Source organism: Trichomycterus rosablanca, chromosome 2 (assembly GCF_030014385.1).
Source record: "Trichomycterus rosablanca isolate fTriRos1 chromosome 2, fTriRos1.hap1, whole genome shotgun sequence".
In the NCBI taxonomy this organism is placed as follows: domain Eukaryota; kingdom Metazoa; phylum Chordata; class Actinopteri; order Siluriformes; family Trichomycteridae; genus Trichomycterus; species Trichomycterus rosablanca.
In genome coordinates, this window is record NC_085989.1 from 52,582,135 (window position 1) to 53,717,190 (window position 1,135,056).

General features: G+C 39.6%; 12 protein-coding genes, 8 long non-coding RNA genes and 11 pseudogenes across 27 annotated transcripts; 18 read left to right on the top strand and 13 right to left on the bottom strand.

Annotated features, from left to right (window-relative positions):
* Positions 1–20,321: 20,321 nt before the first annotated feature.
* LOC134302113 (zinc finger protein 271-like) lies at positions 20,322–54,792 on the bottom strand (annotated as a pseudogene).
* Positions 54,793–72,382: 17,590 nt separating this feature from the next.
* LOC134334891 (uncharacterized) lies at positions 72,383–831,482 on the bottom strand (annotated as a pseudogene).
* On the top strand, positions 116,329–130,069 carry LOC134335349 (uncharacterized). The gene is made up of 6 exons (XR_010015574.1): positions 116,329–116,423; positions 116,546–116,614; positions 116,791–116,905; positions 120,356–120,447; positions 129,209–129,409; positions 129,920–130,069. It is a non-coding gene; the product is annotated as an uncharacterized LOC134335349 (long non-coding RNA).
* On the bottom strand, positions 294,767–304,884 carry LOC134335179 (zinc finger protein 239-like). 2 transcript variants are annotated; one of them, XM_063017647.1, is made up of 3 exons: positions 304,728–304,884; positions 303,942–304,048; positions 294,767–295,570 (listed from the first exon to the last, which is right to left on the bottom strand). In XM_063017647.1, exons 2-3 carry the CDS (start codon positions 304,036–304,038, stop codon positions 294,825–294,827), a joined length of 843 nt encoding a protein of 280 aa, XP_062873717.1. In that variant the 5' UTR covers positions 304,039–304,048; positions 304,728–304,884; the 3' UTR covers positions 294,767–294,824. The 2 variants fall into 2 exon arrangements, with proteins under 2 accessions (XP_062873717.1, XP_062873726.1); XM_063017656.1 differs by having other exon boundaries at positions 304,724–304,753.
* On the top strand, positions 314,383–645,579 carry LOC134300421 (uncharacterized; annotated as a pseudogene).
* Positions 451,383–454,016, bottom strand: LOC134335355 (uncharacterized). The gene is made up of 4 exons (XR_010015576.1): positions 453,550–454,016; positions 453,442–453,468; positions 452,289–452,721; positions 451,383–451,605 (listed from the first exon to the last, which is right to left on the bottom strand). It is a non-coding gene; the product is annotated as an uncharacterized LOC134335355 (long non-coding RNA).
* Positions 649,758–692,396, top strand: LOC134300428 (zinc finger protein 208-like). Its single transcript, XM_062985120.1, has 8 exons — positions 649,758–650,794; positions 650,863–651,823; positions 655,591–655,690; positions 655,854–655,958; positions 656,110–657,256; positions 671,801–672,892; positions 682,963–684,011; positions 691,543–692,396. The coding sequence occupies exons 1-8, from the start codon at positions 649,758–649,760 to the stop codon at positions 692,247–692,249; spliced, it is 6,198 nt and encodes a 2,065-aa protein (XP_062841190.1). The 3' UTR covers positions 692,250–692,396.
* LOC134335363 (uncharacterized) lies at positions 659,344–666,553 on the top strand. Of its 3 annotated transcripts, none has more exons than XR_010015579.1 (4): positions 659,344–659,409; positions 663,548–663,677; positions 663,808–663,866; positions 665,169–666,553. It is a non-coding gene; the product is annotated as an uncharacterized LOC134335363 (long non-coding RNA). The 3 variants fall into 3 exon arrangements; XR_010015580.1 differs by having other exon boundaries at positions 663,548–663,673; XR_010015582.1 differs by lacking the exon at positions 663,808–663,866.
* On the top strand, positions 686,423–691,064 carry LOC134335382 (uncharacterized). Its single transcript, XR_010015586.1, has 3 exons — positions 686,423–686,487; positions 690,676–690,792; positions 690,958–691,064. It is a non-coding gene; the product is annotated as an uncharacterized LOC134335382 (long non-coding RNA).
* On the top strand, positions 694,601–721,124 carry LOC134300444 (zinc finger protein 850-like; annotated as a pseudogene).
* Positions 724,169–726,335, top strand: LOC134335402 (uncharacterized). The gene is made up of 3 exons (XR_010015590.1): positions 724,169–724,457; positions 725,782–725,897; positions 726,229–726,335. It is a non-coding gene; the product is annotated as an uncharacterized LOC134335402 (long non-coding RNA).
* LOC134335003 (zinc finger protein 850-like) lies at positions 726,755–729,113 on the top strand (annotated as a pseudogene).
* On the top strand, positions 732,134–756,236 carry LOC134300460 (zinc finger protein 850-like; annotated as a pseudogene).
* LOC134335278 (zinc finger protein 721-like) lies at positions 758,861–787,634 on the top strand (annotated as a pseudogene).
* LOC134335095 (zinc finger protein 658B-like) lies at positions 799,211–806,458 on the top strand (annotated as a pseudogene).
* On the top strand, positions 802,484–804,764 carry LOC134335389 (uncharacterized). Its single transcript, XR_010015587.1, has 3 exons — positions 802,484–802,853; positions 804,379–804,494; positions 804,658–804,764. It is a non-coding gene; the product is annotated as an uncharacterized LOC134335389 (long non-coding RNA).
* On the top strand, positions 813,396–827,552 carry LOC134300476 (zinc finger protein 345-like). The gene is made up of 3 exons (XM_062985121.1): positions 813,396–814,495; positions 825,710–825,832; positions 826,088–827,552. Exons 1-3 carry the CDS (start codon positions 813,396–813,398, stop codon positions 827,070–827,072), a joined length of 2,208 nt encoding a protein of 735 aa, XP_062841191.1. The 3' UTR covers positions 827,073–827,552.
* On the top strand, positions 820,067–821,925 carry LOC134335435 (uncharacterized). The gene is made up of 3 exons (XR_010015599.1): positions 820,067–820,177; positions 821,527–821,657; positions 821,820–821,925. It is a non-coding gene; the product is annotated as an uncharacterized LOC134335435 (long non-coding RNA).
* LOC134335117 (zinc finger protein 135-like) lies at positions 829,398–831,106 on the bottom strand. The gene is made up of 2 exons (XM_063017539.1): positions 830,963–831,106; positions 829,398–830,811 (listed from the first exon to the last, which is right to left on the bottom strand). The coding sequence occupies exons 1-2, from the start codon at positions 831,099–831,101 to the stop codon at positions 829,814–829,816; spliced, it is 1,137 nt and encodes a 378-aa protein (XP_062873609.1). The 5' UTR covers positions 831,102–831,106; the 3' UTR covers positions 829,398–829,813.
* Positions 831,483–836,916: 5,434 nt separating the features above from the next.
* Positions 836,917–840,294, bottom strand: LOC134335108 (zinc finger protein 70-like). 2 transcript variants are annotated; one of them, XM_063017524.1, is made up of 4 exons: positions 840,114–840,294; positions 838,641–838,756; positions 838,450–838,554; positions 836,917–838,249 (listed from the first exon to the last, which is right to left on the bottom strand). In XM_063017524.1, exons 2-4 carry the CDS (start codon positions 838,744–838,746, stop codon positions 837,279–837,281), a joined length of 1,182 nt encoding a protein of 393 aa, XP_062873594.1. In that variant the 5' UTR covers positions 838,747–838,756; positions 840,114–840,294; the 3' UTR covers positions 836,917–837,278. The 2 variants fall into 2 exon arrangements, with proteins under 2 accessions (XP_062873594.1, XP_062873586.1); XM_063017516.1 differs by lacking the exon at positions 840,114–840,294 and having other exon boundaries at positions 838,641–838,873.
* Positions 840,295–846,190: 5,896 nt separating this feature from the next.
* LOC134335065 (zinc finger protein 501-like) lies at positions 846,191–849,985 on the bottom strand. 2 transcript variants are annotated; one of them, XM_063017457.1, is made up of 4 exons: positions 849,771–849,985; positions 848,336–848,451; positions 848,041–848,163; positions 846,191–847,691 (listed from the first exon to the last, which is right to left on the bottom strand). In XM_063017457.1, exons 2-4 carry the CDS (start codon positions 848,439–848,441, stop codon positions 846,553–846,555), a joined length of 1,368 nt encoding a protein of 455 aa, XP_062873527.1. In that variant the 5' UTR covers positions 848,442–848,451; positions 849,771–849,985; the 3' UTR covers positions 846,191–846,552. The 2 variants fall into 2 exon arrangements, with proteins under 2 accessions (XP_062873527.1, XP_062873519.1); XM_063017449.1 differs by lacking the exon at positions 849,771–849,985 and having other exon boundaries at positions 848,336–848,550.
* Positions 849,986–854,204: 4,219 nt separating this feature from the next.
* Positions 854,205–858,264, bottom strand: LOC134335054 (zinc finger protein ZFP2-like). Its single transcript, XM_063017437.1, has 4 exons — positions 858,050–858,264; positions 856,548–856,678; positions 856,251–856,373; positions 854,205–856,099 (listed from the first exon to the last, which is right to left on the bottom strand). Exons 2-4 carry the CDS (start codon positions 856,666–856,668, stop codon positions 854,778–854,780), a joined length of 1,566 nt encoding a protein of 521 aa, XP_062873507.1. The 5' UTR covers positions 856,669–856,678; positions 858,050–858,264; the 3' UTR covers positions 854,205–854,777.
* A 6,737-nt stretch (positions 858,265–865,001) lies between these two features.
* Positions 865,002–903,120, bottom strand: LOC134302121 (zinc finger protein 850-like). Its single transcript, XM_062987173.1, has 13 exons — positions 902,944–903,120; positions 899,808–899,894; positions 899,572–899,719; positions 898,558–898,638; positions 897,508–897,779; positions 896,847–896,914; positions 894,174–894,364; positions 886,116–887,119; positions 884,817–884,934; positions 884,215–884,242; positions 880,843–881,330; positions 877,261–878,026; positions 865,002–866,126 (listed from the first exon to the last, which is right to left on the bottom strand). The coding sequence occupies exons 2-13, from the start codon at positions 899,877–899,879 to the stop codon at positions 865,223–865,225; spliced, it is 4,140 nt and encodes a 1,379-aa protein (XP_062843243.1). The 5' UTR covers positions 899,880–899,894; positions 902,944–903,120; the 3' UTR covers positions 865,002–865,222.
* A 1,686-nt stretch (positions 903,121–904,806) lies between these two features.
* On the bottom strand, positions 904,807–929,566 carry LOC134334967 (histone-lysine N-methyltransferase PRDM9-like). Of its 3 annotated transcripts, none has more exons than XM_063017403.1 (9): positions 929,334–929,566; positions 928,592–928,692; positions 926,252–926,393; positions 924,787–924,894; positions 924,628–924,708; positions 922,763–923,034; positions 921,375–921,442; positions 921,097–921,287; positions 904,807–905,800 (listed from the first exon to the last, which is right to left on the bottom strand). In XM_063017403.1, exons 2-9 carry the CDS (start codon positions 928,673–928,675, stop codon positions 904,953–904,955), a joined length of 1,794 nt encoding a protein of 597 aa, XP_062873473.1. In that variant the 5' UTR covers positions 928,676–928,692; positions 929,334–929,566; the 3' UTR covers positions 904,807–904,952. The 3 variants fall into 3 exon arrangements, with proteins under 3 accessions (XP_062873473.1, XP_062873471.1, XP_062873472.1); XM_063017401.1 differs by lacking the exon at positions 904,807–905,800 and adding an exon at positions 913,569–915,175; XM_063017402.1 differs by lacking the exons at positions 904,807–905,800; positions 929,334–929,566 and adding exons at positions 913,569–915,175; positions 929,051–929,140.
* Positions 929,567–934,608: 5,042 nt separating this feature from the next.
* On the bottom strand, positions 934,609–966,667 carry LOC134302131 (interferon-induced very large GTPase 1-like). Its single transcript, XM_062987182.1, has 4 exons — positions 966,494–966,667; positions 953,768–958,049; positions 946,648–946,691; positions 934,609–939,513 (listed from the first exon to the last, which is right to left on the bottom strand). The coding sequence occupies exons 1-4, from the start codon at positions 966,665–966,667 to the stop codon at positions 934,777–934,779; spliced, it is 9,237 nt and encodes a 3,078-aa protein (XP_062843252.1). The 3' UTR covers positions 934,609–934,776.
* A 55,869-nt stretch (positions 966,668–1,022,536) lies between these two features.
* LOC134302142 (interferon-induced very large GTPase 1-like) lies at positions 1,022,537–1,030,514 on the top strand (annotated as a pseudogene).
* A 16,330-nt stretch (positions 1,030,515–1,046,844) lies between these two features.
* On the top strand, positions 1,046,845–1,056,107 carry LOC134302151 (GTPase IMAP family member 8-like; annotated as a pseudogene).
* Positions 1,056,108–1,071,221: 15,114 nt separating this feature from the next.
* LOC134302162 (GTPase IMAP family member 9-like) lies at positions 1,071,222–1,076,567 on the top strand. Its single transcript, XM_062987204.1, has 3 exons — positions 1,071,222–1,071,237; positions 1,075,021–1,075,689; positions 1,076,560–1,076,567. Exons 1-3 carry the CDS (start codon positions 1,071,222–1,071,224, stop codon positions 1,076,565–1,076,567), a joined length of 693 nt encoding a protein of 230 aa, XP_062843274.1.
* A 2,956-nt stretch (positions 1,076,568–1,079,523) lies between these two features.
* On the bottom strand, positions 1,079,524–1,106,770 carry LOC134335211 (GTPase IMAP family member 9-like; annotated as a pseudogene).
* LOC134334902 (interferon-induced very large GTPase 1-like) lies at positions 1,080,321–1,092,952 on the top strand. The gene is made up of 3 exons (XM_063017371.1): positions 1,080,321–1,080,406; positions 1,084,687–1,085,915; positions 1,087,687–1,092,952. The coding sequence occupies exons 1-3, from the start codon at positions 1,080,388–1,080,390 to the stop codon at positions 1,092,400–1,092,402; spliced, it is 5,964 nt and encodes a 1,987-aa protein (XP_062873441.1). The 5' UTR covers positions 1,080,321–1,080,387; the 3' UTR covers positions 1,092,403–1,092,952.
* Positions 1,094,789–1,097,538, bottom strand: LOC134335375 (uncharacterized). Its single transcript, XR_010015584.1, has 2 exons — positions 1,095,927–1,097,538; positions 1,094,789–1,095,270 (listed from the first exon to the last, which is right to left on the bottom strand). It is a non-coding gene; the product is annotated as an uncharacterized LOC134335375 (long non-coding RNA).
* Positions 1,106,771–1,135,056: the final 28,286 nt, after the last annotated feature.

Here is a 1,135,056-nt window from a genome sequence, read left to right on the forward strand (position 1 = left end):
CATCTGTATGCTAAAAGGAGTGAGCCTTCTCCTCCAGGTACAGATGTAGAGCTGAGTATTGTGCTGATGAGATGAATCTGCTATATTGTAGCATGAACTGTGGAGTGATTTAGTCTCTCCTATGTAAAGGTGTGATCACTCCTCACTGCATTGTACATCACACACAACACTGCTCACTTTGTGCTGCAACATTTTGTCCTTGAGATGAACCAGTTTCTCTTCTAAGGGGGTTTTGATGGAGACTCAAGACTATCAGGACCTGAATGACTGAAAACCTACACAGACATGTAAAAAACAGCTAAAAATAAAAAGATAAACATCTGTAAACAAAGCGAAAATAAACTTGACGTGTTTCGAGCTATAAAACCTGTAAGCTGTGAAAGAAAAATAGATGATTTATCTATACAACTGTAAAAAACATAAACAAAGCTAAAATAACGTTTATCTTTACCTTCATCTAAAACTTTTAATATAATCAATGAATTCTGACTCAGTCGAATCATTTCGCTGAATCGGTTCAGTTTCATCGGTTCATTAGCACTGAATCATGTGATGCTAACAGTTAGCAGAGTAGCAGTTTGTGTGTTTAAATGAAAAAAATAGAGTTCGAGCTACTTAAATCATCAAAGTCATTTATTATCATTATTATTAATGATGATGTAGTTAGCTGAATTGTAATCAACACATTAATAACTATTTTACTTACAGATTCACTTCAGTACAAACGTGTTGCTGCTTCTTCTTCTTCTTGTTTGAACTGAGCTGGTTGATCTACAGCGTTTAGGTTTATTCTCCCCCTACTGGACGGAAGTGAAACATCAGCACCACATTCATTCAATAACGACTCGAACCGCAGTTCATTAGCAATCTAAGCAATACATTTATTTTCAGTCCTTGAGCCGAAACTAATCAAAAGAATTAGATTACATCTTGTAACGTCCTCCGTAATTCTTCTTTCGTTTATAGGCTGATAGTTATATTCTAGCAGTGGTGTATAGTAACGAGGTAATAATACTTCGTTACAGTACTTAAGTAGTTTTTTGAAGTACTTGTACTTTACTGGAGTATAAAAATTTTCGGCAACTTTCACTTTTACTCCACTACATTTTCTAAAGAAATGGTGTACTTTTACTCTGTTACATTCGCTGTATGTAAATTTGTTACTCGTTACTACAGAATGAAGGTAAATGATGTGAGATGTGTGACGGACTGCACGCTGGTTTGGTGAATCTGAGCCTGTAAATTAGACGGTGGTTAAACACATTAATGCGCAAACGTTCTCTAAACGCTATCAGAGTTTTCTAAAAGTGTGTCGTTCACCCGAAGACCCGCAAATATGGAGATTTCAGAAGCTCCCCGTCCAACACACTGATGTAAGTTAACAATGAGTAACAAAGTAAAGCTGCAGCATCAACGTTTTTTTTTATATTATTAGCATTAACATTGTTCAGATATCTACCTTCCATTTTTACAGATTACATTCGAACCACAAATAAAACGTTTCATGAATCATTACATTTGTTTGGAATTCATTGACTGCAAAACTCATAGTCCATTATTTTTAAAAACTCTCCTACGGACAAATATTTCCTCAGATAACTTCTGTATTAGACCAGTAGAGGAGAGATTCATGGTGCTGAGGAACATGCAGCACGTCTTTAACCCTTTAATGATCATTATGATGATTATTATGATCATTAATTGGCACAAATCATGCCATGTCAGGGGGTATCTATTTTTAATCACTCCTGGTGGGTTATAGTTGAATGAAAGAGTTTTTTTTTACATTCATCTTATAACCAGATAGTTGATATATTGTTCAAATGTCTGTATCAGATGGGGGGTAATGAGTGAGTTGGTTGCCCTAGGAAAATTAGAATGTCATCGGCATAACAGGCCAGTTTGTGCGTAATCAGGGTAATTGGACATGACTAGACTGGGAGATACAAATGGGGGGGGGGGGGGGGGGGGGGATTTAAAGAAAAACTATAAAATATGCATATAATACGCTGTTATTCAATCATTTTAGTTTCACACAGCGAACAACAAACAAATGTAAGCATTCAGGTGCCAAACATGGTTTGGGTATAAACTATAACAATGCATGGCTACCTCTGGAGTATTTCCTGGCATACAGGACCATAAGACAAAAGAGAAAAAAAAGACGTTCATACTGAACAATCCTTGACACTGTGCTTAAGTTATCTGGCTAATTTAGAAATCATGCTTTCAAAATATTTTGATCTAATATTGTGCATTAATAAAGCATTAAAACACAGAAACTATTATTTCATAGATCTATTAAGAAAACCTTTTAATACTGTAATGTGCAGAAATACTGTTGTGCTTAATAAAATACACTGTAACAACACTTGATACAGAACAACTCCATATAAAGGGTTGTAAGAAATTAAAAACTTCTCGGTTGTCGGCACATCCTGCTCTCTGAAACTGATGCACTCAGCTGAACACACACACAACCCAAAAAATTTGGCAAAACAACAGCTCAGCAGAAAATTGATTAGATCGGTCACAGACTAGAGGTATGTGTCACTTCACGAGCAAAGGGCATTTTGCCAAAAGTATAAAAACTGATTGAACGCACAATACGGGGTCTGTGCTTCAACTTCCCGCTAGGGGTGAAGACTCAGAACGCTGCAGCCTGAGAGCCTGGGAGAGCCGATTTCTTTGCAACTTTTCAATAAACCTCTTAATTATAAAATGAGTGAGTTGACCTGATCAATTATCTAGAAAAGATTCATTAGATACAACAAATGGTAGCAGAGGATGGTTAGAGATTGATCAGTGATCAACGAATTGGTATTTTTATTTTGTCTATTATTTGTCATTTTTCCGTATTTTCATCTGAATTGAGGAGGAGTCAATAAAAGACCATGCCTGGTGAATAGAGAACCTTCTACACTCGCTTGGGTACCCGTCTGAAAGGTAAGGGCGCTCAGTCCTTTATTTAGCTGTTTTCATTATTTAGTGGCGAGTGTGGTTGGTCCGTTATTCACCGTGTGCTATTAAATTGATTATGGTAGAAGTTTATTTGATAAATCGGCTCTCCTTTACTCTCATTTCATGTATGTATTTTAAATGGTGTTTTGGTTGAATCTCACTTAGGGAAAGTTGGCCAACGACAGAGTGTATAATAGCCACCGGCGTGTGGTAAAGGGGAGCGGTATCTCCGCCTTGTATGACTTTTAAGGACACACTCTGACCACCGGCGTGTGGTGAGTGGAGCGGTATCTCCACCTAGTTTAGTTAGTTTAGAATTATAAATCTGGTCCAACAAGGACGTGTGTTACGTTCAGGGTGGAAGGTCCATGCCTGTAGAGACGAAGAGGTCTCTTTTTGTAAACCTTGTTGTTGAATTCGCATAGGGCAGGATTGGCAAACGGGGAATGAGAAGTGTACGTGTCGGAACTTAGAGCAGTCGGTCCCGAAATCCTCCATAGTTCATATATGTAAAGCCAACTTCGCGCTGGTACTGGAGGTGACAGATCGTGCACTGTGTATAAATCCTCGTCCAGGTGAATAGTGAACGCTGGTACTGGAGGTGACAGATCGTGCACCCTGTATAAATCCTCGTCCAGGTGAATAGTGAACGCTGGTACTGGAGGTGACAGATCGTGCACCCTGTATAAATCCTCGTCCAGGTGAATAGTGAGGGTGATATAGTGATTCTTTGGTTGAAAAGTACGGGCAGTGACGCCTGAGAACTGCATTGTAATTTCTCAAACCCCGTAGGAACGAGAGTTTGTGTGATAACATTGTTGCCTGCTATTGTGGAGTCCTTACCACGATTAGTATATCGAATTCCAAACTAAATAGGTTAGGAGTGAGATTCTGGGGAACATAATTTTTGCATGGGTGAAATATATAGTGGTGTTACGTTAAATAGGTGATTGCAATATATGTATATATTTACTATTGGCTTTGTTATTTCTTATTGTGCTGAATTTTGAGTTATATTAAGAAGTACTGAAAAAAAAAAACTATCAAAATGAGTAAACTAAATTCTGGCCTATTGAAAAAGAAGATCCTTGATAGACTAGTAGAGACGACTGTGAAATCTGATCGGGCACACCTTTTAAAACGCGCTGGTAAATTATTTGATGAGTGGACCAAGTGTGGCTTATACCCAACTGATGGTGAATCCAGCCCAGATACCAGTGCACGTTTGAAATTGGTGAAAATTGCAAAACAAAACATGGAAAAGGTACAGATGGAATTTGATGCCGCTAATAAAGTTAAAAGATTAACCCTAGATGAAGAGCAAAGACAAGCATACTGGGATTGTGGTGAGCTGAGCTTCATCTTTATAGATGTTGAGCTCCTCCCATACCAGGATTCTCACTTCAACACCTTAAGTGTTGGATTACAGAATGAATACTGTGATTGTGTGAGCTGAGCTTCATCTTTATAGATATTGGGCTCCTCCCATACCAGGATTCCAAAGCAGAGCATCATTAGTTACCTCAGCACCAATGCATCTGTGACATGTACCTACTGAGCATTGTTCTAATCTGTGGCACTTCTGTACATCTGAATGAGTAAATTATTTTCACTAGTGGGCAGAACAGAACTTCATAGCTCAAGAATTATGAAGACATCATGCCAGCTCCTCACCAAGGTATTGCAATGGAGACGATGATCTAGCTGAGGATGTTAATATAATTTTATCTACAAGCCAGGACCAAGCGCCCAGTTGTTCCAGCTGTTTCATCTCACAGTGCCAGCCAGAGGAGGATGGGCTTCCCCTACTGAGCCTCGGTTCCTCTCAAGGTTTTTTCCTCTAAGCTCTGAAGGAGTTTTTCCTTGCCACTGTAGGCTTCGGCTGCTCACTAGGGGTTCAAGCACTGATCTGGGACCATCTGGTTTCCTCTCTGCGTCATTCCTTTCAGTAAAGTTTGTTTACATGGAAAAAAAAAATAGAAAAAAGGAAAAAGAAAAGAAAGTAAGAAAAAACTCTTTTTTGGATGGTGAATTTTATTTTCCTCAGGGTAAACATTTTTGGTGCCATACATATTTTTTTTATTTTTGGGACTATTATTTGACATTGCTCACAGACAGAACCTAAAAGCCCATAGCCATTGAAGCTGGAAAGTCTTTGTTGAGACATACAAAATATATCTGACTTAGGTTTTGATTGACTTTGACAAAAGGTTGACCATGGTATTTGTCCTTTTTTTTATTTTTATGGTGATCATTTGATAGCTTGATTTTTGTATTAACTTGATCCTGTTTCTGCAGGATTTTATTTTTGTCTTTGTCTACTACAGAAATATCCGTAGTTATACTATGTGATCTTGGGGGTTACTAACCCTGTTAGTGCCAAATTATGTTTTATAACTGAAAGGAAAACATCTCACATATGATGGAATGAATACTACAGTGTACTCCTAAAATTGAACATTATTATCAAATGCTGTAATGTGCTTAATCCTACCACTTTTTACTAATTGCAGGAGATGGTGAACATCATGACTGTATTAATCTTATTTTTTATAGGCCTGATTTGGAAGTGCTGAATTGGAAGTGTTTGTGAAGGGATTTGCATCCAGAGATGCTGCAACAGACAGGAAACAAGTGGGCTTAGTTAAAATTTTAGCACGATACTTTTACATCATTGTCCCTCCTATTTAATTTATTGGCTTAAGCTGCTGAGCTACCTGCTTTAATAACAGCTTCTAGACTAGCTGAAAGCAAAACGGCTTACACGTTTATGAACTAAACTTTCACATTGAACAATTTGGTTGTATTTGGTGGGAGAGTTTTTTTTTTTACTAATTTAAATTTGAAAATCGCCCACCATTACCTTGTTGCACAACTTGTGGGTGCAATTCTGCTGCCCAAACAGAAAGTCGTTTGTAAATTGTACATATTCTAAAGTTTCTGACAAAGCAGTTGTACACCTTCCACTGCTTACTAATGACATTTTTTGTTTACAGGTCCAGCTAACACCAGACTTTGATTTAACTAACGTTAAATTCTGTGCTTTCCAACAGGATAAACACGTTTAGAAGGTTCTGACTGTGTGTCTCCTGATGTTTGGAGATGTCCAGTGGGCAAACCATGCCTTCCTAAAATACTATACCATACCAAATTGACCCATGTGTAGAACTGTAAGATTATTAAATTAACAATGTAAAACTTAATTATGATACTGTGAAGGCAGAAGGCACAGAATGTTATGTATAAAGGGTTAAGCAAAGTCATTGTATAAAGAATGGAGCAGATAAGTAGAAAAACAGAGTGTATGGGTCAGCTGACATGTATGCTGACTGCAGCAGAAAGAGACTGGACTATGCCTTAGTTGATTAAGGCTTGATGAAATCAGTTTGAGAGCAAAGAATGTGTAAGAATGTGAGCACGCCCCCGGCATAGATAAGGGGACTATAAGAGTGTGTATGGAGAGACAATCGGGGCTTCTTTTTGCATGCGCCTGATATTAGGTAAAAAGGAGTCCTCGGCCGAGCAGTTGTACCCTTGATTTTCCTACAATTTGTAATAAACAAATTTGTTAACTTTTAATTGAAGTAAAGTGGTCTTTCCAAAAAAAAAAAAAAAAAAACACAACAGAACCATGTGTCAAACAGGGGGGACATAATAAAACAATCTATGCAAATCTAGATTAAAAAAAAATGTGCAGGGCATCCTGTCTCTAATAATCTTTTGAATTGAGACAACATTGTGTCCATCACCCAGCTATTGGAGGAGCTGTGGAGAGGGAAATTGGCACTGAAAAAAAAAAAAATAATAAAATAAAATAAATACTCTCATTCTCATACAGATAAGCATGAGATAAACATCAAAAATTGCCTTTAGAAATTCTGTTTGGACAACCCTACAAAGACATTGTGCTGGGGCAGCTCGACTGGCAGACCTACGGATATGCATGCAGATTCAGGGACGCTTGGTGAAGGTAATCTTCAGCCTTACCTCCTGTTTAGAGAGAAGGGATTTGTAACAATTTGTAGTGTCTCTCAGCGCTGCTGCTTGCACGGACTACGGTGAGATTAAATTTAATTGGTAATATTTTTGGTAATTGTTAATTGATAATTGGTAATATTTGGAGTTTGTGCTGATGTTTTAGTATTCTTTATTGTTGGATGGGGACTTAAGAACTTACACAGTGAGGTGTAAGTCAGATTTACACAGAGAGTTGTAAATCAGGAGAATAAACAAGAGGTTTATTCAGAATAAACAGGTGGTTTATTCAAGGAAGGGAATTGGGCCCTTTGAGGTTTTTAACCGAGGTTTTAGCGTGAGAAACCTGGTGCAGACAGACGTGTTTGTAATGTTGTGAATAGTGCACATGTGTGTATATGCAGTATATACAGTATACTGTGTATATATATGTATATGTGTATATGTATATATGTATATGTGTATGTATATGTATATGTATGTGTATATGTATGTATATGTGTATGTATGTGTATGTATATATATGTATATACATATATATATATATAAATTGGGGATTGGGAAAGCCCGGTAGCTAACGTAAAACTGCTCGAGTGGAAATAATCGATTTCATATCAGTTCACAAAGCTCATAAATAGACAAACACAAAAACGAAGGCTATTCTAGCTATAATTTTTGTACGTTTTAGTTAGTTTTGTAAACGCAAAATACAGTTTCAGTTAGTTATCGTTTTTTCTTTTAATTACCTTTTTTATTTATTTCAGTTAACGAAAATGTTTTTTCAATTTCAGTTTTCGTTATTTCGTTCATTTTCGTTAACGATAATAACCCTGTTAGTTACTTTATTAACGGGGGGGGGGGTCTCTTCTGTGTAATGCAAACAGGACAAGTGGATATAAATCTCACAATAGTTGTTTTTAATTTAAATATAATAGAAGAAACATGTTGATACAACATTTAAAACATTTAGGGGTGTGTAATGTGTCATTTTAGTCCCATAAAACTTTTTTAAACTGTATAACCACTAGTGATGTGTCGTAGAATTATTTGAATCTATTGAACGGCCCTTTAACCTGAAATAAAGGAATCGATTCGCGCTTCTGGGAGTCGTTATGTATATATACGGCTCTTTAAAAGGAACCGAGACAAAAGATCCGACAGCCGCGATTTCTTTAGAGTTTATTATTTTACTCAGTAACGGATCTTATTTAAAATGTAGCGACATTACAATTCTTAATACAAAACATACTTAAGTAAAAGTAAAATTACAGGCTGTAAAATCTACTTTAAAATGTACAAGTGCACAGTAAGCTGCTCGGTTACAGTAACGTGAGTAAATGTAATTCATTACTTTCCACCTCTGGTCTTAACGCACATACATCTTTAATCCACAACATGGACTGATTATTATTTGTATGTAAACATTTTCGAACAGAAGTGCTCAACCAGGATAAAGAATATAAAGCTGTTGAACTCATTTAGCCGCTGATATCCACCGTGTTGTAGCGTGGTGTAATCAGAGCGGTAACGCTGAGCACTGGCTTCGTGCCTGTGGCGTACGTCATCACGCACTGACGTATGCATATCGATCGAATTTGTTTAAAAATCATATCACCTTTATTGAAACATTTTCTATCGTGATATATATCGATATCGAAGTATTGTCCAGCACTAGTACACACAGTAGTGTTATATTTATTTTGGAAACTATGGTAAAAATGCTGTTTTACATGTTGCAATGTGGGTAGAGAAGAGTGGGTTTTAAGAACAACGGTGGTTTTAGTAAAAGACAACTAAAAGAGTTAAAAGTAAGTTAGAATAGAAAGCATGTGCAAGTAGGGAAGAGAAAAGATGGTATAAAGAGAAGTGAAAGTGAGAGGAAGGGAAAAGGTGATGGTAATAGTCAAATCAGAGATGACATGGAGGGACCAATTGGCCATAGAAACAGGTTATGATGACACAAACACCTGGCTGGAATGGGTCAGGTACTCAGTATCTTCAGTGAAGACAAATAACTGCTTTGTTTGCGCAGCAGCCAAACCAAATTTAGCCACTCATCCAGTGCAAGCTAATGACAATCAGAATTGGGCATGCCTAATCAATCTATTCAATGATCCAGAAGGCAATTGTAGTGGAATGTCTAATGCACATCCTGTAACCTTGCAACCCACACCTACTAATATTAGAGTATACAAGAGCAAATACACCTGTTTTTCATCAAACTCTAGTGGTGGCATGGACAGAGGAACCTTTCCTGAGGGTTGGTGTCAGGAAACGTTAACCATAAATGATATTGAATTTAATAAGAATGACTTCACAAACCAATCGTATGCAAGAGCAGACTTATTATGGTTATGTGGAGATATGAAAATTAGGAGAATGCTAAAAGGGGGTTATTGGACAGGACAATGTGCCTTGGTGTATTTGATAATGCCTTTCAGGATCTACAAGCAAAGAGGTGTGAACAATCCTGCTGAAGTAATGGCAAACCATCGTATGACTAGAGAAGTGAAACCTGGCGGTTCTTTTGATAAAACAGTCTGGATTGATGGTATTGGCGTTCCTAGAGGAGTTCCAGACAAGTTTAAGGCCAGGAATCAAATAGCAGCAGGGTTTGAAAGTGTATTCTTTTGGTGGGCAACTATGAATAAGAATGTAGATTGGATAAATTATCTTTACTACAACACACAACGTTTTGTAAACTCTACTGTTCAAGCAGTGGAAGGACTTAGGGATCAATTGGACAAAACCTCATTAATGACTATCCAAAATAGAATGGCATTGGATATGCTACTAGCAGACAAAGGAGGTGTCTGCCACATGATTGGGGCCACCTGTTGTACCTTTATACCTAACAACACTGCACCAGACGGAACTGTTTCCAGAGCCTTGGAGGGGTTGAAGGCCCTATCCAAGGAATGGAAGGAGAACTCTGGAATAGATAACCCATTCACAAAATGGATAGAACAATTCTTTGGGTCCTGGAAGGGTGTAATTACTCAATTGGCCATGGCAGTGTGTGTAGGATTGGCATTACTAATAGTTTGTGGTTGTTGTTGTGTGCCATGTATCAAGGCACTAATGGTAAAATTCATAAATACTGAATTAATTTCCTGGTTAAATAAAAAAAATAAAAAAAAATAAAAAATAAATACTGTGATTCAAAAAGGTGCAGGTGGAGAAGGGAATGCTAAGGAAACCATCCTTCTTGTTCAGTCTGACAAAACTGGACCCAACAGTCCAGATGACAAGAAAAAAGATGAGGAGTACTGGGCTTAAGTGTTGTATATCTGTGTGTTTCTTGTGTGTACTATACTATGTTATGATTGCAGGTGAAAACAAGTAAGAAGGACTGATACCATCTAAAGGGGGACAAGGAACCGCCAAATCCAAGAATAACTGAAAGGATTGAATGTTTTAGCCTAACAACTTGTTGTGTGTTATTTCCATACATTTAGCTTGCATAACAACGATACATATACATATAGGTCCACTTGATAGAATTATGATAAAGTAGAAGTAATTACATACACATAGGCACATGTAGCATAGTTTAGTATGGTTTGGTTTAAGTTACACTGGAATTGTATGTGTTTAACATGAATTCTATATTGTTTCTGCGGCAACAATGTTTCAATTGATGATTACAAGCCAGTAAAAGTTACCATCAACATGATGCAAGGGTATCAGCAAAATCCTTTATCCATCAATTACCAGCTAAAGAGGACTGGTTAGCCAAAGACGGGTAAGATCCTGACTGAATCCAGGACAACCTAAGGCAGGCACAGTCGCATAAGCTGATGAAATAACTTCCAGGTGTTGCATCAATGGGGACCTAAGCCCAGGGTTGGAGAATCCTGGGAAGACGAAACCGGGATGGGCAACCTGAAGAAGAGAATAACTAAACAGAAGGACTGATTATTATAACCCTGCATCAGAAAGGAGGGGAAAAAAAAAAAAAAAAAAAAAAAGGACTGAAACTGGCTTGTTTGTTCACAATGAAGTCACTTTTTATAATTGCTATTAGAAAGATATTACCAACTCCATTCTAATTTAGGGATTTAGGCATTGCACACAATATTATTACATATAGGCATATGATTGTGCCTCGAACCTTGGCCTCAGGTATTGCTTAGTGATTGTATAACATTTTGAGTTCTGGCTCTTCACCTCTAGCAATTGGTGTGGATGCAACAGATTGCATCCAAAGCGGGAATTGTGCTTAATAAAATACACTGTAACAACACTTGATACAGAACAACTCCATATAAAGGGTTGTAAGAGCTTAAAAACTTCTCGGTTGTCGGCACATCCTGCTCTCTGAAACTGATGCACTCAGCTGAACACACACACAACCCAAAAAATTAGGCAAAACGACAGCTCAGCAGACAATTGATTAGATCGGTCACAGACTAGAGGTATGTGTCACTTCACGAGCAAAGGGCATTTTGCCAAAAGTATAAAAACTGATTGAACGCACAATACGGGGTCTGTGCTTCAACTTCCCGCTAGGGGTGAAGACTCAGAACGCTGCAGCCTGAGAGCCTGGGAGAGCCGATTTCTTTGCAACTTTTCAATAAACCTCTTAATTATGAATGAGTGAGTTGACCTGATCAATTATCTAGAAAAGATTCATTAGATACAACACTGTTCTAAATTACCATTTTAATACCTATAAATAACTGAAACAGTGAAGTTACCAGACATTATCTTTACTTTGTAAATCAAGTTATTTAGTGATATAAAAAAGTTCAATTGTGTTAATAAATACAGTCCATGTAAACGCTTAGTCCATATAAACATCAGATACAAATGTGTTTTTAAAAAACTACAAACATCACAAATATAAATCATGTTTACAACCATGTGATTGAATAATCTGAATAAACTGTAGAGATGAAACGTCACACAGTAAACAAGTTTCACTTTTTTCTCAAACAGAACTGGAGGGGAAGGAGGAGGAGATATGTGGTTTTGATGGACAGGTCTAGCAGCCAATGGAGATACTCGTTACAGAGATTGCGTGATTTTATTCATCTTTTAATTGGTTATTTTGATGTTTGCTGCTATACACAGACCGAGGTTAATACCCACAATCAACACATATAAAAAAGTGAAAACTGCTAAAGTGTTTTAATCAGACAGCGACTATAATTTTTTTTTCTGTTTGACTGTGCTGGCGGGCCACAAGTAATGCAAAGGGCAGTGATAGCTCAGTGATTAAGGTACTGGACTAGTAATCAAAAGGTTGCCGGTTCAAGCCCTACCATTGCTGAGTTGCCACTGTTGGACCCCTGAGCAAGACCCTTAACCCTAAATGCTGAAAATGTAAATTTAAGACAGAAGACGTGGGCCGTATTAAATCCTATCCGGGCCGGACTTTGGACATGTCTGCTTCAAGGTATCCTACAGAAAGGGTGGTGAGATCTCTCCATTGTCACTGATTTCCAAATATTCCTGGATCTCTCTTTTAATTTGTGATTTGAAACAAGGGTCATTGAGTAGGCTTGTATTTAGTTTCCAAGTATTATTTCTTGGTTGCAACTCAAAATGAACATATAAATATATTGGTGGTCACATCTATTGTTCCTATTCCACAAGAATCTATATTGTCTTTATCTTTTCCAAATGTTATAAAATAGTCTATCCTTGTGTAAAGAGAATGTGGAGCAGAATAATGAGTATAATCTCTTCTGGTAGGAAATAGATTTCTCCATATGTCAATCAATCCAGCGACTTCAAACAGTGTTTGTTTTCTTATGTAGTGATTTTATTTACCTTTTTTTCCACCCAGAAGAGTCCAACCCTGGTTGCAGTCGTACATTTAGGTCTCCCCAACATATTAAGAACCCTGTTAGATTACAGAAACAGACAGAGGAGTGTATTCAGTGATAGACTGCTGTCTCTGTCCTGCTCTACAGACAGGCTGAGAAAGTCTTTTGTTCCAACAGCAGTCAGACTGTTTAACACCACACAACGACGGGGTCGTTAAACCGAATCAACTCAAACATACATTTGTATTGCCAGTTTACATATTTTGTACTAACATTCTTTTTTTCATACCTGTATGTATATATCAATTATAATTTTTACATTGCTGCTATTATTATCTGTATGTTACCACCACTATTCTCATCCATACCTATGTCTGACATATTTTATGTCCTATGAAATGTGTCCTATGATGTCCTATGAAAGCCTTCATGACCTTGTTACCTACTTGCTCTCCCTTTTAGTTATGCTGTAATATTTAGGGCTGTCGGAGTCTAAAACTCTCTGTAAAACTGTTTTACTCAACTAGCATTGTACATTATTAACTACATTCTTTGTTGTTTTAGTCCAAAGGCATTCTGATGGAAACCTGTTTACCCACCGAGGTTAAGGATTGAAGTCGAGACTGCCGTGACGACGACGCTGCTCCTGCCAGATCTGGAGTAATTGCACCAAAAATGACAAGAACTCACTACAGACTTTATTGAAGACTAGACCGAATAATAACTCTATTATTATTATTTTTTTATTTATCTATTTATTGCCAGTTATAACTTTAAGATAATTTAATTCTGTGTTTATATGCTTTGTGTACAGTGTATCACAAAAGTAAGTACACCCCTCACAGTTCTGCAAATATTTCATTATATCTTTTCATGGGACAACACTATAGACATGAAACTTGGATATAACTTAGAGTAGTCAGTGTACAGCTTGTATAGCAGTGTAGATTTACTGTCTTCTGAAAATAACTCAACACACAGCCATTAATGTCTAAATAGCTGGCAACATAAGTGAGTACACCCCACAGTGAACATGTTCAAATTGTGCCCAAATGTGTTCCTCCCTGGTGTCATGTGTCAAGGTCCCAGGTGTAAATGGGGAGCAGGGCTGTTAAATTTGGTGTTTTGGGTACAATTCTCTCATACTGGCCACTGGATATTCAACATGGCACCTCATGGCAAAGAACTCTCTGAGGATGTGAGAAATAGAATTGTTGCTCTCCACAAAGATGGCCTGGGCTATAAGAAGATTGCTAACACCCTGAAACTGAGCTACAGCATGGTGGCCAAGGTCATACAGCGGTTTTCCAGGACAGGTTCCACTCGGAACAGGCTTCGCCAGGGTCGACCAAAGAAGTTGAGTCCACGTGTTCGGCGTCATATCCAGAGGTTGGCTTTAAAAAATAGACACATGAGTGATGCCAGCATTGCTGCAGAGGTTGAAGACGTAGGAGGTCAGCCTGTCAGTGCTCAGACCATACGCCGCACACTGCATCAACTCGGTCTGCATGGTCGTCTTTCCAGAAGGAAGCTGACGCACAAGAAAGCCCGCAAACAGTTTGCTGAAGACAAGCAGTCCAAGAACATGGATTACTGGAATGCCCTGTGGTCTGACGAGACCAAGATAAACTTGTTTGGCTCAGATGGTGTCCAGCATGTGTGGCGGCGCCCTGGTGAGAAGTACCAAGACAACTGTATCTTGCCTACAGTCAAGCATGGTGGTGGTAGCATCATGGTCTTGGGCTGCATGAGTGTTGCTGGCACTGGGGAGCTGCAGTTCATTGAGGGAAACATGAATTCCAACATGTACTGTGACATTCTGAAACAGAGCATGATCCCCTCCCTTCGAAAACTCATGGCAGTTTTCCAACAGGATAACGACCCCAAACACAACCTCCAAGATGACAACTGCCTTGCTGAGGAAGCTGAAGGTAAAGGTGATGGACTAAACCCAATTGAGCACCTGTGGCGCATCCTCAAGTGGAAGGTGGAGGAGTTCAAGGTGTCTAACATCCACCAGCTCCGTGATGTCATCATGGAGGAGTGGAAGAGGATTCCAGTAGCAACCTGTGCAGCTCTGGTGAATTCCATGCCCAGGAGGGTTAAGGCAGTGCTGGATAATAATGGTGGTCACACAAAATATTGACACTTTGGGCACAATTTGGACATGTTCACTGTGGGGTGTACTCACTTATGTTGCCAGCCGTTTAGACATTAATGGCTGTGTGTTGAGTTATTTTCAGAAGACAGTAAATCTACACTGCTATACAAGTTGTACACTGACTACTCTAAGTTATATCCAAGTTTTATTTCTATAGTGTTGTCCCATGAAAAGATATAATAAAATATTTGCAGAAATGTGAGGGGTGTACTCACTTTTGTGATACACTGTAAATCGTGTATTTATTTAAATTATCCTCCAGGCCACCCAAGAAGGATGGGCCCTGCTGAGTCTGGTTCCTCTCAAGGTTTCTTCCTGTAATTTTCAGGGAGTTTTTCCTTGCCACAGTTGCCCTCGGCTTGCTCAACAGGGGTTTTTGTATCTGTTGGTCCTGGATTTTGTAAAGTTGCTTTGAGACAATGTCTATTGTAAAAAGCGCTATATAAATAAAGTTGACTTGACAAGCCTCAGAAATTTTTATGGACTGATGAGACAAAGATGAACCTTTACCAATGTGATGGAAAGGCTAAAGTTTGGAGAAAGAAAGGATCTGCTCATGATCCCAAACATACAAGCTCATCTGTAACACACAGTGGAGGTAATGTCATGGCTTGGGCTTGCATGGCTTCTTCTGGGACGGGCTCATTAATCTTCATTGATGATGTCACGCATGATGGCAGCAGTACAATGAACTCAGAAGTCTACAGAAACATTTTGTCTGTTAATTTAAAGAAAGATGCAACCAAACTGATTGGGAGATCCTTCATCATGGAGCAAGATAATGACCCAAAACACACTGCCAAAACTACAAAGGAGTTCATCAGGGGCAAGAAGTGGAAGGTTTTGGACTGGCCTAGTCAATCTCCAGACTTAAACCCTATAGAGCTGCATTTTACCTGCTAAAGAGGAGGGAGTAACCCCCCAAAACAAACACCAACTGAAAGAGGCTGCAGTAAAAGCCTGGAGAAACATCACAAAAGAAGAATGCAAAAGTTTAGTGATGTCAGTGGGTCACATGCTTGATGCAGTTATTGCAAGCAAAGGATTTGCAACTAAATATTAAGTCTTATTCACTTTAATCTGTTTTAAGTTGATCTGTTCCAATACTGCTGTTTACTGAACTGTGTATCAGATCAAGATGTAAATACCTGGAAATAAAAGCTGTTAATCCAACCTTATTATTCGCCTGAAGGGGGCAGGGGCTGTCTTCTAAACGCACGTAGTCTCTCTCAGATATTTTGTCCTCGCTCTTCGCATGCTCGCGCGATGCTGTTTCCTCCCTCCCAATGTCTCCCACATTGAGCGAGATAACTGTTCAGCCAGGGACATATTGGCCTCCCGTTCAAATTCACCCTTTTCTGTCCCCATGCCTTGTGAAGAAGCTCTTCTTTAGTTTTGTATCTGAGAAATTGAATTATTATCGACCGTGGCTTGTCCTCGTTACTCTCGGGGGGTCTCGGAGCGAATGCGTGGTGTGCTCTCTCAATATCCAGCTGAGTAGTCAGGGGGAGCTCGAACGTTTCCCGAATAAATTTCTCTACAAATTCCACCGTAATCGACACTTCCGCTCCCTCTGGGACATTATATACCCGTAAGTTCTCTCTCCGGGATCTCCCTTCCTGATCGATTAGTTTGTTCTCTTGTTGAGTCACTATTTTAATCAGCTTGCCTACTAGCTGCTCCATATTTACGTCTTCTCAATTCGTGTCTCTGCTTCTGCTATTTTATGACTGATGAGAGCAAGCTCAGATTTAATATCCCATAACTGCTGTTTTGCGTCTTTGCGAAAGTCTCGTATTTTTTCTAGCACTCTTGCTAAACTTGCTGCTTCATGTGATCGAGCCTTAGCATTAGCTTCTTCATCATGTGCATGGGTAGATGAGCTGTTTTCTGCATTGTCATTGCTTGGGGATTTTTCAGCGGTGCTTTTTTTGTTCATGTCCTTTTTTTCCATTCCTGCCCCGCTCTGTGTTATCGAGTATAGGTTAATTTAGATGGTTTGATGGGGCGAGTTCTTTGGTTTTTGGGGGAGCAAGTATTCTAGGCTGCCATTCGGGTAGACGACGTTACCGGACGTGCCGTATCTTAAGCTCAGATTTTATATCCCATAACTGCTGTTTTGCGTCTTTGTGAAAGTCTCGAATTTTTTCTAAACTTGCTGCTTCATTGTGCCTTAGCTTTTTCATCATGTGCATGGGTAAATTGCAGATTTTTCAGTGGTGCCTTTTTTGTTCATGTCCTTTTACCCATTTCTCTGTGTTATCGAGTATAGGTTAATTTAGATGGTTTAATGGGGCGAGTTCTTTGGTTTTCGCAGGAGCTAGTATTCTAGGCTGCCATTCGGGTAGACGACGTTAACGGACGCGCCGTATCTTGAAATTTTAATGTTATTTTGACTCAGGAATGAGTGAGCATCAGAAGCGCGATGCAGGCAATCCCAGAATTCATTGCACAATCTCGTATCTCACAGAAAAATAAGCAGTGGTGTATAAAGTATCTGAAGTCCATACTTGAGTAAAAGTACAAGCATCTTACCAGAAATTTAGTTTGATAGAAGTAAAAGTCACCGTTTAGAATATTACTTGAGTAAAAGTCTAAAAGTATCTGATGTTTAATGTACTTAAGTATCAAAAGTAATTTAATATAAAATGTACTTAAGTATTAAAAGTAGAAGTAAAAGTTAATGCTGTAATGCTGTTTTGAAAAATATGAAGATTGTTCTTTTAAGCCTGTAAAGCACATTAACAAGGAATATTTTTTCTTCCTTCCATCTGAACATGATTTGTGCCAATTCATGATTCTAATCAGCTGTTCAAATCACCTATTTGAAATCACGTCATTATTATTATTTTTTTTTTTTACCTTATTACTAGCCCTAAATTGCCCTGTTCCAACCTTTATTTAGAATGTGTTGTAGGTTTAAAATGCATTTACGTGTATGTAAGAATTGTTATAAAGTAGACCAGACAAAACGTGAAATATTTTGGGTCCATGTAAGATGAAATGAGAGTCGATGTAAATGTAAAAAAACCACCCATTAAAAAAAGTCCCATTTTTTTTTATTTGGATTGTACATTCAAGTCATAGATACAGTATATACCCCAATAACCTAAAACCACAGAATTTTGGCAGAATTAATTTGAAGCAAAACTCGAAAATAGAATATACAAAATATCGAGAAGAAATTTATCGAGGGGAGATGATCTATTGACATGTTAGCACGCTGTGCTACCTCAATTCATTGGTTTTAATGGCAAGATGCTAAATGCTAAACGTGAAACCCGATGGAATCTCTTTCTAAGTATTTTGTTCGTATAACCTGACTTATTAGTCATCAACTTATTAGAATCCTCTCTACTGAGGAAGCTGCCTGTGTAGGCAGTAAGACAGCAAGGCAGCTCACTATAGGTTTTTGAACACACCCACAGTGTTACAAGCACAATAACACCTCAAACACTTTATAACTTTGTATCCTCTGTGGTTTTTCTCTTCAGTGTGAACACGCTGGTGATTTTCTGTGTCAGTCTTCTTATTTTTTGAGCCAAAACATGTAAAACACGTGTGTTCCCTTCACAAGTCAGTGTGCTGGTGTTAACTAAAACTCTTTCCACACAATTAGCACTGATGCAGTTTCTCTACACTGTGAATGTGCTGGTGTTTTTTGTAGATTACTTTGTTGATTAAATCTCCTCCCACACTGTGAGCACTGATACGTTTTTTTTTTACCTTATTACTAGCCCTAAATTGCCCTGTTTAAAATGCATTTACGTGTATGTAAGAATTGTAATAAAGTAGACCAGAGAAAACGTGAAATATTTTGGGTCCATATAAGATGAAATAAGAGTCGATGTAAATGTAAAAAAAAAAAAACACCCGTTAAAAAAAGTCCCATTTTTTTTATGTGGATTGTACATTTAAGTCATAGATACAGCATATACCCCAATAACCTAAAACCACTGAATTTTGGCAGAATTAATTTGAAGCAAAACTCGAAAATAGAATATACAAAATATCTGCGTAAAATAAGCTGTATTTAAATAATCTTTTTTTGGGCCGTATCTACTCCCTGATTTGTCACATGGTAAACTAAAAAAATATTGGTATTCTTACTTTAATAAAACACCATTTCTAACTTATGTCAACTTAAAGAAGCAGCTGAAAAGTCATCCATAATAATAAGTTAAAAAAGTTGAGTTCTTGTTGAGACCATTAAAAGGTTAAAGACGTGCATGCATGTTCCTCAGCACCATGAATCTTTCCTGGTGTGATAAAGGAGTTATCTGAAGAAATATTTGTCAGTCGGTGAGTTTTTAAATATTATGGACACTGAATTAATTACAAACAAATTTAGTGAAACGTTTTATTTGTGGTTCGAATGTAATTGGTAGCTAGATATGTGAACAATGTTAATGCTAATAATAAAAAAACAATGATGCTGATCTTTACTTTGTTAATCATTATTAACGTACATCAGTGTGTTTAGTGAGGCAGGACGGGGAGATTCTGAAATGCTGATATATTTTTGTATCTTTGAACGAACGACGCGCTTCTATCTGAACGTTTGTTTACACCAGCGCATTCATGTGTTAACCACCACTCTACTTTACAAGCGTAGATTCGCCAAATCTGCATGCAGTCTGTCACACATCTCACATTTATCTAAAAACACCTTGTCGTTTTATTTTATAGTAACGAATTTACATATGGTAAATGTATCGGAGTAAAAGTACACAATTTCTTTAGGAAATGTAGTAAAGTGAAAGAGAACAATATTTTTTTATACTCCAGTAAAGTACAGATACTCCAAAAAACTACTTAAGTACTGTAACGAAGTATTATTACTTCGTCACTATACACCACAGAAAAGTAAGCATGTCTGACGGTGTGGCCAAACGAATGGAGTTATTTTCAAACGGAAATAATTTATTATTGATTTTTAACTTGTATAAACTTGTATCAAGGGGAGATGATCTATTGACATGTTAGCACGCTGTGCTACCTCAATCCATTGGTTTTAATGGCAAGATGCTAAATGCTAAATGTGAAACCCGATGGAAGTGCTGTCTAAGTATAGTGTTCGAATAACCGGACTTATTAGTCATCGACTTATTAGAATCCTCTCTACTGAGGAAGCTGCCTGTGTAGGCAGTAAGACAGCAAGGCAGCTCACTATAGGTTTTTGAACACACCCACAGTGTTACAAGCACAATAGCACCTCAAACACTTTAACTTTGTATCCTCTGTGGTTTTTCTCTTCAGTGTGAACACGCTGGTGATTTTCTGTGTCAGTCATCTTATTTTTTGAGCCAAAACATGTAAAACATGTGTGTTCCCTTCATGAGTCAGTGTGCTGGTGTTAATTAAAACTCTTTCCACACAATTAGCACTGATGCAGTTTCTCTACACTGTGAATGTGCTGGTGTTTTTTGTAGATTACTTTGTTGATTAAATCTCCTCCCACACTGTGAGCACTGATACGGTTTCTCTCCGATGTGAATGCGCTGGTGTCTTTTAAAAGCATTTGGAGAACTAAAGCTCTCCCCACACTGTAAGCACTGACAAGGTTTCTCTCCGGTGTGAATGCGCTGGTGTTTGTTGAGATCACTCAGAGAACTAAAGCTCTTCCCACACTGTGAGCACTGATAGGCTCTCACTCCAGTGTGAATGCGCTGGTGTATTTTGAAAACACTCTGACGATTAAAACTTTTCCCACACTGTGAGCACTGATACGGTTTCTCTCAAGTGTGAATGCGATAGTGTATTTTAAGAGCACTAAGAAAACTAAAGCTCCTCCCACTCCGAGAGGACTCATATGGTTTCTCTTCAATGTGAATGCGCTGGTGTAATTTTAGATGACTGTGTATTAAAACTCTTCCCACAATGTAAGCACTGATAAGGTTTCACTCCAGTGTGAATGCGCTGGTGTACTTTAAGAGCACTCAGAGAACTAAAGCTCCTCCCACACTGTGATCAATGATATGGTTTCTTTCCAGTGTGAATGCGCTGGTGTACTTTGAGATTACTTTGTTGATTAAATCTCCTCTCACATTGTGAGCACTGATAAGGTTTCACTCCAGTGTGAATGCGCTGGTGAATTTTAAGATCACCGGGAGAACTAAAGCTCTTCCCACACTGTGAGCACTGATACGGTTTCTCTCCAGTGTGAATGCGCTGGTGTATTTTAAGATGACTGTGTTTAATAAAACTCTTCCCACACTGTGAGCATTGATACGGTTTCTCTACAGTGTGAATGCGCTGGTGTATTTTGAGAACACTCGGATGACTAAAGCTCTTCCCACACTGTGAGCACTGATATGGTTTCTCTCCGGTGTGAATGTGCTGGTGTTGTTTTAGATGACTCGGATGATTAAAGCTCTTCCTACACTGTGAGCACTGATACGGTTTCTCTCCAGTGTGAATGCGCTTGTGTTTTTTAAGATCACTGGAAGAACTAAAGCTCTTCCCACACTGTGAGCACTGATACGGGTTCTCTCCAGTGTGAATGCGCTGGTGACTTTGGAGATTACTCTGTTGATTAAAACTCTTCCCACACTGTGAGCACTGATACGGTTTCTCTCCAGTGTGAATGCGCTGGTGTAGTTTAAGAGCACCCGGAGAATTAAAGCTCTTCCCACACTGTGAGCAGTGATGCGGTTTCTCTCCAGTGTGATTGCGCTGGTGCATTTTGAGAGCACTCAGACGATTAAAACTCTTCCCACACTGTGAGCACTGATACGGTTTCTCTCCGGTGTGAATGCGCTGGTGCATTTTAAGAGCACTGGGAGAACTAAAGCTCTTCGCACACTGTGAGCAGTGATACGGTTTCTCTCCAGTGTGAATGCGCTGGTGTTTGTTGAGATCACTCTGAGAACTAAAGCTCTTCCCACACTGTGAGCACTGATACGGTTTCTCTCCAGTGTGAATGCGCTGGTGTTTGTTGAGATCACTCTGAGAACTAAAGCTCTTCCCACACTGTGAGCACTGATATGGTTTCTCTCCAGTGTGAATGTGCTGGTGCATTTTAAGAGCACTGGGAGAACTAAAGCTCTTCCCACACTGTGAGCAGACGTTCCTTCTGTTCTGTTCTCTGGTGAGAGAGGTGTTAATGCTGACAGCACCAGAGGACGTCTGCTGATCACTGGAGCTTCTGGTGGGCGTCAGATCCTCATGTTCAGTCTTAATCTTCACCAGGGTCTCATATTTGACACTGTGGGGGGTCTTGATGTGTTTGTGGAGATGATTTTGGGTTGTACAGGAACGTGGACTCGAGGAGCAGCAGAAATCCTTGTTCAATCCTGAAGAAGAAAAACACAAGCTGCTCTTGTAACACCATCAATTACAAACATCACAATAAACACAGAGCAGATCAAATGATTTTCAAAGCTAAAAGTGAAGAGGAGCAAAGACACGGTACTGAGTGAGTATAGAGTGAGATAAAGAGGAAATAACCTCAGCACTTTTACTTTCAATATAGCAACAGAACATATTCACTCTTTTACACGCCTCAGTTATTTACTGGATTATATTATTAATATTATAAATATCATTATTATTATTATCATTACTGATGATAGAAACATTCTGACAGATGAACCATTAATAAATAAAACAGGTTTCATTGCTCAAGATTTGAAACATTCTTACTGAGATCATCTTCATCTTCAGGTTCCTCCTTCTTCTGAGGCAGGACACCTCCAAGTGATTGGTACACTGAGGAGAGGTGTCTATCAGAGGTGATGAGTTCCAGAGGGATTAATGATACTTCACCTGAAATCACATCAACATGTGAAGAAAGCTCAACAACTGGGACTAGTGTAGGGAGGCGTGTTGTTGTTGTTGTTGTTTTAATGATATAATAAATCTTAGTTCCATTAAAAACTTGAGTCCAGACTGGAGTGAAGCAGCACTTCTCCACAGGACAGAACCATACAGGACAGATTCTGATCCACTATCCACTAATTACTGACCCCAGTACTGACCATCCTGTTCTGTACCACACTGTCTGGTGGAAAAGTGCTAAATTGTTCCATATGTACTTACAGCAGAAATCTTCATCTTCAGATCCTTCATCTTTTATATCCATGTGGGCGATGTGTCCCACTTCTGCTGACTGCATTATTAAAGATCTAACATAAAGACACACACACATGGATGAATGGATGGATAGATGGATGGATAGACAGACAGAGCAGCACATATTTACACATTTCAACAGCTCACAAAGTATTTACACATAATTGCTGTCTGTTTTTATTCATGGATTCGACAATGTGACGATCATAGACACAGAAACTGTACAGACACTGGAACAGTCAGTAGAACGTTCTATAAACTTTACCTGACCTGAATAAATATTTTGTTCAATGTGTAACATTATATGAACGTTCTTTTAACGTTTTTTAAAGGAGTATGTGTGTGATATTCTTTAGACGCATATTAGGAAACATTATATATATATATAGTTAACTGTTTTATGTTGATTTGAAGAGGCCATTAGATGCATTACTGAACTTGCTTCCTACTGAACATTTTTGGTTTATATAATATTTTATTCAATAATATATTTAAGATAAACCTTTATTATTCCAAAATGTCCTCATTGGATTTTATAAAAACTGCATTAAAAACTGCCGTTATCAGAACCCATCCATACAGGACAAATATTACATTACACATCATTCAGTTTAATGACTTTATAACCTTTTATTATGTTTATTCTGCACAAACCTCTCTTCTTTACACAGCACATCAGTCTCTATCTACGGACAGTCGGACACCTCGTTCTGCACATGCGCACATCCACACTGGACCTGAGATCCTTATTGTAACCAACCGTCTCTGTCTCCACACAGAACTTTTTTTTTTCCCTTCTTCACCCCCTTTAGTGCATCCAATTGTTCAATTTGCATCGTGCCTCCTCTCTGTCTATGCCGAACCCTGCCCTGACCGAGGAGATCGAAGCTAACCAACATCCCCTCCGAAACACTGGCAGCAGCCGGATGCATCTTTGCCACCCACACATCGATGAGTTTGGCGCCACCTAGCGTTGCATGCGGAGAGACACACCCTAAGGGCACTCTTCCTCATCACTTGTGTAGGCGCCTCTTAATCAGCCGGCAGAGGTCGTAATCGCATTCTGACAGAGAGAGACCCACCCCCTCCGGTCTCCAATCCCACCCCCCCACCTGAACAACAGGCCAATCGTTGTTCATATAGCCGCCCAGCCTTCGACCGGCTGAGGGCAGAGCTGGATTCTAACCACACAGAACTTTAAGTGAAATACAAATGTCGTGTTTTCAGTTCTTTTATTCTGAAACATGAGTCTAACAAAGTACGTGCTTGTGTACTTATTTGAAAATGAAATTCCTGCCACGTGTGTTATTGAGTCAGAGCTCATTGAAGGTCAAAAGAATCTGACAAGATCTCATCGACGGCTAAACTGTTGTCATCAACTTAAAGTAAGAAATGAAAAAAAGACGTTTGTTAAGCGCTGTTGTACCAAGAGACTGTAAGAAAAGTGCTCTTCCCAAGTGAAAGATTTAATCTGACCCCTCAAACCAGCTGCTGACTCACAATCAGAGCCATAACAGGTACGTTTATATCAGCTCACATTAGAATGATTAAGCAATATGGTACAAGTGAGAGTGGTGATGCATCCTTGATAATATGGGTGAGCAAGAACAACATCTGGTTATCTGGACTAAACTCGGCTTTTTAATGTGACATATATCCTACATTTGTCTGAACAGTTTATAATCCTAAACTAACGTTTATGCACAAAACAAAAATGCTTCACTTCACATGTAGGGTTGCAACTAACGATTATTTCCTAATCAATCTGGTGATTATGTTTTTGATTAATTGATTAGTTGGATTATTTAAAATACAAAAACAGAAACAATATTTACAAAACAAACAATACTTAAATAAAAACATCCACAACACTAGTATGATTTCCCTTCTTAATTTTGTGTAATTAAGCTGGCTGTTTAATTATTTTATGGCATATTAAATACTGCCATTTACCTCATGAAATAATGCTATTTTATAATTTTTACTGTAAAATACTAACACATACGAGTAATTCAACCATAAAAAAGAACCTCAGGCACCTCTTACACATTGAAGAATTATAAATTAAAAACTGCAACAGAACTATAAGGAAGTTTTGTATTTTAGCTGTTCAGAATGACTTGGTTACAGTGTAAAATATTTTACATGTACTGATAAATATGCAGAAATACTTAATAAACCTCTTTGTTTACTTTGCAGGTGGAGAATGCAGAGACGCCCTCAATTACTACCTGACTATTTGTTTATTCCCCATTTTCCATTGATTCATTTAAATTAATTGCTTGACGATAATAATAATAATAACACATAATAAATACAATATATTCTAACTGATTTTACCTCAGTTTATAAGGGATAGAAAAATTGAGGGATTGTTCTTTTTTATTTTTCATTCATTCAATTAAATTTGATTGATGATATAAAACATTTTTAAAATAAATATGTTTGCATTGATTTTGCCTCAGTTTATGTCAGTATTATCACATGAACTGTTTTAATTAAACCATCATAGCAAATGTTATCAGAGTGATTCAGATCTTTTTGTAATTAATGGTAATGTCTGAGGGGGTTGGGGGGGGGGGAGGTTCAAGACAGAGAGATTAACATTGTCTTGGATTAACATTATCTGTAGTTATGTTAAAAGTGTGTTAAAGTAACATTTAATAAATCATTAAAAATGTTTTGGGTACGTTCTTTAACTTGTATTGAATGTCTTCAGAATATTAAGAAAACTGGGACTATAAAGCTGTAAAACATTGAAAGAGAAATTCCAGGTGAGATGTTGTGTAAGAAAGATGTGGAAAAGTTTAAGAACATTTTCTGTATCATAACAGAATTAAAGAACTAAATAAATACAAATAAATTCACACATTCTCATTGTAAGACATTCCTATAATCTTTGTAAATGAGGTTGTGAGGATGTTCAGGGAACGTTTTCATAACTGTACAACAAACATTAAGAAAACTGGACAAAATAACGTTGAAGGAACGTTCTACTAAAACATTCATACAACCAAAATGGAACGTTTAGAGAAGCTTATTTTAAATGTTCTTAGAACATTCCCAGATAAAGTTTCCAGAAAGTTACATCATTGTTGCAAATAGGGTTTAGGTAACGTTTTATAAACGTTTTCATAACTTTAAAAAAACGTTCTGAGAACATGAGGAAAACTGGACAGAATAACGTTGAAGGAACATTCCAATGCAACGTTCCCACAACCAAAATGCAACGTTTGGGGAACGTTCTCAGAACGTAAGTTTGTTAGCTGGGTCAAATCCTCAGTGCTATTTTATTATGAATCTTGGTTTTATTATGAATTAGAATGTAGTTAAAATAAAAATAAAGTGTAATAAATGAATAATAAAAATACTTACAGACTCACTTCAGTACGAGCGCGTTCACTTCTTCTTCTTCTTGTTTGAACTGAGCTGATTGATCTCAGTGTTGCAGCTTCTCAGTAAGGAAAGCAGCTATTGGCTGTCCTAGAAGCAACTAAGTGACGTCACTGCCTAATTTGCATAATAGTTACCACATGTTGATAGATTTATATATTATTATAAACTATAGAGAGTAAATCTCACTAGATCCATTCATCTGTATCTCAGACATTTATCTCACATGTGTTATTAAATGTAGTTTAATATGAGCCAGTACATAAAACATTCAGTAGTAAATAATATACTGACCCTCTATGAGGAAAATCTTCTAAGGTTTTGCCTCTGTGATTTATTAAACCCTGTTGGATAAGATCCCAGTGAGAAATCTATAGATCACACAGATCTTATCTATAGCTACAAAAACATGGAGTAAAGAACAAATAATTAGAACTGAACTGACAAGAGAAAAGAAACAAAATAGTTTTACTAATACAAACAGCTCAGTACAAGATACTGTAATAAATGCTCAACATATTCACTCAGTAATGAACTTTATTAGACACAAACTTTACTGTACCAGCTGAACTGATAAAAAACTGAAAAATAACCAAATACATTTTGTGTTGTCGTAATGTTAAGGTCGCTGATAGTTATTTAAATATGTTTGGCTTTCCTAGATGTATGAAAAACGCTCTATAATCCAGGAAAAAAAAATCCAGGAAATCACATTGTAGGATTTTTAAAGAATTTATTTGTAAATTATGGTGAAAAATAAGTATTTGGTCAATAACAAAAGTTCAGCTCAATACTTTGTAACATAACCTTTGTTGGCAATGACAGAGGCCAAACGTTTCCTGTAAGTCTTCACCAGGTTTGCACACACTGTAGCTGATATTTTGACCCATTCCTCCATGCAGATCTCCTCTAGAGCAGTGATGTTTTGGGGCAACACGGACTTTCAACTCCCTCCACAAATTTTCTATGGGGTTGAGGTCTGGAGACTGGCTAGGCCACTCCAGGACCTGGAAATGCTTTTTACGGAGCCACTCCTTCGTTGCCCGAGCGGTGTGTTTGGGATCATTGTCCTGCTGGAAGACCCAGCCACGTTCCATCTTCAATGCTCTCACTGATGGAAGGAGGTTTTGGCTTAAAATCTCACGATACATGGCCCAGTTCATTCTTCCCTTAACACGGATCAGTTGTCCTGTCTCCTTTGCAGAAAAACAGCCCCAAAGCATGATGTTTCCACCCCCATGCTTCACAGTAGGTATGGTGCAACTTAGCATTCTGCTTCCTCCAAACATGACGAGTTGAGTTTTTACCAAAAAGTTCCATTTTGGTTTCATCTGACCACATGATATTCTCCCAATCCTCTTCTGGATCATCCATATGCTCTCTGGCAAACTTCAGACGGTCCTGGACATGTACTGGCTTAAGCAGGGGGACACGCCTGGCACTGCAGGATTTGAGTCCCTCTCGGCGTAGTGTTACTGATGGTAACCTTTTTACCTTGGTCCCAGCTCTCTGCAGGTCATTCATCAGGTCCCTCCGTGTAGTTCTGGCATTTTTGCTCACCATTCTCATGATCATTTTGACCCCACGGGATGAGCCCCAGATCGAGGGAGATTATCAATGGTCTTGTATGTCTTCCATTTTCTTACAATTGCTCCCACAGTTGATTTATTCACACCAACCTGCTTGCCTATTGTAGATTCACTCTTCCCAGCCTGGTGCAGGTCTACAATTTTCTTTGGTCTTGGCCATGGTTGAGTTTGGAGTCTGACTGTTTGAGACTGTGGACAGGTGTCTTTTATACAGATAACGAGGTCAAACAGGTGCCATTAATACAGGTAACGAGTGGAGGACAGAAGAGCTTCTTAAAGAAGAAGTTACAGGTCTGTGAGAGCCAGAAATTTTGCTTGTTTGTTTTTGACCAAATACTTATTTTCCACCATAATTTACAAATAAATTTTTTAAAAATCCTACAATGTGATTTCCTGGATTTTTTTTTCTCATTTTGTCTCTCATAGTTGAAGTGTACCTATGATGAAAATTACAGACCTCTCTCATCTTTCTAAGTAGGAGAACTTGCACAATCAGTGGCTGACTAAATACTTTTTGGCCCCACTGTATATATATATATATATATTGCAGTGATTCGCATTAATATAGCAGTAATTAAATTTAAGCAATAGAACACGAGAGGGAGTGTGTTATCGCGAATAACACACGACCTCGAGTGTTCTATTGCTTTTATACAACAGTTTTTACAAAATAAAGAAAGAAAATAAATCAAAGAAGCCCTGAATTTCATATTAAATATGCTTTAATATTGACAATACCTTCCACCAAAAAGTAGTTCCACAACGAATATAAAGTTTAACACTACAAAGCAGACATCCCAAGTGGCAAAAACTCATTTCAGGGAGGTAAGAACAAGAAGAAGAAGAAAGCAAGAACCTCCGAAGGGAAAAAAAGAAATAAAAAAAACCTCTCGCACACACCAAAGGCTATGGATGAAAACAGAACTACTAGGAGCTGCTAACTGGCTTAACTAACTGTTCGCATTACAAACACATTAATGTTCCCTAAATAGTGCACTAGATTGTGTATCAGATCATGGATATATGTTCCCTACATAGTGCACTAGATAGTGAATTAGACAATTGGTTATGTTCCCTACATAGTGCAGATAGATAGATAGATAGATAGATAGATAGATAGATAGATAGATAGATAGATAGATAGATAGATAGATAGATAGATAGATAGATAGATAGATAGATAGATAGATAGATACTTTATTGATCCCGAAGGAAATTAAAGAAGTGCACTAGATTGTATATCAGATAACGGATTTAAAACGCGACCGGGAAAAAAAGGCTGTGTTGCCTGCGTGCACGTTTGTGTGCATGAAGCTTGTCGTTAATGGCAACGCGTCAGCGGAGTAATACCATTGTGGTGTGAAAAGGCCGTGCTGTTATCACGAATATCAGCACGTTTAGAACGCTTCTCAACCAATCAGATTGTAAGGTCGGAACTACCTGTTGTATAAAAAAAATATATATAATAGAGATCTGTTCTTCATTGAGTTTATTGAAAATGACATTTTATGAATTAATCCGAAGTTAATTAATTATCACCATTTCTTTAGTTGTGTGCTGACTGAAATCAATATAGAAGACTGTGGTTGTCATATTCCCTTCAGGTATGTTCATGTGTTTTGTTGTACTTTATTGTGTTTGAAATATATATTTTGTGAATCTGTGCGATGCTTATTAGTTTGTTGGCTAATGTACCATGCCATGCGGACAGTATTTTTTCATGTTTGTCATGTTCTCATGTATTCACTGTATTCTTTTTAATTTATTTTTAATTTCAAATAAGGGTGATGTAGCTGCAAACGTTTAATGTATGGTTCTTCTTTAATTAATTTTGTAAAATATATCAGTATGATGTAGAGGCAGTAGTTTGAGTGTGCTGCTGAGTTGTGTGCTGACCGAAATCAATATAGAAGACTTATACTGTGGTTGTCATTCCCTTCAGATGATAATACGCAAGAGTCACATATACACTTCAACTTTAAAAGGAATTAAAACTAAAACCACACATTACTAACTGCTAGCAGAAATAAATTATGTTAAAGGTAGCACAGAATTAGAGGCGTTCCACTCAACGAGTCAAAAACAGATGTGCGCATGCTCGGTAGGACAAATCGATGGGTACTTTAGTAGGATAAATCAACAGAACGACGGCTGCACCCGCTGCTCTCCGAGGACAGTAACGATGTTTGATTTCACGTTCGAGTCTCCAAAAGTCTCCAATAACACCAGAAAAAAAAAAAGTTGGCAACACTAATTGATCTACAATGTTTAGGTTTATTCTCACCCTTACTGGATGACATGAACTGCTTTTTCATCTCTGGATGAATGAGAAAAGATTCCCACAGACACACTCCAAAATATTGTAGACCGCCTACACAGATGAGTGGAAACTCTTATCAGAATCTTTATTATTCACCAAGTATCAGATAGTTGACCATATTGTTCAAATGTCTGCATCAGATGGGGGGTAATGAGTGAGTTGGTTGCCCTAGGACAGAGGTGTCAAACTCATTTTCACCGAGGGCCACATCAGCATTATGGTGGTCCTCAAAGGGCCGATTGTAACGTATCCTGCTGTGATTGCAGTCTGTTGTTTTTCTTGGAGGCTGAATTCTGTATTTATATTGTCCTCCTTTACCACAGACACAGCCTCATAACACAAGAGACGCACCGGTTTCTCTTCCTGAAGCACAAACTTGTTTTCACTTTCATTAAATTTCCTCCTTCTGCTTAATTTTCTTACTTATCTTCTTGTATATTTTGGGATTATGTGTAAATATTTCTTATCTACTGGCGGGCTGTGTCACTTTGCAGGTCACAAAATCATCATGCATTCTGAGAGATGCAATTTATGTAGGATTTTACAGTGTATTTTAAGGCAATTGTCCTGCCCTCACTAATAGTGCATCCCCCTTTCTCAGCTAGACAGACAGACATAGACTCTATAGAGAAAGGTCCAGTTAACTAAATCGAATGCCTTTTCTGCATCAACACTCATCACTAATGCTTTTATTTTATTTTTTGTAAATGGCCTATAATATGTAGTGATCTTCGTATATTGTTCACTGTTTGGAATTGCTGTATAAAACCCATCTGATCACGGTGAATCAAGACAGGTGGGAACTTTTCTAATCGTCTGGCCATGATAGAGATAAACAGTCTATAATCTACATTAAGAACAGATATTGGTCTGTAGGATCCACAGTCCATTTTGTCCTTGCCTTCTTTTAATATAGCTGATATTACAGCCTCCTTCCAACTAGATGGTGTCTGTGCCCCTTTTAAAACCCAATTTACAGTGGAGAGCACCACAGGAATCAATTCACTTTTAAATTCTTTATACCATTCTGTCGTAAAGCCATCCGATCCTGGTGATTTGTTTAATTAAAGTCTACTAATTGCAGCTTTTAGTTCGTCTTCTGTTATATCAGCAGTGAGGCTTTTGTTTTGTTCCTCATTTAAATGTAGCTCTAACGAATTCAGGAAGGCGTCAATTTGGGTCACATTTTCCCCAGGAATTTTGGAATATAACGTTTTACAAAATGCTTCAAAACTATCTTGGATTTTGCTTATTTTATGTTTTATTGTTTTTGGGTCTTTAATTTTATAAATTGTATTTTCTACTATCTTTTTTTTCCAATTTTCCAATTGATTTGGGTCCACTTTCATAATGTCTCTGTTTCAGTAACATTAGGTTCGTTTTAATTTTTTGTGTGGCCAAATTATTAATTTCATGTCTAGTTTTTAAAAAATTCTTTCGATATATTTTGTGCCAAATTCAACTTGTGTTTTTTTTTTTCGAATTTCTTAAATTTCTCTTGTAGTTCCTCCATTTTTTTTTATTGCTCATTTTTGTTTTATGTGCTGATATTGCTATAATTTTACCACGTAAGACAGCCTTTAAGGCAGTGCTGTCCAAACCTTTTTCTAGGAGGGCCAGATTTGATAATGTAAAAGTGCCAGAGGGCCAACAGTCCCTGATGACATTATTTTAAACAATAAAATATGCAGGTCGCTCAGGTGGCGCAGCGGTAAAGCGGAGTTGGGGTTTCTAATACATCGTATCGAATTTCAGCTCTGCCTTCCGACTAGGCTGGGAGGCAGCATTAACAACAATTGGCTGTTGTTCAGGGTTAGAGGGTAAGAAAGTCGGATCATAGGTGACGCGGGCCGGACTTTGGATATGTCTGCCTCAAGGTATCCCACAGAAAGGGTGGTGAGATCTCTCCATTGTCACTGATTTCCAAATATTCCTTGATCTCTCTTTTAATTTGTGTTTTGAAACAAGGGTCATTGAGTAGGCTTGTATTTAGTTTCCAATATTATTTCTTAGTTGCACCACAAAATGAACATATAAATATATTGGTGCATGGTCAAATCTATTGTTCCTATTCCACAAGAATCTATATTGTCTTTATCTTTTCCAAATGTTATAAAATAGTCTATCCTTGTGTAAAGGGAATGTGGAGCAGAGTAATGAGTATAATCTCTTCTGGTAGGAAACAGATTTCTCCATATGTCAATCAATCCAGCTGTGTTTGTTTTCTTATGTAGTGATTTTAGGCCACGTTTTTTTCCACCCAGAAGAGTCCAACCCTGGTTGCAGTCGTACATTTAGGTCTCCCCCACATATTAAGAACCCTTCTGTTTCTGTTACCATAATATTTGTAATCTTCTGGAAGAAACCCAAATCACTTTCTGGGGGTGCATATATATATTTAACAGAGTAACTGGGTGTCCCTCTATTTTCCCCCGTACTAAAATAAATCTGTCTTCTACATCTCTTATTTCAAATATCTTTTCGAAGCGTATCTGAAATGAGAAAAGCAACCCCTCTCCTACACCCTGATTTAAATGAAGAGAAGAACAAATAAGTAAAGCCCGTCCTCTTTAGTTTCTCATGCTCTTTGTTGTTTAAGTGAGTTTCTTGTAGGTATACTACATGGGCATGTTCCTTCTTCATTTTAGATATGATTCTACAGTGTTTAATTGGATTTAGCAACCCATTCACATAAAAAAAAAAAAAACTTCATCCCTGGCCATATGTGTTCATACTCTGGTAACCTACAGTCCCCTCCAAAAGTATTGGAACAGTGAGGCCAATCCCTTTATTTTTGCTGTAGACTAAAAACATTTGGGTTTGACATTAAAAGATGAATATGAGACAAAAGATCAACATTTCAGCTTTTATTTCCAGGTATTTACATCTGGATCTGATACATAGTTCAGAAGATAGCAACTTTTGTCTGAACCCACCCATTTTTCTTGTGAGCAAAAGTATTGGAACATGTGACTGTCAGGTGTGTTTTGTTTCCCAGGTGTGTCCTGTTACATTGATTATTTGAACAATAAATAGCGCTGAATGTCTACGCTCAGTTTCAGATTTGGGTTTTGCCTGTGGAGACTGTGCATTTATAGTTAGAGGAGTAACCAACATGAAAACCAGAGAGCTGTCTATGGGTGAAAAACAAGTTCAGAGAAGATGGAAAATCAATCAGAGCCATTGCACAAATATTGGCCATAGCCAGTACAACCGTTTGGAATGTCCTGAAGAAGAAAGTTGTCACTGGTGTACTAAGTAACAGATGTCGAACAGGTAGACCCAGAAAAACAACAGTAGTTGATGACAGAAACATTGTGCGTGCTGTAAAGAAAGACCCTAAAACAACTGTTAATGACATCAGCAACAACCTCCAGAGGGCAGGAGTGAAGGTATCACAATCTACTGTTCGCAGAAGACTTCATGAACAAAAGTACAGAGGCTTCACCAGAAGATGCAAACCACTAATGAGCAAGAAGAATAGGAAGGCCAGGCTGGAATTTGCCAAGAAGTACAGTACACCAATGCATAAACACCGATTTCCTTTAGAATAAAGCCGTTTTTCTGTGACTACCAGCAGAAGCGCCGGTTAATCCAACATAAACATCTACTTCAATCATTTCTCTACTATAATGGCCCCAGCAGAAGCTTTATATCCCTGTTCTGAGTGCAACATGTTCAGTTATTCCTTCTCCGTCTTTAGTGATAACTTTATACTGTATGTGATAAGTGTAGATTAGTCGTTAGTCTGACGGAGAAGATCTCAGGGTTAGAGGGGCGCATTCGGGCGTTAGAACAGACTACTACTAGTGAGGGCTTAGATTCAGCTGTAGCAGTCCCGAATGCCAGCAGTTCAGGTACAGAACCCCAGACTCCGGCATTAGAGCCCTCACAGCGGGGCGACTGGGTGACGTCTCAGCGACATAGTCGTAGGGCAAAGCACCGACCATCTCAGTTGCACGTGTCCAACAGGTTTTCCCCACTCAGTGACCCACCCGCTGAGAAGCCTGTTAATGTAAGTGCTCTGGTTATAGGAGATTCTCAGCTCCGACACGTGCGTATTGCAACCCCCATAGAGACACCAGCAACCATAGTCACCTGTATTCCGGGGGCCAGGGCGCCTGACATCAGAGCAAATCTAAAAGTGCTGGCTAAAGCTAACCGTAGATTTTCGAAGATTGTTATCCACGTCGGAACTAATGATGTTCGTTTACGGCAGTCTGAGGTTACTAAGAGTAATGTTAAAGAGGTGTGTGAGTTAGCTAGGTCGATGTCTGAGGCAGTAGTGTGCTCTGGCCCCTTACCGATTCGACCCAGTGGCAAAACCTACAGCAGGTTGTTGTCGCTGAACCGCTGGATGTCTAAATGGTGCTCAGAAAACTGCATTGATTTTGTAGATAACTGGTCCACTTTTGAGGGAAGGCCTGGTCTTTTGAAGCGGGATGGTGTCCACCCCTCGCGGGAGGGTGCTGCTCGCATTTCTTGCAGCATAGGTGACAGGCTTTACCACCGCATTAGTGTAGCGGCAGATAGTGGTACATGACTATCCAGAGCCAAGACCAGGCAGCAGACAAACGGGCCTAACCGACTGTCTGCGAGTCGCCATCGGACGTCACCCGGAATCCTTAGGTCACAAACCATTGAGACTGTGTCTGTTTACCGTGGCAGGTGTAAGCCAAAACTAAATCAAAAAGTATGTCATAATAACTTAATTAAAATTAATCTAAATGAGCATCATGAAAACCCTAGTAAGGCTAAAATAAAGTTAGGACTTCTAAATATCAGGTCACTTGCATGCAAAACAGTAATTGTAATTGAAATAATTACAGATAATTGTCTTAGTGCACTTTGTTTAACCGTGACCTGGGCCGATTTTCTTTCTAAATTAGTCTTATCAACTAAAAAAGCTTTAATTGTTGGTGACTTTAATATCCATTGTGAGGATCAGTGTAATCCACTCAAAATTGCGTTTGATTCTATTTTAGAATCTTTAGGCATTACCCAAAATGTAACAGGACCCACTCACCGCTGTAAACATACCTTAGATTTAATACTTACTTATGGTATGAACCTAGACAACCTGGTAATCGTACCACAGAATGACTTAATTTCAGATCACTCCCTACTAATTTATGAAGTGTCCCTGTCCAATAATATACAGCAACCACATCGTTTTAAATGTAAGCGCACTATTACATCTGCAACTACAGCAGCGTTCATAAACTGCCTACCAGAATTACCAAATATATCAGCATCAGAACCTAAAGAACTAGATCAGGCAACTCAACACCTAGAGACCGTACTGCGCACAACCTTAGATAACGTAGCCCCACTCAAAACTAAACTGATTAGGGAGAAAAAACTTGCTCCATGGTACAATGACCACACATGCGCACTTAAACAAGCAGCACAGAAATTAGAACGCAAGTGGCGTCACACTACACTGGAAGTGTATAAGATAGCTTGGAAAGATGCTCTAACTGAGTATAAACATGCCCTTATAAAAGCTAAATCTTTATATTATTCATCCCTAATAGAGAAAAATAAGAACAATCCTAGATTCCTTTTCGAGACAGTGTCCAAATTAACTAAAAACGTCAATGAAACTGAATCTAATATACCACCCGACTGTACCAGCAATGATTTTTTACAATTCTTTAATGACAAGAAAAAATACGACTTCAGAGTCAGAGTGTGTCACTTCCCAATGTTAAGTCTGGACTCACTCTGAGCAGCATTGGTGAGAATAGTGACGATAATAGTAACGAGTTAATCCAACTAAGTTCCTTTAATCCAATCTCCCAAAATGAACTAACTGTGTTGATTAAATCATAAAAGTCATCATCGTCTATACTCGATCCTGTTCCAACTCGTTTACTTAAAGATTTACTCCCAGCTATTGTAGCGCCCCTGCTTACATTAATCAATGCATCCCTTAGCCTTGGGTACGTACCTAAATTGTTTAAAAGTGCCGTTATTAAACCCTTGATTAAAAAACCTAATCTTGATCCACATGTTTTAGCTAATTATAGGCCAATTTCAAATCTTCCTTTTGTCTCTAAGATATTAGAAAAAGTCGTTTCCAAACAGTTATGCTCTTATTTGAATGAAATTGTATTCATGAAAAATTTCAATCAGGATTTAGACCCAACCATAGTACCGAAACCGCATTAATTAGAGTAGTTAACGAGTTGTTAATGTCTTCTGATAATGGATGTGTCTCTTTTCTTGTTCTATTAGATCTTAGTGCAGCGTTTGATACGGTCGATCATGACATTTTACTGGAGAGGCTAGAAAATACAGTAGGCGTTAAAGGACTCGCACTCTCTTGGTTCAAATCATATTTGACTGACCGCTCTCAATTTTTTTATATAAATAATAAATGCTCGGAAACTACAAAAGTAAAGTGTGGTGTTCCACAGGGGTCGGTACTGGGACTGCTATTATTTACACTCTATATGCTTCCACTAGGTGAAATTATTCATAAACATGGCATAAATTTTCACTGCTATGCAGATGACACACAGCTGTATATATCAGCCAAACCAAATGATACCGACACAATCAGTAAGATAGAAGATTGTGTAAATGACATAAAAAACTGGATGTCAGGTAATTTTCTTTTACTTAATTCAAAAAGTTGTCTAACCTGGTGCTAAACCTAAACACGTTCTCTGTTACTCCCAGCCCAGATGTAAAACACTTAGGTGTCACAATAGATTCAGATCTCTACTTTGATACACACGTCAATAATATTACTAGAGTTGCTTTTTTTTATTTGCGTAATATTTCTAAAATAAGAAATATACTATCTGTTAATGATCTGTTAATCTGATCCAAGATGGCGGCGCGTTAACACGCAGCGGCCGCTCTGGGGTCGAAAAACTGTGTTTTTTGTTGTTTTTCAGAAAAGTTTGTAAGTTTTGTTTAGGACAGTTTTGTTTATAAACGTATGAAAACCACTTTTGACTCAGTTTACAACCGCCATACACTGCTACAATTGAGAAAACAGTCAGAAACCAACCTGCAGGATGATCTGCTGCGAACTCTGCATGAACTCTGCCTACTTCGCGAACCAGCCCTGCAGTCCTCGGAGTTACCTGAAGTAGGTGACCGGGGGAGGGGGCGCCGCAAGCGGTGCTCGAGGAAGCAGAAGCGTGGAAAGCGAGCCGGGGTCTGTGCTAGGCTAAAAGCTAACCCAAGCCGGCCGGCTCTACCATCGTTATTCCTCGCAAATGCATGCTCTCTGGAGAATAAACTGGACTGTATCAGACTTCAGCGAACTACCCAATGTGAGTACAGGGACTGTTGTGTTTTAATTTTTTACTGAAACATGGCTCAGCGACAACATTCCAGACAGTGCCATTCAGCTAGACGGGCTAGCATCGTATCGCGCCGATAGAAATGCAGCTCAGTCCGGTAAAACACGAGGAGGAGGCGTCTGTGTTTACATTAACACCGAATGGTGCAAGGACTCTGTGCTTATTGTGGCGTACTGTTCTCCGATGGTGGAATTGGCTATTGTTAGATGCAGACCTTTTTATTTACCACGGGAATTCACCAGTGTGCTTATTGTCGCGGTGTATCTTCCGCCCAGCGCGAACGCGAAGGAAGCATTGAGCGAACTTTACAGAGCCATCAGCGAACTGCAGAACATTCACCCAGACGGACTGTTTATTATCGCTGGGGATTTTAATCATGCAAATCTCAAGTCGGTTCTCCCTAAATTCCATCAGCATGTGGACTTTGCTACGAGAGGAGCGAACACGCTGGATAATGTTTACACTAACATTGCCGGTGCGTACCGGGCGGAGCCCCGCCCCCACCTCGGATACTCAGACCACATCTCTGTAATGCTAATTCCAGCATACAGAGCACTCGTCAGGCACTCCAGACCTGTACAGAAACAGGTGAAAACCTGGCCAGAAGGATCCATCTCTGCTCTTCAGGACTGTTTTGAGTGCACTGACTGGGACATGTTTAGGGAGGCTGCAACATACGGCGATTACACTGATCTAGAGGAGTACACGACTTCAGTGACCTGCTACATCAGCAAATGCATTGAGGACGTCACTACCACTAGAACCATCACTTCCAGACCCAACCAGAACTCCAGACTCCAGAGGTGCGTGCACTGCTAAGGGCCCGAGACTCCGCTTTTAAAGCAGGTGACCAGCCGGCTCTGAGAACAGCGAGAGCCAGACTGTCCCGGGCAATCCGAGAAGCAAAGCGCGCACACGGCCAGAACATCCACAGCCACTTCCAGAACAGCGGTGACACACGGCGCTTGTGGCAGGGCATCCAGGCCATCACCAACTACAGGACGACTCCACCCGTCTGTGACAGTGATGCCTCCCTTCCAGATGCGCTGAATGACTTCCACGCTCGGTTCGAGGCGCAGAACAACATGTTGGCGAGGAAGATGATCCCACCTTGTGACGACCAGGTGCTTCGTCTCACCACAGCGGACGTGAGGGGAACTCTGCACAGAGTCAACCCACGGAAAGCTTCTGGACCAGACAACATTCCTGGCCGAGTGCTCAAAGGATGTGCAGACCAGCTGGCAGATGTATTCACTGACATCTTCAACATCTCCCTGAGCAGCGCCATCGTTCCAACGTGCCTCAAGACGACCACCATCGTACCCGTGCCAAAGAAGTCATCTGTGTCATGCTTCAACGACTATCGTCCCGTAGCACTCACGCCTATCATCATGAAGTGCTTCGAGAAACTAATAATGAGGCATATTAAGACCCTACTGCCTCCCACCATGGACCCACTGCAGTTTGCGTACCGTCCTAACCGCTCAACTGACGACGCCATATCTACTACACTTCACCTGGCCTCTACACACCTGGACAGAAAGAACACTTACGTCAGGATGCTGTTCATAGACTTTAGCTCAGCATTCAACACCATCATTCCTCAGCATCTAATTGGTAAGCTGAGCACGCTGGGCCTGAACACCTCTCTCTGCAACTGGATCCTGGATTTCTTGACTGAGAGACCTCAGTACGTCCGGATCGGTAAGAACACCTCCAGCACCACCACACTGAGCACCGGCGCTCCCCAAGGCTGTGTGCTCAGTCCACTGCTGTTTACTCTGCTTACGCACGACTGTACAGCAATGCACAGCTCGAATTCCATCGTTAAGTTTGCAGACGACACAACTGTGGTGGGACTCATCAGCAACAACGATGAGTCAGCATACAGAGAAGAGATACAACATCTAACGGACTGGTGCCAAGTCAACAACCTGTCTCTGAATGTGGATAAAACCAAAGAGATGGTCATTGACTTTAGAAAGACACTAAGGGACCACTCCCCACTGCACATCGACGGCTCATCTGTTGAGATCATCAAGAGCACCAAATTTCTCGGTGTTCATCTGGAGGAGAATCTCACCTGGACCCTCAACACCAAGAAAGCCCAGCAGCGTCTCTACTTTTTGAGAAGACTGAGGAAAGCTCATCTGCCACCCCCCATTCTCACCACGTTCTACAGAGGAACAATCGAGAGCATCCTGAGCGGCTGCATCACTGTCTGGTTCGGAAATTGTACTACGTCAGACCGCAGGACTCTCCAGCGAGTAGTGAGGACAGCTGAAAAGATCATCAGGGTCGCTCTTCCATCTCTCACGGACATTTTTAACACCCGCTGCATCCGCAAAGCTCTCAGCATTGTGGACGATCCAACCCATCCATCACATGGACTTTTTACTCTGCTCCCATCTGGGAGACGATACCGCAGCATCTGGACTAACACAACCAGACTGTGTAACAGTTTTATCCCACAAGCAATCAGACTCCTCAACTCAGTACTGTAACAATTTCCTCCGGAAATTTTCTGCTGCCACACACTGAACTGTATTGACTGTTACTTGCATTTCTTTAAACACCTCCTGGAACTGCACAAGTTTTTTTTTATCTCTGCACCTTACACCTTACTTACCTTATTACTAGACTGTTTTTACCTGTTTACTCAGATATTGAAAAGTCTTTTTGTATTTTTGCACCTTATTTACTTTTTAAGCACCTTATCTCCATTGCCACTTTTACGCTGCTAATGTACAACATGTCACTACCTCATGAACCATTGTACCATCTATTCACCATCATGTACAAACACTTGTCTTTACTCCTGTCTTCTAATTACTTGTTTAGATTAGGGATAATTAGGAATATCTTTTGTAGTTATTTATTATAGGATTGTTTTGTATTTATTGTTGTATCTGCACTGTTTTGTATTGTCTTGCACTTTTTGTACCATGTTACACCGTGATCCTAGAGGAACGCTGTTTCGGTTCAATATGTACTTGTATTTAGGGCTGGGCGATTTTCACGATTAATTCGGTTAATTCGCATGAACGTTTTCACCCGATGTTAGAATGTGACAATCGCGATTGTTTACATACTTTATATTTTAATTAAAATACCAACATGTCACGAAGCAGAAACTGACCAGACGCTCTTGGAATATAAATCAGGGAAAGTTTAATATAAAAAGGGCGAAAACAGTGTGCAAAACCAGGAAGAGTCCAAAACCAGCGAAACCCAAAACAGTAAACGGAAGACAACAAGGATTATACACGGTAACGGTTAGATTTAGAAATAAGGAGCGCAAACACGATCGGCAAAACGAGACACAAACAGAAGAGTTTAATTAAGATTCACTGAATGAAACACCGCTGAACTGAATCAAAATACGGAGCCGTCGAGTGCGTACTTTTTAAAGTAGATTTTACAGCCTGTAATTTTACTTTTACTTAAGTAAGTTTTGTACTAAGAATTGTAATTTGCTACATTTTAAATCACATCCGTTACTGAGTAAAAAAATCGCGTCTGGGAAACTGCTGCAGTGAATTCTGAGATAGGGAGTCGGATCATTTGTCTCGCGCGAATCGGTTCCTTTATTTTTGACTTAAAGGGCCGTTCAATAGAATCGAATCATTCTACGACACATAATAGTGGTTAATACAGTTTGAAAGTTTTATGGGACTAAAATTACACATTACACATCCTTAAAATGTTTAAAATATTGTATCCACCCCCCAAATCACAAGAGGACAAAATCAAAGCTGAGCTGAGTGATCACTTGATGCCCCCCCAGTGTAGATACTGATACAGACTCTGTAAAGAACTTTTTGTAGCTTTTTTCCTAATGTAAGGAGGTTCTGCTGAACATTATTTAAAATAAAAGTTGTTTGTGAGCTATTCTTAGATATAGATAGATAAGGATATAGATAATTTAGATCTATTTTGTTTTAATTATTGTTAATTATTGTGATATCGTTATTGTTATAAAGTTTGAGTCCCTTTAAAGGATAATTATAGGTGGTGCTGTTACTATTTTTGCACTTCTGCAGCCTTTAATTACAATGCAAAAAAAGAAATTTGAGTCTTATTTTAATTGCATTATACAAAAAAAAAAAAAAAATCGAAATCGTAATCGACAATCAGGTATAATTTTAAAATAATCGAGATTTTTTTTTTTTTTTTTGCAAAATCGCCCAGCCCTACTTGTATGTAGCTGAAATGACAATAAAACCTCTCTGACTCTGACTGACTCTGAAAAACTTCTGGGTTAGATTATTGTAATGCTCTTCTAACTGGATGCTCTGGTAGATCCATAAACAAACTCCAGTTAGTTCAAAATGCAGCAGCTCGAGTGCTAACTAGAACTAGAAAATTTGATCATATTACTCCTGTTCTATCATCTCTACATTGGCTGCCAGTTAAATTCAGCATTGATTACAAAATACTTGTACTCACCTATAAAGCGCTACATGGTCTGGCTCCACAGTATCTGAGTGAGCTTATTGATCACTACAACCCAGCGCGTCCACTTCGCTCACAAGATGCAGGGTTACTTATAGTTCCTAAAATTAAAAAGACCACGGCTGGTGGAAGAGCATTTTCTTACAAAGCTCCACAACTCTGGAATAATCTTCCTGCCTCTGTTCGGGATTCGGACACAGTCTCAATGTTTAAGTCTAGACTGAAAACATTAATTTTTTCAGGCTTTTGATTAGTATAGACAAAGGCGCAGGGCTTTGGTCTATACTAGACCATAGAAACTTGTGGTGATTAGGGATGTTGGGTTGCTGTCGTTCTGCCTCTCTTGTCCGATCACTCAGGTTTGATGACGGTGGGGAGATGGGCGCTGATGTCCTATGAAAGCCTTCATGACCTTGTTACCTGCTCGCTCTCCCTTTTAGTTATGATGTAATAATTAGGGCTGTTGGAGTCAAAAACTCTCTGTAAAACTGTATTACTCAACTAGCATTGTACATTATTAACTACATTCTCTATTGTTTTACCCCAAGGGCATTCTGATGGAAACCTGTTTACCTGCCGAGGTTAAGGATTAAAGTCGAGACTGCCGTGATGACGACACTGCTCCTGCCGGATGTGACGGGTCTGGAGTAATTTGCACCAAGAATGACAAGCAATCACTACAGACTTTATTGAAGACTAGACCGAATAATAACTCTATTATCATTATTTATTTATTTTGTTATTTATCTATTTATTTCCAGTTATAACTTTTAGATAATTTAATTCTGTGTTTGTATGCTTTGTGTAAATCGTGTATTTATTTAAATTATCCTCCAGGCCACCCAAGAAGGACAAGCCCTGCTGAGTCTGGTTCCTCTCAAGGTTTCTTCCTGTAATTTTCAGGGAGTTTTTCCTTGCCACAGTCCCCCTCGGCTTGCTCAACAGGGGTTTTTGTATCTGTTGGTCCTGGATTTTGATTTTGTAAAGTTGCTTTGAGACAATGTCTATTGTAAAAAGCGCTATATAAATAAAGTTGACTTGACAAGCCTCAGAAATTTTTATGAGACAAAGATGAACCTTTACCAATGTGATGGAAAGGCTAAAGTTTGGAGAAATAAAGGATCTGCTCATGATCCCAAGCATACAAGCTCATCTGTGAAACACAGTGGAGGTAATGTCATGGCTTGGGCTTGCATGTCTTCTTCATTGATGTCACGCATGATGGCAGCAGAACAATGAACTCAGAAGTCTACAGAAACATTTTGTCTGTTAATTTAAAGAAAGATGCAACCAAACTGATTGGGAGATCCCTCATCATGCAGCAAGATAATGACCCAAAACAAACTGCCAAAACTACAAAGGAGTTCATCAGGGGCAAGAAGTGGAAGGTTTTGGACTGGCCTAGTCAATCTCCAGACTTAAACCCTATAGAGCTGCATTTTACCTGCTAAAGAGGAGACTGAAGGGAGTAACCCCCCAAAACAAACACCAACTGAAAGAGGCTGCAGTAAAAGCCTGGAAAAACATCACAAAAGAAGAATGCAAAAGTTTAGTGATGTCAATGGGTCAGAGGCTTAATGCAGTTATCGCAAGAAAAGGATTTGCAACTAAATATTAAGTCTTATTCACTTTAATCTGTTTTAAGTTGATGTTACTTTTGCTCACAAGAAAAATGGGTGGGTTCAGACAAAAGGTGCTATCTTCTGAACTGTGTATCAGATCCAGATGTAAATACCTGGAAATAAAAGCTGACATGTTGATCTTTTGTCTCATATTCATCTTTTAATGTCAAACCCAAATGTTTTCAGTCTACAGCAAAAATAAAGGGATTGGCCTCACTGTTCCAATACTTTTGGAGGGGACTGTATAAACACAGACATAAAGCTTAATTGATTCACTCCCTGAACAAACAAATGCAAGTAAACAATAAACATCAAACATGAACAACGATGTGGTTTCAAGGTTGGGGTCTTCAACAAACGACCCTGTACTAGGCTAGAAAGAATATCTAGCTCTGGGGGAAGGTCTCTCCAACCCACTGTGGCATCCAGAAAAAAGAAAAACCGACAAGTCTCTGTCCACCATACAGAGAAAATTTCAGTGTGTGTTCCTCCCGTGTATATTTTACTGTCATTAAGGGAAACAATAGTAAAAAATGTATAGAACACGTAGTTTAGCAGGGAACAGTGTTTGGTAACGGAGTATTTTCATCGGAGTATACTCAGGGTATTCTTTACGTTTCTGTAGTACTGCTGGAGGGTAGACCTGATCGAAATATATAGGCCTCCCATTCAAATTCACCCTTTCTGTCCCCACGCCTTGCGAAGAAGCTCTTCTTTAGTTTTGTATCTGAGGAATTGAATTATTATCGACCATGGCTTGTCCTCGTTACTCTCGGGGGTCTCGGGGCGAGTGTGCGGTATACTCTCTCAATATCCAGCTGAGTGGTCGCGGGGAGCTCGAATGTTTCCCGAAGTAACTTAATAATAAACTTAATAAATTCCACCATAATTGTCACTTCCGCTCCCTCTGGGACATTATATACAGAGGGGCCAAAAAGTATTTAGTCAGCCACTGATTGTGCAGGTTCTCCTACTTAGAAAGATGAGAGAGATCTGTAATTTTCATCATAGGTACACTTCAACTATGAGAGACAAAATGAGAAAAAAAAATACAGGAAATCACATTGTAGGATTTTTAAAGAATTTATTTGTAAATTATGGTGAAAAATAAGTATTTGGTCACCCACAAACAAGCAAGATTTCTGGCTCTCACAGACCTGTAACTTCTTCTTTAAGAAGCTCTTCTGTCCTCCACTCGTTACCTTATTAATGGCACCTGTTTGACCTCGTTATCTGTATAAAAGACACCTGTCCACAGCCTCAAACAGTCAGACTTCAAACTCAACCATGGCCAAGACCAAAGAGCTGTTGAAGGACACCAGGAAGAAAATTGTAGACCTGCACCAGGCTGGGAAGAGTGAATCTACAATAGGCAAGCAAGTCGGTGTGAATAAATCAACTGTGGGAGCAATTGTAAGAAAATGGAAGACATACAAGACCATTGATAATCTCCCTCGATCTGAGTCCCCACGCAAGAACTCATCCCGTGGGGTCAAAATGATCATGAGAACAGTGAGCAAAAATGCCAGAACTACACGGAGGGACCTGATGAATGACCTGCAGAGAGCTGGGACCAAAGCCAAGAGGGACTCAAATCCTGCAGTGCCAGGCGTGTCCCCCTGCTTAAGCCAGTACATGTCCAGGCCCGTCTGAAGTTTGCCAGAGAGCATATGGATGATCCAGAAGAGGATTGGGAGAATATCATGTGGTCAGATGAAACCAAAATGGAACTTTTTGGTAAAAACTCAACTCGTCGTGTTTGGAGGGAGAAGAATGCTGAGTTGCATCCCATACCTACTGTGAAGCATGGGGGTGGAAACATCATGCTTTGGGGCTGTTTTTCTGCAAAGGGGACAGGACGACTGATCCGTGTTAAGGGAAGAATGAACGGGGCCATGTATCGTGAGATTTTAAGCCAAAACCTTCTTCCATCAGTGAGAGCATTGAAGATGGAACGTGGCTGGGTCTTCCAGCATGACAATGATCCCAAACACACTGCTCGGGCAACGAAGGAGTGGCTCCGTAAAAAGCATTTCAAGGTCCTGGAGTGGCCTAGCCAGTCTCCAGACCTCAACCGCATAGAAAATTTGTGGAGGGAGTTGAAAGTCCGTGTTGCCCCAAAACATCACTGCTCTAGAGGAGATCTGCATGGAGGAATGGGCCAAAATACCAGCTACAGTGTGTGCAAACCTGGTGAAGACTTACAGGAAACGTTTGGCCTCTGTCATTGCCAACAAAGGTTATGTTACAAAGTATTGAGTTGAACTTTTGTTATTGACCAAATACTTATTTTCCACCATAATTTACAAATAAATACTTTAAAAATCCTACAATGTGATTTCCTGGATTTTTTTTTTCTCATTTCGTCTCTCATAGTTGAAGTGTACTGTAGCTATGATGAAAATTACAGACCTCTCTCATCTTTCTAAGTAGGAGAACCTGCACAATCAGTGGCTGACTAAATACTTTTTGGCCCCACTGTATCCGTAACTTCTCTCTCCGGGATCTCCCTTCCTGATCGATTAGTTTGTTCTCTTGCTGAGTCACAGCTTGTTTATCAGCTTGCCTACTACCTGCTCCATATTTACGTCTTCTCAATTCGTGTCTCTGCTTCTGCTATTTTATGACTGATGAGAGCAAGCTCAGATTTTATATCCCATAACTGCTGTTTTGCGTCTTTGTGAAAGTCTCGTATTTTTTCTAGCACTCTCGCTAAACTTGCTGTTTCATGTGATCGAGCCTTAGCATTAGCTTCTTCATCACGTGCATGGGTAGATCAGCTGTTTTCTGCATTTTCATTGCTTGGGGATTTTTCAGCTGTGTTTTTTTTTTGTTCATGTCCTTTTTTCCATTCCTGCCTCGCTCTGTGTTATCGAGTATAGGTTCATTTAGATGGTTTCGATGTGAAGCAAGTATTCTAGGCTGCCATTCGGGTAGACGACGTAACGGAGTATCTTAATATTTCAATGTTATTTTGACTCAAAAACAAGTGAGGCAATCCCAGAATTCATTGCGCCATCTCGTGTCTCACAGAAAAATAAGCATGGCTGACAATGTAGACAAAGGAATGGAGTTATTTTCAAACTTTATTGATTATTATTACAATCATTATTGATTTTTAACTTGTACCAAGGGGAGATGGTCTATTGACATGTTAGCATGCTGTGCTACCTCAATCCATTAGATTTTAACAGCAAGATGCTAAATGCTAAACATGAAACCCGATGGAATCGCTGTATAAGTATTGCGTTCGAATAACCTGACCTGGTTTTCAAACACACTGACAGTGTTACAAGCACAATAACACCTCAAACACTTTATAACTTGGAATCCTCTGTGGTTTTTCTCTTCAGTGTGAACACGCTGGTGAATTTCGGTGTCAGTCTTCTTATTTTTTGAGCCAAAACATGTAAAACACGTGTTCCCTTCACAGGTCAGTGTGCTGGTGTTAATTAAAACTCTTTCCACACAATTAGCACTGATACAGTTTCTCTCCAGTGTGAATGCGCTGGTGTTTTTTAAGATAACTCTGTGTATTGAAACTCTTCCCACACTGAGCACTAATACGGTTTCTCTCCCATGTGAATGCGCTGGTGTTTTTTTAGGGTACTCTGATGAATAAAACTCTTCCCACACTGTGAGCACTGATACGGTTTCTCTCACATGTGAATGCACTGGTGTTTTTTAAAAGTACTCTGATGATTAAAACTCTTCCCACACTGTGAGCACTGATACGGTTTCACTCCAGTGTGAATGCGCTGGTGAATTTTGAGATGACTCTGTCGATTAAAGCTCTTCCCACACTGTGAGCACTGATACGGTTTCTCTCCAGTGTGAATGAGCTGGTGAATTTTGAGATAACTCTGTTGATTAAAACTCTTCCCACACTGTGAGCACTGATACGGTTTCTCTCCTGTGTGAATGCGCTGGTGTTTTTTAAGAGCACTGGGAGAACTAAAGCTCTTCCCACACTGTGAGCACTGATACGGTTTCACTCCAGTGTGAATGCGCTGGTGAATTTTGAGATCACTCTGTCGATTAAAACTCTTCCCACACTGAGAGCACTGATACGGTTTCTCTCCAGTGTGAATGCGCTGGTGAATTTTGAGATAACTCTGTTGATTAAAACTCTTCCCACACTGTGCGCACTGATACGGTTTCTCTCCAGTGTGAATGCGCTGGTGATTTTTGAGATCATTCTGACGATTAAAACTCTTCCCACACTGTGAGCACTGATACGGTTTCTCTCCAGTGTGAATGCGCTGGTGAATTTTGAAAACAGTCTGTTGATTAAAACTCTTCCCACACTGTGAGCACTGATAAGGTTTCTCTCCAGTGTGAATGCGCTGGTGTAGTTTGAGATGACTCTGTCGATTAAAACTTTTCCCACACTGTGAGCACTGATACGGTTTCTCTCCACTGTGAATGCGCTGGTGTAGTTTAAGAGCACCTAGAGAACTAAAGCTCTTCCCACACTGTGAGCACTGATACGGTTTCTCTCCAGTGTGAATGCGCTGGTGTTTTTTAAGAGCACTGGGAGAACTAAAGCTCTTCCCACACTGTGAGCAGACGTTCCTTCTGTTCTGTTCTCTGGTGAGAGAGCTGTTAATGCTGACAGCACCAGAGGACGTCTGCTGATCACTGGAGCTTCTGGTGGGCGTCAGATCCTCATGTTCAGTCTCAATCTTCACCAGGGTCTCATATTTGACACTGTGGGGGGTCTTGATGTGTTTGTGGAGATGATTTTGGGTCGTACAGGAACGTGGACTCGAGGAGCAGCAGAAATCCTTGTTCAATCCTGAAGAAGAAAAACACAAGCTGCTCTTGTAACACAATCAATTACAAACATCACAATAAACACAGAGCAGATCAAATGATTTTCAAAGCTAAAAGTGAAGAGGAGCAAAGACACGGTACTGAGTGAGTATAGAGTGAGATAAAGAGGAAATAACCTCAGCACTTTTACTTTCAATATAGCAACAGAACATATTCACTCTTTTACACGCCTCAGTTATTTACTGGATTATATTATTAATATTATAAATATCATTATTATTATTATCATTACTGATGATAGAAACATTCTGACAGATGAACCATTAATAAATAAAACAGGTTTCATTGCTCAAGATTTGAAACATTCTTACTGAGATCATCTTCATCTTCAGGTTCCTCCTTCTTCTGAGGCAGGACACCTCCAAGTGATTGGTACACTGAGGAGAGGTGTCTATCAGAGGTGATGAGTTCCAGAGGGATTAATGATACTTCACCTGAAATGACATCAACATGTGAAGAAAGCTCAACAACTGGGACTAGTGTAGGGAGGCGTGTTGTTGTTGTTGTTTTAATGATATAATAAATCTTAGTTCCATTAAAAACTTGAGTCCAGACTGGAGTGAAGCAGCACTTCTCCACAGGACAGAACCATACAGGACAGAACGATGTGTTTCCACAGGAAAAAAAAGAGGTTCCAGACAGTGAACTAGCGCGACAATCTGGCACCACAGAATACTTGATTTGTCAGCCCGAACCATGACGTCTGTCAGTGGGCGTGTCATGTTGTACAGCATAGCGTGTTAGCAACAATGGCGTCCACTGGTGTCTCGTATGGAGCTTAATGCTGCATTTTTATCTTTGAAACTTCACCTGATTAAATGTTTAGCCAGTTTACAGCTGACATTTTTAAAGTGCATTTAAAAATGTGAACTGTGTGATATAACGAGATAAAAGTGACCCGGACAGAACAAAACACGCTTAACATGAATAATAAAGTGTGAAGCTTTTTCATCTCCCCAAGCTGCATAAACACACGTGAAGTAAATCCAGTTAAACACAGATATATGTGGTATTTTAAAGTAGATTTGATGGTTATTTCACACAGATGGATGTTCGTGTTGTGGAACTTCAATGATGTTGTATCGCTCAAGTCGAGTAAACCGGCTATCTGCGCCGAGAGTCGCGGTAAAAGCAAAGCGTAAAACGCTTCTCACGTCAATGAAATAAAGAAAACAACAACTGAGACAAACACGTCACGCCTTCCCATCACCAATCGTTAGATCGATGCTTTTTACATAAAAACTAACATCAATAACAGCAGCACAAATGCTCGCACATTATCCACACACTCCGCCATGATATTACTACTCTTAACTCTTAGTAAGTAACGCCCACCGATGATGACGCTGCATGGTTCTCAAAAACTGGTGGAAACGCGCGTCGGTTCTCTACAGAACACCAAGGTTCTGAGAAACCCGAACAGAACCGGTTCAGGAACCACGTTTTTTTTTTGGTGGAAAAGTGCTAAATTGCTCCATATGTACTTACAGCAGAAATCTTCATCTTCAGATCCTTCATCTTCTAGATCCATGGGGGCGATGTGTCCCACTTCTGCTGACTGCATTATTAAAGATCTAACATAAAGACACACACACATGGATGAATGGATGGATAGATGGATGGATAGACAGACAGAGCAGCACATATTTACACATTTCAACAGCTCACAAAGTATTTACATATAATTGCTGTCTGTTTTTATTCATGGATCTGAAAATGTGATGATCTGGTTGGTCATTACAAAAGCAAAATCAAAATAAAGAAACTGTAAAATCACTTGTAAACAAAGATACTTAATGCTTTTCTATGGAAAACAACCTTAAATCGAAGCTAAATGAACTTTATGTTTGTACAGATCAGTAAGAGAGAATCATCATATGTATCATAAAGATCACAAGAGCAGATGTGTGTCTCATATGAGAGACGTCGTCCCACCTGCCATCATGTTGTTATTGTCACATGGGTTGAGGTGTGAATGGGGGTTATACTGCTTCATATGTGGTTAATAATCGCTGTTGTAAGTCACCACCTTTGTTTGAAGATGATCATTCCAGACACAGATGGCCTCCTTTAGTCCACTTTTAAATCTGCCTTCTATGTGAAAAATGTGAACATCTGTATGCTAAAAGGAGCGTTCCTTCTCCTCCAGGTACAGATGTAGAGCTGAGTATTGTGCTGATGAGATGAATCTGCTATATTGTAGCATGAACTGTGGAGTGATTTAGTCTCTCCTATGTAAAGGTGTGATCACTCCTCACTGCATTGTACATCACACACAACACTGCTCACTTTGTGCTGGAACATTTTGTACTTGAGATGAACCAGTTTCTCTTCTAAGGGGGTTTTGATGGAGACTCAAGACTATCAGGACCTGAATGACTGAAAACCTACACAGACATGTAAAAAACTGCTAAAAATAAAAAGATAAACATCTGTAAACAAAGCGAAAATAAACTTGACGTGTTTCTATAAAAACGAGCTATAAAACCTGTAAGCTGTGAAAGAAAAATAGATGTTTTATCTATACAACTGTAAAAAACATAAACAAAGCCAAAATAACGTTTATCTTTACCTTCATCTAAAACTTTTAATATAATCAATAAAATCTGAATCAGTCGAATCATTTAGCTGAATCGGTTCAGTTTCATCGGTTCATTAGTACTGAATCATGTGATGCTAACAGTTAGCGGAGTAGCAGTTTGTGTTTAAATTAAAAAAATAAAGAGTTCGAGCTACTTAAATCATCAAAGTCATTTATTATCATTATTATTAATTATTATGTAGTTAACTGAATTGTAATAAATACATTAATAACTATTTTACTTACAGATTCACTTCAGTACAAACGTGTTGCTGCTTCTTCTTCTTCTTGTTTGAACTGAGCTGGTTGATCTACAGCGTTTAGGTTTATTCTCCCTCTACTGGACGGAAGTGAAACATCAGCACCACATTCATTCAATAACGACTCGAACCGCAGTTCATTAGCAATCTAGGCAATACATTTATTTTAATTGATTCTTTGAGTCTTTGAGCCGAAACTAATCGAATGAATTAGATTACATCTTGTAATGTCCTCCTTAATTCTTCTTTCGTTTATAGGCTGATAGTTATATTCTGGGGACAGTGGTAGCCTACTGGGTAGAGCTTTGGACTATCAACCTGGAATATTGGTGGTTCAAATCCAGGCTCTGCTTTGCAGCCACTGTTGGGTCCTTGAGCAAGGCCCTTAACCCGGCCTACTCCAGGGACACCGCTGACCCTGTGCTCTGACCCCAACTTCCAAACAAGCTGGGATATGTGAAGAAAGAATTTCATTATACTGTATATGTGACACATAAAGTATATCTTCTTCTTCTGAGAGTTTTGTAAGGTAAGGTTTAAAATATTCTGTATGCCATGTCGGGGGGGGGGAGACTCCTTCCAACTAGATGGTGTCTGTGCCCCTTTTAAAACCCAATTTACAGTGGAGAGCACCACAGGAATTAATTCACTTTCAAATTCTTTATACCATTCTGTCGTAAAGCCATCCGATCCTGGTGATTTGTTTAATGAAAGTCTACTAATTGCAGCTTTTAGTTCGTCTTCTGTTATATCAGCAGTGAGGCTTTTGTTTTGTTCCTCATTTACAACAGGTAGCTCTAACGAATTCAGGAAGGCGTCAATTTGGGTCACATTTTCCCCAGGAATTTTGGAATATAACGTTGTACAAAACTTTGCTTATTTTATGTTTTATTGTTTTTGTTCTTAGGTCTTTCATTTTATAAATTGTATTTTCTGCTATCTTTTTTCAATTTCCATTTCAATATTTAAATTAATTTGGGTCCACTTTCATAATGTCTCTGTTTTAGGAACATTAGGTTTGTTTTAATTTTTTGTGTGGCCAAATTATTAATATCATGTCTAGTTTTTAAAATTTCTTCCAATATGTTTTGCGCCAAATTCAACTTGTGGTTTTTTCGAATTTCTTAAATTACCCTTGTAGTTCCTCCATTTTTTTTATTGCTCATTTTTGTTTTATGTGCTGATATTGCTATAATTTTACCACGTAAGACAGCCTTTAAGGCAGTGGTGTCCAAACTTTTTTCTAGGAGGGCCAGATTTGATAATGTAAAAGTGCCCGAGGGCCAACAGTCCCTGATGACATTATTTTAAACAATAAAATATGCAGGTCGCTCAGGTGGTGCAGCGGTAAATTACGCTAGCTCACCAGAGTTGGGGTTTCTAATACATCGTATCAAATTTCATGTCTGCCTTCCCACTAGGCAGGGCGGCAGCATGAACATCAATTGACCGTTGTTCAGGGTTAGAAGGTAAGAAAGTCGGATCATAGGTCCTCATAACTGGTGCAACTGTGGCCTCTGCTAACTGACTGATGGCACCTGCACAGGGCTGAGGAATAATGCTGATGGGGGTGTGGCCCTCCGTACACAGTGCCCGTCAAATGTATGAACTCCACTCGTGCAGGTGAAAATGCAGTCTGTACTGACTGTGCGTACCAGAGGGGACGCAAGTCAGTTGAGAGGCGTCCTCAGTCAGTGGTGAAGAGTCGAATCAGTATAGAGGAGCAATCAGGGGAATTGGACACGACTAAATTAAGGGAGAAAGATTGGGGGGCGGGGGAAGAGGGAAAATGTGTGAAGAAAAACTATAAAATATGCATATAATTCGCTGTTATTTAATCATTTTATTTTCACACAGCGAACAACAAACAAATGTAAGCATTCAGGTGCCAAACATGGTTCGGGTTTAAACTATAACAATGCATGGCTACCTTTGGAGTATTTCCTGGCATACATAACCGTAACACAAAAAAGATGTTCATATTGAACAACCCTTGACACTGTGCTTAAGTTATCTGGCTAACTCAGAAATCATGCTTTTAAAATATTTTGATTTAATATTGTGCATCAATTAAGCATAAAAACACAGAAACTATTATTTAATACTGCAATGTGCAGAAACATGATGGGCAAATACTAAATTATAATTTTAATACCTATAAATACCTGAAACAATCAAGTTAGCAGACATTATCTTTACTTTGTAAATCATTTTATTTACTGCTATGAAAAAGTTCAATTGTGTTAATAAATACGGTCCGTGTAAACGCTTAGTCCATATAAACATCAGATACAGATGTGTTTTTAAAAAACTGCAAACATCTCAAATATAAATCATGTATATACAGTGGGGCCAAAAAGTATTTAGTCAGCCACTGATTGTGCAGGTTCTCCTACTTAGAAAGATGAGAGAGGTCTGTAATTTCCATCATAGCTACACTTCAACTATGAGAGACAAAATGAGAAAAAAAATCCAGGAAATCACATTGTAGGATTTTTAAGGAATTTATTTGTAAATTATGGTGGAAAATAAGTATTTGGTCACACACAAACAAGCAAGATTTCTGACTCTCACAGACCTGTAACTTCTTCTTTAAGAAGCTTTTCTGTCCTCCACTCGTTACCTGTATTAATGGCACCTGTTTAACCTCGTTATCTGTATTAATGGCACCTGTCCACAGCCTCAAACAGTCAGACTCCAAACTCATGTATCATGAGAGTTTAAGCCAAAACCTCCTTCCATCAGTGAGAGCATTGAAGATGGAACGTGGCTGGGTCTTCCAGCATGACAATGATCCCAAACACACTGCTTGGGCAACGAAGGAGTGGCTCCGTAAAAAGCATTTCAAGGTCCTGGAGTGGCCTAGAAAATTTGTGGAGTCCGTGTTGCCCAGCGACAGCCCCAAAACATCACTGCTCTAGAGGAGATCTGCATGGAGGAATGGGCCAAAATAGCAGCTACAGTGTGTGCAAACCTGGTGAAGACTTACAGGAAACGTTTGACCTCTGTCATTGCCAACAAAGGTTATGTTACAAAGTATTGAGTTGAACTTTTGTTATTGACCAAATACTTATTTTCCACCATAACTTATGAATAAATTCTTTAAAAATCCTACAATGTGATTTCCTGGATTTTTTTTTCTCATTTTGTCTCTCATAGTTGAAGTGTAGCCATGATGAAAATTACAGACCTCTCTCATCTTTCTAAGTAGGAGAACCTGCACAATCAGTGGCTGACTAAATACTTTTTGACCCCACTGTATCTTTATCTGTCTTCTAAACGCGTCTCTCTCCGATATTTTGTCCTCGCTCTTTGCATGCTCGCTGCTGTTTCCTCCCTCCCACCGTCTCCCACATTGAGCGAGAGAACTGTTCAGCCAGGGACTCTTTTGATGTGGTCACGTTGATAGGGAAGCCTCTGTCTCTCATATCTTTAGTCGCCTCCTCCAGTGTGGTACAGCTGCGTCTCATCCTCGTAGAACACATAGTTTAGCAGGGAACAGTGTTTGGTAGCGGATTTTTCGCTGCTGCAGCACTCGTTTTCCTTCAGAGTATTCTTTACGTTTCTGTAGTACTGCTGGAGGGTAGACCTGATCTAAATATATAGGCCTCCCGTTCAAATTCACCCTTTTCTGTCCCCATGCCTTGCGAAGAAGCTCTTCTTTAGTTTTGTATCTGAGAAATTGAATTATTATCGACCGTGGCTTCTCCTCGTTACTCTCGGGGGGTCTCGGGGCGAGTGCGCGGTGTGCTCTCTCAATATCCAGCTGAGTGGTCGCTGGGAGCTCGAGCGTTTCCCAAAGTAACTTCTCTATAAATTCCACCATAATCGGCACTTCCGCTCCCTCTGGGACATTATATATCCGGAAGTTCTCTCTCCAGGATCTCCCTTCCTGATCAATTAATTCGTTCTCTTGTTAAGTCACTATTTTTATCAGTTTGCCTACTACCTGCTCCATATTTTGGTCTTCTCAATTTGTGTCTCTGCTTCTGCTATTTTATGAGAGGAAGCTCAGATTTAATATCCCATAACTGCTGTTTTGCGTCTTTGTGAAAGTCTCGTATTTTTTCTAGCACTCTCGCTAAACTTGCTGCTTCATGTGATTGAGCCTTAGCATTAGCTTCTTCAACACGTGCATGGGTAGATGAGCTGTTTTCTCACAAATGAGTGAGCATCAGAAGCGTTCTTAGTGATGTAGGCAATCCCAGAATTCATTGCACCACCTCGTCTCTCACAGAAAAATAAGCATGTCTGATGGTGTGGATTTACATTTTCAGCATTTAGCAGAAGCTTTTATCCAAAGCGACTTACACAATGAGCTTAACTCCAGTGTGAATGCGCTGGTGTATTTTGAGAACACTGATGATTAAAACTCTTCTCACACTGTGAGCACTGATACAGTTTCTCTCCAGTGTGAATGCGCTGGTGATTTCTGAGATGACTCTTTCGATTAAACTCTTCTCACACTGTAAACACTGATACGGTTTATTTCCGGTGTGAATGCGCTGGTGTATTTTAAGAGCACTTGGATAAATAAAGCTCTTTCTACACTGTGAGCACTGATACAGTTTCTCTCCAGTGTGAATGCGCTGATGTATTTTAAGAGCACTCAGAGAACTAAAGCTCTTCTTACACTGTGAGCACTGACATGGTTTCTCTCCAGTGTGAATGCGCTGGTGTATATTAAGAGTACTTTGTTGATTAAAACTCTTCCCACACTGTGAGCACTGATACGGTTTCACTCCAGTGTGAATGTGCTGGTGCATTTTAAGAGCACTTGGAGAACGAAAGCTGTTCCCACACTGTGAGCACTGATACAGTTTCTCTCCAGTGTGAATGCGCTGGTGTCTTTTAAAATCACTCTGATAACTAAAATTCTTCCCACACTGTGAGCACTGATCTGGTTTCTCTCCAGTGTGAATGCGCTGGTGCATTTTAAGAGCACTGGGAGAACTAAAGCTCTTCCCACACTGTGAGCACTGATACGGTTTCTCTCCAGTGTGAATGCGCTGGTGTTTTTTAAGAACACCTGGAGAACTAAAGCTCTTCCCACACTGTGAGCAGACGTTCCTTCTGTTCTGTTCTCTGGTGAGAGAGCTGTTAATGCTGACAGCACCAGAGGACGTCTGCTGATCACTGGAGCTTCTGGTGGGCGTCAGATCCTCATGTTCAGTCTTAATCTTCACCAGGGTCTCATATTTGACACTGTGGGGGGTCTTGATGTGTTTGTGGAGATGATTTTGGGTTTTACAGGAACGTGGACTCGAGGAGCAGCAGAAATCCTTGTTCAATCCTGAAGAAGAAAAACACAAGCTGCTCTTGTAACACAATCAATTACAAACAACACATATTCAGTCATGGTTATTATTACTGCTGGTAGAAACAATTCTGACAGATGAATCCAAATTAAATATAAGACGTTCTTACTGAGATCATCTTCATCTTCAGGTTCCTCCTTCTTCTGAGGCAGGACACCTCCAAGTGATTGGTACACTGAGGAGAGGTGTCTATCAGAGGTGATGAGTTCCAGAGGGATTAATGATACTTCACCTGAAATGACATCAACATGTGAAGAAAGCTCAACAACTGGGACTAGTGTAGGGAGGCGTGTTGTTGTTGTTGTTTTAATGATATAATAAATCTTAGTTCCATTAAAAACTTGAGTCCAGACTGGAGTGAAGCAGCACTTCTCCACAGGACAGAACCATACAGGACAGATTCTGATCCACTATCCACTAATTACTGACCCCAGTACTGACCATCCTGTTCTGTACCACACTGTCTGGTGGAAAAGTGCTAAATTGTTCCATATGTACTTACAGCAGAAATCTTCATCTTCAGATCCTTCATCTTTTATATCCATGGGGGCGATGTGTCCCACTTCACTTTATTATAAAAAAAATAAAGAGTTCGAGTAACTTAAATCCTCAGTGTCACGTGGGAAGAAAGGGACACAAACGCAGAAGTAAAATAATAAAAGAATATTTTATTTATTTAATAAGGACAACGGAAAGGTAAACAGCTAACAAAAACAGAACCAAAAAAAACGATCGGAAACTCCGACAGAAGCTGCTGACGCTGCAGGCAAAGAAAAAAACCAAAAGTAAATAATAACAATGAGGGCGGACGCGAATGGTGAGAGCCGGGTGCGTAATCTCCGCGCTATAGAGGAGCGGGTGAATAAGAGGCGGAGAGCGCTTAAGGCGCTGGAGCGTAAGGATGCGGGAGGAGATAACTCTCGGAAATCACTAGCCCCTGCACAGCGGAAGGCTAGGATAGAACACGATCGGCGTCTACTTTGCTGAGGGTCGCAGCTGAGGAAGTTCGCCGATCTGAAGAGAGAGATTTAAGAGTTAGATTAGACAGGCTGTGAGTGCGGATTTGAACCGGGGAATACAGCGCAAGAGCCGAAAGCTAAACGGCGTCGCCACCCTGCGGTTGGTGAATCCAATTACAAATTGGATAGAAGAGGCTGTGCGGATACTGTACCAAGCGAACCCGCTTGCTGTGTAGCAGCACCGCTAATGCTGCACGGCGTCGCACCACGCTAATTCCTATAGGCAAAATAAAGACGTTACCTCGACCTTGCAGTCTACACACCCGAATGGCGCATGCCACCAGGGGATACCGTCTAACCCTAAAAGCGTGGACGAGCTGCCACTTGAGAACAGAGAAACAAACCAAAGGTGCGACACCCGCTGCTGTGTGGGGCTGGCTTAAGTAGGCCAGTCCATCGCTGCAGGTGATCAGCCCTAATTGGTGGAACCACTACTTAAAGCCTGCCGGTTGCAGTTGAGGGAGGAGGTTAAAAGAACGCCGTCAAGTCGGACAGTCGCCACCTGCAACAAACGTGAGCTGTGGCGGATCTCGCGGCGTTTGCGTTCTATGTGGCTTATGAAATGGATGCAGTAGAAATTGATCTGCTTTTGCGTGAAATCGAACTAAACATTCTTGATCATTGAGCAGGTTAAGTCCAGCATTTGTTTTCCAAATCCATAGTGGTGAATATAGATGACCACAAAGTGTCAAACTAAGTTTCTGTAAAATCTGTAAATAAATATAGTTTTACTCATCATTCATTTATCTTGTAGATTGGTGAAAAGAAAAGTTCTAACAAACATGTTATTAAACACATGTTTATGTTATTGAATAGATTTAAATATTTGTCTACAACAATTTAAATGAATAGACCTAAACTAAGTAGCCTATTTTTCAAGACTGTCTATTGAAACATTTCACATGAAAAATAGTAAATACATAATTCCAATACGGTTTGTTTAAGGTAGAATTAGTGAATATGATAAATAATGTACGTAAAAGTGTTCTAGAAATAATTAGATGGAAATTATAAAGTGCACTCAATCAGACCTTAATCATTATGTTGTATATGTGTGTATATGATAAATAGACTGCAATGATATTGTGTCAAAGTGGCTTAAAGTTCAAACTGTCTACATAATTATTTTGTCTATGTAAGGACTTAATCACATTTACCCTTCTTTAGGCTTGTTCCAAATATTTTGTAGATGATGTTGTCCCCCTCTATAGTCTCTCAGAATTTCAGACTGGCATTCTGAAAGCAAAGTTTAGGAGACTCAGATGCCTGCACATGAGGAATGTCCAGTCCATCAGCTCAGCAGTGTCAGCTTGTTGCATTCTACACAGTGTTTGCTTGGAGCCAGGAGACCATGGTGATTATGTGCAGGATGAAGAGGATGATGAACAGCATTCACTACAACCTCACAACCAAGATGCAGTTCATTATAGAGACATAATAAAAAAAATGTTTTGTGTCATCTTTAACGTTATGCCTTTTGGAGATAATTTTATCTTCAACCTGCCTAACTGTTTACAGTAATAGTAATTTTGACCGGGGTGCCCAAATGTTGGCATGCCACTGTATTTTATAGATGCATTGTTAAACAGTAAACTTCAGTATGCTCACCGATGTGCCCAGTATGAGTCACTAATGAATAATGTGGTTAATAAGTACATTGTACAATTGTGTAGAACTTCGTGCTTCCTCGAGCACTGACACATCAGTTATTAAGGCATTGATGATGAATAGTGGCTGTGGTTTATTGAAGATGAATCTCTTAACACAATCATCGTCTGAACAAGATTGTTTTGTTCTTCCAGAACAGCTTACCTTCTGGCCTTGGTTCTTGTAAAGAAACATGACACCATGCTCATCCACACAGCTTTATTTATGTAACATATTTTTAAAAAGTTTACAAAGTTTACAAGGAAGAATGAAAAATAAATCAAAGTGTAATAGTGATAGAGTGTTATTAAAAACAGTTGAGATATAAAATATTAAAGCAATTCAGATTGTTTTATATTAATAAAATTGAAAGACAAGAACCATCAGAAGTTCTAGAAAAACACCAAGATAAAAAGATCTGTTAGATTAAAGAAATATCAGGTAGCCAACTTGTGTCTTTTCATGATATGGAATGATAATTATGAAATATGTTGCAATTTGTACGAAAATAAACGGTCATGCTACTAGAAAGCATGATAGTATTTCGCACATATCAGGTCTTTAAGATAAATAAACTGAGAATTTAGAATGAAACGAAACAACCGCCGAAGATTCAGCGGAGCTTTTAGCCAATGAGGATTAAGCTCTGTCGTCATCACGCGTCTCTCAGGCAGCGCAGCCCAGGGAGAGTAACTGCAGTGAATCGGTTCCGCCGCCTGCAGCCGCCCCGCACTCACGAGATTATAACGAGTCTGTCACCGTGACGCGTCGGTGGTGCCGACGCAAGTTGGACAAAAAAAACTAACCGGCATGCACAGGGGCGGAGCCAGGGGGTGGCCAGTGGTGGCCATGGCCACCATAAATGAATCTTCGGCCACCCCTCCGGCCCCCCCATCACCACTTTGCCGGCAACTTTTTTTGCGGAAGCAGGGACGCAATTCAACAGCGCACCTCAAAGAAGTAGTTCTCCCCCAAAACCGTGCAGTAATACACGACATAAATGTCAACCACCAACACAATTACAGAAGCAGTACTACATAGTGCTACTATTACTATTTAGTAGTATTTGTGGCGAGCTACGAATAAAGGCGCAACCGGGCTCTGCGCGTTCCAGTGTTGCCAGATTGGGCGGTTATCCGCCTAATAGGGCGGATTTTGTTGGGAAACGATTTAATAGCAGTTAAATAACACTTATATTTAAAAGAATATATTCCGTTTTAAGAAGCTCCAGCATTGTAGAAGGCTGTTAAAAGTAAAGTCTATTTTCAATGCTGATTTGGCTTAATAGTGTTGGTCAGTCTGTATCATATTGTTGAAAGAAAATTAAAATTTGTTTTCCATGCATTCACACTAGCATGTTCTGGGGTTCAAATGAGTCTCATCATTACACACAAGTTGGCAGCCAAATGATAAAGTATTGCAAAGGAATAGCTTTGAAATTCTTCCTCATAATGTTAAGGTTATAGGCTATATTTTGGTTTTTCACTTGTGAGGGAAAATGAAGAGAGAAAAAAAGCTTATTATTCTTCGTGATGTAATTCTACATGGCACTTACTGCCTGTATAGGTAAATGAGTGAGTGACCACATAAAAAAAGGTATCAGTTTCTGTGCCACCCCTGTGGGAGCAATGGTCTCAGTCTGGCCACCCCTATGAAAATTGTCTGGCTCCGCCACTGGGCATGCACCGTACCGAGCCAGGCGGCGATCGGTCTGCGCAGCGCCGGGTTAAGTCGAACAAGCCTGTTAACTATTTTACTTACAGATTCATTTCAGTACAAACGTGTTGCTGCTTCTTCTTCTTGTTGTTGTTTGAACTGAGCTGGTTGATCTACAGCGTTTAGGTTTATTCTCCCCCTACTGGACGGAAGTGAAACATCAGCACCACATTCATGGAGAAGAGCATCTCTGCAGACCGGAGCCAGCCGTAAGTAGGAGGGGCTTATACCGCAAGTGGGAGGGGATTATACAAAAAGTGGGTGGAGTAACTCCAAGTGAGCAGTACAAAACCCGTTCCACAAAGCGTACAGGCCAGGGAGTGTTTTACCTTAACAGTGTTTGTGGAGTGTGTATACCGTAAGTAACTTTAAAGGTGAAATAGCTACAGACAGAAAACAAATTGTACTTTATAGTTAGTTGTGTAAATATAATTTTATCTAGAATCAGAATTTTGTTTTTGGTGTTCTTACCATGAATGTTATTATGCCAACACTAGTACCAACATTTGTGGTCCTAGCAGACTAGTTTTACCTATTGTCATTTAAGGTACATTTTTCCAGTGCTTGTCGATTCAGTAAAATCATGTCACAGATGAAGGAACACAAGCAGGTAACATTAAACACAGTTACATGCAGGGGCGATTTAGTGCATTCAGCCCAGGGGCCCCGGATAATTGAGGGCCCCAGATTGGCTGTTTTATTTTGTATTTATTTTGTTAGTTATTTTATTTTGTTGTTATTTATTTTGGTTAATAAGAATGGGGAAGCTTACAAACCAATTATTTTGTAAATCATTTACGTGTTATTCATATTTCTGACTGTTGATTGGCCAGATAAACGAGCTGCTGTAATTCTGATTGGTGGTTTCAGTTAAGCAACGTGAACGTTAGAGCTAGTATGTGAGTGACATTCAGCTCAGCCAATCAGAATGCAGCACCAGGTTTATACGTGTGTGTTCGGACGTTCTGCAGTTAGTTTTGTATGGACTTTGTGGACAATGGTAGCTCAGTGGTTAAGGTACTGGACTAGTAAACAGAAGGTTGCCGGTTCAAGCCCTGCCACCACCAAGTTGCCACTGTTGGGTCCCTGAGCAAGGCCCTTAACCCTCAATTGCTCATTGTGTTCAGCTCATTGTGTAAGTCGCTTTGGATAAAAGCGTCTGCTAAATGCTGAAAATGTAAATGTAAATGTATGAGTTTTGCCGTATGGTCCCAGCATTGAAGTTCAGGTTTTGGAGCTAGGCAGTGTAAAGTGCTGTAATTTATTTATTGAGGAAAATAATCCAATAGTACGTATTTGTGAGTGGCAAAAGTATGTGAAGCTTTGCTTTCAGTATCTGGTGTGACCCCCCTTTGGACTAAACGTTTCCGGTAACTGTGGATCAGTCCTGCACACCGGCTTGGAGGAATTTGAGCCCATTCCTCCGTACAGAACAGCTTCAACTCTGGGATGTTGGTGGGTTTCCTCACATTAACTGCTCGCTTCAGGTCCTTCCCCAACATTTCCATTGGATTAAGGTCAGGACTTTGACTTGGCCATTCCAAAACATTAACTTTATTCTTCTTTAACCATTCTTTGTAGAACGACTGGTGTGTTTAGGGTCGTTGTCTTGCTGCATGACCCACCTTCTCTTCAGATTCAGTTCATGGACAGATGTCCTGACATTTTCCTTAAGAATTCTCTGATATAATTCAGAATTCATTGTTCCATCCAGCAAAACAGGCCTAAACCATCATACTACCACCACTATGTTTCACAGATGGGATAAGGTTCTTATGCTGGAATGCAGTGTTTTCCTTTCTCCAAACATAACGCTTTTCATTTAAACCAAAAAGTTCTATTTTGGTCTCATCCGTCCACAAAACATTCTTCCAGTAGCCTTCTGGCTTGTCCATGTGATCTGTAGCAAACTGCAGACGAGCAGCAATGTTCTTTTTGGAGAGCAGTGGCTTTCTCCTTGCAACCCTGCCATGCACACCATTGTTGTTCAGTGTTCTCCTGATGGTGGACTCATGAACATTTACATTAGCCAATGTGAGAGAGGCCTTCAGTTGCTTAGAAGTTACCCTGGGGTCCTTTGTGACCTCGCTGACTATTACATGCCTTGCTCTTGGAGTGATCTTTGTTGGTCGACCACTCCTGCTCTTTATCTACTTTTAGGACTTGTGTGAAAATCTGATGATGTTTTAGGTCATATTTATGCAGAAATATAGAAAATTCTAAAGGGTTCACAAACTTTTAAGCACCACTGTATATATATATATATATATATATATATATATATATATATATATATATATATATATATATATATATATATATATATATATATATATATATATATATATATATATATATATATATATATATATATATATATATATATATATATATATATATATATATATATATATATATATATATATATAGATATATAGATAGATAGATAGATAGATAGATAGATAGATAGATAGATAGATAGATAGATAGATTCTTTATTGATCCTTTGCAGGAAATTTCTTTGTTACAGCAGCTCAGACAACAGTCAACAACAACTTCTTGTATACATACAACATTAACTTACAGTGCAAAAACAAGCAATAAGATAAAAATGTACAGTATGGTACTATATACATGTAAACTTTTTATGGTGCATGCATAGCATACAGAAGTAAGTATTTCTTATAAATGATTTATTTGAATTATTGTGAACTGTTAAACAGTCTGATAGCAGTTATAAGAAAGGATTTTCTGTAATGTTCAGTCCTGCATTTAGGAGGAATCAGTCTGTGACTGAAGGTGCTCTGTCGAAACACCTCCAGGGAGTGAAGTGGGTGTGAATGGTTTTTGATAATTGAGTTAAGCTTTGTGAGCATTCTTAACTCTGCTACCTGCTGAACTGAGTCCTGTTCAGACCCCACTATGGAGCTGGCCTTTTTGATCTGTTTGTTTATTCAGTTTGTGTCCATTGTTCTAGCACTCTCACCCCAGCAAACCACTCCAAAGAAAAGAGCACTGGCCACCACCGACTGATAAAAGGTGCACAAAAGGGGCCTGCTGATGTTAAAAGATTTCAGCCTTCTTAAGAAGTACAGTCTGCTCTGCCCCTTTTTGTACACCGTCTCCATGTGTGTAGACCAGTCCAGCTTGTTGTCCAGCTGAACTCCAAGGTACCTGTAGCTGGGTACAAGTTCCACCTCAGTTCCTAGGATAGTAACTGGCTCAGGATCCCTCCTCCTCCTTCTAAAGTCCACCACCATTTCTTTGGTTTTTGTGATGTTTAGTTGTAGGTGGTTGTTGCAACACCAGTCCACAAAGTCTTTAACCGTGCCCCTGTATTCCTGCTCACATCCTGCCTTAATACAACCGACGACTGCTGAATCGTCTGAAAACTTCTGGAGAAAACAGTTGTCTGAGTTATATTGAAAGTCCGATGTATACAGCGTAAACAGGAAAGGCGACAGGACTGTTCCTTGTGGGGCCCCCATACTGCTCAAGGTTTTAACAGAGACACAGTTTTTAAGTCGCACAAACTGTGGTCTAGAAGATAGATAGTCCAAAACCCAGGAGACTAGAGCTGGTTCCACATTCATCTTCAACATCTTTTCACCTAGCAGTGCAGGTTGAATAGTATTGAAGGCACATGAAAAGTCGAAAAACATAATCCTCACAGTAGCGTCCACACTGTCCAGATGAGCATGAGCCCTCTGTAACATGTAGATGAGAGCATCATCCACGCCGATGTTTTGTTGGTAGGCGAACTGTAGAGGATCCATGTGTTCCTTCACTCTGGGTCTGATGTGAGCAAGGACTAGTCTCTCTAGCGACTTCATAACATGTGAAGTAAGGGCGACAGGCCTGTAGTCGTTGGGGTTTGTTGGGTGTCTCTTTTTGGGAACAGGAACCAAGCAGGAAGTTTTCCACAGAGTGGGGATCCTCTGTAGACGCAAGCTCAGGTTGAAAAGGTGTGTGAAAATGCCACAAAGCTGACTGGAACAAATCCTCAACAGCCTGGGGCAGATTCCGTCAGGTCCAGCTGCTTTTCCCTGCTTAAGTCGATCCAGTTCCCTTTTCACTTGATATGGTTTAAGTGTTAAGGGTGTGGTTACTGATGACAAGGTGGCATTGTGTGCAACTGGTAGAAGGCATTGTGAGGTAGATTGTTCAAATCTGTTAAAGAACAAATTCAGGTCCTCAGCCGTGTCCTGGTCACCATCAAGCAGCCCTCCTCCCTTCTGTTCCAAACCAGTGATCTTTCTCATGCCATTCCAGACCTCACGCACTCCTTCCTGTTGTAACTGTTGTTCTACTCTTTGTTTGTAGGCTTGTTTCCCCTCCTTAATCTCCAACTTCAGTTGTTTTTGAAGTATCTTTGCCTTTTCATGGTCACCCTCCTTGAAAGCCTTTTTCTTTTGATTTATCAGGGATTTCATGTTGCTAGTAATCCATGGTTTGTTGTTTGGGAAACATCGAATTACTCTGCTGGGTATGTTGCTGTCAACACAGAACTTGATGTAATCCGTCACGCAATCTGTGAGTCCCTCAATATCCTCCCCATATGACTCACAGAAAACATCCCAGTCAGTGAGTTCCAAACAGTCCTGCAGAGATTCGTTTGCTTCATTGGTCCAGCATTTTATGGTTTTGGTAGTGATAGGAAGTCTTTTAATAACCGGTGTGTAGGTGGGAGACAGGTAAACCAGGTTATGATCCGATCCTCCAAGAGGGGGCAGTGCAGTGGCCTCATATGCATCCTGAACGTTAGCATACAGAAGATCAAGAGTTGTGTTTCCCCTTGTATTACAGTCAACAAATTGTTTGAGTGTGGGCAGTATTTTGGAGACAGTGACATGAATAAAATCTCCACTTAGCAGAAAGAACGAGTCCGGGTATTTCTCTTGTAGTCTCGCGATAACCATGTTGATTACGTCACACGCTGTTTCAGCATGTGCAGACGGTGGAATGTAAACAACAATGGCGACCACCACAGTGAATTCCCTCGGTAGATAATATGGTCTCAGACTAACTGCTAAGAGTTCGATGTCCTTATTACAGATTCTCTCCTTAACAGTGACATGCTCAGGTTTACACCATCTGTTGTTAACAAGCACAGCAAGTCCTCCACCTTTCTTCTTGCCGCACGCTTTGGTGCCCCTGTCCGCCCGTATCGTCAGAAAGCCGCTAGCGCTGATATTATTGTCTGGAATACAGTCCTTCAGCCACGTTTCTGTAAAACACATCAGGCTGCACTCCCGATACACCTTCTGGCTCCTTACGAGGGTCTCAAGTTCCTCCATTTTGTTGGTTAGGGAGCGAACATTCCCCATAATAATCGAAGGAACAGCCGGTTTAAAAACTCTCTTTTTTGTGTTCTCTCGCTGCTTCCTTTTTATTCCAGCACTCGTTCCTCTACGTCTCCGACGCAATAACTCCACAGGAATATTGTGTCTAATTCCAGCTGTTTTGGAAACCGATGCAATGTCCAGTAACTCCTGTCGTAAATAGACGATTGCCGATGTTTTTGGTCTCCAACACTCGCGCTCAGATTCCTTTAATAACATTCTAATACTGTTCTTTATCGATTTGTGCAAAATTGAAAAATAATGTAGAAACGAAAAATAAAACAAAAAATAACAAGCAATTAAACACCAAAAGACACTTAAAACACATAAAACAAAACACGATACGAAGAGCTGCTTAGTAACAGGCTGCACTGGTAGGCGCCATCTTGAATAGGAAATATATATATATATATATATATATACACAGTGTATCACAAAAGTGAGTACACCCCTCACATTTCTGCAAATATTTTATTATATCTTTACATGGGACGACACTATAGAAATAAAACTTAGATATAACTTAGAGTAGTCAGTGTACAACTTGTATAGCAGTGTAGATTTACTGTCTTCTGAAAATAACTCAACACACAGCCATTAATGTCTAAATAGCTGCAACATAAGTGAGTACACCCCACAGTGAACATGCCCAAATTGTGCCCAAAGTGTCAATATTTTGTGTGACCACCATTATTATCCAGCACTGCCTTAACCCTCCTGGGCATGGAATTCACCAGAGCTGCGTAGGTCGCTACTGGAATCCTCTTCCACTCCTCCATGATGACATCACGGAGCTGGTGGATGTTAGACACCTTGAACTCCTCCACCTTCCACTTGAGGATGCGCCACAGGTGCTCAATTGGGTTTAGTCCATCACCTTTACCTTCAGCTTCCTCAGCAAGGCAGTTGTCATCTTGGAGGTTGTGTTTGGGTCGTTATCCTGTTGGAAAACTGCCATGAGGCCCAGTTTTCAAAGGGAGGGGATCATGCTCTGTTTCAGAATGTCACAGTACATGTTGGAATTCATGTTTCACTCAACGAACTGCAGCTCCCCAGTGCCAGCAACACTCATGCAGCCCAAGACCATGATGCTACCACCACCATGCTTGACTGTAGGCAAGATACAGTTGTCTTGGTACTTCTCACCAGGGCGCCGCCACACATGCTGGACACCATCTGAGCCAAACAAGTTTATCTTGGTCTCGTCAGACCACAGGGCATTCCAGTAATCCATGTTCTTGGACTGCTTGTTTTCAGCAAACTGTTTGCTGGCTTTCTTGTGCGTCAGCTTCCTTCTGGGATGACGACCATGCAGACCGAGTTGATGCAGTGTGCGGTGTATGGTCTGAGCACTGACAGGCTGACCTCCCACGTCTTCAACCTCTGCAGCAATGCTGGCAGCACTCATGTGTCTATTTTTTAAAGCCAACCTCTGGATATGATGCCGAACACGTGGACTCAACTTCTTTGGTCGACCCTGGCGAAGCCTGTTCCGAGTGGAACCTGTCCTGGAAAACTGCTGTATGACCTTGGCCACCATGCTGTAGCTCAGTTTCAGGGTGTTAGCAATCTTCTTATAGCCCAGGCCATCTTTGTGGAGAGCAACAATTCTATTTCTCACATCCTCAGAGAGTTCTTTGCCATGAGGTGCCATGTTGAATATCCAGTGGCCAGTATGAGAGAATTGTAACCAAAACACCAAATTTAACAGCCCTGCTCCCCATTTACACCTGGGACCTTGACACATGACACCAGGGAGGGACAACGACACATTTGGGCACAATTTGGACATGTTCACTGTGGGGTGTACTCACTTATGTTGCCAGCTATTTAGACATTAATGGCTGTGTGTTGAGTTTTTTTCAGAAGACAGTAAATCTACACTGCTATACAGGCTGTACACTGACTACTCTAAGTTATATCCAAGTTTCATTTCTAAAGTGTTGTCCCATGAAAAGATATAATGAAATATTTGCAGAAATGTGAGGGGTGTACTCACTTTTGTGATACACTGTATATGTAGCCAAATGAGGCTGTTAAACCAATGAAATACAAAGCATTTGTTCTGACCTGAGCCAAGGACATATAATATTGATCACAAATGAAACCAGTTTACAGTAATCCCTCGCTATATGGCGCTTCGACTTTTGCGGCTTCACTCTATCGCGGATTTTATATGCAAGCATGTCTAAATACAAATCACCGATTTTTTGCTGGTTTGCTGATTTCTGCGGACATGGGGTGTGTTCGAAAAGCTAGCGCGCTCTTTATGCGCGCTCCCAATAAGGAGGCTGTTTGAAACCCTAGATGCCTTAATATCCTCACTACTGAGGCATCTTAATATTTCAACATTATTTTCACTCAAGAATGAGTAAACGCCCGAAGCTGCCTTAGTGATCAAGTCAATCCCAGAATTCATTGCGGGTTAGGTGCTCTTCTCTCACAGAAAATAAACATGGCTGACGGTGCGGACAAACGAATGGAGTTATTTTTAAACGTAAATAAAATATTACTGATTTTTAACTTGTATAAACTTGTACCGAGTGTTTTTATTTGCAAGTTCGAGCTTGTCAGGAAATGTAACAGTAATCGTTACATGAAGGGAGGTATTATATTGACGTTAACGTGCTGTGCTACCTCAATCCATTGGTTGTAATGGCAAGATGCAAAATGCTAAGCGCGATGGAATCAGGTTATAAAAATAACCATATAAACACATGGTTTTTACTTCGCGGATTTTCACCATTCGCGGGACGGGGGGGGGGGGGGGGGGGGGGGGGGTGGATCAAGCGTTGCGTGGATGGAGGACTGACAGCTAAAAAGCCGGATTGTCCGGCCTAATGCTGGACATCTGGCCACCCTACACATGTATAAACATTTCTGTTACAAAACCCGCATACATCTGTGAGTTTGTCCCTCTAACTGTTCCATACTGAAACATAAAACGTTATACGTTTCATACACAAACACATATTGTTACAGTATTAAACCACATTACTTTTGTAACGCAGACGTCTTAACACCTGTCTCTCACATATACACTTTACAAAGTCAACTACACTAATGAACAACTTTCTAATGGAGTTTCTCTGGTCCAACTTAAAATGTGCAACAGTCCAGTAGATGGCACTTGGAAACCAGAGACTGAACAGTCTACTAAATAAATACACATTTATTTCATTCCTCTATTCATGATAATTATTTTAGAAAAAAAAAGATCTCAGATTTTTTTAAATAAAAGTAAATTATTGATAATTATTTATAATTTCCAATCACTTGCAATGCCTGAATATTTGTAGACACTCCCACATAGTGACTGAGCTACTATTGGATATTTTTAAACAGACTCATTTGAATACAATTTGAACTAGTAAAATTGTAATTCTTACTAGTAAAAAAATTATTTTATGAAGTTTTTACTACTATAAATTCAATTCTTAATATAATTGTATAAAAAAAAATAATTATTAGATATCTTTTTTACTTTATTTTACTAGTAAGAATTTAATTCTTAATATCAAAAATTGAATTCCTGATATCAAGAAAAGGAGGATTAAAAGCTAAAACGGCTTACCATATATCCTTCTTTTCTTGATATGAGGAATTCAATTTTTGATATCAAGAATTAAATTCTTACTAGTAAAAAATCAATTCTTACTAGTAAAAATTTAACTTTTGATACCAAGAATTGAATGATTACATGTTCTAATGATAATGAGTTGATTTGCATGTGGATTTAAAGGCGGGGATAACTTGGGTTGTGCTTTTCTTAAAGAGAGAACATCATGAATCACATGTACTGCAAGCCATTGTAAACAAAACAGTAAAGGTTGTACATTACAGATTCATCAGCATACTCGAGCATTTACATTAAAAAAATAAACATGTTTAAAAACTGCAGACTGAAAATACATCTAACCCTTAAATCTATGCTCTATCGCGTAATCTACAGGGGTTGGACAAAATAACTGAAACACCTGTCATTTTAGTGTGGGAGGTTTCATGGCTAAATTGGACCAGTCTGGTGGCCAATCTTCATTAATTGCACATTGCACCAGTAAGAGCAGAGTGTGAAGGTTCAATTAGCAGGGTAAGAGCACAGTTTTGCTCAAAATATTGCAATGCACACAACATTATGGGTGACATACCAGAGTTCAAAAGAGGACAAATTGTTGGTGCACGTCTTGCTGGCGCATCTGTGACCAAGACAGCAAGTCTTTGTGATGTATCAAGAGCCACGGTATCCAGGGTAATGTCAGCATACCACCAAGAAGGACAAACCACATCCAACAGGATTAACTGTGGACGCAAGAGGAAGCTGATTGTATCCAAAAAACATAAAACCACGGCTGCCCAAATCACGGCAGAATTAAATGTGCACCTCAACTCTCCTGTTTCCACCAGAACTGTCCGTCGGGAGCTCCACAGGGTCAATATACACGGCCGGGCTGCTATAGCCAAACCTTTGGTCACTCGTGCCAATGCCAAACGTCTGTTTCAATGGTGCAAGGAGCGCAAATCTTGGGCTGTGGACAATGTGAAACATGTATTGTTCTCTGATGAGTCCACCTTTACTGTTTTCCCCACATCCGGGAGAGTTACGGTGTGGAGAAGCCCCAAAGAAGCGTACCACCCAGACTGTTGCATGCCCAGAGTGAAGCATGGGGGTGGATCAGTGATGGTTTGGGCTGCCATATCATGGCATTCCCTTGGCCCAATACTTGTGCTAGATGGGCGCGTCACTGCCAAGGACTACCGAACCATTCTGGAGGACCATGTGCATCCAATGGCGGTGCCGTGTATCAGGATGACAATGCACCAATACACACAGCAAGACTGGTGAAAGATTGGTTTGATGAACATGAAAGTGAAGTTGAACATCTCCCATGGCCTGCACAGTCACCAGATCTAAATATTATTGAGCCACTTTGGGGTGTTTTGGAGAAGCGAGTCAGGAAACGTTTTCCTCCACCAGCGTCACGTAGTGACCTGGCCACTATCCTGCAAGAAGAATGGCTTAAAATCCCTCTGACCACTGTGCAGGACTTGTATATGTCATTTCCAAGACGAATTGACGCTGTATTGGCCGCAAAAGGAGGCCCTACACCATACTAATAAATTATTGTGGTCTAAAACCAGGTGTTTCCGTTATTTTGTCCAACCCCTGTATATATTTTAAGAACTCTAAATAGATTTACTAATTACTGGTCTGAGGGCTCGTTAAAAAGCTACTGAAGACCCACACTAGCTGACAGAAAAAGGTGGAGTGCAGTCCTCAGTGCAGAACATGACCCAGAAGACACAGTACAGAGGCCACCAGCGAAGCGAGCCGGACTGTTTGATGCCGATGCACATCCTACAGAGCAGCCTTTTTTTTCTAACTGCACAATGTGTGCAGATTAACATACAGAAATAACGCAATAACCCTAATAAATACCTAAATTCTATCTTTTAATTAAGCAATAGAACACGAGAGGAAAGGTGTTATCGCGAATAAGTGAAGACGAAAAGAAGAGGAGAAAAAGCTAAAAATAAAATTAAGAATTAAAATAGTTATTGCATATTTATATATGTTAATCTGCACACTTTGCTTATTGATATTTCATTATTATTTTTATTCCAAACTAGCGTAACTTTGTAATGTTAAACATCTGTTCAATGTTAGCCTACTGTGTTGAGGCAGGGTAGGGAATGTTTACCATTGCATAGCAACAGTATAGCAATAGCATAGTAGCGTTGTGGAACTACTTTTTGGCGGAAGGTATTGTCAATATTTAAGCATTTTCAATATGAAATTCAGGGCTTCTTTGATTTATTTTCTTTATTTTGTAAAAACTGTTGTATGAAAGCAATAGAACACTTGAGGTCGTACGTTATCGCGAATAACATCACGGCTGTGATTTGGTCGCACAAACTCCCTCTCGTGTTCTATTGCTTAATTAAAACCTTTTATGAATCATGCTTTGTTTTAGTGTGGATGATTCACACTTTCAGGAGTCAGAGAGCAGGCACGCTTGGTTTGTGATTATAATAGCTTTATTATAATGCACAATAGTTACACATACAATAAATAATAATTTCCTAAAACTACCTGCAGAGCGTTTATACACCCTGGATTAAGCTATCATCACCCACCTCTCATCAGCTGGGGAGAACCTTCAGCTCTGGCAGAAAATCAACTTAACCCAGAAATACCGGGCGATACGCGCTGTCCCACGGCTGAGCTCCTGCTAATGCCAGAGACTTTTCACCTTTATATAACAATCAGAACTTGTAATGAGGTAATAAAACTAAATAAGTGAGCTGAAGCTAAACACCCGTGACCTCTGACCCCACAGACAGAACTGCATCAAGAACCATCATTCATCAATAGCTGATAGAACCACATGAGCAAAAGATTACTTTAAAAAACCTTCATCAAGCTCTACAATAAAGAGTTACAAACACAATAACACCTCAAACACTTTATAACTTGGTATCCTCTGTGGTTTCTCTCTTCAGTGTGAACACGCTGGTGATTTTCTGTGTCAGTCTTCTTATATTTTGAAGAAAAACATGTAAAACTTGTCAGTGTGCTGGTGTTAATTAAAACTTTTTCCACAAACTTAGTACTGCTACAGTTTCTTGTCAGTGTGAATGCGCTGGTGTCTTTTAAGTTTACTCTGTTGTTTAAAACTCTTCCCACACTGTGAGCACTGATACGGTTTCTCTCCAGTGTGAATGCGCTGGTGTATTTTAAGAGCACTTGGAAAAATAAAGCTCTTCCAACACTGTGAGCACTGATACGGTTTCTCTCCAGTGTGAATGAGCTGGTGTTCGTTAAGATCACCCTGATAATTAAAGCTCTTTCCACACTGTGAGCACTGATACGGTTTCTCTACAGTGTGAATGCGCTGGTGTTTGTTGAGATTACTCTGATAATTAAAACTCTTCTCACACTGTGAGCACTGATATGGTTTCTCTCCAGTGTGAATGCGCTGGTGCATTTCAAGAGCACTCGGAGAACTAAAGCTCTTCCCACACTGAGAGCACTGATACAGTTTATCTCCAGTGTGAATGCGCCAGTGTTTGTTGAGAGCACCCTGTTGACTAAAACTCTTTCCACATTGTGAGCACTGATACGGTTTCTCTCCAGTGTGAATGCGCTGGTGCATTTCAAGAGCATTTGGAGAACTAAAGCTCTTCCCACACTGTGAGCACTGATACGGTTTATCTTCAGTGTGAATCCGTTGGTGTTTGTTGAGATCACCCTGATGATTAAAGCTCTTCCCACACTGTGAGCATGGATACGGTTTCTCTCCAGTGTGAATGCGCTGGTGTATTTTAAGAGCACTTGGAGAAATAAAGCTCTTCCCACACTGTGAGCACTGATACGGTTTCTCTCCAGTGTGAATGCGCTGGTGCATTTTAGAAGCACTCAGAGAACTAAAGCTCTTCCCACACTGTGAGCACTGATATGGTTTCTCTCCAGTGTGAATGCGCTGGTGTATTTTAAGACCACTCAGAGAACTTAAGCTCTTCCCACACAGTGAGCACTGATATGGTTTCTCTCCAGTGTGAATGCGCTGGTGCATTTTAAGAGCACTCGGATAACTAAAGCTCTTCCCACACTGTGAGCACTGATACAGGTTCTCTCCTGTGTGATTGCGCTGGTGTCGATTGAGATGACTCTGATCATTAAACATCTTCCCACACTGTAAGCACTGATACGGTTTCTCTCCAGTGTGAATGCGCTGGTGTAGTTTCAGATGACTCTGACGATTAAAACTCTTCCCACACTGTGAGCACTGAAACGGTTTCTCTCCAGTGTGAATGCGCTGGTGTATTTTAAAAGCACTGGGAAAACTAAAGCTCTTTCCACAATGTGAGCACTGATACGGTTTCTCACCAGTGTGAATGCGCTTGTGTTCTTTAAGATCACTGTTCTTAATAAAGCTCTTCCCACACTGTGAGCACTGATACGGTTTCTCTCCAGTGTGAATGCGCTGGTGTTTGTTGAGATCACTCTGTGCATTAAAACTCTTCCCACACCGTGAGCACTGATACGGTTTCTCTCCAGTGTGAATGCGCTGGTGTACTTTAAGAGCACTGGGATAACTAAAGCTCTTCCCACACTGTGAGCACTGATACGGTTTCTCTCCGGTGTGAATGTGCTGGTGTATTTTAAGAGCACTGGGATAACTAAAGCTCCTCCCACACTGTGAGCACTGATATGGTTTCTCTCCAGTGTGAATGCGCTGGTGTAGTTTAAGAGCACTGGGAGAACTAAAGCTCTTCCCACACTGTGAGCAGACGTTCCTTCTGTTCTGTTCTCTGGTGAGAGAGCTGTTAATGCTGACAGCACCAGAGGACGTCTGCTGATCACTGGAGCTTCTGGTGGGCGTCAGATCCTCATGTTCAGTCTTAATCTTCACCAGGGTCTCATATTTGACACTGTGGGGGGTCTTGATGTGTTTGTGGAGATGATTTTGGGTTGTACAGGAACGTGGACTCGAGGAGCAGCAGAAATCCTTGTTCAATCCTGAAGAAGAGAAACACAAGCTGCTCTTGTAACACAATCAATTACAAACATCACAATAAACACAGAGCAGATCAAATGATTTTCAAAGCTAAAAGTGAAGAGGAGCAAAGACACGGTACTGAGTGAGTATAGAGTGAGATAAAGAGGAAATAACCTCAGCACTTTTACTTTCAATATAGCAACAGAACATATTCACTCTTTTACACGCCTCAGTTATTTACTGGATTATATTATTAATATTATAAATATCATTATTATTATTATCATCACTGATGATAGAAACATTCTGACAGATGAACCATTAATAAATAAAACAGGTTTCATTGCTCAAGATTTGAAACATTCTTACTGAGATCATCTTCATCTTCAGGTTCCTCCTTCTTCTGAGGCAGGACACCTCCAAGTGATTGGTACACTGAGGAGAGGTGTCTATCAGAGGTGATGAGTTCCAGAGGGATTAATGATACTTCACCTGAAATCACATCAACATGTGAAGAAAGATCAACAACTGGGACTAGTGTAGGGAGGCGTGTTGTTGTTTTAATGATATAATAAATCTTAGTTCCATTAAAAACTTGAGTCCAGACTGGAGTGAAGCAGCACTTCTCCACAGGACAGAACCATACAGGACAGATTCTGATCCACTATCCACTAATTACTGACCCCAGTACTGACCATCCTGTTCTGTACCACACTGTCTGGTGGAAAAGTGCTAAATTGTTCCATATGTACTTACAGCAGAAATCTTCATCTTCAGATCCTTCATCTTCTAGATCCATGGGGGCGATGTGTCCCACTTCTGCTGACTGCATTATTAAAGATCTAACATAAAGACACACACACATGGATGAATGGATGGATAGATGGATGGATAGACAGACAGAGCTGCACATATTTACACATTTCAACAGCTCACAAAGTATTTACATATAATTGCTATCTTTTTATTCATGGATTTGAAAATGTGACGAATATAGAAATAGAAACTGTAACAATGCTAAAACAGATTAGTGTTTCTATAAAAGTGTTAGTCATGTTGCGAGTGACACAGAAGCTTCAGAGTTTGCGTAAAAAACAAAAACAAAGCAGTGGTTGTAAAGCGGTGTATCGATGCTTGATCTGTTTAACCGCAGTCACGTGACCAGTGACGTCTGAAGCTTCGTGTGACTGCTTTACGGGTTAAGAACGCTACAGCAAGTGCTACTGTTAAGGTGCAACGATACCTCAGTGACCCAAAAATAGCGATCACATACTGTTTCTAAACAAAAGTATGGCTGATCAGAATCATTGGCCAAGTATGTGCAATGTATTAAACATTAAATACAAAAATATACAAACTATGACACTATGTATATACTGGTAATATACAGATATGCACTTTAGCAGCATGTGGAATATTTACAAAACAGTAAAGTGCACAGCATGTGGGATTAGTAGTACAGTGTATCAGGTGTATATTGTTGCGCTTAGGTCTCTAAAGTCCGTCATTTATTTATTTATTTAGGAGGGAGATGAGGCCTGTGGGAAACTGCTATTGAATCTGGTGGTTTTAGTGTGGATGGACCTATAGCGCCTGCCGGAGGAGAGGGGATAAATGAAGTTATGGCCAGGGCGCGAGGAGTCAGTAATAATTTTCTCTACCCATGTCTTGGTTTGTTGAAGTATGTGTGTATATATATATATATATATATATATATATATATATATATATACAGTGTATCACAAAAGTGAGTACACCCCTCACATTTCTGCAAATATTTCATTATATCTTTTCATGGGACAACACTATAGACATGAAACTTGGATATAACTTAGAGTAGTCAGTGTACAGCTTGTATAGCAGTGTAGATTTACTGTCTTCTGAAAATAACTCAACACACAGCCATTAATGTCTAAATAGCTGGCAACATAAGTGAGTACACCCCACAGTGAACATGTCCAAATTGTGCCCAAATGTGTCGTTGTCCCTCCCTGGTGTCATGTGTCAAGGTCCCAGGTGTAAATGGGGAGCAGGGCTGTTAAATTTGGTGTTTTGGGTACAATTCTCTCATACTGGCCACTGGATATTCAACATGGCACCTCATGGCAAAGAACTCTCCGAGGATGTGAGAAATAGAATTGTTGCTCTCCACAAAGATGGCCTGGGCTATAAGAAGATTGCTAACACCCTGAAACTGAGCTACAGCACGGTGGCCAAGGTCATACAGCGGTTTTCCAGGACAGGTTCCACTTGGAACAGGCTTCGCCAGGGTCGACCAAAGAAGTTGAGTCCACGTATTCGGCGTCATATCCAGAGGTTGGCTTTAAAAAATAGACACATGAGTGCTGCCAGCATTGCTGCAGAGGTTGAAGACGTGGGAGGTCAGCCTGTCAGTGCTCAGACCACACGCCGCACACTGCATCAACTCGGTCTGCATGGTCGTCATCCCAGAAGGAAGCTGACGCACAAGAAAGCCAGCAAACAGTTTGCTGAAAACAAGCAGTCCAAGAACATGGATTACTGGAATGCCCTGTGGTCTGACGAGACCAAGATAAACTTGTTTGGCTCAGATGGTGTCCAGCATGTGTGGCGGCGCCCTGGTGAGAAGTACCAAGACAACTGTATCTTGCCTACAGTCAAGCATGGTGGTGGTAGCATCATGGTCTTGGGCTGCATGAGTGTTGCTGGCACTGGGGAGCTGAAGTTCATTGAGGGAAACATGAATTCCAACATGTACTGTGACATTCCGAAACAGAGCATGATCCTCTCCCTTTGAAAACTGGGCCTCATGGCAGTTTTCCAACAGGATAACGACCCCAAACACAACCTCCAAGATGACAACTGCCTTGCTGAGGAAGCTGAAGCTAAAGGTGATGGACTAAACCCAATTGAGCACCTGTGGCACATCCTCAAGTGGAAGGTGGAGGAGTTCAAGGTGTCTAACATCCACCAGCTCCGTGATGTCATCATGGAGGAGTGGAAGAGGATTCCAGTAGCAACCTGTGCAGCTCTGGTGAATTCCATGCCCAGGAGGGTTAAGGCAGTGCTGGATAATAATGGTGGTCACACAAAATATTGACACTTTGGGCACAATTTGGACATGTTCACTGTGGGGTGTACTCACTTATGTTGCCAGCTATTTAGACATTAATGGCTGTGTGTTGAGTTATTTTCAGAAGACAGTAAATCTACACTGCTATACAAGCTGTACACTGACTACTCTAACTTATATCCAAGTTTCATGTCTATAGTGTTGTCCCATGAAAAGATATAATGAAATATTTGCAGAAATGTGAGGGGTGTACTCACTTTTGTGATACACTGTATATATATATATACAGTGTATCACAAAAGTGGCCACCATGCTGTAGCTCAGTTTCAGGGTGTTAGCAATCTTCTTATAGCCCAGGCCATCTTTGTGGAGAGCAACAATTCTATTTCTCACATCCTCAGAGAGTTCTTTGCCATGAGGTGCCATGTTGAATATCCAGTGGCCAGTATGAGAGAATTGTACCCAAAACACCAAATTTAACAGCCCTGCTCCCCATTTACACCTGGGACCTTGACACATGACACCAGGGAGGGACAACGACACATTTGGGCACAATTTGGACATGTTCACTGTGGGGTGTACTCACTTATGTTGCCAGCTATTTAGACATTAATGGCTGTGTGTTGAGTTATTTTCAGAAGACAGTAAATCTACACTGCTATACAAGCTGTACACTGACTACTCTAAGTTATATCCAAGTTTCATGTCTATAGTGTTGTCCCATGAAAAGATATAATGAAATATTTGCAGAAATGTGAGGGGTGTACTCACTTTCGTGATACACTGTATATATATATATAAATAAATAAATATATATATATATATATATATATATATATAATTTTCATTAGTTCCTAATAATCATTTTATAAAATAAACTTTTTTTATAAAAAAAAACACAGGATGACATTTTTAATGTTGACTTTATTACATGAAAGAAGCATCACTCCAAACTAGGGTCCAGTGCACTACCTGGTTTGACCACAGGGGGCGGCCCCATGCAGCATTTTAAAAAGCTTCGCGTAATGAACCCTTTTCCGAACCAGTTTGCAGGAACGCTTCATTGCTTCAGAACGCTTCGTTTTGCCATCACTAAAACTGTAATTAAAAAAATTTTTTAACAAAAACAAACAAACAAAAAAAAAAACTATAAGAGCTTTATGCTTTTCTACAAAACTTAATGTAAATAATGAATCGGTTCTGATTACTTGATTCGGTTCGCTGTATCGGCTCAGATGTATCATGTGTGAATCATGTGCTAACAGTTAGCGTTAGCCAAGTTCCTCAAATTCTCAGACCATGGTCAAGTTAGTTTTATATTGTTGTAGTTACTACAACCACAGTACAAAATTAAAGTCCAAAGACATGCATACAGTGGGTAATCAAATAATTAAAAAAATTAACAAAAATCGTGAAACGCAAATTTTGATACGGCAAAGGTTCTAGTAGTTAACTAGTCACCCATACTACCTACTACAACCACAGTATAAAATAAAAGTCCCCCAGCATGGGTGCAGTAATTAATCAAATATTTCAAAACATTAACAAAAATCGTGAAATGCAAATTTTTTAAAGACAAAGGTTGTAGTAGTTAACTAGTCACCCATACTACCTACTACAACCACAAAACAAATTAAAAGTCCCCCAGCATGGGTGCAGTAAGTAATCAAATATCTAAAAAAAATTAACAAAAATCGTGAAACGCAAATTTTGATACGGCAAAGGTTCTAGTAGTTAACTAGTCACCCATACTACCTACTACAACCACAGTATAAAATAAAAGTCCCCCAGCATGGGTGCAGTAATTAATCAAATATTTCAAAACATTAACAAAAATCGTGAAACGCAAATTTTTAAAAGACAAAGGTTGTAGTAGTTAACTAGTCACCCATACTACCTACTACAACCACAAAACAAATTAAAAGTCCCCCAGCATGGGTGCAGTAAGTAATCAAATATCTAAAAAAAATTAACAAAAATCGTGAAACGCAAATTTTGAAAAGACAAAGGTTGTAGTAGTTAACTAGTCACCCGTACTAGTTACTACAGCCACAATACAAATTAAAAGTCCAAAGACATGGGTACAGTAATGAATCCAATATTTCAAAAAATTAACAAAGATCGAGAAAATCTAACTTTGATAAGACGAAAGTTGTAGTAGTTAACTAGTCACCTGTTCTACTTACTACAACCACAGTATAAAATAAAAGTCCACCAGCATGGGTGCAGTAACGAATCAAATTTTTTTTTAAATTAACAAAAATCGAGAAAATTAAGTTTTGATAAGACAAAGGTTGTAGTAGTTAACTAGTCACCTGTACTACTTACTACAACCACAAAACCAATTAAAATTCCTATAATACAATGCAATGTTTCAGATAATGCATACGTTATATTGGGAGTTAAAGGCATAAAACAATTGCAATAAAGCTACTGACTCACAAACTAAATGCATATTTAAGATTAAATCACAACATGCCTGGGCATCATAATTGGTAAGCTCCTTGTTGTTAACCAGTTTGATAGTAGATCTAATGTTTCTGATTTACAGCATTGGGCTAAGGAAAAGTACATTTGGAAGAATTAAAATCAGTTAATTAGTTCACACAAATGTGTTGCAAAATGTATTGTGTATGCTGTTTGCCTTAGTAGCATAAACACTTAATATGAGCAAGATTACATGCAAAGAAAGAGGTTGCAGCAAACCAAAAGGTGACAGTAAACCAAGCCATAGATCACAGAAGACTGACCTGTCGAAATTTAACCAATCAACTCTCAGCTACCACTTCAGGCATTGTAAACACCCCTACAGCTTAAGGTCATTAGCATTAGTAGCTGTTCTAGGTTCTAGTAGACATTTTGTAATATTTATTTATTACTAATATTTGTTATTTATGTAATATTTGTATATCTGCTAAATGTTTCGTAATAATATGTTAATTACAATGTAATAAATGTAATAAACACTTCCCTGGCACATTAGCCTTAATTGTGAACACTTTGTGCAATTATAGCCAACTTAAGCCAAATAATATGATTATATGTAATAATATTTTGATGTCTTTTAGTGATATGGAACAGTAATGAACAAATATCTTTATCAATTTTAATTAAACATTGACCTGGAAATAAATATGTTATTTTGGGCAATGTCCATTACATGCTGCCATTTTTAAAGTTGAAATGTATTTCAAGATTAAAATAATTTCATTTCTGAATGAAATTAAAGTATTTAAAATGGTGTTAGTTTGTTTCTGTGTTTTTCTTTGTGTTTTGTGTGCTGCAGAACAGGAACCTGCTGTAAAACAGTTTTTTAACTGAGTCAGGCCAGTTTTAAATGTGGCATATTTTGATGTTACTTAAAATTTTCCTGTATAAATAAAGAAAGAAAGAAAGAAAAATCGTTAAAACAGTAAAGCATAATTATCAAAGATAGATATGTCTATATCACCTTAATATAATAACTTAGCAAATTAACATATTGCAATATAATCATGAATATGTTTAACTACATTTACGATACAGTTGCATTTTATTAATAAAGTTGGGTTTAATCCACAGTGTAGCTTAATTTTATGATGAAACTTAGTCATATTCCATCAGTAGTTTGTGAAAATGCAAGATTTTCAAGTTTTTAATTATTTTACATGATTAAGTTTTTAAGTGGTGGATGTTGGTAAACAAACCAGTGACAAAGGATTGAAAGACTTTTGTACGTATTCTGGCAAGACTACAGAACACTCGCTGTATGGATGATGCATGTGACATTTTTCAATCAAATACTGTGCTGTTAAACAAGAACAAGAATGATGATGTTCTCAGAAACATTAGAAGACTTGAGGATCTTATTGCTACAGCTTATTGCTACACATTGTCAACCACAGTTTCCCTGATGGCCTTCTTGTAAAACCACTTAAATTACAAGACATCAGCCTGTCTCAGGAAATGTGGGCCAAACATCAGGAGACAAAAAGGATTTGGGGCTTAAACCAGCGACCCTCTGATCACTGGTCCAGTACCTTAAACACTAGGCTACAGCTGGCCTAAATAACTACTACAACCTACTACAACCTTCGTCTTATCAAAATTTACATTTGTCAATTTTTATTAATTGTTTTAATTTTTTGATTACCCACTGTACATATGCAGTGGGACTATTAATTTGAAATGTCCTTGTAGTAAGTAGTACAGGTGACTAGTTAACTACTACAACCTTTGTCTTTTCTAAATGTGCGTTTATCGAGTTTTGTTAATTTTTGTAATTTTTTGATTCGTTACTGTACCCTTACCGTAAAACTTTCAATTTGTATTGTGGTTGTAGTAACTAGGACGGGTGAGTACTTAACTACTACAATCTTTGTCTTATCAAAATTTGCATTTCACGATTTTTGTTTATTTTTTACAATTAATGATTACTAATTATACCCATGCTGTGAGACTTTTATCTTATATTGTGGTTGTAGTAACTAGTACAGGTGACTAGTTAACTACTACAACATTTGTCTTTTTAAAATTTGCATTTATCGAGTTTTGTTAATTTTTGTAATTTTTTGATTCGTTACTGTACCCTTACCGTAAAACTTTCAATTTGTTTTGTGGTTGTAGTAACTAGTACGGGTGACTAGTTAACAACTACAATCTTTGTCTTATCAAAGTTTGCATTTCTCGATTTTTGTTAATTAAAAAAACATTTTGATTAGTTACTGCACCCATGCTGGGGGACTTTTAATTTGTTTTGTGGTTGTAGTAAGTAGTGCAGGTGACTAGTTAACTACTACAACCTTTGCCTTATCAAAATTTGCATTTCACGATTTTTGTTAACTTTTTAAATATTTGATTACCCACTGTATCCATGTCTTTAGACTTAAATTTTGTATTGTGGTTGTAGTAACTAGGACAGGTGACTAGTTAACTACTTCATCCTTTGTCTTTTAAAAATTTGCGTTTCACGAACTTGTTAATTTTTTTGAAATATTTGATTACCCACTGTATCCATGTCTTTGGACTTTTATTTTCTACTTTGGTTGTAGTAAGTAGTACAGGTGACTAGTTAACTACTACAACCTTTGTCTTATCCAAATTAGATTTTCTTGATATAAGTTAATTTTTAAAATTTTTGAAGCCATGCCTTGGGATTTTTAATTTGTAAAGTGGTTGTAGTAACTACTCCAGGTGACTAGTTAACTTCTACAACCTACAGGGGCTGGACAAAATAACTGAAACACCTGTCATTTTAGTGTGGGAGGTTTCATGGCTAAATTGGACCAGTCTGGTGGCCAATCTTCATTAATTGCACATTGCACCAGTAAGAGCAGAGTGTGAAGGTTCAATTAGCAGGGTAAGAGCACAGTTTTGCTCAAAATATTGCAATGCACACAACATTATGGGTGACATACCAGAGTTCAAAAGAGGACAAATTGTTGGTGCACGTCTTGCTGGCGCATCTGTGACCAAGACAGCAAGTCTTTGTGATGTATCAAGAGCCACAGTATCCAGGGTAATGTCAGCATACCACCAAGAAGGACAAACCACATCCAACAGGTTAACTGTGGACGCAAGAGGAAGCTGTCTGAAAGGGATGTTCGGGTGCTAACCCGGATGGTATCCAAAAAACATAAAACCACGGCTGCCCAAATCACGGCAGAATTAAATGTGCACCTCAACTCTCCTGTTTCCACCAGAACTGTCCGTCGGGAGCTCCACAGGGTCAATATACACGGCCGGGCTGCTATAGCCAAACCTTTGGTCACTCGTGCCAATGCCAAACGTCGGTTTCAATGGTGCAAGGAGCGCAAATCTTGGGCTGTGGACAATGTGAAACATGTATTGTTCTCTGATGAGTCCACCTTTACTGTTTTCCCCACATCCGGGAGAGTTACGGTGTGGAGAAGCCCCAAAGAAGCGTACCACCCAGACTGTTGCATGCCCAGAGTGAAGCATGGGGGTGGATCAGTGATGGTTTGGGCTGCCATATCATGGCATTCCCTTGGCCCAATACTTGTGCTAGATGGGCGCGTCACTGCCAAGGACTACCGAACCATTCTGGAGGACCATGTGCATCCAATGGCGGTGCCGTGTATCAGGATGACAATGCACCAATACACACAGCAAGACTGGTGAAAGATTGGTTTGATGAACATGAAAGTGAAGTTGAACATCTCCCATGGCCTGCACAGTCACCAGATCTAAATATTATTGAGCCACTTTGGGGTGTTTTGGAGAAGCGAGTCAGGAAACGTTTTCCTCCACCAGCATCACGTAGTGACCTGGCCACTATCCTGCAAGAAGAATGGCTTAAAATCCCTCTGACCACTGTGCAGGACTTGTATATGTCATTTCCAAGACGAATTGATGCTGTATTGGCCGCAAAAGGAGGCCCTACACCATACTAATAAATTATTGTGGTCTAAAACCAGGTGTTTCAGTTTCATTGTCCAACCCCTGTATATCTTACCAAACTTTGTGTTTCTCATTTGTGTTTCTCAATTTAACAATTCTTAGTTTTTTTAATTATTGGTTTTGTTACTGTACTCATGCTGTAGAACTTTTAACTTATATTGTTGTTGTAGTAAGTAGTACAGGTGACTAGTTAACTACTACAACCTTTGTCTAATCAAAATGAGCATTTTCAGCATTTCAGCGCAGATGCGCCTCACAGTTACCAAATAACGTTAAATACAAATTAACAGAAAAAACTTTTTAAACTAATTTGATTGTAGTTTGTTCCTTGTTTACTAAGGTATCAGTTCGTGCAATTTAATAAATTTTTGGATGTTTATTAGCCGAGAACGAGCCGAAAGAAAGTCGAATGTCCAATATAAAACTAACTTTACCACGGTAATCCTCAGCGGTATTTAATTATGAACCTTAGTTTTATTATGAATTAGAATGTAGTTAAAATATAAATAAAATGTAATAAATGAATAATAAAAATACTTACAGATTCACTTCAGTACGAGCGCGTTCACTTCCTCTTCTTCTTGTTGTTTGAACTGAGAGGAAGCGCTTCCTGACAGACAGCAGCTCTACCGCCCCGCCCACATTACCCCACAACCAATCACAATCCAGCTGAGCAACTGTACAGCAGCATCTCAACCAATCAGGCAGCAGTGAATGAAATATTAAACAGTAAATAATAAACATTTGTACAATTTCTGGGTATTTATAACCGCCTCTACATTTACTGCATCTGCTTTAATGTCAGTTTGGTATATGAAGTGGAAGATTGATGTTTATAATGACTTGTTAATAGGTGGTTCTTGTTAACACACAGTACATTATATTAGCATACATTACATAATGTGATATCATTAAGTAGTAGAGACAAGATACAGTATAGAGATCCCAGAGGTTTTTGTTTTTTACATAAACTATAATCTCCCTTCACTTTCCTGAGGATTAATAATAATAATCATTTTGGCTAAACACTAAGCCATGAGGCTTGATTCATAAGGTTTACCTGCACTGAATGGACAGATACATAAACACACTACTGTACCTTTAACATTATAGTGCAGGTACATGAAATAGCTTCATTAATCTCTTATTTCATGAGTAATTAATAATTCATTCCTACATGTAATACATTAATAAATTCATTATGAATATGCACAAGTTCATTTTGTCTAATGTAAGTGGTGAACAAGGTACACAAACCATGTACCTGAGTTAGAGTAGAGATATCCAAGGTAAAATATTACTCCAGTAAAAGTACTAGTAAAAGTAAAAATACTATTTACCTCCACTTGAGTAAAAGTACTAAAGTATTTACCTTCAAATGTACTTAAGTATGAAAGTAAAAGTAGCATGATTTATTATGGCTGTAATGTTTTATTATCGTTTCTGTAACAAGACTCTTGATTAATCAACTCATTTTAGGTGAAAAGACTCTAGTATCATTAATTTAGCTTAACTGACTAAGCTAAATTCGGTTATACCTTTTAATTAAGATAAGATAAGATGATAAGATAATCCTTTATTAGTCCCACAGTGGGGAAATTCCCAAAGATAAACATGTAACATTTTGTGCTGAGCAAATGCTAAACAATAACAGGATTAAGTATATTAATTACATCAAATTTATTATTATTATTATTATTATTATTTTAAACAAAGCAACAAAGCAACATACAGCTGAAAATGCTTTCTAAGTAGTGGAAATGAATGTGGCTCTATGGGTTGAAAGTGAATGTCCGGAACTATTCACTAGCCCCACAACCCGGAAGCTGTGCAGAATCTGGTTGGTCATTACAAAAGCAATATCAAAATAAAGAAACTGTAAAAAAAAAAAAAAAAAAAAAAAAAAAGACAAAAGAACTTCATGCTTTTCTATGGAAAACAACCTTAAATCAAAGCTAAATGAACTTTATGTTTGTAGCCTCCTTTAGTCCTCTTTTAAATCTGCCTTCTATGTCCAAAATGTGAACATCTGTATGCTAAAAGGAGCGAGCCTTCTCCTCCAGGTACAGATGTAGAGCTGAGTATTGTGCTGATGAGATGAATCTGCTATATTGTAGCATGAACTGTGGAGTGATTTAGTCTCTCCTATGTAAAGGTGTGATCACTCCTCACTGCATTGTACATGACACACAACACTGCTCACTGTGTGCTGGAACATTTTGTCCTTGAGATGAACCAGGTTCTCTTCTAAGGGTGTTTTGATGGAGACTCAAGACTATCAGGACCTGAATGACTGAAAACCTACACAGACATGTAAAAAGAACTGCTAAAAAAACAGCACAGATGCTATGCTGTTCTTCCTTATGAACTGTGAAACCAACAAGATCAAGACATGGCTCTGAGTGGTCGAGGTGAAGACACCACTTACTTCCTCCTCCTCCTCTTACAAAAAGACTGTGCATGCCATGAATCAACGGACTTCAGCAGAGCTTTTGCTTAGGACCCTGAGCCCAGATTACCTTTACGAACAGTTTGTTCTTATGTTTGAATAAACTTTGCCATGTTTAATTGAATCCTAGTGTCTAATCTTTTCTTGAATTAAGAACACAGATTACAGATTCACTTCAGTACAAACGCGTTGCTGCTTCATCTTGTAGTTCAGCGTTTAAGTTTATTCTCCCCCTACTGGACGGAAGTGAAACATCAGCACCACATTCATTCAATAACGACTCGAACCGCAGTTCAGTCAACTACATTATAACTAATAATAAAACATCAAATAAGCAGCCTGTGGGGTGGATGGGGACACTGACTGTTAAATATTCTGGTCCCTGTTCTAATTCTTATGTGCTATTGCCTACCTATAGTTTTCCAGTTGCTAAGTCGGTAGCACTGTCGCCTTACAGCAAGAAGGTCATGAGTTAGATCCCCAGGTGGGGCAATACGACTCCTGTCCTTTCTGTGTGGACTTTGAATGTTATCTGGGTTTCCTCCCACAGTCAAATAAAAAACAAAAACATGCAAGTGAGGTGAATTGGAGACACTAAATTGTCCATGACTGTTTGATATAAACTTGGGAACTCATGAATCTCGTGTAATGAGTAACTACCGTTCTTGTCACGCTGGCAGGATATCAACTTAACCCAGAAATGCCGGGTGATGTCCCAAGGTTGAGTTAGTCAAGAGTTTGTGCATTTCAGCTTCCCAGTTTCTAAATAACTGTTCCTCTTTTCCCATAAGAGGAATGCTTCTGCAAGTGAATCAAGGCCACAACCGAGGCAAAAACACACTACTAGAGCATATCAAGGTCGTTCTATTCCAGATCTCGATAAGACAACCCAGGGCCATAGGGGCCCCCTGCATTTGGACCATATGTCTGTCTTCATACTGTAAGATTGCGATAGGTTGCTTACGTCATCAAAAATACCTACTCCAGCTTTTAAACATATCTTTAGATGCATACATGTTCTTTAAACGTTACATTGCTTTGTAATTTCTCTTTCTTCTGCAGACTCTTGCAAAATTACATTTTATTACTTATTATTACGTCTCATTCTCATTTATATTCTTCTTATTATTACTTATTGCCCCTGATGCACCAACGGTGGGCAGGTTAGGAATTTTCTTCAATTATTTGGCGTGAACCGGGAGCAATATTTTCACACACATGGTATGAAGACACTGTACCTTAAGTATAGTCTTAAGTCTTAAGTATAGTAATATTTAATATGCTACAGTGCACTATAGTGTATTGTGGTCACATTAATGATCAATGCCCTTAAAGAGAGCTACAATGAAACAACTATTTTTCAACTTATTATACTTTAATTGTATTAATTGGACTGAACTGTACTAAAGTGGAACTATTTTAAGTATGTTTGACTGCACTTCAAATAAAATTAAAGCACAATTAATTAATATTCTGATCTCTGTATTTCAGCGGTTTTTTTGTAAGAAACATTAACCAACAGGTTAGTTTTGAGGTGGTAATGAGTCAGTAGTAGAAGTAAAATTACACTTACATGTAATGCCTAGTTTACACTACAAGATTTTGACCCTGATTTTCACTCACTGACTATGAATATATAATATATTCTAGAAATATGTTCTATAAATAAAAAAATATTTTTTTAATCATCAAGTGTTTATTTTATTGCTGACAGTATAAACATAAGAACACATTTTTAAAAGTTATGACAGAGCAGTTCAGAACTTGTAATGAGGGATTAAAACTAAACAAGCAAGCCGAAGCTGAACACCCGTAACCTCTGATCCCACAGACCTGCATAGAGAACCATCATTCCTCAATAGCTAATAGAACCACATTGTCACTGTGCTTTCACTCTCCAGTGTGAATACGCTGGTGTCTTTTGAGAGCACTCTGATGATTAAAACTTTTCCCACACTGTGAGCACTGATACGGTTTCTCTCCAGTGTGAATGCACTGGTGTCTTTTGAGACCACTCTGATCATTAAATTGCCTCCCACACTGTGAGCACTAATACGGTTTCTCTCCAGTGTGAATGCGCTGGTGTAATTTGAGAACACTCTGACGATTAAAACTCTTCCCACACTGTGAGCACTGATACGGTTTCTCTCCAGTGTGAATGCGCTGGTGTTTTTTGAGAGAACTCTGATGGTTAAAAGTTTTCCCACACTGTACGCATGTATAAGGTTTCACTCCAGTGTGAATGCGCTGGTGTCTTTTGAGATCACTCTGATGATTAAAACTCTTCCCACACTGTAAGCATATAGTATGTAGTGATCTTCGTATATTGTTCACTGTTTGGCGTTGCTATATAAAACCCATCTGATCATGGTGAATCAAGACAGGTGGGAACTTTTCTAATCGTCTGGCCATGATAGAGGTAAACAGTCTATAATCTACATTAAGAACACATATTGGTCTGTAGGATCCACAGTCCATTTTGTCCTTGCCTTCTTTTAATATAGCTGATATTACAGCCTCCTTCCAACTAGATGGTGTCTGTGCCCCTTTTAAACCCAAATTTACAGTGGAGAGCACCACAGGAATCAATTTACTTTCAAATTCTTTATACCATTCTGTCGTAAAGCCATCCGATCCTGGTGATTTGTTTAATTAAACTCTACTAATTGCAGCTTTTAGTTCGTCTTCTGTTATATCAGCAGTGAGGCTTTTGTTTTGTTCCTCATTTACAACAGGTAGCTCTAACGAATTCAGGAAGGCGTCAATTTGAGTCACATTTTCCCCAGGAATTTTGGAATATAACGTTTTACAAAAGGCTTAAACTAAAATGTCTTTCAATATGTTTTGTGCCAAATTGAACTTTTTTTTTAATTCCTTAAATTTCTCTTGTAGTTCCTCCATTTTTTTTATTCCTCATTTTTGTTTTATGTGCTAATATTGCTATAATTTTACCACGTAAGACAGCCTTTAAGGCAGTGGTGTCCAAACTTTTTTCTAGGAGGGCCAGATTTGATAATGTAAAAGTGCCCGAGGGCCAACAGTCCCTGATGACATTATTTTAAACAATAAAATATGCAGGCCGCTCAGGTGGTGCAGCGGTAAAATACGCTAGCTCACCAAAGTTGGGGTTGCTAATACATCGTATCGAATCTCAGCTCTGCCTTCCGACTAGGCTGGGAGGCAGCATGAACAACGATTGGCTGTTGTTCAGGGTTAGAGGGTAAGAAAGTCGGATCATAGGTCACGCGGGCCGGACTTTGGATATGTCTGCTTCAAGGTATCCCACAGAAAGGGTGGTGAGATCTCTCCATTGTCACTGATTTCCAAATATTCCTGGATCTCTCTTTTAATTTGTGTTTTGAAACAAGGGTCATTGAGTAGGCTTGTGTTTAGTTTCCAATATTATTTCTTAGTTGCACCTCAAAATGAACATATAAATATATTGGTGCATGGTCACATCTATTGTTCCTATTCTGCAAGAATATGTATTGTCTTTATCTTTTCCAAATGTTATAAAATAGTCTGTCCTTGTGTGAAGGGAATGTGGAGCAGAATAATGAGTATAATCTCTTCTGGTACGAAATAGATTTCTCCATATGTCAATCAATCCAGCTACTTTAAACTGTGTGTTTGTTTTCTTATGTAGTGATTTTAGTCCATGTTTTTTCCACCCAGAAGATTCCAACCCTGGTTGCAGTCGTACATTTAGGTCTCTCCCACATATTAAGAGCCCTTCTGTTTCTGTTACCATAATATTTGTAATCTTCTGGAAGAAACCCAAATCACTTTCTGGGGGTGCATATATATTTAACAGAGTAACTGGGTGTCCCTCTATTTTTCCCCATCCTAAAATAAATCTGCCCTCTACATCTCTTATTTCAAATATCTTTTCGAAGTGTATCTTATTTGAAATGAGAAAAGCAACCCCTCTCCTACGCCCTGATTTATATGAAGAGAAGAACAAATACGTAAAGCCCGTCCTCTTTAGTTTCTCATGCTCTTTGTTGTTTAAGTGAGTTTCTTGTAGGTATACTACATGGGCTTGTTTCTTCTTCATTTTAGATATGATTCTACAGCGTTTAATTGGATTTAGCAACCCATTCACATTAAAAGAAATAAACTTTATCCCTGGCCATATGTGTTCATACTCCGGTAACCTACAGTCCCCTCCAAAAGTATTGGAACAGTGAGGCCAATCCATTTATTTTTGCTGTAGACTGAAAACATTTGGGTTTGACATTAAAATATGAATATGAGACAAAAGATCAACATTTCAGCTTTTATTTCCAGGTATTTACATCTGGATCTGATACACACTTCAGAAGATAGCAACTTTTGTCTGAACCCACCCATTTTTCTTGTGAGCAAAAGTATTGGAACATGTGACTGTCAGGTGTGTTTTGTTGCCCAGGTGTGTCCTGTTACATTGATTATTTGAACAATAAATAGCGCTGAACGTCTACGCTCAGTTTCAGATTTGGGTTTTGCCTGTGGAGACTGTGCATTTATAATTAGAGGAGTAACCAGCATGAAAACCAGAGAGCTGTCTATGGGTGAAAAACAAGTTCAGAGAAGATGGAAAATCAATCAGAGCCATTGCACAAATATTGGCCATAGCCAGTACAACCGTTTGGAATGTCCTGAAGAAGAAAGTTGACACTGGTGTACTAAGTAACAGATGTGGAACAGGTAGACCCAGGAAAACAACAGTAGTTGATGACAGAAACATTGTGTGTGCGTTAAAGAAAGACCCTAAAACAACTGTTATTGACATCAGCAACAACCTCCAGAGGGCAGGAGTGAAGGTATCACAATCTACTGTTCGCAGAAGACTTCATGAACAAAAGTACAGAGGCTTCACCAGAAGATGCAAACCACTAATGAGCAAGAAGAATAGGAAGGCCAGGCTGGAATTTGCCAAGAAGTACAGTACACCAATGCATAAACACCGATTTCCTTTAGAATTAAAGCCGTTTTTCTGTGACTACCAGCAGAAGCGCCGGTTAATCCAACATAAACATCTACTTTAATCTTCTAAAGCTAAGTACATTTCTCTACTATAATGGCCCCAGCAGAAGCTTTATATCCCTGTTCTGAGTGCAACATGTTCAGTTATTCCTTCTCCGTCTTTAGTGATAACTTTATATGTGATAAGTGTAGATTAGTTGTTAGTCTGACGGAGAAGATCTCAGGGTTAGAAGGGCGCATTCGGGCTTTAGAACAGAATATTACTAGTGAGGGTTTAGATTCAGCTGTAGCAGTCCCGAATGCCAGCAGTTTAGGTACAGAACCCCAGACTCCGGCATTAGAGCCCTCACAGCTGGGCGACTGGGTGACGTATCGGCGACATAGTCGTAGGGCAAAGCACCGACCATCTCAGTTGCACGTGTCCAACAGGTTTTCCCCACTCAGTGACCCACCCGCTGAGAAGCCTGTTAATGTAAGTGCTCTGGTTATAGGAGATTCTCAGCTCCGACACGTGCATATTGCAACCCCCATAGAGACACCAGCAACCATAGTCACTTGTATTCCGGGGGCCAGGGCACCTGACATCAGAGCAAATCTGAAAGTGCTGGCCAGGGGCGTCGTAGTGGGGTGAAAAGTGGACTGAGTTACCAGGGCCCCAAGTCGGGTGAGGGCCCTTAAGGAGTCTGGAATTATATTTTCCTTTAAATACTAATATCATTTAAAGATCACAATAAATGTTGCTAACTAATGTAAATTTAATGTTTTGGGTAAATAAATCGGTTGATTGATGGATTGAATTGTGTGCCCCCCCTCCCCCCTCACTGCACAAAATGGTTTAGTCCGCCTTCACCGGGCTAGGAGCATTTCACTTAGAGTTCATTGTGCTGAAGCGGCAGTGCGCGTGGTGTCCGTGCTATGGAAGATGATGCCCAATAAATCAAAATCCGGTTTCAGAAAAGAAAAGAGAGGCAGGAAAGAGAGAAGAAAAAAAAAATGTGGGAAAGCAACTGCTAACGAACTTCTTTCCCAAGAAAGGTGAGCCCAAATGTGAAAGCAAAAAGCCCAAATTAAACTCCTGTGGTTATAAAACACTTCAATACCACCGATTGTCAGTGCAATCTGAGGTAAACTCTAAATAATTTTTTTGTTTACATAGCCTACCACACCATAGCAATAGTATACTAATTCGAAAATTTATTTAATATTTATTATTGGGCCATAACATAATTAGGCTAATAGCCTAACTTGGCTCAGTGTCATAGGTTCATAAGGATAGGCTGACAAATTAGTAGTAAAGCTAACTTGTGAGACTTTTTTGTCACATCCATAAGAAAAATAAAATGCCACATAGTTTTTATGATGCAAATGATAATATGAAATTTGAGGAAGTTTTACACGAAATATTTAAATATTAAGCATTTTCAATCACATCCATTAGGCTACATTGGAATTGCCTGCTAATATAGGTGCAAAAACGTCAATGAAACTGAATCGAATATACCACCCATTCTTTAATAACAAGATAGAAAAAAATACGACTTCAGAGTCAGAATGTGTCACCTGCCAATGTTAAGTATGGACTCACTCTGAGCAGCATTGGTGATAATAGTAATGATAATAGTAACGAGTTAATCCAACTAAATTCCGTTAATCCAATCTCCCAAAATGAACTAACTGCGTTGATTAAATCATCAAAGTCATCATCGTCTATACTCGATCCTGTTCCAACTCGTTTACTTAAAGATTTACTCCCACCTATTGTAGCGCCCCTGCTTACATTAATCAATGCATCCCTTAGCCTTGGATATGTACCTAAATTGTTTAAAAGTGCCGTTATTAAACCCCTGATTAAAAAACCTAATCTTGATCCACATGTACTAGCTAATTATAGGCCAATTTCAAATCTTCCTTTTGTCTCTAAGATATTAGAAAAAGTCGTTTCCAAACAGTTATGTTCTTATTTGAATGAAAATTGTATTCATGAAAAATTTCATTCTGGATTTAGACCCAATCATAGTACCGAAACCGCATTAATTAGAGTAGTTAACGAGTTGTTAATGTCTTCTGATAATGGATGTGTCTCTTTTCTTGTTCTATTAGATCTTAGTGTAGCATTTGATACGGTCGATCATAACATTTTACTGGAGAGGCTAGAAAATACAGTAGGTGTTAAAGGACTCGCTCTCTCTTGATTTAAATCATATTTGACTGACCGCTCTCAATTTGTTTATGTAAATAATAAATGCTCGGAAACTACAAAAGTAAAGTGTGGTGTTCCACAGGGGTCGGTACTGGGACCACTATTATTTACACTCTTGCTATATGCTTCAACTAGGTGAAATTAGTCATAAACATGGCATAAACTTTTACTGCTATGCAGATGACACACAGCTGTATATATCAGCCAAACCAAATGATACTGACACAATCAGTAAGATAGAAGATTGTGTAAATGACATAAAAAACTGGATGTGGTGTAACTTTCTTTTACTTCATTCAGATAAAACAGAGGTTTTATTTGTTGGCTCTGAAGCTGCAAGAGACAAGCTGTCTAACCTGGTCTGTTACTCCCAGCCCAGATGTAAAAAACTTGGGTGTCACAATAGATTCAGATCTTTCCTTTGATACGCACGTCAATAATATTACTAGAGTTGCTTTCTTTTATTTGCGTAATATTTCTAAAATAAGAAATATATTATCTGTTAATGACGCCGAAAAACTGATCCATGCGTTTATAACTTCTGGGTTAGATTATTGTAATGCTCTTCTAACTGGATGCTCTGGTAGATCCATAAACAAACTCCAGTTAGTTCAGAATGTAGCAGCTCGAGTGCTAACTGGAACTAAAAAATTTGACCATATCACTCCTGTTCTATCATCTCTACACTGGCTGCCAGTTAAATTCCGCATTGATTACAAAATACTTTTACTAACCTATAAAGCGCTACATGGTCTGGTTCCACAGTATCTGAGTGAACTTATTAATCACTACAACCCAGCGCGTCCACTTCGCTCACAAGATGCAGGGTTACTTATAGTTCCTAAAATTAAATAGACCACAGCTGGTGGAGGAGCATTTTCTTACAAAGCTCCACAACTCTGGAATAATCTTCCAGAGATGGGTGCTGATGTCCTGTGAAAGCCTTCATGACCTTGTTACCTGCTCGCTCTCCCTTTTAGTTATGCTGTAATAATTAGGGCTGCCGGAGTCTAAAACTCTCTGTAAAACTGTTTTACTGAACTAGCATTGTACATTATTAACTACATTCTTTGTTGTTTTACTCCAAGGGCATTCTGATGGAAACCTGTTTACCGGCCGAGATTAAGGATTAAAGTCGAGACTGCCGTGACGACAATGCTGCTCCTGCCGGATGTGACGGGTCTGGAGTAATTGCACCAAGAATGACAAGAAATCACTACAGACTTTATTGAAGACTAGACCGAATAACAACTCTATTATTATTATTTATTTATTTACCTATTTATTGTCAGTTATAACTTTTAGATAATTTATTTCTGTGTTTGTATGATTTGTGTAAATCATGTATTTATTTAAATTATCCTCCAGGCCACCCAAGAAGGATGGGCCCTGCTGAGTCTGTGTCACGCTTTAAGCCTCCCTGTGCTCTAGTGTGCCACGCCCTTCTCTCCCCAGTCTCCAGCCAGCCTCCCTCTCCTGATTGGTTAGCTGGGGCTAATTAGCCCCGGCTGCCTGTATTTAGGAGAGGATCAGGGAAAGGCTGGTTGGAGACTATTCTGTGGTAACTCTGTTTGCTCTGGTTCCTGTTTGGTCATAGCTCTTGATTCTGATTCCTACCTGCTCTGCTCCGTCCCATCCGGTCTGTTCATTCTGTTTTGGTTTTGTTCTATGTTCCTGTCTAGTTAGTTCATGTTCTAGTAACCTGTTTAATCTTTGTTTAGCCTGTCTGTTTAGCCTGTTGGTTCGCCCTGTTAGTCATTTAAGTCCTGTTTGCCTTTAGTCCTGTCTAGTTCTTGTTTAGCTTAGGGTTTAGGTTCGTGTTTGTATATTTAGCATTTATCTTAGCTTAGGTCAAGTATTTGTTGGTTTTGTTTGTGTGATCTTTTGTCTTTATTGTTATTAAATATATCAGTTAATACCTCTCTGCGTGTGTGTGCGCCCCTCCTGTCAGTCTAGCCCACTTACCGTTACATAATAGTCTCCCCTTTTACCAGAACACAGCGAGATGTTTTTGGTACATGAATTCCCGGAGTGTAACTCCATGAGGTTCCCACAGACCTTTCCGTTAAGTAGGCCAGCTCCGTATGATGGAAGCGACTCAGGCGTCGAAGGCTTCCTTCTGCAGAGCCAGCTCTACCTGCAGAACCTTTTAGACCCCCAGCCAGCTGAAACCGATAAAATTCGGTTTATGATGTCAAGGCTGAGGGGCCCTGCTCGTGACTGGGCCAGGAAGCTTTGGTCTGACAGGGGAGTTGTGCTGAACTCGGTTAAGGTGTTCAAGGGCCTCATGAGAGCAAAATTCTCGCAGCTCATTGACGGTGCTCCAGTTTCCTATATGGCGCCCCCTGACGGCGCTCCTGTTTCCTCGATGGCGCCCCCTGACGGCGCTCCTGTTTCCTCGATGGCGCCCCCTGACGGCGCTCCTGTTTCCTCGATGGCGCCCCCTGACGGCGCTCCTGTTTCCTCGATGGCGCCCCCTGACGGCGCTCCTGTTTCCTCGATGGCGCTTCTGTTTTTGGGGTGGCGCACCCCGAGGACACTTCTGTTCCTGAATTGGCGCCCCCCGTTGGCGCTCCTGTTCCAGAGTTGGCGCATCCCGAGGGCGCTCCTGTTTCTGAGATGATCCTAGTTGGCGCTTCTGTTTTTGGGGTGGCGCACCCCGACGACACTTCTGTTCCTGAGTTTGTGCCCTCCGATGGCACTTCTGTTCCTGAGTTGGTGCCCTGCGACGGCACTTCTGTTCCTGAGTTTGTGCCCTCCGATGGCACTTCTGTTCCTGAGTTGGTGCCCTGCGACGGCACTTCTGTTCCTGAGTTTGTGCCCTCCGAGGGCACTTCTGTTCCTGAGTTGGTGCCCTGCGACGGCACTTCTGTTCCTGAGTTTGTGCCCTCCGATGGCACTTCTGTTCCTGAGTTAGTGTCTTCCGACGACACTTCTGTTCCTGAGTTGGTGTCCTCCGACGACACTTCTGTTCCTGAGTTGGTGTCCTCCGACGACACTTCTGTTCCTGAGTTGGCGCATCCCGATGGCGCTCCTGTTCCTGAGTTGGCGCATCCCGATGGCGCTCCTGTTCCTGAGTTGGCGCATCCCGATGGCGCTCCTGTTCCTGAGTTGGCGCATCCCGATGGCGCTCCTGTTCCTGAGTTGGCGCATCCCGATGGCGCTCCTGTTCCCGAGTTGGCGCAGCCCGATGCCGCTCCTGTTCCCGAGTTGGTGCCCCCTGATGGCACTCCTGTTCCCGAGTTGGTGCCCCCTGATGGCACTCCTGTTCCCGAGTGGGTGTACTCCGACGGCACTCCTGTTCCTGTGTTAGAGTCCCCCGATGGCTCTTCTGTTCCTGTGTCGGAGTACCCTGTCGGTGCTCCTGTTCCTGTGTTGGAGTTCTTCGATGGCACTCCTGTTCCTGAGTTGGCGCCCCCCGATGGCGTTTCTGTTCCTGAGATGACGCCCTCCGATGGCGTTTCTGTTCCTGAGATGACGCCCTCCGATGGCGTTTCTGTTCCTGAGATGACGCCCTCCGAAGGCGCTTCTGTTCCTGAGATGACGCCCTCCGATGGCGTTTCTGTTCCTGAGATGGCGTACTCCGAAGGCGCTTCTGTTTCTGAGATGACGCCCTCAGATGGCGTTTCTGTTTCTGAGATGACGCCCTCCGATGGCGTTTCTGTTCCTGAGATGACGCCTACCGAAGGCGCTTCTGTTCCTGAGATGGCGTACTACGATGGCGCTTCTGTTCCTGAGATGACGCCCTCCGATGGCGTTTCTGTTCCTGAGATGGCGTACTCCGATGGCGTTTCTGTTTCTGAGATGACGCCCTCAGATGGCGTTTCTGTTCCTGTGATGACGCCCTCCGAAGGCGTTTCTGTTCCTGAGAGGACGCCCTCCGATGGCGTTTCAGTTCCTGAGATGGCGTCCTCCGAAGGCACTTCTGTTCCGGAGATGGCGTTCTCCGATGGTATTTCTGTTGATGAGATGATGCTCGACGGCGCTCCGGGCTCCTCGTCAGCGCCCCCCAACGGCGCTTCTGAACTCTCGTCGACACCCCTAGATGGTGCTCCTGACTCCTCGTCAGCGCCCCCAGACGGCGCTTCTGAACTCTCGTCGACACCCCTAGATGGTGCTCCTGACTCCTCGTCAGCGCCCCCAGACGGCGCTTCTGAACTCTCGTCGGCACCCCTAGATGCTGCTCCTGATTCCTCGTCAGCGCCCCCCGATGGCGCTTCTGAATTCTCGGTGACGCCCCCCGACGGCACATCTGGATTTCTGTTGGCAGCCGGCGTCCCACCATTTTTATCACGCCTACCTGAGGACATTCTTAATGACTTTGAATTTGCCCCTCAGGGCCCGGGACCTCCTTGTTTTGGGATATTTTTTTTTTGGGGCACTCCAGGAGGCGTGCCTTTGGGAGGGGGCTACTGTCACGCTTTAAGCCTCCCTGTGCTCTAGTGTGCCACGCCCTTCTCTCCCCAGTCTCCAGCCAGCCTCCCTCTCCTGATTGGTTAGCTGGGGCTAATTAGCCCCGGCTGCCTGTATTTAGGAGAGGATCAGGGAAAGGCTGGTTGGAGACTATTCTGTGGTAACTCTGTTTGCTCTGGTTCCTGTTTGGTCATAGCTCTTGATTCTGATTCCTACCTGCTCTGCTCCGTCCCATCCGGTCTGTTCATTCTGTTTTGGTTTTGTTCTATGTTCCTGTCTAGTTAGTTCATGTTCTAGTAACCTGTTTAATCTTTGTTTAGCCTGTCTGTTTAGCCTGTTGGTTCGCCCTGTTAGTCATTTAAGTCCTGTTTGCCTTTAGTCCTGTCTAGTTCTTGTTTAGCTTAGGGTTTAGGTTCGTGTTTGTATATTTAGCATTTATCTTAGCTTAGGTCAAGTATTTGTTGGTTTTGTTTGTGTGATCTTTTGTCTTTATTGTTATTAAATATATCAGTTAATACCTCTCTGCGTGTGTGTGCGCCCCTCCTGTCAGTCTAGCCCACTTACCGTTACAGTCTGGTTCCTCTCAAGGTTTCTTCCTGTAATTTTCAGGGAGTTTTTCCTTGCCACAGTCGCCCTCGGCTTGCTCAACAGGGGTTTTTGTATCTGTTGGTCCTGGATTTTGTAAAGTTGCTTTGAGACAATGTCTATTGTAAAAGACGCTATATAAATAAAGTTGACTTGACAAGCCTCAGAAATTTTTATGGACTGATGAGACAAAGATTAACCTTTACCAATGTGATGGAAAGGCTAAAGTTTGGAGAAAGAAAGGATCTGCTCATGATCCCAAACATACAAGCTCATCTGTAAAACACAGTGGAGGTAATGTCATGGCTTGGGCTTGCATGGCTTCTTCATTGATGATGTCACGCATGATGGCAGCAGTACAATGAACTCAGAAGTCTACAGAAACATTTTGTCTGTTAATTTAAAGAAAGATGCAACCAAACTGATTGGGAGATCCTTCATCATGCAGCAAGATAATGACAAAAAAAACACTGCCAAAACTACAAAGGAGTCCATCAGGGGCAAGAAGTGGAAGGTTTTGGACCAGCCTAGACTTAAACCCTATAGAGCATGCATTTTACCTGCTAAAGAGGAGACTGAAGGGAGTAACACCCCAAAACAAACACCAACTGAAAGAGGCTGCAGTAAAAGCCTGGACAAACATCACAAAAGAAGAAAGCAAAAGTTTAGTGATGTCAGGGGGTCACAGGCTTGATGCAGTTATTGCAAGCAAAGGATTTGCAACTAAATATTAAGTCTTATTCACTTTAATCTGTTTTAAGTTGATCTGTTCCAATACTTTTGCTCACAAGAAAAATGGGTGGGTTCAGACAAAAGGTGCTATCTTCTGAACTGTGTATCAGATCCAGATGTAAATACCTGGAAATAAAAGCTGACATGTTGATCTTTTGTCTCATATTCACCTTTTAATGTCAAACCCAAATGTTTTCAGTCTACAGCAAAAATAAAGGGATTGGACTCACTGTTCCAATACTTTTGGAGGGGACTGTATAATCACATACATAAAACTTAATTGATTCACTCCCTGAACAAACAAATGCAAGTAAACAATAAACATCAAACATGAACAACGATGTGGTTCCAAGGTTGGGGTCTTCAACAAACGACCCTGTACTAAGCTAGAAAGAATATCTAGCTGTGGGGGAAGGTCTCTCCAATCCACTGTGGCATCCAGAAAAAAGAAAAACCGACAAGTCTCTGTCCACCAGTCACAGAAAATTCCAGTGTGTGTTCCTCAGGTGTATATTTTAAGAGCCATTAAGGAAAACAATAGTAAAAAATGTATACTGAACTGAAGAATCACAGCGCATTATATATTTCCAAGTAAGGAAAATAGCGTCTTTTAAATAAAGTTACATTTAGCTTATTTAAATTTCTAAGGTTAATCCAACCTTACTACTCTCCTGAAGGGGGCAGGGGCTGTCTTCTAAACGCACGTAGTCTCTCTCGAATATTTTGTCCTCGCTCTTCGCATGCTCGCTGCTGTTTCCTCCCTCCCACTGTCTCCCATATTGAGCGAGAGAACTGTTCAGCCAGGGACTCTTTTGATGTGGTCACGTTGATAGGGAAGCCGCCGTCTCTCATATCTTTAGTCGCCTCCTCCACTGTGTGGTACAGCTGCGTCTCATCCTCGTAGAATGTAGAACATGTAGTTTAGCAGGGAACAGTGTTTGGTAGCGGAGTACTTTCATCGGAGTATACTTTACATTTCTGTAGTACTGCTGGAGGGTAGACCTGATCGAAATATATTGGCCTCCCGTTCAAATTCACCCTTTTCTGTCCCCATACCTTGTGAAGAAGCTGTACTTTAGATTTGTATCTGAGAAATTGAATTATAATCGACCGTGGCTTGTCCTTGTTACTCTCGGGGGGGGGGGGGGGGTCTCGGTGTGAGTGCGCGGTGTGCTCTCTCCATATCCAGCTGAGTGGTCGCTGGGAGCTCGAGCGTTTCCCAAAGTAACTTCTCTATAAATTCCACCATAATTGGCACTTCCGCTCCCTCTGGGACATTATATATCTGTAAGTTCTCTCTCCGGGATCTCCCTTCCTGATCGATTAGTTTGTTCTCTTGTTGAGTCACTATTTTTATCAGCTTGCCTACTACCTGCTCCATATTTTGGTCTTCTCAAATCGTGTCTCTGCTTCTGCTATTTTATGATTGATGGGAGCAAGCTCAGGTTTAATATCCCATAACTGCTGTTTTGCGTCTTTGTGAAAGTCTCGGATTTTTTCCAGCACTCTCGCTAAACTTGCTGCTTCATGTGATCGAGCCTTAGCATTAGCTTCTTCATCATGTGCATGTGTAGATGAGCTGTTTTCTCAAAAATGAGTGAGAATCGGAAGCGTTCTTAGTGATGTAGGCAATCCCAGAATTCATTGCACCATCTCGTCTCTCACAGAAAAATAAGCATGTCTGATGGTGTGGATATACATTTACATTTTCAGCATTTAGCAGAAGCTTTAAACCAAAGCGACTTACACAATGAGCTCAACTCCAGTGTGAATGTGCTGGTGTATTTTGAGAACACTCTGACGATTAAAACTCTTCTCACACTGTGAGCACTGATACGGTTTCTCTCCAGTGTGAATGCGCTGGTAATTTCTGAGATAACGTTGATCACTAAAACTATTCCCACACTGTGAGCACTGATACTGTTTCTCTCCAGTGTGAATGCGCTGGTGTATTTTGAGAAGACTCTGATGATTAAAACTCTTCCAACACTGTGAGCACTGATACGGTTTCTCTCCAGTGTGAATGCGCTGGTGATTTCTGAGATGACTCTGTTGATTAAAACTCTTCCCACACTGTGAGCACTGATACGGTTTCTCTCCAGTGTGAATGCGCTGGTGTTTTTTAAGATTACTCTTTTGATTAAAACTCTTCCCACACTGTAAACACTGATACGGTTTCTCTCTGGTGTGAATGTGCTGGTGTATTTTAAGAGCACTTGGAAAAATAAAGCTCTTTCTACACTGTGAGCACTGATACGGTTTCTCTCCAGTGTGAATGCGCTGAAGTATTTTAAAAGCACTTGGAGAACTAAAGCTCTTCCCACACTGTAAGCACTGACATGGTTTCTCTCCAGTGTGAATGCGCTGGTGTATATTAAGAGTACTCTGTTGATTAAAACTCTTCCCACACTGTGAGCACTAATACGGTTTCTCTCCAGTGTGAATGCGTTGATGTATTTTGAGATTATTCTGTTGATTAAAACTCTTCCCACACTGTGAGCACTGATACGGTTTCTCTCCAGTGTGAATGCGCTGGTGTATTTTAAGAGCACTGGGAGAACTAAAGCTCTTCCCACACTGTGAGCACTGATACGGTTTCTCTACAGTATGAATGCGCTGGTGTATTTTAAGAGCATTTGGAAAACTAAAGCTCTTCCCACACTGTGAGCACTGATACGGTTTCACTCCAGTGTGAATGCGCTGGTGTATTTTAAGAGAACTGGGAGAACTAAAGCTCTTCCCACACTGTGAGCACTGATACGGTTTCTCTACAGTATGAATGCGCTGGTGTATTTTAAGAGCATTTGGAAAACTAAAGCTCTTCCCACACTGTGAGCACTGATACGGTTTCACTCCAGTGTGAATGCGCTGGTGCATTTTAAGAGCACTTGGAGAACTAAAGCTCTTCCCACACTGTGAGCACTGATACGGTTTCTCTCCAGTGTGAATGCGCTGGTGTCTTTTAAAATCACTCTGATAACTAAAACTCTTCCCACACTGTGAGCACTGATACGGTTTCTCTACAGTATGAATGCGCTGGTGTATTTTAAGAGCATTTGGAAAACTAAAGCTCTTCCCACACTGTGAGCACTGATACGGTTTCACTCCAGTGTGAATGCGCTGGTGCATTTTAAGAGCACTTGGAGAACTAAAGCTCTTCCCACACTGTGAGCACTGATATGGTTTCTCTCCAGTGTGAATGCGCTGGTGCATTTTAAGAGCATTTGGAGAACTAAAGCTGTTCCCACACTGTGAGCACTGATACGGTTTCTCTCCAGTGTGAATGCGCTGGTGTTTTTTGAGAGAAATATGTTGAATAAAACTCCTCCCACACTGTGAGCACTTATACGGTTTCTCTCCAGTGTGAATGCGCTGGTGACTTTGGAGATTACTCTGTTGATTAAAGCTCTTCCCACACTGTGAGCACTGATACGGTTTCTCTCCAGTGTGAATGCGCTGGTGTATTTTAAGAGCACTGGGAGAACTAAAGCTCTTCCCACACTGTGAGCACTGATACGGTTTCTCTCCAGTGTGAATGCGCTGGTGCATTTTAAGAGCACTGGGAGAACTTTCCACACTGTGAGCAGACGTTCCTTCTGTTCTGTTCTCTGGTGAGAGAGCTGTTAATGCTGACAGCACCAGAGGACGTCTGCTGATCACTGGAGCTTCTGGTGGGCATCAGATCCTCATGTTCAGTCTTAATCTTCACCAGGGTCTCATATTTGACACTGTGGGGGGTCTTGATGTGTTTGTGGAGATGATTTTGGGTTGTACAGGAACGTGGACTCGAGGAGCAGCAGAAATCCTTGTTCAATCCTGAAGAAGAAAAACACAAGCTGCTCTTGTAACACAATCAATTACAAACATCACAATGAACACAGAGCAGATCAAATGATTTTCAAAGCTAAAAGTGAAGAGGAGCAAAGACACGGTACTGAGTGAGTATAGAGTGAGATAAAGAGTAAATAACCTCAGCACTTTTACTTTCAATATAGCAACAGAACATATTCACTCTTTTACACGCCTCAGTTATTTACTGGATTATATTATTAATATTATAAATATCATTATTATTATTATCATTACTGATGATAGAAACATTCTGACAGATGAACCATTAATAAATAAAACAGGTTTCATTGCTCAAGATTTGAAACATTCTTACTGAGATCATCTTCATCTTCAGGTTCCTCCTTCTTCTGAGGCAGGACACCTCCAAGTGATTGGTACACTGAGGAGAGGTGTCTATCAGAGGTGATGAGTTCCAGAGGGATTAATGATACTTCACCTGAAATGACATCAACATGTGAAGAAAGCTCAACAACTGGGACTAGTGTAGGGAGGCGTGTTGTTGTTGTTGTTGTTTTAATGATATAATAAATCTTAGTTCCATTAAAAACTTGAGTCCAGACTGGAGTGAAGCAGCACTTCTCCACAGGACAGAACCATACAGGACAGATTCTGATCCACTATCCACTAATTACTGACCCCAATACTGACCATCCTGTTCTGTACCACACTGTCTGGTGGAAAAGTGCTAAATTGTTCCATATGTACTTACAGCAGAAATCTTCATCTTCAGATCCTTCATCTTTTATATCCATGGGGGCGATGTGTCCCTGGTCAAAATATCCTATAGGATTTTCAGTTTTTCCAATACAGTCCTATAGGATTCCAAAAATCCTATAGGACTTTTTGTTTTTTCCTATAAGAATTCAATTGGATTCTACATGTTCAACTGTCTCCCTGTTGTAAATATGAAATAATTATATTTAACCTTATCATTAAAGAATGTATACACACATAGGGAAATTGACAGTAATACAATATCTTCAGAATAATTAATAAATTACTCATAATTACATGTTTATTTGCAGGTATACAACAATAATACATGGATAAAAATACACACACACACACACACACACACACACAAACACACACACACATATATATATATATATATATATAGTAGGGCTGTCAAACGATTAAATTTTTTAATCGCGATTAATCTCAGAATTTCATATAGTTAATCGCGATTAATCGCATAAAAAAAATCTGTGTAAATGTTATAGAAAACAAGGATTTTTAAGTGAAATGTTACAGTTAAAATGGTGAACACATTTTATGCTAAATGTACTGATGTTAAAAACTGCTGGGACAAGAGAAAACTGTTTTATTCACTCACATACTAGGCAGTAATACTATCCAGTGGTTTAATGGACGTTTCTACACGAACTGAGTGTGTTTAGACTAGGGTGGCCAGATTCATAGTAACAAAAAGGAGGACATTACACCCCAAAAAGCCGGACATCATATTAGGAACAGGGGGACATGCTACTGCAACACACAGAATGAATCCAGAACCCATATAACAGAGTTTTTGACCAATTTAAGCAAGAATTATATAACAAATGACTGTTTTACTCACTAAATGTTGTGTCTTTTCATATTTAGGTCCGTTCATCGCTGCCTCAAAAGTTTACTTTTTGGCATTTTCACCGCGTTCCTGATCATGAGAGCTGAGTGATTGACTCAAGTAGCGGTGTTTACAAAACAGAGAGGGCGGGCGAAATTCAACCACCCAATCACAGACTAGCTTTTAGAGGGCGGACCTTCTCCGATTGGCCAGTGGTAGCTCTATATATAGTTATATATATATTAGGGCTGTCGAAGTTAACGCGATAATAACGCATTAACGCAATCTCAATTTAACGCGATTATAAAAATTAGTGCCGTTAACGCAAATTCTAGTTCATGTTGAGACTTGACTGGTAGAACAAACATTTGAATGTCGGACTTGCCACCGTTTTTCATTTGCGGTTTGTTAACATAATGTTACCGAGCGTCGTAGTGTCGTAGTAATGCACTTGCATAATAAAGAAGCTGCCAGTCCTCCATTCACGTAACGCTAGGACGGACACTTCAAAATCCTCCTTTTGGAGTGAACTGGTTTCATTTTTGATCAATATTATTTACCATTGGCTCAGGTACATGTCGAAACAAATGCTTTGTATATCATTGGTTTAACAGCCTCATTTGACTCCTTATAGAGCTACCACTGGCCAATCGGAGAAGGTCCGCCCTCTAAAAGCTAGTCTGTGATTGGGTGGTTGAATTTCGCCCGCCCTCTCTGTTTTGTAAACACCGCTACTTGAGTCAATCACTCAGCTCTCATGATCAGGAACGCGGTGAAAATGCCAAAAAGTAAACTTTTGAGGCAGCGATGAACGGACCTAAATATGAAAAGACACAACATTTAGTGAGTAAAACAGTCATTTGTTATATAATTCTTGCTTAAATTGGTCAAAAACTCTGTTATATGGGTTCTGGATTCATTCTGTGTGTTGCAGTAGCATGTCCCCCTGTTCCTAATATGATGTCCGGCTTTTTGGGGTGTAATGTCCTCCTTTTTGTTACTATGAATCTGGCCACCCTAGTCTAAACACACTCAGTTCGTGTAGAAACGTCCATTAAACCACTGGATAGTATTACTGCCTAGTATGTGAGTGAATAAAACAGTTTTCTCTTGTCCCAGCAGTTTTTAACATCAGTACATTTAGCATAAAATGTGTTCACCATTTTAACTGTAACATTTCACTTAAAAATCCTTGTTTTCTATAACATTTACACAGATTTTTTTTTTATGCGATTAATCGCGATTAACTATATGAAATTCTGAGATTAATCGCGATTAAAAATTTTAATCGTTTGACAGCCCTAATATATATATACAGTGTATCACAAAAGTGAGTACACCCCTCACATTTCTGCAAATATTTCATTATATCTTTTCATGGGACAACACTATAGAAATAAAACTTGGATATAAGTTAGAGTAGTCAGTGTACAACTTGTATAGCAGTGTAGATTTACTGTCTTCTGAAAATAACTCAACACACAGCCATTAATGTCTAAATGGCTGGCAACATAAGTGAGTACACCCCACAGTAAACATGTCCAAATTGTGCCCAAAGTGTCAATATTTTGTGTGACCACCATTATTATCCAGCACTGCCTTAACCCTCCTGGGCATGGAATTCACCAGAGCTGCACAGGTTGCTACTGGAATCCTCTTCCACTCCTCCATGATGACATCACGGAGCTGGTGGATGTTAGACACCTTGAACTCCTCCACCTTCCACTTGAGGATGCCCCACAGGTGCTCAATTGGGTTTAGTCCATCACTTTTACCTTCAGCTTCCTCAGCAAGGCAGTTGTCATCTTGGAGGTTGTGTTTGGGGTCGTTATCCTGTTGGAAAACTGCCATGAGGCCCAGTTTTCGAAGGGAGGGGATCATGCTCTGTTTCAGAATGTCACAGTACATGTTGGAATTCATGTTTCCCTCAATGAACTGCAGCTCCCCAGTGCCAGCAACACTCATGCAGCCCAAGACCATGATGCTACCACCACCATGCTTGACTGTAGGCAAGATACAGTTGTCTCGGTACTTCTCACCAGGGCGCCGCCACACATGCTGGACACCATCTGAGCCAAACAAGTTTATCTTGGTCTCGTCAGACCACAGGGCATTCCAGTAATCCATGTTCTTGGACTGCTTGTTTTCAGCAAACTGTTTGCTGGCTTTCTTGTGCGTCAGCTTCCTTCTGGGATGACGACCATGCAGACCGAGTTGATGCAGTGTGCGGTGTATGGTCTGAGCACTGACAGGCTGACCTCCCACGTCTTCAACCTCTGCAGCAATGCTGGCAGCACTCATGTGTCTATTTTTTAAAGCCAACCTCTGGATATGACGCCGAACACGTGGACTCAACTTCTTTGGTCGACCCTGGCGAAGCCTGTTCCGAGTGGAACCTGTCCTGGAAAACCGCTGTATGACCTTGGCCACCATGCTGTAGCTCAGTTTCAGGGTGTTAGCAATCTTCTTATAGCCCAGGCCATCTTTGTGGAGAGCAACAATTCTATTTCTCACATCCTCAGAGAGTTCTTTGCCATGAGGTGCCATGTTGAATATCCAGTGGCCAGTATGAGAGAATTGTACCCAAAACACCAAATTTAACAGCCCTGCTCCCCATTTACACCTGGGACCTTGACACATGACACCAGGGAGGGACAACGACACATTTGGGCACAATTTGGACATGTTCACTGTGGGGTGTACTCACTTATGTTGCCAGCTATTTAGACATTAATGGCTGTGTGTTGAGTTATTTTCAGAAGACAGTAAATCTACACTGCTATACAAGCTGTACACTGACTACTCTAAGTTATATCCAAGTTTCATGTCTATAGTGTTGTCCCATGAAAAGATATAATGAAATATTTGCAGAAATGTGAGGGGTGTACTCACTTTTGTGATACACTGTATATATATATATATATATATAGTTATATTTCACAATATTTTAAATATCTACATTTCCATCATTGTTGTCTGGCCCATAAGCAGTTAAGTTATGAAAAACAAAAATAGAAGCTATAAGAATTAACAAATAAATAGTTCAAAAATAAGAATACATCTAAACAAAGTTATTTAGTAACTCATTCATACATTCAGACATTTGGCTAATTTCTCTGTTTTTTTCTTCTAAATTTCTCCATATTTGATCTCACCAACTTTGAACATGTCAAGTGTATATCTTTAATTTCCATGCATTGCATATGCTGTGTTTAATCTACTCTCACAAATATAGACTTAGTCTATTTCTATACTGTTTGGCTGTAATGACACATACATATTTTTGTGAATTTTCCCAATGAAAACTACCTTGCGGACCACATCAATTGGTTTCACAGCTATTCTTGTTGTTGTAAGTCTAACAATTTTTTAATGTGCCACTGCCTCTGAGCCAAACCGTGCTGTTTCCGTTTGGAAAAGCTGTACCAAAAACACTGGATTGTTATTATTTTCTTTTGGGATATTTATTATTGACTTTATTACCCCAATGCTACCATTTTTCAGCTCAGTAGTATAGCTATTGTGTTTATGCCCTTGTCCATATGCCTCTGTTGTGAACACCTTTCCGCTTAAAACAGCCCGGTCATAAAATTCAGCAGTCATATTGGTCTTCTGAATGCTACAAAATGGAAGTAGCAATGAGCATTCTGTTTCTTCCAGTGACTTCAGACAGGGACAACCCAGAAAAACAATGTCATTAATTTTCTTTGCTTTTGATGTCAGAGGATAGCCAGCCATCCAATCATTAACAATTTTGTCAACTCTGTGTGAGACACTACCAACAGTGTGAGATTTCCTGAGTAACTTAGGTAAAGACTGAAAGATGGTAAAACGCAGAGCTATTTGCCTTGGTATAGATTGTGTCCCATGGCATAACTGCAAAAGTTTTTGATTATGGCTTTTGAATGGAAATGTAGATGTTGACCATAATGGTCCATGCATTTTCACAGAGAATGGCAAGTGAGTCAGTAGGTGCACATTGAAAGACATGTGACACAAGCCATATGTTTCTGGCATCTGACAGACAAATTTGTTCAGTTTTCTAGAGGCGTCTGCAAAGTCACACTCTGAAATGTTCTCCTTGAGAAGACAGAAGACTGCACTGACCAAAAGTAACCAGTGTTTCAAGTATTTGGCTGGCAGGATCATTTGCAGCACTGGTAAGCTATAAAAAAGTAACCAGCTCCGGCATTCTGCAGCCTTCCACTTGTGTGCCACATGCACAGTACGTGGAACTCTGGGTACATCAGAGGGTGGTGAGATGGAGAGCAACCTTTGATCAACAGTGTCTTTTGAGGTTCCAATATACAGTGTATCACAAAAGTGAGTACACCCCTCACATTTTTGCAAATATTTGATTATATCTTTTCATGGGACAACACTATAGACATGAAACTTGGATATAACTTAGAGTAGTCAGTGTACAGCTTGTATAGCAGTGTAGATTTACTGTCTTCTGAAAATAACTCAACACACAGCCATTAATGTCTAAATAGCTGGCAACATAAGTGAGTACACCCCACAGTGAACATGTCCAAATTGTGCCCAAATGTGTCGTTGTCCCTCCCTGGTGTCATGTGTCAAGGTCCCAGGTGTAAATGGGGAGCAGGGCTGTTAAATTTGGTGTTTTGGGTACAATTCTCTCATACTGGCCACTGGATATTCAACATGGCACCTCATGGCAAAGAACTCTCTGAGGATGTGAGAAATAGAATTGTTGCTCTCCACAAAGATGGCCTGGGCTATAAGAAGATTGCTAACACCCTGAAACTGAGCTACAGCATGGTGGCCAAGGTCATACAGCGGTTTTCCAGGACAGGTTCCACTCGGAACAGGCTTCGCCAGGGTCGACCAAAGAAGTTGAGTCCACATGTTCGGCGTCATATCCAGAGGTTGGCTTTAAAAAATAGACACATGAGTGCTGCCAGCATTGCTGCAGAGGTTGAAGACGTGGGAGGTCAGCCTGTCAGTGCTCAGACCATACGCCGCACACTGCATCAACTCGGTCTGCATGGTCGTCACCCCAGAAGGAAGCTGACGCACAAGAAAGCCAGCAAACAGTTTGCTGAAGACAAGCAGTCCAAGAACATGGATTACTGGAATGCCCTGTGGTCTGACGAGACCAAGATAAACTTGTTTGGCTCAGATGGTGTCCAGCATGTGTGGCGGCGCCCTGGTGAGAAGTACCAAGACAACTGTATCTTGCCTACAGTCAAGCATGGTGGTGGTAGCATCATGGTCTTGGGCTGCATGAGTGTTGCTGGCACTGGGGAGCTGCAGTTCATTGAGGGAAACATGAATTCCAACATGTACTGTGACATTCTGAAACAGAGCATGATCCCCTACCTTCGAAAACTGGGCCTCATGGCAGTTTTCCAACAGGATAACGACCCCAAACACAACCTCCAAGATGACAACTGCCTTGCTGAGGAAGCTGAAGGTAAAGGTGATGGACTAAACCCAATTGAGCACCTGTGGCGCATCCTCAAGTGGAAGGTGGAGGAGTTCAAGGTGTCTAACATCCACCAGCTCCGTGATGTCATCATGGAGGAGTGGAAGAGGATTCCAGTAGCAACCTGTGCAGCTCTAGTGAATTCCATGCCCAGGAGGGTTAAGGCAGTGCTGGATAATAATGGTGGTCACACAAAATATTGACACTTTGGGCACAATTTGGACATGTTCACTGTGGGGTGTACTCACTTATGTTGCCAGCCATTTAGACATTAATGGCTGTGTGTTGAGTTATTTTCAGAAGACAGTAAATCTACACTGCTATACAAGTTGTACACTGACTACTCTAAGTTATATCCAAGTTTCATGTCTATAGTGTTGTCCCATGAAAAGATATAATGAAATATTTGCAGAAATGTGAGGGGTGTACTCACTTTTGTGATACACTGTACCATGGGCAGTCATGATATTTGCTGTTGAACCAGAGATCTAAATACTGTTTTGTCACTCCAAGCAGTACACAGTGCATATAATCTACAGGGAAACTCTTCACTATATCAAAACCAGTTGAGCTGCTCAGAAGAATCAATGGTGACAGTGACTTAACACCTAGGATATGATCAACACCCTCTTCAATGGCCTTCTGTCCACATTCCACAACATGTTCATGGCTTCTCATTTCAGCCTGTACAGCAGGATACACCCTTGTGTAGCCTCTTCCCTTTGCCACAACCATTCCTTCACTGAGACAGAAACCACAACCATATGCACCATTAAACTGGTGAACACCCTGAAGCATGCACCTGGCCACTGCATCACATGTACAAGCTACAGGGAACACTCTTGAAACTCTTGTAATGCCTGTTTTTGGATGCACCCATTTGACACCATGTGTGTTAATCTCTTTAATATCTTCTACAAACTGTTTAAAAAATGTGGACATTTCTGGCTTTCCACGTCCAAACCAGACACCTGCCAGCAGCACATTTTTATAACGCACTTCAGCTGGAAGTTCATTTATTACACAGCGAATTGGCCACAGAGAGTATGATGAAGAATTGAAAACAGAAATACCATCACAATTCCAAAGCAAGGACACATCACCACAACTAAAGTTTGTGATTCCTTTAAGCATTTCACTGTGATGTACGTCTGTATGCTCTACAATGGGGCAGTCCTCCCTTTGTAGGATGTCTCTGATCTGACTGTCAAGTGATACACTAATAAAAAAGTTACCTTCCCTAAGATTTTTATCAGTGTCACTTTTATCACCACAGGCCATACAATGTGTATTTTGCTTGGGTAGACACATTCCACAGCCTTCACAAAAATAATGTATGGTAATAGAATCTGCTGGGTTTTTAAACAGTGTTTTGAATATATGGAGAGAATGTGGCAAAATGTTATTTGCTGGTAAGAGGAGGCTTAGTAGTTTTAAATTATCTTCTACAGCTCTAGCGCTTAAGTTGTGTCTAAGAGAATAAGCTAGAATGAGCACTACACATTGTGCAAGTGTTATGTCTGACCCTGGGTAAAGTGGAGCCCCCATAAACTCTGATTCAGAGTTTGGAAATTCATGAACACCTTCTGTGTTACCAGAATCTGGCAAAACTTCAGAAATTGTGTCACTACATGATACGGTGTCCTCCTCATGTTCACACTGTAGTGAACTAGAGAGGTCAATGTCCATTTCCAGAACAGAACAGGGGGATGAATCTTCAGTGATGTTTCCATTATGAGTCTGGGGAAAATCACAATGGTGGTTTCCCTTTCTCCATTTTGTGGTCTTTGGGAGTGGTTCCATCAAATCAGCATCCAAAAATCTAACAAAAGAACAACAAACTTGAAACTACAATAGGAAATGTGTAAACCTTTTCTGGTTTCGAACCAGATGCAAGGATGGAAAATAAGGTGCCATAAGGACTTTAAAAATACCTTTTCTACAGGCCTTTTCTACATGTATTCATTGTCTCTGTGTCCATTATTCCATTAATTTGTACAGATTGTATTAGTAAAATTAGGAGTCCTGGTACAGCTGACAAGGGATCTGTGGGTCAAGTATGGTATAATAAGAGAATTAAAACATACAGTATATACAGTGTGTGTGACTACATCTATATATATATATATATATATATATATATATATATATATATATATATATATATATATATATATATATATATATATATATTATATATATATATATATATATATATATATATTATATATATATATATATATATATTAGAGAGAAAGAGGGAGATTCAGCTAACACAGGGAAGCTTCTACAGTGGCTTCTACTGACCTGCGCGTGCGGAATCAGAATTTGAATTACACCTGGTCCGTTAAAGACGTTGGATCCGACCAGGAGTCTACCAGCTACTGAGAAGGTACAAACATACAGTATATACACACTTTCATTTAAGCTTATTTTCTTTAGAAATGCGATTTAGAAATATTATATTTTATTAAGTACATATAAATAAATCAATTAAGTAAGTTTTTATAGTTTAAGTTCGTAGTGTTTGTTAACGGTAACTTACGTCCGCCGGCATTAGGGTTAATTGCGTTTAACATTGCATTTACATCATATATTTTGATTAAAAAATTTGTAAGACATGTCCGATAGTTTTCTTGATGTTTTTTTTTAAGTTATATTAATTGGATATTAATAACGTTATAGCCAGACAGCTAACTTGCTGTGCTGGAGTACCGTTATTTAAAGTTACCATGACAACCATGACACTGTTTGCAGGAGCGAGACTCTGACGGGATTTTTTTTTATTTTGAATCTCAGGAAAACATTCTGAAAAACAAATTCTGAACTACATCTACAGTATATCTAAACACGCTGTGCATGTCGTTCATACTGTATGAGCAGTGATGGGTGAGAACTGAGGGGGGAGTGGAGCGGCGGAACGGGGTGCAGTTTATACCCCCATTTAGCACCAGAAGCGGCGCGCTGCGCGTTATACGCTCCTATAATCAACACACAGGCTGCGCGCGCAGCACCGCGGCGGTAATTTATACGCTTCGGGTCTAGAGATTGAAATTAGAGTCTACGCCTTGTCTTTTTTTTACTGCAGCATTACAATATACACACATACATACATACATACATACATACACACACACACTGACTGGCCACTTCATTAATATCAACTTATAGTTTATATAACATATAAGAAAAAGTTATTGTTAATTAGTAAACACCTGTATAAAAAATATTTTTACTATTCTACTTTTATTTGATAAGTCTCACTGAGTGTGTGTGTGTGTGTGTGTATGTGTGTGTGTGCGTGTGCATGTGTGTGTTTGTGTGTCCCTCTCTCTCATTCCAGAGTATGGCCTATATGCTAATACAGTGGATAGAAGATCCACCTACATGGGATTTTTTGCCTATAAAAAAAAATCGCAAACGAAATTTGCTCAGTGGGTTCAATGTGTGATGTATTTTATGGCGATGAAACAAGCCCAGCAAAAATTCTACAAAAAGGTTAGTGAATTTCATCAGTACATCAGTACATTCACCCAAAGTAAGAACTGAAGTAGGCACACTATACACCAAGTTCCAAATTATTATGCAATTTATATTTTTCTCTGATTTTCCTACATGATCGATGCAGATGACAGTCAGTATAATTTTCAAGTCATCAAGTTAGAGTATGAATCGAATTTCTATTGAACAAACCTCCCAATGATCACAGTATTTTTTTTTTTCAAAAATAAAAAAACTCAAAATGCACTGTTTTAAATTATTATGCACAACAGAGTTTCCATATAGGTTGTAAAGAACTGAAAATAGTCATTTGTTGAATTGGCAGCATTAAGAGGTCACATTCACTGAAATCAAAAGATATTTCAATCAAAAACATCTTAACAGGCCAAGTTACATGTTAACATAGGACCCCTTCTTTCATATCACCTTCACAATTCTTGCATCCATTGAACTTGTGAGTTTTTGGAGAGTTTCTGCTTGAATTTCTTTGCAGGATGTCAGAATAGCCTCCCAGAGCTGCTGTTTTGATGTGAACTGCCTCCCACCATAATAGATCTTTTGCTTGAGTATACTTCAACGGTTCTCAGTAGGGTTAAGGTCAGGGAGGATGGTGGCCACACCACGAGTTTCTCTCATTTTATGCCCATTGCAGCCAATGACACAGAGGTAATCTTTGCAGCACGAGATTTGTCATGCATGAAGATAATTTTGCTGCACGGCACGGTTCTTCTTTTTGTACCATGGAACAAAGTGGTCAGTCAGAAACTCTATATACTTTGCCAAGGTAATTTTCACACCTTCAGGGACCCTAAAGGCCCAAAACATGACTCCTTCACCTCCTTGCTGACATCGCAGCCTTGTTGGGACATGGTGACCATCCACTATTCCATCCATCTGGACCATCCAGGGTTGCACGGCACTTATACTGATGTTTGAAAAAACGGCACTTATACTGATGTTTTTTTTTTTTTTTTTTTTTTTTTTTCTGCTTGTGAGCACTTGTTAGGGGTGGCCGAATAGTAGGTTTATGCACAACTGCAAGCCTCTGGAGGATCCTACACCTTGAGGTTTGCGGGACTCCTGATTCACCAACAGCTTTAAATACCTGTTTGCTGGTTTGTTATGGCATTTTAGCAGCTGCTCTCTTAATCTGATGAATTTGTCTGGCAGAAACCTTCCTCATTATGCCTTTATCTGCAGGAACCTGTTTATGCTCTGCATTAGCCACAAATGATGATCAGGCTTAAGTTTTCGTGAAAAATCAAATGTTTTCATACCTTGTCCAAGGCATTGCACTATTTGATGCTTTTTGGCAGCAGAGAGATCCTTTTTCTTTCCCATATTGCTTGAAACCTGAGGCCTCTTTAATAATGTGGAACATCTTTCTTAAGCAGTTTTCCTTTAATTGGGCTCACCTGGCTGAAATAGATTTTAGTGATCCAAAGAGCCCTGAGACACAATACCATCTATGAGTTTAATTGAAAAATTCAATCTTTATGACACTTAAATCCAATTTGCATAATAATTTGGAAAGCGGTGTAGAATTATATATACACAATTGCATAAGTTTGTAGACACTCCTTCTGGATTCAGCTACTTTAATTTAGACCCATTATGGACACAGATGTACAAATAAACACATACAGCTAGTCCCTGTAGAGAAGTATTATCAATAGTATAGGACTCCCTGGAACAGAGAAACCATGAACCTATTTGCACTATGCATAAAATCTGGTGTGGGGTAGAGAGGTAAAATGTCCCCTTGAAACTGTGTTCTCTGGAATGATTGAGCTCTAGCAAATACTATAGGGATGTGTTTGGGAGCTGAGGATGAGGTGTGATGGTGATCATCCAACATCCTGATCTCACAAACGCTCTTGTTGCTGAATGCAATCAAATCCTCACAGCAATGCTCAAAAATCTAGTAGAACGCCATTCCTGGACAGTAGAGACAGTTACTTAAAAAAAAGCAGGACAAACTATTTTTTAATTTCCCTAATTTCAGAAGAAACAGTGACATCAATTAAAATGGTATGTTTTGTTTCTCAAGGAAGTAGATCCACCCTACTGAAAATTTTAGAGACTCTGGAGAAGAGGGAAAATTCTGCGAAGGATACTGAAATTTGTGGCCGTGGTCAGAGGCAAAAATGGCCACCTATCCATTCCTCGCCAGCTACAACCTCTGAGGATGAGGCAAGAACTGACATGGATTACCACCTAACTCTGCTTTACAATTCACTTTCAGGATGGCAGAGAAAAAGTAATGTAGTTATCTATTTGTTGTACAGGAAGAATTCTTCCCAACAAATACAGTGAGGAAGGAAAAAAAAAGAAATGTCCAGAACAATGTCAAAGTCCATCCTAATGGATTATAAAGTAAATCAAAAGGTAGGAAATACCTGCAACAGCAACAAACGATATATTAGTCTAATGATTTTGCCACTGCTACTGATTGCTTATTCACACACTCTTTGCTATATTTTGAGAGTTTATAATCTCTCTCACTCTAGAGTTCTTCTGGTGTATCTGATTCTGCTGGCCCTTGTTCTCCTAGTGCCTTTGATGATTCAGGATCTCAGGTTAGCTAACACACCTAACCTCATGTCAATATTAAAAAATGTTTTCCTTTGTGTTTTGCGTCATGCATATATCTTTACATTAAATAATTACAATGGTGACAGTTTATAATTGTTTTCTACTATTTTACAATTTATGATCACTAACTTTTATCAATCTGTCTTTCTGTCTGTCCCAGGCACACAATACCAAAGTAGTGATGAAACAATTCTCAGAATTAAAAGAAATACTAATGGGGATGACGGAGAAAATTGAAAATATAGAGAAAAGGATCATTAGAGTGGAAAGCAAAGGTAATATATATATATATATACAGTGTATCACAAAAGTGAGTACACGCCTCACATTTCTGCAAATATTTTATTATATCTTTTCATGGGACAACACTATAGACATGAAACTTGGATATAACTTAGAGTAGTCAGTGTACAGCTTGTATAGCAGTGTAGATTTACTGTCTTCTGAAAATAACTCAACACACAGCCATTAATGTCTAAATAGCTGGCAACATAAGTGAGTACACCCCACAGTGAACATGTCCAAATTGTGCCCAAATGTGTCGTTGTCCCTCCCTGGTGTCATGTGTCAAGGTCCCAGGTGTAAATGGGGAGCAGGGCTGTTAAATTTGGTGTTTTGGGTACAATTCTCTCATACTGGCCACTGGATATTCAACATGGCACCTCATGGCAAAGAACTCTCTGAGGATGTGAGAAATAGAATTGTTGCTCTCCACAAAGATGGCCTGGGCTATAAGAAGATTGCTAACACCCTGAAACTGAGCTACAGCATGGTGGCCAAGGTCATACAGCGGTTTTCCAGGACAGGTTCCACTCGGAACAGGCTTCGCCAGGGTCGACCAAAGAAGTTGAGTCCACGTGTTCGGTGTCATATCCAGAGGTTGGCTTTAAAAAATAGACACATGAGTGCTGCCAGCATTGCTGCAGAGGTTGAAGACGTGGGAGGTCAGCCTGTCAGTGCTCAGACCATACGCCGCACACTGCATCAACTCGGTCTGCATGGTCGTCATCCCAGAAGGAAGCTGACGCACAAGAAAGCCCGCAAACAGTTTGCTGAAAACAAGCAGTCCAAGAACATGGATTACTGGAATGTCCTGTGGTCTGACGAGACCAAGATAAACTTGTTTGGCTCAGATGGTGTCCAGCATGTGTGGCGGCGCCCTGGTGAGAAGTACCAAGACAACTGTATCTTGCCTACAGTCAAGCATGGTGGTGGTAGCATCATGGTCTTGGGCTGCATGAGTGTTGCTGGCACTGGGGAGCTGCAGTTCATTGAGGGAAACATGAATTCCAACATGTACTGTGACACTCTGAAACAGAGCATGATCCCCTCCCTTCGAAAACTGGGCCTCATGGCAGTTTTCCAACAGGATAACGACCCCAAACACAACCTCCAAGATGACAACTGCCTTGCCGAGAAAGCTGAAGGTAAAGGTGATGGACTAAACCCAATTGAGCACCTGTGGCGCATCCTCAAGTGAAAGGTGGAGGAGTTCAAGGTGTCTAACATCCACCAGCTCCGTGATGTCATCATGGAGGAGTGGAAGAGGATTCCAGTAGCAACCTGTGCAGCTCTGGTGAATTCCATGCCCAGGAGGGTTAAGGCAGTGCTGGATAATAATGGTGGTCACACAAAATATTGACACTTTGGGCACAATTTGGACATGTTCACTGTGGGGTGTACTCACTTATGTTGCCAGCTATTTAGACATTAATGGCTGTGTGTTGAGTTATTTTCAGAAGACAGTAAATCTACACTGCTATACAAGCTGTACACTGACTACTCTAAGTTATATCCAAGTTTCATGTCTATAGTGTTGTCCCATGAAAAGATATAATAAAATATTTGCAGAAATGTGAGGGGTGTACTCACTTTTGTGATACACTGTACAGGTCCTTCTCAAAAAATTAGCATATTGTGATAAAGTTCATTATTTTCCATAATGTAATGATAAAAATTAAACTTTCATATATTTTAGATTCATTGCACACCAACTGAAATATTTCAGGTCTTTTATTGTTTTAATACTGATGATTTTGGCATACAGCTCATGAAAACCCAAAATTCCTATCTCAAAAAATTAGCATATCATGAAAAGGTTCTCTAAACGAGCTATTAGCCTAATCATCTGAATCAACGAATTAACTCTAAACACCTGCAAAAGATTCCTGAGGCTTTTAAAAACTCCCAGCCTGGTTCATTACTCAAAACTGCAATCATGGGTAAGACTGCCGACCTGACTGCTGTCCAGAAGGCCATCATTGACACCCTCAAGCAAGAGGGTAAGACACAGAAAGAAATTTCTGAACGAATAGGCTGTTCCCAGAGTGCTGTATCAAGGCACCTCAGTGGGAAGTCTGTGGGAAGGAAAAAGTGTGGCAGAAAACGCTGCACAACGAGAAGAGGTGACCGGACCCTGAGGAAGATTGTGGAGAAGGGCCGATTCCAGACCTTGGGGGACCTGCGGAAGCAGTGGACTGAGTCTGGAGTAGAAACATCCAGAGCCACCGTGCACAGGCGTGTGCAGGAAATGGGCTACAGGTGCCGCATTCCCCAGGTCAAGCCACTTTTGAACCAGAAACAGCAGCACTGGACTGTTGCTCAGTGGTCCAAAGTACTGTTTTCGGATTCAAGCAAATTTTGCATGTCATTCGGAAATCAAGGTGCCAGAGTCTGGAGGAAGACTGGGGAGAAGGAAATGCCAAAATGCCTGAAGTCCAGTGTCAAGTACCCACAGTCAGTGATGGTCTGGGGTGCCATGTCAGCTGCTGGTGTTGGTCCACTGTGTTTTATCAAGGGCAGGGTCAATGCAGCTAGCTATCAGGAGATTTTGGAGCACTTCATGCTTCCATCTGCTGAAAAGCTTTGTGGAGATGAAGATTTCATTTTTCAGCACGACCTGGCACCTGCTCACAGTGCCAAAACCACTGGTGAATGGTTTACTGACCATGGTATTACTGTGCTCAATTGGCCTGCCAACTCTCCTGACCTGAACCCCATAGAGAATCTGTGGGATATTGTGAAGAGAAAGTTGAGAGACACAAGACCCAACACTCTGGATGAGCTTAAGGCCGCTATCGAAGCATCCTGGGCCTCCATAACACCTCAGCAGTGCCACAGGCTGATTGCCTCCATGCCACGCCGCATTGAAGCAGTCATTTCTGCAAAAGGATTCCCGACCAAGTATTGAGTGCATAACTGAACATAATTATTTGAAGGTTGACTTTTTTTGTATTAAAAACACTTTTCTTTTATTGGTCGGATGAAATATGCTAATTTTTTGAGATAGGAATTTTGGGTTTTCATGAGCTGTATGCCAAAATCATCAGTATTAAAACAATAAAAGACCTGAAATATTTCAGTTGGTGTGCAATGAATCTAAAATATATGAAAGTTTAATTTTTATCATTACATTATGGAAAATAATGAACTTTATCACAATATGCTAATTTTTTGAGAAGGACCTGTATATATATATATAATTTTGAGGTCAAATGTTTTTGCTACAGTTTTTCTCAGTCAATTGGACACTTCCATCCATTTAGAAGCCATATACTCAACATTTTCATGATTATTTTCATAATTACGTAATTTTAATTATGTTTACTATTTTTAATTATACATAATATTTTGCTGCAAACATTTTCTAACAAAAGTCATAATCACTCAAAAACTGTTAATCATTAGAATTTTCCAGTCTGGTAACATTGTTTTTATCCCCTTAGTACTCCCACATGAGACAGAGCAAGTGTTGCCACCGCCAGATAATAATAAAAAAATACAAACACATGAGACTGTAACTACCTTACCCACACAGGTAAAAACTAACAAATCATTGTATGTCTGTGTTTATGCAGTAATTCTGAACATGATGAAAATTACATGCTTTACATACATTTTCTGAGAATAAAATGCATTGTTACATGACTTTAGTGGTTGATGAAAGGAAGAATATGATACCATAAATTTTACTACAACCCCAAATCAGAAAAAGTTGGGACAGTATGGAAAATGCAAATAAAATTTAAATGCAGTGTTTCTTACATTTACTTTGGTATGAACCCAAGATATTTTGTTTTATCTGCTCAACTTTATTTCATTTATTAATAAACATCAATTCCTGCATTTCAGACCTGCTACACATTCCAAAAGCAGTTGGGACGGGGCAACAAAAGACTAGTAAAGTTGTGTAATGCTACAAAAACATATTAGTTAAATTGATAAGGGGTCAGTAAGATTGGGTTTAAAAAGAGCATCCCAGAGTGACTGAGTCTTTCAGAATTAAATGGGGAGGGGTTCAGCACTCTGTGAAAGACTGTGTGGACAAAAAGTTCAACAATTCAAGAGTAACATTTCCCAACATAAAATACTTGTCTGTTTCATCATCTACAGTACATAATATCATTAAAAGATTCAGAGAATCTGGAGAAATATCTATATGTAAGACAGAAGACTGAAAACCAGTATTGTCTGACTGTGATATTTGGGTCCTCAGGCAGCACTGCATTAAAAACAGACACGATTCTGTAGTAAAAATCACTGAATGGACTCAAGAACACTTTCCAAAACCTGTGAACCATTGTCTGTGAGCTTGTCACTGTATCCACAAAAACAAGTTAAAACTTTACCATGCAAAAGATAAAAACAGATATTAGCAAGATACAGAAACACCACCACGTTATCTGGGCTTGAGTTCATTTAAGACACTTTTCCACTTTGCCTCAGTCCATCTTAAATGATCTCAGGCCAAGAGAAGGTGGTGGTGTTTCTGGATCTTGCTAATATCTGTTTTCATCTTTTGCATGGTAAAGTTTTAACTTGCATTTGTGGATACAGTGCCAATCTTACAGATAATGATTTAGAAAAGGTTTATAAAGTTTATAAGTTTTATAAAGTGTTCTTTTTATTATGTACTGTAGGTGATGAAATACACAAGTTCTTCACTATTTTAATTGAGAAATGTTTTTCTTGAATTGTTGCACTATTTGCCTGTCCAGTCTTTTACAGAGTGGTGACCCCCTCCCCATCTTTAATTCTGAATGACTCAGTCACTCTGGGATGCTCTTTTTATACAAAATCATCTAATAAGATTTTTGTAGCATTACACAACTTTACTAGTCTTTTGTTACCCGGTTCTAACTTTTTTGAAATGTGTTGCAGGTGTGAAATGCAGGAATTACATTAGGAGGTACATTAACAAGTTGATCAGACAAAACATAAAATATATCTTGGGACTTCCGGTGGCGCTATGTAGAAGGAGGCAGCAGAAAACATAGCTCTAATAAAACCAATTAAAATTAGCACCTTTAAGCGATATAAACGGCAGAAAGAGAGATAAACTGATAAAGAAAGGACTGAGGAAGCCCAGCGAAAGAGATGGAAAGGAAAATGAGGTCTGTAAGGAAAGATAATACTACAGAAGGAGGAACCGAAGTTGAGAAAGAGATGGCGCGGGGGAAATTGCTAGCGGAAGAAGAACAAGACTCGGTAATACTGATGGAAATCCGCAAACTCAGACAAGAACACACAGATGCAGTGAATGATAGCAAAAGAACTTTGGCAAGACTACAGGGGTTGGACAAAATAACTGAAACACCTGTCATTTTAGTGTGGGAGGTTTCATGGCTAAATTGGACCAGTCTGGTGGCCAATCTTCATTAATTGCACATTGCACCAGTAAGAGCAGAGTGTGAAGGTTCAATTAGCAGGGTAAGAGCACAGTTTTGCTCAAAATATTGCAATGCACACAACATTATGGGTGACATACCAGAGTTCAAAAGAGGACAAATTGTTGGTGCACGTCTTGCTGGCGCATCTGTGACCAAGACAGCAAGTCTTTGTGATGTATCAAGAGCCACGGTATCCAGGGTAATGTCAGCATACCACCAAGAAGGACAAACCACATCCAACAGGATTAACTGTGGACGCAAGAGGAAGCTGTCTGAAAGGGATGTTCGGGTGCTAACCCGGATCGTATCCAAAAAACATAAAACCACGGCTGCCCAAATCACGGCAGAATTAAATGTGCACCTCAACTCTCCTGTTTCCACCAGAACTGTCCGTCGGGAGCTCCACAGGGTCAATATACACGGCCGGGCTGCTATAGCCAAACCTTTGGTCACTCGTGCCGATGCCAAACGTCGGTTTCAATGGTGCAAGGAGCGCAAATCTTGGGCTGTGGACAATGTGAAACATGTATTGTTCTCTGATGAGTCCACCTTTACTGTTTTCCCCACATCCGGGAGAGTTACGGTGTGGAGAAGCCCCAAAGAAGCGTACCACCCAGACTGTTGCATGCCCAGAGTGAAGCATGGGGGTGGATCAGTGATGGTTTGGGCTGCCATATCATGGCATTCCCTTGGCCCAATACTTGTGCTAGATGGGCGCGTCACTGCCAAGGACTACCGAACCATTCTGGAGGACCATGTGCATCCAATGGTTCAAACATTGTATCCTGAAGGCGGTGCCGTGTATCAGGATGACAATGCACCAATACACACAGCAAGACTGGTGAAAGATTGGTTTGATGAACATGAAAGTGAAGTTGAACATCTCCCATGGCCTGCACAGTCACCAGATCTAAATATTATTGAGCCACTTTGGGGTGTTTTGAAGAAGTGAGTCAGGAAACGTTTTCCTCCACCAGCATCACGTAGTGACCTGGCCACTATCCTGCAAGAAGAATGGCTTAAAATCCCTCTGACCACTGTGCAGGACTTGTATATGTCATTTCCAAGACGAATTGACGCTGTATTGGCCGCAAAAGGAGGCCCTACACCATACTAATAAATTATTGTGGTCTAAAACCAGGTGTTTCAGTTATTTTGTCCAACCCCTGTAGAAACAAGTGTGAGAGAGTTAGTGGAAAGAACAACTAATCTAGAAAATCGCGCAGTAAACATGGAAGAAAGGCTGGGAAACACGGAGGACAGAACAACGCAGCTGGAGAAGTCAGTCGTTTTTCTACTGCAACAAGAGGTAAAACTAGCCGCAAAGTGTGACGATTTAGAGTCAAGGATGAGACGTAACAACATAAGGATTCATGGCATTCCGGAGGGATCTGAGAAAAATGACACTATCGGTTTTATAACGGAATTTATTCGCACGTCAGTGCAAATCGCGGATGATCTAGAAATCCGTATTGAAAGAGCACACCGTTCTCTGCTTCCTAAACCGAAAGAAAACGCCCCCCCACGAGCAATCATTGTCCGGTTCTTAGACTGTCGGATAAAAGATCACATAATACAGCAAGCGTGGAAACAAAAGATCACGTACGAGGGGCGGATTGTCTACTTTAATCAAGACTACACAACCGAAGTACAGAAAAAGAGGAAACAGGTGAGGGACGTGATTAAAAAACTAAAGGAGAAAAACGTAAAGGCACAATCACCATACCCTGCACAGCTGAAAGTGCTATTGCAATCAGGAACTAAAACCTATGCCACACTAAGAGAAGCGGCACCGATGTTGAGGGAAATGGGGATCAGTGTGGAGGAAGATGAGACAGATAATCTACGGAGAGGGATGACACAAGAAAACTGGACCATGGCGACAAGGAGAAGGGGAAAAAGAAAACAGATGCAAAATACAGAGGCTAACTGGCAGGACCCCATAGACTGAATTCATTTATATGGGCAGTACGGTAGGGCTCAAAGAAATGATTTGAATAAACACATAAATGAATATAGTCCTTGAAATTAAAGAGACAATTAACATCAGCCTAATGTAGAATACACTTTACATAAATAAAGGAGGCTAATGAGACATTGTTTATATAAAACAACAATAATATTGGTTGGGTGGAGTTAGATAGACACTCAGTTAGAGTAAATGGCAACTTTGTGTAACAGCTGGGAAGTTGCAGATGCACATAGCATTATTCTCCCAGAGAGAACATGCCACATCTCTCTGGGCATGATACTTTTGGAAGTCACATACTGTTGTTATTGTACATTAGTTCGAAAGGAGATGCATATTGTTTATTTTTTGTACAATGTGGTTTTTTTGCTTTATTTAACTGTATTGTTTTCTAAGAGGTACAGAACCAATATGTTTCAAAAGAAAATTACATGAATAGGTTGAATCTTGTTTCGTATAATGTCCATGGACTAAACCACCCCATCAAAAGGAAGAAGATTTTGAGCCAACTGAAAAAACTAAAGTGCTCAATTGCTTTGCTGCAGGAAACACATTTAATGGAGGGTGAATGTAAAAAACTGAAAAGGGATTGGGTAAATCAAGTATTTTATGCCTCAGGTGGGAAAAAAAGGGGTGTAGCCATATTAATCAATAAGTCCGTACCATTTACTGCAGAAAATGTAATACAAGACAACATGGGAAGATATGTAATGGTAGTTGGCTCCATAGGTGATATAACTCTAACGATATTGAATGTGTATGCTCCAAATGAGGAGAAAGAAATATTTTTTTTTTAAAAACATTGCAAACGTGATTACCAGTAATGGAAGGGGGATGATAATAATGGGAGGAGACTTTAATGTGGTACAGAATGGGAAAATAGACAGACTGCCACTAGAACAGGGACCAATCACAACAAAATCTAAGGCACTAAATAATTTGATTAGAGAATTAGGTCTAGTAGATCCATGGAGAAATAATAATCCAAGAGAGAGGGATTTTACCTTCTATTCAAATCCACATGGAAGTTATTCAAGAATAGACTTTTTCTGTGTTTCCCAGCAATATACCCACAAAGTTCTGAACTGTAACATAGAAAGCATAACTATAAGTGATCATGCCCCCGTCACACTAACAATAGAGATAGATAAAGAATATTTTTATAAATACTGGAGACTTAATGTATTGATCCTGTCAGATGAGAAGGTGGTAAAAGAAATAAAACAAAGCTTACTGGAATACTTTCAATTAAATGATAACGGTGAAGTATCACCGTCAATCTTATGGGAGGGGGGTAAAGCAGTAATAAGAGGAAAAATAATAGAAATAACATCTAGACTAAAAAAAATACGGATGAAACTACAAAAAGACCTGGAGAGTAAAATTAAAGAATTGGAAATAGAACATAAAAGTAAAGGAGATAACAACACACTTCTCGAATTGAAAAACACCAGGCACAGACTAGAGGAACTTTTGACATATAGAGCCGAAGGAGCTTTACGCTTTATAAGTCAAAGATACTACGAGATGGGCAACAGAGCAAGCCGTCTACTAGCATTCCAACTTAGGAAAGCACAAACAAATAGGACAATCTCGAAAATCAAACACCCTACTTCCAAACAAATTCTGGGAAAGCCAAAAGAGATAGCAGAGACCTTTGCAGAATATTATAAAGAATTATATAATGACTCAGAATCTGACATCACAGACAAAAAAACACAAACATTTCTTGAAAAACTACAGTTACCATCATTATTAGAAGAAGAGGCAGATGAAATGATAAGACCAATTACAATACAGGAAATTTTGGATACAATAAAAACCCTTAAAAATAATAAATCCCCGGGCACCGATGGGTTCCCGGGAGAATTTTATAAAAAATTTGCAGAAGAGATTACACCAGTGTTAGCTAGCATGTTTAATTATTCTTTATCATCAGATGACCCACCAAAAACCTGGTCAGAGGCCATTATTTCAGTCATGTATAAGGAGGGCAAAGATCCAACTGCTTGTGAGGGATATAGACCTGTTAGTTTGCTCTGCATGGATATGAAAATATTAACAAGCATACTGACACAAAGAATGCAGAGATACATAACTAAATTAATTAAAACAGATCAAACAGGCTTTATTTCAGGGAGGCAGGGGGCTAATAATATTAGGAGAACGTTAAACATTGTGTCATGCACTAAAAAGAATCCCCAGCCAACCATGTTGCTCAGCCTAGACGCACAAAAGGCATTTGACCGAGTAAAATGGAATTTTCTATATCATACATTGGAAGTTTTTGGGTTTCATCCAACCTTCATAAAATGGGTAAAGGTAATATATAAAAATCCAAAATCACGGGTAAGAGTTAATGGTTACTGTTCAGAATTTTTTTATCTTAAAAGAGGAGTAAGACAAGGCGATTGTCTTAGTCCATTATTGTTCGCAGCATGTATTGAACCATTGGCCGAATCAATAAGAATAAATAACAATATAAAGGGAATAAGAGATGATGGGGGCATAGAACATAAAGTATCGTTATTTGCAGATGATATATTGATATACATTAGTGAGCCAACATCATCTATTTCAGCATTATTGATTAACTTAAAGGAGTATGGGGAACTATCAGGATACCAAACCAATGACTCTAAGTCAATTGCTATGATGCTCTCAGGAAAATGTCCAGAAGAACTAGAGGGGAAAGTTCAGTTTAAATGGACTAATAAAGGATTTAGATACCTGGGTATTATTATCACACCTGTAACATCTGGATTATATGAAGAGAACTATGGGAAATTAATAAAGGAGATAAAAAAGGATTTGATTAGATGGGAGATATTGCCTTTGACCCTGACAGGAAGAATAGAAACTATTAGAATGAATGTCCTACCAAGGTTGTTGTTTTTATTTCAATCACTGCCTATTCGGGTTCCTAGCTCTACTTTTAAAGTATTAAATAAATATATATTAAAATTTGTATGGCAAAATAAGAAAGCTAGAATTAAATATAGGACACTTCTTTGTCCAAAAGACAAAGGAGGATTAAATCTACCTAATTTAAAAAATTACTACTGGGCTGCACAATTGAGAGCGGTAATCATGTGGATAACTAAAGAGACAGATGCAATATGGGTGGGAATGGAGCAAAGGTCATGCCAAGTGGTACCATTGGAGTCACTTCCATTTTTAACTGAAAGAACACAGAGAAAATTAAAAATAGGAAATGAATGGATCAGGGGAACAATGAAAATATGGACAGTGGTGCGAAAGAAATTAAAACTATCCAATTCCATTTGTAGAGCCACTAAAATAGCAATAAACCCAGATTTTGTACCATCTACTATGGATGCAGGATACAAAATGTGGGCAAATAATGGGTTAATATACATTGCACAACTGTTCAGTGGGCAAAACATGAAGTCATATGAACAACTTAGACAAGAATTTGAACTACCAACTCACAACTTTTATAAATACCTCCAAGTAAGACATTACCTCCAGAAACATAGGGAATGGGAGAATATTTGCCGAGAATCATCAAAAATAGAGGAATTATTAATGACATATGCAGAAGAAGAGACTAAAAAAGGAATAATATCTAAACTGTATAAAGCGTTACAGGCGGACTCTGAAGATAATAATATAGAGGTTAAAGAAAAATGGGAGTTAGAGGCAAATATTATAGTAACAGATGACGAATGGGAAGAAACATTCATAGCAGGCCATAAACTAACTAATAGTCCAACATGGAGGGAATTTGACTGGAAAATAAAAATGAGATACTTCAATACACCTTCTGTTACATCAAAATATAGTAATACATCTGAGCTATGTTGGAGGAACTGTGGACAAGTGGGGGACTTGACTCATACATTTTGGGACTGCCCTAAATTATCAGAATTTTGGAAAAGAGTTCAAAAAGAGATTACTAAAATTTTAGGAATCAGATTTGCATTAGACCCTGCACTATATATACTAGGTATACCACCTGACAATGTGACTGACGGGGACATGATATATTTATTAAGAATTCTGCTTCTGGTAGCAAAGAAAGCGATTACAGTGTGTTGGTTAAAACCTCAACCACCTAACATTATACAATGGAGAGATATGGTTAAAAAGGTTTTTATTATGGAGAGAATTACAGCAAGATTACAGCTAAGATCAGATTCGTTTAACAAAAAATGGTTACCATTAATGCCTGAAATGCAAGAACTGTAACTACCTCTTCTCTTAATTATTATTATTTATTTATTTATTTAATTTATGTTTTTTACCACTTTTGTTTTTTCTTTTTTGTGATTATGAATGCATCTCATACATGTTGGAAATTTGTATGTATTGTTCTGTGTGATAAATAATAAAAAACCAGTTAAAAAAAAAAAAATATATCTTGGGTTCATACTGTCTGCAATCAAATAAAAGTCAAAGTAAATGTAAAAAACAATGCATTTTTATTTTATTTGCATTTTCCATACTGTCACAACTTTTCTTCTGATTTTGGGTTGTAAAAGTATGTTTAGGACAGAAGTGGGTACTATGGTCTTAGAGGGCAGATTATGTCAGTTTGGTGATTTTCCTGCCCAAGCACACCTGAGTCAGTTCAGCAGGTAATGAACACGCTTATTTATGGTGTCAGAGCAGAAAAATCAGCAAACTGTGCTGGACTCTGGCCCTTGTTTCCCATCCATAGGATTTGTTTCACCCAGTCCTGATAAGAATCATGTACATAAGTACTATGGTCTGTCTGTCCAATATCTAGTTCTTAGGGTAACATATTTGTACATATTTCCCATCATGCACAGAAAGTGTTTGATATTTACTTCTCGGGATTATATGGTATGCAACATTTTTGGTTTGTACTTTTTCACTGCCTTAAGATGTGTAAAGGCAACATAAAAATGGCATTTTAAATTAGTTGAATGTCTAAACATTGTAATTTTTGTTAGGTTAAAATTGAGCCCAAATAAAATTGGAGTATGCAAATGTAAAATGGACAGACCCAAAGAAATCAACAAAAGATCTATTACTGGCTGTTTTTGGGAGAAGAAAGTTGGCGACACACACCTACACAGGGAAGTGCTTAAACGCCTTTAGGGGAAGAGAGGCCAAACCTCAGCTGGATCCAGACAAAGTGTGTGACATAATAAGTGAGTAAATTATTTTCTGGAAATACTATAGTGGAAATATTTGTTTTATATAATGCTGACAGTACAGTATGTAGCTTAAACCACAGTCTTTAGAGCATCACATGCTAAATAATCTCAGATTTCAATGCATGTAAACTGATCTTTTCATGGTGTAGAAAAACTGAATTCACCACATCATGGCCCCTTAGGAGTTACAATGCTCTGTGTTTCTTTGTTAAAATGTCTTTCTGTAGACATTATGATAGCTTGAATGTACAATACTGTGGTAGAGAGTGCATTCCTGCTTTTATACAGGGTTTGTAAATTGGTCGCATCAATTTTCAAAGCTTAATTTACTTTCATTGCTACAGACCAGCTGTAAATTGTTAACCAATGACTTGTTCCCAAATGCTCTGATAAATTGGATGAGTGTATTATTGTGTGATGTTGATGAATCATCGTTCCTTCTAACATACATTAGCAATTTTAAAAATGAATATAAAAATAATTTGATGTTTCTTTGTTTTACAGACTACGTACATCAGGAAAAAATTTGGCACAGATCTTAGACTAATCAAACAAGCCATTTCCCAAAAGTGTGCATTTTGTTTTCTAGCCCTTGTTGCCTTGTTGTCTGTCAATTTATTTATTTGCTTGCATCATTGTTTGTCTGTTTGTTACTTAATTATAATAAAATTGTTTAACTTACCAATTAATAATTGTTTATTTATTTAAGCAGAGACATTTTAATGTAGAATACTCTTAAGGAAAAGGTATAATAAGACATACAGGAATTTTTATATGCATTTTTCAAATGTTTATCTGTAAATCAAATAAAATTCCTAGATAAAATCATATTAGAATATTAGGATTCCTATTTAGTGGCCAAAACATTTCTTATAGAATATCCAACAGGATATCTATAGGATGTCCAACAGGATATCTATAGGATGTCCAACAGGATATCTATAGGATGTCCAACAGGATATCTATAGGATGTCCAATAGGATTCCTACAGGATGTTTAATAGGATTCCTATAAGATGTCCAATAGGATTCCTTTAGGATGTTTAATAGGATTCCTATAGGATTGGTTCCAAAATATGATAGAAAACCAATAAGATTCCTATAGGATTTTTTCTATTAGAATCCTATAGGATATTTTGACTAGGGGTCCCACTTCTGCTGACTGCATTATTAAAGATCTAACATAAAGACACACACACATGGATGAATGGATGGATAGATGGATGGATAGACAGACAGAGCAGCACATATTTACATATTTCAACAGCTTACAAAGTATTTACATATAATTGCTGTCTGTTTTTATTCATGGATCTGAAAATGTGACGATCTGGTTGGTCATTACAAAAGCAAAATCAAAATTAAGAAACTGTAAAATTACTTGTAAACAAAGATAAAAGAACTTAATGTTTTTTTTATGGAAAACAACCTTAAATCAGAGCTAAATGAACTTTATGTTTGTACAGATCAGTAAGAGAGAATCATCATATGTGTCATAAAGATCACAAGAGCCAATGTGTGTCTCATATGAGAGACGTCGTCCCACCCTGCCATCATGTTGTTATTGTCACATGGGTTGAGGTGTGAATGGGGGTTAAACTGCTTCATATGTGCTAATTTGATGGAGACTCAAGACTATCAGGACCTGAATGACTGAACACCTACACAGACACGCTAATAACTGCTAAAAATAAAAAGATAAACATCTCTAAACAAAGCTAAAATAAACTTGACGTGATTCTATAACAACGAGCTATAAAACCTGTAAGTTGTGAAAGAAAAATAGATGTTTTATCTATACAGCTGTAAAAAACATAAACAAAGCTAAAATAACGTTTATCTTTACCTTTATCTAAAACTTTTAATATAATCAATACATTCTGACTCAGTCGAATCATTTAGCTGAATCGGTTCAGTTTCATCGGTTCATTAGCACTGAATCATGTGATGCTAACAGTTAGCGGAGTAGCAGTTTGTGTTGAAATGAAAAAAAAATGAGTTTAAATGAGTTCGAGCTACTTAAATCATCAAAGTCATTTATTATCATTATTATTAATTATAATGTAGTTAACTGTATTGTAATAAACACATTAATAACTATTTTATTTACAGATTCACTTCAGTACAAACGTGTTGCTGCTTCTGCTTCTTCTTGTTGTTTGAACTGAGCTGGTTGATCTACAGCGTTTAGGTTTATTCTCCCTCTACTGGACGGAAGTGAAACATCAGCACCACATTCATTCAATAACGACTCGAACCGCAGTTCATTAGCAATCTAGGCAATACATTCATTTTAATTGATTAAATCCTCGATCCAAAACTAATCAAATTAATTAGATTACATCTTGTAATATCCTCCTTAATTCTTCAAAGTGTGTTTGTTTTCTTATGTAGTGATGTTATTCCCCTAGGGGGCTGTCTTCAGGGACAGTGGTTGCGTAGTGGATAGAGCTTTGGGCTATCAACCGGAAGATTGGGGGTTCAAATCCAGGATCCGCTATGCAGCTATCGGTGGGTCCTTGAGCAGGTCCCTGTCTACTCCAGGGGTGCCGTACAATGGCTGACCCTGCGCTCTGACCCCAGCTTCCAAACAAGCTGGGATATGCAAAGAAATAGTTTTATTGTACTGTACACCTGTATATGTGACAAATAAAGTATATTTGTCTTCTAAACGCGTCTCTTTCTGATATTTTGTCCTCGCTCTTCGCATGCTCCCTCCCACCGTCTCCCACATTGAGCGAGAGAACTGTTCAGCCAGGGACTCTTTTGATGTGGTCACGTTGATGGGGAATCCCCTGTCTCTCATATCTTTAGTCGCCTCCTCCATTGTGGTACAGCTGCGTCTCGTTCTTGTAGAACACACGTAGTTTAGTATGGCGCCACATCAATGTCAAAACTAGAGGGCACAATTTTTAACATTTCGCGTGTGTAAATATCCCTCTCGTGAGTGCAAATGTGAAACTCACGAGCACAAAGAGAGGAATTGCGTGCACACTGATCATAAAATCGCTCTCAAACTGTCTTTTTCACTCTCGAATGTTGTTTTTCTGCTCGATTTCATTGTTGTTCTCACGCGCAAAAGCAAATTGCGCTCGGCTGCTCTTTCTGCACAAGAGAAGCTTTTGCGCTCAAGTTTTGAAAGGGGTGGTTTTGACAGTTTGGGGGCGGAGTCAGGGCCGTCTCTATCAGCGAATGCTATTGGCTCTATGCACGCCTTACTTCCGGGTTCTCGTATATGGGCAGATCAACTTCCAGTATTCAGACGCCGGTCGTCAACAAGCAGATATCGTGAGGCATGGCTCTCTTTTACACTTGTTGTCTTCAAGATTAACCTCTTCTGACAGTGAACGATTTTAAATGTACAACTCCAGGTACATTGACGAACACGAAGGTAAGTACGTTTGCAAGCATTTTCTTATAACCATGCAAGTAAGCTAGTTGTAAACTGGTTAGTGGTTGTTTTGCTAGACTAGACAAACACTACATCCAGCTTGACGGGCAGCACGGTGGCTTAGTGGGTAGCACTGTTGCCTCACAGCAAGAAGGTCCTGGGTTCGAACCCCAGGTGGGGCGGTCCGGGTCCTTTCTGTGTGGAGTTTGCATGTTCTCCCTGTGTCTGCGTGGGTTTACTCCGGGTGCTCCGGTTTCCTCCCACAGTCCAAAGACATGCAAGTAAGGTGAATTGAAGATACTAAATTGTCCATGACTGTGTTTGATATAACCTTGTGAATCGAATAAACTTGTGTAATGAATAACTACAGTTCCTGTCATGAATGTAACCAATGTGTAAAAACATGATGTTAAAATCCTAATAAACAAACAAACACATCCAGCTTGACAGACCAGTATTGAGATTCATGTTTTAGTTAGCTTTATATAATGTTCTTGATATATATAAATTGAAACTTTATATATATATATATATATATATATTAGGGCTGTCGAAGTTAACGCGATAATAACGCATTAACGCGATCTCAATTTAACGCAATTTAAAAAAATAGTGCCGTTAACGCAAATTACATTACGACATTACGAGATTTTTTCACTTCTAAAACTAAAGCAATTCATTTTCACCCACGGGAGACAGAGTGAATTATTCTCACTGACCACGCTCACACGCACGTTTAATGTTATTCAGTTCCGTTTGAGAAAAAAAAAACCTTTAAAATAGAGCTAACAGTGAAGATAACCGGTTACAGAAGCACGCGTGTGTGTGTTCAATACTCTGTTCACAGTGTCGATACAAGTGATTCAGGAATCGATTCATTGTAAGCGCAGCGTAAGTTTCTTTTCTCAGTCAATTCTCCGTTTTTATTGTTATAATGAATGTTGCGGTTGTAAATAAACACCAAATATTACAGAACATTTTGTGTGACTCGCTTACCTTATAAAGCTCAGGCTTAATTATACTGGTTATTACCACAGAGCGGGAGACGACTCAGAGTCGTTTACGATTTACCGAAGTGAACCACGAACGTGCTGATAGAATCGGCTCAGATGGGATCGGACTGCATTATCTTTTTATAGTAAATATTTCAATCAGCAGAATCGCATCGCATGTATGATGTGCACAACGTTAATTATGTGCGTTTATTAATTTACGTTATCTTGTCAGAAGCTTTCTCAATGATGTCTGTGCGGTGTTTTTTTTTTTTTTACAATTAGTGATGCAACCCAAGCAACTGTTTCACTGCACTATTTTACACTAAACACTACACTATTCCATAATGCTCCAGATTGCATCATTCTAAATAGGTATCGGTATCGACGAGTAAAAAAATACATGTACTCGTACTCGGTTGGGAAAAAATGGTATCGATGCATCCCTAGTCAAAACACACTCGCTTCGTGTAGAAACGTCCATTAAACCATTGTCACAATACAACCACAGAAAAGTTTGTTACAATAACTGCGCATCTGACATATATACGAAGTCAAGGGTCTCTGCTGGATAGTATTACTGCCTAGTATGTGAGTGAATAAAACTCCCTTACAGTTTTCTCTTGTCCCAGCAGTCTTTAACATAAGTACATTTAGCATAAAATGTGTTCACCATTTTAATTGTAACATTTTACTTAAAAAACCTTGTTTTCTATAACATTTACATTTTAATGCAATTAATCGCAATTAACTATATGAAATTATGAGATTAATCGCAATTAAATTTTTTAATCGTTTCACAGCCCTAATATATATATATATATATATAAATAAAAAATGAAACCTGATGTATATAAACTGAAACCTGATATACTGTATATATATATAAATTGAAACTTGATATATATTAATCAAAACCTGATATATATAAATTGAAACTTGATTGATATATATAATGAAACCTGATATATATAAATTGAAACGTGATATACATAAATCGAAATCTGATATATATAAATTGAAACTTTATTAACAGCTTATATAACAGTGTAAATTTATTCTTCCCTCAAAATAACTCAATATACAGCCATTAATGTCTAAACCACCGGTGAGTACACCCCTTAGTGAACGTTCCTGAAGTGTCAATATTTTGTGTGGCCACCATTATTTCCCAGAACTGCCTTAACTCTCCTGGGCATGGAGTTTACCAGAGCTTCACAGGTTGCCACTGGAATGCTTTTCCACTCCTCCATGACGACATCACGGAGCTGGCGGATATTCGAGACTTTGCGCTCCTCCACCTTCCGCTTGAGGATGCCCCAAAGATGTTCTATTGGGTTTAGGTCTGGAGACATGCTTGGCCAGTCCATCACCTTTACCCTCAGCCTCTTCAATAAAGCAGTGGTCGTCTTAGAGGTGTGTTTGGGTCATTATCATGCTGGAACACTGCCCTGCGACCCAGTTTCCGGAGGGAGGGGATCATGCTCTGCTTCAGTATTTCACAGTACATATTGGAGTTCATGTGTCCCTCAATGAAATGTAACTCCCCAACACCTGCTGCACTCATGCAGCCCCAGACCATGGCATTCCCACCACCATGCTTGACTGTAGGCATGACACACTTATCTTTGTACTCCTCACCTGATTGCCGCCACACATGCTTGAGACCATCTGAACCAAACAAATTAATCTTGGTCTCATCAGACCATAGGACATGGTTCCAGTAATCCATGTCCTTTGTTGACATGTCTTCAGCGAACTGTTTGCGGGCTTTCTTGTGTAGAGACTTCAGAAGAGGCTTCCTTCTGGGGTGACAGCCATGCAGACCAATTTGATGTAGTGTGCGGCGTATGGTCTGAGCACTGACAGGCTGACCCCCCACCTTTTCAATCTCTGCAGCAATGCTGACAGCACTCCTGCGCCTATCTTTCAAAGACAGCAGTTGGATGTGACGCTGAGCACGTGCACTCAGCTTCTTTGGACGACCAACGCGAGGTCTGTTCTGAGTGGACCCTGCTCTTTTAAAAAGCTGGATGATCTTGGCCACTGTGCTGCAGCTCAGTTTCAGGGTGTTGGCAATCTTCTTGTAGCCTTGGCCATCTTCATGTAGCGCAACAATTCGTCTTTTAAGATCCTCAGAGAGTTCTTTGCCATGAGGTGCCATGTTGGAACTTTCAGTGACCAGTATGAGAGAGTGTGAGAGCTGTACTACTAAATTGAACACACCTGCTCCCTATGCACACCTGAGACCTAGTAACACTAACGAGTCACATGACATTTTGGAGGGAAAATGACAAGCACTGCTCAATTTGGACATTTAGGGGTGTAGTCTCTTAGGGGTGTACTCACTTTTGTTGCCAGTGGTTTAGACATTAATGGCTGTATATTGAGTTATTTTGAGGGAAGAATAAATTTACACTGTTATATAAGCTGCACACAGACTACTTTTCATTGTGTCAAAGTGTCATTTTGTCAGTGTTGTCCCATGAAAAGATATACTTAAATATCTGCAGAAATGTGAGGGGTGTACTCACTTTTGTGATACACTGTATATATTAGAATATATAGTGTTTGTATTATATTGTAGTAATTGTGGGGAAGTGATTTTCGTACTGGACGTTGTAACGTTGTCATGTTAGTTTTATAGTTTTCATTCCATATATATATTTATATTTATATATTTCGTAAATTAAATCTCATTTGGGAGGGTTTCAGCTTTCATATGAGTCATTTCTAAAACCAATGGATGAATTTAAAGTCAGGTTATAAGCTTTTGTTTCCACAGCATGGATAAGCGACAGAACTTCTGTCAGGGACTGTATATCAGGTTTCGATTTATATATATCAGCGTTTGCTATATATTTCCTGTTTGGCTTGCCATAATATATAAGCTTCATATAATGTGTGTGTTCAGTTCCCAGGTGGAGCGGTCTGGGTTCTTTCTGTATGGAGTTTGCATGTTCTCCCTGTATCCATGTGGATTTCCTCCAGGTGCTCCTGTTTCCTCCCACAGTCCAGAAGCGTGTAAGTGAGGTGAATTGGAGACACTAAATTGTCCATGACTGTTTGATATTAAAATTGATGAATTGAACTGATGAATCTTGTGTAATGAGTAACTACCGTTTCTGTCATGAATGTAACCAAAGTGTAAAACATGACATTAAATTCCGAAAAAAACATAAAACAAACTGAACATATCTGACTGAATATATTACCAATTTACCCTCAATCTTTTAATTAAGTGTAAAAAGTTTTGTTTGCCAATATATTAATGAGTTATCTTTTATTTATTATCAAATGTTATATGTCAGACCTTCCATTTCCATGTCAATTGATTAATTTGATGTTACAGTATTAACATGTCTTTCTCCAAAAAAACATTTTTGTAGTAAATGTGAGGATAAACTTTTTTTTTTATTCTAATGTTTCTTACGGCAGGTTATCAAGACATAATCATTACAGAATTTATCAGTGTTAAGCTGGTAGCAACAGGGTATCAAATATACAGTGTATCACAAAAGTGAGTACACCCCTCACATTTCTGCAAATATTTTATTATATCTTTTCATGGGACAACACTATAGACATGAAACTTGGATATAACTTAGAGTAGTCAGTGTACAACTTGTATAGCAGTGTAGATTTACTGTCTTCTGAAAATAACTCAACACACAGCCATTAATGTCTAAATAGCTGGCAACATAAGTGAGTACACCCCACAGTGAACATGTCCAAATTGTGCCCAAAGTGTCAATATTTTGTGTGACCACCATTATTATCCAGCACTGCCTTAACCCTCCTGGGCATGGAATTCACCAGAGCTGCACAGGTTGCTACTGGAATCCTCTTCCACTCCTCCATGATGACATCACGGAGCTGGTGGATGTTAGACACCTTGAACTCCTCCACCTTCAACTTGAGGATGCGCCACAGGTGCTCAATTGGGTTTAGTCCATCACCTTTACCTTCAGCTTCCTCAGCAAGGCAGTTGTCATCTTGGAGGTTGTGTTTGGGGTCGTTATCCTGTTGGAAAACAGCCATGAGGCCCAGTTTTCGAAGGGAGGGGATCATGCTCTGTTTCAGAATGTCACAGTACATGTTGGAATTCATGTTTCCCTCAATGAACTGCAGCTCCCCAGTGCCAGCAACACTCATGCAGCCCAAGACCATGATGCTACCACCACCATGCTTGACTGTAGGCAAGATACAGTTGTCTTGGTACTTCTCACCAGGGCGCCGCCACACATGCTGGACACCATCTGAGCCAAACAAGTTTATCTTGGTCTCGTCAGACCACAGGGCATTCCAGTAATCCATGTTCTTGGACTGCTTGTCTTCAGCAAACTGTTTGCTGGCTTTCTTGTGCGTCAGCTTCCTTCTGGGATGACGACCATGCAGACCGAGTTGATGCAGTGTGCGGCGTATGGTCTGAGCACTGACAGGCTGACCTCCCACGTCTTCAACCTCTGCAGCAATGCTGGCAGCACTCATGTGTCTATTTTTTAAAGCCAACCTCTGGATATGACGCCGAACACATGGACTCAACTTCTTTGGTCGACCCTGGCGAAGCCTGTTCCGAGTGGAACCTGTCCTGGAAAACCGCTGTATGACCTTGGCCACCATGCTGTAGCTCAGTTTCAGGGTGTTGGCAATCTTCTTATAGCCCAGGCCATCTTTGTGGAGAGCAACAATTCTATTTCTCACATCCTCAGAGAGTTCTTTGCCATGAGGTGCCATGTTGAATATCCAGTGGCCAGTATGAGAGAATTGTACCCAAAACACCAAATTTAACAGCCCTGCTCCCCATTTACACCTGGGACCTTGACACATAACACCAGGGAGGGACAACGACACACTTGGGCACAATTTGGACATGTTCACTGTAGGGTGTATTCACTTATGTTGCCAGCTATTTAGACATTAATGGCTGTGTGTTGAGTTATTTTCAGAAGACAGTAAATCTACACTGCTATACAAGCTGTACACTGACTACTCTAAGTTATATCCAAGTTTCATGTCTATAGTGTTGTCCCATGAAAAGATATAATGAAATATTTGCAGAAATGTGAGGGGTGTACTCACTTTTGTGATACACTGTATATGCTGTTCAGTTCAAAACCTTGTATCGTGTTACAAAAGAGAAAAAATGACTTTCATTTAAAGTTGAATGTAAAAATATTTTATTTCAAGTCTTTAACACCATTCAAGTGGTCTATTCATATTTTGGTCTTCTCAATTCGTGTCTCTGCTTCTGCTATTTTATGATTGATGAGAGCAAGCTCAGGTTTAATATCCCATAACTGCTGTTTTGCGTCTTTGTGAAAGTCTCGGATTTTTTCCAGCACTCTGGCTAAACTTGCTGTTTCATGTGATCGAGTCTTAGCATTAACTTCTTCATTATGTGCATGGGTAGATTAGCTGTTTTTTCAAAAATGAGTGAGCATCAGAAGCGTTCTTACTGATGTAGGCAATCCCAGAATTCATTGCACCACCTCGTCTCTCACAGAAAAATAAGCATGTCTGACGGTGTGGATTTACATTTACATTTTCAGCATTTAGCAGAAGCTTTAATCCAAAGCGACTTACACAATGAGCTTAACTCCAGTGTGAATGCGCTGGTGTATTTTGAGAACACTCTGACGATTAAAACTCTTCTCACACTGTGAGCACTGATACGGTTTCTCTCCAGTGTGAATTCGCTGGTGTATTTTGAGAAGACTGACGATTAAAACTCGTCCCACACTGTGAGCACTGATATGGTTTCTCTCCAGTGTGAATGCGCTGGTGATTTCTGAGATGACTCTGTTGATTAAAACTCTTCCCACACTGTAAACCATACCTGTCAAGTCTCCCGTTTTGGCCGGGAAACTACCGTATTTTACCCCTCTCTCCTGCCGTCTTCCCGTATTAGTATTTTCCCGTAAATTTCCCGTATTATATTATTGTGGTATCTTCAATCATCACATCCAAATATAATATATTTAAGTGTCTTTATTATTAACCAACAAATCTCAGATAAGCAATAAAGTCATGTGCAAACTCTCAGAACGGTAACTTTCATCTGACCCTCCTTTAACCGCACCACAACAATAACAAAAGGTAACAGTGCCTCCCACAGGTTCAGCTCCCCATTACAGGTAAGTATTTTTATGTTTCCTTTACACAATACTACAATTATAATTTAAAAAACATTCCTGTGCCTCTCCAAACTGAAATGTCACTAACCTCGCGAGAACTGCCACCCAGGCTGCTGCAAGTGGCAGTTCTCACGAGGTCAGTGCGGACAGCAGGAACAAACCTGGAACAGGGAGAGATGGATGGATGCAAGGAGAGAGAGGGCATTCCTGCCAAAAAAGTAAAGACTGCATGTAAATATCTAAATGGGACATCAAATTTACCTTTCTAAAGAGGAGCAGGATGGGGCAGAGTTATGCATTCTGTAAGGTTTGTAACTGTGTTTTCATTTAGGCTGTATTATAAGAATTACATATGTAGGAATGTCCACAGCATTTCAGTGTCAACAAAGGTAGGCCTATCAGATTCTGATCATCTAATTGTAGTTTGTAAGTGGTTCACAGGTGGTTATTTTAAATTTCTTGTAAACCTGTCTTAAAATGTAAGGGATACTGAACCTCGGTTGGGCTGGTGGGACGGCTCGAAGCGCACGGCGGAAAATTTCCCTTATTTTGAAATCCAAAACTTGACAGGTATGCTGTAAACACTGATGCGGTTTCTCTCCGGTGTGAATGCGCTGGTGTATTTTAAGAGCACTCGGAGAACTAAAGCTCTTTCCACACTGTGAGCACTGACATGGTTTCTCTCCAGTGTGAATGCGCTGGTGTACTTTAAGAGCACTCTGTTGATTGAAACTCTTCCCACACTGTGAGCACTGATACGGTTTCTCTCCAGTGTGAATGCGCTGGTGTGTATTGAGATGAATCTGTTGATTAAAACTCTTCCCACACTGTGAGCACTGATACGGTTTCGCTCCAGTGTGAATGCGATAGTGTTTTTTGAGATCACCCTGATGATTAAAACTCTTCCCACACTGCGAGCACTGATACGGTTTCTCTCCAGTGTGAATGCGCTGGTACATTTTAGGAGCACTGGGAGAACTAAAGCTCTTCCCACACTGAGCAGACGTTCCTTCTGTTCTGTTCTCTGGTGAGAGAGCTGTTAATGCTGACAGCACCAGAGGACGTCTGCTGATCACTGGAGCTTCTGGTGGGCGTCAGATCCTCATGTTCAGTCTTAATCTTCACCAGGGTCTCATATTTGACACTGTGGGGGGTCTTGATGTGTTTGTGGAGATGATTTTGGGTTGTAAAGGAACGTGGACTCGAGGAGCAGCAGAAATCCTTGTTCAATCCTGAAGAAGAAAAACACAAGCTGCTCTTGTAACACAATCAATTACAAACATCACAATAAACACAGAGCAGATCAAATGATTTTCAAAGCTAAAAGTGAAGAGGAGCAAAGACACGGTACTGAGTGAGTATAGAGTGAGATAAAGAGGAAATAACCTCAGCACTTTTACTTTCAATATAGCAACAGAACATATTCACTCTTTTACACGCCTCAGTTATTTACTGGATTATATTATTAATATTATAAATATCATTATTATTATTATCATTACTGATGATAGAAACATTCTGACAGATGAACCATTAATGAATAAAACAGGTTTCATTGCTCAAGATTTGAAACATTCTTACTGAGATCATCTTCATGTTCAGGTTCCTCCTTCTTCTGAGGCAGGACACCTCCAAGTGATTGGTACACTGAGGAGAGGTGTCTATCAGAGGTGATGAGTTCCAGAGGGATTAATGATACTTCACCTGAAATGACATCAACATGTGAAGAAAGATCAACAACTGGGACTAGTGTAGGGAGGCGTGTTGTTGTTGTTGTTTTAATGATATAATAAATCTTAGTTTCATTAAAAACTTGAGTCCAGACTGGAGTGAAGCAGCACTTCTCCACAGGACAGAACCATACAGGACAGATTCTGATCCACTATCCACTCATTACTGACCCCAGTACTGACCATCCTGTTCTGTACCACACTGTCTGGTGGAAAAGTGCTAAATTGTTCCATATGTACTTACAGCAGAAATCTTCATCTTCAGATCCTTCATCTTCTAGATCCATGGGGGCGATGTGTCCCACTTCTGCTGACTGCATTATTAAAGATCTAACATAAAGACACACACACATGGATGAATGGATGGATAGATGGATGGATAGACAGACAGAGCAGCACATATTTACACATTTCAACAGCTCACAAAGTATTTACATATAATTGTTGTCTGTTTTTATTCATGGATTTAAAATGTGAACATCTGTATGCTAAAAGGAGCGTTCCTTCTCCTCCAGGTACAGATGTAGAGCTGAGTATTGTGCTGATGAGATGAATCTGCTATATTGTAGCATGAACTGTGGAGTGATTTAGTCTCTCCTATGTAAAGGTGTGATCACTCCTCACTGCATTGTACATGACACACAACACTGCTCACTTTGTGCTGGAACATTTTGTCCTTGAGATGAACCAGGTTCTCTTCTAAGGGTGTTTGGATGGCGACTCAAGACTATCAGGACCTGAATGACTGAAAACCTACACAGACATGTAAAAAACTGCTAAAATAAAAAGATAAACATCTGTAAACAAAGCTAATAAACTTGACGTGTTTCTATAAAAGCGATCTATAAAACTTGTAAGATGTGAAAGTCTTTATCTTCTACAGGGGGCGCTGCTCAGCTGCGCACTGCATGTCAGTATGCTCCGTTTGTTTGTGTTTGGTTTTTTTGGTTTTTGTGGTACTAAATGATGTCTAATCACTGTTTTTGCTCGCTTCATGACGGCCTGCGGTTATTGTCCGTTTGGATGAGGGGACAACTTTATTAATGATGCCTTTGATTGTGTGGATTGTTGGCCTGTGTGGATCCTGGCTTTGGTTGTCACTGCTACCGCTAACATTAGCACATTTGAGTGGTAACAACATGCGTAAGTGTGGGGAGCTGACACAAACAATCCGCTCTTACAGTCGAGAGACTTTACTGGAGTTACAAGAGAAGTTTATGTAACTTCCCCCTGACACTTTGATGCTGGACACCATCCCTCGAGAGCTGTTTAGAACCAAGCGGAGCATCAAACGCGAAAGGAGAGGGAGAATTAAGAACCAGCTACGGCGGAGATCTAATCGCCCACCGCTCCCCTCAATCGTCTTCACAAACCTGCACTCCATGAGCAACAAAGTAGACACTATAAGAGCATACAGGAGGTATTGTAATGAATTCCCCGAAGTGTCTTTGTTATGTTTCACTGAAAGCTGGTTACAGCCGACGATGTCTGACTCGCTCTATGAAATTTCCGGGTTCACGCTCGTACGAGCAGACAGGGACGCAGATTCTGGGAGGACGCAGGGAGGAGGCATCTGTGTGTACATAAATGATCTTTGGTGCAGGCAGCACTCAGTGAAATATCAGATATGCAATCCAAACGTGGAAATACTGGGAATGACTTTAAGACCATTTTACTTACCCAGAGAATTTATATGCATTTTACTTTTTGTGGTATTTGCCCCACCCAGCGGTAAAGCCTTTAAAGCAGCCAACATCATTGCTGACTGTGTTCATGAGCTACAACTTAAATACCCTGATGCCCCAGCAATAGTAGTTGTTGGAGATATTAATCAGTGTCATCTGGTGTTTCCTGGCTTTAAGCAATACGTAAAAAATCAAACCAGAAAAAACAAAATTCAGGACAAATGTTTTGTAAATATTAAGAATGCTTACATATCAAAATGCAGACCTCCTATCGTAAACTCGGATCATAATGTAATTCATATGATTCCAGTCTATAAGACAAAATTTAAGTTTTAAGATTTAAATTTAAGAGAAGTAAGCCTGAAAAGAAAATCATAAGAATCTGGACAAATGAGAGTAAGGAACAGCTTAGAGCATGTTCTGATTGGACTGACTGGAGCGTTTTTCATGAGGGCTCTCTAGATGAAAGAACATCTGTCATTAATGACTATATTAACTTTGTGTACAGTTGGTAGTCCCTACAAAAGAAATTAAAATATATCCAAATAATAATACTATGTGACCAAGAACATCAAAGGAGTTATAAACAAAAGGAATTTGGCTTTTAATAACAAAGATATGGTAACACTTACTCAGACAGAAAAAGAACTGAGAATTAAATAAGAGAAGTAAAATCAAAACACAGACAAGACTTAGAAAACACCTTTAAAACTAACAACTCTAAAAAGGTGTGGGACACCATGACATCAATGACAGGTATGATGTCCCCAAAACAAACCTATTGCAACAGATAATGATTATAAGTTTGCCAACGACTTAAACATTTACTTTACAAGATTTGAATCATCAGACAGCTCTGAGAAATGTAATCAAACATTGAACCAGGACCTTTAGACAGAATTAATACCAATGTTGATGAAGTTAGAAAAATATTTAAAGCCACTAACATTAAAAAACAAAAAACAAAGGGCCAGACAAATGTAGTCCTTTTATTTAAAAAAAACACTTGGCAACCAGTGTTTTAACTTTCAATCAACACACACACACACACACACACACACAGTTTCCAATAGCATGGAAAACTTCACACATAAAACCACTGCCCAAAACACAATGTCCAAAAGAACATAAAGATTTCAGACCCATAGCTCTGACATCTGTGATCATGAAGGCTCTAGAGAGACTTCTGCTCAAACATCTACAAACTACATGTACTAATGACAAACTAGACCCATCTCGGTTTGCATATAAAACAGATGCTGTTGCCACATTAGTTCACATCATTACTAAACATTTAGACAAACCCCATAACTATGTAAGAGCACTCTTTCTAGATTATTCATCAGCCTTCAATACAATACAACCCAATATTTTACTTTCCAAAATGTCCCATCTGGGAGTAAACCCCTATTTGATTTACTGGTATGCCTCTTTTCTTATAAACAGAGTCCAGCTGGTTAAAGTAAACAAGACACTTTCTCCTACCATCTCAACTAACGTTGGTGCACCTCAGGGCTGTGTGAGTTCTGATGACTGCTGTTCAACTTTAAATAATCAATATGTCTTAAAATACTCAGATGAGATATTCTGTTAACATTACTACATGACTCGGACGGCCCCGATCTGCACCAACAGGGGGTTAACAAAGTGGTTACATGGAGCAAAAACAACGCTCTGGAAATAAACACAAAGAAAACAGAAGAAATTGTGTTTAGCCCAAAACCAATAGTTGTAAACCCCACCATTATCAATAATGAAATAATCAAACAGGTGGATTCTTATAAATATCTTGGTGTCATGATTGATGCCACCTTATCATGGAACACCACATTGACTACATCTGTAAAAAAAAAAACGAAACAGAGAATGTATTTTCTCCGTCGCCTTCGGTCCTTTGGAGCTACTCAGCAGATACTCTTACTGTTCTATACTGCTGTTATCTTGAGTGTTCTGCAGTACTGTAATGCTGTGTGGTACAGCTGTTTGTCCACATCTGTAAAGTCTGGACTGAAACACATGACCAAAATCTGTTCAAAGATCCTGGGTCAGCCTCTAGAGGGCCTGTATGAGACAGCTTATCATAACAACAATTCCTTGATGTGCGCTGCTGGATTCCTTGATGTGCGCTGCTCCGTGTGGCTGCCAGTCACAGTCTCTCTGCGTTTCTGCGTCTTTTTTGTCTGTTTTAGTGTTTTTTGTGACTTTTTCCCCAAACCTCTGTCAAGTCTATGGACATTTTCATGCAGCTTTTTAAGTTTAAGTTATTTAAGTTACTTTTTAGAGAATTTTAAGTTACTTTTTAGAGACTTCACTCGCAACATGTCTCGTCGCATTGTCTACTCGTGGGATCAGCTGATCGCGCTGCGGAAGACGCCGGCTTTGTTTACATCTAGGACGGAGATTCCAGCAGAACTGAGACGATCGGATCGTGGATGTAGAGCTGGGAACAAGCGGCGGGAGAGGAGAAGGAGTTATAAACCTTGTCTCCCTTCCATCATCATGGGAAATGTGCGATCATTGGTGAATAAAACGGACGAACTTTCTGCGCTGATCCGGACACAGCGAGAGTACTGTGAGTGCAGCATCTTATGCTTTACGGAATCCTGGCTGAATCAGAATGTACCGGACTCTCATGTTCACCTGAACGGATTTACTACTGTGAGGGCGGACAGAGTTTACCATCAGACCGGTAAGAAGAAGGGAGGGGGTCTCGCTGTGTTAGTGAACAACAGATGGTGTAACCCTGGTCACATTACGGTGAAAGAAGTGATCTGTCAGCCAGACATTGAACTGTGTGTGATCGGAATGCGTCCGTATTATTTGCCGCGAGAATTTACGAAAGTGGTTCTGTGTGCTGTGTACATCCCTCCATCAGCCAGCGCAGACATCGCGTGTGACGTCATTCATTCAGCTATCGCTAGAGTGCAGAACCAAAGTCCGAGTACCTTCATCTCAGTGTCTGGTGACTTCAACCACACTTCACTTTCATCATGCCTGCCTACATTCACTCAGTTTGTTAAATGCAGGACTAGAGAAAACAGAACACTGGACTTGTTGTATGCTAATGTCAAAGAAGCGTACAAATCCACAGCTCTCCCTCCGCTGGGACGATCTGACCACAATCTGGTACTCCTCAATACACAGTACAAGCCCCTGGTCCAAAGACAGCCAGCATCCACCATAACAGTGAGGAAGTGGTCACCTGAGGCCGTGGAATCACTGCAGGGCTGTTTTGAGGCCACACAATGGGACGTTCTCTGTGATCCTCACAATCAGGACATTGATGAGATAACAGCGTGCGTCACGGACTACATCAACTTTTGTGTGGACACTGTTGTACCCTCTAAAACTATCTGATGTTTTTCCAATAACAAGCCATGGGTTACAACAACCTAAAATCCCTTCTGAACCAGAAGAAGAGAGCCTTCAGGACAGGGGACAAGGAGGAGCTAAAGAGGGTACAAGCAGAGCTCAAAATAAGGATTAAGGAGGCCAAGGACGAGTACAGGCTAAACTGGAGGCCAATTTGAAGAAAAACAATCCTCGTGAGGTGTGGAAAGGCCTCAGAAACATCACAGGCTTTAATCAACACAGCTCAGGAACATCAACATCAACTGTGGTTAGCCATGAATGGGCGAATGAGTTAAACCAGTTCTTTCTAAGGTTTGACAACGACTCTCCTTCTGACCCATTATCCTCTGCTTTGTCTCCAGCCGTCTTGCATCTTAACACCGCAGCACAACAACAGTTATCATCATTCACAGCCCATACCTCCACCATACCGAACATTTACACCTCACCTGACATGAATGTTCCTTCCCCCAACCACACTCAGGACCAGTCAAGCAGCAGGGTACCAACTTTTACTGCTGACCAAGTGAAGAAAGAGCTGAAGCAACTCAAGCAGTGTAAAGCAGCTGGACCGGATGGCATTCAGCCTAAGGTATTAAAACTATGTGCTGAGCAGCTGTGTGGAGTCTTTCAGCACATCTTCAACCTGAGCTGCAGCCTAGGAAAGGTCCCACTCGGGTGGAAAACTTCTTGTGTGGTTCCTGTCCCCAAGAAGAAGCAACCAGTGGCGCTAAACGACTACCGTCCTGTTGCTCTGACGTCCCACCTGATGAAGACACTGGAAAGACTGATGTTGGGCCACCTGAGATCACTGGTAGGAGTTGATCTGGACCCCCTGCAGTTTGCATATCAGGATGGCATTGGAGTGGATGATGCTGTTATCTATCTGCTGGATAGAATGTACTCCCATCTAGACACTACAGGCAGCACTGTAAGGATTATGTTTTTTTATTTCTCCAGTGCGTTCAACACCCTACAGCCTGTGTTACTTGGGGAGAAACTTCTGCAGATGAAGATGGATGTGTCTATCATCGCATGGATAATGGACTACCTGACTGGTCGACCCCAGTTTGTGCGATTGCAGGGCTGTGTTTCAGACATGGCCATGTGCAGTACGGGGGCTCCCCAGGGGACTGTATTAGCACCGTTCCTGTTTAACATCTACACCTCGGATTTCAGATACAACTCTGGCACATGCCATCTTCAGAAATTCTCAGACGACACAGCCATTGTGGGGTGTATCAGGAATGGGCTGGAGGCTGAATACAGGAAGCTGGTTTCAGACTTTGTTGACTGGTGTACACTGGACAAACAAACTGCAGCTCAACATCAGTAAGACAAAGGAGATGGTGGTGGACTTCAGGAAACTCAGTCCTCCCCTGACACCAGTCACTATCAATGGAGCAGTAGTGGAGGTGGTTGACACTTACAAGTACCTGGGTGTGCACTTGGACAACAAACTGGACTGGAGTTTTAACACCTGTGCAGTGTTCAAGAAAGGACAGAGTCGTTTGTACTTTCTGAGGAAACTGAAGTCTTTTGGAGTGTGCACTAAACTCCTATGGACATTCTACCAGTCTGTTGTTGCTAGTGCCTTATCTTATGCTGTCGTGTGCTGGGGCAACAGCATCAACAAAGGTGCAATGAACAAAATAAACAAACTAATTAAGAAGGCTGGCTCTGTTGTTGGAGTCAAATTGGACACTCTGGAAGAAGTAGCAAAAAACCGGACACTCAATAAGCTGCTTTCTATTATGGACAAAACATCACACCCCCTGCACACTGCAGTGGAGAAACAGAGAAGCACGTTCAGTGGTAGACTGATACAGCTGTGCTGTACTAAAGAGCGTCGGGTGAGATCTTTTCTTCCCACTGCAGTAAGACTCTACAATGATTCTCCTCATTCCAGAAACACTACGGATCTCCTGCCACCTGAACAGTGTTGAATAATTTATTTTATCAGTGCAATATCTTTTTATCTCATCTAGTGCAATATACTTTTGTAAAATAATATATTTATATATTTTTTTCTCTCTTGGTGCAATAATACATTTGCTGCTGTTTTTTGATAATGTTCTGTCTTTTTGACTATGCCCTGTTATGTTTGTGTTGTTTTTTGTCTGTATTCCCTTGTGTACTCTGTACTGTAATTTGTAAACTGTAACTCGTAACTGTGTAATTTGTAAAGTACTGTGACACTGCAATTTCCTTCGGGATCAATAAAGTGTTATCTTATCTTATCTTAACACAGTGCTGCTAGCTAAAACATAATCTCTGATATTAATCATGTTTTAAACAGTGAATATGTACTTCTTCCATCTGGACGGCAATACAGTGTTCCACGGTTTAACAAGGTTAGACTAAAGCACTCTTAAATTAAACAAATAGCTTATTCCATAATTATCAAAGGTGTTATAATTTAGTATAATGTCTGTGTTCTATGTGTTGTAATGATAATGTATTGTGTTGTAACAGAGCTACTGTGTTTTTATGCAAGAACAATTTCAGATCTCTGATCTGACAATAAAGTATTATCTATCTATCTATCTATCTATCTATCTATCTATCTATCTATCTATCTATCTATCTATCTATCTATCTATCTATCTATCTATCTATCTATCTATCTATCTATCTATCTACAGTGCCTTGAAAAAGTATTCAGCCCCCTTGAACTTTTCAACCTTTTGCCACATTTCAGGCTTTAAACATAAAGATATGAAATTGTAATTTTTTGTGAAGAATCAACAACAAGTGGGACACAATCGTGAAGTGGAACGAAATTTATTGGATATTTTAAACTTTTTTTAGAAATAAAAAACTGAAAAGTGGGGCGTGCAATATTATTCAGCCCCCTTGCGTTAATACTTTGTAGCGCCACCTTTTGCTGCGATTACAGCTGCAAGTCGCTTGGGGTATGTCTCTATTAGTTTTGCACATCGAGATACTGAAATTTTTGCCCATTCTTCCTTGCAAAACAGTTCGAGCTCAGTGAGGTTGGATGGAGAGCGTTTGTGAACAGCAGTTTTCAGCTCTTTCCACAGATTCTCGATGGGATTCAGGTCTGGACTTTGACTTGGCCATTTTAACACCTGGATAAGTTTATTTGTGAACCATTGCATTGTAGATTTTGCTTTGCTATGTTTTGGATCATTGTCTTGTTGGAAGGTAAATCACCGTCCCAGTCTCAGGTCTTTTGCAGACTCCAACAGGTTTTCTTCCAGAATGGTCCTGTATTTGGCTCCATCCATCTTCCCATCAATTTTAACCATCTTCCCTGTCCCTGCTGAAGAAAAGCAGGCCCAAACCATGATGCTGCCACCACCATGTTTGACAGTGGGGATGGTGTGTTCAGGGTGATGAGCTGTGTTGCTTTTATGCCAAACATAACGTTTTGCGTTGTGGCCAAAAAGTTCGATTTTGGTTTCATCTGACCAGAGCACCTTCTTCCACATGCTTGGTGTGTCTCCCAGGTGACTTTTTATAGATATCTTTGAGAAATGGCTTTCTTCTTGCCACTCTTCCATAAAGGCCAGATTTGTGCAGTGTACGACTGATTGTTGTCCTATGGACAGATTCTCCCACCTCAGCTGTAGATCTCTGCAGTTCATTCAGAGTGATCATGGGCCTCTTGGCTGCATCTCTGATCAGTCTTCTCCTTGTTTGAGCTGAAAGTTTAGAGGGACGGCCGGGTCTTGGTAGATTTGCAGTGGTCTGATACTCCTTTCATTTCAATATGATCGCTTGCACAGTGCTCCTTGAGATGTTTAAAGCTTGGGAAATCTTTTTGTATCCAAATTCGGCTTTAAACTTCTCCACAACAGTATCTCGGACCTGCCTGGTGTGTTTCTTGGTCTTCATGATGCTCTCTGCGCTTTAAACAGAACTCTGAGACTATCACAGAGCAGGTGCATTTATACGGAGACTTGATTACACACAGGTGGATTCTATTTATCACCATCAGTCATTTAGGTCAACACTGGATCATTCAGAGATCTTCACTGAACTTCTGGAGTGAGTTTGCTGCACTGAAAGTAAAGGGGCTGAATAATATTGCACGCCCCACTTTTCAGGTTTTTATTTCTAAAAAAAGTTTAAAATATCCAATAAATTTCGTTCTACTTCACAATTGTGTCGCACTTGTTATTGATTCTTCACAAAAAATTACAATTTCATATCTTTATGTTTAAAGCCTGAAATGTGGCAAAAGGTTGAAAAGTTCAAGGGGGCTGAATACTTTTGCAAGGCACTGTATCTATCTATCTATCTATCTATCTATCTATCTATCTATCTATCTATCTATCTATCTATCTATAACTTTTAAAATAATAAATAAACTGTAAATCAGTCGAATCATTTAGGTGAATCGGTTCAGATTCATCGGTTCATTAGTACTGAATCATGTGATGCTAACAGTTAGCGGAGTAGCAGTTTGTGTGTTTAAATGAGAAAAAAAAGTGTAAGCTACTTAAATCATCAAAGTCATTCATTATTATTATTTTCCGTTGTTATTATTAATCATAATATAGTTAACTGAATTGTAATAAATACATGAATAACTGTTTTACTTACAGATCCAGTACAAACACGTTGGCTGCTGCTTCTTCTTCTTCTTTCAGATTAATGGCGGTTGGCAGACCAACTTCAGGTGCATTACCGCCACCTACTCCGCTGCTAAATAAAAATAAACCCCCCCCCGGTCAGGCACTCGTGCCCCCAAGACAAGTACTCGCACCCCAGAGGTTGAAAACCCCTGCATTAATGCAGCAACGTGCACTAGACACAAGGTATCGGATGTTTAGTATCGGAACCTCGTTTGCGAGTACGAGTACGAGTTAATGAGCTCGGTATCGAGCTAATACCCGATACTAGTATCGGTACTCATGCATCTCTAAAATAAATATTGTTGTAATTTTACTTTTGTTCTTTTTGCCGCACTTTACCGCTAGCATTAACCACTTGCTACTGTATGTTACGGGTCTTTTGCTGCTATAAACCAGGTGCTCCATTCTGATTGGCTGAGCTGAATGTCACTCACATATCGCCGCTAAAATATTGTAATATAATAATAACGACCTAATGGGCTGGATTCTACCTGTAAGGATACAACTGGTGATGTTTTGACCGCCCCAACACACATTCTCAGAGCCTGAGCTTGTATTACATCCAGTGCTCTCAAATTAGAGACAGCTGCTGATCTATATGCCACACACCCATAGTCCAAAACAGGTCTCAGCAATGTTCTACAGATATACAGAGGTGAAGATCTTTCAGCCCCACAGTCACATCCTGCCAGGCCATTTAAGTATGTTTAGGCCACTTTTACACTTATCCACAATTTTTGTATATGGCTTTTCCAGGTCAATTTGTAATCTAGCCACATACCTAAAAATCTGACGACCTTCACTTGCTCCAGCTCCTGCCCATATAATCCGAGACCCAGAGGAGTAGTTTTACATTGATTGGAGAAAAAGGTAACCTGAGTCTTTGAAACTGATATCTTAAATCCCCAGTCATTTGCCCAACACTCCACCTCTTTTATGGCCTCCTGCATCTTTTTTATAACAAATGAAAGATTCCTTCCTTTTTTTCACAGGGCTCCATCATCTGCATACAAAGATTTGGCTATTCCAAAAAAATATCGTTTATCAATACATTAAAAAGCAGTGGGCTACAAACACTACGCTGGGGCGTTCCATTTTCTATATTGTAAATCTTAGAGAAGGCAGTTTCCACCCTTACTTGTATTGTCCTATTTCCTAAGAAATCCATTATCCAGTTACACATTCTTCCTCCAATCCCTAATTTGTCCAATTTGACCAGCAAGCCTTCTGCTATCATATGTTTTTTCAATATCAAAAAACACAGCCACCTTACTTCTTTAAGGAGCTGCGCTTCCCTAACACCTGATTCCAGACACAGTACTGGGTCCACTGTCATCCTGCCTCTACAAAAGCCACTTTGATATGGCGAGAAATAGCTACAGCCCTCACCTGTCTGTTACCATACGCTCCATCAGTTTGCTTAGACGTGTTCTCTAGAGTGAGGAATCACGCTTCTCCACCTGGCAATCCCATGGACCAGTCTGGGTTTTGGGTTGCCAGGAGAACTGTTCCACCTCACAAATGTGCTTCTGGAAGAATGGTCAAAATTCCCATAAACACACTCCTAAACCTTGTGGCAAGCCTTCCCAGAAGAGTTGAAGCTGTTATAGCTGCACAGGGTCGGGCCAACATCATATTACTATATTATCATATTAATTCTCTCTTTGAATAAATGCCCCAGGATTCTGCAACCGAATCCCCGCAGAGCCACATGTCTTTGCTTAAATTAGCAGTTTTTACAGAGTTGTGAACCTTCACAAATTTCTGGGCTAACATTTTCACCTTCTCAGCTTGTGACACAGCTTCTTTACCTCCACTTTGTGGTACAGGTATTACACTACCCTTCCTTATCCCCTTTCATTTACCTTATTGTATGCCACACATCACATACAGGAATGTCTGTCCCAATCTTGATGCAGAATGATCTCCAGTAATCTCTCTTCACTGTTTTCACCAGTTTTCTTACCATTGCCTGTGCTCTTTTATATTCCAGTCGCACAGCAGTAGAGTTTTCTGGGCCCTATGGAGCACTTTATTACATATCCGGACATATCCATTTCTTTGTCCACCACAGCACTGCTCTGCTCTTCCCATGGGGCTTTTTAAAAGGAACTCCAATAAAATACGACATAGCTCATTGTTACACCTATCCACTTCACCAGACATTGACCAACCATGTATTACAAAGATCCCTAAACTTTTCCCAATTTGCTTTACCAAAATTCCATCCTGGTAAAAACTCTCTCCCTTTCCTATTGACCTCCATAGCAATTTCACAAAAAAGGAAAAAGTGGTCACTTCCCAAAGTTGTGGACTGACAGGCAGCCCAGTTACTCATCCCCGCTATAGTGAATAAGGTCAGTGTCAGATCAAGCATTGTTGTATTATTTACAAGATTGATCCTTGTGCCCGTTCCATCATTGAGACAAACCATCAGAAATTCCTCCACAACAATTCCATTATAATCTGTGGCTGCACTACCCCACAGCATGCTATGAGCATTAAAATCTCCACACCAAACTGCTTTATAGTGGCCTGGCCCACCAACATTCTTTAGCACTTCTGTTGTAAGTTTCTTACAGGGATTATAAGAATTAACCAACCTGAATCTTCCACCTTTGCCCCATATCTCTATCACCACAGATAGACCATTCATCCACCATTGCCCTGCACCCACTAACTATATTATATCCCTTTAAGTTAAAACTTAAATGAGGCTTCAGCCACATTTCTTGAATGCAAACTAAGTCTGGCATGTGCGGTCTACTTGTTAAATACTTCTTAAACTCCTGTCCGTTCGCAATAAGACTCCTAGCATTCCACTGTAAGATCACCAGGCCATCACTTGCCATCACCATTCTGGGAGGACACCACTTTCCCAGCAAGGTCACCACTAATTGCTTCCCAACCCCTTAACGTTCAAGAACTTTTCTGCCGATGTGATTATTATTTTACTTCTCTCAGTCCTACTGCCTGTCTGGACCATACAGTTAACCACCTCTACCATAAACATAATAAACATAGTTTTCTCTACCAGCAGTGTGTCTGGCGTGATTACTCTGTATTCCTGGGACCTTCGATCAGATCTATTTTCAACTGCAGCCTTTCCTATCTGCCCGGAGGTCGGTCCCGTTCTACCACCTTCAAAGCCTCAGCATATGACAAGCCTCCTACAGCTCTGACATTTTGTATTTCACTTTTTTCGTGTATCACATCCCCTGTATGCTGCCTTGTGGTCCCCTCCACAGCTACTACACCATCTCCACATTTCCCATATTCATGCTCACCTCCACATCTCCACACCACATCTCTTTCTTCCCCTACATACTGAAGCCACATGACCATACCTCAGTTGTAACACCTCACGAATGGAGGCACATACACCTCACTGGAAAGCTGATATATCCTAGATAGACCTTCGCAAGCGATTAACTACCATCAAACTGAATCATGACCGACAAGCTATCAGCCTTAGTACCATCTCTAAACCCTTTCAATCTTACAACTTCTATCACTTTGCCACCAGTTACAGTTTTTTTTAAATCTGTTCCATGGATACATCCAACAGAACCCCTCTAATCACTCCGCATATCCACATTTTCTTCCTGAACAGACTCGTTGCCACCCTCTTCTCTCCTAAACTTTTAAGCTTCAGTACTTTATCACGTTGACGCTCATCCTTACATGTTACCGAGAGCTTCCCCCCCTTGAAAATTTTAGCATTGGCTAGATCACCTACTGCTGTTTTAAGTTCAAATGTAAATTTAATCGGATTCATTGGACATCCCGATTCAGACTCAAAATTAACTAACTCCTCCTTTCGTCATTTTACCTGCTTCCCTCTAATCCCGCTACCAGTCGATTCCCTATCATCAGACGTACGCCTATCTTTCTTTTTGGTTTGCCCCTTTTGACCATCCGCCCCACTCCCACTTACAAACACTTCTGGCTCACTTCCATTTCCTTCATCACTTCCATTTCCTTCTCTACTCCACACCCATCAGAATCAAGACATGCACGCAAAACTTTCTGTAGCTTTCTCTCATTTCTAAGACCAATTGAGCTGGTTGATCTACAACATTTAGGTTTATTCATTCCTCTACTGGACGGAAGTAAAACATCAGCACCACATTCATTCAATAACGATTCGAACCACAGTTTAGTCAACTACATTAGAACATATAATATTTTAACATATATTTTATGAATCATGTTTTAATCTTTGTTTTAGTATGGATGATTCACACTTTCACGGGTCAGAGAGCAGGCACGCTTGGTTTGTGATTATAAAAGCTTTATTTATAATGCACAAAAGTTACACAAACAATAAGTAATATTTCTGTAAAACTACCTGCAGAGCGTTTATACACCCTGGATTAAGCTATCATTACCCACCTCTCATCAGCTGGGGAGAACCTTCAGCTCTGGCAGGAGATCAACCTAACCCAGAAATACCGGGTGATACGCGCTGTCCCACGGCTGAGCTCCCGCTAATGCCAGAGACTTTTCACCTTTATATAACAATCAGAACTTATAATGAGGTAATAAAACTAAATAAGTTTCTCTCCAGTGTGAATGCGCTGGTGTTGTTTGAGATGACTCTGTTGATTAAAACTCTTCCCACACTGTGAGCATTGATGCGGTTTCTTTCCAGTGTGAATGCGCTGGTGTCTTTTGAGAGCACTCTGGCGATTCAAACTTTTCATACATTGTGAGCACTGATACGGTTTCTCTCCAGTGTAAATGCGCTGGTGTGTATTGAGATGATTCTGTTGATTAAAGCTCTTCCCACACTGTGAGCACTGATGCGGTTTCTCTCCAGTGTGAATGTGCTGGTGTAATTTTAGAGTACTCTGGCGATAAAAACTTTTCCCACACTGTGAGCACTGATACGGTTTCTCTCCAGTGTGAACGCGCTGGTGTACTTCAAGAGCACTTTGTTGATGAAAACTTTTCCCACACTGTGAGCACTGATGCGGTTTCTCTCCAGTGTGAATGCGCTGGTGTATTTTGAGATCACTTTGTGTATTAAAACTATTCCCACACTGTGAGCACTGATACGGTTTATCTCCAGTGTGAATGTGCTGGTGTACATTGAGATGACTCTGTCGATTAAAACATTTCCCACAGTGTGAGCACATATACGGTTTCTCTCCAGTGTGAATGCGCTGGTGTACATTGAGATTACTCTGTCGATTAAAACTCATCCCACAGTGTGAGCACTGATACGGTTTTTCTCCAGTGTGAATGCGCTGGTGTATATTAAAAGTACTCTGTTGAATAAAACTCATCCCACACTGTGAGCACTGATACGGTTTCTCTCCAGTGTGAATGCCCTGGTGTTTGTTGAGATCACTCTGATTATTAAAACTCTTCCCACACTGTGAGCACTGATACGGTTTCTCTCCAGTGTGAATGCGCTGGTGTAGTTTAAGAGCACTGGGAGAACTAAAGCTCTTCCCACACTGTGAGCAGACGTTCCTTCTGTTCTGTTCTCTGGTGAGAGAGCTGTTAATGCTGACAGCACCAGAGGACGTCTGCTGATCACTGGAGCTTCTGGTGGGCGTCAGATCCTCATATTCAGTCTTAATCTTCACCCGGGTCTCATATTTGACACTGTGTGGGGTCTTGATGTGTTTGTGGAGATGATTTTGGGTTGTACAGGAACGTGGATTTGAGGAGCAGCAGAAATCCTTGTTCAATCCTGAAGAAGAAAAACACAAGCTGCTCTTGTAACACAATCAATTACAAACATCACAATAAACACAGAGCAGATCAAATTATTTTCAAAGCTAAAAGTGAAGAGGAGCAAAGACACGGTACTGAGTGAGTATAGAGTGAGATAAAGAGTAAATAACCTCAGCACTTTTACTTTCAATATAGCTACAGAACATATTCACTCTTTTACACGCCTCAGTTATTTACTGGATTATATTATTAATATTATAAATATCATTATTATTATTATCATTACTGATGATAGAAACATTCTGACAGATGAACCATTCATAAATAAAACAGGTTTCATTGCTCAAGATTTGAAACATTCTTACTGAGATCATCTTCATCTTCAGGTTCCTCCTTCTTCTGAGGCAGGACACCTCCAAGTGATTGGTACACTGAGGAGAGGTGTCTATCAGAGGTGATGAGTTCCAGAGGGATTAATGATACTTCACCTGGAATGACATCAACATGTGAAGAAAGCTCAACAACTGGGACTAGTGTAGGGAGGCGTGTTGTTGTTGTTGTTTTAATGATATAATAAATCTTAGTTCCATTAAAAACTTGAGTCCAGACTGGAGTGAAGCAGCACTTCTCCACAGGACAGAACCATGCAGGACAGATTCTGATCCACTATCCACTAATTACTGACCCCAGTACTGACCATCCTGTTCTGTACCACACTGTCTGGTGGAAAAGTGCTAAATTGTTCCATATGTACTTACAGCAGAAATCTTCATCTTCAGATCCTTCATCTTTTATATCCATGGTGGCGATGTGTCCCACTTCTGCTGACTGCATTATTAAAGATCTAACATAAAGACAGACACACATGGATGAATGGATGGATAGATGGATGGACAGACAGACAGAGCAGCACAAATTTACACATTTCAACAGCTCACAAAGTATTTACATATAATTGCTGTCTGTTTTTATTCATGGATTTAAAATGTGAACATCTGTATGCTAAAAGGAGCGCCCCTTCTCCTCCAGGTACAGATGTACAGCTGAGTATGGTGCTGATGAGATGAATCTGCTATATTGTAGCATGAACTGTGGAGTGATTTAGTCTCTCCTATGTAAAGGTGTGATCACTCCTCACTGCATTGTACATCACACACAACACTGCTCACTTTGTGCTGGAACATTTTTTCCTTGGGATGAACCAGTTTCTCCTCTAAGGATGTTTTGATGGAGACTCAAGACTATCAGGACCTGAATGACTGAACACCTACACAGACATGTAAAAAACTGCTAAAAATAAAAAGATAAACATCTGTAAACAAAGCTAAAATAAACTTGACATGTTTCTATAAAAACGAGCTATAAAACCTGTAAGCTGTGAAAGAAAAATAGATGTTTTATCTTTACAACTGTAAAAAACATAAACAAAGCTAAAATAACGTTTATCTTTACCTTTATCTAAAACTTTTAAAATAATCAATGTAGTGGCCTTCTTCATCCAATAAAAACGATTCTACATTAGGGCACTACATGTGAGGAAAAAGAGTAGGTCTACCAATTTTGACGCGTTCCTTTGTTTCCACAGATAATACACGTTGTTTATACCGTTGGATATGTCAATCCATTTATTGTCTATTTTTTCCACATCCCAAGTACAAACTCATACGGTACTTTTTATATACTACATACGTTTCCATTCAGTACATGCGCTACTCAAACAATACTCAAAACGGTACATATGCTTCCTTACGTTCACCATACGTTCAAAAAACAGTTTGACTTCTTTACTCGATTCCCCCTTTTTCCCCCTTTTGCCAGCATCTTTAAACCACCTTTTATACATACTGTGCCACCTAGTGGCCGAACCAAGCACAACCATAAAATCAATGCAAATGGCTCTTACACACCGGCCCCTAATTGTTAATGGCAGTAAGACATAAACAATTAAATATGTACAATATCAAATACAAAAGAGCCAGCAGGTGAAAGCGTAATATGTCAAAACAAAAACAACACAACAAAATAATAATAAAATAAAAATATACATGAACACTTTTGCTATTTACATTTTTCATAATCTTAAATGTTTTCATGTAAAAGACATAGCTTTGTCACTGGTCTTTCCAATATAGTGTTTTTAGTTTGAATTCTTACAGATCTAACCAATCCCTTTTTGTCTGGAAACGTTTCGAGTATTTTCCCAAGCATCCAAGAATTACGTGGTGCCGTGCTGTCTGCAATAAGAACTATGTCACCAGGCACTAAATTGCGTTTTTCTTTATTCCACTTTTGCCGTTCCTGTAGCAAAGGTAAGTATTCTTTAACCCATCTTTTCCAAAAAAAGATCTGAAATGTATTGTACTTGTCTCCACCTTCTTTTTACATATAAATCAGTTTTATCAAATAGCCCAGGAGGCAAAACTGGCTTCCTTTTCATTGTAAGAAGATGATTGGGGGTTAAAGGCTCCAAGTCATTAGGATCGTCTGACAATTTAGTTATGGGTCGGTCATTTATAATTGCTTCAGCCTCACAGAAAACAGTTTGTAACCCTTCATCATCTAAGGTCTGCTGATGTAGTAATGAAGCTAGTGTTTTTCTCACCATTTGAATCATTCTTTCCCATGCACCACCATGATGGGAGGCTGTGGGTGGATTGAAGTTCCATTTGATTTCTTCATTTATCAACATTTTTTGTATTTTATCATGATCCAACATAACTAGTGCTTCTTTTAGTTCTCTTTTTGCACCAATGAAATTAGTTCCATGATCTGATCTAAGATGAGAGATTTGTCCTCTTCTGCAAATGAATCTGCGTATGGCATTTATGCATGCATCGGTGTCTAAAGAATATGCAGTTTCTAAATGAATGGCTCGGCTGGCCATGCACGTAAAAATAACCCCATACCGTTTTACAGTGGAGCGCCCTCTTTTCACTTCAAAAGGTCCGAAATAATCGACCCCAACGTTAGTAAATGGAGGAAGATCAGGAGTTATTCTATCTATGGGCAAGTCTGCCATTTTCTGCTCATTCAGTTTACCTTTAAATTTCCTGCAAAAGCCACAACTGGATAGGATTTTTCTTACTGCTGCATTAGCATGAGTTATCCAATATTTCTCACGCAATCTGGAAAGAACATGGTTTCTCCCACCATGACCGATCTTTTCATGAATGTACTTTAAGATGAGTTTGGCAACGTGCTGATCTTTAGATAGGATGATGGGATGTTTAATCTCTTCTGGCATTGCTGCCCTACATAATCTGCCACCAACTCTTAATAGTCCATTGTCCAAAACGGGGTTCAGTCTGTGAATGATACTGTCTCTTTTTACTCCAGATTTGCCTGAGGAGAGAGTTGCAATTTCATTTTCAAACTTTTCATTTTGAGAAAAATGAATAAGTTCTTTTTCTGCTTTAGCGAGATCATCTGTGGACAGTCCAGTGTGTCCCAAAGCAGCTTTGGCCTTCTGTATTTCCTGTTTCACATACCAGGATGGGCCTGCAGAATTTAACAATTCTTTCCTTTTCTTAGATAAGTCTATAAAAATGTGTTTTAATTTTAACATCCATGCGACTGCAACCTTTAGTCTTTTCCAATCTGAAAAGTATGTTATGAACTGGTTTGTTGGATTTGGTGCATTTTCTGTAAGCACAGCATTTGTTTTGAGCTCTCTTTTAAGTTCGGGATCTTCAGGAACAATGGTCGTCTCTATGGTAAACTTTGGCCACTGCTCTTCTTTTTTCCACAGAAATTCTGGGCCGTTTAACCATCGTTTACTTGCCATGAACTTTTCCACCTTTAGTCCTCTCGATGCATCATCTGCAGGAGTTTGAGAAGTATGGATATATCTCCACTGTTTGTGGTCTGTCGCCTCTCTGATGCTTGAAATCCTGTTTGCTACAAAGGTGCGAAATCTCTTGTCTTCATTTTTTATGTATTTTAGTACTGAAGTGCTATCTGTCCAAAAGCATGATTTTTCAACTGGAAATTGCAATTCTGTTCGAAGTGTTTTGTCCATTTGAACAGCCAATACAGCAGCAGTAAGCTCTAATCGAGGAATAGTGATTTGATTGAGTGGTGCCACTCTTGCTTTGCCAAGCAGAAAACAGATGTGAACCTTATTTTGGTTGTTCTGTATTCTGAGATAGCTCACAGTGCCATAGCCACTTTCGCTGGCATCGAAAAAGTGATGCAGTTGAGCATGTTCAAGTAGTTCAAAATCTTGTGACTTAATGCATCTTTTTACCTTGAAAGAATTTACTTGCTGAAGATCTGTCATCCATTTGATCCACTGTTGTTTCAGGCTTTGAGGAATTGGATCGTCCCAACCATAAGTTTTTCTACATAGTTCCTGAAGCATGAGTTTGGCTGGAAGAGTTAGTGGTGCCAAATACCCCAAAGGGTCATAAATAGAGCTGACAACAGATAAAATCCCACGCCTAGTGTGTGGTCGTTCCTTGTCTACCATTTTAAACTTAAATGTATCTGTCTGGACGCACCAATAAAGTCCAAGAGCTCTTTCCACTGGCAGTTCATCTCGATCCAGATTTAGTTCACTTACTTGTTTTGATCTGTCCCCTTCTGGAACACACTGTAAAACCTCTCGATTGTTGCTAATCCACTGTTTTAAATGAAAGCCTCCTTTTTGACAAAGAGCTTTAAGTTCTTTGACCATTTGAATAGCTTCAGTTTGAGACTCAAGACTTTTGACACAATCGTCGACATAGAAATTGTTGTTAATTGTGCTGATAACATTAGTCGGAAAACTGTGCTTGTTATCTTCTGCTGTTTTTCTAAGAGCATAACAGGCACAGCTTGGTGAGGACACTGCTCCGAACAAATGCACAGTCATCCTATACTCTGCAATATTTTGTGTCAGATCACCATCAGGCCACCACAAGAATCTAAGAAAGTCTGTGTCCTCTGCTGCAACTCGGACTTGGTGAAACATAGATTCAACATCAGCCATGAATGCCACTGGTTCTTGTCTAAATCTCAGCAGAACTCCAAGTAATGAATTGGTAAGGTTGGGACCTTGCAAGAGTTGTCTGTTCAAAGACATGTTCCTAAATTCAGCGCCACAGTCAAATACAACCCGTATCGTACCCTTTCGAGGATGGTATACTCCATGATGGGGAATATACCAAAGCTTGCCATCTGAACGATTCAGCTGCTCTTTGGGTACTCTTTCAGCATAACCATTCTTAATAACATCATTGAGAAACTTGATGTATTCCAATTGAAACTTTTCATGTTTTTCAAACTTTCTTCTTAATCCTTCAAGGCGTTGTCTGGCAACACAAAGGTTGTTTGGCATCAGGACATTGTCTTTTTTAAAGGGTAGCTTTAAACTGTAATGTCCTGCTTTAAGGGTGACTGATTTGTCCATGATTTCCATAAATCTCATGTCTTCTCTAGACATTTCAGCCTTTTCATCTGATCCCTTTTCACCAAAATCATGTTCATACTGAGTTTTCAGCATTTTTTCCAGAAGCTTTACAGAGATCCTGTTTACACTTAGAGCTGTATGACCTTTGTTATGCTGCTGTTCATACCATTCTCCAAGTGATCCATTAATAACCCATCCCAATAAGGTTCTTACGGCATAAGGTCCATTTCCATAACTATTTATCACTTCCCATGGTTCAAGTAGCTTAGAGGCATTGGTACCAATCAATAACTCTACATCAGCTTGAATGTACGGAATAGAAACACCATCTAAATAAGGCCATCTAGCCAAATCTTCCTTTTTGATGATGTTGTCTGTGTTCACAGGCATTTTTTTTTTAGAATATACTTCTGGAAGGTCATAAAACTGTTTGCCATGAAGACTTGATACCTCCAAACCATTTACAATATAACTGGAGACTGTTGTCTTTGGGCTCATGGTTACTAGGCAGATTTTGGCCTTTCTTCCAGTCAAATTCAACTTTGTCATTAAGCTTTCTGAACAAAATGTAGATGTACTACCTGGATCTAGGAATGCATACGTGTGTATGACTTTATTTCCTTTTTTCGACTTTACTTGAACTGGGAGTATAGATAAGATCCCAGCCCCTGTATGTTCACATGCTTGAGCAGACACAAGTGAGATACTTAATGCAGAGCCTTTGGAACATTCACTAGTTGTATTAACAGCTTTATCTACTTTTTCTTTGAGATGTATATGAAGAACACTAGGGTGTTTTTGGTTACATATTTTACAAGTCAAGCGCCTATCGCAATTCTTGCTCATATGCCCAATGCATAAGCAACCAAAACAAATTCCTTTCTTCTTTAGAAAGGAAATTTTTTCATAGTGTTTCATTTTTTCTAACTGTGTACAATGTTCCAGTGCATGATCCTTGGAACAGAACATGCATGTATTACACTTGTTCCTAGACAGATTTTGTTGAATCTTTGTTTTCCTAAATTTTTCCAAGATAGTCCGGTCATTGGTTGCAATAGTAGTTGCAAATGTGTCTCCTTTAAGTTTTGGTTTTGGTTGTACTTTCATCCTGGTTATAGCTTTACTGACTGGTCCAAGTTGGGTGTTGTGAATATCACCAAAAATTGGATCAGATACTATTCTAACTTGGCGTTCAACAAAAGAAACGATATCACTGAATTGTGCCCGACGTCTTTGTGTTTCCATGAGATCACTTGCAGTCACTCTCCATTTGTCTCTAAGTTTATATGGAAGCTTCATTATGATGGTTTTCATGTTTGCAGGCATATCCAGTTCATGTATATATTGAGAAGTAGACATGGCGTTGCAACATTCACGTAAAAAGAGTGCATAAGCTTGAAGAGCTTTCCCATCTTCTGGCTTTACCAATGGCCAGTTAAAGACCCTTTCCATATATGCAGAAAAAATTTTAAATTCATCTCCAAAGTGTTTTTGTAGCAATGTCTTAGCTGCATCATAACCTCTTTCAGGTATCATATGCTGGCAGCTACGAACCAGTGCACGGGGTTGTCCTCTAGTGTACCTTTCTAAGAAGTACAGACAATCACCTTTGTTATTTGTTTTTTCTTCCACACAGTATTCAAAAGCTTTGATGAACATTTTGTATTGTAAGGGGTCTCCTTCAAACACTGGAATTTCTCTTGATGGAAGAAGATGAATGTTTTGCTGCTGTATTAGCATCGCTGCTATTTCATTTTGTCTTTGAAGCAGGCTCAAAGTAGCTGATTCATTATTGACGAGAGGATATGATGAGGTTTCTTGGTTTCTGCTTTGTGTACCTGGTGCAGCTGTTTCATAGACACGGTTTTGTGCTTGTGAATGCTCTTTCAGCAAGTGGTATTGACCAATTTCTTTGCCAGTTTCTGTTTCCTGCATGTTACGTACCGATGACATTTCTTTACTCTTTTGCCTTGTAGCTTTAGAGTTTGGATCATAAGTAAATGCATTTGGATTAAGTGTAGTAGAGATTCCTTTTGATTTGGTTTCTTTTTCAAAGTAGGACTCCATTCCATCCGTTGTCACACTTGATGCATCATACGTTTTTAAAACTGATAGTTTGGCAGTAGAAGCTGCTATTTCTGCATTGAGATCAATTTGTTCCCTTTTTCTCCTCAGTATTTCTTCTTGTTCCTCCAGCATGTGTCTTTCCTTTAAGGATGCAACACGAGCTACAAGTGCTGCCCTTTCTGCCTCTGCTTGCAAACGTGCATATATTATAGAAGAATTACTGGACCTTTTAGACCTATAACTGATTTGGCTGTTTTTATGGCTAGAGCTTTTGCTAGAAACCCTTGTTTCAATATTGGAAACACTGTCATCAGGTTTAACCTCATCATTTGTATCAATCACATTTGTATCATGCACATTTGTATCATGCACATTTGTATCATGCACATTTGTATCATGCACATTTGTATCATGCACATTTGTATCAATCACATTTGTATCATGCACATTTGTATCATGCACATTTGTATCATGCACATTTGTATCATGCACATTTGTATCTATTTCAATGTTTATACACAGAGCATCATCTTTTATACTTGATAACCATTTAACCACATTAGAAGAGAACTCGTTCACACTAAGCATTTTTGCTTTAAACCATATCTCATGTTTTTCACTTTCCTCATGTGGTAACAATCCTAGTAAAGACTCATGTGCATGTTTTGCTTCATTACACAATGTTTGAAATTTGTTAAAAGTACCTTTTACCTCAGCTTCACATTCCCTATCAATCATAAAGTCTTGTATTATCTTTTTAAGATTAGATGCTTTCATTAGTTTATTTTTTCTTGTCTTTTGTAAAGAATCTACTTTGTCTAAAAATGCCCTTTCAGTATATTTAACTAAACGTTTTTTAACTGATTCAGTATTAGTATTAACCACATTAGTTTGAGACGAAGCCTCGGTGGGCTCACAAACAGACTCTTGGACCTCTGAATCAATTTCAAAGTAGTAGTTTAGTACCTTAAAGTAATAGCTTAGCTGCGTTAGCTTAGCAGTTTTAGCTTAGCAGTTTTAGCTTAGCAGCGTTAGCTTAGCAGCGTTAGCTTAGCAGTTTTAGCTTAGCAGTGTTAGCTTAGTTATAGCATTGAACCCAATGTAAACAAACCATAACCATTTAACGGTGCTTTGTAGCCACACAGACACTTACACAGTCTTTGTTTGAGCCTTAAAAGTTCAATGTCTGAGCTTTAAAAAGTTATCGTCACCATACCTCCGTGTCCATAGTTCAGAAAGAACTCCTCAGGTTGCCTCCTGTAGCGTTACCTATCGCCTGCTGTTTCACTGCAGAAGTCCGAAACCGTCCAGCCTTTGTCCCACAGTTGTCCCAGAGCCTCCAATAGTCTCCGCCGAACATAAGCTGTGTCCACCACCCCTATGGTAGCGGTTTATCCAAAAGCCGGTGAACGTCCTCCTGTTGCAGTCATCAGCAGCAACCGAACCTTTAATCCACAGAATCCACGGAGCAGGAACTTGCAAAGTCCTGTTTTTTGACTTAAAATTGTAGTGGCCTTCTTCATCCAATAAAAACGATTCTACATTAGGGCACTACATGTGAGGAAAAAGAGTAGGTCTACCAATTTTGACGCGTTCCTTTGTTTCCACAGATAATACACGTTGTTTATACCGTTGGATATGTCAATCCATTTATTGTCTATTTTTTCCACATCCCAAGTACAAACTCATACGGTACTTTTTATATACTACATACGTTTCCATTCAGTACATGCGCTACTCAAACAATACTCAAAACGGTACATATGCTTCCTTACGTTCACCATACGTTCAAAAAACAGTTTGACTTCTTTACTCGATTCCCCCTTTTTCCCCCTTTTGCCAGCATCTTTGAACCACCTTTTATACATACTGTGCCACCTAGTGGCCGAACCAAGCACAACCATAAAATCAATGCAAATGGCTCTTACAATCAATAAACTCTGAATCAGTCGAATCATTAAGCTGAATCGGTTCAGTTTCATCGGTTCATTAGTACTGAATCATGTGATGCTAATAGTTAGCGGAGTAGCAGTTTGTTTGTTTAAATAAATAAAAAAGAGTTCGAGCTACTTAAATCATTTATTATCATTACTTTGTATATTATAATGGAGTAACAGAATTGTAATAAACACACGAACAACAAATTTACTTACAGATTCGATTCAGTACAAACGCGTTGCTGCTGCTTCTTCTTGTTGATTGAACTGAGCGGGTTTCTTCTTCTTCTGTTTAATTTCATGGCGGTTCGCAAACCAACGTAAAGGTGGATTTACTGCCACCGACTGGACTGTGTAATATGAGACATGGGGGGTCATAGGTCAAGGCTGGGGGGGTCATATATTTCTATTTCTTTTGAAATTTGATAATTATATATATATATATATATATATACAGTGTATCACAAAAGTGAGTACACCCCTCACATTTCTGCAGATATTTAAGTATATCTTTTCATGGGACAACACTGACAAAATGACACTTTGACACAATGAAAAGTAGTCTGTGTGCAGCTTATATAACAGTGTAAATTTATTCTTCCCTCAAAATAACTCAATATACAGCCATTAATGTCTAAACCACCGGCAACAGAAGTGAGTACACCCCTTAGTGAAAGTTCCTGAAGTGTCAATATTTTGTGTGGCCACCATTATTTCCCAGAACTGCCTTAACTCTCCTGGGCATGGAGTTTACCAGAGCTTCACAGGTTGCCACTGGAATGCTTTTCCACTCCTCCATGACGACATCACGGAGCTGGCGGATATTCGAGACTTTGCGCTCCTCCACCTTCCGCTTGAGGATGCCCCAAAGATGTTCTATTGGGTTTAGGTCGGGAGACATGCTTGGCCAGTCCATCACCTTTACCCTCAGCCTCTTCAATAAAGCAGTGGTCATCTTAGAGGTGTGTTTGGGGTCCTTATCATGCTGGAACACTGCCCTGCGACCCAGTTTCCGGAGGGAGGGGATCATGCTCTGCTTCAGTATTTCACAGTACATATTGGAGTTCATGTGTCCCTCAATGCAATGTAACTCCCCAACACCTGCTGCACTCATGCAGCCCCAGACCATGGCATTCCCACCACCATGCTTGACTGTAGGCATGACACACTTATCTTTGTACTCCTCACCTGATTGCCGCCACACATGCTTAAGACAATCTGAACCAAACAAATTAATCTTGGTCTCATAAGACCATAGGACATGGTTCCAGTAATCCATGTCCTTTGTTGACATGTCTTCAGCGAACTGTTTGCGGGCTTTCTTGTGTAGAGACTTCAGAAGAGGCTTCCTTCTGGGGTGACAGCCATGCAGACCAATTTGATGTAGTGTGCGGCGTATGGTCTGAGCACTGACAGGCTGACCCCCCACCTTTTCAATCTCTGCAGCAATGCTGACAGCACTCCTGCGCCTATCTTTCAAAGACAGCAGTTGGATGTGACGCTGAGCACGTGCACTCAGCTTCTTTGGACGACCAACGCGAGGTCTTTTCTGAGTGGACCCTGCTCTTTTAAAACGCTGGATGATCTTGGCCACTGTGATGCAGCTAAGTTTCAGGGTGTTTGCAATCTTCTTGTAGCCTTGGCCATCTTTATGTAGCGCAACAGTTCGTCTTTTAAGATCCTCAGAGAGTTCTTTGCCATGAGGTGCCATGTTGGAACTTTCAGTGACCAGTATGAGAGAATGTGAGAGCTGTACTACTAAATTGAACACACCTGCTCCCTATGCACACCTGAGACCTATTAACACTAACAAATCACATGACATTTTGGAGGGAAAATGACAAGCAGTGCTCAATTTGGACATTTAGGGGTGTAGTCTCTTAGGGGTGTACTCACTTTTGTTGCCGGTGGTTTAGACATTAATGGCTGTATATTGAGTTATTTTGAGGGAAGAATAAATTTACACTGTTATATAAGCTGCATCTGTGCATCTGCAGCTGTGTCATTTTGTCAGTGTTGTCCCATGAAAAGATATAGTTAAATATCTGCAGAAATGTGAGGGGTGTACTCACTTTTGTGATACACTGTATATATATATATATATATATATATATATACAGTGTATCACAAAAGTGAGTACACCCCTCACATTTCTGCAGATATTTAACTATATCTTTTCACTTTTGTGATACACTGTATATATATATATATATATATATATATATATACAGTGTATCACAAAAGTGAGTACACCCCTCACATTTCTGCAGATATTTAAGTATATCTTTTCATGGGACAACACTGACAAAATGACACTTTGACACAATGAAAAGTAGTCTGTGTGCAGCTTATATAACAGTGTAAATTTATTCTTCCCTCAAAATAACTCAATATACAGCCATTAATGTCTAAACCACCGGCAACAAAAGTGAGTACACCCCTAAGAGACTACACCCCTAAATGTCCAAATTGAGCACTGCTTGTCATTTTCCCTCCAAAATGTCATGTGATTTGTTAGTGTTACTAGGTCTCAGGTGTGCATAGGGAGCAGGTGTGTTCAATTTAGTAGTACAGCTCTCACACTCTCTCATACTGGTCACTGAAAGTTCCAACATGGCACCTCATGGCAAAGAACTCTCTGAGGATCTTAAAAGACGAATTGTTGCGCTACATGAAGATGGCCAAGGCTACAAGAAGATTGCCAACACCCTGAAACTGAGCTGCAGCACAGTGGCCAAGATCATCCAGCGTTTTAAAAGAGCAGGGTCCACTCAGAACAGACACTCAGTTGGTCGTCCAAAGAAGCTGAGTGCACGTGCTCAGTGTCACATCCAACTGCTGTCTTTGAAAGATAGGCGCAGGAGTGCTGTCAGCATTGCTGCAGAGATTGAAAAGGTGGGGGGTCAGCCTGTCAGTGCTCAGACCATACGCCGCACACTACATCAAATTGGTCTGCATGGCTGTCACCCCAGAAGGAAGCCTCTTCTGAAGTCTCTACACAAGAAAGCCCGCAAACAGTTTGCTGAAGACATGTCAACAAAGGACATGGATTACTGGAACCATGTCCTATGGTCTGATGAGACCAAGATTCATTTGTTTGGTTCAGATGGTCTCAAGCATGTGTGGCGGCAATCAGGTGAGGAGTACAAAGATAAGTGTGTCATGCCTACAGTCAAGCATGGTGGTGGGAATGCCATGGTCTGGGGCTGCATGAGTGCAGCAGGTGTTGGGGAGTTACATTTCATTGAGGGACACATGAACTCCAATATGTACTGTGAAATACTGAAGCAGAGCATGATCCCCTCCCTCCGGAAACTGGGTCGCAGGGCAGTGTTCCAGCATGATAATGACCCCAAACACACCTCTAAGACGACCACTGCTTTATTGAAGAGGCTGAGGGTAAAGGTGATGGACTGGCCAAGCATGTCTCCAGACCTAAACCCAATAGAACATCTTTGGGGCATCCTCAAGCGGAAGGTGGAGGAGCGCAAAGTCTCGAATATCCACCAGCTCCGTGATGTCGTCATGGAGGAGTGGAAAAGCATTCCAGTGGCAACCTGTGAAGCTCTGGTAAACTCCATGCCCAGGAGAGTTAAGGCAGTTCTGGGAAATAATGGTGGCCACACAAAATATTGACACTTCAGGAACTTTCACTAAGGGGTGTACTCACTTTTGTTGCCGGTGGTTTAGACATTAATGGCTGTATATTGAGTTATTTTGAGGGAAGAATAAATTTACACTGTTATATAAGCTGCACACAGACTACTTTTCATTGTGTCAAAGTGTCATTTTGTCAGTGTTGTCCCATGAAAAGATATACTTAAATATCTGCAGAAATGTGAGGGGTGTACTCACTTTTGTGATACACTGTATATATATATATATATATATATATATATATATATATATATATATATATATATATATATGTATATATATATGTATATATATATATATGTATATATATATGTATATATATATATATATATATATGCGATATATTAGGGCTGTCAAAGTTAACGCGATAATAACGCATTAACGCGATCTCAATTTAACGCGATTTAAAAAAAAATAGTGCCGTTAACGCAAATTCTATTTGGCCCTGCGAGTCATCCGTAGTTCATGTTGAGGCTTGCCACCGTTTTCCATTTGCGGTTGGTTTACATAATGTAACCGAGCGTGGTAGTGATGCACATTTAGCATAACATGTGTTCACCATTTTAATTGTAACATTTCACTTAAAAATCCTTGTTTTCTTCTTTTTTTTAAAAATGCGATTAATCATGATTAACTATATGAAATTCTGAGATTAATCGTGATTAACTATATGAAATTCTGAGATTAATTGTGATTAACTATATTAAATTCTCAGATTAATCACGATTAAATTTTTTAATCGTTTGACAACCCTAATATATATATATACAGTATAATAGTGCTTGTAACTTTTATAGTGTTCATTTGTATTCCTGGGTAAGGTAAGCTTCTGGTTAAAGTGTATATTTTTTGCTTTGATTATTAACATTGCTAGAATTGAAGTAGCATTTAGGTAGCATTTAACTATTGTTAAATAGTCTGTTGATGCATTAATCTGTGTTTTGCTGATTGGTTAAAGTGGCTTCAGGTGCCTTTTGTTAGAGGCCTAGGTGTAAATTGAGGGGCAGGGCTAAGCTTAGTATAAAATTAAATCTCCATCTGTAGTGGCTGGTCTTCTCTATCACTAGGTTTTTTCTACTAATCTAAACTAACTTGGGTAAGTACTATCAGTCTCTGACATCTATCAAACTTTTTTCTCAGCATGTGCTACTCAAACATTCCTGTGCTTATATCTCACAGACCCTGCAGACATCAGAGGGCACATTATAGGAACAGCAACGCCAGCAACCTCATCTACCCCCAACTGTTGCAACAGTCTCAAACAGTGGTGGTAGGTGGGGTCTGGAACTGTCAATCAGCCATCCAGAAAGCTGACTTTATCTCAGCTTTTGCACTTTCTCACAGCCTTGACTTCCTGGCACTGACTGAGACATGGATCACCACCGAGAACTCAGCAACACCAGCAGCCTTATCCTCTGCCTACACCTTCTCTCATACACCGAGAGGATCTGGTAGGGGTGGTGGTACAGGTTTGCTCCTGACCAGGAAATGGCAATTCACTACTGTGAATGTTTCTCACCTTAACATTTCATCTTTTGAATTTCATGCTATTACTGTTACTTTTCCGATTATTCTTCACATCATTGTCATTTACAGACCACCTGGCACACTGGGAGACTTCATAGAAGAGCTGGATGTTCTTCTGAGTTTCTTCCCTTCAGATTGAACTCCTCTGACTCTTCTTGGTGACTTTAATCTCCCTACACTTCAGTCCTCCTGTCTTCTTCCTCTTCTTTCATCTTTCGACCTCCTCTTTAACCACAGCCCTCCGACACACAAAGGAGGCAATCTTCTGGACCTGGTCTTCAGCCGTCCAGCTTCTGTTCTGCAACCTCACGGTCACCCCACTCCACCTCTCTGACCATCACTTTGTGTCCTTCTCTCTCTGTCTCCCAACTCTTCCTACCTCCAACCACACTTTCACCCTTACAACACGCCCCAATCTTCACTCTTTATCTTCCTCCCTGTTGATCTCCACCATCCTAACTTCACTACCTAACCCTGACATGCTTGCTACCCTTCCACTCAACTCCGCAACTAATACTCTACTCTCTTCTCTTTCAACATCCCTCGATCAGCTCTGTCCTCCTACCCTCAAACGAGGAAAACCTTCTCGCCCTGCTCCTTGGCTTTCAGATGCACTGCGCAGCAACAGAAGAGAATTAAGGGCAGCTGAGAGAAAGTGGAGGAAATCTAAGCTCAGTGGTGATCTCCACTCCTACCACAATCTGCTGTCCAGGTTCTCATCTGACGTGACTGCTGCAAAAACATCTTTTTACAAAGCCAAGCTTGAACAATCTGCTGCTGACCCACGTAAGCTTCATGCTATCTTTTCCTCTCTTTTAAACCCTCCTCCTCCTCCCCCTTCTGCCTCTCTCACTGCTACTGACTTTTCAACATTCTTTCAGGACAAGATCGACAAAATCAATCAATCCTTCTCTCCGACTGACCCACTTTCAACTGACCCTCAACCCACCAACACACTCACCAGCTTCACCCCACTCACCATGGATGAGGTTACACAGCTCCTCTCATCCAGCAATCCCACTACATGCGCACTTGACCCTATACCATCCACCATCCTCAAAGACATCTCACAGGACCTAATCCCCTTCATCACACCCATCATCAACAACTCCCTGACATCAGGTGTTATCCCTACTGCATTTAAGAAGGCTCAGGTCATCCCCCTTCTTAAGAAACCTACACTAGACACTACAGACATCAACAACTACAGACCTGTCTCACTCCTCTCTTTTCTATCCAAAATTCTTGAACGTGCTGTCTATAACCAACTATCTGCCTTTCTCACTCAGAATGACCTCCACGATCCGTACCAGTCTGGCTTCAAGGCAGCACATTCTACGGAAACAGCTCTTGTAGCGGTTACTGAGAAGCTTCATGCAGCCAAAGCAGCCAAACTGTCATCTGTCCTTATTCTTCTTGACCTCTCTGCAGCCTTCGACACAGTGAATCACAGCATTCTCTTGTCCACTCTCTCCAACCTTGGAGTAACAGGTTCAGCATGGCAATAAATGGCCTCCTACCTGGAAGGGCGCTCCTACCAAGTGTCATGGAGGGGATCCATATCTCCCCCATGCACTCTCTCAACCGGTGTTTCTCAGGGCTCTGTACTTGGCCCACTTCTTTTCTCTATCTACACCCGCTCTCTGGGCAAGGTCATAGCCTCCCATGGCTTCTCCTACCACTCCTATGCAGATGACACTCAGCTCATTCTGTCATTTCCTCCTGACACGCAAGTCTCAGCTCGCATCTCAGCATGTCTGCAAGATATCTCACAATGGATGTCAGCTCATCATCTGAAACTTAATCCCAGCAAGACAGAGATGTTGCTCATTCCTGGAGATCAGTCTCCAACCCAGGACCTAGTAATTTCTCTGGATGACTCCCAGATCAGACCATCTGATAAGGTAAGAAGTCTTGGTGTTGTCCTTGATAACCAGCTGACATTCTCTCCTCATATAGCCAACATGACAAGATCATGCCGGTTCCTCCTGTACAACATCAGGAAGATTCGTCCCTTTCTCTCTAGGGAAGCTACCCAGATTCTGGTGCAATCACTTGTAATCTCACAGTTGGACTACTGCAACTCCCTTCTGGCTGGAGCTCCCATGTCCACGATTAAACCCTTACAACTCATTCAAAATGCAGCTGCACGTCTGGTTTTTAACCAACCTGCCACATCACCCCACTGCTACGTTCTCTTCACTGGCTTCCTGTAGCTGCACGCATTCAGTTTAAAACACTGACGCTCGCCTACAAAGCCAAAAATGGACCAGCCCCAAGCTACCTTTGTGGCCTAATCAAACCCCGCTCTGTACCACGCAACCTCCGAGCCTCTAGTCTCGCTCGACTTGAGCCCCCATCCAGGACTAAAGGAACTTCCTCTTTCTGTCCGAACATCTGAGTCTCTTGCTGTCTTTAAAAAACGATTAAAAACCCACCTTTTTACTAAACACTTAGGCTGACTTGTTCTTATTTACTAACATTTTGTTCCATTCTTTTTCATAAAAAAACAAAAAACAAAAAAAAAGGCACTTTGGTTCTAACAGGTTTTAGCAGATTTGTGTTTTTTGACTGTTGTTTTCCTAAACTTGAGAAATGAAATGTTCACTATGCAAGCACTTCTGTAAGTCGCTCTGGATAAGAGCGTCTGCTAAATGCTGAAAATGTAAATGTAAATATATATATATATATATATACAGTGTATATATATTAGGGCTGTCAAACGATTAAAAATTTTAATCGCGATTAATCTCAGAATTTCATATAGTTAATCGCGATTAATCACATTAAAAAAAATCTGTGTAAATGTTATAGAAAACAAGGATTTTTAAGTGAAATGTTACAGTTAAAATGGTGAACACATTTTATGCTAAATGTACTGATGTTAAAAACTGCTGGGACAAGAGAAAACTGTTTTATTCACTCACATACTAGGCAGTAATACTATCCAGTGGTTTAATGGACGTTTCTACACGAACTGAGTGTGTTTAGACTAGGGTGGCCAGATTCATAGTAACAAAAAGGAGGACATTACACCCCAAAAAGCCGGACATCATATTAGGAACAGGGGGACATGCTACTGCAACACACAGAATGAATCCAGAACCCATATAACAGAGTTTTTGACCAATTTAAGCAAGAATTATATAACAAATGACTGTTTTACTCACTAAATGTTGTGTCTTTTCATATTTAGGTCCGTTCATCGCTGCCTCAAAAGTTTACTTTTTGGCATTTTCACCGCGTTCCTGATCATGGGAGCTGAGTGATTGACTCAAGTAGCGGTGTTTACAAAACAGAGAGTGCGGGCGAAATTCAACCACCCAATCACAGACTAGCATTTAGAGGGCGGACCTTCTCCGATTGGCCAGTGGTAGCTCTATAAGGAGTCAAATGAGGCTGTTAAACCAATGATATACAAAGCATTTGTTTCGACATGTACCTGAGCCAATGGTAAATAATATTGATCAAAAATGAAACCAGTTCACTCCAAAAGGAGGATTTTGAAGTGTCCGTCCTAGCATTACGTGAATGGAGGACTGGCAGCTTCTTTATTATGCAAGTGCATTACTACGACACTACGACGCTCGGTAACATTATGTTAACAAACCGCAAATGAAAAACGGTGGCAAGTCCGACATTCAAATGTTTGTTCTACCAGTCAAGTCTCAACATGAACTAGAATTTGCGTTAACGGCACTAATTTTTTTAATCGCGTTAAATTGAGATTGCGTTAATGCGTTATTATCGCGTTAACTTCGACAGCCCTAATATATATACAGGTCCTTCTCAAAAAATTAGCATATTGTGATAAAGTTCATTATTTTCCATAATGTAATGATAAAAATTAAACTTTCTTATATTTTACATTCATTGCACACCAACTGAAATATTTCAGGTCTTTTATTGTTTTAATACTGATGATTTTGGCATACAGCTCATGAAAACACAAAATTCCTATCTCAAAAAATTAGCATATTTCATCCGACCAATAAAAGAAAAGTGTTTTTAATACAAAAAAAGTCAACCTTCAAATAATTATGTTCAGTTATGCACTCAATACTTGGTCGGGAATCCTTTTGCAGAAATGACTGCTTCAATGCGGCGTGGCATGGAGGCAATCAGCCTGTGGCACTGCTGAGGTGTTATGGAGGCCCAGGATGCTTCGATAGCGGCCTTAAGCTCATCCAGAGTGTTGGGTCTTGTGTCTCTCAACTTTCTCTTCACAATATCCCACAGATTCTCTATGGGGTTCAGGTCAGGAGAGTTGGCAGGCCAATTGAGCACAGTAATACCATGGTCAGTAAACCATTCACCAGTGGTTTTGGCACTGTGAGCAGGTGCCAGGTCGTGCTGAAAAATGAAATCTTCATCTCCATAAAGCTTTTCAGCAGATGGAAGCATGAAGTGCTCCAAAATCTCCTGATAGCTAGCTGCATTGACCCTGCCCTTGATAAAACACAGTGGACCAACACCAGCAGCTGACATGGCACCCCAGACCATCACTGACTGTGGGTACTTGACACTGGACTTCAGGCATTTTGGCATTTCCTTCTCCCCAGTCTTCCTCCAGACTCTGGCACCTTGATTTCCGAAAACAGTACTTTGGACCACTGAGCAACAGTCCAGTGCTGCTTCTCTGTAGCCCAGGTCAGGCGCTTCTGCCGCTGTTTCTGGTTCAAAAGTGGCTTGACCTGGGGAATGCGGCACCTGTAGCCCATTTCCTGCACACGCCTGTGCACGGTGGCTCTGGATGTTTCTACTCCAGACTCAGTCCACTGCTTCCGCAGGTCCCCCAAGGTCTGGAATCGGCCCTTCTCCACAATCTTCCTCAGGGTCCGGTCACCTCTTCTCGTTGTGCAGCGTTTTCTACCACACTTTTTCCTTCCCACAGACTTCCCACTGAGGTGCCTTGATACAGCACTCTGGGAACAGCCTATTCGTTCAGAAATTTCTTTCTGTGTCTTACCCTCTTGCTTGAGGGTGTCAATGATGGCCTTCTGGACAGCAGTCAGGTCGGCAGTCTTACCCATGATTGCAGTTTTGAGTAATGAACCAGGCTGGGAGTTTTTAAAAGCCTCAGGAATCTTTTGCAGGTGTTTAGAGTTAATTCGTTGATTCAGATGATTAGGTTAATAGCTCGTTTAGAGAACCTTTTCATGATATGCTAATTTTTTGAGATAGGAATTTTGGGTTTTCATGAGCTGTATGCCAAAATCATCAGTATTAAAACAATAAAAGACCTGAAATATTTCAGTTGGTGTGCAATGAATCTAAAATATATGAAAGTTTAATTTTTATCATTACATTATGGAAAATAATGAACTTTATCACAATATGCTAATTGTTTGAGAAGGACCTGTATATATATATATATATATATATATATATATATATACAGGGGTTGGACAAAATAACTGAAACACCTGTCATTTTAGTGTGGGAGGTTTCATGGCTAAATTGGACCAGTCTGGTGGCCAATCTTCATTAATTGCACATTGCACCAGTAAGAGCAGAGTGTGAAGGTTCAATTAGCAGGGTAAGAGCACAGTTTTGCTCAAAATATTGCAATGCACACAACATTATGGGTGACATACCAGAGTTCAAAAGAGGACAAATTGTTGGTGCACGTCTTGCTGGCGCATCTGTGACCAAGACAGCAAGTCTTTGTGATGTATCAAGAGCCACGGTATCCAGGGTAATGTCAGCATACCACCAAGAAGGACAAACCACATCCGACAGGATTAACTGTGGACGCAAGAGGAAGCTGTCTGAAAGGGATGTTCGGGTGCTAACCCGGATTGTATCCAAAAAACATAAAACCACGGCTGCCCAAATCACGGCAGAATTAAATGTGCACCTCAACTCTCCTGTTTCCACCAGAACTGTCCGTCGGGAGCTCCACAGGGTCAATATACACGGCCGGGCTGCTATAGCCAAACCTTTGGTCACTCGTGCCAATGCCAAACGTCGGTTTCAATGGTGCAAGGAGCGCAAATCTTGGGCTGTGGACAATGTTTAACATGTATTGTTCTCTGATGAGTCCACCTTTACTGTTTTCCCCACATCCGGGAGAGTTACGGTGTGGAGAAGCCCCAAAGAAGCGTACCACCCAGACTGTTGCATGCCCAGAGTGAAGCATGGGGGTGGATCAGTGATGGTTTGGGCTGCCATATCATGGCATTCCCTTGGCCCAATACTTGTGCTAGATGGGCGCGTCACTGCCAAGGACTACCGAACCATTCTGGAGGACCATGTGCATCCAATGGCGGTGCCGTGTATCAGGATGACAATGCACCAATACACACAGCAAGACTGGTGAAAGATTGGTTTGATGAACATGAAAGTGAAGTTGAACATCTCCCATGGCCTGCACAGTCACCAGATCTAAATATTATTGAGCCACTTTGGGGTGTTTTGGAGAAGCGAGTCAGGAAACGTTTTCCTCCACCAGCATCACGTAGTGACCTGGCCACTATCCTGCAAGAAGAATGGCTTAAAATCCCTCTGACCACTGTGCAGTACTTGTATATGTCATTTCCAAGACGAATTGACGCTGTATTGGCCGCAAAAGGAGGCCCTACACCATACTAATAAATTATTGTGGTCTATAACCAGGTGTTTCAGTTATTTTGTCCAACCCCTGTATATATATATATATATATATATATATAGAGAGAGAGAGAGAGAGAGAGAGACTTTTCCAAGTATTATTTCTTTCTTGTTTATATTTTTTACAATGTAGTAGCACATATTCTAGTTCCTTCCTGTGTACAGTGTATGCAATTTCCTGTACTATGCTGATTGATTATAGTTGGTGTGTTAGTTAGACCTGAGTGCACTATTCTTAAACGTGTTATTATGGTTTCCTCCCTCTGCCTGTCATTCTACCTGAGCCTATATTTTTTTGTATTTTGTCTTTCAGTTTCACTTCTATCCCAATATTCTTGCCAGGCTGTTTTGCCATACTTTTTTAATGTAAAACTTTGCCTCTGTTTTGTTTGATGGAATTTGTATATCTGTGTGTTTGTGTTTTAAAGTTTGTTTCGCTATTTTATCCACCTGTTCATTCCCCTTGAACCCAACATGAGCAGGAACCCGTTCCGACCTACCTTTGATATCTATTTCATGTATTTTCTTTCTCAAGATCTTTTGAGCCATCTGTAAATATATAAACAGAATTCAAAAAATGTTTATCTATATAGTTCTGTCCTATGTCTTTTATTACCCATTATTAACCATGGGGGAGTTGAAGAACCCCAATTATTATTGTTATTTTTGCTAGCCCAAGAAAGGTAAAGGTCCCTGCTGAGTCTGGCTTTAGGAGGTTTTAGGTCTGTTGGTCTTGGAGTATGTAAAGTAAAAAAAAAAAAACGTATATAAAAAAAACTTGACTTGATTCAGAATTCCATTCCAATAATATCTGACTGCAGAGCCGCAGATTTACAGCAGAGCAGTTTAATGTCAGTGGAGTTCAGCACATGTACTGACCTGATCTTATTATTGGGATATTTATCAGATGACCTGGTTGAGATTTGCAGACCTGAGTGGGTTCCTGGAATCTGCCTGCTACATTTGATCCACAACCAAGCACTTGAGAGAGTCAAAAATGCAAAGTGAAAAAAAATTCTACATTATTTGTTTAAGTATACTTTAAATGAACTAGCAAATGCCTGGACTTATTTCAAACATGTTAATTATTTTGAAAACTGTTATAGTAAATCACTTAAATCACACTTTTAAGACAGTGTGACTTTACCTATTTTTTAGAAAGTGACTTATTGGTACACTGCCCTGGTAAAAAAAAATGCACTTAAGTGTACTTTAAATGTACTGAGATTTCTCTAAGTATACTATAAATAAACTAGCATATGTCTGTAATGTCAAAAATATATTAATTTCATACTTAAATAATTGGAAGTACACAATTACACAATATATTAATTTCATACTTAAATAATTGCAAGTACACACGTCCTTTTAATAAATACGTTACCATGAAGTAAACTTTTAATAAAACTTTCAAATACTTGTTTTCAAATAGGTGTTCGGTATATTTTTGCATAGTATGTTGAACAACTCCTGTAGTAATTCACTTTAAAACACTTTTAACACATTACACAACATTTATTTAGGTGTATTTTTATTAAGTTCCTTCTTTGGTACACTAGTAAAAAGTAAAAAAAAAAAATTGTTATAATAAAGTATAACAGTTTTTACTTCATGTGTAATTAATGCGTTTTTACATGATGCTGTAATTATACTTGCAGATAATTCACCATGTTTAAATAGTAACCTGTTTAGGTGTCTCCACGTGTTTTATCTAATAAACCAGTTCAAATGTACAACTTCTGAATTGTTTATTTACTAAAGTCAGGTGTAACGCTGGTTAAGTTTAACAATCTAGGCTCTAAATCACAGCACTAAACAGAGATATAAGAACATGAATGATGCGGAGCATCACACCTCTCTAACTAAACTGCAAAAGCAACAAGGACTTTTTATCAAGTTTAACACGTCCAGAACTGAAGCAGTCAGGACCAGATTTGTGATTTTAAAAGGAAAATCCAGCAATAACAAAGGACTGAAAAACAAATGAGGTGAATAGACTTCAAACAAAATAGTGTAAAGTTTAAAAACCTGCACATTTTGTTCACATTTTTTTTTTTTTGCATGTTTGGTTAAATAGTGAAATAATGTTGATGTTTTTACTCTGCCTACTTCTAATTTTCTGATTGTAACATCTACACATTAACATGTTATTAGAACTGTACAATTTACTGCTTTTCATAAAGAGTGGGCAGTTGTAGCCTAGTGCTTAAGATACTGGACTAGTAATCAGAAGGTTGCTGGTTCAAACCCTGCCACTGTGTACTACATAGTGCACTAGATAGTGTGAAAGATAATATATTTATGTTCCCTACATAGTGCACTACATAGTATTTTAGATATGATCCCTACTTAGTGCATTAAACAGTGTAAATTAAACAATTGATTTATGTTCCCTACACAGTGCACTACGTATATTAGATAACAGATTTAATACACGTTTGGGAATAAAGTCTATGTCGCCTGCGTGTGTTTGTGTTGCTCTTGGCCGCTCGTTCTAGATTCCGGGACTTGCGGGCATCAGGGCGCTGCTATATATATCAGGGAGCCGTGCATTGTAACAACCTCAGGTGCTCCTTTGAGAACCAGGCCAAAAAATTTATGTGCACCCCTGCTTATAAAGATGTCCAAACATTTTTGTTTATAGATTGAAACCTTTTATGAATCATGCATTGTTTTAGTATAGATGATTCACACTTTCACTCTCAGGACTCATGGCAGTGATAGCTCAGCGGTTAAGGTACTGGACTAGTAACCAGGAGGTTACAGGTTCAAGCCTCACCACCGCCAAGTTGCCGCTGTTATGTCCCTGAGCAAGGCCCTTAACCCTCAATTGCTCAAAAATTGTTTTCAGTCATAATTGTAAGTTGCTTTGGACAAAAGTGTCTGCTAAATGCAGAAAATGTAAATTATTATAATAACTTTATTATAATGCACAATAGTTACACATACAATAAGTAATAATTCCCTAAAACTACCTGCAGAGCATTTATACACCCTGGATTAAGCTATCATCACCCACCTCTCATCAGCTGGGGAGAACCTTCAGCTCTGGCAGGAGATCAGCTTAACCCAAAAATGTGGGTGACGCACATTGTCCCATGGCTGAGCTCCTGCAAGTGCCAGGGACTCTTCCCCTTTATATAGCAATTTGGGTGTGGTTAAATAGAACCTTAGCTTAAGAATGGGAGAGAGTTGGCCAGACTCTCCCTCTCTCTGGGCATTGTACCAAGTTTCATAACAGTGTCCCAAGGTTGGGTGAGGTAAGAGTTTGTGCATTTCCGCTTCCCAGTTTCGAAATAACTGTTCCTCTTTTCCTGTAAGAGGAAAGCTTCTGCAAGTGAGTCAAGGCCACAACCGAGATCATATCAAGGTTGATTGATTCCAAATCTCGATAAGACTTTGTTCTTTGCGTACTGCCTAGGATCCAGGGCAATAGGGGCCCCATGCAATATGAACGCGACTCGTGCAGATGAAAAATGCAGCCTGTACTGACTGTGCGTACCGGAGGGGGCGCAAATCAGTTAAGAGGCGTCCTCAGTCAGTGGTGAAGGGTCAAATCAGTATAGAGGACGCAATCAGGGTAATAATAATAATAATAATAATAATAATAATAATAAGTTATACTTTTATAGCGCCTTTCACAAACCAAAGGTCGCTTTACATTAAGGATAACAAAACACACCAAAAAATAAACCAGAAATGAACACATCGCAGACAATGAACAGAAAATAATCAATCACACAAAATTGAACAGAAAATAAAACAATCACACCGAAATAGCAGAAGAAGAAGTGAGTAAGTACTAAGAGATACGGGCAATATTACGTAAATGGTAGAAAGCTGACCTGGTTAGCGATTTTATATGTGGTTCAAAGGACAGAGGGGAGTCAAATATGACACCAAGATTGCATACTGTAACAGCAGGTTTGACATTGATATCGTTTATAGGAAGGACCAAATCAGTGAGAGAGGAAACAACAGATTTTTTGCCAGTCACCAGAAACTCTGTTTTGTGTGCATTTAGTAACAGAAAATTTGCTCTAAGCCATGAGTTCAGCTCAGTGAGACACCTAGTTGGGGGAGAGGGAGGAAAATTGTCAGAGGGTTTAAAGCTGAGATAAACCTGAGTGTCATCAGCGTAACAATGAAAGTTCAAACCATAAATTGTCGAAAAATATTGCCAAGAGGGAGAATGTAGATGATAAATAGGAGCGGTCCAAGGACGGAACCCTGAGGTACACCTTGTGTGGTAGAGACCGTGTACGATACATGACTTCCAATACAGATAAAGTGATGCCTATCAGTAAGATATGATTTAAACCAGCACAATACAGTCCCTGAGAGACCAATCTCAGAGAGCCTGGTTAAGAGACGGTTGTGGTTAACCATATCAAAGGCTGCAGTAAGGTCCAGAAGTAGTAGTAATTCAGCAAGTCCTGATAAATGGTTGACACCTTGTCATCGAAAAAACTCAGGAATGCATTACATAAATCAGTTGAAGCAGCCAGAGAATCAGACGGCGGGCGCAGGAGGTTCTGACCAGCTTTTAGAAGTACATCTGCATAACAAGCGGAGCGAGCACTATTTAGAGCAACCTTGTATTTAGACAGGTGATCAGCATAAGCCAAAAGGTGAACTTGTAACCCAGCTTTCCTATATAGACGCTCAAAACGTCTACCAGCAGTTTTTAGAACACGGAGTGTAGGAGTAAACCAGGGAGCCCTGTGGGTAGAGGGCACAGATCTGATTTTAACCGGTGCCAAGGTGTCAAGACAAGCAGCAAGGGTCTGATTATAAAATAAAACAGCCTCATCAATAGAGTGCATAGAGTTAATTAGAGCAAAATTGGAAGTATTTAAAAGGGCAGACAGAGCGAGAGGATCAACAGCTTTTACATTACGATAAGTAAGTACAGTTTTAGGGCGACATTTGATAGCAGATAGAGACAGAGAAGCATAAATGATCAGATATGCCTGTACTATGGCCAGTCACATTAGTGATAATCCCACTTGTCGAACAAATTATGTCCAGAATGTGACCTTTCTTGTGAGTTGGAAAATCCGCATGCTGTGTGAGATCAAAACAACTCAGAAGAGATAGGAATTCAGCGGCAGAAGAGGATCCAGAATCAAGGTTGTAAACAGAGGCATCAAGCCGGTAGAATGAACGTAAACATCTGAGATCCGTAGTAGAGTAGCTATATCTCGCGTTAGCGCCATGAGTGCTAAATAACCCATCAGATGCAGAAACAAATTCCAGAGATCCAAAAGTGTAGGCAGCAAAAAGCAGAACACCAATAAGCCGCATAGCCGCCTTAGAACACCGTGACGCCAAAAATTGCATGAAACTACAGTACATTAGCCAAACAAAACCGAACACCGTCCAAACAGTCAATCAGAAACACTCGTAACTGATGAAAGTTTACAGCAAAAATGAATGATAAGAAATTCACTCACCTTGTCGCGCTTATGGGTCGTTCATGTAAGCAGGCTCGCAGCCAAGCAATGGCAGCCGGTATTAAGAAGAATGTTAGTAGCATGAAGTTTGTTAAAAACAAGCAAACGGCAGCAGTGGACCGTAAGTAGGCAGACAGGTTGAAAATCAGAAGACCAGTAGAAAAACCGACTTAATTACAAAGTCCAAAAAGAGAAAAGTAAGTCCAAAAAGCCCAGAAAGTCAAGCAATTATCGCGCACAGCGTAACTCTCAACCGGAAGTGATGAGGAAAATCAGATATGGTAAGTGATTGGACATGACTAGACTGGGGTATACAAATAGGGGGTGAGGTATTTAAAGAAAAACTATAAAATATGTATATATTACACTGTTATTTAATCATTTTATTTTCACACAGCAAACAACAAACAAATGTAAGCATTCAGGTGCCAAACATGGTTTGGGTATAAACTATAACAATGCATGGCTACCTCTAGAGTATTTCCTGGCATACATAACCATAAGACAAAAGAGGAAAAAAAGACGTTCATATTGAACAATCCTTGACACTGTGCTTAAGTTATCTGGCTAATTCAGAAATCATGCTTTCAAAATATTTTGATCTAATATTGTGCATTAATAAAGCATCAAAACACAGAAACTATTATTTCATAGATCTATTAAGAAAACCTTTTAATACTGTCATGTGCAGAAACATGATGGGGAAATACTGTTCAAAATTACCATTGAAATACCTATAAATACCTGAAACAGTCAAGTTACCAGACATTATCTTTACTTTGTAAATCAAGTTATTTACTGCTATAAAAAAGTTCAATTGTGTTAATAAATACAGTCCGTGTAAACGCTTAGTCCATATAAATAGCAAATACAAATGTGTTTTTAAAAAACTACAAACATCACAAATATAAATCGTGTTTACAACCATGTGATTAAATAACCTGAATAAACTGTAGAGATGAAACATCATAAATATAAATCATGTTTACAACCATGTGATTAAATAATCTGAATAAACTGTAGAGATGAAACATCACACAGCAAACAAGTTTCACTTTTTCTCACACAGTACTGGAGGGGAAGGAGGAGGAGATATGTGGTTTTGATGGACAGGTCTGGAGATACTTGTTAAAGAGACTGCGTGATTTTATTCATCTTTTTATTGATTATTTTGATATTCGCTGCTATGGACAGACAGAGATTTATACCCACAATCAACACATGTAAAAAAGTGAAAACCGCTAAAAGTGTTTTAATCAGACAGCGACGATATTCTTTTTTTTCTGTTTGACTGTGCTGGCGGGCCACAAGTAATGCAAAGGGCAGTGATAGCTCAGTGATTAAGGTACTGGACTAGTAATCAAAAGGTTGCTGGTTCAAGCCCTACCATCGCCGATTTGCCACTGTTGGACCCCTGAGCAAGACCCTTAACCCTCAATTGCTCAAAAATTTTGTTCAGTCATAACTGTAGGTCACTTTGGATAAAAGTGTCTGCTAAATGCTGAAAACGTAAATTTAAGACAGAAGACGCAGGCCGTATTAAATCCTATCTGGGCCGGACTTTGGATATGTCTGTTTTAAGGTATCCTACAGAAAGGATGGTGAGATCTCTCCATTGTCATTGATTTCCAAATATTCCTGGATCTCTCTTTTAATTTGTGTTTTGAAACAAGGGTCATTGAGTAGGCTTGTATTTAGTTCCCAAGTATTATTTCCTGGTTGCAACTCAAAATTAACATATAAATATATTGGTGGTCACATCTATTTTTCCTATTCCGCAAGAATCTACTGTATATTGTCTTTATATTTTCCAAATGTTATGAAATAGTCTATCCTTGTGTAAAGGGAATGTGGAGCAGAATAATGAGTATAATCTCTTGTGGTAGGAAATAGATTTCTCCATATGTCAATCAATCCAGCTACTTTAAACAGTGTGTTTGTTTTCTTATGTAGTGATGTTATTCCCATAGGGGGCTGTCTTCAGAGACAGCGTAGCGTAGTGGATAGAGCTTTGGGCTATCAACCGGAAGATTGGGGGTTCAAATCCAGGCTCCGCTATGCAGCCATTGGTGGGTCCTTGAGCAAGTCCCTGTCTACTCCAGGGGTGCCGTACAATGGCTGACCCTGCGCTCTGACCCCAGCTTCCAAACAAGCTGGAATATGCGAAGAAAGAATTTTATTGTACTGTACACCTGTATATGTGACAAATAAAGTATATCTGTCTTCTAAACGCGTCTCTCTCAGATATTTTGTCCTTGCTCTTCACATGCTCGGTGCTGTTTCCTCCCTCCCACCGTCTCCCACATTGAGAGAGAGAACTGTTCAGCCAGGGACTCTTTTGATGTGGTCACGTTGATAGGGAAGCCTCTGTCTCTGTCTTTAGTCGCCTCCTTCACTGTGTGGTACAGCTGTGTCTCGTTCTTGTAGAACACACGTAGTTTAGTATTGCACCACATCAATGTCAAAACTAGAGGGCGCAACTTCTAACATTTCGCGTGTGTAAATATCCCTCTCGCGAGTGCAAATGTGGAATTGCGTGCGCACTGATCATAAAATCGCTCTCCAACTGTCTTTTTCACTCTCGAATGTTGTTTTTCTGCTCGATTTCATTGTTGTTCTCACGCGCAAAAGCAAATTGCGCTCGGCTGCTCTTTCTGCACAAGAGAAGCTTTTGCGCTCAAGTTTTGAAAGGGGTGGTTTTGACAGTTTGGGGGCGGAGTCAGGGCCGTCTCTATCAGTGAATGCTATTGGCTCTATCCACGCCTTACTTCCGGGTTCTCGTATACTGGCAGATCAACTTGCGGTATTCAGACGCCGGTCGTCAACAAGCAGATATCGTTAGGCATGGCTCTCTTTTACACTTGTTTTCTTCAAGATTAACCTCGTCCGAGAGTGAACTATTTTAAATGTACAACTCCAGGTACGTTGACGAATACGAAGGTAAGTACATTTGCAAGCATTTTCTTATAACCATGCCAGTAGGCTAGTTGTAAACTGGTTAGTGGTTGTTTTGCTAGACTAGACAAACACTACAGCTAGCTTGACAGACTAGTATTGAGATTCATGTTTTAATTAGCTTTATATAATGTTTTATATATATATAAGCTTTATACAATGTGTGTGTGTGTGTTCAGTTCCCAGGTGTTGTCTGGGTTCTTTCTGTATGGAGTTTGCATGTTCTCCCTGTATCCATATGGATTTCCTCCAGGTGCTCCTGTTTCCTCCCACAGTCCAGAAGCGTGTAAGTGAGGTGAATTGGAGACACTAAATTGTCCATGACTGTTTGATATTAAAATAGATGAATTGAACTGATGAATCTTGTGTAATGAGTAACTACCGTTTCTGTCATGAATGTAACCAAAGTGTAAAACATGACATTAAATTCCTAATAAAACATAAAACAAACTTAACATATCTGACTGGATATATTACCAATTTACCCCCAATCTTTTGATTAAGTGTAAAAAGTTGTTTGCCAATATATTAATGAGTTATCTTTTATTTATCATTAAATGTTATATGTCAGACCTTTAAATTTTCATGTTAATTGATTAATTTGATGTTACAGTATTAACATGTCTTTCTCCCATTAACAAATTTTGTAGGAAATGTGAGGATAAACTTTAATTTTTTTTATTCTTACGTTTCTTACGGCAGGTTATCAAGACAATCATTACCGAAATTAGCAGTGTCAAGCTGGCAGCAACAGGGTATCAAATATATATGATGTTCAATTTAAAACCTTGTATCATGTTACAAAAGAGAAAAAAATGACTTTCATTTAAAGTTAAATGTAAAAAGATTTTATTTCAAGTCTTTAACACCATTCAAGTGGTCTATTCATCATGAAATAAATGCTAAACAACTGCCAGATTCACAAAACGTGAGAAACGGCAAAGGTGGAGATAAACTGTTTTACACACTCAATATGGACAAGTATTGAAACACAAGCTCATTTATTGTTTCTTCTGATATCTATCCATCCATCCATCTATCACTGATCAGCAATAATATTAAAACCACCTCCTTGTTTCTACACTCACTGTCCATTTTATCAGCTCCACTTACCATATAGAAGCACTTTGTAGTTCTACAATTACTGCCTGTAATCTGTTTCTCTGCATGCATTGTGTATATATATACACACAGTGTATCACAAAAGTGAGTACACCCCTCACATTTCTGCAAATATTTCATTATATCTTTTCATGGGACAACACTATAGACATGAAACTTGGATATAACTTAGAGTAGTCAGTGTACAGCTTGTATAGCAGTGTAGATTTACTGTCTTCTGAAAATAACTCAACACACAGCCATTAATGTCTAAATAGCTGGCAACATAAGTGAGTACACCCCACAGTGAACATGTCCAAATTGTGCCCAAATGTGTCGTTGTCACTCCCTGGTGTCATGTGTCAAGGTCCCAGGTGTAAATGGGGAGCAGGGCTGTTAAATTTGGTGTTTTGGGTACAATTCTCTCATACTGGCCACTGGATATTCAACATGGCACCTCATGGCAAAGAACTCTCTGAGGATGTGAGAAATAGAATTGTTGCTCTCCACAAAGATGACCTGGGCTATAAGAAGATTGCTAACACCCTGAAACTGAGCTACAGCATGGTGGCCAAGGTCATACAGCGGTTTTTCAGGACAGGTTCCACTCGGAACAGGCTTCGCCAGGGTCAACCAAAGAAGTTGAGTCCACGTGTTCGGCGTCATATCCAGAGGTTGGCTTTAAAAAATAGACACATGAGTGCTGCCAGCATTGCTGCAGAGGTGTAAGACGTGGGAGGTCAGCCTGTCAGTGCTCAGACCATTTGCCGCACACTGCATCAACTCGGTCTGCATGGTCGTCATCCCAGAAGGAAGCTGACGCACAAGAAAGCCAGCAAACAGTTTGCTGAAAACAAGCAGTCCAAGAACATGGATTACTGGAATGCCCTGTGGTCTGACGAGACCAAGATAAACTTGTTTGGCTGAGATGGTGTCCTGCATGTGTGGCGGCGCCCTGGTGAGAAGTACCAAGACAACTGTATCTTGCCTACAGTCAAGCATGGTGGTGGTAGCATCATGGTCTTGGGCTGCATGAGTGTTGCTGGCACTGGGGAGCTGCAGTTCATTGAAGGAAACATGAATTCCAACATGTACTGTGACATTCTGAAACAGAGCATGATCTCCTCCCTTTGAAAACTGGGCCTCATGGCAGTTTTCCAACAGGATAATGACCCCAAACACAACCTCCAAGATGACAACTGCCTTGCTGAGGAAGCTGAAGGTAAAGGTGATGGACTAAACCCAATTGAGCACCTGTGGCGCATCCTCAAGTGGAAGGTGGAGGAGTTCAAGGTGTCTAACATCAACCAGCTCCGTGATGTCATCATGGAGGAGTGGAAGAGGATTCCAGTAGCAACCTGTGCAGCTCTGGTGAATTCCATGCCCAGGAGGGTTAAGGCAGTGCTGGATAATAATGGTGGTCACACAAAATATTGACACTTTGGGCACAATTTGGACATGTTCACTGTGGGGTGTACTCACTTATGTTGCCAGCCATTTAGACATTAATGGCTGTGTGTTGAGTTATTTTCAGAAGACAGTAAATCTACACTGCTATACAAGTTGTACACTGACTACTCTAAGATATATCCAAGTTTCATGTCTATAGTGTTGTCCCATGAAAAGATATAATGAAATATTTGCAGAAATGTGAGGGGTGTACACCCCTCACATTTCTGCAGATATGTAAGTATATCTTTTCATGGGACAACACTGACAAAATGACACTTTGACACAATGAAAAGTAGTCTGTGTGCAGCTTATATAACAGTGTCAATTTATTCTTCCCTCAAAATAACTCAATATACAGCCATTATTGTCTAAACCACCGGCAACAAAAGTGAGTACACCCCTAAGAGACTACACCTGCTTGTCATTTTCCCTCCAAAATGTCATGTGACTCGTTAGTGTTACTAGGTCTCAGGTGTGCATAGGGAGCAGGTGTGTTCAATTTAGTATTACAGCTCTCACACGCTCTCATACTGGTCACTGAAAGTTCCAACATGGCACCTCATGGCAAAGAACTCTCTGAGGATCTTAAAAGACGAATTGTTGTGCTACATGAAGATGGCCAAGGCTACAAGAAGATTGCCAACACCCTGAAACTGAGCTGCAGCACAGTGGCCAAGATCATCCAGCGTTTTAAAAGAGCAGGGTCCACTCAGAACAGACCTCGCGTTGGTCGTCCAAAGAAGCTGAGTGCACATGCTCAGCGTCACATCCAACTGCTGTCTTTGAAAGATAGGCGCAGGAGTGCTGTCAGCATTGCTGCAGAGATTGAAAAGGTGGGGGGTCAGCCTGTCAGTGCTCAGACCATACGCCGCACACTACATCAAATTGGTCTGCATGGCTGTCACCCCAGAAGGAAGCCTCTTCTGAAGTCTCTACACAAGAAAGCCCGCAAACAGTTTGCTGAAGACATGTCAACAAAGGACATGGATTACTGGAACCATGTCCTATGGTCTGATGAGACCAAGATTAATTTGTTTGGTTCAGATGGTCTCAAGCATGTGTGGCGGCAATCAGGTGAGGAGTACAAAGATAAGTGTGTCATGCCTACAGTCAAGCATGGTGGTGGGAATGCCATGGTCTGGGGCTGCATGAGTGCAGCAGGTGTTGGGGAGTTACATTTCATTGAGGGACACATGAACTCCAATATGTACTGTGAAATACTGAAGCAGAGCATGATCCCCTTCCTCCAGAAACTGGGTCGCAGGGCAGTGTTCCAGCATGATAATGACCCCAAACACACCTCTAAGACGACCACTGCTTTATTGAAGAGGCTGAGGGTAAAGGTGATGGACTGGCCAAGCATGTCTCCAGACCTAAACTCAATAGAACATCTTTGGGGCATCCTCAAGCGGAAGGTGGAGGAGCACAAAGTCTCGAATAGCCGCCAGCTCCGTGATGTCGTCATGGAGGAGTGGAAAAGCATTCCAGTGGCAACCTGTGAAGCTCTGGTAAACTCCATGCCCAGGAGAGTTAAGACAGTTCTGGGAAATAATGGTGGCCACACAAAATATTGACACTTCAGGAACTTTCACTAAGGGGTGTACTCACTTTTGTTGCCGGTGGTTTAGACATTAATGGCTGTATATTGAGTTATTTTGAGGGAAGAATAAATTTACACTGTTATATAAGCTGCACACAGACTACTTTTCATTGTGTCAGTGTCATTTTGTCAGTGTTGTCCCATGAAAAGATATACTTAAATATCTGCAGAAATGTGAGGGGTGTACTCACTTTTGTGATACTTTTGTATATATACGTATATATATATATATATATTTACAATATTTAAATGTACACGTTCTTTAAAAAAATTGCAGATGAAGGCGAGTGTTTAGCTTCTTGCCAAGTGGTCTAATCCGATAGTTCACATGCAGGCAAAACACAGTAAACAAACATCGCAATCATTGTGTCGAGCAACTTATGCTCTTTTACCCGTCGAATGCAGCGTTCATCATGAACTCTGAGAATGTTCCGATCCACCTCGATCTTGTTTTTGAAAACGCAAACGCTACATATTCACCGCTATACGACATGTTGTGTTTAGAACTTTGCCGGGTGTTCTCACAAACCAGAAGCTAGACTGTCAGACTAAGGCTAAACGGAAACACGTCACAGAGCTTGCATGCATAGAGCCAATAGCAGTCGCTGAAAGAGCCGGCCCTGACTCCGCCCCCAAACTGTCAAAACCACCCCTTTGAAAACGTGAGTGCAAAAGCTTCTCTCGCGCAGAAAGAGCAGCCGAAGGCAATTTGCTTTTGCGCGCGAGCACAACAATGAAATCGAGCAGAGAAACAACATTCGAGAGTGAAAAAGACAGTTTGAGAGCGATTTTATGATCAGTGCGCACACAATTCCTCTCTTTGTGCTCGCGAGTTTCACATTTGCACTCGCGAGAGGGATATTTACACACGCGAAATGTTAAAAATTGTGCCCTCTAGTTTGACATTGATGTGGCGCCATAGTTTAGCGGGGAACGGTGTTTGGTAGCGGATTTTTCGCTGCTGCAGCACTCGTTTCCCCTCAGAGTATTCTTTACGTTTCTGTAGTAGTGCTGGAGGGTAGACCTGATCAAAATATATTGGCCTCCCATTCAAATTCACCCTTTTCTGTCCCCATGCCTTGTGAAGAAGCTCTTCTTTAGTTTTGTATCTGAGAAATTGAATTATTATCGACCGTGGCTTGTCCTCGTTACTCTAGGGGGGTCTCAGGTCGAATGCGTGGTGTGCTCTCTCTCAATATCCAGCTGAGTGATCGCGGGGAGCTCGAGCGTTTCCCGAAGTAACTTCACTAAAAATTCCACCATAATTGGCACTTCCGCTCCCTCTGGGACATTATATATCCGGAAGTTCTCTCTCCGGGATCTCCCTTCCTGATCGATTAGTTTGTTCTCTTGTTGAGTCACTATTTTTATCAGCTTGCCTACTACCTGCTCCATATTTTGGTCTTCTCAATTCGTGTCTCTGCTTCTGCTATTTTATGGTTGATTAGAGCAAGCTCAGATTTAATATCCCATAACTGCTGTTTTGCGTCTTTGTGAAAGTCTCATATTTTTTCTAGCACTCTCGCTAAACTCGCTGCTTCATGTGATTGAGCCTTAGCATTAGCTTCTTCATTATGTGCATGCGTAGATGAGCTGTTTTCTCAAGAATGAGTGAGCATCAGAAGCGTTCTTAGGGATGTAGGCAATCCCAAAATTCATTGTACCATCTCGTCTCTCACAGAAAAATAAGCATGTCTGACGGTGTGGATTTACATTTACATTTTCAGCATTTAGCAGAAGCTTTTATCCAAAGAGACTTACACAATGAGCTTAACTCCAGTGTGAATGCGCTGGTGTATTTTGAGATAATGTTGATCACTAAAGCTCTTCCCACACTGTGAGCACTGATACGGTTTCTCTCCAGTGTGAATGCGCTGGTGATTTTTAAAATTACTCTTTCGATTAAAACTCTTCCCACACTGTAAACACTGATACGGTTTCTCTCCAGTGTGAATGCACTGGTGACTTTTAAGAGTACTCTGTTGATTAAAACTCTTCCCACACTGTGAGCACTGATACGGTTTCTCTCCAGTGTGAATGCGCTGGTGTATTTTGAGACAACGTTGATCACTAAAGCTCTTCCCACACTGTGAGCACTGATACGGTTTCTCTCCAGTGTGAATGCGCTGGTGTATTTTGAGATAATGTTGATCACTAAAGCTCTTCCCACACTGTGAGCACTGATACGGTTTCTCTCCAGTGTGAATGCGCTGGTGATTTTTTAAATTACTCTTTTGATTAAAACTCTTCCCACACTGTAAACACTGATACGGTTTCTCTCCAGTGTGAATGCGCTGGTGTATTTTAAGAGTACTCTGTTGATTAAAACTCTTCCCACACTGTGAGCACTGATACGGTTTCTCTGCAGTGTGAATGCGCTGGTGTATTTTGAGATAACATTGATCACTAAAGCTCTTCCCACACTGTGAGCACTGATACGGTTTCTCTCCAGTGTGAATGCGCTGGTGATTTTTTAAATTACTCTTTTGATTAAAACTCTTCCCACACTGTAAACACTGATACGGTTTCTCTCCAGTGTGAATGCACTGGTGACTTTTAAGAGTACTCTGTTGATTAAAACTCTTCCCACACTGTGAGCACTGATACGGTTTCTCTCCAGTGTGAATGCGCTGGTGTCTTTTAAGAGCATCTGGAGAACTAAAACTCTTCCCACACTGTGAGCACTGATACGGTTTCTCTCCAGTGTGAATGCGCTGGTGTCTTTTAAGAGCATCTGGAGAACTAAAACTCTTCCCACACCGTGAGCACTGATACGGTTTATTTCCAGTGTGAATGCGCTGGTGTCTTTTAAGAGCACTGGGAGAACTAAAGCTCTTACCACACTGTGAGCACTGATACGGTTTCTCTCCAGTGTGAATACGCTGGTGTATTTTAAAAGCACTCGGAGAACTAAAGCTCTTCCCACACTGTGAGCACTGACATGGTTTCTCTCCAGTGTGAATGCACGGGTGACTTTTAAGAGTACTCTGTTGATTAAAACTCTTCCCACACTGTGAGCACTGATACGGTTTCTCTCCAGTGTAAATGCGCTGGTGTCTTTTAAGAGTACTCTGTTGATTAAAACTCTTCCCACACTGTGAGCACTGATACGGTTTCTCTCCAGTGTGAATGCGCTGGTGTTTATTGAGATGACTCTGTTGATAAAAACTCTTCCCACACTGTGAGCACTGATACGGTTTCTTTCCAGTGTGAATGCGCTGGTGTCTTTTAAGAGCACTGGGAGAACTAAAGCTCTTCCCACACTGTGAGCACCGATACGGTTTCTCTCCAGTGTGAATGCGCTGGTGTATTTTAAGAGCACTGGGAGAACTAAAGCTCTTCCCACACTGTGAGCAGACGTTCCTTCTGTTCTGTTCTCTGGTGAGAGAGCTGTTAATGCTGACAGCACCAGAGGACGTCTGCTGATCACTGGAGCTTCTGGTGGGCGTCAGATCCTCATGTTCAGTCTTAATCTTCACCAGGGTCTCATATTTGACACTGTGGGGGGTCTTGATGTGTTTGTGGAGATGATTTTGGGTTGTACAGGAACGTGGACTCGAGGAGCAGCAGAAATCCTTGTTCAATCCTGAAGAAGAAAAACACAAGCTGCTCTTGTAACACAATCAATTACAAACATCACAATAAACACAGAGCAGATCAAATGATTTTCAAAGCTAAAAGTGAAGAGGACCAAAGACACGGTACTGAGTGAGTATAGAGTGAGATAAAGAGTAAATAACCTCAGCACTTTTACTTTCAATATAGCAACAGAACATATTCACTCTTTTACACGCCTCAGTTATTTACTGGATTATATTATTAATATTATAAATATCATTATTATTATTATCATTACTGATGATAGAAACATTCTGACAGATGAACCATTAATAAATAAAACAGGTTTCATTGCTCAAGATTTGAAACATTCTTACTGAGATCATCTTCATCTTCAGGTTCCTCCTTCTTCTGAGGCAGGACACCTCCAAGTGATTGGTACACTGAGGAGAGGTGTCTATCAGAGGTGATGAGTTCCAGAGGGATTAATGATACCTCACCTGAAATGACATCAACATGTGAAGAAAGCTCAACAACTGGGACTAGTGTAGGGAGGCGTGTTGTTGTTGTTGTTTTAATGATATAATAAATCTTAGTTCCATTAAAAACTTGAGTCCAGACTGGAGTGAAGCAGCACTTCTCCACAGGACAGAACGATACAGGACAGATTCTCATCCACTATCCACTAATTACTGACCCCAGTACTGACCATCCTGTTCTGTACCACACTGTCTGGTGGAAAAGTGCTAAATTGTTCCATATGTACTTACAGCAGAAATCTTCATCTTCAGATCCTTCATCTTTTATATCCATGGGGGCGATGTGTCCCACTTCTGCTGACTGCAATATAAAAATAAAGAAACTGTAAAATTACTTGTAAACAAAGATAAAAGAACTTACATTTACATTTTTAGCATTTAGCAGACGCTTTTATCCAAAGCGACTTACACAATGAGCAATTGAGGGTTAAGGGCCTTGCTCAGGGACCCAACAGTGGCAACTTGGTGGTGGCGGGGCTTGAACCGGCAACCTTAATGCTTTTCTATGGAAAACAACCTTAAATCGAAGCTAAATGAACTTTATGTTTGTACAGATCAGTAAGAGAGAATCATCATGTGTGTCATAAAGATCACAAGAGCCAATGTGTGTCTCATATGAGAGACGTTGTCCCACCCTGCCATCATGTTGTTATTGTCACATGGGTTGAGGTGTGAATGGGGGTTTAACTGCTTCATAGGTGCTAATAATCGCTGTTGTAAGTCACCACCTTTGTTTAAAGATGATCATTCCAGACACAGGCCTCCTTTAGTCCTCTTTTAAATCTGCCTTCTATGTCCAAAATGTGAACATCTGTATGCTAAAAGGAGCGTTCCTTCTCCTCCAGGTACAGATGTAGAGCTGAGTATTGTGCTGATGAGATGAATCTGCTATATTGTAGCATGAACTGTGGAGTGATTAAGTCTCTCCTATGTAAAGGTGTGATCACTCCTCACTGCATTGTACATGACACACAACACTGCTCACTTTGTGCTGGAACATTTTGTCCTTGGGATGAACCAGTTTCTCTTCTAAGGGGGTTTTGATGGAGACTCAAGACTATCAGGACCTGAATGACTGAAAACCTACACAGACATGTAAAAAACTGCTAAAAATAAAAAAAGATAAACATCTGTAAACAAAGCTAAAATACACTTGACGTGTTTCAAGCTATAAAACTTGTAAGCTGTGAAAGAAAAATAGATGTTTTATCTATACAACTGTAAAAAACATAAACAAAGCTAAAATAACGTTTATCTTTACCTTCATCTAAAACCTTTAATATAATCAATAAACTCAATGAATCAGTCGAATCATTTAACTGAATTGGTTCAGATTAATCGGTTCCCAATTAATCAATTTTTGGTTCCCAGAACGTTCCGGGAACGTTATTTTTTGGTTCCCAGAACGTTCTGGGAACGGATCATTTTGGTTGCCCTTTGGTTCCCCAGGAAAGTTTTCTTTACGGAAATAGAACGTTCCCGTTTGGTTGTGCATTATAGTTGTGGGAACGTTCCCCTAACGTTCCCGTAACCTTAAAATTATTGAAACCTTAAGGGAACCTTGTACTAACCTTTAAATTATTGAAAACTTTAGACAACCTTGCAATGATACACTGGCCCAAATCCGGATGCCAGATCGCCGCCGACTCTCCCATAACTGGGCCGGAATAGCCCCCGAAACAATGCGATACTATTTATTTACCGTTTTCTTCTCCTTTCACATCCTCATAGATAAAATAGTAGATGTATGCTACAGATTAACTACAGATGCTACAGATTAACTACAGATTGTGCAGTAGAAAGTATTTTATTAAGATAATTGCAGCAAGTAGTATAATAATAATAATCAGAATATTATAAATAAGACCAATTACAAAAGTGAACCAAAATGACAGCTATATGAATACTATATATAGAAAATAACATATAATTGCATATAAGAATATTAATTATAAAAGTAAACTACTGTTTGTTTGTTTATTAGGATTTTAACGACATGTTTTACACTTTGGTTACATTCATGACAGGAACGGTAGTTACTCATTACACAAGATTCACCAGTTCTCAAGGTTATATCAAACACAATCATGAACAATTTAGTGTCTCCAATTCACCTCACTTGCATGTCTTTGGACTGTGGGAGGAAACCGGAGCACCCGGATGAAACCTACGCGGACATGGGGAGAACATGCAAACAACACAGAAAGGACCCAGACCGCCCCACCTGGGGATCAAACCCAGAACCTTCTTGCTGGATCTTGTGACCTTGGCTGATGATCTACACCGGCTGTTAGATGCTGCAGAGTAGTGTTCATAGTTTTTACTCATGTATGAGAGGTGAATAAGCAAATGTGGCTCAGTGATGGTAGTGGACACTTGAATATCTACAAAAAATACAAGCGACAATCTTTGGGTTATAAAATTATATACGATGAGCCATAACATTAAAACCACCTCTTTGTATGTATACTCTTTTTCTATCAGCTCCACTAACCATATAGTTTACTAACCATTTACTGACTTTCCCTATGGGATTAATAAAGTTATCTATCTATAGGTGCACTTTGTAGCTCTACAGTTCCACTGTCGTCCATCAGTTACTCTGTACTTTGTTAGCCCTCTTTTACCTTATTCTTCAATGGTCAGGACTCCCAGGACCACCTCAGAGCAGGTATTATTTAGGTGGTGGATCATTCTCAGCACTGCAGTGACACTGACGTGGTGGTGGTGTGTTACTGTGTGTTGTGCTGGTATGAGTGGATCAGACACAGCAGCGCTGCTGGAGTTTTCAAATACCGTGTCCACTCACTGTCCACTCTTAAATTATACACACCTGCTTTGTTGGTCCACCTTGTGGATGTAGTCAGAGATGGTAGGTCCTCTGTTGCTTATTATTGTATTACTATTATTGTTGTTGTTCTTGTTGCTTATTGTAGCTTTTAAGTTAACGTTATCCACAGTATTCAGTGAGCTTCAATTATTTAGCAGCTGTTGTCTAATGCTAGAAACTGTTAGCATTTTAGCTAACGTTACCTGAAGTGTTTCAGTTCAGACTACCAGTTAACCTGAAACTCACTAGATAACATTACCTAACAGTTTCCATTTCCAAATTGCTCTATCTTAATCCAAAACTCATTAATAGACTTTCTCCTTACATTTCACTAAGTAAAAAGTTGTTAAGATTAAACGTTTATTTACCTCACACGAACGAACGAGTCCTCTTTTTCAACGGCTCGCGTCGCACTGTTGCCATAGTGACACTGTTCTGCGCTGAATCAGACACTGGACGCTGGGCCACAGCCGGACAACCAGCGTCGGCGCGCACGCGTTTCTACGAGCACCAGCCAAACCCAGCTGTGGTAACAACTGGGCCGGATCTGGCTACATTGATTCTGGTCGATTCTGACACTTGGCCGACTGTGCCGGTAGAAAAGTGGGAACTGGGCCAGATGATTGTGCTAGCTGGGTTAATTTAAAAACCTTCCGGGAACGTTACTGGAACGTTACTTAAAACACATAAGAAAGAAAACATTAAGGCAACTTTTAGATAACGTTCTCTGTTAGTTTTCATAAAACCATGAGAGAACGTTATAGGTTTCATAGTTCCCGGAACGTTCCGACCGCGGTCACGCCATCTGCACTTTAAAAAATCTCGGTCACGCTATCTGCACTTCGCTTTTTACTGCGCGTCTAAACCGTATTATACGGTAATACAGCTGCGAATACACATTACTACCGAGTTCTGCTGCACAAAAAGTGTAGCAGAAACAAAAGTGAGTTACAATCTATGTATAGAGCAATCTAAAAGGTTAGAAATTCAGACCTCTTTTATGAAAAAAGTGTGTATTTCTTTGTGTACAGACCGCTATTTTAAGATCAATACAATGAAATTAACAAATCAAATTGTTATTAAGTGCCACCCATACAGCCATGAAGAACACTTACTCTCGTACTCATGGTGTCATTTTGGGACATTTTTACTGTAGGAATTTAAAATAATGGCATAACAAACTTACGTATAGTGTCAATTTGGTTGTGTTTAGACCACTTTTTAAAAATCAATAAAATAAATAAATCAAATTGTTATTAAGTTCCACCCATACTGGCATTAAGTACACTTACTCTAGTACTCATGGTGTGATTTTGGGACAATTTTACGGTAGGAATTTAAAATAATGGCATAACAAACTTAAGAAAAATGTCAATTTGGTTGTGTTTAGACCACTATTTGAAGATCAATAAAATGAACAAATCAAATTATCATCAGGTTCCACCCATACTGGGATTAAGAACACTTACTCTAGTACACATAGTGTGAGTTTGGGACAATTTTACTGTAGGAATTTGAAATAATGGTATGTCAAACTTAACAGAAATGTCGATTCGGTTGTGTTTACACTATATTTAAAGTCCAATAAAATTAACAAATCAAATTGTTATCAGGTTTCACCAATACTGTCTTTAAGTACACTTACTCTAGTACGCATAGTGTGATTTGGGCATAATTTTACTGTAGGAATTTGAAATAATGTGATAACAAACTTGAGTAAAGTGTCTATTTGGTAGTGTACAGACAACTCTTTGAAGATCAATAACATTAACAAATCAAATTGTTATCAAGTTCCACCCATACAGTCATGAAGAACACTTACTCTAGTAATCATGGTGTGATTTGGGGACAATTTTACTGTACAAATATGAAGTAATATGATAACAAACGAGTAAAATGTCTATTTGGTTGTTTACATACCACTATTTGAAGATCAATCAAATTAACCAATCACATTGTTATCAAGTTTCACCCATACTGGCATGAAGAACACATATTCTGTTACTAATGGTGTGATGTAGGGACAATTTTACTGCACAAATTTGAAGTAATATGATAACAAACTTATGTAAAATGTCAATTTGGTTGTGTTTACACCACTTTTAAAGTCCAATAACATTAATAAATCAAATTGTTATTAAGTTCCACCCATACTGGCATTAAGTACACTTACTCTAGTACCCATGTTGTTATTTTGGGACAATTTTACTGTACAAATTTGGCGTAATGGATAACAAACTTGAGGAAAGTGTCTATTTGGTTGTTTACACACCACTATTTAAAGATCAATGAAATTAACAAAACAAATCAACTTGTTATCAAATTCCACCCATACAGTCATAAAGAATACATAGTCTAGTACTCATGGTGTGATTTTGGGACACATTTACTGTAGAATTTTGGAGTAATGTGATAACAAACTTTTGTAAAATGTCTATTCGGTTGTGTTCATGTAATCTAATTAATTACTAACAAGTAAATGTAATCTAATTGTTATCAAATGCCACCCCTAGATTCATAAACTACACTTACTCTAGAATGTACAGTGGGGCCAAAAAGTATTTAGTCAGCCACTGATTGTGCAAGTTCTCCTACTTACAAAGATGAGAGAGGTCTGTAATTTTCATCATAGGTACACTTCAACTATGAGAGACAAAATGAGAAGAAAAAAAATCCAGGAAATCACATTGTAGGATTTTTAAAGAATTTATTTGTAAATTATGGTGGAAAATAAGTATTTGGTCAATAACAAAAGTTCAACTCAATACTTTGTAACATAACCTTTGTTGGCAATGACAGAGGTCAAACGTTACCTGTAAGTCTTCACCAGGTTTGCACACACTGTAGCTGCTATTTTGGCCCATTCCTCCATGCAGATCTCCTCTAGAGCAGTGATGTTTTGGGGCTGTCGCTGGGCAACACGGACTTTCAACTCCCTCCACAAATTTTCTATGGGGTTGAGGTCTGGAGACTGGCTAGGCCACTCCAGGACCTTGAAATGCTTTTTACGGAGCCACTCCTTCGTTGCCCGAGCGGTGTGTTTGGGATCATTGTCATGCTGGAAGACCCAGCCACGTTCCATCTTCAATGCTCTCACTGATGGAAGGAGGTTTTGGCTTAAAATCTCACGATACATGGCCCCATTCATTCGTCCCTTAACACGGATCAGTCGTCCTGTCCCCTTTGCAGAAAAACAGCCCCAAAGCATGATGTTTCCACCCCCATGCTTCACAGTAGGTATGGTGTTCTTGGGATGCAACTCAGCATTCTTCTTCCTCCAAACACGACGAGTTGAGTTTTTACCAAAAAATTCCATTTTGGTTTTATCTGACCACATGATATTCTCCCAATCCTCTTCTGGATCATCCATATGCTCTCTGGCAAACTTCAGACAGGCCTGGACCTGTACTGGCTTAAGCAGGGGGACACGCCTGGCACTGCAGGATTTGAGTCCCTCTCGGCGTAGTGTGTTACTGATGGTAGCCTTTGTTACTTTGGTCCCAGCTCTCTGCAGGTCATTCATCAGGTCCCTCCATGTAGTTCTGGGGTTTTTCCTCACCGTTCTCATAATCATTTTCACCCCACGGGATGAGATCTTGACCCCAAGGGAGATGATGGTCAATGGTCTTGTATGTCTTCCATTTTCTTACAATTGCTCCCACAGTTGATTTATTCACACCAACCTGCTTGCCTATTGTAGATTTACTCTTCCCAGCCTGGTGCAGGTCTACAATTTTCTTCCTGGTGTCTTTCGACAGCTCTTTGGTCTTGGCCATGGTTGAGTTTGGAGTCTGACTGTTTGAGGCTGTGGACAGGTATCTTTTATACAGATAACGAGGTCAAACAGGTGCTCTTAATACAGGTAACGAGTGGAAGACAGAAGAGCTTCTTAAAGAAGAAGTTACAGGTCTGTGAGAGCCAGAAATCTTGCTTGTTTGTGGGTGACCAAATACTTATTTTCCACCATAATTTACAAATAAATTCTTTAAAAATCCTACAATGTGATTTCCTGAATTTTTTTTTCTCATTTTGTCTCTCATAGTTTAGGTGTACCTATCATGAAAATTACAGACCTCTCTCATCTTTCTAAGTAGGAGAACTTGCACAATCAGTGGCTGACTAAATACTTTTTGGCCCCACTGTATCTTGTGATTTTGGGAAACTTTTACTGTAGGAATTTAAAATAGGAATTTAAAACAATGGAATGGTACTTAAAGTCTCTATTTGATTGTGTTTAAAGTCCAATAAAATTAGCAAATCAAATTGTCATCAAGAGCCCCCCACCACCCAGCTTCATGAAGAACCCGTTTGCTAGTACTCATCTTATGATTTTCAGAAAATTTTAGTCTAGGAATTTGATAATGTAATTACTTGCCAAACTTATGTAAAGTTTGTATTCAGTTTTGTTTTGACTAATTTTTGAAGTCCAATAAAATACTGAAATTAAATTGCTATCAAGTCAAACCACTATATTCGGTAGAAGATGTATTCTTGTACTAGAAATATTAGTTTCATTTTACTGTAGGAAATTATATTAATGTGTTGGCAAAAGTTTGTAAAGTATCTATTTGGTTGTTTTAGAACTACTTTTTGAATTCCCTTACATTTAATTAAACTATATTTGTAAAGATTTATGACTTGATTATTCAAGTCTTAATTATTCAGTACAAAAGTATTTTTTTTTTAAATGTAGTTATGTCACTTAATAATTCGATTTGTTTATTTTAGTAAACTTTAAACTGTCGACTGGACTTTTATTCTTTTTTTAGATTTTATTATATCTATATAATTTTATTCTATAGATATTATACATATACTATATATATATATACTATATATATATATATATATATATATATATATATACTTAGATATATTCATACATAAATAATCATAAAAATAATTATAGACAGACAAATTCCATTGATGCTCTTTATTTTGCTTAGATTTTTTAATGGGTTTATTTGCCTATATATATATAGTATAATATCTAAATATTCTTTACTTACTGATTTAATGTATTAAATATCATTATAAGCACCAGTGACTTACTGATTAGTAAATGACAATATTACATTAATACTTAAATATCAACTGCTTTTTTTGTTACAAGAATAAATATTTTATTTATTAATTACACACGTACTAATTAAATATTACATTATTAAAAGCATGTAGTATTACAATCATTTCATCATTTGTTAATGGTTTATCACAGTTTTCAGATTATTAATTGTTCTTCATGAATGTAAGGGTGGTATTTAATAACAATTTGATTTGCTTATTTTATTGATCTTACTAGAGTAAGTGCTCTTTATGATCCTAGTGGTCGCATTTGATAACAAACTGATTTGCTTTTTTATTGGATTTAAAAATGTGGTTTTAACACAACCGAATATACACTTTATGTAGATTTGCCATCCTGTGACTCTAAATTCCTACAGTAAAATTGTCTCAAAATCACAATATAAATACAAAAGTAAATTTTCTTTATGAATGTAGGGGTGGCATAACAATTTAATGACAATTTGATTTGTTAATTTTAATGATCTTCAAATAGTGGTCTCACAGCCGAATAAACATTTTACATAAGTTTGCCATTCCATTATTTTAAATTTCTACAGTAAGATTGTCCCAAAATTACATGATGTGTACTAGAGTAAGTGTTCTTTATGACAGTTTGGGTGGCACTTAATAACAAATTGATTTGTTAATTTTATTGGACTTAAAAAGTGATGTAAACAAAACAATTTAAATTTTACATAAGCTTGCCATCCCATTATTTTAAATTCCTACAGTAAAATTGTCCAAAAATAACACAATAAGTACTAGAGTAAGTGTACTTAATAACAGTATGGGTGGAACTTGATAACAATTTGATTTGTTAATTTTATTGATCTTCAAATAGGGGTCTGTATTCAACCAAATAGACACTTTAATCAAATTTGTTATCATATTACTTCAAATTTGTACAGTAAAATTGTCCCAAAATCACACCATGGGTACTACAGTAAGTGTTCTTCATGACTGTATGGGTGAAACCTGATAACAATTTGATTTGTTAATTTTATTGTATTTTAAATATAGTGTAAACTCAATAGAATTGACATTCTACATAAGTTTGCCATGCCATTATTTGAAATTCCTACAGTAAAAATGTCCCAAAATCACACCATGATTACTAGAGTAAGTGTTCTTCATGACTGTACGGGTGGAACTTGATAACAATTTGATTTGTTAATGTTATTGATCTTCAAAGAGTTGTCTGTACACTACCAAATAGACACTTTACTCAAGTTTGTTATCACATTATTTCAAATTCCTACAGTAAAATTGTCCCCAAATCACACCATGATTACTAGAGTAAGTGTTCTTCATGACTGTATGGGTGGAACTTGATAACAATTTGATTTGTTAATGTTATTGATCTTCAAAGAGTTGTCTGTACACTACCAAATAGACACTTTACTCAAGTTTGTTATCACATTATTTCAAATTCCTACAGTAAAATTGTCCCCAAATCACACCATGATTACTAGAGTAAGTGTTCTTCATGACTGTATGGGTGGAACTTGATAACAATTTGATTTGTTAATGTTATTGATCTTCAAAGAGTTGTCTGTACACTACCAAATAGACACTTTACTCAAGTTTGTTATCACATTATTTCAAATTCCTACAGTAAAATTATGCCCAAATCACACCATGAGTACTAGAGTAAGTGTTCTTCATGACTGTATGGGTGGAACTTGATAGCAATTTGATTTGTTTATTTTATTGATTTTTAAAAAGTGGTCTAAACACAACCAAATTGACATTTTTCTTAAGTTTGACATCCCATTATTTCAAATTCCTACAGTAAAATTGTCCCAAAATCACACCATGAGTACTATAGTAAGTGTACTTAATGCCAGTATGGGTGGAACTTGATAACAATTTGAATTGTTTATTTTATTGGACTTTAAATATAGTGTAAACACAACCGAATTGACATTTTTCTTAGGTTTGACATACCATTATCTCGAATTCCTACAATAAAATTGTCCCAAAATTACCCTATGGTTACTAGAGTAAGTGTACTTAATGCCAGTATGGGTGGAACCTGATAACAATTTGATTTGTTGATTTTATTGATTGTCAAATAGTGGTCTAAACACAACCGAATTGACATTTTACATATGTTTGTAGTCCCATTATTTCAAATTGCTACAGTAAAATTGTCCCAAAATCACACCATGGGTACTACAGTAAGTGTTCTTTATGACAGTATGGGTGGAACTTGATAACAATTTGATTTGTTCATTTTATTGATCTTTAAATGTGGTGTAAATTGAACTGAATGGACATTTTACATAAGTTTGTCATGTCATTATTTCAAATTCCTACAGTAAAATTGTCCCAAACTCACACTATGTGTACTAGAGTAAGTGTTCTTAATGCCAGTATGGGTGGAATCTGATAACAATTTGATTTGTTAATTTTATTGGACTTTAAATGTAGTGTAAACACAACCAAATCGACATTTTTCTTAAGTTTGACATCCCATTATTTTAAATTCCTACAGTATAATTGTCCCAGAACTCGGTAGTAATGTATATTAAGCTGTAAAGAGATGATTTCATCTTCGCAGCTGTTTTACCGTATAATACGGTTTAGACGCGCAGTAAAAAATGAAGTGCAGATAGCGTGACCGAGCTTTTTTTAAAGTGCAGATGGCGTGACCGAGCTTTTTTTAAAGTGCAGATGGCGTGACCGAGCTTTTTTAAAGTGCAGATGGCGTGACCGAGCTTTTTTTAAAGTGCAGATGGCGTGACCGAGCTTTTTTAAAGTGCAGATAGCGTGACCGAGCTTTTTTAAAGTGCAGATGGCGTGACCGAGCTTTTTTTAAAGTGCAGATGGCGTGACCGAGCTTTTTTAAAGTGCAGATGGCGTGACTGAGCTTTTTTTAAAGTGCAGATGGCGTGACCGAGCTTTTTTAAAGTGCAGATGGCGTGACCGAGCTTTTTTAAAGTGCAGATAGCGTGACCGAGCTTTTTTAAAGTGCAGATGGCGTGACCGCGGTACGTTATCGGGAACAGCGCTGATTTTTTAACGAAAATAGGACGTTCCCATAACGTTATGGGATGGTTCCCTAAAAATAACCATAGGGGAACCAAAATCTAACGTTTAGCTGTGTTATTAGTACTGAATCATGTGATGCTAACAGTTGGAGTAGCAGTTTGTTTGTTTAAATGAAAAAAAAAATAAAGAGTTCGAGCTACTTAAATCATCAAAGTCATTTATTATAATTATTATTAATTATAATGTAGTTACTAGAAATGTAATAAATACATATTTACTTACACTTCAGTACAAACGTGCTGCTGCTTCTCCTGCTTCTTCTTGTTGTTTGAACTGAGCTGGTTGATCTACAGCGTTTAGGTTTATTCTCTCCCTACTGGACGGAAGTGAAACATCAGCACCACATTCATTCAATAACGACTCGAACCGCAAAAAAAAGCATTTTAGGCAATACATTTATTTTAATGGATTAAATCCTTAAGCCGAAACTAATCAAAAGAATTAGATTACATCTTGTAATGTCCTCCTTAATTCTTCTTTTGTTTATAGGCTGATAGTTACATTCTGGCAGTGATGTATAGTAACGAGGTAATAATACTTCGTTACAGTACTTAAGTATTTGTACTTTACTGGACTATAAAAATTTTCGGCAACTTTCAATTTTACTCCACTACATTTCCTAAAGAAATGGTGTACTTTTACTCCGTTACATTCGCTGTATGTAAATTCGTTACTCGTTACTACAGAATGAAGGTAAATGATGTGAGATGTGTGACGGACTGCACGCTGGTTTGGTGAATATGCGCTTGTGAGTTAGACGGTGGTTAAACACATTAATGCGCATGTGCAAACGTTCTCTAAAAGCTATCAGAGTTTTCTAAAAGTGCGTCGTTCACCCAAAGACCCGCAAATATGGAGATTTCAGAAGCTCCCCGTCTAACACACTGATGTAAGTTAACAATGATTAACAAAGTAAAGCTGCAGCATCAGCGTTAAAAAAATTATTATTAGCATTAACATTGTTCAGATATCTACCTACCATTTTTACCGATTACATTCGAACCACAAATAAAACGTTTTATAAATCATTACATTTGTTTGGAATTCATTGACTGCAAAACTCATGAAGTCCATTATTTTTAAAAACTCACCTACGGACAAATATTTCCTCAGATAACTTCTGTATTAGACCAGTAGAGGAGAGATTCATGGTGCTGAGGAACATGCAGCACGTATTTAACCTTTTAATGATCTCAACAAGAACTCAACTTATCCAACTTATTATTCATGATTTTCAGCTGTTAGCTTCAAGTTAGACATGGTGTTTTCTTAAAGTAAAAATACCAATATTTTTTTTTTGTTGTTTAACACATGCCATTCAGGGAGTAGATACAGCCCAAAAAAGATTATTTAAATACAGCTTATTTTACTCAAATATTTTGATTCAAAATAATGGTTGAACAGATCATTAAAGGGATAAAAGTGCCACACGTTTTGTTAAACTCTCTTGAGTTTTGCTTTAGATTAATTATGCCAAAATTATTTTTTTGTTATTGAAATATACTACCCAAATAAAAAAAATGGGACAGTATAGAAAATGCAAATAAAATAGATGCAGTGTTTCTTACATTTACATCGACTCACATTCTAAAAACGTTGGAACAGGAACATTTAGGGCTAGTAATAAGTAAAAAAAAAACTAAATAATGTCATGATTTCAAACAGGTGATGTCAACAGTTGATTATGATCATTAATTGGCACAAATCATGTTCAGATGAAAGGAAGAAAACAGGTTCATTGTTGTTATCTGACCCTGCGCTCTGACCCCAGCTTCCAAACAAGGTGGGATATGTGAAGAAAGAATTCCATTGTACTGTATATGTATATGTGACAAAGTATATCTTCTTCTTCTGAGAGTTTTGTAAGGTCTTTTAGAATGTTAATACCTAAGTACTTAAAATATTCTGTATGCCATGTCAGGGGGTATCTATTTTTAATCACTCCTGGTGGGTTATAGTTGAATGAAAGAGTTTTTTTTTTACATTAATCTTATAAGCAGATAGTTGATATATTGTTCAAATGTCTGTATCAGATGGGGTAATGAGTGAGTTGTTTGCTCTAGGACAATTATAATGTCATCGGCGTAACAGGCAGTTTGTGCGTAATCAGGGTAATTGGACATGACTAGACTGGGAGATACAAATGGGGGGGGGGGGGGGGGGTATTTAAAGAAAAACTATAAAATATGTATATAATACGCTGTTATTCAATCATTTTAGTTTCACACAGCGAACAACAAACAAATGTAAGCATTCAGGTGCCAAACATGGTTTGGGTGTAAACTACAACAATGCATGGCTACCTTTGGAGTATTTCCTGGCATACATAACCAGAAGACAACAGAGGGGAAAAAAAAAGGCGTTCATATTGAACAATCCTTGACACTGTGCTTAAGTTATCTGGCTAATTCAGAAATCATGCTTTCAAAATATTTTGATCTAATATTGTGCATTAATAAAGCATCAAAACACAGAAACTATTATTTCATAGATCTATTAAGAAAACCTTTTAATACTGTAATGTGCAGAAACATGATTTTAAAATACTGTTCTAAATTACCATTTTAATACCTATAAATAACTGAAACAGTGAAGTTACCAGACATTATCTTTACTTTGTAAATCAAGTTATTTACTGCTATAAAAAAGTTCAATTGTGTTAATAAATACAGTCCGTGTAAACGCTTAGTCCATATAAACATCAGATACAAATGTGTTTTTAAAAAACTACAAACATCATAAATATAAATCATGTTTACAACCATGTGATTAAATAATCTGAATAAACTGTAGAGATGAAACATCACACAGTAAACGAGTTTCACTTCTTTCTCAAACAGAACTGGAGGGGAAGGAGGAGGAGATACGTGGTTTTGATGGACAGGTCTAGCAGCCAATGGAGATACTCGTTACAGAGATTGCGTGATTTTATTCATCTTTTAATTGGTTATTTTGATGTTCGCTGCTATACACAGACCGAGGTTAATACCCACAATCAACACATATAAAAAAGTGAAAACTGCTAAAGTGTTTTAATCAGACAGCGACGATAATTTTTTTTTCTGTTTGACTGTGCTGGCGGGCCACAAGTAATGCAAAGGGCAGTGATAGCTCAGTGATTAAGGTACTGGACTAGTAATCAAAAGGTTGCCGGTTCAAGCCCTACCATCACTGAGTTGCCACTGTTGGAACCCTGAGCAAGACCCTTAACCCTCAATTGCTCAAAAATTGTGTTCAGTCATAACTGTAGGTCGCTTTGGATAAAAGTGTCTGCTAAATGCTGAAAATGTACATTTAAGACAGAAGACGCAGGCCGTATTAAATCCTATCCGGGCCGGACTTTGGACATGTCTGCTTTAAGGTATCCTACAGAAAGGGTGGTGAGATCTCTCCATTGTCATTGATTTCCAAATATTTTTTGATCTCTCTTTTAATTTGTGATTTGAAACAAGGGTCATTGAGTAGGCTTGTATTTAGTTTCCAAGTATTATTTCTTGGTTGCAACTCAAAATGAACATATAAATATATTGGTGGTCACATCTATTGTTCCTATTCCACAAGAATCTGTATTGTCTTTATATTTTCCAAATGTTGATAGATAGATAGATAGATAGATAGATAGATAGATAGATAGATAGATAGATAGATAGATAGATAGATAGATAGATAGATAGATAGATAGATAGACAACACACAACATCAGTCATAAACACAAACACACACAGAGGGACAGAATAACCACCACTGTTCAAGGGGCCCATTTGTTTTTTCTTTAATTAATTTGTCAGGTTTTTTTTGTTTGTTTGTTTGTTTGTTTGTTTAGAAAGGCATAGCTAAAACCGTTTTTTTAATATTACAGAATTTAGTGTAAAGTGCAGAAACAATGACCGCTGCTATTCAAGGGGCCCAATTGAGGCAAATTGTGTTTATGCTGATGGGACACTAGGAGAGACCACACAACTGACCTGGTTATAACCAGTTTATATTACAGTTTTTCTCAGTTGATTTGGTTCATTTCTCAGATCAGAACTGAAATTCTCAAAACTGTTCATTCAATCTCCACATCTCCTTGTCACTTGTGCACATCATAATAGCATTTCTCATTGTGTTTCACATTTTGCAAATGCTTTTGTACATTCATGCAAATGGTCATGTACAATTGCCTGATGTTTTTTGCATTATCAATTGCTTATGTGGGGCAGTGGTAGCCTAGTGGGTAGGGCTTTGGGCTATCAACCGGAAGATTGGCGGTTCAAATCCAGGCTCTGCTATGTAGCCACTGTTGGGTCCTTGAGCAAGGCCCTTAACCCTGTCTGCTCCAGGGGCGCCGTAAGTTGGCTGACCCTGCGCTCTGACCCCAGCTTCCAACACCAGCTGGGATATGCGAAGAAAGAATTTCATTGTACTGTACATCTGTATATGTATATATGACAAATAAAGGATATCTTTCTTTCTATCTATCTTTCTTATGTCATGTTTATCAAAATGTGTTCTACTGATTGTCTGTTGAATTGTCTTACCCTCCAAAACATTTCGGCTTTGGGTCATTGCCTAGGTCATTACATGCAAAAGTGCTGAACATGTTGTCATAATCTCTCAGGCATAATTTGTACATTTCTATAAAACTTTTTTTGGTAAATTTTGGTAATATATCCTAAATTGGTTAAATTTTTCTCAGGTGAATCTTGGCTTTCAGTTAAGTAGCGGAATTTGTGAAGGTTTAGATCAACCAATGATCAAACAGCTCTCAACCTTAGATCAGAGGTGCATCTCATGAACCTTCAATTGACAAACATATATAGACACAAAACATTGCAGTGTAACAAAGTCTCACAATGGAAAGTCAAGGCCATGTACAGGGTGAAAAGCCAAGAAGAGGGATAAGGCTGCGTGGTGGAGGAGGAAGAGGTAGGAGAGTCCATGCTCATAGGTTTGTCCCAGATGAAATAAGGGCAACAATTGTGGACCATGTTTTAAATCATGGTCTTACAATGGCTGAAGCTGGTTGCTCATCCCTGATAATGAGAGAGGTGTGATGCAAGAGAATTTGCCCAAATATGTTGTCATTTGGGAAAATGTGAGTTTTCACCATCAGGCAATGGTTTGCCATTCATCATAGAATGCTGATGGAATTTCTTCCACCCTACTCCCCATTCCTGAACCCACTTGAGGAGTTCTTCTCAGCCTGGAGATGAAAGGTGTACGATCACCAGCGGCACACCCAGATGAACCTGCTGACTGCCATGGATGCAGCTTGTGAGGATATCACAGCAGATGCCTGCAGAGGCTGGATTAGGCACTCCAGGAGATTCTTTCACGCTGCATTGCAAGGACAGATATCCAGTGTGACGTGGATGAAAACATGTGGCCCAACAGAGAGGAGCATCAGGATGTATAGAAAAGAAAGCACTATAATTCCTTAAGTTGTTGTCTCGGGTTGTTTTGAATGTTTAATTAGGAAGTTCCTAATTTTGTAGTTTTTCCCTGTGTTATAGAGCACTGCCAAACAGTTGTCTGTCTTTCCTGAATTTCTGTCAGATTTTTTGTCAACAAATTGCAGTGCGAACAATACAGTAAAAGAATATTACTGTATGAATTTGATTCCAGTCCAATTTCTTGCTGTCAGTCTCCCACATACAGTCATTTGTAACTTTGTGTTCTAAGTTTGTATTTTGTGTGTAACATGTACCGTTTCACTTGATATGCCACAGAATGTACAGCGTTCTTGTAATCAAAAGCTTTCCATCAGAATATACTTACAGTGTACACTGTTGCACTGATAACATGACTAAGTATTTTGACTGCCTTGTTCACAGGCAATGACACACAGACCAGACATTCTGATGGCACTGACAAGTTGATTGAAATAAATATTTGCTTTTGAGGCAAAAACAAAGAATTCTGATATACAGTGGGGTCAAAAGGTATTTAGTCAGTCACTGATTGTGCAGGTTCTCCTACTTAGAAAGATGAGAGAGGTCTGACAAAATGAGAAAAAAAAATCCAGGAAATCACATTGTAGGATTTTTAAAGAATTTATTTGTAAATTATGGTGGAAAATAAGTATTTGGTCAATAAGAAACAAGCAAGATTTCTGGCTCTCACAGTCCTGTAACTTCTTCTTTAAGAAGCTCTTCTGTCCCCCACTAGTTACCTGTATTAATGGCACCTGTTTGACCTCGTTATCTGTATAAAAGACACCTGTCCACAGCCTCAAACAATCAGACTCCAAACTTAATCTACAATAGGCAAGCAGGTTGGTGTAAATAAATCAACTGTGGGAACAATTGTAAGAAAATGGAAGACATACAAGACCATTGCTAATCTCCCTTGGGGTCAAGATCTCACCCCATGGGGTCAAAATGATCATGAGAACGGTGAGCAAAAATCCCAGAACTACACAGAGGAACCTGATGAATGACCTGCAGAGAGCTGGGACCAAAGTACAAAGGCTACCATCAGTAACACACTACTCAGAGAGAGACTCAAATCCTGCAGTGCCAGCCGTGTCCCCCTGCTTAAGCCAGTACATGTCCAGGCCCGTCTGAAGTTTGCCAGAGAGCATATGGATGATCCAGAAGAGGATTGGGAGAATATCATGTGGTCAGATGAAACCAAAATTTAACTTTTTGGTAAAAACTCAACTCGTTGTGTTTGGAGGAAGAAGAAAAACCCAAGAACACCATACCTACTGTGAAGCATGGGGGTGGAAACATCATGCTTTGGGGCTGTTTTTCTGCAATGGGGACAGGACGACTGATCCATTTTAAGGGAAGAATGAACGGGGCCATGTATTGTGAGATTTTAAGCCTAAACCTCCTTCCATCACTGAGAGCATTGAAGATGGAACGTGGCTGGGTCTTCCAGCATGACAATGATCCCAAACACACCGCTCGGGCAACGAAGGAGTGACTCCGTAAAAAGCATTTCAAGGTCCTGGAGTGGCCTAGCCAGTCTCCAGACCTCAACCCCATAGAAAATTTGTGGAGTACGTGTTGCCCAGCGACAGCCCCAAAACATCACTGCTCTAGAGGAGATCTGCATGGAGGAATGGGTCAAAATACCAGCTACAGTGTGTGCAAACCTGGTGAAGACTTACAGGAAACGTTTGACCTCTGTCATTGCCAACAAAGATTATGTTACAAAGTATTGAGTTGAACTTTTGTTATTGACCAAATACTTATTTTCCACCATAATTTACAAATAAAACCTTGAAAAATCCTACAATGTGATTTCCTGGATTTGTTTTTCTCATTTTGTCTCTCATAGTTGAAGTGTACCTATGATGAAAATTACAGACCTCTCTCATCTTTCTAAGTAGGAGAACCTGCACAATCAATGGCTGACTAAATACTTTTTGGCCCCACTGTATATAGATAGATAGACAGGTAGACAGACAGAAGGTAGATGATAGATAGATAGATAGATGATCGATCGATCGATAGATAGATAGATAGATAGATAGATAGATAGATAGATAGATAGATAGATAGATAGATAGATAGATAGATAGATTTCCTGTATTGTTCCTTCTTACAGCAGAGCTGGATGAGTCTGTTACTGAAGGTGCTATGGAAATTAGTTTGTTTAAAGACCTCTTTCCGACCACCACCTTGAAACCCAGTGAGCAGACCAAGATTGAGCCAGCCTCCGGGTTTCCTCCCACAGTCAAGTAAGGTGAACTGGAGATACTAAATTCTCCATGACTGTGTTTGATATGAACTTGTGAACTGATGAATCTTGTGTAATGAGTAACTACCATTCCTGTGATGAATGTAATGTAAGTGTAAAACATGATGTAGAAATCTTAACAAACAAACCAGTTGCTCAGGTCTCTTATCAAAGGCTCTGTTCATATTCTTGTGAATCCAGCTGTTATGGTTCTTTCTGAAATGGCTTATAAAGACGTCAATCAAACATTTTTGTTTATAGATTGAAACCTTTTATAAATCATGCATTGTTTTAGTATGGATGATTCACACTTTCAATTTCAGGAGTCAGAGAGCAGTCACGCTTGGTTCGCGATTATAATAGTTTTATTATAATGCACAATAGTTACACATATGATGAGTAATAATTCCCTAAAACTCAGAGACAGATACGCAGAGTGTTTATACACCCTGGATTAAGCTATCATCACCCACCTTTCATCAGCTGCGGAGCCCCTTCAGCTCTGGCAGGAGATCAACTTAACCCAAAAATACTGGACGATGTGCACTGTCCCATGGCTGAGCTCCTGCAAGTGCCAGGGACTTTTCCTCTTTATATAGCAATTCAAGCATGGTTAACTAGAACCTTCGTGTAAGAATGGGAGAGTTGGCCAGACTCTCCCCCTTCCTGGGTTTTGCGCCAAGTCTCATAACAATGTCCCAAGGTTGGGTGAGGCAAGGGTTTGTGCATTTCAGCCTTCTAGTGTCGAAATCACAGTTCCTCTTTTGCTCTTGCAAGTGAGTCAAGGCCGCAGCCAAGGCCAAACTCATTACTAGACCATATCAAGATTGATCCTTTCCAGATACCGCATACCGCCCAGGATCCAGGGCCATAGGGGCCCCATGCATTTGAACCATATGTCTGTCTTCATACTGTAAGATTGCAATGGGTTGCTTACATAATCAAAAATCCAGTGTGAATGCGCTGGTGCATTTTAAGAGCGCTCTGAGAACTAAAGCTCTTTCCACACTGTGAGCACTGATATGGTTTCTCTCCAGTGTGAATGCGCTGGTGGGTATTGAGATAACTTTGTGAATTAAAAGTTTTTCCCCACTGTGAGCACTGATACGGTTTCTCTCCAGTGTGAATGCGCTGGTGTATTTTGAGATCACCCTGCTGACTAAAACTCTTCCCACACTGTGAGCACTGATATGGTTTCTCTCCAGTGTGAATGCGCTGGTGTTTATTGAGATCACTCTGTCCATTAAAACTCTTCCCACACTCTGAGCACTGATACGGTTAGATTACATGTTACTTTATTAGTTATATAATGCGGAATATTTCAAAGATATTCCTTTGCAATACTTTATCATTTGGCTGCCAACTTGTGTGTACTGATGAGACTCAATTGAATCCCAGAACATGCTAGCATGAATGCATGGAAAACAAATTTAAATTTTCTTTCAAGAATATGATACAGACTGACCAACACTATTATGCTAAATCAGCATTGAAAATTGACTTTACTTTTAATAGCTTTCTACAATGCTGGAGCTTCTTAAAACGGAAGATTTTCTTTTAAATAGAAGTGTTATTTACCTGCTATTAAATTGTTTTCCAACAAAATCCGCCCAATTTGGCGGATAATCGCCCAATCTGGCAACACTGGAATGCGCAGAGCCAGCTGGCGCTTTTACTCGTAGCGCGCCATGAATACTACATAATAATAAATAGTACTACTTCTGTAATGGTGTTGGTGGTTGACATTCATGTTGAGTGTATTACTGCACTGTTTTGGTGAAGAACTACTCATCTGAGGTGCGCTGCTCCTGCCTGCAGAAATGCTTCCGCAAAAAAATTGGTGGGGGGGTCAGAGGGGTGGCCGAAGATTACTTTATGGTGGCCATGGCAACCACTGGCCACCCCCTGGCTCCGCCCCTGCCAAGAAGAAATCTGAAATATATTTTCACTAAGGAAAATGACAAAAATAGTAACGCACAGTAACTTGGATAAGTAACTTTAATCTGATTACTGGATTGGAAATAGTAACGCGTTAGATTACTCGTTACTGAAAAATGTGGTCAGATTAGAGTAACACAGACCATCAGTGTGGAGTGATTTAGTCTCTCCTATGTAAAGGTGTTATCACTCCTCACTGCATTGTACATCACACACAACACTGCTCACTTTGTGCTGGAACATTTGGTCCTTGGGATGAACCAGTTTCTCTTCTAAGGGGGTTTTGATGGAGACTCAAGACTATCAGGACCTGAATGACTGAAAACCTACACAGACATGTAAGAAACTGCTAAAAATAAAAAGATAAACATCTGTAAACAAATCTGTAAAACTTTTTAAAATAATCCATAAACTTCAGTGACAATGAATGCAACTCAATGAATCAGTCGAATCATTTAGCTGAATCGGTTCAGATTCATCGGTTCATTAGTACTGAATCATGTCATGCTAACAGTTAGCAGAGCAGCAGTTTGTGTGTTTAAATGAAAAAAATAAAGAGTTCGAGCTACTTAAATCCTCAAAATCATTTATTATCATTATTATTAATTATAATGTAGTTAACTGAATTGTAATAAACAATGTTTAGGTTTATTCTCCCCCTTACTGGACAGAAGTGAAACATCAGCACCACATTCATTCAATAACGACTCGAACCGCAGTTCAAAAGCAATCTAGGCAATAAATTCATTTCAATGGATTAAATCATTGAGCTGAAACTAATCAAAAGAATTAGATTACATCTTGTAATGTCCTCCTTAATTCTTCTTTTGTTTATAGGCTGATAGTTATATTCTGGGGACAGTGGTAGCCTAGTGGGTAAAGCTGTGGGCTACCAACTGGAAGATTGGGGGTTCAAATCCAGGCTCTGCTATGCAGCCACTGCTGGGTCCTTGAGCAAGACCCTTAACCCTGTCTGCTCCAGGGGCACCGTAAGGTGGCTGACCCTGCGCTCTGACCCCAGCTTCCAAACAAGCTGGGATATGCAAAGAAAGAATTTTATGTATATGTGACAAAGTATATCTTTTTCTTCTGAGAGTTTTGTAAGGTCTTTTGGAATGTGGGCCAGTGATAGCTTAGTGGTTAAGGTACTGGACTAGTAAACAGAAGGTTGCCGGTTCAAGCCCCGCCACCACCAAGTTGCCACTGTTGGGTCCCTGAGCAAGACCCTTAACCCTCAATTGCTCATTGTGTAAGTCGCTTTGGATAAAAGCGTCTGCTAAATGCTGAAAATGTAAATGTTAATACCTAAGTATTTTAAAATATTCTGTATGCCATGTCAGGGGGTATCTATTTTTAATCACTCCTGGTGGGTTACAGTTGAATGAAAGGCAAGTTTATTTGTATAGCACCTTTCATACACAGTGGCAATTCAAAGTGCTTTACATGAGGAAAAATTAAAAGCATTAAAACATTCCTGAGATCTAGAACCTCAGAAAGAATCTTGCAAACATTTAGTTACAATTAATAACATGAGATTAAAACAAGAGAGATAAAAATTAAGAAGATGAAAAATTTAAAGAAAATATTGTAAAACATGCCCTACAATTTAGGGAATGTGAAATTAACACAAGAGAGATAAGCAATTAACACATGAAAACTAAAAGAAAATATAGTAAAATATACCCTGCAGTTTGGAAAATATAAAATTAAAACAGATAGTTGACCATATTGTTATTGTTAAATTATAACCAGATAGTTGACCATATTGTTCAAATGTCTGCATCAGATGGGGGGTAATGAGTGAGTTGGTTGCCCTAGGAAGATTAGAATGTCATCAGCGTAACAGGCCAGTTTGTGCATAATCAGGGTAATTGGACATGACTAGGCTGGGGGATACAAAGGGGGGGTATTTTAATAAAAACTATAAAATATGTATATAATACACTGTTATTTAATCATTTTATTTTTACACAGCGAACAACAAACAAATGTAAGCATTCAGGTGGGTTGGGTATAAACTATAAAAATGCATGGCTACCTTTTGAATTATTTCCTGGCATACATAACCATAAGACAAAAGAGAAAAAAAGACGTTCATATTGAACAATCCTTGACACTGTGCTTAAGTTATCTGGCTAATTCAGAAATCATGCTTTCAAAATATTTTGACCTAATATTGTGCATTAATAAAGCATCAAAACACAGAAACTATTATTTCATAGATCTATTAAGAAAACCTTTTAATACTGTAATGTGCAGAAACATGATGGGGAAATACTGTTCAAAATTACCATTGAAATGCCTATAAATACCTGAAACAGTCAAGTTACTAGACATTATCTTTACTTTGTAAATCAAGTTATTTACTGCTATAAAAAAGTTCAATTGTATTAATAAATACAGTCCGTGTAAACGCTTAGTCCATATAAACATCAGATACAAATATGTTTTTAACACACTACAAACATCACAAATATGAATCATGTTTACAACCATGTGATTAAATAACCTGAATAAACTGTAGAGATGAAACGTCACACAGTAAACAAGTTTCACTTTTTTCTCAAACAGTATAAGAGGGGGAGGAGATATGTGGTTTTGATGGACAGGTTTAGCAGCCAATGGAGATACTTGTTAAAGAGTTGCCACTGTTGGACCCCTGAGCAAGACCCTTAACCCTCAATTGCTCAAAAATTGTGTTCAGTCATAACTGTAGGTCGCTTTGGATAAAAGTGTTAAAAATGCTAAAAATGTAAATTTAAGACAGAAAACGTGGGCCGTATTAAATCCTATCCGGGCCGGACTTTGGATATGTCTGTTTTAAGGTATCCCACAGAAAGGGTGGTGAGATCTCTCCATTGTCATTGATTTCCAAATATTCCTTGATCTCTTTTAATTTGTGTTTTGAAACAAGGGTCATTGAGTAGGCTTGTATTAAGTTTCCAAGTATTATTTCTTGGTTGCACCTCAAAATTAACATATAAATATATTGGTGGTCACATCTATTGATCCTATTCCGCAAGAATCTGTATTGTCTTTATATTTTCCAAATGTTATAAAATAGTCTATCCTTGTGTAAAGGGAATGTGGAGCAGAATAATGAGTATAATCTCTTCTGGTAGGAAATAGATTTCTCCATATGTCAATCAATCCAGCTACTATAAACAGTGTGTTTGTTTTCTTATGTAGTGATTTTATTCCCCTAGGGGGATGTCTTCAGGGACAGTGGTAGCGTAGTGGATAGAGCTTTGGGCTATCAACCGGAAGATTGGAGGCTCAAATCCAGGGTCCGCTATGCAGCCAATGGTGGGTCCTTGAGCAAGTCCCTGTCTGCTCCAGGGGCGCTGCACAATGGCTGACCCTGCGCTCTGACCCCAGCTTCCAAACAAGCTGGAATATGCGAAGAAAGAATTTTATTGTACTGTACAACTGTATATGTGTATTTCACAAATTCTCTTTTGATGTGGTCACGTTGATAGGGAAGCCTCTGTCTCTCATATCTTTAGTCGCCTCCTCCACTGTGTGGTACAGCTGCATCTCGTCCTCGTAGAACACACCTAGTTTAGCAGGGAACGGTGTTTGGTAGCGGATTTGTCGCTGCTGCAGCACTCGTTTTCCCTCAGAGTATTCTTTACGTTTCTGTAGTACTGCTGAAGAGTAGACCTGATTGAAATATTTTGGCCTCCCGTTCAAATTCACTCTTTTCTGTCCCCATACCTTGTGAAGAAGCTGTACTTTAGTTTTGTATCTGAGAAATTGAATTATTATCGACCGTGGCTTGTCCTTGTTACTCTCTGGGTGAGTGCGTGGTGTGCTCTCTCAATATCCAGCTGAGTGGTTACGGGGAGCTCGAACGTTTTCCGAAGTAATTTCTCTACAAGTTCCACCATAATCGGCACTTCCGCTCCCTCTGGGACATTATATATCTGTAAGTTCTCTCTCCAGGATCTCCCTTCCTGATCGATTAATTTGTTCTCTCGTTGAGTCACTATTTTTTTCAGCTTGCCTACTACAGGGGTTGGACAAAATAACTGAAACACCTGGTTTTAGACCACAATAATTTATTAGTATGGTGTAGGGCCTCCTTTTGCGGCCAATACAGCATCAATTCGTCTTGGAAATGACATATACAAGTCCTGCACAGTGGTCAGAGGGATTTTAAGCCATTCTTCTTGCAGGATAGTGGCCAGGTCACTACGTGATGCTGGTGGAGGAAAACGTTTCCTGACTCGCTTCTCCAAAACACCCCAAAGTGGCTCAATAATATTTAGATCTGGTGACTGTGCAGGCCATGGGAGATGTTCAACTTCACTTTCATGTTCATCAAACCAATCTTTCACCAGTCTCTCTGTGTATTGGATGCACATGGTCCTCCAGAATGGTTCGGTAGTCCTTGGCAGTGACGCGCCCATCTAGCACAAGGATTGGGCCAAGGGAATGCCATGATATGGCAGCCCAAACCATCACTGATCCACCCCCATGCTTCACTCTGGGCATGCAACAGTCTGGGTGGTACGCTTCTTTGGGGCTTCTCCACACCGTAACTCTCCCGGATGTGGGGAAAACAGTAAAGGTGGACTCATCAGAGAACAATACATGTTTCACATTGTCCACAGCCCAAGATTTGCGCTCCTTGCACCATTGAAACCGACGTTTGGCATTGGCACGAGTGACCAAAGGTTTGGCTATAGCAGCCCGGCCGTGTATATTGACCCTGTGGAGCTCCCGACGGACAGTTCTGGTGGAAACAGGAGAGTTGAGGTGCACATTTAATTCTGCCGTGATTTGGGCAGCCGTGGTTTTATGTTTTTTGGATACAATCCGGGTTAGCACCCGAACATCCCTTTCAGACAGCTTCCTCTTGCGTCCACAGTTAATCCTGTTGGATGTGGTTTGTCCTTCTTGGTGGTATGCTGACATTACCCTGGATACCGTGGCTCTTGATACATCACAAAGACTTGCTGTCTTGGTCACAGATGCGCCAGCAAGACGTGCACCAACAATTTGTCCTCTTTTGAACTCTGGTATGTCACCCATAATGTTGTGTGCATTGCAATATTTTGAGCAAAACTGTGCTCTTACCCTGCTAATTGAACCTTCACACTCTGCTCATACTGGTGCAATGTGCAATTAATGAAGATTGGCCACCAGACTGGTCCAATTTAGCCATGAAACCTCCCACACTAAAATGACAGGTGTTTCAGTTATTTTGTCCAACCCCTGTACCTGCTCCATATTTTGGTCTTCTCAATTCGTGTCTCTGCTTCTGCTATTTTATGATTGATGAGAGCAAGCTCAGATTTAGAAGATGTTTGTTTGTTTATTAGGATTTTAACGTCATGTTTTTACACTTTGGTTACATTCATGACAGGAACGGTAGTTATTAATTACACAAGGTTTATCAGTTCACAAGTTTATATCAAGCACAGTCATGGACAATTTAGTATTTTCAATTCACCTCACTTGCATGTCTTTGGACTGTGGGAGGAAACCGGAGCACCCGGAGTAAACCCACGCAGACAAGGGGAGAACATGCAATCTCCACACAGAAAGGACCCGGACCGCCCCACCTGGGGTTCGAACCCAGGACCTTCTCAGATTTAGAAGAAGATATACTTTATTTGTCACATATACATATACAGTTGCACAGTACAATGAAATTCTTTCTTCGCATATCCCAGCTTGTATGGAAGCTGGGGTCAGAGCGCAGGGTCAGCAACCTTACGGCGCCCCTGGAGAAGACAGGGTTAAGGGTCTTGCTCAAGGACCCAACAGTGGCTGCATAGCAGAGCCTGGATTTGAACCCCCAATCTTCCGGTTGATAGCCCAAAGCTCTACCCACTAGGCTACCACTGTCCCTATATTTAATATCCCATAACTGCTGTTTTGCGTCTTTGAGAAAGTCTCGTATTTTTTCTAGCACTCTGGCCAAACTTGCTGCTTCATGTGATTGAGCCTTAGCATTAGCTTCTTCATCATGTGCATGGGTAGATGAGCTGTTTTCTCAAAAATGAGTGAGCATCAGAAGCGTCCTCAGTGATGTAGGCAATCCCAGAATTCATTGCACCACCTTGTCTCTCACAGAAAAATAAGCATGACTGATGGTGTGGACAAACGAATGAAGTTATTTTCAAACGGAAATAAATTATTATTGATTTTTAACTTGTATCAGGGGGAGATGATCTATTGACATGTTAGCACACTGTGCTGCCTCAATCCATTGGTTTTAATGGCAAGATGCTAAATGCTAAACGTGAAACCCGATGGAATCTCTCTCTAAGTAGTGTGTTCGAATAACCGGACATATTAGTAATCGACTTATTAGAATCCTCTCTACTGAGGAAGCTGCCTGTGTAGGCAGTAAGACAGCAAGGCAGCTCCCTATATGTTTTCGAACACACCCACAGTATTACAAGCACAATAACACCTCAAACACTTTAGAACTTGGTATCCTCTGTTTTTTCTCTTCAGTGTGAACACACTGGTGATTTTCTGTGTCAGTCTTCTTACATTTTGAGCCAAAACATGTAAAACACATGTGTTCCCTTCACGAGTCAGTGTGCTGGTGTTAAATAAAACTCTTTCCACACAATTAGCACTGATGCAGATTCTCTACAGTGTGAATGCGCTGGTGTATTTAAAGATGACTCAGAGAACTAAAACTCTTCCCACACTGTGAGCACTGATCGGGTTTCTCTCCATTGTGAATGCGATGGTGTATTTTGAGAGCACTCTGATGATTAAAACTCTTCCCACACTGAAAGCACTGATATGGTTTCTCTCCAGTGTAAATGCGCTGGTGTATTTTTAGATCACTCTGATGATTAAAACTCTTCCCACACTTAGCACTGATATGGTTTCTCTTCAGTGTGAATGCACTGGTGTATTTTGAGATTAATCTGTTGACTAAAACTTTTCCCACACTGTGAGCACTGATATGGTTTCATTTACATTTTCAGCATTTAGCAGATGCTTTTATCCAAAGCAACTTACACAATGAGCTTAACTCCAATGTGAATGCGCTGGTGTATTTTGAGATTACTCTGATTATTAAAAGTCTTCCCACACTGTGAGCACTGATACGGTTTCTCTCCAGTGTGAATGCGCTGGTGTTTGTTGAAAGTACTCTGATGACTAAAACTCTTTCCACACTGTGAGCACTGATACGGTTACTCTCCAGTGTGAATGCGCTGGTGTATTTTGAGATAACGTTGATCACTAAAACTCTTCCCAGACTGTGAGCACTGATATGGTTGTTCTCCAGTGTGAATGCGCTGGTGTATTTTGAGAACACTCTGACGATTAAAACTCATCCCACACTGTGAGCAGTGATACGGTTTCTCTCCAGTGTGAATGCGCTGGTGATTTCTGAGATGACTCTGTTGATTGAAACTTTTCCCACACTGTGAGCACTGATACGGTTTCTCTCCAGTGTGAATGCGCTGGTGTTTTTTAAGATTACACTTCCGATTAAAACTCTTTCCACACTGTAAACACTGATACGGTTTCTCTCCAGTGTGAATGCGCTGGTGTATTTTGAGAACACTCTGACGATTAAAACTCATCCCACACTGTGAGCACTGATACGGTTTCTCTCCAGTATGAGTACGCTGGTGTATTTTAAGAGCACTTGGAGAAATAAAGCTATTTCTACACTGTGAGCACTGATACAGTTTCTCTCCAGTGTGAATGCGCTGGTGTATATTAAGAGTACTCTGTTGATTAAAACTCTTCCCACACTGTGAGCACTGAAACGGTTTCTCTCCAGTGTGAATGCGCTGGTGTATTTTGAGATGAATCTTTTGAATAAAACTCTTCCCACACTGTGAGCACTGATACGGTTTCTCTCCAGTGTGAATGTGCTGGTGCATTTTAAGAACACCTGGAGAACTAAAGCTCTTCCCACACTGTGAGCACTGATATGGTTTCGCTCCAGTGTGAACGCGATGGTGTTTTTTGAGATAACCCTGATGATTAAAACTCTTCCCACACTGTGAGCACTGATACGGTTTCTCTCCAGTGTGAATGCGCTGGTGTAGTTTAAGAGCACTGGGAGAACTAAAGCTCTTCCCACACTGTGAGCACTGATATGGTTTCTCTCCAGTGTGAATGCGCTGGTGTATTTTAAGAGCACTGGGAGAAATAAAGCTCTTCCCACACTGTGAGCACTGATACGGTTTCTCTCCAGTGTGAATGCGCTGGTGCATTTTGAGAGCAGTGGGAGAACTGAAGCTCTTCCCACACTGTGAGCACTGATACGGTTTCTCTCCAGTGTGAATGCGCTGGTGCATTTTAAGAGCAGTGGGAGAACTAAAGTTCTTCCCACACTGTGAGCACTGATATGGTTTCTCTCCAGTGTGAATGCGCTGGTGAATTTTAAAAACACCTGGAGAACTAAAGCTCTTCCCACACTGTGAGCACTGATACGGTTTCTCTCCAGTGTGAATGCGCTGGTGTCTTTTAAGAGCACTGGGATAACTAAAGCTCCTCCCACACTGTGAGCACTGATACGGTTTCTCTCCAGTGTGAATGCGCTGGTGCATTTTAAGAGCACTGGGAGAACTAAAGCTCTTCCCACACTGTGAGCAGACGTTCCTTCTGTTCTGTTCTCTGGTGAGAGAGCTGTTAATGCTGACAGCACCAGAGGACGTCTGCTGATCACTGGAGCTTCTGGTGGGCGTCAGATCCTCATGTTCAGTCTTAATCTTCACCAGGGTCTCATATTTGACACTGTGGGGGGTCTTGATGTGTTTGTGGAGATGATTTTGGGTTGTACAGGAACGTGGACTCGAGGAGCAGCAGAAATCCTTGTTCAATCCTGAAGAAGAGAAACACAAGCTGCTCTTGTAACACCATCAATTACAAACATCACAATAAACACAGAGCAGATCAAATGATTTTCAAAGCTAAAAGTGAAGAGGAGCAAAGACACGGTACTGAGTGAGTATAGAGTGAGATAAAGAGGAAATAACCTCAGCACTTTTACTTTCAATATAGCAACAGAACATATTCACTCTTTTACACGCCTCAGTTATTTACTGGATTATATTATTAATATTATAAATATCATTATTATTATTATCATTACTGATGATAGAAACATTCTGACAGATGAACCATTAATAAATAAAACAGGTTTCATTGCTCAAGATTTGAAACATTCTTACTGAGATCATCTTCATCTTCAGGTTCCTCCTTCTTCTGAGGCAGGACACCTCCAAGTGATTGGTACACTGAGGAGAGGTGTCTATCAGAGGTGATGAGTTCCAGAGGGATTAATGATACTTCACCTGAAATGACATCAACATGTGAAGAAAGCTCAACAACTGGGACTAGTGTAGGGAGGCGTGTTGTTGTTGTTGTTTTAATGATATAATAAATCTTAGTTCCACTAAAAACTTGAGTCCAGACTGGAGTGAAGCAGCACTTCTCCACAGGACAGAACCATACAGGACAGATTCTGATCCACTATCCACTAATTACTGACCCCAGTACTGACCATCCTGTTCTGTACCACACTGTCTGGTGGAAAAGTGCTAAATTGTTGCATATGTACTTACAGCAGAAATCTTCATCTTCAGATCCTTCATCTTTTATATCCATGGGGGCGATGTGTCCCACTTCTGCTGACTGCATTATTAAAGATCTAACATAAAGACACACACACATGGATGAATGGATGGATAGATGGATGGATAGACAGACAGAGCAGCACATATTTACACATTTCAACAGCTCACAAAGTATTTACATATAATTGCTGTCTGTTTATTCATGGATTTAAAAATGTGTTGATCATACTGTAGACACAGAAACTGGACACTGGAAACAGATTGCCGTTTCTGTAAAAAAAAAAAAAATCTGTACAAAAATCTATACGAACTTTATGCTTTTCTACAAAACTTAATAGGCTTGTTCGAGATGAACTGCGCCTCACCTTGGTGGTCAGCGAGAGCAGTCGGTTGCAGTTGGGGAAGAAGGTTAAAAGAATGCCATCAAGTCGGACAGTCGCCACCTGCAACCCACATAAGCTATGGCAGATCTCGTGGCTTTTGCGTTCTTTGCAGCTGAGGAAGTGGATGCAGTAGAAATCCCTCTGCTTTTGCGTGAATATGATGAACATCGAACGAGCATTTATTTAATCATCTGTAGGCTAAACTAAACATCCTTGATCATTGAGCAGGTTAAGTCCAGCTTTTGTTTTCCAAATCCACAGTGGTGACTTCAGATGACTACAAAGTGTCAAACTAAGTTTCTGTAAATAAATATAGTTTTACTCATCATTCATTTATCTTGTAGATTGATGAAAAAGAAAAGTTCTAACAAACATGTTATCAAACACATATTTATGTTAACGAATAGATTTAAATATTTGTCTACAACAATTTAAATGAATAGACCTAAGCTAAGTAGCCTATTTTTCAAGACTGTCTATTGAAACATTTCACATGAAAACGTGTGAATACATAATTCCAAATATACGATTTGTTCAAGGTAGAATCAGTGAATCTGATAAACAATGTATATAACAGTGTTCTAGAAATAATTAGATGTTAATTATAAAGCGTACTCAATCAGACCTTAATCATTATGGTTGTGTATATGGTAAATAGACTGCAAAGTGGCTTAAAGTCCAACCTGTCTACATAATTATTTTGTCTATGTAAGGACTTAATCACATTTACCCTTCTTTAGGCTTGTTCCAAAAATACAAGATTTTGTAGAGGATGTTGTCCCCCTCTATAGTCTCAGAATTTAGAGGTAATTTCAGACTCTCCAAAGGACAAGTGGAGGTACGTAGAGTATGTGGAAGCAACATAATCTTCCAGATGGTTTTAATGTTATTATGATAACCTTCTTTTCTATTACTATTTACTATGTAGGATCTTGTAAACACCCTTGGCCCCGTCTATATGAATCCACAGCAGACAATATTGCCACTGGCAAAGAGTGTCCTAGCCTGTCTATGGACACTGTCGAACCAGGAGTCATATATCACAAAATCCACTCTTGCCAAACATCTCCATGAGTTTTGTACTCTGGTAAATACTAGAGATGTGCCGATCGGGGTTTTTGGCACCGATTCCGATCTGTGATCTCCTTTCAGGGACATCGGCCGATAGCCGATTCCGATGGGTGGTTGTTAGCAGTAAATAAAATAGATAAACTTAAAAAGAGCCTCACAGTGAAGATAAACCGGAGCAGCGCGCGCGTGTGTGTTTGTGCCCTTAGAAGAGACGCTTTGTTCACAGTATCGCTATAAGTGATTCATTGATTCACGAGACGATTCATTTTTCGCAAAGTGTAAGTTTCTCTTCTCGGTTATCTCTCCGTGTTTACTGTTATTAATTAAATGTCGTGGTTTTAAATAAACACCAGCTACTACAGAACATTCTGTGTGACTCTCTCACATTAAAAAGCTTAATTAAAAAGCTTAATTAAACTGCTATTACCACAGATCTGTAACCGACCGTCAGACTAAGGAGCTAAAAGTTCAGCAGATGATCCTGAACTAACGAATTTGCTAATGAATAAACTTTTGCCTCTGATTGGCTCTGTAACGTTTTCTGTTCTCATCTACATCACAAGTAAGAACCGCTTACGATTTACCAAAGTGAACCAGGAGTTTATATAACGTGCTGATAGAATCGACTCAGATGTGACCGGGTTGAATTATCTTTTTAAAGTAAATATTACAATCAGCAAAATTACATCGTATGTATGATGCACAACGTTAATGATGTTATTTTAGGTCATCAGAATCAGATCAGAATCAGAATCGGGCTTTATTGGCCAAGTATGCTTACACATACAAGGAATTTGTTTTTGGTTACACAGATGCTTGCAGTGCACGAAAAATACAATACAGACAATCTTATTCACACAGCTCACTCTCTCTCTAACACACACATTCATACCTGTAAACATAGAAAACATTGTAAACATTTAGCATGTGCAATTTACATTGTAATTTTAAAAAGGTGCAGTTTTGTGCAATATAAAAACTATAGAAAATATAAAAATATATAAATATGAAATGGAAGTAAAGGTGAAAATCCTGTGTATGCCATTACATAAATGAAATAGGTAGTTTTTGATGTGCAAGTGTCCCGAGTATTAACAGTACAGTAGTGTTAAGAGTGTGGCGGCGCGCAGGAGTGCAGCGGCTTCTCTAGCTCTCGGTGTTAGTGTAAAAAAACTAGTATGACTACTTCAAATAGAACAGCAATAAAGTACAGCTCAACAGCATTAATGGAACTAAACAACAGTGTCCATGTTCAAATACCTTTGGAACTAAAAGCAGCGCTCGGTAGGATGCGGATTCTACGAACGGCATGCAGCGGCAGACGGAGCTGGCTCAGGGCCAAAAGGAAGCGGTGCACGAGAAAGCAGAAGAGGGGTAAAAGAGCCGGTCTGCTATCCAAGCTAAGAGCTAACGCTAACAGACCCGCTATTCCATCGCTCTTTTTATCCAATGTCCGGGCTTTGGATAATAAAATGGACTTGCTGCGACACATACTGTGCCATCGGGAGATGCAAAGCTGCAGTGTCCTTGTTCTAACAGAGACGTGGCTTAATAACAACATGCCGGACTACGTCTTTGAGCTCGCCGGACGGCTACTTTTCCGCTCGGACAGGGACCGGCAGCTCTCCGGTAAAACCAGAGGAGGAGGACTCTGCATCTATATCAACAAAGGTTGGTGCACGAACTGTTCCGTAGTAAGCAAACATTGCTCTGATGTGGTGGAATATTTCATACTAAAATGTCGTCCCCACTATCTGCCTCGGGAATTTACAGCAGTATTCATAGCTGCGGTTTATGTTCCCCCGCAAGCTACCGCTAATGTAGCGCTGAAGGAGCTGCAAGACAGCATCGGCTCGCTACAAAATAAACATCCAGAAGCGTTATATGTAGTGGCAGGGGACTTCAACCACATGAATCTGCAGGACATTTTACCCACATTTCATCAGCACGTTAACTTTGCAACTCGGGGCAAAAACACTTTGGACAAAGTGTTTACAAACAGACGAGGAGCGTACAGAGCAGCGCCACGCCCCCACCTCGGCGCCTCAGATCACATCTCTCTCCTGCTCGCTCCTGCATACTGCCCGGTGTCAAGGAGCAAAAACCCTGACACAAAAACCATCTGTGTGTGGCCTGAAGGTGCTGTGTCCAGGCTACAGGACTGCTTCGAGACCACAGACTGGCAGATATTCAAGGAAGCTGCAACATCAGAGAGCAATGTTGATCTGGAGGAATACACAACATCTGTTATGGACTATATTAGGACGTGTATGGAGAATGTGACCACCTCAAAGACTATAACCATCAGGCAGAACCAGAAACCATGGATCAACGGCGAGGTGCGTTCCTTGCTGAGAACCCGTGATGCCGCATTCAGAGACGGTGATGAAACTGCACTCAAAACTGCCAGAAGAAACCTGTCTGCTGGAATAAAGAGGGCAAAAGCCACTTATGCTCTTAAGATTCAGGGTCATTTCACATCAAACGACCCACAGAGCATGTGGAAGGGCATTAGGTGCATCACAGACTACAAGAGGGGGGGCACACAGTGCCCTGAGGACCCAGCTCTCCCCGACACCCTCAACACCTTTTATGCACGCTTTGAGGTCTCCAACACCACCACCCCCTCCCGGCTCGCACCCTCCTTGGACAAACTCCCAGCCATCAGCGTAACAATAGCAGAGGTGAGAAGAACACTGCTGAAAGTCAACCCCCGAAAGGCCCCCGGCCCTGATGGAATTCCAGGTAGAGTTCTGAGGGAATGTGCATATCAACTGTCTGAGGTCCTGACGGATATATTCAACATCTCACTGTCCCAGGCCAGAGTTCCAGTATGTCTCAAGACATCCACTATCATTCCTGTACCAAAGTCCTCTTCAGCGACGTGTCTCAACGATTACCGACCTATTGCACTCACTCCTGTCACCATGAAGTGCTTCGAGAGGTTGGTAATGAGGCACCTGAAACAGACCATCAACGTAGCGGAGGACGTACACCAGTTTGCATATAGGCAGAACCGGTCCACAGCTGACGCCATCGCTACCCTGACCCACCAGGCCCTCACCCACCTGGAAAACAAGGACTCCTACGTGAGGCTGTTGTTTCTGGACTTCAGTTCTGCATTTAATACCATCATCCCGCAGAAACTGATGTCCAAGCTGGAATCACTGGGAACCTCCTCTTCCCTGTGTAACTGGGTCCTGGATTTCCTGACCTGCAGGCCTCAAAATGTCAGGATAAACAACATCACATCCTCCACCATCATCCTGAACACCGGCTCCCCTCAGGGCTGTGTGCTCAGCCCACTACTGTACACACTCATGACCTACGACTGCAGAGCACACCACAAGAACAACCTCGTGGTCAAGTTCGCGGACGATACAGTGGTGGTCGGACTCATCACCCACGGAGACGAGTCGCCGTACAGGAAGGAGGTGGAGGACCTAACATGGTGGTGCAGAGACAACAACCTCATCCTCAATGTTCAGAAAACCAAGGAGATGGTTGTGGATTTCCGCAGGACTGGTACATCCCCTCCTCCTCTACTCATTGATGGATTAGCTGTGGAGATGGTCCCCTCCGTCAAGTACCTTGGGGTTCACCTGACGGACACACTCACCTGGCATACCAACACCATGGCTGTCATAAAGAAGGCCAACCAACGCCTGTATTTCCTGAGGAAGCTGAGGAGGGCAGGTCTTCACACAGACATCCTCAGGTCCTTCTACAGCTGTGTGGTGGAGAGCACCCTGACCACCTGCCTCACTGTGTGGTATGCTGGCTGCACTGTGGCAGAGAAGGAGGCGCTGCAGAGAGTGGTAAAGTCTGCACAGAGGACCATCGGATGCAGCTTACCACCCATCGGGGACATATACACAACCAGGTGTAAGGAAAGAGCCGCCTGCATCTTCCGTGACCCCACCCACCCATCACATGGACTTTTCACCCCCCTTCCCTCTGGTAGGAGGCTGCGCTGCATCCGAGCAAAAACAACAAGACTGAAAAACAGCTTCTTTCCGGATGCAGTCAGACTGCTAAATTGCTCCACCCCTCATGTACTGTCTATTCACCAGTTACTTTAAACACCTGTGACCTGGTGCTGCCTTTTATCTGCTGCTATACTGAATCGTGCACTTTAGATCCGCATAAAGCCAATACTTGAATGTAAATGTAAATATTTAAAATTCATATCTTAGTTATTTCTTCTAGTTTTTAAGTCTTAAGTTTTATTTTTACTAAACATAGTTTCTCTTGCTATTTATATTTTATATTTTATTATGTTTACACACACCGAGACCTGAGTAACTGCATTTCGTTTTAATCATGTACATGGTTTTGAATGACAATAAAGCTGAGTCTGAGTCTGAGTCTGAGTGTTCAATTGTTCATGAGCGTAATGGAGTTTGGATAAAAGCTTCTCTGTAGCCTGGTCGTTCGGGTCTTCATGTGGCTGAAGCGTCGGCCTGATGGAAGGCACCGAAACAGGTGATGACCAGGGTGAGACGGGTCAGTGATGATTTTCTCTGCACGCTTCCTGGTTCTGGAGGCATGCAGGTCCAGGTCATGAAGAGCTTTCACTGTGGTTTCTGTACGATGGTTGATGAATGGTGATGCGATGGTTGGTGCTTCGTAGCTCAAAGTCTGGATCGATCCACTGAGCTGTTAACTTAACATGATCTTTATATATCGCACGATCGGATCGGCTACTTTTAGGAGATATCGGCCGATCGCCGATAGCATATTTTGATAAAAAATCGGCCGATACCGATTCATAGCCGATCGATCGTCCCATCTCTAGTAAATACGCACATGGCCAGGGCGGCACGGTGGCTTAGTGGGTAGCACTGTCGCCTCACAGCAAGAAGGTCCTGGGTTCGAACCCCAGGTGGGGCGGTCCGGGTCCTTTCTGTGTGGAGTTTGCATGTTCTCCCCGTGTCTGTGTGGGTTTACTCCGGGTACTCCGGTTTCCTCCCACAGTCCAAAGACATGCAAGTGAGGTGAATTGAAGATACTAAATTGTCCAAGACTGTGCTTGATATAACCTTGTGAACTGATTAACCTTGTGTGATGAATAACTACCGTTCCTGTCATGAATGTAACCAAAGTGTAAAACATGACGTTAAAATCCTAATAAACAAACAAACGCACATGGCCACACTGTGACGACCCCTGGCAAATTTGAACAGGAAATAGCTTACCTTAACAGAACAGCTTACCTTCTGGCCTTGGTTCTTGTAAAGAAACATGACACCATGCTCATCCACACAGCTTTATTTATGTAGCATATTTTAAAACGTTTACAAAGTTTACAGAGTAGCCTACTTGAGTCTTATCTTGATATGGAATGATAATTATGAAATATGTTGCAATTTGTATGAAAATAAACTGTCATGCTACTAGAAAGCATGATAGTATTTCGCACATGTCGGGTCTTTAAGCATGGCTGGATTACTGACCGGGCCAGTGGGGCCAGCACCCAGGGGCCCTTGAGGTCAGGGGGCCCCGGGGGGGGCCCTGGCCAAAAACATTTTGCGATGCCTATCAACATTTATGATACAATATATTTTTATTTCCTAGGGCCCTCCATTTTAAGGATCCTCTGACTATTAGGGACTTTGACCCCAGGGCCTCCTGGGGGCCCCTAGCCATGCTTTTGGGGGCGCTAGCCATGCTTTTGGGGGCCCTAGCCATGCTTTTGGGCCCCTTATGAAAATGGATGAGGCGTTGTGGCACTGCTCTGACTTCTGGCCACTAGGGGTCCTAGGAAAGAGGGATCGACAAATTGCCAGGTGACATGCCATGTTAAACGAGTTGTACACGCTGGCTCCCCAAGGGGAGGGGTGCGTACTGATCGAGCGTTGCTCCATCAAGGGGGAGGGGGCGTGGTAGAAGCCGCGTCCGTCACACGCAACCAAGCCCAGGTTCACCAAGGGGAAAGGTGCATGGCGTGAGGAGGGATGCGGAGTGCAAGTGTATGGAGCTAATTTAGTGCCAAAACTTCGCAAATAAACAGAACGTATTCTGTAAATATGATACGATTTGCAAACAAACACAACACGATCTACAAATAAAAAACACTATTTGTAAACAAACACAACACGATCTTCAAATAAAAAACACGACTATTTAACGCACACAATGTGATTTACAAATGCAAAACGCCACTGTTGCAAATGCATATGTGAATTTCAAATAAATGCACAGCTGTTTTCTAATACACTGCACTTCACAAACAAATAGAACACGTTTTACAAATACAAACGCTGTTCCGCAAATGCCGTTCGTGAATCACGTGACTTTTGGCACCGTTCTGGCGCTTGTGTCACTTGTCAGATTTTCTCACAAATACATCCCGACTCGTACAAATGCGTCGCACCTGAGCAGTAGGGGCCGCTGTGGGTCCACGTTACAACATGTGAATGAGCGAGAAGAAGCCACTCCAGCCGGCTTGTGAGTCTAGGTGGATGCAGCGCTTTGCCTTTTTGAATGAATTATTATTTTATACTATATGTCGCGCATCACTGATCTGTATCTCAGTCATATATCTCAAGTTTATTTATTTATTAGGATTTTACCGTCATGTTTTAAACTTTGGTTACATTAATGACAGGGACGGTAGTTACTCATTACACGAGGTTTAACAGTTTACAAGTTTAATATCAAACACAGTCATGGACAATTTAGTGTCTCCAGTTCACCTCGCTTTCATGTCTTTGGACTGTAGGAGGAAACCGGAGCTCCTGGAGGAAACCCACGCATGTCAATACATTCCCGTCCATTTACTGATTTATTAACAACACATCCTGAGTCTCTGGAGGACGTGTCTACATTTTAACATATGTAGTTTGGGTGTACATTCTGCACATTAAAATGTACCCATCTACTGCAGAGGTCACACGGGGAACACTTCAGTAAATCAGTTCACGGGTAAAAAATCAGTAAATAATGTCCACAATAACGTTATAATAATAATAAAGTTACAATGAGATAAAATTCTCTGCATTGTCCTAAATTACCACTCAGCCCTGCTGTCATAAGGTTCCCTTGTCTTTACAAAAATTCATATTAATTCATGAACACATAGGCATAGTTTAGCAACTATAATTTAGCACATAGTTTAGCAAAATTCTAGCAATTTTTCGCTTGTTATGTTCTTCATTTCTGACTGGGTCAACAAGTGTTACTGTTTTTTCAACATCATGATAATCTTAAACATATTTTATAGTAAATTAGACTTAAATAAGACCATAAACACAGCTAAAATATTTGGCCACACTGTCACAGTTTCAATGTGGACATAATAACTAAAACTAAGGGGGGGGGGGGGGGGACGGCTAGATAGATAGATAGATAGATAGATAGATAGATAGATAGATAGATAGATAGATAGATAGATAGATAGATAGAAGGAAAAATAATTAGAACAGAACTGGCAAGGGAGCAGCAACAAAAATAGTTTTACTTATAAAAACAGTTAAGTACAAGATAACGTAAAAAATGCTCAACACATTTAGTCAGTAATGAACTTTATTAGACCCAACCTTCTACTTGCAATGTTCCGTAATGTTAGGGTCACAGATAGCTATTTAAAAACGATTGGCTTCCCTAGTTGTATGAAAAACGCTTTAACTATAACCATAAAAACTAACCGCTAGCAGAAATAAAGCAGGTAAAAGTAGCACAGAATTATAGACAAATGCTCGGTAGGATAAATTAACAGTGGCTTCTTCTCGCTCATTCACATGTTGTAACGTGTACCACAGCGGCCCCTACTGCTCAGGTGTGATGCATTTGTACGAGTCTGGATGTATTTGTGAGAAAATCTGACAAGTGACACAAGCGCCAGAACGGTGCCAAAAGTCACGTGATTCACGAACGGCATTTGCGGAACAGCGTTTGTATTTGTAAAACGTGTTCTGTTTGTTTGTGAAGTGCAGTGTATTAGAAAACAGCTGTGCATTTATTTGAAAGTCACATATGCATTTGCAACAGTGGCGTTTTGCATTTGTAAATCACATTGTGTGCGTTAGATAGTCGTGTTTTTTATTTGAAGATCGTGTTGTGTTTGTTTGCAAATCGTATCATATTTACAGAATACGTTCTGTTTATTTGCGAAGTTTTGGCACTAAATTAGCTCCATACAAGTGTCCCTCAATACACTTTAGACTGGGGTACCTCAGGATTTTGAACACTTTTAAAGAGTGCCGTGACTGAACAAAGGTTGAGAAACACTGGTGTAATGTATTAATTTATTTATGTTTTTGGAAGGGGGGGCGGGGTGGGGGGGGGGGGCAGACTATCCTTAATCCGTCCTTGTTTTTAAAACAAATAAACTGAGATTTACATTTTAGAATGAAACGAAACAACCGCCAGAGATTCAGCGGAGCTTCTAGCCAATGAGGATTAAGCTCTGTCGTCATCACGCGTCTCTCAGGCAGCGCAGCCCGTGGAGAGCAACTGCAGTGAATCGGTTCCGCCGCCTGCAGCCGCCCCGCACTCGCGAGAACATAACGAGTCTGTCATCGTGACAAAAAACTAACCGACATGCACCGTACCGAGCCAGGCGGCGATCGGTTTCCGCAGCGCCGGGTTAAGTCGAACAAGCCTGATGTAGATAATGAATCGGTTCCGATTACTTGATTCGGTTCGCTGTATCGGCTCAGATGAATCATGTGTGAATCATGTGCTGACAGTTAGCGTTAGCCAAGTTCCTCAAATCCTCAGCGGTATTTTATTATGAACCTTGGTTTTATTATGAATTAGAATGTAGTTATAAATAAAAATAAAATGTAATAAATGAATAATAAAAATACTTACAGATTCACTTCAGTACGAGCGCGTTCACTTCTTCTTCTTCTTGTTGTTTGTACTGAGAGGAAGCGCTTCCTGACAGACAGCAGCTCTACCGTCCCGCCCACATGACCCCACAACCAATCACAATCCAGCTGTGCAACTGTGCAGCAGCACCTCAACCAATCAGATGCGAAAATATCGTTCTGTCCAGAGCCGCAGAGAAAGAGAGTTAGAGTAGGTAACAGTTCTGTGTTTATATACATTTGTTTATAAAATACAGTTATATACTGTCTGTATGTCTTTCTGTAAATTTGCTAAAATATTTTTATTGTTTATTAATTTATTTTTATTTTATTCACTTTTATTGTTTATGGTCATCTTTTATGGAGGACGAAAAATGACATACGTATAAATAAATAAATGCACAAATAAATAATGCAATAAATAAATAAACTAATAAATACATTTTCGTCATGAAAATGGACATATTTAAAAAAATGGCTTGATTCTATTTCTATACATCAGATTTTATTTGGGCTGTTTCTGTATTTCTACATTTATTTATTTCTGTATTTATACATTTATTTATATTTTGTATTTATACATTTATTTCGTTTTTTCCACATTTCTGCATTTATTTATTTCTGTATTTCCACATTTGTGCATTTATTTATTTATGTATTTCTGTGTCCATATGTTAATAAGGTAGGCGGGTCCTATCCTCACTCTACAGCAGGATTGGTCAGCGAGTTGCAATCGATTCGACTACAGCCCTACAGCGGCTGTGTTCCAGGCTGGCGCGTTGCTAGCAACAAGCAACAAGTTGTCGATGTTCATTCATTTTAAGCAGTCCTGTGTTACTGATGACGATTTTTTACGAGTCATTGAAAACGATTTAAGATCATTAGATTTAAGATCATTAACCTTTTCTGTCACGTTCCCCCTTGGAAGATGAAAAACTGATACTTTTTTTTATGTGGTCACTCACTCATTTACCTATACAGGCAGTGAGTGTCATGTAGAATTACATCACGAACACCTGCATAATAATAATAATTTTTTTTCTCTTAATTTTCCCTGACAAGTGAAAAAGCTAAATATAGCAACCTGAACATTATGAGGAAGAATTTCAAAGATTCCTTTGTAAATCTTTATCATTTGGCTGCCAACTTGTGTGTAATAAAGACACTCAATTAAACCCCAGAACATGCTAGCCTAAATGCATAGAAAACACATTTTAATTTTCTTTTAACAATATGATACAGACTGGATGGAAGTATTATTTAACTGCTATTAAATTGTTTTCCAACAAAATCCGCCCAATTTGGCTACACTGGAACGCGCAGAGCCCATTGGTGCCTTTACTCTTTGCTCGCCACAACTACTACTAAAGTAGTAAGTAGTAATAGTAGTAAGTTCTGTAATTGTGTTGCTGGTTGACATTCATGTTGAGTGTATTAATGCACTGTTTTCATGGAGAACTACTTGTTTGGGGTGTGCTGTTGAATAGCTTCCCTGTGGGAACCTGCATGCAGAAATGCTTCCGCAAAAAAAGTTGCCGGCAAAGCGGTGGTGGGATCCGCCTTGCCAGCGTGTACTGTGTGTGATCGATGTATTAAGCACCTCGATCTAGGCACCCCCCGTCATGCTTCTGCACCCCCCACTTTGGGAACCGCTGGCCTAGCTAGTGTTCATGTAACGTTAAGGTTGTTAGAAATCGGCTGCTTCTGCCTAGTTTGCCAACCTGACCAATCCTGCTGTAGAGTGAGGATAGGACCCGCCTACCTTATTAACATACGGACACAGAAATACATAAATAAATAAATGCAGAAATGTGGAAATACAGAAATAAATAAATGCAGAAATGTGGAAAAAACGAAATAAATGTATAAATACAGAAATAAATGAATGTAGAAATAAATAAATAAATGTAGAAATACAGAAACAGCCCAAATACAATCTGATGTATGGAAATAGATTCAAGCCATTTATTTAAATGTCAATTTTCATGACGAAAATGTATTTATTAGTTTATTTATTTATTTATTGCATTATTTATTTGTGCATTTATTTATTTATACTTATGTCATTTTTCGTCCTCCATAATCTTTTGCTTCTTTTGTAATTCTGTTATCATCGTTGTAATGCTTTTGTAATAGTATTTTTTTACAGTCATGCCAATAAAGCTTCTTTAAATCTTGAATCTTGAGTTGCGACACTCCTTGATCTCGCCGCCACGTGGTCACGTGGTTCATGTACCCCTCCAATAGTTCCAAACAAACCCTGAGCTGTCATGTTCTCATATGGGACAGACTGCAGTAAATGACACATTAAACGCTAAATAATAAACATTTGTACAACTTTTGGCTATTTTCACCTACATTTACTGCATCTGCTTTAATGTCAGTTTGGTATGAAGTGGAAGATTGATGTTTATAATGACTTGTTAATAGGTGGTTCTTGTTAACACACAGTACATTATATTAGCATACATTACATAATGCCATACCATTAAGTAGTAGAGGTAGGGCGACCAGCCGTCCGTCTTTAAGTCGGACAGTCCGGTTTTTCAGCTGCCAGTCCTCCGCTAGGACACTTAAAAATCCTCCTTTTGGAGTGAACTGGTCACATTTTTGATCAATATTATCTGTCATTGGCTCAGGTACATGTCAAAACAAATGCTTTATATTTCATTGGTTTAACAGCCTCACTTAACTGCTTATAGCGCTACCAAGAGCGGTAGAGAGAACAGAGTGGCGACACTCCCATAGGGAACCGTTGTAAAGGGGGCAAAGACATTTTTCTGCGCAGGTTGTGGGGCTAGTGAATAGTTCCAAACATTCACTTTCAACCAATAGAGCCAAATTCATTTCCACTACTTAGCAAGCATTTTCAGCTGTATGTTGCTTTGTTTAAAAAAACAAAAACTGAATGTAATTAATATACTTAATCCTGTTATTGTTTAGCATTTGCTCAGCACTAAATGTTACATGTTTATCTTAATGAATAGGTATAACCGAATTTAGCTTGGTCAGTTAAGCTAAATTAATGATACTAGTCTTTTCACCTAAAATGAGTTGATTAATCAAGAGTCTTGTTACAGAAACGATAATAAAACATTAGAGCCATAATAAATCATGTTACTATAGGACTAAATTGCCATGGTGATGGTGGACGCTGGCGCATTTGGCTGCCGCTACCGTTACCGTATTTTACCGTATTTTATTGTATTTTTATCGTTTTTCGTTTTCATCTTTTTACACACCTTGTGGATCTATTTCTTTTATGTTACTTTTGATACTTTTATTTGTGCTTTTGATACTTTTTGTTCTTTCTACTGTACATCGCGTCTGCGGCCGGTGGCGAACGGTGGATGAGTTTTCCTGGGATCGGCATGATGTTGAACTATTCCGTTGACCAGCTGAGGAAGTTCAACAACTGCACTACTCCATCGTGTATTTCAGTCATCAAACAGCTTGGACTCCTTCGCCGGCCTCGTTATATTCACAGGGGCTCCCGGAGAAAGCTTGTTTATTTTCGAAACGGTAACGCTATTCCGTCCTTCTGGTCAGCCGTGCGCACTGCCGCTCCGCAAACACGTCATCAGAGCGCTGCTGCCTTGCACACCAGTAGCGGTGTAGTCTCCATGACAACGCTGTCCACGGAGTGGGATGGGAAACGCGGAGTGGACTTAGCAAATCTCCGTTCTCTTCCTCGTTCCTCACAGCCAACTACACAACAATACCACTTGAAAATGGCATTGCTTAATGTTCGTTCACTCAACACAAAAAGTACTGTACTTAGTGAATTTATATCTGACAGTGAACTAGACTTTTTCTGTCTCACTGAAACTTGGCATAAACCCTTGGATTATTTTACGTTATATCAGACCACGCCAATGGGATACTCGTATATTGATGAACCTCGTATGGAAGGGCGAGGTGGTGGTGTTGCTGCAGTCTATAGGGATGATATTAAAATAACCACTTTGTCTTTTCCTGCTGCTCTTTCTTTTGAACACCTGGCTTTCAAGTTGTCAGGGCCTACTCCTCTGGTCACTGCTGTAGTTTATCGTCCGCCAAAGCCAAACGCTTCCTTTCTCTCTGATTTTTCAGATTTTTTAACCCAGCTTAGTGCCCTCTCATCCTCTGTACTGCTTATGGGTGATTTTAACATCCATATTGATGACAACAACTGTAAATTTGCCAGGGAATTTTTGGAATTGTTACAGTGTTTTAATTTCACACAACATATAAATTTTCCAACTCATAAAAAAGGTCATACTCTTGATCTTGTCTGCTCTACTGGTGTCCTAGTTCATCAGCCGTCCAGCCATGACCTTACTGTCTCTGATCATTTGACAATCATCATGGACATTGAGGTCACTAAGCCCATCACTAGAGCTAAACGTAAAATATCCTTCAGGAATCTTCAATATATCTCTCCCTCTGCTTTCTCAGATTCTCTTGTTAAAAAGATATCTGTCTGTCCTGTACTGTCTAGTAATTCATCTGACCTTGTCGATTACTATAATGACATACTCGCCTCATGTCTTGATCAGCTGGCTCCTTTGAGAACCAAATTTGTTTCATTTAGTCATTCTGCACCATGGTACACAATTGAGCTTCACCAAATGAAATCCCGTAAACGCCAGCTTGAAAGACTTTATAGGAAAACCGGTCTAACAGTACATTATCAGATTTATTCTGATTATCTTCAACATTACAAAGACGCTCTTACGGCAGCCCGATCCACTTACTATTCCGAACTCATACATGCTGGATCAACAAATCCTAAGACTCTCTTTTCCACAATAAATAAACTTCTCAAACCAGTTGACAATACTACCAATTCCTTTACAGTTGACAAGTGTAACTCTTACCTCTCATTTTTTCAAACAAAAGTTGAGAATATCCACAATTTTCTGACAGTTTCCCCTGTCATCTCTGTTTCTCCGCCTATCTCACCTCAATTTATTACCCAGCCTCTGTCTCAGTTCTCACCTGTGTCTCATTTGGACCTATCTGAGATCTTAACAGGGATGCGAAGCTCCACTTGTGTTTTGGATCCTGCTCCATCCAAACTTGTTAAGGGTTGTTTTCCAGTTATCTCATCACTTATCACAGAGATAATCAATTCCTCTCTTAGTTCTGGCTCAGTCCCTCAATCACTCAAATTGGCTGCTGTTACTCCCATACTTAAAAAACCTGGACTTGACTCTAACATTATGAGTAACTTTCGGCCCATTTCCAATCTTCCATTTCTGTCGAAAATACTGGAACGTGTTGTTGCCTCACAGCTCAAAGATCACCTAAATTCCAATAATCTATTTGAATCATTTCAGTCTGGTTTCCGCCCCCAGCACAGCACTGAGTCAGCCCTCCTCAAAGTCACAAATGACCTTCTTCTTTCCTCAGACTCTGGACAAATTAATATTCTCGTCCTCCTTGATCTTACTGCAGCTTTTGACACCATTAATCACTCCATTCTTCTGTCCCGCCTTGAATCCTCTGTCAACATCACTGGTACTGCCCTTTTGTGGTTAAGGTCATATCTCGTAAACAGACAACAGTTTGTTAATATCAACAATTGTAGTTCTGCCATTGCTCCACTGTCCCAAGGCGTTCCCCAAGGCTCAGTGTTAGGTCCCCTTTTGTTTATTCTTTATATGCTCCCCCTTGGTGACATCATACGTCGGCATGGTTTACATTTCCACTGCTATGCTGATGATATTCAGCTTTACATCTCCTCCAAATCCATTAATACTGAACTTCACTCCACTCTGACAAATTGCATCACTGAAATGAAATTGTGGATGAAAGCTAATTTCCTCAAATTAAACTGTGAAAAATCAGATATGATCATCGTAGGTCCTACAACCCTGGCAAAAACCACAAAAAATTTTCAAATTACCATTGATAATGACACTTTGTCTCCGTCTTCTAGCATCCGAAATCTTGGTGTAATTTTTGATAGCAACCTCTCTTTTGACCGCCATGTAAATCACATCACCAAAACTGCTTTCTTTCATCTAAAAAACATAGCACGTCTACGTCCATCACTCTCCTTTTCTGCCGCCGAAACCTTGATTCATGCTTTTATTACATCCAGAATTGATTATTGCAATAGCATCCTTTATGGTACATCTAACAAAATCCTAAAAAAACTTCAGTATATCCAGAATTCAGCTGCTCGCCTCCTTACTCATACTCGCTCCCGTGATCATATTACACCTGTTCTCCAAAAACTTCATTGGCTTCCCGTTGCTCAACGCATTCAATTCAAAATTCTTCTATTCACTCACAAAGCTCTCCATAATCAGGCCCCATCCTACCTCACCGACCTGCTCCATCATCACATTCCCTCCCGTAGCCTTCGCTCTTCTGAGGCTAACCTACTGTCCATACCCTCTAGGACCAAGCACCGGACCTGGGGTGACAGGGCCTTTTCCATAGCTGCTCCATCTTTATGGAATGCTCTCCCCAAACACCTACGAGATTGTCCTGACCTGTCCAAATTCAAGTCACTTCTCAAAACTCATCTATTCAAAATGGCATTTAACTTGTAACAACACGAAATAAATGCTTTTATTTTTGCTATTCTTTTTAATAGTTTTTATACTTAGATCACGACAGAAATGTGAAGTCCTAGATCCTAAAACTTGTAAAGTTTTCAGTTTCCTGATTGCATGTGAATCTGTCCTGTTTCTGTCTAATTTTAAGAAATTGTTCTATATTTGTTGTTCTCTCTCATAATTTAGCTAATTTTTAATGAACTGTCTTATGCTGCTCTCTTTGTTTTTATCTTAATTATTCTTGATGTTGATGTACTATTTTGATTTTGTACTATGATTTGTATGGTGTATGTACGTATTTGTTTTGATTATTTGTCTTATGTAAAGCGTCTTTGAGTATCTTGAAAAGCGCTATATAAATAAAATGTATTATTATTATTATTATTACTTTTACTTTCGTACCTAAGTACATGTAAAGGAAAATACTTTACTTTTACTCAATTGGAGGTAAAGAGTATTTTTACTTTTACTACTGCTTTCACTGGAGTAATATTTTACCTTGGATATCTCTACTTTAACTCAGCTACATGGTTTGTGTACCTTGTTCTCCACTTACATTACAGAAATGAACTTGTGCATATTCATAATGAACTCATGAATGTATTACATGTAGGAATGAATGATTAATCACTCATGAAATAAGAGATGAATGAAGCTGCACTGTAATGTTAAAGGTACGGTAGTACAGAATCTGTTCATTCAGTCAGTGCAGGTAAACATTATGAATCCAGCCACATGGATTCCACATGGAAAACGATTGGCCTGTTGTTTAGATGGGTGGGACTGGATGGGGATTCTCTCTCAATTACGACCTCCACTGGCTGACTGATGGCGCCTGCACAGAGATGAGAAAAGAGTGCTCCCAGGGTGTGTCCCTCTGTACACAACGCTGAGCTGCACTAAACTCGTCAAAGTGTAGGTGATAAGATGCATACGGCATGCTGCCCACGTGTCGGAGGGGGCGTGGGTTAGCTTTGTTCTCCTCAATCGTAGCAGGCAGTGATGGAGAGGATGCATGATACAATCGGGAAATTGGATGATTGCAAGAAAGTGCATTTTAAAGTGACTAGAACTCATAATAAAGCTAAACAGTTTATTTAACTTACCGTCAGTATTACAGATCAAATTGACTCAAATTGAGCAGTGATAAAATCATTCACTTCAACAAGCTGGTATAAATATTTACTTGTCTAAGCATAAAAACAGGGGGTATTCCAGAAAGCAGGTTAAGTGATTAAACCGGGTAAGTTAACAAGAATGAAGGAAAACTCGAGGTTTTTCCTTCCAGAAAACCGAGAGCCTGTGTCAGTTACTATAGCAACCAGGCACGTGCACAGATAGACCTCTAGTGGTGCTCAAGCACTTGCCCTTTTGCCCTGGATGAGAAAAGTGCCCTTTTTGCTGAAGCCCAATTTTTTTCTACATAATTTACCGTAAACCGTACCCTCGGTTTAGTAATCCGTACCCTCGGTTTAGTAATCCGTACCCTCGGTTTAGTAAACCGTACCCTCGGTTTAGTAATCCGTACCCTCGGTTTAGTAATCCGTACCCTCGGTTTAGTAATCCGTACCCTCGGTTTAGTAATCCGTACACTCGGCTTAGTAAACCGTACCCTCGGCTTAGTAATCCGTACCCTCGGCTTAGTAATCCGTACCCTCGGTTTAGTAAACCGTACCCTCGGTTTAGTAATCCGTACCCTCGGTTTAGTAATCCGTACCCTCGGTTTAGAAATCCGTACCCTCGGTTTAGTAATCCGTACCCTCGGTTTAGTAAACCGTACCCTCGGTTTAGTAATCCGTACCCTCGGTTTAGTAATCCGTACCCTCGGTTTAGTAAACCGTACCCTCGGTTTAGTAATCCGTACCCTCGGTTTAGTAATCCGTACCCTCGGTTTAGTAATCCGTACCCTCGGTTTAGAAATCCGTACCCTCGGTTTAGTAATCCGTACCCTCGGTTTAGTAATCCGTACACTCGGTTTAGTAAACCGTACCCTCGGTTTAGTAATCCGTACCCTCGGTTTAGTAATCCGTACCCTCGGTTTAGTAATCCGTACCCTCGGTTTAGAAATCCGTACCCTCGGTTTAGTAATCCGTACCCTCGGTTTAGTAATCCGTACACTCGGTTTAGTAAACCGTACCCTCGGTTTAGTAATCCGTACACTCGGTTTAGTAAACCGTACCCTCGATTTAGTAATCCGTACACTCGGTTTAGTAATCCGTACCCTCGGTTTAGTAATCCGTACCATCGGTTTAGTAATCCGTACCCTCGGTTTAGTAATCCGTACCCTCGGTTTAGTAATCCGTACCCTCGGTTTAGTAATCCGTACACTCGGTGTAGTAAACTGTACCCTCGATTTAGTAATCCGGTACGAGTCTGTGTTAGGAGTCGGCCTATTCCATCTGTGGCCACTGGAGGGAACCAACCCCCGAGGCACACGGGCGGCCATGGGGTTCGCACTACTAGCGGCTGTATGCACGCAAGCTCTGTGACGTGTTTCCGTTTAGCGTTAGTCGGGCAGTCTAGCTTCCGGTTTGTTATAAACACCGGCAAATTTCTAATCACAACGTGTCGTATAGAGGCGAATATATAGAGTTTGAGTTCTAAAATTAGTAAGAAGGTTTTGCGTTTTCAAAAACAAGATCGGTGTGGATCGGCACATTCTCAGGGTACATGTTGAACGCTGCATCCGACGGGTAAAAGAGGATAAGTTGTTCGACACAGTGATCGCTGTCTGGGAGCATAAATCAGCTGTTTACTGTGTCGTGAGATTGGACCACTTGTCAAGGGATAGAGCTAAACATTCGTTTTTGTCTGCAATTTTTTAAAGAACGTGCACATTTAAATATTGTAAATATATATTATAGTTTATACTCTATTTCTGTTTTTAAACAAAAGCATAAAAAGCCAACAAAAACCTCTTCATTATGTAAACATACCTTTTATATCTACACTCTTTGATTATTTTATCAGTTCTACAATTATAGACTGTAGTTCATTTGTTTCTTTCCTTACTGTTCTTGATGACCAGGACCCCCACAGAGCAGGTATTATTTATGTGGTGGATGATTCTAAGCACTGCAGTGACACTGACATGGTGGTGGTGTGTTAGTGTGTGTTGTGCTGGTATGAGTGGATCAGACACACCAGCGCTGCTGGAGTTTTTTAAACACCGTGTCCACTCACTGTCCACTCTATTAAACACTCCTACCTTGTTGGTCCACCTTGTAGATGTAAAGTCAGAGACGATCGCTCATCTATTGCTGCTGTTTGAGTCGGTCATCTTCTAGACCATCAGTGGTCACCAGTGATGGCATAGTTACCTTGAAAAAGTAATCTGATTACTGATTACTCCTTTAAAAAGTAACTTAGTTACTTTATGGATTACTTGATTTTAAAAGTAACTAAGTTAGATTACAAGTTACTTTATTAGTTATATAATGCAGAATATTTCAAAGATATTCCTTTGCAATACTTTATCATTTGGCTGCCAACTTGTGTGTACTGATGAGACTCAATTGAATCCCAGAACATGCTAGTGTGAATGCATGGAAAACAAATTTAAATTTTCTTTCAAGAATATGATACAGACTAACCAACACTATTACGCTAAATCAGCATTGAAAATTGACTTTACTTTTAATAGCCTTCTACAATGCTGGAGCTTCTTAAAATGGAAGATTTTCTTTTAAATAGAAGTGTTATTTACCTGCTATTAAATTGTTTTCCAACAAAATCTGCCCAATTCGGCGGATAATCGCCCAATCTGGCAACACTGGAATGCGCAGAGCCAGCTGGCGCTTTTACTCGTAGCGCGCCACGAATACTACATAATAATAAATAGTTCTACTTCTGTAATGGTGTTGGTGGTTGACATTTATGTTGAGTGTATTACTGCACTGTTTTGGTGAAGAACTACTCATCTGAGGTGCGCTGCTCCTGCGTGCAGAAATGCTTCCGCAAAAATATTGCCGGCAAAGCGGTGGTGGGGGGGCCAGAGGGGTGGCCGAAGATTACTTTATGGTGGCCATGGCAACCACTGGCCACCCCCTGGCTCCGCCCCTGCCAAGAAGAAAGCAAAAATATCTTTTCACTAAGGAAAATGACAAAAATCGTAACGCACAGTAACTTGGATAAGTAACTTTAATCTGATTACTGGATTGGAAATAGTAACGCGTTAGATTACTCGTTACTGAAAAATGTGGTCAGATTAGAGTAACGCGTTACTTAATAACGCGTTACAGACCATCAGTGGTGGTCACAGGACGCTGCCCATGGGGCGCTGTTGGCTGGATATTTTTGGTTGGTGGACTATTCTCAGTCCAGCAGTGACAGTGAGGTGTTTAAAAACTCCAGCAGTGCTGCTGTCTTATCCTCATATCAGCACAACACACACTAACACACCACCACCATGTCAGTGTCACTGCAGCGCTAAGAATGATCCACCACATAAATAATACCTGCTCTGTGGTGGTTCTCGGAGAGTCATTGAAGTACAGCATGAAAGGGGCTAACAAAGCATGTAGAGAAACAGATGGACTACAGTCAGTAATTGTTGAACTACAAAGTGCTTCTTTATATTGAGTCTGTAAAACAGGTTTTCGCTGTTTGTGAATCTGGCAGTTGTTTAACATTCATTTCATGATGAATAGACCACTTAAATGGCGTTAAAAACACTTGAAATAAAATCTCTACATTTAACTTCAAATGGAAGTTTTTTTTCTTTGTTTTGTAACGTGATACAAGGTTTCGAACTGAACAGCATATATATACAATAAATAAATGACCAAGTATAATATTTTTGTCTCATTTCTTTAACTGGGTTCTCTTTATCTACTTTTAGGACTTGTGTGAAAATCTGATGATATTTTAAGTCATATATATGCAGAAATATAGACAATTCTAAAGGGTTCACAAACTTTCAAGCACCACTGTATATATATATATATATATATATATATATATATATATATATATATTTATATACAGTATATATATTTATATATATACAAAGTATCACAAAAGTGAGTACACCCCTCACATTTCTGCAGATATTTAAGTATATCTTTTCATGGGACAACACTGACAAAATGACACTTTGACACAATGAAAAGTAATCTGTGTGCAGCTTATATAACAGTGTAAATTTATTCTTTCCTCAAAATAACTCAATATACAGCCATTATTGTCTAAACCACCGGCAACAAAAGTGAGTACACCCCTTAGTGAAAGTTCCTGAAGTGTCAATATTTTGTGTGGCCACCATTATTTCCCAGAACTGCCTTAACTCTCTTGGGCATGGAGTTTACCAGAGCTTCACAGGTTGCCACTGGAATGCTTTTCCACTCCTCCATGACGACATCACGGAGCTGGCGGATATTCGAGACTTTTCGCTTCTCCACCTTTCGCTTGAGGATGCCCCAAAGATGTTCTATTGGGTTTAGGTCTGGAGACATGATTGGCCAGTCCATCACCTTTACCCTCAGCCTCTTCAATAAAGCAGTGGTCGTCTTAGAGGTGTGTTTGGGGTCATTATCATGCTGGAACACTGCCCTGCGACCCAGTTTCTGGAGGGAGGGGATCATGCTCTGCTTCAGTATTTCACAGTACATATTGGAGTTCATGTGTCCCTCAATGAAATGTAACTTCCCAACACCTGCTGCACTCATGCAGCCCCAGACCATGGCATTCCCACCACCATGCTTGACTGTAGGCATGACACACTTATCTTTGTACTCCTCACCTGATTGCCGCCACACATGCTTCAGACCATCTGAACCAAACAAATTAATGTCCTTTGTTGACATGTCTTCAGCAAACTGTTTGTGGGCTTTCTTGTGTAGAGACTTCAGAAGAGGCTTCCTTCTGGGGTGACAGCCATGCAGACCAATTTGATGTAGTGTGCGGCGTATGGTCTGAGCACTGACAGGCTGACCCCCCACCTTTTCAATCTCTGCAGCAATGCTGACAGCACTCCTGTGCCTATCTTTCAAAGACAGCAGTTGGATGTGACGCTGAGCACGTGCACTCAGCTTCTTTGGACGACCAACGCGAGGTCTGTTCTGAGTGGACCCTGCTCTTTTAAAACGCTGGATGATCTTGGCCACTGTGCTGTAGCTCAGTTTCAGGGTGTTGGCAATCTTCTTGTAGCCTTGGCCATCTTCATGTAGCGCAACAATTCGTCTTTTAAGATCCTCAGAGAGTTCTTTGCCATGAGGTGCCATGTTGGAACTTTCAGTGACCAGTATAAGAGAGTGTGAGAGCTGTACTACTAAATTGAACACACCTGCTTCCTATGCACACCTGAGACCTAGTAACACTAACGAGTCACATGACATTTTGGAGGGAAAATGACAAGCAGTGCTCAATTTGGACATTTAGGGGTGTAGTCTCTTAGGGGTGTACTCACTTTTGTTGCCGGTGGTTTAGACATTGATGGCTGTATATTGAGTTATTTTGAGGGAAGAATAAATTTACACTGTTATATAAGCTGCACACAGACTACTTTTCATTGTGTCAAAGTGTCATTTTGTCAGTGTTGTCCCATGAAAAGATATACTTAAATATCTGCAGAAATGTGAGGGGTGTACTCACTTTTGTGATACACTGTATCTGATGCTGCGGTCATAAAATTAGAATATCATGAAAAAGTTGATTTATTGTTCACTTATACCACGTCGGCCCCGCCCCTCCTGTGCTGACGCTCCGCAATTGAGTCCTACCTAGTAAAATCATAACACTTGGTTTAGTAAACCGTACCCTCGGTTTAGTAATCCGTACGCACGATTTAGTAATCCGTACCCTCGGTTTAGTCATCCGAACCCTCGATGTGTGGGTTTTATCACCCCTATATATCACCCCCAGTTTTATCACCCCTATATGACCAAGCCATCAAACCAGCGGGATTCTCTGTGCACCGCGCCAACAGAACAAAGGACCTGGTGTATGTTTTAAGGAGGTGGTGTATGTTTTTTGATCAACAATGCTTGGTGTGATCAGAGAAATGTTCACTTCATTGAGTCTTTCTGGTCCCCGGACCTGGAATACCTCATCATCTCGTGCAGACCGCTGTGGCTACCGAGAGAGATTTCAGGAGTCATCGTTACGGCTGTGTACATCCCACCGCAGGCTGATACGGACTTGGCACTTGGGAAACTGTACGAGGTTGTTAACAAACAGGAAACCGCGCGTCCTGAGGCTGCTTTTATTGTTGCTGGGGACTTTAACAAAGCAAACTTTAGCAAAGTTTCGCCGAAGTTTTTCCAGCATATCACCTGCAAAACACAGAAAACATGCACGCTGGACCACTGTTACACCCCCTTCCGCAATGCTTACAAAGCCCTTCCCCACGCTCCATTTGTCAAATCGGATCACTCCTCCATCCTGCTTCTACCTACCTATAGGCAGGAACTTTGGCCGGACCAATCAGACTCTATGCTCCAGGACTGTTTTGATGACGTCGACTGGGAGATGTTCAGAGAAGTGTCCAATAACAACATTGATGAGTACACTGACACAGTCACTAGATTTATCAGAAAGTGCTTAGATGATGATGTTCCCACTAAAACTATGCGTGTGTATCCGAATCAGAAACCATGGCTGAACTGTGAGGTCCGTGCAGCCCTGAACGAACGTACTGCTGCTTTTCAATCTGGAAATACAGAGGAGTATAAAAAAGCCAGCTATGCCCTCCGTAAAAGCATCAAAGCAGCAAAAGGCGAGTACAGAGCAAAAGTGGAATCGCAGTTCAACAGCACCAACATGAGAAGCATGTGGGAGGGGTTAAACACAATAACGGACTATAAAGTAAAAACACGCGGTGCAGCAGACATCAGTGCTGCGCTTCCAGACGAGCTAAACGCCTTTTACGCCCGTTTTGAGGCAAATCACACTGCGCCTCCGGTAGAACCCACCACTACCGAACCCGAACACACTCACTGTCTGACTGTCACTGGCTGACGTGCGCAGATCTTTTAAACGCATTAACACCCGCAAGGCAGCCGGACCCGACGGCATTCCTGGACGTGTTCTTAAAGTCTGTGCGAATCAGCTAGCAGGAGTGTTTACAGACATTTTCAATCTCTCTCTTTCTCTCTCATTCAGTCAAATGAGGTAAGATCGATTGAAAACTGTTTAGTAGTGTTATTACTTCTCATTTCTACTCAGAAAACTTGGCTTTAATGGTAAAATTGTAATATTATTAGTCCTTATGCTTTGGCAAAGCTGAGGTGATTCTGAGAGATATGTTCTAAGTTTAGTCAGTCAGGTGCACAACTCTCCTTTCTGAATCGATTTCAATGTGTTTTATGTCCATCTAGATGGAAATAAATATGTGTGGAGAGTTTATCAGATACCTTTTTAGTCTCGTTTGTTTAGTAGTTTGTAAAGTATGCAGCAGTTTTACACAAATACAGTGGGGCCAAAAAGTATTTAGTCAGCCACTGATTGTGCAAGTTGTCCTACTTAGAAAGATGAGAGAGGTCTGTAATTTTCATGATAGGTACACTTCAACTATTAGAGACAAAATTAGAAAAAAAATCCAGGAAATCACATTGTAGGATTTTTAAAGAATTTATTTGTAAAATATGGTGGAAAATAAGTATTTGGTCACCCACAAACAAGCAAGATTTCTGGCTCTCACAGACCTGTAACTTCTTCTTTAAGAAGCTCTTCTGTCCTCCACTCGTTACCTGTATTAATGGCACCTGTTTGACCTCGTTATCTGTATAAAAGACACCTGTCCACAGCCTCAAACAGTCAGACTCCAAACTCAACCATGGCTAAGACCAAAGAGCTGTCGAAGGACACCAGGAAGAAAATTGTAGACCTGCACCAGGCTGGGAAGAGTGAATCTACAATAGGCAAGCAGGTTGATGTAAATAAATCAACTGTGGGAGCAATTGTAAGAAAATGGAAGACATACAAGACCATTGATAATCTCCCTTGGGGTCAAGATCTCATCCCATGGGGTCAAAATGATCATGAGAACGGTGAGCAAAAATCCCAGAACTACACGGAGGGACCTGATGAATGACCTGCAGAGAGCTGGGACCAAAGTAACAAAGGCTACCATCAGTAACACACTACGCCGAGAGAAACTAAAATCCTGCAGTGCCAGGCGTGTCCCCCTGCTTAAGCCAGTACATGTCCAGGCCCGTCTGAAGTTTGCCAGAGAGCATATGGATGATCCAGAAGAGGATTGGGAGAATATCATGTGGTCAGATGAAACCAAAATGGAACTTTTTGGTAAAAACTCAACTTGTCGTGTTTGGAGGAAGAAGAATGCTGAGTTGCATCCCAAGAACACCATACCTACTGTGAAGCATGGGGGTGGAAACATCATGCTTTGGGGCTGTTTTTCTGCAAAGGGGACAGGAAGACTGATCCGTGCTAAGGGGAAGAATGAACGGGGCCATGTATCGTGAGATTTTAAGCCAAAACCTCCTTCCATCAGTGAGAGCATTGAAGATGGAACGTGGCTGGGTCTTCCAGCATGACAATGATCCCAAACACACCGCTCGGGCAACGAAGGAATGGCTCCGTAAAAAGCATTTCAAGGTCCTGGAGTGGCCTAGCCAGTCTCCAGACCTCAACCCCATAGAAAATTTGTGGAGGGAGTTGAAAGTCCGTGTTGCCCAGCGACAGCCCCAAAACATCACTGCTCTAGAGGAGATCTGCATGGAGGAATGGGCCAAAATACCAGCTACAGTGTGTGCAAACCTGGTGAAGACTTACAGGTAACGTTTGACCTCTGTCATTGCCAACAAAGGTTATGTTACAAAGTATTGAGTTGAACTTTTGTTATTGACCAAATACTTATTTTCCACCATAATTTACAAATAAATTCTTTAAAAATCCTACAATGTGATTTCCTGGATTTTTTTTCTCATTTTGTCTCTCATAGTTGAAGTGTACCTATGATGAAAATTACAGACCTCTCTCATCTTTCTAAGTAGTAGAACTTGCACAATCAGTGGCTGACTAAATACTTTTTGGCCCCACTGTATATATATATTTAACAGAGTAACTGGGTGTCCCTCTATTTTCCCCATACTAAAATAAATCTCTACATCTCTACACCTCTACATCTCTTATTGCAAATATCTTTTCGAAGCGTATCTTATTTGAAATGAGGATAGCAACCCCTCTTCTATGCCCTGATTTATATGAAGAGAAGAACAAATGAGTAAAGCCCGTCCTCTTTAGTTTCTCATGCTCTTTGTCGTTTAAGTGAGTTTCCTGTACTACATGGGCTTGTTTCTTCTTCATTTTAGATATGATTCTACAGCGTTTAATTGGATTTAGCAACCCATTCACATTAAAAGAAATAAACTTTATCCCTGGCCATATGTGTTCATACTCCGGTAACCTATAATCACAGACATACAGTGTATCACAAAAGTGAGTACACCCCTCACATTTCTGCAAATATTTCATTATATCTTTTCATGGGACAACACTATAGACATGAAACTTGGATATAACTTAGAGTAGTCAGTGTACAGCTTGTATAGCAGTGTAGATTTACTGTCTTCTGAAAATAACTCAACACACAGCCATTCATGTCTAAATAGCTGGCAACATAAGTGAGTACACCCCACAGTGAACATGTCCAAATTGTGCCCAAATGTGTCGTTGTCCCTCCCTGGTGTCATGTGTCAAGGTCCCAGGTGTAAATGGGGAGCAGGGCTGTTAAATTTGATGTTTTGGGTACAATTCTCTCATACTGGCCACTGGATATTCAACATGGCACCTCATGGCAAAGAACTCTCTGAGGATGTGAGAAACAGAATTGTTGCTCTCCACAAAGATGGCCTGGGCTATAAGAAGATTGCTAACACCCTGAAACTGAGCTACAGCATGGTGGCCAAGGTCATACAGCGGTTTTCCAGGACAGGTTCCACTCGGAACAGGCTTCGCCAGGGTCGACCAAAGAAGTTGAGTCCACGTGTTCGGCGTCATATCCAGAGGTTGGCTTTAAAAAATAGACACATGAGTGCTGCCAGCATTGCTGCAGAGGTTGAAGATGTGGGAGGTCAGCCTGTCAGTGCTCAGACCATACACCGCACACTGCATCAACTCAGTCTGCATGGTCGTCATCCCAGAAGGAAGCTGACGCACAAGAAAGCCCGCAAACAGTTTGCTGAAAACAAGCAGTCCAAGAACATGGATTACTGGAATGCCCTGTGGTCTGACGAGACCAAGATAAACTTGTTTGGCTCAGATGGTGTCCAGCATGTGTGGCGGCGCCCTGGTGAGAAGTACCAAGACAACTGTATCTTGCCTACAGTCAAGCATGGTGGTGGTAGCATCATGGTCTTGGGCTGCATGAGTGTTGCTGGCACTGGGGAGCTGCAGTTCATTGAGGGAAACATGAATTCCAACATGTACTGTGACATTCTGAAACAGAGCATGATCCCCTCCCTTCGAAAACTGGGCCTCATGGCAGTTTTCCAACAGGATAACGACCCCAAACACAACCTCCAAGATGACAACTGCCTTGCTGAGGAAGCTGAAGGTAAAGGTGATGGACTAAACCCAATTGAGCACCTGTGGCGCATCCTCAAGTGGAAGGTGGAGGAGTTCAAGATGTCTAACATCCACCAGCTCCGTGATGTCATCATGGAGGAGTGGAAGAGGATTCCAGTAGCAACCTGTGCAGCTCTGGTGAATTCCATGCCCAGGAGGGTTAAGGCAGTGCTGGATAATAATGGTGGTCACACAAAATATTGACACGTTGGGCACAATTTGGACATGTTCACTGTGGGGTGTACTCACTTATGTTGCCAGCCATTTAGACATTAATGGCTGTGTGTTGAGTTATTTTCAGAAGACAGTAAATCTACACTGCTATACAAGTTGTACACTGACTACTCTAAGTTATATCCAAGTTTCATGTCTATAGTGTTGTCCCATGAAAAGATATAATGAAATATTTGCAGAAATGTGAGGGGTGTACTCACTTTTGTGATACACTGTAAAGCTTAATTGATTCACTCCCTGAACAAACAAATGCAAGTAAACAATAAACATCAAACACGAACAACGATGTGGTTCCAAGGTTGGGGTCTTCAACAAACGACCCTGTACTAAGCTAGAAAGAATATCTAGCTGTGGGGGAAGGTCTCTCCAACCTATTGTGGAGTGGGCCCCCACTGTGGCATCCAGAAGAAAAGAAAAACCGACAAGTCTCTGTCCACCATACAGAGAAAATTTCAGTGTGCATTCCTTCCGTGTATATTTTACTGTCATTAAGGGAAACCATAGTAAAAAATTTATACTATACTGAAGAATCACAGCGCATTATATATTTCCAAGTAACGAAAGTAGCATTTTTTTCCTAACAAAAATCGCGCCTTTTAAATAAAGTTCCATTTAGCTTATTTACATTTCTAAGGTTAATCCAACCTTATTACTCTCCTGAACGAGGCAGGGGCTGTCTTCTAAACGCGTCTCTCTCTGATATTTTGTCCTCGCTCTTCGCATGCTCGCTGCTGTTTCCTCCCTCCCACCGTCTCCCACATTGAGCGAGAGAACTGTTTAGCCAGGGACTGTTTTGATGTGGTCACGTTGATAGGGAAGCCTCTGTCTCTCATATCTTTAGTCGCCTCCTCCACTGTGTGGTACAGCTGCATCTCGTCCTCGTAGAACACACGTAGTTTAGCAGGGAACAGTGTTTGGTAGCGGATTTTTCACTGCTGCAGTACTCGTTTCCTCTCAGAGTATTCTTTACATTTCTGTAGTACTGCTGGAGGGTAGACCTGATCGAAATATATTGGCCTCCCGTTCAAATTCACCCTTTTCTGTCCCCATGCCTTGCGAAGAAGCTCTTCTTTAGTTTTGTACCTGAGAAATTGAATTATTATCGACCGTGGCTTGTCCTCGTTACTCTCGAGGGGTCTCAGGGCGGATGCGTGGTGTGCTCTCTCAATATCCAGCTGAGTGGTCACGGGGAGCTCGAGCGTTTCCCGAAGTAACTTCTCTATAAATTCCACCATAATCGGCACTTCCGCTTTCTCTGGGACATTATGGGTGTGTTCGAAAAGCTAGCTCTCTCTACATAGGCAGCATTTTACATCATCCTGTGCGCGCTTCCGAGAATAAGGCTGTTCGAAATCCTAGATACCTTAAAATCCTCACTTTTGAGGCATCTTAATATTTCAATGTTATTTTGGCTCAAGAATGAGTGAGCATCCGACGCTGCCTTAGTGATCAAGGCAATCCCAGCATTCATTGCGGGTCGGCTCTCACAGAAAAATAAACATGGCTGACAGGGCGGAGAAACGAATGAAGTTATTTTTAAACGTAAATAAAATATTACTGATAATATGAATATATTATTTTTAACTTGTATAAACTTGTACCGAGTGTTTTTATTTGCAAGTTCGAGCTTGTCAGGAAATGTAACCGTTATCGGTACATGAAGGGAGATGTTATATTGACATTAGCGTTAGTGCTGTGCTACCTCAGTTCATTGTTTTTAATGGCAAGATGCTAAATGCTAAACCCGATGGAATCGCTGTCTAAATAGCGCATTCAAATAACCTGACTTATAAGTCACTGACTTATTAGAATCCTCTCTACTGAGGCAGTGAAGTGTCTTCCTTAGCGATGAGGTATAGACGAAGAATGAAGAAATGACTCCGCTGACACTATTCTGGTTTTACAAGCAAATTATTTATTTCAAACCAAAACAGTATCAGTCCAAACACAAGAGTAGCTCGGGAGAGTAGCAATATCAATATCTGCTCGCTCTGGCTCTCAACCAAAGTCCTCTCTTTATATACTCAAGCTTTACATACAGGAGAACATCTGTTTTCAATAGCATTCAAACACAAAAAAAGGAAGCTGGACACGTGGTCCATAGAGGCCTTAGCTCCCAACTTCCAACTTCACCAGGAGATCCTTACAGTTCTTGAAAAGCTTTCCCCAAATAGAGCCTCACATAGATGCATTCCAGATGTGGGGACATACCTATATGGGTCTCTCATATAGTAAAGTCTCCCCTTTACATAAACCTACATAGACCCAGCCAAGCCCAGCGACCCCAACACCATGATGAATGGCGCCTTCTACAGATTTGTGTTCTCTAACAATGGGGCCACAACACATAACACACATATGAATAAAATACACATATGAATAAATATCTTGTATATAAAATACACCTCAGCAGCTTCCTATGTAGACAGTAAGACAGCTCACTAGGTTTTCGAACACACCCTATATATCCGTAAGTTCTCTCTCCAGGATCTCCCTTCCTGATTGATTAGTTTGTTCTCTTGTTGAGCACTCTGGCTAAACTTGCTGCTTCATGTGATTGAGCCTTAGCATTAGCTTCTTCAACATGTGCATGCGTAGATGAGCTGTTTTCTTAAAAATGAGTGAGCATCAGAAGCGTTCTTAGTGATGTAGGCAATCCCAGAATTCATTGCACCATCTCGTCTCTCACAGAAAAATAAGCATGTCTGACGGTGTGGACAAACGAATCGTACCGAGGGGAGATGATCTATTGACATGTTAGCACGCTGTGCTACCTCAATCCATTGGTTTTAATGGCAAGATGCTAAATGCTAAACGTGAAACCCGATGGAAGCGCTGTCTAAGTAGTGTGTTCGAATAACCGGACTTATTAGTCATCGACTTATTAGAATCCTCTCTACTGAGGCAGCTGCCTGTGTAGGCAGTTAGACAGCAAGGCAGCTCCCTATAGGTTTTCGAACACACCCACAGTGTTACAGGCACAATAACACCTCAAACACTTTATAACTTGGTATCCTCTGTGTCAGTCTTCTTATTTTTTGAGCCAAAACACGTGTGTTCCCTTCATGAGTCATTCTGCTGCTGTTAATTAAAACTCTTTCCACACAATTAGCACTGATACGGTTTCTCTCCAGTGTGAATGCGCTGGTGTATTTTGAGATAACTTTGATCACTAAAACTCTTCCCACACTGTGAGCACTGATATGGTTTCTCTCCAGTGTGAATGCACTGGTGTATTTTGAGATAACTTTGATCACTAAAACTCTTCCCACACTGTGAGCACTGATATGGTTTCTCTCCAGTGTGAATGCGCTGGTGTTTTTTGAGATAACTTTGATCACTAAAACTCTTCCCACACTGTGAGCAATGACATGGTTTCTCTCCAGTGTGAATGCGCTGGTGTATTTTGAGAACACTCTGACGATTAAAACTTTTTCCACACTGTGAGCACTGATACGGTTTCTCTCCAGTGTGAATGCGCTGGTGTATTTCGAGATGACTCTGTTGATTGAAACTCTTCCCACACTGTGAGCACTGATACGGTTTCTCTCCAGTGTGAATGCGCTGGTGCATTTTAAGAGCACTCGAAGAACTAAAACTCTTCCCACACTGTGAGCACTGATATGGTTTCTCTCCAGTGTGAATGCGCTGGTGTTTTTTAAGATTACTCTTTCGATTAAAACTCTTCCCACACTGTAAACACTGATACGGTTTCTCTCCAGTGTGAATGCGCTGGTGCATTTTAAGAGTACTTGGAGAACGAAAGCTCTTCCCACACTGTGAGCAGACGTTCCTTCTGTTCTGTTCTCTGGTGAGAGAGCTGTTAATGCTGACAGCACCAGAGGACGTCTGCTGATCACTGGAGCTTCTGGTGGGCGTCAGATCCTCATGTTCAGTCTCAATCTTCACCAGGGTCTCATATTTGACACTGTGGGGGGTCTTGATGTGTTTGTGGAGATGATTTTGGGTTGTATAGGAACGTGGACTCGAGGAGCAGCAGAAATCCTTGTTCAATCCTGAAGAAGAAAAACACAAGCTGCTCTTGTAACACAATTACAAACATCACATATTCAGTCAGTGTATGATGGTTATTATGGTTATTGTTGCTGCTGGTAGAAACTATTCTGACAGATGAATCCAAATGAAATAAAAGACGTTCTTACTGAGATCATCTTCATCTTCAGGTTCCTCCTTCTTCTGAGGCAGGACACCTCCAAGTGATTGGTACACTGAGGAGAGGTGTCTATCAGAGGTGATGAGTTCCAGAGGGATTAATGATACTTCACCTGAAATTACATCAACATGTGAAGAAAGCTCAACAACTGGGACTAGTGTAGGGAGGCGTGTTGTTGTTGTTGTTTTAATGATATAATAAATCTTAGTTCCATTAAAAACTTGAGTCCAGACTGGAGTGAAGCAGCACTTCTCCACAGGACAGAACGATGTGTTTCCACCAGAAAAAAGAGGTTCCAATCTGGTACCACAGAATACTTGGTTTTTCAGCCCGAACCGTGATGTCCGTCAGTGGGCGTGTCATATTGTACAGCATAGCGCGTTAGCAACAATGGCGTCCGCTGGGGTCTCGTATGGAGCTTAATGCTGCATTTTTATCTTTGAAACTTCACCTGATTAATTGTTTAACCAGTTTACAGCTGACATTTTCAAAGTGCATTTAAAAATGTTAACTGTGTGATATAACATGATAAAAGTGACCTGGACAGAACAAAACATGCTTAACATGAATAATAAAGCGTGAAGCTTTTTCAAATCCTCGAGCTGCATAAACACCACACATGTAAATCCAGTTAAACACAGATACATGTTGCATTTTAGACTGGATTTGATGGTTATTTCACACAGATGGATGTTCGTGTTGTGGAACTTCAATGATGTTGTATCGCTCAAGTCGAGTAAACCGGCTATCTGCGCCGAGAGTCGCGGTAAAAGCAAAGCGTAAAACGCTTCTCACGTCAATGAAATAAAGAAAACAACAACTGAGACAAACACGTCACGTCTTCCCATCACCAATCGTTAGATCGATGCTTTTTACATAAAAACTAACATCAATAACAGCAGCACAAATGCTCGCACATTATCCACACACTCCGCCATGATATTAGTACTCTTAACTCTTAACTCTTAGTAAGTAACGCCCACCGATGATGACGCTGCATGGTTCTCAAAAACTGGTGGAAACGCGCGTCAGTTCTCTACAGAACACCAAGGTTCTGAGAAACCCGAACAGAACCGGTTCTAGAACCATGGTTTTTTTTTGGTGGAAAAGGGGTAACTGTCTGGTGGAAAAGTGCTAAATTGTTCCATATGTACTTACAGCAGAAATCTTCATCTTCAGATCCTTCATCTTTTATATCCATGGGGGCGATGTGTCCCACTTCTGCTGACTGCATTATTAAAGATCTAACATAAAGACACACACACATGGATGAATGGATGGATAGATGGATGGATAGACAGACAGAGCAGCACATATTTACACATTTCAACAGATCACAAAGTATTTACATATAATTGTTGTCTGTTTATTAATGGATCTGAAAATGTGACGATCTGGTTGGTCATTACAAAAGCAAAATCAAAATAAAGAAACTGTAAAATTACTTGTAAACAAAGATAAAAGAACTTAATGCTTTTCTATAGAAAACAATCTTAAATCAAATCTAAATTAATGTTTGTACAAAACAGTAAGAGAGAATCATCATACATGTGTCATAAAGTTCACAAGAGCAGATGTGTGTCTCATATGAGAGACGTCGTCCCACCTGCCATCATGTTGTTATTGTCACATGGGTTGAGGTGTGAATGGGGGTTAAACTGCTTCATAGGTGCTAATAATTGTTGTTGTAAGTCACCACCTTTGTTTAAAGATGATCATTCCAGACACAGATGGCCTCCTTTAGTCCTCTTTTAAATCTGCCTTCTATGTCCAAAATGTGAACATCTGTATGCTAAAAGGAGTGAGCCTTCTCCTCCAGGTACAGATGTAGAGCTGAGTATTGTGCTGATGAGATGAATCTGCTATATTGTAGCATGAACTGTGGAGTGATTTAGTCTCTCCTATGTAAAGGTGTGATCACTCCTCACTGCATTGTACATCACACACAACACTGCTCACTTTGTGCTGGAACGAACCAGTTTCTCTTCTAATGGTGTTTTGATGGAGACTCAAGACTAGAGGTGGAAAGAGTACTAAAATATTGTACTCAAGTAAAAGTACTATTACTTTAATGAATTTTTAATTAAGTACGAGTAAAATTACTAGTCTAAAAATCTATTCAAGTAAAAAGAAACTCATTTAAAATGTACTCAGATACCCCTTTTCCACCAAAAAAAACCATGGTTCCTGAACCGGTTCTGTTCGGGTTTCTCAGAACCTTGGTGTTCTGTAGAGAACCGACGCGCGTTTCCACCAGTTTTTGAGAACCAAGCAGAGAGTTAAGAGCGTTAATAAAATGGCGGAGTGTGTGGATTATGTGTGAGCATTTGTGCTGCTGTTACAGATGTTTGTTTTTATGTAAAAAGCATCAATCTAACTATCAGTGATAAGAAGACGTGACGTGTTTGTCTCAGTTGTTGTTTTCTTTAGTTTATTAACGTGAGAGGAGTTTTGCGCTTCACTTTCACCGCGACTCTCGGCGCAAATAGCCGATTAGCTTAGCGCTCGACTCGAGCGGTGAAACATCACTAAAGTTCCACAACACGAACAAACATCTGTGTAAAATAACCATCTTATATGCGTGCTTTTTACTGTTTTTTAACTTTATTTACTGTAGTATTTACTGTTTATATTTTTGTAACTTTTTACATATTCTTACTTTTTAATATATGTGTACATACGTGTAAACACCCCCTGTTGGATAATAAAAGGCTATCTCATCTTATCTTATCTGTCTTATCTTTCTTATCTTATCTCATCATATCTCATCTTATCTCTCTTATCTTACCTTTCTTATCTTGTCTTATCTCATCTTATCTTTCTTATCTTATCGTTCTTATCTTATCTTTCTTATCTTATCTTTCTTATCTTATCTTATCTACTCAATTACAGTAATGCGAGTAAATGTAAATAGGTACTTTCCACCTCAGGACCTGAATGACTGAAAACTTACACAGACATGTAAAAAACTGCTAAAAATAAAAAGATAAACATCTGTAAACAAAGCTAAAATAAACTTGACGTGTTTCTATAAAAACGAGCTATAAAACCTCTAAGCTGTGAAAGAAAAATAGATGTTTTATCTATACAACTGTAAAAACACAAACAAAGCTAAAATAACGTTTATCTTTACCTTTATCTAAAACTTAAAAACTTAACATAATCAATAAACTCTGAATCAGTCGAATCATTTAGCTGAATCGGTTCAGATTAATCGGTTCATTAGTACTGAATCATGTGATGCTAACAGTTAGCGGAGTAGCGGTTTGTGTGTTTAAATGAAAAAAAAATAAGTTCGAGCTACTTAAATCCTCAAAGTCATTTACTATCATTATTATTAATTATAATGTAGTTAACTGAATAGTAATAAATACATTAACAACTATTTTACTTACAGATTCACTTCAGTACAAACGTGTTGCTGCTTCTTCTTGTTGTTTGAACTGAGCTGGTTCTTCTTCTTCTTTCGGATTTATGGCGGTTGGCATACCAAGTTTAGGTGCATTCCCGCCACCTACTGTACTGGGGTGTGAAGCGAGACTTCAGGATAATGTTCTGTATGATACCCTATATGAATTGGTACATCCCTATGTTCTTTAGAAACAGAATAATTTGCTTATGTATCAGACTCATCCCTGTCCCTTGAGTCAGTAATTCCTTTAAAGAAAAATCCTTAATACCTTTTATCTTAAATAAGTCTAATAGGTGTTGTCTTTGTATAGCGTGTTCCTCACAATGAAGAAGTACATGTTCTGGAGTCTCCCTATTCATGCAATATCTACAAAGCCCTGTGTCATTTTTCTGAATGAGATGTAGTGATGCATTCAGTAATGTGTGACCTATTCGTAACCTAGTCAGAACCACTTCTTGTCTCCTCCCGTATCCCTCTATTGTACCTGAACTTATCTTAGGTTGGATATTATACAGATGTCTGCCCTTTTTTCCTTGTTCCCACTCACTCTGCCATAGGTTTTGTACATGCCTCTTAATGAGTACTTTCACCTCTGCCTTACTGAGAGGAATTGCCATTTCACATCTGGATCTTTTTAAACATTGTTTTGCTACCCAGCTAGCACAATCATCTGGCCCAGTTCCCACTTTTCTATCGGCACAGTCGGCCGAGTGTCAGAATCGGCCAGAATCAATGTAGCCAGATCCGGCCCAGTTGTTACCACAGCTGGGTTTGGCTGGTGCTCGTAGAAACGCGTGCGCGCCAACGCTGGTTGTCCGGCTGTGGTCCAGCGTCCAGTCTCTGATTCAGCGCCGGCGGAACAGCGTCACCATAGCGAGCCGTTAAAAAAGAGGAATCGTTCGTTTGTGTGAGGTAAATAAACGTTTAATCTTAACAACTTTTTACTTAGGAAAAAGTAAGCAGAAAGTCTATTAATGAGTTTTGGATTAAGATAGAGCAATTTGGAAATGGAAACTGTTAGGTAATGTTATCTAGTGAGTTTCAGGTTAACTGGTAGTCTGAAACACTTCAGGTAACGTTAGCTAAAGGCTAACAGTTTCTAGCATTAGACAACAGCTGCTAAATAATTTAAGCTCACTGAATACTGTGGATAACGTTAACTTAAAAGCTACAATAAGCAACAACAACAACAACAATAATAGTAATACAATAATAAGCAACAGACGACCTACCATCTCTGACTGTACATCCACAAGGTGGACCAACAAAGCAGGTGTGTATAATTTAAGAGTGGACAGTAAGTGGACATGGTATTTGAAAGCTCCAGCAGCGCTGCTGTGTCTGATCCACTCATACCAGCACAACACACAGTAACACACCACCACCACGTCAGTGTCACTGCAGTGCTGAGAATGATCCACCACCTAAATAATACCTACTGTGTGGTGGTCCTGGGAGTCCTGACCATTGAAGAATAAGGTAAAAGAGGGCTAACAAAGTACAGAGTAACTGATGGACGACAGTGGAACTGTAGAGCTACAAAGTGCTTCTATTGATAGACTTTATTAATCCCATAGAGAAAGTCAGTAAATGGTTAGTAAACTATATGGTTAGTGGAGCTGATAGAAAAAGAGTATACATACAAAGAGGTGGTTTTAATGTTATGGCTGATCGTATATAATTTTATAACCCAAAGGTTGTCCCTTGTATTTTTTGTAGATATTCAAGTGTCCACTACCATCACTGAGCCACATTTGCTTATTCACCTCTCATACATGAGTAAAAACTATGAACACTACTCTGCAGCATCTAACAGCCGGCATAGATCATCAGCCAAGGTCACAAGATCCAGCAAGAAGGTTCTGGGTTTGATCCCCAGGTGGGGTGGTCTGGGTCCTTTCTGTGTGGAGTTTGCATGTTCTCCCCATGTCCACGTGGGTTTCCTCTGGGTGCTCCGGTTCCCTCCCACAGTCCAAAGACATGCAAGTGAGGTGAATTGGAGACACTAAATTGTCCATGACTGTGTTCAATATAACTTTGTGACCTGATGAATCTTGTGTATCGAGTAACTACCGTTCCTGTCATGAATGTAACCAAAGTGTAAAACATGATGTTAAAATCCTAATAAACAAACAAACTGTACTTCTTTATATTATGGTTCACTTTTATAATTATTATTCTTATATGCAATTATATGTTATTTTCTATATATAATATAGTTATACATTTTGGTTCACTTTTGTAATTGGTCTTATTTATAATATTCTGATTATTATTAATTACTTGCTGCAATTATCTTAATAAAATACTTTCTGCTGCACAATCTGTAGTTAATCTGTAGCATAAATCTACTATTTTATGTATGCGGATGTGAAAGGAGAAGAAAACGGTAAATAAATAGTATCGCAGTGTTTTGGGGGCTATTCCGGTCCAGTTATGGGAGAGTCGGCGGAGATCTGGCATCCGGATTTGGGCCAGTGTATTTGGCCCGATTCTGGGCAGTCATTCAAAAAGAGTCAGAGCCGACACGGGCTGCCGGCACTGAACCAGATGCGGCAGGCTCGGCTGGCAGGAGCTGCGCCGGAAATGGGCCACAATTACAAGGCTAGCTGGGTATCCTATCAGCTGTTTCATTTCCATCTACTCCCACATGTGCTGGAACCAATGTTCCCTCTAAGCTGCGCGCATGCGCAATTGCTCACTGCTGACACGGTCTCCGCGCACAAGAAAATACCATCCGCGCACAAAAATAAAATAACGCGTTCCCACGCCTTAATAACGCGTGGCCACGACTTAGAGTGGGAATGGAATGAGATCGTGGCCACAACTTAAAAAGGTTGAAACAGTTAAATATTGTTTCACTCTGTTTACTTTCTTGACTATCGTGTCAATAAACAGAATGGATGATTAAAGCATTGTACTTGCTTATTTTATATTTATTACATCTACAACAGTAGCGAACATTAACGTGTGTATAAACATTACTATGACAACCCGCATACATCTGTGTGTGCGTAAGAGTTCCGTACTGAAACATAAACCATCACACGTTCCATACATTAACACATGTTGTTAGCCGTAGGTTGTTTGTTTTGGAGCCTTGATGTAATATGCAGTCTCCCTCCTGTGTGTAACAAATGATCACACCATATTCAACTGTTTCACCTAACAACATGTGTTAATGTCATTTATTTACAATTTTCATTTATGGATACTGATCATTAAATACTGTTACTAGTTTATGAATAGTAGAAATGCAAATAATTGTGTCATTACATGGGTCATTATATAATTTGGGGAAGAAGTACAAAAACAATGTTCTCTCTCAATAGAACAATCAGTGGTTCAAGTTAATATATTCCTTTAGTGTAACATATTCACTAGTTACAAAGCTTAAACATTATTTTTTTTTATTTTAATTTTAAAGGGACAGTAGATGTAGACTACTAGGTAACTTAGATGACAGGTAACATAGTTGACAATTTCCCTATTTTGAGCCATAACTTCTCTTCATAACTTTTTTTAAATAAGAGGACATTCACCACAGTTTGTTCAATATACCCTCCACAGAGAAAAATTATATCATGTAATGTTCTGTTAGTAACATAGTTGACAGAACTTTTGTGGACATTAATAAATAAAGATATTTAAATTATTTAAAAAAAGAAACTCAATTTAAAAAATATAATTTTTCTTTAGTATTTCAACTTTTGAAATAAATAAAAAAAATAGATGTTGCTGCCCTTAATGATTTTATTCATTATTTTGAAACCAAGGCACCCTCAACTTAAAAAACGGACACAGCAAAAACTGTTCATTTAGGAACATCATGACAAATTTCAAGCTAAATGAAGCATTAGGATGCACATCATGTTTTTTGTGATATTACAACATGTTTTCCATTAATAGGTAAAATATGACATTTTTAAAGAAAATAGTTAGAATAAATATAATTATCATCATTGGACATGGAATGTACCCCAAATTATAGAATGACTCTCATACTGTATTTTGCAGACAAAGAGTTACAGGACTCTATCCCAGTGCACAGCAGGAGCTTCACACACTGGAAGTCAGTGCCTTATAATAAAAATATTCAGTGTGTTTTCAAAATTGGAGTTTATAGTTGGCTTGGTTTGGTCGGCAGTTCATGTTTTGTCATATTTAACATTAAATATTTATTTACTTCCAATAGCCTTAACATACTACACAGGTCATGAACAAGATTTTTGTAATTTTTTATTGTAAGTGGGCTAAAGCACTTCATGAAAAGTATTCTAACAGAAATGTAAATGCTGAAATTTGATTCTTTTAATAAACCATGTAACTTGGATAGATGCGATGCTGGCGTGACAACAGTGCACACATCTGATGTTGCTCACAATGGTCCAAGGGACCGCTCAGGGAGTTTGTGTGTTTGCTCAGACACATGAAAAATTAGAGAGAACATTGGCTGGAACCCATAGGAATTTCACACTTATGCATTGCATTTGAAGTTTAAACAATGTCTGGTATATTTCTAATATTAAATCCAGCCTGCAAGACGACTGCCCAGTTCGGAGACTAGTGAAAACAGCTAACGAGTCTGAACAGATTACTAAATGCATAGGGCACACCTCCTCAGCCCATTGCAATGCCAACAGAATTGCCACAAGTTCAGTGGCAAACACTGAAATATTATTTGATAACCGCCTCCCTATATTGACCTGAAATTCAGGAATGAAAACTGCTGCTGCTGTAGTTCCACCATTTGGGTGCTTAGATCCATCTGTGTATACCTGTAAAACACCTCAGCAGGACCGAGCTAAATACTGGTCTACCACTATAGAGTCTGCTGGCCTATCTTCCTTTACAGATATTTTTTTATGTAGTGTTAAGTCTACATAAGGCTCAGGAAACAGCCAAGGTGGAGTCACTGGCATTAGTACTGTCTTGCAAAACTCCAAAATCCGAAGACCCATGCTCTCAGCATCCCTTTCACTCAAATATCCAAAGCTCCTACTAACATCCCAGCTAACAATTTTTGGTTCCCAGAACGTTCTGGAAACGGATCATTTTGGTTGCCCTTTGGTTCCCCAGGAAAGTTTTCTTTACGGAAATAGAACGTTCCCGCTTGGTTGTGCATTATAGTTCTGGGAACGTTCCCCTAACGTTTCCGTAACCTTAAAATTATTGAAACCTTTAAGGGAACCTTGTACTAACCTTTAAATTATTGAAAACTTTAGACAACCTTGCAATAACACCTTGCAATAACCTAGTACCCAGCTAGCCATGTAATTGTGGCCGAAGTCCGGCGCAGCTCCTGCCAGCCGAGCCTTCCGCATCTGGTTCAGTGTCGGCAGCCCGTGTCGGCTCTGACTTTTTGAATGACTGCCCAGAATCGGGCCAAATACACTGGCCCAAATCCGGATGCCAGATCTCCGCCGACTCTCCCATAACTGGGCCGGAATAGCCCCCAAAACACTGCAATACTATTTATTGATTTATGTATTCAAATTCAGTGCTTGTAACTTTTATAGTGTTCATTTGTATTCCTGGGTAAGGTAAGCTTCTGGTTAAAGTGTATATTTTTGCTGTAACTTGTTAGACTCTATCTTTGTAACTTTGATTATTAACATTGCTAGAATTGAAGTAGCATTTAACTATTGTTAAAAGATAGTCTGTTGATGCATTAATCTGTGTTTTGCTGATTGGTTAAAGTGGCTTCAGGTGCCTTTTGTTAGAGGCCTAGGTGTGAATTGAGGGGCAGGGCTAAGCTTAGTATAAAATTTAATCTGTCTGTAGCGGCTGGTCTTCTCTATCACTAGGTTTTTTTTACTAATCTAAACTAACTTGGGTAAGTCCTATCAGTCTCTGACATCTATCAAACTTTTTTCTCAGCATGTGCTACTCAAACATTCCTGTGCTTATATCTCACAGACCCTGCAGACATCAGAGGGCACATTATAGGAACAGCAACGCCAGCAACCTCATCTACCCCCAACTGTTGCAACAGTCTCAAACAGTGGTGGTATGTGGGGTCTGGAACTGTCAATCAGCCGTCCAGAAAGCTGACTTTATCTCAGCTTTTGCACTTTCTCACAGCCTTGACTTCCTGGCACTGACTGAGACATGGATCACCACCGAGAACTCAGCAACACCAGCAGCCTTATCCTCTGCCTACACCTTCTCTCATACACCGAGAGGATCTGGTAGGGGTGGTGGTACAGGTTTGCTCCTGACCAGGAAATGGCAATTCACTACTGTGAATGTTTCTCACCTTAACATTTCATCTTTTGAATTTCATGCTATTACTGTTACTTTTCCGATTACTCCATATCATTGTCATCTACAGACCACCTGGCTCATTGGGAGACTTCATAGAAGAGCTGGATGTTCTTCTGAGTTTCTTCCCTTCAGATGGAACTCCTCTGACTCTTCTTGGTGACTTTAATCTCCCTACACTTCAGTCCTCCTCTCTTCTTCCTCTTCTTTCATCTTTCGACCTCCTCTTTAACCACAGCCCTCCGACACACAAAGAAGGCAATCTTCTGGACCTGGTCTTCAGCTGTCCAGCTTCTGTTCTGGACCTCACTGTCACCCCACTTAAGGGCAGCTGAGAGAAAGTGGAGGAAATCTAAGCTCAGTGTTGATCTCCACTCCTACCACGATCTGCTGTCCAGGTTCTCATCTGACGTGACTGCTGCAAAAACATCTTTTTACAAAACCAAGCTTGAACAATCTGCTGCTGACCCACGTAAGCTTCATGCTATCTTTTCCTCTCTTCTGAACCCTCCTCCTCCTCCCCCATCTGCCTCTCTCACTGCTACTGACTTTTCAACATTCTTTCAGGACAAGATCAACAAAATCAATCAATCCTTCTCTCCGACTGACCCACTTTCAACTGACCCTCAACCCACCAACACACTCACCAGCTTCACCCCACTCACCATGGATGAGGTTACACAGCTCCTCTCATCCAGCAATCCCACTACATGCACACTTGACCCTATACCATCCATCATCCTCAAAGACATCTCACAGGACCTAATCCCCTTCATCACACCCATCATCAACAACTCCCTGACATCAGGTGTTGTCCCTACTGCTTTTAAGAAGGCTCAGGTCATTCCCCTTCTTAAGAAACCTACACTAGACACTACAGACATTAACAACTACAGACCTGTCTCACTCCTCTCTTTTCTATCCAAAATTCTTGAGTCTATAACCAACTATCTGCCTTTCTCACTCAGAATGACCTCCATGATCCGTACCAGTCTGGCTTCAAGGCAGCACATTCTACGGAAACAGCTCTTGTAGTGGTTACTGAGAAGCTTCATGCAGCCAAAGCAGCCAAACTGTCATCTGTCCTTATTCTTCTTGACCTCTCTGCAGCCTTCGACACAGTGAATCACAGCATTCTCCTGACCACTCTCTCCAACCTTGGAGTAACAGGTTCAGCATGGCAATGGATGGCCTCCTACCTGGAAGGGCGCTCCTACCAAGTGTCATGGAGGGGATCCATATCTCCCCCATGCACTCTCTCAACCGGTGTACCTCAGGGCTCTGTACTTGGCCCACTTCTTTTCTCTATCTACACCCGCTCTCTGGGCAAGGTCATAGCCTCCCATGGCTTCTCCTACCACTCCTATGCAGATGACACTCAGCTCGTTCTGTCATTTCCTCCTTCAGACACGCAAGTCTCAGCTCGCATCTGAGTATGTCTGCAAGATATCTCACAATGGATGTCGGCTCATCATCTAAAACTTAATCCCAGCAAGACAGAGATGTTGCTCATTCCTGGAGATCAGTCTCCAACCCAGGACCTAGTAATTTCTCTGGATGACTCCCAGATCAGACCATCTGATAAGGTAAGAAGTCTTGGTGTTGTCCTTGATAACCAGCTGACATTCTCTCCTCATAAAGCCAACATGACAAGATCGTGTCGGTTCCTCCTGTACAACATCAGGAAGATTCGTCCATTTCTCTCTAGGGAAGCTACCCAGATTCTGGTGCAATCACTTGTAATCTCACGGTTGGACTACTACAACTCCCTTCCGGCTGGAGCTCCCATGTCCACCATTAAACCCTTACAGCTCATTTAAAATGCAGCTGCACGCATTCAGTTTAAAACACTGACGCTTGCCTACAAAGCCAAAAATGGACCAGCCACAAGCTACCTTCGTGGCCTAATCAAACCCCGCTCTGTACCACGCAACCTCCGAGCCTCTAGTCTCGCTCGACTTGAGCCTCCACCCAGGACTAAAGGAAGACAAGCATCAAGGCTGTTCTCTGTTCTAGCGCCGAAGTGGTGGAATGAACTTCCTTTTGTCTGTCCGAACAGCTGAGTCTCTTGCTGTCTTTAAAAAACGATTAAAAACCCACCTTTTTACTAAACACTTAGGCTGACTTGTACTTTTTGTTCCATTCTTTTCCATTTCCAAAAAAAAAAGGCACTTTGGTTCTAACAGGTTTTAGCAGATTTGTGTTCTTCGACTGTTGTTTACCTAAACTTGAGAAATGAAATGTTCACTATAGAAGCACTTCTGTAAGTCGCTCTGTATAAGAGCGTCTGCTAAATGCTGAAAATGTAAAATGTAAATTAATTCCTTTCACATCCTCATAGATAAAATAGTAGATTTATGCTACAGATTAACTACAGATTGTGCAGCAGAAAGTATTTTATTAAGATAATTGCAGCAAGTAGTATAATAATAATAATCAGAATATTATAAATAAGACCAATTACAAAAGTGAACCAAAATGACAACTATATGAATATTATATATAAAATAACATATAATTGCATACAATAATAATGATAAAAGTAAACTATATATATATATATATATATACAGTACAGGCCAAAAGTTTGGACACACCTTCTCATTCAATGCGTTTTCTGTATTTTCATGACTATTTACATTGTAGATTCTCACTGAAGGCATCAAAACTATGAATGAACACATGTGGAGTTATGTACTTAACAAAAAAAGGTGAAATAACTGAAAACATGTTTTATATTCTAGTTTCTTCAAAATAGCCACCCTTTGCTCTGATTACTGCTTTGCACACTCTTGGCATTCTCTCAATGAGCTTCAAGAGGTAGTCACCTGAAATGGTTTTCCAACAGTCTTGAAGGAGTTCCCAGAGGTGTTTAGCACTTGTTGGCCCCTTTGCCTTTACTCTGCGGTCCAGCTCACCCCAAACCATCTCGATTGGGTTCAGGTCCGGTGACTGTGGAGGCCAAGTCATCTGCCGCAGCACTCCATCACTCTCCTTCTTGGTCAAATAGCCCTTACACAGCCTGGAGGTGTGTTTGGGGTCATTGTCCTGTTGAAAAATAAATGATGGTCCAACTAAACGCAAACCAGATGGGATGGCATGTCGCTGCAGGATGCTGTGGTAGCCATGCTGGTTCAGTGTGCCTTCAATTTTGAATAAATCCCCAACAGTGTCACCAGCAAAACACCCCCACACCATCACACCAGCTCCTCCTCCATGCTTCACAGTGGGAACCAGGCATGTGGAATCCATGCGTTCACCTTTTCTGCGTCTCACAAAGACACGGCGGTTGGAACCAAAGATCTCAAATTTGGACTCATCAGACCAAAGCACAGATTTCCACTGGTCTAATGTCCATTCCTTGTGTTTTTTGGCCCAAACAAATCTCTTCTGCTTGTTGCCTCTCCTTAGCAGTGGTTTCCTAGCAGCTACTTGACCATGAAGGCCTGATTTGCGCAGTCTCCTCTTAACAGTTGTTCTAGAGATGGGTCTGCTGCTAGAACTCTGTGTGGCATTCAACTGGTCTGTGATCTGAGCTGCTGTTAACTTGCGATTTCTGAGGCTGGTGACTCGGATGAACTTGTCCTGAGAAGCAGAGGTGACTCTTGGTCTTCCTTTCCTGGGTCGGTCCTCGTGTGTGCCAGTTTCGCTGTAGCGCTTGATGGTTTTTGTGACTCCACTTGGGGACACATTTAAAGTTTTTGCAATTTTCCGGACTGACTGACCTTCATTTCTTAAAGTAATGATGGCCACTCGTTTTTCTTTAGTTAGCTGATTGGTTCTTGCCATAATATGAATTTTAACAGTTGTCCAATAGGGCTGTCGGCTGTGTAGTAACCTGTCTTCTGCACAACACAACTGATGGTCCCAACCCCATTGATAAAGCAAGAAATTCCACTCATTAACCCTGATAAGGCACACCTTATAAGGCTCATTGAGAGAATGCCAAGAGTGTGCAAAGCAGTAATCAGAGCAAAGGGTGGCTATTTTGAAGAAACTAGAATATAAAACATGTTTTCAGTTATTTCACCTTTTTTTGTTAAGTACATAACTCCACATGTGTTCATTCATAGTTTTGATGCCTTCAGTGAGAATCTACAATGTAAATAGTCATGAAAATACAGAAAACGCATTGAATGAGAAGGTGTGTCCAAACTTTTGGCCTGTACTATATATATATATATTAACCTCATGTTTTACACTTTGGTTACATTCATGACAGGAACAGTAGTTATTCATTACATGACCAGCTCAGAGCAAGTATTATTTAGGTGGTGGATCATTCTCAGCACTGCAGTGACACGGACATGGTGGTGGTGTGTTAGTGTGTGTTGTGCTGGTATGAGTGGATCAGACACAGCATCGCTGCTGGAGTTTTCAAATATCGTGTCTACTCACTGTCCACTCTTAAATTATACACACCTGCGTTGTTGGTCCACCTTGTGGATGTAGTCAGAGATGGTAGGTCGTCTGTTGCTTATTATTGTATTACTATTATTGTTGTTGTTGTTCTTGTTGCTTATTGTAGCTTTTAAGTTAACGTTATCCACAGTATCCAATGAGCTTCAATTATTTAGCAGCTGTTGTCTAAGGCTAGAAACTTTTAGCTAATGTTACCTGAAGTGTTTCAGTTCAGACTACCAGTTAACCTGAAACTCACTAGATAACATTACCTAACAGTTTCCATTTCCAAATTGCTCTCTATCTTAATCCAAAACTCATTAATAGACTTTCTGCTTACATTTTACTAAGTAAAAAGTTGTTAAGATTAAACGTTTATTTACCTCACACGAACGAACGATTCCTCTTTTTTAACGGCTCGTGTCGCACTGTTGCTTTGGTAACGCTCATTCTGCCAGCGCTGAATCAGAGACTGGACGCTGGGCCACAGCCGGACAACCAGCGTCGGCGCGCACGCTTTTCTACGAGCACCAGCCAAACCCGGCTGTGGTAACAACTGGGCCGGATCTGGCTACATTGATTCTGGTCGATTCTGACACTCGACCGACTGTGCCGATAGAAAAGTGGGAACTGGGCCAGATGACTGTGCTAGCTGGGTTAACTTAAAAACCTTCTGGGAACGTTACTGGAACGATACTTTATACACATAAGAAATAAAACCTTATACAAGCTTTAACTAACGTTCTCTGTTAGTTCTCATAAAACCATGAGAGAACGTTAGGTTTCATAGTTTTATAGTTGGTACTTGTAAGTAAAGGTTGATCTACATGGACCGTCTCAAGCAAAAGGCTGCTTTTTTGGTAAGTTCCTACCAAAAAACTTTAAAGCTCATAAGAAAACCTTCCGGGAATGTTACTGGAACGTTACTTTAAACACATAAGAAAGAAAACCTTAAGGCAACTTTTAGATAACGTTCTCTGTTAGTTTTCATAAAACCATGAGAGAACGTTAGGTTTCATAGTTCCCGGAACATTCCGGGAACATCGCTGATTTTTTTAAACAAAAATAGAACGTTCCCATAACGTCATGGGATTGTTCCCTAAAAATAACCATAGGGGAACCAAAATCTAACGTTATAGGAACGTTCCGTGTTAGCTGGGGAGCTGGTTGATCTACAGCGTTTAGGTTTATTCTCCCCCCTACTGGACAGAAGTGAAACATCAGCACCACATTTATTCAATAACGACTCGAACCGCAGTTCAGTCAACTACATTATAACTAATAATAAAACATAAAATAAGCAGCCTGTGGGGTGGATGGGGACACTGACTGTTAACTATTCTGGTGCCTGTTATAATTCTTATGTGCTATTGCCTGCCTAAAGTTTTCCAGTTGCTAATTCGGTAGCACTGTCGCCTTACAGCAAGAAGGTCATGAGTTCGATCCCCAGGTGTGGCAATACGACTCCTGTCCTTTCTGTGTGGACTTTGAATGTTATCTGGGTTTCCTCCCACAGCAAAAAAAAAAAAAAAAAAAAAAACATGCAAGTGAGGTGAATTGGAGATACTAAATTGTCCATGACTGATATAAACTTGTGAACTCATGAATCTTGTGTAATGAGTAACTACCGTTCTTGTCATGAATGTAACCAAAGGTCTCTTATCAAAAGCTCTGTTCATTCTTTTGTGAATCCCACTGTTATGGTTCTTTCTGAAATGGCTTATAAAGATGTCAATCAAACATTATTGTTTATAGATTCAAACCTTTTATGAATCATGCATTGTTTTAGTGTGGATGATTCACACTTTCAGGAGTCAGAGAGCAGGCACGCTTGGTTCGTGATTATAAAAGCTTTATTATAATGCACAATAGTTACACATACAATAAGTAATAATTCCCTAAACCTACCTGCAAAGCGTTTATACACCCTGGATTAAAGCTATCATCACCCACCTCTCATCAGCTGGCAGGATATCAATTTAACCCAGAAATGCAGGGTGATGTCCCAAGGTTGATTGAGTTAAGAGTTTGTGCATTTCAGCTTCCCAGTTTCTAAATAACTGTTCTTCTTTTCCCATCAGAGGAATGCTTCTGCAAGTGAGTCAAGGCCACAACCGAAACAAAAACACATTACTAGACCATATCAAGGTCGTTCTATTCCAGATCTCGATAAGACTGCATTCTTTGCATACAACCCAGGATCCAGGGCCATAGGGGCCCCATGCATTTGACATACTGACATACTGTAAGATTGCGATAGGTTGCTTATGTCATCAAAAATACCTACTCAATAATACCTACCAGCTTTTGAACATATCTTTAGATGAATACATGTTCTTTAAATGTTACATTGCTTTGTAATATCTCTTTCTTCTGCAGACTCTTGCAAAATTAAATTTTATTACTCATTATTACGTCTTATTCTTATTTATATTCTTCTTATAATTACTTATTGCCCCTGATGCATTATTTGGCGTGACCCGGGAGCAATATTTTCACACACATGGTATAAAGACCCTTTACCTACTCTGGTGAAATAAAAAGTAGACTTAAGAAGAGTAATATTTAATATGCTACAATGCACTATAGTGTATTGTGGTCACATTAATGATCAATGCCCTTAAAGAGAGCTACAATGAAACAACTATTTTTAATTGTTTGACTTTAATTGTATTAATTGGACTGAACTGTACTAAAGTGGAACTATTTTAAGTATGTTTGACTGCACTTCAAGTAAAATTAAAGCACAATTAATTAATATTCTGATCTCTGTATTTCAGGGTTTTTATTTGTAAGAAACATTAACCAACAGGTGTAGTAGTTGCATTAGTTTTGAGGTGGTAATGAGTCAGTAGTAGAAGTAAAATTACACTTACATGTTATGCCTAGTTTACACTACATGATTTTGATCCTGACTTTCACTCAGTCTATGAATATATAATATATTCTAGAAATATGTTCTATAAATAAATAATAATTTTTTGAATCATCAAGTGTTTATTTTATTGCTGACAGTATAAACATAAGAACACACATTTTTAAAAGTTATGACAGAGCAATTCAGAACTTGTAATGAGGTAATAAAACTAAATAAGCAAGCCAAAGCTGAACACCCGTAACCTCTGATCCCACAGACCAGCAGAGAGAACCATCATTCCTCAATAGCTAAAAGAACCACATTGTCACTATGCTTTCACTCTCCAGTGTGAATACGCTGGTGTCTTTTGAGAGCACTCTGATGATTAAAACTTTTCCCACACTGTGAGCACTGATACGGTTTCTCTCCTGTGTGAATGCGCTGGTGTATTTTGAGAACACTCTGACGATTAAAACTGTTCCCACACTGTGAGCACTGATACGGTTTCTCTCCAGTGTGAATGCGCTGGTGTCTTTTGAGACCACTCTGATCATTAAATTGCCTCCCACACTGTGAGCACTGATACGGTTTCTCTCCAGTGTGAATGCGCTGGTGTAATTTGAGAACACTCTGGCGATTAAAACTTTTCCCACACTGTGAGCACTGATATGGTTTCTCTCCAGTGTGAATGCGCTGGTGTTTTTTAAGAGAACTCTGATGATTAAAACTTTTTCCACACTGTAAGCATGTATATGGTTTCTCTCCAGTGTGAATGCGCTGGTGTCTTTTGAGATCACTCTGACGATTAAAACTCTTCCCACACTGTAAGCATATATATGGTTTCTCTCCAGTGTGAATGCGCTGGTGTCTTTTGAGATCACTCTGATCATTAAAGCGCCTCCCACACTGTGAGCACTGATACATTTTCTCACCAGTGTGAATGCGCTGGTGTATTTTGAGAACACTTTGACGATTAAAACTCTTCCCACACTGTGAGCACTGATACGGTTTCTCTCCAGTGTGAATGCGCTGGTGTCTTTTGAAAGTAATTTGATGATTAAAACTTCTCCCACACTGTGAGCACTGATATGATTTCTTTCCAGTGTGAATGCGCTGGTGTAGTTTAAGATTACTTTGATCATTAAAACTCTTCCCACACTGCAAGCACACATAAGGTTTCTCTCCAGTGTGAATGCGCTGGTGAATTTTGAGAATTCTCTGTTGATTAAAACTCTTCCCACACTGTGAGCACTGATACGGTTTCTCTCCAGTGTGAATGCGATGGTGGATTTTGAGATCACCCTGATTAGTAAAACTCTTCCCACACTGTGAGCACTGATACGGTTTCTCTCCAGTGTGAATGCGCTGGTGTTTTTTAAGATTACTCTTTCGATTAAAACTCTTCCCACACTGTGAGCACTGATACGGTTTCTCTCCAGTGTGAATGCGCTGGTGTATTTTAAGAGCACTGGGAGAACTAAAGCTCTTCCCACACTGTGAGCAGACGTTCCTTCTGTTCTGTTCTCTGGTGAGAGAGCTGTTAATGCTGACAGCACCAGAGGACGTCTGCTGATCACTGGAGCTTCTGGTGGGCGTCAGATCCTCATGTTCAGTCTTAATCTTCACCAGGGTCTCATATTTGACACTGTGGGGGGTCTTGATGTGTTTGTGGAGATGATTTTGGGTTGTACAGGAACGTGGACTCGAGGAGCAGCAGAAATCCTTGTTCAATCCTGAAGAAGAAAAACACAAGCTGCTCTTGTAACACAATCAATTACAAACATCACAATAAACACAGAGCAGATCAAATGATTTTCAAAGCTAAAAGTGAAGAGGACCAAAGACACGGTACTGAGTGAGTATAGAGTGAGATTAGGGCTGGGCGATATTTCAAGATTTTATAAAATATATATTTTCATACACAATATAAGACAATATCGTTTATATCGATATAGACTACGTTGCGTTCCAATTAGATCTGACAGTTCACCTTTCTCTTCTCCAGTTTGTCTCTGCACATTTTCACCTCTCTCCCCCACTGAACACAACTCGCCCCTCCCCACTGCTTCACCAGTAAGTCCTGTAGGCAGCAATAGCATGGAGACGGATAAAGACTTGACACAAGCTATCGAAGAGGAGCTGCTTAGTAAAAGGAAAATAAATACTCAATTATTTGGAGATGGTTCGGATTCAAAGTGTCAGATGAGCAGCAGAATAATGTATTCTGTAGAGAATGCAGAAAACAAGTCCAGACCAAAGGTTCCAGCTCCGTGTACCCATGGTAATTCTTTTTCACTTCAAGTTGAAAAACAAGAAAACGAGTCGTTATTCGTTTCAAAAAAACAATATTGGAAAACATACAAGTGCTGTTACTTCATATATAAAGAGTGTAAATCCTGCAAGTGTTGAGAAAGTAAAAATAACATAACGGTGCGTCTCCTGTTGTTCTGACTCTTGTGTTTGTATATGTGATGTGTGATTTCTGTACTGGATGTTGTATGTAATTGTGTTAGTTTATACTGGATGATCGCCCGACGTCCGGCACGTCATTTATTTATTTATCTTCTATTATAGTATTTCTTCATGTTGGCCAATAAACATCCAAACATGAATAAAATTGCATGAACTAACTCTGCAGTAAATAATGAGCAAACAGCAATTATACAACAAATAAAGCTGTTAAATAATAATAACGTGCATGAAGCAGAACGCTACATAAAATGCATTAAATGTTGTAATATTTACACAGTAACATGTACGATTAGTTCTGCCTATATTACAGAACTGAGTTCTATATGGTAACAAAAATATTAATGATAATGTTGTGGCGACAGTGATGTAAAATAATGTTTATAAAACGGATAGTTTCGGTCCTAAAATCTGATTGGCTGAGCCGCGTACGAAGCCGTTGTAAAATCCCCAATAAACGCACACCTGTGACCACCTCACATCATTCCATATTAATACGCCACTGAAAAGAAAAAGTTAATGTTATTTTCGCCCTCATGTTGCCTAGCAACACTGTTAATCGAACTACCTGGCGTCGCAGAAGAATGCTTCATTGTAAGTTGAAGCATTCGCGTTGTGCCAAAAACGTCATCCCCGTAATAAAATCACAGTAACGCACGGCCTCTCGTGGCTTATTGCTTTAATAAAGTCCAAACATTTGAGTGAGGAGTTTAACGAGAACGCTATATTTATATCACACAAGCTCAGTGCAAAACAACAGAAGAACATCAGCACAGCCATAAACGATAAATTCTGATATCTTCCCTACACACTCGCTCCCTGCGCCCTATAGTGCACTTAAAATTCTTAAAGGGCCAGACAATATATTTGTAATTCACATTACACGACAGGTAATATGTTAAAAAACAACAAACTTTTTTTTAGAATAGTTCTTTTTTTTTTTATAAGGAAAAATAGGTCTTGTGTGAAGCCTCCCCAGCACGAATATTAATAAAAGTACATGTAAAAAAATTGGAACATGTAGCTTTGTCTCAGAAGTGTCTTTTTGTTATTACCTTATGGGATGAAAAAATATTGAGATATATATCGTATATCGCCATTCAGCTACAAATATCGAGATATTATTTTTTATCCATATTGCCCAGTTCTAAGTGAGATAAAGAGTAAATAACCTCAGCATTTGTACTTTAAATATAGCAATAGAATATATTCACTCTTTTACACGCCTTAGTTATTTATTGGATTATATTATTAATATTATAAATATTGATGATAGAACAGTCTGACAGATGATCCATTAATAAATAAAACATGTTTAATTGCTCAAGATTTGAAACATTCTTACTGAGATCATCTTCATCTTCAGGTTCCTCCTTCTTCTGAGGCAGGACACCTCCAAGTGATTGGTACACTGAGGAGAGGTGTCTATCAGAGGTGATGAGTTCCAGAGGGATTAATGATACTTCACCTGAAATGACATCAACATGTGAAGAAAGCTCAACAACTGGGACTAGTGTAGGGAGGCGTGTTGTTGTTGTTTTAATGATGTAATAAATCTTAGTTCCATTAAAAACTTGAGTCCAGACTGGAGTGAAGCAGCACTTCTCCACAGGACAGAATGATACAGGACAGATTCTGATCCACTATCCATTAATTACTGACCCCAGTACTGACCATCCTGTTCTGTACCACACTGTCTGGTGGAAAAGTGCTAAATTGTTCCATATGTACTTACAGCAGAAATCTTCACCTTTAGATCCTTCATCTTCTAGATCCGTGGGGGCGATGTGTCCCACTTCTGCTGACTGCATTATTAAAGATCTAAAATAAAGACAGACACACATGGATGAATGGATGGATAGATGGATGGATAGACAGACAGAGCAGCATATATTTACACATTTCAACAGCTCACAAAGTATTTACATATAATTGCTGTCTGTTTTTATTTATGGATTTGAAAATGTGACGATCATAGAAACAGAAACTGTACAGACACTGGAAACACAACAGTTAACAACCCAGCTAGCATTATAGATCTGGGGCGATTCCGGCTCCAGTTTGGCACTGTCAGCTGTCTGCTGGCTCGGCTACATTGTGGCACCCCGCATCTGGCCCTAATATGGCTGCATGTCATCTACATGCACCTTTACTTTTTCCAGAAGTTTTTCCTTCAATTCGTCTTCCTTCTCATGATCCAAATTAAAACCATGTAAACATAAAATGACTGAAACCCTAATTATCATTTTTGTGATACAGCAGTTGTGCACATTTTAAAAAGCTGAACCACAATAGAGACACAAAACATTTAAGAAATATGGATGAGTTATTTTATTATATGACATGCATTTTCTATATATGTTTACATTAATTATTGTGTGCAAAATCTAAATTATCAGGAATAAATAAATCCAACCCATTTAATTTTAATTCATGTGCTTTCTTATCTTGCTCCCACTGCTGGGAAATTATACTTGCCCCAACACACTCCACATTAAATTCATTAGGCATATTTACCTTGTACCTAGTACCTAGTACTTTGCAAATGTCAATAACATCTGGACGGGTGCCATGGGGAAAGAAAACTTATTTTTAAAATACTAATTTCTTCATTAAAATATAGGCTAGACACAGTCGAGTCACATAGTTAGGTGAACTGTGCAGCACGGACAGCAGCTAGACGAACTGGGAGTGACTCAGTCAGGTCCTGGTACAGGTATCTGGAGCCATGCTGACTGCAGTGCCTCCCACAGCTATACTGGAGGGGGCGTACAGTGATTATGTGAACTGCAAAAAAATAATATTTACTATTATAACATTTTTTTTACATAGACATGTAAACTATTGGACATACAACCCCTGGCAAAAATTATGGAATCACCACTCTTGGAAGATGTTCTGTCAATTGTTTAATTTTGTAGAAAAAAAATAAATCACAGACATGCCACAAAACTATCATTTTTCAAAATGTCAACCTTCTGGCATTAAGAAACAATAAAAAAAAGAAACAAATATAATAGTTGTGGTCAGTCACAATTGCTTTTTTTAGATCAAGTAGAGGAAAAAAATATGGAATCACTCAAATCTGAGGAAAAAATTATGGAATCACTCTGTAATTTGCAGTTTAAAAACAAAACATCTGCAGCAGATTAGATTTGCTAATTATTCTTCAGTTTAAAAAGAGTGCTTACACCTCGGAGAGCTGTTGCACAAAGCAGATTGTCATGAATCATGGTTCCAACACAAGATATGTCAGTTGAAACAAATGAGAGGATTATAAAACTCCTTCAAGAAGATAAATCATTGTGGAATGTCGCAAAAGATGTTGGTTGTTCCCAGTAAGCTGTGTTTAAAATTTGGACCAAGTACAAACAAAATGGGAAGGTTGTAAAAGGGAAGCATACTGGTAGACCAAGTAAGACATCAAAGCATCAAGATAGAAAACTTAAAGCAATATGTCTTGAAAACAGAAAATGCACAACAAAACAAATGAGAAACAAGTGGCCGGAAAGTGGAGTCAATGTCTGTGACTGAACTGTAAGAAATCACCTAAAAGAAATGGGATTTACATACAGAAAAGCCAAACAAAAGCCATCATTAACACCTAAAAAGAAAAGAACAAGGTTAAAGTAGGCTAAAGAAAAGCAATCGTGGACTGTGGGTGACTGGATAAAAGTGATCTTCAGTGATGAATCGCGAATCTGCATTGGGCAAGGTGATGATGCTGGAACTTTTGTTTGGTGTCTGTCCAATGAAATTTATGAAGATAACTGCCTAAAGAAAACATGTTAATTTCCACAGTTGTTGATGATATGGGCCTGCATGTCGGGTAAAGGCACAGGGGAGATGGTCTTCAATAAATGCCAAAGTCCACATTAAAATTTTGGACGCTTTTCTTATTCCATCAGTTGAAAGGATGTTTGGTGATGATGACTTCATTTTTCAAGATGATAATGCATCTTGCCATAGGGCAAAGGACGTGAAAACTTTCCTTCAAGAAAACATATAATGTCAATGGCATGGCCTGCAAATAGTCCGGATCTCAATCCATTTGAAAATCTCTGGTGGAAATTGAAGAAAATGGTCAATGACAAGGTTCCAACCTGCAAAGCTGATCTGGCAACAGCAAGAGACAGTTGAAGGCAGATTGATGAAGAATACTGTTTGTCATTAGTTAACTCCATGCCTCAGAGAGTTTAAACCATTATAAAAGCCAGAGGTGGTGCAACAAAGTAATAATGGTGCAGTGTTTTCTAATGATTCCATAATTTTTTCCTCAGATTTGAGTGATTCCATATTTTTTTCCTCTACTTGATCTAAAAAAAAGCAATTGTGACTGACCACAACTATTATATTTGTTTCTTTTTTTATTGTTTCTTAATGCCAGAGGGTTGACAGTTGAGAAATGATAGTTTTGTGGCATGTCTGTGATTTATTTTTTTTCTACAAAATTAAACAATTGAAAGAACATCTTCCAAGAGTGGTGATTCCATAATTTTTGCCAGGGGTTGTACAAATGTCTCTAAAACAAAGACAGAAAAGTCAGTATTCTCAACTTTTTAAATCCAATTTAATAGTTGTTAATGTATGTGTGAAATTATTTTAGTCACTGGATAAGCTTGTTTGACTTGAACCAGGTGTACGTACTATAAAGGCAAGGCAAGGCAAGGCAAGGCAAGTTTATATGTATAGCACCTTTCATACACAGTGGCAATTCAAAGTGCTTTACATAAGGAAAAAAAATTAATAAAAAGCATTAAAACATTCCTGAGATCTAAAACCTCAGAAAGACTTCTTGCAAACATTTACTTACAATTAAGACAACATGAAATTCAAACGAGAGATAAAAAAAAATTAAGGACATTAAAAATTAAAAGAAAATATTGTAAAATATAACTTACAATTTAGAAGAGCATGAAAAACTAAAAGAAATATGGTAAAATGAGGGTAATAGCAAACATTTCGAGCTCAATCATAGGCACAAGAAAAAAGAAATGTTTTTAACCTGGATTTAAAGATTTCTACATTTAAGGAACATCTAATATCTCCTGGCAGTCTGTTCCAGTTATATGCAGCCCAACAACTAAATGCTGCTTCACCATATTTAGTTTGGACTCTGGGCTCAACTAGCTGACCTGAGTCCATCGATCTAAGAGATCTACTGGGTTTATATTCTCTAAACATTTCTGAGATGTATTCTGGGCCGAACCCATTCAGTGATTTATAGACCAGTAGCAGAACTTTAAATTCTATTCTGTAACTAACCGGAAGCCAGTGTAGAGATTTTAGAACTGGAGTGATGTGCTCAGTTCTCTTCGTCTTAGTTAAAACTCTTGCAGCAGCGTTCTGAATGAGCTGTAACTGTTTAATGGTCTTTTTGGGAAGTCCAGTTAAGAGACCATTACAATAGTCCACCCTACTGGAGATAAAAGCATGGATCAGCTTCTCTAGGTCATGTTGGCACACTAGACCCATTTTAGCTATATTTCTAAGATGGTAGAAGGCTGTTTTGGTGATGGTTTTTATATGGCTGGTGAAGGTGAGATCTGAGTCTATTAGAACGCCAAGATTGCGGACTTGGTCTTTGGTTTTTAGAGCCCGGGAACTGAGGTGTTCACTGACACTGGTCCTCTTTTCTTTGCTGCCAAACACAACAATCTCTGTTTTGTCCTTATTTAACTGTAAAAAATTCTGGCTCATCCAGTTATTGATGTCCTCCAGACACTGACACAGTGAATCTATTGGGCTGTAATCATCTGGTGAGAGAGCCAGATATATCTGTGTGTCATCTGCATAACTATGGTAATCAATGTTGTTAGCCTGTAGCATTTGGCCTAATGGCAGCATATAAAGATTGAACAGAAGAGGTCCGAGAACTGATCCCTGGGGGATTCCACATGTCATAGCCACCCTGTCAGATTCACAGCTGCCAATAGTGACGAAGTAACTGCGGTCTTCTAAATAAGACCTGAACCAATTAAGGACTGTTCCGGAAAGTCCAACCCAGTTTTCCAACCTGTCCAGCAATATTCTATGATCTACAGTGTCAAAGGCAGCACTAAGATCCAGTAAAACCAGAACTGATATTTTACCCGAGTCAGTATTCAGCTGTAGATCATTTAACACTTTTATGAGAGCCGTTTCAGTGCTGTGGTGAGCTCGAAAGCCTGACTGAAATTTGTCAAAATAACCACTGGAATTCAAAAAACTGCTGACTTGATTGTAAACAACTTTCTCAATAATCTTAGCTATGAAAGGAAGATTTGAGACCGGCCTGTAGTTGTTTAACACAGACGCATCCAGAGTTCTCTTTTTTAGGAGTGGCTTAATGGCAGCTGTTTTCAGTGACTGGGGAAACGCCTGATTCTAGTGAGCCATTAACTATTTGTTGCAAATCAGTTTTTACAGAGTTAAAAATAGTTTTAAAAAATTCAGATGGCAGTATGTCGAGACAACATGTCGATGATTTAAGATGCTGAACTGTTTTCTCCAGAGTTTTTTGGTTTATTGTATTAAATTGTGACATAATAGTCATGTTATTTTTAGGTGTCTGTAGGGGCAGCATGGTTTCATCGTTTGACTGAGTGGTGTTGATGGTCAGTCTAATAGTTTTGATTTTTTTCACAGAAGAAATGAGCAAATTCATTACATTTCTCTGTGGACAGAAGTTCTGGCGTGATCCGTTTTGGAGGATTTGTAAGCTTGTCGACCACGTTGAATAGAGTGCGGGTGTTGTTGATGTTCCTGTTAATGATCTTAGAGAAGTGCAGCTGTCTAGCCCTGCATAACTCCGAGTTAAAACTATTGTACTGTACAAATGTATATGTATATATGACAAATAAAGTAATAAAGTATATCTTCATATTTTTAAGTATTTTCATAGGTAATACCTCAAAGTGTTTACAAAAGATGTACAAAGACCGTGCTTAATGTGTGTACATTTTTATTACTATTATTCTTACTCTTCATCTTTGTCTTCTTATTAATACATTATTAGTAGTAGTTGTACTTATTAATAAAGAGCAAGAACAACTGTAGTAGTCACGGTGACCATTAAAGGTTACATATGGCTGGGAAAGCCTTTTAAAAATCTACTGCAGGTCAGAACTGGGCCATATTCGGTCATTCGATAATGGTTGTTCTAGACTGTAAACAAAAATTTTTTGCTAGCTGAGAATTCTGAAACAGATCGGCGTTTCAATAAACCTGTAAAAAAAACTATAAGAACTTGTTTACAAAACTTAATGTAAATAATGAATCGGTTCCGATTACTTGATTCGGTTCGCTGTATCGGCTCAGATAAATCATGTGTGATTTATGTCCTAACAGTTAGCGTTAGCCAAGTTCCTCAAATCATTAGTGCTATTTTATTATGAACCTTGGTTTTATTATGAATTAGAATGTAGTTAAAATAAAAATAAAGTGTAATAAATGAATAATAAAAACACTTACAGACTCACTTCAGTACGAGCGCGTTCACTTCTTCTTCTTCTTGTTTGAACTGAGCTGGTTGATCTCAGTGTTGCAGCTTCTCAGTAAGGAAAGCAGCTATTGGCTGTCCTAGAAGCAGCTAAGTGACGTCATCGCCCAATTTGCATAATAGTTACCACATGTTGATAGATCTATATATTATTATAAACTATAGGTAGCAAATCTCAGTAGATCCATTCATCTGTATCTCAGACATTTATCTCACATGTGTTATTAAATGTAGTTTAATATGAGCCAGTATATAAAACATTCAGTAGTAAATAATATACTGACCCTCTATGAGGAAAATCTTCTAAGGTTTTGCCTCTGTGATTTATTAAACCCTGTTGGATAAGATCCCAGTAAGAAATCTATAGATCACACAGATCTTATCTATAGCTACAAAAACATGGAATAAAGAACAAATAATTAAAACTGAACTAACAAGAGAAAAGAAACAAAATAGTTTTACTAATACAAATAGCTACCTCCGTGAAGCTGGCCCCCCATGTGGTCAGAAATGGAATATAAATATTATTATTCGTTTGTGCTGGTTTGTGCCGTAGGAATCACCGTTTTAGAGAAATTAAGCATTATATTTTATTACCCGTGACGTCACTCAGCCCCCCATCAGAGCAAATTGCACCAAAACCATCTCGTTCGTTTGTGCTGGTTTGTGCTGCTAAAAGAAACATTTGTGCTCTTTTAATTCTTAAGTTATTACGCTATAAATATTACACCCGTGACGTCACCAGCCCCCCATTAACGTCCAAATTGCACCAAAACCCTTTAATTCGTTTGTGCTCCGTTTGTGCTGGTTTGTGCTGCTAAAAGGAACATTTGTGCTGTTTTAATTCTCAAGTTATAGGCTAAATAATTTTTTTTTATATATAAATTGAGGACATTTAGCCCAATAAAATGTTCAAATTGCATCAAAACCATCTCATTTGTTTGACATCATTTTGTTTGACGTCATCTCATCTGGATGATGTCATTGGATGTGGATTCCACTTTGCACAGATATGTCAAAGCACTCAGCCATACTGCGTATCCTCTTCAATATCCTCTTGAAACTAAACACGCAGTTTTAATTGGTTTTCATGTTTTAATTGATATTCCTGCAATATACACAACTTATGGCAGAACATAACTTACCACACGTTTGTAAACTGTGAATCACTTAACACTACAGAAATATACACTACAAAAGTATAGGTTTTACATGGCATTCTCTCTATTCATTCTTATTTAGCCGCATCAATAATTTTAATGTCAAAAGTTCTTTGATAAATAAACCAATTGTCCTTATGTGACTTCTTAACGGTGGGAATCTTTATTTTAAGCCATGTTTCCATGAGGACCAAAGTCTGAGATACAGGGTGGGGACCTGTTTGACTGTAAGCAGTCATTTTCAGACAGCACAACTTAAACTTAAACCCCTAAAATTTCTTTTCCAGGTAAAAACGTGACTAAAATAACAGTAAGATGACTTATTTTCAATATTTTGTACTTTATTGTCACTTTATGAAGAGAAAAGTGTCTCAGTAGACTCAACATCAGTAATAAAATACTGATGCAGAGTTGGAGTGTTTGTTGTATGAATACAAGTATTTTATAAAGAATGCAATGCATGTCTAATTTGACATGCAGTTTACTGGTGATCAGGATTCCCATATGTGTATCACTGTAATGACACTGTAAAGAAGTAACTCCAAAGCTTCCTCGGCTCATTAACATTGTTTGCAAGAATCTACTGCAGCATCCACTTACAAAACACACAAATATATAACCCTCACCATATAACGTCATATTAGTCATTAAGGTTATACTTGTTTATCCATCTCCCTGTGCAACTTGCTGTCAGTTCTGTTAGGTCTTCACAAATCTGCATACTTTACACATTTATACTTTCCATCATGCTGCCCTGCATATTTATTGTATTAAGATGCACTGGCTTGTCTAATTACACTGCACTCGTTCATTTTGTTTGTACTTTCCCTTTCACTAGATAGCATGCTGCACCAAAACCTTGGCAGAATGTCATTCTGCTCCACTATACACCACATTACCACGTTATTATAAAGACCTACCTTTCAATTACGCTCACTGGCCAGTAAATTGGGCTTCAACAACCCAAGGCATGGCATGAAAAAACATTATTTTTATGCAAGTTTTATAAAAAAAAAAAAAAACACATATGAGAAAGACCATTGTCCTAGCAACAAAAAGTTGGTAGTCACGTTTGACTAAGGTCTGAGCATACTTTTCTTTTGTCCTCTCCTCAGGCAACTGTTGGACATTCCAGGAAAGAGCTTTCATAGCGCATAAACACATAATTCTCATTTTAAGGTAATTTATTGCTTCTAATAAAACCCTGTAATAGTCCTCTGAGAATTTTAATCATATTAATGACATTTAGAACAAGATTGGACAGTTCTGTGAAAAATATAAAACAAACATATGCTGTACATACACATTAAAAGGCAAGTGAAAGACAAATCAACTGAAATTGAAAATGATTGCATCAAAAATATAGATGAAGGTAAAGGCAGATGAAGACAGTGACAGCTCTAATTCTGGCACATGGTCTCATGTCCTAAATGAAGAGATCTGGAACATGACCAGATTAGCCTGCACACTTAGTTTCAAGAGAGCAAAAGTGTACCCACACAGTGCATCTAAGTGCATTGACATCACTGGCCACTGTACTGCAAAATTGTCCATTTCCAGTGTGCTAAAATGCAGAATTGATTACATTGATGACAGTCTTCATACTGGAAAGGCAAAGCACATGCTATCTGGAGAGAAAAGACTGCCGGTCTCTGAAGAACCCATCCTTTCCCCCTCATCTAATAAAATACAGTGTGCCTCATAGGGGCAGTATTCATGACATCGGCCTTGACAAATTTTTTATGTCACTATTGGACCCCCTCTCAACTACTAGTCAAAATACTAGTAAAGACTCAAGTGTAAGTTTTAATGCTACAGGTACAGTAGTCAAAAGGCTCACTAAACAGAAACATCAGGACATATATTTCCATATCAAGGAGTTCTGTCCTCACATGGAGATACTTCTATTCACATCCCAGTGGTGCAAATGCTGTCTGAGCGGCATGACATTAACGCCATATCAAACTGGGTCTCTGAATGGCTTAGAGGAGGAGCATCTGTACCAAAAGAAGTTGTTTCTGATTTCTCTCTTGCATTACTGGGTGGTCTTGTTAAAGCCTTTACTTCTTACTCTGGTTTGAAGACCTATATACAGTGTATCACAAAAGTGAGTACACCCCTCACATTTCTGCAGATATTTAAGTATATCTTTTCATGTGACAACACTGACAAAATGACACTTTGACACAATGAAAAGTAGTCTGTGTGCAGCTTATATAACAGTGTAAATTTATTCTTCCCTCAAAATAACTCAATATACAGCCATTAATGTCTAAACCACCGGCAACAAAAGTGAGTACACCCCTAAGAGACTACACCCCTAAATGTCCAAATTGAGCACTGCTTGTCATTTTCCCTCCAAAATGTCATGTGATTTGTTAGTGTTACTAGGTCTCAGGTGTGCATAGGGAGCAGGTGTGTTCAATTTAGTAGTACAGCTCTCACACTCTCTCATACTGGTCACTGAAAGTTCCAACATGGCACCTCATGGCAAAGAACTCTCTGAGGATCCTAAAAGACGAATTGTTGCGCTACATGAAGATGGCCAAGGCTACAAGAAGATGGCCAACACCCTGAAACTAGGCTGCAGCACAGTGGCCAAGATCATCCAGTGTTTTAAAATAGCAGGGTCCACTCAGAACAGACCTCGCGTTGGTCGTCCAAAGAAGCTGAGTGCACGTGCTCAGCGTCACATCCAACTGCTGTCTTTGAAAGATAGGCGCAGGAGTGCTGTCAGCATTGCTGCAGAGATTGAAAAGGTGGGGGGTCAGCCTGTCAGTGCTCAGACCATACGCCGCACACTACATCAAATTGGTCTGCATGGCTGTCACCCCAGAAGGAAGCCTCTTCTGAAGTCTCTACACAAGAAAGCCCGCAAACAGTTTGCTGAAGACATGTCAACAAAGGACATGGATTACTGGAACCATGTCCTATGGTCTGATGAGACCAAGATTAATTTCTTTGGTTCAGATGGTCTCTAGCATGTGTGGCGGCAATCAGGTGAGGAGTACGAAGATAAGTGTGTCATGCCTACAGTCAAGCATGGTGGTGGGAATGCCATGGTCTGGGGCTGCATGAGTGCAGCAGGTGTTGGGGAGTTACATTTCATTGAGGGACACATGAACTCCAATATGTACTGTGAAATACTGAAGCAGAGCATGATCCCCTCCCTCCGGAAACTGGGTCGCAGGGCAGTGTTCCAGCATGATAATGACCCCAAACACACCTCTAAGATGACCACTGCTTTATTGAAGCGGCTGAGGGTAAAGGTGATGGACTGGCCAAGCATGTCTCCAGACCTAAACCCAATAGAACATCTTTGGGGCATCCTCAAGCGGAAGGTGGAGGAGCGCAAAGTCTCGAATATCCGCCAGCTCCGTGATGTCGTCATGGAGGAGTGGAAAAGCATTCCAGTGGCAACCTGTGAAGCTCTGGTAAACTCCATGCCCAGGAGAGTTAAGGCAGTTCTGGGAAATAATGATGGCCACACAAAATATTGACACTTCAGGAACTTTCACTAAGGGGTGTACTCACTTTTGTTGCCGGTGGTTTAGACATTAATGGCTGTATATTGAGTTATTTTGAGGGAAGAATAAATTTACACTGTTATATAAGCTGCACACAGACTACTTTTCATTGTGTCAAAGTGTCATTTTGTCAGTGTTGTCCCATGAAAAGATATACTTAAATATCTGCAGAAATGTGAGGGGTGTACTCACTTTTGTGATACACTGTAAATAGAATAACAAAGACATCAGAGCTATAACACAAACCATGGAATTTAGCTGTGACTAAACTTTTTTAAGCTATGTTACATTTTGATTATTTGGTGAGTCTGTAGGTAGAATATACTTGTTGACGGCCCACAAGCATTTAAAACCTTTGAAATAACTAACATTTGGAATTCACAAATCAATTTAGCTGTGTAACATGTGTATGAATAATGTTATGGATAACATTTTAACATTTAAATGTTAAAGGTTTTTAAAGGTAATTCGATTATAATAAATTTCACTCTGTGATGCAATTTTAACATTGTTAGGGGCTAAGTGTCCTCACTTAATAAAAAAAAAAGAGAGAGAATTTAGCCTATAACTTGCAAATTAAAAGAGCACAAATGTTTCTTTTAGCAGCACAAACCAGCACAAACGAATTAAAGGGTTTTGGTGCAATTTGGACGTTAATGGGGGGCTGGTGACATCACGGGTGTAATATTTATAGCGTAATAACTTAAGAATTAAAAGAGCACAAATGTTTCTTTTAGCAGCACAAACCAGCACAAACGAATTAAAGGGTTTTTGGTGCAATTTGGACGTTAATGGGGGGCTGGTGACGTCACGGGTGTAATATTTATAGCGTAATAACTTAAGAATTAAAAAAGCACAAATGTTTCTTTTAGCAGCACAAACCAGCACAAACGGAGCACAAACGAATGAGATGCTTTTGGTGCAATTTGGGCTCTGATGGGGGGCTGAGTGACGTCACGGGTAATAAAATATAATACTTAATTTCTCTAAAACGGTGCCAGCACAAACGATGATTCCTACGGCACAAACCAGCACAAACGCAGCACAAACGAAAAATAATATTTATATTCCATTTCTGACCACATGGGGGGCCAGCTTCACGGAGGTCAAATACCTCAGTAGAAGATACTGTAATAAATGCTCAACATATTCACTCAGTAATGAACTTTATTAGACACAAACTTCACTGTACCAGCTGAACTGCTAAGAGCACAAAACTGTTTGTGTTGACGTAATGTTAAGATGTATAAAAAAAACGCTCTAAAATCACTGAACTTATGTATAAACTTGGTTAAATAAAACGTTAACACAGCATTAGATAAACAACTGAAATAGAATAAAAAACAACTCACATAATGACGGCATTACATACACTTAAACTTTAAACTGTTAAAGGAATTAAAACTAAAACCACACATTACTAACCGCTAGCAGAAATAAATTAGGTTAAAGGTAGCACAGAATTAGAGACGTTAAACACAACGAGTCAAAAACAGATGTGCGCATGCTCGGTAGGACAAATCGATGGGTACTTTAGTAAGATAAATCAACAGAACAACGGCAGCAGGACAGTAACTGTAGAACGATGTTTGCTTTCATGTCTGATTTTCCAAAAGTCTCCAATAACACCAGAAAAAGTCACTAGGTTTGTCGCTAGTTGCCTTTTTGAAAAAAAAAAATCGCTAAAGGCGTCTGAAAACTCGCTAAATACAGCGACAAAGTTGCTAAGTTTGCGACAGTAATTGATCTACAATGTTTAGGTTTATTCTCATCCCAGTGAGAAAGCAGTGTAACATCAGCACCACATTCATTCAGTATTTCATCCCAGTGACATCTGACCAGAGTCGCAGTTCTACAGCAGAGCAGTTTCACTTGTGTCTTAGTGTTAGGGGTTCTGCAGACAGATCTTATCGGTGTTTTTATTACATTGGTATTTTTCTTACCCAGAAATCAGAAGACTCTGTTCGTGATCTGCTTTTTCAACTGCAGATCCACATATCACATCCGCGCTTCTGGACAGACACACTCCAAAATATTTTAGTCCAAAATATCCCAGATGAGTGGAAACTCTTATCAGAATCAGAACGCTGACAGACTTTAAGTAGAACGATAGTGCAATAGAGATAATTTAAGTAAAGAAGGTACAAATGTGCATTAACTGTGAGGGAAAAATGTGTGACGCACTTAAACAGAGGGGTGTGTGAGGAGCCCTTGTTTAGTAAGCTGATGGAAAGAAGCTGTGGAAGTTGTGGTTGGTTCAAGTCTTTATTGCTCTCACTCTTGGTCTCTGTCTGTAAATAAATCTGTACCTGTAATAATAAATCTTTACCTGTAAAAAAATTCTGTACAGGTACAGGTACAGTAATGAATTATAAATTGTTCTACAGCATGGGTAGAGTTACGAATTTAAATTAATATAAATAATAACAGTGTATCACAAAAGTAAGTACACCCCTCACATTTCTGCAAATATTTTATTATAACTTTTCATGGGACAACACTAAAGAAATAAAACTTGGATATAACTTAGAGTAGTCAGTGTACAACTTGTATAACAAGTTAAGGCAACATAAGTGAGTACACCCCACAGTGAACATATAAAATATTTTTTGTGACCACCATTATTGTCCAGTGCTGCCTTAACCCTCCTGGGCATGGAATTCACCAGAGCTGCACAGGTTGCTACTGGAATCCTCTTCCACTCCTCCATGATGACATCACGGAGCTGGTGGATGTTAGACACCTTGAACTCCTCCACCTTCCACTTGAGGATGCGCCACAGGTGCTCAATTGGGTTTAGTCCATCACCTTTACCTTCAGCTTCCTCAGCAAGGCAGTTGTCATCTTGGAGGTTGTGTTTGGGGTCGTTATCCTGTTGGAAAACTGCCATGAGGCCCAGTTTTCGAAGGGAGGGGATCATGCTCTGTTTCAGAATGTCACAGTACATGTTGGAATTCATGTTTCCCTCAATGAACTGCAGCTCCCCAGTGCCAGCAACACTCATGCAGCCCAAGACCATGATGCTACCACCACCATGCTTGACTGTAGGCAAGATACAGTTGTCTTGGTACTTCTCACCAGGGCGCCGCCACACATGCTGGACACCATCTGAGCCAAACAAGTTTATCTTGGTCTCGTCAGACCACAGGGCATTCCAGTAATCCATGTTCTTGGACTGCTTGTTTTCAGCAAACTGTTTGCGGGTTTTCTTGTGCGTCAGCTTCCTTCTAAGATGACGACCATGCAGAGCGAGTTGATGCAGTGTGCGGCGTATGGTCTGAGCACTGACAGGCTGACCTCCCACGTCTTCAACCTCTGCAGCAATGCTGGCAGCACTCATGTGTCTATTTTTTAAAGCCAACCTCTGGATATGACGCCAAACACGTGGACTTGACTTCTTTGGTCGACCCTGGCGAAGCCTGTTCCGAGTGGAACCTGTCCTGGAAAACCGCTGTATGACCTTGGCCACCATGCTGTAGCTCAGTTTCAGGGTGTTAGCAATCTTCTTATAGCCCAGGCCATCTTTGTGGAGAGCAACAATTCTATTTCTCACATCCTCAGAGAGTTCTTTGCCATGAGGTGCCATGTTGAATATCCAGTGGCCAGTATGAGAGAATTGTACCCAAAACACCAAATTTAACAGCCCTGCTCCCCATTTACACCTGGGACCTTGACACATGACACCAGGGAGGGACAACGACACATTTGGGCACAATATGGACATGTTCACTGTGGGGTGTACTCACTTATGTTGCCAGCTATTTAGACATTAATGGCTGTGTGTTGAGTTATTTTCAGAAGACAGTAAATCTACACTGCTATACAAGCTGTACACTGACTACTCTAAGTTATATCCAAGTTTCATGTCTATAGTGTTGTCCCATGAAAATATATAATGAAATATTTGCAGAAATGTGAGGGGTGCACTCACTTTTGTGATACACTGTATGTAGTGATCTTCGTATATTGTTCACTGTTTGGCGTTGCTATATAAAACCCATCTGATCATGGTGAATCAAGACAGGTGGGAACTTTTCTAATCGTCTGGCCATGATAGAGGTAAACAGTCTATAATCTACATTAAGAACAGATATTGGTCTGTAGGATCCACAGTCCATTTTGTCCTTGCCTTCTTTTAATATAGCTGATATTACAGCCTCCTTCCAACTAGATGGTGTCTGTGCCCCTTTTAAACCCAAATTTACAGTGGAGAGCACCACAGGAATCAATTCACTTTCAAATTCTTTATACCATTCTGTCGTAAAGCCATCCGATCCTGGTGATTTGTTTAATGAAAGTCTACTAATTGCAGCTTTTAGTTCGTCTTCTGTTATATCAGCAGTGAGGCTTTTGTTTTGTTCCTCATTTACAACAGGTAGCTCTAACGAATTCAGGAAGGCGTCAATTTGGGTCACATTTTCCCCAGGAATTTTGGAATATAACGTTTTACAAAAGGCTTAAACTATCTTGGATTTTGCTTATTTTATGTTTTATTGTTTTTGTTCTTGGGTCTTTAATTTTATAAATTGTATTTTCTACTATCTTTTTTTTCAATTTTCATTGATTTGGGTCCACTTTCATAATGTCTCTGTTTCAGTAACATTAGGTTCGTTTAAATTTTTTGTGTGGCCAAATTATTAATTTCATGTCTAGTTTAAAAAAATTTCTTTCAATATGTTTTGTGCCAAATTCAACTTGTGGTTTTTTTTTGAATTCCTTAAATTTCTCTTGTAGTTCCTCCATTTTTTTTATTCCTCATTTTTGTTTTATGTGCTGATATTGCTATAACTTTACCACATAAGACAGCCTTTAAGGCAGTGGTGTCCAAACTTTTTTCTAGGAGGGCCAGATTTGATAATGTAAAAGTGCCCGAGGGCCAACAGTCCCTGATGACATTATTTTAAACAATTTTAAACAATATGCAGGCCGCTCAGGTGGTGCAGCGGTAAAGTACGCTAGCTCACCAGAGTTGGGGTTTCTAATACATCGTATCGAATCTCAGCTCTGCCTTCCGACTAGGCTGGGAGGCAGCATGAACAACGATTGGCTGTTGTTCAGGGTTAGAGGGTAAGAAAGTCGGATCATAGGTCACGCGGGCCGGACTTTGGATATGTCTGCTTCAAGGTATCCCACAGAAAGGGTGGTGAGACCTCTCCATTGTCACTGATTTCCAAATATTCCTGGATCTCTGTTTTAATTTGTGTTTTGAAACAAGGGTCATTGAGTAGGCTTGTGTTTAGTTTCCAATATTATTTCTTAGTTGCACCTCAAAATGAACATATAAATATATTGGTGCATGGTCAAATCTATTGTTCCTATTCCACAAGAATCTATATTGTCTTTATCTTTTCCAAATGTTATAAAATAGTCTATCCTTGTGTAAAGGTAATGTGGAGCAGAGTAATGAGTATAATCTCTTCTGGTACGAAATAGATTTCTCCATATGTCCTTTTATGTACAGTAGTTTTCATTTATTATTTTTCTCTTAAAAAAAAATACAGTATTTGTGCTTATCTCCAATTTATCTATGTTTGAGATGACATGGTTTTTGTCCATGTGTGAATGCGCTGGTGTATATTGAGAGCACTCTGTCGATTAAATCTCTTCCCACACTGTGAGCATTGATACGGTTTCTCTCCAGTGTGAATGCGCTGGTGTATATTGAGAGCACTCTGTCGATTAAATCTCTTCCCACACTGTGAGCACTGATACGGTTTCTCTCCAGTGTGAATGCGCTGGTGTTCTTTGAGACTGCTCTGTTGATTAAAACTCCTCCCACACTCTGAGCACTGATACGGTTTCTCTCCAGTGTGAATGCGCTGGTGTTTTTTGAGATTACTCTGTTGATTAAATCTCTTCCCACACTCTGAGCACTGAAACGGTTTAACTCCAGTGTGAATGCGCTGGTGTTTTTTTAAAACACCCTGATCATTAAATCTCTTCCCACACTCTGAGCACTGATAAGGTTTCTCTCCAGTGTGAATGCGCTGGTGTATTTTAAGAGCACCCGGAGAACTAAAGCTCTTCCCACACTGTGAGCAGACGTTCCTTCTGTTCTGTTCTCTGGTGAGAGAGCTGTTAATGCTGACAGCACCAGAGGACGTCTGTTGATCACTGGAGCTTCTGGTGGGCGTCAGATCCTCATGTTCAGTCTTAATCTTCACCAGGGTCTCATATTTGACACTGTGGGGGGTCTTGATGTGTTTGTGGAGATGATTTTGGGTCGTACAGGAACGTGGACTCGAGGAGCAGCAGAAATCCTTGTTCAATCCTGAAGAAGAAAAACAGAAGCTGCATTTAAAACAACACAATATACACAACTTGGTTAAAATACAAAGACTTATAATAAATAAAAGGACAGGTGTGGTGTTGGAAAATACACAGAACTAAGTGAATATGGAGTAAGTAAGTAAGTAAATTTTATTTATAAAGCACTCTTAAAACAACTTACGTTGACCAAAGTGCTGTACATCGAATAAGCATACATAACACAACATTATATTAAAAAAGTAAGAACCAAATAAAAATACAGAGTAAGAGACAAAATAAAACAAATACAAATAGACTAAACAATTAAAATTAACACAGCTCCTCACTGTTCAAATGCCAGCTTATAAAGGTATGTTTTTAGGAGTGATTTAAAAACAGCGGCCGAAGGTGCTTGTCGAATATTAGGAGGTAGAGTGTTCCATAGCCTCGGAGCATAAACTGCAAATGCACGATCACCTTTTAGCTTCAAACGAGCCCTAGGAACAGTCAACAAATTCTGAGTGGCTGATCTTAAAGATCGCTGTGCGGTTGCGGGAGAAAGCATACCACTGAGATAAGCCGGGGCTTGACCATTAAGCGCTTTAAAAACAAATAAAAGCACTTTAAAATGAATCCTGTGCTGAACAGGCAGCCAATGTAGTGAGGCAAGGACAGGTGTAATATGGTTTCTTTTCTTGGTATTAGTCAGTAACCTTGCTGCTGCATTCTGGACTACCTGCAAGCGCCGCAACAGAGACTGACTAATCCCAATATACAGAGAATTACAGTAGTCAATTCTTGCAGAAATGAATGCATGAATAACTTTTTCCAGGTCAGAATAGCAGAGAAAAGGCTTAATCTTCGCAATATTTCTGAGCTGGAAGAAGCTATTCCTTACCACAGAGTTGATTTGTTTATCAAATCGGAGGTCAGAGTCAAAGATAACACCAAGATTTCTCACATATGTTTTGACACATGTAGACAAGTGACCAAGGTTATTGGAGACACTATTGATGTGATGAGGACCCCCAAAAACGATAACCTCTGACTTGCTTTCATTCAGCTGAAGAAAATTGTCAGCCATCCACCTCTTTATGTCCTCAAGACAACTGCTAAGAGATGTTAACGAGCCATTGTCATTCGGTCTAATGGGAAGATAAAGCTGTATGTCATCAGCATACAGGTGAAAGCTGACATTGTGCTTCCTAATTATTTGACCCAATGGCAGCATATAGAGAGAAAAAAGGAGGGGCCCTAGTATGGACCCTTGTGGAACACCACAAGAGACATCAGCAGAAGAAGAGAAATAGCTGCTAATATTCACTGAAAAGGTTCTATTCTTAAAATAAGATATGAACCAATTATGTGTGATATTATATGAGTGATATAAAGAGTACAGGTGCTGGTCATAAAATTAGAATATCATGAAAAAGTTGATTTATTTCAGTAATTCCATTCAAAAAGTGAAACTTGTATATTATATTCATTCATTACACACAGACTGATATATTTCAAATGTTTATTTTTTTAATGTTGATGATTATAACTGACAACTAATGAAAACCCCAAATTCAGTATCTCAGAAAATTAGAATATTACTTAAGACCAACACAAATAAAGGATTTTTAGAAATGTTGGCCAACTGAAAAGTATGAAGATGAAAAGTATGAGCATGTACAGCACTCAATACTTAGTTGGGGCTCCTTTTGCCTGGATTACTGCAGCAATGCGGCGTGGCATGGAGTCCATCAGTCTGTGGCACTGCTCAGGTGTTATGAGAGCCCAGGTTGCTCTGATAGTGGCCTTCAGCTCTTCTGAATTGTTGGGTCTGGCGTATCGCTTCTTCCTCTTCACAATACCCCATAGATTTTCTATGGGTTTAAGGTCAGGCGAGTTTGCTGGCCAATTAAGAACAGGGACACCTTGGTACCTAAACCAGGTACTGGTAGCTTTGGCACTGTGTGCAGGTGCCAAGTCCTGTTGAAAAATGAAATCTGCATCTCCATAAAGTTGGTCAGCAGCAGGAAGCATGAAGTGTTCTAAAACTTCCTGGTAGACGGCTGCGTTGACCTTGGACCTCAGAAAACACAGTGGACCAACACCAGCAGATGACATGGCACTCCAAACCATCACTGACTGTGGAAACTTTACACTGGACCTCAAGCAACGTGGATTCTGGGCCTCTCCTCTCTTCCTCCAGACTCTGGGACCTTGTTTTCCAAAGGTAATGCAAAATTTACATTCGTCAGAGAACATAACTTTGGACCACTCAGCAGTCCTTTTTGTCTTTAGCCCAGACGAGACGCTTCTGACGCCGTCTCTTGTTCAAGAGTGGCTTGACGCAAGGAATGCGACAGCTGAAACCCATGTCTTGCATACGTCTGATGTGCGTGGTGGTTCTTGAAGCACTGACTCCAGCTGCAGTCCACTCTTTGTGAATCTCCCCCACATTTTTGAAAGGGTACTGTTTCTATTAATAGTAGGAACTATAATAGTATAGTTTAGGAACTATAAGTAACCCTTTTTTTAAATATTGCAATGCACACAACATTATGGGTGACATACCAGAGTTCAAAAGAGGACAAATTGTTGGTGCACGTCTTGCTGGCGCATCTGTGACCAAGACAGCAAGTCTTTGTGATGTATCAAGAGCCACGGTATCCAGGGTAATGTCAGCATACCACCAAGAAGGACAAACCACATCCAACAGGATTAACTGTGGACGCAAGAGGAAGCTGTCTGAAAGGGATGTTCGGGTGCTAACCCGGATTGTATCCAAAAAACATAAAACCACGGCTGCACAAATCACGGCAGAATTAAATGTGCACCTCAACTCTCCTGTTTCCACCAGAACTGTCCGTCGGGAGCTCCACAGGGTCAATATACACGGCCGGGCTGCTATAGCCAAACCTTTGGTCACTCGTGCCAATGCCAAACGTCGGTTTCAATGGTGCAAGGAGCACAAATCTTGGGCTGTGGACAATGTGAAACATGTATTGTTCTCTGATGAGTCCACCTTTACTGTTTTCCCCACATCCGGGAGAGTTACGGTGTGGAGAAGCCCCAAAGAAGCGTACCACCCAGACTGTTGCATGCCCAGAGTGAAGCATGGGGGTGGATCAGTGATGGTTTGGGCTGCCATATCATGGCATTCCCTTGGCCCAATCCTTGTGCTAGATGGGCGCGTCACTGCCAAGGACTACCGAACCATTCTGGAGGACCATGTGCATCCAATGGCGGTGCCGTGTATCAGGATGACAATGCACCAATACACACAGCAAGACTGGTGAAAGATTGGTTTGATGAACATGAAAGTGAAGTTGAACATCTCCCATGGCCTGCACAGTCACCAGATCTAAATATTATTGAGCCACTTTGGGGTGTTTTGGAGAAGCGAGTCAGGAAACGTTTTCCTCCACCAGCATCACGTAGTGACCTGGCCACTATCCTGCAAGAAGAATGGCTTAAAATCCCTCTGACCACTGTGCAGGACTTGTATATGTCATTTCCAAGACGAATTGACGCTGTATTGGCCGCAAAAGGAGGCCCTACACCATACTAATAAATTATTGTGATGTAAAACCAGGTGTTTCAGTTATTTTGTCCAACCCCTGTAGTTCTTTAGGTTCTGATGCTGATATATTTGGTAATTCTGGTAAGAAGTTTATGAATGCTGCTGCAGTTGCAGATGTAATAGTGCGCTTACATTTAAAACGATGTGGTTGCTGTATATCATTAGATAGAGACACTTTATAAATTAGTAGGGAGTGATCAGAAATTAAGTCATTCTGTGGTACAATTACCAGGATGTTCATACCATAAGTAAGTATTAAATTTACAGCGATGAGTGGGTCCTGTTACATTTTGGGTAATGCCTAAAGATTCTAAAATAAAATCAAACACAATTTTGAGTGGATTACACTTATCCTCACAATGAATATTAAAGTCACCAACAATTAAAGCTTTTTTAGTTGATAAAACTAATTTAGAAAGAAAATCAGCAAATTCGTAAGGACCAGGGGGTCGATAAACAGTAACCAGCTTAAACATACTAGTTTTATCAGATGAACATTTATTGGTTATGTCAGAGTTAAGAACCTCAAACGAGTTTGTTATGGGAGATGATTTTACAGTAAGACCTATGTCTTTATCACAAATTGCGGCTATTCCTCCACCACGACCGCTAAGACGTGGCTTATGTTCATAACTGTAACCCGGAGGAGATGCTTCATTTAAACCTAGATACTCATCAGGTCTAGCCCAGGTCTCGGTTAAACAAAGTGCACTAAGACTATTATCTGTAATTATTTCATTTGCAATTACTGTTTTGCATGCCAGTGACCTGATGTTTAGAAGTCCTAACTTTAGTTTAGCCCAACTATGGTTTTCTCATTTAGAATTTTAATTAATTTTAATTAAGTTATTATGACATACTTTTTGATTTTGTTTTGGCTTACACCTGCCACGGTAAACAGACACAGTCTCAATGGTTTGTGACCTAAGGATTCCGGGTGACGTCCGATGGTGACTCGCAGACAGTCGGTTAGGCCTGTTTGTCTGCTGCCTGGTCTTGGCTCTGGATAGTCATTTAACACTATCTGCTGCTACACTAACGCGGTGGTAAAGCCTGTCACCTATGCTGCAAGAAATGCGAGCAGCACCCTCCCACGTGGGGTGGACACCATCCCGCTTCAAAAGACCAGGCCTTCACTCAAAGGTGGACCAGTTATCTACAAAATCAATGCAGTTTTCTGAGCACCATTTAGACATCCAGCGGTTCAGCGACAACAACCTGCTGTAGGTTTCGCCACTGGGTCGAATCGGTAAGGGGCCAGAGCACACTACTGCCTCAGACTTTCGACCTAGCTAACTTACACACCTCTATAACATTACTCTTAGTAACCTCAGACTGCCGTAAACGAACATCATTAGTGCTGACGTGGATAACAATCTGAGAAAATGTATGATTAGCATTAGCCAGCACTTTTAGATTTGCTCTGATGTCAGGCGCCCTGGCCCCCGGAATACAGGTGACTATGGTCGCTGGTGTCTCTATGGGGGTTGCAATACACATGTGTCGGAGCTGAGAATCTCCTATAACCAGAGCACTTACATTAACAGGCTTCTCAGCGGGTGGGTCACTGAGTGGGGAAAACCTGTTGGACACGTGCAACTGAGATGGTCGGTGCTTTGCCCTACGACTATGTCGCCGAGACGTCACCCAGTCGCCCCGCTGTGAGGACTCTAATGCCGGAGTCTGGGGTTCTGTACCTGAACTGCTGGCATTCGGGACTGCTACAGCTGAATCTAAGCCCTCACTAGTAGTAGTCTGTTCTAACGCCCGAATGCGCCCTTCTAACACTGAGATCTTCTCCGTCAGACTAACAACTAATCTACACTTATCACATATAAAGTTATCACTAAACACGGAGAAAGGAATAACTGAACATGTTGCACTCAGAACAGGGATATAAAGCTCCTGCTGGGGCCATTATAACAGAGAAAAGTACTTTGCTTTATAAGATGAGTTGAAGTTTATGTTTATGTTGGATTCACCGGCGCTTCTGCTGGTAGTCACAGAAAAACGACTTTAATTCCGGACGAAACAGGCGATGATGAGCTGGAATATAAAAACCAAGCAAAAAACAACACAAACGCGCTTCGTTCAGACAAAACGGCTGTAATTCTAAAGGAAAACGGTGTTTATGCGCTTGCGTATAAAATAAATAAACAGAACGCGCTTCCTACGAACAGAAAACGGTTTTAACTCCCCACAAAACAAAGGTGTTTAAGCGCTGAACTACAAAAACAAATAAACACAAACGCGCTTTGTTTCCGACAAAACCGGCTGTAATTCTAAAGGAAAACGGTGTTTATGTGCTGGTGTACAAAATAAATAAACAGAACGCGCTTCCTACGAACAGAAAACGGTTTTAACTCCCCACAAAACAAAGGTGTTTAAGCGCTGAACTACAAAAACAAATAAACACAAACGCGCTTTGTTTCCGACAAAACCGGCTGTAATTCTAAAGGAAAACGGTGTTTATGTGCTGGTGTACAAAATAAATAAACAGAACGCGCTTCCTACGAACAGAAAACGGCTTTAACTCTCCACAAAACAAAGGTGTTTAAGCGCTGAACTACAAAAACAAATAAACACAAACGCGCTTTGTTTCCGACAAAACCGGCTGTAATTCTAAAGGAAAACGGTGTTTATGTGCTGGTGTACAAAATAAATAAACAGAACGCGCTTCCTACGAACAGAAAACGGTTTTAACTCCCCACAAAACAAAGGTGTTTAAGCGCTGAACTACAAAAACCAATAAACACAAACGCGCTTTGTTTCCGACAAAACCGGCTGTAATTCTAAAGGAAAACGGTGTTTATGTGCTGGTGTACAAAATAAATAAACAGAACGCGCTTCCTACGAACAGAAAACGGTTTTAACTCCCCACAAAACAAAGGTGTTTAAGCGCTGAACTACAAAAACAAATAAACACAAACGCGCTTTGTTTCCGACAAAACCGGCTGTAATTCTAAAGGAAAACGGTGTTTATGTGCTGGTGTACAAAATAAATAAACAGAACGCGCTTCCTACGAACAGAAAACGGTTTTAACTCCCCACAAAACAAAGGTGTTTAAGCGCTGAACTACAAAAACAAATAAACACAAACGCGCTTTGTTTCCGACAAAACCGGCTGTAATTCTAAAGGAAAACGGTGTTTATGTGCTGGTGTACAAAATAAATAAACAGAACGCGCTTCCTACGAACAGAAAACGGTTTTAACTCCCCACAAAACAAAGGTGTTTAAGCGCTGAACTACAAAAACCAATAAACACAAACGCGCTTTGTTTCCGACAAAACCGGCTGTAATTCTAAAGGAAAACGGTGTTTATGTGCTGGTGTACAAAATAAATAAACAGAACGCGCTTCCTACGAACAGAAAACGGTTTTAACTGCCCACAAAACAAAGGTGTTTAAGCGCTGAACTACAAAAACAAATAAACACAAACGCGCGTTGTTTCCGACAAAACCGGCTGTAATTCTAAAGGAAAACGGTGTTTATGTGCTGGTGTACAAAATAAATAAACAGAACGCGCTTCCTACGAACAGAAAACGGTTTTAACTCCCCACAAAACAAAGGTGTTTAAGCGCTGAACTACAAAAACAAATAAACAGAACACGCTTCCTAAGAACAGAAAACGGCTTTAACTCTCTACAAAGCAAATATGTTTAACTACAAAAACTCCAAACACAAACATGCTTCGTGGGGACAGAAAGCGGTTTTAATTCTGGATGAATAAAATGTTTATGCGCTGAATTACAAAACAAACAAACTAAAACCGGCTTCGTTCGGATGCCGGTAGCAGAAGTTTTCACAAGCAGGGATTTACGTTAGCAAACACAAGCGTAAACACAAGCGCTTTTTTACGATAGACAAAATAACACTCTATATCAACTACGCGCGAAAGATTAACGTTTAAAACATACGTATATAAAAAGTTATTTAGCTAATGGCTACAAACAAACAAACAACTAGGCTACAGTCTCAGCGTGCGTCTCAGCGTGTGTACCACCGGAAACCGGAAGCCCAATAGTCTTCAGCAGTCTTCCCCATGATTGTGTAGCCTACAGAACTAGACTGAGAGACCATTTAAAGGCCTTTGCAGGTGTTTTGAGTTAATTAGCTGATTAGAGTGTGGCACCAGGTGTCTTCAATATTGTACCTTGTCATCAACATTAAATGAAATAAACATTTGAAATATATCAGTCTGTGTGTAATAAATGAATATAATATACAAGTTTCACTTTTTGAATGGAATTACTGAAATAAATAAACTTTTTCATGATATTAAAATTTTATGACTAGCACCTGTATATAACACATTTGTTAGGTAAACAACAGTGTAGGGTTTGTAAAGCAGCAGAGATATTCAGGAATATTGTGTAAAATCGAGTGTGTGATGGCGAAATGGCAGATACAGAGCGAGACATCACACAACACAAAGTGGTAGCATGAAGAGAAGCATCTCTCCGAGGTTTAGTCAAAACAGACTATAAACTGTCTCATCTTCAGGATATTAATTAATTATGGACCTAAAATGTAAAAATAGAGATGAGGTATCAATGCCAAGTCAATGATTCTCCAGTGGTTAGCTTTTGAAGTCCCGCTGGCCATGCAGTCTTTTTTAGTTCATCCATGTGTAGATCATATCTACTACCTTTTTTGCTACTTGTATATCTAATTATTATAATAGACTGTACGGTACATTATCTACATTCTACATTAGGTACATTATCTACATTCTACTATTATAAGCACTTATTAGTGACCCCACTACTTAACATACTGTACTGTACCACACTGTCATATTGCTCCATGTGTACTTACTTTCATCTTCATCATCTTCATTTTTTATTACTATCTTCAGGAATCCTTCATTTTCTACATCCACAGGGTTGATGTGTTCCTCTTCTGCTGATTGCATGTTTAAAAATCTAATAGACAGACAGACAGACAGACATGGATGGACAGATTAATGGTTGGATGGATGTTTGAATACACATATTTACACAGTGCAACAGGTCATATAAAATGTGCTTATAAATGATTTACAGTTACATTTTTAGCATTTAGCAGACGCTTTTATCCAAAGCGACTTACACTACTGTTACACTATACAGTCTAAGCAATTGAGGGCTAAGGGCCTTGCTCAGGGGCCCAACAGCAGCAACCTGGCAGCTGTGAGTCTTGAACCTGCGACCTTCTGATTACTAGTCCAGTGCCTATTGGACATGATGTTTATATTTATAGATTTAAAAATGTGCGGCCCTGGTTGGCCATTATAAAAAAACTAGAAATTGAAATCAACACGTAAACAAACCTAAAAGAACTTGAAATGTTTCTATGAATTATTAATTAAATTAAATCGGTTCCAATCACACGATTCCTTCTGCTGGATCGGTTCAAATGAATCGGTTCACTAGCACCGAATCATATGTGATGCTAACAGTTAGCAGAGTCGCAGTTTGTGTGTTTAAATGAGAAATGAGTTCAAGCTACTTAAATCCTTTGAGTGTTATTTTATTTACTTTAGTTTTATTGTTAATTAGAATACAGTTCTTAATTGAAGTGTAATTAATACAAAAATAAATGAATAAATAAATATTTACCTACAGATTCACTTCAGTACCGACACGTTAGCTTCTTCATGTATGAACTGAGCTGGTTGATCCACAATGTTTCGGTTTATTCTCACCCCTACTGGACAGCTGTGTAATATATCGGACACGAACCAGAATAGTTAACAGTCGGTGTCCCCATCCACCCCACAGGCTGCTTATTTGATGTTTTATTATTAGTTATAATGTAGTTGACTGAACTGCGGTTCGAGTCGTTATTGAATGAATGTGGTGCTGATGTTTCACTTCCGTCCAGTAGAGGGAGAATAAACCTAAACGCTGTAGATCAACCAGCTCAGTTCAAACAACAACAAGAAGCAGAAGCAGCAACACGTTTGTACTGAAGTGAATCTGTAAGTAAAATAGTTATTAATGTGTTTATTACTATTCAGCTAACTACATTATTATTAATAATGATAATAAATGAATTTGATGATTTAAGTGTAGCCCTCATGGAATTTTGGCATGGTTTCATTGATTAAATAGAACCACACGTGACATGAACCCAATTGAGTGAACAGTTTAGTTTACATTGTTGCTGATGTGTTTTGAATACAATAGGTTGAACGTTGTAAGTAGTGTAAATGTAATTATAATGCTACATACTACTGTAAATGTGTAGACGAAGCCTTGAAGAGAGTAAAGCTGCTGTTTACAGTTAATCAGTTAATAAACATAATCTACCGTGTTCTACTGTATTATACACGAAATTCTCTACATTAAACAAGAGCATTCATTCTGTTATTAATGAAATAAATTACAGATGTTTTACTGTGAGTAAAGTGTTTATTTAATTGTGTACAGCTCTTTGAAGACTAATAAAATTAAAAAATCAAATTGTTATCAAGTTCCACCCATACTGTCATAAAGAACACTTACTCTCGTACTCATGGTGTGATTTTGGGACAATTTTACTGTAGGAATTTGAAATCATGGGATGGCAAACTTATGTAAAATGTCAATTCGGTTGTGTTTACACTACATTTAGTCCAATAAAATTAACAAATCAAATTGTTATGAAGTGCCACCCATACTGTCAAAAAGAATAAACACGTAGTGTTTAGTGTACACGTAGTGTGATTTTGGGATAATTTTACTGTAGTAAAATAAAATAATGGTATGGCAAACTTATGTAAAATGTCATTTCGGTTGTGTTTACACTCCATTTAAAGTCCAATAAAATTAACAAATTAAATTATCAGATTCCACCTATACTGTCATGAAGAACACTTAGTCTAGTATTCACAATGTGATTTTGGGACAATTTTACCATACATATCTAAAGTAATATGATAACAAACTTGAGTAAAGTGTCTATTTGGTTGTATACAGACCACTCTTTGAAGATCAATAAAATTAACAAATCAAATTGTTATCAAGTTCCACCCATACTGTTATTAAGAACACTAACTCTAATACACATAGTGTGATATATGGACAAATTTACTTTAGAAATTTGGATTAATTTGATAACAATTTTGTGTAAAGTGTCTTCGGTATTTGTTTTTGACATTAAGCTTGTGAACTGATTAATCTTGTGTAATGAATAATTAGTGTTCATGTAACGAATATAATGAAACATGACGCTGAAATCCTAATAAACAGTTTGTCATCCCATTTTTCAAAATTCATAAAGTAAAATTGTATTAAAACCACAACATCTTTGTAGGGTTGTTTGGAACACATGGGACTGTGCAATTTTCGGACAGTGTTTACGTAATGTGCAATTTTTAGAATATTTACAAATGGTTATGTGCAATTTTTCACCAGCTTGCTGCCAAACAGAAGTCTATTATTCTATTGTCATTGTAAAGTCTGTAAATTTTTAAATTTTTAATATTTTGTAAATTCTAGTTTCGTTATACCTGGTATAATGACAATAAAGATATTCTGATTCTGAAACTAAGATTTTGTTATAATTGTGGAGGTGTCATTTAATAACAATTTTTATTTTTTTTTTATTTTAAATTTTCAAATTGTGGTCTTTGCACAACCAAATAGAAATAATTTTACAATCATATTATTTCAAAATTCAACAGTAAAATTGTTCTAAAATCAAAACATAAGTACTTGAGTAAATGTAGAGGTGGAAGTACAGGGGTTGGACAAAATAACTGAAACACCTGGTTTTAGACCACAATAATTTATTAGCATGGTGTAGGGCCTCCTTTTGCGGCCAATACAGCGTAAATTCGTCTTGGAAATGACATATACAAGTCCTGCACAGTGGTCAGAGGGATTTTAAGCCATTCTTCTTGCAGGATAGTGGCCAGGTCACTACGTGATGCTGGTGGAGGAAAACGTTTCCTGACTCGCTTCTCCAAAACACCCCAAAGTGGCTCAATAATATTTAGATCTGGTGACTGTGCAGGCCATGGGAGATGTTCAACTTCACTTTCATGTTCATCAAACCAATCTTTCACCAGTCTTGCTGTGTGTATTGGTTCATTGTCATCCTGATACACGGCACCGCCATTGGATGCACATGGTCCTCCAGAATGGTTCGGTAGTCCTTGGCAGTGACGCGCCCATCTAGCACAAGTATTGGGCCAAGGGAATGCCATGATATGGCAGCCCAAACCATCACTGATCCACCCCCATGCTTCACTCTGGGCATGCAACAGTCTGGGTGGTACGCTTCTTTGGGGCTTCTCCACACCGTAACTCTCCCGGATGTGGGGAAAACAGTAAAGGTGGACTCATCAGAGAACAATACATGTTTCACATTGTCCACAGCCCAAGATTTGCGCTCCTTGCACCATTGAAACCGACGTTTGGCATTGGCACGAGTGACCAAAGGTTTGGCTATAGCAGCCCGGCCGTGTATATTGACCCTGTGGAGCTCCCGACGGACAGTTCTGGTGGAAACAGGAGAGTTGAGGTGCACATTTAATTCTGCCGTGATTTGTGCAGCCGTGGTTTTATGTTTTTTGGATACAATCCGGGTTAGCACCCGAACATCCCTTTCAGACAGCTTCCTCTTGCGTACACAGTTAATCCTGTTGGATGTGGTTTGTCCTTCTTGGTGGTATGCTGACATTACCCTGGATACCGTGGCTCTTGATACATCACAAAGACTTGCTGTCTTGGTCACAGATGCGCCAGCAAGACGTGCACCAACAATTTGTCCTCTTTTGAACTCTGGTATGTCACCCATAATGTTGTGTGCATTGCAATATTTTGAGCAAAACTGTGCTCTTACCCTGCTAATTGAACCTTCACACTCTGCTCTTACTGGTGCAATGTGCAATTAATGAAGATTGGCCACCAGACTGGTCCAATTTAGCCATGAAACCTCCCACACTAAAATGACAGGTGTTTCAGTTATTTTGTCCAACCCCTGTAGATAACAATTTGATTTGCGTATTTTATGCGACTTCAAAATGTGTTTTTAAAACAACCAAATGTACACATTACGAAAGTTTGTCACCACATTAATCAAACTTCCTATAGTAAAATTGTCCCAAAATTAAATAATATGTTCTAGACTAGATGTTCTTCGTGACTGTATGGGTGGCACTTGATAACAATTTGATTTTAAAAATTTATTGATCTTCAAAGAGCTGTCTGTACACAACCAAATAGACACTTTACTCACAGTAAAAATATCTAATTTATTTCATTAATAACAGAATGAATGCTCTTGTTTAATGTAGTGGATTTCATGTATCAGAATATGATAGATTATGTAAACAGGTTTACTCTCTTAAATGCTTCGCAGCTGTATTACCGTATAATACGGTTTAGACGCGCAGTAAAACATGAAGTGTAGGTAGCGTGACCGAGTTTTTTTTTAAAGTGCAGATGGCGTGACCACGGTGTTGTACCGGAGCGCAAATACTTTGGGTTAAGAAGGAAAGTGCAGGGCTAAAGGTGGTGATCGCGACGTTTTTGAAGGAAAGAGGACGCTGAGTTTTTCCAAACTAAATGCTGTAAAAAGGAATGAAAATAACAGTTTGGAGAACGATTAATGCTAGTGCTGAAATCCAGTGACGTAATGGACAAGTTCAAGTCAACCTTATTTGTATAGCGCTTTTTATGATAGACATTGTTTCAAAGCAACTTTACAAAATCCAGGACCAACAGATAAAAAAACCCCTGTTGGGCAAGTCGAGGGGGACTGTGGCAAGGAAAAACACCCTAAAAATTACAGGGAGAAACAAGTTTGTATGAGGTCTTCTCTGCTGGATCGCCAGTTAATTTGAGTGGAATAATCGGAGCACTGATTTACATTGGTGGGCTTTCGGGACATGTGAAAGTTGTGAGTTTGGACCGGTAAACGTTCAAGACATCTGGAAGTACAAATATCAGTAAACTTGTATGTTAACAAATGAAGTTTGTTAGATTTATATTTTTTGGAGGGGAACGAATATTAATGTATGGGTGCATGGGAGAACAAAGTAGCATTGTAACTATTTTCTTGAACCGGGCCGTAACAAACATAGCCTTATGCAGTGAGCCATTCTATGCAGGATTGTTTTTATTTGTAGATCTCGCCGGAGTCCCTCCAATGCCATTAGTGTAAGGGTGTAATATTGGATTTTGTTAAGTCAACTGACACCCCTTTTCCACCCCAAAAAAAAACATGGTTCTTGAACCGGTTCTGTTCAGGTTTCTCAGAACCTTGGTGTTCTGTAGAGAACCGATGCACGTTTCCACCAGTTTTTGAGAACCAGGCAGCGTCATCATAGGTGGCCATTATTTAACGAAAGTTGAGAGTAGTAATATCATGGTGGAGCGTGTAGATTATGTGGGAGCATTTGTGCTGTTACAGATGTTCGTTTTTATGTAAAAAGCATCAATCTAACAATTGGTGATAAGAAGACAAGATGTGTTGCAGTTGTTGTTTTCTTTAGTTAATTGACGTGAGAAGCGTTTTGCGCTCCGGTTTCACCGCGACTCTCGGCGCAAATAACCGATCTGCTCAGCACTGCTATGAAACATCACTAAAGTTCCACAACACAAACATTAATCTGTGTGAAATAACCATCAAATCTGCTCAAAATACAAAATGTACAATGGGGAAAATAAGTATTTGATACTCTGCAGATTTTGCAAGTTTTCCCACCTACAAAGAATGGAGAGGCCTGTAATTGATATCGTAGGGACACTTCAACTGTGAGAGATAGAATCTAAAAAAAAATCCAGAAAATCACTTTGAAATGCTTCTTACGGAGCCACTCCTTAGTTGCCCTGGCTGTGTGTTTCGGGTCATTGTCATGCTGGAAGACCCAGCCACGACCCATCTTCAATGCTCTTACTGAGGAAAGGAGGTTGTTGGCCAAAATCTCGTGATACATGACCCCATCCATCCTCCCTTCAATACGGTGCAGTCGTCCTGTCCCCTTTGCAGAAAAAGGGGGACAGGACGGGTGGAAACATTATACCCCCCAAAGTATAATGTTTCCACCCCCATGCTTCACGGTTGGGACGGTGTTCTTGGGGTTGTACTCATTCTCCAAACACGGCGAGTGGAGTTTATACCAAAAAGCTCTATTTTGGTCTCATCTGACCACATGACCTACTCCCATGCCTCCTCTGGATCATCGAGATGGTTATTGGTGATCTTCAAACGGGCCTGGACATGTGCTGGCGTGAGCAGGGGGACCTTGCGTGCCCTGCAGGATTTTAATCCATGGCGGCGTAGTGTGTTACTAACGGTAATCTTTGAGACTGTGGTCCCAGCTCTCTTCAGGTCATTGACCAGGTCCTCCCGTGTGGTTCTGGGCTGATTCCTGACCTTTCTCAGGATCATCCTTACCCCACGAGGTGAGATCTTGCATGGAGCAGCAGACCAAGGAAGATTGACAGTCATCTTGTGTTTCTTCCATTTTCTAATAATTGTGCCAACAGCTGTTGCCTTCTCACCAAGCTGCTTGCTATTGTCCTGTAGCCCATCCCAGCCTTGTGCAGGTCTACAATTTTGTCCCTGGTGTTCTTAGACAGCTCTTTGGTCTTGGCCATGGTGGAGAGGTTGGAGTAAAGAGGTTGAGTGTGTGGACAGGTTAGTGATGGGAATTTCGGCTCCTTTTAGAGAGCCGGCTCTTTCGGCTCCCAAGTGGCTCCTTAGATATTTTTTTGTTGCTTAAATTAATTTATTACCAAATTACATGTAAAATGAATTACTAATGTAAAAAAACATTGTATTAAATGTTTATTATTTAAATTGCTTTATCTATATACTTAACATGGAACAGAGTGCTCCAACAATAAATTATAAAATACAAAAACAAAGACCCATCTCAATTTAGACAAAAAGATCTGATTGTGTATATTATTTGTACATTTGCATCTAGAGTGGGACGGCATGGTGGCTAAGTGGTTGGCACTGTCGCCTTATGGCAAGAAGGTCCTGGGTTCGATCCCCAGGTGAAGAGCCCGGGTCCTTTCTGTGTGGAGTTTGCATGTCTTTCCCGTGTCCGCGTGGGTTTCCTCCGGGTGCTCCGGTTTCCTCCCACAGTCCAAAGACGTGCAAGTGAGGTGAATGTTCCTGTCATGAATGTAACCAAAGTGTAAAACGTGACTTTAAAATCCTAATAAACAAAACAAAATAAACAAGCATCTACAGTGAAACAACACAACATCAACGAAGCATCACTCACACTCAACAAAATATAAATGAAAATGTGCAAAACAAAAAGAAAAAGCAGCATCCAGGTGACAGTATTTGTAAGTATTTAGTGAAGATTGGCATTCAGAAAAACCAAGGAGCTCGTCTTTGATGGCTTGATCCTGTTTCTCCTTTCTGTTATGATCTGCCCTGTTAAAAAAGATTCTCTCTGAGGGGACAGATACACAGTCTATGTGCCATCACATGTATAAGATGTGGGTAGACTGAACACTTGGTCTCCCAGTGAACACCTGGTTCAGTGGGTCTGAACTTCTCTGTAAAAGGGGCTTCTCGTGTCCAAACTTTACTATGTTTCCTGTCACTCATTTTCCTCACCTTTCCAGTGTGTAATGTCTGGCTGTGTAAAGCGCTGAGTTCTCTCTCTCTCTCTCTCTCTTTCTCTCTCTCTCTCTCTCTCTCTCTCTCCTGTTTGTGTGCACGCTGTCTCTCTCTCTCTGTGTGGAAACTCACACAGACATGAGAAGAACATGCAAACTCCACACAGAAAGGACCCGGACCACCCCACCTGGGGTTCGAACCCAGGACCTTCTTGCTGTGAGGCGACAGCGCAACCCACTTAGCCACCGTGCTGCCCCAAAATACATATAAAGGGTGTAAAATGTAAATGCATATGTTCCCTTAAATTATTTAAGTCATTATATACACTTACACAAAATGAAACATTTTTAACCAGTTATGGAATATTATTAATGTTTGAATGTGCAATACACACAAAAACAGATTTAACTTATTTCAAACATCTTTATTTACCTGACCTTTCTTATTGAGCATAACATAGCATCTATCTGTCTGTCTGTCTGTCTGTCTGTCTGTCTGTCTGTCTGTCTATCTATCTATCTATCTATCTATCTATCTATCTGTCTATCTATCTATCTATCTATCTATCTATCTAAATTAATTTTCAGAGTTTACCTCAGATTACAGATAAGGCATCATGTTATTTCTAATTTTGTGTTATGCAGCTTTTAGCACTGACAATCGCGGTGGTATTGAAGCGTTTTATAACCACAGAAGTTCATTTAATGTAGGCTTTTTGCTTTCACATTTGGGCTCATCTTTCTTGGGAAAGAAGTTCGTTAGCAGTTGCTTTCCCACATTTATTTTTTTTCTCTTTCCTGTCTCTCTTTTCTTTTCTGAAAACCGGATTTAAATTTATTGGGCATCATCTTCCATAGCGCAGATACAACGCGCACTGCCGCTTCAGCAGAATGAACTCTAAGTTAAATGCGCCTACTAAAGGTGGACTAAACCATTTCGTGCAAGGGGTGAGGGTGCCTGTCCTCAGACACTATATTGTAGCGTCACCGCTAGGGGGCCGCCACGGGCTTTACCCAGAAGCCCTTGCGGCCATGCTGTCCGTGGCCGTGTAGCCCAGTGTTGGGGCTGGGGTGGCTACGGTGAGGGCTGGATAGGCAGCCTTTATGTTTGTCTGTTGTATGAATGTCTGTGTGTATGAATGAGTGTCTGTCCTAATCCACTGAGTGAACTGCCAAGGGCAGCTCACTCGCAGCCCCGACGCTCCCCTTCCTACTCGCCGGCGCCACAATGTGTAGGCTAGGACACACAATTCAATCCATCAATCAACCGATTTATTTACTGCTTATTAGACTTTAATTGTACAAAAATAATTAGAAAATTTGTGTACTAAACTGTACTAAAGTGGGACTATTTGAAGTATATTTAATTCAGCAATTATAGTACAGCATGTGTTTGTAACTCGTGTTTGACATACACTTGTACAAGTAAAATTAAAGCACATTTAGTCAATAATCAGTGCACTTGGAGAATATAAAAATGAGATATATATAATACAGTATATTTACTTTAGAGTAAAAATGTACTTCCAATTTATGTCTTACTAGACCTGATTCTTTGTAGTGAAGAGCGATATATTTATCAGCCAAGTACTGATCTCTGTATTTCAGGGGTTTTTTTTGTGTAGGAAACATCAACAACAGAGGTCCTGTTTATATGCTTAGACAAGTCAATATTTATACCAGCTTGTTGTTGAGGTAAATGATTTTATCACTAAATCATTAAATAAACTGTTTAGCTTTATTATGAGTTCTAGTCATTTAAAAATACACTTTCTTGCAATTGCCGGATTGCATCATGCTTTCTCTCCACCAATGCCGATCCCTGCTCTGATTGAGGAGAACGAAGCTAATCCATGCCCCCTCCGGCACATGTGATGCCATATGCATCTTATCACCTACACTTTGATGAGTGGAGTGCAGCTCAGCGTTGTGTACGGAGACATCCTGAGAGCACTCTTTTGTCATCTCTGTGCAGGCGCCATCAATCAGCCAGCAGAGGTCGTAATTGCACCAGTCATGAGAGAGAGAGAGACCCCATTTGGCTAAGTCCCACCCATCTAAAAAACAGGCCAATCGTTGTTCATGTGGCCGCTTAGCCTTAGCCGGCAGGCAGAGCTAAGATTCAATATGATGTATTCGAGATACCAGCTCTGGTTCCAGCATGTGTTTTTACCACTGCGCCACCTTAGCAGCCACTTAAAAATACACCTGAAATGTACATTTGAACTGGTTTATTAGATTAAACACAAGGAGACACCTGGTTAGCATTTGTCTAATGCAGTTTAATCAGGTTACTATTTAAACGTAGTGAATTCTTTGCAAGTATAATTACAGCATCATGTAAAATGCATTAATTACACGTGAAGTAAAAACCTGTTTTATTTATTAATGGTTCATCTGTCAGAATGTTTCTATCATCAGTAATGATAATAATAATAATGATATTTATAATATTAATAATATAATCCAGTAAATAACTGAGGTGTGTAAAAGAGTGAATATGTTCTGTTGCTATATTGAAAGTAAAAGTGCTGAGGTTATTTCCTCTTTATCTCACTCTATACTCACTCAGTACCGTGTCTTTGCTCCTCTTCACTTTTAGCTTTGAAAATCATTTGATCTGCTCTGTGTTTATTGTGATGTTTGTAATTGATTGTGTTACAAGAGCAGCTTGTGTTTTTCTTCTTCAGGATTGAACAAGGATTTCTGCTGCTCCTCGAGTCCACGTTCCTGTACAACCCAAAATCATCTCCACAAACACATGAAGACCACCCACAGTGTCAAATATGAGACCCTGGTGAAGATTAAGACTGAACATGAGGATCTGACGCCCACCAGAAGCTCCAGTGATCAGCAGACGTCCTCTGGTGCTGTCAGCATTAACAGCTCTCTCACCAGAGAACAGAACAGAAGGAACGTCTGCTCACAGTGTGGGAAGAGCTTTAGTTCTCCCAGTGCTCTTAAACTACACCAGCGCATTCACACTGGAGAGAAACCGTATCAGTGCTTACAGTGTGGAAAGAGCTTTAGTTCTCCCACTGCTCTTAAAATACACCAGCGCATTCACACTGGAGAGAAACCGTATCACTGCGCACAGTGTGGGAAGAGTTTTAGTCAGCAGGGTGCTCTTAAAATACACCAGCGCATTCACACAGGAAAGAAACCTTATCAGTGCTCACAATGTGGGAAGAGCTTTATTGCTACAAGTACTTTTAAAAAACACCAGCGTATTCACACTGGAGAGAAACCATATATGTGCTCACAGTGTGGGCAGAATTTTAGTCAACAGAGTACTCTTAAAAAACAAATGCATTCACACTGGAGAGAAACCGTATCAGTGCTCACAGTGTGGGAAGAGCTTTTTTTGCTTCAAGTACTCTTAAAAAACACCAGCGCATTCACACTCGGGAGAAACCGTATCAGTGCTCACAGTGTGGGAAAAGTTTTATTCAACAGAGTGATCTCCAAAGACACCAGCGCATTCACACTGGAGAGAAACCGTATCAGTGCTCACAGTGTGGGAAGAGTTTTGCTCAACAAAGTGATCTCCAAAGACACCAGCGCATTCACACTGGAGAGAAACCATATCAGTGCTCACAGTGTGGGAAGAGACACCAGCGCATTCACACTGGAGAGAAACCGTATCAGTGCTCACAATGTGGGAAGAGTTCCAATCGACAGAGCACTTTCTTAGAACACCAGCGTATTCACACTGTAGAGAAACCGTATCAGTGCTCACAGTGTGGGAGAAGTTTTAATCAACAGAGTACTCTTAATATACACCAGCGCATTCACACTGGAGAAAAACTGTAGTATCCGTGCTCACAGTGTGGGAAGAGTTTTAATGAACACCAGCACACCGACATGTGAATAGAACACATAAGAAGGTTATAGTAGTTGCTGTAACAGTGAAAGTGAAGCCTGTTTACAGTCAGAGATTTGAAGCTCACACCCATTTAAACAGTTTCTCTCGGGATTAATAAAGTTGTAGCTATCTCTGTCTATCTGGTTGTTTAGTATGTCTCATTTTATTCCTTCTGCAGCTCCTCAAAATACTCTTTTTACCTTCTCAGTAGACTCCCCTGTTTCGTCAGCACATTTCCATCTGTATCCTGTATCATTTTAACTTGTCGTATATTTATTTACCATCTGTTCCTCTGTCTGGCCAATCGTACAAGTTCACAATTACAAATTCTACAATATAAAGTTGACAGTTTCTTGAATGGTTCTATTGGATTTCCCCATCCTGTCTCATTAAACCGCAAAAATAAAATCAGTCTTTAAACCTTTAACATTGGTAAACATGCTTTTTTCCCCCCGCACTTTTATTCACACATGATTCACGTTCAAAGAAATAAATCGCATTTGTAAATACTTTAATATGTTGACAAGTGAAATGAACCATGTGAGCTATGCACACAATCACTCTAAAACATTTCCCGAACAACTGCATTTTACTTTCTGTATTAAAGAGGACAAGATAGTGTTTACTTTTACTGAGGAGCAGAGACTAATGGTACCATCTCAAATTATATCCACCGCCGTGTAGTGCACTATGTTGGACATGATATAATAGAATTTTCACAAAAATAGTCCCTAAAACGGCTGATTTAAAGCTCCTGGTATCCAACAGTAGCTTAGATAACTACTTATTAATCATTCAGTGACTATTAAAAGAAATGTTTTGTACTGTTAGGAAGTACCCCAGGGCTCTAGACTAACTTTTTGTACTGGTTGCACTGGTGCGCCCAACTTTTTTTCTTAGGTGCACCAGCACAAAAGTTAGGTGCACCCAAATTTTCAAACGCATCAGTTTTACAGGTTCACTTTTTTTTTTAAATCACTGTCCATGTAGGCAATATTGACTTGTAAATGATTAACTAACAATCTGGTCAACATGGCCTGGTCTGATGATCTGTTTGCTGCTGCCTGCCGCTGAAAGGCAGTGGGGAGAGGGGGACACTTGGGCAGTGCATTTATCGTGGCATGTAATGTGATTTATAGATGCATTGTGCTTTTTCAACCTTTCAATTCAAAATGTATTAGAACCAGTCACAAATACACTATTGCCGGCCATGGTCTTCCCACTCTTTACAGTTAATTATAGTATTATAGTCTAATTATAGTACACTTATAAAAACTATAAAAATAATAATAGAGTAAATGTGTATGTGTGTATATTTATTTGTGTAGGTATATATTTAAAATTATATGTATGTATTTGTGGGTGGGTGGGGGGCTCTAGAGTGTTAGAGTGTAATCTTAAATGCAGTGCATTATACACTGCTCAAAAAAATAAAGGGAACACTAAAATAACACATCCTAGATCTCAATTAATGAAATATTCCAGTTGAAAATCTTTATTCATCACATAGTGGAATGCGTTGAGAACAAAACAACATAAAAATGATCAATGTAAATCAAAATTATTATCCCATGGAGGTCTGGATTTGGAATCATACTCAAAATCAAAGTGGAAAATCCAATTACAGGCTGATCCAACTTCAGTGGAAATTCCTCAAGACAAGTTAAAATGAGGCTCAGTAGTGTGTGCGGCAGTAGTGTGTAACAAACACAGAGAAACGCAAGCCATAGCCTAGTGGTTAAGTTACTGGACTAGTAACCAGAAGGTCGCTGGTTCAAGCCCCACCACTGCCAGGTTGCAGCTGTTGGGCCCTTGAGCCAGGCCCTTAACCCTCAATTGCTCAGACTGCATACTGTAACTGTAATGTAAGTCGCTTTGGATAAAAGCGCCTGCTAAATGCTGAAAATGTAAAATATAACAAAGGTTGTAGAAGTTTCCTTCATTACTGTACCCATGCTGTAGTACATTTTATAATTAATTACTGTACCCATGCTGTAGTACATTTTATAATTCATTACTGTACCCATGCTGTGGTACATTTTATAACTCATTACTGTACCCATACTGTGGTACATTTTATAACTCATTACTGTACCCATGCTGTGGTACATTTTATAATTCATTACTGTACCCATGCTGTAGAACATTTTATAACTCATTACTGTACCCATGCTGTGGTACATTTTATAACTCATTACTGTACCCATGCTGTGGTAAATTTTATAACTCATTACTGTACCCATGCTGTGGTACATTTTATAACTCATTACTGTACCCATGCTGTAGAACATTTTATAACTCATTACTGTACCCATGCTGTGGTACATTTTGTAATTCATTACTGTACCCATGCTGTGGTAAATTTTATAACTCATTACTGTACCCATGCTGTGGTACATTTTATAACTCATTACTGTACCCATGCTGTAGAACATTTTATAATTCATTACTGTACCCATGCTGTAGTACATTTTATAACTCATTACTGTACCCATGCTGTGGTACATTTTATAATTCATTACTGTACCCATGCTGTGGTACATTTTATAACTCATTACTGTACCCATGCTGTGGTTCATTTTATAACTCATTACTGTACCCATGCTGTGGAACATTTTATAACTCATTACTGTACCCATGCTGTGGTACATTTTATAACTCATTACTGTACCCATGCTGTGGTACATTTTATAACTCATTACTGTACCCATGCTGTGGTACATTTTATAATTCATTACTGTACCCATGCTGTGGTACATTTTATAACTCATTACTGTACCCATGCTGTGGTTCATTTTATAACTCATTGCTGTACCCATGCTGTAGAACATTTTATAACTCATTACTGTACCCATGCTGTGGTACATTTTATAACTCATTACTGTACCCATGCTGTAGAACATTTTATAACTCATTACTGTACCCATGCTGTGGTACATTTTATAATTCATTACTGTACCCATGCTGTGGTACATTTTATAATCCATTACTGTACCCATGCTGTAGTACATTTCATAATTCATTACCGTACCCATGCTGTAGTACATTTCATAATTCATTACCGTACCCATGCTGTAGTACATTTTATAACTCATTACTGTACCCATGCTGTAGTACATTTTATAATCCATTACTGTACCCATGCTGTGGTACATTTTATAATTCATTACTGTACCCATGCTGTGGTACATTTTATAACTCATTACTGTACCCATGTTGTAGTACATTTTATAACTCATTACTGTACCCATGCTGTGGTACATTTTATAATTCATTACTGTACCCATGCTGTGGTACATTTTATAACTCATTACTGTACCCATGCTGTAGAACATTTTATAACTCATTACTGTACCCATGCTGTGGTACATTTTATAACTCATTACTGTACCCATGCTGTAGAACATTTTATAACTCATTACTGTACCCATGCTGTGGTTCATTTTATAACTCATTACTGTACCCATGCTGTAGAACATTTTATAACTCATTACTGTACCCATGCTGTAGTACATTTTATAATTCATTACTGTACCAATGCTGTAGTACATTTTATAACTCATTACTGTACCCATGCTGTAGTACATTTTATAACTCATTACTGTACCCATGCTGTAGAACATTTTATAACTCATTACTGTACCCATGCTGTAGTACATTTTATAATTCATTACTGTACACATGCTGTAGTACATTTTATAACTCATTACTGTACCCATGCTGTAGTACATTTTATAATTCATTACTGTACCAATGCTGTAGTACATTTTATAACTCATTACTGTACCCATGCTGTGGTACATTTTATAATTCATTACTGTACCAATGCTGTAGTACATTTTATAACTCATTACTGTACCCATGCTGTAGTACATTTTATAATTCATTACTGTACCAATGCTGTAGTACATTTTATAACTCATTACTGTACCCATGCTGTAGAACATTTTATAACTCATTACTGTACACATGCTGTAGAACATTTTATAATTCATTACTGTACCCATGCTGTGGTACATTTTATAACTCATTACTGTACCCATGCTGTAGAACATTTTATAACTCATTACTGTACCCATGCTGTAGTACATTTTATAATTCATTACTGTACCCATGCTGTGGTACATTTTATAACTCATTACTGTACCCATGCTGTAGAACATTTTATAACTCATTACTGTACCCATGCTGTGGTACATTTTATAATTCATTACTGTACCCATGCTGTAGAACATTTTATAATTCATTACTGTACCCATGCTGTAGTACATTTTATAACTCATTACTGTACCCATGCTGTAGTACATTTTATAACTCATTACTGTACCCATGCTGTAGTACATTTTATAATTCATTACTGTACCAATGCTGTAGTACATTTTATGATTTGTATTACAGGTACAGATTTGTTTTTTTTTTACAGGTACAGATTTATTTTACAGGTACAGATTAGTTTTTTTACAGGTACAGATTTATTTTACAGGTACAGATTTGTTTTTTTACAGGTACAGATTTATTTTACAGGTACAAATTTGTTTTTTTTTACAGGTACAGATTTATTTTACAGGTACAGATTTGTTTTTTTACAGGTACAGATTTATTTTACAGGTACAGATACTGTTTTACACCCACAGAAACTGCTCTGCTGTACAACTGTGACTCTGTTTAGATGTTACTGGAATGAAAGACTGAATGAATGTGGTGCTGATTTTACACTGTCGTCCAGTAGGGGTGAGAATAAACCTAAACGTTGTAGATCAATCAGTGTTGCCAACTTAGCAACTTTGTCGCTATATTTCAGATGCCATTAGCAACTTTTCTGTTGTTATTGGAGACCTGGACGTGAAAGCACACATCGTTCTGCAGTTACTGTCCTCAGCGAGATAAAACCTGGTCCGGGAGTACCTCCCTGAAATGAGTTGAAAAGTTGAAGTGTATGTAATGCCGTTATTATGTGACTTTTTTTTGTTTTCTATTTCAGAACTATGCAAGGTGCTCAAATAAGCTGTACATGATTGTGTACAGTTGAATAACAATTGATTATCTAATGCTATGTGTTAATGTTTCATTTAACCAGGTTTATACATGTGTTCAGGGATTTTAGAGCATTTTTCATACATCTAGGAAAGCCAAAGATTTTTAAATAACTATCAGCGACCTTAACATTACGACAACACAAAATGTATTTGGTTATTTCTCAGTTTTTTAGCAGTTCAGCTGGTACAGTAAAGTTTGTGTCTAATAAAGTTCATTACTGAGTGAATATGTTGAGCATTTATTACAGTATCTTGTACTGAGCTGTTTGTATTAGTAAAACTATTTTGTTGCTTTTCTCTTGTCAGTTCGGTTCTAATTATTTGTTCTTTATTCCATGTTTTTTGTAGCTATAGAGAAGATCTGTGTGATCTATAGATTTCTCACTGGGATCTTACCCAACAGGGTTTAATAAACCACAGAGGCAAAACCTTAGAAGATTTTCCTCATAGAGGGTCAGTATATTATTTACTACTGAATGTTTTATATACTGGCTCATATTAAACTACATTTAATAACACGTGTGAGATAAATGTCTGAGATACAGATGAATGGATCTATTGAGATTTACTCTCTATAGTTTATAATAATATATAAATCTATCAACATGTGTTAACTGTTATGCAAATTGGGCGATGACGTCACTTAGCTGCTTCTAGGACAGCCAATAGCTGCTTTCCTTACTGAGAAGCTGCAACACTGAGATCAACCAGCTCAGTTCAAACAAGAAGAAGAAGAAGTGAACGCGCTCGTACTGAAGTGAGTCTGTAAGTATTTTTATTATTCATTTATTACACTTTATTTTTATTTTAACTACATTCTAATTCATAATAAAATGAAGGTTCCTAATAAAATAGCACTGAGGACAGGCACGTGCACAGAAATTTTTGGGGGCAGGTGCTCAAGCCAAAAAGAAGGGGCACCCTTCGCCAAAATTATTAATAATAATAAAAAAAAACAGTAGAATATTTAACTTATATATTTATTTTGTTAACACAATCAATACACATCTAATCAAATAACTCAAATTATCAAATTGCATAAATAAATGAAAAACAGGCAAAAACAGGCCATATTGTGCACGCTTTTTAATAACCAAACATCTCATACTGATACATCTTCCTCATTTGCTTTACTGGTAGATTACCTAATCCAGGACAAAAGAGAGCTGCTACCCTGAGCTGTAGTTCCTTTTCTTTCTGCTTTTGTAACATTTCTTTACTTGGCATTATGCTGCAAAATTTGTAAATGAGATAAATCAATGTTGTGCATAATAATCAAGAGTGACTTACTGAATCTCCATAAAGGGGAGAACACAGTATACATCATTTTACTGTTTTCCTGACAGAGTTGAAGCATTACACTAATAATACACCATTACTAGTATCAATTTACCTCTCCAGACGGTCATGTAGCTCAACTTAAGACCTACCTTTGATTTCAAATCAGAAACCCACTTTGGGTAGTTAATGTTAACAATGGGCCTATTATTATGCCAATAAAATCAAATAAACAGCCTTCTACATATATTAGTTTGTTATGTTAATTATTCCTCATTTGTAAACCTCAACTGTTAAATAATAAATGCTTGTATGAAAATAACTCCTTGACTTAAGGTGACTTTTCCTACACAGCGTTTTGGCCAGGATGTTGTAATAATAAAATATTGTATGTTTGTAACTATTTTCAACACTTTACTGTAAGAGCTATTTGACTTGAAATAAAAGCTCATAACCATCAATATAAAATCAATAACTCATTACTGTACCCATGCTGTGGTACATTTTATAATTCATTACTGTACCCATGCTGTGGTACATTTTATACAGTGCCTTGCAAAAGTATTCAGCCCCCTTGAACTTTTCAACCTTTTGCCACATTTCAGGCTTCAAACATAACGATATGAAATTGTAATTTTTTGTGAAGAATCAACAACAAGTGGGACACAATCGTGAAGTGGAACGAAATTTATTGGATATTTTAAACTTTTTTAAGAAATAAAAAACTGAAAAGTGGGGCGTGCAATATTATTCAGCCCCCTTGCGTTAATACTTTGTAGCGCCACCTTTTGCTGCGATTACAGCTGCAAGTCGCTTGGGGTATGTCTCTATTAGTTTTGCACATCAAGATACTGAAATTTTTGCCCATTCTTCCTTGCAAAACAGCTCGAGCTCAGTGAGGTTGGATGGAGAGCGTTTGTGAACAGCAGTTTTCAGCTCTTTCCACAGATTCTCGATGGGATTCAGGTCTGGACTTTGACTTGGCCATTTACACCTGGATAAGTTTATTTGTGAACCATTCCATTGTAGATTTTGCTTTATGTTTTGGATCATTGTCTTGTTGGAAGATAAATCACCGTCCCAGTCTCAGGTCTTTTGCAGACTGCAACAGGTTTTCTTCCAGAATGGTCCTGTATTTGGCTCCATCCATCTTCCCATCAATTTTAACCATCTTCCCTGTCCCTGCTGAAGAAAAGCAGGCCCAAACCATGATGCTGCCACCACCATGTTTGACAGTGGGGATGGTGTGTTCAGGGTGATGAGCTGTGTTGCTTTTATGCCAAACATAACGTTTTGCGTTGTGGCCAAAAAGTTTGATTTTGGTTTCATCTGACCAGAGCACCTTCTTCCACATGCTTGGTGTGTCTCCCAGGTGACTTTTTATAGATATCTTTGAGAAATGGCTTTCTTCTTGCCACTCTTCCATAAAGGCCAGATTTGTGCAGTGTACGACTGATTGTTGTCCTATGGACAGATTCTCCCACCTCAGCTGTAGATCTCTGCAGTTCATTCAGAGTGATCATGGGCCTCTTGGCTGCATCTCTGATCAGTCTTCTCCTTGTTTGAGCTGAAAGTTTAGAGGGACGGCCGGGTCTTGGTAGATTTGCAGTGGTCTGATACTCCCTTCATTTCAATATGATCACTTGCACAGTGCTCCTTGAGATGTTTAAAGCTTGGGAAATCTTTTTGTATCCAAATTCGGCTTTAAACTTCTCCACAACAGTATCTCGGACCTGCCTGGTGTGTTCCTTGGTCTTCATGATGCTCTCTGCGCTTTAAACAGAACTCTGAGACTATCACAGAGCAGGTGCATTTATACGGAGACTTGATTACACACAGGTGGATTCTATTTATCACCATCAGTCATTTAGGTCAACATTGGATCATTCAGAGATCCTCACTGAACTTCTGGAGTGAGTTTGCTGCACTGAAAGTAAAGGGGCTGAATAATATTGCACGCCCCACTTTTCAGGTTTTTATTTCTAAAAAAAGTTTAAAATATCCAATAAATTTCGTTCCACTTCACAATTGTGTCGCACTTGTTATTGATTCTTCACAAAAAATTACAATTTCATATCTTTATGTTTAAAGCCTGAAATGTGGCAAAAGGTTGAAAAGTTCAAGGGGGCTGAATACTTTTGCAAGGCACTGTAACTCATTACTGTACCCATGCTGTGGTACATTTTATAACTCATTACTGTACCCATGCTGTAGAACATTTTATAACTCATTACTGTACCCATGCTGTGGTACATTTTATAACTCATTACTGTACCCATGCTGTGGTACATTTTATAATTCATTACTGTACCCATGCTGTGGTACATTTTATAACTCATTACTGTACCCATGCTGTAGAACATTTTATAACTCATTACTGTACCCATGATGTGGTACATTTTATAACTCATTACTGTACCCATGCTGTGGTACATTTTATAACTCATTACTGTACCCATGCTGTGGTACATTTTATAATTCATTACTGTACCCATGCTGTAGTACATTTTATAACTCATTACTGTACCCATGCTGTGGTACATTTTATAACTCATTACTGTACCCATGCTGTGGTACATTTTATAATTCATTACTGTACCCATGCTGTGGTACATTTTATAATTCATTACTGTACCCATGCTGTAGAACATTTTATAACTCATTACTGTACCCATGCTGTGGTACATTTTATAATTCATTACTGTACCCATGCTGTGGTACATTTTATAACTCATTACTGTACCCATGCTGTAGAACATTTTATAACTCATTACTGTACCCATGCTGTGGTTCATTTTATAACTCATTACTGTACCCATGCTGTAGGACATTTTATAATTCATTACTGTACCAATGCTGTAGTACATTTTATAACTCATTACTGTACCCATGCTGTAGTACATTTTATAATTCATTACTGTACCCATGCTGTAGAACATTTTATAACTCATTACTGTACCCATGCTGTGGTACATTTTATAATTCATTACTGTACCCATGCTGTGGTACATTTTATAACTCATTACTGTACCCATGCTGTAGAACATTTTATAACTCATTACTGTACCCATGCTGTAGAACATTTTATAACTCATTACTGTACCCATGCTGTAGGACATTTTATAATTCATTACTGTACCAATGCTGTAGTACATTTTATAACTCATTACTGTACCCATGCTGTAGTACATTTTATAACTCATTACTGTACCCATGCTGTGGTACATTTTATAACTCATTACTGTACCCATGCTGTAGTACATTTTATAACTCATTACTGTACCCATGCTGTAGTACATTTTATAACTCATTACTGTACCAATGCTGTAGTACCTCCCTGAAATGAGTTGAAAAGTTGAAGTGTATGTAATGCCGTTATTATGTGACTTTTTTTTGTTTTCTATTTCAGAACTATGCAAGGTGCTCAAATAAGCTGTACATGATTGTGTACAGTTGAATAACAATTGATTATCTAATGCTATGTGTTAATGTTTCATTTAACCAGGTTTATACATGTGTTCAGGGATTTTAGAGCATTTTTCATACATCTAGAAAAGCAAAACATTTTTAAATAACTATCAGTGACCTTAACATTACGACAACACAAAATGTATTTGGTTATTTTTCAGTTTTTTAGCAGTTCAGCTGGTACAGTAAAGTTTGTGTCTAATAAAGTTCATTACTGAGTGAATATGTTGAGCATTTATTACAGTATCTTGTACTGAGCTGTTTGTATAAGTAAAACTATTTTGTTGCTTTTCTCTTGTCAGTTCGGTTCTAATTATTTGTTCTTTATTCCATGTTTTTTGTAGCTATAGATAAGATCTGTGTGATCTATAGATTTCTCACTGGGATCTTATTTAACAGGGTTTAATAAATCACAGAGACAAAACCTTAGAAGATTTTCCTCATAGAGGGTCAGTATATTATTTACTACTGAATGTTTTATATACTGGCTCATATTAAACTACATTTAATAACACGTGTGAGATAAATGTCTGAGATACAGATGAATGGATCTATTGAGATTTGCTCTCTATAGTTTATAATAATAATATATAGATCTATCAGCGTGTGTTAACTGTTATGCAAATTGGGCGATGACGTCACTTAGCTGCTTCTAGGACAGCCAATAGCTGCTTTCCTTACTGAGAAGCTGCAACACTGAGATCAACCAGCTCAGTTCAAACAAGAAGAAGAAGAAGTGAACGCGCTCGTACTGAAGTGAGTCTGTAAGTATTTTTATTATTCATTTATTACACTTTATTTTTATTTTAACTACATTCTAATTCATAATAAAATGAAGGTTCCTAATAAAATAGCACTGAGGACAGGCACGTGCACAGAAATTTTTGGGGGCAGGTGCTCAAGCCAAAAAAAAGGGGCACCCTTCGCCAAAATTATTAATAATAATAAAAAAAATTATTATTTGAATGGATTTATTTATCTGTAATAAGTGCAGAGTAAATGTTTCCTACGTTTTTCTGTTAGTTTGATGACGCTCCCTAACGCGTTAGCTGAAGTTGGCGCTTGATCAGCGGTTTCATTTTAATCTTTCTTTAAATAAATACATTTAACCTTAAAATTATTAAAAGATAGTTTTTGTAGTATGTAGCCTACTTTAATCTGTGTAAGAATTTGTAAAATAAGTAGATGTTAGGTGTTTTTTCAACCATTTATATAGATCGGAATAGCGAATGTTAAACGAATGTTGAATATTAAACTTGACATTCTCCTGCAAAATGTTTGTGCTCAAGCTTTTTTTCCTTCAGGCTTTCACATTAAAATAAGTAAGATTTTAAATGAAACAAAACTAGTGAACTTGTCTAATTTGTGAAACAGTAAAACTTTCTTTAAATTCTCTGTCTGCTGCAGTTTGTCCCCCTTCATTAAACATGACAAACGTCAGTAAACAGCAGGACAAGGCTTTGTTTTTCATAACTCGTGAGTACAGAACATGTAGGCTATGTGTTATGCATGGATGCTGTTTGTATGAAACACTGTCAGTACCTGTTTGTAGTGTAGCAGCGGTTTGGCCTGGTGCTCAGCACTGCATGAGGAGGAGGAGGAGGAGGGAGGGGCAGAATTCTCACAAGAACTCAAATAAATGCCCCTCAGATATCAAAACACTTTTGGGGGGAATTGATGACAGAGAGGGTGATTTTTTATTTTAAAATATTAATGAATGTAGAAAAAAATTGGGCTCCAGCAGAAAGGGCACTTTTCTCATCCAGGGCAAAAGGGCAAGTGCTTGAGCACCACTAGGGGTCTATCTGTGCACGTGCCTGAATTGAACGCACATCATGTCGTAGTTACAACCTCCAAACTCGTAAGTAGGAACTTCTGAGGAGGACTTGGAGGCAGCAGAAGAACATGACAGCTCGGGGTTTGTAGCTTTATTGGCATGACTGTAAAAAAACAAAGTTGCCAAAGCATTACAACGATGATAACAGAATTACAAAAGAAGCAAAAGATGACCATAAACAATAACAGTGAATCAAGATATAGTATAAATAAAAATAATAATAAACAATACAAAAATAAATAAATAAATAAACATTTTTATGAAATTAAAAATGAAATAAAATAATAAACAATAAAAATATTTTAGCAAATTTACAGGAAGACATACAGACAATATATTACTGTATTTTATAAACAAATGTATATAAACAGAACTGTTACCTACTCTAACTCTCTTTCTCTGCGGCTCTGGACGGAACGATATTTTCGCATCTGATTGGTTGAAAAGCTGCTGTACAGTTGCACAGCTGGATTGTGATTGGTTGTGGGGTCATGTGGGCGGGGCGGTAGAGCTGCTGTCTGTCAGGAAGCGCTTCCTCTCAGTTCAAACCAGAGCGGTAGAGAGAACAGAGTGGCGACACTCCCATAGGGAACCGTTGGAAAGGGGGCGGGACATATTTTCTGTGCAGCTTCCGGGTTGTGGAGCTCTGTATAGTTCCAAACATCCCATAGAGCCCCATTCATTTCCACTACTTATCAAGCATTTTTAGCTGTTTGTTGCTTTGTTTTAAAAAAAATAATGAATTTGATGTCATTAATATACGTAATACTGTTATTATTTAGCATTTGCTCAGCACTAAATGTTACATGTTTATCTTAATTAATAGGTATAACTGAATTTAGCTTAGTCAGCTAAGCTAAATTATTGACACTAGAGTCTTTTCACCTAAAATTGATTAATTAAAAGTTGATTAATCAAGAGTCTTGTTACAGAAATGATAATAAAACATCAGAGCCATAATAAATCATTATACTTTTACTTTCATTCTTAAGTACATTTGAAGGTAAATTTAGTTTAGTACTTTAGTGGAGGTAAAGAGTATTTTTACTTTTACTACTACTTTTACTGGAGTAATATGTTACCTTGGATATCTCTACTTCAACTCAACTACATGGTTTGTGTACCTTGTCCACCACTTACATTAGACAAAATGAACTAGTGCATATTAATTATGAATTAATTCATGTATTACATGTAGGAATAAATTATTACTTACTCATGAAATAAGACATGAATTAATGCTATTTCATGTACCTGCACTATAATGTTAAAGGTATTGGTACGGTAGTGTGTTTATGAATCTGTTCATTCAGTGCAGGTAAACCTTATGAATCCAGCCACATGGCTTAGTGTTTAACCAAAATGATTATTATTATGAATCCTCAGGAAAGTGAAGGGAGATTATAGTTTATGTAAAAAACAAAACATAAAAAACTGTCTAATCTCTGTACTGTATATTGTCTCTACTACTTAATGATATCGCATTATGTAATGTATGCTAATATAATGTACTGTGTGTTAACAAGAACGACCTATTAAGTCATTATAAACATCAATCTTCCACTTCATATACCAAATTGATATTAAAGCAGATGCAGTAAATGTAAACGCAGTTGAAAATACCCAGAAATTGTACAAATGTTTATTATTTAGCGTTTAATATTTCACTCACTGCTGCCTGTCCCATATGAGAACATGACAGCGCCGGGTTTGTTTGGAACTATTGGAGGGTTACATGAACCACGTGACCGCGTAGCGGCGAGATCAAGGAGTGTCGCAACTCTCTCTATCTACGGCTCTGGTTCAAACAAGAAGAAGAAGAAGTGAACGCGCTCGTACTGAAGTGAATCTGTAAGTATTTTCATTATTCATTTATTACACTTTATTTTTATTTTAACTACATTCTAATTCATAATAAAACGAAGGTTCATAATTAAATACCGCTGAGGATTTGAGGAATTTGGCTAAAGCTAACTGTCAGCACATGATTCACACATGATTTATCTGAGCCGATACAGCGAACCGAATCAAGTAATTGGAACCGATTCATTATTTACATTAAGTTTTGTAGAAAAGCATAAAGTTCTTATAGTTTTATAGAAACACTGATCTGTTTTAGCATTGTTAACTGTTGTGTTTCCAGTGTCTGTACAGTTTCTGTTTCTATGATCGTCACATTTTCAGATCCATAAATAAAAACAGACAGCAATTATATGTAAATACTTTGTGAGCTGTTGAAATGTGTAAATATGTGCTGCTCTGTCTGTCTATCCATCCATCTATCCATCCATTCATCCATGTGTGTGTGTCTTTATGTTAGATCTTTAATAATGCAGTCAGCAGAAGTGGGACACATCGCCCCCATGGATATAAAAGATGAAGGATCTGAAGATGAAGATTTCTGCTGTAAGTACATATGGAACAATTTAGCACTTTTCCACCAGACAGTGTAGTACAGAACAGGATGGTCAGTACTGGGGTCAGTAATTAGTGGATAGTGGATCAGAATCTGTCCTGTATGGTTCTGTCCTGTGGAGAAGTGCTGCTTCACTCCAGTCTGGACTCAAGTTTTTAATGGAACTAAGATTTATTATATCATTAAAACAACAACAACAACACGCCTCCCTACACTAGTCCCAGTTGTTGAGCTTTCTTCACATGTTGATGTGATTTCAGGTGAAGTATCATTAATCCCTCTGGAACTCATCACCTCTGATAGACACCTCTCCTCAGTGTACCAATCACTTGGAGGTGTCCTGCCTCAGAAGAAGGAGGAACCTGAAGATGAAGATGATCTCAGTAAGAATGTTTCAAATCTTGAGCAATGAAAGCTGTTTTATTTATTAATGGTTCATCTGTCAGAATGTTTCTATCATCAGTAATGATAATAATAATAATGATATTTATAATATTAATAATATAATCCAGTAAATAACTGAGGTGTGTAAAAGAGTGAATATGTTCTGTTGCTATATTGAAAGTAAAAGTGCTGAGGTTATTTCCTCTTTATCTCACTCTATACTCACTCAGTACCGTGTCTTTGCTCCTCTTCACTTTTAGCTTTGAAAATCATTTGATCTGCTCTGTGTTTATTGTGATGTTTGTAATTGATGGTGTTACAAGAGCAGCTTGTATTTTTCTTCTTCAGGATTGAACAAGGATTTCTGCTGCTCCTCGAGTCCACGTTCCTGTACAACCCAAAATCATCTCCACAAACACATCAAGACCCCCCACAGTGTCAAATATGAGACCCTGGTGAAGATTAAGACTGAACATGAGGATCTGACGCCCACCAGAAGCTCCAGTGATCAGCAGACGTCCTCTGGTGCTGTCAGCATTAACAGCCCTCTCACCAGAGAACAGAACAGAAGGAACGTCTGCTCACAGTGTGGGAAGAGCTTTAGTTCTCTTAGTGCTCTTAAACTACACCAGCGCATTCACACTGGAGAGAAACCATATCAGTGCTCACAGTGTGGGAAGAGCTTTAGTTATCCCAGTGCTCTTAAAAAACACCAGCGCATTCACACTGGAGAGAAACCGTATCAGTGCTCACAGTGTGGGAAGAGCTTTAGTTATCCCAGTGCTCTTAAACTACACCAGCGCATTCACACTGGAGAGAAACCGTATCAGTGCTCACAGTGTGAAAAGAGTTTTAGTCAGCAGGGTGATCTTAAAAAACACCAGCACATTCACACTGGAGAGAAACCGTATCAGTGCTCACAGTGTGTGAAGAGTTTTAGTTCTCAGAGAGCTCTTAAAATGCACCAGCGCATTCACACTGGAGAGAAACCGTATCAGTGCTCACAGTGTGGGAAGAGCTTTAATCAACAGAGTCATCTCAAACGACACCAGCGCATTCACACTGGAGAGAAACCGTATCAGTGTTTACAGTGTGGGAGGAACTTTAGTTTTTCAAGTGCTTTTAAAACACACCAGCGCATTCACACTGGAGAGAAACCGTATCGGTGCTCACAGTGCGGGAAGCGCTTTAGTTCTCTGAGTGTTCTTATAAAACACCAGCGCATTCACACCGGAGAGAAACCGTATCAGTGCTCACAGTGTGGGAAGAGTTTTAGTCAGCAGGGTGTTCTTAAAATACACCAGCGCATTCACACTGGAGAGAAACCGTATCAGTGCTCACAGTGTGGGAGAAGTTTTAATCGTCAGAGTCATCTCAAAGAACACCAGCGCATTCACACTGGAGAGAAACCATATCAGTGCTCACAGTGTGGGAAAAGTTTTAATCGTCAGAGTCATCTCAAACAACACCAGCGCATTCACACTGGAGAGAAATCGTGTCAGTGCTCACAGTGTGGGAAGAGTTTTAGTCATCAGAGTGCTCTCAAACTACACCAGCGCATTCACACTGGAGAGAAACTATATGAGTGCTCACAGTGTGGGAAGAGTTTTAATCATCAGAGTGCTCTTAAAATACACCAGCGCATTCACACTGGAGAGAAACCGTATCAGTGCTCACAGTGTGGGAAGAGTTTTAATCATCAGGGTGATCTCCAAAAACACCAGCGCATTCACACTGGAGAGAAACCGTATGAGTGCTCACAGTGTGGGAAGAGTTTTAATCTACAGGGTGATCTCAAAAAACACCAGCGCATTCACACTGGAGAGAAACCGTATGAGTGCTCACAGTGTGGGAAGAGTTTTAGTCACCGGGGTGATCTCAAAAGACACCTGCATATTCACACTGGAGAAAAACCGTATCAGTGCTCACAGTGTGGGAAAAGTTTTAATAATCAAAGTAATCTCAAAGTACACCAGCGCATTCACACTGGAGAGAAACCATAACAGTGCTCACAGTGTGGGAAGAGTTTTAATAATCAGAGTCATCTCAAAAGACACCAGCGCATTCACACTGGAGAAAAACCGTATTAGTGCTCACAGTGTGGGAAGAGTTTTAATAATCAGAGTCATCTAAAAAAACACCAGCGCATTCACACTGGAGAGAAATCGTATTAGTGCTCACAGTGTGGGAAGAGCTTTCATTATTTGAGTGCACTTAAAAAACACCAGTGCGTTCACACTGACCAGAAACTGTTTTAGTGTTAAGTTTGTGTTGTCAAAATACACACAAATCCAGCCAGTGCATGAACACTACACATTTGTATACATGAGAACAAATGTACTGATGTGTTTATATATTTATATACTAGAGAACTAACAAAGAAATACAGTATATGAACTGATATATATTCATTTATTATATTTACAGTTTACAGTGTTAATCATTTACATATTCTGCCTCAGGATCATAAAAGGCATTTCTGTAATGTTGATCAGACTTTTATTTTGTGTACCTACTAATTTTTACCCTATTTACTGATATAACACATGTGTGCACAGTTTTTAGTGTTAACGATGACTATAGTGTCTAGTTTAGAGTTTTGCAAAAAGGTTGAATCAGGTTTTGTGAAAAGAGTGAATCATTCAATAGACAAGTTTAAACTGTAACACCAGCACATTGACACATAAATGGAACACACGTGTTTTACAAGTTTTTGCTCAAAATATGGAAAGATTGACAGAAAATCACCAGCGTGTTCACACTGAAGAGAGAAACCACAGAGGATACCAAGTTATGAAGTGTTTGAGGTGTTCTTGTGTTTGTAACACTTTATTGTTGAGCTTGATGAAGGTTTTTTAAAGTAATATTTTGCTCGTGTGGTTCTTTCAGCTATTGATGAATGATGGTTCTTGATGCAGTTCTATCTGTGGGATCAGAGGTCACGGGTATTTAGTTTTATTACCTCATTACAAGTTGTGATTGTTATATAAAGAAGAAAAGTCTCTGCCACTTGCAGGAGCTTAGCCATGGGACAGCGCGTATCGCCCAGTATTTCTGGGTTAAGTTGATCTCCTGCCAGAGCTGAAGGTTCTCCCCAGCTGATGAGAGGTGGGTGATGATAGCTTAATCCAGGGTGTATAAACGCTCTGCAGGTAGTTTTAGGGAATTATTACTTATTGTTTGTGTAACTATTGTGCATTATAAATAAAGTTATTATAATCACAAACCAAGCGTGCCTGCTGTCTGACTCCTGAAAGTGAAAGTGTGAATCATCCATACTAAAACAATGCATGATTCATAAAAGGTTTCGATCTATAAACAAAAATGTTTGATTGACATCTTTATAAGTCATTTCAGAAAGAACCATAACAGCTGGATTCACAAGAGAATGAACAGCGCCTTTGATAAGAGACCTGGGGGGTATTCCAGAAAGCAGGTTTAACAAACTTTAACTAAAGCCTAAACTTCAAATTGACTTTTCTCCTCGTGTCATAGTCAGAGTTTCGGTTCCAGGATCAGTGTTAGGTTATTTAATTCTGAGTAGATTAAAGCCAGCCAAAGCACGTTCACGGTTAACTATAACCAGGCATTCTCAATGTAGTAAAATTCACCATGTATGTGAATGAAAGAAAGACTAGACCGTCATATTTTACACCAATAGAGCTGGAGAGAAATTGTATCAGTGCGCACAGTGTGGGAGAAGTTTTAATACACAGAGGCATCTCAAATTACACCAGCGCATTCACACTGGAGAGAAATCGTATCAGTGCTCACAGTGTGGGAGGAGTTTTAATACACAGAGTCATCTCAAACGACACCAGCGTATTCACACTGGAGAGAAACCAAATTGGTGCTCACAGTGTGGGAGGAATTTTAATAATCAGAATACTCTTAAAATACACCAGCGCATTCACAGTGTAGTGAAACCCTATCAATGCTCACAATGTGGGAAGAGTTTCAATCGACAGAGTCATCTCATAGAACACCAGCGCATTCACACTGGAGAGAAACCGTATCAGTGCTCACAGTGTGGGAAGAGTTTAATCGTGAGAGTGCTCTCAAAAGACACCAGCTCATTCACACCGGAGAGAAACCGTATCAGTGCTCACAGTGTGGGAAAATTTTTAATCAACAGAGCAGTCTCAATGAACACCAGCGCATTCACACTGGAGAGAAACCGTATCAGTGCTCACAGTGTGGGAAGAGTTTCAATCGACAGTCATCTCAAAAAACACCAGCGCATTCACACTGGAGAGAAACCATAGCAGTGCTAAGTTTGTGGAAAGAGTTTTAATGAACACCAGCACACTCACATGTGAATGGAACACATAAGAAGGTTATAGTAGTTGCTGTAACAGTGAAAGTGATGCCTGAACCTGAAGCCTGATGTTTTTTTTGCTCAGTTTACAGTCAGAGATTTGAAGCTCACACCCATTTAAACAGTTTCTCTCGGGATTAATAAAGTTGTATCTATTTCTGTCTATCTGGTTGTTTAGTATGAACATTTTAGAGTGCAACATCACATAACACAGAGCACCAGTGTGAAGAGACGTCTCATTTTATTTATTCTGCAGCTCCTCAAAATACTCAGCACATTTCCATCTGTATTCTGTATCATTCTAACCTGCCGTATATTCATTTACCATCTTTTCTGGCCAATCGTTCAAGTTCTTTTCACTTTCCTTAGTAACTTCTCATACAGCTTATCATTCATCTTTTTTTTTTCCACCTAGTCCATTTTTACCACAGTAAAATGCATTAGCTAATAAGTTGACATTAACCAGCAAACACACAGGAACCATCCACTGTATGGTGGATGTCAAATGAATCGATATTGACTTTAACCAGCAGAGGGCGATGGCGCTATTCACCTCACCTGAACTAAACGTTCATTCTAAGTTTGGAAGGAGCACAGACGAAGCCTTAGTTCATATATGTGAGGAAACGTTCTTTATTTGTTTTAAGAGAAATGTGCAGCATTATTTTTGCATAGTTTGTTCCTACCGCAGAAATAAAAGGTCATTTATTAATTTAAAAATTTCATTGGGTTGTGTGTTGTCCTATGGTTTTCACACTCTTTACTCAGGACTGCACCCCAATTCACAACTCCAACAGAATAATTAAATTCGCAGATGACACAACAATAGTCGGACTGATTTCCGATGGCCTGATCAGACGATGGCCTACCTGCAAGAGGTGGCTCACCTGTCTGATTGGTGTAGATACAACATCCCTAACACCTCTAAGACAAAAGAGATCGTCATTGACTTTCGGAAAACTAAGGAGATAGACCACCTGCCTCTTCACATACATGGAGAAGAGGTGGAGACGGTGAAAAGTTCCTCGGCATCTACGTGTCTGACCAGCTGACATGGACCTTTAACACCTGTCACCTGATTAAGAAGGCTCAGAAAAGACTTCTCTTTATGTACATTGCTTCTGCAGAGTGTAAATTTCTTACTTTTTTATCTATAAGACTGTAAATAATCTTTTGTGATTTTTTTGCTGCTACTATTTTCTTTACTGCTGCTAATATTGGAGAGATGCCAAACAAATGTCTTTGTACCTGTGTATAGTGACAATAAAGATTCTATTCTATTCTACTTAGCTGTTTGAATAAGTAAAACTATTTTGTTGCTCTTCTCTTGTCAGTTTAGTTTCCAATTCTTTGTTCTTTATTCCATGTTTTTTGTAGCTATAGGTGTTTGTTTATTATGATTTTAACACCATGTTTTATACTTTTGGTTACATCCATGACAGGAACGATAGTTTATCTTCACACAAGATTCATCAGTTCACAAGGTTATATCGAACACAGTCATGGACCATTTAGTATCTCCAATTTACCTCACTTGCATGTTTTTGGACTGTGGGAGGAAACCGAAGCACCCGGAGTAAATCCATGCAGGCACGGGGAGAACATGCAAACTCCACACAGAAAAGAACCGGACCGCCCCACCTGGGGATTGAACCCAGGACCTTTGCTGTGAGGCAACTCACTGGGATCTTATCCAACAGGGTTTAATAAATCACAGAGGCAAAACCTTAGAAGATTTTCCTCATAGAGGGTCAGTATATTATTTACTACTGAATGTTTTATATACTGGCTCATATTAAACTACATTTAATAACACATGTGAGATAAATGTCTGAGATACAGATGAATGGATCAACTGAGATTTGCTACCTATAGTTTATAATAATATATACTGTAGATCTATCAACATGTGGTAACCATTATGCAAATTAGGCTATGACGTCACTTAGCTGCTTCTAGGACAGCCAATAGCTGCTTTCCTTACTGAGAAGCTGCAACACTGAGATCAACCAGCTCAGTTCAAACAAGAAGAAGAAGAAGTGAACGCGCTCGTACTGAAGTGAGTCTGTAAGTATTTTTATTATTCATTTATTACACTTTATTTTTATTTTAACTACATTCTAATTCATAATAAAACCAAGGTTCATAATAAAATAGCGCTGAGGATTTGACCCAGCTAACAAACTTACGTTCTGAGAACGTTCCCCAAACGTTGTATTTTGGTTGTGGGAACGTTGCATTGGAATGTTCCCTCAACGTTATTCTGTCCAGTTTTCCTGATGTTCTCAGATGTTTTTTTAAAGTTATTAAAACGTTTATAAAACGTTACCTAAACCTCATTTGCAACAATAATGTAACATTCTGGGAACGTTATCTGGGAATGTTCTAAGAACATTTATAATAAGGTTCTCTAAACGTTCCCTTAATTTTCCATTTTGGTTGTATGAATGTTTTATTAGAACGTTCCTTTATTTATAAATGTTTTATATCATCAATCAAATATAGTTGAATGAATTAAAAACGGGGGAAAAAACAAAAAAATTTTAATGGTTGAATTACTCGTGTGTGTTAGTATTTTACAGTGAAAATCATAAAATAGCATTATTTCATGAGGTACATGGCAGTATTTAATATGCCATAAAATAATTAAATAGCCAGCTTAATTACACAAAATTCATATTAGTGTTGTTTATTGTTGTGTCTTGGTACATGAACCGTAAAAGCAAGTTATTCAAATAATGCACACGACAGCAAGCTTGATCACTCTTCTTTATTCCTTTTGTAACAGTGCCACCAACTGGTCAAATCAAGTAACAGTATTTATGAACATGTACTTTTCAGAATGTAACACAATACATGAATACTGTATACAGAACACAACATTTTCCACCTTTGTAAAAACTTTCTATCATTTGTATTATTACTTTGGGTTCAGGTGTTATATAGAACAAAGCGTCCTGTATCAGTTCAATACTGAACGCGGTGTTTGGTCTCCAGATAAAGAAGGATTCTGTATGTTACAGGACGGTGGGTAACCCTGGTTTGATTGTCTCTTATATAGTGAGTGAGATAAAACTCAGCACAAAGCTTCATCAGTCCCGCACATGCTGCTTTAATATAAGCTCCGATACACTGAGTCCAGTGTTACAAAAGTGAAACAAGTTTTAAAGCCTCAGTATCAAATGTTCCGTCCCTAATAAACAATGTTTTGTCCATTTTGTGTTAATTATTTTCATTATTTCGCTTTTGTTGTTCTTGTGGGAATTCCTTAGATGTTTAGAAGAGCGGACGGTAAATAGAGATGCACACGCCACGTCTAAACATCTGCACAAAACTTTCCACAAGAAAAACAATAGCGGGTCAACTGGATAAAATGATTTCCACAAACTAGACAAAACCTTGTTTATCGTCACCATCACAAACTCCGTTCACTTTACCGCTGAGAAACAGTTTGATTGACAGCAGGTAAGCAACACGCACTTCCGGTTTATTGTCCCTGCCTTTTCCATCAGAAATGTGCGGCCGGGAAGTGCAAAACAAATATACATTTTAGAAGACAAAATTACATATGCCGAAAATAAATTTACAAGTGCTGAAACACTTTTACATATGCCAAAACAAATTTACAAACACTGGGTACCCGAGCACTTGTAAATTTGTTTTTGCTTTTGTTGTAAATTTGTTTTTGTTTTTTTGTAATTTTGTTTTCTGAAATGTAAATTTGTTTTGCACTTCTCGGCCACCGTAGTTATAGTCTTTTAACCAGGCTGGTGGTCTCCGTTTCCACTGGTTTACTCTCCGGTTGTCTACTGCAATCCTGGGAGATGAAACAGAACTATGTTCCTCTGTTTGTGTAGGTATTTGATTAGGTAGCATTGCTAGGTGCACTGCATCCCACGAATGTCCATCACTTAAATTGTAGCTGTGTTTTCCTTTCTTTTCCAGGATCTTAAGTGGACCTGTGAATTTCGACTGTCCTTTGTTGACATGAGTCGGTTTTCTAACTCAAACCATATCACCTTCTTTAAACAACGGTGTTTTGGCACAACGTTTAATGTCTGTATAGGTTTTCATCTTTAGTTGTCTTTCCTCAACTCTGTGTCGCAGTTCATTATCTGCACAGCCAGTTTTGCTAAGGATGTTGAGCTTGATTCTCATTTGTCTCCCAAAGAGAAGTTGAAAAGGGGACTTGCCTGTTGTGGCATGAGGTGTAGCTCGGTAATTCTGTAGGAATTCAGTCACAAAAGCTTTCCAAGGAACCTTCTCCCTCTCAGCTGTTAGGATAGTCTCTTTCAGCACTTTATTCCAACGCTCTACTGCACCATTTCCCTCTGGATGATATATAGTTGTACGGATATGTTTAACATTTCTTTCTTGCAGGAATTGTTGAAACTGTGAAGACCGAAATTGTGGGCCATTATCCGTTACTATCTCCACTGGGTTACCTTTTTGGCTGAAAACGGACCTTAGAAAGGACAGAACAGCATTAGTCGTCACTTGTGGTGCAAAAGCTACTTCAGGCCATTTTGAATAATACTCCACTAAGGTTAAGACAAATTTGCAATCGGTTGGTCCTGTTTGGAAAGGGCCAACAATGTCCATGGCTATTTTCTGCCAAGGTCCATCAGGGAATGGAACAGGTGTCAGTGGTGCAGGTGCAGTTCTCGCTGTCTTATCATTTAGTTGGCATGTCACACACATTGTAATTATGGAATTAGCCATTTCGTCCATTTTAGGCCACCAGTACAGTTCTCTTAATCTTTGTTTGGTCCTTACGATACCTTGATGGGTCTCATGAGCAAGATTTACTACGTGTCTACGCAGATGTACAGGAACGAGCACCCTATTACTTCCTCTCAGTACACATGCGCCATGAATGGAGAGTTCATCCCTCAACTTAAAATATGGGATCATTTCAGCTGGTAGGGTTTTTGAAGTTGCAGGCCATCCAGTCTCCATGTACGTCTGTAGTGTAGTTATCTCTGGGCAGGAAGAGCAAGCAGCAGTAAAATCAGACACCGGTATGGCAGCAAGAAACATGGTGACAGTAGCCACAGTCTCTGGTTCAGTATCTACAGTCGTGTCATCGTGGTGAGGTAACGGTAAGCGAGATAGGCAATCAGCAGCACGATTATCTGCGCCTCTTCTGTACATGATGTCATAATTGAAGCAAAGTAGCCTAGCTGACCAGCGTGCTATACGCAAACCCGCACGTCCCATGCCTTTGGATGTCAGCAGTGTAGTTAAGGCTTGGTGATCGGTCCGCAAGGTGAACTTTGTACCCCACAAATATGTCCTCCAACGTTCTACAGTCCAAACGCATGCTAGGGCCTCTTTTTCGACCACGGAGTACTTCCTTTCAGTAGTCGTGAGAGTACGTGATGCAAAAGCAACTGTCTTTTCCATGTTATTTGGGTGTATCTGTGTTAAAACACCACCTATTCCATAGTCCGAAGCATCTGTTGATACTATGGTAGGAAGGTTTGGATCGAACAGAGCCAGTGCAGAACTCTCAGTCATCAGCTCCTTTACTTTCTGAAAACTTGCTTGTGCAGCATCAGTCCATGTGTATTTCGTGTTCTCTCGAAGAACAGCTCGCATTGGTTCAACCACAGTAGCATAATTGGGTATGAATTTAGCGTACCATGCTGTCAGGCCTAGAAACGACCTGAGTGTAGTTGCGTCCAACGGTGCTGGAGCATCCCGAATAGCCTTAAGATGAGTATCATCAGGTAGTAGACCTTCTTTGCAAATCACGTGACCTAAGAAACTGAGTCTTTTTCGGTGAAATGTGCATTTTTCGTCATTTATGCGTAATCCTGTGTCTGCTAACGTCTGGAGCACTCTCTGAAGGTTTAGATCATGTTCCGCAGCTGAGCGACCATACACAATTATGTCGTCAAGATAACATTGAACACCTGGAATGTTTCTCAGAACAGTAATCATAAGTTTTTGAAATGCTGATGGTGCTGAGGCTAGTCCATAGCAAACTCTTTTGTATCTATCTTCATGGGTTATAAACGCCGTCAAGTCTCTACTATCTTCATGTAGTGGAACTTGGTGATAAGCATTTGCCAGGTCTATAGTAGAAAACATAGTGGCTCCCCTCAATAGTGAAAACAGTTCCTCAATGTGTGGAATTGGATAACTATCCATAATGACAGCTTTATTAGGCTCCCTGAGGTCCACGCACATCCTAATTCCACCAGACTTTTTCTGAGTGACCACTATTGGAGAAACCCAGGCTGACGCATCAATTCTCTCAATGATGTCAGCTTCTAGTAAGCAAGTCAATTCTTTGGATACTGCCTCTCTGACTGAAAAGGGTAGACGTCGTAGTTTTTGTTGCACAGGCGTAACATCCTGTCGTAGTTTTACTTACTACGACTTTACTTATGCACAAAATTCTTCGCACAGCCAAACACAGGCTTTTTGGAGACCTCGCTAACTGGTTGAACTGAAGAAAGTACTTTGTTGCCTGAAATGCAGATTTTTAGCGAAGTTATTAAATCCATACCAAGTAGGGGTGTTCCCATTCTTACAATATAGAATGTAGCACGGACAGAACAGTCCTCATGTTTCACTTTTGTGTTGATGTGACCCAGTACAGGTAACTTATCTTGTGAGTGTGTAACCAGTTGTATGTTGCTGGATAATAATGGAAGATCATCAAAGTATTTCTGGTAAATGTCCAGAGGCAGGAGTGACACAGATGATCCAGTATCAACCACCAGTTGGAGAAGCTGTGTACCCCTTTTTGTGTCTAACTCAATTGTACATGAAATCTTATTTGCAGCAGGGGCTGAATTGTTCATGTAGAGTACAGTCAGTTCTGGAACTTCTATTTCTCTAACCTGCTGTTTAGCAGCTGAACGACACACCTTAGCAAAATGTCAAATTTTACCGCACAATTTAAGTGCAGGACACATCGTTGAGTTAGCTAAATGATTATTTGAATCACATCTGTAACATTTACGTCCTGTCCGTAAACCACTGTGAACATCAGATTTTCCTTGACTTGTTCCTGCGTTTTTATGATTGCTCTTGGACGTTTGCTTAGCGTGTAATACTTGTACTGCGTGCTCCATCGGCTGCTTAAACACGCTAGCATTAGCTACAGCATTTTCCACTTGCGCAGAAATCTGTATAGTTTTTTCTAGAGTCAAATCTAATTCGAGCAACAAATGTTCACGAATGCGATGACTGCATGCTTTTTCCACAATCTGATCTCTTAATATCTCGTCTTCTTTATCTCCGAAATCACATAGAGATGTAATATCACGTAGGGCCGCTACATACTGTGCAATGGTTTCATCCGGCCGTTGCTCTCTCTGGCGAAATTTGTGCCGCTCGGCAATCACATTAACTTTTGGAATGAAATATGCTCTCAGAGCCGTAAGTGCAGTTGCATATGTCAAACCTGTGTCTGGAAGAGTAGAAGAGCCTCTGTGCTTCGGTGCCAAGACAATGAAGTAAAGTTGCACGTTTTCGGGTGTCGGGCCAGTCATCTCCCTCCGCATTAACTACAATTAAGTAATTCTCGAACATCTTAATCCACGTAATACGGGCTCACCCGGGCACTGAAGGAAAGGTGGAGGTAGAGGGACTGCCATCCTCGTCGCCAGTTTGTTGTGTCTTGGTACATGAACCGTAAAAGCAAGTTATTCAAATAATGCACACGACAGCAAGCTTGATCACTCTTCTTTATTCCTTTTGTAACAGTGCCACCAACTGGTCAAACCAAGTAACAGTATTTATGAACATGTACTTTTCAGAATGTAACAATACATGAATACTGTATACAGAACACAACATTTATGTTTTGTTTGTTTTGTAAATATTGTTTCTGCTTTTGTATTTTTAATAATCCAACTAATCAATTAATCAAAAACATAATCACCGGATGAATTAGGAAATAATCGTTAGTTGCAACCCTACATGTGAAGTGAAGCATTTTTGTTTTGTGCATAAACGTTAGTTTAGGATTATAAACTGTTCAGACAAATGTAGGATATATGTCACATTAAAAAGCCGAGTACAGTCCAGATAACCAGATGTTGTACCTGTTATGGCTCTGATTGTGAGTCAGTAGCTGGTTTGACTGGTCAGATTAAATCTTTTACTTGGGAAGAGCACTTTTCTTACAGTCTCTTGGTACAACAGCGCTTAACAAACGTCTTTTTTTCATTTCTCACTTTAAGTTGACGACAACAGTTTAGCCGTCGATGAGATCTTGTCAGATTCTTTTGACCTTCAATGAGCTCTGACTCAATAACACATGTGGCAGGAATTTCATCTTCAAATGAATACACAAGCACGTACTTTGTTAGACTCATGTTTCAGAGTAAAATAACTGAAAACACGACATTTGTATTTCACTTAAAGTTCTGTGTGGAGACAGAGACGGTTGGTTAAAATAAGGATCTCAGGTCCAGTGTGGATGTGCGCATGTGCAGAACGAGGTGTCCGACTGTCCGTAGATAGAGACTGATGTGCTGTGTAAAGAAGAGAGGTTTGTGCAGAATAAACATAATAAAAGGTTATAAAGTCATTTAACTGAATGATGTGTAATGTAATATTTGTCCTGTATGGATGAGTTCTGATAACCACAGTTTTTAATGCAGCTTTTATAAAATTCAATGAGGACATTTTGGAAAAATAAAGGTTTATCCACATCTTCTGTTTTAAACTGCATTACTTGTGACCCAGCAGCGCAGTCAAACAGAAAAAAATAAATTAATAAATTATCGTCGCTGTCCGATAAAAAACTACTTTTAGCGGTTTTCACTATTTTTACGTGTGCTGGTGAAAAGATGAATGAGATCAGAGCCATAGATAGAGAGAGTTGCGACACTCCTTGATCTCGCCGCCCGACGGTCACGTGGTTCATGTAACCCTCCAATAGTTCCAAACAAACCCGGCACTGTCATGTTTTCATATGGGACCGGCAGCAGTAAATGACATATTAAACGCTAAATAATAAACATTTGTACAATTTCTGGGTATTTTCACCTGCCTTTACATTTACTGCATCTGCTTTAATGTCAGTTTGGTATATAAAGTGGAAGATTGATGTTTATAATGACTTGTTAATAGGTGGTTCTTGTTAACACAGTACATTATATTAGCATACATTACATAATGTGATATCATTAAGTAGTAGAGACAAGATACAGTACAGAGATTAAAGTTTTTTTTATGTTTTGTTTTTTACATAAACTCTCCCTTCACTTTCCCGAGGATTCATAATAAAAGGGAATTGGCTAAACACTGAGCCATGTGGCTGGATTCATAAGGTTTACCTGCACTGAATGAACAGATTCATAAACACACTGTGGTACCTTTAACATTATAGTGCAGGTACATGAAATAGCTTCATTCATCTCTTATTTCATGAGTAAGTAATAATTTATTCCTACATGTAATACATGGATTAATTCATAATTAATATGCACTAGTTCATTTTGTCTAGTGTAAATGGTGGACAAGGTACACAAACCATGTAGTTGAGTTAAAGTAGAGATATCCAAGGTGAAATATTACTCCAGTAAAAGTAGTAGTAAAAGTAAAAATACTCTTTACCTCCACTAAAGTACTAAACTAAATTTACCTTCAAATGTACTAAAGTATGAAAGTAAAAGTAGCATGATTTATTATGGCTCTAATGTTTTATTATCATTTGTGTAACAAGACTCTTGATTAATCAACTTTTAATTAATCAATTTTAGGTGAAAAGACTTAACTGACTAAGCTAAATTATTATATTAATTTTATATTAATTAAGATAAACATGTAACATTTAGTGCTAAGCAAATGCTAAACAATAAAAGTATTAAGTATATTAATGACATCAAATTCATTTTTTTTTTTTAAACAAAGCAACATACAGCTAAAAATGCTTGATAAGTAGTGGAAATGAATGGGGCTCTATGGGATGTTTGGAACTATTCAGAGCTCCACAACCCGGAAGCTGCACAGAAAAAATGTCCCGCCCCCTTTCCAACTGTTCCCTATGGGAGTGTCGCCACTCTGTTCTCTCTACCGCTCTGGATGAGATCACGCAATCTCGGTAACGTGTATTTTCATTGGCTGCTAGAGCTGTCCATCACCGCGTAGCTCCGCCTCCTTCCCTGAGGTACTCTTTGAGACAGAAGTGAACCTGTGTGATGTTTCATCTCTACACTGTATTCAGGTTATTCTATCACATGGTTATAAACATGATTTATATGTGTGATGTTTCATCTCTACACTTTATTCAGGTTATTCTATCACATGGTTATAAACATGATTTATATGTGTGATGTTTCATCTCTACACTTTATTCAGGTTATTCTATCACATGGCTATAAACATGATTTATATGTGTGATGTTTCATCTCTACACTTTATTCAGGTTATTCTATCACATGACTATAAACATGATTTATATTTGTGATGTTTCATCTCTACACTTTATTCAGGTTATTCTATCACATGGTTATAAACATGATTTATATTTGTGATGCTTCATCTCTACACTTTATTCAGGTTATTCTATCACATGGCTATAAACATGATTTATATTTGTGATGTTTCATCTCTACACTTTATTCAGGTTATTCTATCACATGTTTATAAACATGATTTATATTTGTGATGCTTCATCTCTACACTTTATTCAGGTTATTCTATCACATGACTATAAACATGATTTATATTTGTGATGTTTCATCTCTACACTTTATTCAGGTTATTCTATCACATGTTTATAAACATGATTTATATTTGTGATGCTTCATCTCTACACTTTATTCAGGTTATTCTATCACATGGCTATAAACATGATTTATATTTGTGATGTTTCATCTCTACACTTTATTCAGGTTATTCTATCACATGGTTATAAACATGATTTATATTTGTGATGTTTCATCTCTACAGTTTATTCAGGTTATTCTATCACATGGTTATAAACATGATTTATATTTGTGATGTTTCATCTCTACACTTTATTCAGGTTATTCTATCACATGGTTATAAACATGATTTATATTTGTGATGCTTCATCTCTACACTTTATTCAGGTTATTCTATCACATGGCTATAAACATGATTTATATTTGTGATGCTTCATCTCTACAGTTTATTCAGGTTATTCTATCACATGGCTATAAACATGATTTATATTTGTGATGTTTCATCTCTACACTTTATTCAGGTTATTCTATCACATGGCTATAAACATGATTTATATTTGTGATGTTTCATCTCTACACTTTATTCAGGTTATTCTATCACATGGTTATAAACATGATTTATATTTGTGATGCTTCATCTCTACACTTTATTCAGGTTATTCTATCACATGGCTATAAACATGATTTATATTTGTGATGCTTCATCTCTACAGTTTATTCAGGTTATTCTATCACATGGTTATAAACATGATTTATATTTGTGATGCTTCATCTCTACAGTTTATTCAGGTTATTCTATCACATGGTTATAAACATGATTTATATTTGTGATGTTTCATCTCTACACTTTATTCAGGTTATTCTATCACATGGTTATAAACATGATTTATATTTGTGATGTTTCATCTCTACACTTTATTCAGGTTATTCTATCACATGGCTATAAACATGATTTATATTTGTGATGTTTCATCTCTACAATTTATTCAGGTTATTCTATCACATGGCTATAAACATGATTTATATTTGTGATGTTTCATCTCTACACTTTATTCAGGTTATTCTATCACATGGTTATAAACATGATTTATATTTGTGATGTTTCATCTCTACACTTTATTCAGGTTATTCTATCACATGGCTATGAACATGATTTATATTTGTGATGTTTGTAATTTTTTTAAACACATTTGTATCTGATATTTATATGGACTAAGTGTTTACATGGACTAATTAACACTTTTTCATTTGTTCTGGGGTCCAGCACTCACCAAGTCATTTTTATTATATTACAGTTTTTTTGTTAAGTAAAACTAAAATAACTAAAACTGTGCATTAAAAATACCAGAGGCAGGAAATGTACGGTGGCCCGCTGAGTCAAAACACAATAACATTTACAAAACAAACAAAAGCTGACAACACAACAACAATAAGGAAAAACGCGAAATACAATAAGACAACACAACAACAATAAGGGAGAACGCAAATATATTAAGACAACACAACAACAATAAGGGAGAACGCGAATACAATAAGACAACACAACAACAATAAGGGAGAACGCGAATATATTAAGACAACACAACAACAATAAGGGAGAACGCGAATATATTAAGACAACACAACAACAATAAGGGAGAACGCGAATATATTAAGACAACACAACAACAGTAAGGGAGAACGTGAATATATTAAGACAACACAACAACAATAAGGGAGAACGCGAATATATTAAGACAACACAACAACAATAAGGGAGAACGCGAATATATTAAGACAACACAACAACAATAAGGGAGAACGCGAATATATTAAGACAACACAACAACAATAAGGGAGAACGCGAATATATTAAGACAACACAACAACAATAAGGGAGAACGCGAATATATTAAGACAACACAACAACAATAAGGGAGAACGTGAATATATTAAGACAACACAACAACAATAAGGGAGAACGCGAATATATTAAGACAACACAACAACAATAAGGGAGAACGCGAATATATTAAGACAACACAACAACAATAAGGGAGAACGCGAATATATTAAGACAACACAACAACAATAAGGGAGAACGCGAATATATTAAGACAACACAACAACAATAAGGGAGAACGCGAATATATTAAGACAACACAACAACAATAAGGGAGAACGCGAATATATTAAGACAACACAACAACAATAAGGGAGAACGCGAATATATTAAGACAACACAACAACAATAAGGGAGAACACGAATATATTAAGACAACACAACAACAATAAGGGAGAACGCGAATATATTAAGACACAACAACATTAAGGGAGAACGCGAATATATTAAGACAACACAACAACAATAAGGGAGAACGCGAATATATTAAGACAACACAACAACAATAAGGGAGAACGCGAATATATTAAGACAACACAACAACAATAAGGGAGAACGCGAATATATTAAGACAACACAACAACAATAAGGGAGAACGCGAATATATTAAGACAACACAACAACAATAAGGGAGAACGCGAATATATTAAGACAACACAACAACAATAAGGGAGAACGCGAATATATTAAGACACAACAACATTAAGGGAGAACGCGAATATATTAAGACAACACAACAACAATAAGGGAGAACGCGAATATATTAAGACAACACAACAACAATAAGGGAGAACGCGAATATATTAAGACAACACAACAACAATAAGGGAGAACGCGAATATATTAAGACAACACAACAACAATAAGGGAGAACGCGAATATATTAAGACACAACAACATTAAGGGAGAACGTGAATATATTAAGACAACACAAATGCTTTAAGGTGGAACGCAATTACATTAAGGGAACACAACGAAATGAAGGAAACACGAATACAAATCTACAACGGAAATGCTCCCGGTCACTAGAGGGCGTCTCTATCATTTTTTATCTGTATGAACACTGCAGCAAAAGAAAGCAAGAAGCAGAGCAGCGTAGTGCAGAGCATCTGGCTTCGGTTTTACTTTAACATTCAGTGATATAATTCTAAATAAAATTGAGCTTTTTAGTGTCGGCGGTTTGACTGTATAGCGCTTTAGCTATTAGCTTGCCAAATTTCTAACATATTTGCAAAATCAACTAACTTGAGTTTTAAACGGACTGTCATATTGTGCCACGCTTTTACAGTTTAACATGTTTTAATGTCATAAACCATTTAACAGTATATTCACAATGTATTATATATTCACACCTAAGACTTATTTTATGAATTCTTACACATGAAAATAGGCAACATACTTAAAAAGCAATTTCATTTTAAATGTAAGATTACGTCTATTGTTTAAAAAAAACTTTTAATTTTTTTTTTCAGAAAAAGGAATCCATTAAAGTGTCATATAATTTGATGTATTAATGTCAAACTAATTTTTATATACACACATCATTGTCTCTCACCTACTACAAACCTTGTACAAAACATCTCTACACTTTATTCAGGTTATTCTATCACATGGTTATAAACATGATTTATATTTGTGATGCTTCATCTCTACACTTTATTCAGGTTATTCTATCACATGGCTATAAACATGATTTATATTTGTGATGTTTCATCTCTACACTTTATTCAGGTTATTCTATCACATGGTTATAAACATGATTTATATTTGTGATGTTTCATCTCTACAGTTTATTCAGGTTATTCTATCACATGGTTATAAACATGATTTATATTTGTGATGTTTCATCTCTACACTGTATTCAGGTTATTCTATCACATGGTTATAAACATGATTTATATTTGTGATGTTTCATCTCTACACTTTATTCAGGTTATTCTATCACATGGTTATAAACATGATTTATATTTGTGATGTTTCATCTCTACAGTTTATTCAGGTTATTCTATCACATGGTTATAAACATGATTTATATTTGTGATGTTTCATCTCTACACTTTATTCAGGTTATTCTATCACATGGTTATAAACATGATTTATATTTGTGATGTTTCATCTCTACACTTTATTCAGGTTATTCTATCACATGGCTATAAACATGATTTATATTTGTGATGCTTCATCTCTACAGTTTATTCAGGTTATTCTATCACATGGTTATAAACATGATTTATATTTGTGATGCTTCATCTCTACAGTTTATTCAGGTTATTCTATCACATGGTTATAAACATGATTTATATTTGTGATGTTTCATCTCTACACTTTATTCAGGTTATTCTATCACATGGTTATAAACATGATTTATATTTGTGATGTTTCATCTCTACACTTTATTCAGGTTATTCTATCACATGGCTATAAACATGATTTATATTTGTGATGTTTCATCTCTACAATTTATTCAGGTTATTCTATCACATGGCTATAAACATGATTTATATTTGTGATGTTTCATCTCTACACTTTATTCAGGTTATTCTATCACATGGTTATAAACATGATTTATATTTGTGATGCTTCATCTCTACAGTTTATTCAGGTTATTGTATCACATGGCTATGAACATGATTTATATTTGTGATGTTTGTAATTTTTTTAAACACATTTGTATCTGATATTTATATGGACTAAGTGTTTACATGGACTAATTAACACTTTTTCATTTGTTCTGGGGTCCAGCACTCACCAAGTCATTTTTATTATATTACAGTTTTTTTGTTAAGTAAAACTAAAATAACTAAAACTGTGCATTAAAAATACCAGAGGCAGGAAATGTACGGTGGCCCGCTGAGTCAAAACACAATAACATTTACAAAACAAACAAAAGCTGACAACACAACAACAATAAGGAAAAACGCGAAATACAATAAGACAACACAACAACAATAAGGGAGAACGCAAATATATTAAGACAACACAACAACAATAAGGGAGAACGCAAATACAATAAGACAACACAACAACAATAAGGGAGAACGCGAATATATTAAGACAACACAACAACAATAAGGGAGAACGCGAATATATTAAGACAACACAACAACAATAAGGGAGAACGCGAATATATTAAGACAACACAACAACAGTAAGGGAGAACGTGAATATATTAAGACAACACAACAACAATAAGGGAGAACGCGAATATATTAAGACAACACAACAACAATAAGGGAGAACGCGAATATATTAAGACAACACAACAACAATAAGGGAGAACGCGAATATATTAAGACAACACAACAACAATAAGGGAGAACGCGAATATATTAAGACAACACAACAACAATAAGGGAGAACGCGAATATATTAAGACAACACAACAACAATAAGGGAGAACGTGAATATATTAAGACAACACAACAACAATAAGGGAGAACGCGAATATATTAAGACAACACAACAACAATAAGGGAGAACGTGAATATATTAAGACAACACAACAACAATAAGGGAGAACGCGAATATAACTTAAAAAAAACTTTTAATTTTTTTTTTCAGAAAAAGGAATCCATTAAAGTGTCATATAATTTGATGTATTAATGTCAAACTAATTTTTATATACACACATCATTGTCTCTCACCTACTACAAACCTTGTACAAAACAATACAAAAATTGTCTTTCTTTTATAATCATTTTATTGTGCAAATAAATAAATACAAGTCTTGTATTATTTGATTAGATTAATGTCAAACCATTTTTATATAGACATAAATGAACAGATAACTGTAAAATATAAATATTATACAATTATTGATCTTAACTAGAAACTAAAATAAATGATTTAATAATGTAAAGAAGTTTGTAGGTGAGGGGTATGTACTGTATGTGTAAATATAAAATAGTTTACATTAATAAATTTAATCATATCAAATAATTCCATAATTTATAATGATCCTATATGAAATAAGGTAATATAGCCGTTATTTGTCATATATACCTATACAGATGTGCAGTACAATGATCATACATCTTAACTATACATTTAAATAAAATACAACTAAAAATGTAACTAGAAAAAGTTGTTAGTAAATGGGAAACATTGATGTTTGTACTAATAAATGAAATGAAATGAACCTACATAATTCATCTCCAATATAAAATGATCAGATTTATTGATCTTTATTTAAAATTAATATAAAAATAGTTTGTAGTAGGTGAGAAACATTGATGTGTTTGTATAAAAATGGTTTGACGTGAATTTATTAAAAGCTGAATTTTATTTAGAATTACAGCCCTGAATGTTAAAGTTAAACCGAATCCAGATTCTCTGCACTACGCTGCTCTGCTTCTTGCTTCTTTTGCTGCAGTGTTCATACAGATAAAAAATGATAGAGACGCCCTCTAGTGACCGGGAGCATTTCCGTTGTAGATTTGTATTCGTGTTTCCTTAATTTCGTTGTGTTCCCTTAATGTAATTGCGTTCCACCTTAAAGCATTTTTTATGTCTTAATATATTAAAGTCTTAATATATTCGCGTTCTCCCTTAATGTTGTTGGGTTGTCATAATATATTCGCGTTCTCCCTTATTGTTGTTGTGTTGTCTTAATATATTCGCGTTCTCCCTTACTGTTGTTGTGTTGTCTTAATGTATTCGCGTTCTCCCTTATTGTTGTTGTGTTGTCTTAATATATTCGCGTTCTCCCTTATTGTTGTTGTGTTGTCTTAATATATTCGCGTTCTCCCTTATTGTTGTTGTGTTGTCTTAATGTATTCGCGTTCTCCCTTATTGTTGTTGTGTTGTCTTAATATATTCGCGTTCTCCCTTAATGTTGTTGTGTTGTCTTAATATATTCGCGTTCTCCCTTATTGTTGTTGTGTTGTCTTAATATATTCGCGTTCTCCCTTATTGTTGTTGTGTTGTCTTAATATATTCACGTTCTCCCTTATTGTTGTTGTGTTGTCTTAATATATTCACGTTCTCCCTTATTGTTGTTGTGTTGTCTTATTGTATTTCGCGTTCTCCCTTATTGTTGTTGTGTTGTCTTATTGTATTCGCGTTTTTCCTTATTGTTGTTGTGTTGTCTTATTGTATTCGCGTTTTTCCTTATTGTCGTTGTGTTGTCTTATTGTATTCGCGTTGTTCCTTATTGTCGTTGTGTTGTTTTATTGTATTTCGCGTTTTTCCTTATTGTTGTTGTCTTGTCTTATTGTATTCGCGTTTTTCCTTATTGTTGTTGTGTTGTCTTATTGTATTCGCGTTTTTCCTTATTGTCGTTGTGTTGTCTTATTGTATTCGCGTTTTTCCTTATTGTCGTTGTGTTGTCTTATTGTATTTCGCGTTTTTCCTTATTGTTGTTGTGTTGTCAGCTTTTGTTTGTTTTGTAAATGTTATTGTGTTTTGACTCAGCGGGCCAACGTAGAAATGAACTTCTAAGTGACGTTTAATTCAATCTGTTCAGCCAACAGCATGTGCAATTTGTTGAGGGGGCCCAACTTTTTTTTTCCCGAACTGGGGCCCATGAGCTCCTAGTGACACAATTTGGCTCTTTAATCGCGATTAATTTAAATTAAAAAATTTAATCGCATGACAGCCCTAATATATATATTTTATTTTAACAGAGAGACAGAATATCAACAAAAAATCCATGGCTATTAATTAAATTGTATTTGATATCCTACCAACCAGCAAGAATTTTAACCCCCACAGACCGGTTATGTGCCCATGGGGCACACAAATGAGTCCTTTTCCTGTATAAAAGACTCCGGTCACAGAATCAGTTTCTTACATTCAAATCTCTTGACCTCCATGGGCAAGACCAAAAAGCTATCAAAGGACATCAGGGACAAGATTGTAGACCTGCACAAGGCTGGAATGGGCTACAAGACCATCAGCAAGAAGCTTGGTGAGAAAGAGACCACTGTTGGCACGATAATTTGAAAATGGAAGAAATAAAAGATCACAGTCAATCGCCCTCGCTCTGGAGCTCCATGCAAGAATTTGACTCATGGGGTAAGAATGATTCTGAGAAAGGTGAGGTCAGCCCAGAATTACACGGGAGGAGCTTGTCAATGATCTCAAGGTAGCTGGGAGCACAGTCACCAAGAAAACCATTAGTAACACTTCGCCGTAATGGATTGAGATCCTGCAGTGCCCGCAAAGTCCCTTTGCTCAAGAAGGCTCATGTACAGGCCCGTCTGAAGTTTGCCAATGAACACCTGAATGATTCAGAGAAAGCTTGGGAGAATGTGGTATGGTCAGATGAGACCAAAATTGAGCTCTCCACTCGCCGTGTTTAGAGGAATGCTAGAACACCATCCCCACTGTCAAACATGGAGGTGGAAACATTCTGGGGCTGTTTCTCCGCTAAGGGTACAGGAAGACTTCATCGCATTGAGGGGCTGATGAACGGGGCCATGTACCGTAGAATCTTGAATGAGAACCTCCTGACCTCAGCCAGAACACTGAAGATGGGTCGTGGATGGGTCTTCCAGCATGACAATGACCCAAAACATACGGCCAAGGCAACAAAGGACTGGCTTAAGAAGAAGCACATTAAGATCCTAGAGTGGCCTAGCCAGTCTCCAGACCTTAATCCCCTAGAAAATCTGTGGAGGGAGCTCAAACTTCGAGTTTCCAAGCGACAGCCTCGAAACCTTCAGAATTCTGTAAAGACTAGTGGACCAAAATCCCCCTGAGATGTGCACAAACCTGGTGACCAACTACAAGAAACGTCTGACCTCTGTGTTTGCCAACAAGGGTTTCTCCACTAAGTACTAAGTCACATTTTACTAGGGGATCAAATACTTATTTCACTTAATCAAATACTAATTAATTTATAACCTTTATTTAATGTTTTTTTTTCTGGATTTTTTTGTTGATATTCTGTCTCTCTCTGTTAAAATAAACCTTCCATAAAACTTATAGACTGTTCAAGTCTTTGTAAGGGGGTAAACTTACAAAATCAGCAGGGGATCAAATAATTATTTTCTCTACTGTATATATACAGTGGGGCCAAAAAGTATTTAGTCAGCCACTGATTGTGCAAGTTCTCCTACTTAGAAAGATGAGAGAGGTCTGTAATTTTCATCATAGGTACACTTCAATTATGAGAGACAAAATGAAGAAAAAAATCCAGGAAATCACATTGTAGGATTTAAAAAGAATTTATTTGTAAATTATGGTGGAAAATAAGTATTTGGTCACCCACAAACAAGCAAGATTTCTGGCCTGTAACTTTCTCTTTAGATAAAATAAGATAAGATAAGACTTTATTGATCCCCTTAGGGAAATTAATTTGTTACAGCAGTATGAAGATAGGAAAGAAAAAACAGAAAGAATTACAACTAAGTAAAAAATATTGCACACATAGTGAAAGAGCGTTTAGTGTTGTTGGCCCAAAGTTATGGAACACCATCCCCCTTTATCTCCGCTCATGTTCCTCCTTGCCAATTTTTAAGAAGCAATTAAAAACTTATCTCTTTAGAACTGCTTTCCATAATTCTTAGTTTTATTGAATACTTGTTTTTAATGTGTTTTATTCTCAGTTATATATATATATTTGCAGTAGTACTATTTACTTTCTTATGTTTTATTACTCGTTTTATACCTTTTCTGTTGTTCTCTTTTAATTTCTTTGATGTGTAAAGTGTCCTTGTGTATCCTGAAAGGCGCTTATAAATAAAATTCTATTATTATTATTATAGTGTGCAAGAACCTCTTCTATCCTCCACTTGTTACCTGTATTAATGGCACCTGTTTGACCTCGTTATCTGTATAAAAGACACCTGTCCACAGCCTCAAGCAGTTAGACTCCAAACTCAACCATGGCCAAGACCAAAGAGCTGTCGAAGGACACCAGGAAGAAAATTGTAGACCTGCACCAGGCTGGGAAGAGTGAATCTACAATAGGCAAGCAGGTTGGTGTGAATAAATCAACTGTGGGAGCAATTGTAAGAAAATGGAAGACATACAAGACCGTAAGACGTTTTTACGTGGCTCCGTAAGAAGCATTTCAAGGTCCTAGCCAGCCTAGCCAGTCTCCAGTCCCCAACCCTATAGAAGATTTGTGAAGGGAGTTGAAAGTCTGTTGCCCAGCGACAGCCCCAAAACATCACTGCTCTAGAGGAGATCTGCATGGAGGAATGGGCCAAAATACCAGCTACAGTGTGTGCAAACCTGGTGAAGACTTACAGGAAACGTTTGACCTCTGTCATTGCCAACAAAGGTTATGTTACAAAGTATTGAGTTGAACTTTTGTTACTGACCAAATACTTATTTTCCACCATAATTTACAAATAAATTCTTTAAAAATCCTACAATGTGATTTCCTGGATTTTTTTTTCTCATTTTGTCTCTCATAGTTGAAGACAATGATGATGAAAATTACAGACCTCTCTCATCTTTCTAAGTACTTTTTGGCCCCACTGTACTCCTTTATAATTTTGTTAAAAGAACGTTCATATAACATTAAACATGTAACAGAATATTTATCAAGGTCACGTAAAGTTTATAGAACGTTCTACTGACTTACAGTGTCTGTACAGTTTCTGTTTCTACAACCCATGGCAAAAATTATGGAATCACCAGTCTCTGAGGATGTTCCTTCAGTTGTTTAATTTTGTAGAAAAAAAGCAGATCACAGACATGATAAAAAACTAAAGGCATTTCAAATGGCAACTTTCTGGCTTTAAGAAACACTAAAAGAAATCAAGAAAAATAATTGTGGTAGCCAGTAACAGTTAGATTTTTAGAACAAACACAGGGAATAAATTATGGAATCACTCAATTCTGAGGAAAAAATTATGGAATCATGACAAACAAAATAACACTCCAACACATCACTAGTTCTTTGTTGCACCACCTCTGGCTTTTATAACTGCTTGCAGTCTCTGAGGCATTGACTTAATGAGTGACAAACAGTACTCTTCATCAATCTGGCTCCAGCTTTCTCTGATTGCTGTTGCCAGATCAGCTTTGCAGGTTGGAGCCTTGTCATGGACCATTTTCTTTAACTTCCACCACAGATTTTTAATTGGATTGAGATCCGGACTGTTTGCAGGCCATGACATTGACCATATGTGTCTTTCTTCAAGGAATGTTTTCACAGATTTTGCTCTATGGCAAGATGCATTATCATCTTAAAAAATGATTTCATCATCCCCAAACATCCTTTCGATAGATTGGATAAGAAAAGTGTCCAAAATGTCAATGTAAACCTGTGCATTTATTGAAGATGTAAAGACAGCCATCTCCCCAGTGCCTTTACCTGACATGCAGCCCCATATCATCAATGACTGTGGAAATTTGCATGTTTTCTTCAGACAGTCGTCTGCATAAATCTCATTGGAACGGCACCAAACAAAAGTTCCAGCATCATCACCTTGCCCAATGCAGATTCGAGATTTATCACTGAATATGACTTTCATCCAGTCATCCACAGTCCACGATTGCCTTTCCTTAGCCCATTGTAACCTTGTTTTTTTCTGTTTAGGTGTTAGTGATGGCTTTCTTTTAGCTTTTCTGTATGTAAATCCCATTTCCTTTAGGCGGTTTCTTACAGTTCGGTCACAGACGTTGACTCCAGTTTCCTGCCATTTGTTCCTCATTTGTTTTGTTGTACATTTTCTGTTTTCAAGGCATATTGCTTTAAGTTTTCTGTCTTGACGCTTTGATGTCTTCCTTGGTCTACCAGTATGCTTGCCTTTAACCACCTTCCCATGTTGTTTGTACTTGGTCCAGGTTTTAGACACAGCTGACTGTGAACAACCAACATCTTGTGCAACACTGCGTGATGATTTACCCTCTTTAAGGAGTTTGATAATCCTCTCCTTTGTTTCAATTGACATCTCTGGTGTTGGAGCCATGATTCATGTCAGTCCACTTGTTGCAACAGCTCTCCAAGGTGTGATCACTCCTTTTTACCTGCATACTAACGAGCAGCTTTAATCTGATGCAGGTGTTAGTGTTTGTAATGAAAATTTGCAGGGTGATTCCATAATTTTTTCCTCAGAATTGAGTGATTCCATAATTTATTCCCTGTGCTTGTTCTAAAAATCTAACTGTTACTGGCTACCACAATTATTTTTCTTGATTTCTTTCAAGAAATGGTTTCTTAAAGCCAGAAAGTTGCCATTTGAAATGCCTTTAGTTTTTTGTCATATCTGTGATCTGCTTTTTTTCTACAAAATTAAACAACTGAAGGAACATCCTCAGAGACTGGTGATTCCATAATTTTTGCCAGGGGTTGTATGATCATCACATTTTCGAATCCATGAATAAAAACAGACAGCAATTATATGTACAGTGTATCACAAAAGTGAGTACACCTCTCACATTTCTGCAAATATTTCATTATATCTTTTCATGGGACAACACTATAGACATGAAACTTGGATATAATTTAGAGTAGTCAGTGTACAGCTTGTATAGCAGTGTAGATTTACTGTCTTCTGAAAATAAGTGAACACACAGCCATTAATGTCTAAATAGCTGGCAACATAAGTGAGTACACCCCACAGTGAACATGTCCAAATTGTGCCCAAATGTGTCGTTGTCCCTCCCTGGTGTCATGTGTCAAGGTCCCAGGTGTGAATAGGGAGCAGGGCTGTTAAATTTGGTGTTTTGGGTACAATTCTCTCATACTGGCCACTGGATATTCAACATGGCACCTCATGGCAAAGAACTCTCTGAGGATGTGAGAAATAGAATTGTTGCTCTCCACAAAGATGGCCTGGGCTATAAGAAGATTGCTAACACCCTGAAACTGAGCTACAGCATGGTGGCCAAGGTCATACAGCTGTTTTCCAGGACAGGTTCCACTCGGAACAGGCTTCGCCAGGGTCGACCAAAGAAGTTGAGTCCACGTGTTCGGCATCATATCTAGAGGTTGGCTTTAAAAAATAGACACATGAGTGCTGCCAGCATTGCTGCAGAGGTTGAAGACGTGGGAGGTCAGCCTGTCAGTGCTCAGACCATACGCCGCACACTGCATCAACTCGGTCTGCATGGTCGTCATCCCAAAAGGAAGCTGACGCACAAGAAAGCCCGCAAACAGTTTGCTGAAGACAAGCAGTCCAAGAACATGGATTACTGGAATGCCCTGTGGTCTGACGAGACCAAGATAAACTTGTTTGGCTCAGATGGTGTCCAGCATGTGTGGCGGCGCCCTGGTGAGAAGTACCGAGACAACTGTATCTTGCCTACAGTCAAGCATGGTGGTGGTAGCATCATGGTCTTGGGCTGCATAAGTGTTGCTGGCACTGGGGAGCTGCAGTTCATTGAGGGAAACATGAATTCCAACATGTACTGTGACATTCTGAAACAGAGCATGATCCCCTCCCTTCGAAAACTGGGCCTCATGGCAGTTTTCCAACAGAATAACGACCCCAAACACAACCTCCAAGATGACAACTGCCTTGCTGAGGAAGCTGAAGGTAAAGGTGATGGACTAAACCCAATTGAGCACCTGTGGCGCATCCTCAAGTGGAAGGTGGAGGAGTTCAAGGTGTCTAACATCCCCCAGCTCCGTGATGTCATCATGGAGGAGTGGAAGAGGATTCCAGTAGCAACCTGTGCAGCTCTGGTGAATTCCATGCCCAGGAGGGTTAAGGCAGTGCTGGATAATAATGGTGGTCACACAAAATATTGACACTTTGGGCACAATTTGGACATGTTCACTGTGGGGTGTACTCACTTATGTTGCCAGCCATTTAGACATTAATGGCTGTGTGTTGAGTTATTTTCAGAAGACAGTAAATCTACACTGCTATACAACTTGTACACTGACTACTCTAAGTTATATCCAAGTTTCATGTCTATAGTGTTGTCCCATGAAAAGATATAATAAAATATTTGCAGAAATGTGAGGGGTGTACTCACTTTTGTGATACACTGTAAATACTTTGTGAGCTGTTGAAATGTGTAAATATGTGCTGCTCTGTCTGTCTATCCATCCATCTATCCATCCATTCATCCATGTGTGTGTGTGTCTTTATGTTAGATCTTTAATAATGCAGTCAGCAGAAGTGGGACACATCGCCCCCATGGATCTAGAAGATGAAGGATCTGAAGATGAAGATTTCTGCTGTAAGTACATATGGAACAATTTAGCACTTTTCCACCAGACAGTGTGGTACAGAACAGGATGGTCAGTACTGGGGTCAGTAATTAGTGGATAGTGGATCAGAATCTGTCCTGTATGGTTCTGTCCTGTGGAGAAGTGCTGCTTCACTCCAGTCTGGACTCAAGTTTTTAATGGAACTAAGATTTATTATATCATTAAAACAACAACAACAACAACACGCCTCCCTACACTAGTCCCAGTTGTTGAGCTTTCTTCACATGTTGATGTGATTTCAGGTGAAGTATCATTAATCCCTCTGGAACTCATCACCTCTGATAGACACCTCTCCTCATTGTACCAATCACTTGGAGGTGTCCTGCCTCAGAAGAAGGAGGAACCTGAAGATGAAGATGATCTCAGTAAGAATGATTCAAATCTTGAGCAATGAAACCTGTTTTATTTATTAATGGTTCATCTGTTAGAATGTTTCTATCATCAGTAATGATAATAATAATAATGATATTTATAATATTAATAATATAATCCAGTAAATAACTGAGGCGTGTAAAAGAGTGAATATGTTCTGTTGCTATATTGAAAGTAAAAGTGCTGAGGTTATTTACTCTTTATCTCACTCTATACTCACTCAGTACCGTGTCTTTGCTCCTCTTCACTTTTAGCTTTGAAAATCATTTGATCTGCTCTGTGTTTATTGTGATGTTTGTAATTGATTGTGTTACAAGAGCAGCTTGTGTTTTTCTTCTTCAGGATTGAACAAGGATTTCTGCTGCTCCTCGAGTCCACATTCCTGTACAACCCAAAATCATCTCCACAAACACATCAAGACCCCCCACAGTGTCAAATATGAGACCCTGGTGAAGATTAAGACTGAACATGAGGATCTGACGCCCATCAGAAGCTCCAGTGATCAGCAGACGTCCTCTGGTGCTGTCAGCATTAACAGCTCTCTCACCAGAGAACAGAACAGAAGGAACGTCTGCTCACAGTGTGGGAAGAGCTTTAGTTATCCCAGTGCTCTTAAAATACACCAGCGCATTCACACTGGAGAGAAACCGTATCAGTGCTCACAGTGTGGGAAGAGCTTTAGTTCTCCCAGTGCTCTTAAAAAACACCAGCGCATTCACACTGGAGAGAAACCGTATCCGTGCTCACAGTGTGGGAAGAGCTTTAGTTATCCAAGTGATCTTAAACTACACCAGCGCATTCACACTGGAAAGAAACCGTATCAGTGCTCACAGTGTGGGAAGAGCTTTAGTTCTCCCAGTGCTCTTAATATACACCAGCGCATTCACACTGGAGAAAAACCGTTTCAGTGCTCACAGTGTGGGAAGAGTTTTAGTTCTCTGAGAGCTCTTAAAATACACCAGCGCATTCACACTGGAGAGAAACCGTATCAGTGCTCACAGTGTGGGAAGAGTTTTAATCAAAAGATTACTCTTAATTTACACCAGCGCATTCACACTGGAGAGAAACCGTATCAGTGCTCACAGTGTGGGAAGAGCTTTAGTTCTCTGAGTGCTCTTAAAATACACCAGCGCATTCACACTGGAGAGAATCCGTATCAGTGCTCACAGTGTGGGAAGAGTTTTAATCAACAGGGTTATCTCCAAATACACCAGCACATTCACACTGGAAAGAAACCCTATCAGTGCTTACAGTGTGGGAAGAGTTTTAATCAACAGAGTTATCTCCAAATACACCAGCGCATTCACACTGGAAAGAAACCCTATCAGTGCTCACAGTGTGGGAAGAGTTTTAATCAACAGAGTGATCTCCGAAGACACCAGCGCATTCACACTGGAGAAAAACCGTATCAGTGCTCACAGTGTGGGAAGAGTTTTAATCAACAGAGTTATCTCCAAATACACCACCGCATTCACACTGGAAATAAACCCTATCAGTGCTCACAGTGTGGGAAGAGTTTTATTCAACAGAGTGATCTCCAAAGTCACCAGCGCATTCACACTGGAGAAAAACCGTATCAGTGCTCACAGTGTGGAAAGAGTTTTAATCGTCAGAATGTTCTCAAACAACACCAGCGCATTCACACTGGAGAGAAACTGCATCAGTGCTAATTGTGTGGAAAGAGTTTTAATTAACACCAGTAGACTGACTTGTGAAGGGATCACGTGTTTTACATGTTTTGGCTAAAAAAATAAGAAGACTGACACAGAAAATCACCAGCGTGTTCACAATGAAGAGAAACACCACAGAGGATACCAAGTTATAGAGTGTTTGAGGTGTTATTGTGCTTTTAACACTGTGGTTGTGTTCGAAAACCAGGTCAGGTTATTCGAACGCAATACTTACACAGCGATTCCATCGGGTTTTACATTTAGCATTTAGCATCTTGCTATTAAAACCAATGGATTGAGGCAGCACAGCACGCTAACGTCAATAGATCATCTCCCCTCGATACAAGTTTATACAAGTTAAAAAATCAATAATCATTTATTTCCGTTTGAAAATAAACCCATTCCTTTGTCCACACCGTCAGCCATGCTTATTTTTCTGTGAGACACGAGATGGCACAATGAATTCTGGGATTGCCTCACTTGTTCCTGAGTCAAAATAACATTGAAATATTAAGATACGGCGCGTCCGGTAACGTCGTCTACCCGAATGGCAGCCTAGAATACTAGCTCCCCCGAAAACCAAAGAACTCGCCCCATCAAACCATCTAAATTAACCTATACTCGACCTAACCTAACACTCAGTGGGGCAGGAATGGAAAAAAGGACATGAACAAAAAAAGCACCGCTGAAAAATCAGCAAGCGATGAAAATGCAGAAAACAGCTCATCTACCCATGCTCATGATGAAGAAGCTTAATCACATGAAGCAGCAAGTTTAGCAAGAGTGCTAGAAAAAATACGAGACTTTCGCAAAGACGCAAAACAGCAGTTATGGGATATTAAGTCTGAGCTTGCTCTCATCAATCATAAAATAGCAGAAGCAGAGACACGAATTAAGATGACCAAAATATGGAGCAGGTAGTAGGCAAGCTGATAAAAATAGTGACTAAACAAGAGGACAAACTAATCGATCAGGAAGGGAGATCCCGGAGAGAGAACTTATGGATATATAATGTCCCAGAGGGAGCGGAAGTGCCGATTATGGTGGAATTTATAGAGAAGTTACTTCGGGAAACGCTCGAGCTCCCAGCGATCACTCAGCTGGATATTGAGAGAGCACACCGCGCACTCACCCCGAGACCCCCCGAGAGTAACGAGGACAAGCCACGGTCGATAATAATTCAATTTCTCAGGTACAAAACTAAAGAAGAGCTTCTTCACAAGGCATGGGGACAGAAAAGGGTGAATTTGAACGGGACGCCAATATATTTTGATCAGGTCTACCCTCCAGCAGTACTACAGAAACGTAAAGAATACTCTGCAACGAAAAATCCGCTACCAAACACCGCTCCCTGCTAAACTACGTGTGCTCTACGAGGATGAGACACAGCTGTACCACACAGTGGAGGAGGAGACTAAAGATATGAGAGACAGAGGCTTCCCTATCAACGTGACCACATCAAAAGAGTCCCTGGCTGAACAGTTCTCTCGCTCAATGTGGGAGACGGTGGGAGGGAGGAAACAGCAGCGAGCATGCGAAGAACGAGGACAAAATATCCGAGAGAGACGCGTTTAGAAGACAGCCCCTGCCTCGTTCAGGAGAGTAATAAGGTTGGATTAACCTTAGAAATGTATATAAGCTAAATGGAACATTATTTAAAAGACGCTATTTTCCTTACTTGGAAATATATAATGCGCTGTGATTCTTCAGTTCAGTATACATTTTTTACTATTGTTTCCCTTAATGACAGTAAAATATACACGGGAGGAACACACCAGTGTGGGCCAGTGATAGCTCAGTGGTTAAGGTACTGGATTAGTAAACAGAAGGTTGCCGGTTCAAGCCCCACCACCACCAAGTTGCTACTGTTGGGTCCCTGAGCAAGGCCCTTAACCCTCAATTGCTCATTGTGTAAGTCGCTTTGAATAAAAGCGTCTGCTAAATGCTGAAAATGTAAATGTAAACACACACTGAAATTTTCTGTGACTGGTGGACAGAGACTTGTCGGTTTTTCTTTTTTTTGGATGCCACAGTGGGTTGGAGAGACCTTCCCTCACAGCTAGATATTCTTTCTAGCTTAGTACAGGGTCGTATGTTGAAGACCCCAACCTTGGAACCACATCGTTGTTCATGTTTGATGTTTGTTGTTTACTTGAATTTGTTTGTTCAGGGAGTGAATTAATTAATAAGCTTTATGTCTGTGATTATAGGTTACCGGAGTATGAACACATATGGCCAGGGATAAAGTAAAGTTTATTTCTTTTAATGTGAATGGGTTGCTAAATCCAATTAAACGCTGTAGAATCATATCTAAAATGAAGAAGGAACAAGCCCATGTAGTATACCTACAAGAATCTTACTCAAACAACAAAGAGCATGAGAAACTAAAGAAGACAGGCTTTACTTATTTGTTCTTCTCTTCATATAAATCAGGGCATAGGAGAGGGGTTGCTATCCTCATTTCAAATAAGATACGCTTCGAAAAGATATTTGAAATAAGAGATGTAGAGGGCGGATTTATTTTAGTACGGGGGAAAATAGAGGGACACCCAGTTACTCTGTTAAATATATATATGCACCCCCAGAAAGTGATTGGGGTTTCTTCCAGAAGATTACAAATACTATGGTAACAGAAACAGAAGGGTTCTTAATATGTGGGGAAGACCTAAATGTACGAATGCAACCAGGGTTGGACTCTTCTGGGTGGAAAAAAAAACGTGGCCTAAAATCACTACATAAGAAAACAAACACACTGTTTATAGTAGCTGAATTGCTTGACATGTGGAGAAATCTATTTCCTACCAGAAGCGATTATACTCATTATTCTGCTCCACATTCCCTTTACACAAGGATAGACTATTTTATAACATTTGAAAAAGATAAAGACAATATAGATTCTTGTGGAATAGGATCAATAGATGTGACCACCAATATATTTATATGTTAATTTTGAGTTGCAACCAAGAAATAATACTTGGAAACTTAATACAAGGCTACTCAATGACCCTTGTTTCAAAACACAAATTAACAGAGAGATATTTGGAAATCAATGACAATGGAGAGATCTCACCACCCTTTCTGTAGGATACCTTAAAGCAGACATATCCAAAGTCTGGCCTGGATAGGATTTACCGCTATGGGCTTAAAGGCTGTAAGGCAAAAAAAACAAAAACAAGCTTATGCTACAAAATCTAGGGCAGTTGCAGCCTAGTGGTTAAGGTATTGGACTAGCAATCAAAAGGTTGCTGGTTCAAGCCCCACCACTGCCAAGTTGCCACTGTTGGGTCCCTGAGCAAGGCCCTTAACCCTCAATTGCTCATTGTGTAAGTCGCTTTGGATAAAAGCGTCTGCTAAATGCTGAAAATGTAAATGATTTAATACGGCCCACGGCTTCCTTATGTAAAGCACTTTGAATTGCCACTGTGTATGAAAGGTGCTATACAAATAAACTTGCCTTGCCTTGCCTTAAATTTACATTTTCAGCATTTAGCAGACACTTTTATCCAAAGCGACCTACAGTTATGACTGAACACAATTTTTGAGCAATTGAGGGTTAAGGATCTTGCTCAGGGGTCCAACAGTGGCAACCCTGCGATGGTGGGGCTTGAACCGGCAACCTTTTGATTACTAGTCCAGTACCTTAATCACTGAGCTATCACTGCCCTTTGCATTACTTGTGGCCCGCCAGCACAGTCTAACAGAAAAAAATTAATTATTGTTGCTGTCTGATTAAAACACTTTAGCGGTTTTTACTTTTTTAAACGTGTTGATTGTGGGTATTAATCTCTGTCTGTGTATAGCAGCGAATATCAAAATAATCAATAAAAAGATGAATAAAATCACACAATCTCTGTAATGAGTATCTCCATTGGCTGCTAGACCTGTCCATCAAAACCACATATCTCCTCCTCCTCCCCCTCTTATACTGTGTGAGAAAAAAGACATGGCAACATGAAGGCGAAAATAACATTAACTTTCTCTATTCAGTGGCGTATTAATATGGAATGATGTGAGGTGGTCCTAGGTGTGCGTTTATCGGGGATTTTACAACGGCTTTGAACGCGGCTCAGCCAATCAGATTTTAGGACCGGAACTATCCGTTTTATAAAACTTGTTTTACAAAGTAAAGATAATGTCTGCTAACTTCACTGTTTCAGGTATTTATAGGTATTTTAATGGTAATTTAGAACAGTATTTCCCCATCATGTTTCTGCACATTACAGTATTAAAAGATTTTCTTAATAGATCTATGAAATGATCATATCTGTGTTTTAATGCTTTATTAATGCACAATATTAGATCAAAATATTTTGAAAGCATGAATTCTGAATTAGCCAGGTAACTTAAGCACAGTGTCAAGGATTGTTCAATATGAACGTCTTTTTTTCCTCTTTTGTCTTATGGTTCTGTATGCCAGGAAATACTCCAAAAGTAGCCATGCATTGTTATAGTTTATACCCAAACCATGAATGCTTACATTGTTGTTCGCTGTGTGAAAATAAAGTGATTAAATAACAGCGTATTATATGCATAATTATATGCCCAATTTGTATCCCCCAGTCTAGTCATGTCCAATTACCCTGATTACGCTCAAACTGGCCTGTTACGCCGATGACATTTTAATTTTCCTAGAGCAACCAACTCACTCATTACCCCATCTGATGCAGACATTTGAACAATATATCGACTATCTGGTTATAAGATTAATGTAAATAAAACTCTTTCATTCAACTATAACCCACCAGGAGTGATTAAAAGTAGATAATCCTTGACATGGCATACAGAATATTTTAAATACTTAGGTATTAACATTCCAAAAGACCTTACAAAACTCTCAGAAGAAGAAGATATACTTTATTTGTCACATATACATATCAGTACAATGAAATTATTTCTTCTCATATCCCAGCTTGTTTGGAAGTTGGGGTCAGAGCACAGGGTCAGCCACCTTACAGTGTCCCTGGAGCAGACCGGGTTATGGGCCTTGCTCAAGGACCCAACAGTGGCTGCATAGCAGAGCCTGGATTTGAACCCCCAATCTTCCAGGTTGATAGTCCAAAGCTCTATCCAGTAGGCTACCACTGAACCCAGAATATAACTATCAGCCTATAAACGAAAGAAGAATTAAGGAGGACATTACAAGATGTAATCTTATTAATTTGATTGGTTTTGGATCAAGGATTGAATCAATTAAAATGAATGTATTGCCTAGATTGCTAATGAACTGCGGTTCGAGTCGTTATTGAATGAATGTGGTGCTGATGTTTCACTTCCGTCCAGTAGAGGGAGAATAAACCTAAACGCTGTAGATCAACCAGCTCAGTTCAAACAAGAAGAAGAAGAAGAAGAAGAAGAAGCAACACGTTTGTACTGAAGTGAATCTGTAAGTAAAATAGTTATTAATGTGTTTATTACTATTCAGTTAACTACATTATAATTGATAATAATGATAATAAATGACTTTGATGATTTAAGTAGCTCGAACTCCGCTAACTGTTAGCATCACATGATTCAGTGCTAATGAACCGATGAAACTGAACCGATTCAGCTAAATGATTCGACTGAGTCAGAGTTTATTGATTATATTAAAAGTTTTAGATGAAGGTAAAGATAAACGTTATTTTAGCTTTGTTTATGTTTTTACAGCTGTATAGATAAAACATCTATTTTCTTTCACAGCTTACAGGTTTTATAGCTTGAAACACGTCAAGTTTATTTTAGCTTTGTTTACAAATGTTTATCTTTTTATTTTTAGCAGTTTTTTACATGTCTGGAAACTGGTTCATCCCAAGTACAAAATGTTCCAGCACAAAGTGAGCAGTGTTGTGTGTGATGTACAATGCAGTGAGGAGTGATCACACCTTTACATAGGAGAGACTAAATCACTCCACAGTTCATGCTACAATATAGCAGATTCATCTCATCAGCACCATACTCAGCTCTACATCTGTACCTGGAGGAGAAGGAACGATCCTTTTAGCATACAGATGTTCACATTTTAAATCCATGCATAAAAACAGACAGCAATTATATGTAAATACTTTGTGAGCTGTTGAAATGTGTAAATATGTGCTGCTCTGTCTGTCTATCCATCCATCTATCCATCCATTCATCCATGTGTGTGTGTCTTTATGTTAGATCTTTAATAATGCAGTCAGCAGAAGTGGGACACATCGCCCCCATGGATATAAAAGATGAAGGATCTGAAGATGAAGATTTCTGCTGTAAGTACATATGGAACAATTTAGCACTTTTCCACCAGACAGTGTGGTACAGAACAGGATGGTCAGTACTGGGGTCAGTAATTAGTGGATAGTGGATCAGAATCTGTCCTGTATGGTTCTGTCCTGTGGAGAAGTGCTGCTTCACTCCAGTCTGGACTCAAGTTTTTAATGGAACTAAGATTTATTATATCATTAAAACAACAACAACAACACGCCTCCCTACACTAGTCCCAGTTGTTGATCTTTCTTCACATGTTGATGTCATTTCAGGTGAAGTATCATTAATCCCTCTGGAACTCATCACCTCTGATAGACACCTCTCCTTAGTGTACCAATCACTTGGAGGTGTCCTGCCTCAGAAGAAGGAGGAACCTGAAGATGAAGATGATCTCAGTAAGAATGTTTCAAATCTTTTATTTATTAATTAATTAATTATTAATTAATTATTAATTAATTTATTAATGGTCAAAGTCTGTACATGGAGGCACAAGAACCATCACTGGACTACACTTGAATATTCTCAGCAGAAGTGTCTGCCATTCTCATGACACTACAGTTTGCAAGACTTGCAAGAACACCCAACAATAACCCAAATACAGAACACCATAAAAGAACTTTCTGATATTGAAACCCCTCATAAATGAATATATTAAAACATAAATGCCAATTGTAATGGAACCCTTAGACAATAAACTACACGAGATTTACCCCAACATCAGGAATAAACTAAAAATGCACCAAGGAAAACAGATCAGGTGATATACAGTAGATGCAGAATAGGCCACACAAGATTAACACACAAACACCTATTACTAGGAGAAGAAGCCACAGTTTACATAGACTGGCATACACCAATCACCATAAAACACATCCTGACAGAATGTCCAAAATACAACAGTGAAAGACGTGAACTACATCTGCCCAGTACATTAAAATAAATCTTCACTCAGGATAATTCAGAAATAATAATAGTAATATATAAAACAATAACAAATAAAACTAGCATGAAACATCGATTCCTGACGTGAATTTTATAGAAAAATAAACAATATTTAATAATGGTTCATCAGTCAGAATAATGATAATAATAATAAAAATATGTATAAAATTAATAATATAATCCAATAAATAACTAAGACGTGTAAAATAGTGAATATTTTCTATTGCTATATTTAAAGTAAAAAAATGCTTTGATAAAGTGTAGGTACTAGGCCGGACAAGTTCTACTGGTGATGTGTTAAGTGGCATCATGTGCATAAAGACCTTTTTGAAGACGGAGCTTGATGTCCTGTAGTGTGAATGTTTGTACTGGGTTCATTATTATAATAAGAAAATCACATTTCTCAGCACAGCATCTCAGTTTGGGTAAAAAAGTCCTTTTGACGTTTACTGACATCTAACGTACTAACATCTGCAAAGCTTTCAGCACTGTGGAGGATTCATCACACACACACACACACACACACTTTCTCAACTCAACTCAAAAAAAGCTTAATTGACAAATAAGGACATTCGTATTGCCAAAGCAAGTTACAGGGAAATATTAAAAATAAAAATAAGAAAGAACAAAAATATACAAAACATTTACATATGTAAAAATATAAAATAGAATAAAATCATGATCACCCACTTTCCTGGTGGCAGGTGTGTGTGTGTGTGTGTGTGTGTGTGTGTACAGTGCCTAGCAAAAGTATTCGGCCCCCTTGAACTTTTCAACCTTTTGCCACATTTCAGGCTTCAAACATAACGATATGAAATTGTAATTTTTTGTGAAGAATCAACAACAAGTGGGACACAATCGTGAAGTGGAACGAAATTTATTGGATATTTTAAACTTTTTTTAGAAATAAAAAACTGAAAAGTGGGGCGTGCAATATTATTCAGCCCCCTTGCGTTAATACTTTGTAGCGCCACCTTTTGCTGCGATTACAGCTGCAAGTCGCTTGGGGTATGTCTCTATCAGTTTTGCACATCGAGATACTGAAATTTTTGCCCATTCTTCCTTACAAAACAGTTCGAGCTCAGTGAGGTTGGATGGAGAGCGTTTGTGAACAGCAGTTTTCAGCTCTTTCCACAGATTCTCGATGGGATTCAGGTCTGGACTTTAACTTGGCCATTCTAACACCTGGATACGTTTATTTGTGAACCATTCCATTGTAGATTTTGCTTTATGTTTTGGATCATTGTCTTGTTGGAAGATAAATCTCCGTCCCAGTCTCAGGTCTTTTGCAGACTGCAACAGGTTTTCTTCCAGAATGGTCCTGTATTTGGCTCCATCCATCTTCCCATCAATTTTAACCATCTTCCCTGTCCCTGCTGAAGAAAAGCAGGCCCAAACCATGATGCTGCCACCACCATGTTTGACAGTGGGGATGGTGTGTTCAGGGTGATGAGCTGTGTTGCTTTTACGCCAAACATAACGTTTTGCATTGTGGCCAAAAAGTTCGATTTTGGTTTCATCTGACCAGAGCACCTTCTTCCACATGCTTGGTGTGTCTCCCAGGTGACTTTTTATAGATATCTTTGAGAAATGGCTTTCTTCTTGCCACTCTTCCATAAAGGCCAGATTTGTGCAGTGTACGACTGATTGTTGTCCTATGGACAGAGTCTCCCACCTCAGCTGTAGATCTCTGCAGTTCATTCAGAGTGATCATGGGCCTCTTGGCTGCATCTCTGATCAGTCTTCTCCTTGTTTGAGCTGAAAGTTTAGAGGGACGGCCGGGTCTTGGTAGATTTGCAGTGGTCTGATACTCCTTCCATTTCAATATGATCGCTTGCACAGTGCTCCTTGAGATGTTTAAAGCTTTGGAAATCTTTTTGTATCCAAATCCGGCTTTAAACTTCTCCACAACAGTATCTCGGACCTGCCTGGTGTGTTTCTTGGTCTTCATGATGCTCTCTGCGCTTTAAACAGAACTCTGAGACTATCACAGAGCAGGTGCATTTATACGGAGACTTGATTACAAACAGGTGGATTCTATTTATCACCATCAGTCATTTAGGTCAACATTGGATCATTCAGAGATCCTCACTGAACTTCTGGAGTGAGTTTGCTGCACTGAAAGTAAAGGGGCTGAATAATATTGCACGCCCCACTTTTCAGTTTTTTATTTCTTAAAAAAGTTTAAAATATCCAATAAATTTCGTTCTACTTCACGATTGTGTCCCACTTGTTGTTGATTCTTCACAAAAAATTACAATTTCATATCTTTATGTTTGAAGCCTGAAATGTGGCAAAAGGTTGAAAAGTTCAAGGGGGCCGAATACTTTTGCTAGGCACTGTATATGGGACATGATCACCCACTGTCCTGGTGGCAGGTGTGTGTATAGAGTGCTGCCAGTGTGCAGCTCTCTCACACACACACTCACACACACAACTACACTCACACTACATGAAAATGGGGATCGTATGATATATTTAATACCTTTTGGAGATGTTCAGTACAAAGTGATTTTACCGTTATTGATCTGCTCTGTGTTTATTGTGATGTTTGTAATTGATTGTGTTACAAGAGCAGCTTGTGTTTCTCTTCTTCAGGATTGAACAAGGATTTCTGCTGCTCCTCGAGTCCACGTTCCTGTACAACCCAAAATCATCTCCACAAACACATCAAGACCCCCCACAGTGTCAAATATGAGACCCTGGTGAAGATTAAGACTGAACATGAGGATCTGACGCCCACCAGAAGCTCCAGTGATCAGCAGACGTCCTCTGGTGCTGTCAGCATTAACAGCTCTCTCACCAGAGAACAGAACAGAAGGAACGTCTGCTCACAGTGTGGGAAGAGCTTTAGTTCTCCCAGTGCTCTTAAAATACACCAGCGCATTCACACTGGAGAGAAACCGTATCAGTGCTCACAGTGTGGGAAGAGCTTTAGTTCTCCCAGTGCTCTTAAAATGCACCAGCGCATTCACACTGGAGAGAAACCGTATCAGTGCTCACAGTGTGGGAAGAGTTTTAATCAACAGATTAATCTTACTATACACCAGCGCATTCACACTGGAGAGAAACCATATCAGTGCTCACAGTGTGGGAAGAGTTTTAATAATCAGCGTGATCTCAAAATACACCAGCGCATTCACACTGGAGAGAAACCGTATCAGTGCTCACAGTGTGGGAAGAGCTTTAGTTCTCTAAGTGCTCTTAAAATACACCAGCGCATTCACACTGGAGAGAAACCGTATCAGTGCTCACAGTGTGGGAAGAGTTTTAATCAACAGAGTTATCTCCAAATACACCAGCGCATTCACACTGGAGTGAAACCCTGTCAGTGCTCACAGTGTGGGGAGAGTTTTATTTCTCCAAGTGCTCTTAAAATACACCAGCGCATTCACACTGGAGAGAAACTGTATCAGTGCTCACAGTGTGGGAAGAGTTTTAATCAACAGGGTCATCTCAAACGACACCAGCGCATTCACACTGGAGAGAAATCGTATCAGTGCTCACAGTGTGGGAAGAGTTTTAATGGACCGAGTGATCTCAACAAACACCAGCGCATTCACACTGGAGAGAAACCGTATCAGTGCTCACAGTGTGGGAAAGGTTTTAATACACCGAGTCATTTAAAAATTCACCAGCGCATTCACACCGGAGAGAAACCGTATCAGTGCTCACAGTGTGGGAAGAGTTTTAATCAACAGGGTCATCTCAAAATACACCAGCGCATTCACACTCGAGAGAAACCGTATATGTGCTCACAGTGTGGGAAGAGCTTTAGTTCTCCAAGTGCTCTTAAAATACACCAGCGCATTCACACTGGAGAGAAACCGTATCAGTGCTCACAGTGTGGGGAGAATTTTATTTCTCCAAGTGCTCTTAATAAACACCAGCACATTCACACTGGAGAGAAACCGTATCAGTGCTCACAGTGTGGGAAGAGCTTTAGTTCTCAGAGTGATCTCAACAAACACCAGCACATTCACACTGGAGAGAAACCGTATCAGTGCTCACAGTGTGGGAAGAGTTTTAATCAACAGGGTCATCTCAAACGACACCAGCGCATTCACACTGGAGAGAAATCGTATCAGTGCTCACAGTGTGGGAAAGGTTTTAATACACCGAGTCATTTAAAAATTCACCAGCGCATTCACACCGGAGAGAAACCGTATCAGTGCTCACAGTGTGGGAAGAGTTTTAATCAACAGGGTCATCTCAAACGACACCAGCGCATTCACACTGAAGAGAAATCGTATCAGTGCTCACAGTGTGGAAAGAGTTTTAATCAACAGGGTCATCTTAAACGACACCAGCGCATTCACACTGGAGAGAAATCGTATCAGTGCTCACAGTGTGGGAAGAGTTTTAATGGACAGAGTGATCTCAAAAGTCACTGGCGCATTCACACTGGAGAGAAACCGTATCAGTGCTCACAGTGTGGGAAGAGTTTTAATAATCAGAGTGCTCTTAAAATCCACCAGCGCATTCACACTGGAGAGAAACCGTATCAGTGCTCACAGTGTGGGAAGAGTTTTAATAATCAGAGTGCTCTCAAAATACACCAGCGCATTCACACTGGAGAGAAACCATAACAGTGCTCACAGTGTGGGAGGAAACTAGTAATAAATCAAAAATAGATAATACAGCAAATAAAGCAACTGCAACTGAAATGAGAAGCAAACTAAAGAAAAAAGCAGCGACACAACCTTTAACAAGCCAAGAAATGGACAAAAGAAAAGAAGCCATAAGAGACGTTGAAATGTCAGAAGTCTCAAAGCCCAAATCCCGTAGCCCATCTCCGAGAAATAGACACCGGACCAACCCACCAATCCTCCCTACATAATGGCTCAAAGCAAGATTATCCAATGGAACTGCCGAGGTCTCCGTGCCAACTTCCCAGAGATCCAACGTCTGACAGCAAAAATAGATCCTGTTGCTTTCTGCCTGCAAGAAACCAAGATAAATCCATCTCTCCCCATTTGAATGGCTTCTCAAGCTATATTACCTCTGACTCAACCCCTCACTACCCATCAGGAGGCACAGCTATTTTTGCAAAAAGCGACATCATCCACAGCTCAATTTCCTTGGTAACAAACATCCAAGCAACTGCAATCCGCATCTCTCTCCAGAAGATTATTACCCTATGTTCTGTGTACCTTCCTCCAGAATTCAAGTGCTCTAGCCAAGATTTAAACAAATTTATTGAACAGTTACCCCCTCCTATTCTCCTTTTAGGTGATTTTAACAGCCATAACCCAATGTGGGGCAGTGTCAAAACCAGCACCAAAGGCAGACTGATTGAACAACTGCTTATTTCAAGCAACCTATGCCTACTAAATACAGGGGGCAACACATACCTACATCCAGGACATGGGGTATACTCTGCTATTGATCTGTCAATTTGCTCTTCTGAGATTTATACCAGCATGACTTGGCAAAAAGAGGATGACCTTTGTGGAAGCGACCACTTCCCCCTGCTTATCAGCATAACTAACAGACTGAGCACATCACCTAGCCAGAAATGGAACTTAAAAAAAGCCAACTGGCCATGGTTTAGCACTCTATGCGAACAAAAACTGCAACACATTGACCCAGCTGCACAAGATTCCATGAAGCAGTTCTCGGACATCCTCCTACAGGCTGCTGCAGAATCAATATCCAAATCCTCAATAAAACCCAGGAAGCTTCGAAATCCTTGGTTTGATGAAAACTGTAAAACTGCCATCAAAATACGGAAAAGAGCAGAGAGGAAGTTCAACAAACAACCTACTACACAAAACCTGACTCTCCTAAAAATCTGCAGGGCAAATGCTCGGAGGATTATTTACCAAGCTAAAAGACTTTCCTGGGAGGCCTTTGTTTCCAAGCTGAAAATGACTTCCCCAGCAAGACTTGTATGGAATATGATTAAAAACATGAAGAACAAAGGCAACTCTGCTCACCCATATCACATTAAAACTAAAGACCATCTCCTAACCACTGAAAAGGAAATTGCAAATGCTTTGGCAGCACACTTCCAATCAACTTCATCTGCTGCAAACTATCATCAAGATTTTAATAAGATAAGACTTTCTAGAGAGATGGCTTTCATCTGCTTTAAATCCACTAATAATGAATCATACAACAACCCTTTCACGCTGGAAGAACTGGTACTGGCAATAAACATCTCACATGATTCTGCAATGGGCCCTGACCAAATCCATTATCAATTTCTTAAACACCTCTCCCATGCCTCCCTTCTCCATTTCTTACAGTGCATCAACAACATCTGGTTATCAGGAAACTTCCCAGATTTCTGGAAGGAAGCAGAGGTCCTTCCTATTCTTAAGCCAAGGAAAGACCCATCTGACCCAAACAGTTATAGACCGATTGCCCTTACAAGCTGCCTTGGCAAGACGATTGAACGACTGGTGAATCGGATAAAACATCTTGAATAAACACCAGAGTGGTTTCAGAAAGGGCAGAGGTACAGAGGATCATCTCATCAGAATGGAAAAATACATTCGTGATGGTTTTGCTAACAAGCAACACACAGTCTCCATTTTCTTCGACATTGAGAAGGCGTATGATACTACGTGGAGACATTGAATCTTAGAGGATTTAAGGATTTAACCGTCTCTTTAGAGTGAGAATAAATAACACCCGCTCTGACCTGTACCATCAAGAGCAGGGTGTCCCTCAGGGTGGGGTACTATCTGTAACTCTCTTTAATATAAAAATCAATGGAATTGCCCAAGTCCTAGACCCAAATGTCATGATCTGCCAGTATGTGGATGACCTCTGCATTAGCACTAGAGGCCGATATATGTCCCACATAGAACGAACTCTCCAACTATCCATAAATAAAATACAAAAATGGACTTTCCAAAATGGCTTTAAGTTGTCAAAGTCAAAAACATTTTGCTGTCATTTTTGCATCATGAGGTCACTACACCCAGAGCCTCGTCTGTTCTTAGAAGATGAACCTATTAAAGTGGAGAAGTCAGTCCGCTTTTTAGGGCTGTGGCTAGACTCCAAGCTCACTTTCAAGACTCATATCCAGTTCCTTAAAAAGAAGTGCCTGAACTCCCTAAACATTATAAAGGTTCTAGCTAATACTAAATGGGGCGCGAATATGCGACTTTTGAGGCACCTCTTTGTTGCTGTCATCCGTCCCCGTTTTGATTATGGTTGTACAGTTTATGGAGCTGCCAGACCTTCATAACTAAAACCACTAAATGCGGTCTACCACCAAGGGCTCAGACTCGTCCTGGGGGCTTTTAGAACATCCCCTATAAATAGCCTATATGTTGAAGCAAATGAACCCCCTCTACAAATAAGAAGACTTCAGATTAATTTACAAACAGCCCTCAGAATACAGGAAAACAAAAATAACCCCACATATCAAGCCATATTTGATGATTCACTTGCTCATCGCTATGATGCCAGACCCCAGCTTATTAGACCCCTTGGCTTGCGAATTGGCCACATACTGACCACTTTAAATATACTGAAGGGCCCTACTAAGCCCCCTCTACCTGCCCCCTGGACACTGAGGAAACCGAACATAATACTTAACGTAGCAAAGTCCTCCAAACAAACATCACCACTTGAATACTTGTCTTCATACAACACAATCAGACTCAGTTTCCCAAAACACATCTTCATTTTTACAGATGGATCAAAAACAGAGACCCATGTGGGTGCCGCTTTTTTTACCAACGGCTACAGCTGTAGTATTCGTTTACCTCATCATGCCTCAATTTTTACCGCAGAGGCTCATGCACTTCTCTTGGCCATTAGGCATATATCTATCAGTCCCCATAAACGCTATGTAATTTGCACTGACTCTAAATCCTGTGTGCAAGCTCTCGAGTCCATGAAAATAAATCACGCAATAATACAAGAATTACTTAAACAGAACAAAGAACTATACAGCTGAGGATTTTCCATCATCTACTGCTGGATTCCAAGTCATTGTGGTATAGAGGGAAATGAAAAAGCAGACAGCTTGGCAAAGGAAGCAAAAAATAAAGATATCGCTTGGAGATACATCCCAAAGACTGATGCATACCCAGAAATCAAAAACTACTGTAAAATAAAATGGCAAGAAGACTGGTCCACCAATACTCAAAACAAACTGTATGAAATAACTCCAAACCTCAATATTAAACACAATCGAGATTTCTTAAATAGACATGATCAGACAATTATTACCAGGTGCCGAATCGGCCATACTGCCCTTACCCATCGACACCTCCTGGTTGGAGAGCAGGCACCAGCCTGTCAGTTTTGTGCTACACCTCTAACAGTTAAACATATTTTGTTGGAATGTTCCACAGTTTCAGCCATCAGAGACCATTTTTACAGGGTTAAAAACATAAAAGAACTGTTTGAGAAGATTTCTCCATCAAAAATTCTTGTTGATGATGTAGAGATGTAAGGATACCTTACACATCACTAAGTCTGGTCATAATGAATGGGAAAAGGGGCTAACCCAGTTAATGTTGTAGATAGTATAAATAAATAAATACTTACCTGTTGTGGTGAGGATGGTCCGGGTATCGGGGATGATACGTGACGTTGCCGGGTAGAAGGTGCCTGAACAGAGAGAAAACATAGAATCAGTTGTAAATTAGAATTGTTTGGAATTGTATGAGTTGAGAATGTTCCCTCCAGTTTCAGCTGTAGCTGGATTGGCTGTTAGGTCCTAGAGGGGAGGGACCTTTTTGATAAAACAGGAGGAAGTAAGGGGGAAAGGGGAAGAAAGAATGGCGGGAGGCCTAAAATGTATAAGATCAGTAACTGCCTGGAGTTACTGGGTGGACCAGCTGTAGTTCGTTTGTTTTTAAAATAATAACACGTTGTAAATATACCTGGTGTGTGTGTGGACAAATAAAGTTAAAGGTGTTGGAACTGGGACTCTTGAGCTTTTGTCCTCCTTGCCTCCTATGCTTGGCTCATCATACTACAATTTATGTTACACACGTGAACGTGCAAACGGAGGCGGAGTGGAGAGGGGGAGTGAGTAGGGAGCGGATTGAGATTGGGGAGATGCTTCCTGACGGCACTTCATGTTTACATTCCGTTTCTGCTCACCACGCTAGCCTGCAAAATGACCACAGCAAAAGTTAAGTTGATGTTTTTCTCAGATTGAGCTCCCTGATGTGTGTCTCATGAAATAGTTTATATTATTTTTAGGGCTGTCGTTAATTGCGTTAATTAACTAGCGTTATAAGCGCTAATTAACGCGATTAAGGCGTTACATTTTTAATCGCTAAAAAAAACGAGATTAACATTTTTAATCAAACTATTTTTATTGGGCTGTTTGTGTCACATAAAGTAAAATTGTGCATTACAAATACCAGAGGCAGGACTTGAAGTGTAACTTCTGAGTGACTTTTAATTCATTCTGATCAGCTATCAGCATATGCAATTTGTTGAAGAGCCCAACATTTATTTTGCACTGGAGCCCATGAGCTCCCAGTTACACCACTGGTGCTGCATCTAGAAATGGTTCATATTATAAGCGCCTGTTTTCAGGGGCAGGGTTATGAACAGGTAAAGATTTTCACTTTTACCAGTTAATGTGAACAGACTCATTTTAAATAACTGGCTGAAAGATGGTAACTGTTAACAACTACATATAGGTATTGGCTGGCTTTCTAAAGATAATTTAGACTGTAATTATTATGTTCATGTGTGTCCTTAGTCTATTGACTATTTTCAGCAGCATGCAGTATTACACGCATTTTGCACTTAAGTCTGCTATCTTGTGGACTGTTACAGTTTTTGTGGACAGTTGGTTGTTCAACAGTAATTGAATACATTTTCTAAATGGTATCTTTTGTTGAGTTTTAATTACACAATACTTACTCTGACTTTTTTGAATCCTGCACCTGAAAAATAACCTAAAGTATAAAAAAACTAAAACTAATAAAAACTTAAACTACTTAAAACTTAAACTAAGGCATAAAAATAATAAAAACTAGCAAACCCACTCTAAAAACTAATTAGAACTAACTGAATTAGAGAAAAAAAAGTCACAACGAATTAAAACTAAACTATAATAAAAAATCCAAAACTGTTATAACCCTGGTTCACACTGGAAGAAACTGTATCAGTGCTAAGTTTGTGCAGAGAGTTTTAATTAACACCAACACACTGACATGTTTTACAAGTTTTTGCTCAAAATATGGAAAAACTGACACAGAAAATCACCAGCGTGTTCACACTGAAGAGAAACCACAGAGGATACCAAGTTATAAAGTGTTTGAGGTGATATTGTGCTTGTAACTCTTTATTGTAGAGCTTGATTAAGGTTTTTTAAAGTAATCTTTTGCTCATGTGGTTCTATCAGCTATTGATGAATGATGGTTCTTGATGCAGTTCTGTCTGTGGGGTCAGAGGTCACGGGTGTTCAGCTTCAGCTCACTTATTTAGTTTTATTACCTCAGTACAAGTTCTGAACTGCTCCGTCATAACGTTTAAAAATGTGTTCTTATGTTTATACTGTCTTAACGTGTCTTAATGTAAACACTGTGCTTATTTTATTTCTTCTCTTCATTCTTTCTCAACTATTTGTTATTTTGGTTATTTGTATTTCTTCACAGCAAAGTTGCTACACCAGTGTTTTGGTAGAAATACCTTCTAACAGAGACCCCCAGCATAGAAAGGAGGGTAGATTCTGTAGCTGTGAGCAGGGCTGTAACTAGACTAAACATTTTAGTGAATAAACTTTAATAAGCTTTATTGGTGTGACCGTATTAAGTTACAGTGTTTCTTATAGCAACCGTCTCTGTGGTCAGGCTGTGTTGAGTGAGTCTGTGTTTGGTGGTTTGCTTCTGTGTTTAGGATCAGTCACTGTGTTCAGGTTCTCTGCTACATACAGCGAGACTTCAGACAAAGTGGACCAACAACCACAGCAAAGATTCTGAGCGCTGTTACTGCTGCTTTCTTAAACTGATCGTTTCCTCTGTTCTAAATACACACTGGATCCTCTTACACCCGTTCCCCTATAAATAAGCACTAAATTAGCCCCGGCCAGTCATGCTCTCCACTGCTCAGTTTAGTTCATTGTCAATGCTGTTAAAACTTTAAATACTTTTGAGTAAATTACCTGAATGATTCACTCAGTCTGATAGTAATCCAACACCATGTTATAGCTACTACCCTCGTGTTTTGGCTAAACTAGACAATTCTTCTAACCAGTTAAAGACAGCTGGGTTAAAATGCATTTAACAAAACCTAACAATTAATTATTTGTAACATTAAAAGTAAATTTTATTACAAATGACATCTTTGAAACATGTTTATTAAGAATAAACTATAACAAACGCCGTCACCGCCTGGTTTGTCTCAGCGTCTCTGCACACCAAGCACAAGCTGCAGCGTAGAGAAAATCATCAGCTGCCGTCTTTCCACCCTTGAAGATGTGAACTCCTCTAGGATGAGAAAGAGGGCAGGGACGATCATGGCTGACTCTTCACACCCTGATCACTCGTTTTTCCAGAAGTTCTCACCTCAGTGGAGACCAAGAGTGAGAGCATTAAAGACTCAAACCAACCGTCACCTCCACAGCTTATTTCCCCAGACCATCAACATACTAAACAAGGACTACTCTCACATCACTCTGTTTTAATAGATGCACACAGTTTAGACTCCTCTAGCAACTTTTTTTTTAAACAGCAACTAGCGAAAAAATCTAGCGACTTTTTCTGGTGTTATTGGAGACTTTTGGAGACTCGAACGTGAAATCAAACATCGTTCTACAGTTACTGTCCTCGGAGAGCAGCGGGTGCTGCCATTGTTCTGTTGATTTATCTTACCCAAAGTACCCCGTCGATTTGTCCTACTGAGCATGCGCACATCTGTTTTTAACTCGTTGAGTGGAACGCCTCTAATTCTGTGCTACCTTTAACCGAATTTATTACTGCTAGTGGTTAGTAATGTGTGGTTTTAGTTTTAATTCCTTTAAAAGTTTAAAAGTTGAAGTGTATGTAATGCCTTTATTATGTTAGTTTTTTTTTTTTTTTATTTGCTCAAATTAGCTGTACGTGATTGCATACAGTTAAAAATTCAGGTGTTTATCTAATGCTATGTGTTAATGTTTAATTTAACCAGGTTTATTCAGGGATTTTAGAGCATTTTTCATACATCTAGGAAAGCCAAACATTTTTAAATAACTATCAGCGACCTTAACATTACGACAGCACAAAATTTATTCAGTTATTTCTCAGTTTTTTAGCAGTTCAGCTGGTACAGTAAAGTTTGTGTCTAATAAAGTTCATTACTGAGTGAATATGTTGAGCATTTATTACAGTATCTTGTACTGAGCTGTTTGTATTAGTAAAACTATTTTGTTTCTTTTCTCTTGTCAGTTCAGTTCTAATTATTTGTTCTTTACTCCATGTTTTTGTAGCTATAGATAAGATCTGTGTGATCTATAGATTTCTCACTGGGATCTTATCCAACAGGGTTTAATAAATCACAGAGACAAAACCTTAGAAGATTTTCCTCATAGAGGGTCAGTATATTATTTACTACTGAATGTTTTATATACTGGCTCATATTAAACTACATTTAATAACACATGTGAGATAAATGTCTGAGGTACAGATGAATGGATCTATTGAGATTTACTCTCTATAGTTTATAATAATATATAGATCTATCAACATGTGGTAACCATTATGCAAATTAGGCGGTGACGTCACTTAGCTGCTTCTAGGACAGCCAATAGCTGCTTTCCTTACTGAGAAGCTGCAACACTGAGATCAACCAGCTCAGTTCAAACAAGAAGAAGAAGAAGTGAACGCGCTCGTACTGAAGTGAGTCTGTAAGTGTTTTTATTATTCATTTATTACACTTTATTTTTATTTTAACTACATTCTAATTCATAATAAAACCAAGGTTCATAATAAAATAGCACTGAGGATTTGACCCAGCTAACAAACTTACGTTCTGAGAACGTTCCCCAAACGTTGCATTTTGGTTGTGGGAACGTTGCATTGGAATGTTCCTTCAACGTTATTCTGTCCAGTTTTCCTCATGTTCTCAGAACGTTTTTTTAAAGTTATGAAAACGTTTATAAAACGTTACCTAAACCTTATTTGGAACAATAATGTAACATTCTGGGAACGTTATGTTGGAATGTTCTAAGAACATTTATAATAAGTTTCTCTAAACGTTCCATTTTGGTTGTATGAATGTTTTAGTAGAACGTTCCTTCAACGTTATTCTGTCCAGTTTTCTTAATGTTTGTTTTACAGTTATGAAAACGTTCCCTGAACATCCTCACAACCTCATTTACAAAGATTATAGGAATGTCTTACAATGAGAATGTGTGAATTTATTTTTATTTATTTAGTTCTTTAATTCTGTTATGATACAGAAAATGTTCTTAAACTTTTCCACATCTTTCTTACACAACATCTCACCTGGAATTTCTCTTTCAATGTTTTACAGCTTTATAGTCCCAGTTTTACTAATATTCTGAAGACATTCAATACAAGTTAAAGAACATACCCAAAACATTTTTAATGATTTATTAAATGTTACTTTAACACACTTTTAACATAACTACAGATAATGTTAATCCAAGACAATGTTAATCCCTCTGTCTTGAACCCCCCCCCCCCCCCCCCCCAACCCCCTCAGATATTATCATTAATTACAAAAAGATCTGAATCACTCTGATAACATTTGCTATGATGGTCTAATTCAAACAATTCATGTGATAATACTGACATAAACTGAGGCACAATCAGGGCAAAAAATATTTTATATCATTAATCAAATTCAGTTTAATGAACAAAAATAATAAAAAGATTTCTATACCTTATAAACAGGTAAAATTAGTTAGAATATTTAAGCAATAGAACACGAGAGGGAGTGTGTTATCGCGAATCTTAAACTGAACCCACGCATGCGTATACGGCATCAAGCATAACTCCGTATTCTGTGTTAACCCTTTAACGTCTTAAAGGCACAACAGTGTGCATGCAGCTTGTCGTTACTGGCAACGCGTCAGCGGAGTAATACCGTTGTGGTGTGAAAAGCCCGTGCTGTTATCACGAATAACAGCACGGTTAGAAGGCTTCTCAACCAATCAGATTGTACGGTCGGAACTAACTGTTGTATAAATTGTATTTATTATATGTTATTGTTATTATTATTATCATCAAGCATTTCATTTAAATAAAACAATGGAAAATGGGGAAAAAACAAATATAGTCAGGTAGTAATTGAGGGCGTCTCTGCATTCTCCACCTGCAAAGTAAACAAAGAGATTTATTAAGTATTTCTGCATATTTATCAGTACATGTAAAATATTTTACACTGTAACCAAGTCATTCTGGGCAGCTAAAATACAAAACTTCCTTATAGTTCTGTTGCAGTTTTTAATTTATAAGTCTTCAATGTGTAAGAGGTACCTGTGGTTCTTTTTTAATGGTTGAATTACTCGTATGTGTTAGTATTTTACAGTGAATATTATAAAATAGCATTATTTCATGAGGTACATGGCAGTATTTAATATGCCATAAAATAAATAAACAACCAGCTTAATTACACAAAATTAAGAAGGGAAATCATACTAGTGTTGTGGATGTTTTTATTTATGTTTTGTTTGTTTTGTAAATATTGTTTCTGTTTTTGTATTTTAAATAATCCAGCTAATCAATTAATCGTAAACATAATCACCAGATTGATTAGGAAATAATCGTTAGGTGCAACCCTACATGTGAAGTGAAGCATTTTTGTTTTGTACATATACGTTAGTTTAGGATTATAAACTGTTCAGACAAATGTAGGATATATGTCACATTAAAAAGCCGAGTACAGTCCAGATAACCAGATGTTGTTCTTGCTCACCCATATTATCAAGGATGCATTAGCACTCTCACTTGTACCATATTGCTTAATCATTCTAATGTGAGGTGATATAAACGTACCTGTTATGGCTCTGATTGTGAGTCAGCAGCTGGTTTGACTGGTCAGATTAAATCTTTTACTTGGGAAGAGCACTTTTTTTACAGTCTCTTGGTACAACAGCGCTTAACAAACGTCTTTTTTTCATTTCTCACTTTAAGTTGACGACAACAGTTTAGCCGTCGATGAGATCTTGTCAGATTCTTTTGACCTTCAATGAGCTCTGACTCAATAACACATGTGGCAGGAATTTCATCTTCAAATAAATACACAAGCTCGTACTTTGTTAGATTTATGTCTCAGAATAAAAGAACTGAATTTGAAACTGAAACTGAAAACACGACATTTGTATTTCACTTAAAGTTCTGTGTGGAGACAGAGACGGTTGGTTAAAATAAGGATCTCAGGTCCAGTGTGGATGTGCGCATGTGCAGAACGAGGTGTCCGACTGTCCGTAGATAGAGACTGACGTGCTGTGTAAAGAAGAGAGGTTTGTGCAGAATAAACATAATAAAAGGTTATAAAGTCATTTAACTGAATGATGTGTAATGTAATATTTGTCCTGTATGGATGAGTTCTGATAACCGCAGTTTTTAATGCAGTTTTTATCAAATTCAATGAGGACATTTTGGAAACATAATGGTTTATTATGGAGCTAATTTAGTGCCAAAACTTCGCAAATAAACAGAACGTATTCTGTAAATATGATTTGATTTGTAAACAAACACAACACGATCTACAAATAAAAAACACTATTTGTAAACAAACACAACACGATCTACAAATAAAAAACACTATTTGTAAACAAACACAACACGATCTACAAATAAAAAACACTATTTGTAAACAAACACAACACGATCTACAAATAAAAAACACTATTTGTAAACAAACACAACACGATCTACAAATAAAAACACGACTATCTAACGCACACAATGTGATTTACAAATACAAAACGCCACTGTTGCAAATGCATATGTGACTTTCAAATAAATGCACAGCTGTTTTCTAACACACTGCACTTCACAAACAAATAGAACATGTTTTACAAATACAAACGCTGTTCCGCAAATGCCGTTTGTGAATCACGTGACTTTTGGCACCGTTCTGGCGCCTTGTGTCAGATTTTCTCAAAAATGCGTCCAGACTCGTACAAATGCGTCGCACCTGAGCAGTAGGTGGCGCTGTGGTACACTTTCAGCATTTACTGCCGCGGTCAAGCAAACCTCCACTTCCAAATGCTCAATCAAATCAGCCCCCACATTGTGAAGTTGTGCGTATATAATCTCTAATAAAAATGAGAGAAATTTAATAACAGTTTAGAGTGAAAATAATAGAAATGTGACAATAAAAAGTCTTTATTTAGAAATGATACATCAGAATGGTCTGATACTGAGTGTAAACTACAGGTGATGTACTATCATTATGAAGTGGAATTACTTTTAATGACAATAACACTTTATGTAATCAAGATTATTCCATTTAATAACTAATAATAATCTAAATTAAAACGGAAGAGCTTAGATGACATTTTAGTTGACTTTAAATTTAAAGTAAAATCATTATATGCAGTTATTACCAACCCTTTTTTTCAAAGTCTGAAGTTGTATCCCAAATACAATTTGCAGGAAGATATGGGTTTATTAATGTATTCATTTAATGACCCTCTATTTTATATGTATTAATATATTTATATATTATTTTAACTGATATATTTATATATTATTTTAACTGATATATGTACATTATTTTAACTGATATATTTAAATATTATTTTAACTGATATATGTACATTATTTTTACTGATATATTTATACTGATACTGATATAGTCACGTTCACTTCGTGATTTTTTTTAACCAGTATCGCCAGACACTTTTAGAAGCCTTTCTGAGGTTCTAGATCTGAGGAATGTTTTAATGCTTTTATTTTCCTTATGTAAAACACTTTGAATTGCCACTATGTATAAAAGGTGCTATACAAATAAACCTGCCTTGCCTTTACCGTAATGTTTAGTATACGCACATCTTCACAATGTGGGGGCTGATTTGATTAAGCATTTAGAAGTGAAGGCTTGCTTGACCGCGGCAGTAAATGCTGAAAGTGTACCACAGCGCCACCTACTGTGAGATTAAAATAAAGATAAACGTTATTTTAGCATTGTTTATGTTTTTTACAGTTGTATAGATAAAACATCTATTTTCTTTCACATCTTACAAGTTTTATAGAAACACGCCAAGTTTATTTTAGCTTTGTTTACAGATGTTTATCTTTTTATTTTTAGCAGTTTTTACATGTCTGTGTAGGTTTTCAGTCATTCAGGTCCTGATAGTCTTGAGTCTCTATCAAAATCCCCTCAGAAGAGAAACTGGTTCATCCCAAGGACAAAATGTTCCAGCACAAAGTGAGCAGTGTTGTGTGTGATGTACAATGCAGTGAGGAGTGATCACACCTTTACATAGGAGAGACTAAATCACTCCACAGTTCATGCTACAATATAGGAGATTCATCTCATCAGCACAATACTCAGATCTACATCTGTACCTGGAGGAGAAGGAACGCTCCTTTTAGCATACAGATGTTCACATTTTAAATCCATGCATAAAAACAGACAGCAATTATATGTAAATACTTTGTGAGCTGTTGAAATGTGTAAATATGTGCTGCTCTGTCTGTCTATCCATCCATCTATCCATCCATCCATCCATGTGTGTGTGTCTTTATGTTAGATCTTTAATAATGCAGTCAGCAGAAGTGGGACACATCGCCCCCATGGATCTAGAAGATGAAGGATCTGAAGATGAAGATTTCTGCTGTAAGTACATATGGAACAATTTAGCACTTTTCCACCAGACAGTGTGGTACAGAACAGGATGGTCAGTATTGGGGTCAGTAATTAGTGGATAGTGGATCAGAATCTGTCCTGTATGGTTCTGTCCTGTGGAGAAGTGCTGCTTCACTCCAGTCTGGACTCAAGTTTTTAATGGAACTAAGATTTATTATATCATCAAAACAACAACACGCCTCCCTACACTAGTCCCAGTTGTTGAGCTTTCTTCACATGTTGATGTGATTTCAGGTGAAGTATCATTAATCCCTCTGGAACTCATCACCTCTGATAGACACCTCTCCTCAGTGTACCAATCACTTGGAGGTGTCCTGCCTCAGAAGAAGGAGGAACCTGAAGATGAAGATGATCTCAGTAAGAATGTTTTCAAATCTTGAGCAATGAAACATGTTTTATTTATTAATGGTGAAAGTCTGTACATGAAGGCACAAGAACCATCACTGGACTGCACTTCAATATTATCAGCAGAAGCGTCTACCCTTCTCGTGGCACTACAGTTTGCAAGACTTGCAAGAACACCCAACAATAACCCAAATACAGAACACCATAAAATAACTTTCTGATATTAGACTGTGCTGGATACCTGGACACTGTGGAATTTCAGGAAATCAAAGAGCTGATCAACAAAAAATCATCAACTTTAAACTACCACCAGTGGACATTAAACCCCTCATAAATGAATATATTAAAACGTAAATGCCAACTGCAATGGAACCCTTAAACAAAAATAAACTACACAAGATTTACCCCAACATCAGGAATAAACTAAAATTGCACCAAGGAAAACAGATCAGGTGATATACAGTATATGCAGAATAGGCCACACAAGATTAACACACAAACACATATTACTAGGAGAAGAAGCCACAGTTTACATAGACTGGCATACACCAATCACCAGAAAACACATCCTGACAGAATGTCCAAAATACAACAGTGAAAGACGTGAACTACATCTGCCCAGTACATTAAAAGAAATCTTCACTCAGGATCATTCAGAAATAATAATAATAATATAATAATAATAATAACATATAACGCAAAACAAATAAAACTAGCATGAAACATCGATTCCTAAAAGAAACAAACAATATTTAATAATGGTTCATCAGTCAGAATAATGATAATAATAATAATGATATTTATAATATTAATAATATAATCCAATAAATAACTAAGACGTGTAAAATAGTGAATATTTTGTATTGCTATATTTAAAGTAAAAAAATGCTTTGATATAGTGTAGATACTTAAGTGGCATCATGTGCATAAAGACCTTAATGAAGACGGAGCTTGATGTCCTGTAGTGTGAATGTTTGTACTGGGTTCATTATTGTAATAAGAAAATGAATAATTCAGGACACATCACATTTCTCAGCACAGCATCTCAGTTTGGGTAAATAAATCCTTTTGACGTTTACTGACATCTAACTTACTAACATCTGTGACAGTGTAACATGTGTAACCAGTGATAGCTCAGTGGTTAAGGTACTGGCCTAGTAAACAGAAGGTTACCGGTTCAAGCCCTGCCACCACCAAGTTGCCACTGTTGGGTCCCTGAGCAAGGCCCTTAACCCTCAATTGCTCATTGTGTTCCGCTCACTGTGTAAGTCGCTTTGGATAAAAGCGTCTGCTAACTGCTGAAAATGTAAACATCTGCAAAGCTTTCAGCACTGTGGAGGATTCATCACACACTTACACTTTCACACACACTCACACACAACTACACTCACACTACATGAAAATGGGGATTGTGTGATATATTTAATACCTTTTGGAGATGTTCAGTACAAAGTGATTTTATCGTTATTGATCTGCTCTGTGTTTATTGTGATGTTTGTAATTGATTGTGTTACAAGAGCAGCTTGTGTTTTTCTTCTTCAGGATTGAACAAGGATTTCTGCTGCTCCTCGAGTCCACGTTCCTGTACAACCCAAAATCATCTCCACAAACACATCAAGACCCCCCACAGTGTCAAATATGAGACCCTGGTGAAGATTAAGACTGAACAGGAGGATCTGACGCCCACCAGAAGCTCCAGTGATCAGCAGACGTCCTCTGGTGCTGTCAGCATTAACAGCTCTCTCACCAGAGAACAGAACAGAAGGAACGTCTGCTCACAGTGTGGGAAGAGCTTTAGTTCTCCCAGTGCTCTTAAAATACACCAGCGCATTCACACTGGAGAGAAACCGTATCAGTGCTCACAGTGTGGAAAGAGCTTTAGTTCTCCGAGAGCTCTTAAAATACACCAGCGCATTCACACTGGAGAGAAATCGTGTCAGTGTGGGAAGAGGTTTAATACACAGAGTTATCTCAAACGACACCAGCGTATTCACACTGGAGAGAAACCATATTGGTGCTTACAGTGTGGGAGAACTTTTAATGATCAGAATACTCTCAAAATACACCAGCGCATTTACAGTGGAGTAAAACCCTATCAGTGCTCACAGTGTGGGAAGAGTTTTAATCAACAGAGTGTTCTCAAAAATCACCAGTGCATTCACACTGGAGAGAAAATGTATCAGTGCTCACAGTGTGGGAAGAGTTTTAATCATCAGAGTCATCTCAAACTACACCAGCGCATTCACACTGGAGAGAAACCGTATCAGTGCTCACAGTGTGGGAAAAGTTTCAATCAACAGAGTCATCTCAAACTACACCAGCGCATTCACACTGGAGAGAAACCGTATCAGTGCTCACAGTGTGGGAAGAGTTTTAGTCGACAGAGTCATCTAAAACTACACCAGCGCATTCACACTGGAGAGAAACCGTATCAGTGCTCACAGTGTGGGAAAAGTTTCAATCAACAGAGTCATCTCAAACTACACCAGCGCATTCACACTGGAGAGAAACCGTATCAGTGCTCACAGTGTGGGAAGAGTTTCAGTCGACAGAGCCATCTCAAACTACACCAGCACATTCACACTGGAGACAAACCGTATCAGTGCTCACTGTGTGGGAAGAGTTTTAATCAACAGAGTCATCTCAAACTACACCAGCGCATTCACACTGGAGAGAAACTGTATCAGTGCTCACAGTGTGGGAAGAGTTTCAGTCGACAGAGTCATCTCAAACTACACCAGCGCATTCACACTGGAGAGAAACCGTATCAGTGCTCACAGTGTGGGAAGATTTTTAGTCAACAGAGTGCTCTCAAACTACACCAGCGCATTCACACTGGAGAGAAACCGTATCAGTGCTCACAGTGTGGGAAGAGTTTTAATCAACAGAGTCATCTCACAAAACACCAGCGCATTCACACTGGAGAGAAACCGTATCAGTGCTCACAGTGTGGGAAGAGCTTTAATCGTCAGAGTAATCTCAAAAGACACCAGCGCATTCACACTGGAGAGAAACCGTATCAGTGCTCACAGTGTGGGAAAGGTTTTAATCAACAGAGTCATCTCAAAAAACACCAGTGCATTCTCACTGGAGAGAAACTGTATTAGTGCTGAGTTTGTAGAGTTGTAATTAACACCAGCACACTCACATGTGAATGGAACACATAAGAAGGTTATAGTAGTTGCTGTAACAGTGAAAGTAAAGCCTGAACCTGAAGCTTAAGTTTTTTGCTCAGTTTACAGTCAGAGATTTGAAGCTCACACCCATTTAAACAGTTTCTTTCAGGATTAATAAAGTTGTATCTATCTCTGTCTATTTGGTTGTTTAGTATGAACATTTTAGAGTGCAACATCACATAACACAGAGCACCAGTGTGAAGAGACGTCTCATTTTATTCATTCTGCAGCTCCTCAAAATACTCTTTTCACCTTCTCAGTACACTCTCCTGTTTCGTCAGCACATTTCCATCTGTATCCGGTATCATTCTAACCTGCCGTATTTTCATTTACCATCTGTTCCTCTGTCTGGCCAGTCAGTACAAGTTCTTTTCACTTTCCGTAGTAACAACTTATACAGCTTATCATTCACCTTTTTTCTTTCTACCTAGTCTATTTTTAACACAGTAAAATGCATTAGCTAATAAGTTGACATCAGCCAGCAAACACACAGGAACCATCTACTGTAAAATCCATCGCAACACTAATAAGGAAGTTATGACATAAGTTATTATTAGGGATGTAACGATGCACCTTAAGACAGTTAATTATCGATACACAACTGACACGATTCAAATGTGTAATTCATGTCAAATGAATCGCTATTGACTTTAACCAGCAGAGGGCGCTGGCGCTATTCACCTCACCTGAACTAAACATTCATTCTAAGTTTGAAGGGAGCACAGACGAAGCCTTAGTTTATTTATGTGAGGAAACTTTTTTTATTTGTATTATCAATTTATTTATATAATGTGGGATTTGTTTTAAAATGTCATTTCAGTTCTTTTTTACACAGAAAGGAAAATATGCAGCATTGTTTTGTATAGTTTGTACCTACTTCACAAATAAAAGATAATTTATTATTTAGATAAATAAAAGATAATCACAAATGCAGTATTTTATTTTATTTTAAAAAGAAGAAATAATAAAAGAAAACTTCATAAAATTTCTTCAATTTCATTTTGTTTAATAAATGGGGGAAAATCGTATCGTGAACCCAGTATCGTGAATCGTATCACATCGTGGGTAGAGTGTATCATTACATCCTTAGTTATGATGTTTCCAGCTCCTTGTAAAAAAAATATAGAAAATTAACAAACACAGAGAAACACAAATTTTCATATAACGAAGGTTGTAGAAGTTTACTTCTACTAAAGTCTACTACATGCTGTAGTATATTTTATAACTCATTACTGTACCCATGCTGTAGTACATTTTATAACTCATTACTGTACCCATGCTGTAGTACATTTTATAATTCATTACTGTACCCATGCTGTAGAACATTTTATAATTCATTGCTGTACCCATGCTGTGGTACATTTTATTATTCATTACATTACCCATGCTGTAGTACATTTTATAACTCATTACTGTACCCATGCTGTAGTACATTTTATAATTTATATACGGCTAGACAAAAGGGCGGACACGCAGAGATGTGAACTAAAGCAAGGATATACAGTGTATCACAAAAGTGAGTACACCCCTCACATTTCTGCAAATATTTCATTATATCTTTTCATGGGACAACACTATAGACATGAAACTTGGATATAACTTAGAGTAGTCAGTGTACAGCTTGTATAGCAGTGTAGATTTACTGTCTTCTGAAAATAACTCAACACACAGCCATTAATGTCTAAATAGCTGGCAACATAAGTGAGTACACCCCACAGTGAACATGTCCAAATTGTGCCCAAATGTGTCGTTGTCCCTCCCTGGTGTCATGTGTCAAGGTCCCAGGTGTAAATGGGGAGCAGGGCTGTTAAATTTGGTGTTTTGGGTACAATTCTCTCATACTGGCCACTGGATATTCAACATGGCACCTCATGGCAAAGAACTCTCTGAGGATGTGAGAAATAGAATTGTTGCTCTCCACAAAGATGGCCTGGGCTATAAGAAGATTGCTAACACCCTGAAACTGAGCTACAGCATGGTGGCCAAGGTCATACAGCGGTTTTCCAGGACAGGTTCCACTCGGAACAGGCTTCGCCAGGGTCGACCAAAGAAGTTGAGTCCACGTGTTCGGCATCATATCCAGAGGTTGGCTTTAAAAAATAGACACATGAGTGCTGCCAGCATTGCTGCAGAGGTTGAAGACGTGGGAGGTCAGCCTGTCAGTGCTCAGACCATACGCCGCACACTGCATCAACTCGGTCTGCATGGTCGTCATCCCAGAAGGAAGCTGATGCACAAGAAAGCCAGCAAACAGTTTGCTGAAAACAAGCAGTCCAAGAACATGGATTACTGGAATGCCCTGTGGTCTGACGAGACCAAGATAAACTTGTTTGGCTCAGATGGTGTCCAGCATGTGTGGCGGCGCCCTGGTGAGAAGTACCAAGACAACTGTATCTTGCCTACAGTCAAGCATGGTGGTGGTAGCATCATGGTCTTGGGCTGCATGAGTGTTGCTGGCACTGGGGAGCTGCAGTTCAGTGAGGGAAACATGAATTTCAACATGTACTGTGACAGTCTGAAACAGAGCATGATCCCCTCCCTTCAAAAACTGGGCCTCATGGCAGTTTTCCAACAGGATAACGACCCCAAAAACAACCTCCAAGATGACAACTGCCTTGCTGAGGAAGCTGAAGGTAAAGGTGATGGACTAAACCCAATTGAGCACCTGTGGCGCATCCTCAAGTGGAAGGTGGAGGAGTTCAAGGTGTCTAACATCCACCAGCTCCGTGATGTCATCATGGAGGAGTGGAAGAGGATTCCAGTAGCAACCTGTGCAGCTCTGGTGAATTCCATGCCCAGGAGGGTAAAGGCAGTGCTGGATAATAATGGTGGTCACACAAAATATTGACACTTTGGGCACAATTTGGACATGTTCACTGTGGGGTGTACTCACTTATGTTGCCAGCCATTTAGACATTAATGGCTGTGTGTTGAGTTATTTTCAGAAGACAGTAAATCTACACTGCTATTCAAGTTGTACACTGACTACTCTAAGTTATATCCAAGTTTCATGTCTATAGTGTTGTCCCATGAAAAGATATAATGAAATATTTGCAGAAATGTGAGGGGTGTACTCACTATTGTGATACACTGTATTTATAAATGAAGACAAGAGATATTTACATAGTAACACAACCTAAGCACATGGCTAGTAACACAAGCTAAGCACATGGCTAGAAACACAAGCTAAGCACACGGCTAGAAACACAAGCTAAGCACACGGCTAGTAACATAAGCTAAGCACACAGCTAGTAACATAAGCTAAGCACACGGCTAGTAACATAAGCTAAGCACACGGCTAGTAACATAAGCTAAGCACACGGCTAGTAACACAAGCTAAGCACACGGCTAGTAACACAAGCGAAGCACACGGCTAGTAACATAAGCTAAGCACTCGGCTAGTAACATAAGCTAAGCACACGGCTAGTAACACAAGCGAAGCACACGGCTAGTAACATAAGCTAAGCACACAGCTAGTAACATAAGCTAAGCACACGGCTAGTAACATAAGCTAAGCACACGGCTAGTAACACAAGCGAAGCACACGGTTAGTAACATAAGCTAAAAACAAACTGTCAAACAGAGTCCAAAACAGAGTTCCACACCATAAATCCAGTTCAGTTCAATAGTTCTCAGCGTCTGTAGAGACGCTGCCTCCTTTTATTAGGAGCAGCTGGAGCTAATTAGCCCAGAAGAGCCAATCAGGAATGGGGTGTGGCAGCTCAGGAGCACACACAGAGGCTCAAAGTGTGACAGTAGCCCCTCCCCAATGGCACGCCTCCTGGAGTGCCCAAAAAGGAAAACAAAAGGAGGTCCCGGTCCCTGAGGGGCAAATTTAAAGACATTAAGAAGATCTTGAGGCAAGCGTGACAAAAGTTCAGAAGTGCCGTCAGTGGGCGCTGATGAGGAACCAGAAGCACCCTCTGAGGGTGCTGATTTGACAGGAGCGCCATTGGAGACAGGAGCGCCTTCGGCGGGCGCCAACTCGGGAACAGAAGCGCCATCGGGGGGCACCAACTCGGAAACAGAAGCGTCGTCGAAGGACACCAACTCTGGAACAGGAGCGCCATCAGGGGGCGCCAACTCAGGAACAGGAGCGCCATCAGAGGGCGCCAACTTGAGGACAGAAGCACCATCAGGGGGTGCTGACTTGAAAACAGAAGCGCTGTCAGGAAGCGCCAACGAGGAAACAGAAGTGCCGTCGGAGGACACCAACTCAGGAACAGAAGCGCCCTCAGGGAGCACCAACTCCGGAACAGAAGTGCCGTCGGAGGACAACAACTCAGGAACAGAAGTGCCGTCGGAGGACACCAACATGGGAACAGAAGCGCTGTCAGGGAGCGCCAACATGGAAACAGAAGCGCCATCGGGATGCGCCAACTCAGGAACAGAAGTGCCGTCGGAGGACACCAACTCAGAAACAGAAGTGCCGTCGGAGGACACCAACATGGGAACAGAAGCGCTGTCAGGGAGCGCCAACATAGAAACAGAAGCGCCATCGGGATGCGCCAACTCAGGAACAGAAGTGCCGTCGGGGGCCGCCAACACGGGAACAGAAGCCAGCTGCGTGGAGCCTGGCGAAGAGGCTTCGGGAATCAGCTGCGTGGAGCCTGGCGAAGAGGCTTCGGGAGTCAGCTGCGTGGAGCCTGGCGAAGAGGCTTCGGGAGTCAGCTGCGAAGAGGCTTCGGGAGTCAGCTGCGAAGAGGCTTCGGGAGTCAGCTGCGTGGAGCCTGGCGAAGAGGCTTCGGGAGTCAGCTGCGTGGAGCCTGGCGAAGAGGCTTCGGGAGTCAGCTGCGTGGAGCCTGGCGAAGAGGCTTCGGGAGTCAGCTGCGTGGAGCCTGGCGAAGAGGCTTCGGGAGTCAGCTGCGTGGAGCCTGGCGAAGAGGCTTCGGGAGTCAGCTGCGTGGAGCCTGGCGAAGAGGCGTCCGGAGTCAGCTGCGTGGAGCCTGGCGAAGAGGCTTCGGGAGTCAGCTGCGTGGAGCCTGGCGAAGAGGCGTCCGGAGTCAGCTGCGTGGACCCTTGAGAAGAGGCGTCCGGAGTCAGCTGCGTGGACCCTTGAGAAGAGGCGTCCGGAGTCAAAAATCTTTGAGAAACTTCTTGAAACAATGGTGAGGACCCTGGAGAGGTGTCCGAAGTCACTAGCGAAAACACTGGAGAAACATCATTCAGCTGCAAGGACCCTGGAGAGGCGTCCGGAATCAGCTGCAAAAACCCTTGAGAAACTCCTCGAGTCCGCTGCGAAGACCCTGGAGAGGCATCCGAAGTCAGCTGCGAAAACACTGGAGAAACGTCATTAATCAGCTGCACAAATCCTTGAGATTCTTCTTGATTCAGCTGTGAGGACCCTGGAGAGGCATCCGGAATCAGCTGCAAAAACCCTTGAGAAACTCCTTGAGTCAGCTGCGAAAACACTGGAGAAGCATCACTCAGCTGAGAAAACACTGGAGAAACATCGCTCAGCTGCGAGGACACTGGAGAGGCGTCCGAAATCAGCTGCTTGGACCCTGGATATGCGTCAGAAGTCAGCTGTTTGGACCCTGGAGAGACTGGACTCGGCTGCGAAAACACTGGAGAGGCGTCCGAAATCAGCTGCTTGGACCCTGGATATGCGTCAAAAGTCAGCTGTTTGGACCCTGGAGAGACTGGACTCGGCTGCGAAAACACTGGAGAGGCGTCCGAAATCAGCTGCTTGGACCCTGGATATGCGTCAGAAGTCAGCTGTTTGGACCCTGGAGAAACTGGACTCGGCTGCGAAAACACTGGAGAGGCGTCCGAAATCAGCTGCTTGGACCCTGGGTATGTGTCAAAAGTCAGCTGTTTGGACCCTGGAGAAACTGGACTCAGCTGCGAAAACACTGAAGAGGACTTGGAACTGTTTGACTTCGACACAGGCGAACATGAACACAACCGAACTGGCAGAATACAGTCATAGACTTTCCTGAACAGAAACTTACTGACTACGAACTGGCAGAGGACTGACCTAAACCTGAGTACACGGGACTGGAGCCGGCGAACAAACAGAAGGACCCCCGGAGCCCTTGGGGTCGAAACAGGAAACAGGACCTAAATAATTTTGGCTGGCTCCTAACGTGGACTTGGGACAGTCACGAACTTTATAAGCGGGCACTGGCTCCTGGACCACTTCCGCAGTGGGCACTGGATGCCAGGTATAAGCTGCAGTGGGCACTTTGCTACATGAAAATTTGGTTCTCATGAGGCCCTCAAAATCCTTCACCGAGTTCAGCACAACTCCCCTGTCAGACCAAAGCTGCTTAGCCCACTCATGAGGAGCAGCACCCCTCAGTCTAGACATCATAAATCGTACCTTGTCGATTTCAGTTGGCTGGGGGTCCAGAAGGTTCTGCAGGTAGAGCTGGCTCTGTAGAAGGAAGCCTTCAACACTATGGTTGCTTCCATCATAAGGAGCCGGCCTACTAAGCGGGAAGACCAGAGGAAACCTCATAGAGCCAAAGTCTGGGAAAACGTGAACAAGCAACATCTCGCTGTGTCCTAATTGGGAGAACTATTATGTCACGAGGGGGTCTACGGCTAGACAAAAGGGCGGACACACACGCAGAGATGTGAACTAAAGCAAGGATATATTTATAAATGAAGACAAGAGATATTTACATAGTAACACAACCTAAGCACATGGCTAGTAACACAAGCTAAGCGCATGGCTAGTAACACAAGCTAAGCACACGGCTAGTAACACAAGCTAAGCACACGGCTAGTAACACAAGCTAAGCACACGGCTAGTAACACAAGCTAAGCACACGGCTAGTAACACAAGCTAAGCACACGGCTAGTAACACAAGCTAAGCACACGGCTAGTAACACAAGCGAAGCACACGGCTAGTAACATAAGCTAAGCACACGGCTAGTAACATAAGCTAAGCACACGGCTAGTAACATAAGCTAAGCACACGGCTAGTAACACAAGCGAAGCACACGGTTAGTAACATAAGCTAAAAACAAACCGTCAAACAGAGTCCAAAACAGAGTCCAAAACAGAGTCCAAAACAGAGTCCAAAACAGAGTCCAAAACAGAGTCCAAAACAGAGTCCCACACCATAAATCCAGTTCAGTTCAATAGTTCTCAGTGTCTGTAGAGACGCTGCCTCCTTTTATTAGGAGCAGCTGGAGCTAATTAGCCCAGAAGAGCCAATCAGGAATGGGGTGTGGCAGCTCAGGAGCACACACAGAGGCTCAAAGTGTGACACCATGCTGTAGTACATTTTATAACTCATTACTGTACCCATGTTGTGATACATTTTATTATTCATTACTTTACCCATGCTGTGGTACATTTTATAATTTATTACTGTACCCATGCTGTGGTACATTTTATAATTCATTAATGTACCCATGCTGTGGTACATTTTATAATTCATTACTGTACCCATGCTGTGGTACATTTTATAATTCATTACTTTACCAGCGAGGCAAAGGCAGGAACTACAGGACTGTTTTGACTGTACTGACTGGAGTGTTTTTGAGACTGCAACCAACAGTTTGGATGAACTCACTGACACTGTGACATCATACATTAGCTTTTGCGAGGACATTTGTGTGCCCACCAAAACCTTCTGCAAATACAACAACGACAAACCATGGTTTACAGCAAAATTAAGAAAACTTCGTCAAGCAAAGGAGGATGCCTACAGAAGTGGGGACAGATCCCTGTACACACAGGCCAGGAACATGCTGAACAAAGAGATCAGAGTCGCCAAAAACAGCTACACTCAAAAGCTGAAAAACAGGTTTTCAGCCAACGACTCTACATCAGTATGGAGAGGCCTGCAAGAGATAACCAACTACAGGAGATCACCTAACCCCATTGAGGCAAACAAAGACCTGGCTGACGACCTTAATGTTTTCTATTGTAGGTTTGAGAAGGACACATTCACACCCACCCTCCACCCCTGCACATCAACAGATTATATCACACCATCAGCTATCACCACACATTCCCCCATGGATACACAATCTGCATTACAAATAGGTGAGATGGACGTGAGACGACTCTTCCAAAAACAAAAAACCAGGAAGGCACCAGGCCCAGATGGAGTCTCACCGTCATGTCTCAAAGCCTGTGCGGACCAACTGGCTCCTATTTTTACAAAGATCTTCAACGAGTCACTGGAGCTGTGTGAAGTCCCATCCTGCTTCAAACGCTCCACCATCATCCCAATTCCCAAGAAACCCTCCATCACAGGACTTAATGACTACAGACCCGTTGCTTTAACATCTGTGGTCATGAAATCCTTCGAACGACTGGTTATGACACATCTGAAGAACATCACTGGCCCCCTGCTGGACCCTCTGCAGTTTGCCTACCGGGCAAACAGGTCGGTGGATAATGCAGTCAACATGGGATTGCACTACATCTTAGAACATCTGGACAGCCCACGGACTTATGTAAGAATCCTTTTTGTGGATTTTACCTCAGCGTTTAACACCATCATACCAGAACTCCTCCACCTCAAACTGTCTCAGCTCAGTGTGTCCCCCGCCATCTGTCAGTGGATCACCAGCTTTCTGACAGACCGGACACAACAGGTGAGGCTGGGAGATATTACATCTACCATAAGAACAGTCAGCACTGGTGCACCACAGGGCTGTGTCCTCTCTCCACTGCTATTTTCTCTCTACTCTAATGACTGTACCTCTACAGACCCAGCAGTGAAACTTCTAAAGTTTGCAGATGACACTACGATCATTGGACTAATCCAGGATGGAGATGAGTCTGCATATCGGCAGGAGATTGATCGGCTGGTGCTCTGGTGCAGTCAGAACAACCTAGAGCTGAACACACTAAAGACTGTAGAGATGACAGTGGATTTTAAAAAGAAACCTTCGACACTGCTCCCCATCACCATATTCAACAGCACTGTGTCTACCGTGGAGACCTTCAGGTTCTTGGGAACTACTATTTCCAATGACCTAAAGTGGGAGGCCAACACCAACTCCATCCTCAAAAAGGCCCAGCAAAGGATGTACTTTCTGTGTCAACTGAGGAAACACGGTTTGCCACAGGAGCTGATGAAACAGTTCTACACCGCAGTCATTGAATCTGTCCTGTGCACATCCATCACAGTGTGGTTCAGTTCAGCCACAAAACAGGACAGATGCAGATTGCAAAGAGTGGTGGATAGAGCGGCAAAAATCATCAGTGCTCCTTTGCCCACCCTCCAGGACTTATACACAACAAGGACCAGAAACCGGGCAGAAAAAATTATCACAGACTTCTCACACCCTGGACACGAACTCTTTAACCTCCTACCCTCTGGCAGGCGCTACAGAGCCCTGAACACAAAATCAAACAGACACTGTAACAGTTTCTTTCCAAATGCCATCAAACTCATCAATAACAAAAATTGAACTGCTGTTTACTGTTGTTTACATGCCACACTGCACTTTATACATGCTGTATAATACCGTAACTGCATCTTACCTTACTCAACTATTTATTTTACACTATTTTTATATTTTCTGTACATATGCAAATTCTGCTGAACATGTAAATTTGTACATTGTCTACATAGTCTTGTCTGTATATTGTATTGTTTGTAAATTGTAGAGTCTACATAGTCTTGTCTGTATATTGTATTGTTTGTAAATTGTAGAGAGTCTACATAGTCTTGTCTGTATATTGTATTGTTTGTAAATTGTAGAGTCTACATAGTCTTGTCTGTATATTGTATTGTTTGTAAATTGTAGAGTCTACATAGTCTTGTCTGTATATTGTATTGTTTGTAAATTGTAGAGTCTACATAGTCTTGTCTGCATATTGTGTTGTTTGTAAATTGTAGAGAGCTAACAACAGCCGGAAACAAATTCCTTGTGTGTAAACATACTTGGCGAATAAAGCTGATTCTGATTCTGATTTAACCATGCTGTGGTACATTTTATAATTCATTACTGTACCCATGCTGTGGTACATTTTATAATTCATTACTGTACCCATGCTGTAGTACATTTTATAATTCATTACTGTACCCATGCTGTAGTACATTTTATAATTCATTACTGTACCCATGCTGTAGTACATTTTATATTCCATTACTGTACCCATGCTGTGGTACATTTTATAACTCATTACTGTACCCATGCTGTGGTACATTTTATAATTCATTACTGTACCCATGCTGTAGAACATTTTATAATTCATTACTGTACCCATGCTGAGGTACATTTTATAATTCATTACTTTACCCATGCTGTAGTACATTTTATAATTCATTACTGTTCCCATGCTGTAGTACATTTTATAATTCATTACTGTACCCATGCTGTAGTACATTTTATATTCCATTACTGTACCCATGCTGTGGTACATTTTATAACTCATTACTGTACCCATGCTGTGGTACATTTTATATTTCATTACTGTACCCATGCTGTGGTACATTTTATAATTCATTACTGTACCCATGCTGTGGTACATTTTATAATTCATTACTGTACCCATGCTGTAGTACATTTTATAATTTATTACTGTACCCATGCTGTAGTACATTTTATAATTCATTACTGTACCCATGCTGTAGTACATTTTATAACTCATTACTGTACCCATGCTGTGGTACATTTTATAATTCATTACTGTACCCATGCTGTAGTACATTTCATAATCCATTACTGTACCCATGCTGTGGTACATTTTATAATCCATTTCTGTACCCATGCTGTAGTACATTTTATAATTTATTACTGTACCCATGCTGTAGTACATTTTCTAGCTCATTACTGTACCCATGCTGTGGTACATTTTATAATTCATTACTGTACCCATGCTGTGGTACATTTTATAATTCATTACTGCACCCATGCTGTGGTACATTTTATAATCCATTACTGTACCCATGCTGTGGTACATTTTATAATCCATTACTGTACCCATGCTGTAGTACATTTCATAATTCATTACTGTACCCATGCTATAGTACATTTTATAATTCATTACTGTACCCATGCTGTAGTACATTTCATAATCCATTACTGTACCCATGCTGTAGTACATTTTATAATTCATTACTGTACCCATGCTGTGGTACATTTTATAACTCATTACTGTACCCATGCTGTAGTACATTTTATAATTCATTACTGTACCCATTCTGTGCTACATTTTATAATTCATTACTGTACCCATGCTGTGGTACATTTTATAATTCATTACTGTACCCATGCTGTAGTACATTTTATAATTCATTACTGTACCAATGCTGTAGTACATTTCATAATCCATTACTGTACCCATGCTGTAGTACATTTTATAATTCATTACTGTACCCATGCTGTAGTACATTTCATAATTCATTACTGTACCCATGCTGTAGTACATTTCATAATTCATTACTGTACCCATGCTGTAGTACATTTTATAATTCATTACTGTACCCATCCTGTGGTACATTTTATAATCCATTACTGTACCCATTCTGTAGTACATTCTATAATTTATAACGCGTGGCCACGACTTAGTAACGCGTTCCCACGCCTTAATAACGCGTGGCCACGACTTAGTAACGCGTTCCCATGCCTTACTAACGCGTGGCCACGACTTAGTAATGCGTTCCCTCGCCTTAATAACGCGTGGCCACGACCTAGTAAGGAGTGGGAATGAGATCGTGGCCACGACTTAAAAAGGTTAAAACAGTTGAATATTGTTTACTCTCTTTACTTTCTTGACTATCGTGTCAATAAACAGAATGGATGATTAAAGAATTGTACTTGCTTACTTTGTATTTATTACATCTACAACAGTAGCGAACATTAACGTGTGTATAAACATTACTATGACAACCCGCATACATCTGTGTGTGCGTAACAGTTCCGTACTAAAACATAAAACCATCACACGTTCCATACATTAACACATGTTGTTAGGGGAAACCGTTGAATATGGATCATCTGTTACACACAGGAGGGAGACTGTATTTTACATCAAGGCTCCAAAACAAACAATCTACGGCTAACAACATATGTGAATGTATGGAACGTGTGATGGTTTTATGTTTCAGTACGGAACTGTTACGCACACACAGATGTATGCGGGTTGTCAGTAATGTTTATACACACGTTAATGTTCGCTACTGTTGTAGATGTAATAAATACAAAGTACACTGTAAAAAATGAGGTGTTAAAATTACTTAAAAAAATTAAGGCAAGTGTTTGCATGGATCTTTTTAAGTTGAATTAACTTTCTGTTCTATTAAGTAAATGGAACCTATCTAAGCCACTTAAAATATACTTAAATAAATTATCACAGTATAACTAAAATCACTACGTTGAGTCAACTTAAATATTTTGAGTTGATTTTTAAGTTGAATCTACTCAGGTTTTGTAATAAATACAACTAAATAAAGTCAAAATGAAGGACTACAAATTCAAGTTGTACCAACTCATTTTTTCAAGTACTCCCAACATAGAAAGATCCATGCAAACTATTGCCTTAATTTTTTTGCTTTTGTATTACTTAAAATACAAGCACAAACAACTACCACTCAAATAAATCAATTTCCAGACATCAAATACAATATCTGCATTTATTAAAAGTGCAAACAATTAACAAGCAGCAAAAGGGCTTGCACACACACACTATCTATCTATCTATCTATCTATCTATCTATCTATCTATCTATCTATCTATCTATCTATCTATCTATCTATCTATCTATATCTATATCTATATCTATATCTATATATATATATATATATATATATATATATATATAACCACCATATATATTTCAACACCATCAGGCTTAATTAATCTGAATCTATTATGCTGAATATTATGAATCTTAGTTAATTTGGACCTACTTAACAATTTAAGTTGTTCTAACATTAAATTGTATTTCTGTTCTATTTAAAACTGTATATGTAACCTTTTTTATTAATTATATGACAGTTCAGTTAAAGAAAAAAGGCACCTTTGGAAAGTCCATGTTTTGTTATGCAACAACAAATTAAAGCATCTGCTTTGGCAACCAGCTGCCTCACTTTTTTTTTGAGTTTTCTCAACTTCAGGCATTCATACCTATTTTCTTTAGTTTCCCTATAAGTTCACTTAAAATAATTTTTTTTCGGAATACAATCAAATAGTAATTGTAATTTTGTCCAACTTTAAATAGTGATTTGAGTGAACTAACAACCTAACTTAGCAAAGCAAGTTGCACAACTGCTTGGGCTCCTGAAGTTGAGAAAACTCAAAAAAGTGAGGCAGCCGGTAGTCAGCTTAACCTTTAGATTTTTAAGGTTGACTAGACATTTTACTTTTAGTTTACTAAACTGTGTTTTTTTAACTAAAAAAAGCAATTACTAAATGTTTTTTACAGGCAAAAGTTTGTTTTACATATCTGAACTGGCAGTTGGTAGCTCAGTGGTTAAGGTACTGGTCTAGTATTCAGTGGGATGCTGGTTCAAGCCCCACCACCACTAAGTTGCCACTGTTGGGGCCCTGAGCAAGGCCCTTAAACCTCAATTGCTTGCATCGTATTCAGCCACAATTGTAGGTCTCTTTGAGTAAAAGCATCTGCAAAATGACAAAAATGTAAATGAATATGTTACGCTCTTAACAAGTAGCTATGAAAGAAATTTAAGACAATTTAAGAGAATTTTATTAAAATGTTTATTTGACTTTCACAACAGACATTTATTTTAAGCCATAAACCTGTGCCACTCCAGCAAAAGTATAATTAGCACCAATAAACAAACTGGTTTTCCAGGTAAGCACAGTCAGGATACAAACACAGCAATGGCAGGAGCGCCCTTGGTAATGACACAATCTGTAATGTTTCAGTAGTACTTCTGGACTGGGATTGCATTGCATATTAATCTGCAATAAAAAACACAAACAATTTTAAAATCATATATTTAAATTTAAACAATATGATGATTTAGCTTTCGTTGCACCTGTAAACAATATAACGGGTCTGACACCATCACAGGAACATTATTAAAATGTTTTATTTAGGCTGTTTAACATTTATTACTTTCATTCTTTATAATAATAAATCAGAACCATATTTTAGGTAAAACAACATAGAACATCATGTAACCTTTTTTCTCAATAGTGAAAACAACATTTTTACATAATCCATCTTCACACTGACATGCAGCCCCGGTTGTGGACTGCGTTGCGCCGGCCCTGCTTGTGTTACTTTAGTTTACTTTAGTGATTGCAATTGATTTACTGCATTAAAATGCATCCAAATATTACTTGTGTTCTGTGCTCTCATCTTCTGTAAATAAATCCTTCTCTCTTAATTCTCTTGGCCCCTCACACTTCTCTTATCAGTGACAAGTTGACACTTTTTTAAAGTAAAATCTTGATCATGCGGGAGAGGGGGGTGGACTCACCTACCACTCAGATGGGTATATTAATGAGTCAAGGGTTTAAAATTACCATGGGGGCTATAAGTGGTACAGTACTAAAGTAGCCTGTAAGCATTTGCATTTTAATAATAATATAACTATATTTTGTTCTTTTGCTTACAAGAAAATATGCTGCATTACTAATCTATACTGCTACTGCTGATAATAATAATAATAATAATAATAATAGCATGTGCATAAAATCAGCCACATAACGAACAACAGTGTGTTTAATCGCTGTTTATTGGAATATTTAACTTATTACTTAGATTCATAGACTGGAGTGAAGTCGGTTCAGCCAAATCATCTGAGTCAGAGGTCTCTCCAGTGAGTCGGCTCACTCGCCTTGTGTACTGAGCAGCAGCCAGTCAGAGGACTCGTAGGATCCGGGTTCATTGAGGTTTCGGACTCGTGATTCCTGATTCAGTACAAAGATTCAAATCATTAACCCGGGTGATTCAGGAACCGCCCAGCTCTAGTATTGAACAGTCTAATCTGCAGCGTTTCTCTCCCATTGATAAAAATACGGAACAAAGCGCGTCCTGTATCAGTTCAATACGGAACACCGCGTTTAGTTTCCAAATACAGAACGATTCCGTATTTTACGGGACGGTTGGCAACCCTATGTACCACAGACAAGTTTAGCTTATTAAGCTAACACAGTTAGCCCCAGGCCAATCAAACAAATGGGCATCAAAACCCGCTAGCATGTCAGCTAACAGCTCTCTCTGTGTACCGAAAATGGTTAAATTGTCACCGACAAGCCCAAATTTGCAAATAGTTTACACTCGTACACCTTTATATAAATTAAAAATTTGAAAAAAACTCGCACTCGTCTGCCATACAATATTTGAAATCTTTGGTTGAGAAAATACGTGAAACTAAAATGCTAGTAATTCCCCTCGTTATTCAGTCAGTTTATACTTTTGCATTTCTTAAGTTTTAAACATAACTTGTATTATGTTGAATAGCTGAATACCTACCTCATGGCAGGTCAGGGCAAAATCCAAAACTTCAGCGCGTTCTCAGTGACGGCCTCAGTGTTGGCCTCGGAGAAGTGCGCATGCGCGGTGACAGAACGTACTCGGAGCTTCTGATGCTCTTCTCTTCTTTGCTTCGTTCAGACAACTCAAATATTTTAGTTGGCTCAACTCAAAATTGGTATGATGTTGTACTAAAGCAAAAATAATGCGTTGAAAAAGTTTACAATTTTAAGTTTGTCTAAAACAATGTCTTTTTAAGTTGCCCAAACTCAAACATTTGAACAAATGTAACAAACTTAATTTTTTTTGTTGAACTGACTTATTATATTACGTTTAATTTACTAATGTGCTGAATCATTTTTTACAGTGTAAGCAAGTACAATTCTTTAATCATCCATTCTGTTTATTGACACGATAGTCAAGAAAGTAAAGAGAGTCAACAATATTTAACTGTTTCAACCTTTTTAAGTCGTGGCCACGATCTCATTCCCACTCCTTACTAAGTCGTGGCCAGGCGTTATTAAGGCGTGGGAACGCATTACTAAGTCGTGGCCACGTGTTATTAAGGCGTGGGAATGCGTTACTAAGTCGTGGCCATGCGTTAGTAAGGCGTGGGAATGCGTTAAGTAAGTCGTGGCCACGCGTTAATAAGGCGTGGGAACGCGTTACTAAGTCGTGGCCACGCGTTATTAAGGCGTAAGAACGCGTTAAGTAAGTCGTGGCCACGCGTTAATAAGGCGTGGGAACGCGTTACTAAGTCGTGGGAACGCGTTAAGTAAGTCGTGGCCACAAGTTAATAAGGCGTGGGAACGCGTTAATAAGTCATGGCCACGCGTTATTTTTTTTTCAGGGGATGTCACCTTGGGGGCTCCGTACAGACGCGATTTCTTTAGCGTTTTTTATTTTACTCAGTAACGGACCTTATTTAAAATGTAGCAAATTACAATTCTTAATACAAAACATACTGAAGTAAAAGTAAAATTACAGGCTGTGAAATCTACTTTAAAAAGTATAAGTGCACAAAAAATCTACTCAATTACAGTAACGCGAGTAAATGTAATTCGTTACTTTCCACCTCTGGTCTTAACTAACTTTAATCCACAATATGGACTGATTATTATTTGTAATGTAAACATTTTCCAACAAAAGTGCTCAACCAGGATAAAGAATATAAAAAGTGCTTGTTGCTGCAGAATTTGCTATATCAGGTGTTGTGCTTGAAGAATACAGAAAAAAAGAGTCTAGTCTTTCCTCTCTTATCAACTATTTTTACTGCTTCTTTTTAAACTGTGGATGCTCGTTCACTCACAGCTGTTGAACTCATTTAGCCGCTAATATCCACTGTGTTGTAGGTGGTGTAATCAGAGCGGTAACGCTGAGCACTGGCGTCCTGCCTGTGGCGTACAGTACGTCATCACGCACTGACGTAATATATGTCGATCGAATTTGTTTAAAAATCATATCACCTTTATTGAAACGTTTTCTATCGCGATATATATCGATATCGAATTATTGTCCAGCACTAGCGTCTCTGCATTCTCCACCTGCAAAGTAAACAAAGAGGTTTATTAAGTATTTCTGTATATTTATCAGTACATGTAAAATATTTTACACTGTAACCAAGTCATTCTGAACAGCTAAAATACAAAACTTCCTTATAGTTATGTTGCAGTTTTTAATTTATAAGTCTTTAATGTGTAAGAGGTGTCTGTGGTTCTTTTTTAATGGTTGAATTACTCGTATGTGTTAGTATTTTACAGTGTAAATCATAAAATAGCATTATTTCATGAGGTACATGGCAGTATTTAATATGCCATAAAATAATTAAACAGCCAGCTTAATTACACAAAATTAAGAAGTGAAATCATATTAGTGTTGTGGATGTTTTTATTTAAGTATTGTTTGTTTTGTAAATATTGTTTCTGTTTTTGTATTTTAAATAATCCAACTAATCAATTAATCATAAACATAATCACCAGATTGATTAGGAAATAATCGTTAGTTGCAACCCTACATGTGAAGTGAAGCATTTTTGTTTTGTGCATAAACGTTAGTTTAGGATTATAAACTGTTCAGACAAATGTAGGATATATGACACATTAAAAAGCCGAGTACAGTCCAGATAACCAGATGTTGTTCCTGCTCACCCATATTATCAAGGATGCATCACCACTCTCACTTGTACCATATTGCTTAATCATTCTAATGTGAGCTGATATAAACGTACCTGTTATGGCTCTGATTGTGAGTCAGCAGCTGGTTTGACTGGTCAGATTAAATCTTTCACTTGGGAAGAGCACTTTTCTTACAGAAACTGTACAGACATATACACAATCTGTATTTTCTTGGTGGAGTTGTCAAGTTGTCATGGTGACGGTGGACGCTGGCGCATTTGGCTGCCGCTACCATTACCGTATTTTATTGTATTTTTTGTATTTTTATCGTGTTTTTCTTTTATTTTCAGCTTTTTATTCACTCCTGTAATCACTACCGCTCCTGTTGATTGATGACTATGGAGTGTGTTGGGTAATTTTAAAAGATGCGGGCGCTGGTACGTTTCGCTACTGCAGCTCTATCTTCATAATTCTCTTTGAGGATGCTACAGTGACTCTCGTTTTCTACCTATCTGCTGTCAGCGTTTCACAATAGGAACTTTTTACCTGGACTTAAATTTTCTGGTGTGCCTTGCCTTGTGGTCTGGTCCTGTGCACCGCTTCCACGAGTATCAGCTACAGCTGGTCTCCACACGCACACGATGTTAAGGTATTCTGTCAATCAACTGAGGAAACTCAACAACTACACTACTCCATCGTGTTTAACAGTAATAAAACAACTTGGATTTTATGCTGGCGCCACTACATTCATAGGAGCTCCCAGAGAAAGTTTGTTTACTCCCAGTCCGATTCCAGTCCCAGCGCGATTCCATCTATCTGGTCAGCTGTGCGCTCCGTCTCAACACTACATGCGGAGCGGGATAGAAAACGTGGAGTGGACTTCAATACTCTTCGACCGATTCCCTCAGCTAATGAAATCTCGTTGGTGAAAATTTGCTTAATTAATGCACGCTCAGTGGGGAATAAAGCTCATGTGTTAAATGACTTATTTATTAAGACCAAATTGGCCTTTTTGTTTGTAACTGAAACCTGGCAACGAAATATGGATTTTGTTCACCTAAATGAACTTTGCCCGCTGGACTGTTCTTTTATTGGGACCCCACGATTGTCTGGTCGCGGTGGAGGTTGTTAGGATGAATCTTTTAGTTCAAAAGGTCCTGAAGAAAGCAGTCGGGAAGTCCAGAAAGTACTCTACAAAACACTTTATTAAGTGTAAAAATGATCTGTGAATATATGTCAGAGCTAAGCCGGCCGACGCTCCTTTCTCCTACAGTATAGAAACACACCCACGTAAGAAAGAGAGCTCCTCTGAGCCTGCCGTCCTTTTTTAAACTCAGCTAGGCTCCTCCTCCTTTACTGCTGGTGGAGCCAATGAAGTGTGCTAACAAGCCCAGGGCTCTGCCTCCCCCCCTCGGTAGGAGTCAGGGAGGGAGCCTAGCCGGCGCCATGTTGAACAATAGACCATGTGGCATGGATGTCGTAAAACTTGGAAAATGTCGTAAAACTTCCCATATTGAATTTATGTTTAATAATGATGTTTAATAATGATATTATGTTCTGAAAAACCTAACAAGGTCTCGCGGTGTTTTGGAAAAATCAATATAATTGTCAGTTAGTAAATATTGAAGAGTTTACTACTTTTGAACTGCAATTCATAAAAGTTGGAGGGCTAAAGCCATTTTACTGTGCTTTAATATATCGACCTCCTGGTCCAGCTGGTGAGTTTTTATCTGAGTTTACTGATTTTTTAACTTCCGTTATTAAGCTGAACAATGTTCTACTGGTTGGAGATTTTAATCTGCATATTGATGATGCCTCAGATTGCATAGCTACAGAATTTATTAATATTACAGAGTCTCTTCATTTTAAACAGTTTGTTTCGGGTCCCACTCATTTAGGTAATCATACTTTAGACCTTGTTTTCTCTCTGGGGTTAGATATTAATCATATCTGGTGCGAAGATCTTTTGATTAGTGATCATAAATGTGTCTTTTTTAACCTGTCTGGAAATGTTGAACATTTTTGTCCTAAAAAATGACACATTCTCGCATTATAACTCAGAAATCGATTGATCAATTTTTAACTCATTATGGTTGTGATTTTGAGATAGATTGCAGTAATGCTGAGTTTTTAATGCAGTCTTTTAATAATCATTGTTCTTCACTACTGGATAAAGTAGCTCCGGTAAAGGCCAGGTCTAGAGCCATTCATAACAGTGTCCCGTGGATGACTGATGAGGTCCGCTCCTTAAGACGGAAGTGCCGAAGTTATGAACGATTATGGAAGTCTACTGGGTTGGAAGTACACCGCCTTTACTTAAAAGATCTTCGTCTTTCTTTTAATGATTTAGTAAAAGATGCTCGTTCTGCTTATTTTGCAAATCTAATTTTATCATCCAATAGAAATCCTAAGATTTTCTTTGATACAATTAATACCATTGTTTCGCCACCAGTTACAACATTGTCATGTGTTTCTGTTGAGGATTGCAACAGATTTCTTTCTTTTTTTGTTGATAGAGTAATGGCTATTAGATCTAATATTCAGACGAGGTCGTATCTATCTAATATTGGTCCTCCAGGTCTTTTTATTGCTTTGGATTCTTTCCAACCTAACGATTTAGATGAGTTGTTGGATGTTGCTGGAAAATTAAAGCCATCAACAAGCACCTTAGATGTGATGCCTTTTTCATTATTTTTAAGAGTTTTACCAAGTATAGGCCCCGCATTGTTAAATATAATTAATTCTTCACGTTATTTTAAACATGCTATTGTTCAGGCATTGATGAAGAAACCCAATTTAGATCCTGCAGAGCCTAAAAATGTTTGACCTATATCTAAACTCCCATTTTTATCAAAAATTTTAGAGAAAGTGGTAGCTAACCAGCGCACTGCTTTTCTGGAGAAATATAATATTTTTGATAAGTTTTAGTCAGGATTTCGAAAGGGACACTCAACGGAGACCGCTCTTTTGAGGGTTTCCAATGATTTGTTAATGTCTTCTGATGCAGGTGAATGTTTTGTTTTGGTTTTGCTTGACCTTAGCTCTGCGTTTGATACTGTAGATCATCAAATTTTGCTAGATAGGTTACGTGACTGGGTGGGCTTATCGGGCATAGCGCTAGATTGGTTAAAATCATATCTGACTGAGAGAAGTTTTGCTGTATCTATTGGAGATGTTGGGTCAGTTTCTGTTCCACTACTTTGTGGTGTTCCACAAGGATCAGTTTTGGGGCCACTGTTATTTTCTTTGTATATGTTGCCTCTGGGACAGATTATTAATAGTTTTAATATTGCTTATCATTTATTTGCTGATGATATCCAATTATATTTTTCATTTAAACCTAATTAGTTGCATAATATAAGTAGACTCATAGACTGTGTAGGTGCTATTAGGGACTGGACAGCAAATAATTTTCTACAGCTCAATGCAGAAAAGACTGAGGTCATGATTATTGCCCCTGATAAGGTGACTCCCTTGATTGAAATTGGTCTTGGATCTCTCTCCTCTGCTGTCCATTCAGATTTAAGAAATCTAGGTGTTGTTTTTAGTCTTTGTTGTTTGACACACATGTTAAACAGCTGACTATCTTGCTTTTTTCATTTAAGAAATATAAGCAAATTGAGATCTATAGTTTCAAATGCTGACCTAGAGATGATTATACATGCTTTTATTTCATCTCGTATTGACTACTGCAATGCCCTGTTTTCTGCTCTTAGTATGTCTGCTTGTGATCGGTTGCAGACAATACAGAATGTTGCTGCTAGATTACTTACTAGCTCAAATAGACGGTGTCACATAACCCCACTGTTAAGATCTCTACACTGACTTCCAGTGCAGTATAGGATCCAGTTTAAAATTTTGACTTTTACCTATAGAGCATTGCATGGTCAGGCTCCCATCTATATATCAGAGCTACTTCACCCATATGTATCGGGGCACTCTCTTAGGTCTAGCAAGCTGAACTTGCTGTCTGTCCCACGCTCCCGCTTAAATACTCGTGGGGATCGCGCGTTTGAGGTCAATGCTCCAAAATTATGGAATGCACTACCCAACTTTTTAAGATCTGCAGATTCTGTAGATTCTTTTAAAAAACAACTAAAGACTTATCTTTTCAAGCAGGCATTTGTATAATGTTGAATGAATTGTTTATTTATTTTTATTTATTTAATCATTTATTTGCTTTTTTATTTATTGTTATTATTGTTTAATTTATTTTATGTTGTGTTTTATTATGTAGATGAGTGTGTATATTTTGTCATGCAATGTTTTTGTAAAGCACTTTGTGATTCTTATCTGTGAAAAGTGCTATATAAATAAATTTTACTTTTACTTACTTATGGTCTCTTGGTACAACAGCGCTTAACAAAAGTCTTTTTTTTTTCATTTCTCACTTTAAGTTGACGACAACAGTTTAGCCGTCAGTGAGATCTTGTCAGATTCTTTTGACCTTCAATGAGCACTGACTCAATAATACATGTGGCAGGAGTTTCATCTTCAAATAAATACACAAGCACGTACTTTGTTAGACTCATGTTTCAGAATGAAAGAACTGAAAACACGACATTTGTATTTTGCTTAAAGTTCTGTGTGGAGACAGAGACGGGTGGTTAAAATAAGTATCTCAGGTCCAGTGTGGATGTGCGCATGTGCAGAACGAGGTGTCCGACTGTCCGTAGATAGAGACTGACGTGCTGTGTAAAGAAGAGAGGTTTGTGCAGAATAAACATAATAAAAGGTTATAAAGTCATTTAACTGAATGATGTGTAATGTAAATAGAGTTCTGATAACCGCAGTTTTTAATGCAGTTTTTATGAAATCCATTTGGAAAAATAATGGTTTATCTTAAATATATTATTGAATAAAATATTATATAAACCAAAAATGTTCAGTAGGAAGCAATGAATTCAGTCTTACAGTGGTGCATCTAATGACCTCTTTAAATCAATATAAAACAGTTAACTATATATATATATATATATATATATATATATACTTTATATATATATATATATATATATATATATATATATATATATACAGTATATATATGCAGTATATATATATGTTTCCTATTATGCGTCTAAAGAATATCACACACATACTCCTTTAAAAAAAGTTAAATGAACGTTCAAATGACGTTACACATTGAACAGAATATTTATTTAGGTCACGTAATGTTTATAGAACATTCTACTGACTGTTGTGTTTCCAGTGTCTGTACAGTTTCTGTGTCTATGATCAACACATTTTTGAATCCATAAATAAAACAGACAGCAATTATATGTAAATACTTTGTGAGCTGTTGAAATGTGTAAATATGTGCTGCTCTGTCTGTCTATCCATCCATCTATCCATTCATTCATCCATGTGTGTCTGTCTTTATGTTAGATCTTTAATAATGCAGTCAGCAGAAGTGGGACACATCGCCCCCATGGATATAAAAGATGAAGGATCTGAAGATGAAGATTTCTGCTGTAAGTACATATGGAACAATTTAGCACTTTTCCACCAGACAGTGTGGTACAGAACAGGATGGTCAGTACTGGGGTCAGTAATTAGTGGATAGTGGATCAGAATCTGTCCTGTATGGTTCTGTCCTGTGGAGAAGTGCTGCTTCACTCCAGTCTGGACTCAAGTTTTTAATGGAACTAAGATTTATTATATCATTAAAACAACAACAACAACAACACGCCTCCCTACACTTGTCCCAGTTGTTGAGCTTTCTTCACATGTTGATGTGATTTCAGGTGAAGTATCATTAATCCCTCTGGAACTCATCACCTCTGATAGACACCTCTCTTCAGTGTACCAATCACTTGGAGGTGTCCTGCCTCAGAAGAAGGAGGAACCTGAAGATGAAGATGATCTCAGTAAGAATGTTTCAAATCTTGAGCAATGAAACCTGTTTTATTTATTAATGGTTCATCTGTCAAAATGTTTCTATCATCAGTAATGATAATAATAATAATGATATTTATAGTATTAATAATATAATCCAGTAAATAACTGAGGCGTGTAAAAGAGTGAATATGTTCTGTTGCTATATTGAAAGTAAAAGTACTGAGGTTATTTACTCTTTATCTCACTCTATACTCACTCAGTACCGTGTCTTTGCTCCTCTTCACTTTTAGCTTTGAAAATCATTTGATCTGCTCTGTGTTTATTGTGATGTTTGTAATTGATTGTGTTACAAGAGCAGCTTGTGTTTTTCTTCTTCAGGATTGAACAAGGATTTCTGCTGCTCCTCGAGTCCACGTTCCTGTACAACCCAAAATCATCTCCACAAACACATCAAGACCCCCCACAGTGTCAAATATGAGACCCTGGTGAAGATTAAGACTGAACATGAGGATCTGACGCCCACCAGAAGCTCCAGTGATCAGCAGACGTCCTCTGGTGCTGTCAGCATTAACAGCTCTCTCACCAGAGAACAGAACAGAAGGAACGTCTGCTCACAGTGTGGGATGAGCTTTAGTTCTTCCAGTGCTCTTAAAAAACACCAGCGCATTCACACTGGAGAGAAACCGTATCAGTGCTCACAGTGTGGGAAGAGCTTTAGTTCTTCCAGTGCTCTTAAAAAACACCAGGGCATTCACACTGGAGAGAAACCGTATCAGTGCTCACAGTGTGGGAAGAGCTTTAGTTCTTCCAGTGCTCTTAAAAAACACCAGCGCATTCACACTGGAGAGAAACCGTATCAGTGCTCACAGTGTGGAAAGAGCTTTAGTTCTCCCACTGCTCTAAAAATGCACCAGCGCATTCACACTGGAGAGAAACCGTATCAGTGCTCACAGTGTGGGAAGAGCTTTAGTTCTCTGAGTGCTCTTAAAATACACCAGCGCATTCACACTGGAGAGAAACCGTATCAGTGCTCACAGTGTGGGAGGAGTTTTAATCATCAGGGTGATCTCAAAGTACACCAGCGCATTTACACTGGAGAGAAACCGTATCAGTGCTTACAGTGTGGGAGGAGTTTTAATGCACAGAGTGATCTCAACAAACACCAGCGCATTCACACTGGAGAGAAACCATATCAGTGCTCACAGTGTGGAAAGAGCTTTAATCAGCAGAGTGCTCTCAAATTACACCAGCGCATTCACACTGGAGAAAAACTGTATCAGTGCTCACAGTGTGGGCAGAGTTTTAATCGACAGAGTCATTTAAAAAGTCACCAGCGCATTCACACTGGAGAGAAACCGTATCAGTGCTCCAAGTGTGGGAAGAGTTTTACTTATCAGAGTAATCTCAAACTACACCAGCGCATTCACACTGGAGAGAAACCGCATATGTGCTCACAGTGTGGGAAGAGTTTTAATAATCAGAGTGCTCTCAAAGTACACCAGCGCATTCACACTGGAGAGAAACCGTATCAGTGCTCACAGTGTGGGAAGAGTTTTAATAATCAGAGTACTCTCAAAAAACACCAGCGCATTCACACTGGAAAGAATCAGTAGTATTTTATTAAATCCTCCTGGTTTTCACAATCCTTGATAACTATACCAACATCTCCACCCTGATGGAACCCTGATGCTTTTACCTGGTTTAGCTCCTGTGTGGTGGAAGCGCCGGTGGCTGAGAACTATTCTCTTCCCTGTCTGCTTTGTTCTAATTCTTTTGTGGTGTTTTCTACCTAAAGTTCTGCACATGCTACAGTCTCGTATCAAAGACTCTGTTCTTTCTCTTGTGATTCCTGCTGTTATGGTTCTTTCTGAAATGGTTTATAAAGACGTCAATCAAACAGTTTTGTTCATAGATAGAAACGTTTTATAAATCATGCTACATGTTCTTTACACGTTACACTGCTTTGTATTTTCTCTTTCTTCTGCAGACTCTTGCATAATTGTATTACTCATTATTACGTCTTATTCTTATTTATGTTTTTATTCTTATTACTTATAGAATAAAATAGAATCTTTCTTGTCACTATACACAAGTACAATGAAATGTATTCCCCCTGATGCACCAACGGTGGGCAGATCAGGAATTCTCCTCACTTATTTGCAGTGGTGTATAGTAGGGCTGGGCGATATATTGAGATTTAAAGAAATATTGATTTATTTTCATATCGATATAAGATAAGACAATATCGTTTATATGGATATAGACTACGTTGCATTCCAATTAGGTCTGACAGTTCGTCTTTCTCTTCTCCCAGTTTGTCTCTGCACATGTTCACCTTGCCCCGCCTCTCTCCCCCACTGAACACAACTCGCCCCTCCCCACCGCCAATTATTTCTGCCCTCAGAACACATTTCTGTAAGTAAAACTTCCATGATGGCATGGAGACGGTGGAGGAGCTGGTTAGTAAAAAGAATAATAATGTCTCAGTTATTTGAAGATGGTTCGGATTCAGTGGTGGAGAAGTGTCAGATGAGCAGCAGAATAATGTATTCTGTATAGAACGCCGAAAACAAGTCCAGACGAAAGGTTCCAGCTCTGTGTACCTTCATTCGTTTTTCACTTCAAATCCCAAAGTTGAAAAACAAGTAAACGAGTCGTTATTCATTTCAAAAACCAATATTAAAAAACGGAAATACATACAAGCGCGAGTTTGCCCTGACATGCACGTATTTACTTCATATATAGAGTGTAAATAAGTGTTGAAAAAGTAATAATAACATAACGGTGCATCCACTGTTTTTCTGACTCTTGTGTGTGACGTGCATGGATTTGCTCTTGAGGTATATTCACATATGTTATCCATTTTAGGGCCTCTTCTCAGGAAATGGGTTGCTAGCTGGGCCCCTCTCTGGCTTTCTCTCTGAGTTCCAGAGTTCCATGAGATCTTTCTTTACATAGAACAGATGTGCTTGTATGAAAACAACTGGTGTATATAAGCAGAGAGTTAATGCTGATATTGCAGAGAAGTCATATTGGCTAAACTTACTCTCCAGGCAAACCTGGGTGCCTGATTTGATGATGTTCTTATATTGTAATAAACTTTTTATATGCAATTAAGACAGTGTCAATGGAGACTTTATTTATTCATCTTCACATTATTGCTATTTAAGAAACACCAAGAATTTGGCATCACAAACTTCTAAGAAGGTTACAGTGAAAAGAAACAAGAGAAGATAAAGAAAATAAAGTACATTAGAGAAAAAAACGTGAAGAGATATAATAAGGTAATAAATGGAAAAGATTAATAGGAATTAAGAAAATAAAGGGAAATGAGAAAAAGAGAAATAGGGATTAAGAAAAAGAGGGAATAACAGTTAAAGATGAGACGAGAGTAATGGAAGAAGCGTGCTATAGGAAAATATAAATAAGTCGACTTTTAAGGATCGAGTACTGTTTATGTATTTGGACTGATATTTAGGAAATGTGTGTGAGAGAGAGAGCTGTCATCTCCCATAAGAAAAGCTCCCCTTTACACGAGAAAACACAGAGGTGTAGTGTGTGCTGTGTGTGTGTGCTTTTTTTATGTCCACAGAGCTGGCCCCTGTGTGTGTGTGTGTGTGTGTGTGCTATGTGTGTGTGCTTTTTTATGTCCACAGAGCTGGCCCCTGTGTGTGTGTGTGTGTGTGCTATGTGTGTGTGCTTTTTTATGTCCACAGAGCTGGCCCCTGTGTGTGTGTGTGTGTGTGTGTGTGTGTGTGTGTGTGTGTGTGTTATGCGTGTGTGCTTTTTTTATGTCCACAGAGCTGGCACCTTTGTGTGTGCTATATGTGTGTGCTATGTGTGTGTGCTATGTGTGTGTGTGTGTGTGTGTGTGCTATGTGTGTGTGCTTTTTTTATGTCCACAGAGCTGGCCTCTGTGTGTGTGTGTGTGTGTGTGTGTGTGTGTGTGTGTGTGTGTGTGTGGCCCCTGTCCCAGCTGTGTGTGATATTATTGTAATAGGTTTATGTTGTATAAGTATGTATAGGTTGTGGTTGAGAATAGGAGATTTAATGTTTTTTTTACTGTTAAAACACATGAGCCTCTTGAAGAGCCTCTTGGGACAGTGGTAGCCTAGTGGGTAGAGCTTTGGGCTATCAACCGGAAGATTGGGGGTTTAAATCCAGGCTCTGCTATGCAGCCATTGGTGGGTCCTTGAGCAAGACCCTTAACCCTGTCTGCTCCAGGGGCGCCGTATGATGGCTGACCCTGTGTTCTGACCCCAGCTTCCAAACAAGCTGGGATATGCGAAGAAAAGAATTTCATTGTACTGTATATGTATATGTTACAAATAAAGTATATCTCATATCTTATCTAAGAATACTTTTTTTAATATGATACTGTTACTGACATGAGCTAATTTGAAGTGGACAGTTTTTCAGAGGTGGAAAGTAACGATTTACATTTACTCGTGTTACTGTAATTGAGTAGTTTTTTTTGTGCACTTGTACTTTTAAAAGTAGATTTTACAGCCTGTAATTTTACTTTCACTTGTATACACAGTATGTTTGAAATTGTAGTTCACTACATTTTAAATCACATCTGTTACTGAGTAAAAAAAATCAGGTCTGGGAAACTGCTGCAGTGAATTCTGGGATGGGAAGTCGGATCTTTTGTCTCGGTTCCTTTTAAATATTATATCATGACTCATAGCAGCGCGAATCGGTTCCTTTATTTCAGTTTAAAGGGCCGTTCAATAGAATCGAATCATTCTACGACACATCACTAGTGGTTATACAGTTTGAAAACGTTTTATGGGACTAAAATGACACATTACACATCCCTAAATGTTTTAAATGTTGTATCAACATGTTTTTTTCTACTATATTTTAATTCAAAACAAATATTGTGAGATTTATATCCACTTGTCATGTTTGCATTACACAGAAGAGACCCCCCCCCCCTGTTAATAAAGTAACTAAGTAACGTTTACTCTGAGTACATTTTAAATGAGTTACCTTTTACTTGAGTAGATTTTTAGACTATACTCGTTCTTAAGTAAAAATTCATTAAAGTAATAGTACTTTTAATTGAGTACAATATTTTAGTACCACCTCTGCTGTTTTTATATGTTTATATATATACAGTATATACACTGTATATATACTGTATATACACACACATATATATATATATACTGTATATTTATGTATATATACAGTGTATCACAAAAGTGAGTACACCCCTCACATTTCTGCAGATATTTAAGTATATCTTTTCATGGGACAACACTGACAAAATGACACTTTGACACAATGAAAAGTAGTCTGTGTGCAGCTTATATAACAGTGTAAATGTATTCTTCCCTCAAAATAACTCAATATACAGCCATTAATGTCTAAACCACCGGCAACAAAAGTGAGTACACCCCTTCGTGAAAGTTCCTGAAGTGTCAATACCAGAGCTTCACAGGTTGCCACTGGAATGCTTTTCCACTCCTCCATGACGACATCACGGAGATGGCGGATATTCGAGACTTTGCGCTCCTCCACTCTTGTGTGTGACGTGCATGGATTTGCTCTTGAGATATATTCACATATGTTATCCATTTTAGGGCCTCTTCTCAGGAAATGGGTTGCTTAAATATATGCAATTAAGACAGTGTCAATGGAGACTTTATTTATTCACATTTCTGCAGATATTTAAGTATATCTTTTCATGGGACAACACTGACAAAATGACACTTTGACACAATGAAAAGTAGTCTGTGTGCAGCTTATATAACAGTGTAAATGTATTCTTCCCTCAAAATAACTCAATATACAGCCATTAATGTCTAAACCACCGGCAACAAAAGTGAGTACACCCCTTCGTGAAAGTTCCTGAAGTGTCAATACCAGAGCTTCACAGGTTGCCACTGGAATGCTTTTCCACTCCTCCATGACGACATCACGGAGATGGCGGATATTCGAGACTTTGCGCTCCTCCACTCTTGTGTGTGACGTGCATGGATTTGCTCTTGAGATATATTCACATATGTTATCCATTTTAGGGCCTCTTCTCAGGAAATGGGTTGCTTAAATATATGCAATTAAGACAGTGTCAATGGAGACTTTATTTATTCACATTTCTGCAGATATTTAAGTATATCTTTTCATGGGACAACACTGACAAAATGACACTTTGACACAATGACAAGTAGTCTGTGTGCAGCTTATATAACAGTGTAAATTTATTCTTCCCTCAAAATAACTCAATATACAGCCATTAATGTCTAAACCACTGGCAACAAAAGTGAGTACACCCCTTCGTGAAAGTTCCTGAAGTGTCAATATTTTGTGTGGCCACAATTATTTCCCATAACTGCCTTAACTCTCTTGGGCATGGAGTTTACCAGAGCTTCACAGGTTGCCACTGGAATGCTTTTCCACTCCTCCATGACGACATCACGGAGCTGGCGGATATTCGAGACTTTGCGCTCCTCCACCTTCCGCTTGAGGATACCCCAAAGATGTTCTATTGGGTTTAGGTCTGGAGACATGCTTGGCCAGTCCATCACCTTTACCCTCAGCCTCTTCAATAAAGCAGTGGTCGTCTTAGAGGTGTGTTTGGGGTCATTATCATGCTGGAACACTGCCCTGCGACCCAGTTTCCGGAGGGAGGGGATCATGCTCTGCTTCAGTATTTCACAGTACATATTGGAGTTCATGTGTCCCTCAATGAAATGTAACTCCCCAACACCTGCTGCACTCATGCAGCCCCAGACCATGGCATTCCCACCACCATGCTTGACTGTAGGCATGACACACTTATCTTTGTACTCCTCACCTGATTGCCGCCACACATGCTTGAGACCATCTGAACCAAACAAATTAATATTGGTCTCATCAGACCATAGGACATGGTTCCAGTAATCCATGTCCTTTGTTGACATGTCTTCAGCAAACTGTTTGCGGGCTTTCTTGTGTAGAGACTTCAGAAGAGGCTTCCTTCTGGGGTGACAGCCATGCAGACCAATTTGATGTAGTGTGCGGCGTATGGTCTGAGCACTGACAGGCTGACCCCCCACCTTTTCAATCTCTGCAGCAATGCTGACAGCACTCCTGCGCTTATCTTTCAAAGACAGCAGTTGGATGTGACACTGAGCACGTGCACTCAGCTTCTTTGGACGACCAACGCGAGGTCTGTTCTGAGTGGACCCTGCTCTTTTAAAACGCTGGATGATCTTGGCCACTGTGCTGCAGCTCAGTTTCAGGGTGTTGGCAATCTTCTTGTAGCCTTGGCCATCTTCATGTAGCGCAACAATTCGTCTTTTAAGATCCTCACAGAGTTCTTTGCCATGAGGTGCCATGTTGGAACTTTCAGTGACCAGTATGAGAGAGTGTGAAGCTCTCACTACTAAATTGAACACACCTGCTCCCTATGCACACCTGAGACCTAGTAACACTTACAAATCACATGACATTTTGGAGGGAAAATGACAAGCAGTGCTCAATTTGGACATTTAGGGGTGTAGTCTCTTAGGGGTGTACTCACTTTTGTTGCCGGTGGTTTAGACATTAATGGCTGTATATTGAGTTATTTTGAGGGAAGAATAAATTTACACTGTTATATAAGCTGCACACAGACTACTTTTCATTGTGTCAAAGTGTCATTTTGTCAGTGTTGTCCCATGAAAAGATATACTTAAATATCTGCAGAAATGTGAGGGATGTACTCACTTTTGTGATACACTGTATATATATATATACATAGACATACTGTATATATACATAGACATATATACATACATAGATATATCTTACATAGATATTGACATGGCATTACACACATCTGACAGTGATTTTTGTCTCCTATACTGTATATAAATCACAGTCATGTGAGAATCAGGAGCTTTGACTTAAACGGGCATTGCAAGTGATTGGAAATCAAATGTAATTATCAATAATTGACTTTAATTAAAAAAAAATCTAAATAATAAATAATTTCTAAAATAATTATCATTAATAGAGTGTATAATCCAGTGGCGGCTGCTCATCTTTCAAAGAGGGGAAGCTCATTGTCGGCTTACATCATAAAATTTGTCAATTTATTTATATATAAATGTATACATTCTTCCCTTTGTTAGTTTTCAAGAAAATGGCATGAAATGGGTTGCAGTTTGTCTTCAGACTTCACTCGCAAAATCCGCGATGGTACTGAAGCTCCCAACGACAGCTGTCAATCAAAACGGGATTCAGCCTTTCGACTGATCCTCCAATCATCTTGCAGAAGCTCAGCGTCCAGACCCCATTCACCCCCAGAGACGCTCAGCGTCCGGGGGCGGGACAAAATCGTGGCATTTATTCAATGACCGGCGAGTTTCGAAGTCCCGCCCATGCAGCCCCATAGAAGTAAAGAGACGCTCAGCGTCTGCGGGTAAATGCATTGACCGAAAATGTATGAGTTAAGTTAACAAAATCGAGTCAATTTGTGATAACCCAGCTAGCCTTGTAATTGTGGCCCACTTCTGGCGCAGCTCCTGCCAGCCGAGCCTGCCGCATCTGGTTCAGTGCCGGCAGCCCGTGTCGGCTCTGACTCTTTTTGAATGACTGCCCAGAATCGGGCCAAATACACTGACCCAAATCCAGATGCCAGATCTCCACCGACTCTCCCATAACTGGGCCGGAATAGCCCCCAAAGCACTATGATACCATTTATTTACCGTTTTCTTCTCCTTTCACATCCTCATAGATAAAATAGTAGATTTATGCTTAAGATTAACTACAGATTGTGCAGCAGAAAGTATTTTATTAAGATATGGTATGGTAGAGACCCTGACCTCAAGGGCCCCTGGGCGCTGGCCCCACTGGCCCGGTCAGTAATCCAGCCATGCCTTTCACGTGTATTACCGAGTGGAGAAATCAAGTGAAACTTTCAAAAGTCAGAGAACTTGTTTTTTATGCAAACTTGCCCTAAATGCTGCAGTTGTGCACTTTTTTGTAAATTTTACTAAAATTGTTTATGTGTTTTTTAATGATTTTTATGCTTGAAATGTAATGTAATGTGTTAAACAACTGATGATACAAACTTTATTTATTTGCAATTATTTAAAACTATTTTTTGTTGAACTATTGTTATTGAAATATACTTGTTGTCAATTCGTATACTTTTGAAATAAATCTTTTTTTCTCATTTAAGTGTTGTTTGATTAAGGCAAGGTAGCAAATGTGCATGATTGTTCATCATTGATATTATTATCGAGGTACCCAGTAGCGCCATAATGCGCCATGAGAGCCATAATTCCCATCACTAATGCCTGGCTTGTTTTTCTTTCTAAATATCTGTGCAAATTTTAGGTTTGGCCCATATTTTGTCCAGGAGTGTGGACCAATCAAATTACACCCTAATCCAGTCGTAGCCAATTGGAATTTATCTCTCTCTAGATGCGGCCGTTTTTCAGCCCTTGTCCCGCCCCTTTACAAACCCACAGCCAATCGTGAGTAGAGGAGCCAGACCAGGTGATAGCAGAGCTGATATTTAAAATAGGCCCTTTTCACATTTCCGGGTTTGGAATGCGGAAGTAAAAAATAGCAGGGTAAACAGTGCAGCTTAGCCGTACCGGTAAAATGGAGCAGCATAGCAAGTGCTACTGTAGCGTACCTTTTTGCTCTAAGAATAAAAGAAAACATCCACATTTAAGTTTTCACGACTTCCCCAAAAATGTACATTTACGCCTTAAATGGATTACTGCAATTAGGAGAGAAGAAGGTGCCAAATTTACTATTCTGCGTGGCAGTACGTATATGTGTAGCCTGCACTTCAAGCCTGAGGAGTTGTATGTGAAAGATGGAGGGAGCAGAGTTAGACTTAGGAAGGGATCAGTTCCATCGCGATTTGCCTGGAATGATTTTGGGAGTCGGAAGGATCGTCAGGCACCATACGAGAGGGCAAGTACTCGTCTCGGTTTTAACCGGGAGAGACAGACGAGCAGGAACCGGGAGCTATGCTAAATGAGCCTATGGCTTATGTTATGGAGCATGATTACTGGCATCCTCCGTCTCCCGGTGAGTAACATTACAACTAAATATACCAATATAACAGTCTAAAGGTACTATATTTATCTGAATAACAGTGTAAAGATGCAATACTTCCTGAATAACAGTCTAAAGAGTTTAGAATATAGCCTGAATGAATGTCCAGCACATCTTTTGACTTCATTTGAGATATTTAATGTAAAAGAATATCGTAATGTAATGTGTTCCTTCTTTTGTCACAGGTGCAGTGGATGCTGCATCTGCAAGGATACAGGAGCTGGAGCACAAGGTGATGGAGCTGGAGAATGAAATAAAGCAGATTCTGTTTCTGACAGACCAACCTAAGCTGAATTATTTCAATAATAATATCAATTCAATAAGTCATTTTCAGGTTCTAGAATATTTCAGTTCAGATTCATGTATTTTTTTCTAATTTACTTTGTACAAAACTCTGCTTACATGCTTAAACCTTTTCATCACTTTTCTCAACCACTCAGGGCCATAGCTAATGATCTGGGGCCATTAACATCGTATGTAAATAGCCATGTAAAAAATCTGGGTGTCATTTTTGATCCCGCTCTTAAGTTTGAGAAACAAGTTAATGCTGTTGTGAGAGCTAGTTTCTTTCAACTTAGGAACATTGCTAAAATGAAAAGTATCCTTTCTTTTAATGATTTGGAAACAGTAGTGCATGTTTTTATTTCCTCGCGTATCGATTTTTGCAATTCACTGTACTTGGGAATCAGTCAGTCAAGCTTGTCACGTCTACAGCTGGTTCAAAATGCAGCCGCGAGGCTCCTGACCGGTACCAAGAAAAGGGAGAGCATTACCCCATACTTGCATCATTGCATTGGTTACCAGTCAAATATAGGATAGAATTTAAAGTTCTATTATTTGTTTTTAAGGCTTTACATGGCTTGGCTCCGAGCTATATCGTTGACCTTTTCTGTGTTTACTCCACTCCATGAGCTGTACGATCCTCTAACCAACTGCTCTTAGCTATTCCACGTTCTCAAATGAGGTTTAAGGGTGACAGGGCCTTTTCTGTAGCTGCCCCAAGACTCTGGAATAGTCTTCCACTTTTCATAAAGGAGTCCCACACAATAGATGCCTTTAAGTCAAATTAAAAAACTTATTTGTTTTCTTTGGCATTTGAGTCTTCTTAATGAATAAGTTTTTAATATTTTTTGGGTTGTCATAGCCATCTTTGTTTTAGTGGTTTTATTTGATTTATATGTTGGTGCGTATGTATGTTATTTTGTATGTATGTTAATGATTTGTTAAATGTTATATGCATAGTTGAGTGTTACTTATACTTGATTTTAATGTACAGCACTTTGGTTGACACACGTTGTCTTTTAAATGTGCTATAGAAATAAAGGTGACTTGACTCTCCCTCAAGCAAATATGGTTTCTCTATGGTTAGTTGTTCAGGTGTTATGGTCATTGTCTAGAGGATGTTTTTGTATGTTGATGTTGCTTCTGTTGAAACAACACTGGATATGGAAAAATGTTTCATGAATTAAGATCATTTTAATGAATTTAAGTAATTCAAGTTTGCATACTTTTATAAATATTTACTAATATAATAAATCAAATGCATTTTATCCTTTTACTCTGCCTTTTGTTTGTTTGTCAATTCAGTTACGGTTATTAAAACTAATGCATTCTTTAGAACACAATATTAATATTGTCTCAGTGAACATGTTTATTTTTGAAGTGCATTTAAGGGTAAAATGTTTCGTTTTGTGCACTTAACAAAAACAAATTACTACAAACAAATGTCTAAATATATTCTCAGTGCTGGTGTATGTAAATTTTTTAAGGCAAAATTCAATATTTCAACAAACAAATTATGCAGAGACGCAGTGAACTCCATTACAGCGGCGCTTTGTTTACCCTGCTAAATGAAACCGGAAATACGTCATCGGGCTCTGTGAAAAGGGCGAATTAAGAGCTGGAGATCTTAGCACTGCTGTGTTAGGATGTGTAAGTACCAATTTAAACACGTTTATAAATGTACTTGGTTTTAGACTTTTAACAAACACACCTACAAAAACATCAATGCCGTTTCTGATGAATGCGATGCTCTGCCACTTCTGCGTCTTTACTGTAATACGTCTGTGAATGCTTGGTGTAGAGGACTACCTGATCTATTTAGTATTAATCAGCTAATCAATGGCCACTGTATTTTTACTAGGAATGCAGACGCTGGTGTGGTGTCGTTGTATTTAATAATAGTAACTAAATTAAAAATCTTTTAAGTGACTTTTAAAGTGGAGTTTAAAATCATGTACAGAAATCATTCCCATCTAGTGGTGCTAGAAATAATTTACATCTTGTTGATGGGATTGTAATATTATTTTACAATTACATTTGTTTTTTGTACATTTATTATTTGTTATTTTAAACATAATTTCTGTTCTTCGGTTAAAAGTAAACAAAAGTCTCACATGAAAGACCAAAACGATTCATTCATTTATAGACGGTGGTGTTTATACTTTTACACTTTAACCTATGAACAGTTTTCAAAAAAAAAATTGTTTAAAATAACAACAAACACAACAGCAAATAATCAAAAATACAACGACGACGATGCAAAATAAATCATAATAAAACATCATAATGTCATAAATCTGTTTGCGGGCTTTCTTGTGTAGAGACTTCAGAAGAGGCTTCCTTCTGGGGTGACAGCCATGCAGACCAATTTGATGTAGTGTGCGGCGTATGGTCTGAGCACTGACAGGCTGACCCCCCACCTTTTCAATCTCTGCAGCAATGCTGACAGCACTCCTGCGCCTGTCTTTCAAAGACAGCAGTTGGATGTGACGCTGAGCACGTGCACTCAGCTTCTTTGGACGACCAACGCGAGGTCTGTTCTGAGTGGACCCTGCTCTTTTAAAACGCTGGGTGATCTTGGCCACTGTGCTGCAGCTCAGTTTCAGGGTGTTGGCAATCTTCTTGTAGCCTTGGCCATCTTCATGTAGCGCAACAATTCGTCTTTTAAGATCCTCAGAGAGTTCTTTGCCATGAGGTGCCATGTTGGAACTTTCAGTGACCAGTATGAGAGAGTGTGAGAGCTGTACTACTAAATTGAACACACCTGCTCCCTATGTACACCTGAGACCTAGTAACACTAACGAGTCACATGACATTTTGGAGGGAAAATGACAAGCAGTGCTCAATTTGGACATTTAGGGGTGTAGTCTCTTAGGGGTGTACTCACTTTTGTGATACACTGTAACATATAATTGCATATAAGAATAATAACTATAAAAGTGAACAATATATATATATATATATATATATATATATATATATATATATACAGTATATATATAATATAAAGAAGTATTGTTTGTTTGTTTATTAGGATTTTAACCTCATGTTTTTACACTTTGGTTACATTCATGACGGGGACGGTAGTTACTCATTACACAAGGTTCATCAGTTCACAAGGTTATATCAAACAGTCATGAACAATTTAGTATCTCCAGTTCACCTCACTTGCATGTCTGGACTGTGGGAGGAAACGTATAAGTGGATCAGACACAGCATCACTGCTGGAGTTTTCAAATACCGTGTCCACTCACTGTCCACTCTTAAATTATACACACCTGCTTTGTTGGTCCACCTTGTGGATGTAGTCAGAGATGGTAGGTCGTCTGTTGCTTATTATTGTATTACTATTATTGTTGTTCTTGTTGCTTATTGTAGCTTTTAAGTTAACGTTATCCACAGTATTCAATGAACTTTAATTATTTAGCAGCTGTTGTCTAATGCTAGAAACTGTTAGCCTTTAAGCTAACGTTACCTGAAGTGTTTCAGTTCAGACTACCAGTTAACCTGAAACTCACTAGATAACATTACCTAACAGTTTCCATTTCCAAATTGTTCTCTATCTTAATCCAAAACTCATTAATAAACTCTCTCCTTACATTTTACTAAGTAAAAAGTTGTTAAGATTAAATGTTTATTTACCTCACACGAACGAACGATTCCTCTTCTTCAACGGCTCGCGTCGCACTGTTGCTATGGTGACGCTCGTTCCGCGCACGCTGAATCAGAGACTGAACGCTGGACCACAGCCGGACAACCAGCGTCGGAGCGCACGCGTTTCTACGAGCACCAGCCAAACCCAGCTGTGGTAACAACTGGACCGGATCTGGCTACATTCATTCTGGCCGATTCTGACACTCGGCCGACTGTGCCGGTAGAAAAGTGGGAACTGGGCCAGATGATTGTGCTAGCTGGGAAGTAGCTGATTCTGCACGAACTCGTCTTCGAGATGAACGTGTTCTAACACATTTGTAGTCAATGAAATGTTAACACAACTGTACATATTTGATCATTTAATTTTTGACATTTTAGGGGAAGTTGAGCTTCTCTTGCAGTCTTAGAGAAATCGCCACTGGTATAATCATTTAAATGTGTATTTATTTAGTAGACCGTTCAGTCTCTGGTTTTCAAGTGCCATCTACTGGACCTAGACTGTTGCACATTTTAAGTTGAAGCGGAGAAACTCCATAAGAAGGCTGTTCATTAGTGTAGTTGACTTTAATGTGAGAGACATGAGTTAAGACGTCTGCATTACAAAAGAAATTTTGTTGTGCATTTTGGTTGTGGGAACGTTGCATTGGAATATTCCCTCAACGTTATTCTGTCCCGTTTTCCTGATGTTCTCGGAAAGTTTTTTTTAAGTTATGAAAACGTTTATAAAACGTTACCTAAACCAATTATAATTGCAACAATAAATAAGTGCAATAAATAAATAAAAACAATAAATAAATGCAACAATAATTTTACATTCTGGGAACGTTATATGTTGGAATGTTCTAAGAACATTTAAAATAAGCTTCTCTAAACATTGCATTTTGGTTGTATGAATGTTTTAGTAGAACGTTCCTTCAACGTTATTCTGTCCAGTTTTCTTAATGTTTGTTGTACAGTTATGAAAACGTTCCCTGAACATCCTCACAACCTCATTTACAAAGATTATAGGAATGTCTTACAATGAGAATGTGTGAATTTATTTTTATTTATTTAGTTCTTTAATTCTGTTATGATACAGAAAATGTTCTTAAACTTTTCCACATCTTTCTTACACAACATCTCACCTGGAATTTCTCTTTCAATGTTTTACAGCTTTATAGTCCCAGTTTTCTTAATATTCTGAAGACATTCAATACAAGTTAAAGAACATACCCAAAACATTTTTAATGATTTATTAAATGTTACTTTAACACACTTTTAACATAACTACAGATAATGTTAATCCAAGACAATGTTAAGCCCTCTGTCTTGAACCCCCCCCCACAACCCCCTCAGATATTATCATTAATTACAAAAAAGATCTGAATCACTCTGATAACATTTGCTATGATGGTTTAATTCAAACAGTTCATGTGATAATACTGACATGAACTGAGGCAAAATCAATGCAAACATTTATTTTAACAATGTTTTATATCATTAATCAAATTCAGTTGAATGATTGAAAAATGAAAAAAAAAAAAAAAACAATCCCTCAATTTTTCTATCCCTTATAAACTGAGGTAAAATCAGTTAGAATATATTGTATTTATTATATGTTATTATCATTATTATTATTATTATTATTATTATAAAGCAATTAATTTAAATGAATCAATGGAAAATGGGGAATAAACAAATGAAGTCAGGTAATAATTTAGGGCGTCTCTGCATTCTCCACCTGCAAAGTAAACAAAGAGGTTTATTAAGTATTTCTGCATATTAATCAGTGGATGTAAAATATTTTACACTGTAACCAAGCCATTCTGAACAGCTAAAATACAAAACTTCTTTATAGTTCTGTTGCAGTTTTTAATTTATAAGTCTTCAATGTGTAAGAGGTGTCTGTGGTTCTTTTTTAATATTGGAATTACTCGTATGTGTTAGTATTTTACAGTGAAAATTATAAAATAGCATTATTTCATGAGGTACATGGCAGTATTTAATATGCCATAAAATAATTAAACAGCCAGCTTAATTACACAAAATTAAGAAGGGAAATCATATTAGTGTTCTGGATGTTTTTATTTAAGTATTGTTTGTTTTGTAAATATTAATCAATTAATCATAAGCATAATCGCCAGATTGATTAGGAAATAATCGTTAGTTGCAACCCTACATGTAAAGTGAAGCATTTTTGTTTTGTACATATACGTTAGTTTAGGATCATAAACTTCTTAGACAAATGTAGGATATATGTCACATTAAAAAGCCGAGTACAGTCCAGATAACCAGATGTTGTTCTTGCTCACCCATATTATCAAGGATGCATCACCACTCTCACTTGTACCATATTGCTTAATCATTCTAATGTGAGGTGATATAAACGTACCTGTTATGGCTCTGATTGTGAGTCAGCAGCTGGTTTGACTGGTCAGATTAAATCTTTCACTTGGGAAGAGCACTTTTCTTACAGTCTCTTGGTACAACAGCGCTTAACAAACGTCTTTTTTTCATTTCTCACTTTAAGTTGACGACAACAGTTTAGCCGTCGATGAGATCTTGTCAGATTCTTTTGACCTTCAATGAGCTCTGACTCAATAACACATGTGGCAGAAATTTCATCTTCAAATAAATACACAAGCACGTACTTTGTTAGACTCATGTTTCAGAATGAAAGAACTGAAAACACAATATTTGTATTTCACTTAAAGTTCTGTGTGGAGACAGAGATGGTTGGTTACAATAAGTATCTCAGGTCCAGTGTGGATGTGCGCATGTGCAGAACGAGGTGTCCGACTGTCCGTAGATAGAGACTGACGTGCTGTGTAAAGAAGAGAGGTTTGTGCAGAATAAACATAATAAAAGGTTATAAAGTCATTTAACTGAATGATGTGTAATGTAATATTTGTCCTGTATGGATGAGTTCTGATAACCGCAGTTGTTAATGCAGTTTTTATAAAATTCAATGAGGACATTTTTGGAAAAATAAAGGTTTATCCACACCGGATCTGGTTTTATCTTCTGTTTTGAACTGCATTACTTGTGACCCAGCAGCGCAGTCAAACAGAAAAAAAATAATTAATAAATTATCGTCGCTGTCCGATGACAAACTACTTTTAGCGGTTTTCACAATTTTTACGTGTTGATGAAAATATGAATGAATCACGCAATCTTGGTAACGAGTATTTCCATTGGCTGCTAGACCTGTCCATCAGAAACGCGTAGCTCCGCCCCCTTCCCTCAGGTACTGTTTGAGACAGAAGTGAAACTGCGTGATGTTTCATCTCTACACTGTATTCAGGTTATTCTATCACATGACTATAAACATGATTTATATTTGTGATGCTTCATCTCTACACTTTATTCAGGTTATTCTATCACATGGTTATAAACATGATTTATATTTGTGATGCTTCATCTCTACACTTTATTCAGGTTATTCTATCACATGACTATAAACATGATTTATATTTGTGATGTTTCATCTCTACACTTTATTCAGGTTATTCTATCACATGACTATAAACATGATTTATATTTGTGATGCTTCATCTCTACACTTTATTCAGGTTATTCTATCACATGACTATAAACATGATTTATATTTGTGATGCTTCATCTCTACACTTTATTCAGGTTATTCTATCACATGGTTATAAACATGATTTATATTTGTGATGCTTCATCTCTACACTTTATTCAGGTTATTCTATCACATGACTATAAACATGATTTATATTTGTGATGCTTCATCTCTACACTTTATTCAGGTTATCTATCACATGACTATAAACATGATTTATATTTGTGATGCTTCATCTCTACACTTTATTCAGGTTATTCTATCACATGTTTATAAACATGATTTATATTTGTGATGTTTCATCTTTACACTTTATTCAGGTTATTCTATCACATGGTTATAAACATGATTTATATTTGTGATGCTTCATCTCTACACTTTATTCAGGTTATTCTATCACATGTTTATAAACATGATTTATATTTGTGATGTTTCATCTCTACACTTTATTCAGGTTATTCTATCACATGGTTATAAACATGATTTATATTTGTGATGCTTCATCTCTACACTTTATTCAGGTTATTCTATCACATGACTATAAACATGATTTATATTTGTGATGTTTCATCTCAACACTTTATTCAGGTTATTCTATCACATGTTTATAAACATGATTTATATACTGGCTGTGATGGCGAGATCAAAAAACGATGCATTATAAGTGTTTCTACAATGTATATTTATTAAATGAAAAATGCACACAGAAAGACATCAATAAACTTAAGCCTGTGTTAGGAGAACCAAGTTAGCCTAACCGCTAACGGCTAATAAAATAATTTAAGCAACACCTATGTAAGAGGTAAGTAACATTAAAGCAACGAAAGCAAATATTACCATGTGGAAGTCAGTTTAAACTCAGAAGAGTGTTTACCAGTATACCTGTCTCTCGCTCACACTAACAGAACATATACTGCCGAACTGAACTGTTTGGGGCAGTCTGCCGATTTTTATATGACTCAAAGAGCCAATCAGGAATAAGCAAGGAAATATCTTCACACTGTAAAACAAAATGCATTTTTGTGATTGGTTCAGAGATCATTTTAAAAATAGCCGTTGCTTGCATTGTGCTTGGGGGGGCAAAGACACAATTTGGGGGGGCAATGCCCCCCTCAGCCCCCCCTAGCGCCGGCCCAGCACATGACTATAAACATGATTTATATTTGTGATGCTTCATCTCTACACTTTATTCAGGTTATTCTATCACATGACTATAAACATGATTTATATTTGTGATGTTTGTAGTTTTTTTTTTTACACATTTGTATCTGATATTTATATGGACTAAGTGTTTACATGGACTAATTAACACTTTTTCATTTGTTCTGGGGTCCTCAACAAGTCATTTTTATTATATTACAATTTTTTTGTTAAGTAAAACTAAAATAACTAAAACTGTGCATTAAAAATACCAGAGGCAGGAAATGAACTTCTAAGTGACGTTTATTTCATTCTGTTCAGCCATCAGCATATGAAATTTGTTGAGGGGGCCCAACTTTTTTTTCCCCGATATATATATATCTTTCTAAGTAGGAGAACCTGCACAATCAGTGGCTGACTCAATACTTTTTGGCCCCACTGTAAATGCTTTAAAGTTGTGTTAAAAGAACGTTTATATAACGTTACACATTGAACAGAATATTTATCAAGGTCACGTAACGTTTATAGAACGTTCTACTGACTGTTCCAGTTTCTGTACAGTTTCTGTGTCTATGATCGTCACATTGTCGAATCAATGAATAAAAACAGCAATTATATGTAAATACTTATATGTGCTGCTCTGTCTGTCTATCCATCCATCTATCCATCCATTCATCCATGTGTGTGTGTCTTTATGTTAGATCTTTAATAATGCAGTCAGCAGAAGTGGGACACATCGCCCCCATGGATATAAAAGATGAAGGATCTGAAGATGAAGATTTCTGCTGTAAGTACATATGGAACAATTTAGCACTTTTCCACCAGACAGTGTAGTACAGAACAGGATGGTCAGTACTGGGGTCAGTAATTAGTGGATAGTGGATCAGAATCTGTCCTGTATGGTTCTGTCCTGTGGAGAAGTGCTGCTTCACTCCAGTCTGGACTCAAGTTTTTAATGGAACTAAGATTTATTATATCATTAAAACAACAACAACACGCCTCCCTACACTAGTCCCAGTTGTTGAGCTTTCTTCACATGTTGATGTCATTTCAGGTGAAGTATCATTAATCCCCCTGGAACTCATCACCTCTGATAGACACCTCTCCTCAGTGTACCAATCACTTGGAGGTGTCCTGCCTCAGAAGAAGGAGGAACCTGAAGATGAAGATGATCTCAGTAAGAATGTTTCAAATCTTGAGCAATGAAACCTGTTTTATTTATTAATGGTTCATCTGTCAGAATGTTTCTATCATCAGTAATGATAATAATAATAATGATATTTATAATATTAATAATATAATCCAGTAAATAACTGAGGCGTGTAAAAGAGTGAATATGTTCTGTTGCTATATTGAAAGTAAAAGTGCTGAGGTTATTTACTCTTTATCTCACTCTATACTCACTCAGTACCGTGTCTTTGCTCCTCTTCACTTTTAGCTTTGAAAATCATTTGATCTGCTCTGTGTTTATTGTGATGTTTGTAATTGATGGTGTTACAAGAGCAGCTTGTGTTTCTCTTCTTCAGGATTGAACAAGGATTTCTGCTGCTCCTTGAGTCCACGTTCCTGTACAACCCAAAATCATCTCCACAAACACATCAAGACCCCCCACAGTGTCAAATATGAGACCCTGGTGAAGATTAAGACTGAACATGAGGATCTGACGCCCACCAGAAGCTCCAGTGATCAGCAGACGTCCTCTGGTGCTGTCAGCATTAACAGCTCTCTCACCAGAGAACAGAACAGAAGGAACGTCTGCTCACAGTGTGGGAAGAGCTTTAGTTCTCCCAATGCTCTTAAACTACACCAGCGCATTCACACTGGAGAGAAATCGTATCAGTGCTCACAGTGTGGAAAGAGCTTTAGTTCTCCCAGTGCTCTTAAACTACACCAGCGCATTCACACTGGAGAGAAACCGTATCAGTGCTCACAGTGTGGGAAGAGTTTTAGTTATCCCAGTGCTCTTAAAATGCACCAGTGCATTCACACTGGAGAGAAACCGTATCAGTGCTCACAGTGTGGGAAAAGTTTTAATCGCCAGAGTGTTCTCAAAACACACCAGCGCATTCACACCGGAGAGAAACCGTATCAGTGCTCACAGTGTGGGAAGAGCTTTATTTCTCTGAGTGCTCTTAAAGTACACCAGTGCATTCACACTGGAGTGAAACCCTATCAGTGCTTACAGTGTGGGAAGAGTTTTAATACACAGAGTGATCTCAAAAAACACCAGCGCATTCACACTGGAGAGAAACCATATCAGTGCTCACAGTGTGGGAAAAGCTTTAATCGTCAGAGTCATCTTAAAGAACACCAGCGCATTCACACTGGAGAGAAACCCTATCAGTGCTCACAGTGTGGGAAGAGTTTTATTACACAGAGTCATCTCAAAATACACCAGCGCATTCACACTGGAGAGAAACCGTATCAGTGCTCACAGTGTGGAAAGAGTTTTATTCGTCAGTCATCTCAAAAGTCACCAGCGCATTCACATTGAAGAGAAACCATATGAGTGCTCTCAGAGTGGGAGGAGCTTTAGTTATCTTAGTGCTCTTAAAATACACCAGCGCATTCACACTGGAGAGAAACCGTATCAGTGCTCACAGTGTGGGAAGAGTTTTAATCAACAGGGTCATCTCAAATTACACCAGCACATTCACACTGGAGAGAAACCATATCAGTGCTCACAGTGTGGGAAGAGCTTTAATTGTCAGAGTGTTCTCAAAATACACCAGCGCATTCACACTGGAGAAAAACCCTATCAGTGCTCACAGTGTGGGAAGAGTTTTATTACACAGAGTCATGTCAAAATACACCAGCGCATTCACACTGGAGAAAAACCGTTTCAGTGCTCACAGTGTGGGAAGAGCTTTAGTTCTCAGAGTGCTCTTAAAATACACCAGCGCATTCACACTGGAGAGAAACCGTATCAGTGCTCACAGTGTGGGTGAAGCTTTATTTCTCTGAGTGCTTTTAAAGTACACCAGCGTATTCACACTGGAGAAAAACCGTATCAGTGCTCACAGTGTGAGAGGAGTTTTAATCAACAAAGTCATCTAAAAAAACACCAGCACATTCACACTGTAGAGAAACTGTATCAGTGCTAATTGTGTGGAAAGAGTTTTATTTAACATTAGCACACTGACTTGTGAAGGGAACACACGTGTTTTACATGTTTTGGCTCTAAATATAAGAAGACTGACACAGAAAATCACCAGCGTGTTCACACGTGAAAAACCACAGAGGACTCCAAGTTATAAAGTGTTTGAGGTGATATTGTGCTTGTAACACTGTGGGTGTGTTCGAAAACCTATAGTGAGCTGCCTTGCTGTCTTACTGCCTACACAGGCAGCTGCCTCAGTAGAAAGGATTCGAATAAGTCGATGATTAATAAGTCCGGTTATACGAACGCAATACTTAGACAGCGATTCCATCGGGTTTCACGTTTAGCATTTAGCATCTTGCTATTAAAACCAATGGATTGAGGTAGCACAGCATGCTAAAATGTCAATAGATCATCTCCCCTCGGTACAAGTTTATACAAGTAAAACATTTATAATAATTTATTTCCGTTTGAAAAAAAATCCATTCGTTTGTCCACAAAATGCAGACGAAAATGCTGAAAACAGCTCATCTACACATACACATGATGAAGAAGCTAATGCCAAGCCTCGATCACATGAAGCAGCAAGTTTAGAAAAAATTTGAGACTGACGCAAAACAGCAGTTATGGGATATTAAATCTAAGCTTGCTCTCATCAATCATAAAATAGCAGAAGCAGAGACACGAATTGAGAAGACGTAAATATGGAGCAGGTAGTAGGCAAGCTGATAAAAATAGTGACTCAACAAGAGAACAAACTAATCGATCAGGAAGGGAGATCCCGGAGAGAGAACTTCCGGATATATAATGTCCCAGAGGGAGCGGAAGTGACGATTATGGTGGAATTTATAGTGAAGTTACTTCGGAAACGCTCGAGCTCCCAGCGATCACTCAGCTGGATATTGAGAGAGCACACCCCGCACTCACCCCGAGACCCCCTGAGAGAAACGAGGACAAGCCACGGTCGATAATAATTCAATTTCTCAGATACAAAACTAAAGAAGAGCTTCTTCACAAGACATGGGGACAGAAAAGGGTGAATTTGAATGAGAGGCCAATATATTTTGATCAGGTCTACCCTCCAGCAGTACTACAGAAACGTAAAGAATACTCTGCAACGAAAAATCCACTACCAAACACCGCTCCCTGCTAAACTACGTGTGTTCTACGAGGACGAGACGCAGCTGTACCAGACTGTGGAGGAGGCGACTAAAGATATGAGAGACAGAGGCTTCTCCTCAAAAGAGTCCCTGGCTGAACAGTTCCCTCACTCAATGTGGGAGACGGTGGGAGGGAGGAAACAGGAGCGAGCATGCGAAGAACGAGGACAAAATATCCGAGAGAGACGCGTTTAGAAGACAGCCCCTGCCCCCTTCAGGAGAGTAATAAGGTTGGAATAACCTTAGAAATGTATATAAGCTAAATGTAACTTTATTTAAAAGACGCTATTTTTGTTACTTGGAAATATATAATGCGCTGTGATTCTTCAGTTCAGTATACATTTTTTACTATTGTTTCCCTTAATGACAGTAAAATATACACGGGAGGAACACACTGAAATTTTCTGTGACTGGTGGACAGAGACTTGTCGGTTTTTCTTTTTTTTGGATGCCACAGTGGGTTGGAGAGACCTTCCCCCACAGCTAGATATTCTTTCTAGTTTAGTACAGGGTCGTATGTTGAAGACCCCAACCTTGGAACCACATCGTTGTTCATGTTTGATGTTTATTGTTTACTTGCATTTGTTTGTTCAGGGAGTGAATCAATTAAGCTTTATGTCTGTGATTATAGGTTACCGGAGTATGAACACATATGGCCAGGGATAAAGTAAAGTTTATTTCTTTTAATGTGAATGGGTTGCTAAATCCAATTAAACGCTGTAGAATCATATCTTAAATGAAGAAGGAACAAGCCCATGTAGTACACCTACAAGAATCTTACTCAAACAACAAAGAGCATGAGAAACTAAAGAAGACAGGCTTTACTTATTTGTTCTTCTCTTCATATAAATCAGGGCGTAGGAGAGGGGTTGCTATCCTCATTTCAAATAAGATACGCTTCGAAAAGATATTTGAAATAAGAGATGTAGAGGGCAGATTTATTTTAGTACGGGGGAGAATAGAGGGACACCCAGTTACTCTGTTAAATATACAGTGTATCACAAAAGTGAGTACACCCCTCACATTTCTGCAGATATTTAAGTATATCTTTTCATGGGACAACACTGACAAAATGACACTTTGACACAATGAAAAGTAGTCTGTGTGCAGCTTATATAACAGTGTAAATTTATTCTTCCCTCAAAATAACTCAATATACAGCCATTAATGTCTAAACCACTGGCAACAAAAGTGAGTACACCCCTTAGTGAAAGTTCCTGAAGTGTCAATATTTTGTGTGGCCACCATTATTTCCCAGAACTGCCTTAACTCTCCTGGGCATGGAGTTTACCAGAGCTTCACAGGTTGCCACTGGAATGCTTTTCCACTCCTCCATGACGACATCACGGAGCTGGCGGATATTCGAGACTTTGCGCTCCTCCACCTTCCGCTTGAGGATGCCCCAAAGATGTTCTATTGGGTTTAGGTCTGGAGACATGCTTGGCCAGTCCATCACCTTTACCCTCAGCCTCTTCAATAAAGCAGTGGTCGTCTTAGAGGTGTGTTTGGGGTCATTATCATGCTGGAACACTGCCCTGCGACCCAGTTTCCGGATGGAGGGGATCATGCTCTGCTTCAGTATTTCACAGTACATATTGGAGTTCATGTGTCCCTCAATGAAATGTAACTCCCCAACACCTGCTGCACTCATGCAGCCCCAGAGCATGGCATTCCCACCACCATGCTTGACTGTAGGCATGACACACTTATCTTTGTACTCCTCACCTGATTGCCGCCACACATGCTTGAGACCATCTGAACCAAACAAATTAATCTTGGTCTCATCAGACCATAGGACATGGTTCCAGTAATCCATGTCCTTTGTTGACATGTCTTCAGCAAACTGTTTGCGGGCTTTCTTGTGTAGAGACTTCAGAAGAAGCTTCCTTCTGGGGTGACAGCCATGCAGACCAATTTGATGTAGTGTGCGGCGTATGGTCTGAGCACTGACGGGCTGACCCCCGACCTTTTCAATCTCTGCAGCAATGCTGACAGCACTCCTGCGCCTATCTTTCAAAGACAGCAGTTGGATGTGACGCCGAGCACGTGCACTCAGCTTCTTTGGATGACCAACGCGAGGTCTGTTCTGAGTGGACCCTGCTCTTTTAAAACGCTGGATGATCTTGGCCACTGTGCTGCAGCTCAGTTTCAGGGTGTTGGCAATCTTCTTGTAGCCTTGGCCATCTTCATGTAGCGCAACAATTCGTCTTTTAAGATCCTCTGAGAGTTCTTTGCCATGAGGTGCCATGTTGGAACTTTCAGTGACCAGTATGAGAGAGTGTGAGAGCTGTACTACTAAATTGAACACACCTGCTCCCTATGCACACCTGAGACCTAGTAACACTAACAAATCACATGACATTTTGGAGGGAAAATGACAAGCAGTGCTCAATTTGGACATTTAGGGGTGTAGTCTCTTAGGGGTGTACTCACTTTTGTTGCCGGTGGTTTAGACATTAATGGCTGTATATTGAGTTATTTTGAGGGAAGAATAAATTTACACTGTTATATAAGCTGCACACAGACTACTTTTCATTGTGTCAAAGTGTCATTTTGTCAGTGTTGTCCCATGAAAAGATATACTTAAATATCTGCAGAAATGTGAGGGGTGTACTCACTTTTGTGATACACTGTATATGCACCCCCAGAAAGTGATTTGGGTTTCTTCCAGAAGATTACAAATATTATGGTATCAGAAACAGAAGGGTTCTTAATATGTGGGGGAGACCTAAATGTACGACTGCAACCAGGGTTGGACTCTTCTGGGTGGAAAAAAACGTGGACTAAAATCACTACATAAGAAAACAAACATACTGTTTAAAGTAGCTGGATTGCTTGACATATGGAGAAATCTATTGCCTACCAGAAGAGATTATACTCATTACTCTGCTCCACATTCCCTTTACACAAGGACAGACTATTTTATAACATTTGGAAAAGATAAAGACAATATAGATTCTTGTGGAATAGGAACAATAGATTTGACCATGCACCAATATATTTATATGTTCATTTTGTGGTGCAACTAAGAAATAATATTGGAAACTAAATACAAGCCTACTCAATGACCCTTTCAAATCACAAATTAAAAGAGAGATCAAAGAATATTTGGAAATCAATGACAATGGAGAGATCTCACCACCCTTTCTGTAGGATACCTTAAAGCAGACATATCCAAAGTCTGGCCTGGATAGGATTTAATACGGCCCACGTCTTCTGTCTTAAATTTATTTACATTTTCATTTATATTTTCAGCATTTAGCAGATACTTTTATCCAAAGCGACCTACAGTTATGACTGAACACAATTTTTGAGCAATTGAGGGTTAAGGGTCTTGCTCCAGGGGTCCAACAGTGGCAACTCAGTGATGGTAGGGCTTGAACCGGCAACCTTTTGATTACTAGTCCAGTACCTTAATCACTGAGCTATCACTGCCCTTTGCATTACTTGTTGTCCGGCAGCACAGTCAAACAGAAAAAATTAATTATCGTCGCTGTCTGATTAAAACACTTTTAGCAGTTTTCACTTTTTCATATGTGTTGATTGTGGGTATAAATCTCTGTCTGTGTATAGCAGCAAATATCAAAATAACCAATTAAACGATGAATAAAATCACGCTTTAACAAGTATCTCCATTGGCTGCTAGACCTGTCCATCAAAACCACATATCTCCTCCTCCATCCCCTCCAGTTCTGTGATAAAGAAGTGAAACTCGTTTGCTGTGTGATGTTTCATCTCTACAGTTTATTCAGATTATTTAATCTCATGGTTGTAAACATGATTTATATTTGTGATGTTTGTAGTTTTTTAAAAACACATCTGTATCCGATATTTATATTGACTAAGCGTTTACACGGACTGTATTTATTAACACAATTGAACTTTTTTTATAGCAGTAAATAACATGATTTACAAAGTAAAGATAATGTCTGATAACTTCACTGTTTCCGTTATTTATAGGTATTAAAATTGTAATTTAGAACAATATTTCAATATTTCTGCACATTACAGTATTAAAAGATTTTCTTAATAGATCTATGAAATGATCATATCTGTGTTTTAATGCTTTATTAATGCACAATATTAGATCAAAATATTTTGAAAGCATGATTTCTGAATTAGCCAGATAACTTAAGCACCGTGGCAAGGATTGTTCAATATGAACGTCTTTTTTTCTCTTTTGTCTTATGGTTCTGTATGCCAGGAAAAACTCCAAAAGTAGCCATGCATTGTTATAGTTTATACCCAAACCATGAATGCCATGCATTGTTATAGTTTATACCCAAACCATGTTTGGCACCTGAATGCTTACATTGTTGTTCGCTGTGTGAAAATAAAATGATTAAATAACAGCGTATTATATGCATAATTATATGCCCAATTTGTATCCCCCAGTCTAGTCATGTCCAATTACCCTGATTACGCACAAACTGGCCTGTTACGCCTATGACCATTTTAATTTTCCTAGGGCAAACAACTCACTCATTACCCCCCATCTGATGCAGACATTTGAACAATATATCAACTATCTGGTTATAAGATTAATGTAAATAAAACTCTTTCATTCAACTATAACCCACCAGGAGTGATTAAAAATAGATACAACCTGACATGGCATACAGAATATTTTAAATACTTAGGTATTAACATCTCAGAAGAAGAAGATATACTTTATTTGTCACATATACTGTACATATCAGTACAATGAAATTCTTTCTTTACATATCCCAGCTTGTTTGGAAGCTGTTTCACTTCCGTCCAGTAGGGGGAGAATAAACCTAAACGCTGTAGATCAACCAGCTCAGTGCAAACAAGAAGAAGAAGAAGAAGAAGCAGCAACACGTTTGTACTGAAGTGAATCTGTAAGTAAAATAGTTATTAATGTATTTATTACAATTCAGTTAACTACATTATAATTGATAATGATAATAAATAACTTTGATCATTTAAGTAGCTCAAACTCGATTTTTTTTTCATTTAAACACAGAAACTACTCCGCTATCCGTTAGCATCATATGATTCAGTACTAATGAACTGATGAATCTGAACCGATTCAGCTAAATGATTCGTCTGAGTCAGAGTTTATTGATTATATTAAAAGTTTTAGATGAAGGTAAAGATAAACGTTATTTTGGCTTTGTTTATGTTTTTACAGCTGTATAGATAAATGATCTATTTTTCTTTCGCAGCTTACAGGTTTTATAGCTCGAAACACGTCAAGTTTATTTTAGCTTTGTTTCCTGATGTTTATCTTGTTATTTTTAGCAGTTTTTTACATGTCTGTGTAGATTTTCAGTCATTCAGGTCCTGATAGTCTTGAGTCTCCATCAAAACCCCCTTAGAAGAGAACCTGGTTCATCCCAAGTACAAAATGTTCCAGCACAAAGTGAGCAGTGTTGTGTGTGATGTACAATGCAGTGAGGAGTGATCACACCTTTACATAGGAGAGACTAAATCACTCCACAGTTCATGCTACAATACACTCCTGATCAAAATCTTAAGACCAGTTAAAAAATTGCAAGAATATGCATTTTGCACTATTGGATCTTAAGAAGGTTCTAAGTAGAGCTTCACAATGCTAAAAGAAGAAATGGGTGCAAGAGACAAAAACTTTTGAGCAGGGAATTTATTGAAAACAACAATTTAACTGAAATAGGCTGTTCATCAGCTGATCAAAAGTTTAAGACCATAGCTCAAAAAAACCCGAAAACCCCCTCAAAACAGAAATCAAAGTGTCAAAAAAGGACTCAGTAATGAGTAGCTCCACCATGCTTGTTGATCACTTCAAACAATCGTTTAGGCATGCTTGATGCAAGTGTTTTTAGGAGGCTAGTGGGAACGTTGCTCCAAGTGTTGAAGATGGCTTCACGAAGGGCATCCACTGTCTGGAACTGATGTCCATTTTTGTAAACTTCCCTTGTCATCCATCCCCAAATGTTCACAATCGGATTTAGATCAGGGGAACACGCAGGATGGTCCAAAAGAATGACATTATTCTCTTGGAAGAAGTCCTTTGTCAGGCGGGCATTGTGAACTACAGCATTGTCCTGTTGAAAAACCCAGTCGTTACCACACAGACGAGGGCCCTCAGTCATGAGGGATGCCCGCTGCAACATCTCCACAAAGCCAGCTGCTGTTTGATGCCCCTGCACAACCTGAAGCTCCATTGTTCCATTAAAGGAAAAAGCACCCCAAATCATGATGGCGCCCCCCCACTGTGCCGCGTAGAAAACATCTCAGGTGGGATCTCCTTGTCATGCCAGTAACGTTGGAAGCCATCAGGACCGTCAAGGTGAAATTTTTTCTCATCAGAGAATACAACTTTCTTTCACCTTTCAATGTCCCATGTTTGGTGCTCCCTTGCAAAGTCTAAACGGGCAATTTTGTGGCGTTGAAGAAGACGTGGCCTTTAAAGACGTTTTTTGTTTCTGAAGCCCTTCCCTCGCAGATGCCGTCTGATGGTTATTGAGCTGCAGTCAGCACCAGTAATGGCCTTAATTTGGGTTGAGGATCGTTCCGTGTCTTGACGGACAGCCAATCGGATCCTGCGGCTCAGCGCTGGTGAAATGTTTTTGGGTCTACCACTTGACTTTTTTGTTCCATAACCCTCAGGATCTTTTAAAAAATGCAAAATGACTGTCTTACTGCATCCAACCTCAGCAGCAATGGCACGTTGTAAGAGGCCTTGCTTATGCAGCTTAGGCCTTGCTTAAGCATCCTACCGCGTTCAAAGTCAGTGTAGCTTTTTTGCTTTTGCCATCAGGAGGTCTTGACAGTGTAAATACTTGACAGAAAATGACATGGAATCCAAATTTCTGCACAGATTTTGGCTTTTAAAGGCTGTGGTCTTAAACTTTTGATCAGCTGAAAAAAGCATGTTTGAGTGTAAATGCAGTTTTCAAAAAATTGGCTGCTTTAAAAGTTTTTATTTCTTGCACCCATTTCTTCTTTTAGCATTGTGAAGCTCTACTTAGAACCTTCTTAAGATCCAATAGTGCAAAATGCATATTCTTGCAATTTTTTAACTGGTCTTAAGATTTTGATCAGGAGTGTATAGCAGATTCATCTCATCAGCACAATACTCAGCTCTACATCTGTACCTGGAGGAGAAGGAACGCTCCTTTTAGCATACAGATGTTCACATTTTGGACATAGAAGGCAGATTTAAAAGAGGACTAAAGGAGGCATCTGTGTCTGGAATGATCATCTTTAAACAAAGGTGGTGACTTACAACAGCGATTATTAACCACATATGAAGCAGTTTAACCCCCATTCACACCTCAACCCATGTGACAATAACAACATGATGGCAGGTGGGACGACGTCTCTCATATGAGACACACATTGGCTCTTGTGATCTTTATGACACATATGATGATTCTCTCTTACTGATCTGTACAAACATAAAGTTCATTTAGCTTCGATTTAAGGTTGTTTTTCATAGAAAAGCATTAAGTATCTTTGTTTACAAGTTATTTTACAGTTTCTTTATTTTGATTTTGCTTTTGTAATGACCAACCAGATCGTCACATTTTCAGATCCATGAATAAAAACAGACAGCAATTATATGTAAATACTTTGTGAGCTGTTGAAATGTGTAAATATGTGCTGCTCTGTCTGTCTAACACCTATTACTAGGAAAAGAAGCCACAGTTTACATAGACTGGCATACACCAATCACCAGAAAACACATCCTGACAGAATGTCCAAAATACAACAGTGAAAGACGTGAACTACAGCTGTCCAGTACATTAAAATAAATCTTCACTCAGGATAATTCAGAAATAATAATAGTAATATATAAAACCAAAACAAATAACACTAGCATGAAACATTGATTCCTGCCGTGAATTTTATAGAAAAAAAGAAATAAACAATATTTAATAATGGTTCATCAGTCAGAATAATGATAATAATAATAAAAATATGTATAATATTAATAATATTATCCAATAAATAACGTGTAAAACACTGGAGAGAAACCGTATCAGTGCTCACAGTGTGGGAAGAGTTTTAATGGACAGAGTGATCTCAAAAGACACCGGCGCATTCACACTGGAGAGAAACCATATCAGTGCTTACAGTGTGGGAAGAGCTTTAGTTCTCAGAGTGATCTCAACAAACACCAGCGCATTCACACCGAAGAGAAACCGTATCAGTGCTCACAGTGTTTGAAGAGTTTTAATAATCAGAGTGCTCTTAAAATCCACCAGCGCATTCACACTGGAGAGAAACCGTATCAGTGCTCACAGTGGGAAGAGTTTTAATAATCAGAGTGCTCTTAAAATCCACCAGCGCATTCACACTGGAGAGAAACCGTATCAGTGCTCACAGTGTGGGAAGAGTTTTATTAATCAGAGTCATCTCAAAAGACACCAGCGCGTTCACACTGGAGAGAAACCGTAACAGTGCTTACAGTGTGGGAACAGTTTTAATCATCAGAGTCATCTCAAAAGACAACAGCGCATTCACACCAGGGTTATTATCGTTAACGAAAATGAACGTAACAACAAAAACTGAAATTGAAAAAACATTTTCGTTCAACTGAAATAAATAAAAACAATAACTAACTGTAACTGTATTATGCGTTTACAAAGCTTACTAAAACGTACTGAAAGTAAAGAGAGAATACTCTTAGTTTTCGTGTTTGTCAATTTATTTATGAGCCTTGTGAACTGTTATTAAATCGATGTTTTCTACTCGAGCAGTTTTAAATTAGCTGCCAGCACCGTACGGTACCTCATGCGGTCTTTCCCAATCCGCTCCCTCCTCACTAACACTGCACTACAGAGGGACACTCCACGATGTGATGATGTAGAGATGTAAGGATACCTTACACATCACTAAGTCTGGTCATAATGAATGGGAAAAGGGGCTAACCCAGTTAATGTTGTAGATAGTATAAATAAATAAATACTTACCTGTTGTGGTGAGGATGGTCCGGGTATCGGGGATGATACGTGACGTTGCCGGGTAAAAGGTGCCTGAACAGAGAGAAAGCATAGAATCAGTTGTAAATTAGAATTGTTTGGAATTGTATGAGTTGAGAATGTTCCCTCCAGTTTCAGCTGTAGCTGGATTGGCTGTTAGGTCCTAGAGGGGAGGGACCTTTTTGATAAAACAGGAGGAAGTAAGGGGGAAAGGGGAAGAAAGAATGGCGGGAGGCCTAAAATGTATAAGATCAGTAACTGCGTGGAGTTACTGGGTGGACCAGCTGTAGTTCGTTTGTTTTTAAAATAATAACACGTTGTAAATATACCTGGTGTGTGTGTGGACAAATAAAGTTAAAGGTGTTGGAACTGGGACTCTTGAGCTTTTGTCCTCCTTGCCTCCTATGCTTGGCTCATCATACTACAATTCATGTTACACACGTGAACGTGCAAACGGAGGCGGAGTGGAGAGGGGGAGTGAGTAGGGAGCGGATTGAGATTGGGGAGATGCTCCCTGACGGCACTTCATGTTTACATTCCGCTTCTGCTCACCACGCTAGCCTGCAAAATGACCACAGCAAAAGTTAAGTTGATGTTTTTCTCAGATTGAGCTCCCTGATGTGTGTCTCATGAAATAATTTATATTATTTTTAGGGCTGTCGTTAATTGCGTTAATTAACTAGCGTTATAAGCGCTAATTAACGCGATTAAGGCATTAAATTTTTAATCGCTAAAAAAAACGAGATTAACATTTTATTGTGTCACGTAAAGTAAAATTGTGCATTACAAATACCAGAGGCAGGACTTGAAGTGTAACTTCTGAGTGACTTTTAATTCATTCTGATCAGCTATCAGCAGATGCAATTTGTTGAAGAGCCCAACATTTATTTTGCACTGGAGCCCATGAGCTCCCAGTTACACCACTGGTGCTGCATCTAGAAATGGTTCATATTATAAGCGCCTGTTTTCAGGGGCAGGGTTATGAACAGGTAAAGATTTTCACTTTTACCAGTTATTGTGAACAGACTCATTTTAAATAACTGGCTGAAAGATGGTAACTGTTAACAACTACATATAGGTATTGGCTGGCTTTCTAAAGATAATTTAGACTGTAATTATTATGTTCATGTGTGTCCTTAGTCTATTGACTATTTTCAGCAGCATGCAGTATTACACACATTTTGCACCTAAGGCTGCTATCTTGTGGACTGTTACAGTTTTTGTGGACAGTTGGTTGTTCAACAGTAATTGAATACATTTTCTAAATGGTATCTTTTGTTGAGTTTTAATTACACAATACTTACTCTGACTTTTTTGAATCCTGCACCTGAAAAATAACCTAAAGTATAAAAAAACTAAAACTAATAAAAACTTAAACTACTTAAAACTTAAACTAAGGCATAAAAATAATAAAAACTAGCAAACCCACTCTAAAAACTAATTAAAACTAACTGAATTAGAGAAAAAAAGTCACAACGAATTAAAACTAAACTATAATAAAAAATCCAAAACTGTTATAACCCTGGTTCACACTGGAAGAAACTGTATCAGTGCTAATTTTGTGGAGAGAGTTTTAATTAACACCAACACACTGACATGTTTTACAAGTTTTTGCTCAAAATATGGAAAAACTGACACAGAAAATCACCAGCGTGTTCACACTGAAGAGAAACCACAGAGGATACCAAGTTATAAAGTGTTTGAGGTGTTATTGTGTTTGTAACATTTTATTGTAGAGCTTGATTAAGGTTTTTTAAAGTAATCTTTTGCTCATGTGGTTCTATCAGCTATTGATGAATGATGGTTCTTGATGCAGTTCTGTCTGTGGGATCAGAGGTCACGAGTGTTCAGCTTAAGCTCATTTATTTAGTTTTATTACCTCAGTACTGTGGTGACAGAATTCCAAAATTACACTATAATAAGACACTTAGAGTCAGAGCTGAAGTTAGTAAGAAGATGATAGTTTATTCTCTGCAGAGGATCCAAACAGTCAGCAAAGCGTATGCAGGCTGAAGGACAAATTTTCATTCTTTGTAATGCTTTTTATAGATAGAGGTTCAACCCATATAGATAAGAGCAATGATGTTGTTAAACTGTTAACTTGCTATCAAACAGAAGTGGAATATTCTGTTCTAGTACTTCGTGTTCATTTCACATATTCAGTAGCTTAAACAGTATAAACAAACTTATTCAAGGTTCGAGTTTCAGTGACAAACAACTTAATTTTTTCTTCCACGACAAGTACAAGTTCTGAACTGCTCCGTCATAACGTTTAAAAATGTGTGTTCTTATGTTTATACTGTCTGTATTGAAATAAACACTGTGCTTATTTTATTTCTTCTCTTCATTCTTTCTCAACTATTTGTTATTTTGGTTATTTGTATTTCTTCACAGCAAAGTTGCTACACCAGTGTTTTGGTAGAAATACCTTCTAACAGAGACCCCCAGCATAGAAAGGAGAGTAGATCCTGTAGCTGTGAGCAGGGCTGTAACTAGACTGAACATTTTAGTGAATAAACTTTAATAAGCTTTATTGGTGTGACCGTATTAAGTTACAGTGTTTCTTATAGTGACCGTCTCTGTGGTCAGGCTGTGTTGAGTGAGTCTGTGTTTGGTGGTTTGCTTCTGTGTTTAGGATCAGTCACTGTGTTCAGGTTCTCTGCTACATACAGCGAGACTTCAGACAAAGTGGACCAACAACCACAGCAAAGATTCTGAGCGCTGTTACTGCTGCTTTCTTAAACTGATCGTTTCCTCTGTTCTAAATACACACTGGATCCTCTTACAGCCGTTCCCCTATAAATAAGCACTAAATTAGCCCCGGCCAGTCATGCTCTCCACTGCTCAGTTTAGTTCATTGTCAATGCTGTTAAAACTTTAAATACTTTTGAGTAAATTACCTGAATGATTCACTCAGTCTGATAGTAATCCAACACCATGTTATAGCTACTACCCTCGTGTTTTGGCTAAACTAGACAATTCTGCTAACCAGTTATAGACAGCTGGGTTAAAATGCATTTAACAAAACCTAACAATTAATTATTTGTAACATTAAAAGTAAATTTTATTACAAATGGCATCTTTGAAACATGTTTATTAAGAATAAACTATAAAAAACGCCGTCATGGCCTGGTTTGTCTCAGCGTCTCTGCACACCAAGCACAAGCTGCAGCGTAGAGAAAATCATCGGCTGTCGTCTTTCCACCCTTGAAGATGTGAACTCCTCTAGGATGAGAAAGAGGGCAGGGATGATCATGGCTGACTCCTCACACCCTGATCACTCGTTTTTCCAGAAGTTCTCACCTCAGTGGAGACCAAGAGTGAGAGCATTAAAGACTCAAACCAACTGTCACCTCCACAGCTTATTTCCCCAGACCATCAACATACTAAACAAGGACTACTCTCACATCCCTCTGTTTTAATAGATGCACACAGTTTAGACTCCTCTAGCAACTTTTTTTTGAAACAGCAACTAGCGAAAAAATCTAGCGACTTTTTCTGGTGTTATTGGAGACTTTTGGAGACTCGAACATGAAATCAAACATCGTTCTACAGTTACTGTCCTCGGAGAGTAGCGGGTGCTGCCATTGTTCTGTTGATTTATCCTACTAAAGTACCCATCGATTTGTCCTACCGAGCATGCGCACATCTGTTTTTAACTCGTTGAGTGGAACGCCTCTAATTCTGTGCTACCTTTAACCGAATTTATTACTGCTAGCGGTTAGTAATGTGGGGTTTTAGTTTTAATTCCTTTAATAGTTTAAAAGTTGAAGTGTATGTAATGCCTTTATTATGCGAGTTGTTTTTTATTCTATTTCAGAACTATGCAAGGTGCTCAAATTAGCTGTACGTGATTGCATACAGTTAAAAAAAAAGGTGTTTATCTAGTGCTATGTGTTAATGTTTAATTTAACCAGGTTTATACATGTGTTCAGGGATTTTAGAGCATTTTTCATACATCTAGGAAAGCCAAACATTTTTAAATAACTATCAGCGACCTTAACATTACGACAACACAAAATGTATTCAGGTTTTTTTCCGTTTTTTAGCAGTTCAGCTGGTACAGTAAAGTTTGTGTCTACACTGTAAGCCTGGATAAGTTCAATCTACTTAAAAAAATTTGAGGAAACCGGTTGCCTTAAAAAAGTTAAGTAATGTATAATGAAAACTTGAGTTAGCATAACTTAAAACATTAAGTTATTACACCTAAAAGGCAAGTTGATTAAACTTTCTTTTTTTTGTTATACCAACTGCTTTTCCCAATAATTCTACTTAATATCTTGAGCTCTATGGAAAAAACTATTGATTTCTTCTTAGTTTTCATGTTAATTACATTTTAAATATGAATTACAAATGTTTATAGATAAACAGACACAATTATAAAATTATTTTTCTTTATTTCACTTCAGAAGTATTTACTAAAAATACAACATGTCAAGAAAACATCTTTAAAACTGTACAAACTGTATATAAAGTTCTGATGAAACACAAACAGCTCCTCACAGTAACCATGAACCTGTAAAACAACAAAAAGAAACAACAGAAGTATTAAAATCAACATTAATAGCATTAATTTAAGGATTAAAATAAAGCAAGCCAGCACACTCTTTGCTTCGTATGAAGGCTAGCATGCTAACATGCTAGCATGTAGCCTAAATACGGCAAATAAAGCAGCGCTGTTTGATTATTTATTTAGTGTCAACATTAAGATCATTTATTTTAAACAAAATTGTTAAGTAAAGTACAACACTTACCAAAATTAGACGGAAGATGAAAAAGCCCCATCAGACTGGTGTACATGCTACTCAAAAATAGCATAATGAGAAAGAAAATGTTCGTCCATTTAGTTTAACAAAGGTTCCACTTCACAAAAGACATTTCAGGAAGACAAGTTTACTTTTGCAAAAAGCCTTAAATGAAAAGTAAAAAGTAATTTGCAACAACAGGTTTCAAAAGTTAAAACAAATGGCTGCCTGATTCACCAACAGCAAGCTGAAAAAAGGCGTATTTACATGTAAATGGTGGCGTTTTTCTGTTTAATTACCTTAACTTAACTTTTTTAAGTTAATCTGATAGAAAAGTTATTTTTTTTTGTTTAGTAAACTTAAATCTTTTAGCACATTTAAATGTGTACTCAAATTAGTACAATGTACTCTGCATTTTATAGTAGAGCAAAAAAACTTAAATAATTGATGTATGTTGTACTAAAAATGTTTGATTAAATATAAAGTCCGGGCTAACAGTGTAATAAAGTTCATTACTGAGTGAATATGTTGAGCATTTATTACAGTATCTTCTACTGAGCTGTTTGTATTAGTAAAACTATTTTGTTTCTTTTCTCTTGTCAGTTCAGTTCTAATTATTTGTTCTTTATTCCATGTTTTTGTAGCTATAGATAAGATCTGTGTGATCTATAGATTCCTCACTGGGATCTTATCCAACAGAGTTTAATAAATCACAGAGGCAAAACCTTAGAAGATTTTCCTCATAGAGGGTCAGTATATTATTTACTACTGAATGTTTTATATACTGGCTCATATTAAACTACATTTAATAACACGTGAGATAAATGTCTGAGATACAGATGAATGGATCTATTGATATTTGCTACCTATAGTTTATAATAATATATAGATCTATCAACATGTGGTAACTATTATGCAAATTAGGCGGTGACGTCACTTAGCTGCTTCTAGGACAGCCAATAGCTGCTTTCCTTACTGAGAAGCTGCAACACTGAGATCAACCAGCTCAGTTCAAACAAGAAGAAGAAGAAGTGAACGCGCTCGTACTGAAGTGAGTCTGTAAGTATTTTTATTATTCATTTATTACACTTTATTTTTATTTTAACTACATTCTAATTCATAATGAAACCAAGGTTCATAATAAAATAGCGCTGAGGATTTGACCCAGCTAACAAACTTACGTTCTGAGAACGTTCCCCAAACGTTGTATTTTGGTTGTGGGAACGTTGCATTGGAATGTTCCCTCAACGTTATTCTGTCCAGTTTTCCTCATGTTCTCAGAACGTTTTTTTAAAGTTATGAAAACGTTTATAAAACGTTACCTAAACCTCATTTGCAACAATAATGTAACATTCTGGGAACGTTATATGTTGGAATTTTCTAAGAACATTTAAAATAAGCTTCTCTAAACGTTCCATTTTGGTTGTATGAATGTTTTAGTAGAACGTTCCTTCAACGTTATTCTGTCCAGTTTTCTTAATGTTTGTTTTACAGTTATGAAAACTTTCCCTGAACATCCTCACAACCTCATTTACAAAGATTATAGGAATGTCTTACAATGAGAATGTGTGAATTTATTTTTATTTATTTAGTTCTTTAATTCTGTTATGATACAGAAAATGTTCTTAAACTTTTCCACATCTTTCTTACACAACATCTCACCTGGAATTTCTCTTTCAATGTTTTACAGCTTTATAGTCCCAGTTTTCTTAATATTCTGAAGACATTCAATACAAGTTAAAGAACATACCCAAAACATTTTTAATGATTTATTAAATGTTACTTTAACACACTTTTAACATAACTACAGATAATGTTAATCCAAGACAATGTTAATCCCTCTGTCTTGAACCCCCCCCCCCCCCCCAACCCCCTCAGATATTACCATTAATTACAAAAAAGATCTGAATCACTCTGATAACATTTGCTATGATGGTTTAATTCAAACAATTCATGTGATAATACTGACATAAACTGAGGCAAAATCAGTGCAAAAAATATTTTATATCATTAATCAAATTCAGTTTAATGAACAAAAATAATAAAAAGATTTCTATACCTTATAAACAGGTAAAATTAGTTAGAATATATTGTATTTATTATATGTTATTGTTATTATTATTATCATCAAGCATTTCATTTAAATGAATCAATGGAAAATGGGGAATAAACAAATAGTCAGGTAGTAATTGAGGGCGTCTCTGCATTCTCCACCTGCAAAGTAAACAAAGAGATTTATTAAGTATTTCTGTATATTTATCAGTACATGTAAAATATTTTACACTGTAACCAAGTCATTCTGAACAGCTAAAATACAAAACTTCCTTTTAGTTCTGTTGCAGTTTTTAATTTATAATTCTTCAATGTGTAAGAGGTGCCTGAGGTTCTTTTTTAATGGTTGAATTACTCGTGTGTGTTAGTATTTTACAGTGAAAATTATAAAATAGCATTATTTCATGAGGTACATGGCGGTATTTAATATGCCATAAAATAATTAAACAGCCAGCTTAATTACACAAAATTAAGAAGGGAAATCATACTAGTGTTGTGGATGTTTTTATTTAAGTATTGTTTGTTTTGTAAATATTGTTTCTGTTTTTGTATTTTAAATAATCCAACTAATCAATTAATCATAAACATAATCACCAGATTAATTAGGAAATAATCGTTAGGTGCAACCCTACATGTGAAGTGAAGCATTTTTGTTTTGTACATATATGTTAGTTTAGGATTATAAACTGTTCAGACAAATGTAGGATATATGTCACATTAAAAAGCCGAGTACAGTCCAGATAACCAGATGTTGTTCTTGCTCACCCATATTATCAAGGATGCATCACCACTCTCACTTGTACCATATTGCTTAATCATTCTAATGTGAGGTGATATAAACGTACCTGTTATGGCTCTGATTGTGAGTCAGCAGCTGGTTTGACTGGTCAGATTAAATCTTTTACTTGGGAAGAGCACTTTTCTTACAGTCTCTTGGTACAACAGGGCTTAACAAAAACGTCTTTTTTTTTATTTCTCACTAAGTTGACGACAACAGTTTAGCCGTCAATGAGATCTTGTCAGATTCTTTTGACCTTCAATGAGCTCTGACTCAATAACACATGTGGCAGGAGTTTCATCTTCAAATAAATACACAAGCACGTACTTTGTTAGACTCATGTTTCAGAATAAAAGAACTGAAAACACGACATTTGTATTTCACTTAAAGTTCTGTGTGGAGACAGAGACGGTTGGTTACAATAAGTATCTCCGGTCCAGTGTGGATGTGCGCATGTGCAGAACGAGGTGTCCGACTGTCCGTAGATAGAGACTGATGTGCTGTGTAAAGAAGAGAGGTTTGTGCAGAATAAACATAATAAAAGGCTATGAAGTCATTTAACTGAATGATGTGTAATGTAATATTTGTCCTGTATGGATGAGTTCTGATAACCGCAGTTTTTAATGCAGTTTTAATCAAATTCAATGAGGACATTTTGGAAACATAATGGTTTATTATGGAGCTAATTTAGTGCCAAAACTTCACAAATAAACAGAACGTATTCTGTAAATATGATTTGATTTGTAAACAAACACAACACGATCTACAAATAAAAACACGACTATCTAACGCACACAGTGTGATTTACGAATACAAAACGCCACTGTTGCAAATGTGTTGTGAGAGTTGGACGCGGAGTCGGATAGAAATGGACTGGAGCAACAAGTAGATTACTCTACTTTATTAAACATCGTAGAAAAAATCCTTGATAAAATAAACACACCACAATAATCCCGCACACGTTACAAGTTCATCCCGTGTATTCTAACAAACAGTCTCGTTTAAACATGATTGGCGCATGCGCATTTAATCTAAGACGTCATAAGTCACATGATCGGTACTGTCCCAATATAAACTTGAGAGTATATATGAAGTGCACTTAATAATAAACTATCATATATTAACACCCCCACTTACTCTCAAGTTACATACATTATATTACACATTTCAACGTTACATTACATTCCAAAAAGAAAGTTCTTAAATTTTTGTAACTTTACCTTTGTCGCAGGTTTAGTCATAACATTCTGTTGAACAAAATGACAAAATAATTTTTCCATCTTTCAACATTGCTCTAATAAAGTGATATTTGATGTCAATATGCTTACATCTTTGTCTGCTCACGGGATCTTTAGCTAAAGCTATTGCACCTTGATTGTCCTCAAAAATTTGCACTGGTGAACATTGGTATACATTATCAATACCTCCCAGTAACTGGACAAGATATACACTCTCCTGTGCTGTAGCTGTTAAAGCCATGTACTCAGCTTCACATGTAGATAATGCCACTGTAGGTTGTTTCTTTGTTTTCCATGAAACCAAACCTCCTGTTTCATTTAAACTAAAGCAATATCCTGTCATGCTACGCCCAGAGCGGTAGAGAGAACAGAGTGGCGACACTCCCATAGGGAACCGTTGGAAAGGGGGCGGGACATTTTTTCTGCCCAGCTTCCGGGTTGTGGAGCTCTGTATAGTTCCAAACAACCCATAGAGCCCCATTCATTTCCACTACTTATCAAACATTTTTAGCTGTATGTTGCTTTGTTTTAAAAAAATTATGAATTTAATGTCATTAATATACTTAATACTGTTATTGTTTAGCATTTGCTCAGCACTAAATGTTACATGTTTATCTTAATTAATAGGTATAACCCAATTTAGCTTAGTCAGTTAAGCTTAATTAATGACACACGAGTCTTTTCACCTAAAATGAGGTGATTAATCAAGAGTCTTGTTACAGAAATGATCATAAAACATTAGAACCACAATAAATCATTATACTTTTACTTTCATACTTAAGTACATTTGAAGGTAAATTTAGTTTAGTACTTTAGTGGAGGTAAAGAGTATTTTTACTTTTACTACTACTTTTACTGGAGTAATATGTTACCTTGGATATCTCTACTTTAACTCAACTACATGGTTTGTCTACCTTGTCCACCACTTACATTAGACAAAATGAACTAGTGCATATTCATAATGAATTCATTAATGTATTACATGTAGGAATCAATTATTAATCACTCATGAAATAAGAGATGAATGAATGCTTTTTCATGTACCTGCACTATAATGTTTTTGGTACGGTAATGTGTTTATCAATCTGTTCATTCAGTGCAGGTAAACCTTATGAATCCAGCACATGACTTAGTGTTTAACCAAAATGATTATTATTATGAATCCTCAGGAAAGTGAAGGGAGATTAGTTTATGCAAAAAACAAAACATAAAAAACTTTAATGTCTATACTGTATATTGTCTCTACTACTTAAGGATATCGCATTATGTAATGTATGCTAATATAATGTACTGTGTGTTAACAAGAACGACCTATTAACAAGTCATTATAAACATCAATCTTCCACTTTATATACCAAATTGACATTAAAGCAGATGCAGTAAATGTAAACGCAGTTGAAAATACCCAGAAATTGTACAAATGTTTATTATTTGCCGTTTAATATTTCATTTACTGCTGCCTGTCCCATTTGAGAACATGACAGCGCCGGGTTTGTTTGGAACTATTGAGGGTTACATGAACCACGTGACCGCGTAGCGGCGAGATCAAGGAGTGTCGCAACTCTCTCTATCTACGGCTCTGGCTACGCCTATCCTGGCTGTCTGTTGCCCAATCTGCGTCACTGTAAGCTTGTACACTTAGACCTTCTTTGCTCTTTTTATAACACATTTGATAATCACTAGTGCTTTTCAAAAATCGCAACACATGCTTTGCTGTTACCCATTGTTGTTCAGTTGGTTTGTCTAAATATTGAGACAACTTGCTCACAACAAAACTTAGGTCTGGTCTTGTACATGTCATCACATATATTAAACTTCCTACAAGTTCTCTATATTTCCTTGGTTCAACAAACTTTTCACAGTTTTCGTTGTAATTCATCTTTGGTTCGCAAGGTGTCGCCCTCGGTTTACATTGAGCCATATCGAACCTATTCAAGATTTTATCAATGTATCGACTCTGGTTCATTTTTACAAAGTTTTCTCCCAATTCAAAATCTATTCCTAAAAAGTGTTTTAATTTTCCCAAGTCTTTCATTTTAAACTTTTCAGTTAGCACCTGTTTCACTATCCTCATCACACTTTCATTGCTTGTTGCTATAATCAAATCATCAACCCATATAATTAATATTATTTTGTCACTTTCTGTCCCTTTTACATACACGCAATGATCAGCTGGATTTTGTGTGAACCCCTTCTCTAATAAGTGATCCTGTAAGACTTTGTTCCAATTTCTACCTGATTGTTTTAATCCATATAGTGACTTTTTCAATTTGTACACTAACTTCTTATTTTTCTCAGATTTTACTTCGAATCCCTCTGGTTGTTCTATGTACACTTCACAATCTATTGGTGCATGTAGATATGCAGCGTTCACATCCATCTGATGTAGTAACATATCATTTTGTGCTGCTAATTGTAAAATTACCCGTATGCTAGTCATACTCGCTGTTGGTGAAAAAGTTTCATAGTAATCTACTCCAGGAATTTGACTATACCCTTTTGCTACATACCTTGCCTTATTTGTCTCTGTACCATCTGGGTTATCTTTGATTGTATAAACCCATCTGCCCCCACTACCTTTTTACCTTCAGGCAAGATGGCCAAAGTATAGGTATCATTTTCATTTAACGAGTTCACTTCTTCTACCATAGCGTCTTTCCATTTACTAGACTGAGTAGAATTCATAGCTTCAGTAAATGATTGCGGCACATTACTAATTAGTCTATAGCAATAATCGATGTTAAATAACATACTGTCTCCACTATCTATATTGGATACATAATCATTCAGATATTTAGGCTTTCTACGCTCCCTTTGAGGATAACGCGCCTTAGGACTGTCCTGAAGATTGTCTACCTGTTCTTCTAGGTTCTGACTTTCTATAGTTTGTACTGGATCTACATTAATTGGACTATCAGCCCTAGTACTATCAGCTTTTTGTTTGACCTGTGGAGTTCTGCTAATGCTATCTTCATCCTCCTCAACCATTATCTGTTGTTGAGTTACTGTGTCCTGATCTACACTACTCCTCTCAGTACATTTCACCAGTCTACTTTTTGCAATTTTACCAGTGTTTGGATAATACACCAAATAAGCTGGGCTGTATTTATCATAGCCTACAAAAATTCCTTTGTCACATTTTGAATCCAGTTTCTTCCTGTCCTGTTTGTATGCATAACACACTGATCCAAATTTGTACATTGTGGAAACATTAGGTTTCTTATCTGTCAACATATAGTAGGGTGTTTGCTTAGTACGGTTAGAATAACACCTATTTCTAATTATTGCAGCTGTCTGTAAAGCATATGTCCATAAATATTTTGGTAAGTTACTTTCAATAAGCATGCATCTAGCCATGTCAAATAGGGTTCTCCACTGTCTTTCCGCTATACCATTTTGATGAGGTGAATATGGTGCTGACAATTCATGTCTGATCCTATTTTTACACAGTACTGTTTGAAAATTTTCACATGTAAATTCTGTACCATTATCCGATCTCAGACATTTTATCTTACCGGTGATGTGTCAGCAATAAACTTCTCTAATGCTTTTGTGGTACCGCTCTTATTTTTCAAAAAATAAGTAAACACTGCCCCAGAAAAATCGTCTGTAAACACCACTGCATACCTATATCCATCTTTTGATACTGGATCAATTGGACCTGCTAAATCTGTGTGTACCAAACCTAGTACCTCTTTAGCTTTCTTGTCAGGATTCCGATTTTTGCTTTGGGTGAACTTTCCCTGTATACACACGTCACATTGCAAGTTAGATATATCAACATCTCCCTTAATTTCCATACCTTCAACAACACCTTCTAGTTTTAGTATGTCAGCATAATTGCAATGACCTAAAATTTCGTGCCATGTTTGTACATCTTTACAACTATTACAACAGTCACTCTCATCAATTTCAGTTTTCAAAAAATAGAGTCTATTGTACTCTTTGATGCAAAATTTATTACCGTCCTCCAGCTGAATCTCGTTTTTACCCCTCTGAAAGACCACTTTGGCACCGTTGGTCGTTGCTGCTTTGACAGAGAAAATGTCCTGTGGGTACGAAGGGATGTACAACGCGTCTCTGAGTAACGCTGTGCACCGACGCCCTCTGTAGTCGATCAGCTCCACTTGTGCGTCTCCTCGCCGTTGTGCAGCTCCTGTAGTTCTCGTTCCATCCGCCAGCTCCATGACGTGATTCTCTGGTTGAAATGTTGAATCGAATGTTTTGAACTTTCCGATATCAGTTATAACGTGGGATGTTGCTCCAGTATCGACCATCAGACCATTTAACTTTGTCTTTGACTGTTTGAAGTATTCGCTCACTTTGAATGCATACGAGCTTGCAGCCTCACCATCAAGTACTTGCCTTACCTCGTCTCGGTTACTTGAATTTCGATACTTCTTCCAACATTTTTCTTCTGCGTGTGACTTACTTTTACATCGTCCACACCATTGATTCTGTCGTGGTTGCTTATCCGGACATATCCACGCCTTATGTCCCTTTTTACCGCAACTGTAGCAAACAATCTGACTGTTCATCTTTTCTCGCACTTTTACCTTCATCACGGTGTCGTCAATACTGTGTGTGTTGTACTTTTCTGTGTCTTCATAGCTCCTTAATTTGATTTTGAATTTGGCAAAGGTCATCCTCTTATCACTTTGCGTCACATAGATAGCAAATGGTTTAAACATTTCTGGTAAACCTTTCAAAATCATTGCTATTAAGAGTCCATCACTTAAAGTTTCACCTGCACTTCTCAAAGCTGTAATGGCATTCTCAGCCCTGATTATATAATCAGTCACACTCTCTTCATGTGCTTTTTGCAAGGAGGTTAATTCTGTATATAAGCTAATAATACGCGGCTTTCCTTTACCTGCATAATAGTCTCTCAATATCTTTAGTGCTTTTCTGCCATCATCTTCGGCTTCTCGCATGATTAAGGAGAGACTTGTGTCATCAAGAAATTGAATTAGCTCGGCATACGCGTGTTCATTCTGTTTAGAATCATCCTCTTCTTCTCCATCTTCAGGCTTTCGTAAAATTGTTTCTTTTAGCCCTTGTAACTTTAAGTGTCCAAGGAATTTTGTTTCCCATAACTCATAATTCCTTTCATTTCCATCGAAGACTAATCTATTCCATTTCGTAATCTGTTCATTCGTCTTGTATCTTGCTCCAGCCATCTTTGTCACGTACCTTTATACTTTTGCTCGTAGCTTTAGCTTGTGTCTCTTTGGCTCTGGCGGCTCTGGCAGCTCTGACACCGGCAATCCTACCCAGGTGGGTATACAGGGTACTCTGGGCCCATAACCTGTTGTGAGAGTTGGACGCGGAGTCGTCACAAATGCGTCCAGACTCGTACAAATGCGTCGCACCTGAGCAGTAGGTGGCGCTGTGGTACACTTTCAGCATTTACTGGAGCGGTCAAGCAAACCTCCACTTCCAAATGCTCAATCAAATCAGCCCCCTCATTGTGAAGTTGTGCGCATATAATCTCTAATAAAAATGAGAGAAATTTAATAACAGTTTAGAGTGAAAATAATAGAAATGTGACAATAAAAAGTCTTTATTTAGAAATGATACATCAGAATGGTCTGATACTGAGTGTAAACTACAGGTGATGTACTATCATTATGAAGTGGAATTACTTTTAATGACAATAACACTTTATGTAATCAAGATTATTCCATTTAATAACTAATAATAATCTAAATTAAAACGGAAGAGCTTAGATGACATTTTAGTTGACTTTAAATTTAAAGTAAAATCATTATATGCAGTTATTACCAACCCTTTTTTTCAAAGTCTGAAGTTGTATCCCAAATACAATTTGCAGGAAGATATGGGTTTATTAATGTATTCATTTTTTAACTGATATATTTATATATTATTTTATATGTATTAATATATTTATATATTATTTTAACTGATATATTTATATATTATTTTAACTGATATATGTACATTATTTTAACTGATATATTTAAATATTATTTTAACTGATATATGTACATTATTTTAACTGATATATTTATACTGATACTGATATAGTCACGTTCACGTCGTGATTTTTTTAACCAGTATCGCCAGACACTTTTAGAAGCCTTTCTGAGGTTCTAGATCTGAGGAATGTTTTAATGCTTTTATTTTCCTTATGTAAAACACTTAGAATTGCCACTATGTATAAAAGGTGCTATACAAATAAACCTGCCTTGCCTTTACCGTAATGTTTAGTATACGCACATCTTCACAATGTGGGGGCTGATTTGATTAAGCATTTAGAAGTGAAGGCTTGCTTGACCGCGGCAGTAAATGCTGAAAGTGTACCACAGCGCCACCTACTGCTCAGGTGCGACGCATTTGTACGAGTCTGGACGCATTTGTGAGAAAATCTGACACAAGGCGCCAGAACAGTGCCAAAAGTCACGTGATTCACAAACGGCATTTGCGGAACAGCGTTTGTATTTGTAAAACATGTTCTATTTGTTTGTGAAGTGCAGTGTGTTAGAAAACATCTGTGCATTTATTTGAAAGTCACATATGCATTTGCAACAGTGGCGTTTTGTATTTGTAAATCACATTGTGTGCGTTAGATAGTCGTGTTTTTATTTGTAGATCGTGTTGTGTTTGTTTACAAATAGTGTTTTTTATTTGTAGATCGTGTTGTGTTTGTTTACAAATAGTGTTTTTTATTTGTTGATCGTCTTGTGTTTGTTTACAAATAGTGTTTTTTATTTGTAGATCGTGTTGTGTTTGTTTACAAATAGTGTTTTTTATTTGTAGATCGTGTTGTGTTTGTTTACAAATAGTGTTTTTTATTTGTAGATCGTGTTGTGTTTGTTTACAAATAGTGTTTTTTATTTGTAGATCGTGTTGTGTTTGTTTACAAATAGTGTTTTTTATTTGTAGATCGTGTTGTGTTTGTTTACAAAGTGTTTTTTATTTGTAGATCGTGTTGTGTTTGTTTACAAATAGTGTTTTTTATTTGTAGATCGTGTTGTGTTTGTTTACAAATAGTGTTTTTTATTTGTAGATCGTGTTGTGTTTGTTTACAAATAGTGTTTTTTATTTGTAGATCGTGTTGTGTTTGTTTACAAATAGTGTTTTTTATTTGTAGATCGTGTTGTGTTTGTTTGCAAATAGTGTTTTTTATTTGTAGATCGTGTTGTGTTTGTTTACAAATAGTGTTTTTTATTTGTAGATCGTGTTGTGTTTGTTTACAAATCAAATCATATTTACAGAATACGTTCCGTTTATTTGTGAAGTTTTGGCACTAAATTAGCTCCATAGTTTATCCACACCGGATCTGGTCCCCCCCCGCATCTTCTGTTTTAAACTGCATAACTTGTGACCCGCCAGCGCAGTCAAACAGAAAAAAAAAAATTCATAAATTATCGTCGCTGTCGCTCTGGAGCTCCATGCAAGATCTCATCTGGTGGGGCAAGAATGATTCTGAGAAAGGTGAGGTCAGCCCAGAATTACACGGGAGGAGCTTGTCAATGATCTCAAGGTAGCTGGGAGCACAGTCACCAAGAAAACCATTAGTAAAACACTTTACCGTAATGGATTGAGATCCTGCAGTGCCCGCAAAGTCCCTCTGCTCAAGAAGGCTCATGTACAGGCTCGTCTGAAGTTTGCCAATGAACACCTGAATGATTCAGAGAAAGCTTGGGAGAATGTGATATGGTCAAATGAGACCAAAATTGAGCTCTTTGGCATCAACTCCACTCGCCGTGTTTGGAGGCAGAGAAATGCTGGATATGACCCCAAGAACACCATCCCCACTGTCAAACATGGAGGTGGAAACATTCTGCTTTGGGGCTGTTTCTCTGCTAAGGGTACAGGAAGACTTCATCGCATTGAGGGGCTGATGAACGGGGCCATGTACCGTAGAATCTTGAATGAGAACCTCCTGGCCTCAGCCAGAACACTGAAGATGGGTCGTGGATGAGTCTTCCAGCATGACAATGACCCAAAACATACGGCCAAGGCAACAAAGGACTGGCTTAAGAAGAAGCACATTAAGATCCTAGAGTGGCCTAGCCAGTCTTCAGACCTTAATCCCCTAGAAAATCTGTGGAGGGAGCTCAAACTTACAGTTTCCAAGCGATAGCCTCGAAACCTTCAGGATTTGGAGAGATTCTGTAAAGAGTAGTGGGCCAAAATCCCCCCTGAGATGTGCACAAACCTGGTGACCAACTACAAGAAACGTCTGACCTCTGTGCTTGCCAACGAGGGTTTCTCCACCAAGTACTAAGTCACGTTTTGCTAGGGGATCAAATACTTATTTCACCTAATCAAATACAAGTTAATTTATAACCTTTATTTAATGTTTTTTTTCTGAATTTCTTTGTTGATATTCTGTCTCTCTCTGTTAAAATAAAGCTTCCATAAAAATTATAGACTGTTCAAGTCTTTGTAAGGGGGTAAACTTACAAAATCAGCAGGGGATCAAATAATTATTTTCCACACTGTATATTGTTTTGTAATATATGCGTCTAAAGAATATCACACACATACTCCTTTAAAATTTTGTAAAAAAAATGTTCATATAACGTCACACATTTAACAGAATATTTATCAAGGTCACATAACGTTTATAGAACGTTCTACTGACTGTTCCAGTGTCTGTACAGTTTCTGTGTCTATGTTCGTCATATTTTCGAATCCATGAATAAAAACAGACAGTAATTATATGTAAATACTTTGTGAGCTGTTGAAATGTGTAAATATGTGCTGCTCTGTCTGTCTATCCATCCATCTATCCATCCATTCATCCATGTGTGTCTGTCTTTATGTTAGATCTTTAATAATGCAGTCAGCAGAAGTGGGACACATCGCCCCCATAGATATAAAAGATGAAGGATCTGAAGATGAAGATTTCTGCTGTAAGTACATATGGAACAATTTAGCACTTTTCCACCAGACAGTGTGGTACAGAACAGGATGGTCAGTACTGGGGTCAGTAATTAGTGGATAGTGGATCAGAATCTGTCCTGTCTGGACTCAAGTTTTTAATGGAACTAAGATTTATTATATCATTAAAACAACAACAACAACACGCCTCCCTACACTAGTCCCAGTTGTTGAGCTTTCTTCACATGTTGATGTCATTTCAGGTGAAGTATCATTAATCCCTCTGGAACTCATCACCTCTGATAGACACCTCTCCTCAGTGTACCAATCACTTGGAGGTGTCCTGCCTCAGAAGAAGGAGGAACCTGAAGATGAAGATGATCTCAGTAAGAATGTTTTAAATCTTGAGCAATGAAACCTGTTTTATTTATTAATGGTTCATCTGTCAGAATGTTTCTATCATCAGTAATGATAATAATAATAATGATATTTATAATATTAATAATATAATCCAGTAAATAACTCAGGTGTGTAAAAGAGTGAATATGTTCTGTTGCTATATTGAAAGTAAAAGTGCTGAGGTTATTTACTCTTTATCTCACTCTATACTCACTCAGTACCGTGTCTTTGCTCCTCTTCACTTTTAGCTTTGAAAATCATTTGATCTGCTCTGTGTTTATTGTGATGTTTGTAATTGATTGTGTTACAAGAGCAGCTTGTGTTTTTCTTCTTCAGGATTGAACAAGGATTTCTGCTGCTCCTCGAGTCCACGTTCCTGTACAACCCAAAATCATCTCCACAAACACATCAAGACCCCCCACAGTGTCAAATATGAGGCCCTGGTGAAGATTAAGACTGAACATGAGGATCTGACGCCCACCAGAAGCTCCAGTGATCAGCAGACGTCCTCTGGTGCTGTCAGCATTAACAGCTCTCTCACCAGAGAACAGAACAGAAGGAACGTCTGCTCACAGTGTGGGAAGAGCTTTAGTTCTCCCAGTGCTCTTAAAATACACCAGCGCATTCACACTGGAGAGAAACCGTATCAGTGCTCACAGTGTGGGAAGAGCTTTAGTTCTCCGAGTGATCTCAACAAACACCAGCGCATTCACACTGGAGAGAAACCGTATCAGTGCTCACAGTGTGGGAAGAGCTTTAGTTCTCCGAGTGATCTCAACAAACACCAGCGCATTCACACTGGAGAGAAACCGTATCAGTGCTCACAGTGTGGGATAAGTTTTAATCGCCAGAGTGCTCTTAATATACACCAGAGCATTCACACTGGAGAAAAACCGTATCAGTGCTCACAGTGTGGGAATAGTTTTAATCGACAGAGTAATCTCAAGATACACCAGCGCATTCACACTGGAGAGAAACCGTATATGTGCTCACACTGTGGGAAGAGTTTTAATCGACAGAGTCATCTCAAACTACACCAGCGCATTCACACTGGAGAGAAACCGTATCAGTGCTCACAGTGTGGGAAAAGCTTTAATCATCAGGGTTATCTCAAAAGACACCAGCGCATTCACACTGGAGTGAAACCGTATCAGTGCTCACAGTGTGGGAAGAATTTTAGTCAACAGAGTGATCTTAAAATACACCAGCGCATTCACACTGGAGAGAAACCGTATCAGTGCTCACAGTGTGGGAAAAGTTTTAATCAACAGAATCATCTGAATACACACCAGCACATTCACACTGGAGAGAAACCGCATCAGTGCTCACAGTGTGGGAAAAGTTTTAATCACCAGAGTGCTCTTAAAGTACACCAGCACATTCACACTGGAGAGAAACCGTATCAGTGCTCACAGTGTGTGAAAAGTTTTGATTACCAGAGTGCTCTTAAAGTACACCAGCGCATTCACACTGGAGAGAAACCATATCAGTGCTCACAGTGTGTGAAAGGTTTTAATCGCCAGAGTGCTCTCAAATTACACCAGCGCATTCACACTGGAGAGAAACCGTATCAGTGCTCACAGTGTGGGAAAAGTTTTAATCAACAGAATCATCTGAATACACACCAGCTCATTCACACTGGAGAGAAACCGTTTCAGTGCTCACAATGTATGAAAAGTTTTAATCGCCAGAGTGCTCTCAAATTACACCAGCGCATTCACACTGGAGAGAAACCGTATCAGTGCTCACAGTGTGGGAAGAGTTTTAATCAACAGTGTCATCTCAAACGACACCAGCGCATTCACACTGGAGAGAAACTTATTTAGTTTTATTACCTCATTACAAGTTCTGATTGTTATATAAAGAAGAAAAGTCTCTGGCATTAGCGGGAGCTCAGCCGTGGGACAGCGCGTATCGCCCGGTATTTCTGGGTTAGGTTGATCTCCTGCCTGAGCTGAAGGTTCTCCCCATCTGATGAGAGGTGGGTGATGATAGCTTAATCCATGGTGTATAAACGCTCTGCAGGTAGTTTTACAGAATTATTACTTATTGTATGTGTAACTATTGTGCATTATAATAAAGCTTTTATAGTCACGAACCAAGCGAACCAAGTGTGCCTGCTGCGACTCCTGAAAGTGTGAATCATCCATACTAAAACAAAGCATGATTCATAAAATATATGTAAAAATATTATATGTTAAAATGTAGTTGACTAAACTGCGGTTCGAATCGTTATTGAATGAATGTGGTGCTGATGTTTCACTTCCGTCCAGTAGAGGCAAGAATAAACCTAAATGTTGTAGATCAACCAGCTCAATTGGTCTTAGAAACAAGAGAAAGCTGCAGAAAGTTTTGCGTGCATGTCTTGATTCTGATGGGTGTGGAGTAGAGATGGAAGAAAGTGACGAAGGAGAGGGAAGTGAGCCAGTAGGTAGGCGTACGTCTGATGAGTGAGAGTTTAGAGATGGTACTAAGGCTGATAGCTTGTCGGTCATGATTCAGTTTGATGGTATTTCATCACTTGAGAAGGTCTAGCTAGGATATATCAGCTTTCCAGTGAGGGTGTATGTGCCTCCATTCGTGAGGTGTTACTACAGAGGTATGGTCATGTGGCTTCAGTATGTAGGGGAAGAAAGAGGTGTGGTGTATGTGGAGGTGAGCATGAATATGGGAAATGTGAGAGGGTGTTAAACCTAAGTGTAGTAGCTGTGGAGGGGACCACAAGGCAGCATACAGGGGATGTGAAACACGAAAAAAAGCTAAGGAAATACAAAATGTCAGAGCTGTAAGAGGCTTGTCATATACTGAGGCTTTGAAGGTGGTAGAACGGGACCGACCTCCGGGCGGTAAGTCCTCCGAGGCAGATAAGAAGGGCTGCAGTTAAAGATAGATCTGATCAAAGGTCCTAGGACTACAGTGTAATCACGCCAGACACACTGCTGGTAGAGAAAACTACGTTTATTACGTTTATGGTAGAGGTGGTTAACTGTATGGTCCAGACAGGCAGTATGACTGAGAGAAGTAAAATAATAAGTGATGGCCTGGTGATCTTACAGTGGAATGCTAGGAGTCTTATTGTGAACAGACAGAAGTTTAAGAAGTATTTAACAAGTAGACCACACACGCCAGACTTAGTTTGCATTCAAGAAATGTGGCTGAAGCCTCATTTTAACTTATAGGGATATAATATAGTTAGTGGGTGCAGGACAATGATGTAGGAATGGTCTATCTGTGGTGATAGAGATATGGGGCAAAGGTGGAAGATTCAGTTTGGTTAATTCTTATAATCCCTGTAAGAGGCTTACAATAGAGGTGCTAAAGAATGGGCCAGGCCACTATAAAGTGTAAAAGTGGCCTAAACATTCTCAAATGGCCTGGCAGGATGTGACTGGGGGGCTGAAAGATCTTCACCTCTGTATATCTGTAGAACATTGCTGAGACCTGTTTTGGACTATGGGTGTGTGGCATATAGATCAGCAGCTGTCTCTAATTTGAGAGCACTGGATGTAATACAAGCTCAGGCTCTGAGAATGTGTGTTGGGGCGGTCAAAACATCACCAGTTGTGTCTTTACAGGTAGAATCAGGGGAAATGCCAGTGAAACTGTGCAGAATGGCTTTGTCAACAGTATATTGGTCAATATAAAAGGGCATGATAGAAGTCAGCCAGTGGCAAGTGTTGTACAGGACGGTACTGACCAATCTCATTATATTATTAAGAGCTTTGGGTATTTGAGTGAAAGGGATGCTGAGAGTATGGGTCTGTGGATTCTGGAGTTTTGTAAGACAGTACCAATGCCAGTGACACCACCATGGCTGTTTCCTGAGCCTTATGTAGACTTAACACTACATAAAAAGTTATTTGCAAAGGACGATAGACCAGCAGAATCTATAGTGATCGACCGGTATTTAGCTCGGTCCTGCTGAGGTGTTTTACAGGTATACACAGATGGATCTAAGCAACCAAATGGTGGAACTACAGCAGCAATTTTCATTTCTGAATTCCAGGTCACTATAGGGAAGCCAGGGGTGTAACTACCAGGGGTGCAGGTGCAATAGGGCCCATGGCTGCTCTCGTCAGGTCGTTATTATTATATTACAATATTTTAGCGGCGATATGTGAGTGACATTCAGCTCAGCCAATCAGAATGGAGCACCTGGTTTATAGCAGCAAAAGACCCGTAACATACAGTAGCAAGTGGTTAATGCTAGCGGTAAAGTGTGGCAAAAAGTACAAAAGTAAAAACAAAAAAAATTCTTTTGCACTTTTGGTCCATGAGCTCCTAGTTACGGCACTGAGGGAAGCGGTTGTCCAATAATATTTCGGTATTTGCCAAGGAACTTGTCGCGATTGCAATGGGCCGAGGATGTTTGCCCCCTGCACGTAGTAATCTGTCTCTAGAGTCTCTGAACTGGGCAGTCGTCTTGCAGGCTGGATCTAATATTAGAGATCTACCAGACATTGTTTAGGCTACAAATGCAATGTATAAGAGTGAAATTCCTTTGGGTTCCGGCACATGTGGGAGTGGGTGGAAACGAAATAGCTGATATGGTAGTGAAACAGTGTTTTAAACGATCCAGATGTGAAATGGCAATTCCTCTCAGTAAGGCAGAGGTGGAAGTACTTATTAAGAGGCATGTACAAACCCCATGGCAGAGTGAGTGGAAACATAAGTCAAAAACATAGACATCTGTACAATATCCAGCCTAGGATAAGTTCAGGTACAATTGATGAATACATGCGGAGACAAGAAGCGGTTCTGGCTCGGCTTTGAATAGGTCACACCTTATTGAATTCATCACTGCACCTCATTCAGAAACAGGACACAGGGCTTTGTCGGTATTGCATGGATAGAGAGACACCTGAACATGAACATGTACTACTTCACTGTGTGGAACATTCTATTCAAAGACAAATCCTGTTTGATATACTTATGGTTAAAGGTCACAAGGAGTTTTCTTTGAAGGGATTGCTGTCTCAAGGGACAGGGTGAGTCTGGTACATAAACAAATGATTTAGTTTCTAAAGAACATAGGGATGTACCAACTCATCCAGGGTTTTAAAAAGCTGACCATCCCAAAGTCTCACTTCACACCCCAGCGGAGTAGGTGGCGGTAATGCACCTGAAGTTGGTCTGCCAACCGCCATTAATCTGAAACAAGAAGAAGAAGCAGCAGCCAACGTGTTTGTACTGGATCTGTAAGTAAAACAGTATTCATGTATTTGTTACAATTCAGTTAACTATATTATGATTAATAATAACAACGGAAAATAATAATAATGAATGACTTTGATGATTTAGGTAGCTTACACTTTTTGTCCTCATTTAAACACACAAACTGCTACTCCGCTAACTGTTAGCATCACATGATTCAGTACTAATGAACTGATGAATCTGAACCGATTCAGCGAAATGATTCGACTGATTCACAGTTTATTTATTATTTTAAAAGTTTTAGATAGATAGATAGATAGATAGATAGATAGATAGATAGATAGATAGATAGATAGATAATAGATAGATAGATAGATAGATAGATAGATAGATAATAGATAGATAATAGATGAATAATAGATAGATGGATAATAGATAGATAGATAATAGATAGATAGATAGATAGATAGATAGATAGATAGATAGATAGATAGATAGATAGATAGATAGATAGATAATAGATGGATAATAGATAGATGGATAATAGATAGATAGATAGATAGATAGATAGATAGATAGATAGATAGATAGATAGATAGATAATAGATGAATAATAGATAGATGGATAATAGATAGATAGATAATAGATAGATAGATAGATAGATAGATAGATAGATAATAGATAGATAATAGATGAATAATAGATAGATGGATAATAGATAGATAGATAATAGATAGATAGATAGATAGATAGATAGATAGATAGATAGATAGATAGATAGATAATAGATGGATAATAGATAGATGGATAATAGATAGATAGATAGATAGATAGATAGATAGATAGATAGATAGATAGATAGATAGATAGATAGCTAATAGATGGATAATAGATAGATGGATAATAGATAGATAGATAGATAGATAGATAGATAGATAGATAGATAGATAGATAGATAGATAGATAGATAGCTAATAGATAGCTAATAGATGGATAATAGATAGATGGATAATAGATAGATAGATACATAGATAGATAGATAATAGATAGATAGATAGATAGATAGATAGATAGATAGATAGATAGATAGATGGATAATAGATAGATAGATAGATAGATAGATAGATAGATAGATAGATAGATAGATAGATAGATAGATAGATAGATAGATAGATAATACTTTATTGTCAGATCAGAGATCAGAAAATGTTCTTGCATAAAAACACATTGTGCTCCGTTACAACACAATACATTATCATTACAACACATAGAACACAGACATGATACACAATTGTAACACCTTTGATAATTATGGATTAAGCTTGTTTAATTTAAGGATTGACTGGTGCACAAAAGAGTGTTTCAGTCTAACCTTATTAAACCGTGGAACACTGTATCGCCGTCCAGATGGAAGAAGTACATATTCACTGTTTAAAACATGATTAGTATCAGAGATGATGTTTTTAGCTAGCAGCACTGTGTTGTTATGATAAGCTGTCTCATACAGGCCCTCTAGAGGCTGACCCAGGATCTTTGAACAGATTTTGATCAGGTGTTTCAGTCCAGACTTTACAGATGTGGACAAACAGCTGTACCACACAGCATTACAGTACTGCAAAACACTCAAAATAACAGCAGTATAGAACAGTAAGAGTATCTGCTGAGTAGCTCCAAAGGACCGAAAGCGATGGAGAAAATACATACGCTGTTTAGTTTTTTTTTTTACAGATGTAGTCAATGTGGTGTTTCCATGATAAGGTGGCATCAATCATGACACCAAGATATTTATAAGAATCCACCTGTTTGATTATTTCATTATTGATAATGGTGGGGTTTACAACTATTGGTTTTGGGCTAAACACAATTTCTTCCGTTTTCTTTGTGTTTATTTTCAGAGCGTTGTTTTTGCTCCATGTAACCACTTTGTTAACCCCCTGTTGGTGCAGATCGGGGCCGTCCGAGTCATGTAGTAATGTTAACAGAACGGTGTCATCTGAGTATTTTAAGACATATTGATTACTTAAAGTTGAACGGCAGTCGTCTGTATATAGAGTAAAAAGCATATCAGAACTCACACAGCCCTGAGGTGCACCAACGTTAGTTGAGATGGTAGGAGAAATTTTCTTGTTTACTTTAACCAGCTGGACTCTGTTTATAAGAAAAGAGGCATACCAGAAAATCAAATAGGGGTTTACTCCCCGATGGGACATTTTGGAAAGTAAAATATCGGGTTGTATTGTATTGAAGGCTGATGAATAATCTAGAAAGAGTGCTCTTACATAGTTATGGGGTTTATCTAAATGTTTAGTAATGATGTGAACTAATGTGGCAACAGCATCTGTTTTATATGCAAACTGAGATGGGTCTAGTTTGTCATTAGTACATGTAGTTTGTAGATGTTTGAGCAGAAGTCTCTCTAGAGCCTTCATGATCACCTATGTTAGAGCTATGGGTCTGAAATCTTTATGTTCTTTTGGACATTGTGTTTTGGGCAGTGGTTTTATGTGTGAAGTTTTCCATGCTATTGGAACTGTGTGTGTGTCGATTGAAAGTTAAAACACTAGTTGCCAAGCTGGTGCCAGCTCTGTTGCAAAGTTTTTTTTAAATAAAAGGACTACATTTATCTGGCCCTTAGGCTTTTTTAGTGTTAGTGGCTTTAAATATTTTTCATCAACATTGATATTAATTCTGTCTAAAGGTCTTGGTTGAATGTTTGATTACATTTCTCAGAGCTGTCTGATGATTCAAATCTTGTAAAGTAAAAGTTTAAGTTGTTTGCAAACTTATAATGATTATCTGTTGCAATAGGTTTGTTTTGGGGACATCATACCTGTCATTGATGTCATGGTGTCCCACACCTTTTTAGAGTTGTTAGTTTTAAAGGTGTTTTCTAAGTCTTGTCTGTGTTTTGATTTTACTTCTCTTAATTTAATTCTCAGTTCTTTTTCTGTCTAAGTGTTACCGTATCTTTGTTATTAAAAGCCAAATTCCTTTTGTTTATAACTCCTTAGATGTTCTTGGTCACATATAGTTTATTATTTGAATAGATTTTAATTTCTTTTGTAGGGACTACCAACTGTACACAAAAGTTAATATAGTCATTAATGACAGATGTTCTTTCATCTAGAGAGCCCTCATGAAAAACGCTCCAGTCAGTCCAATCAAAACATGTTCTAAGCTGTTCCTTACTCTCATTGGTCCAGATTCTTATGATTTTCTTTTCAGGCTTACTTCTCTTAAATGTTGTCTTATACACTGGAATCATGTAAATCACATTATGATCCGAGTTTAGGATAGGAGGTCTGCATTTTGAAATGTAAGCATTCTTAATATTTACAAAACATTTGTCCAGAATGTTGTTTTTTCTGGTTTGATTTTTTACGTATTGCTCAAAGCCAGGCAACACAGAGTCCAGATGACACTGATTCATATCTCCAACAGTCCAACTACTATTGCTGGGGCATCAGGGTATTTAAGTTGTAGCTCATGAACACAGTCAGCAATGATGTTGGCTGCTTTAGAGGCTTTACCGCTGGGTGGGGCATAACAGTCTTAAAGTCATTCCCAGTATTTCCACATTCGCATATCTGATATTTCACTGAGTACTGCCTGCACCAAAGATCATTTATGTACACGCAGATGCCTCCTCCCCGTGTCTTCTCAGAATCTGGGTTCCTGTTTGCTCGTTCGAGCGTGAACCCGGAAATTTCATAGAGCAAGTTAGACATCATCGGCTATAACCAGCTTTCAGTGAAACATAACAAAGACGCTTCGGGGAATTCATTACAATACCTCCTGTATGCTCTTATAGTGTCTACTTTGTTGCTCATGGAGTGCAGGTTTGTGAAGACGATTGAGGGGAGCGGTGGGCGATTAGATCTCCGCCGTAGCTGGTTCTTAATTCTCCCTCTCCTTTCGCGTTTGATGCTCCGCTTGGTTCTAAACAGCTCTCGAGGGATGGTGTCCAGCATCAAAGTGTCGGGGGGAAAGTTGTACATAAACTGCTCTCGTAACTCCAGTAAAGTCTCTCGACTGTAAGAGCGGATTGTTTGTGTCAGCTCCTCACACTTACGCATGTTGTTACCACTCAGATGTGCTAGTGTTCGCGGTAGCAGTTGATGTGTTGATGTGATTTCAGGTGAAGTATCATTAATCCCTCTGGAACTCATCACCTCTGATAGACACCTCTCCTCAGTGTACCAATCACTTGGAGGTGTCCTGCCTCAGAAGAAGGAGGAACCTGAAGATGAAGATGATCTCAGTAAGAATGTTTCAAATCTTGAGCAATGAAACCTGTTTTATTTATTAATGGTTCATCTGTCAGAATGTTTCTATCATCAGTAATGATAATAATAATAATGATATTTATAATATTAATAATATAATCCAGTAAATAACTGAGGCGTGTAAAAGAGTGAATATGTTCTGTTGCTATATTGAAAGTAAAAGTGCTGAGGTTATTTACTCTTTATCTCACTCTATACTCACTCAGTACCGTGTCTTTGCTCCTCTTCACTTTTAGCTTTGAAAATCATTTGATCTGCTCTGTGTTTATTGTGATGTTTGTAATTGATTGTGTTACAAGAGCAGCTTGTGTTTTTCTTCTTCAGGATTGAACAAGGATTTCTGCTGCTCCTCGAGTCCACGTTCCTGTACAACCCAAAATCATCTCCACAAACACATCAAGACCCCCCACAGTGTCAAATATGAGACCCTGGTGAAGATTAAGACTGAACATGAGGATCTGACGCCCACCAGAAGCTCCAGTGATCAGCAGACGTCCTCTGGTGCTGTCAGCATTAACAGCTCTCTCACCAGAGAACAGAACAGAAGGAACGTCTGCTCACAGTGTGGGAAGAGCTTTAGTTATCCCAGTGCTCTTAAAATGCACCAGCGCATTCACACTGGAGAGAAACCATATCAGTGCTTACAGTGTGGGAAGAGCTTTAGTTATCCAAGTGCTCTTAAAATGCACCAGCGCATTCACACTGGAGAGAAACCATATCAGTGCTTACAGTGTGGGAAGAGCTTTAGTTCTCCCAGTGCTCTTAAACTACACCAGCGCATTCACACTGGAGAGAAACCGTATCAGTGCTCACAGTGTGGGAAGAGCTTTAGTTCTCCGAGTGATCTCAACAAACACCAGCGCATTCACACTGGAGAGAAACCGTATCAGTGCTTACAGTATGGGAAGAGTTTTAATCAACAGAGTCATCTCAAACGACACCAGCGCATTCACACTGGAGAGAAAACATATCAGTGCTCACAATGTGTGAAGAGTTTTAATCAACAGTCATCTCAAACGACACCAGCGCATTCACACTGGAGAGAAACCGTATCAGTGCTCACAGTGTGGGAAGAGTTTTAATGGACAGAGTACTCTCAAACTACACCAGCGCATTCACACTGGAGAGAAACCATATCAGTGCTCACAGTGTGAGAAGAGTTTTAATAATCAGAGTGCTCTTAAAATACACCAGCTCATTCACAGTGGAGAGAAACCGTATCAGTGCTCAGTGTTGGAAGAATTTTAATCGACTGAGTACTCTCAACGAACACCAGCGCATTCACACTGGAGAGAAACCGTATCAGTGCTCACAGTGTGGCCAGAGTTTCAGTTTTTTTAATGCTCACAAAATCCACCAGCGCATTCACACTGGAGAGAAACCGAATCAGTGCTCACAGTGTGGGAACAGTTTTAATCGTCAGAGTCATCTTAAAAGACACCAGCGCATTCACACTGGAGAGAAACTGTATCAGTGCTAAGTTTGTGGAAAGAGTTTTAATTAACACCAGCACACTGACGTGTTTTACAAGTTTTTGCTCAAAATATGGAAAAACTGACACAGAAAATCACCATCGTGTTCACACTGAAGAGAAACCACAGAGGATACCAAGTTATAAAGTGTTTGAGGTGATATTGTGCTTGTAACTCTTTATTGTAGAGCTTGATGAAGGTTTTTTAAAGCAATCTTTTGCTCATTTGGTTCTATCAGCTATTGATGAGTGATGGTTCTTGATGCAGTTCTGTCTGTGGGGTCAGAGGTCACGGGTGTTCAGCTTCAGCTCACCTATTTAGTTTTATTACCTCAGTACAAGTTCTGAACTGCTCCGTCATAATGTTTAAAAATGTGTGTTCTTATATTTATACTAAACAAGGACTACTCTCACATACCTCTGTTTTAATAGATGCACACAGTTTATACACGTGCTTCACACATTTTCCCCTTATACAGTTAATGCACATATGCACCTTCTTTATTTATATCTTTCTACTTAAAGTCTGTTAGCATACCGTACTGTACACATCCATTACACACATTGACTGTACTGTTCATGTTGCTGCGATATTGTCTATTTCATTCTATGTTTATACGTAAGATACCTTTTGTATTTTTTACTCAGTCTGTCAGTGCACCGTACTGTACATCCTTATTGCACACTTTGCCTGATGCTGTACTGTTCATGTCGCTGCTACATTGTTTATTATACGCTTATATATAGTGTTCCTTTTTTATTATTTAACTTGATGTAAATATGTTGACACCTGCACCTCCACTCATCTGTGAAGGCTGTCTACAATGTTTTGGAGTGTGTCTGTGGGAATCTTTTCTCGTTCAGAGATGAAAAAGCAGATCATGAACAGTCCTCTGCTATCTGGGTAAGAAAAATACAAATGTAATAAAAACACCAATAAGATCTGTACCCCTAACACTCACTAAGACACAAGTGAAACTGCTCTGGTGTAGAACTGCGACTCTGGTCAGATGTTACTGGAATGAAAGACTGAATGAATGTGGTGCTGATGTTACACTGCCGTCCAGTAGGGGTGAGAATAAACCTAAACGTTGTAGATCAACCAGTGTTGCCAACTGAGCGAGTTTTCAGACGCCTCTAGAAACTTTTTTTTGAAACAGCAACTAGCGAAAAAATCTAGCGACTTTTTCGGGAGTTATTGGAGATTTTTGGAGACTCGAACGTGAAATCAAACATCGTTCTACAGTTACTGTCCTCGGAGAGCAGCGGGCGCTGCCATTGTTCTGTTGATTTATCTTACCCAAAGTACCCATCGATTTGTCCTACCGAGCATGCGCACATCTGTTTTTGACTCGTTGAGTGGAACGCCTCTAATTCTGTGCTACCTTTAACCTCATTTATTTCTGCTAGCGGTTAGTAATGTGTGGTTTTAGTTTTAATTCCTTTAATAGTTGATAAGTTGAAGTGTATGTTATGTGAGTTGTTTTGTATTATATTTCAGAACTATGCAAGGTGCTCATATTAGCTGTACGTGATTGCATACAGTTGAAAAATAGTTTATACATGTGTTCAGGGATTTTAGAGCATTTTTCATACATCTAGGAAAGCCAAACATTTTTAAATAACTATCAGTTAACATTACGACAACACGAAATGTATTTGGTTATTTTTCAGTTTTTTATCAGTTCAGCTGGTACAGTAAAGTTTGTGTCTAATAAAGTTCATTACTGAGTGAATATGTTGAGCATTTATTACAGTATCTTGTACTGAGCTGTTTGTATTAATAAAACTATTTTGTTGCTTTTCTCTTGTCAGTTCAGTTCTAATTATTTGTTCTTTACTCCATGTTTTTGTAGCTATAGAGAAGATCTGTGTGATCTATAGATTTCTCACTGGGATCTTATCCAACAGGGTTTAATAAATCACAGAGGCAAAACCTTAGAAGATTTTCCTCATAGAGGGTCAGTATATTATTTACTATTATACAACAGGTAGTTCCGACCTTACAATCTGATTGGTTGAGAAGCGTTCTAACTGTGCTGATATTTCGTGATAACAGCACGGCCTTTTCACATCACAACGGTATTACTCCGCTGACGCGTTGCCAGTAACGACAAGCTTCATGCACACTGTTGTAATATGCCTTTAAGACGTGAAAGGGTTGATGCGCATGCGTGGGTTCAGTTTAAGGATGCAATAAAACAAAGCTCTACTGAACAGTTTATCTCCTGTATTTCTTTACAATAATACTTCACACACAAACGTGCACGCAGGCGACACAGCTCCCGATCACGTTTTAAATCCGTGACAAGCTTCATGCCTTTTTTTTAGCCTACTGTACAGGTAGAGAATGTTTACCGTTGCATAGCAACTCATTCGCTGTGGAACTACTTTTTGGCGCAAGGTATTGTTAATATTAAAGCATAATTAATATGAAATTCAGGGCTTCGTTGATTTATTTTCTTTCTTTATTTTGTAAAAACTGTTGTATAAAAGCAATAGAACACTTGAGGTCGTGTGTTATTGCGCGATAACACACTCCCTCTCATGTTCTATTGCTTAACTGAATGTTTTATATACTGGCTCATATTAAACTACATTTAATAACACATGTGAGATAAATGTCTGAGATACAGATGAATGGATCTATTGATATTTGCTACCTATAGTTTATAATAATATATAGATCTATCAACATGTGTTAACTATTATGCAAATTAGGCGATGACGTCACTCAGCTGCTTCTAGGACAGCCAATAGCTGCTTTCCTTACTGAGAAGCTGCAACACTGAGATCAACCAGCTCAGTTCAAACAAGAAGAAGAAGAAGTGAACGCGCTCGTACTGAAGTGAGTCTGTAAGTATTTTTATTATTCATTTATTACACTTTATTTTATTTTAACTACATTCTAATTCATAATGAAACCAAGGTTCATAATAAAATAGCGCTGAGGATTTGACCCAGCTAACAAACTTACGTTCTGAGAACGTTCCCCAAACGTTGTATTTTGGTTGTGGGAACGTTGCATTGGAATGTTCCCTCAACGTTATTCTGTCCAGTTTTATTAATGTTCTCAGAACTTTTTCATAAAGTTATGAAAACGTTTATAAAACGTTACCTAAACCTTATTTGCAACAATGTAACATTCTGGAAACGTTATGTTGGAATATTCTAAGAACATTTATAATAAGTTTCTCTAAACGTTCCATTTTGGTTGTATGAATGTTTTAGTAGAACGTTCCTTCAACGTTATTCTGTCCAGTTTTCTTAATGTTTGTTGTACAGTTATGAAAACGTTCCCTGAACATCCTCACAACCTCATTTACAAAGATTATAGGAATGTCTTACAATGAGAATGTGTGAATTTATTTTTATTTATTTAGTTCTTTAATTCTGTTATGATACAGAAAATGTTCTTAAACTTTTCCACATCTTTCTTACACAACATCTCACCTGGAATTTCTCTTTCAATGTTTTACAGCTTTATAGTCCCAGTTTTACTAATATTCTGAAGACATTCAATACAAGTTAAAGAACATACCCAAAACATTTTTAATGATTTATTAAATGTTACTTTAACACACTTTTAACATAACTACAGATAATGTTAATCCAAGACAATGTTAATCCCTCTGTCTTGAACCCCCCCCCCCCCCCCAACCCCCTCAGATATTATCATTAATTACAAAAAGATCTGAATCACTCTGATAACATTTGCTATGATGGTCTAATTCAAACAATTCATGTGATAATACTGACATAAACTGAGGCAAAATCAGTGCAAACATATTTATTTTAAAAATGTTTTATATCATTAATCAAATTCAGTTGAATGAACGAAAAATAAAACAATCCCTCAATTTTTCTATCCCTTATTAACTGAGGGAAATTTTTTTTATTATATGTTATTATTATTATTATTAATATTATTATTATTATTATTATAAAGCAATTAATGTAAATGAATCAATGGAAAAATAAACAAATAAAGTCAGGTAGTAATTGAGGGCGTCTCTGCATTCTCCACCTGCAAAGTAAACAAAGAGATTTATTAAGTATTTCTGCATATTTATCAGTACATGTAAAATATTTTACACTGTAACCAAGTCATTCTGAACAGCTAAAATATAAAGCTTCCTTATAGTTCTGTTGCAGTTTTTAATTTATAAGTCTTCAATGTGTAAGAGGTGCCTGAGGTTCTTTTTTAATATTGGAATTACTCGTATGTGTTAGTATTTTACAGTGAAAATGATAAAATAGCATTATTTAATGAGGTAAATGGGGGTATTTAACAGCGGTGGAAAGTAACGAATTGCATTTACTCGCGTTACTGTAATTGAGTAGTTTTTTTTTTGCACTTGTACTTTTTAAAGTAGATTTTACAGTCTGTAATTTTGCTTTTACATGAGCATGTTTTGTATTGAGAATTGTAATTCGCTACATTTTAAATCACATCCGTTACTGAGTAAAAAAAAACGCTGCTGCAGTGAATTCTGCGATGGTGAGTCGGATCTTTTGGCTTGGTTCATTTTTAAGAGCCGTATATATATAATAGATATTGAATAGATATTTGTTTAATAGAATCGAATCATTCTACGACACATCACTAGTGGTTATTCAGTTTTAAAATGTTTTACAAGACTAAATTGACACATTACACATCCCTAAATGTTTTAAATGTTGTATCAACATATTTTGTCTATTATATTTTAACCCTTAAAAGATCCTAGGGACATTTCGTGCCATTTCTTTTTTATTTTTCAAACCATTTTGGCTGTGTTGAATAAATATACCTCATATTTGCCAGAGGATATTCATTTTTAACAAATTTTAGAATTATTATGTCAATTTCTTAAATTAGCCTAAATTGGCTACGCTACACAAAAACTGACACATTTGTTCTTAAGGACAAAAAATGTCCCATTGAAAACCATTGAAAACGCAATTTTTTAACCCATCTTTATCTGAACATAAACTAATGCTTTCGTTTAGGTTAAGATATCATTTTAAACTACTGGCTTTCAACTTTTAATTTATATATTTTTCTAACGGTTGGCACTACTTTTTCCCTTTTAAAGCATGCAGCAATTTCAAAATTTTTACTGTTTTTTTTAAAGGGTGCCTTGATAGGTGTGTGTGGCTACTGATGTTCGATAATAGTGTGTGTGTGTAAAAAAAAATAATAATAAGTGTCTTGAAAAGTGTGTATCACTATTGATGTTGGATAACGGCGTGTGTGTGTGTGTGTGTGTGTGTCCAACTTCATAAATCTTTTCTCTTTGAAGACCACACTCTGCATTATAAGCTAATTCAATAAGAAAAACCATGAGTAGAGAGAACCAAAACAAAATAGGACTTTGTTTGGGCTCTCGCTCAGGTTGTTTATGTAGGTGTACTGCAGCCATGGGTATAAGTATTAGCGGTAGTGCCGGAGTGGTCATTTTGGAGATGGCAAGTTATTACAGCACCCAGGAGGCGCTGGGATTGATCATGCGGAGTGCGATAATGGCTCCTCAACCTCCTCCGAGGACTCTGAGTCGGATGGGGAGAAGGCCTCAGAGGTAGAAAATGACCAGCTGGAGTCCAACTCCAACTATCTGAAGATGACAGCAGAGAGGACATGAATGAAGCAGCGGCGGATTGGATTAAAAAAAATGGCAAAATATTTTGGTCTCCCTCAAACATTGAGGCGCTCCATTACATCCCCGAAGCCAGGTTTGATCCTGGGACCCACACACTATGCCGCTGCCTGGATCAGTGACTCGTCGTCCAGCTTTTTACTGCTGCTGACGAATGAAATCCTGCAGCATATTGTGGCCAGAACACACCTTCATTGGAGACGTTCAATCACAGACTGGCGAGATGTGAACACAGAGGAACTGTAGGCTTATGTAGGCTCATTTAGGCCGGTGTTTACAGGATAAAAAATAAATCCACCCTTAGCCTCTGGCAATCCAACTAAAGTCAACCAGGGTATATGGGTGGTCCTGGAGATGACAGAGGGACTCCAGGGACACATCATTACCTGTGACAATTTTTGCACTGGCAGAGAAGCTGCTCAGAAGGAAACTGGCCCTGGTTGGCACAAATTGCCGACACAAGCCTGAGCTTCCCCTCAATTGCACCAGGCAAAAGCGAGAGCGCTCTTCCCCTCCACCTTTGCTTTTACGAAGACCCACGCGCTGGTCTCTTACATCCCTTGACGGGGCAGGAATGTGCTGCTCCTAAACACGAACACCGCACAAGGTGGGAGAAATGCCCCACACAACAAAAAGAGAGGATGTTTTCCCCACTCATCAGCTGCTGCAGGGATAGGTGCAGATATGCAGGGTGCTGCTGCAGGCCCCTCTTTCATTCATAAATAAAAGGGCAGGAGGCAGTTCGACTTCTGCACAGACAGAAAGAGAAGAGTTGGGAGCACCTGCTGTACACTTGGAATATTCACATGCAAGGACCACATTCTGTCCGTTTGCAGCCTCGGCACCACCTGAGCTGGACTTTCACACTCAGACATACTCTCTGTATGTCTGTCTGTCTCTCTCTCGCCCTCTCTGTCTCTCCCCCATTCTCTTACTTGCTCTCTCTCTCTCTTTTGCCCTCTCCCCTTTTTGGTTTACTTATTTAAATTAAAAAATATATATTTTTTACAGTGGTTTTTGGGAAGATGCCATTTTTTGTTCTTAGGACCACGAGTGTGAGTTTTTCTTTAAATCTGACACTGCAAAAAAAAGAAAATGCACCAAAATCAATGTTACTGCCAATCATTGACCCACCTCAGGGCCTAATAATAATAAGAATCAAATGCTCCTTGAAATGTATTTTATGGAAATTATTTAAGTTTTTTTTTTTTTTTTTTTTTAAATAAAAAACAGTGGTGCTATGTAAACAAACTGGCATGTAAAGGGTTAAAAAATTCCAAAAATATCATTAATATTTGGTATGTATGTTTCAGGCAGAAGTAGATTTAAAAGTTTAACTCATTTAAAGTGAAAAAAAATATTAATGTATGATATTTTTACAGCAGTTTTTGGGAAATGGCCATTTTTTGTCCTTAGGGACAAATGTGTCAGTGTATTAAAGGATCTCTTAAGGGTTAATTAAATAAAAAGATTTATATACACTTGTCATGTTTATATTTACACAGAAGAGACCCCCTGCTGTTAAAAAGTAACGAAGTAACGTTTACTCTGAGTACATTTTAAATGAGTTACTTTTTACTTTTTACTTGAGTAGATTTTTAGACTAGTAACTTTACTCGTACTTAAGTAAAAATTCATTAAAGTAACAGTACTTTTACTTGAGTACAATAGTTTAGTACTCTTTCCACCTCTGGTATTTAATATGCCATTAAATAATTAAACAGCCACCTTAATTTTGTAAATATTGTTTCTGTTTTTGTATTTTAAATAATCCAACTGATCAATTAATCATAAACATAATCACCAGATTGATTAGGAAATAATCATTAGTTGCAACCCTACATGTGAAGTGAAGCATTTTTGTTTTGTGCATAAACGTTAGTTTAGGATTATAAACTGTTCAGACAAATGTTGGATATATGCCACATTAAAACGCCGAGTACAGTCCAGATAACCAGATGTTGTTCTTGCTCACCCATATTATCAAGGATGCATCACCACTCTCACTTGTACCATATTGCTTAATCATTCTAATGTGAGGTGATATAAACGTACCTGTTATGGCTCTGATTGTGAGTCAGCAGCTGGTTTGACTGGTCAGATTAAATCTTTTACTTGGGAAGAGCACTTTTCTTATAGTCTCTTGGTACAACAGCAATATGATCTTGATCTCTATAAATGTTTTTTAATAGTAGCAGCAACTAAAAAAGATTCAAGAGATTCAATAGTTTTATTGTCATGTGCACTCCAAACATCAATAAAACAAAATTAAACTAACAAAATAAAAAACTTTGTTTAAATATATAAATTTAAACTATAAAAACATTTTAAATACAGAGGAATAAAAATAGAAATAAACTTAGGCAGTAAAAAAGGCACATAGCAGCAGTCACATAAGGTGCAGAAATTATGCAGTGTTATACAGCATAAATACAGACAATACAGCAGCAGTTATTTTAAGGTGCAAATTGTGCAACATTATGTGCAAGTAGCAGCAGTCATTAGTCATTAGTGCATTGTAGAGGATGTACAATGTTCATGAGGTAGGTTGTGTATGTGACAGTCCATGTTTGTTTACAAGCCTGACTGCTTGTGGGTAAAAACTGTTGGTCAGTCTTGTTGTTCTGGCCTTAATGCTTCTAAAGCGTCTGCCTGATGGCAGAAGAGTGAAGAGGTGCTTTTGGGTGTGTGTGTGCTGTCCTTGATTATGTGATGAGCTCTCCTGACCACCCTGGTCTGATAAATGTCCTGTAGTGCAGGGAAGGACGTTCCAGAAATTCTTTGTGAGTTTTTATTACACTCTGGAGTGCCTTCCTGTCCTCTGCAAAAGTACTTTTATGGTCAAAACGTTGATTGAGCCTAAGCAGGAGTTAAAGTGACAGGCACGTGCACAGATAGACCCCTAGTGGTGCTCAAGCACCTGCCCTTTTGCCCTGGATGAGAAAAGTGCCCTTTCTGCTGGAGCCCAATTTTAATTTTTATACAGAAAATGATGAATAAATAGGAAAATGTTATTTAGCTGTCTATTTGATTTTATTGACATAATAATAGGCCCATTGTTAACATTAACTACCCAAAATGGGTTTCTGATTTGAAATCAAAGGTAGGTCTTAAGTTGAGCTACATGACAGTCTGGTGAGGTAAATTGATACTAGTAATGGTATATTATTAGTGTAATGCTTCAATACTGTGTTCTCCCCTTTATGGAGATTCAGTAAGTCACTCTTGATTATTATGCACAACATTGATTTATCTCATTTACACATTTTGCAGCATAATGTCAAGAAAAGAAAGGTTACAAAAGCATGAAGAAAAGGAACTACAGCAAGCAGCTCAGGGTATCCTGAGGTATCCAGGGTTAGGCCATCTACCAGTAAAGCAAATGAGGAAGATGTATCAGTATCAGTTGTTTGGTTATTAAAAAGTGTGCACAATATGGCCTGTTTTTGCCTGTTTTTCATTTATTTATGCAATTTGATCATTTTAGTTATTTGATTAGATGTGTATTGGTTGTTAACAAAAATAAATAGATAAGTTTAATATTCTATTTTTTATTTTTTTTTATTAATTTTTTGGCTTGAGCACCTGCCCCCAAAAATATCTGTGCACCTGCCTGCAGAGTATTGTTATTTTTAAAGATAATCTGTTGTTTGAGTGGTCAGTATGAGGGCTGCAACTAATGATTATTTTGGTAGTCGAATAATCTGACAATTATTTTTTCGTTTAGTCGACTAGTCAACAATTATTTCTGCCATACCCTCCATCTCTGCCTTAACATAAGAAAACTATGTTATTTAATTTCCAATATCAAATTAAAATAATGAGCCATGAATCATGAATATGAAACTTTAGCTTGATAGCTTTATCAAATGTATTTAAAACATTAATACACTATCATGATAATACAAATTAAAGTGCAAATAGTCTTTCAAATAAAGATAATGTGCAAATATGTAACTCAAAATAGCAACCTCTGTCCCAGCATTGGAAGCTGTTAAGTTTTAGAAGTTAAAACATATATAACATAACCATATAGCTTTGTGACATTTAAGTACAAAACAAAACCTAAAAGTAACAAGTGACATTTAAGTATGAAAGTACAAATAATGCATCCAATATGAATTGTTACTGAGTCTGGAAGTCCAAATGTTCAAATAATGCCTCTGTTGAACAAAAAACACCATTAACCTCTTCCAGTCCAAAATAACTAATAGTAATAGTTTACAAGAGCTTTAAATTGTAGTGCAGGAACGTGAGCTTATTAACATGCTCTGGAGCGAGGCTGGCTCTTTTCTTTGGGGCGATGTTCTCTGCTGTTGAGAAGAGGTGCTCAGAGGGAGTAGAAGTAGCAGGAATACACAAGAATGATTTGGCCAATTATGCAAAAGTTAGATATTTTGCCATATTCAACTTCCACCAAGACAGGGGATTTTTTGCCTTTGAGATGGGCTGCTCTCCAAAGTACACCAGTGCCTGCCATAAGACAGATGAAAATGAACCTGGTGTCTAAATCTGGCATGTTACAGTTGATTGTAAATGTTTATTAATATGCACTGTTATATTTAAATAAATAAAACTTATTTTATTAGTTATCACTTGGTTTTGAGCATCCTGCTATTTGGTTTTACTGTCGCTGTCTGTTGAGTCACATCCTAGCAGTGACTCGAGAGCTGAAACGGACCTACTTGGAGTTCTCTCAGCTGAGGCTGTAGCGTGCCTGTCTGGTGGTGCTGTGGCTTCTTCTTTCCCATTGGTGCTCTGGTTCTTTACAGTACTACTCCCATCCATCAGAGCCGTAGATAGAGAGAGTTGCGACACTCCTTGATCTCGCCGCTACGCGGTCACGTGGTTCATGTAACCCTCAATAGTTCCAAACAAACCCGGCGCTGTCATGTTCTCATATGGGACAGGCAGCAGTAAATGAAATATTAAACGGCAAATAATAAACATTTGTACAATTTCTGGGTATTTTCAACTGCGTTTACATTTACTGCATCTGCTTTAATGTCAATTTGGTATATAAAGTGGAAGATTGATGTTTATAATGATTTGTTAATAGGTCGTTCTTGTTAACACACAGTACATTATATTAGCATACATTACATAATGCGATATTATTAAGTAGTAGAGACAATATACAGTATAGACATTAAAGTTTTTTATGTTTTGTTTTTTGCATAAACTAATCTCCCTTCACTTTCCTGAGGATTCATAATAATAATCATTTTGGCTAAACACTAAGTCATGTGCTGGATTCATAAGGTTTACCTGCACTGAATGAACAGATTGATAAACACATTACCGTACCAAAAACATTATAGTGCAGGTACATGAAAAAGCATTCATTCATCTCTTATTTCATGAGTGATTAATAATTGATTCCTACATGTAATACATTAATGAATTCATTATGAATATGCACTAGTTCATTTTGTCTAATGTAAGTGGTGGACAAGGTACACAAACCATGTAGTTGAGTTAAAGTAGAGATATCCAAGGTAACATATTACTCCAGTAAAAGTAGTAGTAAAAGTAAAAATACTCTTTACCTCCACTAAAGTACTAAACTAAATTTACCTTCAAATGTACTTAAGTATGAAAGTAAAAGTATAATGATTTATTGTGATTCTAATGTTTTATGATCATTTCTGTAACAAGACTCTTGATTAATCAACTCATTTTAGGTGAAAAGACTCGTGTGTCATTAATTAAGCTTAACTGACTAAGCTAAATTGGGTTATACCTATTAATTAAAATAAACATGTAACATTTAGTGCTGAGCAAATGCTAAACAATAACAGTATTAAGTATATTAATGACATTAAATTCATAATTTTTTTAAAACAAAGCAACATACAGCTAAAAATGTTTGATAAGTAGTGGAAATGAATGGGGCTCTATGGGTTGTTTGGAACTATACAGAGCTCCACAACCCGGAAGCTGTGCAGAAAAAATGTCCCGCCCCCTTTCCAACGGTTCCCTATGGGAGTGTCGCCACTCTGTTCTCTCTACCGCTCTGCCATCCATGCACTGTAAGGCCAAAGCTTGAACTGTATTCTGTAAATTAAACCTCTCCTCTGGTGCCAGGAATTTCATTTTTCGAAAACGTGGATCAGGTGCAGCTGCTATGATCAGTTTACCCGGGTTATCATCTGTGACAGTGACCAATTCTGACCAGCGTGCACTGATCTCTTCTGAAGCAGCTGTCTGGAAGGCCCGCACTGGAGCTGTATCATAGGCAGTGTGGGTGGACTTCAAAAGGCCTCTGACCAAAGGGGGCAGGGAAGAGACTGTCACATAGTGTTCACCACTCAAAGACCTGAGGAGCTTTTACCAGTTCTTCTATCAGTGTCCACTGATCAGCTTTGAGGTCTAAGAATAGTTTTTCTCTCTTACCCCTTTTCCACCAAAAGAACCATGGTTCTTGAACCGGTTCTGTTCAGGTTTCTTAGATTCTTGGTGTTCTTTAGAGAACCGACGTGCGTTTCCACCAGTTTTTGAGAGCTAAGCCTGTGTCATCATCGGTGGGCGTGGCTTAACAAAAGTTAAGAGTAGTGATATCATGGCTGAGCATGTAGGTTATGTGCGGGCATTTGTGCTGTTGTTACAGATGTTGTTTTTTATGTAAAAAGCATGGATCATCTGTCGGTGTTTGTCTTAGTTGTTGTTTTCTTTAGTTCACTTACGTGAGAAGAGTTTTGCACTTTGCTTTCACCACGAGTCAGCACAAGTAGCGCTTGGCTTGAGCGATAAAACATCATTAAAGTTCCACAACACGAACAAACATCTGTGTTTGTTTATTAGGATTTTAACGTCATGTTTTTACCCATTGGTTACATTCATGACAGGAATGGTAGTTACTCATTACACAAGTTTATTCAATTCACAAGGTTATATCAAACACAGTCGTGGACAATTAAGTGTCCTCAATTCACCTCACTTGCATGTCTTTGGACTGTGGGAGGAAACCGGAGCCTCCGGAGTAACATGCAAACTCCACACAGAAAGGACCCGGACCGCCCCACCTGGGGTTCGAACCCAGGACCTTCTTGTTGTGAGGCGACAGTGCTACCCACTAAGCCACCGTGTCTCTAAAACACCCCATGTATCTGTGTTTAACTGGATTTATGTCACACTGCAAGCCTCTGTGTGCTCATATGTGCCACGCCCCCCTCTCCATGAGCACACTCTGTCTCCAGCCAACACCCCCTTTTCAATTGGTTCTCCTAGACTAATTATCTCCAGCTGCTCCTTATTTAAGGAGGCAGTTTTTGTACAGACTCTGGGAACTATTTTGGGTTTGTGCCTTTTTCATGACTTTTCATTGGCTTGACTTTTCATTGGCTTGACTTTTCATTGGCTTGACTTTTCATTGGCTTGACTTGGACTTTGTTTGACTTTAACTTTGGCTTGTGTTTGACTTTGAGTTTGACTTGTGTTTGGTTTGGACTTTTTTGGTTGTTGCTCCTTGTTCCGTCTCATCCGGTCAGTTGGTTTTGCTACTTCTGTTTATGTTATATTAGCCTTGTTAGCCTAGTTTGCCTGTTAGCCTTAGTTCGCCTTTGTTTACCTATTTCACCTTAGTTAGCCTTGTTTTTCTGTGTTTAGTCTTGTTTTTCTGTGTTTAGTCTTGTTTTCTTTGTTTAGCTGTGTTTCTTCTTGTTTAGTCCTGTTTGCCCTATCTTTTGTTATAAATAAATATAAGTTTTTGTACATCTCTGCATGTGTGTCCACCCCCCTTTGTCTCAGCCTAGCCCCACCATGACAATTTACTTCACATGTGGTTTTTATTTTTCACGTTAAGCATTTTTCATTCTGTCCGGGTCACGTTTACCGCATCATATCACAGTTTTTTAAGGCGCTTTAAAAATATCAGCAGCAAACTGGCTCAAAATTTAATCAGGTGAACTTTTAAAGATAATAATTCAACGTTAAGCTCCATAGGGGACACCAGCACAGCGTTTTAGCAGAGCACCCAAACCTCTACACTTTGACACACCCACAGATAGACGTCACTGTTCAGGCTGAAAAAAACAGTATTCTATGGTGCCAGATTGGCCCACTAGTTTGCGTTCTGGAACCCCTTTTTTGCGGTTGATGTATCTGGAAGTTTTATATGAAATATTTTATTCAGAAACTTCTTTTAGAAGTTCTTTTAGAACTTCTTTTAGAAACTTCTAAAAGAACTTCTTTTAGTTAATGTGTGATTTTCATTTCTCTTCAACTGTTAGTTCTGTTGAAGTTATTTTGCTAAGGGGCCAGTGTGTCCCCTTGGGGCATTCTCACATCTGGGTTGCATTATTTGTGGGGCCTTGTCCACTGCTGGTGCTACGGGTAATGATGAAGAATGTGTCTTATCTATAGGAGATGGTTGATTAATGTATACACTCTGTCACAGGAGCCTGGAGGCCCCTGGTAAGATCAGATTTCCGTTGGAAATTGGGAGCATGGTACTCTTTCTTTGTGTTTGAAAGCTATTGAAAACAGATGTTCTCCTGTAGGTAAATCTTGAGTATTTAAGGAGAGGAGCTTCAACTGAGGGCCAGAGAAGCAATCGGCTGTCTTCCTCCAAGCATAATCGTGAAATGCTTGTATGACACTGTCTTATGATTAAACTTCTTAATTAAACCAACACAGTGTCAGGCGGAGTCATTTCATCATTAACACCTCATCACCATGACCAAAGACACTTCACGGTGGAAACATGCAGAACCAGTTCAGAGTCAAGTTTGCGAACCAGAACCGGAACTGTTCCGCTTCGGTGAAAAAGGGGTACCTGTGTTACAGCTGGGTCAGACAGAGTTGCAGTCAGTGGGCATCTCTGTTCCATATAAAAGGTTCTGTTCCACCTGGTAGAAACGTCCTGGACAAGTTTGTGTTCTGGGGTCCCCATCTCTTATTGCTTGGTTTTCAGCTTGCTTGAAGCCAGTTCACTTTGAAGTGCTCCACGAGACGCCCTGCTGCTCCCAGCGCTTTACTGATCTGAGTGTGTTTACTTACTGCAGTGAATGTGGTATTACTAAATGTACTACTACATTTATAGCATCAGAGAAAGCTGAACTTAAGTTGTCCACATAAAATAAAATGGCATCAATTTCAAAAGAAGGAATGTTACGTTTAATATTAATCCAGTTTCCGTCCAAAAACTTTATGAATATTGACATGAAAGAAAACAAATGCTCCAGCGATTCTTCTTCTGACTTACAAAAGGCACATTTAAACAACATCACATTTAAATCTTGTTTTAAGAAACATGGCTACAGGATACATCTTATTTTTTTTATTTTGAAATGAGTCTTGTTCACTTTAGGACAGTGGTTCTCAAACTTTTTAGAGCGAGTACCACCCATTATTAAACCAAAACTTCCAAGTACCACCTGTTTCTCATCACAGAACCACATTAATTAGGCATACATTAAGGCACACATTAGGTGTGTGTGTGTATATACAACCCCTGGCAAAAATTATGGAATCACCACTCTTGGAAGATGTTCTTTCAATTGTTTAATTTTGTAGAAAAAAAATAAATCACGGACATACCACAAAACTATCATTTCTCAAACTGTCAACCCTCTGGCATTAAGAAACAATAAAAAAAGAAACAAATATAATAGTTGTGGTCAGTCACAATTGCTTTTTTTTAGATCAAGTAGAGGAAAAAAATATGGAATCACTCAAATCTGAGGAAAAAATTATGGAATCATTAGAAAACACTGCACCATTATTACTTTGTTGCACCACCTCTGGCTTTTATAATGGTTTAAACTCTCTGAGGCATGGAGTTAACTAATGACAAACAGTATTCTTCATCAATCTGCCTTCAACTGTCTCTTATTGCTGTTGCCAGATCAGCTTTGCAGGTTGGAACCTTGTCATTGACCATTTTCTTCAATTTCCACCAGAGATTTTCAAATGGATTGAGATCCGGACTATTTGCAGGCCATGCCATTGACATTATATGTTTTCTTGAAGAAAAGTTTTCACGTCCTTTGCCCTATGGCAAGATGCATTATCATCTTGAAAAATGAAGTCATCATCACCAAACATCCTTTCAACTGATGGAATAAGAAAAGCGTCCAAAATTTCAATGTGGACTTTGGCATTTATTGAAGACCATCTCCCCTGTGCCTTTACCCGACATGCAGGCCCATATCATCAACAACTGTGGAAATTAACATGTTTTCTTTAGGCAGTTATCTTCATGAATTTCATTGGACAGACACCAAACAAAAGTTCCAGCATCATCACCTTGCCCAATGCAGATTCGCGATTCATCACTGAAGATCACTTTTATCCAGTCACCCACAGTCCATGATTGCTTTTCTTTAGCCTACTTTAACCTTGTTCTTTTCTTTTTAGGTGTTAATGATGGCTTTTGTTTGGCTTTTCTGTATGTAAATCCCATTTTTTTTAGGTGATTTCTTACAGTTCAGTCACAGACATTGACTCCACTTTCCGGCCACTTGTTTCTCATTTGTTTTGTTGTGCATTTTCTGTTTTCAAGACATATTGCTTTAAGTTTTCTATCTTGATGCTTTGATGTCTTACTTGGTCTACCAGTATGCTTCCCTTTTACAACCTTCCCATTTTGTTTGTACTTGGTCCAGATTTTAAACACAGCTTACTGGGAACAACCAACATCGTTTGCGACATTCCACAATGATTTATCTTCTTGAAGGAGTTTTATAATCCTCTCATTTGTTTCAACTGACATATCTTGTGTTGGAACCATGATTCATGACAATCTGCTTTGTGCAACAGCTCTCCGAGGTGTAAGCACTCTTTTTAAACTGAAAAATAATTAGCAAATCTAATCTGCTGCAGATGTTTTGTTTTTAAACTGCAAATTACAGAGTGATTCCATAATTTTTTCATCAGATTTGAGTGATTCCATATTTTTTTCCTCTACTTGATCTAAAAAAAGCAATTGTGACTGACCACTACTATTATATTTGTTTCTTTTTTTTATTGTTTCTTAATGCCAGAAGGTTGACATTTTGAAAAATTATAGTTTTGTGGCATGTCTGTGATTTATTTTTTTTCTACAAAATTAAACAATTGACAGAACATCTTCCAAGAGTGGTGATTCCATAATTTTTGCCAGGGGTTGTATATATTAGTGATGGGAATTATGGCTTCTTGACAGGAGCTGGATATTTTGGCTCGGTTCCTTTCAAAGAGCCGTTCAAAAAGTGACTCATCACGCTACTAGGTAAACTATAAGACACGCCCGATATTAACATCAAATTTGCATTAAATGTAGGCCTAATTCAAACATCACTTAAATGAGAGATTTATTTCAAAAGGCAAAAAAACTACAGGGAGGAGACACACTGTGGTCGCATTTCATTAAGTTACAGAGATGTGACTGTTTGTTTCTGCTTTAAAACATAAGCGCCATGAAATTTACACAAATTTAACACAATTAAACAAGTTTATAGTTTATTTCTCAATTATTTGTTATTATACTACCAGCTCTCTCTCTTTATCTCTGTGTGTGTGTGTGTGTGTGTGTGTGTGTGTGTGTGTGTGTGTGTGTGTGTGTGTGTGTGTGTGTGTGTGTGTGTGTCGCTCTCCGCGATACTGAAAGTGTTTCGAATTTGAATATCAACAATAAACAGCTCTCATTACAACTTACGGTTAATGCGAAGCTGAATGGGTTAATTAGATTACAGCCAATAAGAACTGTGCAGAAATAAAAGACTCGGTTTCTTTAGTTCATTTCAAAGATCTGTTTAATAGAATCGGATCGTTCGCGAACAGCCCTTCACTAGTATATCTGCAGTTAGCACTGAGCATGTGAGTGAGTGAGAGTGCCTGTATAGCTGAGCAGCCGTGTGATTCCAAACGCTTATCTGCTCTGACAAAAGCGAGAGAGCTACTAAGAAATTTACTGAGAACTTTACTGAGAAAGTTTCGGGAATTCCGAGATTGAAACTGTAAACGTGAAGTATAGATGTAATGAAGTACGGTGGTGTCTGCGTAGCCCCAAATATTTTAAATAACACATTAGTTTTAATACAATTTGTTTTAATTAAACTGATTTTATTAAAACAGAATTATAGGAACTTTGAAAGATTTTATTAGTAATTTACACATTTTGTTTCATATTATTTTTTCATTTATAATTATTAAATTATTTATTTTTTAGGTTTATTATTGTTTTTGTTTTTGTTTTTTGTTTTTTTGTTTTTTAATTACTTTTCCGAGATTATTTGGTGTACCACCTAGTGCTGCTTCACGTACCACAGTTTGAGAACCACTGCTTAAATTTGGAATAAGCAAAAGTCATTATGGTTTTATAATTTGTATTAGGAAGTTTCTTGAAAGAATCTCTATGATATTCATAGTAGATCTTTTGTCTCAGACTGTTATTAATAATCTTGTTATTGCACTTGAAGTCAACTAAGTTACAGCCGTTCACTTTTAATGTAGGCATTGAAACAGTCACCTTTGAATATACAATGACATATTTGATTAGTTGAATCAATGCTAAAGGAATCGCTGTGCACACCTTCTTAAAATGGTTATAACTACAACTAAGATCATATTTTTCAACAAAGGATGAACAATCTAAAAGATGTCCATGACAATCCTTTACAAAATATTGACTTCCTACCCACTGTGATTACCCTATTATTCCATAAAATTGATCCATGAGGAGAGAAGTTATGTTGAAATATCATTTTTCAGAACTGAAGAATTTGTTTGTAGAAGTATGATAGTTTAACTGAAATCTTACTTATTTCAAAGTTTTTCACATTTCGCAAAGAATTCAATTCCACCCAGTTTCTTATTAATGGAACCAGGAATATGAAACCACATAAAATTTTGTTGCATAATAAATGTTTTTAGCCACTTGATCCTAAATGCACCGATCATGGCTTCAAAGTCTAATGCATTAATACCCCCTTTTCATATTTTTGACTAATTAGTTCCTTTAATATAATAAATATAATGAGTCTTGTTTTTAGCACATTTGAAATGCTGTCTGCTTTAGTCAACAGGTTTCTTCCCAAAATAGTCAAATCCCTTATCAACCAACGGCTAAAACTTTTTTTATATATATCTATAAGGTGGTCTGAGATGTTAACCTCTTCACTTTTAAGTACATTTTTAGATACTAATATTCCCAAATATTTAACTTCATTTTCAACCCTGATTGACGAAATGTTTTTGGATACAATTATGAATGGGGAAAACCTCAAATTTTTTAATGTTAAGTTCTACACCTGAAGCCTTGGAGAATAATGAAATTGATTGATTGATTGATTGAGTACTTTATTAATCCCAAAAGGGAAATTGTGGATATTAAGGGTTCTTTCAACCATTAAATAATTTTTCAAAAACAGTGCTGTATCATCAGCAAACTGGCTAATAATTGTTATTATTATTATTATTATTATTAGTATTATTATTATTTGAAAGGCTAATAATTAAGTAGTCAAAATGAACAGTTTCGGGGAAATGGGGCTACCCTGACGAATACCTTGCTACCCTGACGAATATCACTAAAGAACATATTTATTAATCAACAAAAATTATTCCCAAAAAATTTAAAGCATCTAACAAAAAAGCATGTTCGATCATATCAAACGCCTTGTAAAAATCAAGAATTTAAATCAGGCTATCATTGTCAATAAAGTCACAATAATCTAATATATCAAATACCAATCCAATGTGATTATATATGTTTCTCCCCTTAACAAAGGCTGATTGACTTTTATCAAACAATAGAGAATATAGTTAGTAATGTACAATGCGAGACAAGTAAAACAGTTTTAGTGAGAGATTTAAAAGCTCTGTCTATCCATCCATTCATCCATGTGTGTGTGTTTTTATGTTAGATCTTTAATAATGCAGTCAGCAGAAGTGGGACACATCGCCCCCATGGATCTAGAAGATGAAGGATCTGAAGATGAAGATTTCTGCTGTAAGTACAAATGGAACAATTTAGCACTTTTCCACCAGACAGTGTGGTACAGAACAGGATGGTCAGTATTGGGGTCAGTAATTAGTGGATAGTGGATCAGAATCTGTCCTGTATGGTTCTGTCCTGTGGAGAAGTGCTGCTTCACTCCAGTCTGGACTCAAGTTTTTAATGGAACTAAGATTTATTATATCATTAAAACAACAACAACAACACGCCTCCCTACACTAGTCCCAGTTGTTGAGCTTTCTTCACATGTTGATGTCATTTCAGGTGAAGTATCATTAATCCCTCTGGAACTCATCACCTCTGATAGACACCTCTCCTCAGTGTACCAATCACTTGGAGGTGTCCTGCCTCAGAAGAAGGAGGAACCTGAAGATGAAGATGATCTCAGTAAGAATGTTTCAAATCTTGAGCAATGAAACCTGTTTTATTTATTAATGGTTCATCTGTCAGAATGTTTCTATCATCAGTAATGATAATAATAGTAATGATATTTATAATATTAATATTATAATCCAGTAAATAACTGAGGCGTGTAAAAGAGTGAATATGTTCTGTTGCTATATTGAAAGTAAAAGTGCTGAGGTTATTTACTCTTTATCTCACTCTATACTCACTCTGTACCGTGTCTTTGCTCCTCTTCACTTTTAGCTTTGAAAATCATTTGATCTGCTCTGTGTTTATTGTGATGTTTGTAATTGATGGTGTTACAAGAGCAGTTTGTGTTTTTCTTCTTCAGGATTGAACAAGGATTTCTGCTGCTCCTCGAGTCCACGTTCCTGTACAACCCAAAATCATCTCCACAAACACATCAAGACCCCCCACAGTGTCAAATATGAGACCCTGGTGAAGATTAAGACTGAACATGAGGATCTGACGCCCACCAGAAGCTCCAGTGATCAGCAGACGTCCTCTGGTGCTGTCAGCATTAACAGCTCTCTCACCAGAGAACAGAACAGAAGGAACGTCTGCTCACAGTGTGGGAACAGCTTTAGTTCTCTAGGTGCTCTTAAAATGCACCAGCGCATTCACACTGGAGAGAAACCGTATCAGTGCTCACAGTGTGGGAAGAGTTTTAATCAACAGAGTCATCTCAAAATACACCAGCACATTCACACTGGAGAGAAACCGTATCAGTGCTCACAGTGTAGGAGGGGCTTTAGTTCTCAGAGTGATCTCAAAAAACACCAGCGCATTCACACTGGAGACAAACCGTATCAGTGCTCACAGTGTGGGAGGAGCTTTAGTTCTCCCAGTGTTCTTAAAATACACCAGCGCATTCACACTGGAGAGAAACCGTATCAGTGCTCACAGTGTAAGAGAAGCTTTAGTTCTCAGAGTGATCTCAAAAAACACCAGCGCATTCACACTGGAGACAAACCGTATCAGTGCTCACAGTGTGGGAGGAGCTTTAGTTCTCCCAGTGTTCTTAAAATACACCAGCGCATTCACACTGGAGAGAAACCGTATCAGTGCTCACAGTGTGGGAGGAGCTTTAGTTCTCTGAGTGCTCTTAAAATACACCAGCGCATTCACACTGGAGAGAAACCCTATCAGTGCTCACAGTGTGGAAAGAGTTTTAATAATCAAAGTGCTCTCAAAGTACACCAGCGCATTCACACTGGAGAGAAACCGTATCAGTGCTCACAGTGTGGAAAGAGTTTTAATAATCAAAGTGCTCTCAAAGTACACCAGCGCATTCACACTGGAGAGAAACCGTATCAGTGCTCACAGTGTGGGAAGAGTTTTAAGGATCAGAGTACTCTCATAAAACACCAGCGCATTCACACTGGAGAAAAACCGTATCAGTGCTCACAGTGTGGGAAGAGTTTTAGTCATCAGGGTGATCTCAAAGTACACCAGCGCATTCACACTGGAGAGAAACCGTATCAGTGCTCACAGTGTGGGAAGAGTTTCAATCATCAGAGTCTTCTAAAAATACACCAGCGCATTCACACTGGAGAGAAACCGTATCAGTGCTCACAGTGTGGGAGGAGTTTTAATCAACAGAGTCATCTCAAAATACACCAGCGCATTCACACTGGAGAGAAACCGTATCAGTGCTCACAGTGTGGGAGGAGTTTTAATGCACAGAGTGATCTCAACAAACACCAGCGCATTCACACTAAAGAGAAACCATATCATTGCTCACAGTGTGGGCAGAATTTTAATCGACAGAGTCATTTAAAAAGTCACCAGCGCATTCACACTAGAGAGAAACCGTATCAGTGCTCACAGTGTGGGAGGAGTTTTAATCAACAGGGTGATCTCAAAATACACCAGTGCATTCACACTGGAGAGAAACCGTATCAGTGCTCACAGTGTGGGCAGAATTTTAATCGACAGAGTCATTTAAAAAGTCACCAGCGCATTCACACTGGAGAGAAACCGTATCAGTGCTTACAGTGTGGGAAGAGTTTTTCTCATCAGAGCTATTTTAAAGTACACCAGCGCATTCACACTGGAGAGAAACCATATCAGTGCTCACAGTGTGAGAAGAGTTTTAATCATCAGGGTGATTTCAAAAAACACCAGCGCATTCACACTGGAGTGAAACCGTATCAGTGCTCACAGTGTGGGAAGAGTTTTAATCGACAGAGTGCTCTTAATATACACCAGCGCATTCACACTGGAGAGAAACCGTATATGTGCTCACAGTGTGGAAAGAGTTTTAATCGACAGAGTAATCTCACACTACACCAGCGCATTCACACTGGAGTAAAACCGTATCAGTGCTCACAGTGTGGAAAGAGTTTTAATAATCAGAGTGCTCTCAAAGTACACCAGCGCATTCACACTGGAGAGAAACCGTATCAGTGCTCACAGTGTGGGAAGAGTTTTACGGCTCAGAGTACTCTCAAAAAACACCAGCGCATTCACACTGTAAATAATCAGTAATATTTTATTAAATCTTCCTGGTTTTCACATAGCTGATAATTATACCAACATCTCTACCCTGATGAAACCCTGATGCTTTTACCTGGTTTAGCACCTGTGTGGTGGAAGCGCCGGTGGCTGAGAACTTTTCTCCTCCCTGTCTGCTTTGTTCTTGGTCTTTTTGTGGTGTTTTCTACCTAAAGTTCTGCACATGCTACAGTCTCTTATTAAAGGCTCTGTTCTTTCTCTTGTGATTCCTGCTGTTATGGTTCTTTCTGAAATGGTTTATAAAGACGTCAATCAAACAGTTTTGTTCATAGATGGAAACGTTTTATAAATCATGCTACATGTTCTTTACATGTTACGTTGTTGTGTATTTTCTCTTTCTTCTGCAGATTCTTGCAAAATTGTATTACTCATTATAACGTCTTATTCTTATTTATGTTGTTATTATTATTACTTATAGAATAGAATAGAATCTTTATTGTCACTATACACAAGTACAATGAAATTTATTCCCCTTGATGCACCAACGGTGGGCAGATCAGGAATTCTCCTCACTTATTTGCAGTGGTGTATAGTAGGGCTGGGCGATATATTGAGATTTAAAGAAATATTGATTTATTTTCATATCGATATAAGATTGACAATATTGTTTATATTGATATAGATGTTGCGTTCTAATTAGATCTGACAGTTCGCCTTTCTCTTCTCCCAGTTTGTCTCTGCACATGTTCCCCTTACCCCAATGCCCCACCTCTCTCCCCCACTGAACACAACTCCACCCTCCCTCCCCACTGCCAATTCTTTCTGCCCTCAGAACACATTTCTGTAAGTAAAACTCCCATGATAGCATGGTGACGGTTGAGGAGCTGGTTAGTAAAAAGAATAATAATGTCTCAGTTATTTGGAGATCTTGGAAAAGAGACAGATGAGCAGCAGAATAATGTATTCTGTAGAGAACGCCGAAAACAAGTCCAGACGAAAGGTTCCAGCTCCGTGTACCTTCATTCGTTTTTCACTTTAAATCCCAAAGTTGAAAAACAAGAAAACGAGTCGTTATTCATTTCAAAAACCAATATTGAAAAATGGAAATAAACATAAGCGTGACATGCACGTATTTACTTCATATATAGAGAGTGTAAATAAGCGTTGAAACAGTAATAATAATGTAACAGCGCGTCCTCTGTTGTTCTGACTCTTGTGTTTGTATATGTGACATGCATGGATTTGCTCTTGAGGTATATTCACATATGTAATCCATTTTAGGGCCTCTTCTCAGGAAATGGGTTGCTAGCTGGGCCCCCTGGAGTTCCAGAGCGATGAGATCTTTCTTTACATAGAACAGATGTGCTTGTATGAAAACAACTGGTGTATATAAGCAGAGAGTTAATGCTGATATTGCAGAGAAGTCATATTGGCTGAACTTACTCTCCAGGCAAACCTGGGTGCCTGATTTGATGATGTTCTTATATTGTAATAAACTTTTTATATGCAATTAAGACAGTGTCAATGGAGACTTTATTTATTCATCTTCACATTATCGCTATTTAAGAAACACCAAGAACTTGGAATCACAAACTTCTAAGAAGATTACAGTGAAAAGAAACAAGAGAAGATAAAGAAAATAAAGTACATTAGAGAAAAAAAGTGAAGAGATATAATAAGAAAATAAACGGAAAAGATTAACAGGAATTAAGAAAAAGAGGGAATAACAGTTAAAGATGAGACAAGAGTAATGGAAGAAGCATGCTATGGGAAAACATAAATAAGTCAACTTTTAGGATCGAGTACTGTTTATGTATTTGGAATGATATTTAGGAAATGTGTGTGAGAGAGAGCTGTCATCTCCCTTAAGAAAAGCTCCCCTTTACACGAGAAAACACAGAGGTGTAGTGTGTGCTATGTGTGTGTGCTTTTTTATGTCCACAGAGCTGGCCCCTGTGTGTGTGTGTGTGTGTGTGTGTGTGTGTGTGGCCCCCGTCCCAGCTGTGTGTGATATTATTGTAATAGGTTTATGTTGTATAAGCATGTATAGGTTGTGGTTGAGAAAAGGAGATTTTATGTTTTTTACTGTTAAAACACATGAGCCTCTTGAAGAGCCTCTTGGGACAGTGGTAGCCTAGTGGGTAGAGCTTTGGGCTATCAACCGGAAGATTGGGGGTTTAAATCCAGGCTCTGCTATGCAGCCACTGTTGGGTCCTTGAGCAAGACCCTTAACCCTGCCTGCTCCAGGGCCGCCGTACGATGGCTGACTCTGCGCTCTGGGATATGCGAAGAATTTCATTGTACTGTATATGTATATGTAGATGTGACAACTTAAGTATATCCTATATGTTATCTAAGAAGACTTTTTTTAATATGATACTGTTACTGACATGAGCTCATTTGAAGTGGACAGTTTTTCAGAGGTGGAAAGTAACGAATGACATTTACCCGCGCTACTGTAATTGAGTAGTTTTTTTTTTGTGTGTGTGTGTACTTGTACTTTTAAAAGGAGATTTTACAGCCTGTAATTTTACTTTTACTTAAGTATGTTTTGTATTAAAAATTGTAATACACTACATTTTAAATCACATCCGTTACTGAGTAAAAAAAAAAATCACGTCTGCTGCAGTGAATTCTGCGATGGGAAGTCGGATCTTTTGTCTCGGTTCCTTTTAAAGAGCCGTATATATACATATCACGACTCCCAGCAGCGTGAATCGGTTCCTTTATTTCAGTTTAAAGGGCCGTTCAATAGAATCGAATCATTCTACGACACATCACTAGTGGTTATACAGTTTGAAAAAGTTTTATAGGAATAAAATGACACATTACACATCCGTAAATGTTTTAAATGTTGTATCAACATGTTTTTTTTCTATTATATTTTAATTCAAAACAACTATTGTGAGATTTATATCCACTTGTCCTGTTTGCATTACACAGAAGAGACACGCCCTCCTGTTAAAAAAGTAAAAAAGTAACGTTTACTGAGTACATTTTAAATGAGTTACTTTTTACTTGAGTAGATTTTTAGACTAGTAACTTTACTCGTACTTAAGTAAAAATTCATTAAAGTAATAGTGCTTTTACTTGAGTACAATATTTTAGTACCACCTCTGCAGTTTTTAGAATGTTTAAATGTTTTTTGAGGGGACTTTTTTGAATCTGTTAAAGATATATGAGCTTAAAAAATAATAAGGATTTTTGTAGTGGTTATATTTATGAGCCCCCAAAGAAAGAGGGTAACGTATGTTGTAGATAAAGAAGACCTAAGTGTTGGCAGATAAAGTGCGTAAATCATGTTGAATTACTTTTTGTGTTAAAAGGCAAGGCAAGGCAAGGCAAGTTTATTTGTATAGCACCTTTCATACACAGTGGCAATTCAAAGTGCTTTACATAAGGAAAAATTAAAAATTAAAAGCATTAAAACATTCCTGAGATCTAGAACCTCAGAAAGACTTCTTGCAAACATTTAGTTACAATTAAAAACATGAAATTCAAACAAGAGAGATAAAAATTAAGAACTTGAAAAATTAAAAGAAAATATTGTAAAATATACCCTACAATTTGGTAAATACGAAATTAAAACAAGAGAAATAAGCAAATAAAACATAAAAACTAAAAGAAAATATAGTAAAATATACCTTACAGTTTAGAGAATATGGAATTAAAACAAGACTAAAAGAAATATGGTAAAATGAGGGTAATAGTAAAAATATCGAGCTCAATCATAGGCACAAGAAAAAAGAAAAGTTTTTAACCTGGATTTAAAGATTTCTATGTTTGAGGAACATCTAATATCTCCTGGCAGTCTGTTCCAGTTATATGCAGCCCAACAACTAAATGCTGCTTCACCATGTTTAGTTTGGACTCTGGGCTCTACTAGCTGACCTGAGTCCATGGATCTAAGAGATCTACTGGGTTTATATTCTCTGAACATTTCTGAGATGTATTCTGGGCCGAACCCATTCAGTGATTTATAGACCAGTAGCAGCACCTTAAATTCTATTCTGTAACTAACCGGAAGCCAGTGTAGAGATTTTAGAACTGGAGTGATGTGCTCAGTTCTCTTTGTCTTGGTTAAAACTCTTGCAGCAGCGTTCTGAATGAGCTGTAACTGTTTAATGGTCTTTTTGGGAAGTCCAGTTAAGAGACCATTACAATAGTCCACCCTACTGGAGATAAAAGCATGGATCAGCTTCTCTAGGTCTTGTTGGCACACTAGACCCTTGATTTTGGCTATATTTCTAAGATGGTAGAAGGCTGTTTTGGTGATGGTTTTAATAAAAGAACCTTATAAGGTAATGAATTCCAGTCTGTTTTTTTTCCTTATCTCCCTGTGTGAGAGAGGAGAAAGAGGAGACGCTCCCTTATCCCTGTATGTGTGTGAGAGGAAAAAAGAAGGGGCTGCTGCTTCCCACTTCTCAACGTGACAATGTAAAAACAAAACATACCATTTTCACTGGCCGCTGGACAATGCTACCAGGCAAATGTAAGTGGCCCTCAGCCTAAACAATTTAAGAATGTACATAAATGAATTGTAATATACCACACACTGTAAAAAGTCTAACTTCCAAATTGTTAAATGAAATTAGGATTTAAAGTTGAATGAGCAAACAGTCCTTACAAATGTTGACATAATGCATAACAATTAGTTGAGCCGATTTTTTTCATCAGAAGCTCTACTGACGTGCCAAACAAAGTTAAACTAAATTACTTTCTTTAGTTCTTATTGAAACAGAGTACGTTCTGTCACCGTGCATGCACACTTCTCCGAGCCGAGTTGTAACGGACGAGGACGACCTGAAGTTTTGGATTTTGCCCTGACCTGCCCTGAAGTAGGTGTTCAGCTATAAATTTATGTTTAAAACTTAACAAATGCATAAACTATAAACTGACTGAATAATGAGGGGAATTACTAGAATTTTAGCGGCACATATTTTCTTACCAAAGATTTTAAAATATTGTATGGCAGACAAGTGCGATGAAATGAAATGAAATGTTCACTATAGAAGCACTTCTGTAAGTCGCTCTGGATAAGAGAAATGTAAATGTAAATGAGTGCGAAGCAACAAACTGTCAGTTATTTTCAAAAGTAAATACATTCTCATTGATTTTTAATTTATATAAAGGTTCACAAGTGTAATCTGTTTGCAAATTCGGGCTTGTCGGTGACAATTTAATCATTTTTGGTACACGGAGAGAAATGTTAGCTGACATGCTAGCGGGTTATGCTGCCCATTGGTTTGAATGACCTTGGGCTAATTGTGTTAGCTTAGTAAGCTAAACTTGTCTGTGGTACAGCACACCACAAAAAAGTCTGTTACTCTTAATTATGTATGTATGATTGTTACAACCGCTTCATATTGCGCTTCATATTTCATACTCTACGCAAATGAAAATGTTAAATCGCTAAACACAAGTGTTATATTGTTTAATTTTGTTTTTTTTTTATGGGGGGGCGCTGTGGTGTTCGTAGGATGTGGACGTGCTTTCTCGCTGCTCTGAAAGAAAATGGACTAAATTCATTTTTATATTTAACACAACAATTATTTTTTCTATAAAACAGCTTTTGAATACACCCCAGATATATATTATCGCATTGCCTGACTTTCTTATCGGACAAAATGTCAGCTACCCGCAGCAAAACGGAACTTTCAAAGTTGGGCCGCAAGCCTGCAGCACCCATGGCCGATGCTCCTGAGGGAGAAGTGGACATCCCACCCGATACCGCGGTCAGTGCTTCACTGCTGCAAACTATGATGGACACGCTAAAGTCCGGTATTTGTAGCAGACTTGATTCATTCTCCTCTGGTCTTCGGACGGAAATTGCGGCTGTTAAGTTGGAACTCTCTAACTTGATCAATCCGTTACAACAAAAACTGGACTCGCATGATGAAACGCTGTGGGAGCTGGAGCGCTCTGCTAATGATAACAGTACACAGCTCACTGAGTTACAAGCGGCTGTTGGCAAACTCACTACCTAATGCAAACGCCTTGAAGACAGATGTGAGGACCTTGAGGCACGCTCGCGAAGAAATAATTTGCGAATTATTGGAGTCCCAGAAGGATCGGAGGGAACTCGGGTTTCGGACTTTGTAGCGGGGCTACTTCAAGACGTGCTCAGACTGGAAGAGAAACCACTGCTGGATCGGGCACATAGAACCCTCCGTGCAAAACCCAAAGAAACTGAGACGCCTAGACCTCTCATTGCCAGAGTCCACTTTTTTCATGTTCGGAACAAGATCTTGCAGCGGGCCGGAAGGGCTTTACCATTGTATTACGGAGACAAGAAAATCTTTATTTTTCCGGACTATACTTTATCTGTCGCACGGAAACGAGCTGCTTTTGGTGATGTGAAACGTCGTTTAAGGTATTTTCCGGACATAAAATTTGGCCTGCTTTACCCAGCAACATTAAAAATTACTCTTCCAGACGGTACGGTATACAGATTTCAGGATGCAAAAGAAGCGGCGGGTTTTGCCGATAAACTTTCCTAGTAATCACACCCGTTATAGGGACACGTGAGTTATTTAGTGACTGTTGTTATTAATGTTCTTTATTTGAACAGTTGTTGTGGAGGGTAATGTGATTTGATGGCTGTCGATGTTAGGTTGTTATTAATAATAATGTTGTGTTTCTTTTTTTTATTAAAACACGTCCATTTTTCTCTCATATAGCATTTCAGGTTTAGGAACTTGCTATGGAGTGGCTTGTGCTAGGTTTGTTGGGGAGAAGTTGTTCTTGCATCTCAGTTGGGGAGGTGCTAGTTGGGAGGTGGGTGGGGACTTTTGGCTTTATTTTGTATTTTATTAGTTTAGTTTTTACTCAAGTTTGGTTTTCTATTTCCTTTTTAATGTTTTCTTTATTTGTTTTAAGGGCCAGTAAATGTCAGATTCAAGTTCTTTGCAGGCTTCGCACTTTCTTAATTTGTTATTATGTCTTTACTAATGTCTTATTAGGATACAGTCTGTAACACATTTTCGCCATGGGGGTGGTGAACTCTGATTTGTCAGCTGGAACTGTAGGGGCCTAAATTCCTCAAAGAAACGTACTAAAGTGTTCCAGCACTTATCACATCTGGGTGCTCAAGTTATTTTCCTTCAAGAAACACACCTAGATAAATCAGACAGGTAAAAACTTAAGGCTGGTTGGGTTGGTCAGTTTTATGATTCCTCTTTTTCTGGTAAAGCAAGGGGAGTGGCAATCTTGTTTCACAAATCGGTCTCTTTTACTTGCTCAAATGTAATATCAGATCCGAATGGGCGGTATATTATACTTACTGGTAAACTACACAATACCCTGGTTCATTTAGTTAATGTTTGTGCCCCAAACTGGGACCATGACGACTTTTTTAGGCAGCTTTTTTCAAATATTCCGGACATGTCCTCACATGTGCTTATTCTAGGTGGAGACCTTAACTGTTGGCTTGACCCGGTACTAGACCGATCCTCCAAAAAACCTGGCCCAGAGTCCAAATCATCCACAGTAATCAAGACTTTTCTGAAAGATTTTGCAATCTCAGATTTGTGGCGTTTTCACAATTTTGTTTTTTATTTTGCAGATTGATATGCAATGCAATCCCAGTCCAGAAGTATTACTGAAACATTACAGATTGTGTCATTACCAAGGGCGCTCCTGGCCATTGCCGTGTTTGTATCCTGACTCTGCTTACCTGGAAAACAGTTTGTTTATTGATGCTAATTATACTTTTGCTGGAGTGGCACAGGAGTATGGCTTAAAATACTTGTCGGTTGTGAAAGTCAAATAAACATTTAAATAAAAAATGTTTATTGTCTTAAATTTCTTTCATAGCTACTTGTTAAAAGCATAACATATTCATTTTTGTCATTTTGCAGATGCTTTTACCCAAAGAGACTTACATTTGTGGTGAATACAATGCCCGCAATTGAGGTTTAAGGGCCTTGCAGGGGCCAATAGTAGCAACTTAGTTGTGGGGCTTGAACCGGCACCCTGCTGAATACTAGACCAGTACTTCAGCCACTGAGCTACCAACTGCCAGTTCAGATATGTAAAAACTTGTGCCTTTAAAAAATATTTTAGTAACTGCTTTTTTTATAATAAACAGTTCAGTAAACTTAAAAAGTAAAATGTTGAGTCAACTTAAAAACTTAAAAGTTAAGCTGACTTGAAAATGTAAGGCAATTGGCTGCTTCACTTTTTTGAGTTTTCTCAACTTCAGGCGCAAACAGTTGTGCCAACTTGCTTTGCTAAGTTAGGTTGTTAGTTCACTCAAATCACTATTTAAAGTTGGACAAAATTACAATTACTATTTTATTGTACTTGTAAAAAAAAGTTGATTTAACTTACATTTTTCTTTTGAGTGAACTTATAGGGTAACTAAAGAAAATAAGTTAGAACAACTATGAATGCCTGAAGTTGAGAAAACTCAAAAAAGTGAGGCAGCTGGTTGCCTTACATTTTTAAGTTTGCTCAACTTTTTATTTTTTACAGTGCAGTTGGGGTGAGAATTAACATAAACATTGTGGATCAACCAGCTCGATTCATACCTGAAGAAGCTAACGTGTCAGTACTAAAGTGAATCTGTAGGTAAATATTTATTTATTCATTTATTTTGTATTAAATACACTTTAATTAATAACTGCATTTTAATTAAAAATATAAAACATGTATACATGTAAAGATATGTTCAAAACCTGAAGTATGTATTTTTTTTACCGTATGAAGACAAACATATAGTCCAAATGCATGGCGCCCCTTTTGGCACTGGATCCTGGGCGGTATGCAAAGAGTTCTGGAATGGATTAACCTTGATAAGGTCTAGTAATGTGGTTTGGCATTGGTTGCAGCGTTGACTCACTTGCAGAAGCAATCCTTTTACAGGAAAAGAGGAACAGTTATTTTGAAACTGGGAGGCTGAAATGCACAAACTCTTACCTTACCCAACATTGGGACATTGTTATGAAACTTAGCACAACACCCAGATAGAGGGAGAGTCTGGCCAACTCTTTCCTGTTTATATGCGAAGGTTCTAGTTAACCGCGCCCAAATTGTTATGTAAAGGGTAAAAGTCCCTGGCACTGGCAGGAGCTCAGCCGTGGGACAGCGCAAATTGTATGGCATTTCTGAGTTAAGTTGTGTTAAAATATGGCTTTTATGGAATATTCACCACCAGTTGATAGATTACTCTTGGTTTCTTTACTGAGCTCGGTTGAGCCCAGGAGAAGACAAAGGCACAGAGACAGACACGGCTGAGCACCAAAAATCTTCTGACTTTATTTGGGGGAATAAACAAGAATAAATAGCTAAGGGGGTGTTGGTAAACAATAAAACAGGCAGCTGTTGTACAAGGTGTGAATACTTTCAGGATGTGGAAGTAACACGATGATCACAGGGACAGTAGGAACTTCCACTGTGCAAACACATACATATGGTTGTAATACAACTCATGGACTAAGGAAATAAATATATTCTAACAAGTTGATCTCCTGCCAGAGCTGAAGGTGCTCCCCAACTGATGAGAGGTGGGTGATGATAGCTTACGCTTTGCAGGTAGTTTAAAGGAATTATTATTTATTTATTCATTATGGGGATCAAACCCAGGACCTTCTTGCTGTAAGACGACAGTGCTACCCACCCATCTGATCAAGAAGACTGGCTCAGTCTTGGTCTGCTCACTGGTTTTCAAGGTGGTGGTCGAAAGGGGGTCTTTAAACAAACTCATTTCCATACTGGACAATCCATCACACCCTCTCCAAGACCTCCTAGTCAGACAGCTAAGCACCTTCAGTAACAGACTCATCCAGCTCCGCTGTAAGAAGGAACGATACAGGAAATTGTTTGTACCAACAGCGATCTCACTGTATAACTCATCCCCACTGTGCCGGGACATCATTGCTCACTGAGTTAATACCAGGACTATCAGGACAGACTCAAGAAGTATGATCTGTCACTTTGTTTGTCATTTTGCAGACACCAGACTGAGTTGATGCAGTTTTATTATCATGTGAAGGGAATATGGCAACCACGGTATAAGTCTACTTATATTGTTTCCAGTCAGAACACAACTCAGCAGCACACTTAAAACTACTGTCTGCATTGTACTAATATATTTTACAAAAATAATTATAGAATAACCATACATTAAAAGTTTGCAGCTACATCACCCTTATTTTAAATGAAAAAACAAATAAAGCAAATACATGGCATGGCATGGTGTGTTATTATACATAATATATATATATAGTTAGTGTTACTAGGTCTCAGGTGTGCATAGGGAGCAGGCGTGTTCAATTTAGTAGTACAGCTCTCACACGCTCTCATACTGGTCACTGAAAGTTCCAACATGGCACCTCATGGCAAAGAACTCTCTGAGGATCTTAAAAGATGAATTGTTGCGCTACATGAAGATGGCCAAGGCTACAAGAAGATTGTCAACACCCTGAAACTGAGCTGCAGCACAGTGGCCAAGATCATCCAGCGTTTTAAAAGAGCAGGGTCCACTCAGAACAGACCTTGTGTTGGTCGTCCAAAGAAGCTGAGTGCACGTGCTCAGCGTCACATCCAACTGCTGTCTTTGAAAGATAGGCGCAGGAGTGCTGTCAGCATTGCTGCAGAGATTGAAAAGGTGGGGGGTCAGCCTGTCAGTGCTCAGACCATACGCCGCACACTACATCAAATTGGTCTGCATGGCTGTCACCCCAGAAGGAAGCCTCTTCTGAGGTCTCTACACAAGAAAGCCCGCAAACAGTTTGCTGAAGACATGTCAACAAAGGACATGGATTACTGGAACCATGTCCTATGGTCTGATGAGACCAAGATTAATTTGTTTGGTTCAGATGGTCTCAAGCATGTGTGGCGGCAATCAGGTGAGGAGTACAAAGATAAGTGTGTCATGCCTACAGTCAAGCATGGTGGTGGGAATGCCATGGTCTGGGGCTGCATGAGTGCAGCAGGTGTTGGGGAGTTACATTTCATTGAGGGACACATGAACTCCAATATGTACTGTGAAATACTGAAGCAGAGCATGATCCCCTCCCTCCGGAAACTGGGTCGCAGGGCAGTGTTCCAGCATGATAATGACCCCAAACACACCTCTAAGACGACCACTGCTTTATTGAAGAGGCTGAGGGTAAAGGTGATGGACTGGCCAAGCATGTCTCCAGACCTAAACCCAATAGAACATCTTTGGGGCATCCTCAAGCGGAAGGTGGAGGAGCGCAAAGTCTCGAATATCCGCCAGCTCCGTGATGTTGTCATGGAGGAGTGGAAAAGCATTCCAGTGGCAACCTGTGAAGCTCTGGTAAACTCCATTGCAGTCTTAGATAAATTGCCACTGATATATATATATATATATATATATATATATATATATATATATATATATATATATATATATATATATATAATAAAGTTTGTGAAGTTATTCATGATTTCATGATTATACTGGTTTTGTACTAGAGACTGTACTCACCTCAGCAGCACACTCATAACTACTGTCTGCCAAGGCTGAGCAGAAGATCCTTTATGTATGAAACCTTAGTATGCTGACCTACAAGTGGTGCCAAACCCATTAAGCAGGAATTTCATACAATTCTAATGAAGCAACTATTGTACACTGTTACACATATATATTTATTACCTACCAACATTGTACTGCAATACAACATTAAACCGATTTAATAAATAATTATATTAAAAAGTACTTTTAATGCATTTTTTTATTGTACCTTGAGCTGTTGTAATACTTGGCTTTCTGGGATTAATAAATGATCTAATCTAATCCATAAACCACAGTGCTACCCCTTAGCAACTGGAAATCTAGAGGTAGGCAATAACACATAAGAATTAGAACAGTGTCCCCGTCCACCACACAGGCTGCTTATTTGATGTTCTTATTATTAGTTATAATGCAGTTGACTGAACTGTGGTTCGAGTCATTATTGAATGAATGCAAGTATGTATCTCTGCAGACCGGAGAACCGTGAGTACGAGGAGCTTATACCGCAAGTGGGCGGGTACCCGCAAGTAGGAGGGGCTTATGCCGCAAGTGGGCGGATATCAGCGAAAGAACGTCTTTGCAAGACAGGGTCCTAAAGGAGTAGGATTCAATGATTTTCCGGTCTTAACTTTCTATTTAATATGCAACTTTCACATCGGAAACATAATAAAAATATAATTAAAATAGTGTATATTATTTGTTATTGTTCAAATATCATTGTCAGGTACTGGTTACAGGTACAAGTTAAATAAAATGCATTTACATTCTGATTTTGGATAAGAGGTATTACTTAACCAAATTAGTAATAGCATACACCAATTAGGCATAACATTATAACTAGGGCTGGGCAATATATCGAGTTTTAAAGATATATAGATATTTCATACGCGATATAAGATAAGACAATATCGCGTATATCGATATAGATGTTGCGTTCTATTTAGATCCGACAGTTCGTCGTTCCCTTCTCCCAGTTTGTCTCTGCACATGTTCATCTGCCCCGCCTCTCTCCCTCACTGAACACAACTCGCCCCTCCCTCCCCACCATGTGAGTCGCCCGCAGGGCATGTTCTAAACAGCTCTAGTGACTATAGAGCTCTGTCTAAAAATGATATTTTCATTGTTGATCTCTTTGAATTAATAACACTTGCATTGATGTAGTTTTGAAAATGACAATACTAAATATAACATTTTAAGAACAAAACAGTTTGATGTTTATATGAGCTTTGATCTGGTCTGGGTGCAGAGTTTTATATCGGGCGCAGAACGCTGAGACGAGCGAGCGAGCGCAGCTACTATGGGTAGTGATGTGACATTTGAAGCGAGGCTTCGGAGCCTGTGTCGAGCAAAAAGGGGCATGTCAAATGAAGCCCTGGTTCGAGGCGTGTATTGTGACGTAAAAAAATCACGTGACTGATGACAAACGAGGCCTCGGATTCAGTGGGACACGTCATCGTTTCATCGTTTTCATCGTTTCGCTACCGTAGCGGCACGCAACCGCATAAAGAGGGTTTGAACCGCAAGGCACTTTGTGGGTTTTGAGTTGGCGTTGTTTGGTGTGGTTGCGAGGCGATTGGAGTGTGCATTACAGTTAGTTTGTAAAGTTTAGTAATAACATTATAGATTATATCACATAATTATTATAGCAATATTATCAGTTATTAATATAATTATATCTAATATTTATATTATTAGGTTAGGGTTTAGTAGACTAGTTAGTTGAGTAGTTTAGTGTTATATATATATATATATATATATATATATATATATATATATATATATATATACTGTATATATGTATATAGTATTATATATCTTAATTACCTATATTATTATTAATATACATCTGTATTATCATTTATATACATCTATATTATCTACATACCAGGGTTATTATCGTTAACGAAAACGAACGAAATAACGAAAACTGAAATTGAAAAAACATTTTCGTTAACTAAAATAAATAAAAACGGTAATTAAAAGAAAAAACGATAACTAACTGAAACTGTATTTTGCGTTTACAAAACGAACTAAAACGTACTAAAATTATAGATAGAATACCCTTCGTTTTCGTGTTTGTCAATTTATTTATGAGCTTTGTGAACTGATATGAAATCGATTATTTCCACTCGAGCAGTTTTACGTTAGCTGCCGGCCTTTCCCAATCCGCTCCCTCCTCACTAACACTCCACTACAGAGGGACACTCCACGTGAACAAGCAAACGGAGGCGGAGTGGAGAGGGGGAGTGAGTAGGGAGCGGATTGAGATTGGGGAGATGCTTCCTGACGGCACTTCATGTTTACATTCTGTTTCTGCTCACCATGCTAGCCTGCAAAATGACCACAGCAAAAGTTTTTGTTACATAAGTTTATGTTTTTCTTAGATTGAGCTCCCTGATGTGTCTCTCATGAATTAGTTTATATTAGTATTAGGGCTGTCGTAATCGCAATTAACGCGTTACATTTTTAATCGCGATTAAAAAAAAATTCTCAAGATTCTCAACTATTTTTATTGGGCTCTTTGTGCCACGTAAATGTGTGTCTCTGTGGTTAATTGCATTTCTTAAAAGTGCATGAAGCAGAACGCTGATTAAGAACAATATAATGGCCAGTGATGGCTCAGTGGTTAAGCTACTGGACTAGTATACAGAAGGTTGCCGGTTCAAGCCCCGCCACCACCAAGTTGCCACTGTTGGGTCCCTGAGCAAGGCCCTTAACCCTCAATTGCTCATCATGTTCAGCTCATTGTGTAAGTCGCTTTGGATAAAAGCGTCTGGTAAATGCTGTAAATGTAAATGTAAATATAAGCACAGGTGGACACGGTCAATTCTGAGACCTTCCCTACACACTTGCTCCCTGTGCCCTATAGTGCACTTAACATTCTTAAAAGGCCAGACAATATATTTGTAATTCACATTACATGACCAGTGAGACATTAGAAAACAACATTCCTTTTCTTAGAATAGCCCTTTTTTTAAGAAAAAATAGTAATTACAAGTGCAGGAAAAACTATGGCAGATACAAAAGATGCACCGGGGCCCACGGCAGGGGGGCCTCCACAACATGAACTCAACCACTCACCTCACCCCCTTCCCCCCCATATTGGCTGCACTAACCAGGTCATCATTATTATATTACAATATTTTCGTTAAGTAAAATTAAAATTAACTGAAACTGTGCAGTAAAAATACCAGAGGCAGGAATTTGGACTTGAAGTGTAACTTCTGAGTGACTTTTAATTCATTCTGATCAGCTATTAGCATCTGCAATTTGTTGAGGGGGCCCAACATTATTTATCACGTGACAGCCCTAATTATTATGTTCATGTGCTTCCTTTTCAGCAGCAGTATTGCACACATTTTGCATCTAAGTCTGCTATCTTGTGGACTGTTACAGTTTTTGTGGACAGTTGATTGTTCAACAGTAATTGAGTACATTTTTTTAAATGGTATCTTTTGTTGAGTTTTAATTACACAATACTTACTCTGACCTTTTTGAATCCTGCACCTGAAATATAACCCAAAGTATAAAAAAACTAAAACTAATACTAAAACTAATAAAAACTAAACTAAAACTAAGCATTAAACAAATAATAAAAACTAATAAAAACTAGCAAACCCACTCTAAAAACTAATTAAAACTAACTGAATTAGAGAAAAAAAAAACTCAAAACGAAATAAAACTAAACTATAATGAAAAATCCAAAACTATTATAACCTTGCTACATACATCTATATTATCTACATACATCTATATTATTTTAATATAGAGTGTATTTTAGTTGTAGGCTAGATAGACACCATGGAGCCACCCAGAAAGAGGAGGACTTCTCCTGTCTGGGAACATTTTGAATTGTTTGCTCAAAACAAGGTATGTCATAATTGTATTGTCAGAAAATTGTATATTCAGAAAGTAATCATTACAATATCCTCCATAACCTATACATAATGTGTTTTACTGTCATGATGCAGGTAAGGTGCTTGCTGTGTCATAAGGAGCTCACTTACAGCAACAACACATCCTCCATGATAAGGCATTACAGAGCAATACATGAGCATGCACAGTCTGCTGTCAGTGGTCCAGACACCAGTCAAAGTAAATAATAAATAAATAATCTTTATTTAATTATCTACATCATGTGTTTGGCCCTTGTAATAACTTCAATTACATATTGTTTCAGATTCCAGAAAGAAAATAGTGGATGATGCCCTGGTCAATATGGTCATCAAAGACTCACAACCCTTTTCCATTGTGGAAGATGTGGGCTTTAAGGAATTAATTCATGTACTGGAACCGACATACAGTGTATCACAAAAGTGAGTACACCCCTCACATTTCTGCAAATATTTTATTATATCTTTTCATGGGACAACACTATAGAAATAAAACTTGGATATAACTTAGAGTAGTCAGTGTACAACTTGTATAGCAGTGTAGATTTACTGTCTTCTGAAAATAACTCAACACACAGCCATTAATGTCTAAATGGCTGGCAACATAAGTGAGTACACCCCACAGTGAACATGTCCAAATTGTGCCCAAAGTGTCAATATTTTGTGTGACCACCATTATTATCCAGCACTGCCTTTACCCTCCTGGGCATGGAATTCACCAGAGCTGCACAGGTTGCTACTGGAATCCTCTTCCACTCCTCCATGATGACATCACGGAGCTGGTGGATGTTAGACACCTTGAACTCCTCCACCTTCCACTTGAGGATGCGCCACAGGTGCTCAATTGGGTTTAGTCCATCACCTTTACCTTCAGCTTCCTCAGCAAGGCAGTTGTCATCTTGGAGGTTGTGTTTGGGGTCGTTATCCTGTTGGAAAACTGCCATGAGGCCCAGTTTTCGAAGGGAGGGGATCATGCTCTGTTTCAGAATGTCACAGTACATGTTGGAATTCATGTTTCCCTCAATGAACTGCAGCTCCCCAGTGCCAGCAACACTCATGCAGCCCAAGACCATGATGCTACCACCACCATGCTTGACTGTAGGCAAGATACAGTTGTCTTGGTACTTCTCACCAGGGCGCCGCCACACATGCTGGACACCATCTGAGCCAAACAAGTTTATCTTGGTCTCGTCAGACCACAGGGCATTCCAGTAATCCATGTTCTTGGACTGCTTGTCTTCAGCAAACTGTTTGCGGGCTTTCTTGTGCGTCAGCTTCCTTCTGGGATGACGACCATGCAGACCGAGTTGATGCAGTGTGCGGCGTATGGTCTGAGCACTGACAGGCTGACCTCCCACGTCTTCAACCTCTGCAGCAATGCTGGCAGCACTCATGTGTCTATTTTTTAAAGCCAACCTCTGGATATGACGCCGAACACGTGGACTCAACTTCTTTGGTCGACCCTGGCGAAGCCTGTTCCGAGTGGAACCTGTCCTGGAAAACCGCTGTATGACCTTGGCCACCATGCTGTAGCTCAGTTTCAGGGTGTTAGCAATCTTCTTTTAGCCCAGGCCATCTTTGTGGAGAGCAACAATTCTATTTCTCACATCCTCAGAGAGTTCTTTGCCATGAGGTGCCATGTTGAATATCCAGTGGCCAGTATGAGAGAATTGTACCCAAAACACCAAATTTAACAGCCCTGCTCCCCATTTACAGCTGGGACCTTGACACATGACACCAGGGAGGGACAACGACACATTTGGGCACAATTTGGACATGTTCACTGTGGGGTGTACTCACTTATGTTGCCAGCTATTTAGACATTAATGGCTGTATGTTGAGTTATTTTCAGAAGACAGTAAATCTACACTGCTATACAAGCTGTACACTGACTACTCTAAGTTATATCCAAGTTTCATGTCTATAGTGTTGTCCCATGAAAAGATATAATGAAATATTTGCAGAAATGTGAGGGGTGTACTCACTTTTGTGATACACTGTATGTTCTACCAACCAGACAGGTGTGTATGGTAGGGATGTGTTTTATGATTTTCTTTGCTACTTAAACATGAAATTAATAGTAGGTCAACTCTTCATATTTGATTTTAAAGGCTCTAAAGGCAATGGTGGACAAGCAGTATGAGGAGGCTAAGGAGAAGGCCAAGAAGACACTGCAAAAAGTCGTGTTTGTCAGCCTCACATCTGACATGTGGACTTCAATCAATATGGAAGCATACCTTGCAGTCACTTGTCATTTCATTGATGAAGAGGACCAGCTAGGGACAATTTTGCTTGGGGTAGAGCATTTTCCAAGTACCCATACTGCAGAGAACCTAGCAATGGCTCATTCAAGATTCATGGAGGAGTGGGGCATAAAGGACAAAACTAAATGTATAGTGACAGATGCTGCAGCCAACATGATTGCTTGTGTTAACAATTTAAATGTTAGACATGCTCTATGTGTCGCTCACAATCTAAATCTTATAGTAAAAAAGTCCTTTGAAGAAGTACCAGGCCTGTCTGAGTTGAGGGCAAAATGTCACAAAATGGTTACTTATTTTAGAACCAGCACGACTGCCAAGGAAACATTGACGCAGGTACAAAAGCAGATGGGCCTCCCATCTCTTAAAATGATATTAGAAGTGGACACCAGGTGGAACAGCACATATGTCATGCTGGAGCGCCTGTATAACCTTAGAGAGCCAGTTGGAGCAGCTCTGGCCTCTCTAAGGACTGAAATAACCCCTCCAACATCTCTGGAATATGAAATAATTAAAGAGACAATTCAGGTTCTTGGTGCATTTCAGCAGGCTACCATAGAGCTGTCAGGGGAGAAATGGGTAAGTGCATCCAAGGTAATACCAATGCTCAAGATGCTAAGCCACACTACCCAGAACAAGACTAAGAGCTTGACCGCGAGCATGGCAAGGCAACTTGAAGCGAATCTGGTACGCCGGGTAATAGACCGCTCTTTAAAGGCAGAGGCAATAACTGTCAGGACCATGCCAACTCTGCTGGATCCGAGGTTTAAAAAGCTGGGATTCTTGAGCTCCACTAAATTGGAAGAAGCTATAACAAGGTTAAAAGGGAATTGTGCTGAAATCATCAGAAACACTCCCTCATCAACCCCCCTTCAGCTACAAGAGGCCATACAAACAGACCAATCATCTGATAGTGGTAAGTTATATATATGCATATATGCAAGTATATACAGTGTATCACCAAAGTGAGTACACCCCTCACATTTCTGCAGATATTTAAGTATATCTTTTCATGGGACAACACTGACAAAATGACACTTTGACACAATGAAAAGTAGTCTGTGTGCAGCTTATATAACAGTGTAAATTTATTCTTCCCTCAAAATAACTCAATATACAGCCATTAATGTCTAAACCACCGGCAACAAAAGTGAGTACACCCCTAAGAGACTACACCCCTAAATGTCCAAATTGAGCACTGCTTGTCATTTTCCCTCCAAAATGTCATGTGATTTGTTAGTGTTACTAGGTCTCAGGTGTGCATAGGGAGCAGGTGTGTTCAATTTAGTAGTACAGCTCTCACACTCTCTCATACTGGTCACTTAAAGTTCCAACATGGCACCTCATGGCAAGTAACTCTCTGAGGATCCTAAAAGACGAATTGTTACGCTACATGAAGATGGCCAAGGCTACAAGAAGATTGCCAACACCCTGAAACTGAGCTGCAGCACAGTGGCCAAGATCATCCAGCGTTTTAAAAGAGCAGGGTCCACTCAGAACAGACCTCGCGTTGGTCGTCCAAAGAAGCTGAGTGCACGTGCTCAGCGTCACATCCAACTGCTGTCTTTGAAAGATAGGCGCAGGAGTGCTGTCAACAATTGGTGCAGAGATTAAAAAGGTGGGGGGTCAGCCTGTCAGTGCTCAGACCATACGCCGCACACTACATCAAATTGGTCTGCGTGGCTGTCACCTCAAAAGGAAGCCTCTTCTGAAGTCTCTACACAAGAAAGCCCGCAAACAGTTTGCTGAAGACATGTCAACAAAGGACATGGATTACTGGAACCATGTCCTATGGTCTGATGAGACAAAGATTAATTTGTTTGGTTCAGATGGTCTCAAGCATGTGTGGCGGCAATCAGGTGAGGAGTACAAAGATAAGTGTGTCATGCCTACAGTCAAGCATGGTGGTTGGAATGCCATGGTCTGGGGCTGCATGAGTGCAGCAGGTGTTGGGGAGTTACATTTCATTGAGGGACACATGAACTCCAATATGTACTGTGAAATACTGAAGCAGAGCATGATCCCCTCCCTCCGGAAACTGGGTCGCAGGGCAGTGTTCCAGCATGATAATGACCCCAAACACACCTCTAAGACGACCACTGCTTTATTGAAGAGGCTGAGGGTAAAGGTGATGTACTGGCCAAGCATGTCTCCAGATCTAAACCCAATAGAACATCTTTGGGGCATCCTCAAGCGGAAGGTGGAGGAGCGCAAAGTCTCGAATATCCGCCAGCTCCGTGATGTCGTCATGGAGGAGTGGAAAAGCATTCCAGTGGCAACCTGTGAAGCTCTGGTAAACTCCATGCCCAGGAGAGTTAAGGCAGTTCTGGGAAATAATGGTGGCCACACAAAATATTGACACTTCAGGAACTTTCACTAAGGGGTGTACTCACTTTTGTTGCCGGTGGTTTAGACATTAATGGCTGTATATTGAGTTATTTTGAGGGAAGAATAAATTTACACTGTTATATAAGCTGCACACAGACTACTTTTCATTGTGTCAAAGTGTCATTTTGTCAGTGTTGTCCCATGAAAAGATATACTTAAATATCTGCAGAAATGTGAGGGGTGTACTCACTTTTGTGATACACTGTATATATGCATATGTGTGTGTATGTGTGTGTATAATGTAATATCAATCACTGATTGCTGTTTTTGTACCCTTGTACACTTATAGGTGACCTTTGGCATTTGCTGGACTCCAATGTGGGACAGAGCAGGCAGAATTCGAGTGCAATAGTTGATGCAACCATTGAAGTTGACAGATACTTATCTGAAGTAAACCTGCCCAGACAAGAATATCCACTCATGTACTGGAGCAAACATAAATATATATATCCACATTTATATAAGTTGGCACAAACGTTTTTGTGCATTCCAGCCTCCTCAGTGCCATGTGAAAGGGTATTCTCTAAGGCTGGGGAGATTGTGTCCAAAAAAAGTAATCGCCTAAACCCCAACACTGTTAAAAAGCTTATGTTTTTAAATAAAAATCAATAAGTTGAATTTGTCCCTTCTCCATACTTCTTTGTCGTAGTTTACTGTCCTTCACTCAAAGTTCAATAAACACATCATTCATAAAGCACTCTTGCACAACCCAGTTTAATAAGCACATTTACATTCAGTGTCAGTGTCATCATTGTTGTATTTATTTTAAGTGTTTATCATCACTTAATACCTAATAATATTTCCTAGCAAACAACCTTTTATATTCATTGATACAGAGTGGCAAAGATGATTGATTTCCTATATAGACATTCAAAGATACTCTGGCTCAGATTACTGTAGATTGTCATATTTCTCTTTTAACAGCAGGTGTCACTAGTGAGAACAGTTCATGAGGCTTCGAGTAATGAAACTTTTGGCGAATCTTTGGACTGGAAAGCCCCATTGGTTCATAAGGCTTCATTTTGCCATCACTAACTATGGGGAGCGAGATGCGGGTTTTACCCCGAAAAAATAATCATGAAAAAACACACAAGAAAAGCAAAAGAGAACTTAATATTTTCACAATGATTGGGAGGAAAAGTGTTTCATTCGCGGGACGACGACAGAGAGCGGCACAATGTGGAGAGAGGCTTCAGTACATGTCACAGAAACGTCCATTTAAATCGTAGCTTTTAAAAAATCTTACTAAACTGATCATTTGTATAAACATGGGACAGAGTTCATGATTTGTTCTAAAACAAAAGTAGTGATCAGTACAAACGGGATCAGTACAAACGGGACATTATTTGAAGATGGGACTGTTAATGATTTCCTTAAAAAAATGCTACAGAAGTCATAATTTGTCAAAATAAATAAAAATTTTTTACAAAATGCTACAAATATGCTCATTCATACAAAACTGTCAGGAACAATATTTACAGAAATATCAGAGATGTGATCACTCTGACTTTCAGAAATAAATAATGTTTCCTGCCATGGTAAATCATTGTTAATAATTATTGCAAGAAATAATTAACATGTGATCAGACAGTCTCTTCACATATGAATATTTATTATTAGTATTATTAATAATCATAATATTATCATTAAAGGTGAACCATGCAACTTTGTTATTCAGGAAGTTTGTATCCTACAAGTAGCCCTTTGGCTTACTCAGTACCCTTAAAGTAGCCCTCTGTTTCAAAAAGGTTGGTGACCCCTGATTTAATATATGCCAATAGTTTATTTTTGAGGAATTTCTCTACAGCTGAATGTTAATAAAAGTGCCTGTATAACATTTGGAACATGTAGCTTTGTCTCAGAAGTGTCTTTTTGTTATTACTGTATGGGATGAAAAAATATCGAGATTTATATCGTATATCGCCATTCAGCTAAAAAATATCGAGATATTATTTTTGCTCCATATCGCCCAGCCCTAATTATAACCCCCTTCTTGTAAATCTAAAGCCCAAATAATTAACCTTCAAGAGGTCCTTAATATTCTAATGCATTTGTCCCTAAGGACAAAAAATTGCCTCCTTGCAAAACTGCTGTTAAAATATTATGAAACTATGAAACTACATATTATGAAATATAAAACTTTTAAAACTAGTTCTGCCTGAAATATACATATCCAATATTACTTTATTAACCTTTTAAATGCTGGTATGTTTACATAGCACCATTGTTTTTTATTGAAAAAAAAAAAAAACTAAAATAATTTTCATAAAATACATTTCAAGGAGCATTTGATTCTTACTGTTATTAGGACCTGAGATGGGTCAATGATTGGCAGCAACATTGATTTTGGTGCTTTTTTTTTTACAGTGTCAGATTAAAAGAAAAACTCACACTCAAGGCCAAAAAATGACTACTTCCCTGCTGTAAAAATATATATAGAGGGAGAGAGAGAGAGAGAGAGAGAGAGAGAGAGAGAGAGAGAGAGAGAGAGAGAGAGAGAGCAAGTAAGATAAATTACTATTCCTGCAGCAGCTGATGAGCATAGGAGTTGCCCTCTCTTTTTGATGTGTGGGGCATTTCTCCCACCTTGTGCGGTGTTTTGTGCTTAGGAGCAGCACATCCTTGCCCAGTCAAGGAATAAGTGACCAGTGTGTGGGTCTTCATAAAAGCAAAGGTGGAGGTGAAGAGCGCTTTTGCTCTTGCCATTTAGAAAACAGTAAAAATTGTGAAAGGGAAAAAGTAGTGCCAACTGTTATAAAAAAATCTATAAATAAAAAAATTGAATATAGTAGTTCTAAATGAAACTTTAACCTAAATGAAAACATTAGTTTATGTTTAGATAAATGTGGGTTAAAAATAGCATGTTCAATGGTTTTCAGTTTTTGTGTAGCTTAGTTATTTTAGGCTAAATTAAGGAATTGACAGAATTCTAAAATTTGTTAAAAATTAATAACCTCTGGCAAATATGAGCTGTATTTATTCAACACAGCCAAAATGGTTTTAATAAAAAAAAAAAAATGGGTCTTAAGGGTTAAGTTGGACTAGGGTTTTGATGATTATGCTTTCATATAGTTCAGTTCAGATATAAGTTAATTGCAGTGTGTTCAATTATTATATAACTTTTGTATAAATAATAGATTATTATATCTCTAATTGATATTAGTGAGTCCAGTGTGCTTTCATTAGAGAAAACAAGTGTACACTGTTACACTTCCATATATTTACAGGCAATTCCCATGGGTTCCTCCCAACCCATATTAACTTTCATATTAATTTTTCTATATCTTTTTATAAAAAGGGAGTAGTAGCCTATATGTATGCAGACATTTTCCCCCTTGTAGGACACATTGTATGTGGTCTCAAATAAAAATGTTTACCTTGTTTATTTAATGATCACACACAGACAGTTTTGAATCATACTGTATAACATATCATTGGGATATTTATATGAATATAAAACGCTTAACGGAAACTTGTGGAATAGTTTTGTAACACCCGTTTTGAGTTGTACCACCCACTTTTTGTATAAGCCCCTCTTACTCACGGTTCTCCGGTCTGCAGAGACACATACTTGACCCAGGACCTTCTTGCTGCTGTTACACTTCTGTCCAGTAGGGGTGAGAATAAACCTAAACATTGTGGATCAACCAGCTCAGTTCAAACAAGAAGAAGAAGAAGAAATAGCAGCAACGCGTTTGTACTGAAGTGAATCTGTAAGTAAAACAGTTATTCATGTATTTATTACAATTCAGTTAACTACATTATAATTAATAATAACTGCGGAAAATAATAATAATAAATGACGTTGATGATTTAAGTAGCTCGAACTCTTTTTTTCCATTTAAACACACGAACTGCTACTCCGTTAGCATCACATGATTCAGTACTAATGAACCGATGAATCTGAACCGATTCAGCTAAACGATTAGACTGATTCAGAGTTTATTGATTATATTAAAAGTTTTAGATAAAGGTAAAGAGTTTTTCTTTCACAGCTTACAGTTTTATAGCTCGTTTTTATAGAAACACGTCAGGTTTATTTTAGCTTTGTTTACAGATGTTTATCTTTTTATTTTTAACAGTTTTTTACATGTCTGGAAACTGGTTCATCCCAAGGACAAAATGTTCCAGCACAAAGTGAGCAGTGTTGTGTGATGTACAATGCAGTGAGGAGTGATCACACCTTTACATAGGAGAGACTAAATCACTCCACAGTTCATGCTACAATATAGCAGATTCATCTCATCAGCACCATACTCAGCTCTACATCTGTACCTGGAGGAGAGTGGCCAGATGTCCGGCATTAGGCTGGACAGTCCGGCTTTTCAGCTGTCAGTCCTCCATCCACGCAGCACTGGGACGGACACTTAAAAATCATCCTTTTGGAGTAAACTGGTTTCATTTTTGATAAATATTATCTGTCCTTGGCTCAGGTACATGTCAGAACAGAACATTGGTTTAACAGCCTCATTTGGCTACTTACAGTGGGGCCAAAAAGTATTTAGTCAGCCACTGATTGTGCAGGTTCTCCTACTTAGAAAGATGAGAGAGGTCTGTAATTTTCATCATAGGTACACTTCAACTATGAGAGACAAAATCAGAAAAAAAAATCCAGGAAATCACATTGTAGTATTTTTAAAGAATTTATTTTTAAATGATGGTGGAAAATAAATATTTGGTCAAAAGTTCAACTCAATACTTTGTAACATAACCTTTGTTGGCAATGACAGAGGTCAAACGTTTCCTGTAAGTCTTCACCAGGTCTGCACACACTGTAGCTGGTATTTTGGCCCATTTCTCCATGCAGATCTCCTCTAGAGCAGTGATGTTTTGGGGCTGTCGTTGGGCAACAGGGACTCCACAAATTTTCTATGGGGTTGAGGTCGGGAGACTGGCTAGGCCACTCCAGGACCTTGAAATACTTTTTGCTGAGCCACTCCTTCGTTGCCCGAGCGGTGTGTTTGGGATCATTGTCATGCTGGAAGACCCAGCCACGTTCCATCTTCAATGCTCTCACTGATGGAAGGAGGTTTTGGCTTAAAATCTCATGATACATGGCCCCGTTCATTCTTCCCTTAACACAGATCAGTCGTCCTGTCCCCTTTGCACAAAAGCAGCCCCAAAGCATGATGTTTCCACCCCCATGCTTCACAGTGAGTATGGTGTTCTTGGGATGCAACTCAGCCTTCAAACATGACAAGTTGAGTTTATACCAAAAAGTTCCATTTTGGTTTCACCTGACCACATGATATTCTCCCAATCCTCTTCTGAATCATTTATATGCTCTCTGGCAAACTTCAGACGGGCCTGGACATGTACTGGCTTAAGCAGGGGGACACGCCTGGCACTGCAGGATTTGAGTCCCTCTCTGCGTAGTGTGTTACTGATGGTAGCCCTTGTTACTTTGGTCCCAGCTCTCTGCAGGTCATTCATCAGGTCCCTCCGTGTAGTTCTGGGATTTTTGCTCACCGTTCTCATGATCATTTTGACCCCACGGGATCGAGGGAGATTATCAGTGGTCTTGTATGTCTTCCATTTTCTTACAAATGCTCTCACAGTTGATTTATTCACACCAACCTGCTTACCTATTGTAGATTCACTCTTCCCAGCCTGGTGCAGGTCTACAATTTCCTTCCTGGTGTCCTTCGACAGCTCTTTGGTCTTGGCCATGGTTGAGTTTGGAGTCTGACTGTTTGAGGCTGTGGACAGGTGTCTTTTATACAGTGGGTACGGAAAGTATTCAGACCATTTTAAATGTTTCACTCTTTGTTTCATTGCAGCCAATTGGTAAGATCAGAAAAGTTCTTTTTTTTGCTCATTAATGTACTCTGCACCCCATCTTAACAGAAAAACACTGAAATGTAGATATTTTTGCTAATTTATTAAACAAGAAAAACTGAAATATCACATGGTCATAAGTATTCAGACCCTTTGCTCAGTATTGAGTAGAGGCATCCTTTTGAGCTAGTACAGCCATGAGTCTTCTTGGGAATGATGCAACAAGTTTTTCACACCTGGATTTGGGGATCCTCTGCCATTCTTCCTTGCAGATCCTCTCCAGTTCCCTCAGGTTGGATGGTGAATGTTGGTGGACAGCCATTTTCAAGTCTCTCCAGAGATGCTCAATTGGGTTTAGGTCAGAGCTCTGGCTGAGCCAGTCAAGAATGGTCACAGAGTTGTTCTAAAGCCACTGCTTTGTTATTTTAGCTGTGTGCTTGTCTTGTTGGAAGGTGAACCTTCGGCCCAGTCTGAGGTCCAGAGCACTCTGGAAGAGGTTTTCCTCCAGGATATCTCTGTACTTGGCCGCATTCATCTTTCCTTCAATTGCAACCAGTCATCCTGTCCCTGCAGCTGAAAAACACCCCCATAGCATGATGCTGCCACCACCATGTTTCACTGTTGGGATTTTATTTGGCAGGTGATGAGCAGTGCCTGGTTTTCTCCACACATACCGCTTAGAATTAACACCAAAAAGTTCAATCTTCGTCTCATCAGACCATAGAATCTTCTTTCTCATAGTCTGGGAGTCCTTTATGTGTTTTTTTTGTAAACTGTATGTGGGCTTTCATATGTCTTGCACTAAGGAGAGGCTTCCGTCGGCACACTCAGCCATAAAGCCCCGACTGGTGGAGGGCTGCAGCGATAGTTGACTTTGTGGAACTTTCTCCCATCTCCCTACTGCATCTCTGGAGCTCAGCCACAGTGATCTTGGGGTTCTTCTTTACCTCTCTCACTAAGGCTCTTCTCCCACGATTGCTTAGTTTGGCTGAACGGCCAGGTCGAGGAAGAGTTGTGGTCGTCCCAAACATCTTCCATTTAAGGATTATGGAGCCCACTGTGCTCTTAGGAACCTTGAGTGCTGCAGAAATTCTTTTGTAACCTTGGCCAGATCTGTGCCTTGCCACAATTCTCTCTGAGCTCCTTGGGCAGTTCCTTAGACCTCATGATTCTCATGTGCTCTGACATGCACTGTGAGCTGTGTGGTCTTATATAGACAGGTGTGTGCCTTTCCTAATCAAGTCCAATCAGTTTAATTAAACACAGCTGGACTCCAATGAAGGAGTAGAACCATCTCAAGAAGGATCAGAACGAAATGGACAGCATGTGAGTTAAATATGAGTGTCACAGCAAAGGGTCTGAATACTTATGACCATGTGATATTTCAGTTTTTCTTGTTTAATAAATTAGCAAAAATATCTACATTTCTGTTTTTTTCTGTGAAGATGGGGTGCAGAGTGTACATTAATGAGCAAAAAAAAGAACTTTTTTGATCTTACCAATTGGCTGCAATGAAACAAAGAGTGAAAAATTTAAAGGGGTCTGAATACTTTCCGTACCCACTGTACAGATAACGAGGTCAAACAGGTGCCATTAATACAGGTTACAAGTGGAAGACAGAAGAGCTTCTTAAAGAAGACGTTACAGGTCTGTGAGAGACAGAAATCTTGCTTGTTGTGGGTGACCAAATACTTATTTTCCACCAAAATCCTACAATGTGATTTTCTGGATTTTTTTTCTCATTTTGTCTCTCATAGTTGAAGTGTACCTATGATGAAAATTACAGACCTCTCTCATCTTTCTAAGTAGGAGAACTTGCACAATCAGTGGCTGACTAAATACTTTTTGACCCCACTGTATAGTGCTACGAATGGCCAATCGCAGAGGGTCTGCCCTCTAAATGGTAGTCTGTGATTGGGTGGTTGGTGGTTCGCCCGCCCGCTCTGTTCTGTAAACACCTCTACCTGAGTCAATTAATCATAGTCAGCTCTCATGCTTAGGAACGCTGTGAAAATGCCAAAAAGTAAACTTTTGAAGGCAGCGAGGAACGGACTTAAATATAAAAAGTAGACACAACATTTAGTGAGTAAAACAGTCATTTGATATAGGATTCTTGCTTAAATTGGTCAAAAACTCTGTTATATGGGTTCTGGTTTCATTCTGTGTGTTGCAGTAGCATGTCCCCCTGTTCCTAATATGATGTCCGGCTTTTGGGTGTAATGTCCTCCTTTTTGTGACTATGAATGTGGCCACCCTAACCTGGAGGAGAAGGAACGCTCCTTTTAGCATACAGATGTTCACATTTTCAAATCCATGAATAAAAACAGACAGAAATTATATGTAAATACTTTGTGATCTGTTAAAATGTGTAAATATGTGCTGCTCTGTCTGTCTATCCATCCATCTATCCATCCATTCATCCATGTGTGTGTGTCTTTATGTTAGATCTTTAATAATGCAGTCAGCAGAAGTGGGACACATCGCCCCCATGGATATAAAAGATGAAGGATCTGAAGATGAAGATTTCTGCTGTAAGTACAAATGGAACAATTTAGCACTTTTCCACCAGACAGTGTGGTACAGAACAGGATGGTCAGTACTGGGGTCAGTAATTAGTGGATAGTGGATCAGAATCTGTCCTGTATGGTTCTGTCCTGTGGAGAAGTGCTGCTTCACTCCAGTCTGGACTCAAGTTTTTAATGGAACTAAGATTTATTATATCATTAAAACAACAACAACAACAACAACACGCCTCCCTACACTAGTCCCAGTTGTTGAGCTTTCTTCACATGTTGATGTCATTTCAGGTGAAGTATCATTAATCCCTCTGGAACTCATCACCTCTGATAGACACCTCTCCTCAGTGTACCAATCACTTGGAGGTGTCCTGCCTCAGAAGAAGGAGGAACCTGAAGATGAAGATGATCTCAGTAAGAATGTTTCAAATCTTGAGCAATGAAACATGTTTTATTTATTAATGGTTCATCTGTCAGAATGTTTCTATCATCGGTAATGATAATAATAATAATGATATTTATAATATTAATAATATAATCCAGTAAATAACTGAGACGTGTAAAAGAGTGAATATGTTCTGTTGCTATATTGAAAGTAAAAGTGCTGAGGTTATTTCCTCTTTATCTCACTCTATACTCACTCAGTACCGTGTCTTTGCTCCTCTTCACTTTTAGCTTTGAAAATCATTTGATCTGCTCTGTGTTTATTGTGATGTTTGTAATTGATTGTGTTACAAGAGCAGCTTGTGTTTCTCTTCTTCAGGATTGAACAAGGATTTCTGCTGCTCCTTGAGTCCACGTTCCTGTACAACCCAAAATCATCTCCACAAACACATCAAGACCCCCCACAGTGTCAAATATGAGACCCTGGTGAAGATTAAGACTGAACATGAGGATCTGACGCCCACCAGAAGCTCCAGTGATCAGCAGACGTCCTCTGGTGCTGTCAGCATTAACAGCTCTCTCACCAGAGAACAGAACAGAAGGAACGTCTGCTCACAGTGTGGGAAGAGCTTTAGTTCTCCCAGTGCTCTTAAAAGACACCAGCGCATTCACACTGGAGAGAAACCGTATCAGTGCTCACAGTGTGGGAAGAGCTTTAGTTCTCCCAGTGTTCTTAAAATGCACCAGCGCATTCACACTGGAGAGAAACCGTATCAGTGCTCACAGTGTGGGAAGAGTTTTAATCAACAGAATGTTCTCAAAATACACCAGCGCATTCACACTGGAGAGAAACTGTATCAGTGCTCACAGTGTGGAAAGAGCTTTAGTTCTCCTGGTGCTATTAAAATACACCAGCGCATTCACACTGGAGAGAAACCGTATCAGTGCTCACAGTGTGGGAAGAGCTTTAGTTCTCCTGGTGCTATTAAACTACACCAGCGCATTCACACTGGAGAGAAACCGTATCAGTGCTCACATTGTGGAAAGAGCTTTAGTTCTCCTGGTGCTCTTAAACTACACCAGCGCATTCACACTGGAGAAAAACCGTATCAGTGCTCACAGTGTGGAAAGAGCTTTAGTTCTCCTGGTGCTATTAAAATACACCAGCGCATTCACACTGGAGAGAAACCGTATCAGTGCTCACAGTGTGGGAAGAGCTTTAGTTCTCCCAGTACTCTTAAACTACACAAACGCATTCACACTGGAGAGAAACCGTATCAGTGCTCACAGTGTGGAAAGAGCTTTAGTTCTTTGAGTGCTCTTAAAATACACCAGCGCATTCACACTGGAGAGAAACCATATCAGTGCTCACAGTGTGGGAAAAGTTTTAATCATCAGAGTTATCTCAAACTACACCAGCGCATTCACACTGGAGAGAAACCGTATCAGTGCTCACAGTGTGGGAAGCGTTTTAATGCACAGGGTGATCTAAAAAAACACCAGCGCATTCACACTGGAGAGACACCATATCAGTGCTCACAGTGTGGGAGGAGTTTTAACCATCAAAGTGCTCTCAGACTACACCAGCACATTCACACTGGAGATAAACCATATCAGTGCTCACTGTGTGGAAAGAGCTTTAATCGTCAGAGTGCTCTCAAAAAACACCAGCGCATTCACACTGGAGAGAAACCGTATCAGTGCTCACAGTGTGAAAAGAGTTTTAATAATCAGAGTGCTCTCAAAATGCACCAGTGCATTCAAACTGGAGAGAAACCGTATCACTGCTCACAGTGTGAAAAGAGTTTTAATCATCAGAGTGCTCTCAAAAAACACCAGCGCATTCACACTGGAGAGAGACCGTATCACTGCTCACAGTGTGGGAAAAGTTTTATGGATCACAGTACTCTCAAAAGACACCAGCGCATTCACACTGGAGAGAAACCGTATCAGTGCTCACTGTGTGGGAAGAGCTTTAATCGACAGAGTCATCTCAATAGACACCAGCGCATTCACACTGGAAAGAATAAGTAATATTTTATTAAATCTTCCTGGTTTTCACATAGCTGATAACTATACCAACATCTTCACCCTGATGCTTTTACCTGGTTTAGCACCTGTGTGCCTGAGAACTTTTCTCTTCCCTGTCTGCTTTGTTCTAATTCTTTTGTGGTGTTTTCTACCTGAAGTTCTGCACATGCTACAGTCTCTTATTAAAGACTCTGTTCTTCCTCTTGTGATTCCTGCTGTTATGGTTCTTTTTGAAGTGGTTTATAAAGACGTCAATCAAACAGTTTTGTTTATACTGTAAATTAAAACCTTTTATGAATCATGCTACATGTTCTTTACACGTTACATTGCTTTGTATTTTCTCTTTCTTCTGCAGACTCTTGCAAAATTACATTTTATTACTCATTATTACGTCTTATTCTTATTTATGTTCTTATTATTATTACTTATTGCCAATGATGCACCAACAGTGGGCAGATCAGGTATTTTCCTCACTTATTTGCAGTGTGTGTATAGTTATGAAGTAATAATACTTTGTTACAGTACATAAGTAGTTATTTGGGGTGTCTGTACTGTACTGGAGTTATAAAAAATATCATTAACTTTCACTTTTACTTTACTACATTTCTTAGAGAAATTGTGTACTTTTACTCTGATACATTTACCATATGTAAATGCGTTACTCTTTACTACAAAATAAAACGACAAGATTTTTGGTGTGAATAAATCAACTGTGGGAGCAGTTGTAAGAAAATGGAAGACATACAAGACCATTGATAATCTCCCTTGGGGTCAAGATCTCATCCCGTGGGGTCAAAATGATCATGAGAACGGTGAGCAAAAATCCCAGAACTACACGGAGGGACCTGATGAATGACCTGCAGAGAGCTGGGACCAAAGTAACAAAGGCTACCATCAGTAACACACTACGCCGAGAGGGACTCAAATCCTGCAGTGCCAGGCGTGTCCCCCTGCTTAAGCCAGTACATGTCCAGGCCCATCTGAAGTTTGCCAGAGAGCATATGGATGATCCAGAAGAAGATTGGAAGAATATCATGTGGTCAGATGAAACCAAAATGGAACTTTTTGGTATAAACTCAACTCGTCATGTTTGGAGGCTGAGTTGCATCCCAAGAACACCATACCTACTGTGAAGCATGGTGGTGGAAACATCATGCTTTGGGGCTGTTTTTCTGCAAAGGGGACAGGACGACTGATCTGTGTTAAGGGAAGAATGAACGGGACCATGTATCATGAGATTTTAAGCCAAAACCTCCTTCCATCAGTGAGAGCATTGAAGATGGAACGTGGCTGGGTCTTCCAGCATGACAATTATCCCAAACACACCGCTCAGGCAACAAAGGAGTGGCTCCGTAAAAAGCATTTTAAGGTCCTGGAGTGACCTAGCCAGTCTCCAGACCTCAACCCCATAAAAAATTTGTGAAGGGAGTTGAAAGTCCGTGTTGCCCCAAAACATCACTGCTCTAGAGGAGATCTGCATGGAGGAATGGGCCAAAATACCAGCTACAGTGTGTGCAAACCTGGTGAAGACTTAAAGGAAACGTTTGACCTCTGTCATTGCCAACAAAGGTTATGTTACAAAGTATTGAGTTGAACTTTTGTTATTGACCAAATACTTATTTTCCACCATAATTTACAAATAAATTCTTTAAAAATCCTACAATGTGATTTCCTGGATTTTTTTTTCTCATTTTGTCTCTCATAGTTGAAGTGTACCTATGATGAAAATTACTGACCTCTCTCATATCAACTGGTTTATGTTTAGAGTTGAGATCAGCTGCACTACTGCCGTTTTAGTGCATGGTTGTGATAAAATAAATGATAATAGATTTGGGTAACCTGACAATAGCTGGTTAGCTTGCTGGTTTTAGACAACTTCTGAGGAAAAACGAGTGGGAACACAGTGAGAGAAGCTGCTCTGGGACAAGTGCTACTTGTATTTTATTTAGTCAGTGTCCAGTCTTTTTTAAAGTTATCTGCTTTCTTTACAGTGGAGAACTCAAAAATGGATTAAACAATGAATAAGCAGACATAAATCCCTTGTAAAAGTTTGTTTGTTAGGATTTTAACGTCATGTTTTACACTTTTGGTTACATCCATGACAGGAAACGGTAGTTTATCTTCACACAAGGTTCATCAGTACACAAGGTTATATCAAACACAGTCATGGACAATTTAGTGTCTCTAATTTACCTCACTTGCATGTTTTTGGACTGTGGGAGGAAACCGGAGCTCCCGGAGGAAACCCACGCAGACGCAGGGAAGAACATGCAAACTCCACATAGAAAGGACCCAGACCACCCCACCTGGGGATTGAGCTTAGGACCTTCTTGCTGTGAGGTGACAGTTCTACCCACTTAGCCACCATGCCGCCCTCCCTTGTAAAAGAAAAGCATATTTAAGTATATTCTTTTGAAGTATACTTATGTACTAAATGTATTATTCTGGAAAAACCTTTGAGAACTTTAGTGTATTTAAATTGTAATGAAGCTATATTTAAATATTTGGCGGAGCAGTCACTTAAGCATTTCACTGCCAGTTGTACTGTGTATGACTATGTATGTGACAAATAAACCTTGATTTGATTTGAAATAGAACTTAAAAGCATTAAGTTGTACTTTTGAGTGCTTTTTTTTTCTTACATCTTACTTGAGCTTAAGTAGATTTAAGTATGTAATTTAGTATGTTTAGAAGTACATGTATCTCTTTTAACACGCTAAAGTATAACTTCAAGTGTATTCATTTAAGACACATTTTATAAAAATGTACAAAAGTATATTTTATGTGTATTTTCACAAGTATATTAAATGAAAATTGTACTTTTAGTACTCTTTACCTCAAAAGAATATACTTTAATTGCTCTTAAGTATACTTCCTTTTCACAGGGGCTATTTTTGTATTAACAGTATTAATGATTGACTGTGGAAAAATATTAGATTCATGATAGAAAACAATTAATAAAAATGTTGGAACATTATCATAAAGGCACAAAAGTAAAACACATTAAACCAAAGGGATAAAGAAGCTGACATAACAATGTCTGTTTGTTTATTAGGATTTTTTACAAAATGTTGTGATGTGGTTATTTTTATTTTATTTTATGTATTTTTTTGCACACATGCATTTTTGCTCACACTTGTCCTGTTGTTTCATACTACATTGTCAACACTGAAATCTTTTATTAAAGCTCTATATTCAAATCCTAAATTTGTCAGTCTCCCTTTTCATGTTGTGATCTCATCAACCTGACAGAGCATTGCTGTTTGTTGATATTGTTATGATACATGCTTATGTTGTACTGTATGTCAGGGTCTTAAAATATCAAGGCTGCGTAGTTGAGCAAGGGATAACTCTTTTCTCGCTGAACAGATTTAACATTAGACCTAAGTTACATGGAGAAATCCTGGTTTGTGAACACATATATCAGAAAATACTGAGAATTAAAAAAATAGTGTCAGATTCACTAATGCCACTAGAGTCCTTTTACCTAATAATAAAGTCTTTTTACAGAAATGATAATAAAACATTAGAGCCATAATAAATCATGCTACTTTTTGAAGGTAAGCAGTACTTTTAGTCAAGTGGAGGTAAAGAGTATTTTTACTTTTACTATGCTTTTACTGGAGTAATATTTTACCTTAACTTTAACTCAACTGCATGGTTTGTGTACCTTGTCCACCACTTACATTAGACAAAATGAACTTGTACATACATTCATCTATTACATGTAGGAATCAATTATTAATCACTCATGAAATAAGAGATGAATGAAGCTATTTCATGTACCTGCACTACAATGTTAAAGGTACGGTAGTGTGTTTATGTATCTGTTCATTCAGTGCAGGTAAACCTTATGAATCCAGCCACGTGGCTCAGTGTTTAACCAAAATGATTATTATTATTAATCCTCAGGAAAGTGAAGTGAGATTATAGTTTATGTAAAAAACAAAACAAAACACTCTGTGATCTCTGTACTGTATCTTGTCTCTACTACTTAATGATATCACATTATGTAATGTATGCTAATATAATGTACTGTGTTAACAAGAACCACCTATTAACAAGTCATTATAAACATCAATCTTCCACTTCATATACCAAACTGACATTAAAGCAGATGCAGTAAATGTAGAGGCGGTTATAAATACCCAGAAATTGTACAAATGTTTATTATTTACTGTTTAATATTTCATTCACTGCTGCCTGATTGGTTGAAAAGCTGCTGTACAGTTGCTCAGCTGGATTGTGATTGGTTGTGGGGTCATGTGGGCGGGGCGGTAGAGCTGCTGTCTGTCAGGAAGCGCTTCCTCTCAGTTCAAACAACAAGAAGAGGAAGTGAACGCGCTCGTACTGAAGTGAGTCTGTAAGTATTTTTATTATTCATTTATTACACTTTATTTATATTTTAACTACATTCTAATTCATAATAAAATACCGCTGAGGATTTGAGGAATTTGGCTAACACTAACTGTCAGCACATAATTTACACATGATTCATCTGAGCCGATACAGCGAACCGAATCAAGTAATCGGAACCGATTCATTATTTACATTAAGTTTTGTAGAAAAGCATAAAGTTCTTATAGTTTTATAGAAACACTGATCTGTTTTAGCATTGTTAACTGTTGTGTTTCCAGTGTCTGTACAGTTTCTGTTTCTATGTTTGTCACATTTTCAGATCCATGAATAAAAACAGACAGCAATTATATGTAAATACTTTGTGAGCTGTTGAAATGTGTAAATATGTGCTGCTCTGTCTGTCTATCCATCCATCTATCCATCCATTCATCCATGTGTGTGTGTCTTTATGTTAGATCTTTAATAATGCAGTCAGCAGAAGTGGGACACATCGCCCCCATGGATCTAGAAGATGAAGGATCTGAAGATGAAGATTTCTGCTGTAAGTACATATGGAACAATTTAGCACTTTTCCACCAGACAGTGTGGTACAGAACAGGATGGTCAGTACTGGGGTCAGTAATTAGTGGATAGTGGATCAGAATCTGTCCTGTATGGTTCTGTCCTGTGGAGAAGTGCTGCTTCACTCCAGTCTGGACTCAAGTTTTTAATGGAACTAAGATTTATTATATCATTAAAACAACAACAACAACAACACGCCTCCCTACACTAGTCCCAGTTGTTGATCTTTCTTCACATGTTGATGTGATTTCAGGTGAAGTATCATTAATCCCTCTGGAACTCATCACCTCTGATAGACACCTCTCCTCAGTGTACCAATCACTTGGAGGTGTCCTGCCTCAGAAGAAGGAGGAACCTGAAGATGAAGATGATCTCAGTAAGAATGTTTCAAATCTTGAGCAATGAAACCTGTTTTATTTATTAATGGTTCATCTGTCAGAATGTTTCTATCATCAGTAATGATAATAATAATAATGATATTTATAATATTAATAATATAATCCAGTAAATAACTGAGGCGTGTAAAAGAGTGATGTTCTGTTGCTATATTGAAAGTAAAAGTGCTGAGGTTATTTACTCTTTATCTCACTCTATACTCACTCAGTACCGTGTCTTTGCTCCTCTTCACTTTTAGCTTTGAAAATCATTTGATCTGCTCTGTGTTTATTGTGATGTTTGTAATTGATGGTGTTACAAGAGCAGCTTGTATTTTTCTTCTTCAGGATTGAACAAGGATTTCTGCTGCTCCTCGAGTCCACGTTCCTGTACAACCCAAAATCATCTCCACAAACACATCAAGACCCCCCACAGTGTCAAATATGAGACCCTGGTGAAGATTAAGACTGAACATGAGGATCTGATGCCCACCAGAAGCTCCAGTGATCAGCAGACGTCCTCTGGTGCTGTCAGCATTAACAGCTCTCTCACCAGAGAACAGAACAGAAGGAACGTCTGCTCACAGTGTGGGAAGAGCTTTAGTTATCCCAGTGCTCTTAAAATGCACCAGCGCATTCACACTGGAGAGAAACCGTATCAGTGCTCACAGTGTGGGAAGAGCTTTAGTTCTCCCAGTGCTCTTAAAATGCACCAGCGCATTTACACAGGAGAGAAACCGTATCAGTGCTCGCAGTGTGGGAAGAGCTTTAATCGTCAGAGTGCTCTTAAAAAACACCAGCGCATTCACACTGGAGAGAAACCGTATCAGTGCTCACAGTGTGGGAAGAGCTTCAGTTCTCCCAGTGCTCTTAAAATACACCAGCGCATTCACACTGGAGAGAAACCGTATCAGTGCTCACAGTGTGGGAAGAGTTTTAATCAACAAAGTGCTCTCAAACTTCACCAGCGCATTCACACTGGAGAGAAACCGCATCAATGCTCACAGTGTGGGAAGAGCTTCAGTTCTCCCAGTGCTCTTAAAATACACCAGCGCATTCACACTGGAGAGAAACCGTATCAGTGCTCACAGTGTGGGAAGAGCTTTAGTTCTCTGAATGCTCTCAAAAAACACCAACGCATTCACACTGGAGAGAAACCGTATCAGTGTTCACAGTGTGGGAAGAGCTTTAATCGTCAGAGTGCTCTTAAAATACACCAGCGCATTCACACTGGAGAGAAACCGTATCAGTGCTCACAGTGTGGGAAGAGCTTTAATCGTCAGAGTGCTCTTAAAATACACCAGCGCATTCACACTGGAGAGAAACCGTATCAGTGCTCACAGTGTGGGAAGAGCTTTAATCGTCAGAGTGCTCTTAAAATACACCAGCGCATTCACACTGGAGAGAAACCTTATCAGTGCTCACAGTGTGGGAAGAGTTTTAATCGACAGAGTGCTCTTAAAAAACACCAGCGCATTCACACTGGAGAGAAACCATATCAGTGCTCACAGTGTGGGAAGAGTTTTAGTCAACAGAGTCATCTCAACATCCACCAGCGCATTCACACTGGAGAGAAACCATTTCAGTGCTCAGAGTGTGGGAAGAGTTTTAGTCAACAGAGTGATCTTAAAATTCACCAGCGCATTCACACTGGAGAGAAACCGTATCAGTGCTCACAGTGTGGGAAGAGTTTTAGACAACAGAGTAATCTTATAATACACCAGCGCATTCACACTGGAGTAAAACCACATCAGTGTTCACAGTGTGGGAAGAGTTTTATTAAACAGAGTGATCTTAAAATTCACCAGCGCATTCACACTGGAGAGAAACCGTATCAGTGCTCACAGTGTGTGAAGAGCTTTAATCATCAGGGTGATCTCAACAAACACCAGCGCATTCACACTGGAGAGAAACTGTTTCAGTGCTCACAGTGTGGGAAGAGTTTTAATTATCAGAGTGATTTCAAAATACACCAGCGCATTCACACTGGAGAGAAACTGTATCAGTGCTCAGAGTGTGAAAAGAGCTTTAATTATCAGAGTGATCTCAAAATACACCAGCGCATTCACACTGGAGAGAAACCGTATCAGTGCTCACAATGTGGAAAGAGTTTTAATCGACAGAGTCATCTCAAAAGACACCAGCGCATTCACACTGGAAATAATCAGTAATATTTTATTAAATCTAACTGGTTTTCACATAGCTGATAACTATACCAACATCTCCACCCTGATGGAACCCTGATGCTTTTACCTGGTTTAGCACCTGTGTGGTGGAAGCGCCGGTGGCTGAGAACTTTTCTCTTCCCTGTCTGCTTTGTTCTAAATCTTTTGTGGTGTTTTCTACCTAAAGTTCTGCACATGCTACAGTCTCTTATTAAAGACTCTGTTCTCATTATTACGTCTTATTTTTATTTATGTTCTTATTATTATTACTTATTGCCCCTGATGCACCAACAGTGGGCAGATCAGGAATTCTCCTCACTTATTTGCAGTGGTGTAAAGTAATGAAGTAATAATACTTCGTTACAGTACCTAAGTCGTTTTTTGGGGTACTCCTCTACATTTCCTGGTGAAATGGTGTACTTTTACTCTGATACATTTACCATATGTAAATTCGTTACTCGTTATTATAAAATAAAATGACAAGATTTATTTTAGCTAAATGATGTGAGATGTGTGACAGACTGCACTCAGGTTTGGTGAATCTGTGCTTGTAAATTAGATCGGTGGTTAAACACATTAATGCGCTGGTGTAAACAAACACGATCAGAGTGAAGCGCGTCGTTCACTCAGAGATACGAACATACCGACATTTCAGAATCTCCTCGTCCAACACTGATGTAAGTTAAGAATGAATTACACAGTAACGCTCAGCATCATTGTTTTTTAATCATTATTATTAGCATTAACATTGTTTAGATATCTAGCTACCGATTACATTCAAACCACAAATAAAATGTTTCACTAAATTAGTTTGTAATTAATTCAGTGCAGACATGAAGACGTGTCCCATAATCAGGGGGCGGCTCGTTCCTTAGGGCGATCGGGCGACGCACCACCAAAGGGCGAAAGGGAAGAAATTTTTCTATCACGTTCAACCAGTGTTAAACTACCTGTGACTGTTCTGGAGTCTGTCCTGCCTCGGAATATCGTCGTCCAATCAGCGTCGAGTTGTGTTCCGTACAGTACCGCCCCTCTTGGGGCAACTTTAGTCTAACTGAAAATTGCCCCGGATCGCTCTGATAGACTCTCATGTTAAAGCATTGAACTGATAGAGGACACGCTTTGTTCCGTATTTTTATTAATGGGAGAGAAATGCTGCAGATTAGACTGAGACGGGGCGATATGTATGAAACAGAAGGAAACTGCTGCTCTGTTGGAATTAAAAGGGTTCGCTTATTGTAATTAGTGTTCACTTTTAGTCTTAGTAACGCTGTGTGTAGGGTGAAAGTAAAGTAACACAAGCAGGTCCGGCACTTCTCTCACTGCCCCCTAAGCAACGCAGTCCAGAACCGGGGCTGCATGTCAGTGTGAAGATGGATTATGTAAAAATGTTGTTTGCACTATTGAGAAAAAATGTTATATGATGTTCTTTATGTTGTTTTGCCTAAAATATGATTCTGATTTTTTACTATAAAGAATGAAAATAATAAATGTTAAACAGCCTAAATAAAACTGTGTATGACCCATTATATTTTTCATAGGTGCAACCCTAACCGCCTACACCCCGCTCCCGCTCAGGTAAACACCCGCCATCACACCCTTTACCCTATACCTTCTGCCAACCCACCAGCCCAGGGTGTTTCTTATTTCCAGTTCTGACAGTTGGCAACCCTACACTCTAAAAAATAAAACATTGGGTCAACAAAAAAAATTAAGGCAACGTTTTGCATTAGTCTTTTTGAGTTATGCCAATTGCTCCTAGAATTACGTTGACCCAACACAATATTTTAAATTACACAAACTTAATAACTGTCAACATGAACAGATATTTTTAAGTTGATGTTATTTAAAAATGCTTTTTACTAAATTATGAAAAGCTAATCTACCAAACCTATAATATTGTGTTGGATTAACGTAATTCTACGAGCAGTTGGCATAACTCAAAAAGACTAATGCAAAATGTTTATTTAATATTCATTTAACTTAAAAGTTGTTAATATTAAATAAAACATTGGGTCAACAAAGAAAAAAATTAAGGCAACATTTTGCATTAGTCTTTTTGAGTTATGCCAACTGCTCGTAGAATTACGTTGATCCAACATCCTGTAGTCTAATATCTCTAAACATTAATTTGAATGTTTGTTTGCATTGCACTGAATCTGCTGAATGTGAAACAATTTAAAAAAATGATACAAGAACATGGAAACATGAATTATTACCAAAAATCATTTATTACAGAACACATCTACTTTTAACAAATCCCATTAGTGGACAACAATAAAAACTATGAAAAAACAAATTCCACATATCAGTCTGTAAAATCAGTATTTGAAAAATGATATGCATTAAACAAATGAGTAATGTTTATTGTTTAGTTTATTTTTACCTAGAACGCAAACACGTAATAATTAGCTAGCCAACCTTAGCATAGTTGTTGGCTACTTTTGCTACACAAACATCGTAAAAAAGACTAGACAAAAAATAAGTTTTTAATAGCTCACCAGGGAAATTTTATGTCAATGGAAATATTTTAATCCATGAAAAAGTCAAGTTTTACTCAGTATGTAACACCAAATGGTGTGTTGGTCTATGCCACTCTGAAGAAAAGCTAGCTAGCTAGCTAATTTGCATAGCACTCAAACTCTCTCTTTCCCGCTCTCTCGCTCTTGTAGTTTGTGCCTGCCGACCTTCAACTGCAAAGCGGGCAAATTATTCAAATCACAAAAGTGAAATCTGTAGATATATAAGTCAAAAAATGTTTGTAACGGTTAGAACGCTCACCTTGCTTGTGAAAAACTCACTCCACAATGAAGAAAGGGCGTCTTGAGAACACAGACCGTTTCTGTCCGTGTGGGCGGGGCGAATTCAAACTACTGTTACGACGAATCTTTTTGTCGAGAGGCTCTGAAGAAGCAGTCGGAGAATACAGAAAGTACTCTTCAAAAACACTTTATTAAGTGAAAGAAATGATCTGTGAATATATGTCAGAGCTAAGCCGATCGGCGCTCCTTTCTCCTGCAATTCTAATGATCACCAGCAAAAGAGAGCTGCGTGCGTCTGAGCGCGCGGTTTTTTAAACTAAGCTAGGCTCCTCCTCCTTCACTGCTGGTGGAGCCAATGAAATGTGTTAAAAAGCCCAGGCTCCGCCCCCCCCCCTCGGAGGGACCCTACCAAGGGAACATGGTAGGCGCCATTTTGAACAAAGGGCCACGTGGGAAAATGTCGTAAAACTTCCCATATTGAATTTACGTTTTTTATGTTCCGAAAATCCTAACACTACTTTAAAATTAAGTCGTATAATGTATGTATTTTAAGTTGCTAGAAGCTAAATTTTGTTCTTTATTGTTCAACCAAATATCTTAAGTTCAGGTGATTCATTATAGTGTGTTGAAACAACACTTATAATTTGTGCGTTATCAGAACTCAATAAAATAACAACTGCAAGTAAAAAATGCCACTTTATTTTAAGAGCGTTTTTACTTTACTTTACTTTTTAATATATTCTTACCTTTTAATATATTCTTAATACATATATACAATCTGAGCAACTGTAACATCTGAAATTTCCCCTCGGGGATCAACAAAGTATTCTGATTCTGATTCTGATGCATGGCCCCGTTCATTCTTCCCTTAACACGGATCAGTCGTCCTGTCCCCTTTTTCTTACAATTGCTCCCACACTTGATTTATTCACACCAACCTGCTTGCCTATTGTAGATTCACTCTTCCCAGCCTGGTGCAGGTCTACAGTTTTCTTCCTGGTGTCCTTCGACAGCTCTTTGGTCTTGGCCATGGTTGACTGTTTGAGGCTGTGGACAGGTGTCTTTTATACAGATAACGAGGTCAAACAGGTGCCATTAATACAGTTAACGAGTGGAGGACAGAAGAGCTTCTTAAAGAAGAAGTTACAGGTCTGTGAGAGTCAGAAATCTTGCTTGTTTGTTATTGACCAAATACTTATTTTCCACCATAATTTACAAATAAATTCTTTAAAAATCCTACAATGTGATTTCCTGGATTTTTTTTTTCTCATTTTGTCTCTCATAGTTGAAGTGTACCTACAGTGTATCACAAAAGTGAGTACACCCCTCACATTTCTGCAAATATTTTATTATATCTTTTCATGGGACAACACTATAGAAATAAAACTTGGATATAACTTAGAGTAGTCAGTGTACAACTTGTATAGCAGTGTAGATTTACTGTCTTCTGAAAATAACTCAACACACAGCCATTAATGTCTAAATAGCTGGCAACATAAGTGAGTACACCCCACAGTGAACATGTCCAAATTGTGCCCAAAGTGTCAATATTTTGTGTGACCACCATTATTATCCAGCACTGCCTTAACCCTCCTGGGCATGGAATTCACCAGAGCTGCACAGGTTGCTACTGGAATCCTCTTCCACTCCTCCATGATGACATCACGGAGCTGGTGGATGTTAGACACCTTGAACTCCTCCACCTTCCACTTGAGGATGCGCCACAGGTGCTCAATTGGGTTTAGTCCATCATCTTTACCTTCAGCTTCCTCAGCAAGGCAGTTGTCATCTTGGAGGTTGTGTTTGGGGTCGTTATCCTGTTGGAAAACTGCCATGAGGCCCAGTTTTCGAAGGGAGGGGATCATGCTCTGTTTCAGAATGTCACAGTACATGTTGGAATTCATGTTTCCCTCAATGAACTGCAGCTCCCCAGTGCCAGCAACACTCATGCAGCCCAAGACCATGATGCTACCACCACCATGCTTGACTGTAGGCAAGATACAGTTGTCTTGGTACTTCTCACCAGGGCGCCGCCACACATGCTGGACACCATCTGAGCCAAACAAGTTTATCTTGGTCTCGTCAGACCACAGGGCATTCCAGTAATCCATGTTCTTGGACTGCTTGTCTGCAGCAAACTGTTTGCGGGCTTTCTTGTGCGTCAGCTTCCTTCTGGGATGACGACCATGCAGACCGAGTTGATGCAGTGTGCGGCGTCTGGTCTGAGCACTGACAGGCTGACCTCCCACGTCTTCAACCTCTGCAGCAATGCTGGCAGCACTCATGTGTCTATTTTTTAAAGCCAACCTCTGGATATGACGCCGAACACGTGGACTCAACTTCTTTGGTCGACCCTGGCGAAGTCTGTTCCGAGTGGAACCTGTCCTGGAAAACCGCTGTATGACCTTGGCCACCATGCTGTAGCTCAGTTTCAGGGTGTTAGCAATCTTCTTATAGCCCAGGCCATCTTTGTGGAGAGCAACAATTCTATTTCTCACATCCTCAGAGAGTTCTTTGCCATGAGGTGCCATGTTGAATATCCAGTGGCCAGTATGAGATAATTGTACCCAAAACACCAAATTTAACAGCCCTGCTCCCCATTTACACCTGGGACCTTGACACATGATACCAGGGAGGGACAACGACACATTTGGGCACAATTTGGACATGTTCACTGTGGGGTGTACTCACTTATGTTGCCAGCTATTTAGACATTAATGGCTGTGTGTTGAGTTATTTTCAGAAGACAGTAAATCTACACTGCTATACAAGTTGTACACTGACTACTCTAAGTTATATCCAAGTTTCATGTCTATAGTGTTGTCCCGTGAAAAGATATAATGAAATATTTGCAGAAATGTGAGGGGTGTACTCACTTTTGTGATACACTGTATGATGAAAATTACAGACCTCTCTCATCTTTCTAAGTAGGAGAACTTGCACAATCAGTGGCTGACTAAATACTTTTTGGCCCCACTGTATGAGCAAGGCCCTTAACCCTCAATTGCTTAGACTGTATAGTGCAGGGATCGGCAACCTTTAACACCCAAAGAGCCATTTGGACCCGGTTTCCACGGAAAAGAAAACACTGGGAGCCACAAATACTTTTTGACATCTAAAATGAAGATAACACTGTATATATTCTTTTTTTTTTTTACCTTTACGCTTTGTAGCTATAGTGTGTTGCTTATGAAATCCATGAAGTGCTACAGAGAAAATAAAATTGTATTCATGTAATTAACACATTTTGAAGGTCTCTTTCAAGTGAATTAAAAAGCTGAACTTTAATTATCCATGTAGCAAACAATAAATGCCGTGAGTAGGGCTGCAACTATCGATTATTTTTGAAATCGAGTATTCTATCGATTATTCCAGTCATTAATCGAGTAATCGGATAAGAAATACTTTTGCTTTAACAAAGAGCAAAAACAAATACATATTAGATTAAATAAGACATGTTTCTTAAACCAAACTGTGCATTTTTATTCCTTGCATACAGGACAGTTTAAAAAATTTTAAATGCAAAAACAAATCAAATAAATCAATTTACTTTTAAAATGTAAACAGGCAACCTGAAACATCAGGTCATCAAGTCATAAATAATAATAAACAAAAATACATGAACATAAGCCTGTAATTTGTGCAACTTTCAAAACTAAAAGTTTCAGCTACAGCTCACGCAGAACATAAAGCTTTAATATTTTGTTGGGAGGTTTTGTGGTGTTTGTAGGGGGATAAAAATCTGTCAGGATTGTGTCTCTAGATGAGGTAGATCTGGTGTGTGTGTGTGTGTGTGTGTGTGTGTATGTATGTGTGTGTTTGCCTAAATCTTCATAAAAGCCTGTGGTGGTTGCTGATTTTTGTTCTTTTATCCAGGAAAGAAGGACGAATACTAATTAGTTAAGAATGACGATTTATTAAGAATTCAAACACAAATTGGTAAAAGTAATTACTGAGCTCAGGACACACAAACACACAGACAGCTGCATGCAGAAGTGTGTCTATCTATGGCATGTGTAGCCTTTTTATTAAGAAAAAGAGGAAGTGAGTGTTGTCTTCTTCTTGACCACTCAAAGTCATATCTTGATGCCGTTAGCTTCACAGTTCATAAAGAGGAACAGGGAAACATCTGTGCTGTGGTTACTCCATCTTGGTGTTCCTCAACTGTCAACTGCTGTCTGGAACACAACACTTGCATGCAAAACCATTTCAAAACCCTCTACACCTATACATTCAGTTTCTCTAAACTCAGAGGACCGGATCTAACACAGCAGAAATGCAAGGCTAGTGATTTCCTGTTCAACTGTCTCTCACACTCTCTACATAGTCAGAACAGGAAACACCTGGATGTACTTCCTTATTTTTCAGCTCATTTCTCAGAAGATTAGGTTGCTTAAAGTTCAGTTCCTTTTTAACACACACATTTTAAATGGTAACTCAGCATTTACAGGGCCTTTAACAAAACAGATATAACATTTATATTCCAGTATAATTAATACAGAACTTTAATACTCAATAATAACCAACATGGTTGAAACAAAGTAAAGTCAGTAAACATGAGTAAAGTAAACACGACGCTCTGATGGTGTGGATGTTATACTGAGTTTTAGTTTAATCAGCTTAAAATGATCTTAAACTTTCTGTGGTTTTCTCTGTCCAGTCTCCTCCTGTTCGCTATTTTCTCTCTATATTTTGCAGTCCGCGCTATCAAATCTCGGCTGCGTCCTAAACCGATACGTTCAGTTCGCAGGAGCAGCGAACGTGTCCAATCACGTAGTGTTCATTAAACTGTCCGCAAAAAGAACCCGGATTAAGTCCTGTTAAGTTCTGTTTATGTTTAAGATATTTGGGACGCAGCCCTCAGATTTTTCACGTCACCTGCACACAGCGTTAAACACGCTGCGCAAAAGTGAAAGTCGTCCGTGTAAAACACCGTGAGCTGTATATGGTTGTGCGGATTAAACAATTCCTCGATGCAAAAAATTTGAATCGATGATTTTTAGTAATCGATTTACTCGAGGAATCGTTTCAGCCCTAGCCGTGAGCCGTCATCCTTATATCGCCTTTGGGCTTTCGGAGCGTGTGGTGGAGCCTTGACCTGATTTTAAAAAATAAATTGGAAAAAAAACCACTATGCCACCAGGGTTGGGCGGTATGACGGTATTACCGTATACCGCGGTATTTAAAAATGGTGACGGTATTTTAAAAATGTGAAGAGCCAAATTTCTGCTTCAGGTTTACCCTGAAAACTGAGACTTTAGGACATTCGCGCATCCACAGTAAGGGAGGGATGGGAGTGGTAGGCGGTTGGAGCTCACTGATGTTGTGGGGTGCACGCTGTGTGATAACACAGAGAGACAAGTGAAAAGTCACAACGGCTAGCATTAGCTGTGAGGTAACAAGCAGAAACTGAGAAACGGCTCGTATTTTAATTTTCCGAAATCAAAATTTTTTATCAGTTCAACCGGAAATTAACAGAAGTGCGTGCATGCGTGGACAAGTACGTATTTACTTAATATATACTGTATATTCAGTGTAAATTGAGCACAAGTGTTGAGCATAAGGAGCAAACAGTAAAAATAACGTTACGCTCGATCCCCTGTTCTGACTTTTGTGTCTGCCGTAGTTTTTCCTGCTTGTGTAAGAACTATTTTTTTCTAAATAAAAGCAATATTTTAAGAAAACAGAATGTTGTTTTCTAACGTCTCACCAGTAGTGTGTTGTGAATTACAAATATATTGTCTGGCCCTTTAAGAATGTTAAGTGCACTATAGGGCGCAGGGAGCAAGTGTGTAGGGAGGATTTTGGAATTGACCTTTTCCTACTGTTCTCGTGTTGTTTTGCACCGAGCTGGTGTGACATTAAAACTAGCATTCTCATTAAACCACTTGAATGTTTGTACTTGAATGAATTAAATAATAGCTATAACTATAAACTAACCAGTTAACTTTTGAAACATACTGAACTGTTTAGCCTGCTATTATTCTGTTTTGTGTGGGCAGTGAGATATAACAATGGCTAAATGTTAATATGTTTAAAAGTGCAATTGATACAGATGCATTTACATTTATGCGTATTTATTTTAGATCAGATAGAATAAGCAATGTTTTGACGTTAATTGCTTAATTTTTTGTAATAAAACATTAAAATATTGTGAGTACCCCCTAAAGTGCCCCCCCCCCCTCCCCGCAGTAATACCGTATACCGCTGTATTTTCTGAAGACGGTATGACGGTATGAAAATCTGCAATACCGCCCAACCCTAATGCCACTAAACAATGAAAAATAAATATTTGCAAAATATCTGCATAAATATTTATTTTACCTGGTTAATGGGACTTCTGCTCCTAAACCTCTGCACACAGTGTCTGCAAATCGGGGCTGCACGAAGTCACTTTCATCTTTACGCAGGACTGTAAGCTGCCGTCTGTGAGGCTTGGGCCGTGTTTGTTTTTAACATAGTTCATGAACGGTTATTTTGAGTGACGAAAAATAATAAAATAAAATTTTATTTTAATATTAAAGATCACAATAATCCTCCAATTTAGAACTACAATTTAAAAAAAGAACTAACACGAATAAAATACACTTCAATTAAATACTTATAATTTATTTTCCCAAGCCACGCGGAGCCGCAGTACAAGGATGAATGAGCCGCATGCGGCCCCGGAGCCGCGGGTTGCCGACCCTTGGTATAGTGTAACTGTAATGTAAGTCGCTTTGGATAAAAGCATCTGCTAAATGCAATCATTTATAATCACATTTTATTTGACCTGTTGCACTGTGTAAATATGTGATGTTCTATCCATCCATCCATGTCTGTCTGTCTGTCTGTCTATTAGATTTTTAAACATGCAATCAGCAGAAGAGGAACACATTAACCCTGTGGATGTAGAAAATGAAGGATTCCTGAAGATAGTAATAAAAAATGAAGACGATGAAGATGAAAGTAAGTACATATGGAGCAATATGACAGTGTGGTACAGTACAGTATGTTAAGTAGTGTGGTCACTAATCAGTGCTTATAATAGTAGAATGTAGATAATGTACCGTACAGTCTTGTGGAGAAATGCTGCTTCACTCCAGTCTGGACTCAAGTTTTTAATGTATGTAATGATTGCCCTACATTTACATGTTGATGGAATTCCAGGTGAAGTATCATTCATCCCTGAGGGACACCTCACCTCAGTGTACCAACAGCACGGAGGATTCCAGCCTCTGAAAGAGGAACCTGATGATGAAGATGAATTTATATCGTGAGCAATAAAACATGTTTTATTTATTAATAGTTCATCTATCAGAATGTTTTCAAGATTCAAGATTTTTCTTATTGACAGTTCACTACGTGTCTGGGACTACAATTTCATCACAGGACCTACAGCAGGCTCTTGCTACTGTCGATGTGAAAGTGCATGACTCAACTATCAGAAAGAGACTACACAAGTTTAATTTTCATGGGAGGTGTGCAAGGAGGAAACCTTTGCTCTCTAAGAAAAACATTAAGGCCAGACTGAAGTTTGCCAGAGAGAACGCAGACAAAGACCATGACTTCTGGAATAATGTTCTTTGGACAGATGAGTCTAAAATTGAATTATTTGGACACCAGAACAGAAGACATGTTTGGCGTTAACCAAGAAAAGAACCTCATACCAACTGTGAAGCATGGAGGTGGAAGTGTCATGGTTTGGGGATGCTTTGCTGCAGCAGGACCTGGCCAGCTCACCATCATAGAATCCACCATGAATTCTACTAAAGCTGAAGCAGAACTGGACCCTGAAACATGACAATGACCCAAAACATACCAGTAAATCCACCAAGGACTGGCTGAAAACTAAGAAGTGGAGAGTGCTGGAATGGCCAAGTCAAGTCCGGATCTTAATCCCATTGAGATGCTGTGGAGTGACTTAAAACGGGCTGTACATGCAAGAAACCCCTCAAACATCTCACAGCTGAAATAATTCTGCGTTGAGGACTTTCTTCAGATCGATGTCAGAGATTGGTAGATGGCTACAAGAAGCGTCTCACTGAAGTTATTTCAGCCAAAGGGGGCAACACTAGTTATCACTAGAGGGTAGGGTGTCCTAACTTTTTCCTCCATTATAATATGCATTTGAGTAAAACAATGTTAATTTTTGTTGTTTAATTGCAATTAAATCACTTTCTTTTCCAGAAATAAACAAAAGCAAGATTGGACATTGATATGTGAACATTTCTTAATAAAGAGCTACCTATTTAATGGGGTGTCCTAATTTTTTCACATGACTGTATCTGTTCATTCAGTGCAGGTAAACCTTATGAATCAGGCCACATGGGTGTTTAATCTAAATGATTATTATTATTATTATGAATCCTCAGTAAAGAAAAGGGAGATTATAGTTTATGTAAAAAACAAAACAAAAAACTCTTTAATTTTCTGTACTGTATATTGTCTCTACTACTTAATGATATCACATTATGTAATACGCTAATATAATGTACCGTGTGTTAACAAGAACCACCTATTAACAAGTCATTATAAACATCAATCTTCCACTTCATACCAAACTGACATTAAAGCAGATGCAGTAAATGTAGAGGCGGTTATAAATACCCAGAAATTGTACAAATGTTTATTATTTACTGTTTAATATTTCATTCACTGCTGCCTGATTGGTTGAGGTGCTGCTGTACAGTTGCACAGCTGGATTGTGATTGGTTGTGGGGTCATGTGGGCGGGGCGGTAGAGCTGCTGTCTGTCAGGAAGCGCTTCCTCAGTACAAACAACAAGAAGAAGAAGAAGTGAACGCGCTCGTACTGAAGTGAGTCTGTAAGTATTTTTATTATTCATTTATTACACTTTATTTTTAACTACATTCTAATTCATTATAAAACGAAGGTTTATAATTAAATACCGCTGAGGAACTTGGCTAACACTAACTGTCAGCACATGAAACACACATGATTCATCTGAGCCGATACAGCGAACCGAATCAAGTGATCGGAACCGATTCATTATTTACATTAAGTTTTGTAGAAAAGCATAAAGTTCTTATAGTTTTATAGAAACACTGATCTGTTTTAGCATTGTTAACTGTTGTGTTTCCAGTGTCTGTACAGTTTCTGTTTCTGTGTTTGTCACATTTTCAGATCCATGAATAAAAACAGACAGCAATTACATTTACAGCATTTAGCAGACGCTTTTATCCATTTTCTTTTATCCAAAGTGACTTTCACAATGAGCGGAACACGATAAGCAATTGAGGGTTAAGGGTCTTGCTCAAGGGCCCAACAGTGGCAGCTTGGTGGTGGCGGGGCTTGAACCGGCAACCTTCTGTTTACTAGTCCAGTACCTTAACCACTGAGCTATCACTGGCCACAATTATATGTGTAAATATGTGCTGCTCTGTCTGTCTATCCATCCATCTATCCATCCATTCATCCATGTGTGTGTGTCTTTATGTTAGATCTTTAATAATGCAGTCAGCAGAAGTGGGACACATCGCCCCCATGGATATAAAAGATGAAGGATCTGAAGATGAAGATTTCTGCTGTAAGTACATATGGAACAATGTAGCACTTTTCCACAGTAACTAGTCTAAATGACTTTCGACCAGTAGCACTCACCCCCATAATAATGAAGTGTTTTGAAAGACTAGTCAAGAACCATATAACATCTGTCCTACCTCCATCACTTGATCCTTTTCAGTTTGCCTACCACCCTTGCCGGTCTACTGATGACGCAATTTCAACTGCTCCTCATCTAAGCCTGGAGCACCTGGAGAAAAGGAACTCACATGTACGGATGCTGTTTGTCGACTTCAGTTCGGCTTTTAACACAATAATCCCAGCAAACTGGCCAGCAAACTGGGAACACTGGGACTAAACACCACACTGTGCAACTGAATTCTGGATTTTCTCACAGACAGGCCTCAGTTTGTGCATGTAGGCAACAACACATCAACCACGGTCTCACTGTCTACAGGATCTCCACAAGGATGTGTGCTGAGCCCTCTACTGTTTACTCTGATGACCCATGACTGTCGTGCTAAGTCCAACACAAATCACATAATAAAGTATGCAGATGACACAACAGTTGTGGGATTCTGGACAACAACGAGACTGTATACAGAGAGGAGGTGAGACTCTTTGTGGAATGGTGCGGCAATAACAACCTTGTCCTGAATGTTGATAAAACCAAAGAGATGGTGATTGACTTCAGGAAAAAACAGCCCATTCACACCCCGACCTACATCAATGGCACGCCGGTTGAAATTGTCCAGAACACGAAGTTCTTAGGGGTTCACGTTATGGACAACCTGACCTGGTCCTTGCACACCTCCTCTCTGGTCAAAAAAGCTCACCAGCGATTGCATTTCTTACACCGATTGAGGAGGGCCCATCTCAGTCCACCCATCCTCACCACTTTCTACAGAGGCATAGTAGAGAGTGTTTTAACCAGCAACATCTCTCTCTGGTATGAGAGTTGTAACATCTCAGAAAAAAAGGCCCTCAGGAGAGTGGTTAGGACAGCAGAAAAGACCATAGGGGCCAGACTTCCACCTATTGAGGATCTGGCTCAAAAGCACCTCTTGTTAAAAGCCAGGAGCATCATTAGTGACTCCACTCACCCCTGTCACAGACTGTTCACCCTTCTGCCCTCGGGTAAAAGGTACAGTAGTCTACGCTGCAACACGGACCGGTTCAGAAGTAGTTTCTACCCAACTGCCATCAGACTTCTGAACAGAATAAATTAACCAAAATCTGAAAAATATTTTCATCTATGGGTATAACATGTGCAATATCCTTAAATCTTAACAAGCAGGAACAAAATGTGCAATAACAAAATGTGCAATAATTATCATTATGTATAACCACTGTGAATTTTTCTGCATGTGCAATACTTTAACTACAATGTACAATTTTTGTAATGTCAGTATTATTATTATTACTATTATTTAACTTTACTATTCTATTACTATTCTATATATATATATTTCTTATTTTTTAACGTGAACCAATGCACGTAATCTCGTTTTTTCTGTACACTTCGGTGTGCAGTAAAATGACAAGAAAGTAAATCTTGAATCTTGAATCTTGCTTTTTCCACCAGACAGTGTGGTACAGAACAGGATGGTCAGTACTGGGGTCAGTAATTAGTGGATAGTGGATCAGAATCTGTCCTGTATGGTTCTGTCCTGTGGAGAAGTGCTGCTTCACTCCAGTCTGGACTCAAGTTTTTAATGGAACTAAGATTTATTATATCATTAAAACAACAACAACACGCCTCCCTACACTAGTCCCAGTTGTTGAGCTTTCTTCACATGTTGATGTCATTTCAGGTGAAGTATCATTAATCCCTCTGGAACTCATCACCTCTGATAGACACCTCTCCTCAGTGTACCAATCACTTGGAGGTGTCCTGCCTCAGAAGAAGGAGGAACCTGAAGATGAAGATGATCTCAGTAAGAATGTTTCAAATCTTGAGCAATGAAACCTGTTTTATTTATTAATGGTTCATCTGTCAGAATGTTTCTATCATCAGTAATGATAATAATAATAATGATATTTATAATATTAATAATATAATCCAGTAAATAACTGAGGCGTGTAAAAGAGTGAATATGTTCTGTTGCTATATTGAAAGTAAAAGTGCTGAGGTTATTTACTCTTTATCTCACTCTATACTCACTCAGTACCGTGTCTTTGGTCCTCTTCACTTTTAGCTTTGAAAATCATTTGATCTGCTCTGTGTTTATTGTGATGTTTGTAATTGATTGTGTTACAAGAGCAGCTTGTGTTTTTCTTCTTCAGGATTGAACAAGGATTTCTGCTGCTCCTCGAGTCCACGTTCCTGTACAACCCAAAATCATCTCCACAAACACATCAAGACCCCCCACAGTGTCAAATATGAGACCCTGGTGAAGATTAAGACTGAACATGAGGATCTGACGCCCACCAGAAGCTCCAGTGATCAGCAGACGTCCTCTGGTGCTGTCAGCATTAACAGCTCTCTCACCAGAGAACAGAACAGAAGGAACGTCTGCTCCCAGTGTGGGAAGAGCTTTAGTTCTCCCAGTGCTCTTAAACTACACCAGCGCATTCACACTGGAGAGAAACCGTATCAGTGCTCACAGTGTGGGAAGAGCTTTAATCATCAGGGTGATCTCAAAAGACACCAGCGCATTCATACTGGAGAGAAACCGTATCAGTGCTCACAGTGTGGGAAGAGTTTTAGTCATCAAAGTTATCTCAAAATACACCAGCGCATTCACACTGGAGAGAAACCGTATCAGTGCTCACAGTGTGGGAAGAGCTTTAATTATCAGGGTGATCTAAAAAAACACCAGCGCATTCATACTGGAGAGAAACCGTATCAGTGCTCACAGTGTGGGAAGAGTTTTAGTCATCAAAGTTATCTCAAAATACACCAGCGCATTCACACTGGAGAGAAACCGTATCAGTGCTCACAGTGTGGGAAAAGTTTCACGGATCAGAGTCATCTAAAAAGACACCAGCGCATTCACACTGGAGAGAAACCGTATCAGTGTTCACAGTGTGGAAAGAGTTTTAATGATCAGAGTGCTCTCAAGATACACCAGCGCATTCACACTGGAGAGAAACCATATCAGTGCTCACAGTGTGGGAAAAGTTTCACGGATTGGAGTCATCTCAAAATACACCAACGCAATCACACTGGAGAGAAACCGTATCAGTGCTCACAGTGTGGGAAAAGTTTCACAGATTGGAGTCATCTCAAAAGACACCAACGCATTCACACTGGAGAGAAACCTTATCAGTGCTCACAGTGTGGGAGCAGCTTTAATCATCAGGGTGATCTCAAAAAACACCAGCGCATTCACACTAGAAAGAATTTGGGTACCTCCCGGAAATGAGTTTTCGCAACTTGGGATGTCTGTAAATATTAAATAAATTTTTGAATTAGTATACTATTGCAATGGTGCGGTAGGTTATGCAAACAAAATGTATTTAGAGTTGACCTTAAATTACAGATAAGGCATCCCAGCTAGCACAATCTTCTGGCCCCGTTCCCACTTTTCTATCGGCACAGTCGGCCGAGTGTCAGAATCGGCCAGAATCAATGTAGCCAGATCCGGCCCAGTTGTTACCACAGCTGGGTTTGGCTGGGGCTCGTAGAAACGCGTGCGCTCCGACGCTGGTTGTCCGGCTGTGGCCCAGCGTCCAGTCTCTGATTGAGAGAACAGTAGAGAACGGCAGAACAGTGTCACCATAGCAACAGTGCGACGCGAGCCGTTAAAAAAGAGGAATCGTTCGTTCGTGTGAGGTAAATAAACTTTTTACTTAGTAAAATGTAAGCAGAAAGTCTATTAATGAGTTTTGGATTAAGATAGAAAGCAATTTGGAAATTGGAACTGTTAGGTAATGTTATCTAGTGAGTTTCAGGTTAACTGGTAGTCTGAACTGAAACACTTCAGGTAACGTTAGCTAAAAGGCTAACAGTTTCTAGCATTAGACAACAGCTGCTAAATAATTGAAGCTCATTGAATACCGTGGATAACGTTAACCTAAAAACTACAATAAGCAACAAGAACAACAACAATAATAGTAATACAATAATAAGCAACAGACAGAGGTGGAAAGTAACGAATTACATTTTCTCGAGTTACTGTAATTGAGTACTTTTTTTTGTGTACTTGTACTTTTTAAAGTAGATTTTACAACCAGTAATTTTACTTTTACTTGAGTATGTTTTGTATTAGGAATTGTAATTCGCTACATTTTAAATAACATCCGTTACTGAAACTGCTGCAGTAAATTCTGCGATGGGGAGTCAGATCTTTTGGCTCGGTTCCTTTTAAAGAGCCGTTCAAAAAAAATGGCTCTTAATTCTTTTGTTCAGGCAGCGAGAGGCGCTACTGTAACTATAATACAGCCCCGATATTAATATCAATGATGAGCAATCATCCAATTCAAACAACACTTACATGAGAAAAAAAAGATGTTGTCAAAAGTATACAAACTAGTGGTTATACAGTTTGAAAAAGTTTTATGGACTGCTCTGTACTAAAATGACACATTACACATCTTTAAATGTTGTAAATGTATCAACATGTTTTTTCTATTATATTTAAATAAAAAAACAACTATTGTGAGATTTATATCCACTTGTCACCCTCTCCTGTTAAAAAAGTAACGTTTATTCGTAACGAGTACAATTTAAATGAGTTACTTTTTACCTGAGTAGATTTTTAGACTAGTAATTTTACTCGTACTTAAATAAAAATTCATTAAAGTAATAGTACTTTTACTTGAGTACAATATTTTAGTACTTTTTCCACCTCTGGCAACAGACGACCTACCATCTCTGACTGTACATCCACAAGGTGGACCAACAAAGCAGGTGTGTATAATAGAGTGGACAGTAAGTGGACTCATTGTTTAAAAAGTCCAGCAACACTGCTGTGTGTGTGATCCTTTTAAACCAGCACAACACACACTAACACACCACCACCACACCAGTGTCACTGCAGTGCTGAGAATGATCCACCACCTATAATACCTGCTCTGAGGTGGTCCTGTAGAGGTCCTGACCATTTAAGAATAAGGTAAAAGGGGGCTAACAAAGTATGCAGAGGAAATGATGGACGACAGTCTGCAACTGTAGAGTTACTAAGCTACTATGGTTAGTGCAGCTGATAGAAAAAGAGTATACATACAAGGAGGTGGTTTTAATGTTATGGCTGATCGTATATAATTTTATAACCCAAAGGCTGTCCCCTGTATTTTTTGTAGATATTCAAGTGTCCACTACCATCACTGAGCCACATCTGCTTATGTGTAGTCTTCACCATTGGCTTCCATTGCTCTTATTCACATCTCAAACATGAGTGAAAACTATGAACACTGCTCTGCAGCATCTAACATCCGGCGTAGATCATCAGCCAAGGTCACAAAATTGCTACAAGCAGTCCAGGACGAGAAAACATATTGATGAACTCTTCTCAGTCTAATTGTTATACAGAGGTGAATGTTGAAATGGATGCCTCTTCAGGAGATAAAATGGAGGTTTCTGACCTAGATAAAATAGAGGATTCATCAGACAACAGCAATGAATTTATTGGTTTTGTTTTTGATGATAGTGAACATGATTTCAGTGATGACGAGGATTCAGGTGCAAATGAAAAAACTGAGGAACGTGAGGGTAAATGTCTGAAGTCCTGTTTAGTTGACTGGGCACTTGAATTTGGTGTAACCCTAGTGGCACTAACAGCACTGCTTTCCATTTTGAGAATTCACCATCCAGATTTGCCAAATGATGCCAGAACCCTTCTCAATACTAGAAGAAATTACAACATTGAGAGGGTTGCCGGGGGCACTTTTCATTATTTTGGAATTTTGAATTATGTTTCTAGAATGTATGAAAGACTGTGGGACAAAATACCAGATCGGCACACACTGAAATTACAATAGAATTTTGATGGTCTTCCCCTCTTCAAATCTTCAGGTGAACAATTGTGGCCTATATTAGGGTTATTAACATGAAACAACCCTTCTTGATAGCTGTTTTCAGTGGAATTTCCAAGCCAAATTCACTAGCTGCATACCTTAAGGATTTGGTAGATGAGATAAAAGTACTGAAATCAGGTTTCACAGTGAAAGGAAAGAGGTTGTTCCTTACTGTGACCTCAGTAATATGTGATGCTCCTGCCCGTGCCTTTATCAAGGGAATCAAATCTCACACTGGCTACGCTGGGTGTGATAAATGTGTTGTTCATGGTGAGTGTGTTAACTATAAGATGACCTTTCCAGAAATGAATTGCTGCTTAAGAACTGATGCTAGTTTTATTTTGCAGTCAGATGAGGACCATCATAAAGAAACATCCCCCCTTTGTGATACTGGAATTGGCATGGTTTCTGCATTCCCTCTTGACTACATGCATCTTATCTGCTTAGGGGTAATGAGAAAATTACTTGAACTCTGGACAGGAAGTAAAGGTCCACTAAAAAGCCGTTTGTCAGGTCATTTAACATCACAATTATCTAAAAAGCTTTGTGCTTTGTATGGGTACATTCCTGCAGAATTTGCAAGAAAGCCAAGAGCTGTTGAGGAGCAAAACAGATGGAAGGCCACTGAGTTTAGACAGTTTTTGCTATACACAGGACCAGTGGTTCTTATTGACATTTTGAATGAATCTGTTTATCAGAATTTCATGCTGCTGTCAGTTGCAATGTCCATTCTTGCATCACCCACCCCTAGTGGACAAATGTGTGATTTTGCTAAAACTCTCTTAGTAGCATTTGTTGAACATTTTAGCCAACTTTATGGTAAGGAACATGTAGTTTATAATGTTCATGGTCTTATACACCTAAGTGACGATGTAAAGCTGCATGGAGAACTTGACTCCATCTCTGGGTTTCCATATGAAAATTATCTAGGACAGCTGAAGAAGTTAATTTGAAGACCTCAGTTAACATGTGCTTTTACTTTTACTTGAGTATGTTTTGTATTAGGAATTGTAATTCGCTACATTTTAAATAACATCCGTTACTGAAACTGCTGCAGTAAATTCTGCGATGGGGAGTCAGATCTTTTGGCTCGGTTCCTTTTAAAGAGCCGTTCAAAAAAAATGGCTCTTAATTCTTTTGTTCAGGCAGCGAGAGGCGCTACTGTAACTATAATACAGCCCCGATATTAATATCAATGATGAGCAATCATCCAATTCAAACAACACTTACATGAGAAAAAAAAGATGTTGTCAAAAGTATACAAACTAGTGGTTATACAGTTTGAAAAAGTTTTATGGACTGCTCTGTACTAAAATGACACATTACACATCTTTAAATGTTGTAAATGTATCAACATGTTTTTTCTATTATATTTAAATAAAAAAACAACTATTGTGAGATTTATATCCACTTGTCACCCTCTCCTGTTAAAAAAGTAACGTTTATTCGTAACGAGTACAATTTAAATGAGTTACTTTTTACCTGAGTAGATTTTTAGACTAGTAATTTTACTCGTACTTAAATAAAAATTCATTAAAGTAATAGTACTTTTACTTGAGTACAATATTTTAGTACTTTTTCCACCTCTGGCAACAGACGACCTACCATCTCTGACTGTACATCCACAAGGTGGACCAACAAAGCAGGTGTGTATAATAGAGTGGACAGTAAGTGGACTCATTGTTTAAAAAGTCCAGCAACACTGCTGTGTGTGTGATCCTTTTAAACCAGCACAACACACACTAACACACCACCACCACACCAGTGTCACTGCAGTGCTGAGAATGATCCACCACCTATAATACCTGCTCTGAGGTGGTCCTGTAGAGGTCCTGACCATTTAAGAATAAGGTAAAAGGGGGCTAACAAAGTATGCAGAGGAAATGATGGACGACAGTCTGCAACTGTAGAGTTACTAAGCTACTATGGTTAGTGCAGCTGATAGAAAAAGAGTATACATACAAGGAGGTGGTTTTAATGTTATGGCTGATCGTATATAATTTTATAACCCAAAGGCTGTCCCCTGTATTTTTTGTAGATATTCAAGTGTCCACTACCATCACTGAGCCACATCTGCTTATGTGTAGTCTTCACCATTGGCTTCCATTGCTCTTATTCACATCTCAAACATGAGTGAAAACTATGAACACTGCTCTGCAGCATCTAACATCCGGCGTAGATCATCAGCCAAGGTCACAAAATTGCTACAAGCAGTCCAGGACGAGAAAACATATTGATGAACTCTTCTCAGTCTAATTGTTATACAGAGGTGAATGTTGAAATGGATGCCTCTTCAGGAGATAAAATGGAGGTTTCTGACCTAGATAAAATAGAGGATTCATCAGACAACAGCAATGAATTTATTGGTTTTGTTTTTGATGATAGTGAACATGATTTCAGTGATGACGAGGATTCAGGTGCAAATGAAAAAACTGAGGAACGTGAGGGTAAATGTCTGAAGTCCTGTTTAGTTGACTGGGCACTTGAATTTGGTGTAACCCTAGTGGCACTAACAGCACTGCTTTCCATTTTGAGAATTCACCATCCAGATTTGCCAAATGATGCCAGAACCCTTCTCAATACTAGAAGAAATTACAACATTGAGAGGGTTGCCGGGGGCACTTTTCATTATTTTGGAATTTTGAATTATGTTTCTAGAATGTATGAAAGACTGTGGGACAAAATACCAGATCGGCACACACTGAAATTACAATAGAATTTTGATGGTCTTCCCCTCTTCAAATCTTCAGGTGAACAATTGTGGCCTATATTAGGGTTATTAACATGAAACAACCCTTCTTGATAGCTGTTTTCAGTGGAATTTCCAAGCCAAATTCACTAGCTGCATACCTTAAGGATTTGGTAGATGAGATAAAAGTACTGAAATCAGGTTTCACAGTGAAAGGAAAGAGGTTGTTCCTTACTGTGACCTCAGTAATATGTGATGCTCCTGCCCGTGCCTTTATCAAGGGAATCAAATCTCACACTGGCTACGCTGGGTGTGATAAATGTGTTGTTCATGGTGAGTGTGTTAACTATAAGATGACCTTTCCAGAAATGAATTGCTGCTTAAGAACTGATGCTAGTTTTATTTTGCAGTCAGATGAGGACCATCATAAAGAAACATCCCCCCTTTGTGATACTGGAATTGGCATGGTTTCTGCATTCCCTCTTGACTACATGCATCTTATCTGCTTAGGGGTAATGAGAAAATTACTTGAACTCTGGACAGGAAGTAAAGGTCCACTAAAAAGCCGTTTGTCAGGTCATTTAACATCACAATTATCTAAAAAGCTTTGTGCTTTGTATGGGTACATTCCTGCAGAATTTGCAAGAAAGCCAAGAGCTGTTGAGGAGCAAAACAGATGGAAGGCCACTGAGTTTAGACAGTTTTTGCTATACACAGGACCAGTGGTTCTTATTGACATTTTGAATGAATCTGTTTATCAGAATTTCATGCTGCTGTCAGTTGCAATGTCCATTCTTGCATCACCCACCCCTAGTGGACAAATGTGTGATTTTGCTAAAACTCTCTTAGTAGCATTTGTTGAACATTTTAGCCAACTTTATGGTAAGGAACATGTAGTTTATAATGTTCATGGTCTTATACACCTAAGTGACGATGTAAAGCTGCATGGAGAACTTGACTCCATCTCTGGGTTTCCATATGAAAATTATCTAGGACAGCTGAAGAAGTTAATTTGAAGACCTCAGTTAACATGTGCACAAATTGTAAGACGCAAATCAGAACTTGACTCTAATCTGAAAGTCATTCAAGACACATGTTATCCCCAGATGAAAAAAGCCCACTCCGGAGGTCCTCTACCACCCTCTGTAAATGGCCCAGTTCAAGAATTTAAGGAAATAAATTTTCCAAAATTTAAAATCGCAGTTTCAAGAGGGGATGACTGTGTCAAGGTAAATGGCAGCATTGGCTTAGTCAGAAATATAATCTTATATGAGGAAGTGCCACATGTTTATAATGCTTTTACTTTGGTGTTAAGCTTTTACACCTATCCAGTGGACTCAAGTGAGCTAGGAGTTTTCTGTCTTGGAGGTTTGTCAGCAGAGTTAGTTTGTGCCAAGGTTGATGACAAAATTACAAAATACATTGTCATGCCATTCACAGACAAACTTATTGGCATGCCAATACTTCATCTTACTTAAAGTTCTCAAACGTCAAATTGGTTTTTACAATATGTAATAAAATGTACATACACAGAAAATTGAATTGTAAAACAATATATTATTTTTTTCTGATTATTTTCTCTTTTTGCATTCTGTTAGGGATTTAGTATTATATAATCCAATTTACTTTTGCTTTTTATTGTTTACATATTTAGTAGGTCATACATCAGAAAGTGATTAGTTAATATTAGCATGGTTTATTACCAAGGATCCTGATGTTATTTTTTGCACACCCTCTGTCTTTCTTGCAGACATCCATACCTTCTTTTTCTCCTGCACTCCTTTACACAGTTACAGTCCTTATTGTCCCCTTTTCTGTCTTTGTTTTGATCATTTTTCATGGTTGGTGGTAGATGATGTTACACCTATATTATATGTATGTACGTATATAGTATAGTATACAGTATGTATACTGTCATGTTAATGCATTGCTTTCTATTTACAGCAATAATTTTATGATTATATTAAATACATAATGAGTAATAAGTCTATGGTAATATTTGGTTTCATAAATGGAAGTTTTTTTATTCTGTTTTGTGCATTTTATTCTTGGTGTTTATGGCCTCATGGTTAACTGCAAAGTAATTTTCCGGTTGCTTCAGATTGTTTTAAAGAGTTTAGAATCCATAAAAACACACAAATAAGTGTAATGATTATTATTATTAGTAGTAGTATTATTATTATTAGTATTATTAATAATAATACTAATAATAATAATAATAATATTATTTCTTTGCGTGTTATAACTAACATTTTAGGCATAACCATTTTCCATCTAGTTGTTAATCTGCTAAATATGAGTTTTTTGTGCATACAGTTTAGCTGTTCTCAGAGTTTCCTGAATCAGTGTGTAATTGTACCCAATAAAACATACAGTGGGGTTACTTCCTGCTTGGCCTTTCTTTCTGCCTCTACCTCCACCGGTGACCTTTGTTTACTGACACCCTTAGATCTACTGCAGGGTCCTCAGCACCCTTTAACGAGTATTTCAATTTACAGAAATTAATACACAAAAATACATAGAAATTGTATGTGATTAAAGCCTACTGTGACTAAAAGTTATAAGACTAGATGCTGATCCTCCAGCACAAGACAGCTCTCCTCCACTATGCTAAATAATTGATCCAAACTGGTCTTTGAATCTAAATTTACTGCATTTCAACATCTGAAAATAGATTAAGAATTACATTTTGGACAAATATTGTGTGTATAACACTAGGACGCTAGGAAGCAAATGTTGGTTTGGCATTTAGATTCATATTATCCAAGATTATTACATTATCTAAGTTGCGCTCCAAGTGAGTTTGGCCAGTAACTCACAATCATGTCAGATTTGTATCCCCTAGAGAACCCCTCTGCTACAGGTAAAAGAGTAATCTATGCCTGGGAATAAAATTCATGGAGGCATGCCATTAACCTGATATTGATGAATGTTTTCCTTTAATTGCTCCTTTCAGGTAATTGTTTGTTTCAATGTAGTATAAATCAGTTTCATGAATCAGACACAGACTAGTTCATAAGTTAATGAATTTGATAAATAAGGGCTATTATGTATAAAAATCTTTCCAGCCAAAAAAACATTATAGTAAGCTTATCATATGTTTTCTCATCAATAGTAGAGGTCATTTTGTATCACGCCTAACTTCTGGTCTGTTTATCTTTGTGCCTCATGCAGAATGTTTCACATCGTGGACTTTATCCATTCAAATGAAACAGAAATTGTGCCATCATCATGGGTTCATGATGGCATGAGTTATTGGTGTCCTTACAAGGATAGGCTTCGTTGTGACAGGGCAGTTTTGCGGCAGGAGCCACCAGATCCATCATGGAATTGTTTTGATGTTATTATAGTATTAGTATTAGTATTAGTATTAGTATTAGTATTTAGTATTATCTTACTAAAGGTAAGACTGTGGAGATTATTTGGCATGCTTTATCAAGTACACATTAGTACACACTGGAGAGAAACCGTATCAGTGCTCACAGTGTGAGAAGAATTTTAATCACAAGGGTACTCTCAAAATACACCAGCGCATTCACACTGGAGAGAAACCGTATCAGTGCTCACAGTGTGGGAAAAGTTTTAATCAACAGGGGCATCTCAAAATACACCAGCGCATTCACACTGGAGAGAAACCGTATCAGTGCTCACAGTGTGGGAAAAGTTTTAATCAACAGGGGCATTTCAAAATACACCAGCGCATTCACACTGGAGAGAAACCGTATTAGTGCTCACAGTGTGCTAAAAGTTTTAATCAACAGGGGCATCTCAAAAAACACCAGCGCATTCACACTGTAGAGAAACTTTAGCAGTGCTAAGTTTGTGGAAAGAGTTTTAATGAACACCAGCACACTCACATGTGAATGGAACACATAAGAAGGTTATAGTAGTTGCTGTAACAGTGAAAGTGAAGCCTGAACCTCAAGCCTGATGTTTTTTTTGCTCACTTTACTGTCAGAGATTTGAAGCTCACACCCATTTAAACAGTTTCTCTCGGGATTAATAAAGTTGTATCTATCTCTGTCTATCTGGTTGTTTAGTATGAACATTTTAGAGTGCAACATCACATAACACAGAGCACCAGTGTGAAGAGACGTCTCACTTTATTCATTCTGCAGCTCCTCAAAATACTCTTTTTACCTTCTCAGTACACTCTCCTCTTTCGTCAGCACATTTCCATCTGTATCCTGTATCATTCTAACCTGCCGTATACAGTAATCCCTCGCTATATCGCGCTTCGACTTTTGCGGCTTCACTCTATCGCGGATTTTATTTGCAGGCATATCTAAATGTAAACCGCGGATTTTTCGCTGGTTCACAGATTTCTGCGGACAAGCAGTCTTTTTATTTTTGGTACATGCTTACTCAGTAGGGCCAGTGATAGCTCGGTGGTTAAGGTACTGGACTAGTAAGCTGAAGGTTCCCGGTTCAAGCCCTGCCACCACCAAGTTGCCACTGTTGGGTCCCTAAGCAAGGCCCTTAACCCTCAATTGCTCATTGTGTAAGTCGCTTTGGATAAAAGCGTCTGCTAAATGCTGAAAATGTAAATGTAAATGTAAATGTTTGCCCAGTTGATTTCATACACGGGACGCTATTGGCGGATGGCTGAGAAGCTACCCAATCAGAGCACGCGGTTAAGAATCCTGGGTGCTGATTGGCTCAGCGAAGGAGTGCAGCATTAGATTCCGCTGTATGCTGTGTAACTGTGCGGGAAATGTTTATAAGAGTATGGGAGGGTTTATAAGAGCTTAAAATATATAAAAAATAACCATATAAACACATGGTTTTTACTTCGCGGATTTTCACCTTTCGCGGGGGGTTCTGGAACGCAACCCCCGCAATCGAGTAGGGATTACTGTATTTATCATCTGTTCCTCTGTCTGGCCAATCGGTACAAGTTCTTATCACCTTCCTTATTAACTTCTCATACAGCTTGTCATTCACATTTTTTCTTTTTACCTAGTCCATTTTTACCACAGTAAAATGCATTAGCTAATAAGTTGACATCAACCAGCAAACACACAGGAACCATCTACTGTAAAATCCATCTCAACACTAATAAGGAAGTTATGACATAAGTTATGATTAGGGATGTAACGATGCACCATAAGCAAGCCCGGAGTGGCTAATCGGGAGATTCGGGAGGATTCCCGATGGGCCGGCTCATGTCAGTCACGAGTTTGGGCCGGTTGGATGGGGAAAATAATTTTGACACTTATCTGTTACTAATCTTCTTCTTTCATTCACTCTCCATTCATCTGAAAGCGCAGCCCCTACATCGCAGTAGATTAGATGGGTTCTACCATCTGAGGGATTCCCCCCTCCCAAATGTTTAAGTTGGTTTGGCCCACGAGGCGTCTTTACTGGAGCGCCGGTGTTCTGTCGATTTATCCTACCCATCGATTTGTCCTACCGAGCATGCGCACATCGGTTTTGACTCGTTGCGGGGAACGCCTATAATTCTGTGCTACCTTTGCCTAATTTATTTGTTCTAGCGGTTAGTAACGTATGGTTTCGTTTTAATTCTTTAAAAAGTTTAAAGTTTAAGTGTATGTAATGCCGTTATTATGTGACTTTTAGAAAAAAAGCTATATAAAAATATTCAAAGTGCTTAAATGAGCTGTACTTGATTGATTACAGTTAAATAACTGTGTATCTTAATAATGCTGTGTGTTAACGTTGTATTTAACCACGTTTATACATGCCTTTGGTAATTTTAGATGCGTTTTTCATACATCTAGAAAAGCCAATCATTTTTAAATAACCATCTGCGACCTTAACATTATGACAACACAAAATGTATTAGGTTATTTTTCAGTTTTGTGCCTTATTAGCAGTTCAATATGTACAGTAACGGTTGTTTGAAGTTAAAGTTGAGTTTAAAGTGAATTACTGAATGAATATGTTGAGCATTTATTACGTTTTTTATGTACTCAGTTATTTGTATATGTACAACTATTTTTTGCTGCTCCCCTGTCAGTTTAGTTCTAATTATTTGAGATTAAGATGTTCTTCGGGTTAGAATATTATTTATTACAAAATCAAAATGTACATACATACATCATACACACATACACACATATACTGTATATACATATAATACTCACTACATAGCCAACACTACATATACACACTACATAGCCAAAAGAACTCGCTTGTAGTTCTACAATTACTGACTGTAGTCCATCTGTTTCTCTGCATGCTTTGTTAGCTCCTTTCATGCTGTTCGTCAATGGTCAGAACCCCCACAGAGCAGGTATTATTTAGGTGGTGGATCATTCTCAGCACTGCAGTGACACTGCCATGGTGGAGGTGTGTTATTGTGTGTTGTGATGGTATGAGTGGATCAGAAACAGCAGTGCTGCTGGAGTTTTAAAATACCGTGTCCACTCACTGTCCACTCTATTAGACACTCCTACCTAGTTGGTCCACCTTGTAGATGTAAAGTCAGAGACGATCGCTCATCTATTGCTGCTGTTTGAGTCGGTCATCTTCTAGACCTTCATCAGTGGTCACAGGACACTGCCCACAGGGTGCTGTAGGCTGGATATTTTTGGTTGGTGGACCAATCTCAGTCCAGCAGTGATGTGTTTAAAAACTCAGCACTGCTGTGTCTGATCCATTCATACCAGCACAACACACACTAACACACCACCACCATGTCAGTGTCACTGCAATGCTGAGAATGATCCACCACCCAAATAATACCTGCTCTGTAGTGGTCCTGTGGGGGGTCTGACCACTGAAGAACAGGGTGAAAGCAGGTTAAAAAGTATGTAGAGAAACAGATGAACTACAGTCAGTAATTTTAGAACTACAGAGTGCTTATACATGGTAAGTTTTTCAGGATGAACTCAAGTTCATATGCATGTATAAATAGCTGGAGGTAATATTGTTATTAAAGCAATAAGCCACGAGAGGCCGTACGTTACTGTGATTTTAGCACGGGGATGACGTTTTTGGTACGACGCGAAGCGGAGTGCCTAAAACTTCTTTCCCGTGCTAAAATCGTAACAGTAACGTACGGTCTCGAGTGGCTTATTGCTTTTATAAAACGGCGGTCAACATAAAATATAATAAATACAACAATGTTTAATTCATAAATGTATTTATTGTGTATAAACTTACAATAAAGCATTCTTCCGCGACGCAAGGTAGTTCGATTAACAGTGTTGCTAGGCAACATGAGGGCGAAAATAACATTAAATTTTTCTTTTCAGTGGCGTATTAATATGGAATGATGTGAGGTGGTCATAGGTGTGAGTTTATCGGGGATTTTACGACGGCTTCGAACGCGGCTCAGCCAATCAGATTTTAGGACCGGAACTATCCGTTTTATAATGAACATTTTAAACTAGTTAGAATTTTGCTAAACCAGATTTTGCCACTGTCTCCATTAATTAATAGGAATTATAAAGCCAAGTGAACTTCATGACAGCAGGGCTGAGTGGTGATTTAAGACAATGCAGAGGATTACTGCATAAGTTGCTCCATGCTGCAAGACAGAGCTGACAAGAGCATGACTGAAATGATAGATATTTAGAGCATCTATATTATACAGATATACAGATATATTTTATCTAATTTTACCTTTATTATTAAAAAGTTATTGTGAACATTATTTACTGATATGTACAGCATTGTTACCTGTTATAAAACGGATAGTTCCGGTCCTAAAATCTGATTGGCTGAGCCGCGTTCGAAGCCGTTGTAAAATCCCCGATAAACGCACACCTAGGACCACCTCACATCATTCCATATTAATACGCCACTGAAAAGAAAAAATTAATGTTATTTTCGCCTTCATGTTGCCTAGCAACACTGTTAATCGAACTATTTTGCGTCGCGGAAGAATGCTTTATTGTAAGTTTATACACAATAAATACATTTATGAATTAAACATTGTTGTATTTATTATATTTTATGTTGACCGCCGTTTTATAAAAGCAATAAGCCACTCGAGACCGTACGTTACTGTTACGATTTTAGCACGGGGAAAGAAGTTTTAGGCACTCCGCTTCGCGTCGTGCCAAAAACGTCATCCCCGTGCTAAAATCACAGTCACGTACGGCCTCTCATGGCTTATTGCTTTATTTTACTCAGGTGCAGTGTGACAGTAGATGGGTACATTTTAATGTGCAGAATATAACAAATCACACCCAAAATACATATGTAAAAAAAGTAGACACTCATCCACCAGAGACTCAGGATGTGTTGTTGTTAATAAACTAGTTTAAAAATTACACAATTATTTGAGATGTATGGGCTGTATAGTGGCTTTGCTGATTCACAGCAAGAAGGTCCTGGGCTCCATTTACAGGTGGATTCTTTCTGTGAGGAGTTTGCATGTTCTCCCCGTGTGTATGTGGGGTTTTTTTTCCGGGTGCTCTAGTTTTCTCCCACAGTCCAAAGACATGCAAGTGAGGTAAATTGAAGATACAAAACTGTCTCTGACTGTGTTTGATATTAAATGTGTGAACTAATAAATCTTGTGTAATGAGTAACTACCTGCCCTGTCATGAATGTAACCATGATGTTAAAATCCTAATAAATAAATTAAAAATTAAGATAAATGTCTGAGAGACAGGTCAATAAATCAAGTGTGCTACCTATCATTTGTAATAAAATATAAGCCCATCGAGATGTGCTACCACTATTTATAATAAGACATAGATCTATCGAGATGCGCTGTCTATTGTTTATAATAATATACATACCTATCGAGATGTCCTACCTATTGTTCATAATATTATACATACCTATCGAGATGTCCTACCTATTGTTTATAATAAGATACATACCTATCGAGATGTCCTACCTATTGTTTATAATAATATACATACCTATCGAGATGTCCTACCTATTGTTTATAATAAGATACATACCTATCGAGATGTCCTATCTATTGTTTATAATATTATTCATACCTATCGAGATGTCCTACCTATTGTTTATAATATTATTCATACCTATCGAGATGTCCTACCTATAGTTTATAATAATATACATACCTATCGAGATGTCCTACCTATTGTTTATAATAAGATACATACCTATCGAGATGTCCTACCTATTGTTTATAATATTATACATACCTATCGAGATGTCCTATCTATTGTTTATAATATTATACATACCTATCGAGATGTCCTACCTATTGTTTATAATAATATACATACCTATCGAGATGTCCTACCTATTGTTCATAATATTATACATACCTATCGAGATGTCCTACCTATTGTTTATAATAATATACATACCTATCGAGATGTGCTACCTATAGTTTATAATATTATACATACCTATCGAGATGTCCTACCTATTGTTTATAATATTATACATACCTATCGAGATGTCCTACCTATTGTTTATAATAATATACATACCTATCGAGATGTCCTACCTATTGTTTATAATAAGATATAGACCTATCGAGATGTGCTACCTATAGTTTATAATAAGATAAACATAATTTTAATAAGAATAGATCGATAAAACTTAAGTATTTACTACAGGAATACATTTCGATAGGGTAGGACAAATCGACAGATAGATCTATAAATCTGCGCTACGGTAGGAAGTTTCGATATAGGACAAATCGACAGAACACCGGTAAAAGTAGCAACAGAATAGCGCAAACCATCAGTCGGTGGTGATGGAGGGCAGGAAGAGGCCAGGTGGAGCCGAAAAGGCCAGGCTCAAAAAAAGAAAAGCGTTGGAAGAAGATGCTGCCAAATGAACAGACCTGTTTTCCAGAGAACAGACCCCAGTTGCAGCCGGTGAAGAGAGATATGGAAATAATGTTGTATTGTCACTGTAAGGCTATTGCGCAACATTTGCAATTTGTCAACTTAGCGTAGTTTATTTTGTAGAACCCAGTACACACCATTAATCACAAATATCCAGTTTCAAGCTGAAAATAATAAACATAATTTGAAGTGTAATATATGAAATAGCCTAACTCATTAATGGAATGTTTTTGTTTCGACGCTACTGTACTGATGATCCCGAGGAGGCCATGACTACTGAAGGGACAGGTAGAGGATAGTCTCACAGAGTTATTTAAACTAATATAGTTATTTGTAATGTAAAATATAACGTAGAGAATATTCATGATATATGTTAAATTGTTCAAACATTCAGAAAGATGTCAGCACGATAGCCTAATTTATTTTTACAAATGGAGACAAATAGCCTAAATCACTATCAATTTTACACCATCATAATATAGGCTAAATTGTTAAAAAAATGTTTTATTTTAGCCTCAGAGCAGCAGATAAGCCATGTCTATAGACAATGACACCGTTATTAATAAAGTTGCCGAAACCAGTGCACTGCTTAGGGGGCTTTTGATGCTGTAGGTAGCCACTAAATAGTGAAGCTACTTAAGAGTTTAGTGTAAACCTAACAATAGAGTTCCTCTCTGTTGGGAAGACAAATGCAATTTTAATTTCAAATTATTTTTATTTTAACTTATTGCTCCTGTACAAATGTACAAATCTTTATCACATTTTTTACCTTTTAAATCTTTATCTGATTTAAATTTGAATTAAAATTTTTTAAGTGAAGTGTTTTCTGTTAACTTACCAACATATACCTTTCTTTCCTCTGTGGCTGCTGAAACCCTTGTTCACGCTTTTATTTCCTCCAGACTTGATTACTGTAACTCTCTGCTCTTTGGTCTTCCTGCTAAATCTATCCACCTTCTTCAATGTGTTCAAAATTCTGCTGCTAGGATGCTCACTCGCTCCAAAAAAAACGGATCACATTACACCTGTCCTTGCCCAACTTCACTGGTTACCCATCTCCAAACGTATTCAATACAAAGTCCTCATACTTACTTTCAAAGCACTTTATGGTCTTGGTCCAACATACTTACAAAACCTGATACATCGGTACACCCCCTCACGCTCTTTACGGTCTACTGATGCTGGTCTCCTGATTGTCCCCAGCTTCAGGCTCTCTACCATGGGTGGAAGATCCTTTTCTGTCTCTGCTCCCCTACTTTGGAATTCTCTCCCTCTTTCCCTGCGTTCTACTTCTTCTTTTACAGAATTCAAATCCCTACTCAAAACTCATCTATTTACCAAACATTTCTCTACTGTTTCATAAGCTTCATTAACTTATGTAAATCTACATTTATTATATTATTATTGTGTCCTATCATTTATGTATTCATGCGTCTCTCATGTGTCTGTCTCTAATATTGTATCTTGATGTATTTTTCTATTTTGTAAAGCGTCCTTGGGTATTGTGAAAGGCGCTATATAAGTCCAACTTATTATTATTATTATTATTATACCTGAACTTATACCCAATAAAAAGGCATTGTAAGAGCTAGCTGCTGTTTCATTTATTCAAATTTTTCCTCCATGGAAAAAGTGGGCCGGGTTTGGGCATGAAGCTCCCGGGCTGAAAAAGGGGCCCACTCCGGCCTTGACCATAAGACAGTTAATTATCGATACACGACTGACACGATTCAAATGTGTAATTCAAGTCAAATGAAGCGATATTGACTTTAACCAGCAGAGGGCGCTGGCGCTATTCACCTCACCTGAACTAAACGTTCATTCTAAGTTTGGAGGGAGCACAGACGAAGCCTTAGTTTATTTATGTGAGGAAACTTTCTTTATTTGTTTGAAGGGAAATGTGCAGCATTGTTCCGCATAGTTTGTTCCTACAGCAGAAATAAAAGGTCATTTATTATTCAGATAAATAAAAGATAAGCACAAATACAGTATTTTATTTTAAAATTCCATCGGGTTGTGTGTTAAGTCCTATGGTTTTCACACTCTTTACTCAGGACTGCACCCCAATTCACAACTCCAACAGAATCATTAAATTTGCAGATGACACAACAATAGTCGGACTGATTTCCGATGGCCTGATCAGACGATGGCCTACCGGCAAGAGGTGTCTCACTTGTCTGATTGGTGTAGATACAATAACCTGGCTCCTAACACCTCTAAGACAAAAGAGATCGTCATCGACTTTCGGAAAACTAAGGAGATAGACCACCTGTCTCTTCACATACATGGAGAAGAGGTGGAGACGGTGAAAAGTTCCTCGGCATCTACGTGTCTGACCAGCTGACATGGACCTTTAACACCTGACACCTGATTAAGAAGGCTCAGCAAAGACTTTTCTTTATGTACATTGCTTCTGCAGAGTGTAAATTTCTTACTTTTTTATCTTTAGGACTAAATAATTTTTTGTGATTTTTTTACTGCTACTGTTTTCTTTACTGCTGCTAATAATATAGTTGTTTGAATACGTGAAACAATTTTGTTGCTTTTCTCTTGTCAGTTCAGTTCTAATTATTTGTTCTTTATTCCATGTTTTTTGTAGCTATAGAGAAGATCTGTGTGATCTATAGATTTCTCACTGGGATCTTATCCAACAGGGTTTAATAAATCACAGAGGCAAAACCTTAGAAGATTTTCCTCATAGAGGGTCAGTATATTATTTACTACTGAATGTTTTATATACTGGCTCATATTAAACTACATTTAATAACACATGTGAGATAAATGTCTGAGATACAGATGAATGGATCTACTGAGATTTACTCTCTATAGTTTATAATAATATATAGATCTATCAACATGTGGTAACCATTATGCAAATTAGACGATGACGTCACCTAGCTGCTTCTAGGACAGCCAATAGCTGCTTTCCTTACTGAGAAGCTGCAACACTGAGATCAACCAGCTCAGTTCAAACAAGAAGAAGAAGAAGTGAACGCGCTCGTACTGAAGTGAGTCTGTAAGTCTTTTTATTATTCATTTATTACACTTTATTTTTATTTTAACTACATTCTAATTCATAATAAAACCAAGGTTCATAATAAAATAGCGCTGAGGATTTGACCCAGCTAACAAACTTACGTTCTGAGAATGTTCCCCAAACGTTGTATTTTGGTTGTGGGAACGTTGCATTGGAAAGTTCCCTCAACGTTATTCTGTCCAGTTTTCCTGATGTTCTCAGAACGTTTTAAAGTTATGAAAACGTTTATAAAACGTTACCTAAACCTTATTTGCAACAATAATTTTACATTCTGGAAACGTTATCCTGGAATATTCTAAGAACATTTATAATAAGCTTCTCTAAACGTTCCCTTAACGTTCCATTTTGGTTGTATGAATGTTTTAGTAGAACATTCCTTTTTTTTTTAAATGTTTTATATCATCAATCAAATATAGTTGAATGAATTAAAAACGAAAAAGAACAATCCCTCAATTTTTCTATCCCTTATAAACTGAGGTAAAATTTATTTATTATGTGTTATTATTATTATTAAGCAATTAATGTAAATGAATCAATGGAAAATGGGGAAAAAAGAAATAAAGTCAGGTAGTAATTGAGGGCGTCTCTGCATTCTCCACCTGCAAAGTAAACAAAGAGGTTTATTAAGTATTTCTGTATATTTATCAGTACATGTAAAATATTTTACACTGTAACCAAGTGATTCTGAACAGATAAAATACAAAACGTCCTTATAGTTCTGTTGCAGTTTTTAATTTATAAGTCTTCAATGTGTAAGAGGTGCCTGAGGTTCTTTTTTAATAGTTGAATTACTCGTATGTGTTAGTATTTTACAGTGAAAATTATAAAATAGCATTATTTAATGAGGTACATGGCAGTATTTAATATGCCATAAAATAAAAAAACAGCCAGCTTAATTACACAAAATTCACATTAGTGTTGTTTATGTTTTGTTTGTTTTGTAAATATTGTTTCTGCTTTTGTATTTTTAATAATCCAACTAATCAATTAATCGTAAACATAATCACCAGATTGATTAGGAAATAATCGTTAGGTGCAACCCTACATGTGAAGTGAAGCATTTTTGTTTTGTACATAAACGTTAGTTTAGGATTATAAACTGTTCAGACAAATGTAGGATATATATCATTTCTTACTTTAAGTTGATGACAACAGTTTAGCCGTCAATGAGATCTTGTCAGATTCTTCAATGATATATTATAATATATAATATTATAATTAGGGCTGTCATGCGATAAACATTTTAATCAAGATTAATTGCGATTAAAGAGCCAAATTAATCGCGATTAATTGCAAACAAATAATTAAGCAAAATTTGAACAGTTATGCACATTTTTACTGCAAGAACCATTTCTAGATGCAACACCAGTGGTGTAACTAGGAGCTCATGGTCCCCAGTTTGAAAAAAAAAAGTTAGGTCCCCTCAACAAATTGCATATGTTGATGGCTCAACAGATTGAATTAAACGTCACTTAGAAGTTCATTTCCTGCCTCTGGTATTTTTAATGCACAGTTTTAGTTATTTTAGTTTTACCTAACAAAAAAATTAAATGACTTGGTGAGTGCAGGACCCCAGAACAAATGAAAAAGTGTTAATTAGTCCATGTAAACGGTTAGTCCATATAAATATCAGATACAAATGTGTTTTTAAAAAAACTACAAACATCGCAAATACACTGCTCACAAAAATTAGGGGATATTTCAAAAATGAATATGAAGCGATAAAAATAGAAGGACTGGCCTTCACATTCTCCAGACCTGAATCCCATTAAACATGCTTGGGATGCACTGGGTAGACGTCTGGCAAACCGTCCGATGCCTCCCACTAGGGCTGGGCGATATATCGAGATTTTATAATATATCGATATATTTTCATACGCGATATAAGATAAGACAATATCGCGTATATCGATATAAATGTTGCGTTCCAGTTAGATCCGACAGTTCGTCTTTCTCTTCTCCCAGTTTGTCTCTGCACATGTTCACCTGCCCCGCCCCTCTCCCTCACTGCCCCGCCCCCCTCCCTCACTGAACACAACTCCCCCCTCCCTCCCCACCACGTGACTCCCCCGCAGGACATGTTCTAAACAGCTCTAGTGATTACAGAGCTCCGTCTAAAAATGGTATTTTCGTTGTTGATCTCTTTGAATCAATAACACTTGCATTGATGTAGTTTTGAAAATGACAAAATACTGAATATAACATTTCAAGAACAAAACAGTTTGATGTTTATATGAGCTTTGATCTGGTCTGGGTGCGGAGTTTTATATCGGGCGCAGGACGCTGAGACGAGCGAGCGAGCGCAGCTACTATGGGGGGAGCGAGATGCGGGTTTTACCCCGAAAAAATAATAATGAAAACACACACAAGAAAAGCAAAAGAGAACTTAATATTTTCACAATGATTGGGAGGAAAAGTGTTTCATTCGCGGGACGACGACAGAGAGCGGCACAATGTGGAGAGAGGCTTCAGTACGTGTCACAGAAACGTCCATTTAAATCGTAGCTTTTAAAAAATCTTACTAAACTGATCATTTGTATAAACATGGGACAGAGTTCATGATTTGTTCTTAAACAAAAGTAGTGATCAGTACAAACGGGATCAGTACAAACGGGACATTATTTGAAGATGGGACTGTTAATGATTTCCTAAAAAAAATGCTACAGAAGTCATAATTTGTCAAAATAAATAAATAAAAATTGTGTGATTTCGATCAAAATGCTACAAATATGCTCATTCATACAAAACTGTCAGGAACAATATTTACAGAAATATCAGAGATGTGATCGCGCTGACTTTCAAATATTGAAACTGATTGAGATGAACAGAAATAATGTTACATGTTTAAATATGTCTGTGTTTCCTGCCATGGTAAATCATTGTTAATAATTATTGCAAGAAATAATTAATATGTGATCAGACAGTCTCTTCACATATGAATATTTATTATTATTATTATTAATCATAATATTATCATTAAAGGTGAACCATGCAACTTTGTTATTCAGGAAGTTTGTATCCTACAAGTAGCCCTTTGGCTTTCTCAGCACCCTTAAAGTAGCCCTCTGTTTCAAAAAGGTTGGTGACCCCTGATTTAATATATGCCAATAGTTTATTTTTGAGGAATTTCTCATGTTCATCTACAGCTGAATGTTAATAAAAGTGCCTGTATAACATTTGGAACATGTACTTTGTCTCAGAAGTGTCTTTTTGTTATTAACTTATGGGATGAAAAAATATCGAGATATATATCGTATATCGCCGTTCAGCTAAAATATATCGAGATACCTCCCACAACACTTCTTGAGCTGGAAGTTGCCCTGGATTCATTGGCTGAGGATCCCACAAGAACTGCTGAACAATCTGATCCTGTCCATGCCCCATTGCTGTCAGTGTGTTTGGGCAGTTTTGGGTGACCATACACCAGGGGTCCCCAATTATTTTTTCTCAAGGGCCACATTCAACTTTCATCGCAAAGGCAAGGGCCAGTGAGTTATTTTTGTTAGTATTATTATTATTATTTAATTAGGTAGATCTAACTGCAGTTAACTGATCTTACTTACCATTCAGTGGGATAAGTGACAGCGGGGGGTTGAAACAAGAGACCTGAAGTTGGGCTGATGCTCTGTTGTGGCTATGCGAAGACACTGATCCAGGTGTGCACTGGAGAGTCTGTTTCTGTCCTTGCTTTTGATAATGTTCATTGACGAAAAGGACGATTCACAGATGTAGGTGGATGGGAAAATTGTAAGAAGCAGCATTGCAATCATTCTTGCTTGTTTGAATTGGGGAACCATGTTAATCCAAAACCCACTCATGCTATCACGCTTGTGCTGCTCTTTGAGCAAATCTGATTTTGACATTTCCAAAATCTCCAACTGAAGAGCTGCTTCATCCAAAGATGGAAGTAACCTTTTGGCCTCAGCAGTCCACTGGCCATCTGCAGAAACGGAGACCGGCTGTCGTAAAAACAGGAGGATTTCACCTGGAAGTTCTCAAATCGCTCTTTGAAATTATCTTGCAGTCTTGTCATGAACGCGTGCATCACAGAGTCTTCTTGCATTTTGTTTTTCTCACAGTGTTGCCGCAGCTTTGGAAAGTGCAGTTTGCTCCCCTGTAGATCTCGTTCAAACAATGCCAGTTTTAAGCTAAAAGCTTCAACTGCCTCGTGCATATCTGCAACAGTATGGTTTTTACCTTGCAATTGCAAATTCAGCAGATTTAGGTGAGTCATGATATCACACAAGAAATGCACATATGCCATTTCTTTGCTATCATTCAGAAAATTCATGAAGGTACGAGCCTTTTGGCTTTGCTAGTTGCCCAGAAAAGAACAAAGTTCACCTTGCAAATCGCAAACTCTCTCCAACACTTGGCCCTTGCTAAGCCAGCGCACGTCGTTATGCAGCAACAGATCGTGATGTTCTGTCGACAGTTTCTCCAGCAGAGCTCTGAAAAGGTGATGCTGCAAACTCGAACTCTCACGTATGAAGTTTACAAGCCTCATCACTGTATCCATGGTGTCTTTCATTTTACCACACAGTTTTGCGCACGACACTGATTTGTGAATGATGCAGTAAAACACTATTAGTGCAGGGTTAACCGCAGCTAACCTGCTTACCAGGCCTTTGTGTTGTCCAACCATGGATGGAGTGCCATCAGTGACGACAGACGCGACTTTGTTCAAGTCCAAGCTGTTTTTTTCAAAGGGTCAGTTCGTTAAAAACGATTTCGCCAGTTGTACGTCCTTGCATGGAGAGCAAACAAAGCAGTTCTTCCCGAAAAACTCTCCCATAAAAAAATCTCACAAACACACTCAGCTGTTCTACGTCTGTTCTGTCACAAGACGTGTCAATGGCGAGAGACATAAAATTAACTTTATTTAGATCCGACAGCAAAGCAGACAGGCAGTCCTCCGCTAAAACTTCTATTCTTTTCACCGCACTGTTGTCTGATAGTGGCACTTGCCTTAACAAATCTATGACCGTTTTCTTTGTTTTTTCATCGTGGCTTAATACTTCTTCCACCATACCAATTGCACACGCCTTTATCAACTCGGCATCTGTGAAAGACTTCTTACCTTTTGCTAAGTTTCACGACACACGCAGGGATGCTGCCGTTGAATTTTCTTGTGCAGATGTAGTTTTATGGATAGTGGTAACACAATGATTGTAGGCAGCAATCAAATTTGCAATCTTTTCTTTTCGACTCTGTGATTTTGCCGGGAAGGTGTTATTAAAGCTGCTGTGACGTGCTTCGAAGTGCCGTTTTATAGACCGTTTCAAATGAATATTCATGAGTCCAGGAAGTGACGTAGATGTTCCTAAGACGCTTCCGCTTGGTGGTAAACAGCGCTCAGAACAACAGCGATTGACCACAACTGCTTCAATTCTTTTGCGCTAGTTCAGTTGTGATTTATTGACAGTATGTCTAAATTAAAGTTAGGACCGTGTTGTTCGGTTGGCGGATTTTCCCTCAGGCCAGGTACAAATTTGCTTTCAGAAATTAAGGTGAACAGATTTCCAAAAGACATCGCACAACGAAACGCTTGGATTGCTGCTGTAAATAGAGCCGGCTGGATACCCACCATCAACTCTTATAATAAATGTAATATATATTATTTCATAATAAAATATTGTAAACAAATGTACTCAGTTGAACGCTGCTCTCATGGTGTCTTGTCCCTGACGTTTAGCTTAAGTGTATTAAAATACGCAGGCGCTTAATATTTGTATTAATAGAACAGAATAAACATAAACCTAACATAAGCCTTAAAGGTTTACATTCCCCTTATAATACTGTGTAAAAGCCATAACTTTATAGGACTATATTTTGGGGAAATGTCACTATATGGAATTATATTAACAGCTTAATTAGCTGTAATAATTAGCTTAGCTTAATTATTAAATGACACGCAGACCTGTAAAGAAACATGGTTCTACTTTTGTAATACAAAAAGTAAACATTCTATTTATGAGTACATTGTGCTTACTGTAAAATATTTCATGTATTTCCAGTCAGGCTATAAAAAATAGTTTTAGCATTAGCTAATATGTTCTAATTCAGATGATAAGTAATTCACTGTGGTTTGTCATATTTTTATCATATTATAATGGCTCTTAGCTCAACAGACACAAAAGGGGAGATGACACAATAATTATTTAAATAATTAATTGTATGCGTCCAAGCTGCGGTGTGCTTTCACTGCCTCTCTGGTGTAAACACACTCCGTTTCAACGAGGTAGTGATACACGGCTGGGTATGTTACCTCAGACAAACGGTTTAGGTCAGCGGAAAAACACTGACTTCTTAAATTCTCCTCAAAAGGGGGCTGGTAAAGATACTTGATGATCTATCATTCATTTCTGCTAATATCGCGTTTGTTCCGCGTTCGGGAGACTCGCAAAGTACAATCTCGTCATGTTGACAGCTGACAGTTGACATGTTGACAGCATGTTTAAAAATGGCGCTACCGGAAAGACGAAAGGAACAGACATGCGCAGTAGCGTTGTTATTGTTTACCCTCATTGAAACGGTCTATATTAGCTACCTTGCAGACTGCTACAGTTTGAGAGCATATCAAGCAAGTTGGCTTAGCATTTGTATGACTTGATCAAATAAAACAAAATTTGTCGGTCCACACCGAACTGAATTGTCTATTTTCATTATCAACTTTTCGTTTTTTAGCACTGGCCATGTTTCATGACTTATATGCGCTGTATCCAGACAGAGCTTGCGAGCAGTTAGATATGGGGTTTTCTTTTAAACCAGTGACTTGTCTACGTATTGGCAGCGGGCCATCGGTTGAACTTTTGTGGGCCGTATTCGGCCCGCGGGCCGCCTATTGGGGAACCCTGCCATACACCCTACTGAACAGTCAATGTGTCGCACTCTCATCCAGTTCTGTTCACTACCACCAATATGTCACTTGCTACTTAATCACGATAATTGAGTTTGATAATCGAACAACTTTCTTTGACTTGTCGTTTGCTTTTCTGACGTTCTTGTTTAATAAAAAATGTATCGCTTCATATTCATTTTGAAATATCCCCTGATTTTTGTGAGCAGTGTATAAATCATGTTTATAACCATGTGATAGAATAACCTGAATAAAGTGTAGAGATAAAAGATCACAAATATAAATCATGTTTATAGCCATGTGATAGAATAACCTGAATAAATTGTAGAGATGAAACATCACAAATATAAATCATGTTTATAGGCATGTGATAGAATAACCTGAATACAGTGTAGAGATGAAACATCACACAGGTTCACTTCTGTCTCACACAGTACCTGAGGGAAGGAGGCGGAGCTACGCGGTTTTGATGAACAGCTCTAGCAGCCAATGGAAATACTCGTTACAAAGATTGCGTGATCTCATTCATCTTTTCATCAACACGTAAAAATTGTGAAAACTGCTAAAATTAGTTTTTCATCGGACAGCGACGATAATTTAATAATTTATTTTTTTTTCTGTTTGACTGCGCTGGCGGGTCACAAGTAATGCAGTTTAAAAACAGAAGATGCGGGCCGTTTAAAACCAGATCCGGTGTAGACAGAACCAGAACCCCCCGGACTTTATACATCCTACTTTATACAGTCCAGTGTGTTCTGCAGGGGCATAGCACCAAATTCTGGGCCCTATGCACAAGCAGTGCCCATGGGCCCCCCTCAACCCAGTCCAGACTCCTTCTAGACTCCTCAAGGGCCCTCCCCCGACTTGGGGCCCTGCTAATTCAGTCACACTTTTCACCCCACTACGACGCCCCTGGTGTTCTGTGTACAGTTCATGCGCTTTACATCCTTATTCATCTGAAATACAGTTCATCACCACAGAGACACATATTTACGTGGCAAAATAAAATAGTCAAATAAAAATAGTTAGATTAAAAATTTTAACTTGATTAATTTTTTTTAATCGCGATTAAAATTATAACACATTAAGCGCGTTAATTAACGTGTTAAACGACAGCCCCAATTATAATAATTATAATAATATAATATAAACCTTTATTTAATGTTTTTTTTCTGGATTTTTTTTTTGATATTCTGTCTCTCTCTGTTAAAATGAACCTTCCATAAAAGTTATAGGCTGTTCAAGTCTTTGTAAGGGAGTAAACTTACAAAATCAGCAGGGGATCAAATAAATTTTTTCCCCACTGAATAATGTTTCCTAATATGCATCTAAAGAATATCACACACATACTCCTTTAAAATGTTGTTAAAAGAACGTTTATATAACGTTACACATTTAACAGAATATTTATTAAGGTCATGTAATGTTTATAGAACATTCTACTGACTGTTACAGTGTCTGTACAGTTTCTGTGTCTATTTTTCAACACATTTTCAAATCCATAAATAAAACAGACAGCAATTATATGTAAATACTTTGTGAGCTGTTGAAATGTGTAAATATGTGCTGCTCTGTCTGTCTATCCATCCATCTATCCATCCATTCATACATGTGTGTGTGTCTTTATGTTAGATCTTTAATAATGCAGTCAGCAGAAGTGGGACACATCGCCCACATGGATATAAAAGATGAAGGATCTGAAGATGAAGATTTCTGCTGTAAGTACATATGGAACAATTTAGCACTTTTCCACCAGACAGTGTGGTACAGAACAGGATGGTCAGTACTGGGGTCAGTAATTAGTGGATAGTGGATCAGAATCTGTCCTGTATGGTTCTGTCCTGTGGAGAAGTGCTGCTTCACTCCAGTCTGGACTCAAGTTTTTAATGGAACTAAGATTTATTATATCATTAAAACAACAACAACAACAACACGCCTCCCTACACTAGTCCCAGTTGTTGATCTTTCTTCACATGTTGATGTCATTTCAGGTGAAGTATCATTAATCCCTCTGGAACTCATCACCTCTGATAGACACCTCTCCTCATTGTACCAATCACTTGGAGGTGTCCTGCCTCAGAAGAAGGAGGAACCTGAAGATGAAGATGATCTCAGTAAGAATGTTTCAAATCTTGAGCAATGAAACATGTTTTATTTATTATTGGTTCATCTGTCAGAATGTTTCTATCATCAGTAATGATAATAATAATAATGATATTTATAATATTAATAATATAATCCAGTAAATAACTGAGGCGTGTAAAAGAGTGAATATGTTCTGTTGCTATATTGAAAGTAAAAGTGCTGAGGTTATTTACTCTTTATCTCACTCTATACTCACTCAGTACCGTGTCTTTGCTCCTCTTCACTTTTAGCTTTGAAAATCATTTGATCTGCTCTGTGTTTATTGTGATGTTTGTAATTGATGGTGTTACAAGAGCAGCTTGTGTTTCTCTTCTTCAGGATTGAACAAGGATTTCTGCTGCTCCTCGAGTCCACGTTCCTGTACAACCCAAAATCATCTCCACAAACACATCAAGACCCCCCACAGTGTCAAATATGAGACCCTGGTGAAGATTAAGACTGAACATGAGGATCTGACGCCCACCAGAAGCTCCAGTGATCAGCAGACGTCCTCTGGTGCTGTCAGCATTAACAGCCCTCTCACCAGAGAACAGAACAGAAGGAACGTCTGCTCACAGTGTGGGAAGAGCTTTAGTTCTTCCAGTGCTCTTAAAATGCACCAGCGCATTCACACTGGAGAGAAACCGTATCAGTGCTCACATTGTGAAAAGAGTTTTAGTTCTCCCAGTGCTCTTAAAAAACACCAGCACATTCACACTGGAGATAAACCAGATCAGTGCTCACAGTGTGGGAAGAGCTTTAGTTCTGTAGGTGCTCTTCAAATGCACCAGCGCATTCACACTGGAGAGAAACCGTATCAGTGCTCACAGTGTGGGAAGAGTTTTAATCAACAGAGTCATCTCAAAATACACCAGCGCATTCACACTGGAGAGAAACCCTATCAGTGCTCACACTGTGGGAAGAGTTTTAATCAACAGAGTCATCTCAATACACACCAGCGCATTCACACTGGAGAGAAACCGTATCAGTGCTCACAGTGTGGGAAGAGCTTTAGTTCTCCCAGTGCTCTTAAAATACACCAGCGCATTCACACTGGAGAGAAACCGTATCAGTGCTTACAGTGTAAGAAGTGCTTTAGTTCTCAGAGTGCTCTTAAAATACACCAGCGCATTCACACTGGAGAGAAACCGTATCAGTGCTCACAGTGTGGAAAGAGTTTTAATCATCAGGGTGATCTCAAAGTACACCAGCGCATTCACACTGGAGAGAAACCATATCAGTGCTCACAGTGTGGGCAGAGTTTTAATCAACAGGGTGTTCTCAAAATACACCAGCGCATTCACACTGGAGAGAAACCGTATCAGTGCTCAGAGTGTGGGAGGAGTTTTTATGCACAGAGTGATCTCAACAAACACCAGCACATTCACACTGGAGAGAAACCGTATCAGTGCTCACAGTGTGGGAAAAGCTTTAGTCAACAGAGTGTTCTCAAAATACACCAGCGCATTCACACAGGACAAAAACCGTATCAGTGCTCACAGTGTGAGAAGAGTTTTAATGCACAGAGTGATCTCAACAAACACCAGCGCATTCACACTGGAGAGAAACCATATCAGTGCTCACAGTGTGGAAAGAGTTTTAATAAACAGGGTCATCTCAAAACACACCAGTGCATTCACACTGGAGAAAAACCATATAAGTGCTCACAGTGTGGGAAGAGTTTTAATGCACAGAGTGATCTCAACAAACACCAGCGCATTCATAGTGGAGAGAAACCCTATCAGTGCTCACAGTGTGGGCAGAGTTTTTATCGACAGAGTCATTTAAAAAGTCACCAGCGCATTCACACTGGAGAGAAACCGTATCAGTGCTTACAGTGTGGGAACAGTTTTACTCATCAGAGCAATCTTAAAGTACACCAGCGCATTCACACTGGAGAAAAACCATATCAGTGCTCACAGTGTGAGAAGAGTTTTAATAATCAGGGTGATCTCAAAAAACACCAGCGCATTCACACTGGAGTGAAACCGTATCAGTGCTCACAGTGTGAGAAGAGTTTTAATCTACAGAGTTCTCTTAATATACACCAGCGCATTCACACTGGAGAGAAACCGTATATGTGCTCACAGTGTGGGAAGAGTTTTAATCGACAGAGTAATCTCAAACTACACCAGCGCATTCACACTGGAGAGAAACCGTATCAGTGCTCACAGTGTGGGACGAATTTTTATGATCAAAGTCATCTCAAAAGACACCAGCGCATTCACACTGGAGAGAAACCGTATCAGTGCTCACAGTGTGAGAAGAGTTTTAATCAACAGAGTGATCTCAAAAAACACCAGCGCATTCACACTGGAAAGAATCAGTAATATTTTATTAAATCCTCCTGGTTTTCACATACCTGATAACTATACCAACATCTCCACCATGATGGAACTCTTGTTTTTACCTGGTTTAGCACCTGTGTGGTGGAAGCGCCGGTGGCTGAGAACTATTCTCCTCCCTGTCTGCTTTGTTCTAATTGTTTTGTGGTGTTTTCTACCTAAAGTTCTGCACATGCTACAGTCTCTTATCAAAGACTCTGTTCTTCCTCTTGTGATTCCTGCTGTTATGGTTATTTCTGAAATGGTTTATAAAGACGTCAATGAAACAGTTTTGTTCATAGATGGAAACCGTTTATGAATCATGCTACATGTTCTTTACACGTTACACTGCTTTGTATTTTCTCTTTCTTCTGCAGACTCTTGCATAATTGTATTACTCATTATTACGTCTTATTTTTATTTATGTTATTCTTATTATTATTACTTATTGCCCCTGATGCACCAACGGTGGGCAGATCAGGAATTCTCCTCACTTATTTGCAGTGGTGTATAGTAGGTGATATATCGAGATTTTATAAAATATCGATATATTTTCATATGCAATATAAGATAAGACAATATCATTTATATCGATATAGACTACGTTGCGTTCCAATTAGATCTGACAGTTCGTCTTTCTTTTCTCCCAGTTTGTCTCTGCACATGTTCACCTTACCCCACCTCTCTCCCCCACTGAACACAACTCGCCCCTCCCCACCGCCAATTCTTTCTGCCCTCAGAACACATTTCTGTAAGTAAAAATGTAAAATAGTAAAAATAGTAAAAATAATAATAATGTCTCAGTTATTTTGAGATGGTGGAGAAGTGTCAGATGAGCAGCAGAATAATGTATTCTGTAGAGAACGGCAAAAACAAGTCCAGACAAAATGTTCCAGCTCCGTACCTTCATTCGTTTTTCACTTCAAATCCCAAAGTTTAAAAACAAGAAAACGAGTCGTTATTCATTTCAAAAACCAATATTGAAAAATGGAAATAAACAAACAAGCGCTGACATGCACGTATTTACTTCATATATAGAGAGTGTAAATAAGTGTTGAAACAGTAATAATAATGTAACAGCGCGTCCTCTGTTGTTCTGACTCGTGTGTTTGTATATGTGACGTGCATGGATTTGCTCTTGAGGTATATTCACATATGTAATCCATTTTAGGGCCTCTTCTCAGGAAATGGGTTGCTAGCTGGGCCCCTCTCTGGCTTTCTCTCTGAGTTCCAGAGATCTTTTTTTACATAGAACAGATGTGCTTGTACGAAAACAACTGGTGTATATAAGCAGAGAGTTAATGCTGATATTGCAGAGAAGTCATATTGGCTGAACTTACTCTCCAGGCAAACCTGGGTGCCTGATTTGATGCTGTTCTTATATTGTAATAAACTTTTTATATGCAATTAAGACAGTGTAAATGGAGACTTTATTTATTCATCTTCACATTATCGCTATTTAAGAAACACCAAGAATTTGGAATCACAAACTTCAAAGAAGATTACAGTGAAAAGAAACGAGAAGATAAAGAAAATAAAGTACATAAGAGAAAAAAAAGTGAAGAGATATAATGAGGTAATAAACGGAAAAGATTAACAGGAATTAAGAAAATAAAGGGAAATGAGAAAAAGAGAAATAGGGATTAAGAAAAAGAGGGAATAACAGTTAAAGATGAGATGAGAGTAATGGAAGAAGCATGCTATAGGAAAATATAAATAAGTCGACTTTTAGGATCGAGTACTGTTTATGTATTTGGACTGATATTTAGGAAATGTGTGTGAGAGAGAGCTGTCCTCTCCCATAAGAAAAGCTCCCCTTTACACGAGAAAACACAGAGGTGTAGTGTGTGCTGTGTGTGTGTGCTTTTTTATGTCCACAGAGCTGGCCCCTGTGTGTGTGTGTGCTATGTGTGTGTGTGTGTGCTATGTGTGTGTGCTTTTTTATGTCCACAGAGCTGGCCCCTGTGTGTGTGTGTGTGTGTGTGTGTGTGTGCTATGTGTGTGTGTGTGTGTGTGTGTGTGTGCTATGTGTGTGTGTGTGCTATGTGTGTGTGCTATGTGTGTGTGTGTGTGCTATGTGTGTGTGTGTGTGCTATGTGTGTGTGCTTTTTTTTATGTCCACAGAGCTGGCCCCTGTGTGTGTGTGTGTGTGTGTGTGCTATGTGTGTGTGTGTGTGTGCTATGTGTGTGTGTGTGTGTGCTATGTGTGTGTGTGTGTGTGCTATGTGTGTGTGTGTGTGTGTGTGCTATGTGTGTGTGTGTGTGTGTGTGTGTGTGTGCTATGTGTGTGTGCTTTTTTTATGTCCACAGAGCTGGCCCCTGTGTGTGTGTGTGTGCTATGTGTGTGTGCTTTTTATGTCCACAGAGCTGGCCCCTGTGTGTGTGTGTGTGCTATGTGTGTGTGTGTGTGTGTGTGTGTGTGTGTGCTATGTGTGTGTGTGTGTGTGCTATGTGCGTGTGTGTGTGTGCTATGTGTGTGGGCTATGTGTGTGTGTGTGTGTGCTATGTGTGTGTGCTTTTTTTATGTCCACAGAGCTGGCCCCTGTGTGTGTGTGTGTGTGTGTGTGTGTGTGTGCTATGTGTGTGTGCTTTTTTATGTCCACAGAGCTGGCCCCTGTGTGTGTGTGTGTGTGTGTGTGTGTGTGTGTGTGTGTGTGCTATGTGTGTGTGCTTTTTTATGTCCACAGAGCTGGCCCCTGTGTGTGTGTGTGTGTGTGTGTGTGTGTGTGTGTGTGTGCTATGTGTGTGTGCTTTTTTATGTCCACAGAGCTGGCCCCTGTGTGTGTGTGTGCAGAGATTCAGGAGGTCTGATAATCTGTTACAAATCACACCTACACACGCTAATAAACACCATGAAAATTGGAAAATTCCACATTTGGCTGAAAATAAACAAAACTATACTATCATCACAGAAGGATCTGTTTCTCTGTGCCATCTATATCCCTCCGTCAGAATCTCCATACTACTCTGAAGACATGTTCTCAGAGCTGGAGAGAGAGACATGCCATTTCCAAGCCCAGGGAAACGTGCTCGTCTGTGGAGACCTGAACGCCAGAACAGGAACCCAACCTGATATTATAAATGAACAGGGAAACAGATTCATCAATAACAACCAAATTCATAATACCAATTCCACCCTAAACCACAGAAACAATTATGATCATGTTACTAACAAAAATGGTAAAGACCTCCTGCAGCTCTGTCGAACTTTAAGTCTGTACATCGTCAACGGTAGAACTCGAGGGGACTCATTAGGAAGGTACACGTTCTGCTCACCTCTTGGTAATAGTACAGTAGATTATGCAATAACAGATTTAGACCCTTTCTCTCTCAGTGCATTTACTGTTAAACCTCTAACCCCTCTGTCTGATCACAGCCAAATTACTGTGTTCATCAAAAAGACAGAAACTAACCCCACCACACACACACGGCCCAGTAAGCTGTACAACATCCCCAGATCTTACAGATGGGCCGAGAACAGCGCAGAAGAGTTCCAGAAAGCAATTAGCAGCACAGAAATCCAAATTAGCTTAGACAACTTTCTGGACACTGCGTACATTCACAGTAAAGAAGGAGTAAATCAGGCAGTTAAAAATATTAATCAGATCTTTAAAAATACAGCAAATAAAGCTCAATTAAAAATTAAATCTAAATCAAAACCTAAATCTACAAAAGATGACAGCTGGTTCGACAAAGACTGTCAAATGTTAAGAACAGAACTCCGTAAAATATCAAACCAAAAACACAGAGACCCAAACAACAGTAACACACGACTTCTTTACTGTGAAACCCTCAAACAATATAAACGTACACTCAGAACCAAAAAAGCTCAGTACACCCAAAAACAACTAACAATTATTGAACAATCAATCAACACACATCAATTCTGGGACAATTGGAACAAATTAAAACATAGAGAACAGGAAGAATTGGCCATTCAGGATGGGGATATCTGGACAACCCATTTCCAATCACTCTTTAAAAATATAGAATTAGATTCAAATCCTGAACAAATTCAAATTATTAGTAAGTTAGAGGAACTGGAACGGGCTGTTAAAAACCACCAGAATCCTCTAGACTCTCTTATTACTGAGCAGGAACTTAAAGACAACATTAAAAAACTAAAAACAAAGAAATCATCAGGACCTGACAGGATCCTGAATGAAATGATCAAACACGGCAGCTCCAAATTTCACCTGGCGATGTTAAAAGTCTTTAACCTGTTTCTGAGTGTCGGTTCCTTCCCTGAAATCTGGAATCAAGGTCTCATAACACCCATCTACAAAAGTGGAGATAAATTCCACCCTAATAATTACCGGGGCATCTGTGTGAGCAGTAACCTGGGGAAGTTATTCTGTAGTATAATTAACTCACGATTATTACACTTCCTTACCGAACACAACGTCCTGAGTAAAAGTCAGATTGGTTTCCTACCAAATTACCGCACTACCGATCATATTTACACCCTACACACCCTGATCGAAAAATATGTAGTTCAAAATAACTCTAAAATATTTGCATGTTTTATTGATTTAAAAAAACTTTTGATTCCATTTGGCACGAAGGATTGTTTTATAAAATGTTAGAGAGTGGTGTAGGGGGTAAAACATACGATCTTATTAAATCCATGTACACAGAAAACCAGTGTGGAATAAGAATCGGCAGTAAGAGAACACATCCCGTCTCTCAGGAGCGTGGAGTGAGACAGGGCTGCTGTTTAAGTCCAACTCTATTTAACATCTATATTAATGAATTGGCCTCCATGTTAGAGCACTCAGCCACGCCCGGTCTCACTCTACACGACTCAGAGATTAAACTCCTGCTATATGCAGATGATCTGGTCCTGCTGTCCCCCAGCGCCCAGGGTCTCCAGCACAAACTGGACCTGCTGCAGCAGTACTGTCAGACCTGGGCCCTGACAGTCAACCTCAAAAAGACCAAAATTATGACCTTCCAGAAAAGAGCCAGATCTCAGGGAACCAAACACACATATAAATTAGGACACCATGAAATTGAGCACACTAAAGATTATACTTACCTCGGACTGAACATCAGTTCCACAGGAAACTTTAACCCGGCAGTAAATGAACTGAGAGAAAAAGCTCGCAGGGCCTTCTACGCCATAAAACGTCAAACATTCGTGGAAATTCCAGTTCGAATCTGGCTTAAAATTTTTGAATCAATAATTGAACCGATTGCTCTATATGGCAGTGAAGTTTGGGGTTCGCTTACACACCATCAATTCCATAATTGGGACAAACATCCATTAGAGACCCTGCACACAGAGTTCTGTAAAAGCATCCTAAAGGTGCACAGACACACCACGAACAATGCGTGCAGGGCAGAATTAGGCCGATTTCCACTAATTATAAACATACAGAGAAGAGCAATCAACTTCTGGAAACATCTAAATGAGAGCGACCCCCAAACTTATCATTATAAAGCCCTGAAACACCAAGAGCTGAGCAAACATACCAGTCCCCTAATCCAACTGATCCTGAGTCACTGCACCCATACACCACTAACACACACAGACACCCTAATAACACACACAAACACATTACTAACACACGCCGCCACACCACTAACACACACTAACACAATAAAGACTCAGGAACAGAAGAAATCTGCAAACCCAATTAAAATAAACCAAATTACACAAAAACACAGAACTAAATATCTGAATTATTGGGAAACTGAAACTAAAACTCAAAGTAAAATGCAGTGCTATTTGACCCTAAACAGACACTACAGTACAGCAGACTATCTGAGCACAGTATCCGACCATAAATTAAGAAACACCCTGACGAGGTACAGACTGAGCGCACACGACCTGGCCGTGGAGACGGGGCGACACACCCGGTCCTGGCTGCCCCGGGAGGAGAGGTTGTGTCAGCACTGCACTCTCAGTACAGTAGAGACGGAGCTGCACTTCCTCACCCGGTGTACCAAGTACCACCACGTCCGCTCCCAATTCTTCCCTAAATTTAATAACATCATCCCCAACTTCACCTCCCTCCCAGACCTCGACAAACTGCCCCACCTACTGGGGGAGCACAGAGAGAGCTGCACACTAGCAGCACTCTATACACACACCTGCCACCAGGTGAGGGACAGTGGGTGACCATGTCCCATACACACACACACACACACACACACACACACACGCACACACAAGCACACATACACACACACGCACAAACTGATTGTTTTACTACCTCATTATTGTAAATATTATACTTTTTATTGTTATTATTTTGCACTGTTTTTATTAATATTTTATTCTATTCTATATTTTTTGCACATGTAACTGTTCTGTATATTTTTGTTCTTTCTTATTTTTATTGTTTATATTTCCCTGTAACTTGCTTTGGCAATACGAATGTCCTTATTTGTCATGCCAATAAAGCTTCGTTTGAGTTTGAGTTGAGTGTGTGTGTGTGTGTGTGTGTGCTATGTGTGTGTGCTTTTTTATGTCCACAGAGCTGGCCCCTGTGTGTGTGTGTGTGTGTGTGTGTGCTATGTGTGTGTGCTTTTTTATGTCCACAGAGCTGGCCCCTGTGTGTGTGTGTGTGTGTGTGTGTGTGTGTGTGTGTGTGCTATGTGTGTGTGCTTTTTTTATGTCCACAGAGCTGGCCCCTGTGTGTGTGTGTGTGTGTGTGTGTGTGTGTGTGTGCTATGTGTGTGTGCTTTTTTATGTCCACAGAGCTGGCCCCTGTGTGTGTGTGTGTGTGTGTGTGCTATGTGTGTGTGCTTTTTTATGTCCACAGAGCTGGCCCCTGTGTGTGTGTGTGTGTGTGTGTGTGTGTGTGTGTGTGTGTGTGTGTGTGTGTGTGTGTGTGTGTGTGTGTGCTATATGTGTGTGCTATGTGTGTGTGCTTTTTTTATGTCCACAGAGCTGGCCCCTGTGTGTGTGTGTGTGTGTGTGTGTGGCCCCCGTCCCAGCTGTGTGTGATATTATTGTAATAGGTTTATGTTGTATAAACATTGTTGTGGTTGTGGTTAAGAATAGGAGATTTTATGGGTTTTTTTTTTACTGTTAAAACACATGAGCCTCTTGAAGAGCCTCTTGGGACAGTGGTAGCCTAGTGGGTAGAGCTTTGGGCTATCAACCGGAAGATTGGGGGTTTAAATCCAGGCTCTGCTATGCAGCCACTGTTGGGTCCTTGAGCAAGACCCTTAACCCTGTCTGCTCCAGGGCCGCCGTACGATGGCTGACTCTGTGTTCTGACCCCAGCTTCCAAACAAGCTGGGATATGCGAAGAAAAGAATTTCATTGTACTGTATATGTAAATGTATATGTTACAAATAAAGTATATCTTATATCTTATCTAAGAAGACTTTTTTTTTTTATATGATACTGTTACTGACATGAGCTCATTTGAAGAGAACAGTTTTTCAGAGGTGGAAAGTAACGATTTACATTTACTCGTGTTACTGTAATTGAGTAGTTTTTTTGTGCACTTTTAAAAGTAGATTTTACAGCATGTAATTTTACTTTCACTTCAGTATGTTTTGTATTAAGAATTGTAATTCACTACATTTTAAATCACATCTGTTACTGAGTAAAAAACATCACGTCTGGGAAACTGCTGCAGTGAATTCTGGGATGGGGAGTCGGATCTTTTGTCTCGGTTCCTTTTAAATATTATATCATGACTCCCAGCAGCGCGAATTGGTTCCTTTATTTCAGTTTAAAGGGCCGTTCAATACAATGGTTATTCAGTTTGAAAACGTTTTATGGGACTAAAATGACACTTTACACATCCCTAAATGTTTTAAATGTTGTATCAACATGTTTTTTTCTACTATATTTTAATTCAAAACAAATATTGTGAGATTTATATCCACTTGTCATGTTTGCATTACACAGAAGAGACCCCCCCTCTCCTGTTAATAAAGTAACTAAGTAACGTTTACTCTGAGTACATTTTAAATGAGTTACCTTTTACTTGAGTAGATTTTTAGACTATACTCATTCTTAAGTAAAAATTCATTAAAGTAATAGTACTTTTAATTGAGTACAATATTTTAGTACCACCTCTGCTGTTTTTATAATACGTTTATATATATATATATATATATATATATATAATATATATATATATATATATATATAAATATACGTATATACAGTATATACAGTATATACAGTGTCTCACAAAAGTGAGTACACCCCTCACATTTCTGCAAATATTTCATTATATTTTTTCATGGGACAACACTATAGAAATAAAACTTGGATGTAACTTAGAGTAGTCAGTGTACAACTTGTATAGCAGTGTAGATTTACTGTCTTCTGAAAATAACTCAACACACAGCCATTAATGTCTAAATAGCTGGCAACATAAGTGAGTACACCCCACAGTGAACATGTCCAAATTGTGCCCAAAGTGTCGATATTTTGTGTGACCACCATTATTATCCAGCACTGCCTTAACCCTCCTGGGCATGGAATTCACCAGAGTTGCACAGGTTGCTACTGGAATCCTCTTCCACTCCTCCATGATGACATCACGGAGCTGGTGGATGTTAGACACCTTGAACTCCTCCACCTTCCACTTGAGGATGCGCCACAGGTGCTCAATTGGGTTTAGTCCATCACCTTTACCTTCAGCTTCCTCAGCAAGGCAGTTGTCATCTTGGAGGTTGTGTTTGGGGTTGTTATCCTGTTGGAAAACTGCCATGAGGCCCAGTTTTCGAAGGGAGGGGATCATGCTCTGTTTCAGAATGTCACAGTACATGTTGGAATTCATGTTTCCCTCAATGAACTGCAGCTCCCCAGTGCCAGCAACACTCATGCAGCCCAAGACCATGATGCTACCACCACCATGCTTGACTGTAGGCAAGATACAGTTGTCTTGGTACTTCTCACCAGGGTGCCGCCACACATGCTGGACACCATCTGAGCCAAACAAGTTTATCTTGGTCTCGTCAGACCACAGGGCATTCCAGTAATCCATGTTCTTGGACTGCTTGTCTTCAGCAAACTGTTTGCTGGCTTTCTTGTGCGTCAGCTTCCTTCTGGGATGACGACCATGCAAACAGAGTTGATGCAGTGAGCGGCATATGGTCTGAGCACTGACAGACTGACCTCCCACGTCTTTAACCTCTGCAGAAATGCTGGCAGCACTCATGTGTCTATTTTTTAAAGCCAACCTCTGGATATGACGCCGAACACGTGGACTCAACTTCTTTGGTCGACCCTGGCGAAGCCTGTTCCGAGTGGAACCTGTCCTGGAAAACCGCTGTATGACCTTGGCCACCATGCTGTAGCTCAGTTTCAGGGTGTTAGCAATCTTCTTATAGCCTAGGCCATCTTTGTGGAGAGCAACAATTCTATTTCTCACATCCTCAGAGAGTTCTTTGCCATGAGGTGCCATGTTGAATATCCAGTGGCCAGTATGAGAGAATTGTACCCAAAACACCAAATTTAACAGCCCTGCTCCCCATTTACACCTGGGACCTTGACACATGACACCAGGGAGGGACGACGACACATTTGGGCACAATTTGGACATGTTCACTGTGGGATGTACTCACTTATGTTGCCAGCTATTTAGACATTAATGGCTGTGTGTTGAGTTATTTTCAGAAGACAGTAAATCTGCACTGCTATACAAGCTGTACACTGACTAATCTAAGTTATATCCAAGTTTCATGTCTATAGTGTTGTCTAATGAAAAGATATAATGAAATATTTGCAGAAATGTAAGGGGTGTACTCACTTTTGTGATACACTGTATATATACAGTATATATATATATATATATATATATATACAGTATATACACTGTATATATACTGTATATACACACACATATATATATATATTTATGTATATATATATATATATATATATATATACACACATAGACATACTGTATATATACATAGACATATATACATACATAGATATATCTTACATAGATATTGACATGGCATTACACACATCTGACAGTGATTTTTGTCTCCTATACTGTATATAAATCACAGTCATGTGAGAATCAGGAGCTTTGACTTAAACAGGCATTGCAAGTGATTGGAAATCAAATGTAATTATCAATAATTGACTTTAATTAAAAAAAAAATCTGAGCTTTGTAAAGTGAGAGACATGAGTTAAGACGTCTGCGTTACAAAAGAAATGTGGTTTAATACTGTAACAATATATGTGTTTATTGTATGGAACGTATGACGTTTTATGTTTCAGTACGGAACAGTTAGAGGGACGCACACACAGATGTATGCGGGTTTTGTGATAGAAATGTTTATACATGTGATAGTTAAAGTTTGTTATTGTTGTACATTTAATAAATATAAAGTAAGCAAGTACAAAGCTTTAACCACCCATTCTGTTCATTTAACACGATAGTCAAGAAAGCGAACAGAGTGAAACAAATACTGATATGTAGATTAGATGATAGAGCATAGATTTAAGGGTTAGATGTATTTTCAGTCTGCAAAATCTGTAATGTACAACCTTTACTGTTTTGTTTACAATGGCTTGAAGTACATGTGGTTCATGATGTTCTCTCTTTTAAGAAAAGCACAACCCAAGTTATCCCCTCCTTTAAATCCACATGCAAATCAACTCATTATCATTAGAACATGTAATCATTCAATTCTTACTAGTAATTTAATTCTGGATTTCAAAAATAAAAATTTTTACTAGTAAGAATTTAATTATTGATATCAAAAATTTAATTCCTGATATCATGAAAAAGACGTTTAAAAGCTTGGCTTGCCATATAAAAAGAGTAAAAGACGTAAAGAAAAGAGACAAGTAGAACTTGGCATTCTCCAGTTGTTTGAAAATAACGGACAGAAATGGATAAATCTGCAAAAGATAAAAGAGATAGAGGTGCAGAAGAAATAGAACAAAACAAATGGCAGAATGAATGTACCTTTCTCACATGTGGACTCAGTAAAGAGACCCCCACCTCATGAGAAGGAGGTGAAGTTTAAGGAAATCTATCCCCAGCTCCCAGTGATCAGTCAGAAGGGTAACTATCACATCAGAGATTAGGATGACCACATAATAGAAATGGGACAAGCGGAAACAACTATAAAGATGTATCCAAGTTCCAAAAGTAAGAAGAAAATTTGGAAGTGATGATGATCAAAGTGATCTGGAGGAGATCATGGGTGGATATAACCCTGCAGTCAGACGGATATTGGCTAGAGCAGAAAAGAGAGGAGATAAAACAAGGAGAAAAGAAGACTCAGGAGATGAAAGCTCTAAGGAAAGTAAGAATGTGAACAGCGATGGAGATTCAGAGGGCCCTTTGTCTTCAAGAGGGGCTTTCCCTGCAACATCTAGTACCAGAATTAAAGAGGACAAACTGAGAGCTTTAAGAAAGGTTGAAAAAAGTATAGACCAATGCCTTTTGCACTTGGACAAATCTACTAGCTCAGAAGGCCAAAAAGCGCTGGACAACCAATTAAACTGCAGGGAACTGCAGATACAGAAGAAAGAGCTGCAGAAAAAAGACTCAAAAAAATTGGACATGAAATATGTACTGCGTTCAAGAAAAGGAAAGACACTCGAGAAGATGTGTCCGGTGGCTATCCGAGGACAGAGTTTGGAGTATAAGCCTAGGCAGAATACAGATATGTCAGATATACTTGAGAAGTTAACCACTCTTTAAGATAGAGCACATCCTTGGATTTCGAAATTTGACTAGATTATGGTGGGAATGCAGCCTGCCATGGGAGGTATTAAGAGACTTTTGGCTAACCTCTTTGGGGTTCCAGCTATGGAAGAGATTCTGCAGAAAGCATAACTCAATCGATATGTGGGGACTGCTGTGAATGATCCAGAGTTGTTTATCACACTAAATCAACCATTACCACAAGTGCTGCCAAGTCAGGCTTAGCCTCAATCATCCCAGCCATCATCAGTGGTTCCAGTCATTTCCTGCCCATAGCCAGTTTTTGGTCCAGTGCAGACCTGGAGAGGAAGTCAAGTCAAGTCAACTTTATTTATATAGCGCTTTTTACAATAGACATTGTCTCAAAGCAACTTTACAAAATCCAGGACCAACAGATACAAAAAACCTCTGTTGAGCAAGCCGAGGGCGACTGTGGCAAGGAAAAACTCCCTGAAAATTACAGGAAGAAACCTTGAATCAACATAGTTAGTTCATTTTGGGAGATTGGATTAAAGGAATTTAGTTGGATTAACTCGTTACTATTATCACCAATGCTGCTTGGAGTGAGTCCATACTTAACATTGGCAAGTGACACACTTTGACTCTGAAGTCGTATTTTTTCTATCTTGTCATTAAAGAATTTTAAAAAATCATCGCTGGTACAGTCAGGCGGTATATTAGATTCAGTTTCATTGACGTTTTTAGTTAATTTGGACACGAAAAGGAATCTGGGATTGTTTTTATTTTTCTCTATTAGGGACGAATAATATAAAGATTTAGCTTTTATAAGTGCATGTTTATACTCAGTTAGAGCATCTTTCCAAGCAAACTTATACACCTCCAGTGTAGTGTGACGCCACTTGCGTTCTAATTTCCGTGCTGCTTGTTTAAGTGCGCATGTGTGGTCATTGTACCAAGGAGCAAGTTTTTTCTCCCTAATCAGTTTAGTTTTGAGGAAGAGGTTGAGGAAACTTAGGTAGAGGAGAAAGGTTTAATCCGAATTTCAGCAGTCTTCGGAAGTGTGTTATAATTGTGGACAGTTTGGCCACTTTGAGTGCAACAGGCCAGAAGGACATTTCAGAGGAGGAAATTTCAGAGAAACAACTTTCAGAGGAGGATGTAGGGGCCAACCAAGGCCATCTGAGGGACCAGTGAACCCTTACAGGGGCCCGGAACAAGAATTCTAAAGGTGCCCAGAGGACCCGAGAGGGGGGTGTCAGCTGGTAGCATCTGGATCGGAGAGAGATCCAACAATAAAGGTGAAAGTAAATAATCAACCATTGGAAATGATGGTGGATAGCGGAGCTGCTTTCACCTGTATTCGGTCTGAAGATGCTATACATCTCCCCATGTCTGGTCAATGAATTCGGACAATCTGTTTTAAGGGAGTGAAACAGCTGGTTCCTCTCACGAAACCAATTGAGCTTTGTTATAAAAATCTGAAGACTACAATACCCATACTGGTATCAGAACATACACCTATTGCACTTTTGGGAAGAGATGCTTTGTGTAGATTGAACTGTACAATAAAGTGTACACCGGACGGCTGTCTGGTGGAGGTGCCAAATGATGTGGTGCACCAATTATTGATGACAACAGAGACTGAAGTCTTGGAAATCTTGGTGCAGACCTTTTGGAGCCAGCCAAGTTGTGGGAGAAGTTTATTGAAGCAAACATGCCTGATGCGAAACTCCTGGAGTATCCATTTCACTGTACGCTCAAGTATTTCAAGGATGCTGCCCAATCAAATTCAGAGGAATGGTTGAGTCGTTAACCAAAGCTAGTTCAACCTCGTTTAGCTGCATAATTTTGGGACCACAATGAGCAGCTATGAATACGGTGTCCAAGAAGTGCAAAACAAATGAACATTTCAGAAAACAAAATTATAATAAAAACATAAACGAATTTACAACAAAAACAAAAACAAATTTACAAGTGCTTGGGTACCCAGTGTTTGTAAATTTGTTTTGGCATATGTAAAAGTGTTTCAGCACTTGTAAATTTGTTTCGGCATATGTAATTTTGTTTTCTAAAATGTAAATTTGTTTTGCACTTCTTGGCCGCACATTTCTGGTTCTAGTTTGTGGAAATCATTTTATCCAGTTGACCCGCTATTGTTTTTCTTGTGGAAAGTTCTTAGATTGTTTGTGCAGATGTTTAGACGTGGCTTGTGCATCTCTATCTACCGTCCGCTCTTCTAAACATCCAAGGAATGGATGACCTTACGCAGTCATGAGAACAAAAGTTTTATTTATGGTGTTTAACATTTATTATTTTTATTCTTTACATTAATCAGTCAGAACCATATTTTACGCAAAACAACGCACTCTGCCCACTGTTCCGTCCCTAATAAACAATGTTTTGTTCATTTTGTGTTATTTTTTTTCATTATTTCGCTATTGTTATTCTTGTGGGAACTAAATCACATTTTATAAAACTTCAAATCTTTTTTGAAAAAATGATGAGGGGACCGTAAAAAGTAGATGGTGAACTTTGTCTTTATTTAGTCTTTATTAAACCACTTTTTGACATATCACTAAACTGCTCCTTCAATCAGTCTGCTATTTCAAAAATAAAAACAAAAATGAAATAAAATTTGCAAACACTGTGCCAATTTGTGAGAGTTCATGTCTTATCAGTCAGTGTATTAGTGGCTGTTTTTCTTTTTTATCCCTGTCAAATACCTCTCCATTCTGTACATCTAGACCTGGGGTTTACACACTTTCGTGGTTTGAGGTCATCACCATCTACTTTTTACGGTCCCCTCTGTAAAGGTTGTTCTTATTTTGACACTATGTAAAAGATGTGAAGTTTAACATTTATTAAGTAATTTTAATTTGACACCGCACCTCTAGTGGTTCTGTGAAGCTACCGTAACAGGTGAACGGCAGTTGGCGCGAACACAGAGGAAGAAGCGGGAGTGTTGTGAGTTGAGAGAGAGAAAACCTATAAATTTAGCCCCTAACTAGAGTGTGAACAAGGTATTTTCTGTTTAATTCATTTGTTTTCCATACGTTTTTTGTTTGTATTATAAATAGACATGTTGATTACGGTTTAAAGTTATTGCATAAATAGCGTTTTTTACTGCGTTAGCACTGTGCTAATGTTAGCTATGGGAGTATGTCATTGTACCTGTGTAGGCTGATATTACAGTTTTTTTGTTTGCACACGTTGTTTGTTTTGTTTCATTTCATGTGACATGCAACATAAATATAATTTGAAGTGAAAGTAAGGCTCTTTTTGCATTTAAAGTCCCTAAGTTTATTTAATATGATTTAAATAATGCTTATTTTAGTATTGTATTAAAAATGTAATTATATTTATATTTGTACAGTCAAAAATGCATAATTTGTATTTTCTTCGAATTATTAATGTATGTTTTATTTTGATCTTATTTTTTAGCTCTTACGGTGTGTTTGTGAAATCACACAATTAAAAATCTTCATAAACCATCAGTTGACTTCACCATTATTCTGGTTGGGTGGCTACAGTAAGAGCTTGACCCTCACTGATGCTGATGGACTGCTATCTCTGAAGGACGTCTATGCTGAAGGATCTTCACTGTGTCTGGCTGCCACATTTTACGGTGTTCTTTACGGTGGGCATGTCAGAACATTATTGCACACATTACGGTCACTCCGGAAGCATATGACACAGTGGTCCTACAGACTCAGTGTATCGGTCAGTCACGGTCAAGGCAACATTCAAGGACATAAACATTGATTACGCTCACAGCTCCTTTAAAAAAAAAGGAAATACCGCTCATTTAAAATATAAATGAACATTTTGCAAAGTAGGACATTGGTTCAATATTCACATTGCAATTCAAGTGTTTTAAGAATTGTCTTAAACTGAATTTATAGATATTTGTGCATGTGATATTACACTTTAGTACTAGTGGATAAATGCTTTATTTCTGATTAAGTGTAATTTTTGTGTTATACTGTTGATGCTTTTTTCCGTCACCACACTGAAAAAGCAAAATGTCATTATCACATAATTCAAACTTTGGAGAGCAGGAAAGGCAAATGGACAATGTCCAGCATGAAGTTCAAGAGATTGTACCTATGTCTCCTAAAGTCACAAGGACATCAGAAAATAATAGCTTGAATGGAGCAACTGAGCCCAAACAGCAGAATGGGCTTCAAGATGAACTTCATGAAGCTGATGTAGAACCTCAACTCCCTCGACGCTCTAACCGAAAACGATGTCCTACAGAAAGGATGGTTGAATATCAAAAAGAAGAAGCCCAAAGAAAGGAAAATAAACTGCTCTCTTTGTATGACCAGTGGAAAATTCAGGCACGAAAGGCAAGAAATCAGCTACTGTCAGATATACCAGAGAGTGAATTAGGGCGCCACATTGACACACTAGAGAAGGGTAAAGAAAACATCATGAAAATGTATTTAGAAATTCGCAACCTCAGTACACCATCGACTGAGTTAAGGCGCCGCATAGATGCATGCGAAGCTGTCACAACTGAAATTGTGAAAATTGCCTATGAGAGAATGGTAAGGCTTAATGGTAACTTTGACGCAGAGCATGAAAAATTCCGCCTTCAAGATCTGCGTAATTATGACTATGCACACTCCATCTATGGATCAACTGCCTCGCAAAAGAGCACTAGCTCTAGCCTTCTTACCACAACCTCATTAGTAGCAGCAAAACGGGTGGACGCAGCAGCTGAACTGGCTGCAAAAGAGGCTGAGTACACAATGCTTCTAAAGGAAGAAAAACAACGGGAGATTGTAGAACAGCAGCAACAAGTACTTCAAGCCAACAAGCGTGAGTTAGAGCGGCTACAGGCGGAAAAAGAGCTAAAGGCAGCGAGAGCCAGGTTGGAAGCCTATGATCATGAAGCAGCATGGGTAGCTACTATGCAAGCTGACACCAACCACAGTATTGAAACTAATAACAAAGAACCAAAGAAGCCATCTGCAACTGTAATAAATCAGTCCAATACTACAACACCTCCCATCACAGATGTTTCCCTTCTCGCCAAAGCCTTTCAAGACAGCATTACATTAAACAGGCTCCCTGTTCCAGAGCCATTTGTATTCAATGGAGATCCTATTCAGTTTATAGAATGGAAGTCAGTTTTTCAGCTCCTCATTGACAAAAAATGTGTAACTCCAGCTGAAAAGCTATTTTATTTAAAGAGATATGTGGGCGGCCCAACTCGTCAAGTCCTAGATGGTGCATTTTACAGGAACGACAAGGAAGCCTTTCAGGATGCCTGGTCCAAATTAAACCAGAGATATGGTCAACCATTCATCATTCAAAGAGCATTCCGCACAAGGCTTGCAAATTGGCCAAAAATTCAGCCAAAGGATGCTGTGGGGCTAAGGGAACTGTCAGATTTTCTAAACGCTTGCCAAGACGCTATGCCTCATGTCAAAGGACTTGAAATACTAAACGATTGTGAGGAAAATCAGAAAATTGTTCAAAAGCTTCCTGATTGGATTTCTTCACGCTGGAATAGACAGGTTACTCAAGCTTTAACAGAAAACCAGGAATTTCCTAGTTTTAAAAATTTTGCTGCCTTTCTTTCCATAGAAGCTGAAGTCGCCTGTAACCCAGTAACTTCCTTTCATGCACTACATTCTTTGGAATCCTGCTCTGATAAACGCAACCTAAAGGAGCATAAGAAAGCAAGGGTCAATGCCTTTAGCAGTCAAGCCGCTTTAGACAATGAGAGTCAACAGTCAGACAAGAAAACTATAAGGCCCTGTTTGCTTTGTCAAGATCATGGACACCAGCTTCCTTGGTGCCACAAATTCACAGCAATGTCCTTGGAAGAACGTCAGAAATACATAAAAGAAAGAAAACTCTGTTATGGATGCTTGAAAATTGGGCACCATGCTAAAGAATGCCGGCATCGTCACACTTGCAAGACTTGCAAGAAAAGGCATCCAACATGTCTCCACGATGACAGTTATGCAACAAAGGAAAGGTCTGCATCATCTCTTAACTTCCCTCGAACAAATGAGTCAGCCACTTCAATGTCACTCAGCTCAGCGGGAGTCAGTTCAATAAATACATCCATGGTTGTACCTGTTTGGCTGTCAACTAAAACCAATCCATCAAAAGAAACACTTGTATATGCTCTGCTGGACTTGTATATGCTCTGCTGGACAAGATGATGTCTTGTTTCTCCATAAGTTAAGGGAAGGCATACGAAAGAACACAGATGGTCATTACGAAATGCCTCTTCCTTTTAAGAACAGACCTAAGCTGCCAGATAATAAGGATCTTGCTATTTTGCGCCTTAACCATCTGAAACGGAAATTATCGAAAAACATCATAGTCAATGACAATGCAGTGGAAGGTGAAAAATGGTACATCCCACATCATGGCGTCTACCATGCGAAAAAGCCAGACAAGCTTCGAGTGGTGTTTGACTGCTCAGCAAGGTACAAGGGAACTAGCTTAAATGATCACCTTCTCTCAGGTCCTGACTTAATAAACAACTTAACAGGTGTTCTTCTTAGATTCAGACAAAATTCAGTTGCATTGATGTGTGATGTTGAAAAGATGTTTCACCAGTTTCATGTACCTGAAACCGATCGAAACTTTTTACGCTTCCTTTGGTGGCATAAGAGAGATTTCAGCACAGAGCCCAAAGAGTTCCGCATGAAAGTGCATCTGTTTGGAGCTGTTTCCTCCCCAGCATGTGCCAACTTTGGTCTAAAGTATCTGGCTAAGGAGAACAAGAACCTTTATCCTTTGGGCGCCAAGTTTGTCACAAGGGACTTCTATGTAGACGATGGTCTACACCCTCATCATTTTTTCAAAAAAGATTTGAAGCTTTTTAAAATGTGATTTAGTTCCTGTATTGATATTCAGCTTTACAGAGCAAGTGACTGATAAATCACACTGACCTTGTTCTGATGATTTGCTCTGAATGGTATCAGTCAGATTTATCTGGACAGGAGCTGCTGATGCTCAAGCTGATTTTCATGTGATCATCAGTAAGGATGGACCCACATTTACACTTCATTATTTTCATGTGAGAAAAGGCTGATTCACACAAGTATAATATGTGGAAGTTCCAAACTGTCCAGCAGAGGCCCTCGACTTCATATACAGTCCTGCTCACCATTATTGGCACCCATGAAGTTTAAGCACATAATGTGGAATATCTCCTGGAAAAAAATGAATCAAGTGTAACAACTTTTTTCTATAGAGAACTTGTTTTTGATACAAAAGAGCAAATGATAAACAACATTTAAAACTAAAAACAATGGGAGGGAAAAAAATAGAAAAAACCTAAAGATTGCTGTGGCACTGGTATTGGCACCCTTTACAGTAAATCAGTATGGAAACACATTTTGACTCACCTGTGCTAAATCACAAATGAGAATCACCTGTGATAAATTGTCAGTGCCCATGTGACATTAATTACCCAATGAATGATGACTTCAGTGTTTTAAAAAGCCACATGTTATTCCCTGTTCCTTTGTCACAATGGTGAAGACAAAGGAGCTGTCTGAGGACATCAGAAGTTCTATTATTAGCAAACACAACACAAAAACTGTCATAGTCTCCAGTCTTGTATATAAATTTCTACAGCAGTAACAGTAATTCCTTGTTTTATCTTTACAGTGCAGGAAAGAAAACTTTAGCCCAAGATGTGGATTCCAGCAAATGTAAAACAAAGCACTTGCACATTTTTATGGTTTTGTTCAAAACAGCAGTGTTTACAAAAATATGAATGTATTTATTTAATTATCTATGTATTTTCAAAAACATGTTTTAAAATGTTGAAATTCAATAAATGATTTTTGTTACAAATGCAGTGTCTTAATTTTTACAATGTATAGTTATTTTTCGAATATTATTTTAGTGTTAAATGCTGTAATGTCTTTAAAGTAGTCTGATATTTGCTGTAATTAAAAGACTGCATTACTGCTGTAATAGGTTACAGTAATGTGAAATTACTGTAATAAGAGCTACCGTACTGTGATTATTACTGTAATAAATATTACAGTATTTTATAGTTACTGTAATTAAATTTGCAGTATGCGTACTGTAAAATTTATTACAGCAACTTACCGGCTAATTGCTGCCAGCAAGTTACTGTACATTTCACAGTGTCCTTTTTACAGTGTACTTATGGTAATTTTAAGATGACATTTATTTAAAGAAAGCTTAAAAAGAAACCGCTGATCACTGATGGATTAATGTCAATATATTTTTATACAAACAAATACTACAAACCATATTTATGAAAAAAAATCCATTAATTTTAAAGTAACAATAAAGTATAAAAACATTTGTCAAATTATATATACAGTATATGAATATTGATAATAATAAAAACAATAAAAACAATAATAATAATAATAATAATAATAATAATAATAATAATGGTGGTCCTGGAACGTAACACCCGCGATAAGTGAGGGATCACTGTATATTAATATTGATAATAATAAAAACAATAATAATAATAATAATAATAATATCATTAAAGGTGAACCATGCAACATTGTGTTATTCTGAAAGTTTGTATCAAACAAGTAGCCCGTCGTATTATTTAGTACCCTTAAAGTAGCTCTCGGTCTTGAAAAGGTTGGTGACCCCTGCACTAAAGTATAACTTAAAGTGTATTCATTTAAAACACATTTTATAAAAATATACAAAAGTATATTTTATGTGTATTTTTCTTTTTCTTTTCTTTTTGGGGTACGAATAGCTGTACTGTGTGGGGAATGCTATGTGTACCCGGGTGCAAATAGACACTCCAATCTTTTTTTATATTTAAATCCTAAATTTGTCAGTCTCCCTTTTCATGTTGTGAGCTCATCAACCAGGCAAAGCATTGCCGTTTGTTGATAGTGTAGCGTCGGCACAGGCTTTACCCAGAAAGCGTTGTGGCAGTGGTGTCTAAGCTCACCGTGGCCGTGTATCCTGGTGTTGGGAATAGGGTGGCTGCGGTGAGGGTTAGGTAAGTAGCTTATATGTTTGTCTGTTGTATGAATGTATGTGTGTATGAAAGGGTGTCTGTCCCTAAACCACTGAATGAACTGCCAAAGGCAGCTCACTCGCGGCCCTGACGCTATCCTTCCTGCTCGCCGGCGCCACAATATTGTCATGATACATGCTTATGTTGTACTGTATGTCAGGGTCTTAAAATATCAAGGCTGTGTGGTTGAGCAAGGGTTAACTCTTTTCTTGCAGAACAGATTTTACATTAGACCTAAGTTACATGGAGAAATCCTGCTTCGTGAACACATATCTCAGAAAATACTGAGAATTAAAAAAATAGTGTCAGATTAATTAATGCCACTAGAGTCTTTTTACCTAATAATAAAGTCTTGTTACAGAAATGATAAACAAAACATTAGAGCCATAATAAATCATGCTACTTTTGTTTTCATACTTAAGTACATTTGAAGGTAAATAGTACTTTTACTCAAGTGGAGGTAAAGAGTATTTTTACTTTTACTATGCTTTTACAGGAGTAATATTTTACCTTATTTTACCTTAACTTTAACCTAACTACATTGTTTGTGTACCTTGTCCACCACTTACATTAGACAAAATGAACTTGTACATACATTCATGTATTACATGTAGGAATCAATTATTAATCACTCATGAAATAAGAGATGAATGAAGCTATTTCATGTACCTGCACTATAATGTTAAAGGTACCGCAGTGTGTTTATGTATCTGTTCATTCAGTGCAGGTAAACATTATGAATCAAGCCACATGGCTTAGTGTTTAACCAAAATTATTATTATTATTATTATTATTATTATTATTATTATTATTATGAATCCTCAGTAAAGTGAAGTGAGATTATAGTTTATGTAAAAAACAAAACAAAAACCTCTGGGATCTCTGTACTGTATCTTGTCTCCACTACTTAATGATATCACATTATGTAATACGCTAATATAATGTACCGTGTTAACAAGAACCACCTATTAACAAGTCATTATAAACATCAATCTTCCACTTCATATACCAAACTGACATTAAAGCAGATGCAGTAAATGTAGAGGCGGTTATAAATACCCAGAAATTGTACAAATGTTTATTATTTACTGTTTAATATTTCATTCACTGCTGCCTGATTGGTTGAGGTGCTGCTGTACGGTTGCCCAGCTGGATTGTGATTGGTTGTGGAGTCATGTGGGCGGGGCGGTAGAGCTGCTGTCTGTCAGGAAGCGCTTCCTCTCAGTTCAAACAAGAAGAAGTGAACGCGCTCGTACTGAAGTGAATCTGTAAGTATTTTTATTATTCATTTATTACATTTTATTTATATTTTAACTACATTCTAATTCATTATAAAATACCGCTGAGGATTTGAGGAACTTGGCTAACACTAACTGTCAGCACATAATTTACACATGATTCATCTGAGCCGATACAGCGAACCGAATCAAGTAATCTGAACCGACTCATTATTTTCATTAAGTTTTGTAGAAAAGCATAAAGTTCTTATAGTTTTATAGAAACACTGATCTGTTTTAGCATTGTTAACTGTTGTGTTTCCAGTGTCTGTACAGTTTCTGTGTCTATGTTCGTCAAATTTTCAAATCCATGAGTGTTGTTTATGTTCTTTTATCCAGGAAAGAGGGACAAATACAAATTAGTCAAGTAAAGCAGTTTATTAAGAATCAAATACACAGATTGGTAAAAGTAATTCTGAGCTGATACACCAACAGCTGTTGCATGGAGAAGTCTCTTCCCTGTCAGCGTCCGGTTCTTTTTCTTATCTTGACTCCTCTTCTACTGGTAAATGTCAAAATAGTTCTCTTACTACACGGTTGAGCAAAAAGTGTTTTCTTTGTGTACACAGCAGAAATGCAAAGCTTGTGGTTTTCCTGTTTAACCATTTTCCCCTCACTCTTTGCATAGTCGAGAAATAAGCCACCTGCATGTATCCTGTTTTTGTCTCACTTCTCAGAAGGTTAGGTTATCACATTCACCCACACTCAGTGTAGAACGTACAAAACATCAGGTCACTCAAAGTTCAGTCTGCACAAAACTCATAGATTACAACTTATAGTAGGTTCAGTAATAAAGACACTAGGGGTGGGCGATATGGCCCTAAAATAATATCACGATATTTCAGGTTTTTTTGCGATAACGATATTTTTGGCGATATAACAAAACACTGAAAAATATTTTATTTATTTCGAGAAAACACTATTGCAAAAAAAAAATAATGTTCAGGTTTTATTTAGAATTAAGTTAACACATTGTAAAAAAAACGTAGGAAGTATGTAGGAAATAAAAACACTTTTCTTTATTTTGTGTTTCCAGTAAAAATAATGTAACATAATGTAATGGCGAAGTCAGACAATTTCCATAGGGGTGGCCAGACTGAGACCAGTGCTCACACAGGGGTCGCACAGAAACTGATACCTTTTTTATGTGGTCACTCATTTATTTACCTATAGAGGCAGTGATTGCCATGTAGAATAACATCATGAAGACCCGCATACTAATAATAAGCTTTTTTTCTCTTTCTATTTTCCATAACAAGTAAAATATATATATTATCAACCTTATCTATCTATCTTAGTAACCTAACATAATGAGAAAGAATTTCAAAGATATTTCTTTGCAATACTTTCTCATTTGGCTGCCAACTTGTGTGTAATAATGACACTCAACTGAACCCCAGAACATGCCAGTGTGAATGCATGGAAAAATAATTTTCTTTCAACAATATGATGCAGACTGACCAACACTATTCCAACATTATTAAAACGGAATATTTTCTTTAAAATAGAAGTGTTATTTAACTGCTATTAAATTGTTTGGCGGATAACCGCCCAACCTGGCAACACTGGAACGCGCAGAACCCGGTGGCGCCTTTACTCGTAGCACGCCACAATTACTACTAAGCAGGCACGTGCACAGATAGACCCCTAGTGGTGCTCAAGCACTTGCCCTTTTGCCCTGGATGAGAAAAGTGCCCTTTCTGCTGGAACCCAATTTTTTTCTACATTCATTAATATTTAAAAAATAAAAAATCACCCTCTCTGTCATCAATTCCCCCCAAAAGTGTTTTGATATCTGACGGGCATTTATTTGAGTTCTTGTGAGAATTCTGCCCCAATCTGATCCCCGCCCCCCTGCCCCTCCCTCCTCCCCCTCCTCCTCCTCCTCATGCAGTGCTGAGCGCCAGGCCAAACCGCTGCTACACTACAAACAGGTACTGACAGTGTTTCATTCAAACAGCATCCATGCATAACACATAGCCTACATGTTCTGTACTCACGAGTTATGAAAAACAAAGCCTTGTCCTGCTGTTTACTGACGTTTGTCATGTTTAATGAAGGGGGACAAACTGCAGCAGACAGACAGAGAATTTAAAGAAAGTTTTACTGTTTCACAAATTACACAAAATAACTAGTTTTGTTTCATTTAAAATCTTACTAATTTTAATGTGAAAGCCTGAAGGAAAAAAAGCATGAGCACAAACATTTTGCAGGAGAATGTCAAGTTTAATATTCAACATTCGTTTAACATTCGCTATTCCGATCTATATAAATGGTTGAAAAAACACCTAACACCTACTTATTTTACAAATTCTTACACAGATTAAAGTAGGTTACATACTACAAAAACTATTTTATAATAATTTTAAGGTTAAATGTATTTATTTAAAGAAAGATTAACATGAAACCGCTGATCAAGCGCCAACTTCAGCTAACGCGTTAGGGAGCGTCATCAAACTAACAGAAAAACGTAGGAAACATTTACTCTGCACTTATTACAGAAATAAACCCATTCAAATCTTTTAATATATTGATGGAATCATGTCAAGCTATTTTTTATAAACACATAATAATGTTCCTTACAACCTACAAACCTTGTTTTGTAATTACTGCTTTTATTTTTAATTTATTTTAATTTATACTTAAGATCAATGAATCCATAACAAGTGTATATCAGGGATAAATCGATTAAACTCTGATATGATTTAATATAATAAACCCAAACTATTTTTTATATACACATATTAATGTTCCTCACAACCTACTAACCTTGTTTTATAAATAATACCTTTATTTTAATTTTATTTTAATTTAAGTTAAGATCAATAAATCCATAATATTTTTATATTGGAGACAAATAAATCTATTAAAATCTAAGATAATTTATTATAATAATGTCAAACTATTTTTAATATACACATATTAATATTCCTCACAACCGACAAACCTTATTTTATAGATAATGCTTTTATTTTAATTTTATTTTAATTTATAGTTAAAATCGATAAATCCATAATACTTGTATATTGTAACTAAAATAATCTATTAAACTCTGATATGATTTAATATAATAAACCCAAACTATTTTTATATACACATATTAATGTTCCACACAACCTACAAACCTTGTTGTATAGATAATACCTTTATTTTTATTTTATTTTTATTTAGAGTTAAGATCAATAAATCCATAATATTTTTATATTGGAGACAAATAAATCTATTAAACTCTAATATAATTTATTATAATAATGTCAAACTATTTTTAATATACACTTATTAATGTCCCTCACAACCTACAAACTTTGTTTTATAAATACTGCTTTTATTTCAAGTCAGGTAGCTCTTACAGTAAAGTGTTGAAAATAGATACACACATACAATATTTTATAATTACAACATCCTGGCCAAAACGCTGTGTAGGAAAAGTCACCTTTAGTCAAGAGTTATTTTCATGCAAGCATTTATACTTCAACAGTTGAGGTTTACAAATGAGGAATAATTAACATAACAAACTAATGTATGTAGAAGGCTAAATATAATGCTCTATAAAATAGAACAGCATACAAACAATGATGAGTAAATATGAAAATGTTATTTAGCTGTTTATTTGATTTTATTGGCATAATAATAGGCCCATTGTTAACATTAACTACCCAAAGTGGGTTTCTGATTTGAAATCAAAGGTAGGTCTTAAGTTGAGCTACATGACAGTCTGGAGAGGTAAATTGATACTAGTAATGGTATATTATTAGTGTAATGCTTCAACTCTGTCAGGAAAACAGTAAAATGATGTATACTGTGTTCTCCCCTTTATGGAGATTCAGTAAGTCACTCTTGATTATTATGCACAACATTGATTTATCTCATTTACAAATTTTGCAGCATAATGCCAAGAAAAGAAAAGTTACAAAAGCAGAAAGAAAAAGAACTACAGCTCAGGGTAGCAGCTCTCTTTTATCCTGGATTAGGTCATCTACCAGTAAAGCAAATGAGGGAGATGTATCAGTATCAGTTGTTTGGTTATTAAAAAGCGTGCACAATATGGCCTGTTTTTGCCTGTTTTTCATTTATTTATGCAATTTGATCATTTGAGTTATTTGATTAGATGTGTATTGATTGTGTTAACAAAATAAATATATAAGTTAAATATTCTGTTTTTTTTTTTTAATTATTATTATTAATAATTTTGGCGGAGTGCCCTTTTTTTTTTGGCTTGAGCACCTGCCCCCAAAAATGTCTGTGCACGTGCCTGCTACTAAGTACAGTATAAGTATTAGTACTAATTAATAGTAGTACTACTTCTGTGTTGGTGGTTGACATTAATGTTGAGAGTATTTCTGCACTGTTTGGTGGAAGTGCGCTGTTGAATTGCGTCCCTGTGTAAACCTGCATGCAGAAATACTTCCGCAAAAAAGTTACCAGCTAAGCGGTGGTTGGGGTTTGCGTTGGCAAAAATTCATTTATGGTGGATTTGGAGTTTTTGGAACGAGCTCCTCCACCGCAGAGCCTCGTTCCACCATACTCGTTACTGTACCCAAATGACCCACGTAACGAGCGTACGCCATTTGCGTAGCTGTGTGACGTCATTACGTAAAGTACGCAGAATATCGCTTTTATTACAATATGGTACTTTTTGTATCGTTTTAAAAATTATACCGGTATTATCGTGAACGATACGATATAGCACATCCCTAAAAGACACACACACAAAATCCACAAGAATAAGTTACATGTATATAATCAATAATACTTAACAACAGCTATTATATGTAAATACTTTGTGAGCTGTTGAAATGTGTAAATATGTGCTGCTCTGTCTGTCTATCCATCCATCTATCCATCCATTCATCCATGTGTGTGTGTCTTTATGTTAGATCATTAATAATGCAGTCAGCAGAAGTGGGACACATCGCCCCCATGGATATAAAAGATGAAGGATCTGAAGATGAAGATTTCTGCTGTAAGTACATATGGAACAATTTAGCACTTTTCCACCAGACAGTGTGGTACAGAACAGGATGGTCAGTATTGGGGTCAGTAATTAGTGGATAGTAGATCAGAATCTGTCCTGTATGGTTCTGTCCTGTGGAGAAGTGCTGCTTCACTCCAGTCTGGACTCAAGTTTTTAATGGAACTAAGATTTATTATATCATTAAAACAACAACAACAACAACACGCCTCCCTACACTAGTCCCAGTTGTTGATCTTTCTTCACATGTTGATGTCATTTCAGGTGAAGTATCATTAATCCCTCTGACACTCATCACCTCTGATAGACACCTCTCCTCAGTGTACCAATCACTTGGAGGTGTCCTGCCTCAGAAGAAGGAGGAACCTGAAGATGAAGATGATCTCAGTAAGAATGTTTAAAATCTTGAGCAATGAAACCTGTTTTATTTATTAATGGTTCATCTGTCAGAATGTTTCTATCATCAGTAATGATAATAATAATAATGATATTTATAATATTAATAATATAATCCAGTAAATAACTGAGGTGTGTAAAAGAGTGAATATGTTCTGTTGCTATATTGAAAGTAAAAGTGCTGAGGTTATTTACTCTTTATCTCACTCTATACTCACTCAGTACCGTGTCTTTGCTCCTCTTCACTTTTAGCTTTGAAAATCATTTGATCTGCTCTGTGTTTATTGTGATGTTTGTAATTGATGGTGTTACAAGAGCAGCTTGTGTTTTTCTTCTTCAGGATTGAACAAGGATTTCTGCTGCTCCTCGAGTCCACGTTCCTGTACAACCCAAAATCATCTCCACAAACACATCAAGACCCCCCACAGTGTCAAATATGAGACCCTGGTGAAGATTAAGACTGAACATGAGGATCTGACGCCCACCAGAAGCTCCAGTGATCAGCAGACGTCCTCTGGTGCTGTCAGCATTAACAGCTCTCTCACCAGAGAACAGAACAGAAGGAACGTCTGCTCACAGTGTGGGAAGAGCTTTAGTTCTCCCAGTGCTCTTAAACTACACCAGCGCATTCACACTGGAGAGAAACCGTATCAGTGCTCACAGTGTGGAAAGAGCTTTAGTTCTCCCAGTGCTCTTAAAATACACCAGCGCATTCACACTGGAGAGAAACCGTATCAGTGCTCACAGTGTGGGAAGAGTTTTAATAATCAGGGTGATCTCAAAAAACACCATCGCTTTCACACTGGAGAGAAACCGTATCAGTGCTCACAGTGTGGAAAGAGCTTTAATCATCAGGGTGATCTAAAAAAACACCAGCGCATTCACACTGGAGAGAAACCGTATATGTGCTCACAGTGTGGGAAGAGTTTTAGGCGTCAAAGTTATCTCAAAATACACCAGCGCATTCACACTGGAGAGAAACCGTATCAGTGCTCACAGTGTGGGATGAGCTTTAGTTCTCCGGGTGTTCTTAAAGTACACCAGCGCATTCACACTCGAGAGAAACCGTATCAGTGCTCACAGTGTGGAAAGAGCTTTAGTTCTCTAAGTGATTTTAAAATACACCAGCGCATTCACACTGGAGAGAAACCATATCAGTGCTCACAGTGTGGGAAAAGTTTCACGGATCAGAGTTCTTTCAAAAGACACCAGCGCATTCACACTGGAGAGAAACCGTATCAGTGCTCACAGTGTGTAAAGAGTTTTAATAATCAGAGTGCTCTCAAAATACACCAGCGTATTCACACTGGAGAGAAACCGTATCAGTGCTCACAGTGTGTAAAGAGTTTTAATAATCAGAGTGCTCTCAAAATACACCAGCGCATTCACACTGGAGAGAAACCGTATCAGTGCTCACAGTGTGTAAAGAGTTTTAATAATCAGAGTGCTCTCAACAAACACCAGCGCATTCACACTGGAGAAAAACCGTATCAGTGCTCACAGTGTGGGAAGAGTTTTAATGCACAGAGTGATCTCAAAAGACACCAGCGCATTCACACTGGAGAGAAACCGTATCAGTGCTCACAGTGTGGAAAGAGTTTTAATGTACAGAGTCATCTCAAAATACACCAGCGCATTCACACTGGAGAGAAACCGTATCAGTGCTCACAGTGTGGAAAGAGTTTTAATTTTCAGGGTGATCTCAAAATACACCAGCGCATTCACACTGGGGAGAAACCGTATCAGTGCTCACAGTGTGGGAAAAGTTTTACGGATCAGAGTCATCTAAAAAAACACCATCGCATTCACACTGGAGAGAAACCGTATCAGTGTTCACAGTGTGGAAAGAGTTTTAATAATCAGAGTGCTTTCAAAATACACCAGCGCATTCACACTGGAGAGAAACCGTATCAGTGCTCACAGTGTGGAAAGAGTTTTAATAATCAGAGTGCTCTCAAAATACACCAGCGCATTCACACTGGAGAGAAACCGTATCAGTGCTCAAAGTGTGGAAAGAGTTTTAATCGACAGAGTCATCTCAAAAGACACCAGCGCATTCACACTGGAGAGAAACCGTATCAGTGCTCACAGTGTGGAAAGAGTTTTAATCGACAGACTAATCTCAAAAAACACCAGCGCATTCACAGTGGAAAGAATCAGTAATATTTTATTAAATCTTCCTGCTTTTCACATAGCTGATAACTATACCAACATGTCTACCCTGATGGAACCCTGATGCTTTTACCTGGTTTAGCACCGGTGTGGTGGAAGCGCCGGTGGCTGAGAACTATTCTCTTCCCTGTCTGCTTTGTTCTAAATCTTTTGTGGTGTTTTCTACCTAAAGTTCTGCACATGCTACAGTCTCTTATCAAAGACTCTGTTCTCATTATTACGTCTTATTCTTATTTAGTCAGCCACTGATTGTGCAGGTTCTCCTACTTAGAAAGATGAGAGAGGTCTGTAATTTTCATCATAGGTACACTTCAACTATGAGAGACAAAGTGAGAAAAAAAATCCAGGAAATCACATTGTAGGATTTTTAAATAATTTATTTGTAAATTATGGTGGAAAATAAGTATTTGGTCAATAACAAAAGTTTAACTCAATACTTTGTAACATAACCTTTGTTGGCAATGACAGAGGTGAAACGTTTCCTGTAAGTCTTCACCAGGTTTGCACACACTGTAGCTGGTATTTTGGCCCATTCCTCCATGCAGATCTCCTCTAGAGCAGTGATGTTTTGGGGCTGTCGCTGGGCAACACGGACTCCACAAATTTTCTATGGGGTTGAGGTCTGGAGACTGGCTAGGCCACTCCAGGACCTTGAAATGCTTTTTACGGAGCCACTCCTTCGTTGCAAGAGCGGTGTGTTTGGGATCATTGTCATGCTGGAAGACCCAGCCACGTTCCATCTTCAATGCTCTCACTGATGGAAGGAGGTTTTGGCTTAAAATCTCACGATACATGGCCCTGTTCATTCTTCCCTTAACACGGATCAGTCGCCCTGTCCCCTTTGCAGAAAAACAGCCCCAAAGCTGGTAGCCTCTGTTACTTTGGTCCCAGCTCTCTGCAGGTCATTCATCTGGTCCCTCCGTGTAGTTCTGGGATTTTTGCTCACCGTTCTCATGATCATTTTGACCCCACGGGATGAGATCTTGCGTGGGGCCCCAGATCGAGGGAGATTATCAATGGTCTTGTATGTCTTCTATTTTCTTACAATTGCTCCCACAGTTGATTTATTCACACCAAACTGCTTGCCTATTGTAGATTCACTCTTCCCAGCCTGGTGCAGGTCTACAATTTTCTTCCTGGTGTCCTTCGACAGCTCTTTGGTCTTGGCCATGGTTGAGTTTGGAGTCTGACTGTTTGAGGCTGTGGACAGGTGTCTTTTATACAGATAACGAGGTCAAACAGGTGCCATTAATCCAGGTAACGAGTGGAGGACAGAAGAGCTTCTTAAGAAGTTACAGGTCTGTGAGAGGCAGAAATCTTGCTTGTTTGTGAGTGACCGAATACTTATTTTGCAAAATAATTTACAAATAAATTCTTTAAAAATCCTACTATGTGATTTCCTGGATTTTTTTTCTCATTTTGTCTCTCATAGTTGCAGTGTACCTATGATGAAAATTACAGACCTCTTTCATCTTTCTAAGTAGGAGAACCTGCACAATCAGTGGCTGACTAAATACTTTTTGGCCCCACTGTATGTTATTATTATCATTAACTTTCACTTTTACTCCATTATATTTCCTAGACAAATTGCGTACTTTTACTCATTTACATTTACTGTATGTAATTCGTCACTCGTCACTATAAAATAAAATGACAAGATTTTTTTAGCTAAACGATGTGAGATGTGTGACAGACTGCACTCAGGTTTGGTGAATCTGTGCTTGTAAATTAGATCGGTGGTTAAACATATTAATGCGCTGGTGTAAACAAACACGATCATAGTGAAGCGCGTCGTTCACTCAGAGATACAAACATACCGACATTTCAGAATATCCTCGTCCAACACACTGATGTAAGTTAAGAATGAATTACAAGTTAACGCTCAGCATCATTGTTTTTTAATCATTATTATTAGCATGAACATTGTTCAGATATCCAGCTACCGATTACATTCAAAACACAAATAAAACGTTTCACTAAATTAGTTTGTAATTAATTCAGTGCAGACATGAAGACGTGTCCCATAATCAGGGGCGGCTCGTTCCTTAGGGTGATCGGGCGACGCACCACCAAACTGCTGCTACTGAGAGAATTAAAACGGGTTCGGTTATTATTGTAATTAGTGTTCACTTTTAGTCTTAGTAACACCGTGTGTAGGGTGAAAGTAACAGTAAAGGTTGCTGCTGTTGGGCCCTTGAGCAAGGCCCTTAACCCTCAATTGCTCAGACTGTAACTGTAATGTAAGTCGCTTTGGATAAAAGCGTCTGCTAAATGCTAAAAATGTAAATGTAACAAAAGCAGGTCCGGCACTTCTCTCACTGCCCCCCTAAGCAACGCAGTCCAGGACCGGGGCTGCATGTCAGTGTGAAGATGGATTATGTAAAAATGTTGTTTGCACTATTGAGAAAAATTTTTACATGATGTTCTTTATGTTGTTTTGCCTAAAATATGGTTCTGATTTTTTATTATAAAGAATGAAAAGCCTAAATAAAACTGTGTATGACCCGTTATATTTTTTATAGGTGCAACCCTAACCGCCTACACCCCGCTCCCGCTCAGGTAAACACCCGCCATCACACCCCTTACCCTATGCCTTTCGCCAACCTGTCAGCCCAGGGTGTTATTTATTTCCAGTTCTGAAAGTTGGCAACCCTAGTTGGAGCAGCTAGCACCTAAAATAAAATGCTGATGAAGACTGAATTAAATTGTTAGTGTAAAGCTTTACTGAATTGTATGATTAATGGTAAAGCTGCTCTCTCTCTCTCTCTCTCTCTCTCTCTCTCTCCATGTTCAAAGTTATTTGTGAGGGCAAACTGCGGCTCTGCAGTCAGATATTATTGGGATGGAATTCTGAATAAAGTCGAGTTTTTTTATATATTGCTTTTTTACAACAGACAACTTTACAGACTCCAGGACCAACAGACCAAAAACCTCCTGTTGAGCAGCCGAGGGCGACAGTGACAGGAAAATCTGTTTTAAAAATGGAGTTAGAAACCTTGAGAGGAACCAGACTCAGCAGGGACCTCCACCTGTCTTGGGCTAGCAAAAATAACAAAAATAATTGGGGTTCTTCATCATTCAGAATGAATGAATGTGGTGCTGATGTTACACAGCTGTCCAGTAGAGGTGAGAATAAACCTAAACATTGTGGATCAACCAGCTCAGTTCATACATTTCAGTTTCTACTGTTTTTATAATGGCCAACCAGGGCCGCACATTTTTTAATTTATATATATTTATAAATACACATCATGTCCAATAGGCACTGGACTAGTCTAGTCAAGTTAACTGTATTTATATAGCACTTTTTACAATAGACATTATCTCATATCAACTTTACAAAATCCAGGACCAACAGATACAAAAACCCCTGTTGAGCAAGCCAAGGGCGACAATGGCAAGGAAAAACTCCCTTAAAATTACAGGAAGAAACCTTGAGAGGAACATAAATAAATAAATAAATAAGTAGGATTTACACCAATCATACAAACACAGAATTAAAATGAACTAAAAGTTATAAAGAAATAAATAGCTGGCAATAAATAAATAGTAATAATATAGTTATTATTCGGTCTAGTCTTCAATAAAGTCTGTGGTGAGTTCTTGACATTCTTGGTGCAAACACGCCAGTCCCCGTCACATCCGGCAGGAGCAGCATTGTTGGCACAGCAGTCTCGACTTCAATCCCATTGTGGGACTAATAAAGGATTATCTTATCTTATCTTATCTTATCTTAACCTCGGCGGGTAAACAGGTTTCCATCAGAATGCCCTCGGAGTGAAATAACAGAGAATGTAGTTAATAATGTACCATGCGAGTTGAGTAAAACAGTTTTACAGAAAGTTTTAGACTCCAGGAGCCCTAATTATTACAGCATAACTAAAAGCCGGAGCGAGCAGGTAACACAGTCATGAAGGCCTTCACAGGACACCTCTGTTTTATCTGAATTAAGTTTAAAAAAAATTACACGACATCCAGTTTTTTATGTCGTTTACACAATCTTCTATCTTACTGATTGTGTCAGTATCATTTGGTTTGGCAGATGTATACAGCTACACAGCAAAAAGTCCAGTGTTGAATTAACTCCCACAGAGTTGATTTTAACACTTTTTCAGGGTTTATATAGCTCCACACTCTTAAGAGTTAAATCAACACTTTCAAAATAGTTAAATGTTTAACACCTTGTCAGAGTTCCTTTTTTAACTCATGAAACAGAGTAAAAGTAACTAAGGGAGTACAAACTTTAGCTGAACTTGGACAGTGGTAGCCTAGTGGGTAGAGCTTTGGGCTATCATCCGGAAGATTGGCGGTTCAAATTCAGGCTCTACTATGAAACCACTGTTGGGTTCTATCTAAAAATAACACTGCTCTGAGTTATATTTTACTATTTCAGTAGTATTCATTTAACTCCCTACATTATTCTTCTAATAATAAGAATTAATTCCAATACACCAAATAATTTTCAAAAATAACATTTATTTTTCCTGGTGGCGGCGGTTGAAGATGCAAAAGCAAAAACAGGCCATTTGTTGGTCATAGGCTGAAGACAAAGTCACAATCAAATAATGGAAAATTCATCAAATGTAATACTTTTACAGGGAGGTGTTGAGTTTTGAAATGTCTATCTATTGGTCATGTTTTCCCTTAAATCAGATCAACTTTGAAACAGAATAAACAAACTAAACCTTAAACTCTACAATAATGAATGCATGAATTAATGCAAAAAAAGCCTGCAATTATTAGATTAGATTCAACTTTATTGTCATTGTGCAGAGTACAAGTGCAGAGCCAACAAAATGCAGCAGCATCTAACCAGAAGATAGAGATTATTTACATATAATACAGTTAAAGTGCAGTAGTGTCCAGATTAGACATATATTAAGAACAGTAAACAGACAATGATTGTCCAGTGTATAAACTAGTCTATAATTACAAAGTTATGAAAGGTGAAAATTATAGCAAATGCATTAAAACACACGTCGACTCAAGATCACTTCCTGGTGAACTTTCTGCTGACTGCAACACGTGACTCTGGTGTTGAGGTGAGCCTCTTGGCCTCTTTTATGATATTTGGCTTGAAGAACGCATTCCGTCTTGTCATCAAAACAGGAGAGTCTTGATCAGCCTTTAATAAAGAATTAATTTTAAACTACTAGTTGTACTACTACATTAAATGCTTAATTTCAACCCAGTATAAACATCATTTAAAACTTACCAATCCTTTTGTATCCAGAAATCTTGGGAAGATGGAAAGGATATCAGCACTTCTGCCTGGATCATTAACAAGTTTCTGGCAGTGCTGAAAATCTCCCTCATCATTTTCTCAGATTCTCATTTAATCTGAAAAGAGATTAAATATGTAATTTAAATGTATGTAATTGTCATGCAGTTATTTGGCACAAATAAAAATAATATGGAACACACATACCCATGATTATCAATCATATGAGCCACCAATATGTTAACCATTTGCCCAGAATAATCATTGAAAAAAGAACAAAAAACAACTACAGTACACAGTTCCCCAGGAGGCAGGGAGAAAACAAGTCATTTAGCTTGCTAACCTAGCTAACTAGACGGCTACACAAGCAAACAAAAAATCACACAGGACCAAAAGCAGCTGATGTAACTTAAGTGGCAGCAATCAGCTGCAGTCAATGTGTGCAGAGTACTTACAACAGAAATTTTCTCTCTCTCTCTCACACACACATCCTTCAGTACACCTGTGTTTTATACTGACAATATCATCATCAATGTATACTTTCATTAAGACTGAATTAATTACACTTACCGCGTAAACTTGAGAGAAGGAAAATGGTGCCGTCGTCTCCTTGTCTCCAACCAAAGAAGTAAAATGCATGGACAGAGTTCAATTAAATCTAAATGCATGGGTGGAATTTAATTAAATCTAAATGCATGGGTGGAGTTTAATTAAATCTAAATGCATGGGCGGAGTTAGGTTAACACCGATCCAATCAACTCTGCCAAATAACTCCAACACTGAACACAATTTAAATCCGAATGAGTTAAAATGACACTTTGAGAGTGAAAATCAACTCTGAAATGTTTAACTCTGAAATTTCAACACTCCAGTTTTTGCTGTGTATGTGTCGTCTGCATAGCAGTGAAAATTTATACCATGTTTATGAATAATTTCTCCTAGTGAAAGCATATAGAGTGTAAATAATAGCAGTCCCAGTACCGACCCCTGTGGAACACCATACTTTACTTATGAAGTTTCCGAGCATTTATTATTTACATAAACAAATTGAGATTTAAACCAAGAGAGTGTGAGTCCTTTAACACCTACTGTATGAGCAAGGCCCTTAACCTTCAATTGCTTAGACTGTATAGTGTAACTGTAATGTAAGTCGCTTTGGATAAAAGCATCTGCTAAATGCCAAAAATGCAAATCATTTATAAGCACATTTTATTTGACCTGTTGCTCCTTCATCAGCCGCAGCTAGAGCCAATCTGTTAAAGCACACAAAAAGGGTGCGGATTCGAAACAGGGAAGCTGGCAGTACAGCCACGCACTTAGCGGTGTCACCACCCAGCGGTTGCAGAATCCCAGAATAATTATTTTAAGCTACAAAAGCCCCGAAATCGCCTCTGGCGAAGTTCGGGGGAAACAGAGGGCTCCGTCATCAGCCGCAGCTAGCGCCACTCTGTTATGAAAACTGAGTAAAGAGAACCGGTTAACAAAACAGTTAAACAAGCTCCTAGTGCGGATTCGAACCATGGGGGTGCTGGCAGACCAACCGAGTGTCTTACGGAATCGCCACCCACTGGTTGCCGAATACAACAGCTAGATTAGCTAGGGAGACATTAGCGGTGAGAGGACCAGCGCCGTGTCACGGGGCTGGCTTCACCCGCTAATGCTAAATGCTAACGGGTAAAATAAAAACAGTACGAGGACTGCACGACATCGCACCACGCTACTTCTAAGAAGGTAAAAGAAAAGCTAATTACCTCAACCTTGCGGTCTACACACCCTGATGGCCTTATGCCACCAGGGGTACCTCCTAAGGCTACAAAAAGAAGCGTGGAGGAGCTGTAATCAGTCCCCATGGACACCGCCGTGCCCAAAACAAAAGGAGAAAACAAGACAGAAGGTGCGATGCCTGCAGCCAGGCGGCGTGCCCTTAAATAAGGGAGCCGCAGCTGCAGGTCGTTCACCCTAACGAGCTGGCCTATTATTAAAGGCCTAGCTCCGTACCGCTCTGTAAGGCCTGTGACGTCGGGGAAGAGTGGTAAGTCCCACAAACGCCACAGAACCTTACAGTACCCCCTCCTTAAAGGGACCTCTCCTGAGGTCCCTAGCCAGCGGTCCAGTTCCCCCAGGTTGCTACAGGCAACCGGGGGATTCCCCCAGGTTGCTATAAGCAACCAGGGAGTGCCCCCCCCAAAAAAATTTTTTGGGAGAGAATGGGGGTCCTCCACTGAGTCCAGAAATGGTCGCACCTTTCTGTTACGTGGGTGGAAGGAGGACTCAAGCATGGAGTTAAAGTAAATAAAAGTTTATTTATTAATAGAAAAACAATGGACATCACACACAAAAACAGAACTCAAAAACAAACATAAGGAACCCCGATGGACTTTAGCTGGGGAATGCAGGCAGCAACAAAAAGAAAACAAGAAAACTAAAAGATGCTGGGCGCGAACCCCGGCCGCTCGGGTGAGAGCCGGGCGCGTAACCAGCGTGCTGCTGCAGCGGGGGACAGCAGATAACTAAATGCGCTTAAGGTGCTACAATTATTTTAAGCTACAAAGCCTCGAAATCGCCTCAGGCGCAGTTCGAGGTAACAGACGGCTCCGTTATCAGCCGCAGCTAGAGCCAATCTGTTAAAGCACACGAAAAGGGTGCAGATTCGAACCGGGTGAGCTGGCAGTACGGCCACGCGCTTGGCGGTGTCGCCACCCAGCGGTTGCAGAATCCCAGACTAAATGTTTTAAGCTACAAAGCCCCGAAATCGCCTCTGGCGCAGTTCGGGGTAACAGACGGCTCCTTCATCAGCCGTAGCTAGAGCCAATCTGTTAAAGCACACAAAAAGGGTGCGGATTCGAACCGGGGAAGCTGGCAGTACAGCCGCGCACTTAGCGGTGTCGCCACCCAGCGGTTGCAGAATCCCAGAATAATTATTTTAAGCTACAAAAGCCCCGAAATCGCCTCTGGCGAAGTTCGGGGGAAACAGAGGGCTCCGTCATCAGCCGCAGCTAGCGCCACTCTGTTATGAAAACTGAGTAAAGAGAACCGGTTAACAAAACAGTTAAACAAGCTCCTAGTGCGGATTCGAACCGGGGGGGGGTGCTGGCAGACCAACCGAGTGTCTTACGGAGTCGCCACCCACCGGTTGCCGAATACAACAGCTAGATTAGCTAGGGAGACATTAGCGGTGAGAGGACCAGCGCCGTGTCACGGGGCTGGCTTCACCCGCTAATGCTAAATGCTAACGGGTAAAATAAAAACAGTACGAGGACTGCACGACATCGCACCACGCTACTTCTAAGAAGGTAAAAGAAAAGCTAATTACCTCAACCTTGCGGTCTACACACCCTGATGGCCTTATGCCACCAGGGGTACCTCCTAAGGCTACAAAAAGAAGCGTGGAGGAGCTGTAATCAGTCCTCACGGACACCGCCGTGCCCAAAACAAAAGGAGAAAACAAGACAGAAGGTGCGACGCCTGCAGCCAGGCGGCATGCCCTTAAATAAGGGAGCCGCAGCTGCAGGTCGTTCACCCTAACGAGCTGGCCTATTATTAAAGGCCTAGCTCCATACTGCTCCGTAAGGCCTGTGACGTCGGGGAAGAGTGGTAAGTCCCACAAACGCCACAGAACCTTACAATAATAGTAGAATGTAGATAATGTACCGTACAGTCTAGTGGAGAAATGCTGCTTCACTCCAGTCTGGACTCAAGTTTTTAATGTATGTAATAATTGCCCTACATTTACATTTTTTTTTTTTTTTTTTTTTTTTTTTTCTCCCCAATTTTTCTCCCAATTTTTAGCGCTTCCAATCTGTCTTCCACTGCTAACAGGCACACCAGACCTGCATCCAAGGAGAGCACGCCGCTGCCCCACGCCTTCTTTACACGTGTACAGCCCTCCTCTTCTCGTCCGTGCATTCTGCACGGGCGTCTCTTCTGCAAATCAGGGTCCTTACACAGCGCATGAAGACCCACCCACCCACCTGCCTGGAGGTGTCCTGCCTCAGAAGAAGGAGGAACCTGAAGATGAAGATGATCTCAGTAAGAATGTTTCAAATCTTGAGCAATGAAACCTGTTTTTTTTATTAATGGTTCATCTGTCAGAATGTTTCTATCATCAGTAATGATAATAATAATAATGATATTTATAATATTAATAATATAATCCAGTAAATAACTGAGGTGTGTAAAAGAGTGACTATGTTCTGTTGCTATATTGAAAGTAAAAGTGCTGAGGTTATTTCCTCTTTATCTCACTCTATACTCACTCAGTACCGTGTCTTTGCTCCTCTTCACTTTTAGCTTTGAAAATTATTTGATCTGCTCTGTGTTTATTGTGATATTTGTAATTGATTGTGTTACAAGAGCAGCTTGTGTTTTTCTTCTTCAGGATTGAACAAGGATTTCTGCTGCTCCTCGAGTCCACGTTCCTGTACAACCCAAAATCATCTCCACAAACACATCAAGACCCCCCACAGTGTCAAATATGAGACCCTGGTGAAGATTAAGACTGAACATGAGGATCTGACGCCCACCAGAAGCTCCAGTGATCAGCAGACGTCCTCTGGTGCTGTCTGCATTAACAGCTCTCTCACCAGAGAACAGAACAGAAGGAACGTCTGCTCACAGTGTGGGAAGAGTTTTAGTCAGCAGGGTGTTCTTAAAATACACCAGCGCATTCACACTGGAGAGAAACCATATCAGTGCTCACAGTGTGGGAAGAGTTTTAGTCAAAAGAGTGATCTTAAAATTCACCAGCGCATGCACACTGGAGAGAAACCGTTTCAGTGCTCACAGTGTGGGAAGAGTTTTAATTATCAGAGTGATTTCAAAATACACCAGCGCATTCACACTGGAGAGAAACCGTATCAGTGCTCACAATGTGGAAAGAGTTTTAATCAACAGAGTCATCTCAAAAGACACCAGCGCATTCACACTGGAGAGAAACCGTTTCAGTGCTCAGAGAGTGGGAAGAGTTTTAGTCAAAAGAGTGATCTTAAAATTCACCAGCGCATGCACACTGGAGGGAAACCGTATCAGTGCTCACAGTGTGGGAAGAGTTTTAGACAAAAGAGTAATCTTATAATACACCAGCGCATTCACACTGGAGTAAAACCACATCAGTGTTCACAGTGTGAGAAGAGCTTTAATCATCAGGGTGATCTCAACAAACACCAGCTCATTCACACTGGAGAGAAACCGTTTCAGTGCTCACAGTGTGGGAAGAGTTTTAATTATCAGAGTGATTTCAAAATACACCAGCGCATTCACACTGGAGAGAAACCGTATCAGTGCTCACAATGTGGAAAGAGTTTTAATCAACAGAGTCATCTCAAAAGACACCAGCGCATTGACACTGGAAATAATCAGTAATATTTTATTAAATCTTTCTGGTTTTCACATAGCTGGTAACTATACCAACATCTCCACCCTGATGGAACCCTGATGCTTTTACCTGGTTTAGCGCTTGTGTGGTGGAAGCGCCGGTGGCTAAGAACTATTCTCCTCCCGTCTGCTTTGTTCTAAATCTTTTGTGGTGTTTTCTACCTAAAGTTCTGCACATGCTACAGTCTCTTATCAAAGACTCTGTTCTCATTATTACGTCTTATTTTTATTTATGTTCTTATTATTATTACTTATTGCCCCTGATGCACCAACAGTGGGCAGGTCAGGAATTTTCTTCACTTATTTGCAGTGGTGTAAAGTAATGAAGTAATAATACTTCGTTACATTACCTAAGTCGTTTTTTGGGGTACTCCTCTACATTTCCTGGTGAAATTGTGTACTTTTACTCTGATACATTTACCATATGTAAATTCGTTACTCGTTATTGTAAAATAAAATGACAAGATTTATTTTAGCTAAATGATGTGAGATGTGTGACAGACTGCACTCAGGTTTGGTGAATCTTGTAAATTAGATCGGTGGTTAAACACATTAATGTGCTGGTGTTCACTCAGAGATACGAACATACCGACATTTCAGAATCTCCTCGTCCAACACACTGATGTAAGTTAAGAATGAATTACAAAGTAACGAATTGCAGGTGCTGCATGACATTTTGAATGAATTCCAGGGGGGGGGGGGCTCACACTTACTGTGCCTGCGTCACACGTATCGTTCCTTATTTGGAAACTAAACATGATACTGAACTGATATGGGACGCGCTTTGTTCTGTATTTTTATTAATGGGAGAGAAATGCTGCAGATTAGACTGAGACCGGGCGATATGTATGAAACAGAAGGAAACTGCTGCTCTGTTGGAATTAAAAGGGTTCAGTTATTATTGTAATTAGTATTTACTTTTAGTCTTAGTAACGCCGTGTGTAGGGTGAAAGTAAAGTAACACAAGCAGGTCCAGCACTTCTCTCACTGCCCCCCTAAGCAACGCAGTCCAGAACCGGGGCTGCATGTCAGTGTGAAGATGGATTATGTAAAAATGATGTTTGCACTATTGAGAGAAAATGTTACATGATGTTCTTTATGTTGTTTTGCCTAAAATATGGTTCTGATTTTTTACTATAAAGAATGAAAATAATAAATGTTAAACAGCCTAAATAAAACTGTGTATGACCCGTTATATTTTTCATAGGTGCAACCCTAACTGCCTACACCCCGCTCTCGCTCAGGTAAACACCCGCCATTAGACCCCTTACCCTATGCCTTCCGCCAACCTGTCAGCCCAGGGTGTTCTTTATTTCCAGTTCTGAAAGTTGGCAACCCTAGTTGGAGCAGCTAGCACCTAAAATAAAATGCTGATGAAGTTAAATTAAATTAAATTAAATTGTTAGTGTAAAGCTTTACTGAATTGTATGATTAATGGTAAAGCTGCTCTCTCTCTCTCTCTCTCTCTCTCTCTCTCTCTCCATGTTCAAACTGCGGCTCTGCAGTCAGATATTATTGGGATGGAATTCTGAATTAAGTCGAGTTTTTTTATGTTAACAGACACCTTTACAGAATCCAGGACCAACAGACCAAAAACCTCCTGTTGAGCAGCCGAGGGCGACAGTGACAGGAAAAACTGTTTTAAAAATAGAGTTAGAAACCTTGAGAGTGTGGTGTCTTTTGTCGTGGTGAAGTACTAATGAGCAATGACAACTCCGTTGACACTAACTCATGTTTAATTAAGAGGTTTATTCAAAGAAATGAGTAGTGTCAGTACAGACATTTCGCGATTATGCCCGGAGGAAGGCAGCCGATTCCTTCTCTGCCTTCCTTACGCCAACCTCAGGTTTAAATACCCCAGCGATTTACATACAGCACATCTGTTTTCAATAGCATTCAAACAAAAGACAAAGAACCTGACTTCTTGTCTACCAAAGGCATTAGCTCTAGATTTCCAACTGCCCCATGCGACCCCAACAGAAATCTGATCTCACCCGGGACCCCAGGCTCCTGTGACAGTGTTTACATTAATCAACCATCTCCTATAGATGAGACACAGTCTTCATCATTACCCATGGCGCCAGCCGTGAACAAGGCCTCACACATAATGCCCTCCAGATGTGAGAATGCCTCAGGCTGGGGCATCCTGGCCCTTATCAGAATAACCTCAACAGAACTAACAGTTGAAGAGACACAAATCTCACATATGAACATAATATGTTCTAAAGGAGGTTACTGAATAAAATATTTCATATAAAACTTCAGATACATCATATTCCCCCCTTTGAGACTAATTAGTCTCAATAATCAAAAGAATAACATAGTAAATAATGGTTATAAACATAACATAATACCTGTTCCACTCATATATATATATCCCCAACTTAAATTCAGCATTTAGCTACTTTTATGGAATGCGGGAGCGAAAAACCTGTCAGGCAGTATTGTCTTTCTAAAATGACCATCAATCAATCAATCAATCAAGACAGGAAAAAAACTCACTCGCGACCCCTCTGCCCAGGCGGCCACATATTGTACTCCAGTCCAATTTTCCCCAGAATCTAAAGGAGGAACCATTATATTTGAAAGGATCACGTCCAATTGTACCCCAAACTAAAAGTGGCACTATTATATTTGATAAGATTATGATTTTAGCAAATACATTTAGAAACCTCAGAAAAGAAAATTAATAAATGTCCAAAGATCAACAGGTCGACCCTTCGAATTGATCTATTGGACCTTGTCCCTACCTATCAATCAATCTGTCCCTAACCATCGAGAAACAAACAAAAAACTCTGAGGTCCCCAATGTACTTATCTCATAACTGAACATTCTTCATTAAAGACTAATACCCCCAAAAACATTATAATATCATATTAAGTACTAATATAGTAAGAATATCTATCATATCTTAACAAGAATATCACTCATAATACCAGACTACAATTATAACAGCACACATCTTATTAGCATAGTATAACATAAGAAAGACATAAGAATGTATCACACTGCAGCTCCTCAGCAGCACTGACTCGCCATGTGACTCCATGTAGTCTTGATGTTGTATTGAATCTTGACATTCATCACAGAGTCCTTGTTCAGAGTCTTTCAGTCCATTCTTATTGTCCTCATGTGAGCTGTATGAACCCCTTCAGCACATCAGGGTCCTCGACTAATCAATCACCCAGAAAGTGGTCTCCCCCCTTTCATACTAGAAGGAAAGAAAGAACACCAACCAGTATCTTTTGCAAAAACAACAGATGTAAATTGAAACATCAATTAACTCCTTATACAAAAATGTAAAATCACAATATCATACTATCATACTCTCATATTCCCCCTTAACTACTGCAATGAGATTATAATAAGACTACACATTCAAAATGGATATGTCTCCATCAGTTCACCTTCTATCACCACTTCCTCGTCATCCTCAAATTTTTTACCATAACTACCACCTTACGAGTTATATAACCCCCTGTCCACCTATGTCTAGATGGAACAAATCTAAACTCCAGCTCAGACAAAGCACAACCACATTATGTCATTTAAATGGCATTGTCATACTTTATATGATAACATTACACTTTATCAGCCTTATAGACCCTGTATGATGACCACCATACATGCTGAATACACTTCATGACCTTCTTATGACTACCCCCTTTGCTCACTAACTGTAACCATGCGCATCCTAAATTAAAATAGTAATCAGACAGGACCACTCAACTCTATGTCCTTAAAACAACTCTCCTTTTTGGGTCCACACCCTAATTTCATAAAGCACTGCTTGCTTCAAATTTGTCCTACTTTTTTGCTCATTAGGTTGTTTCAAACTATTCATTATCCAGTAATAGACCTTGTCTAACAGCAACCTCACTGCTATTTCAGTTACATAGATATATTTTCCACAACAATCATTCAAAATCAAAACTCTCCCAATATCATCAGGCATAACCATCCTTTCTGCTATATACAATTCTACTTCAAACAGTTCAGGCTGATCAGAGCAGACGTTGCATACACATTACATCTAACATTTTCTACACAACTAATGTATTCTATTTCATCATCGCATGCTAGATACCACTCAAATTTTCTAATTGTCATGCACTAGTCTTCTAAGTGGCACTTTTCCCAATACAAAATCACCAATCCATTATTTATTACACTCTGCCATACTTAAAATAACAACAGCTCTGCCATTATATCAGCTTCCATCAGTCCTATACACCCCTGACATATTATTTATTCATTCAGATTTTTACTCCAACTTTTGGTCACTCATTCTAACGCACATCCTGCTTCTAATAATACAGACTCCATTTCCCACAATCCAACAGACTCTCACATGACCGTCTCCTGCTCCTAGTCAGCCAATCCCTCACACTCATCATCACCAGTGCTTTGATCCACTACAGCTATCTTGAATCACATTAGACTCTACTTAAACAGTTCCATTTGGTTAACACACTGCAAAATACTACCAACCTAGTCTGCATACCTAGCATTCATGCTTCACTAGTGTTTATTGCTATCACAATAATAAACCCCTCTCTACTCTCTGTGAGCATCTGCTCTTTCCACCACATGACACTTCTCTGTATTAAACTCCTTATGTTTCTCTATCATAATCTACAGAACAGCAATAAATGCCTACTTATATTTTCTCTAGTCTGCAAAATCTCAATATAATTAGGATACAAAAAACTTCCACTTTTATATCACTTCATATGAATTATCTTAACATACACTTATCTTATTAGTAACTAAACTCACAGTATCCTTGTGGCAATTTCATACACATACACTTTCCCTCATGCCTAACTAAACCTCACTGATTCCCAATCAGTTACTGTACAACTTCTAGTGTCTGCTAGACTATTCGATAGTAGCTTGTATTCAATATTTTAATACTTTTCCTATCCTCCATACCTATACTATCTCTGATATATTATTGTTACATTTCCCTACAAATTTCATTAACCTTACATCACTATGGTACATGCACCCCTATTCTCACTAAAACACAAGCTCCTACAGCCCTATCTGATTTACTTTTGCAACCAAAACTTTTTCTACACAGTCTCTGTTTTTCTAATACCCTACTGTAAAATACATCCAAACCCTCTATATGATGTTGTTACCAAATCCCTCACTTTTTATTATAGAACCCCGATCTACAGGTGAATGCTAGTAAAGCATACTACTGTTCCACACAGGCTTGAGATTCCACTGCATTACGTCTCCATCCAGTCTCACATCAGCTTCCACTTCCTCTTGTCTGATGATATCATTACTTTGGCATTCTGTACCTCAGCACCTCATATGCCTCTTGAACACTGCTTCACTCAAACATCAGAATGCAACAACAGCCATTTCACACATCTGCAAGATCTGGCATTCATCGTTTTCACATCATCTTTGGTACTGCATAAGTGTCCATCAGCCTCAGCTAGTACACTGTAGATCAAATATCAGACTCCTCTTCTTATTTGTTTGCTCCATCCACATCATCATCTCTTCTCCATCCACATCATCTTCACTTCTCCATGTTTTCTTTGTCCCGTTCTTTTCTTTGACACTTTAGACAGACTTCTCCAGCAACAGCTGAAACAGCCTCCTTAATTCATGCTTGACAGCTGAGCCATTAGTCTTCTCTGATCCATGAATGACCAAGACTTTAGTCCTTTTTACTTCTTGCCGCTTCATCCTCACTCTTGCTTGTCATTTGGATGCAGTCATCATCCTTCCAAATGTTTGTCTTCTCTGTTGTTGTCCTCATTTGAGATATCAGTCTCCTTCAATGATGGCAGCTTCCATTTAGGAGCGGAGTATGTGAAAACCTCTCTTCTCTCTCTACTCATGCAGGGCCTGTAGTTTATGACCTCAACCCCCCTCTGGGTTGCTGTGTGTCTGTGAAAATATGACCTGGGTCTCCAGTCACCCCCCTTTGTCTGCTTCTCTCCTACCAAGTCATTTTCTTCTCACTATTCCCTCAATCTTTAAACTACACTCATCTACCACTCATCTATGATCATGCATAGCATTGCCACAAGGTTTACTGCACTTATCTAACTTCTTAGATAAACAGACAAACTACATAACATCTATGTTAGTACTTATACAACACCATCACTGCTCTCTAACATCAGCTTCACCTTCAAAATCCCTCAAATACACTTACTAATACTTTCTCAACTTCTTAAATCTCCTCTTTCTTATTCGACAAAGCCAAATTCCACTCTACTGGTCCCTACTTTCTTTGCTTCCTTTCCACCACTTCTTTTCTTCACAGTCCTTCTCAAACCACAAACCTCTCCAACCATTTTTACACATTGAAAACTTCTGGTTCAATTTTTCACTTTTTTAAAGAATGTTGACTTATCACTTATGTCCTGCTTTCCACAAGTCCTCTATTCATGCTAAACTCTCCCTCACACACTGTTCTTATGCATCTGCATCAACACAACACTCAGCACTCTGTACTGCAAATTATGCTCTCATACTATAATTCACTAACTCTCTATTTAGTAATAACTCACATTCTATCAGTTAACAATTTCAGATGACTTTGCATACAACTTTTATACAAATTCCTACCAAACAGCACTCACTACTTTGCTTAAGCTTTTTCCCTTCACTTTGTTAAACTTCTACACACTCACAGGCTATTGCTTTCAAGCTACCTTTTACACACACAACAGCTAGGCACTTCAGTTACACACATATTTTCTTCTTAAACTATTTCCTTTCCCAATTACATGCATGTTCTTTTCTCTGACACCTCAACTATTTGGTATCTGCTCCTCATCCTTCAAACCTCCTGAGGCTGGCTCTCCAATTTCTGTGGTGTCAAAAACTCAACTTTAAACATACTTTAACTTAAAACCAAACCACAGCCAGCGACAGCAAAAATCATATAGATTCATGGCATATTACACACACTCACACATAACTTTACAATTTATTGGTTTACTTATCCTACTTCTTCAAAAAGGTGGGCTTAGGGGTCTTTTTTTTTTTCCTTTTTCTTTTTTAGCCATAAACCCCTCCTTTCCACACTTTGCACCATCTGGTTTCCATCATTACTCATATTACACTCAACCTCACACTAGACGACTCCCTCCAATCACTATGATTGACAGCTCTCCATACCACTTGATTTCCTTATTCTTAACCATGTGGTACCGTCTCTCTCCCACATACACACACAAAAGCTGCACCTCTGAAGTCAGCCTATGCAGCCCTCTAACTGGGCAGCAGGCCCCCACCATTTTTACTCCTTCTTACCCACACACAGGATAAGAAAGACAGGAATTCATAAGCTCTTATAACACATAATAATTACAATAAGTAATTCAACAAGACTTATACACCTCTACCGAACAACACCTCATCTACAATTAATGTTGTCCACATTTAAGCACTAAACCATAATTTCACACTATACTTCATCAGTAAAACATCTAGTTTCCACTCTAATAATATCTCTCCATTCTTAAAAACACTATGTCTCTCTTTGGGAGTTTATGTATTTTAACTACACAATGTCCTTTCATTTCTGAGGCTCATGAGTTATTTAACTATTCAATCTCCCAAAGAAAGCTCATTACTTATTAGTAATTAGTTAATTAGCATTAACTGTCCTTCTTGAAGAAGCTTATTATCATTATTGTTAGTTACTAAAAAGTCTTCTCCAAAGAGGCTCATTGTCGATGACAACTTACTACATCTAAACTCACTATATCTCCTATTATCCACCGATTACAATAACCATACTTTGACAATTAAGACAGGCGCCACACATTACACAAATGCACACAAATCAACTTCATGCTCTTACACCCCACACACACATAACATCAACACAGACACAGACATAAAGAGACTTTTTCCCTCCCATATTATTCTGTATTAAATAGACTGAAAAACTGGAAAACTGCTAGAATCATCTCACATCAGATCTCTAAAAATTACTGTTTTAAGTTTCTCATTGTATTATTGTATGGCTTGTTTCTTTTTTTTCTTCTTTATTATTATTTTGCGCCCCCTAGCTCGTAATCTATAGGTATGGCATCCTCCACGAGAATTTGTATTCTTTCTTATTGTTCTGTATGTTATGTTGTTTAAAATAAAGGATTATTATGGAAAAAAAAAATAATAATAATAATAATAATGTAAAAAAAAAAATGTATGCTAATATAAAGTACTGTGTGTTAACAAGAACCACCTATTAACAAGTCATTATAAACATCAATCTTCCACTTCATACCAAACTGACATTAAAGCAGATGCAGTAAATGTAGAGGCGGTTATAAATACCCAGAAATTGTACAAATGTTTATTATTTACTGTTTAATATTTCATTCACTGCTGCCTGATTGGTTGAGGTGCTGCTGTACGGTTGCCCAGCTGGATTGTGATTGGTTGTGGGGTCATGTGGGCGGGGCGGTAGAGCTGCTGTCTGTCAGGAAGCGCTTCCTCTCAGTTCAAACAAGAAGAAGTGAACGCGCTCGTACTGAAGTGAATCTGTAAGTATTTTTATTATTCATTTATTACATTTTATTTATATTTTAACTACATTCTAATTCATTATAAAATACCGCTGAGGATTTGAGGAACTTGGCTAAAGCTAACTGTCAGCACATAATTTACACATGATTCATCTGAGCCGATACAGCGAACCGAATCAAGGTATCGGAACCGATTCATTATCTACATTTAGTTTTGTAGAAAAGCATAAAGTTCTTATAGTTTTATAGAAACACTGATCTGTTTTAGCTTTGTTAACTGTTGTGTTTCCAGTGTCTGTACAGTTTCTGTTTTTATGATCATCACATTTTCAGATCCATGAATAAAAACAGACAGCAATTATATGTAAATACTTTGTGAGCTGTTGAAATGTGTAAATATGTGCAGCTCTGTCTGTCTGTCTATCCATCCATCTATCCATCCATTCATCCATGTGTGTGTGTCTTTATGTTAGATCTTTAATAATGCAGTCAGCAGAAGTGGGACACATCGCCCCCATGGATCTAGAAGATGAAGGATCTGAAGATGAAGATTTCTGCTGTAAGTACATATGGAACAATTTAGCACTTTTCCACCAGACAGTGTGGTACAGAACAGGATGGTCAGTACTGGGGTCAGTAATTAGTGGATAGTGGATCAGAATCTGTCCTGTATGGTTCTGTCCTGTGGAGAAGTGCTGCTTCACTCCAGTCTGGACTCAAGTTTTTAATGGAACTAAGATTTATTATATCATTAAAACAACAACAACAACACGCCTCCCTACACTAGTCCCAGTTGTTGAGCTTTCTTCACATGTTGATGTCATTTCAGGTGAAGTATCATTAATCCCTCTGGAACTCATCACCTCTGATAGACACCTCTCCTCAGTGTACCAATCACTTGGAGGTGTCCTGCCTCAGAAGAAGGAGGAACCTGAAGATGAAGATGATCTCAGTAAGATTGTTTCAAATCTTGAGCAATGAAACCTGTTTTATTTATTAATGGTTCATCTGTCAGAATGTTTCTATCATCAGTAATGATAATAATAATAATGATATTTATAATATTAATAATATAATCCAGTAAATAACTGAGGTGTGTAAAAGAGTGAATATGTTCTGTTGCTATATTGAAAGTAAAAGTGCTGAGGTTATTTACTCTTTATCTCACTCTATACTCACTCAGTACCGTGTCTTTGCTCCTCTTCACTTTTAGCTTTGAAAATCATTTGATCTGCTCTGTGTTTATTGTGATGTTTGTAATTGATTGTGTTACAAGAGCAGCTTGTTTTTTTCTTCTTCATTTTCGAACAAGGATTTCTGCTGCTCCTCGAGTCCACGTTCCTGTACAACCCAAAATCATCTCCACAAACACATCAAGACCCCCCACAGTGTCAAATATGAGACCCTGGTGAAGATTAAGACTGAACATGAGGATCTGACGCCCACCAGAAGCTCCAGTGATCAGCAGACGTCCTCTGGTACTGTCAGCATTAACAGCTCTCTCACCAGAGAACAGAACAGAAGGAACGTCTGCTCACAGTGTGGGAAGAGCTTTATTTCTCCCAGTGCTCTTAAAATACACCAGCGCATTCACACTGGAGAGAAACCGTATCAGTGCTCACAGTGTGGGAAGAGCTTTAGTTCTCCCACTGCTCTTAAAATACACCAGCGCATTCACACTGGAGAGAAATCGTATCAGTGCTCACAGTGTGGGAAGAGTTTTAATCAACAGAGTCATCTCAAACGACACCAACGCATTCACACTGGAGAGAAACCGTATCAGTGCTCACAATGTGGGAAGAGCTTTAGTTCTCCCACTGCTCTTAAAATACACCAGCGCATTCACACTGGAGAGAAACCGTATCAGTGCTCACAGTGTGGGAAGAGTTTTAATCAACAGTATGTTCTCAAAATACACCAGCGCATTCACACTGGAGAGAAACTGTATCAGTGCTCACAGTGTGGGAAGAGTTTTAATCATCAGAGTGCTCTTAAAACTCACCAGCGCATTCACACGGGAGTTAAACCGTATCAGTGCTCACAGTGTAAGAAGAGCTTTAATGCACAGAGTAGTCTCAACAAACACCAGCGCATTCACACTGAAGTGAAACCGTATCAGTGCTCACAGTGTGGAAAGAGTTTTAATCATCTGAGTGCTCTTAAAATACACCAGCGCATTCACACTGGAGAGAAACCGTATCAGTGCTTACAGTGTGGGAAGAGTTTTAATCATCAGAGTGCTCTTAAAGTACACCAGCGCATTCACACTGGAGAGAAACCATATCAGTGCTCGCAGTGTGGTAAGAGTTTTAATCATCAGAGTGCTCTTAAAGTACACCAGCGCATTCACACTGGAGAGAAACCATATCAGTGCTCTCAGTGTGGGAAGAGTTTTAATAATCAGAGTACTCTTAAAAAACACCAGCGCATTCACACTGGAGAGAAACCGTATCAGTGCTCACAGTGTGGGAAAAGTTTTAATCGACAAAGTGCTGTCAAAGTACACCAGCGCATTCACACTGGACAGAAACCGTATCAGTGCTCACAGTGTGGGAATAGTTTTATTCAACAGAGTGCTCTCAAAATACACCAGCGCATTCACACTGGAGAGAAACCGTATCAGTGCTCACAGTGTGGGAAGAGTTTTAATCGACAGTCTAATCTTAAAAAACACCACCGCATTCACACTGGGAAGAAACAGTAATATTTTATTAAATCGTCCTGGTTTTCACATAGCTGATAACTCTACCAACATCTCCACCCTGATGCTTTTACCTGGTTTAGCAGCCTGTGTGGTGGAAGCGCCGGTGGTTGAGAACTATTCTCTTCCCTGTCTGCTATGAACATACCGACATTTCTGAATCTCCTCGTCCAACACACTGATGTAAGTTAAGAATGAATTACACAGTAACGCTCAGCATCATTGTTTTTAATCATGATTATTAGCTTTAACATAGTTCAGATATCTAACTACCCATTACATTCAACCCACAAATAAAATGTTTCACTAAATTAGTTTGTAATGAATTCAGTGCAGACATGAAGACGTGTCCCATAATCAGTTCATTAGGGGCACTGCGTCACACGTATTGTTCCTTAAGTGAAAACTAAACGTGATGATCCGTATTGAACTGATACAGGACGCGCTTTGTTCTGTATTTTTATGAATGGAGAGAAATGCTGCAGATTAGACTGAGACGGGGCGATGTGTATGAAACAGAAGGAAACTGCTGCTCTGTGGGAATTAAAAGGGTTCGCTTATTGTAATTAGTGTTCACTTTTAGTCTTAGTAACGCTGTGTGTAGGGTGAAAGTAAAGTAACACGAGCAGGGCCGGCACTTCTCTCACTGCCCCCCTAAGCAACGCAGTCCAGAACCGGGGCTGCATGTCAGTGTGAAGATGGATTATGTAAAAATGTTGTTTGCACTATTGAGAAAAAATGTTATATGATGTTCTTTATGTTGTTTTGCCTAAAATATGGTTCTGATTTTTTTTATTATAAAGAATGAAAATAATAAATGTTAAACAGCCTAAATAAAACTGTGTATGACCCGTTATATTTTTATATAACCCTAACCGCCTACACCCCGCTCCCGCTCAGGTAAACACCCGCCATTAGACCCCTTACCCTATGCCTTTCGCCAACCTGTCAGCCCAGGGTGTTTCTTATTTCCAGTTCTAAAGCTTTACTTAATTTTATGATTAATGGTAAAGCTGCTCTCTCTCTCTCTCCCTCTCTCTCTCTCTCTCTCCATGTTCAAAGTTATTTGTTAGGGCAAACTGTGGCTCTGCAGTCAGATATTATTGGGATAGAATTTTGAATTAAGTCGAGTTTTTTTATATAGCGCTTTTTTACAACAGACAACTTTACAGACTCCAGGACCAACAGACCAAAAACCTCCTGTTGAGCAGTCGAGGGCGACAGTGACAGGAAAATCTGTTTTAAAAATAGAGTATAAAAACCTTGAGAGGAACCAGACTCAGCAGGGACCTCCACCTTTCTTGGGCTAGCAAAAATAACAATAATAATTGGGGTTCTTCATTGTTCAGAATGAATGAATGTGGTGCTGATGTTACACTTCTGTCCAGTAGGGGTGAGAATAAACCTAAACATTGTGGATCAACCAGCTCGATTCATACATGAAGAAGCTAACGTGTTGGTACTAAAGTGAATCTGAAGGTAAATATTTATTTATTCGTTTATTTTGTATGAATTACATTTTAATTAATAACTGTATTCTAATTAATAATACAACTAAAGTTAATAAAATAAGACAGAGGATGTAAGTAGCTTGAACTCATTTAAACAGACAAACTGCGACTCTGCTAACTGTTAGCATCACACATGATTCGGTGCTAGTGAACCGATTCATTGGAACCGATCCAGCAATAGGAATCATGTGATTGGAACCGATTCAGAGTTTAATGATTATTAAAAAGGAATGAAATTAATAATTCATAGAAACATTTCAAGTTCTTTTAGTTTTGTTTACGTGTTGATTTCAGTTTCTACTGTTTTTATAATGGCCAACCAGGGCCGCACATTTTTAAATCTATAAATATAAACATCCATGTCCAATAGGCACTGGATTAGTCAAGTCAACTTTATTTATATAGCACTTTTTACAATAGACATTGTCTTATAGCAACTTTACAAAATCCAGGACCAACAGATACAAAAACCCCTGTTGAGCAAGCCGAGGGCGACTGTGGCAAGGAAAAACTCCCTGAAAATTACAGGAATAAACCTTGAGAGGAACCAGACTCAGCAGGGCCCTTTAAATAAATATGATTTACACAAATCATACAAACACAGAATTAAATGAACTAAAAGTTATAACTGGCAATAAATAGATAAATAAATAATAATAATAGAGTTATTATTCGGTCTAGTCTTCAATAAAGTCTATAGTGAGTTCTTGACATTCTTGGTGCAATTACTCCAGACCCGTCACATCCGGCAGGAGCAGCATCGTTGTCACGGCAGTTTCGACTTCAATCCTTAACCTCGGTGGGTAAACAGGTTTCCATCAGAATGCCCTCGGGGGAAAACAACAGAGAATGTACAGGGGTTGGACAAAATAACTGAAACACCTGTCATTTTAGTGTGGGAGGTTTCATGGCTAAATTGGACCAGTCTGGTGGCCAATCTTCATTAATTGCACATTGCACCAGTAAGAGCAGAGTGTGAAGGTTCAATTAGCAGGGTAAGAGCACAGTTTTGCTCAAAATATTGCAATGCACACAACATTATGGGTGACATACCATAGTTCAAAAGAGGACAAATTGTTGGTGCACGTCTTGCTGGCGCATCTGTGACCAAGACAGCAAGTCTTTGTGATGTATCAAGAGCCACGGTATCCAGGGTAATGTCAGCATACCACCAAGAAGGACAAACCACATCCAACAGGATTAACTGTGGACGCAAGAGGAAGCTGTCTGAAAGGGATGTTCGGGTGCTAACCCGGATTGTATCCAAAAAACATAAAACCACGGCTGCCCAAATCACGGCAGAATTAAATGTGCACCTCAACTCTCCTGTTTCCACCAGAACTGTCCGTCGGGAGCTCCACAGGGTCGATATACACGGCCGGGCTGCTATAGCCAAACCTTTGGTCACTCGTGCCAATGCCAAACGTCGGTTTCAATGGTGCAAGGAGCGCAAATCTTGGGCTGTGGACAATGTGAAACATGTATTGTTCTCTGATGAGTCCACCTTTACTGTTTTCCCCACATCCGGGAGAGTTACGGTGTGGAGAAGCCCCAAAGAAGCGTACCACCCAGACTGTTGCATGCCCAGAGTGAAGCATGGGGGTGGATCAGTGATGGTTTGGGCTGCCATATCATGGCATTCCCTTGGCCCAATACTTGTGCTAGATGGGCGCGTCACTGCCAAGGACTACCGAACCATTCTGGAGGACCATGTGCATCCAATGGCGGTGCCGTGTATCAGGATGACAATGCACCAATACACACAGCAAGACTGGTGAAAGATTGGTTTGATGAACATGAAAGTGAAGTTGAACATCTCCCATGGCCTGCACAGTCACCAGATCTAAATATTATTGAGCCACTTTGGGGTGTTTTGGAGAAGCGAGTCAGGAAACGTTTTCCTCCACCAGCATCACGTAGTGACCTGGCCACTATCCTGCAAGAAGAATGGCTTAAAATCCCTCTGACCACTGTGCAGGACTTGTATATGTCATTTCCAAGACGAATTGACGCTGTATTGGCCGCAAAAGGAGGCCCTACACCATACTAATAAATTATTGTGGTCTAAAACCAGGTGTTTCAGTTATTTTGTCTAACCCCTGTAGTTAATAATGTACCATGTGAGTTGAGTAAAACAGTTTTACAGAGAGTTTTAGACTCCGGCAGCCCTAATTATTACAGCATAACTAAAAGAGAGAGCAAGCAGGTAACAAGGTCATGAAGGCTTTCATAGGACATCAGCGCCCATCCCCCCACCGTCATCAATCCTGAATTTAACTGGCAGCCAGTGTAGAGACGATAGAACAGGAGTAATATGATCAAATTTTCTACTGCTTAGACTGTATAGTGTAACTGTAATGTAAGTCACTTTGGATAAAAGCATTTATAAGCACATTTTATTTGACCTGTTGCACTGTGTAAATATGTGATGATCAATCCAAACATCCATCAATCCATCCATCCATTAATCTATCCATCCATGTCTGTCTGTCTGTCTGTCTATTAGATTTTTAAACATGCAATCAGCAGAAATGGAACACATCAACCCTGTGGATGTAGAAAATGAAGGATTCCTGAAGATAGTAATAAAAAATGAAGACGATGAAGATGAAAGTAAGTACACATGGAGCAATATGACAGTGTGGTACAGTACAGTATGTTAAGTAGTGGGGTCACTTATCAGTGCTTATAATAGTAGAATGTAGATAATGTACCGTACAGTCTAGTGGAGAAATGCTGCTTCACTCCAGTCTGGACTCAAGTTTTTGATGTATGTAATAATGGCCCTACATTTACATGTTGATGTAATTCCAGGTGAAGTATCATTCATCCCTGTGGAACACGTCACCCCTGAGGGACACCTCACCTCAGTGTACCAACAGCATGGAGGTTTCCAGCCTCTGAAGGAGGAACCTGATGATGAAGATGAATTTGGTAAGAAATTTTATAATCGTGAGCAAAATAGTTCATCTATCAGAATGTTTTCAAGATTCAAGATTTTTCTTATTGACAGTTTACTACGTGTCCGGGACATACAGTAGAATTGAGATATCATTTCTCTCTCACTTCAATACAAACAAGAAAATACAGAAATATAGAATATGTTGCTGTGGTAGAAATTATATAGAAACAAGAGAACATTCACTATTTGACAAAGTGTGCAAAGTGACGAGCAGGTGGGCAATTCAATTTTCCAAGGGGCCACATAAGAAACAGTTACTGTTGTGGAGGGCTGGACCAATATGGTGAACTTCATTCTGCTCAATATTAATAAGATTTCTTTTTATTGCCTAAATGTTACAGTTCTGATCAGCTGTTACTGTTAAAAGACAGTTACAATCAGAAAATGAAAGTAAAAACATCAACATTATTTTACTATTTAATAAACTATTTAAGTAACTTTACACACAGTGCTGTTGTTGTTTGGATCACAAAGCTGATCTTAACTGCTCCAGTCCTGGATGTGTAAAACTTGGTTATAAAAAGTCCATGTTGGTTTGCAGTTTAGTAAGTGAAGCTTCAGATGTGACGCTTAGCATCGTTCATGTTCTTGTATTTCTCTCTGTTTAGTACTGTAACGGTGATATAAACCCTAGATTTAAATTGTGATCCCTAAACTGCTTTACACCTGACTGACTTCTGAAGTTCATGTCTTGTTAAAACTCTATCGTCCCTCTCAGTCGCGCTCAGTTCTGTTTGCCAACACATTACTGTGAAGCTGGATACACTCGTCTCTCTCTCACACACACGTAAATCCAAACTTGCGGAAATGTAAAGAAATAGCGCTCCCGTCAAAATAACAACAATCCTGTTATATGGCATGTGTGATGTAGGGACAGTGGTAGCCTAGTGGGGTAGAGCTTTGGGATATCAACCGGAAGATTGGTGGTTCAAATCCAGGCTCTGCTTTGCAGCCACTGTTGGGTCCTTGAGCAAGACCCTTAACCCTGTCTGCTCCAGGGGCGCCATACGATGGCTGACTTTGCACTCTGACCCCGACTTCCAAACAAGCTGGGATATGCGAAGAAAGAATTTTATTGTACTGTACACCTGTATATGTATACAGTGAGGAAAATAAGTATTTGATACACTGCAGATTTTCCTACCTACAAAGAATGGAGAGGCCTGTAATTTTTATCGTAGGTACACTTCAACTGTGAGAGACAGAATCTAAAGAAATAAGTATTTGATCACCTACCAACCAGCATGAATTTGTTTGTTTTTCTTTAAGAAGCTCCTCCTATTCTGCACTCATTACCTGTATTAATTGCACCTGTTTGAACTCGTAACCTGTATAAAATACACCTGTCCACACACTCAATCAATCACACTCCAACCTTTCACTATGGCCAAGACCAAAGAGCTGTCTAAGGACACCAGGGACAAAAATGTAGACCTGCACAAGGCTGGGATGGGCTACAGGACAATAGCAAGCAGCTTGGTTTTATTTATTTATTTATTTATTTATTTATTTAACCTTTATTTAACCAGGCAAGTCATTAAAAACTGCTTCTCATTTACAATGGCGGCCTGGCAAAAGGCAAAGCCTCTTAAGGAACAATCATACAAACAAATTTACATAAGACATTGAAAAACAAACAATGATGATCACAGTACAATAACACATAGTCGAATCAGCCAGCAATAGTATAAAAGAAGAATCAATTTGTCATACAGCATGTATCTCTTAGAATCTCTTGCTAGAATAAGTACATAATGGCGGGTGGGACTTGTGTTCCCCTCAACTTGTAATGGAAGTAGATGCAGGTTTGAGCCTTCTTAGTCAGTGATGTTGCATTTTCAGACCAGGAGAAACCTCAGAGATGTTCACTCCCAGGAATTTGGTGCCCCACACCCTCTCGACTACAGCACCGATGGTTCCTGCATCCACTCAGCTTTCAACATTCATTACACTCACAGTACATTATTGATCTGCTCTGTGTTTATTGTGTTGTTTGTAATGTATTTAGAGCAGCTTGTGTTTTTCTGTTTCAGAATTGAACAAGGATTTCTGCTGCTCCTCGAGTCCACGTTCCTGTACAACCCAAAATCATCTCCACAATCACCAAGAGCCCGAACATGAGGATCTGACGCCCACCAGAAGCTCCAGTGATCAGCAGACGTCCTCTGGTGCTGTCAGCATTAACAGCTTTCTCACCAGAGAACAGAACAGAAGGAACGTCTGCTCACAGTGTGGGAAGAGCTTTAGTTCTCCCAGTGCTCTTAAAATACACCAGCGCATTCACACTGGAGAGAAGCCGTACCAGTGCTCACAGTGTGGGAAGAGCTTTAATCATCAGAGTGTTTTCAAAAATCACCAGCTCATTCACACTGGAGAGAAGCCGTACCAGTGCTCACAGTGTGAAAAGAGCTTTAATCGACAGAGTAGTCTCAAAGAACACCAGCGCATTCACACCGGAGAGAAACCTTATATGTGCTTACAGTGCGGGAAAAACTTTAGTCATCAGATTAATCTCAAAAATCACCAGCGCATTCACACTGGAGAGAAACCCTATATGTGCTCACAATGTGGAAAGAGCTTTAATCTACAGAGAAGTCTCAAAGAACACCAGCGCATTCACACTGGAGAGAAACCGTATCAGTGCTCACACTGTGGGAAGAGTTGTAATACACAGAGTCATCTCATAATCCACCAGCGCATTCACACCCAAGAGAAACCGTATCAGTGCTCACACTGTGGGAAGAGCTGTAATACACAGAGTAGTCTCAAAACCCACCAGCGCATTCACACTGGAGAGAAGCCGTACCAGTGCTCACACTGTGATAAGAGTTTTAATCAACAGAGTCATCTCAGGGAACACCAGCGCATTCATACTGGAGAGAAACCGTATCAGTGCTCACAGTGCGATAAAAGTTTTAATCAACAGAGTCATCTAATAAAACACCGGCGCACTCACACCGGAGAGAAACCATATCAGTGTTTACAGTGTGGGAAGAGTTTTAATCAACAATTTCATCTCAAAATCCACCAGCGCATTCACACGGGAGAGAAACCGTATCAGTGCTCACAGTGTAAAAAGAGCTTCAATCAACAGAGTGCTCTCAGTGGACACCAGCGCATTCACACCGGGGAGAAACCGTATCAGTGTTTACAGTGTGGAAAGAGTTTTAATACACAGAGTGTTCTTAAAAGACACAAGCGCATTCACACCGGAGAGAAACCGTATTAGTGCTCACAGTGTGGTAAGAGTTTTAATCAACAGAGTAATCTTAGAAAACACCAGCGCATTCATACTGGTGAATGCACTGAAATACACTGAAATATCTTGTAGTTGTGAGTACTCTCCATCTGGTGCTGTGGTGTTGATTTAATCTTATCACTTATATGCTATATCAATCAGTTTGTAATCTATCACTTATTTTATTTTGGTATTTGACTAATTATATTTTTACTGTACACTTATAACCTGTTACCTACTTATCCAGTTAACTCTGTTTAAACTCTGTTTTTACTCGTCATTTACTTTTAGACCTTTTAGAGCTACAAGGGCAGGTGTAGCTTAGTGGTTTAGGTACTGGACTAGTAACCAGAAGGATGCTGGTTCAAGCCCCATCTCTGCCAGCTTTCCACTGTTGGGCCTTTGAGCAAGGCTCTTAACCCTCAATTGCTTAGACTGTATACTGTCACGGTACTGTAAGTCGCTTTGAATAAAGGCGTCCACGAAATGCCAGAAATGTAAATTTAGATCTACTTTATGTCCGGTGACGAAGGGCATCATGGTATGACATGAATTAAGTAGCAGCACTATAATAATTTTTGGGTATTCAATGCCATAATGGTGGGGAAAGGACTTCACAGGAACACAGAGGTATTTCCAGTATTTGGTAAATGATAGAAGGTAATGCCATGTTTTGTAATTATACATATGTTGTACGCTTTGTCTCTTATTATGAATAATTGATGTAATATTAATGTATTTGATGTATGATTTTGTAGCACTTTACGGTATGAAAACAGATTGTAAAAAGGTATTTTGGTGCCGCTCAGGTGGTTCACCAGAGCTGAGATCTTGAATACGTTGTATGGAAACTCGGCTCTGCCTGCCGGCTGAGGCTGAGCGGCTACATGAACAACGATTGGCCTGTTGTTCAGGTAAGGGGTGGGACTAAGCCAGATGGGGATTCTCTCTCAGACTAGTGCGATTACGACCTCTGCTGGCTGGTTGGTGGCGCCTGCACAGAGATTGGAAAGGAGTGCGGTAGAGGGTGTGGCCTTCCGTACACAGTGCTGTACCACACTGCACTTGTTAATTGTAGGTGATAAGATGTTCGATTGCTGTGCACGTGTCGGAGGGGGTGTGGAGCAGCCTCGTCCTCCCCAATCAGGAGCAGGGACCAGCATTAAGGAGAGGATGATTGACGGGTAGAAATTGGATGCGCTAAAGTGGGAGAAAAAGGGAAAAAATGTATACTGAGTGAATAATAAAACATTTACTTAAGCTTATTCAAGTTTTTGGTAATGTTCTTAATTCTTCACACACTGTGCTTTGTTCTTAAGCTCATAAAAACTGGTGCGCTGCTCGCATCAAGCTTAACCGCACGCTGGGATTTGGATCCAGTCAGTTTTTAAGAATTTGCCGAATTTCAAAGCAGAGTTTCTAATTCTATAGTTTGACTTGGTTGCAGAAAGAATCCAACCTTTTTATGCAACTGCATATCATAAGTCTGGCTGTGCTCCAACAACAAGGAGACAAAGGATGTGGGAGAGAGAGCTATCATCATCTGAACACCACAGCTCAGGTTCAGTTCAGTAGTCAGAATTAAACCTGGGGCAGAGTCACCACCTCATTTACATATTAATTACCATTGTACATCTGCTGTTTGTTTGTTTGTCTATTAGGATTGTAACCATGGCCGGCTTGATCGGGCGATGCACCACCAAAGGGCGAAAGAGAAGAAATTTTCGTATCACATTCAACCAGTGTTAAACTAGCTGTGACTGTTCTGGACAGTTCTGTCTTGCCTCTGAATATCGTCGTCCAATCAGCGTAGAGTTGTGTTCCATACAGTACCGCCTCTTACAATACATTCTGAATGGGTTCCGGGAGGGCTCCCACTTACGCCCCTGCGTCACACGTAACCTGGTGTCGTGATCTCAGTTAACATGACTACCATCATCTCAGTTCGGAGCAACTCCATCGTGTCATTAAGGGAAATGCCATTCAGTCATGGTAGTAATCAGGATAAATAAGCAACTTCGAATTAGGGTCACCCAGAGCCAATTTAAACATCAAGGAAGTATCTACAAAGGGGGGAAAATCATAAGTTACAAGTGAATTACAAGTAAGTAATGTAAGTTTTAAATTGTGAATTGTGATTGCACTTATTGTATCTCCCCAATTGTTTAACTGAACAGAAGCCCAGATGTTCTGGATCTGCTGCACCTAAAATAAAATGCTATCTGATGAAGACAAGAATTAAATTGTTAGTGTAAAGCTTTACTTCATACACAAGATTCATCAGTTCACAAGTTCATATTAAACACAGTTATGGACAATTTGGTGTCTCCAATTCACCTCACTTGCATGTTTTTGGACTGTGGGAGGAAACCCAGGACCTTCTTGCTGCTGTTACACTTCTGTCCAGTAGGGGTGAGAATAAACCTAAACATTGTGGATCAACCAGCTCAACTGGAACAACAACAAGAGGAAGAAACAGGAGCTAACGTGTTCGTGTTTAAGTGACTCTGTAAGTTAATATTTATTTATTTTAATACACTTTCATTATTAACTACATTCTTAATAATAATACAACAAAAGTTCATAATAAAAACACTTTGAGGATTTAAGTAGATTGAACACAGCAGCTGCTAACTGTTAGCATCACACATGATTCAGTTCTAATGAACCGATTCACCTCAGCTGATTCAGCTAAATGTATTATTTAGTTTTCACTTTAACGCTTATTGTAAAAAAAGATAAATAAATCAAGTTATTTTAACTTTGTTTCATATTAAAACCTCGAGTTCTTTTAGCGTTGTTTACAGTATTTACAGTTTTGTAGACACGTGGTGTTTAGCTTTGTTTACAGGTTATTTTTACAGATTTATACAAACACAGTAAATTATTTACTTTTGTTTTATTTTGTTCTCATACGAGCACTTTACATTCTTTTAGCTTTAATGATCAATAAGAGTCAATTTACAATTTCACATCCATAAATAAGAGCAGACAGCCATAACATTAAACCACTTACTGTCCATTTTATCAGCTCCACTTATTATATACAAGCACTTTGTAGTTCTACAATTACTGACTGTAGTCCATCTGTTTCTCTACATGCTGTGTTACCCCATTTCACCCTGTTCTTCAGTGGTCAGGACCCCCACAGAGCAGGTATTATTTATGTGGTGGATCATTCTCAGCACTGCAGTGACAGTGACATGGTGCTGGTGTGTTAGTGTGTGTTGTGCTGGTATGAGTGGATCAGACACAGCAGCGCTGCTGGAGTTTTTAAACACCTTACTGTCACTGCTGGACTGAGAATCGTCCACCAACCAAAAATATCCAGCCAACAGCGCCCCGTGGGCAGCGTCCTGTGACCACTGATGAAGGTCTAGAACAGGGGTGGGGAACCTCCGGCCCGCGGGCCGTATACGGCCCCCCGCTCAATCAAATGTGGCCCGCCATATATTTCCTACATGTTATTGTTTTTAATTTACTAATTTATTAATCATCATAATCATCTGTTCCGCATAATCCGTTTCAGTGTCGCGTAGCAACAAGGTAAACAAAGCCGCCCAGGCGTCTCTGTCTCCGCAATTAATGATGACGCGTATATCAAATTAACCAATGAGCTGCGTCTTTCTGGTTTAAGTTTGTAAAAATGTCGAAGCGCAGGAAAGTTGATGATGAATGTCGCGTCTTTCAAGAATAAAGGACAACGGATTTCTTTTTTGTAGAAGTGAAAGGAAAACCAGTATGTTTAATTTGTGGAGAATCTCTCGCTGTTCTAAAGAAAAATAATATTGAAAGACATCATACCACCAAACACGCAAAGTATAGCACTCTGCAGGGATCGGAACGAGCAGAGAAAATAAAGGTGCTCAAACATAATTTGATTGCAAATTATTCCTTATTGATTCCTTCACACGACCCAGAAAGGAACTGGACAGTGTGACTGAGGTGAGTTATGTGGTGAGTTCACTACCGTCACATTGAAATGATGATGAGGTAAGTCTGAGATCAAATATAAGCACTACATGCCATCAGCATAATTTATAAAGCCTGTATTATTTGGCTGTGTGTTGCATCATTGTAGTATGTGGCCCGTGACCAGATATGTAATTATTAATCTGGCCCTCGGTGGATAAAAGGTTCCCCACCCCTGGTCTAGAAGATGACCGACTCAAACAGCAGCAATAGATGAGCGATCGTCTCTGACTTTACATCTACAAGGTGGAGCAACTAGGTAGGAGTGTCTAACAGAGTGGACAGTGAGTGGACACGGTATTTAAAACCTCATACCAGTACAACACACTAACACACCACCACCATGTCAGTGTCACTGCAGTGCTGAGAATGATCCACCATCTAAATAATACCTGCTCTGTGGGGGTCCTGACCATTGAAGAACGGTGTGAAAGCAGGTTAACAAAGCATGCAGATGGACTACAGTCAGTAATTGTAAAACTACAAAGTGCTTCTATATGGTAAGTATATGTAGATAGATCCAAGATGGCGCCGAGTATGGCTGCCATGTTGCGAGCTCCCTCCAGTAACTTTTTTGCACTAAATGTTGCCAGCACCTTATATAAAATATATACTTTATTACTTTATTTGTCATATATGTACATAAACAGTAAAAATAAAATTCTTTGTTTACCTATCCCAGCTTGTTTGGTAGCTAGGGTCACCGAAAAACTTTGGTGCAACTTTGCTAAAGTTTGCTTTGTTAAAGTCCTCAACTACAATAAAAGCGGACTCAGGACGCGCGGTTTCCTGCTTGTTAATAGTCTCGTACAGTTTCCCAAATGCCAAGTTCATATCAGCCAGTGGTGGGATGTACACAGCCGTAACAATGACTCCTGAAACCTCTCTCGGTAGCCACAGCGGTCTGCACGAGATGATCAGATATTTCAGGTCCGGGGAAAAGAAAGACATTTCTCTGTGTAAGTGTGTAGATTTCACACCTGTGTTAATGTGACGTGACTATAAAGATGTTTGAATTTTTAAGTGGAGCTGATAAAATGAACAGTGAGTGTAGAAACGAGGAGGTGGTTTTAATGTTATGGCTGATCAGTGTATATACACATACTTGTACTATCTATCCATCCACGTCTGTTTGTGTGTCTATTAGATCTTTAATAATGCAGTCAGCAGAAGAGGGACACGTCGCCCCCGTGGATCTAGAAGATGAAGGATTCCAGAAGAAACTAATAAAAAAGGAGGAAGATGAAGATGAAAGTTTCTGCTGTAAGTACATGTGGAACAATATACCGCTGTTCCACCAGACAGTGTGGTAGAGTGCAGTGGGGTCAGTATTGGGGTCAGTAATGAGGTCAGTAATCAATGGAAATAATAGAATGATGTGATTCGGATTCATTTGTAATTAAAAGAGTTTCTTCTGTACATGTTGATGTAATTTCAGATGAAGTATCATTAATCCCTGTGGAACACGACACCTCTGAGGAACACCTCTCCCCAGGTTTCCAGCCTCTGAAGAAGGAGGAACCAGAAGATGAAGATGATCTCAGTAAGAACGTCTTTTATTTAATTTGGATTCATCTGTCAGAATAGTTTCTACCACCAGCACAGATAACCATAATAACCATCATACACTGACTGAATATGTGATGTTTGTAATTGATTGTGTTACAAGAGCAGCTTGTGTTTTTCTTCTTCAGGATTGAACAAGGATTTCTGCTGCTCCTCGAGTCCACGTTCCTGTACAACCCAAAATCATCTCCACAAACACATCAAGACCCCCCACAGTGTCAAATATGAGACCCTGGTGAAGATTAAGACTGAACATGAGGATCTGACGCCCACCAGAAGCTCCAGTGATCAGCAGACGTCCTCTGGTGCTGTCAGCATTAACAGCTCTCTCACCAGAGAACAGAACAGAAGGAACGTCTGCTCACAGTGTGGGAAGAGCTTTAGTTCTCCCAATGCTCTTAAATTACACCAGCGCATTCACACTGGAGAGAAACCGTATCAGTGCTCACAGTGTGGGAAGAGTTTTAGTCAGCATGGTGATCTTAAAAAACACCAGCGCATTCACACTGGAGAGAAACCGTATCAGTGCTCACAATGTGGGAGGAGCTTTAGTTTTCAGAGTGCTCTTAAAAAACACCAGCGCATTCACACTGGTGAGAAACCGTATCAGTGCTCACAGTGTGGGAAGAGCTTTAGTTCTCCGAGTGCTCTTAAAATACACCAGCGCATTCACACTGGAGAGAAACCGTATCAGTGCTCACAGTGTGGGAAGAGCTATAGTTCTCCCAGTGATCTTAAAATGCACCAGTACATTCACACTGAAGAGAAACCGTACCAGTGCTCACAGTGTGGGAAGAGCTTTAGTTCTCCCAGTGCTCTTAAAATACACCAGCGCATTCACACTGGAGAGAAACCGTATCAGTGCTCACAGTGTGGGAAGAGTTTTAATGTACTGAGTGATCTCAACAGACACCAGCGCATTCACACTGGAGAGAAACCGTATCAGTGCTCACAGTGTGGGAAGAGCTTTAATCAACATAGTTATCTTAAGATACACCAGCGCATTCACACTGGAGAGAAACCGTATCAGTGCTCACAGTGTGGGAAGAGTTTTAATGTACAGAGTGATCTCAACAGACACCAGCGCATTCACACCAGAGATAAACCGTATCAGTGCTCACAGTGTGGGAAGAGTTTTAATCAACAGGGTGCTCTCAAAATACACCAGCGCATTCACACTCGAGTAAAACCGTATCAGTGCTCACAGTGTGGGAAGAGATTTAATCAACAGAGTGATCTAAAAGTACACCATCGCATTCACACCGGAGAGAAACCGTTTATGTGCTCACAATGTGGGAGGGGTTTTAGTCAACAGAGTGATCTCAAGAGCCACCAGCGCATTCACACTGAAGAGAAACTGTATCATTGCTTACAGTGTGGGAAAAGTTTAAATCACCACAGTGAGCTTAAAGAGCACCAGCGCATTCACACTGGAAAGAAATCAAATCAGTTCTCACAGTGTGGGAAGAGTTTTAGTCAACAGAGTGTTCTCAAAATACACCAGCGCATTCACACTGAAGAGAAACCGTATCAGTGCTCACAGTGTGGGAAGAGTTTTTATCACCTGATTTATCTCAAAATCCACCAGCGCATTCACTCTGGAGCAAAACCGTTTCAGTGCTCATAGTGTGGGAAGAGTTTTAATCAGCAGAGTGATCTCAAAATACACCAGCGCATTCACACTTGATGAAAACCACATCAGTGCTCACACTGTGGGAAGAATTTTAATGATCAATTGATGCTTTGTCTCTTATTATGAATAATTGATGTAATATTGATGTATTTGATGTATGATGATGTAGCACTAAGCTATGGTAAGTGAATAATAAAACATTTACTTGAGATTATTCAAGTTTCTTTACATTTTATGTAAAATCTCCTCCGAGTATCGAGCATCACAGGAGTCCCGGCTTTTCTGAATGATTAGTTACTTTCTCTGCTGATCTCTCCAGATACTGTTTCATAAAGTGCAGCTAATGCAGCTAACTTTTTAACATGTTCCAATAGAATGTCTGAATATCTCGGACTAATACAAGATTTTAGTGACTGTACAGAGTCTGTAGATCCTGAATTATCTTCTGCACTACATTAAGTTACCGCTCAGTGTTGGAGCCCCATCACAGACATCCCAAGTTGGAAAAACTCATTTTAGGGAGTCTGTTGATGCATGCTCAATAATCCAGGTACACAAATCCACAAAGTTGAATCAGTTTATCTGGACACAAGTTTGTAGTAGAGATAAGTTTCGTCACTCAATCCGAATGACTTCTTCGAAACGTATCTCTACTACAAACTTGTGTCCAGATGAACTGATTCAACTTTGTGGATCATTTTAGGGCGATACCCCCGGACACTGAACCAGAAATTAACATTTGGTACAGAAACCTTTACAGAGGTCAGACGTTTCCTGTAGTTCTTGACCAAGTTTGCACACACTGCAGCAGGGATTTTGGGCCACACCCCCATAAAGATCTTCTCCAGATCTTTCAGGTTTCGGGGCTGTCGCTGGGCAACATTGAGTTTCCGCTTCCTCAGGTAATGAGTGCAGAATAGGAGCTTCTAAACTAAAGAAAAACTAACAGGTCTGTGAGAGCCAGAATTCTTGCTGGTTGGTATGTGATCAAATACATACAGTGGGGCCAAAAAGTATTTAGTCAGCCACTGATTGTGCAAGTTCTCCTACTTAGAAAGATGAGAGAGGTCTGTAATTTTCATCATAGGTACACTTCAACTATGAGAGACAAAATGAGAAAAAAAAATCCAGGAGATCACATTGTAGGATTTTTAAAGAATTTATTTGTAAATTATGGTGGAAAATAAGTATTTGGTCACCCACAAACAAGCAAGATTTCTGGCTCTAACAGACCTGTAACTTTGTCTTTAAGAAGCTCTTCTGTTCTCCACTCGTTACCTGTATTAATGGCACCTGTTTGACCTCGTTATCTGTATAAAAGACACCTGTCCACAGCCTCAAACAGTCAGACTCCAAACTCAACCATGGCCAAGACCAAAGAGCTGTTGAAGGACACCAGGAAGAAAATTGTAGACCTGCACCAGGCTGGGAAGAGTGAATCTACAATAGGCAAGCAGGTTGGTGTGAATAAATCAACTGTGGGAGCAATTGTAAGAAAATGGAAGACATGCAAGACCATTGATAATCTCCCTCGATCTGGGACCCCACGCAAGATCTCATCCCGTGGGGTCAAAATGATCATGAGAATGGTGAGCAAAAATGCCAGAACTACACGGAGGGACCTGATGAATGACCTGCAGAGAGCTGGGACCAAAGTAACAAAGGCTACCATCAGTAACACACTACGCCGAGAGGGACTCAAATCCTGCAGTGCCAGGCGTGTCCCCCTGCTTAAGCCAGTACATGTCCAGGCCCGTCTGAAGTTTGCCAGAGAGCATATGGATGATCCAGAAGAGGATTGGGAGAATATCATGTGGTCAGATGAAACCAAAATGGAACTTTTTGGTAAAAACTCAACTCGTCGTGTTTGGAGGAAGCAGAATGCTGAGTTCCACCATATACCTACTGTGAAGCATGGGGGTGGAAACATCATGCTTTGGGGCTGTTTTTCTGCAAAGGGGACAGGACGACTGATCTGTGTTAAGGGAAGAATGAACGGGACCATGTATCGTGAGATTTTAAGCCAAAACCTCCTTCCATCAGTGAGAGCATTGAAGATGGAACGTGGCTGGATCCCAAACACACCGCTCGGGCAACGAAGGAGTGGCTCCGTAAAAAGCATTTCAAGGTCCTGGAGTGGCCTAGCCAGTCTCCAGACCTCAACCCCATAGAAAATTTTTGCAGGGAGTTGAAAGTCCGTGTTGCCCAGCGACAGCCCCAAAACATCACTGCTCTAAAGGAGATCTGCATGGAGGAATGGGCCAAAATACCAGCTACAGTGTGTGCAAACCTGGTGAAGACTTACAGGAAACGTTTGACCTCTGTCATTGCCAACAAAGGTTATGTTACAAAGTATTGAATTAAACTTTTGTTATTGACCAAATACTTATTTTCCACCATAATTTACAAATAAATTCTTTAAAAATCCTACAATGTGATTTCTTGGATTTTTTTTTCTGATTTTGTCTCTCATAGTTGAAGTGTAGCTATGATGAAAATTACAGACCTCTCTCATCTTTCTAAGTAGGAGAACTTGCACAATCAGTGGCTGACTAAATACTTTTTGGCCCCACTGTATTTCATGCAATAAAATGCAAATTAATTATTTAAAAATTATACAATGTGATTATCTGAATTTTTTTTAGATTCTGTCTCTCACAGTTGAAGTGTCCCTACGATAAAAATTACAGGCCTCTCCATTCTTTGTATCAATACTTATTTTCCTCACTGTATGTGTGTTCTAAATGTGTTTGTGCCCTTTAGAACCTTTTTATACTGTATATTAATATTAAGATTTCATTCATCCTATTGTAAGTCAGCTTATATTAGGTATTAACTTTTATATTAAGTCTTTTCTGTGAACCAATTCCAGGATACTGAATCTATTTCGTAATCTATTGGAAAAATTATATTTCATCACATGACTTTAGGAGAAGTCTCTTTCTCATTGGCTATATCCACTGCATGTGTTGTTGAGACGGGATTTTCACTCAGATTTGCTCCGTTGTTTTTCAACTGAGTAATTGAGTTGAAGCAGCTGGTACGATTCACAAGTTTTCCAATGACGGAAAGTTTTCCAATTTACACTCATAGTAACTCGCGTCTATCTGAACCACATGTTGGGATTCGGATCCATTCATCAGCATTTGACAATTTGCCATTGGCCAAGGTAGAGTTTCTAATTCTATAGTTTGACTTAGTCGCAGAACGAATCCAAACTTTTTATGCAACTGCATATCATAGGTGGGGCGACCTGTCTGTGTGGAGTTTGCATGTTCTCCCTGTGTCTGCATGGGCTTCTTCCGGGAGCTTCGATTTCCTCCCACAGTCTGAAGTGAGGTGAACTGGAGATACTAAATTGTCCATGACTGTGTTCGATATAACCTTGTGAACTGATGGACCTTGTGTGATGAGTAACTACCGTTCCTGTCATGAATGTAAGACGAGCATCAAGGATCTTCTCTGTACCAGCACCCAAGTGGTGGAACAAAACTTCCTCTGTCTGTCCGAACATCTGAGTCTCTTGTCTTTAAAAGACGATTAAAAACCTTCATCACCTCTTTACTAAGCACTTAAGCTGACTTGTACTTACTTACTTACATTTCTAACAGGGTTTCAGCACATTTGTGTTCTTGAATATAAATGTAAATGAATGTAACTGAAGTGTAAAACATGATATTCAAATGCTAATAAACAAACAAACATGAACACAGCTCACTAGTCAGAATTAAACCTGGGGCAGGGTTACCACCTGTAGTATATTGGAATTGTGTTAGTGCTGTCTACCTGTGGGTTGGTGAATGGTCAGAAGGTAGCAGTAAAGGTATAATGATGTTATAAGAGAATGCATATATGTGTGTGTGTATGTTGTAAATAAATGCTCCCAGTTAACACGGATTCTCTCTCTCTGCCTGCGATCTCTTTCGTGCAAAATATATCACATAATTGGCGACGAGGATTAAACTGGATCGACTCGGTGTGAAGTTTAATTAGTAAGTACGAGTATTGCGTGAAGACAGAAAAAGCGCGCCAGTTGAAGTAAGGCCTGTAAACTAACGTCAGTGTAAGATGGCAACGGTAGGAAATGTAACTCCTGCAAATGCTAAGGGACAGATTAGTGTGCGGTGTCAACGATGACCATATCCAGAGAAGACTACTGGCTGACATAGATTTAACTTTCGACAAAGCCTTAAGAACAGCACAAGCCATGGAATCAGCTGACCGGAACGTAAAGCATCTACAGGTTCAGTCTAGGTTCAGGTGGAACAAGGTGCGTCTTACAAAGCTGGTAGGGTGAACAGTGTAATGGCGGACCACGAGAAATGTGGTGTGTTACAGGTGCAAAGGGACACATGCAGCAATGGAATGTAGGTTTGCCAATGCACGCTGCCATCGCTGTGGTAAACTGGGGCACATTAAAAAGGCTTGTCGAAGCAAGGTCAGTTCAGAACAGGTCAAGAGTAATAAGGATTCAGGGCATATGCAAGGAAAGTTCGTGCCTGGAAAAAGTAAAAAAGGCCGGAGAGCGCTCCTTGTGAAAGAAGGAGAGGGAGAGGAATCAGAAGATGAAGGAGAAATACACACAATCTACAGTGTGGAAACATTCAGCGTACACAGAGTTGCTCCAATCACAGAAAAAGTAACTATAAATGGCATACAGGTAACGTTTGAAGTTGACACAGGCTGTGGTGTAACGTTAATGAATAAAAGTCAGTACTCTAAGCTCTGGCAAAAGTCAAACATACCCGAGTTAGAGAAATGTAAATTAATACTGAAAACGTACACTGGAGAAAGAATTGAGGTCCTAGGAAAAACTAAGGTGGATGTTCTTCATAAAATAGAGCTGAAGTCACTACCCGTGATTGTAACAAGTGGGTCAGGTCCAAATCTATTGGGCAGGGATTGGTTACAAGAGTTAGCCCTGGTGATACATTCAGTTAATAAACTGGGCCCCACAGATGAACACACTCTGGAGAACGTACTACAGAAACACGCAGACGTGTTCAAGGATGAGTTAGGTTTACTCCGAGGCACAACAGCACAGTTGTATGTGGATAAAGAGGCTCAACCTAAATTCTACAAGCCTAGACCAGTGCCTTATGCCATGAAACTGCTGGTGGAGAAGGAGTTACAGCAGCTCCTGGAGGACAAAATAATAGAACCAGTAAAGTTCTCAGAATGGGCAGCTCCCATAGTGCCTGTCTTAAAGAAGACAGGAGACAGCGTAAGAATTTGTGGAGATTATAAGCTCACAGTAAATCGAGTGTCCAAGTTAGAACAGTATCCAATACCAAAGATTGAAGATCTGTTTGCTAATTTAGCAGGAGGTCAGAAGTTTTCCAAGCTGGACATGAGCCATGCTTATCAACAGGTCGTGTTGGATGAGGGGGCTAGGAAGTATGTTACAGTAAACACACATAAGGTTTGTACACATATTGTCGCTTACCTTTTGGTGTTTCCTCTAGTCCAGCTATTTTTCAGCGTACCATGGAGAACATTCTGCAGGGTATACCACAAGTGACTGTTTACTTGGATGACATTCTGGTGAGTGGAAGGACGGAAGCTGAGCATCTTCATAACCTGGATGAGGTATTGACAAGGTTGGAAAATAGTGGGCTACGACTTAAAAGAAGTAAGTGTTCCTTCCTAGATAAAGAAGTGGTGTTTTTAGCACACAGAATAGACAGCTCAGGGCTGCATCCGGTAGCAGACAAGGTGCAAGCAATTCAAGAAGCACCCCCTCCAAGGAACATGACAGAGTTGAAGGCGTTCCTGGGGTTACTGAACTATTACCATCGGATCTTACCCAATGTATCGTCAACCCTGGCACCTTTACATAAACTCCTGAGGAAGGAGACCGTCTGGAAATGGGAGAAAGAACAAGAAATTGCTTTTGTCAAAGCCAAGGCCCTACTACAAACGTCTGCTATACTGGTACATTATGACGCAAGCAAGGAATTGATTTTGGCTTGTGATGCATCGCCTTATGGTTTAGGGGCGGTATTGTCCCATCGGATGCCGGATGGTACCGAAAGACCAGTTGGGTTTGTGTCAAGAACCTTAAATGCAGCAGAAAAGAACTATTCCCAGTTGGATAAGGAAGGACTGGCAGTTATTTTTGCAGTGAAAAAGTTTCATAACTACTTGTATGGTAGAAAGTTCACAATAGTCACAGATCACAAACCATTGATTTCACTTCTCAATGAGATGAAGGGTGTACCTCAAATGGCGTCACCTAGAATTCAACGGTGGGCAGTAACATTGCAAGCTTATGAGTACACAATTGTACACAAAGAAGGCAAACAACATTGTAATGCTGATGCATTGAGTAGATTGCCAGTACCGGAAACAGAGAAACAATCTGATGAGGATGAACGAGTTCTGTTGATTTATCAGACAGATACGCCTCTGATCACAGCTGCTCAAGTACGTAAATGGACAGACAAAGATAAGGTGTTGTCACGAGTACGTGAGTATGTGTTGAGAGGGTGGCCTGAAAAGAGGGAGATTTTAAATCCTGATTTTACACCATATGCACAACGTCAAGAAGAACTAAGTGTTGGTGTGGGATGTGTGCTATGGGGAGCTCGAGTTATCATTCCAGCGGTGGGACGAGAATCTGCATTAAAACAGTTACATCAGTCCCATCCGGGTGCGAGCAGGATGAAAGCTTTAGCGAGAAGTTATTTTTGGTGGCCAAAGCTTGACTCTGACATTGAAACTGTGGTAAAACAATACTCAGTTTGCCAGGAAAACAGCCATCTCCCAGCTGTGGCACCTTTACATCCTTGGGAATTTCCGGAACAACCATGGAGGAGGTTACATGCCGATTATGCTGGACCTTTCATGGGAAAGATGTTTCTGATACTTGTTGATGCATTTTCAAAGTGGATGGACGTATATCCTGTGAATAATTCCACTTCAGCAACCACTATTGAGTGTTTGAGAAAAAGTTTTAGTCAACAAGGAATGGAATTAACCATGTCACTACTGCACCATATCATGCCTCATCAAACGGATTGGCTGAAAGAACAGTACAAACTTTCAAGGGACTTTTGAAAAAGTCGACAGGGGGTAGTATGGACACAAGAGTTTCTAGAGCATTGTTCAGCTACCGTATTACACCCCAAGGGACAACTGGAAGATGTCCAGCAGAATTGCTGCAAGGTAGAAAGTTAAGGTCCACTCTAGATTTGCTTCACCCGGACTTCAAGGGAAGCATTATACAGAAGCAGTTGCGACAGAAGCAGTATCACGATCAACATACAAAGGAGAGAACTCTAGTTGTTGGTGATTCTGTTTACACAAGAAATTTTGGGCCAGGATCTACGTGGATTCCAGGATCTATTGAACAAAGGACTGGTCCAGTGTCTTGTAAAGTAGCATTGGGGAATGGTCAAATTGTTAGGAGACATATTGATCAAGTGAAACACAGAGATGTTTTAAATTCTGCAGCAAAGGACTTGTCACAAGACTTTTCAGCTGATGTTTCAATTGTGGATCAACAGGCAAGTTTGGACACAGTGGACTCATCACAGAAAGACGAAAAAATTTCAGAGACTTCTTCGTTGTCTGCTAATTCTGATGATTTGGTACTTGGACGTTCTGTGAGGGATAAGAGACCACCAAAGTACTTGCAAGATTTTGTTAAAGTAGTCATGGGTTCCCCAGCCAAAGGGTAAGAATGAGCCCTGGAACTCATGTGGGATTGATGGTAGTCTACCCTGAGTATCCCTAGAGTAGGTTTTTGAGTTTTTGTAAAATATGGCTGCTGTTACCTGTTTTGGAAAACGGAAGTTGTGAAAACGTGGTAATGTTTAAAAAAAAAGTTATGTAAAAACATTGGTTTCTGGAAATGTTTGCTACATCTCCTTGATGTGTTAAACTTAGAGAAGGTTAAGTTTTATTCAGAAGGGGGAGCGTGTAGTATATTGGAATTGTGTTAGTGCTGTCTACCTGTGGGTTGGTGAATGGTCAGAAGGTAGCAGTAAAGGTATAATGATGTTATAAGAGAATGCATATACTGTATGTGTGTGTGTATGTTGTAAATAAATGCTCCCAGTTAACACGGATTCTCTCTCTCTGCCTGCGATCTCTTTCGTGCAAAATATATCACACCACCTCATTTACATATTAATTACCATAGTAAATGTTATGTTTTTAGAGTTCAAAACATTCAGACTGTTCAAACTATTGGTGAGTGAAATTTAACTTAAAAGAACATTACTCCAGGAGTGGATATGTAATAATGACACTACTCTTCTCTACATGAAAGGAGGAAACCCACAAAGACACGGGGAGAACATGCAAACTCCACACAGAAAGGACCCGGACGGAGCGTCCAACCTGGGGCTCGAACCCAGGACCTTCTTGCTGCTGTTACACTTCTGTCCAGTAGGGGGGAGAATAAACCTAAACATTGTGAATCAACCAGCTCAGTTCAAACAACAACAAGAGGAAGAAACAGAAGCTAACGTGTTCGTGTTTAAGTGACTCTGTAAGTTTATATTTATTTATTTTTAATACACTTTCATTATTAACTACATTCTTAATAATAATACAACAAAAGTTCATACTAAAAAACATTTTAAGGATTTAAGTAGATTGAACACAGCAGCTGCTAACTGTTAGCATCACACGATTCTAATGAACCGATTCACCTCAGCTGATTCAGCTAAATGTATTATTTAGTTTTCAGTTTAACGCTTATTGTAAAAAAAGAGAAATAAATCAAGTTATTTTAACTTTGTTTCATATTAAAACCTCGAGTTCTTTTAGCGTTGTTTACAGTATGTACAGTTTTGTAGACACGTCGTGTTTAGCTTTGTTTACAGGTTATTTTTACAGATTTATACAAACACAGTAAATTATTTATGAGTAGATTATTCATCTGTTTCTCTGCATGCTTTGTTAGCCCCCTTTCATGTTGTTCTTTAATGGTCAGGACCACCACAGAGCAGGTATTATTTAGGTGGTGGATGATTCTCAGCACTGCAGTGGTCACTGACATGGTGGTGGTGTGTTAGTGTGTGTTGTGCTGGTATGAGCGGATCAGACACAGCAGTGCTGCTGGAGTTTTTAAACACCTTACTGTCACTGCTGGACTGAGAATCGTCCACCAACCAAAAATATCCAGCCAACAGCGCCCAGTGGGCAGCGTCCTGTGACCATTGATGAAGGTTTAGAAGATGACCGACTCAAACAGCAGCAATAGATGAGCGATCGTCTCTGACTTTACATCTACAAGGTGGAGCAACTAGGTAGGAGTGTCTAATAGAGTGGACAGTGAGTGGACATGGTATTTAAAACCTCATACCAGTACAACACACTAACACACCACCACCATGTCAGTGTCACTGCAGTGTTGAGAATGATTCACCACCTAAATAATACCTGCTCTGTGGTGGTCCTGACCATTGAAGAACGGTGTGAAAGCAGGTATACAAAGCATGCAGATGGACTACAGTCAGTAATTGTAGAACTACAAAGTGCTTCTATATGGTAAGTATATGTAGATAGATCCAAGATGGCGCCGAGTATGGCTGCCGTGTTGCGAGCTCCCTCCAGTTTTTATGTATATATGTAACTTTTTTGCACTAAATGTTGTCAGCACCTTTTACAAAAGATATACTTTATTACTTTATTTGTCATATATGTACATAAACAGGTGTACAGTAAAAATAAAATTCTTTCTTTACATATCCCAGCTTGTTTGGTAGCTAGGGTCACCGAAAAACTTTGGTGCAACTTTGCTAAAGTTTGCTTTGTTAAAGTCCTCAACTACAATAAAAGCGGCCTCAGGACGCGCGGTTTCCTGCTTGTTAATAGTCTCGTACAGTTTCCCAAATGCCAAGTTCATATCAGCCAGTGGTGGGATGTACACAGCCGTAACAATGACTCCTGAAATCTCTCTCGGTAGCCACAGCGGTCTGCACGAGATGATCAGATATTTCAGGTCCGGGGAGCAGAAAGACATTTCTCTGTGTAAGTGTGTAGATTTCACACCTGTGTTAATGTGACGTGACGTGACTATAAAGATGTTTGAATTTTTAAGTGGAGCTGATAAAATGAACAGTGAGTGTAGAAACGAGGAGGTGGTTTTAATGTTATGGCTGATCTGTGTATATACACATACTTGTACTATCTATCCATCCACGTCTGTTTGTGTGTCTATTAGATCTTTAATTATGCAGTCAGCAGAAGAGGGACACGTCGCCCCCGTGGATCTAGAAGATGAAGGATTCCAGAAGAAACTAATAAAAAAGGAGGAAGATGAAGATGAAAGTTTCTTCTGTAAGTACATGTGGAACAATATACCACTGTTCCACCAGACAGTGTGGTACAGAACAGTGGGGTCAGTATTGGGGTCAGTAATCGGTGGAAATAATAGAACGATGTGATTCGGATTCATTTGTAATTAAAAGAGTTTCTTCTGTACATGTTGATGTAATTTCAGATGAAGTATCATTAATCCCTGTGGAACACGACACCTCTGAGGAACACCTCACCCCAGGTTTCCAGCCTCTGAAGAAGGAGGAACCTGAAGATGAAGATGATCTCAGTAAGAACGTCTTTTATTTAATTAGGATTCATCTGTCAGAATTGTTTCTACCACCAGCACAGATAACCATAATAACCATCATACACTGACTGAATATGTGATGTTTGTAATTGATTGTGTTACAAGAGCAGCTTGTGTTTTTCTTCTTCAGGATTGAACAAGGATTTCTGCTGCTCCTCAAATCCACGTTCCTGTACAACCCAAAATCATCTCTACAAACACATCAAGACCCCCCACAGTGTCAAATATGAGACCCTGGTGAAGATTAAGACTGAACATGAGGATCTGACGCCCACCAGAAGCTCCAGTGATCAGCAGACGTCCTCTGGTGCTGTCAGCATTAACAGCTCTCTCACCAGAGAACAGAACAGAAGGAACGTCTGCTCACAGTGTGGGAAGAGCTTTAGTTCTCCCAGTGCTCTTAAAAAACACCAGCGCATTCACACTGGAGAGAAACCGTATCAGTGCTCACAGTGTGGGAAGAGCTTTAGTTCTCCCAGTGCTCTTAAAATACACCAGCACATTCACACTGGAGAGAAACCGTATCAGTGCTCAGAGTGTGGGAAGAGTTTTAACGCACAGAGTGCTTTTAAAATACACCAGCTCATTCACACCGGCGTAAAACCGTATCAGTGCTCACAGTGTGGGAAGAGTTTTATTCGTCAGGATGTTCTTAAAATACACCAGCGCATTCACACTGGAGAGAAACCGTATCAGTGCTCACAGTGTGGGAAGAGTTTTAATCAACATAGTTATCTCAAAATACACCAGCGCATTCACACCGGAGAGAAACCATATCAGTGCTCACGGTGTGGGAAGAGTTTTAATCAACAGAGTCATCTCAAACTACACCAGCGCATTCACACCGGAGAGAAACCGTATCAGTGCTCACAGTGTGGTAAGAGCTTTAACGCACAGAGTGCTCTCAAAATACACCAGCTCATTCACACCGGAGTAAAACCGTATCAGTGCTCACAGTGTGGGAAGAGTTTTATTCAAAAGGGTTATCTTAAGAGCCACCAGCGCATTCACACTGGAGAGAAACCGTATATGTGCTCACAATGTGGGAGGCGTTTTAGACAACAGAGTTATCTCAGGAGGCACCAGCGCATTCACACTGAAGAGAAACGGTATCATTGCTTACAATGTGGGAAGAGTTTAAATCACCACAGTGAGCTTAAAGAGCACCAGCGTATTCACACTGGAAAGAAATCGTATCAGTTCTCACAGTGTAATAAGAGTCTTAGTCAACAGAGTGTTCTTAAAAGACACCAGCGCATTCACACTGGAGAGAAACCGTATCAGTGCTCACAGTGTGGGAAGAGTTTTTATCACCTGATTTATCTCCAAATCCACCAGCGCATTCACACTTGATGAAAACCGCATCAGTGCTCAGACTGTGGGAAGAGTTTTAATGATCATTCGATGTTTTGTCTCTTATTATGAATAATTGATGTAATATTGATGTATTTGATGTATGATGTAACACTAAGGTATGGTAAGTGAATAATAAAACAATTACTAACAATGCAGCTAACTTTTTAACATGGTCCAATAGAATGTCCGAATATCTCGAACTAATACAAGATTTTAGTGGCTGTACAGAGTCTGTAGATCCTGAATTATCTTCTGCACTACATTAAGTTACCGCTCAGTGTTGGAGCCCCATCACAGACATCCCAAGTTGGAAAAACTCATTTTAGGGAGGTACCCCCGGACACCGAACCAGAAGTTAATATTTGGTACAGAAACCTTTACAGAGGTCAGACGTCTCCTGTAGTTCTTGACCAAGTTTGCACACACTGCAGCAGGGATTTTGACCCACACTTCCATACAGATCTTCCCCCAGATCTTTCAGATGTGATTATCTGGATTTTTTTTTAGATTCTGTCTCTCACAGTTCAAGTGTACCTACGATAAAAATTACAGGCCTCTCCATTCTTTGTATCAAATACTTATCTTCCTCACTGTATGTGTGTTCTAAATGTGTTTGTGCCCTTTAGAACCTTTTTATACTATAAATTAAGATTAAGATTTCATTCTCTCTATTGTAAATCAGCTTATTTTAGGAATTAACTTTTATAATAAGTCTTTTCTGACCAATTCCAGGATATTCGTGGCAAAACTGAATCTATTTCATAATCTATTGGAAAAATCATATTTCATCACATGACTAGGAGAAGTCTCTTTCTCATTGGCTACATCCACTGCATGCATTGTTGAGACAGGATTTTCACTCAGATTTGAGTCATTTAGTTGAAGCAGCTGGTACGATTCACAAGTTTTCCAATGACGGAAAGTTTTCCAGTTTACCCTCATAGTAACTGGTGCGCTGCTCACGTCTATCTGAACCACATGTTGGGATTCGGATCCATTCATCAGCATTTGACAATTTGCCATTGGCCAAGGTGGAGTTTCTAATTCTATAGTTTGACTTGGTTGCAGAACGAATCCAAACTTTTTATGCAACTGCATATCATAGGTGGGGCGACCTGTCTGTGTGGCGTTTGCATGTTCTCCCTGTGTCGGCATGGGTTTCCTACGGGAGCTTCGGTTTCCTCCCACAGTCCAAAGACGTCCAAGTGAGGTGAACTGGAGATACTAAATTGTCCATGACTGTGTTTGATATAACCTTGTGAACTGATGGACCTTGTGTGATGAGTAACTACCGTTCCTGTCATGAATGTAAGGAAGACAAGCATCAATGATCTTCTCTGTACCAGCACCCAAGTGGTGGAACAAATCTTCCTCTGTCTGTCCGAACAACTGAGTCTCTTGTCTTTAAAAGACGATTAAAAACCTTCATCACCTCTTTACTAAACACTTACGCTGACTTGTACTTACTTACTTACATTTCTAACAGGGTTTCAGCACATTTGTGTTCTTGAACTGTTGTTTACCTAAACTAGAGTAAAGTAATGTTTACTTCTGTACGTCGCTCTGGATAAATGCTGAAAATATAAATGTAAATGAATGTAACTGAAGTGTAAAACATGACATTCAAATCCTAATAAACAAACAAACATGAACGCCACAGCTCACTAGTCAGAATTAAACCTGGGACAGGGTTACCACCTCATTTACATATTAATTACCATAGTAAATGTTATGTTTTTAGTGTTCAAAACATTCAGACAGTTTAAACTATTGGTGAGTGAAATTTAACTTAAAAGATTATTACTCCAGGAGTGGATATGTAATAATGACACTACTCTTCTCTACATGAAAGGAGGAAACCCACAAAGACACGGGGAGAACATGCAAAATCCACACAGAAAGGACCCGGACGGACCGTCCAACCTGGGGCTCGAACCCAGGACCTTCTTGCTGCTGTTACACTTCTGTCCAGTAGGGGTGAGAATAAACCTAAACATTGTGGATCAACCAGCTCAGTTCAAACAACAACAAGAGGAAGAAACAGAAGCTAACGTGTTCGTGTTTAAGTGATTCTGTAAGTTTATATTTATTTATTTTTAATGCACTTTCATTATTAACTACATTCTTAATAATAATACAACAAAAGTTCATAATAAAAAAAACACTTTGAGGATTTAAGTAGATTGAACACAGCAGCTGCTAACTGTTAGCATCACACATGATTCAGTGCTAATGAACCGATTCACCTCAGCTGATTCAGCTAAATGTATTATTTAGTTTTCAGTTTAACGCTTATTGTAAAAAAAGAGAAATAAATCAAGTTATTTTAACTTTGTTTCATATTAAAACCTCGAGTTCTTTTAGCGTTGTTTACAGTATTTACAGTTTTGTAGACACGTCGTGTTTAGCTTTGTTTACAGGTTATTTTTACAGATTTATACAAACACAGTAAATTATTTACTTTTGTTTTATTTTGTTCTCATACGAGCACTTTACATTCTTTTATCTTTAATGATCAATAAGATTCAATTTACAATTTCACATCCATAAATAAGAGCAGACAGCAATTATACCCACCAGCCATAAGATTAAACCACTTACTGTCCATGTTATCAGCTCCACTTATTATATACAAGCACTTTGTAGTTCTACAATTACTGACTGTAGTCCATCTGTTTCTCTACATGCTTTGTTACCCCCTTTCACCCTGTTCTTCAATGGTCAGGACCCCCACAGAGCAGGTATTATTTAGGTGGTGGATCATTCTCAGCACTGCAGTGACACTGACATGGTGGTGGTGTGTTAGTGTGTGTTGTGCTGGTATGAGTGGATCAGACACAGCAGCGCTGCTGGAGTTTTTAAACACCTTACTGTCACTGCTGGACTGAGAATAGTCCACCAACCAAAAAACGTCCTATGACCACTGATAAAAGTCTAGAAGATGACCAATAGATGAGCGATCGTCTCTGACTTTACATCTACAAGGTGGACCAACTAGGTAGGAGTGTCTAATAGAGTGGACAGTGAGTGGACACGGTGTTTAAAAACTCCAGCAGCGCTGCTGTGTCTGATCCACTCATACCAGCACAACACACACTAACACACCACCACCATGTCAGTGTCACTGCAGTGCTGAGAATCATCCACCACCTAAATAATACCTGCTCTGTGGGGGTCCTGTGGTGGTCCTGACCATTGAAGAACAGCGTGAAACAAAGCATGCATAGAAACAAACGGACTTCAGCAGAATGAACGCTAAGTTAAATGCGATTTATTTACTGCTTATTATACTTTAATTAAACAAAATTAATTAGAAAATTTGACTTTAATTTTATTAAGTGTACTTAACTGTACTAAAGTGGAACTATTTATATTTAATTCAGCAATTATAGTACAGCATGTGTTTGTAATTTATGTTTGACATACACTTGTACAAGTGAAATGAAAGCACATTTCATCAGTAATCAGTGCACTTGGAGAACATAAAAATATGAGATATATATAATACAGTATATTTACTTTAGAGTAAAAAATTACTTCCAATTTATGTCTTACTAGACCTGATTCTTTGTACTAAAGAGCGATATATTTATCAGCCAAGCAGTTTTGTGTAGGAAACATCAACCAACAGAGGTCCTGTTTATATGCTTAGACAAGTAAATATTTATACCAGCTTGTTGTTGAGGTGAATGGTTTTATCACTGCTCAATTTGAGTTTGATCTGTAATACTGACAGTACGTTAAATAAACTGTTTAGCCTTTTTGTAAGTCACTTAAAAATACACTTTTTATATATATATATATATATATATATATATATATATATATATATATATTATGCATTTTTCTCTTTTATGCATTTCTGGTTTATTACATGAAACACATAGATACACCTGGTTAGTTGTATTTTTAAAAGCATTTCTCTAATACAGTTTAATCAGGTAACTATTTAAACATAGTGAATTCTTTGCAAGTATAATTACAGCATCATGTAAAATGCATTAATTACATGTGAAGTATAAAGTATTATATTTTATTATTTAAAAAATTGTTAAAACTTTTTTACTAGTGTACCAGGTAAGGAAATATACACTAAAATAAATGTTTTATAATGTGTTAAAAGTGTTTTTAAGTGAATTACTACAGGAGTTGTTGAACATACTATGCAAAAACAAGTATTTGAAAGTTTTATTAAAAGTTTACTTCATGGTAATGTATTTATTAAAAGGATAATAAAAGTGTACTTGCAATCATTTGATTTAAGTATGACATTAATTTATTTTTAAACATTACAGGCATGTGCTAGTTTATTTATAATCTCAGTACATTTAAAATACACTTAAGTGCATTTTTTCACTAGGGCAGTGTACCAATAAGTCACTTTCTTAAAAATATACACTGAAGTAAACCTTTGTACAATGTCTTAAAGTGTGATTAAAGTGATTTGCTACAACAGTTTTCAATATAGACCGTTTCAATGAGGGTAAACAATAACAACGCTACTGCGCATGTCTGTTCCTTTTGCCTTTCCGGTAGCGCCATTTTTAAACATCCATCCATTTGTCAAGATGACGAGCTCGTACTTTGCGAGTCTCCCGAACGCGGAACAAACGCGATATTAGCAGAAATGAATGATAGATCATCAAGTATCTTTACCAGCCACTTTTGAGGAGAATTTAAGAAGTCAGTGTTTTTCCTCTGACCTAAAACCTTTGCCTGAGGTAACAGACCCAGACGTGTATCACTACCTTGTTGAAACGGAGTGTGTTTACACCAGAGAGGCAGTGAAAGCACACCGCAGTTTGGACACATACAATTAATTATTAAAATCATTATTGTGTCATCTCCCCTTTTGTGTCTGTTGAGCTAAGAGCCATTATAATATGATACAAATATGACAAACCACAGTGAATTACTTCTCATCTGAATTAGAACATGTTAGCTAATGCTAAAACTATTTTTTATAGCCTAACTGGAAATACATGAAATATTTTACAGTAAGCACAACGTATTCATAAATAGTTTATTTACTTTTTGTATTACAAAAGTAGAACCATGTTTCTTTACATGTCATTTAATAATGAAGCTAAGCTAATTAAGCTGTTAATATAATTCCATATAGTGACATTTCCCCAAAATATAGTCCTATACAGTTATGGCTTTTACACCGTATTATAAGGGGAATGTAAACTTTTTAAGGCTTATGTTGGTTTATGTTTATTCTGTTCTATTAATACAAATATTAAGCGCCTGCGTATTTTAATACACTTAAGCTAAACGTCAGGGACAAGACACCATGAGAACAGCGTTCAACTGAGTACATTTGTTCACAATATTTATTATGAAATAATATACAGTATATTACATTAATTATAAGAGTTGATGGTGGGTATCCAGCCGTCTCTATTTATAGCAGCAATCCAAGCGTTTCACTGTGCGTTCTTTTGGAAATCTGTTCACCTTTATTTCTGAAAGCAATTTTGTACCCGGCCTGAGGGAACATCCGCCAACCGAACAACACGGTCCTAACTTTAATTTAGACATACTGTCAATAAATCAGACCTGAACTAACGCAAAGGAATTGAAGCAGTTGTGGTCAATCGCTATTGTTCTGAGCGCTGTTTACCACCAAGCGGAAGCGTCTTAGGAACATCTACGTCACTTCCTGGACTCATGAATATTCATTTGAAACGGTCTATACTTCATGTTTGAAATAAGTACAGACATTTGCTAGTTTATTTGAAGTATTTTTAAACGAATAATGTAGAATTTTTTTTACTTTGCATTTTTGGCTCTCTCAAGCACTTGGTTGTGGATCAAATGTAGCAGGCAGATTCCAGGAACCCACTCAGGTTTGCAAATCTCAACCAGGTCATCTGATAAATATCCCAATAATAAGATCAGGTCAGTACATGTGCTGAACGCCACTGACATTAAAATGCTCTGCTGTAAAACTGCGGCTCTGCAGTCAGATATTATTGGAATGGAATTCTGAATCAAGTCAAGTTTTTTTTATAGAGTGCTTTTTTACAACAAACATCATCTCAAAGCAACTTTACAGACTCCAGGACCAACAGACCAAAAACCCCTGGTGAGCAGCCGAGGGCGACATTGACAGGAAAAAACAATAGAGTTAGAAACCTTGAGAGGAACCTTTGCCTGTCTTGGGCTAGCAAAAATAACAATAATAATTGGGGTTCTTTATTATTCAGAATGAATGAATATGATGCTGATGTTACCCTGCTGTCCAGTAGGGGTGAGAATAAACCTAAACATTGTGGATAAACCAGCTTGATTCATACATGAAGAAGCTAATGTGTCGGTACTAAAGTGAATCTGTAGGTAAATATTTATTTATTCATTTATTTTGTATTAAACACACTTTAATTAATAACTGTATTCTAATTAATAATATAAAACATGTATACATGTAAAGATATGTTCAAAACCTGAAGTAGGTATTTTTTTACAGTATGAAGACAGACATATAGTCCAAATGCATGGGGCCCCTTTTGGAATATGGCAACCACGGTATAAGTCTACTTATATTGTTTTCAGTCAGAACACAACTCAGCAGCACACTCAAAACTACTGTCTGCATTGTACTAATATATTTTACAAAAATAATTGTAGAATAACCATACATTAAAAGTTTGCAGCTACATCACCCTTACTGTAAATGAAAAACAAATTTAGACAATACATGAGAACATGGCAAACATGGAAAAATACTATATATATATATATATAAAGTTGTGTATATATAAAGTTATGTATAATGTTTATGAAGTTTATATGATTATACTGGTTTTGTACTAGAGACTGTACTCACCTCAGCAGCACACTGAAAACTACTGTCTGCCAAGGCTGAGCAGAAGATCCTTTATGTATGAAACCTTAGTATGCTGACCTACAAGTGGTGCCAAACCCATTTAGCTGGAATTTCATACAATTCTAATGAAGCAACTATTGTACACTGTTACACATATATATTTATTACCTACCAACATTGTACTGCAATACTTACTTAACATTTTTTAAGCACCTTAAACCGATTTAATAAATAATTATATTAAAAAAAAGTATTTTAATGTATTTTTTATTGTACCTTGAGCTGTTGTAATACTTGGCTTTCTGGGATTAATAAATGATCTAATCTAAAAACCACAGTGCTACCCCTTAGCAACTAGCACTCCTGCCATGCCTCACTCCTGATTGGTCCCCCTGAGCAATCAGCCCCAGCTGATCCTAATCAGGGACCATTTCAAAGGAGAGCTGAGGAACAGGCTGGCAGGGGTTATTTTGGTTTGGATGTTTGGACTGGTTAGCTTTGCTTGTTTAATGCTAGACTTTTGTCTGTCCTTGTGTACTTACCTTCTTTGTTCTTGTTAGTAGTGATGGGCTGATGAAGCCTCGTGAAGCCTTGACGCTTTCCATCAAATTGGTTCGAGAAAAGGTTCATTTCTCGAGGCTTCATTTGCACACAAACCCCCCTGCTGGTCAAAACTATTATTGTCATTTCAACTGATGTGATGACCCCTGCCTCCCATGCAAGTGTTAACATGGGAATAATCACTGCCAAGAATAGAAATAAAAACATCTTAATATGATTTTGTGTGGTTAATTCATCCATCCATCCATTCATTCATGATTTCATATATGATTTTTGTTAAGTGGGAAAAAGTAATATAGGTCTATTCATGTTTACATTTTAGTGGTGTTTTTATAGGATTGTGTTTGTGAATACTGGTGAGATGGACTTTATTCATTTTTATTTAGAAACAGTATTTTTTCCACTGTGCTTGGACTCAGGCGGTTTCTCTTTTTTGATAGGACCTCTCCAGCTCCAGCTCATAAATCGCGCCAGTACTCGAACCACTTCCTGAACCGGCGAGGCTTCACACGTCATCCGTGACGTCACTTGTTCTTAAAGAAGCAAGCCTCGATACGCGCTTCACGAAAGACTTCCTAGATTTCTCGACACACGCTCCGAAGCCTCGGCACAGTACGACCCATCACTAATTGTTAGCCCTGTTTAGTTTGTTAGTTTTGTTAGCTTTGTTAGCCCTGTTTAGTTTGTTAGACCTTATTTAGCTTGTGTAGTCCCTGTTTAGCCTAGTTTATCATGTTTAGTTTGTCTAGTCCTGTTTAGTCTAGTCTGTCTTGTGTGCTTAGCTTGTGTTACTAGCCGTGTGCTTAGCCTGTGTTACTAGCCATGTTCCTAGCTTATGTTACTAGCCATGTGCTTAGCTTGTGTTAGTAGCCATGTGCTTAGCTTGTGTTACTAGCCGTGTGCTTAGCCTGTGTTACTAGCCGTGTGCTTAGCCTGTGTTACTAGCCGTGTGCTTAGCCTGTGTTACTAGCCGTGTGCTTAGCCTGTGTTACTAGCCGTGTGCTTAGCCTGTGTTACTAGCCATGTTCCTAGCTTGTGTTACTAGCCATGTGCTTAGCTTGTGTTACTAGCCATGCGCTTAGGTTGTGTTACTATGTAAATAGCATTTGTCTTCATTAATAAATATAACCTTGCGTTAGTTCACATCTCTGCGTGTGTCCGCCCCTCTGTCTCGCCTAAGCCCCCCGTTCGTGACAATAACTTAGTGTATTCATTTAAAACACATTTTATAAAAATATACAAATGTGTATTTTCACAAGTATATTAAATGAAAATTGTACTTTTAGTACTCTTTACCTCAAAAGAATATACTTTAATTGCTCTTAAGTATACTTCCTTTTCACGGGGGATATTTTTGTATTAACATTTACATTTTCAGCATTTAGCAGAGGCTTTTATCCAAAGCGACTTACACAATGAGCGGAACACAATGAGCAATTGGGGATTAAGGGCCTTGCTTAGGGACCCAACAGTTGCAACTTAGTGGTGGCGGGGCTTGAACCGGCAACCTTCTGTTTACAAGTACAGTACCCTAACCACTAAGCTATCACTGGTATTAACAGTATTAATGATTGATGATAGAAAAATATAAAATTTATGATAGAAAACAATTAATAAAACAATTAATAAAAATGTTAGAACATTATCATAAAGGCACAAAAGTAAAACACACATTAAACCAAATGGATGAAGAAGCTGGCATAACAATGTCTGTTTGTTTATTAGGATTTTTTACAAAATGTTGTGATGTGGTTATTTTTTATTTATTTTTTTTTGCACACATGCATTTTTGCTCACACTTGTCCTGTTGTTTCCTCTTACATTGTCAACACTGAAATCATTCATTAAATCTCTATATTTAAATCCTAAATTTGTCAGTCTCCCTTTTCATGTTGTGATCTCATCAACCTGACAGAGCATTGCTGTTTGTTGATATTGTTATGATACATGCTTATGTTGTACTGTATGTCAGGGTCTTAAATATCAAGGCTGCGTGGTTGAGCAAGGGATAACTCTTTTCTCGCTCAACAGATTTTACATTAGACCTAAGTTACATGGAGAAATCCTGCTTCGTGAACACATATCTCAGAAAATACTGAGAATTAAAAAAATAGTGTCAGATTAATTAATGCCACTAGAGTCTTTTTACCTAATAATAAAGAGTCTTGTTACAGAAATGATACTAAAACATTAGAGCCATAATAAATCATGCTACTTTCATTTTCATACTTAAGTACATTTGAAGGTAAATAGTACTTTTACTCAAGTGGAGGTAATGAGTATTTTTACTTTTACTATGCTTTTACTGGAGTAATATTTTACCTTATTTTACCTTAACTTTAACCTAACTACATTGTTTGTGTACCTTGTCCACCACTTACATTAGACAAAATGAACTTGTACATACATTCATGTATTACATGTCACCTAGATCACCTTGACCGACCAGGCTGTCAGGTGCCTTGTTGGCACCGCTGGTCACAGCATTTCCTCCATTCCTTTCTCGATCTTGCCATTCTTGTCCACATTGGTCCCATCCGCGATCTAATCTCGTCTTTCCATCTTCTTGGAGGCCTTCCGAGTGGTCTTTTCCGCTCGCGCGGATACCACTCGACAACTGCACGGGTCCACCTGTCGTCGGTGAACCGTGCGACGTGTCCTGCCCACCGGAATTTACTCCTTCTGTACTCCGCGATCACGTCCTTCACTCCACTCCTGGCCCGGATCTCCTCGTTCCGGATGTGCTCTCGCAGTGACACTTCCAGCATACTTCGCTCCATGGCCCTCTGCGCTGTTGTGAGCCGCTGCTCTTCCCTCTTCGTTGTTGCCCAAGTCTCGCTTGCATATAGCATCGCAGGCAAGACTGTGCTGTTGAAGAGGGCTGCGCGAGTAGCCATATCCAGCCTACCCTTCAGCACATCCCGGATCGAGTTGAACACCCTCCATCCTGCTCTTATTCTGCGCGAGATCTCCTTCTCCATATCGCGTCTCATGTTTACCTCCTGTCCCAGGTAGACGTACTCCTCCACCTCCTCTATCTCATCGCCTCTAACCACGATGTTACCCGGCGCTACGCAGTCAGACCGCATGAACTTGGTTTTCGTGCGGTTGATCTTCAGGCCGACCTCCGAGCTTCTGGTGTTGAGTTTTCTCAGCATGCTCTGTAGCTGACCGATGGTCTCTGCGATGAGCACGATGTCGTCCGCGAACCGGAGGTGGGTTAGCAGCTCACCGTTTATCCTCACCCCTCCGTCCCAGTCGATGTCTCTGATGACCATGTCGAGACACGCTGTGAAGAGTTTGGGAGAGATGGTGTCTCCTTGCTTAACGCCCTTCTCGACCGGGATCCGCACGGGTGGCACAGGTGGTGCATCCAGAGTTTGCTTCCCTGAGGAGGTCCACGTACTGTGCCGCAACTCCTTGTTTCTTGAGGAATTGAAGCAGTGCATTTATCTCCACGCTGTCGAAGGCCTTCTCATAGTCGACGAACGCGACGCACAGAGGCAGCTTGTACTCTCTCGCTCGCTCTAGCAGTTGCGTCAGAGTGAATATGTGGTCCATCGTGCTGTAGTTCTTCCTGAAGCCCGCCTGCTCTCTGGGCTGCTGCTCGTCGAGTTGTTGCGATAACCGATTCACAATTATCTTCGTGAACAGCTTGTAAACGTGAGAGAGGAGACATATAGGGCGATAGTTCTTAAGATCTTTCTTGTCGCCTTTTTTGTACAGCAGGATGGTATTCGACTCCTTCCACTGTGAGGGGATGAGTCCCTCTTCAAGATATCGATTGAAGCGTATTGCGAGGATTTTCCAAAGCTGCTCTCCGCCTGACTGCAGCATTTCTGATGTAATACCGTCTTTCCCTGGAGCCTTTCCCTTATTCATGCACTTCAGGGCTTCACCACTGAGACGTCCTGCAGGATTCGTCGCTTGTCGACCAGGATGTAGTCTATCTCATTACGATCTTTTGCATTTGGAGCGATCCAGGTCCATCTCTTTTCCAGGTTTTTCTGGAATAGGCTGTTCCCGATGTAAAGCTTCCTCGCCTCTGCCATGGTCACCAGACGTTCTCCTCTCTCGTTCCTTTCTCCCAATCCGAATCGTCTCACATACCGTTCGCCTTGCCGCCCTTTTCCGACCTTTGCATTGAAGTCTCCCATCACGACGGTGTATGTGGATTTTGATGCTAGAGTTTGCCCTAGCACCCAGTAGAACTCCTCCACTTCATCGTCGTTGCTGGCACACGTGGGAGCGTAGGCCTGGACAACTTTCAGGGTGGCCGTCTTTGAGAGTTGAACGTTCAGCACCCCTATCCGAGAAGACACAAACTTGCAAGAGGTGATTCGTTCAGCCCATTCCTTGCTTATGATGAACCCGATGCCTCCTACCGCTCTTGGACCATCCGCACATCCCAGTCTCACGACGCTTCCGTCCTTCCACCTCGCGCTCAACTCCTTCCTTTGGCGTGTTTCGCAGAGCCCCAACACGTCGCACTTGATCTTCTTTTTCTCCTCCATAAGATGGTTCATGGCATTCCCCCTTGCCAACGACCTGCAGTTGTAGGTGCATATGGCAAGGTTAGTCCTTCTCCTTGGCGGCTTCTTGGTACCTGAGATTCTTAGCAGCCTCTCGTCGCTCGGATTTCGCCCCGCCGCCGTGGAGCGTTCCGATTGACGCGCAGGGTACTGAGGCCCTTTTCCTTTTGCTGTTTTAGCCATTAAAGTATAGCCACCCCGCTGGCTAGGCGGGCAGGCCCTTACCTCTCCAGTTTAGCTAGCTTCCGGCCTCTGCCAGATGGACTGTATGCCCGCTCCTGGGCAGCCCAACCGCAGGGCCGGCAGTCCGGTACCTTTGTAGCATGGTTGTACCTGCCAGGGTATATATACCCGGCTACCGTACCTACCAGACAGCCATTGTCACTGTTGCGCCACTTTGAGGCACTGAAGCAGGATTTCGCAACAGGTATTACATGTAGGAATCAATTATTAATCACTCATGACATAAGAGATGAATGAAGCTATTTCATGTACCTGCACTATAATGTTAAAGGTACCACAGTGTGTTTATGTATCTGTTTATTCAGTGCATGTAAACCTTATTGAATCCAGCCACATGGTTTAGTGTTTAACCTAAATTATTATTATTATTATGAATCCTCAGGAAAGTGAGATTATAGTTTATGTAAAAAACAAAACACTCTTTAATTTTCTGTACTGTATCTTGTCTCTACTACTTAATGATATCACATTATGTAATGGATGCTAATATAATGTACTGTGTTAAGAAGAACCACCTATTAACAAGTCATTATAAACATCAATCTTCCACTTCATACCAAACTGACATTAAAGCAGATGCAGTAAATGTAGAGGCGGTTATAAATACCCAGAAATTGTACAAATGTTTATTATTTACTGTTTAATATTTCATTCACTGCTGCCTGATTGGTTGAGATGCTGCTGTACAGTTACCCAGCTGGATTGTGATTGGTTGTGGGGTCATGTGGGCGGGGCGGTAGAGCTGCTGTCTGTCAGGAAGCGCTTCCTCTCAGTTCAAACAAGAAGAAGAAGAAGTGAACGCGCTCGTACTGAAGTGAAGCTGTAAGTATTTTTATTATTCATTTATTACATTTTATTTTTAACTACATTCTAATTCATAATAAAACGAAGGCTATCTAACCCTTAGCACATGAATCACACATGATTCATCTTAGCCGATACAGCGAACTGAATCAAGTGATCGGAACCGATTCATTATTTACATTAAGTTTTGTAGAAAAGCATAAAGTTCTTATAGTTTTATAGAAACACTGATCTGTTTTAGCATTGTTAACTGTTGTGTTTCCAGTGTCTGTACAGTTTCTGTTTCTGTGTTTGTCACATTTTCAGATCCATGAATAAAAACAGACAGCAATTCTTTGTAAATACTTTGTGAGCTGTTGAAATGTGTAAATATGTGCTGCTCTGTCTGTCTATCCATCCATCTATCCATCCATTCATACATGTGTGTGTGTCTTTATGTTAGATCTTTAATAATGCAGTCAGCAGAAGTGGGACACATCGCCCCCACGGATCTAGAAGATGAAGGATCTGAAGATGAAGATTTCTGCTGTAAGTACATATGGAACAATTTAGCACTTTTCCACCAGACAGTGTGGTACAGAACAGGATGGTCAGTACTGGGGTCAGTAATTAGTGGATAGTGGATCAGAATCTGTCCTGTATGGTTCTGTCCTGTGGAGAAGTGCTGCTTCACTCCAGTCTGGACTCAAGTTTTGAATGGAACTAAGATTTATTATATCATTAAAACAACAACAACAACACGCCTCCCTACACTAGTCCCAGTTGTTGAGCTTTCTTCACATGTTGATGTGATTTCAGGTGAAGTATCATTAATCCCTCTGGAACTCATCACCTCTGATAGACACCTCTCCTCAGTGTACCAATCACTTGGAGGTGTCCTGCCTCAGAAGAAGGAGGAACCTGAAGATGAAGATGATCTCAGTAAGAATGTTTCAAATCTTGAGCAATGAAACCTGTTTTATTTATTAATGGTTCATCTGTCAGAATGTTTCTATCATCAGTAATGATAATAATAATAATGATATTTATAATATTAATAATATAATCCAGTAAATAACTGAGGTGTGTAAAAGAGTGAATATGGTCTGTTGCTATATTGAAAGTAAAAGTGCTGAGGTTATTTACTCTTTATCTCACTCTATACTCACTCAGTACCGTGTCTTTGCTCCTCTTCACTTTTAGCTTTGAAAATCATTTGATCTGCTCTGTGTTTATTGTGATGTTTGTAATTGATGGTGTTACAAGAGCAGCTTGTGTTTTTCTTCTTCAGGATTGAACAAGGATTTCTGCTGCTCCTCGAGTCCACGTTCCTGTACAACCCAAAATCATCTCCACAAACACATCAAGACCCCCCACAGTGTCAAATATGAGACCCTGGTGAAGATTAAGACTGAACATGAGGATCTGACGCCCACCAGAAGCTCCAGTGATCAGCAGACGTCCTCTGGTGCTGTCAGCATTAACAGCTCTCTCACCAGAGAACAGAACAGAAGGAACGTCTGCTCACAGTGTGGGAAGAGCTTTAGTTCTCCAAGTGTTCTTAAAAAACACCAGCGCATTCACACTGGAGAGAAACCGTATCAGTGCTCACAGTGTGGGAACAGTTTTAAAACACAGAGTCATCTCAAACGACACCAACGCATTCACACTGGAGAGAAACCGTATCAGTGCTCACAGTGTGGGAAGAGCTTTAGTTCTCTAAGTGCTCTTAAAATACACCAGCGCATTCACACTGGAGAGAAACCGTATCAGTGCTCACAGTGTGGGAAGAGTTTTAATCAACAGAATGTTCTCAAAATACACCAGCGCATTCACACTGGAGAGAAACCGTATCATTGCTCACAGTGTGGGAAGAGTTTTAATCATCAGAGTGCTCTTAAAACACACCAGTGCATTCACACGGGAGTTAAACCGTATCAGTGCTTACAGTGTGAGAAGAGCTTTAATGCACAGAGTAGTCTCAACAAACACCAGCGCATTCACACTGAAGAGAAACCGTATCAGTGCTCACAGTGTGGGAAGAGTTTTAATCATCAGAGTGCTCTTAAAGTACACCAGCGCATTCACACTGGAGAGAAACCATATCAGTGCTTACAGTGTGGGAAGAGTTTTAATCATCAGAGTGCTCTTAAAGTACACCAGCGCATTCACACTGGAGAGAAACCATATCAGTGCTCACAGTGCGGTAAGAGTTTTAATCATCAAAGTGCTCTTAAAATACACCAGCGCATTCACACTGGAGAGAAACCATATCAGTGCTCACAGTGTGGGAAGAGTTTTAATAATCAGAGTACTCTTAAAAAACACCAGCGCATTCACACTGGAGAGAAACCGTATCAGTGCTCACAGTGTGGGAAAAGTTTTAATCGACAAAGTGCTCTCAAAGTACACCAGCGCATTCACACTGGAGAGAAACCGTATCAGTGCTCACAGTGTTGGAATAGTTTTATTCAACAGAGTGCTCTCAAAATACACCAGCGCATTCACACTGGAGAGAAACCGTATCAGTGCTCACAGTGTGAGAAGAGTTTTAATCGACAGTCTAATCTTAAAAAACACCAGCGCATTCACACTGGAAAGAAACAGTAATATTTTATTAAATCGCCCTGGTTTTCACATAGCTGATAACTCTACCAACATCTCCACCCTGATGCTTTTACCTGGTTTAGCAGCCTGTGTGGTGGAAGCGCCGGTGGTTGAGAACTATTCTCTTCCCTGTCTGCTGTGAACATACCGACATTTCAGAATCTCCTTGTCCAACACACTGATGTAAGTTAAGAATGAATTACACAGTAACGCTCAGCATCATTGTTTTTTAATCAGTATTATTAGCATTAACATTGTTCAGATATTTAACTACCGGTTACATTCAAACCACAAATAAAACGTTTCACAAAATTTTTTTTTAATGAATTTAGTGCAGACATCAAGACGTGTCCCATAATCAGTCCATTAGGGGCACTGCGTCACACGTATCATTCCTTATTTGGAAACTAAATATGATACTGAACTGGGATATGGGACGCGCTTTGTTCTGTATTTTTATTAATGGGAGAGAAATGCTGCAGATTAGACTGAGACGGGGTGATGTGTATGAAACAGAAGGAAACTGCTGCTACTGTGGGAATTAAAAAGGTTCGGTTATTATTGTAATTAGTGTTCACTTTTAGTCTTAGTAACGCCGTGTGTAGGGTGAAAGTAAAGTAACACGAGCAGGGCCGGCACTTCTCTCACTGCCCCCCTAAGCAACGCAGTCCAGAACCGGGGCTGCATGTCAGTGTGAAGATGGATTATGTAAAAATGTTGTTTGCACTATTGAGAAAAGATGTTACATGATGTTCTTTATGTTGTTTTGCCTAAAATATGGTTCTGATTTTTTATTGTAAAGAATGAAAATAATAAATGTTAAACAGCCTAAATAAAACTGTGTATGACTCGTTATATTTTTTATAGGTGTAACCCTAACCGCCTACACCCCGCTCCCGCTCAGGTAAACACCCGCCATCACACCCTTTACCCTATGCCTTCTGCCAACCTGTCAGCCCAGGGTGTTTCTTATTTCCAGTTCTGAAGCTTTACTTAATTTTATGATTGATGATAAAGCTGCTCTCTCTTTCTCTCTCTCTCTCTCTCTCTCTCTCGTGGTGTATGCTGGGAGTTGGGTGAGTGTAGGGTCACAGTGGAGAAGTTGTGGAGCGTTTTTCATTTTTTTTTATTTTTCAAATACTTTACACGGGTGTTTCAAGTTTCACAAACATATTAAACATTTAGTTAATAATTCCGTACACACGGAATGGTTTTGTGAAACAAAACAACAACCCAGGGCTCCGTCTCTCTCGCTCCGGCATGGGATTCGGTGTGTACCAGAGGTGGGAGTATCGGTGGAGCAGGTGTTGGAAGATGTAGGTGAGCGGGTTGGATACGAGCACATAGTCTCGGCCTCCCGAATGAACAAAGCCGTGGTCGTGTTTCTGCAGCACGAACAGCTTGTAAACAAACTGGTGGAATCCGGTTTAAAGGTAGGCGAAATGTTTGTTTCTGTTTCCCCACTATTTTCAATAGCTACACGGGTAACCATAGCAAACTGTCCACCCTTCATCCCGAATGCGGATATAGAGCGTGAACTCTCTCGGTTCGGTAAGTTTGCGGGTCCGATTAAAATGATTCCTCTCGGCTGTAAGAACCAGGCGTTAAAACATGTACTATCGTTTCGTCGACAAGTTTACATGTTTTTAAATGAGCCGAAGCTGAACGTCTCTTTTCGGTGCACACATGGCGGTAAATCCTACATGTTGTATGCTAACACCGGGGATATGCGTTGTTTTGAGTGTGGCTCAGTGGGGCACATTAAGGAGGTTTGTCCGGTAAGGTCTGAGAAGCAGACCGAGACCGAAGCTGAACCTGCTGCTCACAGTAGTGATGCTGGTGAGAACAGTCAGGGCACTATAGTGCAGCAAGCAGAGTCTGGTGATGTAACGATTAATACTGGAAGTGTAATAAACACAACTGAAACAGCAAATGATAAAATTGAGGATGCTGAGGCTGGCGTACGGGTGGCTAAGAAGAGGCCAGTTGAGAACGACAGCAGTGAGGTAAAAGTTAAAGAAAGAAGTGTTGGGCAAGTTGATGAGGGAAAGGTGGAAGAGATCAGTGAGGAAAGGGTCGTAATTGAAAGCAATGTGAAAGCTACTGTTAACAAGTCACAAACCCTAAATATAGATTGTACAGAAAAAGGTTCTATAAGTGAAGACGTTGAACTTTCAGAACCCGAAATAAACGATGAAAGTCTGGAGGAGGAGATTGGAACTGTACTGTAGACTTCACACTGGACAGAAATGGAGAAGAACCCCATATACAGTCTAGCTTAGAACTGCTAAACATCACAAAAGATTCTAAGTTAATTGATATATGGAGAGTGAGGAATGAATTAGTCCAGCAGTACACATGGGTGAAGTTCTTAAACTCACAGATAATTGGTGCTAGATTAGATCGATTCTAGATTAGCAAACTTCTTAATAATAGAGTATTAAATGTTTTTATTAGTCCAAATGGCCTTTCTGATCATCACATGATTTATGTTGATTTATGTCTTAAAAAACTGCAACGTTTTAACTATTATTGGCATTTTAATATGAAATTACTTCAGGACAAATTATTCTGTGTTTCTTTCTGTAGTTTCTGGGACACATGGAGGGTCAAGAAGAGGGACTTTGAAAGTTTAGCACAATGGTGGGAGGTTGGGAAAACACAAATAAGGGTGTTTTGCCAAAATTTTACTTATAATATGACAGCTGTTTTAAAAAATGAAATTAAAAAATTAGAAGAAGACATTAAAACGTTTGAAATAGATAACACCTTAAACCCCCTGAATACTATCAACATTTTAAAAGAAAAGAAACTAGAATTAAGTAGTCTTTTAAATGAAAGAGCTAAGGGGGCATTGATAAGAACAAGAATAGCATCAATTAAAGATGTAGATGCCCCCACTTCCTACTTTTTTAATCTTGAACGAAACGCTGTAAAACAAAAGCAGATGATATATCTTCGGCGAGAAGATGGCTCCATCATCTCCGACCCAGTGGAGATGAGACGGATGGCTACAGCGTTCTACACAGAACTCTATGGGACTGACAGCTGCGATCATGGCTGTATGCAGATGCTGTTCCAGGAGCTCCCCGCATTGCGGCTAGAGGACAGCAGTGAACTGGATATGGACCTGGTAATTGAGGAGCTTACTGAAGCAGTCCAGCAACTGTCAACAGGCAAGTCGCCTGGCGTGGATGAACTGCCAGCGGAGTTCTATAAACATTTTTGGAAGGAACTTGGGACAGACTTGCATGAAGTACTTCTAGAATGCATTAAAACTGGTTTGCTACCGTCCAGCAGTCAGAGGGCTGTGCTTTCACTTTTACCAAAGAAAGGAGACTTGGGGTTACTGAAAAACTGGAGGCCGGTTTACACCCTTGTTATTGAGCCACTCCCGAACAGAATAAGGAAAAACATCAGAGGTTTTTCTTTTGCTGAGCACTCTGTAAACCTTTCAGTATCAGCATATGCGGATGATGTCAGTGTGTTTTTTAGAGAAAAAGAAGATATTTTAGATCTATGTAAATGTCTGTCTATTTTTGAAAAGGCTTCATCAGCAAGGGTTAACTGGAGTAAAAGTGAAGGACTTCTTTTAGGACAATGGGATCAAATAGAGCATTTACAACTCCCTGGGAATATACAGTGGGCGAGGGATGGTCTAAAAGTATTGGAAGTGTTTCTTGGAACCACTGATTATCAATTGAAAAACTGGGAAGGCGTGATGGATAAGGTTTCAACAAAGCTGGCTGGTTGGAAATGGTTAATGCCAGAACTTTCCTATAGAGGGAGAGTTTTAGTTACAAACAATCTGGCTGCCTCCATGCTGTGGCACAAGTTTATTGTTTTAGAACCTCCAGAGCAGTTAATACACAGAATCCTGGGCAAACTGGTAGATTTCTTTTGGTCTGGGCAACACTGGGTGCGTGCCCCAGTATTATACCTTCCTAAACAGGAAGGAGGACAGGGGCTGATCGATCTGAGAAGTCGTGTTGATTCCTTTCGTTTACAGACCATTCAGAAGTTGCTATTCACAGAACATTTAGGATGGGCAGGAATTGCTCGCACTCTACTCAGAAAAGCAACAAACATGAACTATGATCACCAGTTATTCCTTTTAAATTTGACAGACTTAGAAATTACAAACTTGTCACCGTTTTATCAGTCTGTGCTGAAAGTCTGGCGAACAACCCTCTCAATCAATAGAAAAATAATAGAACCAGGAGAATGGATTATGACAGAACCATTGTTTCATAACCCATTGGGGCATCTTAGGGAACAGGTTGGTTGGAAATCGCCAGAATCGCTTCAAATCGCAACAGGGATACGTTCCATGCGTCTATTAAAACAGATACTGGATGAAGTGATAGCGATAGTCCCAGGAATCTGCAGAGAGGTGATAGAACAACAGCACCTGCAGATCCATACAAGGAACATGCGCTTTCCTCCCATCAGTGTTTCAGCACTGAGAGTAGGAGAGAATGAAGATGTGAACAGTATCTTGTCCTTTGATACACCCCTGTTAGGAGATCTGAAGGACTTGAGGAAAAAAGCAATGTATATCACATGTGTGAAAGTGCGCCATCAGAGTGTCCTACAACAGGTGCAGGCATGGAAGTGGTCAGGAGTGTTTGGGCATGGCCTTTTGATGAAGGGACACTGGCATTCTCTTTATAAGCCCCCCATTGAGAAGCGGGTTGGAGATCTCCAGTGGAGACTGATCCACAAGGCCATAGCCACTAACAAACATGTAGCCCATTTCAATTCAGAGGTGAGGTCAAACTGTCCCTTTTGTGGAGCTGTTGAAACAGTTGAACATCTTTTTATTTTCTGTCCCAGACTAAGTCGTCTGTTTCAAATACTATCCAGGTGGTTTGGAGAATTTGATGAGCGCTTCTCACATCAAGCATTTATTAGTAGTGTCAAATACAATTTTAAATACCGAAAGAAAATCTGTCTCCTTAACTGTGTCTTAGGCCTCGCTAAGTTAGCGGTGTGGAAAAGCCGTAAAAACAGAATAAGGGGAGCTGGAGCTGTTAGTGCTGAGGGGATTTTAAGAGGAATGTTAGCCGCCCGGATCAGAATTGAATATACATATTTCAAACTGGTTAACAATCTTGCAGAATTCTGTACGATGTGGTGTATAGGAAAGATTTTATGTGATGTTGATGATGAAGGACAATTAATATTAAGGTTTTGAACCATAATCAAAATTTTTAAGTACTAATGTTTATTTATTTATCTATCTATTTGTTTTATTTTTATTTATTTATTTATTTTCTTCCACTTTGCTTAGTTAGGTAATGTAAAATTATTATGGATATGATGTCCTGAATGTTTAAATAAAGTTGTGTGAAACCTCTCTCTCTCTCTCTCTCTCTCTCTCTCTCTCTCCATGTTCAAAGTTATTTGTGAGGGCAAACTGTGGCTCTGCAGTCAGATATTATTGGGATAGAATTTTGAATTAAGTCAAGTTTTTTTATATAGCGCTTTTTTTTACAACAGACAACTTTACAGACTCCAGGACCAACAGACCAAAAACCTCCTGTTGAGCAGCCGAGGGCGACAGTGACAGGAAAATCTGTTTTAAAAATAGAGTTAGAAAGCTTGAGAGGAACCAGACTCAGCAGGGACCTCCACCTTTCTTGGGCTAGCAAAAATAACAATAATAATTGGGGTTCTTGATTATTTAGAATGAATGAATGTGGTGCTGATGTTACACAGCTGTCCAGTAGGGGTGAGAACAAACCTAAACATTGTGGATCAACCAGCTCGATTCATACATGAAGAAGCTAACGTGTCGGTACTAAAGTGAATCTGAAGGTAAATATTTATTTATTCATTTATTTTGTATGAATTACAATTTAATTAATAACTGCTTTCTAATTGATAATAAAACTAAAGTTAATAAAATAACACTTAAAGGATTTAAGTAGCTTGAACTCATTTAATTAGACAAACTGCGACTCTGCTAACTGTTAGCATCACACATGATTCAGTGCTCGTGAACCGATTCATTGGAACCGATCCAGCAAAAGGAATCATGTGATTGGAACCGATTCAGAGTTTAATGATTAACAGAAACTCACAGAAACATTTCAAGTTCTTTTAGGTTTGTTTACGTGTTGATTTCAGTTTCTACTGTTCTTATAATGGCCAACCAGGACCGCACATTTTTAAATCTATAAATATAAACATCATGTCCACTATGCACTGGACTAGTCGTCAACTTTATTTACAGGTGCTGGTCATAAAATTAGAATATCATGAAAAAGTTGATTTATTTCAGTAATTCCATTCAAAAAGTGAAACTTGTATATTATATTCATTCATTACACACAGACTGATATATTTCAAATGTTTATTTCTTTTAATGATGATGATTATAACTGACAACTAATGAAAACCCCAAATTCAGTATCTCAGAAAATTAGAATATTACTTAAGACCAACACAAATAAAGGATTTTTAGAAATGTTGGCCAACTGAAAAGTATGAAGATGAAAAGTATGAGCATGTACAGCACTCAATACTTAGTTGGGGCTCCTTTTGCCTGGATTACTGCAGCAATGCGGCGTGGCATGGAGTCCATCAGTCTGTGGCACTGCTCAGGTGTTATGAGAGCCCAGGTTGCTCTGATAGTGGCCTTCAGCTCTTCTGAATTGTTGGGTCTGGCGTATCGCATCTTCCTCTTCACAATACCCCATAGATTTTCTGTGGGGTTAAGGTCAGGTGAGTTTGCTGTCCAATTAAGAACAGGGATACCATGGTCCTTAAACCAGGTACTGGTAGCTTTGGCACTGTGTGCAGGTGCCAAGTCCTGTTGGAAAATGAAATCTGCATCTCCATAAAGTTGGTCAGCAGCAGGAAGCATGAAGTGCTCTAAAACTTCCTGGTAGACGGCTGCGTTGACCTTGGACCTCAGAAAACACAGTGGACCAACACCAGCAGATGACATGGCACTCCAAACCATCACTGACTGTGGAAACTTATACAGTGTAAATAATAGCGGTCCCAGTACAGATCCCTGTGGAACACCACACTTTACTTTTGTAGTTTCCGAGCATTTATTATTTACATAAACAAATTGCGAGTGGTCAGTCAAATATGATTTAAACCAATAGAGTGCGAGTCCTTTAACACCTACTGTATGAGCAAGGCCCTTAACCCTCGACTGTATAGTGTAACTGTAGTGTAAGTCACTTTGGATAAAAGCATCTGCTAAATGCTAAAAATGTAACTGTAAATCATTTATAAGCACATTTTATTTGACCTGTTGCACTGTGTAAATATGTGATGATCTATCCATCCATTAATCCATCCATGTCTGTCTGTCTGTCTATTAGATTTTTAAACATGCAATCAGCAGAAGTGGAACACATCAACCCTGTGGATGTAGAAAATGAAGGATTCCTGAAGATAGTAATAAAAAATGAAGACGATGAAGATGAAAGTAAGTACACATGGAGCAATATGACAGTGTGGTACAGTACAGTATGTTAAGTAGTGGGGTCACTAATCAGTGCTTATAATAGTAGAATGTAGATAATGTACCGTACAGTCTAGTGGAGAAGTGCTGCTTCACTCCAGTCTGGACTCAAGTTTTTAATGTATGTAATAATTGCCCTACATTTACATGTTGATGGAATTCCAGGTGAAGTATCATTCATCCCTGTGGAACACGTCACCCCTGAGGGACACCTCACCTCAGTGTACCAACAGCATGGAGGTTTCCAGCCTCTGAAAGAGGAACCTGATGATGAAGATGAATTTGGTAAGAAATTTTATAATCATACGTTTTATTTATTAATAGTTCATCTATCAGAATGTTTTTAAGATTCAAGATTTTTTTTATTGTCAGTACACTACGTGTCTGGGACATACAGTAGAATTGAGATATCGTTTCTCTCTCACTTCAATACAAACAAGAAAATACAGAAATATAGAATATGTTGCTGTGGTAGAAATTATATAGAAAAAAGAGAACATTCACTATTTGACAAAGTGTGCAAAGTGACGAGCACAATTCCTTTTGCAGTGCAATAATACATCTTTCTTAGTGGAGCAGCATATAAGGCAGAGGTGGGCAATTCAATTTTCCAAGGGGCCACATAACAAACTGTTACTGTTGTGGAGGGCTGGACCAATATGGTGAACTTCATTCTGCTCGATATTAATACGATTTCTTTTTATTGCCTAAATGTTACAGTTCTGATCAGCTGTTACTGTTAAGAGACGGTTACAATCAGAAAATGAAAGTAAAAACATCAACATTATTTTACTATTTAATAAACAATTTAAGTAACTTTACACAAAGTGCTGTTGCTGTTTGGAGATCACAAAGCTGATCTTAACTGCTCCAGTCCTGGATGTGTAAAACTGTATAAAAAGACCTGGTTGGTTTGTAGTTTAGTTAGTGAAGCTCCAGATGTGACGCTCAGCATCGTTCATGTTCTTGTATTTCTCTGTGTTTAGTACTGTAACGGTGATATAAACCCTAGATTTAAATTGTGATCCCTAAACTGCTTTACACCTGACTGACTTCTGAAGTTCATGTCTTGTTAAAACTCTATCGTCTCTGTCAGTCGCGCTCAGTTCTGTTCGCCGACACAATACTGTGAAGCTGGATACACTCTCTCTCTCTCTCTCTCACACACACACACGTAAATCAAAACTTGCGGAAATGTAAAGAAATAGCGCTCCCGTCAAAACAACAACAATCCTGTTATATGGCATGTGTGATGTAGGGACAGTGGTAGCCTACTGGGTAGAGCTTTGGGCTATCAACCGGAAGATTGGTGGTTCAAATCCAGGCTCTGCTTTGCAGCCACTGTTGGGTCCTTGAGCAAGACCCTTAACCCTGTCTGCTCCAGGGGCGCCGTACGATGGCTGACTTTGCACTCTGACCCCAGCTTCCAAACAAGCTGGCATATGCGAAGAAAGAATTTTATTGTACTGTACACCTGTATATGTATACAGTGAGGAAAATAAGTATTTGATACACTGCAGATTTTCCTACCTACAAAGAATGGAGAGGCCTGTAATTTTTATCGTAGGTACACTTCAACTGTGAGAGACAGAATCTAAAAAAATAAGTATTTGATCACCTACCAACCAGCAAGAATTTGTTAGTTTTTCTTTAAGAAGCCCTCCTATTCTGCACTCATTACCTGTATTAATTGCACCTGTTTGAACTTGTAACCTGTATAAAAGACACCTGTCCACACACTCAATCAATCACACTCCAACCTTTCACCATGGCCAAGACCAAAGAGCTGTCTAAGGACACCAGGGACAAAAATGTAGACCTGCACAAGGCTGGGATGGGCTACAGGACAATAGCAATCAGCTTGGTTTTATTTATTTATTTAACCTTTATTTAACCAGGCAAGTCATTAAAAACTGCTTCTCATTTACAAAGGCGGCCTGGCAAAAGGCAAAGCCTCTTAAGGAACAATCATACAAACAAATTTACATAAGACATTGAAAAACAAACAATGATGATCACAGTACAATAACACATAGTCGAATCAGCCAGCAATAGTATAAAAGAAGAATCAATTTGTCATACAGCATGTATCTCTTAGAATCTCTTGCTAGAATAAGTACATAATGGCGGGTGGGACTTGTGTTCCCCTCAACTTGTAATGGAAGTAGATGCAGGTTTGAGCCTTCTTAGTCAGTGATGTTGCATTTTCAGACCAGGAGAAACCTCAGAGATGTTCACTCCCAGGAATTTGGTGCCCCACACCCTCTCGACTACAGCACCGATGGTTCCTGCATCCACTCAGCTTTCAACATTCATTACACTCACAGTACATTATTGATCTGCTCTGTGTTTATTGTGTTGTTTGTAATGTATTTAGAGCAGCTTGTGTTTTTCTGTTTCAGAATTGAACAAGGATTTCTGCTGCTCCTCGAGTCCACGTTCCTGTACAACCCAAAATCATCTCCACAATCACCAAGAGCCCGAACATAAGGATCTGACGCCCACCAGAAGTTCCAGTGATCAGCAGATGTCCTCTGGTGCTGTCAGCATTAACAGCTCTCTCACCAGAGAACAGAACAGAAGGAACGTCTGCTCACAGTGTGGGAAGAGCTTTAGTTCTCCCAGTGCTCTTAAAATACACCAGCGCATTCACACTGGAGAGAAGCCGTACCAGTGCTCACAGTGTGGGAAGAGCTTTAATCATCAGAGTGTTTTCAAAAATCACCAGCTCATTCACACCGGAGAGAAGCCGTACCAGTGCTCACAGTGTGAAAAGAGCTTTAATCGACAGAGTAGTCTCAAAGAACACCAGCGCATTCACACCGGAGAGAAACCTTATATGTGCTTACAGTGCGGGAAAAACTTTAGTCATCAGATTAATCTCAAAAATCACCAGCGCATTCACACTGGAGAGAAACCCTATATGTGCTCACAATGTGGAAAGAGCTTTAATCTACAGAGAAGTCTCAAAGAACACCAGCGCATTCACACTGGAGAGAAACCGTATCAGTGCTCACACTGTGGGAAGAGTTGTAATACACAGAGTCATCTCATAATCCACCAGCGCATTCACACCCAAGAGAAACCGTATCAGTGCTCACACTGTGGGAAGAGCTGTAATACACAGAGTAGTCTCAAAACCCACCAGCGCATTCACACTGGAGAGAAGCCGTACCAGTGCTCACACTGTGATAAGAGTTTTAATCAACAGAGTCATCTCAGGGAACACCAGCGCATTCATACTGGAGAGAAACCGTATCAGTGCTCACAGTGCGATAAGAGTTTTAATCAAGAGAGTCATCTAATAAAACACCGGCGCACTCACACCGGAGAGAAACCATATCAGTGTTTACAGTGTGGGAAGAGTTTTAATCAACAATTTCATCTCAAAATCCACCAGCGCATTCACACGGGAGAGAAACCGTATCAGTGCTCACAGTGTAAAAAGAGCTTCAATCAACAGAGTGCTCTCAGTGGACACCAGCGCATTCACACTGGGGAGAAACCGTATCAGTGTTTACAGTGTGGAAAGAGTTTTAATACACAGAGTGTTCTTAAAAGACACAAGCGCATTCACACCGGAGAGAAACCGTATCAGTGCTCACAGTGTGGTAAGAGTTTTAATCAACAGAGTAATCTTAGAAAACACCAGCGCATTCATACTGGTGAATGCACTGAAATACACTGAAATATCTTGTAGTTGTGAGTACTCTCCATCTGGTGCTGTGGTGTTGATTTAATATTATCACTTATATGCTATATCAATCAGTTTGTAATCTATCACTTATTTTATTTTGGTATTTCACTAATTATATCTTTACTGTACACTTATAACCTGTTACCTACTTATCCAGTTAACTCTGTTTAAACTCTGTTTTTACTCGTCATTTACTTTTAGACCTTTTAGAGCTACAAGGGCAGGTGTAGCTTAGTGGTTTAGGTACTGGACTAGTAACCAGAAGGATGCTGGTTCAAGCCTCATCTCTGCCAGCTTTCCACTGTTGGGCCTTTGAGCAAGGCTCTTAACCCTCAATTGCTTAGACTGTATACTGTCACGGTACTGTAAGTCGCTTTGAATAAAGGCGTCCACGAAATGCCAAAAATGTAAATTTAGATCTACTTTATGTCCGGTGACGAAGGGCATCATGGTATGACATGAATTAAGTAGCAGCACTATAATAATTTTTGGGTATTCAATGCCATAATGGTGGGGAAAGGACTTCACAGGAACACAGAGGTATTTCCAGTATTTGGTAAATGATAGAAGGTAATGCCATGTTTTGTAATTATACATATGATGTACGCTTTGTCTCTTATTATGAATAATTGATGTAATATTAATGTATTTGATGTATGATTTTGTAGCACTTTACGGTATGAAAACAGATTGTAAAAAGGTATTTTGGTGCCGCTCAGGTGGTTCACCAGAGCTGAGATCTTGAATACGTTGTATGGAAACTCGGCTCTGCCTGCCGGCTGAGGCTGAGCGGCTACATGAACAACGATTGGCCTGTTGTTCAGGTAAGGGGTGGGACTAAGCCAGATGGGGATTTTCTCTCAGACTAGTGCGATTACGACCTCTGCTGGCTGGTTGGTGGCGCCTGCACAGAGATTGGAAAGGAGTGCGGTAGAGGGTGTGGCCTTCCGTACACAGTGCTGTACCACACTGCACTTGTTAATTGTAGGTGATAAGATGTTCGATTGCTGTCGGAGGGGGCGTGGAGCAGCCTCGTCCTCCCCAATCAGGAGCAGGGACCAGCATTAAGGAGAGGATGATTGACGGGTAGAAATTGGATGCGCTAAAGTGGGAGAAAAAGGGAAAAAATGTATACTGAGTGAATAATAAAACATTTACTTAAGCTTATTCAAGTTTTTGGTAATGTTCTTAATTCTTCACACACTGTGCTTTGTTCTTAAGCTCATAAAAACTGGTGCGCTGCTCGCATCAAGCTTAACCGCACGCTGGGATTTGGATCCAGTCAGTTTTTAAGAATTTGCCATTGGCCAAAGCAGAGTTTCTAATTCTATAGTTTGACTTGGTTGCAGAAAGAATCCAACCTTTTTATGCAACTGCATATCATAAGTCTGGCTGTGCTCCAACAACAAGGAGACAAAGGATGTGGGAGAGAGAGCTATCATCATCTGAACACCACAGCTCAGGTTCAGTTCAGTAGTCAGAATTAAACCTGGGGCGGAGTCACCACCTCATTTACATATTAATTACCATTGTACATCTGCTGTTTGTTTGTTTGTCTATTAGGATTGTAACCATGGCCGGCTTGATCGGGCGATGCACCACCAAAGGGCGAAAGAGAAGAAATTTTCGTATCACATTCAACCAGTGTTAAACTAGCTGTGACTGTTCTGGACAGTTCTGTCTTGCCTCTGAATATCGTCGTCCAATCAGCGTAGAGTTGTGTTCCATACAGTACCGCCTCTTACAATACATTCTGAATGGGTTCCGGGAGGGCTCCCACTTACGCCCCTGCGTCACACGTAACCTGGTGTCGTGATCTCAGTCAACATGACTACCATCATCTCAGTTCGGAGCAACTCCATCGTGTCATTAAGGGAAATGCCATTCAGTCATGGTAGTAATCAGGATAAATAAGCAACTTCGAATTAGGGCCACCCAGAGCCAATTTAAACATCAAGGAAGTATCTACAAAGGGGGGAAAATCATAAGTTACAAGTGAATTACAAGTAAGTCATGTAAGTTTTAAATTGTGAATTGTGATTGCACTTATTGTATCTCCCCAATTGTTTAACTGAACAGAAGCCCAGATGTTCTGCATCTGCTGCACCTAAAATAAAATGCTATCTGATGAAGACAAGAATTAAATTGTTAGTGTAAAGCTTTACTTCATACACAAGATTCATCAGTTCACAAGTTCATATTAAACACAGTTATGGACAATTTGGTGTCTCCAATTCACCTCACTTGCATGTTTTTGGACTGTGGGAGGAAACCCAGGACCTTCTTGCTGCTGTTACACTTCTGTCCAGTAGGGGTGAGAATAAACCTAAACATTGTGGATCAACCAGCTCAGTTCAAACAACAACAAGAGGAAGAAACAGAAGCTAACGTGTTCGTGTTTAAGTGACTCTGTAAGTTAATATTTATTTATTTTAATACACTTTCATTATTAACTACATTCTTAATAATAATACAACAAAAGTTCAATATAAAAAACACTTTGAGGATTTAAGTAGATTGAACACAGCAGCTGCTAACTGTTAGCATCACACATGATTCAGTTCTAATGAACCGATTCACCTCAGCTGATTCAGCTAAATGTATTATTTAGTTTTCAGTTTAACGCTTATTGTAAAAAAAAAGAGAAATAAATCAAGTTATTTTAACTTTGTTTCATATTAAAACCTCGAGTTCTTTTAGCGTTGTTTACTGTATTTACAGTTTTGTAGGGGGGGGGGGGGGGGGGGCTCACGTAATCCTACAATAACATATTTACAGTTGGTTTATTAAAAATGCTTTTCAGTAAAAGTCAACAACAAAAACTCCAATAACAAATGATAATTTTATTCAAAATGCATTTATTCAAAATGCTTAAATTAACATTTCCTGTAATGAATGAATAGCACAATGAAAGAAATAATGTCTCATCTAAACATCCCTCACTTAACAACAAAAGTTAACAATAACTCTCAACTCCAAATAACACATGATACTCAGTTACCCTCAGTAATGAACGAAATATTGTCTGTTCTGTAGGCTATTGGAAAAAAATAAATTAACAAATGAACTAATTAACAATCAGCTATTGGAAAAAATAAATTAACAAATTAGCCAATTAACAAAAAAATACCTCTTGTGTATTAGCAAAAATACAAAAATACCAACAAAAATATCAATAGACCGTCTTTACTTTCCTGCTTAATCCTCATCTTCCTCTTCATCTGGTTTTTCTTCCTCGTCCTTCTTTGCCCATTTATATTTTGCTGTAGAGCTGATCTTTCTCAGCAGTTTCTTGTGGCTCAACACATACGTATGAAAGTCCTTGCAAGACATATTTTTGAAATTGTATTGCACAAATAGGATCCCTTTCAATGATTCAACTGAGAGCTGGTTCCTCTCCTTTGTCCACTGGCTCTGCATCAGTGAAAAAACTCTCTCCACATTTGCATTGTGAGGAGAAAGTGCAAAAACAAACTGTGCAATCTTCAGCAGTTCTGAGTAGCATCCAATGCTTTTGGCCTTCTCAAAGTATTTGGTCCACTTCTGGTGCACCTGCAGGCCCATGAATGCGTCATCATCACTGCAGCTTTCTATGAATTTCTTCAGATTAGCAACTTGGTCAAAGCATTTAACATCATCAATTGGCACCCCCTTTTCTCCAAGGTACTTGATGCAGGCCTCCACGTCATTCCACTTTGGTGGCTCACTCATGTCCATCCACATGAATGGTGAGAACTCTTCCATAGGTGTCATCCACTTCTCCAGATACTCCAAACATGAACTGTACATGCCGAGCACATCAGCTATGAACTTGTCACAGCCCTCTTCAAGTCCTTCTCTGCGATTTTCGGCCAGCAGTCCCTTAACTTTGAGGGACATGAAATTGTTGTTCTTCCGTTCAATAAGAATGTTGTGGATGATGCTCAATATTTTCTTAACCTCCATGATGGAGTTGTTCTCCCTTTCCATTTCTTGAATGTGATTGTGGAAGACGGACATGAGTGAGTGCATGTGCCACAAGTATATCTCACTAAATGGGTTTTCAAAAAATCCCTTGATCATCATGGATGGCTTTTCCTGAGACGAAAAGAATGCTTTTAAAGCAGGGAACATCTGCAGCATCCTCTCTATGCAGAGAGCCACCTGGTCTTGCTGTGTGACAACATCCTCCTGTATTTAACATCCACAAAATCGCAGTACTCTTTGAGGGACTCTGTGCGCACAGTGTAAATGTGGAAGTACTGGTAGATTTTTAAAATTATATTCTCAATGTCCACATCAAGTCTGTCTGCCCCGTGATGGACACAGTTGTTAAGAATATGCGCTGGGCAACCTACGCCAATCAATGTTTTGTTTTGTAGCATTCTCTTCAAATTTGCAAATACATTATTTCCCCCTTCGTCACGCCGGGTTCCACCAAAAGTAGTGTTGCAATTGTCGCCGGTAAATGCGACGCATTTGGAAGCCAAATTGTTTTTTGCCAATGTTTCCATTAGGTAATTGGCGATGGTGGTTGCAGTCTCGTTTGGTGTATCTTGCACTTGAATTAGTTTACTCTGCACACCACCCTCCTTCCAATCAAAGTACTGAATAATTATGGGGAAGATTTTCACCGCACCGTGATTACTCCCATCAGTGCTTACACCACAAAATGGGATGTTTTTGAGCGCTTCGTGCGCCACTTCTACAGAATGAGGTGCCAGAACACCGTCAACAATAGCCTCAGTCTTAGTTCGGGCACAACTAAACTTTTTGGCTGTGTCTGAATCGGGGAGGGTCTTTTTCAACAATGAACTTGTGCAGTCCATAGATCGATAACTGTTGTGATGTTTCACTGTGTGAAATGACCATGCAGCCTCCGCTGCATTCACTGCATCCTCGTTCCCTGGTTTGACAAAGTACTGTGTGATCGAGCTAGCACTACTCTCGCCTCGGACAGCTGTTTTATGCTTCTCGGTGTCCAGGTGGCTTTTCACCGAGACATAGTATGTGCCTGCTTTGCACACTGTGCACAAGGCTTCCCATTTGTCTCGACCCGGTCTGAAAGCGGGGAAACTCTTTTGTAAATCGTCGGTAAACATACACTTGCGCTTCGGCATGCTGCTTGCGTACTGACAGTCACGCTGTCTACACTCTGATTAAGAACAGGGCTGCCCTCACTGACGCGGCTCAGGGATTACGTCACACGCAGCGCCGTGCGCAGTGCCCTAGTGCCTGTAAATTGAATGGTCCAATGAAGGTAATTTAAAAACCAGGACATTTCCTCACTTTAAAAAAAAAAAAAAACGGGACGCCCGGGACAGGACGTGAAATACGGACATGTCCCGGGAAATACGGACGTTTGGTCACCCTAAGTTTTGTAGACATGTCGTGTTTAGCTTTGTTTACAGGTTATTTTTACAGATTTATACAAACACAGTAAATTATTTACTTTTGTTTTATTTTGTTCTCATACGAGCACTTTACATTCTTTTATCTTTAATGATCAATAAGAGTCCATTTACAATTTCACATCCATAAATAAGAGCAGACAGCAATTATACCCACCAGCCATAACATTAAACCACTTACCGTGGGCAGCGTCCTGTGACCACTGATGAAGGTCTAGAAGATGACCGACTCAAACAGCAGCAATAGATGAGCGATCGTCTCTGACTTTACATCTACAAGGTGGACCGACTAGGTAGGAGTGTCTAACAGAGTGGACAGTGAGTGGACACGGTATTTAAAACCTCATACCAGCACAACACACTAACACACCACCACCATGTCAGTGTCACTGCAGTGCTGAGAATCATCCACCACCTAAATAATACCTGCTCTGTGGGGGTCCTGACCATTGAAGAACGGTGTGAAAGCAGGTTAACAAAGCATGCAGATGCACTGCAGTCAGTAATTGTAAAACTACAAAGTGCTTCTATATGGTAAGTATATGTAGATAGATCCAAGATGGCGCCGAGTATGGCTGCCATGTTGCGAGCTCCCTCCAGTAACTTTTTTGCACTAAATGTTGCCAGCACCTTATATAAAAGATATACTTTATTACTTTATTTGTCATATATATACATAAACAGGTGTACAGTAAAAATAAAATTCTTTCTTTACATATCCCAGCTTGTTTGGTAGCTAGGGTCACCGAAAAACTTTGGTGCAACTTTGCTAAAGTTTGCTTTGTTAAAGTCCTCAACTACAATAAAAGCGGACTCAGGACGCGCGGTTTCCTGCTTGTTAATAGTCTCGTACAGTTTCCCAAATGCCAAGTTCATATCAGCCAGTGGTGGGATGTACACAGCCGTAACAATGACTCCTGAAATCTCTCTCGGTAGCCACAGCGGTCTGCACGAGATGATCAGATATTTCAGGTCCGGGGAGCAGAAAGACATTTCTCTGTGTAAGTGTGTAGATTTCACACCTGTGTTAACGTGACGTGACAATAAAGTGATTCGAAATGTTTGAATTTTTAAGTGGAGCTGATAAAATGAACAGTGAGTGTAGAAACGAGGAGGTGGTTTTAATGTTGTGTTTTTGACCTGTTGCGCTGTGGGAATATGTGGTGTACTATCCGTCTATCCATCCACGTCTGTTTGTGTGTCTATTAGATCTTTAATAATGCAGTCAGCAGAAGAGGGACACGTCGCCCCCGTGGATCTAGAAGATGAAGGATTCCAGAAGAAACTAATAAAAAAAGGAGGAAGATGAAGATAAAAGTTTCTTCTGTAAGTACATGTGGAACAATATACCGCTGTTCCACCAGACAGTGTGGTACAGAACAGTGGGGTCAGTATTGGGGTCAGTAATCAGTGGAAATAATAGAACGATGTGATTTGGATTCATTTGTAATTAAAAGACATTTTCTTCTGTACATGTTGATGTCATTTCAGATGAAGTATCATTAATCCCTGTGGAACACGACACCTCTGAGGAACACCTCACCCCAGGTTTCCAGCCTCAGAAGAAGGAGGAACCTGAAGATGAAGATGATCTCAGTAAGAACGTCTTTTATTTAATTTGGATTCATCTGTCAGAATTGTTTCCACCAGCAGCAACAATAACCATAATAACCATCATACACTGACTGAATATGTGATGTTTGTAATTGTGTTCTGGTCCTGGAGGCACAAAGCTTTGTTTCTATAGGTTCACGTATATACCTGAAATTCCCGTAAACCACCTGAAGAGCAGCTTGTGTTTTTCTTCTTCAGGATTGAACAAGGATTTCTGCTGCTCCTCGAGTCCACGTTCCTGTACAACCCAAAATCATCTCCACAAACACATCAAGACCCCCCACAGTGTCAAATATGAGACCCTGGTGAAGATTAAGACTGAACATGAGGATCTGACGCCCACCAGAAGCTCCAGTGATCAGCAGACGTCCTCTGGTGCTGTCAGCATTAACAGCTCTCTCACCAGAGAACAGAACAGAAGGAACGTCTGCTCACAGTGTGGGAAGAGCTTTAGTTCTCTAGGTGCTCTTAAAAAACACCAGCGCATTCACACTGGAGAGAAACTGTATCAGTGCTCACAGTGTGGGAAGAACGTTATTTCTCCAAGTGCTCTTAAAAAACACCAGCGCATTCACACTGGAGAGAAACTGTATCAGTGCTCACAGTGTGGGAAGAGCTTTAGTTATCCCAGTGCTCTTAAAATACACCATCGCATTCACACTGGAGAGAAACTGTATCAGTGCTCACAATGTGGAAAGGGTTTTAGTAAACAGAGTTATCTCAAGAGGCACCAGCGCATTCACACTGGAGAGAAACCGTATCATTGCTTTCAGTGTGGGAAGAGTTTTAATAAACAGAGTGATCTAAAAATACACCAGAGCATTCACACCGGAGTAAAACCGTATCAGTGCTCACAGTGTGGGAAGAGTTTTAATCAACAGGGTCATCTCAACAGCCACCAGCGCATTCACACTGGAGAGAAACCGTATATGTGCTCACAATGTGGGAAAGGTTTTAGTAAACAGAGTTATCTCAAGAGGCACCAGCGCATTCACACTGAAGAGAAACGGTATCATTGCTTTCAGTGTGGGAAGAGTTTAAATCACCACAGTGAGCTTAAAGAGCACCAGCGCATTCACACTGGAAAGAAATCTTATCAGTTCTCACAGTGTACTAAGAGTTTTAGTCAACAGAGTGTTCTTAAAAGACATCAGCGCATTCACACTTGATGAAAACCGCTTTAGTGCTCACACTGTGGGAAGAGTTTTAATGATCAAATGATGTTTTGTCTCTTATTATGAATATTTGATGTAATATTGATGTATTTGATGTATGATGTAGCACTAAGGTAAGTGAATAATAAAACAATTACTTGAGCTTTTTCATGTTTCTTTACATTTAATGTAAAATCTCCTCCGAGTATCGAGCATCACAGGAGTCCCGGCTTTTCTGAATGATCAGTTACTTTCTTTGCTGATCTCTTCAGATACTGTTTCATAAAGTGCAGCTAATGCAGCTAACTTTTTAACATGGTCCAATAGAATGTCTGAATATCACGAACTAATACAAGATTTTAGTGGCTGTACAGAGTCTGTAGATCCTGAATTATCTTCTGCACTCCATTAAGTTGCCGCTCAGTGTTGGAGCCCCATCACAGACATCCCAAGTTGGAAAAACTCATTTTAGGGAGGTACCCCCGGACACCGAACCAGAAGTTAATATTTGGTACAGAAACTTTTACAGAGGTCAGACGTCTCCTGTAGTTCTTGACCAAGTTTGCACACACTGCAGCAGGGATTTTTGGCCCACACTTCCATGCAGATCTTCCCCCAGATCTTTCAGGTTTTGGGGCTGCCGCTGGGAAACATTGAGTTTCAGCTTCCTCAGGTAATGAGTGCAGAATAGAAGGAGCTTCTAAACTAAAGAAAAACTAACAGGTCTGTGAGAGCCGGAATTCTTGCTGGTTGGTAGGTGATCAAATACTTATTTTATGCAATAAAATGCAAATTAATTATTTAAAAAAACGTACAATGTGATTATCTGGATTTTTGTTTTTGATTCTGTCTCTCACAGTTCAAGTGTCCCTACGATAAAAATTACAGGCCTCTCCATTCTTTGTATCAAATACTTATTTTCCTCACTGTATGTGTGTTCTAAATGTGTTTGTGCCCTTTAGAACCTTTTTATACTATATATTAAGATTAACATTTCATTCTTTTTATTGTAGGTCAGCTTATATTAGGTATTAACTTTTATAATAAGTCTTTTCTGTGAACCAATTCCAGGATATTTATGGAAAAACTGAATCTATTTCATAATCTGTTGGAAAAATCATATTTCATCACATGACTTTAGGAGAAGTCTCTTTCTCATTGGCTACATCCACTGCATGCATTGTTGAGACAGGATTTTCACTCAGATTTGAGTCATTTAGTTGAAGCAGCTGGTACGATTCACAAGTTTTCCAATGATGGAAAGTTTTCCAATTTACACTCCTAGTAACTGGTGCGTGCTCGCGTCTATCTGAACCACATGTTGGGATTCGGATCCATTCATCAGCATTTGACAATTTGCCATTGGCCAAGGTAGAGTTTCTAATTCTATAGTTTGACTTGGTTGCAGAACGAATCCAACCTTTTTATGCAACTGCATATTATAGGTGGGGCGACCTGTCTGTGTGGAGTTTGCATGTTCTCCCTGTGTCGGCATGGGTTTCCTCCGGGAGCTTCGGTTTCCTCCCACAGTCCAAAGACGTCCAAGTGAGGTGAACTGGAGATACTAAATTGTCCATGACTGTGTTTGATATAACCTTGTGAACTGATGGACCTTGTGTGATGAGTAACTACCGTTCCTGTCATGAATGTAAGGAAGACAAGCATCAATGATCTTCTCTGTACCAGCACCCAAGTGGTGGAACAAGCTTCCTCTGTCTGTCCGAATATCTGAGTCTCTTGTTGTCTTTAAAAGACGATTAAAAACCTTCATCACCTCTTTACTAAACACTTACGCTGACTTGTACTTACTTACTTACATTTCTAACAGGGTTTCAGCACATTTGTGTTCTTGAACTGTTGTTTACCTAAACTAGAGTAAAGTAATGTTTACTTCTGTACGTCGCTCTGGATAAATGCTGAAAATATAAATGTAAATGAATGTAACTGAAGTGTAAAACATGACATTAAAATCCTAATAAACAAACAAACATGAACGCCACAGCTCACTAGTCAGAATTAAACCTGGGGCAGGGTTACCACCTCATTTACATATTAATTACCATAGTAAATGTTATGGTTTTAGTGTTCAAAACATTCAGACAGTTTAAACTATTGGTGAGTGAAATTTAACTTAAAAGAACATTACTCCAGGAGTGGATATGTAATAATGACACTACTATTCTCTACATGAAAGGAGGAAACCCACAAAGACACGGGGAGAACATGCAAAATCCACACAGAAAGGACCCGGACGGACCGTCCAACCTGGGGATCGAACCCAGGACCTTCTTACTGCTGTTACACTTCTGTCCAGTAGGGGTGAGAATAAACCTAAACATTGTGGATCAACCAGCTCAGTTCAAACAACAACAAGAGGAAGAAACAGAAGCTAACGTGTTCGTGTTTAAGTGACTCTGTAAGTTAATATTTATTTATTTTTAATACACTTTCATTATTAACTACATTCTTAATAATAATACAACAAAACTTCATAATAAAAACACTTTGAGGATTTAAGTAGATTAAACACAGCAGCTGCTAACTGTTAGCATCACACATGATTCAGTGCTAATGAACCGATTCACCTCAGCTGATTCAGCTAAATGTATTATTTAGTTTTCAGTTTAACGCTTATTGTAAAAAAAGAAATAAATCAAGTTATTTTAACTTTGTTTCATATTAAAACCTCGAGTTCTTTTAGCGTTGTTTACAGTATTTACAGTTTTGTAGACACGTGGTGTTTAGCTTTGTTTACAGGTTATTTTTACAGATTTATACAAACACAGTAAATTATTTACTTTTGTTTTATTTTGTTCTCATACGAGCACTTTACATTCTTTTATCTTTAATGATCAATAAGATTCAATTTACAATTTCACATCCATAAATAAGAGCAGACAGCAATTATACCCACCAGCCATAAGATTAAACCACTTACTGTCCATGTTATCAGCTCCACTTATTATATACAAGCACTTTGTAGTTCTACAATTACTGACTGTAGTCCATCTGTTTCTCTACATGCTTTGTTACCCCCTTTCATGCTGTTCTTCAATGGTCAGGACCACCACAGAGCAGGTATTATTTAGGTGGTGGATCATTCTCAGCACTGCAGTGACACTGACATGGTGGTGGTGTGTTAGTGTGTGTTGTGCTGGTATGAGTGGATCAGACACAGCAGCGCTGCTGGAGTTTTTAAACACCTTACTGTCACTGCTGGACTGAGAATAGTCCACCAACCAAAAAACGTCCTATGACCACTGATAAAAGTCTAGAAGATGACCAATAGATGAGCGATCGTCTCTGACTTTACATCTACAAGGTGGACCAACTAGGTAGGAGTGTCTAATAGAGTGGACAGTGAGGTGTTTAAAATCTCCAGCAGCGCTGCTGTGTCTGATCCACTCATACCAGCACTACACACACTAACACACCACCACCATGTCAGTGTCACTGCAGTGCTGAGAATCATCCACCACCCAAATAATACCTGCTCTGTGGGGGTCCTGACCATTGAAGAACAGCATGAAACAAAGCATGCATAGAAACAGACGGACTACAGTCAGTAATTGTAGAACTACAAAGTTCTTCTACAACCCCAATTCCAATGAAGTTGGGACATTGTGTAAAACATAAATAAAAACAAAATGCAATGATTTACAAATCCTTTTCAACCCATATTCAATTGAATACACTACAAAGACAAAATATTTAATGTTCAAACGAAGAAACTTTATTGTGTTTTGCAAATATTCACTCATTTTGAATTTGATGCCTGCAACACGTTCTAAAGAAGTTGGGACAGGGGCAACAAAAGACTGGGAAAGTTGAGGAACGCTCAAAAAACATCTGTTTGGAACATTCCACAGGTGAACTGGTTAATTGGAAACAGGTGAGTGTCATGATTGAGTATAAAGGGAGCATCCCCGAAAGGCTCAGTCATTCACAAGCAAGGTTCACCACTTTGTGAACAACTGCGTGAGCAAATAGTCCAATAGTTTAAGAACAACGTTTCTCAACATGCAATTGCAAGGAATTTAGGGATTTCATCATCTACAGCCCATAATATCATCAAAAGTTTCAGAGAATCTGGAGAAATCTGTGCAAGTAAGCGGCAAGGCCGAAAACCAACATTGAATGCCTGTGACCTTCGATCCCTCAGGTGGCACTGCATTAAAAACCCACATCATTCTGTAACGGATATTACCACATGGGCTCAGGAACACTTCAGAAAACCATCGTCAGTGAACACAGTTCGTCGCTCCATCTACAAGTGCAAGTTAAAACTCTACCATGCAAAGTGAAAGCCATATATCAACAACACCCAGAAACACCGCCGGCTTCTCTGGGCCCGAGCTCATCTGAGATGGACCGACGCAAAGTGGAAAAGTGTCCTGTGGTCTGACGAGTCCACATTTCAAATTGTTTTTGGAAATCATGGACGTCGTGTCCTCCGGGCCAAAGAGGAAAAGCACTGTCCGGATTGTTATCAGCGCAAAGTTCAAAAGCCAGCATCTCTGATGGTATGGGGGTGTGTTAGTGCCCATGGCAGGGGTAACTTGCACATCTGTGAAGGCACCATTAATGCTGAACGGTACATACAGGTTTTGGAGCAACATATGCTGCCATCCAAGCAACGTCTTTTTCAGGGACGTCCCTGCTTATTTCAGCAAAACAATGCCAAGCCACCTTCTGCACGTGTTACAACAGCGTGGCTTCGTAGTAAAAGAGTGCGGGTACTAGACTGGCCTGCCTGCAGTCCAGACCTGTCTCCCATTGAAAATGTGTGGCGCGTTATGAAGCGCAAAATACGACAACGGAGACCCCAGACTGTTGAGCAACTGAAGTTGTACATCAAGCAAGAATGGGAAAGAATTCCACCTACAAAGCTTCAACAATTAGTGTCCTCAGTTCCCAAACGCTTATTGACTGTTGTTAAAAGGAAAGGTAATAACACAGTGCTAAACATGCCCCTGTCCCAACTTCTTTGGAACGTGTTGCAGGCATCAAATTCAAAATGAGTGAATATTTGCAAAACACAATAAAGATTATCCGTTTGAACATTAAATATCTTGTCTTTGTAGTGTATTCAATTGAATATGGGTTGAAAAGGATTTGCAAATCATCATATTCTGTTTTTATTTAGTGGAGCTGATAAAATGGACAGTGAGTGTAGAAACAAGGTGGTTTTAATGTTTTGACCTGTTGCACTGTGGGAATATGTGGTGTACTATCCGTCTATCCATCCACGTCTGTTTGTGTGTCTATTAGATCTGTAATAATGCAGTCAGCAGAAGAGGGACACGTCGCCCCTGTGGATCTAGAAGATGAAGGATTCCAGAAGAAAATAATAAAAAAGGAGGAAGATGAAGATGAAAGTTTCTGCTGTAAGTACATGTGGAACCATATACCGCTGTTCCACCAGACAGTGTGGTAGAGAACAGTGGGGTCAGTATTGGGGTCAGTAATCAGTGGAAATAATAGGACGATGTGATTCGGATTCATTTGTAATTAAAAGAGTTTCTTCTTCACATGTTGATGTCATTTCAGATGAAGTATCATTAATCCCTGTGGAACACGACACCTCTGATAGACACCTCTCCTCAGATTTCCAGCCTCTGAAGAAGGAGGAAGATGAACCAGAAGATGATCTCAGTAAGAACGTCTTTTATTGAATTAGGATTCATCTGTCAGAATTGTTTCTACCACCAGCACAGATAACCATAATAACCATCATACACTGACTGAATATGTGTTGTTTGTAATTGTGTTCTGGTCCTGGAGGCACAAAGCTTTGTTTCTATAGGTTCACGTATATACCTGAAATTCCCGTAAACCACCTGAAGAGCAGCTTGTGTTTTTCTTCTTCAGGATTGAACAAGGATTTCTGCTGCTCCTCGAGTCCACGTTCCTGTACAACCCAAAATCATCTCCACAAACACATCAAGACCCCCCACAGTGTCAAATATGAGACCCTGGTGAAGATTAAGACTGAACATGAGGATCTGACGCCCACCAGAAGCTCCAGTGATCAGCAGACGTCCTCTGGTGCTGTCAGCATTAACAGCTCTCTCACCAGAGAACAGAACAGAAGGAACGTCTGCTCACAGTGTGGGAAGAGCTTTAGTTCTCCCAGTGCTCTTAAAATACACCAGCGCATTCACACTGGAGAGAAACCGTATCAGTGCTCACAGTGTGGGAAGAGCTTTAGTCAACAGGGTGATCTCAAAACACACCAGCGCATTCACACTGGAGAGAAACCGTATCAGTGCTCACAGTGTGGGAAGAGCTTTAGTTCTCAGAGAGCTCGTAAAAAACACCAGCGCATTCACACTGGAGAGAAACCGTATCAGTGCTCACAGTGTGGGAAGAGCTTTAGTTCTCCGAGTGCTCTTAAAATACACCAGCGCATTCACACTGGAGAGAAACCGTATCAGTGCTCACAGTGTGGGAAGAGCTTTAGTCAACATAGTGATCTCAACAAACACCAGCGCATTCACACTGGAGAGAAACCATATCAGTGCTCACAGTGTGGGAAGAGCTTTAGTCAACATAGTTATCTCAAAATACACCAGCGCATTCACACCGGAGAGAAACCCTATCAGTGCTCACAGTGTGGGAAGAGCTTTATTAAACAGAGTGATCTCAAAACACACCAGCGCATTCACACTGGAGTAAAACCGTATCAGTTCTCACAGTGTGGGAAGAGTTTTACTAAACAGAGTGATCTCAAAATACATCAGCGCATTCACACCGGAGTAAAACCTTATCCGTGCTCACAGTGTGGGAAGAGTTTTTATCACCTGATTTATCTCAAAATCCACCAGCGCATTCACTCTGGAGCAAAACCGTTTCAGTGCTCACAGTGTGGGAAGAGTTTTAATCAGCAGAGTGATCTTAAAATACACCAGCATATTCACACTTGATGAAAACTTCATCAGTGCTCAGACTGTGGGAAGAGTTTTAATGATCAAATGATGTTTTGTCTCTTATTATGAATATTTGATGTAATATTGATGCATTTGATGTATGATGTAGCACTAAGGTATGTGAATAATAAAACATTTACTTGAGATTATTCATGTTTCTTTACATTTTATATAAAATCTCCTCCGAGTATCGAGCATCACAGGAATCCCGGCTTTTCTGAATGATCAGTTACTTTCTCTGCTGATCTCTCCAGATACTGTTTCATAAAGTGCAGCTAATGCAGCTAACTTTTTAACATGGTCCAATAGAATGTCTGAATATCACGAACTAATACAAGATTTTAGTGGCTGTACAGAGTCTGTAGATCCTGAATTATCTTCTGCACCACATTAAGTTGCCGCTCAGTGTTGGAGCCCCATCACAGACATCCCAAGTTGGAAAAACTCATTTTAGGGAGTCTGTTGATGCATGCTCAATAATCCAGGTACACAAATCCACAAAGTTGAATCAGTTTATCTGGACACAAGTTTGTAGTAGAGATACGTTTCGTCACTCAATCCGAATGACTTTTTCGAAACTTATCTCTACTACAAACTTGTGTCCAGATGAACTGATTCAACTTTGTGGATCATTTTAGGGCGATACCCCCGGACACTGAACCAGAAATTAACATTTGGTACTGAAACCTTTACAGAGGTCAGACGTTTCCTGTAGTTCTTGACCAAGTTTGCACACACTGCAGCAGGGATTTTGGGCCACACCCCCATAAAGATCTTCTCCAGATCTTTCAGGTTTCGGGGCTGTCGCTGGGCAACATTGAGTTTCCGCTTCCTCAGGTAATGAGTGCAGAATAGGAGGAGCTTCTAAACTAAAGAAAAACTAACAGGTCTGTGAGAGCCAGAATTCTTGCTGGTTGGTATGTGATCAAATACAGTGGGGCCAAAAAGTATTTAGTCAGCCACTGATTGTGCAAGTTCTCCTACTTAGAAAGATGAGAGAGGTCTGTAATTTTCATCATAGGTACACTTCAACTATGAGAGACAAAATGAGAAAAAAAAATCCAGGAAATCACATTGTAGGATTTTTAAAGAATTTATTTGTAAATTATGGTGGAAAATAAGTATTTGGTCACCCACAAACAAGCAAGATTTCTGGCTCTAACAGACCTGTAACTTCGTCTTTAAGAAGCTCTTCTGTCCTCCACTCGTTACCTGTATTAATGGCACCTGTTTGACCTCGTTATCTGTATAAAAGACACCTGTCCACAGCCTCAAACAGTCAGACTCCAAACTCAACCATGGCCAAAACCAAAGAGCTGTCGAAGGACACCAGGAAGAAAATTGTAGACCTGCACCAGGCTGGGAAGAGTGAATCTACAATAGGCAAGCAGGTTGGTGTGAATAAATCAACTGTGGGAGCAATTGTAAGAAAATGGAAGACATGCAAGACCATTGATAATCTCCCTCGATCTGGGACCCCACGCAAGATCTCATCCCGTGGGGTCAAAATGATCATGAGAACAGTGAGCAAAAATCCCAGAACTACACGGAGGGACCTGATGAATGACCTGCAGAGAGCTGGGACCAAAGTAACAAAGGCTACCATCAGTAACACACTACGCCGAGAGGGACTCAAATCCTGCAGTGCCAGGTGTGTCCCCCTGCTTAAGCCAGTACATGTCCAGGCCCGTCTGAAGTTTGCCAGAGAGCATATGGATGATCCAGAAGAGGACTGGGAGAATATCATGTGGTCAGATGAAACCAAAATGGAACTTTTTGGTAAAAACTCAACTCGTCGTGTTTGGAGGAAGAAGAATGCTGAGTTGCATCCCAAGAACACCATACCTTCTATTTAGACATTAATGGCTGTGTGTTGAGTTATTTTCAGAAGACAGTAAATCTACACTGCTATACAAGCTGTACACTGACTACTCTAAGTTATATCCAAGTTTTATTTCTAGTGTTGTCCCATGAAAAGATATAATGAAATATTTGCAGAAATGTGAGGGGTGTACCCACTTTTGTGATACACTGTACATGTACGTTTTGTCTCTTATTATGAATAATTGATGTAATATTGATGTATTTGATGTATGATGTAGCACTAAGGTATGGTACGTGAATAATAAAATAATTACTTGAGATTATTCATGTTTCTTTACATTTTATGTAAAATCTCCTCTGAGTATCGGGCATCACAGGAATCCCGGCTTTTCTGAATGATCAGTTACTTTCTCTGCTGATCTCTCGAGATACCCCACCCCACACCCCCCCCCCCCCCACCCCCAAGAAAAAACTAAAAAATCTCTTGCACACACCAAAGGATTATGGGTGGTAACTGAACTCTAAGGAGCTGCTAACTGAGCTATTAAGCTAACTTTGCATCACAAACACATGTGTTAATGTGTACTAGATAGTGTAAAAGATAATAGATTCATGTTCCCTACATAGTGCACTATATTGTATATTAGAAAAGAATTTATGTTTCTTACTTAGTGCACTAGATAGTGTACTAGATAATAGACTTATGTTTCTTACATAATGCTTTGGGTAGTGTATTTAACGAATTTAGGTTCCCTACATAGTGCACTAGATCGTGTTTTAGATATGAATTTATGTTTTCGTACGTAGTGAACTAGATAGTGAATTAGACAATTAGTTTATGTTCCCTACACATTGCACTAGATTGTATATCAGATAACGCATTCATATTCCCTACATAGTGCACTAGAAAGTATATTAGATAATTAATTTTTGTTCCCTACATAGTGCACTAGAAAAATGTCTGTGTCGCCTGCGTGCACGTGTGTGTGTCTGTGTGTGTGTGTGTGTGTGTGTGTGTGTGTGTTTCGCTCTTGGCCTCTCGTTCTAGATTCCAGGAGATTTTATCTGACTTGTGGGCATCAGGGAGGCGCTATGTATATGTGGGAGACACCCGGAACTTCCGGGACACTTGGGATGTCTGCCATCATAACCCTGTACATTAAAGCTCTCCAGTTCAAAATACCTCTGTTAAACACAAACATGTGACACAACAGGCGTCATTCAATGGGTATTGTGCAATTTCACTTCATTTACTTTAATGGGACATGTGCAACTTCTAATTCAATTTGAATAAGACAAGTGCAATAGCTTTGGTTCTGCTTCTGTTTTGTTTGAGTGCTGTTTTATATTGTTTTATTTATATACTGGTGCTGGTCATAAAATTAGAATATCATGAAAAAGTTGATTTATTTCAGTAATTCCATTCAAAAAGTGAAACTTGTATATTATATTCATTCATTACACACAGACTGATATATTTCAAATGTTTATTTCTTTTAATGTTGATGATTATAACTGACAACTAATGAAAACCCCAAATTCAGTATCTCAGAAAATTAGAATATTACTTAAGACCAATACAAAAAAAGGATTTTTAGAAATGTTGGCCAACTGAAAAGTATGAAGATGAAAAGTATGAGCATGTACAGCACTCAATACTTAGTTGGGGCTCCTTTTGCCTGGATTACTGCAGCAATGCGGCGTGGCATGGAGTCCATCAGTCTGTGGCACTGCTCAGGTGTTATGAGAGCCCAGGGTGCTCTGATAGTGGCCTTCAGCTCTTCTGAATTGTTGGGTCTGGCGTATCGCATCTTCCTCTTCACAATACCCCATAGATTTTCTATGGGGTTAAGGTCAGGCGAGTTTGCTGGCCAATTAAGAACAGGGATACCATGGTCCTTAAACCAGGTACTGGTAGCTTTGGCACTGTGTGCAGGTGCCAAGTCCTGTTGGAAAATGAAATCTGCATCTCCATAAAGTTGGTCAGCAGCAGGAAGCATGAAGTGCTCTAAAACTTCCTGGTAGATGGCTGCGTTGACCTTGGACCTCAGAAAACACAGTGGACCAACACCAGCAGATGACATGGCACTCCAAACCATCACTGACTGTGGAAACTTTACACTGGACCTCAAGCAACGTGGATTCTGGGCCTCTCCTCTCTTCCTCCAGACTCTGGGACCTTGATATCCAAAGATAATGCAAAATTTACCTTCATCAGAGAACATAACTTTGGACCACTCAGCAGCAGTCCAGTCCTTTTTGTCTTTAGCCCAGGCGAGATGCTTCTGACGCTGTCTCTTGTTCAAGAGTGGCTTGACACAAGGAAAGCGACAGCTGAAACCCATGTCTTGCATACGTCTGTGCATGGTGGTTCTTGAAGCACTGACTCCAGCTGCAGTCCACTCTTTGTGAATCTCCCCCACATTTTTGAATGGGTTTTGTTTCACAATCCTCTCCAGGGTGCGGTTATCCCTATTGCTTGTACACTTTTTTCTACCACATTTTTTCCTTCCCTTCGCCTCTCTATTAATGTGCTTGGACACAGAGCTCTGTGAACAGCCAGCCTCTTTAGCAATGACCTTTTGTGTCTTGCCCTCCTTGTGCAAGGTGTCAATGGTCATCTTTTGGACAACTGTCAAGTCAGCAGTCTTCCCCATGATTGTGTAGCCTACAGAACTAAACTGAGAGACCATTTAAAGGCCTTTGCAGGTGTTTTGAGTTAATTAGCTGATTAGGGGTGTGATCAGATCTCTCTGTATGAGTAAGAGCAGCAGAATTCTGAACTATTTGTAGGAGACAAAGTGACCTGGAGGGAAGCACATAGATCAGAGAGGAGTCACAAGAGCATGGAGCAGTGTCTCAGCTGGCCTAGAGAATCGAACCCAGGACCTTCTTGCTGCTGTTACACTTCTGTCCAGTAGGGGTGAGAATAAACCTAAACATTGTGGATCAACCAGCTCAGTTCAAACAACAACAAGAGGAAGAAACAGAAGCTAACGTGTTCGTGTTTAAGTGACTCTGTAAGTTTATATTTATTTATTTTTAATACACTTTCATTATTAACTACATTCTTAATAATAATACAACAAAAGTTCATAATAAACACTTTGAGGATTTAAGTAGATTGAACACAGCAGCTGCTAACTGTTAGCATCACACATGATTCAGTTCTAATGAACCGATTCACCTCAGCTGATTCAGCTAAATGTATTATTTAGTTTTCAGTTTAACGCTTATTGTAAAAAAAGAGAAATAAATCAAGTTATTTTAACTTTGTTTTATATTAAAACCTCGAGTTCTTTTAGCGTTGTTTACAGTATTTACAGTTTTGTAGACACGTCGTGTTTAGCTTTGTTTACAGGTTATTTTTACAGATTTATACAAACACAGTAAATTATTTACTTTTGTTTTATTTTGTTCTCATACGAGCACTTTACATTCTTTTAGCTTTAATGATCAATAAGATTCAATTTACAATTTCACATCCATAAATAAGAGCAGACAGCAATTATACCCACCAGCCATAACATTAAACCACTTACTGTCCATGTTATCAGCTCCACTTATTATATACAAGCACTTTGTAGTTCTACAATTACTGACTGTAGTTCATCTGTTTCTCTACATGCTTTGTTACCCCCGTTCATGCTGTTCTTCAATGGTCAGGACCCCCACAGGACCACCACAGAGCAGGTATTATTTAGGTACCTAGTCGGTCCACCTTGTAGATGTAAAGTCAGAGACGATCGCTCATCTTTTGCTGCTGTTTGAGTCGGTCACCTTCTACACTTTTATCAGTGGTCACAGGACGCTGCCCACGGGGCGCTGTTGGGTGGTTATTTTTGGTTGGTGGACTATTCTCAGTCCAGCAGTGACAGTAAGGTGTTTAGATTCACTCATACCAGCACATAAATACCATTGAAGAACAGCATGAAAGGGGGTAACAAAGCATGTAGAGAAATAGATGGACTACAGTCAGTAATTGTAGAACTACAAAAGGGCTTCTATATGGTAAGTGGAGCTGATAACATGGACAGTAAGTGGTTTTAATGTTGTGTTTTTGACCTGTTGCACTGTGGGAATATGTGGTGTACTTTCCGTCTATCCATCCACGTCTGTTTGTGTGTCTATTAGATCTTTAATAATGCAGTCAGCAGAAGAGGGACGCCCCCGTGGATCTAGAAGATGAAGGAACTGAAGATGAAGGATTCTTTAAGAAACTAATAAAAAAGGAGGAATCAGAAGATGAAGATTTCTTCTGTAAGTAAATATGGAACAGTTTAGCACTTTTCCACCAGACAGTGGGGTACAGAACAGTGGGGTCAGTATTGGGGTCAGTAATCAGTGGAAATAATAGGACGATATGGAAAGTTGATTTATTTGTAATTTAATCCAGTTGTTGAGTTTCTTCTTAACATATGAACGACATTTCAGGTGAAGTATCATTAATCCCTGTGGAACACGACACCTCTGATAGACACCTCTCCTCAGTGTACCAACAGCATGATGGTTTCCAGCCTCTGAAGAAGGAGGAACCTGAAGATGAAGATGATCTCAGTAAGAACGTCTTTTATTTAATTTGGATTCATCTGTCAGAATTGTTTCTACCACCAGCACAGATAACCATAATAACCATCATACACTGACTGAATATGTGATGTTTGTAATTGTGTTACAAGAGCAGCTTGTGTTTCTCTTCTTCAGGATTGAACAAGGATTTCTGCTGCTCCTCGAGTCCACGTTCCTGTACAACCCAAAATCATCTCCACAAACACATCAAGACCCTGTTGGGTATTTGATTATCACTATCATTGTTATTTTTTATCATAATCTGTATGTGTATACTTTTGATCATAAAGTATGACAATCAAATTGATAAAGGCTCTTTGAGGGAAGCAGTACATAGTATGTGTGTGTTAAAAAGGAACTGAACTTTAAGCAACCTAATCTTCTGAGAAATTAGCTGAAAATAAGGAAGTACATCCAGGTGTTTCCTGCTCTGACTATGCAGAGAGTGTGAGAGACAGTTGAACAGGAAATCACTAGCCTTGCATTTTTGCTGTGTGTTAGACCCGATCCTCTGAGTTTAGAGAAACTGAATGTATAGGTTTTGAAATGGTTTTGCATGCAAGTGTTGTGTTCCAGACAGCAGTTGACAGTTGAGGAACACCAAGATGGAGTAACCACAGCACAGATGTTTCCCTGTTCCTCTTTATGAACTGTGAAGCCAACGGCATCAAGATATGACTTTGAGTGGTCAAGAAGAAGACACCACTCACTTCCTCTTTCTCTTAATAAAAGGCTACACATGCCATAGATTGACACACTTCTTCTGCATACAGCTGCCTGTGTGTTTGGGAGAATTGTCCTGAGCTCAGAAATTACTTTTACCAATCTGTATATTTAATACTTAATAAATCGCTTCTCTTGACTAATCTGTATTTGGCCTTCTTTCCTGGATAAAAGAACAAAAATCAGCAATTTGGTGACCCTCGACGTGATCTGGGAAGAAAGGAGCCAAGAAGGACCATGGAGTGGAGATGAATTCTCACAGTCACAGACCGGTCAATTAATAATGGTAAGCAGAAAACCTATTAAAATTGAATTTCTGCATAGGATTAGATAGGACATGTTAGTTGTGACTGTGTGGATTCCTCCTATCCAGTAAGTGTCTTTAAATTATTGCGTATCATTTTAACTAGAAAATTGTCCTATAGAAATTGGTAAAAGTATTATAAGGGAATTGAGGATTGACTCTTCCCAAGTGGCACTAGAGGATTGACTCGTGCCTTATTATTTCGTGTTGTTTGTATGTAAGGGAATCGAGGATTGACTCTTCCCAAGTGCCGGTAGAGGATTGACTCCTGGTTTGTCATTTGTATGTATTTGTTATTTATATGTAAAGGAATCGAGGATTGACTCTTCTCAAGTGGCGGTACAGGATTGATTTCTGGCTTGTTATTTGTATGTCTTTGGTATTTGTATATAAGGCAGTAAAAAATTGATTCGTATTGGTGGCAGTGGAGCATTGATTTATGCCGTAAAAAAAAAAAAAATCCGATTTTGTGGATTATGTTGGGACTAAATGAAAGATTGTCATTGATATCTGTGAGTTTGTCTTGTAGGAATATATTTAAGTTTTGTTTTTATCTGTCTGGTTTAGTGATTTAATCAATTAGAATGTGAATTACTGTAATTACTATTATTACATTGATGTTTTTGTTAGTGGAAATTTCTTATCAATGTATTTAGAATATATATATATGTTGTCTGGTATTTCTGTATTTAATGATACAGAAGGATTAATAAAACTGGTTAGAAAATTAGGAATATAAGGTTGGTATAGTATTGTAAAGGTAATAGAAGGATCTTTTTGTTCTGACCATTCAAATTTCAATGATTGTCTGACATATCTGTTGTGGAACTTTGTCCGTTTGGACAACAAATTAAGGTCTGACAAAGAGGAACTTGGGTTCCTTGTATGGACGGCGAGGTAGTAAATTGTATGTGTATTGTTTTATCTGAATGTACGTCCAAATTAAAAAACATGTTTCAGTATACTGAAAAGGAAGTAGGTACTGGTGGAAAATTGAAAACTCGTATTATTAGTAGAATTGAAATTACCAGTATGCTTAAAGTCAAAAAGTTTAAAATTAAAAAGTCTAAAAAATTACTTTTAGAGTGGCAGGAAAAAACTTTGTGTCCAACAGAGTCGAATCCGGCATATATAAAAGAAGACAGAAAACATATAATTTCTGTGGAAAAAGGTAATCTGTAATACTTTTTGTGGATTCTGAAATTATTATTGATTGTCGGAAAGAACAGGACTGCATTTCCCAGGAATCAGTGGGTGATCAAATGACGTAATCGGACAGAACCGAGGACCTATGTGTCAATTGTTTATTGATTAAGACCTGAACCTAATTTACAAAAGTTTGTATAAGTGTTGCGATACCAGTGAAACTGTGTGAGGTATTGCCGTGTTTCTCCTGCACAATGTGCGCTTTGAATGTTGATTGCGATTTTGTATATGACTGTTTTTGCCTGTTTTGGACTTTGATTTTGGTTTTTCCTTTGGATTGTGATTGTGACAATTTACGTGCCGAAGTACTGGCTGTTTTTGACTGTGTTTTGAATCGTCCCTGTGTAATTTGAACTGATTAATGAAAGGTCTCTGATTATCTGTGAGTATCTGTCGGCCTTGTTCTCGTTCATGACGGACTTAGTATTAGATCAGTGACGAAGGAGGGGACAACACAGATTTGGCCCATTGAAAAATGCCCTGGATAAAGCCAACAACCACTTGGCAAATGCCATTGACCTACTCCTACACGTGAAGGCCGTCAGTATAAATGTGGGCACCTCCCCTGAGATAAACACAGATAGTGAATCTCGATGTCCCATTAAGTCCACTCACTGTAAAGGTAGAGGACATTGCTCCTCCTGAGAAAAAAAAAAAAAACGCAGGCAGGAACCTGCTTGGAGGTCACAATCCTGATCTCATAGTCCCAATAATCTGCAAAATCTACCCAATATTGGCTGAAGCAAACAAAACCACCCACTTATAATGAAGCAGCTCACTGCTTTGACCAACTAATACCAGGTCTACATGCTACCATCTCCCCTATCCCTAATGCACGTGTACACAGGGTACAAGCCCCAGTCTTGACAATAAATGGTGGTGTAGTAGATATAACAGGGGGAGAATTAGACGTGACTGTTAAGGGAGACTTTATAAATGACCAATAACGTCAAATTGATGGACTGACCCTGTTAGTTACAGAACAGAATGCTACCATAGATCGTCTAAAACATATAGTTAAGACTGAACATCAACGAAAGTAAGTGGACAGCCACTTTAGCTCATTATGTTAAGCGTCATAGAGACACACAGCAACAGAAAAAAGAGGAACTAGATCAGCTCGCTAAGCGCCTGTTGAAATTAAAAGTAGCATAAAAAGAAAAGTCAGCCACTTAATATAGGAGAGACAAAAACAGATGGCCATGGTGCAATAAACAGTCTTATTTTGAAGTTTCTGAAACAGGAGGAATTGTTAATGCCATCCTATTTTAGAAAGGGGGGAGAGAAGGATACAGGAATGTCTTGACTTGTCATAGCTCAAAATTGGATGATATTGAGCGAGAATAAACTCATTGCCCTTTTCTTACCTGAATAGCATTTACACTCTCCCCTACAAGGTAGATATGTTGTACCTGGCCCTTATGTTTTATATATTTTCTGTTTTATGTGTATTGCAACTGTGAGGGACTGAGCAACTAAGCATTTCACTCACCTTTCACACCTGTGTTAATGTGATGTGACAATAAAGTGATTTGATTTGATTTGATGTCAATGCGCTCCAAAATGTGTGCCAAAACACATCTGTTACCCCATGAGCTAAAGACTTTAACTTTAACCCTTGTATTATGTTTGGGGTCAATTTGACCCATTTCAATTTTTGAGTGGACCAAAGTGCAGGTTATCCTTACTTTTTTTCCAAGATATTTTATGAGTTTTTCTCATCTAGGGTCATGAACTCCTGTGTAAAATCTGGACACTTTGATGTGTCGTGGATTGTCTGCACAGAGTTTGTATACAAAGATGATGTTGTGGGTCATTTTGACCCAGACAAAAACAAGCTGTTCAAATCCAAAATAAACATGTCTCTTTGATATTTTTTATTTTGACTGCCTCTGAATAGCCATTCAGAACCAGGTGTGAGTGTGTGTGTGTGTGTGTGTGTGGAAGAGGGACTTAATCTCCCCTGTCATTGTCACTGTTTCCATGCCCTTTCTTTGGGGGCATACACCAAAATGAGCTCCAAACAATTTACAGCTGAAGAAGTTTTATCGCAGCTTATGAACTGGGATAGTGATGTAGAGGAAGAGATTTCAGAGACGGAGGATCCTTCAGAGCCAGACTACAATGCTGTTGATGATCCAGATTGTCAATTTTCCCATGATGAGGAGGATTCAGAGGACGAGTCTGCCGGTGTCCCTTCATCAGATGAAAACCAAGACACGCAACAATTGTCATCCACACAGGGGACATGGACATCTAAAGATGGTAAAATAAAATGGTCAACATCACCACACCAAAGCCGAGGCAGATTGTCATTTTCTAATGTCATCAAAATGACGCCTGGTCCGACAAGATTTGCTGTCACAAGAATTGATGATATTGAATCAGCATTTCAGCTCTTCATATCCCCACCCATAGAGAAGATAATCCTCGACATGACCAACTTGGAGGGGAGGCGTGTCTTTCAAGAAAAATGGAAGCCACTGGATCCAACTGACTTGCATGCTTACATTGGAATTCTAGTATTAGCTGGAGTATACAGGTCAAAGGGTGAAGCAACTGCAAGTTTATGGAATGAAGAGAATGGAAGGCCAATCTTCCGAGCAACAATGTCTTTGGAGACGTTTCACATGAGCACGAGAGAGGACATGAAGCCACAAATGATCCTGGATTACAACTGCTCCAAAGGAGGAGTTGACAATCTTGACAAAGTCATAGCAACATATAGCTGCCAGCGCAAGACTGCCCGTTGGCCCTTGGTGGTTTTCTACAACATTGTGGACGTGTCTGCTTACAATGCCTATGTGCTGTGGATTGAGATCAACCAGCAGTGGAATGCCAGCAAACTGTACCGACGTCGACTTTTCCTGGAAGAACTAGGCAAAGCACTCGTCACTCCCAAGATCCAGAACCGGGCCAGGCCAGCTCGATCCCCAGCAGCTGCAGCTGTCATCGCAAAAGTCCAGGGCAGGGCAGGGCATCTGACCAACCAACAATGGATCCTTTGGATAAAGGTGCAAAGAAACGCAAAAGATGTCAATTCTGTCCCTCCCGAGATGACAGTAAATCAAGTACCTGCTGTGTGAGGTGTAAGAAATACATCTGCAGAAAGCACACAGTCACATTCTGTCCATCATGTGGGGAACACTGAAAATGTTGAACATTGAAAACCCAAAAAAAGGGTTCGTGAAGAGGGAAAAATTTAAATCAGTTCTTTTCAGTTTGTGTCTTCTTAAATTGAAATTGAGTTATTTAATATAGAGTTGAAATTATATATCTCTTCTTCTGGTTTCTTCTAAATGTTTGTATAATTTCTTATTGGTTTAACTTCATTTTTGACTGTGTTGAGTGGATTTACACAATACGGGTCAAAATGACCCGCAACATAATCAATGTATTTTTTTCTTACCATAATACAAGGGTTAAGAGCTTTAACTAATTATACTCAAGCTTTGTCTACACAGGTCAAGCGGAGTGAGCCCCCTCCGAAACCACCAGCAGATGACAGCGAGTGTTTGGAATTCAAAACTGTCAAGCCTGGCGACTGGGTGCGGGTGAAAGTCCACAAGAGAAAATGGTCTGAACCCAGGTGGTCGGGTCCGTGGGAAGTCACTGAGGTAACAACCCACGCCATAAAAGTAAAAAGGTAAAAAAGGGGCAGTTTGGCACCACCTAACACATTGTGTACCCACCACAGCACCTTCCTGGTAATTGAAGGAAGTTAGAAAGGATTTGGCAGACAGTGGGACTAAAATTGTAGAAATTGATTTCTAAAAGAGAGTAAAAATGTACCCACTGTCATTTAGAGGGTAGAAGAATTGTTTCCTACCTGTGTTGTACGCTTTAAACCTCCTGAAGGTACAACCTCCTAACTCAAGTATACTTTAGTAAAAATGCCTTTTAACCCTCCAACTGATGTAATTGTCCAAGCCTGTAAGAGGCTGGGATTTACCAAATTAAAATAACAGTGTGTTTTCTGTCCATGGTTGTAGCTTTAATCTTGATCACAATTTTCTTGGCTATAGTTGAGCATCACAGCAACTATACCAACCACCAACAGCGCAGGAGTACAGGTAATGGTCCTGCCAATATTAAGTGTATGAAGCGTGTAGATTGTGTCGCCCAATTCGACTCGTGCCAGGTCATTGGTGGCACGAGAGTTTGGTCTAAAATCAGTTAGGGTGGCCAGACAAAAATGTATGTAACACAGATAATCGGTGTAGAGTGGGTGCACATTACTATAATGACAATGGATATTGGAAAGGCAAAGGTTGGGTTTTAGGCCTGTAATTACCAGGTGTGGTCATCAGTTCTAGTAAATACTGGATCCTAGGATGGGGCTATCAAGAGAATGTGGGGCCCGTAGAAGGAAATTGCACCAGTGGATCTAGACTAAAATCCCACCTGTCAATAAAAAAAGCTAATGCAAAACATTCCTGTGGTAAAGGGGATTGTAACCCCTTAGTTTTAACTCTGACCTGCCAGAGGGTAGGTGAAAAAAGATATTTAATATTAGGAATATATCAGTCAGGGTGTGTTACGATTGAATGTAGTACCCAAGCCCACTCCTAAGCCTGTTATTATTAAGTCAAATGTGACCAGTATCACACTAACTATTATAGTCATCTCTGAGTTAATTAAAACAATAAATAATACTAGCCTGAAAGACACTTCTTCAGTAAAAGCAGGTTTTGAGGATGAGAACCAGTGGCTTAATTGGATGTTGTATACTGCTAGGGCCACTAACAGATCTAGCTGTTACGCTTGCTCTTCTGTTGGGCCTGATCTGGGCACTGCTCCGTTCCAATTAAATTTATGAAATGATTTAGTTGGCCTGAAATGTGTTGTTTCCCTATTCAGTGTCTCCCCAGGTGATGGAGGCACTGTCGACGTGCATTACCTGTTCCCTAGGGTGAGGTAACGGGTCACACTCCTGGCATGCATGCTTTACAAAGGTAACTACATCTGTTTTGACAGAGCCTCAGGAACCATTGACGTGGGTCAACTGACATGGTGTGGAGACACTGTGGACGTAGACAAAAACACCGACAGGTTTAATTCTGAGTGGTTCAGCAATCAGATGGTAGGAAGGACAGATGTCTTGTGAGTGTGTGCTCCTAAGATCATGAGAACCAGGCGCCCGGGGTGTGCAGTCGTATGTGCTTCCTGTTGTGGGGAGTCGGGAAGGGGAAACTCCAGTCACACAGCCACACTAAATGTGCCGTCTCAGGCCGTTTTTGGCTTATTTGATCTTCATGTTAATAAAGATACTATAGAAGTGCCCAGGGGGGTCCCAGATGAGTGGAAGGCGAGAAACCAAGTGGCACCTGATGAAACAATTACCAAGGTTTTAGAGGGATTAACACCACTGAGCAATGAATTGGCTGAAAAAAGTGCAATTGAAAACCTTTTTAATACCTGGATGACTAAAATGGTTGGATAATATAAGGCCTTGATGTTAAGCGTAAAGGACCTTAATTTGCTGTGCCCTGGCGCTGTTGGTGGTATGTGGTTGTTGTTGTTGTGTGCCTTGCAAAATGACTCTGCTCACCAGGTTCATCGAGATTACCTTGACCAAGGGGGGTATTCCAAAGTTATAGTGCTACCAAGGGCAGAAGACCCCTTTGTTTGGGTGTCATTGACATCTGGAACTGGAGGTTGAATCGGAAGTGGTTTAAAGTGAGGTTGTATTTTATGTCTGTTATGTCTTTTATGTTTAATTGAAAGAAAAAAAAAACAAGAGAAAGCATATAAATTACTAACACATGAACTGTGTTTAGTGTACTTTTGATTTAGCTCCCACAGATGGTAAAAAAGCGGTATGAGCCAAGCAGTTAGCTCAGGCTGAGAGGACCTGACCATTCTAAAGTTGTCTACTGTTCATCCTTTCCAAATTCCTTTTTATGCATTATAATTATCCACATATGCTATTTTAGCTTAGGTTGTTTTTATTCGGGCTTTTGTTTCATAGTCACTAGGTGCTTCTCAGCCCGATCTCTGCATAACGGGGAGCTGATAGCACTTTTATTTAGCTTAATCTTTTAATTTTCATTCTGTATCAGGAAATGTGTGATTCTGTTTATTTGTTTGATTTGTAATTGTCCTAAAGGACAATTAAGGGGGGTTGTTGGGTATTTGATTATCACTATCATTGTTATTTTTTATCATAATCTGTATGTGTATACTTTTGATCATAAAGTATGACAATCAAATTGATAAAGGCTCTTTGAGGGAAGCAGTACATAGTATGTGTGTGTTAAAAAGGAACTGAACTTTAAGCAACCTAATCTTCTGAGAAATTAGCTGAAAATAAGGAAGTACATCCAGGTGTTTCCTGCTCTGACTATGCAGAGAGTGTGAGAGACAGTTGAACAGGAAATCACTAGCCTTGCATTTCTGCTGTGTGTTAGACCCGATCCTCTGAGTTTAGAGAAACTGAATGTATAGGTTTTGAAATGGTTTTGCATGCAAGTGTTGTGTTCCAGACAGCAGTTGACAGTTGAGGAACACCAAGATGGAGTAACCACAGCACAGATGTTTCCCTGTTCCTCTTTATGAACTGTGAAGCCAACGGCATCAAGGTATGACTTTGAGTGGTCAAGAAGAAGACACCACTCACTTCCTCTTTCTCTTAATAAAAGGCTACACATGCCATAGATTGACACACTTCTTCTGCATACAGCTGCCTGTGTGTTTGGGAGAATTGTCCTGAGCTCAGAAATTACTTTTACCAATCTGTATATTTAATACTTAATAAATCGCTTCTCTTGACTAATCTGTATTTGGCCTTCTTTCCTGGATAAAAGAACAAAAATCAGCAACCCCCCACAGTGTCAAATATGAGACCCTGGTGAAGATTAAGACTGAACATGAGGATCTGACGCCCACCAGAAGCTCCAGTGATCAGCAGACGTCCTCTGGTGCTGTCAGCATTAACAGCTCTCTCACCAGAGAACAGAACAGAAGGAACGTCTGCTCACAGTGTGGGAAGAGCTTTAGTTGTTCCAGTGCTCTTAAACTATTCACACTGGAGAGAAGCCGTATCAGTGCTTACAGTGTAGGAAGAGTTTTAATGCAAAAGGTGATCTCAACAAACACCAGCGCATTCACACTGGAGAGAAACCGTATAAGTGCTCACAGTGTGAGAGAAGTTTTAATCGTCAGAGTGATCTCAAAGTACACCAGCGCATTCACACTGGAGAGAAACCATATCAGTGCTCAGAGTGTGGGAAGAGTTTTAACGCACAGAGTGCTCTCAAAATACACCAGCTCATTCACACCGGCGTAAAACCGTATCAGTGCTCACAGTGTGGGACGAGTTTTATTCGTCAGGATGTTCTTAAAATACACCAGCGCATTCACACTGGAGAGAAACCGTATCAGTGCTCACAGTGTGGGAAGAGTTTTAATCAACATAGTTATCTCAAAATACACCAGCGCATTCACACCGGAGATAAACCATATCGGTGCTCACGGTGTGGGAAGAGTTTTAATCAACAGAGTCAACTCAAACTACACCAGCGCATTCACACCGGAGAGAAACCGTATCAGTGCTCACAGTGTGGTAAGAGCTTTAACGCACAGAGTGCTCTCAAAATACACCAGCGCATTCACACTGGAGAGAAACCATATCAGTGCTCGCAGTGTGGGAAGAGTTTTATTCAAAAGGGTTATCTTAAGAGCCACCAGCGCATTCACACTGGAGAGAAACCGTATATGTGCTCACAATGTGGGAAGCGTTTTAGACAACAGAGTTATCTCAGGAGGCACCAGCGCATTCACACTGAAGAGAAACGGTATCATTGCTTACAATGTGGGAAGAGTTTAAATCACCACAGTGAGCTTAAAGAGCACCAGCGCATTCACACTGGAAAGAAATCGTATCAGTTCTCACAGTGTAATAAGAGTCTTAGTCAACAGAGTGTTCTTAAAAGACACCAGTGCATTCACACTGGAGAGAAACCGTATCAGTGCTCACAGTGTGGGAAGAGTTTTTATCACCTGATTTATCTCAAAATCCACCAGCGCATTCACACTTGATGAAAACCGCATCAGTGTTCAGACTGTGGGAAGAGTTTTAATGATCAATTGATGTTTTGTCTCTTATTATGAATAGTTGATGTAATATTGATGTATTTGATGTATGATGTAGCACTAAGGTATGGTAAGTGAATAATAAAACATTTACTTGAGATTATTCATGTTTCTTTACATTTTATATAAAATCTCCTCTGAGTATCGAGCATCACATGAATCCCGGCTTTTCTGAATGATCAGTTACTTTCTCTGCTGATCTCTCCAGATACTGTTTCATAAAGTGCAGCTAATGCAGTTACTCCAAGGTTGTAGAGAGTGGTCAGGAGAATGCTGTGATTCACTGTGTCGAAGGCTGCAGAGAGGTCGAGAAGAATAAGGACAGATGACAGTTTGGCTGCATGAAGCTTCTCAGTAACAGCTACAAGTGCTGTTTCCGTAGAATGCGCTGCCTTGACGCCAGACTGGTACGGATCGTGGAGGTCATTCTGAGTGAGAAAGGCAGATAGTTGGTTATAGACAGCACGTTCAAGAATTTTGTATAGAAAAGAGAGGAGTGAGACAGGTCTGTAGTTGTTGATGTCTGTAGTGACTAGTGTAGGTTTCTTAAGAAGGGGAATGACCTGAGCCTTTTTAAATGCAGTAGGGACAACACCTGATGTCAGGGAGTTGTTGATGATGGGTGTGATGAAGGGGATTAGGTCCTGTGAGATGTCTTTGAGGATGGTGGATGGTATAGGGTCAAGTGTGCATGTAGTGGGATTGCTGGATGAGAGGAGCTGTGTAACCTCATCCATGGTGAGTGGGGTGAAGCTGGTGAGTGTGTTGGTGGGTTGAGGGTCAGTTGAAAGTGGGTCAGTCGGAGAGAAGGATTGATTGATTTTGTCAATCTTGTCCTGAAAGAATGTTGCAAAGTCAGTAGCAGTGAGAGAGGCAGATGGGGGAGGGGGAGGAGGGTTCAGAAGAGAGGAAAAGATAGCATGAAGCTTACGTGGGTCAGCAGCACTTAAGCTGACTTGTACTTACTTACTTACATTTCTATCAGGGTTTCAGCACATTTGTGTTCTTGAACTGTTGTTTACTTAAACTAGAGTAAGATAATGTTTACTCCTGTACGTCGCTCTGGATAAGTGCTATAAATGTAAATGTAAATGAATGTAACTAAAGTGTAAAACATGACATTAAAATCCTAATAAACAAACAAACATGAACGCCACAGCTCACTAGAATTAAACCTGGGGCAGGGTTACCACCTCATTTACATATTAATTACCATAGTAAATGTTATGGTTTTAGTGTTCAAAACATTCGGACTGTTCTTGCACGTCTTTGGTCTGTGAGAGGAAACCGGAGCACCCAGAGGAAACCTACGAAGACACGGGGAGAACATGCAAACTCCACACAGAAAGGACCCAGACCGCCCCACCTGGGCATCGAACCCAGGACCTTCTTGCTGCTGTTACACTTCTGTCCAGTAGGGATGAGAATAAACCTAAACATTGTGGATCAACCAGCTCAGTTCAAACAACAACAAGAGGAAGAAACAGAAGCTAACGTGTTCAAGTGACTCTGTAAGTTTATATTTATTTATTTTTAATACACTTTCATTATTAACTACATTCTTAATAATAATACAACAAAAGTTCATAATAAAAAACACTTTGAGGATTTAAGTAGATTGAACACAGCAGCTGCTAACTGTTAGCATCACACATGATTCAGTTCTTATGAACCGATTCACCTCAGCTGATTCAGCTAAATGTATTATTTAGTTTTCAGTTTAACGCCTATTGTAAAAAAAAAAAGAGAAATAAATCAAGTTATTTTAACTTTGTTTCATATTAAAACCTCGAGTTCTTTTAGCGTTGTTTACAGTATTTACAGTTTTGTAGACACGTGGTGTTTAGCTTTGTTTACAGGTTATTTTTACAGATTTATACAAACACAGTAAATTATTTACTTTTGTTTTATTTTGTTCTCATACGAGCACTTTACATTCTTTTATCTTTAATGATCAATAAGAGTCCATTTACAATTTCACATCCATAAATAAGAGCAGACAGCAATTATACCCACCAGCCATAACATTAAACCACTTACTGTCCATGTTATCAGCTCCACTTATTATATACAAGCACTTTGTAGTTCTACAATTACTGACTGTAGTCCATCTGTTTCTCTACATGCTTTGTTACCCCCTTTTATGCTGTTCTTCAATGGTCAGCACCCCCACAGGACCCCCCACAGAGCAGGTATTATTTAGGTGGTGGATGATTCTCAGCACTGCAGTGACACTGACATGGTGGTGGTGTGTTAGTGTGTGTTGTGCTGGTGTGAGTGGATCAGACACAGCAGTGCTGCTGGAGTTTTTAAACACCTCACGGTCACTGCTGTACTGCGAATAGTCCACCAACCAAAAAGCGTCCTGTGACCACTGATAAAAGTGTAGAAGATGACCGACTCAAACAGCAGCAATAGATGAGCGATCGTTTCTGACTTTACATCTACAAGGTGGATCAACTAGGTAGGAGTGTCTAATAGAGTGGACAGTGAGTGGACACGGTGTTTAAAAACTCCAGCAGCACTGCTGTGTCTCATACCAGCACAACACACACTAACACACCACCACCATGTCAGTGTCACTGCAGTGCTGAGAATGATCCACCACCTAAATAATAGCTGCTCTGTGGTGGTCCTGTGGGGGTCCTGACCATTGAAGAACAGCATGAAAGGGGGTAACAAAGCATGCAGAGAAACAGATGGACTACAGTCAGTAATTGTAGAACTACAAAGTGCTTCTATATGGTAAGTGGAGCTGATAAAATGGACAGTGAGTGTAGAAACCAGGTGGTTTTAATGTTTTTGACCTGTTGCACTGTGGGAATATGTGGTGTACTATCCGTCTATCCATCCACGTCTGTTTGTGTGTCTATTAGATCTTTAATAATGCAGTCAGCAGAAGAGGGACACGTCGCCCCCGTGGATCTAGAAGATGAAGGATTCCAGAAGAAAATAATAAAAAAGGAGGAAGATGAAGATAAAAGTTTCTTCTGTAAGTACATGTGGAACAATATACCGCTGTTCCACCAGACAGTGTGGTAGAGTGTAGTGGGGTCAGTATTGTGGTCAGTAATCAGTGGAAATAATAGAACGATGTGATTCGGATTCATTTGTAATTAAAAGACATTTTCTTCTTCACATGTTGATGTGATTTCAGGTGAAGTATCATTAATCCCTCTGGAACTCATCACCTCTGATAGACACCTCTCCTCAGTGTACCAATCACTTGGAGGTGTCCTGCCTCAGAAGAAGGAGGAACCTGAAGATGAAGATGATCTCAGTAAGAATGTTTCAAATCTTGAGCAATGAAACCTGTTTTATTTATTAATGGTTCATCTGTCAGAATGTTTCTATCATCAGTAATGATAATAATAATGATGATATTTATAATATCAATAATATAATCCAGTAAATAACTGAGGCGTGTAAAAGAGTGAATATGTTCTGTTGCTATATTGAAAGTAAAAGTGCTGAGGTTATTTCCTCTTTATCTCACTATATACTCACTCAGTACCGTGTCTTTGCTCCTCTTCACTTTTAGCTTTGAAAATCATTTGATCTGCTCTGTGTTTATTGTGATGTTTGTAATTGATTGTGTTACAAGAGCAGCTTGTGTTTCTCTTCTTCAGGATTGAACAAGGATTTCTGCTGCTCCTCGAGTCCACGTTCCTGTACAACCCAAAATCATCTCCACAAACACATCAAGACCCCCCACAGTGTCAAATATGAGACCCTGGTGAAGATTAAGACTGAACATGAGGATCTGACGCCCACCAGAAGCTCCAGTGATCAGCAGACGTCCTCTGGTGCTGTCAGCATTAACAGCTCTCTCACCAGAGAACAGAACAGAAGGAACGTCTGCTCACAGTGTGGGAAGAGCTTTAGTTCTCCGAGTGTTCTTAAAATACACCAGCGCATTCACACTGGAGAGAAACCGTATCAGTGCTCACAGTGTGGGAAGAGCTTTAGTTCTCCCAGTGCTCTTAAACTACACCAGCGCATTCACACTGGAGAGAAACCGTATCAGTGCTCACAGTGTGGGAAGAGCTTTAGTTCTCCCAGTGCTCTTAAACTACACCAGCGCATTCACACTGGAGAGAAACCGTATCAGTGCTCACAGTGTGGGAAGAGCTTCAGTTTTCTAGGTGCTCTTAAAATACACCAGCGCATTCACACTGGAGAGAAACCGTATCAGTGCTCACAGTGTGGGAAGAGCTTTAGTTCTCCCAGTGCTCTTAAACTACACCAGCGCATTCACACTGGAGAGAAACCGTATCAGTGCTCACAGTGTGGGAAGAGCTTCAGTTCTCTAGGTGCTCTTAAAAGACACCAGCGCATTCACTCTGGTGAGAAACCGTATCAGTGCTCAACGTGTGGGAGGAGCTTTAATCAACAGGGTGCTTTCAAAATACACCAGCGCATTCACACCGGAGAGAAACCGTATCAGTGCTCACAGTGTGGGAAGAGTTTTATTACACAGAGTCATCTCAAAATCCACCAGCGCATTCACACTGGAGAGAAACCGTATGTGTGCTCACAATGTGGGAAGAGTTTTTATCAACAGTGTAATCTCAAGAGCCACCAGCGCATTCACACCGGAGAGAAACCGTATGTGTGCTCACGGTGTGGGAAGAGCTTTAGTTCTCCCAGTGCTCTTAAAATGCACCAGCGCATTCACACTGGAGAGAAACCGTATCAGTGCTCACACTGTGGGAAGAGTTTTAGTCAACAGTGTTATCTTAAAAGACACCAGCGGATTCACACAGGAGAGAAACCATATCAGTACCTACATTGTGCGAAGAGTTTTAATCAGCACAGTAATCTTAAAGAGCACCAGCGCATTCACACTGGAAAGAAATCGTATCAGTTCTCACAGTGTACTAAGAGTTTTAGTCAACAGAGTGTTCTCAAAAGACATCAGCGCATTCACACTAAAGAAAAACCGTATCAGTGCTCACAGTGTGGGAAGAGTTCTAATCAGCAGAGTGATCTCAAAATACACCAGCGCATTCACACTTAATGAAGTTTTTACTGGTCATTCACTTCTAGATCGACTTCATGTCTGGTGACAAAGGTCATCATGGTGCGACATGAATTAAGTAGCAGCACTGTAATAATTTTTGGGTGTTTAATGCCATAATGGTGGAACAAGGACATGTTTTGTAATGTTTAGTAATCATACATGTTGTACGTTTTGTCTCTTATTATGAATAATTGATGTAATATTGATGTATTTGATGTATGATGTAGCACTAAGGTAAGTGAATAATAAAACATTTACTTGAGATTATTCATGTTTCTTTACATTTAATGTAAAATCTCCTCCGAGTATCGGGCATCACAGGAGTCCCGGCTTTTCTGAATGAACAGTTACTTTCTCTGCTGATCTCTCCAGATACTGTTTCATAAAGTGCAGCTAATGCAGCTAACTTTTTAACATGGTCCAATAGAATGTCTGAATATCACGAACTAATACAAGATTTTAGTGGCTGTACAGAGTCTGTAGATCCTGAATTATCTTCTGCACTTCATTAAGTTACCGCTCAGTGTTGGAGCCCCATCACAGACATCCCAAGTTGGAAAAACTCATTTTATTGAGGTACCCCCGGACACCAAACCAAACCCCCAAAAGCTACAAAAAAAACCCTCTTGCACAGACCAAAAGATTATGGGTGATAACAGAACTTTAAGGAGCTGCTAACTGAGCTACTAAGCTAACTTCGCGTCACAAACACATTAATGTTCCCTACATAGTGCACTAGATTGTATATTAGAAAATAATTTATGTTTATTACTTAGTGCACTAGATAGTGTACTAGATAATAGACTTATGTTTCTTACATAATGCTTTGGGTAGTGTATTTAACGAATTTAGGTTCCCTACATAGTGCACTAGATAGTGTATTAGATAACGCATTCATGTTCACTACATAGTGCACTAGAAAGTATAACTAGATGATAATTTGTGTTCCCTACATAGTGCACTAGAAAGTATAACTAGATGATGATTTGTGTTTCTTACATAGTGCACTAGATAGTGTATTACATAATTATGTTTGCTACATAGTGCACTAGATTGTATATTCGATCATAGATTTATGTTCCCTACACAGTGCGCTAGATAAAAGTCTGTGTCGCCTGCGTGTGTAGCCGTGATATTTTTGCACTTTAATATTTTTTTATAATTTTTATTTCATTTCTTTATATGTGAAGAAAAATGTTGGGTTATGTAATGAACTCCCTCAAAGCTTTATACGGAAAAAAAACTGCGTTCTTAATTCATTTAATTGTAAAGGCTTTTTTTTTTTGGGTTCCCCCTTTTCTTGTTTCACGTGGGGCACTAGTTAGCGCGACACCACACCTGAAAGCTCCGTGTTTTCCCCGAGCATTTCACAGTCTCGTGGTGAATGCTGAACGGGTAAGATGCGATTCACTCTCTCTCTTGTAAATATCCCTCTTTTAGAGTATTAAAGCTCTATAAACCGTAGTAATTTGCCAAGTAAGGATGTTATACCATCAGAGTGAAGCTGTATCGCTGTTTTCGCTAAAGTTACAGCTTAGATGGCATTTTTAAACCCAGCATTTATGCTCATGAGTTTCAACTTTGTGCAGGAGAGGGAGAGAGGGTGTGAGAGAGGGAGAGAGGGTGTGAGAGAGGGAGAGAGGGAGAGAGGGTGTGAGAGAGGGAGAGAGAGGGTGTGCGCATGTGCTAACTCTGCCCCATGTATTGTGTTCAGGTACGTTTTACCAGTGTATTAACTGTTTTAACTGTTTTAAACTGTTAAAAAGAGGTTCAGTTCTATCAATAATAATTCATTGTTGGCCATTGTGATAAATAGCTACCTTATGTGATTATATTAACCTCAGTTTTGGTTATTTGTGTGATGATTTCGTGTAGCGAAGCAAAAAAAAGAAAGTTTCTACCTAGTCAGTTAATCTTAAAAAAGTACACGGCCGATCATTTTATTTACGGTACAAAGCAGGGCCGGCGCTAGGGGGGGGCTGAGGGGGGAATTGCCCCCCCAAATTGTGTCTGCCCCCCCAAGCAAAGCAGTCCAGAACCAGGGCTAGGGGGGGGGCTGAGGGGGGCATTGCCCCCCCCAAATTGTGTCTTTGCCCCCCCAAATTGTGTCTTTGCCCCCCCAAGCAAAGCAGTCCAGAACCGGGGCTGGTACAAAGTATTTACATTTTATTTAGACGGTCTCATGGTGAATGCTGAACGGGAGAGGGAAAGAGAGGGTGCGTGCGCATGTGCTAACTCTGCCCCATGTATTGTGTTCAGCAATAAACATTGAAGACCGACTTCCTGTCGTGGTGTGGCCGTTATTTGACATGAGACCCGTTCACATTTGCTACACGTGCACGTGTGTGTGTCTGTGTGTCGCTCTTGGCCGCTCGTTCTAGATTCCGGGAGATTTTATCTGACTTGGGGGCATCAGGCAGTCGCTATGTATATGTGGGAGACACCCGGAACTTCCGGGACACTTGGGATGTCTGCTATCATAACCCTGTACATTAAAGCAAGGTGTATCAAGACCCCAAATTTCCAGCTGAGAAAGAATCACTGTGGTTAACGTGACCACAATCCTGTTTTTCCAATGGACAGAAATCTGAGTCTTAGCGTTTGCACATGTGCAGACAGACACACATACAGGCTCTACACCACTGAAATGAATGGTTTCATCTGCCAACACAGACTTTAGCTTCACAGCATGTTATGAGGTCATCTTGGATTTGGTTGACAAATATCTTACATTTTTAGGAGCTTTCTAAATATCCAGCTTCAGGAAAGAACTGCTGACTGCTTTCTATCGCTGCTCTGTGGACAGTGTGCTGACCTGATGCATCTCTGTGTGGTTCTCCAGCTGCACCACAGCACACAAGAAAACCATACAGAGGGTCATCAACACCGCCCAGAACATCATTGGGCATCCTCTCAATCACTAAACGAGCTCTACAGCACCCGCTGTCTCAGGAGGGCACACAAAATTAAAAAAAGACAGCACACACCCAGGGTACCTGATGTTCGAACTGCTGCCCACGGGTAGACGGTACAGGCAAATCAAAACAAGGACTAACAGACTGAGACAGTTTTTACAACAGGGCCATAGCTCTGTTAAACACAAACATGTGACACAACAGGCGTCATTCAATTGTTATTGTGCAATTTCACATTTATTTACTTTAATGGGACATGTGCAACTTCTAATTTAATTTGAATAAGACATGTGCAATAGCTTTGATTCTGCGTCTGTTTTGTTTAAGTGCTGTTTTATATTGTTTTATTTATATATAGTACTTTTATTGATTGCTGTTATTTTTCTTGCAGGTGGGGGGTATTCCAATTTTGGAGAAGTGACCTGGAGGGAAGCACATAGATCAGAGAGGAGTCACAAGAGCATGGAGCAGTGTCTCAGCTGGCCTAGAGAATCGAACCCAGGACCTTCTTGCTGCTGTTACACTTCTGTCCAGTAGGGGTGAGAATAAACCTAAACATTGTGGATCAAACAGCTCAGTTCAAACAACAACAAGAGGAAGAAACAGGAGCTAACGTGTTCGTGTTTAAGTGAATCTGTAAGTTTATATTTATTTATTTTTAATACACTTTCATTATTAACTACATTCTTAATAATAATACAACAAAAGTTCATAATAAAAACACTTTGAGGATTTAAGTAGATTGAACACAGCAGCTGCTAACTGTTAGCATCACACATGATTCAGTTCTAATGAACCGATTCACCTCAGCTGATTCAGCTAAATGTATTATTTAGTTTTCAGTTTAACGCTTATTGTAAAAAAAGAGAAATAAATCAAGTTATTTTAACTTTGTTTCATATTAAAACCTCGAGTTCTTTTAGCGTTGTTTACAGTATGTACAGTTTTGTAGACACGTGGTGTTTAGCTTTGTTTACAGGTTATTTTTACAGATTTATACAAACACAGTAAATTATTTACTTTTGTTTTATTTTGTTCTCATACGAGCACTTTACATTCTTTTATCTTTAATGATCAATAAGAGTCCATTTACAATTTCACATCCATAAATAAGAGCAGACAGCAATTATACCCACCAGCCATAAGATTAAACCACTTACTGTCCATGTTATCAGCTCCACTTATTATATACAAGCACTTTGTAGTTCTACAATTACTGACTGTAGTCCATCTGTTTCTCTACATGCTTTGTTACCCCCTTTCATGCTGTTCTTCAATGGTCAGCACCACCACAGAGCAGGTATTATTTAGGTGGTGGATCATTCTCAGCACTGCAGTGACACTGACATGGTGGTGGTGTGTTAGTGTGTGTTGTGCTGGTATGAGTGGATCAGACACAGCAGTGCTGCTGGAGTTTTTAAACACCTCACTGTCACTGCTGGACTGAGAATAGTCCACCAACCAAATAGCATCCTGTGACCACTGAAAAAAGTCTAGAAGATGAGCGACTCAAACAGCAGCAATAGATGAGCGATCGTCTCTGACTTTACATCTACAAGGTGGAGCAGCTAGGTAGGAGTGTCTAATAGAGTGGACACTGTGTTTAAAAACTCCAGCAGCGCTGCTGTCTGATCCACTCATACCAGCACAACACACACTAACACACCACCACCATGTCAGTGTCACTGCAGTGCTGAGAATGATCCACCACCTAAATAATACCTGCTCTGTGGTGGTCCTGACCATTGAAGAACAGCATGAAAGGGGGTAACAAAGCATGTAGAGAAACAGATGGACTACAGTCAGTAATTGTAGAACTACAAAGTGCTTCTATATGGTAAGTGGAGCTGATAACATGGACAGTGAGTGGTTTTAATGTTATGTTTTTGACCTGTTGCACTGTGGGAATATGTGGTGTACTATCCGTCTATCCATCCACGTCTGTTTGTGTGTCTATTAGATCTGTAATAATGCAGTCAGCAGAAGAGGGACACGTCGCCCCCGTGGATCTAGAAGATGAAGGATTCCAGAAGAAAATAATAAAAAAGGAGGAAGATGAAGATAAAAGTTTCTGCTGTAAGTACGTGTGGAACAATATACCGCTGTTCCACCAGACAGTGTGGTAGAGTGTAGTGGGGTCAGTGATAGCTCAGTGGTTAAGGTACTGGACTAGTAAACAGAAGGTTGCCGGTTCAAGCCCCACCACCACCAAGTTGCCACTGTTGGGTCCCTGAGCAAGACCCTTAACCCTTAATTGCTTATTGTTTAGTGTCTGCTCAATGCTGAAAATTAAATGAAAATGAGGGTCAGTTTTGGGGTCAGTAATCAGTGGAAATAATAGAATGATGTGATTTGGATTCATTTGTAATTAAAAGAGTTTCTTCTTCACATGTTGATGTCATTTCAGATGAAGTATCATTAATCCCTGTGGAACACGACACCTCTGAGGAACACCTCACCCCAGGTTTCCAGCCTCTGAAGAAGGAGGAACCTGAAGATGAAGATGATCTCAGTAAGAACTTCTTTTATTTAATATGGATTCATCTGTCAGAATTGTTTCCACCACCAGCACAGATAACCATAATAACCATCATACACTGACTGAATATGTGATGTTAGTAATTGTGTTACAAGAGCAGCTTGTGTTTTTCTTCTTCAGGATTGAACAAGGATTTCTGCTGCTCCTCGAGTCCACGTTCCTGTACAACCCAAAATCATCTCCACAAACACATCAAGACCCCCCACAGTGTCAAATATGAGACCCTGGTGAAGATTAAGACTGAACATGAGGATCTGACGCCCACCAGAAGCTCCAGTGATCAGCAGACGTCCTCTGGTGCTGTCAGCATTAACAGCTCTCTCACCAGAGAACAGAACAGAAGGAACGTCTGCTCACAGTGTGGGAAGAGCTTTAGTTCTCCCAGTGTTCTTAAAATTCACCAGCGCATTCACACTGGAGAGAAACCGTATCAGTGCTCTCAGTGTGGGAAGAGTTATAATCGTCAGCGTTATCTCAATATACACCAGCGCATGCACACCGGAGAGAAACCATATCAGTGCTCACAGTGTGGGAAGAGTTTTAATCGTCAGCGTCATCTCAATATACACCAGCGCATTCACACCGGAGAGAAACCGTATCAGTGCTCACAATGTGGGAAGAGCTTTAGTCGTCAGAATGTTCTTAAAATGCACCAGCGCATTCACACTGGAGAGAAACCGTATCAGTGCTCACAGTGTGGGAAGAGTTTTAATCATCAGAGTCATCTCAATACACACCAGCGCATTCACACGGGAGAGAAACCGTATCAGTGCTCACAATGTGGGAAGAGCTTTAGTTCTCAGAGTGATCTTAAAAAACACCAGCGCATTCACACTGGCGAGAAACCGTATCAGTGCTCACAGTGTGGGAAGAGCTTTAGTTCTCAGAGTTATCTTAAAATACACCAGCGCATTCACACTGGCGAGAAACCGTATCAGTGCTCACAGTGTGGGAAGAGCTTTAGTTATCCGAGTGATCTTAAAATACACCAGCGCATTCACACTGGCGAGAAACCGTATCAGTGCTCACAGTGTGGGATGAGCTTTAGTTCTCCCAGTGATCTTAAAAAACACCAGCGCATTCACACGGGAGAGAAACCGTATCAGTGCTCACAATGTGGGAAGAGCTTTAGTTCTCTCAGTACTCTTAAAATACACCAGCGCATTCACACTGGAGAGAAACCGTATCAGTGCTCACAGTGTGGGAAGAGCTTTAGTTCTCAGAGTGCTCTTAAAAAACACCAGCGCATTCACACTGGAGAGAAACCGTATCAGTGCTCACAGTGTGGAAAGAGTTTTAATCAACAGAGTCATCTCAAGAGCCACCAGCGCATTCACACTGGAGAGAAACCGTATCAGTGCTCACAGTGTGGGAAGAGCTTTATTCAGCACAATGATCTTAAAAAACACCAGCACATTCACACTGGAGAGAAACCGTATCAGTGCTCACAGTGTGGGAAGAGCTTTAGTTCTCCCAGTAATCTTAAAATACACCAGCACATTCACACTGGAGAGAAACCGTATCAGTGCTCACAGTGTGGGAAGAGCTTTAGTTCTCCCAGTACTCTTAAAATACACCAGCGCATTTACACGGGAGAGAAACCGTATCAGTGCTCACAATGTGGGAAGAGCTTTAGTTCTCCCAGTAATCTTAAAATACACCAGCGCATTCACACTGGAGAGAAACCGTATCAGTGCTCACAGTGTGGGAAGAGCTTTAGTTCTCAGAGTGCTCTTAAAAAACACCAGCGCATTCACACTGGAGAGAAACCGTATCAGTGCTCACAGTGTGGAAAGAGTTTTAATCAACAGAGTTATCTCAAAAGACACCAGCGCATTCACACTGGAGAGAAACCGTATCAGTGCTCACAGTGTGGGAAGAGCTTTATTCAGCACAGTGATCTTAAAGAACACCAGCGCATTCACACTGGATAGAAACCGTATCAGTGCTCACAGTGTGGGAAGAGGTTTAGTCAACAGTGTTTTCAAAAGACATCAGCGCATTCACACTGGAGAGAAACCGTATCAGTGCTCACAGTGTGGGAAGAGTTTTAATCATCAGAGTGATCTCATAATACACCAGCACATTCACACTGGAGTAAAACCGTATCAGTGCTCACAGTGTGGGAAGAGTTTTATTAAACAGAGTGCTCTCCAAATCCACCGGCGCATTCACACTGGAGAGAAACCGTATCAGTGCTCACAATGTGGGAGGCGTTTTAGTCAACAGAGTGATCTTAAGAGGCACCAGCGCATTCACACTGAAGAGAAACCTTATCATTGCTTACAGTGTGGGAAGAATTTAAATCACTACAGTGAGCTTAACGAGCACCAGCGCATTCACACTGGAAAGAAATCATGTCAGTTCTTACAGTGTACTACGACTTTTAGTCAACAGAGTGTTCTTAAAAGACACCAGCGCATTCACACTGAAGAGAAACCGTATCAGTGCTCACAGTGTGGGAAGAGTTTTTATCACCTGGTTTATCTCAAAATCCACCAGCGCATTCACTCTGGAGCGAAACTGTTTCAGTGCTCACAGTGTGGGAAGAGTTTTAATCAGCAGAGTGATCTCAAAATACACCAGCGCATTCACACTTGATGAAAACTGCATCAGTTCTCACACTGTGGGAAGAGTTTTAATGATCAAATGATGTTTTGTCTCTTATTATGAATAGTTGATGTAATATTGATGTATTTGATGTATGATGTAGCATTAAGGTAAGTGAATAATAAAACATTTACTTGAGATTATTTATGTTTCTTTACATTTTATATAAAATCTCTTCTGAGTATCGAGCATCACAGGAGTCCCGGCTTTTCTGAATGATCAGTTACTTTCTCTGCTGATCTCTCCAGATACTGTTTCATAAAGTGCAGCTAATGCAGCTAACTTTTTAACATGGTCCAGTAGAATGTCTGAATATCACGGACTAATACAAGATTTTAGTGGCTGTACAGAGTCTGTAGATCCTGAATTATCTTCTGCACTACATTAAGTTACCGCTCAGTGTTGGAGCCCCATCACAGACATCCCAAGTTGGAAAAACTCATTTTAGGGAGGTACCCCCGGACACCAAACCAGAACTTAATATTTGGTACAGAAACTTTTACAGAGGTCAGACGTCTCCTGTAGTTCTTCACCAAGTTTGCACACACTGCAGCAGGGATTTTGGCTCCTCCATACAGATCTTCTCCAGATCTTTCAGGTTTCGGGGCTGTCGCTGGGCAACATTGAGTTTCAGCTTCCTCAGGTAATGAGTGCAGAATAGGAGAAGCTTCTTAACTAACGGAAAACTAACAGCTCTTTGAGAGCCAGAATTCTTGCTGGTTGGTAGGTGATCAAATACTTATTTCATGCAATAAAATGCAAATTAAATATTTAAAAATTATACAATGTGTTTATCTGGATTTAGTTTAGATTCTGTCTCTCACAGTTGAAGTGTCCCTACGATAAAAATTACAGGCCTCTCCATTCTTTGTATCAAATACTTATTTTCCTCACTGTATGTGTGTTCTAAATGTGTTTGTGCCCTTTAGAAACTTTTTATACTGTATATTAATATTAAAATTTCATTCTTTCTATTGTCAGCTTATATTAGGAATTAACTTTTATATTAAGTCTTTTCTGTGAACCAATTCCAGGATACTGAATCTATTTCGTAATCTATTGGAAAAATCATATTTCATCACATGACTTTAGGAGAAGTCTCTTTCTCATTGGCTATATCCACTGCATGTGTTGTTGAGACGGGATTTTTCACTCAGATTTGAGTCATTTAGTTGAAGCAGCTGGTACGATTCACAAGTTTTCCAATGACGGAAAGTTTTCCAATTTACACTCATAGTAACTGGTGCGCTGCTCGCGTCTATCTAAACCACATGTTGGGATTCGGATCCATTCATCAGCATTTGACAATTTTCCGTTGGCCAAGGTGGAGTTTCTAATTCTATAGTTTGACTTAGTCGCAGAACGAATCCAAACTTTTTATGCAACTGCATATCATAGGTGGGGCGACCTGTCTGTGTGGAGTTTGCATGTTCTCCCTGTGTCTGCATGGGTTTCCTACGGGAGCTTCGGTTTCTTCCCACAGTCTGAAGTGAGGTGAACTGGAGATACTAAATTGTCCATGACTGTTCGATATAACCTTGTGAACTGATGGACCTTGTGTGATGAGTAACTACCGTTCCTGTCATGAATGTAAGAAAGACAAGCATCAAGGATCTTCTCTGTACCAGCACCCAAGTGGTGGAACAAATCTTCCTCTGTCTGTCCGAACATCTGAGTCTCTTGTTACAACAAAAGTTCATAATAAAAACACTGAGGATTTAAGTAGACTGAACACAGCAGCTGCTAACTGTTAGCATCACACATGATTCAGTTCTAATGAACCGATTCACCTCAGCTGATTCAGCTAAATGTATTAATTAGTTTTCAGTTTAACGCTTATTGTAAAAAAAGAGAAATAAATCAAGTTATTTTAACTTTGTTTCATATTAAAACCTCGAGTTCTTTTAGCGTTGTTTACAGTATGTACAGTTTTGTAGACACGTCGTGTTTAGCTTTGTTTACAGGTTATTTTTACAGATTTATACAAACACAGTAAATTATTTACTTTTGTTTTATTTTGTTCTCATACGAGCACTTTACATTCTTTTATCTTTAATGATCAATAAGATTCAATTTACAATTTCACATCCATAAATAAGAGCAGACAGCAATTATACCCACCAGCCATAAGATTAAACCACTTACTGTCCATGTTATCAGCTCCACTTATTATATACAAGCACTTTGTAGTTCTACAATTACTGACTGTAGTCCATCTGTTTCTCTGCATGCTTTGTTAGCCCCCTTTCACCCTGTTCTTCAATGGTCAGCACCACCACAGAGCAGGTATTATTTAGGTGGTGGATCATTCTCAGCACTACAGTGACACTGACATGGTGCTGGTGTGTTAGTGTGTGTTGTGCTGGTATGAGTGGATCAGACACAGCAGTGCTGCTGGAGGTTTTAAACACCGTGTCCACTCACTGTCCACTCTATTAGACACTCCTACCTAGTCGGTCCACCTTGTAGATGTAAAGTCAGAGACGATCGCTCATCTTTTGCTGCTGTTTGAGTCGGTCATCTTCTACACTTTTATCAGTGGTCACAGGACGCTGCCCACGGGGCGCTGTTGGGTGGTTATTTTTGGTTGGTGGACTATTCTCAGTCCAGCAGTGACAGTAAGGTGTTTAGATTCACTCATACCAGCACATAAATACTATTGAAGAACAGCATGAAAGGGGGTAACAAAGCATGTAGAGAAACAGATGGACTACAGTCAGTAATTGTAGAACTACAAAGTGCTTCTATATGGTAAGTGGAGCTGATAACATGGACAGTGAGTGGTTTTAATGTTATGTTTTTGACCTGTTGCACTGTGGGAATATGTGGTGTACTATCCGTCTATCCATCCACGTCTGTTTGTGTGTCTATTAGATCTTTAATAATGCAGTCAGCAGAAGAGGGACACGTCGCCCCCGTGGATCTAGAAGATGAAGGAACTGAAGATGAAGGATTCCTTAAGAAAATAATAAAAAAGGAGGAATCAGAAGATGAAGATTTCTTCTGTAAGTAAATATGGAACAATATACCACTGTTCCACCAGACAGTGTGGTACAGAAGAGTGGGGTCAGTATTGGGGTCAGTAATCAGTGGAATGAATAGGACGATATGGAAAGTTTATTTATTTGTAATTTCATCCAGTTGTTGAGTTTCTTCTTAACATATGAACGACATTTCAGATGAAGTATCATTAATCCCTGTGGAACACGACACCTCTGATAGACACCTCTCCTCAGTGTACCAACAGCATGGAGCTTTCCATCCTCAGAAGAAGGAGGAACCTGAAGATGATCTCAGTAAGAACGTCTTTTATTTAATTTGGATTCATCTGTCAGAATTGTTTCTACCACCAGCACAGATAACCATAATAACCATCATACACTGACTGAATATGTGATGTTAGTAATTGTGTTACAAGAGCAGCTTGTGTTTCTCTTCTTCAGGATTGAACAAGGATTTCTGCTGCTCCTCGAGTCCACATTCCTGTACAACCCAAAATCATCTCCACAAACACATCAAGACCCCCCACAGTGTCAAATATGAGACCCTGGTGAAGATTAAGACTGAACATGAGGATCTGACGCCCACCAGAAGCTCCAGTGATCAGCAGACGTCCTCTGGTGCTGTCAGCATTAACAGCTCTCTCACCAGAGAACAGAACAGAAGGAACGTCTGCTCACAGTGTGGGAGGAGCTTTATTTCTCCCAGTGTCATCTTAAAATCCACCGGCGCATTCACACTGGGGAGAAACCGTATCAGTGCTCACAGTGTGGGAAGAGCTTTAATCAACAGAGTCATGTCAACATCCACCAGCGCATTCACACCGGAGAGAAACCACATCAGTGCTCACACTGTGGGAAGTGCTTTAATCGTCGGAATGTTCTCAAAATTCACCAGCGCATTCACACCGGAGGGAAACCATTCCATTGCTTAGAATGTGGAAAGAGTTTTAATTCAGAAAACAATCTTAAACTTCACCAGCACATTCACACCGGAGAGAAACCGTATCAGTGCTTACAGTGCGGGAAGCGCTTCAATTATCACGGTGATCTCAAAAGACACCAGCTCATTCACACGGGAGAGAAACCGTACCAGTGCTCACAGTGCGGGAAGAGCTTTAATTATCACGGTGATCTCAAAACCCACCAGCGCATTCACACAGGAGAGAAACCGTATCAGTGCTCAGAGTGTGGAAGGAGTTTTAATCATCAGGGGGATTTTAAAAGACACCAGTGCATTCACACTGGAGAGAAACCGTATCAGTGCTCAGAGTGTGGGAAGAGCTTTAATCAACAGAGTGATCTTTAAAGACATCAGCGCATTCACACTAGAGAGAAACCTTTTTAGTGCTTAGATTTGGATAGAGTTTTTCTAAAAGACACCAGCACACTGAGCATGTGCTCTGATCATGGACTGACGTATAAATTGCTTTTAATTGGGTGTGTAGGTGTGTGTGTGTGGGAGTGGTACCTAAAGATGGATGAATGTATTACTTTGTTATCTGCTGTGGGATGGATTTGGAATTAAGTGGAGACTGTTATAGCCTATAATCTTTATATGATGAAACACTGTGTGATATCTGTATTCAGGCACTGGACTTCACATTGTTACTCTTATCTTGATTAAAATGCAGTTTGCTAATCACACCCTCTCACCCCAGTACTGTGTATTTCAGGTTTTGAATGTTCTTTTCCTAATGGGATTGTGGGTCAGGGTCAGGGGTGTGGAGATGAAGGGTCACATTCATTGTTTGTTTTATTGTATTTAGAATTAGCAGAAAAATAGCTTTCAAATGGTTCAGATCACCGTACAGTTCACACTACACGACTGGATCTCTTGTAATCGGGAGTCCTTTAAGCCGTTGTTGTTTTCACACTACACGACTGGATCTCTTGTAATCAGGAGTCCTTAAAGTGGTTGTTGTTTTCACACTACACGACTGGATCTCTTGTAATCGGGAGTCCTTAAAGTGGTTGTTGTTTTCACACTACACGACTGGATCTCTTGTATTCGGGAGTCCTTTAAACCGTTGTTGTTTTCACACTACACGACTGGATCTCTTGTAATCGGGAGTCCTTAAAGTGGTTGTTGTTTTCACACTACACGACTGGATCTCTTGTAATCGGGAGTCCTTTAAGCCGTTGTTGTTTTCACACTACACGACTGGATCTCTTGTAATCGGGAGTCCTTAAAGTGGTTGTTGTTTTTACACTACACGACTGGATCTCTTGTAATCGGGAGTCCTTAAAGTGGTTGTTGTTTTCACACTACACGACTGGATCTCTTGTAATCGGGAGTCCTTTAAGCCGTTGTTGTTTTCACACTACACGACATGATCTCTTGTAATCGGGAGTCCTTTAAGCCGTTGTTGTTTTCACACTACACGACTGGATCTCTTGTAATCGGGAGTCCTTAAAGTGGTTGTTGTTTTCACACTACACGACTGGATCTCTTGTAATCGGGAGTCCTTAAAGTGGTTGTTGTTTTCACACTACACGACTGGATCTCTTGTAATCGGGAGTCCTTTAAGCCGTTGTTGTTTTCACACTACACGACTGGATCTCTTGTAATCGGGAGTCCTTAAAGTGGTTGTTGTTTTCACACTACACGACTGGATCTCTTGTAATCGGGAGTCCTTTAAGCCGTTGTTGTTTTCACACTACACGACTGGATCTCTTGTAATCGGGAGTCCTTAAAGTGGTTGTTGTTTTCACACTACACGACTGGATCTCTTGTAATCGGGAGTCCTTAAAGTGGTTGTTGTTTTCACACTACACGACTGGATCTCTTGTAATCGGGAGTCCTTAAAGTGGTTGTTGTTTTCACATTACACGACTGGATCTCTTGTAATCGGGAGTCCTTTAAGCCGTTGTTGTTTTCACACTACACGACTGGATCTCTTGTAATCGGGAGTCCTTTAAGCCGTTGTTGTTTTCACACTACACGACATGATCTCTTGTAATCGGGAGTCCTTAAAGTGGTTGTTTTTTTCACACTACACGACTGGATCGCTTGTAATCGGGAGTCCTTAAAGTGGTTGTTGTTTTCACACTACACGACTGGATCTCTTGTAATCGGGAGTCCTTTAAGCCGTTGTTGTTTTCACACTACACGACTGGATCTCTTGTAATCGGGAGTCCTTAAAGTGGTTGTTGTTTTCACACTACACGACTGGATCTCTTGGAATCGGGAGTCCTTAAAGTGGTTGTTGTTTTCACACTACACGACTGGATCTCTTGTAATCGGGAGTCCTTAAACAGGTTGTTGTTTTCACACTACACGACTGGATCTCTTGTAATCGGGAGTCCTTAAAGTGGTTGTTGTTTTCACACTACACGACTGGATCTCTTGTAATCGGGAGTCCTTTAAGCCGTTGTTGTTTTCACACTACACGACTGGATCTCTTGTAATCGGGAGTCCTTAAAGTGGTTGTTGTTTTCACACTACACGACTGGATCTCTTGGAATCGGGAGTCCTTAAAGTGGTTGTTGTTTTCACACTACACGACTGGATCTCTTGTAATCGGGAGTCCTTAAACAGGTTGTTGTTTTCACACTACACGACTGGATCTCTTGTAATCGGGAGTCCTTAAAGTGGTTGTTGTTTTCACACTACACGACTGGATCTCTTGTAATCGGGAGTCCTTTAAGCCGTTGTTGTTTTCACACTACACGACTGGATCTCTTTGTAATCGGGAGTCCTTAAAGTGGTTGTTGTTTTTACACTACACGACTGGATCTCTTGTAATCGGGAGTCCTTTAAGCCGTTGTTGTTTTCACACTACACGACTGGATCTCTTGTAATCGGGAGTCCTTAAAGTGGTTGTTGTTTTCACACTACACGACTGGATCTCTTGTAATCGGGAGTCCTTAAAGTGGTTGTTGTTTTCACACTACACGACTGGATCTCTTGTAATCGGGAGTCCTTTAAGTTGTTGTGATTTTCACACTACACGACCGATCGGTGATAGGGGGTCACACACTACATCATCTATCACCAGGACAGGAGCAATCTCAGACGAGTCTGTCTGGTCTCCCGAACTATGTCTTGTCACGAAAACACATGCAAGAAGTGACGAGGGGTTTAATGGTACCAGCGATTGAGCGAGCGATCAGTGAAATGTAGCGTTGGTATTATGGTTGGGCGTAGACGATAAGAACACAAAATACTGTAAAGCTTGTGTGTGTGCGCCGATGTATTCTGGAAAGGTGGAAAGTAACGAATTATATTTACATTTACATTTTCAGCATTTAGCAGACGCTTTTATCCAAAGCGACTTACACAATGAGCTGAACACAATGAGCAATTGAGGGTTAAGGGCCTTGCTCAGGGACCCAACAGTGGCAACTTGGTGGCGGCGGGGCTTGAACTGGCAACCTTCAGTTTACTAGTCCAGTACCTTAACCACTGAGCTATCACTGGCATATTTACTCGCGTTACTGTAATTGAGTAGTTTTTTTGTGTACTTGTACTTTTTATTAAAGTAGATTTTACAACCTGTAATTTTGCTTTTACTTAAGTATGTTTTGTATTAAGAATTGTAATTCGCTACATTTTTAATTACATCCGTTACTGAGTAAAAAAACCAAAAAAAAAAACGCAAAAAAATGGCATCTGGGAAACTGCTGCAGCGCATTCACACTGGAGGGAAACCATTTCATTGCTTAAAATGTAGAAAGCGTTTTAATTCAGAATATAATCTTAAACTTCACCAGCGCATTCACACAGGAGAGAAACCGGATCAGTGCTCACAGTGTGAAAAGAGTTTCAGTCAACAGACTTTTCTCAAAAGACACCAGCGCATTCACACTCAATGAAAACCTTATCAGTGCTCACAGTGTGGGAATTTTTATCTATAAATTAGTCAGTGATGTTACCAAGCTAGACAAAACAAAGTTTGCAGAAGTTTTTACTGGTCATTCACTTCTAGATCGACTTCATGTCTGGTGACAAAGGTCATCATGGTGCGACAAGAATTAAGTAGCAGCACTATAATAATTTTTGGGTGTTTAATGCCATAATGGTGGAACAAGGACGTGTTCTGTAATGCCATGTTTAGTAATCATACATGCTGTACGTTTTGTCTCTTATTATGAATAGTTGATGTAATATTGATGTTTTTGATGTATGATGTAGCACTAAGGTAAGTGAATAATAAAACATTTACTTGAGATTATTTATGTTTCTTTACATTTTATATAAAATCTCCTCCAGGTATCGAGCATCACAGGAATCCCGGCTTTTCTGAATGATCAGTTACTTTCTCTGCTGATCTCTCCAGATACTGTTTCATAAAGTGCAGCTAATGCAGCTAACTTTTTAACATGGTCCAATAGAATGTCTGAATATCACGAACTAATACAAGATTTTAGTGGCTGTACAGAGTCTGTAGATCCTGAATTATCTTCTGCACTTCATTAAGTTACCGCTCAGTGTTGGAGCCCCATCACAGATTTCCCAACTAGGTAGGAGTGTCTAATAGAGTGGACAGTAAGTGGACACTGTGTTTAAAAACTCATTTTAGGGAGGTACCCCCGGACCCGGACACTGAACCATCGCCTGAAAATGTAAATGTAAAAGATAATAGATTCATGTTCCCTACAAAGTGCACTAGATTGTATATTAGAAAAGAATTTATGTTTCTTACTTAGTGCACTAGATAATAGACTTATGTTTCTTACATAATGCTTTGGGTAGTGTATTTAACGAATTTAGGTTCCCTACATAGTGCACTAGAAAGTATAACTAGATAATTGATTTATGTTCCTTACATAGTGCACTAGATAGTGTATTAGATAACGCATTCATGTTCACTACATAATGCACTAGAAAGTATAACTAGATAATTGATTTATGTTCCTTACATAGTGCACTAGACAGTGTATTAGATAACGCATTAAATTTTCCCTACATAGTGCACTAGACAGTATATTAGATAATTGATTTATGTTCCTTACATAGTGCACTAGATAGTATATTCAATCTTAGATTTATGTTCCCTACATAGTGCATTAGACAGTATATTAGGTAATTAATTTATGTTCCCTACACAGTGCGCTAGATAAAAGTCTGTGTTGCCTGCGTGCACATGTGTGTGTGTGTGTGTCGCTCTTGGCCGCTCGTTCTAGATTCTATCTGACTTGGGGGCATCAGGCAGTTGCTATGTATATGTGGGAGACTTCCGGAACTTCCGGGACACTTGGGATGTCTGCCATCATAACCCTGTACATTAAAGCAAGGTGTATGAAGACCCCAAATTTCCAGCTGAGAAAGAATCACTGTGGTTAACGTGACCGCAATCCTGTTTTTCCAATGGACAGAAATCTGAGTCTTAGCGTTTGCACATGTGCAGACAGACACACATACAGGTTCTACACCACTGAAATGAATGGTTTCATCTGTCAACACAGACTTTAGCTTCACAGCATGTTATGAGGTCATCTTGGATTTGGTTTGCTGTTTTTTTTTTTCTTGCAGGTGGGGGTGGGGGGTTGGTATTCCAATTTCGTTGTGCCAGTGTACAAGTACAATGTGCAATTCATATTCGTATTCGATAATAGACAGAAGAATCTCCATAAAACAAAACGTAACAGCTTTGGAACATTTTTTTTCTGACTACAGGATAAGAGAGAGGCAATGAACCGATCTGGTAGATCCATAAACAAAATGCAGCAGCTCGAGTGCTAACTAGAACTAAAACATTTGATCATATCAGTCCTGTTCTATCATCTCTACACTGGCTGCCAGTTAAATTCCGCATTGATTACAAAATACTTTTACTAACCTATAAAGCGCTACATGGTCTGTACCACAGTATCTGAGTGAACTTATTAATCACTACAACCCAGCACGTCCACAAGATGCAGGGTTACTTATAGTTCCTCAAATTAAAAAGACCACAGCTGGTGGAAGAGCATTTTCTTACAAAGCTCCACAACTTTGGAATAATCTTCCTGCCTCTGTTCGGGATTCGGACACAGTCTCAATGTTTAAGTCTAGACTGAAAACATATTTATTTTTTGTTTTAGCACATAGATCAGAGAGGAGTCACAAGAGCATGGAGCAAGTGTCTCAGCTGGCCTAGAGAATCGAACCCAGGACCTTCTTGCTGCTGTTACACTTCTGTCCAGTAGGGGGGAGAATAAACCTAAACATTGTGGATCAACCAGCTCAGTTCAAACAACAACAAGAGGAAGAAACAGAAGCTAACGTGTTCGTGTTTAAGTGATTCTGTAAGTTTATATTTATTTATTTTTAATACACTTTCATTCTTAACTACATTCTTAATAATAATACAACAAAAGTTCATAATAAAAACACTTTGAGGATTTAAGTAGATTGAACACAGCAGCTGCTAACTGTTAGCATCACACATGATTCAGTGCTAATGAACCGATTCACCTCAGCTGATTCAGCTAAATGTATTATTTATTTTTCAGTTTAACGCTTATTGTAAAAAAAGAAATAAATCAAGTTATTTTAACTTTGTTTCATATTAAAACCTCGAGTTCTTTTAGCGTTGTTTACAGTATGTACAGTTTTGTAGACACGTGGTGTTTAGCTTTGTTTACAGGTTATTTTTACAGATTTATACAAACACAGTAAATTATTTACTTTTGTTTTATTTTGTTCTCATACGAGCACTTTACATTCTTTTATCTTTAATGATCAATAAGATTCAATTTACAATTTCACATCCATAAATAAGAGCAGACAGCAATTATACCCACCAGCCATAACATTAAACCACTTACTGTCCATGTTATCAGCTCCACTTATTATATACAAGCACTTTGTAGTTCTACAATTACTGACTGTAGTCCATCTGTTTCTCTACATGCTTTGTTACCCCCTTTCATGCTGTTCTTCAATGGTCAGGACCACCACAGAGCAGGTATTATTTAGGTGGTGAATCATTCTCAGCACTGCAGTGATACTGACATGGTGGTGGTGTGTTAATGTGTGTTGTGCTGGTATGAGCGGATCAGACACAGCAGTGCTGCTGGAGTTTTTAAACACCTCACTGTCACTGCTGGACTGAGAATAGTCCACCAACCAAATAGCGTCCTGTGACCACTGATAAAAGTCTAGAAGATGACCGACTCAAACAGCAGCAATAGATGAGCGATCGTCTCTGACTTTACATCTACAAGGTGGAGCAGCTAGGTAGGAGTGTCTAATAGAGTGGACAGTGAGTGGACACAGTGTTTAAAACCTCCAGCAGCACTGCTGTGTCTGATCCACTCATACCAACACAACACACACTAACACACCACCACCATGTCAGTGTCACTGCAGTGCTGAGAATGATCCACCACCTAAATAATACCTGCTCTGTGGTGGTCCTGACCATTGAAGAACAGGGTGAAACAAAGCATGTAGAGAAACAGATGGACTACAGTCAGTAATTGTAGAACTACAAAGTGCTTCTATATGGTAAGTTGAGCTGATAACATGGACAGTAAGTGGTTTTAATGTTGTGTTTTTGACCTGTTGCACTGTGGGAATATGTGGTGTACTATCCGTCTATCCATCCACGTCTGTTTGTGTGTCTATTAGATCTGTAATAATGCAGTCAGCAGAAGAGGGACACGTCGCCCCCGTGGATCTAGAAGATGAAGGATTCCAGAAGAAACTAATAAAAAAGGAGGAAGATGAAGATGAAAGTTTCTGCTGTAAGTACGTGTGGAACAATATACCGCTGTTCCACCAGACAGTGTGGTAGAGTGTAGTGGGGTCAGTATTGGGGTCAGTAATTAGTGGAAATAATAGAACGATGTGATTCGGATTCATTTGTAATTAAAAGAGTTTCTTCTTCACATGTTGATGTCATTTCAGGTGAAGTATCATTAATCCCTCTGGAACTCATCACCTCTGATAGACACCTCTCCTCAGTGTACCAATCACTTGGAGGTGTCCTGCCTCAGAAGAAGGAGGAACCTGAAGATGAAGATGATCTCAGTAAGAACGTGTTTTATTTAATATGGATTCATCTGTCAGAATTGTTTCCACCACCAGCACAGATAACCATAATAACCATCATACACTGACTGAATATGTGATGTTAGTAATTGTGTTACAAGAGCAGCTTGTGTTTCTCTTCTTCAGGATTGAACAAGGATTTCTGCTGCTCCTCGAGTCCACGTTCCTGTACAACCCAAAATCATCTCCACAAACACATCAAGACCCCCCACAGTGTCAAATATGAGACCCTGGTGAAGATTGAGACTGAACATGAGGATCTGACGCCCACCAGAAGCTCCAGTGATCAGCAGACGTCCTCTGGTGCTGTCAGCATTAACAGCTCTCTCACCAGAGAACAGAACAGAAGGAACGTCTGCTCACAGTGTGGGAAGAGCTTTAGTTCTCCCAGTGCTCTTAAAATTCACCAGCGCATTCACACTGGAGAGAAACCGTATCAGTGCTCACAGTGTGGGAGGAGCTTTAATCGTCAGCGTTATCTCAATATACACCAGCGCATTCACCCTGGAGAGAAACCGTATCAGTGCTCACAGTGTGGGAAGAGTTTTAATCGTCAGCGTCGTCTCAATATACACCAGCGCATTCACACCGGAGAGAAACCGTATCAGTGCTCACAGTGTGGGAAGAGCTTTAGTTCTCAGAGTGATCTCAACAAACACCAGCGCATTCACACTGGAGAGAAACCGTATCAGTGCTCACAATGTGGGAAGAGTTTTAGTTCTCAGAGTGATCTCAACAAACACCAGCGCATTCACACTGGAGAGAAACCGTATCAGTGCTCACAATGTGGGAAGAGCTTTAGTTCTCAGAGTGATCTCAACAAAGACCAGCGCATTCACACTGGAGAGAAACCGTATCAGTGCTCACAATGTGGGAAGAGCTTTAGTTCTCAGAGTGATCTCAACAAACACCAGCGCATTCACACTGGAGAGAAACCGTATCAGTGCTCACAGTGTGGGAAGAGCTTAAGTTCTCAGAGTGCTCTTAAAAAACACCAGCGCATTCACACTGGAGAGAAACCGTATCAGTGCTCACAGTGTGGAAAGAGTTTTAATCAACAGAGTCATCTCAAGAGCCACCAGCGCATTCACACTGGAGAGAAACCGTATCAGTGCTCACAGTGTGGGAAGAGCTTTAGTTCTCCCAGTACTCTTAAAATACACCAGCGCATTTACACGGGAGAGAAACCGTATCAGTGCTCACAATGTGGGAAGAGCTTTAGTTCTCCCAGTAATCTTAAAATACACCAGCGTATTCACACTGGAGAGAAACCGTATCAGTGCTCACAGTGTGGGAAGAGCTTTAGTTCTCAGAGTGCTCTTAAAAAACACCAGCGCATACACACTGGAGAGAAACCGTATCAGTGCTCACAGTGTGGAAAGAGTTTTAATCAACAGAGTTATCTCAAAAGACACCAGCGCATTCACACTGGAGAGAAACCGTATCAGTGCTCACAGTGTGGGAAGAGCTTTATTCAGCACAGTGATCTTAAAGAACACCAGCGCATTCACACTGGATAGAAACCGTATCAGTGCTCACAGTGTGGGAAGAGTTTTAATCATCAGAGTAATCTCATAATACACTAGCACATTCACACTGGAGTAAAACCGTATCAGTGCTCACAGTGTGGGAAGAGTTTTATTAAACAGAGTGCTCTCCAAATCCACCGGCGCATTCACACTGGAGAGAAACCGTTTCAGTGCTCACAATGTGGGAGGCGTTTTAGTCAACAGAGTGATCTTAAGAGGCACCAGCGCATTCACACTGAAGAGAAACCTTATCATTGCTTACAGTGTGGGAAGAGTTTAAATCACTACAGTGAGCTTAACGAGCACCAGCGCATTCACACTGGAAAGAAATCATGTCAGTTCTTACAGTGTACTAAGACTTTTAGTCAACAGAGTGTTCTTAAAAGACACCAGCGCATTCACACTGAAGAGAAACCGTATCAGTGCTCACAGTGTGGGAAGAGTTTTTATCACCTGGTTTATCTCAAAATCCACCAGCGCATTCACTCTGGAGCGAAACCGTTTCAGTGCTCACAGTGTGGGAAGAGTTTTAATCAGCAGAGTGATCTCAAAATACACCAGCGCATTCACACTTGATGAAAACCGCATCAGTTCTCACACTGTGGGAAGAGTTTTAATGATCAAATGACGTTTTGTCTCTTATTATGAATATTTGATGTAATATTGATGTATTTGATGTATGATGTAGCACTATGGTAAGTGAATAATAAAACATTTACTTGAGATTATTTATGTTTCTTTACATTTTATATAAAATCTCTTCTGAGTATCGAGCATCACAGGAATCCCGGCTTTTCTGAATGATCAGTTACTTTCTCTGCTGATCTCTCCAGATACTGTTTCATAAAGTGCAGCTAATGCAGCTAACTTTTTAACACGGTCCAATAGAATGTCTGAATATCACAAACTAATACAAGATTTTAGTGGCTGTAGAGAGTCTGTAGATCCTGAATTATCTTCTGCACTACATTAAGTTACCGCTCAGTGTTGGAGCCCCATCACAGACATCCCAAGTTGGAAAAACTCATTTTAGGGAGGTACCCCCGGACACCAAACCAGAACTTAATATTTGGTACAGAAACTTTTACAGAGGTCAGATGTTTCCTGTAGTTCTTCACCAAGTTTGCACACACTGCAGCAGGGATTTTGGCTCCTCCATACAGATCTTCTCCAGATCTTTCAGGTTTCGGGGCTGTCGCTGGGAAACATTGAGTTTCAGCTTCCTCAGGTAATGAGTGCAGAATAGGAGAAGCTTCTTAACTAACGGAAAACTAACAGCTCTTTGAGAGCCAGAATTCTTGCTGGTTGGTAGGTGATCAAATACTTATTTCATGCAATAAAATGCAAATTAAATATTTAAAAATCATACAATGTGATTATCTGGATTTAGTTTAGATTCTGTCTCTCACAGTTGAAGTGTCCCTACGATAAAAATTACAGGCCTCTCCATTCTTTGTATCAAATACTTATTTTCCTCACTGTATGTGTGTTCTAAATGTGTTTGTGCCCTTTAGAAACTTTTTATACTGTATATTAATATTAAAATTTCATTCTTTCTATTGTAAGTCAGCTTATATTAGGAATTAACTTTTATATTAAGTCTTTTCTGTGAACCAATTCCAGGATACTGAATCTATTTCGTAATCTATTGGAAAAATCATATTTCATCACATGACTTTAGGAGAAGTCTCTTTCTCCACTGCTATATCCACTGCATGCATTGTTGAGACGGGATTTTTCACTCAGATTTGAGTAATTGAGTTGAAGCAGCTGGTACGATTCACAAGATTTCCAATGACGGAAAGTTTTCCAATTTACAAAGTCAATTTACAATTTCACATCCATAAATAAGAGCAGACAGCAATTATACCCACCAGCCATAAGATTAAACCACTTACTGTCCATGTTATCAGCTCCCCTTATTATATACAAGCACTTTGTAGTTCTACAATTACTGACTGTAGTCCATCTGTTTCTCTGCATGCTTTGTTACCTCCTTTCATGCTGTTCTTTAATGGTCAGGACCACCACAGAGCAGGTATTATTTAGGTGGTGGATCATTCTCAGCACTGCAGTGACACTGACATGGTGGTGGTGTGCTAGTGTGTGTTGTGCTGGTATGGGTGGATCAGACACAGCAGTGCTGCTGGAGTTTTTAAACACCTTACTGTCACTGCTGGACTGATAATCGTCCACCAACCAAAAATATGCAGCCAACAGCGCCCAGTGGGCAGCGTCCTGTGACCATTGATGAAGGTCTAGAAGATGAGCGACTCAAACAGCAGCAATAGATGAGCGATCGTCTCTGACTTTACACCTACAAGGTGGAGCAACTAGGCAGGAGTGTCTAATAGAGTGGACAGTGAGTGGACACTGTATTTAAAACCTCATACCAGTACAACACACTAACACACTACCACCATGTCAGTGTCACTGTAGTGCTGAGAATCATCCACCACCTAAATAATACCTGCTCTGTGGGGGTCCTGACCATTGAAGAACGGTGTGAAAGCAGGTAAACAAAGCATGCAGATGCACTGCAGTCAGTAATTGTAGAACTACAAAGTGCTTCTGTATGGTAAGTATATATAGATAGATCCAAGATGGCGCCGAGTATGGCTGTCGTGTTGCGAGCTCCTTTCAGTTTTTATGTATATATGTAACTTTTTTGCACTAAATGTTGCCAGCACCTTTTACAAAAGATATACTTTATTACTTTATTTGTCATATATGTACATAAACAGTAAAAATAAAATTCTTTCTTTACATATCCCAGCTTGTTTGGTAGCTAGGGTGACCGAAAAACTTTGGTGCATTTTTGCTAAAGTTTGCTTTTCTAGTTTCCTGCTTGTTAATAGTCTCGTACAGTTTCCCAAATGCCAAGTTCATATCAGCCAGTGGTGGGATGTACACAGCCGTAACAATGACTCCTGAAATCTCTCTCGGTATTAATGTGTATTGCAACTGTGAGGGACTATGCACCTGAGATTTCACACCTGTGTTAATGTGACGTGACGTGATTCAAAATATTTGAATTGTTAAGTGGAGCTGATTAAGTGGACAGTGAGAGTTTGGCTGATATGCAAATAGTCTTTGACCTGTTGCACTGTGGGAATATGTGGTGTACTATCCGTCTATCCATCCACGTCTGTTTGTGTGTCTATTAGATCTTTAATAATGCAGTCAGCAGAAGAGGGACACGTCGCCCCCGTGGATCTAGAAGATGAAGGATTCCAGAAGAAACTAATAAAAAAGGAGGAAGATGAAGATGAAAGTTTCTGCTGTAAGTACATGTGGAACAATATACCGCTGTTCCACCAGACAGTGTGGTAGAGTGTAGTGGGGTCAGTATTAAGTGTAAATAATAGAAGATGATCTCAGTAAGAATGTTTCAAATCTTGAGCAATGAAACCTGTTTTATTTATTAATGGTTCATCTGTCAGAATGTTTCTATCATCAGTAATGATAATAATAATAATGATATTTATAATATTAATAATATAATCCAGTAAATAACTGAGGCGTGTAAAAGAGTGAATATGTTCTGTTGCTATATTGAAAGTAAAAGTGCTGAGGTTATTTACTCTTTATCTCACTCTATACTCACTCAGTACCGTGTCTTTGCTCCTCTTCACTTTTAGCTTTGAAAATCATTTGATCTGCTCTGTGTTTATTGTGATGTTTGTAATTGATTGTGTTACAAGAGCAGCTTGTGTTTTTCTTCTTCAGGATTGAACAAGGATTTCTGCTGCTCCTCGAGTCCACGTTCCTGTACAACCCAAAATCATCTCCACAAACACATCAAGACCCCCCACAGTGTCAAATATGAGACCCTGGTGAAGATTAAGACTGAACATGAGGATCTGACGCCCACCAGAAGCTCCAGTGATCAGCAGACGTCCTCTGGTGCTGTCAGCATTAACAGCTCTCTCACCAGAGAACAGAACAGAAGGAACGTCTGCTCACAGTGTGGGAAGAGCTTTAGTTATCCCAGTGCTCTTAAAATGCACCAGCGCATTCACACTGGAGAGAAACCGTATCAGTGCTCACAGTGTGGGAAGAGCTTTAGTTCTCAGAGTGCTCTCAGAATACACCAGCGCATTCACACTGGAGAGAAACCGTATCAGTGCTCTCAGTGTGGAAGGAGCTTTAGTTATTCGAGTGCTCTCAAAAGACACCAGCGCATTCACACTGGAGAGAAACCGTATCAGTGCGCACAGTGAGGGAAGAGCTTTAGGTCTCAGAGTGTTCTTAAAATACACCAGCGCATTCACACTGGAGATAAACCAGATCAGTGCTCACAGTGTGGAAAGAGCTTTAGTTCTTTGAGTGCTCTTAAAAAACACCAGCGCATTCACACTGGAGAGAAATCATATCAGTGCTTACAGTGTGGGAAGAGCTTTATTCAGCACAGTGATCTTAAAGAACACCAGCGCATTCACACTGGAGAGAAACCGTATCAGTGCTCACAGTGTTTGAAGAGCTTTAATCAACATAGTTATCTCAACATACACCAGCGCATTCACACCGGAGAGAAACCGTATCAGTGCTCACTGTGTGAAAAGAGCTTTAATCGTCAGTGTGATCCCAAAATCCACCGGCGCATTCACACTGGAGAGAAATCGTATATGTGCTCACAATGTGGGAAGGGTTTTAGTCAACAGTGTAATCTTAAAATTCACCAGCGCATTCACACTGGAGAAAAACCTTATCATTGCTTAGAATGTGGGAAGAGTTTTAATTCAGAATATCATCTTAAGCTTCACCAGCGCATTCTCACAGGAGAGAAACCGTATCAGTGCTCTCAGTGTGGAAATAGTTTTACTCATCAGACTAATCTCAAAATTCACCAGCACATTCACACTGGAGAGAAACCGTATGTGTGCTCATTATGTGGTAAGAATTTTAATCAACTGAGTCATCTCAAAACTCACCAGCACATTCACACTGAAAAGAAACTTTATCATTGCTTTGAATGTGGGAAAAGTTTTAATTCAGAACATGATCTCAAACTTCACAAGCGCATTCACACAGGAGAGAAACCGCATCAGTTCTCACAATGTGGGAAGAGTTTTTATCACCTGATTTATCTCACAATCCACCAGCGCATTCACTCTGGAGTGAAACCGTTTCAGTGCTCACAGTGTGGGAACAGTTTTACTCAGCAGAGTGATCTCAACATCCACCAGCGCATTCACACTGGAGGGAAACCATTTTATTGCTTAAAATGTAGAAAGCGTTTTAGTTCAGAATATAATCTTGAACTTCACCAGCGCCTTCACACTGGAGAGAAACCGTATCAGTGCTCACAGTGTGGGAAGAGTTTTAGTCAACAGAGTTTTCTCAAAAGACACCAGCGCATTCACACTTGATGAAAACCGTATCAGTGCTTACACTGTGGGAAGAGTTTTAATGATCAATTGATGTTTTGTCTCTTATTATGAATAGTTGATGTAATATTGATGTATTTGATGTATGATGTAGCACTAAGGTAAGTGAATAATAAAACATTTATTTGAGATTATTCATGTTTCTTTACATTTTATGTAAAATCTCCTCCGACTATCGGGCATCGAGCTGCGAACTGAGCTACTAAGCTAACTGTTCGTGTCACAAACACATTAATTTTCCTTACATAGTGCACTAGATAGTGTACTGGATAATAGACTTATGTTTCTTACATAATGATTTAGGTAGTGTATTAGTTGATTAATTTAGGTTCCCTACAAAGTGCACTAAATTGTACATCAGATAATGGATTTATGTTCCCTACATAGTGCACTAGATAGTGTGAAAGATAATAGATTAATGTTTCCTACATAGTGCACTAGATAGTGTGAAAGATAATAAATTAATGTTTCCCACATAGTGCACTAGATAGTGTGAAATATAATAGATGTATGTTCCCTATACAGTGCACTAGATTGTGTATTAGAAAATAATTTATGTTCCTTACTTAGTGCACTAGATAGTGTACTAGATAATAGACTTATGTTTCTTACATAATGCTTAAGGTAGCGTATTAGTTAATTAATTTAGATTCCCTACATAGTGCACTAGATAGTGTTTTAGATATGAATTCATGTTTTCGTACGTAGTGCACTAGATAGTGAATTAGACAATTGGTTTATGTTCCCTACACAGTGCACTAGATTGTATATCAGATCAAGGATTTATGTTCCCTACATAGTGCACTAGATAGTGAATTAGATAACGCATTCATGTTCACTACATAGTGCACTAGATCAGAATCAGAATCACTTTATTTCGCCAGGTATGTTACACATACGAGGAATTTGCTTTGGTGATACACTCAATGATACACACAACAGTCCACATAGTAGTACAAACAATACACATTACAGTACAGATTAATACACATGTATGACATGTAACATAGAACATATTTAACAGACCCGACAGCACACGGACTGTTAACCTGTATTTACCAACATTTACCCAAGAGAACAATTTTGGTTAAAAAGTGTTACAGCTCTGGGGAAAAAGCTGTTAGCGTGTCTTGATGTGTTTGTTTTTATTGTCCTGAGTCTTCTGCCAGATGGAAGAGTTTGAAAAAGGTGATGTCCAGGATGAGAGGGGTCTGCTTTAATTTTGCCGGCGCGCTTCAGCACTCTGCTGTTGTAGATGTCCTGAAGCGTTGGCAGACTACAGCCAATGATCCTCTCCGCTGTCCTGATTATACGCTGGAGTTTGGCTCGTTCATGTGATGTTGAGGAACCAAACCAGATGGTGATGGATGATGTAAGGATGGACTCTATTATTATTATTATTATTAGATAGTGAATTAGATAATGCGTTCATGTTCACTACATAGTGCACTAAAATGTATAATTAGATGATCATTTGTGTTCCTTACATAGTGCACCAGACAGTATATTAGATAATTGATTTTTGTTCCCTACATAGTGCACTACAAAAAAGTCTGTGTCACCTGCGTGTGTGTGTGTATGTGTTTGTTTTGAACTTCTTGGCCGCACATTCCTGACGGAAAGGGTAGGTACAATAAACCGGAAGTGCGTGTTGCTTACCTGCTGTCAATCAAACTGTTTGTCAGCGGTAAAGTGAACGGAGTTTGTGATGGTAACGATAAACAAGGTTTTGTCTAGTTTGTGGAAATCATTTTATTCAGTTGAATAATGAAAATAATTAACACAAAATGGACAAAACATTGTTTATTAGGGACGGAACATTTGATACCGAGGCTTTGAAGCTTGTTTCACTTTTGTAACACTTGACTCAGTGTATCGGAGCTTATATTAAAGCAGGAATGTCTGGGACTGATGAAGCTTTGGTGCTGTGTTTTATCTCACATTGAATCTAAGCTTCAAAGCCTCGGTATCAAATGTTCCGTCCCTAATAAACAATGTTTTGGGTACCCAAACACTTGTAAATTTGTTTTTGCTTTCGTTGTAAATGTTGTTTTTGTTTTTTTGTAATTTTGTTTTCTGAAATGTGAATTTGTTTTGCACTTCTCGGCCACCATACATCGCGATGTATATGCAGGAGACTCCCGGAACTTCCGGGACACTTGGGATGTCTGCTATTATAACCCTGTACATTAAAGCAAGGTGTATGAAGACCCCAAATTTCCAGCTGAGAAAGAATCACTGTGGTTAACGTGACCACAATCCTGTTTTTCCAATGGACAGAAATCTGAGTCTTAGCGTTTGCACATGTGCAGACAGACACAAATACAGGCTCTACACCACTGATAGCAATGGTTTCATCTGTCAACACAGACTTTAGCTTCACAGCATGTTATGAGGTCATCTTGGATTTGGTTTGCTGTTTTTTTTTCTTGCAGGGGGGGGGGGGGGGTATTCCAATTTCTTTGTGCCAGTGTACAAGTACAATGTGCAATTCATATTCGTATTCGATAATAGACAGAAGAATCTCCATAAAACAAAACGTAACAGCTTTGGAACATTTTTCTGACTACAGGATAAGAGAGAGGCAATTTTCGAAATCTTCGTTCATTTTTCCCATTAAAAATCAGACCCGGGTTACCAAATATGAGCATAACAACATGGCGTGGACTACATGATGACGACACGACTTCAGTGGTCTATTGTACTCAGCCTAAGCCTGGGAACAACCAGGAGACCAGAATCTGACGACCTTAAATCCCGGGATGGAGTGCAGCACTCGAGAAGGTCCAACAAATAAACAGGACCTAAACCATGAAGTGATTTAAATGTGAGAAGCTAAATGTTATATTGAATACGTTTATTAATGAGGAGCTAAAGAAGGGGGGGGGGGGGGGATGTGATCAGATCTCTTTGTATGAATAAGAGTAAGAGCAGCAGAATTCTGAACTATTTGTAGGAGACAAAGTGACCTGGAGGGAAGCACATAGATCAGAGAGGAGTCACAAGAGCATGGAGCAGTGTCTCAGCTGGCCTAGAGAATCGAACCCAGGACCTTCTTGCTGCTGTTACACTTCTGTCCAGTAGGGGTGAGAATAAACCTAAACATTGTGGATCAACCAGCTCAGTTCAAACAACAAGAGGAAGAAACAGAAGCTAACGTGTTCGTCTTTAAGTGACTGTGTAAGTTTATATTTATTTATTTTTATTACACTTTCATTATTAACTACATTCTTAATAATAATACAACAAAAGTTCATAATAAAAACACTTTGAGGATTTAAGTAGATTAAACACAGCAGCTGCTAACTGTTAGCATCACACATGATTCAGTGCTAATGAACCGATTCACCTCAGCTGATTCAGCTAAATGTATTATTTAGTTTTCAGTTTAACGCTTATTGTAAAAAAAGAGAAATAAATCAAGTTATTTTAACTTTGTTTCATATTAAAACCTCGAGTTCTTTTAGCGTTGTTTACAGTATGTACAGTTTTGTAGACACGTGGTGTTTAGCTTTGTTTACAGGTTATTTTTACAGATTTATACAAACACAGTAAATTATTTACTTTTGTTTTATTTTGTTCTCATACGAGCACTTTACATTCTTTTAGCTTTAATGATCAATAAGAGTCCATTTACAATTTCACATCCATAAATAAGAGCAGACAGCAATTATACCCACCAGCCATAACATTAAACCACTTACTGTCCATGTTATCAGCTCCACTTATTATATACAAGCACTTTGTAGTTCTACAATTACTGACTGTAGTCCATCTGTTTCTCTACATGCTTTGTTACCCCCCTTTCACCCTGTTCTTCAATAGTCAGGACCACCACAGAGCAGGTATTATTTAGGTGGTGGATCATTCTCAGTACTGCAGTGACACTGACATGGTGGTGGTGTGTTAGTGTGTGTTGTGCTGGTATGAGCAGATCAGACACAGCAGCGCTGCTGGAGTTTTTAAACACCTCACTGTCACTGCTGGACTGAAAATAGTCCACCAACCAAAAAGCGTCATGTGACCACTGATGAAGGTCTAGAAGATGAGCGACTCAAACAGCAGCAATAGATGAGCGATCGTCTCTGACTTTACATCTACAAGGTGGAACAACTTGTTTGTTTGTTTGTTTATTAGGATTTTAACGTCATGTTTTTACACATTGGTTACATTCATGACAGGAACGGTAGTTATTCATCACACAAGTTTATTTGATTTACAAGGTTATATCAAACACAGTCATGGACAATTTAGTATCTATAATTCATCTCACTTGCATGTTTTTGGACTGTGGGAGGAAACTGGAGCTCCCGGAGGAAACTCAACTCAACTCAACTCAACTCAACTTTAACTTTATTGTCACTATAAATTGCACGAGTACAATTACAGCGAAATTGGCCATCAACCCGTCCAGAACATTCAATATGACAAGGGGGGGGACAGGACAGGAAGACAGGATAAGAAGCAAGAAATAATGAACATATTGGGAAAAAGTAGGAGATAAAAAAAAAACCAGCAACCAGATTGTGTTCCTCAAGGAGCACATTATGGTAACATGAAAAAAAGCCCCTTACAGCACACAAGCACATATGAACATAACATAACATAATCACACAACAAGCCACGGGTAGGGATGTGATGATGAAAAGTAACCACTATGGGAGGCCGCCATCTGGCGATTCGCAGCTATAACAGCGCGTAGCAGCAGATCTTCCGGAGGTATTTACTTATCACAAGGCCGTTGCTGATAACAGGGGAGCCAAAAGCAGAAATCTTCTTGTTTTGTCTGAGAAAAATTTAACACAGACTGTCAGAATTTATGCATCTCTGGTTCATCTCATTTCGCAGAGCCGCTATCCTTTCCAAGATGGAATCCATACTCCGATTCAAGTTCACAGTCTGAGTTCCCACGGCTCTACCCACCATCTCAATCAGGTTGGGCAGTTTATGGGGACCTTTGACAACTGACCCAACTCTTTTAATTTCCCGATACAGCAGGGTACCGCCTAATCCAATCAGCACAAACCCCACGATCAAAGTTCCGAATAGAAAAACATCCTCAACGTCCTCCAACGAAAGAGGTGCCAAGCACACGACTCCCCACTTCCCCCACGAGTCCATCGCGTATCCTGCCATCAGCGTTCCGTCGGGGCATGTGGGTTCCCCCGAACCCGAACTTCTCGATAAGAAGATGGTGTCAATAGCATTCAGAGACCATTTAACCAATTCCATAATTTGTTCTTTGAAGAGCAGTGCTGAGAAAAATCTCTGTAGAGCAGAGTGACGAGACAAGACAATACAGGAGAAGCCAAGCAGGGTAGATAAGGGAGGAGGAGGGAAAAGTGCGTCCTGTCTCCACGAGAGCTAAAAGAAAAGGCCCACACGGACACGGGGAGAACATGCAAACTCCACACAGAAAGGACCCGGACCGTCCCACCTGGGGTTCGAACCCAGGACCTTCTTGCTGTGAGGCCACAGTGCTACACACTAAGCCACCATGCCACCCACAAAGGGGACCAACTAGCTAGGACTGTCTGATAGAGTGGACAGTGAAAATAATACCTGCTCTGTGGGGGTCCTGACTATTGAAGAACAGCATGAAAGGGGGTAACAAAGCATGTAGAGAAACAGATGGAGTACAGTCAGTAATTGTAGAACTACAAAGTGCTTCTATATGGTAAGTGAAGCTGATAAAATGGACAGTGAGTGTAGAAACAAGGAGGTGGTTTTAATGTTTTGACCTGTTGCACTGTGGGAATATGTGGTGTACTATCCGTCTATCCATCCACGTCTGTTTGAGTGTCTATTAGATCTTTAATAATGCAGTCAGCAGAAGAGGGACACGTCGCCCCCGTGGATCTAGAAGATGAAGGATTCCAGAAGAAACTAATAAAAAAGGATGAAGATGAAAGTTTCTGCTGTAAGTACATGTGGAACAATATACCGCTGTTCCACCAGACAGTGTGGTACAGAACAGTGGGGTCAGTATTGGGGTCAGTAATCAGTGGAAATAATAGAATGATGTGATTTGGATTCATTTGTAATTAAAAGACATTTTTTTCTTCACATGTTGATGTCATTTCAGGTGAAGTATCATTAATCCCTCTGGAACTCATCACCTCTGATAGACACCTCTCCTCAGTGTACCAATCACTTGGAGGTGTCCTGCCTCAGAAGAAGGAGGAACCTGAAGATGAAGATGATCTCAGTAAGAATGTTTCAAATCTTGAGCAATGAAACCTGTTTTATTTATTAATGGTTCATCTGTCAGAATGTTTCTATCATCAGTAATGATAATAATAATAATGATATTTATAATATTAATAATATAATCCAGTAAATAACTGAGGCGTGTAAAAGAGTGAATATGTTCTGTAGCTATATTGAAAGTAAAAGTGCTGAGGTTATTTCCTCTTTATCTCACTCTATACTCACTCAGTACCGTGTCTTTGCTCCTCTTCACTTTTAGCTTTGAAAATCATTTGATCTGCTCTGTGTTTATTGTGATGTTTGTAATTGATGGTGTTACAAGAGCAGCTTGTGTTTCTCTTCTTCAGGATTGAACAAGGATTTCTGCTGCTCCTCGAGTCCACGTTCCTGTACAACCCAAAATCATCTCCACAAACACATCAAGACCCCCCACAGTGTCAAATATGAGACCCTAGTGAAGATTAAGACTGAACATGAGGATCTGACGCCCACTAGAAGCTCCAGTGATCAGCAGACGTCCTCTGGTGCTGTCAGCATTAACAGCTCTCTCACCAGAGAACAGAACAGAAGGAACGTCTGCTCACAGTGTGGGAAGAGCTTTAGTTCTCCCAGTGCACTTAAAATACACCAGCACATTCACACTGGAGAGAAACCATATCAGTGCTCACATTGTGAAAAGAGTTTTAGTTCTCCCAGTGCTCTTAAAAAACACCAGCACATTCACACTGGAGATAAACCAGATCAGTGCTCACAGTGTGGGAAGAGCTTTAGTTCTGTAGGTGCTCTTAAAGTGCACCAGCGCATTCACACTGGAGAGAAACCGTATCAGTGCTCACAGTGTGGGAAGAGTTTTAATCAACAGAGTCATCTCAAAATACACCAGCGCATTCACACTGGAGAGAAACCGTATCAGTGCTCACAGTGTGGGAAGAGCTTTAATCGTCAGAGTGCTCTTAAAAAACACCAGCGCATTCACACTGGAGAGAAACCGTATCAGTGCTCACAGTGTGGGAAGAGTTTTAGTCAACAGAGTCATCTCAACGTCCACCAGCGCATTCACACTGGAGAGAAATCGTTTCAGTGCTCACAGTGTGGGAAGAGTTTTAGTTCTTCGAGTGATCTCAACGTCCACCAGCGCATTCACACTGGAGAGAAACCGTATCAGTGCTCACAGTGTGGGAAGAGCTTTAGTTCTTCGAGTGATCTCAACAGACACCAGCGCATTCACACTGGAGAGAAACCGTATCAGTGCTCACAGTGTGGAAAGAGGTTTAATCAACAAAATTATCTCAAAGTACACCAGCGCATTCACACTGGAGAGAAACCGTATCAGTGCTCACAGTGTGGGAAGAGTTTTAATTATCAGAGTGCTCTCAAAATACACCAGCGCATTCACACCGGAGAGAAACCGTATCAGTGCTCACAGTGTGGGAGGAGTTTTAATCGACAGATACATCTCAAAATACACCAGCGCATTCACACTGGAGAGAAACTGTATCAGTGCGCACAGTGTGAAAAGAGCTTTTATCGTCAAAGTGATCTTAAAAGACACCAGCGCATTCACACTGGAAGGAAATCGTATCAGTTCTCACAGTGTACTTAGAGTTTTAGTCAACAGAGTGTTCTCAAAATACACCAGCGCATTCACACTAAAGAAAAACCGTATCAGTGCTCACAGTGTGGAAAGAGCTTTTATCACTTGATTTATCTCAAAATCCACCAGCGCATTCACTCTGGAGCGAAACCGTATCAGTGCTCACAGTGTGGGAAGAGTTTTAATCAGCAGAGTGATCTCAAAATACACCAGCGCATTCACACTTAATGAAAACCTTATCAGTGCTCACAGTGAGGGAATTTTTATCTATAAATTAGTCAGTGATGTTACCAAGCTAGACAAAACAAAGTTTGTAGAAGTTTTTACTGGTCATTCACTTCTAGATCGACTTCATGTCTGGTGACAAAGGTCATCATGGTGCAACATGAATTAAGTAGCAGCACTATAATAATTTTTGGGTGTTTAATGCCATAATGGTGGAACAAGGACGTGTTCTGTAATGCCATGTTTAGTAATCATACATGTTGTACGTTTTGTCTCTTATTATGAATAATTGATGTAATATTGATGTATTTGATGTATGATGTAGCATTAAGGTAAGTGAATAATAAAACATTTACTTGAGCTACAAGATTTTAGTGGCTGTACAGAGTCTGTAGATCCTGAATTATCTTCTGCACTCCATTAAGCTGCCGCTCAGTGTTGGAGCCCCATCACAGACATCCCAAGTTGGAAAAACTCATTTTAGGGAGGTACCCCCGGACCCGGACACCGAACCAACACCCCAAGAAAAAGCTAAGAAAACCTCTTGCACACACCAAAGGATTATGGGTGATAACAGAACTTTAAGGAGCTGCTAATTGAGCTATTAAGCTAACTTTGCATCACAAACACATTAATGTTCCCTACATAGTGCACTAGATTGTGTAAAAGATAATAGATTCATGTTCCCTACATAGTGCACTAGATTGTATATTAGAAAAGAATTCATGTTTCTTACTTAGTGCACTAGATAATTGACTTATGTTTCTTACATAATGCTTTGGGTAGTGTAACAAATTTAGGTTCCCTACAAAGTGCACTAGATTGTATATCAGATAGCGCATTCTAATTCTGTACATAATGCACTACATGGAGTATTAGATAACACATTCATGTTCACTACATAGTGCACTAGAAAGTATAACTAGGTGATAATTTATGTTCCTTACATAGTGCACTAGACAGTATATTAGATAACTGATTTACAGTGGGGCCAAAAAGTATTTAGTCAGCCACTGATTGTGCAGGTTCTCCTACTTAGAAAGATGAGAGAGGTCTGTAATTTTCATCATAGGTACACTTCAACTATGAGAGACAAAATGAGAAAAAAAAATCCAGGAAATCACATTGTAGTATTTTTAAAGAATTTATTTGTAAATTTAGGTGGGAAATAAGTATTTGGTCACACACAAACAAGCAAGATTTCTGGCTCTAACAGACCTGTAACTTCTTCTTTAAGAAGCTCTTCTGTCCTCCACTCGTTACCTGTATTAATGGCACCTGTTTGACCTCGTTATCTGTATAAAAGACACCTGTCCACAGCCTCAAACAGTCAGACTCCAAACTCAACCATGGCCAAGACCAAAGAGCTGTCGAAGGACACCAGGAAGAAAATTGTAGACCTGCACCAGGCTGGGAAGAGTGAATCTACAATAGGTAAGCAGGTTGGTGTGAATAAATCAACTGTGAGAGCAATTGTAAGAAAATGGAAGACATACAAGACCATTGATAATCTCCCTTGGGGTCAAGATCTCATCCCGTGGGGTCAAAATGATCATGAGAACGGTGAGCAAAAATCCCAGAACTACACAGAGGGACCTGATGAATGACCTGCACAGAGCTGGGACCAAAGTAACAAAGGCTACCATCAGTAACACACTACGCCGAGAGGGACTCAAATCCTGCAGTGCCAGGCGTGTCCCCCTGCTTAAGCCAGTACATGTCCAGGCCCGTCTGAAGTTTGCCAGAGAGCATATGGATGATCCAGAAGAGGATTGGGAGAATATCATGTGGTCAGATGAAACCAAAATGGAATTTTTTGGTAAAAACTCAACTCGTGTTTGGAGGAAGAAGAAGAACCCAAGAACACCATACCTACTGTGAAGCATGGGGGTGGAAACATCATGCTTTGAGGCTGTTTTTTTGCAAAGGGGACAGGACGACTGATCCGTGTTAAGGGAAGAATGAACGAGGCCGTGTATCGTGAGATTTTAAGCCAAAACCTCCTTCCATCAGTGAGAGCATTGAAGATGGAACGTGGCTGGGTCTTCCAGCATGACAATGATCCCAAACACACCACTCGGGCAACGAAGGAGTGGCTCCATAAAAAGCATTTCAAGGTCCCGGAGTGGCCTAGCCAGTCTCCAGATCTCAACCCCACAGAAAATTTGTGGAGGGAGTTAAAAGTCCGTGTTGCCCAGCGACAGCCCCAAAACATCACTGCTCTAGAGGAGATCTGCATGGAGGAATGGGCCAAAATAGCTCAAAATAGCTCTGTTAAACACAATCATGTGACACAACAGGCATCATTAAATGGGTCAATGGGAAGTGCAATTGCACTTCATTCACTTTAATGGGACATGTCCAACTTCTAATTTAATTTAAATAAGAAGAATGTGCAATAGCTTTCTGTTTTGTTTGAGTGCTGTTTTATATTGTTTTATTTAAATATACTACTGGCTTCCTGTATCTGCACTGATTCAGTTTAAAACACTGATACTCGCCTACAAAGCCAAAAATGGACCAGCCCCAAGCTACCTTTGTGGTCTAATCAAACCCCGCCTCCATCCAGGACTAAAGAAAGACAAGCATCGTGGCTCTTCTCTGACAGAAGTGCTTCCATAGTGAACATTTCCATTCTCAAATTTAGGTAAACAGTCGTAGTATTTTTATTGTTTGCAGTTTTTTTTTCCTGCGGGGGGGTGGGGGGTGTTTTCTATTTTTGTTGTGCCAGTGTCCATAATATTCCCATAAAACAAAACGTAACAGCTTTGAAACATTTGTCTGACTACAGGATGCGAGAGAGGCCATTTTCGAAATCTACATTTACAGTATTTTTCCCATTCAAAATTTCTCTTTGACCCGGGTTACCAAATATGGACATGGACAACATGGCGTGGACTACATGATGACGACATGACTTCAGTGGTCTGTTGTACTCAGCGCAAACCTGGGAACAACCAGGAGACCAGCATCTGACGACCTTAAATCCCGGGATGGAGTGCAGCACTCGAGAAGGTCCAACAAATAAACAGGACCTAAACCATGAGCTGACCTAAATGTGAGAAGCTAAATGTTATATTGTATACGTTTATTAATGAGGAGCTAAAGAAGCTGCTGGAGGACGGTGGGGGGGGGGGGGATGTGATCAGATCTCTCTGTATGAATAAAAGTAAGAATTTACTTTTTGATCTGTTTGAAGGGGGAAAAGTGACTTGGGGGAAGCACATAGATCAGAGAGGAGTCACAAGAGCATGGAGCAGTGTCTCAGCTGGCCTAGAGAATCGAACCCAGGACCTTCTTGCTGCTGTTACACTTCTGTCCAGTAGGGGGGAGAATAAACCTAAACATTGTGGATCAACCAGCTCAGTTCAAACAACAACAAGAGGAAGAAACAGAAGCTAACGTGTTCGTGTTTAAGTGACTCTGTTAGTTTATATTTATTTATTTTTAATACACTTTCATTATTAACTACATTCTTAATAATAATACAACAAAAGTTCATAATAAAAACACTTTGAGGATTTAAGTTGATTGAACACAGCAGCTGCTAACTGTCAGCATCACACATGATTCAGTTCTAATGAACCGATTCACCTCAGCTGATTCAGCTAAATGTATTATTTAGTTTTCAGTTTAACGCTTATTGTAAAAAAAGAGAAATAAATCAAGTTATTTTAACTTTGTTTCATATTAAAACCTCGAGTTCTTTTAGCGTTGTTTACAGTATTTACAGTTTTGTAGACACGTGGTGTTTAGCTTTGTTTACAGGTTATTTTTACAGATTTATACAAACACAGTAAATTATTTACTTTTGTTTTATTTTGTTCTCATACGAGCACTTTACATTCTTTTATCTTTAATGATCAATAAGAATCAATTTACAATTTCACATCCATAAATAAGAGCAGACAGCAATTATACCCACCAGCCATAAGATTAAACCACTTACTGTCCATGTTATCAGCTCCACTTATTATATGGGTCATTCTATAATTTGGGGTAAAGTCCATGTCCAATGATAATAATTATATTTATTCTAACAATTTTCTTTAAAAATGTCATATTTTACCTATTAATGGAAAACATGTTGTAATATCACAAAAACATGATGTGCATCCTATGCTTCATTTAGTTTGAAATTTGTCATGATGTTCCTAAATGAACAGCTTTTGCTGTGTCCGTTGAGGGGGCCTTGGTTTCAAAATAATGAATAAAATCATTAAGGGCAACAACATCTATTTTTTATTTATTTCAAAAGTTTAAATACTAAAGAAAAATATTATTTTTTAAATTGAGTTTCTCTTTTAAATAATTTAAATATCTTTATTTATTAATGTCCGCAAAAGTTCTGTCAACTATGTTACTAACAGAACTCCACTCAGCAACTCAAAAATGGTTTGTTCTAAAACTATGTGACCAGCATTACATGATATCATTGTTCTCTGTGGAGGGTATATTGAACAAACTGTGGTGAATGTCCTCTTATTTTTTAAAATATTTTATCTATAATAGAACATTGTCAATGAGTATATTATTTGACTGTCAACTATGTTACATACATTGTTATGGTTAAATTTTTTTTAATAATTTTTATTCAAATGTATGTTCAAATTAGACATTATTCTGTTCAAGAAATGACATGTGGTCAGCCAGGCAAGGTCTACCACTGAAGTTATGGGTCAAAATAGGGAAATTGTCAACTATGTTACCTGTCAACTAAGTTACCTAGTAGTCTACATCTACTGTCCCTTTTAAATAAAAAAAATAAATTAATTAATGTTTAAGCTTTGCAAATAGTGGATATGTTACACTAAAGGAATATATTAACTTGAACCACTGATTGTTTTATTGAGAGAGAACATTGTTTTTGTACTTTTTTGATGATGTGAAATGTACCCCAAATTATAGAATGACCCATATACAAGCACTTTGTAGTTGTACAATTACTGACTGTATTCCATCTGTTTCTCTGCATGCTTTGTTACCTCCTTTCATGCTGTTCTTCAATGGTCAGGACCCCCACAGGACCACCACAGAGCAGGTATTATTTAGGTGGTGGATCATTTTCAGCACTGCAGTGACACTGACATGGTGGTGGTGTGTTAGTGTGTGTTGTGCTGGTATGAGTGGATCAGACACAGCAGAGCTGCAGGAGTTTTTAAACACTCTGTCCACTCTAGTAAAAACTCCTGCCTAGCTGCTCCACCTTGTAGATGTAAAGTCAGAGACGATCGCTCATCTTTTGCTGCTGTTTGAGTCGGTCATCTTCTACACTTTTATCAGTGGTCACAGAACGCTGCCCACGGGGCGCTGTTGGGTGGTTATTTTTGGTTGGTGGACTATTCTCAGTCCAGCAGTGACAGTAAGGTGTTTAGATTCACTCATACCAGCACATAAATACCATTGAAGAACAGCATGAAAGGGGGTAACAAAGCATGTAGAGAAATAGATGGACTACAGTTAGTAATTGTAGAACTACAAAGTGCTTCTATATGGTAAGTGGAGCTGATAACATGGACAGTGAGTGGTTTTAATGTTGTGTTTTTGACCTGTTGCACTGTGGGAATATGTGGTGTACTATCCGTCTATCCATCCACGTCTGTTTGTGTGTCTATTAGATCTGTAATAATGCAGTCAGCAGAAGAGGGACACGTCGCCCCCGTGGATCTAGAAGATGAAGGATCTGAAGATGAAGGATTCTTTAAGAAACTAATAAAAAAGGAGGAAGATGAAGATGAAAGTTTCTTCTGTAAGTACATGTGAAATAATATACCACTGTTCCACCAGACAGTGTGGTACAGAACAGGATGGTCAGTATTGGGGTCAGTAATCAGTGGAATGAATAGGACGATATGGAAAGTTGATTTTTTTTTGTAATTTCATCCAGTTGTTGAGTTTCTTCTTAACATATGAACGACATTTCAGATGAAGTATCATTAATCCCTGTGGAACACGACACCTCTGATAGACACCTCTCCTCAGTGTACCAACAGCATGATGGTTTCCAGCCTCTGAAGAAGGAGGAACCTGAAGATGAAGATGATCTCAGTAAGAACGTCTTTTATTGAATTAGGATTCATCTGTCAGAATTGTTTCTACCACCAGCAACAATAATCATAATAACCATCATACACTGACTGAATATGTGATGTTAGTAATTGTGTTCTGGTCCTGGAGGCTTAAAGCTTTGTTTCTATAGGTTCACGTATATACCTGAAATTCCCATAAATCACCTGAAGAGCAGCTTGTGTTTCTCTTCTTCAGGATTGAACAAGAATTTCTGCTGCTCCTCGAGTCCACGTTCCTGTACAACCCAAAATCATCTCCACAATCACATCAAGACCCCCCACAGTGTCAAATATGAGACCCTGGTGAAGATTAAGACTGAACATGAGGATCTGACGCCCACCAGAAGCTCCAGTGATCAGCAGACGTCCTCTGGTGCTGTCAGCATTAACAGCTCTCTCACCAGAGAACAGAACAGAAGGAACGTCTGCTCACAGTATGGGAAGAGCTTTAGTTCTCCCAGTGCTCTTAAAATACACCAGCGCATTCACACTGGAGAGAAACCGTATCAGTGCTCACAGTGTGGGAAGAGCTTTAGATCTCCAAGTGCTCTCAGAATACACCAGCGCATTCACACTGGAGAGAAACCGTATCAGTGCTCACAGTGTGGGAAGAGCTTTAGTTATCCCAGTGCTCTTAAAATACACCAGCGCATTCACACTGGAGAGAAACCGTATCAGTGCTCACAGTGTGGGAAGAGCTTTAGTTCACCCAGTGTTCTTAAACTACACCAGCGCATTCACACTGGAGAGAAACCGTATCAGTGCTCACAGTGTGGGAGGAGTTTCAATCAACAGAGTCATCTCAAAAAACACCAGCGCATTCACACTGGAGAGAAACTGTATCAGTGCTCACAGTGTGGAAAGAGCTTTAGTTCTCCAGGTGTTCTTAAAATTCACCAGCGCATTCACACTGGAGAGAAACCGTATCAGTGCTCACAGTGTTCGAAGAGTTTTAGTTCTCTGAGAGCTCTTAAAAAACATCAGCGCATTCACACCGGAGAGAAACCGTATCAGTGCTCACAGTGTGGGAAGAGTTTTAATCGTCAGAGTGTTCTCAAAATACACCAGCGCATTCACACCGGAGAGAAACCGTATCAGTGCTCACAGTGTGGAAAAAGTTTTAATAGCCAGAGTAATCTCAAAATACACCAGCGCATTCACACTGGAGAGAAACCGTATCAGTGCTCACAGTGTGGGAAGAGCTTTAGTTCTTCCAGTGCCCTTAAAAAACACCAGCGCATTTACACTGGAGAGAAACCTTATCAGTGCTCACAGTGTGGGAAGAGTTTTAGTTCTCAGAGTCATCTCAACATTCACCAGCGCATTCACACTGGAGAGAAACCGTATCAGTGCTCACAGTGTGGGAGGAGCTTTAGTTCTTCAGGTGCTCTCAGAATACACCAGCGCATTCACACTGGAGAGAAACCATATCAGTGCTCACAGTGTGGGAAGAGCTTTAGTTCTTTGGGTGCTCTCAGAATACACCAGCGCATTCACACTGGAGAGAAACCGTATCAGTGCTCACAGTGTGGGAGGAGCTTTAATCAACAGGGTGCTTTCAAAAGACACCAGCGCATTCACACTTAATGAAAACCTTATCAGTGCTCACAGTGAGGGAATTTTTGTCTATAAATTAGTCAGTGATGTTACCAAGCTAGACAAAACAAAGTTTGTAGAAGTTTTTACTGGTCATTCACTTCTAGATCGACTTCATGTCTGGTGACAAAGGTCATCATGGTGCGACATGAATTAAGTAGCAGCACTATAATAATTTTTGGGTGTTTAATGCCATAATGGTGGAACAAGGACGTGTTCTGTAATGCCATGTTTAGTAATCATACATATGTTGTACGTTTTGTCTCTTATTATGAATAATTGATGTAATATTGATGTATTTGATGTATGATGTAGCACTAAGGTAAGTGAATAATAAAACATTTACTTGAGATTATTCATGTTTCTTTACATTTTATATAAAATCTCCTCCGAGTATCGAGCATCACAGGAGTCCCGGCTTTTCTGAATGATCAGTTACTTTCTCTGCTGATCTCTCCAGATACTGTTTCATAAAGTGCAGCTAATGCAGCTAACTTTTTAACATGGTCCAATAGAATGTCCGAATATCACGGACTAATTCACACTGAACTCCAAAGCGAAGGAGCAGCAGCACTAAAAGATCGACCGCCAATAGACCACTGAAGTCGTGCGACATTCTGTAGTCCTCGTTATGCCCATATTTGGAGACCCGGGTCTAAGCCTGATTTCCTATGGCAAAAATGGACGTTTTTTTGTTGTTGTTGTTTAAAATCACATCCTGTGCTAAAAAACATGTTCAGAACGCTCTACATACATTTTTCTCCTGTACATCACTGGATCCTCTGAATTACGAGGTTGTTAAATGGTCGTTATACTAATGATGCTACACGAAAGCTAATGCTACTGTGCATTAATTAGATGTCACTGAATTACACCAATCGGATTGACGGAATAAGCGGCTCGCGTTTGGAGACTTCAACCAAAGGCGTAACACCCGACCATCCTTGCTTTCTACTTTAATGTAGCTAGCTACTAAAAATATAAAGTAAAACTTGTGAATATCACCGCACTGTTACACTGGTGAATCGTGCTGCTTCGTGCGCTTATTAAAGAGGCTTCCAGTCTAGTGACGTCAATTCAGTGAGCAGTAGCATTAGCTTACATGTAGCAATATTCATATTTTGACTCTTTAACGACTTCGTAATTCTGAGGATCAAGTGATCCAGTGACCTGAGGAAAGAACTGCTGACTGCTTTATACCGCTGTTCTGTGGACAGTGTGCTGACCTGATGCATCTCTGTGTGGTTCTCCAGATGCACCACAGCACACAAGAAGGCAATACAGAGGGTCATCAACACCGCCCAGAACATCATTGAGCATCCTCTCAATCACTAAACGAGCTCTACAGCACCCGCTGTCTCAGGACGGCACACAAAATTAAAAAAGACAGCACACACCCAAGGTACCTGATGTTCGAACTGCTGCCCACGGGTAGACGGTACAGGCAAATCAAAACAAGGACTAACAGACTAAGAGACAGTTTTTACAACGGGGCCATAGCTCTGTTAAACACAAACATGTGACACAACAGACGTCATTCAATTGTTATTGTGCAATTTCACATTTATTTACTTTAATGGGACATGTGCAACTTCTAATTTAATTTGAATAAGACATGTGCAATAGCTTTGGTTCTGCTTCTGGGTATTCCAATTTCGTTGTGCCAGTGTACAAGTAAAATGTGCAATTCATATTCGTATTCGATAATAGACAGAAGAATCTGCATAAAACAAAACGTAACATTTTTATGACTACAGGATAAGAGAGAGGCAATTTTCGAAATCTACATTTATTTTTCCCATTCAAAATTTCTCTTAGACTACATAATGATGACACGACTTCAGTGGTCTTTTGTACTCAGCTCAAACCTGGGAACAACCAGGAGACCAGCATCTGACGACCTTAAATCCCGGGATGGAGTGCAGCACTCGAGAAGGTCCAACAAATAAACAGGACCTAAACCATGAAGTGAACTAAATGTGAGAAGCTAAATGTTATATTGAATACGTTTATTAATGAGGAGCTAAAGAAGCTGCTGGAGGACGGGGAGGGGATGTGATCAGATCTCTCTGTATGAGTAAGAGTAAGAATTTACTTTTTGATCTGTTTGAAGGGGGAAAAGTGACTTGGGGGAAGCACATAGATCAGAGAGGAGTCACAAGAGCATGGAGCAGTGTCTCAGCTGGCCTAGAGAATCGAACCCAGGACCTTCTTGCTGCTGTTACACTTCTGTCCAGTAGGGGGGAGAATAAACCTAAACATTGTGGATCAACCAGCTCAGTTCAAACAACAACAAGAGGAAGAAACAGAAGCTAACGTGTTCGTCTTTAAGTGACTCTGTAAGTTTATATTTATTTATTTTTAATACACTTTCATTATTAACTACATTCTTAATAATAATACAACAAAAGTTCATAATAAAAACACTTTGAGGATTTAAGTAGATTGAACACAGCAGCTGCTAACTGTTAGCATCACACGTGATTCAGTGCTAATGAACCGATTCACCTCAGCTGATTCAGCTAAATGTATTATTTAGTTTTCAGTTTAACGCTTATTGTAAAAAAAAAAGAGAAATCAATCAAGTTATTTTAACTTTGTTTCATATTAAAACCTCGAGTTCTCTTAGGGTCCGTGTACCTTTGGTAATTCGTTTTCCACTTTAATTCCCAAAGTTGAAAAACAAGAAAACGGGGCGTTATTCGTGTTTCGTTTTAAGATCAAAAATCAAATAACAAATAAGCAGAAATTGAAAAACGGGTCGTATTTTAATTTTCCAAAATCAACATTTTTTATCAGTTCAACCAGAAATAAAAGTGCGAGCGCGTGCACGTGCACGTGCTGAGGTGCGCGTACACGCTTCATATAAAGTGTAAATCAGATACAAGTGTTGAGAAGACGGAGCACAAAGTCATAATAACGTTACACCGCGTCCCCTGTTCTATTACCGTATAGAACTCGATTCTGTAATAAGAACTAATCGTACATGTCACGGTGAAACTATTACAAATATATTTGATTGTTGTTGCTCCTTGTTTACTGCAGAGTTAGTTCGTGCAAGTTTGGCCGAGAACAAGAAATATTGAATCGCCTCGGTTAAGGATTCGAATCTTCGTACTGAATCAGGAATCACGAGTCCGAGATCTGAATGAACCCGGATCCTGTGAGTCCTCTGATTGGCACTGGCTCTGTGTGCACGGAACACAAGTGAGATCTGGATGCACTTTCATGCAGTAAATCAATCTCAATCAAGATGTCAGTACAAGTGACTCAAGTGAACCGAATCACATTACTGAGTGACTCAGACTAACCCGAGTCCATAAAATGAACTGAATGTACCACCACAATGTGACATGTACGATTAGTTCTGCCTGTATTACAGAACTGAGTCCTATACGGTAAAATAATAATAATGTAAAAATAAGCAGCATTCTTTTTTCTTAGAATAGCCCCCTATTTTTTTTAGGATAAATAGTTCTTGTGTGAATTACAAGGGCAGGAAAAAGTACAGCAGACACAAAAGTCAGAACAGGGGACGCGGTGTAACGTTATTATGACTTTTTACTCCATCTTCTCAACACTTGTATCTCTGATTTACACTTTATATGAAGCGTGTACGCGCACCTCAGCACTTTCAATTTCTGCTTATTTGTTATTTGATTTTTGATCTTAAAACGAAAAACAAAAAACGACCCGTTTTCTTCTTTTTCAACTTTGGGATTTGAGATGAAAAACGAATTACCAAAAGATACACGGACCTTTTAGCGTTGTTTACAGTATGTACAGTTTTGTAGACACGTGGTGTTTAGCTTTGTTTACAGGTTATTTTTACAGATTTATACAAACACAGTAAATTATTTACTTTTGTTTTATTTTGTTCTCATACGAGCACTTTACATTCTTTTATCTTTAATGATCAATAAGAGTCAATTTACAATTTCACATCCATAAATAAGAGCAGACAGCAATTATACCCACCAGCCATAACATTAAACCACTTACTGTCCATGTTATCAGCTCCACTTATTATATACAAGCACTTTGTAGTTCTACAATTACTGACTGTAGTCCATCTGTTTCTCTACATGCTTTGTTACCCCCTTTCACCCTGTTCTTCAATGGTCAGGACCCCCACAGGACCACCACAGAGCAGGTATTATTTAGGTGGTGGATCATTCTCAGCACTGCAGTGACACTGACATGGTGGTGGTGTGTTAGTGTGTGTTGTGCTGGTGTGAGTGGATCAGACACAGCAGCGCTGCTGGAGTTTTTAAACACCTCACTGTCACTGCTGGACTGAGAATAGTCCACCAACCAAAAAGTGTCCTGTGACCACTGATAAAAGTCAAGACTCAAACAGCAGCAAAAGATGAGCGATCATCTCTGACTTTACATCTACAAGGTGGAGCAACTACAGTCCCTGACAGAAGTTCTGTCGCTTATCCATGTTGTGGAAACAAAAGCTTATAACCTGACTTTAAATTCATCCATTGGTTTTAGAAATGACTCATGAAAGCTGAAACCCTCCCAAATGAGGTTTAATTCACGAAAATTAATTTGCTTCACTGCAGAAATATTGATCATTTAATGAACACAGAAAGGTCAGATTTTGGCAAGACAAAAGTTTTGTCGCCCACAGAAAGTAATGTGAAAATCAAACAAATAATTTACTTCAAATACAAAGATATGTTTCATAACATTGGTGAATGAAGTTGTGGTGCTATTAGAGCCATATTTAATATTTTGTGTGACTTCCATGAGCTTTAAGGACTGCATCCATGCGGTTCCACAATGATTCATACAATTTATTGATGAAGTCATCAGGAATAGCAAAGAATGCAGTCTTACATGCCTCCCAGAGTTCATCAAGATTCTTTGGTTTTGTCTTCCAAGCTTCCTCTTTCATCCTACCCCAAAATGTTCATGTCTGGTGACTGGGCTGGCCAGTCCTGGAGCACCTTGATCTTCTTCGCCTTGAGGAACTTTGATGTAGAGATGGATGTATGAGATGGAGCACCATCCTGCTGCAAAATTTGACCCCTTTTATGATTGGGAATGTAAGAGGTAGCTAATACTTCTTGATATTTTATACTTGATATTCTATATACTTAACAGTTTTCTGGGTGAATCTTGGATCCATACGGGCTCCAGTAGGTCTCCTGCAGTATTTGCGGCAGCTGTGGTGTAATTCAACTGAAGATTCATCTGAGAAATCCACCTTCTGCCACTTTTCCAGCGTCCATCCGTTTAGCAGGCTGTGGGCCTTTTGTTTAGTGCTGGCTTCTGGGCACTGATTCGACCATGGAGGCCATTTCGAGACAGAATCCTACAAACTGTTCTAGTTGACACAGATACTTGAGGTGACCAGGCCTGGTGGAGCTCTGCTGCAGTGGAAGAGTGGCTGCCTTTGGATTTTCTAACCAACAAACGTTCCTCCTTAGCAGTTGTCTTGCGGAGTCTGCCGGACCTGGGCTTGTCAAAAACATCTCCAGTCTCTTCAAATCTTTTTTTAATTCTTTGTACTTGACGCTGAGACACATTAAAGGTGCCAGCCACCTCTGCAGTGGATCTGGTCTTCAGCCTCTTGATAATCAAGGCTTTGGTCGCAGGGTGGATTTTTGGCATGTTGTCAGAGGTGAAGTTGCAGTTCAAGTGAAGGTCTGGGGTGCTGGGGTTCTTTTTATACACACCCACTAATTAACCCATCAATTAGTGAGCACAGGTGAGGCTGTAAACTAGGATTGGGTGCATTATATGACAAGGCGACAAAACTTTTGTCTTGCCAAAATCTGACCTTTCTGTGTTCATTAAATGATCAATATTTCTGCAGTGAAGCAAATTTATTTTCGTAAATTAAACCTCATTTGGGAGGGTTTCAGCTTTCATATGAGTCATTTCTAAAACCAATGGATGAATTTGAAGTCAGGTTATAAGCTTTTGTTTCCACAACATGGATAAGCGACAGAACTTCTGTCAGGGACTGTAGGTAGGAGTGTCTAATAGAGTGGACAGTGAGTGGACACTGTGTTTAAAAACTCCAGCAGCGCTACTGTGTCTGATCCACTCATACCAGCACAACACACACTAACACACCACCACCATGTCAGTGTCACTGCAGTGCTGAGAATGATCCACCACCTAAATAATAGCTGCTCTGTGGGGGTCCTGACCATTGAAGAACAGCATGAAAGGGGGCTAACAAAGCATGTAGAGAAACAGATGGACTACAGTCAGTAATTGTAGAACTACAAAGTGCTTGTATATAATAAGTGGAGCTGATAACATGGACAGTGAGTGGTTTTAATGTTTTTGACCTGTTGCACTGTGGGAATATGTGGTGTACTATCCGTTTATCCATCCACGTCTGTTTGTGTGTCTATTAGATCTTTAATAATGCAGTCAGCAGAAGAGGGACACGTCGCCCCCGTGGATCTAGAAGATGAAGGATTCCAGAAGAAAATAATAAAAAAGGAGGAAGATGAAGATGAAAGTTTTTGCTGTAAGTACATGTGGAACAATATACCGCTGTTCCACCAGACAGTGTGGTACAGAACAGTGGGGTCAGTGATAGCTCAGCGGTTAAGGTACTGGACTAGTAAACAGAAGGTTGCCGGTTCAAGCCCCACCACCACCAAGTTGCCACTGTTGTGTCCCTGAGCAAGACCCTTAACCCTTAATTGCTTATTGTTTAGTGTCTGCTCAATGCTGAAAATTAAATGAAAATGAGGGAAAGTTTTGGGGTCAGTAATCAGTGGAAATAATAGAATGATGTGATTTGGATTCATTTGTAATTAAAATACATTTTCTTCTTCACATGTTGATGTCATTTCAGGTGAAGTATCATTAATCCCTGTGAAACACGACACCTCTGAGGAACACCTCTCCCCAGGTTTCCAGCCTCTGAAGAAGGAGGAACCTGAAGATGAAGATGATCTCAGTAAGAACGTCTTTTATTTAATTAGGATTCATCTGTCAAAATTGTTTCTACCACCAGCACAGATAACCATCATAACCATCATACACTGACTGAATATGTGATGTTTGTAATTGTGTTACAAGAGCAGCTTGTGTTTCTCTTCTTCAGGATTGAACAAGGATTTCTGCTGCTCCTTGAGTCCACGTTCCTGTACAACCCAAAATCATCTCCACAATCACATCAAGACCCCCCACAGTGTCAAATATGAGACCCTGGTGAAGATTAAGACTGAACATGAGGATCTGACGCCCACCAGAAGCTCCAGTGATCAGCAGACGTCCTCTGGTGCTGTCAGCATTAACAGCTCTCTCACCAGAGAACAGAACAGAAGGAACGTCTGCTCACAGTGTGGGAAGAGCTTTAGTTCTCCCAGTGCTCTTAAAATACACCAGCGCATTCACACTGGAGAGAAACCGTATCAGTGCTCACAGTGTGGGAGGAGCTTTAATTATCCCAGTGATCTTAAAATACACCAGCGCATTCACACTGGAGAGAAACCGTATCAGTGCTCACAGTGTGGGAGGAGCTTTAATTATCCCAATGATCTTAAAATACACCAGCGCATTCACACTGGAGAGAAACCGTATCAGTGCTCACAGTGTGGGAAGAGCTTTAGTTCTTCCTGTGCTCTTAAAAAACACCAGCGCATTCACACTGGAGAGAAACCGTATCAGTGCTCACAGTGTGGGAAGAGTTTTAGTCAAAATAGTGAGCTCAACAAACACCAGCGCATTCACACTGGAGAGAAACCGTATATGTGCTCACAGTGTGGGAAGAGCTTTAGTTCTTCCAGTGCTCTTAAAAAACACCAGCGCGTTCACACTGGAGAGAAACCGTATCAGTGCTCACAGTGTGGGAAGAGTTTTTGTCAAAATAATGAGCTCAAAAACCACCAGCGCATTCACACTGGAGAGAAACCGTATATGTGCTCACAGTGTGGAAAGAGCTTTAGTTCTTCCAGTGCTTTTAAAAAACACCAGCGCGTTCACACTGGAGAGAAACCGTATCAGTGCTCACAGTGTGGGAAGAGTTTTAGTCAAAATAGTGAGCTCAACAAACACCAGCGCATTCACACTGGAGAGAAACCGTATATGTGCTCACAGTGTGGGAAGAGCTTTAGTTCTTCCAGTGCTCTTAAAAAACACCAGCGCGTTCACACTGGAGAGAAACCGTATCAGTGCTCACAGTGTGGAAAGAGTTTTAATAATCAGAGTGCTCTCAAAATACACCAGCGCATTCACACTGGAGAGAAACCGTATCAGTGCTCACATTGTGGGAAGAGCTTTAGTTCTCAGAGTGCTCTTAAAAAACACCAGCGCATTCACACGAGAGAAACCGTATCAGTGCTCACAGTGTGGGAAGAGCTTTATTCAGCACAGTTATCTTAAAGAACACCAGCGCATTCACACTGGAGAAAAACCGTATCAGTGCTCACAGTGTGGGAAGAGTTTTTATCACCTGGTTTATCTCAAAATCCACCAGTGCATTCACTCTGGAGCGAAACTGTTTCAGTGTTCACAGTGTGGGAAGAGTTTTAGTCAGCAGAGTGATCTCAAAATACACCAGCGCATTCACACTTGATGAAAACCGCATCAGTTCTCACACTGTGGGAAGAGTTTTAATGATCAAATGATGTTTTGTCTCTTATTATGAATAGTTGATGTAATATTGATGTATTTGATGTATGATGTAGCACTAAGGTAAGTGAATAATAAAACATTTACTTGAGATTTTTCATGTTTCTTTACATTTTATATAAAATCTCCTCCGAGTATCGAGCATCACAGGAGTCCCGGCTTTTCTGAATGATCAGTTACTTTCTTTGCTGATCTCTCCAGATACTGTTTCATAAAGTGCAGCTAATGCAGCTAACTTTTTAACATGGTCCAATAGAATGTCCGAATATCACGAACTAATACAAGATTTTAGTGGCTGTACAGAGTCTGTAGATCCTGAATTATCTTCTGCACTACATTAAGTTACCGCTCAGTGTTGGAGCCCCATCACAGACATCCCAAGTTGGAAAAACTCATTTTAGGGAGGAACCCCCGGACCCGGACACTGAACCAACCCCCCACCCCAAGAAAAAAACTAAAAAATCTCTTGCACACACCAACGGATATGGGTCCGTTTAAACTTTAAAGAGCTGCTAACTGAGCTATTAAGCTAACTTTGCATCACAAACACATTAATGTGTACTAGATAGTGTAAAATAGTGTAAAAGTGTGTTTTTCCAATGGACAGAAATCTGAGTCTTAGCGTTTGCACATGTGCAGACAGACACACATACAGGTTCTACACCACTGAAATGAATGGTTTCATCTGTCAACACAGACTTTAGCTTCACAGCATGTTATGAGGTCATCTTGGATTTGGTTTGCTGTTTTTTTTTTTCTTGCAGGTGGGGGTGGGGGATTCCAATTTTGTTGTGCCAGTGTACAAGTACAATGTGCAATTCATATTCGTATTCGATAATAGACAGAAGAATCTCCATAAAACAAAACGTAACAGCTTTGGAACATTTTTTTTCTGACTACAGGATAAGAGAGAGGCAATGAACCGATCTGGTAGATCCATAAACAAAATGCAGCAGCTCGAGTGCTAACTAGAACTAAAACATTTGATCATATCAGTCCTGTTCTATCATCTCTACACTGGCTGCCAGTTAAATTCCGCATTGATTACAAAATACTTTTACTAACCTATAAAGCGCTACATGGTCTGTACCACAGTATCTGAGTGAACTTATTAATCACTACAACCCAGCACGTCCACAAGATGCAGGGTTACTTATAGTTCCTAAAATTAAAAAGACCACAGCTGGTGGAAGAGCATTTTCTTACAAAGCTCCACAACTTTGGAATAATCTTCCTGCCTCTGTTCGGGATTCGGACACAGTCTCAATGTTTAAGTCTAGACTGAAAACATATTTATTTTTTGTTTTAGCACATAGATCAGAGAGGAGTCACAAGAGCATGGAGCAGTGTCTCAGCTGGCCTAGAGAATCGAACCCAGGACCTTCTTGCTGCTGTTACACTTCTGTCCAGTAGGGGTGAGAATAAACCTAAACATTGTGGATCAACCAGCTCAGTTCAAACAACAACAAGAGGAAGAAACAGAAGCTAACGTGTTCGTGTTTAAGTGACTGTGTAAGTTTATATTTATTTATTTTTAATACACTTTCATTATTAACTACATTCTTAATAATAATACAACAAAAGTTTATAATAAAAAACACTTTGAGGATTTAAGTAGACTGAACACAGCAGCTGCTAACTGTTAGCATCACACATGATTCAGTTCTAATGAACCGATTCACCTCAGCTGATTCAGCTAAATGTATTATTTAGTTTTCAGTTTAACGCTTATTGTAAAAAAAGAGAAATAAATCAAGTTATTTTAACTTTGTTTCATATTAAAACCTCGAGTTCTTTTAGCGTTGTTTACAGTATGTACAGTTTTGTAGACACGTGGTGTTTAGCTTTGTTTACAGGTTATTTTTACAGATTTATACAAACACAGTAAATTATTTACTTTTGTTTTATTTTGTTCTCATACGAGCACTTTACATTCTTTTATCTTTAATGATCAATAAGAGTCCATTTACAATTTCACATCCATAAATAAGAGCAGACAGCAATTATACCCACCAGCCATAACATTAAACCACTTACTGTCCATGTTATCAGCTCCACTTATTATATACAAGCACTTTGTAGTTCTACAATTACTGACTGTAGTCCATCTGTTTCTCTTCAATGGTCAGGACTAGGGGTGGGTTTATAAAATCTATTTTTCGATTTATTCTATTTAATCGATCTTTATTTGAACGATCCGATATCGATTCATATAAATGCGAGATCGATTTTTAAATACGCCCCTTTTTACGGTGCACACGGAAATCTGTTACCATGGTTACCCCCTTTAATTTCGCGTGACCAGCCACTGTTTTTTCATGCAACGAGATCTGACCTGCACATCAGTTTAGCACGGCAGAAGCTCAAGTTATGACCACTACACAACTTTTTGCACTGATTTTCGCTCGGCTCTGGATTCGGGAGGAACTCGGTGTTCGCTCTGCGATCAAAACTCGGCTCTCGATCGATGTGAGAAACAGCGAGGGGAAACACAGGGGCGAGGTTGGAAACAGGTGGTGGAGCGCAATATAGTTTCTATCAGAATACATCAGCACACACGAGATCGTTCTCTACAAAACAAAATATTTATTAACCTCCAACTCACTACAGAACGATCCATGCTGCTCGTGTTGCCAAATCCACTCAGATTCATTTATTTCATCAGCGCACAAACTTTGATCTCTCGCTACTTGTTGATGTGCATGTTTGGACGTGGTATCATTAAACCTTTCATCACTTCTCACGTGTGTTTTCGTGACAGAACGTAGTTTTGGAGACCAGAGAAGCTCGCCTGTGATTCCCCCTGGTGATAGATGGTGTAGATGTAAAACCCCCCATCGCCCATCAGTCGTGTAGTGTGAACATTACAGTGACCCGGTGTTAATCACAGTGTCGTGTCGTGTAAACTTGGCATAAGCTGTACAACAGCCAGGTGTATGTTTACATTACATTTACAATGTTGTAGCGTGTCAGACAAATGGAAGAAAACAGTAACATTAATTTTTTATTATTATTTCATTTGACCGACATGCTACAACATTGTAAATGTAATGTAAACATACACCTGGCTGTTGAATGTTACTGTTTTCTGTTTTGGATTAATTATTTATGTAAACAAAATACACAAATATTTTTAATAATAAATGTTCTTTGTACAATTATCACATTCGTTCTCTGAACATCTTTACATATTTAAACAAAACCTGTTAATGTAACTCAAATATGCCTAAATGTGTTGAATCGAAATTGAATCGAAGATCGAAGATCGAATCGAATCGGGACCTTGTGAATCGGAATCGAATCGATCCAGGAAATTAGTGGCGATACCCAGCCCTAGTCAGGACCCCCACAGGACCACCACAGAGCAGGTATTATTTAGGTGGTGGATCATTCTCAGCACTGCAGTGACACTGACATGGTGGTGGTGTGTTAGTGTGTGTTGTGCTGGTGTGAGTGGATCAGACACAGCAGTGCTGCTGGAGTTTTTAAACACCTCACTGTCACTGCCGGAATTAGAATAGTCCACCAACCAAAAAGTGTCCTGTGACCACTGATAAAAGTCAAGACTCAAACAGCAGCAAAAGATGAGCGATCATCTCTGACTTTACATCTACAAGGTGGAACAACTACAGTCCCTGACAGAAGTTCTGTCGCTTATCCATGTTGTGGAAACAAAAGCTTATAACCTGACTTTAAATTCATCCATTGGTTTTAGAAATGACTCATGAAAGCTGAAACCCTCCCAAATGAGGTTTAATTCACGAAAATAAATTTGCTTCACTGCAGAAATATTGATCATTTAATGAACACAGAAAGGTCAGATTTTGGCAAGACAAAAGTTTTGTCGCCCACAGAAAGTAATGTGAAAATCAAACAAATAATTTACTTCAAATACAAAGATATGTTTCATAACATTGGTGAATGAAGTTGTGGTGCTATTAGAGCCATATTTAATATTTTGTGTGACTTCCATGAGCTTTAAGGACTGCATCCATGCGGTTCCACAATGATTCATACAATTTATTGATGAAGTCATCAGGAATAGCAAAGAAGTTCATCAAGATTCTTTGGTTTTGTCTTCCAAGCTTCCTCTTTCATCCTACCCCAAACATGCTCAATGATGTTCATGTCTGGTGACTGGGCTGGCCAGTCCTGGAGCACCTTGATCTTCTTCGCCTTGAGGAACTTTGATGTAGAGATGGATGTATGAGATGGAGCACCATCCTGCTGCAAAATTTGACCCCTTTTATGATTGGGAATGTAAGAGGTAGCTAATACTTCTTGAAATTTTAGGCTATTGATATTGCCTTCCACCTTGCAAATGTTTCGCACACCCCCATACTGAATGTAACCCCAGACCATGATCTTTCCACCACCAAACTTAACAGTTTTCTGGGTGAATCTTGGATCCATACGGGCTCCAGTAGGTCTCCTGCAGTATTTGCGGCGGCTGTGGTGTAATTCAACTGAAGATTCATCTGAGAAATCCACCTTCTGCCACTTTTCCAGCGTCCATCCGTTTAGCAGGCTGTGGGCCTTTTGTTTAGTGCTGGCTTCTGGGCACTGATTCGACCATGGAGGCCATTTCGAGACAGAATCCTACAAACTGTTCTAGTTGACACAGGGACTTGAGGTGACCAGGCCTGGTGGAGCTCTGCTGCAGTGGAAGAGGGGCTGGCTTTGGATTTTCTAACCAACAAACGTTCCTCCTTAGCAGTTGTCTTGCGGAGTCTGCCGGACCTGGGCTTGTCAAAAACATCTCCAGTCTCTTCAAATCTTTTTTTAATTCTTTGTACTTGACGCTGAGACACATTAAAGGTGCCAGCCACCTCTGCAGTGGATCTGGTCTTCAGCCTCTTGATAATCAAGGCTTTGGTCGCAGGGTGGATTTTTGGCATGTTGTCAGAGGTGAAGTTGCAGTTCAAGTGAAGGTCTGGGGTGCTGGGGTTCTTTTTATACACACCCACTAATTAACCGATCAATTAGTGAGCACAGGTGAGGCTGTAAACTAGGATTGGGTGCATTATATGACAAGGCGACAACTTTTGTCTTGCCAAAATCTGACCTTTCTGTGTTCATAAAATGATCAATATTTCTGCAGTGAAGCAAATTTATTTTCGTAAATTAAACCTCATTTGGGAGGGTTTCAGTTTTCATATGAGTCATTTCTAAAACCAATGGATGAATTTAAAGTCAGGTTATAAGCTTTTGTTTCCACAACATGGATAAGCGACAGAACTTCTGTCAGGGACTGTAGGTAGGAGTGTCTAATAGAGTGGACAGTGAGTGGACACGGTGTTTAAAAACTCCAGCAGCGCTGCTGTGTCTGATCCACTCATACCAGCACAACACACACTAACACACCACCACCATGTCAGTGTCACTGCAGTGCTGAGAATGATCCACCACCTAAATAATACCTGCTCTGTGGGGGTCCTGTGGGGGTCCTGACCGTTAAAGAACAGGGTGAAAGGGGCTAACAAAGCATGCAGAGAAACAGATGGACTACAGTCAGTAATTGTAGAACTACAAAGTGCTTGTATATAATAAGTGGAGCTGATAACATGGACAGTGAGTGGTTTTAATGTTGTGTTTTTGACCTGTTGCACTGTGGGAATATGTGGTGTACTATCCGTCTATCCATCCACGTCTGTTTGTGTGTCTATTAGATCTTTAATAATGCAGTCAGCAGAAGAGGGACACGTCGCCCCCGTGGATCTAGAAGATGAAGGATTCCAGAAGAAACTAATAAAAAAGGAGGAAGATGAAGATGAAAGTTTCTGCTGTAAGTACATGTGGAACAATATACCGCTGTTCCACCAGACAGTGTGGTACAGAAGAGTGGGGTCAGTATTGGGGTCAGTAATCAGTGGAAATAATAGAACGATTTGATTCGGATTCATTTGTAATTAAAAGAGTTTCTTCTTCACATGTTGATGTGATTTCAGGTGAAGTATCATTAATCCCTCTGGAACTCATCACCTCTGATAGACACCTCTCCTCAGTGTACCAATCACTTGGAGGTGTCCTGCCTCAGAAGAAGGAGGAACCTGAAGATGAAGATGATCTCAGTAAGAATGTTTCAAATCTTGAGCAATGAAACCTGTTTCATTTATTAATGGTTCATCTGTCAGAATGTTTCTATCATCAGTAATGATAATAATAATAATGATATTTATAATATTAATAATATAATCCAGTAAATAACTGAGGCGTGTAAAAGAGTGAATATGTTCTGTAGCTATATTGAAAGTAAAAGTGCTGAGGTTATTTACTCTTTATCTCACTCTATACTCACTCAGTACCGTGTCTTTGCTCCTCTTCACTTTTAGCTTTGAAAATCATTTGATCTGCTCTGTGTTTATTGTGATGTTTGTAATTGATTGTGTTACAAGAGCAGCTTGTGTTTCTCTTCTTCAGGATTGAACAAGGATTTCTGCTGCTCCTCGAGTCCACGTTCCTGTACAACCCAAAATCATCTCCACAAACACATCAAGACCCCCCACAGTGTCAAATATGAGACCCTGGTGAAGATTAAGACTGAACATGAGGATCTGACGCCCACCAGAAGCTCCAGTGATCAGCAGACGTCCTCTGGTGCTGTCAGCATTAACAGCTCTCTCACCAGAGAACAGAACAGAAGGAACGTCTGCTCACAGTGTGGGAAGAGCTTTAGTTCTCCCAGTGCTCTTAAAATACACCAGCACATTCACACTGGAGAGAAACCGTATCAGTGCTCACAGTGTGGGAAGAGCCTTAGTTGTTCCAGTGCTCTTAAACTACACCAGCGCATTCACACTGGAGAGAAACCGTATCAGTGCTCACAGTGTGGGAAGAGTTTTAATGCAAAAGGTGATCTCAACAAACACCAGCGCATTCACACTGGAGAGAAACCGTATCAGTGCTCACAGTGTGAGAGAAGTTTTAATCGTCAGTGTGATCTCAAAGTACACCAGCGCATTCACACTGGAGAGAAACCGTATCAGTGCTCACAGTGTGAGAGAAGTTTTAATCGTCAGAGTGATCTTAAAATACACCAACACATTCACACTGGAGTGAAACCGTATCAGTGCTCACAGTGTGAAAAGAGCTATTATCGTCATTGTCATCTTAAAGTCCACCAGCTCATTCACACTGGAGAGAAACCGTATGTGTGCTCACACTGTGGGATGAGTTTTAATCAACAGTGTAATCTCAAGAGCCACCAGCGCATTCACACTGGAGAGAAACCGTATCAGTGCTCACAGTGTGAAAAGAGCTTTTATCGTCAGAGTGATCTTGAAGTCCACCAGCGCATTCACACTGGAGAGAAACCGTATCAGTGCTCACAGTGTGGGAAGAGCTTTAATCATCAGAGTGTTCTCAAACGACACCAGCGCATTCACACTGGAGAGAAACCGTATCAGTGCTCACAGTGTGGGAAGAGCTTTAATCATCAGAGTGTTCTCAAAAGCCACCGGCGCATTCACACTGGAAAGAAACCGTATCAGTGCTCACAGTGTGGGAAGAGCCTTAGTTGTTCCAGTGCTCTTAAACTACACCAGCGCATTCACACTGGAGAGAAGCCGTATCAGTGCTCACAGTGTGGGAAGAGTTTTAATGCAAAAGGTGATCTCAACAAACACCAGCGCATTCACACTGGAGAGAAACCGTATCAGTGCTCACAGTGTGAGAGAAGTTTTAATCGTCAGAGTACTCTCAAAGTACACCAGCGCATTCACACTGGAGAGAAACCGTATGTGTGCTCACACTGTGGGATGAGTTTTAATCAACAGTGTAATCTCAAGAGCCACCAGCGCATTCACACTGGAGAGAAACCGTATCAGTGCTCACAGTGTGAAAAGAGCTATTATCGTCAGTGATCTTGAAGTCCACCAGCACATTCACACTGGAGAGAAACCGTATGTGTGCTCACACTGTGGGATGAGTTTTAATCAACAGTGTAATCTCAAGAGCCACCAGCGCATTCACACTGGAGAGAAACCGTATCAGTGCTCACAGTGTGAAAAGAGCTTTTATCGTCAGAGTGATCTTGAAGTCCACCAGCACATTCACACTGGAGAGAAACCGTATCAGTGCTCACGATGTCAAAAGAGCTTTTATCGTCAGAGTGATCTTAAAAGACACCAGCACATTCACACTGGAGAGAAACCGTATGTGTGCTCACACTGTGGGATGACTTTTAATCAACAGTGTAATCTCAAGAGCCACCAGCGCATTCACACTGGAGAGAAACCGTATCAGTGCTCACGGTGTCAAAAGAGCTTTTATCGTCAGAGTAATCTTAAAAGACACCAGCGCATTCACACAGGAGAGAAACCATATCAGTACATACAGTGTGCGAAGAGTTTTGATCAGCACAGTAATCTTAAAGAGCACCAGCGCATTCACACTGGAAAGACATCGTATCAGTTCTCACAGTGTACTAAGAGTTTTAGTCAACAGAGTGTTCTCAAAAGACATCAGCGCATTCACACTAAAGAAAAACCATATCAGTGCTCACAATGTGGGAAGAGTTTTTATCACCTGACTTATCTCAAAATCCACCAGCGCATTCACTCTGGAGCTAAACTGATTCAGTGCTCATAGTGTGGGAAGAGTTTTAATCAGCAGAGTGATCTCAAAATACACCAGCGCATTCACACTTAATGAAAACCATATCAGAGCTCACAGTGAGGGAATTTTTGTCTATAAATTAGTCAGTGATGTTACCAAGCTAGACAAAACAAAGTTTGTAGAAGTTTTTACTGGTCATTCACTTCTAGATCGACTTCATGTCTTGTGACAAAGGTCATCATGGTGCGACATGAATTAAATAGCAGCACTGTAATAATTTTTTGGTGTTTAATGCCATAATGGTGGAACAAGGACGTGTTCTGTAATGCCATGTTTAGTAATCATACAGTGTATCACAAAAGTGAGTACACCCCTCACATTTCTGCAAATATTTCATTATATCTTTTCATGGGACAACACTATAGCCATGAAACTTGGATATAACTTAGAGTAGTCAGTGTACAGCTTGTATAGCAGTGTAGATTTACTGTCTTCTGAAAATAACTCAACACACAGCCATTAATGTCTAAATAGCTGGCAACATAAGTGAGTACACCCCACAGTGAACATGTCCAAATTGTGCCCAAATGTGTCGTTGTCCCTCCCTGGTGTCATGTGTCAAGGTCCCAGGTGTAAATGGGGAGCAGGGCTGTTAAATTTGGTGTTTTGGGTACAATTCTCTCATACTGGCCACTGGATATTCAACATGGCACCTCATGGCAAAGAACTCTCTGAGGATGTGAGAAATAGAATTGTTGCTCTCCACAAAGATGGCCTGGGCTATAAGAAGATTGCTAACACCCTGAAACTGAGCTACAGCATGGTGGCCAAGGTCATACAGCGGTTTTCCAGGACAGGTTCCACTCGGAACAGGCTTCGCCAGGGTCGACCAAAGAAGTTGAGTCCACGTGTTCGGCGTCATATCCAGAGGTTGGCTTTAAAAAATAGACACATGAGTGCTGCCAGCATTGCTGCAGAGGTTGAAGACGTGGGAGGTCAGCCTGTCAGTGCTCAGACCATACGCCGCACACTGCATCAACTCGGTCTGCGTGGTCGTCATCCCAGAAGGAAGCTGACGCACAAGAAAGCCCGCAAACAGTTTGCTGAAGACAAGCAGTCCAAGAACATGGATTACTGGAATGCCCTGTGGTCTGACGAGACCAAGATAAACTTGTTTGGCTCAGATGGTGTCCAGCATGTGTGGCGGCACCCTGGTGAGAAGTACCAAGACAACTGTATCTTGCCTACAGTCAAGCATGGTGGTGGTAGCATCATGGTCTTGGGCTGCATGAGTGTTGCTGGCACTGGGGAGCTGCGGTTCATTGAGGGAAACATGAATTCCAACATGTACTGTGACATTCTGAAACAGAGCATGATCCCCTCCCTTCGAAAACTGGGCCTCATGGCAGTTTTCCAACAGGATAACGACCCCAAACACAACCTCCAAGATGACAACTGCCTTGCTGAGGAAGCTGAAGGTAAAGGTGATGGACTAAACCCAATTGAGCACCTGTGGCGCATCCTCAAGTGGAAGGTGGAGGAGTTCAAGGTGTCTAACATCCACCAGCTCCGTGATGTCATCATGGAGGAGTGGAAGAGGATTCCAGTAGCAACCTGTGCAGCTCTGGTGAATTCCATGCCCAGGAGGGTTAAGGCAGTGCTGGATAATAATGGTGGTCACACAAAATATTGACACTTTGGGCACAATTTGGACATGTTCACTGTGGGGTGTACTCACTTATGTTGCAGCTATTTAGACATTAATGGCTGTGTGTTGAGTTATTTTCAGAAGACAGTAAATCTACACTGCTATACAAGCTGTACACTGACTACTCTAAGTTATATCCAAGTTTCATGTCTATAGTGTTGTCCCATGAAAAGATATAATGAAATATTTGCAGAAATGTGAGGGGTGTACTTACTTTTGTGATACACTGTACATGTACGTTTTGTCTCTTATTATGAATAGTTGATGTAATATTGATGTATTTGATGTATGATGTAGCATTAAGGTAAGTGAATAATAAAACATTTACTTGAGATTATTCATGTTTCTTTACATTTTATATAAAATCTCCTCCGAGTATCGAGCATCACAGGAATCCCGGCTTTTCTGAATGATCAGTTACTTTCTCTGCTGATCTCTCGAGATACCCCCCAACCCCCCCCCCCAAGAAAACACTAAAAAAATCTAGTACACTAGACAGTGTATTAGATAATTAATTTTTGTTCCCTACACATTGCACTAGATTGTATAAGAGCAGCAGAATTCTGAACTATTTGTAGGAGACAAAGTGACCTGGAGGGAAGCACATAGATCAGAGAGGAGTCACAAGAGCATGGAGCAGTGTCTCAGCCTAGAGAATCGAACCCAGGACCTTCTTGCTGCTGTTACACTTCTGTCCAGTAGGGGGGAGAATAAACCTAAACATTGTGGATCAACCAGCTCAGTTCAAACAACAACAAGAGGAAGAAACAGAAGCTAACGTGTTCGTGTTTAAGTGACTGTGTAAGTTTATATTTATTTATTTTAATACACTTTCATTATTAACTACATTCTTAATAATAATACAACAAAAGTTCATAATAAAAAACACTTTGAGGATTTAAGTAGATTGAACACAGCAGCTGCTAACTGTCAGCATCACACATGATTCAGTTCTAATGAACCGATTCACCTCAGCTGATTCAGCTAAATGTATTATTTAGTTTTCAGTTTAACGCTTATTGTAAAAAAAGAGAAATAAATCAAGTTATTTTAACTTTGTTTCATATTAAAACCTCGAGTACTTTTAGCGTTGTTTACAGTATGTACAGTTTTGTAGACACGTCGTGTTTAGCTTTGTTTACAGGTTATTTTTACAGATTTATACAAACACAGTAAATTATTTACTTTTGTTTTATTTTGTTCTCATACGAGCACTTTACATTCTTTTATCTTTAATGATCAATAAGAGTCCATTTACAATTTCACATCCATAAATAAGAGCAGACAGCAATTATACCCACCAGCCATAAGATTAAACCACTTACTGTCCATGTTATCAGCTCCACTTATTATATACAAGCACTTTGTAGTTCTACAATTACTGACTGTAGTCCATCTGTTTCTCTGCATGCTTTGTTACCCCCTTTCACCCTGTTCTTCAATGGTCAGGACCCCCACAGAGCAGGTATTATTTAGGTGGTGGATCATTCTCAGCACTGCAGTGACACTGACATGGTGCTGGTGTGTTAGTGTGTGTTGTGCTGGTATGAGTGGATCAGACACAGCAGTGCTGCTGGAGGTTTTAAACACCGTGTCCACTCACTGTCCACTCTATTAGACACTCCTACCTAGTCGGTCCACCTTGTAGATGTAAAGTCAGAGACGATCGCTCATCTTTTGCTGCTGTTTGAGTCGGTCATCTTCTACACTTTTATCAGTGGTCACAGGACGCTGCCCACGGGGCGCTGTTGGGTGGTTATTTTTGGTTGGTGGACTATTCTCAGTCCAGCAGTGACAGTAAGGTGTTTAGATTCACTCATACCAGCACATAAATACTATTGAAGAACAGCATGAAAGGGGGTAACAAAGCATGTAGAGAAACAGATGGACTACAGTCAGTAATTGTAGAACTACAAAGTGCTTCTATATGGTAAGTGGAGCTGATAACATGGACAGTGAGTGGTTTTAATGTTGTGTTTTTGACCTGTTGCACTGTGGGAATATGTGGTGTACTATCCGTCTATCCATCCACGTCTGTTTGTGTATCTATTAGATCTTTAATAATGCAGTCAGCAGAAGAGGGACACGTCGCCCCCGTGGATCTAGAAGATGAAGGAACTGAAGATGAAGGATTCCTTAAGAAAATAATAAAAAAGGAGGAAGATGAAGATGAAGATTTCTTCTGTAAGTAAATATGGAACAATTTAGCACTTTTCCACCAGACAGTGTGGTACAGAACAGGATGGTCAGTATTGGGGTCAGTAATCAGTGGAAATAATAGAACAATATGGAAAGTTGATTTATTTGTAATTTCATCCAGTTGTTGAGTTTCTTCTTAACATATGAACGACATTTCAGATGAAGTATCATTAATCCCTGTAGAACACGACACCTCTGAGGGACACCTCTCCTCAGTGTACCAACAGCATGGAGGTTTCCAGCCTCTGAAGAAGGAGGAACCTGAAGATGAAGATGATCTCAGTAAGAACGTCTTTTATTTAATTTGGATTCATCTGTCAGAATTGTTTCTACCACCAGCACAGATAACCATCATAACCATCATACACTGACTGAATATGTGATGTTAGTAATTGTGTTACAAGAGCAGCTTGTGTTTCTCTTCTTCAGGATTGAACAAGGATTTCTGCTGCTCCTCGAGTCCACGTTCCTGTACAACCCAAAATCATCTCCACAAACACATCAAGACCCCCCACAGTGTCAAATATGAGACCCTAGTGAAGATTAAGACTGAACATGAGGATCTGATGCCCACCAGAAGCTCCAGTGATCAGCAGACGTCCTTTGGTGCTGTCAGCATTAACAGCTCTCTCACCAGAGAACAGAACAGAAGGAACGTCTGCTCACAGTGTGGGAAGAGCTTTATTTCTCCCAGTGCTCTTAAAATACACCAGCGCATTCACACTGGAGAGAAACCGTATCAGTGCTCACAGTGTGGGAAGAGTTTTAATCAACAGACTAATCTCAAAAAACACCAGCGCATTCACACTGGGGAGAAACCATATCAGTGCTTACAATGTGGGAAGAGTTTTCATCGTCAGAGTGCTCTCAGTATCCACCAGCGCATTCACACTGGGGAGAAACCTCATCAGTGCTTACAATGTGGGAAGAGTTTTTATCAGCTCAGTGATCTTAAAGAACACCAGCGCATTCACACTGGAGAGAAACCGTATCAGTGCTCACAGTGTGGGAAGAGTTTTCATCGTCAGAGTGCTCTAAGTATCCACCAGCGCATTCATAGTGGAGAGAAACCGTATCAGTGCTTAGAGTGCGGGAAGAACTTTAATCGCCAGTGTCATCTTAAAATCCACCGGCGCATTCACACTGGGGAGAAACCGTATCAGTGCTCACAGTGTGGGAAGAGCTTTAATCAACAGAGTCATGTCAACATCCACCAGCGCATTCACACCGGAGAGAAACCACATCAGTGCTCACACTGTGGGAAGAGCTTTAATCGTCGGAATGTTCTCAAAATTCACCAGCGCATTCACACCGGAGGGAAACCGTTCCATTGCTTAGAATGTGGAAAGAGTTTTAATTCAGAAAACAATCTTAAACTTCACCAGCGCATTCACACCGGAGAGAAACCGTATCAGTGCTTACAGTGCGGGAAGCGCTTCAATTATCACGGTGATCTTAAAAGACACCAGCTCATTCACACGGGAGAGAAACCGTACCAGTGCTCACAATGCGGGAAGAGCTTTAATTATCACGGTGATCTCAAAACGCACCAGCGCATTCACACAGGAGAGAAACCGTATCAGTGCTCAGAGTGTGGAAGGAGTTTTAATCATCAGGGGGATTTTAAAAGACACCAGCGCATTCACACTGGAGAGAAACCGTATCAGTGCTCAGAGTGTGGGAAGAGCTTTAATCAACAGAGTGATCTTAAAAGACATCAGCGCATTCACACTAGAGAGAAACCTTTTTAGTGCTTAGATTTAGATAGAGTTTTTCTAAAAGACACCAGCACACTGAGCATGTGCTCTGATCATGGACTGATGTATAAATTGCTTTTAATTGGGTGTGTAGGTGGGTGTGTGTGGGAGTGGTACCTAAAGATGGATGAATGTATTACTTTGTTATCTGCTGTGGGATGGATTTGGGATTAAGTGGAGACTGTTATAGCCTATAATCTTTATATGATGAAACACTGTGTGATATCTGTATTCAGGCACTGGGCTTCACATTGTTACTCCTATCTTGATTAAAATGCAGTTTGCTAATCACACCCTCTCACCCCAGTACTGTGTATTTCAGGTTTTTAATGTTCTTTTCCTAATGGGATTGTGGGTCAGGGTCAGGGGTGTGGAGATGAAGGGTCACGTTCATCGTTTGTTTTATTGTATTTAGAATTAGCAGGAAAATAGCTTTCAAATGGTTCAGATCACCGTACAGTTCACACTACAGGACTGGATCTTTTGTAATCGGGAGTCCTTTAAGCCGTTGTTGTTTTCACACTACACAACTGGATCTCTTGTAATCGGGAGTCCTTTAAGCCGTTGTTGTTTTCACACTACACGACTGGATCTCTTGTAATCGGGAGTCCTTAAAGTGGTTGTTGTTTTCACACTACACGACTGGATCTCTTGTAATCGGGAGTCCTTTAAGTTGTTGTGATTTTCACACTACACGACCGATCGGTGATAGGGGGTCACACACTACATCATCTATCACCAGGACAGGAGCAATCTCAGACGAGTCTGTCTGGTCTCCCGAACTACGTCTTGTCACGAAAACACATGCAAGAAGTGACGAGGGGTTTAATGGTACCAGCGATTGAGCGAGCGATCAATGAAATGTAGCGTTGGTATTATGGTTGGGCGTGGACGATAAGGTCACAAAATACTGTAAAGCTTGTGTGTGTGCGCCGATGTATTCTGGAAAGGAACGAATTATATTTACATTTACATTTTCAGCATTTAGCAGACGCTTTTATCCGAAGCGACTTACACAATGAGCTGAACACGATGAGCAATTGAGGGTTAAGGGCCTTGCTCAGGGACCCAACAGTGGCAACTTGGTGGCGGCGGGGCTTGAACTGGCAACCTTCAGTTTACTAGTCCAGTACCTTAACCACTGAGCTATCACTGGCATATTTACTCGCGTTACTGTAATTGAGTAGTTTTTTTGTGTACTTGTACTTTTTATTAAAGTAGATTTTACAACCTGTAATTTTGCTTTTACTTATGTATTAAGTATTAAGAATTGTAATTCGCTACATTTTTAATTACATCCGTTACTGAGTAAAAAAAAAAAAAAAAAAAACGCTAAAAAATGGCATCTGGGAAACTGCTGCAGCGAATTCACACTGGAGGGAAACCATTTCATTGCTTAAAATGTAGAAAGCGTTTTAATTCAGAATATAATCTTAAACTTCACCAGCGCATTCACACAGGAGAGAAACCGTATCAGTGCTCACAGTGTGAAAAGAGTTTCAGTCAACAGACTTTTCTCAAAAGACACCAGCGCATTCACACTCAATGAAAACCTTATCAGTGCTCACAGTGTGGGAATTTTTGTCTATAAATTAGTCAGTGATGTTACCAAGCTAGACAAAACAAAGTTTGTAGAAGTTTTTACTGGTCATTCACTTCTAGATCGACTTCATGTCTTGTGACAAAGGTCATCATGGTGCGACATGAATTAAGTAGCAGCACTATAATAATTTTTGGGTGTTTAATGCCATAATGGTGGAACAAGGACGTGTTCTGTAATGCCATGTTTAGTAATCATACATGCTGTACGTTTTGTCTCTTATTATGAATAGTTGATGTAATATTGATGTTTTTGATGTATGATGTAGCACTAAGGTAAGTGAATAATAAAACATTTACTTGAGATTATTCATGTTTCTTTACATTTTATATAAAATCTCCTCCGAGTATCGAGCATCACAGGAATCCCGGCTTTTCTGAATGATCAGTTACTTTCTCTGCTGATCTCTCCAGATACTGTTTCATAAAGTGCAGCTAATGCAGCTAACTTTTTAACATGGTCCAATAGAATGTCTGAATATCACGAACTAATACAAGATTTTAGTGGCTGTACAGAGTCTGTAGATCCTGAATTATCTTCTGCACTACATTAAGTTACCGCTCAGTGTTGGAGCCCCATCACAGATTTCCCAACTAGGTAGGAGTGTCTAATAGAGTGGACAGTAAGTGGACACGGTGTTTAAAAACTCATTTTAGGAAGGTACCCCCGGACCTGGACACTGAACCATCGCCTGAAAATGTAAATGTAAAAGATAATAGATTTATGTTCCCTACAAAGTGCACTAGATTGTATATTTATGGATAGAATTTATGTTTCTTACTTAGTGCAATAGATAGTGTACTAGATAATAGACTTATGTTTCTTACATAATGCTTTGGGTAGCGTATTTAACGAATTTAGGTTCCCTACATAGTGCACTAGAAAGTATAACTAGATAATTGATTTATGTTCCTTACATAGTGCGCTAGATAGTGTATTACATAATTAATTATGTTTGCTACATAGTGCACTAGAATGTATATTCAATCTTAGATTTATGTTCCCTACATAGTGCATTAGACAGTATATCAGGTAATTAATTTATGTTCCCTACACAGTGCGCTAGATAAAAGTCTGTGTTGCCTGCGTGCACGTGTGTGTGTGTGTGTCGCTCTTGGCCGCTCGTTCTAGATTCCGGGAGATTTTATCTGACTTGGGGGCATCAGGCAGTTGCTATGTATATGTGGGAGACACCCGGAACTTCCGGGACACTTGGGATGTCTGCCATCATAACCCTGTACGTTAAAGCAAGGTGTATGAAGACCCCAAATTTCCAGCTGAGAAAGAATCACTGTGGTTAACGTGACCGCAATCCTGTTTTTCCAATGGACAGAAATCTGAGTCTTAGCGTTTGCACATGTGCAGACAGACACACATACAGGCTCTACACCACTGATAGCAATGGTTTCATCTGTCAACACAGACTTTAGCTTCACAGCATGTTATGAGGTCATCTTGGATTTGGTTTGCTGTTTTTTTTTTCTTGCGGGTGGGGGGGGGGTATTCCAATTTCGTTGTGCCAGTGTACAAGTACAATGTGCAATTCATATTCGTATTCGATAATAGACAGAAGAATCTCCATAAAACAAAACGTATCAGCTTTGGAACATTTTTTTTCTGACTACAGGATAAGAGAGAGGCAATGAACCGATCTGGTAGATCCATAAACAAAATGCAGCAGCTCGAGTGCTAACTAGAACTAAAACATTTTATCATATCAGTCCTGTTCTATCATCTCTACACTGGCTGCCAGTTAAATTCCGCATTGATTACAAAATACTTTTACTAACCTATAAAGCGCTACATGGTCTGTACCACAGTATCTGAGTGAACTTATTAATCACTACAACCCAGCGCGTCCACAAGATGCAGGGTTACTTATAGTTCCTAAAATTAAAAAGACCACAGCTGGTGGAAGAGCATTTTCTTACAAAGCTCCACAACTTTGGAATAATCTTCCTGCCTCTGTTCGGGATTCGGACACAGTCTCAATGTTTAAGTCTAGACTGAAAACATATTTATTTTCTCAGGCTTTTGATTAGTATAGACAAAGGTGCAGAGCTTGTGGGTTCTTGGTGATAGAAACTTGTGGTGATCAGGGATGTTGGGTTGCTGTCATTCTGCCTCTCTTATCCGATCACTCAGGTTTGATGACGGTGGGGAGATGGACGCTGATGTCCTGTGAAAGCCTTCATGACCTTGTTACCTGCTCGCTCTCCCTTTTAGTTATGCTGGAATATTTAGGGCTGTAAAACTGTTTTACTCAACCAGCATTGTACATTATTAACTACATTCTTTGTTGTTTTACCCCAAGGGCATTCTGATGGAAACCTGTTTACCCGCCGAGGTTAAGGATTAAAGTCAAGACTGCCGTGACAACGACGCTGCTCCTGTAACATAGTTAAAAATCCATATATGTTCATGTTATAATTACACATAATTCTCTTTTTACATATAGCCTTATTGGTGCTGGGTAAGTTCACATTGGGACGTCCTGTCCCCTTCCCGCCTTTCTTAAAGTCTCCTCCCCTCCACCTACCTCCTCCCTTTTGAATTTTGTACTGTATGAGGAGGTAGGTATCACAATATGCTCCAAATTAAATCTATATTAATCATACACGTTTAGTTAATATAAATATCTCACCAAGTTTATATATAGATCCCTGGGTACATTATTATTATTATTATATTATATTATTATGTTATATTTTGTTGATAGTCAGTTTTAAAGTGAATAATACTTCTAATTATATTGCTAATAATGCACAGCATGGTCCACGCAATGTATAAGTCTGTTCTTTATTTTCTTTTTATATGAAGATGTGAGGAGTGTAGAGGAGAAGCAGGGGATTTCTACCGGTACTAAGGGCTATATTGTTTTGTTAACAGGTATGCATAATTATATGAATAAATCTGAGAAATTCTGAGTTATGCCAGTTGGCTATGCTAATGCACAGAGCGTAATGGAGTGACGTCATTGCTGTATGTGTTTGTCTGGTCTGTAAATGAAAAGCAATTGTTATTGTTAATAAGCTGTTTTAGTAATTTTCTTGTATTATATTGTAATCTTTATTATAAGCCCTGTTTCTGTCCGGAGGCCCTTTTGAATTTTGTACTGTATGAGGAGATGTGAGGAGTGTAGAGGAGAAGCAGAGGATTTCTACCGGTACTAAGGGCTATATTGTTTTGTTAACAGAATAAAATCATCATCGAATACACAACGCAGAGTCCATTTGTCTATTGTGGTAGCAGAGTCGACATCCACCGGTTACACTTGGTGCCGTGACCGTTCTGGATCCACTAGATCATCGCTCGTTTGATCGCCGTGGGTTTCTGCTACCGCTCGCTTCTCTTTCGCGTGTGCTACGCTGCTACTGTTAGCCCTCCCCTCCCGTCCGCTTGCTGAGTGTGTGTGTGCGCGTGAGTCTGCGCTGGTGACAGACACTCTCTCATATGCTCAGATCCTCAGTTAACTGTAATAAATTCCAGTAGTTCTGCACTTATAAACGTATAGCAGTTATTTATACCACATGATCATTGTTATTCTGTGACATTTTTCTTTGTGTTTTCTTTTCTTGACTATTGGTTATACACTAAACATTATTGCAGGGAAAGTTATGATAACAGTGTTACAAGGCAATCAGAATTAATAGTTATTTGTTTATCTATTTTTTTTCTATTGCACGTTGATTAAATAGGATTTAAATATGTCAAATTTTGATGATGCCAGTAATGAGGTACACAGTCCTGTTTCACAAAATACAAGGTTTACTTTTGGGAGGGGTCAGCCAATTGCGGGTTATGGGAGGGGCAGAGCGGTATCTTCTACCTTTACAGTAAATCAGGATGACACAGTTCATCAGTTCGTGTTAGACTGTCATAAAGGCCCGGCAGCAGTTTCCACTCCTATTCCTCATGAAGCTCCTCAGACCCCATCTCAAGTAATAAGCGCAGATGTCCTGAGTGGTGTTATGGCTGATCTAGCTAAACAGATAAGTGAAAGCATTACTGCCAGCATCCACACCATGCATCAGCAAAGCAGTTCCCGAGCCCAGTGTCACAACCAGCAGTCACAGTCAGTCATTGATGCTTCGAAACTGAACATAACTATCCAGTCAGATATTAAACCTCCGCCTTTCTTTCGAGGTGATGATACAGACAACATTACAGTCCATGAGTGGGAAGAAATGATGATGAACTATCTTAAACGTGTAAACCATGCAGAAGAAGAGAAGGGTAAATTCATTATCAGCCGGCTGACAGGTAAAGCAAGAGATATGGTGAAAGTTTCTCTGCGCAGTAACTCACAGCTAAGCTCCAGCAGTCCTACCGCTATATTTGACATTTTGAAGAGGCATTTCAGTGAACTAACATACTCCAATATGCCAATGAGAGACTTCTACAACACTGTTCCTATGGCTGGTGAGGGCATTATGGATTACTGGATTCGTCTCAATAAAGCCATAGATGTGGCAGATGAGTGTTTGAGGAGACGAGGTAAGAGTGTGGAGGACTCAAGTGCTAAAGTTGTCATGATGTTTATCTCTCACTGTCCAGACCCTAGTCTTGCTTTGTCTTTCTCTTTCAAGTCTGCTGAAAAATGGACTGCAGCTGAGGTCCAAGAGAAACTAGATGCCCACCAGAGAGATATGAAAAAAGTTACAGTGCATGCCCCGTCAGTAACAGCACGTAGGATGGGCTTTGCGCCTATCACCCAAGCAGTTATCAAACAGGATCAACAACCTGTACAAATATCTAGTCACTTGCAACCCAGCAGTGCTTTACCAATGCAGTTAATCCCATCTTCTGACCCTACATCAGCTGAGCCTAGCTTTAAAGAGGTGATTGGTATGCTTGACAAAGTTCTTTCACTTTGCACAACTTCTCTTGTTCCGGCACAAGAGCGACGCAAGCAACCCTATGGCTCTAATGGACAAACCCGCCAGCCTTGCAGAGTGTGTGGAAAACAAGAACACACAACATATGATCATTGTAAACTTCATCGGCTGTGTCGCCACTGCCTACAACCAGGCCATTTCAAGAGTGAATGCCCGAATACTGCCAAGCCACAGGTGAGCGATGCGCAGAGCTCTAGCAGTCCTTTAAACTAGTTAGCCCATGTGGTGAGAGGGGAAACGTGGGCAATGTTACTGCTACCCTCGTTGATTCAGACTTTGAAGCAATCTATGTAAACAGCTGTGCACTATTACCGGCAGAGAAAACGGCAATTTTTGTAGGCTCACAGAAACTCGAAGGAGCCAGTGAACTGTTTTACATTAAAAGGACTGTTGGATTCAGGTTCTATGTCATGCACAATCAGCGAAGAGGGTGAACGGAAGCTGAAAGATGCTGGTGTTCTTCCTTGCTCACAGCCAGCACCCAGTAACATTGTGCTCATTGGCTGTGGTGGTTTAACTACTCATCCAAAGTGCATATACGAATTGAACATTGAAGTATGTCAGTCCAGGTTCATTGTGCCAGTTCTAGTCGTTCCAGGCCAGCGTGATGAATTCATCATTGGTACAAATGTGATTAAACCTGTTATACAAACAATGAAGTCTGATGAGAAGTACTGGAATCTCATCTCATCCAGAACCAGAGATCCAGAATGTGAGCAGCTGCTTGAGTTACTGAGCTGTGTTTCACGGGGGGCAGGACTAGAGACAGCCAGTAAAGTTGGCACAGTGAAATTGCGGCAAGCAGTTACTCTCCTCCCACAGAAGGAGTATCTGGTGTGGGGGAAGCTTCCAAACAATGTCATTGTTTCACCAGGGGCGACTGTCATGGTTGAGCCTACGTCTTCAAGAGCAGGTCCCAAGAACATTCTGGTGGGTAGAGTCATAACACCCATGTGGGGAGATCGCTGGGTCCCATTGAGAGTTATGAATGCGTCCCTGTGCCCTGTTACACTGCGACGCAACACCAAGCTGGTCGATGTGTCTCACTGTCTTGCTGTTGAAGACCTACCAATCACTCATGGTCTATCTCAAAGTCATTCTGACACTTCATACTTGGTACCCCCAACAGTGATGTCATCACCTGACATTAAGCAGATGCTTAAGGATTGTGGGTTGGGTGATATTGACATTGATGCATGTGAAGTTTCAGAACATTGGAAAACTAAGCTGGCTGAGCTGCTGGTGAGATTCCAAGATGTCTTTTCTAAAGGCAAGCTGGACTGCGGTGAGGCAAAAGATTTCGTACATCGGATTCGTCTGTCTGATGATCGTCCCTTTAGGCTTCCATACCGCAGGGTTCCTCCTGCTCACTATCACAAGTTGAGGGAAGTGCTGAATGAGATGGAGGAAAAAGATATCATTAGCAAATCAGTGAGTGAATATGCCTCTCCTCTTGTCATGGTCTGGAAAAAGAATGGGGATCTGAGGATCTGCACAGATTTCCGTTGGCTCAATGCCAAGACCAATAAGGATGCTCATCCCTTGCCACATCAGGAAGACTGTCTCGCTGCAGTGGGTGGAAACTCTTATTTCAGCACCATGGATTTAACATCGGGGTTCTACAACATCCCCCTTCATGAGTCTGATAGGAAATACACAGCATTTACCACGCCTTTAGGTTTATACGAGTACAATCGGCTCCCACAAGGGCTTTCTAACAGCCCAGGTTCCTTCATGAGAATGATGCTGTCCATATTTGGAGACCTGAATTTTTCTACTCTTTTGTGCTACTTGGATGACTTACTTTTGATGGCACCGTCGGAGGAGGAGGCTCTGAAACGTCTTGAAGTTGTACTAAGTAGGATTAGAGCAAACAACCTGAAGCTGTCCCAAAAGAAATGTCATTTTCTGCGCCAGTCTGTGCGTTTTCTTGGCCATATTATTAACAGTGAAGGGGTGTCTGCTGACCCTGAGAAAGTAAAGGTCATTACTGACTTCACAGCTAAGGATCTATTGATGGAGGATGGCTTCACTCCATCTCAGAAACGGATCAGATCCTTTTTGGGTATGGTGTTGTATTATCAAAATTTCATTCCTGGCTGTTCATCAATTGCAAAACCTTTGTTTGCCCTAACTGCTGGCCAAAAGCGCAAATGTAAAGGCGATAGAGGTTGTAAGAGGCCTGGCACCTTCCGTGAGCTTAAACCCGATGACTGGACTCCAGCTTGTGAGGCAGCGTTTGAGAGACTGAAGGAAGCACTTATAAGCAGTGTAGCACTGGCCCACCCAAATTTTGAAAAGCCGTTTATCCTTTCCACTGATGCATCTCTTGATGGCCTTGGTGCTGTTTTATCACAAGTTCCAGATGGAGAAGACAGAGCTAGGCCAATAGCTTTTGCTAGTAAATCTCTAAGTCGAAGTCAGGCCAATTACCCAGCACATAGACTTGAGTTTTTGCCGTTTAAGTGGTCTGTGTGTGACAAGTTTAGTCACTGGCTCAAGGGTCACAGATTCACGGTTTGGACAGACAACAATCCTCTCACGTACATCATGACCAAACCAAAACTGGATGCATGTGAGCAGCGATGGATTTTCAAACTTGCTCCATACAACTTTGAAATCAAGCATGTTCCAGGTACACAAAACGTAGTAGCCGATGCCCTGAGCCGAGACCCTTTCGTGAAGCCTATAAGTGAGAGACTCTTGGCGGAGCCTTACAATACACTAGTTGAGCAGACATGCAAAATGGAGGATGACTGTGTTCAGGAACTTTTCCGTCTGTCATGTCAACCACAAATAATGGCTAACCTTCCTGCATGTAATCCATCAGTGTCAGCGTCCATGTCCGAGGATGATGTTTCCTGTCTCCTCACATCTCATGAGTCTTGGGATGCTGTGCCTAGGCAGAGAGCTGCTTCCATGGTAGACTACATAGAGGAACTGATTCCTAGTAGCCAAGACACTTTCCCAACCTGGTCCATGGAGGAACTAAAGTCACGTCAACTACAAGACACTTCAATTGCTAGGGCATTGTTTTACGTTGAAAGGAAGCGTCGGCCGACCAGACGTGAGCGGTTCAGTGAAATCCCCGAGACTTTGAAAATACTGAAACACTGGGAGAAGTTGACATTGATAAATGGTGTTCTATACAGAGTTTCCAAAGATCCCATGACCAAGCACAAGAGATTTCAGTTTGTTTTGCCTGAGTCGCTAAAAAAAGATGCCCTGACTGGTATCCATGATCTGGCCGGACACCAGGGTCAGCCATGTACGCTCTCTCTCGCCCGACAGCGGTTTTTCTGGTATAACATGGAGAAAGACATAAGAAATTATGTTAAGTCCTGTCAGAGGTGTGTTTTCAGCAAGACCCCAGAACCTGCAGCAAGAGCCCCACTGGAGAGCATTAAAACTACTGCTCCACTGGAACTGGTCTGTATAGATTTCTGGTCAGCTGAGGACAACAACAACAAAACAGTAGATGTTTTGGTGCTTACGGACCATTTCACCAAGTTGGCTCATGCTTTTCCCTGCCAAGATCAAACAGCTAAGAAAGTGGCAAAAAAGCTCTGGGATAACTTCTTCTGTGTATATGGATTCCCTACGCGCATCCATTCTGATCAGGGAGCAAATTTTGAAAGCGAACTTATCGCTGAGCTTCTTGAGCTAGCTGGCGTTGTAAAATCAAGGACCTCCCCATACCACCCAATGGGGAATGGAGGTACAGAGAGGTTTAATAGGACACTAGGGAACATGTTAAGATCCTTGCCTCCAAAATCAAAACAGAAGTGGCCCCAAATGATTCAAACATTAACGTTTGTGTACAACTGTACGGTGCACAAGACCACCGGCTTTGCGCCCTTCTATTTGATGTTTGGCAGAGTGCCCAAACTACCTGTTGACCTGATGTTCAAAAATGTGCTCCAAGACGAGAGGGTCTGTGACTACCACATGTATGTCAAATCGCTGGTGAGTGACCTTCAGTCAGCCATGCTATTAGCACAGAAAAACTCAGCTGTAGAACAGGAGCACCAGGCACTGCAGTATAACAAAAAGGCCAAAGGTCTCTCTCTGTCAGTTGGTGATCGTTGTCCTTGTAGCTAACAAAGGGTGCAGAGGGAAACGCAAACTCGCCGACAAGTGGGAGCCATGTGTCTACACCGTTGTGTCTTCCAAGCCATCGCTACACATCTACAAGGTTCAGAATCGGGATGGAAGTGAACGAGTGCTGCACAGAAATCTCCTTCTTCCAGTCAACTTTCTCCCCATAGACGAACCACTAAATGAAGTCTCCAGTCTTGTCAACGGTAGTGTGGAAAGCCAATCCCTATGTAAAGATAATTCTGAACATGATCACGATTCAGTTCTTCCGAATGCAACAGCTTCAGTAGCCAAGGCCTTGTCCACAGTTGACAGCTTAGATGGTAGCTGGACTTCCTCTTGGGTACAGGAGCACTCTACAGACCCGGACAGAGCTGCTGGTTTGGCTGAAGATGAGTGTGATAATCAGAGTCTTGGTGACTTACAGACGGACACTCTTGCTGGAGACCTCCCTCATGACAACATTCCCCCTTTGCCCAACCCAAGTACTGGACAATCCTCAGCAACAGATTGTTCCAATCAAAACCATGTTCCACTCACTTCTAGATTTGGGAGAGCTATTAAGCCAGTTTGCAGGTTGATAGAGTCAATGGTCCAGTTAGAATCCATATTTGGGGGTAATGTGTCTGTGCCTGAGATTATTCAGGTCTAATGTGATTAAAAAAAATATATATATAGTAAAAGTAAATGTTTTTCATTCTAAGTTCCATGTATAGTCAGATGTTACATGGGTGCAGAAGAGTAAATGTTTTTCATTCAAAGTTTAATGTATAGTCAGATGTTGTATGGGTGTAAAGGGCACCTTGTGTATCTATGGGATGACTAGAGAACTGATCAATCTCTGTATCTTCATAACCTTTGATTAGGTAACTGCTGAGTTGATAAGCATACCGGTTTTACAGTGGGTATGATGCTGGCTGGTCTGAATTTATTTATATATTTGTTTTTCTACTCATTGAGTATTCATGTTTATTAATATCCCCTAATTGGTTTAGAATTTTGTGTAATTCTTGGGGGGTGAGTGTAACATAGTTAAAAATCCATATATGTTCATGTTATAATTACACATAATTCTCTTTTTACATATAGCCTTATTGGTGCTGGGTAAGTTCACATTGGGACGTCCTGTCCCCTTCCCGCCTTTCTTAAAGTCTCCTCCCCTCCACCTACCTCCTCCCTTTTGAATTTTGTACTGTATGAGGAGGTAGGTATCACAATATGCTCCAAATTAAATCTATATTAATCATACACGTTTAGTTAATATAAATATCTCACCAAGTTTATATATAGATCCCTGGGTACATTATTATTATTATTATATTATATTATTATGTTATATTTTGTTGATAGTCAGTTTTAAAGTGAATAATACTTCTAATTATATTGCTAATAATGCACAGCATGGTCCACGCAATGTATAAGTCTGTTCTTTATTTTCTTTTTATATGAAGATGTGAGGAGTGTAGAGGAGAAGCAGGGGATTTCTACCGGTACTAAGGGCTATATTGTTTTGTTAACAGGTATGCATAATTATATGAATAAATCTGAGAAATTCTGAGTTATGCCAGTTGGCTATGCTAATGCACAGAGCGTAATGGAGTGACGTCACATGAAGATGAAGATGAAAGTTTCTTCTGTAAGTACATGTGGAACAATATACCGCTGTTCCACCAGACAGTGTGGTACAGAACAGTGGGGTCAGTATTGGGGTCAGTAATCAGTGGAAATAATAGGACGATGTGATTCGGATTCATTTGTAATTAAAAGACATTTTCTTCTTCACATGTTGATGTGATTTCAGGTGAAGTATCATTAATCCCTCTGGAAATCATCACCTCTGATAGACACCTCTCCTCAGTGTACCAATCACTTGGAGGTGTCCTGCCTCAGAAGAAGGAGGAACCTGAAGATGAAGATGATCTCAGTAAGAACTTCTTTTATTTAATTTGGATTCATCTGTCAGAATTGTTTCCACCAGCAACAATAATAACCATCATACACTGACTGAATATGTGATGTTTGTAATTGATTGTGTTACAAGAGCAGCTTGTGTTTTTCTTCTTCAGGATTGAACAAGGATTTCTGCTGCTCCTCGAGTCCACGTTCCTGTACAACCCAAAATCATCTCCACAAACACATCAAGACCCCCCACAGTGTCAAATATGAGACCCTGGTGAAGATTAAGACTGAACATGAGGATCTGACGCCCACCAGAAGCTCCAGTGATCAGCAGACGTCCTCTGGTGCTGTCAGCATTAACAGCTCTCTCACCAGAGAACAGAACAGAAGGAACGTCTGCTCACAGTGTGGGAAGAGCTTTAGTTCTCCCAGTGCTCTTAAAATGCACCAGCGCATTCACACTGGAGAGAAACCGTATCAGTGCTCACAGTGTGGGAGGGGTTTTAATCAACAAAGTCATCTCAAGAGCCACCAGCGCATTCACACTGGAGAGAAACCGTATCAGTGCTCACACTGTGGGAAGAGTTTTAGTCAACAGTGTAATCTTAAAATTCACCTGCGCATTCACACTGGAGAGAAACCGTATCAGTGCTCACAGTGTGGAAAGAGTTTTTATCACCTGATTTATCTCAAAAGACACCAGCGCATTCACACTTGATGAAAACCTTATCAGTGCTCACACTGTGGGAAGAGTTTTAATGATCAAATGATGCTTTGTCTCATCATGAATAGTTGATGTAATATTGATGTATTTGATGTATGATGTAGCACTAAGGTAAGTGAATAATAAAACATTTACTTGAGATTATTCATGTTTCTTTACATTTTATGTAAAATCTCCTCCAGGTATCGGGCATCAAGAGCTGCTAACTGTTTGTGTCACAAACACATTAATGTTCCCTACATAGCGCACTAGATCGTGTGAAAGATAATAGATTAATGTTTCCTACATAGCGCACTACATAATAGACTTATGTTTCTTACATAATGCTTTAGGTAGCGTATTAGTTAATGAACATAGTGCACTAAATTGTACAGATAATGGATTTATGTTCCCTACATAGTGCACTAGATTGTGTATTAGAAAAGAATTTATGTTCCTTACTTAGTGCACTAGATAGTGTACTAGATAATAGACTTATGTCTCTTACATAATGCTTTTGGTAGCGTATTAGGTAGTGATCGACCGATATGGGTTTTTTAATGGCCGATACCGATACCGATATTTAGACGAAAGAAGTGGCCGATGGCCGATATATAAAGCCGATAATACCATTTTTTTACAACTAAAAAATACAATAATAATAATAATAATAATAATACAACAAAACAGAATTAATGATCTTAAATAAACATTTATTTATCACTGTATATTCTTGTTTGCTCTTTTGGCCGTTCAAAAAATTAAATAAAAAAAATAAAAACTTTAAATAAAATATTATTAAAATAAACAAATTATTTCAAAGGTTTCAGTGCACTTAACATACACAAGCAGATAGCAGTATCTTTTTGTTTTTAAGAATGAACAAACATGCTTAGTGAAGACAGTTGCACATAGAAGAACTTCTTTTAAGGAGCCATTATTTAAGCACCAAACTGTGTGTGCATTGTGTTTGAGCATTTAGATAAGTAATCAAAATATAAATAAAATATTAACAAAAATATTTGTGAATAAAAAATAATGAAGTTAAAGTTAAAGTGAAATATTTGGAAAAAAAAAAGGTTGTAAACCCTGTCCAAGTCAAGAGCAGCAAATTGTAGGAAACAGTTTCCAGTCTTGAAATAAAATGGCAATATCCTCACTGAATGTTTTCTCAGCCTCTCTTTTTTAGTAGTCCCAGTCTAAAAGCAGCAAGTTGTAATGCAGGAAACAAAGTTTCTCTGCATTTTCTCCAGTGAGCCTGTTCCTTTTCTTCTCATAAATGGTCCCAATCTCACTAAAAATTCTCGTTCTTGTGCATTCACTGATGTCTGCCTGGAGAGTGGCAAAATGGACACACGGGGCGCTCTAACAACAGCCAGACCAATGACTGTATACAGTCACTGAGCTGACGGAGGCAATGTTTAAATATCGGCCTTGTGCGCACATATATCGGCCGATGCCGATTATCTAAAAAATGCCAAAAATCGGCCCAATTAATCGGCCGGCCGATTAATCGGTCGATCACTAGTATTAGGTAATTAATTTAGGTTCACTACAAAGTGCACTAGATCGTGTTTTAGATATGAATTCATGTTTTCGTATGTAGTGCACTAGATAGTGAATTAGACAATTGGTTTATGTTCCCTACACAGTGCACTAGATTGTATATCAGATCAAGGATTTATGTTCCCTACATAGTGCACTAGATAGTGAATTAGATAAAGCATTTATGTTCACTATGTAGTGCACTAGATAGTGTATTAGATAACGCATTCATGTTCACTACATAGTGCACTAGATAGTAAATTAGATAATGCATTCATGTTCACTACATAGTGCACTAGATAGTGTATTAGATAACGCATTCATGTTCACTACATAGTGCACTAGATAGTAAATTAGATAATGCATTCATGTTCACTACATAGTGCACTAGATAGTGTATTAGATAACGCATTCATGTTCACTACATAGTGCACTAGAAAGTATAATTAGATGATAATTTGTTTTCCTTACATAGTGCACTACAAAAAAGTCTGTGTCACCTGTGTGTGTGTGTGTGTGTGTGTGTTGCTCTTGGCCGCTCGTTCTAGATTCCGGGAGATTTTATCTGACTTGGGGGCATCAGGCAGTCGCTATGTATATGTGGGAGACGTCCGGAACTTCCGGGACACTTGGGATGTCTGCCATCATAACCCTGTACATAAAAGCAAGGTGTATGAAGACCCCAAATTTCCAGCTGAGAAAGAATCACTGTGGTTAACGTGACCACAATCCTGTTTTTCCAATGGACAGAAATCTGAGTCTTAGCGTTTGCACATGTGCAGACAGACACACATACAGGCTCTACACCACTGAAATGAATGGTTTCATCTGTCAACACAGACTTTAGCTTCACAGCATGTTATGAGGTCATCTTGAATTTGGTTGACAAATATCTTACATTTTTAGGAGCTTTCTAAATATCCAGCTTCAGGAAAGAACTGCTGACTGCTTTCTATCGCTGCTCTGTGGACAGTGTGCTGACCTGATGCATCTCTGTGTGGTTCTCCAGCTGCACCACAGCACACAAGAAAACCATACAGAGGGTCATCAGCACCGCCCAGAACATCATTGGGCATCCTCTCAATCACTAAACGAGCTCTACAGCACCCGCTGTCTCAGGCACACAAAATTAAAAAAGACAGCACACACCCAGGGTACCTGATGTTCGAACTGCTGCCCTCGGGTAGACGGTACAGGCAAATCAAAACAAGGACTAACAGACTGAGACAGTTTTTACAACAGGGCCATAGCTCTGTTAAACACAAACATGTGACACAACAGACGTCATTCAACGAGTATTGTGCAATTTCACATTTATTTACTTTAATGGGACATGTGCAACTTCTAATTTAATTTGAATAAGACACGTGCAATAGCTTTGATTCTGCTTCTGTTTTGTTTAAGTGCTGTTTTATATTGTTTTATTTATATATAGTACTTTTATTGATTGCTGTTATTTTTCTTGCAGGTGGGGGGTATTCCAATTTTGGAGAAGTGACCTGGAGGGAAGCACATAGATCAGAGAGGAGTCACAAGAGCATGGAGCAGTGTCTCAGCTGGCCTAGAGAATCGAACCCAGGACCTTCTTGCTGCTGTTACACTTCTGTCCAGTAGGGGTGAGAATAAACCTAAACATTGTGGATCAACCAGCTCAGTTCAAACAACAACAAGAGGAAGAAGCAGAAGCTAACGTGTTCGTGTTTAAGTGACTCTGTAAGTTAATATTTATTTATTTTTAATACACTTTCATTATTAACTACATTCTTAATAATAATACAACAAAAGTTCATAATAAAAACACTTTGAGGATTTAAGTAGATTGAACACAGCAGCTGCTAACTGTCAGCATCACACATGATTCAGTTCTAATGAACCGATTCACCTCAGCTGATTCAGCTAAATGTATTATTTAGTTTTCAGTTTAACGTTTATTGTAAAAAAAGAGAAATAAATCAAGTTATTTTAACTTTGTTTCATATTAAAACCTCGAGTTCTTTTAGCGTTGTTTACAGTGTTTACAGTTTTGTAGACACGTGGTGTTTAGCTTTGTTTACAGGTTATTTTTACAGATTTATACAAACACAGTAAATTATTTACTTTTGTTTTATTTTGTTCTCATACGAGCACTTTACATTCTTTTAGCTTTAATGATCAATAAGATTCAATTTACAATTTCACATCCATAAATAAGAGCAGACAGCAATTATACCCACCAGCCATAAGATTAAACCACTTACTGTCCATGTTATCAGCTCCACTTATTATATACAAGCACTTTGTAGTTCTACAATTACTGACTGTAGTCCATCTGTTTCTCTACATGCTTTGTTACCCCCTTTCATGCTGTTCTTCAATGGTCAGGACCACCACAGAGCAGGTATTATTTAGGTGGTGGATCATTCTCAGCACTGCAGTGACACTGACATGGTGGTGGTGTGTTAGTGTGTGTTGTGCTGGTATGAGTGGATCAGACACAGCAGCGCTGCTGGAGTTTTTAAACACCTCACTGTCACTGCTGGACTGAGAATAGTCCACCAACCAAAAAGCGTCCTGTGACCACTGACGAAGGTCTAGAAGATGACCGACTCAAACAGCAGCAATAGATGAGCGATCGTTTCTGACTTTACATCTACAAGGTGGACCGACTTGTTTGTTTGTTTGTTTATTAGGATTTTAACGTCATGTTTTACACTTTGGTTACATTAATGACAGGAAGGGTAGTTATTCATTACACAAGGTTATATCAAACACAGTCATGGACAATTTAGTATCTTCAATTCACCTCACTTGCATGTCTTTGGACTGTGGGAGGAAACCCACACGGACACGGGGAGAACATGCAAACTACACACAGAAAGGACCCGGACCGCCCCACCTGGGTTCGAACCCAGGACCTTCTTGCTGTGAGGCCACAGTGCTACCCACTAAGCCACCATGCCGCCCACAAGGTGGACCAACTAGCTAGGACTGTCTAATAGAGTGGACAGTGAAAATAATACCTGCTCTGTGATGGTCCTGACCATTGAAGAACAGCATGAAAGGGGGCTAACAAAGCATTTAGAGAAACAGATGGACTACAGTCAGTAATTGTAGAACTACAAAGTGATTGTATATAATAAGTGGAGCTGATAAAATGGACAGTGAGTGGTTTTAATGTTGTGTTTTTGACCTGTTGCACTGTGGGAATATGTGGTGTACTATCCGTCTATCCATCCACGTCTGTTTGTGTGTCTATTAGATCTGTAATAATGCAGTCAGCAGAAGAGGGACACGTCGCCCCCGTGGATCTAGAAGATGAAGGATTCCAGAAGAAACTAATAAAAAAGGAGGAAGATGAAGATGAAAGTTTCTGCTGTAAGTACGTGTGGAACAATATACCGCTGTTCCACCAGACAGTGTGGTAGAGTGTAGTGGGGTCAGTATTGGGGTCAGTAATTAGTGGAAATAATAGAACGATGTGATTTGGATTCATTTGTAATTAAAAGAGTTTCTTCTGTACATGTTGATGTAATTTCAGGTGAAGTATCATTAATCCCTGTGAAACACGACACCTCTGAGGAACACCTCACCCCAGGTTTCCAGCCTCTGAAGAAGGAGGAACCTGAAGATGAAGATGATCTCAGTAAGAACGTCTTTTATTTAATTAGGATTCATCTGTCAGAATTGTTTCTACCACCAGCACAGATAACCATCATAACCATCATACACTGACTGAATATGTGATGTTAGTAATTGATTGTGTTAAAAGAGCAGCTTGTGTTTCTCTTCTTCAGGATTGAACAAGGATTTCTGCTGCTCCTCGAGTCCACGTTCCTGTACAACCCAAAATCATCTCCACAAACACATCAAGACCCCCCACAGTGTCAAATATGAGACCCTAGTGAAGATTAAGACCGAACATGAGGATCTGACGCCCACCAGAAGCTCCAGTGATCAGCAGACGTCCTCTGGTGCTGTCAGCATTAACAGCTCTCTCACCAGAGAACAGAACAGAAGGAACGTCTGCTCACAGTGTGGGAAGAGCTTTAGTTCTCCCAGTGCTCTTAAACTACACCAGCGCATTCACACTGGAGAGAAACTGTATCAGTGCTCACAGTGTGGGAAGAGCTTTCGTTCTCCCACTGCTCTTAAAATGCACCAGCGCATTCACACTGGAGAGAAACCGTATCAGTGCTCACAGTGTGGGAAGAGTTTTAGTCATCAGAGTCATCTCAAACGACACCAGCGCATTCACACTGGAGAGAAACCGTATCAGTGCTCACAGTGTGGGAAGAGCTTTAATAGGAACACTAATCTTAAAGAACACAAGCGCATTCACACTGGTGAGAAACTGTATCAGTGCTCACAGTGTGGGAGGAGCTTTATTCAACAGGGTGCTTTCAAAATACACCAGCGCATTCACACCGGAGAGAAACCGTATGTGTGCTCACAGTGTGGGAAGAGTTTTATTACACAGAGTCATCTCAAAATCCACCAGCGCATTCACACTGGAGAGAAACCGTATGTGTGCTCACAATGTGGGAAGAGTTTTTATCAACAGTGTAATCTCAAGAGCCACCAGCGCATTCACACCGGAGAGAAACCGTATGTGTGCTCACAATGTGGGAAGAGTTTTTATCAACAGTGTAATCTCAAGAGCCACCAGCGCATTCACACCAGAGAGAAACCGTATCAGTGCTTACAGTGTGAAAAGAGCTTTTATCGTCAGAGTGATCTTAAAAGACACCAGCGCATTCACACAGGAGAGAAACCATATCAGTACCTACAGTGTGCGAAGAGTTTTAATCAGCACAGTAATCTTAAAGAGCACCAGCGCATTCACACTGGAAAGAAATCGTATCAGTTCTCACAGTGTACTAAGAGTTTTAGTCAACAGAGTGTTCTCAAAAGACATCAGCGCATTCACACTAAAGAAAAACCATATCAGTGCTCACAATGTGGGAAGAGTTTTTATCACCTGACTTATCTCAAAATCCACCAGCGCATTCACTCTGGAGCGAAACCGTATCAGTGCTCACAGTGTGGGAAGAGTTTTAATCAGCAGAGTGATCTCAAAATACACCAGCGCATTCACACTTAATGAAGTTTTCACTGGTCATTCACTTCTAGATCGACTTCATGTCTGGTGACAAAGGTCATCATGGTGCGACATGAATTAAGTAGCCGCACTATAATAATTTTTGAGTGTTTAATGCCATAATGGTGGAACAAGGACGTGTTTTGTAATGTTTAGTAATCATACATGTTGTACGTTTTGTCTCTTATTATGAATATTTGATGTAATATTGATGTATTTGATGTATGATGTAGCACTAAGGTAAGTGAATAATAAAACATTTACTTGAGCTTTTTCATGTTTCTTTACATTTAATGTAAAATCTCCTCCGAGTATCGGGCATCACAGGAATCCCGGCTTTTCTGAATGAACAGTTACTTTCTCTGCTGATCTCTCCAGATACTGTTTCATAAAGTGCAGCTAATGCAGCTAACTTTTTAACATGGTCCAATAGAATGTCTGAATATCACGAACTAATACAAGATTTTAGTGGCTGTACAGAGTCTGTAGATCCTGAATTATCTTCTGCACTTCATTAAGTTACCGCTCAGTGTTGGAGCCCCATCACAGACATCCCAAGTTGGAAAAACTCATTTTATTGAGGTACCCCCGGACCCGGACACCGAACCAACCCCCCAAAAGCTAAAAAAAAAAACCTCTTGCACAGACCAAAGGATTATGGGTGATAACAGAACTTTAAGGAGCTGCTAACTGAGCTACTAAGCTAACTTCGCGTCACAAACACATTAATGTTCCCTACATAGTGCACTAGATTGTATATTAGAAAATAATTTATGTTTATTACTTAGTGCACTAGATAGTGTACTAGATAATAGACTTATGTTTCTTACATAATGCTTTGGGTAGTGTATTTAACGAATTTAGGTTCCCTACATAGTGCACTAGATAGTGTATTAGATAACGCATTCATGTTCACTACATAGTGCACTAGAAAGTATAACTAGATGATAATTTGTGTTCCCTACATAGTGCACTAGAAAGTATAACTAGATGATGATTTGTGTTTCTTACATAGTGCACTAGATAGTATTTTAAATAACGCATTCATGTTCACTACATAGTGCACTAGATAGTATTTTAAATAACGCATTCATGTTCACTACATAGTGCACTAGAAAGTATAACTAGATGATAATTTGTGTTCCTTACATAGTGCACTAGATAGTATTTTAAATAACGCATTCATGTTCACTACATAGTGCACTAGAAAGTATACCTAGATGATAATTTGTGTTCCCTACATAGTGCACTAGATAGTGTATTACATAATTAATTATGTTCCCTACATAGTGCACTAGATTGTATATTCGATCATAGATTTATGTTCCCTACATAGTGCACTAGACAGTATATTAGGTAATTAATTTATGTTACCTACACAGTGCGCTAGGAAAAAAGTTTGTGTCACCTGCGTGTGTGTCGCTCTTGGCCGCTCGTTCTAGATTCCGGGAGATTTTATCTGACTTGGGGGCATCAGGCAGTCGCTATGTATATGTGGGAGACACCCGGAACTTCCGGGACACTTGGGATGTCTGCCATCATAACCCTGTACATTAAAGCAAGGTGTATGAAGACCCCAAATTTCCAGCTGAGAAAGAATCACTGTGGTTAACGTGACCGCAATCCTGTTTTTCCAATGGACAGAAATCTGAGTCTTAGCGTTTGCACATGTGCAGACAGACACACATACAGGCTCTACACCACTGAAATGAATGGTTTCATCTGTCAACACAGACTTTAGCTTCACAGCATGTTATGAGGTCATCTTGGATTTGGTTTGCTGGGTTTTTTTTGTTGCAGGTGGAGGGGGGGGGATTCCAATTTCGTTGTGCCAGTGTACAAGTACAATGTGCAATTCATATTCGTATTCGATAATAGACAGAAGAATCTCCATAAAACAAAACGTAACAGCTTTGGAACATTTTTTTTCTGACTACAGGATAAGAGAGAGGCAATGAACCGATCTGGTAGATCCATAAACAAAATGCAGCAGCTCGAGTGCTAACTAGAACTAAAAAATTTGATCATATCAGTCCTGTTCTATCATCTCTACACTGGCTGCCAGTTAAATTCCGCATTGATTACAAAATACTTTTACTAACCTATAAAGCGCTACATGGTCTGTACCACAGTATCTGAGTGAACTTATTAATCACTACAATCCAGCACGTCCACTTCGTTCACAAGATGCAGGGTTACTTATAGTTCCTAAAATTAAAAAGACCACAGCTGGTGGAAGAGCATTTTCTTACAAAGCTCCACAACTTTGGAATAATCTTCCTGCCTCTGTTCGGGATTCAGACACAGTCTCAATGTTTAAGTCTAGACTGAAAACATATTTATTTTCTCAGGCTTTTGATTAGTATAGACAAAGGTGCAGAGCTTGGGGGTTCTTGGTGATAGAAACTTGTGGTGATCAGGGATGTTGGGTTGCTGTCGTTCTGCCTCTCTGTCCGATCACTCAGGTTTGATGATGGTGGGGAAGGTGGGCGCTGATGTCCTGTGAAAGCCTTCATGACCTTGTTACCTGCTCGCTCTCCCTTTTAGTTATGCTGTAATAATTAGGGCTGCCGGAGTCTAAAACTCTCTGTAAAACTGTTTTACTCAACTAGCATTGTACATTATTAACTACATTCTTTGTTGTTTTACTCCAAAGGCATTCTGATGGGAACCTGTTTACCCACCCGAGGTTAAGAATTAAAGTCGAGACTGCCGTGACAACTATGCTGCTCCTGCCGGATGTGACGGAGTTGGAGTAATTGCACCAAGAATGACAAGAACTCACTACAGACTTTATTGAAGACTAGAGCGAATAACAACTAACAACTATTATGTATTTATTTATTTATCTATTTATTGTCAGTTATAACTTTTAGATAATTTAATTCTGTGTTCGTATGCTCTGTGTAAATCGTGTATTTATTTAAAGTATCCTCCAGGCCACCCAAGAAGGATGGGCCCTGCTGAGTCTGGTTCCTCTCGAGGATTATTCCTGTAATTTTCAGGGAGTTTTTCCTTGCCACAGTCGCCCTCGGCTTGCTCAACAGGGGTTTTTGTATCTGTTGGTTCTGGATTTTGTAAAGTTGCTTTAAGACAATGTCTATTGTAAAAAGCGCTATATAAATAAAGTTGACTTGACTTGAATTTTCGAAATCTCATTCATTTTTCCCATTTCAAAATTTCCCTCAGACCCGGGTTACCAAATATGAGCATAACAACGTGGCGTGGACTACATGATGACGACACGACTTCAGTGGTCTATTGTACTCAGCCTAAACCTGGGAACAACCAGGAGACCAGCATCTGACGACCTTAAATCCCGGGATGGAGTGCAGCACTTGAGAAGGTCCAACAAATGAACAGGACCTAAACCATGAAGTGACCTAAATGTGAGAAGCTAAATGTTATATTGAATACGTTTATTAATGAGGAGCTAAAGAAGGGGGGGGGGGGGGGGATGTGATCAGATCTCTCTGTATGAGTAAGAGTAAGAGCAGCAGAATTCTGAACTATTTGTAGGAGACAAAGTGACCTGGAGGGAAGCACATAGATCAGAGAGGAGTCACAAGAGCATGGAGCAGTGTCTCAGCTGGCCTAGAGAATCGAACCCAGGACCTTCTTGCTGCTGTTACACTTCTGTCCAGTAGGGGGGAGAATAAACCTAAACATTGTGGATCAACCAGCTCAGTTCAAACAACAACAAGAGGAAGAAACAGAAGCTAACGTGTTCGTGTTTAAGTGACTCTGTAAGTTTATATTTATTTATTTTTAATACACTTTAATTATTAACTACATTCTTAATAATAATACAACAAAAGTTCATAATAAAAACACTTTGAGGATTTAAGTAGATTGAACAAAGCAGCTGCTAACTGTTAGCATCACACGTGATTCAGTTCTAATGAACCGATTCACCTCAGCTGATTCAGCTAAATGTATTATTTATTTTTCAGTTTAACGCTTATTGTAAAAAAAAGAGAAATAAATCAAGTTATTTTAACTTTGTTTCATATTAAAACCTCGAGTTCTTTTAGCGTTGTTTACAGTATTTACAGTTTTGTAGACACGTCGTGTTTAGCTTTGTTTACAGGTTATTTTTACAGATTTATACAAACACAGTAAATTATTTACTTTTGTTTTATTTTGTTCTCATACGAGCACTTTACATTCTTTTATCTTTAATGATCAATAAGATTCAATTTACAATTTCACATCCATAAATAAGAGCAGACAGCAATTATACCCACCAGCCATAAGATTAAACCACTTACTGTCCATGTTATCAGCTCCACTTATTATATACAAGCACTTTGTAGTTCTACAATTACTGACTGTAGTCCATCTGTTTCTCTACATGCTTTGTTACCCCCTTTCACCCTGTTCTTCAATGGTCAGGACCCCCACAGAGCAGGTATTATTTAGGTGGTGGATCATTCTCAGCACTGCAGTGACACTGACATGGTGCTGGTGTGTTAGTGTGTGTTGTGCTGGTATGAGTGGATCAGACACAGCAGTGCTGCTGGAGGTTTTAAATACCGTGTCCACTCACTGTCCACTCTATTAGACACTCCTACCTAGTCGGTTCACCTTGTAGATGTAAAGTCAGAGATGATCGCTCATCTATTGCTGCTGTTTGAGTCGGTCATTTTCTAAACTTTCATCAGTGGTCACAGGACGCTGCCCACTGGGCGCTGTTGGCTGAATACTTTTGGTTGGTGGACTATTCTCAGTCCAGCAGTGACAGTAAGGTGTTTAGATTCACTCATACCAGAACATAAATAATACCTGCTCTGTGGTGGTCCTGACCAATGAAGAACAGCATGAAAGTGGGTAACAAAGCATGTAGAGAAACAGATGGACTACAGTCAGTAATTGTAGAACTACAAAGTGCTTCTATATGGTAAGTGGAGCTGATAACATGGACAGTAAGTGGTTTTAATGTTTTTGACCTGTTGCACTGTGGGAATATGTGGTGTACTATCCGTCTATCCATCCACGTCTGTTTGTGTGTCTATTAGATCTTTAATAATGCAGTCAGCAGAAGAGGGACACGTCGCCCCCGTGGATCTAGAAGATGAAGGATTCTTTAAGAAAATAATAAAAAAGGAGGAATCAGAAGATGAAGATTTCTTCTGTAAGTACATGTGGAACAATATACCGCTGTTCCACCAGACAGTGTGGTACAGAACAGGATGGTCAGTATTGGGGTCAGTAATCAGTGGAATGAATAGGACGATGTGGAAAGTTGATTTATTTGTAATTTCATCCAGTTGTTGAGTTTTTTCTTAACATATGAACGGCATTTCAGATGAAGTATCATTAATCCCTGTGGAACACGACACCTCTGATAGACACCTCTCCTCAGTGTACCAACAGCATGGAGGTTTCCAGCCTCTGAAGAAGGAGGAACCTGAAGATGAAGATGATCTCAGTAAGAACGTCTTTTATTTAATTTGGAATTATCTGTCAGAATTGTTTCTACCACCAGCACAGATAACCATAATAACCATCATACACTGACTGAATATGTGATGTTTGTAATTGTGTTCTGTGTTCTGGAGGCTCAAAGCTTTGTTTCTATAGGTTCATGTACAGTGGGGCCAAAAAGTATTTAGTCAGCCACTGATTGTGCAGGTTCTCCTACTTAGAAAGATGAGAGAGGTCTGTAATTTTCATCATAGCTACACTTCAACTATGAGAGACAAAATCAGAAAAAAAATCCAGGAAATCACATTGTAGGATTTTTAAAGAATTTATTTGTAAATTATGGTAGAAAATAAGTATTTGGTCAATAACAAAAGTTCAACTCAATACTTTGTAACATAACCTTTGTTGGCAATGACAGAGGTGAAACGTTTCCTGTAAGTCTTCACCAGGTTTGCACACACTGTAGCTGGTATTTTGGCCCATTCCTCCATGCAGATCTCCTCTAGAGCAGTGATGATTTGGGGCTGTCGCTGGGCAACACGGACTCCACAAATTTTCTATGGGGTTGAGGTCTGGAGACTGGCTAGGCCACTCCAGGACCTTGAAATGCTTTTTATGGAGCCACTCCTTCGTTGCCCGAGCGGTGTGTTTGGGATCATTGTCATGCTGGAAGACCCAGCCACGTTCCATCTTCAATGCTCTCACTGATGGAAGGAGGTTTTGGCTTAAAATCTCACGATACATGGCCCCGTTCATTCTTCCCTTAACACGGATCAGTCGTCCTGTCCCCTTTGCAGAAAAACAGCCCCAAAGCATGATGTTTCCACCCCCATGCTTCACAGTAGGTATGGTGTTCTTGGGATGCAACTCAGCATTCTTCTTCCTCCAAACACGACGAGTTGAGTTTTTACCAAAAAGTTCCATTTTGGTTTCATCTGACCACATGATATTCTCCCAATCCACTTCTGGATCATCCATATGCTCTCTGGCAAACTTCAGACGGGCCTGGACATGTACTGGCTTAAGCAGGGGGACACGCCCGGCACTGCAGGATTTGAGTCCCTCTCGGCGTAGTGTGTTACTGATGGTAGCCTTTGTTACTTTGGTCCCAGCTGTCTGCAGGTCATTCATCAGGTCCCTCCGTGTAGTTCTGGGATTTTTGCTCACCGTTCTCATGATCATTTCGACCCCACGGGATGAGTTCTTGCGTGAGGCCCCAGATCTAGGGAGATTATCAATGGTCGTGTATGTCTTCCATTTTCTTACAATTGCTCCCACAGTTGATTTATTCACACCAACCTGCTTGCCTATTGTAGATTCACTCTTCCCAGCCTGGTGCAGGTCTACAATTTTCTTCCTGGTGTCCTTCGACAGCTCTTTGGTCTTGGCCATGGTTGAGTTTGGAGTCTGACTGTTTGAGGCTGTGGACAGGTGTCTTTTATACAGATAACGAGGTCAAACAGGTGCCATTAATACAGGTAACAAGTGGAGGACAGAAGAGCTTCTTAAAGAAGAAGTTACAGGTCTGTGAGAGCCAGAAATCTTGCTTGTTTGTTATTGACCAAATACTTATTTTCCACCATAATTTACAAATAAATTCTTTAAAAATCCTACAATGTGATTTCCTGGATTTTTTTTCCTCATTTTGTCTCTCATAGTTGAAGTGTAGCTATGATGAAAATTACAGACCTCTCTCATCTTTCTAAGTAGGAGAACCTGCACAATCAGTGGCTGACTAAATACTTTTTCGTATGCACCTGAAGAGCAGCTTGTGTTTTTCTTCTTCAGGATTGAACAAGGATTTCTTCTGCTCCTCGAGTCCACGTTCCTGTACAACCCAAAATCATCTCCACAAACACATCAAGACCCCCCACAGTGTCAAATATGAGACCCTGGTGAAGATTAAGACTGAACATGAGGATCTGACGCCCACCAGAAGCTCCAGTGATCAGCAGACGTCCTCTGGTGCTGTCAGCATTAACAGCTCTCTCACCAGAGAACAGAACAGAAGGAACGTCTGCTCACAGTGTGGGAAGAGCTTTAGTTCTCCCAGTGCTCTTAAAAAACACCAGCGCATTCATTCTGCAGAAAAACCGTATCAGTGCTTACAATGTGGGAAGAGTTTTAATCAGCACAGTGCTCTTAAAGAACACCAGCGCATTCACACTGGAGAGAAACCATATCAGTGCTCACAGTGTGGGAAGAGTTTTCATCGTCAGAGTGCTCTCAGTATCCACCAGCGCATTCATAGTGGAGAGAAACCGTTTCAGTGCTTAGAGTGCGGAAAGAGCTTTAATCGCCAGTGTCATCTTAAAATCCACCGGCGCATTCACACTGGGGAGAAACCGTATCAGTGCTTACAGTGTGGGAAGAGTTTTAATCAACAGAGTCATCTCAACATCCACCAGCGCATTCACACCGGAGAGAAACCACATCAGTGCTCACACTGTGGGAAGAGCTTTAATCGTCGGAATGTTCTCAAAATTCACCAGCGCATTCACACCGGAGGGAAACCATTCCATTGCTTAGAATGTGGAAAGAGTTTTAATTCAGAAAACAACCTTAAACTTCACCAGCGCATTCACACCGGAGAGAAACCGTATCAGTGCTTACAGTGCGGGAAGCGCTTCAATTATCACGGTGATCTCAAAAGACACCAGCTCATTCACACGGGAGAGAAACCGCACCAGTGCTCACAGTGCGGGAAGAGCTTTAATTATCACGGTGATCTCAAAACCCACCAGCGCATTCACACAGGAGAGAAACCGTATAAGTGCTCAGAGTGTGGGAGGAGTTTTAATCATCAGGGGGATCTCAAAAGACACCAGCGCATTCACACTGGAGAGAAACCGTATCAGTGCTCAGAGTGTGGGAAGAGCTTTAATCAACAGAGTGATCTTAAAAGACATCAGCGCATTCACACTAGAGAGAAACCTTTTTAGTGCTTAGTGTGAGTTTTTCTTAAAGACACCAGCACACTGAGCATGTGCTTTGATGATGTGCTGTGGGATGGATTTGGAATTAAGTGGAGACTGTTATAGCCTATAATTTTTATATGATGAAACACTGTGTGATATCTGTATTCAGGCACTGGGCTTCACATTATTACTCCTATCTTGATTAAAATGTTCCTTAATACATGTGATTTTCATTCACCAGTTTGCTAATCATACACTCTCACCCCAGTACAGTGTAGTCCAGGTTTTAAATGTTCTTTTCCTAATGGGATTGTGGGTCAGGGTCAGGGGTGTGGAGATGGAGGGTCACGTTCATCGTTTGTTTTATTGTATTTAGAATTTGCAGGAAAATAGCTTTCAAATGGTTCAGATCACCGTACAGTTCACACTACACGACTGATCGGTGCTAGGGGGTCACACACTACATCATCTATCACCAGGACAGGAGCAATCTCAGACGAGTCTGTCTGGTCTCCCGAACTACGTCTTGTCACGAAAACACATGCAAGAAGTGACGAGGGGTTTAATGGTACCAGCGATCGAGCGAGCGATCAATGAAATGCAGTGTTGGTATGATGGTTCGGCGTGGACGATAAGAACACAAAATACTGTAAAGCTTGTGTGTGTGCGCCGATGTATTCTGATGGCAGAGGTAACTCGCGTTACTGTAATTGAGTAGTTTTTTTGTGTACTTGTACTTTTTATCAAAGGAGATTTTACAACCTGTAATTTTGCTTTTACTTAAGTATGTTTTGTACTAAGAATTGTAATTCACTACATTTTTAATTACATCCGTAATGAGTAAAAAAATGGCATCTGGGAAACTGCTGCAGTGAATTCTGGGATGGAAAATAAACTGGTGCTAAAATAAAGGAGCTGTAATGTAGGTATAGAGTAGGGAGGGAAGGGTGATTTTAAAAGTTTAACATGTTTGGAGTTTGATGTTTCGTTATTTGATATTATACAACAGTTAGTTCCGACCTTACAATCTGATTGGTTGAGAAGCATTCTAACACCACAACTGTATTACTCCGCTGACGCGTTGCCATTAACGACAAGCTTCATGCACACAAACGCGCACACAGGCGACACAGACTTTATTCCCGATCACGTTTTAAATCTGTTATCTGATATAAAATCTAGTGCACTATGTAGGGAACATGAATCTGTTATCTGATACACAATCTAGTGCACTATGTGGGGAACATAAATCAATTGTCTAATATATTGTCTAGTTCACTATGTAGGGAACATAAATACGTTATCTGATATACAATCTAGTGCACTATGTGGGGAACATAAATCAATTGTCTAATATATTGTCTAGTTCACTATGTAGGGAACATAAATACGTTATCTGATATACAATCTAGCGCACTGTGTAGGGAACATAAATCAATTGTCTAATATATTGTCTAGTTCACTATGTAGGGAACATAAATACGTTATCTGATATACAATCTAGTGCACTATGTGGGGAACATTAATGTGTTTTTAACGCGAACAGTTAGCTTAATAATCAAGGTAGCAGTTCCTAAAAGTTCTGTTCTCACCCATAATCCTTTGGTGTGTGCGAGAGGTTTTTTATTTCTTTTTTTTTTTTCCCTTCGGAGGTTCTTGCCTTCTTCTTGTTCTTACCTCCCTGAAATGAGTTTTTGCAACTTGGGATGTCTGCTTTGTAGTGTTAAACTTTATATTCGTTGTGGAACTACTTTTTGGTGGAAGGTATCGTCAATATTAAAGCATATTTATTATGAAATTCAGGGCTTCTTTGATTTATTTTCTTTCTTTATTTTGTAAAAACTGTTGTATAAAAGCAATAGAACACTTGAGGTTGTGTGTTATCGTGAATGATCTACTGTACTCGCCTTCGGCTCGTGCCTGCGACCGAATCACAGTCGTGATGTTATTCGCGATAACACACTCCCTCTCGGGTTCTATTGCTTAAACATAGTCTGATGTCAAAGAATGGCAAAGTTCTGTCTTACATCTTGAAGGTTTTTTTTTGGGTCATTTAGTGAAAGTCACAACACCTGTAACCTTGACTTGTGTTATGAGATCTGCAGTATGATGTTGTTTGGTATTTGTTAGTGATGAGAAGAAGGCTGCTCTATAGAATCCACAATTAATGCCAACCTGAGTGGTTATACAGTTTGAAAAAGTTTTATGTGATGGTCTGTACTAAAATGACACATTACACATCCCTAAATGTTTTAAATGTTCTATCAACATGTTTTTTCTATTATATTTGAATTAAATACAACTATTGTGAGATATATCCACTTGTCCTGTTTGCATTACACAGGAGAGACACCAGCGTTTACTCTGAGTACTAATTTTAAATGAATTACTTTTTACTTGAGTAGATTTTTGGACTAGTAATTTTACTCGTACTTAAGTAAAAAATCATTAAAGTAATAGTACTTTTACTTGAGTACAATATTTTAGTACTCTTTCCACCATTGTCTAATAGAAGCTATATTATGTCCCTGCTCTACACATTTACACTCCTCCCGCCGGGTTTCCCTTCTGTATCTTGCGTTCATTACAGTTACAATCTGATCGCAACACCTTTTAAACTACATGATTTTGAGTCACTGACAGGTCCGGATATTTAACATGCTAGATATTTTTCTTGAGTCTGTGAATGCTCGGATTGAGTCATTGAACAGCTCACACATAGCGACCGAGAACCGTTTTCTGAGTCCCGCGCGAACGCCGATTTGCCTCTTATGCCTAGTTCACACTACACGATTTTTGCCCTGATTTTCGTTCAGCGACTGGTCGGCGCTAGATTTGCCGGCTTGGGAGCAACTCGGCGATTACTCTGCGATCGAAACTCGGCTCTCAATCACTGTGTGTGAACTACTCAACAACTCAATCTGATCGAAGCGAGATTTCTAGCATGTCAGATATCTGATCTGAGTTGCCCGACTGGCGATGAGTGCTATGATGACAGACATCCCAAGTCTCCCGGAAGTTCCGGGAGTCTCCCGCATATACAGGGGTTGGACAAAATAACTGAAACACCTGGTTTTAGACCACAATAATTTATTAGTATGGTGTAGGGCCTCCTTTTGTGGCCAATACAGCGTCAATTCGTCTTGGAAATGACATATACAAGTCCTGCACAGTGGTCAGAGGGATTTTAAGCCATTCTTCTTGCAGGATAGTGGCCAGGTCACTACGTGATGCTGGTGGAGGAAAACGTTTCCTGACTCGCTTCTCCAAAACACCCCAAAGTGGCTCAATAATATTTAGATCTGGTGACTGTGCAGGCCATGGGAGATGTTCAACTTCACTTTCATGTTCATCAAACCAATCTTTCACCAGTCTTGCTGTGTGTATTGGTGCATTGTCATCCTGATACACGGCACCGCCATTGGATGCACATGGTCCTCCAGAATGGTTCGGCAGTCCTTGGCAGTGACGCGCCCATCTAGCACAAGTATTGGGCCAAGGGAATGCCATGATATGGCAGCCCAAACCATCACTGATCAACCCCCATGCTTCACTCTGGGCATGCAACAGTCTGGGTGGTACGCTTCTTTGGGGCTTCTCCACACCGTAACTCTCCCGGATGTGGGGAAAACAGTAAAGGTGGACTCATCAGAGAACAATACATGTTTCACATTGTCCACAGCCCAAGATTTGCGCTCCTTGCACCATTGAAACCGACGTTTGGCATCGGCACGAGTGACCAAAGGTTTGGCTATAGCAGCCCGGCCGTGTATATTGACCCTGTGGAGCTCCCGACGGACAGTTCTGGTGGAAACAGGAGAGTTGAGGTGCACATTTAATTCTGCCGTGATTTGGGCAGCCGTGGTTTTATGTTTTTTGGATACAATCCGGGTTAGCACCCGAACATCCCTTTCAGACAGCTTCCTCTTGCGTCCACAGTTAATCCTGTTGGATGTGGTTTGTCCTTCTTGGTGGTATGCTGACATTACCCTGGATACCGTGGCTCTTGATACATCACAAAGACTTGCTGTCTTGGTCACAGATGCGCCAGCAAGACGTGCACCAACAATTTGTCCTCTTTTGAACTCTGGTATGTCACCCATAATGTTGTGTGCATTGCAATATTTTGAGCAAAACTGTGCTCTTACCCTGCTAATTGAACCTTCACACTCTGCTCTTACTGGTGCAATGTGCAATTAATGAAGATTGGCCACCAGACTGGTCCAATTTAGCCATGAAACCTCCCACACTAAAATGACAGGTGTTTCAGTTATTTTGTCCAACCCCTGTACATAGCGGCTCCCTGATGCCCGCAAATAAGATAAAATCTCCTGGAATCTAGAACGAGCACCGAAGAGCGCGCACACACACACACACACACACACACACGCAGGCAACACAGACTTTTTTTCCCTGGTCGCATATTAAATCCGTTATCTGATATACAATCTAGTGCACTGTGTAGGGAACATAAATCAATAGTTTAATGTACCGTCTAGTGCACAAAGTAGGGAACATGTATTCATATCTAGAAAACTATCTAGTGCACTATGTAGGGAACATAGATCGTTTTTTTTTGTGGTCCCGGGGAGGGGGGCGTGGGGGGGGGGGGGATTTCAGGAGGGCGAATCTGGGTACCTCCCGGAAATGAGTTTTGCAACTTGGGATGTCTGTGATGAGTGCTATGTCGAACAGCCAAGTTTAGCAGCACACACAAGTTTTACAGTATTTCTGTAGGAACGAGCCGCCCCTGGTAACAAGTGCTGCTTTCTCAAGACTCCACTGCTGCTACTCACTTCAAAATGCACCGGATAAAGTGCACGGAAATGATTAGTAGTGTTCTAGCACCAAACTTTCTAAAAAAGTCGGTCGCAGATGTGGGTGACCAGAGTTTCAGCCTCTTTGGGGATGAGTCCACAGATGTAAGTGCTTCTAAGTACCTGGGGGTTGAGAGGTTGAGAAGTGATGACATTTACATTAAAATTTTCAGCATTTAGGAGACGCTTTTATCCAAAGCGACTTACAGTACTGTGACAGTATACAGTCGAAGCAATTGAGGGTTAAGGGCCTTGCTCAAGGGTCCAACAGCAGCAACCTGGCAGTGGTGGGGCTTGAACCAGAGACCTCTTTGATTACTAGTCCATTACTTTAACCACTAAGCTAAAACTGCCCTATTAAAGGAGGATCAAAAGCAACTTATAGTAGTGTGACAGTATACTATCTAAACAATTGAAGGTTAAGGGCCTTGCTCAGGGGCCCAACAGTGACAACCTGGCAGTGGTGGGGCTTGAACCAGAGACCTTTTTGATTACTAGTCCTGTACCTTAACCACTAGGCTACAGCTGATGACCTATTTCAATGACAAAAATAAAACAAACAAACCAAGAATCAACAGAAGAAAGATAATTTGTAGTTCTAAACATATTTAGGGTGTTTTTTACTCACTTTATGTCGTTATTACTCTCTTTTACAGCGTCAATTACATGCAAATGTTTAATATGCAAATCTGATGGTGACGTCACTTCGCGACAGCCAATAGCTACTTTCCTTACTGAGGAGTCGGCAACACTGTGTGGCTGTAGAAGAAGCTAACGCGTTCGTGTTCATGTGAATCTGTAAGTAAAATACTAGTTTATTCATTCATTACAATTTAATTAACCTAATTCTTATTCATAAAAAGCAAGAGTTAAAAACAAGCAATTTTAATAAGTAAGTTTAAGTAGCTTGCTGTCTTTTCTCATTTAAACACTCATACTGCTACTCCGCTAACTGTTAGCATCACACATGATTCGTTGCTGATGAACCGATTCATATGAACCGACCCGACTACATGTATTGTTTGATCAGAACCGATTCAGAGTTGATTGATTATTTAAAGAACGCTAAATAGGAACAAATAAGAAATGAGAATAGGAACAAACCACTCACTGTCCATTTTATCAGCTCCACTTACCATATAGAAGCCCTTTTAGTTCTACAATTACTGACTGTAGTCCATCTGTTTCTCTACATGCTTTGTTACCCCCTTTCACTCTGTTCTTCAATGGTCAGGACCCCCACAGAGCAGGTATTATTTGGGTGGTGGATCATTCTCAGCACTGCAGTGACACTGACATGGTGCTGGTGTGTTAGTGTGTGTTGTGCTGGTATGAGTGGATCAGACACAGCAGTGCTGCTGGAGTTTTTAAACACCGTGTCCACTCACTGTCCACCCTATTAGACACTCCTACCTAGTTGGTCCACCTTGTAGATGTAAAGTCAGAGACGATCGCTCATCTATTGCTGCTGTTTGAGTCGGTCATCTTCTAGACCTTCATCAGTGGACACAGGACGCTGCCCACGGGGCGCTGTTGGCTGGATTATTTTTGGTTGGTGGATGATTCTCAGTCCAGCAGTGACAGTGAGGTGTTTAAAAATCCACTCATACCAGCACAACACACACTAACACACCACCACCATGTCAGTGTCACTGCAGTGCTGAGAATGATCCACCACATAAATAATACCTGCTCTGTGGGGGTCCTGACCATTAAAGAACTGAGTAAAGGGCGCTAACAAAGCATGTAGAGAAACAGATGGACTACAGTCAGTAATTGTAGAACTACAAAGTGCTTCTATATGGTAAGTGGATCTGTGTTGCTTTGGGTGTATTGCTGCTCACACAGCTTTTGAAGACCCCACCCACATAGTCCGGTCATCCCACCTGATCAGTGACTGCTGCAGTCACTGCCAATTATGCCCGCTTGATAGCGCCCAGCCGACCGGTGGCAATGCCGAGGAGTTCAGAATCTCGGAGCTGGTGTGCTAGCGGAATATCCCGCTGCGCCACCTGGGGACCAGGTGTTTTTTTACAGTTTTATAGAAATACACCAAGTTCTTGTAGCTTTGTTTACGGGTTGTTTTAACAGCTTCTGTTTCTGTTTTGATGCATCCATTCATCCATGTGTGTGTGTCTTTATGTTAGATCTTTAATAATGCAGTCAGCAGAAGTGGGACACATCGCCCCCGTGGATCTAGAAGATGAAGGATCTGAAGATGAGGGATTCCTGAAGAAAATAATAAAAACTCAAGACGATGAAGATGAAAGTCTTTTCAGTAAGTACATATGGACCAGTGTATGGCTTTTTTACTAGACAGTGTGGTACAGAACAAGGACGGTCAGCATTGGTTATTGATCTAACTAGGATTTATTTAAACCTCCAGCTTTACATTTCCTCCAGTTGTTGAGTTTTTCTTTACATATTGATGGAATTCCAGGTGAGGTACCATCAATCCATGTGGAATACATCACCTCTGATGGACACCTCTCCTCAGTGTACCAACAGCATGGAGGTTTCCAGCCTCTGAAAGAGGAACCTGAAGATGAAGATGATCTCAGTAAGAACGTTTTCAGTTTTGCTTTGGTTCCTTCTTATAAATACAGTGGATATAAAAAGTGTACACACCCCTGTTAAAATGCCAGGTTCAGTGATGTAAAGAAATGAGACCAAGATAAATCATTTCAGAACTTTTACCACCTTTAATGTGACCTATAACCTGTACATCTCAATTGGAAAAACAAACTGAAATCTTTAGGGGGAAGAAGTAAAAAATAATGTGGTTGCATAAGTGTGCACACCCTCTTATAGTGCTGGGCGATTTTCACGATTAATTCGGTTAATCCGAATGAACGTTTTCACCCTATGTTAGAAATGTGACAATTGCGATTGTTTACATACTTTATATTTTAATTAAAATACCAACATGTCACGAGGCAAAAACTGAGCAGACGCTCGCGGAATATAAATCAGGGAAAGTTTAATATAAAAAGGGCGAAAACAGTGTACAAAACCAGGTAGAGTCCAAAACCAGAGGATAAACTAAAACAGTAAACGGAAGACGACAAGGATTATACACGGTAACGGTTAGATTCAGTAATAAGGAGCGCAAACACGATCAGCAAAACGAGACACAAACAGAAGAGTTTAATTAAGATTCACTGAATCAAACACAGCTGAAGTGAATCAAAACTCCGGAGCCGATGAGCGCGATCAGGATTGGCTGACCGGGACATGTGCTAGTCACGTGACAGTCCGTTGGAGCATGGGAATTGTAGTCCATATAGTTAGAAGCAGAACTTGCCCCCTCCATCCACCCCCCAGTCACAAGAGGACAAAATAAAATCTGAGCTGAGTGATTACTTGATGCCCCGACCCCCCCCCCTTACATTTGTAGTTCTTGTCCTAATGTAAGGAGGTTCTGCTGCACATTATTTAAAGTGAGTTGTTTGTGAGCTATTTTGATAAAGGATGTAGATAATTCAGATTTCTATTTTGTTTTAATTATTGTAAATTATTGTGATATCGTTATTGTTATAAAGTTTGAGTCCCTGGAAAGGACAATTATAGGTGGTGCTGTTACTAATTTTGGACTTCTGCAGTCTTTTAAATTACAATGCAAAAAAAAAAAAAGAAATTTGAGTCTTATTTCAATTGCATTATACAAGAACAAAGAAATCGTAATCGAGAATCACGCATTCAGTTTAAAACACTGATGCTCGCCTACAAAGCCAAAAATGGACCAGCCCCAAGCTACCTTCGTGGTCTAATCAAACCCCGCTCTGTACCACGCAACCTCCGAGCCACTAGTCTCGCTCGACTTGAGCCTCCACCCAGGACTAAAGGAAGACAAGCATCAAGGCTCTTCTCTGTTCTAGCACCCAAGTGGTGGAACGAACTTCCTCTGTCTGTCCGAACATCTGAGTCTCTTGCTGTCTTTAAAAAACGATTAAAAACCTTCATCACCTTTTTACTAAGCACTTAAGCTGACTTGTACTTATTTACTAACATTTTTTTCCATTTCCAAAAAAACAAAAAAAACAAAAAAACAACACTTTGGTTCTAACAGGGTTCTAGCAGATTTGTGTTCTTTGACTGTTGTTTACTAAAACTTGAGAAATGAAATGTTCACTATAGAAGCACTTCTGTAAGTCGCTCTGGATAAGAGCGTCTGCTAAATGCAGAAAATGTAAAATGAGAATCGATTATAATTTTAAAATAATCGAGATTGTTTTTTTTTTTAACTCATGTTAAATAGGAATCAGTAGACACCTGCCATCATTTAAAGTGCCTCTGATTAACCCCAAATAAGTTCAGTTGTTCTAGTAGGCTTTTACTGACATTTTCTTAGTCGCGTCTTACATCAAAAGCCACGGTCCGCAGAGAGCTCCCAAAGCATCAGAGGGATCCCGTATTCTTCAAAGGCATCAGTCTGGAGAAGGGTACAAAAGAATTTCCAAGGCATTAGATATACCACGGAACAAAGTGAAGACAGTCGTCATCGAGTGGAGAAAATATAGGACAACGGTGACAGTGCCAAGAACAGGACGTTGATGAAAAGACCAGAAAACAACTGGTCAGGGAGGCTACCAAGAGGCCTACAGCAACATTAAAGGAGTTGCAGGAATTTCTGGCACGTACTGGCTGTGTACTACATGTGACAACAATATCCCGTATTCTTCATATGTCTGCTATGCGGTAGGGTGACAAGACGGAAGCCTCTTCTTACGAAGAAAAACATCCAAGCCTGGCTAAATTTTGCAAAAACGCATTTGAACTCTCATGCATGTGGGAAAATGTGTTATGGTCTGATGAAACCAAGGTTGAACTTTTTGGCCATAATTTCAAAAGGTACAGTACCAGTCAAAAGTTTGGACACACTTTCTCATTCCTGTGGTTTTTCTTGATTTTGTTTTAATTTTCTACATTGTAGATTAATACTGAAGACATCCAAACTATGAAGGAACACATATGGAATTATGTAGTAAACAAAAAAGTGTTAAACAAACCTGAATATGTTTTATATTTTAGATTCTTTGAAGTAACCATATTTTGCTCTGATGACAGCTTTGCACACTCTTGGCATTTCCCCAATCAGCTTCATGAGGTTTCCACCTGGAATGATTTTTAATTAACGTTTGTGACTTGTCAAGAGCTAATTTCTGAAATGTCTTGCTTTTTTAATGTGTTTGAGACCATCAACTGTGTTGTGCAGAGGTAGACTTGGTAAAATATAAAACATATTCTGGTTTGTTTAACACTTTTTTGTTCACTACATAATTCCATACGTGTTCCTTCATAGTTTGAATGTCTTCAGTATTAATCTACAATGTTGAAAATAAAAATAATCAAGAAAAACCATTGAAGAGAAGGTGTGTCCAAACTTTTGACTGGTACTGTATGTTTGGCACAAAAACAACACTGCACATCACTAAAAGAACACCATACCCACAGTGAAGCATGGTGGTGGCAGCATCATGCTGTGGGGCTGTTTTTCTTCAGCTGGTACTGGGGCCTTAGTCAAGGTGGAGGGAATTATGAACAGTTTCAAATCCCAGTCGATGTTGGCACAAAATCTTCAGGTTTCTGCTAGGTTTCTTCAGCACGACAACGACCCAAAGCATACATCCAAATCAACCAAAGAATGGCTTCACCAGAAGACGATTAAAGTTTTGGAATGGCCCAGCCAGAGCAGAGATCTGAATCCGATTGAAAATCCGTGGGGTGATCTGAAGAGGGCTGTACACAGGAGATGCCCCCGCAATCTGACAGATTTGGAGCGTTCTTGCAAAGAAGAGTGAAGTCAAGATGTGCCATGCTGATAGGCTCCTACCCAAAAAGACTGAGTGCTGTAATAACATAAAAAGGTGCTTCAACAAAGTATTAGTTTAAGGGTGTGCACACTTATGCAACCACATTATTTTATTTTTTTATTTTTTACTTCTTTCCCCTGAAGATTTCAATTTGTTTTTCAACAATAGGTGACATTAAAGGTGGTAAAAGTTCTGAAATGATTTATCTTGGTCTCATTTTTTTACATCACTAAACCTGGCATTTTAACAGGGGTGTGTAAACTTTTTATATCCACTGTATTTGTATATAACTGATATGATGATTAAGTCTCTTAAATCAGTGTTTGTTAACTTGTTACAAGAGCAGCTTGTGTTTTTCTTCTTCAGGATTGAACAAGGATTTCTGCTGCTCCTCGAGTCCACGTTCCTGTACAACCCAAAATCATCTCCACAAACACATCAAGACCCCCCACAGTGTCAAATATGAGACCCTAGTGAAGATTAAGACTGAACATGAGGATCTGACGCCCACCAGAAGTAACGTCTGCTCACAGTGTGGGAAGAGCTTTAGTTATCCGAGTGCTCTTAAAAAACACCAGCGCATTCACACCGGAGAGAAACCGTATCAGTGCTCAGAGTGTGGGAAGAGCTTTAATCATCAGTGTGATCTTAATGGACACCAGCTCATTCACACTGGAGAGAAACCGTATCAGTGCTCAGAGTGTGGGAAGAGTTTTAATAATCAGAGTAATCTTAAAAATCACCAGCTCATTCACACTGGAGAGAAACCGTTTCAGTGCTTAGAGTGTGGGAAGAGTTTTATTTCTGTGAGTGCTCTCAAAAGACACCAGCGCATTCACACCGGAAAGAAACCATATCAGTGCTTACAGTGTGGAAAGAGTTTTATTTGTCTGAGTGATCTCAAAAGACACCAGCGCATTCACACTGGAGAGAAACCGCATCAGTGCTCACAGTGTGGGAAGAGTTTTATTTCTCCGAGTGCTCTCAGAAGACACCAGTGCATTCACACTGGGGAGAACCCTTATCAGTGCTCACAGTGTGGGAAGAGTTTTAATCAGCAGAGTGCTCTCAAAAGACACCAGCGCGTTCACACTGAAGAGAACCCTTTTCATTGCTCACAGTGTGGGAAGAGTTTTACTCAGCAGAGTGCTCTCAAAAGACACCAGTGCATTCACAGTGGAGAGAAACCGTATCAGTGCTCAGAGTGTGGAAAGAGCTTTAATAATCAGAGTGCTCTTAAAGGACACCAGCTCATTCACACTGGAGAGAAACCGTATCAGTGCTCACAGTGTGGTAAGAGATTTAATTGTCAAAGTAATCTCAAAAAACACCAGCGCATTCACACCGGAGAGAAACCCTATCAGTGTTTAGAGTGTGGCAAGAGTTTTAATTATCAGACTCATCTCAAACGACACCAGCGCTTTCACACCGGAGAGAAACCACATCAGTGCTCACACTGTGGGAAGAGTTTTAATCAGCCCAGTGATCTTAAAATACACCAGCGCATTCACACCGGAGAGAAACCGTATCAGTGCTCACAGTGTGGGAAGAGTTTTAGTCAACAGAGTCAGCTCAAAAGACACGAGCGCATTCACACCGGAGAGAGACCGTATATGTGCTCACAGTGTGGGAAGAGTTTTAATGAGCAGAGTGATCTTAAAGGACACCAGCGCATTCACACTGGAGAAAAACCGTATCAGTGCTCACAGTGTGGGAAGAGTTTTAATGCACGGAGTAATCTCAGAACGCACCGGCGCATTCACACTGGAGAGAAACCGTATCAATGCTCACAGTGTAAGAAGACTTTTTATCAACAAGGTGCTCTCAAAAAGCACCAGCACATTCACACTAGAGAAAGCATATTAGTGCCTAAAGTGTGAGTGTGATCAGAGAACCTTTAAAAGACACCAGCACACAGAAACAAGCTTTTCTGCTCAAAATGTGGGAATTTTTTTTAAATATTTTTAATGTAGCAGAAATTATCAAGTTTAGCATGTAATCTCATCATGTTCTTACTTCCTTTTCTTTTAACACCAGTTTGTGGACTGAGGTATAAATCCTGTATGAAGTGTGAAACATTGTTTGACGTGTTCAGATTCTACATCCATGGATTCACATTTATGCACTCTAAAAAATGCTGGGCTGAAAACAACCCAACCTGGGTTATTTGGCAACCAAGTGCTGGTAACTATTGGACAGAACACATGTTGGGTTATGCATTTTAATCAACCTAACTGTAAGGTTTTGTTTTACCCAATACTTGGTTAATTTTACCATGAATGTTGAGTTGTTTACTCCAATGCTCATATGTAAATAATACTATTATTATACTATTCTAATAATAATAAAATTATAAAACAGTCAGCACAAAGATGTTTTGGTTATTTTTATTATTAATAATAATTAATATAAAATATTTTATTTGGGTTTAATATTTCTTTATTTTTTGTAAAATTCAGTATTAAAATGTCCCCAGAGAATGTGAGGAGAAAGCGCTGTGGTGTTTGTTGTATAATTACTCCTGCCAGTAGGTGTCACTGTGTATCAGACAGAGGGGACAGTAAGTGAGAGAGAAGAAGGAATTCGGCTCAGTAAAGTATTCTTTCTTTAGCGCATCCAATTGTTCAATTAGCATCGTGCTTCCTCTCTGTCTATGCCGAACCCTGCCCTGACGGAGGTGATTGAAGCTAACCCGTATCCCCTCCGAAACACGAGCAGCAGCCAGATGCATCTTTGCCACCCACACATTGATGAGTTTGGCGCCACCTAGTGCTGCATGCGGAGAGACACACCCTAAGGGCACCTTCCCTCACCTCTGAGGGGAGGGGGGTCTGGCACGGATTAATTCTATTTACATGATTTCTTATGGGAAAAATAGTTTTATAAAACGGATAGTTGCGGTCCTAAAATTTGATTGGCTGAGCCGCGTTCGAAGCCGTTGTAAAATCCCCGATAAACGCACACCTGTGACCACCTCACATCATTCCATATTAATACGCCACTGAAAAGAAAAAGTCAATGTTACTTTCGACTCGATTTTCTTAACTTAACTCATACATTCCCGTAGCGTCAATGCATATACCCGCAGAAGCTGAGCGTCTCAGTACCTCTATGAGACTGCGTTGAGGGGTTTTTTCTATGCTCCGAAACTTGCTGGTCATTGGATAAATGCCTTGGTTTTGTCCCGCCCTCGGACGCTGAGTGTCTCTGGGGGTGAATGGGGCTGTGGGCGGGTGTGGACGCTGAGCTTCGGCAAGATGATTGGAGGATCAGTGGAAAGGCTGAATCCCGTTTTGATTGACAGCTAGTTTGAGCGCTACACCGTCACTTCTCAAACTCAAAAGAAGCTTTATTGGCATGACAAATAGGGACATTCATATTGCCAAAGCAATACACTTCATTAGTCACTTAATCACTGGGAGCTTCAGTCCCATCGCGGATTTTGCGAGTGAAGTCGAAAGACAAACTGCTGAAACCCATTTCAGGCCATTTTGTTGTAAAAGGAACAGAGGGCAGAATTTATGTGTAAATAACTTGACAAATTTTATGATGTAAGCCGACAATGAGCTTCCCCTCTTTGAAAGACCAGCAGCCACCACTGATCTGAGGGAAATTTTGAAATGGGAAAAATGAACAGAGATTTCGAAAATTTCCTCTCTTTTATCCTACAGTTAGAAAAAATGTTCCAAAGCTGTTACACTTTGTTTTATGGAGATTTTTCTGTCTATCAAATACGAATATGAATTGCACATTGTACTTGTACACTGGCACAACAAAATTGGAATACCAACCCCCCCCCCCCCCCCCCAACAGTGCAAGAAATAAAAAACAGCAAACAATATAAAACAGCACTTAAAACAGAAGCAGAATCAAAGCTATTGCACATGTTTTATTCAAATTAAATTAGAAGTTGGACATGTCCCATTAAAGTGATTGAAGTGAAATTGCACAAGACCCATTGAATGACGCCTGTTGTGTCACATGTTTGTGTTTAACGGAGCTATGGCCCTGTTGTAAAAACTGTCTCTTAGTCTGTTCAGACATTCTATTTGACCATGTTAAAAAGTTAGCTGCATTAGCTGCACTTTATGAAACAGTATCTGGAGAGATCAGCAGAGAAAGTAACTGATCATTCAGAAAAGCCGGGATTCCTGTGATGCCCGATACTCGGAGGAGATCTTATATAAAATGTAAAGAAACATGAATAATCTCAAGTAAATGTTTTATTATTCACTTACCTTAGTGCTACATCATACATCAAATACATCAATATTACATCAATTATTCATAATAAGAGACAAAACGTACATGTATGATTACTAAACATGGCATTACAGAACACGTCCTTGTTCCACCATTATGGCATTAAACACCAAAAAATTATTATAGTGCTGCTACTTAATTCATGTCGCACCATGATGACCTTTGTCACCAGACATGAAGTCGATCTAGAAGTGAATGACCAGTAAAAACTTCTACAAACTTTGTTTTGTCTAGCTTGGTAACATCACTGACTAATTTATAGACAAAAATTCCCTCACTGTGAGCACTGATAAGGTTTTTATTATGTGTGAATGCGCTGGTGTCTTTTGAGATCACTCTGCTGATTAAAACTCTTCCCTCACTGTGAGCACTGATACGGTTTCTCTCCAGTGTGAATGCGCTGGTGTCTTTTGAGATCACTCTGCTGATTAAAACTCTTCCCACACTGTGAACACTGATACGGTTTCGCTCCACAGTGAATGCGCTGGTGGATTTTGAGATAAATCAGGTGATAAAAACTCTTCCAACACTGTGAGCACTGATACGGTTTCTCTCCAGTGTGAATGCGTGGGTCTCTTTTTAGAGCACTCTGTTGACTAAACCTCTTCCCACACTGTGAGAACTGATACGATTTCTTTCCAGTGTGAATGCGCTGGTGCTCTTTAAGATTACTGTGCTGATTAAAACTCTTCCCACAGTGTGAGCACTGATATGGTTTCTCTCCTTTGTGAATGTGCTGGTGTCTTTTAAAATAACACAGTCGATTAAACCCCCTCCCACAGTGTGAGCACACATACGGTTTCTCGCCAGTGTGAATGCGCCGGTGGACTTTAAGCTCACTCTGACGATTAAAGCTCTTTTCACACTGTGAGCACTGATACGGTTTCTCTCCGGTGTGAATGCGCTGATGTCTTTTCAAAGCACCCTGTTGATTAAAGCTCCTCCCACACTGTGAGCACTGATACGGTTTCTCCCCAGTGTGAATGCGCTGGTGTATCTTGAGAGCACCTGGAGAACTAAAGCTCTTCCCACACTGTGAGCACTGATACGGTTTCTCTCCAGTGTGAATGCGCTGGTGTTTTTTAAGATTACTCGGAGAACTAAAGCTCTTCCCACACTGTGAGCAGACGTTCCTTCTGTTCTGTTCTCTGGTGAGAGAGCTGTTAATGCTGACAGCACCAGAGGACGTCTGCTGATCACTGGAGCTTCTGGTGGGCGTCAGATCCTCATGTTCAGTCTTAATCTTCACCAGGGTCTCATATTTGACACTGTGGGGGGTCTTGATGTGATTGTGGAGATGATTTTGGGTTGTACAGGAACGTGGACTCGAGGAGCAGCAGAAATCCTTGTTCAATCCTGAAGAAGAGAAACACAAGCTGCTCTTGTAACACCATCAATTACAAACATCACATATTCAGTCAGTGTATGATGGTTATGATGGTTATCTGTGCTGGTGGTAGAAACAATTCTGACAGATGAATCCAAATTAAATAAAAGACGTTCTTACTGAGATCATCTTCATCTTCAGGTTCCTCCTTCTTCTGAGGATGGAAAGCTCCATGCTGTTGGTAAACTGAGGAGAGGTGTCTATCAGAGGTGTCGTGTTCCACAGGGATTAATGATACTTCATCTGAAATGCCGTTCATATGTTAAGAAGAAACTCAACAACTGGATAAAATTACAAATAAATCAACTTTCCATATCGTCCTATTCATTCCACTGATTACTGACCCCAATACTGACCATCCTGTTCTGTACCACACTGTCTGGTGGAACAGCGGTATATTGTTCCACATGTACTTACAGCAGAAACTTTCATCTTCATCTTCCTCCTTTTTTATTATTTTCTTCTGGAATCCTTCATCTTCTAGATCCACGGGGGCGACGTGTCCCTCTTCTGCTGACTGCATTATTAAAGATCTAATAGACACACAAACAGACGTGGATGGATAGACGGATAGTACACCACATATTCCCACAGTGCAACAGGTCAAAAACATTAAAACCACTCACTGTCCATGTTATCAGCTCCACTTACCATATAGAAGCACTTTATAGTTCTACAATTACTGACTGTAGTCCATCTGTTTCTCTACATGCTTTGTTACCCCCTTTCATGCTGTTCTTCAATGCTCAGGACCCCCACAGAGCAGGTATTATTTAGGTGGTGGATCATTCTCAGCACTGCAGTGACATTGACATGGTGGTGGTGTGTTAGTGTGTGTTGTGTTGGTATGAGTGGATCAGACACAGCAGTGCTGCTGGAGTTTTTAAACACCGTGTCCACTCACTGTCCACTCTATTAGACACTCCTACCTTGTCGGTCCACCTTGTAGATGTAAAGTCAGAGACGATCGCTCATCTATTGCTGCTGTTTGAGTCGGTCATCTTCTAGACCTTCATCAGTGGTCACAGGACGGTTTTTGGTTGGTGGACTATTCTCAGTGAGGTGTTTAAAAACTCCAGCAGAACTGCTGTGTCTGATCTACTTATACCAGCACAACACACACTAACACACCACCACCATGTCAGTGTCACTGCAGTGCTGAGAATGATCCACCACCTAAATAATACCTGCTCTGTGGTGGTCCTGACAATTGAAGAACAACATGAAAGGGGGTAACAAAGCATGCAGAGAAACAGATGGACTACAGTCAGTAATTGTAGAACTACAAAGTGCTTGTATATAATAAGTGGAGCTGATAACATGGACAGTAAGTGGTTTAATCTTATGGCTGGTGGGTATAATTGCTGTCTGCTCTTATTTATGGATGTGAAATTGTAAATTGAATCTTATTGATCATTAAAGATAAAAGAATGTAAAGTGCTCGTATGAGAACAAAATAAAACAAAAGTAAATAATTTACTGTGTTTGTATAAATCTGTAAAAATAACCTGTAAACAAAGCTAAACACCACGTGTCTACAAAACTGTACATACTGTAAACAACGCTAAAAGAACTCGAGGTTTTAATATGAAACAAAGTTAAAATAACTTGATTTATTTCTCTTTTTTTACAATAAGCGTTAAAGTGAAAACTAAATAATACATTTAGCTGAATCAGCTGAGGTGAATCGGTTCATTAGAACTGAATCATGTGTGATGCTATCAGTTAGCAGCTGCTGTGTTCAATCTACTTAAATTCTCAAAGTGTTTTTATTATGAACTTTTGTTGTATTATTATTAAGAATGTAGTTAATAATGAAAGTGTATTAAAAATAAATAAATATTAACTTACAGAGTCACTTAAACACGAACACGTTAGCTCCTGTTTCTTCCTCTTGTTGTTGTTTGAACTGAGCTGGTTGATCCACAATGTTTAGGTTTATTCTCCCCCCTACTGGACAGAAGTGTAACAGCAGCAAGAAGGTCCTGGGTTCGATTCTCTAGGCCAGCTGAGACACTGCTCCATGCTCTTGTGACTCCTCTGATTTATGGGTAATGTTAACAATTTTAGCATCTCCTGACGACTTATATTCATTTTAAGGAATGAAACTAAACACAGGGTTAGTAACAATTCATACATTTATTTTATAAGCATTTAAAAACAAAAACTCAATGGCCTTAGCTTATTTTCTGTGATAAACACGTACAAACAAAAATAAAATAATTTAGCACACATGCTACATGTTTTACACTGGTTACACTCAATTCACCTCACTTGCACGTCTTTGGACTGTGGGAGTAAACCCATGCAGACACGGGGAGAACATGCAAACTTCACACAGAAAGGACCCAGACCGCCCCACCTGGGGATGGAACCCAAGACCTTCTCGCCGTAAGGTGCCATAATGTTACAATTAATTATAATCTATGCACAGAGAGGCTGCCTGGTCTCACTTTCCTGCACTCTTCACCCTCTGTCGTGTGTCCACCTGCAAACCACATCAACTATTTACTCTCACTATATGCCTAACACCTGCACCTTAAGGGGGTGAAACAAAATAGATTGTTTGTTTGTTTATTAGGATTTTAACGTCATGTTTTTACACTTTGGTTACATTCATGACAGGAACGGTAGTTATTCATCACACAAGTTTATTCGATTCACAAGTTTATATCAAACACAGTCATGGATAATTTTGCATGTAACAGAAAAGTCTGTTACAATAACTACGCCTTATCTTACCTAAAGCACCGCTGATCTACAATGTTTGCTGATGGAGAAATTTTAACCTACAATCTGACATACAGGGGTTGGACAAAATAACTGAAACACCTGTCATTTTAGTGTGGGAGGTTTCATGGCTAAATTGGACCAGTCTGGTGGCCAATCTTCATTAATTGCACATTGCACCAGTAAGAGCAGAGTGTGAAGGTTCAATTAGCAGGGTAAGAGCACAGTTTTGCTCAAAATATTGCAATGCATTCAACATTATGGGTGACATACCAGAGTTCAAAAGAGGACAAATTGTTGGTGCACGTCTTGCTGGCGCATCTGTGACCAAGACAGCAAGTCTTTGTGATGTATCAAGAGCCACGGTATCCAGGGTAATGTCAGCATACCACCAAGAAGGACAAACCACATCCAACAGGATTAACTGTGGACACAAGAGGAAGCTGTCTGAAAGGGATGTTCGGGTGCTAACCCGGATTGTATCCAAAAAACATAAAACCACGGCTGCCCAAATCACGGCAGAATTAAATGTGCACCTCAACTCTCCTGTTTCCACCAGAACTGTCCGTCGGGAGCTCCACAGGGTCAATATACACGGCCAGGCTGCTATAGCCAAACCTTTGGTCACTCGTGCCGATGCCAAACGTCGGTTTCAATGGTGCAAGGAGCGCAAATCTTGGGCTGTGGACAATGTGAAACATGTATTGTTCTCTGATGAGTCCACCTTTACTGTTTTCCCCACATCCGGGAGAGTTACGGTGTGGAGAAGCCCCAAAGAAGCGTACCACCCAGACTGTTGCATGCCCAGAGTGAAGCATGGGGGTGGATCAGTGATGGTTTGGGCTGCCATATCATGGCATTCCCTTGGCCCAATACTTGTGCTAGATGGGCGCGTCACTGCCAAGGACTACCGAACCATTCTGGAGGACCATGTGCATCCAATGGCGGTGCCGTGTATCAGGATGACAATGCACCAATACACACAGCAAGACTGGTGAAAGATTGGTTTGATGAACATGAAAGTGAAGTTGAACATCTCCCATGGCCTGCACAGTCACCAGATCTAAATATTATTGAGCCACTTTGGGGTGTTTTGGAGAAGCGAGTCAGGAAACGTTTTCCTCCACCAGCATCACGTAGTGACCTGGCCACTATCCTGCAAGAAGAATGGCTTAAAATCCCTCTGACCACTGTGCAGGACTTGTATATGTCATTTCCAAGACGAATTGACGCTGCATTGGCCGCAAAAGGAGGCCCTACACCATACTAATAAATTATTGTGGTCTAAAACCAGGTGTTTCCGTTATTTTGTCCAACCCCTGTATATACGCAGTCGAGGGTCTCTGCTGGACAATTTGGAACTTTCACATATTTTACTGCCACATATTTGACAGCTTTATATTTGACGGTCCTTACTGATGAACACCTGAAAATCTGTTTAAGAATCAGTATCAGCAGCTTCTGTCCAGATACATAAACCTGACTGACAGAGCAAATTTAGAGCAAATCATCAGAATAAAGTCAGTGTGATTTTTCAGTCACTTGTCCTGTAAAGCTGAATATCAATACAGGAACTGAAGTGCATTTAAAAAGCTTCAAAATGATGAGTCTGACCTTAAAAAGTAGATGTGATGACCTGTAGACTGAAACAGTAGATCTTAAGCTATAAAAGTGTGGGCACTCCTGGTCTAGATTTACAGAATAGAGAGGTATTTTCTAGATATTTTATAGAGTAAATAACTACACACTATGTGTGCAATATTTTTACTTGGTTGTATTTTTTACTTAGTTGTATTTCTTAGTTGTATTTCTTTCTGTTTTTCCTGTCTTCATACTGCTGTAACAAGTTAATTTCCCTAAGGGGATCAATAAAGTCTTATCTTATCTCTTATGTTTTAAAATATATTTTAAGAATTTTTTTCAGACATACAGTACCAGTCAAAAGTTTGGACACACCTTCTCTTCAATGGTTTTTCTTGATTATTTTTATTTTCTACATTGTAGATTAATACTGAAGACATCCAAACTATAAAGGAACACGTATGGAATTATGTAGTGAACAAAAAAGTGTTAAATAAACCAGAATATGTTTTATATTTTACCAACTCTACCTCTGCACAGCACAACTGATGGTCTCAAACACATTAAAAAAGCAAGAAATTCCAGAAATTAGCTCTTGACAAGTCACAGCAACCTCATGAAGCTGATTGAAAAAATTCCAAAAAGTGTGCAAAGCTGTCATCAGAGCAAAATATGGCTACTTTAAATAATATAAAATATAAAACATATTCTGGTTTGTTTAACACTTTTTTGTTTACTACATAATTCCATATGTGTTCCTTCATTGTTTGGATGTCTTCAGTATTAATCTACAATGTAGAAATTAAAAAAAAAAAATCAAGAAAAACCACAGGAATGAGAAAGTGTGTCCAAACTTTTGACTGGTACTGTATGTCTGATATGTTTAGCACTGTATCATTAAGGACAGGAATATTTTTTATAATAAAACTAGGGGTGGCACAGTGGCTAAGTTGGTATCACTGTCATCTCACAGCAAGAAGGTCCTGGGTTCAATCCCCAGGTGGGGCGGTCCGGGCTCTTTCTGTGTGGAGTTTGCATGTTCTCTCCGGGTCTGCATGGGTTTCCCCCGGGTGCTCCGGTTACCTCCCACAGTCCAAAAACATGCAAGTGAGGTCAGTTGGAGACACTAAATTGTCCATGACTGTGTTTGATATAAACTTGTGAACTGAAGAACCTTGTGTGAAGATAAACTACCGTTTCCTGTCATGAATGTAACCAGAAGTGTAAAACATGATGTTAAAATCCCAATAAATAGTGAACATGAATGCATTATTTAATACACTATCATATATTTAGTGCACTATGTAGGAAACCTAAATTCGTTAAATACACTACTCAAAGCATTATGTAAGAAACATAAGTCTATTATCTAGTCTATTATCTATTATCAAATAAGTCTATTATCTAGTGCACTAAGTAAGGAACATAAATTCTTTTCTAATACACAATTTAGTGCACTATGTAGGGAACATGAATCTATTATATTTTACACTATCTAGTGCACTATGTAGTACACATTAATGTGTTTGTGATGCAAATTTAGCTTAATAGCTCAATCACCCATATCCTTTGGTGTGTGCAAGAGATTTTGTACCTTTTTTTTGGGGGGGGGGGTGTATTCAGACATTCTATTGGACCATGTTAAAAAGTTAGCTGCATTAGCTGCACTTTATGAAACAGTATCTGGAGAGATCAGCAGAGAAAGTAACTGATCATTCAGAAAAGCCGGGAGAGATTTTATATAAAATGTAAAGAAACATGAATAATCTCAAGTAAATGTTTTATTATTCACTTACCTTAGTGCTACATCATACATCAAATACATCAATATTACATCAATTATTCATAATAAGAGACAAAACGTACAACATGTATGATTACTAAACATGACATTACAGAACACGTCCTTGTTCCACCATTATGGCATTAAACACCAAAAAATTATTATAGTGCTGCTACTTAATTCATGTCGCACCATGATGACCTTTGTCACCAGACATGAAGTCGATCTAGAAGTGAATGACCAGTAAAAACTTCTACAAACTTTGTTTTGTCTAGCTTGGTAACATCACTGACTAATTTATAGACAAAAATTCCCTCACTGTGAGCTCTGACGCGGTTTTCATCAAGTGTGAATGCGCTGGTGTATTTTGAGATCACTCTGCTGATTAAAACTCTTCCCACACTGTGAACACCGATACGGTTTCGCTCCAGAGTGAATGCGCTGGTGGATTTTGAGATAAATTAGGTGATAAAAACTCTTTCCACACTGTGAACACTGATACGGTTTCTCTCCAGTGTGAATGCGCTGATGTCTTTTGAAAACACTCTGTTGACTAAACCTCTTCCCACACTGTGAGAACTGATACGATTTCTTTCCAGTGTGACTGCGCTGGTGCTCTTTAAGATTACTGTGCTGATTAAAACTCTTCCCACAGTGTGAGCACAGATATGGTTTCTCGCCAGTGTGAATGAGCTGGTGTAGTTTGAGATGACTCTGTCGATAAAAACTCTTCCCACACTGTGAGCACTGATACGGTTTCTCTCTGGTGTGAATGCGCTGATGTCTTTTGAAAACACTCTGTTGATTAAAGCTCCTCCCACACTGTGAGCACTGATATGGTTTCTCTCCAGTGTGAATGCGCTGGTGTACCTTGAGAGCACCCATTGAACTAAAGCTCTTCCCACACTGTGAGCACTGATACGGTTTCTCTCCAGTGTGAATGCGCTGGTGTACCTTAAGAGCACCTAGAGAACTAAAGCTCTTCCCACACTGTGAGCACTGATACGGTTTCTCTCCAGTGTGAATGCGCTGGTGTATTTTAAGAGCACTGGGAGAACGAAAGCTCTTCCCACACTGTGAGCAGACGTTCCTTCTGTTCTGTTCTCTGGTGAGAGAGCTGTTAATGCTGACAGCACCAGAGGACGTCTGCTGATCACTGGAGCTTCTGGTGGGCGTCAGATCCTCATGTTCAGTCTTAATCTTCACCAGGGTCTCATATTTGACACTGTTGGGGGTCTTGATGTGTTTGTGGAGATGATTTTGGGTTGTACAGGAACGTGGACTCGAGGAGCAGCAGAAATCCTTGTTCAATCCTGAAGAAGAAAAACACAAGCTGCTCTTCAGGTGGTTTACGGGAAGTTCAGGTATATACGTGAACCTATAGAAACAAAGCTTTGTGCCTCCAGGACCAGAACACAATTACAAACATCACATATTCAGTCAGTGTATGATGGTTATTATGGTTATTGTTACTGCTGGTGGAAACAATTCTGACAGATAAAGACGTTCTTACTGAGATCATCTTCATCTTCAGGTTCCTCCTTCTTCTGAGGCTGGAAACCTGGGGTGAGGTGTTCCTCAGAGGTGTCGTGTTCCACAGGGATTAATGATACTTCATCTGAAATGACATCAACATGTGAAGAAGAAACGTTCTGTACCACACTGTCTGGTGGAACAGCGGTATATTGTTCCACATGTACTTACAGAAGAAACTTTCATCTTCATCTTCCTCCTTTTTTATTAGTTTCTTCTGGAATCCTTCATCTTCTAGATCCATGGGGGCGACGTGTCCCTCTTCTGCTGACTGCATTATTACAGATCTAATAGACACACAAACAGACGTGGATGGATAGACGGATAGTACACCACATATTCCCACAGTGCAACAGGTCAAAAACATTAAAACCACCTTGTTTCTACACTCACTGTCCATGTTATCAGCTCCACTTACCATATAGAAGCACTTTATAGTTCTACAATTACTGACTGTAGTCCATCTGTTTCTCTACATGCTTTGTTACCCCCTTTCACCCTGTTCTTCAATGGTCAGGACCCCCACAGGACCACCACAGAGCAGGTATTATTTAGGTGGTGGATCATTCTCAGCACTGCAGTGACACTGACATGGTGGTGGTGTGTTAGTGTGTGTTGTGTTGGTATGAGTGGATCAGACACAGCAGCGCTGCTGGAGTTTTTAAACACCGTGTCCACTCACTGTCCACTCTATTAGACACTCCTACCTAGTCGGTCCACCTTGTAGATGTAAAGTCAGAGACGATCGCTCATCTATTGCTGCTGTTTGAGTCGCTCATCTTCTAGACCTTTATCAGTGGTCACAGGACGCTTTTTGGTTGGTGGACTATTCTCAGTCCAGCAGTGACAGTGAGGTGTTTAAAAACTCCAGCAGCGCTGCTGTGTCTTATCCACTCATACCAGCACAACACACACTAACACACCACCACCATGTCAGTATCACTGCAGTGCTGAGAATGATCCACCACCTAAATAATACCTGCTCTGTGGTGGTCCTGACTATTGAAGAACAGGGTGAAAGGGGGGTAACAAAGCATGTAGAGAAACAGATGAACTACAGTCAGTAATTGTAGAACTACAAAGTGCTTGTATATAATAAGTGGAGCTGATAACATGGACAGTAAGTGGTTTAATCTTATGGCTGGTGGGTATAATTGCTGTCTGCTCTTATTTATGGATGTGAAATTGTAAATTGACTCTTATTGATCATTAAAGATAAAAGAATGTAAAGTGCTCGTATGAGAACAAAATAAAACAAAAGTAAATAATTTACTGTGTTTGTATAAATCTGTAAAAATAACCTGTAAACAAAGCTAAACACGACGTGTCTACAAAACTGTACATACTGTAAACAACGCTAAAAGAACTCGAGGTTTTAATATGAAACAAAGTTAAAATAACTTGATTTATTTCTCTTTTTTTACAATAAGCGTTAAAGTGAAAACTAAATAATACATTTAGCTGAATCAGCTGAGGTGAATCGGTTCATTAGAACTGAATCATGTGTGATGCTAACAGTTAGCAGCTGCTGTGTTTAATCTACTTAAATCTTCAAAGTGTTTTTATTATAAACTTTTGTTGTATTATTATTAAGAATGTAGTTAATAATGAAAGTGTAATAAAAATAAATAAATATAAACTTACAGAGTCACTTAAACACGAACACGTTAGCTCCTGTTTCTTCCTCTTGTTGTTGTTTGAACTGAGCTGGTTGATCCACAATGTTTAGGTTTATTCTCCCCCCTACTGGACAGAAGTGTAACAGCAGCAAGAAGGTCCTGGGTTCGATTCTCTAGGCCAGCTGAGACACTGCTCCATGCTCTTGTGACTCCTCTCTGATCTATGTGCTTCCCTCCAGGTCACTTTGTCTCCTACAAATAGTTCAGAATTCTGCTGCTCTTACTCTTACTCATACAGAGAGATTTGATCTGAAATTTTGAAATGGGAAAAATGAATGAGATTTCGAAAATTCAAGTCAGATCAAGTCAACTTTATTTATATAGCGCTTTTTACAATAGACATTGTCTTAAAGCAACTTTACAAAATCCAGGACCAACAGATACAAAAACCCCTGTTGAGCAAGCCGAGGGCGACTGTGGCAAGGAAAAACTCCCTGAAAATTACAGGAAGAAACCTTGAGAGGAACCAGACTCAGCAGGGCCCATCCTTCTTGGGTGGTCTGGAGGATACTTTAAATAAATACATGATTTACACAAAGCATATAAACACAGAATTAAATTATCTAAAAGTTATAACTGACAATAAATAGATAAATAAATAAATACATAATAGTTGTTAGTTGTTATTCGCTCTAGTCTTCAATAAAGTCTGTAGTGAGTTCTTGTCATTCTTGGTGCAATTACTCCAGACCCGTCACATCAGGCAGGAGCAGCATAGTTGTCACGGCAGTCTCGACTTTAATCCTTAACCTCGGGTGGGTAAACAGGTTCCCATCAGAATGCCCTCGGAGTAAAACAACAGAGAATGTAGTTAATAATGTACAATGCTAGTTGAGTAAAACAGTTTTACAGAGAGTTTTAGACTCCGGCAGCCCTAATTATTACAGCATAACTAAAAGGGAGAGCGAGCAGGTAACAAGGTCATGAAGGCTTTCACAGGACATCAGCGCCCATCTCCCCACCGTCATCAAACCTGAGTGATCGGATAAGAGAGGCAGAACGACAGCAACCCAACATCCCTGATCACCACAAGTTTCTATGACCAAGAACCCCCAAGCTCTGGGCCTTTGTCTATATTAATCAAAATCCTGAGAAAATAAATATGTTTTCAGTCTAGACTTAAACATTGAGACTGTGTCCGAATCCCGAATAGAGGCAGGAAGATTATTCCAAAGTTGTGGAGCTTTGTAAGAAAATGCTCTTCCACCAGCTGTGGTCTTTTTAATTTTAGGAACTATAAGTAACCCTGCATCTTGTGAACGAAGTGGACGTGCTGGGTTGTAGTAATTAATAAGCTCACTCAGATACTGTGGTACAGACCATGTAGCGCTTTATAGGTTAGTAAAAGTATTTTGTAATCAATGCGGAATTTAACTGGCAGCCAGTGTAGAGATGATAGAACAGGACTGATATGATCAAATGTTTTAGTTCTAGTTAGCACTCGAGCTGCTGCATTTTGTTTATGGATCTACCAGATCGGTTCATTGCCTCTCTCTTATCCTGTAGTCAGAAAAAAAATGTTCCAAAGCTGTTACGTTTTGTTTTATGGAGATTCTTCTGTCTATTATCGAATACGAATATGAATTGCACATTGTACTTGTACACTGGCACAACAAAATTGGAATACCAACCCCCCACCCCCACCTGCAAGAAAAAAAAAACAGCAAACCAAATCCAAGATGACCTCATAACATGCTGTGAAGCTAAAGTCTGTGTTGACAGATGAAACCATTCATATCAGTGGTGTAGAACCTGTATGTGTGTCTGTCTGCACATGTGCAAACGCTAAGACTCAGATTTCTGTCCACTGGAAAAACAGGATTGTGGTCACGTTAACCACAGTGATTCTTTCTCAGCTGGAAATTTGGGGTCTTCATACACCTTGCTTTAATGTACAGGGTTATGATAGCAGACATCCCAAGTGTCCCGGAAGTTCCGGGTGTCTCCCACATATACATAGCAACTGCCTGATGCCCCCAAGTCAGATAAAATCTCCCGGAATCTAGAACGGGCGGCCAAGAGCGACACACACACGCAGATGACACAAACTTTTTTCCTAGCGCACTGTGTAGGGAACATAAATTAATTACCTAATATACAGTCTGGTGCACTAAGTAAGGAACACAAATGATCATCTAGTTATACTTTCTAGTGCACTATGTAGGGAACATAAATTAATTACCTAATATACAGTCTGGTGCACTAAGTAAGGAACACAAATGATCATCTAGTTATACTTTCTAGTGCACTATGTAGGGAACATAAATTAATTACCTAATATACAGTCTGGTGCACTAAGTAAGGAACACAAATAATCATCTAGTTATACCTTCTAGTGCACTATGTAGGGAACATAAATTAATTACCTAATATACAGTCTGGTGCACTAAGTAAGGAACACAAATGATCATCTAGTTATACTTTCTAGTGCACTATGTAGGGAACATAAATTAATTACCTAATATACAGTCTGGTGCACTAAGTAAGGAACACAAATGATCATCTAGTTATACTTTCTAGTGCACTATGTAGGGAACATAAATTAATTACCTAATATACAGTCTGGTGCACTAAGTAAGGAACACAAATGATCATCTAGTTATACTTTCTAGTGCACTATGTAGGGAACATAAATTAATTACCTAATATACAGTCTGGTGCACTAAGTAAGGAACACAAATGATCATCTAGTTATACTTTCTAGTGCACTATGTAGGGAACATAAATTAATTACCTAATATACAGTCTGGTGCACTAAGTAAGGAACACAAATGATCATCTAGTTATACTTTCTAGTGCACTATGTAGGGATTATTAATTATCTAATATACTGTCTGCTGCACTATGTAGGGAACATAATTAATTATGTAATACACTATCTAGTGCACTATGTAAGGAACACAAATGATCATCTAGTTATACTTTCTAGTGCACTATGTAGGGAACATAAATTAATTACCTAATATACAGTCTGGTGCACTAAGTAAGGAACACAAATGATCATCTAGTTATACCTTCTAGTGCACTATGTAGGGATGATTAATTATCTAATATACTGTCTGCTGCACTATGTAGGGAACATAATTAATTATGTAATACACTATCTAGTGCACTATGTAAGGAACACAAATGATCATCTAGTTATACTTTCTAGTGCACTATGTAGTGAACATGAATACGTTATCTAATACACTATCTAGTGCACTATGTAGTGAACATGAATGCGTTATCTAATACACTTTCTAGTGCACTATGTAGGGAACATAAATTAATTACCTAATATACTGTCTGGTGCACTAAGTAAGGAACACAAATGATCATCTAGTTATACTTTCTAGTGCACTATGTAGGGAACATAAATTAATTACCTAATATACAGTCTGGTGCACTAAGTAAGGAACACAAACGATCATCTAGTTATACTTTCTACTGCAGTATGTAGGGAACATAAATTAATTACCTAATATACAGTCTGCTGCACTAAGTAAGGAACACAAATGATCATCTAGTTATACTTTCTACTGCAGTATGTAGGGAACATAAATTAATTATCTAATATACTATCTGGTGCACTAAGTAAGGAACACAAATGATCATCTAGTTATACTTTCTAGTGCACTATGTAGGGAACATAAATTAATTACCTAATATACTGTCTGGTGCACTAAGTAAGGAACACAAATGATCATCTAGTTATACTTTCTAGTGCACTATGTAGGGAACATAAATTAATTACCTAACATACTGTCTGGTGCACTAAGTAAGGAACACAAATGATCATCTAGTTATACCTTCTAGTGCACTATGTAGGGATTATTAATTATCTAATATACTGTCTGCTGCACTATGTAGGGAACATAATTAATTATGTAATACACTATCTAGTGCACTATGTAAGGAACACAAATGATCATCTAGTTATACTTTCTAGTGCACTATGTAGGGAACATAAATTAATTACCTAATTTACAGTCTGGTGCACTAAGTAAGGAACACAAATGATCATCTAGTTATACTTTCTAGTGCACTATGTAGGGAACATAAATTAATTAACTAATTTACAGTCTGGTGCACTAAGTAAGGAACACAAATGATCATCTAGTTATACTTTCTAGTGCACTATGTAGGGAACATAAATTAATTACCTAATATACTGTCTGGTGCACTAAGTAAGGAACACAAATGATCATCTAGTTATACCTTCTAGTGCACTATGTAGGGATTATTAATTATCTAATATACTGTCTGCTGCACTATGTCGGGAACATAATTAATTATGTAATACACTATCTAGTGCACTATGTAAGGAACACAAATGATCATCTAGTTATACTTTCTAGTGCACTATGTAGGGAACATAAATTAATTACCTAATTTACAGTCTGGTGCACTAAGTAAGGAACACAAATGATCATCTAGTTATACTTTCTAGTGCACTATGTAGGGAACATAAATTAATTACCTAATTTACAGTCTGGTGCACTAAGTAAGGAACACAAATGATCATCTAGTTATACTTTCTAGTGCACTATGTAGGGAACATAAATTAATTACCTAATATACTGTCTGGTGCACTAAGTAAGGAACACAAATGATCATCTAGTTATACCTTCTAGTGCACTATGTAGGGATTATTAATTATCTAATATACTGTCTGCTGCACTATGTAGGGAACATAAATTAATTACCTAATATACTGTCTGGTGCACTAAGTAAGGAACACAAATGATCATCTAGTTATACTTTCTAGTGCACTATGTAGGGAACATAAATTAATTACCTAATATACAGTCTGGTGCACTAAGTAAGGAACACAAATGATCATCTAGTTATACCTTCTAGTGCACTATGTAGGGATTATTAATTATCTAATATACTGTCTGCTGCACTATGTCGGGAACATAATTAATTATGTAATACACTATCTAGTGCACTATGTAAGGAACACAAATGATCATCTAGTTATACTTTCTAGTGCACTATGTAGGGAACATAAATTAATTACCTAATTTACAGTCTGGTGCACTAAGTAAGGAACACAAATGATCATCTAGTTATACTTTCTACTGCAGTATGTAGGGATTATTAATTATCTAATATACTGTCTGCTGCACTATGTAGGGAACATAATTAATTATGTAATACACTATCTAGTGCACTATGTAAGGAACACAAATGATCATCTAGTTATACTTTCTAGTGCACTATGTAGTGAACATGAATGCGTTATCTAATACACTATCTAGTGCACTATGTAGTGAACATGAATGCGTTATCTAATACACTATCTAGTGCACTGTGTAGTGAACATGAATGCGTTATCTAATTCACTATCTAGTGCACTGTGTAGTGAACATAAATGCGTTATCTAATTCACTATCTAGTGCACTGTGTAGGGAACATAAACCAATTGTCTAATTCACTATCTAGTGCACTACATACAAAAACATGAATTCATATCTAAAACACGATCTAGTGCACTATGTAGGGAACCTAAATTCGTTAAATACACTACCCAAAGCATTATGTACGAAACATAAGTCTATTATCTAGTACACTATCTAGTGCACTAAGTAAGAAACATAAATTATCTAGTTCACATTAATGTGTTTGTGATGCGAAGTTAGCTTAGTAGCTCAGTTAGCAGCTCCTTAAAGTTCTGTTATCACCCATAATCCTTTGGTGTGTGCAAGACATTGGGGGGGTTGGTTCAGTGTCCGGGTCCGGGGGTACCTCCCTAAAATGAGTTTTTCCAACTTGGGATGTCTGTGATGGGGCTCCAACACTGAGCGGTAACTTAATGTAGTGCAGAAAATAATTCAGGATCTACAGACTCTGTACAGCCACTAAAATCTTGTATTAGTTCGTGATATTCGGACATTCTATTGGACCATGTTAAAAAGTTAGCTGCATTAGCTGCACTTTATGAAACAGTATCTGGAGAGATCAGCAGAGAAAGTAACTGATCACTCAGAAAAGCCGGGATTCCTGTGATGCTCGATACTCGGAGGAGATTTTACATAAAGTGTAAAGAAACATGAATAATCTCAAGTAAATGTTTTATTATTCACTTACCTTAATGCTACATCATACATCAAATACATCAATATTACATCAATTATTCATAATAAGAGACAAAACGTACAGCATGTATGATTACTAAACATGGCATTACAGAACACGTCCTTGTTCCACCATTATGGCATTAAACACCCAAAAATTATTATAGTGCTGCTACTTAATTCATGTTGCACCATGATGACCTTTGTCACCAGACATGAAGTCGATCTAGAAGTGAATGACCAGTAAAAACTTCTACAAACTTTGTTTTGTCTAGCTTGGTAACATCACTGACTAATTTATCGACAAAAATTCCCACACTGTGAGCTCTGACGCGGTTTTCATCAAGTGTGAATGTGCTGGTGTCTTTTGAGATCACTCTGCTGATTAAAACTCTTCCCACACTGTGAGCACTGAATCGGTTTTGCTCCAGAGTGAATGCGCTGGTGGATTTTGAGATAAATCAGGTGATAAAAACTCTTCCCACACTGTGAGCACTGATACGGTTTCTCTTTAGTGTGAATGCGCTGATGTCTTTTGAGAACACTCTGTTGACTAAAACTCTTAGTACACTGTGAGAACTGATACGGTTTCTCTCCTGTGTGAATGCGCTGGTGTCTTTTAAGATCACTCTGACGATAAAAGCTCTTCTCACACTGTGAGCACTGATGCGGTTTCTCTCCAGTGTGAATGCGCTGGTGGCTCTTGAGATTACACTGTTGATAAAAACTCTTCTCACACTGTGAGCACTGATACGGTTTCTCTCCAGTGTGAATGCGCTGGTGGCTCTTGAGATTACACTGTTGATAAAAACTCTTCCCACACTGTGAGCACTGATACGGTCTCTCTCCGGTGTGAATGTGCTGGTGTAGTTTGAGATGACTCTGGCGATTAAAACTCTTCCCACACTGTGAGCACACATACGGTTTCTCTCCGGTGTGAATGCGCTGGTGTATTTTGAGAGCACTCTGGCTATTAAAACTTTTCCCACACTGTAAGCACTGATACGGTTTCTCTCCAGTGTGAATGCGCTGGTGTATTTTGAGAACACTCTCGCGATTAAAACTTTTCCCACACTGTGAGCACTGATACGGTTTCTCTCCAGTGTGAATGCGCTGGTGTGTTTTGAGATCACCCTGATGATTAAAACTCTTCCCACACTGTGAGCACTGATACGGTTTCTCTCCAGTGTGAATGCGCTGGTGTCTTTTAAGAGCACTGGGATAACTAAAGCTCCTCCCACACTGTGAGCAGACGTTCCTTCTGTTCTGTTCTCTGGTGAGAGAGCTGTTAATGCTGACAGCACCAGAGGACGTCTGCTGATCACTGGAGCTTCTGGTGGGCGTCAGATCCTCATGTTCAGTCTCAATCTTCACCAGGGTCTCATATTTGACACTGTGGGGGGTCTTGATGTGTTTGTGGAGATGATTTTGGGTTGTACAGGAACGTGGACTCGAGGAGCAGCAGAAATCCTTGTTCAATCCTGAAGAAGAGAAACACAAGCTGCTCTTGTAACACCATCAATTACAAACATCACAATAAACACAGAGCAGATCAAATGATTTTCAAAGCTAAAAGTGAAGAGGAGCAAAGACACGGTACTGAGTGAGTATAGAGTGAGATAAAGAGGAAATAACCTCAGCACTTTTACTTTCAATATAGCAACAGAACATATTCACTCTTTTACACGCCTCAGTTATTTACTGGATTATATTATTAATATTATAAATATCATTATTATTATTATCATTACTGATGATAGAAACATTCTGACAGATGAACCATTAATAAATAAAACAGGTTTCATTGCTCAAGATTTGAATCATTCTTACTGAGATCATCTTCATCTTCAGGTTCCTCCTTCTTCTGAGGCAGGACACCTCCAAGTGATTGGTACACTGAGGAGAGGTGTCTATCAGAGGTGATGAGTTCCAGAGGGATTAATGATACTTCACCTGAAATCACATCAACATGTGAAGAAAGCTCAACAACCGGATGAAATTACAAATAAATCAACTTTCCATATTGTTCTATTATTTCCACTGATTACTGACCCCAATACTGACCCCACTACACTCTACCACACTGTCTGGTGGAACAGCGGTATATTGTTCCACATGTACTTACAGCAGAAACTTTCATCTTCATCTTCCTCCTTTTTTATTAGTTTCTTCTGGAATCCTTCATCTTCTAGATCCACGGGGGCGACGTGTCCCTCTTCTGCTGACTGCATTATTAAAGATCTAATAGACACACAAACAGACGTGGATGGATAGACGGATAGTACACCACATATTCCCACAGTGCAACAGGTCAAAAACATTAAAACCACTCACTGTCCATGTTATCAGCTCCACTTACCATATACAAGCACTTTGTAGTTCTACAATTACTGACTGTAGTCCATCTGTTTCTCTACATGCTTTGTTACCCCCTTTCACCCTGTTCTTCAATGGTCAGGACCCCCACAGAGCAGGTATTATTTAGGTGGTGGATCATTCTCAGCACTGCAGTGACACTGACATGGTGGTGGTGTGTTAGTGTGTGTTGTGCTGGTATGAGTGGATCAGACAGCAGCGCTGCTGGAGTTTTTAAACACAGTGTCCACTCTATTAGACACTCCTACCTAGCTGCTCCACCTTGTAGATGTAAAGTCAGAGACGATCGCTCATCTATTGCTGCTGTTTGAGTCGCTCATCTTCTAGACTTTTTTCAGTGGTCACAGGATGCTATTTGGTTGGTGGACTATTCTCAGTCCAGCAGTGACAGTGAGGTGTTTAAAAACTCCAGCAGCACTGCTGTGTCTGATCCACTCATACCAGCACAACACACACTAACACACCACCACCATGTCAGTGTCACTGCAGTGCTGAGAATGATCCACCACCTAAATAATACCTGCTCTGTGGTGGTGCTGACCATTGAAGAACAGGGTGAAAGGGGGTAACAAAGCATGTAGAGAAACAGATGGACTACAGTCAGTAATTGTAGAACTACAAAGTGCTTGTATATAATAAGTGGAGCTGATAACATGGACAGTAAGTGGTTTAATGTTATGGCTGGTGGGTATAATTGCTGTCTGCTCTTATTTATGGATGTGAAATTGTAAATTGAATCTTATTGATCATTAAAGATAAAAGAATGTAAAGTGCTCGTATGAGAACAAAATAAAACAAAAGTAAATAATTTACTGTGTTTGTATAAATCTGTAAAAATAACCTGTAAACAAAGCTAAACACGACGTGTCTACAAAACTGTACATACTGTAAACAACGCTAAAAGAACTCGAGGTTTTAATATGAAACAAAGTTAAAATAACTTGATTTATTTCTCTTTTTTTACAATAAGCGTTAAACTGAAAACTAAATAATACATTTAGCTGAATCAGCTGAGGTGAATCGGTTCATTAGCACTGAATCATGTGTGATGCTAACAGTTAGCAGCTGCTGTGTTCAATCTACTTAAATCTTCAAAGTGTTTTTATTATGAACTTTTGTTGTATTATTATTAAGAATGTAGTTAATAATTAAAGTGTATTAAAAATAAATAAATACAAACTTACAGAGTCACTTAAACACGAACACGTTAGCTTCTGTTTCTTCCTCTTGTTGTTGTTTGAACTGAGCTGGTTGATCCACAATGTTTAGGTTTATTCTCACCCCTACTGGACAGAAGTGTAACAGCAGCAAGAAGGTCCTGGGTTCGATTCTCTAGGCCAGCTGAGACACTGCTCCATGCTCTTGTGACTCCTCTCTGATCTATGTGCTTCCCTCCAGGTCACTTTGTCTCCTACAAATAGTTCAGAATTCTGCTGCTCTTACTCTTACTCATACAAAGAGATCTGATCACATCCCCCCGTCCTCCAGCAGCTTCTTTAGCTTAAGGTCGTCAGATTCTGGTCTCCTGGTTGTTCCCAGGTTTAGGCTGAGTACAAAAGACCACTGAAGTCGTGTCGTCATCATGTAGTCCACGCCATGTTGTTATGCTCATATTTGGTAACCCGGGTCTGAAGGAAATTTTGAAATGGGAAAAATGAATGAGATTTCGAAAATTCAAGTCAGATCAAGTCAACTTTATTTATATAGCGCTTTTTACAATAGACATTGTCTTAAAGCAACTTTACAAAATCCAGGACCAACAGATACAAAAACCCCTGTTGAGCAAGCCGAGGGCGACTGTGGCAAGGAAAAACTCCCTGAAATTTACAGGAAGAAACCTTGAGAGGAACCAGACTCAGCAGGGCCCATCCTTCTTGGGTGGTCTGGAGGATACTTTAAATAAATACATAATTTACACAAATCATACAAACACAGAATTAAATTATCTAAAAGTTATAACTGACAATAAATAGATAAATAAATAAATACATAATAGTTGTTAGTTGTTATTCGCTCTAGTCTTCAATAAAGTCTGTAGTGAGTTCTTGTCATTCTTGGTGCAATTACTCCACATCCGGCAGGAGCAGCATAGTTGTCACGGCAGTCTCGACTTTAATCCTTAACCTCGGCGGGTAAACAGGTTCCCATCAGAATGCCCTCGGAGTAAAACAACAGAGAATGTAGTTAATAATGTACAATGCTAGTTGAGTAAAACAGTTTTACAGAGAGTTTTAGACTCCGGCAGCCCTAATTATTACAGCATAACTAAAAGGGAGAGCGAGCAGGTAACAAGGTCATGAAGGCTTTCACAGGACATCAGCGCCCATCTCCCCACCGTCATCAAACCTGAGTGATCGGATAAGAGAGGCAGAACGACAGCAACCCAACATCCCTGATCACCACAAGTTTCTATCACCAAGAACCCCCAAGCTCTGCGCCTTTGTCTATATTAATCAAAATCCTGAGAAAATAAATGTTTTCAGTCTAGACTTAAACATTGAGACTGTGTCTGAATCCCGAACAGAGGCAGGAAGATTATTCCAAAGTTGTGGAGCTTTGTAAGAAAATGCTCTTCCACCAGCTGTGGTCTTTTTAATTTTAGGAACTATAAGTAACCCTGCATCTTGTGAACGAAGTGGACGTGCTGGATTGTAGTGATTAATAAGTTCACTCAGATACTGTGGTACAGACCGTGTAGCGCTTTATAGGTTAGTAAAAGTATTTTGTAATCAATGCGGAATTTAACTGGCAGCCAGTGTAGAGATGATAGAACAGGACTGATATGATCAAATTTTTTAGTTCTAGTTAGCACTCGAGCTGCTGCATTTTGTTTATGGATCTACCAGATCGGTTCATTGCCTCTCTCTTATCCTGTAGTCAGAAAAAAAATGTTCCAAAGCTGTTACGTTTTGTTTTATGGAGATTCTTCTGTCTATTATCGAATACGAATATGAATTGCACATTGTACTTGTACACTGGCACAACGAAATTGGAATCCCCCCCCCCCCACCTGAACGAGCGGCCAAGAGCGACACACAGACACACACATGTGCACGCAGGCGACACAGACTTTATTCTAGCGCACTGTGTAGGGAACATAAATTAATTACCTAATATACTGTCTAGTGCACTATGTAGGGAACATAAATCTATGATCGAAAATACAATCTAGTGCACTATGTAGCAAACATAATTAATTATGTAATACACTATCTAGTGCACTATGTAGGGAACATAAATTATTATCTAGTTATACTTTCTAGTGCACTATGTAGGGAAAATTGAATGCGTTATCTAATACACTATCTAGTGCACTATGTAAGGAACATAAATCAATTATCTAATACACTATCTAGTGCACTATGTAAGGAACATAAATCAATTATCTAGTTATACTTTCTAGTGCACTATGTAGGGAACCTAAATTCGTTAAATACACTACCCAAAGCATTATGTAAGAAACATAAGTCTATTATCTAGTACACTATCTAGTGCACTAAGTAAAAAACATAAATTCTTTTCTAATATACAATCTAGTGCACTATGTAGGGAACATGAATCTATTATCTTTTACATTTACATTTTCAGCATTTAGCAGACACCTTTATCCAAAGCGACTTACATTACAGTTACAGTATACAGTTCGAGCAATTGAGGGTTAAGAGCCTTGCTCAAGGGCCCAACAGCGATGGTTCAGTGTCCGGGTCCGGGGGTACCTCCCTAAAATGAGTTTTTCCAACTTGGGATGTCTGTGATGGGGCTCCAACACTGAGCGGTAACTTAATGAAGTGCAGAAGATAATTCAGGATCTACAGACTCTGTACAGCCACTAAAATCTTGTATTAGTTCGTGATATTCAGACATTCTATTGGAACATGTTAAAAAGTTAGCTGCATTAGCTGCACTTTATGAAACAGTATCTGGAGAGATCAGCAGAGAAAGTAACTGATCATTCAGAAAAGCCGGGATTCCTGTGATGCTCGATACTCAGAGGAGATTTTATATAAAATGTAAAGAAACATGAATAATCTCAAGTAATTATTTTATTATTCACTTACCTTAGTGCTACATCATACATCAAATACATCAATATTACATCAACTATTCATAATAAGAGACAAAACGTACAACATGTATGATTACTAAACATTACAAAACATGTCCTTGTTCCACCATTATGGCATTAAACACCAAAAAATTATTATAGTGCTGCTACTTAATTCATGTCGCACCATGATGACCTTTGTCACCAGACATGAAGTCGATCTAGAAGTGAATGACCAGTAAAAACTTCTACAAACTTTGTTTTGTCTAGCTTGGTAACATCACTGACTAATTGATAGATAAAAATTCCCACACTGTGAGCACTGATAAGGTTTCCATTAAGTGTGAATGCGCTGGTGTCTTTTGAGAAAAGTCTGTTGACTGAAACTCTTTTCACACTGTGAGCACTGATACGGTTTCTCTCCTGTGTGAATGCGCTGGTGAAGTTTAAGATTATATTCTGAATTAAAACGCTTTCTAAATTTTAAGCAATAAAATGGTTTCCCTCCAGTGTGAATGCGCTGCAGCAGTTTCCCAGATGCCATTTTTTAGCGTTTTCTTTTTTTTTTTTTACTCAGTAACGGATGTAATTAAAAATGTAGCGAATTACAATTCTTCATACAAAACATACTTAAGTAAAAGCAAAATTACAGGTTGTAAAATCTACTTTAATAAAAAGTACAAGTACACAAAAAAACTACTCAATTACAGTAACGCGAGTAAATATGCCAGTGATAGCTCAGTGGTTAAGGTACTGGACTAGTAAACTGAAGGTTGCCAGTTCAAGCCCCGCCGCCACCAAGTTGCCACTGTTGGGTCCCTGAGCAAGGCCTTTAACCCTCAATTGCTCATCGTGTTCAGCTCATTGTGTAAGTCGCTTTGGATAAAAGCGTCTGCTAAATGCTGAAAATGTAAATGTAAATATAATTCGTTACTTTCCACCTTTCCAGAATACATCGGCGCACACACACAAGCTTTACAGTATTTTGTGTTCTTATCGTCCACGCCCAACCATAATACCAACACTACATTTCACTGATCGCTCGCTCAATCGCTGGTACCATTAAACCCCTCATCACTTCTTGCATGTGTTTTCGTGACAAGACGTAGTTCGGGAGACCAGACAGACTCGTCTGAGATTGCTCCTGTCCTGGTGATAGATGATGTAGTGGGTGACCCCTTATCACCGATCGGTCGTGTAGTGTGAAAATCACAACAACTTAAAGGACTCCCGATTACAAGAGATCCAGTCGTGTAGTGTGAAAATCACAACAACTTAAAGGACTCCCGATTACAAGAGATCCAGTCGTGTAGTGTGAAAAGAGATCCAGTCGTGTAGTGTGAAAACAACAACGGCTTAAAGGACTCCCGATTACAAGAGATCCAGTCGTGTAGTGTGAAAACAACAACCACTTTAAGGACTCCCGATTACAAGAGATCCAGTCGTGTAGTGTGAAAACAACAACCACTTTAAGGACTCCCGATTACAAGAGATCCAGTCGTGTAGTGTGAAAACAACAACGGCTTAAAGGACTCCCGATTACAAGAGATCCAGTCGTGTAGTGTGAAAACAACAACGGCTTAAAGGACTCCCGATTACAAGAGATCCAGTCGTGTAGTGTGAAAACAACAACGGCTTAAAGGACTCCCGATTACAAAAGATCCAGTCCTGTAGTGTGAACTGTACGGTGATCTGAACCATTTGAAAGCTATTTTCCTGCTAATTCTAAATACAATAAAACAAACGATGAACGTGACCCTTCATCTCCACACCCCTGACCCTGACCCACAATCCCATTAGGAAAAGAACATTCAAAACCTGAACTACACAGTACTGGGGTGAGAGGGTGTGATTAGCAAACTGCAATTTAATCAAGATAAGAGTAACAATGTAAAGCCCAGTGCCTGAATACAGATATCACACAGTGTTTCATCATATACAGATTATAGGCTATAACAGTCTCCACTTAATCCCAAATCCATCCCACAGCAGATAACAAAGTAATACATTCATCCATCTTTAGGTACCACTCCCACACACACACACCTACACACCCAATTAAAAGCAATTTATACGTCAGTCCATGATCAGAGCACATGCTCAGTGTGCTGGTGTCTTTTAGAAAAACTTTATCTAAATCTAAGCACTAAAAAGGTTTCTCTCTAGTGTGAATGCGCTGATGTCTTTTAAGATCACTCTGTTGATTAAAGCTCTTCCCACACTCTGAGCACTGATACGGTTTCTCTCCAGTGTGAATGCGCTGGTGTCTTTTAAAATCCCCCTGATGATTAAAACTCCTTCCACACTCTGAGCACTGATACGGTTTCTCTCCTGTGTGAATGCGCTGGTGGGTTTTGAGATCACAGTGATAACTAAAGCTCTTCCCGCACTGTGAGCACTGGTACGGTTTCTCTCCCGTGTGAATGAGCTGGTGTCTTTTGAGATCACCGTGATAATTGAAGCGCTTCCCGCACTGTAAGCACTGATACGGTTTCTCTCCGGTGTGAATGCGTTGGTGAAGTTTAAGATTGTTTTCTGAATTAAAACTCTTTCCACATTCTAAGCAATGGAATGGTTTCCCTCCAGTGTGAATGCGCTGGTGAATTTTTAGAACATTCCGACGATTAAAGCTCTTCCCACAGTGTGAGCACTGATGTGGTTTCTCTCCGGTGTGAATGCGCTGGTGGATGTTGACATGACTCTGTTGATTAAAGCTCTTCCCACACTGTGAGCACTGATACGGTTTCTCCCCAGTGTGAATGCGCCGGTGGATTTTAAGATGACACTGGCGATTAAAGCTCTTCCCGCACTCTAAGCACTGATACGGTTTCTCTCCACTATGAATGCGCTGGTGGATACTGAGAGCACTCTGACGATGAAAACTCTTCCCACACTGTGAGCACTGATACGGTTTCTCTCCAGTGTGAATGCGCTGGTGTTCTTTAAGATCACTGAGCTGATTAAAACTCTTCCCACATTGTAAGCACTGATGAGGTTTCTCCCCAGTGTGAATGCGCTGGTGGATACTGAGAGCACTCTGACGATGAAAACTCTTCCCACATTGTAAGCACTGATGAGGTTTCTCCCCAGTGTGAATGCGCTGGTGTTTTTTGAGATTAATCTGTTGATTAAAACTCCTCCCACACTGTGAGCACTGATACGGTTTCTCTCCAGTGTGAATGCGCTGGTGTATTCTGAGAGCACTTGGAGATCTAAAGCTCTTCCCACACTGTGAGCAGACGTTCCTTCTGTTCTGTTCTCTGGTGAGAGAGCTGTTAATGCTGACAGCACCAGAGGACGTCTGCTGATCACTGGAGCTTCTGGTGGGCGTCAGATCCTCATGTTCAGTCTTAATCTTCACCAGGGTCTCATATTTGACACTGTGGGGGGTCTTGATGTGTTTGTGGAGATGATTTTGGGTTGTACAGGAACGTGGACTCGAGGAGCAGCAGAAATCCTTGTTCAATCCTGAAGAAGAGAAACACAAGCTGCTCTTGTAACACAATCAATTACAAACATCACATATTCAGTCAGTGTATGATGGTTATTATGGTTATTGTTGCTGCTGGTAGAAACAATTCTGACAGATGAATCCAAATTAAATAAAAGAAGTTCTTACTGAGATCATCTTCATCTTCAGGTTCCTCCTTCTTCAGAGGCTGGAAACCTCCATGCTGTTGGTACACTGAGGAGAGGTGTCTATCAGAGGTGTCGTGTTCCACAGGGATTAATGATACTTCATCTGAAATGTCGTTCATATGTTAAGAAGAAACTCAACAACTGGATGAAATTACAAATAAATCAACTTTCCATATCGTCCTATTCATTCCACTGATTACTGACCCCAATACTGACCATCCTGTTCTGTACCACACTGTCTGGTGGAAAAGTGCAAAATTGTTCCATATGTACTTACAGAAGAAATCTTCATCTTCTGATTCCTCCTTTTTTATTAGTTTCTTAAAGAATCCTTCATCTTCAGTTCCTTCATCTTCTAGATCCACGGGGGCGACGTGTCCCTCTTCTGCTGACTGCATTATTAAAGATCTAATAGACACACAAACAGACGTGGATGGATAAACGGATAGTACACCACATATTCCCACAGTGCAACAGGTCAAAAACATTAAAACCACTTACTGTCCATGTTATCAGCTCCACTTACCATATAGAAGCACTTTGTAGTTCTACAATTACTGACTGTAGTCCATCTGTTTCTCTACATGCTTTGTTACCCCCTTTCATGCTGTTCTTCAATGCTCAGGACCCCCACAGAGCAGGTATTATTTAGGTGGTGGATCATTCTCAGCATTGCAGTGACACTGACACGGTGGTGGTGTGTTAGTGTGTGTTGTGCTGGTATGAGTGGATCAGACACAGCAGTGCTGCTGGAGTTTTTAAACACCGTGTCCACTCATTGTCCACTCTATTAGACACTCCTACCTAGTCGGTCCACCTTGTAGATGTAAAGTCAGAGACGATCGCTCATCTATTGCTGCTGTTTGAGTCGCTCATCTTCTACACTTTTATCAGTGGTCACAGGACACTGCCCACGGGGCACTCTTGGCTGGATGTTTTTGGTTGGTGGACTATTCTCAGTCCAGCAGTGACAGTGAAGTGTTTAAAAACTCCAGCAGCGCTGCTGTGTCTGATCCATTCATACCAGCACAACACACACTAACACACCATCACCATGTCAGTGTCACTGCAGTGCTGAGAATGATCCACCACCTAAATAATACCTGCTCTGTGGTGGTCCTGTGGTGGTCCTGACCATTAAAGAACAGCATGAAAGGGGGTAACAAAGCATGTAGAGAAACAGATGAACTACAGTCAGTAATTGTAGAACTACAAAGTGCTTGTATATAATAAGTGGAGCTGATAACATGGACAGTAAGTGGTTTAATCTTATGGCTGGTGGGTATAATTGCTGTCTGCTCTTATTTATGGATGTGAAATTGTAAATTGACTCTTATTGATCATTAAAGATAAAAGAATGTAAAGTGCTCGTATGAGAACAAAATAAAACAAAAGTAAATAATTTACTGTGTTTGTATAAATCTGTAAAAATAACCTGTAAACAAAGCTAAACACCACGTGTCTACAAAACTGTACATACTGTAAACAACGCTAAAAGAACTCGAGGTTTTAATATGAAACAAAGTTAAAATAACTTGATTTATTTCTCTTTTTTTACAATAAGCGTTAAACTGAAAACTAAATAATACATTTAGCTGAATCAGCTGAGGTGAATCGGTTCATTAGAACTGAATCATGTGTGATGCTAACAGTTAGCAGCTGCTGTGTTCAATCTACTTAAATCTTCAAAGTGTTTTTTATTATGAACTTTTGTTGTATTATTATTAAGAATGTAGTTAATAATGAAAGTGTATTAAAAATAAATAAATATAAACTTACAGAGTCACTTAAACACGAACACGTTAGCTTCTGTTTCTTCCTCTTGTTGTTGTTTGAACTGAGCTGGTTGATCCACAATGTTTAGGTTTATTCTCCCCCCTACTGGACAGAAGTGTAACAGCAGCAAGAAGGTCCTGGGTTCGATTCTCTAGGCCAGCTGAGACACTGCTCCATGCTCTTGTGACTCCTCTCTGATCTATGTGCTTCCCTCCAGGTCACTTTGTCTCCTACAAATAGTTCAGAATTCTGCTGCTCTTACTCTTATTCATACAGAGAGATTTGATCTGAAATTTTGAAATGGGAAAAATGAATGAGATTTCGAAAATTCAAGTCAGATCAAGTCAACTTTATTTATATAGCGCTTTTTACAATAGACATTGTCTTAAAGCAACTTTACAAAATCCAGGACCAACAGATACAAAAACCCCTGTTGAGCAAGCCGAGGGCGACTGTGGCAAGGAAAAACTCCCTGAAAATTACAGGAAGAAACCTTGAGAGGAACCAGACTCCGCAGGGCCCATCCTTCTTGGGTGGTCTGGAGGATACTTTAAATAAATACATGATTTACACAAAGCATATAAACACAGAATTAAATTATCTAAAAGTTATAACTGACAATAAATAGATAAATAAATAAATACATAATAGTTGTTAGTTGTTATTCGCTCTGGTCTTCAATAAAGTCTGTAGTGAGTTCTTGTCATTCTTGGTGCAATTACTCCAGACCCGTCACATCCGGCAGGAGCAGCATAGTTGCCACAGCAGTCTCGACTTTAATCCTTAACCTTGGCGGGTAAACAGGTTCCCATCAGAACGCCCTCGGAGTAAAACAACAGAGAATGTAGTTAATAATGTACAATGCTAGTTGAGTAAAACAGTTTTACAGAGAGTTTTAGACTCCGGCAGCCCTAATTATTACAGCATAACTAAAAGGGAGAGCGAGCAGGTAACAAGGTCATGAAGGCTTTCACAGGACATCAGCGCCCATCTCCCCACCGTCATCAAACCTGAGTGATCGGATAAGAGAGGCAGAACGACAGCAACCCAACATCCCTGATCACCACAAGTTTCTATCACCAAGAACCCCCAAGCTCTGGGCCTTTGTCTATATTAATCAAAATCCTGAGAAAATAAATATGTTTTCAGTCTAGACTTAAACATTGAGACTGTGTCCGAATCCCGAACAGAGGCAGGAAGATTATTCCAAAGTTGTGGAGCTTTGTAAGAAAATGCTCTTCCACCAGCTGTGGTCTTTTTAATTTTAGGAACTATAAGTAACCCTGCATCTTGTGGACGTGCTGGGTTGTAGTGATTAATAAGTTCACTCAGATACTGTGGTACAGACCATGTAGCGCTTTATAGGTTAGTAAAAGTATTTTGTAATCAATGCGGAATTTAACTGGCAGCCAGTGTAGAGATGATAGAACAGGACTGATATGATAAAATGTTTTAGTTCTAGTTAGCACTCGAGCTGCTGCATTTTGTTTATGGATCTACCAGATCGGTTCATTGCCTCTCTCTTATCCTGTAGTCAGAAAAAAAATGTTCCAAAGCTGTTACGTTTTGTTTTATGGAGATTCTTCTGTCTATTATCGAATACGAATATGAATTGCACATTGTACTTGTACACTGGCACAACGAAATTGGAATACCCCCCCCCCACCCGCAAGAAAAAAAAAACAGCAAACCAAATCCAAGATGACCTCATAACATGCTGTGAAGCTAAAGTCTGTGTTGACAGATGAAACCATTTATTTCAGTGGTGTAGAACCTGTATGTGTGTCTGTCTGCACATGTGCAAACGCTAAGACTCAGATTTCTGTCCATTGGAAAAACAGGATTGTGGTCACGTTAACCACAGTCATTCTTTCTCAGCTGGAAATTTGGGGTCTTCATACACCTTGCTTTAATGTACAGGGTTATGATAGCAGACATCCCAAGTGTCCCGGAAGTTCCGGAAGTCTCCCACATATACATAGCAACTGCCTGATGCCCCCAAGTCAGATAAAATCTCCCGGAATCTAGAACGAACGGCCAAGAGCGACACACACGCAGGTGACACAAACTTTTTTCCTAGCGCACTGTGTAGGGAACATAAATTAATTACCTAATATACAGTCTGGTGCACTAAGTAAGGAACACAAATGATCATCTAGTTATACTTTCTAGTGCACTATGTAGGGATTATTAATTATCTAATATACTGTCTGCTGCACTATGTAGGGAACATAATTAATTATGTAATACACTATCTAGTGCACTATGTAAGGAACACAAATGATCATCTAGTTATACTTTCTAGTGCACTATGTAGTGAACATGAATACGTTATCTAATACACTATCTAGTGCACTATGTAGTGAACATGAATGCGTTATCTAATACACTATCTAGTGCACTATGTAGTGAACATGAATGCGTTATCTAATACACTTTCTAGTGCACTATGTAGGGAACATAAATTAATTACCTAATATACAGTCTGCTGCACTAAGTAAGGAACACAAATGATCATCTAGTTATACTTTCTACTGCAGTATGTAGGGAACATAAATTAATTACCTAATATACAGTCTGCTGCACTAAGTAAGGAACACAAATGATCATCTAGTTATACTTTCTACTGCAGTATGTAGGGAACATAAATTAATTACCTAATATACTGTCTGGTGCACTAAGTAAGGAACACAAATGATCATCTAGTTATACTTTCTAGTGCACTATGTAGGGAACATAAATTAATTACCTAATATACAGTCTGGTGCACTAAGTAAGGAACACAAATGACCATCTAGTTATACTTTCTACTGCAGTATGTAGGGAACATAAATTAATTACCTAATATACAGTCTGGTGCACTAAGTAAGGAACACAAATGATCATCTAGTTATACTTTCTAGTGCACTATGTAGGGAACATAAATTAATTACCTAATATACTGTCTGGTGCACTAAGTAAGGAACACAAATGATCATCTAGTTATACTTTCTAGTGCAGTATGTAGGGAACATAAATTAATTACCTAATATACAGTCTGCTGCACTAAGTAAGGAACACAAATGATCATCTAGTTATACTTTCTACTGCAGTATGTAGGGAACATAAATTAATTACCTAATATACTGTCTGGTGCACTAAGTAAGGAACACAAATGATCATCTAGTTATACTTTCTAGTGCACTATGTAGGGAACATAAATTAATTACCTAATATACAGTCTGCTGCACTAAGTAAGGAACACAAATGATCATCTAGTTATACTTTCTACTGCACTATGTAGGGAACATAAATTAATTACCTAATATACTGTCTGGTGCACTAAGTAAGGAACACAAATGATCATCTAGTTATACTTTCTAGTGCACTATGTAGGGAACATAAATTAATTACCTAATATACTGTCTGGTGCACTAAGTAAGGAACACAAATGATCATCTAGTTATACCTTCTAGTGCACTATGTAGGGATTATTAATTATCTAATATACTGTCTGCTGCACTATGTAGGGAACATAATTAATTATGTAATACACTATCTAGTGCACTATGTAAGGAACACAAATGATCATCTAGTTATACTTTCTAGTGCACTATGTAGTGAACATGAATGCGTTATCTAATACACTATCTAGTGCACTATGTAGTGAACATGAATGCGTCATCTAATACACTATCTAGTGCACTATGTAGTGAACATGAATGCGTTATCTAATTCACTCTCTAGTGCACTGTGTAGTGAACATAAATGCATTATCTAATTCACTATCTAGTGCACTGTGTAGGGAACATAAACCAATTGTCTAATTCACTATCTAGTGCACTACATACAAAAACATGAATTCATATCTAAAACACGATCTAGTGCACTATGTAGGGAACCTAAATTCGTTAAATACACCACCCAAAGCATTATGTACGAAACATAAGTCTATTATCTAGTACACTATCTAGTGCACTAAGTAAGAAACATAAATTATCTAGTTCACATTAATGTGTTTGTGATGCGAAGTTAGCTTAGTAGCTCAGTTAGCAGCTCCTTAGAGTTCTGTTATCACCCATAATCCTTTGGTGTGTGCAAGACATTGGGGGGGTTGGTCCGGGTCCGGGGGTACCTCCCTAAAATGAGTTTTTCCAACTTGGGATGTCTGTGATGGGGCTCCAACACTGAGTGGTAACTTAATGGAGTGCAGAAAATAATTCAGGATCTACAGACTCTGTACAGCCACTAAAATCTTGTATTAGTTCGTGATATTCAGACATTCTATTGGACCATGTTAAAAAGTTAGCTGCATTAGCTGCACTTTATGAAACAGTATCTGGAGAGATCAGCAGAGAAAGTAACTGATCATTCAGAAAAGCCGGGATTCCTGTGATGCCCGATACTCGGAGGAGATCTTATATAAAATGTAAAGAAACATGAATAATCTCAAGTAATTATTTTATTATTCACTTACCATACATTAGTGCTACATCATACATCAAATACATCAATATTACATCAACTATTCATAATAAGAGACAAAACGTACATGTATGATTACTAAACATTACAAAACATGTCCTTGTTCCACCATTATGGCATTAAACACCAAAAAATTATTATAGTGCTGCTACTTAATTCATGTCGCACCATGATGACCTTTGTCACCAGACATGAAGTCGATCTAGAAGTGAATGACCAGTAAAAACTTCTACAAACTTTGTTTTGTCTAGCTTGGTAACATCACTGACTAATTGATAGATAAAAATTCCCACACTGTGAGCACTGATAAGGTTTCCATTAAGTGTGAATGCGCTGGTGTCTTTTGAGAAAAGTCTGTTGACTGAAACTCTTTTCACACTGTGAGCACTGATACGGTTTCTCTCCTGTGTGAATGCGCTGGTGAAGTTTAAGATTATATTCTGAATTAAAACGCTTTCTAAATTTTAAGCAATAAAATGGTTTCCCTCCAGTGTGAATGCGCTGGTGAAGTTTAAGATTATATTCTGAATTAAAACGCTTTCTAAATTTTAAGCAATAAAATGGTTTCCCTCCAGTGTGAATTCGCTGCAGCAGTTTCCCAGATGCCATTTTTTAGCGTTTTTTTTTTTTTTTTTACTCAGTAACGGATGTAATTAAAAATGTAGCGAATTACAATTCTTAATACTTAATACATAAGTAAAAGCAAAATTACAGGTTGTAAAATCTACTTTAATAAAAAGTACAAGTACACAAAAAAACTACTCAATTACAGTAACGCGAGTAAATATGCCAGTGATAGCTCAGTGGTTAAGGTACTGGACTAGTAAACTGAAGGTTGCCAGTTCAAGCCCCGCCGCCACCAAGTTGCCACTGTTGGGTCCCTGAGCAAGGCCCTTAACCCTCAATTGCTCATTGTGTTCAGCTCATTGTGTAAGTCGCTTTGGATAAAAGCGTCTGCTAAATGCTGAAAATGTAAATGTAAATATAATTCGTTACTTTCCACCTTTCCAGAATACATCGGAGCACACACACAAGCTTTACAGTATTTTGTGTTCTTATCGTCTACGCCCAACCATAATACCAACACTGCATTTCACTGATCGCTCGCTCAATCGCTGGTATCATTAAACCCCTCGTCACTTCTTGCATGTGTTTTCGTGACAAGACATAGTTCGGGAGACCAGACAGACTCGTCTGAGATTGCTCCTGTCCTGGTGATAGATGATGTAGTGGGTGACCCCCTATCACCGATCGGTCGTGTAGTGTGAAAATCACAACAACTTAAAGGACTCCCGATTACAAGAGATCCAGTCGTGTAGTGTGAAAAGAGATCCAGTCGTGTAGTGTGAAAACAACAACGACTTAAAGGACTCCCGATTACAAGAGATCCAGTCGTGTAGTGTGAAAACAACAACGGCTTAAAGGACTCCCGATTACAAGAGATCCAGTCCTGTAGTGTGAAAACAACAACCACTTTAAGGACTCCCGATTACAAGAGATCCAGTCGTGTAGTGTGAAAACAACAACCACTTTAAGGACTCCTGATTACAAGAGATCCAGTCGTGTAGTGTGAAAACAACAACGGCTTAAAGGACTCCCGATTACAAGAGATCCAGTCGTGTAGTGTGAAAACAACAACCACTTTAAGGACTCCCGATTACAAGAGATCCAGTCGTGTAGTGTGAAAACAACAACGGCTTAAAGGACTCCCGATTACAAGAGATCCAGTCGTGTAGTGTGAAAACAACAACCACTTTAAGGACTCCCGATTACAAGAGATCCAGTCGTGTAGTGTGAAAACAACAACCACTTTAAGGACTCCTGATTACAAGAGATCCAGTCGTGTAGTGTGAAAACAACAACCACTTTAAGGACTCCTGATTACAAGAGATCCAGTCGTGTAGTGTGAAAACAACAACCACATTAAGGACTCCCGATTACAAGAGATCCAGTCGTGTAGTGTGAAAACAACAACCACTTTAAGGACTCCTGATTACAAGAGATCCAGTCGTGTAGTGTGAAAACAACAACGGCTTAAAGGACTCCCGATTACAAGAGATCCAGTCGTGTAGTGTGAAAACAACAACCACTTTAAGGACTCCCGATTACAAGAGATCCAGTCGTGTAGTGTGAAAACAACAACCACTTTAAGGACTCCTGATTACAAGAGATCCAGTTGTGTAGTGTGAAAACAACAACGGCTTAAAGGACTCCCGATTACAAGAGATCCAGTCGTGTAGTGTGAACTGTACGGTGATCTGAACCATTTGAAAGCTATTTTCCTGCTAATTCTAAATACAATAAAACAAACGATGAACGTGACCCTTCATCTCCACACCCCTGACCCTGACCCACAATCCCATTAGGAAAAGAACATTAAAAACCTGAAATACACAGTACTGGGGTGAGAGGGTGTGATTAGCAAACTGCATTTTAATCAAGATAAGAGTAACAATGTGAAGTCCAGTGCCTGAATACAGATATCACACAGTGTTTCATCATATACAGATTATAGGCTATAACAGTCTCCACTTAATTCCAAATCCATCCCACAGCAGATAACAAAGTAATACATTCATCCATCTTTAGGTACCACTCCCACACACACCCACCTACACACCCAATTAAAAGCAATTTATACGTCAGTCCATGATCAGAGCACATGCTCAGTGTGCTGGTGTCTTTTAGAAAAACTCTATCTAAATCTAAGCACTAAAAAGGTTTCTCTCTAGTGTGAATGCGCTGATGTCTTTTAAGATCACTCTGTTGATTAAAGCTCTTCCCACACTCTGAGCACTGATACGGTTTCTCTCCAGTGTGAATGCGCTGGTGTCTTTTAAAATCCCCCTGATGATTAAAACTCCTTCCACACTCTGAGCACTGATACGGTTTCTCTCCTGTGTGAATGCGCTGGTGGGTTTTGAGATCACAGTGATAACTAAAGCTCTTCCCGCACTGTGAGCACTGGTACGGTTTCTCTCCCGTGTGAATGAGCTGGTGTCTTTTGAGATCACCGTGATAATTGAAGCGCTTCCTGCACTGTAAGCACTGATACGGTTTCTCTCCGGTGTGAATGCGCTGGTGAAGTTTAAGATTGTTTTCTGAATTAAAACTCTTTCCACATTCTAAGCAATGGAATGGTTTCCCTCCAGTGTGAATGCGCTGGTGAATTTTGAGAACATTCCGACGATTAAAGCTCTTCCCACAGTGTGAGCACTGATGTGGTTTCTCTCCGGTGTGAATGCGATGGTGGATGTTGACATGACTCTGTTGATTAAAGCTCTTCCCACACTGTGAGCACTGATACGGTTTCTCCCCAGTGTGAATGCGCCGGTGGATTTTAAGATGACACTGGCGATTAAAGCTCTTCCCGCACTCTAAGCACTGATACGGTTTCTCTCCACTATGAATGCGCTGGTGGATACTGAGATCACTCTGACGATGAAAACTCTTCCCACACTGTGAGCACTGATACGGTTTCTCTCCAGTGTGAATGCGCTGGTGTTCTTTAAGATCACTGAGCTGATTAAAACTCTTCCCACATTGTAAGCACTGATGAGGTTTCTCCCCAGTGTGAATGCGCTGGTGGATACTGAGAGCACTCTGACGATGAAAACTCTTCCCACATTGTAAGCACTGATGAGGTTTCTCCCCAGTGTGAATGCGCTGGTGTTTTTTTGAGATTAATCTGTTGATTAAAACTCCTCCCACACTGTGAGCACTGATACGGTTTCTCTCCAGTGTGAATGCGCTGGTGTATTCTGAGAGCACTTGGAGATCTAAAGCTCTTCCCACACTGTGAGCAGACGTTCCTTCTGTTCTGTTCTCTGGTGAGAGAGCTGTTAATGCTGACAGCACCAGAGGACGTCTGCTGATCACTGGAGCTTCTGGTGGGCGTCAGATCCTCATGTTCAGTCTTAATCTTCACCAGGGTCTCATATTTGACACTGTGGGGGGTCTTGATGTGTTTGTGGAGATGATTTTGGGTTGTACAGGAACGTGGACTCGAGGAGCAGCAGAAATCCTTGTTCAATCCTGAAGAAGAGAAACACAAGCTGCTCTTGTAACACCATCAATTACAAACATCACATATTCAGTCAGTGTATGATGGTTATTATGGTTATTGTTGCTGCTGGTAGAAACAATTCTGACAGATGAATCCAAATTAAATAAAAGACGTTCTTACTGAGATCATCTTCATCTTCAGGTTCCTCCTTCTTCAGAGGCTGGAAACCTCCATGCTGTTGGTAAACTGAGGAGAGGTGTCTATCAGAGGTGTCGTGTTCCACAGGGATTAATGATACTTCATCTGAAATGTCGTTCATATGTTAAGAAGAAACTCAACAACTGGATGAAATTACAAATAAATCAACTTTCCATATCGTCCTATTCATTCCACTGATTACTGACCCCAATACTGACCATCCTGTTCTGTACCACACTGTCTGGTGGAAAAGTGCAAAATTGTTCCATATGTACTTACAGAACAAATCTTCATCTTCTGATTCCTCCTTTTTTATTAGTTTCTTAAGGAATCCTTCATCTTCAGTTCCTTCATCTTCTAGATCCACGGGGGCGACGTGTCCCTCTTCTGCTGACTGCATTATTAAAGATCTAATAGACACACAAACAGACGTGGATGGATAGACGGATAGTATACCACATATTCCCACAGTGCAACAGGTCAAAAACATTAAAACCACTCACTGTCCATGTTATCAGCTCCACTTACCATATAGAAGCACTTTGTAGTTCTACAATTACTGACTGTAGTCCATCTGTTTCTCTACATGCTTTGTTACCCCCTTTCATGCTGTTCTTCAATGGTCAGCACCACCACAGAGCAGGTATTATTTAGGTGGTGGATCATTCTCAGCATTGCAGTGACACTGACATGGTGGTGGTGTGTTAGTGTGTGTTGTGCTGGTATGAGTGGATCAGACACAGCAGTGCTGCTGGAGTTTTTAAACACCGTGTCCACTCATTGTCCACTCTATTAGACACTCCTACCTAGTCGGTCCACCTTGTAGATGTAAAGTCAGAGACGATCGCTCATCTATTGCTGCTGTTTGAGTCGCTCATCTTCTACACTTTTATCAGTGGTCACAGGACACTGCCCACGGGGCACTCTTGGCTGGATGTTTTTGGTTGGTGGACTATTCTCAGTCCAGCAGTGACAGTGAAGTGTTTAAAAACTCCAGCAGCGCTGCTGTGTCTGATCCACTCATACCAGCACAACACACACTAACACACCACCACCATGTCAGTGTCACTGCAGTGCTGAGAATGATTCACCACCTAAATAATACCTGCTCTGTGGGGGTCCTGACCATTGAAGAACAGGGTGAAAGGGGGTAACAAAGCATGTAGAGAAACAGATGGACTACAGTCAGTAATTGTAGAACTACAAAGTGCTTGTATATAATAAGTGGAGCTGATAACATGGACAGTAAGTGGTTTAATGTTATGGCTGGTGGGTATAATTGCTGTCTGCTCTTATTTATGGATGTGAAATTGTAAATTGAATCTTATTGATCATTAAAGATAAAAGAATGTAAAGTGCTCGTATGAGAACAAAATAAAACAAAAGTAAATAATTTACTGTGTTTGTATAAATCTGTAAAAATAACCTGTAAATAGGGCTGTCGCGGTGAAAGAATTTCCCCTTGCGATATTCAGCCTGTCTTAATATCGCGGTATGCGGTGATATCGCCATTTTTTGTTTTTGAAAATTACTTAATTTATCTGGATTTTAGAGCTATATACACAAGCTTTATTGTTAGGCCACGACTCGGTATATTATTGCTTTATAATGACAAAGATGAGACGGCTTTAAGACAAATCAAATGCGTGTTTAATGTTAAATACAGAACAGAGCTAAGATGTGCGTCTTTTCTCTATTAAAAAAAGTTTCAATTAAGCTTCTAGCCTAGGTTAGATATACACTGTGAAACGAAAAAAAAAAGAGTTTAGGCTAAATATTTTAAACGCACATCTAATCAAAATATGGTAAAAAAAAAAATAGAATAAAGAATAAAGTCTGTAAGAGTTTAAACCTGCGTTATCATGCGCGCTAGAAGAACCAACACGTTCACCTGATGTGGTTTAGAGAGGATCTGAGTGGGGTAGCGATGTTCCTGACGTTACCGATGTTGCACTAATACACACGTGTACTGATCCTGCGTGCGACTTTACAGAGCAAAGAAAGTCTAGCCTGGTTATCGCGCCACTATTAACCATCTATTTAGTAGGTATAATTAACATAACAATATATACTGCATTTTAAGTTATTATTCGTTTCAATACATTTTTATTATCGAAAAAAATCATTTAAATCATCCCAGCAAGCCAGCAAGAGAATATTTTCAGGCTGCAATGCCATATTAACCGTCATTAAGTGTTTTAGTATGCCGAGGCTGTTTAAATATAGTCTAAATTACAAGTATTTATTGAGTATGAACTCAATTTAATCATTAATAAACTTGCCTATAATTCATGTTGCCATTGTTTACATTTTAAAACACAAAACCTGACACTCAGCAGCAACGGATGAGAACAGTTGGCAGGAAAGTGACGCTCTTAGCTCATTTTCATTATGAATTTATTTAACATTTATTACGCCCGAATGTAAATGGACCCTGCAACAACAAAAAAAAGAGAAGAAAGAAAGAAAAAAAGAAAAAACGTGAATATCGCGATGTTGCGGTTGCTTTGCATGCCCTGCGGTTGGCTGGTCTATACCGCGATATTTCAAAATTGCGGTTAGCGCGACAACCCTACCTGTAAACAAAGCTAAACACGACGTGTCTACAAAACTGTACATACTGTAAACAACGCTAAAAGAACTCGAGGTTTTAATATGAAACAAAGTTAAAATAACTTGATTTATTTCTCTTTTTTTACAATAAGCGTTAAACTGAAAACTAAATAATACATTTAGCTGAATCAGCTGAGGTGAATCGGTTCATTAGAACTGAATCATGTGTGATGCTAACAGTTAGCAGCTGCTGTGTTCAATCTACTTAAATTCTCAAAGTGTTTTTATTATGAACTTTTGTTGTATTATTATTAAGAATGTAGTTAATAATGAAAGTGTATTAAAAATAAATAAATATAAACTTACAGAGTCACTTAAACACGAACACGTTAGCTTCTGTTTCTTCCTCTTGTTGTTTGAACTGAGCTGGTTGATCCACAATGTTTAGGTTTATTCTCACCCCTACTGGACAGAAGTGTAACAGCAGCAAGAAGGTCCTGGGTTCGATTCTCTAGGCCAGCTGAGACACTGCTCCCTGCTCTTGTGACTCCTCTCTGATTTATGGGTAATGTTAACAATTTTAGCATCTCCTGACGACTTATATTCATTTTAAGGAATGAAACTAAACACAGGGTTAGTAACAATTCATACATTCATTTTATAAGCATTTAAAAACAAAAACTCAATGGCCTTAGCTTATTTTCTGTGATAAACACGTACAAACAAAAATAAAATAATTTAGCACACATGCTACATGTTTTACACTGGTTACACTCAATTCACCTCACTTGCACGTCTTTGGACTGTGGGAGTAAACCCATGCAGACACGGGGAGAACATGCAAACTTCACACAGAAAGGACCCAGACCGCCCCAACTGGGTATGGAACCCAAGACCTTCTCGCCGTAAGGTGACATAATGTTACATTTAATTATAGAGAGGCTGAGCACAGAGAGGCTGCCTGGTCTCACTTTCCTGCACTCTTCACCCTCTGTCGTGTGTCCACCTGCAAACCACATCAACTATTTACTCTCACTATATGCCTAACACCTGCACCTTAAGGGGGTGAAACAAAATAGATTGTTTGTTTATTAGGATTTTAACGTCATGTTTTTACACTTTGGTTACATTCATGACAGGAACGGTATTTATTCATCACACAAGTTTATTCGATTCACAAGTTTATATCAAACACATTCATGGACAATTTCGCATCTTCAATTCACCTCACTTGCATGTTTTTGGACTGCGGGACTCCGGAAACCGGAGCTCCCGGAGAAAACCCACACAGACACGGGGAGAACATGCAAACTCCACACAGGAAGGACCCAGACCGCCCCCACCTGGGGTTCGAACCCAGGACCTTCTTGCTGTAAGGTGACAGTGCTACCCACTTAGCCACCGTGCTGCCCAAACAAAAGAGATATAATGGGTCAAATGACCCATTGGGGTACATTTCACATTATCAAAAACAATGTTCTCTCTCAAAAGAACAATCAGTGGTTTATGGTAATTCATTCCTTTAGTGCAGTGTTTCTCAAAGTGTGGGGGGTGCAGAGACATGGGGGGGGGGGGGGGGGGGGGTCTGACTGGTAGAACCAACGTTTTAACGTCGGACTTGCCACCGTTTGTTTAATTTGTGGTTTGTTAACATAATGTAACCGAGCGTGGTAGTGATGCACTCGCTTACTAAAGAAATAAATACACGATATATTCACAAGTTGTCGGGAGCAGAACACTTTATTAACTTCTTCTGTTACGGTACCGAATAGCGGACAGCTAGAGTCATCACGTTGACCACGCACGCTATTCCATGAACTATGGAAGCCGGAAGCCCCAAAGGGTCAAAACACACTCACTTCGTGTAGAAACGTCCATCAAACCATCGTCACAATACAAACACAGAAAAGTCTGTTACAATAACTACGCCTTATCCCACCTAAAGCACCGCTGATCTACAATGTTTGCTGATGGAGAAATTTTAACCTACAATCTGACGTATATACGAAGTCAAGGGTCTCTGCTGGACAATTTGGAACTTTCACATATTTTACTGCCACATATTTGACAGCTTTTTCGGATCAACCTACTTGTGTGAATCAGCCTTTTCCCTCATGAAAATGCTGAAGTCTAAATATGGGTCCATCCTTACTGATGAACACCTGAAAATCTGCTTAAGAATCAGTATCAGCAGCTCCTGTCCAGATACATAAACCTGACTGACACCATTTAGAGCAAATCATCAAAATAATGTCAGTGTGATTTTTCAGTCACTTGTCCTGTAAAGCTGAATATCAATACAGGAACTGAAGTGCATTTAAAAAGCTTCAAACATTTTTGAAAAATCCGACCTTAAAAAGTAGATGTGATGACCTGTAGACTGAAACAGTAGATCTTAAGCTATGAAAGTGTGGGCACTACTGGTCTAGATTTACAGAATAGAGAGGTATTTGACATGGATACGTAAAGAGAAAATCGGCCACTAATACAGTGATTAAAAAACTTTTTTTTGGCACAGATTCAACGTTATCTTTTTTTTGCAAATTTTAGTTCAGTGATGTCAAAAGTGGTTTGATAAAGAAAAGTACAACAGAAATTAATGAAATAAAGGTAAAAGGAAAATTCATGATCTTTAAAGTTTTATCAACAAAGTTAAAATTGGCCTATTTTTTTAGCATTTTTTTTCATCTTCCAAAGTGGGGCGTGACAGAAAAAGTTTTAGAACCACTGCTTTAGTGTAACATTTCCACTAGTTGCAAAGCTTAAACATTATTTTTTCGATAGGATGTTTTTGCTACTTAGTTTGTCAACTATGTTACAGACAAACTGCATGTCATTACAGATATTTGATTAAATCCTGCACTTTAAGTAAAATACAATTTTAAGGGCTCCTGAGTCTATTCTACCATATATAAAATGATGTTCTACAGCAGGGGTCTCAAACTCAATTTACCTGGGGGCCGCTGGAGGTAGAGTCTAGGAGCGGCTGGGCCGCATCAAGTATTCCACAAAAAAAGGGTTTCAGGTATTCCAAACAAAAGTACAACTGATCCAAACTTCTCAATCTTTATTAATAACAGTTCAGAACATGAACAATTCTTCAGAACATAGGCTTCTTTTACCTACTCTTTGCTGCCAGAAACCTTCAAAGATCCATTATTCCCAGAATTGTCTTACATCTTGAAGGTTTTCTTTGGGTCATTTAGTGAAAATCACAACACTTGTAACCGTGACTTGTTTTGAGTTATGAGATTTGCAGTATGATGTTGTTTGGTATTTGTTGGTGATGAAAAGAAGGCTGGTCTATAGAATCCACAATTTATGCCAACTTCAGTGGTTATACAGTTTGAAAATGTTTTATGGGATGTTCTGTACTAAAATGACACATTACACATCCCTAAATGTTTTAAATGTTCTATCAACATGTTTTTTCTAGTAGATTTTAATTAAAAACAACTATTGTGAGATATATCCACTTGTCCTGTTTGCATTACACAGGAGAGACCCCCCTATTGTTAAGAAATTTTCTTTTACTAACGTAACGTAAGTAACGAAGTAACGTTTGCTCTGAGTACGTTTTACTTTTTTACTTGAGTAGGTTTTTAGACTAGTAATTTTACTCGTATTTCAGTAAAAATTATTTAAAGTGGTAGTACTTTTACTTGAGTACAATATTTTAGTACTTTTTCCACCTCTGCCCAATTCAGGAAGCCCTTTCTATATATTCTGAGAGGAATTTGAAAATTTTATCATTGTTCATAGCTTTTTTGAGCACTTTGTTTTTCTTATCATTATTAAATTTATCTCTCAGGTGTTTATGCATTTCACATTCATAAATAAAGTGATCTAGATGTTATTCTTTTTGCTTACATCCTACACATCCTTCTGCTCTGCAAATCTCTCTGCCACTGAGCTAACTCTGGTGTCCATGTTACTTCACCTCTCTTAATTCTTAATATCAAGTGCATTGTCTGTTTTATATATTTTAAATTCTTGCTCTTTTTGATTAAGTTGTTCTTGGTAAATTCGTTTTCTTTTGCGATCGCACCTTTCTGTCCTCTGTACCTTGCACTGGCTGACAGGATATATTTTCCTTCCACTTGGTGTCGCGAGCTCTGTCTTGAACTGTCCTCTCCAACCTGTAGAGGAGGTGGGAGAAAGGAGGATGATAGCCAAGCAGTCATCCATCCTGGACATCACCACACATCCACTACATGAGTCTGTAGGAGACCTTACAAGCTCCTTCAGTACCAGACTCCTCCACCCCCCTGTGTAAGAAGGAGCGCTACCGCAGGTCCTTTATTCCAGCAGCCATCAGGGCTTACAACGATAATAATATACAATAATATCACTCACTCCTAATCTTTCATGTTGGGTGTAATAACAAGTGCAATATGTAACCTATTCACAATAAGTGCAATAACAATATATTTTTGCATATTTTTTAATGTACATATTATTTTCTAGATATTTTATAGAGTAAATAACTACACACTATGTGTGCAATATTTTTACTTAGTTGTATTTTTTACTTAGTTGTATTTCTTAGTTGTATTTCTTTCTGTTTTTCCTGTCTTCATACTGCTGTAACAAATAAATTTCCCTAAGGGGATCAATAAAGTCTTATATTATCTCTTATGTTTTAAAAATTATTTTAAGAATTTCTTTCAGACATACAGTACCAGTCAAAAGTTTGGACACACCTTCTCTTCAATGGTTTTTCTTGATTATTTTTATTTTCTACATTGTAGATTAATACTGAAGATGTCCAAACTATGAAGGAACACGTATGGAATTATGTAGTGAACAAAAAAGTGTTAAATAAACCAGAATATGTTTTATATTTTACCAACTCTACCTCTGCACAGCACAACTGCTGGTCTCAAACACATCAAAAAAGCAAGAAATTCCAGAAATTCTAAAATATAAAACATATTCTGGTTTGTTAAACACTTTTTTGTTTACTACATAATTCCATATGTGTTTCTTTATAGTTTGGATGTGTTCAGTATTAATCTACAATGTAGAAAATAAAAATAAAAAAATCAAGAAAAACCACAGGAATGAGAAAGCGTGTCCAAACTTTTGACTGGTACTGTATATGTGAGATGTTTAGCACTGTGTCATTAAGGACAGGAATATTTTGTTTATAATAAAACTAGGGGCGGCACAGTGGCTTAGTGGGTAGCACTGTCATCTCACAGCAAGAAGGTCCTGGGTTCGATCCCCAGGTGGGGTGGTCCGGGTCCTTTCTGTGTGGAGTTTGCATGTTCTCCCCATGTCTGCATGGGTTTCCTCCAGGAGCTCCGGTTTCCTCCCACAGTCCAAAACCATGCAAGTGAGGTGGATTGGAGACACAAAATTGTCCATGACTGTGTTTGATATAAACTTGTGAACTGAAAAACCTTGTGTGAAGATAAAACTACCGTTTCCTGTCATGAATGTAACCAGAAGTGTAAAACATGATGTTAAAATCCTAATAAATAATAAAACTACCATACAGGTCATTTTGATAGTTTTAAGAGAAGCTCCAAACAGTATAGCTGTGCAGTTGACTGGACACGTTATTAACCAAAAGAACTAGGTTTATTTCAGGGCAGAAGTACAAAATTCAATTAAAACCTTCAATTTACACGAAGAATTAAATGGTGCAGCTAAGCTGTCAAGCCTGCACTTTCTCATTTTCACCTTTCCTCATGATCTGAGCTTAGACTAATGTAGACTACTAGGTAACATAGTTGATAATTTCCCTATTTTGACCCATAACTTCAGTGGTAGACCTTGCCTGGCTGACCACATGTCATTTCTTGAACAGAATAACGTCTAATTTGAACATACATTTGAATTAAAATAATACAAAATTGTAACCATAACAACATACAGTACCAGTCAAAAGTTTGGACTCGCTTTCTCATTCCTGTGGTTTTTCTTGATTTTTTTATTTTTATTTTCTACATTGTAGATTAATACTGAAGACATCCAAACTATGAAGGAACACATATGGAATTATGTAGTAAACAAAAAAGTGTTAAACAAACCAGAATATGTTTTATATTTTATATTATTTAAAGTATCCATAATTTGCTCTGATGACAGCTTTGCACACGCATTTTCTCTATCAGCTTCATGAGGTAGTTACCTGGAATGTTTTTTTAATGAATGTTTGTGCCTTGTCAAGAGCTAATTTCTGGAATTTCTTGCTTTTTTAAGGTATTTGAGAACATCAGTTGTGCTGTGCAGAGGTAGAGTTGGTAAAATATAAAACATATTCTGGTTTGTTTAACACTTTTTTGTTCACTACATAATTCCATACGTGTTCCTTCATAGTTTGGATGTCTTCAGTATTAATCTACAATGTAGAAAATAAAAATAATCAAGAAAAAACATTGAAGAGAAGGTGTGTCCAAACTTTTGACTGGTACTGTATGTAAATAGGTTGACGGTCAATTAATATACTCATTGACAATTTTCTATTATAGATAAAATATAAAAAAAAAAAAAGAGGACATTCACCACAGTTTGTTCAATAAAACCTCCACAGAGAGAAATGATATCATGTCATGCTGGTCACATAGTTTTAGAACAAACCATTTTTGAGTTGCTGAGTGGAGTTCTGTTAGTAACATAGTTGACAGAACTTTTGCGGACATTAATAAAAAAAGATATTTAAATTATTTAAAAGAGAAACTTAATTTAAAAAATATTATTTTTCTTTAGTATTTAATCTTTTGAAATAAATAAAAAATATATGTTGTTGCCCTTAATGATTTTATTCATTATTTTGAAACCAAGGCACCCTCAACTTAAAAAACGGACACAGCAAAAACTGTTCATTTAGGAACATCATGACAAATTTCAAACTAAATGAAGCATAGGATGCACATCATGTTTTTGTGATATTACAACATGTTTTCCATTAATAGGTAAAATATGACATTTTTGAAGAAAATAGTTAGAATCAATATAATTATTATCATTGGACATGGACTTTACCCCAAATTATAGAATGACTGAAATACCTCTGCATTCCAGTACTGTCTTTTTCCCAAGCACCACCCCCTGTTGCAAGGACAATGCCTTATGCCTAGTTCACACTAAACGATTTTTGCTCGGCGATCAAAACTCGGCTCTCAATCACTATGTGTGAACTACTCAACAACACGATCCGAGCGGCTCAGCGAGCACTCCCGAGATTTCTAGCATGTCAGATATCTGAATCTGAGTTGCCCGACTAAGACAGGGGCGTGAAGTAGTTTATATCAGAATACATCAGCACACATAATTTTACAGTAGTTCTGACCTTATTGTTCTATACAAAAGCACCCACGCTGCATTGCAAAAAATATTTATTAACCTCCAACTTACTATAGAACAATCCCTGCTGTTCGTGTAGCCAAATCCTCTTAGATTCCTTTATTTTACCTCCTTTATTTTACTCTGCACATCAGTCCCACTTTTGCTGCCCCACACACAACAAACTGTGATGCACTGTGTATTCTGACACCTTTCTATCAGAACCAGTTTGAACCAGAAACCATGTTTGAGCTACAGTAGCTCGTCTGTTGGGTCCTTTGCTCCCCATGTGCATCAGTGAGCCTTGGCCGCCCATGACCCTGTCACCAGTTTACCACTGTTCTTTCCTTGGACCACTTTTGATAGATAATGACCACTGGCCCCCATCAAACTCAGTCAAATCCTCATGCTCGCCCATTCTTTTCCTGCTCCTAACATCAACTTTGAGGATAAAATGTTCACTTGCTGCCTAATATATCCCCCCCCCCACTAACAGGTGCTGTGATATAGAGATATTCAGTGTTATTCACTTCACCTGTCAGTGGTCATAATGTTATGCCTAGTCAGTGTTTATAGGTACTTGATTATATAAATAGGTGTGTCCCAATACTTTTGTCCATACAGCGAAGGTCATGTGGCCAGATTTGACGTCTCCGTCTTAGCACACTTGTGTCTCCCGAGTGTAACCAAATAAGTGAACCTGCAGCCACACTGCGAGCACTGATAGGGCTTCTCTCCGGTGTGAATGCGCTGGTGCGTGATGAGAGAGCTCTGTCGGTTGAACCTCTTCCCGCAGTGCGAGCACTGATACGGCTTCTCTCCCGTATGAATGAACTGGTGCTGCTGGAGAGAACCCTTCAGCGAGAAGCTCTTCCCGCACACGGAGCAGGGGAACGGCTTCTCTCCAGTGTGAGTGCGCTGGTGCCTCTCGAAGCGAGCGCTGTTGATAAAGCTCCTGCCGCACTCCGAGCAGTCGTACGGCATCTTCCCGGTGTGAACCTGCTTGTGCAGTAACAGGTGATAGTGCCTGGCGAAACTCTCCCCGCACTGTGAGCAGCGGTAGGGCGTGGGCCCGGTGTGACTGCGCTGGTGAAGCGTGAGGGAGCTTCTGCGAGTGAACCTCTTCCCACACTGCGAGCACTGGTACGGCTTCTCTCCGGTGTGAGTGCTCATGTGCAGTCTGAGGTACCTGTTCCGCATGAAGCTCTTCCCACATTCCGAGCAGAGGTGATTCTTCTTCTGCTTCGGTTTGCGGGAGGCGTCAGGGCCGAGAGCACCAGAGGAGGTTTGCTGACGACCGGAGCTCCTCACGGGCATCAGGTTCTCGTCGACTTCTTCTGACTTCACCAGCGCTTTATACTGGTCGTAGTGGTGCCTCCTGACGTGTTTGTGGAGGCAATTTTGGGACGTGTAGGACAGTGGACACAAGGAGCAGGAGAAGACTTGCAACATGGTGTTGATCATTTCTGGGGTAGAAAAAAAGAAACAGAATGAAAGACACAAAATAGAAGAACCACAAAGGTCAACAGTAAAGATACTGACCCTAGAGTTCTGGTTGGGTATGGTCAGCTAGTAAATGGTGTCCACCTTTGACCTTGATTGACTAATGATGATTTTTTCTTATATCTACAAAGCAGAAGCTTCACTTGATTGTAGGGACAGTGGTAACCTAGTGAGTAGAGCTTTGGGCTATCAATTGAAAGGTTAAGAGTTTATCAGCTCCACTTACCATATAGAAGCACTTTGTAGTTCTACAATTACTGACCGTAGTCCATCTGTTTCTCTACATGCTTTGTTAGCGCCCTTTACTCAGTTCTTTAATGGTCAGGACCCCCACAGGACCACCACAGAGCAGGTATTATTTAGGTGGTGGATCATTCTCAGCACTGCAGTGGCACTGACATGGTGGTGGTGTGTTAGTGTGTGTTGTGCTGGTATGAGTGAATCAGACACAGCAGCGCTGCTGGATTTTTTCAACACCTCACTGTCACAGTCACTGCTGGACTGAGAATAGTCCACCAACCAAAAATATATCCAGCCGACAGCGCCCCGTGGGCAGCGTCCTGTGACCACTAATGAAGGTCTAGAAGATGACCGACTCAAACAGCAGCAATAGATGAGCGATCGTCTCTGACTTTACATCTACAAGAAGGATGACCTAGGTAGGAGTGTCTAATAGTGTTTTTTTTTGTGAATCTGAGCCACAAAACATCCTTTCTTCATAACAGACAAACAATTTGGACCAGCAAAATGATTCCATGATGTAGCTTTGTGGTTAGGGTACTGGAATATTGAATAGAAGGTTCAAGTCCCACCTCTGTCAAGTTGGATAAAAGTGTCTGCTAATGCCATAAATGTTCATGTAAATGTGGAGCCATCCCATTACCAAGCTGCTTCGTCCTTGTCAGTAACCAGGGTGGATAACCAGCTTGGCACAGAAAGGTCACAGACTTGCGACATATTAGTGAGTATTTAATTGTTTAGGAAACAAGACCAGGTGTTTGTTTGTGTCACTGGACGAAACTTGACCAAAATGTGCATACATGAGTCAAACTGTACCTCCAAATAACTACAGGATTCAAGATGTTCACGTAAACAAATGTCAAAACTGAGAACTGAGTCATGGTGAATTTTACTACTCACTGCTCATAATACAAAATACAACATAAATACTAAAATACATTCATTACATAAACTGTTAATCAGACAACACAGTAATAGTAAAACACTAAGATGGATCGATGGTTCTACGTCAACACACTTGTGTCGCCCAACTGAATAAGTGAACCTGCATCCACGTTGTAAGGACTCGTAGAGCTTCTGTTCATTGTGAATGCGCTGGTGCTTGTCCTTCCAGAGTGAGAATGTGCGTATGTATTTCCATACCATTGTGTTGTGCATAAAACAGAGTTGAGGCATTGGCTATGTATTTCAATAAAACGTTTGTTGGGCCAGTGTTTTTTGACGACTGGAGCTTTTTCTGAAAATCAGATCCTTATTTTTAATCCCATCTCAGAAACTGATGTGTGCAATTCGAGATGAGAGTTCGAGATGTCAGCTCTGTTGTGCTAGTGTTTTACTGCTACCCAGAGATGTTCACAAGTCACAAAATACGAGTCCGAGTCAAGTCACGAGTCAACATAATAAACACAAAACATATATTGTAAATGTAGCGTAGAAATAAACAAATAATCTGTAAATTGAGATAAAAAACAACAGATTAGCGAGTGTATTTAGCCGTTTTACTTCGTGCCTTTACTTTCCTCGTCACTGTGCAAATGAATGTAATTTCCGTAACAAGAAGGTTCCAGTTAAAAGCTTCAACTGATACGTTTTGTTTTCATTGTGATAAATCACAGCACAGCGACCAAAATCCAAAACACAGCAAAAACAATCATAACAGCTGCTTACCTGAGCTTCTGTTCTTCCAGATGCTATTACATTTATAAGCGTGTGTCCCATTAGGAATAGAATCCGTTATTTTGTAAATGTGCTTATAATAAAAAACCTTTAAACTTTTCCTGGTTGTGAAGTAAAACAGGAAGTCGTTAGAAAGCCGATCAAGCGTTTCATTACCACGTCATCTGTGTGACGCAAACTGAATAAATGCAAATAACATTGATTGGTTCAGAAAGCGGTTCTTACAATCATTAGCACCAATTCTGTAGGAGCGTTCCATTCACCCCAGTTGTTCCTGTGAAGTGCACTACGTAGGGTATGACGAAAATGTTCAAATGAATATACTGTATATAATTGTCACACATAACTAATGTTAACACATGCTGATGCTAGACTTTTTGCGAGTCATGAGTCAAGTCCGAGTCATTTAAAATGAGTCAGAGTCGAGTCTGAAGTCACTCAAGTCCCCATCTCTGCTGCTGCCCTACCTGAGCGTCCATTAACTTTTAACTTTAGCTTCTTTTTAAAAGGTTTAAGATGTTTATGCCCCGAGAATGACTGACACGGATCCGTTCTTTGTTTGTTTTACAATTCTTATAGTCAGTTCTTCAGTCTTTATGTTGATTTAGTGGGATGTTTGCTCATGGTCAGGTGTCCAAATACTTTTGGCTATATAGTGTATTTCTAAGACCAACTGGTGCATATGTCTATCAAGCTACAGCAAAGTCTTTCTCAGAATGACCCTGTTTGGTAAGCAATAGTTTAAGTGTTTGCTGCCCAGCAACTACAAAATATTACATAAGACTCAAAAATAATACAAATAATTAAAGATAAACAATAAACAGCAATTATTAAACATCGAGGGAAATTCATGTAGCATGACTTGACGCCTTGGTCTCGGCACACTTGTGTTTCTTAAGCGTTACTAAATAAGTAAAGCTGCCTCCACACTTGGAACAATAATAGGGTTTCTCTCCGGTGTGAATGCGCTGGTGTGTGAGGAGGTTGCTCTGCCGGGTGAAACTCTTCCCACACTGTGAGCACTTGTACGGCTTCTCTCCGGTGTGAATGCGCTGGTGGAGTCTCAGGTGACCCTGCCGAGTGAAATTTTTCCCGCACAGCGAGCAGTGGTAGGGCTTCTCTCCCGTATGAATGCGCTGGTGCAACTCGAGAAAGCTCTGGCGAGTGAAGCGCTTGGCACACTGCGAGCACTGATGGGGCTTCTCTCCGGTGTGAATGCGCTGGTGCGTTATGAGAGAGCTCTGCCGGTTGAACCACTTGCCGCAGCGCGGGCACTGATACGGCTTCTCCCCCGTGTGAACGCGCTGGTGCTCCTGGAGGGAACCCTTTTTGGTGAAGCTCTTGCCGCACAGGGAGCAGTGAAATGGCTTCTCTCCGGGGTGGGCGCAGTGGTGTTTTAGAAAACGGGCGCCGTCGATAAAGCTCCTCCCACAGCGCGAACAGCGATACGGCATCTTGACGGTGTGAATCTGCTTGTGTATTTTCAGGTGATAGTGTCGAGCGAAACTCTCCCCGCACTGCGTACAGAAGTACGGCATGGGTCCGCTGTGAATGTGCTGGTGCAGCGTGAGAGAGCTCTGGCGAGTGAAAGACTTCCCGCAGTGTGAGCACCGGTACGGCTTCTCCCCGGTGTGAATGCACTGGTGCAGTACGAGGTGACTCTTTCGGTTGAAAGTCTTTCCGCACTCCGGGCAGCAGTGCTCTGTATTCTGCCTCGGCCTTCGGGCGGCGTTCGGCCCGAGAGCCTCGGAGGACGCTGGCTGATGAGCGGAGCTTCTGTTGGGGATCAGATTCTCATAATGGATCTCTCCCGAATTCACCATCGCCTCGTATATTTCGTAGTGGCACCTCCTGATGTGCTTGTGGAGGTAAATTTGGGATGTATAGGAAAGCGGACACAGGGAGCAGGAGAAGACTTGCAACATGGTGCTGTTGATTTCTGGGGCAGAAAAAAACAAAGAAAAAGAAAAAAGAAACTCAATGCAAAATACAGACATTAAAACTAATCCACTACTGATGGATTATTACTAAGTGCACCATCCACACCAATAGCTTCCTCTGGTCAGGAACTGACCACTGATGGCCTAGAGCAGTGGTGGGCAAACTACAGGTTGATCCGGCCCGTTGAGCATTTACAAAATTGTCCTTTAGAGTAGGGCTTGCAAACTGAATCACTGAGTCATAAACGACTCCTTTCAAACGAATTATTCATTGGAATCGAATCAGGGAGCTGAGCTCTTATCTATGGTAAAGATTCATTTGTTTTGCTCACTTTGTTTCATTATAGTGTCATGCACAAACCACTTAAGGAATCAGTTCATTTGTTACAGAGATTCAGTCGTGGTCCAGGCTTTGATTAACAGATGTATAAACCAATCAGAGCTTCCGAATTCAGATTTTGGGCGGAATTTCAATCTCTCTGTTCATTGGCTGTTGTTGTTAAGTGACAGCTTAGTAAACGGATTACCAGTTTCAGCTTTTTACTACGAAGGCCGAGAGAATAAATGATCGGTTTTCATTAGTTAGGTGGATAAAACAATTGGGTATGGATTTTATATAGTCTGGAAATATTCTGGAAACATACAAGATGGTCGCCAAGAAGAAAAAAAAAAGTGGATTATTTCCCTAATGGAACAACACACAGATATAGAGAAGAGAAGCTCAGGTAAGCAGCGGTTATAATTTTGTGCAAAAATATAAACACTGTAATTAGTCAGAATTGATCAGTACTACAGTATTTTGTGTTAAGATAACTTGTAAACAATATAAGCTAAATTACGAACGTTGTACATTAGGTTTGCATTATATCGTATCGTATTATATATCGCCACTTCTCAAAAGCATATTGAGATATGATATGAGCTGTTTAGTCCTATCTCACAGCCCTACTTTAGAGCTGCTTTTATTTCACATTTTTTCTTCAATACTCTGCATTTCAGCTGATTCCACTAGTTTGCACGCTCCAAACACGACCGACCTTTGTTAAAGTCGAGTCTATCATCTATATACACAGACATTTCATTCTTTAATTGATCATTTATATAATATTAACACCCCCCCCCCCCCCCCCCCATCTGCTACTGGTCCGGCCCTTCTGTCAAATTTTAAAACCCAGTGTGGCCCTTGAGCCAAAAAGTTTGCCCACCCCTGGCCTAGAGTGAAGATTTCCCCACTTAGTGTTGGTTAACTTGAACCCAGGAGCTTCTTGCGGATATAAAGGGATAAAAAGAGCTCCAGAGCAACTGTGACTTCACTTCCAATATAATGACACCAGACACAAGAAGGTTGTACAAAAAAGCTAATATTATGAACTAGTGGAAACTAATGTAATACTAATGTACAGAACCTGATTTATTAAAAAAAAAAATCACAGACTTGATATTTTGTCCAAGCATTTTAAATACTGTTCATGCATTTTTCCCCTTTTCTCCCAATTTAGTCATATCCAATTAATTATTTGTATCTCCTCCAGTGCTGCAGACCTTGACTGAGGAGGGTCGTACAGCCAACCGCTTCTTTTCACCTGCACGAGGCGGGTTTACACCAGAGATGGGGACTCATGACTTGCAAAAAAATGACTCGTAAACAACAAGAGTCCCTAGCGTCAGCATGTGTTAACATTAGTTACGTGTGATAATTGTAATCTCACTTAAAATGGTGGAATACCCTACGTAGTGCACTTCACAGGAACAACTGGTGTGAATGAAACGCTCCTACAGAATTGGCGCTGATGGTTGAAAGAGCCGCTTTCTGAACCAATCAGACCTTCTGATTGTAATTGTTAGTAAGAAATGCTGTTATTTGCATTTATTCAGTTTGCGTCACACAGATGACGTGTCAATGAAACGCTTGATCGGCTTTCTAATGAGTTTTACTTCACAACCAGGAAACGTTTGGAGGTTTGATTTTAAGTTGCACATCAGCGCACAACTTTGATCGCTCGCTTCTTGTTGGCGTGCATTTATGGACGTGGTATCATTAAACCCCTCGTCACTTCTCGCGTTTGTTTTCGTGACAAATCGTAGTTTGGGAGAGCAGAGAAGCTCGCCTGCGATTCCAGTTGGTGATGGATGGTGTAGTGTGTGACTCCCTTTATAAAACGGATAGTTCCGGTCCTAAAATCTTATTGGCCGTTGTAAAATCCCCGATAAATACACACCTATGACCACCTCACATCATTCCATATTAATACGCCACTGAAAAGAAAAAGTCAATGTTATTTTCACCCTCATGTTGCCTAGCAACACTGTTAATCGAACTACCTGGCGTCGCGGAAGAATGCTTTATTGTAAGTTTATACACAATAAGTACATTTATGAATTAAACATTGTTGTATTTATTGTATTTTATGTTGACCGCCGTTTTATAAAAGCAATAAGCCACTCGAGACCGTGCGTTACTGCTATGATTTTAGCATGTGCTAAATGTGCTAAAATCACAGTAACGCACAGCCTCTCGTGGCTTATTGCTTTAATCACTGATCAGTCGTGTAGTGTGAAATACACACCGACCTGAAAGACTCCCGATTACAAGAGATCCAGTCGTGTAGTGTGAACTGTACAGCGACCTGACCACTTAGAAAGTCATGTAGTGTGAACTTGGCATAATCCGAAAACACTACAGTATAGAAAATAGAAACAAAGAAATGCAGAGTTTCTTACATTTACTTTCACTTTTATTTTATTGCAGACATGGTGAACCCAAGATATTTCATGTTTTGTCTGGTCGACTTCATTTTATTTCTTAATAAACATCCATTCCTGCATTTCAGCCCTTAAACACATTCCAAAAAAAGTTGGGACAATAAAACATTTTCAACTTTGTCTTATTTTGGACTAATAAAGGTCTGAATGGTCCTTTTTGTCTTTGAGTCTGGAGCACACTGCATTAATTTCTTTAAAAAAAAATGTCTGGAATACTGATTTATCTGACCTCGATACACATTTCTACTGTGTAATGGTCCATCCTAGATGCCCCCGAGCCCAGAGAAGTCAACGCAGCATCTGGACATGGTTAACGTAAGGCTTCGTTTTTGCAGAGTACATTTGTGCATGTAACTCGGTATTGTAGTGCTTGACAAAGGTTTGCCAAAGTAATCCCGGCCCACATGATTCTATCAGCTATTGACTGATTGGTGATGATGGGTCTTTAGCTAAGATTTGTGTCCTTGATTCAATGATATTCTGCACTGTAGAGGGAGAGATATAAAATCCCCTCCAATCTTACTTTTTAACAATGTTCACATGTTTTTTTTTTATTTATATTCTCCATACTGTCCCAACTTTCTCTGACAGATGTAAGGTTTGACTCATGAGGAGTCAACAGCATGCTTCTGTTCCCTTCTAGACGGTCTACTTGTAGGATGTTTGTTACACCAAGATATGCTGTTCCTTCTATACAATACACATTTCCACTGTGTGATGGTATATCCTAGATGCATCTGAGCCCAGAGAAGTCGACACCGCTTCTGGACATGGTTAACATAAGGCTTTTTTTTGCACAGTACATTTGTGAATGGAACTCTACGTATATTGTAGTGCTTGATAAAGGTTTGCTAAAGTAAATCCCAGCCAATGTGGTTCTTTAAGCACATTGTTTTATTTGTATTCTCCATACTGTCCCAACTTTCTCTGATTTGGGGTTGTAAATATGTCTTGAATGGCAAGTAAACCATTTAGGTCTTATAAGATCCATGGTACAAGCATGATCCCTAACCAAATCCTTGTTTGTCCACGAAATTATTCCCTATTATTTCCACCACCAACACATTTTACATTTACCAGTTGGTTATGGACGATCGCCACGTGTACTGCCCCATAAATGAGGTGCACAGGACCAGCCGTTTTGCTGCAAGTGCTTCCTATCTCATGGTAGGTTTACTTCAAAGCAATGCCAATCTCAGTACATAATGGAAGAACATGAGGAGCATGCTTCTGGTCCCTTCTAGAAGGTCTACTTGTTACACTAAGATATGCTGTTCCTTCCATCTAGACTTGGTTTAATTGGTGGTCTACAAAGCTCAGGTACTGACGTTCCTCCTCAAATAACTCTTGCCTCTCCATGTTTAGAATACTGGTTGCATTAGTAAACAACAGAAGAATATAATATACTACAATATTTAGATATGACCCGTTAGTCAGTGGTGCTTTCTTGAGTGGAAAACTCGCTCAGCGGTTCCATGTCCGTCCGCTCCGGGTTTGTGCACTTGTGCTTCTTGAGTGACTTTGAATGCGTGAAGTTGCATCCGCACTGCGAGCAATAGTACGGCTTCTCTCCTGTGTGAATGCGCTGGTGCGACTGAAGGTGACCCAACTGAGTAAAACTCCTCCCACAGTAGGAACAATTATACGGCTTCTGTCCGGTGTGAAGGCGCTGGTGGACCTTGAGATGATCCAGCTGAGTAAATCTCTTGCCACACTGTGAGCACTGGTACGGCTTCTCTCCGGTATGGATGCGCTCGTGCAGTTGGAGATTACTCTTGTTATTGAAGCTCTTGCCGCACCGTGAGCAGTGGTACGGCTTCTGTCCGGTGTGAATGCGCAGGTGCACTTTGAAGTCGCACTGTCGGGTGAACCTCTTCCCGCACAGCGAGCAGGGATACGGTTTCTCTCCTGTGTGAATGCGCTGGTGTAGCTGGAGAGTATACTCCCGACCAAAACTCTTCCCACACTGCAAGCAATGGTACGGCCTTTCGCCAGTGTGAATGCGCTGGTGTCGTTGAAGAGTTCCTCTACCGCTAAAACTCTTCCCGCAGTCCGAGCAGTGGAACGGCTTTTCTCCCGTATGGACACGCTCGTGCCGCTGGAGATGATCTTCACGACTGAAAGTCTTTCCACAGTGTGAGCAGTTGTGAATGCGCTGGTGTAGTTGAAGCTGAACCTGTTTGGTAAAATCCGCCACACAATCCAACACCTGGTGAACATCGCTTTGTACTCGCCCATTAAAGGTGTCATCGCTGAGCACGCCAGTCAATGCTTGATGACCACTGAAGCTTGTTGTGGGTACGGGAGTGTGATATTCAGTCTCTCCCGATCTCTCATGGTGGCATCTCTTGATGTGTTTGTAGAGGCCATTTTGGGACGTACAGGAAAGCGGACACAGGGAGCAGAGAAAGGCTCGCGACAAGGCTTTGTTCTTTTCTGGAGAAGAAACAGAAGAAAAAATGCGCTGTAAAATGCAGCAGAACCATTGACCGTCGCAAGTTAAACAACTTCTGTGAGCTGAACATTAGTGATGATTTGAAAACAATGTAGAAGATTTAAAGAGGCTCGTCCGGCCACTTCTGTACCAAAGCAACGGTTTGAGCAAACAGTCAAGGGTCAGCATCGTCTCAGCATGAGGCGAGAGGAAGGCGACTCAAGTTGGATCACATGTTCCACCAGCCTGTCCAGCAGCTTCTTCAAATCTTTCAGGTGGCTGTCCAAAAGATCAGAGGTAAGGACTGTGTGACATGACATTACGAGGTCTTCTTGATTCATGAGACCAGGCCAGGCATATATTCCAGGAGTGGATGCAGGCATCAGTCAACAAGCTGTCCTAAGACTACCAGAGAACACTGTCAAGCTTATCTTGTAGGTCTAACTGTCTATGTGTACCAGAAACCTTGGTGTAAGTTATGACATCGACATTTAGCAGACGTTCTTGTCCAGTGTGACAGAGGAGCTTCCACAGTAAACATTTCCCTACTCTAGTTTAAGTGAACAACAGTCCCACGTTACAAATCAGCTGAAACCCTGTTAGAACAAAGTGTTTTTTTAAATAAGTAAGTGCGTTACTAAGTGTTTAGTATAGAGGTGATAAAGGTTTTTAATCGTCTTTTGAAGACAGCGAGAGACTCAGATGTTCGGACAGACAGGGGAAGCTCTTCCACCACTTGGGTGCTGGTACAGAAAAGAGCCTTGATGCTCGTCTTCCTTGAGTCCTGGGTGGAGGACCAAGGTTGCGTGGTACAGAGCGGGGTGTGATGAGTTCTCTAAGGTTGCCCTCCGTGTGCCGACCACAAATCTACATTCCCCCCACCCCTCTACTCTAACTTGCGCCTCAACCAGTCAACCATCGCAGAGAAATAATTGTGAAAGCTCTTGACAAGCTAAAATAACATAAATAACGTTGTGCACATCATACATACCATGCAATTTTGCTAATTTAAAATATGACTTCAAAAAGATAATACAGCCTGATCCCTCCATAAGCAGTTCTTGCTTTTGATGTAGATGAGAGCAGAAAATGTTACTTCACAGAGTCAAGCAAAGGCAAAAGTACATTAATTACTAAGTTGGTTAGTTCAGGATAATTAATCTGCTCCGACTGACAGAAAACTTTTAGCTCCACAGACAGAACGAGTCTGACTTACAGCTTTTTGATAACAGCCAGTTTAATTAAGCCTGAGCTTTTTAATGTAAGCGAGTCACACAGAATGTTCCAGTAACTGTGTGTTTATTTTAAACCGCGACATTCATTAATAACAGTAAAAACTGAGAGACGCCTGAGAAAAGAAACTTATAATTCGCTTCATATGAATCGACTCCTGACTCACTTATATCGATACTGTGAACAGAGCATCTCCCACTGTACACCTCTCTTAAAGACACACACACACGTCGTATAACAACACTCACCGATTTATCTTCACTGTTAGTTTTATTTTTAAGGGTTTTTTTTTTCAGACTGAACTGGAGAACATTAAACGTGTGTGTGGGCGTGGTCAGCAAGACTAATCAGATATGCCTCCTGTATGTGAAAAATAAATTGCTTTCGTTTTAGAAGTAAAAAAATCTCTTAATGCCTCTAAATGACGTTTCCTGTTTTATTGTTCATTAGATGAAGCTGCACTGTTTGGATAGTTTATGTCTGGTTTTATATGTATTTTATGTGTGTTTTATTTCTTTTATTCATATTGTATCTTATTGATTGTGAAGCACTTTGTAGCTTGTCTTAGAAAAGTGCTACATAAATAAAGGTTTAATTACTTACTTAGTCTGACCTTCTCCCACCCAGCCGCCTAGTGCCCATTTTTTGTCTGCTGCAGGCCCTAGGGGGCGAACAGCCAACCCGTAGAATACAAAAATGTACCTCTGATTGAAAGCAGTTGCTCATCCTCGGTTACATCCAAGCCCAGGCGTGTAGATGTATGGCAGACGCTCCACCCACCCCATTTGTCTCTCACAGGTCCTGCATTGTGGCATTGCGGCATGGAAAATCATCCTTCTACTCGCAGGTCGGCTCCATCCTTTGTCCAGTCGTCTTCATATTTATGTAAACCTCCTAAATGTGGCATGGCTGGTATGAAGAACATGTAGGAAGTTGAGGTGATGTCCTGGGCACCGGCTGGGATCATCCTTATGACGTTTTTTGGCTGCTCTGACAAAAATTGTTTATCTGAAGATGCTGCATCATGCACTCATCTTCATCTTCTTCTGGTTCTCTTGTTCTTACTGGACGTCTAAAAAAATCCAATCTACAATCTTTTGGGCACTGAAACGTGCGCACATGGCTTCAGCACATTCCTCTTTTCCACTAGAAAAATGCCAATGCCAGTGCTGGAAGTGGTGCCGGTTCCTGCAAACTAGCAAACCTTTGAAGGACTCATGGTTCCACTGGTTTGAGAGCCCAACAATAACGTATGTGGATGTGGGCAATCCATCATCCAGGAACAGAAATCAGAAGACAAAATGAACAGAGTAAACACTCTTTATTTGCAACCCTCATGGACGTAGATTTGCTTTATCTGTGATGATCATGTATGGTTATTACGCAGCGTGTTGCACCGACATCTGTAACCATCAAATTCCGAGACCGTGGTGTTTTTTTTTTGTGATTTTGAGCTATTTATGCAGGTTCCGTGTGCTCACATATATCAGGTTTATGTGGCTGCACTGTAGCTGCAGGAAAAGCGGGTATACCACGGCTGTAATTACAATATATATTTACCCCCCAATATTTAGGTGTGCTCATATTGCTTCCTTAATATACTGTTGTAATGTAGTGTTTCCATCAGTTATGGATAGCAGGACCCCTGATCCCCCACATCCAGGTAGATCTGGTCCCCCCAATGCTCAGTTTATGATGAAGCTAGGACCCCTGTCCATCGGTCGCTTGCATCACAGGTTTGCTTGTTCCAGACCAGCAAGGTTATGGTGCCAGAGAGGGACCAACTGTCCATATTATCAAATTCTTAAGCGCTCCATATTAAACAAAGTGCAACACGTGTTTATGGCATTCAGAACACAAAGCAAAGTGCTTTAACTTGTAGCAGAAATAAAAGTTAGAGGTAGGTACGTCTCATTAAGTCCAACGTACAGTAACGACAGAATGAGCCCAGATTCTAACTAACCTACACATTCACTCAACACTTACTTTACTTTCGGAGTCATGTACAGTGGGGCCAAAAAGTATTTAGTCAGCCACTGATTGTGCAAGTTCTCCTACTTAGAAAGATGAGAGAGGTCTGTAATTTTCATCATAGGTACACTTAGGGCTGGACGATATGGCTAAAATTTATATCAGGATAGAATTCCTAATTTCGGTCGATACAATACAATTCCGATAACAATATGAATAATACAAATGTCAGAAAAACTGCCAGGAACACCAACATTGGAAGGCTGTACCTGCAAACCTCTGAAAAATTAATTTGCAAAGTCTATAAATCCTCACCCTTTACATCTACATAATATTTTAGAAATAATAATAATAATAATAATAATACAAATAAATTAGCTTTCACATTTACTTGTATTCAGCATTTGTATACAGACAAAAACACGACATCATTCTCAAATAAACATAAGCTTTGACAATATATAATATATTAACATATGTCTTAATATTGTACTCAAGTAAAAGTACTATTACTTTAATGAATTTTTACTTAAGTACGAGTAAAGTTACTAGTCTAAAAATCTACTCAAGTAAAAGGTAACTCATTTAAAATGTACTCAGAGTAAAAGTTACTTAGTTACTTTATTAACAGGAGGGGGATCTCTTCTGTGTAATGCAAACAGGACAAGTGGATATAAATCTCACAATATTTGTTTTTAATTCAAATATAATAGAAGAAACATGTTGATACAACATTTAAAACATTTAGGGATGTGTAATGTGTCATTTTAGTCCCATAAAACTTTTTTAAACTGTATAACCACTAGTGATGTGTCGTAGAATGATTCGAATCTATTGAACGGCCCTTTAAACTGAAATAAAGGAACCAACTCGCGCTTCTGGGAGTCGTTATGTATATATACAGCTCTTTAAAAGGAACCGAGACAAAAGATCCGACTCCCCGTCGCAGAATTCACTGCAGCAGTTTCCCAGACGCGATTTTTTTAGCGTTTTTATTTTATTCAGTAACGGATATTATTTAAAATGTAGCGAATTACAATTCCTAATACAAAACATACTTAAGTAAAGTGAAATTATAGGCTGTGAAATCTATTTTAAAAAGTACAAGTACACAAAAAACTACTCAATTACACTCAAGCGAAGTGTAATCAGAGCGGTAATGCTGAGCACTGGCTTCGTGCCTGTGGCGTACGTCATCATGCACTCATCATGCAGGAAATCACATTGTAGGAATTTATTTGTAAATTATGGTGGAAAATAAGTATTTGGTCAATAACAAAAGTTTAACTCAATACTTTGTAACATAACCTTTGTTGGCAATGACAGAGGTGAAACGTTTCCTGTAAGTCTTCACCAGGTTTGCACACACTGTAGCTGGTATTTTGGCCCATTCCTCCATGCAGATCTCCTCTAGTGCAGTGATGTTTTGGGGCTGTTGCTGGGCAACACGGACTCCACAAATTTTCTATGGGGTTGAGGTCTGGAGACTGGCTAGGCCACTTCAGGACCTTGAAATGCTTTTTACGGAGCCTTTCCTTCGTTGCCCGAGCGGTGTGTTTGGGATCATTGTCATGCTGGAAGACCCAGCCACGTTCCATCTTCAATGCTCTCACTGATGGAAGGAGGTTTTGGCTTAAAATCTCACGATACATGGCCCCGTTCATTCTTCCCTTAACACGGATCAGTCGTCCTGTCCCCTTTGCAGAAAAACAGCCCCAAAGCATGATGTTTCCACCCCCATGCTTCACAGTAGGTATGGTGTTCTTGGGATGCAACTCAGCATTCTTCTTCCTCCAAACACGACGAGTTGAGTTTTTACCAAAAAGTTTCATCTGACCACATGATATTCTCCTAATCCTCTTCTGGATCATCCATATGCTCTCTGGCAAACTTCAGACGGGCCTGGACATGTACTGGCTGAAGCAGGGGAACACGCCTGGCACTGCAGGATTTAAGTCTCTCTCGGCGTAGTGTGTTACTGATGGTAGCCTTTGTTACTTTGGTCCCAGCTCTCTGCAGGTCATTCATCAGGTCCCTCTGTGTAGTTCTGGGATTTTTGCTCACCGTTCTCATGATCATTTCGACCCCACGGGATGAGATCTTGCGTGGGGCCCCAGATCGAGGGAGATTATCAATGGTCTTGTATGTCTTCCATTTCCTTACAATTGCTCCCACAGTTGATTTATTCACACCAACCTGCTTGCCTATTGTAGATTCACTCTTCCCAGCCTGGTGCAGGTCTACAATTTTCTTCCTGGTGTCCTTCGACAGCTCTTTGGTCTTGGCCATGGTTGAGTTTGGAGTCTGACTGTTTGAGGCTGTGGACAGGTAACAGATAACGAGGTCAAACAGGTGCCATTAATTCAGGTAACAAGTGGAGGACAGAAGAGCTTCTTAAAGAAGAAGTTACAGGTCTGTGAGAGCCAGAAATCTTGCTTGTTTGTGGGTGACCAAATACTTATTTTCCACCATAATTTACAAATAAATTCTTTAAAAATCCTACAATGTGATTTCCTGGATTTTTTTTCTCATTTTGTCTTTCATAGTTGAAGTGTACCTATGATGAAAATTACAGACCTCTCTCATCTTTCTAAGTAGGAGAACTTGCACAATCAGTGGCTGACTAAATACTTTTTGGCCCCACTGTAAACAATGTAAGTGGTGTTACGTAAGCCCAATGCAGCAAAATGTGCGGCGGTCTAACTGAACTCCGCGATTAAGAGGCATAATGAAACAATACAGACGTGCAACATGGCGCTGGTGCTGCTGTGGTACCATTAAAGCTTTACACGGTGAACAAACCAGCTTTTAGTTTTGTGCCAGTTTTAAGTATCACCAAACTTTTGATGATTTGGGTTTTGGAAAGCTCTACAATTGGCCTCTGATTGCTGCAGACGGCATTTTTTAAGACCAGTGACTGGACCAAACACGACTGAGGTCCTGCACACAGCAAGTAGCGCTGAGGGAATCATGCCGAACTGTGGGTGCTGTCAGAGTGTCGGGTGTTCTAGTCGGTAAACACGACTTTCAGGGAGTGTTTGTTTAGTCTGAAATGTTGTTTGTTCTGTCTATGAGCTTGTGCACACGTGTGCAAATGCACAAAAAAGCTTTGGTTGTGTGTGTGTGTACGTAAATGGTTTTTCATAACCGCTTGGTCAAAAATGACCCCAAGACAATCCTTATAATATGATGGTTGTTTCACTCTTTTAAATGTTGGGGTAAGAAAACACACAGGCTGCTCTCGTAGCCCTAAATGATCATTCATCTGATTGGTCGTAATGGGAGTAACAGTCAGGAAATAACCACCACATACGAGGGACCTTTAAAAATATATTTTGGTTATAAGCGGTGAGGGTGGGAGGAGGAGGAATCGGTCGTGTCCGAGACACCGAGAGGCGCTTATAGTCCGGATTTAGCTCCATCTGATTTGGACGCTCAAAGAAGCTTTAAGGGGAAGAAGATTTCCATGTGATGATGAAGCGAAAGCAGCGCTGCATCAGTGGCTACGAGCTCAACCCGAACATGTTCTGCTTACTTACATTAGCAGACGCTTTTATCCAAAATGACTTACAGTACTGTGACAGTGTACAATCTAAGCAATTGAGGGTTAAGGGCCTTGCTCAAGGGCCCAACAGTGGCAACCTGATAGTGGTAGGTTCTGATTACTGGACAAGTACCTTAACCACTAGGCTACAGCTACCACTGATGGCATTAAAAAGTTGGCATCAGAAGGTGACGATGTACAAAAGTTTCAAAGTTCCTAATAAATGGAGTTTAAAAAGTGCGGACACTTTTTGAAGATCCCTGGTATTACGGATTTCTGTTTCAAAAATCTCAAAGTTTGGACGTTACCATTTGAAGAGCTCTTCTTGTTCCAGATGTAGTCGAACGTGATGCCGATGTCTTCGGCGTACCCCTCCTCGTACCACAGCAGGAGCTCCTTCCCCGGTTCGATGGCTCGACAGCACCGGTAATAAATCCCCCCTCGGTACTGGAACGCCACCAGGTTCTGCTCCTCATCGGTCCGGGCGCAGTTCACGTACCTGAGAACCGGGGAGGAGAGTACGGCAGAGGAATCAAGGGTCTGTCTGCCCTGCTGGCCACGGCCTACCTGAGCGGCTGCCTCAGTAGAGTTTAGGAGGCAGATGATTGAGACTCTCTAGTTAGATCAGGGGTCACCAACACGGTGCCCGCAGGGACCACGTGAGTCGCCTATAGTTCTAAAATAGCACTATAGTGACTATAGAGCTCCGTCTAAAAATTATATTTGTGTTGCTGATCTTTTTGAATCAATAACACTTGCATTGATGTAGATTTGAAAATGACAAAATACTGAATATAACATTTCAAAAACAAAACTGAAAAGCGAAAAAAAGGTAATATTTTTACAATGATTGAGAGGAATGTGGAAAGACGCTTCAGTACGTGTCACTAAAACTTCCCTGTATATCGCAGATTTTTTTTTAAACGTGCATAACTGATAATAAACATGATTTGTTCTAAAATGTTGTAAAGGTAAGAAGTACAAACAGGACAGTATCTGACTGCGGTAAAGTTTAATATTCTACATTCGTTTGACATTCGATCATTTCGATCTATATAAATGGTTGAAAAAACACCTAACACTCACTTTATTTACAATATTTTACACAGATAAAAGTAGGCAACATACTACAAAAACTAGTTTATGGTAATTTTAAGGTTACATGTATTTATTTACAGAAAGGTTATAATGAAACCACTGATCAGCTCCCACTTTAATTAGGGAGCGTCATCAAACTAACAGAGAAATGTAGGAAACATTTACTCTGCACTTATTACAGACAAATAAATCCATTATCTTGTAATGATTTGATGGATTAGTGTCAAACTATTTTATACAAACAAATTAAATACTACAAACCATATTTTTTTTAAATAACGTTTGTATTTATTTTCCATTAATTCTAAAGTATCAATAAAGTATGAAAAAAATTGTCAAAAAATGTATAATGGAGATGAATAAATCTATAAAGATCTCAAGAAATCTTTTAGCATTTTTATATGCAATCAATCTTCCTCACCTACCACAAACCTTGTTTTTAAATTACTTTTTATATTTATTTTATAATAATTTCCTTGTGCAAATAAATAAATCTATTAAAATCTTGTATCATTTCATGAATTAATGTCAAACTATTTTTATATACAAAAAAAAATGTCCCTTACCTCCTACAAACCTTGTTTTTTTTTTAAAAATCCTTTTATATTTATTTTATATTAAAATATAATAAAGATCAGTAAATCCATAATAAGTGTGATCATCATTTGTAAAAAAAAAAAAAAAAAAAAAAAAAGGTGTTATTTTGATCAAAATGCTACATATGTGCTCATTCATACAAAACTGTCAAGAAAGATATTTACAAAAATATTAAAGATGTGATAGCTCTGACAGATTTAGGTTAATAGAGATAAATAATGTTACATGTTGAAATATATGTTTCTTACCATGGTAAATCGTTGTTAATAATTATTCTGAGGAGTCTCTTCATATATATGAATATTGATAATAATAATAATAATAATAATAACAATAATATTAATAATATCATTAAAAGTAAACCGTGCAACTTGGTGTTATTCAGGAAGTTTGTATCACCAAGTAGCCCTTCGTATTATTCAGTAGCCTTGAAGTAGCTCTCGGTCTGGAAAAGGTTGGTGACCCCTGAGTTAGATCATCTGTTCCCGCATCAGGCTGTTCCTACCAATGGGTTGAGGCGACTCAAGCATGTCTCTTTCTGTGTCCCGAAAATGGTTAAACTGTCCCTGACGAGCCTGAATTTACAAATAAACCACACTCATATACTCACACCTTTATACAGATTAAACATCAATGAGGATTTATTTACATTAGCAAAGAGCTCCATTGGCTGCACCCCATCCCAGTTGTGCTGCAATGAATGCTGGGATTGACTTCAGCGCTGAAGAAGCGTCGGATGCTCCCTCGTCATTCAGTCAGATTATCACTCAGAATTAAGGTGCCTCAGTAGCTTTAGCGCGTCCAATTTCTACCCGTCAATCATCCTCTCACTAATGCTGGTCCCTGCTCCTGATTGGGGAGGACGAGGCTGCTCCACGCCCACTCCGACACGTGCACAGCAATCGATACAGCGCTGTGTACGGAGAGCCACACCCTCTACCGCACTCCTTCCCCATCTCTGTGCAGGCGCCACCAACCAGCCAGCAGATGTCATAATCACACTAGTCTAAGAGAGAGTCCCCATCCGGCTTAATCCCACCCCTATCTGAACGACAGGCCAATCGTTGTTCATGTCAGCAAGGCAGAGCCCGAGATTCGATATGACGTATTCGAGATCTCAGCTCCGGTGAACAGCGTGTGTTTTACCACGCGGCTAGTAGGACCATATTAAGGGATCTAAGAATTTAGACACGCCCTCTTCTCGGGAGTGTAGGATGGCAGCTGTGTAGGGAGAGCGCTAGGTTTTCAGACCGACCCCATGACTATAATCAAAGAGCGTTCCTCACCTCATCCAGTTAGCATGCGTCTCCTTCTTAGCGTCGATGTACTCCTCACCGTCGCTGATGTTGTAAATCTGTGGAAAATATTATTAAACCTTATATTATTCCATAAATTCAATCAATGCGTTTAAGAAAATCTGGGTTTTGAGCTATTAAACATATAGAGGAACCGTCTGCTGCCCAAATATTAGTACCAGAGCTGCTTCATTGGTTATACAGTGCTATTCGTATCCAATCACCCGACTGCATTTCGCTTCCACTCTACTGACCGAGGAGAGCCGTGACTATCACACGCCCCCTCTGACACGTGTGCAGTACCAGACGCCTGCACCAGACAAGTTCATAAGGGGCTCAGTCTTGCGCATGGAGAGTCACGCACCAATCTCCATTATTCCCTGTCTCTGTGCAGCGCCATCAATCAGCCGGCAGAGGGAGTAACTGCATCTCTGGCATCCAACCCGACGGACGAGCCAAAACAGCACTTTAAATACATTTAAAACAGAAGAAGTTACATCCCTGTCTGGCCTTCCCTCCATCAGACACATCCAGTTGCATCTGCCGAGCGCCCCACCCCTCCTGTGACACCACTACTACTCAACCCCAGAGCCCAAACTCCACTACCTGTTAGTTTTGATAACTGATGCGCGGTACAAAGACAGCAACTCACCAGCCAGGAGTACCCACTGTTGATGGCCTGCTCTCTGTCCACCGGTTCTCCCTCGTAGGGTCCGAAATGTGCCCCGACCGGAACCGTCTCTCCGTTATTAAACACCCCCAGACCCGCATCAGAAATACCGGACTCCCGAACCTCAAGACCAGAGGGCAGGGTTTGTATGGCTCTGTCGGCGACCCCCATGGGTACGAGGGTGTCGGAGATGAAGACAGGTGGACCGTGAACCTCACACTTGTTGATGAAGAAGGATTTGCACTCCTCACAGTCTGGAAAGACACGAGACGTTTCAGGTGGAAGAGAAGTGCCACTCCCACCCCTGATCGTGAGGGGGAGCCAAGGCTTTCGACATGAGCCCTCCGTTCATGTTCCGCCCTGTTACAGGCGACGCCACCAATGAGGAACAACGTTCAGCGTTGTCCCGCCTCCTCCGTGTGTTTTCAGAAACAAGTGGTGACGGATTCTTTTTACTGGATTATAAACATCTGTACAAAATTAATGATTCATTTCTTCAGCTTCACTCTAACCGACTGCCAAAAGTATGTGGACGTTCCTGTGAAGTGAGTCTGGGTGTTTCGGCAACATCAATTGCTAACAGGTGTATAAAACCAATCATTTATATAGACATTTTTGCCATTTACCAGACGCTTTAAGGGTTAAGGGCCCAACAGTGGTAACCTGGCAGTGGTGGGGTTTGAACCAGCAACCTTATGAATACTAATCCAGTACCTCAACCGCTAGGCTACACCTGCCCTGTATCCTAGCCAAATCATGTTTTCACTTTTGTATTAACAGTTTAGGGAGGTTCCTTCCTCACTCGGCACAAAGCAAAGTCCATAAAGGCCCGACTTAAGACTGGATAGGTTGGGCACAAATTCCCACAGACACACAGCAAACATCTTGTAAAACGCCTTTCCGGAACAGTACACTGTATATTGATGCCTATAGTTTTGAATTCGACAGTACAACAAAATCATGGTTGGGTGTCCACATACTTTTGGCTACACAGTGAACAGCCCTGCACTGGAATGTCTCATGTTTGCTTACAGAGATAATCTTCAAGTTCTTCCACTTTGACGATCTGCAGTCCTTCGTTCTGCTGCTCCACGGAGGTCGACGGTCCTGCACCTGAAACCACATCGTTTAAGTTTAAATCCCCTCCTTACAACCAAAATATCACACACAAGCAACACTGAGAGAAATATAAGGATTGTGGGATCATAGAAGCACTTTGTAGTTCTACAATTACTGACTGTAGTCCATCTGTTTCTCTACATGCTTTGTCACCCCCCTTTCACCCTGTTCTTCAAATGGTCAGGACCCCCACAGAGCAGGTATTATTTAGGTGGTGGGTAATTCTCAGCACTGCAGTGACACTGACATGGTGCTGGTGTGTTAGTGTATGTTGTGCTGGTATTTAAATACCGTGTCCACTCACTGTCCACTCTATTAGACACTCCTACCTAGTTGGTCCACCTTGTAGATGTAAAGTCAGAGACGATCGCTCATCTATTGCTGCTGTTTGAGTTGGTCATCTTCTAGACCTTCATTAGTGGGCACAGAACACTGCCCACGGGGCGCTGTTGGCTGGATATTTTTGGTTGGTAGACTGTTCTTAATCCAGCAGTGACAATGAGGTGTTTAAAAACTCCAGCAGCGCTGCTGTGTCTGATCCACTCATACCAGCACAACACACACTAACACACCACCACCATGTCAGTGTCACTGCAGTGCTGAAAATCATCCACCACCTAAATAATACCTGCTCTGTGGGGGTCCTGACCATTGAAGAACAGGGTGAAAGGGGGTAACAAAGCATGTAGAGAAACAGATGGACTACAGTCAGTAATTGTAGAACGACAAAGTGCTTCTATATGGTAAGTGGAGCTGATAAAATGGACAGTGAGTGTAGAAACAAGGAGGTGGTTTTAATGTTATGGCTGATGAGTGTGATTCTGTACCACAAGACTATTTTTGTAGTAGTTATAAAGCACGTCTTAATAAATATTTTTGTTTGATTACAGTAAAATCAGGAGTCATGTGACCCACCCGTTTACTCACCGATATAATCCTCATCATCAAGTTCAGCTTTTATAGGCGTCTTCAGGAACTGTCGATTCTGCTGACCCACAGGAGTGACCGGTCCCTCAGAAGCTGATGTTTCTTCATCAGAAGTGATACAAGTTCCTGAATCCACGTCCTCACCCACCTAATAACCAGTTTTTGAGAGTCTTGGGCGTTCTTATACTAGAGCACTAATTGTATATTTAAAGTTATAATAATAAAATAATCTTTACCTGTGAGGGATCAGGATCAGAACTGTGTGGAGATTTTCCTGATGAACACGGACTTTCTTCTGATGACTCCATTACAGAAGATCGATCCTGATAAGGAGAAACGATTCATCAAAAAAAACAAAAAAAACAACTAAAAACATTTTTTTAAATATAAAATAACTGTGACAAAAAACAGGTGTAGTGAATTATTATTATTGTCATTATTATTACTATAATTATTACACTATTACTATTATAATGTTATTATTATCATTATTATTATTATTTTATTATTATTATTACTGGCATCATCATTATTATTTTATTATTATTATTATTATTATTATATAATAATAAAATAATAATAGTGATAATAAAATAACATATTATTATATTAATAATAATATATAAATAATAATGATAACAAAATAATATAATTTTACTATATTATATTATTATTATTTTTGTATTATTATTATTTTTATTTTATTATTATTATTGTCATTAATATTATTATTATTATCATTATTATTGTTATTACTAGTGTCATTATTATTTATTTATAATATTATTATAGTTTTTGTTGCTATTATTAAGTTGTAGTATTAATAATAAAGCTAATAATAATAATAATAATAATAATATTTATTATTATAACCGTATTATAACCGTAAAAATAATATACTACAGTGTTTAAACCTTAAACTCCAGTAAACTAACAATGTGAACGGTAAAAACAATAAATATGATGCACTGCGATGTGATTATTTATTACAATGAACAATAATCATTTTCACTTAATTTTTCTCCTTTTTCTCCTCAATCTAGTCTCGATCTAGAGCTAGAGACTATCACGCACCCAGTCGCTCCCAGTCGCTGGCCGCTTCTTTGCATCTCTAAAACGAACACTGATGCACTACATGAACAAAAGTATTGGGACACCCCTTCTATTTTCTGTGTCGGCAGGTCGACAGGACATTATTTAAAGCAGACTATCATGCGGCCCCTTCGGTCAGGTGCAGTCGCAGACCGCTTCTTTTTACCTGGCAGAGACGGAGTCTCACAGAGAGCAGTATTGCGTGCCCCTTAATAGCCACTGGTGTCTGTGTTGGTGCTTGGACGGCTGATAGTACAGCTGAGATTTAAAGTGAATACTTCATTAAGAACAAAACTTTCAGAATATGTCAGACAGATGGACACAGGGTTAAAGCAGCAGTTAGAAGGTAACGTTGGCAGAACGTATCTTGTTGGTTACGTTGGCACCAACCCGCCGGATCCAGAACTGGAGCGTTTCTCCACAAGTTCACATCAAGGAGACTCAATGTTATGTCCATACTAGTGATGGGTCGGTCGCGAACGATCCGGCTCTAAGAGCCGGCTCTTCAAAGTGAACGACGGGATCCGGCTCCTGATTGGGAGCCGATTCGTTTTTTTCCCGTTTTTTTTTTTTCTGTCAAAGCCGCACGTGATTGGTCAAGATACGTGGTGGCGTTTGAGTGTTTACACTGAGCAGGAGGGGCGGGGTTACACACACACACACACACACACACACACACACACACACACACAGCGTGCACACGAACAGGAGGGAGAGAGAGAACTCAGCGCTTTACACAAGTCAAATCAAATCACTTTATTGTCACGTCACATTAACACAGGTGTGAAAGGTGAGTGAAATGCTCAGGTGCTCAGTCCCTCACAGTTCCAATACACATTAACTACAAAAAATATACACATTAACTTACATAAAATATACACATTAACTTACACAGCCAGACATTACACGCTGGAAAGGTGAGGAAAATGAGTGAGAGGAAACAGTAAAGTTTGGACTCGAGGAACCACTTTTACAGAGAAGTTCAGACCCACTGGTAGGAGACCAAGTGTTCAGTCTACCCACATCTTATACATGTGATGGCACATAGACTGTGTATCTGTCCCCTCAGAGAGAATCTATTTTAACAGAGCAGATCATAACAGAAAGGAGAAACAGGATCAGCCCATCAAAGATGAGCTCCTTGGTTTTTCTGAATGCTGATCTTCACTAAACTATCTTCTTTTTGTTTTGCACATTTTCATTTATATTTTGCTGAGTGTGAGTGATGCTTCGTTGATGTGTTGTTGTTTCACTCTAGATGCTTGTTTATTTTGTTTTGTTTATTAGGATTTTAACGTCACGTTTTACACTTTGGTTACATTCATGACAGGAAAATTCACCTCACTTGCATGTCTTTGGACTGTGGGAGGAAACCCACGCGGACACGGGAAAGACATGCAAACTCCACACAGAAAGGACCCGAGCTCTTCACCTGGGGCTCGAACCCAGGACCTTCTTGCCGTGAGGCGACAGTGCCAACCACTTAGCCACCATGCCGTCCCACTTTAGATGCAAACGTACAAATAATATACACAATCAGATCTTTTTGTCTAATTAAGATGGGCCTTTGTTTTTGTATTTTATAATTTATTGTTGGAGCACTCTGTTCCATGTTGAGTATATAAATAAAGCAATTTAAATAATAAACATTTCATACAATTTTTTTTACATTAGTAATTCATTTTACATGTAATTTGGTAATAAATTAATTTAAGCAACAAAAAAATCTAAGGAGCCACTTGGGAGCCGAAAGAGCCGGCTCTTTTTAGTGAGCCGAGCCAAAAGAACCGGCTCTCTGAAAGGAGCCGAAATTCCCATCACTAGTCCATACTTTTGTTAATATAGTATTTATTACTTATAGTAAGGGGGTGTAAGAGAGGTGGGGTGACGCCCCAGCGCCCCTAGTGGACGGAACGCTGATCTGTGTTATTCGAGGAACGGGTCCAAATCTGTTATAATATCGCTTTCTATACGGAGTTTACTGCTAAATCCTAAATCCTAAAATCTATCTACTTAATTATTAATCCGGTAAATAAACTTAATAATCAATAATGAGTATCGATCCTGTCAAATATTTAGTAAAAAATCTGACAGAACGGTTTAGGCAGGCCTGAATATGTGGAACGATGGAGCAAGGCTGCGTCTTAAATCCGCTCCCATCAGAACCGTAGTGCACTAGACACGGCGTACAGATCGTTCAAGTGTAGTGCACTATGTAGTGAACATGGGCGTTGTTGAGATGTTAGCAGCTAGCGGAGCAGCTAGCAGTGTGTAACTTACCCAGAGCAGAAGGTTGGTGGTTCTTTTAGAGATGTTTACAGATCAGACCTGGTCAGATACTGATGAATATGAACGACATGAAGATGAAGATTGATATACAGAATGGAGATGAGATGTTCCTCAGTCTCAGAGATCTTCTGGAGGAGAAACAAAGAGCAGTTATCTTCTTATTTGGTGCTCCTGGTGGCTGGAGGGCTAGTTTGATGTGCTTCACCGCCACCTACTGATGTGCACTACAGAGTACAAAGACTAAAAAATAACAACATTATGTTGTTATATTAACAGATTTATCCTGGTCAGGGTCCTGGTGGTCCAGTACCACCTGGTAACATTGAATTAAAGGCCAAAACATATAAATGTATTCACATTTTCACTGACTGACCATAGCTGGACCTTAGCAAAAGTGTTTACTTGAGGGTTGATGCTAAAGGCGGTTAATAATCGATCACTTCTTCACATGGCTGATTTACACTATACGGCCAAAAGTATCTGGACACCCTACCACATTACTGTGGTATTCATTGGTACACCTACCTACCTGGTACGTCCATTCACTGATTAAAGGTATACATTTACTACTTGCTCAGGATACTTATCAATAAAAAGGGACCTCAGGAGGTTCCCCAATGTACGTCCTCTTTTTGGTCACCAATGTTCACAAAACTGGAGCTACAGGAGCGAGAGAGAGAGTTTGTCAGGTAGAGATCAGATAAAACAGAAGATGTTGTTACTGCTACAGAGGGAGTTTTTGCATTTCACACCATGAAGCATCACAACAGCTACAGATCGTTTAGGTCGATGCTAAAGGTGGCCAATAATCGATCACTTCTTCATATGGCTGATTTACACTATACGGCCAAAAGTATCTGGACACCCTACCAAATTACTGTGCTATTGATTGGTCATCGATGAAAGCTACACCTTGCTCAGTACACATCAATAAAAAGGGACCTCATCAGGTTCCCCAATGTAGGGTGACTATACGTCCTCTTTTTCCCGGACACGTGCCGCACAGTTTTCTAAACAACAAAAAGGTTTGGGATTCGTTTTTGTCACCTTTTGTCATTAATGTCCACAAAATTGCAGCTAAAGAAGAGATCGGGTAAAACTGAAGATGTTGTTACTGCTGCAGAGGGAGTTTTTGCATTTCACACCATGAAGCATCACAACTTCGTTGGTTTACAGTTACTACTTGCTCAGTACGCTTATCTAGGGTGACCAGACAACCTCTTTTTCCCGGACATGTCCTCTGTTTTTGACCTAAAAATGCGTCCTTCTTACACTTTTCTTTAAAAATGTCCAAGCGCAAAGAAAAATATCTGCATTTTTGTCTCAGTCAGGATCCTTGGGAAGCAGAATGAGTGGCTTCTTGATGCTGTGCCGTCTGAGACATGGAAGATCACGAGCGTTCAGCTTAAGCTTGCGCCTCTTGGCCTTTACACACTGAAATTCCTCCTGATTCCTTGAATGGTTTAATGATATTATGCACTGTAGAGGGAGAACATGCAAATCCCCTCCAATCTTACTTTGAGGTTCATTGTTTTTAAACATTTTAATCATTTTCTCACACATTTGTGGACAAACTGGATCCTCTGATCATCTTTGCTCATCGAAGACTCAACCTTTGCTGCTTTTCGTACCAAACCATGATCACCTGTTTAAAATCACATCATTATTTTGTTACTAGCCCTAAATTGTCTCTGTCCCAACTTTTTCTGGATTGTGTTGCAGGTCTGAAATGCAGGAATGGATGTTTATTAATAAATTAAATGAAGTTGAGCAGATAAAAGATGAAATATCTCAGGTTCATCCTGTCTGACATCAAATAAAAGTCAAAGTAAATGTAAGAAACTCTGTGTTTTTATTTTATTTACATTTTCCAATACTGTCCCAGTGTTTATATATACAGTATATCTACATTATAGTATAAATCAATGACGCTGTGCCTTTAACAGGTAGTAAAAATCTGTACATCTGAATAAAATAGAGTTATTTTTTAATATAAAGACTTATTTATCTTTACTTTCTTGACCCGACCACTTGTTTACGTTTGTCGTGCTTGCTGGTTCAGTTTTGCTGCACTTGTGTCTCTTAAACGTTTTCAGAAAAACGAAGCTTCGCCCGCACTCCGAGCAGTAGTACAAGTCCTCTCCCGTGTGAATGCGCTGGTGTTTTTTCAGATTACTACTCTCGGTAAAACCCCTTCCACAATGCGAGCAGTGGTACGGCTTCTCACCGGTGTGAATGCGCTGGTGTTTGTTGAGACTACTGCTTTCGGTGAAACTCTTCCCACACAGTAAGCACTGATAGGGCCTCTCTCCCGTGTGAATGCGCCGGTGCGTCTGAAGATGGCACTGGCGGGCGAAATGCTTTCCGCACAGCGAGCACTGGAAGGGCTTCTCGCCCGTGTGGATGCGCTCGTGGCGCTGCAGGTGACTGTGAGTAGTGAAACGCTTCCCACACTCGGAGCAGTGGAAGGGTTTCAGCCCCGAGTGGTTGCGCTTGTGTCGGAGCAGGTTGCTCTGGCTGCTGAAGCTCTTCTCGCACTGCGAGCACTGATACAGCTTCTCTCCTGTGTGAATGCGCTGGTGTAGTTTGAGAGAACGCCAGTAGCTGAAACTCGTGCCACATTCTAAGCAGTTGTAAAGGTTTTTCTGCGGCTGGCCGTGATGGGTGCAGGCAGGGGTGGCAGCACACAACGTTTCCTGATTACTGGAGCTTCTCGAGGACATCGGACTCCCGTACTCATACTGGTCATGGTGGCGTCTCCTGATGTGTCTGTGGAGGTGATTTTGGGACGTGTAGGAAAGATGACACAAGGAGCAGGAGAAGACTTGCATCAAGGGTTTGTTTATTTCTAGAAGAAAGAAAAATGAAAACAAAATGTAAAATGAAGCATAAGAGGTATAAAGAACACTATACACCGATCAGCCATAACATTAAAACCACCTACTTGTTTCTACACTCACTGTCCATTTTATCAGCTCCACTTACCATATAGAAGCACTTTGTAGTTCTACAATTACTGACTGTAGTCCATCTGTTTCTCTGCATGCTTTGTTAGCTCCTTTCACCCTGTTCTTCGATGGTCAGGACCCCCACAGAGCAGGTATTATTTGGGTGGTGGATCATTTTCAGCACTGCAGTGACACTGACATGGTGGCGGTGTGTTAGTGTGTGTTGTGCTGGTATGAGTGGATCAGACACAGCAGCACTGCTGGAGGTTTTAAACACCTCACTGTCACTGCTGGACTGAGAATCGTCCACCAACCAAAAATATCCAGCCAACAGCGCCCCGTGGGCAGCGTCCTCTGACCACTGATGAAGGTCAATAGATGAGTGATCGTCTCTGACTTTACATCTACAAGGTGGACCGACTGGGTAGGAGTGTCTAATAGAGTGGACAGTGAGTGGACACGGTGTTTAAAAACTCCAGCAGTGCTGCTGTGTCTGAGAATGATCCACCACCTAAATAATACCTGCTCTGTGGGGGTCCTGATCATTAAAGAACAGGGTGAATGGGGGTAACAAAGCATGCAGGGAAACAGATGGACTACAGTCAGTAATTGTAGAACTACAAAGTGCTTCTATATGGTAAGTGGAGCTGATAAAATGGACAGTGAGTGTAGAAACAAAGAGGGGGTTTTAATATTATGGCTGATTGGCGTATGTACAAAAATGCTGGGACACCCCCCTCTAATCATGTAATTCATTAATATACAAAGAATTACATGCTGCTAACCAGGCAGCAACAGTTTAGGGAAGGCCCTGTCCTGTGTCAGCATGAGCAAGCTCTATCAAGACGTAAAGAAAAGCCCGGTTTAAAGACCAAGAAACTCCAGTGTCTTGCACAGAGCCCTGACCTCAGCCTCACTCAACAGCTCTGGGATGAACTGGAACGTCAACTAACCAATGAGTGCCCAGCCATACAAATGCTGCCATCTTTTGACTGAACAGGCACAAATTCCCATACACAGACCTCCTTTAGTCTTGTGAGAAGCTGTTCTAGCTGAAAAGATCACACAGACTCTGTATTAGTACCTGTGTTTGGTCAGGCGTCCAAATACTTTTGGCCAGATATATATATTCCCCCCCAATTTTCTCCCCTAATGTAGTCGTAATAAATTACCCTGATTGCGTTACGCTTCACCTCTACAATACAACCCTCCACTGCAGACTGAGGAGCCTTGCAACTGACACACGCCCCCTCCGACACGTGATCAGTACCGACTGCATCTTTTCACCTGCATGAGGCGAGTTCATATGCGGATCAGCCTTGTGCACGGAGAGCCGCACCCTGATCAGCATTATTCCCCATCAACCAGCCAGCAGAGGTCGTAGTTGCACCAGTTATGAGGAACCCTGGTCCGGCTCGTCAACAGCCAATCATTGTTTATGTAGGCGTCTGGCCCAGCCGGATGGCAGAGTTGAGATTCGATACAATGTATTCAAAACCCCAGCTCTGGTGTGCTAGAGTGTTTTACAGCTGCGCCACCTGAGCGGCTCTGAAACATACATTTAAAAATAAGACAAGGTGTTGTGGGAGATTTGTGTTCATCCCTTCTACACATATTCTAAATGTGACACGTTTAGCGAAGTTTTATTGATAAATAATCTAATAAAATTGGGTATAACTGTATAACCAGAAGCATGCAAGATATATTTTTATGATCTATTTTTTATAGTCAATGAAATAGTGTCCTCACAAATAATGTGAATCCAGGGCATGTGGTCTTTGTGTGTGAAAGAGGTGTCTGAGGGCAACTGTTTATCCAGTGTGTCCTAATACTTTCTGTCCATATGGTGCATGCCTCTTAAAAGGAGGAACAGATTTTGGATTTAACGGACAATATCTATAAAACCAAATGCTCGATCTAATTGTTTAAAATTCCAGTGAGAAGCGTACCAACACCAGTAGTTCAGTAGTCGTCCACTAACCGGCGCACGTCTCTCTGTTTACATGAGTGATATACTTTGTTTTGCCGGGAGGCTCGCTCTGTTCTCGCCTTTTTCTCTGTGTTTTATGCTTCATGTTTGCAAGTTGTAGTTTTTAGTTCTGACCTCGAAAGTCGAGAGGAGTGCTCAGTGAAAGAGGCGTCTAGGTATTGCTGAAAAGTTAGAACTTATTAAGTTGTGAGGAATATGTATGTGAGGTTGCTGTAGTAGTACAGAACACCACATTTAATATTTATTTACAGATTGTACGTTTTTCATTTTACTGTTTATCATATGTGCATGTGCACATTCAGGGACAGTGGTAGGGACAGTGGTAGCCTAGTGGGTAGAGCTTTGGGCTATCAACCGGAAGATTGGCGGTTTAAATCCAGGCTCTGCTATTTACATTTACATTTTCTGCATTTAGCAGACGCTCTTATCCAGAGCGACTTACAGAAGTGCTTCCATAGTAAACATTTCATTTCTCAAGTTTTAGTAAACAACAGTCGAAGAACACAAATCTGCTGAAACCTGTTAGAATCAAAGTGTTTTTTTTTTTTTTTGGAAATGGTTGCAGCCACTGTTGGACCCTTGAGCAAGACCCTTAACCCTGTCAGCTCCAGGGGCACCGTACGATGACTGACGCTGCGCTCTGACCCCAGCTTCCAAACAAGCTGAGATATACAAAGAAAGAATTGTACTGTACTGTACGTTGGACCGTAAAATCCAGGTTCCTCTGTACTTGAATAGGTGCATGTCATTATTCAGAGCAGTTGTAAGATCCTCAAGATCCATACCTCACTGTAAACTGTTGCGGCCTTTCTCCTAGACTGGATCGTAACAATATTTCGGACTGTAATATTTATATTACATACTTTATTTACTTGTAAGATAAGACTGTCTGAGCTCTGAGGATCTGTGAGCTCTCAACTGGCCCAGCTTACAGATCTGTGGAAATATTTTAAATACTTTTCTAACTACTGAATTCATGTGTTTCAGTTACAACAGTTGCTAACAGATGTAATAAATCAAGCAATACATAAAAAATGATATCCTTCCAAATTTACAGCAACAGTTTAGGGAGGCTCTTTCCTGTTCCAGCCTGCACAAAGCATGAACACATGAAGGAAATCTCGCTTTGAAGAAACTCCAGTGTCCTGCACAGAGCCCTGACCTCACCCCCAACCCCCCCTTCCCCAACAGCTTTGGAATGCACTGGAACAACAATAGAGGCTTTCTCGTCCAACATCAGTGCTCGGCCATCCAAATTCCTACAGACATACTTCAAAGTCTTGTGAGAAGCTGCTCAGAAGAGCGGCTGTTGTTACAGCTGAGAAGATCACACAGCGCTCGCTCTGTTTCAGTAGAGTTTAATATCGTTCTATTCCAGACGGCAGTAAAAATCTGGGTTAATAAAAAGTGGTGCACACACTCCATACTGAGGACGTGAGTATCGATCAGCCATAACATTAAAACCACCTCTTTGTTTCTTTACACACTGTCCATTTTATCAGCTCCACTTACCATATAGAAGCACTTTATAGTTTTACAATTACTGACTGTAGTCCATTTGTTTCTCTGCATGCTTTGTTAGCCCCCTTTCATGCTGTTCTTCAATGGTCAAGACCACCACAGAGCCGATATTATTTTTTTTTTTTTTTTTTTTAACTTTTTTAATTAAATGTACTTGTTGTGGCCAATCCACCTGCCATTCTAAATCCTGTTTCTCCAAGCCAAGTTGTATTGTTTAGTTTTGAATCAATACTGATCTGCTAAGCTACTACTGTCACAACAATAGCCCTTCTATTTTCTACAGGGTGTCCCAAAATGAACTGAAAAATCATTATTAATGTTCAAATAAAAATGTGTTTTATTAAAGAATTAAAATGTCAGTTCATTTTGGGACACCCTGTATTTTACACAAATCCAGTTTCAAAAAAAGTTTGGACAGGTTACATGTCAACAAAAACAGAAAGCAATGAGGTGTAAATAAAAGGTGTTTTTATTTAATGTTCTACCTTATCAGCTTTGAGTTTGTATTAAAGTTTTTGCTAATTGTTAATTCAATGCCACAGAATTAGACAGACCATGTGCAGTGTTTATGTACCAGGTGAACAGTATCTCCAGCAGTATCTCCTCCTTCTGCACATCTCACTACCATCTCATAACCTAGATGCTTGGGTGGTAGCACGCCGCCTCACAGCAAGAAGGTCCTGGGTTCGATCCCCAGGTGGGGCGGTCCGGGTCCTTTCTGTGTGTAGTTTGCATGTTCTCCCCGTGTCTGTGTGGGTTTCCTCCGGGTGCTCCGGTTTCCTCCCACAGTCCAAAGACGTGCAAGTGAGGTAAATTGGAGATACTAAATTGTCCATGATTGTGTTTGATATAACCTTGTGAACTGATGAATCTTGTGTAATGAGTAACTACCGTTCCTGTCATGAATGTAACCAAAGTGTAAAACATGACGTTAAAATCCCAATAAACAAACAAACCTAGATGTTTTTTTTTTACTTCTGTTGGATGGCAAAAGATGGTTTGACTTGACACATGAATCTGCAGAGACCAGCCTTAAATCAGTCAGTTTCCCAATTTAACAAATTGTTTGTGAATCCAAACTTACTTTCCATTTCAGGCATAACATTCTGACCACCTTCCTAATATTGTGTTGGTCCCCCTTCTGCTGCCAAAACAGCCCTGTAACTGTGATGCAGTTTGAGCTACAGTAGCTCGTCTGTTGGATCGGACCACACAGACCAGCCTTCGCTTCCCACGTACATCAATGAGCCTTGGCCGCCCATGACCCTGTCGCCGGTTTACCACTGTTCCTTCCTTGGACCACTTTTGATAGATACTGACCACTGCAGACCGGGAACACCCCACAAGAGCTGCAGTTTTGGAGATGCTCTGACTTTGCCCATTTTTTCTGCTTCTAACATCAACTTTGAGGATAAAATGTTCACTTTCTGCCTGATATATCCCACCTACTAACAGGTGCCGTGATGAAGAGATAATCAGTGTTATTTACTTTACCTGTCAGTGCTCAGAATGTTATGCCTGGTCGGTGTATGCCTGACAGAAAAGAAACCAGTAACATTGACTACACCCAAACAATTTACTACACAGCGAATAGGACAAGAATCCATAAGACAGTTCTTATACTTGGTATCTTGTATCATCACATCCTACCTCAGAGATTTGGTAACACAACATCTCGTTTCATTTTGTTCTGGTAAACAGATTCACCAATCCTAAAGAAACATGTACAGTCGCACTGGGTGTTCCATGACCTGGCTGCCCGATTGTCTGACCCAAGAATATATGCAGTACTAAGAGTAGATAACGGATAATATGAAGTAAGCACACCAATCTCACTCGTCTTGTTAGCAAAAGTGTTTATATGGTCCAACCTTATTAACACATTGCAGTACTGCAGCATATCAGCAACAGGTAAGCAATGGGCATCTCCACCTAGATGATGTCCTCCACAGACTTGGACCTTTATCTGCTAATTCACTATTACTTTACAGTGGCAGTCCAAAATGGTGCAGGAACTCACACAGGAAGCTCTTAAAACCAGCCTCAAGAGACATTAGTAGGCCTGTGTCATGTAGTTCTGAACCTGCAACCACCATATCATTACAGATGACCATGTGTTGAGTCAGTATTCTATCCCATGCCACCCTCACTTACACTATATGGGCAAAAGTATTGGGACTCCCCTTCCAATGACTGAGTTTACGTGTTTAAGTGATTAAAATCGCAGAAGTAATAAATCATTTATATAAAGGAAATGAGTTTAGGAAATGCTTGTTCCTGTTCTAGCCTGAGCTCTATAAAGACATGAAGAAAAGCTGCACAGAGTCCTGACCTCAGCCCCACTCAACAGCTCTGGAATGAACCGGAACATCAATGAGGCTTTCTTGACCGACAGCAGCGCCCAGGCATACAAACGCTCCTTTGAATGAATGCATGCAGTTTCCCACAGACATACTTCAGAGTCTGGTGAGAAGTCTGCTCAGACTGATGTTCTGGCTGATAGATCACATCTATTCTATTTTTATGCTGTTTGTGTTTGGAAAGTTCACGCTCAGGTGTCCGAATACTTTTGGCCATTGTATGGCAACGTGGTAAGGACTGTCCAAAGAACAAATGAAAATGAAGTCAAAGAAGCATTCAAACGGGTCATGGGGTCTTCAAGGCACCAAACAGACCTCGATCAGACAAAACGTTCTTTTGACTGAATGGGTGCAAATTCCACAGACACACTTCAAAGTCTTGTGAGAAGCTTCTCAGAGGAGCGACTGTTGTTACAGCTGGAAGGATCACACAGAGGTCACTCTGTTTTTATACCATTCGTTTTTTAATAGGACATCCAGCAAGCTCGTGGGTAGGTTTCCAAATACTAGGTTCTAGAAGTGATGAAACATTTTAAAGCCTTGTAATGTCATTTACCCTGAGGGGGGTAAGGTGGTTTGTTTATTATGATTTCAATGTCATGTTTTACACTTTGGTTACATCCATGACAGGAAAGGACAATTTAGTGTCTCCAATTCATCTCACTTGCATGTCTTTGGACTGTGGGAGGAAACCGGAGCACCCGGAGGAAACCCACGCAGACACGAGGAGAACATGCAAACTCCACACAGAAAGGACCCGGACCGCCCCACCTGGGGGTCGAACCCAGGACCTTCTTGCTGTGAGGTGACAGTGCTACAGTGGTAAAGAGTTTCACATGTAATATACACCGATCAGCCATAACATTAAAACCACCTCCTTGTTTCTATACGCACTGTCCATTTTATCAGCTCCACTTACTACTGTATGTAGTACTTTGTAGTTCTACAATTACTGACTGTAGTACATCTGTTTCTCTGCATGCTTTGTTACCCCCCTTTCATGCTGTTGTTCAAATGGTCAGGACCCCCACAGAGCAGGTATTATTTAGGTGGTGGATCATTCTCAGCACTGCAGTGACACTGACATGGTGCTGGTGTGTGTTGTGCTGGTATGAGTGGATCAGTTTTTAAACACCTTACTGTCACTGCTGGACTGAGAATAGTCCACCAACCAAAAATATCCAGCCAACAGCGCCCCGTGGGCAGCGTCCTGTGCCCACTGATGAAGGTCTAGAAGATGACCGACCACCACCATGTCAGTGTCATTGCAGTGCTGAGAATCATCCACCACCCAAATAATACTTACTCTGTGGTGGTCCTGTGGGGGCATGCAGAGAAACAGATGGACTACAGTCAGTAATTGTAGAACTACAAAGTGCTTCTATATGGTAAGTGGAGCTGATAAAATGGACAGTGAGTGTAGAAACAAGGAGGTGGTTTTAATGTTATGGCTGACCGGTGTATATTAGTACCCCACCCATGTGTATCACTTAGTAATGAAAGGTACCGGTTTATAAAGATATGCACCCTGCTAGAAATTCGAAGGGTGTCGGAATGCCACATCCAAACGGTTCCACCAGTCCGGAGAATTCACCAGATAATCGAACTGCTGTGCGTGGATGAATGTACTGCATTGTCTGTAATGTACGAGGCAACACGACCCCCGGTAACCTGCTCGCTAACAGACACAGCCCTCATTGTTCGTATCTGCGGACTTGGAGTAGGCGCACACAGAATCAGAAGGCAAGAAGAAAGGAGACGGGATGATTTAATCCTACATGGATGGACTCGATTTATTCGAGAAGCTTTCGTTACTAATACATACTCTTTTACCTACTTCATTTCAATGGAAAACATTAAAAATGCAATATAAAAAGCAGTACTATCCACCCTAAAGAGGAAGTCCAGACAATAAAGCTAAATAAAAAGCTAACAACTAATGGAACCAGACCCTAAACCCTAAATCTAGGCCATCTAAGAGACAAGGGTCACTTCTGAATCTTGGTCCGCTCTAGGTTTCGTTCTTATAACGTTTAGGGACTTGTCTAGCCTTGCTCGATGGGGTTTTGGACCTCGATCTCTGTTCTATGGTAATAAGCTCTATAGAAACGAACGTTTGGCTTCGTGTTGACCAGTGGAGCGCTAATCTTTCTTCTCCACGTCTTCGAGCGTCACGTTGGCGCATTTGTGTTTCTTATACGAATTCTCATCATTAAAGTTCTGTCCACACTCCAGGCAGTTGAGCAGGTCCTCCGTGGTGTGGGTGCGCTTGTGGACCTGGAGGTGGCTCAGCCGACTGAAACACTTGCCACAGAGTGGGCACTGGTACGGCTTCTCTCCCGTGTGGAGACGTTCGTGCGTCACGAAGGCGCTCTGGTAGGCGAAATCCTTCCCGCAGACTGAACAGTGATAGGGCTTCTCTCCGGTGTGAATGCGCTGGTGCAGCTGGAGGTAACTCCCGTCGCTGTACCTCTTGCCACACTGTAAGCACTGATACGGCTTCTCTCCGGTGTGAACGCGCTGGTGCTTCTTCAGGTTGCTACTCTCGCTGAAGCTCTTCCCGCAGAGCGAGCAGTGGAACGGCCTCTCCCCGGTGTGGACGCGCTCGTGCTGCTGAAGGTTGCTCTGGTGCGTGAAGTTCTTCCCGCAGTACGAGCAGCAGTACGGCTTCTCCCCGGTGTGCAGGCGCAGGTGCTTTTTGAGGCCGCTGCTGTCCACGAAGCTCCTCTCGCACTGCGAGCAGTGGTACAGTTTCTCGCCCCTGTGAACGCGCTGGTGCTTTTTGAGGTTGGTGCTGTTGGCGAAGCTCTTTCCACACAGCGAGCACAGGAAAGGCTTGTCTCCGGTGTGAGTGCGCTGGTGCGTTATGAGATGACTCTGCCGGACGAAGTTCTTGCCGCAGTCCGCGCAGTGGAACGGCTTCTCTCCGGTGTGAACGTGCTGGTGCCGCAGAAGATTGCTGGTGTTTATGAACCTCTTGTCGCAGTACGAGCACTGATAGGGCTTCTCTCCGGTGTGAACGCGATGGTGCAGTCTGAGATGATTGCGGCCGGGAAACCTCTTCCCGCACTCCAAGCACTCGAACGGCTTCTCTCCGGTGTGAACGCGCTGGTGCGTTATCAGAAGACTCCGCCGGTTGTAAGTCTTCCCGCACTCCGAGCACTGATGGATTTTTTTCCTTCGCCCGGTTGTGGGTTTAGCGCTGGGGTCAGCAGGGGGCCCTTTCTGACCGCCGGAGCTTGTGGCGGCCGCCAGGTTCTCATAACCGCTCTCCCCCGACTTCACCAATATTTCGTACTGGTCATAGTGGCACCTCCGGATGTGCTTGTAGAGGTAAATTTGGGAGGTGTAGGAAAGCTGACACAGGGAGCAGAAGAAGGCTTGCGACAAAGTGCTGTTCGTTTCTGGAGCAGAAAAGAAAAGAAATAGAAACAAATGTGAACAGACACAGAGCTAAGAGGCTAAACTGTCCCTGTCTTAAGGTACTGAACTAGCCAAACATCTCACCTACACAGCAGTCTAAAGTACTGACCAATAGAGGCAAGGCAAACACTGGAGACAAGCAGAAAAACTACTGATCAAAGCAAGTACACCTACCTTTGAAAGATGTTGCCAAATTCCCTTCCCAAACACTCCTAGCTCAACAAGCACCCAACTGTAAAAGGTACTCTAAAAACCATCATCTGTAAACACCCTTATCCCTCCACCCAGGACTCAAGGAAGACAAGCATCAAGGCTCTTCTCTGTACTGGCACCCAAGTGGTGGATCAAACTTCCTCTATCTGTCCGATGATTAAAAATCTTAAGCAGGTTTGTGTTCTTGGACTGTTGTACTTAAACTAGAGTAAGGTAATGTTCACCATGGAAGCTCTTCAGTAAGTCGCTCTGGATAAGAACGTCTGCTAAATGCCAAAATTACATTTACATGTAAATGTAAACGGATATCCTTACTAAGTGTGAGATACCATGACATCATATTTACTAACATATTTATTTACTCGGGCTTTTGATTAGTCTTTCCAAACTACGGGTGTGTGGCTCCAGTCATGGAGGTCTGGGCAGTCTGGGATTTGCTGGCGCAGCGTGTTGGCTTCCGGCTGCATCTAATTTCTGACCTCTAGGACCGGAGCTGCCTGTCCTGACTATAGACGTAGGTCTATAGAAACTTGTGCTGATCAGGGATGTTGGGTTTCTGTCGTTCTGCCATGACCTTGTTACCTAGAGACAGTGGTGGCCTACTGGGCTGAGCTTGGGGCTATCAACCGAAAGATTGCAAACTGTTGGGTCCTTGAGCAAGGCCTTTAACCCTCTCTGCTCCAGGGGCGCCATACAATGGCTGACCATGCGCTCTGACCCCAGCTTCCAAACAAGCTGGGATATGCGAGGAAAGAATTTCATTGTACTGTACACCTGTATCTGTATATATGACAAATAAAGTATATCTTTTACCTACTCACTCTCCTTTTTAATTACGCTGTTATAATTAGGGGTGTCGGAGTCTAAAGCTACTCTCTCTTTTACTCATAGCAATTTCACATTGTAACTACATCTTCTGTCATTTTACCCCGACTGCTGTGCCAACAATGCTGTTCCTGCTAGATGTGACGGAAACCTGGCAAACACTGAAAAACTGTAAATACTTTTTGCTTTATAACTTTTAGTTTAATTTAATTTTGTGTCTGTATGATTTGTGTAAATCCTAATTATTCAAATTATTCTCCAGGCTTCCCGAGGAGGACGGGGGTCCCTGCTGAGTCTGGTTCCTCTCACGGTTTCTTCCTGTAATTTTAAGGGAGTTTTTCCTGCCACAGTCGCCCTCAGATGCTCAACAGGGGGTTTGTGGTCTGTTGGTCCTGGATTCTGTAAAGTTGCTTTGAGATGATGTCCACTGTAAAAAGCACTATGGCTGAATGATGGCTTTAAAAAAAGTCAAAGTGGGGTTGATTTGTTGTTTTATGGGAATTCATGAGGAGACTTTATAGCTTTATAGGGATTAGGTGTTTTTGCATGACTATCTTACATGTCATTATTAAGCAGTTTTTTTTTTGGGGGGGGGGCAGCTGAGTTTAAGATTCCCTTGTAGTTGTTTGTATTGCAGAATTTTGTTCTGTTGTCCATCTTTTGGCATACATAGAGGATGTGTTGTGTGACAGAGGTTCTTGATTCACTGTGGATCAGCCTGGTCTCCCTTTAGAAGGTAGGTATGAGTAAGCGTGGTGTGTCTTGTGAAAATAATTTGTTTCCATCGTTTTTGGGCTATTGAGTGCCGTCTGTAGGGTGAAGTAGGGTAGGGTGGATTCTGTAGAGCAGTGATCCCCAACTACCGGTCCGTGGGTCATTTATTACCAGACCGAATAGAAAGAGTAAATAAATAGAGATCGCTAGAAAAGCAGTTTTCACTTCTTACATCGGGTGTTGTTGTCTCTTACCACCCCTAGGTGGGAGCAGTGTCTCGTTGAAGCGATAAAAGCTAATTTTCAATCATTTGTGGGTAGTATAGTTAAATCCTCCTGCCCTGCAGATCCTTGAAATGATATCTTATATAAAACCGATCCGTGGTGCAAGAAAGGTTTTGCTGTAAAGTTTATTGGGGGTATACTCTAAAAGGCAAGCAATTCACTAAAGTACCAACAGTAGCAGCAGGAGTCTTATCATACTCATTTTTGAAAGGGTGGTAACCAGGAGAAAGACCTAAATCAACCGTTTTGTGAGCACTAAGTTAACAAACCATTCCTTAAAGATTACAGAAGGCTAAATTCCAGTGGATAGCTAGATGCTATACACCAATCATGACAATTGTGACTGAATACAATGCAAGCAATTGAGTTATAAGACTTGCACAAGACTAGAGACCTAACAGTGGCAACTTGGCAGAAGCTTAAAGCAGTGCCCTTCCAAAAACGTATGCATATTCATACCACTATCCCAAAACACTTTTAACAAACCTGCCAGACACCCCATTACCATTCTGCCTGGCTGTACCGCCAAGCATCTATGCAGCATCGTGACTAGATGGCAGACTTGATTAAAAGAAACAAACCATCCTCATCTTTTCTTGTTGTCTTTGACCTTATTAAACGGTTTAGTGCTAAAATGCCTCAGTTTAGGTAAGCATCTTCATCCAAATAATAAAAAACCATTATATAAACAGACCAGATCACACAATCACACTAGGACAAAAAGCAAAACGCATCTATTAGCTCTTTTCCAGCCTTAGAATGGTCACAGCACGTGTTCCAATTAGTCACACTGTAGTTTGCCCAACAACCACCCCATTGTTTACTGTGAGCAGGGTGTCCCATCTTAGACAAGTAGTGTAAAAAGCCTTTTAGTAAGGACATCAGCAATAGAAGCATAGCAATCCATTTGCTAAAAGAACAGTGAGTGTGAGGAGGAAAATAGAGAAAGATGTTAAAGTTTAGGTACTTCTGTATATATATATACTGTATATATACGTATATATTATATATTCTATATACTTCCAAATATATCACTGGAACAATCACTGACAGCATTAGATTAGGTTTGTACCACTAAAAAGATCTACCTTATTAATAAAAATACCATAATTGAGTGACTCCGCCTGTTCTTATCAAGACATCCCAGTTCTAAAGCATCTTAATGCCAACTAAGCAGCAGAATCTTGAAAACTGGATGTTGTGTTCCACTAGCCAAGACAAGTGGCTAGCCAAACTGGTGCATGAAAGGATTGTCTGACTCCCCTAATTCCTCAGAGGCAATGGGTGACCACCACTATGCACATTCAATTGGTTAAATTTCAGAAAAACCTCTGTACCTCATCTCCACAAGACATTAACATTAAATGAACATTTAATCTGAATGGACAATGTATTTGGTCAATGTTCAGATAGAGACTTCATTCTTTGGGTATTATAGCAATATGGTTATTGTGCACTACTGTTTGAAGTTCTCAGTCAGTGGTTCTGACTTTCATACCAGCCATACAGTAGCTTCAACTGATTCCATTATTTACTCATTTGAAGACGAAGACCAACTGGGTTCAGGTATGGATAAGAGTGCTAGGTTCTAGGTTAGGAGTAAAAAGACAAAGCATAAGCGTTGTAAGCACTGGCATGGTCCATTTAAGATTTAACAAGCCAGTATTTACAGTAAGTCCTCGGTTACGGCAGACTCGACATACGGCGTTTCTTGGTTACGTCGCCATCTCCTATAAATTTATTAAGAAAGTCTTGTTCCGTTATTCTGATGTACCCCATTTTTAGACGTAAAAACAGTTCGCACGGGAACTAGTTGGCGAGCGGAGCGGACAAATACGTCGTCACGCGGCGCTATATGAGGAAGACGGCGTTGTTCATACTGTGTATGTGAGTGATGTAGATGCTTATGTAGGTGGGTTCCGACTTACGGCGAAAATCGCGTTACGCCGCGTCCGTAGCAACGGATCTCCGAGTCGAGGACCTCCTGTACTTGGAATTCTATATGGCAAAAATCCTTGTGTTCAAACGGGGGATATATGGAGCAGTGGTAGAGCTTTGACTCCAGAATAGGTTGTCCACATAATCCAAGCACCTACCTCAAACTATTTTAATGCTTTATCAGCTTGGTTTATTCTGAATGTAGTCAAGTAGAGGTTTTAATTGTAAGACCATCTTTAATCTTCTTTTAATCAACAACTGTACAAGAAATTTGTAAATCAGCTGTTTTCCTGACTTCACAACAATCAGTAACTAATGTATTTGTAGGGTCTAGCAGTATAGGTGGGACTGTTCACAAAACAAATCACAATTTACAACAGATTAGAGGTCCAATCATAGACAATTTCAGACCTGGAAAAGGATACTAGAGCATCTACATCATAGAGCTCAATTCAGTCAATAGTTATTTATTTATTTATTTGGGTTTTAACACCATGTTTAAGGCATTACAGGTATTATGTTTCTGTCTATTTAAGATATGACAGCCTTTATTATTCCACAGGGGGAAATTTGCAACGTTACATCAGCGTTCAAGATATAAAATTGTTTATACATATATTAAAAAAATTAACACACATTTTATCTTGTCTATATATTTTGGGGACATTTTATATTTTCATTTTTATTCTTTTGGCTGCAAGGTAGGTTAAACTGTTCTTGTGTTCAATTTGGACCATAAAAGCACTAAAGAAAAGGACTAAAGAAACTGCTGCAGTGTAATATTTTAACTCAGCTCAGCTTTCTATGGTCAAGCTAAATAAACTGTGTTTATGGAACCACAGAGAACGCAAACAACGTCTGGTTAACGTCTGATCATCACACATATTCCATTAATCATGTGGAGTCATTACTACAGAAACCAATGGTGACAACGTTATTCAGGTCAGACTCGTCTTAACCACTGCGCTTTATCCAGCACCTCAACAGGACACTCACGTTTAAGGAGCTACAAAAACTAGCATAGACAACCAGACCCTGCCAGGGGCACTAAAACCTCACTGAAATCAGTTAATAATCAGTAGATAGTAGTGATGTAACGATGCACCACAAGACAGTTAAAAATCAATTCACATGTGTAACGATTCAAAACAATATTCACTTTAAACAGCAGAGGGTGCTGGCGCTATTCACCTCGCCTGGTTGACATCACTACAGTTGCCAGGTTCGGTTGCCAGTTTTCCAGCCAAATGTATTTATGTGAGGAAACTTTCTTTATTCGTATTATTCATTTATTTATTTAATGTGGGATTTATTTTAAATTTCATTTTGGGTTTTTTTTTTACACAGAAAGGGAAATGTGCAGCATTGTTTTGCATAGTAGAAATAAAAGGGCTATTCCTTATTTAGATAAATCAAATATTTTATTTACTTTGTCATAATTTGTCTTCAATTTCATTTTGTTTAAAAAAAATCTGGTAAAAATCGTATCGTATACCCTAGAAGATATTTTGGTTTACTGGCTGAACAAAGCAGGTGTAAGTCCACCCTACAAAGAACCAAGCCCTATATTATGAGACTACAAAGCTAAAATGAAGATCAACTGCAGCTTTGAAAAGACAGGTGAGGCATAACAGGTACCAGCCTACGAATAGGTGCTGATTCTGATAAGTCAGTGATGTTAAAACACCTTGGACCACTACCAAGTAGAGCATGGTGGAGAACCAATGGGAAGCTGTTTGTGTAGCCAATATGTTACTTGAACAGTTGCAATGGGGCTACTGGAACAACTGGTGATCTCCTGATCTCAAATTGTGTAGAAAACAGTGTCTGATTCTCAAGTTCTGACTTTATCTACAGGTAAACAGAAGTCACTGAAGAACTCAACAGAAGCAAGTAGAAGAAATGAAATCAGAAAGTTTGGACGTTACCGTTTGAGCAGCACTTTTTGTTCCACAAGTAGTCGAACGTGTTGCTGAGATCTTCGGCGTACCCCTCCTCGTACCACACTAAGAGCTCCTGCCCCGGTTCGATGGGTCGACAGCAGCGGTAATAAATTTCCCCTCTGTACTGGAACGCCACCAGGTTCTGTTCCTCATCGGTACGGGAACAGTTCACGTACCTGAGTGAGAGAAAATAGACAGACAGATTTGAAAATATTCCAACAAATAAAACCCAAACAGGGAGAGGTTCCTGGGTTGTTCCTCACCTCATCCAGTTAGAATGAGTCTCTCTCTTAGCGTCAATGTACTCCTCACCGTGCCCCCTCTTGGAGACCTGCAAAAATCCATAATTGTAATGGATGTTCAGTGCAAGTACTGCAGGCAGCAGACACCTTCAACAGCCCTCTCAGTACAACAATAGACGGAAGTAGCACGCAAGATTTCACACCTGTTGTTCCTGCTGCTCTTAAGACAACCAGCAACTCTTTAGTGGTCATCCTGAAAGCAGCAGGAACAACAGTTACACAGCAAATAAGCACTTAATTGCATCATCTGCAATCATCTCCATTGCTACGACCCATGGGGGCGGCACGGTGGCTAAGTGGGTAGCACTGTCGCCTCACAGCAAAAAGGTCCTGGGTTCAATCCCCAGGTGGGGCGGTCCGGGTCCTTTCTGTGTGGAGTTTGCATGTTCTCCCCGTGTCTGCATGGGTTTCCTCCGGGTGCTCCGGTTTCCTCCCACAGTCCATGAGTGTGTTTGATATAAACTTGTGAACTGAGTAACTACCGTTCCCGTCCTGAATGTAACCAAAGTGTAAAACATGACATTAAAATCCTAATAAACAAACAAACAAGCGACCCTTGGTGACCTCCTCCCCTAATGAAGCAGAACAGGGATGCTAAAGCGCTCAGAATTTATACTTAAATATTCAGACCAATCAGAACAATGCTCAGATAAATGAAAACAGAACCTTTGGTAATAATTTAGCTGCTCATGTTTGGGGAAAGAAGGGTTGCGTATGCCTGTGATTCCAAAAACACCAACGTTACAGTGAAGTATGGTGGTGGGAGCATCATTGTATTACTTAAGCATCACATTTCATGTGGGGAAAGCGACTTATGTTACTGTGATTATATTGTCTAAGCAATTGAGGGTTAAGGGTCTTGCTCAAGGGCCCAATAGTGGCAACCTGGCAGTGGTGGGACTTGAACCAGCGATCTTTTGTTTGCTAGTCCAGTATCTTAACCACTAGGCTACCAATAGACAAAATCTGGTGGTTTGCACAAGAGCACAAGTCCAACCTAAGGCCACGAGAACTCGGGTCTTGCTTCTAAAGAGGGTAAAGATGCTGTGAGGACGAGTCAATCTCCTAAATTCAACCCAGGGTCAGATTTACAGAGGATGAGAAGGACACCCCTCACCCCACTGTAACTCTTAAAGAGGAATTTAAGACACTTTGCCTACAGCAATGAGTCAAAATTGAGCCACAATGCTGAAGTCTAATTTATATCAATATTTACTATTTTATTCATATTGGTGGGTGTGAAGTCAAAACTCAATGTGTGTGTTTGATAAGTGCATTGAAAGTTTATTAAAGTACAAAAACGGTTTAATAATTCTGGTCCAAGATGACCTTCGAGAACAGCAACTCACCACCCAGGAGTATCCACTGTTCATGGCTTCCTCTTCATCCACCAGTTCCCCCTGATAGGGTCCGAAGTGAGTCCCGAGCGGAACGGTCGCGCCTTTATTTAACACCCCCAGACCCGCGTCGGGAACGCCGGACTCCCGGACCTCCAGGCCAGGCGGGAGGGTTTGTCTGGCTCGGTCGGCCACCCCCATGAAGACGGGGGTATCGGGGACGAAGAGAGCCGGACCGTGAAGCTCACACTTGTTGATGAAGTAGGATTTGCAGCCCTCACAGTCTGACAGAAAATAAATAAAATTTTAGGCTCATGAGGACGTTATGATTTACAGTTAGGACCCTCCTGAGGTGTTTAGCACATCCTTTGTTTACATTTACGGCATTCAGTGGACGCTTGTGTCTGAACTGACTTACAGTTGTGACAGAATACAATCCAAGCAATTGAGGGTTAAGGGCCTTGCTCAAGGGTCCAACAGGGCAATCTGGCACCTTATGATTACTAGTCCAGTATCTTAACCGCTGAGCTACCGCTGCCCAAATTGCTTAGCAGTGTGACTGAACATTTGATTCATTATTTCATTTAATTTAGGGTATCAGTGGGTCCGAATTGATCATAATCACTAAGCATGGTGCAGTAATACACCTTGAACAGGACGCCAATCCATCCCCCTACCCCAGGCACGGCCAATCATATCTGTATGTATGTAAACTATTCCTCACGCCTCTTCCGACACGTGCCCAGCCCTCCTCTTCTCGCCCCTGCATTCTGCACAGGCATCTCTTCCGCCAATCAGGGTCCTTATACAGTGTATGAAGATCCCACCCACACAATCCGGACATCCTGCCCTAGCAGATACGGTGGCCAATTAGTATCTGCTACAGGCACTGCTAATTATGCTCGGCAGATGGCACCAGGCTGACCAGTGGCAACGCCGAGTTTTAAACTGAGGAGCCATTCCACTGTGCCATGTATGTAGACTCTTTTTTGAATTTTTTTATTTTTACCCCTTTTTCTCCCCTTTTTTAGCGCATCCAATTGTTCAATTAGCATCGTGCTTCCTCTCTGTCTATGCCGAACCCTGCCCTGACGGAGGTGATTGAAGCTAACCCGTATCCCCTCCGAAACACGAGCAGCAGCCAGATGCATCTTTGCCACCCACACATTGACGAGTTTGGCGCCACCTAGCGTTGCATGCGGAGAGACACACCCTAAGGGCACCCCCTCCCATCTCTGTGTAAGCGCCTCCAATCAGCCGGCAGAGAACGCAATCGCATTCTGACAGAGAGAGACCCACATCCGGTTCTTTGTCCCACCCCCCACATGAGCAACCGGCCAATCGTTGCTCATATAGCCACTCAGCTTCGAACCGGTAAAGCAAGGCTGGATTCGATACCACGCTTCTCAGAATCCAGCCCTGGTTGCAGCGCGTTTCTTTTTACCGCTGCGCCACCTGAGCGGCTATGTATGTAGACTCTTGACTTGCTGATATGACTGCTGGGAGATTTGAACCCTGGATTTTACCTGATGTTACACAACCCAAACAATCACACCCTGCATTACAGCCCAGTCTGTATCTGAGCTAGTTCACTGCATCATGATATCCCAATTTTTTTGGAAGCTGGGGTCAGTCATTGTACGCCCCCCCTGGAGTCGACTGTGATAAGGACCTTGCTCATGGGCCCAACAGTGGCTGCGAGGCAGAGCCAGGATTCAAACCCAGAATTTCGATTGATAGCCTCTTGGCGACTCCTGTCCCAAATCTCAAAAGGATGAATGGACAAGCATCATGGAACTGTGGGGTACATCAAGCCTCGGCCAAATCTACTGAGAGCAGGATCATCATATGGAACTATAACGTGTATGAGTTCTTACAGAGATAATCTTCATCTTCAAACTCCTCCTCGTGCTCTTGGTCAGAAGTGACCACCACCACGGAGATGGACGCTCCTCCACCTGAAAGGGAATCCATCACTTAAAAGAGGAGAATGAAAACCTGTCATTTTACTCCAGACTCATCTACAGCGTCCTTACCTACATGACCTTCCTCGTCAAACTCCTCTTTTACAGTGTTCATCTGGAATCCTTCATTCCCTTCATCCTCAGAGGTGACGTGTCCATCGAAGGCTGACGTTCCTTCACCTGCGTTCAGATTTAAAACTCTCGTCAGCAAGTCCATGAAACGTTTGTGCTCAGAATCAGATGGAGCTTCAGTAGATAAAGACCACTGTGGTCCTGAGGACCAGTTACTCAGACAGAAAAGTCTAGGAGTTTCACAAAATGCCAACAATTTTGTTCATCTGTAGGTGATCAATCAACTTCAAAACGAGTCATTTATCAAAGTAAAGATTCGTTTCGATCAAAATTCAATTAGATCTGTGCAGGCCCACCACTGCTAGTTACACAGACACGACTGGCTGTGTCTGAGGGTGGGAGGGGCTGGGGCGAACAGGTTCCGCATTAACTGGGTGCAATGGGGAAAAACAAAGCAAATCAAAAATGAATGGTTTAACTTTAAAAGGAGTCATTTTGTGTCCAAATGAGTCAAACTGAAACGACTACACAGACATGACTGTGTCTGAGGGTGAGAGGGAGCTGGGGCAAACGGGTTCCTCATCCCTGCTGCGATGGCGACCACTGCTGGGGAATTGGATATGACTGAACTGGGAGCAATGGGGGAAAGTAAAGCACATCAAAAATGAATGATTTAACTTTAAAATGAGTCATTTTGTGTTCAAATGAGTCAAACTGAATCGACTACACAGACATGACTGTGTCTGAGGGTGGGAGGGAGCTGGGGCGAACGGGTTCCTCATTACTGCTGCGACAGCGGCCACTGCTGGCTGGATGAAGATGCTGCACCGAGACGGTGAATAATGGAGAGCAGTGCGTCTCACTCACTCACTCTCTCTCCTAACCGCTTATCCAATCAGGGTCGCGGGGGACAGGAGGAGGGTGTGTGTGCTGGAGCTTATCCCAGCTTTTCAATGGCCGCAGGGCACACAGTAACACCCTGGACAGGGCGCCAGTCCATCGCAGGGCAGGCAAACACACACACACACACCTATTGGGCAATTAAGTGTCTCCACTTAACCTGACTGCTTGTTTTTGTACTGTGGGAGGAAACCGGAGCTCCCAGGGGAAAACCCACGCAGACATGGGGAGAACATGCAAACTTCACACAGAACCTAGAACACAGAACCTAGAACCTTCTTGCTCTGCCGCCCGCAGTGCATCTCTTGCAGGTAGGGCACTGCACAAATGTCAGACGGACTGGGGAAGTGGATATGACTAGGAGAAATAGGGGAAAACGCATAAACATCACTAAAATAATATAAAAATATATATGTGTAGTTGTTCTACCTGACATAAGAGGGTTCAGTCTGATGAACTATCTTACCAGTAAAGCTAAACTGGTGTCTATACTGGTTTCGTCCAAATACCATAAATATGAGGTAAATTAAAGTGTATTATTGGCTGATGTAGCTGCTCCTCTCACCTAGATCTTCCTTATGTTGCAACTTTACAGGCTTCTTCTTAAATCTTCTGTTCTGCTGATTTACGTGGGGGGCGCGGGGTCTCTCAGAGACTGACGTCCCTACAGAAATCGAGCAGGTCTGGGTCTGCACCTCCGTCTGAGTCTGATGACCAAAGGACAAGACGTTACAACAAAGATCTTAATGACCAGCTCAGGAACAAAACCAAACCTACACCTACATGGAGATCTGGGTTTTTTTTTTTAATTACAATATATGACCAAAAATATTGGGACACCCTTTTTTATTATTGAATTAAGAGTCACAACAATGGCTAATAGGTATAATCAATCACTTATATAAAGGAAAGTACTGTATATGCTTCCAACCTTGCAAGCTCCATAAAGACATGAAGAAAAGGTCCTACTCAACAGAACAGCTCTGGAATGAACTGGAACATCACCTGACGCTTTCTTAACCAACATCAGTGCCAAGCCATACAAACGCTTCTTTGACTGAACGAGCACAAATTCCCACAGACACGTCAAAGTCTTGTGAGAAGCTTCTGTCTAGTCTGTCTGTATAGATAGATAGACAGACAGATAGATAGATAGATGATAGATTAGATAGACAGACAGATAGATAGATGATAGATAGATAGATTAGATAGATAGACAGACAGATAGATAGATATATAGACAGACAGACTGATAGATAAACAGATAGATAGACAGACAGATAGACAGAAGAGCGGCTGTCGTTCTAGCAGAGAAGATCACACAGAGGTCACTCTTTAAAACAGGATGTTCAACAAGCTCATGGTCTGGTGTCCATATACTTTTGACCCTATAGCGTAGATCTTGGATTACATTGGACCATGACGACAAATGTCCTATTAAATCGGGAAAAGCGTCCACTGTTCCAAGTAAATTGGTCTTAGATCTTTCCACACCATTAAATATTTATTTATTAGGATTTTTATGTCATGTTTTACACACAGGTAGTTACTGGTTATACAGGATTTATTAGTTTAAGTCTTTAACATCAAACACAGTCATGGACAATTTTGCATCTCCAGTCAGGGAATCAAACCCAGGACCCTCCTGCTGTGAGGTGACAGTGCTACCCACAGAACCACAACCTACACCGATCAGCCATAACATTAAAACCACCTCCTCGTTTCCACACTCACTGTTCATTTCATCAGCTCCACTTACCATATAGGAGCACTTTGTAGTTCTACAATTACTGACTGTACTCCATCTGTTGCTCTACATGCTTTCTTACCCTCTTTCACCCTGTCCTTTAATGGTCAGGACCCCCACAGGACCACCACAGAGCAGGTATTATTTAGGTGGTGGATCATTCTCAGCCCTGCAGTGACACTGACATTGTGCTGGTGTGTTAGTGTGTGTTATGCTGGTATTTAAACACCGTGTCCACTCACTGTCCACTCTATTAGACAGTCCCACCTAGTCCGTCCACCTTGTAGATGTAAAGTCAGAGACGATCGCTCATCTATTGCTGCTGTTTGAGTCGGTCATCTTCTAGACCTTCATCAGTGGTCACAGGACGCTGCCCACGGGGTGCTGTTGGCTGGATTTATTTTTGGTTGGTGGACTATTCAGTCCAGCAGTCACAGTAAGGTGTTTAAAAACTCCAGCAGCGCTGCTGTGTCTGATCCACTCATACCAGCACAACACACACTAACACACCACCACCATGTCAGTGTCACTGCAGTGCTAAGAATGATCCACCACATAAATAATACCTGCTCTGTGGGGGTCCTGACCATTGAAGAACAACATGAAAGGGGGTAACAAAGCATGTAGAGAAACAGATTAACTACAGTCAGTAATTGTAGAACTACAAAGTGCTTTTATATGGTAAGTGGAGCTGATAAGATGGACAGTGAATGTAGAAACCAGGAGGTGGTTTTAATGTTATTGGCTTGTGAGGCCGGTCGCGCGCATGGAGAGTCACGCACCGATCTTCACGTTCCTCCACTACTGACCAGGGTCCCTACACAGCACTGAAGACCCCGCCCACTTTTTTGTCCGGTCTTTTCCCACAAAGCACACTAGGGGCCGATACTGGCTGCTGCAGGTGCTGCCGATCGTGCCCACTAGAGGGCGCCCAGCCGACCGGTAGCAGGGCTCCAGCTAACCTCAGATAATTGCTCTCGTCTCAAAATCTTTAACTTCTGACTACAATATAAGATATAAACTTAAATAATATTTATGTCATGTGACCGGACAGAAGACGCCCGTCTGAAACCCGAGAGCCTTATTCAGGGGTCCAATTGCGACAACCTGACAGCTAGTCCAGCACCTTAACCAAAGATCTACAGCTGCTATATTTACCTGTGATTTATCTGGATCCGTGATGGGACCGGGAGAGTGTGGAGATCTTTTCAATAAGCCCTGACTTTCTTCTGAGGATTCCATCGCAAAAGATCCGGAGACTGAAAAGCAGGAGATCTAGATGAAGGAACAACACCTGAAGTATTTATTTAATAGAGCTTCCACATAAAGCACAGCACCGTTGGACCTCTGGGCACTTCAAGTCCAGAAGATGTGGTGTGAACGAGGCTGTAGGACCCAAAACCAAAGCCCAATAGAGATACCCCACTTCCTACAAGAGTGGGGGGCTGGGAGAGGAAAAGAACCAGCAGTAGACTGGGCGTCCATATACTTTTGGTCGTATGTGAACGCCCAGTTTTCCAGAGCTCTGCTGGATCAGATGTGTTGGTGGCATGGAAAACTTGGAAGCTCTGCAAGCCTGTGGGCCTCCAGAACTGTAGTCCAGAGACCTTGACCAACCTGGGGTTTAATTCGGCGGATTCGACACGTTAACGTTTAAACGGATCCAGCCTGTGGTCACCAACATCGAGCTGAAGAAGATCATGAAGCTCCAATCCAACTTTATCTACTCCAACGTTCAAAATACTAACAACCAAAGGCTGCGTCCCAATCCCCCCTCCTTCCGAAGCGAAGTGAACTAGATAGGGCGCATAGATCCTTCAAGTCTAGTGCACTACGTAGTGAACACGGATGTTATCGAGACGTGAGCAGCTAGCGGAGCGGCTAACAGTGTGTAACTTACCCAGTGTGGTCAGAGCAGAAGAAGGTCGGAGGTTCTAAAGGAGATCGGTACACACACACCGGATCAGATGGTGGTGGACTCGAATCCCATGAAGACGAGGATCTTTGGGTGGGATAGAGAGAAAGTGCGGCTCCTCTGGGTGGGAGATCATGGAGAATCCACAAAGAACAGTTATGTTCCTCTTACTTGGTGGTGAAGGTTCCAGGCTCATGAACATCTCCGCCTCCTGCTGAACTGGAGTGGAGGGTGGAGATGAGATGGTCTCAGACTGCTCGTCATGGAAGCTTGTTCCTGCCACCTACTGATAAATCAGCCCAACAGTGTGTTCGGGTTCTTCTGATCTCCAAATGTTGTATTTATTTACTCTAAATAGTAATATTTTTAATTTCATGTTCATTTTGTTCTTTACAAGATACCATTTTATTTCAAAAAGTTTTTTTTTAACAAAATGTGTAATTACACATACTTACATATACAAATACTGCAAAACATATAAAATATATAACCAAAATATACTGTAGAATATATAAAATACATAATCAAAGTATACTGTAAACCAGGCACGTGCACAGATAGACCCCTAGTGGTGCCCAAGCACCTGCCCTTTTGCCCTGGATGAGAAAAGTGCCCTTTCTGCTGGAGCCCAATTTTTTTTCTACATTCATCAATTCCCCCCAAAAGTGTTTTGATATCTGACGGGCATTTATTTGAGTTCTTGTGAGATTCTGCCCCTCCTCCTCCTCCTCCTCCTCCTCCGGTTAGCACTCATGCAGTGCTGAGCGCCAGCCAAACCGCTGCTACACACTTCTCCTCTGACCCGCAGCATCAGACAGACAGGTAATGACAGTGTTTCATACAAAGAGCATCCATGCATAACGCATAGCCTACACGTTTTATACTCACAAGTCATGAAATACGTGACTTCAAAGCCTTGTCCAGCTATTTACTGATGTTTGTCATGTTTAATGAAGGGGGAGGGGGACAAACTGCAGCAGACAGACAGACAGATAATTTAAAAACAGTTTTACAAATTAGACAAGATCACTAGTTTTGTTTCATTTAAAATCTTACTTATTTTGATGTGAAAGCCTGAAAAAAAAAAAAAACATGAGCACAAACATTTTGCAGGAGAATGTCAAGTAGCTCTTACAGTAAAGTGTTGAAAATAGTTACAAACATACAATATTTTATAATTACAGCATCCTGGCCAAAACGCTGTGTAGGAAAAGTCACCTTTAGTCAAGAGTTATTTTCATGCCAGCATTTATACTTCAACAGTTGAGGTTTACAAATGAGGAATAATTAACATTACAAACTAATATATGTAGAAGGCTAAATATAATGCTCTATAAAATAGAATAGCATACAAACAATGATGAATAAATAGGAAAATATAATTATATAATATTATTTATTATAAATAAATCTATTTGATTTTATTGGCATAATAATAGGCCCATTGTTAACATTACCTACCCAAAGTGGGTTTCTGATTTAAAATCAAAGGTAGGTCTTAAGTTGAGCTACATGACAGTCTGGTGAGGTAAACTGATACTAGTAATGGTATATTATTAGTGTAATGCTTCAACTCTGTCAGGAAAACAGTAAAATGATGTATACTGTGTTCTCCCCTTTATGGAGATTCAGTAAGTCACTCTTGATTATTATGCACAACATTGATTTTTCTCATTTACACATTTTGCAGCATAATGCCAAGAAAAGAAAAGTTACAAAAGCAGAAAGAAAAGGAACTACAGCAGCAGCTCAGGGTAGCAGCTCTCTTTTATCCTGGATTAGGCAAATCTACCAGTAAAGCAAATGAGGGAGATGTATCAGTATGAGATGTTTGGTTATTAAAAAGTGTGTACAATATGGACTTGTTTTTGCCTGTTTTTCATTTATTTATGCAATTTGATAATTTGAATTATTTGATTAGATGTGTATTGATTGTGTTAACAAAATAAATATGTAAGTTAAATATTCTACTGTTTTTTTTTATTAATAATTTTGGCGATGAGTGCCCCTTTTTTTGGCTTGAGCACCTGCCCCCAAAAATGTCTGTGCACGTACCTGGTTAGTTATATTCAATCCGTCTTCATATTTGATTTTACATGTTAAGTGTAAAAAAGTGTTGTTTAAATCAATGTAATCTTACCTGTTTCCAGCGACGTAAAACTCAAACAACTTGTTCTCAGTCAGGGCTGACAGCGGTGGAATCTCGACGTAAGAGCATTTTTTTTGTCTGGGTGGAAGGTACTGTAAAAATATTCAGTTCTGATTTTACACACTCAGTCGATAGACCGTGTAGGAGAGCCAATACCTTGACCCATATATAACGAGTGACTCTTGAAATCCGGGTAGACCATCTCCGACCATTTTCTGTAGCTAAAAGGTACATGTTTATTCTGATCAGATTTTACTTCGATGGTTATGTTATTTATTAGAGACTTACTGACAGGTATGTAATGTGGTTTATCAAAATTAATTGTGACTACTTTGCTGTTTTCACCTGATATATGTACACATCATTAGTAAGAGTACAAAGCTATCTCTAACTCAATAATGTCTGTATATACAAACATCGTGTAAAAACCCAGTGTGAATGTTGGTAGGAACTGGAGCATCTTGTTTGAGTGTCCTTACTGGGGTAGCTGGATCTATTCCTAACATACTGTATGTGCTAAATAACTAAAAAAAATACTCTACCATGGTTTATGGTTAATAAAATTAATCTTGGATTGCACCGCTGGTTTTAAGCTGCGGCTATGTTAAAAATGTTTTCGTCCGAAACCCATGAATTAAACTTGTCAGGCCATCCAACCCATTTTACTAAATACCATTTTATTTCAAGCTCGTAAAACGTTCCCTCAATTTAACTTTTTAATACTCTTACATATGCATATTTGGACAGTACGTCTATACACGTCAACATAAATTTAAAATTTTTGTTGTTCTCTGATGAACTAGTCATATTAACTGAATCAGCTTGCCATTGTTTTTGACAAAAACTGTTTTGTTTAAATTAGACCCTTAAAGGTTTATGCAGTGCACATGCATCTTAAGTAGCCAGACAGTTTTTTTATCTTTCTATCATTGACCGTTTTTGCTACAACCGCTCTTTGTAAATTTTTAACCCCACCATTACAACCAGGGTCAGTGGTTGTGTAATAAATATTTTTCAGCAACAGCTCAGTAATTCTAAAATAACACAACAGGAATGAATAACAATAGGTGGGAAAGAACCATTTATTGTTACTACTTATGCAAACACGTAACATGAGAAAGATTACCAGCTTTAATCAAAAAACAATGACACAATCAATGGTTTTAATAACAAAGTACATTAACTTTTGTAGTTTACAAACAAATTTAAAATAATCATCATGGGGTGGTTTCCCGGACAGAGATTAAGCCTAGTCCTAGACTAAAACGGCCTTTTAAACTAGATTAAAAGAAATCTGCTTTCTCAGTCATGGCTTAAAATAGGCCTAGATTAAGCCTAATTCTGAATTATCTAATTTGATTTCTTGAAGGAAGATTAGAGCTGTTGCAGGACTAAATTGAGGCTTAATTTAAACCTCACAGGAGGCAGGTTTAACTTCAGGTTTAACTTCAAATTAATGTTGTTTATCAAAGAAAACAAATGAATTACTTGCACTGTCAATGAAGATCAAAGAGTACCACCAGCTAGACATGTTCTTGCTGACAAAAGTGACCCATTACATAATTTTGATGACATTAGTTTTTAAGAAAAATCAGAAAAAGCTGGGACAGTATGGAAAATGCAAATAATAAAAACACAGAGTTTCTTACATTTACTTTTACTGAATTGGAGACACTAAATTGTCCATGATTGTGTTCAATATAAACTTGTGAACTGATGAATCTTGTGTAATGAGTAACTACCGCTCCTGTCATGAATGTAACCAAAGTGTAAAACACAACGTTATAATCCTAATAAACAAACAAAATACTAGCCCTAAATTGCCCCCATCCCAACATTTTTGGAAAGTGTTGCAGGCCTGAAATGCAGGAATAGAGGTATATTAAGAAATAAAATTAGTTGAGCAGACAAAACATGAATTTGGGTTCAAACTTGGTTTTATCCTGTCTGCAATGAAATAAAAGTTAAAGTAAAAGTAAGAAACTGTGTGTTTTTATTTTATTTGCATTTTCCATACTGTCCCAACTTTTTCTACGTTTTTTGATTGCAGTTTCTTCTCTTGTGTTTGCTTCTCCACTTCAATCGATTGTAAGCGTTTCTTGATCCATTCCATGTTTTGTAGGAAGCTTTGCTCCACCTAATTCAGATTAGCACAGGTGGTTTTAAATTAAGCTAGTTTGGGACTCCATAGTCCAGGTGTTAGTAATCAGTAGTTAATTTGTGTTTCAGAAAGTTATTTTTAAAGACATGATTTACTATCCCAGATTAAGGCCTACTCCTGTCTTAAGTTAAACCCTGTCCAAGAAACCACCCCATATAGTCTCGTAAAAATGTTTCTCTTGTTGACTTAAATCACTTTGAGTAGCAGAATCCTCAGACTTTTTCTTTCTATTGAGCTGGTTGCATTTGTAGCACTAAACTTGGCACTTAATTAAAAAATATTGAAACCACACCCCTTTGTGTTCTGATTGGTTGCCCCAAAGAACCAAAACTGTCCTCAAAAAGTTTTAAAATAAATATGCTCACATTCTCACATGTACACATCTCTATATAAACATATTTTTGTGTATGTGTGATGAGTTTCTTCCCGTGCACACTGCACTCCTGTGCAGGGCTCTTTCTCTCAGATTTAGCAAATTACAAGAAGATATTTCGATGTTCTAAAAGGTGCATGTGTTAGTCTGCAGCTCTTCTTGGCTGGCATGAAAGTGTAGCAGAGCAATTGTTGTGAGGAATTGGAAATTACTAAATTGCACTACTGGGCTCCACAAAAATGTGTTTATCCTGAAATTCTACTTCAATTGGTCCTGTGATTGTTGTGCATTTGAGCTCTGGTTTCCTCCCACAGTCCAAAAACACGCAGTTAGGTAAGCTGGAGATACTGAATTGCCCTGTAGGTGAATGGCTGTGTGTGTGACTGTGTGTGTGACTGTGTGTGTGACTGTGTGTGTGTATGTCTGCCCTACGATGGACTGGCACCCCGTCCAGAGTGTTTCTGATCTTTGATTACTGTAACATGCACTTACATTTAAAAGCACAATCATTATTACATTTATTAAGAAGAAAAAAGATCAAATTCATTCACATCCTACTAATCTATAAATCCCACAACCATAAAACTCAAAATGATTATATGTGATATTACATATATTATTAATGATTATATGTGATTATATATATTATAAATGATTGTGATTATATATATTATAAATAATTATATAAGTACGACTATATATATGTGTGTGTACACATATATCGGTTGCATGTGTGTCTTATTCTTCAGATGTATTTATCCAAACTCTCTATAGCTTCTTTTTTTGTACAGTTTCCCCATTCAGTGGGAATCTTTCCGTGTCCCTGGAATAATTTACCATAGTACTTTTCCAGGTCTGTTTGGAATCTGCACACAAACCACTTCCAGTATGGGAGCTCTGAATTATCAGGGGTGATGCTCCACTTAGCAAATTCTCTTCCTGCTCTTCTGTAATTTTTGTAGGGTACTGACACATCTGAATCATGATTGGTGTAGAAACCTTTATTACTTTGTGCTACAGTTGTGCAAATATTAGTAAATAGAATTGATGTATTTCTGTAATAACTTCCTACGATTCCAATTACTCTGTGGAAGGGGACACTGTGATCTCCATCATGATTCTCCATTGTGTTGGTGCAGACGGCTTTACAGAATGGACACTGAACCCAGCAGCATTTACAGAGATGTTCAATCAGAATCTCATCTGGTTTCTTCCTGAACTTCTCCATGTTGATGTCTGTTACACTGTTGAAGCTTTTATGTTGTTCTGACATCATCTTTGTGAGACCTTCACACACAACCTGCTGAAGAAAATCTAAATCTGTAATTTCCTCCAGACCAGTGCAGGTTATTTCTTTTAAGCTCAGCTCATCTGTTAGTGAATTCTTCAAACTTCTCAGCCACATGTTTGCATCACCACTGCTCTTCTTCACTTCTTCAGTTGTGATGTTCACAGCGTTCATCACTTTCTGCTCTTTGTGTTTCAGATTTCCTTTGAGAAGATTCAGAACCTCACTGTTATTTTCAGTGATGTATTTATCAACGTTTTCTGTAATAAACTGTTCAAAGTGTTTCTTGGGACGGTGGATGTGCTCAATGTACTTCTCAAAGTTCTCCTGCTCTGCCAGAGATTTCAGGATGTGTTTCTCAAGCTGTGACCTGTTACCATTAAATTCTGGCATGTCTGATCTCATCTGTGTTGACAGATCAATAGCAGTTTTATTGCAGGCTGCTTCCAGGATGGCTGGTACAAGATTGTTGTAGACAAGTTCACCAAATACTGTTGTGGTTGTTGCTCCTCTGCAGTAGTTTTTGAAGATGCTGTAATATTGTGGTTTCTGCTTTTCTAGGTACAATTTTACATCATTTTCATCTCTGAACTGTTGGTGGATCTTGGTGAATTTAGAATCTGCAAATTTACACACATGAAGACAGAGATCCAGAGTGAATTCCTTCTTCAGTTTTATTTTCTTGTTCTCATTGTGATATTGCTCAACTCTGTGTTTGACATGGTCAGTTATTTCCTGAATGTAGCTGTTTTTGTACCCTAGTCCTGTAATTTTGCTGCAGATCTTCTTGACTAATTTCTCAGATTCTTGGATGACCTTGCTGATTAGATTTGTCACTGACTCCTGGACTTCAAAATAACTCATTTCATCTTGTGTAAATACAGACTTAACATAATCAAAACCTTGCTGTAGCATTGATTTCTCTAAAATGTAGCATGAATAATCACCCAGTCTGTGTATCTTTGTGTAATCTTCCTGAGATATTCGCTCATACACAGCAGCTTGTTCATTACCTTCAGACAGAATCTGTATCACATCCTCCCAAAAATCAAAAGATTTCTCTACAGGTGTGTCTTGTGTTAGAGCAGTGACCCATTTGTTCCACACTTTATCAAATTCCTGTCTGAGGACTCGTTCATCAGTTTTTGTGCTTTTTAGTTGTAGAGCAAGTGTTTTACTCATATTGAAGAGCTTTTCATCATACTCTGTCTTTTTGTGATCAAAAGCTTCTCGAGCTTTTTGCTGTTGAAGTAAATCATTCAGGTTTGTTTTTGCTTTTTTAACAAGATCTTCAAGAAGTTGTTTAATTCTCTGTTCACATCTCACTTTCCACTGAATTAAAATGTCTTTGTCCTTGTCCTTTTCAAAGTAACATTTCATTGATTTCTCCACTTCTTCTTTGGTCTTCTTCATGTGATCATAAAGGTCTTTGTCCTCAATCTTTTGCAGTTTTCTGTTTTTAATTGTGTTGTGCAGTTTTTCTTCATGTTCTAACATGGCACTTCTGAGGGACCAGGTCCATTTTCCAAACTCAGTTTCTAGTTTCCTGTAGACTGCAATCTCCAGTGTGTTTCTGAAGCTAAAAACAAAGTTCTCGTTCAGTAGAGCCGTCCACAGATCACTGATGCGGGATTTAAACTCTGAGAGCTTCATACTATGAGACTTGGTAGCATTTGTGAAAATAGCTCTCTTTAGCTTCTGAACATTTTCACTGTATGAGGGGTTTGGTGGAGCCATTGGTGGGCTGCCCTCCCAGATCTGTGCAAAATACTGAACATCATCTTGTACATTGAAAGCAATAACATCACTGAAGCACTCAGCTTCACTGTCTTCCTCTTTAGCAGCTAATTTTGTCATTTCATCCAGTTTCTCCTGTAGACGTCTCCTGCCCTCCATGTTCTTCTCTCCAGCTGTGACGTCACCAACATTCTGATGGACAAACATACATCTGGGATTTAGTTGGACCTTCTTCATTCTCAGGAAGGCCTGAACAACAATCTGAAGAATCTCCTGCATCTCAGCAGGGTTCTCACCAAATATGTTGATCAAAGTCAGATTTCCAAGACCTACAACAAATGTTGCAAGTTCATTATCATGATGGTGAGTGGATTTTCCTGCAAGCTCAAGTGCTCGAAGCCCTTCAGTATCTACAATAAGAACGTAGTCAAACTTCAGCTGCTCCTTCATCTCCTCTGATACTCTGACCAGCTGCATGAAGGCTCCTCGGGTGCACCTTCCAGCACTGACAGCAAACTGAAGTCCAAACATGGCATTCAGCATGGTGGATTTTCCTGAGCTCTGAATCCCTAGAACTGACAGCACAAAGACTTTCTGGTCTCCCAGTTTCTTTATGAGTTCATCTAGAACTGCTGAAACCCAAATCAGAGGAACATGAGCAGCATCACCATCCATCAACTCCATTGGAAGACCAGAATTTATGAGTTCTGCAACAAGTTCAGGGAGATTCAAGATACTTCTTTTTTCAGATGTTTTCTTCCCTGACTCATATATCTGACCCATCTCTCTGAAGATGTGTTCCAGACCAAATGTTGCTGCATTCAGTTTTTTAGATATTTTCTCAAGTTCTGTTTGCTCAGCCTTCATCTTTTCTCTTTCTGATGTGTCATGCTTCTTCTTATGTTCTAAAACCCTTGTCCATGTTTCATTGTACTTGTGATGAAGATCTGAAAGATCATCTGAGGTTTGTTTGTCCAGTAGAATCTCAAGCCATTTAATAAAAAATGATTTTTCATTTCCTGATAGAGAATTTAGTGAGGAAATAAATTTTTTCATAAAGTCTGATTGGCCAATTTTTTGTTGTTGTTCACGGATTTGTTTCATTTGTGTTTGTTTTTCACTCTTTTGCATTTCTAAATTGTTTCCTTGAAGTCGATGTGAGTCTTTGTTTATCTGACACCACTCATACCAGAGCTTCCCTTGACAGGGCAGGTGTGTTTCCTTTAATGTGGAGATTTCCTTCCTCTCCAGTAGTTTTATTATCTCTAGTGCAGCTTCTTTTCCTTTCCTGCATTCAGGATCATCTTCATCTGTGCTGATGTCATTGTTTTTGTTTAAATTCTCAAGTGTAAAGTTTGAATATGACTTGGACAAACAGTCTGTGATGGTTGTTCTGAGGTTCTTAGATACATCTGACTGATTTCTGTCTTTCAAACCAATTCTGTATTTTACATTCCCAATCCTACTGACACCTGATTGATCCTCAGAAAGGAGACAGATGAGTGGTTTGGGGTCTTTCAGAAGCTTCTGTAGCATCTCCTTATTTCTTTCATTTTTAGGATCAGATAAAAGAACAACATTTACAGACGACATTTCAGTCAGAATATCCAGTTGTTCTTTACTGGTTTCTGCATCACCATGTAGATTACAAAAAGCAACACAGTGAGTAAAATGATCAGTTTCCTTTCCAGATGGACAGTACCAAGCAATCTCCACAACTCCATCCATCAGTAGACGGTTTTTAATGCTGCCTGGACAGTGTTTGTGGAAGAACGTCTGATGCTTCTCATTGATCAAGCTGTTTATCAGCTGAGACTTGGAAGCTGAGACGTCTCCTAACCTGAAGAACGCCACCATTGGAGTTTCTGCTTCATAAACATGCTGGGTTTTACTGATCTTGGTACCAGAAGTGTCAGTGGTTTTCCAACTTTTAATAATTTGGCGAATTGTCCACAGAGGAAACTCGATCTTTCCAGTAAATGGATCTGGCACCAGTAGAGGCAGAGCGTACCGACACTGAGAGAGTTTAGTCACTATTAGTTGCTTCAGGAAACTGTCTGAGCAGTGGAACACCGCCATCTGTAGATCCATAGGATGGATAGGATTTGTCTCACCTCCAAAATATGCAGCTTTTTGGCTAACAAGCTTATCAAATGCATCACCTTCTTCTTCAACTTTATCTGCAGAAGGAGGGTCTAATGCAGTGGCTTCTTCTTTGGTGGTGATGTATCTTGCTCTGTAATCCATCATTAACAACCTTTGTAGGAAGGTTTGAACCAGATCTTTTTCTTCACAAGGTTCTTCGCAATATAATGAAAGAAAAGTTAGTTGAAGAGCATCTGAAGTCTTTAGTTTCTGTTTGTCCAGAAGATGAAGTCTGGTTAAAAGTTGCTCCGTTTGTTTCCTTTCTTCACATTTTGGTCCAGATTCTTCTTCTCCATGCTCCGTCTTTTCTTCCTGTAAAATACATTTTTGCCAGATTACTATATATTTTTTTCATTAACTCATGAATAATATTATGGGTTATTTTACAGTGCACAGACACTTAATCTGTTCTTGTTTTAATCGATTCATATTTATTAATGCATTTCATTTGTTTTTAAAAATGTACTGATGACAATACACATTTATCACACAAAATTGCAGCAGATTGATATAAGATATGCTGTGTACTTTGGCATTCACTTTATTAAAGTATCATTAAAAGTTTAAGAGCATGTATAGTCTCTTTAATAGCCCCCAAAATCAGGTGCAATGCATTAGTGCTTATTAGAGCTCTAGCTCTTGAAAATTGTAGGGATTTGGGACTATGATGGGCCAATCTACAGTCTGATTCTAGGATGTTCCAGGATGGCATGCAAGATCATTCTTCAGGTACGTATCACTCCCAGCTCCTTTCTGTCGACTAGTTACTAGTTACCAAGCACTGCTTTCAGTTGGTGTTTCATCCTGCCATTAAAACATGTGTAGTGGAACATTGCTAGGAACAGGATTATTTCTGAATTAAATAATAACTTTCTACTTTTTCCTGAGAACCCAGCATCTGCTTATCTTCCACCATATTTTTACGACCCCACAGAAGGAACCCTAAAAATCCTCCCCCACACCTACACTCATTCAGAAGGCCCTTTTGTGCCCAGACATATTCTTCCTCAAGGGACTTATGACTCCTCAGCAAGTCTCAAACATCTTGCAGATCCCGATGCAGACCCACTCTGCTTAATACTCATGTGTAATTTCAACAACATTTATGACCCCTTTGGAGACACAGAGTCTGGTATAGGGAAGAACAGAAATTGTAAAACTATCACTTTTTGCATCTAAATCATGGATCCTTTGCTCAATCCCCGCTGTGGACTCTTACAACTCATCACAGCCCTAAAGATGCCAAGACAAGTCATTTGTCTTAACTGAAACACACACACACACACACACACACTTGAAATTCCAGGATGTGGGAGAGATGTGTGAAAGGTGAATTCTACCTAAAAGGACAAATTCAGTAATTACATGGCAAATAAATATGTACATATAAGTTTGACATCCCACAGACTAGGTTGGCTATGTATCAGGCTCACTGTTTTTAACTAAATTTATATATCTCATCGCTGTATACCAGATGAAACAGAACATTTGTACTTCATGCTTATAGTCAAATATGTATTGAATTTCCATATCCATATATGGTTTTTATATTTAGTTTTGTTATTGTCTTAGTGATATTAACTAAGTTTGAATAAGTTACTAAAGCTTTAGAGTAACTGTACAAGAACTCTTTGTTAACCAACATAAAGTTTTATTGTATCAAAACCTATTTTGTCAAACTAGGATCTTGGCGCCACCTGCTGGCTGTTAATAGTTAAACTGCATGATGGAAGGGAAGCCTCTCGTCACGTGATCTTAAAGAGAAGTTCAAACTGATTGGCTTTGACTTAGGTAACCCCGCCCTTTGTCGCTGGATTGTAGTAGAGTTCTGAGAGAGAGAGAAAGAGAGAGAGAAAGTTTGGGAGGAGTTTATTGTGGTTTTGAGTTCGAGAAGGTCATCTACAGCAGGCTTAGATGCCTGTAAAAGAAAAACCGCATGGCGTTAGCATGCTCGCTAACTGTTTGTGTTTTGAAAATCTAGTTTTAACAAAAGGTGTTTGCGTCGTAATTGTACCATTGGCAAAGTCCTGATTTGGTAAAGTCCTCATCCTCCAGGTGCCTTCCGCCGGACAGGTACACGTCTTTTAGATGCTAACGGTGATCTGTTGGTTTCGTTACCTGATTCAATTTGTTTTGTTTATTAATAGATCGCATAAGAATAATCTGGCCCGAAATCTCTTGGTTTCCTTCCATCATTGTTCATATGCTAATTTCAGGTAATAGTTTGTCTATGAATGCATACTTATCTTAAACCTAGTGATCTTACACCATTTGATTAGTGACCATTGTATTCGTTATGTTATTGTTTGTTGAATAAACATTATAATAGTATGCAACTTAGCACAGTGTTTTTAATTACTTAGATGAGAAAAATAGTCACATTAGATATGTTGAAATGAGGTTTTCCATTGATTAACCCTTAAACCAAAATAGATGGTGGTGCTCCGCAATAAAGGCAATTAATTTTATAATTATTTCATTAATCAAGTATTTCTTTCTGTTATCACGACACATGGGAAGTGGATACTCAAAATGGCACTTAAACAGGGACATGCCAGTGGACAGTTGCCACAAGATGTTGTGGGTATATACAGGGGTTGGACAAAATAACTGAAACACCTGGTTTTAGACCACAATAATTTATTAGTATGGTGTAGGGCCTCCTTTTGTGGCCAATACAGCGTCAATTCGTCTTGGAAATGACATATACAAGTCCTGCACAGTGGTCAGAGGGATTTTAAGCCATTCTTCTTGCAGGATAGTGGCCAGGTCACTACGTGATGCTGGTGGAGGAAAACGTTTCCTGACTCGCTTCTCCAAAACACCCCAAAGTGGCTCAATAATATTTAGATCTGGTGACTGTGCAGACCATGGGAGATGTTCAACTTCACTTTCATGTTCATCAAACCAATCTTTCACCAGTCTTGCTGTGTGTATTGGTGCATTGTCATCCTGATACACGGCACCGCCATTGGATGCACATGGTCCTCCAAAATGGTTCGGTAGTCCTTGGCAGTGACGCGCCCATCTAGCACAAGTATTGGGCCAAGGGAATGCCATGATATGGCAGCCCAAACCATCACTGATCCACCCCCATGCTTCACTCTGGGCATGCAACAGTCTGGGTGGTACGCTTCTTTGGGGCTTCTCCACACCGTAACTCTCCCGGATGTGGGGAAAACAGTAAAGGTGGACTCATCAGAGAACAATACATGTTTCACATTGTCCACAGCCCAAGATTTGCGCTCCTTGCATTATTGAAACCGACGTTTGGCATTGGCACGAGTGACCAAAGGTTTGGCTATAGCAGCCCGGCCGTGTATATTGACCCTGTGGAGCTCCCGACGGACAGTTCTGGTGGAAACGGGAGAGTTGAGGTGCACATTTAATTCTGCCGTGATTTGGGCAGCCGTGGTTTTATGTTTTTTGGATACAATCCGGGTTAGCACCCGAACATCCCTTTCAGACAGCTTCCTCTTGCGTCCACAGTTAATCCTGTTGGATGTGGTTTGTCCTTCTTGGTGGTATGCTGACATTACCCTGGATACCTTGGCTCTTGATACATCACAAAGACTTGCTGTCTTGGTCACAGATGCGCCAGCAAGACGTGCACCAACAATTTGTCCTCTTTTGAACTCTGGTATGTCACCCATAATGTTGTGTGCATTGCAATATTTTGAGCAAAACTGTGCTCTTACCCTGCCAATTGAACCTTCACACTCTGCTCTTACTGGTGCAATGTGCAATTAATGAAGATTGGCCACCAGACTGGTCCAATTTAGCCATGAAACCTAGCACACTAAAATGACAGGTGTTTCAGTTATTTTGTCCAACCCCTATATATATATATATATATATACAGTGTATCACAAAAGTGAGTACACCCCTCACATTTCTGCAGATATTTAAGTATATCTTTTCATGGGACAACACTGACAAAATGACACTTTGACACAACGAAAAGTAGTCTGTGTGCAGCTTATATAACAGTGTAAATTTATTCTTCCCTCAAAATAACTCAATATACAGCCATTAATGTCTAAACCACCGGCAACAAAAGTGAGTACACCCCTAAGAGACTACACCCCTAAATGTCCAAATTGAGCACTGCTTGTCATTTTCCCTCCAAAATGTCATGTGATTTGTTAGTGTTACTAGGTCTCAGGTGTGCATAGGGAGCAGGTGTGTTCAATTTAGTAGTACAGCTCTCACACTCTCTCATACTGGTCACTGAAAGTTCCAACATGGCACCTCATGGCAAAGAACTCTCTGAGGATCTTAAAAGACGAAATTGTTGCGCTACATGAAGATGGCCAAGGCTACAAGAAGATTGCCAACACCCTGAAACTGAGCTGCAGCACAGTGGCCAAGATCATCCAGCGTTTTAAAAGAGCAGGGTCTACTCAGAACAGACCTCGCGTTGGTCATCCAAAGAAGCTGAGTGCACGTGCTCAGCGTCACATCCAACTGCTGTCTTTGAAAGATAGGCGCAGGAGTGCTGTCAGCATTGCTGCAGAGATTGAAAAGGTGGGGGGTCAGCCTGTCAGTGCTCAGACCATATGCCGCACACTACATCAAATTGGTCTGCATGGCTGTCACCCCAGAAGGAAGCCTCTTCTGAAGTCTCTACACAAGAAAGCCCGCAAACAGTTTGCTGAAGACATGTCAACAAAGGACATGGATTACTGGAACCATGTCCTATGGTTTGATGAGACCAAGATTAATTTGTTTGGTTCAGATGGTCTCAAGCATGTGTGGCGGCAATCAGGTGAGGAGTACAAAGATAAGTGTGTCATGCCTACAGTCAAGCATGGTGGTGGGAATGCCATGGTCTGGGGCTGCATGAGTGCAGCAGGTGTTGGGGAGTTACATTTCATTGAGGGACACATGAACTCCAATATGTACTGTGAAATACTGAAGCAGAGCATGATCCCCTCCCTCCGGAAACTGGGTCGCAGGGCAGTGTTCCAGCATGATAATGACCCCAAACACACCTCTAAGACGACCACTGCTTTATTGAAGAGGCTGAGGGTAAAGGTGATGGACTGGCCAAGCATGTCTCCAGACCTAAACCCAATAGAACATCTTTGGGGCATCCTCAAGCGGAAGGTGGAGGAGTGCAAAGTCTCGAATATCCGCCAGCTCCGTGATGTCGTCATGGAGGAGTGGAAAAGCATTCCAGTGGCAACCTGTGAAGCTCTGGTAAACTCCATGCCCAGGAGAGTTAAGGCAGTTCTGGGAAATAATGGTGGCCACACAAAATATTGACACTTCAGGAACTTTCACTAAGGGGTGTACTCACTTTTGTTGCCGGTGGTTTAGACATTAATGGCTGTATATTGAGTTATTTTGAGGGAAGAATAAATTTACACTGTTATATAAGCTGCACACAGACTACTTTTCGTTGTGTCAAAGTGTCATTTTGTCAGTGTTGTCCCATGAAAAGATATACTTAAATATCTGCAGAAATGTGAGGGGTGTACTCACTTTTGTGATACACTGTATATATATATATATATATATATATATATATATATATATATATATATGTGTGTATATATATATATATATATATATATATATATATATATACATATATACTGTATATGTATATATATACTGTATATGTATATATATATATATGTATATATATATGTATATATGTATATATATATATATATATATATATATGTGTATATATATATATATATATATATATATATATATATATATACATATATACTGTGTATATATATATATATATATATATATATATATATATATATATATATATATATACACAGTATATATGTGTATATATATATATATATATATATATATACATATATACTGTGTGTGTATATATATATATATATATATATATATATATATATGTATATATATATATATATGTATATATATATATATATATATATATATATATATATATATATATATATACATATATATATATATATATATATATATATATATATCTTATTTATTTATTTTTCAACTGTTTGGAGGCATCTATCTCTATGATGAATGAAACCTCAGGGCCAGGCAGTTTGAGTACTGGGGCAATACCTTGTTACTACTTTGTGCAGTGTCTTTTTAAGTACCTTAGTAATAAACTGTTAAAAGATGCCCTGTATTTTTTTTAGGTGGCCAGAAAGTGTAATGAAGGGTATATTACACTCATTCCTCGGCTCAACTCTGATCAGGTTATGTGGATTGCACTGGTCCAGTTTAATGATCCAAAGGCAGAGTTCAAAAGAAGACTGCTTGGAGGTCATGGTAGTCTGACAAATTATTCACCTCAGGTAACACTTCGGCCATGAGAGAGGTGCCCGGGGATTCTCTGGGATGTGGTCTCCAGAGGAAACATAATGAGTGCACCAACTGATCCTGGAGTTTTGTTGTTGGAGCCAAGGGAGCCCCAGGATTAATGATAGCTTTGGAACTCTAATAGGGAAGAAGTAGTTCTTCTCAATGTAGTTGCAGTGTTATTCACTTTGTTTGCCAGGTAACCACTCTGGACACTAGTGACAGACTGTTAATAGTCATTACTGGTAGAGGGACCTAAAGATGTACATGGGAATGCCTACCGCTTTGCCAAGGGTGGCTTTAATGAAGCTACTAACTGACGGTGAATCAATGAAAACCTTAAGAACTTTTTTTGGGCTCCCTAGAGTAGTAAAGATCCCCATGGAGTCTATTGGGCAGGTTTCTGGTCTGTCACAGGTTCTACTACCTGGAAGGAAATTCAAATTAGGGGCTCCATTTTAAATTAGGCTGTATTGTAAAAAGCTGAGAACCTGTGCAACTCTGGTGAATTCCATGTCCAGGAGGGTTAAGGCAGTGCTAGATAATAATGGTGGTCACACAAAATATTGACACTTTGGGAACAATTTGGATCACTGTGTTCACTGTGGGGTGTACTCACTTATGTTGCAGCTATTTAGACATTAATAGCTGTGTGTTGAGTTATTTTCAGAAGACAGTAAATCTACACTGCTATACAAGCTGTACACTGACTATTTTAAGTTATATCCAAATTTAATTTCTATAGTGTTGTCCCATGAATAGATATAATAAAATATTTGCAGAAATATGAGGGGTGTACTCACTTTTGTGAGATACTGTATATCTATTTTATCACAAACACAGTTATCTCAAGGCCACCCACAGAAAATGGGTTCTGTTGAGTATGGTTCTTCTTCAGGTTTTTCTGTGCCATTGTTGCTTGCTTGTTGAACTTAATTTAATTTGCTCCCAAAATCTGTACAGTTACTTTAAGACAATGTCAGTTGTAAAAAAAATTAATTTGACTTGACTTGAGTTTAATAAAGGTTCAAGATAATAAACAAATCACAGATTGTTTGCCAGAAAACTTTGCCAGAAATTGGTTTTTAAAAAACTGTAAAAATAAGATGAATTATTTACCCATTCTGCTTTTGCTGATTCTTGGTAAAGATTAGAGCTGCAGTCTGTAAATAAACATAAACAAACATTGTGTGATGAAAAAAAACCAAACAAAAACCAAATTAACATTTAATTTAGTTTTACTGTCACATGATGCTACATTTGTCATGTAAAATAATTACTTTAATGTTGTTCTACATATTCATACTTATGACAAAAACTACATGCACACTTGACCCTATACCATCTAGCATTCCTAAAGACATTTCACATGATCTAATCCCCTTTATCACACCTCTCATCAACAACTCCCTGACATCGGGTTAAACAAGGGTAAGTTAACTCAGAATTAACGAAAACTCGAGGTTTTAGAAACTTATGCTCTGAAGCTAACCTGCTTGCTGGCAGGTTAACTTATACCTAACCCGGGGTTACTCGCACTTTTCTCATGTAAACCTGACAGGTCCATTCCCCCAGGATCCAGTGGATACCAACACACTAATTATTCGAAGAGATCTTAGTCAGGGACGAGTCATTAAACTCAAATTAGTAATTTCCCGATTAATTTCTTCGCAAACCTTTCCGTTTTTATCACAGTCAGTCAATTCGGCGAGAGTGGGGACGGTTACAACAAGGGGCAGCTGCAACATTATTAATCACAATATTAATAAAAAGGCTTGTTATAACATTAATTATAACATTATGGATGGAATGTTATGGATTAATATAGAATACCTTTAACACACACACACAGTTTAGTAAGCTAAAATAATTTGTGGTTCAAATTGTAGTAATTATAGTAATTAACCCCAAACAATTAACCCCAAACATGATTGTTACTTTAAACATATATATATATATATATATACAGTGTATCACAAAAGTGAGTACACCCCTCACATTTCTGCAAATATTTCATTATATCTTTTCATGGGACAACACTATAGACATGAAACTTGGATAAAACTTAGAGTAGTCAGTGTACAACTTGTATAGCAGTGTAGATTTACTGTCTTCTGAAAATAACTCAACACACAGCCATTAATGTCTAAATAGCTGCAACATAAGTGAGTACACCCCACAGTGAACATGTCCAAATTGTGCCCAAAGTGTCAATATTTTGTGTGACCACCATTATTATCCAGCACTGCCTTAACCCTCCTGGGCATGGAATTCACCAGAGCTGCACAGGTTGCTACTGGAATCCTCTTCCACTCCTCCATGATGACATCACGGAGCTGGTGGATGTTAGACACCTTGAACTCCTCCACCTTCCACTTGAGGATGCGCCACAGGTGCTCAATTGGGTTTAGTCCATCACCTTTACCTTCAGCTTCCTCAGCAAGGCAGTTGTCATCTTGGAAGTTGTGTTTGGGGTCGTTATCCTGTTGGAAAACTGCCATGAGGCCCAGTTTTTGAAGGGAGGGGATCATGCTCTGTTTCAGAATGTCACAGTACATGTTGGAATTCATGTTTCCCTCAATGAACTGCAGCTCCCCAGTGCCAGCAACACTCATGCAGCCCAAGACCATGATGCTACCACCACCATGCTTGACTGTAGGCAAGATACAGTTGTCTTGGTACTTCTCACCAGGGCGCCGCCACACATGCTGGACACCATCTGAGCCAAACAAGTTTATCTTGGTCTCGTCAGACCACAGGGCATTCCAGTAATCCATGTTCTTGGACTGCTTGTCTTCAGCAAACTGTTTGCGGGCTTTCTTGTGCGTCAGCTTCCTTCTGGGATGACGACCATGCAGACCGAGTTGATGCAGTGTGCGGCGTATGGTCTGAGCACTGACAGGCTGACCTCCCACGTCTTCAACCTCTGCAGCAATGCTGGCAGCACTCATGTGTCTATTTTTTAAAGCCAACCTCTGGATATGACGCCGAACACATGGACTCGACTTCTTTGGTCGACCCTGGCGAAGCCTGTTCCGAGTGGAACCGGTCCTGGAAAACCGCTGTATGACCTTGGCCACCATGCTGTAGCTCAGTTTCAGGGTGTTAGCAATCTTCTTATAGCCCAGGCCATCTTTGTGGAGAGTAACAATTCTATTTCTCACATCCTCAGAGAGTTCTTTGCCATGAGGTGCCATGTTGAATATCCAGTGGCCAGTATGAGAGAATTGTACCCAAAACACCAAATTTAACAGCCCTGCTCCCCATTTACACCTGGGACCTTGACACATGACACCAGGGAGGGACAACGACACATTTGGGCACAATTTGGACATGTTCACTGTGGGGTGTACTCACTTATGTTGCCAGCTATTTAGACATTAATGGCTGTGTGTTGAGTTATTTTCAGAAGACAATAAATCTACACTGCTATACAAGCTGTACACTGACTACTCTAAGTTATATCCAAGTTTCATGTCTATAGTGTTGTCCCATGAAAAGATATAATGAAATATTTGCAGAAATGTGAGGGGTGTACTCACTTTTGTGATACACTGTATATATATATATATATATATATATATATATATATATATATATATATATTAGGGCTGTGAAACGATTAAAAATTTTAATCGCGATTAATCTCAGAATTTCATGTAGTTAATCGCGATTAATCGCATTTTTAGAAAATCTGTGTAAATGTTATAGAAAACAAGGATTTTTAAGTGAAATGTTACAATTAAAATGGTGAACACATTTTATGCTAAATGTACTTATGTTAAAAACTGCTGGGACAAGAGAAAACTGTGAGGGAGTTTTATTCACTCACATACTAGGCAGTAATACTATCCAGCAGAGACCCCTGACTTCGTATATATGCAGACATTCCAAGTCTCCCGGAAGTTCCGGGAGTCTCCCGCATGTACATAGCGACTCCCTGATGCCCACAAATCAGATAAAATCTCCCGGAATCTAGAACGAGCACCGAAGAGAGCGCACACACACGCGCAGGCGACACAGACTTTTTTCCCCGGTCGCGTATTAAATCCGTTATCTAATATACAATCAAGCGCACTGTGTAGGGAACATAAATCAATAGTTTAATATACCGTCTAGTGCACTAAGTAGGGAACATGAATTCATATCTAAAATAATATCTAGTGCATCATGTAGGGAACCTAAATCCGTTTTTTTTGTGGTCCCGGGGAGGGGGCGTGTCCGTGTGTGTGTGTGTAAAATCTTCTGGGTACCTTCCCGGAAATGAGTTTTTACAACTTGGGATGTCTGGATGACTCGCAGGGCCAAATAGAATTTGCGTTAACGACACTATTTTTTTTAATCGCGTTAAATTGAGATCACGTTAATGCGTTATTATCGCATTAACTTCGACAGCCCTAATATATATATATATATTACTGGTAGTAGTATTTTTACAGCCACATTAATTAGCGAAAACCCTATCTGTACACAAATTTAAAAAGTCTTTGCAAATGATGTTAAAGACTGATTTTACTACATATCGATGAATGTTGCAACTGCCCTGTTATGGGTCTATTCAAGTATTATTTTTTTACACATATAATCATATGTATATATGTTACAGCTGTGTGTGGGTGGGTAGCTGACAGATGTGGATTTTATTTTATTAAAATGTCTTTTCAATACAAACAGTATCTGAGGAAAAGTATGCCTAGCATTGAAACTCTTGTTTGTCTGTAATGAACATCAAAGGTTTGTCTTTATTAATAAAGATTAAAACTGGAAAGTAATATAAAATAGCTCTGCACTATCTTCAGGATTTCCAAGGGTTAGTGGCTGCATGGATGGAGCCCACATTCCCATTAAAGCACCAGCAGAAAATGAAAAGGATTATGTGAACAGCAGACAGAATATCCCTCCACGTACAGGTAGTAACCATTATCTTAAAAAATGAACAAATGTCAAATAAAACAGTGTAACATGTAATACACGTTCTGCAACCTACTGTTCTCCATCAAGATCTTATGTGATGCTACCCACATTACAAATATTGAAGCCAAATGATCAGGCTCTGTACATGATCACTGACAATAAAACAATGCAACAAGTTCATTTCCTTATCCTTATTCTTTAGTGAGAACATTTATTATTTATACACCCTTAGCACTGACACCCATCTTAAATTCAAGCAACTGAACTTCTAGCCTTGTTTTATATGCTCCACCTGAGGATCACACTTTGCAGCTTGTTTCTCCAGATGGACCTTGTATAGATTACGTATTTACACCCAACTTGAAATAAAGAGACAAAAATAGCATGTTATGATTAAACATTTGCTTTTTGTGTTCTAAATATCTCAGATATTTGGTAAGACATTTTTACTGTTCTAAGCTAAACTTTGGAGGTGGATGGTCCCTAATCTGATTCGGAACTGCCCATCACATTCTGTTAGAGGATTTCACAATTATTATCATGGTAGATCAAATGAAATGCCATGCTTTATGTTCAACACATACTGTACCTCTGGGAGAGCAGAGATGGTTTCTTTATCGTCCTTTAACAGTGGTTTTTTTTTTTGTATTAAAGAACATTATTTATACTCATCAGGATCTAGGGACATTTAGGTCACTAACAATTGCAGGAGGCTCAAAACCACCAATCACTGGAGAGATGGCAATAAAAAGTGTTCAGACTGTACCAATGCAGTTCTTAATATTCCACAGTTTATGCACTACAAACTAATGATTTACATGTAATGAACAGCCTTGAACATAAAGAGTTTTTGTATTTCATTTTTATCTGCTGTTATGTGCATCTGATTCCACTTGGATTCCACCTAGATTGCGTAAATGAAAGAAAGAAAACGTGTAAAATCTAAACAAATATTACACTTGACATTTTAAACATTTTGCCACATCTTTCTGCTAAATGTTGAATTATGTTTCAACAAGTTTGTTTTATTTTATTTAAACTCACGCATCAACTCTTTTTTTTTTTTTGCCATTTGCGATGTCTTTTTTTACGGACACGGCTGTATTACTTTCACGTCTAAAACATTTTCATGATCTGCATACACAAACATTAAAATTAACAGTTCTATTGGTGTAAAATATGACAGACTACTTTTTCTTTCATTCACATCCATGGTGAATCCATTTATCGCCACTCCATTGAGAATGCCTGTTTATAGTTAATCGTGAACGCACTTCTGCTGGGTTCAATCTATTCAGAGTTGAGTAACCTAACACTGATCCGCTTTTCTGGAACTGAAAACTCTATGACACGGCGAGATCAACTCGGAGTTCAGGTTTAAGTTTGAAGTTTGTTAAACCCGCTTTCTGGAATACCCCCCAGGTGTTGTCCCTACTGCTTTTAAGAAGGCTCAGGTTGTTCCCCTTCTTTAGAAGCCTATACTAGACACCACCAACATTAACAACTACAGACCTGTCTCACTCATCTCTTTTCTATTCAAAATTCTTGAACACGCTGTCTATAAACAACTATCTGCCTTTCTTACTCAGAATGACCTCCACGATCCGTACCAGTCTGGCTTCAAGGCTGCACACTCCACAGAAACTTTAATAAGCACTCAAGCTGACTTGTACTTACTACTAACTTCCTAAAAAAAAAAAACTTTTAGCAAAAAGTTTTAGCAGATTTGTGTTCTTGAACTGGCTCTGTGTTTACATCAACAATGCCTGGTGTCATGACGCTGTTGTGGTTTGCACACACTGCTCACTGCTCATGGTTATTAAGTGCCGTCCATTCTATCTACCGTGAGAATTTACAGCCGTTATGATCGCCGTTGTTTATATTCCTCTGAGCTCCAATAACAACAGGAGTGAGGCACTAAAGGAACTGTACCAGCACATCAGTGAGCAGCAAACAGCCCACCCAGATGCTTTTCTCATCTTAGCTGGGGACTTTAACCATGCAGACCCAAAGAGTGTGTTTCCCAAAATATACCAACACATAAACTTTCCAACATGAGGTAACAACACACTGGACCATGTTTACACTACCCAGAATGGAGCTTACAAGGCCCTTCCCCTCCCCCACCTCGGCGCCTCTGACCACATCACTGTTACGCTAATGCCAGTCTACAGACCACTGGTTAAAGTTACCAAACCAGTTCACAAACAGATACGAGTGTGGCCAGAAGGGTCTTCAGAAGCACTTCAGGACTGTTTTAACACCACAGACTGAAATGTGTTCAAACATGCTACCTACAACAACACCACTGATCTCCAGGAGTACACAGATACTGTCTGTGCCTATGTCACCAAGTGTGTTAATGATGTAACTGACCTTAAGACCATCACTGTTTTGGAGGGGTGTGCAGAATTCTCACAAGAACTCAAATAAATGCTTTGAAAACACTTTTGGGGGGAATTGATGACAGAGAGGGTGATTTTTATTTTTAAATATTAATGAATGTAGAAAAAAAATTGGGCTCCAGCAGAAAGGGCACTTTTCTCATCCAGGGCAAAAGGGCAGGTGCTTGAGCACCACTAGGGGTCTATCTGTGCACGTGCCTGATCTCTAGCCAGGAGGGCTCATCAGAGTCTCTACTTCCTTGACACAAACACTTCTAATCTGCATTGTCACTTTAATGTCTAGGCTGCTAATAGTGGGACCTTTATTTTTCAAATGGTCATATTTTTAGTACTATATTTTATACTTGTCAGTGTAAATATATTTGCACTTTAGTATGTTTATTCTATTTTTCTATTCTTCATATAATCTAGGTTTATTGTTTAATTAATGTTTAGTGTTGCACCACGGGTCTGAGAGTAACGCAGTTTCAATCCTCTGTATGTCCTGTACATATTGCAGTATTGACAATAAAGCAACTTTGAATTGACTAAGAGCGTCTGCTAAATGCCAAAAATCTAAATGTAAATTAATAGTGATAATACTTTAGTCTACACTCAAATACAATAAATACATTAAGATTTCTGTTCACTTAGAAAATAAGCAGGACTCATGTTATTTGGAAGATTGATATGGATAACAGGAAATTAATAGAAAAAAAACTAAGAGAAAACATTGAACACTAAAGTTTTTTGTATGGCTTTGGTTTAACCAATCAGGACAGGATAATCTGATTTAGTTTTGTTTGTTGTTTTTTTGTTGCTATTGTTGTTTTTTAAACTTTTACATCATTCCTGATCTTAATATGTCCCTGCCCAAACTTGCATATTTCCTACTGCCAGAAGTTTGTGTGTAAAGATAAAAAGGTAAAATCTACACCCACCTTGCTTCCTCTTGTGTTCTTGTTTATCTTCTCTGAGCTTCAGTGCTGTGTTGTACATCTCAGCGGTGTAACAGTGTTGGTTTCTCTCTGAGACCAGGCTGTTAATCTTCTCCATCAGTGTTCTCATCTCTGATTGGTTATCCATACTCCTGCTGCATGTGTGGTACCTGCCTCCACATTTATTTATCAGTTGCTCTAGTACACTGTTTCTCTTTAGATCATCTATGATGGAGTCACAATCCTCCTCTATGTCATACGTAAAGAGAATCATCACAAAGGGAAGAACATTTTCTCCAAACGTCTTTTGCAGCCATTCGAGTCCCAGTTTATCACCATCTGTAAAAAGCCCCAGTTGCAGAACAAAGATAAAGGAATAGATGTTGTTTTCATTAACTAAGCAACCAGTGATGTTCTCCACAGGAACTCGGGAATCATCATCATCTTGATGTAAGTTAAGCATGTTGAACACTGACACAACATGTCCAGATATTTTAGATTCTCTAGGTAAGCAGGCCTGTAGTGGTAGAACATGCTTTGGTCCTAGTAGTATGTTTGTGTCTTCAAAGTGAACAGCAGAGGTGTTTCCAAACAGTACAATAGTGAGACCAGGGGATTCACTGGTTAACGTAACTCTTCTTTCATCTTGGAGTGTGGTACTTTCATCTTGAAGTGTGGTACTTTCATCTTGGAGTGTGGTACTTTCATCTTGGAGTGTGGTACTTTCATCTTGGAGTGTGGTACTTTCAGCCTGTAGTGTGGTATTTTCATCTTGGGGTGTAGAACTTTCATCTTGGAGTGTGGTACTTTCATCTTGGAGTGTGGTACTTTCAGCCTGTAGTGTGGTATTTTCATCTTGGGGTGTGGTACTTTCATCTTGGAGTGTGGTACTTTCATCTTGGAGTGTGGTACTTTCAGCCTGTAGTGTGGTATTTTCATCTTGGGGTGTAGTACTTTCATCTTGGAGTGTGGTACTTTCATCTTGAAGTGTGGTACTTCCAGCCAGGAGTGTGGTACTTCCAGCCAGGAGTGTGGTACTTCCAGCCAGGAGTGTGGTACTTCCAGCCAGAAGTATGGTACTTCCAGCCAGGAGTGTGGTACTTCCAGCCAGGATTGTGGTACTTCCAGCCAGGACTGTGGTACATCCAGCCAGGAGTATGGTACTTCCAACTTTGAGTGTGGTACTTTCAGCCAGGAGTGTGGTACTCTCAACCTGGAGTGTGGTACTTTCATCTTGGACTTTGGTACTTTGATCTTGGGGTGTGGTACGTTCATCCTGGAATGTGGTATTTTTATCTTGGGGTGTGGTGCTTTCATTTTGGAGTGTGGTACTTTCATCTTGGAGTGTGGTACTTTCAGCTTGGAGTGTGGTACTTTCATCTTGGAGTGTGGTACTTTCATCTTGAAGTGTGGTACTTTCATCTTGAAGTGTGGTACTTTCATCTTGGAGTGTGGTACATTCATCTTGGAGTGTGGTACTTTCATCTTGGAATGTGGTACATTCATCTTGGAATGTGGTACTTTCATATTGGAGTGTGGTACTTTCATCTTGGAGTTTGGTACTTTCATCTTGGAGTGTGGTACATTCATCTTGGAATGTGGTACATTCATCTTGGAGTTTGGTACTTTCATCTTGGAGTTTGGTACTTTCAGCTTGGAATGTGGTACTTTCATCTTGGAGTGTGGTACATTCATCTTGGAGTGTGGTACTTTCAGCTTGGAATGTGGTACTTTCAGCTTGGAATGTGGTACTTTCATTTTGGAGTGTGGTGCTTTCATTTTGGAGTGTGGTACTTTCATCTTGGAGTGTGGTACTTTCATCTTGGAGTGTGGTACTTTCATCTTGGAGTGTGGTACTTTCATCTTGGAGTGTGGTACATTCATCTTGGAGTGTGGTACATTCATCTTGGAGTGTGGTGCTTTCATCTTGGAGTGTGGTACATTCATTTTGGAGTGTGGTACTTTCAACTTGGAGTGTGGTACTTTCATCTTGGAGTGTGGAACATTCATCTTGGAGTGTGGTATTTTCATCTTGGAGTGTGGTACTTTCATCTTGGAGTGTGGTATTTTCAGCTTGAAGTGTGGTACTTTCATCTTGGAGTGTGGTACTTTCAACTTGAAGTGTGGTACTTTCATCTTGAAGTGTGGTACTTTCATCTTGGAGTGTGGTACTTTCAGCCTGGAGTGTGGTACTTTCATCTTGGAGTGTGGTATTTTCGTCTTGGAGTGTGGTATTTTCAGCTTGGAGTTTGGTACTTTCATCTTGGAGTGTGGTACTTTCATCTTGGAGTGTGGTACTTTCATCTTGGAGTGTGGTACATTCATCTTGGAGTGTGGTATTTTCGTCTTGGAGTGTGGTATTTTCAGCTTGGAGTAAGGTACATTCATCTTGGAGTGTGGTACTTTCATCTTGGAGTGTGGTACTTTCATCTTGGAGTGTGGTACATTCATCTTGGAGTGTGGTACATTCATCTTGGAGTGTGGTACTTTCATCTTGGAGTGTGGTACTTTCATCTTGGAGTGTGGTATTTTTATCTTGGAGTGTGGTATTTTCAGCTTGGAGTGTGGTATTTTCAGCTTGGAGTGTGGTACTTTCATCTTGGAGTGTGGTACTTTCAGCTTGGGGTGTGGTACATTCATCTTGGAGTGTGGTACTTTCATCTTGGAGTGTGGTACTTTCATCTTGGAGTGTGGTATTTTCATCTTGGAGTGTGGTACTTTCAGCTTGGAGTATGGTACTTTCAGCTTGGAGTGTGGTACTTTCAGCCTGAAGTTTGGTACTTTCAGCTTGGAGTGTGGTACTTTCAGCTTGGAGTATACTTTCATCTTGGAGTGTGGTACTTTCATCTTGGAGTGTGGTACATTCATCTTGGAGTGTGGTACATTCATCTTGGAGTGTGGTACTTTCAGCTTGGAGTGTAGTACTTTCATCTTGGAGTGTGGTACTTTCATCTTGGAGTGTGGTACTTTCATCTTGGAGTGTGGTACATTCATCTTGGAGTGTGGTACATTCATCTTGGAGTGTGGTACTTTCATCTTGGAGTGTAGTACTTTCATCTTGGAGTGTCGTACTTTCATCTTGGAGTGTGGTACTTTCAGCTTGGAGTGTGGTACATTCATCTTGGAGTGTGGTACTTTCATCTTGAAGTGTGGTACTTTCATCTTGAAGTGTGGTACTTTCAGCCTGGAGTGTGGTACTTTCATCTTGGAGTGTGGTACTTTCAGCCTGGAGTGTGGTACTTTCATCTTGGAGTGTGGTACTTTCAGCCTGGAGTGTGGTACTTTCATCTTGGAGTGTGGTACTTTCAGCCTGGAGTGCGGTACTTTCAGCCTGGAGTGTGGTACTTTCAGCTTGGAGTGTGGTACTTTCATCTTGGAGTGTGGTACTTTCATCTTGGAGTGTGGTACTTTCAGCCTGGAGTGTGGTACTTTCATCTTGGAGTGTGGTACTTTCATCTTGGAGTGTAGTACGTTCATCTTGGAGTGTGGTACTTTCATCTTGAAGTGTGGTACTTTCATCTTGAAGTGTGGTACTTTCATCTTGAAGTGTGGTACTTTCAGCCTGGAGTGTGGTACTTTCATCTTGGAGTGTGGTAAATTCATCTTGGAGTGTGGTATATTCATCTTGGAGTGTGGTACTTTCAACTTGGAGTGTGGTACTTTCATCTTGGAGTGTGGTACATTCATCTTGGAGTGTGGTATTTTTATCTTGGAGTGTGGTACTTTCATCTTGGAGTTTGGTATTTTCGTCTTGGAGTGTGGTACTTTCATCTTGGAGTGTGGTATTTTCATCTTGGAGTGTGGTACTTTCATCTTGGAGTGTGGTACTTTCAGCTTGGAGTGTGGTATTTTCATCTTGGAGTGTGGTACATTCATCTTGGAGTGTGGTACTTTCATCTTGGGGTGTGGTACTTTCATCTTGGAGTGTGGTACTTTCATCTTGGAGTGTGGTATTTTCATCTTGGAGTGTGGTACTTTCATCTTGGAGTGTGGTACTTTCATCTTGGAGTGTGGTACTTTCAGCCTGGAGTGTGGTACTTTCATCTTGGAGTGTGGTAAATTCATCTTGGAGTGTGGTATATTCATCTTGGAGTGTGGTACTTTCAACTTGGAGTGTGGTACTTTCATCTTGGAGTGTGGTACATTCATCTTGGAGTGTGGTATTTTTATCTTGGAGTGTGGTACTTTCATCTTGGAGTTTGGTATTTTCGTCTTGGAGTGTGGTACTTTCATCTTGGAGTGTGGTATTTTCATCTTGGAGTGTGGTACTTTCATCTTGGAGTGTGGTACTTTCATCTTGGAGTGTGGTACTTTCATCTTGGAGTGTGGTACTTTCATCTTGGAGTGTGGTACTTTCAGCTTGGAGTGTGGTACTTTCATCTTGGAGTGTGGTATTTTCATCTTGGAGTGTGGTACTTTCATCTTGGAGTGTGGTACTTTCAGCTTGGAGTATGGTACTTTCAGCTTGGAGTGTGGTATTTTCAGCCTGGAATTTGGTACTTTCATCTTGGAGTGTGGTACTTTTAGCCTGGAGTGTAGTACTTTCATCTTGGAGTGTGGTACTTTCATCTTGGAGTGTGGTACTTTCATCTTGGAGTGTGGTACTTTCATCTTGGAGTTTGGTACTTTTCGCCTGGAGTGTGGTACTTTCATTTTGGAGTGTGGTACTTTCATCTTGGAGTGTGGTACTTCCAGCCTGGAGTGTGGTACTTTCATCTTGGAGTGTGGTACTTTCATCTTGGAGTGTGGTACTTTCATCTTGGAGTGTGGTACTTTCATCTTGGAGTGTGGTACATTCATCTTGGAGTGTAGTACTTTCATCTTGGAGTGTGGTACATTCATCTTGGAGTATAGTACTTTCAGCTTGGAATGTGGTACTTTCATCTTGGAGTGTGGTACATTCATCTTGAAGTGTGGTACATTCATCTTGGAGTGTGGTACTTTCAGCTTGGAGTGTGGTACTTTCAGCTTGGAGTGTGGTACTTTCAGCTTGGAGTGTGGTACATTCATCTTGGAGTGTAGTACTTTCATCTTGGAGTGTGGTACTTTCATCTTGGAGTGTGGTACTTTCAGCTTGGAGTGTGGTACTTTCAGCTTGGAGTGTGGTACTTTCAGCTTGGAGTGTGGTACTTTCAGCTTGGAGTGTGGTACATTCATCTTGGAGTGTAGTACTTTCATCTTGGAGTGTGGTACTTTCATCTTGGAGTGTGGTACATTCATCTTGGAGTGTGGTACTTTCATCTTGGAGTGTGGTACTTTCAGCTTGGAGTGTGGTACTTTCAGCTTGGAGTGTGGTACTTTCAGCTTGGAGTATGGTACTTTCAGCTTGGATTGTGGTACATTCATCTTGGAGTGTGGTACTTTCATCTTGGAGTGTGGTACATTCATCTTGGAGTGTGGTACTTTCATCTTGGAGTGTGGTACTTTCAGCTTGGAGTGTGGTACTTTCAGCTTGGAGTATGGTACTTTCAGCTTGGATTGTGGTACATTCATCTTGGAGTGTGGTACTTTCAGCTTGGAGTGTGGTACATTCATCTTGGAGTGTGGTACTTTCATCTTGGAGTGTGGTACATTCATCTTGGAGTGTGGTACTTTCATCTTGGAATGTGGTACATTCATCTTGGAGTGTGGTACTTTCAACTTGGAGTGTGGTATTTTCACCTTGGAGTGTGGTACTTTCATCTTGGAGTGTGGTACATTCATCTTGGAGTGTGGTACTTTCACTTTGGAGTAAGGTACTTTCAGCTTGGAGTGTGGTATTTTCAGCTTGGAGTGTGGTACATTCATCTTGGAGTGTGGTACTTTCATCTTGGAGTGTGGTACTTTCATCTTGGAGTGTGGTACTTTCATCTTGGAGTGTGGTACATTCATCTTGGAGTGTGGTACTTTCACTTTGGAGTAAGGTACTTTCAGCTTGGAGTGTGGTATTTTCAGCTTGGAGTGTGGTATTTTCACCTTGGAGTGTGGTACTTTCAGCTTGGAGTGGGGTATTTTCATCTTGGAGTGTGGTACTTTCAGCTTGGAGTGTGGTATTTTCACCTTGGAGTGTGGTACTTTCATCTTGGAGTGTGGTATTTTCATCTTGGAGTGTGGTACTTTCATCTTGGAGTGTGGTACTTTCATCTTGGAGTGTGGTACTTTCATCTTGGAGTTTGGTACTTTCATCTTGGAGTGTGGTATTTTCATCTTGGAGTGTGGTACTTTCAACTTGGAGTGTGGTACTTTCATCTTGGAGTGTGGTACATTCATCTTGGAGTGTGGTATTTTTATCTTGGAGTGTGGTACTTTCATCTTGGAGTTTGGTATTTTCGTCTTGGAGTGTGGTACTTTCATCTTGGAGTGTGGTATTTTCATCTTGGAGTGTGGTACTTTCAGCTTGGAGTGTGGTACTTTCATCTTGGAGTGTGGTACTTTCATCTTGAAGTGTGGTACTTTCATCTTGAAGTGTGGTACTTTCATCTTGGAGTGTGGTACATTCATCTTGGAGTGTGGTACTTTCATCTTGGAATGTGGTACATTCATCTTGGAATGTGGTACTTTCATATTGGAGTGTGGTACTTTCATCTTGGAGTTTGGTACTTTCATCTTGGAGTGTGGTACATTCATCTTGGAATGTGGTACATTCATCTTGGAGTTTGGTACTTTCATCTTGGAGTTTGGTACTTTCAGCTTGGAATGTGGTACTTTCATCTTGGAGTGTGGTACATTCATCTTGGAGTGTGGTGCTTTCATCTTGGAGTGTGGTACTTTCATCTTGGAGTGTGGTACATTCATTTTGGAGTGTGGTACTTTCAACTTGGAGTGTGGTACTTTCATCTTGGAGTGTGGAACATTCATCTTGGAGTGTGGTATTTTCATCTTGGAGTGTGGTACTTTCATCTTGGAGTGTGGTATTTTCAGCTTGAAGTGTGGTACTTTCATCTTGGAGTGTGGTACTTTCAACTTGAAGTGTGGTACTTTCATCTTGAAGTGTGGTACTTTCATCTTGGAGTGTGGTACTTTCAGCCTGGAGTGTGGTACTTTCATCTTGGAGTGTGGTATTTTCGTCTTGGAGTGTGGTATTTTCAGCTTGGAGTTTGGTACTTTCATCTTGGAGTGTGGTACTTTCATCTTGGAGTGTGGTACTTTCATCTTGGAGTGTGGTACATTCATCTTGGAGTGTGGTATTTTCGTCTTGGAGTGTGGTATTTTCAGCTTGGAGTAAGGTACATTCATCTTGGAGTGTGGTACTTTCATCTTGGAGTGTGGTACTTTCATCTTGGAGTGTGGTACATTCATCTTGGAGTGTGGTACATTCATCTTGGAGTGTGGTACTTTCATCTTGGAGTGTGGTACTTTCATCTTGGAGTGTGGTATTTTTATCTTGGAGTGTGGTATTTTCAGCTTGGAGTGTGGTATTTTCAGCTTGGAGTGTGGTACTTTCATCTTGGAGTGTGGTACTTTCAGCTTGGGGTGTGGTACATTCATCTTGGAGTGTGGTACTTTCATCTTGGAGTGTGGTACTTTCATCTTGGAGTGTGGTATTTTCATCTTGGAGTGTGGTACTTTCAGCTTGGAGTATGGTACTTTCAGCTTGGAGTGTGGTACTTTCAGCCTGAAGTTTGGTACTTTCAGCTTGGAGTGTGGTACTTTCAGCTTGGAGTATACTTTCATCTTGGAGTGTGGTACTTTCATCTTGGAGTGTGGTACATTCATCTTGGAGTGTGGTACATTCATCTTGGAGTGTGGTACTTTCAGCTTGGAGTGTAGTACTTTCATCTTGGAGTGTGGTACTTTCATCTTGGAGTGTGGTACTTTCATCTTGGAGTGTGGTACATTCATCTTGGAGTGTGGTACATTCATCTTGGAGTGTGGTACTTTCATCTTGGAGTGTAGTACTTTCATCTTGGAGTGTCGTACTTTCATCTTGGAGTGTGGTACTTTCAGCTTGGAGTGTGGTACATTCATCTTGGAGTGTGGTACTTTCATCTTGAAGTGTGGTACTTTCATCTTGAAGTGTGGTACTTTCAGCCTGGAGTGTGGTACTTTCATCTTGGAGTGTGGTACTTTCAGCCTGGAGTGTGGTACTTTCATCTTGGAGTGTGGTACTTTCAGCCTGGAGTGTGGTACTTTCATCTTGGAGTGTGGTACTTTCAGCCTGGAGTGCGGTACTTTCAGCCTGGAGTGTGGTACTTTCAGCTTGGAGTGTGGTACTTTCATCTTGGAGTGTGGTACTTTCATCTTGGAGTGTGGTACTTTCAGCCTGGAGTGTGGTACTTTCATCTTGGAGTGTGGTACTTTCATCTTGGAGTGTAGTACGTTCATCTTGGAGTGTGGTACTTTCATCTTGAAGTGTGGTACTTTCATCTTGAAGTGTGGTACTTTCATCTTGAAGTGTGGTACTTTCAGCCTGGAGTGTGGTACTTTCATCTTGGAGTGTGGTAAATTCATCTTGGAGTGTGGTATATTCATCTTGGAGTGTGGTACTTTCAACTTGGAGTGTGGTACTTTCATCTTGGAGTGTGGTACATTCATCTTGGAGTGTGGTATTTTTATCTTGGAGTGTGGTACTTTCATCTTGGAGTTTGGTATTTTCGTCTTGGAGTGTGGTACTTTCATCTTGGAGTGTGGTATTTTCATCTTGGAGTGTGGTACTTTCATCTTGGAGTGTGGTACTTTCAGCTTGGAGTGTGGTATTTTCATCTTGGAGTGTGGTACATTCATCTTGGAGTGTGGTACTTTCATCTTGGGGTGTGGTACTTTCATCTTGGAGTGTGGTACTTTCATCTTGGAGTGTGGTATTTTCATCTTGGAGTGTGGTACTTTCATCTTGGAGTGTGGTACTTTCATCTTGGAGTGTGGTACTTTCAGCCTGGAGTGTGGTACTTTCATCTTGGAGTGTGGTAAATTCATCTTGGAGTGTGGTATATTCATCTTGGAGTGTGGTACTTTCAACTTGGAGTGTGGTACTTTCATCTTGGAGTGTGGTACATTCATCTTGGAGTGTGGTATTTTTATCTTGGAGTGTGGTACTTTCATCTTGGAGTTTGGTATTTTCGTCTTGGAGTGTGGTACTTTCATCTTGGAGTGTGGTATTTTCATCTTGGAGTGTGGTACTTTCATCTTGGAGTGTGGTACTTTCATCTTGGAGTGTGGTACTTTCATCTTGGAGTGTGGTACTTTCATCTTGGAGTGTGGTACTTTCAGCTTGGAGTGTGGTACTTTCATCTTGGAGTGTGGTATTTTCATCTTGGAGTGTGGTACTTTCATCTTGGAGTGTGGTACTTTCAGCTTGGAGTATGGTACTTTCAGCTTGGAGTGTGGTATTTTCAGCCTGGAATTTGGTACTTTCATCTTGGAGTGTGGTACTTTTAGCCTGGAGTGTAGTACTTTCATCTTGGAGTGTGGTACTTTCATCTTGGAGTGTGGTACTTTCATCTTGGAGTGTGGTACTTTCATCTTGGAGTTTGGTACTTTTCGCCTGGAGTGTGGTACTTTCATTTTGGAGTGTGGTACTTTCATCTTGGAGTGTGGTACTTCCAGCCTGGAGTGTGGTACTTTCATCTTGGAGTGTGGTACTTTCATCTTGGAGTGTGGTACTTTCATCTTGGAGTGTGGTACTTTCATCTTGGAGTGTGGTACATTCATCTTGGAGTGTAGTACTTTCATCTTGGAGTGTGGTACATTCATCTTGGAGTATAGTACTTTCAGCTTGGAATGTGGTACTTTCATCTTGGAGTGTGGTACATTCATCTTGAAGTGTGGTACATTCATCTTGGAGTGTGGTACTTTCAGCTTGGAGTGTGGTACTTTCAGCTTGGAGTGTGGTACTTTCAGCTTGGAGTGTGGTACATTCATCTTGGAGTGTAGTACTTTCATCTTGGAGTGTGGTACTTTCATCTTGGAGTGTGGTACTTTCAGCTTGGAGTGTGGTACTTTCAGCTTGGAGTGTGGTACTTTCAGCTTGGAGTGTGGTACTTTCAGCTTGGAGTGTGGTACATTCATCTTGGAGTGTAGTACTTTCATCTTGGAGTGTGGTACTTTCATCTTGGAGTGTGGTACATTCATCTTGGAGTGTGGTACTTTCATCTTGGAGTGTGGTACTTTCAGCTTGGAGTGTGGTACTTTCAGCTTGGAGTGTGGTACTTTCAGCTTGGAGTATGGTACTTTCAGCTTGGATTGTGGTACATTCATCTTGGAGTGTGGTACTTTCATCTTGGAGTGTGGTACATTCATCTTGGAGTGTGGTACTTTCATCTTGGAGTGTGGTACTTTCAGCTTGGAGTGTGGTACTTTCAGCTTGGAGTATGGTACTTTCAGCTTGGATTGTGGTACATTCATCTTGGAGTGTGGTACTTTCAGCTTGGAGTGTGGTACATTCATCTTGGAGTGTGGTACTTTCATCTTGGAGTGTGGTACATTCATCTTGGAGTGTGGTACTTTCATCTTGGAATGTGGTACATTCATCTTGGAGTGTGGTACTTTCAACTTGGAGTGTGGTATTTTCACCTTGGAGTGTGGTACTTTCATCTTGGAGTGTGGTACATTCATCTTGGAGTGTGGTACTTTCACTTTGGAGTAAGGTACTTTCAGCTTGGAGTGTGGTATTTTCAGCTTGGAGTGTGGTACATTCATCTTGGAGTGTGGTACTTTCATCTTGGAGTGTGGTACTTTCATCTTGGAGTGTGGTACTTTCATCTTGGAGTGTGGTACATTCATCTTGGAGTGTGGTACTTTCACTTTGGAGTAAGGTACTTTCAGCTTGGAGTGTGGTATTTTCAGCTTGGAGTGTGGTATTTTCACCTTGGAGTGTGGTACTTTCAGCTTGGAGTGGGGTATTTTCATCTTGGAGTGTGGTACTTTCAGCTTGGAGTGTGGTATTTTCACCTTGGAGTGTGGTACTTTCATCTTGGAGTGTGGTATTTTCATCTTGGAGTGTGGTACTTTCATCTTGGAGTGTGGTACTTTCATCTTGGAGTGTGGTACTTTCATCTTGGAGTTTGGTACTTTCATCTTGGAGTGTGGTATTTTCATCTTGGAGTGTGGTACTTTCAACTTGGAGTGTGGTACTTTCATCTTGGAGTGTGGTACATTCATCTTGGAGTGTGGTATTTTTATCTTGGAGTGTGGTACTTTCATCTTGGAGTTTGGTATTTTCGTCTTGGAGTGTGGTACTTTCATCTTGGAGTGTGGTATTTTCATCTTGGAGTGTGGTACTTTCATCTTGGAGTGTGGTACTTTCAGCTTGGAGTGTGGTACATTCATCTTGGAGTGTGGTACTTTCATCTTGGAGTTTGGTACTTTTAGCCTGGAGTGTGGTACTTTCATTTTGGAGTGTGGTACTTTCATCTTGGAGTGTGGTACTTCCAGCCTGGAGTGTGGTACTTTCATCTTGGAGTGTGGTACTTTCATCTTGGAGTGTGGTACTTTCATCTTGGAGTGTGGTACTTTCATCTTGGAGTGTGGTACTTCCAGCCTGGAGTGTGGTACTTTCATCTTGGAGTGTGGTACTTTCATCTTGGAGTGTGGTACTTTCATCTTGGAGTGTGGTACTTTCATCTTGGAGTGTGGTAAATTCATTTTGGAGTGTAGTACTTTCATCTTGGAGTGTGGTACATTCATCTTGGAGTGTGGTACTTTCAGCTTGGAGTGTGGTACTTTCAGCTTGGAGTATGGTACTTTCAGCTTGGAGTGTGGTACATTCATCTTGGAGTGTAGTACTTTCATCTTGGAGTGTGGTACTTTCATCTTGGAGTGTGGTACATTCATCTTGGAGTGTGGTACTTTCATCTTGGAGTGTGGTACTTTCAGCTTGGAGTGTGGTACTTTCAGCTTGGAGTATGGTACTTTCAGCTTGGATTGTGGTACATTCATCTTGGTGTGTGGTACTTTCAGCTTGGAGTGTGGTACATTCATCTTGGAGTGTGGTACTTTCATCTTGGAGAGTGGTAAATTCATCTTGGAGTGTGGTACATTCATCTTGGAGTGTGGTACTTTCATCTTGGAATGTGGTACATTCATCTTGGAGTGTGGTACTTTCAACTTGGAGTGTGGTACATTCATCTTGGAGTGTGGTACTTTCACTTTGGAGTGTGGTATTTTCACCTTGGAGTGTGGTACTTTCAGCTTGGAGTGTGGTATTTTCACCTTGGAGTGTGGTACTTTCATCTTGGAGTGTGGTACTTTCATCTTGGAGTGTGTTACATTCATCTTGGAGTGTGGTACTTTCACTTTGGAGTAAGGTACTTTCAGCTTGGAGTGTGGTATTTTCAGCTTGGAGTGTGGTATTTTCACCTTGGAGTGTGGTACTTTCAGCTTGGAGTGTGGTATTTTCATCTTGGAGTGTGGTACTTTCAGCTTGGAGTGTGGTATTTTCACCTTGGAGTGTGGTACTTTCATCTTGGAGTGTGGTATTTTCATCTTGGAGTGTGGTACTTTCATCTTGGAGTGTGGTACTTTCATCTTGGAGTGTGGTACTTTCATCTTGGAGTGTGGTACTTTCATCTTGGAGTGTGGTATTTTCATCTTGGAGTGTGGTACTTTCATCTTGGAGTGTGGTATTTTCATCTTGGTGTGTGGTATTTTCATCTTGGAGTGTGGTATTTTCATCTTGGAGTGTGGTACTTTCAGCTTGGAGTATGGTACTTTCCGCTTGGAGTGTGGTACTTTCACCTTGGAGTGTGGTACATTCATCTTGGAGTGTGGTACTTTCATCTTGGAGTGTGGTACTTTCAGCCTGGAGTGTGGTACTTTCCGCTTGGAGTGTGCTACTTTCATCTTGGAGTGTGGTACTTTCAGCCTGGAATTTGGTACTTTCATCTTGGAGTGTGGTACTTTCAGCTTGGAGTATGGTACTTTCCGCTTGGAGTGTGCTACTTTCATCTTGGAGTGTGGTACTTTCATCCTGGAATTTGGTACTTTCATCTTGGAGTGTGGTATTTTCATCTTGGAGTGTGGTACTTTCATCTTGGAGTGTGGTACTTTCATCTTGGAGTGTGGTATTTTCGTCTTGGAGTGTGGTATTTTCAGCTTGGAGTTTGGTACTTTCTTCTTGGAGTGTGGTACTTTCACCTTGGAGTGTGGTACATTCATCTTGGAGTGTGGTACTTTCACCTTGGAGTGTGGTACATTCATCTTGGAGTGTGGTACATTCATCTTGGAGTGTGGTACTTTCATCTTGGAGTGTGGTACTTTCATCTTGGATTGTGGTACTTTCATCTTGGAGTGTGGTACTTTCAGCTTGGAGTATGGTACTTTCCGCTTGGAGTGTGCTACTTTCATCTTGGAGTGTGGTACTTTCAGCCTGGAATTTGGTACTTTCATCTTGGAGTGTGGTACTTTTAGCCTGGAGTGTAGTACTTTCATCTTGGAGTGTGGTACTTTCATCTTGGAGTGTGGTACTTTCATCTTGGAATTTGGTACTTTTAGCCTGGAGTGTGGTACTTTCATCTTGGAGTGTGGTACTTTCATCTTGGAGTTTGGTACTTTTAGCCTGGAGTGTGGTACCTTCATCTTGGAGTGTGGTACTTTCATCTTGGAGTGTGGTACTTCCAGCCTGGAGTGTGGTACTTTCATCTTGGAGTGTGGTACTTTCATCTTGGAGTGTGGTACTTTCATCTTGGAGTGTGGTACTTTCATCTTGGAGTGTGGTACTTTTAGCCTGGAGTGTTGTACTTCCATCTTGGAGTGTGGTACTTTCATCTTGGAGTGTGGTACTTGTAGCCTGGAGTGTGGTACTTTCATCTTGGAGTTTGGTACTTGTAGCCTGGAGTGTGGTACTTTCATCTTGGAGTGTGGTACTTGTAGCCTGGATTGTGGTACTTTCATCTTGGAGTGTGGTACTTTCAGCTTGGAGTGTGGTACTTGTAGCTTGGAGTGTGGTACTTTCATCTTGGAGTGTGGTACTTTCAGCTTGGAGTGTGGTACTTTCATCTTGGAGTGTGGTACTTTTATCTTGGAGTGTGGTACTTTCAGCTTTGAGTTTGGTACTTTTATCTTGGAGTGTGGTACTTTTATCTTGGAGTGTGGTACTTTCAGCTTTGAGTTTGGTACTTTTATCTTGGAGTGTGGTACTTTTATCTTGGAGTTTGGTACTTTCATCTTGGAGTGTGGTACTTTCATCTTGGAGTGTGGTACTTTCAGCTTGGAGTGTGGTACTTTCATCTTGGAGTGTGGTACTTTTATCTTGGAGTGTGGTACTTTCAGCTTTGAGTTTGGTACTTTTATCTTGGAGTGTGGTACTTTTATCTTGGAGTTTGGTACTTTCATCTTGGAGTGTGGTACTTTCATCTTGGAGTGTGGTACTTTCATCTTGGAGTGTGGTATTTTCAGCCTGGAATTTGGTACTTTCATCTTGGAGTGTGGTACTTTTAGCCTGGAGTGTGGTACTTTCATCTTGGAGTGTGGTACTTTCATCTTGGAGTGTGGTACTTTCATCTTGGAGTTTGGTACTTTTAGCCTGGAGTGTGGTACTTTCATCTTGGAGTGTGGTACTTTTAGCCTGGAGTGTGGTACTTTCATCTTGGAGTGTGGTACTTTCATCTTGGAGTGTGGTACTTCCAGCCTGGAGTGTGGTACTTGTAGCTTGGAGTGTGGTACTTTCATCTTGGAGTGTGGTACTTTCATCTTGGAGTGTGGTACTTTTAGCCTGGAGTGTGGTACTTTCATCCTGGAGTTTGGTACTTTCATCTTGGAGTGTGGTACTTGTAGCCTGGAGTGTGGTACTTTCATCTTGGAGTGTGGTACTTTCATCTTGGAGTGTGGTACTTGTAGCCTGGAGTGTGGTACTTTCATCTTGGAGTGTGGTACTTTCATCTTGGAGTGTGGTACTTTCATCTTGGAGTGTGGTACTTGTAGCTTGGAGTGTGGTACTTTCATCTTGGAGTTTGGTATTTTGATCTTGGAGTGTGGTACTTTCAGCTTGGACTTTGGTACTTTCAGCTTGGAGTTTGGTACTTTCATCTTGGAGTGTGGTACTTTCATCTTGGAGTGTGGTACTTTCATCCTGGAGTGTGGTACTTTCATATTGGTATGTGGTACTTCCAGCCAGGAGTGTGGTACTTTCATCTTGGAGTGTGGTACTTTCATCTTGGAGTGTGGTACATTCATCTTGGAGTGTGGTACATTCATCTTGGAGTGTGGTACTTTCATCCTGGAGTGTGGTACTTTCATCCTGGAGTGTGGTACTTTCATCCTGGAGTGTGGTACTTTCATCTTGGAGTGTGGTACTTTCATCTTGGAGTGTGGTACATTCATCTTGGAGTGTGGTACTTTCATCTTGGAGTGTGGTACTTTCATCCTGGAGTGTGGTACTTTCATCTTGGAGTGTGGTACTTCCAGACTGGGGTAAGGTTATTTTACATTGGAGTGTGGTACTTTCATCTTGGAGTGTGGTACTTTCATCTTGGTGTGTGGTACTTCCAGGCTGGGGTAAGGTTATTTTACATTGGAGTGTGGTACTTTCATCTTGGAGTGTGGTACTTTCATCTTGGAGTGTGGTACTTCCAGGCTGGGGTAAGGTTATTTTACATTGGAGTGTAGTACTTTCATCTTGGAGTGTTGTACTTTCATCTTGGAGTGTGGTACTTTCATCTTGGAGTGTGGTACTTTCATCTTGGAGTGTGGTACTTCCAGGCTGGGGTAAGGTTATTTTACATTGGAGTGTAGTACTTTCATCTTGGAGTGTGGTACTTTCATCTTGGAGTGTGGTACTTTCATCTTGGAGTGTGGTACTTTCATCTTGGAGTGTGGTACTTTCATCTTGGAGTGTGGTACTTTCATCTTGGTGTGTGGTACTTCCAGACTGGGGTAAGGTTATTTTATATTGGAGTGTGGTACTTCCAGGCTGGGGTAAGGTTATTTTATATTGGAGTGTGGTACTTCCAGGCTGGGGTAAGGTTATTTTATATTGGAGTGTGGTACTTCCAGGCTGGGGTAAGGTTATTTTATGTTGGTGTGTGGTACTTCCAGGCTGGGGTAAGGTTATTTTATATTGGAGTGTGGTACTTCCAGGCTGGGGTAAGGTTATTTTATATTGGAGTGTGGTACTTCCAGGCTGGGGTAAGGTTATTTTATATTGGAGTGTGGTACTTCCAGGCTGGGGTAAGGTTATTTTATGTTGGTGTGTGGTACTTCCAGGCTGGGGTAAGGTTATTTTATATTGGAGTGTGGTACTTCCAGGCTGGGGTAAGGTTATTTTATATTGGAGTGTGGTACTTCCAGGCTGGGGTAAGGTTATTTTATATTGGAGTGTGGTACTTCCAGGCTGGGGTAAGGTTATTTTATATTGGAGTGTGGTACTTCCAGGCTGGGGTGTGGTTATTTTACATTGGTGTGTGGTACTGTGAACTTGGGCTGTGGTACTTTCAGATGTAAGATGATCATTCTCCTTAAACACAGACCATGTGATCATTATTGTTGTGTCTGTGTCACTGCTGCATATTAATGCAGATTTTATTTAATGATCTTATATTAATATGTAAAAATAATTATACCCTTACTGCACTGTGATTCTACGTACCTCAGCTTTTTCTGGTGTTATTTGGATTTCCATACTGCTGGTTGTTAGAAAGCTTTCATGTCTACTGGGAGCTTGATTAAAGAAAAGACACAGTTGTTATTCTCTTCCACCATTTAAATCTAAAATATTTAATGATATTAACTTACAGTGGGGGAAATAAGTATTTGATCCCCTGCTGATTTTGTAAGTTTACCCCTTACAAAGACTTGAACAGTCTATAATTTTTATGGAAGGTTTATTTTAACAGACAGAATATCAACAAAAAATCCAGAAAAAAAAACGTTAAATAAAAGTTATAAATTAATTTGTATTTAATTAAGGGAAATAAGTATTTGATCCCCTACCAACCAGCAAGAATTCTGACCCCCACAGACCAGTTATGTGCCCATGAGGCACAAAAATTAGTCCTGTCCCTGTATAAAAGACTCCTGTCACAGAATCATTTTCTTCCATTCAAATCTCTCGACCACCATGGGCAAGACCAAAGAGCTATCAAAGGACGTCAGGGACAAGATTGTAGACCTGCACAAGGATGGAATGGGCTACAAGACTATCAGCAAGAAGCTTGGTGAGAAAGAGACCACTGTTGAAAATGGAAGAAATACAAGATCACAGTCAATCGCCCTCACTCTGGAGCTCCATGCAAGATCTCACCACGTGAGGTAAGAATGATTCTGAGAAAGGTGAGGTCAGCCTAATGGTTTTCTTGGTGACTGTGCTCCCAGCTCCCTTGAGATCATTGACAAGCTCCTCCCATGTAATTCTGTCATGGTATGGGGGGTGTTAGATCCTGGTACTGACACACCCTCATACCATGACAGACCCTGGTACTGACACCCCCCCCCATACCATGACAGACCCTGGTACTAACACCCCCCATACCATGACACACCCTGGTACTGACACACCCCCATACCATGACAGACCCTGGTACTGACACACCCTCATACCATGACAGACCCTGGTACTGACACACCCCCATACCATGACAGACCCTGGTACTGACACACCCTCATACCATGACAGACCCTGGTACTGACACACCCCCATACCATGACAGACCCTGGTACTGACACACCCCCATACCATGACAGACCCTGGTACTGACACACCCCTATACCATGACAGACCCTGGTACTGACACACCCTCATACCATGACAGACCCTGGTACTGACACACCCTCATACCATGACAGACCCTGGTACTGACACATCCCCATACCATGACAGACCCTGGTACTGACACACCCCCCATACCATGACAGACCCTGGTACTGACACACCCCTATACCATGACAGACCCTGGTACTGACACGCCCCCATACCATGACAGACCCTGGTACTGACACACCCCTATACCATGACAGACCCTGGTACTGACACACCCCCCATACCATGACAGACCCTGGTACTGACACACCCCTATACCATGACAGACCCTGGTACTGACACGCCCCCATACCATGACAGACCCTGGTACTGACACACCCCTATACCATGACAGACCCTGGTACTGACACACCCCCCATACCATGACAGACCCTGGTACTGACACACCCCCATACCATGACACACCCTGGTACTGACACACCCCATACCATGACAGACCCTGGTACTGACACACCCTCATACCATGACAGACCCTGGTACTGACACACCCCTATACCATGACAGACCCTGGTACTGACACACCCCCCATACCATGACAGACCCTGGTACTGACACACCCTCATACCATGACAGACCCTGGTACTGACACACCCCATACCATGACAGACCCTGGTACTGACACACCCTCATACCATGACAGACCCTGGTACTGAGACACCTCATACCATGACAGAACCTGGTACTGACACACCCTCATACCATGACAGACCCTGGTACTGAGACACCCCTATACCATGACAGACCCTGGTACTGAGACACCCCTATACCATGACAGACCCTGGTACTGACACCCCCCCCATACCATGACAGACCCTGGTACTGACACACCCTCATACCATGACAGACCCTGGTACTGACACACCCTCATACCATGACAGACCCTGGTACTGACACACCCCTATACCATGACAGACCCTTGTACTGACACACCCCATACCATGACAGACCCTGGTACTTACACACCCCTATACCATGACAGACCCTGTTACTGTCATGGTATGGGGCAGTGTTGCCAACTCCTAGGTAAGGAAAGTAGCTATTGGCTGTCCTAAAAGTCGCTAGAAGTCGCTAAATGATGTAATTGTCTAATTTGCATAACCAATCAGCGGACCGTGACGTCACAAGTGGGCGTGTCACAGTGTAGAGGCTGTGAAACCACTATTGCGCTGTTCTTTCATATTTTAAGTTCATCTGATTACATTTTGATATTTTCAAAGTGATGAACTGTGTGATATGAGGCGGTAAAAGTGCCCTACACAGTACGGACAATGCTCAACATGAATGAAAACATGATGTTAAAACCCTAATAAACAAACAAACTGAGCAAATCAGCTATTTGTGCTGAGAGTCGCGATAGTTATTCGATGCTTTTGCATGAATCTGTAACAACAGCACAAATGCTTGCATTTGCATAATCTACATGCTCCGCATTACTCCACATCACTATTCTTTACTTTCTTTAAGAAACGCCCACCGTTGATGACACGCACTTGGCTCCCAAACACTGGTGGAAACGCGGGTTTTGAGACTGACCGCCTGTGAGTGCTTTGGGACGGGGGAGGAGCTCACGGCAGCACCCGCTGCTCGTTGAGGACAGTAACTGCAGAACGATGTGTGCTTTCATGTCTGAGTCTCCAAAAGTCCCGAAAGTCTCCAATAACACCAGAAAAAGTCGCTAGATTTGTCGCTAGTCGCTTTTTTGAAAAAAAGTCGCTAGAGGGGTCTGAAAACTCGCTAAATATAGCGACAAAGTCGCTAAGTTGGCAACACTGGTATGGGGGTGTGTCAGAACCAGAGTGTGTCATGGTATGGGTGTTAAGAGACGTTTGGAATTGGAACCACGATGCGAACACAACCACAGAGACAGGAGCAGGGTTTAAGTAGTTTATTTAAGAATAATAGTCCAGGAAGAGAACCAGGGAGCGAGGGTGAAGGCGAGGGTACTAGTGGCTAGGCTTGGGGTAGGAGGCTGACAGGGACCGTAGGTGGCAGGTGGATGAGAGATCCAGGGACCAGGCGGAGAAGGCAGGAACACAGGAACAGAGAGCCAGCGAGGGATCCAGGTACCAGGCAGCGAAGGCAGGAACACAGGAACCGAGAGTCAGCGAGGGATCCAGGAACCTAGGCAGAGAAGTCAGGAACACAGGAACAGAGAGCCGGCGAGGGATCCAGGAACCAGGCAGAGAAGTCAGGAACACAGGAACAGAGAGCCGGCGAGGGATCCAGGAACCAGGCAGAGAAGTCAGGAACACAGGAACAGAGAGCCGGCGAGGGATCCAGGAACCAGGCAGAGAAGTCAGGAACACAGGAACAGAGAGCAGACGCAAGGGAAACCAGGCAGTGTGCATAGCAAACAGCAACTGACAATCTGGTCCTGACTGAGAGGAAGGCATGGGCTTATAACAAGGAGGCTGATGAGAAGGTAATTAGGGCCAGGTGAGTCAAATTAGGCAGGGGAGAGATCTATTGGCTGGAATGGGAGGAGAAGTACCTTCAGCCACCGCTAGATGTCACCAAAACCACCAGAGGAGAGGCCACAGAGAACAGCAGCTCAGGAGGAGCTCCTAACAGTACCCTCCCCTTTAACGGCGCCTCTAGGCGACCTACCAGGCTTGTCGGGGTTGTCCCGGTGAAATTCCCGAATAAGGTGAGGGTCCAAAATGGCAGAGCGGGGAATCCAGGAGCGTTCCTCTGGACCATAGCCTTCCCAGTCCACCAGATATTGGAGGCCCCGGCCGCGGCGTCTGGAATCCAGGAGGCGGCGGACTGTGTAGGCCGGGTGCCCATCAATAAGTCGGGCGGGTGGAGGGGGTTTGTACGGAGGGCACAGATTGGACTGTTTGACCGGTTTCAACTGCGAGACGTGGAAAGTAGGATGAATCCGCATATGTTTGGGCAACTTGAGCTGGACAGCAGTGGGGTTAATGATCCTTTGGACGGTATAAGGTCCAATAAAACGAGGCGCCAGCTTCCTGGACTCAGAGTGTAGGGGTATGTTTCTGGAGGACAACCAAACAGACTGGCCCGGGAGATACTGCGGACTGGGTCTTCTGTGGCGGTTGGCCGAACGCTGGGTGACGGTCTGGGACTTAAGCAGGGTAGCTCGTACGGACCTCCAGATCTTCCTGCAGCGCCGTAAGTGGTGCTCAACTGAGGGAACTGTCACCTCTGCCTCTTGTTCAGAAAATAGTGGTGGCTGGTAGCCAAGGGAGGCCTCAAACGGGGACCGGCCGGTGGCAGAGCAGGTGAGGGTATTATGGGCATATTCGTCCCAGGCGAGGTGGGTGCTCCAGAGAGAGGGGCTGTTGGCCGACATACAGCGCAGGGCGGCTTCCACCTCCTGGTTAGCTCTTTCCGCTTGCCCGTTGGATTGGGGGTGGAAACCGGACGAGAGGCTGACTGTGGCTCCCAGGGCTTTACAAAAACCGCGCCAGACCTGGGACACGAATTGAGGACCCCGGTCGGATACAATGTCCAGGGGAATACCGTGGATCTTGAAGACCTGGTCAAACAAGAGCTGAGCCGTTTCAAGGGCTGAAGGGAGCTTGGGTAAGGCTACCAGCCGAACCGCCTTGGAGAAACGGTCCACTACCGTCAAAATGGTCGTCATTCCCTGAGACTCCGGAAGGCCAGTGACGAAATCCAGGGCGATGTGAGACCAAGGACGTCCAGGGACAGAAAGAGGCTGGAGCAAACCCGCGGGGGGTGTGTGGGAGGACTTACTGCGGGCGCAGGTGGCGCAGGAAGCCACAAACTGCCTGGTGTCTGCTTCCAGGGAAGGCCACCAGAAATGGCGCTTAAGGAGGGACTCAGTGCGATTAGCTCCAGGATGGCTGGCGAAATTGGAGCAGTGGCCCCATCTGAGGACAGCCGGTCGTACAGCAGTCGGGACAAACAGGCGGCTGGAAGGCCCATCTCCAGGGTCGGGTTCCTGTTCTAGGGCTTCTTCAATAGCTTCCTGGATATCCCAGGTGACACCGGCTAGGACACAATTGGGAGGCAAGATGGAGTCGTCGGAGGGTGGAGTGTCCTCGGAAATGAACTGGCGCGAGAGCGCGTCAGGCTTGGTGTTGCGGGAGCCTGGGCGGTAAGTCAGGGTAAAGTCGAAACGACTAAAGAATAGAGCCCATCTGGCTTGGCGGGAGTTCAGCCGTTTTGCTGTCTGGACATAAGAAAGATTTTTATGATCCGTGCAGACCACAAAAGGCTGTCTCGCTCCCTCCAGCAAGTGCCTCCACTCTTCCAGGGCGAGTTTGACTGCCAGGAGCTCGCGATTACCTACATCATAATTGACCTCCGAGGGGGTGAGCCGTTTGGAGAAGAATGCACAGGGATGAAACTTGTTGTCTGGGCTAGAGCGTTGGGAAAGGACCGCTCCAACTCCACAAGAAGATGCGTCAACTTCCACAAGGAATTGCTTCGAGGGATCTGGTTGAGAAAGAACAGGAGCAGAGGTGAACAGAACCTTGAGACGGTCAAAAGCGGCCTGAGCTTCCAGGGGCCAGGAGAAGGGAACCTTGGTGGAGGTCAAGCGAGTTAGGGGGGCCGCTACCCTGCTGTAGTCGCGGATGAACCTCCTATAAAAGTTTGCAAATCCTAGGAAGCGTTGCAAGGCCTTACGGCAGGAAGGAACAGGCCACTCAGTAACGGCACAGATCTTTTCGGGGTCGGCCCTAATTCGTCCTGGCTGGATGACAAAGCCGAGGAAGGCGATGGAATTCGTGTGGAACTCGCATTTCTCAGCCTTGATGAATAACCTGTTCTCCAACAGGCGAGACAGGACCCGCCGGACGTGAATGACGTGCTCCTCAGGGGACCGGGAAAAAATCAATATGTCGTCCAAATAAACAAACACGAACCGGTACAGGAAATCGCGTAGGACGTCATTTACCAGGGCCTGGAAGACCGCGGGGGCGTTGGTCAGCCCAAAGGGCATCACCAAGTATTCGAAATGGCCGAGGGGGGTGTTAAAGGCCGTCTTCCACTCATCACCTTCCCGAATACGCACCAGGTGGTAGGCGTTTCGGAGGTCAAGTTTACTAGAAATGACAGCACCCTGCAGAGACTCGAAAACAGAGGACGAAAGTGGAAGGGGATACTTGTTCCTGACCGTGATCTGGTTCAGCGCCCGATAGTCTATGCAAGGCCTCAATGACTTATCCTTTTTCTCCACAAAGAAGAACCCTGCACCGAGGGGAGAGGAGGAAGGACGGATGAGACCAGTTTCGAGACACTCAGAGATGTAATTCTCCATGGCTTCACGCTCCGGACGAGACAGGTGGTAAAGACGGCTGGTGGGAAGTGCGGCTCCGGGGAGGAGATCGATTGCGCAGTCGTAGGGCCGGTGGGGAGGAAGAGATCGAGCTCGGTCCTTACTAAATACTTCCCGAAGTTCATGATACTTGGAGGGGACCTGGGAGAGGTCAACATCATCGATGAAAGGAGGGGGGTCGGTACGAGGGCTAGAAGGATGGACTGCTGACTGTAAACACCGGGAGTGGCAGAGATCGCTCCAAGCAGTGATCTTACCCTGCTGCCAATCAAGTTGAGGATTATGTGTTGAGAGCCATGGGAATCCCAAAACCAGAGGGGACTTGGGAGTCTTGACTACCGAGAAACGGATGGACTCGCGATGATTGCCCGAAAGGACTAGGGTTACCGGGGCCGTACGGTGAGTAATACGAGCGAGCATGCGCCCATCCAGAGCAAAAGCAGTTACAGGGGTGTCGAGAACCTCCAAGACGCACCCTTCTTGGGTAACAAGACTTTCATCGATAAGATTGTCCTCCGATCCGGAGTCGACGAGTGCAAGGAGGGACACTGGATTCCCGGGGAAGCATAGGGTAGCAGGGACCTGGAAGTGAGGACGAAGAGGTGGGGTGGTGGTTCTTGAGCTCGTCAGAATCCCCACTCCTACTGGCGAGCTCCCCCCTTTTGGGCGTATGGGGCACGAAGCTAGAAAGTGCCCGGTTTGGCCACAATAGAGGCATTCGCCCGAACGCAATCTTCTCAGACGTTCCTCTGGGGCAAGCCGGGCTCGTCCAAGCTGCATGGGTTCGGCACCCTCAGCAGTGGGGGAAGCTGGAAACGGAACAGACGTTTCATGAAGGGAGGATCTAGGAAGAACTGGTCTCGAGGTCAGAGCAGGACGTGACGACCGCTCCCGGCGGCGCTCCCGGAGCCGGCCGTCCAAACGAATAGCCAGGTCAATGAGACCCTGAAGACTAGAAGGCTCATCCCGGGCTGCCAACTCATCTTTAAGACGCTCTTCTAGGCCACGGCGGAAAGCTCCCCGGAGGGCGGCGTCATTCCAGCCGGCATCAGCCGCAAGCGTCCAGAACTCAACGGCATAATCAGCAACAGACCGGGAGCCCTGGTGTAGCCCCAAAAGACGACTGGCCGCATCTCCGGCATGATTCGGGTGATCGAACACCGCCTGGAACCGGCAGAGGAAGTCTTCATACGAACCAGCCTGTGGACCCACAGAAGACTGGGCGGCCTCGGCCCAAGTTAGGGCTCTTCCCCTGAGGAGTCCAATCACATAGGCTATCTTGCTGCCGTCGGTGGCGAAGGTGATTGGTCGCTGACTAAAGACCAGGCCGCACTGGTATAGGAAACCCCGGCACTTGTCCAACTCACCAAGGTAAGGTTCCGGATGGGTGGTGAGTCCCTCAGCCAGGGACGGAGCAGAGGGACCGAACTCAGAAACAGGAACGTGTGTTGTGGCGCGGGGATTCGAGGACGAGATAGGTTGGGCGGAGGTAAGGGCTTCAACCTGCCGGGAGACCTGCCCTAACTGCTGCACAAGCTGGCGGTTGCTCTCGATGAGAGACCTGAGCAATTGGTCGTGCTGAACCAGCTGAGTGGCTTGGTGGCACAGCAGGGACTCCATGGACCCCTGCCCATCTGTGGAAGGGTTCGCGGGTTCCATAGTGATGACCAGATTGTACTGTTAAGAGACGTTTGGAATTGGAACCACGATGCGAACACAACCACAGAGACAGGAGCAGGGTTTAAGTAGTTTATTTAAGAATAATAGTCCAGGAAGAGAACCAGGGAGCGAGGGTGAAGGCGAGGGTACTAGTGGCTAGGCTTGGGGTAGGAGGCTGACAGGGACCGTAGGTGGCAGGTGGATGAGAGATCCAGGGACCAGGCGGAGAAGGCAGGAACACAGGAACAGGGAGCCAGCGAGGGATCCAGGTACCAGGCAGCGAAGGCAGGAACACAGGAACCGAGAGTCAGCGAGGGATCCAGGAACCTAGGCAGAGAAGTCAGGAACACAGGAACAGAGAGCCGGCGAGGGATCCAGGAACCAGGCAGAGAAGTCAGGAACACAGGAACAGAGAGCCGGCGAGGGATCCAGGAACCAGGCAGAGAAGTCAGGAACACAGGAACAGAGAGCCGGCGAGGGATCCAGGAACCAGGCAGAGAAGTCAGGAACACAGGAACAGAGAGCCGGCGAGGGATCCAGGAACCAGGCAGAGAAGTCAGGAACACAGGAACAGAGAGCAGACGCAAGGGAAACCAGGCAGTGTGCATAGCAAACAGCAACTGACAATCTGGTCCTGACTGAGAGGAAGGCATGGGCTTATAACAAGGAGGCTGATGAGAAGGTAATTAGGGCCAGGTGAGTCAAATTAGGCAGGGGAGAGATCTATTGGCTGGAATGGGAGGAGAAGTACCTTCAGCCACCGCTAGATGTCACCAAAACCACCAGAGGAGAGGCCACAGAGAACAGCAGCTCAGGAGGAGCTCCTAACAATGGGGGTGTGTCAGTGCCCTTTGCAAAATTCATTTACACTTCTTTGATATTCTGTGTAGGTGATCAGACAAAACATGATATAAATTGGGTTAAACTTCTCTGCAATAAAATAAAAGTGAAATAAATGCATGAAACTGCATTTTTTTTTTTTTTTTTGCCTCTTTTATACTGTCCCAACTTTTTCTGATTTGGGGTTTGACATTCATAGAACATGCCAAACTCCAGGACATAAGGATGCTGGTGCTGTGTGTTAGTTACATCACTTGCTGTGTCACCACTCTGTGTTTATTTATTCTTTATTTTGTTTGATGTGGAAAATCATAAACTTCACAGCATTATAAATAAACATGAATTTTAATATGTATTAAATGTATTTTTACCTTTGTTCTTACAGTCTGTGCTTCCTGTAGTCATGTCCTGGTCAGAATCTTCTTCACTGTCCACATGGATGTTGCTGCAGAGGGTTTCATGATCTTGTTCCTCTTTACTGCTGGTTTGGTCTGTAGCAGCAGAGTTATCTGTCGCTGGCTGAGTTGTATAGACCGGATCTTGATCTGTCATGACTTCAGCCTCTATAGCTTCACTTCTGAGTTTTCCTACTTAAAAAGGAGTTAATTAATAACATTTTAATATTAAATTAACTGGGCATAAATATATAAATATACTTTCTGGCATATTAGTCTAATTTAAAGAATAATAGACACTTTTGGGTAGACACTCTTTTATTACTATTTTTTTAATTTATTCATCAGTGCATGATTAATTTGAGATGGTTGAGCGCTTTGTGCTGGAGATGAGAATCTGATTAAACCAGCTTCCCACCAAAAAATTGCTTTCCATTGATTTCCAGAGGCCGTGTTCTGGCTTGATTTAACAGACTTTATTCAGAAATTGCCTCCCATCATGGTGTAGTTAGAATTTTTTAAATAGCTTTTAGTTTTTGTTTTGCCCACTTTGTAATAATTGTAAATAAAATTTTAAATTCCAAAATAAGCAAGGAGAACAAAACACAGTCTTACCTGCAGAGAAAATTTTGTGTGAACTAAGAAGCCAAAAAACCATAAAGACTGAAATTATTCAAAGCTTTTCTGATTTCTGATCTTCCTGATCATGTTTAATGATACTTGTATTTTTAAAACACCACTCTGTGTATTAAATAGATTACCACATTAATAGGTAAAATCTAGGACCACTTTAGGTACATTAATAATAGATATTTAAGCATTTTATTTAAACAACAATTATGCTTGATGTAATGTACTTATTTAAAAAGTCGATTTAGCCTGCTATAAAAACCCTTTTTTATTTCTCTTTAATAACTTAATCAAATTTGGCAACTAAAAAACTGTACATGAGCGAGTCCATGTGTTTATGTAGCCCACAACACTACTGATACTATTACTGCTAGTGTACTACTAATAACAATAATAGTTAAATAATTTACAAATTTATTACTGGTTGTATTTCCATAATAATACAATTATAATAAAAATAACAATAATAATAGCAATAATATTAAAAACAGTAATAATAACAATAATTCCAATAAATGATAACAATAACAGTAATAATAATAATAATGATGATGATCATAACAAACAGTAATGATAATAATGAAAATTATAATAATAATGATAATAATGATAATAAAAACAATAATAATAATAATAATGAAAATTATAATAATAATAATAATAATAATAATAATAATAATAATAATAATATCTGAACCAGTCGGCGACTCATTTATTTTTCCTACTTGCTTGTACGCTACACAATCAGCGCTCCATTTTTGGTCGTGGTATCACTAAACCCCACATAGATTGTCTGATCGATGATAGGGGGTCACACACTACACCATCTATTACAATGAGGAATTTCAGTCATGTAGTGTGAAAACCACAACGACTTTAAAGACTCCCGATTACAAGAGATCAAGTTGTATATTGTGAACTGTACAGCCAGAAGCGATTTAACCTGCCTGTGGGCCCCCACGTATAGTTTTCATAAAATCAGTACACAACGCAAGACAACAAAGTTCAGTGGCATAACTAGGAGCTCATGGGCTACAGTGCAAAAAAGAATTTTGGGCCCCCCTCTATATATATATATATATACAGTATATAGGTCTAGTAACATTAAGCAGGTTACACAGATTCCCAAAATCCCTTGCTGTGCACTCACTGTGTATTGTGATTACATGTATTCTGATATTTCATTGTCTTTTAGTTATTTTTATATTTTACTTAACGAAAATATTGTCGTGTTTTTACTTTCGCTATCGCGGCACTTTACCGCTAGCATTAGCCACTTGCTACTGTAGAGGGTCGGCTCACCTAGCCGCTGTCCGGTGGGGATGCTACGGGTCTTTTGCTTTGCGGTGGTGGAGGTGTGGGAATAAAGACACATGACAGGGTAGAGTCACTTTAACTGTTTAGTCCGGACTTCAGTGAGGGTTACAACACTTTACACCACCTAGTTCCAGAACCCAAACTTCAATGCTGGGACCATAAGGCGAGACTCATAAACAAAACTAACTGCAGAACGTCCGAACACACGTGTATAAACCTGGTGCTGCATTCTGATTGGCTGAGCTGAATGTCACTCATATACTAGCTCTAACGTTCACGTTGCTTGACTGAAACCACCAATCAGAATTACAGCAGCTCGTTAGAGTTTATCTGGCCAATTAACAGTCTGAAAAGTATGAATAACGAGTAAATGATCAAAATCATTGGTTTGTAAGCTTCCCCATTCGTATTAATCAAAATAACTAACAAAATAAATAAAAAATTAAACAGCCAATCCCGGGCCCTCAATTATTCGGGGCCCCTGGGCTGAAGGCCCAGGTAAGCCCGTGCATTAAATCTCCCCTGTGTACAGCAATCTGAACAATCTCAACTGCCAATAAAAAACGAAGTCTAAGTGCTAACACCTATCAAGCTAACCTATCTAAACTTGCCTTAACTTGCAGACTAACTTAGTAATTTTTTTACAGACAATGAAGAAATTCCTCCTGAAATGATGTTCAGAGGTAACCGGTGTGTGGCAATCAGAGGTGAAAGAGTACTAAAATATTGTACTCATGTAAAAGTACTATTACTTTGATGATTTTTTACTTAAGTACGAGTAAAATTACTGGTCTAAAAATCTACTCAAGTAAAAAGTAACTCATTTAAAATGTACTTAGAGTAAACGTTACTTAGTTACTTTTTTAACAGAAGGAGGGACGTCATTTTCCAACAGAAGTTCATAGATCAATTATACAGCAGACTACACACAGCTCACCAGCCATGCAGTGCAGTTCATGTGTGGACTGCTGTTAAGAATTCAAAATAGCACTATTTTTGTTTATCCTCAATAAATCGCTGTTATTATTTGTTATTATTAAATCGCATTATTTTATAGCTTATTGCACTTGACACTAACTAACTTCGTTCAGGTCAATAGTGCCAACTAGGGTTGCCAACTTTCAGTATAGTAAAACAATGAGATACTACTGTTCAGTTTTAATGTAAATGACTCCCAGAATCACCATAATTGTCTATTGTATTTTAATGAGTGAAATTAAACACATTATAAAATGGTTATTTCTCATAAGGTTTTCCATAAAACAGTATAAAACTACATAGTATGATAAAAAAAAAAAGCTGAAACATGTTGGTTTTATGGACTACTTAAGAAAAACGATAATTTTATACTATATTTAATTTCACACCATTACAATACAATTGACAGTTATTCATCATTTACTAAAACACTGTAGAGTAGAATGAGTATGATAAACATTGAACTGACATCTGATTGTTTATGGACTATTTATGAAAAATTACCATTTATAAAGCGGTGAGTTGTATGTGTAATTTGGTCTTTTATTAAATAATTAAATGTTTTTGTAAAAGAACAAAGACAAAAGGTGCATGGTTTGCTCCTACTCCCAGATCCTGTGATGACGCCCAGATCCTATCTTGCAACAATTGCCATACATAACAAAAGACTGTCGCCTGCAATCAAGAGGTTTACGAATCCTGTTCCCGCTGACTTCAAACAGTTACTACTCCCCACCTAAGAAATATCTGATCTTTCCCACACACCATAACCTTTGTCACCATGTATATAAGAGATACTGTACCCTTGTTCCGAAGCACACCGCCCAGTTTACTATGTGAGGCTTGTCAGTGTGTTCCTTCTCTGCAGACAAGATTAAACCTCTTTTTCTACTTATAATCCAGTCTTCAAGGTACTTATTAAAAGAGTTTTTTTTCCACCACAATTTTCATGTACTGTGACCAGTCACTGGTAGCTGTGTACACAAATCTGACATGCGGCCAGTTTGGGCAAATGGCCGCTGGCTTGACCTCAGTGTTAAACATCCAGCAGGCTGTGATTCAAAGCGGGTGTGTATAAACACCTTGTTAAAGGAATAGGTATGCTGCTAAATATAGGTGTACTATAAAAAAAACCCTATGTTTATTATATAATTAATAATAATAATTAATAATAATTTTAAAGTCTGTTTTACAGGCTTATTTAAAGTGGCAGTAGCCAACCAACTATTGTCTGTTTGAATTTTCTGTTTCATCTTAAATAGAGAACTTTTATTCGAGTGACTTGCGGGGATGTTGCAACTTCTGCTGCTTAAGGTGGAATGGACAGTTGGAATAATCAACTTTTTGAAGCAGTCATCTTTAAGATTTGAGGGCGATAATGAATGAAGCAGAATGGGTTTAAGTACGATAACTGGAACTTGTGTGGAGAAAGGTTCATAGCATAGGCATAGTTTCAGGGGGAAAGGGGGTGTGTCCCCCTCAAAGTTCAGAGTGGTGTAAAATAAGAAGAAGAAGAAGAAGAACCTTTATTGTCATTATACTTGCGTACAACGAAATTTAGTTTGACACTCTCCGAGAGATAAAAAAGAAGAAGCAAAAGTATTTACATAGCATATGGATATTTACACAATAACCAGTACAATTTGAAGTATGGATTTTAAGTTAAATGATAAAATAAATTATGGATGAATATATAAAGTGACTGTGCTATGTGGAGATACCAGTTCAGTTTCCAAAGTGATGATTTTATGCTTGAGTGAGAGAATGGTTGTATGAATGGTTGTATGAAGATGTGCAAATACGCAATGTTCAAGTTCACAGTCTATGAGGTGTTGGGAGGGGTGATGGAGGCCACAGCTCTTGGGAAGAAGCTGTTCCTCAGTCTGTTTGTGTGTGCCCGAATAGCTCTGTACCGCCTCCCAGATGGTAACGGGGAAAACAGATAGTTCCCAGGGTGTGTTACATCCTTACTGATGCTGTCGGCCTTGTTCTGTAAATGGCTGTTATATAAACTGTCCAATTTGGGGAGTTCGGTTCCGATGATACGTTCCGCCGCTCTGACCACCCAACGCAGGTCCTTCCTCTCTGAGGCTGTGCAGCTGGAGTACCACACAGTCATGCAGTTGGAGAGGATGCTCTCGATGGTGCTGTGGTAGAAGTTCACCAGAAGTTTTTGAGGAAGCTGAGCTTGTTTTAGCTTTCTCAGGAAATAGTCTTTGATGTGCCCTTCTGTTCAGGTACGAGGTGTTCAGGGACCATGTTAGATTGTTGGATATGTGGACCCCAAGGAATTTCACACTCTCCACACGTTCCACTTCTTCTCCGGAGATGTGAAGGGGGTGATGTTCTGACCTCTTTGTTCTCCTGAAGTCCACGATGATCTCCTTTGTCTTGGAGGTGTTAAGTACTAGGTCATTGACTTTGCACCATTCACCCAGACATTTCACCTCGTCCCTGTAGGCACATTCATCACCATCTGTAATTAGGCCACCAATTGTGGTGTCGTCAGCAAATTTTATTATTGTGTTGGAGGTGTGGATTGGGGTGCAGTCGTGCGTGAACAGGGTAAAGAGCATGGGGCTCAGCATGCAGCCCTGCGGGGTACCGGTGTTCAGGATCAGAGTGGAGGAGGTGTGATGTCCTATCCTGACACGTTGTGGTCTGTCCGTGAGAAAGTCCAAAACCCAGGAGCAGATGGAACTGTCCAGCCCCAAGCACCCCAATTTCTTGACCAGTTTGTGAGGAATTACGGTGTTAAACGCAGAGCTAAAGTCCACAAATAGCATCCTCACATACGTGTTGGACTGTTCCAGATGTGACAGTGTGGTGTGAAGTGCCATTGAGACAGCATCTTCAGTGGATCTGTTTGGTTCTTTCACATATCAGAGACATCATACCCCCGGATCTGGATCAACATCAGTTTGCATATAGAACAGTCTCTCAAAGCACTTCATAACTACCGGTGTTAGTGCCACTGGCCGATAGTCATTAAGGCATTTCATTGCAGAATTTTTGGGTACTGGTATAACTGTGGAGGTTTTATAGCACGTCGGGACAGCAGCTTGTCTTAGCGAAAGGTTAAATATGTTTGTAAAAACCTCAGCTAGTTGGTTGGCACAGACCTTAAGTGTCCTTCCAGAAACTCCATCTGGGCCCACTGCTCTGTTGGGGTCCACTCTCAGCAGGGTGGTTCTCACCTGATGACGCTTCAGAACCAGTGTCTGCTCCTCAACAGGTGGTGTGACGTGAGAGGCAAGTCCGCTGTTTTGCTGATCAAAGCGAGCGAAGAACTGATTTAACACATCAGGTAAACTGGTGTCATTACTGTCCTGCAGGGTGTTGGTCTTGTAGTCCGTCAGTGTTTTAATTCCATTCCACATGCTGCGGGGGTTGTTGTTCTCGAAGTGCTCCTCAATACGCTGTTTGTATCTGCGTTTGGCCTCTTTGATGCCTTTTTTGAGGTTTCTTCGAGCTATTGAATAAGCATGTTTGTCTCCAGTCCTGAATGCTGTATCACGTCTTTTAATCAGAGTCTGTACGTTCCTGTTTAACCATGGCTTCTGATTAGGAAACACATTTATTGTTTTGTTGTGAGTGCATTCTTAGTGCAAAAGTTTATGTACCCCATGACTGATGATGCATATTCCTCCAAATCTGCCCCTTGTGCAAACAAATCCCAATCTGTGTTATCAAAACAGTCCTGCAGTATTGAGGTTTCCTCGCTCCATACCTGCACGGTTTTGATTGTTGGTCGAGTCCTGCAGATCAAAGGTTTGTACACTGGGGTCAGGTTCAGTGTGATGTGGTCCGAAAGTCCGAGGTGTGCAGATGCTTTGGCTTTGTATGCATGTGGGATGTTTATGTACACCTGATCCAGAATGTTTCTTTCTCTCGTGGAAAAATGCACACATTTATGAAGTTTCGGCATGACCGACTTCAGGTCTGTGTGGTTAAAGTCCCCTGCCACAATAACAATTCCATCTGGATATTCTGTCAGCTGGTTGTTTACAGCATCATGAAGCCTGCTCAGCGCTAGCTTAGCATTCGCCTGCAGAGGAATGTATACTGCCGTGATTATAACTGCGGTGAATTCCCTTGGAAGAAAGAATGGTCTGCATCGCAGTGTTAAAAACTCCAGATCCGGTGAGCAGTGTGTCGCTGTGATGTCCGTGTCTGTGCACCAGCTGTTGTGGATGTAGATGCACACACCTCCACCTTTGCGCTTCCCGGAGTCCTCGGTTCTATCCGCTCTGTAGACGGAGCGACCAGCTAACTTGATAGCAGCATCGGGAACAAAGCGATTCAGCCAGGTTTCTGTAATGATCATCACACAGTTGTTTTTATCGTGTGAGGTAATCCGGAGTCTGATCTCGTCCATCTTGTTGACAAGAGACCTGGAGTTGGCCAGAAGGAAACTTGGAACGGCTGGTCTGTAGGGGTTAGCCTAGCGCGTAGCCCGGCTCGCTTCCCCCGTTTCTGCTTTCTGTCCCTACACCGCCTTCGTCGCTTTGCCGGGAGGATAGCTCCTTGGGGCTCAGGTGAGTGAAGTATCTCCAGTGGAATATTTTCCGAATTAAAAGTATACTCCTTGTACTGTTTACTGATGCAGATAAGTTGTGCTCGAGTGTATGAGCAGCTCACTGCTACTGTTACATGTACTGACAAACAAACATAAGACGAAAAAACTACAAAGGTACGGAGAGCATCGAGCCGCTGCATCTGCACGCGCCGCCATCCTGTGTCCTAGATTCTTTTAACATAGTTTTAACATAATAACAGCATGCTTTTAACATAAAACACAACTTGTATGATGTGTTAGGTTAGGTGGTGTGAGCAGTGTGTCCCACCCAAAGTTGAAATAAAACCTACGCTTCTGGTTTATGGGGATCCTGTACACAGTTTACACAATGTCCTCTATACTGTATATGTTAAAGATGTGAGTTTACTTTAAATCCATGGGGGAACAGAAGTTTGAAGATGAAAATTGAGTAAGGATAATGTCACATAAAATCATAAAAATTCAAAGAAATTGCATGTGACCCCTCAAATTCAATTTTTTTTCTTATGCCATCCCCCAACCCTCCCTCAATTCAAATCCTGATTAAAAAACTTAAGCCCTTGCAGACCTCAAACTGAAATCACAACTGCTAAGTTTCCACTCATTAGCCCACCCCTAATCTAAGTTATATTTGAAGGTAAAAATCTGCTGCACTTATTTAAATTGCAGCAGTGCAGTACATGTTTTTTTAATTATAAACATATATTTATAGATCAAACATAAACTTTTAGCCACCTCATAGCACAGTGTATAATGTGTTACACACTAATCATAAACTCTACTTGAAAATAAATAAAAAAATATTTAGTTGCTTTAAAACATAACATAAAACAAAAGTATTTATAAAAACACCCGCATAGATCACAAAGGTTTTATAGCCAGTTTTTTGTATTAAATCATAAATAAAAACTTCATATTTTCCATATATAATTGATTTAATTGAATATCCCTAAATATCAGAAAGTATCAGTATGATAAGTATCAGTATAATACAATACACACCCTGTATATAGTTTATTATAGATAAAATCTTACCTGAACACTAGAGCCTCTCTGTGCTGCTTTCTAATGAAAAGAAGCCAAACAGGTTTATATAAGACAGAAGAACAGTTATTCCCAGAAGTCACATGACAGAAGAGAACCAGTGTTCGAGGTGGAGCTGGATTTATAAAGGAAAGTGAAAATAGAACACAGGATGCACTGTGGTAACGGTCCTCATACATCTTCTCAATAAATTACAAACAGTAACAACAATGGTAATAATAATAATGATAATTATAATAATAACAACAACAGTAACGATAATGATAATAATAAGAATAAGAATTATAATAATTTAACAATGTATTATTTTTTGACATAATCATACCAGTTTATAATAATAATATTAATAACAATATTAACAACAATAATAATAATAATAATAATAATAATAATAATAGAACAATTTTAAGGAGGCTTATAAGTGTCTTGTTCTTTGGCCAATAAAGCATGAATTAGACTAGATTTATAAATGATGTATTTGCCATGCAAAAAGCTTTATTCACTTTGATTTTTATTAGTACATAATTGTGGTTGTCATGTAGAAATCACTAACAGTTGTATTATTAGTTGTAATAATGCACAATAAACACTTTGTTAAGACGCTGTTATGCAAATTATTGAGAATGAATGATGTACATGTTTTAGTGTGTAGCTGGCAGAACTTTGATTTGTGTGGGTTCTGGATAATAGCAGGTTTATTGCTATATGTAAGTTTATTGAGTTAATAAGTTACTAATGAACCAAGAAGTGTTTTATATTCTAAAATGAACTTCTACACATCACTAATCAGAGACTAAAAGCACAACATTAGAATTGAACAGGTCTATTTGAATCCCATATTTACACACAGGGTTTGAATTATTCTGTCAAGATGCAGGTGACATAATATTTCTGTGTAGGTTCTCAGTCATCCAGGTCATGATAGTCTTGAGTGTTTGAGTTTAAGCTGTATTGGGGTGTCACTCTGAAGTCTCAGAACTCTGTAGACCACCTCTAAGTGGCACCCCACTAGAGTATAAATATCTGGAACTCCCCATTAGCTTTTCAAAGTGAGGAAGCAGACATCTGACATAGAATTTAAACAATTTTACTCTCTGTTGTTACTAGTTACTAAAACAAACTAATGTTAAACCTAAAGCTGTATCATTTACTGTTGCACATTCTTTCATGCTCTGGGTGGAAAATAGTAAATTGTGTATTTAAAATTTACAGACAAAAAGTAAATGTGAACTTTATATTTTAACTTTTGCATGCAAACTTTCAGCAGCTTTCTGTTAAACTATTTTTTCTCAAAAGTAAAAAGTTACTATACATAATGAACAAATGAAACAAAATTGGAAAATGTGCAATTCAATTATAAGTTAACCAAAATTAAAACATGTTAAATGTATAACAGACCAAATTATTAATGGGCCATGGGTTCGAGGAGCGGAACATAGAAAATACACTTTCTATATATGATTCTATAAATATTATTTGTGTTTAAATTGTGTTTGTTTGGTATTTGGTATGTAGAATTTAAATTAAAGTTAAAAGTTACAACATCTGTAGTCTAATAATGTGTCTATTGATCCTTACAGTTGTAATTTAATTTATCTATTGGACAGGTGGCGGGGGGACTCAAGTGAACCGGATCACATTACTGAGTGACTCAGATTAACCCAAGTCCATAAAATGAACCGAATTTACCACCACTACGTAAAATGTACATCACACATGCCATATAACAGGATTGTTGTTATTTTGATGGGAGCACATTTCCACAAGTTTTGATTTACGTGTGTGTGAGACAAGTGTATCAGCTTTACCATAATGTGTCGGCGAACAGAACTGAGTCAGAGTCAGAGTCAGAGTCAGAGAGGTTTTATTGTCATTTCAGCTACATACAAGTACATATTGAAACGAAACAGCGTTCCTCTAGGATCACGGTGTAACACGGTACAGAAAGTGCAAGACAATACAAACACTGTAAATACAACAATAAATACAAAAAATTCTATAATAAATAAGTACAAAAGATATTCCTAATTATCCCTAATCTAAACAAGTAATTAGAAGACAGGACTAAAGACAAGTGTTAGTACATGATGGTGAATAGATGGTACAATGGTTCATGAGGTAGTGACATGTTGTACATTAGCAGCGTAAAACGGCAATGCCGATAAGGTGTTTAAAAATTAAATAAGGTGCAAAAATTCGAGTAAGGTGCAGAAATTAAAGAAACTTGTGCATAGTAACATAGTAACAGTCGATAGCATAGTTTAGTGTGTGGCAGCAGAAAATTTCCGGAGGAAATTGTTACAGTACTGAATTGAGGAGTCTGATTGCTTGAGGGATAAAACTGTTACACAGTCTGGTTGTGTTAGTCCGGATGCTGCGGTATCGTCTCCCAGACGGGAGCAGAGTAAAAAGTCCATGTGATGGATGGGTTGGGTCGTCCACAATGCTGAGAGCTTTGCGGATGCAGCGGGTGTTAAAAATGTCCGTGAGAGATGGAAGAGCGACCCCGATGATCTTTTTAGCTGTCCTCACTACTCGCTGGAGAGTTTTGCGGTCAGACGCAGTACAATTTCCGAACCAGACAGTGATGCAGCCACTCAGGATGCTCTCGATTGTTCCTCTGTAGAACGTAGTGAGAATGGGGGGTGGCAGATGAGCTTTCCTCAGTCTTCTCAAAAAGTAGAGATGCTGCTGGGCTTTCTTGGTGATGGAACTGGTGTTGAGGGTCCAGGTGAGATTCTCCTCCAGATGAACACCAAGAAATTTGGTGCTCTTGACGATCTCAACAGATGAGCCGTCGATGTGCAGTGGGGAGTGGTCCCTTAGTGTCTGTCTAAAGTCAATGACCATCTCTTTGGTTTTATCCACATTCAGAGACAGGTTGTTGACTTGGCACCAGTCCGTTAGATGTTGTACCTCCTCTCTGTACGCTGACTCATCATTGTTGCTGATGAGTCCCACCACAGTTGTGTCGTCTGCAAACTTAACGATGGAATTCGAGCTGTGCATTGCTGTACAGTCGTGCGTAAGCAGAGTAAACAGCAGTGGACTGAGCACACAGCCTTGGGGAGCGCCGGTGCTCAGTGTGGTGGTGCTGGAGGTGTTCTTACCGATCCGGACGGACTGAGGTCTCTCAGTCAAGAAATCCAGGATCCAGTTGCAGAGAGAGGTGTTCAGGCCCAGCGTGTTCAGCTTTCCAATTAGATGCTGAGGAATGATGGTGTTGAATGCTGAGCTAAAGTCTATGAACAGCATCCTGACGTAAGTGTTCTTTCTGTCCAGGTGTGTAGAAGCCAGGTGAAGTGTAGTGGATATGGCGTCGTCCGTTGAGCGGTTAGGACGGTACGCAAACTGCAGTGGGTCCATGGTGGGAGGCAGTAGGGTCTTAATATGCCTCATGACTAGTTTCTCGAAGCACTTCGTGATGATAGGCGTGAGTGCTACGGGACGATAGTCGTTGAAGCATGACACAGATGACTTCTTTGGCACGGGTACGATGGTGGTCATCTTGAAGCACGTTGGAACGATGGCGCTGCTCAGGGAGATGTTGAAGATGTCAGTGAATACATCTGCCAGCTGATCTGCACATCCTTTGAGCACTCGGCCAGGAATGTTGTCTGGTCCAGAAGCTTTCCGTGGGTTGACTCTGTGCAGAGTTCTCCTCACGTCCGCTGTGGTGAGACGAAGCACCTGGTCGTCACAAGGTGGGATCATCTTCCTCGCCAACAAGTTGTTCTGCGCCTCGAACCGAGCGTAGAAGTCATTCAGCGCATCTGGAAGGGAAACATCACTGTCACAGGCGGGTGGAGTCGTCCTGTAGTTGGTGATGGCCTGGATGCCCTGCCACAAGCGCCGTGTGTCACCGCTGTTCTGGAAGTGGCTGTGGATGTTCTGGCCATGTGCTTTGCTTCTGGGATTGCCCGGGACAGTCTGGCTCTCGCTGTTCTCAGAGCCGGCTGGTCACCTGCTTTAAAAGCGGAGTCTCGGGCCCTCAGCAGTGCACGCACCTCTGGAGTCATCCACGGCTTCTGGTTGGGTCTGGAAGTGATGGTTCTAGTGGTAGTGACGTCCTCAATGCATTTGCTGATGTAGCAGGTCACTGAAGTCGTGTACTCCTCTAGATCAGTGTAATCGCCGTATGTTGCAGCATCCCTAAACATGTCCCAGTCAGTGCACTCAAAACAGTCCTGAAGAGCAGAGATGGATCCTTCTGGCCAGGTTTTCACCTGTTTCTGTACAGGTCTGGAGCGCCTGACGAGTGCTCTGTATGCTGGAATTAGCATTACAGAGATGTGGTCTGAGTATCCGAGGTGGGGGCGGGGCTCTGCCCGGTACGCACCGGCAATGTTCGTGTAAACATTATCCAGCGTGTTCGCTCCTCTCGTAGCAAAGTCCACATGCCGATGGAATTTAGGGAGAACAGACTTGAGATTTGCATGATTAAAATCCCCAGCGAGTAATAAACAGTCCGTCTGGATGAATGGTCTGTAGTTCGCTGATGGCTCTGTAGAGTTCGCTTAATGCTTCCTTCACGTTCGCGCTGGGTGGGAGATACACCGCGACAATAAGCACGCTGGTGAATTCCCGTGGTAAATAAAAAGGTCTGCATCTAACAATAGCAAATTCCACCATCGGAGAACAGTACGCCACAACAAGCACAGAGTCCTTGCACCATTCGGTGTTAATGTAAACACAAACGCCTCCTCCTCGTGTTTTACCGGACTGAGCTGCATTTCTATCGGCGCGATACGATGCTAGCCCGTCTAGCTGAATGGCACTGTCTGGAATGTTGTCGCTAAGCCATGTTTCAGTGAAAATTAAAACACAACAGTCTCTGTACTCACATTGGGTAGTTCGCTGAAGTCTGATACAGTCCAGTTTATTCTCCAGAGAGCATGCATTTGCGAGGAATAACGATGGTAGAGCCGGCCGGCTTGGGTTAGCTTTTAGCCTAGCACGGACCCCGGCTCGCTTTCCACGCTTCTGCTTCCTCGAGCACCGCTTGCGGCGCCCCCTCCCCCGGTCACCTGCTTCAGGTAACTCCGAGGACTGCAGGCCTGGTTCGCGAAGTAGGCAGAGTTCATGCAGAGTACGCCGCAGATCATCTTGGAGGTTGGTTTCTGATTGTTTTCTCAATTGTAGCAGTGTATGGCGGTTGTAAACTGAGTCAAAAGTGGTTTCCATACGTTTATAAACAAAACTGTCCTAAACAAAACTTACAAACTTTTCTGCAAAACAACAAAAAAACACCGTTTTTCGACCCCAGAGCGGCCGCCCAACGCGCCGCCATCTTGGTTCCACTAATATGTATATATATATATATATATATATATAGTATATAAAAAAAAATATATATATATATATATAAATATAGTGTATATATACTGTATATATAGATAGATAGATAGATAGATAGATAGATAGATAGATAGATAGATAGATAGATAGATAGATAGATAGATTTTATCTAGAAATTATTTTTTGCACTGGGGTCCATATATATATAGGTCTAGTAACGTTAAGCAGGTTACACAGATTCCCAAAATCCCTTGCTGTGAACTGTCACAAATAACCCTGAAGTTACGCCTCCGCGCCAGAGGAGGTCACCCTTGCCTCAATATTGAATCACTCACCTGTTACTCGTTATCTCATTTAGCAAGGTATTAAAGGACGCCGCACCCGAGCTAAGGGCAAAGGGACGGTTTCTCAAGTCACAGAAGAACTGGTGATCAAGATAGGTCTGTTCCATGGACCACTGAAGCTGCACGTGCGTTCGCAGCTCTTAAGCAGAAATTCACCACGGCACCCATTCTCCAACACCCGAATCCTGAATTACAGTTCATTTTGGAAGTTGATGCTTCAGAAACAGGAATAAGAGCTGTGCTATCCCAGCGCTCTGGCACACCTCCAAAATTACATCCATGTGCTTACTACTCACGTAAATTAAACAGTGCCGAGAAAAACTATGATGTGGGTAATCGGGAATTGTTAGCGATGAAAGAAGCCTTTGAGGAATGGAGGCATTGGTTGGAGGGAGCTCGACAACCTTTGTTGGTGTATACTGACCACCGTAACTTAGAATACCTGAGAACTGCAAAAAGAATGAACTCTAGACAAGCTCGGTGGTCATTGTTTTTTAATCGTTTCAGTTTCACGGTTACCTATCGACCGGGATCAAAGAACGGCAAGGCCGACACTCTGTCACGCATGTTTCCCCTCTCCAACGTATCCGATGCTAAAAGTCCTGAGACCATAATTCCCTCCTCATGCATCTTGGCCCCTGTCAGTTGGGACATTGATAGTGAAATTAGGGCAGCGCAAGTAAATGAACCCAGTCCTGTTTCATGTCCAGAAGGCAAAACTTATGTTCCTGCTATGTTACGTAATAGGGTACTTACGCTCGTGCACACCCCTAGTTCTGGTCATCCCGGCATCCAACGCACTGTAGAGCAGTTGCACCGTAAGTATTGGTGGCCCTCGTCTATAAAGGATGCTACACGATTTGTCTTAAAATGCGATATATGTGCACAGTGTAAAACACCCCGGTCCCCGCCGTCTGGTAAGTTGATGCTGTTGGAGATACCCAAACGTCCCTGGTCACATTTGGGAATTGATTTCATCACAGATCTTCCCCCCTCTAAAGGATTCACTGCCATCCTCGTCATAATAGACAGGTTTTCAAAGGCCTGTAGGTTGGTGCCCTTTACCAAGCTACCCTCAGCTTGGGAAACCGCAGTGGCCTTGTTTGAGAATGTCTTCCGGTTCTACGGTTTGCCAGAGGATGTGGTGTCAGATCGGGGACCGCAGTTTAACTCCAGGGTTTGGAGGGCCTTCTGCAAAGTGCTAAACATTAATGTCAGCCTAACGTCGGGTTATCATCCCCAGGCAAATGGTCAAGTTGAGAGACTTAACCAAGAAATTAGATGCTTTCTACGTTCCTACTGCCATAGACATAAACATGATTGGAGTTCCTTCCTACCCTGGGCGGAGTATGCGCAAAACTCTCTGATCAGCTCCTCTACCAGACTAACTCCTTTCCAGTGTGTGCTTGGTTTTCAGCCTCCGTTCTTACCTCTGATACCTCTGGATGAAAACACAAGCGGACAGACGGCGAAAGGAGGCACCAGCATACCAAGTGGGACAGAGGGTCTGGCTGTCCACGAGGGATTTGAAACTGAAATTACCTTCAAAGAAGTTAAGTCCTCGTTATATAGGTCCTTTTAAGATAGTGAAACAAGTCACTCCGGTTTCATATCAGTTAATGCTACCTTCCCAGTATCGCATAGCTCCTACCTTCCATGTCTCGTTACTAAAAACCTGTTTTTTCTCCGGACTCAGGGTCAGTGCAGGAACACCCCCCCCCCAGGATGCAGTATCTGGTGGACTGGGAGGGGTACGGCCCTGAGGAACAGTCATGGGTGTGGTCTAAGGACATTCTAGATCCATCCTTGATCTCTGATTTCCATCGAGACCACCCAGATCGTCCAACTCCTGGACCCAGGGGTCAGCCCCGGCTGGGGACACAGCGGTCGGCTGGGGTCTCCCGTCAAGGGGGGGGGTAATGTCACAAATAACCCTGAAGTTACGCCTCCGCGCCAGAGGAGGTCACCCTCGCCTCAATATTGAATCACTTACCTGTTACTCGTTATCTCATTTAGCAAGGTATTAAAGGACGCCGCACCTGAGCTAAGGGCAATATACAAAACTAACTGCAGAACGTCAAAACGCACCTGTATAAACCTGGTTCTGCATTCTGATTGGCTGAGCTGAATGTCACTTACATACTAGCTCTAACGTTCACGTTGCTTAACTGAAACCACCAATCAGAATTACAGCAGCTCGTTAGAGTTTATCTGGCCAATCAACAGTCAGAAGTGTGAATAACAAGTAAATGATCAAAATCATTGGTTTGTAAGCTTCCTCATTCTTATTAAATCAAAATAACTAACAAAATAAATAACTTAACTTGCAGACTAACTTAGCAATTTTTTTACAGACAATGAAGAAATCCCTCCTGAAATGATGTTCAGAGGTAACTGGTGTGTGGCAATCAGAGGTGAAAGAGTACTAAAATATTGTACTCAAGTAAAAGTACTATTACTTTGATGATTTTTTTACTTAAGTACAAGTAAAATTACTGGTCTAAAAATCTACTCAGGTAAAAAGTAACTCATAGATTCAATTATACAGCAGACTACACACAGCTCACCAGCCATGCAGTACAGTTCATGTGTGGATTTAACCTCTACACACCTAACAGGCTGCTGTTATCAATTCAAAACAGCATTATTTTTGTTTATCCTCAATAAATCGCTGTTTAAGGTTAGCATTATTTTATAGCTTATTGGACTTGACACTAACTAACTTGGTGAAGGTCAATAGTGCCAACTAGGGTTGCCAACTTTCAGTATAGCAAAACAATGAGATACTACTGTTCAGTTTTAATGTAAATGACTCCCAGAATCACCATAATTGTCTATTGTATTTTAATGAGTGAAATTAAACACATTATAAAATGGTTATTTCTCATAAGGTAGGCCATAAAACAGTATAAAACTACATAGTATGATAAAAAAAAAAGCTGAAACATGTTGGTTTTATGGACTACTTAAGAAAAACGATAATTTTATACTATAATTTCACGCCATTACAATACAATTGACAGTTATTTATCATTTACTAAAACACTGTAGAGTAGAATGAGTATGATAAACATTGAACTGACATCTGATTGTTTATGGACTATTTATGAAAAATTACCATTTATAAAGCGGTGAGTTGTATGTGTAATTTGGTCTTTTATTAAATAATTAAATGTTTTCATGTACTGTGAACAGTCACTGGTAGCTGTGTACACAAATCTGACATGCGGCCAGTTTGGGCAAATGGCCGCTGGCTTGACCTCACTGTTAAACATCCAGCAGGCTGTGATTCAAAGCGGGCGTGTATAAACACCTTGTTAAAGGAATAGGTATGCTGCTAAATATACAGTGTATCACAAAAGTGAGTACACCCCTCACATTTCTGCAAATATTTCATTATATCTTTTCATGGGACAACACTATAGAAATAAAACTTGGATATAACTTAGAGTAGTCAGTGTACAGCTTGTATAGCAGTGTAGATTTACTGTCTTCTGAAAATAACTCAACACACAGCCATTAATGTCTAAATAGCTGGCAACATAAGTGAGTACACCCCACAGTGAACATGTCCAAATTGTGCCCAAATGTGTCGTTGTCCCTCCCTGGTGTCAAGTGTCAAGGTCCCAGGTGTAAATGGGGAGCAGGGCTGTTAAATTTGGTGTTTTGGGTACAATTCTCTCATACTGGCCACTGGATATTCAACATGGCACCTCATGGCAAAGAACTCTCTGAGGATGTGAGAAATAGAATTGTTGCTTTCCACAAAGATGGCCTGGGCTATAAGAAGATTGCTAACACCCTGAAACTGAGCTACAGCATGGTGGCCAAGGTCATACAGCGGTTTTCCAGGACAGGTTCCACTCGGAACAGGCTTCGCCAGGGTCGACCAAAGAAGTTGAGTCCACGTGTTCGGCGTCATATCCAGAGGTTGGCTTTAAAAAATAGACACATGAGTGCTGCCAGCATTGCTGCAGAGGTTGAAGACGTGGGAGGTCAGCCTGTCAGTGCTCAGACCATACGCCGCACACTGCATCAACTCGGTCTGCATGGTCGTCATCCCAGAAGGAAGCTGACGCACAAGAAAGCCAGCAAACAGTTTGCTGAAGACAAGCAGTCCAAGAACATGGATTACTGGAATGCCCTGTGGTCTGACGAGACCAAGATAAACTTGTTTGGCTCAGATGGTGTCCAGCATGTGTGGCGGCGCCCTGGTGAGAAGTACCAAGACAACTGTATCTTGCCTACAGTCAAGCATGGTGGTGGTAGCATCATGGTCTTGGGCTGCATGAGTGTTGCTGGCACTGGGGAGCTGCAGTTCGTTGAGGGAAACATGAATTCCAACATGTACTGTGACATTCTGAAACAGAGCATGATCCCCTCCCTTTGAAAACTGGGCCTCATGGCAGTTTTCCAACAGGATAACGACCCCAAACACAACCTCCAAGATGACAACTGCCTTGCTGAGGAAGCTGAAGGTAAAGGTGATGGACTAAACCCAATTGAGCACCTGTGGCGCATCCTCAAGTGGAAGGTGGAGGAGTTCAAGGTGTCTAACATCCACCAGCTCCGTGATGTCATCATGGAGGAGTGGAAGAGGATTCCAGTAGCAACCTGTGCAGCTCTGGTGAATTCCATGCCCAGGAGGGTTAAGGCAGTGCTGGATAATAATGGTGGTCACACAAAATATTGACACTTTGGGCACAATTTGGACATGTTCACTGTGGGGTGTACTCACTTATGTTGCCAGCTATTTAGACATTAATGGCTGTGTGTTGAGTTATTTTCAGAAGACAGTAAATCTACACTGCTATACAAGTTGTACACTGACTACTCTAAGTTATATCCAAGTTTTATTTCTATAGTGTTGTCCCATGAAAAGATATAATAAAATATTTGCAGAAATGTAAGGGGTGTACTCACTTTTGTGATACACTGTAGGTGTACTATAAAAAAAAAAAAATCTATGTTTATTATATAATTAATAATAATAATTAATAATAATTTTTAAGTCTGTTTTACAGGCTTATTTAAAGTGGCAGTAGCCAACCAACTATTGTCTGTTTGAATTTTCTGTTTCATCTTAAATAGAGAACTTTTATTCGAGTGACTTGCAGGGATGTTGTAACTTCTGCTGCTTAAGGTGGAATGGACAGTTGGAATAACCAACTTTTTGAAGCAGTCATCTTTAAGATTTGAGGGCGATAATGAATGAAGCAGAATTGGTTTAAGTACGATAACTGGAACTTGTGTGGAGAAAGGTTCATAGCATAGGCATAGTTTCAGGGGGAAAGGGGGTGTGTCCCCCTCAAAGTTCAGAGTGGTGTAAAATATTCTTTTAACATAATTTTAACATAATAACAGCATGCTTTTAACATAAAACACTACTTGTACGATGTGTTAGGTTAGGTGGTGTGAGCAGTGTGTCCCTCCCAAAGTTGAAATGAAACCTACGCTTCTGGTTTATGGGGATCCTGTACACGGTTTACACCATGTCCTCTATACTGTATATGTTAAAGATGTGAGTTTACTTTAAATCCATGGGGGAATAGATGTTTGAAGATGATGAAAATTGAGTAAGGATAATGTCACATAAAATCATAAAAATTCAAAGAAATTGCATGGGACCCCTCAAATTCATTTTTTTTTCTTATGCCATCCCCCAACCCTCCCTCAATTCAAATCCTGATTAAAAAACTTAAGCCCTTGCAGACCTCAAACTGAAATTACAACTGCTAAGTTTCCACTCATTAGCCCACCCCTGATCTATAGTCAGAAGGTAAAAATCTGCTGCACTTATTTAAATTGCAGCAGTGCAGTACATGTTTTTTTAATTATAAACATATATTTATAGATCAAACATAAACTTTTAGCCACCTCATAGCACAGTGTATAATGTGTTACACACTAATCATAAACTCTACTTGAAAATAAATAAAAAATATTTAGTTGCTTTAAAACATAACATAAAACAAAAGTATTTATAAAAACACCCGCATAGATCACAAAGGTTTTATAGCCAGTTTTTTGTATTAAATCCTAAATAAAAACTTCATATTTTCCATATATAATTGATTTAATTGAATATCCCTAAATATCAGATACAGTGGTGCTAACAGAAAGTATCAGTATAATACAATACACACCCTGTATATAGTTTATTATAGATAACATCTTACCTGAACACTAGAGCCTCTCTGTGCTGCTTTCTAATGAAAAGAAGCCAAACAAGTTTATATAAGACAGAAGAACAGTTATTCCCAGAAGTCACATGACAGCAGAGAAGCAGTGTTAGAGGTGGAGCTGGATTTATAAAGGAAAGTGAAAATAGAACACAGGATGCACTGTGGTAACGGTCCTCATACATCTTCTCAATAAATTACAAACAGTAACAATAATGGTAATAATAATAATTATAATAATAATGATAATAATAACAACAACAACAACAATGATAATAATAATAATAATAATATTAATAACAATAATAATAATAATAATAATAATAATAAGAATGATAATAATTTAACAATGTATTATTTTTTGCCATAATAATACCAGTTTATAATAATAATATTAATAACAATATTAATAATAATAATAATAATAATAATAGAACAATTTTAAGGAGGCTTATAAGTGTCTTGTTCTTTGGCCAATAAAGCATGAATTAGACTAGATTTATAAATGATGTATTTGCCATGCAAAAAGCTTTATTCACTTTGATCTTTATTAGTACATAATTGTGGTTGTCATGTAGAAATCACTAACAGTTGTATTATTAGTTGTAATAATGCACAATAAACACTTTGTTAAGACACTTATGCAAATTATTGAGAATAAATGATTGTACATGTTTTAGTGTGTAGCTGGCAGAACGTTGATTCGTGTGGGTTCTGGATAATAGCAGGTGTATTGCTGTATTTAAGTTTATTGAGTTAATAAGTTACTAATGAACCAAGAAGTGTTTTATATTCTAAAATGAACTTCTACACATCACTAATCAGAGACTAAAAGCACAACATTAGAATTGAACAGGTCAATTTGAGTCCCATTTTTACATACAGGGTTTGAATTATTCTGTCAAGATGCAGGTGACATAATATTTGTAGGTTCTCAGTCATCCAGATCATGATAGTCTTGAGTGTTTGAGTTGTAGTGGGGTGTCACTCTGAAGTCTCAGAACTCTGAAGACCACCTCTAAGTGGCACCCCACTAGAGTATAAATATCTGGAACTCCCCATTAGCTTTTCAAAGTGAGGAAGCAGACATCTGACAATCATGATTTTACTCTCTGTTGTTACTAGTTACTAAAACAAACTAATGTTAAACCTAAAGCTGTATCATTTACTGTTGCACATTCTTTCATGCTCTGGGTGGAAAATAGTAAATTGTGTATTTAAAATTTACAGTGAAGTAAATGTGAACTTTATATTTTAACTTTTGCATGCAAACCTTCAGCAGCTTTCTGTTAGACTATTTTTTCTCAAAAGTAAAAAGTTACTATACATAATGTATTTATAGAATCATATATAGAAATTGTATTTTCTATGTTCCGCTCCAGTGTTGGTCAATAAGTGTTTAATCTAAGTCTGGCCTGGGCATTGTACGGCCCCCGGTCCGCATGAGGTCAGTGGCAATTAAAAATCAGACGTAAAATTAGAGCTGAGCGGTTCCTGAATCACCCGGGTTAATGATTCTTCGAATCTTCGTACTGAATCAGGAATCACAAGTCCTAGGTCTCAATTAACCCGGATCCTATGGCCTCTGACTGGCTGCTGCTAAGTACACAAGGCGGAAACACAGCGGACTTACTCCAGTCCATGAATCTAAGTAATAAGTTAAATTTTTAAATAAACAAGCAGTTAAGCAGTTAGGGACAGTTGTAGCCTAGTAGTTAAGGTACTGGACCAGTGAACAGAGGGTTCCTGGTTCAAGCCCCACCACTGCCAGGTTGCTGCTGTTGGACCCTTGAGCAAGGCCCTTAACCCTCACTTGCTGAAACTGTATACTGTAACTGTACCGTAAGTGGCTTTGGATAAAGGCGTCTGCCAAATGCTGAAAAGGTAAACACACTGGTGATCGTTTTTGGGCTGATTTTATGCACATGCCATTATTATTATTATTATTATTATTATTATTATTAATCAGTAGTCGTGATATAAATTAGTAATGCAGCATATTTTCTTGTAAGCAAACCAACAACAAAATATAGTTATATTATTATTATTATTAAAATGCAAATGCTTACAGACTACTTTAGGACTGTACCACTTACGGAGTATCATAGCCTTTCCCCATGATAATTTAATAACTTTTTGTTTTGTTGCCACTGTGGCTGCCTGACTAGGTCAAGTTACCATGGCAATTTGTTGTTGACCATTCCCCTTGAACCCTTGACCCATTAATAATTTGGTCTGTTATACATTTAACATATTTTAATTTTGGTTAACTTATAATTGAATTGCACATTTTCCAATTTTGTTCCATTTGTTGTTATTTGTGTTTAAGTTGTGTTTGTTTGGTATTTGGTATGTGGAATTTAAATTAAAGTTACAATTTAAAATACACATCTGTAACCTAAAAGTGTCTATGGATCCTTACAGTTGTAATTTAATTTATCTATTGGACAGGTGGCGGGGGGACTCGAGTGAACCGGATCACATTACTGAGTGACTCAGATTAACCCGAGTCCATAAAATGAACCGAATTTACCACCACTACGTAAAATGTACATCACACATGCCATATAACAGGATTGTTGTTATTTTGATGGGAGCAAATTTCCACAAGTTTTGATTTACGTGTGTGTAAGACAAATGTATCAGCTTTACCGTAATGTGTCGGCGAACAGAACTGAGTGTAATTGATAGAGACGGTGGAGTTTTTAACAAGACATTAACTTCTGAAGTATTTATTTACTGAAGTCAGGTGTAAAGCTGTTTAAGGATGTTTAAGGTTAAAATCACCATTACGGTACTAAACAGAGAAATACAAGAACATAAACATGGGCAAGCTGTAGCCTAGTGGTTAAGGTACTGGACTAGTAATCAGTAGGTTGCTGGTTCAAGCCCCACCACTACCAGGATGCTGCTGTTGGGCCCTTGAGCAAGGCCCTTAACCCTCAATTGCTTAGACTGTATACTGTAACTGTACTGTAAGTCGCCTTTGGATAAAGGCGTCTGCTAATTACTGAAAATGTAAATGAATGATGCAGAGGGTCACATCTGAAGCTTCGCTAACTAAACTGCAAAAGCAACACAGACTTTTTTATAAAGTTTATCCAGAACTGAAGCAGTCAGGACCAGCTTTGTGATTTTAAAAAGAATATCCAACAATAACAAAGGACTGAAAAACAGCTAATGAGGTAGACTCCAAACTAAAAGAACTAAAGTTTAAAAACCTGCACATTTTGTTCTCAATTGTTTTCGAGAAATTAGTTGATTAAATAGTGAAATAATGTTGATGTTTTTACTCTGCCTACTTCTCATTTTCTGATTGTAACATCTTAACATTAACAGATGATCCGAACTGTACAATTTACTGCTTTTTATAAAGAGATAAAATTAATATCGAGCAGAATTAAGTTCACCTTATTGGTCCTGCCCTCCACAACAGTCCCAGTTTCTTATGTGGAAAATTTAATTGCCCACCCCTGATCTAAGTCATATTTGAAGGTAAAAATCTGCTGCACTTAAACTGTAGCAGTGTGGTATAAATAATGTTTTTTTAATGATAAACATATACTTTTAGCCACCACATAGCACAGTGTATAATGTGTTCCTTACTGATCACAAACTCTACTTAAAAATAAAAAATATATATTTAGTTGCTTTAAAATTTCAAAACATAAAACAAACATAAAACAGAAGTATTCATAGAAACACCTATGTACATAGATCACAAAGGTCTTAGTCAGTTTTTGTATTAAATCCTGATTAAAAACTTCATATTTTCCATATCTAATTGATTTAATTTAATTTGTCCCTAAATATCGGATACAGTGGTGTTAACAAAAAGTATCAGTATAATAAAATACACACCCTGTATATACTGTAGTTTATTATAGATAAAATCTTACCTGAACACTAGAGCCTCTCTGTGCTGATTTGAAATGAAAAGAAGCCAAACAAGTTTATACAAGTTAGAACAGTGGTTCCCAAACTTTTTCTGTCAAGATGAACATTTGTCAAGACCCCCCCACCCCTGTCCCAAAAAAATGCTGACAAAAATAGGCCAATTTTAACTTCAAAACTTGAAACAACTTCAAAGATCATGAATGTTCCTTTCACCTTTATATCAGTCATTTCTGTTGTACTTGACTTTATCAAACTACTTTTTGACATCACTGAACTGCTCCTTTAATCAGTCTGCTATTTCAAAAATTAAAAAATGAAATAAAATTTGCAAACACTTTGCAAAAAAGATCAATCTGTGCCAAAGAATTTAAGTCTCATCACTGTATTAGTGGCTGTTTTTCTTCTTATCCGTGTCAAATTTCTCTCCATTTTGTACATCTAGACCAGGGGTTTACACACTTTTATGGCTTGAGATCTACTGTTTTAGTCTACAGGTCATCACCATCTACTTTTTACGATCCCCTCATAATTTTTCAATAAAGCTTTGAAGCTTTTTAAAATGTGATTCAGTTCCTGTACTGATGTTCAGCTTTACAGGGAAAGTGACTGAAAAATGTCAGATTGTAGTAAAAAAATTCTCCATCAGAAAATGTTCTAGATTAGCGCTGCTTTAGGTGGGCTGAGGCGTAGTTATGTTAACAAACCGCAAATGAAACAAACAGCAGCCACATTTCAGGTCAGTCATGCTGACCTGTTTGAATGAGGAACGATCGATCAGCGTGCAGTGGACAGAAAGAAACTGATACCTTTTTTATGTGGTCACTCACTCATTTACCTATACAGACAGTGAGTGTCATGTAGAATTACATCACGAAGACTCGCATAATAATAATAAGCTTTATTTTCTCTTCATTTTCCCTGACAAGTAAAAAAGCTAAATATAGCAACCTTAACATTATGAGGAATAATTTTAAAGATATTCCTTTGTAAAACTTTATCATTTGGCTGCCAACTTGTGTAAAAAAGACACTCAATTGAACCCCAGAACATGATAGCCTGAATGCATAGAAAACACATTTTATGATACAGACTGACCAACACTATTAAGCCAAATCGGCAATAAAATTTACTTTTAATAACCTTCTACAATGCTGGCACTTCTTAAAATTGCATATTTTCTTTGTAATGGAAGTGTTATTTAACTGCTATTGAATTGTTTTCCAACAAAATATGCCCAATTAGGCGGAAAACCGCCCAATCTGGCAACACTGGAACGCGCAGAGCCAGCTGGTGCCTTTACTCTTTGCGCACCACAACTACTACTAAAGTACTAAGTAGTAATAGTAGTAAATATTAGTAGTAGTAAGAAGTACTTCTTCTGTAATTGTGTTGGTGGTTGACATTTATGTTAAGTGTAATAGTGCACTGTTTTGATGGAGAACTACAGTTTGGGGTGCGCTGTTGAATTGCGTCCCTGTGGGAACACCTGCATGTAGAAATGCTTCCGCAAAAAAAGTTGCCCCTAAGCGGTGGTGGGATCCGCCCCTGCCAGCGTGTACTGTGTGATCGATGTATTACTCGATGCACCCCGATCTAGAGTCTCTGTCAGAATGAATCCTGACAGACCTGAAAACACGGTTTGTTCATCGTCCACCGTAACAAAAATTCCGACGTTAAAACATTGGTTCCACGCTTAAGTTAGACGCGTCCCCCCTGTCACGCTTCTGCGCCCCCCACTTTGGGAGAGGTTTTTGGGAACTTTAGAAGAACAGTTATTCCCAGAAATCACATGACAGCAGAGAACCAGTGTTAGAGGTGGAGCTGGATTTATAAAGGAAAGTGAAAGTAGAACACAGGATGCACTATTGTAAGCTGCACTGTGTACAGTTTTGGGGATGGGGTTGAACCCCCCATCATAACTCAAACGGAGGTCATCAGTGAGAATAATCATGATTATTATCTTTATTTATTAAGCACCTTACATACAGAAGTATTTCAATTTTTATTCTATTTGCATTTTCCATACTATTCCAACTTTTTCTGATTTGGGGTTGTAGCTTAAGGTGGCAACATTTTATCTTTTTATGATGAAGAGTTCAATCAAAATACATAAATAGTTTGTGATTTTTACCAATACGTTTAAGTTTTATTCCAGGCATGTCCAAAGTCTGGCCCTTCTGTCTTAAATTACATTACTTGTGGCCCGCCAGCACAGTCAAACAGAAAAAAAAAAAAAAAATCATCATCGCTGTTTAATTAAACACACTTTTAGCGGTTTTCATTTTTTTACATGTGTTGATTGTGCGTACAAATCTGTCTGTCCATAGCAGCGAATATCAAAATAACAAATTAAAAGATAAATGAAATCACACAATCTCTTTAACGAGTATCTCCATTGGCTGCTAGACCTGTCCATTAAACTGCATATCTCCGCCTCCTGCGGTACTGTTTAAGAAAGAAGCGAAACTCGTTGCTGTGTGATGTTTCATCTCTACAGTTTATTCAGGTTATTCAATCACATGGTTTTAAACATGATTTATATTTGTGATGTTTGTAGTGTTTTAAAAACACATTTGTATCTGATATTTATATGGACTAAGTGTTTACACGGACTGTTTTAATTAACACAATTGAATTTTTTTATAGCTACAGTCAATAACTTGATTACAAAGTAAAGATGTCTAGTAACTTGACTGTTTCAGGTATTTACAGGTTTTTAAAGGGTAATTTAAAACAGTATTTCCTAGTCATGTTTCTTCACATTACAGTATTAAAAGGTTTTCTTAATAGATTTATGAAATAATAGTTTTTGTGTTTTGATGTTTTATTGATGCACAATATTAGATCAAAATATTTTGAAAGCATGATTTCTGAGTTAGCCAGATAACTTAAGCACAGTGTCAAGGATTGTTCAATATGAACGTCTTTTTTTCTCTTTTGTCTTATGGTTCTGTATGCCAGGAAATTCTCCAGAGGTAGCAATGCATTGTTATAGTTTAAACCCAACTCCGCTAGCGACGGGGCTAACCAAGAAACGAGTGATGAGGAGATACCGCTAATGTGGGAGAAGATCTCCAACAGAATACTGCAAACGATCAATGAAAGGTTTGACAAATTTGAAGTCATTTCAACACTTGCAAACAACATTAGAGTGAGTCAGTAACTGAAAGGATGGAGGCAGCAGAGGGACAGATTACTGATCATGAGGCTCGTATCGGCTCAGTAGAGGCAGCTTTAGCCGATATACAGAAAGTGAATAAAGCTCTTAAGCGGAAGGTGGACGATTTGGAGGGCCGGTCGCATCGTAATAACATTAAAATAGTCGGCATTCCAGAGAGAGGGGAGAAGGGAAAGCCCACTGAATTTATAGCTGCCCTACTGCCCAACTTGTTGGGCGCTGCTCAGTTCAAGGAGCCACTGATTGTTGATCGTGCTCATCGCACCCTTCAGCCCAAGCCTCCGGATGGAGCGAGACCCTGGGCAATCATCGTACGAATTCACTTCTATAATGAGAAAGAACTGATTCTTCGACTTCGAAACAGTCGCAATCTGGATTATAATAGACACAAAGTATTAATTTTTCTGGACTACACAGCTGAAGTGATGGATCAAAGATGAAAGTTCAGCGATGCTATGCGTGCACTGAGGGAGCTACAGGTGACCCACACTCTCCGATTCCCTGCTAAACTTTGTTTTCGGCACGGTGGTCAACTGAGGAGCTTCACTTCTCCTGCTGAAGCTGCAAAATTCATAGACACTGAACTGAGGCCAGCCTGAATCTGTGGTCATTACAATTACCAAGGTTTCTCTTATTTCCATTAACATTTATATGTAATAACTGTTTGTACATAGTGGACATATAATAATTCTAACTTGCTGTTCTGACTGACACGATGATACTTTAACAGATATGTTTGTATCTCTGGTTGCGGGGAAGTCAACCAACTGGTGTAGGGTAGCTTTAGTTAGGCGGGTTTTTTTTCACCTTACCTGCTACTGTGTGCTTAGTGTTCCTTTCTATAAGGGTTAATTCTTTGGAGGAAGCTAACTGGGGTGGTTTAGGGGTGTAATGGGGGTTAATTACTGTTCAAGTTCTTGCTTGTTAACTTCTTATCTGTTTTTTTTTTTATGTATGCTGTCGCAGAATATCTTTTCTCCAGGTTAGACTCCTTTAACTAATAATGATGGGGGTGGTATCACATTTGTCTCTTGGAACGTAAGAGGACTTGGTCATCCTGTTAAAAAGTTAAAAGAGTATTTTCACATTTGAAATCGCTAAAGGCTGATATAATTTTTCTCCAGGAGACCCATATAAATCCAATTCATCAGCGTAGATTAAGAGTTGGCTGGGTGTCTCAAGTTTTTCAGGCACCCTTTACGTCCAAAGCTAGAGGACTTTCTCAGAAACCTCCACCTTCAATAGCTTCAGTCAATGTGTTACATAATCTGTTAAAATCTAGAAATTTACTAGACATTTGGAGATTACTACATCCCACACATAAGGATTATGTGCACGGGTCCAAAATGGCTGACACTTCCTCCATCGCAACTGTCTGAGACAAACTATGAACTGATTGGGCATGGTTCATGGAAACTTCAGGTCGTTCAGTGCCTGAATGCCCTGGTCCTAAGCTCTGAGCTGCTTCGTTTGACAATCGAAACATTTCTTTAACTGAGGTGCCAGACACTTCTTTGACTTCAGTCAGGAGCTTTTCATATGATTCGTTGAGCTGCCTGTAGCTAACACGTGATTTGATAAAAGGCACGCGACTGAGGGCATCAGCCACAACATTCTGTGAGCCTCGCACATACTTAATGTCAAAAGTGTAACAAGCTAATTTAGATACCCAGCGCTGCTCACAACAATCAAGCTTTGGCTTGGTCATTATATGAGTTAACGGATTATTATCTGTCCATACAGTGAATTCATGCCCCTTCAGCCAATGGCTGAATTTATCACAAACTGACCATTTGAGTGCCAGAAACTCCAGCCTATGAGCTGGGTAGTTCCTCTGAGATCGAGTTAGCAACTTGCTTGCAAACGCTATCGGTCTAGCTCTGGTCTCACCTTCCTTAACCTGGGATAAGACTGCTCCGAGTCCATCCAAAGAAGCATCAGTAGAGAGCTGAAAAGGGCGGCTGAAATCTGGATGTGCCAACACAACAGAATTAACAAGAGCTGCGTTAAGCTTATCAACCGCCTCATCATGCTCATCAGTCCAGTCACATGGGCTCAGCTTTCGGCTAACTACAGCATTTCTATGTAATTTGCGGCCTTTTGATTTACATTTCTGACCGGCTAACAATGAATACAAAGGTCGAGCAAGAGCAGAGTAATTAGGAATGAAATGCTGATAGTAGTTTAGCATACCCAGGAAAGACCTAATGCGTTTTTGAGAAGGAGTCACACCGTTAGCTTCCATCAAATCTGCCTTCGACATGCCTGACACACTCTCCACTTTACTAGGATCGGTAGATACACCCCTTTTGTCAATGATGTGCCCAAGAAATTTAACTGAATTTCTCAAAAAGTGACACTTTTTAGGAGCCAGTTTTAAATTATGTCCACGTAGCCTGTTGAATACCATTTCCAACCGTTCCAATGCTGTTCTCTCATCAGGAGCAAAAACCAGTACATCATCGAGATAGCATAACAAACTGAGATAATTTTGGTCACCAAAAATGGCAGTCATCATATGCATGAAGCTTCCTGGGCTGTTGGAAAGACCCTGAGGGAGACGACAATACTTATACAACCCCATTGGTGTAGTGAAAGCTGAGTATTTCTGTCGTCTTCATGTAATGGCATATTGTAAAAGCCCAAAGTCCAATTCATTGTGCTGAATAAGGAGTTGCCTCCAAGTGCCGCCAGGCAATCAGCTTGGTGAGGCAAAGGGTGTGCATCCTTAACAGTTCTTTTGTTCAACCAGCGGAAGTCTGTGCACACCCGAAGCTCGCCATTTTTCTTCCAAACGAGTACCAGGGGTGATGCGTACTCACTGGTTGACTTCTGTATGATTTCCTTCTCCTCCATTTCATTTAGGACTCGTCTCAGTTCATGATACTGGCTCGGTGGAACGCTTCGGAAGGGCAGTCTAAATGGTCTGTGGTCAGTTAGATGAGTCCTATGGACAAACCCCTCCACCTTTCCACAGTCCAAGTGGTTACGTGAGAATATGTCCTTATAGCGGACAATAAGATTAGCCAAGTCATTTTTACATTCTTCTGATGTGTCACAAAGGCTCAGATCTAAGTTGTTAAGGCCAACTGACTTCAGCTTCTCTTTGGCTGAGCTTTTATCTGGTTCTGGATCAGATTTGGGAAGATTGGAAAGAGTGCTCTGAGGGCAGCTGGTCAGTTCAAAATCTTCTAATGCAACACAAAGAAAAACATCAGCAAGTTTCGCGTTCCGTCTCTGGAAAACAGGTTTATCAGAAAGGTTCATGATTTTCAAGGGAACCCATCTGTCTGCCCACAATGGGGTCACAATTCTGGCAACCATGATACCTCTTGGAGCTGAGCAAGATGTTGTGGGTTCTGTCATGACTGCACTGCCTGGTGACAGCAAAGTGGTCTTTGGCAGTTTTCCCCATACCAGATACTCATGACCAGGTTCAAGGCAAGTGGCAGAGTTACACTTCACTGTACCCAATTTGTCTGGTATTTTATCACCCTTCCAACGGTTTAATCCTGACAACATGGTCAAAAACTGCTCCGTTTCAGGGTCAGTGCAACATGGTTCACTTACAGCCTTCCAGTAATTGTCACATTTCTTTGATTCTCGCAAAACATGCTTAATTACATTGGTCCCCAGAATTAATTCATCATGCTGCCCTTCTACCACTAAAGTAGGCACAATGATTTTGCAGCCATACACTTCCATTTCAATATTGAAAACTGATCTTGGGTTTGCACGCCGACCTCCAACACCCACTAGTGTAACATCAGAAGAAAACCTGTCTTGCTCATCTATAGCACCTGCATCTAATAGAAAACGTTCAGCAACTGCAAATATTCTCTTGCTGGCTTGCTGGGATGATTTAAATGAATTTTTTCGTTGAATAAAAATGTATTGAAACGAATAATAACTTAAAATGTAGTATATATTGTTATGTTAATTATATCTACTAAATAGATAGTTAATAGTGGCTCGATAACCAGGCTAGATTTGCTTTGATCTGTAAAGTCGCACGCAGGATCAGTACACGTGTGTATTAGTGCAACATCGGTAACGTCGGGAACATCGCTACCCCACTCAGATCCTCTCTAAACCACATCAGGTGAACGTGTTGGTTCTTCTAGCGCGCATGATAACGCAGGTTTAAACTCTTACAGACTTTATTCTTTATTCTATTTTTTTTACCATATTTTGATAAGATGTGCATTTAAAATATTTAGCCTAAACTCTTTTTTTTAGTTTCACAGTGTATATCTAGCCTAGGCTATAAGCTTAATTTAAACCTTTTTTTAATAGAGAAAAGACGCGCATCCCTGCTCTGTTCTGTATTTAACATTAAACGCGCATTTCATTGGTCTTAAAGCTGTCTCATCTTTGTCATTATAAAGCAATAATATACCGAATCGTGGTCTAACAATAGAGCTTGTTTATATAGCTCTAAAATCCAGATAAATTAAGTAATTAAAAAAAAAAAAAAAAAAAAATGGCGATATCACGGCATACTGCGATATTAAGACAGGCTGAATATCGCAAGGGGAAATTCTCTCACCGCGACAGCCCTAGCACCCAATGTCACTTTATCACCAACTCTGACAGGTGTGTAGAATAGACTGTCGCTTCGACCGATAATGTGTGTGTTCTGATACACTAAAGTCACATTTTCTTCTGTATTGGCATTGTTAGCTGTCTGAAATAACTCACTAAAGTCAACTTCATCTGAATGGGAGTTTGTGACTTGACCCGTACTGCCCCCCGCTGAATACAGGTCAGCTAGTTTCCCTCATTTGGTTTTAAATGCAGGGAAGGCCTGTTTGAACATTGCCGTCTGGAGTGACCAGGAGCTAAACAACTAAAGCAAAGATGGTCAGACTTGCAGTGTGACCGAGTTGAATGGCTGTTCTCACCACAGACTTTGCATGGCGGCGAGTTAAAATCAGTACGAGGTTTTTGCCTATGTACATGCGAGGACACGCTGTGCTGCTCCACTTTGGCCAGCACCTGTTCCAACATACTCATCATGCGACCAAGAACATTGTTATCTGTCTGCTGAACGCTTTGTGAAAAGGTAGGCGTCTTGGGGTGTTGGTCATGGGACTGAAGACAACCTGAATCTGGACAGGCAGATGCTGTGCATGGTAAAGTAGAAACGTATGAAGAGTTTTTCAGTATTAGCTGAAACGGGGGTACATGTTTGTTGCAATTCAGTTTTAGCAACAGTAGCAGAATGACTCTTTAAGGGTGCATGCACGTTAGGCTTTACTGACGCCCTCAGTTCTCTCTGGTATTCATCAATACACACTTGAATATCACTTGATGTCCACTCACTTATTGGCTTGCATTTAAAAATGTATGATAGACCAGAATCAGGGCAATGTTTTACAAACATGCAAGCCACCTCCCCACTAATGTTTTCCATTCTCCTCCCTTGACGTCGTAGTCCTTCGTCTGCTGTGTCTGCTGCTTTATTAAGCCTGATCCAGTAATCAACAGGACTTTCCTGGTATTTGGGCAGTGTGGTATAGAAATCTTTAAGAGGAAGGCATGATGAGGACTCACTAAAGTAACGTATGAGAATGTCATATATGATTTCTGGATTCTGCTTCACATCAAGTAACTCATTGCTTCTCAAAGCTATTTTTACCACATCTCTGGCTTTGCCCATTAACCTGCTTAAAATCTCCTCTGCTTGCTCCGTCAACTCACAATTCTGCTTTTTCAGGCATGTCTTTGTTATATCCACCCACTCTTTGACTGTATATTTATCAGTGCTGTCCCCCCTAAACACTTTAGGCTCACGTTCAGTTTTAACATGTACAGTCACTTCAGGTGTGTCTTGGTTAGTTGAACATTGTATTGGACTGGTGTTTGTTTTGTCACCGTTATTGTCTCTACCAAGAAGTTCTGTAGTCATTAGTCTAGTTGCAATTGAATCCCCTATTTGCATTCCCAACTGACCTATCATATCAGTCAATTGCTGAAAGCTAACACTGTCACTTGTGGGAGTAGAAGTTACTGAACCTTCATTTAAGTACTGTCCCATAGGAGACCACCCCGGGCTCTACCCCTACCCCTACCAATTCCTGTCATGACCTGGGAGTCATCCCTACCTCCACTGTAATACCCACTAGAGGCCATCTCGTTTTCCGAAAGCACATCAGATAGAAATCTTTTACCTCTGCCTATATTAGGTCTAAAACTTTCATCAGATCTACTAATTTTTTCCAGCCATTGTTCATCCTACGCTGACCAAAACAATAGTAAAAATAAAATACTTGTCAATAAATATGGTCAAAAACATGGTCAAAAATGGGTAACTTTAAGCTCAGACGCTGTAAAACAGAATATATAAATCTCTCAACTGGTTCTAAACAAATTCTGACCACAACATGTGATTCTTAGCAGCTCCCTCGGCGATCTGCGACAAGCTGATCTTGATGATCCATTGAAAGGTCACGGCACCAGTGTAACGGGTCTCTGCTTGTTCTTAATAATGAATCACCCATGTAATGGTCTTCACTGCACTAATGCAATCAAGAGACGAACACAATGATTCCCCTCTCTGTCTTTATTGCACTTGCATACCTGCATAAACACACATACAATCCTTTAATTCAGACTGTATTCTGCTACTGCACAAGCTCTCCAGCCATGTACAAAGCGCCACTCGAAAGACTAGTTCACATGAACAATCTTTTCGGTAATTATATTGTTTCTTTCAAGAAGGAAAATAATACTAATAAAAACAATACAACAATACATTGACAACTGTTTGTGATCGTATAGTGGAGATCTTTGACTAGTATAGAGAGATTTTTTTTTTTTTTTTTTTTTTTTTCAAAGCTTCCCTGAACAGATTTGCATTTTATAACATTTTTAGGACAAATGACAACATACCTGCATAAACACACATACAATCCTTTAATTCAGACTGCATTCTGCTACTGCACAAGCTCTATAAAGATAAAAAGAAAGATGAGATTAAGCGCAATTTGCCCAGTGTAATGCGATTGGCGCCAAAAAAATAATCTGGAACTAAAGTTACAAACTATTAAATATGCGCTAATATTGGACAAAAATCACATCAATCAAGTTACATGACTGATATTACAAATCATGTTTGTAGTAATTCACATTACAAGTACATATGTCCCTTTTAAAATATAAAATAACTCAAGGAGCTTTATAACACTGCTCAACTCCAGCCATGTACAAAGCGCCACTGGAGTAAGGAAAGCGCTGAGGGACAATTATAGGAGCTTTGCAGTTGCGCATGTGTGAAGCAGGGAATTGTAGTCCATTAAAACACATTACATCTACATATACAACATATGTGAACAATACAACCCATTATTTTTAGAAAATACAAAATCTAATAGTAATGATGTATTATAATAGTGTATTATAATAGTATAGTTAGTATAATATGATAACGAATTAACTGTTAACAAATAATTTTGCTAGAATTCACAAAAATAAGGGTATTAATATTATAACTTTTTAACTCCGTTACACCTAGTAGGTAGTAAATATAGAACATGTGAATTATGTTTTTATTATTATTATTCATTTAGGAAGAAGAACAAGAAACTTTTGATCACAAAAAGACAGAGTATGATGAAAAGCTCTTCAATATGAGTAAAGCACTTGTAAAGGAATTTGATAAAGTGTGGAACAAATGAGTCTCTGGTCTGACACAAGACACACCTGTAGAGAAACCTTTTAATTTTTGGGAGGATGTGATACAGATTCTATCTGAAGGTAATGAACAAGCTGCTGTGTATGAGCGAATATCTCAGGAAGATTACACAAAGATACACAGACTGGGAGATTATTCATGCTACATTTTAAAGAAATCAGTTCTAAAGCAAAGTTATGATTATTATAAGTCTGTATTTACACAAGATGAAATGAGTCCCTTTGAAGTCCAGGAATCAGTGAGAAACCTAATCAACAATGTCATCCAACAATCTGAGGATTTAATTAAGAAGATCTGCAGCAAAATTACAGGACTGGGATACAAAAACAGCTACATTCAGGAAATAACTGACCAGGTCAAACACAGAGTTGAGCAACATCACAGTGAGAACAAGAAAATAAATCTAAAGAAGGAATTCACTCTGGATCTCTGTCTTCATGTGTGTAAACTTGCAAATCCCAAATTCATCAAGATCCACCAACAGTTCAGAGATAAAAATGATATAAAATTGTATCTGGAAAAGCAGAAACCACAATATTACAGCGTCTTCCACAACTACTACAGAGGAGCTACAACCACAACAGTATTTGGTGAACTTGTCTACAACAATCTTGTACCAGCCATCCTGCAAGCAGCCTACAATAAAACTGCTATTGATCTGTCAACACAGATGAGATCAGACATGCCAGAATTTAATGGTAACAGGTCACAGCTTGAGAAACACATCCTGAAATATCTGGCAGAGCAGGAGAACTTTGAGAAGTACATGGAGTACGTCCACCGTCCCAAGAAACACTTTGAACAGTTTATTACAGAAAATGTTGATAAATACATCACTGAAAATAAGAGCGAGGTTCTGAATCTTCTCAAAGGAAACCTGAAACACAAAGAGCAGAAAGTGATGAACGCTGTGAACATCACAACTGAAGAAGTGAAGAAGAGCAGTGGTGATGCAAACATGTGGCTGAGAAGTTTGAAGAATTCACTAACAGATGAGCTGAGCTTAATAGAAATAACCTGCACTGGTCTGGAGGAAATTACAGATTTAGATTTTCTTCAGCAGGTTGTGTGTGAAGGTCTCACAAAGATGATGTCAGAACAACATAAAAGCTTCAACAGTGTAACAGACATCAACATGGAGAAGTTCAGGAAAAAAACAGATGAGATTCTGATTGAACATCTCTGTCAGTGCTGCTGGGTTCAGTATCCATTCTGTAAAGCCATCTGCACCAACACAATGGAGGATCATGATGGAGATCACAGTGTCCCCTTCCACAGAGTAGATGGAATCAATGGAGGGTGCTACAGATATAAAACAAATCTCAGGGCTGATATTTGTACAGCTGCAGTCATACAGATGTGTCAGTACCCTACAAACAATACAGAACGGCAGGAGGAGAATATGCTAAGTGGAGCATCACTCCTGATACTTCAGAGCTCACATACTGGAAGTGGTTTATGTGCAGATTCCAAACAGACCTGGAGCAGCACTATGAAAAAAACATTCCAGAGACACGAAAAGATTCCCACTGCATGGAGAAAATACACAAAAACACAAGCTATAAAAAGTTTGAATAACTTCATGTAACAAATGTAATTTTGTGACTTGTTTTATGCAATATTTCAAAATTGAACAACGAAAAACTGAAAGACGAACTTAATTCTACATCAAATAAAATTATAAATGATATTACAGTGGCTACAACAGAAATGAACTCCTGAATAAACGTTATGTAATCTTAATGATTTTAAACTGATTAAAGGAATTATCATGTTGGTGCCACTGTGTATGGCATACTATGCCTGTCTAGTGGGCTTATTATTATTGTACTGTGTCTTTGTTTTAACTGTCGCTCTGGTTCTGCTTTACTAGTTTATGAATGTCAGGAGCTTTTTAATATCCAATCGTCAATAGAAACGTCTTCAGATGTTTTGAGAGATTGTATGTTAAATAGCAAGGGGGGAATATTGGTGAGACTAAAAGTTTACAGAGAAATGATCACCATTTTACTGACTATTCATTGTTTTATAAATACCTCTGTGGATTGTACTTGTTGTCCTGGACTGGCCAACCTTTTGTCATTGCAGGTGATCACAAACCTCTGGATCTGACAGAGAACAACAGAACAATCATATTAATGATATATGACATATTACATAGCTGTAAATGAGAAACATGAAAAAGAACCCATGTGTTCTTTTTGTGTATGTAGGTCAGGAGCCCCTTTTTTTTTTTTTTTTTTCTGTTGTTTTCTCTCTGTATGTGTTCATGTTGCTACGCTTATGGAAGCTCTGGTGGCACTGAAGGAGAGCCGCCCTGGTTTAACTGAATATTCCAACCAAGAGATTTTACCCATTACTGATCCTGCACACTTGGTTTTAATCTTCACCTCATCACTCAACATTTAAAAGATTCTAGTTTCTCTCCACTCCTTACCAGAGCATCTGTTAACGTCACTCCTAACAGTAATCAGTGTTCCTTTTTCCTGGACGCTACTTTCCCCTCCCCTGGATCTCCTGTTCCCACCGGTTCCACCACCTCTATCCCAGCCTCCTGATTCCTTTACTGCACCTCCCACGGTATTCCTGCCTTGAGTCTTTTGGTTTTGTTGTTTTTAATACACCTTTTAAATCTACCTTTGAGTTTTTCATGTGATGTTTGTCTTGTGGTTCCAAGAAACCTCTTATTATAAAAAAAGAAAACTCTTAATACAAAACTTTACTTTTAATTCACTTTAGGGCTATTCAAATCATTTTAAATGAACTTAAGTTTTCTAGCCGAATTTTTATTTTTTTTATTGCTTAAACATAGATGTCATTACAATTTTAAACTGAAAAGGAAAAAATTTAATATATTTCGATCATTTAAAACCCCAAATAAAAAAAGTTGGCAAAAAAAAAACATCAGTTCCTTCATTTCAGGAAATCACCCCCTCAATAACAATTTTAATGTCCTTTGATGTGTCACCTGTTGAAGCTCCTACATTACTGCTGCCATAATAATATTAATTATTTTATAATGGTGTCATTTAATAAGTGTTAATTTAATAATTAATATATTATTGATTTTTGATTACATCACATGATTATCGAAATAGTTTATTTAAAAATAAAACATGCACAGTTTCTCCTCTTACACAAAATGTAGTCAAACACATAGGACTTACTAAGTGTATGATTTTCACTGTAGCTAAGGCTAGTATGTGTTAGAGGAGTCATGCAATACCCTCAATTTTTATCTCAGCCCACCCTTGAAATGGGGAAATGTGACAAATTAACAACAATATAAGAATTTGGGAAGGGGCAAATACTTTTTTTTTACAACACTGTAGTTTTCAACTCTGGACAGCTAATATCTTTGATAAATGGGATTTATAATGAAGCAGTAGGTATTGGTCAAACCTCAAACAAAACAGTAAGACTTTCCTTATAATAATTGTTGTTCACCTAACTTACGATGTAGTGTTGTAAATCTGTTAATAACAAGGCCCCATAAATGTGCAAGTGCTCAAACGATTATAATGACTTGCTTCCCACCATTACAGTATTCAACAGTAACTAATGCATGAACAAATCACCCCTAAATCCAACAGGAAAGGGGGTACTGTGCCAGTTATAAATAATATATGCATATTTAACAAAGCATTTGAATATGTTCACAAAAATTAATGAGAGGGGTCATAAAAGATACCCTCTATTCAGTGATTCATTTCAAAACATGTCAGTTCACTGATAAAGTCTGTTTTTAAGGACTTGGACTTTCTTAGAGAGTGTGTTGCCTTCCAGCTCCATGACAACCTTCTGAAGCACTTCGAAGGTGTACTTGAGTTCAGGAGGGTAGTTTAGGTTTAGAGCATACGTTAGGCCAAACAACATCACAGAAGCTAATGCAACGTTATCCAACTCCTGCAAGACCACTTGACCCTCAAGGACAATCCCAATGTCGTCCGGTTTATCACTGGCATCTCTTTGTTTCAAAACATATATTCCCAGTGTGGATCCCTGGATGAGGGCTTCATCTGCTGCCTGAAAAACACACAGTCACAAAATGAGATTACACAAACACATTGCTTATGTGTAGAGGAAATATTGTACTGCAGAATGAAAGGACAGGTTCTGAAGTTAGCCTACACATTTTTGTGAACGATCGCACTGGGCCCCAAAAACGGATTTCAACTGCAATATTCTCATCAGAATAATTATTCTATTTACTGTATTTTTATTAATAATATTAATAGGTTTTAATTAGTTTTCCGTGTAGTTTGTGGTCCACATCCACAGTAAATCGTTCAAAAACTTGAACAGCCCTCCAGTTTCCATTTTTTCAGTGTGTAAAGTGTATAGTAGAGTATGTAGAGTTTTTTTATTTTTTTTTTACTTTATTAAAAGTCAAAAACTGAAATCTTATCAACAATCTCTTTAACCTCAAGAGGTTGTTCATATAATGTTCATATAATTTTGATGAGATTACACTGAGAAGCAGATTACTCTTTAAAAGCCGTATCATAAATACCTTAATAATATAGTATTTTCTTAATAGTGTAGGATATGTAGTGGCCTCTTACCCACAAAGCCCCATCATCCACATAGATATGCTTTTCTTACATTTCATTCAACTTGGAAAAAAAAAGATGTCATTAATCATACAACCTTTTGGAGTTTTATTCTGCACCGTATACATTTTGAATTATTAGTACTGCACCTACTCTTGTATTTTTCTGTCATATAAGAAGTCCAGAACACAGCTGTATGTTTTCCATCAATTCCCAATGACTTTACCTTAATAAGTAGCCATCTTTTAAATACATGTCGTATGTTTTTTCCACATCAAAGAACACAGCTATCATTCATTCATTTGTGGACTGTGGTGTGCTTTGCTGATATCTGATTTCAAGCACAACATACACTATATTGCCAAAAGTATTCACTCACCCATCCAAATAATTGAATTCAGGTGTTCTAATCACTTCCATGGTGTATAAAACCAAGCACCTAAGCATGCAGACTGCTTCTACAAACATAGTCGACTGTCAGTGCTGTTATAACAAAGTGGAAGCGATTGGGAACGACAGCAACTCAGCCACCGAGTGTTACCACGTAAAATGACAGAGCGGGTCAGCGGATGCTGAGGAACAGCTTCAGATTAGCTCAAGAACAGTGTGTAGAGCTTCATGGAATGGGTTTCCATGGCCGAGCAGCTGCATCCAAGCCTTACATCACCAAGCACAATGCAAAGCGTCAGATGCAGTGGTGTAAAGCACATCACCACTTGACTCTAGAGCAGTGGAGACGTGTTCTCTGTGACGAATCATGCGATGAGTGACGAATCACGTTTCTCCGTCTGGCAATCCGATGGACGAGTCTGGGTTTGGCGGTTACCAGAAGAACGGTACCTGTCTGACTGTATTGTGCCAAGTGCAAAGTTTGGGGGGGGTATGGGGTTATGGTGTGAGGGTGCTTTTCAGGAGTTGGGCTCGGCCCCTTAGTTCCAGTAAAAGGAACTCTTAATGCTTTAGCATACCAAGAGATTTTAGACAATTTCATGCTTCCAACTTTGTGGGAACAGTTTGGGGATGGCCCCTTCCGGTTCCAACATGACTGCGCACTAGTGCACAAAGCACAAGCTCCATAAAGACGTGGATGAATGAGTTTAGTGTGGAAGAACTTGACTGGCCTGACTTCCAGGCCTTCTTGTCCAACATCAGTGTCTGACATCACAAATGCGCTTGTGGAAGAATGGTCACAAATTCCCATAAACACAGTCCTAAACTTTGTGGAAAGCCTTCCCAGAAGAGTTAAAGCTGCTATAGCTGTAAAGGGTGGGCCGACATCATATTAAACCATATGGATTACATTTACATTTACGGCATTTAGCAGACGCTTTTATCCAAAGCGACTTACAATTTAAGCAACTGAGGGTTAAGGGCCTTGCTTAAGGGCCCAACAGTGACAACCTGGCAGTGGTGGGGTTTGAACCGGTGACCTTTTGCTTACTAGTCCAATACCTTAACCGCTAGGCTACAACTGCCTTAAGAATTAAGGATGGGAGTCACTCAAATTCATATGCGTGTGAAGGCAGACGAGAGAATACTTTTGGCAATATACAGGTGCTGGTCATAAAATTAGAATATCATGAAAAAGTTGATTTATTTCAGTAATTCCATTCAAAAAGTGAAACTTGTATGTTATATTCATTCATTACACACAGACTGATATATTTCAAATGTTTATTTCTTTTAATGTTGATGATTATAACTGACAACTAATGAAAACCCCAAATTCAGTATCTCAGAAAATTTGAATATTGTGACAAGGTACAATATTGAAGACATCTAGTGCCACACTCTAATCAGCTAATTAACTCAAAACACCTGCAAAGGCCTTTAAATGGTCTCTCAGTCTAGTTCTGTAGGCTACACAATCATGGGGAAGACTGCTGACTTGACAGTTGTCCAAAAGACGACCATTGACACCTTGCACAAGGAGGGCAAGACACAAAAGGTCATTGCTAAAGAGGCTGGCTGTTCACAGAGCTCTGTGTCCAAGCACATTAATAGAGAGGCGAAGGGAAGGAAAAGATGTGGTTAATAACTGTAGGGATAACTGCACCCTGGAGAGGATTGTGAAACAAAACCCATTCAAAAATGTGTGGGAGATTCACAAAGAGTGGACTGCAGCTGGAGTCAGTGCTTCAAGAACCACCACGCACAGACGTATGCAAGACATGGGTTTAAGCTGTCGCATTCCTTGTGTCAAGCCACTCTTGAACAAGAGACAGCATCAGAAGCGTCTCGCCTGGGCTAAAGACTGGACTGCTGCTGAGTGGTGCAAAGTTATGTTCTCTGATGAAAGTAAATTTTGCATTACCTTTGGAAATCAAGGTCCCAGAGTCTGGAGGAAGAGAGAAGAGGCACAGAATCCACGTTGCTTGAGGTCCAGTGTAAAGTTTCCACATTCAGTGATGGTTTGGAGTGCCATGTCATCTGCTGGTGTTGGTCCACTGTGTTTTTTGAGGTCCAAGGTCAACGCAGCCGTCTACCAGGAAGTTTTAGAGCACTTCATGCTTCCTGCTGCTGACCAACTTTATGGAGATGCAGATTTCATTTTCCAACAGGACTTGGCACCTGCACACAGTGCCAAAGCTACCAGTACCTGGTTTAAGGACCATGGTATCCCTGTTCTTAATTGGCCAGCAAACTCGCCTGACCTTAACCCCATAGAAAATCTATGAGGTATTGTGAAGAGGAAGATGCGATACGCCAGACCCAACCATTCAGAAGAGCTGAAGGCCACTATCAGAGCAACCTGGGCTCTCATAACACCTGAGCAGTGCCACAGACTGATCGACTTCATGCCACGCCGCATTGCTGCAGTAATCCAGGCAAAAGGAGCCCCAACTAAGTATTGAGTTCTGTACATGCTCATACTTTTCATGTTCATACTTTTCAGTTGGCCAACATTTCTGAAAATCCTTTTTTTGTATTGGTCTTAAGTAATATTCTAATTTTCTGAGATACTGAATTTGGGGTTTTCATTAGTTGTCAGTTATAATCATCAACATTAAAAGAAATAAACATTTGAAATATATCAGTCTGTGTGTAATGAATGAATATAATATACAAGTTTCACTTTTTGAATGGAATTACTGAAATAAATCAACTTTTTCATGATATTCTAATTTTATGACCAGCACCAGTAGTATATAATCCATTGTGTTCTGACCTTTTCAAAACCTGCTTTTATAGAAAGCTGTGAGCATTTTGCTTTCTAGAAATATGTTAATCTTTCTGTGATCATTTGTTCCATGACTGCATAAATGGGAAGGTAAAGCAATAGGCTCTATTACTGCTTATTTCCACACTAAAGGAAGTTGGCTAGTTTCCCAAATTTTATGGGATAGTTACTTCTAGTACTTTATCTGTCAGCATTTTATAGCATACTTTATCTTTTCCAGGTGTAATTTGCTGTGCACTGGCAATTGCTATTCTACACTTGAGTCTAACAGCTACATTTTGTCTAACATTTTCAAATAGTTCATCAAGATTCTTTTCATTCTTTATTTGGTCTTCTCTGTTATATTATCTAAGATATAAACTTTTATAAATTAATGTAAAAATTTTGGTAATTTCTTCTGATTCCCCCCATCCACCCTATCATGCCCCATACATATCTCATATGTCCTCATTGTGTGTGTCTTTGTGTTTTCTTTGTTCTGCTTACTATTGCCTTTTATTTTTTATCAAAGTATCACATGATACTTCAGAATCTGATTCATAAGTATCATGTGAGTAGTGTTTTATAACTTGTCTGAATGCTTTATTGCTGGCTTTTATAGCTTTACAATGGTAGCTATTGCACTTTGGCATATTTTTTTTATAAACCCAGTCACTTTTCTCTTAGGGATTGTTGTCTCATTAATTTGTTTGTGTTTAACTTGTCAAGTGCTGCTACTGTGTTATACCTGCTATTACATTGTCTTACTATTATTATATTATATATATTATATTATATTACATACTACACAGTGACTATCGAGCCATTTGTGTCTGTACTATTACTCTCCCATAGTGTATTATGTGAGTTTAAATCCCCCCAATATATTGGAGGAGGATGCCTTATAGGCATGATTCCTTGAACCATTTAATGATATTCTGCACTGTAGAGGGAGAAATTTGCAAATCCATTCTTTAAGTTTCATTATTTTTAAACATTTTAATAATATTCTTATGCATTTGTTGACGGACTGGAGATGCTCTGATCATCTTTCCTCATCAAAGACTCAGCCTTCCCTGAATGCTGCTTTTGTACCAAACCATGATTACAATCACCTGTTTGGAATCACATCATTATTTAGTTTTCGTACCTCATAAATGGCCTTAACTTTTTATGGAATGTGTTCCAGGCCTGAAATGCAGGAATGGATGTTTCTTAATGAAATAAATGAAGCTGAGCAGACAAAACATGAAGTACAGTGGTGCTTGAAAGTTTGTGAACCCCTTAGGATTTTCTATATTTCTGCATAAATATGACCTAAAACATCATCAGATTTTCCTAAATATCCTAAAAGTAGCTAAAGAACCCAGTTAAACAAATGAGACAAAAAAATATACTTGGTCATTTATTTACTGAGGAAAATGATCCAATATTACATATTCGTGAGTGGCAAAAGTATGTAAACCTTTGCTTTCAGTATCTGGTGTGACCCCCCTTTGCAGCAATAACTGCATCTAAACGTTTCCGGTAACTGTTGATCAGTCCTGCACACCGGCTTGGAGGAATTTTAGCCCATTCCTCCGTACAGAACAGCTTCAACTCTGGGATGTTGGTGGGTTTCCTCACATTAACTGCTCGCTTCAGGTCCTTCCACAACATTTCGATTGGATTAAGGTCAGGACTTTATTCTTCTTTAACCATTCTTTGTAGAACGACTTGTGTGCTTAGGGTCGTTGTCTTGCTGCATGACCCACCTTCTCTTCAGATTCAGTTCATGGACAGATGTCCTGACATTTTCCTTTAGAATTCTCTGATATAATTCAGAATTAATTGTTCCATCAATGATGGCAAGCCGTCCTGGCCCAGATGCAGCAAAACAGGCCTAAACCATGATACTACCACCACCATGTTTAACAGATGGGATAAGGTTCTTATGCTGCAGTGTTTTCCTTTCTCCAAACATAAAGCTTTTCATTTAAACCAAAAAGTTCTATTTTGGTCTCATCCATCCACAAAACATTCTTCCAATTGCCTTCTGGCTTTTCCACGTGATTTGTAGCTGCAGACGAGCAGCAATGTTCTTTTTGGAGAGCAGTGGCTTTCTCCTTGCAACCCTGCCATGCACACCATTGTTGTTCAGTGTTCTCCTGATGGTGGACTCATGAACATTAACATTAGCCAATGTGAGAGAGGCCTTCAGTTGCTTAGAAGTTACCCTGGGGTCCTTTGTGACCTTGTCGACTATTACACACCTTGCTCTTGGAGTGATCTTTGTTGGTCGACCACTCCTGGGGAGGGTAACAATGGTCTTGAATTTCCTTGATTGGTGGAGTCCAAACTCTTTAGAGATGGTTTTATAACCTTTTCAAGCCTGATGAGCATCAACAACTCTTTTTCTGAGGTCCTCAGAAATCTCCTTTGTTCGTGCCATGATACACTACCACAAACATGTGTTGTGAAGAGGAGACTTTGAAAAATCCCTGTTCTTTAAATAAAACAGGGTGCGCACTCACACCTGATTGTCATCCCCTTGATTGAAAACACCTGACTCTAATTTTACCTTCAAATTAACTGTGAATCCTAGAGGTTCACATACTTTTTCCACTCACAAATATGTAATATTGGATAATTGTCCTCAATAAAAAAATGACCAAGTACAATATTTTTGTCTCATTTGTTTAACTGGGTTCTCTTTATCTACTTTTAGGACTTGTGTGAAAATCTGATGATGTTTTGGGTCATATTTATGCAGAAATATAGAAAATTCTAAAGGGTTCACAGCACCACTGTATCTCAGTTTAATCCTGTCTGCAACCAAATTACAGTTAAAGTAAATGTAAGAAAATCTGTGTTTTTATTTTATTTGTATTTTCCATACTGTCCCAATTTTTTTTCTGATTTGGGGTTGTATATACAATATTATTACCAGAATACTATAAATGAAACATAAAGCACACAAATGACCAGAACGGTGCTAATCTATGCAACACATAGCAACTATCAACCACCTCAACAATAAGCTATTTAAATCATCATCCTGCCACCTCTTAAACTGGAAAGCCCATACAGTCTTGGCAGGAGCTAAATTGGTCAGGAAAAATCCTGGGCATCACATCTGCTCCACAGCTAAACTGCAGCTAAGCAGAAGGATGCCCCTTCTGTTATACCAAAACTGTGAGTATGCATAAGCCCTTTCACACAGGCAGGACAGAGGTGCTGGCCATGCACCACCTCTCCCACCCACACAAAACACACCCAAATTTACTGCAATCAAATAGGTGGCCACTAGCCCGGACTGTAGCAATCACTCAAGTATGCAAGAACAAGTTTTATAAGTAACATATGTGCCAATATGTAAAAAAACAAGTTTCATAAGCAAGTCAGGATGACCCTGACCACTTAAGTAGAAATTACTTTTTTTTTTTAACTTACTGCGATCTAAATGTTTACACTTGTATTACAGGTAAAAAAAAAAAGATGGAGCTTGGAGTAGAAGAATCTGGATCAAAATGTGAAGAAAAGATAAAACTAAAACAACTTTTAACTAGACTTCATCTTCTGGAAAAGCAGAAACTAAAAATGAAAACTTCTGGTGCTCTTCAACTAACTTCTCTTTCATTGTATTGTCAAGAACCTTGTGAAGAAAAAGATCTGGTTCAAATGTTCCTACAAAAATTGTTGATGATGGACTACAGAGCAAGATACATCACCACCAAAGAAGAAGCCACTGCCTTAGACCCTCCTTTTTCAGAGACAGATGAGGATGAAATTGATGAATTGATGAGCTATTTGGCAAAAAAGCTGCTTCTTTTGATGGTAAAAGTGTAAAAAATCCAATCCATTCCATGGATCTTCAGATGGCGGTGTTCAACTGCTCAGACAGTTTCCTGAAGTAACTAATAGTGACTAAACTCTCTCAGTGTCAGTACACTCTGCCTCTACTGGTGCCAGATCCATTAACGGGAAAGCTCGAGTTTCCTCTGTGGACATTTCGGCAAATTACTAAAAGCTGGAAAACCACTGACATTTCTGGTACCAAGATCAGTAAAACCCAGCATGTTTATGAAGCAGAAACTCCAATGGTGGTGTTCTTCAGGTTAGGAGACATGTCTTTTTCCAAGTCTCAGCTGATGAACAGCTTGATCAGTAAGAAGCATGATACGTTCTTCCACAGACACTGTCCAGGCAGCATTAAAAACCGTCTACTGATGGATGGAGTTGTGGAGATTGCTTGGTACTGTCCATCTGGAAAGGACACTGATCATTTTACTGACTGTGTTGCTTTCTGTAATCTACATGGTGATGCAAAAAGCAAAAAGAACAAACTGGATATTCTGACTGAAATGTCGTCTGTAAATGTTGTTCTTTTATCTGATCCTAAAAATGAAAGAAATAAGGAGATGATACAAAAGTTTCTTAAAGGCCCCAAACCACTCATCTGTCTCCTGTCTGAGGATGAATCAGGTGTCACAAAAACTAAGAATGGAAAATACAGAATTGGTCTGAAAGACAGAAATCAGTCAGACGTATCTGAGAACCTCAGAACAACCATCACAGAGTGTCTGTCCAAGTCATCTTCAGTTTTTAAACTTGAGGATTTATACAAAAACAATGAGATCACCACAGATGAAAATGATCCTGAATGCAGGAAAGGAAAAGAAGCTGCAAAGGATGTAACAAAACAACTGGAGGGGAAGGAAATCTCCACATTAAAGGAAACACACCTGCCCTGTCAAGGGAAGCTCTGGTATGAGTGGTGTCAGATAAACAAAGACTCACATCGACTTCAGGGAAACAATTTAGAAAATCAGAAATGAAAAATGGCTCGAGATTTTACTGGACAAACAAACCTCAGATGATCTTTTAGATCTTCATCATAAGTACAATGAAACATGGACAAGAGTTTTAGACCTCAAAAAGAACCATGACACATCTGAAAGAAAAAAGATGAAGACTAAGCAAACAGAACTTGAAGAAATATCTGTAAGACTGAATGCAGCAACATTTGGTCTAGAACACATCTTTAGAGAGATGGGTCAGATATATGAGTCATTTATGTCCAAACAACCTAGTACCAAAAGATCTGAAAAGGAAAGCATGTCCAATCTCCCCAAACTTGCTGCAGAACTCATAAAATCTGGTCTTCCAATAGAGCTGATGGATGGTGATGCTGCTCATGTTCCTCTGATTTGGGTTTCAGCAGTTCTAGATGAACTCATAAAGAAACTGGGAGACCAGAGAGTCTTTGTGCTGTCAGTTCTAGGAATTCAGAGCACAGGAAAATCCACCATGCTGAATGCCATGTTTGGACTCCAGTTTGCTGTCAGTGCTGGAAGGTGCACCAGAGGAGCCTTCATGCAGCTGGTCAGAGTATCAGAGGAGATGAAGGAGCAGCTAAAGTTTGACTATGTTCTTATTGTAGATACTGAAGGTCTTAGAGCACTTGAGCTTGCAGGAACATCCACTCACCATCATGATAATGAACTTGCAACATTTGTTGTAGGTCTTGGAAATCTGACTTTGATCAACATATTTGGTGAGAACCCTGCTGAGATGCAGGAAATTCTTCAGATTGTTGTTCAGGCCTTCCTGAGAATGAAAAAAGTCAAACTAAATCCCAGAATGTTGGTGACAGCACTGCTGGAGAGAAGAACATGGAGGGCAGGAGACGTCTACAGGATAAATTGGATGAAATGACAAAATTAGCTGCTAAAGAGGAAGACAGTGAAGCTGAGTGCTTCAGTGATGTTATTGCTTTCAATGTACAAGATGATGTTCAGTATTTTGCACAGCTCTGGGAGGGCAGCCCACCAATGGCTCCACCAAACCCCTCATACAGTGAAAATGTTCAGAAGCTAAAGAGTGCTATTTTCACAAATGCTACCAAGTCTCATAGTATGAAACTCTCAGAGTTTAAATCCCGCATCAGTGATCTGTGGAAGGCTCTACTGAACGAGAACTTTGTTTTTAGCTTCAAAAACACACTGGAGATTGCAGTCTACAGGAAACTAGAAACTGAGTTTGGAAAATGGACCTGGTCCCTCAGAAGTGCCATGTTAGAACATGAAGAAAAACTGCACAACACAATTAAAAACAAAAAACTGCAAAAGATTGAGGACTAAGACCTTTATGCTCCCATGAAGAAGACCAAAGAAGAAGTGGAGAAATTTATGAAATGTTACTTTGAAAAGGACAAAGACATTTTAACTCAGTGGAAAGTGAGATGTAAACAGAGAATTAAACAACTTCTTGAAGATCTTGTAAAAAATGCAAAAACAAACCTGAATGATTTACTTCAACAGTAAAAAGCTCGAGAAGCTTTTAATCACAAAAAGACAGAGTATGATGAAAAGCTCTTCAATATGAGTAAAGCACTTGCTCTAAAACGAAAAAGCACAAAAACTGATGAACGAGTCCTCAGACAGGAATTTGATAAAGTGTGGAACAAATGGGTCTCTGATCTGACACAAGACACACCTGTAGAGAAACCTCTTGATGGTTGGGAGGATGTGATAGAGATTTTATCTGAAGGTAATGAACAAGCTGCTGTGTATGAGCCAATATCTCAGGAAGATTACACAAAGATACACAGACTGGGAGATTATTCATGTTACATTTTAAAGAAATTAATGCTAAAGCAAGGTTTTGGTAAATTTAAGTCTGTATTTACACAAGATGAAATGAGCCCCTTTGAAGTCCAGGAGTTAGTGAGGAACCTAATCAACAATGTCATCCAAGAATCTGAGGACTTAATCAAGAACATCTGCAGCAAAATTACAGGACTGGGGTACAAAAACAGCTACATTCAGGAAATAAATGACCATGTCAAACACAGAGTTGAGAAATATCACAGTGAGAACAAGAAAATAAAGCTGAAGAAGGAATTCACTCTGGATCTCTGTCTTTATGTGTGTCACCTTGCAAGTCCCATATTCACCAAGATTCACCAACAGTTCAGAGATGATGTAAAATTGTACCTGGAAAAGCAGAAACCACAATATTACAGCATCTTCCAAAACTACTGCAGAGGAGCAACAACCACAACAGTACTTGGTGAACTTGTCTACAACAATCTTGTACCAGCCATCCTGGAAGCAGCCTACAATAAAACTGCTATTGATCTGTCAACACAGATGAGATCAGACATGCCAGAATTTAATGGTAACAGGTCACAGCTTGAGAAACACATCCTGAAATCTCTGGCAGAGCAGAAGAACTTTGATAAGTACATGGAGTACATCAACCATCCCAAGAAACACTTTGAACAGTTTATTACAGAAAATGTTGATAAATACATCACTAAAAATAACAGCAAGGTTCTGAATCTTCTCAAAGGAAACCTGAAACACAAAGAGCAAAAAGTGATGAACGCTGTGAACATCACAACTGAAGAAGTGAAGAAGAGCAGTGGTGATGCAAACATGTGGCTGAGACGTTTGAACATTTCACTAACAGATGAGCTGAGCTTAAAAGAAATAACCTGCACTGGTCTGGAGGAAATTACAGATTTAGATTTTCTTCAGCAGGTTGTGGGTGAAGGTCTCACAAAGATGATGTCACAACAACATAAAAGCTTCAACAGTGTAACAGACATCAACATGGAGAAGTTCAGGAAGAAACCAGATGAGATTCTAATTCAACATCTCTGTCAGTGCTGCTGGGTTCAGTGTCCATTCTGTAAAGCCATCTGCACCAACACAATGGAGAATCATGATGGAGATCACAGTGTCCCCTTCCACAGAGTAGATGGAATTAATGGATGGTACTACAGAAATACAACAAATCTCAGTGCTGATATTTGTACAACCTTAGTACAAAGTAATAAACGCTTCTACCCAAGTCTTGAAAAAGAGAAGACCTTCCCTTACAAATCATATAGAAGAGCAGGAGGAGAATATGCTAAGTGGAGCATCACACCTGATAATTCAGAGCTCACATACTGGAAGTGGTTTGTGTGCAGATTCAAAACAGACCTGGAAAATCACTATGGTAAAACATTCCAGGGACACGGAGAGATTCCCACTGGATGGGAAAATTACCAGAAAACACAAGCTATAGAGAGTTTGGATGAATACATCTGAGGAAATATGCACACACACACACACAATATATATATATATATATATATATATATATATATATATATATATACAGGTCCTTCTCAAAAAATTAGCATATTGTGATAAAGTTCATTATTTTCCATAATGTAATGATAAAAATTAAACTTTCATATATTTTAGATTCATTGCACACCAACTGAAATATTTCAGGTCTTTTATTGTTTTAATACTGATGATTTTGGCATACAGCTCATGAAAACCCAAAATTCCTATCTCAAAAAATTAGCATATCATGAAAAGGTTCTCTAAACGAGCTATTAACCTAATCATCTGAATCAACGAATTAACTCTAAACACCTGCAAAAGATTCCTGAGGCTTTTAAAAACTCCCAGCCTGGTTCATTACTCAAAACTGCAATCATGGGTAAGACTGCCGACCTGACTGCTGTCCAGAAGGCCATCATTGACACCCTCAAGCAAGAGGGTAAGACACAGAAAGAAATTTCTGAACGAATAGGCTGTTCCCAGAGTGCTGTATCAAGGCACCTCAGTGGGAAGTCTGTGGGAAGGAAAAAGTGTGGCAGAAAACGCTGCACAACGAGAAGAGGTGACCGGACCCTGAGGAAGATTGTGGAGAAGGGCCGATTCCAGACCTTGGGGGACCTGCGGAAGCAGTGGACTGAGTCTGGAGTAGAAACATCCAGAGCCACCGTGCACAGGCGTGTGCAGGAAATGGGCTACAGGTGCCGCATTCCCCAGGTCAAGCCACTTTTGAACCAGAAACAGCGGCAGAAGCGCCTGACCTGGGCTACAGAGAAGCAGCACTGGACGGTTACTCAGTGGTCCAAAGTACTGTTTTCGGAAATCAAGGTGCCAGAGTCTGGAGGAAGACTGGGGAGAAGGAAATGCCAAAATGCCTGAAGTCCAGTGTCAAGTACCCACAGTCAGTGATGGTCTGGGGTGCCATGTCAGCTGCTGGTGTTGGTCCACTGTGTTTTATCAAGGGCAGGGTCAATGCAGCTAGCTATCAGGAGATTTTGGAGCACTTCATGCTTCCATCTGCTGAAAAGCTTTATGGAGATGAAAATTTCATTTTTCAGCACGACCTGGCACCTGCTCACAGTGCCAAAACCACTGGTGAATGGTTTACTGACCATGGTATTACTGTGCTCAATTGGCCTGCCAACTCTCCTGACCTGAACCCCATAGAGAATCTGTGGGATATTGTGAAGAGAAAGTTGAGAGACACAAGACCCAACACTCTGGATGAGCTTAAGGCCGCTATCGAAGCATCCTGGGCCTCCATAACACCTCAGCAGTGCCACAGGCTGATTGCCTCCATGCCACGCCGCATTGAAGCAGTCATTTCTGCAAAAGGATTCCCGACCAAGTATTGAGTGCATAACTGAACATAATTATTTGAAGGTTGACTTTTTTTGTATTAAAAACACTTTTCTTTTATTGGTCGGATGAAATATGCTAATTTTTTGAGATAGGAATTTTGGGTTTTCATGAGCTGTATGCCAAAATCATCAGTATTAAAACAATAAAAGACCTGAAATATTTCAGTTGGTGTGCAATGAATCTAAAATATATGAAAGTTTAATTTTTATCATTACATTATGGAAAATAATGAACTTTATCACAATATGCTAATTTTTTGAGAAGGACCTGTATATACAGTGTATCACAAAAGTGAGTACACCCCTCACATTTCTGCAGATATTTAAGTATATCTTTTCATGGGACAACACTGACAAAATGACACTTTGACACAATGAAAAGTATTCTGTGTGCAGCTTATATAACAGTGTAAATTTATTCTTCCCTCAAAATAACTCAATATACAGCCATTAATGTCTAAACCACCGGCAACAAAAGTGAGTACACCCCTAAGAGACTACACCCCTAAATGTCCAAATTGAGCACTGCTTGTCATTTTCCCTCCAAAATGTCATGTGACTCGTTAGTGTTACTAGGTCTCAGGTGTGCATAGGGAGCAGGTGTGTTCAATTTAGTAGTACAGCTCTCACACTCTCTCATACTGGTCACTGAAAGTTCCAACATGGCACCTCATGGCAAAGTACTCTCTGAGGATCTTAAAAGACGAATTGTTGCGCTACATGAAGATGGCCAAGGCTACAAGAAGATTGCCAACACCCTGAAACTGAGCTGCAGCACAGTGGCCAAGATCATCCAGCGTTTTAAAAGAGCAGGGTCCACTCAGAACAGACCTCGCGTTGGTCGTCCAAAGAAGCTGAGTGCACGTGCTCAGCGTCACATCCAACTGCTGTCTTTGAAAGATAGGCGCAGGAGTGCTGTCAGCATTGTTGCAGAGATTGAAAAGGTGGGGGGTCAGCCTGTCAGTGCTCAGACCATACGCCGCACACTATATCAAATTGGTCTGCATGGCTGTCACCCCAGAAGGAAGCCTCTTCTGAAGTCTCTACACAAGAAAGCCCGCAAACAGTTTGCTGAAGACATGTCAACAAAGGACATGAATTACTGGAACCATGTCCTATGGTCTGATGAGACCAAGATTAATTTGTTTGGTTCAGATGGTCTCAAGCATGTGTGGCGGCAATCAGGTGAGGAGTACAAAGATAAGTGTGTCATGCCTACAGTCAAGCATGGTGGTGGGAATGCCATGGTCTGGGGCTGCATGAGTGCAGCAGGTGTTGAGGAGTTACATTTCATTGAGGGACACATGAACTCCAATATGTACTGTGAAATACTGAAGCAGAGCATGATCCCCTCCCTCCGGAAACTGGGTCGCAGGGCAGTGTTCCAGCATGATAATGACCCCAAACACACCTCTAAGACGACCACTGCTTTATTGAAGAGGCTGAGGGTAAAGGTGAGGGACTGGCCAAGCATGTCTCCAGACCTAAACCCAATAGAACATCTTTGGGGCATCCTCAAGCAGAAGGTGGAGGAGCGTAAAGTCTCGAATATCCACCAGCTCCGTGATGTCGTCATGGAGGAGTGGAAAAGCATTCCAGTGGCAACCTGTGAAGCTCTGGTAAACTCCATGCCCAGGAGAGTTAAGGCAGTTCTGCGAAATGATGGTGGCCACACAAAATATTGACACTTCAGGAACTTTCACTAAGGGGTGTACTCACTTTTGTTGCCGGTGGTTTAGACATTAATGGCTGTATGTTGAGTTATTTTGAGGGAAGAATAAATTTACACTGTTATATAAGCTGCACACAGACTACTTTTCATTGTGTCAAAGTGTCATTTTGTCAGTGTTTTCCCATGAAAAGATATACTTAAATATCTGCAGAAATGTGAGGGGGGTACTCACTTTTGTGATACATATATATATATTAGGGCTGTCAAACGATTAAAATTTTTAATCGCGATTAATCTCAGAATTTCATATAGTTAATCGCGATTAATCGCATTAAAAAAAATCTGTGTAAATGTTATAGAAAACAAGGATTTTTAAGTGAAATGTTAACATTAAAATGGTGAACACATTTTATGCTAAATGTACTTATGTTAAAAACTGCTGGGACAAGAGAAAACTGTAAGGGAGTTTTATTCACTCACATACTAGGCAGTAAATGTCAGATTGTAGGTTAGAATTTCTCCATCAGCAAACATTGTAGATCAGCGGTGCTTTAGGTGGGATAAGGCGTAGTTATTGTATCAGACTTGTCTGTGGTTGTATCGTGACGATGGTTTGATGGACGTTTCTACACGAAGTGAGTGTGTTTTGACCCTTTGGGGCTTCCATAGTTCATGAACTAACGTGCTCGACTCAGCTTTCCGGTATTCGGTACAGAAGAAGAAGTTAATTAAGTGTAATAAAGTGTTCTGCTCCCGACAACTTGTGAATATAGCGTGTATTTATTTCTTTATTATGTAAGTGCATCACTACCACGATCGGTTACATTATGTTAACAAACCGCAAATGAAAAACGGTGGCAAGTCCGACATTAAAACGTTTGTTCTACCAGTCAAGTGTCAACATGAACTAGAATTTGCGTTAATGGCACTAATTTTTTTAATCGCGTTAAATTGAGGTCGCATTAATGCGTTATTATCGCGTTAACTTCGACAGCCCTAATATATATACATATATATATATATATACAGTGCTGTGAAAAAGTATTTGCCCCTTACAGATTTCTTTTGTTTTTGCACATTTATCACACTTAAGTGTTTCAGATTTTCAAACAAATTTGAATATCAGACAAAGTTAACCTTTAAAGTTTTTAAATGATGATTTCATTTACTAAGAGAAAAAAGCTATTAAAACCAACCTTACCTTATGTAAAAAAGTAATAAGTAAAAAAGTAATAACCCCCCCCAATCAAGAAATCACTTAAATAGAACCTGTCTGACAACATGAAGTAGCTAAAAGATTTGAAGAAATTCAAGAACAGATGAGAAACAAAGTCTTTCACATCTATCAGTCTGGAAAAGGTTACAAAGCCATTTCTAAGGCTTTGGGACTTCAGTGAACCACAGTGAGAGCTATTATCCACAAATTGAGAAAACATGGAACAGTGGTGAACCTTCCCAGGAGTGGCCATCCTACAACTCATCCAGGAGGTCACAAAAGAACTCAGAACAACATCTAAAGCACTGCAGGCCTTGCTCGCCTCAGTTAAGGTCAGTGTTCAACAATAAGAAAGAGACTGGGGGGCAAAAATGGTATCCATGGGAGAGTTCCAAGGTGAAAACCACTGCTGACCAAAAAGAACACAAAGACCTGTCTCACATTTGCCAAAAAATATCTTGATAATCCCCAAGACTTTTGAGAAAATATTCTGTGGACTGACGAGACAAAAGTTTAACTTTTTGGAAGGTGTGAGTCCCGTTACATCTGGTGTAAAACTAACACAGCATTTTAGAAAAAGAACATCATACCCACAGTCAAACATGGTGGTGATAGTGTGATGGTCTGGGGCTGCTTTGCTGCTTCAGGACCTGGATGACTTGCTGTAATTGATGGAACCGTGAATTCTGCTCTCTACCAGAAAATCCTGAAGGAGAATGTCCGGCCATCAGTTTTTGACCTTAAGCCCAAGTGTACTTGGGTTCTGCAGCAGGACAATGATCCAAAGCACAGCACAGCCATCAAGTCAACCTCTGAATGGCTGAAAAAAAAGGCTTTGGCCACCATTTTATTAGCTCAACTTACTAGTACTAGTACAGCACTTTGTAGTTCTACAATTACTGACTGTAGTCCATCTGTTTCTTTGCATGCTTTTTAACCTGCTTTCATGCTGTTCTTCAATGGTCAGGACCCCCACAGGATTACCACAGAGCAGGTATTATTTAGGTGGTGGATCATTCTCAGCACTGCAGTGACACTGACATGGTGGTGGTGTGTTAGTGTGTGTTGTGCTGGTATGAGTGGATCAGACACAGCAGCGCTGCTGGCGTTTTTAAACACCTCACTGTCACTGCTGGACTGAGAATAGTCCACCAACCAAAAATATGGTGACCATACTGTGACCACTGATGAAGGTCTAGAAGATGAGCGACTCAAACAGCAGCAATAGATGAGCGATCGTCTCTGACTTTACATCTACAAGGTGGACCAACTAGGTAGGAGTGTCTTATAGTGTGGACAGTGAGTAGACATGGTAGTTAAAAATTCCAGCAGCGCTGCTGTGTCTGATCCACTCATACCAGCACGACACACACTAACACACCACCACCATGTCAGTGTCACTGCAGTGCTGAGAATGATCCACCACCTAAATAATACCTGCTCTGTGGGTGTCCTGACCATTGAAGAACAGGGTAAAAGAAGGCTAACAAATCATGCAGAAAAAAAGATGGACTACAGTCAGTAATTTTAGAACTACAAAGTGCTTCTATATGGTAAGTGGAGCTGATAAAATGGTGAGTGTAGAAACGAGGAGGTGGTTTAATGTTATGACTGATCACTGTATATATACACACAAAAGATCACAGTGATTATCTATTAGCATGATCAGATGAGTAATCATTTATATCCTCAGTCATTTTGAGTGTTATGGTTGTGGGATTTATAGATTAGTAGGATGTGCATGATTTTTTATCTTTTTCTTTTTAATGAATGTAATAATGATTGTGGTTTTAAATGTAAGTGCATGTAACAATAAATAAAGATAAATATCTCAAAGCTCAGGTGAATAAAGGTGAATAAATTTCAGCTAAACAACATTATTGCTTTTTGTTTATAAATGCACATTCTACATTTGATGAAACGATTACAATGAGGCTGTGTTCCAGTCTGTATCACACCTACTAAATAACAGATAAAAATAGTACTGATACTGTTAATAGTGCACTTGTTCATGTGCACTACATAGTGTGTCAGGGTTAAATTGTTGACACAGCCCAGAAACTTTGAATTACTGTTTTATCAGAAAGAAGAATAATTTTATTACTTCAAAACTTAAATGTGTATTATTGCATTTTAAAGCATATTAGACTGATCTGTTCTGAAAGAGTTCCACAATTAGCCATTTAACTGCTGACAGAAGATGTAATCAAGCTTGAGTGTAAAAGGAGCATCCACCAAGAGCTTAGCCTTTGCAAACGAGGGTGGGTCATGATTCAAGACAAGTCAAGTCAATTTTATTTGTATAGTGCTTTTTACAATGGCCATTGTCTCAAAGCAACTTTACAGAATCCAGAAACAACAGACCAAAGACCTCCTGTTAAACAAGCCGATGGCAACAGTGGCAGGAAAAACTCCCTTAAAACCTTAAGAGGAACCAGACTCAGCAGGGACCTTCACCCTTTTTAGGTGGCCTGGATGATCATTTAAATAAACAAGATTTACACAAATCATACAAACACAAAATTCATTTAAAAATAATAATAATAAAAAAACATACAATTTAAACTAAAAGTTATAATTGTAAAAAAATAACAATTTGAGTTCATTATTCAGTCCAGTCTGTGATGAAGTCAGTAGTGAGTTCTTGATATTTTTAGGTGCAAACACGCCAGGTTTCTGTCATGTCTAGCAGGAGCAGCAATGCTGGCACTGCTGTCTCTACAAACTCGGGTGGGTAAACAGGTTTCCATCAGAACTGTGTCGGGGTAAAACAACAGAAAATGTAGTTCAAATGTGAATTGTTAAGAGTAAAATGTCAGTTTTGCAGAGAGTAGCTTTAGATTCTGGCAGCCCTAATTATTACAGCATAACTAAAAGGGAGAGCGAGCAGGTAACAAGGTCATGAAGGCTTTCACAGGACATCAGCGCCCACCTTCCCTACCGTCATCAAACCTGAGTGATCAGACAAGAGAGGCAGAACTACAGCAACCCAACATCATGTGCTTAGATTTAAAGCAATGTAGTTGCTGTATATTATTAGATAGGGACACTTCATATATTAGGAGGAAGTGATCAGAAATCAAGTTGTAGGGCAGTTGTAGCCTAGCGGTTAAGGTACTGGACTAGTAAACAGAAGGTTGCTGGTTCAAACCCCACCACTGCTAGGTTACCACTGTTGGGCCCTTGAGCAAGGCCCTTAACCTTCAATTGCTTATACTGTATAATGCAAGTCGCTTTGGATAAAATGCTGAAAATGTAAATGTAAGTTGTATGGGGGTAAAACAACCAGCTTGTCTATGTCCATATCATAGGTAAGTATTAAGTGTAAGATATGTTTACAGTGGTGAGTGGGTCCTGTTACATTTTGGGTAATTCCTCTAGATTCTAAAATAGAATCAAATGCAATTTTAAACTGATCAGATCTTATTTTCATAATGGATATTAAAGTTTCCAACAATTAAAGCTTTTTCAGTTGATAAGATTAATTTGGAAAGAAAATCAGCAAATTATTTAAGATTAATGAATAGTCTTAGGTCTTTTTTTAATATATTTTATCATTTTACCCCTTTTTCTCCCACTTTTAGCGCATCCAATTTCTACCCATCAATCATCCTCTCACTAATGCTGGTCCCTGCTCCTGATTGGGGAGGACGAGGCTGTTCCACGCCCCCTCCGACACGTGCACAGCAATCGAACATCTTATCACCTACACTTGACGAGTGCAGTGCGGTACAGCGCTGTGTACGGAGAGCCACACCCTCTACCACACTCCTTCCCCATCTCCGTGCAGGCGCCACCAACCAGTCAGCAGAGGTCGTAATCGCACTAGTCTGAGAGAGAGTCCCCGTCCGGCTTAGTCCCGCCCCTTATCTGAACAACAGGCCAATCATTGTTCATGTGGCTGCTTAGCCCCAGCCGGCAAGGCAGAGTCGAGATTTGATACGATGTATTCGAGATCTCAGCTCTGGTGAACAGCGTGTGTTTTTACCACTGCGCCACCTGAGCGGCCCGTCTTAGGTCTTTTTACGAAAAATTACATGTACATGTCACTAAACTCTGCATTACTATTCAGGGTTTGTACACTCCTGTTAAAAAAAATAATAATAATAAATTAACTCACAAATGAGAATCGTGTTTGTTTCCAAATTTAAGGAGAGAATTATATCAGTATATTTTATTCTGTGGTTCTGACACTGAAACTGAGAAATTCCTAATAACCTCTCTCAACAGTAAATGTTCTTTTGTTCTGCATTAGTGTAAACCTGTCAATATTAAGAGTAGCTAATAAAAGTCAACAAAATACCATCTTATATTTTTTTTCAATGTCTGAAGAGTCATTTCAGTGCCAGTGTTGAACTTGTTGCTGTGTGGATGTGATGAATCACTGAAAGCTGCTGTATCAGAGCTCTTGATTAGCCAAAGTATCATGAGGAAGGGAACAGTGTGTAAATACCAGCTCATCCTGGTGGAGATACCATCTCTCTACAACACTCAACTCTCAGAAGAAGATGTGCGAGACTCTGTGCTGTAGTAAGTGTTACTGAATCAGGTCAATTTCAAATCAGACCAGCGCCCCCTGTTGGGTGTGTATGGTGTTGTGTACAGTGTTGATAAGCTCGTTAGTGCAGCTCCAGTCATTTGGCTGCACAATTTTCTTTTATTACTTTTTTATGTTACTTGAGCTCCATCTATTGGATAAGTTGTGAATTGCTTTGTACTGCATCCAACCTGCAATGTCAAGAGTAGCTGAGATGACTTTATGCACTATATTTAAACGTTGTAAAAATAAATTAATTCCAGATTATGTTTCATTAATAAACTAGACTGAAGTATTATGTGTGTTTATTTTATATACTTCGTTAAAATGTAAATAAGTCCTAGTGGATGCTTATACAGGGAGAGAGAGAGAGAGAGAGAGAGAGAGAGAGAGAGAGAGAGAGAGAGAGAGAGCTGTATTATCTGTGTAAGCTAACTGTCCTTCATGTTACTTCTCTCAGGTATGTTCATGTTTTAAATGATTGTAATTGGGCTTTAAATTAAATGTTTGGAGATCTGTCGGATTCTAAAATGATAATTAAGACGCTACACGATCACAGGTGAGTCCTAAGGTGTAGTGACGTCACTATTTTATTTATGTTACTTGAGCTCCATCTACTGGACTAGTTATGACATTATGTTTCAGTTATAAATAAGGCTACAGTATTAAGTTTTCACCAGTGGTGTATAAAGTACCTGAAGGTCATACTTGAGTAAAAGTACCAGTATTTCACCAGATATTTACTTTGATGTAAAAAAAACCACTGCGTTTGCAACATTTGCATTTTCTATATTGTCCCAACTTTCTTCTGATTTGGGTTGTTTAAAAGAGAGTTTAACAAAACGTGTGGAGCTTTTAACCCTTTTAATGATGTGCTCAACCGCTTAGGTTAAGTCTACAAATTTGGTGAAAATAAGCTGTATGGGTCATATATAATTCCTAGATGACATGAAGTGGAGAGAATGTTTAAGAAAACAGCAGAGGTGGAAAGAGTACTAAAATATTGTACTCCAGTAAAAGTACTATTACTTTAATGATTTTTTACTGTAGTATGAGTAAGTATGAGTAAATGTAATTTGTTACTTTCCACCTCTGAAAAACAACCTCTCTAACTTACATGTCCACTTGAAGCAGCAGCTGAAAAATCATCCATTATAGGTTGGAAAAGTTGAAATGTAGGAAAAGCAAATAAATAGTTTTTTTTTTTAAACATTATTTCTTGTTGAGACCATTAAGGGGTTAAAGATGTGCACTTTCCTCAACACTGTGAATCTTTCCTCTGCCAGTATAATATCAAATGTTTATTTTTGATGAATGTAAAATATATATATAAAAAATTATTTTAACCAAAACTATAAAGTTGGTATGAACTCCCCCAAAGCTTAATTTTGGTGAAATATGTGCATTTGTTTACTTGTTTGTAAATAAGTTGTATTTTTGGGAGGTTGGTTGCAAGTGGGGCACTAATTAGTTTTCCTGGCTAATTGACAGTCACGTGGTGAACACTGAACAGGCAAGCTGCTGATTTCTCTCTCTCATATTTTTGCTATCTAGAGCTCTATAAACTGTGACGTTTTGTTTAAGAATATATTATTAACACATTGTGAAATTGATTAGACATTTTTACTGAATTGGCAGTGTAGGTGGTGCTTTAAAGTCGTGTGGGAAATATCGTATTTACGAGATGAGGGCACATGAACAGCAACTTAATGTCGTATTTACCGGTGTGGAAACTCAGATTTTTCGATGAGCCCCGAGTTTCCGATTTTCTGTTTATTTTCCTGTTTTTGATAATACAAAAATAAAAGCAAAAACAAAAGGAGTTTTGTCATGGCGTCCATTTTTACCCGACCAAGAACCACTTGAACGCACATGATCCACATGTTTTATCTAATTATAGGCCAATTTCAAACCTTCCTTTTGTCTCAAAGATATTAGAAAAAGTCGTTTCCAAACAATTATGTTCTTATTTGAATGAAAATTGTATTCATGAAAAATTTCAATCAGGATTTAGACCCAACCATAGTACCGAAACCGCATTAATTAGAGTAGTTAACGAGTTGTTAATGTCTTCTGATAATGGATGTGTCTCTTTTCTTGTTCTATTAGATCTTAGTGCAGCGTTTGATACGGTCGATCATAACATTTTACTGGAGAGGCTAGAAAATACAGTAGGTGTTAAAGGACTCGCACTCTCTTGGTTTCAATCATATCTGACTGACCGCTCTCAATTCGTTTATGTAAATAATAAATGCTCAGAAACTACAAAAGTAAAGTGTGGTGTTCCACAGGGGTCGGTACTTGGACCGCTATTATTTACACTCTATATGCTTCCACTAGGTGAAATTATTCATAAACATGGCATAAACTTTCACTGCTATGCAGATGACACACAGCTGTATATATCAGCCAAACCAAATGATACTGACACAATCAGTAAGATAGAAGATTGTGTAAACGACATAAAAAACTGGATGTCGTGTAATTTTCTTTTACTTAATTCAGATAAAACTGAGGTTTTACTTGTTGGCTCTAAAGCTGCAAGAGACAAGTTGTCTAACCTGGTGCTAAACTTAAACACGTTCTCTGTTACTCCCAGCCCAGATGTAAAAAACTTAGGTGTCACAATTGATTCAGATCTCTCCTTTGATACACACATTAATAATATTACTAGAGTTGCTTTCTATCATTTGCGTAATATCTCTAAAATAAGAAATATACTATCTGTTAATGACGCCGAAAAACTGATCCATGCGTTTATAACTTCTCGGTTAGATTATTGTAATGCTCTTCTAACTGGATGCTCTGGTAGATCCTTAAACAAACTCCAGTTAGTTCAAAATGCAGCAGCTCGAGTGCTAACTAGAACTAAAAAATTTGATCATATCACTCCTGTTCTATCATCTCTACACTGGCTGCCAGTTAAATTTCGCATTGATTACAAAATACTTTTACTAACCTATAAAGCGCTACATGGTCTGGCTCCACAGTATCTGAGTGAGCTTATTAATTACTACAACCCAGCACGTCCACTTCGTTCACAAGATGCAGGGTTACTCATAGTTCCTAAAATTAAAAAGACCAAAGCTGGTGGAAGAGCGTTTTCTTACAAAGCTCCACAACTCTGGAATAATCTTCCTGCCTCTGTTCGGTATTCGGACACAGTCTCAATGTTTAAGTCTAAACTGAAAACATATTTATTTTCTCAGGCTTTTGATTAATATAGACAAAGGTGCAGGGCTTGGGGGTTCTTGGTCATAGAAACTTGTGGTGATCAGGGATGTTGGGTCGCTGTCGTTCTGCCTCTCTTGTCCAATCACTCTGGTTTGGGTAGGAGAGGTGGGCGCTGATGTCCTGTGAAAGCCTTCATGACCTTGTTACCTGCTCGCTCTCCCTTTTAGTTATGCTGTAATAATTAGGGCTGCCGGAGTCTAAAACTCTCTGTAAAACTGTTTGTCAACTAGCATTGTACATTATTAACTACATTCTCTGTTGTTTTACCCCGAGGGCATTCTGATGGAAACCTGTTTACCCGCCGAGGTTAAGGATTAAAGTCGAGACTGCCGGGACAACGATGCTGCTCCTGTCAGATGTGACGGGTCTGGAGTAATTGCAACGACAAGAAATCACTACAGACTTTATTGAAGACTAGAACGGATAACAACTCTATTATTATTTAATTGTTTATTTATCTATTTATTACCACTGTATGACTTTTAGATCATTCAATTCTGTGTTTGTATGATTTGTGTAAATCGTGTATTTATTTAAAGTATCCTCCAGACCACCCAAGAAGGATGGGCCCTGCTGAGTCTGGTTCCTCTCAAGGTTTCTTCCTGTAATTTTCAGGGAGTTTTTCCTTGCCACAGTCGCCCTCGGCTTGCTCAACAGGGGTTTTTGTATCTGTTGGTCCTGGATTTTGTAAAGTTGCTTTGAGACAATGTATATTGTAAAAAGCGCTATATAAATAAAGTTGACTTGACTTGACTTGACTTGACATCATGTCGTAATTACGACCTCCAAACTCGTAAGTAGAAACTTCCGAGGAGGACTTGAAGGCAGCATATGCTCCATGTCTCGTGTTCAGGTATGTTTTACTGTAGTTTTACTGGTTAAAGTTATGAATTCAGAAACGTATGGATGTTATTTGCACCATGTACCAGGCATGTTTTATTGACACGCCCTTTGTTCCATTTTTACATTGTTGTTTTTGTTTATAATATTTACATATTTCTTATTGTGTTTATTATATGGGCAAGCCATAGCCTAGTGTTTAGGGTACTGGACTATTAATCAGAAGGTCGCTGGTTCAAGCCCCTCCACTGCCAGGTTGTTGCTGTTTGGCCCTTAAACAAGACCCTTAACCCTCAATTGCTCAGACTGTATACTGTAACTGTACTGTAAGTCGCTTTGGATAAAGGCATCTGCTAAATGCTGAAAATGTAAATATTATATGTTTACATTTTCATATGTGTGTTTTTAAAAAAATCTAAAGTTTAACAGTCACATGGTGAACACTGAACAGGAGGGAGAGCGAGTTCACCTGCTAAATATGCTCCATGTCTCATGTTCAGGGAATAAATGGTGAAGATTCCAGTTTACTGACTCAGTGTGGTTGGTTATTGTGTCCAGAGCTGTCCGACCTGTTAACGTCTGCTAGTTCAGTTTAAATAAAGAATTCGTTCTATTTTACAGTTATTCACTGAGGATTTCAAGGTAACGTTACCAGCTGGTCTTTAGGACCAAAAACTTAATAAAACATTAAATAAAAAATGTTTGTATATATTGTAGTTACAGAACAATATATATAATCAAATTATTTTTGATCATTAATACATTTATTATAGCTATGTTTTAATGTTGTCCAAAAATGTTAGCTTGGCAAGTACGTTAAACTAACTAATCTAGCCAGCTATACATAAATATGACAGCAAAGAGCTGTTAAAAATCATTTAAAACATACATCTAAAGGTAACTTACACTGATATTATAAATATGATATAAACCATCTCACAATATAGCCAAGTTATATTACAAACATAATATTTTAAAACAATTACGTTAGTTACCTATGCCGGCATTAAGGGAAGACGTCACAGCTACAGCTGTATGGAGCTGGTGGTCCATCTTCTGTAAGAAGGTGCATGATGTGTCTAAAAGGCTGGATTTAGCTTCCTCTTCTTGGCAGTTGACAATATTATAAAACCTTTTTACAGTCATTGGCTGGCATAAATGAATCCAGGAAACATGTTTACAAAGACAAAGCACATTATCATGCCTGAAGCACATATTTACACGTCTTTATGGATTTCCTTGATTGAATGATTAAACTAATTAAGTGTTTATATTTCTGCAGTGACTTACTGTCCAGTTCACTCAGCCACCTTCTGTTATTTAGCCTACACTGATCCTGATCAGGTGTTTACAAAAGCTGCTTTTATCAACATACAGTTTGAAAGACATTTTCAAGATTGATTAGGGATCCTGTACATAAGCACTGTACACAACACTGTAAAATGTTATCATCATTGTAGTAGTGTAGCAAGCAGTGATGGCTTAGTTACTTTGAAAAAGTTATCTGATTACTGATTACTGATTACTCCTTTAAAAAGTAACTTAGTTACTTTATGGATTACTTGATTTTAAAAGTAACTAAGTTAGATTACAAGTTACTTTATTAGTTATATAATGCGGAATATTTCAAAGATATTCCTTTGCAATACTTTATTATTTGGCTGCCAACTTGTGTGTACTGATGAGACTCAATTGAATCCCAGAACATGCTAGTGTGAATGCATGGAAAACATTATTTCTTTCAAGAATATGATACAGACTGACCAACACTATTACGCTAAATCAGCATTGAAAATTGACTTTACTTTTAATAGCCTTCTACAATGCTGGAGCTTCTTAAAACGGAAGATTTTCTTTTAAATAGAAGTGTTATTTACCTGCTATTAAATTGTTTTCCAACAAAATTCCTGGCAACACTGGAATGCGCAGAGCCAGCTGGCGCTTTTTTGTAGCGCGCCACGAATACTACATAATAATAAATAGTTCTACTTCTGTAATGGTGTTGGTGGTTGACATTTATGTTGAGTGTATTACTGCACTGTTTTGGTGAAGAACTACTCATCTGAGGTGCGGGGGGCCAGAGGGGTGGCCGAAGATTACTTTATGGTGGCCATGGCAACCACTGGCCACCCCCTGGCTCCGCCCCTGCCAAGAAGAAAGCAAAAATATATTTTCACTAAGGAAAATGACAAAAATAGTAACGCACAGTAACTTGGATAAGTAACTTTAATCTGATTACTGGATTGGAAATAGTAACGCGTTAGATAACTCGTTACTGAAAAATGTGGTCAGATTAGAGTAACGCGTTACTAAGTAACGCGGTACAGACCATCAGTGGTAGCAAGAACAATTGTAGTAGTCCCTGTAACCATTAAAGGTTACATATGGCTGGGGAAAGCCTTTTGATCTACTGCAGGCCAGAACTGGGGCATATTCAACTGATAATGGTTGTTCTGACTAGCAGGTGGTTAAGTGCTGGCTTATTTCTGGCAGTCAAGGCTGGGATCTGGGCAGCCGTATACGGGCCACAATCTAACCGTCATTCATTTTGACACCGGGCCAGATCCGGCTGCCACAAAAGTCACAAAAAGTTCCGGCATAAAATGTTAATTAGGACGTTACCACAGATAGATTTAGACGTCATAGGATCACAGATAGATTTTAAGTTGTAGTGACGTCAGTATTTTCTTTTATGATCCTTGAGCTCCTCTGTTGGATTAGTTGTGAATTGCTTTGTACTGAATCCAAATTGCACTGTATAAATGCCTTTATTTACAATTGCGGCATTTAGTGAAGGTTTTTTTTATCCAAACTTACTTTATAACTGAATACAGTTTAAATAATTGAGGCGGCAACTTGTTGGTGCTGGGGCTTGAACCAGTAACCTCTTGATGACTAGTCCAATACCTTAACCAATGAGTTACCACTGCTACATCATGCAGACCTTTACACGTTGAGCTCCTCTATTGGATTATAAAGTGTAAAATGCAATTAAAGCCAGACTTTGTTTCAGTTATTAACTAGACTAATAAAAGTGATCTGTGTTGATGTAATATATTTTTATTTATTTATGTGCATGAATGGTGAATTATGTATTCATACAAATAACATATTTCTTTATTATTATTGTTGTTGTTTATTTATTTTAAGTTTTTTTTTTATGAACCACAAGACTGTTGAATGGTTATTATAATTTATGGTAATTATGTAGCCAAATATGTTGGTTCAGCATAGAGTAAAATCATAATAATTGTGTGATTGTGTGATGATATAAAGAAGAACATAATCCACTCTATTGCGTAGGACAGAAACTTCCACATAAACCATCATAACCAGCACACACACACACAAAACTGTATAAAACACATGACTTACAATCCTTGACTTCTTCATTTGCTCTATTTGCAACGAATACTTTTACTTTTGAATTTTAAAACGACTGATGGACGATGGCGGGTGCAGGTAAGATTCAGAATTCTGTAATAAACTGAGTGCAGTTATTTGCTGTAAAATCATGTTTTACTGTTTTATTAAGTGTGTTGATGTGAATTTATAAACTAAAACAGAAACCATCATGATCAAAACTTTTTTACTGTAGATTATTGTAGATGTTGTGATTTTACAATTGATGATGTTTATTATAAATATCATTTTATTATAATAAATAAAAAATGTACATTAAAGCTACAGTATTTTGTTTCGCTTCCTGTTGCAGTAAATCTGACGTGTTTTGCAAAGCGATGTGTGTTTAACTCTTTCTGACCCAAAGTGTCATTCAAATAATTTACACTGATTAAATTACCAATTGTACATTCTGAGTATGCAAATTAAAATGTATTTCTGTAAGGACAAGAATCAGTGATTTGTTATTTGTTGTCTTGAAACTATTGTGTTATTGTATTTATTCAGTTTTCTTTAAATTCAGTATTATCTCATAATTCTTGGTAGATAAAACTTAGTAATTGTTTATAAGGCAGTGATAGCTCAGTGGTTAAGGTACTGGACTAGTACTTAGAAGGTTGCCAGTTTAAGCCCCACCACTGCCAAGTTGCCACTTTTGGGCCCCTGAGCAAGGCCCTCAACTGCTCAAAATTGTGTTCAGTCATAATTGTAAGTCGCTTTGTATAAAATTGTTCGCTAAATTCCGTTAATGTAATTCCTCAATTGTATCTCTTTTCTACTGCTGCAGACCCCAATCCTGACCGAGCAGGGCCATACCTAACACATGCCCCCCTGACTTGTGTGCAGTTGCTAATTGCTTGTCACACACTGCTCTCCATTATTCACCATATCTTTACATTAGGGTTTTGGCTTATAAACCACTCTAGTGTATCATGGTCTTGTATTTGTTTAAATGTATCCTGCATTCAACACTGACCAGTTTTACAGTCCACCTTATGTCAAGTTTTGAGACATTATGAACAGAATATATACAGTCCCATCCACGACTATTTGCACCCATGGTAACGATGAGTGAAAAAGGTTTTGGTGAATTAATCTCACACTGAATAAATGAGTTAATTTACTCTGAGAACAATAACATGTGTGCTGTGATTACTGCCACCCCTACATTTAGTACTTTGTACAACCTATGTAAATGTAAATGAAAAAGTCAAAGTGAAATAGTCTCCAACCATGTTCCCCAAGCTGCTCCTGGTGCAGCTGTGGGTAGCTTGCTGGAGACGAATCAAATGCTCTGGGAGCTGAAGGTGCTGAACTCATGACAGTTCCAGTTCGTTTTAACCATAGATTTGTCCATTACAGGTAACTATTTTTTAGGTCATTCCTTGACTTTTGAAGGTCAACACACTTTTCTCTTATTTGAATTGTGTCCTCTTGTCTTTCCCATATTGAAAATAAAAAACAAGAATATTAACTTCATGAATATACCCCACTGAAACAGGAAGTTACTCAAACACTCAGAACTTCAGTTCTTAAAGGATTCTAGGGGGATTCCAGGGTTGCCAATAATTGTGGCATAAGTGTTTTTTTTTTTTTTTTTTTAATAGTACGTCATGATAAGGGATTTTTTTCTTTAATTGCATTTACTTTAATTAAAGGTTGGGTTTTTCTTATAGTTTGAGTATGAGATTCATCTAATTTACCAAAAGGTGAATTTCTTAAAACCATGCTCTCCTAAATAAAAGCATGTTTATCAGCTGGTTTTGCAGTGTGTTGATTAAACCATGGCTTGTGATTTATACACAGATTATCTGTTCTTCAGAAAAAGAAGGAAAAGTTTGTCACTACCTCCCACAAGTAAGTTTGTTTTTTGTCATTACTGCTCACCAGCATAAATAAAACATTTTCTCACAGTAAAAACACCAGCACCACTCCAGACTCCAGTTTACTCCATCTGTGGGTTAGTTAAGTCTGAAATCTTAGTGTTGACAACTAAATACAATAGATTCAGTTATGGATTTAATTTAATTAGCATATTTACCACCAGTCTACAATTAATCACCCAGAGTGAAGAAGAAAAAAATGTTTTCAAAAGAGTAATCAAAATCAAAAACACCAAAATGCATTTTTTTTAATTACATTTTTAACGTCATGTTTTCCACACTTTGGTTACATTCATGACAGGACAGCTAGTTACTGGTTACTCACTATTTATTACTGTAGCGGAAACGTGATTGAAAGACTTATTACTGGATTAAAACTGGACATTGTCTTCAATTTCTCTGCATATTGAGATCTCCAGTGACGGTTTATCTCCAGAGACTGTTTGTGACGTTCCCCCTGGGAATGTCTCCGAGTTTACAACCCCAGAGGGAACCATAAAAGGCCTTTGTGACCTGGACCGTTACTCCCCAGGGATCTTTTATGACTGATCAGAGCTCTATAATTGCCAAGGTAATCTGTGGCCTTAAGCAGACCGGGGCATTAAGGTCAGCTTTCGGGTGCCGGCAAGTCTGGCCAAATGCCACCATTAAACCCTGATTGTTTACACTTAAAGGATGCTAAAGACATAAAGCCACTTTTACGAGTCCAGAGGCCCGAGACAATGTGTGTCCACACACACACACACACACCCACACACACTGGAATTCAGAGACTGGAACAATATGGAAAATGAACTAAAATAAGTTCATTCTAACCAAAGGACCTTCTTACAATTACTTTGACAAATTTGTATGTGTTATGATACAAGTGACGTGTGGCTTCGTTTGTTCTATTTACTCTTCATGGATCTCATACCAGTGTTAAAGATGTGAAGACCCATACTGTATGCTTTGATTCAACGTGTGTGATTTTTTTGTATGTGGTACTGGCATAATCCATGAATGACTTAAGATTTTCTTGTATAATTTTAGGTACTATTAAGAGTTGAGTTAGGAAACTTCCACAAAGATCTAACTTTTACAAACTTAATTTGTAAACTTAATCAACTCATGTATTGTTGTATCTTAGCGCCACCTGCTGGTTGTCAGTAGTTAAAAGTACATGGTGGGAGGAGCCCTGTCGCCACATGACCTCAAAGAGCAATTTAAACTTATTGGCTCTGCCTTAGGTAACTCCGCCCTTCTTTGAGAGGTTTAAAAACCCAAGGCGGGCCTTTGTAAAAGAAGAAAAAAAAAAAGAAAGGAAGAGAGAAAGTTTTCCAAGAACAAGGAGAAGATGGAGTAATTGGAGAAAGAGGTCAACCAGGCCTCAGAGAAAACTGCATGGTAGCATGCCTGCTAATCATTAGCATTCGCAAGTTTGGGTTAAACAAAGTTTCGCGCTTGGACAAACAAAGTCCTTATTCGACCGCGTGTAGGAATCCAACCTTTTTGAGCGAATAACACAACTCGTGGTGACCGGAAGAGCCGTACCTGTGGAGAGACTCAGCAAGGAGCATCATTTGGCCCCAACGGACACCTTCTGTACGCGTGTGTGTGTTCGAGATTCGTCGGTGGAGAGACGTTAGGACCGCAAGTGTTCTACGGATCCAAGGCCGAAATAGAATCAACCAAGACGACCGGCGGCGAGGTGATCTAAACTGGGGTATTCCGTTTCTTCCTCCTATGGCTTACGGCTCCAGGTGACACGGTTTATGTGCTCTTGTTAAAAAAGTTGGGTTTCACTACAAATGTTTTGCTCGTTACACTATTTTCGTATACTCTTTAATTAGATCTTAGAAGGGTTTCCTTCCATCATCCCATCGTAAATCTCAAACTAATTTTATATAGTAGTCCATCTAACAATGTATGCATGAATCTTTAGGTCTTTAGGTAGTAAGCATTGTATTCTTAGTTTTATTGTTCTTTTAATAAACATTATCATTTTATGCAACTTAACACAGTGTTTTTAATTGCTTTGAGGCGAGGAATAGTCCATTTGAAAGAACTTACAATCAGAGGAAAGAGACTTGTTTATGTATGATATTTTAAAACTTAGGTTCCCAGCGGTCAACCTTTAAATCCAAAATCGCTGGTGGTGCTCCGTTATAAAGGCTATTAATTATATAATTAATTAATTATATAATTAATTAATCGATCATTATTTTAATCCAATTAATACTACATTACTTTAAGTGTTTTAATATCGAACACAATAGTCAGTTGTGTATCTCCAATTTATCTCACTTGCCCGTTTTTGACTGTGGGAGGAAACCGGAGCTACCGGAGTAAACCAACACAGACACAGGGAGAACATGCAAACTCACACAGTAAGGACCCACCTTGGAATCGAACCTATGACCTTCTTGCTGCAAGGTGCTGCCCACTGAGTCACAACGCCACCCTATTACTTTGAAAAAGTAACTTTGGCAGCAATTATTCATAATGCATAAAGTCTTGCTAGTCTACCTGACCTTGCTGCTCAGAAGCACCCCCCTTAAGCATGATGCTGCCACCACCATGTTTCAGTGTAGAGAGGGTATTACTGATATTAGCCAGGTGATCTACAGTGCCTGTTTCTGGTACTCAACAGTGCCATAAAGGCCTGATTTGTCAATAATTAAAATTAAAGCAAGATGCACCTGAACACAATTTGGAGTTTAATACAAAGCTGAATACTTTTGTAATACATTTTAGCTTTTAATTTTTAATGAAACAAAAATGTTAACATATTTTTACTTTGTAATTATGAGCAATTAAGTGTAAATTAAAGTTGAAAATGTTAATTATATGCAATTAAAATCAAATCCACACAATAAAGTGTGCAAAAAGTCAAGGGGTCCGATTACTTTCTGAGTCCTTTAAACTTGAAATGATAAAACCCTTTAAACGGTAAATCTTTATCATAGTTTAGCATCCTGTTTCTGTAATTAAATTGCCAAATAATATATAATTCTATGTTTTAATCAATTTTATATCTTACACAAAACAGCAGTAATTTATAGATGTATATAGATCATTTATGTTTTCCTTTATTTTCAGTGTCTGAACTGAGGATAATTCTGTTAGGAAAGAGTCACTCAGAGACCAGCAGTGTGGGGAACTTCATTCTGGGTAGAGCTGCATTTGAGACTGAAGTTCCTCCACATTCAGTAGATCAGCACAGTGAGAGAGCGAGTGGATGGGTGGAGGAAAGATACATCACCATCATCAATGCTCCTCATCTGTACAATCCTGAACTCACTAAGACAATTGACAGACTAAAAGAGTGTGTTTCACTTACTGCTCCTGGTCCTCATGCTTTCTTACTCGTGGTGCAACCTCAGAGTTTTACAGAGAAGGACACGAACCAACTGAAACGCTTATTGAATTGTTTCAGTGATCGAGCACTAAACTATTCTATACTGATCAGTACTGGCTGGGAGGCTGAAGAGGAAAAATCTGCAAGTTTTAACAAGTTTCTGGATGAATGTCATGGAAGGTTTTACAAATTTAAATACTTTGATAAATATGACAAGTATTCAGTTTTTCGGATGTTTGAGGAGATTGACAAAGTGGTGAAAGTGAATGGAAGTCTCACCTGTGAGATTTTTGACAATGCAGAGGAAACTTTGCAACATTATGACAAACGTAAAAAAGATGAAAAAAGGAAAAGTGCAGATTGTCCTGAAGAAAAAACAAAGAACCCGATCAGCATAGTAGAGAGTTTTGTTAAAAGAGGTAAGTGCTAAGCTGAACATACAATGCTGGTCTTTTATCTGAAGACTTTGAATCCTGTCTATCTCTAATTATGCACCTCTTATTACTCTTAGAACAGAACTTTACTAAGGGGTCACATATATAATAATAGGCTAGGCCACCACTGCAGAGAGCCAGAGTTTGAATCTCATTGATGCCACTGGCCTAGTCAGCATAGGCTGATCGGGGTTTCTCCTTTTAGCCACAGCAAAAATGTGACCTGTGCTTTGTAGTTGAGAATGCATTGCTCTTCTCGGCCATCGTGGGGGTGTTGCATATGGCAGAGGAACTGAAAACAGCCAGATTGTGAAAGGGAAAATACCCACAAGCAATACTTTTGTTGGGTTAGGTTTGTGTTATATGATCTCCCAGTGTTAGGAATTATTCAGAGTCCTGCTTCTTGAGCTCATATAAAGAACTTAACCAGGAGAAGAATCACACCCAGACAAAGTATGAATAACTTAGTTTATTAAAAGAAACAGGGTTTTTATAAACACAAGAAAACTGAAACTACATGAGAAAAGATTAAATAAACAAGAACAAAACTTACCAAAACAATGTACAGGTCTGCATGCTCAGCTGTGCAAAGTATAGAAATACTAGGCATAAGTATAACTAACATCTAACACCCAGTTTAAATTTTGTATCACTGAATGTGCTACTGGATGTCCTAGCCCGAGCCTGAGAAGAAAATTATGTCAGTATATTTTATTCAGCAATGTTATGTACATTTCTGACAGTGAAACTGAGCAATTTCTAATTACCCATTTAAACCAATGCAATTTCTGATCAGAACAATAAAGGGAACAGCAATTTTTCTGTTTCAAGTTTCAGATTAGTGTAAACCAGTCAGTGCTAAGTAAAAAAATATTTCCTGCTGTCTTTTATTTTTTTCACTGCCAGAAGAAACCACTTCATTACCAGTGTTGAACTTGGTTCTGTGTGGACGTGATGAATCACTGAAAGCTGCTGTATCAGAGCTCATACTGCCTCAGAGAGAGCAGAGATCAGATTCCAGATCAGTGTGTATGATGAGGACGGGGGAAGTGTGTGGATACCAGCTCACCCTGGTGGAGATACCAGCTCTCTACAACAGTCAGCTCTCAGAAGAAGTGATGTGTGAGACTCTCCACAGTGTTTTACACTGTGATCCTGGAGTCCATGCTTTCTTCATCATTGTTCCTGAAGGCAGATTAACTGATGAAGATAAAGCAGAAATAGAAACGATACAGAGGCACTTCAGCTCCAGAATCAACAACTACACCATATTTCTTATTAATCAACAATCCCAGATGAAAACGATGGATGAGGCTCTAATAAATTCTTATGGGGGACGACGTAAATTCTTCAATGCCAAAACAGACGCATCAAAGCTGATTATACGTGTGAATAAGCTTCTTAAGGAAAATAAACATAGTCACTATACTATGGACATGTACCTTGAAGCCCAGTTTGAAACACAGTTGGAGTACAGAAGAGAAATTGAAACTCTACAACAACAGATAACTGAACTGAAGATGAACAGGAATCAAACACAAGGTAAAATATTTAATATTTTTTTAATAATCATAAACCCTTAGAGTATTAGCTTTATTTATGGCTTTGATTTGTGCTGTTGCTGTGAGGCTAAAAGACCTAAATAAAATCGGCTGGGAATCTGTGCCCCTTCAGTCAAATGAACATTTGTATGACAGAGTACAAGTTTATAGCACCTGTTAACAATTGTTGTGGCTTTAACACATGATATTTAAAAAATGTAAGGGAGTGGGAACGTGCATTTATATAGTACTGAGCCCAGGTGCAAATATTTATTGACGAAATGTAGTTATTTAAACTACGGCGGGCCAGAATCTGCTTGCCATGTTAATGGATCCCTTCAACTAGGAACAGCTCCAGATGTTCCCATTCCTGCTGCTTGGTTACGGTGGAATTCTCGAATGAGTTCAGGGTCCAGGATATGTCTAGCTGGAACACATAAGCGTTCTTCTGGTCCGTGACCTTTCCAGTCTACAAGGTATTGTTTGGCGTTTCTGACCTGGCACACAACTGTTTCACCCTGTAGGCTAGGGAAAATCAGCTATCAATTGGGGTTGGGGGTACGTCCCCAGTGGAGAATCAGTGCTCTGACAGATGTGGGTACAAATAATGTCTCTGGAGGGCCACCAGGGTCCAGCTCTCATTACTGAGCCTATCTAATAGCCTCCTCCAGACCTCATTGTACCAGGGCCATTATTTGAGATCCCGGTATTATCGGATCACTAAGGAAAGAGGAATTTGATGTTTCCCACTGTCTGGAGAGGGAGTCAGGCTTAGTGTTCTTTGACCCTGGCCAGTAGGATTAGACAAATTTGAATCAGCCAAAGAACAATGCCCATCTGGAGGTTGTCAGGGCCTGCATGTTGGGAAGGAACTGCTCCGACCCCTACATTAGAGGTGTCCACCTCAACGATGTAAGCAACCTCAAGTTCTGGAAGTCTGAGCACTGGAGCTGACACGTGGCACGTCTTAATAGTGTCAAAAGCTTCCTGGGCTTTGGATGTCCACTGGAACCGACCTACAGTCTTTCTGTTTAAGTTGGTCCAGGGTGGTGTGATGGAGCTGAACTAAAGATCAGATTCATGGTTCTTTCATTTATGTTGTCCTGCAGATCTTTAGATGTTCATCTGGGTTATTTGTGATCTCCTGGATGAGCCATTGATGCATTTGAGGTGAAATGTTGGTAGGTGGTCCACTCCTGTGAGGTTTCACCATTGTTTCAGTTTTTCTATATTTATGGATCATTGCGCTCACTGTGGTTTGCTGGAGTCCCAAATCCTTAGCAATGGCTTTGTAAACTTTTCCAGGCTGGTAGATTTTAATGACTTTATTTTACATCTGTATTTTAAATACAGTCTTTTTCAAATGTGCCATTATGTGCTTTTTCACCTGCTTTACATGACCAGACAGGTTCTCTTTAAGTGATGTTTAAATTCAACATGGCCGGCAGTGATCACTTTTCTCTGTTTGTACAGATCCATTACAATGTCCCAACACTCTCCGGATCGTGCTGCTGGGGAAGACTGGAGTTGGCAAAAGTGCAACAGGAAACACCATCTTAGGAAATGAAATATTTACTGAAGACCTTTCGGATGAACCAGTTACCACTTTTTGTCAGAAAGAGACGTGTGAGTTTAATGGAAGACAGATTACTGTGATTGATACTCCAGGACTGTTTGATACAAAAGTCTCTAATATTAGAGATAAAAAAAGAGATCATCAAATGTATCTCCATGGCTGCACCAGGTCCTCATGTGTTCCTGCTGGTACTGAAATTAGGACACTTTACTCAAGAGGAACAGGATACAGTGAATATGATTAAAGACACTTTTGGTGAGAAATCTAGAATGTACACCATGGTGCTCTTCACTGGTGGTGATCAGTTAAAAAAAAAAACAATTGAACAGTACCTAGAGAAATCTGGGTCAGGTTTAAAGCAGCTTCTGCTTGAGTTTGGTAACAGGTATCATGTCTTTAACAACAATAACAGAAGCAGCAACACTCAGGTTTGTGCTCTCGTTGATAAAATTGACTCCATTGTGAGAGTGAATAAAGGAAGCTGCTACACCAATGAGATGTTCCAGCAGGTGGAGAAAGCAATAAAACATGTTTAACATAGAGTTTCACTTCATACACACACTGACCAGCTTCATACTCACACTGACCTGCTTCATACTCACACTGACCAGCTTCATACTCACACTGACCTGATTCATACTCACGCTGACCAGCTTCATACTCACACTGACCAGCTTTATAGACACACTGATCAGCTTCATACTCACACTGACCAGCTTCATACTCACACTGACCAGCTTCATACGCACACTGACCTGCTTCATACTCACACTGACCAGCTTCATACGCACACTGACCTGCTTCATACTCACACTGACCTGATTCATACTCACGCTGACCAGCTTCATACTCACACTGACCAGCTTTATAGACACACTGATCAGCTTCATACTCACACTGACCAGCTTCATACTCACGCTGACCAGCTTCATACTCACACTGACCAGCTTCATACTCACACTGACCTGCTTCATACTCACACTGACCTGCTTCATACTCACGCTGACCAGCTTCATACTCACACTGACCAGCTTTATAGACACACTGATCAGCTTCATACTCACACTGACCAGCTTCATACTCACGCTGACCAGCTTCATACTCACACTGACCAGCTTCATACTCACACTGACCTGCTTCATACTCACACTGACCTGCTTCATACTCACACTGACCTACTTTATAGACACACTGATCAGCTTCATACTCACACTGACCAGCTTTATAGACACACTGATCAGCTTCATACTCACACTGACCAGCTTCATACTCACACTGACCAGCTTCATACGCACACTGACCTGCTTCATACTCACACTGACCTGATTCATACTCACGCTGACCAGCTTCATACTCACACTGACCAGCTTTATAGACACACTGATCAGCTTCATACTCACACTGACCAGCTTCATACTCACGCTGACCAGCTTCATACTCACACTGACCAGCTTCATACTCACACTGACCTGCTTCATACTCACACTGACCTGCTTCATACTCACGCTGACCAGCTTTATACACACGCTGATCAGCTTCATACTCACGCTGACCAGCTTCATACACACACTGACCTGCTTCATACTTACACTGACCTGCTTCATACTCACGCTGACCAGCTTTATACACACACTGACCTGCTTCATACTCACACTGACCTGCTTCATATTCACACTGACCAGCTTCATACTCACGCTGACCAGCTTTATACACACACTTACCAGCTTTATACACACACTGACCTGCTGCATACTCACACTGACCAGCTTCATACTCACACTGACCAGCTTTATACACACACTTACCAGCTTTATACACACACTGACCTGCTTCATACTCACACTGACCTGCTTCATACTCACACTGACCAGCTTCATACTCATGCTGACCAGCTTTATACACACACTGACCAGCTTCATACGCACACTGACCTGCTTCATACTCACACTGACCAGCTTTATACACACACTGACCAGCTTCATACTCACACTGACCTGCTTCATTCTCACACTGACCAGCTTCATACTCACACTGACCTGCTTCATACTCACACTGACCAGCTTTATACGCACACTGACCTGCTGCATACTCACACTGACCAGCTTCATACTCACACTGACCTGCTTCATACTCACACTGACCTGCTTCATACTCACACTGACCAGCTTCATACGCACACTGACCTGCTGCATACTCACACTGACCAGCTTCATACTCACACTGACCAGCTTCATACGCACACTGACCTGCTTCATACTCATGCTGACCAGCTTTATACACACACTGATCAGCTTCATACTCACACTGACCAGCTTCATACTCACGCTGACCAGCTTTAAACACACACTGATCAGCTTCATACTCACGCTGACCAGCTTCATACTCACGCTGACCAGCTTCATACTCACGCTGACCAGCTTCATACTCACGCTGACCAGCTTCATACTCACACTGACCAGCTTCATACTCACACTGACCTGCTTCATACGCACACTGACCAGCTTCATACTCACACTGATCAGCTTCATACGCACACTGACCAGCTTCATACTCACACTGACCAGCTTCATACTCACACTGACCTGCTTCATACTCACACTGATCAGCTTCATACGCACACTGACCAGCTTCATACGCACACTGATCAGCTTCATACGCACACTGACCAGCTTCATACGCACACTGATCAGCTTCATACGCACACTGACCTGCTTCATATTCGTGCTGATCAGCTTCATACTCACACTAACCAGCTTCATACTCACACTAACCAGCTTCATACTCACACTAACCAGCTTCATACGCACACTGACCAGCTTCATACTCACGCTGACCAGCTTCATACTCATGCTGACCAGCTTCATACTCACACTGACCAGCTTCATACGCACACTGACAGCAGTGGACAGTGATGAATTAAATGTAATTTTTAGGTAAGTAGTTTTTTATTCTTTACTTAACTGAAATATTTCTATTTTGCAATATTTTTAACTTTAACTCCACTACTTTTAAAAGTAAAATACCACATTATGTGAAATTTGTTGTTCTTTTTGGCTTGTGTGCATAAAAACGTATCATGTTAAAACGAAAGAAGCACTTAGCAAGTCCACCAATCGAGTGCAGTGCTCACTTGTTTTTAACTTGTTGTGACATGTTGGACACAGAGATGGATCGAGTCACACTTACGTCTCACACAAATAGATCTCATCAAAAATAACTCTTGTCTTTCCATTATAATCTAGGTAGTAGTTCCTGATGTAATGAGTGGGACCCACTTACATTGTGACAGTATTATTATATCATGTACATTTAGCAGTAGTGTGGTTGTCCTTTTTTAAAAACAGTAGCACCTTTTTATTATGTGTTATTTTGTACCCTGTGAATGAAGTGTAGCCTATCGGTGTGTCTTAAACTGTGTGTTTAAACTTCTATTGTCAAGTACCAAGGTAACTAGCACACACAGAATGGTTTTATTAGCACATCTTACCCTGTCTGGCAGGTGCTAATGGTTGTTCTTTATACATAATGCTGCAAATTGCTGAGCAGAATCAATCACTGATTTTTCCTCTGCTGTTTTGGGGCTTTATTGATTACTGTTTATTATGGCAGGAAGTCAATGTAGCTAGCTGGTAAAATCAATTTATATGATTGTTTAACAATGTTTATAAACAGCAACTGATGCCCATTGGGCCTGAGCCAAAGTGTTGGTCCTGGCACTATTTTGCTTTGATTGATGTTTGGGGAATTGTTTTATGTATCTTTTTTGTGGTGATTTACTTCAAGTGTGATTTGCACTGTTCTTGTTACCAGGCCACCACAGTTGTATTAATACCTTTGATTTCTGAATTCCCGCTAATGCTCTGTCTTTTATCCTGAGACCTACCCGAGTTCTATTGTTTTGCTAATCTTTTAGCACTATTGACCATTTTGCTGTATTTTCTTTTAAAGGAAGAAATACTGTTTCTATTTATTTTAGAGCAATTCTATGTATTGTGTAGTTTTATATACCAAATTTGTAATGAATAATTTGTACATCAATTAGCAGTCCTCCAAAGTTACTGACAGAGTGCCTGTGTGAACAGGGAACATATGTTCTCAAGCAAGTTATATAAAATGTTACTTTACAAAACAGAAATTGTTTTGTTAACAGAGATTTAGAGTAAGTACTTCACTTACTGTAAAGAATACTGTTGTATTTTCTGTTGTAATGTGTTATTTTTTATCTGTTTTTTTATGCTGCTTTTACCATATATGCTTTGTTAATGTTGACATGTGACTTGACAAACTCTAAAGGCTCATGACTTGCACTTTGGGACCTGGTTGGACGAGGCTACCCAGTACAAGCACGGTGCAATCCACACTCTGCTTAGGTTACTTTAACAGGTAAAGCAGGATGGAGTTAAGTCAAACACTGACTAACAATCACACATCAAAGCATTCATGAACTGGTATAACATATTGTTCCTGACTATGTACATGACTACAGTATGTACACATATGCAGTTGTGACTGGCATGTATATTTTTTATAGTAAATGTGTTTTGACATTTTAGAACAGAGGTTTACAGATGTAATGTAGTAATGGAAAACTTATTTGTGTTTAAAGCAAATGTTTATTAAACTTAAACTTGTAACTATGTTACTAATGAATCCTAAATCAAAACTTGGTTCTGCCTGATGAAAATTGTTTGCCTTTAGTATTTTGTGCTCAGGATAATTTTAATAGACATCAGAGTCAGACTGTTTGATGGCATTTTATTAAAAGAGGGTGTACCAAGTACGAAGGGAAATACTTTTGTACTTTATACTCAAATTTCACCCTTGGTGTCTCTGCTTTAACTTAAGTACATCATTTACCACTTCATACCCTGTGCACAAAGCGAGCTCTATAAAGACATGAAGAAAAGTTCAGTTTAAAGAAACTCCAGTGTCCTGCACAGAGCCCTGACCTCAGCCCCACTCAGCAGCTCTGGAATGAACCGGAACCAAGAGCCATTTAAATGCTGTTATCTTTTAAATGCTTTGAACGGGCACAAATTCCCATACTGTGTATTTTAAAGTCTTGTATAAAGCATCCTCAGAAGAGAGGCTGTTGTTCTAGCTGAAAAGATCACACAGAGGTCACTTTATTTTAATAGCATTTGTTTTTGAAATATGACTTCCAATAATCTCATGGTAAGGTGTCCAAATACTTTTGGCTGTATAGTGTATACAATTTATATCTTGTATACCTTCAGTAAAATGTCATGCACTGAAGAAAGAAAAGTAAAAACAGAACCCAGAGATCAGATTCATCCTGTATCCTGTTTCAACTATGCAGACTTGCTGGAGTGGATGCTGGAGTCAACAACCTTGAAATCCATCATTCCAAACCTTCACATAGAAGCTTTTATAGCCCTAAATACAGTTTCACACCCTTCTTACATTACTGGAGTCCACTGGTTCCTCACCTAACTGTCAGATGAGCTGCAACAGGCCACTTGTGTATAACTGTATAGAATAACAGGTTACAGAAATACAGAAACTTGGCTCACACCTCAATGTGAGAACCTCTGAGAGTTACTGAATCCGGTCCATTTCCAGCCAGACCAGCTCCCACTGTTGGGTGTGTATGGTGTTGCGTACAGTGTTGATAAGCTCGTTATGCCTAGTTCACACGACACGATTTTTGCCCTGATTTTCGCTCGGCAACTGGTCGGCGCTTGATTTGTTGGCTCGGGAGCAACTCAGCGTTCGATCGGCGATCAAAACTCGGCTCTCAGTCGCTAAGTGTGAACTATTCAACAACTCGATCCGACCGGATCGCCAACCACTCAGCGACCGGATCGATTTTTCTAGCATGTCAGATATCTGATCTCAGATGTGCGACTGGGAATGAGTGACATGTCAAACAGCCAATGAGAACGCAGGATACGGTGTGAGGGGAAACGCAGGAGAGGATATAGTTGATATCAGAATACACCGGCACACAAACGTTTTACAGTATTTCTGATTTGATCGTCCTCTACAAAACATAATACCCACGCTGTATTACAAAATTATTAATTAACCTCCACTTTACTACAGAACAAGCCATATACTGTTCGTGTTGCCAAATCCACTCAGATTCATTTATTTTTCCTCTTTGATTTTACGCTGCACATCAGTGCACACTTTGATCACTCGCTACTTGTAGACGTGCATTTTTGGACGTGGTATCATTAAACCCCTTCGTCACTTCTCACGTGTGTTTTTGTAAAGAACAAAAAAAAAGGGAGACCAGAGAAGCTCGCCTGCGATTCCAGTTGGTGATAGATTGTGTAGTGTGAAACCCCCTATCACCGATCAGTCGTGTAGTGTGAAATATACACCGACTGAAACACTCCCGAGTGCAAGAAATTCAGTTGTGTAGTGTGAACTGTACAGCGACCTGACCACTTGGAAAGTCGTGTAGTGTGAACTTGGCATTAGTGCAGCTCCAGTCATTAGGCTGCAGTGTGGTGAACATCAGTGGTAACGTCTCCAACTGTACCGACTCTACCTGCATCACCTCCATCACGTTCCTGTCTCCAAAACACCCCAACAGCTTCCTGTCCACCGAGAGGAAACAGAACGAGGGAGATACAGAGGAAACACAGAGCAAAGAGAGGAAAGAGACAATCAGACATCTGTTGTGGGATTTGTTCATATAAATATAAACACAATATCATTATTGTGGCAAAGCAAATATTGTGTGTGAGATATCTGTGATGTGAACTTCACTAAACATTTATTTTGTTCATATACGGGATGTCACAGTATAATTGTAAAAAACTCCAGAAAAGGACTCCAAACCCCAGAAGCCCTTGCTCCAGGAAAGGGTGGGGCTTAGTATTTAAAAGGTGCAGTCAGCCATTTTCTTTAAGCACACTAATTGTGTAAGGTGCCATGAGGCCTATTCCTGATTTGGATGTGTGTAAAGTAAGTTTGTTTGCTACTATTTCTTGAGTTCATTGTTTAAAATAGGATGGTAATTATATTCCTTGATATGTATAGTTATTAGTTATGTTGCACTGTTATGTTTGTTAATTTGTTCTTTGTATTTATTTAGTGAAAACCATCCATTTCTCCATTCCTTTATCCATGCCTTGAGCCAATCCTTCATCCATGCCTTGAGCCAATCCTACAGCCATTCCTTCAGCAATTCATCCATCCATTTCTCCATTCCTTTATCCATGCCTTGAGCCAATCCTTCATCCATGCCTTGAGCCAATCCTACAGCCATTCCTTCAGCAATTCATCCATTCCTTCATCCATTCCTTCATCCATTCCTTCAGCCATTCCTTCAGCCATTCCTTCAGCCATTCCTTCAGTCATTCCTTCATGTACTTGCATCCAATTTCAACTTTGCACCTAATGTTCAAGTAAATGGAACTGTTTGTGTAACTGGCAATAAAAGGAACTTATCAATCTATTCACTTTCTGTCCTATGTGTTTTAATGGGCACACCATCACGATAGCATAACCATCTATTACCAGCTATTTTTCAAACTTCTACATATTGCTGAATAGGCAATATTTTACATGGTGCCGAAACCCGGGATTGTTATTATGATGGAGATGGACAAAGTGAACAGACGGTCTACACGACAGAGGAAACTCCCCAGCTATCTTGAACAGTACCAAACGGATTCAGTGGGACCTGACCGCACAAAGGAGTCAAGTTCATCGCTCCCAAGGCCTTTGACTACCCGTCCTAAACATGGAAACCGAGAGCAAGTATTCCTGGACTCTTACCAGCAACCACCTCCTCCTGCACACCCTCAGGATTCTCACATCAAGGTTCTACAAGAAGAGGTACAGAATCTCAAAGAAACTGTTCAATGTTTAGTGGATAAAATGGAATCCATGTATAGCCATAATAGAGATTCTGAATCAGTATGTTCAGTCCCAGCTTCCCAGTCCTCTAGTTCCCATATTGAAGAATCTGATTCAGATGAAGATGAATCGCACTGTAAAGTAAGACCCCACAGTTGTGTAGAATTTGTAGATCCTTGTAAACGGCTCCAACCAAGAGCTGGAGGCTCCTGTTCAGCCCCTCCAAGATTAACCTTACCTTACCTTCCTCCTGAAGCCAGCTCAGTTCGTCTCCTTATCCAGTACCGACTTCCCAGCCAAGTGTGTTGCCTCATCCCAATTCTCAATCTAGTTCCTCACTTCAGCCTGTTCCACAAGTTAGTTATGTGCCTCCTCACCCTCCTGTTACCCAACCTAATCCTGTACCCCAGTTAGTCACCCAGCTTGGTGTGCTGCCTCCTCCTCCTATGGCCCAGTTTCAGCCTAGTTCAATGAGCCAGCCCAATCATTTATCTAATTCTTATGAACTTCAGTCTGGCCATATATCAGGAGCACAATCCTTGTCTGCTCCTTTACAGAGCCTTCCTGTGCCTCAGCCTCAGTTTACCCAGTCCTCCACTACAGACTACGGCTTTCATTACTCCCCCCGTACAGTAACTCCTTCCTTCCCTGATTTTAACAGTGATGACCCATATGAATTTGTCATGCTGAAAATGGCATTGGATAATCTAGTTTCTCCACATGAACCTGAGATGTTCAAGTATCACATCCGGTTAGATCACCTTTTGCTGCCCTCTGCTCGCCATATAGCTCTTTCTTATGCTTATGACCCACATCCTTATACTAAATCAATAGCAGCCCTTGAGCAACAATATGGCCAGCCCCACCATTTAGTTATGAGAGAGATATCGTCTATTTTGCAACTTCCTAGATTACGTCCAGGAGACTCAAAGAGCTTCTATGCTTTTGCTCTTAGAGTGAGATCTTTAGTTGGTATGCTGCAGTCCCTTGGTCATGGAGCTGGAGCAGCAGAACTTTCCTGCTCATCCCACGTCCAGCAGCTCCTAAATAAACTACCAACAGATCAAATTGCAAATTATGCACGGTATGCTCAACTACACCACCCCCATGTGCAACACAACCTTATAGCCTTTAGTGATTGGCTTCAAGGAGAAGCACAATGCCAAGCCTTAGCAACTGGTGTCTTTAACAACAGTGATTATTCCAAGCCTACTAGACCTCCTACCTATATGAAGCCGCACCGACGAGTGATCGCTCACGTGAATCCTACCTCCTCCTTCTTCCAACATACCAAAGAGCATGTTAAGTCCCCAATCCAAGCACAGGAGAGAGCAAGAAGTTCCCAATGTTGTCCCTATTGTAATGAAGAAGGCCACAGTATCACTTACTGCTCCAAAATCAAGCAGTTAAGCGCCAGTGATCTAAAGGAGTGGATCAGGAGCAATGGGTTATGCTGGAGATGTGCAAGACACCATCAAGCCAAAGATTGTACCCTTAAGAAACCATGTCCCAAGTGCCAAGGTACACACTTAGGAGTCCTACACCAAGTGAACACAAAGCTGAATGATCCTTCTCCTCAACATTCAGCATCCAAAGTATTCTATTTGAATCCTCAGAGTTATTCCCCCAAAGTTCTCCTCAAATTGGTGAATGTTATTCTAAGTCATAAAGGTCAGTCCTGTCAAGCATATGCCCTCCTAGATGATGGCTCAGAACGCACAATGATATTGTCACAAGCTGCAGAGATATTACAACTGAAAGGAACACCAGAAGTTCTAGAACTCCACACCATCCGCCAAGGCATTGAGCAAATCCAAGGGTCATCAGTGACATTTAACATTGCTGCAGCTCATAATCCCTCTGAGCATTATATAATCAAGGGAGCATTCACATCACACCTTGCATTAACTGAGCACAGTTATCCAATGCAATACATCAAGAGATATTACCAACACTTGGAAGATTTACCCCTGCCAGACTTTGAGCATGTTACTCCATTACTGCTTATCGGTGCAGACAATTCCCACCTCATAACAGCTATAGAAAAGGTGAGAACCGGTCCTCCTGGAACTCCTGTCGCCATCCACACAAAATTGGGATGGACCCTGCAAGGACCAACTTATCTTCACAAAGTGAAAAGCAAAACAAAGTGCATGTTTGTTTCTACCTCTTCCTCTAAAGAACTCATGCAGAATGTAGAGAAGTTATGGCAAGTTGATATCCTGCCCTATCAAAATGAGAAGGAAGCAACTCGATCCAAACAAGACAAAAGAGCACAAGCAATGTTGGATGAGGAAACAACCACAGTGGAAGTGAATGGCATACAACGGTATGCAACTCCTCTTTTATGGAAGGACAGTTCAGTGGCTTTCAATTCCGGCAAAGAGGCTGTCCTCCCCCTACTCCGAAGAGCAGAGCAAAGGCTGAGACGAAATCCTAACCTGATTGAAATCTATAATAAAGAAATCCAGAGACTGAAAGAGTCAGGATACATCTCTTTAGTCCCCCTAGAACAAGAAATCGAATCCACTGTATCCTGGTATGTACCCCATCATCTTGTTGAACACAATCAAAAGTACCGTATTGTTTTCAACTTTTCCTTTCTCTATAAAAACTATGTTCTTAATGAAAATCTCCTTCCAGGACCTATCCTAGGCCCCACACTGATTGGTGTTCTCCTTAGATTCCGTGAACATCCCATTGCCATTAGTGGAGATGTTAAGGCAATGTTCCACCAGATTAGACTTCTCCCCAAGGATAGACCTTTTACCAGGTTCCTATGGCGAGATCAGACCACTAAAGTGCCTTTGACTTATGAATGGCAAGTGTTACCTTTTGGCACAACATGTAGTCCCTGTTGTGCTATTTATGCACTTCAAAGGCATGTCCAAACACATCCTAGAGCAGATGAAGACATAGTGGAATCAGTTCTGAATTCCTTCTATGTTGATAACTGTTTGAAATCTTTACAGAACTCAGCCCAAGCTAAAGAACTCATCACTAAGATGAGGGAGATCCTGGCAGAAGGTGGCTTTGATATCTGCCAATGGGCAAGTAACGACCCTTCAGTTGTAGCACAACTTCCCATAGATGCTCTTGCAAACAGTATAGTTCATCTGTTGAATCAGGATGCAGAGGACTCACTTGAAGGAACACTTGGACTGACATGGAATTGCACTTCAGACACCCTTGGCTATAAGTATCGCCCAGTGAAGTATCAAACTCTAACAATGAGAAATGTGTACAGAGTACTAGCCACTCAGTATGACCCCCTAGGTTACCTTAGCCCTTTCATTACCAGAGCCAAAGTCATTCTTCAACAATTGTGGTCCAAGAAAAGAGAATGGGATGATCCGCTTCTACCTGATGCTTTACATCGAGCCTGGCAACAATGGGAAGAGGAATTGCCATCACTGCATCGAATTCAACTACCTAGATGAACTGGATCAAGTGGAGACGTAAGTGAACTTCATATCTTCTGTGATGCTTCCGAACAAGCATATGGTTCAGTAGCATATCTTAGGATAGAACGTGATCCAGAAGATGCCCATATATCCTTTCTAATGGCCAGATCCAGAGTGGCACCCAAGAAAACAGTGTCTATCCCTCGTCTAGAGTTGTTAGCTGCTGTGTCAGGGATACAGCTAGCCAAACTTCTGTGGTCTGAACTGATGCTTCCAGTGAATCGTACTATCCTCTGGTCCGATTCTATGGTAGTTTTAACATGGATAAAGTCAGAATCCTGTCGCTATAAGCCCTTTGTAGCCAATCGTTTGACAGAAATTCTAGAACACACTAACCCAGATGTTTGGCGTTACGTAGACTCAAAGAATAATCCAGCAGATGATATAACTAGAGGCCTTAGTTTATCCGCCTTAGCTATTCCCTCCAGATGGAATTGTGGCCCAGCCTTTCTCCAGAAACCTCAGGATGAATGGCCACGTATCCCTTCTTGTCCTGACACAGTTGACAAAGCTGAATTGAGAAAACAATTATGTGGTCATGCAGAACTTACCTCCTCTACTCCGCTGCCTGATGTTACCAAGTACACAAACTGGAACAACTTAGTTGAAGATGCTTACCAGTCCTTAACTCAAACAACTACAAACTTAACCAGAAAACAAGTAGAAACACTGTTGTTGTCCCAAGCCCAACAAGAAAGTTTCCCAGATGAGATGAAAGCCTTAACAACGAATCAACCTATTTCTAATTCCAGCAGGTTATCAGCTCTAGCTCCAGAACATGATCAGTATGCCAATCTGATCAGAGTAGGTGGTAGATTAAGACAACTAAATAATGCTGAACCTGATGTTTTACATCCAATAGTGCTAGATCCTAATCATCCTTTAACTAGACTCTTGATCAAACACTATGATGAAATTCTATTTCACTCTGGTCCAGAACGTGTGTTTTCAGAGATCCGAAGGCATTATTGGATTCTACGTGGAAGACAAGCTGTGAAAAAACACCAGTGGTCTTGTATGCAATGTAGAAGATGGCGAGCAAAACCAATCAACCCTCAAATGGCAAACCTGCCAACCTCTCGACTACGTATCTGGCAACCTCCCTTCTGGTCAACAGGAATGGACTGTTTTGGACCTTTCACAGTAAGTCATGGCCGTAAAACAGAAAAGAGATGGGGTATACTTTTCAAGTGTCAAACAACGAGATGTATTCATATTGACTTGCTTAATAACCTTGATACAGACAGTTTCCTGATGGCACTGAGACGATTCATCGCCAGAAGAGGATGTCCTTATGAAGTATGGTCAGACCAAGGGACAAACTTCAAAGGTGGAAGTAAAGAGCTGAAAGAAGCTTTTGCAGCCCTCAGCCCTGATCTTCAGACATTACTAGCCAAACATCAAATCCACTTTCAGTTCAACCCTCCTAATGCTCCACACTTTGGCGGAACCTGGGAAAGAGAAATCAGATCAATCAAAACAGCTTTACGAACTGTTTTAGGCAACCAATCAGTGACTGAAGAAGTACTGAAAACAGTACTTGTGGAGATAGAAGGTATGTTGAACTCCAAACCCTTAGGCTATGTATCATCTGATGTTGCTGACCCAGATCCCATCACCCCAAATATTCTCCTCATGGGGCGGCGGGATGCATCCCTACCCCAAGCCATCTATGCACAAACTACTAAATTGAAAAGAAGAAGATGGCAACAGAGTCAAATCCTGGCAGATCATTTTTGGAACCGCTTTATCAGAGAGTACCTCCCTAACCTGCAACTCCGAAATAAATGGAAACAACTGACGACAAATCCAGTAAACCAAACAGTGGTACTGGTCATGGACCCCTAGCAGCCAAGAGGTATGTGTCCTATAGGCAAACTCACCAGAGTCATCCCAAGTTCTGATGGGCAAGTCCGTACAGCTGAAGTAAGTGTACAAGGCAAGACTTATATCAGACCAATCGTACGTCTTATTCCTTTGAACTCAATGGCTGATGTTGATGATTCTTCCTTCTCCTAATCGTTTTTATTTTTAGTCAATATGCATGCACATATTGAGGGGCGGCTGTAAAAAACTCCAGAAAAGGACTCCAAACCCCAGAAGCCCTTGCTCCAGGAAAGGGTGGGGCTTAGTATTTAAAAGGTGCAGTCAGCCATTTTCTTTAAGCACACTAATTGTGTAAGGTGCCATGAGGCCTATTCCTGATTTGGATGTGTGTAAAGTAAGTTTGTTTGCTACTATTTCTTGAGTTCATTGTTTAAAATAGGATGGTAATTATATTCCTTGATATGTATAGTTATTAGTTATGTTGCACTGTTATGTTTGTTAATTTGTTCTTTGTATTTATTTAGTGAAAACCATCCATTTCTCCATTCCTTTATCCATGCCTTGAGCCAATCCTTCATCCATGCCTTGAGCCAATCCTACAGCCATTCCTTCAGCAATTCATCCATTCCTTCATCCATTCCTTCATCCATTCCTTCAGCCATTCCTTCAGCCATTCCTTCATCCATTCCTTCAGCCATTCCTTCAGCCATTCCTTCAGTCATTCCTTCATGTACTTGCATCCAATTTCAACTTTGCACCTAATGTTCAAGTAAATGGAACTGTTTGTGTAACTGGCAATAAAAGGAACTTATCAATCTATTCACTTTCTGTCCTATGTGTTTTAATGGGCACACCATCACGATAGCATAACCATCTATTACCAGCTATTTTTCAAACTTCTACATATTGCTGAATAGGCAATATTTTACAATAATTAATTGTAAATGGGTAAATAGTTGATTTCCTGAGGTGTTCCTAAGAGCTGTATAGTCTTACTGTTCTCCATGTTACTTCTCTCAGGTATGTTCATGTTTTAAATTATTGTAATTGTGGTTTAAATGAAATATTTGGAGATCTCTCAGATTATTTACTGACTGTAGTCCATCTGTTACTCTACATACTTTGTTACCCCCTTTCATGCTGTTCTTCAATGGTCAGGACCCCCACAGGACCACCACAGAGCAGGTATTATTTAGGTAGTGGATCATTCTCAGCACTGCAGTGACAGACATGGTGCTGGTGTGTTAGTGTGTGTTGTGCTGGTATGAGTGGATCAGACACAGCAGCGCTGCTGGAGGTTTTAAATACCATGTCCACTCACTGTCCACTCTATTAGACACTCCTACCTAGTTGGTCCACCTTGTAGATGTAAAGTCAGAGACGATCGCTCATCTATTGCTGCTGTTTGAGTCGGTCATCTTCTAAATCTTCATCAGTGGTCACAGGACGCTGCACGGGACGCTGTTGGCTGGATATTTTTGGTTGGTGGACGATTCTGAGTCCAGCAGTGACAGTGAGGTGTTTAAAAACTCCAGCAGCGCTGCTGTGTCTGATCCACTCATACCAGCACAACACACACTAACACACCACCACCATGTCAGTGTCACTGCAGTGCTGAGAATGATCCACCACCTAAATAATACCTGCTCTGTGGTGGTCCTATGGGGGTCCTGACCATTGAAGAACAGCATGAAAGGGGGCTAACAAAGCATGCAGAGTAACACATGTACTACAGTCAGTAATTGTAGAACTACAAAGCTTCTATATGGTAAGTGGAGCTGATAAAGTGGACAGTGAGTGTAGAAACAAGGAGGTGGTTTTAATGTTATGGCTGATCGGTGTATATGTCCTATGAACAGCTCTTCTAATCATCATCAGTTTCTCAAGAGATGCCTACGACTTCTTGGTTGCTTCTCTGACTTCTTATCATCTCACTGAGTTTTAAAGAATGAATCTCTCCAGAGATATTTAATTGTGGCCCCCAATTAGCCAATTATGGTTGAACCAAACTGAGGGGTTTTACAACAGTTGAAAAAACTATTTATACAATCTAAACATTTATGTTTTACTTTATGAAAATTAATATTATGAATACTACGAATTAATATTAAAAACAGTGGCTTATTTTGTCTAGTTTCATGACATATAATTCCAGTTTAGTTGCAGGTGGTGACAGTACAAAATCTTTACATGGGTACATTCTTATGCAGGGCACTGTACACACACACACACACACACACACAGTTGAAATTAATATTTTAATATAATTATATTTCATAAGCTATTTAATGCTAGTGTGTTTATATTGTTTATTTAAATGTACATGTGCATTACTACTTATTTTGCATTAAATCTCACTGTGTTTCAATTCACTTCTCTTGTGTTTATTAAAATAATCATGTTAGTAATTGTAATCACACACCAGGCGATGGCGCTGTTGCATTATGAACCTTGAAACTTTTATTAAAGTTTTTAAAGTGTTCTTCCTGCTTTCACTTTATATTCCAGCTCGACTGAGGCGGAATGGCGTCGAGTGAAGGTAAGAAGTGAATTCCCTTAGTTATAGAGTAAATCAACTCTCAGAAAAGAACAGAAATATAAAACCAGTAAAATTGAGTATTAGTTGCTGAATAAAACCAGAATAAAAATCGCTGTATTATTGTGCTCATGTAGTAGAAACAAACTGCCGTGTCCCAAATACCGCTGTATATTCTAAACAGTGTGCTAAATGAGATTTCCACCAATGGCGAGGCTACTATTTCGAGAACACTGTTTAGGGTTTTGTGTGTGGATTGAGACACAGCCTTGCAGATTACCAGCTAATCAGTGTTGTTTTGCTCTGTTTGCAGCCCAATACAGCGAGTTTAAATATTATGTCATGTTATTATACTGCATGCTATTATATACACGCTGTAAATCAGTCTTTATACTATATATTCTCTATATATTCTATATTCTATATAAGAACGTTTACTTATAATTCTACTTATATATTTACTTGTATATGCACATACATATTGTTGGATAATACTGTATTATATACACCATTTTACAATGTTTATCCGGACTGTTTTTCTATCTGTTTAATGTATAATATTGTTTATTTTCACTGTAAAATGTTGTATGTTGTTTATTATTCTTTGTAACTGCTTTGACATTCATGTTAAGAGTTTTTCTTACATTTACCTTGACTTGTATTTCATTGTAGACAAAACAAACCTAAAATATTTCATGTTTTGTCTGGTCAACTTTATTTCATCCATTATTTACCACGTTGTATTGATGCCATTTCTTCTCACATTGGGAACAGGTCAGGACTGCTGGCAGGCCGGTATAGTACCTGTACCCTTTTCTACACGGCCATGCTTTTATAATGTGTGAGATCACTGGTGTTCAGCTTAGGCTTGCACCCTTGCCTTTTACGCATGGAAATGTATTCAGTCTTGTTCTGCAGGCCTGAAATGCCGGAATGAATGTATACCAGACAAAACATGAAATACCTTGGGTTCATTCATTTTTTTATTTTAAAAATGCTTAGGACAGGATTAAACCACTGGGACTGTCATTTTATTGTGGACATATTAATAAAATTAGAACATTATTCATTATATTCATTGTTCATTATATCTGTCATTAAGCCAAAACCATATGTAATAATTAGACAATAAAAGCTGGTGTGTAAGTGCTTTGCTACACTCGGGTGACTTGCTGTTATTGAGAAATCAATTTATTTTACTATCTGTTAGAACATTTTTAAGAAGAAGCAAGTTTACACCTGAATGACTGAAAATAAACTAAATTTAAAGTTAAAGTTTTAAAGACGCCTAATTCAATTTCTGAACTGAACAGAGTAGAGATACTGTAGTAAGACTTGAAACCAGCAGTTCACATTAAAGCTGGGCGGTTCCTGAATCACCCAGGTTAATGATTTGAATCTTTGTACTGAATCAGGAATCACGAGTCCGAAATCTCAATTAACCCGGATCTCATGAGTCCTCTAAGCTGCTGTTAGGTACACAAGGCGAGTGAGCAGGCTCACTGGAAACACCGCGGATTCAGATGATTTGGCTAAACAGACTTCACTTCAGTCTGTGATTTTAAGTAATAAGTTAAATATTCCAATAAGCAAGCGGGTAAACACACTGGTGTTCGTTATGTGGCTGTTTTTATGCACATGCTATTATTATTATTATCAGTAGTAGTGGTATAGATTAGTAAAGTAGCATATTTTCTTGTAAGCAAAACAACAACAAAATATAGTTCTATTATTATTAAAATGCAAATGCTTACAGGCAAATCTACTACTGTATCACTTAAGGAGTATCATAGCCCCCATGGAAATTTATTGACTGTTTTGGTGCCACTGTGGTTGCCTGACTGGGTGAAGTTACCATGGAAATTTGTTGTTGACCATCCCCATTAAACCCTTGACCCATTAAAATACCCATCTGATTGGTAGGTGAGTCCACCCGCCCTCTCTCAGATGATTAAGATTCCACTTAGAAAAAAGTGTCAACTTGTCACTGACAGAAGAGAAGTGTGAGGAAATAAAATGATTTATTTACAGAAGATAACAGCACAGAAGACAAGTGAATTTTGGATGCATTTTCATGCAGTAAGTCAATTGCAATCAACATTTCAGTACAAGTGACTTAACCGGATCACATTACTGAGTGACTCAGATTAACTCCAGTCCATAAAATGAACCGAATTTACCACCACTAGTTCACATCTGATAACAAGGAGTGTGTCTGATTTAGAGCAGATCAAACTTAGGTCCACAGAACTCATGTTGCAATATTTTACCCATTCCACCAACTGTACCACCTGTCTGATTATGTTATTAAATACAAATTACATACACTAGTGAATAAACTGTGTGATATCTAGTACTAAAGACACCTCAGTATATAATTTGTGCAATATAAATAAATAAAATGTCTGGACCTGTTTGTATATTTTGTTACAGATCCACCAGATTGTAAGAGCCTGAAAAAAAGCATAAACATACCTCCCACAAGTAAGATTTTAATTGTTGTAATTATATATATATATATATATATAGCGCGCTGTATAATTTTCAGGTACTGTATTCCCGTTAACGTGTGCCGTGTTGCTAGCCAACATTAGGGCGAACATAACAATCGCAAACTATTACACTATTTCTTGGACGAAACACCTGCAATGATCAGGATTACTGTTTATATTAATCTGGACATTTCCATGTATAGTACATGACTTAAAATAGTGTTCAACCAAGTTTGTACTTTTTTACTTTTCAGTGGCGTATTAATATGGAATGATGTGAGGTGGTCACAGGTGCGCTTTTATCAGGGATTTTACAGCGGCTTTGAACGCAGCTCAGCCAATCAGATTTTAGGACTGGAACTATCCGTTTTATACGTTATTTTATACAACCCCATCAACGTATAATACGCCAATAACAATAGGATCTTTTTCATGGGAATGGATTAATCATTTCCCCCTTATTTCCAATGGGAACATTTGTTTGGTATACGTCCTGTTTGGTATAAGTCCAAGGTTCTGAAACGGATTAAGGACGTATACCGAGGTACCACTGTATAGAGACAAAGTATAAAAGTCAGCTACAATTATTGTGTACGCAGGTGTAATAACAAAAAAAAAAAGGAAACCCAGAACAAGCTAGGGATGTGTGTACACAAGCAGCATCCCATACCAAACATGGGTCCTAATATGGGGTTTCTGGGGCATCATGGCCTTCTGCATTGTCATGTATGGCCAGCAGAGGGAACATGGAGGGGCATGTGATTGACGTGTTAATTCCTCTTAAAATTTACACAACATTTATGGTATTTAGTAGATGCTTTTATACACATCAACTTACAGTTGTGACCATTACAACAGCCACCTTCACTAATAAACAATAAATAAAAATACAAAATCTGTGTAACATAATGTAGAAAGTTAGCCAGCACACAAATCACTCTCAAATAATGACTACTAAACACTTTCTATAATGGGATATTCATCTTTTTTTGCTTCAAAACCCAATTACACCTCTGCTTCAGCTCATGAGCAGATGATCTTACATACCCCTCAAGAATACTAGAAATTATAATAGAAATTATTAACAGCAAGTTCTGATCCTGATGAAGTAGGACAGCCTCATTTCATCACAGTAACACCACCATGTTTGTTACTTTAAAATTAATAGTGAGTTTTTGACACGCTTTAGCTGATCCTTGTTGTTCAAAATAATATATTTTTATTTCTAGATATAATCACAGCTCATGTCTACTTTGTTTTTGACTGTATTTTCTACATCTTCATTATTTTGCAGTATCTGATGTGAAGATTATTCTTTTGGGGAAAAGTTTGCCGAACAGCAGCAGAGTAGGAAACTGCATTCTGGGAAAATTTGTGTTTGAGACAGAATCCACTCCACATTCAGTGATTCAGCACAGTGGCAGAACTGGAGAACCAGAAGATGGAAGATACATCACCATCATCAAAGCACCTCATCTTCATGTTCCTGACCTCTCACTGGAGGAACTGAATCAGGAAGTAAAACAGTGTGCTTTACTCTCTAATCCTGGACCTCATGGATTCTTACTGGTGGTACAACCTCACGATTTCAGTGAGGAGGACAGAACCCGACTGAAATACATACTGAACTCTTACAGTGAAGAAGCTCTAAATTATTCCACTGTGATCAGTACAGACTGCAGGAGTGATGAAGTAAAATCTGATGCTTTTCACAAGTTATTAGACGATTGTCATGGAAGACATCACAGATTCACTCAGTTAGATAAACGTGACCAGAATTCAGTCAGTCAGCTGTTGGAGGAGATTGATAAAATGCTGAAGGAGAACGGTGGAGATCATCTTGTGTGTGAAATATTTGAGGATGCAGTGGAACCAATACAACTTGACAAAAAGAGTTTTTCAGATTTTTGTGAAGATGAAGGAATCGGAACATTAACTTTTATTCAACATGAAGTAAATACAGGTAGGTGGGGTTTTCTAATGACTTGTTTTGCTGGTTTATGATTTATTAGTACCCTGGTGAAAAAAAGTAGACTTAAGTAAACTAATCTTCAATATGCTAAAGTGCACTAAAGTGTAATATTGTCACACTAATGTTCAATACACTTACAGAGTGCTTAAATGGAACAACTATTTTTGTACTTATTGTACACATAGTTGTATTAAATGTTTTAAACTGTACTAAATTGGGACTATTTTAAGAATCTTTAATTCAACTTAAGTATAGTACTGCATGTGTATTTAACTCCATATTTCACGTACACTAACAGGGAATATAAAACACACTTAATCAGTATTCCAAGTGCACTTGGAGTACATTAAAATATTTTAAAATTAGACTTCAAATATATTTACTTTAGAGTTAAAAATACACTTCCTCTTCCTGTTTTTCTAGTCCCTATTACTGTAGTGGATAGCAATAATTCTCCACCACACACTGATCTCTGTTCTTTGAATTGTAACCATCGACCAGTAGGGGTCGTCATTTTTTGTTTTGAGGTGGTTTTGAGACGTTTAGTAGACTAGAGGTTCAAACACATGGTTTGACATTTCAGTTTTTACGTGTTAACGTGTTTTACGTCTGCACCACCTGAGCACCATGATCAAAAGTGTAGTAATACCTACCTTATGGATTCCTTTCCTTATGAATAGACATGTACAAATTTATACCAGCTTGGCGCTGAAGGGAATGTTTTACATGTGTTTAAAATCCATTATTACATGGAGATGTGTAAAACTGTATAAAAAGTCCGTGTTGGTTTGCAGTTTAGTTAGTGAAGCTTCAGATGTGACGCTCAGCATCGTTCAAGTTATTTTACTTCTATGTGTTTAGTACTGTAACGGTGATATAAACCCTAGATTTAAACTGTGATCCTTTAACACTCTACACCCGACTGACTTCAGAAGTTCATGTCTTGTTAAAAACTCTGTCGACTCTAACCGGGTTTCCATCCAAACATTTTGCAAGTGTAATGCGCATTTACAAAATATTGACAGAAAAAAAAACGAAAAATGTTGAGTTTCCATCAACTACAGTTATGCGAAAAAACCTTTACATGACGTGTCAACACGCTGCAGAGAAACGAGAATATGGAGAGATTTAATTGTAATCTCAATTAATTTTTTTTAATAATGATTAAAACTTTAACGTGTTAATCACGTTAACAGCCCTAGTAAAAAAGTTTTGCTATTGTACCAAACAAGTGTTTGAGAAGTATATTCAATTGAATGAAACTTTAGTTTATCTGAAAGTATACTTCATGGTAATATCCCAGATAGCAAATTTGATATGGCCTGAATCTGGGCCACGTCCGGCACTTACTTGCGGCCCACATACCACATGGAATGATGACACAGATGAGGGCCAGATGCGGTTGCCGGAACTCGGCCGTTTTACAGCCATAAAAGGGCCACATCTCAGCCACCTTTAAACCAGCAGGGCCAGAAATGACCCACAACTCAACCACATGTAAAACAACTGGGCTGTTACCATGCCATATGTGGCCCAGATCCAAATTTTACTGATGCCCCTCTCCCAATCCCATTAATCATCACACCCTGTGATTTAATAATCATCACTTAATCATGTTTTCCATCAATATAACAATACAACAAACATTTAAATGTCTTACTTTATTCATTGTTTCAACTTGATGCACTGAGTCAAAATAACTTAATATGTTTATTTTATCCATTTTTAGAAAATGAACTATCTAGTCAAATAAACATACAATTCCTCACTATTTTAACACACTTTTAAGTTCATAAAACTTCAGCTATATTCACATAACTTATTGTCTAAAGTTAACAGTGCTTATGTTCGTCATTTCTAGACTTGACTAATAAATGTGTCCCAGTTTCTTTAAACTTTACAATGAATCAACTTACAACTTCTGTTTATAAATAGCATTTATTTAAACAACAAATATTTCATAAGTTTTCACCTTGGCTCTTGGTACATCTTTTAAAAACAGCAATGTGTACCCAAAATAAAAACAATGCCACTTCTGAACACATTTATTGCAAACAGGTTCCATGAATGTTGTTTAGGAATAAATCTGCTCTTTGTAGTGCTGTAGTATCTTCCTTGACCATTTCCACTTCATGAAAGGGATCTTCAGAACTCTGCAGAGAGAAAAACAAGAATGCTGAATTGTGTTCTCAAAAATGTATGTGAATAAAATTATTATCTGGATAGGGAGATATTTAGCTCTCTTCATTCATCCCCACATAGGTCAATTACACCCAATTACAACTTTAAAAAGAAAACCAAATTCTTTAACGCTCAGCAGATCAACACAGTGTAAAAACGCACATTATTACAAGTCATTATTTACTTTTGAAAGTGGATGGCTAACGAATTAGCTAGCTAGCTAACAGAATCTTTACCACTATTAGCTTACCCGAGCTTTGTTTAAAAGCAAACCAAAGTTTATTTCACCACAGTTAACGTTCCGTTATACTCATTACAGCACAAACCAACACAACCATTATTTCAAATATCTGCCATGGACCCAAGTGGTGTAGTAGCTAACTGTTAACCTAATGTTAAGCGTTCATGGCCTCGGTAAACATAACAAAACGAGTAAATCCGTCAGTTCTGTCACATTTAATGGTCGACGTACACAATTTTACTTTTTATCACACAGGTTTTAAACTTTGATAAACTCACCTGCTTCCCGCCATTGATGCTTTCAGTAGTAAACGCTCCAACTTGCCAAACTCCACTCGGTGTATTAATCCGCCACAAACTGTAGTCCAGAGTTAGGTGTGTCCCTCCGCCGCTAAATGTAGTCCACTATCGTATAACGTGTGTTATTCTTGTTTTTATCAGTATTAATATTAATGGCTTTTCGACTGTGAAAAAAATTGGTTAGCCCCATGCTCCCATGGTTTAAACGTTTTAAAAAATATTATTGTTCTGTCTAACTCAAAAATGGTCCCACCTATAGGAATCGCCCACTCTTTCCCCACCTTTTGTTTAACTGATAACTTACAGACATGAGTTAAATGAACATTGACAACATAGAAAAACTAACAAGTAGTCAAGACAACTGATTATTTTACGTTAGATTTTCTGAAAACTTAATAACCTGAGTTCAAAATCCAAAACTTGTCATGACAAATTGAGTTGAAAAGAAGAAATGAGTTCACATAACTTATTGAGGCTGAAATGTTTTACAGTGTATCTTATTATTCTTAGTTACAGTAGTAATATTAATTTTCATTGATTTTGCAAATGTTGTCGTTTTTGTTTTATTTATTTGCAAATTAATGCATTTGAATGCTTTAGAAAGTGGGACATTACCATTTTTAATATAAGAGCCAGTATTACTGGCTCACTTAGTTTGCCAGTGGTGCCATGTCTTTGCCAGATGTGGCCCAGATCTGTTTTGGGACATGTGGGCCATATAAGCATTTCCTATATGTGGGCCACTTTTGGCTCATATGCTGTTTGCCGATGCCGGCAGTGAGCCGGCAGTGCCGTAACGTTGCCAGAAGTGGCCCACATCCGTATGCTATCTGGGATATTTATTAAAAATACACTTTTTGATAATTTTTGAAAAGTATGATCAAATTTACTTGATCAAATATGACATCGATATATTTTTGAAATAAGTACAGACATGATAGTTTATATACACTATACTTAGTCTAATCTTAGTATATTTTAGTACATTTAAGTACACTTTTTGTTTACTAGGTTAATTATGCTAGAATAAATATCCCTGCAGCTTATAGTATATGTCTTTTTTTTTAATCTTTTTATAACTGAGTGATTCACAGTAATAATAGTTTAATTGCGGAGTTTAGTATTTGGAATGTTTGTTGTAGATTCTGTACAACAGAAAAAGGAATGAATACCACCGTAGCTATCTAAGCACCCCACAGAAGGACTACGAAAAAATAATAAACATGGAAAACAATTTACAAACATAACATTGCCATTATATAAGTAAATGAACAGCCGTTCAGGTTCTATAGATTTTACTTTTAACCTAATTTGCAGATGATTTTTGTCCTGTTTTCAGTGCCAGAAGGAGCCACGTCATTGCCAGTGTTGAACTTGGTGCTGTGTGGACATGATGGAAATTTAAAGGCCTTCATGTCAGATTGCATAATGAACCAGAGAGAACAGAGATCAGATCCCAGATCTGTATATGGTATGAGGATTGTTGAAGTGGGTGGATACCAGCTCACCCTGGTGGAAATGCCAACTCTCCACAACTCTCAGCTCTCAGAAGAGAACATAATGCATGAGACACTCCGCTGTGTTTCTGTCTGTGATCCTGGAGTCCATGTCTTTCTCTTCATCATCTCTGATATCAGCTTTACTGATGAGGACAAAGCAGAAGTGGAAATTATTCAGAGGATCTTTAGTTCCAGAATGAACAACTACACACTATTCCTTATCAATCAGCATTACCAGAAGAAGCAGTTAGACGAGGATGACTGGACAGTGATACAGTCCTGTGGAGGGCGATATGTGTTCTTCAGTGTCAGTACTGGTGCCCGAGATTTGATTCAACGCATCAATGATCTTCTTCATGAGAACAAGGGAAGTTATTTTACAAAAGACATGTATGTTGAGGCGCAGATAGAAACACAACTGAAATACAAGAATGAGATTCTTCAACACCTAAAACATCTAAAACAAAAGATGCTCAGCAACCAAACAGGTAAAGAGTTTATTCACAGTGTTTACAAGTAGCAATCCATGTTAGCGGTTAATTTTATTTTCATTTTATACCACCACTTTACTCTGGTCAGGGTCACAGGTTCATACAGTCAGGGTTCATAGGGTAAATGATGCACATGGTCAGGGTTTAGCCAGAAACACTGGGATAAAGGAATGAATACCACCTTGGCCATCTAAGCACCCCATGTTAGCTTTTGGGGTCTTGCAAAAGTAATACAACCCTTAATAGCCTTAAGCTTTCTTTGTTTAAGTTATTAAACTGTAAAAAAATATTTCCCTGATGGATTTGTCATAGTAACAGAACAAAAATAAGGGTCCTTGAGCAAGACCCTTAACCCTCAATTGCTCAGACTGTATACTGTTGTCACGAATAGGGGCTAAGGCGAGACAGAAGGGGTGGACACACACAGAGATGCAAACACACTAAGAATTTATTAGTAACAAAAGCTAATCACAAGAACTAGAAACATAGCTAGTAACGCGAGCTAAACACAAGAGCTAGTAACATAGCTAGTAACGCGAGATAAACACAAGAGCTAGTAACATAGCTAGTAACGCGAGATAAACACAAGAGCTAATAACATAGCTAGTAATGCGATCTAAACACAAGAGCTACTAATGAGAGCTAAACACAAGAGCTAGTAACATAGCTAGTAATGAGAGCTAAAGACAAGAGCTAGTAACATAGCTAGTAACGAGAGCTAAACACAAGAGCTAGTAACATAGCTAGTAACGAGAGCTAAACACAAGAGCTAGTAACATAGCCAGTAACGAGAGCTAAACACAAGGGCTAGTAACATACAGTGGGGTCAAAAAGTATTTAGTCAGCCACTGATTGTGCAGGTTCTCCTACTTAGAAAGATAAGAGAGGTCTGTAATTTTCATCATAGGTACACTTCAACTATGAGAGACAAAATGAGAAGAAAAAAAATCCAGGAAATCACATTGTAGGATTTTTAAAGAATTTATTTGTAAATTATGGTGGAAAATAAGTATTTGGTCACCCACAAACAAGCAAGATTTCTGGCTCTCACAGACCTGTAACTTCTTCTTTAAGAAGCTCTTCTGTCCTCCACTTGTTACCTGTATTAATGGCACCTGTTTGACCTCGTTATCTGTATAAAAGACACCTGTCCACAGCCTCAAACAGTCAGACTCCAAACTCAACCATGGCCAAGACCAAAGAGATGTCGAAGGACACCAGGAAGAAAATTGTAGACCTGCACCAGGCTGGGAAGAGTGAATCTACAATAGGCAAGCAGGTTGGTGTGAATAAATCAACTGTGGGAGCAATTGTAAGAAAATGGAAGACATACAAGACCATTGATAATCTCCCTCGATCTGAAGCCCCACGCAAGATCTCATCCTGTGGGGTCAAAATGATCATGAGAACGGTGAGCAAAAATCCCAGAACTACACGGAGGGACCTGATGAATGACCTGCAGAGAGCTGGGACCAAAGTAACAAAGGCTACCATCAGTAACACACAACGCCGAGAGGGACTCAAATCCTGCAGTTTCAGGCGTGTCCCCCTGCTTAAGCCAGTACATGTCCAGGCCCGTCTGAAGTTTGCCAGAGAGCATATGGATGATCCAGAAGAGGATTGGGAGAATATCATGTGGTCAGATGAAACCAAAATGGAACTTTTTGATAAAAACTCAACTCGTCGTGTTTGGAGGAAGAAGAAGAACCCAAGAACACCATACCTACTGTGAAGCATGGGGGTGGAAACATCATGCTTTGGGGCTGTTTTTCTGCAAAGGGGACAGGACGACTGATCCGTGTTAAGGGAAGAATGAACGAGGCCATGTATCGTGAGATTTTAAGCCAAAACCTCCTTCCATCAGTGAGAGCATTGAAGATGGAACGTGGCTGGGTCTTCCAGCATGACAATGATCCCAAACACACCGCTCGGGCAATGAAGGAGTGGCTCCGTAAAAAGCATTTCAAGGTCCTGGAGTGGCCTAGCCAGTCTCCAGACCTCAACCATAGAAAATTTGTGGAGTCCGTGTTGCCCAGCGACAGCCCCAAAACATCACTGCTCTAGAGGAGATCTGCATGGAGGAATGGGCCAAAATACCAGCTACAGTGTGTGCAAACCTGGTGAAGACTTACAGGAAACGTTTCACCTCTGTCATTGCCAACAAAGGTTATGTTACAAAGTATTGAGTTGAACTTTTGTTATTGACCAAATACTTATTTTCCACCATAATTTACAAATAAATTCTTTAAAAATCCTACAATGTGATTTCCTGGATTTTTTTTTCTCATTTTGTCTCTCATAGTTGAAGTGTACCTATGATGAAAATTACAGACCTCTCTCATCTTTTTAAGTAGGAGAACTTGCACAATCAGTGGCTGACTAAATACTTTTTGACCCCACTGTAGCTAGTAATGAGAGCTAAACACAAGAGCTATGAACATGAGCTATACAGACCCAAACCAAGCCGAACAGAGTCATGAACTGCACACCAATAGTTCCCAGAGTCTGTCTCCTGCTAACCTCTTAAATAGAGGGCAGCTGGGACCAATTAGTTCAAATGAACCAATCAGGAACAAGGGTGTGGCAGGAGACAGCGTGTGCTCCCAGTGAGAGAGGGGTGTGGCACATGGGCACACTGGAGCACACAAAGGCTCCAAATGTGACAACTGTCACTTTGGATAAAAGTGTCTGCTAAATGCTGAAAATATAAATGTAAAACAAATATATTTCAATGTATATTTATATTTAAACCTCCCAATCACATGAACAACTTTTATGAAATATGCCATGCACATTTTTGGGTGAGGGTGGTTCTAATATTTTGGCTTATTAATAACTATTAAAGTTGCCCTCCAATATTAAAATCTTTATTTATACACCGCTCAGGTTGCACAGAACCAAATGTGTGGACAGATTTAGATTCTGTAATCGCAGTTTTGGTTAAGTCAGAAAAGTGAGTGTTGTCTATTGCTTTTAGAGACACACTTAGCAAATAGCGCAATGGCTGAACTATACAGGCATCTCTGAATCTATAAGTAACAGTAATCACACATGTCCTATCCCAGAAACCTACACTATCTTCCAGACAGAACCGGAGAGAACATAGAAAGTGGATAACCATTAAAAACTGCACTCGGATCTGCCACTAGTAATAGTATACTATGAATGTTTACTATGAATGTATGTTAGCCACACTGTAATCAACTGTCGGGTGCCACATGCATTTTTGTTGGCCAAAAAGGGAAACAAGTGCTGTGCAGTTTAATCAAAATGTCATGATTATCTAAACCACTTCTAGCTTTAATATCCAGTAAACAGCAGTTTCTCAGTTATCATTCCTCTAGACCAGATAAGAATAGAATTTGTCAGAAAACAGCTTAAAATTTAAGAGTTTAAGAGTTTAAAATTCATTCGACTGTGTCTACGATGCATATCGTTGCATCTTGTAAAAAAAAAACTATTGCTATAATACAGGGGTGGGTATACAAGTTTTTTGGCTCAATGGCCATGTTGGGTTGTAAAATTTGACAGATGGTTCAGTGTGTGTGTGTGTGTGGGGGGGGGTTGTTTCCTTGTGAACTAATAGAACTTATATGTAAAACTCATTACCTAAGAAGTAACCTACCTCATTCAACTTAAGTGGGAACAGTGTTGTCAGTCAATCAGAAAAGTCGCGAAGGGCTCTGCAAACATTTACATTACATTACATTTTCGGCAGACGCCTTTATCCAAAGCGACTTACAGTACAGTTACAATATACTGTACAATCTAAGCAATTGAGAGTTAAGGGCATTGCTCAAGGGCCCAACAGCAGCAACCTGGCAGTGGTGGGGCTTGAACCAGCAACGTTCTGATTACTAGTCCAGTACCCTAACCACTAGGCCACAGCTTGCCCTGGCCTAGTGGTGTTATCAAACATGTTATCAAACATGAAAAATAAATATCTGTGTGTAGAGAAGATGATCAACTAGGCTTTAGCGATGGTCAGTAGTGTTTGGATTGAGTCATCTAGTGGAATCAACTGATACGCAGGACATTGCTGAAAAATGGCGAAATGAATGTGGTCTTTATGGCAGTTTTGTAAATTGTGGCCTGCAGTCCATAGTTTGCCCACCACTGCTATAAAATATAAGATTATGTTTTGCACATATCACTGATTTATATCTAGTTTAGAAATCAGTAAAATGGCTTTACATAAACACACATCTAATAGATAATAAAGAAACTTAAGAAAGCAAACTAAAGTCTGGATTTTTTTAAATATTATCTGTCTCCAGATACCAGACATGAACCAAATGAGCTCAGAATCGTGCTGCTGGGAAAGTCTGGTGTTGGGAAGAGTTCTACAGGAAACACCATCTTAAGGGAAAATAAGTTCAAAGCAGAACCCTCCTACAAGTCAGTTACAACAGTGTGTCAGAGAGAAACCACAGAGGTCAATGAGAGGCTTGTAACTGTGATTGACACTACAGGACTGTTTGGTACAGATGGTGATAATGATGAGGTAAATAAAGAGATTGCTAAAAGCAGCTTTATGGCAGCACCAGGTCCACACGTGTTTCTGCTGGTGCTGAACCTGAGCCAGCGATTAACTAAAGAAGATAAAGAAGCAGTGAAGGTGATCCAGTCCATTTTTGGTGAACAGTCTGTAACATACACCATGACGCTGTTTACTGGAGGAGACGTACTGGGAAACAAATCTATTGAACAGTGCATTTTAGAAGGTGATTCTGATCTCATGAGACTCATAGAGCAATGTGGTAACAGATATCACTTATTCAACAACAATGAAACCAGAGATCCCACCCAGGTCATGACTCTCCTGGATAAGATCGACTCCATGGTGGTGGTAAATAGTGGACACTACAGCAATGAAATGTTCTTGCAGATAGAAAAAACTCTAAACCAAGAAGAACATGAAAGAATCCTGCAGGAAAAAGAAAGACAGTTAGAGAAAGAGAAAGAAGAACTGAAAGATAAATATGAAGCAGAGACAGCAAGGCTGAAAATAATGTTAATAGAAAATAAACAGATATTTGAAAATACTGAGCAGAACTACAAAATGACAGTGAAATCACTGAAGATAAAAGAATCTGATCTAAGAGAAAAAGTAAAAGCCATGGACATGGAGCTGCTGGAAATGAAGAGAACTGCTGAAGAAGAAAGAAAGATTCACAAGAATAAAGAGCAGGATTATGAAACAACAGTGAATACATTAAAGAAAAACAAATTTGATCTAGAGGAGAAAGTAAAAGCCATGGAAATGAAGAGAGCTGCTGATGAAGAAAGGAATACATTTAAGACTTATATGGAAGAAAATAAACTAAAAGATCAAGAAAAACAAAAGAGAAAAGCAGTGGAGGCAGAGGAACGGAGAGCTTCGGTGGCAAAACTAAAACAAGGAAACATTCAGCTGAAAGAGCGATTACAGGAAGAAAATAATTTAGAGAGATGGGAGAAATCATTAAACACAACATCAGAGACTTCTTTTCTCATGGGGCATCAGGTAAAATATTTTTGTTTTATAACATAACTCAATATCCATCAACTACAGAACTAAAGTTTCATCTTGTAGTTAGAGTACATTATTACTGGTGTCTTTCTTATTTTTAATGTGGTGAATTTTCACAGGATTTTTAGTGTGAAACCACATTTTTGATACATAAAATCAAAACAAAATGTTTCTCATATTTTATCAAATTAAATCCTTGGTAGTTAGTAAGGGAGACAGGCAGAAAACCACCAACATAGAACTGAAAATACAACCACAATCAGAAAAAGTTGTGACAGTATGGACAAGTCAAATAATAAAACAAAAAAGACGTGGAATGCTGATTCATCTGACCACAATACATGTTTCCACTGTGTGATGGTCCATCCTAGATGCCTCTGAGCCCAGAGAAGTCGACGCCGCTTCTGGACATGGTTAACATAAGGTTTCTTTTTTACACAGTAAAGTTATAAGTTTAATTTGTGCAGTAACTCTGTATTGTAGAGTTAGATAAAGGTTTGATAAACTAACCCCTCACCCATGTGATTGTATCAGCTATTGTTGAGTGGAGGTTGTTGATGCTCACTGAAATTCCTCCTGATTCCTTAAATGGTTTAATGATATTCTGCACTGTAGAGGGAGAACATGCAAATCCCTTCCAATCTTTCTCAAGGTTCATTGTTTTTAAACATTTCAGTCATTTTCTCACACATTTGTGGACAAACTGGATCCTCTGATCATCTTTACTCATCAGCGACTCTCAGCCTTTCCTGGATGCTGCTTTTGTACCAAACCATGATTACAATCACCTGTTCACATCACATCATTATTTAGTTTTTTCACCTCATTATTTGCCCTTAATTGCCCCCGTCCCAACTTTTTTTGGAATGTGTTGGAATGTGAACATGTAGCTTTAAAGTGCTCCAGTGAATTCCAGTGTGATCTAATAAGATGATCTTATTACAAGTCTGTTCAAAATGTCTTTCCTCATAGATATTCCACAATAAACTGTCTGTGGTATTATTTAAAAGTGTTCAGTAACCACAGCAACTCAGGCACTAGATACAGAGCGAGGTTGTTGAGTGCTGAGGTGCATAGTGCATAAATTTCACCAATGCTTTGCTGATTCAATAACTGTGATGTTCCAAACCTCCTCTGGGATCAACATCATGGTATGGGTTTCCATGAACTGAGCAGCTTCATACAGGCCTTACATCATCAAGCACAATGAGAACATTACTGTCTGACTGCACTGAGCCAGCTGTAAAGTTTGGTGGAGAAGGACCAGTCACCTTAGTTCAAGTGAAGTAAATTTTAATAATTTATTATACCCAGTTGTTTTGGACAATTGTATGCTTTCAATTTTGTGGGAACAGTTTGGGGAAATACATTTTCAATTCCAGCATGACTTTGCCACAGTGCAAAAAGCATGGTCGTAAAAGCATGGTTGGGTAAGTTTGTTGTGGAAGCACTTGACTGACCCACACAAAGCCCTGACCTTAACACCATCAACATCTTTGGATTGAACTAGAAAAGAGATTGCAAACTGGGCCCTCTCATCCAACATTAGTATCTGACCTTACAAAAATTCCCACAATCAATAATCTTGTGAAAAGCTTTACCAGAGTTAAAGCGTTTATAACTTTCAAAGGGGAAACTAACTTTGTATTAATGCCTATTAATTTAAAATTACACCAGAAATGTTTCTGTACTTGAAATGTGTGGTGTCTCAATACCTTTTTTTCATATAGTGCATGTTCTGATCTAAATGTTTATATTTTTACAGGTAAACAAGCTTGGAGTAACAGAACCTGGATTAAAATGTGAGGAAAATAACGAAACAGAACAACTTTTAACTAGACTTCATCTTCTCGAAAAGCAGAAAGTAAGAATGAAAACTTCAGATGTTCTTCAACTAACTTCTCTTTCATTACATTGTCAAGAACCTTGTGAAGAAAAAGATCTGGTCCAAACCTTCCTACAAAGGTTGGTAATGATGGATTACAGAGCAAGATACATCACCACCAAAGAAATACACACTGCTTTAGACCCTCCTTCCTCAGATACAGATGAAGAAGAACTTGATACATTTGATAAGCTTTTTTGCCAAGAGGATGATGAAAGTGTAAAAAATCCTATCCATCCCATGGATCTTCAGATGGCGGTGTTCCACTGTTCAGACAGTTTCTTGAAGCAACTAATAGTGACTAAACTCTCTCAGTGTCAGTACGCTCTGCCTCTACTGGTGCCAAATCCATTTACTGGAAAGATCGAGTTTCCTCTGTGGACATTTCGCCAAATTATTCAAAGTTGGAAAACCACTGACACTTCTGGTACCAAGATCAGTAAAACCCAGCATGTTTATGAAGCAGAAACTCCAATGGTGGCGTTCTTCAGGTTAGGAGACGTGTCCTTTTCCAAGTCTCAGCTGATGAACCTCTTGATCAATGAGAAGCATCAGACGTTCTTCCACAGAAACTGTCCAGGCAGCATTAAAAACCATCTACTGATGGATGGAGTTGTGGAGATTGCTTGGTACTGTCCATCTGGAAAGGAAACTGATCATTTTACTGACTGTGTTGCTTTCTGTAATCTACATGGTGATGCAGAAACCAGTGAAGAACAACTGGATATTCTGACTGAAATGTCGTCTGTAAATGTTGTTCTTTTATCTGATCCTAACAATGAAAGAAATAAGGAGATGCTACAGAAGTTTCTAAAAGGCCCCAAACCACTCATCTGTCTCCTTTCTGAGGGTGAATCAGGTGTCACAAAGACTAAGAATGGAAAATACAGAATTGGTCTGAAAGACAGAAACCAATCAGATGTATCTGACAACCTCAGGACAACCATCACAGAGTGTCTGTCCAAGTCATCTTCAGTTTTTAAAATTGAAAATCTATACAAAAACGATGAGCTCAGCACAGATGAAGATGATCCTGAATGCAGGAAAGGAAAAGAAGCTGCATTAGAGATAATAAAACAACTGGAGGGGAAGGAAATATCCACATTAAAGGAAACACACCTGCCCTGTCAAGGGAAGCTCTGGTATGAGTGGTGTCAGATAAACAAAGACTTACATCGACTTCAAGGAAACAATTTAGAAATGCAAAAGACTGAAAAACAAACACAAATGAAACAAATCCGTGAACAGCAACAAAAAGATGGAGTCTCTGGCTTTATGAAACAAATTATTTCCTCACTGAATTTTCTATCAGGAAATGAAAAATCATTTTTTATTAAATGGCTTGAAATTCTGCTGGACAAACAAACCTCAGATGATCTTTTAGATCTTCATCACAAGTACAATGAAACATGGACAAGGGTTTTAGACCTCAAAAAGAAACATGACAGAAAAAAGATGAATGCTGAGCAAGCAGAACTTGAAGAAATATCTGTAAGACTGAATGCAGCAACATTTGGTCTGGAACACATCTTCAGAGAGATGGGTCAGATATATGAGTCAAATAAGAAAATATTTGAAGCAAGAGGTATTTTTACTCTTCCCAAACTTGCTGCAGAACTCATAAAATCTGGTCTTCCACTGGAGTTGATGGATGGTGATGCTGCTCATGTTCCTCTGATTTGGGTTTCAGCAGTTCTGGATGAACTCATAAAGAAACTGGGAGACCAGAGAGTCTTTGTGCTGTCAGTTCTAGGGATTCGGAGCACAGGAACATCCACCATGCTGAATGCCATGTTTGGGCTCCAGTTTGCTGTCAGTGCTGGAAGGTGCACCAGAGGAGCCTTCATGCAGCTGGTCAGAGTATCAGAGGAGATGAAGGAGCAGCTGAGGTTTGACTACGTTCTTATTATAGATACTGAAGGGCTTAGAGCACTTGAGCTTGCAGGAAAATCCACTCGTCATCATGATAATGAACTTGCAACATTTGTTGTAGGTCTTGGAAATCTGACTTTGATCAACATATTTGGTGAGAACCCTGCTGAGATGCAGGAGATTCTTCAGATTGTTGTTCAGGCTTTCCTGAGAATGAAGAAGGTCAAACTAAATCCCAGATGTATGTTTGTCCATCAGAATGTTGGTGACATCACAGCTGGAGAGAAGAACATGGAGGGCAGGAGACGTCTACAGGAAAAACTGGATGAAATGACAAAATTAGCTGCTAAAGAGGAAGACCGTGAAGCTGAGTGCTTCAGTGATGTTATTGCTTTCAATGTACAAGATGATGTTCAGTATTTTGCACAGCTCTGGGAGGGCAGCCCACCAATGGCTCCACCAAACCCCTCATACAGTGAAAATGTTCAGAAGCTAAAGAGAGCTATTTTCACAAATGCTACCAAGTCTCATAGTATGAAACTCTCAGAGTTTAAATCACGCATCAGTGATCTGTGGAAGACTCTACTGAACGAGAACTTTGTTTTTATCTTCAAAAACACACTGGAGATTGCAGTCTACAGGAAACTAGAAACTGAGTTTGGAAAATGGACCTGGTCCCTCAGAAGTAACATGTTAGAACATGAAGAAAAACTGCACAACATAATTAAAAACAGAAAACTGCAAAAGATTGAGGACAAAGACCTTTATGCTCACATGAAGAAGACCAAAGAAGAAGTGGAGAAATCAATGAAATGTTACTTTGAAGAGGACAGAGACAAAGACATTTTAATTCAGTGGAAAGTGAGATGTGAACAGAGAATTAAACAACTTCTTGAAGATCTTGTCAAAAATGCAAAAACAAACCTGAATGATTTACTTCAACAGCAAAAAGCTCGAGAAGCTTTTGATCACAAAAAGACAGAGTATGATGAAAAGCTCTTCAATATGAGTAAAGCACTTGCTCTACAACTAAAAAGCACAGAAACTGATGAACGAGTCCTCAGACAGGAATTTGATAAAGTGTGGAACAGATGGGTCTCTGATCTAACACAAGACACACCTGTAGAGAAACCTTTTGATGTTTGGGAGGATGTGATACAGATTCTATCTGAAGGTAATGAACAAGCTGCTGTGTATGAGCGAATATCTCAGGAAGATTACACAAAGATACACAGACTGAGAGATTATTCATGCTACAAGAAATCAAAGCTAAAGCAAGGTTTTATTTATGTTAAGTCTTTTTTTACACAAGATGAAATGAGTCCTTTTGAGGTCCAGGAGTCAGTGAGGAACCTTATCCTCAATGTCATCCAAGAATCTGAGGACTTAATCAAGAAGATCTGCAGCAAAATTACAGGACTGGGGTACAAGAACAGCTACATTCAGGAAATAACTGATGATGTCAAACACAGAGTTGAGAAATATCACAGTGAGAACAAGAAAATAAAGCTGAAGAAAGAATTCACTCTGGATCTCTGTCTTCATGTGTGTCACTTTGCAGATTTCAAATTCACCAAGATCCACCAACAGTTCAGAAATGAAAATGATGTAAAATTGTATCTAGAAAAGCAGAAACCACAATATTACAGCGTCTTCCAGAACTACTGCAGAGGAGCTACAACCACAACAGTATTTGGTGAACTTGTCTACAACAATCTTGTACCAGCCATCCTGGAAGCAGCCTACAATAAAACTTCTATTGATCTGTCAACACAGATGAGATCAGACATGCCAGAATTTAATGGTAACAGGTCACAGCTTGAGAAACACATCCTGAAATCTCTGGCAGAGCAGGAGAACTTTGATAAATACAAGGAGTACATCGACCATCCCAAGAAACACTTTGAACAGTTTATTACAGAAAATGTTGATAAATACATCACTGAAAATAAGAGCGAGGTTCTGAATCTTCTCAAAGGAAACCTGAAACACAAAGAGCAGAAAGTGATGAACGCTGTGAACATCACAACTGAAGAAGTGAAGAAGAGCAGTGGTGATGCAAACATGTGGCTGAGAAGTTTGAAGAATTCACTAACAGATGAGCTGAGCTTAAAAGAAATAACCTGCACTGGTCTGAAGGAAATTACAGATTTAGATTATCTTCGGCAGGTTGTGTGTGAAGGTCTCACAAAGACGATGTCAGAACAACATAAAAGCTTCAACAGTGTAACAGACATCAACATGGAGAAGTTCAGGAAGAAACCAGATGAGATTCTGATTGAACATCTCTGTCAGTGCTGCTGGGTTCAGTGTCCATTCTGTAAAGCCATCTGCACCAACACAATGGAGGATCATGATGGAGATCACAGTGTCCCCTTCCACAGAGTAGATGGAATCAATGGTTGCTACTACAGATATACAACAAATCTCAGGGCTGATATTTGCACAACTGTAGTAAAAAGTGATAAATATTTCTTCCCCTGTCATGATACAGATGTGTCAGTACCCTACAAACAATACAGAACAGCAGGAGGAGAATTCGCTAAGTGGAGCATCACCCCTGATAATTCAGAGCTCACATACTGGAAGTGGTTTGTGTGCAGATTCCAAACAGACCTGGAGCATCACTATGGTAAAACATTCCAGGGATACGGAGAGATTCCCACTGGATGGAGAAACTGCACAAAAACACAAGCTATAGAGAGTTTGGATAAATACATCTGAAGAATTAGACAAACACAGACAGTATATGTGTACACACTAACTCTACATATACAGACACACATGGTATATGTATACACACACATATAACATATAATAAGTACTTATTAACATTATCAAATGAGTAATCATTTATATTGTCAGTGCTGTAATTTCAGGGTTGTGAGATTAGTAAGATGTGCATAAATTTGATATTTTCTTTTAAATAACTGTAATAATGATTGTGGTTTTAAATGTAAGTGAATATTACAATATCTCACAGCTCACCAGCAGTTTCATTTCAGTACATTTCTGCAGAATCTCTACTGAATATTTTGATTTATACATCAGGATTAAGATTTATGGATAATTAGGATTTATAAATTTCTCCACAATACAAATAAAGCTGAATTCTAAATTCCGCTCTAGTTTCTGATTAACTGATAATTAACCAACAGTAAATTATTATTCAAATAACATGATTGTATATAAATGTGTATTCTAAATGAAGTGATCTGAGATGAACCAAAAGACTGTGAATGAGTTTGTGGTCAGACAAGTTAAATAAAAATAATGAAATAGTGTAAAATGAGTTATGTGCCGTGTTCTTTATTGTAATATCAGTAAATATAAGTTTTTCTTTATGATCCAAAGTCATTTGATGTGACAAATATACAACTTTATATAGTCATAGCAATTGTATTTTTATTTAAATAATTTAAAAGATATATCATCTCTTTAATATGCTACAGTCACACTAATGATCCACTTAAAGAGTGCTAAAATAAAACAATTATGAACTTATTTTACTTTTATTGTACAAAAATAATACAAAAATGTGTGTTTAATGATGTTAGGTGTACTAAACTGTGCTAAATTAAGACAATATTTTATATGACGGCGTATTAGGGCCACTTAAAAAAAAAATTAATTGTTCTGAGATTAAAGACGACATTATTCTAAGATTAAAGTTGAAATATTATGGCCAGAGAGTGTGAAGAGAAGCACGGGTCCAGTACCTGGATCGACATGTATGCGCAGAGGGCAGCTTATAATGAGTGTTACTGTGGTTATCCAATAACCCGCGATTATTTTTGGGTGGCTGTTTGTTTTGTACATTTCCATCCACCTGACATGAAGACTATACATGTCAATGCAACCATTTATAGCGATGCTATACAGCTTTAGTTTATCGTAAAAGTTCATAAGGCTCGGTTGAAGTACTGGCGACGACGCAGATGCCGAGCGCACCGGTGCTGCACGTTCTTCTAAATAAACCCAGTTTATTACAAAGCTGTTTCAGCATCAAACCCAGTGTATTACAAAGCTGTTTCAGCATCAAACCCAGTTTATTACAAAGCTGTTTCAGCATCAAACCCAGTTTATTACAAAGCTGTTTCAGCATCAAACCCAGTTTATTACAAAGCTGTTTCAGCGTCATTATACTAATAACACGCTGGTGCTGATGTGCAGGAGATCAGGGATTTCTTTATTTGTGAAACTGATATGAAAGTATAACAAATCATGAACATCCCTTATTTCAACACAAGGAGGTTGCTATGGCTATAATAATTTTGAGTTTAATCTCATTATTTTAACTTTAATCTCATTATTATTTTGACTTCAATCTCGTAATTTTTTTACTTCAATCTCGTTATTATTTTGACTTTAATCTCATTATTTTGACTTTAATCTCGTTATTACATTTACATTTATTATTTTGAGATTATTTTGACTTTAATCTCGTTATTATTTTGATATTAATCTCATTATTATTTTGACTTTAATCTCGTAATTATTTTGATATTAATCTCATTATTATTTTGTCTTTAATCTCGTAATTATTTTGATATTAATCTCATTATTATTTTGACTTTAATCTCGTTATTATTTTGATATTAATCTCATTATTATTTTGACTTTAATCTCGTTATTATTTTGATATTAATCTCATTATTATTTTGACTTTAATCTCGTTATTATTTTGACTTTAATCTCGTTATTATTTTGACTTTAATCTCGTTATTATTTTGATATTAATCTCATTATTATTTTGACTTTAATCTCATTATTATTTTGACTTTAATCTCGTTATTATTTTTACTTTAATCTCATTATTATTTTGACTTTAATCTCATTATTATTTTGACTTGAATCTCGTAATTTTTTTACTTTAATCTCGTTATTATTTTGACTTTAATCTCATTATTATTTTGACTTGAATCTCGTAATTTTTTTACTTTAATCTCGTTATTATTTTGACTTTAATCTTGTTATTATTTTGACTTTAATCTCGTTATTATTTTGATATTAATCTCGAAATCGAAACTTATGTCTTCATTCTCAAAATCAAAAAAATTCTTTAAAGTGGCCCTAATACGTCATAGTAATTAAATAGACAGACACTATATATATTTGAAATTATAAAATTTTTATTATGCATGCATATAAACACCATTTATTTTAATATAACTACAGACACAATCTCTTAGAAAGTGACTTTAGTTCCGAGAACCGACTGGCTTGGCTCAGCTCATCAGTGGATCCCCACTGTTGAGAAGCTCAGTTCTAGATATTATCTAGTATTTGATTTCTTAAGAGAATGTACAGTTCAGCTGCATGGTATGCATCAACAGAAGCATCCCAGCCATTTTCATCAATAAGAAGAGCACAAAACTCAAAGACTGTTTCATCACAGGGGAACTGGGATTTTGGGGTGCATTCCTCTTTGCAAACAGTGACCTCTTCTGGAAGCACATATTTGAGTTTGTCCTCCCCTGCACCATAAATCTGTGGCATGCAGTACATTAAAATTGGGCGTCCTCCTGGAATTCCTGGCCTTGGCCTTATTTGATGGGAGTTCCATGTCCTCACAACTTCGTCTAGTTCCTCCTGCATGAACATAAATATGTAAAACTTAGTTCAACTACTGTCCCAACAAAAAATCTGCACAGAACATTTACCTGCATCAATATATGGGACACTTGTCATTCAAAAAGCCTGTGTTGAGTCATAAGTTTAGTTAAACATATACATCATTAAAATATTATCAAAACTTTATATTGTCAAAATCTTACACCTGGCTTCAGTGACCAGTTTACCAAGCACACCTACAATTAGTCACTGTGCCTTTTCTCTTGCTCCACAATTTATCAGCCAACCCCTAACTTGACCATTAGTGGTAAAAGACTGCTGGTACGATGGGATCGCAGCTGATTTGTTGGTAAAGCTATTTTGGTGGTAGAATATTATCATTACAGCAGTGGCACTAACATAGCAGTGTGTTTTGCTGGTACAACTGAATGTGACAGCAATGTTGCTGGACTTTTTTGTAAGTGTGACTTGTGCCTGGAATTGTCTACCAACAAAATAATACCTTTTGGTGGTGCTATTACATTAATAAATGGTGTAGATTAATGGACAGATTAATTACAGACTATAGCTGTTTCTGATCAAATGTAGTAAAGGTATCTTAATAAAAATAATCTGGCAATACATAACTGATGAATATAAATACAGAAGGTGTAGCCTGTGGCTATAGAGCCTACCTGAATTAGGTTAAGGAAGCAGAACATTCAGATTTCTGTCCAAGAAGTCACCGGAAAAATGTCCATCATCTCTCAGCGTCTGGAAAATGTCCATCCAGAACTGTCCACTTTGTTTATGCAGAATGCCCCACCACGATTCTATGCGTCGGTTTGCCGTGCTGCATCCATAAATAAAACTTCTATCTCCTGCGTAAGGGTCCAAGTGATTTCTGCGTAAAAACATCTGCATTTCCCTCACATGCCCATTCTCGGTACCTGGATCGGCACGCAAGCGCTGAGGGCAGCCTCCAATGCGCGTTACTGTGCTTATCCATTAACCCGCAATTACTTTTGGGTCGTTATTAGTGTTGTACGCCTCCATCCACATGACATGGCGACTAAATCCGTCAATGCAACCATTTATAGCAATGCCATAAGGCTTTAGTTTATCGTACGAGTCCATATGCCATAAAGCGTTGGGGCCTCGGTTGCAGTACTGGCGACGGCGCAGACGGCGAGCTCGCCGGAGTTGCACTCCTTCGGGATTGATCATTTTGATGATCATTCTCATTGTCTCCTGTGAACTAGGACCAAGATGGCGGCGCGTTAACACGCAGCGGCCGCTCTGGGGTCGAAAAACGGTGTTTTTTTGTTGTTTTCAGAAAAAGTTTGTAAATTTGTTTAGGACAGTTTTGTTTATAAACGTATGGAAACCACTTTTGACTCAGTTTACAACCGCCATACACTGCTACAATTGAGAAAACAGTCAGAAACCAACCTGCAGGATGATCTGCTGCAAACTCTGCATGAACTCTGCCTACTTCGCGAACCTGGCCTGCAGTCCTCGGTGTTACCTGAAGCAGGTGACCGGGGGAGGGGGCGCCGCAAGCGGTGCTCGAGGAAGCAGAAGCGTGGAAAGCGAGCCGGGGTCCGTGCTAGGCTAAAAGCTAACCCAAGCCGGCCGGCTCTACCATCGTTATTCCTCGCAAATGCATGCTTTCTGGAGAATAAACTGGACTGTATCAGACTTCAGCGAACGACCCAATGTGAGTACAGAGACTGTTGTGTTTTAATTTTCACTGAAACATGGCTTAGTGACAACATTCCAGACAGTGCCATTCAGCTAGACGGGCTAGCATCGTATCGCGCCGATAGAAATGCAGCTCAGTCCGGTAAAACACGAGGAGGAGGCGTTTGTGATTACATTAACACCGAATGCTGCAAGGACTCTGTGCTTGTTGTGGCGTACTGTTCTCCGATGGTGGAATTTGCTATTGTTAGATGCAGACCTTTTTATTTACCACGGGAATTCACCAGCGTGCTTATTGTCGCGGGGTATCTTCCGCCCAGCGCGAATGCGAAGGAAGCATTGAGCGAACTTTACAGAGCCATCAGCGAACTGCAGAACATTCATCCAGACGGACTGTTTATTATCGCTGGGGATTTTAATCATGCAAATCTCAAGTCTGTTCTCCCTAAATTCCATCAGCATGTGGACTTTGCTACGAGAGGAGCGAACACGCTGGATAATGTTTACACGAACATTGCCGGTGCGTACCGGGCGGAGCCCCGCCCCCACCTCGGATACTCAGACCACATCTCTGTAATGCTAATTCCAGCATACAGAGCACTCGTCAGGCGCTCCAGACCTGTACAGAAACAGGTGAAAACCTGGCCAGAAGGATCCATCTCTGCTCTTCAGGACTGTTTTGAGTGCACTGACTGGGACATGTTTAGGGAGGCTGCAACATACGGCGATTACACTGATCTAGAGGAGTACACGACTTCAGTGACCTGCTACATCAGCAAATGCATTGAGGATGTCACTACCACTAGAACCATCACTTCCAGACCCAACCAGAACTCCAGACTCCAGAGGTGCGTGCACTGCTGAGGGCCCGAGACTCCGCTTTTAAAGCAGGTGACCAGCCGGCTCTGAGAACAGCGAGAGCCAGACTGTCCCGGGCAATCCGAGAAGCAAAGCGCGCACACGGCCAGAACATCCACAGCCACTTCCAGAACAGCGGGGACACACGGCGCTTGTGGCAGGGCATCCAGGCCATCACCAACTACAGGACGACTCCACCCGTCTGTGACAGTGATGCCTCCCTTCCAGATGCGCTGAATGACTTCTACGCTCGGTTCGAGGCGCAGAACAACTTGTTGGCGAGGAAGATGATCCCACCTTGTGACGACCAGGTGCTTCGTCTCACCACAGCGGACGTGAGGAGAACTCTGCATAGAGTCAACCCACGGAAGGCTTCTGGACCAGACAACATTCCTGGCCGAGTGCTCAAAGGATGTGCAGACCAGCTGGCAGATGTATTCACTGACATCTTCAACATCTCCCTGAGCAGCGCCATCGTTCCAACGTGCCTCAAGACGACCACCATCGTACCTGTGCCAAAGAAGTCATCTGTCATGCTTCAACGACTATCGTCCCGTAGCACTCACGCCTATCATCATGAAGTGCTTCGAGAAACTAGTCATGAGGCATATTAAGACCCTACTGCCTCCCACCATGGACCCACTGCAGTTTGCGTACCGTCCTAACCGCTCAACGGACGACGCCATATCCACCACACTTCACCTGGCTTCTACACACCTGGACAGAAAGAACACTTACGTCAGGATGCTGTTCATAAACTTTAGCTCAGCATTCAACACCATCATTCCTCAGCATCTAATTGGAAAGCTGAGCACGCTGGGCCTGAACACCTCTCTCTGCAACTGGATCCTGGATTTCTTGACTGAGAGACCTCAGTCCGTCCGGATCGGTAAGAACACCTCCAGCACCACCACGCTGAGCACCGGCGCTCCCCAAGGCTGTGTGCTCAGTCCACTACTGTTTACTCTGCTTACGCACGACTGTACAGCAATGCACAGCTCGAATTCCATCGTTAAGTTTGCAGACGACACAACTGTGGTGGGACTCATCAGCAACAACGATGAGTCAGCGTACAGAGAGGAGATACAACATCTAACGGACTGGTGCCAAGTCAACAACCTGTCTCTGAATGTGGATAAAACCAAAGAGATGGTCATTGACTTTAGAAAGACACTAAGAGACCACTCCCCACTGCACATCGACGGCTCATCTGTTGAGATCGTCAAGAGCACCAAATTTCTCGGTGTTCATCTGGAAGAGAATCTCACCTGAACCCTCAACACCAGTTCCATCACCAAGAAAGCCCAGCAGCGTCTCTACTTTTTGAGAAGACTGAGGAAAGCTCATCTGCCACCCCCCATTCTCACCACATTCTACAGAGGAACAATCGAGAGCATCCTGAGCGGCTGCATCACTGTCTGGTTCGGAAATTGTACTGCGTCGGACCGCAAAACTCTCCGGCGAGTAGTGAGGACAGCTGAAAAGATCATCGGGGTCACTCTTCCATCTCTCACGGACATTTTTAACACCCGCTGCATCCGCAAAGCTCTCAGCATTGTGGACGATCCAACCCATCCATCACATGGACTTTTTACTCTGCTCCCGTCTGGGAGACGATACCGCAGCATCCGGACTAACACAACCAGACTGTGTAACAGTTTTATCCCTCAAGCAATCAGACTCCTCAATTCAGTACTATAACAATTTCCTCCGGAAATTTTCTGCTGCCACACACTAAACTGTATTGACTATGTTACTTGCATTTTTTGCACACCTCCTGGAACTGCACAAGTTTTTTTTTTAATTCCTGCACCTTACTTTTGCACCTTATTTACTTTTTAGGCACCTTATCTGCATTGCCAATTTTACGCTGTACGATGTACAACATGTCACTACCTCATGAACCATTGTACCATCTATTCACCATCATGTACTAAAACTTGTCTTTAGTCCTGTCTTCTAATTACTTGTTTAGATTAGGGATAATTAGGAATATCTTTTGTACTTATTTATTATAGGATTGTTTTGTATTTATTGTTGTATTTACACTGTTTTGTTTTGTCTTGCACTTTTTGTACCATGTTACACCGTGATCCTAGAGGAACGCAGTTTCGTTTCAATATGTACTTGTATGTAGCTGAAATGACAATAAAACCTCTCTGACTCTGATTTCTGTTTCATTTGAGTCTACGAGTCATCGGAACGTCTCCTTTTTGTTTCCCGTTTTCTTTTTCGTTTATTCTGTGTTTGTGTTTTATTTTTGTTAATAAATATAGTTCCTCACACAACTAAAATCTGCACTCCTTTCATCATAACACTTTCCAAAAGAGTAAAAGCTGTCACTGTCTTTTAAAAGATGGTGGTGGCGCTATAATATTAATGCCCATGGTTTTGGAATGGTAGCTCATTGTAGGACCAGGACTGTCCACTCCAACTAAAGGCACACTCTTGTACCTCCTAGCTCTCCTTTTCAGTTATGGTGCAATAATTAAGGGTGTCAGAGTCTCATGCCACTTTGCATAATTGATATTATACTATTAATGATTTTGTTTATATCACATTTAAACTACATCATGGTGTGAACCTGTTTCCCACCTGAGGCTGAAGCCTGTGGGTGTAAACTCAAATTCTTTATGCTTTTCACTTGGTGCAACTTTTTTTCGTGTGTTAGAAATCATTTTATTTTAATGTTTTAAATCGAATTCTAATTCATTCAAATTAATCTCTAAGTCAAGAAAGATGGAGGTTTCTGCTGAGTCTGGTTCCTCTCAAGGTTTAATCCTTGTTATTTTAATGTTGCTCTTGGCATGCAGGGTTTTTTTGTTAAGGGATTCTTGTACAGTTGTCTTGAGCCAATGCTACGCTAACCATACAGATGAAAGATCAGTGTTTGAGAAGTTGAGCCACCACTTCCACCACAGTAAAAATTTCAACATTCACATGAAATAGTTTCATTTCCAAATGAACATGTACAAATGTGACATTCATTTAACCATGGTAAAGTGTGCTGATATATTTATGTTCATTTCAACACTTACCTTTTCTAACACTTCCTACTATGTTAAACGGGTTCTTGTAACTTTTTTCTTCAGGACAATCTGCACTTTTCCTCTCTTCATCTTTTCTATGTTTGTAATAATGCTGCAAAGTTTCCTCTGCATCCTCAAAAATCTCACATGTGAGGTGACTTGCATTTACTTTCAGCGATTTGTCAATATCCTTAAACAACCGACAAACCAAAGTTTATCTAGGTGTTTAAATTGGTAAAACCTCCCGTCACATTCATCCAGAAACTTGTTAAAACTTGCAGATTTTTCCTCTTCAGCCTCCCAGTCAGTACTGATCAATATAGAATAGTTTAGTGCTCGGTCACTGAAACAGTTCAGTAAGAGTTTCAGTTGGTTTGTTTCCTCCTCAGTAAAACTCTGAGGTTGCACCATGAGTAAGAAAGCATGAGGACCAGGAGCAGTAAGTGAAACACACTCTTTTAGTCCATCAGTCATCTGAGTGAGTTCAGAATTGTACAGATGAGGAGCATTGATGATGGTGATGTATCTTTCCTCCACCCATCCACTGGCTCTCTCAATGTGCTGATCTACTGAATGTGGAGGAACTTCAGTCTCAAATGCAGCTCTACCCAGAATGAAGTTCCCCACACTGCTGGTCTCTGAGTGACTCTTTCCTAACAGAATTATCCTCAGTTCAGACACTGAAAATGAGCGAAAATATAAATAATTTATAAACATATGTATTACTGCTGTTTAGAGATTTAACAGGAACAGGATGCTTGACTATAACACATGTACTATTTAATGGGTTTTATCATTTAAAAATTATATTGATTTTAATTAGAACATTTATAGGACTAACATGTAACATGAGTAAAGATTCTCTTGTATGATAAGATGAAAATTATTTGGGCAGGACAACAAGCATTATGTCTGACAAAAGGTTCTTACTGTGAGAGTAATTATTTATCCTACAGAGCAGTAATGACTACAACATAGTTAACTCATAGTTGATTTTTAAATGTCTCATTTCTCATTCACTTAATTAGCAATAATATTTTACAGGTAGGTGGGGACATACTTCTCCTCTTTCTTAGTGGTAGATAATCTGTGCATGAATCACAAACCATGTTTTAATCAACACGCTGCAGGACCAGCTGATAAACATGATCTTATACAGAACTTACAGAGATTACAGTTCCCATCATAATCACTGACACTATAATTATCCGTCTTTTAATAGATTAGATTATTATCACACTGAAAAACCCAATCAAGTTCATTTATTCAGAGGAAAAAAATCCTTCATTAAGCTTTTTCTGTCATTTAGTCACGAATACAAGCAACGGGAGTTTGTTAAACATTACTGGGACTTTGATCTTTGGGAACAATCAGCTTTTTGGCTACAAATCAAGTCAAATCAAGGTTTATTTGTCACATACAGTAGGTCCTCGACTTCCGTCCGAGATCCATTCCTACGGCGCGACGTAACACGATTTTAGCTGTAAGTCGGAACCCACCTACATAAGCACCTACGTCACTCACATGAAGCAACGAACAACGCCGTCTTCCTCGTATAGCGCCGCGTGATGTGTTCATCCGCTAGTTCCCGCGCAAACTTTGTTTTTAAGTCACAAACGCCGTGCGTCGGAATGACGGAACAAGACTTTCTTAATAAATTTATAGGAGTTGGCGACGTAACCACGAAACGCCGTATGTCGAGTCCGCCGTAACCCGAGGACTTACTATGCACTACTCACAAAAAGTTCGGGATATTTGGCTTTCGAATGAAATGTATGGAAAATGTAAAAAGTTCACGCTACAGTGATATTATATCATGGAAGTAGAGCATTTAAGTAGAAGCATCTCAAACAATTTATTAAAACAAAAGCCAACAACAGTGGTGGGTATACCCCAACAAATAATGTCAATGTCTCAATAACTTGTCATGTGCCCTTGAGCATCAATTACAGCTTGACAATGACATCTCATGCTGTTCACAAGTCGACTTATTGTCTGCTGAGGCATGGCATCCCACTCTTCTTGAAGGGCGCCATCAGGTCATTGAGGTTCTGGGGTACAGAGTTACGAGCCTCTACACGGCGACTTAGCTGAGAATGAGTTTTCTATGGGATTCAGATCTGGAGAAAGTGCAGGCCACTCCATTTGAGGTACCCCAGTCTCCAGCTAATGATGCTCGATGAGCTGGAGCGTTGTCGTCCATGAAGATGAAATTACACCTTTGTTGTTCATGCAAAGGCACAACAACCGGATTAATGATGTTATTCAAGTAGTATGGGCTTGTCACAAAGTGTAGGGCAGTTCTGTATTGACTAGACACACCTGCCCACACTGTAACACCACCACCACCAAAGGCTCGTCTGGTGACAACAGTGGCTGATGCATAGCACTCTCCTTGACTTCTCCAACAACCTTAACGGCCATCATTTCTGGTCAGCGTGAATTGACTCATCAGTAAACAGCACTGAGGCCCACTGGTCCCTCGTCCAATGTAAATGTTCTCGCAAATGACGCCTGTGCCTGGTGTTGTGGTCTGGTATCCTTGCAGGTCGTCTAGCACGCAGACCACGCTGATGTAAACGGTTTCGAATGGTCTGACATGACACTTGGGTGCCTCTCACATCCCTTGAATGTGCCTGGAGTTGTGTGGCATTCATCATCCGGTTCCGCAGGGCACTGTTCACAATGAAGCGGTCATCAGTGTGGGATGTGGCTAAAGGACGTCCACTCCTATGCCTTTCTGTAACTCTTCCAGTCTCTCTGTATCTCTGTTGCAACCTGCTGATGACACTCTGTGACACTCTAAGCTCAGTGGCCACTTCCGTCTGAGAACATCCTGTTTGAAGCCTTGCAATGGCGAGGTACTGTTGATCAATTGTTAGGTGTCGTCTTGGTCTCATGATGTCAAAATGTGAACAGCATGATAAGGATACCAATTCTAATTGAACCAGGAAATGTATTGGTGGATACATGGATCAAACACCTGTTGTGAATTTTGCCGTTAAGCTCCTTGTTAGAAGAGAACAGCAAGTTGTGCAAAAAGTACTGAAACACTGAACAGTTGGACATGTGCATTCAAAAGTTTAGAGAAGGTCACATTAAGTTCACCTGTAAAGGTTAGAGTGCATTTTAGGTTCATCCTGAAATTTCATCCGAAAGCGAAATACCCAAACTTTTCATGAGTAGTGTACACTACAACTGTGTTTGGAATAAAAAGAAGTATGACTACATGGAAAAAACTTATGTCCATTATTATGGTGGAAATTTTGGTTAAATCTTTAAATCTTGTTAAAGTACATGGTATTGTGAACTACATGAAATACCAGGACATTTTAAATCTGTGGCAAAATCTGTTTGCCACTCCCAATTTCCATCAGATCCAATGATTTTCTGAACACAAAATGAAACTTGTGCCATGGCCACCTCAGTCATCACCACTGAAAATCTGTGGGATGAAATAAAGAGGAGAGTGCACAAGAGAGGATCTGGGACCCTGGACAGTCTGGAGAAATTTTGTAAAGAGGAATGGATTCAGATTTCCTGCTTTTTAAGGTGTTATAGAAGAAGACTTAGTGCTGTTTTGTTGGCAAATGTAGATTGGACAAAGTACTAAATGCAGGGGTGCCGATAACTCTCACAGATGCTTTTTTCTCAGAATAAATGAGTTAAAGGTTGGATTTTTCAGTGTGAGATAATTTAACCAAAGACTGAAATACAGAAAGTCAGTGTATATTACAGAAATGCTTCTTCAAAGTAAGTCATATCAGTTTGACTGGATATTGTCAGTACCCGATGCTTTTTGTCACCACAGTCACGCCATCTGCACTTCAAAAAAGCTCGGTCACACTATCTACACTAAATGTTTTACTGCATGTCTAAACCACGTTTTACGGTGATACAGCTGTGACGCGTTGAAGCGGGTGAAACATCTTTTTACAGCTTAATATACATTACTACTGAGTTCTGATGCACATAAAGTGTACCGGAAACAAAGTGTGTACAATAAAATAGGCAGATTAAATAGTTGTCAAATCCCACCATTATGACCATGAAGAACATTTACTGTTGTGCTCATGTGTTGATTCTGAGAGAATTTTACTGTAGGAATTTGGAGTCATGTGATGGTAAACTTGTATACAGTGTCTATTTGGTTGTGTTAAGACCACATTTTGAAGTCCAATAATATAAGCAAATCAAATTGTTATCAAATGCCACCATTAGAATAACAAAGAACACTTACTGTAGTACTGATGTTGTGATTTTGGGACAATTTTACTGTGGGAATTTTAAATAATGAGATGGCAAACTTATGTACAATCTTATGTACAGACCACTTCCAGTCCAATAACATTAGCAAATCAAATTATTATATATCCATGAGGAACAATTACTCTAGTACTCACCATGTGGTTTTGAAACCATTTTACTGTAGAAATTTGGAGTAATGTGATAACAAACTTGTGTAAAGTGTCTATTTGGTTGTGTTTAGAACAATTTTGAAGATCAATAAAAAAGAAAACCAATTGTTCTCAAATTTCACCCCTAGATTCATAAAGTACACTTAAGGTGTGTTCAAAAACCTAGTGAGCTGCCTTGCTGTCTTACTGCCTACACAGGCAGCTGCCTCAGTAGAGAGGATTCTGCTAAGTCAATGACTTATAAGGCAGGTTATTCAAACACGCTATTCCATCGGGTTTCGCATTTAGCATCTTGCCATTAAAACCAATGGAATGAGGTGACACAGCGCGCTAGCATGTCAACTAACATCTCCCTTAGTATAAATAACATTGAAATTTTAAGATACCTTAGTAGTGAGCTTATTAAGGCATCTAGGATTTCGAACACACCATTAGTCTGGTACTCATGTTATGATTTTGGGACAATTTTACCTTAGTCATTTAAAATAAACAAATAGCAAACTTATGTAAAATTTATGTTAAATCTCATCACAACGGAATTGACACTTTACAAAAGTTTGCCATCCCATTATTTCAAATTCCTACAGTAAAATTTAAAATTATTAAACCCACAAAATGAGTACTACTGTAAGTGTTTCTCATGACTGTAGGGGTGGCATTTGATGACAAATTGATTTGCTTATATTATTGATCATCAAAAAGTGTTCTAAACACAACTGAATAGACATTTTACACAAGTTTGTTATCACATTACTCCAAATTTCTACAGTAGAATTGTCTTATCACAAGATATATTCTAGAGTAAATGTTCTTTATAATTGTAGGGGTGCCATTTAATAACAATTTGATTTGCTTATTTCATTTATCTTCAAAAAGTGGTCTGTGCACACACAGTACTTGGTTTTAAAACACCCGAATTGACATTTTACATAAATTTGCCATCCCATTATCTTAAATTCCAACAGTAAAATTTTCCCAACATCACACTATAAATACTAGAGTAAGTGTTCTTCATGAATATAGGGGTGGCACTTAACAATTTAATTTGCTAATTTTATTGATCTTCATAAAGTGGTCTAAACACAACCTAATAAACACTTTACACAAATTTGAGATCCGATCACAACAAATTCCTACAGTAAAACATCTGAAATGTATTTCATTAATAACAGAATTAATGCTCTTCTTGAATGTGGTGGATTTTGTGCATCAGAACACGGTAGATTAAGTTTATTAAACTGTAAACAAACAGCTTTATTGTCTTCAACACTTCGGTTACCGTAAAATACAGTTTAGACGCGCAGTAAAACTTCAAGTGCAGATAACGAGACCGAGCTTTATTAAAGTGCAGATTTGGTGACCGTGGTGTTTTAGTTTTACATCGTGAATGTTTATAGTTGAAGATTTTCATGTCAAAACAACATTACAAATGTTTATAATAACGATAATGCATCACTGTACTGTACATCACATAACTGCAATCAGTTTATTATAGAATTCTAAATCTTACCTACAGCCGCCATCGTCCCTGATCCGTATTAATGTCAAAAGTGAAACCACACACACACTCACACACACACACACTCACACACACACACTCACTCACACACACACATAGCTAAAATTAACCTTGTTGTAAGTCACATGTTGTATCGTGTGTGTGTGGGTTTGTGTGTGTGTGTGTGTGTGGAATTACTTGGTTATTTATTATTTCTTTTGTTATTGAAACATTTACCTGCATGTTTACAAGTCTGATTTAATTCTGTATGTGATTACACAGAATAAAAAAGTAAAAAGTCTAAGTGTTTGCTAGGTGTGTGCTTTACATATTATGTTAGTCTCATTCACATTAGCTGAGAATCACATTTATAATAGCACAACAGCAACTACATGATTTACAACAAAACACATAATAAATAACCAAGTAATTCCACACACACACACACCCACACACACACACATACAGAGCTAAAATTAACCTTGTTGTAAGTCACATGTTGTATCGTGTATGTGTGTGTGTGTGTGTGTGTGTGTGTGTGTGTGTGTGTGTGTGTGGAATTACTTGGTTATTTATGTGTTTTGTTATTGAAACATGTACACTATGAACCTGCATGTTTACAAGATTGATTTAATTCTGTATGTGATTAAACAGAATAAAGAAATTAAAAGTCACTTTTGGTGTTGGTGTGTGCTTTACATATTATGTTAGTCTTGTTCACATTAGCTCAGAATCACATTCATAATAGCACAACAACAACTACATGATTTACAACAAAACAAGTTTATACAGCAGCCTTGTGTTAGTATGAAGCAATAATGAATTAATAAGTAGATGTAACAGTTTGTTTGTTTTATGCTGAATTACGTTTTATAAATCTTAACACATTAACAACAACATGCTGCATCTAACAGCTCTATTTAACCTCTACTGAAACATTATTAGGTGTTGCAGTGTGTATTACTGTCGTCTCACCACAAAAAGGGCTTCGGTTCGATTCTCCAGCTAAGTAGCCGAGGTCCTCTTTGAGTGGAGTTTTACATGTTCTCCAGTTGCCCTTGTGAGGTTTAGTATCCGGGTGTTCTGGTTTCTTCCTAGGACTTTAATCTGCTCTATTCCCTGTATTTGTGTTATGATGGGAGATATAACATTATACATGACACCTCTGTGAGAGCTGGTGAAACTCTATGAGGTTGTGCTTTTTACATATACAAACCTAACTCAGAGCAGTAGTGTGAAGTCTGTATTAAATCTATCATTCAGCTTTTAGGGAGAATTAGGAGAGAATTCATGAAAATTGAACTCACCTGAAGATGATCCCTGGAGACCCCCCAGATTGCTACACCACATTTCTGATGACTTAATTTGTCTGCCTTGTACATACACACACACTTACATACATACACACTTATGAACAGACACACAAACACAAGAACATACACATGTACACTATGGGTGTATTCGAAAAGCTAGCTCTCTCTCTACATAGATGCATTTTACGTCATCCTGTGTGTGCTCCCCGAGAAGGAGGCTGTTTGAAATCCTAGATGCATTAAAGTGCTCACTACTGAGGCATCTTAATATTTCAATGTTATTTTGACTCAAGAACGAGTGAGCATCCGATGCTGCCTTAGCGGTGGAGACAATCCCAGCATTCAATGCGACACAACTTTTCTGATAAAAACAGACAAATATGGCGGACAGGAGTGGAACAGCGAGCAGTGCGGCCGGTGAAGTTATTTTTAAATGTAAGTAATTCTCATTCATTTTTCATTTTCATAAATGTGTACAAGTGTATTTTATTTGCAGTTTTGTGTTTGTTAGTGAATTTAACCGTGTTCGGTACACAGAGATGTTAGTTGGTATGCCGCCTCGTCCCGTTGGTTTGAATGACCTGGTGCTTTCTCTGTTAGCTTAGTAAGCGAGTGCTATAGGTTTTTCCTTTAACATAACAGTTATAACCACAGTTATAAGGTTTTTGAAACTTAACTACTTTACTTTCAGGAAACAGATCAGCCATCAAAGCCTTTATTAGGGCTCGAATTGAAAAAGGAGGGAAAAACTCTGCTGTGTCAGCTAGGAAGTAAGATAGTGGTCCATTTACCAGATAAACAGTCAGTCATGGTACAAAATGTTATTTAAAGAAGTGTTATTTATTACAGTATCATATTTATTATAGTATTTTTATATATTTTATGTGTAATTTAAGCATATTCCTAATCTGATTAAAACTTCACATAATTTTATATTCAAATAACACTGAGGGAACTTTTTTGTTTATTTGTTTGTTCTTGTTCTCCCCACAGCAAGCCCACAAAAAGTGGGACAATCTGAAAAAGAAATACAAGTTCCAAAACAGACTTTTAATAGATTATTGAGAAAGTACTGATTAATAGTATTTGTTTGAGTGTTAAACTGACTGAAGCTTAAGTTTAATTACATTTTTACTGACTTTAGGAATTACAGTGTCCACCATCAGGGAGTGGAACAGACAACGGGGAAGTCACTGCAGCAACATGGCCCTGGTTCAGCCTCATGGATGAAGCCCTAGGTAGCCGCCCATCTATTTCACCTCCTGTGCTAATTGCTTCTTCCACTGAGGAAGAACCAGGGCCATCTTCTGCTGTGACTTCCCAGCTGTCTGAGAATAGAGGAATGAAGGGAAGTTTGTTAGAATTCCTTAGAGAGGACATGGAGAGGGAGAGAGAGAGAGAGAGAGAGAGAGAGAGAGAGAGAGAGAAGACAGGCTAGAACAGGCAGAACAGGAGCGGTCTGAACGCTTGTTCAGTCTTCTTGAAAGGTATTAAAATAAAGGTTTTTTTTTTAAGTAAAACTGTACTCTGGTTTTGTTTACAGAAAATCCTTGTTATCTTCAATTTAATCTATGCAATAGTTCAGTTTTCTAGTTTTAAATAGCTATATAAAAGTCACTCTTGTCTTCAAAATAATTTTATTTAGTTTTGGAATATCACAACGACAGAACAAAACTTAAATAATTTCAATAGCAGAACTACACAACTGCATTAGTATATACAACATATTCAATATATACAATTTGTTTAATATTTACAATTTATTTAGGTTCCTGGACCATCAGCAATGGTGGCACAAAGTTGCTCCCTTAACTGATGACCACATGTTGCTTCTGTGCTGTCTAAACATCTAAAAACTTGCCTTGGTGGTCACACACAGCTTGCAGGTGTATAGATGTATAGAGCTTCCGGTTCCTGTAGCACTGTGCATATGGTTCTCCTGGAGCTTTGATTCTAATGTGGCTCCCATCTATGGCACCAACTACAGATCGAAAAGCTACATGATTGGTCAGTTTTACAAATCCCTCGGCGCCTCTCTGTAAGTCCTCTTGTTTTGGGTAGCAAACGATTTGGGGAAGAATTCGCCTTATTTCTCTGGCCACCCGGTGAATCACATCATGGACTGTAGTACGGGGCATGGAAAATGCACGGGAAACAACATGATATGATGTGCCACATGCCAGCCAAAATAAAAAACCAAAACTTCAGTGGTTTTCCCCCAGCCATGAGTGCTCTCATTATGGACCAGCTGGAAAAGCACTTTCAGGGATTCTCTGTTTAGACGGAAGTCAGGCTTGGTGTCTTGTGCATCATTAAAAGATAACTTTAACAGAGGCAAGTTTACAGCCAGAGGGCAGTATTTAGTATTTAGTTGGCCTTTCTTCCTGTGAGAAATAGAAATGGTACATAGGTGAAGCAATATAAATTAATTACATGTATGTAAATAGTTGTATATAAGTAAATGTAAATAAATGTATAATAGTTTACTGCATGCCATTTGTAATTATTTAAATTATTTGTCAATACTTAAAATGTGAATGTTATAGTATTAAGTTTAGAGCTGTTTGTTGAGGAATAAATCTTATTTGAATTGACTGTAGTTGTTTTATTAAGGTTATATTTAAGTGTGTATGGGTTTTATAATATTGAATAATTTGTACGAATAGTTTGTGTAACATCTTACATTCATAAATATGTAATATAAAATTACTAAGAAATTATTATTAATTACTTAGCAAACTTTAAACTATTTGAAGTCAAAGTGAACTTTATTGTCATTCAGACTATACAGCTAGGAGTGCACAGCTGAACGAGATTGCGTTTCCCAAGCTCCAATGTGCAGAATATAAAACAAGAACGAAAAAGAGCATATGCAAGACAAAATATACAGTACATTAAGTTTTAAAAAAGATTAAGTAAAAAAAAATAAAAAATAAAAAAGCACTATTGCACATACATTGTAAACAGACATAAAATACACGTTAAGTAAAGTAAAAAATATATACACACTAGTAGGAAATATTGCACATAATTTGCAGTGATGAGGTACCGGTGTAATAAATAAATAAAATGCCATGGTGTAGGTATTTAAATCTTAATAAATATATGTGGTTAGTAAGTCTGTAAGTGTGAGCAGGTATGTTGTGTGTGCTGTTATAGGGAGTTGAGTAATCTGGTGGCTTGTGGAAAAAAGCTCTTGCTGAGTCTGGCGGTCCTGCATCGCTTGCTGCGGTAGCGTTTGCCAGAGGGCAAGAGACTGAAGACTCCATGGGCTGGGTGTGTGGGGTCACCAACTATCTTGGTGGCTCTTCTGAGGCAGTGTGACTGGTATAGTTCTTGTATGGAAGGGAGTGAGGTTCTGATGATCTTCTCCGCCGTCCTCACTACTCTCTGAAGGGATTTCTGGTCTGAGGCTGTACAATTTCCATACCAGACTGGGAGGCTGTTGGTGAGAATGTTCTCTGTAGCACCTTTGTAGAAAGTTGTGAGGATCGGAGGGGGAAGGTTTGCTCTTCTCATCCGTCGCAGGAAGTGAAGACGTTGATATGCCCGCTTGACAAGGGAGGTGGTGTGTGTAGTCCATGTCAGGTCATTTGTGAGGTGCACCCCCAGAAACTTGGTGCTTCTGACTGACTCCACAGCGCTTCCATGGATTGTAAGCGGAGCATGTACCATGTGTTTCCTCCTGAAGTCAACAGTGATTTCCTTTGTTTTGTTGACATTCAGTGACAAGTTGTTATTTTCACACCAGACAACGAGTTGGTTAACTTCCTCTCTGTAGGCCGAGTCATCATCGTTGCTGATCAGGCCCACCACTGTTGTGTCGTCTGCGAACTTTATGATGTGGTTTGAGTTGAATTTGGCACAGCAGTCATGTGTCATCAGGGTAAACAGCAGAGGTCTCAAGACACAGCCCTGGGGAACCCCAGTGCTCATGATTATAGTTTGAGAGGTGTTTTTTCCAACCTTTACTGTCTGGGGTCTGTCGGTGAGGAAGTCCAATAACCAGTTACACAATGGGGTTTCGATGCCCAGTGGTCCAAGTTTTCTCACCAGGTGCTGGGGGATTACTGTATTGAATGCTGAACTGAAGTCAATAAAGAGCATCCGCACATAACTGTTCTTATTCTCCAGATGGTCCAGGCTCAGGTGAAGTGCTGCTGATATGGCATCATCAGTGGAGCGGTTAGGGCGGTATGCAAATTGAAGTTGGTCGAATGTTGCAGGGAGTCTGGATGTAATGTGATCTTTTACCAGCTTTTCAAAGCACTTCATCATGATGGGAGTGAGTGCTATAGGGCGGTAGTCATTAAGTGTCAGTGCTGGTGACTTCTTTGGTAGTGGTACAATAGTGGTGGTCTTGAAGCATGGTGGCACGATAGCTTGTCTCAAGGAGATGTTATAAATGTCTGTAAGGACATGTGCCAGCTGGTCAGCACATTCCCTAAGTACATACCCTGATATGTTGTCAGGACCTGCCGCTTTCCTTGGGTTGACTCTGTATAAGGTCCTCCGGACATCAGCTAGGTCAAGACAGAGTACTTCATCGTCCAGACTGACAGGGGCTTTTGATGTTGTGGTGCTGTTCATTTCCTCAAACCGGCTGAAGTACATGTTGAGTGTGTTGAGGAAGTCGGTGTTGTCATTACTGAGTGGTAGTGGTGTGGGCCTAAAGTCTGTGATGGTTTGAATGCCTTGCCACAAGCGCCTGGGGTCTTTTGAGTCGGTGAAATGACTGTGAATTTTCTGTCCATAAGCACGCTTTGCTGCTCTCATGCCCCGGTTCAGGTTTGCTCTGGGATTCCTAAGAGCATCTTTCCCCAGATTTAAAGGCGGCATCGCGTGATTTTAGAAGTGCATGCACCTCACTGGTGAGCCAGGGTTTTTGGTTGGCACGTGTGGTGATGTTCTTGATGACAGTCACGTCTTCCACACACTTTGTTATATATCCTGTCACAGACTCAGCATATTCTCCAAGACTGATGTGCTGGTTGGTTGTGGCAGCCTCTCTGAACATATTCCAGTCTGTACATTCAAAACAGTCCTGGAGTGCTGAGACGGCTCCCTCTGGCCAGGTCCTTATCTGCTTCACTGATGGCTTGCTTCTGGTTAGTAGTGGTCTGTATGCAGGAATTAACATAACAGAGAGATGGTCCGAATTACCAAGGTGTGGGTGGGGGGTTGCCCTGAATGCCTGCTTGATGTTAGTGTACACCCGGTCTAGTGTGTTTTCTCCCCTGGTAGCAAAGTCCACGTGTTGATGGTAATGTGGAAGTACTGACTTTAGGTTGGCTTGATTAAAGTCTCCAGCAATGATATAAACACAGTCCGGGTTAGCATTTTGCATCGTGCTGACAGTCTGGTACAGGGTGTTTAGTGCGTTTTTTGTGTTAGCACTGGGGGGGATGTAAACAGCTGTGATGCTAATGGCTGTGAATTCCCTCGGCAAGTAAAATGGTCGACATTTCACCGTCAGAAATTCTAAATCCTCCGAACAATGCCACGTGATAATATTAGTGTTTGTGCACCAGTTGTTATTGATGTAAATACAAACACCACCTCCTCGAGATTTGCCACTGAGAGTTATCAGTAACATTGGAGGTTAATCATGTTTCAGTAAATATAAGGGCACAGCAGTCTCTCACCTTGTGTTTGGTGGTTAAATCCAGTCTCAAATAGTCCATTTTGTTTTCCAGCGAGCGGACGTTAGAGAGCAGAACAGATGGAAGTGTAGGTCTGTGTGGGTTAGCCTTTAGCCTGTTGCTAATACCTGCTCGAGTGCCGCGTCGTCTCTTGCATCGCTTGCGTCGCTTCCTGCGGCGGACGGAGATGTTAAGTGAGTCCGCTGCTGTGAAGGCCTCTGGGTCTAGCGGGCGTAGTATCCCCAGTTCGCGTAGCGTTTCTAACTCCATAGACCGTAAACCGCTAGATAAAATGTTCGGTGATTCGGATGCACGAAGACCGATCAAAGTATTACGACTGTAGACTACTCTCGTATCTGATTGTGTCGGAATAAAACGTACATTTAACATAAAACGCACATCGCTAACGGGAGCTTGAGTAGCCGCTGCCGTACTGGGCGCCGCCATCTTGTGTATTTCCTGTGTATTTCCTGTCAGGTGGGAAAAAGGAGGATGATAGCCAAGCTGTCATCCATCCTGGACATCACCACACATCCACTACATGAGTCTGTAGGAGACCTAACAAGCTCCTTCAGTACCAGATTCCTCCACCCCCTGTGTAAGAAGGAGCGCTACCGGCACGTCACGGTCGGCCCTTTGAGGGCCACCATAATGACGATGTGGCCCTCGGTGAAAATGAGTTTGACACACCTGCCTTAAGGCAACTTTTAGATAACGTTCTCTGTTAGTTTTCATAAAACCATGAGAGAACGTTAGGTTTCATAGTTCCCGGAACGTTTCGGGAACAGCGCTGATTTTTTAAACGAAAATAGAATGTTACCATAATGTAATGAGATGGTTCCCTAAAAATAACCATAGGGGAACCAAAATCTAACGTTATAGGAACGTTCTGTGTTAGCTGGGTAATTGGGGATTTAATGAAATATTTGGAGATCTGTCGGATTCTAAAATATTAATTAAGACGCTAAACTATCACAGGTGTAGTGACGTCACTATTTTATCTGTTACTTGAGCTCCATCTACTGGACTAGTTGTGACATTATGTTTCAGTTATAAATAAGGCTACAGTATTATGTTTTCACCAGTGTTGTATAAAGTACCTGAAGGCCATACTTAGTCCAAGTATTTCACCAGAAATTTACATTGATGTAAAATACACTGCGTTTGCAACATTTGCATTTTCTATATTGTCCCAACTTTCTTCTGATTTGGGTTGTTTAAGAGAGAGTTTAACCCTTTAATGATGTGCTCAACCATTTGGTTAAGCTTAGGTTGAGTCTACAAATTTGGGAGAAAATAAACTGTATTTAATTCATCTTGTTTGGGTCGTATCTAATTCCTAGATGACAGATGAAGTGGAGAGGATGTTTAAGAAAACAGCAGAGGTGAAAAGAGTACTAAAATATTGTACTCAAGTAAAAGTACTATTACTTTAATAAATTTTTACTTAAGTACGAGTACAATTACTAGTCTAAAAATCTACTCAAAAATCTCCTAAAAAGTAAAAAGTAACTCATTTAAAATGTACTCAGAGTAAACGTTACTTACTCACAATAGTTGTTTTTAATTAAAATATAATAGAAAAAAACTGTTGATACAACATTTAAAACATTTAGGGATGTGTAATTAAAGCAATAAGCCACAAGAGACGTGCGTTACTGTGATTTTAGCATGGGGATGACGTTTTTGGTACGACACGAAGCTAAAATCTTTCCCCGTGCTAAAATCATAACGGTCTCGAGTGGCTTATTGCTTTTATAAAACGGCGGTCAACATAAAATATAATAAATACAACAATGTTTAATCATAAATGTATTTATTGTGTATAAACTTACAATAAAGCATTCTTCCGCGAGGCAAGATAGTCCGATTAACAGTGTTGCTAGGCAACATGAGGGCGCACATATCATTCACTTTTTCTGTTCAGTGGCGTATTAATATGGGATGATGTGAGGTGGTCCTAGGTGTGCGTTTATTGGGGATTTTACAACGGCTTCGAACGCGGCTCAGCCAATCAGATTTTAGGACCGGAACTATCCGTTTTATAAGTGTCATTTTAGTACAGACCATCCCACTTCCACCACTTAAAACTGTATAACCACTAGTGATGGGTCGTTCGCAAACGATCCGATTCTGTTGAACAGCCCTTTAAAATGAACGAAAGGAACTGAGTCGCGCCTCTGGGAGCCGCTATATACAGTGGGGCCAAAAAGTATTTAGTCAGCCACTAATTGTGCAAGTTCTCCTACTTAGAAAGATGAGAGAGGTCTGTAATTTTCATCATAGCTACACTTCAACTATGAGAGACAAAATGAGAAAAAAAATCCAGGAAATCACATTGTAGGATTTTTAAAGAATTTATTTGTAAATTATGGTGGAAAATAAGTATTTGGTCTATAACAAACAAGCAAGATTTCTGGCTCTCACAGACCTGTAACTTCTTCTTTAAGAAGCTCTTCTGTCCTCCACTCGTTACCTGTATTAATGGCACCTGTTTGACCTCGTTATCTGTTACCTGTCCACAGCCTCAAACAGTCAGACTCCAAACTCAACCATGGCCAAGACTAAAGAGCTGTCGAAGGACACCAGAAAGAAAATTGTAGACCTGCACTAGGCTGGGAAGAGTGAATCTACAATAGGCAAGCAGGTTGGTGTGAATAAATCAAGCGTGGGAGCAATTGTAAGAAAATGGAAGACATACAAGACCATTGATAATCTCCCTCGATCCCGTGGGGTCAAAATGATCATGAGAACGGTGAGCAAAAATCCCAGAACTACACAGAGGGACCTGATGAATGACCTGCAGAGAGCTGGGACCAAAGTAACAAAGGCTACCATCAGTAACACACTACGCCGAGAGGGACTCAAATCCTGCAGTGTCAGGCGTGTCCCCCTGCTTAAGCCAGTACATGTCCAGGCCCGTCTGAAGTTTGCCAGAGAGCATATGGATGATCCAGAAGAGGATTGGGAGAATATCATGTGGTCAGATGAAACCAAAATGGAACTTTTTGGTAAAAACTCAAATCATCGTGTTTGGAGGAAGAGGAATGCTGAGTTGCATCCCATACCTACTGTGAAGCATGGGGGTGGAAACATCATGCTTTGGGGCTGTTTTTCTGCAAAGGGGACAGGACGACTGATCTGTGTTAAGGGAAGAATGAACGGGGCCATGTATCGTGAGATTTTAAGCCAAAATCTCCTTCCATCAGTGAGAGCATTGAAGATGGAACGTGGCTGGGTCTTCCAGCATGACAATGATCCCGAACACACCGCTCGGGCAACGAAGGAGTGGCTCCGTAAAAAGCATTTCAAGGTCCTGGAGTGGCCTAGCCAGTTTCCAGACCTCAACCCCATAGAAAATTTGTGGAGAGAGTTGAAAGTCCGTGTTGCCCAGCGACAGCCCCAAAACATCACTGCTCTAGAGGAGATCTGCATGGAGGAATGGGCCAAAATACCAGCTACAGTGTGTGCAAACCTGGTGAAGACTTACAGGAAACGTTTGACCTCTGTCATTGTCAACAAAGGTTATGTTACAAAGTATTGAGTTGAACTTTTGTTATTGACCAAATACTTATTTTCCACCATAATTTACAAATAAATTCTTTAAAAATCCTACAATGTGATTTCCTGGATTTTTTTTCTCATTTTGTCTCTCATAGTTGAAGTGTACCTATGATGAAAATTACAGACCTCTCTCATCTTTCTAAGTAGGAGAACTTGCACAATCAGTGACTGACTAAATACTTTTTGGCCCCACTGTATATATCTATTTGTGCACAGTTCTTATCGGCGGTAATCCACCCATTCCACTTAGCAGAAACAAACACAGGCACATCTCTGCACAAGAGACGATTATTCTGAAACTAAATGCAATGCAACCACATCATGTCTCTTCCCTGTAGTTTTTTCTCTATCACGTATTACAGAGCGAACCTTCAAAAGTCAAAGAACTTGTTTTTTTTTTATGCAAACTTGCCCTAAATGCAAATTATTGTAAATTTTACTAAATAGTTTTTGTGTTTCTAATGTTTTTTATGCTTGAAATGTAGGCCCATCTTGGCTACAAGTTATTTACTGTAATTATTTTAAACTATTTTTGTTATTAAAATATACTTGTTGTCAATTTGTATAATTTTGACAACAATCTTTTTTTCTCATTTAAGTGTTGTTTGAATTATGCCTACATTTAAGGCACGGTAGCAAAAATTTGCATGATTGTTCATCATTGATATTGTAGCGGCGATACGTGAGTGATGTTTGGCTCCGCCAATCAGCGTTCAGCACCCAGTTGATGTGTGTGTTCGGACTTTCTGCAGCTCAGTTACAGTTTAGGAGACCTGCCGTTTGCCCCAGCATTGAACACAGAGGACTGTTCTGGTGCTGGAGCTAGGGGGTCTAACTGTTGTAACGCTCTATTCTAACTAAACAGTTATACCTTGCACTGCACTATAAAACTGCACTATACCTTGTCGTTTGTCTGATTTCTACACCTCCACCATCGCACGCAGCGACAAGCGCGGCGTCTGGATAAGCCGACATTCTCCGATAGCAAGTGGCTAATGCGGGTGATAAAGTGTGGGCGATAATAAAAACAATAAACACCACAATATTAATATTGGGGCTGTCTTATAGTAACCCAGTAGCCCCTCTTGCTGCCTGAAAAAAAGGAACCAAGCCAAAAGATTCGGCTCCCTTAAAAGATCCATAATTCCCATCACTAATAACCACTGAAGTTGGCATTAATTGTGGATTCTATAGACAAGTCTTCTTTTAATCACCAGCAAATACCAAACATCATACTGCAAATCTCATAACTTAACACAAGTCAAGGTTAGAAGTGTTGTGACTTTCACTAAATGACCCCAAAAAAAACCTTCAGGATGTAAGACAAAAATTTACCATTCTTTCACATCAGACTATATTGTGTGGTATTTACAGAATAAATAACAGTAATAAATAGACAGATGATACAACATGTGACAGATGACATAAACAGATGATACAACATGTGACTTACAACAAGGTTAATTTTAGATACGTGAGAGTGTGTGTGTGTGTGAGAGAGAGAGAGAGTGTGTGTGTGTGTGTGTGTGAGAGAGAGTGTGTGTGTGTGAGAGAGAGAGAGAGTGTGTGTGTATGAGTGTGTGTGTGGTTTCCCTTTTGACATTAATACGGATCAGGGACGATGGCGGCTGTAGGTAAGATTCAGAATTCTATAATAAACTGATTGCAGTTATGTGATGTACAGTACAGTGATGCATTATCGTTATTATAAACATTCACGATGTAAAACTAAAACACCGCGGTCACCAAATCTGCACTTTAATAAAGCTCGGTCTCGTTATCTGCACTTGAAGTTTTACTGCGCGTCTAAACCGTATTTTACGGTAACCGAAGTGTTGAAGACAGTAAAGCTGTTTGTTTACAGTTTAATAAACTTAATCTACCGTGTTCTGATGCACAAAATCCACCACATTCAAGAAGAGCATTAGTTCTGTTATTAATGAAATACATTTTAGATGTTTTTACTGTAGGAATTTGTTGTGATCGGATCTCAAACTTGTGTGAAGTGTTTATTAGGTTGTTATCGAGTGTCACCCATATATTCATGAGGAACACTTACTCTAGTATTATAGTGTGATGTTGGGAGAATTTTACTGTTGGAATTTAGGATAATGGGATGGCAAATATATGTAAAATGTTAATTCAGGTGTTTTAAAACCACATTTGAAGTCCAATAAAATTAGCAAATTAAATTGTTATCAAGTGCCACCCATAAAGTCATGAAGAACACTTACTCTAGTGCTCACTGTGTGATTTTGGGACAATTTTACTGCAGGAAGTTGGAATACTGGGATGCTAAACTTATATAAAGTGTCAATTCAGTTGTGAACAGACCACTTTTTGAAGATAAATGAAATAAGCAAATCAAATTGTTATCTAATGGCACCCCTACAATTATAAAGAACATTTACTCTAGAATATATCCTGTGATTTTAAGACAATTTTACTGTTGAAATTTAAAGTAATGAAATGGCAGACTTGTGTAAAGTGTCTATTCGGTTGTGTTACGGCCACTTTTGAAAATCAATAACATAAGCAAACCAAATTGTTCTTAAATGTCATTGCTACAGTCATGAAGAACATTACTTCAGTACTACTGTTGTGATTTTGAGAAAATTCTACTGTAGGAATTTGGAGTAATGTGATAACAAACTTGTGTAAAATGTCTATTCGGTTGTGTTTAGAGCACTTTTTGAAGATAAATAATATAAGCAAATCAATTTATTAAATGCCACCCATACAGTCGTGAGAAACACTTACTGTAGTACTCATTTTGTGGATTTGATCATTTAAAATTTGAAATTTTACTGTAGAAACTTTAAATAATGAGATGGCAAATTCGGTTGTGATAAGACCACAATTTAATATAAACACCGAATTGACGTTTTACATAAGTTTGCCATTTGTTTATTTTAAATGACTGAGGTAAAATTGTCCCAAAAATCACAACATGAGTACTAGCCTAGTACTAGTACAAGTGTACTTTATGAATCCAGGGGTGAAGTTTGATAACAATTGGTTTTCTTTTTTTATTGATCTTCAAAAAGTGTTCTAAACACAACCAAATAAACACTTTACACCAGTTTATCACATTACTCCAAATTTCTACAGTAAAATGGTTTCAAAACCACATGGTGAGTACTAGAGTAAGTGTTCCTCATGGATCTATGGGTGGCATTTAATAATTTTATTTGCTAATGTTATTGGACTGGAAGTGGTCTTGTTTGACATCTCATTATTTAAAATTCCTAAAGTAAAATTGTCCAAAAATCACAACATCAGTACTACAGTAAGTGTTCTTCGTTATTCTAATGGTGGCATTTGATAACAATCTGATTTGCGTATATTATTGGACTTCAAAATGTGGTCTTAACACAACCAAATAGACACTTTACACAAGTTTACCATCACATTACTCCAAATTCCTACAGTAAAATTCTCTCAGAATCAACACATGGGCACCAACAGAGCGGTAGAGAGAACAGAGTGGTGACACTCCCATAGGGAACCATTGTAAAGGGGGCAGAGACATTTTTCTGCGCAGCTTCTGGGTTGTGGGGCTAGTGAATAGTTCCAAACATTCACTTTTAACCCATGGAGCCACATTCATTTCCACTACTTAGCAAGTATTTTCAGCGGTATGTTGCTTTGTTTTTTAAAAAAATAATGAATTTGATGTCATTAATATACTTAATCTTGTTATTGTTTAGCATTTGCTCAGCACTAAATGTTACATGTTTATCTTAATTAATAGGTATAACCAAATTTAGCTAGCTATCAAGGTTGTTTCACTGCTGAGTTTCAGTCAAATCACTCTTAGTTGTTGCATTTTTGCTCACACTTCCTTATTTTGTCTTGTCCTGTTGTTTCCTCTTACATTGTCAACATTGAAATCCTTCAGTAAATCCCTTTATTTAAAACTTAAATTTGTCAGTCTCCCTTTTCATGTTGTGATTTCATCAACCAGCCAGAACATTGACATACAGTACAGCATAAGCATGTATCATGACAATATCAACAAATGCCAGAGACTTAAATATCAAGGCTGTGTGGTTGAGCAAGAGTTAACTCTTTTCTCACTGAACAGATTTTACATTAGACCCAAGTTACATGGAGAAATCCTGCTTTGTGAACACATATCTCAGAAAATACTGAGAATTTGAAAAATAGTTCAGTTACCTGTATTTGTTACACAAATGTTAAGTCAAAATAAAACAACACAAAGATGCAAATATCAGGTAAGTAAGTAAGCAATGTTCTATTTTTACTTGGTGTAATATAACTAAAATAAGTAAACATAGTATGGTAGGATTGCGTAATGACAAATTTTCAGTTATTTAATCTGCAACAGAACATTATAGAAGAAGATGAAGAAGATATACTTTATTTGTCACATATACATATACAGATGTACAGTACAATGAAATTCTTTCTTCGCATATCCCAGCTGGTGTTGGAAGCTGGGGTCAGAGCGCAGGGTCAGCCACCTTACGGCGCCCCTGGAGCAGACAGGGTTAAGGGTCTTGCTCAAGGACCCAACAGTGGCTGCATAGCAGAGCCTGGATTTGAACCGCCAATCTTCTGGTTGATAGCCCAAAGCTCTAACCACTAGGCTACCACTGTCCCAATAAGGAATTTATTACCACTGTTATTAAATAAGAAATTTTTTATTTTTCAGTTTAAGCACCACAAACATGACATAAGGTAATATTTAGCAATGCTAAACAGCACAACACTGCCTTTCACTAGTTTTGTGATAGTTATACTGATGACCTGTATGAATCTCATGAATAACTGATGACACTTGCTCCTTAATTACTAAACTAATTAATATATTGCTCCTGCATTGAGGCACACATTAGCAGTGGTGGACAGTAACTAAGTAAATGTAATTAGTTACTATACTTAAGTAGTTTTTTGTGTATCTGTGTTTCCATTTTGGGTGAGCTTTTACTTTAACTTCACCACATTTGGTAGTCAAATGTCTTACTTTTTTCTCCACTACATTATGAACAATCTGTGGTTCCTTCTGATTTATGTGTGAATGAAAACGTAACATTGTCAAAATGAAAGAAGCGTGAAGCGATCTCACCAATCAGTGTTTTGTTCTTATGATAATTTTAATAAACATTAGTGTCAGATTAATTAATGACACTAGATTCTTTTCACCTAAAATGAGTTGATTAATCAAGAGTCTTGTTACAGAAATGATGATAATAATTTCTCCAAATGTTTTGAGGTTCAAAAGGTTGTATTCTCACAAAGTCACCTTGCTGTAACATGTCTAGATCTCTAGCAGATCTGTTGTAGTAGGCTCTTTGGCGTTGCTGATTGTTTTCTAGTTCTTGCTGTACATCTCTGACTTCTGGATGTAGCAGACTAATTTTGGTAGGTAACAGTGTTCTTGTGCGACGACTAAGCAATCTCTGAGCTGGACTTGTTTGTAACCCTTGTGTTGGTGTGTTACGATGGTCCAGCAATGCCAGGTATGGATCCTGTCTTGCAGCTTTGGCTTTGTACATGAGCCTTTTGGCTGTTTTCACTGCTGATTCTGCCTTGCCATTGTTTTGTGGATATCCCGTTGAAGAAGTTTTGTGGATGAAATCCCAAAGTTGACTAAATCTCTTAAATTCATGAGAAGCGAATTGCGGTCCATTGTCCAAAATGACAATATCAGGGATACCTTGACGCGCAAAATGGGCTTTTAGCTTGCTAATGACCATGTTGGACTTTGTGTTTGGTAGATAATCTATTTCCCAAAAATTTGAAAAATAGTCCAATGTGATTAGGTAATCTTTACCATCAAATGTAAACAAATCAGTCCCTACCTTTGCCCAAGGTCTGTTTGGTATTTCATGTTTGGGCAGTGATAGCTCAGTGGTTAAGGTACTGGACTAGTAATCAAAAGGTTGCCGGTTCAAGCCTCACCACCACCAAGTTGCCACTGTTGGGCCCCTGAGCAAGGCCCTTAACCCTTAATTTCTCAAAAGTTGTGTTCAGTCATAATTGTAAGTCGCTTTGGATAAAAGCGTCTGCTAAATGCTGAAAATGTAAATGTTTGTGGAGTGTCTCTTTTTGCTGCTTATCGTCAACTGTTCGACAGATACTACATTTCAATATGTACGACTTAATTTGGTCATTCATACCCTGCCAATATATGCACTCTCTGGCTTGTCTAAGGCAGCCTTCAACACCTAAGTGCAAGGAGTGGATGCACTGTGTGATCTCGCCTCTGAGCATTTGAGGAATAACCACATGTTCACCCCTAAAGACACTTGATAGCTCAGTTCCTCTTGGAATGCATAGTAGTGCATTATTTCACTTGGAACATCAGCTTTCTGCCTTGGCCATCTTTGCAGAATGGTTTTGGTGAATATTTGTAGCAGTCCGTCCTCCTTTGTAGCAGAACGAGTTCTATGGAGTCTGTCCTCAGAAATAGGTTCTACCATGTTGATAGTTTCTATTTCTGCTTCCACAGAACCAGTAGATGGACATTCTAGCAAATATGCCCTGCTGAGCGTGTCAGCCAACAGCATGTCTCGTCCTGGGACATAAACTACATCCACATCATATTTCTGGATACGAAGCATCATTCGTTGAAGTCGTTTAGGAGCACTCAATAATGGCTTGCGCATTATGTTGTCCAAGGGTTTGTGATCGCTTTGCAGAGTCACTTTACGACCATACGTATACTGGTGAAACTTTTCCATACTAAGTACCATAGCTAAGAATTCCTTTTCTATTTGGGCGTAGCCACATTCCGTTTGTGTTAGTGCTCTACTGGCAAATGCTATGAGTGCATCACCAAGCCCTGTGTCTGAAGAATCACACTGGACAGTCAGCTCTTCCTGTGGACTGTACTTTAAAACAGGTGCATTTGAAATAGCCTGTTTCAGCTTAAAAAACGCTTCTTCATGTTGAGCTGTCCATTCCCAAGTGCTCTCTTGGGTTAACTGTCTTAAAATTACACAATTGTCAGACAAATGAGCACATAATTTGGAAAGGTAATTTACCATACCCAACAGTTTTTGCACAGCTTTTACATCAGTAGGTCTGGGCATATGTGTTATTGCACTGTAGTATTAATTGGATTAAAATAATGATCGATTAATTAATTATATAATTAATTAATTATATAATTAATAGCCTTTGTTACGGAGCACCACCAGCGATTTTAGATTTAAAGGTTGACCGATGGGAACCTCGGGTTAACGTATCGTACGTAAACAAGTCTCTTTTCTCTGATTGTGACTTCTTTAAAATGGATTATTTCTCGCCTCAAAGTAATTAAAAACACCGTGCCAAGTTGCATAAAATGATAATGTTTATTAAACAAACAATAACACTACGAATACAATGCTTACTACCTAAATGGCCTAAGATTCATGCATACATTGTTATGCGTACTATTATGTAAAATTAGGTTGAGATTTACAATGGAATGGTGGAAGGAAACCCTTCTAAGATCTAATTAAAGAGTATACGAGAATAGTAAAACGAATAAAACATTTGTAGTGAACCCAGCCTTTTAACAAGAGCACGGAGCGTGTTACCTGGAGACGTCTTCAGCGGGAGGTAGAAGAAAGAGAGGCGCAGGTTTTTAGATCACCTAGCGGTGGTCCTTGTCGACTCTGTTTCGGGCTTTTGGTTCGTAGAACGATGGCTGTTCACACCGTCTCTTCACCGAAGAATCTCAAACACACACGCGTAGAGAGGGTGTCCTTCCTGGCCAAATGATGTACCTTTCCTCGCTTGGTCTCTCAACAGGTCCGGATCCTCCGGTTACCACGTGCTACTTCCTTAAAAAGTTGGATTCCTACACGCAGTCAAATAAGGACTTTGTTTGTCCAAATGCGAAATTTTGTTTAACCCAAACTTGCGAATGCTAATGGTTAGCAGGCATGCTACCATGTGTTCAAGGCCTCATGGCCTTTTTAAGACTGACTGGAGTCACTCCATATTACTGCACCAAACTCTTCCAAAACTTCTCTGCTTGAAGAACTCTTTGTTCTCTCCATTCTCCGTGTCTCTCTACTTAACTTAAGTCCCGCCTTGAGTTTTTAAATCTCAACAAGGGGCGGTGTTATCTGAGTCCAAACCAATCAGATCAAACTTTCCTTTAAGATCACGTGGCTATAGGTTTCCGCCCACCATTTACTCTTAACTACTGACAACCGGCAGGTGGTGCTAAAACCCTATTTTGGAAAAACAAGTTTTGATACAATAAACTTTATAATTTTTTTCATAAAGAGTTCTTGTAAAGTTACTCTAAAACTTTCGTAACTTATTCAAACTTGGTAAATATCACTAACACAATAACAGAACTAAATCTAAAAACCATATATGATAAAAGAAGTCTAACATACGAACATTTAATACATATTGGTGCACACATGTCCTGTTTCATTTATATGTGATACTATTCTTGTGTAAGAGCCAAGAATGGTAAATAAAAATAAGCAAAATAACCAACAGTCAACTTGTATTATAAACATACAGGTTAGTAAAAGTAATTGTTAAAAGGTCCTTTGGTTAGAACGAACTTTAGTTCATTTTCATATTGTCCCAGTCTCTGAATTCCAGTATATGTGTGTGTGTGTGTGTAGACACACTGTCTCTGGGGTCGTAAAGTGGATTAGGGCAGCCAGTGTCTGGGGGTGTGTCTCCTACCCTTTTTACACTGTCTGTCTCTGGCTGGAATACACACTTTCCAGGTCTTTAGTATCCTTAAAGGTAAACAATTGGAGTTTTAATGGTGAGTCTGGCTGGTTTTTGCCGGCTGTTCAAAAGCTCAACACACATTACCTCGGCAATTTTAGAGCTGTTGACCATTCATAAATTTAACTTGGGGATTAACATGCCCATGCTAAAAGGTTTTAGGGTTCCCTTTGTGGGGTTGTAAACTTGGAGACATTCCAAGGGGGAACGTCATAAACAGTCTTTGGAGACAAACAGTCGCTGGAGATCCCAATATGCAGAGAAACTGAAGATAAACGTCCAGTTTTAATCCAGTAATAAGCCTTTCAATCACGCTTCCACTACAGCATGAACCTTTTCTGGGTCAATTTTCAGTCCCTGAGCAGTCAGTAGGTGCCCTATGTATGGAACTTCATTTTGTCTTAGCTTCAATTTGTCAGCATTCAACTTTATGTTCTTTTCTCTACATCAATTTAAAAACATTTTCAATTTTCCATCATGGTCCTGACTGGCTTCTTCCTGCGAATCACCTTGACCTGTGATCAGCACATCATCTGTTATGATATATACACCAGGTAAATCCTCTAATGCTTGAGTGAGTTTCCTCTGGAAAATCTCTGGTGCTGGACTTATCCCCATTGGCATCCTGAGCCATCTGTATCGACCAAATGGTGAAGAAAATGTTGTCAAGTAACTGGACTCGTCATCTAGTTTTACATGCCAGAAACCACTTTTAACATCACACACTGAGAAAACCTTTGCTCTAGAGAGGTCTGGAAGAATGTCATCAATAGTTGGTAGAGGAAAGTGACTTCGTTTCAAAGCCTTGTTGAGTGGTCTTGGATCATTGCACACTCTTGTTCTACCATTGGATTTTTGTACAACTACCATACTGCTAATCCAATCTGTACTTTTCTCCACAGGCATCATAATACCTCTCCTCTGAAGATCAAGTAGTTCCTCTTTCAAAGGTTTTATCACAGCAACTGGAATTCTTCTCTTTGGGAGTTTCACCGGCTTTACCGAATGGTCAATTTCAAGTTTGCATTCTCCCTCCAGGCAGCCATCACCAGCAAAGACATCTCTGTACTCTTGCTTGATTTGTTCCAGTGACCACTGACCTTTTTTGTGATTTCTGTTGGTGACAATGCTGTCTATTGCTAGGATGTTCTCATAATGCACTTTAATGAGCTTCATGGCTTCACTGGCTCTTTTACCTAACAGTGGCACTGTGCAATGATTATCAACCACCTGGAACTCCAGTCGGTACAGTTTCTGATTTCTTGGATTTCTTAATTTTACTTTACATTTTCCCAATGGTCTCAGCTTACTTTTATTGTACATTAACAGCACAGACTTAGTTTTCTCCATTTTCATGTCAGGATTCAGCAGACTTACAGGGATTACATTACAACGTGCACCACAATCTATCTGAAACTTTTCAAGATTTCTTCCTAATAACATACCTGCAAATAGTTGAGTTTCGTTCTTTTTCTCAGTCTTTTCAGTATTAACAGAGTTTATGTCTGCTGTAGTAACACCAAGTATGCCCTCATACTCATCACTGTCCTGGACCTCAATTTTGTTCACAGATTTCTTATATTTTTGTTCAAATTTAAAATTACAATTAACTGCAAAATGATTAGCTTTCCCACACCGTTTGCATTTCTTACAGAAAGCTGGACACTTGTGTTTGTCTTTCTCATGTGACTTTCCACAGAACCTGCATGCAATTGTCTCTTTGTGCTGGTTTTGTAGCACTGCACTTTTCACTGCATGTACATCTTCCACAAGCACACCTGAAATAGTTTTGTTGTTCTCTCGCGACAACTCCGCAGCTCTGCATATCTGTAGACAGTTATCCAGGGATAGATTTTTCTCACGCAGTAGTCTTTCTCTCAGCCCCGAGTTACCTATTCCACAAACAATCCTATCACGTATCAGTAAGTCTCTGATTTCTCCAAAATTACAAGTTCGGGCGAGTACTCTCAGATCTGTCGCGTAGCAATCAATATTTTCACCAGCTCCCTGATTTCTCATAAAAAAACGATAACGTTCCACCGTTTCATTCACACTGGGTTCATCAAACCTTTCAATTAGCACGCTCACTGTTCTCTACTGAGCAGCCAAACTGGCGGCTAAAGTGTCCAACAATTCCCTACCGCTTTCTCCAATGAGGTAGCTGAACAGCTTCGCCTTCCTTGATTCCTCTGCACCTGCCATAGTGAGGTCTGTGTAGAGAACAAATTCGTCCCTCCATGTTTTCCACGACTTTGACAGGTTATTTGTGTCCAAACTTAGAGTTTGCAGAGGCTTGTCCGTGCGCCACTACGCTAAGTAACATAAACCGAAAGCTACCGTGCAGATATCTTCACTCGATGCACTTCAAACAAGTTAATCCGCTGCCACCATGTTTCATTCTGTTCTGACCATTAATAACGACTCTACAGAATGAACGGATAAAGCATATTCATAATGAATTCATTAATGTATTACATGTAGGAATCAATTATTAATCACTCATGAAATAAGAGATGAATGAAGCTATTTCATGTACCTGCACTATAATGTTAAAGGTACGGTAGTGTGTTTATGTATCTGTTCATTCAGTGCAGGTAAACCTTATGAATCCAGCCACATGGCTTAGTGTTTAATCATTCATTGTCTGTTTTACCACCGCTTTATCCTGGTCAGGGTCGTGGTGGGTTTGATTCACAAGGAAAAAGGGAAACACCACAGTTGCCTGTTTCCAGTCCATCACAGGTAAGGAAGGTTAAATAGAGCCATTAGATGGCAGCATTGTGTTGTTAATGATGTATCTGCCACAGACGTGAAGATTTATTTTAAACATAATTCAACATAAAATATACATACCGGTAATTAAAAAAACTGCAGCAAAAAAGTGAACTGAAATTTATGGAAAAAAAATCAATACAATACATTTGATTTATTTATAGCAAATAATACATTTACATAATAACCAATAATTGTAACCTCCTCTACTTATTATAGTTATGTAATGTGAATAAGATTTATTCAAATATGACATCATATGTAAAGTAAAACACTACTGCCATGTAGAGGTTACTTTTTACTTCTTTAATCTGTAAAAATCTGTAAATGGGCACGATAAACTCTGCAGTGCAAAAAGTGCTTTTGCAGAACTTACTGCATGTACATAAACTTTTTTAAACACTTGCAACCAACTAACAGCAGTGCAGTGATGTAAAGCAACAGTATACAATTACATCAGTGCTTCACATAAACCATTCAATGTACAACGATGTCTTTACAATTTTCAGGTTTTGTTAAATTTTATAGAAAAATACATATAAAATAATTAAAAAATAAAATGTTATTACACATACTTAAAATGTGTAAATAGTTACAACCCAAAATCAGAAAAAGTTGGCACAGTATAGAAAATGCAAATAAAATAAAAACAGAGTTTCTTACATTTACTTTGACTTTTATTTGATGTCAGACAGGATGAACCTGAGATATTTCATCTTTTATCTGCTCCACTTCATTTCATTTATTAGTAACACACCCCCATACTATGACAGACCCTGATACTGACACACCCCCATACCATGATAGACCCTGGTACTGACACACCCTCATACCATGACAGACCCTGGTACTGACACCCCATACCATGACAGACCCTGGTACTGACACACCCCCATACCATGATAGACCCTGGTACTGACACACCCCCATACCATGACAGACCCTGGTACTGACACACCCCCATACCATGACACACCCTGGTACTGACACACCCCCATACCATAACACACCCTGGTACTGACACACCCCCATACCACGACAGACCCTGGTACTGACACACCCCCATACCACGACAGACCCTGGTACTGACACACCCCCATACCATGACAGACCCTGGTACTGACACACCCCATACCATAACACACCCTGGTACTGACACACCCCCATACCACGACAGACCCTGGTACTGACACACCCCCATACCACGACAGACCCTGGTACTGACACACCCCCATACCATGACAGACCCTGGTACTGACACACCCCCATACCATGACAGACCCTGGTACTGACACGCCCCCATACCACGACAGACCCTGGTACTGACACGCCCCCATACCACGACAGACCCTGGTACTGACACACCTCCATACCATGACGTAAGTCGCTTTGGTGCTGCTGCAGGGCTCTGTGCACAGGTGATTCTGCCTCTGACATATGATCACGGATGTGCGGATGTGCGAGCGTCAACAAGTTATTTATAACTAGTCATATTTCTTTGCTTTGTATCATTTAGTTATGTAAGTAAGTTTCATTTTCTTTAAGCAGAGATTTGTGCGTTGTTCGGTTTTTCACAACGCTGTTAACACCGCTGCGGGGCTGTGTTGTGAGGCTGGACCGATACGCTGTCTATGCCGCTGCGAGGATATGCTAAGCTAAGCTATCTATTATGTTCTAAGGCCGCTACGATATTTATACTGTACTAACCATCATAACACAAGGACACTGGACAACATGCCACCCAAGAAAGTTAATAATATATCTGAGGAAATGGAAGAGATAAAAAAATCTCTGGATTTTATGTCTGTTGAATTAAGTAAAGTGGTGAAACAGCAGAGTATGCTACTGGACTTAATGGATGAAGTTAAAGAGTTAAAGACCATAGTTAAAGAAAAAGACAAAATCATTTATGGATTAGAACGAAGAATTGATGACCTGGAACAGTATACAAAGATGGAGGATTTAATAATAAGCGGACTGGAAACTTCACATAGATCCTACGCCAGTGTAGCTGAATGCAAAGATGGTGAAGACGTCTCATCAGAGGAACTAAAATCTCTGGAATGGCAGGTTAAAAAGTTTTTTGAAAGCAAGAATATAAACTTACAAATTAATAATATTTCAGCTTGCCATACCCTGCCCAGAAAAAACAGCAAAACAAAGCCTGCCATAGTGGTCAGGTTTGTGAATAGAAAGCACAAGACTGAACTACTGAGGCAGGCAAAGAAGCTGAAGGGAACAGGAGTGTACATCAATGAGAATCTTACCAAAAAGAATGCAGATATTGCAAGACAAGCACGTATACTTAGAAAACAACATAAAATACAAGCCACGTGGACTAGGAACTGTAAAGTAATGATACGGCTAAACGGAACACCGGAGGAAGCCAAAGTAATTATGATAAAAGAATTGAAAGATTTGAACCCATACAAATGAAGAATTACATAAAGCATACTGCTTATTTTGTATTGGATAGCTGTGCATTATTGTAATTTGGATTGTGTGACTGTATATTAATTAGACCTTACAAAATGGTAGACCTTAATGAGGATTATTTATTTCCATTTAGTGATGTTAATGATGAAGAGTTTATAGATAATAAGGATAGTGTGGGGGACCTTCCACACAAACTATGGAGTGAGTATGATCATTTGAGTTTTAAAACATTTGATAATACTGAACAGAAGATATATGAGTTTGGAAATGACATTGATCCAGAAATTCATTTCTACAATAATATTAACTATCATTGTGAGTATTACACCGAGGAACAGTTTAACAATAATGTGAATATGGAAGGTGCTCTATCAATAATACACTTTAATAGTCGAAGTCTCTATAAAAACTTTACTAAAATAAAGGACTATTTATGAAAATTTAAAAAGTTTAATGTTATTGCGGTGTCTGAAACCTGGCTTGATAAGGATAAAGTAAATGATGTGGGACTGGATGGATATGAGTTTTTTACAGTTAATCGGAACAATAAAATTGGAGGAGGAGTTGCCCTGTATGTTGATACAGATCTAAAATGTAGTATGGTTAAAAGTATGTCAACTACAATAGAAAATATATTAGAATGTATAACTATAGAAATCGATATAAAACAATCAAAAAATATATTAATCAGCTGTGTATATAGAACACCAGGGACTTGCTTAATGACCTCATTCAATGATAAATTAGCTGGTTTGATTGAGAAATTGAGAGATGATAAGGCACAAATTGTATGTGGTGATTTTAATATCGATTTGTTAAATCCAAATAGACAGAGAAGTACAATAGATTTTATCAGTACAATGTACACCAACAGCCTGTTTCCAGTGATTACAAAACCAACAAGAATAACAACGGACACTGCAACATTGATCGATAATATATTTACGAATAGAATTGAAGGAACAATTGTAGGTGGATTGTAAGTGACCGTCTTCCAGTTTTTGCAATTATTCAAAAATGTTTAAAGGTAGAAAATAAACACAGATTAAACCATTTTAATGTGATCAGACATAAAACTCCAGAAACTATTACTGCCCTCAAGGTGGAATTAATGAAACAAAATTGGACAGAGGTTTATGCAAACGATGATCCAAACAAGGCTTATGATGCTTTTATGTTCACATTTGTTCAGTTATATGAAAAAAATTGTCCGTTAAGAAAAGTTACAAGAAGGTATAAATATGCTGATAAACCATGGATTACTAAGGGAATAGCAAATGCATGTAAAAAGAAAAAATTATTATATAAGAGATTTAGTATAAAGTATAGATAAAGTATAGAACAAAAGAAACAGAAAACAAATATAAAATATATAAAAATAAACTAATAAGTGTTATGAGATTTAGTAAGAAGGAATACTATCAGAAACTATTGGAACAGCATAGGAATAACAGCCAACGAACATGGAGTGTACTAAATAACATTATTAAAAAGAGTACAAAAAGATACCCCAGATAGCCCAGATTATTTCATTAATGAAAATAATACAATGATAAATAATACGAAGGAAATAGTGAATGAATTTAATGAATACTTTGCAAAAGTTGGGTATAATTTAGCAAAAGAAATTGTGGAGCCAAAAAATAAGAAGGGTGTAGATAAAGATATTGCTTATAAAAACCCCCACCAAATTTTTATACGGGGAAATGATGAAAATGAAATACTGGATATTGTAAAAAAATTTAAAAATAAAAAGTCCACTGATTGGACTGAAATTGATATGACATTGGTTAAAACTATCATAGAATCTATTGTGAAACCGTTTACATATATCTGCAATCAGTCTTTTCAAACAGGTGTATTTCCTAATGAAATGAAAACAGCAAAAATTATTCCGATCTATAAAAATGGTGGCAGACATCAGTTCTCCAATTATAGGCCAGTTTCCCTGCTCTCCCAGTTTTCAAAGATTCTAGAAAAACTATTTGTAGATAGGCTTGATAAATTTATAGAAAAACATAATTTATTGAGTGAACATCAGTATGGTTTTAGAACAAATAGGTCAACCTCGTTGGCAGTGATGCAACTGGTAGAAGAGATCACAACTGCAATAGATAACAAAGAATACACCGTTGGGGTTTTTATAGACTTAAAAAAAGCATTTGACACTATTGACCATGATTTATTAATGGATAAAATGGAGAGATATGGTTTTAGAGGAGTAGCATATTCATGGCTCAAGAGCTACTTAGATGAACGATATCAATATGTACAAATAAATAACATTAAATCAAAACTAATGAAAGTCACTTGTGGTGTTCCACAAGGCTCAGTGCTTGGACCTAAGTTGTTTATATTGTATATGAATGATATCTGTACAGTGTCTAAATTGTTAAAATTTGTTTTATTTGCTGATGACACTAGTTTATATTGTTCTGGGACAAATTTGGAACAGCTTCTGAATATAGTGGAAAGTGAATTGAATGTGTTAAAGACATGGTTTGATATTAATAGGTTATCATTGAATTTAAATAAAACAAAATTTATACTCTTTGGAAATCGAAAAATTAAGAATGAAGTTAAAATTATGATCAATGATGTTGAAATAGAAAGGGTGTATGAAAATAAATTTTTGGGCATAATAATTTACCATAAATTATGTTGGAAACAACACATAAGTAATGTGAAAACAAAAATGTCTAAAACTATTGCAATATTGTTTAAAACTAAAGATATTTTGAATAAACAATCACTCTATATATTGTATTGTTCTTTCATAGTTCCATATATGACTTATTGTGTGGAGGTATGGGGAAACACATACATAACCAATATTAAATCAATATTCATACTACAGAAAAAAGCTTTAAGAATTATAAATCGACTGGATTATTATGCACCAACCAAGCAACTATTTAAAATTCAGTGATCTAGTCGATTTTAATATTGCACAGATACAAAGCACAAAATAATTTACTTCCAAACTCTATTCAGGGGCTGTTTGAAATAAAAGAGAGTAAATATGGACTTAGGATAACAGGTATATTTAAAAAAATAAGAATAAGGACAAATCTAAAAGATAGGTGTATATCTGTTAAAGGGGTACAGTTGTGGAACAGCTTTGATAAAGATTTAAGAATGTGTTGCTCACTCGGCAAATTTAAAAAAATGTTTAAAAATAAGGTGGTCAGTACTTATTAAACTGAGGAATGATTATTATTATGTATGAAATGTTTTTGACATGTTGATTTGTTTTTATTATTAAATTTATTATTTTTATTTATATGTATATGTGTGTATGTGTATGTAGATGTGTATGTATATATATGTATATATGTATGTATGTATATATGTATATTTATATATATTATGTATATATATATATTTTTTCTCTTTTTGATAATTATTTGTGTTGCTTATAAGTAGAAATGAATAATTCTATAAGTATTAAAAAGGGTAGTCAAAATAAGCTAAAGCTTCAGACTACACCTTTTCGGTTAGTATAAATATGGATGTATAAACAACATGGATGTATAAATGTTGAAAAAGGAAAAAACCGAAATAAAATAAATGAATGAATGAATGAATGACAGACCCTGGCTCTTGGACTTGTTGCTGATAACAGTCTGTCCTTTTCATTTTTGGTCTGGAGCACATGGTGTCCATTTTTTCTTTTGTACACAGTAAAGTTGTAAGTATGATTAGTGCAGTAACTCTGTATTGTAGAGCTTGATAAAGGTTTGATAAACTAATCCCTCACCCATGTGGTTATATCAGCTAGTGTTGAGTGGTGGTTCTTGATGCCGTCTGAGGGATGGAAGATCACGAGCATTAAGATTAAGCTTGTGTCCTCGACCTTTACACACTGAAATT

Excerpts from the sequence above, each read along its gene's own strand:
- LOC134302121 (XM_062987173.1), bottom strand. The coding sequence starts at position 899,879 with ATGGAGTCATCAGAAGAAAGTCCGTGTTCATCAGGAAAATCTCCACAC. Across the intron at positions 896,915-897,507 it reads ACAGTGGGTACTCCTGGCTG|ATTTACAACATCAGCGACGG; the intron begins GTGAGTTGCTGT and ends TATTTTCCACAG. Across the intron at positions 894,365-896,846 it reads ACGCATGCTAACTGGATGAG|GTACGTGAACTGCGCCCGGA; the intron begins GTGAGGAACGCT and ends CCCGGTTCTCAG.
- LOC134335065 (XM_063017449.1), bottom strand. The coding sequence starts at position 848,531 with ATGTTTTTGACCTGTTGCACTGTGGGAATATGTGGTGTACTATCCGTC. Across the intron at positions 848,164-848,335 it reads TGAAGATGAAAGTTTCTGCT|GTGAAGTATCATTAATCCCT; the intron begins GTAAGTACATGT and ends ATGTGATTTCAG. Across the intron at positions 847,692-848,040 it reads TGAAGATGAAGATGATCTCA|GATTGAACAAGGATTTCTGC; the intron begins GTAAGAATGATT and ends TCTCTTCTTCAG.
- LOC134335117 (XM_063017539.1), bottom strand. The coding sequence starts at position 831,101 with ATGAACGGCATTTCAGATGAAGTATCATTAATCCCTGTGGAACACGAC. Across the intron at positions 830,812-830,962 it reads TGAAGATGAAGATGATCTCA|GATTGAACAAGGATTTCTGC; the intron begins GTAAGAACGTCT and ends TCTCTTCTTCAG.
- LOC134300476 (XM_062985121.1), top strand. The coding sequence starts at position 813,396 with ATGCACCTGAAGAGCAGCTTGTGTTTTTCTTCTTCAGGATTGAACAAG. Across the intron at positions 814,496-825,709 it reads ATTCACACTGGAGAGAAACC|TAACGTCTGCTCACAGTGTG; the intron begins GTATCAGTGCTC and ends GCCCACCAGAAG. Across the intron at positions 825,833-826,087 it reads GGGAAGAGCTTTAATCATCA|TGATCTCAAAAGACACCAGC; the intron begins GTGTGATCTTAA and ends TATTTGTCTGAG.
- LOC134300428 (XM_062985120.1), top strand. The coding sequence starts at position 649,758 with ATGGAATGTAGGTTTGCCAATGCACGCTGCCATCGCTGTGGTAAACTG. Across the intron at positions 655,691-655,853 it reads TGAAGATGAAAGTTTCTTCT|ATGAAGTATCATTAATCCCT; the intron begins GTAAGTACATGT and ends ATGTAATTTCAG. Across the intron at positions 672,893-682,962 it reads ATTCACACTGGAAAGAAACA|GAACGTCTGCTCACAGTGTG; the intron begins GTAATATTTTAT and ends ACAGAACAGAAG.
- LOC134335179 (XM_063017647.1), bottom strand. The coding sequence starts at position 304,038 with ATGCAATCAGCAGAAGAGGAACACATCAACCCTGTGGATGTAGAAAAT. Across the intron at positions 295,571-303,941 it reads TGAAGATGATGAAGATGAAA|GATTGAACAAGGATTTCTGC; the intron begins GTAAGTACACAT and ends TTTCTTCTTCAG.
- LOC134335054 (XM_063017437.1), bottom strand. The coding sequence starts at position 856,668 with ATGCAGTCAGCAGAAGAGGGACACGTCGCCCCCGTGGATCTAGAAGAT. Across the intron at positions 856,374-856,547 it reads AGAAGATGAAGATTTCTTCT|ATGAAGTATCATTAATCCCT; the intron begins GTAAGTACATAT and ends ACGACATTTCAG. Across the intron at positions 856,100-856,250 it reads TGAAGATGAAGATGATCTCA|GATTGAACAAGGATTTCTGC; the intron begins GTAAGAACTTCT and ends TCTCTTCTTCAG.
- LOC134302131 (XM_062987182.1), bottom strand. The coding sequence starts at position 966,667 with ATGAAAGTACCAAATTCCAGGATGAAAGTACCACACTCCAAGATGAAA. Across the intron at positions 946,692-953,767 it reads AGAACACAAGAGGAAGCAAG|ACTGCAGCTCTAATCTTTAC; the intron begins GTGGGTGTAGAT and ends GTTTATTTACAG. Across the intron at positions 939,514-946,647 it reads AATCAGCAAAAGCAGAATGG|GAAGAAAAGACGGAGCATGG; the intron begins GTAAATAATTCA and ends TGTATTTTACAG.
- LOC134335108 (XM_063017516.1), bottom strand. The coding sequence starts at position 838,869 with ATGGACAGTGAGTGTAGAAACAAGGTGGTTTTAATGTTTTTGACCTGT. Across the intron at positions 838,555-838,640 it reads TGAAGATGAAAGTTTCTTCT|ATGAAGTATCATTAATCCCT; the intron begins GTAAGTACATGT and ends ATGTCATTTCAG. Across the intron at positions 838,250-838,449 it reads TGAAGATGAAGATGATCTCA|GATTGAACAAGGATTTCTGC; the intron begins GTAAGAACGTCT and ends TTTCTTCTTCAG.
- LOC134334902 (XM_063017371.1), top strand. Across the intron at positions 1,085,916-1,087,686 it reads CTTTTCTCATGGGGCATCAG|GTAAACAAGCTTGGAGTAAC; the intron begins GTAAAATATTTT and ends ATATTTTTACAG.
- LOC134334967 (XM_063017401.1), bottom strand. The coding sequence starts at position 928,675 with ATGGAATCCTCAGAAGAAAGTCAGGGCTTATTGAAAAGATCTCCACAC. Across the intron at positions 924,709-924,786 it reads TGACGAGGAAGGTCATGTAG|GTGGAGGAGCGTCCATCTCC; the intron begins GTAAGGACGCTG and ends ATTCCCTTTCAG. Across the intron at positions 921,443-922,762 it reads ACAGTGGATACTCCTGGGTG|GTCTCCAAGAGGGGGCACGG; the intron begins GTGAGTTGCTGT and ends GGATTTTTGCAG.